We start from the raw sequence: 1,153,433 nt of genomic DNA, 5'->3' as shown, positions 1-1,153,433 counted from the left end.
CAATAAATCTTGACGAAAACCTCATGTCCGCCTAAATTAGCTCCCTGGACCAATGTGCATTGCTGTTCAATGACTCGATATTTCCATACGTCGATGGTCCCTTCAAATATCAACTCATGGAGGTTTGACTGTATTTTTAGAAACTTGCTAACGGGTTTTGAGAGTCAGCCAACGGCCGTTGTGGCAATTGAATAAAAAGTTCACCAGAGACCCTTACTTGTGAGATATCCGTCCAAAATTTTTGCAAGAATCTTTCTACAGATATTAGTTAAAAATCTCAACAAAAATCCAACGAACAGGTTCAAAAAGATTCAAAATTATAACAATCTCGTTAATACTTCGATAAGTAACCTGAAAAAAAAAAACAATATTAAGGATCCTGCTCGGAACCTGGAAAATCTTCCAATGGTCAAACCGATATGTTCACTCCAACTTATTTTTTACGACGGTTGTTTTACGACCACTTTTTTACGACCGAAATTCAGATTAATGACCGTTTTTATGAATGATCAATATCTTAAAAAGTAATCAAAATAAAGGGTGAAGGCGGCGCTAGTGGGCATCGAAATTTTGTTTTTCTGATATCTCAAGATCCTGCCTACTTAGAAAGATGGCGTCTTTGACAAAGTTAATCAGTAGCTCAAGGACTATCATTAGAATATCCACGAGATTCGAAATTTCGCCACTAGGTGGCGCTAGTGAGCATGAAACTTTTGTTTTGCGGTTATCTCAGAATTCTTACAACTTAGGAAGATGGCGTTTTGGGCAAAGTTGTTCAGTAGCTCAAGGGCTACCATTGTTCTAGTCAAGAGCTTCGAGATTTTTCCACCAGGCGGCGCAAGTAAGCATCTAACTTTTGTTTTTCGGGTATTTCAGGATTCTGGCTATTTAAAAATTCATTCCAAAAAGGTCAGGATCCTGAGATAACCACAACAAAAATTCATGCGCACTACCGCCGCCTAGTGGCAAAATTATGAACCTCATGGCTCAAATAATGATAGTGCTTGAGCTACTAAACAACTTTGTCGAAGACGACTTCTTATTAAGCGGTCAGGATCCTGAGATATCATACGATAGTCAATGAGCACTGATCAACTTTACCGAAGCCGCCATCCTTCTATGTGGTCAGGATTCTGACATAACCACAACACAAAAGTTCCATGCTCACTAGCGCTACCTAGTGGCAAAATATCGAATTTCATGGCTCAAATAATACTGGTCAATTTTACCGAATAAGCCATCCTTCTAAGTGATCAGGATCTTGAGATAACCGCAAAACCAAACATTTTATTACGACTCCCCGATAACGGTCGTAAAAAGAGGGTGGGATGTTCATTGTTTTTTTGTAAATTAATGTAGTTTTTAGTTACTGAAGTTCATTTTAACATAACATCGCCATGTGGGGCAATTTTTCTCAGATTTCCTCACTAACCCCATCAATGTAATAAAGCAGAAAAAATTGAACATCATTCCTCTTAGAGCCAGAAAAAGCATTGATAGTATGCGATAACTATGCCACAGTGATTTTTTGACGATTTCGTGATTGAAATAGGATGGCGTCTAATTCGTAGATTTTAGCGAAAAAGTTTATGATGTTTCTTGATTTGTAAAAACGCTTTTTTTTTGCACTGGCGGCTAGGTGTTTAAATCACCTTAATGAGCGATATTTTTTCCTGTTTTAAAGAGACCGCCAGTGTTTTCAGCAATTAATTGGCTTGTTTAGGGATATCCAGTTCCTTAAAAACTGAACTATAATCCAAAGTTTCACAATTTTCCGTAGCCTGGAACTATTTTTAAAATACGTCTGAAGTTAGTATGGAAATCACTTTTGAAACAACCCTCGGCAAATTTCACTTCGAGACGAGCTGTCATTATGTAATTTGAAGTGTTATTGAGTAGACGGATTGAAATCTTTTTAAATCAATTACTGTATTAAAATTAAGATATTAAAGTGGAATAAAGTCGTGTTGCACTTAGAAGAATGTAGTCTTTCGATCAAGCTACAAAAAAAACTGTAAATGTTTCAATACTTAACAACCCAATTCAAGACACTTTGTCAAAACACCATAATTCTATCAAGATATGACCTTTATCTCAAAATGGCCCTTGGAAATTAAAATTTCAATATAACTTTTTTTTTTCAAAAATTTTTGTGTCTTCTACAAAGTTGTTAACCTATCAAAACTACACGTTGTTGCTGCACGTTGCAATTCGCTTCATCTTATGGTGGGATAGTTATTTTCATATAATCTTTAAAGTGGGACTTTTTTCGACTGATTGCATTAGTTTGGACGCAGATTGACGCACTTAACCGTTTGCGATCCTATAAGGACTTTTTTTTTACATTTAAATGACATTAAAAACTTTAGGCCGGAAGCGGTCTATTGATTGCAATGGTTAAACTCGGTAAACCGTAAAAATGCATTTGTTTGCGGTTTTACGACTTTATTTCTCGATTTCATCACATTATTTCATATGAGTCATGTTGCATTTCATACGTTACGGTAATTTTTATTATTTTAGATGTACTCCCTCACTTACAAATTTTGTATGGAATGTTTGTTTTTGTTTTAAATTTTCTTTTGAGTCACAACGTTTGACCCAATTTTTTAATCTGCATAGAGCCTTCCTTAGCCGAGTGGTTAGCGTCCGCGGTTACAAAGCACAGCCATGCTGAAGGTGTCTGGGTTCGATTCCCGGTCGGTCCAGGACCTTTTCGTAATGAAAATTTACTTGACTTCCCTGGGCATAGAGTATCATCGTATTTGCCACACGATAAACGAATGCGAAAATGGCACTTTGGCAAAGAAAGCTCTCAGTTAATAACTGTGGAAGTGCTCATAAGAACACTAAGCTGAGAAGCAGGCTCTGTCCCAGTGAGGACGTTAATGCCAAGAAAAAAAAATGAGCATAATATGTGAACGTTTGTCAAGCAACTATAAGTTATATATAACATTGCGGAACACGATTTTGTCTCAAGTACCAAAATACAACTATTGACTTAATTAAGGGATGCTAAATCTATTACCATTTTCAGAAATATCATAGCACGTCTTCTTTTTGAGATATTGACTGTTAAAAATGTTAAATTTGACTATTTTAGCCTACTTGCATGCAAGCTTGCCAGCTTGTATGGCAATTTATTTGCTAAGTTTGCCTCAGAACTCAAACTTCATGTATATAACAATACTTATCAGCAAAGTTCATAATACTTTGGATGTTCAAAAGTTATTTTTTGTTGGTTTAGAAAAGTATTGTATTTCGCCATATAAAAGAAACGAAGAATTTTGATGGAGAGGGCTTATTCAAAAATTTCATAACGCTTTAGGGGGTGGGTGGGTGTCCTCATGATGTTACGGTTCATACAAAATTTGTTAAATTTCCATACAAAAAGCGTTACAAGGGGGTCGGTGGTTGTCAAAAATGGCCATTTTGGCGTTATGAAATAAATGAATGAGCCCAGACTGCAGTCATGTTCTAAAAATCGATTTAATCTAAATCTAACCGTAACATTTCAACCAAATTAAATCTGCAATGAAAGTTGCAGTCATACTTTTCATGCTTGGTGGATTATATCACTTTTTTTTGATAATCATTGTTTAAATTTTGTGTAAACATCAATGAAACCATTGTTTTATACAACTTTGGCGACCTGTACCTAAGAATGGAACATTTCTGAGAACGGCATTTAGCAGCCCCAATTCCACTAGAGCCACGTAATTTGATCCTTCAGAATCGCAAAAATTTCATTTTTGTTACGTCGTGTATATGTGACTCTGCCATGTAACGTGCTTGTTCCCTTAAAAATCTCGCGATACGCAACATAGCTAATAAAAAAGCCTAATTTCTTTCATCTCTATGTTCCCTCCTTTCTTCTTTTATTTTTTACTTTCCACCTCCAAAAATTGCATCTAATTGTTGAAATTGTCCGGTCTTGGAGAACGCGTTTTTTATGGTTACCGTACAATATTTTGCCACAGTGAATGTTTGATGTGCCTTCATTTCTCGTTAAAGGTTAGTAATAGTAAATTTTGAGATTTATACATTTAAAAAAATGTTCCTTTAGTTAGAGGCATAAAATGTATAGTCACATTGATATTGAAGTCGATTTATCACATAAGACAAATGACACTTATTTGCACTGGCTTCGTGGACCTCCTGTGAAGTTGTTAAGACCCCCTAGAGGTCCGTGAACCACTGTTTGGGAAACTCTGGTTTAGGTTATCCATGTGCAACTAATACAAAAATCAATCAATTTTCAAAAAAGCATTTTCCCTATAACCTTTTAAGTTCTCATAGTATAACAAGCTGGGAAACAGATTCTATCCTAGTAGATACGTAATGCCAGAAAAAATAAAAAAATAAGCAAATTTATATGAAAAAACTTCCGTGAAACTAGATTTCAATCTCACTGAACGTTTATTAACAATTTAAGAAACAATAAGAGATTCTCTTCTTTCCTGCTTTCTTTTAATTATGACAGTGCAATAGGGTGTTCTTCTATTTCGTCATAAGCGCTATTATTCGTCGTATCAAACTTGAAATGTTCCACTACGGCGGATATTCAAACTGACTGTTGTGGTTCGTACACTTGTACACCAAAAATTCGATAAAACTACTGTATTTCGATAAATGACTTCAGTTTGCACTTTTTCATCGAAATCGCACGATCCGATCGACTGAGCCACACCACATCACGATACAAGCTCATTCCCATCCCGCTGTATGACTTAGGGGGGCTGGGGGCAAGAAGGACACCTTAAGATATATAGGTTCAAATCATGGTTGATAAGCACAATTTTTGAAGATTATTCCAGTGTAGGGGCAAGCTCATCTCTTGTTCTAAATGATGTTATCGATAGATTTCAAAAATATAAGAATTACATGATGATTTGAGATTTTTGAAAATGTTCCTTCTTATGAGATTTTTCAACGAGGCACGGGGCAAGAGTGCCACTCGTATGGGGCAAGAAGACCACCAGAGCAAAATGCCACAAATTTTGTGTATTATTATTTCCCCACCTAAACGATAAATTCTAGAATAAGTAAAGATAAAAACTGAGCGATAAAAGTTGACTAATAGTTAAAAGTTAAATTTTACGAAATAAATTTAGTTCTCATCTTATTTGACTGTAACAATAATAGTGAAAAATTTCAGAAAACATTTTGAATGTCCAAGATGGTTTATTTTGATTTTATTGAGTAGGAAGCATTGATTTAATGCAATATTAAACAAGAAAAATAAAAGTTCATTTGATTTTATATGAGAAAATTGCGGTGTCCCTCTTGCCCCATAAGACATACTGTTTTTATATATGTAAAAATTAATGTCAAAAGAACTTTTTTCGAAAAAATTTCCTCACAGCTATATTAAACAATTGAAAATCATCAATACTGTGCGGAAAAATAAATATGTTTTGTATTTATTGGGAGTCAAACCTTGTTTTCCAGTCTTACATTCTTATAATATTTCGCATTTTTTGCGTTGGTGAGTTAAATACATTTTTCTAATTTTTTGTACTAAACATTTTTATCTGTAATATTTACACAACCCTAAATTAGTACTCAATTCATTCTTATCCTGCGTTAAACATCAAAAAATTGATTTGAACTACATGAAATTATAGGTGGCACTCTTGCCCCGGGTGTCCTTCTTGCCCCATGTCCCCCTACTTCATCGGGTACTTCACTATGGTAGAGCTTCGTACTTCGTAAACTTATATAATTCACGAAGTTTTTTGTAATTTCCTCAACGACGGCGTATTATGGAGAATGTAGACAAAGTTCAACCCGTTTTACTTAGAAAAGAAAGCTTGCATGCATGATGCTCGGCGTAGAAAACGGTTCATTTGATGTAGAGTGCCTGTAAACAAGAGTGACCTCATGTTCAAGTTTTGACAGGTCTCCTGTTTGATTGGAACGCGGATTTGTATGGAACTGACAGTCTGACAGTCGCTGTTCCAATTTTGACATTGACGCCACTCTTATCAAAATCCACTGTTGTTGCTTTGATGTGGTTTTCGCTGCATAGTGAGCAGCTATCATGATTGTTCGATCAAAAGGAATTGTGTTTTTATGTTTGGGCTGAATTTTGATGGCGAACAATGAATTTTAAAGTAAATTAATATATTTCGGAGGAATGCTATCGACTGAGGGAAACTGGCAGTAATCTGTTATTGGCGTTGCAGTCAGTGTAAATCAAAAGCTGATTCGTTTCAATTGTCCGACGTTTCGATGTATTTAACACCTTTTTCAAGGATTCTAAAATATATACATTTAGGTACATAAATATCAATTGGTCAAGGAATTTTACAAGTCTTACAGAAACAATAGCTTTTTCGTCAGGTGGCTCTAACTGTCGAGCAGTGGTCATTACACATTTAAACATTCAAACAAAACTTCCTACAAACATTACAGAAAACATTAATCATTTATACTAAGTCAAAATATTCTAAATATTATAATTACTGGCACAATAAACTCTTAGTTGTAAAACACTGATTCTAATTTAGTTTTCTTTGTCGTAAATCTACTTGTCCAACTGTCGTTTCGTTCTTAATTAACTATACTATGTTGTATGCAAGCCGGCTTTCAAGTTTGGTTGTGTGTTGGTTGTTCTCGGTCTTCTGCAAGCAAATGGCGTTCATCTCTCTCTGTGTCGTTGTGTTCTCTTCTTTGGGTTTTGATTGTGTGTAAGACACCAGCATACTGTGAAGATAAACAGTCAACATCTGATCGTTTGTTTACCGTATGATCAGTGTTGACTATATGGCAAACTTCCAATATGGGTAATGCAGAGGAGCGACGATGTTGGTCAAGTATTTTGACTTTGTCGAATGCGAACCTATGATCCTTCTCTATGCAATGTTGGAGTAAGGCAGTTTTCTCCTTCAAGTGAGCAAGATCATATGATGTTGTCGGACTTTCAGGATTGCGTTCTGTCATCTTTTCCAATTTGTTTACGTCTGATTGGTGGTTGGAAAGACGTTGTTTTAGAGTTGTGGTAGTGAGTCCAACGTAGCTCGCATCACAGCTGTTGCATAGAACTCTGTATATGACATTTGTTTTCATGAGAGGTGGGATGACGTCCTTGGTATTGGTAAAAAAAGATCCTACGGTCCGTTCATTCCGTGTTGCCAAAACGATGTTTGGATAGTCTTTCTTAAATAGCGTTTTCAAACGACTGGTTAAATTTTTTTTTTTTTTTTTTTTTATATCTTTATTTGAGTGTATTTTAACGCACGAGGGCTAGTTCTACACTTGACTGGTTAAATGTTCAACATGAACCAAAGGTTTGTACAATACTTCAGTTGTAGGTATTTCAGACAAATCTCGATCCCGTCTACTTTTTTGATTGATTAACCTTTGTCTCAGTGACCTTGGATAATGGTTAAGTTTTAATTGCTTATCGATGATTTTATCCACTGCATTTTCTGTTAAGTTTGTGCTTAACAATCGAACTCGTTTTATAAAATTGTTAACCATGTTAATTTTCATGTGCAGTGGATGGTTAGAAAGAAAATCTAGAAAACGTCCGGATGCCATTGGTTTGGTAAACCATTCGGTAGAGACAGATTGGTCCTCGTGGCGCACTATCACCATATCCAAGAAGGGAAGGCGTCCATCTTGTTTAATTTCGCAAGTAAACTGAATGTTTGGATCGAACTGGTTGAATATTGCAAGAAGCTCGTCAATCTTGTCTGCTGGTATTGCAAGTAGAAGGTCATCTACATATTTTTTAATAACGGGTATTGGAAAGTTGATAGTTCTGGTAACACTGTCGAGAAGCACTTCCATCACCAAGTCGGCTACGGTGGGTGATAGTGGATTACCCATGGCCGTGCCGAAAATTTGCTTGTAGTAGTTCCCTCTATACGAGAAGAAACTGCATTTCAAGCAAAAATCTACTATTTCCAAAAACAAATCCAAATTTATGTTTGTGTTGGGCTTGATGTCTTGCCAGCGCTCAATGACAATTTGTTGTACGAGATCTCGTGGTATGCATGTAAACAAAGATACCACATCGAAAGATACAAATATGTGGTTCTCTGGTAGGTGAACGGTGTTGATATATCGACAGAAACTGAACGAGTCAGTAATATTGTACGTACTGTGAATGGATGCGCGTATAATCCGGCCTACATACTTGGACAGCATATACGATGGAGCTCCGATATTTGGAACTACCGGCCGAAGGGGTAAATCTTCCTTGTGAGCCTTTGGTAATCCATATATCCTTGGGCATACGGGTGATTTGTTTCGGAGTTGGTTTGCTGTTCTTGCGTCGATTAGATTGAGATTCTCGAGACGATCCACAAAGTTGTTGTTGATTCTTTGGTATCGTTGTGTTGGGTTGTGTGTCAACCGTTCGTACGTTGCTTCATCGGAGAGAAGATTCTTCATCTTCGTGTCGTAGTCCTGCTCGTACATTACGACTGTTTGTTTTCCCTTATCTGATTCCACAAATATTAGTTCGGGATTTTCTCTGATGAAACGATTTGTGACTTTGCAGGCGTGATTCAGAAACACGGACAACGAGTCTTGAGAAACGGTTTTGAACCCATGAATGAAGTTCTGCGGTAAACAAACGATCAGATGTTGACTGTTTATCTTCACAGTATGCTGGTGTCTTACACACAATCAAAACCCAAAGAAGAGAACACAACGACACAGAGAGAGATGAACGCCATTTGCTTGCAGAAGACCGAGAACAACCAACACACAACCAAACTTGAAAGCCGGCTTGCATACAACATAGTATAGTTAATTAAGAACGAAACGACAGTTGGACAAGTAGATTTACGACAAAGAAAACTAAATTAGAATCAGTGTTTTACAACTAAGAGTTTATTGTGCCAGTAATTATAATATTTAGAATATTTTGACTTAGTATAAATGATTAATGTTTTCTGTAATGTTTGTAGGAAGTTTTGTTTGAATGTTTAAATGTGTAATGACCACTGCTCGACAGTTAGAGCCACCTGACGAAAAAGCTATTGTTTCTGTAAGACTTGTAAAATTCCTTGACCAATTGATATTTATGTACCTAAATGTTTATATTTTAGAATCCTTGAAAAAGGTGTTAAATACATCGAAACGTCGGACAATTGAAACGAATCAGCTTTTGATTTACACTGACTGCAACGCCAATAACAGATTAATATATTTCATCATGCTAAAGGAACGGAGAGATATGCCCGTAGATCTATATATTCTAGTAAAACATTTTGTCATAGCGTCGATATGGTGTAATTTGACCACTCACTATATCACAGTAAACCGTGAGTTGTGAGAAGAATCTGGAAACTAATTGCGACAGAAATGAAAACGATACGACGAATAAAGAAAATGGTAAGTAATCATTTCATGGTATTATTTCCAATAAACGATCAAGATTTACAAAAATCTTATTGTGCAATGCGAAAGCCGTCTCGGGAACGAATTGTTCGGCATCGGATTGTATCAGCATCATTCACTGCAATACTGCAAAAATTGCAGGTTCTCACTGAACGAAGCTTAATTCGATGGATACTAGCACATCACCCTACTGATTATTTTCGAAAGAAATCGTTTCATGCTTTTATTTTGAATGTACAATATATTATGAAACGTATTATTATCATGACAACGGTGGGAATGTAACTTAAATGTATTGATTTAGCAAAATATAATTAGTTCGTCACTGTAAGTGTCGACATAGACTCTTGTACATTAATATTAAAATCTCTATACTTTTTCTTCTACCTGATTTTTAACATTACAAAAATAAATAACATTTTAATGGCCTTCCTCGATGGCCGTAAGAACGTGTCCGGCGCCGTTTCTGACTTTTTAATGTTTGGAATTCTCGAAAGTGTACTTTTAAGATGGAAAGCTACTCCCAAGCTATATCTCTTGGTTCCTTGTGCAACTTCGATTATTCTGATCATTTACGGAGTATATACTACGAATTGTACGGTCATCAATACTTGTGCTTAGGGGCCATCCATTAATTACGTATGGGTTTATGGGGGTAGGATGGGATCTAAGACTTCTTACGCGCCATACGATTTATTTAACAAAAAATCTTACCATGGAGGGAGGGGGGTTGAGAGTTCAGTTTGATCTTTCGACCTTGACACTTGCTTTTGCCGTGGCGAGCGACGAGGGCAGGATCAAACATGTCGCGCGTCGGTCTCGTAAGTGAAAAAGTGGCGTGATCGGTGAGTTCGGTTGAAGAAAGTGAAAAAGTGCCGCGATCGGTTAGTTCTGTTTGATCTTTCGACCTTGACACTTGCTTTTGCCGTGGCGAGCGACGAGGGCAGGATCAAACATGTCGCGCGTTGGTCTAGTAAGTGAAAAAGTGGCATGATCGGTGAGTTCGGTTGGAGTAACTGAAAAAGTGCCGCGATCGGTTAGTTCTGTTTGATCCTTCGACCTTGACGCTTGCTCCTGGGCAGTGCGTCAAGAAAGCCCGAACAGTTTTTTTTTTTAATTTTTTTTGGGTCGCGCGCTTATTATTTTTTTTTCTGAGTGCTTTTTTATAGCCGAGCAAACGAGTGAAGCCGAAAGTGGATTGTGGCTGCTCAGTCAAGGATAACGGATCAATTGGTGAGCTCGTTTCATGCTACTATTTCTAATCTATAAAATATGTATGACTGCACATTCAATCGTTACAATGGTGGGATGTAAATATGATTTTTCAACAAACTATGGATGGTTCGTCACTGTGAGTGTCGACACAAACTCTGATTCATGATTTAATTATGTTTAACATTTTTTTTTTTTCAGAATACCTCTTATATACCTTTATTTTTGTAATTAAAAAAACTTTGAATGGTTCGACACTACAAGTGTAGACTTGCGAAAGGTTCACTTTATTCAACAAACTTTGGATGGTTCGCCACTGTAAGTGTCGGCATAAGAGTGTTCTATGATGTCCCAACCAATTGAGTCTTTTGTTTCTTTTCAAATGAGTAAAATATAGTAACACATGCTTTCGTACTGACAGCTGTAGGAATGTTACATTTAGGTATTTGTTTAACAAACTTTGAATGGTTCGTCACCTCAAGTGTCGGCATAATTTTCCTCTACATAGAAATTGTTCATATCAAATGAAAATATTATATTTACGTATAAGCATGTATATATCTCACAAATCATTGTTTATCATGGTCTAATCGCTTATCGAAGTGAATCCTATGACCCAACGATCCTCCCCATTAACAAACATCCCTCCCAGTAACCTTTGTGGAGATGCAGAGGCAAACACGGTCTCCAAAAAGCAAAGGTTACACACTAACATTCCTTCCCCCAATCCCACCTGACTGCAAGGACGTGGCCGGCGCCGTTATTGACCCTGTATAAATAGAGGCACTGAATTATGCACACTGAAGAAGATTATGGCCAATCCCAGCCGAACTTCTAGTTGATTCTTTGTGCATTTTCACTGACTTCGGTCAATCACGGAATAGCAACCATTGATATGTGTAGTCAGTCTAAGCTAAGCTAAGCTAAGCTAAAAAATCTTACCATGGAGGGAGGGGGGTTGAAAAACCCGAAAATTGTCATACATAATTAATGGATGAGGGTCGATCTTTTTTTTTGCTCAATTATTTTTGTATCTTCAACTTTCTAGCTAGAAGAATACATCCTTTGAAAACTTTACCTAAATGAGCTATGACGGAAAGTCCCGCTTATCCGGATTCTCACTTGCCTCGGGGTATCTTATCATTTTGTAGGCCCCGGGGTATCTTAAAGGTGCTGCGGTATGTGACATGTTTCCAAATATGAACTACCCTAATAAACATCTATCAACACTACTCTAGCACTACTAAAACAAAAATCAAAGACCATCATAGATGTCACCGCGCGACGTCCACGGATCAAACCGGCTCAAATCACTCACTCACCAACAGCGCTCACTGACGTGCAAAAGCCATTCGCGGTATTCCTTGAGCATTTGAGTCCTCTCTTCACTAGAGTGGTTTGATTGGTCCTCATCATAAACCCGTTCGAACATATCTCGTCCGGGCGGCGGTGAGTATCCAACTACACATGTCCACACGGATGACGACCACGACGTCAACGACGCCGCCGCCGTCTGACAGAACCTGCACCAAGATCTCCTTCTCTCGCGCGTCGTGACATAATTCAGGTTTTTTTCTGTTTTCCTGCGCCGCGACGCGCTGGCTGTATCTGTGGCGGTAGCGTTGCAGCAGCAAAGTTCGATTTTTGTGTTTTTCTGAAACTTGCTCTCCGGCGGCGTCGTTGGTCGTGGGCTTGAATTGGTGGTTAACATCTACTACACTCAATGACAGGCAGGCTGCCAGCGCTCAGTTTAAAACAGGGTTTCGTTCCGAGAACACACGTATCCATAGAGTGCGTAGTCCGTTGGTTGATTGGTTAGTACAAGCGGCGAGCGTGTCCTACAAATCTGCGAATTCTCGTTTGAGTCGTGTCGGATTCGTCGTGGTTTTGTGCGAAAAGAGTGTTACGATTCGAGTGATTGGTGGTCACGTTGTTTGAGGCGTTTTTATTTCTTGAAGAGGTAGATGATTTGGTGCAAATTGGGAAGGAAGCTGTAGAATATCGTTCTTGAAGGTTTTAATCAACTGTGAACAAGTGCATATCGTTAGTGAAGATTGATCGATCTACAAAACTGGAGCCGAAGTGTTCGCCGAGCAGAGCAAAAACGGGTTCTTGATTGTGAGACAGTGTATAGAGTTTAAAACCACCAGCAGCAACGACAACGCGTTCGGTGGAGGCCAAGGTTATCCGTTCTGAACAATGATCTTCAACCAATACCGCCAGCGCCGTCTTCGTCATCACGTTTAAAGCTTGCCCAGTGGAATTGGTGGACCTCCTTTACCTTCACCGTGCTGCAGACTGTAGTGAACCACTGTTTTTTTGTTTCTCTTGCTCGACGATCACCACCAGTGCGTATTGTGCTGCACTGTATTTGTCAACGAGCAACGGACATAGAGTCTGTGTCCTCTACCAACAACCGCACATCCACCGTGCTAGCTCTGGGGACCTGCTTACAAGCTGACATCTGAGAGATCGAACGCAAATGAACAATTCTAGGAGCCGGCTTTTTTCACATCCGATTCAATTACTTTCGATTTTGGCTAAGGGTATGCGATATTTTTTTGTTTGTTATACGTTTGGTACGAAATGTGTACGGAATGGTACGAAATGTGAAAAAAATGTGTAGTTCGATACAAAATTAAGAATTTATTCCGCGGAGTATGATTTCTGATATAACCTATTCGTTCTAATTTGCAACGTTTCGCTAAAATTTTGAAATACGATTTCTTACATTACGCACTGTATGGTCTAAGAAAGACAAAATCTTCCCTACGATATAACATGGACCGTATCGGACATTAAACCCACACACCTTCAATATGTTGTTGCCTTAGGGTCAGTTTATAAACAGTGGGAGCTTTAAGTGGAATATGGAGAGAGATTGAAGCAAACAATGATAATTTTTAATGGCCCATGTACTACAATATTAGTCTCGACTATTCCTTGCTGGCATTTTATACAGCGACTCCCGTTTGAACTTTTCAACTGCGTACCATTATCATGCAGGAAGAAACCTATGTTGGAATCCCATAGGCCAAGAAAAAGTCAGAAAGGGGGTGAAAGTGCTAGTATGAGAAAAATTTCAAATAACGACTCATATATTTCTTAAGTTTTGGAATGGATGAAAAATATTCAGGATTGTTAAAAAATTATCCAAAATGGAGGTTTATTTCAACAATTTCAGGAATATTGATTTAAAATGAAGCTTTTACAAATTGAGATGAAAAAGTTGGAAGTGGACCGAAACTGATTCAAAAGCCAGTAATGAAAGCAAGATAATTAAACTTTTGCAATTATAAATTTACGCCAAATAATAATTTATTATTGTCATTTAAAGAGATATGTCGGAAAGTTTTGGCAATGATAAAAATCATAAAAACGATAAATTTGCTGATACTAGAAAGTTAATGAATATGATATTTACCCCATGATTTTTTATGGATATGCAAGTTAAAGATATTTTTTGACATGCATAGTCCGGACCAAGTGTTTCTTAGTGATTTCAGGGAAACGTAATCTAAACATTTTTAACAACAATATACTTGTATTATTTTCTGTAGTGCTTAACCTTTCTATTTAATGGAATATCTTTATCAAATAAGCATAAAATATATGAAATACAAATATATAATATACATACCTGGGGGAGACTCTAAATTATATTGTCCTCAAGGGGGCGAAAGTCAAAAATGTTTGGGAAACACTGGTTTAAAGCAACAGAAAAATTGTCCAATTTTACATATACGGAAAATCATTCTACTTCATCTAGCATCAGATTTCGTCAAATGACCCAGCGGTCATTACTTTAGCGTTACTCAATTTTTAGTAAACAAAATTAGAAACGCTACGAGTTTCTGATATGTGAACAAAATTTTTAGTGCGTCTCAATCATATGTTTATTTTACTATTATAATATTTTTATCAGAACTCTGCTTATTGTTTAGTAGAAATCCCTTCAGGAACCTGTAATAATCTTACGCAAAGCCCTTTAATAATTCTGTAAATGTCTACGTGAAAATGCATAGGATCCTGTCGAAATCTCACTTAGATTTCGGTAAGAGTTCATCTCAAGATTTTGTAAAAACTATGTTCCGCAATTTGTGACCTTATATTCTAATATTTATTCTGAAATATTCAGCTAAGTACCCTGCTAGTTTTGCTTTTGGGTAGCAAAGACATGAACAAAAAAATGTAAGTATGCAAATTTTCTAGACGTATATGAGCTACTTTAGTTTTGTTTAGAATGCGTCTATTTTGAGTACCGTTTACTGAAGATTGCAATATGCTTTATGAAATTTTCTCAATTTCCTTTCCACGCTGATACCTTTCCTAGAAATATATAAAGATCATCGATTCATTTTTGTGTTACACGGTGCGAAAATCTGTTGTGAGACTTTTCTGCGACTATTTTACATTGTAAGAAAATTCGACTTGATTATTTTTACTATTTTTTTGAACAAATCATGTTTGCTCATTAGTGCAGCTGAAAGAAGTTAGGAATATATGTTGAAAACTAGTGCTATTCTAAACAATGTTTTCTTACACAGAAATAACATTTTAGTTTGCCACGACGGACTTTTCCGTAACGTATCCTAAAAATTCATGTAATCTTTATGGCAACGCAAATAAACACGCATTTCAATGATTTAATGTTACGTAGTGCTTTCCCGAGCAAAGTCCAACATCCAAAAGAAGGTAACTCGAAAACATATTCTGTTTCAGCATCAAGTTGATGCCATAATTTGATTTCTTTTTATCCGACATCATACTTTGTTGTCATTTTGCTATCTTTTCAGGCTTCTTCCTTGCTCTTGACTTATCCTCTTTCTCCCCCTTTTAATGATCAACTACAAAAGAGAAGCGATTTTACCCACACACAAACTGAGCGTACGAGCTCTGCGGGATGAAGAGTTCACACGTTTGTGTTTTGTTATTTTCATTCCCACAGTGGTGAAGAGCTTGTTTTGACAACCTCAGTGCTTAAAAGAGAAGGAGATTATTTTCTCCCTTTCTCAGTTAGGGGGAGAGCATGTTTTCTCATTTCTCAGTTCGGGGAAGAGCATTTCCAAAAAGCTCTTCGTTGTCTCTTTGTAGCTCTTTGCCCAAAAGGGTAAAGAGGACAGCGAAATCATGCTCTTGTGTTGACGGAGAAACCAACCTCAGTTCATCCCAAAAGCAATGATGATGTGTTTGCAGAGCCTCGCAGTAAGCTAGAGCTGTCAAATGGAAGATGTGCGTTTGGATAGAGCCAACGTTTCTCTCCACTCTCTCAGCCACGGATTATTCAACCAACAGCGAATGCTGGTTCATAATTAGCTGTGTTCAACGAGCTGCTCGAACTTGGTTGCAACCACTTGCGAGTCAGCTTTTGGTGTTCATTGAGCCACTCCAACCTACTTCGAGTCGCTCGGGTTTGTGTTCATTGAGCCGAGTCCAACCAACTCCGAGTCGCTCGAAACAGGTTGGAAGCTAGAGTCCGAGCTAGTTCAACCAGCTCGCAGTAGCTCGTGTTTTTGACGTTTAAAAACGTAAACATTGAAAAAAAAAAGCAAAATTCCGAAGCGATACGGATTGTTAAGTGCGCGAATTTTTTTTCACGTGGAATTCCGGTAAATTAGTAAAAAGAGTAAAAAGAGCGTTCATTGAGAAAGCAGCTTGGAGTTGCTCGAAGTAGCTTTGACAGTTATTTGTTGACAAAAAATACGATCTAGTACAACCAACCCCGAGCAAGTTCGATCAAAGTCATTGAACACAGCTATTGTTGTGAGCGTACGAGGTCGCTTCATCTATCAGATCAAGATGAGCAGAATAAAGCCTGGTTAGTGCTCATCTATGAAAACTATAATAATTTAAAAATAATGGATTTATCTTGTCGCAGGCTTATTTCGATATCAAACATAAATATGAATAATTCAGAGAGTCCTCAGTTTGCTCTCAATGATACTGACATTGTTTTCAATTTATTTTAACTGACAGGAAAAATAGTTTTCAATTTAGTTTCATTGGAACATTTTTCTGCTCGCAGATTTGATATTTTAGCCGTTAAAACGACCAAAACCAACAAAGAGAGTTATCTAATAGCGCAACATCACAACATCAAAATTAGTTTGCAATATGATCTCAAGCTTTGGGTTATTACATATCAAAATGAAAAAAAAAAAAAGTTTTCCATTGGGTCATTTACACGTGTAGAACTCAGAATAGTAAATATGTCACGAGAAATTACATTACAAGACGTAATATTGTTTAAAAAATATATTTAAAATAACGTAGCAATGTTGCTAATAATAAAGCTCACATTTTAAAGCATTCTGCTGCCAAATATGGCGGCGCTAACATTGTTGTTGGTTCATCTTGTGGTTAAAAGAGTAGCAAACCTACTGTTTCGTGAAGTTTAATCATACGCTATAATTAATATTGGTAAGGGGAGTAGTTACTATGACATTATTATTGGACCTTAGCAACAAACTTCAGTTTTTAAATGATAAGTGCTTCTGAAACTAAATCCTTTCTTCATTGGCTTGGCTTGATGGATGCCCACCGGTGATTGTTAGACTCAAATAATAAATGTTCCTTTTTCTTTTTTTTTTGTCCCGCATTCTGGCTTCTGCATCACTAAGTTGAGCTTAACATAAATGAGTTAATAGTGAAAAAGTGCAAATTTAAGACACATATTTCGAACTAGAAAAAAATAGATATGGATGAAATCCAGCTTGCAGCTTTTTTACGTATGTTTTTCATTACATAGACTTTTTTACATGTTTTTTACATTACATTTCCTTAATTCAAAAAAAATGTTAGGTAATATTGCGCTACATTTGCCACACAGATAATGTGTATGTGTATGGAATAAATGTCATTGAATTGATCTTTTTCCCTGATGGACACAACTGACGAGAAACTTAAATTGTCGCCTCATTCCGTATTAAGAACTTACATTGACAATGTACGGATCTGCCATTAAATTATTTAGAATTTTTAGTACTTCAACGCATAGGACGAAACGGGTTCGTACATTGTATAAAAGACCCGATAGGCTGGGAAAGATTTTGTTTTCGAAAAGAATATGCGAAACTGTTTTGTTACAGAAAACAACGAATGATTTCGTTAAGCAACCGATCAGTTTCGTAATACTCAAAAATCGACACTGATTCTTCATTACGGCTTATTTGATTATTTGTGCAAGAGTGAATCAGGAAAGATAAATCGATCATGCCAGATAAGCTCTTATGATCAAGTCTCGATTACTTTTTCAAATCGCCGTTAGTAACTTCCATACGGTTTTGAGAAAATTAATTAAGAAGAATCACAACCTGTCTTCTAAAACTGATTTAAATGAATCGCCTTTTAAACATTGCTTAAATTTTACATACAATGAGCTCGCGTTCAAAAACTAAGGAGTTTCTATTATTTCACACAAGAATTTTATGACAAAATTATACGCCGTTTTATTCAATTACTTGCGACGTTTTTCTACTAGTGTATAATCGACTCAAGTAGTCAATCAAAACAAAATGATTCGTGGTTAAGTCACTTTGTCCCTCCATACAGCGGGGCGGTGAAAATAGTGGTTAGGTTGCGAAAGTTGAAAATCTTAATTTCGTCGTTTTGTAAATCCGGAAATTAAAGGTTCAAAAAATAAAAAATTGAGTTAGATCAGAGCGAAACGTGTAGAATTTCGTCTGCGAAACAGGTAGTAAATTTGTATACTTTTTTGAATTGAGTCTGTATGAATAAGTTATCGAGAAGTGTTGAATTTTCAACTAGTGCAAGTATCGTTAGTGAAATAACGCAAAAATACAAAAAACGCTCATCTTCGAATTTGGAAATGTGTATTTCTCGAATATTTCATAATTCTTCATAATAGTTCTCAGTTTAAATAGTTGCAGAAAATTCCAAAAAATCTCTATATGATTATTCCATAGAAGCTAAAATAAGTTCCCTAAGAGCATCTTTGTGTTTTAAACTCCATTTAAACCCTTTTTAAACCACTTGGAAACACTCAACAGACTTTGCAGACCCCTAAACTATTTGAAGAAAGTTATGTTAACCACTAAAAGCTCTAGAACCCCGAGAGAATCCCTGTTTAATCTTTAGGAATTCTTGACTAGTTTCAAGAACCCCTCGGACTCCTTTGGCAACACTAGTAACTACTGCGTATTATATGAGAACTGCTTGAAACGGAGCAAAAACAAAGAATACAAGTTCAAATTTCTTGCGTTTGAAATTCAACAAGATTACGAGCATGAGTTCAAATGAGAAGCGTAAAAAGGGGGGCATAAAAATGGAAATACAGTATTGATCCGATTTTGTTAGTTCCCGATTTTATCTACCTCCGATTTTAGCATCCTTTTTTTCCGATTTTGTCAGCCTAAAATGTATATTTATTCTTATTAGACTAAACACGTCTATACTGGTAATATTGGGTGAATAAAGTCAATTATGACCTTGGCCACGTCTATACAATCATCTAAAGCCGAAATTTTGAAATTTTAAATTCTAATTATCCCAGAAACTTATCAATTGGTTTAAAGTACGTAGGAAATGGAATTAAAAAACAATGTTTGAATTGACAAAATCATAGTCTTTATGGTAAAATGAAACTTGAAACCAGTTGACATTTTTTTCCCGATTTTAGCCTTTTCTCAATTTTGTCAACTCTAAATGCAGCATGGAGCTGACAAAATCGGGACATTACTGTATTTCATATACATGGTTTCTATATGACCTCTGATCCAGTGCTGATAGACTCACACTCAAATCTCAATCAATACGCTCTCCCATGAGAGCAAACTCATAAGAGATCTGCTTCGCAAATCTCACGCTTGAGATTTTGATGCAAAATCACTCAATCGACTCAAACCGTAAACAATGATTCAGTCGCAAAACCCGTCAAAAACGTTGTTGTTTACGTTAGAAAGGATTACTATAATTTTACCAGACTAACATGAAATTATTGCCGTGTGTGAGTAAACTGTGGAAATACGAGACCATGAGTCAAAAAGGTGAGCTAACTCATCCATGATTTTCTGGCTGCTGAGTTGCGTGATCGACAACTCACGCATGGAAAATCTCAAGCGTGGGTTATGAGAAATTGAGTTTTTCAGAACACTGCTCTGACCAGGGGTTGAGTGCTGATAAAATCGAGAGTATCTCTCATTGATCACTCTCCATCAAACAAATTTCAAAACTATCGGATTCTATTGCTTTCGGATTATTTATCAAGCTTGTTACAACTTTCGAAATATTGCAGATCATACACCGATACAGATAGGATGATTTTCTTCGCTTGATCGTGCTTCTAAATGCTTCTACTGAGTTCTAAGTAGCATCTGTGTAACTGCAACCCCACTTGAAACCCCTTCTAAGCTCTTAGGAGTCTATTTGCAGCTAGTAAGCTATTTTCGAAAAGCCATGTAAATCACTAAAAGCCCTACTGAACCCCACTGAAATCTGTGGTTTCCTTGGGAATCCTTGAGTAGTTTTAAGAATTCATGTGAAATTCTTTGGAAACATTGGGAATTACTGCGTACTCTAGGAGAACCGCTTGAAGTTTACGTTTCGAACTTAAAACGAGCATATTTTCAAATGTGAAGCGTAAAAACAAGAACAAAAATAGTTTGAGTTCAGATATTGTAAATATCAAGCAGTAGGTACGGGTTTCAATTCTGTAGGAACTTTTCGTCAAACCAAGCATTTAACTCAAGTCTACTGCGTGCTGTACCGTTTTTATTCATCTAGTGCAGGGTTTATAGTAATTTTGGCTCGCGAAGCATTTTTTTAAATTAAATTGTTGCGCCGCACCTATTATTCATCACCATTCCGCTTGAAATCTGGACTTTTACACGGCTAAGTCGACCCTATTATTCCTATGAATATAGTGAAGTAAGATTTTTGTTGCATTGGCCAATATGTCATCAAAGTGAGCTTTTCAAGACCACAAGTCTGGAAAGCTAAACATTAATAAGCTGAAACATGATCGATTGGCCACTTGATATTGGTGATTAATCGATCAAGTTTTCAGCTCAAACAGTTGTTTGGTTGGGGACGGCCTGGAGTAGTGGTTAGAACCCAAGCCTCTCACGCCGAGGACCTGGGATCAAACCCCATCCCAGAGATAGTCACTTATGGCAAAAAGGTTGTAGTGAAGGGAAGTAGAGCCGTTGGTCCCGAGATGAACTAACTCAGGGCTAAACATTTCGTTAATAAAGATAGAAAGAAAAATTGTTCGGTTCTCTAGATTCGTGATCGAGAAAATCATTCCGAAGTAACATTTGCCGAGGGGTGATTGGAACATTATTTTCATATTAAACAAACGCGTTTTAAAAATAGTTCCTAAAAAACTAACATTTAAGAAAATTGGATTCTAGTTTAGGTTTTAACGTTAATTCAGAATACGTAAAATACTAGATAACTCAAAGCAACTCAATTTAGGTAGATATTTCGCCTTTTTCGTTTTCAGCTTAACGAAACGAAACACAAAATATATTACTCCTCAGTGGATTCCATTTATTCCGTTTCCTCTGTATTTTACAGATTCCGTTAATGGTTTAAAACAGAGGTTCCCAAACTTTCTTAGATCGTGGCGCCCTTAGCAATTTTCTGCGAATGACGCGGCGCACCGGAACAAAAAACTGAAGGGAGAGGACTTCCTTATACATGAGATATTATTTTTTTTGCATTTTCCTCACTTCTTACCAGAAATATAATACTTTAAATATGGAAAAAACAACACCAAAATAACTTTGAGGATTATAAGGAGGTGTATTATGACGTTGGTTACGCGTATTTAATGCGGCCTTTTCCATTTTGATTTTGCCATAAACGCGTCACGGTCTGTCCAAAATACGTTGATCATCCTACTTAAAACGAATAACTCAAAGTGATGTTTGGTGCAATTTCTAGACAGTTCGATTTCTTTCCTTAGTCCAGTACTTCCCAAACTGTGCGCCGCGGCGCCCTGGTGCGCCGTAGCATTTCTTCAGGGGCGCCGCAAGTTAATTCACGATTAAATTTGAAATCTTCCCATTATCTTATAAATCATTTCAAATTTTCGGATATAAATAATGGATTGTTCTTCGACAACTTTGAAGCAGATTATAACCGTTTTCAGCGACTATCCTTCATTGTTGACAACTTTTGAAATTGATCTTGTTTTTTGGCATTCGAGGCCGTGCGGTTAATGTCGTCAAGCATTGTGCTGAGAAGTGTTACTTCGATTCTCACTTCAGTCCGGAAAACTTTTCGTAAGGAACGTTTTCCGATTGTTTCACAGGGCGTTGCATGTAGGTCCATTGTCTAAAGTGGTGCTACTTTCAAGGAATCAAATCGTCCATTGGAAGCAGGGTAGTGTTGGTGTGTTTAAAAGATGTAATTATGATTAATGTATTTATTTGATTGACTCAAAATACAGCATTCAAGACTTTTTTTTGCTCAGATTGTTTGTTTGAAAAATATATAATGTATAATGGTTTTGCTACACAGATATAAAAAAAAAACAGAGGTTAACTTCAGATTTTTAAAATTGTTACCATTGTGTAATACTCGAATTTATTTTAGGACGAGCAAGAAATTTCATTCAACATTTACAGTTCAGAAAACACTCATTTGCGATGACACGATTACAAATTGATCATATGTTGAATGTCCAATCCTACTTTTTATTTAAGTTTTGAAAACTGGAGCTTCTTTTTTACATTTTTTCTATCTGATTCTTCTTCTCGCACTATTGATAAGTTTCAAAAAAAATCTAAAGTACTGTTTAAAAATTGTATGATAATCAATGAACAATAAAAAATATTTATCAAAAAATAAGGAATATGCATGATAATTGCAAGAAAATTGTCAATCGTTCACAATTACAGAAACAAGAGTTCTGCGTTGGTGCATTGGTTGTATTTTTTTTAGTAAAACTTCCATTTTTTCTAATGAGTATTGAAATAGAATATTAACTTGTTAGAACAAAAGTTTCACGAGTTCACATTTTACTTGCAAAAGCATAATTGTGTGAGTATATTCAGGATAAATTAGAATATCTCAATATCGTTTAAAAATCGACATTGAAAATTAAACTCAATTAAACTTTGAACCCCAAAACACAGACAAACAGACGTAACACTTCGAACAAATCTCAATCAAAATCATAGTCACGATGACATGTACGCCCAATGCTAAAATTAGTGTGTTTGGCCGACGAACCAATAGATGGCGATAGTGTTTAAATGTCAAACGCGAACAGAAACGATGTGAGCGCTGCGGGTGACGGATTAGCCACCTACCACATTTTTTGTATCGACCGTTAAAAAGGTGGTCGATGGACAATGGTGAGAGTGTGACGTCTGTTTGTCTGTGCCCAAAAGTTGACTAAGGAAAGAAATCGAACTGTCTAGAAATTGCACCAAACATCACTTTGAGTTATTCGTTTTAAGTAGGATGATCAACGTATTTTGGACAGACCGTGACGCGTTTATGGCAAAATCAAAATGGAAAAGGCCGCATTAAATACGCGTAACCAACGTCATAATACACCTCCTTATAATCCTCAAAGTTATTTTGGTGTTGTTTTTTCCATATTTAAAGTATTATATTTCTGGTAAGAAGTGAGGAAAATGCAAAAAAAATAATATCTCATGTATAAGGAAGTCCTCTCCCTTCAGTTTTTTGTTCCGGTGCGCCGCGTCATTCGCAGAAAATTGCTAAGGGCGCCACGATCTAAGAAAGTTTGGGAACCTCTGCCTTAGTCAACTTTTGGGCACAGACAAACAGACGTCACACTCTCACCATTGTCCATCGACCACCTTTTTAACGGTCGATACAAAAATGTGGTAGGTGGCCAATCCGTCACCCGCAGCGCTCACATCGTTTCTGTTCGCGTTTGACATTTAAACACTATCGCCATCTATTGGTTCGTCGGCCAAACACACTAATTTTAGCATTGGGCGTACATGTCATCGTGACTATGATTTTGATTGAGATTTGTTCGAAGTGTTACGTCTGTTTGTCTGTGTTTTGGGGTTCAAAGTTTAATTGAGTTTAATTTTCAATGTCGATTTTTAAACGATATTGAGATATTCTAATTTATCCTGAATATACTCACACAATTATGCTTTTGCAAGTAAAATGTGAACTCGTGAAACTTTTGTTCTAACAAGTTAATATTCTATTTCAATACTCATTAGAAAAAATGGAAGTTTTACTAAAAAAAATACAACCAATGCACCAACGCAGAACTCTTGTTTCTGTAATTGTGAACGATTGACAATTTTCTTGCAATTATCATGCATATTCCTTATTTTTTGATAAATATTTTTTATTGTTCATTGATTATCATACAATTTTTAAACAGTACTTTAGATTTTTTTTGAAACTTATCAATAGTGCGAGAAGAAGAATCAGATAGAAAAAATGTAAAAAAGAAGCTCCAGTTTTCAAAACTTAAATAAAAAGTAGGATTGGACATTCAACATATGATCAATTTGTAATCGTGTCATCGCAAATGAGTGTTTTCTGAACTGTAAATGTTGAATGAAATTTCTTGCTCGTCCTAAAATAAATTCGAGTATTACACAATGGTAACAATTTTAAAAATCTGAAGTTAACCTCTGTTTTTTTTATATCTGTGTAGCAAAACCATTATACATTACATATTTTTCAAACAAACAATCTGAGCAAAAAAAAGTCTTGAATGCTGTATTTTGAGTCAATCAAATAAATACATTAATCATAATTACATCTTTTAAACACACCAACACTACCCTGCTTCCAGTGGACGATTTGATTCCTTGAAAGTAGCACCACTTTAGACAATGGACCTACATGCAACGCCCTGTGAAACAATCGGAAAACGTTCCTTACGAAAAGTTTTCCGGACTGAAGTGAGAATCGAAGTAACACTTCTCAGCACAATGCTTGACGACATTAACCGCACGGCCTCGAATGCCAAAAAACAAGATCAATTTCAAAAGTTGTCAACAATGAAGGATAGTCGCTGAAAACGGTTATAATCTGCTTCAAAGTTGTCGAAGAACAATCCATTATTTATATCCGAAAATTTGAAATGATTTATAAGATAATGGGAAGATTTCAAATTTAATCGTGAATTAACTTGCGGCGCCCCTGAAGAAATGCTACGGCGCACCAGGGCGCCGCGGCGCACAGTTTGGGAAGTACTGGTTTAAAATATCACATACTCCTAATTTTGTCTGCCGTTTGAATCGAAGCGCGGTTTGTCTTGTAAATTTGAACTAATGCGGTAATTAGTGGTCATCCCGTGTGTACAGGTATGGCGGCTTTCCGGCATGAGTTTTTACCGTTGATTTGTATCAGATATGTCCCCCCATACAGAGCTGGCAGCGATCCAGCAGTTTGCAAAATGAAGCTCGTGTCTTGATGACATACGACAGACCTGATTGGTGATTTTCCTTCCAGTGCGATATGAGTGAGTGGATTTGTTTCGTTTCGTTTCGTTGTCAACTGAGTGTCTCAACTTATTGGGAATATCTTGTCAGGTTCTATGATAACGAAGCAATTGAAGCATTTGAACTGTTGAGCCAACTTATTTTGAGTAGCGAGATTTTATTTGCACCTGTTAATGTAGGTCGTAGATTACATGAATTACGTAGCTCAGACAAATTCGGTAAATCCTCTTCGTGTAGATAAGATAAGACAAAGTTTTGTTTTGAAGATCTGAACAAAACATGTAATCGTTTGCAATCAAATGTCCCATAATTGTTGAAGGTAGGTGTTTTACCAACATGACTAGCAATTTGATTGGCTGCTGAGACATAATTGACAGATAACTGAATTTTTTGAATGCTAGGCAAATTATAAGGATAACAACTTTTTCGAGCATTTCTCATTGAATTTTGCCAGCTATTTATCCTAGAATATCTGCAAGGTTTCCTGTATGAATTCATTCAAAATTTTGTTATAAGTAATTATTTGAATAATTCTAATAATCGCTAAGAAAATATTTGTAGATGTCTTCATGAAATATTTCATCAACAAAACATCATATATTAAAAAATCAGAACAAAATGATAAACTGCCGTGCACCGCTACGCAATCAAACACAGATTGCGTTACAAATGCAACAGACAAACCCCATTTAATGCCCATTTATTAATTCTGCGAAAACAAGCTCTCGTTTTGTAAGCCAGGCAGAAACATCGTGTTAAACCAGCCGAACACATGCTGGTGAAACATGTCTCACGAAACTGGCCTCTCAGCTCTATGCCATATTGATTCACACGCAAGATTTTCCCCAAGATAAACCTACCCGAACGACAAATTAGCAGATCTCAGTAACGCAAAGTTTATAAATCCTTGGTGGATCAGATTTCGTTTCCCAGCATCCCGCTGCTTTTCCGATAGCGATCTCACGAATTTTGGAGGTTGGCGGAAAGCAAATCAAGGAAACTCTTCCTAATTGCCGTTATCTTGGCGTTGTTATCGCACCGAAACAGTTGACGAATTAAGTGTTGGCACATTAGGGTGGTTCAAAATACAAAATAGTTTGAAAATCAAACTTCCCATATATTCCTAACAATAGCTAGTCCATATTGGTACAGCATACAACATGGCTGGCCTGAAAATTTGTTTGAAGATCAAAGACAATGTTTTGTTGGTCTGTTAATGAGTGGATGAAGACATTTTTTAGATTTGTTACATATGGCTTGAATGCCCTCAATGTGATTTTTGAAAGCTGAATTATTATCTAGCATGAGCCCTAGATACTTAACTTCATCAAATATCATCTCTCATCGTGACAACATGTCTACTTGAAGGTTTCAAATAAAGAGCTTTTTGGTTTATGTGGGAATTATATCAGTTGAGTTTAGGAAGCATTAGGAGAAATTTTCCATTTTTTGCAAGTATGAAGAAACCATCTAAACTTTTTTGCAATCTGCTATAGATGACACACAGGCTTCGTCCTTTGACAGAGAAGCCTGTATCATCCACAAACAAAGAATTTTGCATCCCTGAGGTTATTCATGTAAGTCAGATGTGAAAATATAATACAATATTGGTCTCAAAATGCTGCCTTGAGAAACACCAGCTCTTACAAAAAGTCTATCAGACTCGGAGTTCTGATGATTATCTTGAAGTGTACAATTTGACATAACTTTGGATTATTCTAACAATGTATGTTGTAAAATCAAATTTTTTTTAGTTTTACAGGGAGTGGAATTATCAAACATTTTTTGCAATTTGAACCGCCCTATTGGCACACAGTGCATCGCTAAAAAAAATCATCATTATTTTAATCTCGATAAATCCCATTCCGATTGCAACAAATACGGCCCCATATGACACAGTTGCGCCGGTTAATTTTGATCTCGAACCGCACTGATTTACCAAGCCGAAATATTTGCCGGCTGTCAGCCAGCTGTCCCAACTGAGAGAACGAACGCAACTCGTTTATAATTACATATAGTGCGTCCGCCCAACGAGAAGGAAACATAAACACATCCGATTTGGAGCTGTTTTTGTCGCGGGGTGCCATTTTTTTTTTTCGGCGAGAAAATGAGGACGCTTGTGGTGCTTCCTAGGAATTCGCATCTTGGTTTCTCGCATTGGTTTTTCTTTGGTGAGGAAGGACGGTATGCAGAGTGGGAGAGGTGCCCCGAGTAAAAATAAACATCGCTTTACGATTATTGGACGACGTGCATATACTGTTTGTGGCTTGTAATGTACTGAGAAAGTCGAATTCTACACTGTCACGATCCTCACGATCACCATTTACCATATATTGTACACGAAAGTGAAAATAGACTTGATGTCTGTTTTCGTACCCCACCAGGTCTCAGTAGTTTTGGCAACTTACCCAAAAGCTGAGTTTATTATGCTCGGTAGCAATAAGACATTAAATGAAATGCCTTGACAATCTGTTAGAGAATGGGTGTGATTGTTCGAATGTTGGATGACGAGTTGTTTATGTCCGAAATAATCAGCACTAAATTTAAAATTCTGTCTGATGGGTAAACATTGGGGTTAATGAACTTCTTCGAAAAGATATATCGTTCTTTTTTGGGTGAATTGTCGTTTAGCAACTAATATGCGATTCTGGACAGTTAATTCATACGTTTCTAGTACATTTATCCCGTCGTAAATTCTACTTGGCATTACGTCCTCATTGAGACAGAGCCTGCTTCTCCGTTTAGTGCTCAATGAGCACTTCCACAGTCATTAACTGAGAGCTTTCTTTTCCCAAGTAGCCATTTTCGGATATCGTGTGGCAGGTATGATGATACTCCATTCCCAGGGATGTCAAGGAAATCTCCATAACGGAAAGGACCGATTGGGAATCGAACAGACACCTTCAGCTTTGCTTTGTAACACCGGACTCTAAGAATTTACTAATGAATTTTTCCTGAGTCCAAACAATACTTTACAAAAGGATTGCTGTGGAATATTACACCGAGAGTTGACATTCAACAAGCTGGGTATTGGTGAGATCTTTCTGATTGCAAACTTTGCACTTTCTTAAGAGTAAGGTGGGGCAAAAATATGACCTTAGACCAGAAAAACTACAACAGTAAAAAATAAATAAATACCACTCTTGTAAAACAATAGTGTTTAAGTCTTTTTAATCTAATTAAGAAAAATTAGTGGATAAATTTCAAAAGAAATCTCTCCATTGATTCCCGAAGGTATCTTTAAAAAAGTCCATAATAGAAATTTTTCAGAAATCTTGAAAGACAATTTCATTTTTAATCCCTTGCCAACATTGTAATATTAGGTCTTATTTGACTTCAAAGAACGATCAAAGAAAGTGAAGAAAAACATCCCGTCTGTTTCGATGTTCGGCAATGTTTTGAAAGTTGCAACTTTTTTTTTTATTTCTTAATTAGTATCATTCTAAACATTATATTCATTTCTTATATCTAGGTGTTCTGTGTTATTAGACAACACTATCATCCTAATTTGGTAAAACAAATCTAAGATTTTATTAACATTTTGTTAACAACATATTACATTTCATTTGCCGGAACAGTTCAGATTTACTACAAGTAAGTTGATTTCACCTGCTTATAGGAAAAAAAAACACGTTTTAAATTGACTAAACCTAACTTAAACTAAATATATAACGCATTAATCGTGGCAATAGAAAATTGTAACGATTTTTTCCTGAAATTATTAATTATTTTATTTGACATTTGTTCTAATGTTTCAACATTGGATATTCTATGTAACTCATTGGTACTATACCAGGGAGGAAGCTTCAGAATCATTTTCAAAATTTTATTTTGAATTCTCTGCAGAGCTTTCTTCCAGGTATTACAATAGCTAGTCCATATTGGTACAGCATTCAACAGGGCTGGCCTATCAAAAGCATGTCCTTAAGACAAAGTTTTGATTTTCTATTAATAAGGGGATAGAGACATTTTGCATATTTATTACATTTGGCTTGAATGCCCTCAATGTGATTTTTGAAAGTTAAATTCTTATCTAGCATGAGACCTAGATACTTAACTTCATCTGACCAATTCATTAGAACCCCTCTCATCGTGACAACATGTCTACTTGAAGGTTTCAAATAAAGAGCTTTTGGTTTATGTGGGAATATTATTAGTTGAGTTTTGGAAGCATTAGGAGAAATCTTCCATTTTTGCAAGTATGAAGAAAAAATATCCAAACTTTTTTGCAATCGACTACAGATGACACGCAGGCTTCGACCTTTGGCGGAGAGGCCTGTGTCATCCGCAAACAAAGATTTTTGACATCCTTGAGGTAACTCAGGTAAATCAGATGTGGAAATATTGTATAATATTGGTCCCAAAATGCTGCCTTGAGGAACACCAGCTCTTACAGGAAGTCTTTCAGACCTGGAGTTCTGATGATAAACCTGAAGTGTAAGATTTGACAAATAACTTTAAATTATTCTACAATGTTTGTTGGAAAATTAAAGTTTTTTAATTTTACGATCAAATCTTCATGCCAAACACTGTCGAATGTTTTTTCTATGTCTAGAAGAGCAAGACCAGTAGAATAGCCTTCAGATTTGTTGGAACGGATCAAATTTGTTACACGTAAAAGTTGATGAGTGGTCGAATATCCACGGCAGGAATCCGAACTGTTCATTGGCAAAAATTGAATTTTCGTTTATGTAGGCCATCATTTTGTTAAAAATGACATTTTCAAAAAGTTAAGTGATGGAGGAAAGCAAACTGATTGGACGATAGCTAGAAGCTTCTGCAGGATTTTTGTCTGGCTTTAAAATTGGAACAACCTTAGCGTTTTTCCATTTGTCAGGAAAATATGCTAATTGAAAACATTTGTTGAATATATCAACTAAAAATGATAAGCTACTTTCTGGAAGTTTCTTGATGAGGATTCAGAAAATTCCATCATCGCCACCCAAGCAGCACATATTGTTACAAGTAGCTTACAGTAACGGCTACTTAATATATTCAATAGTTACAATATGATACATTTGCAACATGGAAAAATATTGCTATGTAACCGAAAAAGCGCAAAAAGTCGAGCCTTATGTAACTTGTTTGTTCGTTACATAAGAAGTTTACAAGCGACTGCTATGTAATTTGTTGATTACGCAGGGGTTTTCCTGCGACAAAATAAATGAAACGGCGTTGAAGTTGTTGTTACTTTCTGACAGTTTTGGAACCGAAGAACCATTTTAGAATTGAATGTCAATAAAAGTAATACCGTAATCCGGGGTAACATTGATCAGTTTTTAGGATATTTCTTAAATATTTAATTCAAAAATGCAAATGTTCTGAGTTTTATATTTTTAAAACAAGTACTGCCACCCATAGCTCGTGACTACATACTGTATTTTGTTTTTTGAAAGATTTAAGCATGTTTAAAAAAATGTTTTATGTGATTTTTTCATTTAGCTGATATGGGGTAACATTGATCATCCATGTAAACAACGTTCGGTAATATTAAAAATGTCGTTTCTTACTTAAATCATGGCCCCTGAAGCCGAATATGATGCCCAAACGCTTACATCTCATTTACTTTTTGAGTTAATTTAAAATTAAAAACACCTCAAACTGCGAAATACGCCTAAAGGTAGGCAATTTCCTAAGGGAATTTTACATTCTTAACAGTAATTCGTTAATGTTGCCTAATTGAACATACTTATAAAAGTTTTGACAGCGGAATCGTTTTGTGCGATGCCATTTGTAGTGAGAACCGCATTTTCCTTGCTCATATCGCTTGCAGAACCTCTGTGAGACATGAATCTTCGGTAGTGTCATCCTTAACCATTGAAATCATTGTTTCGCAAACTTGACAAATTTACGCATAAAGTTAACGCAATTTTTGCAAAAATCTTAATTTTTAATAGCTCATTAATATAAGAAAGAGAAGCAACATTCATGCTTTGGAAATGTGCCATCAATAAATGATGATACCAACTTTTTACGAGATGAGTCATTCCGATCCATGTTACCCCGCTGATCAATGATACCCCGGATTACGGTACGTATGATTTTCGAACACGTAATTATTCACAAGTATATAATAGATTTAACATGCCCATTTGAATTTGTGGTGAAATCAATCATTTTACTTGCTCAAAATTGACGCGCTCATAAAATAGATAATAATTTTATATTGAATAACACACGATACCTGGATTGTTGAGATATTATTCCATTAGAACTCACACAAAAAAATAGCATAGCATAGCATAGCATAGACTGACTGTACATGTCAATGGTTGCTACTCCGTGATTGATCGGAACTGGTAAGAATTGCACTACGATCCAAATGAATAAGGGATGGGAGTTTCCGCATACCCTCGAAGTGCAATTTTAGCAGATCTAATATTATTGATCAATAACGGCGCCGGCCTAATCCTCACAGTCAGTTGGGATGGGGAAGGAATGTTAGGGTGTAATGATTGTTGCTTCTAGAGACCGAGAATACCTCTGCATCTCCACAATCACCACGGGAAGGGTGTTTATTAGTGAGGGATAAAAAGACCTGGGAGTCACCTCTGGTCGGTGATGCGATCCATGGACAAGGGGGAAATATACGACTTGTATTTAAAGCTAGTTTTGTATTTTTGTCTCGAGAACTTTTTGGTAAAAAATACGTCAACATCTATAATGTCGAACAATTCAAAAGACGTTTTTATTAATAACGAAAACTGAAAATTACATGTATATATTTTAACTTATATGAAACAGGAATAATGCCGACACTTGTAGTGACGAACCATACATAGTTTGTTTGAAAATTACATATGAGTATTACTGTGCATTTTGTCTCGATATGGTAGAAGTTTTAGAAAATACGTCAACATTCACAATGTCGAACAATTCAAAAGATAATTTTTAATAATGTCAAAAAGAGAAAAATATATGTATAATCAAATTGTATAAGAAAAGAGCGTAATGCCGACACCTATAGTGACAAACCATACAAAGTCTGTTTTAATATTACATAAAAGTTACGCTTTCAAGAAAATATGTGTTATCATAAGCATGAAACGAACTCACCAGTTGGTAATCCATTCTCGACTGAACACAAAACTGACACTGACAGCAAAACTTCTTGGCGTCCCGTAAATAAACCGTTGTGCTTGGGCCTTCCCAAATACGTACCCAGCAAGACGCTCCAAAACAGGGAAAAAAAAAAATCTCTGGCGACGAAAACACGCGCGAAACCGTCAGCAAAATCTATCGGACGACGCAAAACCAAACTGTCCTGCTTGGGCTTCACGAAGCACTACCCAGCAAGACGCTCCAAAACAGGGAAAAAAAAAATCTCCGGCAACGAAAACGCGCGAATCCATCAGCAAAATCAATCGGACGACGCAAAACCGAACTGTCCTGCTTGGGCTTCACGAAGCACTACCCAGCAAGACGCTCCAAAACAGGGAAAAAAAAAATCTCCGGCAACGAAAACGCGCGAATCCATCAGCAAAATCAATCGGACGACGCAAAACCGAACTGTCCTGCTTGGGCTTCACGAAGCACTACCCAGCAAGACGCTCCAAAACAGGGAAAAAAAAAATCTCCGGCAACGAAAACGCGCGAATCCATCAGCAAAATCAATCGGACGACGCAAAACCGAACTGTCCTGCTTGGGCTTCACGAAGCACTACCCAGCAAGACGCTCCAAAACAGGGGGAAAAAATCTCCGGCAACGAAAACGCGCGAATCCATCAGCAAAATCAATCGGACGACGCAAAACCGAACTGTCCTGCTTGGGCTTCACGAAGCACTACCCAGCAAGACGCTCCAAAACAGGGAAAAAAAAAATCTCCGGCAACGAAAACGCGCGAATCAATCGGACGACGCAAAACCGAACTGTCCTGCTTGGGCTTCACGAAGCACTACCCAGCAAGACGCTCCAAAACAGGGGGAAAAAAATCTCCGGCAACGAAAACGCGCGAATCCATCAGCAAAATCAATCGGACGACGCAAAACCGAACTGTCCTGCTTGGGCTTCCCTGGATTGTTGAGATATTATTCCATTAGAACTCACACAAAAAAATGGAAATTAACACTGTTACTCAAATCAGCAGTGTTTTTGATTTTAATTTAATTGTTTGTGAAGATTGTGATTCCAAAATCATGTTGTTTCGTGTCTCGCAGTTGGATTTTCTGGGTTGCCTATCATAAATCGCCATTTAATTTCATCTTGCTGCAGAAACACTTCCGAATAACTGTTTGAGGACAGCCAATCTAAAATGATGAAAACTATTAAGAAGCTGTTAGAAAGGCTGCAAATTGTAAATTTAACAATTTTAATCAATCACTGGAAAAATATCTATGAAAACAATAACTAGTCATAAAATAGTAAAGTTCTTATATCAAAATTCACAATACGTATGAAAACTTTTGGCATGTAGTGTTGACCACTGTCAGCAAGTTACTCGTTTGTTACACATCAGTCACCCAGAAATCTTATGTTATTTTGAAACTGATGTGTAACTATACTGAAACTAAATGATAAATGACACTGCTGTCAATAGGGGAAGGGGTATTAAAATGAACACCTAAACGATATCGTCTTGCTTTTAATGTGAAAAACGATGAATTTGCGATAAATCATCAAATAATGTGCAAAAATCCTCAAAGCCAATTGACTGGAACCTTACAAAAGTATGAAAATTAAATGCACCGTCCAAGAAAGCACATGGTTTGTGACGTGCTCAAATGGCTCAAATAGCTCGAAAGAAGGCAAATTCAAGCGTGTGCTATAATAAAGGCGCAAGACGCATGATCGATTTCTCTTCATCGATCCTCTCTTTTGTGAATAAAGGTGACAAGATGCGGGTTTGTTAACAATTTTTCACTATAAGACGCTAGGAAGTAATGTAATCTTGCGTCCTGAGGTGAAACAACGAATTGAATTTAGAAATTGATCAATTTGTGCCAATATTAGGGACTGAGGGTAATATGCCCATGACAAGGAAAATAGCGATTTAGATGTGAAAAACATGCTTTTTTATTATAATCGGATATACAAATATGTTCTCTATCAAATAGTAGAAACAACATCCATCCATTTGAGTATTTCTAGGGTTAATAAATCAATTGAAAAAATGCGTGCTTATGGGTCATCCGTAAACCACGTACCGTGACCTGCTCTAATTCCGTGTGTTGCCTAATACCGTGTATTTGGGATATATGTGGATTTCTTGCATATTATATTATTTATTTTTCTAAATGATTGAAGAAAACGTTAGCACATTAAGCAGTGTTTGGAAAGCCATGACAAACTTGAATTAAAGTTACACACACAAATAAACAAAAATAATGTTAGAATGTAATTGCCTGGTACCAACACACGGTATTAGGGCACGGTTGCTTATGTGTTCCAAAATACCGTGTTTCAGTTATAATTCCTAAATGGCGAAGTGAAATATATCTTCTTTCCCGAATCAATCATGCAAACCTCAATACGTTGTTTAATGCTAAAGATTTATTTTTGATGCGCTTCGTTCGTTCAATTGAGAGATGTTTGAAAATGTGACCCGGCAGTCGGGGTCAGATGCACGGTATTTGGAACACTGGTATGTTTAACAACATCAACTGTAACTATGGTTAAAAATTTCAAATGGTTCAAATCATATTTTTTATGCAAAGTATATAAAACGGTCTACTATATAAAACATGAAAGACTTGAAAATAATCATACGTTATTTTTATTTGATCGATTGAAACTTGAGTTTTTGCAACCTCACGGTAATAGAGCATGTCACGGTAGTCATTTATTGGGGGAGGAGAGATTCTGCCCAATGACCACGGTCCATACAAATTGTAAATTTTGTGTATGGACAAATGACTACTAGGGAGAATGTGGGTCTAAAATTGGGAAAAATAATAGCGTTGTTAATGGTAGCCCCTTGTGCATTTCTGTGCTCTCACTTCGATAGGGCCTAACTAACATGAGTGATTTCTCTTCATCTGTTCTGCATATATAATGCATACCTACAGGCGTTTGTTCTGATGTTATTGTTCAATAATAGATACATGCTGATGGGGGGGTGTAGATACATGGGTGGGGGTTTTGCCCCCACGAGTGGATTAGGTCGAGTTTAGGTCCTTCGATAAGTTATTCAAGGACAAATTTAACATATTTATTGCACGTAATACAAACTATGACAGTACATAAGCGGACCCTGTGGGAGTTGGAATCCCAGAACAAATTTCAACAAAGAAGACAGCCACTGACTGCTGTCGTCTAAAAGTAATTAAGCTTAACAAAACACAATCATTTACGGGATTGACTGTTCAACGAGAAACTTGCGACGATCGACGCGCCACAATAATTCGTGTACGGAGGGTATTAGAACTAAGTTGGAGATGTTGATTTCGAAATTTTTGAAGTAAACATCACCTCCAAACACTAGCGATTTTGCGGTTGAATATTGACGTTTGATTACGAATTGTCTTGAGGACCCAAACACTTTAACGTTCAAGGATCCGTCATCGTAATCATCGAAACTTCAATAGCCATTTTTCTGTTCAAAACTGAAATTTACTCGTCGAAAATGTGTTCACTGTGTTTCGGTTGGAGAATAAAATACAGTGAAAAAGAGGAGAATAAAATACAGTGAACACATGAAGGGCCCAGATAGCCGTAGCGGTAAACGCGCAGCTATTCAGCATGACCATGCTGAGGGTCGTGGGTTCGAATCCCACTGGTCGAGGATCTTTTCGTAAAGGAAATTTTCTCGATTCCCAGGGCATAGAAGTATTTTCGTACCTGCCAAACGATATACCTACACATGCAAAAATGATCAATCGGCATAGAAAGCTCTCAGTTAATAACTGTGGAAGTGCTCATAAGAACACTAATCTGAGAAGCAGGCTTTGTCCCAGTTGGGACGTTACGCCAGAAAGAAGAAGAACACATGAATATATTCATGATTTTTTACGAAAAAACTGCTTTTGAAAATTATCGAGTTGATGACGGATCCTGCTCCCTCAAACGAATTCTCGTCATTCCGAGTCATCGGCTCAAAGATTGGCGTTTCCCACAAAAGTAGTAAAGAGAACATTACAAATGTAACTCGATGTTCTGTGATATGTCTACTCGCAGAAGTTGTCCTTCATTTATTAATTTGTTTATTAATTATAACTGGTTCTATCGCACAACATCAAAAATAGAGATGTTAATTAACGAGACTATGACAGCTACATTTTCACATACTTTCATCGTCATTAAAATATTATGGAAATGTTCATTTTATGTTGGTGGCAAAACAAACATTTTTGAATTTTTTATCACAGTCCTAAAAAAACCATCTATGAATGATTATAATCCCTTCGAAAACAGTTCTAAAGGTTTCTGCTTCGACGTCATATCATAACGATATTCACCTCATTGAAAAACCTCAACATCTCCGTGCCTAAAATTACATCAGTTTTAATTTCTGAACGTGGTTCTGCCTTAACTTTATCTCCGTATCAACAAAAACACTCTTATTTATGCTCTAAATCATCCGTGCGTAATAAAAAATATTGAAATTTGGTGTTCATTTTACCATCCTGTTCATTTTTTCACCCCTTCCCCAATGACAAATGGTAAACAAACTTCATGCTGTTACACACATGTGACTTAGCAATCTGTATGTAACCTAGCGTGTTATTTGTTTCTTTGCAACCACAGATTTAATTTCAATGTAACTTATTCATTTTGACAGCTCTAGGTTAAGTTACATGCAAGTAAAAATGCAACACCTATGTAATGTAAACATAGCGTAAGTTACAATGTAATAGTTAAGTAACCAAAATTGAAAGTAATCAATAAGATATGCTACAAATTATCTGAAATGCAACGGCAATGTAATTTGTTTTATTTTTCTAAAATATTGCATTTGTTACCAGTGCTACTTGGGCAGGTGCTTGCATATTTTTGAATTTTTTAATAATAGTTCTCACTTCTTCCAAATCAGTCTCCCAGGAAATTTCGAAAACGTTTTCTTCATTGAGAATATTTTCAAAGCCCTGGGTAACTTGATTTTCGATTGGTCGGCGTTTAGTCAGAGGGGACCAAGTACAAAACTGCAATAGCAAGTTTTTGAGCTTTTTCGCAACTAGTTAGTAATAATTTGTTTTCCTCTTTCAATGCCGGTATTGGCATCTGAGGTTTTTTCAAAATTTTAGATAATTTCCATAAGGACTTAGAACCAGGGTACAATTGAGAAATTTTATTTTCAAAATTTTTGTTTCTTAATTGTGCAAAACGTTTCTTGATTTCTTTCTGCAAATCCCGCCATATAATTTTCATAGCAGGATCGCGAGTGCGTTGAAATTGCCTTCTCCTCGCGTTTTTAAGACTGATCGAGAGTTTAAGATCATCTTCTAGAATCACGGATTCAAATTTCACCTCACTTCAATAATGGAATATGTTAAAGTTTCAAGAGCATTGTCAATATCAAGTTTAGTTTCTAAAGAAATTTTAACATCAAGATTCGAGTCAATATATGTTTCATATATATTCCGGCTCGAATACAATTGAAAGTGGAGCTGATTGGATTGAGAATCGCTTCATGGGATATTTGAAATGTGACAGGGACATGATCAGAATCAAAATCAGCATGAGTAACTAATTGGCTTCAAAGATGACTAGAGTCGGTTAAGACCAAGTCAATCGTAGATGGATTTCTAGAAGAGGAAAAACATGTAGGGCTATCAGGGTATTGAATTGAGAAATATCCTGAAGAGCACTCATCAAATAAAATTCTGCCGTTGGAATTACTTTGGGAATTATTCCATGACCGATGTTTGGCATTAAAGTCACCAATGACAAAAATTTTTGATTTATTGCGAGTCTATTTTCGCAAGTCAGTTTGGAGCAAATTTATTTGCTATCCAGAGCATTGAAAAGGCAAATAGGCAGCTATGAAAGTATATTTACCAAGCTGTGCTTCAATTAAAACACCTAAATTTTCAAAGACTTTAGTTTTAAATGACGAAAACAGTTGATGTTTTATACGCCTATGAATGATGATTGCAACTCCCCCACATGATGGGGCCATCAAGTCGATCATTACGATAAATAAAAAAGTTAGGATCTCTTTTGAGTTTGGATCCAAGTTTCAAATAGGTTTCTGTAATAACTGCTATATGCACGTTATTAGCTGTAAGAAAATTAAACAGCTCGTTCTCTTAACCATTCAAAGAACGAGCATTCTAATTGAAAATATTTAGATTATTATTATTAATTGGATTCATTAGAAAAACGTAATCCAATAAGAATTTGATTAGTAAATTTTACACCAACTTTGACTGCTTCAGTCATAAGTTGTAACAAATTGATAAACAGGTTTTCATGATGTGTTGCAGATTATGTTTGTTACAGAGAGCGATAAGTGAAAGATACCCTTAATTTTCTCTGGATTCAATCCCTGATCGCAAGTAATTTCTGGAGGCATTTCATTTTGGTTGAATTGTAGAAGATGTCATAGGGAAATTGATTGTAGAATTACTAGATAAAATCCTGGATGAATAAGGTTCCTCTTGAAAAATATATACGGATTTTCTTGAAAAGAAATTTTTTAGGAATATTAATAATTTCTGAATACATCTTAGTAGAAATTTCAGATGATCGCTTAAGTCATGTCAGTGGTTATCCTTGGGGAAATCAAGGTTGAATTTTAGATGGTATCCAAAACAAAACGCTAGGAGAAATCATATAGGAATATTGTTGGAGGAATTTCCATGGAAATAATAGCTAAATGAACTCTTTATGAAATCCTTGGATAAATATCTAAATCTTTGGGCTTGAAATTGCTAGAGGCAATTATAAAGAAACACATACAGTGTGAAATTACCTTCAATGTCATTCTATTAGTCAAAGATTGTAAGCTAGATTAAATAACGCATATTTAATCTAAACCAAGCCAGTGTGATCTTCTAAATTTAAAACTGTGATTATATCTGGAGGTAATCCACATAGGAAAATGGTATAATACTTTCGGTTTAGTACTTGGCAGATTTTGCCAGCTTCCCAGCGAAATCTTCTAATAATTTAACAGTACTATTAAATTTGTTGGGAGGATTAAATAAAGCAAAACTCTTCAGTGCTTCCACCAAAATCATTCGCGGAACTCTTTAAAAACAATAATTGTGATTTATAGTAAAATTGTTCTACCATTATCTGCTCCTAGTGATCTTTGTTAGTTCGTAACGCATATCTGACTAGGTATTTAAAGATTTCCTGATGATTATTTTGACAAATTTGACATAGTGACAGAGTAATTGGTTTCTAAGATACATTCTTGTTATATTAACAGCGGCTTCCAAAGATGATGATTTCTGGTGAAGTCCTTAGAAAATACCTTGACAAAACCCTCCATTAACTCCTGAGAATACTTTTGACGAATAGCTAGCGGGATATGGAATGGTCGAATGTAGGGAGAGTCATCCTATTATTGGCCCTTTTGATTCAATTGTAACTTTACTCTATTATGAAATCGCACATAAGTGTGACATGCTGCTAAATTTCAGACTATTGGTTGAAGAACAAACCCCAATTTAAGGTGAAACAGTTTGGAATCAACTTCTTAGATTGTACTAGAACTTTAAAGGCACAAATCTCCCGAAAAAAGCATCCACCAACCGTGCACTTTTTATAGCTTAAAATAAGAAGATCAGAGACGTTTGCCAACTATTTCTCCAATTTAGTGCCTATAAAAACGTGAGTAGGGGCACAAGTCGGCCATTGTGGCGGCCATCTTTGGATTCCGTGATGTTTCACCTTAAAGGTTGATAAAGAAGCCCAAGTGGTTTATCCTACATACCATGCATGATTATTTGTTGGATTTCGTCAATATTGTTTATTAGAGGTGAACCCGCCTAAGGCTGAAAGCCTCTATAATAAAAAAAATCAAATCAAATCAATATTGTTTATGAAAGTTCTTTGTCGGTCGTACTCATCGAAAGATCTAAAATCTTTACTGGATTCCTCCACGTTCGATTTTAGAGGTCCTCGAGACGTTTGTGAAACTTCAAAGGAGGTCGCGACTCCGAAAAGGTTTGGAGCCACTGGGTTAGATCCTACAAAAGCTTAATCTGAAAGTGCTAATGGTTTTCCAGGAGTGCATTTTAGATATCATTCCTACATCTTTTGTCTTTTATATCTGTCCATTAATCACGTTGTCATTTTATCGGATTTTAATAACCCTCCTCCCTCCCCCTCGTGGTTCTTTGCCCATACAAAATAATGCCCATGGTATTATCAGACCCGCAAGTTAATATCACTTTTGTTATACATATCAAAATTTGCTATTACTGAGCTTTTTACGTCTGCTCGGGTTGCTTGGTTTTTGTTTTTCAACCGCGTTCTGATTCTTATTCCATCTCTTTTATGCAGCCAAGGGGCCTCAAAAGTTTTTTGAGACACCTCATATACCCTGCAATACGTTTAAAATACTTCCTTAATTCTATTTCTTCCATAACATCTATCTGTCATTGACAGAGTTGTGTTTGATCCTTCGACCTTGACGCTTGCTCCTGCGGGGGCCGGCGATGAGGGCAGGATCAAACATGTCGCGCATCGGTCGAGTGAAAGTGAAAAAGTGGTGTGATCGCTTAGTTGTGTTTGATCCTTCGACCTTGACGCTTGCTCCTGCGGGGGCCGGCGATGAGGACAGGATCAAACATGTCGCGCGTCGGTCGAGTGAAAGTGAAAAAGTGGCGTGATCGCTTAGTTGTGTTTGATCCTTCGACCTTAATGCTTGCTCCTGCGGGGGCCGGCGATGAGGGCAGGATCAAACATGTCGCGCATCGGTCGAGTAAAGTGAAAAAGTGCCGCGTTCGATAAGTTCTTTTTGATCTTTCGACGTTGACGCTTGCTCCTTGGCAGTGCGTCAAGAAAGCCCGAGCAGTCGTCAGTTGTTTTCCCTCTCGGGTCGCGCGCCTATTTTCTCTGTGTGTTTTTATATAGCCGAGCAAACGAGTGAAGCTGAAAGTGGATTGTTGCTGCTCAAGGATGACGGATCAATTGGTGAGCTCGTTTCATGCTACTATATCTAATCTATAAAATATGTATGATTGCACCTTTAATAATTTTTCCACAAACTATGAAATGTTCGTCACTGTGAGTGTCGACATAAACTCTGATTCATAAATTATTTACGTCAATTTTTTTTACTCAAAACTCCTTTTTCCTTTTACTTTTATTTTTGTAATTAAAAAAAAAAAAACTTTGAATGGTTCAACACTACGAGTGTAGACTTGCGAAAGGTTCACTTTATTCAACAAACTTTGATAAGTTCGTCACCTCAAGTGTCGGCATAATTTTTCTCTACATAGATATTGTTCACACCAAATAGAAAATTTTATATTTACATATAAGCATATTTATAGCTCACAAATAATTATTTATCATGGTCTAATCGCTTATCAAAGTGAATCCTGTGACCCAACGATCCTCCCCATTAACAAACATCCCTCCCAGTAACCTTTGTGGAGATGCAGAGGCAAACACGGTCTCCAAATAGCAAAGGTTACACACTAACATTCCTTCCCCCAATCCCACCTGACTGCAAGGACGTGGCCGGCGCCGTTATTGACCATGTATAAATAGAATCACTGAATTATGCACACTGAAGAAGATTTTGGCCAATCCCAGCCGATCTTCTAGTTGATTCTTTGTGCATTTTCACTGACCTCGGTCAATCACGGAATAGCAACCATTGATATGTGTAGTCAGTCTAAGCTAAGCTAAGCTAGCTAAGCATAACATCTATCTGTCATTAACATTTATTCGTTTGCCGAAATTTGCCAAACCATCGTCAAAACGCATTGTTTCTCGTCTCCGCGGAGCCTGAATTCGTACCACCTTCTAATTAATGAATCACGTTATCCACCAAACCGTTTGCGCTGAATTTGATTAGCAGCCCACAAAACATCGAACAGAGAGAACTGGGTGAGCTTGGGAGTAAATCCCTGCTTTGGAGAGTCAGTGGAAAATAATTAAAAACTATTACGAAAAACACTAAGTTGAAGGCAGATCTTATAGTTATAAGAACGTTACACCACAGAAAAAAGAAGAAGAATGAAAGCTTGGCCGCACTCACGACACAGCGTGATGCGATTCTATCCTATCCTACACCTAAGGACTACCACAACACGAACCGCAACCGCAGAACTGTAGCAAGTTGTTCACCTAATTTCCTTGAATTTTGATTAATCGTGTTTTAATTTCGCCTAGTGTCGCGCTGTCGTATCCACTAGCGATACTCAACTTTGAAACACATAGGGAAAGTGTACCAGTTATGGACATAGTGGTTCCCTATTTGGCCATATGTGAAATTTCGATGACTTTTACATTTTTAATCTTTTTGAATGTTTTAACATCAAGATATAGGATATATCTTACTGCTAAAACACACAAAACTTTTCAAAATGTGGAAAAATTTAACTTATCACGTATGGCGAAATAGGGAACCACTATGGCCATAACTGGTACACCTACCCTACCTATAGTAGAGTGGATAGATTAGGCTCTCTTGTGTTTGTGCGACGACGCAACTCAAGCTACTCAACAATAAGTGAGCGACCGCGGTCTAATTCGCTCATTGATGGCGGCGTCGCTTCATCGCGGTGCCGTCGTCGATTAGGTATATTAGTTAGAGCTCACGCATTTTGTTTATAAACTCAAATCGACCCACACACCGATGCGAACGGATTTGCACATGGCTATTTAACACAGTTTCGACCGGCAAGCTGCACGACGACGTGGTGGTCGAGATTGATTTGCATAAAGGTGAATGTGTTATGCGTCAGAATGTCTGCTGCTACTGTAGCAATGCTATTCTCTGTGCCAGTGAGGAACGAGGAAACTAGAAAATTCACTTTGCTTTACAAGATCATACCGGAACCGGTTCTCGGGTTTTATGCTGAACTGGTCGATTGAACATTTTGCCACTACTGATAAAACAGTCCAAACAAATGCACAGCCTTTTCTTGTTAACTGTCGCAGAGGTTCATCGAGAATAGCCAAATGAGAAATGAATTTGTTTAAATAATTCGCCAATCCTAAGAAAATACAGACCTCCGATTCAGAATCAGATTGACGAAAAAAAAACAATTTTCCAATCCTTGAATTCAACTGAAATAGTATAACCTACAAAATCAATTTTCTTTGCACGATATACGCATTTCCAGTTGAGTTGGACCGACCGATTGTTAAAACATTTCAATATTTCATTAAGCCTTTCGTCGTGTTCTTGTAGATCCTTTAATTCAATTACTACATCATCTAGATACCAATATGTTCCAGTGCAACCTGCTAATATCTGGTTCATGGCCTTTTGGAATAGTTCCGGAGCACAGACACAAAAAATATTACTATCATTGTCATCAACGGTACGGAAAATCAATCAGAATGGTTTCGAAAGTTTTTCGAATCAATCCGAACTCAGATATCATTTCAAAACCACCAAGTTGAGAACGAGCTTCTCAAACGAAACCGTGACAAATTCCACCTAATTACCGGCGATGTCGCTCTAAATCTATTAGCGATCTTAATTGGCATAATCCCATTTGCGTCTAATTTCTCACGCCAGGCCGATGTGTCCGCCTGGGCTTGTCACGAACCTCTCGTGCCAGTCAGTGTCATTTTGGATCTCGTTAGAAAACTTAAAGACTCTCTCGTGACTCGAAACGACCATCTGTTTTGTTGGCCAGTCAACTCCAAAGCGGCGGATTATTATATCGTCGCAAATGACATTCGCGATGTGTCGCGCGTCGTTTCTGCCATCGAGTCCTACAAATTACCGATCCGCTTCGCATTTTTCGAATGATTCACACTAATCCGCGCTCGTTCGGCAACCGTCGGCAACTGGAATTTGCAGTTCGCGAACTGGCCCCCTCATATAAATCTGACCCCGAGCTCTGCCCAGCCGAGGGTTCGCAATGGTTTTAAGTGGCGATTTTGATGTGTCTCCAACGATCACCACGCCATTAGTGCTAATTGGGTGCGCGATAAACCTGTAAAAGCGAAAGTCCCAGACATGTGATGATTGCCAGAACGAATTTATAACGACGTAAAATAAACATAATCGTTAAATTTTACGAACTCGATCCCGCACAGTTTTCGGCGATACAGTTCAACTCGAAGATCAACTATCGTTTCCTGCAGAGCATGGCCATGCGCGATCCTTCGAACTTTCCTATAAAGTTACCTTGTGCCGAATTATGGGCCGGATAAGTGTTTTTGTTTTAATTAAAACGATCGGAGATTTCGATATGAGGGGTCCCTTAGGCTTGTGATAACGTCTGAGGATATTACGAATAGCCATGCTGGAGATGTCTGGGTTCGATTCCTTGGTAGTCCAGATTTGTTTTGTTGTGGACATTTCTTTAACATTACTGGTCGTCATAGAGAATCGTCGGACTTGCCACAGATTACACGCATGCAAAATGGGCACTTTGGAAATTAACACTCTTAGCTAATAGCAGTGGAAGTTTAGTTATATGCCCAAGCGGAAGCGACACAGTTTGTTTCAACTCAACAATAAAAACATCTAGCAGAACTAATTAGAGTTGTCAATTGTTGACAATAATTACACTGAATAGCAACGAAAAAAGCGCTACGGGCCTGTTTGCCACATGTTCCTAACACATTTTAATTGCCTATTTGTTGCCAAGCACTCAGGATAAAAAAAATAAGAACAACCATATAAACGAGAATTGAACATCCGATCTCAACATCATAAATCTTCTCTTCTACCCTTTGCACCATCAGCGTTGGAACAATGCACTTAAAAAGCGACAACTTTGTCTAGAAAAGAATATTTATTGAAACTTGTCTGCAATACAATTTCTCATCTGCCAAAATTAAGACACGTCTCAAAAAATGTAAGTTTGTGTAAAAACTTTCGCGCAACATATGAGGAACATCATTTAAACAAACACACTGTTTGCTAGAATATGTTTTTGTTGTTACATGGGACGTAGGATACAACCTCGACCTTGTTGCATCTGTATTGAAACATCTTTGTCTCGCAATATAGGGATTATATTTATAGCTGCCTGTCAAACATCCTACCTACCTTGATGGCTACAACGTAGCGTCATGCCATTACCGGGAGTTTCGTAGAGCTCCATCTTCGTTGATCTTGAGTTGAGTTGCCTCAAACGTTCATCCACTGCGTACAGCCAGCGTATTCATGATCTTCCACGAAGTCGTCGACCTCTTTTATTCTCGCTATTCTTACTTTCGACATTCGCACTAAGTGACCAGCCTACTGAAGTCTGCCGTATTTCACACGTCTAGTAATATTCGCATCTTCATACACTTGATGAAACTCGTGATTCATGCGTTTGCATATCATTTTCTAGTTGCCCACAGAGCATTGTTCGCAGCACTTCATGCTCGAGAATACCGAAGGCTTTCCGGTCTGCCTCTTTCAACGTCCACGCTTCGTGCCCGTAAAGCCCATAGCCACTGGAAGAATCAATGTTTTATACAGGATGTTGTATCCGTTTGCAAATTGCGCGACCCTCACTGAATACATAGCCCGTAAAAGGCCCTTTTCGTAGCCGCAACACGCCTTTTCACTGCGCGGGAATTGTCATTGCCACATGTCACAAGTGTTCTAAGGTAAACAAACTCTTCATCACCTTTAAGCACATGCCCATCAAACACTACCACTTCGTTTTGGTAGAAATAATGGTCAAAAATATCCTCATAGTCTCCTTCCTCAGAGATAACGAAGGCCTCCTCCACTGACCTAAGATCGATTCCAATAAGGTCATATCGTCCACAAAGCCAAGTAGCATGTTCGACCGTGTGGTGATAATGCCGTTTCTTTGCAAACCAGATCTCCTAATCGCACCCACCTAATGATCGAATTGTCAGAGAACTATCAGAGCTCTAAAAAGCTTTCGGAGAGCTGAAGAACTGTAAGGCTGCTGGGAAGGACGAGATCCTGGTGGAGCTTTTCAAAGACGGGAAAGAGCAACTTTACCGGTCGATCCACCGAGTACTTCTGACGGTATGGGAAGACGAAAAAAGCCCACCGTTTTTTTTTTTAGAATAGCTCAAGTGGTGAACAGTGCATCGACATGACCTTTATCTTCCCAGAACCACCTTACGGTATTTCTTCGGGGAGACATGCTGAAACAGATTGAGGTCGCTCGAGGAGTCATTCGTCGTCAAATATCAAACTGATTTTCGTTAGGTCTGCTCGACAATGCGAATGAGCAGTGGCAGATGATGTCTGAACATGGATTTCGGCGAAACTAATTAGGCTGATATGTGCTACACTGGATAGTTCGGAATCAACTGTTTGAATTGCAGATGAGGTATCAACCTCGTTTGTGACGTTAGATTGAAGAAAGGAGACGCACTTTCAACATTGCACTCTAGGTTGCTATTAGGAGATCTGTCAAACATGTAGTTGAGTGCAGTTGTTGTGCAATTAGGATAAATCTTCTTGATATGTGAGTATTCAAACGGTGCTTGAATGCAATGAACGCAAGCTGCGGCTGATTTAAACGAAAGTTAGTAAAAACCTTACATGAAGTTCGTCTTTTTCTGAGGAATTTGCAAATCTTTGTTGTTTGAGAGCATTGTTACCGAAGCATCTTATTTTGTAAATTTGGGAAAATTTCAGGAAAAAAAATCAAAAGTTACAATGATTCGTATTTTTATCCTCTTTTCCATGAAATTTGATGAAGAACTTTATATTCTTATAATGCACTGTTAGGGAATTTTGGCACTTCTAGTAAAGCTAGAAACTTTCACCTACTCCGACTATCTTGGGAGCACATGGGGTTTAGGCTCTGTGGTTCTCACTTAAAGATCTATTACGGTCTATTACTCAACGGTCTACAGCGGATGCACGTCTCGAGTGCGGTAACAAAGAAAAAAGGGGAAACAACTCTATACTACGCCACCTCTCTTTGGCTTGGGCTACAAGTCCGATGTCCCCCTTAAACTACCTCATGGTATTACTTGAGGGGGCTGAGAGCTTGTTGATACCTCTACGCCTTTTCGTCACATCTTGCTCTTTTTTTCGATAGACGTTACTGTGTTTGTTGGTGCGCTTGACTCCATTACTCTGCTCGTCATGCTCTACGGGCGGACCGGTTGGATGGCAAGGTCAGTCTTGCGATTCCGGTTGAGGGGTGACTTCCGGTTTGCAAGCGCCCAGAGGACCCAAACCCGGCGGTTTGTCGTGATCGATACTACTCGGCGTAGTTTCCGACGCTGAAGCTAGCCTACTCCGATGGAGAGTACCCCGACGGAGGAATATCTCCCGGAAACGGTAACATTACGCGTTGTTCATACTCCGTTGTTGGCCGGCAGAGTGCCAAAGTCGGCCCAGCGATTCCGGTTGGAGGATGGCTTCCGGTTCACTGGCGCTATGACGGCTTAAGCCGGTGGTACGCTCATACTACTCAGAATAGCCCTCGACGGTGGATCTATCCTACTCCAACAAAGATTTCTCCAGCGGCGGAGGATCTTCCGAACCGGTGCTATTCGAACAGATGTCGAGGTCCTGTGACGATCATTTGCCTGTGCTGTTCTACTCAGCTAGTCTCCGACGGAGGATTCAGCCTACTCCGATCACGCCCGATGGTCTTTTCTCATCAACAGACTGACTTGTCGAGTGCCGAGGTCGGTCCGACAATTCCGGTGGCGGATTGGCTTCCGGTTCATCAGCGCCACGACGACCCAACGTCAAGCACTGCTCTCTGCGTCTCGTTTCGCTGCTCTGCTCGCCATTTGCGCTGTAAACCAGACATTATTTGCACCACAATGTTGGTCATCATATTCCAAAGATCGGGATTGCTTATCATTCCATGTACCATACAAAAACCAATAGCAGCCGCCACCATGTTTCACAATATGTTGAACCTCGGGCATTTGAAGATGTTCTGGCGTTTCTTCAATCTTTATACGCTCAGGACAAAATGGTGAAGACGTATGGCCGAATTGATGCAGATACTGCTTGAAGCAACCGTGACCTGACAAGAACTGCGTCAGAACTCCGTGCTCCCTGTTCACCCAGGCCAATAGATTAGGGATGAGCCTGTGCCCTTTCGTTCTCGAAGGCATCCCATTCTTGCTGCCACTTAGTTAGCGAACGAATTCTTGCCAACTTCCTCGCCTGCCTGGTTTCTCTTCGCTGATAGCAATCTATGTCGTTGGACAGGATGATGCAGATCGGAATCATCTCAGCGCAGCATGCCGCCTCCGACGATATAGTTCAGTACACACTCACCACTCCTATGGTGATGAGTCGGAACGTGCTGTTTAACTTTTCCCGATTTCGCTTGGTCAGTAGTGCCGCACCCAAAGCTGGCGCGCCATATCTTAGTAGCGATGTTGGTACGCCAGCCAGAAGACGCCTCTAGGACCACCTATGCCGCCTTCTCGAAGTGATTGTTGAAGTTCAACCGATTGTCAGCTTTCGCTGTGATCCTATGACATGCCCCCCCGATAGTGATCACACCGGGCTATCTTCAGCTAGACTCCCTCCATCAAATCTTCGCCAGACCAATTGCCTCCGTTACCACCATTTCTACTTCCTCTTGCGTCTCACCTACTACCGTTAGGACGACGTCATCAGCGAAACCGGTAATCTCGACCCCCTTGGGCAGCTCCAGCGACAAGATCCCATCGTATATCGTATTCCACAGCGTTGAACCCAGTATGGAACTTTGTGGGACTCCAACCGTCGGCGATTTCATACCGTCGGGCCGGCGTCGGTTTCATACCTCAGTACTCGATTTTGGAAGTAGCTCTTCAAAACCTGACACAAGTAGTCGGGAACCCGCATTCTGTGCAGCGCTGTGGCAATGGACTCCTAGCTAGCGCTGTTGAACGCGTTCTTCACATCTATCGTGACCATGGCACAGTAACGATCCGCTCTACGCTTTTGTTTCAAAGCTTTCTCGGCAGCACCGTTCGAATAGCGTCCACCGTCGACCTTCTTTTACGGAATCCAAATAGCTTTTCTGATAGTCCGTTCTCGCTCTCTGTGCATTGCATCCTGTTGAGGATAACCCATTCCAAGTGTTTAAGTACCGAGTGTATCCAGTAAACATATAGGCCTATATGATCCCCGGGAGATTTTCCTGGCTTCGCCAACAGTACCAGTTTCTGAGTTCTGAGTTCTGAGATTTTTGGAAATTGACCTTCATCCAGGCATTTCTGTATATCCTTCCTAACCATATCTGGATACTCAAGAACCGCTGCTTTAAGGTGAAGATGAATCGAAGCCAAAGTTCAAATTTTCAAGAGCACGGATCTGAAGAACCAAACATCCGTTTGAGCTGAAAACCTAATCGATTGGTCACCACCAGCTAGTGACCCATCGATTAAGTTTTCAGCTTAAACGGAGGTTTGGTTCTCCAAATCCGTGCTCTTGAAAATTTGATCTTTGGCTTCGATTCATCTTCACCTTAATTGCCATGTTGGAGATTCCGTTTAGACCCAGGGCTTTGTTCAGCTTCAGCGTTTTTACCGCCGCTATAAGCTCATCGTTGGAGATCTGACGAGCTTCGGCATTTCCTACCTCTTCATTGTCATATGGTGTGGTCGGCCACATTCTACAACCCTAACCCTTTGGGAATAGACCCTCGTTGAATATATACTGGTCAATATGAAACGTTGTCAGCCTTGGTAGATCTAGTAGATCACTTGACCTAAACTCCCGGGTAATTTGGCGAACCTAGAACATCTAAATCATAAAACAAATCGTATTAGATGTGATACTAGGCAGATCTGTTTGAAAAACTTAGCTTTATATGAGATCATCAACGTCCTGATTGAGCTAGTATATTCCTTCATTGGAGCTTCAAGTTGATTTAAAGATCCTAGAACATGAAGTTTGTAAGAACATACATTGGCAATGCTGCTCACAGACTCACAGAACATCGTTGGGTATGTACTGTGAAAAATAAAACGGAAAGAGCCTTGGCATGAGTTCCACTAGCCAGGATTATGACGCAGATATGCTAGTCTTCCAAATGTTTTCGATGTTTGATTTATATATATACAGGCTTGATAATTCTCCTCAACATCATCAGAGTTCGGTGACATACTCTAGAGCAGCGTACTGCCTTTGCCTCTTTGCGAGGGAGCGAAAAAATGCTAAGCAGAGAGGCAACAAAAAATGAGCGAGGAAGATGCAGCACAAAACACAACCGATTAAAATTCCATCAAAAAAGGGTGCTCTCACAACTCCCCGAGGACTGTCTGTTCGGGCGGCAGAGTTCGTTTAAAGTGTGAGTGATGGTGAGCATCGCAACGAGAGAGAGAGAGTGCCTGAAAAAATCCTCGCAATTTTCTGCACTGTCACTCGAATCGCTCGAGGATCTGAGTTGAAAATTTTAAGTTTATATTTTTCTCCTCAGAAAAACGGCAAAATCGCCTCCTCTTTGCATCGCAGAGGAGTTTCTATCAAGCCTGTATATATATTGTATACAGGATTCCTGTCCGTACAAAATTTGAAGACATGGCTCTATGCAATCAAGCGGAATAATTTCAATTTTGTGTCAACATATAGATGAATTGTCCGGATTCAATTCCCGGTAGGTCCAGGATCTTTTCGTAATGGAAATTTCCTTGACTACCCTGGGCATAGAGTATCATCGTACTTGCCACACGATATACGAATGCGAAAATGGCAACTTTGGCAAAGAAAGCTCTCGGTTAATAACTGAGGAAGTGCTCATTGAACACTAAGCAGAAAAGCAGGCTCTGTCCCAGTGAGGACGTAATGCCAAGAACATGAAAAAAGACTGTAGTTGAACACTGCAGGCAAAACTTTGTCGAAGAAAGTTTACATCTATTTTTTGCCAGAATATAGAAGCTGCGTCAATGTGGCCTATCCCAGAAGGGTTAAATATTTTTTTCCAATTCATGAATAGTTACAATTTCATCACCTACAATTGTAAATTTTATTGCCTTCTACCCGAATGCACGAGTTAATTCTTTCATCGCCGGCGGTTTTAGTACGGCATTAATATATCAAGTGTCACCAGACCGGTGGTGACTATTAAGGTGCTGGTGCCTTATAGGTCTGTCGAGAGAGTTGTCCGTCCAAATGGCTACCGCCGAAAGGAGCTGGATTTAATTACCTATACCTCCTGGGTCGTTCGCGATCGGATCCGATGCAAAACGCAGCACGCGTTCTGGAAAGATTTCAACCATCCGTCGCGAATTCGCAACAAAATGTCAGAGCTCGAAGCTTACGCAAGTCTTGTTCTCTGCGGTGGCCTCGAGAGTTCACCTGTTGTACAAATCGGTGATGTATGAGATGCGGCCACAGAACTAGATTTCGCGCGCGCCTGCATTCGAGATTTATCTATTTAAGAACCTGGCGGGGTTGTCCGATGCGGTTGGAGAACGCCGGAGAGAGGCAGAAATTGCCTTATAGACACGGACTGCAGCGATGAATCTGTCCTGGTTGGGTACAACGGTGACGCACCTGTCGCGCGATGAATATGGTTGAACCAGTTTTTTTTTCATTTAATTTCTTGAGTACACTTCCCCACAGAGTCCGATGATTTCGATGACGAGTGGTTTGAACTAATGTCCATAAAGCCATCGTATGTCGTTTGGAGTTGTGGCCAGTGAATAAATGAGCAGCGATTGATCAACGTGATGTGATGATTGACAATATACTTCATGCGAGTTGAAACCGACCATTTAGGAATGGAAGTTGTCCAGCAAGTCTGGATTAGCATTGTGATGATTGCTAGAAGCTGCTTAGAATCATGACTCAAACATTTAATTTGATTCGAATAAAGCTACTAAAGCTACTACGCATACTTTTTCAATATGGGACAGTTATGCGTTTTTTTTCTTCTGAATAATCATTTTGCTGTTGTGATATACTCTGACGCTCACGGTTTTGTGCCGTGAGCTTAGATGTGCAGGGGTAAGAATAGGATCAGCTTGATAGACGAACGTTATATTCATTGGAAAGTGACGGTAGTACTTTGATGAACACCTGAATGATTCTGAGTGATTCTGAGAGCGGAGGCAATGGGAGTCAAGGCAATGGAGGTAATATCTACGACAGTTCAGCACACGAACAGTTAAAACCCTGTTTAACAAACGAATTGGTGGAAAGAATCAAAATAAAAGTGCATGATGGCATCAAACCGATTCGTCCTTGGCACCCAAGAGTTTCTCCAACGATTTCCCTGATAATTCCTCAAAAACATCATCGAAGAATTCTTTCAGAGATTCTTACAAGAATTCCTACAGTAACTCTTCCAGAAATACCCCAAGGTACTCCTCCAGAAGTTTGTTAAGAGATCCCTCTCAAAACCCCACCTGAAATTCTTCCTGAAATTTCTCCAAGATTCTTCAGGGGATTCTCCCAGAATTACCACTTAAACTACCCAATAAATTCCTGCAGGGATTACCCAGGGACTCTAGTCACCTCTAGAACTTTATCAGTAAATTGTCCAAAAACTCCTCCTAGAATTCTTCAGGATTTCTCAAACATTTCCACCAGCGATTTTACCAAAAATTCATCCAGAGATATCACCAGGAGTTTCTCCAAGGGTTCCACTAGTATTTTTTTAGGGATTCTACCAGAGAATCCACCAGTGATCTCACCATAAAGTCTGACAGAAATTCCATGACGAATTTCGCTAGGGATTTCACAAGTACTCAATTGAGGATTCCATCAGCAATACCTTCTGAGATTTCACTGGGAATTCTGCAGACGATAGAACCCGGAAAGTTATGAAGTATTCCACTAGGAACTCTTTGAAAGAGAAACCCTCTGCAATTCATACAGAGGTTATACCAGGAATTTCGAACGGAATTTTTGCATCCACCGGGAACTTCTCCAGAGAATCCATTCTTCCAGAGATTCTGCTTGTGAAGTCCCTTCATCAAAAATTATTCCACCTCCGATAGCTCTTCAAAATATTCAAATCTTCCAGAGACTCCTCCATGACACTAGAAATTATTTCAGAAATTCCACTAGTTTTGCCTCATGGGATTGTACTATCAAATTAATCAGAATTTTTACGAAAAAAATGAGCATGAACGTCTTTACTTTACCTTTGATAACATCAGTGTTTCCACCAGAATTTCCACAAAGAGTACTACCATTCCACCACTATTTTCTTTAGTGATTCCAATTGAGTTCCTCCATAGATTCCACAGATTCAAGATTAAAAAATGTTTGAAAATTCAATCTCCGTTGTTTTATTATCCCTTATTTTGCACTGTAATGTAAGTACAAACATATCATCCTATTGTAAAAACTGATCTTCATCAAACAGAATGGTAAGGATGGTAAGGAAGATATGGGAGATAAGATTTCCAAACTTGTTTTAGTATGAACATATATTTCCTCCTAGGACATCACTTCGAATTTATACAAAGATTCTACAGGGAAGACCTCCAAGATTTTTGCAGCGATTTCACTAGGAACTCAACAGGAAATTCCTTCAAGTACCCAGACAACCAGAAATCGCATGAAAGTTCACGTTCCAACTCGTTTATTCATACTAATTACATCAAACCCGCAAAACACCGTGGATAAACTCGTCAGTTTGATGAGTTTACTCGCATAAAACACTTTTTTCTGAGTTCATTTATACATTTTGTTTCGTCTCGTACACTCGTACAAAGTAAGTCGCATCAATCCGTAGCAGCTGTCAAATCAAGATTTGTTATCATAGGTTAAGTCGCATTAGATCACAGGTTGATTCGGTAGAATATTTTTTCACTCGCCTTGTATGTTATTATTCATCACATAATATATGCACGCATATCGCCTCCACTTTTGTACGTAGAAGGCCTTTTCGCGACATCTTATAAGTGAAATTTTGCACATATAAAGCCTCCAGGTGATTTCGTTCTACGTACATTTTGGTTGTCTGGGTATTCTACCAGAGGGATTTCATCAAAAAATTCTACCAAAAACTCTTTCAGATATTGGACCAAGATTTATTAAAGGAATTTTACTAGCTTTTCCTTATGGAATTCTATCACTATTTTTTTCATGGAATTGGACTATCGATTCCATCAGAATATCCTCGAAAAAGTCTTGAGGGATTCCACCAGCATTGTCTCCATGGATTGTATCAAGAATTACATCAGAGTTTAAACATGAAATACTGCTCCCAGGGATAACAACAAGAAAATCTTCAAAGCCTCAACCAGTTATCCCTCCAGGGATTCAACCGACAATTCCTCTAGGATTTCGAATAGGAATTAACCCAGAGATTCAACCAGATTTTTTTTCACGGCTCTATAGGGTGTCCCAGAAAGTATGGGCACGACTTCACCATACTGCTATTTCAAGACTAGTGAAGATAAAAGTCTGATTTTTACACATTTGATTACTGTGCCCAAAAAGAGAAGACTGCTATTTTTTTATGAATAGTTTAATTATTACCGTGTTGATTACATTACATTTCTTTGAAGCATCTCTTATCAGTCTTGCACAAATCGCGTTATTTTTGAGCGACTTTGTTTTATAAAATTTGTTTTATGTCAGAAATTGCGTATAGTTAAAATCTGAAAAAAAAATATATTTATCAGCGACGATATGATAATTAATCGGACTATCACTTATTCAAATTGAAACTTTAAACTTATGCATGTAAAAATTGTATTGGAACTAAAAATCCGATTCCAGCCGTGGTCGATTTAAAAATGGTCAAAAAACATATCCTCGTAGTTATGTTAAACATGAATAAATCCAAAATTGAAGTTGCCTATCCAAGAGAATAGGGATTAACCTTTCGTGATTCTGAAATGTATTATTTTTATTACTATTTTAAATACCTGAAGAGCTATAACTTCGTGATGTTGTCTTATGTGGAGAGAAAAATACGAGATTTTTAGAATTTTACCATTTTTTCAATTGTTCACTAACAAAGCCAAATTAAATTTCAAACAAAAATTTATGTTTAACATCCTTGATACATCGCACTTAAACTCACCTCGGCGAAAGATTTGGATAAAAACATATTTTACTAGTTATTTTTCAACAAAAATAATATGTTGGGGGTGTGCTGACCAGATAAGAATTGATTTTCTAAAATCGAAATTTTCAATGTAAACGATTATTAAATTAAAAAAATTATCACAGATACAGGTTGAAATAGCCCATAGAAAAATACAAAAATATAAAAATATTTGACTGTTTGGAGAAGTACTATGATTTTTTTATCAAAGTCGTGCCCATACTTTCTTAGACACCCTATTTCCTACAAAGACTACAAGTGGTATTCCTACAGAGTTTCCATCACGAATTCCGACTAGCATTTCATCAGAAATATTACACCAGGAAATGCTCCAGCTATTCCAATAGGAATTTCTCTAGATTTTTTTTCCTAATTTTCTATTAGCAATTCTAGCAAGAAATTCATAAATATCTCTTTCAGGGATTCTCCTTAATTTTTTTTTTGGAAATCGTCCAGGAATTACTTAAACCGGGGCTTAGCGGCTTTCAGTCTCAACGGCAATCAGAACTAAAATATTTCTTCTTCTTAGTTCTGATTGCCGTTGAGACTGAAAGCCGCTAAGAAAATCCTCGGTTTAAGTAATTCCTGGACGATTTCCAAAAAAAAATCAAGGAGATTACCTGAAAGAGATATTTATGAAATTCCTGCTAGAATTGCTAATAGAAAATTAGGAATAAATTCTGAAGAAATTCCTATTGGAACAGCTGGAGCATTTCCTGGAGTAATATTTCTGATGAAATGCTAGTCAGAATTCGTGAAGAAATCTTTGTAGCGAATACCACTTGTAGTCTTTGTAGGAACATAACAGTCGAAAGCATCCAACTAAGGAATTACTTAAAAGATTCCAATAGAAGTATTCTAAGGGATTAAACCAGGTGATCTTTCAGCGATTCTACCAAACCTCCTTCAAAATATGTTCTCTAAGGATTTCTTCCTGAACTCTTAAGAGGAGATTTCATCAAGATTTCCGAAGGGAAATCGACCATGATTTTCTTTCCAGCAATTCTACGAGGAATTCTTTCATATTCAGATTGTTTCAGATTTCCACAAGGCATTTTAATAACAGACTTGAGGGGAAATATTACCGGTGAAATTCGTAGAAGATTTTTTTGAGGAAATTCTGGTGGAACCTTTGGAAAACTTCCTGATGAAATCACTGGAGGAAATTCTTAATCCCCAATGAAATACATGGTGGAATTTTAGGTGAAATTCCTGATAGAATGTCTTTATGAATTTTTGGTAAAATTCCTAAAAATACTGCTAAAACATGTGAAGGAATTCCTAGTGGCATCCCTAGAAAAAATGCTGGTGGAATTGTTGATAGATTTTTAGGTGAAATCTCTGAGATTCTTCTTCTTCTTCTTGGCATTAACGTCCCCACTGGGACGGAGCCTGCTTCTCAGTTTAGTGTTCTTATGAGCACTTCCACAGTTATTAACTGAGAGCTTTCTTTGCCAAAGTTGCTATTTTCGCATTCGTATATCGTGTGGCAGGTACGATTATACTCTAGGACCAGGGAAGTCAAGGAAATTTCCATTACGAAAAAGATCCTGGACCGACCGGGAATTGAACCCAGACACCTTCAGCATGGCTTTGCTTTGTAGCCGTGGACTCCAACCACTCGGCTTAGGAGGGCCCCTGAGATTATTCTAGGCGAAAACTCTGGAGAAATATAAGTAAGAGTTCGTAGAAGAAATATGATAGGAACTCCTGGGGAAATTCGTAGTGAAATCGTTGGTGGAATTCACAAGGAATTGCTGAAGTAATCTTTGAAAACATTCCTAATGAAATACTTTTCGGAATTCTTGGATGAACTTATTGGAGGAATTCCAGGTTGTTTCTCTGGATAAATTCCTGATGGAATTCTCGGAGGAACTTCTGGTCTCATTTCTGGTCGAATCCCAGAGAGAATCCCTGGTAATACTTCAGTTGGAATCCCTGGTGAAATTTCTGGAAGAAATCGCCAAATTACATCCAAAATGAGTCGAAAAAATATAAAAATAGTTTTGGATTATCGTCGATTTAGATTAAATTTTGCATATGTTTTTGATATAGTAGAATAAGTGTTTTCCATAGAAAAATAGATCATTTTGGCTCAAGAATAACTTTTGAAAATAACCTATATATTTTGAAATGCAATTTATTCGAATAATTCTTATTCCGAAATTGTTGCTCTTAGAGCAAAATGTTCTATGATTAAGTTGCAGTAAATCGTTGGACTACATAAAAAAATACACTGAAAAAATATTTTAAATTTTTTTTTTCATGAAAAAATCAAAAATAAAACATTAATTTCATATTACACAAAAACCCAATTTTTATTATTATAATTTTCACCATAGAATATTAATAGTAAACAGATGTTTACCAAATGGTTCACTACAACATTTTGTATAGAACATTTTTCACTAAAATTAACAGTTTCAGAGTTAGAATTTTTGAAATAAATTGTATGTAAAAATAATTCATGAGTCAAAATGATCGACTCATTCAACCATACTAAAATTATGTGCAAAATTGCGAAATAAATGAATAACTGTTTTCCTATCGAATATCTTGATGAGCTCCTGGTGGGAACGTTTAAACATTTCCTGGGGAAAATCATCGTTTTGTTGGTGCAACATCTAGCAAAATTCCTAGTTGAATCCCTAGACTAATTTCTAGTGATTTTTTATTTTGAAATCTTAATTTCAAAATTAATTTCAGAATTAATTTCAAAACTCCTAAATAATCCTGATGAAATCCATGTCGGGCTTTCTGACGAAATCTCCGGAGGAGATACTGGACAAGAAATTTCTACTGAAATTCTTGAAGAAGTTCTGGATATACATCTTGGAAAATAAAACCTGATAGATTTTCAAATGAAATCGTTCGATGATGGATTATATTCGGAGGAAATCGTGGGTAGAATATACAGAATTAACTCGAAAGCGCGCATTATCTGCATTCCCACGGCGACAACGCTGCATAAAAATACGGCGCTGCATAAAATGAGGCGCCAAAAATGTCAATTTGACTAGCTGACGCCGGTTCTCGTACTACTACCCCACAGACATTACGATCAGTTCGTCAAATATTTGGCTCCGTCCAACAACGGTTTGAGTAAAATCAAACTCGTTTGATTTTGGCCGACCGATTCATCAACCGTCAAACATGTTTCACAAACTGTCAAATTGGTTTGTCAAGCAGCATCACACACCGTCAAACATAGCATCAACATGAGCATCAACCTGGGGGCGGAGTCAATGTTGGTATAACGGTCTGAGTCGTCTGTGGGCTGCATTAGAAGTGAAACTTTTGGCAGCCATTGGGCTGTTCAAGCAAAATTCTAACTGTTGTAAGGTTTTAAAGTTTACATGTACACGACGAACGAGTGTCAAATGTACAAATTGAAATTGAAACTGCGAAAAGAAACCACGTGCTCCGGTGGGAATCGAACCCACGACTCCCTATTCGCTAGATAGGCGCTTCAACCTACAAGCTGCGGAGCCCGTCCCTCTACCGTAATCGATCGGCCGACGACGACGAAAATGCATTGAACTTCCTGACCGATAAGTGATCGATAGGTAGCGTGGTCACAAAGCCGGCATCTAAAAATAACATCTCTTTCGCTTTGATGTATACATGTACACGTCGATGAATGTATCAGATGTACATCTCATCCATCCCAAGGAGGTTTAGACTGCAAAATGATGATACCATGTGCTTCAGAGTCATCGAGTTTAGTTCGCTTCTGATCGTCGGAGTTTTTCAAAGGGCTCCGCAGTTTGTAGGTTGAAGCGCCCATCTAGTGAATGAGGAGTTGTTGGTTCGATCCCCACCAGTGCACATGGTTTCTTTTTGCAGTGTCAATTACAACTTGTGCATTTGACACTTGTTCCTCGTGTACATGTAAACTTCAAAACCTTACGTTTTGTCTCAAATTCCGAACAGACTCATATTCCGAACACTCGGTTTTTGTATGGCGATGTGGCTGAAATGTTTCGCTAAAATATGTAATCAAATTAAAAGGAAATGGCAGTCAATTGCAATTCAATTTTAGCGTCTTCCAATCTATTTTGTACCTCTGGAGTAGTGATGATTCTCTAGTTTGAGACCAACAGAACTAGCTCAGATAAATTTATTTGCGAAATTATTCATTTGAATATGATTTATTCGTGCTGTTCGGAATTTGAATCAAGGTGTTTGGAATATGAGACAGAATGAACACAGTGTTCGGCGTTTGAATCAAAATGGTGTTCCATACTTTAACGTAAACATAATACTAAATAAGCTAAAATAAACAATTTTATCGGCACACCCAACAGCTAACAGTTAGACTTAACGAATAAATTGAAATTTTCACAAATATCAGCTAATTCATGCCTATCAGATGCATTTGAAGTCACTGCTGGCCTTAAGTGTTCGAAATATGAGTCAAAACGGTATAATTCCTTATGCTAGAATAGAACATGGCAATTTGATGTGCAACAAAATTATTGATGAAACGTGAAGTGCTCCTAAACGTATTTTCTTGCAGAATCCCTAATTCATCGTATTTCTGGTGATAACAATTTTTGTTCTATTCCTTACATTGCAAATCTTTAGCGGAGTACTGTACATATCTCGCGTTCAGTATTATACAGGCGTATCTACAGTGATTGATTTTTTTCGTCGATTTTCTCTTTGGGCTATTACAAGAAGTTCAATAGATTTTGGTAACGCTTTACAATGTAAAATGACAGGGGACTGACTTTTTAATGAATAGAAAATAGTAGCTCAGCCAAGTAATCAGCTAAAGAGAAAATCAATGAAGAGAAATCGATAATTGTAGTTATGCCTTTATGATACTGAACGCGAGATATGTTTACGGGTAATCTATTTTAATTCCTGGGCGAACTTATGAACTTATGAAATATGACGTTAGGACTCCTTATGATATATTTTTCTCCATATTTCAAAGCTGCCAATGTGTTATTCCAAACGCGGAATATAGTGATGCCTTGATTAGGACCTGTCGAACAACAAACAACAAATCAGAGAACCTTCAATCAACATTTTCGCTATCTCGCATATTTCACACTTCTTTTGCTTTGAGCCTGCTACCAAACTACTGGAGCATACTTCAGTGACTCAATCCGTAATGTCCGTTATGTAATCCAATGAAGGCCTAACAATTCCTGTATCTGCAAAGCTTCATTCTAATGTAGCACCCAGCTATCAATAATCGGATTAGTTCACCGCTTCTCATCAGCGACCTTCCGCCGATTGATGGACAGACGGTTTTAGTGCTATTGACAGCTGATGAATGTTTAATCAATGCGAAACCAGCTGACACTGACAGTACTGTGCTGCCGTTGGTCATACTTTTGCTCCCAACTTCGACCCTGTGAATCATTAAAAATCCATTTTGCGATGTTGTTGGTGTCAATATTTCCAATATGAGAAAGACTTCAGTTTCAAAGTTGGGCGCTTATGACATCATGATCAAGGCATTGCCTACCCAAAACAAGGCATTCGACAAAGAAGTTGATTGATCCGTTCGAAATGAGTGCATTTTTCTCGAGTGATACCTCCCACAAACGGGGCACACATTGTATCACCCAACGAGCCAATTTGGCACAGAGTTTGTTTGTTCTGTTGGAACTGGAGCACATCAGTTCCTCGCGTCTTGTCTTGATGGCCACAAACGGATGCTGTCTCGTCACCTCGGCAAGTAACAATTAAAACCGCAAGCAAAGGAGTTTGACGAGCGTCGAATAAATTACCATGAATTGAGTTGCTACTTTCGTCTATCGATGATGACGGTTTTGCGTCTGTATCAGCCCAATTAAAATGCACAAACAAGTTCTTTGGGGCCGCCGTCGTCGTTGTGTGGATATAAGGAAACTGGCGACTCATAAATCATCAGTAATTAATAGTCGTGACGGTTTAATGAAAGCACCAGCATGGCCCTGCAGGTTCAACAACTATGTTGGGGGCTGAACTGGGCTTACCGCCGTGTTTAGGGGCAACCTTGCCCAAGAGGTATATGTTCTGTAATTGGTACTCCGGGGACGTGTGCAGTGCATAAGGCTGCATAAGCCCATAGAGCATTGGGTTTGTTTGTTTCTATCACTGCAATGAGCATCGAATACAAGTGGTTTGGAATGGCTTGCCAGGTGTTATTTGTATAAATCATGTCTGACGTCTTATGACATGATAATTCGTTGAATGCCATAGGGACTCATGGGAATCAAACACGATCTATCCAACATGCTTCACACATTATCGATGTTGAAAGAATTGGGCCCACATAACAGTAGCGGTGAACGTGCAGCTCTTCAGTATGATGAAGCTGAGGGTCGCGGGTTCTCATCCCACCGGTCGTGGATTTTTTCTAGTTGGAATTATTTTCGACTTCTTTGGGCACTGAGCGTTTTCATAATTTCCAATAAAGTCTCAACAACATACTTAGCTGAAGAATATGCTTTGTTCTGATTGGAATGGAAGGTGGTGGAATTCTCTTTGGAAACATTTCTACAATGCTGGGGACCTTAATTCTATGGGAGGGGCATATTGCCCGGGTTGTTTTAAAATGTAAACGTAAACGTTTTAAAACAACATCTTGTACACTTTTTTGAAGCAACCTGGAGCTGCCTGTAGAGCATTATAGCACGCCTTTCTTTACGCCTGGTACATAGGCAGTCTGCTAACCAACCAGCAAGCCATTCTGTCATAAAATTATACCAGCCCTTCCCGCATGAACTGACTTAGATGCAGGGGTATATCGGGTCTACTGTGGAAGCCAGTTTTACATGCATCATCAATTCCTCCCTCTTCCCCTCATTGGTCTGCATTCTGACGTGTCAGGCGCCATTGTTGCCTAAAAATAGAAGATTATACACTGAGGGTGTCTGTTAGTCTTAAGCAGTCATCTGGTAACCTTGTGTAAGTGCAGCTGATCTCAAGCTATATTTTGGATCAATTAGGACGGTCAGCTGCACCATACACCTCCTGACCAACTACACTTTGTACCAAGCTCCTCGCTGCTACTCCCATGAATCCCTTCTAGTATCGCCGATTTCGCCTATCGATCATCGACCGCACCTGTCCAGCTTCGTTCTCCGCATCTCGGTCTCCAACTCTTTGGCACCTCGTCCAAGCTACATCGCGTCCAGACTTCATTTCCTGTCCAGATTCTAATTTTACAAAAAAAACAAAAGACTACATCCTCATCGAGATTATGCCTCCTCGTCCAGGTCATGTCTCCTCGTCCAGTTGCTGCCTCGTGATCCCTCATAGAAATGGCCTCAGTGACTTCCCTTGTATCAGGCTTGTGAGCCCCTAAAAGCTGTTCCCGACCATGATTCTCTACAGCTTTACACGGTCGATCATTATTTTTTATATGGTTTTACATCAATTATCTTGATTAAACCTCGCCAACAATATTTCGCTAATTTACTCGGCTTATGGCCGCTTCTCTCCATCCTTGACTGTGACCCACGCTCTCCAGGTCCTGGTGCACCTGGTCAATCCAACTAGCTCGCTGCGTCCCACGCCTTCTTGTTCCGACCGGATTCGTAGCGAACACCATCTTTACAGGGTTGTTGTCCGGCATTCTTGCAACATGCCCAGCCCAGCGAATCCTTCAATCTTTAGCTACCTTCACGATTCTGGGTTCGCCGTAGAGCTGAGCGAGCTCGTGGTTCATCCTTCGCCGCCACACGCCGTTCTCCTGCACGCCGCCGAAGATCGTCCTTAGCACTCGGCGTTCGAAAACACCAAGAGCTTGTAAGTCCTCCTCGAGCATAGTCCACGCCTCATGCCCGTAGAGGACTACTGGTCTGAAAATGAAAAAACTGAATTTAGTACTATACCATTTAATTCCACTAGAGTGTGTATCCTTTGACAGATACGCGTATTTCGACCTCAACTGTAAGGCCGTCTTCAGTGTCGTGTACTAGACTCGACTAACATTGTTGTTAGCCGTCAACAAGGATCCGAAGTAGACGAACTCGTCCACCACCTCGAAGGTATCCCCGTCAGACGTGACACTGCTTCTTAGGCGGGCCCTATCGCACTCAGTTTCGCCAACTAGCATGTACTTTGTTTTCAACGCATTCATCATTAGCCCGACTCTTGTTGCTTCGCGTTTAAGGCAGGTGAATAAATCTGCCACCGTTTCAAATTTTCTCCCAATAATACCCGTTCGCCGTTCGCAAAGCAAACAAATTGTCCGGATCTCGTGAAAATCGTGCCTCGACTGTTAAGTCCGGCTCTCCGAATGACACCTTCAAGCGCAATATTGAACAACAGACACGAAAGTCTGTCGCCCTATCGTAGTCCCCGCCGAGGCTCGAACGAACTGGAGTGTTCACCCGAGATCTTCACGCAGTTTTGCACATCGTCTAATGTTGCTCTAATCAATCTTGTGAGCTTCCCGGGAAAGCTGTTCTCGTTCATGATCTTCCATAGCTCTACACGGTCAATACTGTCGTATGCCGCCTTGTGATCGATGAACAAATGGTGCGTTGGGACCTGGTACTCACGGCATTTCTGAAGGATTTGTTGCACGAAAAAGATCTTCGATGAAACCTGCTTGATAACTTCCCACGTACTCGTTTTCTATAGGTGATAGACGACGGAAGAGAATCTATGATAGCACTATGTAGGCGGCGTTTAGGATAGTGATTGCACGATAATGTTCACACTCCAGTTTGTCGCGCTTTTTGTAGATAGGGCATAGAACGCCTTGAGCTGTTGAATGGCATCCTAAACTTCCCCCATCGTGGAAGCTGGTTGGTTTCCACTAGCCGCTGTTCTGACGTAGCCATCGCTTTCGCTGTCCTGACCTTCTGTGCATGTGTTCTCTGCGCCATTCAGGTGTTCATCGTAGTGCTGCTTCCACATTTCGATCACCTCGCGTCCGTCCGTCTAGAAGCTCCCATTTTTCTCCTGGTACATCTCAGCTCGCGATCATAATAAGATGTGCATATTAAATTCCGATGTACCTCTAGTCGGGTAGGCAGTACCTCCATACTCAGAATCTTCTGCGTGCCCCAATTGTGCTGGTGTAGAGGAAACAGTGGAGCATGTCGTATTCGATTGCCCACATTTCATTGTAGTGAGAGATCGTATGCTCGCTACATGCGGAGGGCACACGTCTCCGGATAATGTACCTAATGATAATGTACCGACCTCTGGCATGCTGTAATTACAGCTATCACTCAGATTATGGTTGAACTACCTATGGCATGCCGACCAAGGGTTGAAGAAGATTAACTCTACCAAAGCTGGTCCCTTGTAACAATTTTTTAGTTGGTTAAGTGAAGCAGATTGTTGAGACCAATTCAGCTACATGCGTTCATGTGCTATATGCACTGGCTCCTAACCGAAGATATATTATAAAATGGTTTCTGGGAGTTCATGACCAGCTCCATTGCTTTAGTTTCCATTTAAACATTTCTGCATTTATATATGATGCGACTAGCTCGAAAACAATTTGCCGTTGAAACTCGAAAAAATCCTACAGCGGTGATATTCAAACAAGCATGATCTTGTACATTACCCGCTAAGGTTATTTCGACGTTCGTCTTTTGTATCATCTAATAATTTGTAAACTTTTAATACTCCAAACTCAAGCTTTACGGACGGTCCATCAATGCTATAAAATTGTTTCATATATTGAAATCGTTCCAAGGAATATTTTCAATCTTCAACCACATAAATGAACAATATGAGCTCCTTAAGCGATCCGAGGCCAACTACTGTGGAATAGTGAATGTATTTAGGAAGTTAATGATGCTATTATTGACTAAATCTTCCGGTGCAATCTTGACCCGCCTGTGCTAATGTAAGCCACTCCTTCAAAATTTGCAAGTTGATTTCCTTCTCCCCTAGAAACCATTAGATAGATATCCATCAAACCGTCAAAACCCAACTCCGGCGCGTGTCGTTCGATAATCCTTTGGACATGGAACCTGCATTATTGTGGAGGACAGAAGCTTTGAATTTTTAGCATCAAGTGGTGATTTCATTATACGATAAGACGCTAGATTGATCCGGATCGTACCACTGATAGTATGGTTTTTGCTCAATCAAAAGGCGGGAGCCCGCAAACTGTTGTCACCCATCAATTATGTGAATGTGGTGGTGATCATATCAACCGAAACGTTAATTCACTTTTGTCAGCTTGAGGTCCATAATTGAAAACCTTGGTCCGTTGTTTGGGCCGGACGAAGTGTGAAATGGGATTGAAGCTAATAGGTGATTAAAGTGGAGGCCCCGTTGATTCCGTCAGTCGATCTCTTGGGGTCCGGAGATATAACCATACGAGTTTTTTTTTTGCAACATTATTGCATCATATTGGGCCGGAACTGATGTGCCCTGAGGCGAGGCCAAGTTCTCGAATGCCAACTTTACGACGGCTGCTGGGCTACAAAATGTGTCAACACATCTATCAACTTTGGCTTCGGATGTGCTCCGCGGTACTCGACATTTAAACCGCAACCATTAATTATCATGTTGGCGTCGTCACTCGCGCAGGCCTTCTACGGTGGATGCCTCTAGTAGATGGGCTGTTTTTTTTTTTAAATTACTATAAAGTTTCTCGAGTGAGATCAAGTATCCTCATCAAAATGATGGGATCGCGTGTGTTTGGTTCAGTTTCTTGGAAATTACCTCATTTTGCTAAGATCTTGACAGTTTGAGAAGAGTTTTTTTACTACCTTACTCATTGTTTCAAGGATTGAGTTTTTTTTTTGGAACTTGCCCAATTATATTGTCTTTACCGACACCAAATTGTACTGATACCTACTTGGGGATTAAATGGAGTTTCGCTTACGATGAAAAAAAAATCAATTTCAATTTAAGGAAAGAAAAAAAACGAGGTCGTGAATTTATTGACATTTTCCGCTGGATAAATCGGTTATAAAAATCGGCGCAAAGTCAATGCGTGGCAAACTCTTACGTGATCAAATGGAGTCGATCGATTGGAAAGGTTGCATGAAGGCTAAAACCATATCCGATTCGATGCAGCCGATTAGCAGTTGGGATCGTTCAAGGGCGAAAGGCGGTGACTTGATGGAGCTGTTTGCTCCTTTTCTAAGAAGTGCTCCGGTTGTGTTTGAATTGATCTTTACCTTCTCAGTTGTTTTAAAGACCTTTTTTATATTTGTTTCATTCGGTTTGGATGTTACAATGTGATTTTTGAAAGTTAAATTTTTATCTACCATGAGCCTTAATACTTAACTTCAACTGACCAATTTATTGGAGCCCCTCTCATTCTGACATTATGTCTACTTGAAGTTTTCAACTAAAAAGCTTCTGGTTTATGTGGGAATAATATAAGTTGAGTTTTGGAAGCATTAGGAGATATCTTACAGTTTCGCAAGTATGTAGAAAATATCCAAACGTTTTTGCAATTTACTACAGATGACACGCAGGCGGAGAGTTGGCCAAAATTAATCTTCGAGTCAATTCCTCACTATGCATCTCCTACACATTCCAAACAAAGTTGGATAATCCAACTGCCATGTTGATTAGACTGGCAGATCACAATAAACATAAACCGCATCCGTTTGATGAAGATCAAACACCCCCGTTGCAAATTTGCTAATTCTTCACACGTGCCATACACTGAAGAGATCGAGGGGCGGAAGAGAAGACCAGAACATCAACCGTTCACCACTAAGATTGCAACGCGCAATGACCAGATTTTACGCCGCGCCAAGTTCAAAATTTCACACCGGATCACAGATGGCCCGCAGAGAAAGCAATTAATCTTTGCCGTCGTGTGGCGGTGCAACTTGATCGACCGATCCATTTAGCAGCTAGTTCTGCGGGCAGACACAAACAGAGTGAACACTTTGCTTAATTTTTGCACAACATACATGGAAAATAATTTTCAATTGTCATGAATGTCGCAAATACGGACGAAACCATTTTTCTTCAATGGGTATAGCAATGTCTTTTTCAAATGAAGACGGTTGCAGAATTTTAAATAATGAGGTTTATACCAAAAAAAACTACAAAATATCTAAAAGCTATTCACAGTGCACTATGGGCCAGGGACGCAATCTGGCGGGACAAATTAATACCCAACTAACATTTTGTGCAAATGTAAACATTCTCTAAACCCTCTTTATACGGCTTCATGCTGAGTAAAGGCGCTGTATATACGAAGGAAAGCTTCTATGCGATCCTTTTACCAACAAATCTGGCGAATCTACTCAGCTATTTTTAAGCTGTGTTGGCAGCTCTTATTCATACCGATCATTGCTTTAACTCGACAGTTATACGACATGTAGCTGTGTAACATCTTCGGAAGGCGCTTTCTCAATTATTTCGCAACTGTTGAATAATGTTTATACAGCTTCGCTGTATTATCGATTAAATATTATTCCAAGCTGTTTCACAGCTTCCAGAATTTAATATCATAAGTATCTGAATTAAATGTTACCAACGTTACACAATTAAAGTATCTGCCACCGCCTGGAATCGAACTCACGATCTCTGCATCCACAAGTCTTGACGTTGTCCTTGCTGCCACCACAGTATATATCAAAGGCAAAGAAAACACACCGTTTGGTTCTACATTGAAAACGGTTCATATAATATTCTATAATGACGGTAAAAGATGTTATAGCCACGCTTACACGGCTTCATCAGGCTGTAAAAGGGTGTGAAACGTCAAACGCAATGTTTACATCCAACAGTTTGTGTAGATTTGCGATCGAGTGAAACTGCTGCTAAAAAGAGTGCGATGATTTTCTGTGATTATCCGGCGGAATACAACCCGAAGATCCACGGACCTTACGGTCCTGTCCGTTACTACGGCAAGCCGAATACGCCTGGTGAAGTTGATCGAATTGGGTGCTTGGTTTGGCCACCGTGACAAGAACCCAAGGCTGCCGCTGGAGCCGTGCCTTTTGGAGATGGAAACAGAAATACTGAAAACCCAAGCGGCTGGGAATAGCCCCGTTCTTCCAGGTCATCGTCGGCGGAATGATGTTGCCATCAACTGCGGCAAACGGAAGCACCACAGGAACTACAAGTACCATTAAACGAAGGCACCCTGGAAGCAGGGCAGTGAGAAGCGGAACCTATCCACAGTTTATTATAGAAGCGCGATCCGCGGATAATAATTTTGGCAGGATCCGGAGCTTGGTTCCGGCTGGAACATAGCAATTAGGCATAGATTGGCAGACGGGCATACAGTGGAAAGCTGCTAATTTTGTTCGTAGAATAAATTACATAATTAACGAAAAATAAAATGTGAAAATCTAGGAAATTTCGTTTCTCTGTTAAATGATGGTCACTGCTCCTGAATTGATACCTCGAAAATTAAATATGATGTTAATATAATTGCAATAGATGCATCACAAGTTGTTGTTTTACAGCTCACCGCTGTATATTCACTGTACAACTAACGATAAAGCGCTTCTTAATTATATATTGAGCAGCATAACAAATCATATTGAATAGAAGCAGCCGGAATAATAATGGGGACTTTTATTTCACATCATTGGGTTGCTACTACTTACGGTGTTGAGTTACAGCTTAGTGAAAGCAGCAAAAGCGATAACTGACGAAGTTTATTCAGCTAATATTTATAGCTGCAAATCGTTTGCGATACAGCTGTATTAACGCTAATAATTCTATTTTTGACGGCTTTCAATTTTTTTTTCAACTGTTATACAGCCCAAAGCAAATAATCTTGGCTTATAGCGCTAAAATTGTTAGTTGGGTAACTCGGAAACGAAGCGTTTCCGGCATATGGTGTATTTGGCAAAGTGTTTTGTAACAAAGAGGACCATCTACTGACATAAACGGAAAGTTTGTAAATCGTCCGCATAGGTGGCGCCACAATCTAATCTTTAAGTGAGACGTTTTAGAGGCTTAGCATATTCAGCAAAGTTGTTCATTTTAATAAAATAAGCAACTCTCTCGAAGACGTCAAAATTCCACGGCTTACTGTTTTCGAGTTATTGGCAAAATTAAACCAAATTAGTAATTTTTTTTTTTTTTTCAGTGAATTTGACATTTTTCCTAAGAACCATGACATATAATATTTTTTGCTGATAAATATATTACAAACACAAGCTCTGGTGGAAAATTTTTAATAATACGACGCATAAAAGTTGAGAATTAATGAAAAAACTTGAAAAATAGAGCAATCTTTGAACCTTAATAACCTAGAACGTCAGACTAAAACGTTAGATTGTGGTGCCACCTATGCGGACGATTTACGAACTTTCCGTTTATGTCAGTAGATGGTCATCTTTGTTACAACAAACTTTGCCGAAGACACCATATGCCGGAAACGCTTCGTTTACGAGTTATTAATTTTGTCCCGCCAGATTGCGTCCCTGGCTCATAGTGCAGTGGCTTTACTCAAACAGAATCTGAGCTAACATTGTTGAAGTTTAATTGGCATACAGCCATTCCATGAAAAACCGATCTAGTGGGTCACCGAATTCCGCGAAAATTTACTATTTTGTTTCTTATCCGAAATAAGGATACACGTGTTTTTGGATTTTTTATTAGGGTGACCATTTCCGAAATAGAGTGACCAGAAAAATCGTGATTTGCAATTTTTTTTTTTTAAATATAACATAACTTTTGAACCGCTTGACCGGTTTTCAATTTTCTTGGACGAAATGAAAGCCAGGCATTACAATCTCATCTGATCGAAGAGATCATCTTTATATGGTGGAAAGATATTATCTTCAATCCAAGAGCGCATTGGAAGGATTCCATCTTTCAATCATATACATCTAGAGATTATCTTGACAACTCTTTACCATGCAAATCAATTTACTGATGCATAATTATTCAATACAGTAATTTGTTGTAAGTGTTATTCTTCTGACTAACTTTGCCAATGATGCCTTGTAAATGCTAACGAATTTCAAAGCCAAAAATAGAGAAATAAAGAACTGGAATACAGCTAAATTAAATTGTGATGTTAACCTCTCTATGATGGTTGTTTTTGTTATAAAGAGAAGTGAACACTTATATTGTGCTTTCAGTAAAACGGATCAAATGAGGACTTCTACTTCATGGGGTTTGTGCTAACGTACGAATCTTTGCCGCGTAATTTATGACCACGTCGGGTCTTATGAGTATTACAAATGAAGGAATAAACCGGAATCTGTAAAATTTAAATTTTTGGTAATTTAGGCTACCACGGGGACGGACCTGGTGTAGTGGTTAGAACACTCGCCTCTCACGCCGAGGACCTGGGATCGAATCCCATCCCCGACATAGTCACATATGACGTTAAAAGTTATAGTGACGACTTCCTTCGGAAGGGAAGTAAAGCCGTTGGTCCCGAGATGAACTAGCCCAGGGCTAAAAATCTCGTTAATAAAGTCAAACCAACCAATTTAGGCTACCCAAAAGTTCAGCTGATGAGATTCCAGTGAAAATTTACCGGAATTTTTTAAACAAACTTAGTGAATTAATTTGCCAAACAGTGCTTACAATACTCCTCCATTCCGTTACTCTAAATACTAGAATAGTTTTCCAGAGCCTAACAAGTTTATTGGCATGTATGTGGGAGATATAAGCAAATATGATATTACAGATTTGGACTTTTAAATAATATTTTATTAGAACATAGCTTCAATCCATCTAAAAAAACGAATCACAAAGCCTAAAGTTTAAAAATAAATATATTCAGAATGTCCAGCGGAGGGGCCCTAGAACTGGCTTCCATTTAATTTTAAGTAGAACGCGCAACTTTGGAGCTACCCGTATCCTGTGTTCACTGTTGCAACATGCTGAAAAACCTATAAGAAATATAAATAAAGAACTGCTTTTCTTAAATATGTGTTTCTTCCACTTACTTTCGTTTGCCGTTGCCCTTCAAAGCCATTGCCAAACGGTGCCATTGTCAAAATGGTTTTCCATAACCGCATGGATTACTGTGTTTGGAAGATTTCATCGAGCATCAAATGAGTCAAAGATATTGATCAAAGATCGATCAAAGAGTTCTAAGATGATATTGCATTATTCGATCCATATCTTTCTCAGATGATCAAATGATGAGCATTGCATTTCATATGCCTGATGAAAGCAGAAAATTTTGACTTATAAGGAAAAACATAAAATTTCACAAAAATCGGTTTTACATAGAACAAAAATCAACAATTTCCGTTTTTTGTGTTTTGAAGGCCTCGGGACCAAAAGGGCTCATTTTTTCTTGAAAGTTCAGTCAATTTTACGTTTACTGTCAAATTTTCAGCGATTTACGTTTTTTATTTTTTGACATATATTTATTTTGAAAATAAAAAAATCAGTCATTTTTCATCGGCACACACTGTAGGTCTCAGCAGAATATATATTTTATTTAAAAAAATCATAACTTTTGAACAGCTCAACCAAATTCCTATTTTTTTTCTGAAAAGTTGAAATCTTAAGCTATAAATCCATTAAGAAAGATTGGATATCGGTTGGGTTTTTCAAAAGTTATGATTTTTTAAAACAAAAAATCTATTCCTCTGAGACCTACAGTGCGTGCCGATGAAAAATGACTGATTTTTTATTTTCAAAATAATATATCTCAAAAAATTGAAAACGTATATCGCTACAAAATTTGACAGTAAACGATTTCTATGAAATTTTTAGTGAAAGCCCTTCCCTTTAAAATAATTTAAACCTCCATAACTTTTATAATACATACTTGTTTTGAATTGAACCAGAAATCTTAAAAAACAGATTGTCCCTACTTTACTCTTCTTTTAAAATTCCATACGAGTTGGGTCGTTAAATCTCATATTTCAAAGTAGGAACTTGATTCAAATTTAAAATAACAAGCGTAATTCCCATTGTGAAGAATGATTTTAACATTTTATTCATCGATGCTGATTATTGGTTTACGTCATTGGTTGAATGACGAAACATCGAAAAAGACAAAAATTCGTTAACGATAATTTCGTAAGCATTTATTTCATATAATAACAACATCCATGCTATATAATACTGTTGTGAAAGATGTGATTTACATGGAAGATTATAGTTCAAGGAATACGTTGAGTACATTGAAGGTAACTCTTGTTCCGTAGATAAATTTTAACAAGGACGATAAGTTAGTGTTGCCGAAAATACTCTCAGGGTGCCGAAGTCATCATTTACCCTACTTTGTGGAAAATTTTCCCAACTTTGAAAAGTGATTTTCAATCTTTTGTTTTATTTTTCTCCATCGACTATTAATGTCCTATTCAGTGCTGTTAAATATCACAAATAGCACGTGACTTTGACAATTGAATATTGCTTATAGAATCCTTCCCCGTGGAAATGGTCATCGGAAGAGAATGTTTTTCCCGGTGACCTATTCCGATTTACTATCGGTTGGCAAAACTTGCTAATGCGATATTTTGCATGGCATGGTGCTATAAGGATTTTCAATTTTACAAAATATAGACATTTAACAGTACTGGTCCGATTATTCTTTCGACATTCTTTCTTGGAGACTTCTTCGCTAGATGAATTTGTAGTTCCTATTACCATTTTTAACTCAGAATATTTCCAGAGCTATCATATTTTCAAATGACATTTTCAAATCTATGACAAAATGTCTAAGGATAGAAGCTCTAAAGACAAAAATCGAAAAAAAAGATAAAAAGGGAACAAATGTCGATGTTTTTTTTTGAAGAAGGAAATAATTCCCAGCAAGAAAATAATTTTCGACCTTGTGTACATTCAACTTTTTATCTTGCGTCCCTAAACTTTTTCGAACAATTCCTCCAAGTTTGCTGCGTGGGATCTTCCAGAAGTTCTTTAAGCGATTAATGGAAAATAATGGAAAAAAATGCCTTGAGAAATTTGAACAACAAATCTAAAAATGCGTATACGATTTTTCCACAGGTTCTGCAGGAACTCCTTCTCAGATTTCTTTTGGAAGAACTAACGTTTTCAGTGTTTACTCCAGAGATTCTTCCAGAAAAGATTCATGAATACATTAAGGGGTTCCTACATAAAAATTTCTCTAGCAAGTCTCCCAGTTATCAGTGAAAAGAATTGTTTTAGTGGAATTCTTCAAGAATTTTATCCAGGAAATGCTTCATCAGTCCAACGCTGATACCTATTGTAATCAGGCTTGACAGAAACTCCTCTGCCATGCAAAAATGAGGCGATTTAGACGTTTTTCTGAGTAGCTAAAATTGAACCTAAAATTCACAACACAAATCCTCGAACGATTCGATTGACAGCGGAATGCATGGATTTTTTTTCTAGTTCTCTCTTGTTCCTATTCTCACCTTAACTCACACTTTAAAAGAACTCATGAGTGACCCACCCGAACAAAACGGGCCTCGCGGAGTTGGGATGACACTCTCTTTCGATTGAATTTCGCTCTGTTGTGATTTGTGCTGCATTCTCCTCGCTCGAACTTCGTTGCCTTTCTGCCTAGTGTTTTTTCGCTCCTTCACAATGAGGCAAAAACAGCACGCTGCTTTAGAGCATGTCATCGAACTCTGGTGACGTTGAGGAGTATAATCAAGCCTGATTGTAATGTACACGCGCCTTACTGCGAAAATTCTCTTAGGGATTCTCCAGAGTTTCAACCCATGATTTTTATATTAGAATCAGATAGCAATTCTTCAAGAAAAACTTCCAAGAAACCTACGTTTATTCCTCAAAGAGTTGCTATTGCTACGCAGATTTCCAGTAATTATAAAAGTATTTCCAACGGGATTCCTATCAACTGCCCAATCGGGTTCTACAAGGAATTGCTCTCAAAATCCGTCCTTTAGTAATTAGGTAATCCAAAAGCTCTCCCATGGGTTCCTACAATAATACCACAAGGATGTCTGCACAGATTTGTTCAAGGTTTCCTCATAAAGTTCTTTAAAGAGTTTCTTAAAGAGCTTTATGGAGGGATTTTCCAGCATCCCATCCAGGGTACAACTGGGTACAGTCTACTAGAATTCTCGAGTAACTGCTCCCCATGTATTCTTAAAAAAAAATCTTTGAGACTTTCCAGCAGGAAATGATACAGTGAAAATACCAGTTATATCTCCAATGATTCCTTTATGTTTATTTTTTTTTAAATAGACATTTTAATTTCTCTAGAATACTGTTCAGAGAATCATTTGAAGATTTTTCAATTATCCCAACAATGTGTCACGAGAAAAAATTAAGGCATTCTCAAGGATCCTTCAGAGGCTTCTTAAGAGGATTTACCAAGAGTTCTATCCGACAGGAGTTCATCAGGTATTTCTACAGAAATTGTTTTAGGGTTAACCTGATTGTTTAAGGATACCCTTTAGAAAAATACCATGGGTTATATAAAAAAAGGTTTGAAAGATACAAAAAAAAATATTTAGATAAAATCTTGTTTTTATGCAATTACACGATAGAGCATGATCTTACTACTACTTTGGCAAATTTTCCCGCTCAAATATCGGCTATATGGATCATATTTGAATCATGACACTTTTGTTCAAGTTTGACGTTCAATTAATCAATAAATACGCCACATGGCTTATACTATTCAAAACTACTATTTATCTGGCATTTTGGAAGGGATACGGAAAACGAAGTACACCCAAAATTTGAGTTTAAACCAAGGGGTGTGACAAAATCTTAAAAACCGTAAATATAATATTTTTTGTACTTAAACCAACATAAAACATATTTTAGAATTGAGTTAACACGTGTTTTTGTGCAACTGGTGTCAATTACGGCTTAAACCAGCCGACGGTGTTTTGAAATAAACCTGAAGTTCGTAGACACAAAAGTCTATTTGGACAAATTGAGATGTAAAATTGTGAAAAATAATGGAATTGTTCTGGTGGTCTTCCATCCCACGACTCCCAATACGCTAAACTAGACGCGTTAACCACCAACAGTGAAAGTTTTTTAGTTTTAGCGTGGGCTGAAAGTCTCTATAATAAAGATATAATAATAATATTTTTAGCGTCACACTGTTACTAGAGAATACTAAGATACTCTGAGAACAATACCTTAAGGATTTCCTGGAGGAAATCTAAAGATATTATTATTGAGGATATCATTGAGCAGCATGAGAAATCATATTTTAGAATCATCTGGAGTAATTAACTTTAGGACTCCATGAAAGAATCACTGGATGAGTGATGTAACACATGGAGGAAAACTAGGAGAGAAATTTCTGACGTTCGTGTCCTGTCACGGTCGCCATGTAATGTTCCCATCCAGGTTGTGATATATTGTGACATCACGATGCATATTGGTCGATGGTTGAAACATCAGTGAAATGCTTTATTCAAATATTTGATGTCTACAGCTATTCCTACTGTAGACACTTGAAGCACCGGAACATAATAAAGGCATACACACGATCACTAATCAGCGATCGTTAATCATATGAAAAAGGGATAGATTTACTAAAAAAAATCCATGCCGGTACACTTGCTAACAGCATGGTTCAATAAAATGCAATACGAAACTTCTGTTTGTCGTCATAATTGCTGATTAATATTCAGGCATTGAACTGAAAGTTCAATGCCTGGGCGAAATAACCATCACAGCATGTTTCCACTGGTTCTGTTTAGTGCCTGATTTGTATTTTTTTTTATCTCTTTTGGTTTATTTTTCCAGACATGTGGTCTCTAAAACTGCTATACGAAAAAAAAAATCCTTTGTTCCCATTTTTTTCCAAAGTTATTCATCTATTCGTCTGTGACAAAACAGTCCGGTAAATTATACGGAAAATCAGTTTGAATAAACGGTGCCAATTTGAAACTCTTCTACTTATTTCTTCTTGGCATTACGTCCTCACAGGAACACAGCCTGCTTCTCAGCTTACTCCACAGTTACTAACTTAGAGCTTTCTTTGCCAAAGTTGCCATTTCGCATTCGTATATCGTGTGGCAGGTACGATGATACTCTATGCTCTGAGAAGACCGAGGCTCGACCGGGAATCGAGCCCGGACACATTCAGCATGGCTTTGCCTTGTAGTCGCGGACTCTAGCAACTCGGCTAAGAAAGGCCCCAAACCAAACTCGTTGCCTTCATTTTATAGCTACATTCCTAACTAAACATGTAAAAAAGCGTAAAATCTGAAATATTGGCACCGGGTCGAAAAAAGATTCGATTGTGCTCAATTCTTTTTTTTTCGGCTAGTGGTGACAGTAATTGCTTTCGGCAGCAAACCATGTGCCAACATGACCACAAAAGGCGTCTGAAAAGATGAGTGAGCGTCGTTATTGTTGCGTCGTATCGCGCGTCTCCCGTGTATGGCACACATCCCAAACGCACAGATGAAATATGAATCATATCTCGAATAAGTATTCAAAGAGACTAATGTCGGAAAAGTAAATAAACCTAGATTGTCGATTCGTCGTATTCCGCTAGCAAAATTTCACACATTGCGCTCTGAATATATTAGGTTTTCACTTTTATAACGTTTAATTTCCGGACTAACAAAACAACGTTAGTCAGATTTTCAACTTTCGAAACCTAACCACTACTTACACCGCTCAATTATATGAAGCAAAGTAAACACGAATCAAAACAAAACACTTCTTGCATCGATCCTATACTGGTAAAGAACGTCATAAGTAATTGAACAATACTTTGTATCATTTTGTAATCAAGGTTTTGTTGGAAAATTGTAGAAAATGTTTAATGTTTGATCGCGAGCTGATTGCATGCAAAACTAAAGCGGACACGACGAAAAAAAGTTGAAAACAAGATTCATTTTCAAAAGCTATAAGTTACTTCGACTTGAAAAAGTAATCGAGATTCAATCCTACGCAGAAGCCGCAACAGCGCCACGCTGCCATTGGTCTGCAGCAACCCAAAACAAGAAAGGACGGATTAACGTCGGTTTTGGACGTTGCACGCATTTGTCTTGGGCGGCGTTATTGAGGGTGTGTAATTTTCGCTTGCTCACCGTGTAGATGAGACCATGAGACGTCATAATCGTACTAAAGAGCAAGCAGAGTATCATACAAAAGGAGGTGGGTCGCGAAACGAATGCGACTTGCCAAACAGGTGAATGGGTGCACTGGTAAATCCTCTATAATTAGCGTTAAATATGGATTAAAACCTGTACTTTGTTGTTATGAAGTGTCATTTAATGTGACGATTTTGTGCCAAGATCGGTGCAGTGGGTAATATGGTAATCTGAAGTGTATTGTGTGTAAATATTTATGCATCAGCTAAGCACTAATGACATCTATATGGCGAATGTTACCGAGAGCAATGATTTCACCCACAGGCGAATTCACTCCCGTTAGGAAAAGTTAACTTAAACAATACTAGGGCATGAATGAGACACATTTATGGTGAAGACTAATCGAAGCCAAACTTGAAATTGTCATGAGCACAAATCTGGAGAACTGAACACTTGTTTGAGCTGAAAACTTAATTGATTGGTCACTACCAGCTAGTGACCAATCGATTAGATTTTGAACTCAAACGCATGTTTGGTTCTCCAGATTTGTGCTCTGTAAAATTCGTGGTTTGGCTTCGATTCATCTTCACCTTATATTAAAAAAAACATCTAGAAATATCTCCAAATATTCCTCCAGGAATCTTTTCAGAGATGCGGTATGGGACTGCAATGATTTTCTCAAACATTCAACATAAAATTTCTTCAGAATTATTCCCAAACAGTTATTTTAAAAGAAATAAAATATTGATTTTCTTCGCGAGATATTTTCACAAAATCTAAACATCCGTTATGCGAAATGTTCTTATGTGAAATTAGTCACCCACGCTATAAAAAATATAGTCAACTCTCCCTTGCTCGATATTTCGTATCTCGATATTGAATTGTACTTCTCAGTACTCCTTTTGAAAATTTAAGAATTTTTGGAGAAATCCTTTTTGCAATCCATCCAAAGTTTCAAAGCATATTCTTTCATTTTTATTTTGACAATTAACTGATTAGGTTGGTCAGAACTAAAAAAGTTTAGGTTTAGGTCAGCGGTTTACGCTTGCTGTGATGTATTTAAAATTTGAAAAATTATCTCTACATTGCATTTATTATATGCAGATATCTGTTTTTCAAAAGTTTTTGACTATAACGAGTTAGTTTACTGTCGATTTGATGGATATATATTTGATTTGTCCGTCAAAACCATAATAAATCTCAATTTACTCACAACAAGCTTGTTCGCGAATCTTTCATGTATGTTTTGTGAATGAAATTTGTTTAGAGTGCATATTAAATCCAGACAATCATTTCTCATTTATTCCATTTTTTTTACGATCCCTGACCATGATATTCAAATTAGAATTGATGACACACATTTAGTTATCAACTTGAACTCAGCGATAACACAATTTACTATCATTTTGATATTGAACGAGTAAATTCAGGTTCTCATTTTTGTTATGTCGGCCGAAATGATATAAATGATATAATATAAATGATTCAATTCGATTAATTGGTAATTTTTTCGATATTATTTATTTGTGATTTTGTCTTAAATAGTTGCACATCAGTGTTACTTTTGAATTTCAATTTTCTTTGTGGAAAATATTCAATCTTTGTCTAATACAGTGAAAAAAAAATCAAGGATTTTTGCAAAGAACTCACGAGAAATATTCTTTGTGATGCTTCCACGAAGTTTTCAGGTATTGAACCATGTGCTTTTAAAATATTATTTTTCAGATGTATTAATAATCTTGTATGTACAATATTGGACAAAACATTTGCAACTTTTTCGATTTTCCATACAAAATGGTTAACTTTGGAGGCTCACATCTCAGTTATTTGTTAACCAATTTGAATGAAATTTTCACAACACGTCAGATAAAACTTGAATTTAAACATATATTTTTGAGAGATTTTAACAATCACGAGTTCAACAGCAATAACAATATGACTAAAGCTAATTTTTCACATTTTTTTATAATTTACCTAACATAAAAAGTTGGAGGAATATCATTATGATGTCTTCAGCAAAGTTGTAGATTTAGGGAATTTGAACAAGTTTGCTGAAGACAGTTTATTTGTAGAGCTTTCCTATTTTCAGATAAATCGTTTATAATATTTCGTCAAAAATTTCACTTTAGTCAAACCGTTATGACGTTTGAACTCGTGATTGGAAAAATCTCTCAAAAATATATGTTAAAATTCAAGTTATATCTGACGTGCTGTGAAAATTTCATCCAAATCGGCCCGCAAATAACTGAGATATAAGCCTCCAAAGTTGACCATTTTGTATGAAAAATCGAAAAAGTTCCAAAAGTTTTGTCCAATACTGTATGCACATTCTTCAAGAACTCCTTTACCAGTTTTCACTGAGTACTTCCTGGAACTCTCACGGAAGGATTCTTTCCACAAATTCTTCGGAGAGTTCACCAACAGTTTTTCCAACTGGACATTTGAGGTTCTTCTTGAAGTTTTTCTTCAGATTCCTTCAACAAGTCTTTCGAAAATTCTTCACGGATAGCTAGGAAACTTCGCATAAAAAAATATCCAGGACTTTCTGAGAGAAATAAAACATTAATTGATTGTTCCAAGTGTTACTCTAAGAATTTCTCTTAGATTTGTATATACAAAAAAAAAACGAGTGGATATTAGCCCAACTGAAGGTGATAAGAGCAAGGAATCAACGTCATCCGAGAATCCAGCGAAGCGTCATTGGAAGAACCATAACGTCACCATGAGTAAGGACATGACTCTTATGGACCTACACAAGTTGCTCAAAAGTGAAATACAATCTTCCAAGGAAGAGATTCAGAGCAGCATAATGGATATGAAAGGGGAAATCAGGAAACTTAGTTCAGAAGTTGATGAAGTTAGGCAATCCCAAAGCTTCATTAACGCGGAGTTTGAACATTTCAAGAACGGTCTGAGTAAAATCACGGATGAAATGAAAAAGACCACCTCTGATGTCGCGCTTCTGAAAAGCGGGCATGCGGAGCTCTCATCACAGTTGGCTACAATGGAACATGACCTCAATTTTGTTCAGCAAGGTCAACTATCAAACAACCTGCTGATTTCCAACGTAATAAAAACCGCCGACGAAGATCTCTGTGCAATCTTATGCAAAATCTGTGAGGTTCTCGAGGTTGAATTGTTCGAGCGTGAAGTTCTGGTCATCACCCGATTAGCAACGAGGAACACAAAGCAAATTGAACCGATTCTGGTGCAGTTTGCCAACAGATTTGTAAAGGATAGGATTATTTCAGCAGCAAAAAATACCACACTATCATGCCAAAATATCGGGTTCACAATCGACCAACGCATCTACTTCAACCATCACTTGACACCACACAACCAAGCATTGCTCCAGATGGCGAGAGCCTACAAAAGGAAGCACGGCTATAGGTTCGCGTGGTTCAGTAAGGGTCACATCTACATCAAGCGGGACGAAAACTCTACGGCTGTTCGTATTACTTCAAGTGCTGATCTACCTTCGGAAATTGATGAGTGATGCCACCTCCGTAGCTCCACCTCTACAAACATACCAATATCGATTTCGTGATGGAGCACCTGAGTGACCATTTGACGAGTATGGACATCGAACATCGTTTAAATTCGGTATCGGTCTCTTCATCTACATTAAACCTTCTTCATCTCAACACGAGGAGCTGCCGAGGCAAAATGAGTGACTTGGTTCAACTGATCGATCAGTTGCGCCACGTGCATGTAGTAGTGTTTAGTGAAACGTGGCTTTATCAGAACGAAATTTGTAATATGATTAACTACGATGTGTATCACTCATGTAGACCAACTAGAGGCGGTGGAGTTTCAATGTTCATTCTTTCGTCATTCAAACATCGCAAGATATACGAACTAGTAGATGATATGAACAATTTTCTGATAATTGAATTGATGGAATATAATTTGAAAGTTTTTGGTGTATATACTCCGGGGAGGAATGTAGATTATTTCCTTCAAAAGTTTGAAGAGACTCTTAGTAATTTCAAAAGAATGGTCGTAATGGGAGATATGAACATTAATCTGTTAGATGATAGTAACCCTATTGTGAATAATTATATATGTAGCCTAAATGCAAACAGTTTTGTTGTATTAAACAAAATGAATAGTGCACATGCCACTAGAACATCGAATACCATATCAACGATCATTGATCATGTAATTACGGATATTCTGGATCGAAAAATGGTTCTGGTAATCAATGACACCGAAGCCCATGTTTCCGATCACAAAACGTTGGTATTTTCAATACAACATAATGTACAATCTAAAAGAAGGATATATGAGAAACATGTAATTCATTATGAAAACATATTACATGAAAATTTTAGGGCTGAATTAGATGAAGTTCAAAATTACGATGAATTTGAAAGCCTCTGCAATCATAAGATAAACACGAACAGATCCATATACACAGTAGTTGATGACAAAAAACCACTGCAACCTTACATTGATAGAAATTTATACGCTGAAATAAGAAAGAAAAACAAATTATTCAAACTTTCGAAAGCGAATCCAAATAATGATGCATTGAAGAGAAACTATCTGTTACTTAGAAATTCCATTAGAAATAAAACAAAATTAGCAAAAACAAGGTACTATAACGCAAAATTTGAAAATTGTGTTGGTGATCCTAAAAAGATGTGGGCCACGATAAATGAAGTAGTTTTCAATAGAACAAGTAGTAAGCAAGATAATCAGATCAATTTAGTAGAAAATGGAAAGAAAATATTGTGTCCAAACGAAAATGCACAAATATTCAATGAATATTTTCTTAGTATAGGCTCTCAAAATACGTCAAATACGAATGCGAATCTCGAGCAGAATGATAATCCGGAATTATTCGATTTTTTACAAGTAACAGGAAGAGATGTTGAACAAACGATAACAAAATTAAACCGCACTGCGGCAGTAGGTAAAGATGGAATATCTGTTAAGTTTCTGAATCGTACAAAAAGTTTTATAACACCTAAATTAACTGATTTGATCAATGATGTAATTGCAACAGGTAGTTTTCCAGATAAGCTGAAGATGTCGAAAGTGATCCCATTGTTCAAATCTGGTGATTGTACCTTAAAAACATGTTTTCGCCCAATATCAATACTTCCAGCCACATCTAAGGTTTTTGAATCAGTTCTAGAAAACCAAATGAGGTCGTATCTGCTTAATAATAATATTATAAATAGAAATCAGTATGGATTCCAAAAAAAGTCAAATACAGTGGCGGCGTCCGCTGATATGATGAATTACATATATCGCGCCAAAGACAGAGGTTTAAAAGTTATTTGTGTATTTTTAGATTTAAGCAAAGCGTTTGATTGTATCTCACACACAAGACTATTAGGCAAAGTTCAAAAGTATGGATTTTCAGAACACGCTGTCAAGCTTCTTAGATCGTATTTGGATAACCGACTGCAATACACTTTCGTCAATAATTGTTATAGCGCCCCAGGAATTGTAAAGTCAGGTATTCCACAAGGGTCAATACTAGGACCCCTTTTGTTTATAATATATGTGAACGATATGTGGAATTTACCCTTAAGAGGACGCTTACAGCTATATGCAGACGACGCCTGCCTTGTATACGAAGCTAGTACAACGGAAGAATTGGAATTGGATATTCAACATGATATGAATCTGTTGTTGAGGTGGTTATCAGAAAACGGTTTAAAGCTAAACGTTGAAAAGTCCTCCTACATAGCACTGAATAACAACTTATCAGTTGATATACAAGTAGACTCCATTTTGCTTAAAAGGACTGATACATCTAGTTTTCTTGGCCTAATATTAGATACTAATTTGTCGTGGAAGGCTCATATTGAAAAAGTAATCAAAAAAGTTACCCCTTATGCTTTTGCCATGAGAAAAGCTAGGAAATTCATCTCGATGGATACATGTTGGAAGCTGTATAATTCATTTATCTTGCCTCACTTTACATACATGAGTTGCTTGTGGGGATGTGCAGCTAGTATATATTTGAAACCCCTAGAAATAATTCAGAACAAAGTAGTTAAAATTATAAGAAATCTACCTATACGCTTTCCTTCAGTCGAGCTTTACAGCGAATCTACTTTGTCTATACGATCACTCTGCAAATATAACATGATGATTCATATTTATAAGGTCCGTAACAATTTGATAAAAACAAATGTCGTACTGTTTAATGTATCAGATGTACACTCACATAATACAAGACAGCAAAATTCGATCTTTGTAAACTGTCCTAGGACCCAATATGGCTGGAAAAATCTTTTTTATCAGGGAATTATAATGTATAACTCGCTGCCAAATGAAATGAAATCTCTTAATCTTAGGTTGTTTAAGCGTAGTTTAAAACAATATTTGTGTAACATGTAATTTATAGTTAGAACAGCCAACTGAATAAGTAGAACCGCTATTAGAGTAGCTGATAACAGTTTGTTATAAACTTTTAGCTACAAATTATATTAATAAATAAAAAAAAAAAAAAATAAAAAAAAAAAACAATCAGACATTGATTAATGACACAATTTTGTATGTATTTTGTAACTATTTCTGAACAAAAAAATATTATTCAAATTCTGCTGGGAATGGTTTAATATTTACCAGCCATAGCTTCAGAGGTTGCTTACTCATGCTTTGAGATTGTTGAATTGAATGGAATAATTTACTTTTGAATAAAACTCATACGAAAACAATGTCAGTTTTGATATTTTGAAAAATATTTCCATAAAAAAACTGTGATTTCAAAAAGAATTTTGAGAGTCCGGTAAGATAACAGTAGGAATTTTGAATTTTTGCGTGAATTTTGGCATTACGATAATTTTGTTTGTACTTAGGAGTCTTTGTATGTCTGTGGGAATTCAGGTATTTATGAAGTAACACTGAATTTTACGTGAGTATTGTGACATCCAAAGCTCTCGGATTTCCATTGGAATTCCGGAATTGGTTCCTAAATTTGTTTAATAAATTCTTGTTTTTATTTTATAATACGAAAAAGCATGTTCTTACAACTCAAGGGGTGTACAGCTTAACACATTCTAGTCGTGCCCATATGTTTTAGAGTACCTGAGAGAGTTTTGAAGGCGTAATTAGGTGTAAATCTGGACAAACATTTCAAAAGGGCACATCGACGTTGGTAAACATTGGCTTTGCAAGCCGCTGCTGAGCCCAATTAAACTCGATCACGCTCACCAGTACCACTATCAGGAAGAGCTAGCACCAATCTTTCTGACAGTGGGGTTAGTTTGCGTGGACGGGCTAAAAATGGCTCAAAGGCAACGGTTCCTGAAAAAATTCTCAAGACCTCTTGGGCCCCTTTCAAATGTTTGTCCAGAAATATGTGCCACAGAGTGTGCTTTATTAATTTATTTTACTTTTTTATATTTGGCAACCATGCATTAGGTTTTGTTTTGATTGAGATCTTTACGTTGGAAACGTTAAAACTATTAACCATCCTGGAACAAAATTTAAGAATCGTTTGATTTCAATGCAAACTACTGATTATGATTGCAATATGCAAAATTGATCACAATTACCCAAACTAACAAAGCTGTGTACCTCCGAGCTTCGCCAATAAGTTACGGGTATGAATGGATAGCAGTTTAAACAAGTAAACATGATTTTTCATGAATAAGTGTTCTAAAGTCCTGCCCCAATTTTAGTACTAAACGCTTAAGTTGCGACCAATAACACATTTTTACTCAATTTTCAAATGCTTTTCATCAGTTTATGGACAAGAACTTTTTTTTCACACTTTTTGGTTTAAACTCAAATTTTGAGTGTATTTTGTTTTCCGTGTCGCTTCCGAAATGTCAGATAGGAACAACTCAAGTGTTAAAACGTTAAGCCCCTGTAGCTTTTTGACTTAGTCGTAACATCAAACAAGATCAGAAGTATCAAGGTTCAAATTTGGACCCATTTACAAAATCGAAGTTTAAATATGATATAGCCGTTATTTGAGCGAGAAAATCTGACAAAGTAGCAACAAGAACACGCTTTGGCGTATTATTTAATAAAAATAAGTTATTATCAAAAAATTAGGATCCTGTCTGATTTTAAATTACAGCATCAAATTTCAAACCATTTTCAGACACAACACTCCAAGCAACCCCCTCATTACTGCTCTTTTGGTGTTTTACGGAATAGCGGTTCTAGATAATATATTATAAGCCACATTCAAATGTCTTTTTTTTATTGATCATAAAATCTCAACTCATATATTACATACCAACTCATATATTCACATATCTTTCGAAATGCGGACTTCTACCATTCTCATAATTATCACGTCTCCCTCAACATTTTTTCTACTGAAATGACATGATAAATTGTTGGAACCATACACTGGTTGAATTTTGCCGTTCCTTGATGCTCCCGTTGTGAAGTTTGATTATGCTGTTTTCAGTTCCCAGACCAGCACCAAATGTCTTCAACAATTTGCAAATTGGTCAAGTTCGATCACGTATACATACAACAAATTTATTCCAAATTTTAGAAATGAAATCAGAAGCAAAGGGATTTCAGCAACAACAACAACATATATTAGCCAGGATGCCATCGCGTAGCAAATTTAGTTGTCAAAAGTGTGCCAAAGTATGCCACGAAAGTGCAATGCATATTCCATGCCATGTTGATAATGTGCTCGGCACACTGTTCCTAGCGATTTGTCCCTTGTTGCAACTACTTTAGCAATATTTACAGCTCAAATAGCGACTATAACATATTTAAACTTGAATTTGGTTGAATTGTTCCAAATATGAACCTTGACACTTTTGATTATGTTTGACGTTTACTTTGTCGATAAAAATACTACAGAGGTTTTAGTTTTAACGCTGGGGTTGTTCTATGAAATCTATGAAATTTTCGGATTTTTCATCAGAATCTCAGTACCGGAATTTAAAAAATTATGGTAATTTTATAATTGTATGTTGCTATAATCTCAAGATCTCTTCGTAGAATACAGATTTCTAGCTTTATTTTATTCCAAATTTCCAGAAAAACCTTTGATGTCAAATAATTATAAAACCCACATGCACATAAAGGCAATGCTGAACTTATCGCAAATTTACACTACGAATCATGTAAAATTACATAACCTACATGAATTTGTGCCAATATTTTTACATCATTTGTCATCTGAATAAGCGACTTTCCGCGGCTACAAAGCAAAGCCACGCTTTGCTGTTGAAAAACCTTGCTTTTCATTCACAACAGCAGCGTGGTCATCCAATAATATCTTACTGGGGCAAACCGCGCGACGACTGGAAGGTTAAAAGCCTTAGAATCGTAAGCTACAAACATGTTTCATCCTTGAACAATTTGTAATGAATCTTAAGATGATTATACTTAAAACAAAGCCACATTTTGAATTTTCAAGTGTACAAAATGAGAAAACCTAAAAATTTGAACGGCTGGTTGCTTGCTGGTGATGACCAAACAATCAAATTTTTATTACAGAGCACTATTTGGTTGTCTTGATTTGTCCACTTTAAAATTCGAGGTGTGGCTTTGATTCATAATTATCTTAAAGCAACTTTCAGAAAAAAAATAAATTTACGAAAGATCTTCTCACTGTTTTCACAAATAGAAAGTTATCAAAAATTATTATTGTTACAAGCACGCAGAGCACAAATTTTGACAATACAATTAAATTTGAAGATAATTTGTACACTGAAGCCTGATTCCATCATTAATGACCCTACTTTTAAAATTGGGTATCATCGAACAGGAGCAATCAACATATCCATTGAACAATTTAGACCAGCGTTTCGATCAACTCAGATGTCAGTTAACAACGATTATCTCCCATATGTTAAGTAATTTTTTGCCATCATACATAGATACCTACTCCTGCTTCAAGTGTGCTAGACGAAGATGAAAAAATAAACGGTAATCGTACGAAGCGCAAAAGTGAAGTGTAATAAAAACAAACGAATTAGTACCCGGAGGGGCAAAACCTCAGACAGTGAATATTAAACCGCGCTCAATATTAACGAAGCAATAATGAGCCACATCACCTACGAAGGCTAGTGAATAAAGCCGACAGATTTTTTTATGCGTTATCTTCTGTGATTGCGCAGTGATTGCATTCCAAGTGTGAAGACGTGTCTACGCCGTCACCGTGTCCCAAAGTTCAGTGAACACCCGCGTTTGAAGTAGCCTTTCTGATCGTGGAAGATGTCCTCTCCAAAGCCAGCGATGGCTGGTGGCAGTAAAAATGGCACCTCGTCGCATTCCGGCGGTAGAAATAATGGCAAACTTCAGTCGGACAGTGGCAACGGCAGAAGCATCGAGGACACGGTCCTATCGCTGCGACGTGAACTGCGTGAGGTCTACGAGACCCTGCGTGAGAAGAATGAGCAACTGGTGCAGCTGGAGAAGGATGTACGTGACCGCGATATCAGCATACGCTATCTGAAGAACGAGTTCAAGAAGCTTAAGGATTACTACTCGTGCAGTAAAAGTGATTTGAGTATTCCTCCCAGTTTCAACTTGAACGGGAATGGGAAAAGTGCGGGGGATGGGGGCAGTCTTGAAGATTTACTACAAAAAGTGCAAAAGGAGTGCAAGGAGAAAGATCTGCAGATAAGAGAGCTGAACCAGAAAGTCATTCGGCTGTCAAACAATTTGATTTACGTTCAGAAGGAATCTCTAAGTAAGGATGATCGCATCGACGAATTGCAAAATGAGATCGACAAGTTCAGACAAGTGGTAAGCAATTTGCGTTTTGGGTTTTCCGGGAAAGAGTAAATAAAGTGTGGTCTATTTCGCAGGTTCGCCCCATTACGAAGGCGATGATCGAGAAAAGATGTTCCGAGGAAACGTACGATTCGTTTTCGCCGGGCATCGAGAACACCAGGGTGCTGCCGGTTAACCATGAGCCACGCATGAAACGGCAGGCCATCAGTGCGGAACCGCTGTCATCGTTGGCTGGAATGCAGGGAGATCTGATTAAGATTCCCAAATCATCACTGTAAGCATGCATTGATAGTAGTTAATGATGGGCGTATCCAGAGACTTACGGTGCAAGAGAGTGGGGGGAGTCGTTGCCCCTTCCTGGTTGAGTGAGAAAAAACAATCTAAAATCAATAATTATTGTTATGCTTGAATTGTGCAAAGATCGTTTGCAGTATACATATTTATTAGGGAAAGAACACCAATTTTCGGCCCATTTATACGATTTTGGACGACTTTGTATGAAAATCCGAAAAATGGCACAGACTTCTTGTAGGTCGAAAATTAGTGCTTTTTCCCTAGTCTTTTGAGTCTTTCAACTATAAAAATTCCCATACAAAGTGAATAATCTGTATCCCATTTTTTTCAAGAATTATTCCAGAAATTGTTTCTGGAAGTAATAGATTTGTTTTCTAGCGAGTCGCATACAGTACTTGCAAATGTTTTCTTAAAAATCTTTTCAATAATTATTCCATAAGTTGATCAATGAAGTTCTATGGTATCAAGCATATGTTTTTATGCTTTGAATAGTTCGATAGTTTTTTTGTCTGGAGCCTTCCGTAACCTAGTGGTAACGTGCGCGGCTACAAAGCAGAATCATACTAAAGGTGTCTAGGTTCTATTCCTAGTCGGTCTTAGAAACCACTTCAAATTCTCTCGTATCAGGCATCCCTTTTGAAATTATTACTGCCTCGATTCCCCCCATAGTTCATTATTCTCTGCCTTGAAAAACAATGAGCGCTTTTTTAGCTTTATTTATGTTAATTTTGATGCTTCACCTTTCTACTGATTTGAGAAAAGAGTAAGATTTTGTATGTACTGTAGCTGAATCATTTAAACGCATCTATTGCGCCCAACATTGTTATAACGGAAACTCCAATATTGAGCGCAAAGTGTCCACTCTCAAGGAATGGGGGAGGGGGGTATCTAAAATTGGCCAAAAATGCTACGTCAATTATAGATTTTGCCTTAGATTTTCTATCCACGAAGTTTTCTTTAATACAGTATTGCTGTTTGCATTTGAGCTGCAAATTTTCACTAAATGTCCTTCAAATGCGGAAAGACAAAACAATCAAAGGACACCTAGCAACGATTACACACATCACCGCCAACCTAGCCTAGAAAAGCTTACTTTGACATCGGATTGCCTGTGGAAAATCTTACCGCGTTTGATGTTCCCGCATTTGATATTTGCGTTTCAAATGCACACATCAATATATAGATAAAGAGGTCCGCCGAGGACCTGGGATCGAATTCCAGATAGTCACTAAAAATTTCAGTGACGACTTCCTTCGGAAGGGAAGTAAAGTCGTTGGTCCCGAGCTGAACTAGCCCAGGGCTAAAAATCTCGTTAATAAAGATAGAAAAAAAGAGGTCGCAAATGTACAGTGTTTTAGGTTTTTGAATTTTTTCCTGCAGTATTATAAGGAAAAACATATTCTCGCAGATATCTAATCATTAAACGCTATACAACTCGAAAGCCTATTTCCGTTGCATTGAAAACGTCACTTATAGTAACCAAGAAATCACATTAATTATATTTTATTCATTTTTTGCATCAAAACCATTTATTTATAATACAGTAAAATACACTGCATTCATTAAATGGGCAGTTGTCCCCTAGACATGTCAAATTCCTCCGATTGAAAGTCACTAATCGAGAATCTTTTTGTAATTGAAATTCCCTTCCCTTGGGCATAGAGCATTGTCGCACCTACCACGCGATATACTCATGTAAAAATGAAAACTTTGGCAAAAAATTATCAGATGTGAAATCGCATATTAAACTGCTGCTGAGAAGTAGACTATGTCCCAATAGTGACGTAACGCTAAAAAAAAGATTTTTTTGGTTTTAGGAAACCTTCTGTAAATCCATAACATATTTCTGTAAAAAATACTCCCAAAATTGTCATAGAATATAGCCTCAAGCTAAAGCAAGCCTTTTATTTGCCTTCTTGAATTACAACATTTCTTGTGGAGTTGCTTGATAAATTTCAATCATTTCAAAGGATATATACAAGACTTTTCCAAGAATTCGACCACAAATTTCTCCTTCTTTAATTGTACCAAGCATTAATTTGGAGATTCCCGCAGTATTTTTTTTTATTAGAAAGTAATTATTGGACTTTTTAGATTTTCCAAGAAGTTTTTCTCAAGGTATTGTTAAAAAAATATCTAACAATGATTCCTGCAGAACTCTGTTTATCGAAAAATAAGAAATTCTAAAGATTTAATATTTTTTGAAGGTCCTTAAAGAGTTAACAAAAATGTCATTTTTGAGTGTCTCAAGGATCAAATTTTGTCTGAAATCTAGTAGATTTGGTTGCTGTATACCGGTTGCTGGATGATGTTTTCAGAAATATACCAGCACGTAACAATTTTTAGCTACAGGTCGCCAAAGTTGTATAAAACACTGTTTTCATTGATTTTTACAGTAAATTTGAAGTATGATTTATCAAACGTTTTTGATCTAATCCAGCAAGCATGCAATATATTACTTTAATTTTCATTCCAGCTTTAATTTGAAAGGTTGAAAATGGACGATTGAATTTAGCTTAAATCAGTTTTTTCAACATGCTTACAGTTTCGATACACAATTCATCGTTTCTCTTATATGGCAAAATACAATGCTTATCTTAACCCGCAAAAACAACTTTAAAGCATAGAATGTATTATGAACTTTGTTGATAATTACTGTTATACGCATGAGGTTTGAATTCTGTGGCGAATTGAGCGAATAAACTGCCATACAAGCTGGCAAACTTGTATTCAAGTTTGCTGTAATAGTCAAATTTTGAATTTTGAGCTGTCAAAATCTCGAAAACTGGAGGTGCTATGATATTTTTGAAAACGGCAATGGACTCAGCAACCTTGATTTAGTAAGCGATATTTTGGTGCTTGAGACAAAAACATTTCTGTATGATTGCATCAATCATTGTACAGGGAAAGTGTACCAGTTACGGCCATAGTGGTTCCCTATTTGGCCACATGTGACATTGTGATAACTTTTACATTTTAAGTCTTTTTGTATACTTTTACATCAAGATATATCTTAAATCTAACTACTAGAATACACAAAAATTTTCAAAATTTGAAGACATTAAAGTAATCACGTATGGCCAAATAGGGAACCACTATGGCCATAACTGGTACACTTACCCTAACCAATATACTATACTATTATACTATATGCATTATACTATAATGAGTGAATTTTTGCATGTGTATATGTGTTTTTTACTAAATTTTTAATAGAATTTTCGCACTTCTTGCAAAGCTAGAAACTTTCACCTACCCGGCTGTCTGGGATACTAATGGGGTTTAGGCTCTGTGGTTCTCACTCAACGGTCTACTACGGATGTACGCATCGATTGTGGTACAGAGAAAAAAGGGGAAAACGACTCTGTAGGTACCGTAAATTCGGGTGAAATTGATCAGTAGGGTGAAATTGATCACTATGTCACTCGATTTTATTTCTTCCTAATGGAGCACAAATATCAATGTAACCTGCAGTAGATGAACTTTGTTTGTCGTAAGTATGTCCAAATTGTGTGTTGTGAAGTTTTTTGCGTTCCAAAATGTTCATTTATATGAAAATAATGAAAAATTTCAAAATCTTGTACGGTGCAGTGTTGACAAATATCAATAAACTTCTAGTTCTAGACAAGGATTTAGACATGGTCTAATCCTGAAAGTTGGTGAGGATACTTAAGATATGTCCCCAAACTAGATTTCATAATCAAAACTCGTACCAATTCGTTGATTTGGTTGGAACAATTGAATTTCTGTTAGATATCAGGAAATTCCTTAGGAAATTGCATACATTTAGGCGTTTTCTGCGTTATTCTTGAAATTTAAACATTCATTATTTCTAAAAAATATGGCATTGTTAAGAATTTGGCAAGCATATTCGGATTCAGGGAGCTCAAATATATTATGTAAAGTTGTTTTGAAAACTAACAATAATGGCATTGATAAGTGATCAATTTCACCCCGAAATGAGATCTCCCGATTTTTTATTTCAGACATATTTTTTAGCACTAAAATTACATTTGTTAGAAAATTTCGGTACTAGAGTCAATGAGGCTCACCTTCATACTTGTTTTCCTGCATTCAGTTGTTTGGCATTGTCAACATTATAGAAATCAGACAAGAAAAACCGTGAAAAGTGATCAATTTCACCCGAAATTACGGTACCACGCCACCTTTATTTGGCTTGGACTTCAACTCAAGCCAGTGACTCGCTACGGATTATTCAGAATAGTCCTCGACGGTGGGTCTATCCTACTCCGATGAAGATTTCCCCGAATGCGGAAGATTTCCCGTCCCGACGACCATTTTCCGGAGCTGTATCGCAATTTACTCAGTTGGTCCCCGACGGAGGACCTAGCCTACTCCGATGCGATGTTGGTCGGTCAAGTGCCAGGGTTGATCCTGCGATTCCGGTTGGAAGATGACTAACGGTTTGCAGGCGTTCCGACTACCCATCACCGATATTACGTGACACTCGAACTACTTGGCCTAGTCCCTGACGGAGGATCTAGCCTACTCCGATCGCGGCTCGACGCCCTCTGGTCTTCTTAAGATTTTTGTTGCAGCGATGACAGAAGTTGCTTTATCGCTCTGTTCACTGCGTGCCACGTACTTATGTGTTAACACATTTTCTGCACGATGTTGTCGGTGCGCAGTCCATCTCCTGCTGCCGCCTCGCCATAGATTCGACTCTTACCATCTTCGATACGTTTCTGACACCTCTTCGTTGGATGTCCTCCGCCAATGTGATGCAAATGGGGATCATACCGGCAACAATGCATACAGCATCTGACAATACCGTTCTATACGCACTTGCAACTCCCACTGTCATCAGCCGAAACGCTCTATTCAGCTTTCCGTGGTTCCACTTTGTTTCCAGTGCCTTGTCCCAAGCAGGAACTCCATGCCTCGATGGCTAGACATTAGCTATCAAACGCCTCGTACTACTGCTGGGACCACCTTAGGTTGGCATTCTCCCTATTGCATTTATTGCCATCGATGATGGATTCCCTTCCGTTTCTCCGAAATGTGCTGCATGATGTATCCTCTTGCGTTTGTCACTCTGCTGCCCCACACCACAGCCCTAGCATTGAAGTCTCCTGCAATGAGTATATTTGTGCATTCACATGCATGTGTTATAAGATTTTTGAGGTATTCCGCCTTTAATAAGCGGTGAGTTATATAAAAAGTACATTTTGCCGAACAAAACACGATTAACAAACATGGTGACGCTGTACAAAACAAAATTACCTCCCTGGCAATGCAGAATATACCTAGTTGTTTTTTAGAATACACCTCATTACGAAAAAGTGTCGATTTCGATAGAAATTGCTAACGATGTCCACCCCACAGATGTGGATTAGTGGAAGAGAAGAGGAGGATCCCTATTATGGATCAAATCGACTCATATTATGGATCAAAACACTATAACAGCAATTTATCTGCGATGTAAAAGAATGATGTGCTAATGAAAGCATACGTTTTGGCGTTTGTTTTGGAATCGTCTTCTTATTTTTGTTCCATTACTGTGGTATGCCCACAGTTATGAATCAACGCTTCTTGGAATACGGTTGACATTTTATTTCCTACGGACGGAAAAATATGCTTAAGCTTATTATAATTGATTGCAATGCTGTACAGATTTATGGTTCACGTAATAAAAATGTGTTCTGCGTAATTGCAACTCTATTTGATGAGATATTCCCGTTTTAATCCAACTCTGACCCATATCTGCATTCTCAATCAATTAGTGCTGAAAAGTGTGAATTTAAATGTAATATTTTCATAGAAATACTTGAAAAGCATTTTTGAAATATCCTTAAAAACTTTTCCAAACATTAGAGGCCTTCATTCAAGAAATGAAAAATATGTAGATGGCCCAACTCACAGACCAATGGGGACTGGTTTTTGCGTGAAATTTGTGAATAAATACTTAAGATCGCTGGCCATGATGGAAAACCCTGGCTACCCTTGGTAGTTACTCCTATTTGCGTCGATATAAAATTCAAATAGCACAAAATTAGAGTTCAATGGATTATGGTTGATGTTTAACTAGCAACGATCAGCAACACCTCCAGGTATCAGTCCTATCCATGAATGCGACAAATCATAACCCTAAGTTGAACTACTCCACTTCATCAGAGCGATTAACCAACAATCATCATAGGATAGGCACAGTTCAAACCGTGATCGAGTGAGTATCGATCATTAATTAAATTCGCAATCACCACACGTTAAGCAGGTTTTAATTACCCCATGATTAGCATACTCTATCGCCCAGAGCCGGCGACCGTCAACATCAATCAGCTGTAGGGCTTCGGTTGGCCGACTTTTCCCATAACCATTCCAATGCTCTGAGACAAGGTCCCACTCAATAGTCATAGAATTCACCTTATGCGGTGGAACTTGCCGCCGAAGGCAGCGCGATCCGAATACTCGATCTTGTCAAAACAGCCATCCACAGTTGTAGCGATTCATAAATTCTATCTCCCCCGAGAGACTTGTTCTGCAACCGCTGACAGTACTGCTGACAGAAGCCAGAAATGTTGGAAGCAACAAGTCTTTAACTTTTACGACACTTTAACGATAATTAATGAAAGTCTCCCAAGCAAATAAAACATTTATAAAACCATTAGTCGAGCGTTATATTTTGCCAGCCTGTTTAACATGTTCGAAAGGAATGATAAATTTTATTGCCAGTAGTGGAGTTTTTCGTTCGGGTTGGGGATCTACCATCTGGCCAAAGGGGCGGAATCTGGATTCTGGCTGTCTGCTGGAGTGCGATCACAATGAAGGGTGTTTAATGACAATGTTCAATCGCCCACTCGTGTGAAGCCGCGGGGCCAGAGGTCTACTCTGAATCGTGTCCAACGGTCGGCCAATGCGGAATTTCTCAAATTATTATATTAATGCTTAATAGTCAACTTTTCATCCAAACCACCGCAAATTCAAGCACCGTTAGATATCTTGATTTTGCCTGACGGTAATGAAAATGTTACAGTGATTTTGCGGTGACAAGCTGCGCTGGGTGGAGAACCGGTATGCAAATATCAACGAATATGAATAAGAAGGAAATGAGAGATCGTTCCTCACTTCTCCGAGTACAGCGCATTCGATAGCTATCCAAGGCATGAATGGAGACTATGGATTGAGGGTCACCGAACACAAGCTCCATGTATATGGGGGCAGGTCGTTGGTTGTTGTAGAATGAGACCATAAAATGTCGTAGAATGGCACGTCCCGAGCAAAGCGAAATGGTAGAATTAAACAGTAAACAGTACAATACAATACAATAGTTATTGAAAACTTGTTTTATTGTTGTACAAAAAATGATGTTTGCATTGATTGCAATCGCCATATACGTCAAAATCGTAGAACATGACTTAGAAAATCGTTCATTTCATAGGGTAAATACCATTGCTCACCTAGTTTCTATAGCCTCTCTTACGCATTTTTTTTTCTCAGCTTTCTGATGGTGATCTCAGAATTGAAAACTAGCGGTGCGCTAATGGTGAAAAAAACGATTTTTCTAACAAAATCCAAGATGGCGGCCAAATTCAACATGGCCGCCAAATTTTTTTAACTTCAAATGAAAGCTATATCCTTTCTCTATACGACGCCACTAAGTTTGCTATGTGTTCCAATGGAAATATGAGACATATCACGTGAAGAAATTCCCAAGATTTATCAAAAAATGGGCTTTTTCGCAAAATGTTTAACTGGCTGGCGTACGAGGGGTCCACCAATTTGAGAAAACCGAAAGGACCACCCTTAAGTTTTATCGAAAACTAGCGATCAGTGACATAAAATTGGAATTCTAACGATGGATGCCGATGGCGGCCTGGTTTCAGCGAGAATTGCTCAATTAAAACCTTATTGAAAACCAGTGCCGTTGATAGCGCACTTGTAAAGTATCGTAAAAATTTCTGACAGCGCTATCAGGTTAAAGCCCTCAAACATGCCAGCTTATGATATTTAGATTTCCTCGTTTGGATGCTCATGGATACAGGTGAAACCGTTAGAATATGCAGCTGATTATAATGTAGTTCGAGGCCATGGAGTTTTTATATGCATCCATTTGCCAAACCTATGAAAAATTACTATTTTTTACTTATTTTTATCTTTATTAACGAGATTTTTGATCCTCGGTTTGACGTCATATTTTTCATGAACATTTGACAATGTTTCTTCTGTTCGTTTTTGTAAATTTACAAAATTTTGTTAAACATTGTTTTCATCAAAAACTCAAACTTTCAAAAATATTCGACTAGTCATATTTTTAAGGTCGTTGTATAATATTTCATTGTATTTCAGTGTGGTGAGTAGATGGAAAGTTGGTGTGTAAAGCAAACTTGTTTCAAGTAAATTAATTTAAAACTTTATCACAGACACCACATTTTAAAATCGTCAAATAAAAAAGTTGACATTTGCATCACGGGATTCCGAACTAAATATTTAAATTTTATCGGAAGACACCATACCGATAAAAGCACGTTTCAACTAGCTACAGAAAAAAAAAGTTCACGATTTGGGGCATTTATCTTATAGAATAATCTGAATACTACTTCTTGCCAGTAAAATGTATCCTTATGCAAAGGGTAGCTTTGTATAGTTATCGATACAAAAAAGGCTTGTTTCTGAGTTGTTTTTCTCGAACCATATTTTACATGGTAGAGGCTGACATTCATTAATTTTTGTTTCTAAATATAGAATCAAACATATTCAAGGCCTGAAAAAAGGGCAGAAGCTTAAAAATTAACGCCGAAGCCGATATTGTCATATGCACTTGTGAAGTTTGTTCATTTCATTATAATACTTAAATTTTATTCATTTATTTTGTTGAAATTAGCAACTGTAGTAAAAAAGGCGAAAATTAATTGTTAAATTTATTATTACTACAGGTATATTTTTTTATATTTTTTTGAAATTTTTCCACAGGATTCTTAAAGTATTTTTTTCAAAATGATTTTAGAAAAAGGAAATACGTAATGTATTGCTCAGTTTCCAAATATTTCTTCATATGTTTATTCACAGCATTCTCCGAGATTTTTTTCAAATTTTCTACAAAATATTCATCAAAAATCTCAGCACATCTTGGATTTCTTGAAAAAATAAACCCTATAAAGACAATAGCCATGATTTCGCATTCTGCTATCTCAGTCTTCGAATGTTTTATTTTATTTTACTCAACGTTTCGGCCATTTGTGTAGGCCTTTTCAAGGGAAAACTGTTTTGTACAAACATTCAACTGCCCCTGAAAGCATAACTGTCCCATATGCATTTTCGAACCAACACCTCTTTTGATCGCAACATTTATTTCATTTCTCATAGAAAAATTAACAAACACATAGTTATCTGTGCGGTGGTGCTAAATGAATATGTCATGCACTAGAAAATAATAAAGCATAGCATAGCATAGCATAGCATAGACTGACTGTACATGTCAATGGTTGCTACTCCGTGACTGATCGGAACTGGTAAGAATTGCACTACGATCCAAATGAATAAGGGATGGGAGTTTCGGCTTACTCTCGAAGTGCAATTTTAGCAGATCTAATATTATTGATCAATAACGGCGCCGGCCAAGTCCTTACAGTCAGTTGGGATGGGAAGGAATGTTAGGGTGTAATGATTGTTGCTTCTAGAGACCGAGAATACCTCTGCATATCCCCAATCACCACGGGAAGGGTGTTTATTAGTGAGGGAGGAAAAGATCTGAAAGTCACCCCTGGTCGATGATGCGATCCATGGACAAGGGGGAAATATACGACTTATATTTAAAGCTAGTTTTGTATTTTTGTCTCGAGAAGTTTTTGGTAGAAGCTTTAAAAAACACGTCGACATCTATAATGTCGAACAATTCAAAAATGTTTTTATTAATGACGAAAACTGAAAATTACTTGTGTATATTTTAAATTATATGAAACACGAATAATGCCGACACTTGTAGTGACGAACTACACATAGTTTGTTTGAAAATTACATATGAGTATTACTGTGCATTTTGTTTCGATATGGTAGAAGTTTTAAAAAATACGTCAACATTCACAATTTCGAACAAAAGATAATTTTTAATAATGTCAAAAAGAGAAATATATATATTTATATTGAAATTGTATAAGTAAAAAGCATGATGCCGACACTTATAGGACGAACCATACAAAGTTTGTTTTAATATTACTTAAAAGTTACGCTTTCAAGAAAAAAATGTGTTATCACAAGCATGAAACGAACTCACCAGTTGGTAATCCATCCTCGACTGAACACAAAACTGACACTGACAGCAAAACTTCTTGGCGTCCCGAAAACAAACCGACTTGCTTGTGCCTTCCCAAATACCTACCAAGCAAGACGCTCCGAAACAGGAAAAAAAAATTCCGGCGACGAAGACACGCGCGTAACCGTGAGCAAAATCTATCGAACGACGCAAAACCGAACTGTCCTGCTTGGGCTTGCATGCACTAGAAAATAGTAAATAAGACAAACATCAAACTTTGATCGCTATTTTCTCCATGCCCACTTTTTCCACATGGGACGGTTATACCTTTACGAGAAGTTTATTAGTGCTGAATTTTAATCTAATCTAATTGTCTTACATGATAAATAGTGTTTGTCCATATTGATTTAGCTGTTCTGCGTGTCAAATGTTCATAATTTTGCTCATTCTCAAATTAACCTGCATTCGGACGCATCCGGCGCCTTTTTTTGTTTGTCATGGGAGCACCAGTTCTTACACATTGATGATGCTTCTTCTTCTTCTTCTTTCTGGCGTTACGTCCCCACTGGGACAGAGCCTGCTTCTCAGCTTAGTGTTCTTATGAGCACTTCCACAGTTATTAACTGAGAGCTTACTATGCCAATGACCATTTTTGCATGTGTATATCGTGTGGCAGGTACGAAGATACTCTATGCCCTGGGAAGTCGAGAAAATTTCCAACCCGAAAAGATCCTCGACCGGTGGGATTCGAACCCACGACCCTCAGCTTGGTCATGCTGAATAGCTGCGCGTTTACCGCTACGGCTATCTGGGCCCCATGATGCCCCATGACATTGATGATGCTACTGGTCCTGAATAGCGTCTATTGGTTTCCTGTGTAATGATAACGGAGTAGCTACTGCACATGCTCATTTCCTGTTGAAAAAAAAAAAAATTCAATGAATTCATCTGATAGTTCCTGGAACGCAAATCCGTGAAGTAATGATAGCATAAAATCTTGCAATAACTGCTAAAGGAATTTTGGATTACCAATTTCTGGAAAAAAAAATTAATGACATTCTGAGTCTAAAGCTGGAGATATCAAAAGAATTCCAATATTATTCGATATTGATATTGGTATTGATAAACACGCAACAAAATTGTGCGGTAAAAACTACCATTTTAGGGGGCTAACTTCAGCGCTCGCACCGGCAATTTTCAGCAGACCAAAATTGCGCTTGATTTTACCATGTCTGCTGTCGAAATCAGATTGATGACAATGATTTCTGTCAAATGTACTAGGTATTGTGGTGGGATGCACTACAAAATAGTAATTTGAAATTTCATGGTAGTTTTAAGAAAGGGCGTAGTCAACTAAAATAGTATTTTTTTACCACAGATTTTTCCCGTGTACACTGAGAACAGCGTTGCGGTTGATAATACTATATCAGAGGGTTAAATTAAATACACAACGCCACTTGATCTGTGCAGAATAAATTCGCATTTATTTCAATCAGTTTGTGGTTTCAATTTTACCATGGCACCATTTCGACATTAAAAATTAGTATATCATGGTTCAAAACTTGCAGCATGCTAGAATCGAACCGAAGATCTGGCGATTGTCAAGCGTGAACGCTTACCGCATGGCTATCGATGCGGTTGGATTGAGAGGGGACAAAACGCAAACAAAAAACGTTCATCGCAACTCAATCTTGGTTTGAATAGTAAATTTAAAAACTTGTTCATAGTTCTCATTATTTCAACGCTTGTTTCAGTGTAGTCTTCTTATTACACTGAGGCAAATGGACTATCGAAATACATAGAAACCCCTTCTAAAATTTCGCCATAAGAAATCAGGTTGAAATTCATAAATTTGCTTTATGAAACCAAAATTTGGAGACAAAAAATGTTTTCGTGGCATTCTGGAATCGGACCATGAGCCTTAAGATCGATCTGCCCGTGCGTACACCACGCCCTTATCGACGCCTTGATGTGGAATGATGCTAAAACGATACATAAAGCGTTAATATTGCAATAATCGTTCCACCTTTCATAAGGCAAAATGTATGAGTTTCCATAGTCCAGTTCGCTGCGTGTAGAGTTTGTATCCTTTGACAGATGAGACCGAAACACGCAAATCTGTCTAAGGATACAAAGTCCAGTGGAGTTAAATTGTATAGCACTGGATTCGGGTCTCATTTACTTATAGGTATTCCACTAAACTGGTTGAAGATTTTTTATTATTGACGAAGAGTTTTTATTCATTGTTGCATAGATTCAAACCAAAGACTTTGAAATAATTCTGGTGATATCTATGGAGTACTAGCGATATGGGACAAGCTTACCTGTAATCCCCACAGAAATATCTCCAGGCATTGTTGAACATATTCTTAGAATAATCGTTTCGTAAATTATTTAATATTACCATATCAAATTAATTACGGCATTCTAGAAGAAAATCATTGATTGATTCCTTGAAAAGTGTCTATGTACAAAAATTTAAATGGAACTTTTGCAGTAATTTATTCAAAATTAGTGCTTGTTTTACAAAATTAAACTTTTTTTTACAAAAATTCTTACAAATTTCACCAAAATTTTGCGATTTTCAAAGATTTCCGAATGTATTTACCACAGCTCGTTTAAAAATAATTGCCGCCGTGTGGGGTAACTTTGGGCTTATTTTGTAGTATTTGGAGGCATCAAAGAAAAAAAAACTGTTAATATACAACAGAAACCTCAGGAATAAAAACGAAATTGCTTGTGTCCGAAAGAACTTTTTGTTTCTTCTTCTTCTTCTTTCTGATGTTACGTCCCAACTGGGGCAGAGCCTGCTTCTCAACTGCTTCTTAAGACCGCTTCCACAGTTATTAATTGAGTGCTTTTCTGCCAATTCACTATTTTTGCATATGTATATCGTGTGGCAGGTACAAAGATACTCTATGCTCAAGGAAGTCGAGAAAATTTACTTTACGAAAAGATCCTTGACCGGCGGGATTTGAACCCACGACCCTCAGCTTGGTCATACTGAATAGTTGCGCGTTGCGAACAGTAGTGCTTTAGCAACTGGGCCCCTTGGAGGTGTTCATAGTAGAATTCCTACTAAATGAGAAGTTGAATTTCTTAAAACCCTGGACATAACGAAAAATTAAAAAAAAAAAAACAATTATTCCCATATTGAGTTATAACATTTGTATTTTGATGCATTCGGACCATCACCTCACTGGTGCAAACAACATTGCTAATCGTTTGCCTATATGAATAAGGTATGTGTGGGCTTTACACTTCCAGACATCCGACAGACAGACATTGTGTAGTGTCAGACGACGACGAGCAGCACGCTCCTCCGCCAAAGAAGGTGTGGGAACCGATTCCAACAGCACACGAATGCAAAACTATACAGATGGCGTTGAATAGTCCTGTTCAAATAAGTCGCTTGGCATCGGAGGCGCTAATGATTGCTAATTTTATGATTGATTGTTTCACGTGAGTGTTGGGGTAACGCGTGTCGTCTGAATAATCTACGATGGGAATGGTAATGAAAACTATTCAGAATCGTAACATTCGCTCGTTAGCGATTCAAGATTGCTAGTTAACCAACATAGGTTAGGCAAAACATCTAATAACTAGGATAATTAATCGGACTCACATTCCATCGTCGGGGACCTACCGTTGAGATTGCTTTATACAGTATTGGACAATACATTTTCAACTTTAAAGCCGCGGCTACAAAGCAAAATCTTGTTGAAGGTGTCTGGGTTCGATTCCCGGTGGGTCCAAGATCTTTTAGTAATAGAAATATCCTTGACTTCCGTGGGTATAATGTGTCATCGTACCTGCCACATGATATATGAATGAAAAAAGGCAAAGAAAGCTCTAAAAACTGTGTAAGTGCGCATTGAACACTAAGCTGAGAAGCAGGTTCTGTCTCAGAAAGGACATAATGCCAAGAAAATGAAAGCCTTATACAAAAACAGTCACTGGACTGTTACTGAAGATATCATAAAGACATTCCTTCAAAAAATTACTTTTCTCAACTCGTGATTGAAAAAAAAACATTTCAAAACTAGTGGGCCCGGCAAACTTCGTCTTGCCATCAAGTAGGCTGTTGAAAAACGCTGTTGATCGTCGCATACAAAATGACAGTTCCGTTCACGCTCGTTTGTCCGACTTTCCCGGCGAATATCTTGGGATGTTTATACACACAAACACGTCGGAACCCTTGATGAACAAAACGGAAAAAGAATCATTCGAATCCGTTGACCCGTTCGTAAGCCATTTCGTGACATACAAACAACATTCCATTTTTATTTATATAGATATATGTTGAAATTCAAGCTATGTCTAACGTGTTGTAAAAATTTCATTCAAATCAGTAAATAGTTGAGATCAAACCCTCTACAGTTGACCACTTTGTAAGGATAATCGAAAAAGTTGCGAATATACTGTCCAATACTGCATATAATCTTATACCTCGTATCCGACAATATTGTGGGCAATTTCGACCCACTTGTTTCCTTCTATGGCTATCTGGCAATAATCCAACCTCTGACCAATCAAATCCATCGAGCCGCCCGCCCATTTGCCACCGCCACCGACAAGTAGTTCGAGCCTCGTCGAACGATTAAAATTATCGATATTTAATTTATCGAGCTGCGGTGCGTAAAATGCAAACAATATAATTAGCATTCCCTAGTGTCGGACTTGGAGGAAAATCTTGTTTTCGGTGACCAGCCGAGTTTTGTGAACATGTCGCGTTCTGCGGCTTTGCTCACTGTTAAACATATCAAATCGTAGATTTTTCGATCTATGAGAACACATTTCTAGCGTGCCAATAAATCTTCCAGCAAATTAAATGTCATTAAACTTATCAACCCCAGCTAATCCCACATTGAACGGGCGAGATTATCGACAGCCGGAGGTGGAAACTGAACCAATCAGCCTCCCTCAGTCGTAGTTTTGCGTGCGGCGCACTTTGGGACAGAAATCTACTTGGGTGGCTAAAACCACTAGCGCTCTGGAAATGTTTTCTAGAGGTTTGATGTCTTCGGCAAATAATCTTAGGTCATTTAGAACTTCATATAGATGAAATTGAATTAAATCTGGATAGTTCAAAATTTGACAAGATTCGTTTTATCTTTTGATGGAAGCAGCCTAACCAAGGATTGAATTCTGAGAAAATTGAGAATATCTCTCACTTATTGCTCTCCGTAACAATCATGATCCGCAACATATCATGGGAGTCAGTTTATCATCTTCTGCAACAGCTCTGATTTGATTGGGGAATAACAGTGCATGATAAAATGCATATTGACAAGCTCCAAACCTAGGGGGCAGTATTGTTATACGATGTTCGTGGATTGTTTATCATGTCAGTAAAATAAAACACCTATCCCCAACGGTAAATAGGCGAGATAAATGAGTTTTATCGTCGCTCTCTCTCTTTTTGAATTCTCATTCTTTGCTGCTATTTTTCAAGCTTGCTACAACTTGCGAAACATTGTCGATCATGTGCCGATACAGATAGGATGTTTTTCTTCGCTTGCTTTGTTCTTGCTTTAAAACCAATAACCAAAACTATCTTCTGTTAAGTTGTTCATCGTAATGTTTCTGACACATGTTTTTAAGACACATATATTCTAAAGCCTATGTGAATTTCACTATTTATCATCTTAAGAAGCATCCGACCAGTGAATTGCAACAGCAATGTTACAGAGTTTGTTGCTCAGATAGCACGTATTTTCTGTTGTATTGCTGATTGCGTTTGACGGGCAAATCCAGTCTAACCGGGCTTCAAATGCGGTAACACAAAGTAATCAAAGATTACTTAGCAGCCATGATCCTTATCACCGCCAACCTAGAAGAGAAAATTAAACTTTGATATCGCCTTCCTTGTAAAAAATCTTACCGCGTTTGGTGTTCCCGCATTTGATATTTGCATTTCAAGCGCACACAGCAATATTGGTGATTAGTAGTTAAAACAACAAAAATTATGACAAAATTTTGTCTACATTGAATGTGAAACAAAATATGTTATAATTGAAACAAAAATAGAACTTGATGTGTTTCAAATTAAAAATAAATATAATTGATTTTATTATTTGTTATAGCTAAATGGAAACCAAATTCGTGATTTGCTTAAAATGAATCAAAACTGACCATGTATGAGCAATTGCTTTCAAATTCTTCATAACAAATTTTGTTTTAATTATACTATAAAAAAACTACTTATTTTTGGTATTTTTTATAATTATGATACAATTTTGTTGTACTCCACAAACGTGTTTGAGCGTTATTCACGTGAAAATAATTAAGAATAATATTCAATCTCTTTGATTTCAAAACTCTACATTTCTGTTTTTTTTTAATTTCAATGAAATTTTGTCATTGTTGGTATTATTATTTATTTAAATCATGCTCTTTTGTAATGGACATAATTCGAACATTTAGTGCACAACGAAGCTAGTATGTTTTTCACTCATTTCTCTTTAAATAAATTTGAAATTGGCACTTCATGGACAACAACGGGTATTTTGCCATTCAGCAATTAATACAAGAATTTTTAACCCTCTAATATTCAAATTTTATATTTAATCTAAATATCGTTTTCCGTTATTTAAAATTGATCTTAGTTTGATTTTGGCAACGATTTATTTTAACTTGCAAATTAAAGAATTTTGTTTCTTGATTTTTCTAAAGTTTGTGTTTGAGCATCCCTGTCCATTTAATTTTTCTCCTGAAGCTTCTCCTTATTATCGATTTTTGGAAAATTTGAGATTTAACGATTCTTTTGAAAATATATTTTTTTTTTTTTGGAACATATTTTAATTTCCGTGTAACTAATAGAAAAATATATTTTTAATTGGGTTCATACCACCAGACTCTTCTTCTGTAAAAAGGCAATTATAGAAAAAAATAAAATGTACAAATGTTATTATTTTACTTTGATTGCTTTTATTAACGTCTCTATCAGCAGTTTCACTTTATACCATATACCTTATTCAAATCGCTACATCTTTTTTGTTACTCGCAATTTTTGCCCATTCTATTTTAAGAATCTGCGTCGATATTGATCAATGGCCATCTGGTTTTTATGATATTCCGATGTTCCTTGGGGGACCGACATTCCCCATAAAAAAATTTTGGCCACCATTTTGGTTTTATTCAATCTATCAAAAAAATAAAATATGAACTATACAATATGTTTAAAGATTAAAGTCAACGTGATTTTTGAACATTTTTGATGGTATTATCATAAAGTAATAAAATCTTACTGAAACTTCAAAACAAACCAATTGAGAATAGAGAATTTGAAAAAAAAATATTGGAATATTCTGCGTAGCGTACTCTTTAAGATTGTTTTTTGCTTCGGTTACGGACGAAGAGTTCGGAACCGAAGACATTGGAATAGACAATGTTTCTCAGAATATCAAACGTTCACGAAGGTTCCATATCAGTGTTTCCCAAACTTTTGTGAGTGTTCCTCTTGAGTACAATATATTTTAAAATCGCCCCCTAATATGTGATTCAAACGTTTGAATTAATTACTATTCTATACTGAAATTTGTACCGATATCTTAACAAAAGCGTATGGCAATTATCAAAATTATTACTATCTACCCACTTCAAATGTATCCAATATATCTTCTTAAATATCGATAACCGTACATTATTAAAACGATGTGCTGGTCAGTAGTTTATGGTTCTACGCGTACCACAAGCTCCTGAATCATCAGTTTTCACTAAACTGCAATCATCGATTCAATTTTGGGTCATTTTATGCTTTTCAAATCCTCTTAACTTAGTTCGACAATCATAATTACGAGTTGATTTCTAAGACTTTTGAAATGAGTTTAAGAAATTTTGAATGTTGAATGTTTTTAAATTCAAAACTTTCAAAAAATGTTTGAAAATTAAGATAAATATTGTAGGTCTTTTTTTGTTGCTTCGTCTGTAGAACCTTTTAACCCCTGCACATTGGTCCCAAAACCAATGTGTAGTGTTTAAAAAGCTCTACAGGCGAAGATATATAATAATATATTCTAAATCTATGATTTATCCTAAATACTTTCTATCAAACACTTTCAGAACTTTCAATTTTGCAAATTTCTGCTGAAACCAGCAAAGAGCTATCTCGATTATTTTAGTAAAGGACGTTTTTCGTTTAAAAACATATTATTTTCAACAATCTCTTCACTACTCTTCAGGACGTTTGGACCATAGTTTTTTTTCACAATAAACATAGAAAAAGATTATCTTTCTAATGGCGATAAAAGATTGATAATCCGTTTGCGCCTTTCAGAGATATTGACATTTGAAAACAATCATTTTTTCAAAGAAAATCTCTGATAACTCTGCCACCATAAGAGACAGAATAGTTTCTTCGGCAAAAAGTTGCGCAATCAAAAGGTATAAAAGTACGCGGAACAAAGTTTTTGCGAGAAATTATCACATAAAAAGTTCTCACGAAAAAAACTATTTTTCCAGGTCTACTCTAACTTATTTGTTAAAAAAAATAATAACTCGCGAACTATAATAGACAGAAATTTGGGGTTTTCGACAAAGTTGCTCCAAATTGATTGTTCTAAAACATTATACAGTGGGATTCCGTTTTTGGCAACAAAGTTAAAATTTTCAGTTGCCAAAAACGGAACCGTGCCAAAATCGGAACCCATATTTCAAATTTTATTTTTCAATTATTGGTTATGAAAACATCATTACAATGTTAATACATCATTTTTATGGAATCATACGGCTTTGAGACTTCGAAAAGGTTCACTTCGAAGTATTTTTCCGAAGGGTTATACTATGTGTTGCGATGGTTCAACCACAAGCAGTGCACTGTATTTCAGAGCAGATCAAAACACATTAAATTTCGATGATCAGCTTGAACTGCAAATATTTATTCATTAAATTATCACTATTTCAACAGTATTCTTACTTACAATTATCAGTGCTTCTATACGCCCCTTTTATTGGTTTCAAACCTTTATTAAATTAAACTGCTTTTAAATTCACTCTATCTCTTTCAACAACTTCTTTACATTCCGTCATTCTACCGGTCAAACAATGTATGCCCTCATCTAGGGTAACCAGTTTTTCCTTCGCGCCAACACTATGCGATGAATCTAAAGCCCCGTAATGTTAAATCTGGCAAACGTTTTTCTGGTGGCGTTTTTACGCCTTAACGTCTTCAATTATATTTAGAAGCTTTATTTAATTTTTGTATAAAAGGGCCTTGTAAAACCAATAATCGCATAAGTGACCTTTATTCAAGAACTAGACATTTTCTTAAAACTATGAAAGAACACGAAATATTTATTTATGCAACAAGTTGCAAAATGATGATTTTTTCAGCACGAGTCGTACATTTATCCGACGAGGCTTGCCGAGTTGGATAAATACGACGAAAACTGAAAAAATCGAGTTTTGCAACGAGTTGCATACAACATTTTTTGCAATTACGAAACATGTCGTTTCAGTTGGATTATTTCTTGGAGCACAATCAAAATTTAAAAGAGAATCCACATGGACAGCCATGTGTAGCAGCGACTCGGTATTTTCAATCAGGTAGGCGGTGATGCAGTAGTATCTATGATCATAAACATGAATGTCACATTTTTTTTTCACTTCTTTCAAACTCAAATGGATCTTGATTGTTAATTCGTGAACGGACCAGGTAAAACGCCGCTTGCAGTTTTCGTTTGTGTTGTAGGTAGTTATTTACCATGCGTCAAACTTCCTACCCAAACCGTGTGGGAACACAAAGTTTCGGTCAGTTTTCTTTTCTGGCTCACCAACCGCCTCTACGTTCACTGGACGAACCGATTCCGTGTTGATATGGCTCACCAACGGATACGTATCATCCAATGGATATAAAATCGTTGTCTTGTAGACAAAGTAATTGAGAACCATAGAGTAATTCGATGAATTGCGTATGAAGAGCCACCGATAACTAATTTACTGCCACCAAAATAGTACTGAAAAGTGCTACTCTTCAGCACCGTTTTGAGTGCTGAAAAGTAGCACTTTTCAGCACTCTTTGTTTTGTAAGGAAAAGTAGGCCGTTATGCTATCCATACTATTCATGAAAAGTAGGCTCATATAATGCGGAATTGCAAAAAAAAATATTTTTGTTTTCTTGTAAAGACGTATTTACGAATCAAAAGCGCTGGGTATTGCAAAACGGCATTAGCTTTTTTTTTAATTGAATGAACATTTAAAATCAGTTAAACTTTTGGACTTAAGCGTAAAATTTGAAAAATTCGGTAAGTTTAGAATTGCTATTTCAATGTTATGTGTTTTATAAAGTAAAGCATTTTATAATGAACGGTTGACTGCAATCAAAAAGGCAAACATAAAGATGAGATGATGCATAAATGTGACTTGTAAATCTGTAGAATTTAGTATTAATTTAATAATTTTTCATTGAGCTTGATATATGTTTTACACCTACCTTATGGAATGAACTGAAATTGACAGGATTCTGTTTGAAACCTCAAGAACCTTATAGGAATCTTCAGGTTCTCATAAGAAATATTCAGAAAAATGCTTGAGCTCTGAAGCATCTTGCCAAGCATCCGCAGGATCTTGCATAGAGTTCTCAGGATCTTGCTAAGGATTTTGCTAGGAGTTAATATCTTGGAATTCCGCTGCGATATTGCTGAAAATTCTCAAGTCTCCGATGAAAAAACATTTTAAGTTTATTATTATTAGGCTACCACTAGCACACCTCAAATTCCTCTGGGAACCTTTTCAAAACCCCCAAGCAATCACTAGAAATTCACATTATCCCGCTTAAAATTTACAGGACGCCCTAGTGTTTATTAGGAATTACCAGATTTTGGACATAATTCTACATCCAACCATTTATACACTCTAAGGATCCCTCAAGAAGCCCTCAGTGTCCACTTGGAATCTGCAGATATCCTCATCAATTCGTTAAAATTTCTGGAAAGTCCCACAAGAACCAAGAATCTCTTAAGGATTCTCCAGGGTACAGTTAGGAATCTCATAGACTCAGCTCGTAAGGAACATTTTGATGATTTTAAGATACGTATGCTTGATTACAGAATTCTGGATCGTCTCTGAACAAATCTAACACCTTAAAGAGTCTGTAGAAAAAAGGAAACGTAGTTTTAAATAGTTGACGCAGATAGATCAATATACACACCAATACCACAAACAAATAGTTAAAACACTCTCAGTCGTATTTATCGCACGCTTCAATGATATTATTGAGAATAAATTGTAGTTTGGACTGTATTCGCATTTGTCATGTTATTTAATGAAATTTATTAAAAGTTATGATGCACGACATTTTGCTGTACATATTTGTATATATTATTGCGGTGTGTTTTTACATGCGCTATGTTTGTAAATCTATAATTATAAAGACAGTGAGCCAAAAAGATGAGACAAGATTTATGATTGTAACTCTGTGTGAGTCATAGATTATGCTCTTATGTCGGTGCTGGTGCTTTGTTCAAACAAGCTGTTCCAAATCTGAAGAAAAGTGTTTTTTATTGTATCACCTACTGGCAGACTCAAGTGGGCTGGACACTCAATATGAATGCCTAAGAAAAGAGTCTTTAGTTGAAATACTGGTGGAGATTATTGGCCTCATGAAACGTTGTCAATGTATAACCAATGACCATTCTGAAATAAATAAGCGCGTATGCGAGTCCTTAGTAGTTGGTGAGATTTGGGGAAATATCGACGAAAATGGAGCTCTGGAATGTAATCAGTGTGGAGGTGACATGCTGTTCAAATGACTAAAGCAACAGACACGATAATATTTACAAAAAAATACAAATTTTAATGGTATTGAAAAATGTTGCCAAAATCGGATCCATTTTGTTGCCAAAATCGGGGGGTGCCAAAATCGGAGCATGCCAAAAATGGAGCATGCCAAAAACGGAATCCCACTGTAGATTATTTAACATCACTGAAAAAAAAGTCTAAAAAATATGGAGAAATTTTCCCAAAGACATCATATATTTAAAACTGACAGCGCAAACATTCTTGTCTTCCTAGATATGGCTTTGGGACCTAAAATTCCAAGTTTTCTGAAATGTGTCATTTTTTATGAAATAATTTGAGTTACAAGATCTTATTGAATGCATGTAACTAAAATAACAATATGAGCAGTGTAGAATTCATTTCCTTGAAAACTAGAGGCAAACAAAAGAAACATTTGTTGCCTAGCATAAAATAATTTATCTTTTATTAATCAAAATTTCTATAAAATCGAAAAATTTTCATAATTTTCACATACACATATTTTGTACTCTTAAAACACTTTCAATGTTATCTACGTTCTACGATTGTCAAAATCTCAACTATCGATCATATTTAAAACTATATAACTAAGTACATAACACAGAATATTACAAGTAATCATATGAAGTTGAATAATAATATCTTGGATATAGTTGGGATTGGAAATAACTGTTGTTCAGATGTATTAGAGCATAAACATTCATTGCACTGGGTGTTTCCTCCAATTATTCTGAGTCGTTGTTTTCAGTTGCTAGCATGCTGGAAGTTTCGCTCCTTTTTGAATTCTACTGCCCCCAATAGCTCGATAGTTCGAGTAAAAGAGTCAAAATTTAAAGCGATTGAATATTTAAATTAAATTTAAATTAAATATTCGCCGGTGGATTATCATGTGGTGAGCTTGTTTCATGATTATTTCAAATGAGATAAAGAATCAAGAATGAAAAATAAAAACAAAATGTTCGTCGCTTCAAGTGTTGGCTTACTATAATTCATATTCCACATATTGTATATTGAAAGCAGTAACGTAGCTGGGGGGGGGGATCCGGTCCGCATCGGGCCCCAGAATCCTAGGGACTCTGAAATAATGGTTAACATTTCTTTTAGCAATTCAGCTCCTAACAAACTAATAATGATTGGATAGGGACCTGTCAATTAATTTGCAAGAGCTCCTTTATCAACTAATAATGGTAGCGTGAGTATATTTGTCTGTATGAAATAGTTCTTTTCAACAGAATAATGTGGTTTTGTCTTTCATCTCGGGACTAACAACTTCACTTCTCTTCTGAAGAAATCGCCACGGCCCCAGGTACTTGACATGAAAGGCGTGTTTTCTAACTACTACACCAAATCCGTCCAAAATCTAAACTGATTAACCTTTCCGGGGTGCCCAAATATGTTGGGCCTGAGATTAGCCGGAAACATTATTGTTACAATTTATGTGCTGGAGCAAATTGGTTTCTATGCCTTTTAAATGAAATAATCTGAGTAGCATTCTTCATAATAGCTGAATGTTCTAACACATTATTTTTACATTATAGCAAAGATGGCCCAAATATATTCCAAAACGTGCTCAATCAGTGCGAGCATAAAAAAACAACAATGATGAAATTCTATAAATTTTGAAAAAAAATTGAATTCTAGAATGATACTGATGAAAACGTAAATTCAATATGCACGAATGATGTTGTGAGCTTTCATAAAAAGCTATTAAATGATCAACATTGTATGCAGAAACTGAATTCCATTCGAGTAATTTGTGATCTTTCAAGAACAGCAGACATGTTTAGCTAAGAAATTTGAAATATAAGAATCGATTATGTTACACGAAACGATATCAGATAGTAACTGAATTGACCCTTTCGGTTCAATGTTGCAAGAAAAAACTAAATTTTGAACTTGCAAGAAAAAACTAATTTTGAAATCCAATTCAAAATTTAGTTTTTTCTTGCAACATTGAAACGAAAGCGTCAATTCAGTTACTATCTGATATCGTTTATAGTAATGGAGTAGAACTACATGCACTAAACAAAGGACACGGGTATACAACAAAAGATCTTCTTCTTCTAAGAAACTATTTTGAGAAAAAAGTATCCGAAAAAATAGAAACAATAGCAGATTTTGTTTTCAGTGTAACTAGAATTTGTTGTTATCACCTTGATGATGAGGAATTTTATTCGTTATTTTTAATCAGTTACAAATTATTGCTAATTATGTTTGCAAAATTTTTGTCAAGAATATTTTATATATAGAAAGCGTTGTGTTTGGATGGGCATCTAATTCTTCCGAAAGAGGTGCACTTTGCGAAAGAGGACCACGTGATTATTGAGCTGAAATCGAATTCAGGTTAACTTCTGCGTTCATGAGTCCTCTCATGGCGTAGTGGTTAACGCGCCCCAACTAGAGATCGGGGAGTCGTGAGTTCGATTCTCACTGAGAAGACGTGTAACTTTTTCGCAAATCTTCACATCAATTTGTCCATCTAATCCAATTGCAAATTATATGTAATGTTTAGCTTTTCGGTAGTTGTTAAACTTCCACTCGGCTGGTTGGCCGTAAACCACGATTCATAATTAAAACAAGTATTTATCGAGCAACGGACTCATGTTCCGTAACCGGTCGTTTGAGAACGTCGCGACCCATTGGAAGCCCACACAATAGAAACCTCAGCCAGCGCAGTTGCTGGCTAGTGTAGTGTGCTATTCCTATATCTAAAAAAAAAAAAAAAACAATGCGCTCTCGGGCTAGGCATTGGATATATATAGAAAGCGTTGTGTTTGGATGGGCATCTAATTCTTCCGAAAGAGGTGCACTTTGCGAAAGAGGACCACGTGATTATTGAGCTGAAATCGAATTCAGGTTAACTTCTGCGTTCATGAGTCCTCTCATGGCGTAGTGGTTAACGCGCCCCAACTAGAGATCGGGGAGTCGTGAGTTCGATTCTCACTGAGAAGACGTGTAACTTTTTCGCAAATCTTCACATCAATTTGTCCATCTAATCCAATTGCAAATTATATGTAATGTTTAGCTTTTCGGTAGTTGTTAAACTTCCACTCGGCTGGTTGGCCGTAAACCACGATTCATAATTAAAACAAGTATTTATCGAGCAACGGACTCATGTTCCGTAACCGGTCGTTTGAGAACGTCGCGACCCATTGGAAGCCCACACAATAGAAACCTCAGCCAGCGCAGTTGCTGGCTAGTGTAGTGTGCTATTCCTATATCTAAAAAAAAAAAAAAAAACAATGCGCTCTCGGGCTAGGCATTGGATATATATAGAAAGCGTTGTGTTTGGATGGGCATCTAATTCTTCCGAAAGAGGTGCACTTTGCGAAAGAGGACCACGTGATTATTGAGCTGAAATCGAATTCAGGTTAACTTCTGCGTTCATGAGTCCTCTCATGGCGTAGTGGTTAACGCGCCCCAACTAGAGATCGGGGAGTCGTGAGTTCGATTCTCACTGAGAAGACGTGTAACTTTTTCGCAAATCTTCACATCAATTTGTCCATCTAATCCAATTGCAAATTATATGTAATGTTTAGCTTTTCGGTAGTTGTTAAACTTCCACTCGGCTGGTTGGCCGTAAACCACGATTCATAATTAAAACAAGTATTTATCGAGCAACGGACTCATGTTCCGTAACCGGTCGTTTGAGAACGTCGCGACCCATTGGAAGCCCACACAATAGAAACCTCAGCCAGCGCAGTTGCTGGCTAGTGTAGTGTGCTATTCCTATATCTAAAAAAAAAAAAAAACAATGCGCTCTCGGGCTAGGCATTGGATATATATAGAAAGCGTTGTGTTTGGATGGGCATCTAATTCTTCCGAAAGAGGTGCACTTTGCGAAAGAGGACCACGTGATTATTGAGCTGAAATCGAATTCAGGTTAACTTCTGCGTTCATGAGTCCTCTCATGGCGTAGTGGTTAACGCGCCCCAACTAGAGATCGGGGAGTCGTGAGTTCGATTCTCACTGAGAAGACGTGTAACTTTTTCGCAAATCTTCACATCAATTTGTCCATCTAATCCAATTGCAAATTATATGTAATGTTTAGCTTTTCGGTAGTTGTTAAACTTCCACTCGGCTGGTTGGCCGTAAACCACGATTCATAATTAAAACAAGTATTTATCGAGCAACGGACTCATGTTCCGTAACCGGTCGTTTGAGAACGTCGCGACCCATTGGAAGCCCACACAATAGAAACCTCAGCCAGCGCAGTTGCTGGCTAGTGTAGTGTGCTATTCCTATATCTAAAAAAAAAAAAAACAATGCGCTCTCGGGCTAGGCATTGGATATATATAGAAAGCGTTGTGTTTGGATGGGCATCTAATTCTTCCGAAAGAGGTGCACTTTGCGAAAGAGGACCACGTGATTATTGAGCTGAAATCGAATTCAGGTTAACTTCTGCGTTCATGAGTCCTCTCATGGCGTAGTGGTTAACGCGCCCCAACTAGAGATCGGGGAGTCGTGAGTTCGATTCTCACTGAGAAGACGTGTAACTTTTTCGCAAATCTTCACATCAATTTGTCCATCTAATCCAATTGCAAATTATATGTAATGTTTAGCTTTTCGGTAGTTGTTAAACTTCCACTCGGCTGGTTGGCCGTAAACCACGATTCATAATTAAAACAAGTATATTTTATATGTTAATGCTAGGATTTGATAAAGCAGACATGTGGATACAGTACTACTCTCTGTGTGTGCTTTCAGTACCAATAAACATAGGCATGTCTGAAGGGTGCCGACCCTAAGGTCTAAGGGGCATATCGGTCAAAGGATCCTCATGGATTGTCATTTGGAATACAAAACTCCAAATTAGAGACCGTATTGGTCCCTGAAAATCCTTGAAGGGCACATACCTTTAATCTTTTTTTTTTTTGTAAATACAATGAATACTACTAACAGAAGCTTTTCTTTCGATAACTATGGAGAAACAGAGGTAAACTCAGGATTTAAAAATTACGAATATCACAAATAACTTCCATTTCTCAAAACTCGCAACTGTAACATGAAAATACAAGAAATGTGTAATTACAAAATCTTTTAATGGATCGCTACGAATTTTAAGCTCAGTATTTACCTTTAAATGACTTTTAAATTGAGGTTACATGAATCGTATCACTTACGACGATGAATTAAGATTGTGTTTGTGAATCTTTTCTGTCAGAAAATGTTTCTAAGGATGAAATATAGGGGAAGTGGTAGCAAAATTAACAGGGATGGTAATATGAACACCCTCTCTTTTACCGAGTAAAAACAAATTTCAATGAATTTTTTTCACGCACGTTATATTTAGAGCATAAATCGGAGTGTTCGGGTAGATACGGAGGTCAATTGAAGTGAAAATGTCAACGAAAACTAAGGTTTTAGAAAACCACGTTTGAAAATTAGAACCGACGTAAGTTTTAGCTCGGAGGTCTTGAGGGTTTTCAGTGAGGTGAGCATCTTTATATTTTTTGAATTGATTACAATCCTTAATAGATATATAGCCATTCCATGAAAAACCGATGTAGTATGTCACCGAATTCCGTGCAAATTTGCTATTTTGTTCCTTATCCGAAATAAGGATACATGTGTTTTTGGATTTTTTGATTGGAGTGACCATTTCCGAAATAGGGTGACCAGAAAAATCGCCATTTTGCCAAATTTTTATTTGGCCAATTTTCAATTGGTGGACGAAATGAAAACTACAGATTTTGACTTTTCGAGAAAAATATAAAATTCCACAAAAATTGTTTTATTACATGAAAAAATAAACGAAAATTTCCGTTTTTTGTTTAAAAACAAATCAATACTTTTGAACAGCTCAACCGATTTCCAATCTTTTTTTATGAAATAAAAGTTTAAGATTTCAACTTTAAAAAAAAAAATTATAGAACTCTGCAAAAAAGCGTGTCGTTGATAAGATAACATCCCTATTTTAGATGTTGTGCGATAGAACTATACGAATCCCTCGTTTTTTCTATCAGAAATCTGATGATATCCTTAAGGTGTTCATTTAACCACCCCTTCCCCTACTCAGTCTTTAGTAATAACACTGTTCGACAAAAAAATTTTTTTGGCTGGATCAGGGACGCGGTTATATGGGTCTTGAAGTGCAAGAAAAGTGTAGAAAGAGGCCGTTTTCAAATGATTTGCAGCACCCCTGGATTAGTTTTTGACAAAGTTTGAAAATTTTGCATTTTTTATCAAAAAAAGCGTAATAAGCAAAATATCAATATATTTTCAAATTCAATTATTCAACCATTAAATTAGTCAAATCAATATTTTTTAGCCCTAGATCGCTTCAGGGAAACGTGCACCATTTCAGAAGAATATTGGCATCATTTTTATATATGAATTTGGAATGTTAACGATCATTAAACAAGCATACGAGGATGTGCACCATATAAATACTACTTATTTTTCTATTCCACACATCTGGTTCATTATATAATAATTATTATAGGTTAAAGAAGACGCTTGATTATGATTTTTTTTTCTCCATTTTATAAAGCAATGAGCAATGCAAACCAGTAACATTTGAGTTCAACAAGGATACGACTACGGAAAATTGATGTGTCTGTGATGTGATGTGATGTGAATATATGGGCTGGTTGGTCTAATAAACTCTCAGCAGAAATACAAAATTTATATAGGTTGGACACTGACATATAAGTGGTCTTACATGCGCTAGTCGGTTTATCAGGAGACGATGTCTGTAAAAAAATGTGATAACATTGTTATTTGCAATTTCTAAATATTTCGATAGGTACTCATTAATAATTGTTTCCTTATCGTGACATTCATCGGAATATCCCTAGGAAAATTACAGAATAACATAAAATAGCAGTAATAATTTAGTAATCATCATTATCACATTTTTTGCGAAAGCCGCTCAGGCAGGCATGAGCTCTTTTTGATTCAGTCTGTGCACAATACTAATCAATTGTGAAAATGGACTTAGTGGTAACATGCCTGCTTCTTACTTGTAAGACGAAACAATTTCTGGTTAAACCATTTCCGATATTTTTTTATTTTTCGGTTCTAAATTTCACATGTTTTTTGGCAATTTTAATCAAACTTTCAGTTTTGAGATTTGAAATGTATTTCACAAATAATTGTGATGTATTCAAAATGAGTAAAACACTTGTTTTTCTATGTCTTCTTGTTTAAAGAAAGAAAAATAGAAATTACATGAAGTTTCGCAAAATTGTTTATCACAAATGTATGGATAAATTTTTTCTTCACTTAATTGAAAAGCATTTTTACTCGTTTCGAGGATATGGGAATGGGGGCTCATAAATGGACACGGTTGTCCTTATATGGGAGACGAGTTTAAAATTAACCTTAATGGTCGACTTCTTTATGTTTCCAATATGCTTACAACTAAACCCATTTGAAGAAAACATCCCATTGAACAAGAAACTTACCCTTTTTTTGAAAGTTTGATTAAAATTGCTGAAAAATATGTCAAATGTAGAACCAACAAAAAAATCGGAAATAGTTTAACCAGAAATTGTATCATCTTACAAGTAAGAAGTAGGCATGTTACCACTAAATCAGTTTTCACAAATGATTAGTATTGTGCGCAAACTGAATCAAAAAGATCTCATGCCTGCCTGAGTTGCTGTCAAATGTTGTCACAAAAAATGTGGAAGTGTTGATTACTGAATTATTGGTTGCTATTTTACGTTAGTCTGTAATTTCTAGGGATATTCTGATAACAAATGGACCTCACGATAGGTAATCTATTCTTAATGAGGACCTTTAAAAATCTTTGGAAATCGCAAATAACATTATTATGACATTTTTCACAGAATTCGCCATCGGCACCTGATAAACCGACTAGCTCATGTAAGACCACTTACATGTCAGTGTCCAACCTAATTTTGTATTACTGCCAAGAGTTTATTAGACCAACCAGCCCATATAAACATAACAGACACATCAATTTTCCGCATCCGTATCCTTATTGAAATCAAATGTTACTGGATTGCATTGCTCATTGCTTTATAAATTGGAGCAAAAAATTAAATTTTAATCAAGCGTCTTCTTGAACCTATAATAATTATTTTATAATGAATCAGATGTGTGGAATAGAAAAATAAGTAGTATTTATATGGTGCACATCCTCATATGCTTGTTTAATGATCGTTAACATTCCAAATTCATATATAAAAATGATGCCAATATTCTTCTGAAATGGTGCACGTTTCCCTGAAGCGATCTAGGGCTAAAAAATATTGATTTGACTAATTCAATGGTTGAATAATTGAATTTGAAAATATATTAAGATTTAGTTTATTACGCTTTTTTTGATGAAAAATGCAAAATTTTCAAACTTTGTCAAAAACTAATCCAGGGGTGCTGCAAATCATTTGAAAACGGCCTCTTTCTACACTTTTCTTGCACTTCAAGACCCATATAACCGCGTCCCTGATCCAGCCAAAAAATTTTTTTTGTCGAACAGTGTAATAGATGTCTCTCTAACAATCCTTCCCTTCTCTGATGACTGTAAGGACGTCGCCGAGGCTGTTATTGACTTTATGATGATTTGAATTCTCGAAATTGTTCACCGAACATGGTAAGCGTCTTTCAAGCTCCGTCCATTGATTCCCTGCACAATTTCGATTATTCTAGCCGATCACAACAACTACGAATTGTACGGGCATCAATTCTCAGGACGCGTCTATCTCTGTATCTCTAATTAACCCAAAGAAGACACCAAATCTATAGGACTCATCTCCAGAGCCAAAAGCTTTTGACCAGCCAAAGTAGGTTTCTGTCCCATAGTGCGGCGATGGTTCAATCGAGGTCGGTCCGAAACTGTCACTGTGTCTATCTCTAATGGCTAACAGGATTATCTTCCACCACTGACTGGCTGCTCCACCACCGGCACTGTAGGCGCATGAGCACATTCCATTTACCATGCATGCGATTACAGAAAAGTCCTTCAGGTCAAGCGATTAGTAGGTAACCTATGTGAACCGTTTGCTGAAGGCGCGAACCTAGACTCGTCTCTTCGTCGTTGCGTTGACATTTGCGCAGGAAATCGCCTACGGTTTCGGTTTTCGGTTGATGGTGTAATTGAAACTATAGCTAAATTGGCTATAATTTGTTGCTCGGCTGATTTATGACTCCATGATTAGGCTGGCCTGATGGTGCATGTTGAGAGTTTAGGAATGAGTGATGTGCCGATTTGTGCGCTAAGGCATTTGCGAATAAGCGATTCATCGAGGGTTGACCTCCGTTCAAGGTATACCACGATTCAACCGTCGCGAAATTGAACATCTGCACAGTTTGCGTTGACTAATACAGATGGTAACCCTTGAACGGCCTTGTTTCTTGCTTCCATATTAAAAGATTACGGGCAGTGGTAATTAATGGATGGGCTCCAAATAATCGTTAACGCGCAGCTATTACGCAAGACCAATCTGAAGATCGGGGGTTCGAATCCCACCAAACTATGGTCTGCAGAAATCGGATGAGAAGCACCATACAATGCAAGAAAACTGAAGTCAATTGTTCCTTGTACTCAAAGGCTAGTCTGGTGAAAGCAACGCTAAAGAATCGTTTGTTTCTTTACCCTGACGAAAGCCAAATTTAGTTTTGGAAGGCAAATTTTTTAAACCGACACAGTTATAGAATCGCGATTTAGACAATAAACAACCTAAACAACCAGTCGTCGTCAACTCCCGATCGAATGCTACTTACTGCCTGAAACCATTCACTTTCCACACTTACCTTTATCAAACGCCTCTCTAATGATTTCCACTATTATTTCGCCCTGTACAGATCCCGGGAAATCATCAAATCCGCCATCCTCGACAATGACTTCATGAAGAACCTGGAGATGACGCAGATCCGCGAGATCGTGGACTGCATGTATCCTGTTCAGTACGGTGCCGGTAGCCTGATCATCAAGGAGGGCGATGTGGGCAGTATAGTCTACGTGATGGAAGGTAAGTGGATTGTGGTGAAAACGATTAACATTTCGTTACTCACCCTCTTGTGGATCGAAAGCATCCATTGCGGGTTGCATACTTTCTGGGGTTATTGCTTTGCGATTTGTGGATCGCGTGTCACTGAAAAACTCCGTATCGTCGCAGTCGTGCGACATTCTCTTGTCGTACGACAATGAGCTGTGCGACAATCTCAAGATGGGTATCTATCTAACTAAATGGCACGTCATTATTTTATATTATCGTCTTGTTGAAAACCGTCCACCGGTCTCAACCCGACCCGACAAGCTAGCAGCAGAGGTGGCATAAGAGTCAAGCGAAAGAAATGGATGCTAGTTCATAAATTAGCATGATGAATGGCCGATAGGTACCAAACCGCGTGCGATGTTACAAAACAAGAGAGGAAGAATCGTGATGACGATCGTCGTCTGCTCTGTGGTTGCAGCGGTAATGGATCGTTACGTTACGTCGTCGTTGTAAACGATAGGCCACGTTAAGATGCGAGAAGGTGAAAAATGCGCACGATGAAAAGCGCGGATAGAACCATTTGTTTTGCGAGCCGGTTTTTCGCTTTCTATGAACTTGAGACGCATACGGTGAGCGGCAATCGGTTGAAGGAAAGTGCGGCAACTATACAGCGTCTACATATGGTTGAAGGCTCGTCGGTATACTTTGAAGAGGTTATTATAGAATTAGGCTATATTTGAGAGGAAGATTTTGAATAGAGATGAAAATATTATAAATTGAGTCATTGGAGTATAATCTGCATGAGGTAATTTTCAAGTTCATTTCTTTGAAACTTCGGTTCAGCTGAAGATCTTTTCGGAATAAGTATGAGCTTGAGCATTGATGACCGTATAATTTGAAATTTCTACCCCGTAATTCACCAGAATGATCGAAATTGCACATAGAATCAATAGACGGAGCTCGGGAATAGCTTTCTATCTTCAGAGTAAAATTTCGACCATTCCAAATATTAATAAGTCAATAACGGCGCCTGCCACGTCCTTGCAGTCATCGTGGGTAGGAAAGGAATGTTAGTGTGACATTTCGGTCTAAAGACCGAGTATACCTCTGCATCTTCATAGTTGTCACGGGAAGGAATTTTTGTTAGTGGGAAGGACTCAGAAGCTACACAATTTGGATTCATCTTGGTAAGTGATGTATTTGAACAACCTTAAAAGTTTATTCATAAAAAATATAAAGTAAGCGAGCATATTTTGCACCCAATACATTGATTTTCTATTTTTTTTTGTCTGATACTTAACAGCCTTGCACACTGAACAAAGAGAAGTTAAGAATCTAACTTAGTTTACTTTCCCGACTAAGTAATGGCCCAATTAATGGTTGAAAAGTGATGTTGAAAGGAATGAAATCGCCAACAAATAGCAAGACTGCACCCTTGTCTAGAGGATTGTCGGTCCTGAACTATTCTGCGGTGTTCCTTAATGCACTCTTAGGATGAAACATAAAACTAGGGAAGTAACAATGATGCAATCCACCGGTCAATGCCTAAGTATCATTTCAATGAATTTGTAAGAGAATCCACATGGACATCCATGGGAGGCAACAGACTACTGTTTTTTTAATCACGTAGGCTGTGATAAGGAAATTACGTAGGCTTGAATGACTGTCACAAATTTTCACACCTTCATTGCTGGTCTATATTCTACATTCGAAGACAAACCAGGTAAGACGCCGCACAAAATTGTCTAGAAACTATATTATTGTCCACCTAACTGTTCAAATGCCGAACTGCTTATACGCTCCCCTACGTTTGCTAGAAGACCCGATTCCAATTCAGAATCGGGTAGGGCGCTTCCGGGTTGAAGTAGGGCGCATTGGTACGCATCCGGGTGCGAATCGAATGCACCACTTCCGAAGTTATCTCGCATAGATTCTGGGAAACATTCAACTTCGGTGAGAAACCGATTCTAACTTTTTATCGCGCGGACAATATCACCAGTCTTGCATCTGGATCGCACATCAGATATAGAATCCGATGCTATGGCAGAACAGGCTAGGATATTTGGTTGACGCATCCCAAACAGAACCGAAAAGTGCTACTTTTCAGCATTGTATTCATTTCATTCAGCAAAAGCAGGCCATTATTTTGTGCATCTTATCAATTGAAAATGTTGATTGATTTGCAACGGAATTACAAAAAGTTATTTTCAATGGTTTAAAAAGTATTGTATTCTGTCATATGAGAGGAACGAAGAATTTTGTATGGAAACTGCAAGCACGTTGTAAAAATCAATTTAATCTAATAACATAATAATATAATATGTACAGGGTCGTGTTTACGGGGGTTCCAAAGGAGGCATGGCCACAGGGCCTAAAACATTTACTACCAAACATTTAATAATTATTAGAAACTGATGACAGCAACATTTTAAATCACATCGTAAGATTTCAAAATTAAAGGTTTCCAATTTTAAATTAGTGTATAATCTATTGGCTTGAATTCTACATTATTTTTGTTTGTTACTTTTTTCATAAATCTAGAAATGAATAAAAATGAAAAAATATTGTTATATCACTGCGGTGTACATATTTCTTGAATTGTTTTGTTCTAAAACGTCGAAGAGTAAGGAAATCCACATTAATTTGATATTGCAAACAAGTGTGAAATTGACATTTTGGTCGATTTTGAGTTAGGTGTACTTAAACACGGTTGTGCTACTTTTCGCCAAATATTGGTTCTCCGAATGTCGTTTCCTCGAACGTCAGTTCCCTGAATACCTCGTTTCTCCGATAAGTTTCAGCGCTCATAAATGTCTTACTTCTTGATTTAAAAAGCAACTCTTTCGAATTTTACCGTCCTCGGCATTTTTGCAATACATGTTCAGTCGAAAATGACCTATTATCTCTATATTGTTCATCGTTCTTTCAAGTTTGCTACCATGGTACTGAAGACTTTACTGGTAATTTTTAACTGCATCACTTTTCGGGGAATCGGCTCATTCGGGGAAATGACGTTCGGGTGAAAAAAGTCATTCGAGGAAATAAGTTTCGGGGAAATGACATTCGGAGAAAAGTAGCACAATTCTCAAATATTGTACTGCTTTCATGTTTTCCAACAGTACCGTAAAACGGGGTAACTTTGATAGTTTTTTCGAAGAAAACTTGAATAATTATGCATGCTGTTTCAAAGAATTATAATTTATATTTTTAAAACAAGTACTGGTATCCTAACTATCGACTGCAGTTGGTAGATTGCCAAAATATTTATTCTTAATAGATATATAATTTTTCAAATAATCGAAAGTCGGTTTTCTGTTTTGGGGTAACTTTGATAATGGAGTATAAATCGAACAAAATTGAACGCATTATGGAACATTTATAGGGCGCTACATACCTCTAGGCGTTTAACGCTATATGGAAATTTCTGACTTACATTACAAAAATGGTCCCAGTTTGTGAAAATGCTTTTTGCTAAGAGATTTGAGACCATATTCAAGTTCTATGATAACTAGGCTGTCAAAGATAAGTGACCAACTATTCAAAACTGCATCAAATAGTGGTTGTAGAACAGATTGTTTTTAAGCGTTTCAAAAATGCTAAAATCTAATAATTTTTTAATATTTGCCTATAAATCCTCAAATGTACTTGATTCCAATGAAAATAGCTTTAACACAAAGTGGCATACTAATACTCTTTACTTTTGCATTCGTTTTGCTTAACTGAGTAACAGAAACTTTGTTATTTCGTTTAGTGTGTTGTGGGTCTCGCACTATCAAAGTTACCCGCATTATCAAAGTTACCCCGTTTTACGGTATTTATGACACAGCGTAACAAAAATGACATTTTTGCGTGTCTCAAGAATCAAATTATGGTTCTCTAGTAGATTTGGGGTTGCTGAATCTGATGCCGTTCTCAGAAATGTTCCAGCACGTCACAATTTTTAGCTACAAGTCACCGCCAGTGTTGTATAAAACACTGGTTTTATTGATGTTTGCATATTTGATCGAAATTATACAATTATATTTAGGTTAAATCGAATTTTTCAACATGCTTGCAGTCTCCATACGAAATTCTTCGTTTATCTTATATGGCAAATTACAATACTTTTCTAAACATACAAAAAATAAGTTTTGAGCATCATAAGTGTTATGAACATTAATGTTAAGTATTGTTATACACATGAAGTTTGAGTTCTGAGGCAAATTAAGCAAATAAATTGCCATACAAGCCGGGAAACTTGCATGCAAGTTGGCAGAAATGGTCAAATGTAGTATTTTCAACAGCCAATATCTCAAAAATCAGACGTGCTATGATATTTCTGTAAATGGCAATGGATTTAACAACCCTTAATTAAGTAAATAGCGGTATTTTGGTGCTTGAGACAAAATCGTGTTCCGCAGTGTAATTTGTTTTACAGTTTAAAAATATATCATAATTTGTACAAGATTGGCCTGTTTTGGCTCTCATGCAATTTATATGTAGTAAAATATTGCCAAAAAACTTCAAAGCCTTTTTACTCAAAATTATTTTATGCCACTTACTCCTAATAATACTAATAATTTCATCTCAAATACTTCTCGCAGCTTCATCAGAAATTGCTGCAATTTTGTCCAAAACCATCCTAAGTATTTTGTGCGGAATATCTCCGGACGTTTTCCTAACAATTTCATCAGTGGACGGGGTCATGGGTTCAATCCCAGGCCCGTTTTTTCCTCGTACATTGGAGTCATATCTTTCACTTGATAGAAACTCCTATTCGATGCAAAGATGAGTCGATTTTGCCGTTTTTCTGAGGAGTAAAACTGAACTCTAAATTGCGAGGATTTTTCGGTTACTCCTCTCTCTCTCTTGTTGCGATGCTTACATTTACTCACGCTTTAAAAGAACTCTTGAGTGTACCGCCCGTCCCGCCCGAAGAAGACAGTCCTTGGGGAGTTATGAGAGCATCCTTTTTATATGGAATTTTACTCTGTTGTGTGTTGTGCTGCATCTTCCTGCTGCACCCTAATTTTTCATTGCCTCTTTGCTTAGCATTTTTTCGCTCCCAAAGATGCAAAGGCGGCACGCTGCTCTAGAGTATGTCATTGAACTCTGATGGTGTTGAGGAGTATTATCAAGCCTGCTTCTATCTTTCACTCTTAACCCCTCTACCGGCAGCTTAATTTTTTACCGCTAAAAATATTCAAATCGCGATAACTTTTTTGTTTCTCGATATTTTTGCACCATTTTTTCACTAGCGCTCAAAAAATTCTTCTAGTTTTAGAATATATGTCGATATTGATAATAGGTCATATGGAACCGAAGATATTCCAAAATTCTTTGGGGGACCGACGCGTAGCCATAACTCACGTGAATATCTCAGGCTACAGAATTTTTGTCGTATTCGGATATTCACTCCTCGGAATGATACATTAATGCGAGTATGTTATGAAAAAATGAAGCAATTTGGTGCAGCCGAAGGTAAAAATGATAGGGGTTGGTGATTTAAAGGTAGCCCATGGACGATGTAGGTTTATATGGAAATTACTATGGAGAAATTTTGAAAAATTTTCCAAGCACGTTAGGACTGAAATTTAAGAATAGACTAAGCATCCTAAAGTGAAAACTCATTCTTCTGACCTAAATGAAAAAAATTGGTGAAGAGCGCAATTTAATCCGACGGATAGGAGAAGAGATACAGTCACCCCACAGTTATGGATAGCACACAGATATGGATCAAAGTTGGTTTAAATGGAGAATATCTCTTCAAATAGAGCTGCAATTATGCAAAACATATTTTACCTACGTGAACCATAAATCTGTACAGCATCGTAAACAATTATAATAAGCTTAAACATATTTTTTCCGTCCGTAGGAAATAAAATGTCAACCGTTTTCCCAGAAACGTTGATTCATAACTGTGGGGCATTGAAACCCATACCACAGTTATGAATCAAATATAAGACGATTCCGAAACAAACGCCTAAACGTATGCTTTCACTAGCACATCATTCATTTACCTCGCAGATAAATTGCTGTTATAGTGTTTTGATCCATAATATGAGTCGATTTGATCCATAATAGGGATCCTCTTCTCCCACTGATCCACATCTGTGGGGTGGACATCGTTTGAAATTTCTATCGAAATCAACACTTTTTCGTAAATAATCGGGAATTTCAAGTTATATTCTCAAAAACAACTATATTCTGCATTCCCTGGGAGGTAATTTTGTTTTGAACAGCGTCACCATGTTTTGTAATCATATTTTGTTCTGAAAAATGACCCTTAGTTGATCCATAACTGTGGGGTGACTGTATTAATGAGTTTGTTTGCTATTATTTAGCTTCATTTGGGATTATAGCCCTGTAAACATCTTAAAAAATCCCAAACAAAATTAGCTCAAACTGGATTTGTTACTTCAGCAACATCCTTCATTAACGTTTGAAGAATGAGTTTTCGCTAAGGGATGATAAGTTTGTACTCACATTACAGTTCTAACGTGTTTGGAACATTTTTCATAAACTCTCCATAGTAATTTCCATATAAACCTATATCGTCTTTGGGCCACCTTTAAATCACCACCTAGAAAGCTGAAAATTTCACATAACACTATTTTTATGGTAGGGATGGTAAGAACGATATGGGAGATTGGATTTTCAAACATTTTTAAATTTTGAGTTGCCCCAAAACTCAAGCGTTACGGCTTTTACAAAAAAAAATTAAATTTTCCATTCAAAAAGCGTTACGGAGGGGGTTAGGGAGTCGTAAGTTGCAAATTTTAATGTTACGTAATAAATTTTATCATTTGGCAAGTACGACTATACTCTATGACCAGGGAAGTCAAGGAAATTTCCATTACGAAAAGGTCCTGGATCGACCGGGAATCGAACCTAGACACCTTCAGCATGGCTTTGCTTTGTAGCCACGGACTCTAACCACTCGACTAAGGAAGGCCCCTTCTAGTCGGAAATAAACTAATCCGTGAGTATGACCCGTTACCCAACTGTGTTCAAAGGAAGAGGATGGATTTCTTTCATATTAATACGTTGCAACCCAAAATGTAAAGTAGTCCTAGTGAAGAGGAAATAAAAAATGGTCACATAATTTCCGTGTCATTCTGCATCCATTCATCCTGCAGCATGACTTCAAATGATTTATTACAATCCCGTCTATCATGTAAAAATCATTCATTTTCACTAAACTAACAAGCAAGTGTTAGGTAAATGCTAACCCACCGATTTGATATTAGTAGGTAGCACCTATGTTTCGAAGCAACTTTTGAGCACGAATGCACGAAAGAAACCCACCGCCAACGATCATACAATTTCATCAGTTGGTTGGATTAAATTAAAACATACATCTCCTAAAGAGCAAGCTAATGCAAATTATTGCGGAACTTTGGCGGCATATTTGCCCATACAACATACATTAATCAGCGAGGCATCGTACGTCGAACAGAGTGTTACCCACCACCAGCCACCGTATGTTTGTTTCTTTTCCATTGACTGTTTATGCGCTTGAATGTGCCGCACTAATGCCACCAAGGCTCCCTATCAGCATCAGTTTTGTGTAGGAAAGCCGCAGCCAATATCAGCTTGGTATACAGGTATGTTCCGTTTTTGCCAACTAGATCAGCTTAACAAAAACAATGTGATTTTTGAAATTTTTAATCTAGCATGAGCCCTAGATACTAAACTTTATCTTAACAATTTATGGAAACGCTTCCCATCTATACGCAGGCTTCGTGTTTTGGCGGAGAGGCCTGTGGCATCCGCAAACAAAGATTTTTGACATTAATGAGGTAACTCTGGTAACTCAGATGTGAAAATATTGTACAATGCTGCCCTGTGGAACACCAGCTCTTATAGAAAGTCTTTCAGACCTGGAGTTCTGAAAATTAACCTGAAGTGTACGATTTGACAGATAACTTTGGATTATTCTGACAATGTATGTTGGTAAATGAAAGTATTTTTTTTTTAAATCAAATCTTTATGTAACGATTCATTCGTTACACTTCAAAGTTAATCAGTAGCCGAAGGACCATGTCAGAATCCGAACTGTTCATAGGCAAAAAATGAATTTTCATTTATGTAAACCATCATTCTGTACAAAATTGGAAAGCAAGCAGATTGGACGATAGCAGGAAGCTTCCGCAAGAGTTTTGTCTGGTTTTAAAATTGGTACAACCTTTCCATTTGTCAGAAAAATATGCCAACTGAAAACGTTTGTTAAATATATCAACTAAGAATGATAAGCTACTCTATGAAAGTTTCATGATAAGAATGTAGAAAATTCCACCATCGGGCTTCAAGTTATAACCTAATAGTAATCATATCAAAGTAATACGTAATAAAAAAAACAATTATCCAATGGTTCACAAGCATTTGAATATGTGTATCACTTGGTATTGATACAGCACAGTATGTTGAAGAAATCGGAACATGACTAACTTGGAGCAAGTTAATATCGGAATATGATAAAAACGGAACATGCCTATACTAGATATTCAAATCTCCTCAATAGCGTGTTAGCACCTCGTACTTTGTTGCTATGTTGCCTCCGACGACTAGAAGAACCAAAAGTCCGCCTCCAACCAACCAACAAACAGCAACAGTGCCATTCACTTTCCGTTTCGATGGCTCCGTTTTATCTCCCATCGAAAACGCTCCGCTCATGCAGCACGTGCGTGCTTTGCGCCGTCTATTCTGGTGCTATGGTATGGTACTTATGCTGAACATCTCAGAAACCGAAAGTGAGAAGTACGCGCACTGCTGTTCAATCGTTGGCATGATCGTTGTTGGTATTGTAAGGCAGAGATTTGCAGAACTTGTGGACGTTTGAAGGTCATCCGGTGGACCGCAAACGCGCATAAATACATCGTGATTCTTTGTCGATGTAGGAGGAGGTATGCTCGCAGCGCATAGCCAGTTGTCCTCCAAGATCGTGGAAACAATCTGTGGAACGTGTGCGTTATCTAAACAGTGCTGAGCTTCAGTTGGGTTTGAAGAGTTGGGGGTTCGTCACTTGGTCGCATACAAGTCACTATGCTGACGGCATCGATGACGGCGACGATGCTCTGTTTCGAATTCGATTCAAAATTGTATTTCATTGCATTTGCTTTGTCGTTCTTGAAGGACGACGCCTTCGATTCTTTTTTTTGCATGTCGATTGAGAACAATTGGACTAGAATGAAACCGGTTCGCTAGATTGTTGGATTTGGCTTGGATTGACAGCGAGAGCGATCGAGCGTTCGGGCAAGGTTGCAGGAAATGATAGAGTATAAATTGGCTTAGTAGTTGTTGTAGGTGATTGTCTTGGTGGAATTTTCAGTTTTTTTAGACGACTCGATGAAAAAATAATTTAATTGAACCTGAATATGCAATGAAGCAAATTGGATGCGCTGGTTAAACTCAACAAATTCTTCTTCTTGGCATTACGTCCTCACTGGGACAGAGCCTGCAACTTAGTGTTCAAAGAGTACTTCCACAGTTATTAACTGAGAGGTTTCTTACCCAAAGTTGCCATTTTCACATGTGTAGTATACCGTATCTTCAAAGCTTCATCCAATGCTTTCTTCGGACTTTACTTTACACTTATAATTATTGTATGAGTATCTCTAAGGAATGTTTTAAATTATGCCAAAGCGAATGTAAAGAAAAGGTAAAAGGAATTCAGGAAAAAAATGAGAAATTAGTATTAGTATTGTATTAGTTTAAGGTGGAATCGTCGCAATATATTTTAGTATAAATTCTTCTACTTTTACCTAGTGTTTTCAAAGGTTCAAATTTGATAGTATGTATCTATCAGAGTAAAATTAAAGTCAAATCTGAAAGACATCTCTACATCGCAATATTTTTTTTTTGAGACGGGTTTCTTAGAGGAATGCTTTGGAATACTATTTTTTGAGATGCCTGTAGAAAATCATTATTTCTTTTCAGAAGAAATGTTGGTGAATTCTATCTTAATATCCTTGAAGAAACTGTATGAACTTGTTATATCCTGTCAAAAAATTTCTGGAGATCTCTAGAGATCGTTACCAATCGAATTTTCGAACTTTTTGCCAACAATGAATGGAAATGGAGAATATACGTCTTTCGGAGTTTAATGTAAAAATGGTGCATATGTTGTGTAAAACGAACGTTTTTGCGTTAAAGTCGTGAATGAACTTTTAAGGTCACCCGCCCCATCTGACGAAAATCCAAATCAATAGTATCGCCTTCGACTTAAGTTTTCTACAGCTTTTCAATGATTGTAACCCGTTTGGCATAAAGTCCTTTGGCATATTGAGTGATTTAAAATGAGCAGATTCAAACACAATAAATCATGTATAATTAGTGATTTCTCCTTCTGAAAAATGGCAAACTAATTTGTTTTTCCTTGAATATCGCCATTTTTCGAAGCTTTTTATCGAGATTGGCACCACTAAGGCCATAGCAACAACTAGTTCTAGACTAGAGCACAAGACAGTGACAAAAAGTGCCAAAAGCAATAGGTTGTGTTTACATCGTATTGTTTTAAATTAAGCAAACTGAAAAAAGTCTTAGAAACAGTCAGTTCAAAAAATGAAATCCCGAGTAGAGTTTTCAATTACATTATGAACAGTGATTGCCAAGAATTGATGTAACATCATATTTTCATGGAAAGATGGGAAAACAGAAGAGAAAATTTATATTCAAATTATTGAAAACTTCGATTCAAAAACTTATTGTGGCATAACCAGGGTTGGGAAAAAATCTAAAATTCATTCTACAGTAGCCAAACAAAGTCAATCGCAGTCAGCGAAGCCAGTGAAACTCACGCCTATCGCTGCTGTAGGCAAAGAGCCTTGGAAATTGCAAAACACCCGTTGCTAAGGGCAACCCAAAATTACTGTAGAAAAATGTTCTATTTCCCGCTGCATTTCCTGCATTTAGAGCCTTCAATGACACTAACGATTTAGAAAACTCATGCACCCAATATAGGCTACTTGATGAGATTCACGTTTTTGAACTACTGTACTGGGAAAGCCACGTGATTTTCGCGAAATTCAAGCCTACTACTATTACCATTCCCAGCACTGGGCATAACAACCTTCATATGAAAGCATATTTCTTATTCAAAATGTTTACATTAAAACGCCAAAAAATCTTCACGCAGCATATTTTGAACCAAAAATACATTTTTAAAAAAAAATATTCCTGGTAAAAATTTTTGAACAATCCAATAAAAAATTTTATCATAGGAGTTTTCATTAATGTGGGCTTCGTAGCCGTGCGGTTAGCGGCGTCAGTCGTTTAGGCGTATTGTGCTACGGAGTGTGGGTTCAATTCCCGCCCCAGTCGGAGAAAACTTTTCGTCAAACGAAAAAATTCTTCACTGGTCCACTGGTCGTTCCGTGTGTCCGTTGCCTAATGTTAGTTATGTTCAGTCTGTGCAGCCCATGGCTGAAGACGGTGTAAATTGTCTTTTTCAATAAATTGTCTTTTCAGAAGAACCGCCTATTTTTGAAAGAAGGGCAAATTTGTGATTTTAATAAACTTTTTTCGAGTATATCTCGGAACAAAACCCAGTGTTTGAAAAAAAAAAAAAATTGTGTTGAAATATTAGCAAGATTCAAAACAATGTTTATTCTAACAGCAAGGCTGCATCAATCAAGCAGCAATATGTATTTGAAAATGCGTTACAAAATATCCTTACAAAACAATATAACTCTAAAGAACAGTCTATTTTTGAAAGAAGGCAAAATTAATGAATAAAACAATAGATGATTGGACACCAAAAACAATTATAATAAGAGAAAACGGAATAATAGTAGAAATTGCGAAGAAAGCCTATGATTAAGAAGGTCAAATTTATTTACATTAAAAAATAAAGACAATTTAAACCGTCTTCAGTCAAAGGCTGCACAGACTGAACAATTACGAACATTAGACAACGGACAACACGGAACACCCAATAGCCCAGTGATGAATTGTTCGTTTCGACGAAAAGTTTCCACCGACTGGAGCGGGAATCGAACCCACGCTCGTAGCACAATTCGCCTAAACGACTGACGCCGCTAATGGCACGGCCACGAAGCCCACTTTAAATTAATAGTTGTAATAAATATAATTGTTGTTACATCATATTTCAAAAGAACAACCATTGTTTGAAAGAAGGGTAAATGTATCAAAAGCTTCAAACCCAAACTTTATTCCGATAGCACAACTGAAAACTATAATTAATATTTGAAAGAAGGGCAATCTCTGGGTTAATAATAATATACACTTCGCTATACTTTCTCCACTACCAGTAATTAACTAGTTTATTTTAGAACATGGGATTGTTGAATACAGCATCATTTTGTTTTGTACCAATTAATTCCAGGATACAGAAGAAACGGAAAAAACGATTGTCACCTTAAGTAATCCTTGGTTTCAGACTCATTATACCAAACGACCGTAATGTCAAATGACTTTATGCCAAATAACCTACCACCCGTTCCAATAAAAGTTCATGTAATGGACATGATTGTGAGAATTTGAAACAGTATTCAATCACCTAAGAGTGAGATTTTTTATAACATCCTTAAAGTGACAATTTAGAAAGGCCTCATTCTCTTCATTGAAAAATTATGTATTCAATATATTCGGTATATGTACTTCGTAGATTGGATATACGTAACATTTATGATTATTTTAACAATCTTATTCATACTGCTTTCAGGAACAAGGCCGTTTATTAAATATTAATAATTAGCTCCCGAGATCTAATTTATTGTCCATAGCTGTTATTTTTAGTCGTTTTTTTTAGTCAATTTAGTCATTGGCAACCACCAAAAAGAGATCATGCACAAATTTCACCACGCTCCAAGCGGGGAGGGGGTAGAGCCAAGCATGACAAGCCTAACAAAATTTTCGGAGGAATCATACAAAAAATGTGAACAAGGGGGGGGATGTGGTTGAAAATGATGAAATTTAGCGTGACATAATTTGTGTACCATCCCAAATTGAAAACCAGTTTTTTTGCTATTACGTTGCATATAAGCCTACTTTATATCAAGATAATGGACATCATAACGGCCTACTTTTCCTTACAACAAAAACAATGCTGAAAAGTGCTACTTTTCAGCACTCATTTCGGTGCAGAAAAGTAGCACTTTTCAGTTTTGTTTTGAGAGTCACCAACACTGCGTCTCTCCATACTCATCATATTCCACTAAACAGCTCGAAGGTTTATCGTTTCTTCATACGCTTGTATCTCAAGTTTTTGACCATGGTCAAAAGCATGCATTCCTGCTTCTGCAACCATTGAGCGTTTGGTATCCGAATAAAGGAAGATCAGAGATCCATTCTGATTAAGAAGCAGGTCACCCAGTGTTTGTGAAGGTTGCTGTAGGGTAAATCCCAAAATATTCGGAACCTAACTTCAAGCTTCTTTATGGTTCGTGCAGGCAGTGTGGTACATGAGGAATAGCTTAGCTTAGCTTAGACTGACTACACATATCAATGGTTGCTATTCCGTGATTGACCGAGGTCAGTGAAAATGCACAAAGAATCAACTAGTAGATCGGCTGGGATTGGCCATAATCTTCTTCAGTGTGCATAATTCAGTGCCTCTATTTATACATGGTCAATAACGGCGCCGGCCACGTCCTTGCATTCAGGTGGGATTGGGGAAGGAATGTTAGTGTGTAACTTTTGCTATTAGGAGACCGTGTTTGCCTCTGCATCTCCACAAAGGTTACTGGGAAGGATGTTTGTTAATGGGGAGGATCGTTGGGTCACAGGATTCACTTTGATAAGCTATTAGACCATAATACATAATTATTTGTGAGCTATAAATATGCTTATATGTAAATATAATATTTTCATTTGGTATGAACAATATCTATGTAGAGAAAAATTATGCCGACACTTGAGGTGACCAACCATTCAAAGTTTGTTAAATAAAGTGAACCTTTCGCAAGTCTACACTCGTAGTGTCGAACCATTCAATTTTTTTTAATTACAAAAATAAAAGTAAAAGGAAAAAGGTGTTTTGAGAAAAAAAAATTGGACGTAAATAATTTATGAATCAGAGTTTATGTCGACACTCACAGTGACGAACCTTTCATAGTTTGTTGAAAAATCATATTAAAGTCTCACCGTTGTAACGATTAAAGGTGCAATCATACATATTTTATAGATTAGAAATAGTAGCATGAAACGAGCTCACCAATTGATCCGTCATCCTTGAGCAGCAACAATCCACTTTCAGCTTCACTCGTTTGCTCGGCTATATAAAAATACACAGAGAAAATAGGCGCACGACCCGAGAGGGAAAACAACTGACGACTGCTCGGGCTTTCTTGACGCACTGCCCAGGAGCAAGTGTCAACGTCGAAAGATCAAAAAGAACTTATCGAACGCGGCACTTTTTCACTTTACTCGACCGATGCGCGACATGTTTGATCCTGCCCTCATCGCCGGCCCCCGCAGGAGCAAGCGTCAAGGTCGAAGGATCAAACACAACTCATGCAGGCAGTGTGGTACATGAGGAATAACTTAAAAAGTCTAAAATTGCGTGCGGCGTTTAAAAAAAATCAATAAAATTTCGATTGAAGCGTGAAAATTTGTGTCTGTCATAATTAGGATCATGCTGCTGTGTCACAGCCTACCTGATTGAAAACTACTGAGTCTATGTGACGCAAGGAAGGCCATATGGATACTCTTGAAATATGGTTGTGCTGTTAAAAATAATTCAATTGAACGGTATTTTACGTAAAAGCAAAAAATGTTTTATGCAACTCGTTGCAAAACTAGATTTTTTCAGCACTCGTTGTATTTATCCAACTCGGCGAGCCTCGTTGGATAAATATACAACTCATGCTGAAAAAATCATCCATTTTGCATCTTGTTGCATAAATAACTATTTCGTGTTAATTTAAAGTGCAATGCAATGATAGATTTTCTTGAACATTGTTTTTAATTTTGACATTGGCTTTGAAAATTGGAGAAGTTATGATGATTTTTTTTTTTGCGATAACAAATCTAATAAGATTAGATTTTGATTTTGTTCCATGCGGAAGTTTAATCAAACATGAATACCGTTTTTGATTCATATTACGGACACTTAAGCCCAATTCGAAGTATGAGCCATCTAAAAGCATATTAATTAAAGCAATCTATAAGATATCTCTGCGTTATTATGCTATCAGGACACTTCCCTCTCGAGTGGTAGGAGAAGATTTGAATTCCACATCACCAATAAATTTAAATAAATAGAAATGTGTGCCCTCTTCGTGATTTTTTTTTTTCCGGACACCACATCACTTTTGCTTCTTATTCCGGACGCTTTGATTCGAATTCCGGACAGCTCGTGAAAAGCAAAGTTTAAATGTTAAATCGTTAAATAAACACAAGCAGCCGTTAGAAAAACGTCAAAACTACTTGAGCATTGTAAATTTTCATGGTTTGCTATGTTAAAAGCTTGAGAAAACAAGTCTCTAAATTGTGAACATTTGAACGGCAAATTTTTGAAACATTTCAATTGAAACCTTTCCCATACAAAGTTGAGTGTCCGGAATTTGAATCAGAACGGTATTTTTGCTTCAAAAATCAACAAATTTCCATAAAATTCCCCAAATTTAAAACGATTTCTAGAATTCTTGGTGTGAATGTTTCCTATATGAAAGGCATTCTAGTTACTGTGACATTTATCCCATTTTTTAATAGAAATCTCTGTTTTCATTTGATCTTTTACCCTACTTAATGTACAGTTAACTCTCCCTTACTCGATATTCCGTATCGAGTTAGAGAACCATAGTAAAAGTTGGTTTCCATGGTTAACTTGATGGTCCCTTAAATCGCAGTTGTACTGGTTTTGTGTTCGATACCTTCCTAACTCGATGGTTCCTTCAACATTGAGTAAGGAAGAGTTTACTGTATTAATTTTGAACAAGACGTGCATCAGTGTATTAATTCTGTTTTTCATTTTATTTGCAGGTATGTAAATTCATTTTATTTGCAGGTATGAAATTTGAGGTCACTCCTAATGTGTGATGGTAAGTAGTAGTTACTCAATACGATATCTCAGGGGAAAATATTATGTGTATGCCGAAAATTATTTGTCAAAATTCTAATCATGTACCAAAAATAACATCGTAAAGGTTTTCAAATCGAAAGTCTTGATTTACCAACATTGATATCGCAAATTTCGCCCAGTAGACAAGCAGCCTGATGATTCTGGCCATTAGCGTACCTTGAACTTAAATCTAGAGGGGGCTTGACCCTTTTGATCAAAAAAATTCCTTAAGTAAGATGCATACTTAGCATTAGAGTTTAAATTTTCTAGGGGGGCTTGAACTTTTCTAGGGGGATCTAAGAACCCCCTAGCCACCCCCCCCCACCCGTATTTACGCCAATGATTCTGGCAATTCATGGTGCCAGAACTCATTTGCAATGGATTGGTTCTGAGCGAAAAAAAAATCATTTCGTCTTCAGAAGGATTATGCAACAGAGAGCAATCTGTGTATTGATTTTTAAAACTGATAATCAAAATCATTTATTTTAACCTTCCAGTCGTCGCGCGGTTTGCCACCGTCAGAACCACCACGCTGCTGTTGTGAACGAAAAGCGAGTTTTTTTTTCAGCAGTGTTGTACAAAATACAACAGCGCGACGATTGAAGTGTTAATAGTCGGGCTTCGTGGCTGTGCAATTAGTGTCGTCAATGCATTGTGTCATAGGCTGTGGGTTCAATCCTCGCTCCGGTCATAGAAACTTTTCGTCAGGAATGGTTTTTTGCTGTGCCACTCGAGCAATCTTGTCCGTTGTCTTGTGGTAAGCTAGACTCAATGTATCTAAATGGCTGAAAACGGTGTCCATATCTTCATAAAAAATAAGTTTTTGTTTTTGTTCCGCAATGGAAGACCAGACTCTTGTTACGATAACCAACATTGCATCCCGTCGTTGAAAGCGTCTGTTGAGTCGCACGTTTCACGATAATTTTACGCACTCTTCTGAGCGTTCTTCCAAGTTTCGAGATTCAAAGCTCACTCTCGCGCAATTTCCTGCTGAGAGGCGCCCACGTGTTCGCGCAAGTGCAGATTTCTTTCGCGTGCAGAAAATCAGCTGTTTTCTTCTGCTATTCAACTTCCCGCGAGTAAAGCTCGCTCTTTTTGAATCTCTCTCATGGCGCAGAAACTTCGTGCTGCTCGCAGTAGTCCATGCCGCCACGCTGCAGCAGCAAAGTTTCGCCGTTCAGTTGTCATCGGAGCTTCGTTGGGCTTGGGTGCACTGCTGGGTGTTGCTCTTTGGCGCGAACGATTTTACACGCGCGCGTGCTCTCGCCGTGTTTTCCACGAGTGTGTTTTTACTTCGGACTGTTTAGTGTAACTACTTCGCGTGGTGCTCTCGGACATCGAACAAAAACAAAGCAAAGTGAGGCAAAAAAACTTTTAAAGCGAGTGACTTGCCAGCAGCCAACAGCATCTGGACAGACGGCGCGGGATTCCTGTTTTCTGTTCGGCGCAGTCGGCCTTTATTAATATATTGTGCACATGGTGGCAAAGCCGCAGCGCCGCGCGCAATCGACGTTCGAATAGCCGTTGGTGGCGAGTTGTGATTTCGTTACTGCAGAGTCGCCAATCGCGGTCCTCCGTATTAATGATTGTGGATTAAGAAACGTGTTGTTGTGTCTGGAAGCATACGCGACAGAAAAGTGTACAATGTGAGTTTGGGTTGGAAACGGTTCAAATCTGTACGAAGTGGAAGGGAGTTTAGTTGAATTGGATCCAAATTTGGTTCAATATTGTGATGAATCCACTAAGGTGCTCCATATTTATATGAAAACATCAAACTGTGAAAATCTTAAGTTACAAACCCGAAAACTGGTTCATTTGGACCCCCAGAAGCAAGTTTGAGCGAAATCCCTCAACTCTAAGAAGGACTAAACGAGCTCAAAGTTTGTATGGAGAAAAGTGACCAAATGTATAGGAAAAAAAAACAATCCCGACTATATTTTCAACCACAGGATGGGCTGTACTCGATGAAACTGTTTTTTAGTGACCTGAAGAGTAGAATCAATAGGCAAAAGACTACAACAAACGAGTAGTATTTTTATTAGGAACAAAACAGGTATACCTAGTGAAACTGCGCTTATGATTAATCTTGACTTAATAATTGAAACCTTTCCGAAACTCCGACAACAATTATTATTTTCTGCAATTTCATAATATGTCTGTGGCCAATTTCATAATAAAATATAATCCCCAAGTTCAAAATATACAATTGTTATACTGTATCAAGCATTTTTAAACAAAGTTTGTTCATTTTGTAGTTAGTACGAACATAGAAACACAATGTATGAATTCGTCGTTAAAAACATTACGAATTTTAAGATCCTTTAGTGCATTTAACGAAAAGAATTCATGCATTTCACAATAGATGCGAATAGCTAAGATAAAATGCAAGATTTTTTGTGAAACTATTTTGTTGTAGAAAACAACGAATGACTTCGATGAGCAAATGATCGGTTTCGTAATACTAAACAATTTTTATCCATTGCGAGTAGCGTTAGTGAGATTATAATACGTGAATTTCACGAATATTTCATGAAACTGTTGAATCGTGAGATTGTTCCAAGTGCAAATAGCTCGTATGGTGCATAAAAATTGTGTTATATGAACGAATTGGATTTTACTGAAATTTCGACTGTTTTCAGTGTGAAATTTTGTGCCCCCTCAAAGTGAAAGGAACCGAAGAATAAAAAATACAAGTTTAATACCATGCCCACACAGTTACGGATCACCCACAGTTACGGATCCCTTAAGCGTTCAACATCGGATAACTCGCTCAAAACATAAACTTTGACGTAAAACATATGTTTGCCAAGTCATAATATTTGTCTTCTACCATTTGTAATGTTAAGGACAACATTCAAAAGCTAAATAACGGTGTTTTTGACAAATGTTTAGTTGGTATCACACAGCTATCATTATATGGTTGGTTTCTGTAAGAAGTGCCGTCAGCATTCATAAGCTTTCACAGGTGGTGAAATTCAAATGTTATAGCCTCAAAAATAATTGTTCGCTTAGATTTAGTATGAATTTATCTTTGGAAAACATTTTTCTTGGTAATTGATTCTAAATGCTGAATATTACTAGTTCTAACCAGTGATCTATCCAGGAAATTATTGTTACCACGGTTATGGATCACTTCCACAGATTGTTGATTTCTGCCAGTTTTTAGCATTGGATTCGACGTATATTGTTAACTTTCGCCAAATCATGCAATACAAGTGCATTGAGTTGAAATTCTCTTGACTTTGCGCACTGATTCGTAATATGCCACAATTGTATCCAAAATATTTCATATTATTGATCCATAATATAGATTTCAGTAACTGGTGGAATTTGTATCCAATCCTAAATAAACATTACACTCAAAGTAGTTTACTAATTGAAGTTTCAATTTGAAACGATTCAATTCACGCCTTTACGTAAAATTTTATGTTTTCAGTGTTGTTTTATTCAATATTCTAGGTTGGACTCAACACTATTTGATCCATAACTGTGGGGTCATGGTACATACTTTCGAAAAAAGTGTAACTTTCAAAAAATTGAATGAAATCTGAGCACTTTTGAAAAACAACCTTATTTTGAGAAGTTGCCCGTTTCATTCCTGGAGAAAACCGAATTGCAGTTCAAGTATAACTTATTTGGTTCATAACAAAAACACTTCCGGTTTGTTGCAGTCTCTTCATTATTGATATCTGAAAGTCGCTACTGAAAGAATTTGGTCAAATACTGCATGTCAAAAATGCTGGAGCAGATTTGTTTTCATATAAAATCATCGTTTAAATCTGACACGAATGCACCCCTATGGTGTAAATAACAAATTGGTTTTTTTTTTGGTAAAATGTCTGTATAATTAACATATTGTGCTTTGTAATACACAAAACTATTGCAAACATATTGCCTAATCTATTCAAGATGTTTGAGAGACATTTCGTATGGATTTTTTTAATGAGAACAATCTGTCAAAACTTCAGTTGTTCTATGATGTGCATGTTTATATTTCAACCGGTTATACTGACTATTTTAGTGAACTTAATAGGTTAAATCAGGTAGTTATATCAAAAAAGCCTTGTACCGCAAAATTTACAAAATTTTGTATATTACAAGTTTCGCCAATAGTCGCTCAACCTGTTATGACATCTCCAGAGCTTTTCTTCCTCTTATATCAAGGAACGAATGAGTCGAAAAATCCAAACTGCTGCAATTGACTAAAGGCTCATAACACAATTGACATATGTTGACAGCACCCTCTCAGATTTCAATGAAAATTTCTGGATGAGTAGACCTTGACTAACTTAGCCACTTTGCATACTTATATTTTCCAAAACTAAAGGACCTTACATTTTTACCTGATTTAAAAATAAATGTGATCGGCAACTCCTGCAAAAAATTGTTGTATGGATGACTTGTAAATAATTGTCTAAATTTTCGAATATACAACATTTTTAGCGTGTCATTTTTTAACAAAACTAAACAACTGCAAATCACAATCATCTCAGAATTCAATGCAGCTCAAAAGGCAAGTCAATTTTGTCTAATCAGTTTACTTTATCGAAAATTCTATATAAAAAGGGCTCATGATGACATAATAAAATGTAGCGAGAAACACGTCATGAGTCCTTGGACTTCTCTATAATTTAAAGTATGGAGAATGGATTTCTCGATAATTTAAAGTTAACTGATTGGAAAAAATCGAATCGCATATTGAGCTTAGTTGAATTCTGAGATTAACTTGACCTTCACTTGTTTAGTTGTGTTTGAAAATTACTCGCTAAGACGAGAAATCGTTTTTGATGAAAAACTTTTTTTCCTTCAAATTGGACATGTAATGACGGTTGATATTTAACATAATTACCCATCATGGGACAAAATTTAATTAAAACATTATATGACCATTTTTATATTTTGAAAATCATTATCTTTTTCAGTGTAGGTCACGAACGAGTCAATGTTTATATGAAATTCTAGATTATTTCAAGTAAACTGATAAGATCAAATTAATCATTCATTGAGCTTTATTGAGTTCTGAGATATTTGTAATTTTCATTTGTTGAGTTGTGTATGAAAATGACACGCCAAAATGTTTATTTACGATAGAAAAAAGTTTTTGTTAGCAAAACTTTTTTTTCATTAGGAGCTCATCTCGCGATGTACCGTTTTGATTCATATTATAGACACTTAAGGCCTCTGTTAAGTATAACCGATTGAAAAGCACATCAATTTAAACATTATTCATGGTACCTGTACGTTATCAAGCTACTAAAACATTTTACTTTCGAATGGTGGATGAATATTTGGATTCCACTGCTTGAATTTCCTAAAATAAATAGAAATTAGTGACCTTTCCATGGTTCTTATTCCGGACGCAACCTCACATTTGCTTCATATTACGCACAGTTTGTTTCAAACTCCAGACAGCTCACGAAAAGCAAAACCAAAATAATAAAGTTATTAATTAGGCTTCCCAGCCGTAAGAGCAACGTCAAAACAAGTTGCGCATTACAAATTTTCACGGATTGCTATGGAAAATGCTTATTGAAACGCGCCTGGAAGTTGAGAATTTTTAAACGGAAAATATTGAAACATTTCAAGTGAAACTTTTCCCATACAAAGTTGAATGTCCGGAATTTGAATCAGAACGGTATGGACGGTTGGTAGTTACCATAATTACCTATTTTGAGAAAAAAATTCATGCAAATAAAAAATGAGTTTATTCTTAAATCGACTATAAATTTTTAAAACCTTCTTACTTCAGTGTAGACCACAAATGTATTTTTTTCAGTATTTTTACTCAAAAAATTAAGAAAGTTATTCACAAGTCATCCATACAGCACTTTTTTGAGGGAATTTCCATATTTAGATTACACAATCTTGAAAAAAAAATCGGGTAAAAAAGTTTGGCCCTTTTCAAATGGTAGTCCATATAAATTCAGATATTTATTTTTTTTTGAAAAACTGAGTTTGTAAAGTTGCTTAGTAAGTCAAGGTCTACACATCCAGTACTTTGTATTGTAATTTGAGAGAGTGCCACCTTGGAACCCAGACAACCAAAATGTACGTATAACGAAATCACCTGGAGGCTTTGTATGTGCAACATTTCACTTATAAGATGTTGCGAAAAGGCCTTCTACGTACAAAAGTGGAGGTGATATGCGTGCATATATTATGTGATGAATAATAACATACAATGCGAGTGTATAAATATTCCACCGAACTAACCTGTGATCTTATGCGACTTAACTGATGATAACAAATGTCGATTTGACAGCTGCTACGGATTTATTCGACTTACTTTGTACGAGTGTACGGGACAAAACAAAATGTACAAATGAACTCAGAAAAAAAGTGTTTTATGCGAGGAAGCTCATCAATCTGACGAGTTTATCAACGGTGTTTTGCGAATTTGATGTAATTCGTATGAAAAAACGAGTTGTAACATGAACTTTCATGCGATTTCTGGTTGTCTGGAAATACTATTTAGGGGGTTAATTGAAAATGGGTGAAATGGGTTAATTTATAAATGTTTTTTACATAACGGTGTGGCTTATTTTTCTAAAGTTCACAAAACCAAAAGTCCGTATGCTCTTCTAAATTTAATTCACTTGGAAAAAGAAAGTTTAAAGTTTTAGTAAAAATATTAAGATTTAGAAGTGGCGCAAGCGACTTGAAAGTGAGTTTCAAGTTATAAAATATGACATTCAGTGAATTTTACACGATTTTATAATTTTTACCTAATTTAATTTCGTAGCTTCTCGGCTGTGAACCATTAAATTTGGTGTTTCCGGTTCTAGAAACTTGTGGTCGTCGTTTGCTTCACCATATTTTAGTAATGCCAGATTATGGAGAAACTACATATGAACTCGATTTTATTCGATCATGGCAAACGAAAGCACAACTTTTTCATAAGCACCAGCCTTCAAGATTGAGTTAAGAATCCTGAGGCATATGAGTTTGAAGTATTTAACGCTCATTAATTCCACCTAGTAACGCTATTCCATACTAATCAGGAATGCTAATGATTGCTCTTGTCTCAACTAGCAACTTTTTTGAAAACACCAGCCTGCTATTTGATCTGCAATATTTTTTTGAAACGATTCAAAAAATTTTACTTATTTTTTCTTAGTAATTTGATTGTTTATCAATAGTTTCACTATTGGAATAATAAGTTAACTATTAGATTGTTCTAATATATAGCATCTTATCCTGAAAACTATGACATGGTATAGTATTTATCTGAATCGATTTGTCTCGTGTTCGTCGAAAATCAATGAAGCCCTGGAGCTATCTATCATGAGAAAGAGATGGTTAATTGTGCTAATAAAACAGATCCTACTCTTGACACGACAGGAGTTTAATTTGAATGCTATTTGAACCATATTTACTAACAGGCCTTTAAGCCAAATTTAAAATTTTCAACTTCAAGTTTGACGATCTAGAGAACCTGACAACCGTTCGCGTTGAATATTTGATGGATTGGTTGCATTCTGGTGATTATAAAACGATCAAAATTTTAGCTCAGAGCTCTGTCGAGAACCAAATAGACTCGTGCTCTTAAAATTGCATGGTTTGACTTTGGTATATAATCTCCTTAAGCGCATCTTAAGGTTTAATTTCAAATAATATGGCCGACAAAAGCCCTAGGTGTCTAAGTAAATCATCAAGATGCCCAAGTAGTTCTTTAACGTAATGTAAATTATTTCAATTCTTAAACCATTGAATTTTCTTGTCTAAAGCAAATAAGTTCAAGGTATGGATGAAACAAATCCGCACATGTAGAAGCACTTACATAGGGCTCACTCACAATTTTAATAACACCGAAAATCATCATTTTTGACACCCATCCACCCTCTCGTAATGCTTTTTGTGTGGATATTGTACACATTTTATATGCGCTGTAACAGCTTGATCGTTATTACTTAAAATCGCAAACGCACCCTTATTCAAAACTTTTGTCGACTAGATAACAAGTGACAGAAACTTTTATAAATAAAGGCTTGTTTTCAAGATTAGTTGTGGTATCCAGTAATTACAGAAGAGTGCTAACCAATCTGCAATAAGTAATTAAACTTTGATTCAAAACGTCAAGTAAAACAAATAGAGAAAAGTTCAAAAATATTAGCACTGACAGTGCGAGAATAAAAATTCAAAAAAATATTTTTAAACGTTGCTTAGAAAAGAGTGAAGCAGTTTTAAGAAATATGATGTAGCATAGTAGAAATTAAATAATTAATGTTTGAAATTATTTCGAAATTGCGGATGTAACCTTAAATATTTATCCGTTTCCGTGATTTATGTTTTGTGTGTACCCAAAGCTTTTCATAGTGACAATAAGCCACCTATATCTGAAGTCATCAACCTCTCTGAAATATTTCGATATGAGAAGCTTTAGCAATATCGGGTTTCGAGCAATGTGCTATTGATGCATACATTTAGGCGAATTCACCAAACCATTTTGAAAAATGAAAGGTGTGACGTTTTTCAATACAGGTGAATCCCCATTGCAATTAAATGACTAATGGAAAATTACTGCCTCTCTCTCTACAAAACTGAGTTTAAAAAGAACACAAAAGCACAATAGAAGATAGTTATTGCGCCTTGGATTTTGAGCTCAAGCCAATTCGACTCGCGATTAAACGCCCATTTCTGGTGGAGTGTTCAAGTCGTTAAGACGTGTATTTTTGGAAAAGCTTAGTGAACTACAAGTTGATTGTGAACAATAGTTAGACTAAATTCGAAGTAAGTGCGCGATACGTTTTATAATTTTTAAGCTTTTTAATTTGTGTTTGAATGTTTTTAGTGAATTTAGTGAGTTATTAGGAACGTTTGAGGAAGTTTGAAATTTGAGAAAGTTTAGAGAATACAAATCAGGTAAGCTGGTGAGCCAATTGACCGAAGCCATGTGCTAATAATTATGACCGCGTTGAACAGGCCTAGCCCATCCAACGTGGGCGGTTTATCTGGGATTCTTCCTAGTTCCCCCTAGTGAAGCCGAGACCGGAACCAGCGTTCAAATAGTCGAGCATCCGTTTTCCCGAATCAACCACGTGCTCGACGACAGTGGTGAGTACGGTGAGCCAAGGAACTCGAACTCGTAGCGCCAAGACGTGTGGTAGCGAGCTCCGCAAACCCAGCTCGAATCTCCACCAAGCGTGAGGACGCATTCACCTCACTATTACCCACGCACGAGTAGGCCCATGTGACACCGTTAGCAAACGCCTGGTTCATCGGATTGGATCCTGGCTTCGAACTGCTCGACATCGTTCGACGTGGGAGCAGCGCCGCAGTGAATATTAAGGTCAGACCTTTTTTAATTAAATACGATTGCGCAACGTATTGAGAAGTTTGACGAATAATCTGAAAAGCTTGAAATGTGACGTCACACGGTCCGTAGCCAGTTTTATTTGATTCAAAATCCCAATAATTTGAAAATTGAAATGAATCGAAATACAAATTGTAAGGCTCATTAAATTTACTATTTAGAAACAATATTTTTTCGGTCCGTAGAATTTTTAATAAAGTTTAATAATTACTTCGAGTTTGGTAATCCACTCTATCAGACCGTGTTCGATTATTTTTTTTCAATTTCTTACGAATTTGTTCGAGCTCTAATTCATCGTAAGACTGTCGCTGAGTATTGTAGAGAGTTTAATAGTTCAACATAATTTTAAAAATTCCCTCCTATTATTATTATTATTTGTTTTTTAGAATTTTGGTTTGGTTAATTTGCGTCGCGTCGTTTGGGTCAAAGTTGTTGATAAGAAGTTCCTACTGAACTGTTTGGCCTGCCCTGAGCAGGAGTTCTCATACCGGGTTATGAACAGAGGTAACGGTCCTTCAATCTGAAGGTGGCGCTAAAGCCGTTAGCTTGGTGGAACGGAACGGATTGTTACAATTTGGCGCCCAACGTGGGGCCCGAAAAACAGTTAGTAGAATTTTCAATTGGATTTTGTCCGAAAAAACTTTTAATAGAATTTCAAATTGGAGTTGGTTGAAGCACGATTCATACTTGATTGTGAATACTAATTGGGTCTAGTTTAGGTTTAATTTTATTGGTCTTATAAGTTTAGTTTGCATTGAGTTTTCTTTAGTTCTTAGTTTAGGTATTGGTGTTGGAATCTAGGTTTGGTATTGTGCTTACAGCTTTCCATTTGATAGTTTTATTTTCATAAGCCTTCTAGTATATCTCGTTACATTTTTTTTGGAATTCTTAAGCTTAATTGGTTATTTCATCTAATTGAATTTCATTTACTACAATTTCATTTGTTTTTTCTCTCGTACGAATCGGTAGTGAATTAGAAGCTAGTGTAAATTTGAAATTTGGTGTAGAGTACGTGTTTTTTTGTCGAACGTGATTTTTCTTTTTTGGTCAAGTACTTTTGGATGAAATTTGAACTCAAAATGAATTATTATCATATTAACGAACAGTGTCTAGAAGAAGATGAGATTAACTACGAGTTGCGTATTCGTGGCTACTCGACTGATGGTTCGTTGGAAACCCGACGTCGAACATTGCGTCGTTTGTTGCGAGAAAGTGAAGGTACGGAAGTGAAGCAAACTTGGTACTCCATTGAGGACGAGTATGTGGGCATTCCGATGAAGTTACAGCAAATTGAGCTGGCGATCAAGAATCGAGTAGGTGCAGGCTGTTTGTCGCGATTGGTACATCTGCACAAACGAGTTCGTCGATATAGGGTCATCAGTTTCGACCAACGAGAGAAGCAGAGGATGCTATTGAACGCGGTGTCTCAGATGGCCTTGAACTACTTCGGTGTCAACCTGGACAATCTTGGGCAGGCAGTATCTCTGATGACTCTCGTTACCGGCCCTGAGGAGACGAACGTGGTTTTTACGGTGCCTGAAAGTCGGGATGACTTGGCTGAGGGAAATAGACTTGGTGCCTTTCCAAAGCAGCAGTCGTTGAATGAGGATCTGATCCTATTCTCACCCATGCCGATGGATGGTTCGAGAGTGGATCCGAGACGGCACACGTTTCCGGTGGCGGGTTCGCAGACTTCCAGGCTTCAAGCGATTCAACCTATTTTGGTTCCACAGCCACAGGCGTTGGATCCACAGGTTGAAGATGACGTGGGAGGTGATTGTGAATCGCCGCATTTCAAAAGTTCGATTCAGGTGCAGTTGAATCGTCGAGATCCAGCTAAGTCGGCCACTCCGATTCCGAAAGATGAGAATGCGTTTGAAGTCAATCCCTTCGAGCGACCAAACGTTGTAACTGAGATGGGTCAAGCCAGTCTTCGTCAGAATCCGCAGCTTTCCAACATTTCTCCCGTGTTGCAAGACTGCTTTTCGGTGGATGGGTCACGAGATAGTTCATCTTTGACTCCCCAAGAACAAACTGGAAAGAAAATATCTTTAAATGAGTATGTCCATGTCTCGGAGATAGAAACGTATATCAAAAGTTGTATTAGCCAAATTCTGACGAGTGATGTAGTTGACAATTTGGCAGGCCGATTGAAAAACGTTGGTTTGAAGGAACAAAATGGGTTAGAGATTCCGTACGCTTGGTCTGGAAGGCCGAGGGAAGCAGAATCTCCTATAACACATTCCTTCGCTCAACCCAAACCATCAATCCCAATCAAGAACGTGCATGGATTTCCATCATATACTGGTCAAAAGGTTGGGAATCCGTCCACCGAATGGAGACCTCCCATTCCAAATGTCTCTTCAAGTTCTATGGTACCTCCGTTGTATCCGACAACTACTCCTGAGCCGTTTCCGAACCCTTATCGTCGAAATGACCTTCTAAATCAACAAGTACATCTACCGCCGAATTCCTCGACTTTTTTAGGACCGCTAGGAACAGGAAATCCGTTGAGTAACAACTTCGTTCCAAATCATTATTTACGTCAGCGTTTACCGCATCAGACGTGCAATATAATTGAAAAATGGCCGAAATTCTCCGGGGATAGCAATGCCGTTCCCGTAGTAGATTTTATGCGGCAGATAGAGATCCTTAGCCGGTCTTATCAAGTGACTCAAGAGGAATTACGTATGCATGCTCACATGTTGTTCAAAGGGGATGCATATGTATGGTTTACGGCGTACGATGACAAGTTAGATTCGTGGCCCACACTGACCGCGATGTTGAAAATGCGGTATGATAATCCCAACAGGGATAGAGCAATTCGAGAAGATATGAGAAACAGGAAGCAGAAACCCAACGAACTTTTTAGCGCCTATTTAACCGACATCGAGGCCATGTCACAAAGGTTGGTTCGTAAAATGTCTGCCGAAGAAAAATTTGATTTGGTAGTGGAAAATATGAAGATGTCGTATAGACGGAGACTAGCTTTACAGCCAATACAGTCTCTTGACCATCTAGCTCAACTGTGTTATCAGTTTGATTCGTTGGAAAGTAACATGTTTCTTACCAAACCCGCAACGAAACCTGCAGTGCTTAATCAAATCCTGGCTGAAGAGGGACTTGAAGATTATGAGGAAGTATCAGAGGAAGAAGATGCAACAGTGATGGCTGTTCGACCTAAAATGTCTCGTAAGGACGCAAATAAAAGCTCGGGATCCGGCATAACCTCAGAAAGTCAAGAAGCTGGCCAACCTTTATGTTGGAATTGCAAAAACTTTGGTCATATGTGGAGAGAGTGTAGCCAACAAAAAACTCTTTTCTGTCACATTTGTGGTCACAATAATACAACGGCCTATCAATGCCCTCAGAAACATAATCTCAAACCACGTGAACCAGCAGATTCAAAAAACGAGTAAAAACGGTAGTTTCGGGGAACCAAATTACCGAAAAAGATCAGGTTAGTGTTCCCATATCCAATTTTAAGTATTTTTCGCAAAACTATAACATTAATACTTGTTTTCGTAGATGTCCTCATTTATCAGTGAAGATTCTTGATGAAGAAATTCAAGGTTTAGCCGATACTGGCGCCGGAGTTTCGATAATCAGCTCTGTAGACCTGATAAGGAAGCTAGGGTTACCCATAAATAAATGCAACGTTAAAATCAAGACGGCAGATAGTACCGAATATTCTTGCCTAGGTTATGTGAACGTACCATTCACATACAATTCAAAAACCCGAGTAATCCCTACAATCATTGTACCAGAAGTTTCAAAAATACTTATTCTTGGGGTCGACTTTTTGGAAGCGTTCAATTTTCGTTTAATGATCCCTCAAGAACATAGTCAAAATGACAGTGAAGGTGTTGAATCTGTTGAAGAGTGTTCTTTATTTGAGATTATGTGGGTCGAAAATTATTTTGGAGACGACGACCGTACAATTTGTTTTCAAATTGAACCAGAAACTGAAGTTGTACCTATACCTACGGAAATGGACGAAAGTTTGGACATGCCGACTATTGAAGTCTTGAAAAACCCGTATGAAAATCCCGCAGATATAGATACTGAACATCAGCTTTCAGACGTCGAAAAACAGGAACTGTTTGAGGCAGTTCATAAGCTTCCAGCAACCACTGATGGCAAATTAGGACGCACTCATCTTTTAGAACATACGATAGAACTTCTTCCTGGAAGTACGCCTAGGAAAATGGCAACCTACAGATGGTCGCCAGTCGTTGAAAAAGTGATTGACGACGAGGTTGATCGTATGCTACGACTTGGTGTAATTGAGGAATGCACAGGACCCGTAGACTTCCTGAATCCTATACTGCCCGTAAAAAAATCTAATGGCAAATGGAGAATATGCCTTGATTCACGTAGGTTAAATTCATGCACCAAACGTGATGATTTTCCTTTCCCGAATATGCTCGGAATACTCCAAAGGATTCAGCGTTCCACTTATTTCTCTGTAATAGACCTTTCGGAGTCTTATTACCAAGTTGGGTTAGAGAAAGCCTCGACTGAAAAAACAGCCTTTCGCACAAACAAAGGATTGTATAAATTCGTGGTGATGCCGTTCGGGTTAACAAACGCTCCAGCGACGATGGCACGGCTCATGAGGAAAGTTTTGGGAAGTGATCTTGAACCGTTCGTGTATGTATATCTGGACGATATCATTATTACGTCCAGATCATTTGAGCATCACTGTCAACTGATTCGGATAGTCGCTCAGCGCCTTAAACAAGCAGGACTCACTATTAATATCCAGAAATCGAAGTTTTGTCAACGACAAATTCGATATCTAGGATATGTTTTGTCTGAGGATGGACTTTCGATGGATGCGTCCAAAATCCAACCCATCGTAGATTATGCGCAACCAAAAACGGTCAAGGATATAAGACGCCTCTTAGGGCTTGCTGGCTTCTACCAGAAATTCATTCGAAATTACTCCGAAATAACAACACCGATCACTAACTTGCTGAAAAAAGGACGCAAACAGTTTATATGGACGGAGGAAGCCGAAGTGGCTTTTCGAAAGTTAAAAGAAGCCTTAATATCCGCGCCAATTCTGGCTAATCCCGATTTTGACGTACCCTTCATCATCGAGACGGATAGTTCAGACATAGCAATAGGGGCCGTCTTGGTACAAATTCAGCGAGGAGAACGACGAACGATAGCCTATTTTTCAAAAAAGCTATCAAGCACTCAGCGCCGTTACAGCGCAACGGAACGAGAGTGCCTGGCTGTATTACTGAGCATAGAAAACTTCAAACATTTTGTTGAAGGCTCAAAGTTCATAATACAGACCGACGCGATGAGCTTAACGTTCTTACGCACAATGTCCATTGAATCCAAGTCCCCTCGTATTGCCCGATGGGCATTAATACTCGCTAAGTATGACCTAACGTTACAGTACAAAAAAGGTACCGAAAACATACCCGCAGATTGTCTTTCGCGAGGTGTTCAAGCAATAGATGTTCTTGGATTGGATCCTTATGTTGATGGCCTCAAATCGCAAATTGAGCGATTTCCAGATAAATTCAAAGACTTCAAGATCGTTGAAGGGAAGGTATACAAGTTTGTTACCAATAGTACGACTCCTGAAGATCCAGTGTTTCGGTGGAAATATGTTGTGCCATTGTGTGAACGTCAAAAGGTCGTTCGAGATATTCATGGAGAAGCACATTTGGGATACTTCAAAACACTTTGTAAAGTCAAAGAACGTTTCTACTGGCCTAGAATGTCCAGCTTTATCAAGAGATTTTGTCATACCTGTGAGGTTTGTCGAGAGTCAAAAACGCCAAACCTGAATGTACGACCACCGTGTGGAAAGCCTAAGGAATGTTCTCGACCATGGGAAGTAATTTCGCTAGACTTTCTTGGTCCTTATCCAAGGTCAAAGCATGGAAATGTATGGGTTTTGGTTGTGAGCGATTTCTTCTCAAAGTTTGTTCTCACTCAGTGCATGAGAAATGCAACCGCCCCCGCAGTTTGCCTATTTCTCGAAACTATGGTGTTTACGTTGTTCGGGGCACCCTCTGTACTAATATCTGACAATGCCCAGGTGTTCAAATCTAGCTCCTTTCTCAAGCTGCTTGAAAAATACCAGGTCACTCATTGGCTTCTCCCGGTATACCATCCCGCTCCGAACCCAACAGAACGCGTAAATCGCGTAATTGTCACCGCAATTAGATGTGCTTTGAATAAGCAACTATCTCATAAAAACTGGGATGAGTCTATTCCGAACATCGCAATGGCAATTAGAACGAGTGTGCACGAGAGTACTGGATTCAGTCCATATTTCATTAATTTTGGTCGGCACATGGTGAGCAATGGTAGCGAATATGATCACCTTAGGAAACTAGGTCCGGATAAGGAGCCCGACCCTACCAAAATGAGCGAGGAAATGAAGAAACTCTACGAGGTTGTCCGACTAAATCTTCATCGTGCATACGAACGATACTCACGTCCATACAACCTCCGTTCTAATGCGCGACATCAGTTCAATAAAGGAGATATGGTTTATCGTAAAAATATGCACCTGTCCGATAAGTCTAAGGACTACGTAGGAAAATTCGGAAACAAATTTTCCAAAGCTCGGGTAAAAGAAAGAATCGGGTCCAACACTTACGTTTTAGAAGATTTATTAGGGCAACGGATACCAGGAACGTATCATGGCTCTTTCCTTCAGAAAGCCTAAGCCTTTCATTATTAAAATCCAGCTATGACTGCTCTAGTACCGGCTAGTGCATACACCAAAAACGTCCATCAAAATACGCTTCATAGCGGTGTTACGGCTCATCGTCACGTACTGAGACGTCCTTTTGGTTTCCTCGTACGTTGGCCACTCTTAGCTGACATGATCAGCATGAGAGAATCAGCTATGACTATGGGACGTGGGTCCCATATACACCAAGTGTCTACAGCAGTAGAAAATACTCTTCGGAGGTGTTTCCAGCAATATAAGCAGGTAAAAATAGATCTGCTCGAAGACACAGCTATGTACGGTGCTCGATTCATGCCCAGACCACACTCGGAAAACACTCATTGAGTAATCCTTCGCAGCGAAATGAAAGTTAGTCGAGTGTCTAATCACAGCCTCGAAACGCCTACGACCTCCTAACTTTCGGAGTAGCTTCGCTGTCCGTTGAAGATTTATTGAATGTTTGTGTCATCCTAAAATAGTATATCAATAATTAGTTAGTTGTTCGTCCACTACGCGAGAGAATTTGTCGTACCATTCATATCATCAAAACATTCGATCTAGCTTCATTCTCAATCCGGTTATTTTTCTCAATTACAGCTTTCAAATACAGCACCATAGTTTATTCCACTTCAATCGCACAGTTACAATAGTTTCCCAATAGTTTTTTCGCCTTAATTTCCGTTTTAACTTAAATATATTGCAACTCACTTTTAATAATCGCTGTTTTTGTTTTTATTTTCCTTTTTTTTTTTATTACACCTCTGACAGTTCTCTTTGCATTAGCTGTTTATGTATGTGTAGGGTCAAATCAGTCGGTTAGAGTGTAATGGTTTGAAACGCTATGTTGACAGGAATGAGTAAAAATCGGGCGCGTATGGTTTTGAGTGATTAGGTTGAGCAGAATGAGTGAAATTGGTTGGATAGGTTTTAAGGTTTAGTTGTATAAGGCAATTTATATTTTCAGACAATTTCTGAAGTAACTTAGGATTATCGGTTATTAAGTTTCCAAACATTTTTGGAGTAAATTGGGACTTCTAAGGAAGTTAATTTGGTTAGATGTAAGCACAATTTCCAAATATTTTTGGAGTAAAAATATCGGTTATTGTAAATAATTTTATCTAGATTAATCGGAATGAGTCAGTTAGAATGAGTGAGTAGATAAGAAGGGACTAGGAGATAAGAATACAGGAAAGCAAGTCTTCATAGTTGTTGAGAGCCCGCTGTTCGAATTTGTTGACCCATCAAGTTTCAATAAATATAACAAATAATTATTTAAAATAGTAGAATATGACTTAAAAATTTTGAAAATTTTTAATTTTCAAAATTTTTAAAAATGTGTTTGTGCAAATTGTAACCTTAAATATTTATCCGTTTCCGTGATTTATGTTTTGTGTGTACCCAAAGCTTTTCATAGTGACAATAAGCCACCTATATCTGAAGTCATCAACCTCTCTGAAATATTTCGATATGAGAAGCTTTAGCAATATCGGGTTTCGAGCAATGTGCTATTGATGCATACATTTAGGCGAATTCACCAAACCATTTTGAAAAATGAAAGGTGTGACGTTTTTCAATACAGGTGAATCCCCATTGCAATTAAATGACTAATGGAAAATTACTGCCTCTCTCTCTACAAAACTGAGTTTAAAAAGAACACAAAAGCACAATAGAAGATAGTTATTGCGCCTTGGATTTTGAGCTCAAGCCAATTCGACTCGCGATTAAACGCCCATTTCTGGTGGAGTGTTCAAGTCGTTAAGACGTGTATTTTTGGAAAAGCTTAGTGAACTACAAGTTGATTGTGAACAATAGTTAGACTAAATTCGAAGTAAGTGCGCGATACGTTTTATAATTTTTAAGCTTTTTAATTTGTGTTTGAATGTTTTTAGTGAATTTAGTGAGTTATTAGGAACGTTTGAGGAAGTTTGAAATTTGAGAAAGTTTAGAGAATACAAATCAGGTAAGCTGGTGAGCCAATTGACCGAAGCCATGTGCTAATAATTATGACCGCGTTGAACAGGCCTAGCCCATCCAACGTGGGCGGTTTATCTGGGATTCTTCCTAGTTCCCCCTAGTGAAGCCGAGACCGGAACCAGCGTTCAAATAGTCGAGCATCCGTTTTCCCGAATCAACCACGTGCTCGACGACAGTGGTGAGTACGGTGAGCCAAGGAACTCGAACTCGTAGCGCCAAGACGTGTGGTAGCGAGCTCCGCAAACCCAGCTCGAATCTCCACCAAGCGTGAGGACGCATTCACCTCACTATTACCCACGCACGAGTAGGCCCATGTGACACCGTTAGCAAACGCCTGGTTCATCGGATTGGATCCTGGCTTCGAACTGCTCGACATCGTTCGACGTGGGAGCAGCGCCGCAGTGAATATTAAGGTCAGACCTTTTTTAATTAAATACGATTGCGCAACGTATTGAGAAGTTTGACGAATAATCAGAAAAGCTTGAAATGTGACGTCACACGGTCCGTAGCCAGTTTTATTTGATTCAAAATCCCAATAATTTGAAAATTGAAATGAATCGAAATACAAATTGTAAGGCTCATTAAATTTACTATTTAGAAACAATATTTTTTCGGTCCGTAGAATTTTTAATAAAGTTTAATAATTACTTCGAGTTTGGTAATCCACTCTATCAGACCGTGTTCGATTATTTTTTTTCAATTTCTTACGAATTTGTTCGAGCTCTAATTCATCGTAAGACTGTCGCTGAGTATTGTAGAGAGTTTAATAGTTCAACATAATTTTAAAAATTCCCTCCTATTATTATTATTATTTGTTTTTTAGAATTTTGGTTTGGTTAATTTGCGTCGCGTCGTTTGGGTCAAAGTTGTTGATAAGAAGTTCCTACTGAACTGTTTGGCCTGCCCTGAGCAGGAGTTCTCATACCGGGTTATGAACAGAGGTAACGGTCCTTCAATCTGAAGGTGGCGCTAAAGCCGTTAGCTTGGTGGAACGGAACGGATTGTTACACGGATGCCTTGAGAATGTCATAAAACATAACTACTTTCTTTAATTTATTTTGGAGGTAATTATGTAGATTACAGCTTGAAGATGTTCGTTTAAAACAATTTTCCCGGTGATCTTCTCAAATTTCCGGTTTTTCCCGTCTTTTTCCCGGTGGATTCAAATTCCCGTCTTTTTCCCGCTTTTCCCGTTTTCCCGGTTCGGTGGCCACCCTGTGTTTTTGCACTTTTTTTTCCACAATAATCCCTCCCCGCGATTAACCATCTTCCTTTTGATTTTTGTTACATTTTTCAGTAAAACTATTTGTTAAAAATCAAATTAAATTTGCTTTTTAAAACCGTAGAAAAAAACTATTTGTTTTTAATTTCGTTGAGTTACAGCGATTTGATTTTGGGGTCAATATAACCACACGCACAGACAAAGTTCTATCTTCATCAAAATTATTGTTGAAAAGTATTTTTCAAGAAAATTAAAACACTAACTCTTTGCGCAGATAAAAAAAAACTCCCGGAAACGGACCAACATGTGAAATAATTTTACAAATCGGTTCACTAACAAAAAGCTTTAGCCCTTCAAAGTGCTCTGCGGTCATATTGACCCAAACACAGATAAAAGGTTAATTGTTGTGCACAGACATTTTAACGAAACAATTCTTAGTTTTTGCTCACGATTTCCGCCAGTTTACGTGATTCCAATGAAGTGGACACTTAATTTCGGTCAATTTTCACAGTATCTTCTGGGATTCCTAATGAACATATTTGGGGAGTGTAACTTAAGATTTATGTAGTTTGCTCATTATGGGTCACCCTAACACCCACGTAACACGTGTCGAAGACCAAATTATCCTGTCCTTAGATATTGATTGACGTGTCATAAATTTGGTACCTTTTCAACCGAACACTCACAGATTTGGAGTACTTTATGCATCGGAAAGTGTTTCTGAACAGCTAAAATGCCATGATTCAATGCGAGCGATTGTGGTTTTGTTAAGGGAACGCCGTTTTCGTCAAGGCCTCGCGCGATCCTCGGAATTTCGGGTTTTGTTTCGAAACCTTTTATTATGTAAATCGTCTACCCGAATTTCTCCGATCGCATTGCGAAGAAAGCAAGGCCGCCGAGAATCGGACCCTGCAACTGAACTGGAGCTGAAGGAGATTAAAATTCATAAATGGGGTTCCGTGGCTGTCTGAGTGGTTCGGAGGTTGGTTCGCAAGCGGTGATCGATGAGGATTTCGTATAATTTTTCTTGTGCAGTTTTCGCGTTTGGTGTTGTGTGACAAGATGGGGGGAACAAAAACTGTGCCATCCTTCGGAAAGAGTTGCTGATTGTGCAGCTCTTCGCGCACAAAAAAGGAAAATCGACACGCGTTGTGTGAAAGTTAATCGACAATTATAGTAACAGTACTAGTGAAACCTTGCTCAACTGCCGCCGCCGCCGCCGTTGTCGTCTTGGGCTTAGTCTACGTCGACGCTGGCGGTAATACATACTTAGTAATGGATGCTGCTGTTGTTGGTGTTTTTGTTGTTGGGAGGAAACCTATCGGAATGTTTGGAAGATAACACAACTGAACCAGAGGAAAAAACATACACAACGCTCGTTCATATGAACACCCGGAGGAGTTGGACGAACAGCAGAAATGCGAACCAAAAAGTGCGAAAGCAGAAGTTGTTGCACTCGTCCACCTTGGGGTAGCTCGCGAAAGGTGGTCTGGGGTGTGTGGTGTGTGGTGGAGTACCAACAATAATGAAACGGTGTTGTATCCAGCGGAGTGCGTATTAGATGGTGTCGATGGTGAAGAGCTGGACACTTTTTGCCCGAAGGGCTTTATTTTCGACGGACGTGGAATTGATTGAGTGAGTGATTACCCAGTGTTGCCTGAATAGGGCAAACACTCAGTAGCTGGACACATCTTTGACGTTATGCCGTTTTGTTTTTGTTGGTGAGACATTCATAAGTGTTGATAAGCCCAGAGCAAAGGTAATCTTTGTAGGGCACTTTGTCTCTTATCGCAGATCACTGTTTAACTTTTGTATTCTTTGTTTGCTTTTCTCAAGGTTTACCACTACACAATGTAATTCAACGTAAATACGAACGCATTATAAGTGGGTACACAGAAATAAGATTTGACAAGGCTCACGGTCTTTTGGTAGCAACACCAGTAAATTTGGCGTTTAAATTTGTTACAAAACTTGAAGTCTATTGACGCATTAGGTGTCGGCCAGGGTAGACGCGTCACGCGAAGCGACGCGAAAATTGCCTGGGAAGGAATAACAATTATTAATAATGAAATGTCAAACTCCAAAGGATTTTCGCGTCGCTTCGCGTGACGCGTCTACCCTGGCCGCGCCCTTAAGCGCCTACTCGAACAAATGTTGGCAGCACCTTCTCAGATTTTTGAATGTGTTGACCTTGGCTAAGTAAGCCACTTTGTATATTTTAATTTTTATCTGGGCTGTCTTTTGGAAAGGGCCACTTTTTCACCAGTTTTTTTTTTCAAAATAATATAATTAAAAAAATAGCAACTCCTACAAAAAAGTGTTGTGTGGATGACATGTAGATAATTGTGTAAATTGTGAATAAAATACTGAAAAAATGTAGGAAATTCGGAGAAGTGTTGTATTGTCTTTTGATAAACGTGACTGTAACTGTTGCACCCACTGGTCGAAACCAACAAAAGTGCTCGTATTTCTGTTCACTTTGCCCGAGTTAATGCCGAATCAAATTCGTTTGCATTCGCAAGCGATTTCCATTGAAATCCTTTACCAGCATTGCTGCCTTGAAGAAGTGTGTCCAACCGTCAATGCCATTCCGCTTGTACAGTAACAACAACGCCAAAGGTGCTCCGAAACCTACTGAAAGTCATGGTAGCCCCGCTGCAATTGAAGGTTCACTGAAAAAACAGTAAAACTTCGACAAATGAAGAGCGGCTACAGAATATGGAGCGAAAGAGAGACCGCGAACAGAATTCGAGCAAAAACCCTTCAATTTGGTTGAAAGTTTTGAAACTTGTTTTTGCTTACGCGGATCTACAGCTTGGGTGTAAATGAATCATGGTGGCAAAAAGGTGTCAAAACACTGAAGTCATCGTCTTCATCAACAAGCCCGTCCCGGGCCGGACTTCGGACGAGGAAAGTTTTACGACGACTATTAGAGTGTTTATAGTGGCACCGGAAAGTTAAGATGTCGCTAGGTGCCGTCGGTTAGTCATGCCAATGAAACTGAAACGATTGATTCGTTGGCACTTTCTGGTTGACTAGACGTCTTAAGTATATGAGCATTTTTCGTTTGGAAAGGTCGTATGAGTTAAGCGGAGCACCACTTCACTGTTTGAATGGGGTAGGTGTCGAGATCTCAGTGGGTGGAAAAGTGGTTTTGCGAACTGGAAGGTGAATGATTGATACATATTTGTAACAGTTTATTGTTCGGAGCAGATATTGAGTGCCATTGAAGTCGCATAACGCAATGAACGGATTGGTCCATGATTAGAACTGATCTACTTTTGATTTGAAGCTGGCTTCGAACGATGACCATCAATCAGTTCATTATAATGAAAACAAGAGCACAAGCTTCAAATTCGTTTGCAAATAGCAGTAGCTGTTATTCGAGCAAGTCAGCAACAAAGTAAGTGCATCAGCGTCAATGTCGTTTGAGCACCTTTGCTCCTAAGGGTATGCGGCATGCATTTTTTTCATGTCAATTTAAAACTAAACGATACACTGACATTTCCACACTGTTAATGATGAAACGAAACAATATATGAAAATGTTTTGTAAAACTCGATACGAAATTCAAATGGCGCGGAAGTTTCAGAAACAAAAATGAATTCTGATTTTGTTCCACAAAATTATACTTTTATTATTATTTGCTTAAAACAATTTCCTTCAACGGAAAACTTGTACAATCATATTCTTTCATTCTACACTGTATGGCCTACAAAATTAACTAAGCTTCTCTTTCGGTGTTGCATTAACCTAATCGGAAACAATTGCAATATTGTCTTGTATTAAGAACTTTTCAAAAGCACATACATTAGAAGTTTAAAAGTGACATAAGTTTTGTCAGGTGTTTCCTGATTCCTAAGCATACGTTCCCAGTGGAGCTCAAAAAAGTTTTCAAGAAATACATTTCTTTATTTATCATTATTCAATAATTTTCCAAAGTGGTTTAAAGGGTACTCAATCTTTCAGAGGTTTCCAGAAGGTTCTCAAATGGTTATCAGTGGTTTAAAGAAATGCAGTGGTTCCTGAGTGTTTCAAAAAGGTTTGTTTTTCGGAGGTTTCCAAAGGATCCCCAAAGCAAAGGGTTCTCAGGAGTTTACCGGGCTCCCAGTGCACACTGGGCCAGGAGCAGAGTTTAGCCCGACAAAACCTCTATCGCTTTAGGAGTGCATTTTTTCGGGTTGGTGTCAAAGGAGACTTATCTTGAATTTGTTTGTTATTCAATTTGATGATAAAAGTTAGTTGGAAATTTCGCCGCATAGGTGGCTCTGCGATGCTAACTTTTTTGTTTTGCGTCCTAGAGCTTTCGCGTTTTCGGCAATGTTTTAAAACGTGTAAAAATACGAAAAGTTGTCAAAGACACTAAAGTTCTAGGACTTTAATTAACAAAGTTATGGTAAAAAATGTGTAAATCACTTAAATTTTACGCTTTTCCTACTTCTTACGTCAAAACCGTAAAATGTTTCATTTTAAAAACAATGCGTTGCTTAATTTCGAAAACATGCATGTACCGTATGAAAAAAACAATGTTTTTATATATTCTTCTTCTTCTTCTTTGTGGCGTTACGTCCCAACTGGGACAAAGCCTGCTTCTCAGATTAGTGTTCTTATGAGCACTTCCACAGTTATTAACTGAGAGCTTTCTTTGCCGATTGACCATTTTTGCATGTGTATATCGTGTGGCAGGTACGAAGATACTCTATGCCCTGGGAATCGAGAAAATTTCCTTTACGAAAAGATCCTCGACCAGCGGGATTCGAACCCTCGACCCTCAGCATGGTCATGCTGAATAGCTGCGCGTTTACCGCTACGGCTATCTGGGCCCCTATGTTTTTATATATAAATATTTGAATTATTGAACAAATTATTATAAAAAAACATAATTTTTAACATAATTTTACTCAAAAAGTTGAAAGTTTTTGCAAAAACTTATCAATGTTCCGAAACACGCTATATTTCATCTACCAAATGTCAAGGTTTGCCAGATGTATATTTTGATATACTTGAGATAACTAAATTCAAAATAACCATCTCTTCATATGAATAGAATGGACTTACTATTAATTTTATCATTAAACTACAAGATTTTTGATACATTGTGTCAGTTAAGATTTGTTAATCAAGTACTTTTATATTGATACTTGTGATTTGTAAATTGTGATTTATATCATAGAGAACTGTCTCGACACGGTCAAAACAGGATGTAAAAATTGAATCATAGCAGCCCGAGGAGGAAAGAATAACTGCGCAATAACTTATGCATACCATATTTTGGTATCATACCATAATTAGGTATTGTTCAGTTGTCAATACCTAATTTTGGTATTATAATGGTATTTAAAAATTATGTTTAAAACAATTAAAATTACTTCATTTTGGTATTCGATAGCTATTAAGGACTGCTGGATGTATTGAACTACTATTGAAAAGTTCACTTTTATATGAAAATCCATCAAGTATTATTGAGGTATTGCAATACCTGATCTAGTTATCTGCTTGGTATTTGTAGAATATGCAGAAGGTATTATTTGAGGTATTTTACCTCTTATGCAGGGCTCATTAATACCTCATTCAGGTTGTAAGTATTGGAAATTATCTGGTATGGAATACCTCAATTTGGTATTCAGTAGTTATTTTCTTCTGCTCGGGAGGCCACACCGAAGTTCTAATAAGACAGTTGCTGCAAATGACAAAAGAGCCACACAACAATATGAAAATATCTAGATACATCTAGTAACACCTGACTAACAAAAAGCATTTGATTAAGGCTCAAGAATCCATCATTCAATCATCAGCAATCCTCAAAAATGAAAAACCAGTTTTTTCGTTCAATTTTTAAGAAATCCTCATGAAAATCTATCATTGCATTATAGATAGCAAGTGTAATCCAATGATAGAATTTCATGAACATTGCTTCAAATTTGAGCAAAAAAACTGGGTTTGAAAATTTGTAAAACGATGATGGTTATTTTCCTCTTAACAAAACTTTACTGACGCAATGTGTCAACAATTTTGTAGTATAATGATAAAATTAATAATAAGTCTATTCTATTTATATGAAAAAGGTGGATATTTTGAATTCTCATGAAAAAGGTGGATATTTTGATATCTCAAATATATTAAAATATACATCCGGCCAACTTTGACATTTGGTAGATGAAATATAGCGTATTTGAGATCATTGATAAGTTTTTGCAAAAATTTGCAACTTTTTGAGTAAAGTTATGTTAAAAATCATGATATTTTTACAATAATTTGTTTAAAAATTCAAATATTCATATAAAAATAACATATTTTTTTCATACAGTACATGCATGTTTTTGAAATTAAGCGTCGTATGGGTTTTAAAAATGAAACATGGTACGGTTTTGCCATAAAAAGTAGAAAAAACGTAAAATTTGAGTGATTTACACATTTTTTACCATAACTTTGTTATTTGAAGTCCTAGAACTTTGGTATCTTCGACAACTTGTCGTATTTTTACACGTTCTAAAACATAGCCGAAGATGCGAAAGTTCTAGGACGCAAAACAAAAAAGTTTGCATCGCAGCGCCACCTATGCGGCGAAATTTCCAACTAACTTTTATCATCAAATTAAAGAACGAACAAATTCAAGATAAGTCTCCTTTGACACCAACCCGAAAAAATGCACTCCTAAAGCGCTAGAGGTTCTGTCTGGCTAAATTCTACTCCTGGCCCAGTGTACAGTGGTGTACCTGGTTCAACGTTTTGGGAATGCAACTTTATAGGAAATACTGCTGAAAATTAATTTTGATGCCCTGTGCAAATAAATTGGAATCTATCTTTTTTCGCTTAGATAATTTCAAAACTTTGCATAATCGAGATATTTTTCAAGCTTCTTATACATAAACTCGTCATTATCTAAAATCTATTCGATGAAAATATGTTCATTGTATTTCGGTAAGAGAAGGAAATACAGTGAACACATTTTCATGTAAACTTTTTTGATTTCAATAGAAAACTTTGTTTGAATTGCCTAAATTTAATGATGAATACTGTTCTTTTACAATATTTTTTGAGCTGTTGCTGTGTCGTGATCAGAGTTGTTAGAGACTCAAATTCTGATAACTCACAAATGATTTTTTTTTTCATGCATGAGTTGTCAATCATGCAACTTAGTAGACAAAAAAATCATGGATGAGTTGGCACATCTACAGATTGTACGACATTTCCAAGAATGACGTTCCCCAGAATGGGACATTCCCCAGAAAAAAAACAAAAGATTTTTGGGCTGTTAAAATTCAAGGGTTCATTCACAAATTTCATAACACAAAAAATGGCCATTTTCGACACTCACCCACCCCCTCGTAACGCTTTTTGTATGAATATTTTACAAATTTCATATGCACCGTAACAAGCGTCATGAAGTTTGTGAATGGGCCCCAAGTAAATGGTAAATAGTAAATAGTGAACACATTTAACTGAAACATTAGAACCGTTTGGACTATTATTTATGTATTTTGAAGATTTTAGCCTTACAAACTTCAAGCTCGTTTAGCCCCTCCTTAGAGTTGATGGATTCTGTTCAATTTTTACAGTAGTTTATTGTAGTCTGACTAATATGGGCTACCCTACTGCGTACAGACTACGACATTTTGTAGCTATTAAGTTTTTCTGTAAAAGGAAATTATTAAAAACAAGAGAAATTTTCTAGTGTAATTGTGATTTATTAACCTTCAAACAATCTTTCTAAACAATTCACGATATTTTTACCGGGAATACTGTTTAAATCTCTGTCAATCTCCAACTCTTTTACTCCAATGTTTCAATTTTAAGGGTTTTTCATGTATCGCTTTAGTTATGTTATCAAATTCCCATTCTCCATGTTTTTCTTATGAAACTCTTATGGAATTTTCAGAATTTGTTTAGAAACTTTCCTGCATGGGTAATAATTTTTCCAAAGATTCTCACAAGATTTTTTATCAGAATTTCCTTAACAACTTTTCGTGGAATCCCAAAATATTTCTTCAAGGATTTTTAAGTACTCTACCACGCACACCAGAATATAAAGAAGGAAAACTTTGATTTTTTTAAATTTTGACAAGCCTGACATTTTGAAAAAAATGGTTTTGTTTCATTTGTAACCGAGAAATTTCGGTGAAATTTTTCCAATTTGTCGAAACAAATTTGTTTCGCTTCAGTAGATTTCGTGAAATTCCTAGACGGTTTTCGAAAGAATCACTCGGAACATCGCATACCCTTGGACGCTCTTGAGCCACTTGGAAACACCGATCTCCCATGCAAACTCGTTGCTCTTTGAGAAGCAATTCGGTGCAGAAATTGAATTAAATCGGCATGAAAATGCGCATCACTCCGGCGGAATCAATCGGTGCGGATCGCAGTCAATCAAATTGGCTTCTCGATTTCACGGTGTTCATCACTTTTGCTTTCGACTTTGACGAGACCGAAATCCATCTCCGATCGTCGTGGTTTCTTTCCAGCCAAATCGTTACTACGTTGACCGAACGGCGCTGAAGCAAACCCAACTACATGGCGTCAGTTGCTCTAAAAATAGTTCCATGGATAAATATCGATTTGAGCGGTGCTTCTGGTGGTTTAGGCTTCGTCAGTTCCTTTCCCTCTTTAGGTGTAGGGTAACCATATGATCAATGCGAATTAACTAAATTTCATTTGACTTTTGTGTTCGCAAAATAGTTAAATTTCAAAAAAAGTTAAACTCAAGTTTTGCATGTCGCAAACATAATAATTTATCAATCAGGACAGTTCAAATCAAATTCGAAATCAGAACATGTACCGCAAAATCAATGGTAACCCTATCTAGGTGGAAGATTTCTGCTCACCCAAGCAACACTTTCGGAATCAAATTCCATTTTTTTTCCGAAGCTCATGAATGTTACACTTTGTTGCACATATTTACACGCCAACTTACTTGACTTGCGAGTGCCCCGTCCCAACACCTTCTCAGACCGACACTAGAGAAAAAAACTGTTGCTAATTGCTTTGTTTTGTTTTGCAAATTGGTTCGATTTATGCACCTTATGGGTAAATGGCCATACGCGCGATGCTCACGGGCATGCACTTTGTGCGGTGGCGAAAAAAAATTGAGGAAGGTTGCGTTAATTTATGCGGTAGTTGTTTGCTGTGAATGTTTGACCTAATTGAGGGGTTGGTTCGTCGAAAATGAGCAGTGCTTAGTGCAATTTTCATAATTTGTTTCAACGCGCTAGTTAATGAGGAAAAACTGATTTATGAAATTGAGAAACAGTTGTCAGTTGAAACACATTTACAAGCAGTACAGCAGTGATTCTCAAAGTAATCGAATTCGCTTCCTTGTGAACGATCCTCAGAACCTCAGTGATTGTTCTTTGTTCTAGAACATGAACGAATGGTCGCCAACTGAAAGCAATTTCCCAAAATTCGGCAATGAAGTGAAACATCAATGGAAATTACACTTATCGAAATAGTTTAACAAATTATCTGCGCAGTTGATGCATGACTCAATTTAACATTGCAATCCATGCAAAGTAGATTGATTACCGGAAACGCATGAATTTTTAAGCACTATTTACTGTTTACAAGACCATTACAAAATGTTTGTTTTAGTTGTTCAACTTATAAAACAATTAAATTATGCAAACTGTTTCTTACAAACTCGGAAATAATCACTACAAACTGCTCCAGTTTGCAAACATTGAGCGTTCGATCAAAATGGGATTGCATAAAATCATACACAAATGGACAGGTGAACATAAACGTGTTGCCTCTTCAATTCGCACATAGAGAAGATTGATCGCTAATGGATCGCCATCGATGCGCAAATGTTGTTTGTAAATGTTTGCTTGCAATCAATCCTCTCAATAACAGTTGAGCAATGATGTCTGTGAAAGGTCTGGTGCAAATGCAGTTTTTGAAATTGGACAGTAACCGCCCTAGCGGTACTGAGTAAGTGAACTTGCAACGGTCCTTGCAATTTGAAAAATAGCCAAGGAATTGCGCAACCTTAAATGATGCATCATTTCAATACCATATGGTTTGTTCTTCTATCTGAAGGTCTGCACCTTCTGCACTCGAATGTCCATACAATGTCGTATTCAATCTGAAAGTGATTGCTTTCCAATTTTTTTCCAACTTGCACAAGATGTTCTATGAAGCTTCTTCTTCGTGGCTTGGATAAACTATAATAACACTTGAAAGAAAAAGAGGTTTGAATTTTGAGTTATTTAGAACAACGGACACCTATCAAACCATGAAAATCATGAACATCCGCTACCGTCGTCTCTCACATAGAGCACAAACGGTAGAATGTCGTCTGACATGATGACATTTTCATAAATCATATTACACAGATTGCAGAAAAGTCCGATCATAAACAACATGAATCTTGCTTATTATGTTAAATGTTGCACACATACAATGATTTATTACGTAAAATGATAGAAATGAACAAAACTGTACCATTTTCTGGTGACGCCATCGTGGTCAGATGCATTCAATTGACATTTTTCTTTCGTACCTTCGTTTTACCTCTCGTATTGTGGATGCTGAAAGCAAAGGCTGCCGAATATCAACCAAAACGTGTTAAGTACCGTGATTGATAACAACACTGGTAATGACTGTTAAATCGTTTCGACGCTACGGCAAAAAGTACAGACAACATCCTTTCGAACATTTAGTTTCTCTCACTGACCGCTGAGTGGCGGCACTGTTGTTTGTATAACACTAACTGTTCGCGCTACGCTCGGTTCTCAAACTTCAAACACATGCGCATGAAACAATGGTAGTCGAGAATTGTCAAAACGTATGGGAAACAAATCGAAACGTAAATTACATGCAATTAGGAAACTGGATTTAGTAGTGATTGAAAATCCAGCGTAATAGGAATATATAACTCTTTTTGTTTAGTTCAGCTTCCGTGGTGCTTTCTTAGCTTCAAGATTTCGTTTGAACTACCACTGAAAAAGAGTCATATATTGCTGGATCGGACGATTGTTTTGGAATTAAAGTGAAAATCTTGGAAAAAAGATAAGATAATTTCTAGAGAGAACTACTTAAACCAGTGATGGGAAGTGGCGAACATGTCTGCTAAACCGGATCAAAAACTAAACAAAATGCTCGCGAGCATCATAGTGCTGACACAGACAAACAGACGTAACACAATTCTCGATCAAAATCATAGTCACGAGGACATGTACGCCCAATGCTAAAATCAGCGTGTTTGGCCGACGGGCCAACAGATGACGGTAGTATGTAAACGTCAAACACGAACACAAACGAAGCAAGCGCTGCGGGTGGCGGATTGGTCACCTAACATATTTTTGAATCGACCGTTAAAAAGGTGGTCGATGGACAATGATGAGAGTGTGACGTCTGTTTGTCTGACGTCTGATTTACTCGCATCTGTCGTGCTCACGAGTAAACGAAGCTAAAGCGATTTGTGAACGTGTTCGAAGCTGTTCAATATCATATGCGCTGAGAAAAAAATATTTTCCCAACAAGATTTCTGGTTTTCAAGGGTTTTTGACTAAATATACTGGTAGTTTACAGTCGATTTGATGGACAAACAATTGATTTATCTGTCAAAACCACAAAAAACAATCACATCTTGTTCGGTTACACGCGAGTAAATGTTCGCGAACTTTTTACTATTTCTTTTGGTATGCTCTCTCGAGCAGGCGACAGCGAACTTACTCACACCAAGCCTGCTCTGGAGTCTGTCATATTTGCTTTGTGTTGATTTACACTCGTGAGGTGCTTCGTGATGCGAAAATTTACTCCACTGCTCGAAACACGTTGAATGCTCTCTCGGAATTATGAGAATGAGCAGTTTAAATTGTGGGATTTCCGAAAAAAAAATGGAATACCTGTATTTCATGAGTATGAATCTTTTACCCTTCTGCTCAATTTTTTAATATATTTTGATTCTCTTCTCTTGATTTTTATTTACTCTTTATGTAATGCCTCAGTTATACGGTTAAGTTCCCATTTTTGATTTTTTTTTTTATAAAACATTACCAGGATAATAATCCAGGACCTTCTTATTTTTTTTTTTTCAAAATTTCCTGCTTGTGATAATCCTGGGATTTTTCCTTAGATATAAGATTTTAAACAGTTTTTCCTTAAAAACTTTTCCATGAATTCCATTAACCTTCATTGAGAAATTAAGAAAACACATTATACATTAAAGGTCAGAAAATGACCCATGAATTTGAAACGCTCTTAAAAATCCATTGTTGATTGCTGATTTTCGTTCTTTCAGCTTTATATGACAGCCATTCCATGAAAAACCGATCTAGTGGGTCATCGAATCCCGTGAAAATTTGCTATTTTGTTCCTTATCCGAAATAAGAATACAAGTTTTTTTGATTTTTTTTTTTGATTAGGGTGACCATTTCCAAAATAAGGTGACCAGAAAAATCGCGATTTTGCAAAATTTTTTTTTTTTTTAATCACAACTTTTGAACCGCTTGACCGATTCTCTATTTTCTTGGACGAAATGAAAGCTATAGATTTTGTCTTTTCAAGAAAAATATAGAATTTCACAAAAATATTTTGTTTACTTGAAAAAAAAAATAAAAAAAAATCCGTTTTTTCGTGTTTTGAAGGCCTTGGGACAAAAGGGGTTATTGATGTTCTCCTATTTTTTCTTGAAAGTTCAGCCGATCTTGTTTTATGGAATAAAAGCTTAAGATTTCAACTTTTTAGAAAAAATATAAACCTCTGGAATAAAATAAGCCTTCAAAACACGAAAAAACGGAAACTTTTGATTTTTTTTCATATGAAAACAATGTTTGTAAATTTTATATTTGTTTTGAAAAGTCAAAATCATTAGCTTTCATTGCGTCCAAAAAAATTGAAAATCGGTCAAGCGGTTCAAAAGTTATGATTTTTTTTTTTAAATAAAAATTATGCAAATTCGTGATTTTTCTGGTCATTTTATGTTGGAAATGGTCATACTAATAAAAAATCCAAAAACACATGTATCCTTATATCGGATAAGGAACAAAATAGCAAATGTTCACGGAATTCGGTGACCCACAAGATCGGTTTATCATGGAATGGTTTATAAAAGATATAGAACTCTTGAATGGAACTCTGGAAATTGTTTGTGAATATGGCCATTCTGGGCCCAAGGAAACCTGTTTCAGAAGGCAATGGGCCAATATCATATTCATCAGTTCATAAACATGTATATAACGACGGTTCAAATTTCATGGTTTTTCATTTCGATTTGCAAGAGTGCCAAGAGGACCAACATTTAGATTTGGACGGTTTTTCAGAGTATTCCAGAACCGGTTCCACTAAGGTGTGATGTGGACATTTTCAGTTCATCATATAGTTCCATCATGCGACGGCTCAAAATACACGGTTTTTCATCCAGATGTAAATGAACACCATGCCATATACCTGGCGTTACGCCCCTATTGGAACAGAGCTTTCTTCAAAGCTTCCACAGTTTTTAACGGAGAGGTTTACCTGTGTATATCGTTTACCAAGCACGATGATACTGTATGCCTGGGATGTCGAGAAAATTTCCAAATCCGGAAAGATCCTCTATCGGAGGGGATTCGAATCCATGCCCAGTTTGTTCTTGCTGAAAAGCTGCGCGTTTACCTTTAAAAGCCTCTCAAACATAAAGTTATCATACTCGAATTCCAAATCGGAATCATTTGACATGTTATGCGTAAGTAAAACTAGCAAATCATAACTTTTGACACCAATCGCAATTTTGAGACCTGAGGCACCAGACGTTTTTTAGGAAAACTTCAAAAGATTCCTTCTAGAATTCCTCTCTTTTCCAGAGAATTCTCCAGGATTTTTTTCAACAATTCCTCCAGGGAAAATCTCTACCGTAATCCTTACAGCAATTTCTTCACTAGGGTTTTTGCCAGAGATTCTTCTAGGAAAAACTATTGTTCATGATACATTTTAGAGAGGGATTAATGTTTTAATGATTAATGATGGAGCATGTTAATGTTCAATTATTGGTGTTCATATCTTCAAGGTTTCCTCCAGGAGTTGTACTAGTTTTTCCAAAGATTACTTAAGATATTTATCTAGCGATTTCTTCAGAATTTCCTCCGAGGATTCCTCCGCGGAAACATACAAAGAAATCCCCAAGTAGTCCTCTCAAGATTTTTTCATTCCGGAAATTTGTTTCGGGATTCCTCCCCGGATCGCTCCAGGGATTCTACCAGGAATTCCTGCAGATGTTCCACAACTCTCAAATTCCTCAAAAATTTCTTGCAGGAATTCTCCCTGAGTTACCACAAGGAAAATTGCGACATGAATTATTTTAATGATTTCTCCAGATAATCTTCCAGGGGCTCCCCAGGAATTTCTGCAGGGACTTGTTCTGAGCCTCCAACGAATCCTTCTGGGATTCCGCCCAAGAGTTCTTCTTGAAATTCCTTCGGTGATTCTCCTATGAGTTCCTGCAGGAATTTATTCAAAAGTTATCCTAAGAACTATAAAATTCCTCCAGTAAATGCTTCACATTGATTCTTTTCGGAAAATCTCGTCACGGAAACCTCCAGAGATTTCTCCTGGGATTTCTCCAAGAATTATTCCAGGGATATCTCCAGAAAAGTATCTACAGGTGTTTTCCAGGGATTCCTATACAAATTCTATCAGCAAATTCTCTATAGTGATTCTTCGTGGGATACCTCCAAGGATTCTCCAGAAATTCTTCCAGAAGCCCTACAGAAATTCCTACAGGTATTTCTCTAGTAAAATCTCTACAGCGATTCAATCGCGACAAAGCGACAAATTGTCCACTGGAAGCATTTACGTGTAAGAGTCTTTGTTCAATGGTTTCTCCAGAGATTGCTCTAAGAACCTCTTCAGGAGCTCATCCAGTTTTTTTTTTATTTTTTTTTTTTTCAAAAAACTTGTTTAGGAAAGGAGTTCCTAGAGGAATCTGTAAAACAAATCGCAAATGAAATTCTGGATGAATTCTCATTCATTTTGATGAAATCTCTGGAGGAACTCATGGGTAAATCTAGGTAGGAATTTCTAGAGTAATTCTTGAAGAATTCCCGGAGGAGTTTTTGGAAGCCCAGAACGAGTATTTGGAGAAATTTTAAGGGTTCATGCAGCGATTTCCTGGATGCATGCCTGAGAGAATTCCTAAAGTAAAGTCTTGTAGAATCCCTAGAGGAATATTTCCAGGAGAATTCCTGGAGCGATCCCGGAGGAAACCTCAGGAATAATTCGTAGAAGAACCTCGAGAAGACTACAAGAGAATATTCTAGAGAAACAACTGGAGTAATCGTTGAAGAAATCGTCGTATTATAACTTGAAGAAAGCCTCAAAGACATCATTGCATTAATCCTGGAGGAATGCTTAGAAGAGATTATATCTGCATGAATTACAAGGATTTTTCAGGACTTTTCCAAGAATACTTTTAGAAAGTATAAATATAAGGATTCCTCCAAATATTTCTTCGCGGATTATTTTAGAAGATGATTCTTACAGATTCATAGAAAAAAAATCAGGAATTTTACCTAATAACTCTTTATTCCATGATTGTTTCTAGGTTTTCTTCAAGAATTCGTGCAACGATAATCTTCTTCTTCTTCTTGGCATTACGTCCTCACTGGGACAGAGCCTGCTTATTAGCGTAGTGTTCTTATGAGCGCTTCCAAAGTTACTATCTGATAGAGCTGTCTTTGTCAAAGTTGCCATTTTTGCATTCGTATACTTATCATATGGCAAGTACATTGATACTCTATGCCCAGGAAATTTCCATTACGAGAAGATCCTGGACCGACCGGGAATCGATATCTTATTTGTCAAAATATAAGAATATCCATATCATACTACTCTATTTAAACAATATTCACAGATCCTTCATTTTTTTATATAATTGTAGTGTAGTGTTTGAAGAATTTTCCAGAGTAATTTCTGCAAGAAGCTCTAGAAGGACTTCTTAGCGATTCAGCTATGATATCATAATTATATGGAATGATATATTATCAAATTATGTGATGTACATTCATCTATATAAATAAAAATGGAATGGTGTTTGTATGTCACGAAATGGCTGGAGAACGGGCTATTGGATTCTGAAAATTCTTCCATGGTTATGTTCCCAAAGTCTTCCGACGTGTTTGTGTAAATCTATATAAATAAAAATGGAATGGTGTTTGTATGTCACGAAATGGCTGGAGAACGGGCTATTGGATTCTGAAAATTCTTCCATGGTTATGTTCCCAAAGTCTTCCGACGTGTTTGTGTAAATAAAAAACACAGGGTTTTAAACGGGAATAGGCCTTTTCATGTGACAGATCCGTCTATGCATTTGTTTACATCGGCGGAGGATCGGTGCTAACACGGGCCTGTCATTTTCATAGAAGAAATGTCAAAGTGCTTCCCGATCAGCTGATTTGAGACGTCATGTGAATAGGCCTATGTCGGGAAATGCGGGAGTGAACTGAACTGTCATTTTGTACGGGACGTTTAATAGCGTTTTTCAACAGCCTACTTGATGGCAAAACAAAGTTTGCAGGGAACACTAGTTTTTCTATAAATTTCTAACACAAGAAAGTCCAATTGCTTCCAACACGAAGAACCAGTGATCGATCAGCCAGCTGCAAAAAAATGATTCACGAACAAAAAGAGTTTTATTGCCCTCGCCCAATGCAATTGAATTCGCGATTGGAAACACATCTGACTGACTGACGGTGAAGTGCAGAATGCAAAACAGCTCCTACAACATGCTGGTAGTACTTAATCTGTTTTCGATGCAATACCGATCCACCGACAGACTGGCAGCAGCAGCAGCATTGCCCACACCTTCCCCGGAGCGATTTCGCTTTCGATTTCATCTTCTTTGCTATTTTGATACCTCACAATGAACAACAGCTGTGATCCGCTCCGGGTTTACAACAGCTCGTATAGAAGCCTACTACAAAGCAAGCATGTAGAGCTCGTGGCGCGCGGATGTTTAGGAAAGCAGAAGCGCTCGCAGTGCTGCCTCTACTCTGCTGGCTCCGGATCGATCGCTGGCCCAAAAACCGTACACAAAAACCGTATGTCTGAAGGAATTTCGCGATCTGGTCTAGAGTGATGCCTCCGCGCGATTTTTCAATGATTCGTTGGAATTTTCGGAATTCGATTGGGAAATCCGTTTCGCTGTAGGATAACTGTTGGCAATCGAGACATATGGCGATGATCAGTTGGGTTGGATGAATTTTGGAAATTTGCCAAATTAAATGAGTAAAAGTCTGCATGATTCGCCTAGCGGTGATTGAGTTGCAAAATCGTATTTCACAAGGAGATCAACTTTCCACATGGGTTTGACCATTGTCAAGTGTTTCAATCATCGTAAAATTTAAATGGAAATATTTTCCGACACTCTGAAATTCCACTTCTCTAAGTGCATCCAACGGCAAATTTGCCTACTCTTGCACTACAGTGCTCTTGTTTTCATCTCAACGGCTCCGCTTAGTGCCATTTGAACTAGTTTCATTTGTGTAAACATAAACTATTTTCCCTGGGAAATTATGGCTCAGTGGTTCCCAACTGTAGCCGTACTTCTGCATTGATTTGAAGATCTTGATGCGACCAACAATTTTCCGAACGAATTACCATTCCTCAACGGTTTCATCATTCAACTCGAAACCGATGCATCACAATAGATGACGATTGAGAATCCCACAGTTTGCATTCCTTCGAACCACTTGAACAACTAAACCGGGGCAGCCTCTGGGTTCACGTTGTCGTCTTCCACTTCTACTAAGCATCGGGGCACGTTGTCAGGTTTGCCTCAGGTTCATATGATTATTGAGACTACTGCACCAAGTACTGGCTCGGCTGACATTTAAGTACTACTCGAAGCAAACAGAACTGGTTTTGCGGATTAGTGTAGTAACTCTTGGCGATGAGGACTCTGTGCTATTCCTGTTTCAGATTAACGAACAAAGCAATGATAGAGGAGCTTCGGGGGAAAATGTCCGTATATTGCTCTCATTGCTTGAAAAACAAAAATCCCCAAAACTTCCCCACCACTGCAATACAGAGTCGATCACTGCAACGAAGATGGTTTCATGTTTCACGCAGCAGCTGTTACACGCGCACGGTAACCACATCCCCTCAATGGGAAGTCCAACCTCATCGAACGGCAGGCAGCAACCAATAACGTGATTGCGAGCAGCAGGGGAAGTAGTGGTAAAATGCGCATCAGCAAGATGTGCGAATGATGTATCCAAACTGTTTTGCAATCTGCTACAGATGAATTGGTTGGAGAATTGGAGTTTTTAAATTTTACGATCAAGCCTTTATGCCAGATACTGTCTAATGCTTTTTCTATGTCTAGAAGAGCAAGACCAGTAGAATAGCCTTCAAATTTGTTGGAACGGATCAAATTTGTCTCACGTGAGAGTTGATGAGTGGTCGAATGCCCATGTTGGAATCTGAACTGTTCATTGGCAAAAATTGAATATTCGTTGATGTGTATGATTGTATTAAAAATGACCTTTTTCAAAAAGTTTACTGATTTAAAAAAGCTTCTGCAAGATTTTTGGTTTTGAAATTGGTACTACCTTGGCATGTTTGCATTTGTCAGGAAAATATGCCAACTGAAAACATTTGTCAAATAAATCAACCAAAAATAATTAGCTACTTTCTGGAAGTTTCTTGATGAGGATGTAGAAAATTCCATCATCGCTAGGAGCTTTCGTATTTTTGAATTTTTAAATAATAGTCTCACTTCTTCCAAATCAGTTTCCTAGGAATTTTCGAGAACGTTCTCAAGATTGAAAATTACTTATAAGTTTTTGCATGCAATTTATTTGAAAAATTCTAGATCCGAAACAATTGATTTAAGAGAAAGATTTTCTATAGACATGTTGCAGTGAACTGTTTGGACTACAGGAAAAAATATACAGTGAAAAAATATTTTATTTTTCATCATGAAAAATTCAAAAATAAAACTTATATTTTTATTTACACAAAAACACATATTTTTTGTTTTTTTTTTTCTTTTTTCAACTTAAAATGTTGATAGGAAACATGGGTTGGGTGACAAAACGTCGTGTGCCAAAATGTCGAATGCCAAAACGTCGAAAGGATGACACGTCGAAGGGACAAAACGTAGAAAAGAAAATTAATGCGAAAGTTTGACAAAATGTCCATCTATTCTTTTTAATAGAAGAAATATGAAGAAAATAGGTATACATATATATTTGTTTTTGAACGTTATCATCGTGATACCGTAATTTTTAGATAATTTTGAAAGAAATAGTGAAAAAAATGGAAAATTTCCGAAATTTGTGGGAATTGTTTAAGGTATCTATTTCAATCTCAGGTAACAAGATAATTACTGAAATCTCTCATAAAAGTACTTTTTTTAGTCGAACATTGAAATGAGGATATTTAATTGAAAGTTTCAAATATTCTCCAAATGGTGATAAATTCCATAAATTTGAATGTTATGATCATGCCCAAAGTAAAATTAAGGATTTTAACTTGTTTTAGGGCGATAAAACTTTAATTTTTGTTGAATGTTCAAAAGGTTTAAAGTAGGTGAATGTTTCAAAATTCTATTATTTTTCACGTAGAAATAACTATTTCGAATGTATTTTTTTTTTAATTTACGAAAATGTCAAAATATGAGAAATAGGTGTTCTGTACCGCGATACCTCTCTTACTCGATGGTCCCTTCAATATCGAGTTAGAGAGAGAGAGTTGACTGTATCTATTAGCTCTAGTTGGAATTAAATGGTATCGTACTTAATTCGGTTTTCACTTACTTATGAATTGATACTTGTATTGTACTTACTATTTGGTACTAATGTATGAATGATAAAACTAGATGAAATCTCTACACAAAAAAAAACAGTGTTTAGAACTCAATTTGATAGTAACCTTTTTGAAAACTTGCTGGAGATTTTTAGGTCTATATATGTGTTCCTGAATATATGTTTCTAAAAATAAATTCAATCAATCGATAAAAGAATGAGTTTTTGAAGAATAAAGAATTCACTAATATTCAAAAGCCATGTGTTAGTTATTAGTTATTAGTTAACATCGCATTGAATAAGTTAAATAAGCAAATAAATTTAAGTCATTCAAATTATTATATCCAAACGATGGGCTAATAAAGACGTCACTTTGCTCATTAAAATAAAATTGCTCAATTGAATGTGACCGATGAGCGCGAACTAGGGTTGCAGGAAGTTTTTGTCTGGATAAGGTATGTTTGTAAAGAATGAGTTGAAAAAGGTTTGGAGTTATTAGGAAAGAAGATAAACAAATTTTTTAAAAGGGGATTTACAAAATGCGTTACTCAATCCACGAACCTATATCCTCCAACATCATGGTCAAGTGGTTCATTCACTTCTGCACATCTAATACTTCATTTTCAAATTGCTTCATAAGCTTCTTTTCTTTTCAGAAATGGTTGTAAGAGTGACATTTTTCTGAAAATTTGTTCCATGCTTACTGTGATAAAAATTGTAATTTTTGCTGTTTCCAACGTCGTCCGCATCGCAACCATTTTTTTTTCCTTAGCAACGCTAAGGAGTGTATCGAAAATAAGCTATCCACATACATATGCGTTGTACGCATGTATTTGTGATGATTTTTTATGTTGTCATCACTGCGTGCTGTTCGTTTGCCTGTCAGCTTCCGTTTGTTTACTTGTTTGGTTTCCAAAATGTCGCGTATTGAAAAGGAAGTGAAAAAAAAAGGTTCTGGACACATGCCTAAGTGAGAAGGGTTTTACTATGCGAAAATTGGCGAAGCGCTTTGGAATTCATCATGCAAGTGTTAAAACCATCATTAACAAGTTTGGGGAGCACTATACTTTGGATGAGCTACCAGGAAGAGGCAGAAAACCCGGTTCTTCCAACCCGTAACTGGACCGGAAAGTGGTATCTCTGATCATGAGAAATAAATCGATGTCAATACGTGATTTGGCCAAAAAAGCCGGAACAAGTGTCGAAAAGATCCAGCGAATCAAGCAGCGGAACCATCTAAAGACCTACAAGAAGCAGAAAATCTCGAAACAAAGTGCAGAACAGATGAAGCGAGCAGCAACAAGGGCCCGGAAGTTGTACTCGCGTCTTTTGCAGCGTCCGAATGCATGCGTTTTGATGGACGATGAGACCTATGTAAAGGAGGACTCAAAAACCCTTCCGGGTCCACAATACTTTACTGCCGTAGTAGAAGAGGATGTAAGCGATGCGGACAGGTCGATTCAAGTGGAGAAATTTGGTCGAAAAGTGCTGGTATGGCAAGCAATATGTACCTGTGGTTTGAAGTCTCATTTTTTGAATTTTTTACACTACCGAAACTATAAATGCGAAAATCTATCGATCTGAGTGTCTTCAGAAGAGATTGCTGCCTTTATATAAGAAGCATAGTATCCCTCCACTGTTTTGGCCGGATTTAGCGTCGGCTCACTATGCCAAAACTACTCTCAATTGGCTTGCGGAAAACGGTATAGATTTTGTTGAGAAAAACATCAATCCACCAAATTGCCCTCAGCTTCGACCCATCGAACGTTACTGGGCAATCGTGAAGAGGGTCTTCAAGAAGACTGGTAAAGCAGCTGGAAACATGCAGGAATTCAAACAAATTTGGGCTCAAGCGTCCAAAAAATGTGATGCAACTCTTGTCCGGAACTTGATGAGAAGTGTTCGATCAAAAGTTCGTAAAAGAATAGTTTTAAGTTCATCTGGTCTTCTTTATGTTCAAGTTAAATCTTGTACAAAACAGGATCAGTTTTTTGTTTGAATAAAATACCAATTTTTCACATGATTTGAAAGAAAAATATGTGGATAGCTTATTTTCGATACACTCCTTAGTTATCGGAAACCAACACTAGAAAAATGACTGCTTTCGACGTTTTTTCTCTTCGACGTTTTGGGATTCAAGGTTTTGGCATTCGACGTTTTGGGTTTCGACGTTTTGTCTTTCAACATTTTGTCCCTAAACCAGTTTCCTGATAGAGAAAATTTGAATCAGGAAGTTTTTTTTTTTAGGAAAACATTTGGTAGATTTTCAAAAATGTTGTTCTTTTTTAAATAAATAAGTTTTCATAATACAATATGAATACTAAAATTATTCTAATCTATAATGCCTATCATGATCACTTATCTAGAACTAGCTATTTTCGAGTTATTTCAAGTTTATTTCATAAATTTATTATTTAAATTGTAAAATAAACCATTTTGATTAGTTATCCGCAATTTTTCATCAAGAAAAATAGGTTTTTGAGGGTATAGATCATAATTCTTTCTACAGACTTTTTTTTATGGAGAATTGCGAATAACTAACGGATATGGTCTATTTTATTGTTTAATTAACTTTTTTTTTGCATTGAACTGGATACAAAACGAAAATGACTACTTCTAGAGACGTGATCAATCATGAATGGTTAAGAATAATTTCAAGATTCTTTTCAAGATAAATCTATATAAATAAAAATGGAGTGGTGTTTGTATGTCATGAAATGGCTTGAGAACGGGACAACCGATTTACACAATTCTTTCACTGTTATTTTCTTGAAGGGTTCCGACGTGTTCGTGTGACGAAAAAGTTTGGGAAAGTTTTCGGAAAATTTGGTAAAACAGGAGAGTACTAATATGTCATTTTGTATGGGAGGTTTCATGACATTTTTCAACAGCCTACTTGATGGCAAGACGAAGTTTGCCGGGACCACTAGTTATGAAATATTAATTTAAGTGTATATATTTTTCTTGTAGTCCAAACGGTTCACTACAACTTTTCCATAGAACGTATTTCTCTTAAACCAAACAGTTTTGGCACTAGATTTTTTTTAAATAAAATCAAAATCCAGAAAATTATTTTTGGTTCAAAATGATCAATTTTGCTATGGAAAACACTTATTCTACCATACTGGAAACATTTGTAAAATTTAATCCGAATTGAAGATTATCGAGCACGATTCTTCAAATTTCTCGACTACAGGAAATGAATCTTTTTTTTTGTAGATTAAAAGCCTAAATACAAATTATTGCTTAGCAAGCTAAGTGTATAATCAGTATACAATACATATGTTGCACTTTTCAGTAAGTAAAACATAAGGCTTTCTTTATATACTACTCTGTCTATCTAATAAATATTTTTATCCATTTTAACATCAACCCATCTGCACATTTGAGCTCCTTTGCTTTAAATTTTTTGGCCATTCGACCTTTCGTCCATTCGGTCTTTTGTGCCATAGAACCGAAAGTCGAACGGACGACTTTTTGTCCTTAGACCTTATGTATTATAAATTATATTATCAACATTGTTGAAAAGTATTGTTTGAAACATGAAGTATGAATTCTGTAGCAACTTAAGCGCATAAATTGCCATGTATGACTTGTAGGCTGGTAGACTTGTATGCAAATTGACTGAATTCGTGAAATTCTGCCTTTTCAACAGTTTTCCTGTTACAAGATCGAACTTTTGCCCCACCTTTCTCTATATATAGTTCATTGCATAGATATTGAATACCATAATGCATGCTGAAAACTGTATACTTATTGTTGTTTTACAAGTTTTTTGATGTTTTGTTGGTTTTAATCTTTACAAAAATGTAAGAAAACACAACTATTTCTTCACCTAAGCCATTCAACACCAATGGAAAGCTCTCTAGAAGTACTTACAGGGTGATTACTATATCCTGTCAATAAAATAAGTAATCATAGAAAAAAAATGGTAAAATGAATTTTAATTACCAGTGCATATCCAGTTTAGGAGATCTATAACATTTGACTTTGCTATAGATAGATAACAAATTATTTATTTTACCTCAATTTCCAGCCACAAGCATTGTTTCAGAAGCATTACAGTTAACACGCACGTTATTCAAAAGCATATATTTTAACCAAAAAATACATATTTTTTTCGCTAAAATTTTCCATAATCAATCTCATTCTATTCCCTAGTAAGTCTAAAAGATTGTGGTAACATGCTGTTTCAATCTGGCAATTTTTTCAGCGAAGTTTAGTCAAAAATACATATCTGTGGAAAACGTGCGTGCCAGGTGCAATGCCTTCAAAACAACATATATGACTAAAAACTAGAGTGGTTCAAAAAATTGTTTTTGCTCCACACCGCTCATTCGATTTTAGATTAAATTCTGAGTGTCCTCCTGAAATTTGAGCTCATTTGGATGAAAACTGAGACTGCACAAGCCCTTTAAAGTTTATATGGGAAATACTATTGGAAAAGTAAGCAATTCATTCAATCGGTCATAGTGTTTGCCCATGTGCTCTTGAGGATTAGAACTATGTTGATACTGTGAGATACAATAATCAGCTACAACTTTGCCGAAGACCGTTTTTAAATCGGACGCTCCAGTAATTAGTTATTGATTTTTGAATGAGTTGTAAAACTTTGGCTATAATTAATGGGCTGTTCTGCAGGCATCACTGGATATATGCAGTTAAACATAGTAGCCATGATTTGTGCCTGCTATCTTCCGCGCCAGGTGTAGCAATGCTGCCTGTTCAGAAGTTAAATGAGCACTGCTGAAGAATTTGTGACTGGATATAAATTAGTAACTAATTACTGAGGCGTCCAATTTGAAAACGGTCTTCGGCAAAGTTGTAGCTGATAAATGTATCTCACAGTATCAACGTAGCTCTAATCCCCAAGAGCACATGGGCAAACACTATGACCGATTGAATGAATTGGTTGCTTTTCTCACAGTAATTCCCATATAAACTTTAAAGAGCTTGTGCAGTCTCAGTTTCCATCTAAATGAGCTCAAACTTTGGGAGGACACTCTGAATTTGATCTACAATCGAATGAGCGGTGTGGAGCAAAAACGATTTTTTGAACCACTCTACTAAAAACTAAGGTAAATGAAAAAAGATTTAATCTTGACTTTGTCAAAACAAACTTTATAGATGTGCAAAACAGGATGTACACCGGAAATTAAAATTCATACATACATCTTTTATCTACGAACATTTACTTTACTGACAGGAATTAGTAATCACCCTGTATATTGATTGTGTTTAAGTTATTCTATAGAATAAAGCTCATTCAACGTGATTTAATTACTGATATAGACAGTATAACCGGTTATATACATTTACGCAACGAGTTTTGACTACTGATACCCTTAAACTAACACAAATTACTTGAAAATGTCTCCCAAAAGTCTTTATTAACTAAAACCGTATGTTTCGGACAACAAACTTTGGTCAACTAAATATGAAATATTGCTAAGTGACCAAGTGGGCACTTAATGTCTGTTTCACTTAGAATTTGGCCGCACAAAATCAATGATTTCTCTTAGAAGATAAAACGTTTAAAAAATCTGCATAATTCTGAACAATTTTTATTAAACTATAATAGAAAACTATATAAAAAAATATTTCTCAGCTTTTTAGTTGAGTTTTCCAACTTTCCGCTGAAATCCAACCATAAATTCTTGCACAATATCTACAAAATCTACTATTTTTAAAGACCTTAGCAGGACCTTTTAAGTTACTGCAGTTACACGATATACGAATGCGGGAATGGCAACTTCGGAAAAGAAAGCTCTCAGTTAATAACTATGAGAAGCAGGCCCTGTCCCAGTGAGGACGTAATGCCAAGAAGAAGAAGAAGAGTTTTGTCTATGTAAAAATCAAAATATAATCCAAAAATAAAATTTGTCCCTGTGCATCACAAAGAATACATGTTTACTTTGAAGTGCAAACATTTTAACAAAAGAACTTCCTGTTGCTACGATTTTTGCTAATTTACGTGGGCAAGTGGGCAAGTGGAATTCGTGTCTAGAAAAGCTCACGATTTCTTGTCTAGTCTGACTGCTCTAGAAAACATTCACATATGGGTGCGAACAAACTATACAAATCCATTGTTTTCCATTAGTAATACGATGAACGCTCTAGGCTGACCATTTTACCATCACTTCCCCTAATCTTGACGACCAGCTGCTGTTATTGTTCAACACTTCGTCATCATCGAATCGAAAGCGCCATCGGCGAATACAATCTCAAACGCGCTTGTGACCATTGAAGGTCCGACTAGTAAATTATAACAAAATTGTTTTACAATCAAAGTAAAAATGGTTACAATTAACATTATTTCATTTTTGTTAGAAACACCTTAATTAGGTTCAAAAAATTGTAACACTATAAAAAATAATTACCAAGGCTATTCTGGAATTGGAATAATTTAACAACATTGGAATAGCACAATTTGTTATATGTAAATAGTATGTGGGTAGTTGTTTATACATGAGAAATTTTATTTAATGTGAGAAAATAAAAATTGTTGATATAAATTAGTTATGGAAAATACCATATTGAGTATATAACTCAATTATAAATAACTCCAATTTAATTTAAAACTCATTGAGTTATTTTTTATACAAATTTCTAAATTTTGTTTCATATAGTGTAAATATTGTTATAATTATGTGATATTTTAACTATTAACCAACCAAAATTATAATATATTTTTCTGCTTTCTGGAATTACGTTTCAATAGGGATAAAGCCTGCTTCGCTGCTTAGTATTCTTATGAGCACTTCCACAATTATTGACTGAAAGCTTTCTTTTGCCAATTGACCATTTTTGCATGTGTATATTGTTGGCAGATACGAAAATTCTCTATGCCCTGGGAAGTCAAGAAAATATCCAATCCGAAAAGATCCTCGCCCGGTGGGATTCGAACCCATGCCCCTCAGCTTGGTCTTGGTGAATAGCTGCGCGTTTACCGCTACAGCTATCTGGTCCCTAATGAGAACTATAACATATTTTGTCAAAAAAAAACATGATTTCTGTGTAACAAAATCTGTTAAACTTCTATTCCAATCCACTGGTCGGGGCAAGATCACCCATTTGAAGCTGAATGGGCGCGTTCGTCGCGTTATTGGCTGCCCGCTGCTTGTCGTGATTGTTTTAATGAGATTTTTGAAAGTAGGATATTTCGATTGCAGCTACTGACTGCCAACGACCGGTCGATGACGACGAGTGAGTGGTCTTCGAGCGCCTGAGTTTTTGGGGGGAGTGGATAAATCTTCGGTCACGACAAGTGCATGGTGTGGAAATTGGAAGCCGATCTTGAAATGGAGTAGGAGGATCAACTGCTGGACCCAAATTCATGGGAAGGAATGGATAATTTGTGATTATTGAAAGCGAAAAAGTGGGATTAAGCGCCGTTTAGAGTGTTTTAAGTGTTTATCTATACCTAGTAGTTAGAAAAAATCATTTGAAAGTCCTGAGCAAACCGTCTTTCTGTTGGGTTTAAGCTTTCTATAATGATTTTTCCGATTAATATTTACTGTTATGACAAGTTTGAGGTAAAAAAATGAAAAGCGGCAACTTTCTTAAAGAAAAATCTCTTACTGATAACTATGAAAGTGCTCACAGAACACAAAGCTGTGAAGGAAATTCTCTCTCTGTGGTAAACGTAATGTCAAAAAGAGTTAGAAAAAGAAATCTTTATATTTATGTTGGTCCAGTAAAATTCTATTCAATTTGAACCAATTTAGAAGTAAATGGAATGTCTTTATATGAGCAAGTCTATGACTTCATAAGCCAAATTCATCCTATGAATATTGATTCGAATCCGAATCTAACTTCAACTTGTCCTTCACATCAGACGAATCGAATATTACTAAACGATCTGCATAACCCTGATTCGCATGATTTGCACTAATCACCCCGTTGCTAAGCCACTATGATGCTCATTTACCAGACAAATCGGATGAGGCGGCGTAGCGTGTTGATCAAAGCTCCATCCAGCTCTAGACGGCAAACTGTAAAAACAAGATTCTCTATTTTACACCTAGTCACGGATTCTAAATTATGGGCTTGCGGTTTCTGCTCGCAATGCCACGACGGCGCTGTAACGATTCTGTTGACATTTAAAGTGGAATGTCGTTGCTTTTGTTTTATTGTAGGTACCAGACAGACGCCCCAAAGGGGTGCGATCCGAATAGGGCACGTTTAGGCATCCAGCCAGTTTAGTAAGGGCCTGACGCAGTTGACGTAAGATATGACGACGCCCTAAATCGGCTAGTTTAAATTTCCGGCAGAGGAGATAATATGATTCGGAGCCATTGTTTTGTGCCAGTCAGGTGCGGCAGGTGAGCGAATGCAGACAAACGGTGGGCCAATCCGCTGCTAAATATTTGGAGCGAAACTAGTTTCTGCATTGTGCTCGAGATGAACACGTATGGCCGTAACTTATCGCGCTTGGTGCGATGTAGGTCTGCTGCAGATGCAAGGATTTACTCCCCCCTGGTTTCGGACTAGATATTCCATAGATCACTGACTGTTTGTGTCCAAGTTATATAGGAGACTATTGTATACATTTTGTGTGTTTTCACTTCAATCCAACATCACGCACATCGACAAATACAGAAGTAGACATTGTCTTAGTTTAACATAATACGGTCCGATGATCAACAAGCGATAGAGTCACGACAACAGATAATCAATGGCGATTCCGAGTCAAACCGACGGTCATTGCTCATTGCGTTAGCCAATTCGAGTCGATGACTTTCGATTTCAAATTTATGGTTCGGCATGCAATTTAATAATAATCATAATCAGCTCACGCAAATTAGCTGCACTACCCTGACTAGATGCAAGAATGGTATTGTTTCAAGGTTGCCGTATACCTGTGTGAATTATGGAACGCTGAGGGCAAACTTTTTGTTGGTGTCATTTTTGATATGCATTTAACGATACAGACCGTAAAACGTGGTATCTTTTAGAATGCGGGTAACTTATATAGTGCGGGACCAACGACATAATAAACTTACTTCTTCTTCTTCTTCTTCTTCTTCTTCTTCTTCTCCTTCTTGGCATTAACGTCCCCACTGGGACAGAGCTGGCTTCTCAGCGTAGTGTTCTAAGAGCACTTCCACAGTTGTTAACTGAGAGCTTTCTTTGCCTGAACAGATGTTAACAGATGTTGATTCGAACAGCATACTAGGATTAGCATTCCGATGATTACCCTGCTGAACGTTTTACGGTTTTTCAAAAATGATTAATTGATGTTGAAATAATCGATATCTATTCATAAATATAATTATATACAAATTAACCCTCTAATACCCAAATTTGACCCATTTCCGATTTTTCCAATTTTTATTTTTAACATTCCTTCCATTTTTCATTTTTTTGACAATTATAAAACATACATATTTGATTTGCCTGGTAACTAACGGAAAACAATCTGAAATTATTTTAATACCAATATGTTTTAATAAGTTGATTGTAGAAGAATATACAATGTGTTATTTTATCTGTTATTAAAGTGTAATAACAGACCCAGAGATAACCTACAAATTATAAATCCAATTTTTAAGAATGTTTTAAAAGTTTTAAAAAAATTCCTGATATTCGCTTTATGGTACAAGTTTTAATCCAAAAACAAAATCATTTTGATTTCCGAGCTACAAAAAAAAAAAACACAGAATTACAAAGTGTACCAAGTTTAAAGAGAGCTGGGTATTACAGGATAACGGTAATAAACTTGTTCTTGTGTTTGTTTCAGCATAAAACACTTTTGTACGTTATTTTTTAATAAATTCTATTCTTCAAAGCTACAATTAATCAATCAATTCCACGTTCTCAATCAATACTCTCCCATCCAGATCCAACTGCAAATATGATGAACAGTAGTTGGGTTGAGGAAACTCAACATTCGATGATATGAACTGTAATTGATAAAAAAAAATACCAGTAATTAATTGAAAATACAAAATAAATACAGAAATTTTTAGATTTACTTCCACAAACTATCAAAGTTACGGGGTTGTGCTACTCTTTCCCGAATGTTGTTTCCCTGAACGCCTATATACGAATGCCAGTTCCCCGAATACCCCGTTTCTCCGAATAGCCCAGTTTCACAAATAGTCATATTTTTATCATTTCAAAACGGTAAACGAAGCGGTCATCTGATAATCACCCTTTTTACTTGATTGGGGGTTCTTTCGAGTTTCACCGTCCTCAGCATTTTCATCAAGATGTGTTCAGTCGAGAATGACCAAATAGGGGATATTAGATTGATTGCTTATCATTCTTTCTATTTCAGCTCCCTGTAATTGTAATAATTCTTGCAGCTGTTTTGCGCGCCACATGTAACGCAAAAGGGAGCGAACCGCTCTTTTTCTCCGTTCGCTCTTTCTTTGCGAGCCGCTGAGCCACTGATTGAACTGTTCAAAAGATTCGGTTCACAAAAAAGAGTGATTTGGATCGGATCCGTTCACTAAAATGAGCGGGCTCTCAGTTACTCACTCATTTGATTGAAATCCTCTCGACAGCATTGTTTATAGTGCACAGCTTCAAAGCTAAAATTTATTTAAAAAATATTACACATTAATAAATTAATTAATTACAAATCCTTTTACATATTAAAATACATTTAAAATTACTAACATTCTAGTTTTACTTTCATTTTCCCTGAGGAACAAACTCGTCACCCTTACTCTATTTCAATTCACAACTAATGCACTTCACTACCATTTTATATCTCCATACAACAACGTCAGTGTTGCCAGTTTCACAACAAATCCATCGCAACAAGCAATTTGTTCGAGTAATATTTCCAATTTGTTCGAGTAATACTTCCAGAAACTCTTCCAAAACATCCTCTAGAAGTTCTTTAAGCAATTTCGGAATGAATTGTTAAATAATTACCTTCAGAATTTCCTCCAGGAGTCTAACGCTATCTCTCCAGTTATTTCCTGAGGGTTTCATCCTAAAATTTGCCCACTGATTCAGGGAACAATTCAACACATTCTCCATAAATGATTCCACTATTTTTTAGGTTATTACTTCAGAAGATTTTAAAGAGATTCTAAAATTTCTATAGAATGTCCCATACCAATTTTCCAGTGTTCTACAATAAAATTCCTCCAGTGATTTTTTACAGATCTTTCTTTTTAGCATTTTAGGAAATTCCTTCAACAAGTGCTATGCGAATTTCAACAGGAATCGCTACAGACTATCATGTTTGATCTCAGAAATTTCTTAAATAATTTCTATAACACTACCACAAAAATTCCCCGCAAGTATTCTTATAGAAATTTCTTGCACAATTTATTAGGAGGTTTCCATGGGTATTCTCTGAAAAGATCAGAAAGAATCAGGAAGAAAACTCTGAAAGAAGCTTTTGAAAAATATTTTCTCAGAGAACTTGTTGGTTGAAATCTTAATGAATTCCTCAACGAACATTTTGGAGCAAATTCTAAGGAAGTCTGTGGAATGTACACTAGATAAATTTATAAAATGTTTTTGAAAAAAAAACTCAAAGATTTTATTTTTTAAAAGGGTTATGAATGCGTAGCTGAATCAAACATAATTTAAATAAAAATACTTAGAAAAATAACTGGTCGAGTTCTTAAAGAGGACTTTAACAGAATAGAACAACTAGATAAATTTGAAGACTTCCTTTAAAAAATTTCTAGTAGAAACACGGAAAAAATCGAGAGTAGCCTCTTCGGGTATTCGTAGAGCAAACCTTAGACTATTGCAGGGTTCTGAAGAAATTACTGGATGAGTTTTTCAAGATGTTTTTGTAAAAAAAAATCCTGGTGAAATCCTGTATGAAGACCAGGATACAAATTTTTAAGGAATTTCTCGTAAAATCTATTGAAGAATCAATGGATGAGTTAGAAATTTTCTGAGTATCGAAAACTCTGGGTAAATGCCTGAAATTTTCTTTTTTACAAAGAAAATACGCGCCGGAATTCGCCTCTTGCTTTATGAAACTTCAAAAACCGCAAAACATGTTCTAACTGACTTTTGAGAGCTCGTAATCTATGCCAGCTGTCTCCTCTCTCTCAGGTTCTACCTATCACCTATAGATCAATTGAGTTTTTTCTCGAGAATTTACAGGATTTAAAAAAAATGAAATCCCCGTTTTTTTCAAACTCTTGTAACAAGACCCTCTGATCATACCCAATTTCCATATTTCTTTTCAATTATTTTCAATGTGGTTGTAACTAAATTGTTTATTTTCAAAGTTCATTTTTTTAAATATTAACACATGAGATATTCTCTAGAAAACACTATTGCAACAGTCCAAAATAGCCATCGGAATGATCGCCCTATTATTCATTTGCATTTTCTAGAGCACGGATATTATCATCCAGAAGACCCTTAAAACAAGCAGCAGAAAATTAAATAGAATTAAGAGTCTGAAGTGAACCATGGAACGCCGAGTTTGCGCCAAAGGTATGAGGAGCAATTGTTGTTAGAAAAAAACAAAACATAATTGAACATTTTTTTCAAGTTTGCATTTTTTTTTTTCCGAAATAATTTGAACATGTGTAGTAGTTGACCTCATATCGACTAAATCAAATATTTTAGATATCGGTGAAATTTGTCCAATTTTGTATGGAGAGATATGCGTCACAAAACGGCATTTTTATTATATTTAGTAAGCAAAACAGCTAAAAAATCAAAAATATCTATGTTTTCGACGCTAATCTCATGCAAGAGAATGACATATACACACATTCGCTAATCCGCTGATTAGACATTGCGTGCGACTCGAAATATTTTTAGTTGGAATACCATTCAAATTTGACACACTGTAACACTAGGTGCGGATTTTATTGACACAGTGAGTTCCAATAATATTTTTCTCAATCGAAAAAGGTACTCAAATTTGCGAGTCATGTCTCAATTTGTCAAATAAACCACTGTATCTTCCCAAAAGTACTCTAACTCTTAAGAAGAGTTTTATTAAGAGTTTTATTAAGAGAAATTTGCAATATTTTTTCCATACACTTCAAAAGGGCGTATCTTAATATCCTGTTCAAGAATTATTCATACATATTTGAATGCTTTGGACAATTTCTTTAAATCACTATCAGGCGTTAGATTGGGAGATATCATTTTCGTGTATTGACTGATAAGTAATAACTAAACATAGCATTGGCCCTTTTCAAATGTCGGTCTAAATAAATTTAAGAAAACATATTTTTAAATATCTAAAATCAGATGCAAAAAATCGAAGCCACAAAATGTTATTATATGTAATCTGTTTAAACAAGTTAAAGTGGCATTTTGTGATTTCAATCATATAAACTTAAAAGAGGCGTAACTCAAAATTCTGACGCATTTTTACCATTAATAGTACAGTTTTTATAACTGCTGCGAACAGGAAACTTTGCAATAATTTTTTTTAACATTTCTCACGTATTATTTTTGGCCAGTATAATGGGGCGATCCATTAATTACGTAAGGCAATTTTCGGGGTTTTTCAACTCCCCTCCCCCCATGGTAAGATGTTTTGTATGAAAATTAAAAATAAATTGTATGGCGCGTAAGAAATCTCAAACGCCCCCTCCCCCCATAAACCCTTACATAATTAATGGACAGCCCCTAAATTGGGTTGTATAAGAGATTGTGTAATGATGTTTATTCAAAACAAAATGAGGTCTTTGATTGCATTCTAACAAGAATACAAAAAAAAATAAATTTACAAACTTCCTCATACATTAAAGCCGAGAGCCACACCATTGCTTTCGGATACCAATAAATAATAAGCATTCGCCCCAAAACCACCGTCAGCACCATCCAGCCAGCTACCGTTCGTCCATTGACCACCAAAGCATCAGCTAATAAACGTTCATTCAACCTCCACTCCGCTGCTGCCACCTCCGACCACCCTGCGTTGCGGATCTATCAATTAGCTAAAATCGCACAATCGAAACACGAAATTCAAAATCACCGCGCTTCGATCAATCGATTTCGCAGCGAATTACTTACCTTACGAACCACCGCAGCTCACCTATCGAGACTCGGAGTTGCAACCAAAACTACGCGATCCGTGAAAAAATCGTTCGTTCATCCGAATTTATTATTAGCAACCATACCTGTAGCAACGATGTTGCCGCCGTCTTCCTTTCGCTCGCTCCAATAATACAAACTTCAATAAAAAAAAGATGATTTAATTAAATTTGAGAGTTGCGAATGGGCAATAACAAAACCATGATCGCTCGCGTGTATGTGTGAATTGCTGCTAAACCGGTGAACTGAACTTTGCATTCTCGTTTTTTTCTGATCGTCTAGATTAGAGTCGAAGCGTGAAACGTTGTTTCAGTGTTACATCAACTTGCCTGTATGAATGAGGTTCCCATGCATGCTGACGGTGAAGAACTGGAACTTCTCCAAGTGACGATGAACAATGCAAGACTCTGATGTTGGCTCCGACGACGGATGCCTCCATGGAGCCTACCCGAAGAAATCAGTGAATCAGTGAGATATTACTCAATGAGAAGTAATTCCAAGCATGAATTGATCAGTGAGTGTATTGCGTGAGTGATAAGTGCGTGAGAACGGAGAAGAACGTGAACGAGAACGAAGAAATCTGCAAAAATGCGGATTAAACATCATCCAGGGCGTGCGATCGAGGCCAGCCTGTCGCTGGAACAGAACAGCGCCATGGGGGCTCTGTACGAGGCCAACTGGGACAAAGTGCAGTCCAGTATGAACTCGTTGATCGCAAGCCACCATGAATTGGGTCGGGGCGACGACGGGAAATCGACGCCTTTTCGGGAGCTAGAAGAAGACGAAGGGCTTCCCGACGAGGACGAAGAAGATCCACATGCCCTCAAACAAAGTAGTACGGTTCTGAAGGCATTCAACGGCTATAAACCGTCTACTATTCGTCGCATCCGGGGACGTCAATTTCCGGAATGGGATGAGCTCAAGGAATCCAACTATTCGGAGGAGAATTTAGACACGATACGACCTCTTAGCTCCTTCAAACCCTTTGCGAATACACACAAGTCTGGTAATGGGCATCGCCAGTGGGAACAGCATCGGAACTCACCACCAAAAGAGTACCGAATGTACATGAATCTCGCCTCGTCCGAAAGTTTCCGCAATCCAATTACCGGCGGAAAACCTGCTGCTCTGAAGCGATCCAACACGGTAGCCATCCAATCTGGCAACTCAGCAGATGTCTACAGACCACGAACACTGGACCGTCGGGACGTCTTTCAGCGCTTGAAAGAAAAAGTCCGCCAACAGAAGCCGATCGACGAATTCTCCGATCATCAACGAAACTACGGATTTCCTACCACTAGTGACAATTTAGAACGAAGCAATACTAGATATAGATCAAGCTGTGATAGTAAAAACTCTAAGTCTCTCGAATCAATCTCAACTTTTCCGGATTACCGTCGGGGAAGTGACGACAGTGAAAGCAATCTCTCAATCGGTGATCGCATGACCTGTTACCGTTCCTCAAGTGATCTCTGTTCACGAATCTACCGCGACGAAGGCGATCAGTCATTCCGGAACATTCCAAAGGCGACCGCTACGTTATCACGCAACAAAAGCGTCAAAGGTCGTCCAATCTTGGACGATATTCCACCAGATCTACTAACTCGGCCAAGCTCAAACAATTCATCAAAATCCAAAAAAGTCGGTTTCGGAAAGATGCTCTACAACACCATTTCCGCCGGTACAAAATTCCCACGGGCATTGCTCAAAAACCATTTCAATCGAGACTCCGCCGATTCATCCGAGTACGACGGCTTCAGCTTCCGGGAAATGGAGCCTTCGGCGGCATCGATGTCCCCGTCACCGCATCACTCGCCACCCCATTTGTCGCCTTCCTCATCCAAATCTACCTCTTCACCGGCTTCCTCGACATCGTCGTCGTTCAAGAAACTATTCCGCAGCCGATCGCGAACCCTTCGTCGGCAGCAGGTCAGTTCGTCCAGCTCGGATTCGGCCGACTCCTTCCTGGTTCCAACGCCGGAAGAACGTCCACTTCCTCCGCCGCTACCGGCACCGAGAATCCCAATGTCTTCTTCGGCGGCCGCCGCCTCAATGATGCATTCTTCCCAGCAGAGCATCGTGCCCGTCCATACGTATGCCCGGAAACGGCGCACCGGGAATTTGAACGCCGAACCCATCTATGGCAACCTGGAGGAGGTGTACGGCAACGATGAAGGTAAGTGACGATTTTAACTGTTATACTATCATATGCCCCGTCATTCGTAAAACGACTTGTTGAACAATCATTATCGAAATCATGCGTCGCCTACAGAGCATGTACACGCGAGTACATAGATCTTTGCTGCGTTTCAAACATCATCCGCAGGCAAACAAATAAGCTGGATCTTGTTAAGTTTTGGACTTGGTTATTGAACCCTGCTATCTGCATGACACTTTCTCGCATGATGTTGTATAACAGACACGGTATTCGAACGAACTGGAACAGCTCAACCTTCATTATAATTCTTGAAAGTCTTTTGTGCTTTCACAGAAAGCTGTTTTCGTCCATTATTTTTCATAGATCTATGTATTTAAAGCTGTCGTTTGTCGTATTCAACTCAATGAATAATAATATGATATTAACGGCATTTTTGAGTGACCATCGATAGAGATAAGTATAAGGAGTAAGGATCCAAGATAGATGACCTTATCGACCACCTCCTAGCTACTCCCATCGCATTTGGAACCGCTGACTAGCATGTACTCTGTCTTTGAGCTTTCATCATTAGTTCCATACTGGATTTATAGCTTCTCAAGAACTCGTTTACTTAGGGTGATATACAGCGGAATATGGGGACTTATTGGTTTCCAGCATATGTAATACTGACGTAGATTTTCGCTCCGTTGTCAAGGGTCATTGAATAAAAAATAAAAAATTGACTTCACTTACTTACCTTACTAGTCAGGGAAAGGCCTGGGTGGCCTCTGCTGCACGTAGGCATAAATTTGATCGACCTTTCTTGCTCCCTCCGCACCACGTTATTTCTATCCGACATTCTGGTGACTTGTCAGGCCCACCGCAACCTTCCATTTTTGCGAGGTTTACGATGATTGGTTCCCCCAACAGCTTATGCAATTCATGGTTTACAAACCTTCTCCACGATCCGTCTTCCATCTTCACTCCACCGAAGATGATCCGCACCACCATCCGTTCTAAAACATTATCTGCATGTAGTCCATGGTTCGTGCCTATATAGGAGTACCGGTCTAATCAGCGTCTTGTAGAGGGTTAACTTCGTGCGATGGCGAACTTTACTCGATCGAGGAGTTTAGCGGAGTCTCTGGACTTCTCTGCTGGTATCGTTGTCGGGGGTCACCAGTGAGCCCAAGTATACAAATTCTTCGACCACCTAGATTTCATCACCGTAAATATGAACTTGAGTAAGGGGGCGTACCGTGACCTCCTTTGAGCCCCTCGCTATCATGTACTTCGTCTTCGACACATTGATGCTCAGTCCGCTTCACCTAGCTTCACCTAGTCGGATGCACGTACTCGCTGTCATTCCAAAGTTCCGATTACAATATCAATATCGTACGCGAAACCAAGTAGCTGAACGAACTATCTGAACCAAACTGATGGCTGTGCTTGTGTATTGTGCTTAAGTTGAAGAACTAGTCTTCCGTAAAAGGTGTAAAAGCTGTTCCGGTTAGGATCGCTTACCATTCTGTTTGCATTGAAGTCCTGTCCTAAAGCAGCCGCCGCCACGTTTCGTTCCATGTTGAACCTCGGGCAATCGAAGACAACATTTCCCGGTGTCCTCTCTCTCACTACACACGGTACAGAATAGTGACAGCGCGTGGCCGAACCAATACAAACCCCATCTAAAGCAACCGTGACCTTACAGGAACTGTGTCAGGTGGAAGTTCACTTCGCCATGATCCCTGTTCATCCAGGTCGACACATTCGGAAAGAGTCTGTGGGTCCACCTACCTTTCTCAGAGGCATCCCATTCTTGCTGCCGCTTGACCAGTGAGCCGATCCTCGCCAATTTCCTCACCTGTCTAGTGTCTCTCCGCTGATAACACTCGATGTCTACTCTCATATTGACGACGATATTGTTCTTGTGTGCGCTTGCTACTCTCATGGCCATGAGCCGGAACGTACTGTTGAGCTTGTCCCGATTGCGCTTGGTTTGCCGTACTGCACCCCATGCCGCTACTCCGTATATAAGTATCTACGATTATACGCTAGCCAGAAGATGCCTCCTACTGCTTCTCAGACCATGAACGTGCGGCATGATCCTTATAAGTGCGTTGGTTGCCTTCTCACAAGCATAGTCAACGTGGCTGTCGAAGTTAAGCCGATCGTCTATTATCACGCCCAGGTGTCGAAGCGAACGCTGTGATGCTATGACATGTCCCTTGATGATAATCTCAGCACCTCCATTTTATGGTGGGCTATCTTCATCTTGACTCCATTCATCAAGTTCTCGACCGTGACCATTGCCTCCGTGGCTAGCGCTTCCTCTAGCGTTTTGCCTATTACTGTTAGGACGACGTAATTAGCAAAGCCGACGATCTCGATGCCCATGGGTAACTCCAGTGATTGGATCCCATCGTACATCCCATTCCACAGCTTTGGACCCAGTATGGACCCTTGCGGAACTCCCGCTGTTACTTTCAATATCGTTCGGCCGGCGTCGGTTGCATACACCAATACCCAAATCTCGAAGTAGCTCTGCAGAATCCGGCACAGATAGTCCGAAACCCGCATTCTATGCAGCGCTGTGGCGATGGCCTCCCAACTAGCGCTATTGAACGCGTTCTTAACGTCTATCGTAACTACGGCGCAGAAACGATTTCCTCTACGCTTTTGCTTCGATACCTTCTCGGCCCAGGACCGTCCGAATTGCGTCTATCGTCGACTTTCCCTTCCGGAATCCGAACTGCCTTTCTGATAGTCCGTTCTCTGTACATTTAACCACCCTGTTTAGGGTGACCCGTTCCAAGAGTTTGCCAAGTGTATCCAGCAAGCATATAGGCCTGTGTGATGATGGATTACCGGGTGGTTTTCCTGGCTTCGGTAGCAGCACCAGCTTCTGGATCTTCCATGTATCTGAAGGTGACCTTCGTCCAGGCATTTCTGCATCAACTTCCGGAACATATCCGGGTACGCTAGGATCTCCGCTTTAAGTGTCACATTCGGTATTCCATCCAGTCCGAGGACCTTTTTCACCTTCAATGCTTTCGCCACTGCTAAAAGCTCGTCATTGCATACCTGACGATCTTCGGCGTTTGGTTCTTCCGTGTGGTTGGCCATGGTGTCAAATGATACGTTGGGATGAGACCCTAGACAATAACCCTCAACTTTTCAGCACATGTTTCAACCAGCATTTATGGGCCCATGGCTTTCGCCATGACAACTCGATAAGCGTCCCCCTAGCGGTTGGCGTCAGACAGGTTGTGCTCGACACAACTCCTTGTAGCACTCAGACTTGCTCAGCGTCATCTCGCATTTGAAAGCAGCTCGGGCTGCTTGGAATACGACCTTTCGCTCCTCTTTGACTGCTACATATCGTGCTCTCTGGTAACGCCTCCTGGCTTTAAGGCAAGCAGCGCGGAGTCGACCGTTTCGGGGCTCCCGTTTTCATGGCATCGTTGTATCACATGCCCTTGCCATCGCTGTTGTCAGCCCTACTGCATCCAAGTTCAGGGCATCTTTGTCGAAAGCCTTTGTCTTCCACTGCCAGTTGCCAATTGTGTTCCTCTGCACTGCCGCAGTGTTCCGCTGGCCAATCCTGTAGCGTATCGTCTGGTGATCGCTATGGGCGTACTCTTCGCTTACCCTCCAGTTTGTGTTGTCCGCCAGTGATGGGCTACAAAATGTTAGGTCGATGATCGACTCGCGTATGTTTTTCCGAAATATGCCTTCGTTGCACAGTCGTACGTCTAGCTTTGCTAGGGCCTCCGGTAGGTTGTAACCTCTGGCATTGGTTACCCTATTACCCCACTCCACGTCCGATGCATTGAGGTCACCTCCAATCAGCATTGGTTTTCGACCTACAAGCTCGTCGGTCAGTTCCAACATCCGATTAAATTCTCCAAGCGTCCACCTTGGAGAAGCGTAGATTTCGTTGATTTTGGCGATCACGAACCCCGCATTGTATCACCTATGCGCCTGTGCTATCCACCACCCAATTTGCGTTATTGAGTGGTACTCGCTACGGTCAGCTATCATTGCAACGTCGCACATAGTTTCTGTTGTCGACTGTCACAACAGTTGCTGTACGGTGTCGCAGTGATCCAGGTTGATCTGCGTTACCTCCGTTACTTTTTGGCTGCGGTCGCCTTTTGGTATGTACGACAATTGTAGCTGCACCTTGGTCGATTCTTGCAGTCTTTCCCAAAATGACCTCTTTCTACACATTTTCTACACAGTTCGGTACTGTCCGGATCTTTACAGCTCGCCGGATGTCCGAAGACCATACGACCAAGGTTCTCATCAGGGTTAGATACCCGTTCTTTCCTAAGGTTGCTCGTACCCCAGCCAAAACCACGCGAAGTTAGGAATAGAAGGTGCTGGGTAGGAGGCTAACGACTACACAAAGGAGTATTCCTTCTGTTTGGTACTTAATACCAATAATGGTACGCCATGCCCAGCATTTATCCAACGGTTCGTTGTTTTCTGCGCGTTACTCTACTTTTCGAGTCCTCTTCTTCTCCTAATGATTTTTTCACGATTCTTCAGTGGCTTGGTCCTTAAAGGTTTTAGGCGTTCCTTATTTATTTTAATCTGTTTTTTTTTTTTATTTGAACTTCTGTTTCGTACAAAAAAAAAATTTGAAATATTATTATTCGAAACATTAGTTAAACAACTCGATTGTTTTTGAATATTATTTATTTATTTGGTTGGTGTTACATCAATTAGTTTGATAAAACCTCGTTAACGATGTTACGTGTTACGCCAATTTACTCGGTTCATGATTTGTCCCAAATCATCTCTCTATATCTTGTTGCACCTAATTAAGCCACCTCGTTTGCTGTGCTCCCCACCTTCTTGTGCCAACCGGAATTGACGTAAACACCATCTTTGCAGCATTGTTGTCCGGTAGTTTTGCAACATGCCCTGCCCAGCGCACTCTTCCGGCTTTTGCCACCTTCGGGATACTGGGTTAGCCACACACCGTTCTCCTGCACACCGTCAAAGATGGTCCTAAGCACCCTTCGTTCGTACACTCTTCCAGCATGGTCCATGCTCCATAGTATCCCCGTCTATCGTAACACTGCTTCCTAGGCGGGCAATATCGCGCTCGGTTCCGCCTATCAGCATGTACTTTGTTTTTGACGCATTCACTACCAGGCCGACTTTTGTCGCTTCACATATCAGGCGAGTATACAGGTCTGCCACCGTTCCAAATGTTCTGCCGACAATATCTATATCATCCGCGAAGCAAACAAATTGGTTGGATTTTGTGAAAATCGCTTCCGAAGCAAACAAATTGGCTGGATCTTGTGAAAATTGCTTCTGTTTCCAAGATTCTGACAATCAACCGGTGCAGACAAGCGGCCAACCTCGCCGGGCCCATTTTGATGAGTTTAGCTCCAATACCATCCTTATCAGCGGCTTTGTTGTTCTTGAGCTGCTTGGTGGCATCCTTAACTGCCCTCAATGTGGGGCCAGGTTGGTTTCCGCCGTGCTGACGTAGTCACTTCCTCCGCTGTCGAAACCCACTGCACCTGTGTTCTCCGTTCCATTCAGGTGTTCATCGTAGTGCTGTTTCCACCTTTCAATCACCCTAGTCCGTCCGTCAAGATGCTTCCATCCTTATCCCTACACATTGCGGCTTGCGGCACGAAGCCTTTTCGGGATGCGTTAAGCTTCTCGTCGAACTTTCGCGTTTCTTGTGAACGATGCAGCTGCTCCAGCATGTCCCTGAGTATAGTTTTCTTGAATGTTTTACTGCTTGCGTTTAAGTCCTCTAAGCAAACCCGTATTGAAACCAGTAGTAGTTGACTAAAGGATAGGAGACAAACAGTTCCAATTCTTAATGCCGGAACAATTGATGGCAAACATTTAGAAAGCTCGATAAAACTGTTGAACCTTTACTGGTCGCTATCACTTGGTTTCATGCTACATTCTCTCAACGAAAAATATCAACTTGTTCTCCGAACATCTTACAAATCAAGTGTAATAATATAATTCATGTGGCCTTGACAATCCTTATTTATAACAGAAGTGCGATCACTAATCGAATGACACCATCAGCTTACCACACGTCAAGATTTCATAATCAAACACCTTAGCCTGGGGCAACAACAACGCCTCGATCACCACATGGCACACATTCGATTTAATTCCGCTGGAAGTCACAGTGCGTCAATGTCTCTCCCCACAGTCGATCGGCATATCATCAATTTGGGTCAGCCGCATTGATTTGAATTCCACAAATAACCCGTATTTCCCCGGTGGCAATATGACGCAATTGACTGTTTATCCGCAGAAGAAAAAAAAGATCGATTGTTGAATCGAACCTCGTTACTTTCACCGTTTCCCTCTGTCAGCTTCAGGCAGCATCCTCACCCCGTGTGCGGAAGGTCCAAAACCTGAATGGTAACTAGTTATGTTTGCGCACGATCCCACAGCTTCCCAATTAAATGCATAATCGAGTGACCCCAGTGGGATGCTGGCTGACTGCACTTCACCACCTTGGCGGCGCAATCATAATATGCTATCGGTTACGCAAAAGCCTCTTTACCGGTGTGAAAGTACTTATGTACCTTCATAGAGCAAAGGCCCCCATTACCGAGTGCATCACCAACCTCGAGCTGATCGTGTTGTTATGCATATGAATGCACACCGGGAAGATGCACTCTCTTCGACACGACACGGCCGTTTAATTTGGAAAGAGATGCACGAACAAGATTTTGGACGATTCTTCGGGTTATGCCATTGGCGGAAGTGTTGGAAACGGTAATTTGATAAACAGCGATCCTTTTACTTTCATAGTGTCTTCAAGGAACATAGTCCCTCGGTTCTCTTCTTTACTTTCATTTGTCCAGTCAATCATCGTACTGGAAGTTAAATCACATCCCATCGATTACATTACATTCATGGACGTAGCATAAGGGGGCCAACCTGGCTGATGAGAAAAAAGCTATGTATTTGAAGTTTTTTATGTTTGACTTTCACAGATGATTGTCTCCGGCACTTATACTTGTGAAAAAATTGAGTCATGAAAGATTTTTGAATTCCACAAAACAATCTGAAAATGATGTTACCAGAAATTATTCTAAGGTTTTATCAACAATTTGGAGGGCCTTCCTTAGCCGAGTGGTTAGAGTTTGCGGCTACAAAGCAAAGCCATGCTGAAGGTGTCTGGGTTCAATTCCCGGTCGGTCCAGGATCTTGTTTCATGTTTCATGAAAATCTTGTGATTTGTTTTCCTTGAAATTGTTCTTTTATTAAAATAACTGATCGAGGGTCTTACTTTTACGACTTTTATTTTATTATAATGTTTTAGTTTGTATAATTTACAACATTTAAAAATTAAATTAAATGTTTGTAAAAGTGAATAGACATTAAACACACATATTTCAAAACGTACCAATGACAAGTTCACAACATAATTTCTAAAAAATATTTTCCGTCATATTTTACATTAATTTGTAGCACAAAACAATTGCATCCTTCAAATGCTTTAAATAAACTACTCTCAAGCCAGCTCTGCTAAGAACTGCTAAGAAGCTAAAAGCATATTACAAAAGCAAACTTACTTCTTTACGATCTTGCAAAACTTTACTTCATAGATTGCGTTTTTAATGAAAATTATTTACTGGTATAAATGTGATCCTTCTACATGTCGTTCATACAACAGTAAGAATGAAAAAAAACAGTTGTTGTACATAACTAATTAATCATCGCAGTATCTAGTAGTTACAATGCTCGTTTATGTCAACTTTCAATCAAGCATTCGTAACTGATAGTTCCATTCAGGGCAGGTAATCGCCATCGTCAAATGGAAAAAGTCGTCGACGAAACTAAAAACAGAATCGTCATCGTCACTCAACCAGCGTTGGATGACGATTTGCTGCAGTTGTCTGCCACAAAGGCTCGGCGTCATGATGAACAAATAAGCCTCCTTCGTTATGGTCGAATCTTCGTTCGGGAGCGCTGAGCCGACTAAAAATATGAACCGTGGCGTCAATAGATTATGAGCCTTTTTTGAAAAAAATAAAACAAAAACAAAACAACAAAACGTGTTCGGAATTGAACAAACGATCTCTGAATTGTCAACGTCACGCGCTTACCAACAGAGCTGTTGATGAAGCTTGAGGAGTACGGGTTAAATTGCCAATACAAGCAATTCTAAGATGCCATTCGCCGTTTTGTGCATAGCAAGCGAATAGGAGCGAACGGAATGAAGACAAAGTGGTTCGTTGACGATTTTGGGTTGACGTTCGTCGTGCATTCTTTCGTCGATGACGAGACGACGACCTGCCAGAGTTATTATACTGGATGACGATGTCTTTTTTTATTTCGTCATCGCACTGTTACGAATCTGACGATTGCCTGCCCTGGTTCCATTTAAGAGGAAGTTGAAAGTTTAAGTTTCATACTGCAAACTGAGAATAGTGAATGGCATGTTTCGTTGAAATTTGTTATGTATGTGTAATTGTTTCTAGCTTTTCAATTTTCTAAATTATGTTAATCAGTGAAAACATTCAATGACATCAAAATGGACGATAATCTATTGAATCAGTTTGAAAGTTATAAGGGAAAATCATTTCATGAGCAAATTGTGAAAATGTCCAAAGTAGCCCCTTATTTTGTCTTGAAGGACACACTTTTTTCGCTATTGGAGCAATTTTTTAATTTCTTGATGGATTTGCCTCATATTTTGCACATTTGTTACGTATATATACAACTGAAATATAGGCAAGAATTTTCAATATCTATCCATAATTCTGAGAGTTACAAATCCTCAAAGTTAAAGAATGTGGAAATAATGTCAAAAGAAGCCTCGTTTGACGGTATCATCGTACTTGCCACACGATATACAAATGCGAAAATGGCAATTTTTGTCAAAGAAAGCTCTCAGTTAATAACTGTGGAAGTGAAGAACACTAAGCTGAGAAGCAATCTCTGTCCCAGTGAGAGTGTAATGACAAGAAGTAGAAGAATCCCAGATGTTAAAATGGCCAGGGCAAAGTTGCCAGTCAATGGGCTACACCGTTGGCTACACCATTTTTATTGCATATTGATCCGATCAATATGCTAGACTAATAAAGCCGCATTGCCGCATGAAAACCCCGTGTGGATGGACGGAAAATGAAAATTGATTTCCCATTCAAGATAAAACCGTAGACAGAAAAAAGACGCGTTGCAAGACGATGATGAGTGTTTTGTTTTTCATCTCAATAACATCATCGATGGCAGCTGTAATAATAACTGAGATTGTCGATGCTGCTCTCGGAGACCCCACAACTCCACGAAACCACTGCCGTTGGTGAGCTACGGTGTTGCTTCTGCTTGGATGACTTGGATGGTCGAAGGAGGGGACCTAATAAGCAGAAAATCATGCATCAATTTTGATTAATTGCAAATGGAGCTTCAATCACGGTGGATCAGGTTGTATGAAAACAAAAACGACTCGTCGTTATCCATATGGCGGAGATGTTACGAGAGTGAGATTGCATTGTTCAGTGCGCATCGTACCTTCGTGCTGTGCGTACACGAATTCTCTCTGCTCTTGGAAGTTTTCTTAAAAACTACCTAAAGCAATAAAACAGTACTTTTCAGTGCTACAAAAACAGTACTTTTCAGTGCTTAAATTAAAAACGGTACTTTTCAGTGCTACTAAAACAGTACTTTTCAGTACTATTTTTTCTACTATTGATCCCTTTACGATCCTTGTTTGGACCCGTGCCTTCGATTTTTCGTTGGACCCGTTGGCGAAAGCTAGCGGTGGTAATCCTTCTTGAACACCGTCTTGGGAAAAAACCTTTCGAAGGTCACGTCTTCTTTCGTTTATTAATTAAACATGGTATCAACAACTAACAAAAGGAAGGGTGAATCTCTGAATTCACTACTTCCTTCCAAAAAAGTGGGTTTTAAAACTGTCACTACACGTGGCAAGAATGGAAGAAAGGACGTTTCCCCGGAATGCGAACATTCTTCCAAGGGTGAAATGAATAATTGTATCGAAATGAGCAATCAGTTCGATGCTCTAGACAAATTTTCCGAACACCAAATCGAAGCAGCCTCTAGCCCAGGCTCTTTGATTCAAGTGAGGAAGCAAAGAGTGCCGCCTATCGTGGTCAGTTGTTCCGAATTTGGGGGATTTAGGCAGGAGATCTTGAACTCCATTAGGGGAATCAAGGTTTCCTTCCAAATCGCAAAGAAAGGAGACTGTCGCGTTTTGCCGGAAACTCTTAAAGATCGTGAACTTCTTCTCAAACATCTTGAGGAGAAGAAGCACAAATTTTTTACTTATGACGACAAAACTGAACGTTTGTTCAAAGTTGTCTTGAAAGGTCTCTCAAGTGACTATAAATCACCTGAAGAGATCAAAAATGGAATAAATGATTTACTTGGATTTTCCCCTGTTCAAGTAATCATTATGAAAAAGAGAACCCAATCTGGAATTGTTCGGAAAGGGCTTTCTCAAGAATTTTATTTAGTTCACTTTAACAAAAAAGAACTAAATAATATTAAAGCTTTAGAAAAAGCAAAACTTTTGTTTGATGTCCGTGTGACATGGGAACATTTCCAGAAACCTGGAGGAAATTACCAGAACCCCACTCAGTGCCGTCGGTGCCAAAAGTGGGGTCATGGTACAAAAAATTGTCGCATGGATGCTAAATGCATGATTTGCGGAGGTTCTTCTCACGCCAAAGACGTCTGTCCAGTGAAGGAAGATACCAATAAATTCATATGTTGTAATTGCGGGGCTAACCATAAGTCCAATTTTTGGAATTGTCCTTCACGCAAAAAGGTCATTGAGGCTCGTGCCAGGCAGATGAAAGATAATATCCGTTACGATAACGGTCGTTTCCGGAATTTGCCTGGTAGAGTATCGAACAATGCTCATTTTTCAGTTAACGATCGCTTGATCATGAATCATACCCATCAGGAAGATCATAATCATGCTCATTCACAAACTAATTTTATTCCGTCGGGTAGCCGTTCGAATCTTTCTATTTCGAATGTATCTACCCACGGTAAATCCTTTGCCGATATCGTAGCAGGAAATTCAAACTCCTCCCCTGTTCGATCCATGGGTACCCATTCTACTTGTTTCAAATCAAATGGAAAAAACCCTACCGCCACAGGTAACTCCGCTTCTTCGTCTACCGGATATTCCAATGGGAAATCACATGACATGTCTGCCTCTGATTTTAATTTTCTAACTGAACAATTGAATCTAATGATTGATGCAATGTTCAAAGCCACCACTATGACTGAAGCAGTCCAAGTAGGTGTAAAATTTACTAATCAAATTGTTATTGGATTACGTTTTTCTAATGGATCCAAATAATAATTTAAATATTTTAAATTGGAATGCTCGTTCTCTGAATGGTAAAGAGGACGAGCTGTTTAATTTTCTTACGGTTAATAACGTGCATATAGCAGTTATTACCGAAACGTATTTAAAACCTGGATCTAAACTCAAAAGAGATCCTAACTTTTTTGTTTATCGTAATGATCGACTTGATGGGGCATGTGGGGGAGTTGCAATCATCATTCATAGGCGTATAAAACATCAACTGTTTTCATCATTTGAAACTAAAGTTTTTGAAACTATAGGTGTTTCTGTTGAAACACAGTTTGGTAAATATACTTTCATAGCTGCCTATTTGCCTTTTCAATGCTCTGGACAGCAAGTTAATTGGCTTCAAACTGACTTGCGAAAATTGACTCGCAATAAGTCAAAATTTTTTGTCATTGGTGACTTTAATGCCAAACATCGGTCATGGAATAATTCTCAAAGTAATTCCAACGGCAGAATTTTATTTGATGAGTGCTCTTCAGGATATTTCTCAATGCAATACCCTGATAGCCCCACATGTTTTTCCTCTTCTAGAAATCCATCTACGATTGATTTGGTCTTAACCGACTCTAGTCATCTTTGTAGCCAAATGATTACTCATGCTGATTTTGATTCTGATCATGTCCCTGTTACATTTCAAATATCCCAAGAAGCGATTCTCAATCCTATCAGCTCCACTTTCAATTATTTACGAGCCGACTGGAATATATATAAAACGTATGTTGACTCCAATCTTGATGTTAACATTTCTTTAGAAACTAAACTTGATATTGACAATGCTCTTGAAACTTTAACAAATTCCATTGTTGAAGCCCGGAGCATTGCAATTCCAAAATGTGAAGTAAAATTTGAATCCGTGATTATAGACGATGATCTTAAACTCTTGATCCGTCTTAAAAACGTGAGGAGAAGGCAATTTCAACGCACTCGCGATCCTGTTATGAAAATTATATGGCAGGATTTGCAGAAAGAAATCAAGAAACGTTTTGCTCAATTAAGAAACAAAAATTTTGAAAATAAAGTTTCTCAATTGGACCCTGGCTCTAAGCCCTTTTGGAAATTATCGAAAATCTTGAAAAAACCTCAGAAGCCAATACCGGCATTGAAAGAGGAAAACAAATTATTATTAACTAATTGCGAAAAAGCTCAAAAACTTGCTATGCAGTTTGAAAGTGCGCACAATTTTAATTTAGGACTTACTAGTCCAATTGAAAATGAAGTTACTCAGGCGTTCGAAAATATTCTCAATCAAGAGAACGTTTTCGAAAATGCCTGGGAGACTGATTTGGAAGAAGTGAGAACTATTATTAAAAAATTCAAAAACATGAAAGCTCCTGGCGATGATGGAATTTTCTACATCCTCATCAAGAAACTTCCAGAAAGTAGCTTATCATTTTTAGTTGATATATTTAACAAATGTTTTCAATTAGCATATTTTCCTGACAAATGGAAAAATGCTAAGGTTGTTCCAATTTTAAAACCAGACAAAAATCCTGCAGAAGCTTCTAGCTATCGTCCAATCAGTTTGCTTTCCTCCATCAGTAAACTTTTTGAAAAGGTTATTTTGAACAGAATGATGGCCCACATCAACGAAAATTCAATTTTTGCCAATGAACAGTTCGGATTCCGCCATGGACATTCGACCACTCATCAACTTTTACGTGTAACAAATTTGATCCGTTCCAACAAATCTGAAGGCTATTCTACTGGTCTTGCTCTTCTAGACATAGAAAAAGCATTCGACAGTGTTTGGCATGAAGGTTTGATTGTAAAATTAAAAAACTTTAATTTTCCAACATACATTAATAATTCAAAGTTATCTGTCAAATCGTACACTTCAGGTTAATTATCAGAACTCCAGATCTGAAAGACTTCCTGTAAGAGCTGGTGTTCCTCAAGGCAGCATTTTGGGACCAATATTATACAATATTTTCACATCTGACTTACCTGCGTTACCTCAGGGATGTCAAAAATCTTTATTTGCGGATGACACAGGCCTCTCCGCCAAAGGACGAAGCCTGCGTGTCATCTGTAGTCGATTGCAAAAAAGTTTGGATATTTTTTCTTCATACTTGCAAAAATGGAAGATTTCTCCTAATGCTTCCAAAACTCAACTAATAATATTCCCACATAAACCAAAAGCTCTTTATTTGAAACCTTCAAGTAGACATGTTGTCACGATGAGAGGGGTTCCAATAAATTGGTCAGATGAAGTTAAGTATCTAGGGCTCATGCTAGATAAGAATTTAACTTTCAAAAATCACATTGAGGGCATTCAAGCCAAATGTAATAAATATGTAAAATGTCTCTATCCCCTTATTAATAGAAAATCAAAACTTTGTCTTAAGAACAAGCTGTTGATATTCAAACAAATTTTCAGGCCAGCCATGTTGTATGCTGTACCAATATGGACTAGCTGTTGTAATACCAGGAAGAAAGCTCTGCAGAGAATTCAAAATAAAATTTTGAAAATGATTCTGAGGCTTCCTCCCTGGTATAGTACCAATGAGTTACATAGAATATCCAATGTTGAAACATTGGAACAAATGTCAAATACAATCATTAATAATTTCAGGCAAAAATCGTTACAATCTTCTATTGCCACGATTAATGCGTTATATGTTTAGGTTAAGTTAGGTTAAGTATATTAAAAACGTTTTTTTTCTCTCTTATAAGCAGGTGAAATCAACTCACCTGTAAAAAAAAAAAAACTGAACTGCTACGGCAAATGAAATGTAATATGTTGTTAACAAAATGTCAAATAACACAGAACACCTAGATATAAGAAATGAATGTAATGTTTGGAATGATACTAATAAAGAAATCAAAAAAAAAAAAAAAAAAAAAAAAAAAAAAAAAAAAAAAAAAAAAAAAAAAAAAAAAAAAAAAAAGATTGCATTGTAGAGGCACCGTCTTAGTCGACCATTAGCTAGAATAGGTTTGACATTGCGTCACGGAGAAATAATGTTGGTTGCATGGAGAAACGATTATGGCGATAATGATTTTATCGGATAAACCAACGAAACGATGCTTTTAGGGATGATGCCGAGGTTAGTTCGAAGGAAATCTTCAGTACACAGTATATTTGCCAGTACTATTTCCTCGATGGATAAGTGCCAACGACAAAGGTACTTCCGTGTTCTTCCTACTTATCACAATGCTGGTAGGAGAGATACCGAGGTCGGGTGGCGAATGACTTTCAGTACAAAGGTGTCTAGAGTCTAGCTCGCTCACCGCTTCAATCCTTGACTCAGGAAAGTAGTCTTTTTTTAAACATCTCTGCAGCTCTCTTCATATGCGTAAGCGTCTAGTTAGACGTTACCACAAAATTTTTCAAAGCCCGTATGTAATTAATTATATGTTGGTAAACATAACTTATTTCGAAGAAGAGAGGAAGGCCAAGTTTAAATCAGAAATTTAATCACGAAAAGGAACCACATGCTTCTGCCCCGATCTCATCTAGGAGCAATTTTCCTGATGATTTCAATTTCCTGCTATAGCATGCGACACTTTTTGTCTCTGAAGACCTTAGTGTCATACTGGCCAGTGGCCACCAAAAAGCCATTACTTACGGTGAAAGAAAAAAAAGCTTTATGGATGCTGATTAATGGCGCTAGGCCAGCAAGCGACATGAGTACACTCAGCACGATACATGGCCACGAACCGACTGTATGTCAATAACTCTCCCCCGTAAGTACTACTGAGGTCAATACTCCCTCTCTCGCGCCAAAGTGCATCATCATTTCTGCGCTTTTTGTTTTGCATCGGCCAATCGAATCCGACCGCACGCTGACTTCAGCGATTCGCGCAATATCTTTGCATATGTCAATGACATCAGCTTATCCGATCGGCGCGCGCGATCGCTGACTCCCAATTTCCTTCCTCTTGGAGCCGGTCTTTCTCTTGAGAACATATTAATCTCGTTGTGCTCGATTCCCTCGAAAATGTTCATTGACCCAAGATAGTGCGTCGTCTTCGTCGAACACCACTATGGGTCAGAAATTGAAATTTCGTGACGAAATTCCAAGCATTGATGAGCAAAATCAACCTACAAGTTATGCAAACTCAAACATGACCATGAGCATGAGCATGATTGACCGCCCGCAGTTGCTACTCCGCTATTGAGGGATTCCACGGAGGCATGCAAGTCGATTCTGATCGACCATTTCAAAAATATCTGAAACTTAGCACAGTTTTTCAGTTCCATCTAAATCGTCATTTTCCGATATCAAATCTTCAAGTTGAGTCACGACTAACTTTTCAAAAGGGTGTATATGAAAATGGTTCAAATATATTCAAAAAGCTGAACAGCAAAAACGGTTCGTTCGATTGTTAGACAACTAAAGAAACAAAGTTAGACAAAAAAAATACACACAGTAAAAAAATTTTTTTTTTTTGCATTACAAAACCTCATTTTTGTCACAAAAACTCAAATATCTCAAAACCCTATCGGAATACCTACGTAATTTTTTGAGGGTAAGCCAATAAACAAAAAAGTTATGACATTTCAAATATTTCACAAATTTGACACTTACTGAAAAAAAAATTTTTTTTTTCATTGTTAATTTTTTTTAGGACCGCAGTTTGTTGCTGAATTTTTTGTTAAGGGTACCACATGAGGTTAACAAGTTGTTTTCATGATATTTTATTTAATTATTCATAACTATTGGTGGGGATTGCTCATCAAACCTTCCGGTCCGCCTCATAGTTACGTACTATTTGGTGCTGGGTGTAGTTCTTGTTTTTCCAGCTGTATTGAAAAGCATGAGCCATAGTCTTTGGCATACAATCGGGTCTTTCTTTAGCAGAAAAGAACCGAAATGTCTATCGACGACCGGTGATTGCTAGCAGATATAGTGGAGAGCTTGTCTTGATACGTTCATCGCTTCAAGCTAGTTGAAAAACTGAATACACTGATTGCCTGTCGATCAGAGCCGAACTAGGCATAGATCGTCTACATACATCTGAATCTACATGTCTCCGATGTATTACATCGTTCCAGGTGGGAGTTATCTGATATGTGAATATGGTACCATAACAGAATTTTTCATCTGGATGAAGTGATAAATCATAATATTCCGCAAACTGTATCACACATCTACATAATGTATTGCGTGAAGTTAAGACACAGCAGAGTATTGGGTACATAGGACCAAGTCCCTGCCGGGTAGCGCGAAACTGATGAGCGATAGACAATAGAATCAACAACACTGCCATAAGGGATAGTAAGCATGTGACTATTGTCGAAACAATGATTAGGAGGCAAATCAACATCCCAAGATCAAATTTTTGTTACAACCCAATGTAGGTTAGGTATTATTAAATTAGGCTGTAGAAAATGATAAATATCTGATCACTTAGGAATGTGTTGCGAGGTAATAAATGCTCGTGATTTGTTTTCTTCGAATACACATGTATAAATTGATAAAATTTAACCCAATGTATAATGAAATTAGGTTCGAAGAAAGGATTAATATTTGATCACTTAAACTTTACGCTGCAAGATATTCTTAATCGTTTTTCTTTTCTTCTGATGTACAGAAATAACTGGTATATTTAGCTAAACAATCATACGCATAGAGCCTACGGGTCATGCAGTTAGGATTGAAATTAAAATAATATTGCGCATTTCTTTCACACCACAGGTTTATCGCAGATTTACATGTGCGGAGGCGTTGGTAGAGGTGCGCGATTGCGTCGAGTCGGGTCGGTGTTTTCAGCGGACTCATTTTTCGCAAATCGAAGAATGAGTGCTCTGAGGGCATCAACATGATTCGATGAGGTCCCACACTTTTATTTGCGCTTTTGCACTTGTAAATGTCTTACTAAATAGGAATACTTTGTGTTAGGGAAAGTGCAGGAGAATAAAATATAATTCATTGGAATTTTCTGATAGAGGCAGAGTTCACATGTTACTTAGGTATTTAAAAGCAAATGAGAACCACATTAAATAATAGATAAACACTAATGGTCATATTTTTATATTTTCATTTCATCGCGGTCCTCATTGCTCGAGCGGAGACGACAAAACTCGAGGTGGATAGAATCGACGCAACTACGACACGGAAAAGAAACAGATGAGAAACTATCGATACATTTATTCAACTATAAAAACCACGTTTTAACGTAATGACTTTATTTCTTCTCGTTTCAGCAATCCAACAACCAAACCATCTCTACTATCTTTTCATTTCCTCTTCGTTACATTTATAGTCCCTCTGGCACTGAATCGAATGACGCATTCCGCATTTTATTAGCGATGTCTTTGCTGTACGTTGAGCATGGTGTCGGAGGTGATGTGCTGTGTAGAACATCGGATGTTCTACACGGCACGCTACTTCCGGCATTTTGTTTGGCGTGCGGGATAGGCAGTGCTAGTGATGATATGAAGGCCGCTATTCGGTTTAGTGCCAGAGGGACTATATCTATTTAATGTATCTGAAGCTTGTGGGACCGCTTTAATTCCGGCGCCTGCTTGTGGAAGATCCCGGTGTGCTAAACGGTATAGGACATGTTAACGGGGGAGGCTTGGTAGGTCCTCACCCAGCCCGTGTCTAGATGGGCGGATAATTGTCTGCCAGGGTGTGGATTGAGCAATTACAATTACAATTTTATTTAATTATTCATAACTATTATAGCATCTATTAGAAAGTTAGACGCGATCCAGTGTTGTGATCTAAAGTCTTGATAGTGTCATATTTTTTATTGTACGTAACTGAAGAAAAATTCTCTCAATAGTGTTGAAACCTTTTGATAAAAGAAACCTATAAGAAATCTAATATTGAAGACAAAAGCTACAAAAAAGTTTTCTATACAGGTATACGACTAGTTTACCTGCAAAAAGTTTACCTCGTAGAGAACAAGGCGGGTCTATACCCAGGGGATCTAGTATACGTAAAGCAGGTTGGTTTTCTCGGCGCTGGTTTTCTCCACAAAGTTAAAATCTGATTACACCTGGGTATAGACCCGCCTTGGTAGAGAATAGACTTTGTTAATCATATTTGGGAGAAAGCGAGTAACTTCAACAACATCAAAAACATGATAGGTACATACCATGAACATACTCACGAAAAAGCTAAAAATATACTACCACTATGGTTATAAAAGATTTAATTGTAAAATTTTTCTTCAGTCAAGCAAACGACACCAAACTAGTCAGTAAAAACTTAAAAGTGATTTTGTTTATTAAAATCTAACGAGCAACATGAGTAGTCGCTTTCTCAACTGTTGCAGGCCGTTTGCAGAGAAAAAAAAGTGTTCGAAAGAGCTACGAAATCTCACCGAAAGCACCATAGATAAACTGAAAGCGGCTGGTTATGCTCCAATGTCTACATTGAATACAAATTTACGCATTTGTACGTCCTGCCGTTTAAACGTTGACAAACGGGCAATCTGTACATCATCGGTGGATCAGGTTGCAGGAAGTTCGAAAACAACAACAACTGAGGAATTACTAGATGCACCGACAACAACTGAGGAGTTACCAGAAGTACCAAGTGCAGATAGTCTTGCCACGGTACCATCAGCGACATCTGTTTCAACAAATCAATCAGAAGATGAGTGCATCCAGAAGGTCAACATCAAACGCTTCAACGAAGGGATAGCTGGAATAAAAGTGACTCCGATTGAATTGACGAAGATGGGTTACGTCAATTATCCCGAGAAAAAATACCGTGAAATCAACGAAGCTGTACGAAGAAACCTCTTCAAATTAGGACCTGAGGATGTGGAAAATACAGACTACGATGAGGTAATTATGAATATGAAGGAAAGGTTCTCGAATCTAGCCACGACAAGGAAAGAAAAATTATTGAATTTGTCGATGCTGCCAAGCTCGTGGTCTATTCAAGACGCCATTGATGAGTTCAAAACCAATAGAAATACAGCAAAAGAGGCAAAACAATTCAAAAATAACTGTCTTGCAACCAAAAATGCTAGGTCGAGTACTTCATTAACAGATGAGACAAAAGAAAAAATAATTCAATATTTTGAAGACGATGAAGTAAGTAGAGCTATGCCTGGCCAAAAAGATTATGTATCTGTAAAAAAAGATGGAAAGCGTCAAGCAATCCAAAAACAATTAATGATGACTACTTTGAAAGAAGCGTATACACGCTTCAAGGAAATTAACGAAAATATTAAGGTCCTTGTGATGCTATTGGAGGAATCATAAAGCGCATGGCCACAAGAGCAAGTTTAGCCAAAGAACGTGAGCATTCAATTAAAACTGCAAAAGAACTATTTGATTGGGCGAATCGCAGAAAAGAAGCAGATTTTTTTTTTCGTGTAATCTGTTAATTCATTTTAATTTATACATATATACATATACATATAATATTTATACATATATACATATACATATAATATTTATACATATACATAATATTTATACATATAATATACATAATACTAATGAATACATGAAAACGACTTGTTTAATTCACGCAAGGCCCTTAACAATAAAATCAGCAACAAACTGCGGTTCCCGTAATAATTTACACCGAAAAAAACATTTTTTTTTTCTACTAAATGTAAAAATTGTGACATGTTTGAAATGTCATAACTTTTTTGTTTATTGGTTTACCATCACCAGATTTTTATGGTAGATAGCTAATATAAATTACGTTGGTATTCCGATAGGGTTTTGAGATATTTGAGTTTTTGTGTCAAAAATTATGTTTTTTAATGCAAAAAAAAATTTTTTTTACTTTGTGTATTTTTTTTTGGAATCTTTATTTAGTTGTCTAACTTTGTTTCTTTAGTTGTCTAACAATCGAACGAACCGTTTTTGCTGTGCAGCTTTTTGAATATTTTTGAACCATTTTCACATACACCCTTTTGAAAAGTTAGTCGTGACTTAACTTGACCCGACCAGACGGAAGAAACAAGATTATAACAGAATGTGTTTCCCTGATATGATTTTTTTATATCACCAGTTGTTATAAAACATGTACCGTTAGTAGTTAAAATAACAAAAATTCCAACAAATTTTGCACCAAATTAAACTAAAATATAACAAACCCTGTTACAATTATATCAAAATGATTACAGAATGTGTTGCAAGGATGTTACAAAATAACAAAATTTTTGCAAACTATGTTACTGTTTTTGACATCGGATGTTATTTGCAACAAACTTATAAATGCGATGTCAAAAATATAACAAATGTTGTTATAAATGTGTTACTAAAAATATAACAAGATGAGAACAAAGTCATCTTGATAACAAAATTTTATCAACTTCTGTTATTTTTAACTGCTGCTGATAGGAATGTGTTATAGTTTTGTTATGTGGTTCTGGTCGGGGAAGATTTGATATCGGAAAAATGACGATTTAGATGGAACTGGAAAACTGTGCAAAGTTTCAGCTCAATAGAAAAAAATGAATTAAAAAATTTACCAAATTTTGGTGCTGTTGCTTGGAATCACTCTATTGCAGAAACAGCTGTACTTACACCAACAGACAGAGCTGGGAAAAGTTCTGAAATTCACACTACAGTAGGCAAGCGTAGCAAATCACAGTCAGCGGAGCCAGTGAAACTCACGCGTATCGCTGCTGTAGGCAATATGCCTTGAAAATAGCAAAATACCCGTTGCTAAGAGCAACCCAAAACTACTGTAGAAAAATGTTCTATTTCCCGCTGCATTTCCCGCATTTACACTACTGATTTAGAAAATTCATGTACCGTTTTGATTCATATTACAGACACTTAGGACCTCAGTGAAGTATAACTCACCAGAAAGCATGTAAAATAAATCACTCCGTATGATTCCTCCGCGTTATTGAACCTTCAAACCTCTTAACTTTCGAATGGTGAATGAAGATTTCGATTCCAAAATATGAATCATTTTAAATAAATAGTAATGGGTGGACTTCACATGATTCTTATTCCGGACGCTCCCTTGCTTTTGCCTCATTTTTCGGACTCTTTCGGACATATCTATAGAAAATGCTTGTTAAAACGAGCCTTGAAAGTGAGAACCGTCGAACGGCAAAAATTGAAACATTTCATGTGAAATGTTTCCCATACAAAGTAGAGTGTCCGGAATTTGAAGCTGTCCGTAATATGAATCAAAACGGTACCCATCATAGGCTACTTGATGAGATTCACAATTTTGAACTACTGTATTAGAAGAACCACGTGATTTTCGCAAAAACTCAAGCCTACTACTATTACCATTCCCAGCTCTGCCAACAGACGCTCCTTGGGATCAGTAGCATCCTCAATGTGTAATTAATGGTGCTCTCATTATTATAACAAACAATAACGGCGCCGGCTGCGTCCGAATGCATGTCAATTTGGGGATGGGGGGAAATGTTGACCTGTTGTTACTTGCTTTATGGAAGCCAAGAGTCCTCTGCACTTGGAACTGATATAGAAAAGGATTGTTTAGGCGATTTTTTTTGGTAAACGATAAAGTTATAATTTGAAATGAATACGTAAACACAAACATGGATGATCGATAATGTTTTCGTTACCGTAATATGCGAACCTGATCCACGATACTGATTGCACACTACTCAGTCGCTAAAATTTCATTTTGTGATTTTTTTTAGAATACTTTGAAATGCATGAGAAATTGGATCAGAAAGTCATGATTGTTTGGACTATTGTGATAATAGCCATAATTCATGGATATTCCATGGTACATTTGTGTTTTACTGCTATTAGCCACTATCAATATTTTAAAAGGCATTCTCCGTGCTGTACACAACCTATGAAACGCCGTTATGTCGTTAATAATAGAGTCATTGACAAAAACTGTTGAAATATAATGATAAGTATTAAATTGTTTGTTAACGCTTTTTCTAGTAAACAATTTCACATTGTTCGAGTAGTTTCGATCAAGTGAATATAGGGCAAAACAATTTGGTTCAAAAATGCATTAGCTGTAGGGAAGGCTTTTCTTGATGCAGTGAAATATTAGAGGCATCCGGTCTACACCAACCTTGGACAATATTAGGGTTCATTCATTTATTTCATAACGCCGAAAATGACGAATTTTGAAACCCACCCACCCCCTCGTAACGCTTTTTGTATGAATATTCTACAAATTTTGTATGAGCCGTAACATCATGAAGACATCCACCCACCCCCTTTAGCGTTATGAAATTTGTGAATGAGCCCTTACATAATCGAAATTGTTAAATATGGGTTTTTGTCAGTCTCTCGTTTCAATCATCTTACCACAGTCAAGCCTAATGTCTCATTGTCCAGAAAATAAGATGCGTCATTTATACACGATCTAATGTCTCATATATCTAAACAACTTCCGTTTAGAAAAACTCTAACCGAAAAGAGTACTGAAAAGTAGCACTTTTCAGCACTTATTCTTTTGGTAGGAAAAGTAGGCCGTTATGTAGATCAACTTTTCAATGGAAAGTTGATTGATCTGCAACGGAATTGTAAAAAAGTAGATTTGAGTACCTTCCGAGTAACTGACACTACAAGTGGTAGTCGAAATACACGTATCTGTCAAAGATAAGCAATTAGGGCAGATTTAAAAGTACAAGGTACTCAAATCTACTTTTTTGATTCTCTATTGAGATTCTGCTCAAAGGGTTTGAATACATTAAAAAGTTACTTTTTCTTGTTGCAATGAATTCTGATACGAAATTCTACAGGCTTCAGATAAACCTCTCGAAACTATATCAACAGCTTCCTCAAGAATTTCATCTCAGAAAAATTTCCTCGAGAAAAAGCATAAGGAATTATTACTATTATTACTATGATCTCCAGAAATTTCATCTAGAATACTTTCAGGAACTCGTACAGGAATTTATTCAGACATTCTTCTACCAATTCTCCTAGAAATTGTCCCATTAATTTTTCAAAAGATGATTAGAGGTATTCCTCCAGAATATGCTACAGGAAATTCTTGAGCATTCAAAAGCTACTACCACCAGCAATCTCCTTTTTTCCAAAGATATTCACGGATATGTTCAACTGAGCATTGAACCAAATTCCCTACTTGCTGCTCTTGGATATCTTTCGGGGATTCCTATAAAATTTATCCCGAAAAAATCCATAAAGAGGTTCTGGAAAATAGTTTAAGGATTTTCCAAGAAACCCTGCAATAATTTCTCCCCATGTTCAGGTGAATTGCTTCGAAAATTCATGCAAGTTAACTCCTAAAAAAACATTTTTTTTTTTTTTGAAGGATTATTTTCAAAAAAGTCCTGCGTCTACCAGGCATTCTTCCATTGATTTCCTTGAGGCATCATCCAGGATTTCCATTTAGAACATCTTCAAAAATTCGACGAATAACTTTTATAGAGATGCCTCCTGGGATTTATTGATTATCTCTAAAATTGTCTTCTTCAGAAATTTTAGCAGTAATTCGAATCCTTCAAATATTTTTTTCCAGGCCTTCTTACAGGAGTTCTTCCAAGAATGTCTCCAGGGAAATGTCAAGAATTTTCTTCAGTCAACCTTAACCTTTGCCGTACACAGTTTTTGCCATACAATTTTTATCTTTGATCAGCTCTAATATGATCAAATTTCAACCGATCAACAACAAGTGACCACTTGTCGACCTGGAATATTCTCTAGCACGTGACCTATCCAATTCAATGATTCTTTTGCGCCAACTCATTGGTGATGAAAGTAATAACATTTTTTTTCATACTTGAAGCCACCCGGATACATGGAATCACCTGGCCATGTGAAGGAATTGATGCCCCAGGAAAGTGGCCACTTGTGGACCTTGAACATACCCTAGCATATGAACTATCAAATTTCATGAATTTTAAGGGCTAATTTATTGGTGATCAAAGCAACAAATTTGTTCATACTTGGAACAACCCGGGAATGACACGGATTGAAGCCCCAGGGAAGTGGACACTTGGAATGAAATGGAAATCCTGGATGATGTCTCAAGGAAATCAATGGAAAAATCACTGAATAAAAATCCTGCAGGACGTAGGAATTTTTCGAAAATGCTTTGGGAGAATTTTCGGAGGATTTCCAGATTGTCTCCTGATAAGTTCCTAAGGAATATTCCGAGAAATTCATGATGATCTCTGAGCTCATTACCGTGGTTATGCTTGGGGAATCCAGGTTAAATTCTTGAGGTAATCGAAAACCAAAATTTTTGGGGAAATCCCGTAAGAATATTTTTGCGGATCACCATGGGAAATAATTCTATGAATGGGGGAAAGACCTTATGTAGTAGTTAGAACTCACGCCGAAGATCAGGGATCGAAACTCTATGTCCGAGATAGTCACTTATGACGTAAAAGTTATAGAAACGACTTCCTTCAGAAGGGAAGTTGGTCCCGAGGTGAACTAGCCCAGGGCTAAAAAATTCGTTAACTCAAGAGTGGTCGTTCATTCAGTCTTCGCCAACGCTACCTCGCTCGTGTTGTGTATGAAAAGCGAGCTTTTTTCACGCATGCGACTGATCGTGGGTTAACCAAGATAGAAAAAAACTATTAGTTTCCGTTTTGTATTCTCAGTTAATGTTTGATCTCATTTTGGTTCGTGTCAGGTTTTTTTTTCGTACTCTCTTTAATCAAGCAAGAGATCTTTATTTCCTATTCTCATTCCTATTCATGAACGGATCCTTGCTATAACAGTAGGGGATTTTTTTTTATTATCGGACAATTTGGGCCGAAGGTTCTCCGATTTGCATGAAATTTTCACCAGAGGTAGAGCTCGTGGATACATGGCCAAAAGTGAAATTCAAAAAAATTATAGTGGCCTATTTTCCCGGAAAACTCTAGATGAATTTTCACGATTTCTCTATATACCCCAAACTTTAAAAATTCATATCTCCTGAACTATGCATCGTAGAACAAAAGTTTTTTAGTGAAATCGAAAGGAAATTTTCTCAGCAATCTATTAAAAATATAAAAAGAAAAACATTTCTCGGAAAATTTTTCACCATGGAGAAAATTGTCGGAAAAATAGCAAAAAAACTATCGTCTGTATCATGAAAAAATTTCAAAAAAATATTTTTTGTTTCATCAATCCATACTCTAACTTTCGTCCATAGACGCCAAAGTGGTATCTTTTACCGTTTAGGCGACAGAACTGAAAAACCGATGACCACCCGCACGCTTCCCATAGAAAAATGTGTTCTATTGTGGGCCTCATAACCGTGCGCTAACGGCGGCAGTAATTTACACGAATTGTAAGTGTAACGCAGTAAACCATCCTTTCCTTTCCAGTCAGAAGAAGCTTTTCGTCAATCGGAGCACTCTCCTTTGGTCTGTTGGGTGGGTTTTGTATGTCCTATATTCGTAACCTTTACTATTGAGACCAACAGTCTTTAATTGAAAACGATCCTAACATTTAATAATATAGGTAATAGGAACTGACCCTCAGCAAGCATGGGGAAATTCACTCACTCACCCGAACGCCACCAATGACAAATAGCAAAAAATCTGCTGCTATCGAACATTCAGTGATAGCTGAACCGTCCTAGGCGGAGTGTAGCATGAAAGCGTCGAAACCGATTGTGTAAAAGCGACAATCGGAAGGAACGCGAAGAGAAGTGAATACCAATACACTTGTATCTGCGAGGCACGAGTTAATGCACTTAGCATCCATTCGCCGAATGCATTGAACTGACTGAGAGGATTCCTAGTCACTAAATCATTCCGTGGTGTGGACTGCCAGTCAGTGAACGCTCATTAGCACTCAAACCCGAATGCCGTTCGAACGGAATCAGAATGTAAACAATCATTCCTGGACAAACATTTCAAAAGAGCACATCGACATTGGTAAACATTGGCATTGCAAGCCGCTGTTGAACCCAATTCAACTCGATCACGCTCACCAATACCACTATCAGGAAGAGCTAACACCAATCTTTCTGATAGTGGGGTTAGTTTGCGTGGGCGGGCTAAAAAGGGCTCAACAGCAACGTTCCCCCTCTTGGGGCCTTTTCAAATGTTTGTCCTTTGTCCGAATTTTGGTATTGCATTCGACTGATCAGATACCGTTTTTTGTTTCGCTTAGTGCTCGCCGAAGAAGCAGAATGGGCACTGGAAATTGAAACGTTCGGCTAGGTTAAAAAAACGGCTTTTTCGCTCCCAACTGTGCGTGGAAGCGAGTGAGGGAAACACAATAACTGAGTGAGTGTTTCTCATGCTTGACCCTCAGTATCATATAGTTGCCAAGCAAAAAGGATATTTATGCATACATAAAGTGCTATTTGTAATTTTCTTGCTTTTTTTCAATTATTGTTCAATTTATCAAATGATTAGATAATTAACTAAAAGCGCGCGAATAAATTTTCAGTTTTGTTTTCTATACAAAGTGATATATTTGATATAAATTCTGATTGTTCCTTGGAAGAATATAGTATAGTATTTGCATGTATGTAATATCAATCAACTGTATAACACTCAGGGACGCTATCTATTGTTCCATTGATGGCGGCTGTGGAATATTCCACTGCCAGTCAGCATGCAGCCTCTGTATGTTTTGTCTGGCCGTATCGTGCGCCTATAAAAGGCGCACCCATTGAATTTGTAAGAATGTAGTTTCTTTCGTTTCTCCACCGAGTAGGCATGCTGCCTCTCAGTGCTAATAAATCTGTTAAAGTGAAGCCGTTCGCTTGATTTGCCGTCCGTTGTATCGTAAAAGACACAACGTAGAAAAGACGTCCTGGCCGAAACAACATATTAACAATATATTCATAAGTTTTCAAAGAAAGTGGATCTTGAGATTTGATCCTTCAAACGTTACCATTATGATTCATTGTAACAAGAACTTCCCGTGCGGCTTTCATAGAGGCTGTTAGCTTTAATACTAAATAACGATGAAGGGCACACAAAACACCCCAGTGATCAATGGAGAGTGGTCCGAGTGACGAAAAGCTTCTTCTGAGTGGAAAGAAAAGGATGGTTTACTGTGTTACACTTACAATGCGTGTAAATTACTGCCGCCGTTAGCGCACGGTTATGAGGCCCACAATAGAACACATTTTCCTATGGGAAGCGTGCGGGTGGTCATCGGTTTTTCAGTTCTGTCGCCTAAACGGTAAAAGATACCACTTTGGCGTCTATGGACGAAAGTTAGAGTATAGATTGATGTAACAAAAAATATTTTTTTGAAAATTTTTCATGATACAGACGATAGTTTTTTCGCTATTTTTCCGACAATTTTCTCCATGGTGAAAAATTTTCCGAGAAATGTTTTTCTTTTTATATTTTTAATAGATTGCTGAGAAAATTTCCTTTTGATTTCACTAAAAAACATTTGTTCTACGATGCATAGTTCAGGAGATATGAATTTTCAAAGTTTGGGGTATATAGAGAAATCGCGAAAATTCATCTAGAGTTTTCCGGGAAAATAGGCCACTATAATTTTTTTGAATTTCACTTTTGGTCATGTATCCACGAGCTCTACCTCTGGTGAAAATTTCATGCAAATCGGAGAACCTCCGGCCCAAACCTGTCCGATAATTTAAAAAAATGCCCAGTAGTTGCTAATGACTTTTCTCATTGTTATGAAAGTTGTTATTTTTTTTTTGAATTTAAATGAAAACAATGATGTTAGAAAAAATAAGGTTAAAATATCGACTTAATTATCGCTTGTACTTGAACTGATTTATCTCGATCATGATATCACAACTCATACATACATATGTATATGTAAAAAAAATCTGGAAGCACATGAGGCAAAAAATCTGAAAGCACATAAAAAAGGTAGATTTGGATCCACTTCATACATGATTCAAGGTAAATACGGCAGAATTTTTCAAATTTTAATGCAAACTTGTAAAAAATAGTATGAATTATGAGTAAATTTTGAAAGCGATGATGGAATGAAATACATACGTGATTTGTATATTTAATTTGTTTACCGGCACATCGGTCTGTATTGCTCAAAGTAATAGGGAGCAAGGAGAAGAAAGCAATGAAAACTAGATGGATAGGTACCGTAAGGGAACGGCGAGAGACATTGGATTGGATGTTGAAGAGGGCATACCATATGGAACAGTACTAATTTAAACGTCCTTCCTTGTGGCTAACGTCCCCTATGGGAACGGATTGGCGTGTTCTTCGAATAACACTAGCAAGACGCATCCGGCCCGCGATTCCATTTTGTACGGCCGCGGAGGCTTTATAGGTACTTTTCATTTCCGGCCCTTTGAAACTTACTTAATTGAGGTTAGACATACTAAGGCTAACTGTTTTATTTTCTAATTTAGCTTGAAACAAATATTTTAGCTGAGTAATTATTTGTTTTGTTTTTAAATTTTCTTATCATTAGAATTCCTTGGAATCAATCAAATCCTTTGTCTTAAAACTTTTGCAGCTTAATTTTAGGTACTGTCGATTGGAGTTTAAAAAACGGGTAAAATTTTATCTGCAAATGCATCTAACTTGAAAAGTTCGAATTGAGATTCATTATAAAAAAACAAGTTTATTAGATTCATCTTGTTAAAAAAAACAATATTTTTTAATCTTGACTTTCTTCTACATTCGAAATGATGTCAGAATAAAAACTATTGCCAAAAGGCTTAATTTTCAAACATAAATTTCTCCCTCTGAAAATACGTTTAACCAATGTCACGAATTCTGGACACGATTTTTACGAATAACATAGGCAGGCTTCTTACAGAATCTTCAACAAGGTTCCACAGATATCTAGCCAAGATTTACATTTAATGCTTAAGTTTCTTGAATCCTGGCTAGAATTAGAGTGAAATCTTCGACAGCATTCTCGATGATTTCAAGGTAGGATTTCTAAGAGAATATTAGGCAAGATCCTAGGCACAATTCTTGTGAAATCTTGGACAGAATTCTGACCAAGATTTTCGCAAAAGTTCCTCATTCCGGGTCATGAGTCTCACAAAAGGGGCCCAGATAGCCGTAGCGGTAAACGCGCAGCTTTTCAGCAAGACCAAGCTGAGGGTCGTGGGTTCGAATCCCACCGGTCGAGGATCTTTTCGGGTTGGAAATTTTCTCGACTTCCCAGGGCATAGAGTATCTTCGTACCTGCCACACGATATACGCATGCAAAAATGGTCATTGGCACAGTAAGCTCTCAGTTAATAACTGTGGAAGTGCTCATAAGAACACTAAGCTGAGGAGCAGGCTCTGTCCCAGTAGGGACGTTACGCCAGAAAGAAGAAGAAGAAGAGTCTCACAAAATCTTATGCAGGATTTCTAATCATAGGGAGCCGAATGCTATTCTTGGCACTTTTGATTCACTTCGGCAGTACGGTTTTTGGAAACTACAGCTCTTATTTGGCGCTTCAGCTTCTTATTGCAAAGCTTCAGACAATGCGGCCTAAATAAAGCCATGCCAAAGTGAATCATGGAAGTGCTCAAGGGGTGGATCCAGGATTCTCAGTAAGATTCTTATAAAATCCTGGACATTAGTTTCCAAACGTTTATAATTTCTTGCGTAGACTCTTCAATCCTGTGCAAGAATTTTGCATGATTTCACAGATGAAATTTGCTTCATTCACTGACTTTTCTCAGATTTTAACGAATCTTTGTGCATATGAAAACCTGGCCCGCCACACAATAATGTTTCTGTGATTTGGCCCGTTGGGCAGGCCTGGTTCAATCGAAGGTCAACTGCATAAAGTGCAATGAAATTATTTAATAAATCGAATGAAATCGTCGGTTGGAGCCTTCTTAGTCGATTCGTTAGAGTCCGCGACTACAAAGCAAAGCCATGCTGAAGATGTTTGGGTTCAATTCCCGCTTGGTCCAGGATCTTTTCGTAATGAAAATTTCCTTGACTTCCTGCCATGCGATATACGAATGCAAAAATGGCAACATTGGAAAAGGAAGCTCTTAGTTAATAATTGTAAATGTGCTCATTAAACAGCTGAGAAGCAGTCTTTTTCTCAATGAGGACGTAATGCCAAGAAGAAAAAGAAGAAAAAATAATTGTCGGATAACAATCATACATCTCAATAAGGAAAACAATATTTCATATGATTCATTCAACACAAAACAAAGGTTTCGAACTTTTGTTGCGAAATTTTGGTTTCTGGCCCATAGTGATCAAGAAGCTGGATAAGAACTCGCAAAACTCGTTTCGTCACAGAGCTCGCAGTTGCCCATCTTCCAAAACTTGTCCCCTCCCTTGGAGCGCCACACAACAGTCAGGTGCCGACGCCGAACATGTAGTTGGGGGGAGTTTCAATGAGTTTTGACTTTGAATTTATGATGAACCGGCACGATACCGCACTAAAAACGGAAATGGAGATGGCCTCCGGCTGCGGTTTATGTTTGTTTTTCTATGCGGCTTTTGGGGGCCTACTGAATACGACGGTTTAGTGCCCGCTGCTAGAAGACGTGCAAACACTTTACATAATGGAAGATAGCAAATGTAGCCACTGTCTGTGGTATGGCTAGATGGCACGCATACGGGCCTGGAGGTTGCATAATGATTCGAAGAATGCATTATTATGGCTTTAGGTGGTCCATTAAGCGGTTTGACAGTTTGATGGCAGATGCGAATTATGCGACGACGCGGCAGTGTCTACGAAGTCATTATTGAGGAGCGTTGATGGATACTTGAATATGGTTTTGATTGAAAAAGTTCGACTATGCAGTATGCTTATTGGTACTGCGCAGATCAACATTGAATATTCTAACTAATTTGTTGGTTCTATACCAGGGAGGCAGCCTCAGAATCATCTTCAAAATTCTATTTTGAATCCTCTGTAGAGCTTTCTTCCTGGTATTACAACAGCTAGTTCATATTGGGTGCTTTCTTAGTCTAGTTATAGCGTCCGCGGCTACAAAGCAAAACCTTGCTGAAGGTGTCTCGGTTCGATTCCCGGTCGATCCAGGATTTTTTAGGTAATGGAAATTTCCCTGGGCATAAAGTATCATCGTACCTGACTGACACACGATATACGAATGCAAAAATGGCAAAGAAAGCTCTCATTTAATAACTGTGGAAGTGGCGAATTGTTCATCACGCAAAAAGAAGAAATGCAATCCCCTTCGTCAGCCAGTCCAAGATTGATGTTCTCCAATGTTAACATCAACCACGAAAACACTTACCCGGCGGTATTTAACAAACCTCTTCACAACAAGTTTCCACTCTTGTCAAGCATGTTTAAGCCATTTATTCAACGATAACGATGTACGCGACAAGATTATCACTATTTAGGTAATTACCAGCCACTTCCCCAAGCGCGGTATGTCGCAAATCCATTTCTGCCAGCGCAGTCCTCGGCTGAATGTCGTGATCCATCTACAACCACATAGCGCCGCGCCGTAGTTGATGGGACACGCGAACGCGACATTCCCAATCCAACCAACCAAACAAAGGTCGAAGCAAGTATGACACTATAGCTATGTTGACTGCGAATTACCTCATACACTTCTACCAACGACGATTCGGATGTATCGACAGCCAAGGCAGATGATGTTTGATATTACAGCATACCTAGTTATGAGGAAGTCCTCCTCCCACTCGCCTCCACCGTCATCCTTTGCACCAACTTCGGCTGATGTCTGTCCATAGATTTGGTGAGCCCCTGAGCTGGTCCCGTGATTGGCTCGCTCGATGTTCATCAGCGATGCACGCAAGGCGACGAAAAGTCTCCATTTGAGGCGGCCGTCGTCGTCTTCGTCACTCCTGGAGTCTCAGGTCTCTGATGGCAGTGGCGCAACCAGAAATTTGTACGAGGGGTTTTATGAACCCAAAGGTTATGTCCATTGAGAATGTGTTTTCAATTTAAAACAAATCATTGTCGCATGGCAACAATGAATTATATAATACAGTAATACCTCGATATAGAGGTAATCAAGGTGTATCAAGAGATATATCACTTGAAGTGGGTACATTTGATGATTTTCCGTTAGAATTTTCGGTAGACGAAGAGGCGGAGTAGATGTTAGCTGTGGCGGTAGGGTTTTTGTCCATTTGATTTGAAAGAAATAGAATGGGTACTCATAGTACGAATAGGGAGGAAGTTCAAATTACCAGCTACGATATCGGCAAAGGATTTTCCTTGGGTACCGCACATTTAGTGCACATTCGAAATTAAAAGATTCGAACGGCTACCCGACGGGATAAAATTAGTTTTTGAATGAGCATGATTATGATCTTCCTGATGGGTATGATGCTTGATCATACGATCGTTAACTGAAAAATTAGTATTGTTCGATACTCTACCAGGCAACTTCCGGAAACGACCGTTATCGTAACGAATATTATCTTGCATCTGCCTGGCACGAGCCTCGCAAAGGGCAAGCCCAAAAATGTGACTTATGATTGCCCTCGCAATTTGCGCATATGAACTTATCGGTATCTTCCTTCACTGGACAGACGTACTTGGCGTGAGAAGAACCTCCACAAATCATGCATTTAGCATCCATGCGGCATTTTTTTGTACCATGGCCCCACTTTTGGCAGCGACGTCACGGAGTGGGGTTCTGGTAATTTCCTCTAGGTTTCTGGAAATGTGCCCATGTCACACGGACATCAAACATAAGTCTAGCTTTTTCTAAAGCTTTAATGTTATATAGATCTTTTTAGTTAAAGTGAACTAAATAATATTCTTGAGAAAGCCCCTTCCGAACAATGCCAGATTGGGTTCTCTTTTTCATAATGATAACTTGGACAGGGGAAAATCCAGTAAATCATTTATTCTATTTTTGATCTCTTCAGGTGACTTATAGTCACTTGAGAGACCTTTCAAGACGACTTTGAACAAAGGTTAAGTTTTGTCGTCATAAGTAAAAAAATTGCGCTTCTTCGCTTCAAGATGTTTGAGAAGAAGTTCACGATCTTTAAGAGTTTCCGGCAAAACGCGACAAAGGAGACTCTTTGCGATTTGGAAGGAGACCTTGATTCCCCTAATGGAGTTCAAGATCTCCTGCCTAAATTTTCCAAATTTGAAACAACTGACCACGATAGGCGGCACTCTTTACTTCCTCACTTGAATCAAAGAGCCTGGGCTAGAGGCTGCTTCGATTTGGTGTTCGGAAAATTTGTCTAGAGCATCGAACTGATTGCTCATTTCGATGCAACTATCAACATTATCCATTTCACCCTTGGAAAAAAGTTCGCATACCGGAGAAACGTCCTTTCTCCCATTCTTGCCATGATAAGTGACAGTTTTAAAACCCACTTTTTGGAAGGAAGTTGTGAATTCAGAGATTCATCCTTCTTTTTGTTTGTAGTTGCAAAATAGTTAGTGAATAAACGAAAGAAGACGAGACCTCCTAAGAGGTTTTTTCCCAAGAAGGATTATCACCGCTAGCTTTCGCCAACGGGTCCAACGAAAAATCTAAGGCACGGGTCCAAACAAGGATCGTAAAGGGATCAATAGTAGAGAAAATAGTACTGAAAAGTACTCTTTTTTAGCACTGAAAAGTACTGTTTTATTGCTTTAGGTAGTTTTTGAAAAACTTCCAAGAGCGGAGAGAATTCGTGTACGCACAGCACGAAGGTGCGATGCGCACTGATATATCGATAGTAATCTTGATGTTAACATTATTGCGCAAACAAAAATTTATATTAACACCCCCTGATTACGCCACTGCTCTGTGGCACTCTTCCGAATGGTAATTGGTTTCCGATTTGAATTTTGTAGCTTTCCTAGCTCGGTGGTTGTTATCTCAATAAAAGTGAAAGTGATTTTTTTTCCTTTGCGTCTCACTCACGACCATCGAGGATGACACCCGGACTATTTGGCGCAGTGAAGTCGCCTTCGTGGTCGCTAGTTGATGGTTGGCAGCATGCTCATGGTTATGAAATTGATGACCACATCGTTTCCAGCACAATTCCGTTTAGGTTTATAGTTTTCGATTTCGGTCTGATTAGTGCGGTAATTGGAAGCTTGTCCTGTTAGAGAAGACATCGAGTTGCTGCACAAGTGTGTATCTACCTGCTCTGATAAATGTAACATCATTCGCAATGACATAAACCATTCTTGATAACGCTCATTAAACGCCTTCAAAAAGCTGAAAGTGGTTCTGCTGGTGATAAGAGAAACGTATCTTTCACTTTCAGACATCCATCATTGCCAGTTGTTGGCGTTTCACGAGACGCGTCCGAACCCAAACGGATGTCATTTCTTTTATCTATCAGTTTATGTACTGCCATTGCCAATCGAAACGACGACGACAGGCTTTTACAAGATTTGCAAAACTAACAACTTACTTGCGACCAAACAGGCAACAACCAACAAGTAGGTACATTGAGGAAGCAAGAAACAAATAAAAGGTAAAACCTACAACTAGCCCTGGTGGCAGTTTGGTGAGGCTGTTTCTATTCATAGCCCGGCAGGTTCCGGTGTTAACTTGCAGAACGAGCTTGCGGTTGCAACGTCGACGACGACGATGATGACGGTCGCGATTAAACTGGTTCATTAATTGTGGCTCTAATGGGATGCTGTGCAATAAATCATACGAGTTGGTAGAAATGCATTTGATAAAAAAATGGATAAATAGTAAACTTGAACTTTTTAGTTTACTTGAGAGAGTTTTTTTGCAACAATATAAAGTTTTCAAAACATTTGATAAGTACAAATTACAATAAAAGTTATTATTTAAATAGATAATAATTGAAGAATTTCGACTGATAGGTTCTTAGTAATATGATAAGAGTATAGCTATAGCTATCTATCCACATAATCTTAAGTTATTTGAATCTTGAGACTAACGTTTCATCATTCTTAGAAATCACTGATGATTTCAGTAGAAACCTTAAGAGAAATTCGCAGAATGTCACGTCAGAAATCTACTCTTCAGGTATCTTACTTGGCACCCATTGATAGTCATAACAAAAAAATATCGCAAGAAATTCCTCAAAAATCTCACCAAGAATTTTTCATACATTATGGATTAGTTATGAAAATCGTTACCTACGAAATGGAAAGTTTTGCATGGCTCCATGTTTATCTGAAAGTTAGTGTTAGTTTTTCAATTGCATTTGGAGCTCCCATGTCCTACTTATTTCACTGTGTTAAGCTGTGATTCCGAACAATGCTTCCCTGTGCTCTAGCTATTTTTATGCTACCTTTTCCTTCGATGCATTATTCCTAATTTCTTCTGCTCTTGCCAAACTCTACCGCTCCCTAATGGAAGGTACCTTCAAGAACTGAGAAACTGCTCAACTGCTGATGACTCTTTTCATTTCTGCCATTTTCCAGTGCTCTTTCTCGAATCAATCATTCCGCCACCTTTTCAAATGTTCAGCCAACAATGTCCATATCATCCACGAAGCAAACAAATTTACTGGATCTTGTGAAAATCGTACCCCAGCTGTTACGCCCGGCTCTCCGCATAACACCTCCTAGCGCGATAATTAACAATAGGCACGAAAGTTTATCACCTTGTCGTAGTCCCTGACGGGATTCAAACAAACTGGAATGTTCTCCTGAAATCTTCACAAAATTGTACACACCTTCCATTGTTGCTCTTATCAATCTTGTGAGTTTCTCGGGAAAGCTGTTCTCATCAATTATTTTCCATAGCTCTACGCGGTCGATACTATCGTATGCCACCTTGAAATCGATGAAAAGGTGCGTTGGGCCCTGGTATTCACGACATTTTTGCAGGATTTGTCGTACAGCTAAGATTTGGTCCGATGTCGATCGGCCGTCCCACGTACCCGACGTTGCTCGCAGCAGCATAATTGTTGGCGGTCTTCACTGTACTCCAGCAGTCCTAGATTCATTCAGCTACACGTATGCATACGGTTACTTAAACTGCTCTGAGGCATACTTCATCATCACATAAGGTATTTTTTTTGAAAGGGTTGTGGAAAGCTGTTTGAGGGGACCATCATAGTAACCATGAAATTTTATGTTTCCATGAGTCGATATCGAGCCATGGAACATCGACTCATGGAGGTTCAACTGTATATGAATATTACTACATTCCCGGTATGCATCGCGTAATCGATCATGAACACAAATTCATGTAGGTTATGTAACTTTACGCGATTTGAAGTGTAAATATGCGATAACCATTCCCTTTATGTGCATGTGAATTTTATAATGATTTGACAACAAGGATTTTTCTGATAATTTTGGAATTTTAGCTAGAAATCTGTATCCTATGAAGGAATCTTGAGATTACAGCAATTGTGGAATTATAAAGTTCCTGACATTTTCAAGATTTCAGTACTGAGAATTTGATGAAATAGCGGTAGAATTTTGAGCTTCCCCTGTAAATTTAAAAACAAAACAGCATGTTGAACTCCGATGATGGATATGGAATTCTTAGCATTTCTGTGGTATTTTCGTTATTTCGGTAGATTTCCTGGTAGTTTCCCTGGAATTCTTAGAAATAGAAATGAATTCTCACAATAGTGGTTGAATTAAGGATTTTCATTTACATTTTTACATTTACATTTCAAAGGTTTATACTATAATTGAAGATTTCCTCTGAAATCCCAACGGAACTGGAAATCAAAGGGATCTAAAGTTTACAAGAATTTCAAAGATTCGGACCAGAGTTTGCAGAAATCTTACTGAAATCTCAGAGATTCTTACAGAAATACCGTCTTGAAGATATCCGAACCATTTCAAATAATTAATAGCCAGGTCAAATATCGAATTTACAATATTTCCAAAAGAATCGCAGAATTGTTATAACAAATCTGTAATGCCTATCGGAAACCCAGAATTACTATAGGGATTCCAGAATTTTGAAGGAAACCAGATAATCTGGGATGTCAGTCAGTCAGTCATTCTTACATAAAATTAAGAATTACTTTATAACATAACATAACAGATTGGACATAATTATCGTAATGAGTATCTTTGTACATGCCACATGCAAAATGGTCAATTGACATTAAAAGCTCTCAGTTAACAACTGTGTAAGTACTCATAAGAACACTAAGCTGAGAATTTGGCTCTGTCCCAGTTGGGACGTAATGCCAGAAAGAATACCAGATCTCTAAAATAAATTCAAAATTCCTTACCGGAATCTCATAATTCTTTTCGAAATACCAAAACTTCAACAGTAAATCTCAAAATATCTTTCGATATATCAAAGCCGACATGGTTTTCCCATGATATTTACTCACATTTTTTAATTATTATATTCATTTCAACAATCTCAAAGCATGAGTAGCAACCTTTGAAGCTAACTACCAGTAGCTTTGTAGTAAATGCTACATTTATTCATAGCAGCGCGTTGATTGTAGTATGTTCGAAAGGTGTAGAAACAGAAATGACACAACCATGTTCCACATATAGCGTTTACTATCGATAATGTAGTAAACTCAACATTACTACATTTTATTCAGTGCGCATCGTACCTTCGTGCTGTGCGTACACGAATTCTCTCTGCTCTTGGAAGTTTTCTTAAAAACTACCTAAAGCAATAAAACAGTACTTTTCAGTGCTACACAAACAGTACTTTTCAGTGCTAAAATTAAAAACGGTACTTTTCAGTGCTACTTAAACAGTACTTTTCAGTACTATTTTTTCTACTATTGATCCCTTTACGATCCTTGTTTGGACCCGTGCCTTCGATTTTTCGTTGGACCCGTTGGCGAAAGCTAGCGGTGGTAATCCTTCTTGGACACCGTCTAGGGAAAAAACCTCTCGAAGGTCACGTCTTTCTCGTTTATTAACTAAACATGGTATCAACAACTAACAAAAGGAAGGGTGAATCTCTGAATTCACTACTTCCTTCCAAAAAAGTGGGTTTTAAAACTGTCACTACACGTGGCAAGAATGGAAGAAAGGACGCTTCCCCGGAATGCGAAGTTTCTTCCAAGGGTGAAATGAATAATTGTATTGAAATGAGCAATCAGTTCGATGCTCTAGACAAATTTTCCGAACACCAAATCGAAGCAGCCTCTAGCCCAGGCTCTTTGATTCAAGTGAGGAAGCAAAGAGTGCCGCCTATCGTGGTCAGTTGTTCCGAATTTGGGGGATTTAGGCAGGAGATCTTGAACTCCATTAGGGGAATCAAGGTTTCCTTCCAAATCGCAAAGAAAGGAGACTGTCGCGTTTTGCCGGAAACTCTTAAAGATCGCGAACTTCTTCTCAGATATCTTGAAGAGAAGAAGCACAAATTTTTTACTTATGACGACAAAACTGAACGTTTGTTCAAAGTCGTCTTGAAAGGTCTCTCAAGTGACTATAAGTCACCTGAAGAGATCAAAAATGGAATAAATGATTTACTTGGATTTTCCCCAGTCCAAGTAATCATTATGAAAAAGAGAACCCAATCTGGCATTGTTCGGAAAGGGCTTTCTCAAGAATATTATTTAGTTCACTTTAACAAAAAAGAACTAAATAATATTAAAGCTTTAGAAAAAGCTAAACTTATGTTCGATGTCCGTGTGACGTGGGAACATTTCCAGAAACCTGGAGGAAATTACCAGAACCCCACTCAGTGCCGTCGGTGCCAAAAGTGGGGTCATGGTACAAAAAATTGTCGCATGGATGCTAAATGCATGATTTGCGGAGGTTCTTCTCACGCTAAGGACGACTGTCCTGTGAAAGAAGATACCAGAAAATTTCAATGCGCCAATTGCAAGGGCCCTCACAAAGCTAACTTTTGGGAATGCATTTCACGCAAAAGAGTCGTTGAGGCTCGTGCCAAGCAGATGAAGGATAATATCCGTTACGATAACGGTCGTTTCCGGAATTTGCCTGGTAGAGTATCGAACAATGCTCATTTTTCAGTTAACGATCGCTTGATTAGGAATCATACCCACCAGGAAGATCATAATCATGCTCATTCACAAACAAATTTTAATCCGTCGGGTAGCCGTTCGAATCTTTCAATTTCGAATGTATCTACCCACGGTAAATCCTTTGCCGATATCGTAGCAGGTAATTTGAACTCTTCCCCTGTTCGTTCCATGAGTACCCATTCTACTTGTTTCAAATCAAATGGAAAAAACCCTACCGCCACAGGTAACTCCTACCCCGCTTCTTCGTCTACCGAAAATTCCAATGGGAAATCATCAGATGATATGTCTGCCTCTGATTTTAATTTTCTAACTGAACAATTGAATCTAATGATTGATGCAATGTTCAAAGCCACCACTATGACTGAAGCAGTCCAAGTAGGTGTAAAATTTACAAATAAAATTGTTATTGGATTACGTTTTTCTAATGGATCCAAATAATAATTTAAATATTTTAAATTGGAATGCTCGTTCTCTGAATGGTAAAGAGGACGAGCTGTTTAATTTTCTTACAGCTAATAACGTGCATATAGCATTTATTACCGAAACTTATTTAAAACCTGGATCCAAATTTAAAAAAGATCCTAACTTTTTTGTTTATCGTAATGATCGACTTGATGGGGCATGTGGGGGAGTTGCAATCATCATTCATAGGCGTATAAAACATCAACTGTTTTCGTCATTTGAAACTAAAGTTTTTGAAACTTTAGGTGTTTCTGTTGAAACACAGTTTGGTAAATATACTTTCATAGCTGCCTATTTGCCTTTTCAATGCTCTGGACAGCAAGTTAATTGGCTTCAAACTGACTTGCGAAAATTAACTCGCAATAAGTCAAAATTTTTTGTCATTGGTGACTTTAATGCCAAACATCGGTCATGGAATAATTCTCAAAGTAATTCCAACGGCAGAATTTTATTTGATGAGTGCTCTTCAGGATATTTCTCAATTCAATACCCTGATAGCCCCACATGTTTTTCCTCTTCTAGAAATCCATCTACGATTGACTTGGTCTTAACCGACTCTAGTCATCTTTGTAGCCAATTAGTTACTCATGCTGATTTTGATTCTGATCATGTCCCTGTTACATTTCAAATATCGCATGAAGCGATTCTCAATCCTATCAGCTCCACTTTCAATTATTTACGAGCCGACTGGAATATATATGAAACGTATGTTGACTCTAATCTTGATGTTAACATTTCTTTAGAAACTAAAATTGATATTGACAATGCTCTTGAAACTTTAACAAATTCCATTGTTGAAGCCAGAAACATTGCAATTCCAAAATGTGAAGTAAAATTTGAATCCGTGATTATAGACGATGATCTTAAACTCTTGATCCGTCTTAAAAACGTGAGGAGAAGGCAATTTCAACGCACTCGTGATCCTGCTATGAAAATTATATGGCAGGATTTGCAGAAAGAAATCAAGAAACGTTTTGCAGATTTAAGAAACAAAAATTTTGAAAATAAAATTTCTCAATTGGACCCCGGCTCTAAGCCCTTTTGGAAATTATCTAAAATCTTGAAAAAACCTCAGAAGCCTATACCGGCATTGAAAGAGGAAAACAAATTATTACTAACTAATTGCGAAAAAGCTCAAAAACTTGCTATGCAGTTTGAAAGTGCGCACAATTTTAATTTAGGACTTACTAGTCCAATTGAAAATGAAGTTACTCAGGAGTTCGAAAATATTCTCAATCAAGAGAACGTTTTCGAAAATGCCTGGGAGACTGATTTGGAAGAAGTGAGAACTATTATTAAAAAATTCAAAAATATGAAAGCTCCTGGCGATGATGGAATTTTCTACATCCTCATCAAGAAACTTCCAGAAAGTAGCTTATCATTTCTAGTTGATATATTTAACAAATGTTTTCAATTAGCGTATTTTCCTGACAAATGGAAAAATGCTAAGGTTGTTCCAATTTTAAAACCAGACAAAAATCCTGCAGAAGCTTCTAGCTATCGTCCAATCAGTTTGCTTTCCTCCATCAGTAAACTTTTTGAAAAGGTTATTTTGAACAGAATGATGGCCCACATCAACGAGAATTCAATTTTTGCCAATGAACAGTTCGGATTCCGCCATGGACATTCGACCACTCATCAACTTTTACGTGTAACAAATTTGATCCGTTCCAACAAATCTGAAGGCTACTCTACTGGTCTTGCTCTTCTAGACATAGAAAAAGCATTCGACAGTGTTTGGCATGAAGGTTTGATTGTAAAATTGAAAAATTTTAATTTTCCAACATACATTGTTAGAATAATTCAAAGTTATCTGTCAAATCGTACACTTCAGGTTAATTATCAGAACTCCAGATCTGAAAGACTTCCTGTAAGAGCTGGTGTTCCTCAAGGCAGCATTTTGGGACCAATATTATACAATATTTTCACATCTGACTTACCTGAGTTACCTCAGGGATGTCAAAAATCTTTGTTTGCGGATGACACAGGCCTCTCCGCCAAAGGACGAAGCCTGCGTGTCATCTGTAGTCGATTGCAAAAAAGTTTGGATATTTTTTCTTCATACTTGCAAAAATGGAAGATTTCTCCTAATGCTTCCAAAACTCAACTAATAATATTCCCACATAAACCAAAAGCTCTTTATTTGAAACCTTCAAGTAGACATGTTGTCACGATGAGAGGGGTTCCAATAAATTGGTCAGATGAAGTTAAGTATCTAGGACTCATGCTAGATAAGAATTTAACTTTCAAAAATCACATTGAGGGCATTCAAGCCAAATGTAACAAATATGTAAAATGTCTCTATCCCCTTATTAATAGAAAATCAAAACTTTGTCTTAAGAACAAGCTTTTGATATTCAAACAAATTTTCAGGCCAGCCATGTTGTATGCTGTACCAATATGGACTAGCTGTTGTAATACCAGGAAGAAAGCTCTGCAGAGAATTCAAAATAAAATTTTGAAAATGATTCTGAGGCTTCCTCCCTGGTATAGTACCAATGAGTTACATAGGATATCCAATGTTGAAACATTGGAACAAATGTCAAGTAAAATAATCAATAATTTCAGGCAAAAATCGTTACAATCTTCTATTGCCACGATTAATGCGTTATATGTTTAGGTTAAGTTAGGTTAAGTATATTAAAAACTTTTTTTTTCTCTTATAAGCAGGTGAAATCAACTCACCTGTAAAAAATCTGAACTGCTACGGCAAATGAAATGTAATATGTTGTTGACAAAATGTTAATAAAATCTTAGATTTGTTTTACCAAATTTGGATGATAGTGTTGTCTAATAACACAGAACACCTAGATATAAGAAATAATGAATGTAATGTTTGGAATGATACTAATAAAGAAATTAAAAAAAAAAAAAAAAAAAAAAAAAAAAAAAAAAAAAAAAAAAAAAAAAAAAAAAAACTACATTTTATTCATACCTCCAATTGTCTATTATGTACGAATTTTCAAGTGTTTACGCGAAGTGATGTAAGTATAGTCAAATTTGAACTTACAAACAATTTTGTGGAGGTTTTTGGATTTTTTTTTACAAAATACTACATTTTCTTATGCTTAGTGTTTCCCTCTCATATTGTACCAAGGGCTCCCGTCAAGAGATCTGACCCAGACCCCCCGAAGCCCAAATCCGGTACTGCGCAGTAGAAGTTTTCGATCCTTTGAATCTCGCATGCTCCTGTGGAGCGAACTACGAAATCAGGATCAAGCCCAGTTCGCCTAATAACCGCACGAATTTCAGTATCACTCATTCGTCTCTATTCTCATGTACAGTAGATTCTCCATAACTCGATATTCAAGAGACCATCGACTTATAGAATTATCGAGTTATGGAATATACTAACGCAAAAATTCCCAAAATATAATGAGCAAAATTCTGTTTTTCCAATACATATATGATTACTTCTGTAAGAAAGCAATATTATTTTGTTGATATTATTTTACAAACTATTACTTGAAAACTTTTTTTAAATGCTCGAAAAATCACATTATTTTTACAGACAATTTTTTTTATTTTTTCATGTTTTCAACATTTATTAACTTTCAAACAAGAATTAGTCCAAGTTTTCCCGAATAAGAAGTATTTTAAAATGAATATCGAGTTATGGAGAGAAAATTTCCTCTCACGTGACATCGTCTAGTGGAGATATCGAGTTATAGAAATATCGGCTTATGGAGAGCACGATGTATGGAAATTTCAAGGGACCGAAAAATCCATCGAGCTATAGAGTCGAGTATCGAGTAATATAGAATAGAATATCGAGTTATGGAGAGTCGACTGTATTCAATTCAAATAATATGTTTATCGTTTACCAAAACGAACCCTTTCCCATGTCCAAACTCGCAGTGTTTTCTTGTGGAAGTGCAGAGGACTCCTTGGCTTCCATAAAGCAAGTAACACGTCAACATTTACCTTCCATCCCCAAATTGACCTGCATTCGGACGCAGCCAGCGCCGTATTTGTTGTTTTTTATAATGTGAGCACCAGTACTTACACATTGATGATGGTACTGATCCTGACTATCGTCTGTTGATCCCTTGTGTAGGTACAGCTATTCTTACAAAAACGGAGTAGCAACTGCGGGCGGTCAATCATGCTCATGCTCTTGCTCATGCGCTGTCAGATATCTAGTTAAGCATCTCATTGGAAGTAACACATTAAATTTACCAAGCATCTCACCAAAAATCCTTCAAAGATTTCTCTAGAGATCCGATAAAGATCGTCTCACTCTTTCCATCCAAACGTCCACTACAAATAGCACTGGCAGATAGATCTAAAAAATAGAAAAAGTAGCTAATTACAGTTAACTCTCCATAACACGATTTTGAAGGAGCCATCGAGTAAGGGAGGTATTGCAATATAGAACACAAAACCAGTGCGCATCTATTTTTTACTATGCTTATCTGACTCAACATCGAGATACCGAAGATCAAGTAAGGTAGAGTTGACTGTATCTACTCATGAAAAAACCAAGGTTATCGATAAAGATAAGGATTATCTTATAAAAAAAACTGCAAAGGAGTTCGTGAGCAATCCACTAAGAATCTACTCCTGAACCTTGCCATCTTAAGGTGATTATAGAACGAAGCCACACCTCAAATTTTCAAAAGCACAATACTTGAGAACCAAACAGCATTCCGCGTTGAAAATTTATCCCATTGGTCACCACCAGCAAGCAAGTAATTTGATTGATTTTCAACGCGAACTGTTGTCAGATTCTCCAGTCTTGTGTACTTGAAAATTCAAAGTTTGGCTTCGTTTTATAAGATGAATTTTCATTTGAATATTCAAAAAAACAAATCATTGATGAACAGCTTCTAACAAGGATATTTGAAGCTTTGGTCAAAACATTCGAGGAACAGCGGTGGTATGGCAAGAGAAAATATGTTTCTGATTGTTTCGATACGTAACAATGGTACTCAATGCACAAACCATCGTCAAATAATATAAACGAATCTGAAAACAAAAGTTTGTATTTCCTGTCTATCTTGTTGGTAATTCATACCAATTTCATTCGAGTGTCTTGTTCACATAAGTTGAAAGTGTTTCGTGTTATATACAAACTGTTGTTGCAGTTTTGGCGCAATATTTATTTGGAAACCTCATATCACCCGCATCTTGATTTCCTTCGTTACCAACAGACGATGACACTTCACATCCCATCATCTTTTGAGAAACATTTCGAAGAAAACGATAAAAGACAACAGACTTTTACTGGCCACCAGTTGCGAACAAAAACTAGCGGAAACTTTTACTTTCGATCGCAAAACATTGTTGTCATTGCTTCGACGGGCTTTCGATGTTTTGTGTTATTTCCAAATGCTAATCAGTGTGGATATTGTTTATTCCATTTGCATAACAACGCCACGCGAATTTCGAAGAAACCGCCTGATTACACCAAACATCGTGTGAGGTTTTTTATGTTGTCCAATGCGGAGAGTCACTTAAACGTTCGTTGTAGTGCTCTACCCATGATGGAACAGGGTGTGATGGTTTCTGGTGAACAACTAATTCGTTTTCATGAAGCGATCCATTGCTATTGCTGCAAAACTAAGTGTCGGCAAAATGTCAAACGGTTGCGTGCTGCTTTCAGCGAACTACATTACGAGACACGCATTACTGACCAGTTAGTCGTCTGTATGGAGGCGTAATGACTCAAGGATCGGCGTGGATCGCCGCATCAAGGGCGGTCAGTTCACTTCCTTGTATTTAGTGCCAAGTTTCTTGCCGATCTAATGAATGCACTTTCTTCTACGAAATAATAATTAAAAGCGACAAGATTGAGTGCAATAGGCGGTTTATTATTCAGATAAATTATTGAGAGGAGGCGACTCTCTTATTTAAAAATTGATGATTAAGATAAGTAGTTGAAAATGTCTCAGAGTGAATTTCAATTTATGTTTAAAAATCAAATAAATAATATAGATAGCAATGATAAATGATTAATAATGCTCTTTTTTTTCATTCCAGGTAAACATTTGTCAATTAATCATGACCCACTTTTATATCTAATAAAACATGTGAGTAGTAATTTATAGACAAGCGTACAGCCTTGTGTTCCAGCAATCCAAATAAGTTCGTATTTCTACGTAAAAATGACCACCTTAAGCAACCTTTGCGTGACAACTTTTGTATGAAACGTAAAACTATAAATAACATTTATTGTCGTCTTTCTTAGAACATATTACTCAACAAAGATCATTTTATAGGCTGCACAGTGGGTCCAGGTTTCGGACACTTCAGATTTGAAGAAGTTTTATTTAATTTGATTATTTAATATTTGATTTAATTATTTGAGAATAAAAAAATTTACTGTCATTTTTGAAATGTTTGTCAAAACCGAAAAATTGTTATGACTTCAAAGTTTGTTTTAAAACTACTAAAAATCTTTACTAAACAAACCTTATGTTCATTCAATTGTATTTTAAATTTCTGGTCAATAGAAATACCATAAGTTGAGATCCGAGCTTGATAATTTTATATGGGGAACGTTTCATATATTATCGTTATCTTCAAAATACCTATCTTTGTTTTTTTACAAATCACCTAATAACAGTGGGACAAATGATAATTAGACACATAAAGTCCCTCCAACAAGTCATCATTATGATCTTTGTAAATTAAGTATTTAATCATGTCCGATTATGAATACTCAAATAATGCAAACCTGCTCGCGAAACCAATCATCTTTGAATAGCGATTAATTGCGCCAAAAACGCATCAATCAAAACGATTCCCGCACGTTTTCCCAAAAAGGATAATCAAACCTGACGCAAACCGCATCCCAATCACGATCACTTTCTGCGTGAATCAAAGCTATAGCCTATCGCCGTACGTCGCAGCAAAGCTAAGCTTCCTGCAAATGGACCGTAATGATCGTCTTTAAAATTACCGACTGACGATTTGCAGCGTCTCCAATGGGCGGCAATAAATCAAGACCCGGGCCCTAGGGAAAAAATATACGCCTTTCACTTTGTTTGCCCATCGGATTCGCTCCAGCTTACCGAGTTACTACCGGCTGCGATGTTTGAAGGCAATAATCGACACTGTAACCATCCCGTAATGCCCATGCTGGTTGTTTTTAACACGCGGCAAATGGTGATCGAATCCATTCGGATAAGTCGCCATTCACGATCGGAGAATTAGCTGGCGAAGATTTTCCCCCCATCAAAAAGTGTTTCTTCCAACTACGGAATCAGGCTACCTTCATTGTTCAGGTTTTTCCTGCTGTTATCACATAAACACACCCTTTTGTGCCTCTAATGGTTCTTTAATCCGATTTCACCGATCGTATCACGACGAGATTTCAAGAGTTGCAGCCTTACTTCCGCAGACTCAATGGAAAGTGGTTTGACATGGTCATTACGAGTGGGTCTTTCATTAGTGATCGACCGTCATGGCGAGATAGTGTTGAGGATAAATAGTTCAAGTAGTAATATAATGATTATATTGACTTTATTTATTCACCTACAATAAGTTGATCGCAATGCACTAGCGCCGTGGTCACCAAAGTGCTAGTGACTAGCGTTAAGTAGCTACTGAGACAGTTGCCTGCTTGTCAGTGTAGCACTTCCTCAATTGTCAAAAGAGAGCTTATTGTGCCAAATGGACATTTTTTGCATTTGTATATAAAGTGGCAAGGGTAAATCTTCACTGAAGACACTCCCTGGGAATTCTAGAAAATATGTGAACAGAAAAATTCCTCGACTAACCAACCACCCTTAGTATGTGTATGTTTCTAGAATAGCATAGCAGAGCCAGCACCGCTACGACTATTTTTCACACCTTTAGGTAGCTTCAAGTGTAGAAATAAATACCTACTAGATATGGTCGGGTTTCACATTTATCAAATCCGAACCCGACCGTACCCGACTTATTTTATTTCTTCAAATTCGGACCCGACCCGAACCCGAAAAAAAATCACTGTTCAAACCCGAACCCGACCCGAAACCCGAACAATTTTTGTAAGAAAAACCCGAGCTCAAAAAGATGATAAATTCATCGTTTTTGATGCATAAGGAAGCTTTCAGGTTGTTACTCTACTCATAACTTTTACCAAACCCGACTTTTTTCAAGCCTTTTTTTGATTTTTTATCCGCGAAAAAAATATGATGTGCATATAAAATCTTCGGGAAGTATAAACATCCAATAGAAATACCCAAAATATCTAAAATCAACTTTTTGGCGTAAAATTTTGGGTTCGATAGGCAAGCCTCGTTGTAAATGAAGCCCATCCTCTACTATTGTACTCGAGCATGAGCATGATTGACCGCCCGCAGTTGCTACTCCGTTATTGCAAGAACAGCTGTACTTACACAGGGAACCAACAGATGCTACTCAGGATCAGTAGCATCCTCAATGTGTAAGTACTGGTGCTTCTTCTTTCCGGCGTTACGTCCCACTGGGACAGAGCCTGCTTCTCAGCTTAGTGTTCTTATGAGCACTTCCACAGTTATTAACTGAGAGCTTACTATGGCAACGACCATTTTTGCATGCGTATATCGTTTGGCAGGTACGATGATACTCTATGCCCTGGGAAGTTGAGAAAATTTCCAACCCGAAAAGATCCTCGATCGATGGGACCCACGACCCTCAGCTTGGTCTTGCTGAATAGCTGCGCGTTTACCGCTACGGCTATCTGGGCCCCAAGTACTGGTGCTCTCATTTTTATAATAAACAATAACGGCGCCGGCTGCGTCCGAATGCAGGTCAATTTAGGAATGGTAGGGTAATGTTGACGTGGTACTTGGTTTATGGAAGCCGAGGAGTCCTCTGCACTTCCACAAGTAGACACTGGGAGTTTGGATATGGGAAAGGATTCGTTTTGGTAAACGATGAAGATATAATTTTAAATGAATACGTGAATATATATACACGGCTGATTGATACCGATAGTGCGGTTACTATGCGAACCAGACACGATCCGAATTCCTTCGCTCGCCCTCAAAGGAGCATGCAACAGATTCAACGGATCAAACACTACTCATTCTTTACTGTTGTAATTGTTACACAAACTTTAACCGGAAGACGACTGCTAAAGGTCCTTTTAAGCTTAGCAAGGGGTGGAATTCTCCCTGGAAACATTTCTACAATGCTGCGGAACTTTTTGTACGGGAGGGGCGTACTACCCGGTATGTTTTAAAACGTCAAGATTTGGACCGTGTACAGAAAACGTCTTGTACTCCTTTTAGAACCTACCTAGCAAGAGAAAGTTTCATGCAGAGCATGATCAATTAAGTAAATAACACTTTGACACCATAAGCTATAGAATTACTGCATTTGCCACTGCGATAGAGCAGTTTTTCCTTAAGGGAGGGGGCGTGTTGTACCTGATAACCCTACTTAATTTTAAATCCAAGATTTCCAATTTTAAATCAGCGTTGTTAGCGCAGTACTTGAAATGCAACCTTACAGTGCACAAAATAAATCTCTTGGAGCTGTATACTGATTCTGTTTAATTTTCTGTTCAACAATATCTACACAACTCGTGCTATGTTGATTAGACACTGAACTAACATATTAATTTAGCTTATGTTCAGAGCTGACTGCTGATTCAAATAGAGATAGTGAGTCGATGCCGGTTATGGACCCTTTGCGTATTATGGACCCCCTACAGAAAAACATAAAATTTACACTCAAAGCAACTTTATTCCTATGAAAATCCACCGGGGGAACTTCGATTACATTGTAAGTCAGCAGTTTCAGGCAAAATATTTGGTTTGAGACGCATAAATACAGATATTTGAACAGTTGTGTAAATGAAACCACACAAGAGGGTCCATAATACGCATTTCCAGGTGGGTCCATAATAGGCTCGTCGGCAGCGAGCCGGATTACATGGGAATCAAATGGAGGGTCCATAATACGCAACGTCATATTTGTAAACAATCCTATTATGGACCCCGGGAGGGTCCATAATAGGCATTCGAACAACAGTTTTTCAAATGCATATTTCACTAGAAAAATCGAATGATTTTGTATGTTTCATAGACGTACTATGAAGTAAAGACATTGAATTTGTTGTTAGACTCCACAAAACATATATGCGTCTGAGATATCATTACGGGAAAGCGTCTAGAATGAATTTCAGCTACTAAGGGGTCCATTACTAGCATTGAAACCCTATATAGCTAAAATAAATATCAATAGCGTTCACGTTCACATGCTCAGGACTTCACAAATCTACGTGATACAAGCTTGAAAATTTAAAATCTACATAAAGGGCATTTAGGTTCTCATGACTTTTTGAAAATGTACGTAAAATAAGGCAAAATTCACCTGGGCATTGATACAGCGCAATGTTCTGCAGGGCATTAACAAATCCATGTCCTCGCAAAGATCTCTGTGAGATACAAATTCAATAGAAAATTTCATACAGACTTTTGAGCAGAAACAGAATTACACATTCCTTGGAAACCAAAAATACAATCTTCGGTAAGCCTGCCTACAGGATTTAACAAAGGTCTCCTCAAGAATTCCTTACATAAGTTTACCTACGCAGACAAACATTCTGAAATCTAAGCCTGATGTTATTATGGAAACGTGAAACTTATATAACATTTAATTTAATTTTACACAAAAGATTTTTTGCATGGAATATTGTGTGCGAGCTCCTTATTTCAGCTAACCTGTAATTTTGAAAATGAATGACGAAAAAATGAATTTAAAAATAAATGTATGGCGAATGTGATGAAGGTTTCTTTGTTACATGTACCTCAATGTAAGAATTTTTAGCTTGTGTAAAATAATCTAAAGAAGTCTTCATAAAAGTCTCAAGCTGTCTCAAGAGCAAGACAAATAAAGAACTTCTTCACACATCGCCAAATATAGCAATTTCGCTGAGCAGTCTAACCATAACCACTACAGTTATTACAAATAAAAGTTCGTACGAGCATAAAACGGCTCCGCTATGGTTGTACATTCAAATGGATTTTTCCCATAAATAAGACAATACAGTTGCATGTACCGTAATCAATAGAATTTAACATTGAATTGCATGTACAGTAATCCGGGGGCAATTTGATCAGATCAGGACCAAAAAACACGTCTTCCCAAGGATGCTAAAGGTTTCGTTGCCACCACAGACATTCCATGTTTTCTAATTTATAGATGTCTAATGATGATTTTGAACTATTTCATTTTCATTAGGGTCATTTTTGCATAGAAATATTCACACTTTTTGAAAGTGTAAGTAATACAGTTGGAAATGTCGGTGCTAAACAATCCACTTTTTCTATTCCTACATGTTAACTTCGAGTGTTTGAAATGTATTGTAAGCTTGAGTATTTTTTTATATCATACATCAAGGCAAGTATAGTCTTTTTTGCTCAAAAACCCATTTACTCTCAAATTCTTCTTCTTCTTCTTCTTCGCATTAACGTCCCCAGTGGGACAGAGCCGGCTACTCAGCTTAGTGTGCTTATGAGCACTTCCACAGTTATTAACTGAGAGCTTTCTTTGCCAAAATTGCCATTTTCGCATTCGTACTGATTTTATCAAAATTTATTTGACAGTATTTGAATTCCGAAGGATTACACAGCAAAAAGATGTAAAATAGTGATCAATTTGCCCCCGGATTACGGTAACAAAATGACCTCCATCAAATTCATCACATTTTTCCGTTAGATTCAAAAATACAGGTTGGCTTCAGTATGATGCTTGCATACAATATTCTGTGCAAGATTTATTTCGTGTTAAAATTAGATGAAATGTAATATAGTTTTACACGTTCTTATATTTCAGGTGGTAATTTCAGAATTTGTATCTGTGAAGAATAATTGGCAACTAGAGCAATTCGTCTGATGTTGAACGGCAAAAATCTTCGGCTGTTGTTGAACAGTCCGTGTATTCCTTATGGCGTGTTTAACAATTAGCAAGCATTTATGCCGTTCAACAATTGGAGAATCACCCTAATCACATAACACAAAACATCATTTGACAAATTGGCGTTTATTGATTACAAGCTCATTGTTGATTACGTAAAAAATATATTGAATTCAGATTCCTAAACGTCACTATTTTTTAAATTGTATTTTTATGACATCTGCTACTTAATGACTCTACTTAGAAAGTTACACAAATAGTTGAACAAAATTATCGTTAACATATAGCCTTCCTTCGTCAGGTGGTTAGAGTCCGCGGCCAGAAAGCCAAACTTAAGGTACCTAGAGTCGATTTCCGGACGGTCCAGAATCGTTTCATAAAGGAAACAAAAACAATAGTTGCTACAAGGTCTCCACAGAAGTTATTGATAGAAGTCTGCAGAAAATTCGACAAACTGTAATGCACGACACTAAAAATTTATTGCGATATCCGATCCTTAGGATATAAAACAATGTTTACTGCGACGGAAAAAGGTCTTGATTTGCAAGTCAACATGGGACAGTTATGCCTTTCTGGGCAGTTTAGACATAATCGATTGTCGTATAACTTACAAATATATTAAAACTCCGCTGCTTCCATATTAAACAACCACTTTTATGGTTATTCTAAATTACCCAGTTCGACTACAGAATCCAGTTAGCCATTTGTAACAATTGAAAGGACATCCTCTTTTTGTTGTTAAACTTTTATAAAAACCTTCAAAAATCAGCCTTGCAAAGGATTTCTGGATTTCAATACCATTCTGCTACTCATCTTCTTCGCAAACAGACCAATTCAACGATATCCAGCAACGAGACAATAATTCAAGATGCAAGGACGCGTAATTTGTGCACGCGATCAAAACTGCCACCAATTTTGCGATTTTGAAGCCATCTTTATGTATATCGAGATGATCTTGCGCAGAAACGCGAAGATCAAATCTTCTTCTGCTGCGTTGGCAATTAAAGTCTACACAGTAATAACACATAAGTTCATTAATTGCACCGGATTATATCGACACCAATTTTTTGAATGAAACAATTTATCAATTAACACACAGTTTCCTTGAAAAAGTTTAATTTCTGCAAACATTCTTTGCTCCATGGGAAGTGCAGTTTGGGCCTCATTCAGCTTAGTCAGTAGGTGAAGGTGTTAGATCAAAAGAGACTTCGTTCGATTTCTGACTCAACGCATTACATACATTTTGTGAGTTTGAATAAATTTCGATTGAAAAATGGCTAAAAAACATCATATCTTAAATGAAGATATAGTAGTGATGCTTTTCACACCGGCGGCGCATTTTACACCTAGTTCCCCTTTGCATTGAACACAACTCGCTCAACTTTTCTAAAGGACCTATCTAACATTGAGAGGCTCACTTTGTTTACTTTCTCTTTAATCAATAACTGAGTCACATTAACCTCCTCTGTTGCGTTTTTTGTATGAAACGCTAGTCAAGGAAATTGCCTTTCGATCTATAGTGAAAAACTTCCCAAAAGCTTTAGTATTCCACTGTTATAATTGAAAGAGAGCGAGAAAGGAGAGAATCTCTCATTTGTACATAGGTCCTTTAGTAATGTTTAGCGAGACAACTCCTTACCAGTTGCACATCGATGTCCACGGGAGATATCCGCATTGGTAGCTGGTACCTATCACAATCGCTACCGTTACATTCAAAAGTTAAAAAAACAGAAGTCTACCTTGAAAGCAACAGCCACAGCCATACATCGAGAAGGGTGTGTGTGAAAAATGCCCCACCTTTTCGAGTCGAATCGATTAGGCGAACGACTCGGAGAATATATGGGTTGTTTCGATCACGGCCTACTATTTAATACTGACAAAGTGACACCAAAGTGCATGCTGGATGGAAACGGTGCCGATACCGTGGAGAGTGTGCCATTCTCAAACGCTCATAAATCTAACATTAGCGCACAATTTAATCAAGCGGCGCAAATCACTTGGAAAGTGGGTCTGATCAATGCATGTGCCTACCCGAATAAAAGTTTACAATAGTTTTAAGAGTTGAGCTTGTTAAAACACACATACACTCCCGTGCAAAAGTTTGAGTTCACCTTTTAGGAAACATACAATCATAAATATGTTGAAAATATGGTACATATTGTCAAAATTAAACCTATCGTATTTCTATAATATTTTTTATCATGGTATCTTCTCGGGAACCGCCGATAGTTGCAACTATTAAAAGTCAAAGTGTTTCATTGTGTCTGTTTGCTTTGCCTGAACATAGGCTTGGCATACGGCACGAGATCAAACTGATGTCAACTAGCTAGATGGAAAAGCGAGGCCTTTACAACACAGGGACATGCCTATCTCCTCCGAGGCGACACACAGCACGAAAAGTTCAAGAAGCAATGAACTACAGCTTCTCCTTGGAAGGCATTTGCAAACAATTAAAAGTGATTGCTCGGAGCAACTGACGTCGATGGGGTGCAATCAGTGTGGAAGCGAGTGCACATCTAAATAGTTAACATTTAGATTCTGACCTTGCAGATGTTGGCTCTTTGCTATGGATTCGACAAGATGATGATAGAGTATTCGTGAGCTGTTACCGCTCGTAGCAGAACTGTTTGGGTTATCTACAGGCTCAGGGTCAGACTGCGGATAATTTGAATATCGTGTTATTTCGGGAAAGCGTTTTCGTGAGGTTGAACAGTAGTGTGCGGCTTATTGCACTAAAATACTGAAAACCAAACCCACGAAGTTATGAACCATTACAAAATATTACTCGCACCCTATTATCGAGTTTAGGTATGGAAACTAGAGAAAGTGAACTTCGGAAACCGTCCAGAATCGGTCTTGATAACCTCCATTGATTCTTTGAGTATTTCCAAACAACTCCCAAAAGTAATCTTCTCTCAATTCCTATAAAATTGTAATATCCGTCTAAATTTTAAATTGTCGCATCATCCAGCAAGCATCCATTTTCTTCGATAAAGTAGCACCACCTCGAAACCTTGGCCCAGTGATAATGGTTGTTCACCTTAATTGAACCATCCTCGATTAGTCACGATCTGACCTTGCCTGATTCATTACACACTTTCACTGGCCTGTTCGCGGTAATAAAACCAAATTACAGCTGTACCAACTTTATCCAAACCGGGCGGCGGCGCGGTGAGGTTGGTGTAGAGTAGCCAAAGCGCGTTGAATTAAAGAAAAATCCACAACAAATAAATCGAACGCCTTTCGTCTCCGCCTTCAACGCGTGTTCGTCTTCAACACAACACAACGAACGGCTGTTCCAACTGGAGCGTATAGAAAAGAAAGGAAACAACATCGCCAGTGGCCGAAGACGCCAGACCATGGTTTCGCTTTCGGTTAAGCATCTGCTCAGTTCAAAGTTTCCCATTGACCGCGAAACGTTGTGATGGTTAACCGATGCGCAGTGGTTGATGATACCGAGGAAGAGCGATTTCAAGCGGGTTGGTTTGGTTGTTGAACAACACTACAGACATGACCACCGCTGCTGGTAACACGCATATCAGTAGTGGTTTGCGATCAAGCAACAGCTGTGATGGGTATCTGAATGTCTTCTTCCCACATTATCGATTGCATAAAATTGAATGAATTGATGGATTTGCAACTTGTTATAACAATGAATGTTGCGCATTAAATTTCAAATTGACGACTTGACATATGCAGTTGTTCCAGAAGCTCCTCCAGTAATTCCGCCAGAAGCTCCTGAAGAAGTTTGTCTGGACTTAGTACTTAAAATTCTTCCGGAAGATCCTGTAGGAGTTTTTTTTCAAGTTGCTTTAGAATTTTCCCCGGAAGCCCCTCTAGAATTCTACTAGAAGCTCCCCTAGGAGATCCTCGGAAGTTTCTTTTGGATTTTTCCAGAAATTTCTCTGGTTTTTTTGGAAGTTCCCCTAGGAGTTTCTTCGGTATTTCCTGTAAGAGTTCATTAAAGAGTTGCTCCGAAAATTCCTGAAAGAGTTTTTCCTGAAATTTCTCTAGGATGTCTTCGGAAGTTTCTCTTAGATTTATTTTTCCAGAAGTTCCCCTCGGCGTTCCTCCGTTAGTTACAATAGGAGTTCTTCCAAAAGTTCCTGTAAGACTTTCTTTCGCAAGTTATTATAGGAGTTCATCTGTTCCTGTATTTTCTTCCTCCTCTGCTTATCAAATATCACTGTTTTACCAAAATCCTACACCTGCTGACAGATCCTTCAGTGATGTCTGTAGAAATTAGTTCAGTATATTCGGGATCGTCTTTGAAAATGTTTCTCCTGGGGAATACCTCCGAGAGTTTATTATGGAATTCTTTCGGAAGCCTCCTAGGAATTCTTACAAAAAAATATCCCAGGAGCTCTTCTGGATGCTCCTTTACAAGCTTCTCCAGGTATTCCATCAGAAGCTTCTGTAGAAGTTTGTCTGGACGTTGTACTAAAAGCTCTTCCGGAAGTTCCTGAAGGAGTTTTTTGTCAGTTGATTAAGCAGAGGAAATTCCTTTAGGAGTTCCTCCGGAAGTTTATCTAGGAGTTCTTCCGGAAGTTCCTCTAGAATTCTACTAGAAGTTTTTCTTGAAGTTCCTTTATGAGGTCGTCGGAAGTTACTTTTGGAATTTTCCGGAAGTTTCTCTATATTTTTTTCCAGAAGCTCCCCTAGACGTTCCTCCGGGAGTTCCTGTAGGAATTCTTTCAAAAGTTTCTGAAGAAGTTCTCTGGAATTTCTTGTAGGATTATTTCCTGAATTTCTCTTCGTAAGTTTCTTTTGGATTATTTTCCGGAAGTTTCTCTAGGATTTTTTTCTCCGGAAGTTCCCTTAGGCGTTCCTCCGGTAGTTCCTTCAGAAGTTCCTGTAGGAGTTCCTCCAAAAGTGCCTGTAGGAGTTCTTTCGCAAGTTATTACAGGAGTTCCTGTACAGTTCATCCGTTCCTGTAGCAGTTCATTCAAAAAATTCCCTAGGAGTTCCTCTAAAAGTTACTTCATATGCTCTTGTAAAAGTTTTTTCCAAAAGTTACTTGGATTTCTTCCAGATGTTCCACTAGGAGTTTCTCGAAAGATCCACTAGGTTATCTTCCGGATGCTTATTTAGGATTTCTAAGTAGTTCTTATGGAAGTTTCTGTAGAATTTATTTCGAAATTTCCTCCAGGTATTCCCTTTGGAGTTCTTCCTCCAAGTACTCTAGAAGTTCTTTCGGAAATTTCTCAAGGATTTCTCCTGGAAGTTCCTCTAGTAGTTTTTCCGTAAGATCCTTTAGCATCTCTTTCTCGGGAAATTTCTCAAGGATTTCTGCTGGAAGTTCCTCTAGGAGTTTTTCCGTAAGATCCTTTAGCATCTCTTTCGTAAAATGCTCTGAAATTTTCTCCTAGAGTTCCATTCGAATTTCATCTGTAGAAGTTTTTCCAGAAGTTCCTGTAGGAGTTTTTCCGATAGTTACTGTAGGAGTTATATTAGCATTAAGCGATTTACATGCATTCGTAGGTGGTACAGTCATACACCATTGTATGAGGGTTGCCTCCTTCCCGTCCGTTACCAAAGTCAACGATTTGGGACTAACCCTTGACTCGTAGACAAGATTGATTCCATGCGCTTGTGTTGGAAGTTTGAGAAATTTGAGAATTCAGCGTAGCGGGATCAGTGAGTGGAATACAAACATCAGTGTCGCCGCTTGGCGGCCAGTGAGAGAAATTGGATGTTCGAAAGGTTGTTGTCTGTACTTTTTGCCGCTGGCGCCAACTGTTAGCGTTTGAGAACAAAATAAACAGTCGTTACCCTATTCTGGAGATCCACTAGAAGTTCCTCCGCAAGTTTTCCTAAATGTTCCTCCACAGCTTTTTAAGAATTTCTTAGGAATATCCTCCAAGAGTTCCTATTCAAGTTTCCTTCAGGAGTTCTCCAAAAGTTCCACTAAAGTTTCTCCAGAAATTCCTGTAGGTGTTCCTTCAGAAGTTCCCTTAAAACTGCTTCCAGAAGCAGTGTTGTTCAGACTCATTTCCCCGAAAATAACATTTTCCGAACTACGAAGCCACGAACTACTACAACCATGCTCTATCCTCCTAAGATAGAAAAGCAGATGGTTAAGCTTGAGTACTGCACACAAAATCGATCAATTGTAATCCCAGAGAGCCACAATTCAAGTTTCGGTGAAATGAAATGAGTGAGTGAGTGAGTGCGAATCATTTCACCGAAACTTGAATTGCGGCCCACCGAGATCGAAACTGTCGGATCCCATGTGCAACACTCAAGCCCAACCACCTTCCCCTGCATCTCAGGAATACAACGCACAGTTATAACAGTTCATGGCTTCACAATTCGAATTTCGGGGAAATGAGTCTGGTCAACACTGTCCAGAAGTTCCACCAGGATTTCCTCCGAATATTCCACAAGAAGTTCTTACGAAAGTTCCTCTGAAAGCTCCTCTAGGAGTTCCACCAGAATGTCCTGTAGAAGTTTCCCCGAAAGTTTCTCCGGATATTGCACTAGGAGTTCTTCCGGAAGTTCCGTTGGATCTTTCGAAAGTTTTTCCTAGAGTTCTCCTGGAAGTTTCTCTAGAATTTTTTCCAGAGTTGCTTAATATCAATCATATCAGATGATCTAAAACTATCAATATCACTTGCGATCTATCAATATCACTTTGATTTGACAACCAACAGCAGTGATGCGACATCGCATTCTAGATCATAATCACTGCAGAATGAGTGATCACGTGGTCATTATCCATGCTATTAATGTTTTTCAGTGGCCAACACATAGTTTCAATCTATCTGCAACACTGTCAAAAATATCGTACTGATAAATTGCCATTTTATCTGCTTAATTTAAAGCTTAACTTAACCCATCAGTGATATCCATAGTCTATCGCTATCAATGCACTGGTGATGGAGTAAACAGCATGATGTTGATGTGATATGGAATGATCCGATTTGCATCGCAGTCGGCCTGTACAAATCAGCAAATTTTAAGCATTGATAGTAACAGCGAGCAACTCTGAATTTTTCCAGAGATTCGTCCGAAAGTTCCTGTACGAGTCTCTCCAGAAGTTTTTTCTAGTTTCGGAGTTCTTTCGGAAGTTTCTTTGGGATGTCTTTTGTAAGTTCTGTAAAAGGTTTCTCCTGAAGTTACGCTAAGAGTTCTTTCAGAATTTCCCCTAAGTTTTCTTCCACAAGTTCCGCGTGTATTCAGTGCTTTTTCGTCCTTGAAGCATACGATTGAAGAATTCTTGAAACTCTGTTGAAGTTCATATGAAATATGGCGGAACTGTGTTAACTTTATTTGAGTCTTAGTCTTTTCACTTCATGGAAACCGTCATTGTCACATGTCACGAGTGTTACAAGTTAAAAACAAATTCTTCAGCAACTTCAAATACATCCCCATCACAGTACGTTAGTACCACCACAACTAGGCCTACTTCTACCTCTACCTGCAACCATGTACTTCGTTATGGCAGAATCAATGACCAGGTTTACCCGCACTGTCTTCATGTTCAGAGACATGAATATGTAATCCATTGCCCTTGCGATCGATTCCAATGAGCTCTATATCATCTTCAAAGCCATACACTAAATTTTGAGTTTTTCTTTCAGCAAAACGAAATGCTGGAAGGAGTTCAGCAATTCATATTTTACTGGTAGTTAAGTAAAGTGAATACTCATTGCTGCATATTCAGCAAACTGAAAGTTTACTGAAACTATCAGCAAGACATCTGTCAAAAACTTGTAGTTTTTTTCATCTAGCTAAATAAATGGTTCTTCCATTTAACAACGGGTGTTTGTAAAATAGAAATATTAGTAGTAGAACGCTAATAGCGCTGTTCTCACAAAACTAAATTAGTTTATTACCACCTTTAACTGTATCTTTTTATTGTTTGTTCGATGCCATGTTGTAGTGGATGATTTTAAAATTTATTTGACACTTTGAGGACCGGTACTCAAGCCGTCAGCGCGTGGCAAACTAGATGTTGGTAACACGAACAGTAGCGACATTAGCATTCTTAGGTTAATGCTTCTACTGTTTGTAAGTATGTAAAATCCTTTTTAAAGTATAAAATCCGTATTCATTAGGAGAAATTTATTTCATTTTTCAGACATAGCTATGAAAATTCTGATTGATTTTGATGCAGCAGAATCAAACAAAATATGCTGCAATCTTCGTCAGTTCCGCCAGTACCCGTTGGAAATGAATAATTTCAGATTCGAGGAATTTCATGGTGTTAAAATTTAGTGGAAAAACGAATATAGGAAGTGATAAAATGAAATATTATTTATAGCTAAAACGTGTACCGCAATAAAGTTTTTACTTTAACATGGAACATCTGTTTTACTGAACCGAATTCATTGAGTATTGGAAATAATTGCCCAAGTAACAATTCCACAGCAACTTGGCTTTCGTGTGGATTTATTGATGTTTTATGACAGTTACGTGATTGCTATAATACTTAGAGGCGACATTTAACGTTGCCAAAAGATGATATTTTGTAATTCGGCTCTTGGCTGTTTTCAAAACCTTTTAGAGCCAAAACATAAAGTCAAAATTTTGTGGCTACAAAACCAGCTTTATTGCAGCATACAATACCTTATTTAAACTGCTTGCCGTGGCTGAAAGACTCTTATTTGTTACGGCTATGATAAAAGACGCATATAATACAGCTTGTTGTCAAAAAAGCCGCTTTTAAGCTACATGACTTCCACTTGGTTTCGGATGACTTACCTTATTTATACCTCCAAAATCAGTATTTTGACTAATAGGATGCGAAAACACCATTAGCATAGCAAACTAAATACATGTCACACCAATATAACGTCACCAATATTGCGTTATTACTAAAGAACACTTATTCCTAATGGGAAAACTGATATCTGTTTTCTTTTTTTTGGGTATATTCTTCGAAACAGCACGTCCGAACTGTCAAACTTTGATAAATGCTGCTGAGTTACCATAAAAAACGAAAAAAAGCTGAATCATCTTCAATTAGCATTTATTGAGGCAATTTTACATCCACAAATGCCGAATCATAACAGTGTGCCCTTATTAATGTAATTATGATAATAAAACAGCATTTGTCAATAAAAATCAATCAATTATGTTTCCGCCATATTAATTTCACTCCGGTTGCCACAATTTCACTATTTACAAATCAAATTTTCTCCATGAATTCGTTCATAAGATGCTATGGTTCTATGATTAAACTGTCTAAATATAACTTGCAGCACAATTACTGCCAAACAAACCAAGAAATGCTGAATATGGTTTATTCTTCTCCTGGCGGTTTCTTTTAGCAAATGCTAAATAACTTAAAATATACCACTTTCAGAGGGGGGACACGTAATTTAACTTCTTTTTCATCACATTTCACAGTAAATCTCACGCGGCACTAAAGATTTGAACACTATATCAACATAAATCACTTCAAATATTTAGCAAGCACTACGAAATAAATTATCACAGATGTGTTTTCAATCTTATTTTGTTTTGTTTACGTTAGAACAAATCCGTCAAGATCGACGTTATGATAAAATCATTTTCAAGATGAAGCGACATTCATCTAGAACAGGTGGCCTCAAAATAGCTACCATAAATGCTATTTTGCTTTATTAGTGTGGCATAATTATACACTTCATAGCCTCTTTCAGAGTGGGCCAACTAGTCACGTTCTAATCTGCAAGAGGTTTTGGGGGATGCGATGAAGGCAACAATGCCTTGACCGTGGTTTTATAGACGTTTATTTATAGCACCCTGGAAGTAATTCGTAAAACTAAAATTGTTACTTGGGTTCACGCATTGCTTTTATTTTTCTGATAATCCAGTTTGCTGAAGGATCAGCAAATTTTATTTTGCTGGATGGATTGTTGGAATTATACAGCACAAAAAAAATCAGGAATGTTTTTGTTGGTTGCCAGCAATAAAAATTTGGTGTGCAAGGAACATAAGCGACCCTTTTGCTGCACACCAGATCACCTCATAGCACCCTCGAGTGCAATATTGAACAGTATATTCGAAAATGTTCCTCCTAGATTCAGTCCGTCTAACGTCACAAACAAGTTTGACACCTCGGCTGCAATTCGCTCCAATCCACTTGATTTCGAACTGTGCGTTGCACGGGACAGCCTAAATAGTCTTACCGGAAAAACAACGCATTTCTTTTGAGGTAAACGTCAGAACACCAAACCCCAATCAAGACCAAGTTAGCTCATATATCTGTACAACATTATCAGAATCTTCTCAGGACATTGTAGAGAGTAGTTTATATGGGCTTTTTTTTAAAAGCGTTTGTTCGATTTTCTCAAAATGTATGCAAAAGTATCCAATATCGAAGAAAGAAAACTTGAAATGTTCGTAGAAATATGTATGAAAATTCTGTAAACGGTTGTCCTTTTCCTTTCCTTTTTCTTTTTTTTTTCTAACATTACATTATTCAAATGTCCCAAAAATATGGAATTTTTAATTATTATTTCAACAAATTTTGTTCCGCATCGATGCCAAATATGTCTGGTAACTTGAATCTCTTAAAGGACGGACAACACCCTACGAAGTGCCAATATTCATAGTATTCAGCTCTGATTAGTGAGAACCTGCTAATTTTCCCAGTACTGCAGTTAATGATGCTGATACAAAACAATGCAAAACTATTCTTTTCTTAGGCGGCTTTCGCATTGTGCAATACGATTTTGATAAATCTTAATCGTTTATTAGAAATAATGTATAAATTATTATTTAGCGTCGTAGCTTCTATCAATTTTCATATCGGTCGTAACCAGTTTTTGATTCGTCTCACAACAACAGTGAGTGATCATAATACATCACTTCAACGTTATAACAAAATGTTTAACTAGATTATTTAGATCTCCGTGCTTTCCTCTTCATTTCCACAAAATAATTAAATACACCCGATTCTGTTTTTGCACGGGGGATGCGTACCGTGTAAAAAAAGTTTTCAGTTCAAAATTTCAAAAACCGTTTAAAAAAAGTAACATAATTTCTCGACGTTTCATGCAAAAATCAGGTTTTTACGGAAAAAATGTATGGAAACTGTTTTTGCATGGCCGTAAAAAAAACCGTACAAAAATAGAATCGGGTGTATGTGGATATCCCTTAAAATCCATTGGTCATATCAAATACAGCCCAAACACGTAAACACAATTACTTTTGACCGAACAAATGCATGACGGCTCACAGTGCAGCGAAAGCAATCACAATCAAAGGAATCGTTTTCTTCGCCGAGCATGATGTGCACAAGTTTGTTTTCTCAGTCCAGACGGATGCAAAACTTTGTTTACGTTCTCGATTGTGTGCGATTGCTCAGGGATTTTCCTAAAATTTCTAAAATTATAGAAGTTCTACGGCGTGTGATTATAACGAAATCCTTCAGTGATGATGTACGAAGGTTTTCCATTGTGCAAACAAGTGCCCGGTGAAATAAGTCACACTGAGGAGCGGGAAGAAATATGAATCCTAATGTGGCATGGCTCAGTCGATCGCTAATCAGATTTTGCTCGATTAAAGTGCAAAGAGGATAATAGAACTGAAGTTATTTATCGAAATACAGTAGTTGATTACATTTTTGGTGTTCACGCGGACGAATTATAACAGCTTTCACAAAATTACACTTGGAAAATTAACCTAGGTAAGTTCGAATATCCGCCGTAGTGGAACATTTCAAGTTTGAAGCGATGAATAAAAGCGCTTGCGACGAAGTAGATCGGAACCCCATTGAATAAAACTAGTGCAATACTTAGCTGGATGTGCAATTTTGCAGCAAAATTTCAAAATCTAATGTAGGCATGGGAAGTATTTATCCATTTTTGAATAACTGTTGCGCCAAAAACCTGAGCACTTAGAGAGCAGTAAAATCCGAACGGGTTTCTCAAAAAAATCTTTTCAGGTCCATTACCCCATTGTTTCAAATTATCTTCTAATGAGACGGTTATTGTAGTTTTCGTACATTGAAGCCCACGCACGCGTACTTTGGATCGTCATTAGCCATAGAGTAAGGTGGGGCAAAAGTTCGACCTTAGTGGTATAATCAAAATTTCCAGGAAAATAATAGCAGATGAAACAAAACTAATACCATACAGCGAACCTTCAACATATTGGCTATAACTTTGCTGAACAAACTTGTGTCAAAATATTTACCCATTTTTAGCTATAACAGTTTCAAAATCCATTGTCTTATTCGAACTTTTGCCCCACCGGTGGGGCAAAAGTTCGAATCTAGTGTGGGGCAAAAGTTCGTTGGCTAAAACACAAAATATCAATACTTTTATGCCAGACATACTTTATACCAGCCGTAAACTTATGTTTGCCGAAAAATACACACTAAATTTTCATCAAAAAATGCCCAAAACAGGGTTAATTGTAATACACCCAAAAAATAGCAGTTTTTCGCAAAACTAAGTGAAAATGTAAAGTTTTTGTGAAATTTTTCGCACGATCAGGCAAATTTCACTAAATTTGAAGATAGTATGTGGATTTCAGGCAATTCGAAAAATTTTCCGTGGGTTTATACATGGGTCGAACTTTTGCCCCGCAGATTCGAACTTTTGCCCCGCTATGGGCCAAAAATTGATTCCAACTATTTATGGAAAAACTAATACATGTCAAAGCATCCTTATAATAGGCCTAGAAACGCCCTTACATAAAATATTGAAAAATATTTTATCTTCATTTGGTTCCATACAGTGAGAGGCAAAATAAAGTGCCCACCTTACCAGTTTTCGAATTTCTCTCATTGATTTGGTTCAAATTAAAGTTAACACACCTAAATCTTTTGTGATATTTTATTTTTGATGTTCTTTTAAAGTTGCACTTACGAAATTTTGATTAAAAAAAGAATTTTACTTAAAGAAAAAGAAAATCAATTTGTATTGAAAAAAAAGTAGTGACAAAAATAAGTGCCCACTTCCTTCTTGGCCCCAGAAAAGATGATTTAAGAAAAATAAAAAGCAATTTAATAGTTAATGTGTCCTCCTTTGGCCTTAAGGACTTGCTGGAGGCTCTTCGGCATGCTTTTCACCAGGTTTTGTAGGTGTTGTGGATCTAGTTCTTCCCAGGCGCGCTCCAAGGCTTCAAAATAATTATTTTTGTTGGTAACACCAGTTTTTTCAACCCTAGCATCGAGAATCGCCCACAAATTCTCGATGGGGTTGAGGTCTGGGCTTTGTGGAGGCCATTCCAGCGGTTTAATCCGACAAGACCGGAAGAAAGACTTGGTCTTCTTTCCAGTATGCTTCGGGTCGTTGTTCTAGAGAAATATGAATTTCTCTTCAAGGCCCGTCTGGATCAGCGAAACCTCCAGATTTTCCAGCAAGATGTTAATGTAGGAATCTGCCGTCATTATTCCGTCGATTTTCACGACGCTTCCTACTCCACTCCATGAAAAACACCCCCAGACCATCACATTTCATCACATCACACTTCCATGCGTCACCGTTCCTTGGATGTGGCGCTCCTGAAGCTCGAGCTGTCTAACCGAGAGCGGCGGGCTCGTGTGTGATGCAGAGCACCACATCCAAGGAACGGTGAAGCATGGAGGAGGAAATGTGATGGTCTGGGGGTGTTTTTCATGGAGTGGAGTAGAAAACCTCGTGAAAATCGACGGAATAATGATGGCAGATTCCTACATTAACATCTTGCTGGAAAATCTGGAGGTTTCGCTGATCCAGACGGGCCTTGAAGAGAAATTCATATTTCTCTAGAACAACGACCCGAAGCATACTGGAAAGAAGACCAAGTCTTTTTTCCGGTCTTGTCGGATTAAACCGCTGGAATGGCCTCCACAAAGCCCAGACCTCAACCCCATCGAGAATTTGTGGGCGATTCTCGATGCCAGGGTTGAAAAAACTGGTGTTACCAACAAAAATAATTATTTTGAAGCCTTGGAGCGCGCCTGGGAAGAACTAGATCCACAACACCTACAAAACCTGGTGAAAAGCATGCCGAAGAGCCTCCAGCAAGTCCTTAAGGCCAAAGGAGGACACATTAACTATTAAATTGCTTTTTATTTTTCTTAAATCATCTTTTCTGGGGCCAAGAAGGAAGTGGGCACTTATTTTTGTCACTACTTTTTTTTTCAATACAAATTGATTTTCTTTTTCTTTAAGTAAAATTCTTTTTTTTATCAAAATTTCGTAAGTGCAACTTTAAAAGAACATCAAAAATAAAATATCACAAAAGATTTAGGTGTGTTAACTTTAATTTGAACCAAATCAATGAGAGAAATTCGAAAACTGGTAAGGTGGGCACTTTATTTTGCCTCTCACTGTACATCGAAAGTTTGACCAAATATTACAATATTTACGTCGAAAAACAACAAACAGCCATAACTTTTCCAAATCTCAATCGATTTTTATGATATTTGGAGTGAAAGTCTCTTACTTGAATAGCATTCGAACCACCATGACATTTCTAAGTTTTGATTTGATTTGAGCTAGAAATCTTAAAAAGAAACTCTTGCCCCACTCGAACTTTTGCCCCACTTTACTCTAACGACAACCGCCACTGCTTGGTCCATTGATGCTTTGATGCAAGCAATGACGAGAAACTCCACCCTCGCACACAGTTAGGGGCTGTGCTTACGATTGGTAAACGATGACCGGCAGCCATAATACCCACGTCCGTACATTTTACTGACTTTTGCGCACTAGTACCTAGAAGCTACTCAACGCCATCATCGTATAGCCCAGCACTAGTGCCGCAAAGTACCGTCAAATGGGGTAACTTGCAATGCATGGTCACTATACCAAATTTATGTTTTTTATGCAATGTTAAGTAGATTTTTGTGGACTTTTCGTATTAGTAGTTCTGCCTATGAACAGTTCGGATTCCAACATGGACATTCGACCACTCATCAACTTTTACGTGTAACCAAGTTGAACTGAATTTCGGCAAAATATTGTACACGTGGTGATCAATTGCTTATAATTTATTTAAAAATTCTGGACACTCGTGTTTAGAGCTTCAAAAATTGAAAAGTGTTGCATGTTACCCCGTTTGACGGTATGGCAACTCAAGAAGCAATAAATTTGACCAAAAAAAAACAAACCAAAAATTGCAACAAGTAGAAGTTGTAGGTGCCGCAAAAAATGGGAACGGATGGGATCCGTCTGCAGAAAGTTACGCAAGTTGACGCAGCTTCTCCAACTGGACCAGACCTCTCGCCAGGTTACAACAAAAAATGGGAAGCAAAACAATCTTATTTTGCAACTCGATATCCGTCTTTCGAAGGACAGGTCTTCATATTTGCCTTTGGTTTGCATATTCTACCGGGTGGATGAGTCAGCCTCATCGGTCTCACGCTGCACACAATCTACCGGAGAATCAAGCTCAAGATGATTCATGCTACACAGGCAGATGTCATTGCCGCAACTAAATCACGACCTCTGGAAATCGCTCGTTCGCAAAGGGAACTGAAATCAACCGACGAATGAGGAACTCTATGGGGCCAAATTGGTTGGTCACGGTGGTTGAATTGGAATTGAAACTTGATTGGGGCCAAGCTACCTTCTTGGAAGGCGTGACTGAGGCTTAGAATGGATAGGACATAAAATAGTGTATGGGGGCAGAACGTATAATTTAGGGAAACGGAGTGTCCTTGTGCAGCACTGTTGCTGTTATAAAAATAGAAGCAAAAAATGCAAAGCTGTGTAGATTCGTCATGACACAAAACAAAATTTAGATAAGTCAACCCAAATCAAATATGGTTGGTTGGTTTGACTTTATTAACGAGATTTTTAGCCCTGGGCTAGTTCATCTCGGGACCAACGGCTTTACTTCCCTTCCGAAGGAAGTCGTCACTATAACTTTTTACGTCATAAGTGACTATGTCGGGGATGGGATTCGATCCCAGGTCCTCGGCGTGAGAGGCGAGTGTTCTAACCACTACACCAGGTCCGTCCCCCCCAAATCAAATATTATAAATTACTCCAATATGTTTGCCAACATTTGATAGTGTGTGTACAGAAAGGGCAGTTCAAATCGCAAAAAAAATGAATCTCAGCTCCCACACCACGACGGATTCTAGACCTCTCTAGTATACTTAGCTTAACAAATAGGGTTGCTAGTAATTCTCACTTATTTTTTGCAATGTTATCCTGGACCGATTAAGGGTTTTTGGAGCAATTCGACCCCTCTACTTATGTTACGCGTTTTAAACACACAAATCTTTGGATTTTTCAGTCAAATTGGCATTTGAAATACTGTTATTTTTATTCATATTATGGACTCCACCTGTGCCCATCATAGGAATATTAACGTAACTTGACGTTTTCTATTACGCACTCTACATTTGAAGCATCAAAGTACCGCTCTTCACTTATTTTAGGGTTGTTAAATCCATTGCCGTTTCAAAAATATCATAGGTCGCCTAGTTATTGAGATATTGTTTGTTAAAAGCGCAAATTTGGCGATTTCAGCCAACTTGTATAAAAGTTTACCAGCTTGTATGATGATTTATTTGCTTAATCTGCCACAGAAATAAAACTTCATGTGTTGAACAATACTTATCATCAAAGATGTTCAAAACTTATATTTTGATGTCTTAAAATAGTATTCTATCTATATAAATAAAAATGGAGTGGTATGTAACGAAACGGCTTCCGAACGGGTCAACCGATTTGAATGATTATTTTTCCGTTTTTGTTCGTCAAGTGTTCCGACGTGTTTGTGTGTATAAAAATCCCAGGATATTCACCGGGAAAGTCGAAAAAACGAACGCGAACGTAACTGTCATTTTGTATGGGATGATCCATAGCGGTTTTCAACAGCCTACTTGATGGCAAGACGAAGTTTGCCGGGCCCACTAGTTTTGATATAAAAGAGAAATGAAATATTTTGTATGGAAACTGCCACCATGTTGAAAAATTCAAAACAAATTTTCAATTAAATCGTGCAATTTAAACTAAATTATATCTTGAATGGAAAGATGAATCCTTTTTTGCATGCTTGATATTAGATCACTAAAAAAAAGTTTCATAATTCATAATTTAAATTTAATGTAAACATAAAATATCCAATGTTTTACGCAACTTTGGCGACCTATAGCTCAAAATGGTGACGTGCTGGAACATATCTGAGAACGATGTCAGATTCAGCAATCCAAAATTTACTAGAGACACATAATTTGATCCTCGAGACACGCACGCAAAAATGTATTTTTGTTACGCTGTGTCATGGATCTACCTGGAATTGCTGATTATGGCTTCTTTTGGGTGTTTTCATTTTTTATAAAATTGTTCAAATAACTGTTTCTTGGCATTATAGATCAAATAGTTTCGCTAGAACTGCTGTCAAGGAATAGAAGTGAAATTCTCCAGGGGGATATTTCTATGCAAACCAGTGTTTTGTAAGTGGATTTGTCATTTTTCTTTTTTACGCTTTTTGTACAATAGGATTGTTAACTTTCGCAACAACACAAAAAAAAATAACTCAAAACAGATTAAACTGTACGGAAAATATCTTTATAAATGCAAAAGTAATATGGCTCGCGTTATTTACATTTTATTATCTTTATTCTGATTCTGATCTAGGCTTCCTCACCAAAATAAACCAGGAGATTACAAACACGGAATGGCATTTACAACATCCTTATAGTATCTGCTAAATGACTCGACATGGCTCTTTCACTTGAGTTTTTCGACAGTTTTCACTTTATGTGACTGGATTACTATGGGAGCCGACGGGTGAAATTTGAAATATGCATGTTTACTTTGGTCGACAGTGACTACTAGTGAGTCGTATAATTCTGTTCGATTCACAAAATAGACCCCAGAAAACTAGAATTTTCTTGACATACTGCGGTATTTACTCATAATCAAAAATGTTATTATTATTTTTAAAAATTGAGCTTTAGGACCCTATTTTATAAGTTTAGTCGACCAAAATGACTCGACTGGCGTCACTGTCGATTAAAAAATACACTGGACAAGGCTATATCACTCGAGTTTCTCGACAGTTGTCAACTGTCAGGATTACTATGATAGTCAACGTGTGACTTCTGAAATATCTTTGCTTACTTTGATCGACAGTGGCTACAGACGAGTTACATGAATTTGCTCGATTTATAAAATAGACCCCTTAATTTCCAAACAAAAGTTCAACATAGGAAGCATCTAATCATACTTTTAATTGATTCATTTCAGGTAAGCGCTCTATCATCATGACGACATGGCCATTTGAATAATAGTAAGTGCAGTAAATAATGCTTAGCAGACATTAAAAACTTTCTTTCCGTCGAAAACCGACTGAACAAAAAATTATACTTGTGAGAATTGAAAACAATTGAAAGTTTTCTTTGTTTTCTGATCATGAAAACCGGCAAGGACTCTCAGTAAGCGATAATTGTTATAAATCTATCTATCTATCTATATAAATAAAAATGGAATGGTGTTTGTATGTCACGAAATGGCTCACGAACGAGTCAACGGATCTGAATGATTCTTACTCAGTTTTGTTCGTCAAGGGTTCCGACGCGTTTGTGTGTATAAAAATCCCAGGATATTCACCGGGAAAGTTGAAAAAACAAGCGCGAACGAAACTGTCATTTTATATGGGACGATCAAAAGCGTTTTTCAACAGCCTACTTGATGGCAAGACGAAGTTTGCCGGGACCACTAGTGATTTTATAAATATGAAAGACAATTTTTTACATCCTCAGCAAGATGCTTTCAGAAAGTAGCTTATCGTTCTTGGTTAATATATTTAATACATTTTTACAGTTAACATCTGATGGATAAAAAAGGGGACAAAAATCCTCCCTAAGCTTCTTGCTATCCTACAATCTGCTTGCTTTCCTCATCAGTAAATTCTTGTAAAACTTGTTTTAAACAGAATGGCGTTTCACTTAAACGAATGTTTATTTTTTCCCAATGAACAATTTTTACATTGAACGAATTTCCAACAAATCTGAAGGCTATACTACTGGTCATGAAGGTTTAATTGTAAAATTCAAAAATCGTGATTTTTTCAACAATTTATGTTAGAATAATTCAAAATTATCTGTCAGATTGTACACTTCAGATTATATATCAGAAGTGCAAGCTTGACAGACTTCCTAAAGCAGCAACATTTTCTTTACCAATATTGTACAATATTTGACATAAGATAAACCAAAATGCTTTGCTTTCGATGACACTGGCCTCTTCGCCAAAGAACGAATTCTCCTTCAGAAATTTGGATAGTTTTTTTCATGCTTAACACCGAAGCACTGGAATCAAAAAAGTTGTGCGAGCCCCGGGATCATAAATATCAAAATGTAATTTCGGCTATATCTAAGCGCTGGCTCAACCGATATTCAAAATTCTTTCACGGTTCTCATGTCCAAATCCTTGTGAGCCCAGATAGCCGTAGCGGTAAACGCGCAGCTATTCAGCATGACCATGCTGAGGGTCGTGAGTTCGAATCCCACTGGTCGAGGATCTTTTCGTAAAGGATATTTTCTCGATTCCCAGGGCATAGAGTATCTTCGTACCTGCCACACGATATACACATGCAAAAATGGTCAATCGGCAAAGAAAGCTCTCAGTTAATAACTGTGGAAGTGCTCATGAGAACTCTAATCTGAGAAGCAGGCTTTGTCCCAGTTGGGACGTAACGCCAAAAGGAAGGAAGGAATGTTCAAATCCTCTTTTGTGGAGTTAAAAAAAAAGTTCCTAGGGGTGTTCAAATTTCCCCTAGAGCAATTTAACCAATACAAAAATTTTGTTATCTGAAACTGCATGAGAATCAGGTCAAATCTCACCAAAAATAGCTATCTTAATAATGATTCGAATAATTGTGAGTAATAAGAAAAATAATATCCGTAATAAAAAAAATTGAGCATCCCCGACGAGGCAAATTTGAATAGGTCGCTTATTTCGATAGCTTAAATCTCTAGTACTTTGAATATGCATGCAAGAGGCTTGATCTCTTCAACGAAGTATTTTGGAATAAGTTGCACTACACTTTTATCGCTTGGTTTTGATCTAGATAACTTGTAACTGATCTAGATTAGTTTTATCTTTTAATATAAACGTCTTAATTGAAAACTTCCTTCTGCAATGTGACATTTTTGAAGTTTTATCGATATGAATTTTTTTGTATAAGAGCAGCGAACATGTTTGAGCAGGAATATAAATTTTTGATCGCACTTAAAATTTATTTAACTGAAAAGAACTACCTTTTTAAACTGCTTGCCTTTGAACCAAAGTTGAAAACAATGGTATGTCGTTTTTTTCAACATTTATTTGATTGTAGTAGTCAAGAGAATATTTTTGTGTAGTTATTAAAAAACGAGATTAAACTCGAAATTTAATTTAATTAAAAAAAAACTTCAAGAAATCTTTTTTTTAACCTGTTTGCATATAAATAAAATTTAAAAGTGAAAACATCTAGTTTTTTTTGGAATATATTATGAGTTCAGTCAGCACGTTTGAGCATAACCATAAATTTTGGAATACACTCAAATTTGCTTATATTAAAAAATCAAGTGAGTATGTTTGGGCAGAAATGCTAATTTTTGGATACACTAAAAAATGCTTATTTGTTTCAATTATGTGCCTTTAAAACGAGTATCTATCCCCCAAAAGTTTTTAATGACATAAATTTTATTGAACAAGAACAGTGCCTATGTTTGAGAAGAAAGAGAAATTTTAAATCAGACTGAAAACTACTTTAACTTAAAAAATCGCAAAACAGAGGTTTTGAACCTGTTTGCCTGCAAATGTGAATTAAATTTATAGTTGAAACCCAGTGAACATTTTAAGATAAAATATACATGTTTGATTACTCTCAAAATTTCAACAACTGAAAAAATTAGGAACACATATTTGTTGTCCAAACATGTTCACTGGACACGTGCAATCCAGTTTATGCTGAAAAACCAACATGTCTTTGCTTTAAAATTACAGGCAAACAGGTTGAAAATAGGATTTCTTGATGTGTGTTGATCAAAATGCATTTTGAGTGTAATTGAAATTTCTATTTCTACTCAAAACTGTTCTCTATACCACTCCAATAAAATCAATGTCGAAAAACTACATGTCAGTGCTTTGAATGTTGGCTAATAGGCAAACAGGTAAGAAAAAAATATATATTTCTTAGTTCTTTTCAGTAATTTAAATGTTGAACCAAGTAACCACCAGCCCGCCAGTTCGCCTTTTTTGGGTTTATAGGACTAGTTTACGACTAATATAGGGCATGTCAGCACTAATTAGCACGCAGGGTGATTAAAAGTGCCAGTAGGTAACTTGTGGAAAGTATTCATGAATTTATATTTCTGGTCAAACGTGATCTCTGCAATTCAATGAGCAAAATTATTTCCAAAAATAACTTCAAAAATGTCTCATTGATCAACATGACAGAATGAACTTTTAAACCAGGACGCTGCTTTCAAGAAATAAAACTTATGTAGATCAGTTATATGTCATTAAGATCAAATCCAAAGAGATGAATATGTAGGGAAAGTGTACCAGTTATGGCCATAGTGGTTCCCTATTTGGCCATATGTGTAATTTCGAAAACCAGCAAATTTTTAATATTTTTGAATGTTTCAACATCAAGATACATCCTTTATCTTACTCCTAAAACACACAAAATTTTTCAAAATGTGAATAAATTCAAGTTATCATGTATGGCGAAATAGGGAACCACTATGGCCATAACTGGTACACCTACCCTAGTTCAATTTTATTCAAAATACTTTGTAGAAGATTCAAAACCTCTAGTATACATATCCAGAGCACTGAAGGTTTTAGCATACGAAATCCCCAATCTACACAAATCTGCCTCGTTAGGGATGCCCGAAATATTTTGTTTGCTTTACATGCATTATTCGTCAAGTTATCTAGGGTCATTCGGGTTTAAAAAACCTTCAATTATAACATTTGCGGGAAACGATTTTCATACCAATTCAGTGCACGAAAAAAAATGTATTGGTTTATTTGCTCTATGTGGAAATTTGAAAACTCCTAGGAACATTTTTTTCCTACCGTGCCAAACTATGAAATATGGATATGAGATACGTGAAAGAGTTTTGAAAATCTGTTGAACCATGGTTGAGATATGGCTGATTGAAATTTAAGGCACAACTGATATTGGATCTCGGATTCCTAGTATTAATGCTTCCAAAAACCAACTTATAATATTCCCACATAATACAAAAGTTCTCTATATGAAACCTTCAAGTAAAAAGAAAGTTCTACAAGAGATTCCAAATAAAATTTTGAAGTCTGCTACAGTAGGGTTAATAAGGGGTAAGATGGGTTCGGTGGCAAGATAGATCTGAGGGATTCCACGGAGGCATGCAAGTCGATTCTGATCGACCATTTCAAAAATATCTGAAACTTTGCACAGTTTTTCAGTTCCATCTAAATCGTCATTTTCCGATATCAAATCTTCAAGTTGAGTCACGACTAACTTTTCAAAAGGGTGTATGTGAAAATGGTTCAAAAATATTCAAAAAGCTGCACAACAAAAACGGTTCGTTCGATTGTTAGACAACTAAAGAAACAAAGTTAGACAACTAAATAAAGATTCCAAAAAAAATACACACATTAAAAAATTATTTTTTTTGCGTTAAAAAACATCATTTTTGTCACAAAAACTCAAATATCTCAAAACCCTATCGGAATACCAACGTAATTTTTTGAGGGAAAACGGTCCATTATATTAGCTATCTACCATAAAAATTTGGTGATGGTAAACCAATAAACAAAAAAGTTATGACATTTCAAATATTTCACAAATTTGACACTTAGTGAAATTTTTTTTTTTTTTTCATTGTAAATTTTTTTTAGGACCGCAGTTTGTTGCTGAATTTTTTGTTAAGGGTACCATATGAGGTTAACAAGTTGTTTTCATGATATTTTATTTAATTATTCATAACTATTATAGCATCTATTAGAAAGTTAGACGCGATCCAGTGTTGTGATCTAAATTCTTCATAGTGTCATATTTTTTATTGTACGTAACTGAAGAAATAGTGTTGAAACCTTTTGATAAAAGAAACCTATAAGAAATCTAATATTGAAGACAAAAGCTACAAAAAAAGTTTTCTATACAGGTATACGACTAGTTTACCTGCAAAAAGTTTACCTCGTAGAGAACAAGGCGGGTCTATACTCAGGTGATCTAGTATACGTAAAGCAGGTCGGTTTTCTCTGCGCTGGTTTTCTCCACAAAGTTAAAATCTGATTACACCTGGGTATAGACCCGCCTTGGTAGAGAATAGACTTTGTTAATCATATTTGGGAGAAAGCGAGTAACTTCAACAACATCAAAAACATGATAGGTACATACCATGAACATACTCACGAAAAAGCTAAAAATATACTACCACTATGGTTATAAAAGATTTACTTGTAAAATTTTTCTTCAGTCAAGCAAACGACACCAAACTAATCAGTAAAAACTTAAAAGTAATTTTGTTTATTAAAATCTAACGAGCAACATGAGTAGTCGCTTTCTCAACTGTTGCAGGCCGTTTGCAGAAAAAAAGTGTTCGAAAGAGCTACGAAATCTCACCGAAAGCACCATAGATAAACTGAAAGCGGCTGGTTATGCTCCAATGTCTACATTGAATACAAATTTACGCATTTGTACGTCCTGCCGTTTAAACGTTGACAAACGGGCAATCTGTACATCATCGGTGGATCAGGTTGCAGGAAGTTCGAAAACAACAACAACTGAGGAATTACTAGATGCACCGACAACAACTGAGGAGTTACCAGAAGTACCAAGTGCAGATAGTCTTGCCACGGTACCATCAGCGACATCTGTTTCAACAAATCAATCAGAAGATGAGTGCATCCAGAAGGTCAACATCGAACGCTTCAACGAAGGGATAGCTGGAATAAAAGTGACTCCGTTTAAATGGACGAAGATGGGTTACGTCAATTATCCCGAGAAAAAATACCGTGAAATCAACGAAGCTGTACGAAGAAACCTCTTCAAATTAGGACCTGAGGATGTGGAAAATACAGACTACGATGAGGTAATTATGAATATGAAGGAAAGGTTCTCGAATCTAGCCACGACAAGGAAAGAAAAATTATTGATTTTGTCGATGCTGCCAAGCTCGTGGTCTATTCAAGACGCCATTGATGAGTTCAAAACCAATAGAAATACAGCAAAAGAGGCAAAACAATTCAAATATAACTGAACGAACTGAACGAAAACGATCCAAGGAACCCAAAAATTTCAATGTTTCATTCCATTATCAGAAAATAAAATTAAAGCAAAACTATACTCGAACTGTACTGATAATGATGCAAAAGTGTTCGATATTGTAAAAAAAATTGAATAACAATAAATAAATAAATAAGTATTAATAAAATTTTTTCATGATCTCATAACGCATACTCAAATCCAAAACTTTTAAAGTTTATATATAACATTTAGAAACTCATCGATCATACTCTAAAAAAAAATATCCTAGTAAAAAAAAAAATATTTTCGTGTAATCTGTTAATTCATTTTAATGTATACATATATACATATACATATAATATTTATACATATACATAATATTTGTACATATAATATACATAATACTAATGAATACATGAAAACGACTTGTTTAATTCACGCAAGGCCCTTAACAATAAAATCAGCAACAAACTGCGGTTCCCGTAATAATTTACACCGAAAAAAAAAATTTTTTTTCTACTAAATGTGAAAATTGTGACATGTTTGAAATGTCATAACTTTTTTGTTTATTGGTTTACCATCACCAAATTTTTATGGTAGATAGCTAATATAAATTTTTTTTTTTTACTGTGTGTATTTTTTTTTGGAATCTTTATTTAGTTGTCTAATTTTATTTCTTTAGTTGTCTAACAATCGAACGAACCGTTTTTGCTATGCAGCTTTTTGAATATTTTTGAACCATTTTCACATACACCCTTTTGAAAAGTTAGTCGTGACTCAACTTGAAGATTTGATATCGGAAAATGACGATTTAGATGGAACTGGAAAACTGTGCAAAGTTTCAGCTCAATAGAAAAAAATGAATTAAAAAATTTACCAAATTTTGGTGTTGTTGCTTGGAATCACTCATCTGTGTCATTTTTGAAATGCAGTTCATATTTTTTGGTGACATGGAAAATTTTATTAGATGACAAACGTGTAGCCACTTGCGGTATACCTGTTGGATTTAGCGTTTATTACGTTTTTTGATTATAACAATTAATAATGATACACATATACAATCGACATAATATTGAAAAAGGGGAAACATAAGTCACCTTGTGTATTGAAACCATTTGTGTAATATATATTTTTGCAATGTTTTTCTGATGAAAGATCATTATGTAATTTTATATTAGTGATATATAACTAAAGCAATTTGGATGCTAAACATTTATGTAAGTTCTTAGGATTTTTAAGATTAAAACATAGATGTTTTCAAGAAGATATATGGCCATCGTTATAAAAAGTCTACTAAATAATCTTTTCGTTAGTTTGCTGTTTTCATTTAGTCAATATGTATGTAAAGGTGAAGCGTGAGTAGAAAAAATATTGAGTGTATTGCATATTTGTTTTAAGAAAAAATGAATTTATCCAAGTTTGAGGCATTTTGCCCCAAGGCTTGAAAATATAGTTTAAGCACATGTTCTAGAAACTGCCGGACAATAAATGGGTATCGAATTTTATGACTTTTAATTCCCTTATTATCAAAGTTAATTGTGTGGAAGATCCCGGGAAGAAAAAAAGGTCAATACAATTTGAATATGGGAAGATATGTGACTCATATTGCCCCTTCTTACTCTACTAATGAATTACATGGAATATCCAATGTTGAAACACTAGACAAAATGTCGAATAAAATTATGAATTATTCTAGAGATAAATTGTTGCAATCCTCTGCTACCATGATATTTGCTTTATATATTTGAGTTAAGTTTATTATAACTTATTTTTCTGCCTGATCTGCTATGGCAAATGAAATGCAATATGTTGTTTACAAAATGTTAATAATACCTTTAGCTTTTCGAAAATAAGATGATAGAGCTGCTTAACACAGAACACTTAGATATGAGAATGTGATGTTTGAAATGATAGTTATAGAAGAATAAAGCTAATGCAACAAAGTTGCTCCTACTTTGAGATTTCCTGACAATAAACAGATTGTCTAGCCATTCCCTTTTGTTACATCCGCATTCTGGATCGTTGCAGTACGACTCCATCACAAGCAACGGAGTAAACCTACCATCCCTTGCATGTATCTTATAAACGAATTAGCACCAAAGGCTCCAAGTGCAGCAAAAAGCCCGAACAAAAAGGGAAAGTTTGTGCAAATTTATGCCGACGTTTCCATCGATTCAACTGTGCATTTCACGTCACAGGGCACACGGTCTCGCAGCGGAACCCATAGGTAACCAACTAACAGGCATTGTCCCCTCCCTCATCAAGGAAAGACATCAAGACATTGCGACGTGGGCTCTGCATCCTCCCATTCAGACTGATTCAGCCAAGCGCGTCAACTGTCGGCGGCGGACGCAACTCACCTATGCACTATGGGCGATCAGGTGGCCAAAAATGAAAAAAATATCTTTATCTAAATAAAAAAAAATAGTTTTTCTCGGAACTCAGTTTTGAAAACGAAACTTCAAACTTTCAACACAAAATAAAACATAAGACAGTAGGAATATTTTTGCCGCAAGACTAAAAGGAAACTGCACATAGTGCTATGGCTGCAACGAGTTTGATCTTAACGTAAAAGGCGACCTGCAGTGGCGAAGCTTCAAAAGGGCACCCCTGCGTATGGCGAATGGCGACGCACACTTCCGTTCAAGGTATTAGCCGCTATACTATGGCGTAATCAGTCTCGTGTTGCATACGTGCAGTTAATTCCGAATCGGTCCACGAGTCGTTTTGCTTTTTTTGTAAATTAGTTCGGCACTGTTCCAGTACTAGGTATACGTTAATCATCGCCATGCCGGATATCGTAATTGAGAAATTTGTTCATTACAGGGTATCGGAGGCCTCCGAAAAAAAAGAGTTGGAACGATTTCCGACCGAGTTTTGCATCGCATGGCAGAATGTTAAAACGCCTGCACTTGCGAAGGACCTTGACGTTCTTTTTCTCCAATATCTATGCAAGAAGCACACATGGCAGGCAAAAAGCCGGCTGGTGAAGGCGCGGGCTTTAGATTAATGATATGTAGGGGCACGTCAAGGGATGGTGATTATCAGGTCCGACGAATGGCGATTGATTGAAAACACTGTTACCGAGTGTGGTCAGAAGAGAGAAAAACAACAGCAACTGTTGCACACAGTCTTACATATGATCGGATAACTGATAAATAGCAGAATCTAGCACAAACATGCGAAGGGTATCGCGGCAGCTGCGGTCAGTCACAACCAGCGAGGCTTTTTCGAGTTGAAAAAAGTGAAAAAGTGGCCTTTCGTAAAGCACACTGCGAAATAGTTAGCAAACTGCGGTGACTGAGCTTGACTTGACGCCTTGGCCGGAGAGCTAGTTTGCATAAAGCTATAATAAGTATGACCACACCGCGGGTGTCAAGGAGTTGAGGCGATGGTATTTATCATGTCACGGATTGCGAGACTATTTATTTTTTCTGCATGATGGGTGATGCAAACTTAGAAATGTCATGGATGTTATAACGGTGATAACAGTTTTAGCAAGAAATAAAGCAGAAACTACCACCTTGTATACAGGTGCTTCCTCAGCATTAACATTGACGGATCTTTTTAAAATTCCTTCATTAATATCATTCCAAACATTACATTCATTTCTTATATAATTATTTCAGTATTAGGCTACACTAAAATCCTAATTTGGTTAAACAAAATTGAGCTTTTATTAACCTTCCGTTTAAAACATATTACAGTGCTGTTCTGAATAATAGCAGCGCATGTCGATTTTCATACAAAATGCTCAACTTTGACATGCTGTAGTTTTGTTCCCTTTCAAGCAATCGAGCTGGAATTTTCTCCACAGAACTACAAATATGATCAATTTTGTAACTACAAAATTTCAGTTTTTTCTGAGTCCCTGCCGAAAAGTGAGACACTAGGTGAAATTTTTCGAAAAAATAGCAGTTTTTCATTTTAAAATTTTTCTTCTACAAATATTTTAAACATTTTCGGTTTAGGTGTAGGTTTGATAAGTAGGAGGAGATTGTTCCAATGGTAAGTGATATACAATTTAAAACTATAATGTCAAGCCGAAATTCAAATTATTAAAACTGCTATTTTTTCGAACAATTTCACCTAGTATCTCACTTTCCGGCAGGGGCTTAGAAAATTTTGAAATTTTGTGTTTACAAAATTGGGCATATTTGTAGTTCTGTGGAGAAAATTTTAACTCGATTGCTTGAAAGGGAACAAAACTACAGCATGTCAAAGTTGAGCATTTTGTATGAAAATCGACATGCGCTGCTATTATTCAGAACAGCACTGTACATTTCATTTGCCGTAGCAGTTCAACATTTTTACAGCTGAGTTTATTTCACCTACTTTTGACGGATTTCACGTCAATTCGACAAAGGGATTGGCAGCACCCCTCCAGAATTTAATAAAACTTTCTGGGTGTGAAGACTATGTAAAACTAAGATACTTAACATACTATGTTTTTTCGATATCGATCTAGACTAACATTTGGAAAGGGTCAAAGTTTTTTTTTTTTACTTTTTTTTATAAACCCAAGCTACAAATTTCCTGAAGTTTTAGAAAAAATATTGAAAAATAAAAAACATTTTCTACACTGAAAAAACAATGATTCAAAATTATAAAATCGATTAAAAAATCGGCCATTTCAGATTTTGGTCGTTCTTAGGCAAACAATTTCGTAATTAAGTTTACTAAAAGTCGTCCATACATTGCAAATTGGGCATATTTAAGGGAAAAAAGTTTTTCTAACAACGAATTTTTCAAGTCCAAAACTGATTTTTTTTTTCGAAGATTTGGTTCTAAACCGTCAAATATGATCGTGTTTTCAAGTAATAAATGAGTTTGAATCAGAAAATAGATTGTATTTTATATTGAGAATAGTTAAAAAAAACGGAATTATACAGTGATTATGTTTTTTAAATGAAAGCAATCAATGGAGTTCGCCTCTGCCTATGAGAAAATCAACTCCGTCTAACAAATTGTTAGTAACAATCCGACGGATTTTTATGGTTTGAAAGATATCACAACAGTATAGCAAACATTGAAAAGGAACAACCTTATCCATTCCCCATTGAATTCTATTCTAGAAAAAGTTTTGTAAAAAAATTACTAAACGTACCTGCGTTACACGCCAGGTGCATAAGAAATAATGAATATGTTTGTATTGTTATATACCTAAAATGTCCGTTAACGACCTGAGTTACTCAACAACCACCGCGTGAGTGTATAGAAAGATACAATTGTCGTTCTACCTATGCAGATAACTATTTAAGCTTGATATTAATAAAACTATTTTCATTTTATCTAAGTCATTTGTGAAAAGAAGTTGAAGATGGATCAACAAGATTTATAGCGCATTAAAATTGGAATTATTTTCTACAAACCAAAACAGACTCCTTAAAACAAGGTAAAATACTGTTAATTAGCGACTTTTCTGAAAATTATAGTTTTATACAAAACGCTGCTCAAGGATATCACTGGAATAATTCCCAAGCAGCGATACACCCATTCGAGATTTACCATAAAAAGATAATAAATTGGAAAACGTTAGTTTTATTATAATATCAGAAGTGTTGACCCATGACACAGTAGCAGTTCAGCTATTTATTTCAAAATTGATAAATTTTGTTAAACAAAAAAATAAATTTCTCTATAGTTATTTTTATGTCAGACTAGTGGTCCCGGCAAACTTCGTCTTGCCATCAAGTAGGCTGTTGTAAAACGTCATGTAATCTCCCATACAAAATGACACATCAGTCGTCTCCCGTTTTACCGATAATTTCGGAGACTTTCCCAAACTTTTTCCTTGCACGAACACGTCGCATCCCTTGTCGAGTGCAACAGTGAAAAACTTACGTCTATCCGATGATCCGTTCTAAAGTTATTTCGTGACATACAAACACCACTCCATTTTTATTTATATAAATGGAGCTGCAGCTCATTATAAAAATAAAAAAATCCAGCTTATGTTATTTCAAGAAAATACATGGATTGGCACTTTTTTGCCACATCCCACGGCCATGTGACGCTATTGGTGGCACTCTCATGAACCTCCCATGAACCTCTTACTTTTGAAGAGCACTCACGAAATTTTTGCGGAAAAATCTGAAAACTATTCAAAATCAATGAAAGAGTCATTCAAGTCATCGTGCAAAAGTTTGGGTTCACCCAAATCCTAGTTTTTTTCTGGTACGGATTTGTGACACAAATTAAAGAAAGTAACAATGTTTAAGGTAATAAACTATGGCTTTCTTGTTAAAAAATAAGTTCCAGAACCCAAATACACATGTTGGGGTTGAAATATAAGTTTTTGATTACACTCAAAATTTGTTTTACTCAATCTGGAAACCCCCTATTTTTATCAGTTTTCTCATAAACCTAATTTGATTCATTGACTTGTAGTTTTTCTACATGAATTTTATTGAAGAAGCCCATCAAATATGTTTGGGAATGAATAGAATTTTTTGATTACACTCCAAATGTCTTTTAATTTCAAGAATACTTAAAATTTATTTTTTCCACACTGTTTGCCTTTAAAGCATAATTCAAAGCAATATTGAATATATTTGTGCAGAAATAAAAATTTATGATCACACACTAAATTGATTTCAATTGTAAAATGGGGTTTTAAAACTATTTGCCAAAGAATCAAAATTCAATGCAATGGCGTCTTGTTTTGTAGCCATAAATTTTATTTTAAATGTCGGAGGAACATGTTTTGCCAGAAATTGAAATTTTAAAGTGCATTCAAAAGGTTCTATTCCGTTATGCTGAAGGCCATTAGGCCGAATGCTATTAAGTCGAATCTCCCTTACGTTGAAAATGCCGTCTCCTCACGTTTTTGAGACGGATCAAGAGTTTGAGATCATCGTCTATAATCACGGATTCAAATTTTTCTTCACATTTTGGAATTGCAATGCTCCTGGCTTCAACAATGGAATATGTTAAAGTTTCGAGAGCATTGTCAATATCAAGTTTAGTTTGTAAAGAAATGTTAACATCAAGATTAGAGTCAATATATGTTTCATATAAATTCCAGTCGGCTCGAAAATAATTGAAAGTGGAGTTGATAGGATTGAGAATCGCTTTATAGTATATTTTAAATGTAACAGGGACATGATTACAATAAAAATCAGCATGAGTAACTAATTGGCTACAAAGGTGACTAGAGTCGGTTAAGACCAAATCAATCGTAGATGGATTTCTAGAAGAGGAAAAACATGTGGGGCTATCAGGGTATTGAATTGAGAAATATCCTGAAGAGCACTCGTCAAATAAAATTCAGCCGTTGGAATTACTTTGAGAATTATTCCATAACCGATGTTTGGCATTGTCATGTCTACCTATCTCAAGTGATATTAATTATTTTACCTTTTGACTTGGTACCTTTTATCTGTTCGTACTTACGGTGTTTCTGAGCTATAAGTACTGGCTGCAGTTGGTGCAGAGGAGAGACTTCACGAACGGTGGACTGATTAACATATTTTTTTATTCTTCATTTACAGATTATAAAAGTGGCGACGAGGATCATGGAAACGTGTGTTGAAGATAATTGATTTTCTTTGGGGTGGCGAATTGCCAATTGTATCTATTTTTGAAAATGTGGTGAAATTGCCGATTTAAGTTGAACCAAATTGTTCTTCAGAGTTGACGAAATTGTCGTTTATTGTGAACATAGTTGTTCTTTTGTGAAGCGATTGCTGTATTGAGATGAACGAAATTGTTCTTTAGTGTTGACGAATTTGTCAAATGTAATATTGCGCAGTGAAATCTAATGATTTGAATATTTTGTTGTAGTCATGGAATTTGCGTATTTTAGATAAGATCGTGGAATTCTTTGTATATATTTTCGATTGTTCGTTGTATGAGTTGTTGCAACTTGTAAATGGCTTTTAAAGAGTTATTAGAAAGTTTCTAAAGGGGAAAGGACTGTCATGTCTACCTATCTCAAGTGATATTAATTATTTTACCTTTTGACTTGGTACCTTTTATCTGTTCGTACTTACGGTGTTTCTGAGCTATAAGTACTGGCTGCAGTTGGTGCAGAGGAGAGACTTTACGAACGGTGGACTGATTAACATATTATTTTATTCTTCATTTACAGGTTATAAAAGGCATTAAAATCACCAATGACAAAAAAATTTGACTTATTGCAAGTCAATTTTTGCAAGTCAGGTTGGAGCAAATTAACTTGCTGTCCAGAGCATTGAAAAGGCAAAAAGGCAGATATGAAAGTATATTTACCAGTCTGTGTTTCAACAGAAACACCTAAAGTTTCAAAAACTTTAGTTTCAAATGACGAAAACAGTTGATGTTTTATACGCCTATGAATGATGATTGCAACTCCCCCAAATGCCCCATCAAGTCGATCATTACGATAAACAAAAAAGTTTGGATCTCTTTTGAGTTTGGATCCAGGTTTCAAATACGTTTCAGTAATACCTGCTATATGCACGTTATTAAATATAAGAAAATTAAACAGCTCGTCCTCTTTACCATTCAGAGAACGAGCATTCCAATTTAAAATATTTAAATTAATATTTTAATCCATTAGAAAAACGTAATCCAATAACAATATGCTTCAGTAATAGTGGTGGCTTTGAACATTGCATCAATCATTAGATTCAATTGTTCAGTTAGAAAATTAAAATCAGAGCCAAACATATCACTTGAAGTGGGAACACTATTTAATGATATTCCGTTAGAATTTTCGGTAGACGAAGAGGCGGGGTAGAAGTTTCCTGTGGCGGCAGGGTTTTTTTCCATTTGATTTGAAACAATTAGAACGGTCACTCGTAGTATGAAAAGAGGAGGAGTTCAAATTACCTGCTACAATATCGGCAAAGGATTTTCCTTGGGTAGATACATTCGAAATTAAAAGATTCGACCGGCTACCCGACGGATTGAAATTAGTTTGAGAATGAGCATGATTATAATCTTCTTGATGAACTACGCTAACGCTAACGCTAGCTAGCATGATTATAATCTTCTTGATGGGTATGATTCTTGATCAAGCGTTCGAATGAAAAATGAACATTGTTCGATACTCTACCAGGAAAATTCCGGAAACGACCGTTATAGTAACCCGACTAAGGGTACATAACAAAATTATATCAGCATATGTTATTATGTTATAAGTTTTTTTCGAACATAGGTTGTTACAAACTTGATGCAGGATGTTGTTAAAATAACTAAAATTATAACAAAAAGTGTATGAATCGTAACATAAACATAACAAAATGTGTTTTAATTCTATCAAAAACATATCAAACCAAGTTATAATGTTTGATACAAAGTATCAAAATTATAATACTGTTCGATATACGATAATATTGTATATTATTGAAATGCATAACTATCTATTTATTTTGTTATAAACTTGTTAAAAATGAACAAAAATACATCTTAAAGGGAAATAAAACACATTATGTTATATTTCTGTTTTATTATGTTCTATGGATAACGGAGCCTAACAAAATTATATCATAATATGATATGCATATCATATTCTGATAAAATTTTATTATATTTTTGTTACAAGCCTCTAGTCGGGAACGGACATTAGTATTCATCTGCCTGGCACAAGCCTCAACGATTCGCCTACGTGAAGGGCAAGCTCAACAATTTGACTTATGATTACCCCCGCAATTTGCGCATATGAACTTATTGGTATCTTCCTTCACTGGACAGACGTCCTTAGCGTGAGAAGAACCTTCGCAAATTATGCATTTAGCATCCAAGCGGCAATGTTTTGTTCCATGACTCCACTTCTGGCAACGACGGCACTGAGTGGGGTTCTGGTAATTTCCTCCAGGTTTCTGGAAATGTTCCCATGTCACACGGACATCGAACATAAGTCTAGCTTTTTCTAAAGCTTCAATATTATTTTAATCACTTTTGTTAAAGTGAACTAAATAATATTCTTAAGAAAGCCATATCCGAACAATGCCAGATGGGTTCTCTTTTTCATAATGATTACTTAGACTGGGGAAAATCCAAGTAAATTATTTATTTCATTTTTGATCTCTTCAGGTGACTTATTGTCATTAGAGACCTTTCAAGACGACTTTGAACAAACGTTCAGTTTTGTCGTCATAAGTAAAAAATTTGTGCTTCTTCTCTTCAAGATGTTTGAGAAGAAGTTGGCGATCTTTTAGAGATTCCGGAAAAACGCGACAGTCTCCTTTCTTTGCGATTTGGAAGGAGACCTTGATTCTCCTAATGGAGTTCAAGATCTCCTGCCTAAATCCCAAAATTTGGAACAACTGACCACGATAAGCGGCACTCTTTGCTTCCTCACTTGAGTCAAAGAGCCTGGGCTAGCGACTGCTTCGATTTGGTGTTCGGAAAATTTGTCTAGAGTATCGAACTGATTGCTCATTTCGATGCAATTATGAACATTATCCATTTCACCCTTGGAAGAAAGTTCGCATTTCGGGGAAACGTCCTTTCTCCCATTCTTGCCACGATAAGTGACAGTTTTAAATCCCACTTTTTTGGAAGGAAGTTGTGAATTCAGAGATTCACCCTTCCTTTTGTTTGTTGTTGATACCATGTTTAGTTAATAAACGAAAGAAGACGTGACCTTCAAGAGGTTTTTTTCCCAAGACGGTGTCCAAGAAGGATTACCACCGCTAGCTTTCGCCAACGGGTCCAACGAAAAATCGAAGGCACGAGTCCAAACAAGGATCGTAAAGGGATCAATAGTAGAAAAAATAGTACTGAAAAGTACTGTTTTATTAGCACTGAAAAGTACCGTTTTTAATTTTTACACTGAAAAATACTGTTTTATTGCTTTAGGTAGTTTTTAAAAAAATCCAAGAGCAGAGAGAACTCGTGTACGCACAGCAGGAAGGTACGATGCGCGATGGCGATTGAGAAGTACTGTATTTTATTAGTTCTTTAGGATTGTTTTAAAAACTTCCGACAGCAGAAAGAATTTGTATACGCACAGCAAGAGGGTACGATGCGCACTACTGATTGTCATATTGCATAATTTCCTCTTAATTTCAACCTTACTTGCGTACTGTGGTAGCAATTTTGAAATCAAACTCCGCAATTCAGCCACCGTTTATGATTAGATTTAATCATTCGGAAATTATACCGATTCGGTACCTGCAGCTCGCAGGACTTTGCCAAATCATCCAAAAGGCCCACCGGCTATTTTGGGTGATTTTCTCAGCGATATCGTCAGTTCAATGGACAAACAAAGTTCGCAGCGTTACCCGCTCGCCGCTACAATCAGCCAAGTTTAGCCACACCCGAACGCAAGACAAGACTCTCCAAGATAATTGACGCCCGGGGGCAATGAACCTCTGTGTAGACACAACACGTTGGTCAATTTGTGCTTATTTTGCGATAATTATAGAAGAAGTAGTTTTTGCATTAGCTGCGCGTCTTGCCTATGAAAGGACAAAAACGCAATAGATTGTTTTAAGCAAAGTTGATACATCATTACCAAAAATATTCAAAGTATTAAAAACATTCAGATTTTAAAATTTGCTCAAAATTTTATTTGAGGGGACCAGTATCGTGAGTTCAAAATTAATCAATTTTGAGTGAGGTATTTTTTAGTAATTTTTCAATAAAGATTTACATATAAGATCGCAACAGATTTTGCTTCACAAAATTGCCTAATTGATAATTCTACTCAAAATTTTCTCCATTATATTGAATATTAATATTCTATTTTCCACTCTCTGAATAATCTCTTGATGTTTTTCCAAGTTTTTGGTAATTTCCGAAAAACGTTAGAGCTAAAATTCAACACTGAAGACAGCTGTTCGTCTAAGATCCATTTTGCTATAATATCGTACATCTAACACCATTTTCGTTCACCATGCGAGCGAAGTATTTGTACTTGACGCTTAACCGCTTTAAATGCATCCATCCCAGTTAAATCTATGGCAACTGAAAGTGTAACTGATACAATTTAGAATTACTTCATAAATTATGACCTGTTGGGTTCAATTTGTTGGTCTAAACAAAATCGAGGAAGGTTAGATTCAGATTTCTCAAATGCGATCACTTTTATCGGCAGTCCCAAATATAGTAACAAACTCAGTATGTACTAGTTTTGCGCAACTTTCGCTTAGATCACATTCGATTTCCACCGTTCCTAACCCGATATAGAAAAATCACCAACAATGTATAAACGAATTAGCGCCGGCATCGATCAACAAAAAGACTACACCTTACATGTCCACCCCACAAGACCCCTCCCATGTCTTTCTCACTAATGACCCAATTTTCTTTCTCCACTTCACTTTCAGGTAATAATTGGAACTCAGCGTGCCAACCGAACACATATCAGCCACAAAATGTTTTCGTTTTGGAAACTGAGACGGTCACCTGTTCCTCTAAGACGTGGACATGAAACAGGGGGGAGGGACACCTAATCGTAAGCACCGCGTCCCAATTTGAGAGCAGGTAAACACAACAAAGGAGGAAAAGCGGAAAATGCACCGCGATGATGACGGCGGTGTCTAAAGTGCTACCGTGTGTGTGGAAGCATTGAGCGCTCTCTGCACGCGTATCAAGTCTTTCTGCCTAGTATAAAAGCCATACAGTGGAGTGATTGCCAATTAGCAAAAGCGAAATTAAGCTCATACTCCGACCGGCATCACATGAGCAAAGTATGACAATAATACCTCTTCAATAGGGTGATTCCAATTATAAAAATTTCATTTTCACATCTTTCTTAAAATCTTTATAATGGAAACAGAGTTCCGCAAAATTTTTAAGCCTTGTTTGCGAGGGTTTACGGGTAATCCAAAGACTTTGAATGATTATAACGCTACTTATATGAAGAAACTAAAGTATTACTTTAACTGTAAAACTGACATATCCATGTTCCAGAATCCTAACAGAATTATCAAACTTCATAATGTTATGTCTGTTTGTCTGTGCATATATTATCTCCACTTTTGAACGTTTAAGGTCTATAGGCGATATCTTATACGAAATCCATGCACATATAAGCATCGTATAACGCAATAAGTGATCTCGTCTACGTAAATTCTGGTTCTCTGTGTTATATCCATCATAAGAGTTGTAAAAAAGATATAGGAGATTGGGTTTTTAAACTTTTATGCAATTGGAATCACCCTACTCTTCAAGACCAAGAGAGCGCTTTCAAGAAAAAGTCAGCTATAATCAGGTGTAAAACGCTTGTTAGGCTTCTCATAGGGAAAACGATGTTAAATTTGTGGCGCTGAAAGTGATCATTCAAGGTTATACCCACTACACAACAATAAAGGGTGGTATTCGATTCGAAACTGCCAAGGCCAACGGGGAAATAACGAGGTGATTTACAGAAATTTAATTAATTATAATCGTCCAGAGCATTAATGAAGAAAATGGCCAGACACTTCCAAACTGAGTGAAAGGAAATGTCAACTCGTTGAAATTGGTGTTGGTTTTTTACTGAACATTAATCCCTTCCACTGTTTTAAGACAAAGCGCGATCAAAATCAACTTTGAATAATTTACGTTTCGGGCGAGGCATTTCCACTCGCGGTACGGCTTGATGTTTTAATTAGGGGTTTGCTGATGGGTTTATATCGGTGAATGTTGAGTTCTACTGACCGACTTTGAGATGTGATCTCAGCTGGTTGTCAAGTTTACTGATGCCATGTGAAATTCAATATGGAAGAATTAACTGTGTTGATCTTATTGTTTTCAGGAGCAGTTAACAATTTTTCTACTGACGTTAAAGCGCAAATTGTTTAGTACTCTGACAATCAGTATTGTACTCCAATTATATCAACAATAATTTTAGATAACTACCTTCTTCTTCTTCTTGGCATTACGTCTTTACTGAGACAAAGCCTGCTTCTCAGCATAGTGTTCAATGAACACTTCCACAACTATTGACTGAGAGCTTTTTTCGCCAAAGTTGCCATTTTCGCATTCGTATATCGTGTGACAGATACGATGATACTCTATGCTCTGGGAAGTCAAGGAATATTTAATTACGGCAGGATCTTTCCTTTCCACACCGTGAATCAAACCCAGACACCTTTAGCATGGCTTTCCTAGCACCAATGTACTTTAAACACTCGGCTAAGGAAAGCTTCAAAAATAACCATTTTGTCCTAAATTTTAAAATAAAAGCATATTTAAAAGAATCAGAGAATTGCTTACCACACCAGCGGATCACAACAAAGTATCAACTATATCCAAATTTGTTTCAAATAACAAGTTTTGCTTTATTGTTAGAAGTACTCTGAGTTGATTGAGGAAGTTATAAATTACAGCATGGCATAATGAAAAGGCTAGGGAAAGATTAAATGGCAAGGAATCATAGTGAAATGTTGGACCAATAAGGAATTTAACTACCGATACTTTAAGTTAACAAATTAAAAATCCTTTTAGCGAAGAATAACACTGCGAGACATTTTTTTTTCCAAAAATCAAAATACCCCTACTTACTTTATAAAGGGTTGTTTAGCTCATTGCTGTTTTCAAAAATATCATACCCCGTCTGGTTTTTGAGGTATTTTCAACTGCCAAATATGAAAAATTTGTCGATTTCAGTGAACTTGCATGCAAGTTTCTCAGCTTTTTGTAATTGGATAATAACATAATAAGCCTTTTTTTATTTTCATGTAAACATCAATGAAGCCAGTGTTTTACACAACTTTGGCGACATGTTGCTCAAAATTGCGACTAACTGTGACATTTCTGATAAAAGCATTAGATTCACCAATCCCAAATTTACCAGAGACAAATAATTTAAACCTTGAGACACGCAAAAATGTTTTATTTGTTACGCTGTGTAACCAGCTGGCAATTTCAGGCATCGCATTCAGAACTTTAGGGCTACTTCACTAGTGGTCCAAATCATAGGTTTATTCTAAATGTTTGGACCAAGTCAAAAATTGGAACTTGCACCGATGTTGCAAATAATGTTCCAGTTTTATTTTATATCAGTTTTCTGGTCTATTTTTTTGGAACAGGCTAACTGCTTGGTTCGTTTTTGGTCGGATTTGCCACCACATTTCTTCGATATTTATCTGAAATTCCTTAACAAAGTCCTCCAACAGAAATCTCCAGGAGTTTTTCAAGGAATTCCATCAAAGTTTCTTCGATGTGTCTAACAGGACTTCCACAAGGAGTTCCTCCTTGGATGGCCTCCAGAAATTTCTCCGTGTATTTCTCCCAAGAACTCTCGTCCAAGATTTCCTTAGGGGATTTTCAATAGTAATTCATTCGGGAATTTCGTTCAGAAATTCTTCCGGGGATTTCCTCCAGGAATTCTTCCGGCGAATCCCTGCTGAGATTTCGTCTAGGAATTCCTCCAAATAGTATCTACAAGATTTCCTCCTGTGATTTCTCTGGAGATTTCAAGGTTTCATCCCCAAGAAATCCTCCAGCTATTCCTCAGGACAATTCCACTAGCATTTCCTTCGGGGATTTCGTCCAGGGCTTTCTCTGGGGATTTCATCCAGGAATTTCTCAGAGAGTTTTTTCAGAGAATTTATCCGTAGATTTCCTCCAAGAATTCCTCTGGTTATTTGCACCATGAATTACTCCGGAGATGTCTCCAAAATTTCTGCGTATTTCCCCTAGGATTAGCTTCGCAGTTTCTCAAGGAATTCCTTCAGAGCTCCTCTATAAATACTCTCGGAGTTCCTCCAGGATACTCTCCAGTGTTCCTCCGGGATGTCCTCCATGGTTCCTTTAGGAATTTCTTCGGCGTTTCTTTAAGAACCATTCCGCAGTTCCTCCAGCAATTGCTTCGGATTCCCAGCGAAAATTCCTTTGAAAGGCCCTCCAAAAATTTCTTCAGAATTGCTTATGGAATTTCTTCGGAGTTCTTCATTGAATTTCTTTCAAGTTCTTCCGGGAGTTCCTTCGGATTTCATCCGGAAATTCTTTTGAAACTCCATCGGGAATTCCTTCGGGTTTCCTCCTGGATTATTTTTTCGGAATTTTTACAGGAATTCTTCAGAGTACCTCTAGTAGCTCTTCGGAAATCCTCCGGAGTTTCACTACGAATTCTCCTGGAGTAACTTCGGAAAATTCTCTACATTTCCTCCGGGAAATTCTCAAGAGTTCCAAAAAAAAATGTCAAGAGTTTCTCCGTGCATTCAGCTAGATGTTCTCCGGCAATTGCTCCGGAGTTCCTCCAGGATTTTTTTCAAGTTCTTCTCTGGGGATTTCATTATGAAATTCTTCCAGGCATTTTCTCCAGGAATTCCTTAGGGGATTTTTTAAGAGAATTTATCCTGGCTTTTCTCCAGAAATTTGTCCGGAGATTTGCACCAGGAATTTCTTCGGGAATTTTCTCCAGAAATTCCTACGGATTTTTTTCCGAGATTTCCTCCGGGGATTTCCACCAAGAACTGCTCCGGGGATTTTCGCCTAGAATTCTTCAGGGGATTTTCAATTGCAATTCCCTGGGGTATTTTGTTGAGGAATTCATAAATAATTCCAGGAATTTCTCCGGAGATTTCCTCCAGGAATTCCTCCGGCGATTTTCTCCGGGGACTTCCTCAGGAGTTCCCCGTAGTAATCCTCAGTGGATTTTCAATTGCATTTCCTCCGAGGATTTCATCCACTATTCCCTCTGAGGGTTTTCTGCATCAAATTCCCGCCCAAGTAACATTTTTAGTTTTTTCATTTACTACAAGCTGTTGTTACCACCACATCGTTAAAACTCATTTTAGAACTTATTAGACTTAACAACCTTAATAAACCTTTGATAAAACTCCGTTAAACTCGAAGAGGCCCACACCACAGGAGGTTGTTAAGACTATACCTTAAAACCGCTTCTAACCTTTTTGGTTTTGCATCGTATGCATACATCTACTCTTGTAGTGTACTATAGAACATACATAAGAGCTATTGTGTAGTCTTATTGAGCTCAACTAGCGGTATTAGATCTTTTGCGATATCCTAAAATATGGAATAAAACCAACGTTAAGAGCTTATGATTGAACAAACATCAGCCAACAAGTTGTTTATTAGTCATAACCTTTTTATAATATTGAAATCATCATGATGTCTGTCGAACCATAATTATAAATTAAAATCATCATTTGCGTGCCAGTAAATTTCCTTTCCATTGCGTGAAATTCATTCCAAAAAAAATTAATAATGGAACGGCACAAAATTTTTCGATTTACAACAACGCGCCACAATTACGACATCATAATTGACTATCTAATATTGTTGAGGCCAGGAAGCGCCCCTACGTTGTGTTCTTATTAGACTTTCCGGACGACGTAGACGGTAGACACAATGAATAAGATTTCACACATTACACCTCCGAAAGGCATGTTGCCTGTCGGAGATCGGACGTAAAACTGTTTTATTTGTTTTGCTTATAGACTACAGTACAACAATCTGAAGATCTAAATCTCATCTCTCTCATCTCAATACAACTATACATACATGAAATCATGCAGGATTCTTTCATACACAATGGACTTCTGTTTGTACAGTTTGATAATTCAAATTGCCTAGAGCCCGGAACCGACAAGATCGAACAAATATTTTATTTCATTCCATTTTCGGAATGATGGCATGCTCATCACAATCACAAATTGAAATTTCCCACGCGTGAACCCGAAACAGCGACAGTAAAAATGGATTCCATCCCTTTAAATCTTGTTGGTTTTGTCTGGGATGGTTTAAGATCAATTGGTGATTATTCCGTACAATATAATCATTCATGAGAGCTTTTGATCTTATGAATCCTTTCGCAAAACCCTCCAATGGCTAAAATATTCCTAAATCAGACTGTTTGTTCTGCGCTAAGACAAATAAGTTTTTTGGGACCCTTGGCTTAAAGTTAATGCGCTAAGGAAAGCTAGTGCTGTCAAAGAGGTAAACTAATCGGAATATATGATTTTGTGATGTAATTTTATGAACTAAATTTGCTTTGTTACGTATCTAATTATGGTTTGACTTCAATGAATTGTTGTGATAACCTCGGTTGTACTGATGCAGAAAACGGTAAGTGATTTTTGCCTGTGGCGATAGTGAAAGTTTGTTCGTGTAGCTCATCTGTTATGTGCGGTATCGTTGTCTCACTAGAACGGGAAGTTCAGACAAGCATGGGAAATATGCTACGGTAATCATATAATTGTGCGAAATGAATATTTGCCAGTTATAACTTCGTGTTCTAATTAACTCATATTCCATGTAGAGAATTATCATTATCGACATAATGATATTGGTAATCACACACAGACTGCATTCCAATAACATCAGATAGTTGAGATTTAAGAAGGTTTTAACATGACTTAGTGCAGTCTTGGTAGTTTTATTGAGATCTTTGAAAGACAAATATGATGAGGTTTTAAGTATAGGTTTTAATAGACACTACACAGCTCTTTCAAAATACAATTTATTATCAACAAGTTTGGCCGACAAATAAGTTTTAACGGAAGCACTTATAGGTATCTACAGAGCATTTTAAAGTAGTTTTTGCTGAAAAGACCGTTTAGCACTTTTCAATGCTGTATAAAATCTGTCAGGATTTAATGCATCTCTAATAAAACCTCCAGAAATAACATCTAAGATCAAAAAGCATTGAAATTGTTACTTGGGCGGGATTTTTCCCCCAAGAACTCCTCCAGGGATTGCCCCCCAGAAAATCTTCAGGTATTCTCTCCAAGAATTCCTCTGAGGATTTCGTCCTGAATTTCTTTCGGGGATTTCCTCCGGGAATTTAATTAAGAAATACCTAAGGGGATTTTTTCCTCAAATTCTTTCGGAGAAATTTTCAGAGAATTCATTTGGAGTTTTCCTCCAGGAATTTCGCTAGGGTTTTACACCAGGAATTACTCCGGAGATTTCAACGATTCCTTCAGGGAAATCCTCAAGCACTTCTCCAGGGATTTTCACCAGGAATTCCTCACATGATTTCCAACAGCAATGCTTTCGAGGATTTCATCCAGCATTTCCTTCGGAAATTTCATTTATTCTTCCGGAAATTTCAAGGATTCCTCCGAAGATATCTCCCAAGAGCTCCCTTGGGCATTTTCTCCCATAACACCTAAAGTTAATTCCAGTAGCAATACCTCCTGGCATTTCGTTCAGGACTCCCTCTGGCATTCCTTCGGAGCTCCACCGCGAAATGCTCCACCTCTTGGGTTTTCTTTCGAGTTCATTCAGGTACTCCTTCGAAGTTGTTCCGGGAATTCCTTAGGAGCTCCACCGGAAATTGCTCAGAAGTTCCTCCCAAAATTAATCCGGAGTTCTTCCACCAATTCAATTGTACTTCCTTAAGGAATTTCCCTGCGAGTTGCTCCAAGAACCCCGCTGCCAGTTCCACCAGGAATTCTACCAGAGTTTGTCCAGGAATCCTGTCAGGTGTTCCTCCAAGACTACTCCCAAGAATTTTCCAGGATCTCCCGATAAGTTCCACCAGGAGTTCCATTACGCAGAATACGCAAAACGCCAAGAATTCGATTTGAATATGGGAAGATAAGGGAATACTTTTCTTAGATGACCAATCTTGTCCGTACTTACCCTACTCATTAAATGAATGGTGCTTCTCAAATCTGTTTAGTTCAAAAAATCCAAGCTGTTTTACAAAACAGCTTTATGATTAAATCTTTCAAAATTTTAAAGACAATGACGGTGAACGATCTTAGCGAAGATGTATGCATCACATAGGCAAATGCTAAAGCAAGAAATTTGTTGTTTTTTTTTACTAAAAATGAAATCGTAGTTTTCGCGTCATCAAATTTTATCAGTGTATTCAACTTAGCAAAATACAGTAAACTCTCCATAACTGGATATTGAAGGGATCATCGAGTAATAATTCGAGCTAGGAAGGTATCGCGTTACAGAACACAAATCCAGTACAAGTGCGATCCAAAGGACCATCGAGTTAACTATGAAAACCACTTTTACTATGGTTCTCTTACTTCAGATACGAAATATCTAGTAAGGGAGAGTTGACTGTAAATGAATAATTCCTGCAAATAATATCAAATTTCCTTGGAGAATTGCCTACCTTTAGGTGTATTACGCAGTTTATGGTGTTTTAGTTGAGTAATAACTCTAGAAGCAGGAAACTTGGAAGTTTGGTCTTTTGATTCGGCTTTAGAGGCCAAGAATAAGATTAGTTGCGGTATTTCCTTCACTTGTACGCCAATGTATAACATAATGATATTTCATACACCAAAAAAGTCTCATTTACCAAAGATTCCAATCGACGTATAAGTTACCATGAGCAGTAATACCATGGCCCTATTGAAGTAGTAATTGCTATCCAAATCTGGTGCACTGGGGCAAGTTTTTAGCACTGCTTCTAACTCCTGCATTTTTTGCCCATTACCACGAGACGATCCACATGCCACTTCAATCGAGTAACCACTTAATACCTCTTGAGAAAAACAGCTAAGCCCTCAGCTAATTTAGATTTATCTACCTACAACTGTTTGCCTTGCACTGCACTCAAAAACACTCACTTCTGATTGGATGCGAATTACCTACCTAAAACATTCCATCCGATTCGCAGCATGGAATCCAGCTCTCCTAAGATAGACTTCCCCAAAGTCCAAATCCATCGGTAATTTGTTCATCGATCCATTTCATTGGCAGTGCTCATTGCTATTCTCTCACGCACCGAGAGCACTATGGGTGAAATAAAGTGAAAATTTAGAAATCAAAATATTATTTGGTTCACGTTGACTAAAGCTTTAGAAAAAAGCAAGACTTAAGTTCGATGTTCGTGAGACATGAGAACATTTCCAGAAACCTGGAGGAAATTTCCAGGATCTCACTCAGTGCCGTCGGCGCCAGAGGTGGGGTCATAGTACCGAACATTACTGCATGGATGCTAAATGCATGATTTGCGGAGGTTTTTTCTCACGCTAAGAACGTCTGTCATGTGAAGGAAGATATCAAAAAGTTTGTATGCGTAAATTGCGGGGGCAACCATAAGTCTAACTTTTGGGATTGCCCTTCTCGCATCAGGTAAATTTTAATCATGCTCATTAGCAAGCTCGGATAATCGTTCGGACTTTCCCAGTTCGAATGGAAATACTCAAGAAAATTCCTGTGAATTGGTGTGAAAATTACTAATGAAATTGTTATTGGATTACATTTCTCTAATGGATCCAAAAAATATTTACTATATTTTAAAATGGAATGTTCGTTCTTTGAATAGTAAAGAGGACGAACTGTTTAACTATCTAACAGCTAATAACATACAGAAGTAATTACTGAAACTTATTTGAAACCTGGATCCAAATTTTTTTGTTTGTCGTAATGATCGACTGTATGGATCATGTGATGGAGTTGCTATCATCATTCATAGGCATTTAAAACATCAACTTTTTTGTCATTTGAAACCAAAGTTTTGAAACTTTGGGTGTTTCTGCTGAAACACAGCTTGGTAAATATACTTCCATAGCTGCCCATTTGCCTGTCCAAATCACTGAGCAGGAAGTTAATTTGCTTCAAACTGAATTTCAGAAATTGACTCGAAATAAGTCCATTTTTTTGTCATTGGTGACTTAAATGCCAAACATCGCTCATGAAATAATTCGCAAAATAATTCCAACGTCAGAATTTTATTTGATGAGTGCTCTTTGAGATATTTCTAAATTCAATACCCTGATAGCCCAACTGCCTTACTACTCGGAATTTTGTCGCGAAATTTTTATTTCTAACCCATAGTGAAGAGCCAGGAACTGAAAGATGATTTGTTCCTATTTGGACCATTTACAAACATTGTAACCGTCGACGATCGATTGCGCTCAAGACTGATTCACGCAGAGATAAACACGACGATGCGGAAGCAACCGAATGGAGTTCCAGACCATGGCTTCGCTCTAGAGACTATCACGTACTGTAGTAGCTAATGCCTCATGGTCGGATTTGCGGTAGTTGGTTCCAATTTTATGGACTTTTGCGTTCGTCGCTTGCATGTCTCTTTGCCACGCTCCAACCTAGGCGAGAAGGTGAGCTCAAAACACGATCATGGAGGCATTCAGTCAGTCAGTCAATCAGCTTAGTCGGCTAGTTGTAGTATTTGTCGTCTGGTTTCGAAGTTATGACTGACTGAGTGACGGTAGTCAGTGTGGTTTTTCCATAGAGCTTCTGTGGTTCGGTTCAGCTTCTTCCTATTAACTAATGTGGTTAGTGTGGCAACTCGAAGGACAGTTTAATTTATGCGATAATATTGATCAAGCTGCTACCGTGATGCATCACGATGGCTCCGATTTTTTCCGGGTTGATTTGTTTAGTCTATAAACCTGACTTCATTACAATTAAATCTTAGATTTGATTTTTGCTGATGAAGAATCTGAATTAATTTATGGAACGCAAAACACCCTTCCGGATATTCGTGTGGCAAGTACGATGATACTCCGTGCCTAGGAAAGTCAAGGAAATTTCCATTACGAAAAGATCCTGAACCGACCGGGATTCGAACTCAAACACCTTCACCATGGCTTTGCTTTGTAGCCGCGGACTCTTACTCGAGTAAGCTGAAAAGCATACTCTGTATTAGTTCCGATGTAATGCAGCCCACAGACGCTCAGACGGTTTGACCAACATTTACTACTGGATATGTGATTGTTATTTTTTCATTCTGTGGCTGTGATGAGAATATCTCTTCGATTTTTGGACAATAATCGTAGTGAGAAACAGCAGAGCTTTCAAAATTGAAGCAGCAGGAAAAAATAGATATGGATAAGGAATTCCAACTATAATTAGCACGAAATATTCCGTAAAAACTCTAAAATTATGAGGGTCTCTGTCAGAGATTATCATAATATTTTAGTGGTTTTCTCTAGTTATTCTACTTTGAAGTTTTTACAGTAATATATAGGTTATATGTACTAGGGATTCCACCAAAAGTTCTTCCTGGGTTTCTACCAGGAATTTTATCGATAATTCCTCCAGAAATTTATCCCCAGATTCAACCAGAAATTCCCCCGGGAAAAATCCTTCAGGCATACCTTCAGGTGGCATTCTTTCAGAGATTCCTTCAAAAGTTCCTTCACAAATTATTCTGGATTTCCTCCATTGATTCCTTAAAAGATCAATCCAAAAAAATCATCAAGTTACTTCTTCAGTAATTCTTCAGGGCTTACTCCAAGGCAGCTGAGAGATTGCTATAACATCACGAATTCTTTCAGATAGCGATTCCTCAAGAAATTTATCACCAGAAATTTATCCAAGAATTTCACCTGGACTTTTTTCAGGGCTTCCTCTTAAAATTCCACAAGGAGTTGCTGCAAAACATCCACCCAGATTCCTGGTGATTCAGTGATTCTTTCTAGTAATTATTATTCAGATTCCATCAGGGATTTATTCCCGAGCGATTTCTTCAGTGCTTTATCCAATGCTTCCTTCAAGAATTCCACCAAAAAATCCTCTAAGATTTATTTAAAAATTACACCAGCAAAACTTCAGGAAACAGATTCTATCAAGATTTTTTTCCTGTGATTCCACCAGGGGTTTCTCAGGAAATTCTTAAAGAGATTGCTCAAGAAACCCCTTCCAAGAAATTAATACAATTCCAAAAAAATCCACCAGGAAGTTCCATAATTCCATTTGCTCCCATCAAAAATCTTCCATGTTTCCTAGTGATTTTCCTAGTAATTCCACCACAGATTCCTCCAGAAAATCCTTCTTCAGAAACTCTTTCAAAAATTCCTACAGAGATACATGCAAAGAATTACTCCAGGAACTCTTACATTGATTATACCCATAGTTTTCACAATGATTCGTCAAGGAGTTCCTTCATTAATCTCACCAAGGATTCCACCAGGAAGCCACCGGGCAAAAGAATTCATCAAAACTTCCTACAGGGGATATTACCAGGAATTCCGATAACCAGTGTTTCCTTCAAAGATTCTTCCTTGTCTGTATGAGATTTCTGCATAATTCCTTTAAGAATCTACCTGAAATTTCTTCGAGAATTCTTCAAGGTTTTTTTTCAGCGAATCCTTTAGGAACTCCTTCAGGGATCCCTGAAGAAATTCCTATTTTTAAGTTCAGGAGGAACTTCTGATGGAGTCATTGGATTATATAGGGTAGAAGTACCAATTATGGATAGAGTACCCAAATCACTGAAATTACCTTATAAGAAATTTCTGGTGTAACTTCTGAAGGAATTCCTGAAAACCCTCAAGAATCCCTGGAAATATTTCGCGAGAAATTCCTTGAAATACCCCGAATGAATCCCTTTAGGGGTTTCCGGGATTGATTCCTTAAGGAATTCCGCAAGGAATCTCTTGATGAATCCCTCATGGAATTCCGGAAGGAATCTCTTTAGTAATAATAAATTTCTGGCAAAATCGCTGGAGGAATGCCTAATAACCCTAAAAAATCCTTAGAGTTATTTCAGGATTATTTCGGTAAGGATTAATTCCTTGAGGATTTTCGGGAAGCATCCCTTGAATAATTCCGCGCGAAATCCTTTTAGGAATTCCGGGAAGAGTTCCTTGAAGAGTTCCTAGAAGCATCTCTTGAAAAATCCCCTGGAAGAAAATTTTGGAAAAAAAAACCCCAATATATTCCGGAAGGAAATCGTAATCAGTAGCCTGATTGGAACCCAGAATAACCCTAGAAAAATTTCTGAACCAACGCTTAGAAGAACCCCTGATATAATCTCTAGAGGAATTGCAGGTGCAATTTCTGAAGAAACTCCTGATGTTATCCCTAGAGAAACTTCTGGAAGAACCCCTGTAGAAATTCCTGGTCGAATCTCTAGAGGAACTCCTGATGGAATACCTGGATGAATTATTTATCCCAAGTAACCAGTAAGCACGATAATGCGGCACGGTAACAGCATTATATGCGCATATAGGGTAATCATTTGATGCATGTCAGTTTTATATACGCATATAATGCTATTATAATGCCAGAAAAGGCGAAATAGCGTGCCATTATAGTGCCGAGATATAACCGTGCTTCTCTGCACCACTAATGCTGATATTAGACCACGTGAGAAACGTCAGTTGTTTTCGTCAGGTTTTTAGGGCGAATATTTTGTGCTTTCGCGTACGCAGCCAGAGAGCTTTCGCGTATGCGGCCAAGCAACTGTTACACGAGGTAAATAAATGAATGAATGAAAACGGAAACCTCTAATAGTATGCAAAAAATGAAAAATTCTTGATCGAATCACTTTATGAACTCCTGTTGAAATTTTTGAAGAAATTACTGAAAATATTCCTGATTGAATCCCTGGAGAAACTACTTTTGCAATCACTAAAAGAAATCCTGAAACATTTCCTTGAGGAACTCCTGATATAATCTCGCAGGTGAAATCTCTGAAGGAACTCCAGATGGAATCGCTATGGGAACGCCTGATGAAATCACTGTAGGAATTCCTGATAAGATTCCTAATGGAACTCCTGATAGAATCCCTTGAAGAATTCCTTAATGTATCCCTAGAAGGAATCCTGATGGAATTCTTCGAGGAACTCCTGATATAATATGGAAGCCCTAAAAGTACTCCTGATAGAATCGCTGGAGATCAGCGCTGATGGTATCCGGAGGAACTCCTGATGGATTCCTTGTAAGAATTCCTAAAGATATTCTTGAATCACTCCAGAGGAACTTCTGATGGAATCCTTGGGAGAACTTTTGGTTTAATCCTTGGAAAAATTCCTGATGGAATCATTAGATAAACTCTTAATGAAATTTCTGTAGGAATTCTAGATAGAATCTCAGAAGGAACTCGTAATGGAAACTCAGGAGGAACTCCTTATAAATTCCCAAGAAGAAATCCTGATGGAATCCCTAGAGAAACTTCTGAAAGAACCCCTGTAGAAATTCCAGATGGAATCCCTGGAGGAATTATTGATGTGATCCCTTGAAGAACTTCTATTTTAATCCTTGTATGAATACCTAATTGAATCGCTATAGAAATCCCTGATAGAATCCCTTGGGAACTCATGATATAACTCATGATGGAACTCCTGATGAAATCAAAAGGAATTCCTGGTACAACCCCTGAAGAAATTCCTCATTGAACTTTTGATGGAATCACAGGTAGAACTGCTGGTGGATTTGCTAAAGAAATAGGTTAAAGATGGTAGAAAATCGCTAGTGGAACACAGTCAAACATAGCATCAGCATGAGCATCAACCTGGGGCGGAGTCAATGTTGGTCAAACCGTCTGAGTGTCTGTGGGCTGCATAACTCCAGAAAGAAGAAGACATATCAGATATTGTAGAAAGCCAGATCATCTACCCTACTCAATGTTTGCTGAAGGAAATGATCGGATTGATAAAGCTAATCGCCTATCCCATGTCACAATAACCAGTACATCCATCAGATTAGCGCTAAACCTGTCCAATCCACCAAATGGATGTCCAACAAGGGAACCGTTTGCAGTGACTTTTATTGCCTCCATTTGTTTTATCCACGCTTCTTTGTTTTCCGGAAGGTGATAATCTAGTTGCTGGACGCAAAGCCTTCCCTCCCTCTAGGGTGAGAAACTACTTCTTTGTGCAAATAATCGTGTCATGTCAAAGCCCGGTGTAGTCATTCAAGACAACCGCTTCAACATCGCGCTCAACAAGTGGTCATTAAATGTTAAACGTTGGTTCCCTCAACCCCGAATGTTATACTGGCCGGCAACAATGTAAACAAATCAACAGTTTCGGTTGTGTTCAACAAAATGCGAGCTGCAGAAATTATACCCGAAAAAACACAAACGTTACCAAATGGCTCTGCTGAGTTGTTGTAACGGATGTTTTGAAATGAAGGGCACTGAACGGTAGACAGCGATTCCAATTGCTAGCAACACCTACTTTTGTGCGGTATGCTAAAACATTCACGTACGCAAATATCGACAAATGCGGCGTTCATTGGCATAATGCCTGTAAATGCTCTGCTGATTCAGTTTGAAGAACTGACTCATCGATATGACTGCGCTCGAGTGACAACTCCGTTATGGTAAGATTGCTTGCGTGAAGCATCATTAGCATTCCTGGTAGCATACAAAGAAACCGTTTGTCACCGAGCTGCGCACAGCTAGCTTTATGATCAGCACAAAGTGCAAGCTGCGCATACCAATCGGGTCGATAGAATTTCCAGTGATGGATGATGACGAGACTAGAGTTACAGCACAGCAACTTCGAATGCCCATCGATTGACTACGTTATCGCAAATTGATTGGTCATGTCCATGAAAACGCTGCAATACAATTAGTCAGTGAGTGCGCATTCTTGGTAGAATTGAATCCAATAGTCCATTATTCACGTGTACATGGGCGTAGCCAAGGAGGGGCCTATTTTTTCAAAAATTGTCATTACATAAAATATTTGCTTCATAAAATACGTAAAATTACGCAAACATTTTCACTATTTTTTCACACCCCCTGCCCCTTTGTAGCATTTAATAACAAATGCTGATAACCCCCTGAAAATTACGTGCCTATTTGAATACCCCTTCTCCTTCTTATATTTTTTAGCAATAGGGTTAGAACGATACATTAAAATATAGAAATAAAAAACAAAACCAAATATAAATTACTGATTGTCAGTGTTTTTGATACATTAGACGATTTCAAATCAATAAATGATAGTTAAGAAACAGATTTCAGATAATAATATCAACAATATACCTTGATTTCGGTTAGATCTTCGTCATTACAATTCAATTTTAAATCTTGTCAGCAAACAGTGACTATATAAAGAATAAAGAATCACAAATGAAATATTTGTTTTTTTTTTTTTTTTGGAAATTTATTAATTATTCTACAAAATACTTATCTCTACAAATATTTACATACCAAAAAAAAATATGAAAATTCTTCGATTATTTTTATTCTTAGCATATGAACTATTTCAAGCTAAACCATTATTTTAAAAGCATAAAAATAGACAATCATGCCCTCTCGGTCTTGACAAAAATCCTGGGATTTCCCGAGGTATCATTTTTTTTATCGGATATCCCTGGAATTCAACGAAAGCATCATAAGCCTTGAGCAAGTCGTGCAAATTCACTGGTGAGATGATTATATAAGAGCTGCTTACTTCCCCTTTATAACCCTAAGACAGTGATTAGGAATTTAACTTCAGTTCTAAGATAAAATTTACGCATTCTTCAGAGTCGACAACTGCTTTGACCGCGTTCTTGTGATTACTTGGATGTTTTTTGAGAGTGTTGCAAAGAGCTTTATATGCTCCGAAATGCATCATGAATAGTTTAATCTTGTTCATATGAGAATATTGGCCATAAGACTGTAAGTGTGTTCAAGTGATCCCGTATATGCAGTCGAAGAATTTGGAGATTAATATTCATGTTTTAGCCATGTTTCTGTAATTCTCATGAAACCAAAAATAGCTCTATCAAACCTGTTCATAACCCATATTGTTAATACAGTGAGATTCCGTTTTTGGCAACAAAGTCGAAATTTTCAGTTGCCAAAAACGGAACCGTGCCAAAATCGGAACCCTTATTTTAAATTTTATTTTTCAACTACTGGTTTTGAAAACATCATTAGAATGTTATTACATCATCCTTTTAGAGCCATATGGCATAAAGACTTCTGAACGGTTCACTTCGAAGCAGTTTTCCGTAATATTGTACTATGCTATGGATCTATAGCGCCGAAATGTTAATTGTGGCAAACGTTCTACATTAATTCTTTTTACGCCTCAACGTCTTTAATGATTTTTAGAAGCTTTATGTACGCTATTTGTATGAGTGGGCCATGTAAAATTAATAATCGCAAAAGTGGCTTTTCTACAAGAACTGAACATTTTCCTAAAACTGTGCAAGAATACGAAAAAAATTAAATGTGTTACTGTATTCATAAAAAGACGTTTTTAAGTACAAATCAAAAGCCCTGGGTATTGAAAAACATCAAAAATCAATTCTACTTTAGGCTTTAGCGTAAAATTTTACAAAATTCGGTAAGTTTAGAATACCTTCCTAATTAATGTTTCTGATAAAGTAAAGCATTTCATAATGAATAATTGACTGCAGTCAAAAGACCAAACATAAACAACTACATCTCATGATCCATAAATGCGACTCGTAATTTTGTAGAATACACATACAACTTTTATTATTTTTACTTGAAGTGAGTTTTTATTTAGCTAAACATATAAACATATAAAACATATATTTAAATATATCCATGATATGAAACCTCAAGAACCTGATAGGAATCTTCAGGTGCTCGTAGGTAATCTACAGGAAAACGCTAAGGTTCCGGAGCATCTTGCTAAGAATATTGCTGCTATATTGCCAAAAATTCTCCAAGGAAAATTTTCAAATGTTTTTTATTCTTAGGTTACCACTAGCACTCCTCAAATTCCTCTGGAAACCTTATCAAAATCTACAAGATTTCGCCAGAAATACTCAAAATGCCACCACAAATTCACATTTTTCCGCTAGGAATTACCAGGATGCCCTAGAAATCTTAAGAGTTTATTAGGAATCACCAAATTTCGGACTTAATCCCCAATAACCAACTATACATTCTCAGGATCCCACAAAAAAACCCAAGTGTCCGCTGGGAATCTGCAGACATTCTCAAGAATCCGTAAAACTTCTGAGAAGTCCCTTAAGGACTAAGAATCTCCTAAGGATTCTCCAGGCTTCAGTTAGGAAACTCATAGTTCCAGTTCGCAAGGAACATTTTGTTTATGTTGAGACCGTATCCTTGATTAAAAATCTTGTACCGAACTCGTCTCTTAAAAATCTAACGTCTAAAAGAATTTCCAACAAAGAGGGAACGTAGCTATAATTAGTTGTCGCAGAAATATTAATATACACACTAATACCACAAACAAAGGATCGCAGTAGGCGTTGCCCGCGAACGGTCGTGTTTTGTTTTGCTCCACGCTTTTTTTTTCGTTCTCTCGTTTTCGCGATTTTGCCGATAACTTAACTAGTTAACGGATTTCAATTCGGAAGTGAATATTCAAAAAACGTAGATATTAAAAAGTGAATAAACCTCTCAGACGCGTTCAGTGTGATGTCGCTTTGGCTAATTGGCTTTGTTAATATTTGTGCATCCACGTGATTTTTTTTCCCGATTGCGTTTGTGTTTCGGTTGACGGTACTACGCCACTCGGACGGATGGTTCGGAGGAATAAAAACAAAATTATGATTTTGTGATTATGTTAAGTGGTAAAGTTTTATAAATTCGTGAAAGTAAGAAATAGAAATGGTGGTGAAAAGAAACCCAATGTGGTCTACCACCGGCAAATATTATATGTGCCACGAGGAGAAGGAAATAGATACCTAATCGATTGCTGAGTGGTTTTGATGACAACGCCGCATTGGATGGATTTTGGTGAGATTGTTCTGATTACATATTTATCGATACCTAAATATTAAATACGCGCCAGTTTCAAAGCAAACATCTTTGAAACAGGAAGTGTGTATGTATTTTCATTATCCATTTGATAACGGTTATGCATACATGCGGGGCTTGTTGTTAGTGAAAGTGACTTCTGAATGGACGTGTCTCTCCAGTCATTCTGAAATGGGTCACAGGATCTGCAATAGAGCTATCACCTTCTAACTCCCGGACTGAAGTTTTTTGCAAAAATGTAGGATATAAGCAGTTTTGCTGAAAACTTTTTTCCATAATACCACTGCCGGACAGTGGGGGTTAGATGGATCACACACACACACACACTAATACCACAAACAAAAAGATAAAATACTCTCAATCGTTTTTATCGCACGCTTCAATTATTGAGAATAAGTTGTAGTTTGGACTGTGTTCGCATTTGTGCCGGTATTGAATGGAACATTGGAATTCTTGTTGCCACTTCTGCAATTCACTAGAATTAAGCAATTTATTCTATGAAATTCCTTACATATTGTTGTATTTTCATTTATTACAGCGTTGTGTTTTTCATGCGCAATGTATGTAACTCCATAATAATAAGAGTAAGCTAAAAAGGTGACTTTTAGTTGCCTAATGTGCTTGTGCTCTGTTCAAACAAGCTGTTCCAAAACTGGAGAGAAGAGATTTTTAGTGTACCACCTACTGGCAGACCCAAGTGGGCTGGACACTTAATGGGAATGCCTAAGAGATAGATCTCTAGTTGAGATTGTGGTGGAGATGAATGACCTTATGAAACGTTGCGAATGCATGACAAATCACCATCCTGAAGTAAATAAGCGCGTACGGGAGCCCTTAGTAGTTAATGAGATTTGGGGGAATATCAACGAAAATAAAGATCTGAAATGTAATCGGTGTGTAGTTTACCTACCATCAAATAAATAAAGCAATAGACACGATAATATTTACAAAAAATTACAAATTTTAATGGTATCCAAAAATGTTGCCAAAAACGGATCCATTTTGTTGCCAAAATCGGGGGGTGCCAAAAATGGAGCATGCCAAAAACGGAGCATGCCAAAAACGGAATCCTACTGTAGTACACTACTATACTGAAGACGGCCTTACAGTTGAGATTGAAATATGCGTATCTGTCAAAGGATACAAACTCTAGTGTAATTTTCAAGATTTCTAGGCAAATAAATGCTCGAATCGTCGGCTTTAATCAAAACAATTGTTTTACTAAGAAAACCGAGAACCGAAAATACGCCAAGAAATTTTGAAAATCAGTCTCGATGGTCGATTTCCCACCAAAACTCTAGTGGAATTTATTAGCATTGTAATAAATTCACTTTTAAAATAAAACAAACACAATCTCAGCATTTTCCGTAATTTGTTTGCAATTCGGTTTTCATTTTCATATTTTTCATATATTCGCGAATTAATTGCCTCAATGATTCCCACAAATGTTAAAAAAGCGCATAAAGAAGAATGAAATGTGAATCTCATATATCTCGGGATTTTGTACGGGATTTTTTCAAGTCCGGGAAACAAAACCCTCTAATTCAAAATTCTACGTCCACTAGCTTAGGGCCCCTCGAGACACCTCTAAGTATTTTCTTAGCGATTCCTTTAAGAATTCTCCCAGAAGATCAGATCATCTATCAATTTCTCCGAAAACTTCTACCGTGTACCCCCGCTAATTTGAACGGTACCTCATACAAACCATCGGGGTTCATTTTTAATTTGAACTTCTGGCTACCCTACGAACAATAGAAAATCGTTTTCACGATTACCTCTTTTGTTGTTTTGTTTTGATTCAGCATTCCATTCCACAGCGTTACATTTAACTTTCTCTGTTCCATGAGCTAAATGACGTTTAAACTATTTTTAATCTGAACGTTGTGCAAATTACAAATTAAAAAGTTTTCAGATTGAATGTGCTCAAACCAATGAGGATACCCGGTATTGCTCTTTAATTTGTACAAGAACTACATTCGAAACTTTCCCGAAGATTTTCAGAGACTCTTGATAAAATATTTTATTCAAGTCCGCACAAAAACACCTATTTTTTCTTGTATATTTTCAGTGGCTTTTAGAACTAATTTTAGTTAAATTGCTACAAATAGCTTTTTAAGAATTCCGCCTGTTTTTTTTTAAATTTATATTAACATTTTAGAAGAAACGCAACTTCTTTCTTCTTTCTGGCGTTACGTCCCCACTGGGACAGAGCCTGCTTCTCAGCTTAGTGTTCTTATGAGCACTTCCACAGTTATTAACTGAGAGCTTACTATGCCAATGACCATTTTTGCATGTGTATATCGTGTGGCAAGTACGAACATACTCTATGCCCTGGGAAGTCGAGAAAATTTCCAATCCGAAAAGATCCTCGACCGGTGGGATTCGAACCCACGACCCTCAGCTTGGTCAAACTGAATAGCTGCGCGTTTACCGCTACGGCTATATGGGCCCTTAAGAAAAGCAACTTGCGACTTATAAAAAAAAATCATCCAGAGATGCCTCTTGAAACTTATTTGACGAATTAGGAATTCCACTATTCATTTAATTTTTTTTTTTTTCGTTTTGTTTATTGCTTTTCTTCTGGCATTACATTAGCTGTAAAACTTGGAATTTATTTAAAAATGTCTCGTTCTAGGTAGGACAAGAACTACAGCAATAACAAGATGAATGCCTACACAAATGCTTGCAGAAATCTCTGTAAAGCTTCCTAGATCGAGTTTTGTACAAATTCTTCGAGAAACACCTAGATGCTCTTGGATGCCTAGAAACTCTTGAATGCCTTCAATTATAATCATTTTCAAATAGTCTTCAGTTTTAGGAAAAACTACAAAAAAAAACATGTTGAGGATATCTGGAAATAATTTTTTTTCCTGACTATGTGGCTGAACTTTTGAAGGAGTTTGTGAAAAAATCCCAAATTGATTCCTTGAAGCTTTCCCAGTTTCACTAAAACGAGCCCAAGTGGAATTCGGGTTGCAATTCTTGAAGGTACTCCAAACGACAAATCTGAAGGAATCTGTTGAGAAATTGCTGATGGTGTCATTCGTAAAACTTGTAGACCTTGACCTAGACCAAACTTCTAAGCAAACACAATTAGAATGTGCATTATTAATAAAAGTGTGAACTAGAAATCGTCAAAATACATCTTCAGTTTTGAACCATATATTTTTTTAATTAGTAGAATTTGGAGACTTGGAAACGACGTCAAGTTTGAGAGCAAGAAATTTCAAGCAAAAATATCCCTTGTTTTGCAGTGAACTGAAATTAGGCAATTCCTTCGGATTTAGATATATTTGTTGCGATTCCGTTGCAAATCAATCAACTTTTCATTGATAAGATGCGCAACATAATGGCCTGCTTTTCCTACCAAAAAAAAAACAATGCTGAAAAGTGCTACTTTTCCTTGGTAAATCGAGCAGTTCATATTAAAATCTTCGCGAAGATTTCTGGCAAATTCATGAAGCGTTACCTTAAAAGGGTATCCGGCCATTTGGCCTAATGGTCGTTTGGCCGAATGTCGTCTGGTCGAGTGCCATTTGGCCGAATTGGTCGTTTGGCCAAATGCCATTTGGCCGAATTATGAATTTACAATCAATTTAGTTGCCAACAATATTGGAGTGTAGGGTTCGAAAGTGTGACCCAAAAAAAATAAAGATCTTCCCTTCTTTCAACGTAGAGAAAATGTTTTGAGTGGCGCACTTTTTATAATTATTAGTGGCAGAGCAAATAATATTTTAAATTGGAATTTTGCCTGAAGTCACGATCAGTTCTTTCAAGATATACAGGTATGGTGATTATTTGCTTATAGCCGCTTTAAATTTCATCATAGATTACCCCTTCTTGTTAGCTTAGCTTAGCTTAGCTTAGACTGACTACACATTAGACTGGCCCACCTTAGTATGGGAGAAAAATAAAGTTGTATAATTCCACGGGGCACCCGCCAGGATTATTCTTTAGGATTAGAGGAAGACTTCCTGAAAGTTTCTGCTCATTTGGTCGTTCCATGAGCTGGCGCAATTGAATTGAAGTTAATATGGGATTTTCCGCTCCAACATATAGGAAACAGCACATCATCACCTGTTTGAATCAGGAAAATTGTTGATCGCGTTCAATTGAACCCAGAATGTCAAAAACACTACTTGATACTATAGCAAACAATATTGTAGAAGGTTGTATGATGATTAAAATTGATAAAGTTGGTGTTTTAACTATCTGAAGTAGATTTGCAATATTGCATAGTATTCCTTCAACTTAGCTGGGTGGTAGCCACTAAGCGCATCATAGCCACCTATGACGCTGGGCGAGCTGCGGCACAAGGTGCATGCACATGTGTGATTGTACGGGAGTGCTGATCTATGCCTAACTTTTAACAACTGAAAGCCTAATGAAAATGAGCTTAAATCCAGATACAACCTTCGGTAACTATGTTCATTAGCTTATCAACTAGTGAATTTGTCATTCTGGGTTCAATTGAACGCGATTAACTAGTGTACGAGACGAAACAGTGACATAGGGTCAATTTTCAATATATTTGAGACGAATATTCCATACAAACTTTGAATTGAATGCGCCAGCTGGGGGAGCAACCAAATGAGTTGAAATTTTGAGAGAGCTTTTTTCTTACCCTAAGGCACATATCTAGGGGGTGCCCCGTTGAATTTTACAACTTTTTTGTTTAAGGGCCAGTCTACTACACATATCAATGGTTGCTATTCCGTGATTGACCGAAGTCAGTGAAAATGCACAAAGAATCAACTAGAAGTTTGGCTGGGATTGGCCATAATCTTCTTCAATGTGCATAATTCAGTGCCTTTATTTATACAGGGTCAATAACGGCGCCGGCCACGTCCTTGCAGTCAGGTGGGATTGGGGGAAGGAATGTTAGTGTGTAACCTGTGCTATTTGGAGACCGTGTTTGCCTCTGCATCTCCACAAAGGTTACTGGGAGGGATGTTTGTTAATGGGAAGGATCGTTGGGTCACAGGATTCACTTTGATAAGCGAATAGATTATGATAAATAATGATTTGTGAGAAATATACATGCTTATTTGTAAATATAATATTTTCATTTGATATGAACAATTTCTATGTAGTGGAAAATTATGCCGACACTTGAGGTGACGAACCATTCAAAGTTTGTTGAACAAATACCTAAATGTAACATTCCTACAGCTGTCAGGACGAAAGCATGTGTTATTATATTTTACTTATTAGAAAAGAAACAAAAAACTTGATTGGTTGGAACATCATAGAACACTCTTATTCTTATGCCGACACTTACAGTGGCGAGCCATCCAAAGTTTGTTGAATAAAGTGAACTTTTCGCAAGTCCACACTTGTAGTGTCGAACCATTCAAAGTTTTTTTTTTTAATTACAAAAATAAAGGTAAAAAGGGGTGTTCTGAAAATAAAAAAATATGTGAAACATAAATAATTCATGAATCAGAGTTTGTGTCGACACTCACAGTGACGAACAATTCATAGTTTGTTGAAAATTCATATTTACGTCCCACAATTGTAACGATTAAATGTGCAGTCATACATATTTTATAGATTAGAAATAGTAGCATGAAACGAGCTCACCAATTGATCCTTTATCCTTCACTGTGCAGCCACAATCCACTCTCAGCCTCACTCGTTTGCTCGGCTATATAAAAGCACTCAGAAAAAAAAAGGCACGCGACCCGAAAAGGAAAAAAAACTTGGCTTTCTTGACGCACTGCCCAGCAGCAAGCGTCAAGGTCAAAGGATCAAAAAGAACTAACCGATCACGCCACTTTTTCACTCACTAGACCGACGCGCGACATGTTTGATCCTGCCTCCGTCGCTCGCCCCCGTAGGAGCAAGCGTCAAGGTCGATAGATCAAACAGAACTCTTCATCATAGATTACCCCTTCTTGTAATCAAAAACTGTTCTTTTAGTTTTTTACATTGCACTTGCTGATACTCAGTTAGATATTTTTACTATTTTCTTGTGAGTAAAATTGTGATAGAGATTGTTGACGTTATGAATTCTAAACTTTTCATAATATATTTTACCCGGAGAGAATGCTTCGACTGAGGGAATTGGAAATGATCCGTTTTAACGACACAGAGAGACATGAACGCCATCTGCTCGAAAAAGATCGGGAACAAACAACACATAATTAAACTTGACAGCCGACTTGCTTACAATATTGGATAATAATTTAAGAACAAAACGACAGTTGGATAAATAGATTTACGATGAAGAAAACTAAATAAGAATTAGTTCTTGAACTATAATTATTATAATTTAGTATATTTCGATCTAGTTTAAATGGTTAATGTTTTCTGTAATGTTAGTAGGAAGTTTGTTTATATGTGTTATGATCATTGCTCAACAGAGAGAGCCACCTGACAAAAAGCTATTGTTTCTGTAAGATTTGTAAAGTTCCTTGACCAATTGATAAATATGTTTCCGAATGTTTATAATTATATAATCCTTGAAAAAGGCGTTAAATAAATCGAATACAACGAATCGGTTTTGATTTCTACAGACTGCAACGCTAGTAACAAATCACTGCAGAGATTTTACCTTCTTTTTAAAATATTCTATATTTGTTGATTATGTTAGAATAATCAGCGTTTTTATCCACTTATCTGCATGAAGTGGCCTGTAGTAATGTTAACAGGGATGCCATTCCCCTAGAAGACACAGTTGCACTTTGCACGGTTTTGTATGATTTTCGCGTGTTGTTTCTGACATGCTACAGTATTGGACATAAAAAATGCAGCCATTTTCCCATTCAAAATGGTCAAATTCAGAGAGCTTCTCCGCCGTTTTACAACCGATTCTTTTCATTTTTTTCTGCGATGAACTACGAATTATCTCGATTTTTGAAAACTGATGAAAAAGTTGTGTGAAAACTTTTGATTCAAAAGTTACAGATAGGTTGAATTTCGACAAGCGTTATAACATATCATTTCTAATACAAACAGTGATTTTTCAGACAAACTATATGTCATATCATTTTGGTATCTTCAGCGCATTTGGTCCTTGTTACTCAATGAAATAGCACCCAGATAATTCAGCGCATAGTTTGTGAGTTGCATCCCTTTTTTTTTGTTTAGTTTGTTTTAAAGCATTTTTTGTCAAAATTCAACCTATCTGTACCTTATGATGATGATGATGATGATGATTTGGTTCTACCATCTATTGTAGCAAGGCATCTGCCTATAGCACTGGAATAATCTGAAAAGCGATTTGATCAAGATTGTGCTGTTGTTCGTAAGCAGTCAGTCTCCTGTATGAAGGGCCAAAAACGGATGTGCGGACCCGCAAGCAGAGACACTTGCACGAAACCCGCGGTAGGGGAAAAGAATCTCCTTCCAGAAGAAAGTTTTCACGAACAATTGTACAATCAAGCCCTCGATTGACAGAATACTCCCAATAGATGGGGTCGAAGAGCCCGCCCTTAATCCACGAAATGTTAACAACAGGGAGGAGGCAGTCCCAAGCTCCCTGTCCAAGTCGCTTCATTCGGGTGCCCTGTTGATCACTCCCAACCCAGTTATATATGATATAAAAAGATAAATAAATACAATATAAATTAGAACAATCTCACCAAGTTAGTTAGAACCCCATGCAGATTTGTAATACTTGATGAACTGGATGAACTCTCCGATGATCAATGATGGTTTAATTTTTCTTAAGGTTTCCAATTTACACTATATGCTATACTGCACTCGCGAAACATTTCATTAATGATTGTGTTTACTTCACGCAAAATTTAATAAGATTGAGATTTCTTACGCGCCATACAATATTTTTTTATTTTCATACAGAAAATGTTCACAACAATGTGTTACGTAAATAATGGACAGTCCATTAATGGTAGGAAATGTAGATCTAAAACTGCAAAATATTAATTTTGCATTTATTTTCTTCCGGATATCCTGTAATGTAGTTACGACCCACGCGATTCAACAAGGCGTCACAATGTCACATACATGCTTATATGCAAATCGCACGATGAACGCCTCACGCCCCACTTGACGCGCCGCGTTACTATGTCGTCAGCCTACAGCTTTAGGTTGCTCCACTTCTAACACCACATTTCGTCGTTGTCATGACAACATAATGCTTGATGCGCTAAGTTTCACGCACACACACTTACCGATCTGAAGTACCCATTGCTTCCAGAAAATTCGATGCTCATTTCAACCACATGATTTTACATAAATTCTTGAATAAAACGACCATATTACGAAATATTTATGAAATGCTGTAAATGACAACTGACAGCAATTCATTCAACACCATTGAACCCCATTACAACAACATCATTCAAGCTTCAAATAAAGAAACCCCTCACTTCACTCCACCCACAGGACAACACCAATACATTGACTATGTCAAACTTTTTTTCACTTCACATCGGCCAAGCCATTACAAAATTGATTAAACACCTCGAAAATACCATAATTTCACATATGTTCACTATACACTATGAAAATTCATTCCTATATCTACCGACACGCACTATCCGCTACTTTTTTTTAGAAATTTCTTCCATATTATCGAGAACAATGCATTTAAAAGAGGAACCGCTTTCGCGCACGTCTTCGCCGCCCCCTGTCCAATCACTCTTCAACCTATCTGTACCTTATTAGCAAAAACTATCATTTTAATGCTATACGATTTTAAGAATCAGTTCAATAGTTCACACTTGATCTTACACAACAATTCAAACACTCAAATCTTGCATGTAGGCTTAGCACCAAGGGATTGTTTAGTACCGACATTTCTAACAACATTGCTGACACTTTCAAAAACTGGGAATATTTCTAATCAAAACTGACCTTAATAAAAAATGAAATATCTCATAATTATTATTTTCGAGTTGATTGCAGATTCCTTGCACTTTGGTTCGCAGTTGTGGAAAAAGTGAGTGAAGATAAGATTTTAATTAGGTATCGCCGCCTACTAGAGCGCATTACCAAGCTTGGGTTTGATGGTAGAAACATTGCACATAGAGTGCCACTGTCGCGAATGTTTATGCTGCAATGTTGTTCAGATCATGGCTAATAAGAGTAGTATACATAGAGATAATGTGTTTGTGGTTATACATTTATTAGCTGTGAAGCGTTCAATCCTCAACAATTATCATAAAACATCTACAAACTAGAAAACATGAAATGAGAATGCTATTTGACACCGACCTGAACAAATTTACCTCAGTGATCAATTACGGTACTGTATTTATAGTTTCCCATTACTGTTATTTTTAGACCAAACGGCGTTTGAAAAAATGACCCTTTCGGCCTAATAACGTTTGGCAAACTGACCCGAAACCCTTACAAGAATATTTTGAAAAGATTTTTGGATAACGTCTGAACAAATTTCGGAGTTCTTCCTTGAAGAAACGCTGGAGAAATTAATACTGGAGAATTCGTAGAGAAGCTGTATCAAATTCCTTGTGAAATTCTTGACTAACTTATCAAGAGGAACATTCAGACCTTTTCCAATCGTGAATCACCAAAGCTTTTAACTGGAATCGTTACTCAGCCGATAAATTGTAATGAGCCTGGTTTGGGACTACATTTTTTTAGTGGTAGATATTCATCATAAAAAAAAAGTTCAGATCTGGGAGCGACGACGGTAAGAAATTATCCTTTTCGTGTAAAATTCGAAAATTAACTTTTGTAGTCACTCGCCCCCTCCTGATGGAAATGCTGACTACGCCATATACGTATGCTATTCTGGACATGGAAACATATTCGCATTCGGTAGCAGATGCAGTAGTTTCCTCTGACAAGAATGCATGAATTTAAAACGCCGCTACTAACTGTAGGCACGTACCTACGCAATGTCCAGTATTCATACCATAAAACGGTAAGACGTCTTACTACGTATGCCAACGTGTGATCGGCAATGGATTGTTGGCCTGTATGCAAATTAATTCAAGTGCCATCAATTAATTTTAAATGGACTGTAGGTACCGACTGCCACGACCATATGACGATACCGCGGGGTGGTGATATGTCAAGTGCACACGGTTATGTAAGCTCTTCATCTACCACTTTATTATGGAGGATCGTTGACATCGCGGCTTCACATATTGTTAATCGTTTTAAGAAACGTGTCGAGGCGTTACGTGACTCGTCTGGCCCTTGGGCTTCTTTGTGAGACGTAGTCTATTCATTGATATCGAATCGTCTGGTATATTATTGCCCGTATAGGAAATTCTAACAAGTTGCATTTTTTTTAGCACGACTCGAACATTTATCCGACGAGGCTCGCGACACAGGCCTCTCCGCCAAAGGACGAAGCCTGCGTGTCATCTGTAGTAGATTGCAAAAGAGTTTGGATATTTTTTGTTCATACCTGCTATAATGGAAGATTTCTCCTAATGCTCCTAATCTTAACTTATGATATTCCCACATAAACCAAAAGCTCTTTATTTGAAACCTTCAATTTAAGGCGAAACTGGAGGCTTTTCCGTTGGGATTAACATAGCCAGCTTTCAAATTCAAATTTTCCTGGTAGTAGTGAGCTCGTCCAAGTACCGCTATGGGGAGTATTGTAATCGCGTGTAACTCAAATAACGGAAAATGTAAGAATGCCGTAATCGGGTGGATATTAACAAAACAATTACTCACGGAACTGAAATAACTTACTTTAGGCTGAACGATCTTGGTAGCATGTCACAGTGGGGCAAAATATCATAATTTTCAGTCAATTTCTCTATATTTATAGATATGAGTTTTTGAGAATTGTTATCTCCGACGAACTTTATAGCATAGATATGAACTATATTTTGTGAATCGAAAATTCGATCTACATGGTTTTGAAATCATATAGGCTAGTTTTCCATTTCAATAGTATCAAATAAATTGTAAGAAGTATTGCAAAACGTTTGATAAAAATTGAAAAAAAAAAACAATAACAATTTGTGGGCAAACAAAATGTGAGCAACATTTTTTTTTATATTTATTTCATAAAATTTCAGTGATCATGGGTTCGATTTTTAATACCTCCACAAAAAACTTCGTTTTGCCATCGAAAGAATCCACATAGCGGGGAAGTCCATTCATTACCCATCAGTATCAGATTGTTGAAGTATAAAATGAATTAATTGAGAATCAAAGACAACTCTCAGATTATTTTTGCATTATTGGTGAATGCTTTGCTATTCTGGGAGATTGCCTGGACATATTGGAAATATGTGATATTTCTGAACCTCAATCTGCTCTGATTTTTCAAAGCAGATTTCGTTGAGTATTTCTGAAATATTGGCAAATGCTTAGGAAATCTGAGAGAATTTGTGGACATATTTGAATGTTGGAGGATAATAATAAAGAGAAGAAAAGCTCTGAACTTCACAGAGCACTATAAGATTATTTTGAAGTTTTTATAATTTTGGTGTTTTTGATGTTCCGAAAATCCATTTTTTTTTTGAGTTCTGTTTGATCTTTCGACCTTGATACTTGCTTTTCCCGGGGCAAGCGACGAGGGCAGGATCAAACATGTCGCGCGTCGGTCTCGTAAGTGAAAAAGTGGCGTGATCGGTGAGTTCGGTTGAAGAAAGTGAAAAAGTGCCGCGATCGGTTAGTTCTGTTTGATCTTTCGACCTTGACACTTGCTTTCCCGGGGCGAGCGACGAGGGCAGGATCAAACATGTCGCGCGTTGGTCTAGTAAGTGAAAAAGTGGCGTGATCGGTGAGTTCGGTTGGAGTAACTGAAAAAGTGCCGCGATCGGTTAGTTCTGTTTGATCCTTCGACCTTGACGCTTGCTCCTGGGCAGTGCGTCAAGAAAGCCCGAGCTGTCGTCCGTGTTTTTTTTCGGGTCGCGCGCCTATTTTTTTTTTCTGAGTGCTAGCCGAGCAAACGAGTGAAGCCGAAAGTGGATTGTGGCTGCTCAGTCAAGGATAACGGATCAATTGGTGAGCTCGTTTCATGCTACTATTTCTAATCTATAAAATATGTATGACTGCACATTCAATCGTTACAATGGTGGAATGTAAATATGATTTTTCAACAAACTATGGATGGTTCGTCACTGTGAGTGTCGACACAAACTCTGATTCATGATTTATTTATGTTTAACATTTTTTTTTTTTCAGAACACCTCTTATATACCTTTATTTTTGTATTTAAAAAAACTTTGAATGGTTCGACACTACAAGTGTAGACTTGCGAAAGGTTCACTTTATTCAACAAACTTTGGATGGTTCGCCACTGTAAGTGTCGGCATAAGAATAAGAGTGTTCTATGATGTCCCAACCAATCGAGTTTTTTGTTTCTTTTCAAATGAGTAAAATATAATAACACATGCTTTCGTCCTGACAGCTGTAGGAATGTTACATTTAGGTATTTGTTCAACAAACTTTGAATGGTTCGTCACCTCAAGTGTCGGCATAATTTTCCTCTACATAGAAATTATATGAACAATTATATTTACGTACTAGTGGTCCCGGCAAACTTCGTCTTGCCATCAAGAAGGCTGTTGAAAACCGCTTTTGATCGTCCCATATAAAATGACAGTTTCGTTCGCGCTCGTTTTTTCAAATTTCCCGGTGAATATCCTGGGATTTTTATACCCACGAACACGTCGGAACCCCTGACGAACAAAACTGAGAAAGAATCATTCAAATCCGTTGACCCGTTTGTAAGCCATTTCGTGACATACAAACACCATTCCATTTTTATTTATATAGATAAGCATGTATATATCTCACAAATCATTGTTTATCATGGTCTAATCGCTTATCAAAGTGAATCCTATGACCCAACGATCCTCCCCATTAACAAACATCCCTCCCAGTAACCTTTGTGGAGATGCAGAGGCAAACACGGTCTCCAAAAAGCAAAGGTTACACACTAACATTCCTTCCCCCAATCCCACCTGACTGCAAGGACGTGGCCGGCGCCGTTATTGACCCTGTATTAATAGAGGCACTGAATTATGCACACTGAAGAAGATTATGGCCAATCCCAGCCGAACTTCTAGTTGATTCTTTGTGCATTTTCACTGACTTCGGTCAATCACGGAATAGCAACCATTGATATGTGTAGTCAGTCTAAGCTAAGCTAAGCTAAGCTAAGCTAAGATGTTCCGAAAATCCATTTTTTTATCAATGTTGGGACCACAAAAAATCTATTGAATCGATTTTCTTCATTTCATTGTTTGTTTCGATTCAAGAGGAAGAAATTGATAAGTATTTTTTAATGACTTGATAAATTATAAAGCTAGTTTTGAATTAGCATGTAAGTGTTTCATATATAATTTTTTATTTCAATCGTTATTCAATGGAAAGAATTAAGAAACCGTGAATAATTGCATTTGGTCGTATTTTAGGAGCAAACATCGGCCAATTGATTCGACATGTTGATTTTGAATCGATTCAGTAACATCGATGTTGAGATCAAATTTGCCCTAAGCTTCTCACAACCCATATTTATCAATTTCATTTACACACACGCGCGTAGAGCGAGTGGGATTTGGTTACCGAACACCTCAATATATATGACAATATATTTCTAAGTTGTTTCTCAATACTTATTTTTGATTCATTGGTGGATAGTTTGGAATTCTAAAAAAAATGTCTGGACTAATTTGGAATGATGACGCATAACGAGGGATTCTTAGGTTATTTCTGAACTAATTGAGGATTACAGAGAACTTTTAGGTCATTTTTCATATTTTTTTTAATGTTTCATATTTGTTGATGAATACTCTGGAATACTGAGAGAATCTCAGAATGAATTGGGGATGTTAAAGAATAACCAGAAACCAGACATGTTGTCACGATGGGAGGGGTTCCAATAAATTGGTCAAATGAAGTTGAGTATCTAGAGCTCATGCTAGATAAATATTTAACTTTCCAAAATCACATTGAGAGCATTAAAACCAAATGTAACAAATATGTAAAATGTGTGTATACACATATTATCAGAAAATCAAAACTTTGTCTTACGAACAAATTTTTGATTTTCAAACAAATTTTCAGACCGGCTCTATTGTATGTTGTACTAATATGGACTGGATGTTGTAATATTAGGAAGAAAGCTCTGCAATCCTCAAGCTCTGAATCCCCAAGATAATTTTTTGAAAATAATTCTAAATCTTTCTCCCTGGTATAGTTCTAACGAGTTACATAGAATACCCTATGTTAAAACATTGGAACAAATATCGAATAAAATTATTAACAATTTTAGACAAAAACTGTTGCAATCTTCTATTGTCATGATTAGTGCAAAGCTAAAGTTAGCAACATCTTGAAATATAATAAATACGATTAAAAACTTAAACAACAATGTTACATCAGAATAATTAAATGTAAATGTAGGAAATCGGTACAAGTGGCGAAACCATAACTACTGAGCTTACAAACTAACCGAAATTGATACAAACAAAAGAAAACAAAACAAGCTCATTAGTTGCGGCATAGTTTCGTCCAATGGCCCAATAAAAAACCGGGTGTTGCGAAACAAAAACCGACCGAAACCATTAAAGCACGCAAATTAATTTCCAAGTGTTGAAACCACTGTTTTCTAGTTACGGTCAATTAGCGCTGTTTAGACTGAACATTGCGCCACCTTAAAACTTCCTCTCTTGAATTGCCCACCACCACCACTGACTTAGGCGAGGCCCTTTTTGCCTCAGTCGAACCGGACCACCAACCGAAAATGATGGGAAGCAATTTATCCATCTCGTTGTAAAACAACACTTGAATCGGTGCACTTTTTTTTTCTTGAGCTTGAAATTTAGGCTCCACTAAGCTTTACGTTCCGAATTTTCCGGTAGTTGCACAGTGGTTTGCATTTTGAAAAATCATGGCAAAACTTACGAATTTCTTATATTTTACTAGTTTTGTGCACGAGGAGTATCGTGTAACATGATTCAGGATTGAAGATCTTTGTTTTTGGTGTTTTGGATTTCATAGAACAAAATTCTATCAAAATTTCTGGTGTTCATACATTTTGAGCTCTAACTTTTTCAGAAAACAAATGTTTAGGCAAACATAGACAAGAGGAATGTCCTTTAATCTTGCAATCAAATTTCTTAATAAAAAATTAGGTTTTTGCCAGCTTATTTTAAAAAAAATATGCACCTCTGTTAACCGCTGGGTTTACTTTTCTTCGAAAAAAAAATCGAATAAACATTCGTAAATGCGATGGGCGGTTGTTAGTCAAGCCGGGCACGTTGGTATGATTTGAATTTTGGTTGTTTTACAATTCAACAAGGGCATAAATATTGCACACCGCATTCGTAAATCGCACCGTCGTCGATCAACCAACCGCGTGGTAACGAGTGCAAATTTGGATTATGAGGAAAAACCGAGTGTCCGCCTTCGGTCCGGTGAAATTACCGGATGAACTCGTCAGGTTTCGGATGGGAAATCAAGACAACCGAATGGTCCTGACGTAAGTTTGTTTGCGGTTGAAGTTATGGTTATCGCTTGCACTTGTTTTTTTTGTTATGCCTTCTGAGTTGGTTAGGTGCCGCAGGGTGTGATTGAGGAGCCATTGGATACATCCATATTTTGTATGCAGGCATTAGGCAAAGCAATGTAGCTAATGAAGAAGATGATCAAACTTTATCGGGCATGACTGATTTGGTTTCCTGTTCATACGAGACAGAGGTTTTACTAATTGTGAACAAATAAACTTCATTTTATTGAATTTCTATGTCTAGTAGAGCAAGACCAGTAAAATAGTCTTCAGATTTGTTGGGAGAAACCAAATTTGTTTCACATAAGAGTAGAAGAGTGGTCGAATATCCATGTCGGAATCCAAACTGTTCATTAGCAAAAAATAATTTTCGTTTTTTTTTATCTTTATTAGTATCATTCCAAACATTACATTCATTTCTTAAATCTAGGTGTTCTGTGTTAGAAAACACTATTATCCTAATTTTTTAAAACTAAATTAAGCACTTATTGACATTTTGTTAACAACATATTATATTTCATTTGCCGTAGCAAATTCAGATTTTTTACAGGTGAGTTGATTTCAGCTGCTTATAGGAGAAAAAATCGCTTTCAATTAACTTAACCTAAATATAAAGCATTAATCGTGGCAATAGAAGATTGTAACGATTTTTGCCTGAAATTATTAATAATTTTATTTGACATTTTTTCCAATGTTTCAACGTTGGATATTCTATGTAACTCATTTGTACTATACCAGGGAGGAAGCTTCAGAACCATTTTCACAATTTTATTTTGAATCCCCTGCAGAGCTTTCTTCCTGGTATTACAACAGCTAGTCCATATTGGTACAGCATACAACATGGCTGGCCTGAAAATTTGTTTGAATATCAAAAGCTTGTTCTTAAGACAAAGTTTTGATTTATGTTATTAAGTGAATAAAACATTTTATATATTTGTTACATTTGGCTTGAATGCCCTCAATATGATTTTTGAAAGTTAAATTTGTATCTAACATGAGCCCTAGATACTTAACTACATCAGACTAATTCATTTAACCAGTTTAATATTATTAGTTGCGTTTTGGAAGCATTAGGATAAATCTTCCAGTTTTGCAAGCAAGAACAAAAAATGTCCAATTTTTTTTAGCAATCTACTACAGATGACACGCAGGCTTCGTTCTTTGGCGTAAGGTCTGTGTTTTCAGCAAACAAAGCTTTTTGACATCCTGAGGTAACCCAGGTAAGTCAGATGTGAAAATACTGTATAATATCAGTCCCAAAATGCTGCCTTGAGGAACACCAGCTCTTATAGGAAGTATTCCAGCCTTGGAGTTCTGATAATTAACCTGAAGTGTACGATTTGACAGCTAACTTTGGATTATTCAAACAATGTATGTTGTGGGCCTTCCTTAGCCGAATGGTTAGAGTCTGCGGCTACAAAGCAAAGCCATGCTGAAGGTGTCTGGGTTCGATTCCCGGTCGGTCCAGGATCTTTTCGTAATGGAAATCTCCTTGACTTCCCTGGGCATAGAGTTTTATCGAGCTGCCACACGATAACGAATGCGAAAATAGCAACTTTGGCAAAGATAGCTTCCAGTTAATAACTGTGGAAGTGCTCATACGATCACAAGTAAGGCCAAGAAAAATAGGAAGAAGAAGTATGTTGGAAAATATTTTTTTTTATTATTTTACGACTAGGCCATTATGCCAAACACTGTCGAATGCTTTTTCTAAGTCTATAGAAGCTATACCAATAAAATGGCCTTCAAATTTGTTGGCACGAATTGAATTGTCTAAGTTGAAATCAATTAGTCATTGACAAAAAATTTAGTTTTCGTTGGTGTGGACCACCATTCTGTTCAAAATTACCTTTTCTTTTTTACCTTTTTTTCTTCGTTGCAAATACTAGCGTGGTACGAAAAAGCGCTAATGTCCTGAAAATTCGGTTCCCAAAATTGGTATTTTCTGAATATTGCAAATAATGCTGTTTTAATTATTTTTGCATAAAGCAGCATTCACTGCATTCTGATTTTCCATGTTTTTGGAGAATGCCCGAGCTATCCGGTGATGATGATTTCCATTATAGCAATTCACCGAAAGAATCCACCTATACAACTTGTATAATGGCCGACAAAATTATTTGAGTAAATAGGCAAAATTACTAATGGAATTCCTTAGACAGTATATAGCGAGAATTTTGTCGAAAAAGAAGGCATAATTCATAGCAGATTTTTTCAAGGAATTTCAAAATGGCTAAGTTTTTTTCAGATGGATGACAGAAACCTGGTGTGAAGAAGTTTAGCAAAACTGATTACACCTGATTTTGCTTCAAATTTTTTATGGATTGACTTATTATTTAAATTCTAAACAACATCTTACCAAGCAAAAAAATATTTGACTGATTTCCAACAGATTTGTAGTTTTTAAAGCCATTCTTTGATTTTCCTTGAAGAATTTAATATAATCAAATATCTCATGGAGTATCGAAGGGTGACTTTAAATCTCTTGGAAATTAATAAAATAATATAACACATTTGGTCATATAATCAACAATTCAAATTTAACTAAATATTTCAAAAGTTAAAAGTTTTCCTCCACAATTCCGCCAACAAATCATTGATTCTGTCAAATCTTATGCTGATATATTTTGCTGAAAGTCTTACTAGATATTTCTCTGTAAATTCCCTAAAACAGTTTTCATAAACAAATATTACAAATTCTTTTGCGAAGTTCATTAAAAGACTTTCAAAAACATTTTAAATATATCACAAATTGAGTAAAAAAAATTTCAATGATTTTTGTTTGCTGTAAATTTTGCTTCAAATCTCCAGATTATACAAAAATTACATACGAATATTGTTTTAAAATATCTCTTGCCTTCAAATCTTCAGAGAAAAAAAGGAAATTTTTTGTTTTTCTTAGATCAGAATATCAAGAAAGAAATTTGTAGAGAAGCGTTTAGCAAAAAAACTGGGTAGGAGAATAAGATTTAGAAGTTTGTAAGGATCTTCCTTAAAATATTTCTTTAGAAATGATTTTATACAGCCCTGTCGTCCTGCTTAGTCGAGCTTAGTCGACGACTAAGAAGCTTTTCTTAGATTTTGTTTTCGCAATTTTTACCCAAACTCATAAACAAATGTAAGTAATGTGATAGAGTATTGCGAAATCAGATACCTTCTAACGCTCTCTAAGCCATCAATAAAAAAAAACGATATTTCCAAACCTGTATCAACGCCCTTTAGACTTTTTTCATGTAAATTAGTGTCACGCTAACGCCCTGTAGAACATCAATATAAAATTTAGAAATATTTCAACTCCCTGGATCAATTTGATCTTATCCTTTCAAAATCAGGTGCATCTCAACGCCCTGTATTTACGCTTTTTGAAAATTCCAAATTGTATCAACGTCCAGAAGAAATTGAGCTGATCTCATTAAGATTAGGCGCATTTTGACGCCCTCTAGGCCATTAATTTAAAATTATTAGCTGTATCATCGCTCTGTAGTAATGTGACTTTATCCTACTTTGCATCTTAACGCCCTGTAACGACCGGGAGTAATTTGACTATATTCCACGTTTGAACAATTCCAACTCTATGAACGTCTTGTAGAAATTTTACCAAATCACATTTGGATCAGGTGCACCTAGGTGATGTCCTAGAGGGTCATCAATTGAAAATTATAGGCTGTATGAACGCCCTGAAGTAGTTGATCCTATCTTATGTAGATGAGGTCTACATCTTAACGCCCTGTAGGAATTCAATAAAAAATTTCTAGTGTTATAAACGCCCTGTAGTAATTTAATGCATATCAACGCCCTGTATGACATCAGTAGGAATTTTATAAAACGAATCAACGCTCTCGAGTAATTGAATTTGTTTCACGTAGTTCCAGACATATTAACGCCCTTTCGGACATCAGTTACAAGCTTTTTAAAAGACCTGAAGAAATTTAGCTTATCTTAATTAGCTCAGGTACAGCTGTATGACATCAAAAGGAAATTGTATCAACGGCCTGGAGTAATTCGACATTTTCTCATGTAGATCAGCTGCATATTAACGCCCTCTAGGATATTAATTGAAAATTTCAAACTGTATCAATGCCCTGGAACAATTGGACCTTATCTTACGTAGATCAGGTCATCTTAACGTCTTTTAGCACATGAATTGAAAATTCCAGCTTGAATTAACACCCTGGAGACATTTTACCTTATCACATTTTGATCAGGTATATCACAACGTTCTGAAGGGCATTAAAAGAAAAAAGCAAGATGTATCAACGCCCCGGAGTAATTTAACCAATGTATACGCTGTATCAACGCCATAAAAAAAATTATCTTACCCTATTAACATCAGGTGCATCTAAATGCCCTGTATGACATGAAGCACAACCTTAGGCTGTATCAACGTCCTGGAGTAATTTGAGCTTGTCTCATGTAGATGAGATGCTTCCCAACGCCCTGTTGAACAACATTTGAAATGTCCGAGCTGTATCAGCACCCTCGAATCATATAACATTATCTTACGTAGATTTTGGGCAAACCAGGTGCATCTGAACGACATGTAGAATATCAACGGAAATTGTCAAGCTAAACCAATGTGCTGCAGCGCCTTGAAGTAATTTGTTCCTACCTCACGGAGTTGTTTGTGAGCTCATGAACATGTTAACGCCTTAATACAGTTTAGAAATTTGTGGAAATATTGTTGCACTTGATTTCGTGCCGTATTTTCTTAAAAGAAAAAAAAAATCTTCCTAGTGAGTAATAGAAGAAAATTTCCTTGCTTTGATGATTTTGTTCGCCGAAGTTTGCCTACAGATCCTTTAATATTCGTTAGTATTGAAGAATTTTATGGGTCAATTATTTGGAGAAATCCGTAGATAGAAACACGTGTGCATTAAAGGGACCATAAACCACAGTTCATATTCAATTAACAAAAAACGTGTTGATGAAAATCCACACTTTGGAGGGATAGGTCTGTTAACTTCAAACATTAATTAATGTGGTTAAAGGATAGCCCTTAATTGCTTCGTAGAAACTCAGGAGTCGAATCCTGGTATAAAAAAACAACGTTTTCGATATGGAAAGCTGTTGAATTTTTTACATATACTTGAGCGTAAGGCAATTCATGAGCTTTGATGAAAAATATATGAAAGTTTGAAGCTGAAAAAAAAATCATTCAAATTTCAATTTTATACATTCCTAGCACTGTGAGTTTATTACGTTGCTTATTTTGCGCTGATGTTTCTATAAGAAAGTGACCATTTATTTTATCAACTTTGTATTAGAAGCAGCATTTACTTTAATTCTGAATTTAATGAAACTAGTTTAAAAACTAATGTAATGTTTTTACGTGGTTTATTTTTCAACCTCTGAAAAATAAACCACGTAAAAAACATTAAGGTATCGCGTAAAAAATCACGTTATTTCATAAACGACGTAAAAGAACTACGTTGTTAAAAAAAAACACGTAAAAAATCTGCATCAGATTTTTTTCCCCATACCAAATAATGTTCTACATAATGGTTCGTACGACTATGCAATGTCCAAAAACAATGAAGACTTGTTCACGCCGTTTTTTTTTAATAACGCGGTTTTGTTACGAGGTACGACGACTGACACACAATAACATGAGTGTATTGCTGTTTGCGTTTGAAGTGCAAATCCAGTCTAACTGAGCTTCAATTGCGGTAACACAAAGTAACCAAAGGATACTTAGCAACCATGATCCATATCACCGCCAACCCAGCAAAGAAATTCAAATTTTGACTTCGCCTTCCTTGTTAAAAATCTTACCGAGTACACAGCAATATTTAGCAATTGTACACACTTATAATATATCGCAGTTGGCTGTTTATTTCACCGAATTTGAAGAGTAAACAACAAAATTACAAATTTTCCTGTGAAATCTACTATTTTACCGACAGCAATATATAAACAATATCTACTATTTTATCACAAAAATCCGTAAAACAAACAAATTTACTGTAACCCTGTGAACTACTAAGTACAGTTCGGTTGAAGCATTATTTTTACCAAACTTCTATGAAATCGTTTGACAGTCGCCCTGGCAGGTACGAGCTCCTTTTGTTTCAGTGTTTGCACACCACTAATAAGCATTGAAAGCTAGCTTAGTGATAGCAAACCTGCTTCCAGATCGGTAGGTCGGTAGTTCTAGAGCCGTTTTCGTTTTTCCTTGTGATTTTGTTCAAGGATTTGACAGATTGTTCAGTGATATTTCACCGAACCTTCAGCTGTTGAGATTACGATGAATTTTCACCATAATCCGTATTTTTTATGTGTGTAAGATCCACTAATACATCTTAATATAACATGTAAAAAATGATGCAAAAATATCGAAGAACAACAATTTTTTGGTGTCCAAAAAGGAAAAAGAAAAAATATTCGATAATACCCAATTCAATAAATTAATAAACTATAACACTTCTTTTGAATTTGAGTACTTCTTACATAACATTGGCAAATAGAGATGCCGTACATCAGTTTAAATAAGTTGTGATAAATTCTCAGACCTAGTTTTTTAACTAAGCAATGTTTAAGCTCAGGTGATCTCTTCGTTCCTTATTATAATGGGATTGGAACACAATCGTGCATATGTGTGTATGTTCCAAATATTGGCGTTTCTGTGAAAATTTTCTTTTGAGAAGCCCCATTAACGCTTGGGAGTAGAAACGCTCCCTGGGTAATAGTGACGCCCCCTCAAAAAGAGACAACTTAGAAGCTCAAATTTTACGACGACAGGGCTGTATTTATATAGAATTCTGAGGAATCCGAAAGCCAAGAAAAGAATTTTATTAGATTGCAAGGATATTTTTTAAAGAAAATTCTTATCGAACTTCTATATTTTGCTGTCCATCTTCTTCAACACTTTATTGTTTCTCCATTCTTCGCATAACGCTTTCTTGATGAGTTTTCTGAAGAAAACTAAAGAATCTAAAGAAAAAGGTAAATTGCAGAAGCCTCATATGGGGTCATGCACAAATTACGTCACGCTCCAAGAGGGGGAGGGGGTCAAGCCAAGCGTGACAAGCCTTACAAAATTTTCGGAGGACTCATACAAAAAGGGTACCAAAGGGGGGAGGGGGTCGAAAAAGTTGAAAATTAGCGTGACATAATTTGTGTGCCATTCCTATGTATGGTTCCCAATTTTTTGAAAATCCATCAGGAATTCCTCAGCAAATTTTCATACTAACGAAAATATTTCCTCCATGATTTGAATTAGTGAAATCTTACATTAGGGTTCATTCAAATATTACGTAACACAAAATTTGCCAATTTCAGATCCCCTCCCTCCCCCACGTTACAGCTTTTGTATGGAAGATTTCAAATTTTTGTATGGACCGTAACACTATGTAAGACCCCCTCTCTCCCCTATTGTGTTACGTAATATTCGAATGAACCCTTGCGGCAATTATAACACACAAATTAAAAATATTCTTCTCAAAAGAGTTTGTTTGGAATTTCTGCAAGTAGGAAAAAAATAGTTTTTACATCAATCTGTTCACCATGATAAGTTCTCGTTAAACATTTTTTGAAGATGATAGATTCAAATACCTTCAGTAAAAATGCATTCGTTTAACGCTGAAGACGAAGAAAATAGAACATTTTTTTTTTTGTAATAAATACCACAAAAATCTCTTTGGCTTCTCTGTAGGATATATCGTAAGCATTTTCGTCATCATTCTACAGTAAATTCATAGATTTTTTTAATTAGGTGATATTTTTGAATTTATTTCAAGCTGAAATTATCCAACAATTTTTTTTAAAGTTCTTCCGTGAAATCTGATATAAAATTGATTTGAAGTGATATTATTCCTAGAAAAAATATTGATGTATTCCTGGAGTGGCTATTGAACCCACAATGGAGAGTGAATAGATTTCTATATGTTATTTATGAAAAAAATCCCAGAATTGGATTCAACTGCTTGTGAAAATCTGGTGTAATATCAGGAGGAATCCTAAGAAGAACACCTGGAAGAGAATCATCCAATATTTTTTGTGGGAAGTTCTGGATAATTTTCCAAGTAATCCTTGAAGAAGTTCCGAAAAAGATTTTCTGAAATATTTTTTAAGGACTCTGAATAAGAACATTACGAAGAACCTTAAAAGCAAAGTTTGAAAAACTGCTGATGAACTCAATGAATTTGTGGAAAAAAATCCCTGCTAGGTGATCTTGAAGACAACTTTGGTGAAGCTCCTTAAACATCTTGTACTCCAGTTATTAATGAACAACTGGATGATATTTGAAAACTCAAAATTTTAATTTATATGTAATAGAAACGAAAATTCCTGGAGAAATGTTGATAAGAATTTCTACTTTGGCTTAAGTTTTTTGTAAGTAATTTGAAAGAGATAATTCAAGAAATTTTACGGTAAGATCAGAAAGCCTTTAAAAACTTCAGCAAAAATTTGTTGAAGGATTTCCGTGAGAATTCCAGGGAGAACTGAAAACTGGTAATGATTTTTTTTAGAAAGCACGGAAAAAGTATAGATATAATTTATGAAGAAATTACCATGGGAAGAGTAATCTCTCAACAGCACATGGTTGAATACCTCAAAAGTTCGTTGAAGAATCACAAGGGATATTCCTCGGGAGTTATTTGGGAAAAAAATTGACGCTGTATTTACTATTTTATTTTTTCCATAGTGAAAACTTCTAGCCCTTGATATGCTGAATAACTTTGCCCAAGACACTAATCTTCTAGCTGAGAAAGATCTTGAGATACAGATGATTGAATAAAATTTGTTTCTAGTGCCACCTAGCGGATGAATTCTCAATCGGGTTTCTCATCGCCAGATAGCCCTTGATTTGCTGACTAACTTTACCGAAGACACCAACCTTCTAGCTGATTATGATCTTAAGATACAGACAATTCATAATTTTTCAGAGACTGTTACGAGATTTTTCAACTAATTCTTTAAAATTCTCATCTCAGATTTTTCAAATTTTCAAAGAATTCCTTAACCTCGACCCTGTGTTTCATCATGGAGTTCTTCTAGATTTTTTTCTAGAAATTTCTCCAGAATATCATCGAAAAATTACAACTGCAGTTCTTCCAAACATTACTCAAAAAAATCCCATGGAAGTTAAAAAAGATTATTTAACGATCCATACTAATTAATATCGCAGCACTTTTTTTTTCAGAAAATCCTACACATTTGTTTGGCTTTTTTTATTTTAATCATCATAATCAATTTAACAAGAAACTCTTCTAAAATCTCCTCAAGGATATATGAGTTCTTCTAGTAACCGTTATTCATCAAGATTGGCTTTAAAACTTACACAAGTTTCATCAGAGGTGACTTTAAAATTTGCCTTACAAATATCTCATTTTTGGAACATTTTCTCAAATTTCTGAAGAATTTTCTTTGTTGTTCGAATACAATATTTTCGGCACTTCTATCGAAAGAACCAGCTGCATAAAGGATCTAGGGGTGCAGCTTGATAGCAAATTATCTTTCCAGCAGCACATATCATACATGGTCGGGAAAGCCTCCAGAAGCCTCGGATTTCTGTTTCGTGTCGGCAAGGAGTTTACTGACATCTACTGCCTGAAGAATTTATACTGCTCGCTGGTGCGTTCCACCCTAGAATATTGTTCGCCGGTTTGGAATCCTTATTACAATAATGCAGTGGAAAGGATTGAAGCTGTACAGCGAAGGTTCATCCGTTTCGCCCTGCGACGCCTTCCATGGAGCAACCCATTCAGTTTACCCAGCTACGAGAGCCGCTGTCAGCTCATACAGTTGGAAACGCTGACAATGCGTCGTAATGTTGCTCGTGCGTTATTCGTTTCGGATGTCTTCACTTCCAGGATCGAGTGCCAGGTATTGCTCAACAGTATCCAGCTGCAGGTGCAACCAAGAACCCTACGAAACCGGAGTTTTCTACAAATTCCCCTTCGGCGTACGAATTACGGATCTTATGGGGCCATTGTTGGTCTTCTAAGGCTTTTTAATAGAGTTGCAGATTATTTCGATTTCCATCTGTCTAGAGAAGCGATCAAGCGAAATTTTAAAAGAGTTTTTTGTAGATATAGTATCATTAGGGCTTAGTATTAGCCTGTTGATGGAACAAATAAATAAATAAATAAATAAATAAATAAATCTATACTATCCTGAGGATATCTTTGGAGTAATATTTGAATCTTTGGGCAAATACTTGAAATAATTTCTGATGAAGTTCCTTGAGAAAATCATTGGAAAACTAGTCTAAATGTATTACGACTTGTAAATTTTATTGCGAAAAATTTAGCTGTCTTAAGTATCCAAACATCCAAGTGATGTTTCTTCATTTAACGCGAACCATAAATGAATAGTGCACGATCTGTTGTCGTACAAGTACGCTGTAGAATCATAATCAGCGTGAGTAACCAGTTGGCTACAAAGGTGACTAGAGTCAGTTAAGACCAACTCAATCGTAAAAGGGTTTCTGGAAGAGGAAAAACAAACCGGACTATCATGGTATTGAATTGAGAAATATCCTGTAGAGCACTCGTCAAATAAACTGCTGCCGTTGGAACTATGTTGCAAATTATTCCATGACCGATGTTTGGCATTAAAGTAACTAATGACAAAAAAATTTGACTTATTGCGAGTCAATTTTCGCAAGTCAGTTTGGAGCAATTTAACTTGCTGCCCAGAGCAATGAAAAGGCAAATAGGCAGCCATGAAAGTAAATTTACCAAGCTGTGTTTTAACAGAAACACTTGAAGTTTCAAATGACGAAAAAAGTTGCCTATGAATGATGATAGCAACTCCCCCACATGTCCCATCAAGTCGATCATTACGATAAACAAAAAGGTTTTAAATCTCTTTTGAGTTTGGATTCAGGTTTTCTAATAAGTTTCAGTAATTACTTCTACATGTATGTTTTTACCTGTTATAGGAAAATTAAACAGCTCATCCTCTTCACCATTCAACGAACGAGCATTTCAATTTCAAATATTTAATTAAATATTTGGATCCATTAGAGAGACCTATTCCAATGACAATTTTATTACTAAATTTTAAACTAACTTGGACTACTTCAGCCATTGTGGTGGTTTTGAACATTGCATCAATCATTTGATTCAATTGTTCAGTTAGAAAAATAAAATCAGAGGCGGACATATCACTTAAAGTGGGTACATAATCTGATGATTTTCCGTTAGAATTTTCGGTAGACGAAGAGGCGAAGTAGAAGTTTCCTGTGGTGGCAGGGTTTTTTCCATTTGATTTGAAACAGTTAGAATGGTTACTAGTAATATGAAAAGGGGAGGAGTCCAAATTACCTGCTACGATATCGGCAAATGGTTTTCCTTAGGTAGATATATTCGAAATTTAAAGATACGAGCGGCTACCTGAATAGTTTGCGAATGAGCATGATTATAATCTTCCTGATGGGTATGACTCTTAATCAAGCGATCGTTAATTGAAAACTGAGCATTGTTCGATACTCTACCAGGGCAATTCCGGAAACGACCGTTATCGTAACGGATATTATCCTTCATCTGCCTTGCACGAGCCTCGACGACTTGCCTACACGAAGGGCAATTACAAAAGTTAGACTTATGAGGGCCCCGCAATTTGCACATTCAAACTTTTTGGTATCTTCTTTCACAGGACAGACGTCCTTAGCGTGAGAAGAACCTCCGCAAATCATGCATTTAGCATCCATGCGGCAATGTTTTGTTCCATGACCCCACTTTTGGCACCGACGGCACTGAGTGGGGTTCTGGAAATTTCCTCCAGGTTTCTGGAAATGCTCCCATGTCACACCAATATCGAACATAAGTCTAAAGCTTCAATATTATTTAGTCACTTTTGTTAAAGTGAACTGAATAATATTATTGAGAAACCCCTTTCCGAACAATGCCAGATTGGGTTCTCTTTTTCATAATGATTACTTAAACTGTTGAAAATCCAAGTAAATCATTTATTCCATTTTTGATCTATCCAGCTGGCTTATAGTCACTTGAGAGACCTTTCAAGGCGACCTTGAACAAACGTTCAGTTTTGTCGTCATAAATAAAAAAAAAATGTGCTTCTTCTCTTCAAGATGTTTGAGAAGAAGTTCGTGAGCTTTAAGAGTTTCCGATAGAACGCGTCAGTCTCCTTTCTTTGCGATTTGGAAGGAAACCTAGATTCCTCCAATCGAGTTCAAGATCTCCTGCCTAAATCCCCAAAATTCGGAACAACTGACCACGATAGGCGGCACTCTTTGCTTCCTCACTTGAATCAAACAGCCTGGGCTAGAGACTGCTTCGATTTTGTGTTCGGAAATTGATTAAAAAAAATTAAAAGATTCCTAATTACAATGAATGCATGCTGCCCATACATATGTCATGTCATAACAACCACCTACTCTTGCATTGCACCGATTTGTTGACCGACTACGGCCTATCGCGATAGCATCTCCTGCGCACGATAACGACCAATCTCTAGGGTGCAAAATTCAGTTCACACATTCGAATCGTACAACATACGGTCCATAAAACTGTCCACCCGGTAAATGCCATCTTGCGTAATGTACGACATAAAAAATGCTTTCAGTCGCGGTGCTCATCATACGTCTCGGCAGTCCAGTGACATTTTTTGCGACATTTCGCCTCCCGAAAGGGGTGGACCAGATAAATGGCCCGAAAGAAGGCTACCCTCGAGCGCACTGCTGCTGACAGCGATGAGGTAACTGACTTTTGAATTCGCCAACAACAAATTGTTCGATAATTTATTCACCGGAGTTTATGTGTAGACAAACAACCTACATCGCGCAATTAGCTCCGAGGGATGTGAGTAAATCGTGGCGAAACGTGAGTTGTTTAAGCATTTGGTGAAGATGTGACCATTGCAAAGAGAGCGAAAGTTTGTCGGTAATTAGCGAAGGTATGAAAATTGCGTTCTGCAGTGACTAGAAGTGCAAATTGTTCAAAACAGAAACTAGCTTCATTTACGTAAATGGAGCTATACTTTCGTCAAACTAAGTAATCGCTGAGTAGGTGCATCAGTCCGAGATGAATTGCAAGTTTTACTGGAATACTGGAAAAAATAATCTACAAAGCTGAGAAGCAGGCTCTGTCCCAGTTGGGACATAACGCCAGAAAAAAAGAAGAAGGAGAAGAAGCTTAGGGGAAACAATTGCAAAAATAATCCTCAATTTGAAATTCTATTAGCTAATAAAAATAAGATTCAATTCGCAGCACTACTTAACAACCCAGTAACAATTTATATCTCTTCTCCCATTATGTCAATCATAAAATTTCCACGATCAAAGCTGCACGCCGTTTCTAATCTCTTTATTTCTTTCCCCAACCCATCTTTCTTTTGCAGAGGGTCGCGTCGAGGTGTCCCGCGAAGGCAAATACCTGTCGACACTATCGGGCGCCAAGGTGCTCGGCGAGTTGGCCATCCTCTACCACTGCCAGCGAACTGCGACCATCACCGCGGCCACCGACTGCAAGCTCTGGGCCGTCGAGCGACAATGCTTCCAAACCATCATGATGCGCACCGGTCTGATCCGGCAGGCCGAGTACTCCGATTTCCTCAAGAGGTGAGTTTTGCTGATTTTTAGAGATTGAAATTAAATTGACAACAAAACTACAGATGATTCCTTGGATAACCTTAGATATTCGTTTCACTCGAAACATATAAGAAAATTTATGTTTGAGCCTACTTGAGTATAATAGTTCTCATTCATGAACCTACAGAAGGTTACTGGTTACGCTTGTAGATAAGGAGTTTTGTACTGAAAGAAATTTTTGAATAACCGTAAGTAATCTTTTGACCTATGAAACTTTTCAATATCCTTAGAGTTACTATTATAGATCTGTAGTCTTCTTCTTCTTGGCATTAACGTCCTCACTGGGACAGATCAGATTGTATGACATTTGCCAGAAAACCATTTGCCAGAATCAATTTGCCAGAATGATTTTTGCCAGAAAACCATTCCCCAGAATGTACCATTCGCCAGAAAGCCATTCCCCAGAATGGACCATTTGTCAGAAAACCATTCCCCAGAATCATTTTTTGTAATTCGTTTTAAACCTTGATATCAATTAATCGACATATTTGTGAAGATGCATCGAAGCCAAACCTCAAATTTTCAAGAGCGCAAATCTAGAGACCCAAACAGCCATTCCAGCTGAAAATTTAATCGATTGGTCACCACCAGCGTGTGACCAATCGATTAAGTTTTCAGCTCAAACCGCTGGCTGGTTCTCGAGGTTTATGCTCTTGAAAATTTGAGGTTTGGCTTCGATGCATCTTCACCTCAAGCCTACCGAAATTTTCGATATTTGTCATGTTTGTATCTTGAATATACTCATATTATTTGCACTTATAGCATGAAACATTGTGTAGTCAACTTTCACGTAAATAATGTAAATAATCAAGAGGATTGGACTACTAGCACTGCACAGCTGCAGCGCAAAATTAATTAAAATTTAGCGTCGCTTCTACAGTACTTCACTCGCATCGTAAATATTGCTCCAAATAATGTTTATATCTTTGTAAAATTATAACAAGTATAAAACAACGCAACTGATCGATCCGTGTTATTTAGTCTATGTTGTTAAAATCCTTCGCATACAATTTTATGCAATTTTCACTACTTGCATAGCTGGTCTGAGAACAAAAAAGCTGAAACGTTTGACACGAATTAGTTTAGTTGAATAATTTCCGAAATATGATTAGTGTATCTTTGCGGAAAAAAATGCAACACAACTTAAAAGAACAGCCTTTGAGTGAAAGAAGGGAAAATTATGTTTGAAATATGATCAGTTTAGCGCCAATAATCATTGGAAAAATATAACTCAAATGACTACTCAATGTTCTTTCGGTCATATATATAAATACATTATTCAGTCCTTGAAAAGAACGTTAAACTGTTTTACTCTTAATAATAATTTGAACCGCATTATTTATTGTTTTAAAGTAGTTTTACAACATTTGCGACAGGCTGCCGTAAAACTCAATCTTCTGTGTTTACCCTGATTGCTAGTTTTAGCTATCTGGAACCGGATATATTTGAAATTCTTAGCAGGACTGCTACGTGGCCATGATTAATGGTGGAAACCAAAAAAAAAACACACATATATTGGTTTCTCATATTCAATCGCATGCTCTACGAAACAAGTCGGTTATGAAGATTTATGTTTTCGGAATCACTCGAGTAATCTTCAATGAGCAATTAGATGAAGGTCATGGTAAATATTCCATTATTGGATCATTTTCAATTAAGTTTTTTTTAATAGAGGACATATATTGATTGTCCATTTCCCGATATTTGCATTTTTTACAAAAATCCTTTTTACAGACATTTTTATTGACAGCAGTCCTATATTGATTTTTTTTAGCTGTAATTATATAAATTGAAATGACATAACCTAGTTTACATTACTTCCATTCCTTCTGTTAACTGCAGGCAGAAACACACAGTACAATTATAAAGACTAGCCAATAATATAAAGAAGGGTAAATCTCCTATGAAGCATATAAGTCCTTGAATTAGTTAGCCCTAAAGAACAGCCTAATCTTCAAAGAAGGGAAAATCATTATTAGAATATTGAAAAGACAGTTGCCTATAGGAAATTGTCCATTAACAACGTGGTCAATTCTTTCGGATTTTTTACCTCCACGGGGTCTTTCGTCCATACAAAAATTTAAAAAGAATTGTTTGTATCGTGGTCATTGGCCAGGCCCCCTTCCATCCTCCCATAAATGATCACATGGTTAATGGACGACCCCTAATAGCTTGTATAAATTGATGACTATTTTAACATTAAAAAAAACAGTTATTTCTCAGAAACTATGAAAACCTCGGAAATCTATTACACCTTCTTCTTCTTATTTTGTATTACGTCCCAACTGGGACAGAGCTAAATCTCAGCTTTGTGTTCTTACGAGCACCTCCACAGTTATTAACTGAGAACTTTTATTGCCAATTGATCATTTTTGCATGTGTATAACGTATTGCCGATATGAATATGCTCTATGTCCTGGGAAATCGAGAGAATTTTCAATCCAATAATATCTTCGCCCGGTGGAATTTGAACTCACGTCCGTCAGCTTGCTGAATAGCTGCATATTTACCCCTACAGCTGTCTATATAATAAGTTTATGATATCATTATTAGTTTAAAACATTTTATCAAACAAAAAGCTTAAAAACTTACGTCACAATTATTTTGCATATAATTATGTATCGTACGCTGAAAATCATAATGAATCGAAAGATTTTACACACCTAAATATTGCTACACAAAGCAAAGTAATGTAGTAATATTTTTTTCTGGGAAATGGTCTCTCTGGGGAATGACTTTCTGGGGAATGGTCCATTCTGGCAAATGGTTTTCTGGCAAATGATCCATTCTGGCAAATTGATTCTGGCAAACGGCTTTCTGGCAAATGGTTTTCTGGCAAATGTCATACAACCGCCATTTCGCATTCGTATATCGATGATACTTTATGCCCAGGGAAGTCAAGAAAATTTCCATTACGAAAAGATCCTGGACCGATCGGGATTCGAACCCAGACACCTTCAGTATGGTTTTGCTTTGTGGCTTCGGACTCTAACCACTCGGCTAAGGAAGACCCCAATTTCATATCCACTAGTCCCATAAAATCATGAAGCAGTGATATGGATCCACAACAAGTTCAATGGCATAAAAACTAAGTTACGTAATCGCATTTCCATGCCGGATAAAAAGTTATGTATGAGCGCTCATCCGGTTGTTTCACCTGCACCACAGTTTGATAGAAGAAGAAAAAAACCAGTTTCAATTTCCATATCACTTAGCATTTCATTTATCTGAACCGTTTGATTTGCTTTATGGGGGTGGAGGCAAAGATATGAGCTGTAAAATCTTCCATCAACTAATTACGAGGCTCAGTGGTGATGAAAATGAAAGCACACAAAAGTACGATTCCCATGCTTGACTCGCCATTCATAATGGTGCATTGGTAGAACTTGAAGCTCTGCGTGCTCGTGGCTATAGTGATTGTGCGATCGGATTGGTTTCGCACTCATATGAACAACCGTTACAGTTTCTTGGAGATAGAGGTATTTCATTGATGAAGAAATTCTCACCGCAAACTGAAAAAATGCATTCCAGAAGTTAGCTTTTTTGCACAATAAGAACTCACTGACACGAGAATTGTGGAAGTAGCAGGTGAATTGAAGCAGGCTTTTTTGTGATGCTAATAAAGGGTTTTCAACATTTGTTCGAACTTTTCTGAACTACGGAGAATTATTGCATTTGAAAGAACGTTTAGACGTACCGTTTTGTCTCAAACTTCGAACAAACTCATATTCCGAACACTCGGTTTTTGTATGGCGTTTTGGTTGAAATGTTTCGCTGAAATATGTCGTCAAATTACCAGGAAATGGTAGTCAATTGCCATTCAATTTTAACGTCTTCAATCTATTTTCTATCTCGGGAATAGTGATAATTCTCTAATTTGAGGTCAGTAAAACCAACTCATATACACTTATTTGCAAAATAATTCATTTGAATACCATTTATTCGTGCTGTTCGGAATTTGAACCAAGGTGTTCGGAACATGAGACAGAATGACTGTGTTCGGCATATGAATCAAAATGTTGGTCCATACTTTTCCGTTGAAACAATACTAAACATTTTTATCGGCACACCCAACAGTTAACAGTTAGACTTTGCGAGAAATTTAAAATTTTAACAAATTCAAATTGATTTATGCGTTTCAGATGCATTTGAAGTCTCTGTTGGCCTTAAGTGTTCGGAATATGAGTCAAAACGGTATTTAAGAACGTTTAAACGGATTGACTGATAGAATCATGCCAACAGATTGGACGATGCTTCGGCAGAATTTTTCCCGGTTTTGCAATTACAAACTTGGAATTCTTCAATTTTCCCAGAAAATACGCCAAATGATTTTTTTTGTTATATAATTTAATCATGAAGGATAAGATACCTTTAAAAGTGTATTGATGAAGACATCTAAAATTCAAAATTTCATATTCCATTTATTCAGAACACATATTTTATTTCACTTTATGATTTTTATAACTAGTTTGTTGAACCTATTAGACAAAGAATCTCTTGACTTTCGAAGAATAAGTCCGTCTGGTCCATGAAGCGGAAACTAATCCCCAATGTCTGTCTCTAGGTACCAATATCTAGGGTTGTACATAGCGTTGGGCAAATTTTTCCAGAACATCGATGTTACTGAATCGCTTCACATTTGAACTACCAAATCGATTCACCGATTTAATCGAATCCTTTGAATCGATGTTTTTGAATCGATTCGAATCGAATGACATTTAGAAAGCTTGAAATAAAACCAAATGCACTTGCATTCGGTTTTCAACATCTTTCAATCAAATCAGTTTCGAAAATCAATCGAACAGATATACTACTTCAAGATTAGTTCAAAATATGGTTTCTTTTCCACAAACTCATTAAGAAATATTTGACGATTTGAACTGAATGAATCGAATCAAAGAATCGAATGAAGAGAATCGATTCACCCGATTTAAGGTGCTCCAAACATCGATTCAAAAAATCGATTGATCGGAAAGCAAACATCGATTTTAGGAACATCGATTTAAAATCGCCCAACGCTAGTTGTACAACCTACGAGTTTGTGCGACATGTTTAAGGCAAAGTAGGCCGTCATTAAAATTTGTACTGGACATCGATGATTGTGGCAAATCCGCCTCATGGCTGCAAATTGAAGAAAATCACTGACATAGCTGAAAAAGTATCACCATATTTTTTGCATGTAAGCTCAAGTAGTGATACTTTTCTGAATCAATAGCACTTATGATGACTGAGTTTTATCACTTTGAAATTGCAAGCTGCAAAATCAACATGGCTGCCAAAACGAATGACGGGCTACTTAGCCTTAACATGCTCACTCCCTTCGAACTACTAAAACATGTAATTGGAGAACTTCATAGAAGATTTTCCTACGCAACATGTATGAGAATCTAGTTTTTGTGGAATCCTGGATGAATCCCTGTAAATGACGGTGTTGGTAGTCTAATTGCTATCGCATCTGCATCCGAAGCAGGAGGTCGTGGGTTTAATCCCAGGCCCATCCCTTTCTCATATTTGTAACATTATTCCTAAAAGCTTTCCTTCCCTATCTCTGTGCATCCTCCTTGATTATAAGATCAACCACTATCAGTTCTATCTATCGCTAGAATTGCATAAATCGACTTAACCGCTTACTACAGTGGTATCCATAGGTCGAATACCTCATCCATCACTATCAAAAAACTCCTACTTCCAAGGTAGCTACGGGAAATGCAGGAGATTTTTCGGTTTTCTAGTAACGGCTATTTAATTAACATTCCTTCCTCTCCCCGATGGACATAAGGATGTGTCCATGGCGTCAATCTAAAAATATCAAGAGTAGCCTGACTGTACATTGAAGATAGTAAAAATCTAATAATCTCTGTGCAATATTACTATGCTGATTGATCACGGAGTAGCAACTATGAAGTGTATGTTGAATAAGTTGATCGTCGATGATTGTTGGAATCCAGGATGCATCCTTGAAGAAGTGTTGGGACACATTAGTGGAAAGTTGCGAAATGCATGGATTTTCTGTATGGCTTCTCCGAGAAATGCTAGCCTTACTTAATACTCATATCAGAATCCAAACTTAACTATCACAAATCCGACATGTGCCCCTACTCGCGTTTTCAAAGGCACTAAACTGAACCATTATTGAGCAAACGAGCATAAGCATAAGCATTGACGACGTTACAATTAGGCTTTGCTCCTCAGTGATTGACCAGAATAACCAAAATTGTACAGCGCCACCGGCCACGTCCTTACGGTCATCGAGAAAGGGATGGACCGAGAGACCACTGCACCTCCATGGTTTTCACTGGAAGGAAGGAAGGAAGTTCTGTTAGTGAAATGATTCAAAAGCTGCATGGTCAGGACTTACCTTGATAAGTGATGCTCGTCATGTGGCCTCAATTTAAAAAGTATCTATTAGTGCGTCGTCATTTTCAATGTCGAACTATTCAAAGGTGATTTTAATAACTGCGACAATTTTTTTTTATAAAATAGGAATAAGGCCCTATGTCGACATTTATAGTGACGAACCATCCATAGTTTGTTTATTGATTAATAAAATGTAACATTGTCACGATACAAATTTTTGATTCACAATCATAAAACGCGCTCATTAGTTGGTAATCCATCCGACTGAATTCACTCCGGCGACACAGAAAAAAACCGACCCCGTCTTCTTGGTAAAACCCAAGCAAGCGGGTTCGTTTTTTTTTTGTGTAGCTAGAGTGACTTCAGTCGAGGATGGATTACCAGTGGTGAGCTCGTTATATGCTTGTGATAACAGCCGACGTGAAAAACGTGAAAACGAAAAAAAAAATCCACTACGGCTACGCGGAAAAATACGAACTTATTTGTTTGGGTTTTAACGAGCGCACTCTTCAAGCTATTTCATCTTAACTGCTGAGTAATTACCGGAAGAATCCGTAGAGAAATACCTGGAAGATTTATTTTAGAACTCTTGCAACTTTCTAGGGGAATTCTCGGAAGTATTCTGATTGAAAAAATATAGGTTGAATTCTTTGCATTTCGTTAGCAAAGAAACCTAACAAATTCCTGAAGTAGGCTCTAAAGTATTTCCTTGAAGTTTCTTAGGAAACAACTTGGAGAAACACATTGGACTAGTTCTTGGAGAAATTCCTTGAAACTTGGAGATTTTTCCTGGAAGAATCATTGGAAATATTTCTGAAAATGTTTTTAAATGCAATCAAACAAGAATTTATGGAAAAATCTTGCAAGTAAATAAGGGAACAAATAATTTAAAAAATATAAATTTGAGAAAAAAATACATGTTAACATTTTTTTTTGATTGATAAGTGGCCTTAAAATTTTCATTGGAAGACCTCTGAAAGTAATTCTGGAGAAAATCTCTGAGCAACAACTGGAAGAAAAGCTCCATCAAAGGCCTAGAAAAAAATACTTAGAATAGCCCTTGGAAGATTACCTTGTGGAATTCCTAGAACGATTTTTGGAAATATCTTTAGTATAAATTCTGTCGAATGATAATTCGAAAACTCTTAGAAGAACCATGGATGGCGTTCCAGATGCAAATCTTAAACAAGTTGTTGTAATCTATGACAAATATCGAGCAAAATTACTTGATAACATAACAAAGCACAATGGTCCGAATAGACATTTTAGCAGGAAAAAAAGTGTTTTCTCTGTTCTCGTTGATTTTAGACGTATGATGTCTTCAGAAAAGTTATTCGTAATTGAGTTTTGGATTATCTTAGAAAATATCCGAATAGGGTAGCCCTTGTTTGAGTTTTAAGGTGAAGATGAATCGAAGCCAAAGTTCAAATTTTCAAGAGCACGGATCTCGAGAACCAAACACCCGTTTGAACTGAAAACCTAATCAATTGGTCACCACCACCTAGTGAAAAAAAAATCAAACCAACTCCATAAGTTAAGGACATCCCAAGAATTCAGAATTTTTCACATAAATTTGTTCATAACTTCAAAACCACAATTACAAACTTGAAATGTTCAGTAAAAAATTTGTATCATTACTACCCCAACCACTCTTCCGAAGGCCACATTCACATAAAACTGAAAACAAAAATGTTAGACCAAAACAACTTGTTTTTCAGGTTACCCTAAGTTAAAATTTTCAGAATAAATTATTTAGCAAAAATAAATAGTTTGATCAAAAGTTATTCGTAAAAACGATTTCTAATAGTTCGAAACAAAGCGTAACCACGAATTTCCTCAAACAAAATAGTTTGAATCAACATTAAATGCTAAATAAGGGCCACCCTATTCAACTATTTTCTGAGAAGATGCAAAACTCAATTACGAACTACTTCTCTGAAGACATCATACGTCTGAAATCGACGAGAACAGGTAAACCACTTTTTTCTACTAAAATGTTCAAGAATCCGTCATCGTAATCATCGCCATCATCAAAACTTCAAAAGCAGTTTTTATGTTCAAAACTAAAAGTTGTTCGATGAAAATGTATTCACTATGTCTCGGTTGGAGAACAGAATACAGTGAACACATTTTCATTTTAACTTTCGTGATATTGAACGAAAAAAGTGCCAATGAAAATTATCATATCAATGACGGTACCTGCCCCATTAAAGAATCCCAGGAAGATGGTTTAAATTTATTTCAGATTAAATCGCTAGATCAATCTGTGAAGTTAATCTAATCCTAGACGGCCATTCAATAATTACGTAAGAGTTTATGGTTGGAGGGTGCTAGCGGTTACTTACGCGTCATATATTTTATCTTTTACATTCACATTAAACAGTCTTACTATGTTGAAAAATCTCGAAAATTGTTTTACATAACTATTTGACAGCCTTCTAGCTCCTGAATGCTTAAAAGATTTTTTGCAAAATTCATTGAAGAACTAGTGGTTCCGGCAAACTTCGTCTTACCATCACGTAGGCTGTTGAAAAAACGCTATGGATCGTCCCATACAAAATGAGAGTTCCGTGCACTCTCTTTTTTCCAACTTTTCCGGTGAATATCCTGGGATCATTCAAATGCCTTGACCCGTTCGTAAGCCATTTTGTGACATACAAACACCATTCTATTTTTATTTGTATAGAACACGTAAAAAATCCGTTCTGATATTCGTGAACAAAATATCATAGGAAACAGAACGCACACCTTATGCAGATTCGTGATTTAGATCCTGTCATCGTGATTCAACACATTTGATTTTCATGAACTGTTTTCACTAGTTCGGGAACAAACATCTTGTTTGTATTCTGGCATCCTTGTTTCGTAACGCTCCCAACACCATGATTTTAAAATCACGATACCGTAAATCCAAAAATTAATATTTGTGATTTGGTTCCTGGCAGCGCGAACTCTGTTCACGCGCGTTGTCAAACATAATAACGCATGCGCAAAACTAGTAGTCAACAAAACAGACCCGAGTGCAAAACTGCAGTTCATTTTTTGGCAGAAACTTTCTTTTTTCCATCTAAATGTTTAGATTCGGCTGGAATATTATTTAAATATGACTTATCCAGACGTTGTTCCTGCTAAAAAAGAAGCCTGCTGCTAAAATGGAACGATTTCGTAGCTGATACGTTTCATTTCAAGTGCGTTGCTGCCTGTTCAATGGGACAAACGACGTACATTTTTTTTTTTTTTTTTTTGATGCTACCCCTTCAAATTATGCAGTTTTCTGGGCTGTTAAAAGTTATACAACCTGTTCATTTGCAAATATTGTGCCATAATGGTAAATTTTGTGCTAATTTGAAGAAAATGTCCTAAAATAATCTTCCATAAAATGGGCAGTGGAAGGGAAATCAAAATTGGTCATTAAAATCACGGATCGCAGAACGCCGAACGCGATCCAGAACAATGTTCTGGTTCTTGTGAACGGAGTTCTTGTTTGTCAGAACAAATATCACGTTTCTATGATTTCTTTAAGCGGTCTGTGATAAGATCAGCAGGCGTTACGGATGATTTGTGGAACTTTGTTCCCGAATATGTGATTTATGTTCATGGTGTATTTTCGTAAACCGTAAATAAGCTTGTTCCTGGATTCGTGACTGAGAGTGCCTATTTTTGGGAACGGTTTTATTTGCGTGAAGATAGATAGGTAGATGGAAGATAGATACGTCTGGAATTCTTGAAAAAAAATCTGCAAGTGTATCTGAATCAATTTATGAAGCTCATTAGAAGTATATTTACGAATTCATAAACGCTGGACGCAGTTCTTAGAAGGATGCTAGAAAAGAAACCCTGTAGAAATTGCAGAGGGCTTTTTTGAAAAACTGATTATGTAGTACTTCTTGAAATAGATTCTAGGACGATAATCTGAAGGACGATAATCTGGAGGACGATAATCATTTAAGGAATTCATGGCTTGCAGTAAACGCCTGGAAGAATCTCTGGAAGAATTCCTAGAGGGGTTGTTGTAGGATTTTTTCGAAGAATTTTATGTAAAATATTTTATAGTTTCGTTGATGAGAAAAGTTGAGCAAACAAGTAAAATAACAATTTATCAGCTGGAGTTGAATTCTGTGAAAATTGAGAGTATCTCTAACTAATTGCTCTCTGTAACAATCATGATCCGCCTTACATACAGTATGGCTTATAAAAAAATGCGAAAATCATAATATCATGTTTAATAGTGGTTTATACATAGAAAATGTTATTGAAACATGAATATTATTCATAACTTGTGTTGCTTAATCTATTTAGACTCAGTTTTTTTGCTTTGGACATGATTTTTATCTGTTACATTCACCTTACCAGAGATGAATTGAAAGCATCCCTTCAAATTTTATCATGCGGATGTCTAGTTCAATATCTGTGTAATGAAGCTTCTCAGCTTCTCAGCTTCTAAAACATCAACGATAGCGTGAGATTCTTCACAGGCCTTGTCTCCAGCATACGCCCATATCAAATGATAGAATTGATTCATACCTGGGTCATTGGAGACTTAAACATATTTTCGAAAAAACGGCTTATTTTGGAGAGCTTTGATTGAATCTCCATCTAAGTGTGATAAGCAGCTCCGTTTTGCTCAAAACATATGAGCTAGTATTGATATAAGTTGTCCCTAACCGAAGGAACAAATTTCATCTTCAAAAATCTGTTATAGGCCTCCGTATTTATTTTTTACTGAACTTTAACAAAAAATAACCTATAAGACGTAAATGCCCTCAAAACTATGACCCTGGCAAAATATTTTATTGTGACCATGAAAAACACGTTCTCTAAGAACTCCTCCATCCTCTGATACCAAACAAACTAAAATTTACAACGATAATGTGTGCTTTTTGAAGGTGGAAAGTTTATCACCAGAGTATACGACAATCAGACGCTGTTTCTAGCTTTGGGCGGACAAAACCTTTGAACTTCTTAGCTTTATTAAAATATTTAGGACAGTAAGAAAAATATGACAACAATTGTCCTAGATAGCGAAGTTATGGGCATTTTTTTAAATTATCGGACATGTTTGGGCCGGAGGTTCTCCGATTTGCATGAAATTTTCACCAGAGGTAGATCTCGTGGATACATGACCAAAAGTGAAATTCAAAAAAATTATAGTGGCCTATTTTCCCGGAAAACTCTAGATGAATTTTCACGATTTCCCTATATACCTTAAATTTTAAAAATCATATCTCCTGAACTATGCATCGTAGAAAAAAGTCTTTTAGTGAAATCGAAATGAAATTTCCTCAGCAATCTATTTAAAATATAAAAAGAAAAACATTTCCCAGAAAATTTTTCACCATGGAGAAAATTGTCGGAAAAATAGCGGAAAAACTATCGTCTGTATCATGAAAAATTTTCAAAAAAATATTTTTTGTTTCATCAATCCATACTCTAACTTTCGTCCATAGACGCTAAAGTGGTATCTTTTACCGTTTAGGCGACAGAGCTGAAAAACCAATGACCACCCGCACGCTTCCTATAGGAAAATTGTGGGCCCCATAACCGTGCGCTAACGGCGGCAGTAATTTACATGCATTGTAAGTGTATCGCAGTAAACCATCCTTCCCTTTCAAGTCAGAAGAAGTTTTTCTTCAATCGGAGCACTCTCCATTGGTTTGTTGGGTGTTTTGTTTTGTATATTTTTATGTCCTTTATACGTAACCTTTACTATTGATACTAACAGTCTTTAATTGAAAACGATCCTAACATTTAATAATATTGGTAATGATATAGGTAATAGGTTCTGACCCTCAGTATCATATAGTTGCCAAGAAAAAGGGATAATTATGCAAACATAAAGTGCTATTTGTAATTTACTTGCTTTTTCAAATTTTGTACAATTTATCGAATGATTAGATAATGAACTAAAAGCGCGCGAATAAATTTTCAGTTTTGTTTTCTATACAAAATGATATGTTTGATATAAGTTCTGATTGTTGCTTGGAAGAATATATGTGCATGTATATAATATCAATCAACCGTATAACATTCAGGGACGCCATCTATTGTTCCATTTATGGCTGTTTTGGAATATTCCACTGCCAGTCAGCGTGCAGCCTCTACAGTTGGCGCCAACCCAACAGTGCGCCTAACTGTATTGAGAAGCGAACGCGCGTAATGAATACTTATAGTATGTTTTGTCAGTCCGCATTGTGCGCCACTTGTAAGAATGTATTTTCTCTCGTTTTCCCACCGAGTAGGCATGCTGCCTCTCAGTGGCAATAAATCTATTAAAGTGAAAGTCGTTCGTTTGATTTGTCGTCCGTTGTATCGTAAAAGACACAATGTAGGAAAGACGTCCTGGCCGAAACAATATATTTACAATATATTATACAATATACAATATATACAATATATTGATAAGTTTTCAAAGAGAGTGGGTCTTGAGATTTGATCCTTCAAACGTTAGTATAACGATTGATTGTAACAAGAACTTCCCGTGCGGCTCCCATAGAGGCTGTTAACTTTAATACTAAATAACGTTGCTGATGAAGGGCACACAAAACACCCAACAGACCAATGGAGAGTGCTCCGATTGACGAAAAACTTCTTCTGACTGGAAAGGAAAGGATGGTTTACTTCGTTACACTTACAATGCGTGTAAATTACTGCCGCCGATAGCGCACGGTTATGGGGCCCACAATAGAACACAATTTCCTATGGGAAGCGTGCGGGTGGTCATTAGTTTTTCAGTTCTGTTGACTAAAACGGTAAAAGCTACCACTTTGGCGTCTATGGACGAAAGTTAGAGTATGGATTGATGAAATAAAAAATATTTTTTTAAATTTTTTCATGATACAGACGATAGTTTTTCCGCTATTTTTCCGACAATTTTCTCCATGGTAAAAAATTTTCTGGGAAATGTTTTTCTTTTTATATTTTTAATAGATTGCTGAAGAAATTTCCTATCGATTTCACTAAAAGACTTTTTTTCTACGATGCATAGTTCAGGAGTTATGAATTTTTGAAGTTGGAGATATATGAGGAAATCGTGAAAATTCATCTAGAGTTTTCCGGGAAAATAGGCCACTATAATTTTTTTGAATTTCACTTTTGGTCATGTATCCACGAGATCTACCTCTGGTGAAAATTTCATGCAAATCGGAGAACCTCCGGCCCAAACATGTCCGATAATTTAAAAAAAAATCCCCTTATGTCAGAATGAAAATAACGCTTGTGGATACTACATTCACGTTCAAAGAATTTTCGCATTTTTTTATGGGCCATACTGTAATGATAGTCTGTTTATCGTCTACCGCTACAGCTCTGATTATATCGAGGTGCTAAACCCATATAAACAAACTCTAAACCTTTGGGGTACTAAAACACCTACCTTCAATGGTAATAAGCGAGAAAAATGAGTTTATCACTCTTTGGAGCTGTCCTTCGCTGTTGCTGTTTATCAAGCTTGTTTCAACTTGCGAAACATTGCCGATCATGGACCGATACAGATGCGATGTTTTTCTTCGCTTGTTTTGATCGTGCTTCGAAATCAATGGAGAACGAGGGGGGTTAAGGGACGAATGACCTTCGGGTTAAAGTCCCTCTCAAACAACAACAACAACAATGGAGAACGGAATCTGCAATGCCTGTTTATCGGTATGATATTCTTGATAGTACTGTGGATGAGTATAAACTATATGTTAGTCATGGAATAATATTGATAGCTAGGAACGCTACCATGAGATTACTTTTTCTGGAGTGATTCTCAAATCAGAACGTTATTGATAGCTCGCTAACGATATCGAATGTTGTAGTCATCAGCTATGATCTGATATGCCTGATATTGTGCAAATATGAGACAATCAGTTTAAGAAGAACCAAATGTACATTTTCTATAAGGAATAGTCATTACTCACCTATTCCTGAGTCCAACAATTCACATAATAGCAATGATTTATGAGAACGCCCACTTTCGCGATCGAGAACTTTTGAAACGCCGACCATAACTTAACTATTTTTTTTCCTGAATAAGCAAGCAAGCACAATACCCTCAAAGTGCCGCTCTTCACGAATGGCATTAAACGCACTTTACGCAGCATAAACTGTTACTGATTCGAACTAAACATGCCGAGCGCAGCGAAATGAGCGTGTGAAAGTTTACACACATTCATTCGCTAAGTACCATTTGGGTTTTGATCGCTAGTCGGCGTGAATCCATCTTATGCGAAAGATGCTGATTAGGGCGGTTCATAGCTTTCTTGCAATCTTTATTATAGAAACAGAGTTTTGCCAAATTTTCAACGATCAAATTTAAAGTAGACTATGTAGGCTTATATGGAAATTACTATGGAGGAATTTGAAAAAATATTCTGAACATCTTTAACGTCTTGGGATCATCTTTCAATCCTCGCCAAAATTACTGAACAATTGTCAGAACTCTATTATTACCATAAAGATTATAAGAAAGATATGGGCGATAGGGCTTCAAATATTTTTTGTTATTTGAATCACCCTAATGCTCATACCGATGCCACTGTCTGGTCTGGTATTGAGGCGTTGGGTACATTTTATGATGTATTTCACGCCCCACAATAACCGTGTCGCTAGTAGAAGTGGTTTGCGGTCGTCTGCATTAGCTAATATTGTGCGCCGGGTCAAGATGCTCCGAGTAAACCGAAGCTGCACGATCAAATCACAATAACAACTGTGCCAAATAAATATACGCTCAACTCATTAGTATGGGAATGCTTATGGAATATAAAAGATGCAACCATGGATTAGCTCAACATTTCCCGTCGCGGTCACTTGGTCTGGAACGATCATATGTGCAGTGCACATATCATTGTGTAATGTGTGTTTATGGTGCTATGTCTTTCACTCTTTCGTCATAACTGCATCTCTTTTGATGAGTGCATTTTTCACACGAGGTTACCGGTGTCTTCTGGTTGAGTTATGCGCGGCAGCCAGGCATTGCAGAATTCGCTCTCATTTGAGAATGAAGCACGATCAAAGCAAGCAAAGAAAAACATCCCATCTGATGCGGTCCACGATCGTCATTGTATCGCAAGGTGTAACAAGTCTGATAAATGGAAGCAGCGAGCGAGAGCCCCAAAGAGAGAGCGATGATAAAATCCATTTTTCTCACTTGTTTACCGTTGGGGATAGGTGTTTTTCTTTACTGGAACGATAAACAATCAACGAACTTCCAATAGCAATAGTGTCCCCCATGCTTGGAGCATGTTTAGAGGGGTTTTATCATGCACTACTATCCCCCCAATCTGATCAAAGTTGTAGCATGATACGATAACCAGTCTCTCATAATGTGCAGCATGTTATGATAGTTACAGAGAGCGATACGTGAGAGATTCTCTCAATTTTCTCAGGATTCAATCCCTGGCGGCAGCATTAAATGTGATTTATAGTTACTATCTTTTTACTTCACTCGTGGTTTTATTGAGGTGAGAATACCGCAATTTTCATCTCTAATTGATTCGCTGAGGTGTCTATCAGACTTGAAGTAAGGAGCGAACAGGGATCTTTGAGGATGAAATTTGAAGGGTTGAAATAAAAGATCAAAATGATCGCATGCAAAACAGCAATGGAATCTCGACATATATCTAAAATGACCACCTTCCGACGTGCAGAAATCAAATATGTGAAAATCATATATTTTTCTGCATCAATCTTGAAATAGCAGTATGGTGGTTTCGGGTCCATATTTTCTGGTTAACCCTATATCTTTATGTGCGAACAAATATTTTTCCCATCGTCATCTCATCCGGAATGAGTAGTTATAATTGCTAACAACTCGAATTGTACCTCATCTGGGTGGGTGAATAAGCGCAAGACGCACGCGGCTAGTGAACCGCCAAGCAGCTTCATGGTCAAAAACAAACAGTAAAAGGTCATCACTCGACTGAAGTCAGGTCCGTGAGGTGAGCAGATCTCTTCGCTGTTGCGTTGGCTGGTGGGAAACGCACAAACATGCATACTCATTTATTACTTTACTATTGCATGGATGTAGACGTAGGTTTCGGACATTCCGCTCTGACCGCCGAAAATCCTCTACGGTCAAGGTCTTTTCCGAGTGTTGCTGCTGCAGGAGTCATAACCTGTGCTGTGGGGTTGCTGTGCAGCTGTCGAACTACTACTGAATCGTAATCACAAGACTAATGATGGTACAAAACATAGACTGATTCTCAGATTATGATCTATCATTCAATATAAGTTGCTTTGTAGGAGTGATCGAATGTTGACGCAAATTATTGTTTGCTGAAAATTGGATCCGTTTGCCAATCTGTGAACAGGAATACCTATATTTAAGGACTGTTCATTTTATAAAGTGGACACTTTGTTTATGCTATAACTGTTTTATGTATTGATAAAATCGTAATCGGTTTTCTGTGCATCGTTCAACTATTATTGTACAATGCTATGAAAATATAAGATCTTGGAAAATGCTTCTAGTTGAAGAGCTAAACAGTTTTTCCAAAAACTTTTAAGAAAAGCTGATTGTCAAAGTTTAATATTATTTTCCGCAAAAACAAAATCCTCATTTTTATGAACAAATTGTATGTTTGTATCCTTTACTATTCTACTAAAGGTGTAGCTTTATAAAAATGAATTATATTCCACCATTCATTGACATTAGGTAACATTAGTGATTTATCAATTTATGCCCAAATTTGCTGATACACCATCCTTTCTCTCCCAGCAAAAAAGAAAAGTAAAAAGCGTGTTCAAAACTAGTTTAGATTACTAAAGAAACTATATTTGTATAAACGAGAGCTAAATCGTGAGTTTAAACCGCAGTCTTAAGTTTAAATTTTACTCTTTATGGTCGTTTTACTAAAAAGTCTCATACTTTTAAAATCACGTACGCATATTTATCGATCCACAGCAAATTGTAAACGTTTTGCTCCGAATATTTCAATTGGTAATCTCAGAATAACATATTATGAAAATAATGTGTGGAAAATAAAATCGATTTTATTACAGCAGCGTTGCCAATTTTGATGATTGTCATTGTGCTTTGAAAGGTCTTCTAAAAATAAAGCATTTGTTTTTCTATTGTGCTCTAAATGTGATGTAGGGACTTAATAAGCAACTCTATCAAGGTGTAAGTTATTTTTAATATTAATAATATAAGAGCACTTCCGTCAGGACGTACTTTAAACCAAAATAATTCCACTCATATCAGTTCCCTTCGAATTTAAAAATTTTTCTCCAAAAATATCGGGGAAAAATGATTTTATTATATCTGTAAAACTGTTCCTCCAAAAATAACTTGAGTTTTTCCATCAGGCTTCTGATTGATGTTGCTTTCGAAGAACAAGCCTTTTTTGAAAATAAAAAATATAGATTGTCGAATTTTTCACCCAATTTCTAACAATCATTGATTTTGATAATCTCCAAAAATCGACCGTTGTGTGCAGTTAAATTATTTTGGAGAATATTTTATTATCACAACATTGTACAATACAAGTCGAACGATGTACAGAAAACCGATTGAAATTTTATTGATAAATTAAATAGATACAGCTTACACAAGGTGTTCACTTTATAAAATGAACAGTCCTTAACTGTCAAACTACAATTTTTTCGCATTGACATTTATAACCCCGCCTTTCTTCGCCATCAAAAGATGTTCTCACAGCTATACCAGCGACATGTTGTATGAATGCGGGCGATACAAGGCAAAAATGTATGGCTCGTCAAATTTTCAAAGCTTGGCTGAAGATTACTGAAGTAATCCTTAAATAAATGTTGAAATAATCCGTGGTGGAACACTTGCAAATACTCTAAAAGAAATACTAAGATGAGTAATTTAAGGTATTCCTTAAAAAGTTAATGTGTAGCAGTCCATGAATTTTTCTAGTGCATTGTGATTTATTTTTGCCAATTAAATCTATGGGATCTCTGAAGAAATTACTGCAAGAATCCTGGAAACAATTATGTAGGAACCCCAGGAGAAAAGCCTACAAGAACCCCTACTCAAATTCTTGGAAAAAACATTTGAAAGTTTCTTGAAAAGATTTCAGTATTATTTTATGGAACGACTCTTAGAAAATTGTATAGCATAATAAATAGAGAAATCACTAGAAATTATTCTTCTTCTTCTTCTTTCTGGCGTTACGTCCCCACTGGAACAGAGCCTGCTTCTCAGCTGAGTGTTCTAATGAGCACTTCCACAGTTATTAACTGAGAGCTTACTATGCCAATGACCATTTTTGCATGCGTATATCGTGTGGCAGGTACGAAGATACTCTATACCCTGGGAAGTCGAGAAAATTTACAACCCGAAAAGATCCTCGACCGGTGGGATTCGAACCCACGACCCTCAGCTTGGTCTTGCTGAATATCACTAGAAATTATCATTAAAAAAAACAGAGCCATCATTAAAAAACTTTCCATGGAAACGATCCTAAACGAATACTTGGTAACAAATACTAGCGGTATTCCAGAAGAAATCTCCGAATGAATACTTGATGCATTTTTAGCAGAGTACCTGGAAAAAATCATGTACGTTAAAAAAAACCTATAGGAATTCGAGGAAAAGTTCTGGACGAATACATAAACAATGTCATGGAAAAATCATTCATTGGAAGTACTTATTGAAAGCTTACTCTGTGGAATCAGTGCGGAATTTACTTGCACATAAAATTCTTAGAGAAATTTAAATAATTCGTTGAATGATTCTTGAGTAAATTTTTGGATTTATGGAGATACTCTTATGGTCGATTTCTTCACCTTCGCTTAGGCTGCTTAGGTCGTAATATGGTTAAACTTGGTTTGAGGCCTAATTGGTGGTGAAGACACCGCTTATTAGAGGATTTTTTCAGGTTTTTGAACGCATCTCTGCACGATTTTTTCGAATAATTCTTATAAGGTTAAATTATATCAAGTTACGTTATATCGAGGTATGACTGTAGTTCGACACCTCTAGTTGACATAGTAAAAACCTTTATAGAGCATGAGCATCAGGTTTTGGAAAATTTAACGATCATTGACACACGAGCCATAATTTCATCCCATTTTTCCGCCTGCATTCATACAACACTCATGACATTTATCGTTCGCGGAAAAAAAAAACGAGCTATGAAGGAAAACAAGACAGATACACACACCCCAATGCTTGTCGCCGATCACTGTGTGTCAACACTTGTAACATTCGCTGACCCACGCTCATTCTTATCAAGAAACAGAGCCATTTTTTTTTTAATTCTATGTGCTGTGTTTGCAACCAAAGGTGTGTTCAATGGTCCAATAAATTACAATTAGGTTGTTAAACGCTGCATTACCAGAAAATATGAAAGTTATTACCAATTTTATGCAAAACATAAATCACCCGAATGCCTCGATACTGTTGCAGTCTGTGAGAGTTGCTGCTCTTGTACACTCTCGTGCCACGTATCAAACGAGAGAGTGAATGTTTACATAGTTTACATGCGATGTGCCACGAACTGTTAAGGCTCGCGAACTGTTACACTCTCCGAATATGGTTCAATCGGCTTAATCGGATCAAAATCCAAACACTGCTTCTTCAGTAAATTGCTTAGAAGTGTATCTCTTGAGGTGCACGGATTTCTATTTCGCTCACAATTCTACCGAAGATGTATCTACAAAAAAAAAATGCTTCCTGCTATTCTAACATTTATTCCTCCAAAACTACTTCAGTGGTTTTTAGTAGAATTGCAGGATAGCTTTCGAGAATTACTTTTAAGATTTCTTGAAAATTTCCTAAACAATTTTTAGGATTTTTTTAGCATCTCCTACAGGGATTCCTTTGGTTTCCTCTTAATTTTCCTCCCAGGAATTCCTTCAGGAATTCTCACAGAGATTTCTACAGAGAATGTCACGAGATTGTCCATATATCCAGGGAGAAGTTTCCTATTTTATTCATGATTTTTTGTAGAACCATCAACTTATCATTTAAAAACTGCTTTATAGATTCATAAAGGATGCCCAGTAGCAATTTCAACGAAAGCTCTTAAGAAGTTAAGAGAGCAAACCACTGGTAGAATATCGTCAGGAATGCTTGGTAAGAATTCATAAAATAAATCTTTGTAGAATTTTTGGATAAATTCTTGGTGGGATCCTTTTAGTAACATCTGGAAGAACTCCATGCCATTCAGACATTCTAAAAAAATCCTTGAAGAATCCTCAAAAGTACTTCTCTAGAAAATACTTGAAGTTAGAGTTTCCAATCCCGGGAACATTTTCCGGAAAATTAGATTTCCCGGTACTCCCGTTTCCCGGGAAATAATTTTCTGTTTCCCGGGATTTCCGTATTTTTCGGGTAGTTCTATTAAACAAAGAATCGACCATCCATTTCCAATCACGAACCATCGCAAAATCTACTTTTCATATCATTCATACCAATGACCTCACTAGTAATATTACTATGTTGATTTGTTGTTTTTTTTGTAATCGCATAATGGAATGGATATCTTTTAGATGATATGTTTTTCAAAATAAGATTATATGCTTTACAGTTTAAGGGGTTTTTCGAGGGTTTTTTTTTCATGAATTGAGTAAGCTTATAAAGTTTTCATGAATGTAACAGTCACAATTTTCAACATAAGACAAAGTTGTTGTTATTCTAGTGCTTAAAAGGATTAATTCAATGTTGGTATACATTGTTTGAACTTCATACGATATGCCAAAAATGAGCTCCTCGTGGAGTTTTGCTTAATGTTCTATACTTTTTGTTTAGCGTTCAAAATGAAGCCTAACTGACTAACAAAAAATCAAAAAAAAACGTAAAAAACTGGCACGTGTAAAATAAGTTTAGTGAAATACGAAGAATTAAAAAAGAAAATTTTATCAAATTTGCTGTATTATCACGATTCTGAGAATTCCCGGGATTTCCCTGGAAATGCCAAATTTATTTCCCGTTTCCCGGGAAGTCAAATCCTGAGAAAATTAGAAACTCTACTTGCTCTACTTGAGTATCCTTGAAGTAACTCTAAAAAAAAACTATTACCTACCTGATATTGCTCCAAACATAAAACTTCTGCAGGTATAACTCCAAGAATGCTTGAATAAGTTGTTCAAGATTTCCTTCAGGGATTCTAGTAGCGATTTTGCAAGATACAATTAAGTATTTTCTCATCAGTTTTCTTAAAATTTCTCAACCGATTGTACCAAGAAACGTTCGAGAATTACCTTAAACATAATTTCAAGGATTCAATCCTCTTTATTTTTTGGATACGTATCCATGAAAAGTATCGAAGGCACTATTCTAGCAAATATTCCAGAAATTAGTGCAAATAAATCCAGAGATCCTTATAAAATCTGTTCATGAATTCATTCTACGAAATTCTTCCAGAGACTCAATTTAAATTCCATCAAGGTTGCATACAAGAATTCTTCCAGTGATTTTCCAAGGAATATTATAAGACACTGCTTCACCGATTCTTCCATAGATTTGTTATTATTCAAGAGATTTTTCCGAACAACCTTCTCTAGAGGATTTATTTACCGACGTATTCCTGCAAGAATTCGTCCGTCTATTGCCTCGAAAGTTCCTTTTGACTGTCATCCACTAGACATTTCATGATGCATCACCAAAGATGAACTTAAGAGGATAATTGTAAGAATCCGTAAAAAATAGGACAAATCCCTGAAAAAACTGTTGAATAAAGGGGGGAAGTCTCTGCAGAATTTTTATTTCAACTTTGGAATGATTCTTGGATGAAAAGGACGGAATAATTGGTTAAATTTGTCATGGAAAAAATCTAGCTACAGCTATTCTGGAGAAATGTCTCAAACAATTATTTCAAACAGAGTTTCTTCACGATAAAGGAATTTGTGGTAAATCCCTGGTGCAATTTATGTAGGAATTCCTAGAGGGCAGCATGGAGGAATTCCTGGGAAAATTTCCGACAATTTTCTATAGAAGTCCTATAGCAGGATTTTTTTAATAATTTCTGCATTAATTCCTGGTAGGATAACCAGATTAATTTCAACATGAATCTCTGGGGAAATACTTAGAGATTCTTGAAGCATTGTTGAGTGAATCCCGGCGGGAATTGGTTAAAAATGACAGTGTAGGTGTTTTGGAAGAATCTATGAAAATAGGGTGCCAAATCAAGAAATGTCATCAGTTGTCGTCAGCAGTAAAAATACAGACAATAACCATTCAAAGGGACCCAAATGGAAGAATGTTGTAATGAAAGGATAGATTACTCTCGCGTAAAGTGCAGAAATCATTGAATAAAATCTTAAAGGCGTTTTCATCGATTAAGATTGAGTAAAAAGTTAAAAGTTTGGAGAATTGTAAAATTGTTTCAAAGCAATTTTAGATGATTCTGTCGATGAAGATTAATAGAGAATCATATAACGATCAAATGTTATCTCAAATACCAAATCACAAAAAAAAAACAAAAAACATTAATTCACGCAATCTACAAACTTAGTGAAAACTGTGAACAACCAAAGAAATTTTATTCCTGAAAAAAAGCATATTGGTCACAGTCTAAAAAAACTGCGTAATGCTGTTTAGGTTATTGTTTAATAATAGCGATACCACTTTTACACCAAGTTCCCATTGTAAGCTCACGCTTTCGCCTTCAAATTCAGCTTGTTATTACATCAAAGCGGCGCATCTCATGTGTGTGGCCGTCGATTGATCGATCCTTGTGTCACCTTTGTGTTCAACCTATTTCGAATTGCTTTTCCCCGAGGTAAAGTTCGATGATCGTGAAACCTGTTCCGTCTCCTACTTAAGGAGGGCAATCGCTTACTCCTTTCCGAATCGAATGGTTCCCCCGCCGGACCCCGGGAGCACTTAAATATAAATAATAACGAATTCATGCAAGTTGGGGGACCATGAATGTGTGGAGCAGGAAAAAAAGGTGAACCAAAGCAGGTTCTTTCGCGCCTCCAAAACCACGAATGGTACATACATCATCGCAACCAGACAGCAACGGTTGTGACTTTCATTCATGAATCAGGTTGTTATCTCACTCTCTGCGAACAGCTTTTACTATACGATCGGAGATGCCGTCATCCCCGTGTCAATGATTTCGTAATAACATAAACGGGCTTCTGATATGGGAAAGGGGGGTTTCATTTGAAGGTTTCAAATTGGGGAAACACCAAAATCAGACCAAATGGAAAACGTTTTTCCAAAATACGGTTTCATTGGAAATCATTTTGAATGCCGGAACACAATTAGCCAATTTGAATGTCAATATCGAAGGTGTAATTGTTCAAATCATGTATTTTTCTCATTACTTCACCATCGCAGAGGGCTTGAATTTCTATTTTTAATTGCGAATCTGACACTGCCAGATCGTTCACTTTGGTCAATGTTGTTGACCTGTATAATCGGAATTATCAAAAAAAACTTGAGACTCAAGGAGAGATATAGAAGGATTCAGCAAAATTCATATTTTACCAGTTTTATAAGGTCTTGGACAATGTCCCTACGGATTCTATTTTTACGTATTCATTGAACTCTGAGACAGACTACTGGGTCAAATTATAAGAGTAACTGTGGAAGGTTATAAACTGAGGGCTTTCTTTGCAAAAGTTGGATTTTTTTAAATTTTGACTTTATGCCAGGCACAATTATGCATTGAAGTGGCGGAACTTACCAGCAAGCACATAATTTTGACCTTATCACGGTTTCATAGAGTAAATTTTGAGTTTGTATCAGTTTCAGTTATTAAGTTTCTACAAAACCTGAAATGTTTCTTGGGATGTATTTGCGGGCATCCCTAAAATTCATCATATAAGGAAGGATTCGTTGATGTCGCATCTTTAGCTACCTATCTACCTACAACTGCAATAAAGAAAGCTCTGAGCAATTTAGCTGTGAGCAGACTCTGTCCCAATTGCACAGCAACACCAAAAAGAAGAAGACACGCAACCATGGACAAACCGTCAGCATCTTCATTGTGGTTATGTGGACGGTGGACCATGAATTAATTGATTGCCCAAATTGATGGCGGCGGCGCGGCCATTTGTGTGTACGCCCATCAATTAAAATGACGCTAGATCTGGCATGGTGAGCTTTCCTTTGAGCCAATTAGTTGCCCATTATCAAACTCCAATATTGGCTGCTGGCACGGCCACATCATTGATGGTAGGCTCATCACAGAATATTCACTATGATACATTAGGGTGAATCCGATTTTGAAAAAGTTTGAAAGTCTATACTTTCATATCTTCCTTACAATCTTCGCGATAAAAAAAAAAGTTCTGTCTAATTTTCAGTATTTTCAATAGCGTTCATGGGTTTATTTCTTCAGTAATTTTCTTCATCAAGGCTTGAGATACAAGGTTCGATAACTTATACAAGCATCATCATCATGAACCACCCTAATGTTACAGATGTACCTACATGAACTGATTCAATCGGCCACATTCGCTATCGCGGAAGCGACGCATCGCTACCACAGAGAGATGATAACAAAAAATGTACAGTGCCTACCCGATTTTGGAAACGAGGCGTGAATTGCATGTCGCGGGCGATCATATTTTGGAATACATAAATAGGGAAAGTGTATCAGTTATGGCCATAGTGGTTCCCTATTTGGCCATATGGGACATTTTGGTAATTTTCACATTTCAAGTATTTTCGAACGCTTTAACATCAAGATATATCTTAATTCTAACTACTACAACACACAAGAAAATTCAAAATTTGAAGACATTAAAGTAATCACGTATGGCGAAATAGGGAACCACTATGTCCATAACTGGTACACTTACCCTACTTTTATTTTTTATCATTATGTATTTTGTAAGCTTAAAGTAATGCAAAATTTATTCTAGTTTGACTTACATATTGTGCTCCTGTGGACCTTGAACCGACTTCAGCTTCAATAATTCAATTTTGGTTGAAGACTTGTAAAAAAAATTGTAAATTCATCTACTTTTTTTTTCAAAGTAAGAGAATTGCGTTTCCGGAGTTTGCGTTGTTCGAGCACGATAAAAAAAATCTTCAGTAGTGTGCGGTCTTTTTATTCCATTGCATCCTCCCGTGGGGCGAGCGACGGAATCAGGTCAATCGTGTTGGGTTTGCGTTTCAAGTGAGAACAACTGGTGAGCTCATTTCACACTTATGATAACACACTTTTATCGTTGAAACGTTACGTTAGACCAGGGTTTCCAACCGGTGGTCCCCTAGGGGGCCGTGATGACTTCTCAGGGGGTCCGCGAAGCAATTTTAATTAGTGTCGTTTTTGATAGATACATAAACGTCAAGAATTTCCCAGCTGGTTTGTTTTGCAAAAGATAATTGTTAGTGGAGTTGAGGTTTTGAATATCTATCTATATAAATACAAAAGGAATAGTGTTTGTTTGTCACGAAATGGCTTGAGCGATTGACAAGCGATATGCGCAACCCTTTCCCTGTTGTCTTCTTCGAGGGTTCCGACGCGTTCATGTAAAGAAAAAAGCTCAGGAAACTTTTCGAAAAAATCGGTTAAACGGCAGCGAACTAATATGTCATATTGTATAAGATCTTTCATGGCATTTTTCAACAGCCTGCTTGATGGCAAGACGAAATACGCCGGGACCGCTAGTTTAAAATATAAAAAATGACAATTGTGTAAATACAATTACTGATAAAATACATGTAAGGCCTATCTGTCAATAGAATACTATAAGCCTAATTTAACCCCACCGGATGTGTTTTTTTTTTCTAGTGAAAACTAGAAAACAAAATTACCTTCGTTTTTAGCGGTAAGAGTAAGAAATTTCTGGAATATTTTATGCTTAACTTTTGGCAAATTTCGCTAGCTAGATCACAGAAAAATGTCTATTGACGGGGTTGAAGAAATTCGCAATTATTCACAAACAATCAACAGAATTTTCTAATAAATTTTTAACATATTTGTGACAAGAATTATTAAGAGTTCCTTGCGAAATATTCTTTCAACCTTCATTAATAGGCTCAAGAAGCCCATAAGGAAAGTTTCTTAAAATATTGAAAGCAGCTTGCAGCCGGAAATCTTGGTGAATTCCTTACCTATCTAAGGAAAATTGCATGACTTCGCGGCTTCTGGTAGAACTTTTGGTTGATTTTTTTCAAAATTTATGCAATTCTTTTAGGATGGTCCTCGAAAAAAAAATTCATCGTTTCCCTGGGAGTATTTTTGACAAATTTATGGTAATTGTTCTTATTGAGAAATCTTCTCAACTACCAGATTTTAGTTGGATTTAGACAAGATCATTTTTTTAGTTTCTTAACGGACTTTTGAAAAGATGTTTTATAGAGTCGTGTACAGAATAGTGAAAGTGAACACCATGTCATCTTAGAAGAATTCTTGCATCATCTATGATGAATTACAGACGAAATATTTGGGTGTGTCTGCCAAGGGTATATGTTGTTCCATAATTAAATCTTTTGGAAGTTTTCATATAAACTATAACTGTTGGAAATAACTAAATACCACACAATGAACCTTCAACATACTGGCTACATTTTTGCTTAAAAAACTTGTGTCAAAATATTCACCGTTGTTTTAGTTATAACAGTTTTAAAATTGGTTGTCTTAAACCAGCTTTTGTCCCACTGTTGAGGTTAATTGAAATATACCCGAAAATAGCAGTTTTTCGAAAAACTAAGTCAAAACGTGAAATTTGTATGACTTATTTTTCACACGATCAGGCATATTTCGCTGTGACTAAAAATAATATGTAGCTTTTAGGCAATTTGCTATTTTTTCCGCGAGATAATATATAGCTCGAGCTTTTGCCCCGCTGATTCGAACTTTTGCCCCACATTGGGCCAAAATGGTTTCGAAGCATTTATCCAAAAAACAAATACACCTCAAAGCATCCTTACGATAATTAGCCCTTACGATAATAAGCCCTTACATAAAAAATTGAACAAAAATTTAATTTTTATTTTGTTCCATGTAATGGAAGTTCGAAATTACCAATTTTACGTCTATTAGCCATAACTTTTTCATCGATTTATTTAATATTTGGAGTAAAAGTCCCTTCCTTGATTCGTATTTGCCCCTCTTTACTCTAATGTAATTTTTAGACAAACATTGAATGATTTTTCACTACGAAAATCTCAAATATTTATTTCTTATGCTTGAGTTTTTTTTTCAAATATGTATCATGCATGAGTTGGCTCATCCATTTGACTCATTGACTCCCACAGTTTTTTTTTTTTTTCACGAAAAGCACTAATTGCTTGTTTTTCTTCCAGAAATATAGCAAACCCTTTTAATATAAACAACAACATTGGGTTTTGATAGGTTTCCGATGGGTCAAATCTCATGCGTGAGTTTGGTGGAGCAGATCTCAAATTAGTTTGTTCTCGCGGGTGACTGATTGGAATTTGAGAAAAATAAACCCTTATTTCTGCTTCAAAGAAACGAAATTTCTGTTCCCTTTATTACTAAAACTAACCTTTGAGTAGTTCGACATAATGAATGTAATCTTCTACCAATATCTTTTCACCACGAGACAAAAATGCAAATCTAGTTTTAAGTAGAAATCGTATTTTCTGTCCTTACCCATGGATTGCATCACGGATCAAAGGTGATTCCCAGATGATTTTCCTCATCGAAAACACCTTTCCCGTAGTTATTGTGGAGATGCAGAGGAATTCTAAATTCTCTAGAAGCAACAATTACTACACACCAACACTCCTTCCCCATCACAAGGACCAGGGCTTTGAAATGTCAGTGAATTTCAATACAAATTACAAAAAGCTAATTGGTGAGCCTGGCCTTATCATTCTGATGTTTGATTACTGTAGTTGGCAATGCTTTCCGAAGTTAAAACTTCAATAGAAAATGTGAAAACCATTTTTCTTCTTTGACATTTTTTTTACATTTTCTGACTCTGGTAAGGACTTAGCCGGCGCAGTTATTGCTCAATAATATGATATCTGCTAAAATGTGCACCTCAAGAATAAGTGCAAAATGTAGTCCCTTATTCATTTGGATCGAAGTGCAATTCTTGAGAGAATTGCGTTTCCGTTTCTCAGCGATTTATATTGTCTCTGTAAATCTATGTAATCATTTGTCAATCGTTATGAGAAAATACGAATAAAATATACATGCTATGCTAAGGATTCAACGGTTTGTTGTCACAATTGAAATTTAATTTAACACGGTTGAAATCACAACTGAAACTTTATTTTTTATTACGAAAAGTAATTAAAAGTTTTAATAACACTGCGGAACACGTTTTTGTCTCCAGCACCAAAATACCGCTATTCACTCAACTAAGGGTTGCTGAATCCATTGCCGTTTTCAAAAATATCATAGCACGTCCAGTTTTTGAGATATTGGCTGTTGAAAATGCCAAAATTGACTATTTTAGCCAACTTGCATGCAAGTTTGCCAGCTTGTAAGGCAATTTATTTGCATAATTTGCCACAGAACTCAAACTTTATGTGTATAACAATACTTATCGGCAAAGTATATAATACTTTCGATGCGGAAAATTTATTTTTTAATGGTTTAAAAAAGTATTGTATTTCTCCATATAAGAGAAACGAAGAATTTTGTACGGAGACAGCAAACATGTCGAAAAAATCGGTTTAATCTTAATTTAATTGCGCAATTTCATCTAAATTTAACCCAAAATGAAAGTTTAAGTGCAAAATAGCATGCTTAGTGGATTAGATCACAAGAAAGTTTGATAAATTAAGCTCTAAATTTTATGTAAACATCAATAAAATCAGTGTTTTATACAACTTTGGTGACCTGTAGCTAAAAATTGTGACGTGCTGGAACATTTCTGAAAATGCCATCAGATTCAGCAACCCCAAATCTTCTCGAGACACATAATTTGATCCTTGAGACACGCAAAAATGTCATTTTTGTTACGCTGTGTAATCATTCGTAATACAAATGCATGCTATAATATTTATTTTCAGTTGATCTTGTCCTCATTGGTAAGAATATCTTCTTCTTCTTCTTTCTGGCGTTACGTCCCCACTGGGACACAGCCTGCTTCTCAGCTTAGTGTTATACTGAGCACTTCTACAGTTATTAACTGAGAGCTTACTATGCCAATGACCATTTTTGCATGCGTATATCGTGTGGCAGGTACGAAGATACTCTATGCCCTGGGAAGTCGAGAAAATTTCCAACCCGAAAAGATCCTCGACCGGTGGGATTCGAACCCATGACCCTCAGCTTGATCTTGCTGAATAGCTGCGCGTTTACCGCTACGGCTATCTGGGCCCCAGCTGGTAAGAATATATTAGATTAAGAAATAATAAGCTGACCATAAGCAGGGGCCTTCCTTAGCCGAGTGGTTTGGCTACAAACCAATGCCATGCTGAAGGTGTCTGCGTTCGATTCCCGGTCGGTCCAGGATTTCCTTGACTTCTTCCTTGAAAATCTTGACTTCTTCCTTCCTTGGAAATTTCCTTGACTTCTCTGGGCATAAAGTATCATCGTACCTGCCACACGATATATGAATGCGAAAATGGCAACTTTGACAAAGAAAGCTCTCAATTAATAACTGTGGAAGTGCTCATTGAATACTAAGCTGAGAAGCAGGCTTTGTTCCAGTAAGGACGTAATGCCAATAAACAAAAAGAGAGACCATCAAAAATATTTTTTGAAGTTTTTGTCAAAATCGAGAAAAAAATGTTGCCAAAATTTGGGGCAGACAAAAGCGCGTGTTGCCAAAATCTGCAATGCACTGTACCACTTTTTTCCTCTGATCTACTTAACCTCAAATTGTATCGATTTGATATTGACGCCCTGTCCATTCAGCTGCCCAGCGGAGCGCGGAGCGAAAGGAAATGAAAGAGTCCTTAGGCCACATTATACCACCATATGCCATTCACTTGTATGTTAATTGCTTTCGGAGGCAGGCATTAGTCGGATGGTTGAAACTGAGGAGAAAAAAAAAACCTAATCCGACATAACCACCCGTCGTCAATTCCTGCTCCGGTTCGCTTTTAACGAGTCAATGAATTGCGATTGTGATTGCTCATGCGAGTTGAGTTGGTGTCCGTCCAATCATCGCACGCACGCGTCGCACAGTGCTTCGAACGTATGGCACTTGGGGACAAAAGTCAGAACTGGATGTTTAATGCGGTTTTGCCCTACGAAGTTGAGGAGAAAGTCGTTACACACAAAAATCTCATTGTTGGCATGAATGACACATATTACATCAGTAATGGCATAAGTGGCTTATACGTCACGTTTAACATATGACAACATAGAACAGTGCTCGATTTTAAATAAATGTTTAAAATAAAAACGCAAGAAAACGTACTTGAGTCGTTTGCATAAACGATGTATGTGGTATGCGTAAATGTAAAAGTGTCTCAATAACCAAATTTTTATAAACATATTAAAGCACGGATTATTCCAACGACTTATATCAAACCCAATAAAAAAGGTTATATAAAATTTATTTTTATTAGCAATACAATTCATTTACCAGCTATTAATCATCCAAAAACATATCATCGAATCATTATCTTCTTTTCTACAAAGATAGTTGAAATGTCGTGGGTTTCTGTTTGATGATTATTAGAAACAATTTGATACATAGGCTACGAATGCGAGCTCTTCAGGTTCATTATTGTTGATAAGATATATATAGGTTTTTCTTGAACATTCATTGAACTCTATGAAAGGCCTTCCCATGCCAGCCTTTACAGCCGAATAAGAAAACTCTACATCGCCAATTTTCTGTTGGCGCGGAAGCAAAACTGGCTTTGCTAATCAGTCGGAGTTTTGCTTCACAAAAATATCGTATGATCTTCTATATTTACCCCATTTTTTGGTGTATTATGCAGAAATAAAATTTGCTAAACGTATTTAACTTGTTTTCAAATATCTGGGAAAAAGAATCAGTGTTATAAAAACCGTACATGAAATCCACAACATGTTTTTTTTTTCGAATACGTGGATTGGCAGAATACCATTGCTTGAAACAATCTTTACTGATGATTGTGGCAGCATAACTTAAAAATCATAAAATGACATACCGTTTTGATTCATATTACGGACACTTAAGGCCTCAGTGAAGTATAACCCAGTTTGGACCATACAAAATAAATCATTCTGTATGATTTTTTAGCGTTATCGACCGTCGGAAGCCCTTAACTTTCGGATGGTGGGTAAAGAATACGCGTCCGCAACTTGAATAATTTTAAATAAATCAAAACGTGTGGCCTTTTCATGATTCTTATTCCGGACGCTCCCTCACTTTTGCCTCATATTCCGGACGCTTTGATTCGAATTACGGACAGCTCATGATAATCATTAATGGAACAGTCAAATCATCAATTGAAATCGTTCAACCTTTTAAGAGACGTCCAAGGTAGTTGGGCATTATAAATTTGCAATGATATTTATGGAAAAAACCTAATAAAACGAGCCTCGTAAATGAGAACTTTTCGACGGCGAAAATTGAAACATTTCGTGTGAAATGTTTCCCATACAAACGAGAGTGTCCGGAATTTGAAGCTGTCCGTAATATGAATCAAAACGGTACAATCGGCAAACATATGCAGCTGGAATCACTTTCAGAATTTGAAAAATACTTCAAATTTTATTTTAAAGTGGATTTCAGAAAGGTACTTTGAGGTACTTTTTTGTATGGGCTAGAAGAAGATAGGATTATTAATTTTCTTCTGTATTAAAGAGCTTATTGTTCAGAAGCATCTTTTTCTACAATTTTTAAAATATATCACAGAAAATTAAACGGAATGACTCCTACTTACTTGTTTCAACACGATCCTTAACGACTTTCACTTTGAAAATGTGATTAGTATGGAAAGAAAGCGAATTAAAAAGGGATTGGATTGACACAAAAACAATAAATTATATATAACGATGAAACAACTTGTCAATACCTGGTGTTTTGGCTTGTTTTGATAAGCGCACGGACTTTCTAGTATCTGTATTACACGTTCAAAATATATGTCAACATCGTGGCCTACTTGATTCTTTCGAATATGAAAGTTGATTTTTCGACTTTTGTCCAAGGGACGAAGCACTGTGCGTCGTCGTCTCAAATGCCGCAGTGTGGTGATAATATCTGAGGTAGGCGAGGCGTGAATTTTGTGTACATTGCGTTCGGACAGATTGTAAGGAAGTTTTGGCTAGTCAAGTGTGGATATGCGCAAATGAGTAGGCATTTTGAATGCGGTAATTGCTCATAGGATTTACATGCATTTGAGTTAATTGAGGAACTGACATTCTGCTAGTTTGACGGGTATGCCATATGATAAACGAACGAAATACTGCAGATTCAAACGAAGGACAAACATTGATCTATAATTTTTAGAATACTTAGTAGAGCATAGTTGATCGTACCATTCATAATTGCTAAGGTATCGCGGGGCAAGTGGGAACGAAAAAAACGATAGTTCAAACAAATTGTTCAATCAAATTTTCAAATGTCAATATTTTTCAAATCCAACAACACTATCACGTTTTGGCAACATATTTGCTGGTGTGTACATGGAACTAATCGAATAATTTCAAAATTGTGAAAACCTTGGAAGAAAGTTTTAGAATGAGCCATTGGAAGCAGTTACTTCACTAAACGGGGCAAGTGAGACACATCCAGTTTCATGCGTCAATCCACATCAGTAAGTCAACCATTACAATAATAGGATTGATAATTCATAGATTTTTAATTTTAAGTACATATTTGATGTACATAAGGGATCAACCATAAAATACGTTACGTTTTAGGAAGAAACCCTTTATTTAATAGTATGTCACCTCACATTTAATATTAACTGAAAATTCCTCAATAAAAGCGTAAAGAGGAATTAAACATGTTCAAAATATATCATTTATAAGTTGTTATTTAAATGTAGAACATAAACAATCAATAATTGACGAAATTATAAATATGTTTTGTTATTATGTATATGCATGGCAGAAAACCACCTCATGGGGTGGAATTGTTTTCCATCTCTACTTAATTTGGTAGAAATAACAAATAAAGTTCAAATAAATTAGAAAAGTAATCGTTCTCATGATGCATTTCAAATTTCAGCTGTGTGTTTGTTCAATTTTGAAGTCGTATTTCAAAAATAAAAAATAAATTTAAAAATAAAGAATATTAACACTTTTCTTCTCCCTCCTATGCAATTACGTAATTTGAGGTTGATCTTTTTTGATAAAAATCATTTGTTTGAATGGTTTAGTGCTACTCTCTAGGAGAATGTATGAAACGTGTACGAAAAGTTTTGATTCTGGTTTTTGTTTTGATAGGTCCCACTTATCCCAGGTAGAAATATATTCTGGGGTAAGAAAGACCATCGAAAATTTCATATGAAATGAAAACAAAATACTGGTTTATCGTTAGCAGCTTGTAATAATACTCAAAATTATAGCATACTGATGGAAATTCGATTTAAAACACATTTATTTTTTGCGAGTCAATGCAAGACGTGGAACGTGTCACAATTTGTCATGCAAGTTGAAAATGGCGCTGAACTGACAACTGTTACATGAACCACATGGTAATAAAAATAACAATATGTTTAGTACTAAATACATTCCTTGTCATTGTATCTTCAACTTTCTAGAAGAATACCCCCATGAAAAACTTTTCCTAGTTGAGCTATGACGAAACGCCCCACTTACCCCGTATTCTCACTTGCCCCACGGTACCTTACTTCATTATTGACAAAACGATCGTAATTGGACAGAGATAAGATGAATTGGGCTTGCGATTATCTACCAGCCATGTTTTCACGATCATCGAGAAAGGATAGGAATATTAGTTGGGCAACCATACGTTTTATGTGGAATGATGCGTTAAGAGTATCAAGACAAAACCTTTGAAAGACAAATCTTTCTTCCTTTACTTTAGGTTGTACCACGTCCTTCATAGCATGACCTGCACCACAATGCTACGCCAACAAATTCGGTCCATGGCTGTTTGTCTCCAGTTTCTCGATCGTCCCCCACTTCTAAGACCCAAGAATGTTGTTCAATACTCTCGCAACGTGTCTCGCTCATCGTACCCTTCCAGCTTTGGCAACTTTCTGGATACTGGGTTCACCGTAGCGTTGCGCATGGTCGTCTTCTTCTTGGCATAGCATCTTCACTGGGATAGAGCCAGCTTCTCAGCTTAGTGTTCAATGAGCACTTCCACAGTTATTAACTGAGAGCTTTCTTTGCCTTAGTTGTCATTTTCGCATTCGTATATCGTGTGGCAGTCCGAGCAGAAGAAAATATCTACTGAATACCAAACTGAGGTATTCCATACCAGATAATTTCCAATACTTACAACCTAAATAAGGTATGAATAAGCTCTGCATAAGAGGTAAAATACCTCAAATAATACCTTATGCATATTCTACAAATACCAAGCTGATAATTAGATCAGGTATTGTAATACCTAAATAATACATGATGAATTTTCATATAAAAAGGGACATTTTTCAATAGCAGTTCAATACCTCCAGCAGTCCTCAATAGCTATCGAATACCAAAATGAAGTATTTTTAATTGTTTTAAACATTTTTTTCTAATACCATTATAATACCAAAATGAGGTATTGACAACTGAACAATTCCTAATTATGGCATGATACCAAAATTTGGTATGCATAAGTTATTGCGAGTTATTTTTTCCTCCTCGGGAGGTACGATGATAGTCTTTGCCCCGGGAAGTCAAGGAAATTTTCATTACGAAAAGATCCCGGACCGACCAGGAATCGAACCCAGACACCTTCAGCATGGCTTTGCTTCGTAGCCGTGAACTCTAACCACTCGGCGAAGGGAGGCCCCATACTACGCCAAAGGTCGTCCTAAGTAGAGAGCCGGATCCTACTTTTGGCACTTTTTATTCACTTCGGCAGTGGGGTTTTTTGAAAGGTACAAAAAAACTTATCTGGCCACAATATGCGTCATACTAATGCGCTTCTTATTGCAAAATTTCAGACAATTCAGCCGAGTAAAATCCCCCATGCCTAAGTGAATCATGGAAGTGCCCACGGTTCGGCACCCTATACGTTGCTCAAAAACTCCTAGCGTTTGCAGATTCTTCTCGAGCATTGTCCACGTCTCATGCCCTTAGAGCACTACCGATCTTATCATCGTCTTGTCCATGGTACACTTAGCGTTGAGGTGAAGTTTATCAGACCGCAAGGTCGTGTAGAGTTCGTAGTAAGTACGACTTCCAACAATAATACGTCTTCGAATCTCTCTGCTGCAGTTGTTATTCGTTCAATCATCATCTTGAACTCATCGCGCGTTGTTTGTTGTTCGCGCGTTCTTCGGACAATGTCTACGTCGTCAGCGAGACAAATGAAATGGCTGAATGTGTTTGGCTACGCGAGGGTTATTTGAGAGAAATGAGAAGTAGCAAACATGTTCCACAGGTAGCAATACTGTTGATCCCTGTCTGTCGTACGCTTGCAAGCAACCCCTTTCGTTACGAGATAGCACATAATATGAGATGCGAGAGGAGCCTTTTGGGAGCAGTTGATCTCTCAGTAGCCAGCTGATCATGTAAATAGGCAAATAAATTCAGTTGATAGTATACCGCCGGGAAATATACGCCTCGACCGTTCAGTCCGCAATAAAGTTGTTTTTATCCGCGATTTTCTTCGTTAATTAATTGCCGAAATAAAGTAATTTGTACGGAGTGAAATCAAAGACTTGTTTCTACGGTGTCCGAAATTGATCCGTTTCCCGCGCGCGCAAACATTTTTGGTCCTTCGAGCCGGATCGAGGACGGTCAGGATCAGTTTACGGATACGAAGCCCGTCGGCTTGTGTGATAAAGTGCAAAAGAGCAACATTGAACTTGCTACTGTGTGGGCGACACAATAGTACGAAAGTCGCGAAGAAAAATTGAATTGTAAACAGTGTCGATCGTCACGGCGGGTGGCGAAATTTGTGCAACTTTTGTGGAGGAAATGGTCGACCGAATATTTGTCCAACCTGCATAACCGCACGAAGTGGACCAAGAAGCGTGACAACGTGAAGATAGGAACGATGGTGGTATTGAGGGAGGAGAATCAGCCACCGTTGAGTTGGCTTCTGGGTCGGATAACCGAAGTACACACTGGAGCAGACGGAAACATTCGGGTAGTGACAGTCCGAACGAAGGATGGCAGCTACAAACGAGCAATCTCGAAGATCTGCATCCTTCCAATCAGCGACAATATGCAATCCGCATCAGGGGAGAACTAGGACTCCTCCACCGGCGGAGGTCGAAAGACCTCCGCAGACCAGTTAAGTTAAGTATTGTTTTGAATTTCAAAAAGTTAATCGGCTCATTTTTCATTCGTAGCCACATTCCGTCCTCGTTTCAAGCCCAAGAAACGATGGAAGTCACTATTCGATCCGGTCTCTCCAATTATCGAGGTAATCTGTTTTGTTCTGGTGGTGGTACGTTCTGCATGAACGGTGCATGAAGCAGTCGTGCTGAACTTAGTTCGGCAATATTATTTTGTTCCGTGAAGTCAGTCATCTCGGCAGTCGTAGACTGCACAATTCGAAACCCTGCTAACCACAATCACACGCTTGGCTATTTGAGGTACGAGTGTGCGAACTCGCAACGGAGGTAGAAGAGCGCTATTCGTCCTCCCGGAATCAACGAAGAGGTCGTCAACGAGTATGGCCAACTCGAATAACGGTCTCGCATCGGAAATGGTTCCACCAGCACATTTGTAGTTTGCTAGCAAGTACCGACGATCGCCACTGTGACGTGTAGGGGTATCATCAGCGCTTGGAGGCGCCGCGGAGGCCAGGAGGCCTCCGTTCCAGGCAAGTCTCTGTTTTGTCCAGTAATTCAGTTTAAAAAGCACCCGTTCATATGATTCATAGATCTACCGCGGTGAGGCGAGGGAGCCCCGTCTTACCGACGACGAATCACCACCGACAAGAACAAATCAAACACAGCCAAGCAAGTCAGAAGTCCAACCGCATCCGTTTATCCACCAAGAGTCGAAGAGCAGCAGATCCGTCAGCCTGAGAGAAGAAGAAGTCAAGTCCGCAGCAGCAAGGATCGTCCAGAATCCAGATCGAAGTCCAGCAACCATCCGAAACCGTCATCGTCTCTGCAAGCAACCACAGCGTCAACAGCAACAGCAAGCCAATGTTTACCACCGAGTATGGGTCATTCGGCATCGAAGAAGCAGCAACACAATGCGTCCAGTACCAGTAGCAGTAGGAGTACGGTCAACCCGGCGACCGACAGTGTAAATAGTAGATTAAGAGAACAATATGAATTCGTATAAAAAACAAATCAGTACAGAGTAGATAGAAGTTAGAGTAGAAGTAGGTAGTTGATTGAAATCGCCGAGATTTCAAGGCGGCCGGCATGGCTACGCGAGGGTTATTTGAGAGAAATGAGAAGTAGCAAACATGTTCCACAGGTAGCAATACTGTTGATCCCTGTCTGTCGTACGCTTTCAAGCAACCCCTTTCGTTACGAGATAGCACATAATATGAGATGCGAGAGGAGCCTTTTGGGAGCAGTTGATCTCTCAGTAGCCAGCTGATCATGTAAATAGGCAAATAAATTCAGTTGATAGTATACCGCCGGGAAATATACGCCTCGACCGTTCAGTCCGCAATAAAGTTGTTTTTATCCGCGATTTTCTTCGTTAATTGATTGCCGAAATAAAGTAATTTGTACGGAGTGAAATCAAAGACTTGTTTCTACGGTGTCCGAAACTGATCCGTTTCCCGCGCGCGCAAACAGTGTTTAATATCATGCCTGCATATTAAACCCCGCTCGTTTCTTAACATTTTCTATCGCAATGTTGAACACGAGGCAGGAAAGACCATCCTACCTTATCGAATTGCGTTACGTGTTTCAAACGAATTGCCGATATCGTCACACAACATTGCCTACTATCCATCTTTTCCCTTATCACTTTAGTTAGTTTCCTGGGAAAACCGCTGTCATCTTCGCGGATAGTATCATAGGCTGCCTTTAACTCGACTAGTGGCGATAGAATGAGGATCTGAGAAAGCACTTTATATTCGCTGCTTCAAGAAGAGGGATCGCTAGGTAGTTCTCACATTCTATCGTATAACCAATTTTATACCGTAAATTCGTGTGAAATTTATCATCAAGTCACACGATTTCCGTTCAATATAAAACGACCCAAGTCAAACGTCAAATAGACTTATCCCTACCAGAAAGCGAGGCCATTTGCGGCAGCCATTGGCGCTTTTAGAAAGCTGGTTATCCCAAAACTGATTTAGTCATCCAAATTCGTATTAATTTACTGATTTTGTTGATATAATCAAATTTTTACTTGTTTCAATTATGAATCGTAGTTTACGGCTATAACCAGCCGAGTGGATGTTTAACAACTACCGAAAGCTAAACATTACATATATTTTGCAATTGGATTAGATGGACTAATTGATGTGAAGTCTTGCGAAAAAGTTACACGTCTTCTCAGTGAAAATCGAACTCACGACTCCCTGATCTCTAGTTAGGGCGCGTTACCCCTACGCCATGAGAGGACTCATGAACGCAGAAGTTAACCTGAATTCGATTTCAGCTCAATAATCACGTGGTCCTTTTTCGCAAAGTGCACCTCTTTCGGAAGAATTAGATGCCCATCCAAACACAACGCTTTCTATATATATCCAAATGCCTAGCAATGCAAAATATATGGCTTAAATCCAAAGTTTGAAGCAGATTCATTGAATTTTGAATTTTACACAGCTCTTTGAGTGAACCGTGGACATGATTTTTCTAGAAAATTAATAATTGTGATCCATAATTCACCAGCTACCCTAAAACATTAGTAACCCGCGAATGCTCGCGATGAGAATAAGTTCATTCGAAAGCTTAAAACAAGAGCTTTCAAGTAGGATACAAATTATTTTGCGAAAACTTGCGATAGACAACTTTCAACACGTTTGAAGGTGTACTCTAGTTGAATAATAAGAATCCTGTGATACGCTAGTACGTGCATTGCAATCGTAGTAGCTATGAATGGCATCCCGAGAAGGAACCAATTACTCGCATCTATCTTTTTCTTCATCTTCTCTCTGGCGTTACGTCCCAACTGGGACAAAGCCTGCTTCTCAGCTCATATGTCATATGAGCACTTCCGCAGTTATTAACTGAGAATTTCGTCAAAAAATTCACTTTGTTGTTTTAGCTATTGGAGTTGTGTATGGAAAAAAATATTCAAAAATATATGTTGAAATACAACTTATGCTGGACATGCTGTGAAAATTTTATTTAAATCCATCAGTAAATAACTGAGAGCTAGCCCGCCCGAGTTGACCATTTTGTATGGAAGATTGAAAAAGTTGCAAATGTGTTGTCCAAACCTGTATATTCTAATTATCAGTCCAAAACTAGAAACATTTGAAAATAAAAGTCCATAATACTCAAATATGGCATAGAATATGTCAAATATATAATTTCAGCTATTTTCAAGAGAATTTGAGGTTTTGGCCGACATTTGTTCTAGATCGAACCACTGTGCAATGGTTCAAATCGATAATTTGGCAGGGAAAAGTTTTTTCCCTGTTCTAGTTTATTTTAGGTGCATGCTACCTTCAGATAATTCGTTAGTTTTGCATCTTCTAAGAAAAAAGTAGAATAGGGTGGTCCTTATTTAGGTTTCAATTTTGACCCATTTTTTTATTTGGGGAAATTCGTGGTTGCGTTCTTTTATGACTTTTAGAAAATGTTATTATGACCAACTTTGCTGAAAACGTTTTTGATCTAACTCTTCAATTAATTCTGAAAGTTTTAACTTAGAGTAGAACCAAAAATTCAGTTCCGCGTATGTGCCATTAATGTATTCATCGTAGTGCTGCTTCCACCTTTCAAACAAATCACGTTCATCCGTCAAGATATCTCCATCCTTATTCCGGAACGATACATTTGCGGGATAAGTTTCTTCTAGAACTTACACGTTCCTTAAGAACCAACTGCTCCATCTCTTCGTACTTCAACTCTTCCAGTCGGAGATTTTTATCTTGTATGGGTTTGCTGCCTTCACATCTGTTTGTATCGTTCCACATTATGATGGGTACATTGCTGCAGCATTATTGCCCACGAGAAAAATGTATAAATCTGTCTGACACTCCTCATCGTACCAACCGTTCCGTCGATTTCCTTCTATGGACCTAATGAAACCTATTGTGTCGTTGTTAATTGCTGCTTTAACACTACCCAATCAGTCCTCAAAAGGAGCTTCGATAAACTCTTTCTCATCCAGTAACGCTGCTTCAAGGATTAGCAATTTCGGGTAGCTTGAATTACTCAGATTGTACCGTAGCGGGCGTCGGTACCGAATGTTGTTCACAACGAAAAGTCTTTGACGCACTTTAACCATCAGAATGTAGTGTACCGAATTGATGCTTGCATTCCGATATGTTCTGACGTCGATATTAATAAGTCAAAGGTCGTTCGCGTTCGTAAGCTGGTATGCGCTGACCTTGCATACCTTATACCTCAACCAAAAAATTGAGCCCAAATCGCAAATGTTTTTCGCTAATAGATTGAAGGCTGATTTCAGCAACCGCTTTAAGTGATCCATCGTGAACAGGTGACGAATTCTCGAAAAACAAATGAAAAATTACTCATGGAGCAACTTGTTTGAAGACATGGGTCCTCCAAGAATTTCATATGGTTTCAGATCGACAAGTACAATAGTTCTCCTGATATTTTTATGTTTTGATTATGGTGTACATTATCCTTAATAAGAGTTCGTGGAGCAAATCCATCAAAAGACGTTAGATTGAGATTCCGTTAGCGTTACTTAGGCTCAAAGCTAGGGGAGCTTGACCCATTCGTTCTAATATATTTTGAGCAAAGGCCATGCTTAGCTTGAGAATTTCAAATTTTCTGGGGCTGACATTTTCTACGACGGCTGAGGCCCCAATAGCCCCCCTTCGTTTACGCCAATATGTTTAACCCTTATTCTCTTGATACGTTTTGAGCATTCGAAAAACGACTAAATTTTCTAAATTTTACTACTAATGCAACCTGTCATGTCTTTATTTTTCATATGTGATGCAGCGAGAAATTTTTTTCACATGTGTAAAATGGTTTATAAATATTGATTCCAACATGTTAATCTTCAAGATTCATTGAAAAAAGTATGACATTTTTAGTCACATTGGTCACATTCCGGAAGTCTCCCGGTAACTTGGGTCCCATGGGGAAGTGGCTATGCATGGACTAGTAATGAGACGCGGTTTGCGACATATCAGTATTCAAGATTTTATGAATCAAGTATGTTGTAGACCAATTCAAACGTTTTTGGCCATATTAGCCACATCCCGGAAATCTTCCATGCCCTTAATTATTTCGGGAAAGTTATCATAAACGTAATAGTTATGAAACAAGGCTTGTGACATTTTTTTTTACTTTTGCTGGCTCTACGTCCTTCAAGACATGACCTGCGCCACAATGTTACGCCAACTAACTCGGTCCATGGCTCGGTCAAACCACCAAGCTTGTTGCGCTCCCCTTCGTCTTGTACCGGCCGGATTTGAGGTGAACACCATTTTTGCGGGATTGTTGACCGGTATTCTCACAACCTGTCCCGCCCATCGTAACCTTCCAGCTTTGGCGACTTTCTGGATATTGGGTTCACCGTAGAGTTGCGTAAGCTCGTGGTTCATTCTTCTCCTCCATACGCCGTTCTCACATACTCCGCCGAAGATCGTCCTAAGCACACGTCGTTCAAAAACTTCTAGCTCTTGCAGGTCCTCTTCGAGCATTGTACCTGCCTCATGCCCGTTGAGGACTACCGGTCTTATTAGCGTCTTGTACATGGTACACTTAGTACGGAAGTGAAGTTTACCAGACCGCAAGGTCTTGTAGAGTCCGTAGTAAGCACGACTTCCGGCAACGATACGTCTTCGAATTTCTCTGCTGCAGTTGTTATCCGGCGTTATCAATGATCCGAGGTAGACAAATTCGTCCACCACCTCGAACTCATCCCCGTCGATCATCACGCGTCTGCCAATGCGAGCTCTATCGCGCTCGGTTCCTCCAGGCAGCAGATATTTCGTCTTTGACGTATTTACCTTCAATCCAACCCGATCTGCTTCACGTTTCAGCCTGGTATACTGTTCAGAAACCACCTGGAACGTTCTTCCGACAATGTCCACGTCGTCAGCAAAGCAGATGAACTGGCTGGATTTATTGAAGATAGTGCCTCGCATATTGAAGCCCGCCCGTTTCATAACACCTTCTAGCGCAATATTGAACAGGAGGCAGGAAAGACCATCGCCTTGTCAAAGTCCTTTGCGTGTTTCAAACGGGTCCGATAATGCACCCGATATCTTCACACAGCACTGTACACTATCCATCATTGCTTTGATCAGTCTAGTCAGTTTCCCGGGAAAACCATTCTCGTCCATAATCTTCCATAGCTCTTCGCGGTCGATGGTATCATAGGACGCTTTGAAATCGATGAATAGGTGGTGCGTAGGGACTTGATATTCGCGACATTTTTGGAGGATCTGTCGCAACATATAGATTTGGTCTGTTGTCGATCGCCCGTCCACAAAACCGGCTTGATAACTTCCCACAAATCTGCTTGCCAGTGGCGATAGACGGCGGAAGATGATCTGGGAAAGCACTTTACAGGCTGCGTTGAGAATGGTGATCGCTCGATAGTTCTCACATTCTAACTTGTCACCCTTTTTGTATATTGGGTATATTATTCCCTCCTTCCACTCCTCCGGTAGCTGTTTCATATCCCAGATCCTGGCTATCAATCGGTGCAGACAAGTGGCCAACCTGTCCGGGCCCATTTTAATAAGTTCCGCTCCAATACCATCCTTTCCAGCTGCTTTGTTGTTCTTGAGCTGTTTGATAGCATCCTTAACTTCGCCTATTGTGGGAGTTGGCACGTCTCCCTCATCCACCGTACTGATGAAGCCATTCCTCCTGCTGTCCTGATCTTCCTCCTCTGCGCCGTTTAGGGGTACATCGTAGTGCTGCTTCTACCTTTCGATCACCTCACGTTCGTCAAGATACCTCCATCCTTATCCCGGCACATTTCGGCTCGCGGCACAAAGCTTTTGCGGGATGCATTGAGTTTCTTGTAGAACTTACGTGTTTCTTGAGAACGATACAGCTGCTCCATCTCTTCGCACTCCAACTCTTCCAGGCGGCGCTTTTTATCCCGGAATAGATGGGTTTGCTGTCTTCGCTTCTGTTTGTATCGTTCCACGTTTTGACGGGTGCCTTGCTGCAGCATCATCGCCCGCGCTGCATTCTTCTCATCCAAAACCGTCTGACACTCCTCGTCGAACCAACCGTTCCGTCGATTTCCTTCCACGAACCCAATGGCACCTTCCGCTGCGTTGTTAATGGTTGCTTTGAGACTACTCCAGCAGTCCTCAAGAGGGGCTTCGGTGAGCTCTCCCTCTTCCGGCAACGCTGCCTCAAGGCTTTGCGCGTATTGTGACATATCAATCTTCAAGATTTTATGGATAATGTATGTTGGAGACTATTTCAAGCATTTTTGATCACTTTGACCACATTCTAGAAGTCTTCCGGGATTCTGAATTAATTTTCTGTGATTTTTTTTTTTCAAATGATTGTTTCTGAAGGAATCATTGGAATAACTTTTGGAAAATTTAGCGTAGGTAGGTACACATATTTGTTTTCCTGTTATCTGAATGAATATCTGGTAAAATTCATAAAATCCGTGAATAATAACATAGAAGATTACTGAAACAATTCCTGGAGAAATCCAAGGAACATATTTTGAACGAAAATTGGAAAAGAATTCTTGGAGTAAAATTATTGTAGGGTCTGTAGTTGCGAATTATAAAAGTAACGATTTGAAATAATCGCTTGAACTGAGGTCAACGGAAATTTCATCTGTTTCACTCCTCTGTATACAACTCCTGTTGAGATCCTTGATCTGATGAATGCGATCTTTACTAAGTCTACAAGTATCGTTGACGGTTTTCTTGATAAATTCATAGCGATTCTTAATAGATTTAAGCGGATGCTATATAAAATTAGCTAAATATCAGGAAAAATGCTTCTGTTAGCAGAATTAATAACAAACATCCTCAATTATTTCGTTTATCGCGCAAATCTTGTTGCATAGTTTTTCTTTGCCTGATTGCTCTTCAATTACAGCCTGCTTATGATTCAATTTACGGTTTCGTACGCGATAAGTGCCGCGCGCAATTCTTCCACATCTGAATGGATATCGAAATTAACTGACCGCTCCTTCACGGCAGGCAGCACTAGAAGAAGATAATGAATCGATGCCGGTAGATGATGGTAGATGACCGCAGCCACTTCTTGTCTGCTTCGATCGGTGACTGCTGATGCGGTATTTGATCGAATGAGTTTGATGAATATCATACGCTCATCCTCGTGTGCAATATTGATTAATCACAGCCGACAATTGGCGTGTATATATGCATGGCAAACATCTCAATTGTGGTCTTGTAAAAATGAAGTTTGCTGAAGCAAAATTGGTCTCTCGGTGATCGACACCAATTGATAGTGGCGTTTTCTCAATACTGTACAACGAGTGCGCAGCATCGACCAGACACATGTACAAGAGGCTGCTATTGAAAAGTCTTAAGACCACAAGATCGATCAATTGATCAATTGCGCTGTGCGGAACGACTTATAGTATCAAGCACTATAAAATAGTCAGAGCTATTTGAGATAAGGAGTCATTGACTGCAAAGGTGACGATTTTTTAAAGTTCAAATGCAGTTCAAAACCATTCCAAATTGAATCCAATCCAATCCAATCCATCCAAACCCAAATCCATTCCAAATCATATCAATTTATGTCAGTTTAGCAATGCTCCGTTCCGTATAGACTGCAACATTTGCTACATTCTTCATCAAACGACACTTTTACTAAAGCCCACCACCCTTTCTTCTCCCCCTTACAGCGTCCCGATTTTCAAAAACCTCCCGGAGGACACGCTCGGCAAGATTTCCGATGTGCTGGAAGAGTGCTACTACCAGAAGGGCGACTACATCATCCGCCAGGGGGCCCGTGGCGACACCTTCTTCATCATCTCCAAGGGTCAGGTGCGCGTGACGATCCGACAGCCGGACACCCAGGAGGAAAAGTTCATCCGCACCCTCGGCAAGGGCGACTTCTTCGGCGAGAAGGCACTGCAAGGGTAAGAACGTCTCATTAGTTGGACAATGATCATTGGTAGCAGTGATTCATCTACGTTTCTTCCTCACAGGGATGACTTGCGAACGGCCAACATCATTTGCGATTCGCCCGAAGGCGTTACCTGCTTGGTCATCGATCGCGACACCTTCAACCAGCTGATATCCAACTTGGATGAAATCAAGAACCGCTATAACGATGACGCCGTCAGTGAAAAGAAGAAGTAAGTATATGAGGTTGATGGGTAGCTCGGGCATAGAATTATAAGTGTGGTAATTTTGCGTCTAATCGAAAGCATTCTCACTTGAGGAGTCGTGAGTATATTACGTTACAATCGATACGATCACAATGATCACGATCTAAATGAATAACCGCTATATCCACACTAGGATCTACGAGGAGTTCCGAGATGTACGACTAACGGATCTGCGCGTGATCGCCACACTTGGCGTGGGAGGTTTCGGCCGCGTTGAGCTGGTTCAGCTGGCCCAAGACAAGGCACGATCGTTCGCCTTGAAGCAGATGAAGAAGTCTCAGATCGTCGAGACTCGTCAACAGCAGCACATCATGTCTGAAAAGGAGATCATGAGCGAGGCAAACTCGGACTTCATCGTGAAGTTGTTCAAGACCTTCAAGGATCGCAAGTATCTGTACATGCTGATGGAGAGCTGCCTGGGCGGTGAACTCTGGACCATTCTGCGCGATCGTGGACACTTCGACGATGGAACGACACGCTTCTACACTGCTTGCGTCGTGGAGGCATTCGATTATCTGCACTCGCGTAACATCATCTATCGGGATTTGAAACCGGAAAACCTTCTGTTGGACGTATCCGGATACGTAAAGTTGGTAGACTTTGGATTTGCTAAGAAACTTCAATCAGGTAGATCTTAGATTGAATTTGGGTAAAGTGAGGTGAGAGGTATGTAACTCGAATTGTATTTGCAGGACGTAAAACCTGGACATTCTGCGGAACACCGGAATACGTAGCACCGGAAGTGATCCTCAATCGGGGCCATGACATCAGTGCGGACTATTGGTCACTTGGCGTGTTAATGTTTGAACTTTTAACTGGTATGCTTGGTTTATTTTTATCTGTATCATGAACGTTGAGCATTATTCCGCCACTTTTTCTCTTTAGGCACTCCTCCCTTCACCGGAGCCGATCCGATGCGCACTTATAACATTATCCTAAAGGGAATCGACGCAATTGAGTTCCCCCGTAACATCACCCGCAATGCCAGTGTCCTCATCAAGAAACTGTGCCGAGATAATCCAACGGAGCGACTGGGATATCAACGGGGTGGAATTAGTGAAATACAGAAGCATAAGTAATGCCATCTCATAGCATCGCTACGAGACTCGATATGATCAATCTCTTATTCATTCCAGATGGTTCGATGGGTTCTATTGGGAGGGTCTACGGAATCGCAGCCTTCCGCCGCCGATCCTACCGAAGGTTCAGAGCGTAGTTGATACCGCCAACTTTGACGACTACCCGGCCGATCCCGACGGTCCACCACCAGATGATCTTTCCGGATGGGATGAAGATTTCTAGAAAAATCGTGCCTTTTCCTCGACCTTTCATTCTCTATGTTTCTTCGTTAGGACAGATCAAATTCGGCTTGCCCTCTTTCATCAACCAAACCCCAACCCAAGACCGAGACAAGCCTTATTATGTGACTATATTATAGATTTTAGCACATTCGTTCGTATGCTAGTATGTGGAAAATTGTCGTGTTGATTCGAATATTACCATCAAGCCCAAGAACTGTAGATGTACGGCAACCTGAACCCCCAACGGTAGGAATGATTCTTCGAGCCATAAATTCAAATTATGTACGTGCAAAAATTGAAGTGAAATATTCTTCTCACAAGTAGCACAGTTGATTGACAACGAAACGATTGAAGGTTGCGTGAGAGATAGATTATTGGAATGTGTCTTCCTAATCGTAATTTAACCTGTAAACCATTTTTATAAGAACTATTTATCCTCCTGAAAAGAAAAAGAGAACATTTATCCGTGCTATATTTTAATGTGTTAAACTTCCAATTTTCAATGAATAAAAAAAGCCTTCCGCGCAAATATCTAACATCCGAGAGTAACTTGCAGCAACGGTAAAAAAGCCGTTTGACTACATACAATGTCGTCTTCTCTTGCCTAATGTAAATCATTGATTTCTTCTTGTTTTTTTTTTCCTGTTATAAAATAATTTGATTTCTGTTTTTGTATAAATTGTACATAAAAAAACACCATTTTTTATTAGAGTCAAACTGGAACGAATCAAAGAAAACAAGTGGATGGCCGAACACAATTTATTAACTTTTATTGTTTTTTTTTTTAATTCTGGTTAAAAATCAGAGACATCAAGATGGTAACAAATAAAACACACCAACGCTTACAGCAGAAGTAGAGTTATTCAATCCGAAATTGCTGATATATTATTCGTTTTGCCGATGCGAAATAGTAAAAATAAAATGGAAATTCCACAAGTTATATGCATGATCATAGCTAGAAGAGGCAATGGGTACCAGACTTAAATATCTTACACGGCAAAAATCATTCCAACATTAAATTCAATTGAGCTTGAGCTTGAGCTCGATTGCCCGCCCGTCGTTGCTACTCCAGTACCGCCAGATTGATTTTTTGAGACTAACAGCGCTGATGATCTTCTATTTTTAGGCAACAATGGCGCCTGCCACGTCAGAATGCTGACCAATGAGGCGAAGTGGATGATGCATTAAACTGGCTCCCACAGTAGACCGGATATACCCCTGCATCTACGCCAGTTCATGCGGGAAGATGTAGGGGTGGTAAATTTATGGCAGAGAGGCTAGCTGTTTGGTTAGCAGGCTGCCTATTAGAGTGGTTCAAAAAATCGTTTTTGCCTTACACCGCTCATTCGATTCAAGATCAAATTCTGAGGGTCCTTCCAAAATTTGAGCTCATTCGGATAAATATTGAGACTGCACAAGCCCTACAAAGTTTATATTGGAATTACTATGGGAAAACTAAGCAAATCATTCAATCGGTTATAGTGTTTGCACATGCGCTCTTGGGGATTAGAGGTACGTTGATATGTAAGATACATTCATCAACTACAACTTTGCCGAATACCTATTTCAAATCGGACGTCTCAGTAATTAGTTATTGGTTTATATCTTGTCGCAAATTCTTCTGCAGTACTCATTTATCTTCTGAACAGGCAACATTGAAAGGGACGGGCCTGGGATTGAACCCATAACCTTCTGCTTATGAAGCAGAAGTGATAGCTATTAGACCACCAACCCCGTCAATTGAAACGTTAAATTAAATTCTTCCAAAAACTTAAAAAAATCTTCCTTATTCTTGTTTACGGTGGATCCAACTTTTGATCGAATTGTCATTTCTTTACAAATCCGTGTTCCAATTGAGCAGGAAACCCAATGGTGTAGGAACAGGAGGGCCAGGCTCTTAAGAAAATTTAAAACAGCCTATACTTAAATTCCTCTAGAAATATCTACGGTGGCTTCAGTAATCTCTTGGACATTGGCTACATATGTGTCGATAATTAGTCAAATAATTTTGTTTGATTTTTTCATACTTTGTTGTATCTACTTTGTTGAATGTGAAATTCACATTCAGAAAGTCAAACATTCTTTTTCATCTTCAAATTGATTGCGAATCTTCCCAAATTCAGCAATATTTTTTCCCCTTTCAAAAATTCAATATTTCGATCGGTCACAAAAATAATTGAACATCGACAAATACCGAAATATTTCATTGAAATTTATCTCTAAATTCCTTCAAATACGGTTCTCAAAAATTTTTATAGAAATTCTTTAGTGAAGTTCTCTGGAAATTCTGCTTCAAATCCCCGGATTTTAAAAGAAATAGAAGTGTTTTTGAAATGTCTACTGCATATTTGGTTTCGAATTTTCTGTGAAAATTCAGGAGTTAATTTGTTGAAAACCCCAAGGAATACACATGCTTCCGAATCTAGCATAGCCGTAAAAGATTTCGTGAAGATATATTTTGCAAAATAACTGGGAAGGGCAGTTTTCTGCTAGAAATTCATTACGATATCCCTTAAATCAATTTGTAACGTTCCGTTCTGTTCCTAAAGCTGACGGCTTTAGCGCCACCTTCTATAAAAGAAGGACCGTTAGCTCTGCTCAATTACCCGGATGAGACCTCCTGACTCAGGGCAGGTCAATGTTCGAAAAGAACTGAAGTTGCACTTCAACACTCGCAAACGTCTGTAGCCAATCAACCCAATCTGTACTTACCAATATTCAATTTCAACTAGATCTACTAAAAAAACTAACGATCTCTCGATAGACTACCAAAAAAGGGAAAAGAATCACTATAAAAGGTATAAACCAATCTAAAATTCAATTAATTTTATTACGTGACTCGAAATTGTGAAGGCTTGAACTAAATTTGAAGTAGGTTTATTTATACAACATTAATTACCGATCGCGATAACAAAAGCGGTCGAATTTATCGAGTTTATTGCGTAAACTCTAAGAAAACTACTTTTTTATTAAATTCAGGAAAACCTACTATTTCCTAATCGTGACGTCACGTAATTTCTTTAGGCTTGGTATTTTCTAATTATGCTAATTGGTTTTATAATTTTAGTCTTCAAGAGCAAATATGGACCGGTCTAACCTTATCGTTTCCTTGCGCAACGATTTTCCCGCGTCGGACGTCCCTCGACGACGTAACTCGTCAGCGAAGAGGTGTATTGTGGCTCAAAACCTACCTTCGTCGTCACCAAGTGGTGTGTCGGAACAACCTAAGTGGTTCGCGCGCTGGCGTGTGTGTCGGGGTATAGATGTCCCCTAGCGAAGTGGAGTGAAGCCGTTCTAGGTGTCTCGGCTACGCCACGCGACTTATTGACTGGCGATCCCACTTTCGAATTTCGTAGAAGGTGTTTCACAACAACGACGACAACCAATTTCCGTTGGGTAGGCCAAACGACGATACTGTAGGAATCGGTTTGCGTCCACGATGCTCGAAGTCCGAAAGAACGTGAATCCGGACTCTAGGCTGGCCCAAAACGGCCCTATACTTGCCGCCCACGTTGCTTGGGCTTTTATCTCCTGCACAACGCGGATTAGATTTACCAATTTGCTCACTAATTAACGAAATAGGCTTACCTGAACTCAATATTCCAACTTAATTAATGTGAGGATTTCTCTAACTCACTATTCACGCTCGACAAATTCAACGCTAAACACAAAAAAGCACACAAATTAAATTAACAACACTTAAATAACTTTAAACGATCGAAAACTCACTTCAAATTTAGTACAATAACGATTACTTATTAACTTTTCAATAGTAATATCACTCCGACAAAAATCAACTACTCGATTCGAAGCACTCCACAATAATGATTTGACCGACGCGCCCTAGATTGGTTTCAACCTAATTTCTGCGACGCAATTTCCACCCATTGGTCGATTATAGAGAGAGCATTTAACTAAAGCATCATTATAGTCATTGTTTTAGAGTTTTCTACCTGGGTTGATTCTCTACGACGCAATTAATTTCTCTACTGCGCAATAAATTTGAAATTGATATATTTCGTTTTGTTTTCATTATCAAAACCTAGGTGGCGCAGGTTTGGTTCTTGTCTTCGATTCGCTTATAAGATCTGACAGCAAAACACAAAATACAGTAGCTGGCAGCATAATAACTGACAGCATACAAAAGCTCGATAGCTGACAGCATATTAACTGACAGCAAAATTCAAAACAGACACGGATAAAAACAAACGCTTCATAATGGGTTCACAATGATCTTACATTCTTGCTGCCCCACGTTGGAGAATGTAAGATCATTGTGAACCCATTATGAAGCGTTTGTTTTTATCCGTGTCTGTTTTGAATTTTGCTGTCAGTTAATATGCTGTCAGCTATCGAGCTTTTGTATGCTGTCAGTTATTATGCTGCCAGCTACTGTATTTTGTGTTTTGCTGTCAGATCTTATAAGCGAATCGAAGACAAGAACCAAACCTGCGCCACCTAGGTTTTGATAATGAAAACAAAACGAAATATATCAATTTCAAATTTATTGCGCAGTAGAGAAATTAATTGCGTCGTAGAGAATCAACCCAGGTAGAAAACTCTAAAACAATGACTATAATGATGCTTTAGTTAAATGCTCTCTCTATAATCGACCAATGGGTGGAAATTGCGTCGCAGAAATTAGGTTGAAACCAATCTAGGGCGCGTCGGTCAAATCATTATTGTGGAGTGCTTCGAATCGAGTAGTTGATTTTTGTCGGAGTGATATTACTATTGAAAAGTTAATAAGTAATCGTTATTGTACTAAATTTGAAGTGAGTTTTCGATCGTTTAAAGTTATTTAAGTGTTGTTAATTTAATTTGTGTGCTTTTTTGTGTTTAGCGTTGAATTTGTCGAGCGTGAATAGTGAGTTAGAGAAATCCTCACATTAATTAAGTTGGAATATTGAGTTCAGGTAAGCCTATTTCGTTAATTAGTGAGCAAATTGGTAAATCTAATCCGCGTTGTGCAGGAGATAAAAGCCCAAGCAACGTGGGCGGCAAGTATAGGGCCGTTTTGGGCCAGCCTAGAGTCCGGATTCACGTTCTTTCGGACTTCGAGCATCGTGGACGCAAACCGATTCCTACAGTATCGTCGTTTGGCCTACCCAACGGAAATTGGTTGTCGTCGTTGTTGTGAAACACCTTCTACGAAATTCGAAAGTGGGATCGCCAGTCAATAAGTCGCGTGGCGTAGCCGAGACACCTAGAACGGCTTCACTCCACTTCGCTAGGGGACATCTATACCCCGACACACACGCCAGCGCGCGAACCACTTAGGTTGTTCCGACACACCACTTGGTGACGACGAAGGTAGGTTTTGAGCCACAATACACCTCTTCGCTGACGAGCTACGTCGTCGAGGGACGTCCGACGCGGGAAAATCGTTGCGCAAGGAAACGATAAGGTTAGACCGGTCCATATTTGCTCTTGAAGACTAAAATTATAAAACCAAATAGCATAATTAGAAAATACCAAGCCTAAAGAAATTACGTGACGTCACGATTAGGAAATAGTAGGTTTTCCTGAATTTAATAAAAAAGTAGTTTTCTTAGAGTTTACGCAATAAACTCGATAAATTCGACCGCTTTTGTTATCGCGATCGGTAATTAATGTTGTATAAATAAACCTACTTCAAATTTAGTTCAAGCCTTCACAATTTCGAGTCACGTAATAAAATTAATTGAATTTTAGATTGGTTTATACCTTTTATAGTGATTCTTTTCCCTTTTTTGGTAGTCTATCGAGAGATAGTTAGTTTTTTTAGTAGATCTAGTTGAAATTGAATATTGGTAAGTACAGATTGGGTTGATTGGCTACAGACGTTTGCGAGTGTTGAAGTGCAACTTCAGTTCTTTTCGAACATTGACCTGCCCTGAGTCAGGAGGTCTCATCCGGGTAATTGAGCAGAGCTAACGGTCCTTCTTTTATAGAAGGTGGCGCTAAAGCCGTCAGCTTTAGGAACAGAACGGAACGTTACATTTTGGCGCCCAACGTGGGGCCTGAGAGTTGTTTAGGAATTGCCAATTTTGATATTTCGTATTTGGGTCGAATCAGTTAGTTTGTAAATTGGATTGAAGACCCTTAGTTAGGATAAATTTTTCGAATTGGTTGATTGAATAATCAGTCTGATTGGAATTTAGGAACAAATTTGATTTAGTTTATTAGTTTTGGTTGGTTTGTTTAGAGATAATTCTTGAATTCGGATTTTGTATATAATATTGATTAGAATTTATAGGTTAGTTGTATATACTTTGAATTAGATTGGTCTTACATCATTTTTTTTTGAACTATATTACTTTTTAATTGAATTACTTATTTTTCTGCTGTCATTTTTGCGGTTGTCAAAATATTGGTGAAGGGTTGATTGGAAGTGCCTTATTAAATTGAATTTGATCTGATAAGTGATAATTGTGTTTTGAAATGGATTGGTATCGAATTTATGCAGACGACCTCGATGAGGAAGAGCTGGATTACGAGCTGGCTATTCGAGCGTGTCCTCTCGTAGGCGGCCAGGAGACTCGTAGAAGGGAACTGAGGAACCTTCTTCGGGATCCAGATTCGTCGAAAGCCTTGGTGGTTTCTGATCGCATGATGCAGGCGAACCTCGAGATTGTTCCGTACAAGCTGCAAGAAATTGAAAGGATTATGATTGAAGAACCTAACAGGAGTATGCTTTCGAGATTGGTTCTTTACCATCAGAGAATCCGTCGTTGCGTGCCACGTAATCCGGTTGAATTCGACAATCGTAGGCTCTTGTTGGACACGGTTGCTGATTTAGCCCGGAGGTACTTCCATTTGGATTTCCGCACGATGGAAACTCCAGGACCGCAGGATGATGCGAATAATCCCGGACCAGACAGTGATGCATTCCATCTTTGGCGTACGACTGCGTCCCAGCAGCAATCTACAGGGGCGATTCCTCGTGCGGCAAGGCCATCCGTTCCGGAGTTCGTGCAGTCACCACCGCAGTTAGTTTCATCTCTCAATTTCAACTTCCAGAATCCGCAACAGGGTGGTATTCCGACTTTCAGTCGAGCTCCAGAGGTACTGGACAATCAGCAGAATTTCACACGTCCACCACAGCCAGTTCAATCGCGTCCGGTTGGTACTCAGTATGCTCAGAGGGGCGACGAAGTACGTCAGTCGTCAAGAATAACCGCTGAAAATGTAAATATGGATGAATACGTGCATTGTTCACAAATTGAGGCTTATGTGAAGAGATGTGTTGAACAGATGACGCAACAAGGTACCAGATACTCGATGGGACAGGACAATTTGGTCAACAATTTGGCTGATGAAGTCGCGCAAGTGCGTTTCGCAGATTATGAACCAGTACATACCCAGAGAAACAGGGCAAACCAACCACAGCAGTCCATTTTACGTGAACCTAGTCCGCCTCTTCAACTCAGTGGTCCTCGTCCAGATGCTAGAAGCACACCGAGACAAAATCTCGCGAATACATACCGAGTATTCCCAGCAGAAGGAAATCGCTTTGATCCAATACAGTTTGGAAATATCCCTAATCACAGATCGACTATAGATTCACCGGGTTTACGGAGATACCAAGCTGACGTTGATAGTTATCGTGGTAATTCGTATTCTCGACGACAACCTCATCAACAGTGTGCGATAATCGAGAAGTGGCCTAAATTTACCGGCGATACGAATTCTGTACCGGTGACCGACTTCTTGAAGCAAATAGATATTCTCTGTAGGTCGTATGACATTAACAAACAGGAACTTCGTATGCATGCCCATCTTTTGTTTAAGGACAACGCCTACGTTTGGTACACTACGTATGAAGAGAAATTCAACTCGTGGGAATCACTGGAAGTTTACCTCAAAATGAGATACGACAATCCAAATCGGGACAGACTGATACGCGAAGAAATGCGTAATCGTAAGCAGCGGCCGAACGAGGTTTTCAGTGCTTTCCTGGCCGATATGGAGATGTTGGCTCAGCGTATGATTCGAAAAATGTCAGAAGCTGAGAAATTCGAGATGATCGTTGAAAATATGAAACTCTCGTACAAGCGGCGTTTAGCATTGGAGCCAATTCAGTCCATAGACCATTTGGCTCAGATGTGCTACAAGTTTGACGCGCTTGAAAGCAATTTGTATCAGGTCTACAGTCAATCCAAGTCTGTACACCATGTCGCCTTAGAAGACGAAGGAAATGAGGATTATTTGGATACGACAGAAGCCGATGTATGTGCGCTGCGATCAAAGATGCTGCAGAACCGAAACAACATTCCTGGGAAAATCAATTCGGAGACGAAGTCTTCAAATGATCAGAAGATTGCAGAAATGACTTGTTGGAACTGTAATGCTACAGGTCATCTGTGGCGAGACTGTGACAAAAGGAAAAGAATTTTCTGTCATATTTGCGGAATGATGGACACCACGGCGTTTAGGTGTCCAAACCATCATAATCTTCGGTCCGTGGACGAAGAATCAAAAAACGAGTAGTTGAGGACGATTCAGGGAATCATTGTCCTCCTACGAGTGATTTAAGGATTCCCAACACCAACTTTTCGTATTTCCGACGAGTCTTTCAGATAAACACTTCCGTTTCTAGATGTCCACATTTAAAAGTTCGAATCCTTTCCGAAGAACTTGAAGGTTTGGCAGATACCGGAGCCAGTATTTCAATAATTAGCGCACTAGACTTGATAGAAAAGCTAGGACTGGAAATTCATCCGATTCCACTGCAAGTTAAAACTGCTGATGGAACCGGTTATCACTGCCAAGGATACGCCAACGTACCTTTTTCAATAGGGAATGTAACTCATGTACTTCCCACGATCATTGTTCCAGAGATTACCAAAAATCTAATATTGGGTATGGACTTTCTTGATAAGTTTGGCTTTCGCTTGACAGCTTCTGGAAATGATTCAACTCTCTGCCGTCTCCCAGATGAAAACGAGCCAAAAGTTAATCAAATTGATTTGTGCTTCGTGGAAGAATACTTTGGAAATACCGCTGAGACAATATGCTTTGAACTACAACCGTGTGAACTGATCGAGAAGCCCAGTATTGAGTTAGACGAAAGTTTAGAAATGCCCACAGTGGAGATTCCTGAATCTCATATTACAAAAGCAAATGATTTACAAACTGAACACAATTTGAGCGATCCAGAACGTCAACTCTTGTTCGAAGCGGTTCAGACTCTTCCAGCAACCAAAGAAGGTCAATTGGGAAGAACCTCTCTGTTAAAACACAAAATTGAGTTAGTCCCCGGAGCCAAACCAAAGAAATTTCCATCCTATCGTTGGTCTCCAGCAGTTGAAGGCGTAATTGATGCTGAAGTTGACAGAATGAAAAAGTTAGGCGTCATTGAAGAATGTCCTCAAGCCGTAGATTTCCTGAACCCTCTGTTGCCTATTAAAAAGGCCAATGGAAAATGGCGTATTTGCCTTGATTCGCGAAGGTTGAACCAATTCACCAAAAGAGATGAGTTCCCTTTTCCGAATATGATGGCCATACTACAGAGAATTCCGAAATCCAAATATTTCACTGTAATCGATCTTAGTGAATCCTATTATCAGGTTTCACTAGACGAATCTTCAAAGAACATGACAGCATTTCGGACTGCGAAGAATCTATACCGGTTTAACGTAATGCCGTTTGGCTTATCCAATGCTCCGGCGACCATGGCTCGCCTTATGACGCGAGTATTGGGCCACGATTTGGAACCAAAAGTTTATGTCTACCTCGATGACATAATCATCGTTTCTAATAGTTTTGAGGAACACCTTGAACTGATTAGAGAAGTAGCTCGGAGACTTCGTAATGCGGGTCTCACGATAAATTTACAAAAAAGTAAATTTTGTCAGACGAAGATCCGATATTTGGGGTACGTGCTTTCAGAAGATGGCTTATCCATGGACATAAGTAAGATTCAGCCTGTTCTGGAATATCCCGTGCCAAAGACGATTAAGGACATCAGGCGACTCCTCGGATTGGCTGGATTTTATCAAAAATTCATACCCAATTACTCAGAAGTCACCACTCCCATCTCCGATCTCTTGAAAAAGAATCGAAAAAAGTTCACTTGGACTGAAGAGGCTGATGCAGCTTTACGAAAACTGAAAACTCTTCTCGTAACAGCACCAGTTCTCTCGAACCCGGATTTCACGAAAACGTTTATTATTGAGACCGATAGTTCGGATCTTGCGATAGGAGCGGTACTCACTCAGAACGTTGATGGTGAGAGGCGGCCGATCGCTTACTTTTCTAAGAAGCTTTCAAGTACTCAGCGTCGGTATAGTGCGACGGAAAGAGAGTGCCTTGCTGTCCTCTTAAGCATAGAAAACTTCAAGCATTTCGTTGAAGGTTCGCAGTTTATCGTACAGACGGATGCGATGAGCCTCACTTTCCTACGTAACATGTCCATTGAGAGCAAATCGCCCAGAATTGCACGCTGGGCATTGAAACTGTCGAAATACGATCTGTTATTGCAGTATCGCAAAGGGAGCGAAAATATTCCGGCAGATGCTCTGTCAAGAGCGGTTAATACCGTAGAAATAACCTTAGCTGATCCTTATATAACCCAGCTGAAGCAAATGATCGAGAAGTTTCCCGAAAAGTATCGAGACTTCACTATCAAAGACGGAAAACTGTACAAATTTGTCACTAATACTTCATTTATAGAAGACAACAGTTTCAGATGGAAATACGTGGTTCCGTTCAATGAAAGACCCGAAATTATACGTAGGGTTCATGAAGAAGCCCACCTTGGTCCAGTGAAAACGTTAGCAAAAATTCGTGAACGGTTCTATTGGCCACGTATGGCATCTGAAGTAAAAAGGTTCTGTTTCCGATGTGAAGTCTGTCGTGAATCGAAAGTCCCTAACTTGAACATGACTCCTCGATGCGGAAAACCAAAACTGTGTTCGCGTCCGTGGGAGCTAATCTCATTAGACTTTCTCGGACCATATCCACGCAGCAGGAGAGGAAACGTTTGGATATTGGTGGTCAGCGACTTCTTTTCAAAATTTGTAATGGTACAATGTATGCGAACAGCAACTGCGCAATCAGTGTGTGCCTTCGTCGAAAACATGGTTTTCAACCTATTTGGGACACCTGCCATATGTATCACCGATAATGCACAGGTGTTTAAAGGCGAACTGTTCACAAAACTATTGCAAAAATATTCGGTTACTCACTGGAATCTTTCCGTGTACCATCCAGCACCAAATCCGACCGAACGTGTTAATCGGGTGATCGTCACCGCGATTCGTTGTTCGCTTAACAGCAAAAAGGATCACCGGGACTGGGATGAATCCGTGCACCAGATCGCGAAAGCGATTAGGACGAACGTACACGACAGTACGGGATACACGCCGTACTTCGTCAACTTTGGTCGCAATATGGTGAGCAGCGGAGATGAATATGAGCTCCTTAGACGCATTCAGGACAACCGAAACTCTGAGGACCTAAAACGAGAAACAAGCAATTTATTTAATATTGTACGAGAAAAACTCATGAAAGCCTATAAGAGGTACAGTACGCCGTATAATTTACGAGCTAATGCCAAGCATCACTTCTCAGTTGGAGATGTTGTGTATAAAAAGGAAATGCACCTTTCCAATAAGCAGAAAAACTTCGTAGGCAAATTTGGAAACAAATTTAGCAAGGTTCGAGTGCGAGAAGTACTCGGAACCAACACTTATGTGGTAGAGGATCTAACTGGAAACAAGATCCCTGGCAGCTACCACGGATCTTTTCTGAAACGAGCATAAAAAAAACCAGCTATGACGGTGCATCCGCCGATGCACAAAAACAAGCCACAATGAACAAAAATAATCAGAGAGGTGTAAGGCAATAATCCAACGTCGAGATGTCCTATAGTGTTTCCTCCGTTGTTGATAAGTTAGGTACCATTAGATAAAATCATTCAATTAGATAGAATATCCTTTAGTTTTCGTCTTGAGTCACTTTTGTCGCAAATTGGTTGGATGAGGAATCATCAGGTTGACCACTTTCCTTTTCACACCCAAACTTTCTCCGAATATAAACAACCTCTAATAGCACTATTTCACTTGATACATACCTCATTCAATAGTCCAGTCGCTTGCCTCCTTCAATCGATCCATAGATTTCCCTTTGTTTTTACCAAATTTCACAGATTTCTCCATAAATTTCATGATTTTGTTCGATTCACTATCCAAATTTGTTTTGATTACGTTTCACTTTCCCTTTCGTTTGACAATAGCCCGGCTAATCATCACCCCCACCCGATTTATTTTGACAGATCCGTTTAACAGCATTCTCATAACGTCAAATAACTCACAGCATAGATTAACATATCATTTGGTCCAAATTATGTACGTGGCAAACTAGTGTACAGTTTAAGATTTTTTTCAGATTGGAATCTGAGTGAAAGTAGAGTTAGTTTAATGAATGCTCAGATGTTTCTGAGGTAATTCGGTTGTATGTTTAACTTTGATGATTAGGATTCTCAGACGTTTCTGAGGTAGATTTAGTAAGACATATAGTAAGGATATGGTTCTCAGATCTTTCTGAGGTAAATTGGATTTAGTAGATAAAGTTTGTTCTCAGATATTTTTGAGGTGTTACATTGGAATTAGTCTAGATAGTTTGGTAGATATGATATGAATAGGATAAAAGCCACTACATATGGATCAGAGATTCCGAAATAGTTTTCATTCCATCTAATTGATACAGTTTCATTTTGATTCTTCATTCAATCAACGTTTGTTATGTCGTGTTAGTGATCTTGGTAAATATTAGACTAGTTTTGTTTAGTATAAAAATTTCGAAATCTTCAATTTCAAAATTTTTATTTGGTTAGGATGGGCGAGAATGTAAGATCATTGTGAACCCATTATGAAGCGTTTGTTTTTATCCGTGTCTGTTTTGAATTTTGCTGTCAGTTAATATGCTGTCAGCTATCGAGCTTTTGTATGCTGTCAGTTATTATGCTGCCAGCTACTGTATTTTGTGTTTTGCTGTCAGATCTTATAAGCGAATCGAAGACAAGAACCAAACCTGCGCCACCTAGGTTTTGATAATGAAAACAAAACGAAATATATCAATTTCAAATTTATTGCGCAGTAGAGAAATTAATTGCGTCGTAGAGAATCAACCCAGGTAGAAAACTCTAAAACAATGACTATAATGATGCTTTAGTTAAATGCTCTCTCTATAATCGACCAATGGGTGGAAATTGCGTCGCAGAAATTAGGTTGAAACCAATCTAGGGCGCGTCGGTCAAATCATTATTGTGGAGTGCTTCGAATCGAGTAGTTGATTTTTGTCGGAGTGATATTACTATTGAAAAGTTAATAAGTAATCGTTATTGTACTAAATTTGAAGTGAGTTTTCGATCGTTTAAAGTTATTTAAGTGTTGTTAATTTAATTTGTGTGCTTTTTTGTGTTTAGCGTTGAATTTGTCGAGCGTGAATAGTGAGTTAGAGAAATCCTCACATTAATTAAGTTGGAATATTGAGTTCAGGTAAGCCTATTTCGTTAATTAGTGAGCAAATTGGTAAATCTAATCCGCGTTGTGCAGGAGATAAAAGCCCAAGCAACGTGGGCGGCAAGTATAGGGCCGTTTTGGGCCAGCCTAGAGTCCGGATTCACGTTCTTTCGGACTTCGAGCATCGTGGACGCAAACCGATTCCTACAGTATCGTCGTTTGGCCTACCCAACGGAAATTGGTTGTCGTCGTTGTTGTGAAACACCTTCTACGAAATTCGAAAGTGGGATCGCCAGTCAATAAGTCGCGTGGCGTAGCCGAGACACCTAGAACGGCTTCACTCCACTTCGCTAGGGGACATCTATACCCCGACACACACGCCAGCGCGCGAACCACTTAGGTTGTTCCGACACACCACTTGGTGACGACGAAGGTAGGTTTTGAGCCACAATACACCTCTTCGCTGACGAGTTACGTCGTCGAGGGACGTCCGACGCGGGAAAATCGTTGCGCAAGGAAACGATAAGGTTAGACCGGTCCATATTTGCTCTTGAAGACAAAAATTATAAAACCAATTAGCATAATTAGAAAATACCAAGCCTAAAGAAATTACGTGACGTCACGATTAGGAAATAGTAGGTTTTCCTGAATTTAATAAAAAAGTAGTTTTCTTAGAGTTTACGCAATAAACTCGATAAATTCGACCGCTTTTGTTATCGCGATCGGTAATTAATGTTGTATAAATAAACCTACTTCAAATTTAGTTCAAGCCTTCACAATTTCGAGTCACGTAATAAAATTAATTGAATTTTAGATTGGTTTATACCTTTTATAGTGATTCTTTTCCCTTTTTTGGTAGTCTATCGAGAGATAGTTAGTTTTTTTAGTAGATCTAGTTGAAATTGAATATTGGTAAGTACAGATTGGGTTGATTGGCTACAGACGTTTGCGAGTGTTGAAGTGCAACTTCAGTTCTTTTCGAACATTGACCTGCCCTGAGTCAGGAGGTCTCATCCGGGTAATTGAGCAGAGCTAACGGTCCTTCTTTTATAGAAGGTGGCGCTAAAGCCGTCAGCTTTAGGAACAGAACGGAACGTTACAAATTCTGGAGGAATTGTTTCAGCTATTTTTGGCATAATTGCATTCTTGTGTAATTCCAGAGCGGCATTCCAGAGAATTCCTGGAAGAATTCGGAAGAATCCATAATTCAGAGGAAAAAAATTTTGCTAGATTTTTAGGAGATTTGTTTGAAAGGTTCTGTTGGAAGATAATTATTAAAGCATTCCTCAAAAAAGTTCCGCGAGAAATCTGAAGAGAAACTTTAAGAGGAACTTGTGCAGAATTTGCGACAAAAAAAAATCAATCCTGGAGACAATTCTAATGAGACTCGTACAATGTCTTGAGAAACCCTGCAGTAATTCAAAAAAATCCTGAACAAATTATTAAAAAAAACGGCTGTATGATATTTTCAACTAACAATTGGAATGTTATGTAATAAGTAGATTGAGGGCTCTGCTGGAGAAACTTTTAAAAGAATTTCTTAAGTATTTTGTGGCGGAATCGTTATAGAGATTTTTCTAACAATCTGATATAAATTATTTGAGAAATATTCTGATGAGATCAGTAAACCTTTCGAAACAACAAAAAATCTTTTGAATTTTAACTACGGGATTAGTTTAAATAATTTTCTGTGGGAATCCGAAGTGAAACTCAGTGAAAACTGATAACAAAATCCTTGGAGAAAGTACTGAAAAATATGGAAATAACTCATTAAGAGCTTACCTTGGGAATTCTCAGAGGGATCCCTTAAAAGCACATAGTTGAATACACATAAAAGTGCGTGGAATAAAAATTCTTTGGAAGATATTTTGAAAGATTTTTTACTGGACTATCAATCAACAAATCAATTTATTTTTTTCTGTACTTAAAATTGAAATTTATAAATATCGCTGATGTACAGCGATATGAGACAAATAAAATCAGTACAAATCTATGCAAACTACGAAATTTGTAAAAATCATAATTATTGCGAGCGACATAAAACAATAATTTGCTGGGCCCCCTAGGCCCCTTGCAGAAAAAAAATCATAGGTACAGCAATGAGGAGACCTGTCGAAATTGGAACATGACGTCACTCTTGTTCATAGGCACTCCAGGGTCCTCCTCTTTCATTGATCCGCATCTTTGAGTAGGACAACATTTAAAAACTGTGTTGATACTTCTTCGCGAATAACCTGGAAATTTGAGGTATATCCGTGAAAAAGTTCAAGTCTAAACGCCAAAACGTTGGATATTGAAAAAAATATAGTGGTTAGATTTCCCGTTAGACTGAAAAGCTAGGTAATAAGGTGCTTCTCTGAAAAAATCAAACAAATCGGTTTAGTTGTCTCCAAGAAACACAAAAACTACAAGATTTTTTTAAGGTGAGATATTTTAGAAACAATTTCAAAGATTGCACTGAAACTTCAAAGGTACAAATCTCGTGAAGGAAGCATCCAAGAACATTGCCATCAGAAATCTTAAAAAAAGAAGATCGGAACCGTTTTCTCCAGTTTAGCGCCTTTGAAAACCTGAGTAGGGGCACAAGGCGGCCATTGTGGCGGCCATCTTTGGATTCCGAGATGTTTCACCTTAAGTTTTCAAGCTTTCTGGAGTGGTATCCAACACATCAACTCTCATTACTCAAAAATAGTACTCTCATCAAAGTATTGTTTCAAAAAGCGAATGACCAACAAGAACAGGGCAAATGTACTGTTAGGATAGGCAATATCCGAACCCTGTTCGTTCGACCAAACGGGCCGAACCCACTAAGCGATGAACTGTCATCCAAACACGAGCGCAAAAGTGTGCGCGCCTTTTCTCAGTACAGTTTCCATTCAATCGTTGTTGCGAGAAGTTCGCCTGAATAAATACCGATTTATAGTTTGTAAATTCGCGTGTTCCGCGTTTCATTTCCGGTATCACTGCCTCCCTACATCCCATTAGGTTATGGGCCCAGTGATCGAGACTACCGGAAAAGTGTAAAAGTTATCGAAAAGTGCGAAAATGGACCGTGAAGGAGAAGTCGCTCGAGTGCCACAGTTCGACGGGTCGAACTATCCACAGTGGAAGTTCCGGATGTCGGTTCTCCTGCAGGAGCACGAGCTCCAGGAGTGTATCGAAGTGGATCTGGTGGAAGTTGACGAGTTGAAGGTGAAAGAAGAGGATTCTGCTGCCGTCCGGGATGCGAAATCGAAAGCAGTCGAGAAGCGGGCGAAAAAGGATCGCCGCTGCAAGTCGCTGCTGATTTCGCGAATCAGCGACAACATGTTGGAGTACATCCAAGACAAAGAGTCGCCGAAAGACGTGTGGTGTGCGTTGGAACGAGTTTTTCAACGCAAAAGAATTGCAAGTCGGCTCCACTTGCAAAAGAAGCTGCTGACACTTCGACACGGTGGTGGTTGTTTGCAAGACCACTTTCTCACGTTCGAGCGGATTGTCCGGGAGTATAAATCGACCGGTGCGAAGCTGGAGGACATCGATATAGTGTGCTATTTGCTGCTAACGTTGGGTCCGGAGTTTGCAACCGTCGTTACCGCCCTGGAAACAATGCCAGAGGACAAGTTGTCCTTGGATTTTGTGAAGTGCAGATTGCTTGATGAGGAAATCAAGCGCAGCAGTGGTGAAAGTGCACGATCGCGTGATTCGGGTGTCGATGCTGCCGCATTCAGTGGTGTCGGTTCGAAGCAGCAAAAGAAGAAGAAGAGTGTTAAGTGGAAGTGCTTCGGATGCAATCGCGAAGGGCATAAAATTGCCGATTGTCCGGAGAAGAGAAGCAATGAGAAGAAGAAGGAATCGAAGAAAACAAGTGCGCATCTGGGAAAAAGCGAAAAGAGTGTTTGCTTCCTCAGTGGTGAGAGTGCAGGTTTGCGGAAATCGAGTTGGATCATCGACTCAGGATCGCCGGAGCATCTGACGAACGATCGGAAGCTATTCAAGAAGCTGTTTCCGATGAAGGAACCAATGCACATCTCGGTGGCAAAGGAAGGTGAGTCCATCGTTGCCAAAGAGTATGGTGACGTGGATGTGTTTGCCGCAGCGAGGGGTAAGTCCATTCCAATTACGCTTAAGAAGGTTCTTTTCATTCCGGAAGCGCGAGTGAACTTGTTATCCGTCCGGAAGGTGGAAATGGCTGGACTAAAAGTTGTTTTCGCGAATGACATCGTCACTATCGAGCGTGAATCGAAAGTTATCGCAGTTGGCGAGCGTCGCGGTAAACTGTATGAACTAGACTTCCATCGGGAAAAACCGTCTGAATCAGTACTCTATTCGTGCGGTCGCGTGCCAAAAGAACTTGAGTTGTGGCATCGTCGTTATGGGCACTTATGCGCGAAAAACTTAAAAGTGCTGATGGATAACGAGATGGTCGACGGGATATGTGCTAAACCGAAGAAATCCGGCGATGAATTCGTTTGTGAACCATGTCTCGCCGGTAGACAAACGCGTAAACCGTTCGCAGTGCGCGAGGACAGACAGACGAAGCGTGTTTTGGAACTTGTCCATTCGGACGTTTGTGGTCCCGTGACGTCGATTGGGATCGAAGGCGAAAGGTATTTTGTTACTTTCGTCGATGACTGGAGCCGGTTTACAGTCGTGTTCCTAATGAACTCAAAGGACGAAGTGATGGACAAATTCGAAGAGTATGAAGCGTTAGTGAATGCGAAGTTCGGGAAACGCATTTCGCGGTTGCGCTGCGATAACGGTGGCGAGTACGTCGGTCGCGAGTTTCGAAAGTTCTGCAAGAAGAAGGGGATAAAAATCGAGTACACCGTCCCCTACTCTCCAGAGCAGAACGGTGTAAGCGAGCGAATGAACCGTACGCTCGTGGAAAAGGTTCGTTCTATGCTCGAAGACTGCGGTATTGGGAAGGAATTCTGGGGTCCTGCGATCCAGACTGCGGCATTCCTGGTGAATCGCAGCCCTGCTAGTGCGATCGGTCAACGGAAAACACCGTACGAAGTTTGGAAAGGTAATCGACCTAATGTTCGTGGTCTGCGTGCGTTCGGTGCGGTGGTCCACGTTCACATCCCTAAGGAACGTAGGAAGAAGATGGATGCGAAGTCCTGGAAGGGGATTTTCGTGGGGTATGCTCCCTGCGGATACCGAGTGTGGGATCCCAAACAGAAGAAGATCGTTGTTGCGCGAGACGTTGTGTTTGTGGAGAATGCAACGAAGATGAGTTCGGAAGTGGACACGAAACCTGAACGTAGTGCTGACGTGTTTCCGATCCGGGCGATTCGGGAAGATTCCGATATGGATAGTGATGCCGAAGGTGAAGAAGTTTCCGATGAATCAAGTGACGATGCGGGTAATTCGGATGAAGAGTCGGACGAAAGCGATGCGTACGAAAGCGGCGGAGATGACCAGTACGATAGTTGTGGCGACAGAACGATCCGAGGAGCCGAATCTGAAGAGCAAGCGGAAGCAGAATCGCCGGGGCGCCGATCCGGCCGAAGCCGGGCCACCGGAGTGGCATAAGAACTACGAGATGAACTACACGGGATTTGCGCTGAATGCTACAAGCTTCGTCGACAACTTGCCAAGCTCGCTGGCAGAAATGAAGAAGAGACCAGATTGGGATAAGTGGCAAGCAGCGGTTCACGAAGAGATGGATTCCCTCGAGCGGAACCAAACGTGGACACTTGTCAAGTTACCCGAGGGGAGAGTGCCTATTACGTGCAAGTGGCTGTTTAAAGTGAAGCATAACGAAGGTGACGGAGAAGAGCGGTATAAAGCCAGACTCATGGCTCGTGGATTTAGTCAGAAACAAGGTTTTGACTATGCAGAAACCTATTCTCCTGTTGCTCGGTTGGACACCGTTCGAGTTGTGTTGGCAGTTGCGAACGAGTACAGGATGGCAGTGCATCAGATGGATGTGAAGACTGCCTTCCTCAACGGGCATTTGGAAGAGGACATCTATATGACCCAACCAGAAGGCTTCGAACATGGTAAACATCTGGTGTGTCGACTGTATGGCCTGAAACAGGCATCAAGGGCCTGGAATGCGAGAATCCACAGCTTCGTCGAACGATTGGGATTTCGTCGAAGTTTAAGCGACCCGTGTCTATACGTGAAGGGTTCCGGATGCAACCAAGTTATCCTGGTATTGTACGTGGATGATTTGCTTGTAGTTGGTCGTCAGCTGAAGGCGGTTAAAGTGGTGAAGCGTTGCCTGGCCGCAGAGTTCGAGATGACGGACATAGGAGAGGTTCGGACGTTTCTCGGCATGAGGATTGACCGGGACACCGAGCAAAGGTCCCTCCGGATCAGTCAAAAGGGATTTTTGGAGAATTTGCTTCGTCGTTTCAACATGCAAGACTGCAAGGCTGCATCAACACCTACCGAGTGCCGCCTGCGCCTGAAGAAAGGAGAAGAAGCTGAACGTACTGACAAACCGTACCGAGAGTTGATCGGCTGTCTCACGTACGTTACTTTGACGCCAAGGCCGGACTTGTGCGCGGCAGTTAGCTACCTGAGCCAGTTTCAGAGCTGCCCTACGGAAGTGCACTGGATGCATGCGAAGAGAGTACTGCGGTACATTAAAGGGACGCTGGATTTGGGACTGGTGTTCGCGGCAAAGGAGTCGGCACCGGTGATCGAAGCATTCGCCGATGCGGATTGGGCGAACGACCCTGTGGATAGGCGTTCGCTTACGGGATTCGTTTTCGGGTATGTGGTTCAACTGTTAGTTGGCTTACCAGAAAGCAATCGACCATCTCACTGTCTTCGACGGAAGCGGAGCTGGTGGCTCTGAGTACGGCTGTATGTCACGGAATTTGGCTGGAGCGTCTACTCAAGGATTTGGCGATCGAACCGGAGCGTCCGGTTGTCTATCACGAAGATAATCAATCAACGATTAGGGTGGTAGATGAAGAGCGTGGTACCGGTCGCTTGAAGCACGTTGATGTAAAGCATCGATTCGTCCGTGAAGAGATTCAGCGGGGGCGTATAGTAGTTCGTTACATCCATACCGGTGAGCAGATAGCCGATATCATGACAAAGGGGTTGCCGGTAAGTGTGTTCCAGAAGCATCGAGCCAGCCTGGGTTTGGCTAGTTCCGGACATTGAGCCGGGATGTTAGGATAGGCAATATCCGAACCCTGTTCGTTCGACCAAACGGGCCGAACCCACTAAGCGATGAGCTGTCATCCAAACACGAGCGCAAAAGTGTGCGCGCCTTTTCTCAGTACAGTTTCCATTCAATCGTTGTTGCGAGAAGTTCGCCTGAATAAATACCGATTTATAGTTTGTAAATTCGCGTGTTCCGCGTTTCATTTCCGGTATCACTGCCTCTCTACATCCCATTATGTACCATTACAAAATAATAAAATAATTGTTTTAAGCAGCTTTAAGATTAAATATGATGAAAATTATTCGTCTACTTGTATCATTTTTGCATCTTACATAATATAAAAATATCACATAATAATTTATTTATGCGAAATATGTCAAAACACACTACCTCCACTATTGGAGCTACCTCCACTAAGGGAGCGTTTGCCCTAATATATTCAGAAATATTCTAAATCAATACAGTACCAGAATTATAACCTAACTGACAAATGTAAACGAATTGAGTTTTATTCACCTAACAGTTTCTTAAAAATAACGGTTTTCACGAAATAAGTGAGAAAAACATAAAGGCGCATTTGATATTCTCTTTCGATATTTACGAACTCTGATGTCAATTTCGCCCATCTTCCCTCCCTGCGGTAACCGGGCGCATCTGAGATTGATGGTGGTAAGCTCCATCGAAGTTAATACGCGATCGGCGTATTAACTTCGATGGAGCTTACCACCATGAGTGTGGCAACAGGGCGCAACCAATGAGAATATATTCTTCCTCACCTCGGTATATATACTCATTGGGGCGCAACACTCAGTTTTAAGTGTGTGCATGAGGTCGATAGTAGAAGGTTCGTGTGAAAGAGCGTAGCAAAACGGCGAAGCTGATAATTGTCAAACCAGAAGGACGAGGTTAAAAGGCGCAATCGCTGCTGTCAAACCAGGTCCGTCACACTCGGGCTCAGATTGGGTACCACTTCTAGTACTGCATTTCGTCCCTCGGTAGTACAAAAGGTACCCAAGTTTGACAGATCGCAGTACACTTTTCACGGCATTCTAGATTACCTTATGAGCCATAAAATTTTGGGCAACTGCAAGGAACATGGAGGTCTTTAATTTGTCTTTGGTCAAACTGAAAGAGAAAAAAAAAACAAGGAGCGCAGCCAAGGGTGGAGGGCGGCTGTCAACTAGGAGTAAAATTGAAAAGCCGCCAACTTAAGTCCAGAACCAGTTTTAAGGCTTAACGCGGAAAAGTAAAAATTATTATTCGGAAAATAGGGTCCTAAAGCCCTGTCCCAATTTTAGTATCAAACGCTTAAGTTTAGGGCAGAAACACATGTTTACACAATTTTTAAATGATTTTCATTGGTTTAAGTCCAAAAACATTTTTTTATGATTTTTGAGATTTTGTCACACCCCTTGGTTTAAACTCAAATTTTGGGTATATTTTGTTTTCCGTGTCCCTTCCGAAATGTCAGATAGGGACAACCCCAGTATGAGCCTATGCATGATATAAAACGTTTGACTTTTACTGTGCGCCCTGTTTTCAAGTTACCCGTGAGAGAGAGCGAGACAACACCAACACACGGCGCACAGTAAAAGTCAAAAGAACAAAAGAATTTATGGCACGTACAGAGGCTCATTAAAACTATAAGCCCTGTGGCATTTTTGTCGAAAAAGTGAATGTCAAAACATGATCACAAGTGTCAAGGTTCATATTTGGAACCATTTTTAAAATAGGGTCCTAAAGCCCTGTCCCAATTTTAGTGCCAAACGCTTAAGATTAGGCCAATAACACATGTTTACTCAATTTTCTAATGTTTTCCGTTGGTTTGAGTCCAAAAAACATTTTTTTAGATTTTGTCACACCCCTTGGCTTAAACTCAAATTTTGGGTGTATTTTGTTTTCCGTGTCTCTTCCGAAATGTCAGATAGGAACAACCCCTGTGTTAAAACTAAAACCCCTGTGGTGTTTTTGTCGACTAAGCGAACGTCAAACATGATCTTAAGTGTCAAGGTTCATTTATGGACCCAATTTTTAAATTAAAGTTTAAACATGATATAGCCGTTATTTGAGCGGGAAAAATTGCTAAAGTAGTTGCAGTAAGATGCTTTTTCGTGTTATTGAATAAAAACAAGATTTCATTAAAAATTTTAGGACCCAATTGAAGTTTAAAAATGTTATAGCCGTTATTTGAGCTATAAAAAATGCTAACGTAGTTGCAAGAACATGCTCTTTCGTATTATTAAATAAAAACAGGAATTCATTAAACATTTTAGGACCCAATTACAGGTAATCAATGCGCTTGAAAGATATTGTTTGCAAGCATTTATTTGCTACGTGCTAATACAGTGCGCTATTGGTAATTTAATCAGCAGATTCTGCTAAATTCCCAAAATTGATGTTTTCGAAAAAAATTCATTACGCCTCAACCATTTTTTGGTGGTAATTTTGTATGGTTGTTTACTTTTTAGAACCAGCGACACGTCGGGGTAGCAGTAAAGAGACGCCAGTTCCTCCCTTGAATTATCAATTTTGGTGAATGGCGCATGATGCTTTTTTATTTATTTTGCGATTAAATCGATCGGAAACATAATATAGAATTGAAAAAGGGTCCTAAAGCCCTGTCTCAATTTTAGTATCAAACGCTTAAGTTTAGGGCAGAAACACATGTTTACACAATTTTTAAATGATTTTCATTGGTTTAAGTCCAAAAACATTTTGTTATGATTTTTGAGATTTTGTCACACCACTTTTGATATTTCAACTGATATTGAACAGTAATTCAAATTACAAACTTCTCGATGATTAATTTTCTTGCCTGACAACGAGCTCAACCGTTTTCACCGACATTTTTTTTTTTTGTAAACACTCGCGGCCGCCAACATACACTGATCAAAATATTGTTATTGAAGTCAAGCTTAGTATAGTTTATTTTACCAAAAACGCATACCATTTAAACTGAGCCTAGTGTAACTTTCAAGAATGATAAATATGATTGAGTTTTAAACCGTTTATGATTTCTTTTATTTCAGAGTGCACAGTTTTAAATCGGTATATCTCTAAATAGAGATAATTCGGAATTTGACCACTAGGTGGCACTAGTGGGCATGGAAGTTTTACCTTTGTTTTGCAAATATTTCAGGATCCTGATCATTTAGAAGGATGGCGTCTTCGGCAAAGTTGTTTAGTAAGTTAAGGGCTATTATTGTTCTGGATAATTGGTTCAAAATTTTGCCACAAGGCGGCGCTAGTGTGCATGAAACTTTTGTTTGCAGATATCTCAGGAGCCTGGCCACTTAGAAAGATAGTGTCTTCGGCAAAGTAGTTCAGTAGCTCAAGGACTATCATCATTTGAGGCAAGAAATAGGATATTTTGCCAACAAACGGCGCTAATGAGCATACAATTTTTGTTTTGCGGATGCTGCAGGATCTTGAATTTTTAGACAGGCACCTTTGGCAAAGTTGTTCAGAAGCTCAGGAACTATCATTATTTTACAAAATCTCGAACTTTAAAGATCAAACAAAGAAATAATTTTAACTACTGAACAACTCTGCCGAGGACGCCATCTTTCTAAGTGATCAGGCTCCTGAGATATTTGCGAAACAAATGTTTTATGCTCACTAGCGCCGCCTGCTGGCAAAATTTTGAATCAACTAGCTCTAACAATGATAGTTCATGAGTTTCCGAGCAACTTTGCCGAAGACGCCATCTTTCTAAGTGGTCAGGATCCTGGGATATTCACAAAACCAAGAGTGTTGTACAAAGTTCAACGCGCGACTACTCGCGTTACAAAAGTTTGCGCGACGACCGAAAGGTTAAACATTTTAGGACCTAATTATATCCACTGAACTTCAAACCGATTTTACTGAGAATGCATTAGTGTTCACATTCATCCTAATTCTGACTCTGTATTGAAATATACCCTACGGACCCAGCTTTCGCGTATGCGGCCAAGCAATCGGTACACGAGGTAAATAAATGAATGAATGAAAACGGAAACCTCTAATAGTATGTAAAAAATGTAATAAAATGATACAGATAGTACTTCTCCGTATCAGACATATTCGTTTTGGTAGTTTTCATCTTTTTGAGGACTTGCAATTGCCACATTTTGATCCTCGTTTTATGATGATGGAATTCCTCATTTTGCGTCTCGAATCTGCGACACCCGTATTGTTGAGTTGTTGTCCTGCTCCTTTGCTTCTACGGCCACATAAGATGAATAGTATTGGAAAGAAAAGTGACCAATTTAAACCATCACTTTTCCCCGTCATAAAACCTGCAATTGTAGTAGTGAGAAGATTTATGTTTGACTCCCTCTCACCACTATATGCAAACACAAAGCACGTGGTATATCTGTCAAAATACTGGATGGCATTTAAACATGACCTGTATTCGAATATAAAGCCAATATTGTGCTTATTTAATGCCTGTATGCATCAGGCTTAGAAGCATTAATGATGCTGTAATAGGGTTTCTATGCAGCGGAAATGCTGTTATAAGGTGTGTAAGCATTTGTGGTGCTATTATAATGCATGTACGCATCTGTGATGCTTATTAAGGGCTTATTATTAGTGCTTATGGTTACTTGGGTTTCTCCAGTTTAGTGCCTTTCAAATCGTGAATAGGGGCACAATTCGGCCATTGTGACGGCCATCTTTATATTCCAAAATATTTCACCTTAACTCACACTTTTGAAACATGAATGCATTCATGCAGATTATCTGAAAAAAAAAATCATTTCATTCAATGTCGATACCGTCGCAGTGATTAGGGTTCATCCACAAATTTCATATCGCTGAAAGCGGTGGTTGGGTGTCCTAAAATTATTACAGCTCATACAAAATTTGTAGAATTTCCATATATAAAGGTGTTACGAGGGCGTGGGTAGGTGTCAAAAAAATCATTTTTAGCGTTATGAAATTTGTGAATGAACCCTAATAAAAATCACCAAATGTTTCAGATTTAAATAACACAGCGTAACAAAAATGACATTTTTGCGTGTTTCAAGGATCAAATTATGTGTCTCGAGGTTTTGTTGTTAAAAATCCCAAAAATTGTCTTACATAATTGAAAAACCCCAAAAATTGTCTTACGTAATTAATGGACCTCCCCAAACCTACAGAGCTCATATTTAGCTACAACGTCTGTCGTACTGATGTGGTTTTTATTGCAAAGTTTCAGACAATTCGGCCGAGAAAAACCCCCCATGCCATCACTTTGGCAAGTGCCTAAGTGATTCTGCACCCTACTTAAATTACATAAGAAAGTTTTCTGTTCCATGTACATTTTGATTTGAAATCAGAACAGTTTGTATCTTACCGCACATATATATGTCTATAGATGAGCAGATATAACGAATGAGAAAACCTTAATTGTTTGTGAAGATTCTCGTTTGACAGATCGAACAGTTTGTTGGTTTACAGTAAAATCATGATTGCTGACGTAAGTTCAGCAATTAAGTTTACTGATTTACGGCGAAATTCTGAATCTGTCAAATAAATTACTGAAAATCAGCAAAACTGAAAGCATTGACAAGTATTCATCAAATAATATTGCTGAATTTCAGCAAACAAATCCAAAAGTACTGTATATCAGCAAAACTATGTATTTTTGGAATGATTTCAGCAAACTCTATTGCTGAAAGGTGGATAGAAAATTTGGTGTGTAGATCTGTCGGAAGTGTGAAAAGTTAAAGTTTTGTGATTCATATGAATAAGTTTGTGTTGCAATGGATAATGCAATTTAAGGAGTTTTCTAGTAAGTACAAAACTTTAATTTATTGCTCAATTTTTAATTGCGATTGTATTCGAGGATGGTGACAGAATCGGAAGGACGAGAGATGATATGGCTCTGTCTCTTCACTCCAGAATACGGCCTGATTTTTTTTTATTTTTGATTCAAGTGTTCTATTGTTTTCCGAAAATAAAAGTGTATTAGGGTAGGTGTACCAATTATGGCCATAGTGGTTCCCTATTTCGCCATACGGAATAACTTAAATTTCTTTACATTTTGAAAAATTTTGTGTGTTTTAACAATAAGATAAAATATGTATCTAGATGTCAAGACATTCAAATTTATTAAAAATGTGAAAGGTATCAAAATTTCACATATGGCCAAATAGGGAACCACTATGGCCATAACTGGTACACTTTCCCTACATGTGTAAAATAATATCTTGTTTTACAATTTTCAATGTGATAATCACTAACATCAGCTATTTTAGTACAATTTGCAATTGCTGAGGGCTCATTCATTTGTTTGATAACGCTGAAAATTACCATTTTTGACACCCACCCACCCCTTCGTAACGCTTTTTGTATGAATATTCTACAAATTTTGTATGAGCCGTAACATCGCGAGGACACCCACCCACCCCCTTCAGCGTTATGAAATTTGTGAATAAGCCCTGAAAAGCAGTAAGATACTTATCAATCAGCAAATTGAAAAATAATTTACTGAATGTTCAGCAGAACAGGTGTCACTTTTATCAAAATTCACTTTGCTGAATGATCAGTAATTTAAAAATTTGCTGGATGGGTTGCTGGACTTACAGCACAAAAATATCAGCAAAAAATTGCTGATTTACAGCAATGAAAATTTGGTGGGTAACTTTTCTTACAGTGTAACAACATTGCAAAGCAATGATATCGATTGACCCCCCGACGACACTCGCCTTCCAATATCTTTCCAGGTCACTCATTATAGCGGATCTCACTAACCAAAAAGCTTCTCCGTCGTGTGTTGTTTTGCGTTTCGCTTCTTTTTTGACATGCTTGCAATTCACTCGCTTTTGTAACTCGAATCTGCTTACTCGTGTCGCGTAGTGCTCGTCAAATTAGATTAACAAAAAAACGCGTTCGAATTTATTTACCATACATTTTAGATTGATTCGCGATTTGTGCGCACCTGTTCTGATCGTTGGTGAAGAGTGCATTCGATATCTACCGGTAAAAGGTAAGTTTTAGCATTGATTTGTGAATCGGCTGACGGGAGCTCCCTGTTCGGCTCCGGCCAAAATGCGTAGCACCATCTTCATGGAATGGTGTGATGTCATCAAGAGGGGAAAGAAGCTGAATGTGCATTCGGTGTTTTGTTTTCGATTCGAGTATTTCCAGTGTTGCCAAAATAGTTTGCAAAACTGGTAAAATTAACAAAGTGGTCATAATATTATTGTGACTTACATTTTAGAGCTGATGTTTTTTTTTTATTTTACCATTAGATTCTGTCTTAGCGCTTGAGCTAAAACAATTCAAACCTGTGTGCTGATATGATTGATGTCTCTCCATCGATCCTATTTTTCAGGGTTGGTAGCAGGTCTCTTTTGAATGATTTTGTTTCTATTTTAATGCATGCTCTGTCTCTATTTTGACAAAAAAAAATTAATGATCCCTAAATCACTAATTTTCACCTCCTTGCAATGTATTCTTGATTGACTCTTTATTAAGGGGAAATTCAGCCCGAGGCTGGTTCATCCCCGCCAAATGTATTCTTCTTCTTTCCGATTTGTCCAGTAGTTACTTTAGCAGATCTTCAACAACAAACAATGACGCCTACAGAAATTTTCCAAGAAAATCTCCAAGGGATTGTTTCATAGTTTTTGAAGAAGTCCGTTGACGTTTTTTTTTAGGAAACCTTACAATTATTACTCAAAGAGTTCCTATGCCGATTTTTTCAATTATTTTTTTTTTCTTAAATTTGCATACAAACTCCTTCGTGAACACATCTATACTCTATCTCAAAAATTGCCTCAATATTCTTCCAGGAATTATTCTTGTAATCCTTTTAGGATGTCTTCCATTAAATTCGACAAGTATTTCATCAATACGTTCCTCCAGAATGTTTTTTCTGATAACATTTTGTCCACGAATTCTCCTCTTCTCCAAACAATTCTGTAGTTAAATTTAACAAATAAAATCTCCATGTTTTTTTTTCTTTATTTCGTTAGATCAAATACTACTGCAATCACATAAGATTCTTAAAAACTTCAAGACTTTCTCTGAAATTGGGTTGGTTTTCAAAGTTCCTCGCAAAAGTGAAGCAGAAATTTCTACAGAAGTTTCATCAAACATTTCTTTAAAAAAATTAGCTTTAGTGTTTCTTTTTTCGGGGATGTCCATGTCTAATTTTCTGTAGACTAAAAAAGTTATCATAGACGGAATCTCTGGAGAAATGTATTAAGTTATCCTTAGCGCAATTCTTGGTCGAAATCTTAGAAAAACTTAACGACACAATTCTGAAAAAAGAAATCTACACGAAAAAAAAACAGTCTATCTAATTTTTGAGTTGACTTTACCCAAAATTAGGTATATCGATTATTCTCTCAAGCCAAAATCTCTCGGTATTCTCTCTTTTCTCCACCAATGTTGTCAAAAATAGAGAGAGCTGCACTTACCCAATAGGGGTAGTTTGGCCCAATAGCCAAATTTGGGCTAATACGTCATTCTCAAGCTTTGGTTGAATGAATGTAATTTTGAGTTAAATCAAACCAAATTTAAGTAATTTTTTCTTGTGGCTTCGAAGGCAAATTATCTAATGGAGGCCTTGGAAATTAAGCTAAATTTGGGTTATTGGGCTCAACTACTGTTTTGCGTTGAAACAACTCAGGTTTGAGTAGTTCCGCGTTGCCGTGTAGGAAATCAGTGGAGGCATCTCTGGAGCCTAGCGAAATCGATTAGAAAATGAACGTAGTAATTTCGAGGGTTATCCTTAGAAAATCTTAAACTTATTTCATAGAGTGATTCCTTATAAGAGTTGTAAAAGAATGAATAGATGAATTCACCGGGAAAACATTTAGGGGGAGATCCCCCAGTACCGGACACTTAAGCCACTAAATTCATAATTCGTAAAATATTGGTTTTATGTGCTCGTGTTACTCATTTATGATAAATGTTATCATTTTTATAGTGTTCAAAAATAAATTTGAAAATATAAATATGAATTTTGACATTGCATTTTGATTATGTATTTTAGTACCAAATTGATAGATCTTGAAAGGTGGCACCCAATACCGGACACGATCTGGAAATGCCTCGAATTCTGTAAATTTGAACATCATTGAATGTGTTTACTATAGGAATAGTATATAATTGCCAATTCAATGCATTTGCAACATTTACAAGAACAATTTGAGTATTTCTTAGTTAGCAAGATGTACATAAAAAACCTCTTTCTTATATGATGAAAAATAGCACATTTTACGATGTTCATTTTCCTTATTTTTATTGCATCTTTGCTACCATGATCGACGGAATCCATGAAAACTGAATGTCTTTTGAGACACTGGTGCAATAATTACAAAGATATCATATAACAAATCAGGCTGTCCGAAACTGGGGGACAGGAGGTGCTTAACCAAAATTGTAATTTGTCCATATTTAGTCCCATTATGGTACAAAATACATTCATACTATCAAAATAGGATTATGTTCGAATATGCTTGCGTGATCCAAAGTCCCTCCCCTTGGTTATGCGACCTTGCCGCGATGGGAGGGCATAATCCATTAGCCCATATGATGGAAACCAAAGGCGTAACCTGTAGTGGTGGTATCACATTTTGGCACTTTTTGCTTAAAGCCGCGTCATAATTCATATGGCATAGACGCAATAATATCTCGGATGTGATCCAACGGACATTCTGCGTCATTGATAGAATTGATGCCCATTTCAAATAATTAATCTATTCGAAGTAGACATTAATACTATTGGTGACGTTCAGTTTGCCTTTTGCTAACCAGAATGATCCGTAGCCACTCTTACTATTAGCTAGTTAGATACATCTTTATCATATACGACGTAGGGAATACATAGGAACTCTTAGGAAAATGACTAGTAGATTCACTGAGTAGAAATAAGTGGCGACAATCTTATTTTAATATGGTTTTTACATTGCCATAATAAGAAATACCTCTTTTGTAACAGCGGTATAAATAATCTAATTCCAGCTTCATTTTCGCAAAATTTACAAGTAGAAAGTAGGCGTTGTGAAGCATTGCATTTGCCACCGAAAAGTGAATCATGTAGGAGACTGTAATAGAAGCCTAAGGTAACTTTACTCTTCAATATTCACTATAAAAATGACTATGGAAAGTAAAACGCTGAGATCGATCATTAGGGTTCACTTGCTAGTTTCGAAAAATTGTTGAACAGACAATGAAAGCGACTTTTTTCTTTAAGGATATATGAACGTAATGACCAATATACACTTTTAACAACAAAAAATGAAATTAACTAGAACTACTACTAAACAGCCTAATTTTGTTAAAACTTGACGACAATTGACATTTAAGACTCTAATCTTACGTAAAAGACAGGAGTAATCAGAATAGCACTTGAATGACAAATTATTCAAAACCATTTCGACTAGACAGTGTTAGTAATGACACTACTACACAACTATTTCAAACAAATTCTGATGGAGCTGCTGATTTTCACAATGCTTCCTTTTCTCAGAAGCAAGGGAATATGGGCACTTTTCAAAAACTACCACGTCACAATACTAATAAAAAAACAGTGTTCATGTGGGCGCCATTGCCTAGTCCGTCTGAGTATTGGTCCTGGTAGAGGGGAAACTTGGCAAAAGCCAGACCGAGGGTTCAGCCTTGACAAGTTAAGCTGTCAGGCAGCTCCAACTGAATACCATACAAAAAAAAAAAAAAAATATGCTTGCGTGATCGAAAGTATTTTTTAATATTCAAAATGATTACTAATTAGGCTCAAAATTAAGGCAACACGTAATTTTTTTTTGAAATTTTCAAACTTTTGTACTTTTTTAAGAAGGCATATTTCAATGATGTGTTGTTCTACGCAAACATTAGTCTCCATAATAGCTTCCTTTACTACTAATACACCATCTTGATTGGACCATGATTTCTCAGTGTTTCTACTTTGTCCGGTAATGGGTGCTGTCCGGTACTGGGGGATCTCCCCCTAGATTAGTTTCTAAAGAAATTTTTGGCAAAAAGTTTGAAAATAAATAGCATAGAGTGACTTGTAATTCTCAAAAATAAAAAATTGTCATGTGTCAAAAAAGTAGTTCGAATGTCTGGCCGTATAATCAAAAATTAAACTTTGTTGCTGTATGGCTTTTTTTTTTGTTCCCATTCGATCTTGTTTTGGTCTTTTCTTTTTTTCCCGTTCAGTCACTTTATGGCTTTTTTTCAAGCATAAGATCTCTGAAATTCCTATTTTAACCCGTATCCGCCCAACAAATGGAAAAAAATGTTCGAATTGCTACCATTTCAACAATTCTTGACGGGTTGTCTTCGTTTTAGTTCGAATGGAATCGTCTGGATGTCTAGTTTTTCAAGAGGTAGGGTCAGTGTTCCCTTAGTGGACAGTCCCCTATAGTCGCACTAGTGGCTTTTTACGGCCGTTTTGTTATGAATCTTTTCAAAATATTTTTTGACATGGAGGTCAAGAGCTATTTATCTAAGTACTATTGATACACAGCTTGATTTTGTTCAAAAAATGATCGAAATAATTAGTTTTGCTTAAAATTTGAGCTCCCTTGCGCCTATAGTTAACCTATTGTTCCTATAGTAGCACTACTGAGAGAAACTATTTTTTATTATACGAAATAATTAATGAATTAAGTACTATTTTTACATCAAACGAAAGCTTTTGATCCACACTTTCAAGGAAAAATATAAAAGCTTTGTAAAAATACGGTTTTGATTAGTATTTTGCCAACGCCGTGATGCTAGTGCTACTATAGGAACAGAAATTAGAAATAGTGCTACTATAGGCACATGTATTCCTATAGTGGCACAAGCGATAATAAATGCAAACATATGAGTTTTCGCAGTTTTCATATTTTTCCCACAAAACCAAGATAAAAAGCTTTCAGATGATGTAAAAATAATGACGCTAGCGTTATTTTTCGATTTTATACGAATATTTGTTCTTAGCTATGCGGCTATTACATCGACCCTATTGAAATTTTTGAGAAATATCATGACAACTGTAGGAATGCTACTTTGATTGATTTGATTAAATATGAACAGTTCGTCACTATAAGTGTCAACATAAACTCTTGTACATGTTTTACATAACAGTAGGAACCCTATACCTTTCCTTTTACATTATTTTTATCATAAAAATACTGTGAATGATTCGAAGCTTAAAGTGTCGACTTACCGTATGTTCACTTTGTCTTTGAACTACCGGGTACTCCCGTTGGTTTGACCACATTTAATCTGAACACTTTTTAATTTGTACCCCGCTAATTTGCACATCGTTCAGATTAAAAATGGTTCAAACTTCATTTAGCTCCTGGAACAGAGTAAAGTGAAATGGAACGCAGAATCAAAACAAAACAGCCTAAAGAAAGGGTAACCAGAAGTACGATTGCAAGCACAGTTCCCAGTGCCAGGTGTCTAGGTGTCGTTCATGAGCTTATGAAACATGGTTGATAACATTCAATTTTTTTACAAAAATGTTTTCATCTTTCCTACAAAAATAATAAACTTTGTAGGAAAAAAGCAAAAATAACAACAGGTATGAAAAGGTACACATCTCAGGTAAACAAGTCACTTTTTAGGGGTTTGTCCACTATTTTAATGCAAGTCTTTAAAAAGTTTCTATGTTTAATGTAAAGCCTCTAAAGTCTTTATGTTGATCCAAATTATCTTTAAAGTCACTTTTTTCCCTAATCTGCTTACAGTGAATCCTAGTGCAAAATTCTATTGACTCAGACTACCCGTCAGAGACTATTTCCTACACGACTATTCCACAAGTTCTTAATCATATTTTTCTCAGATCCCGAGGAATGCGTCAGGAGTTCTAGTGATTTCTCCAGAGATTCCTTCTCAAATTCCTAGGATGCTCAGATTTCTCAAGGGATGCTTAGAGGTATTTCTTAAGAATTTAGTCCAGAAAATCCTTCCAATGCTACGATCTCTAGTAATTTTCACAGAGATTACTCTGAAAAAAAAATCCTATCGATTATCCCAGGATTTTCTCCAGATGTTTTTTCACTGGTTCTTTCATTGATTTCTCCAATTTTTACTTCTAGGAGCTTTCCCACAGATCATATAGCAGTTCTTCCACAAAGATTTATTCTAGGGTTTATATGAAAAATGTCTAAACGATTCTACGTCGAATTTTTCTTTTATAACAAGCATTTTCATGAGAATCATTTTAAAAAATCATCTACGATTGATCACAAGAAATGTTTCAAAATCGGCATTTCTCCAACATTCATTTAAATATTGCTGCGGTTCAAACACCCCTCCCCTTGGCTATGCGACCTTGCCGCGATGGGAGAGCATAATCCATTAGCCCATATGATGGAAACCAAAGGCGTAACCTGTAGTGGTGGTATCACATTTTGGCACTTTTTGCTTAAAGCCGCGTCATAATTCATATGGCATAGACGCAATAATATCTCGGATGTGATCCAACGGACATTCTGCGTCATTGATAGAATTGATGCCCATTTCAAATAAATAATCTATTCGAAGTGGACATTAATACTATTGGTGACGTTCAGTTTGCCTTTTGCTAACCAGAATGATCCGTAGCCACTATTAGCTAGCTAGATACATCGTTATCATATACGACGTAGGGAATATTACTCTGAGGAAAATGACTAGTAGATTCACTGAGTAGATATAAGTGGCGACAATCTTATTTTAATATGGTTTTTACAGAAATACCAACGGTATAAATAATCTAGATTCCGGTTTCATTTTCGCAAAATTTATAAGTAGAAAGTAGGCGTTGTGAAGCAATGCATTTGCCACCGAAAAGTGAATCTTGTAGGAGCTGTAATAGAAGTCTAAGGTAACTTTACTCGTAAATATTCACTATAAAAATGACTTGACTAAAAGTGACTTTTTTCTTTAAGGATATATGAACGTAATGACCAATTAATTCTTATAACAATTAAAAAAAAATTAACTACAACTACTACTAAACAGCCTAATTTTGTTAAGACTTGACGACAATTGACATTTAAAACTCTAATCTTACGTAAAAGACAGAAGTAATCAGAATAGCACTTGATTGACAAATTATTCAAAACCATTTCGACTAGACAGTATTAGTAATGACACTACTATAACAAATTCTGATGGAGCTGCTGATTTTCACTATGCTTCTTTTTCTCAGAAGCAAAGGAATATGGGTACTTTTCAAAAACTACCACGTCACAATACTAATAAAAAAACAGTGTTCATGTGGGCGCCATTGCCTAGTCCTTCTGAGTATTGGTCCTGGTAGAGGGGAAACTTGGCAAAAGCCAGACCGAGGGTTCAGCCTTGACAAGTTAAGCTGTCAGGCAGCTCCAACTGAATACCATACAAAAAAAAAAATATTGCTGCGGTTCAAACATTTCTCGAATATTTTTTCAAAAATTTCCAAATCTCCATGGATTCTTCACAAATTTATTTAAGGTCCCACATCATTTAATACTACTTCAATTATTACAGTTGACTTCTTCAAAAAAAAAAAAAAAAAAATCAAAGATTTTTTTTAATGTTGTGGGACATTATACAGTTATTGGAATGTTTTTTTTTCAGTCATTTTCAGGAAATTTCTAGGAATTCATCAAGGCATACTTAGAACTTACACAATTTTCAACAGATATTACTCTAAATTTTTCTTAGAAATTTATCGCGAATTTTTCCGAAATGGGAATTTAATTTTCGGGAAAATTAAAACGAAATCGTCATTTTTTTTCTTAATGTGTTTACCCATTTAGAACAAACAGACAGCTTTGTTTTACCGGAAAGAAAATACCTTGCAATTTATCATTAGTTTTTTTTTTAATTTGTTCCGAAGCCAAAGTCTCTGAAAATAAATGTTTAGTCACCTAAAATAAAAAATTCTTGAATATTTGATGTATTTTGGAGAATTTTTAGAACTTGGAATTATTTTAAAAAAAAACTGGAAATATCAGGGAATTTCATTTCTGTAAATGAGTAGATACCCTGCCCAAGCTACATTTGTTTGTTCCCTGTACAATTTCGATTATTCCGATCAATCACGCAGTAGCAATTACGAATTATACGGTCATTATTGCTTATGCTTATGCTAATCATTGGAATTTTTGGAAATGTTCACCGGTTTGGAGTTATTACGGTGAATTACTGAATCAAGTCGGTTAAAATGATGCCAACTTCCTTTTCAATCAACTTTTACACAACTAATATAAATGAATCTGTCTTCATTTCAATTTGTTTCTCTAGTTTGGACTACGGACGTAGCACATAAATGAGACAATCGGACCAGATTTGGCTTTGGGTATTCTTTTGGGTGGACAAAGATGAAAACTATTACCAATGGGAGATAGAGGAGGCAGCGTGTTGTTAAATAACATGTAGTGTAGTGTTGTTAATTAACCTGTTAATCCATAAGTTTTCTCTATAACAACAAGCTACACACTTGGTTACCAATGGTTTTTAGGGCGAGAAATAAACAAAAATATGTTTTCTATTGAAAAGTATAGAGATTCGATTTAAATAAAGGTGAAATGTTCTTCTTCTTCTTTCTTCTTCTTTCTGGCGTTACGTCCCCACTGGGACAGAGCCTGCTTCTCAGCTTAGTGTTCTTATGAGCACTTTCACAGTTATTCACTGAGAGCTTACTATGCCAATGACCATTTTTGCATGCGTATATCGTGTGGCAGGTACGAAGATACTCTATGCCCTGGGAAGTCGAGAAAATTTCCAACCCGAAAAGATCCTCGGCCGGTGGGATTCGAACCCACGACCCTCAGCTTGGTCATGCTGAATAGCTGCGCGTTTACCGCTACGGCTATCTGGGCCCCAACCCGAGGTGAAATGTGTCATTTTTATTTCTATTAAAAATAAATACCTAAAAAGTTAAAGCTTTTTAATGTTGTCTAATGTAAAGTGAAAAACCAAATATGTTCCTATATTTACCAGTTTATCAGGTATTCTCTAACATAACCAAACAGAACTTAAAACAAATAAAAAATATGTGAAACATCTTAGAACCAATGTACTTCAACTCACCACAGCGAGAAATTTCGATAAAAATACTAAGGGCCTGTTCACAAATTGTATAACGCTGTAGGGGGTGGGTGGGTGTTTTCAAAATGCTACAGCTCATACAAAATTTGTAGATTATTCATACAATAAGCAAGTCCGCGCAAATCAAAGCCATGCTGAAGGTGTTTGGGTTCGATTCCCGGTCGGTCCAGGATCTTTTCGTACCGCCGTGCGGGGTGACATTGGGCCTAGGGGGTGACTTTGACCGCCCTTTTCGATGCATCTCGTGACAAGTACGGGAGTCAAAAAACAAATCCATGACCATCCAATGGCTATTTATAATGTATTCTTGAAGTTTGCCACATTGTTTTCATTATTCCGTTTATAGTTAGCTGTAAAAATCTTGGCCCAATGTCACCCCGCATGACGGTAATGGAAATTTCCTCGACTTCCCTGGGCATAGAGCAGGGCTGCCCAATGTACGGCCCGCGACCTCGTTTTGTGCGACCCGCGGAGGGTTCGAAAATTCTTCTCAAATATGGCCCGTTGACTCTCCTACCAATCCAAAGTTAGAACATACCAAAATTATTTGATTTTCAATTTAGTTTCAACCTAATATATTTTAAAAATTGTTTTGTTTCCTTTGAATCTTCTTAGATACTTAATATTATGGATGATTCAAATTTTAAATCTCTAATTCTGTGTGTTTTGACCAGTGTTGTGAAAAACTCAATTTCTCACAACTCACGCTTGAGATTTTTCATGCGTGAGTTGTCAATCATGCAACTCAGCAGTCAAAAAATCATGGATGAGTTGGCTCACCTTTTTAACTCATTGTCTCGTATTTCCACAGTTTATTCACACACGGCAATAATTTCTTGTTAGTCTGGTAAAATTATAGTAATCCTTTCTAACGTAAACAACAACATTCGGGTTTCACGAGTTTTTGCCGGGTTTTGCGACTGAATCATATTTTACGGTTTGAGTTGATTGAGTTGATTTTGCATCAAAATCTCAAGCGTGAGATTTGCGAAGCAGATCTCTAATGAGTTTGCTCTCACGGGAGAGCGTATTGATTGAGATTTTGAGTGTGAGTCTATCAACACTGGTTTTGACAATGTTTCTACCATGATTTCCTCCGGATTTCTAAAAAATGTAGCCTGAACAAAACTTTTGGACAAGAGGCTAAGTTTTCATACATAATTTAACTGCATCATAGGCTAACATTCTTACGAAATCCTGGAAATAATACCTGGACGTTATTCACGCAGATTCATTGACAGGAATATAAAAAGACAGGATTGTAACAACATCTTGAACATTTTTTTTTAATAATTCTGGACACGACTTTCACGGATAACATTGACAAGATTCTCACAGAATTTTAACCAGGATTCCATAGACTTCTAGCCAGAATTTACAACGAATTCAATACATAATTTTCTGAAATTCTGGGCAAGATCACATTATACCACTATATCATTTTGCTAAAACCTTGAGCGAATTTATTATAAAATTTTGAGAAGATTATTTTTGAGATACTTTGTAGCGCTCTCACAGATTTCAAGGTTGCATTTCGAAATGATTTTTGAGTGAGATTCTGAAGGAATCCTAGGCACTATTCTTGTGAAATTCTGGACATTCTGACCAAGATTTTCGTAAAAGCTTGATCAGGATTTTAGCAAATTCCGGGCAGATATCATGTATACGCGCTTTATATCAAGAGCTTGAGATCAGCTTGAGTGCACAAAAATAATCGCGCCCTTGAACACGTGCTATGGTAAGACACATTTTTTAGACACGCAATGTGACAGTGCAATTGAGACTTGCAGGCGAAGGTTTCAGAAGCAAGGAATTTCCGGGTAGTATTCTGACAGAATTAAAAGTATGATTTTTATAAAATCCTGGGCATTATCCCAAATTTTTGCGGTAGATTCATCAAAATATTCTACACTAGACTATCATATAGTTTTGAAAGAAACCCTCACAATATCCAGTAGGATGATTAGCAGCAATTATCTGTTTCTCGATTTCTTCAAATGAAATTTTCATTCATTCATTCATTCACTGATTTTTATCAGATTTTATGAACTTTATTCATTTACTATAGTCAGATTTCATGCGAATATTTGAGCTATTTTTTAATGTGGCCCGCGACACAAAATTGTTTCTGTGATTTGGCCCACGGTTCAAAAAGGTTGGGCAGGCCTGGATAGAGAGTATCATCGTACCTGCCACACGATATACGAATGCAAAAATGGCAACTTTGGCAAAGAAAGCTCTCAGTTAATAACTGTGGAAGTGCTCATTGAAAATTAAGCTGAGAAGCAGGCTCTGTCCCAGTGAGTACGTAATGTCAAAAAGATGAAGAAGTAATGAAAATAGCGTGGGTGGGTGGGTATCAAAAAAGGCCATTTCCGGCGTTATGAAATTTGTGAATGAACCCTAGTTATTTTTCAACAAAACAAGTGTGATCTGTGCTGGTCACATAGGAATTGATTTCAAGAATCAAAATGAAAACGTTTTTAAATCAAACGAAATTATAACAGATAGTATATAAAATATCCTAAAATGCAATGATGTTTGCTTTTCGAAAAAAAAAATCTATGCTTCTTGTTAACAACTTCGTGTCTATATTTTCTGGGACACCCTATAGTTGAACAAGCTATACTTGGACAGTAGGTACAGTTTCGAGTGTTTCGACAATCGACAAACCACACTCTTTCAGCGCATGCATGCTTATCTACAATATAGAAACGAAAAGGTTCGTGGAGCCAAAGCGCGTGGTCTATTGTGCTGTTGACTGTTGACTCTGTAACCTTTTGGAAGCGGAAGCATCAAGACGTGACAAAGCAGTTGGTAAAGTACTCGTCTAGCATCGCAAATTCAATTTATTATAATTCAAAAATATTCAAAAAATTTGCTTCGTACACTTCTACTAAATTTACTGGAGGTAAGATATAGGAGCTTACATTTGTTTAATATTAAAAGTAACGAAAAGTAATTTTAGTTTTATTTTTTAAAACTAACCTCAAAGCTATTTGTCTTTTGGACAAGAATAGAACAATTCAGCCACATGGATTTGTGAATAGTTTACTTTACGTTCAATTTTTGAATAATAAATCATTTTCGACTTGTTTTGCATGCTTATAAAGGTAACAAAAATAATAGCTATAGAATATTGTAATTTTGCTGGACCTATTTTCAGCACAACCTCCCATATCGGTACACCTAGAGATCATCACAGCAGACAGAATCACAATTTGACCTCGTTTTGATTGATTGGCGGCGACTAACAAGGTACGGTATAGATGTTGGATGAGTAAGATGAAGAACATTTTGAGAACACGTAGAATGGGAGGCGCGGTCATCCAATGTAACAAGTTCCAAGGACAACAGAACGATGTGATTCAATATCCAACGCTTGTAAACTGAAAATGTAACTGAGTCCTCTTTATTCCAGCCTCATGACCCCACTGGGAGAGAGCGCAGGCTCAACTTAGTGTCAATATGAGCACTTCCACAGTTATTAACTGAGTTTTCCTAATGGCACAGGCCTCTTTGCCAAAGGACTAAGCCTGCGTGTCACCTGTAGAAGATTGCAAAAAAGTTTGGATATTTTTTCTTCATACTTGCATAAATGAAAGATTTCTCCCAATGCTTCCAAAACTCAACTAATAATATTACCACATAAACCAAAAGCTTTTTATTTGAAACCTTCAAGTAGACATGTTGTCACGATGAGAGGGGTTCCAATAAATTGATCAGATGAAATTAAGTATCTAGGGCTCATGCTAGATATGAATTAACTTTTAAAAATCACATTAAGGCAGCGTCCATTTATTACGTAACGCTAAAATTGGAAATTTTTGACCCTCTCCCCCCTCCGTAACGCTTTTTGTATGAAAAATTTCAATTTTTTTGTATGAGCCGTAACGCTTGAGCTTACTCCCCCCCTTAGAGCGTTACGTAATTTGTGGATGACGCCTAAGGGCATTCAAGCCAAAGGAAAAAAAATGATAAAAAATTAAAAAAAAATATCGAGGTGCACCATCAGTGGAAGTCAGGTCAGAAGCTGTGATCAAAAATCAGGTCAGAAGCTGTGATCAAAAATCAACAAATTTACCATTTACAAGTCGCTTATAAGACCGGTAGCCTTCTACGGGCATGAAACGTGGACGATGCTCGAGGAGGACCTGCAAGCACTTGGAGTCTGCGAACGCCGGGTGCTTAGGACGATCTTTGGCGGTGTACAGGAAAACGGTGTGTGGCGGCGAATGATGAACAACGAGCGCACCTAACTCTACGGCGAACTCAGTATCCAGAAGGTGGACAATGCTGACAAGATACGATGGACAGAGCATGTTGCAAGAATGCCGGACAACAACCCTGCAAAGAAGAACCGAGGATGGAGAGATGCGGCCACGAACCGAGTATTGAGGCGTGAAATTGTCGATTCAGTGTTATCCGTTTAGATGTCAACTAAATAAATGAAAAAAGATTAATTTTTGTGAGAATCCAGTTAAAGATTCTGTGAAAATTGTCCTTAGGATTCCATCAGGTCAGAGCCCCAATCAAAACACATTTTTTTAATCTTGTCCTAGAATCTGCAGAAATGCTTAGAATTGGATTAACATAGAGTATGGAAATTTCTCAATATTCGAATTTAACTGAAATTGTTACTTTTGTCTTTCCATACGAAATATTGTTGATAATGATGGCATTTTCATATATTTTAGTCTACATTTTTTTGTTTTGTTGTGTGTAAAACTTAATACAAAATTCTATGAAATTACGTGATAAAATAAAACAATTTCCATCATTCTTTAATTTTTATTAATTTTAACACTTTGTTTCTTTTTATCCCCTTAGGAGTTTCTAAACGTACGACGGAAAAATGTCCTCGCGGTTGAATTTAGTTCGCGCGTTTCTCAGTCAGTCTGGTTCATCCGGAGATGCCGCGGAACGCACGAAGGCCCCATCTTCCGGCGAAGCCCCCAGCGAAGGGGTCGACAGTGGTTTTCAAACGCGCACCCCGGAAAGCACCCCGACCACACAACGTAAAGGAATTGGACGCGGCCAGTTGACCTCGGATGCTGGCAGAGCCACCGGAACATCTGGAGCGGATTCATCGGAATCGGATGACAAACAGTCCAGTATTGGATCTGCCATGCCGTCCTTGAGCGGTCGCGGAAGGGCTCAGTTTATTCAGGCCCTTATCCGTCAACCGTTCGAACCGGCGCCATCGGTTGTCTCCGACGATTCGTCCTCCATGGTGTCTGCAAGGGTGTCGCAAATTGCCTGCGGCAGAGGAAGATTCATCCAGCAGCTGCTGAACACGGCTGCGGATGCCGAGAGCATCGAAACACAATCGAACGGAAAACATGACGAACTCTCCGAAGCGGTTTCACAGGTCACCATCGCTGAAACGGTCGAAACGGTGGAAAAAGCACCGGTCATCAAGACTGGATCGAGCGGTAATTGAATATTCTATGGTAATGACGTAGGTAATAATCCTGAAACGTTTTATTTAGGAACTCCTGTCCGACTGATGACCAACTACATTCGTTTGGCTTGTGATCCGGACCGCGGAATCTACGAATACGAAGTACGGTTCCATCCCTTGGTGGACTCGAAAGCAATTAGAGCTCGTTACATCGCACAACACAAGGATGTCCTTGGCAATGCTAAAACGTTCGACGGCGTTAAGCTGTTCCTGCCAAAGAAGCTTCCCCAAGCGGAACTCACCCTCCAATCGAAGAACCCCGTCGACGGCCACGAAGTTACGATCAAGATCATTTACAAGCGCAAACAGCGAATGAGCGAGAACATTCAATTCTACAACATTCTCTTCCAACGCATTATGAAAGTCCTGAAGATGGTCGAGATGGGTCGTAAGAACTTTGACCCCTCGGCCCCGAAACTGATTCCGCAGCATCGTCTGGAGATCTGGCCGGGATACGTTAGCGCTGTGGACGAATATGAGGGCGGCTTGATGTTGAATCTCGACGTGTCCCATCGTGTGCTGCTCCAGACGACGGTTTTGGATCACATCCGAACGCTGGCAAGGGCCAATCCCCAAGATTACAAAAACATGGCCACCAAATCGCTGCTGGGTAAGTACAGATCAGGGCTGGTAGCAAGTCTCTTCTTAGAGATTTGGTTACTATTCTAATGCAACTCTCTAAAAAGTATATTTTTTGATAAATTATTCTTAAGTCTTTTTTTGTATGGTATTCAGTTGGAGCTGCCTGACAGCTTATCTTGGCGAGGCTGAACCCTCGGTCTGGCTTTTGCCAAGTTGCCCCTCTACCATGAACACTGATTTTTTATTCGTATTGTGACGTGGTAGTTTTTGAAAAATACCCATATTCCCTTGCTTCTAAGAAAAGGAAGCATTGTGAAAATCAACAGCTCCATCAGCATTTGTTTGAAATAGTAGTGTAGTAGTGTCATTACTAATACTGTCTAGTCGAATTGGTTTTGAATTATTTGGCATTTAAGAACAATACTCGACAGATTTTGTTTATAGTATGGCTCCTTATAATGCGGTAAATCAACAAATCTCGATTACGTTTTCAAATCGACGTAAGTAACTTTCATACGGTTTTGAGAAAGTTAATTCAGAAGAATCCCAACCTTTCTTCTAACACTGTTTTAAAATGAATCTCCTTTTTAACATTTTTTTACCGTGTATATCGCTTAAATTTTGCATGCAATCAGCTCGCGTTAAAACACTAGGTGGTTTCTATCATTTCCCACAAAAAATGTTTGACAAAATTATAAGCCGTTTCAATCAGTTGCTTACGACGTTTTTGTACCAGTGTAAAATTGACTCAAGTAGTGTTTTGTTTCGATTCGTGGTTAAGTCACTTTGTCTCCCATACAACGGAGCGGCGAAAGTGAGTTCTGTTTGATCTTTCGACCTTGACACTTGCTTTTGCCGGGGTGAGCGACGAGGGCAGGATCAAACATGTCGCGCGTTGGTCTAGTAAGTGAAAAAGTGGCGTGATCGGTGAGTTCGGTTGGAGTAACTGAAAAAGTGCCGCGATCGGTTAGTTCTGTTTGATCCTTCGACCTTGACGCTTGCTCCTGGGCAGTGCGTCAAGAAAGCCCGAACAGTTTTTTTTTATTCTTTTTGGGTCGCGCGCTTATTTTTTTTTCCTGAGTGCTTTTTTATAGCCGAGCAAACGAGTGAAGCCGAAAGTGGATTGTGGCTGCTCAGTCAAGGATAACGGATCAATTGGTGAGCTCGTTTCATGCTACTATTTCTAATCTATAAAATATGTATGACTGCACATTCAATCGTTACAATGGTGGGATGTAAATATGATTTTTCAACAAACTATGGATGGTTCGTCACTGTGAGTGTCGACACAAACTCTGATTCATGATTTATTTATGTTTAACATTTTTTTTTCAGAACACCTCTTATATACCTTTATTTTTGTAATTAAAAAAACTTTGAATGGTTCGACACTACAAGTGTAGACTTGCGAAAGGTTCACTTTATTCAACAAACTTTGGATGGTTCGCCACTGTAAGTGTCGGCATAAGAATAAGAGTGTTCTATGATGTCCCAACCAATCGAGTTTTTTGTTTCTTTTCAAATGAGTAAAATATAATAACACATGCTTTCGTCCTGACAGCTGTAGGAATGTTACATTTAGGTATTTGTTCAACAAACTTTGAATGGTTCGTCACCTCAAGTGTCGGCATAATTTTCCTCTACATAGAAATTGTTCATATCAAATGAAAATATTATATTTACGTATACGCATGTATATATCTCACAAATCATTGTTTATCATGGTCTAATCGCTTATCAAAGTGAATCCTATGACCCAACGATCCTCCCCATTAACAAACATCCCTCCCAGTAACCTTTGTGGAGATGCAGAGGCAAACACGGTCTCCAAAAAGCAAAGGTTACACACTAACATTCCTTCCCCCAATCCCACCTGACTGCAAGGACGTGGCCGGCGCCGTTATTGACCCTGTATAAATAGAGGCACTGAATTATGCACACTGAAGAAGATTATGGCCAATCCCAGCCGAACTTCTAGTTGATTCTTTGTGCATTTTCACTGACTTCGGTCAATCACGGAATAGCAACCATTGATATGTGTAGTCAGTCTAAGCTAAGCTAAGCTAAAGCTAAGCATACAACGGAGCGGCGAAAGTAGCGGTTAGGTTGTAAAAGTGGAGAATCTTACTTTCGTCGTTTTGTAAATCCGGAAATTAAACGTTCTAAAAGTGAAAAATCAAGTTGGTTTAGAGCGGAACGTGTAGAATTTCGTCTTCGAAACACGTAGGATTGATAAAGTAAGTTTGTTAACTTTTCTGACTTGAGTCTGTTTGAACAAGTCTTCGAGAAATGTACATAGAAGTTGCATAATAACGCAAGCACTATGGAGGTAGATCATTAGGTAAAAGTGGAAAAATCCTCGAAATCATTAAACTTTTATTCGCGAACAGTTAATCGCTTGCGCACGTGCAACACGATGCATTATTCGCTGAGCGTAGTTTGTTGTGATAACCTGACGACAAAAAGTTAATCGTTGTTGCTATGATCGCAGGATAAAAAACAACGCGAGGCATCATGGATTTTGTCATGATCACTAGATTTCCATCCTTGGTACTTAGTTTTGGTAAAATATTATTGGTCAGGCTTATCCTCGCTGTCTCCCTCTTCAGAGGCACGAAAGCCTCTTCCACTGATCTGTGATCGATTCTAATAAAGTCGATATCGTCGGGAAACCAAGCTGCATGTGCGACCGTGTGCTGATAGTGCCGATTTTATGCATGTCAGATTTCCTAATACCGGGTACCCCCGTTGGTTTAACCACATTTAATCTGAACACTTTTTAATCTGTACCCCGCTAATTTGCACATCGTTCAGATTAAAAATGTTTCAAACGTCATTTAGCTCATGGAACAGAGTAAAGTGAAATGGAACGCTGTGGAACGGAGCGCAGAATCAAAACAAAACAGTGAAAGAGGTAACCAGAAACACGTTTCTAGGGTGATTAGATGTTCAAATTAAAAATGAACCCCGGTGGTTTGCATGAGGTACCGTTCAAATTAGCGGGGGTACACGGTAGCACCCTTTAGTGCAATATTGAACAGTAAATACGAAAGTTCATGTCCCTGCTTCAACCCGTCTAACATCACAAAACGAGGTTGATACCTCGTCTGTAATCCGAACACTTGTTTTCGAGCCATCCAGCGTAACACGTATCAGCCTAATTAATTTCGCCCGTAAACCGTGTTCAGACATTATCTATCTGTCACAACACATGACGGGCACTGGTACGGTATTGCACCCCGCTCCGTTGCATAAAATCTCCTCATATCATTCCGGTTCATGCTTGAGCTGGTAGCTGAACCACACTTTCTTCATGCTGCCTTTTCTTTATGCGATGGACTCGCTTTTCTTCAGCTCTCGCTGTCCTGTACCGCTCTCTGTTCTGTTGGGTACAGGCCACAAGCATACGGCTTCTGGTGACATTCTTCACGTTTGTCACTCTTTGGCATTCTTCATAGAACCAGTCGTTTCGCGCACGTCCTTGATCAGTAGCAATCACATCTCGCGTCGTTGTGTCCCATAGGCTGTTGACATCATGGATAATTTTTAGGGCTTTCTTGAAAAAAATATGAGAAAAAACTGGAGAAATTCCATGTGAAATATTACCGTGATGCTACCATATTTCGCGCACGCTCCTAATTTCGCTCACTGCCATTTTATCCATATTTGTTGATACATATTGGACTATCTAATTGCATGTTATGTAACCATGGCTGAAGTAGATATGTTCAAAATACTAGCCAACAAAAATGTCTTTCGCAAAACATGTTTAAAATGTCAGTGAGCAAAATTAGGAGCGCGCGCGAAATATGGGTACTTTACGGTAGAAGTAATTTCTGGAGTTATGGAATTTGGAATCCTGGAAAGCTCTGTATCGACATTCTTCAGGAAGTCCTTGAAAAATCATTTGGTCAGCCTAAGAGAGAATAATTGATGAAATAAATATGGAAAGCCCTATATGTACTGCAAATACGTCAAATAAAAGCTTTTAATTATTTTATGATGAATATATCAGAACTGAACAGAAACCATGTTTACGATTGTAAATCGCCTTGATTCTAGGAGTTTGAATTATAGGAGACATTAATTATTTATCGTATATTTTCGATCGACATATTTTTCACGAGTAAATGAATTTGTCTATTTAAAGTTTGTGGTATACTGAACACGAAATGTTGCATGTTGATTTTCCATGTAAAACGGTGTATAATCCACTATGGCTACGCCTGGCAATATGGTTAAAATCGGTGATTATCCCGACAAAAACTTCGAAATATTATCTGAAGGCAACTTTGGGCAAACACCTGAAATAATTTCTGATAAAATTCTTGGAGAAAATGTGAAAAAAATACCTACCTTTCCTTGATACCTTGATGGCTACAGCTTATCGTCACGCCATTGCCGGGCGTATTGTAGAGCTCCATCTTCGTCGGTCTTGGGCGAAACTTCTCCAGTTGCCCCGAATGTTTAGGGTCGCCAGGTCCTCTTCCACTGCGTACAGCTAGCGTATTCGTGGTCTTCCCCGAAGCCGCCGACCTCTGCCTGGTTCCCTGCTGAATATAATTCTTTCTTCCGGCATTCGCACTAAGTGATCAGCCCGCTGAAGTCTGCCGTATTTTACACGCTTGATAATATTCGCATCTTTGTACACTTGATACGACTCGTGATTCATGCGTCTGCGCCACACACCATTTTCGAGTTTCCCAGCGAGTATTGTCCGCAACACTTTACGCTCGAATACACCGAGAGCTTTCCGGTCTGACTCTTTCAACGTCCACCTTCGTGCCCGTAGAAAGCCACCGGAAGAATCAATGTTTTATACAGGGCGTATTTTATCTCCGTTTGCAAGCTGCGGGGCCTAAGCTGGTTACGTAGTCCTTAAAAGGCCCTAATCGCAGCCACAACACGTCTTTTTACTTTGCGGGAAATGTCGTTGTCGTTGTGTTCCAAAGAAAACAAATTCTTTAACAACTTCAAACACTACCTCAGCAAGCCTGACTCTATCTCTACCTGCAACCATGTACTTTGTTTTGGTAGAATTAATGGTCAGGCATATCCTCGCTGTCTTCAAAGGCACGAAGGCCTCTTCCACTGACCTGCGATCGATTCCAATTAGGTCTATATCGTCCGCGAAGCCAAGGAGCATGTGCGACCTTGTGATAATAGTGCCATTTCTTTGCACGCCAGATTTCTTAATAGCAAGTGCAATGTTGAACAGTAAATTCGAAAGTGCGTCTCCCTGCTTCAACCCGTCTAACGTCACGAACGAGGTTGACACCTCGTCTGCGATCCGAACACTTGATTTCGAATCCAGCGTAGCACGTATCAGCCTAATTAGTTTCGCCGGAAAACCATGCTCAGACATTATCTGCCACAGCTCTTCTTTTCACTGAGTCGTACGCCGCCTTGAAATCAGTAAACAGATGGTGAGTACCAGTTATACTCCCGGAATTTATCTAGGATCATTCGCAAGCTGAACATCTGGTCCGTTGTCGAACGGCCCTCACGAAAGTAAGCTTGGTATTCGCCGACGAAGAACTCCTAGAGCGGTCTCAGTCTGTCAAACAGGATGCGCGACATAATTTTGTACGCCGAATTCAGAAGTATTTCGTACGCCGAATACCCCAGTCTGTGCCCTTTTTTGTAAATTGGACGTATGAGACCATCCAACCTGCCGGTGGGCATTTCTCCGTGTTACTAAACCTTCAAAAGTACTTATGGATCGACTGGTTAAGTTGCTCTCTTCCGTGCTTAAGAAGCTCGACGGGGATCTCGTCCTTCCCAACAGCCTTACAGTTCTTCAGCTCGCTGATAGCCTTTTCAACCTCTCCGATGGTCGGTGCGTCCACAGCTTGATCTTCGTCACCAATGTTCATCCTGTTCCTCGCTACGTTTCCATTTCCACCGTTCAACAATTGCTGAAAGTGCTCCTTCCACCTGGTAGCCCCCGCCTTTTTATCGGTCAGCAAATTCCCTTCTCGATCATTGCACATGGCGGGCACTGGTACGGTTTTGTGCCGCGCACCATTGACCGTTGCATAGAATCTCCGCATATCATTCCGGTTCATGCTTTCTTGTGCTTCAGCTATCACACTTTCTTCGTGTTGCCTTTTCTTTCTGCGGTGGATTCGAAAAAAAAATACATACAGTGATACGCGCAGCATTACTGAATGTCCCAAGGAATTCTTTATGAAAACACTTCTGGTTCCGTTCGGATTATTTTTAATTCACTTGGTTCTTGTTTGGCCTCTTTCTGAACCCTTTTGTTCAAGTTTGATCTGATTTTGGTATCTTTTTTCAGGCATTAGGGCTCTCAAGTTTTTATTTTTGAGATAATTAGTTGCTACCAGCCTTGGCAAATGAATTGCTAATTTCACTATATGATTTGTAACGCCTATCGTTATCAATTTCAGGAGCCGTTATATTGACCCGATACAACAACAAAACGTACCGTATCGACGACATTCTGTTCGATCAGAATCCGACCATGACTTTCGAAGCCAACGGGCAGCCAATTTCGTACCTGCAGTATTACAAACAGCAGTACAACATCGACATCCACGATCTGAAGCAGCCGCTGCTGATTAATCGCAAGGAGCGTCGTGTATCTGGCCAAGACAAACCGATGGAAATGATCATGTGCTTGATCCCGGAGATTTGCTACCTTACCGGATTGACCGACGAGATGCGAAGCGATTTCAAGGTGATGAGAGACATCGCTGCCTTCACCCGGGTATCGCCGAATCAACGTTTAAACAGCATGCGTCAATTCTGTCGCAACGTGAACGAAAACAAGGAAGCCCGGGAAATTCTGGAAGTCTGGGGCCTAACACTGGACATGAATGCTCTTATGATGGAGGGACGTTGCTTCAAAGAGGAACAGGTGAACTTCAGTGGGGTGAATGTGGGTGTTGGAAAGAGTGGAGATTTCAACCGGGCCGTCACCAGTAACAACGTTCTGCAAGCGGTCAACATTCGCAACTGGCTCTTGGTGCACACGGCGAAGGACACCAGAATTGCCAAATCGTTTATGGATTGCGTTGAACGCAGCTGTCGTCCCATGGGTATTCAAATTGGACCGCCAGCAATTGAGGTTCTGCAGGCCGACAAAACCGAGCTGTACGTACAGCTGCTGCGTACGAAAATTCGCCAGGAAACGCAAATCGTTGTTATAATCTGCCCAACGTCAAGAGATGACCGATACGCTGCTATCAAACGTATTTGCTGTTCGGAAATCCCAGTCCCATCGCAGGTCATCAACGCTCGCACTCTGAGTAACGAGGCCAAAAACCGAGCCATTGTGCAGAAGATCATCCTCCAGATGAACTGCAAACTGGGTGGAACGCTGTGGAGCATTCGTATCCCGTTCGACAACGTGATGATCGCCGGCATCGATACCTATCACGATCCGAAGCAGAAGAGCAACTCCGTTTCGGCATTCGTAGCTTCGTTGAATGGTGACTACACCAGATGGTATTCACGTGCTTGCATTCAGAGCAAGAAGGAGGAGTTCATCAACGGATTGTGTGCATCGATGGAGAAGTCTTTGAAGGCTTACCAGAAGGCAAACTGTCAGCTGCCGAAGAAGATTATCATTTTCAGGTGGGTGATTTTCGATGGTCACTCTTTAATTTAGATGAATATAAACTTCCTCATTTGCAGAGATGGCGTTGGAGACGGTCAGCTGCGAATGTGCTCCGAGTACGAAATTCCACAACTGCAGGAGTCGTGTAAGCTAGTGGAACCGGATTACAATCCGGAGATAACATTCATTGTCGTCCAGAAGCGTATCAACACCCGTATGTTCCGTGTAAGTATACTTCAGCTAATGGAAAAAAACTCGAACAAATAAAACCCCATCTCGTTCGTTCCTCCCAGATCGACGGTAACAACTTGGAAAACCCGAACCCTGGCACCGTTCTGGATCACACCATCACCCGACGCAACCACTTCGATTACTTCCTGGTGCCGCAGTCGGTCCGGCAGGGCAGCGTCTCGCCCACTCACTACATTGTGGTCCACAACCAGTCGAACCACTCGCCGGACATCCTGCAACGGTTGAGCTACAAACTGTGCTATCTGTACTACAACTGGCCCGGAAGTGTTCGAGTTCCTGCTTGCTGTCAGGTGAGTGGCCGAGTATTTCTAGCATGCAAGGGGAAATATCAATACACAACGTTTTGTTCATTTTCAGTACGCCCACAAAATGGCCTATCTCATTGGACAGTCGGTGAAACGGAATCCGGACGAGGCGCTGAACGACAAACTGTTCTACCTGTGAATGGCGTCATCGGTTTACCGCCAGCTGGGAGTTTTGTTTTATCCAAAGGGACTGAGTTGTTTTCGATTTATGTTTTCTTCTCGAAATGAGATGTGTTTTATCAAGTTTCTATAGAGAGAGAGATACCTAAAATGAGTGCCTTGTTAATCAGCGACATGATTTTCCCGCTGAGATAACCTATAAAATGTTTTTGTTACAACATATTCGGTAACTAAAGACTGAATTCCATCTATTTTTGAGTTACCTCATCAATGACGCGTTTTGAGTGAACTAGAAGAGAAAAATCTAACGTCTTTGAGCTCCTCGCTCGCCCTGGTTTTCAATTTCAGGCACTCGATACATTTTAAAACATTTCAACACATCTGAACACGCCAAATACGTCGTTGGCTGTTTGTACCAGAGTCGTACAAATTACATTCTCCACAATATGTTAACTTCTAACGTTGGACTGAGCAATGATAACGTTCTACTAACCTACATTTATTAGAATGAAATAACAGTTAGTGCATAATCAAGGAAGTTTTTCGTTATTTTTTTATAAACTCCAATCCTATCGGAAGGTACCTACAGGATTTAAGTGCCCATCCGATGGATCGTTAGGGAGAAATCTCATATTTTATCTAATAAAATAAACATAAATTCATAAATATGAACCTGTATTCATTAATTATCCGAAACTCGAAAACAGTTAAACTATTGTAAATCCTCGCAAACTATCTCAAACATCTTATTGGTAGCGCTATATTACGTTTTAGGTGCACCAAGGTGGTGAGACCGTCACAAACAATTTTCATCTTGCTCCGCCTACCCCTAACACTTATCGACATATGTTTAACCTTCGGGCTGTCGCGCTGTTGTACTTTGTACAACAGTTGTGATGTATATGCTATCATTTTGCAACAAAGATATCTATCGACACCAAACCAAAATGTATTCCTCAAGAATCTTCTTAAGAACAATACTCGACAGTTTTTATTTACAGTATGACCCTTTATAATACGGTAAAATCAACAAATGTACATGGAAGTCGCATAATAATGAACGCATTATGTACGGTTCGAGGTAACCACAGTTTGAAATCGTCATATCTCAAAATCCAGATAATATAGAAAATTGGGATCTTTATTAAAGTTGTCTGGAGAAGAAGCGCTATCTGATGGTACCTCATTGATTTCGCTAGGTGGCACTAGTGGGCATGGAAGTTTTACTTTTGTTTTGCAGATATTTAGAAGGATGCCGTCTTCGGCAAAGTTGTTTAGTAAGTTAAGGACTATCAATTTTCGAGCTAGTTGATTCAAAGTTTTGCCACTAGACTGCGCTAGTGAGTATGAAACTTTAGTTTGCAGATATCTCAGGAGCCTGACCACTTAGAAAGATAGTGTCTTCGGCAAAGTAGTATAAAAAGAAAGAATTTGAGCTACTGAACAACTCTGCCGAAGCCGCCATCTTTCTAAGTGATCAGGCTCCTGATGTATTTGCGAAACAAATGTTTTATGCTCACTAGCGCCGCCTAGTGGCAAAATTTTGCATCAACTAGCTTGTTTGGGAGTAGCACTACCCACCAAGAACTACACCACTGAAAGATCGGAAGGAAATATTTTACCCTGTTTTATATCCACACATCAAATGTAGCACACACCACACATCTCTTCAGCAATCGGGTAAAGAGAGCGAAGATCAATGCTTCTCGTTATTATGCAATAGGGTCCTAAAGCCCTGTCCCAATTTTAGTGCCAAACGCTTAAGATTAGGCCAATAACACATGTTTACTCAATTTTCTAATGTTTTCCGTTGGTTTGAGTCCAAAAAACATTTTTTTAGATTTTGTCACACCCCTTGGCTTAAACTCAAATTTTGGGTGTATTTTGTTTTCCGTGTCTCTTCCGAAATGTCAGATAGGAACAACCCCTGTGTTAAAACTAAAACCCCTGTGGTGTTTTTGTCGACTAAGCGAACGTCAAACATGATCTTAAGTGTCAAGGTTCATTTATGGACCCAATTTTTAAATTAAAGTTTAAACATGATATAGCCGTTATTTGAGCGGGAAAAATTGCTAAAGTAGTTGCAGTAAGATGCTTTTTCGTGTTATTGAATAAAAACAAGATTTCATTAAAAATTTTAGGACCCAATTGTAAATAGCCAGGGATTGAATCCTGAGAAAATTGAGAGAATCGCTCACGTATCGCTCTCTGTAACTATCATAACATACTGCACATTATGAGAGACTGTTTATCGTATACTGCTACAACTTTGATCAGATTGGGGGGATAGTAGTGTATGATAAAACCCCTCTAAACATGCTCCAAGCTTGGGGGACACTATTGCTATTGGAAGTTCGTGGATTGTTTATCGTGCCAGTAAAGAAAAACACATATCCCCAACGGTAAACAAGCGAGTAAAATAGGTTTTATCATCGCTCTCTCTTTGGGGCTCTCGCTCACTGCTTCCATTTATCAGACTTGTTACACCTTGCGATACAATGACGATCGTGGACCGCAACAGATGGGATGTTTTTCTTTGCTTGCTTTGATCGTGCTTCATACTCAAATGAGAGCGAATTCTGCAAAGCCTGTAAATAGCACATTAGGATTAGACAGAAATACCGTTTTGATTCATATTACGGACACTTAAGGCCTCATTGAAGTGTTACTCATCGAAAAGCATATAAAATAAATCAGTTTGTATGATTCTTCCGCGTCATCGAACCTTGAAAACCCTAAGCTTTCGAATGGTGGGTGAAGATTTTGATTTCGCAGTAAGAATAATTTTTAATAAATTAAAATGTGTGGACTTCCCATGATTCTTATTCCGAACGCTTCTTTATTTTTGCCTTGGTTTCCGGACACTTTGATTCCAATTCCGGACAGCTCATGAAAATCATAAATAGAGAAGACAAATGATCGATTGAAATCGCCAAACCACTAAACAGCCATCTAAGGCAGTTGGACATTGTATTTTTTCATAGATATTTATGAAAAATGGTTACTTAAATAAGCTTTGAAAATGCGAACTTTTGAACGGCAAAAATTGAAACATTTCGTGTGAAATGTTTCCCATACAAAGAGGAGTGTCCGGAATTAAAAGCTGTCCGTAATATGAATCAAAAAGGTCGTCAGTAGGAGTTTAGTCTCTGCTCCACCAGGATGTAGATATTTTAACGTGTTGAATATGAATGTCCGTTGTAAATATATGTATCGTGTTTGATTAATAAATGTGTTTAAGTACGGTCGTGTAGTTAGTCGTCGTATAATCGTAATGCAGATAGTTATGGTCGGATTCTTGGAGGAAGAACGGATTTGCATCACCCTATAGGTTCAACCCACTTGGTTTATCAGAACCTTCATCCATTCGTGTTGGGAGATAGAAGTCCTCATTACAGTCCACGCAAGGAACCATAAACCCAATTACTCTTCCCCAACAAGCTCAAACAATGAAAGTCCTTGAGTTACCGAACAACTTTGCCGAAGACAACGCGCGACTACTCGCGTTACGAAAATTCGCGCGACGACCGAAAGGTTAAAACGTCGCATTTTATCTTGTCCCATATGTTTTAACGGGTCTGGGTCATTTGGCATAAACAAATTTCATCAAGTATATTTTGAAAGAAGGGATATACACCCCTATTCTTGTTTACGTACGAATGCGCTTTCGATCGAAAACCCTTTCGCATTCTCGTTTACGCCAGCAAAATCAAATGGGCAACGAATAGGATTCGATCAAAAGTTGGATCCGCCGTAAACAAGAATGAGGGTAATAATTCAAGTTATGCCGACTGACTATTATGTCAAATGGCTTTATGCAAAATGACCCGCTCTAAGCTGCAAAATGACTAGCCCCGATGTACCTAAAATACATCATTTTATTGTGATAAGTACATGTGCTTATTCTTCGCGACGTGTGAGGTGAGACGAGTCGAATGAGGTAACAATTGTCTACTCGCTCCCATTTGATTAGCATTAGGTAATTTTAAATAAATGGAAATGTATAAACTTCCCATGATTCTTATTCCGGACGCCTACTAACTTTTGCCTTGATTTCCGAACACTATGATACGAATTCCGGACAGCCCATGAAAATCATAAATAGAGAAGTCAAATAATCGATTGAAATCTCCAAACCACTAAACAGACGTCTAAGGCAGTTGGTCATTGTGAATTTTTATAGATATTTATGAAAAATGCTTATTGAAACAAGCTTTGAAAGTCCGAATTTTTGAACGGCAAACATTGGAACATTTCATGTGAAATGTTTCCCACACAAAGAAGAGTGTCCGTAATATGAATCAAAACGGTATGTCAACAAATCACAAGAACATGGCAGCCAATTGCAATTCAATTTTAACGTCTTCTAATCTATTTTATAGTTCGAGAGTAGTGATGATTCTCTAATTAGAGGTCAGTAAAACTAGCTCAGAGCAATTCTCGCTGAAACCAGGCCGCCATCGGCACCCATCTTTAGAATTCCATTTTTATGTCACTGATCGCTAGTTTCCGATAAAACTTAAAGGTGGTCCTTTCGGTTTTCTCAAATTGGTGGACCCCTCGTACGCCAACTAGCTAAAAAGTTTGCGAAAAAGCCCATTTTTCGATAAATCTTGGGTATTGCTTTACGTGATATGTCTCATATTTCGCTTGGAACACATAGCAAACTTAGTGACATCGTATAGAGCAGTGATTCCCAAAGTGGGCGAATTCGCCCCCCTGGGGGCGATTTTCAAGCTCAAGGGGGCGAAAATTTGTAAAACCGAATTTGGGGGGCGAAAAATCCAGAAAGGGGGTGAAAACTGGTGGCTAACACTGGATCATATAAAATTATTAACGCATAACATTTGAAGGATACACATCTGAAGTTTAATAAATTCCAAACTTAACTAATTCCAGGAATATTTTACCTTAGATCGATATATCTCTAATAATGATCATTTTGAAATTATGATAGGCAACACTTGATAATTATCAAACACAAAATGCTTGTGTTATGCATCCATGTTTTTTTATTATCATGTGAATTTTCAGAATGGTCAGTATTTGAGATTTTCAAGAGGTCTGATAATAAGTCACAGATAACATTCAAAACACAGCAAATTATAGATGTACAAAACATGTATCTGAGAGTTTTTAGAACTTTTTGCAAATGCCCAATATTGTATACAAGGATTTTTCTTGTGTGAGAATTTTGAAGTTAGGAAGCTAATATTTCTTTAATTGGCATTCAGCATTTACCGAAAAAAAAATCGACAGTATCCATTTCGAAGTTTCGGTTGCACTAATTATTTCAGAGACAATTTCTGAAAAAAATAGCAGACAAAAGACGAATAACACTATTTGAAAATAAATTTAAAGAGATATCAGAGATGCGTCGGATTTAAACTTTCATTATGTCCAAAAAAATCTGAGTTTTTCTTGGTTTTACAAAAAATACCATCATTGCATCATTGAAAAATCAGTTGAAAAACATTCTGCATTTCCATATACTCTTTCAGTATTTTTTAATTACATAAAAAAGCGCTCCCAGAAATATCAAACATTATTGCAGTAATTTTAGAAATAGCGGATAAATCAGTATGAAATCACAATTGACGAATCATCCCCCAACTACGCCACAAGTTAGCGCATTTGCATATAATACATTAAAATTGTTTAAACTAGGCTGAACTTGTATCGAAAACTGATTCAGTAGCCTTTAATGCACGCAAAATATTGTGAAAATTGCTATTATAAATTGCAGTCCAGTAAATTGTTCCTAATAATTGGGAGTTATCGATATTGAAGAAAATATTTTAAAATGTAAATATTTTATTAAATTAAATTAAATTAAAATATTGGATTCACATATCAGGGGGGCGACTTCAGATAACTATTGCTCTCAAGGGGGCGAAAGTTGAAAAAGTTTGGGAAGCACTGGTATAGAGAAAGGATATAGAGCGCTGCATATGACGAGCCTAACCTCACTTATTTGACAGCTGCTGGTCCTGTTGTTTACGTTTCGGACTTAGTCGTTTTTTCCATCATTTTTTCATCTTCGCATTTCTATCACCAGCATGCTGATGGTGACGATTTTCCACGGTAGGAAGATAGAATAATACGATCCGTGGGTATCTGCAGTGGATTTGACCTCTCCTTGCAGCAAACTTTCACGAAATTAAGAATGATTCGAAAAAAGTACTAAGTCCAAACTGTAAACAACAGGACCAGTACCTGTCAAAATTGACGCGTGACGTCACAGTGCAGTGGAGTATAGCTTTCATTTGAAGTTGAAAAAAATGGCGGCCATTTTTAGTATTATTTTGAGTGAAAAAACTTGGCGGCTATCTTGGATTTTGACGCCATCTTGGTTTCAAGTAGTATAATGAGTTTTCACCTTGTTAGCACTCAACATGTTGAATATTAATGCTACCGTTACACTTACTTTTCTGTTTGCTCTTCTTTTTCCTGACGTTACGTCCCTAATGGAACAGAACCAGCCCCTTAACTTAACTAGCTTAAAAAACAAATTATCAAATAGGATTTTTAACGCTTATTTGCTACCTGAATGATTGTTCTGCATATCTTCGAGTTGAAAAATAGCATTAATTATTTCATTTATTTTATCTAAAACCATTGACAGAAATTAGCAATCAGTTGAACAGCTGAGATAAGATAAGAAAGAAAGAATCTGATTGTTTTTTTTTAACGGAGGCCATGATGAGCGCTGAGATGGTAAAAAATCATTCAACTGCTAAAATCCAGATTTTCCAACCTCAAAATGATACACCTGCGTTTCGGCAATACGTCCACATTAGAACAAAGTCTGCTCCTCATCTTCCAATTTCTCTATTTTTAACATGCATGTTGGGTGGTAGTAAAAACAATAATTTAAAGTTAATTTTAAGTTTAATGCACTTTTGGCAATGTTTTACGTAGAAACTACAGATATTACCACAAGACTTACCAATGGCAAAAATGTATATGGTAAAAAAAATGTTTGTTTATGTCAATCAATGTTTTTGGACAGTTTTCATTCATTGAATTTATTTTTTCATTATTCCTGAATTCAAAGTATGAAAAACCGCATTATAAAAGAAAATTCCTATTTAATATCCTGTGTTTATAACTAATAAAGCTGAGTATCAGGCTCGGTTCCGATAGAGATCGAACGTCAGAAAAAAAAATAATAAGAATAAAAGTATACGTAACCTTGTTTTTATTGGTAGCCTCTATATTCGACATGTTGAGTGCTATCAAGGTGAAAAATTCATTCTTCTACCTTAAATCAAGATGGCGTCAAAATCCAATATGGCCGCCAGATTTTATCACTCAAAATAATATTCCTATTCTTCACAAAAACACCAACGATTGAAAAATTGTTTCTTTGTTGTACAAAAAATGATGTTTGCATTGATTGCACTCGCCATATACGTTAAACTCGTAGAACATTTTTAGAAAATCGTTCATTTCATAGGGTAAATACCAATGCTCACCTAGTTTTTGTAGCCTATCTTACGCAATTTTTCGTCAGCTTTCTGATGGTGATCTCAGAATTAAAAACTAGCGGTGAGCTAATGGTGAAAAAACGATTTTTCTAACACAATTTAAAATGGCCGCCAAAATTTTTTCGAGTTTAAATGAAAGCTATATCGTTTCTCTATACGATGCCACTAAGTTTGCTATGTGTTCCAAGCGAAATATGAGACATATCCCGTGAAGAAATACCCAAGATTTATCAAAAAATGGGCTTTGCGCAATCTGTTTAGCTAGCTGGCGTATGAGGGGTCCACCAATTTGAGAAAACCGAAAGGACCCCCCTTAAGTTTTATCGAAAACTAGCGATCAGTGACATAAAATAGGAATTCTAACGATGGGTGCCGATGGCGGCCTGGTTTCAGCGAGAATTGCTCTCACGTAAATTCATTTATGCATTTGAATACGATTTATTCGTGCTGTTCGGCATTTGAAGCAGAATGATGTTCCATACCGTTTTGACTCATATTCCGAACACTTAAGGCCAAGAGTGACTTTAAATGCATCTGATTGGCATAAATTGCCTGATATTTGTGTAAATTATAATTTCTTCGCAAAGTATAACCACAGACAAACAGACGTCACACTCTCACTGCTGTCCATCGACCAACTTTTTAACGTTCGATTCAAATATATGGGATACAAATTGATACAAACATGTAGATCGAAAGATCAATACTATATTAAATTTCCGATAAAATAGCCTTACTGATTTATTTCAGTGTACTGATCCAATAGCCGCTCACAGTGTCTTATGTTTCTAATATAAAGATTTATTTAAACCAATGAAAATAATGTCAGACTGCTTCATTTGGAAGTTGCTGATGAAGCTAGACGATATCAATGCGAAAAATATTGCATTGAACTTTATTATAAATGACAACCTGTTAGTAGAAATTTACATCGGGTCAAGGAAACGTACAGATATTAAATTGAGAAACATGCAAAATCCATTCAACACTATAGTGAGCGGTAATAGGGGCATGAGCGGCTACTGGTGCACTGATGGTACACGGAGAAAAAACACCCTAGTTTGAAACAACCAAAATTTTTGTTGGATTTCAAACTGAAGATTTGGTTATTTTTAAACCAAAATTTGTTGTTTGCAAACTAATCGTTTTGTTTGAAACTAATTTGTTTATTAGGCAGTTTTAATGTTAAATCTTAATTTATTTTTAATCTGTGCAATAGTTGTTTCAAACTATCATTTTAGTTTATTTTCACAAACAACAGGTTTGTTTTTACCAAAATGTAGCGTGTTCTCTGATGAGCTATTATTTTCAAAATAGAATAATAGGTTGATTCGACCAAAACATAATATTGAATCAAACTAAGATTTTATTTAGAACTAGTGGTCCCGGCAAACTTCGTCTTGCCATAAAGTAGGCTGATGAAAATCGCTACGAATCATCCCATACAAAATGACAGTTCCGTTCACTGTCGTTTTTCCGGCTTTCCCGGTGAATGTTCTGGAACATTTATACACACAAACACGTCGGAACCCTTGACGAACAAATTGGAGGAAGAATCATCCAAATCCGCTAACCCGTTCGTAAGCCATTTCGTGACATACAAACACCATTCCATTTTTATTTATATAGATAGATAAAAACAACTAATATTTTAGTTTGTAATGAACCTTTTTCATGTGTAAGTTATTACAAGTTGTCCTAAAATCTTCTGCCTTTTTGTTTTTGCAATTATCTCTTTAAGAAACAACACAGTGTTCGGTGAATAATTTTTCAATATGGTTAATTTACGTGTGGAGGTAACATAATTGATTACATGATGTTATCGCATTTAGCCAATCTTCTATTTTCCAAGATCCTGATGAAATCATAGCACAAAATGGGTGCGAAAATCCAACCACGAGTACACGAAGAATACTTGTGCTGCATGTGTTTAACTACAATGGTAAGGCAGACTTTTTTTTAATGCGGTCAGTTAGAAATATCGTTAAATTTTTCGATGTTACTTGCGCCTGCGTTATTAGCAAGATCCTGTCATCGTCTTGGAAGTTATAATCATCTTCATTTTATAAAGAAAATGCTATAAAATGTAGAAAAAAAAAAACGCATGAAACTATTTTGTAATCAATAATATAATTATGAAGAAATATGAAAAAAAACAGTCCCACATTCAAAGCAAAAAATCGGTTAAATCAACCAGGGTATTAAGTTTATTTTGAACCAATAGGGCGATATTCAAAACTGAAAAGGCAATAGATGACTCTTTTTCAGTGGTAGTAAAAACGAAATCCTGAAGCAAAGAAAGCACAATGGAAGATGAACTAAACACAAAAAGTGATGTATTCATATTACACGGAGCCGCATATCAACCCAACTTTGACTTCTTTTGACGCAATTCGGCTCTTCCGTGGGATAACCCAAATTTGAGTTAACTGATATATACCTATCATTAGGTTGTTTCCATTTGACAGCGGCAAAACAAACAACCCAGTGCTAAAAAAAAATCTACCCATCGTTAGCTTTCGAAGTCTCCGTGATGGATTAAAACAACTTAACGTTAGGTAAACTCGAAAGAACCCAAATTTGGCTTATTCCATTGAACTTCGACGCTGGGTCGGTGCGTCTCTCTCTGTTTTTGACAACATTGCTGTTGCGAGAGAGGCAAAACAACCCAACCGTGGGTAAAAACTAAATGCAGTTTACCCAAATTTGAGTAAAAAGAACTTATTTTTTGGGTAGTCTGATTTCTCCGTGTACGCTTGATTTCTAATCACTACTTTTTCGAACCAGTTTCCTAATTGCAAATAGTTTACGTTTTTTCATTATTTCCCATACGTTTTGACAGTTCACCGACTACCATTCTTCCATGCGCTTGTGTTTGAAATTTGAGAATCTAGCGTAGCGCGATCAGTGCAAGGAATATACACATCAGTGTCGCCGCTAGGCGGCCAGCACAGATAAACTGAATGTTCGAAGGGTTGTTGTCTGTACTTTTTGCCACTGGCGCCAACTGTTAGCGATTAAGATCAAAATAAACAGTCGTTACCCTATTCTTGGTTGAATCAAACCACGTTTCTTAGTTAGAATCAACCTACGTTTTTGTTTGTTTCAAGAACTGTCAAATTGAACAACAAATATTTTGGTTGTTTCAAACTAGGGTTTGTTGAATTTACCTAGAAAATCGTGGCAAAGAACAACTTCGAATCTTAGTTAGTTTTAACCAATGCATGTTGTTGATTGTTTGTGCATATTTCAAACTAAAGTTTTGTTCTAAATCAACCAAAAATTGGTTGTATTTACTAATTATTTTTCTCCGTGTATAAGAAATCAGAACGCTCATCGCTCATAAAAGAAAACCTCGCCAATACTCAATACAATCTTTTTGTTAAATTATGAAGCATTAGACCAGACATTGTTAAAACGGATAAATAATTAAACGTAGACCACACATTACACTGATGGGGTAAAATGGCTCACCTCATTAAATCATTCCTAGAACGTTACAATTTGTATTCTTTGCCAAACGATGTTAAAATATGTTTAGCCAAGAGTTGCCGCCACAACCCTTGGACATAAACGCATAGAGTTTTCCTTTATTTACCGGTGAAATTGAACATTTTTCACTTTTTTTGCCTAAATATTAAGGTTTTCCGATTACAGGTCGGGCTCGATTATCCGGGGACTCGATTATCCAGAATTTGTTTTTTGATGTTCTTGTTTTTCAATTTTTATGCATAAATCTGAGATAATTTGGTATTGCAATATACAATGTGAACGGTTTTGCAGTTTAGAGTGTATTTAAGAAAAGGGGGGTTTGAAAAAGTGTTTTCTCGTAAAAAGATCCCTACCGTTCGTAGAGAAAATTTCTGGCTACGCCACCGCACCATTTAAATAAAACAACAAGAAAAGATAATATTTAAGTTCTTTTGTCAAAGATTTTAATTGTTTTCTTAGTGATTCGATTATTCGAAGGATTCCATACCACAGAGCAAACTCATGGAGAAACTTGGTTGCTAACTACTAGTTCTTCATAGTAAATGGCATTCTACCCCATCCATTTGGTCATTTTGAACCACCCCCATTTTTCAACCAAGTTTTCTACACGATTTAAACCCGTAAAAAAACTCAAATTTGGAAAATGTTTTTATGATGTTAGCTAGCAAATATTGTAAAGTTACTGTTAGGTCTTCGAATGGCGTTAAAATGTGGATCTTATTAGGAGAAAACGACACAAATCCTTGAAGTGGCATTTTGGACCATTTGACCCTACCCTAGTGCACGTGAGCGAACCGCCATGGCAAGCCCACGATCGCACTATGGCTTATCAGGTGGCCAATAATCAAAAAAGTGATGTGCTCTAAATTTCAATTCTTGTTCGCCATTTTATTGTAAACATGTCTGCTAAGAAATCCCCAAAATATTACGGCATGATTTGCATTGCACACTTAGATATGAGGTGCCAAAGTTGAGCCTATGGAGAAAAACTTGTTTTTATTAACAAAAACTATGGTTTACTCAAATGAATATAACTTTTTTTTTATAATACTTACGTAAAATGTTTTTACACCATTTGAAAGCTTACAAAAAAGGCTTCCTAGACACAATAAAATAAAAAAAAAGCTTCAAAATAGGGGCTTCTATGATGTATTTTTATAAAGCGGTTAAAAAAATCGAATAAGCTTATAGTTAACACATCGAGTACTTTTTTGTCCCAAGTTGTCCCAGGCTTAAATTCAGTTCCAAGGGTACTTTGAGATGTAAACTAAAGGATCGTGAAGAATTTAGCTGCACAAATTTGCACTTTTTTAATTTAGGGCTTTTTGAATTTTTCCAATATGTTTAACCATTTTCTATTGAAAACAGCTAAAAACTAATTCAGAAAATAACTGAATTTCGCTAAATCATTCATATCATCATTTTTATGTAAGTTTTAATATTTATAATGGTTTGCACAAATTTAATCGCATAAATGGCTTATATGCATTATAAGTAACAAAGTTTAATATTTCGCTATAGGCCCTATTCAAAAGTTAGTCTCGAAAACTTGTTTTTGAAAATAAAACATCAAATTTGTATCATGAAACTCATAAATACGACATGAGATGGAAAAAATATTTTTGGCCGCCAGTCTGTATGGAAACCGCCCATAGTGGATCGGTGAGTGTTTTTGTTATGCTGTCGATTCCCGTTATCTCGTCGGGTCGCTCTGATGTCTGATGTCTGGCTGAGGCTGTGGCTGGCGTTCCGCCTTTTGATGCTATTTTGATCGCCTGCTGCGATTGTGGTGGTGAGACCGACGACCCGCGAGGGAAGTGAGTGCCCTTGTGCCCATGTGTGTGCGTGGTGTGACACCCAGCGAGCGAGCCACTCAAAAAAGTCAAGATGGACGCGTTTTACTACGTAGTGAAAACTCGTACTGCTAGTGGAAATAATCAAAACACATGGTTTTTCAAGTGAATATCCGGTGGAATTTGGCTCGGTTTGCCCCATTAACGATGGATTCGGACCGTAATCGTGCAAATCGCCCGTTTTGCGACGGTTTTCAGTGATTTTTCGCGTTTGTTGTGCGTTTTCAAAAGTGCTTGTTCGGGTTGGGAAAAACGGGAGAAAAATAACACAAAAATAGTGGGTTTGTGTTCTGTGCGGAAGGAAAGGAAGGGGAAGAGAGGGTGTGTGTGGAATAACAACGAGCTCCCCTTTACGCGAGCCTGATACAAACGGTGCAGTGTTGCCATACGATAATGTAAAATGAAATGATAATCGATTTGAACCAAAAGGGATTTGCAGTTCAATGTGCATCGTCTAACAGTTTGATAAATGTGTGAAGAATTGAAAAAGCTATTTAAATATCACGTTCGAGATATGAAAAAGTGAAGAAGCTGTTTTGATAAGGTAAATTTCATTTCATTAAGCAATAAATTTGAGTTTGATACATAAGGGTGTATAACTGTATAATGGATGTGTTCATAATTATAGTAAGGTCGATTTTCATGGAAAATTGTTTATTTTGGACAGTTAGTATGTAAAATAACATTTTAACAACAATTTTTATCTGTCATCGCAAGATTTTGAAGTTACCGAAAAAAACATAAATACGATACCTATATTATCTATGAACAAAATCTTAAATTTTTTCTTGCAACTTATTTAAAAAAATCTAATTCCGAAACTGTTGATTTGAGAGAAAAAAAAATTTATGTTTTTTTCATGAAAAATTCAAAAATAAAATTTAATTTTTAAGTTACACAAAAAAAACATTTTTAATATTTTTTTTTAATTTTCACCAGAGAATCATGATAGTAAACAGATTTTTGGGACAATGTTTTATGATGGAGAAATTTTTAATTACAATTTTTTTCTAAGAACAATTTTCGATCGAATTCCAAAATTTTGTTTTTTTTATCAAAATAAATACGTTCTGATGACGCAATAAGAATATTGTAATGACTCTCAACCGTAATGATTATCTGCATAACTTCTGTAGAAGCAGTCATTTTCGAATTATATCAAGTTTAATGCAAAAAAAAAAATATTACAGTGGGATTCCGTTTTTGGCAACAAAGTTGAAATTTTCAGTTGCCAAAAACGGAACCGTGCCAAAATCGGAACCCATATTTCAAGTTTTACTTTTCAAATATTGGTTTTGAAAGCATCATTACGTTGAGACTTCGAAAAGGTTCACTTCGAAGCATTTTCCCGGAGGGTTATACTATGCTATGAATCTATAGCTCCGTAATATTAAATCTGGCAAACGATTTTCTGGCCGCGTTTCTACGCCTCAACGTCTTCAATTTTTTTTAGAAGCTTAATGCATAATTTTTGTATAAGAGGGCCTTGTAAAACCAATAATCGCATAAGTGACTTTTCTTGAAGAACTTGACATTTTCTTAAAACTATGAGAGAAAACAAAAAAAAAAAATGTTTTTTTTTAAAGACGTATTTGCGAATCAAAAGCGCTGGGTATTGCAAAACGGCATAACCTTTTTTTCTAATTAAATGAACATTTAAAATCAGTTTAACTTTTGGATTTTAGCGTAAAATTTGAAAAATTCGATGAGTTTAGAATTGCTCCTTCAATTTATGTTTCTAATAAAGTGAAGCATTTTATAGTGAATCGTTGACAGTATCAAAAGGGCAAACAACATGTGAAGATGCATAAATGTCTTGTAATTGTGTAGAATTTAAGGTGAAGATGAATCGAAGCCAAAGTTCAAATTTTCAAGAGCACGGATCTGGAGAAGCAAACATCCGTTTGAGCTGAAAACCTAATGGAATGCTTACCACCAGCTAATGATCAATCGATTAAGTTTTCAGCTTAAGCGGATGTTTGGTTCTTCAGATCCGTGCTCTTGAAAATTTGAAGTTTGGCTTCGATTCATCTTCACCTTAATTTTTACTTGAAATAATTTTTAATTCAGCTAGATATATGTTTTACACCTGCCTTATGAAATCAATTGAAATTTACAGGATCCTGACATGAAACCTTAAGAACCTTATAGGAATCTTCAGGTTCTCATAAGAAATTTACATAAAAAACGCTTGAGCTCTGAATCATCTTGCCAAGCATCCGTAGGATCTCGCAGAGCGTTCTCAGGATTTTGCTATGAGTTAACATCTTGGAATTCCGCTGCGATGTTGCCGAAAATTCTCAAGTCTCCGATGAAGAAATTTAAAAGTTTGTTATTATTAGGCTACCACTAGCACACCTCAAATTCCTCTGGGAACCTTTTCAAAATCCTCAAGCTTTCGCCGAAAATATTAAAAATACTACTAGAAATTCACATTATCCCGCTTAAAATTTACAGGACGCCCTAGAGTTTATTAGGAATCACCAGATTTTGGACATAATCCTCCATAACCAGTTATACACTCTAAAGATCCCTCAAGAAGCTCTCAGTGTCCACTTGGAATCTGCAGATATCCTCATGAATTCGTTAAAATTTCTGAAAAGTCCCACAAGAACGGAGAATCCCTTAAGGATTCTCCAGGGTATAGTCAGGAAACTCATAGACTCAGCTCGTAATGATGTTGAGACCCGTATCCTTGATTAACAATCTTGTACAGAATTCTGGATAGTTTCTCAACAAATCTAATGCCTTATAGAGTCTATAGAAAAGAGAGAAAGTAGCTTTAAATAGTTGACGCAGAAAGATCAATATACACACCAATACCACAGACAAAAAGTAAAAACACTCTCAGTCGTATTTATCGCACGCTTCAATGGTATTATTGAAAATAAATTGTAGTTTGGACTGTATTCGCATTTGTCATGTTATTTAATGAAATTTGAAAAAAGGTAAGGTACACGACATTTTGCTGTACATATTTGTATCTATTATTGCGGTGTGTTTTTACATACGCAATGTATGTAAATCCATAATAATAAAGACAGCGAGACAAAATTTATGATAGTAACTCTGTGTGAGTCATAGATTTTTCGTTGCTCTTATGTCGGTGCTGGTGCTTCCTGAGCTGTTCCAAATCTGAAGAACAGTGTTTTTTTTATTGCATCACCTACTGGCAGACTCAAGTGGGCTGGTCACTTAATATGAATGCCTATGAAAAGAGGTTGGTCTTAAGTTGAGATACTGGTGGAGATTATTGGTGTCATGAAACGTTGCCTATGTATGACCAATGATTATTCTGAAGTAAATAAGCGCGTACGCGAGTCCTTAGTAGTTGGTGAGATTTGGGGAAGCATCGACGAAAATGGAGATCTGGAATGTAATCGGTGTGGAGTTGACATGCTTTTCAAGTGACTGCAACAGACACGATAATATTTACAAAATTTACAAATTTTAATGGTATTGAAAAATGTTGCCAAAAACCGATCCATTTTGTTGCCAAAATCGGGGGGTGCCAAAATCGGAGCATGCCAAAAACGAAATCCCACTTTATATTAAAATAGGCCATTTTCTTTAGTTATTCGTGATTCTCCATCAAGGAAAACCAGTAAGTGGATACATTAAAATTTATCAGAATCCTTTTGAAAGTCCTGCTCTGAATTCTTTGAGAATGATTTCTAGGCTAACCCAGAGATTGGTAAACAAGTCTGAAAAAAAAAACGTATATTCCCATCTACTAGTTTCTAAAAATTCTACCCATGGTTCAGACCCATTCTCTGATTTTATGATAATCATGCCTTAGATTTTTCAAGAATACTTCACAGGGTTCTGTAAAATATGTGACTAGGTATAGAACTGTTCGCTATACTCTTGTTTTTATTTTTATGCTATTCAATACGGTATGCCAATATATTTCCAAAAACACGGGACAAATTGAGCATTTTCAATAAACCAACGGGACAGCTGATAAAAGCCTTGAAAACGGTACTGTCCCGTAAAATACGGTACGCATGGACTAGTTTTAGAACACTTCGTGGACCGTGCTTTGGGAAGCCCTGCTCTAAAGTCACTTTTTCGCTTGCAGTGAATCCTGGTGCAAAATTTAAGAAGCTCCAGAGAAATTTTCAGATATTCTTAGGGTCGATTTCTTCACCCCCGCTTAGGCCCTAAACCAAGTTCAATCATATGGGTAAGCATGGTTTACGGCTTAAACGAAAGTGAAGAATTCGGCTCTTAACCAACTATTCCTCAGGTTCTTTAGAAATTTTTACCCAAATTCCTCGGAATAGCTTCACAAATTCATCTGGTGATTTCTCTACAGCTTCCCACTAATTCTTTCAAAAATTTGTCCATCCATTTCTCATGGCATTCTTAGATGAATTCATCCATCAAATCCAACGCTACTATCTCCATTGACTTACACATGTTCCTCCAGAAATTTATCCACAATTTCTTCAACCGGTGTCTTCAATTGTTAGCAGATCTACCAAAGATTTCTACGGGGTTTCTTTCAGGACACCCCTCAAAAGTTTATTTTAGAGTTTTTGAAGAAAATTGTTCAGGGAGACGGGATCTAGCTAACATTCCTACCTCTACCTACGGATGGACATAAGGACGTGGCCGGCGCCGTTATCAATCTAGAAATATTAAGGGTGGTGTCACTGTACGTTGAAGATGATGAAAAACTAAAACCCAAGCTCCATCTGAGTGGTTGTCTGTGCAATATCACTATCCTGTTTGATCACGGAGTAGCAACTACAAAGTGTATGTTCCACTAGTTGATCATGGATCGTTGAAGAAATCGTTCAGGGATTTTTCCAGGAATCCCTAAAAGAGTTTCTACAGAAGTGGTAAAGCCAATTCTTTTCATTTATTCTTCCAGTAGTTTCTCCAAAAACTCCGCCAAGGATTATTTCAGAAAATTTGTTAAGAACTCTTCTAGGAATTTTTCAATACATTTAATCAAATATTTATGGATTCTTGATGGGTTGTTGAGGTTATTGTAGTCTGAAAGAGCAGAAAGAACAGTATTGCCTCACTATCCGATGGAGTCGTTAAAAAGGTAAAATAAAGGCGCCGCTGGTTGTGGGGTGAGGAGCATATTAAATTTGGAATGTCCGTTTAAAGTTTGCCTGTGCTTCTATTATCACTCAGGTATGTTAACCAGCAACACAATCAACTCTCCATAACTCGATATTCAAGGGACCATCAAGTAAGGAAGGTATCGAGTTATAGAACACAAAACCAGTACAAATGCGATTCTAGGGATCAAAAAGGTAGCCATGGAAACAAAATTTCTCTATGGTTCTCTAACACGATATCGAGATACAAAATATCGAGTATGGGAGAGTTAACTATAATATTTTAGAATAATATTTTGGAAAACAAACATTAGGGAAGAGCCCAAGAGGTCTTGGACCTTTTTTCAGAAACGTTGCTGTTGAGCTCTTTTTAGTCCGTCCACGTAAGCTAACCCCACTATCAGGAAGATTAGTGTTAGCTCTTCCTGATAGTGGTATGGGTGAGCATGATCGAGTAGAATTGGTCTTGCAAAGCTACTGTTTACCAAAGTCGATTTGCCATTTTCTAATGTTTGTAGAAATATGCTAAATTAAATATTATTATTAAGTCCCAGAATTATCTGCCCGTTAGTAAAGCTCTAAAAAATCACAAATGCAATGTTTCAGAGAAAAAAAAAAACATTACAACATTTTATCAAGGATAATGGAACAAATAACAGCATCAAAGTAGTAAGCTCAATGCTGTGTAAGTTAAGCATACATTTGTGGTTTTTTCTTAATAAATGTGTAATGAAAGACATAGACGAAGATATTTTATGCTCAGGAAATTCGAACTCGGTTATATGAAGTGAGTGTGTTAGAAACGCCCTCTCTCATATTTTTCAAAACTTTTCGAATTTGATCGACATATTATTGCCAGTCAATACAATCCCCATTCCAAAAAAGCAACGTGTTTTATAAACAGCCCACCAATTAGATGTTTTCGAAAAAAAAACATAATGCTATGAAACAAAAATAGTTGTCACGCTCTTGCAAACTCTTCTTACTCTTGAAGCGTAGTGTACTTAATGGGCGTACCTTATTTGAATATTTCCCAGTAAACCATATCTTTGAATTTATTCACATTTCTTTATATCGAGCTTTAAAGACGCTCATATAACAAATCGAGAGCGATCGTCATCGATTCATAAGAAAAAAAACTGTGCGTAAAGAACATTCGATAAATGTTATCAAAATTTCGATACCAAAATAGCGGGCTTCTTCTGCTTTACCGAGCTTCTTCTGCTTTACCGAGCTTCAAAAAAATATCATTAATCAAAAACATTAGCAATATTTTGGATCTGAAGGAAAAGATCCGAAAATGCCGCGCAAAATCATATTCGGTGTCAAATATTCCGATCCATGGAAAATCAAAACATCGAGACCTGTCATACGATGTACCAGAATACCTTTACGCTGCTTTACGAAACGATACGGTTCCGGGTCATTTGGACGAATGCCGTTTGGCCGAAATTGAAAACAATAGTTGACTACAGTTGCAGCATGCATTTGTAATGTGTTTCAAGGAACAGCTTTTTATTAAACAAGGATAAATCTTCATTGATAAACAAATGAGAAGCTCATTAGTTTTAATTCAAGAAACGGTCAGTGCTGAGATAAGAACATCCGAAATGTAAGCCAATTATTCACTTCTCTGCTATCAGAAATAACTGCCAGCAGAGGTGTCCACATTGCATTTGTAGTTAGCATTTGACAGTAACTAAAACGGTTTACGAATTATTCGCCCTTCGATTCCTCGAATCGTACTTAGTATTTTTTTTTCATAATTCTAGTAATAACAAGCTTTCACTTCGAATAAATTGAAAAACATTTTTCTCTTGAAAGGCCAGCCTATTATCAAAAGAATGAAAAATCTCTTATGAACATTTAAGCAATTGTAATGCAAATTATCGTTTAAAGAACTACCGATGATTCAAAAATGTTAAATACCCAATTAAAATACAAGCTAAATTATTACCAATAATAATTAAACCAGTATGACTCGAAAGAATAGTCTATGACTAAAAGAAGGAAAAATTTCTGATAAAAACATTAAAAACCATTTTGACCCATAGCATACCGTTGATAGCCCAGAGACAATCCAACCATTAGTTTTAAGTCTTGACGCGATGACCTGAATTTACAAATCGATTTGAACATTCTCTAGGAGCACTTATATAGCGACAAACATTACGTCCCATATCATCCTAAAAAAATGCACATTAATGATTCCTACTCATCAACGATGTAGTGTTTGATTATTTTTTGTTCGTAATTAGGCTAAACGGCCGGACATCCTCGATACAAAGCTTCATTTTTCTTTGTCAATATATAACTTTACTTTAACATCATTCGTTACAAGTGTAGCGATGATTATTCATGAAGGCAACTAAAGCCCAATCGATAAAACATGATCGAATGGAATTTAGTATCATTTCTTTAAGATTTACATTGCATGCTTGATAAAGAAAGTTACTTATAGGGTTTTATAGATTCATAAAGATACTTGAAAATACGTAACGAAATTGACAGTGAAGATCAAGCGACAGAAATATTTATTATTGGATAAAGATATTTAAAGTATTTAATAAAATGGTTGACCGGGTTCATGATTATCCTTCCACTATGAAGGAGTCACGCCTAAGCGAAAATAGCCAAATTAAGCACCTCCTATACAATTTGTTGAATCTGGCAGCCCTGCAGACAGGCGTTCCTAAAAATGGGAAGCTCGTCCATGATGGATGTGGTTAGCGGAACATCCACGGGCTTCGCCTAGAAAGGCGGAATCGCCCTGAGCATTCCCACCCAAAACTGCGAGCCTTTTTCCTCTAAATGAAAATGCATAGGTCAATTGCTGTGGAGGGAAAAACTGCAAAAAAGGCGTCGATTTCTAAAAGCCTGCTGAACTCCTGGCAAAATATCACGTGCTTTGAGGAGGGCTGTAACCTGAATATTACACATTTTCTGGATCCCAATAGCTGATCTGGTGTAATCTGAAACATTTTATTGCACCCTGTATCCCTTCACCTAACAATAATAACAACAATTACGGTGACCCCGAGATTTGTAGTTATTTACGAAGACGTATTGCGATGTGGTGACGTTGTTTTGATGAGAAAATAAGTGGAATTTCTGTTTTGATTCAAAATCCTACCAACAGTAGAGTAGGGAGCAATAAGTAACATTAAGGTGATATCAAAGTGATGGGAAGATTTTTCAACGCATAGGATGTTGATTGAACAGACAATTCCAATAATGCATACAAAACTGAGAATAAGCTTGGAAAAGTTTCAAAGTGCAAAATGTGAACAATCAATGTCTGCGAAAAAACGAACAGTTAAGTAAAGTCGAAGGTAGGTACCAGAAATCGCAAATTTCGCCTCAATCTGATCTGGTTTGTTCCGCCCGCGATTGCTCACGGAACGGAAATCCATCACGAAGTGCGACTTAACGAGAAAATGGACCATTTTTACTGATTTGGAATTCATGAGGGAATGCGTTTGGGGTTATTTTTCTTTTCCACACCATGGTTTGTGTCTGCATGCATACCTACGTACCCTGTACGCGGATATGTTGGTGTGCGATTACTGTTTTTGTTATTATTTTAGTGATTCTCGTTTCTTCTTATGCGCGGAACAGCTAAAGTGGCCGCCTTGAAGCATGATTCGGTCCACAGCATAGATCCGTCTCGTGTGTAAACTGCTATAACCGTTCTTATATTGCATACGGGTAAGAAAAGATTGATATTCTGATTTATGTAATCGTAATCAATTTATCGATCGACTTTTACAAAGGTAGATATCAGGATACTTTTTGTATCCAAAATTATGCAAATATTTTTTGAAGTACATTATTATTATTTATTTACTTGGTGTTACATCAATTAGTTTGATAAAACCTCGTTAACGATGTTACGCCAATTTACTCGGTCCATGGCTGTGTCCCTCCAACTTCGATTCTGGCCTACGTTCTCCAGATCCTGTAGCACCTGATTAAGCCACTTCGCTAGCTGTGCTCCACGCTTTCTTGTATCAACCGGATTCGATGCGAACACCATCTTTGCAGGGTTGTTGTCCGGTGGTCTTGCCACACACCCTGCCCAACGCACCCTTCCGGTTTACGCCACCTTCTGGATACAGGGTCCGCCGTAGAGCCTAGCAAGCTTGTGATTCATTCTCCGCCGCCACACACCATTCTCCTGCACACCGCCAAAGATGGTCCTAAGCACCCGTCGTTCGAGCACTCCAAGTGTTTGCAGTTCCTCTTCCAGCATGGTTCATTCTTCATGTCCATAGAGAACCACCGGTCTTATTGGCGTTTTGTACATGGTACATTTGGTGCAGGGGTGAATCTTGCTCGATCGCAGCTTCTTCTGGAGCCCATAGTAGGCGCGACTTCCACTGATGATGCGCCTCCGTATTTCACGACTAACGTTGTTATCAGCCGTTAACGAGGATCCGAAGGTAGACGAACTCATCAATCACCTTGAAAGTATACCCGTCTATCGTAACACTGCTTCCTAGGGCTCTGCGCGTTCGGTTCCGCCTACCAGCATGCACTTTGTTTTTGATGCATTCACTACTAAGCCGATTTATGTCGCTTCACATTGTAGGCGAGTGTACAGGTCTGCCACCGTTCCAAATGTTCTGCTGACAATATCCATATCATCCACGAAGCAAACAAATTAGCTGGATCTTGTGAAAATCGAACCTCGATTATTGAACCCGGCTCTCCGCATGACACCTACCGCGATGTAGAACAGCAGGCACAAAAGTCCATCACCCTGTCCCCGGCGGGACTCGAACAAACTGGAAGTTCGGCCGAAATCTTCACGCTATTCTGCACACCGTCCATCGTTGCTCTTATTAGTCTTGTGAGCTTCCCGGGAAAGCTGCTCATAAGCCGCTTTGAATTCGATGAACAGGTGATGCGTTTACACTTGGTAATCACGGCATTTCTGAAGGATTGGTCGTACAGTGAAGATTTGGTCCGTCGTCGAGCGGCCGTTAATAAAACCAGCTTAATAACTTTCCACAAACTCATTTGCTATCGGTGATAGACTACGGAAGATAATCTGGGATAGCGTTTTGTAGGCGGCAATCAGGATGGGTATCGCACGATAGTTTTCACATTCCAGTTTATCGCCCTGCTTGCAGATAGGGCATATGACCTCTTGCTTCCACTCCTCCGGCAGCTGTTCCGTTTCCCAGATTCTGACAATCATTCGATTCAGACAGGCGGCCAGCCAACCTCTCCGGACTCATTTTGATGAGTTCAGCTCTAATACCCCCCCTACCAGCTGCCTTGTTGTTCTTGCGCTGATTGTTGGCATCCTTAGCTTCCATAAATGTAAGAACAGGTTGGTTTCCTTCACCCGCCGTGCTGATGTAGTCAATTCCTCCGCTGTCGTGACCTTCTGCGCCTGTGTTCTCCGTGTCATTTAGGTGTTCGTCGTAGTGCTACTTCCACCTTTCAATTACCTCAGGTTCGTTCGTCAAGATGCTTTCATCTTATCACCGGAATGTGCGGCACGAAGCCTTTTCGGGATGTAGTGAAGTACAGGATCAGTATTTTTTGGTAGCAATCTGAATATAACGAGGACATAGTTTTGACAATAGACACAGTTCTTAAAAGGTAAATTTATTGAATCCGATGCCACTCTCAGCTATTCACCACTTCTCTATTTTGAACTACAGACTACCAAAGTTGTATGAAATAAACTGGTTTTATTTATTGCCAAAGAGAATTTTAGCTATGACGTATTAAACTTCTTTTGTAATCTAATCTAAGGCCTAGGCAAAACAGGGCATACGAGACTTAGTTTGCTTTATATTTTATGAATAAATAATGATTGTATCATGTTTATAAACATACTGACAGTTTCTATAAAATATAATTTGTTTCTTTTAATTCGATTTATACACAACACTTCCTTGTATTCTAGTAAAAAGCTACAAAAAAAAAACGTTGTGTGCGATGGTGGTTTTAGTTTTAGTTACTCGCCTTATAAATAACTCTTCGTGAACACCTGCAAAGATTTAGTATGTAATTAACCACAGACTCAGTGGCGTCTCGTCCTAAGGTGCACTTGGTGCACTGCACAGTCAAAGATTTCAAACTAACAAATGAAATATATGTATTATAATTCTCAATACTTCCAACATTTATAATGTATAGTTGCTTGAAAATGTTGTTTGATTTCTTCACCTTCAATTGGTGCATCGCCCTCAGTGAACAAACCGTTCGATTCTCCCTCCCATGGTCTTGCTCAACCAGCAAGCGAAAACCAAGGGTGGAGGGCGGCTGTCAACTGGGAGTAAAATTGAAAAGCCGCCAACCTAAGTCCAGAACCAGTTTTAAGGCTTAACGCGGAAAAGTAAAAATCATTCTTCGCAAAATTACAGGTAATCAATGCGCTTATAAGAAATTGTTTGCAAGCAGTTATTTGCTACGTGCTACTGCAGTGCGATGTTGGAAATTTAATCAGAAAATTCTGCTAAATTCCCAAAAAAGATGTTTGCGAGAAAATTGATTACGCCGTAACCATTGTTTGGTCGTTATTTTGTATGGTTGTTTACATTTTAGAACCAGCGACACGTCCGGGTAGCAATAAAGAGCCGCCAGTTCCACCCTTGGCGAAAACAGCAAAGCGAACAAGACAAACTGCCATGCGTCTCCATCGTATTGAAGAGAATGTTCATTTCAGCCGTGCACTCTTTCTTGTGCACGAAAATAGCTTGTACCGTTTTGACTCATATTCCGAACACTTAAGGCCAGCAGTGACTTCAAATGCATCTGATTGGCATAAATTAGTTGATATTTATGTAAATTTTAATTTCTTCACAAAGCCTTACTGTTAGCTGGTGGGTGTACTGACAATAATGTTGATTTAATTAGTTTTAGTATTGTTTTTACGTGAAAGTGTGGAACAACATTTTGATTCAAATGCCGAACACTGTGTTGATTCTGTCTCATATTCCGAACACCTTGATTCAAATTCCGAACAGCACGAATAAATCATATTCAAATGAATAATTTCGCAAATAAATTTATCTGAGCTGATTCTACTGGTCTCAAACTAAAGAATCATCACTACTCCCGCGATATAAATTATATTAGAGACGATAAAATTGAATTGCAATTGACTGCCATTTCCTTGTTATTTGGTGACATATTTCAGCGAAACATTTCAACCAAATCTCCATACAAAAAGCGAGTGTTCGGAATATGAGTCTGTTCGGAATTTGAGACAAAACGGTATTGACACAGCAGGAATGTGCATTTGTATTGGCATTTCTAGAGCAACAGTGGCGTTGTATAGGTAAAATCTGGTTCACTCCAATTTGTGCACCCGAAAGAGAAATTGCCCATGACGCTCGCATTGGTTTGCAAGAATTGAGAAAGCGCGCGCAACTGGCGTCACGACGTCTGCTGTTGGAAGAGAAAGCGTCAACGCCATACATGCTTTGTGTGAATGTATGTTGCATGGAGCTTCCAGGTGTCGCGCGATACTAGGCGCAATATTGATTGGAATCAAAACTAGATTTTATAAACATATTGGCCAGATTGATTATGTTTTATCTTATTATATAAACCAAATTCATGTGGCTTTGAATTAATTTATAAACTATGTGTGAATATAGCTTTTCTTGCTCAACAGACCGACAACTAATAAATTGCGGTGTTCGTAAAGTGGACATCGTCAAAAAGCTAAGGTATCACCGAAATTTTGAGAATTTTCCTTGTCTTTAAACATTGTATAAGGAATCATCCGAAATTCTTAAAACTTACAACTAGTGATTGAAACGCAGAAAACAAACAAAAAATACGTCAAATGAGCAACAAATATAATAGCTTCCAGACACTTCAAGATTGCATACAGTATTGGAAATTACATTTTAAGGTGTTAATAATAAGAAATTACATTTTAAGCTGAAATACATTTTACAAAATCAATTGAAAAATTAGTATTCATAATTCAAAATAAACGGTTTGTGCGAGTCAGTGCACAGGTTATCAAATTCCTCACGGGACGCCTCTGCACAGACTATGTGAAAAAATGCTATGATTCTCTGTAGTAATCCATCAAAACTCTTTGAAGGAGTACATCTTTCCAAAAGTATAGTAAGAAACTTTCAACTTCGAAGCATCTAATTAGTATGGGATCGTACACAACTTATGTCACGCTAAATTTCAACTCCGCCGGAGTGAGTGTTGGGTTTTCGCGTTTTGTTGGGCAGTGCAATTCGGAAGCCCAAGCGTGCGGTTTTGTTATTTTTCCGCATTCAATTTACGGTGACCAAAACCAACAGGATCGTTTACACCACCCTGAGTGTAGAAACTTTATTCGGACGGTCCATTGAACGTCGAATTGCAGAGAGGTTGCAAATGCAGAATTGAGTGAGTTTGTTCCAATATGAACCAATGCCAAAATAACATTATTCATACAGTGACTCAACCTCATTTTCGTACGGGGCACTGTTTCCACATCAAGTTGATTTAAAACTATTAAATGATTTACGGACTTCGATATACTTCATCAATTACGAAGGTCGTAGGAGTAATCTATTGTTCGGCAATAACACATTTTTTTCATTCGCTAAAATATTTGGAATAATGGAAAATTATTAAATTTATGTCTAAAATTGAGTCAATCCCATATTCGCACACCTAACAAAAATCAAACATACAACATCCAAAACTATTTTTTTTTGTACAAGATGATTGCTCAATATCTTCATTACGTTGTTCAGATGTAGTAGAGTACATTTGGAAAAAAAATATAAGCGGATATATTTGAAACTTAAGTAAATTACCACTTTTTCAATGTTTTTTTGCTAAAAACAATCTAGTAAATCGAACAATAACGTATTTTTTCAAGTTCACTTCATTAACAATGGTTAATACGTGGTTTAAAAACTTACAATCAGTTTAAGAGCACTTACGAGTGGATATCGGTATCTCATATTTCACAATATTGATCAATATAACATTTATAAAAAATCTAAAAGCAAAAATTTTAGTTAATTTCTTTCAGTTTGGCTCTTGAATGGATGTACATAATCCGAAGTTAATGTTCCTATCTAGAAATTGGGCAATTATTATTTCTATTTCATATTTTACTACCAAACATTATCATAGAGATTGATAGAATAAATATTATTGCCGTAGCCGCAACACATGCGTTGTTTAAAATGATAAAAACAACAGGTTATATTCTAGTAGAAATCATATCACTCAGAATATTTTGTATTTTTATTATAAAATAAATAAATCGCAGAATAGGGTCCTATTTTGAGTATAATTTAAATATGAATTCAAAAATAATTGAATATTGAGATATCATCAATTATGTGAAGGTATGTACAGCATAGTATGGGGTACTGTGTTGTAAAACGAAGTTTTTATTTAAGAATCTTTCTACAGTCAAGTTTGAAATTAACCTTTTACTGTTGTTTACAACGAAAATTTAGTTTACATTGTTTGAAAATAACATTTCAGAAGAGTTTTGAAGTTATAACATAACAATTTTCTAAACTCAAGGGGGATAAGAACTTTTTATGATTTCTGTATTCTGAATATATTTTAACCAAAACTCTTTCAGTGCTCATGAATATATATTTTAGATTGAATCCTACAACAGAAATGAACGCTATTGCTAGAATTATTGGATTTTATACCAAAAATCATTGAAAAACTGGTATTTCTAATAATTTTACATAAGTTTCATATATGTCCGCTTACAAATTGTCCAAATGTACTCTACAACGTCTGAACAACATAATATAGCACTTGAGCAATCAACTAGAGTATTAATATTCAGTTTTGAATGTTGTATGTTGAAATTTTGATAAGTGTACGAATATGGGATTGTGTGAATTTTAGACATAAAATCAATACTTTTCCCTTAATCCAAAGATGAATGTAAATGGAAACATTTTATGACTGTTAAATAATAGATGACACCTATGGTCATCATTATAGATAAAGCATTTAAAACTCAATATGTTGGAGGATCCAAATCTTTGACTTTGTTAACGGACGGGAAGGAGGTAACCCTCATACAATGGTTTAGGACTGTAGCACCCACGAATTTGTGCGAATTGTTTAATGCTAATGCTAAATTTGCAAGTAAAAATACTTCTCGGGTAATTTTCTGAATATTTTTTTCCGTTCTGCAATTTGATGTGGGAGTCCCAGAGAAGCGACATCCTTCAACAACATTCGGATTCCAATCCTGCTAGTGGGTTTGATCATTCCATGTCTCTTGCTTTTACCAAGGCTTTCGTGCGCGATGCGAACCGTACCCGCCTAGCAGAAGACTGTTTTTCAATGGGAATGCGAATGCGCGCGCCATCGATCTGAGTTCCCAACAAACAGCACTCCCCGACTCAGCCTACATGGTACCGGAGTAGTGGTAGTAGTGATGCGTGGTTATTGTTATTGATTGCGAGCGCCGAGCCGTGTGTTCGTGGCATCGCTCTGTTGATGTCGACTCAAAACAAATGGGGCACTCAGAGCTCTGTAGGATGTTTTTTCTTATTTTCTTGAACGAGACTGACTCGAACTACCTCACGACGATTCGATGCGAGACTGTCCTACGAGTTTTTGCTTGGACGCAATGTGCAAGTGCACCTTTTATGGTATACTATCACAATGGAATGCACATAAAAATATATAAGACATAAGCAATGTTTTTCATAAGACGCAATATTTATTTTCTTCGACATATTGCGCAATCCACGCCATGTTGTGACTAGTAAAGTTTTATATTGTAGTAAAATAGTACATTTCAGAAAAAAAACTTCTGCTTTCTGGCATAACGTACCAATTGGCATAGAGCCTGCCTCACAGCTGCATAGTTATTAAGGTGAATATGAATCGAAGTCACACTTTCTAGATGTGTGCTCCTTGAAATTTAAGGTTTAGCTTCGATATATCTTCACCTTAACCAAGAGCGGCTGTTTTCTTTGTGTCTATACCTAATTTCATACAAAACAAAAACTAGTGCAATAATGTAGTATTGGAAAAATCGTAAAATGCGTAACAAAAACATACGTATGTAATTTGATGGCGTTATTATGAACAAATATGTACTATGCTTGTAGTAAAAAAGTTGTTGTTTACAGTTACAATGCCTAGAAGTCCTGAAAAAAAACTAGAAAAATGCACTTTACCATATACGCAAATACGAGACAGTTTTTATCGAGGCAGAGTAATTGTAAACAGTAATCAGCGTACCGTATCGCGTCGGTTGGAACAACTCAACAAGGTGAAACAGGAGAAGAAAAAGACCCATTAAGGGGGGAGGCGGCGGTGGTGCATCGACGGGTATATTAATAGTAACAGAGAAGCACCATTCATAAATGGTCTAGGCTGGCGCTCGCTCACTACGAGACGGCTCTGCGATGCATTCCCTGTCCAATCCATTTCGTGTGTTTGGGTTTGGTTTAGCAGCTTACAGTCAGCGATGCATCGTCATCATCGACTTCGTCTGGCTTGGGTTGTTTCGTCGTCTGGCGGTAGCACACGTTAACGTTATTTCACTCGAAGTGTTATTGTTAGTATTTTAACATCTGAAATTGATGTCCATCACGATTGTTCTTTTTATTTCTTCATTAGTACAATTTCAAACATTACATTCATTTCTTATATCAAGATGTTCTGTGTGAGACAACACTACCATCTTTATCTGGTAAAACTAAATTAGGACATTATTAACATTTTCAGACTTGAAGTTGTGATAATTAACCTGAAGTGTACGATTTGACAGATAACTTTGGATTATTCTAACAATGTACGTTGTATTTTTTTTTTAATTTTACTATCAAGCCTTTATGCCCAACACTGTTGAATGCTTTTTCTATGTTTAGAAGAGCCAGTAGCATAGCCTTCAGATTTTTTTTGGAACGAATAAAATTTGTTACACGTAAAAGTTGATGAATGGTCGAATGTCCATGGCGGAATCCGACCTGTGCATCGGCAAAAATTGAATTTTCGTTGATGTGGACCATCATTCTGTTCAAAATGACCTTTACAAAAAGTTTACTGATGTAGGAAAGCAAACTGATTGGACGATAGCTAGAAGCTTCTGCAGGATTTTTGTCTGGTTTTAAAATTGGTACAACCTTAGCATTTTCCATTTGTCAGGAAAATATGCTAATTGAAAACATTTGTTAAATATATCAACTAAGAGTGATAAGCTACTTTCTGGAAGTTTCTTGATGAGGATGTAGAAAATTCCATCATCGCCAGGAGCTTTCATATTTTTGAATTTTTTAATAATAGTTCTTACTTTTTCCAAATCAGTCTCCCAGGAATTTTCGAAAACTTTCTCTTGATTGAGAATATTTTCGAAGTCCTGAGTAACTTGATTTTCAATTGGACTAGTAATCCCTAAATTAAAATTGTGCGCGCTTTCAAACTGCATAGCAAGTTTTTGAGCTTTTTCGCAATTAGTTAGTAATAATTTGTTTTTCTCTTTCAATGCCGGTATTGGCTTCTGAGGTTTTTTCAAAATTTTAGATAGTTTCCAAAAGGGCTTAGAGCCAGGGTTCAATAGAGAAATTTTATTTTAAATTTTTTTGTTTCCTAATTGTGCAAAATGTTTCTTGATTTCTTTCTGCAAATCCTGCCATATAATTTTTATAGCAGGATCGCGAGTGCGTTGAAATTGCCTTCTCCTCACGTTTTTAAGGCGGATCAAGAGTTTAAGATCATCGTCTATAATCACGGATTCAAATTTTACTTCACATTTTGGAATAGCAATGCTACTGGCTTCAACAATGGAATTTGTTGAAGTTTCAAGAGCATTGTCAATACCAAGTTTTGTTTGTAAAGAAATGTTAACATGAAGATTAGAGTCATTACATGTTTCATATATATTCCAGTCGGCTCGAAAATAACACTGTTCGACAAAATAAAATTTTTGGATGGATCAGAGAGGCGTGTATATCGGTCTTGAAGTGCAAGAAAATTGTAGAAAGAGGCCTTTTTCAAATGATTTGCAGCACCCTTGGATTATGCTGATTAGTTTTGTGCATAAACTGAATCAAAAAGAGCTCATGCCTGCTTTAGCGGCTGTCAAATGGTTTCGCAAAAAATGTGAAAATGTTAATTACTGAATTATTTGCTGTTTTACGTTAGTCTTCAATTTTTCTACAGATATTCTGATAAAAAAATGGATCTTATGATAGTAATGAGTATCTATCAAAATATTTAGAAATCGCAAATAACAATATTATCACATTTTTTACAGACTTCGCCATCGTCTCCTGCTAAACCAGCTAGCGCTTGTAAGACCACTTACATATCATTGTCTAACCTATAGAAATTTTGTATTACTGCTGAGATTTTTTAGAGCAAGCAGCTCATATAAACATAACAGACACATCAATTTTTCGGTTTAGGGACAAAATGTCGAAAGACAAAACGTCGAAATCCAAAACGTCGAATGCCAAAACGTCGAATTCCAAAACGTCGAAAGGGACAAAACGTCGAATGGACAAAACGTCGAAAGCAGTCATTTTTCATGCGAAGGTAAAGATAACAATAACGTTGCCAAGGAGTATATGGTTGTGATACGAACGGCGTTGGGTACTGCACAATTTGCAATGTTCATCAAAGTAAGCATAGAACGAATTTTCACAAAAATTGTCAATTTTACACCTAGTTCGGACCAGAGAAGAAGCAGTGCAGCACCTTGAGAGGAAGATTGAAAATGAAGCCAAAATGAATACCAAGACATTTATCCTTCCTTCGCCGCACCTCTGGACTCACATAACGGCAGAGAAAATTCACCCCAAAAGCAGTTCACTGTTCATAATTTTTCCTGTTCTTCGTGAGCGAACAAAATCTTCTTTTCTATCAGATGAATCAGAATGCGGGAACTCCAACAATTTTCTGTATTTAGAGCGTAAGCATTTAACCTTAGCATAATTTGTTTTTTATTTAAAACAAGCTAGTTTCATCTCAAAAAGCTCGTTTTTTTTCTATTATTTTTGTGATTATTTATCAGTTTAATAAACTCTTCAAATTCGTTGCAGCAATTGTTCGACGTTTTGGCATTCGTCGTTTTGGCATTCGACATTTTGTCTTTCGACGTTTTGTCACCCAACCCAATTTTTCGTAGTCGTAGTCGGCTGAGAAGCAGGTTCTGTCCCAGTTGGGACGTAACGCCAGAAAGGAGAAGAAGAAGAAGATAGACGCCTCTCTGTTCCGTCCAAACATTTTATTTTGTTGAACAGTGTAATTGAAAGTGGAGCTGATAGGATTGAGAATCGCTTCAAGGGATATTTGAAATGTAACAGGGACATGATCAGAATCAAAATCAGCATGAGTGATCAGTTGGCTACAAAGATGACTAGACTTGAATCGTACACTTCAGGTTAATTATCAGAACTCTAGATCTGAAAGACTTCCTGTAAGAGCTGGTGTTCCTCAAGGCAGCATTTTGGGACCAATATTATACAATATTTTCACATCTGACTTACCTGAGTTACCTCAGGGATGTCAAAAATCCTTGTTTGCGGATGACACAGGCCTCTCCGCCAAAGGACGAGTTCTGCGTGTCATCTGTAGTAGATTGCAAAAAAGTTTGGATATTTTTTCTTCATACTTGCAAAAATGGAAGATTTCTCCTAATGCTTCCAAAACTCAACTAATAATATTCCCACATAAACCAAAAGCTCTTTATTTGAAACCTTCAAGTAGACATGTTGTCACGATGAGAGGGGTTCCAATAAATTGGTCAGATGAAGTTAAGTATCGAGGGCTCATGCTAGATAAGAATTTAACTTTCAAAAATCACATTGAGGGCATTCAAGCCAAATGTAACAAATATGTAAAATGTCTCTATCCCCTCAGGGTGTCGACTACCTGGAAAAACCTGGAAAGTCAGGGAAAATCAGGGAATTTCACTTGAGGTCAGGGAAAAAATATCAATACCACAACATCAAACGAGTTTATTGTCTGCAAATTAATTGATCATGCTAAATCAATACACCTTCAGCATGGCTTTGCTTGTAGCCGCGGACTCTAACCACTCGAATAAGGAATCAGGACCCAGAAAATTCTCTAGAAATTCTGAGGATAATTCTCAAATTTCCTCGATTATTCTTAGTAATCCAGAAAATCATTGAAAAGCAGAAAATTTTCAGGATTATCATTTGAAATAATCTTGATAATCTTTTGAAAATTTGTGATATTACTTAGAGATGCTCGTAGATGAATTCTTAGAGGAGTTCCTCGGAGCATTGCTGAAGGTGTGACAAATTCAAGAGAAACATTAGAAACCTTCTAATTAGGGCATTATTCAAGCCCTGAATGCATTCCGTTAAAAATATTCAGATAAATTTTTCGGGGAGAAAAGCTAGGAGTTATTCATATCGGAATCCTAAAGTATTAACTAACAACATTACCTGTAACGAATCATCGTGAAGAATTATCAAAGGTGAATAAGAAAAAAAGGGATAAGAAAAAAATGAAAACTATTTTGAAAATATCTATGTCATCCTGAAAAATATTTTTATAAGCATGCCTGAAATAATTCTAGGAATTCCAAATGCTATTTTTGGAAATATTCAAGTATGTCATCTGACAGGTAAATATATCTCAATAAAGTATAAGATTTTGATCAGTTTATTCATACGACCTATAACATAATCATCATAAAAATCGTCGAATATGTATCTTCTTGTAAAAATCGTACTTATTTCGTGGGCTGTGTGGCCTTGCGGCGCCAGTCGTTTAGACTTATTGTACCACGATGTGTGGGTTCGATTCCCGCTCTAGTCGATGAACACTTTTCGTAGAACGAAAAATTCATCACTGGGCTACTGGGTGTTTCGTGTTGTCCGTTGCCCAATGTTAGTGATCGTTCAGTCTGTGCAGCCTATGTGCTGAAGACGGTGTAAATCGTCTTCTAAAAGTTAACCAACTTAGTGGTCTGGAACTTTTCTGGAAAATGACTGGAAGGTCAGGGAAAGTCAGGGAATTTTATTTTCAAAATTGAGTCGACACCCTGCCCCTTATTTATAGAAAATCAAAACTTTGTCTTAAGCACAAGCTTTTGATATTCAAACAAATTTTCAGGCCAGCCATGCTGTATGCTGTACCAATATGGACTAGCTGTTGTAATACCAGGAAGAAAGCTCTGCAGAATATATTGAAAATTTTGAAAATGATTCTGAGGCTTCCTCCCTGGTATAGTACCAATGAGTTACATAGAATATCCAATGTTGAAACATTGGAACAAATGTCAAATAAAATAATTAATAATTTCAGGCAAAAATCGTTACAATCTTCTATTGCCACGATTAATGCGTTATATGTTTAGGTTAAGTTAGGTTAAGTATATTCAAAGCGTTTTTTTTTCTCTTATAAGTAGGTGAAATCATCTTACCTGTAATAATTCTGAACTCCTACGGCAAATGAAATGTAATATGTTGTTATTGGAATGATACTAATAAAGGAATTTAAAAAAAAGTCGACTAGACTTATTGCGCGTCAATTTTCGCAAGTCAGTTTGGAGCAAATTAACTTGCTGTTCAGAGCATTGAAAAGGCAAATAGGCAGCTATGACAGTATATTTAATATTTATTGTCACCGTCTCGAATTGTTACATTCCACAGACTGTTTCTTAAGCTAAAAAACCAATAGAAATATTACAGTTGTGTTCAGAATAATAGTAGTGAAAGCCGATTTTCATACAAAATGCTCAACTTTGGCATGCTGTAACTTTGTTTCCATATGAGCAATCGACATGAAATTTTGACAGTGAACTACAAATATACTCAAATTTAATATCACAAGATTTGAAAATTTTCACACTACCGGCTAACAAGTTAAGCACCAGGTGAAATCGCTCAAAATAATAGTAGTTTTTCTTTTGCAAATTTTTGTTCAGCAACAATTTTGTAAAAAATTGGGTTGTTTATATATTCATAGCTTAGGTGGAAATGGTTGAGACGATGAATAAAGAAAAATTCAAAAAAATAAAATACAGCATATATTTAAATTATTAAAACTACTATTATTTTGAGCGATTTCATTTGGTGCTTAACTTTGCAACCAGTAGTGTGAAAATTTACAAATTATGTGATAATGAATTTGAGTATATTTGTAGTTCACTGTCAAAATTTCGTGTCGATTGCTCATATGAAAACAAAGTTACAGCATGCCAAAGTTGAGCATTTTGTATGAAAATCGGCTTTCACTACTATTATTCTGAACACAACTGTAGTAGTAGAACGCTAATAGCGCTGTTCTCACAAAACTAAAATAGTTTATTTTCACCTTTAACTGTATATTTTCATTGTTTGTTCGATGCCATGTTGTAGTGGATGATTTAAACATTTATTTGACACTTTGAGGACCGGTACTCAAGCTGTCAGCGCGTGGCAAACTAGATGTTGGTAACACGAACAGTAGCGACATTAGCATTCTTAGGTTAATGCTTCTACTAAAAAAACCTTAAGCCTATTCTTAAAGACATACTTAGACACATTTAAATCAAACAATGCACTCACACAATTGAACAAACGAAAATATCAAGACAACGGATTGTTGAATCCGTGAGAAGTCCTATGAGTTGACGAAGCGGCGCGTAGAACTGAACGTCTTCCAGAAGTGCAGGACAATCGATATTTCCCATGATGAGATCAAAAACGAAGAGCCTTTGTAGGTTGTTACGTCTGGCGTCCAACATCTCCAGATTGATGAGCATACATCGTGCTGGGTAATCCAAGCTGTGTTTCAACAGAAACACCTAAAGTTTCAAAAACTTTAGTTTCAAATGACGAAAAAAGTTGATGTTTCAAGTCGATCATTACGATAAACAAAAAAGTTAGGATCTATTTTTAGTTTGGATCCAGGTTTTAAATATGTTTCAGTAATAACTGCTATATGCACATTATTAGCTGTAAGAAAATTAAACAGCTCGTCCTCTTTACCAATCAAAGAATGAGCATTCCAATTTAAATTATTTAAATTATTATTCATTGGATCCATTAGAAAAACATAATCCAATAACAATTTGATTAGTAAATTTTACACCAACTTGGACTGCTTCAGTCATAGTGGTGGCTCAATCATTAAATTCAATTGTACAGTTAGAAAATTGAAATCAGAGGCAAACATATCACTTGAAATGGGTACATTATCTGATGAATTCCCGTTAGACGAAGACGAAGAGTCGGAGTAGCAGTTTCCTGTGGCGGCAGGGTTTTTTCCATTTGATTTGGAACAATTAGAATGGGTACTCATAGTATGAATAGGAGAGGAGTTCAATTTACCTGCTACAATATCGGCAAAAGATTTTCCTTGGGTAGATACATTCGAAATTGAAAGATTCGAACGGCTACCCTACGGAATAAAATTAGTTTGTGAATGAGCATGATTATGATCTTTCTGATGGGTATGATTCCTAATCTAGCGATCGATAACTGAAAAATGAGCATTGTTCGATACTCTACCAGGCAAATTCCGGAAACGACCGTTATCCTAACGGATATTACTGTTCATCTGCCTGGCACGAGCCTAGCCTACGCGAAGGGCAACCCCAAAAATTTGACTTATGATTGCTCCCGCAATTCGAGCATATAAACTTGATGGTATCTTCCTTCACTGGACAGACGTCCTTAGCGTGAGAAGAACCTCCGCAAATCATGCATTTAGCATCCATGCGGCAATATTTTGTACCATGACCCCACTTTTGGCACCGACGGCACTGAGATGGGTTCTGGTAATTTCCTCCAGGTTTCTGGAAATGTACCCATGTCACACGGACATCGAACATAGGTCTAGCTTTTTTTAAAGCTTTAATATTATTTAGATCTTTCTTGTTAAAGTGAATTCTTGAGAAAGCCCTTTCCGAACAATGCCATATTGGGTTCTTTTTTTCATAATGATTACTTGGACTGGGGAAAATCCAAGTACCGTAATTTCGGGTGAAATTGATCATTTTGCACGTTCTTTCTAGTCTGTTTTCTATAATGTTGAATAAGCAAAACAACTAAATGCAGGAAAACAAGTACATAGGTGAGCCTCATCGACTCATGTACCGAAATTTTCTAACAAATGTCATTTTAGTGTTAACAAATATATCTAAAATAAAAAATCAGGAGATCTCATTTCGGGGTGAAATTGATCACTTGTCAATGCCATTATTTTTAGTTTTCAAAACAACTCTATATGATAAATTTGAGCTCCCTGAATCCGAATATGCTTGTCAAATTCTTAACAATGCAATATTTATATAAATAACGAATAGTTAAATTTCAAGAATTACGCAAAAAACGCCTAAATGTATACAATTTCCTAAGGAATTCATTGATATCTAACAGAAATTCAATTATTTCAACCATATGAGCTAATTGGTACGAGTTTTGGTGATGAAATCTAGTTTGGGGATATATCTCAAGCATCCTCACAAACTTTCAGGTTTATACCATGTTCAAATCCTTGCTTAGAAATAGATGTTCGTAGGTGTTTGTCAATACTTCACTGTGCATGATTTTAAAATTTTATATTATTTTCATAGTAATAAACATTCTTTAACGCAAAAAAACTTCACAACACACAATTCGACAATAGTTACGACCAACACCATTCACTTACTGCAGCTTACATTGATATTTGTGCTCCATTACGAATAAATAAAATCGTGTGATACGATGATCAATTTCACCCTTCTGATCAATTACACCCGATTTTACGGTAAATCATTTATTCCATTTTTAATCTCTTCAGGTGACTTATAGTCACTTGAGAGACCTTTCAAGACGACTTTGAACAAACGTTCAATTTTGTCGTCATAAGTAAAACATTTGTGCTTCTTCTCTTCAAGATGTTTGAGAAGAAGTTCGCGATCTTTAAGAGTTTCCGACAAAACGCGACAGTCTCCTTTCTTTGCGATTTGGATGGAAACCTTGATTCCCCTAATGGAGTTCAAGATCTCCTGTCTAAATCCCCCAAATTCGAAACAACTGACCACAATAGGCGGCACTCTTTGCTTCCTCACTTGAATCAAAGAGCCTGGGCTAGAGACTGCTTCGATTTGGTGTTCGGAAAATTTGTCTAGAGCGTCGAACTGATTGCTCATTCCGATGCAATTACTAACATTATCCATTTCGCCCTTGGAAGAAAATTCACATTCCGGAGAAACGTCTTGTCTTCCATTCTTGCCACGTTTAGTGACAATTTTTTATCCCACTTTTTTGGAAGGAAGTTGTGGATTCAGAGATTCACCCTTCCTTTTGTTTGTAATTGCAACCATGTTTAGTGAATAACGAAAGAAGACGAGAGGTTTTTTTTCCCAAGACGGTGTCCAAGAAGGATTACCACCGCTAGTTTTCGTCAACGGGTCCAACGAAAAATCAAAGGCACGGGTCCAAACGAGGATCGTAAAGGGATCAATAGTAGTACTTTATTTTTAGCACTGAAAAGTACTGTTTTATTGCTTTAGGGGCGATCCATTAAATATGTAAGACAATTTTCGGGGTTTTTCAACCCCCCTCCCCCCATGGTAAGATTTTTTGTATGAAAATTAAAATTAAATTGTATGGCGCGTAAGAAATCTCAAACCCCCCCTCCCCCCATAAAACCTTACATAGTTAATGGACCGTCCCTTAGGTAGTTTTTAAAGAAAAACTTCCAAGAGCAGAGAGAATTCGTATACGCACAGCACGAATCACACATGCGCACTGGCGGCTTTCTACATATTATATATTAAGTCTTCGTCTATGTCAATTGATGATTCTGCAATTGAGGTTACATGAATCGCTCCACTTACCAACGTGAATCCAGATTGTGTAGCTTCAGAATCCTTCCCGTGACAACTATGAAGATGCAGAGGTGTACTAGGTCTTTAATAATTATGGATGTTATACTAATATTCCTTCCAGTGGCGATTTCTTAACCTCAAATCTACCTACGATTAGAAATTCTTGAACTTCAGCAACAAATTTGCATCTAATGAGTAGAGATTTGTTAGAAAGGACGATTTTAATCATAAACTATTTGATTTATAATCTAAATTTGTCGAAATAGTATTTTTTAGAGTCGTAGAACAGGTAGAAAGTGAGGTTACGAGTCGCCACTGATTCCTTCCCTTCCCCGATGACCGTAAGAAGGTGGCCGGTGCCATTATTGACTCTGTAATGTTTAGAATTCTCGAAATTGTGCACTGAAGATAGTAAAACTACTCTCATGCTTCGTCTGTTGGTTCCTTGTGCATTTTTGATTGTTCAAGTCAATCACGAAGTAGCAACAGCGAATCGCACGGTCATCTATGCTCAGCTTAATTGTGTATGTGACCCTTAAAAAAAGTATGATATTCAATTAATATCGTTATTATGAAACTTTCTTAAATTAGATTCTGACCCATCGTCATTCCTAACGACGACAATAGCAAAATGTTGAATTGTAACTGTTCGACATCAACTATAGCAATTAAAAAGTAATAAGCTTCATGCTAGTACAGCAAAAAGTCCGTTTTTGTCTCAATCTCAGACAAAACAAAAAGTGTGCTGCATGTTAAGCGTGCACACGGCTTGGTTACGCTGCAGGAAGCAGCACGGTGTAAGTTAAAAACCGAATGAACTAACCGGAGACCGCCAGTGGGAAAGGGAATTTGTAATGCTATTACCTACCGTGCTAGTGCCTTGCATCCTTCCATCATACCATGCCTAGGAGCTAGGTAGGTGGTGGCTTAGCTTATTGTGGAATATGCCCGACATGCCTTTGTGCACTTCCAGCTTGTGTTCCCTTCGGAAGAAAAACCATTACGGTCCAAAACACATTAATGTTTATGCATCCAGAGGATCGCTTGTTTTAGCGTGCTGTTTTTGGCGGGCTTGGGATAATGTTTGCCTTTATTATATTCTTTTAGATCTGCGCAATGGCAAAGCTAATGTTTTCCAGATGGAAACATTTTATCTAATGTTAGATTCATTTATGTTGTACAATATTTGATGTTTGTTTATTTTCATAGTATTTTGAAAGCTTCACAGAATCACAAATATACCTTAGTTTCAGTGATGCATTTACACCTCTTATTAAGCAAAATATAATTTTGTATGGGGCCTCCCTTAGCCGAGTGGTTAGAGTCCGCGGCTACAAAGCGAAGCTATGCTGAAGGTGTCTGGATTCGATTCCCGGTCGGTCCAGGATCTTTTCGTAATGTAAATTTTCTGGACTCCACTGGACATAGAGTATCATCGAACTCTACACCACACGATATACGAATGCTAAAATGGCAACTTTGACAAAGAAAGCTCTCAGTTAATAACAGTTAAAGTGCTAATTGAACATTAAGCGGGGAAGCAGGCTTTGTCCCAGTGAGGACGTAATGCCAAGAAGACTTGAATGTTTGTATTATGATAAATTATAGTAACTTTTTTTTAGCTCGGTTTTTTTGGAGCCATTTGAGGTCCCAAATAATTGTGCTAAAATTTGGGCGTGGTTGGTTTTGAAAACTTGTAACAAATGGTACAAAAAATATAGAAAAATATAAAAAAAAATATCGCAGTTTTACATTAGGTTTACATTGAATATGGACAAAGCCTCCCGAATCAGCCTCGTGACGAAGAGTAAAAGAGGTTATTTTCGTTCACATTACTATGCTACTGCATAGGCTCCGTTTGCGCCAGTGTTGCTCCGGTGACCAACTTTTGGCCGCACCAGTCACAACAAAGCCCTTTAGTACCCTCCCGATTCTGCAGTGTCTCATTAATCTTACTTTATACCTTGTAGGTACCGTCGAACTGCGTTCCACAATTTGTTTTGCAGTTCTTTCGCCCGCGCTTGCAACCTTACTACAAACAACCATTTTTCCGTCTGCAAAATGTGTTTCCATCGTGTGCATATGGGGTAGATGTACCGATATTCGCCACTCTAGATCATAAGCCGTTTTAAAATGCAAATAGTCATATCGTATAGTGTTCATTGAATCTCTTCGAAATGAAGAAACAAAATCCTTAGAAACCTCAAATTCTTAGTGAAAAATCATTCTAATATTCTAACTTCGTTGCACCTTATTTCGCATTGGTGTTTCTAAATTCGCCATAATCCTTAGAAAATTTATGTAGGTCGCGATTTCAGAAAATACTGGACGTGACGAATACTGGTGTATGTGATCCAGTATCCGTCACCCCAATTTCCATTATATAATAGAAGTTTTTGATTTGTTTCTATATTTGTCATACTGAATATGGATTCAAAGATTTCTTTCTATGTATTTCTATCTCATGCTTGTTTTTAATAGTTTTCCTTAATGTGGCGAAAAGTGGTACACCTACCCCACAACGAATCGGTGTAATCTTCGCGATATACTACCGACTCGCGCTAAAAAGGGTGTCGATTCGCGACCGACCGCGTGTATTTTTACAACGTGTTTTTGTTTACTTACCTTACTGGCGCAGCACTTCTCCACTGCCTATTCGGGAGCTACATTTCCTGTTCTGTGTGCCCTTTTTCCGGATCACCTGGCGGTTCTTCTTGGGGCTCATACTAGTCATAGCATGCCTGCCTTACATTATTGCTATACGGGGGTTGCATTTCTTGCGGATGACGTGCATTTCATTCTTGGGTTGTATGCGAAGAAAAGGGGCTGTTCGACGTATATCGCACCCAACGTCATCATGCAGTAGTGGTATTGGCTATGGGGGGACTAACTAAGACGTAAATAGTAACAACGTTCCTCTTAGTACGCTGATGCAGCACAGAAAGTGAGGGTAAACACTCGGGCCCAGTACACGACTGCCGAGGTTGCACAGGCTGAGACGTAGTTAGGTACACTAGCGTAATTTACTAGCGTCGTGTGTTGATTGTTTGTTTATTCAGAATTTCAACGTTGCACTTTGCAGGGCTGGTAGCAGGTCTCAATTTAGAGACTTGGTTAAAAAATGTCTCTATTTTTAATGGAAAGTCTAAAATGACTAAACTGAGATCTAAAGGTACTGTTTTCCTTATTCTACTGACAGTGCACCTTGATGCAAAATTACAGAGGCCCCAGAGAAGCATCCAGTGCCTACAACCTGACTATTTCACAGTTTCTTGTCAAATACCTAAAGATCCTTCAATTGATTTCTCGAGAGAAATTTTCTGGAATATTTTCCGAGATTGCACCAGCGATCCCTCATGAGATTGTTCCAATACTTCCCACAGCGTTTTTTAAGAGATGCTCAGAGGAAATCCTCCAAAATTTATTCTATGAAATCCTCAACTCCAACTCCAACTCCAACGCTACTACCTCCAGTAATTTCCACAGAGATTACCCTGAAAATTTTCCAACAGACTACCCCAAGATTTCCTCCAGAGAATTTTCCATTATTTCTTTCACTGATTTCTCCAGTTGTTACTCTAGGAGATCTTTCAAAGATTCATACAGGACTTTTTCGAAGAAAATCCACATAGGTTTATTTCTTGACGGGGTTGGTAATCTAATTACTATAGCTTTTGCTTCCCAAGCAAAAGGTCGTGGGTTCAATCCAAGGCCTGTCGCTTTCGTACATTTTGGAACCTTTTTCCTAATAGTTATCTTTCTCTAACATCAGTTCTATCTATCGCTAGAAATAAATGAAAATTGACTTAACCACTTATCTCAACCACCACAAACAAATCACTCCTACTTCCAAGGTAGCTGTTGGAAATGCAAGAAATTCTCCGGTTTCTTAGTAACAACGGCTATCCAATTAACATTCCTTCCTCTCCCCGATGGACATCAGGGCGTGGCCGCTATAGTTATCAATATAGAAATATTAAGGGTAGTGTGATTGTATATAAGATGGAATAAAGCTAAAATCCAAGCTCCATCTGAGTGGTTCTTTGTACAATATCACTATTCTGATTGATCGCAGAGGAAGAACTACATAGCGTATATTCCATCAATAGTTTTATTTTATCCAAAATTCGCAAAGATTTATTCCAAAGTTTTTTTTAAATTCATTTAAGGATCTTCCGAAAAAAAACTACAAGATTTCCTACCACGATTTTTAATTTATTCTTTCAGGCCTGTGCTGTAAACATTCTTGCGACGTTTGTCAGCATTTAATTGATTTTTCTACACTCATCCGCTACCATCACCTCGCACACCCAACATGAGCGGTAGAATGAATATTAAGAAACACAAAAACTGTGGAGGAAATGTCGTCTGACACGGTGACATTTTCATACATCATAAATTTTGCATAGATTTCAGAAATTACCGATCATAAGCAACAAGAGTTTAGGTTCATCTTGCTTGTTATGTTGAATGTGACACACATACATTGAAAGCAGCTCTGATTGCTAAAAAAGTCATAAATAAACGACACCGAACCATTTTCTGGCAACGCCATCGTAGTCAGCTGCATTCTTTTGACATTTTTCTTCCGTACCTTCGTTTGACCGCTCCTGTAGTGAATGCTGAAGGCAAAGGCTGTTGAATGTCAGCGAAAATTTCAGCCCTGGATTACTTTTTTATTGTAAACATTTCTTGGTCAATTTCCCAAGTAAAATCACTAGATGTTCTTCAAAAGTCCATATCATTTTTTTCTTCAAAAGTCCATATCCATTTTTTGGTGTTATTCAATGAATGCCTTCAAAATATTCTGTAAAATTTTATCTATTGATCCTTTTTTTATAATCATTTAGAAATTTATCTAGGAACCTTTTCAAAACTCCATTGTAGGATTTCACTTATTGTTATCGAAGATTGCCCAAGTATTCTCTTTAAAAATATCTTCCACAATTTTTCAAGAAAAATACTATGATTTTTGAAAAAAATACTTGACGTTTCTCTGGATACATCTCTGAAAGCATGCTTAGAAGAAATCTTTAAATACTTCCTTTGAAGCAAATTTCTTAAATATTTTTATTAGGAACTCCTGAAGGAATCTCAGGAGAAACCTCAGGAGTAATTCCTTATGGTATCCTAAAATAAATTCATGGTTAAAATGTTAGGCAAAACCTGAACAAAAATTGCTGTTTACGATTTCATTAACGGTTTTATTCAGAAATCCTAAGAATTCCCTGTGTGCGGATATTTATATGGCTATCTTTAGAAAACTGTCCAAGTATAATGCAGAAAGGTGTTTTAAGAACGGAAATATTGGATGAATTGTTTAGTTCGTAATGAAACCAAGCAAAATGGAAAATGAATGAAGTCCTGACCAAATCAAATATTTTTAAAGAAATGTCTTGTCAGCATCTACAAAGAATCAAACTTCTATCTCCTGATTCCTGTTTATTTTCCTTTTATTTTCGTGGTTCCTGTTTGTTCTCATTTTGGTCTCATTGTTCAGGTAAAAGGTCTTCCTATTTTCAAGTTAGTCAGTCGCTACCAGCACTGACCTTAAGGTAAATGTGCCGATTAGCTTAGTTATATTTGAATTTTGAGACGTACATTCTAGAGTTCCCAAAATGGCCATTCAAGTTTTCATGTTCCTATGATAGATGTCAACGCTGCTCGATTGTTATCAAAAGACTCCATTATATGCACATACCAATAAATGTTAAAGATAACGATACTGTATGTTCATCAAAATTGAAGAAAGTCGGCCAAATCACAAATGTTCATGTAGCTGGCAGCACTGTGTAAGAAGAACTAAAGAAAGATCAAAATCATAAGACTTGAGCGGAATAGAAACAAATAGAATGCTTAGCAACACAGGAAAATTCTTCAACCGTTATCCAGTTTTTCATGAAGGGTTCAAATTTTTTTCGTATGTAGCCGGTAACACTGCTCAAGTGAAATCGATAAAACTCAATATAGCAAATTTCTGTACGTTATTTAAGTCGAGTCTTGAGCAAAGTTTAGGCATATATTTTGTGTTACACATTGCGTTCGGGAAAATGAAACACAATCATTTTCTTTACGCTGCACAGTGGGACGAAATCAAAAAAAGTGGGACATGTGTGTTTGCGCTGAAACTATTGGGTTTAGCATTTCGACATGTTCTACAAAGTTTCATCATTTGTTGAGCACTTAATTTTGACACTGAAAAAAAATTCAACTTAAAGTGATATACACTGAGAAAAAAAATTAACTTTTTTAATTATTGTCAAAATTGAAAACTGTCTAAGGAAGTATTGTAGGCGACTTCATTTCATGAAAGTTTGTCGAAGACGGAAAAGTTCTATCTCCTACACTGACGAAGTTGGGGGGTAAAAATGATGGGTACCCCCTTAAAATTCATATTTTCTCCATAACTTTTAAATTTGAATTTTTGCATTTTTTCAATGTTCTACAATGTTTGAGGTGCTGTGAAAATACACATTTTTGCCAAAGACACTGAAGCGCTAGCTCTTCATATTGAAGATGTACGAACGATTTTCTGATTTTTTCACATCAAATTTAAGTGTGCATATCTTGTAAAGTTGCAAGTAGTAGCAGCTAATTTTAGCATCATGCTGTTCCTCAACCTATACCCTTTTAATGTATGTACGAATAATTGCGGGGTCAAGCGGGGCTCATCGCACTTTGTTTAATTGAAAATTGTATTTCCTATAATTAAACATATGTTTTTTTAAATTTTTTATTTATGTGGTATAGTTTTTAAGTATTGCTTTCATTTTGCTATGGAATTTTAAATGTTTGCCTATTTTCAACGATGATAAAATGTTATGTTTTACAGTTTTTGTCAAAATTTGAACGGTTATATTTTTTAAAGTAATATTTATTTTTCCATGTATCTGACAACATTTTTATAAGTATATCAAAGCGCTAAATACCACTATAAAGTTGAAATCAACTGTTCAACTGATTCAAATGTATAATTTGATTGTATATACTACAATCTTAAAGTAATAAAAAATTATTGAATTTCACTCCTAAGAACATTAAAACATAGAAAGATACAAATTTGTTTTGATAGCTATCAATGACATCGCTTAGCTGTCTATTATAACGCTGTATATCTGTATATGTATTGATTTCCTAGCTTTGCAAAATTACAAAAAGCGACAGACGGTTTCTAGTAAAGGGACAAAATTGAGTATTTAAGGATTAATAAAACTGTGTTTAACTATTAATAAGCCTGATACACTTGAAAAAAAAATCCAGTAATTTTCACGGAAACAACAATTGTCAACCGTGTCAAATTGAAACTTAAACATTTAACATTATAAATGTGTCGTTCATAAAATGGGCCAAGAGTTAAATATCATAACAAAACATAAAAAAGTAACCGATAGAAAAAAAACAATAATTGAAATTTAGAAAACATACATTTATTTATAGGAAATACAATTTTCAATTAGGCAAACTGCGGTGAGCCCCGCTTGACCCCGCAATTATTCGTACATATATTAAAAGGGTATAGGTTGAGGAACAGCATGATGCTAAAATTAGCTGCTACTACTTGCAACTTTACAAGATATGCACTCTTAAATTTGATGTGAAAAAATCAGAAAATCGTTCGTACATCTTCAAAATGAAGAGCTAGCGCTTCAGTGTCTTTGGCAAAAATGTGTATTTTCACAGCACCTTAAACATTGTAGAACATTGTAAAAATGCAAAAATTCAAATTTAGAAGTTATGGAGAAAATATGAGTTTTAAGGGGGTACCCATCATTTTTACCCCCTAACTTCGTCAGTGTAGGAGATAGAACTTTTCCGTCTTCGACAAACTTTCATGAAATGATGTCGCCTACAATACTTCCTTAGACAGTTTTCAATTTTGACAATAATTAAAAAAGTTATTTTTTTTCTCAGTGTATATCACTTTGAGTGAAATTTTTTTCAGTGTCATAATTAAGTACTCAACAAATGATGAAACTTTGTAGAACATGTCAAAACGCTAAACCCAATAGTTTCAGCGCAAACACACATGTCCCACTTTTTTTGATTTCGTCCCACTGTGCGCTGGCAGCACTGATAAAATGATTCGAGTAAGCCAAATACAGTCAGATCTCCTATAAGACAAATGAATAGGAGTCGTTATAGAAGACCCAGGGTTTATGGGATTACATCAAATGGGGGTGTGGTGTTGAATATCTCGTATGCATTATAGATAGATAGCACAGTACTGCCTTCGGCGAAGTTTCAGCACTCAATTCGATCTACCTTTAGGAGTTGAGGATTATTCTTTTAGTTTAGTTTAGAATTTGGTCAGTAGGGGCGCTTTTTCGAACTTGTCTGAATGAATCTTGAGGGATGAGAATGCAACATTTGGAACATATGATTTCTCTAGATTTTAATGATTTGAAAGGTTGGTGTCTTAAGAATAGTTATTCAATAGCTAAAGGGCTGACATGCGGTGGTCAGTGAGCTACGGAATTCCGCCATCAGGCCGTACTAGTGTGCATGAAACTTTTGTTTGTGGATACCTCAGGATTCTGACCACTGAAAGATGGTTTATGGACAAAAAGTCAAAAGGACAAAAGGACGAAAGACAAAACGTCTAAAGGACAAAAGGTCGAAAGACAAAAAGAAAGGACAGAGGGTCGACAGTGATTTGCTTGGTGGGATTTTTTCCTTCTTTGCCTTTTTTTTTGTTCTTCGACCTTTTTTCCTTTCGAACTTTTGTTTTTCGACTTTCTGCCATAGATTCTAGAAAGATGTCGTCTTCAGAACAAATGTTTATTCTATTTTTGAAATGTGTTAGGATCCTAACTAGAGTGTCTATCCCGGGACATCCCGGGACAAAAAATCCCGGGATTTGACAAATTTCGGGATTTACCGTTTCCCGGGATATTAGTTCTGACATCCCGGGATTCCCGAAATGTACGTAGAATTTGATGAAAACCACTAAATTTCAATCGAAAAAAAATGACATTTTTCTTATTTGATAAAATAAAAAGCATAATTGAAAAGAGTAATTATTTTCAAGATAAGACCAATGTACGAATTTGCGAGTTAAAGAAAATCGCTTGGTTTTGCACTGACATAACTGAAAAAATATTAGCATACTTTCTGCATGTAAGCGCAAGTAGTAATACTTTTTTCGAATCAATATTATTTATGTTGACTGAGTTTTATTCAGGGCTGAGAATGGTAAAAGTAGGAGGCTCGAATTACGCGAAAATCACGTGGCTCTTCTCACTGTAGTAGTTTTAAAGAGTGAATCTCATCAAGTAGCCTTCGTCATGAATCTTCTGAAACAGTGGTGTTATTGAAGGCTGTAAATGCGGGAAATGCATCGGGAAATAGAACATTTTTCTACAGTAATTTTGGGTTGCCCTTCCCGAGCAGAAGAAAATAACTACTGAATACCAAATTGAGGTATTCCATACCAGATAATTTCCAATACTTACAACCTGAATGAGGTATGAATGAGCCCTGCATAAGAGGTAAAATACCTCAAATAATACCTTGTGCATATTCTACAAATACCAAGCTGATAACTAGATCAGGTATTGCAATACCTAAATAATACTTGATGGATTTTCATATAAAAGTGAATTTTTTCAATACCTCCAGCAGTCCTCAATAGCTATCGAATACCAAAATGAAGTATTTTTAATTGTTTTTCAAATACCATTTTAATACCAAAATGAGGTATTGACAACTGAATAATACCTAATTATGGTATGATACCAAAATATGGTATGCATAAGTTATTGGGGAGTTATTTGTTCCTCCTCGGGTTAGCAACTGAAGTTTTGCTACTCTCAAGGTATTTTGCCTACAGCAGCGAAAGCCGTGAGTTTTACTGGCTTCGCTGACTGTGATTTTTCTATTGCCTATTGTGATGTGAATCTCAGATTTTTTCCCAACTCTGGTTTTATCACTTTGAAATTGCGAGCTGCAAAATCAACATGGCTGCCAAACGAATGACTGGCTACTTAGCCTTAATGCTTTCTCTCTGGCAGTATAGAGGATGTATACATATGTTCACAGATTCTGAATCCTAAGATACTCTTTTAAAAATTCCAAAAGAATTTCCTGATGAGAGTTCTAGGAAATTTTATGAAAGAACTATTGGAGTACACCCTGGCGTCTATTCTTTTATTGATTTCCTGATTCGCCTAATTTTAAGACACGTGATCTCTAAAGTTCCTACTTTTTCGACATTCAATCGCTATCAGCCCTGCTTTACCCTATATTGATTGTTTTGCTATTTTAAACCATCGCCTAACCCCACTGTGCGGCCAGTTCCCCAGACCTGTTTTAGAAATACCTTTTCGTTTATTGCGTCGTTTGTTGCATCGACCGACAAAGTCCGGTATCATCAACCTATCGAAGAGCTTTCATACGTAAATAACCCCAACACTCACCGTGTGCGCAGGCAGTACTAGAACCTCAAAGAGTGTTCTGGGTGGCGGATGTCCGCCAGCCAACATGCAAACCCCATTGATTGCATGTTTGGGTAGGTCGTGTGTAAATTTTACGATGCACCCGGCCCGTGGCTTTGCTTTGATGGTTTCGTCGGGTGGGACGTTGAACATGAACTTCTTCAGCAGCAGCCGAGAACGACGAAGGAAAAATAGACTCGGTGCATTTTCGTACACTGCATACTGCATTAGGGCGGTTCAACAGTGGTTGCAACTACCTTTGTTAAGGTTTGAACAACACGTTTTTACTAGGAGATGATAAGTTTGCACTTACATTTCAGTTCTAACGTGATTTTTAAACAGACATTTTTCAAAATGTCATTATTGTAACCTACATGGTCTTTTAGCCACCTCTAAATCACTACCAAAAAAGTTGAAAATTTCACAGAACTCTATTTCTACCATAAGGATGTTAAGAAAGATATGAGAGATCTTCAAACTTTTTTTACTTTTAAACCGCCCTAACACTGCATTCGATACAGTGTAGAAGACAGAGCGCAGGGTGGTTTTATAATCATTCGTTTTGCAAGTTTTGTTTTGCTTCACGCTGGATGCATCCGGCTCCAGTAGGTACTGACCTATCCCTTTCTTCCAATATGTGCCGCCGAAGGTGTTACGATGTTGAGGGAGCGGTCTGTATTGCAGTGGATCATAATCGGATTAAGTTTATTGATTGCGGCATATTGCTGGTCTGGTGGGATTTTGTGTAATTGTGGGTTGTTCGTTAATTTTCAGTGTGTTCTCATGCTAGTAGGTCTGTTTTGCTTACTACTTCAACCCAGTAATTGCCAAAATGCTTAACAGAGTTATTAGATCAGATGGGTAAACAGATCTTAGGGTTAGTCTTAATATTTCTTCAAAATATTTAATTCTTTATAGAGCTACGGCAAAACGACTAGATTGAGATAGGCATTATTGATATTTAGATAAACGTGAGATGAAGGCTTAATATTTTGTAATGTCCACAATTTAGAACATTTTCACGCATCTTTGTTTCACTTTCTGTATACTTTTATTTATGTTTGTTGGACTATGTGCACGTGGTTCACTGTGACTGAACTTAAGAACACCGTTGTGAAATTTAGCTCACACTGCTTGAATAATTTACTGGAAAATATTAATTCAATGCTCGTATTGTCAAACTGGATTCAATACTTGAAGATAAACAGATTACCAACATTATTTACCATAAATGTCATACGATTCTTCGAGATAGCTGAGCACTCCAGCAGTTATGACCTGAGAGTTTTCTCTGTTAATTGACCATGTTTGCATGAGCAGAAGAATATAACTACTGAATACCAAACTAAGGTATTTCATACCAGATAATTTTCAATACTTATAACCTGAATATGGTATGAATGAGGCCTGCATAAGAAGTAAAATACCTGAAATAATACCTTCTGCATATTCTACAAATACCAAGCTGATAATTAGATCAGGTATAATACACGAAGAATTTTCATATAAAAGTGAAATTTTTCAATAGTAGTTCAATACCTCCAGCAGTCCTCAATAGCTATCGTATACCAAAATGAAGTATTTTTAATTGTTTTAAACATTTTTTTCCACTACCATTATAATACCCAAGTGAGGTATTGACAACTGAACAATTCCTAATTATGGTATGATAGCAAAATATGGTATGCATAAGATATTGCGAGTTATTTTACGATACGAAGGTACTCTATGCCCTGGAAAGTGTAGAAAATTTCCAACCCGAAAAGGTACTCGACGGGTGAAATTCGAACCCACAACCCTCAGCTTGGTCTTGCTGAATAGCTGTGGATTTATCGTTACGACAATCTGGGCCCACCTCAACTATTTTGAAATCACGTAAAAAGCCTTTTCAGGGTGTCTACTACCTAGAAAACCTGGAATTCTCAGTGAATTTCAGACACAATCAGGGTTTTTTTTTAATTTGTAATATATGGTAGAATATGATACACAATATCTTTTCAATCAAAAAAAAAAATATATATTAAGCTGCACCGCTATCAAAAGGTTAATTGCGACGTTCAGACTTTTATTGTTTTAGTCATTTTTTATCAACTCGGCATAAAACATGTTAAGATAACGAAGCAGAATTTAAGATTACCATTATTATAATTATGATACATGGTTGAGAACATTCCAAATTGTTTTTTAATTATTTTTACGCCTATTCTACAAAAATAATAAACTACGTAAATAAAGGCCAAAAAATACAACAGGTACGAAAAATAGTACATTTCTCAGGTAAGTAGGAGTCTATTTTTGATGTAAGGTCTCAAAAGTTTCTGTAATCTAAATGGTCTCTAAAGCTACTTTTTGCCTTAATCTACTTGCAGTGAATCCTGGTGAGTGATTCCAAGCAACAGCACCAAAATTTGGTAAATTTTTTAATTCATTTTTTTCTATTGAGCTGAAACTTTGCACAGTTTTCCAGTTCCATCTAAATCGTCATTTTCCGATATCAAATCTTCAAGTTGAGTCACGACTAACTTTTCAAAAGGGTGTATGTGAAAATGGTTCAAAAATATTCAAAAAGCTGCACAGCAAAAACGGTTCGTTCGATTGTTAGACAACTAAAGAAACAAAGTTAGACAACTAAATAAAGATTCCAAAAAAAATACACACAGTAAAAAAAAATTTTTTTTTTGCATTAAAAAACATAATTTTTGACACAAAAACTCAAATATCTCAAAACCCTATCGGAATACCAACGTAATTTTTTGAGGGAAAACGGTCCATTATATTAGCTATCTACCATAAAAATTTGGTGATGGTAAACCAATAAACAAAAAAGTTATGACATTTCAAACAAGTCACAATTTTCACATTTAGTAGAAAAAAAAAATTTTTTTCGGTGTGAATTATTACGGGAACCGCAGTTTGTTGCTGATTTTATTGTTAAGGGCCTTGCGTGAATTAAACAAGTCGTTTTCATGTATTCATTAGTATTATGTATATTATATGTATAAATATTATGTATATGTATAAATATTATATGTATATGTATATATGTATAAATTAAAATGAATTAACAGATTACACGAAAATAATTTTTTTTTTTACCAGGATATTTTTTTTTAGAGTATGATCGATGAGTTTCTAAATGTTATATATAAACTTTAAAAGTTTTGGATTTGGGTATGCGTTATGAGATCATGAAAACATTTTATTAATACTTATTTATTTATTTATTGTTATTCAATTTTTTTACAATATCGAACACTTTTGCATCATTATCAGTACAGTTCGAGTATAGTTTTGCTTTAATTTTTTTTTCTGACAATGGAATGAAACAGTGAAATTTTTGGGTTCCTTGGATCGTTTTCGCGTTATTATATTGCTCGCTGAGCTCTGATGCCGTTAATTCGTACTCTTCAGTAGTAGTAAAACAAAATGATAATTTTGTTAAATCTTCTTCTTTTCTGCGATTCGCCCAATCAAATAGTTCTTTTGCAGTTTTAATTGGATGCTCACGTTCTTTGGCTAAACTTGCTCTTGTGGCCATGCGCTTTATGGTTCCTCCAATAGCATCACAAGGACCTTTGCCATGTGACGTAGCAAAGAAATGCCATTCTGCATCAATTCCGTACTTTGATTTAAATTGACATAGGCTCGAAAAATTCTTACGGTTTTTGTACTGCGATGCTGCTCCATCAGACATGAAATATATCTTTCTGATTTCTTTATCCTTATCAACGCGTAAAAAGTTAATCATTTTGGCAATGAACAAATTTACAGATACTGAGTCGTGTCTTAAATCTTCGGAAATTACAATAAAACTAAAATGTAAAATTTGCGTACTTCCATTGAAATAAATAACGAATGGATGAATTGTAGCTTGTTGTACGTTCCAGTGATGGGACTGCACTTCATCTTGCAATACAAAGCTATAGTTTTCAGAAAAATCACAAATGACTAAAAATTCACCATCTTGTAATGTATTTTTCGTATTTTTTAAAAAGCGGGATTGCTCTGTTTTAATAAAGTCGTGAGGAATTAAACTTTCTAATTTCAAGCAATTTTGAACTCATCAATGGCGTCTTGAATAGACCACGAGCTTGGCAGCATCGACAAAATCAATCATTTTTCTTTCCTTGTCGTGGCTAGATTCGAGAACCTTTCCTTCATATTCATAATTACCTCATCGTAGTCTGTATTTTCCACATCCTCAGGTCCTAATTTGAAGAGATTTCTTCGTACAGCTTCGTTGATTTCACGGTATTTTTTCTCGGGATAATTGACGTAACCCATCTTCGTCCATTTAATCGGAGTCACTTTTATTCCAGCTATCCCTTCGTTGAAGCGTTCGATGTTGACCTTCTGGATGCACTCATATTCTGATTGATTTGTTGAAACAGATGTCGCTGATGGTACCGTGGCAAGACTATCTGCACTTGGTACTTCTGGTAACTCCTCAGTTGTTGTCGGTGCATCTAGTAATTCCTCAGTTGTTGTTGTTTTCGAACTTCCTGCAACCTGATCCAACGATGATGTACAGATTGCCCGTTTGTCAACGTTTAAACGGCAGGACGTACAAATGCGTAAATTTGTATTCAATGTAGACATTGGAGCATAACCAGCCGCTTTCAGTTTATCTATGGTGCTTTCGGTGAGATTTCGTAGCTCTTTCGAACACTTTTTTTCTGCTAACGGCCTGCAACAGTTGAGAAAGCGACTACTCATGTTGCTCGTTAGATTTTAATAAACAAAATCACTTTTAAGTTTTTACTGACTAGTTTGGTGTCGTTTGCTTGACTGAAGAAAAATTTTACAATTAAATCTTTTATAACCATGGTGGTAGTATATTTTTAGCTTTTTCGTGAGTATGTTCATGGTATGTACCTATCATGTTTTTGATGTTGTTGAAGTTACTCGCTTTCTCCCAAATATGATTAACAAAGTCTATTCTCTACCAAGGCGGGTCTATACCCAGATGTAATCAGATTTTAACTTTGTGGAGAAAACCAGCGCCGAGAAAACCGACCTGCTTTACGTATACTAGATCACCTGGGTATAGACCCGCCTTGTTCTCTACGAGGTAAACTTTTTGCAGGTAAACTAGTCGTATACCTGTATAGAAAACTTTTTTTGTAGCTTTTGTCTTCAATATTAGATTTCTTATAGGTTTCTTTTATCAAAAGGTTTCAACACTATTGAGAGAATTTTTCTTCAGTTACGTACAATTAAAAATATGACACTATCAAGACTTTAGATCACAACACTGGATCGCGTCTAACTTTCTAATAGATGCTATAATAGTTATGACTAATTAAATAAAATATCATAAAAACAACTTGTTAACCTCATGTGGTACCCTTAACAAAAAATTCAGCAACAAACTGCGGTCCTAAAAAAAATTAACAATGAAAAAAAAAAATTTCACTTAGTGTCAAATTTGTGAAATATTTGAAATGTCATAACTTTTTTGTTTATTGGCTTACCATCACCAAATTTTTATGGTAGATAGCTAATATAATGGACCGTTTTCCCTCAAAAAATTACGTTGGTATTCCGATAGGGTTTTGAGATATTTGAGTTTTTGTGACAAAAATGATGTTTTTTAATGCAAAAAAAATTTTTTTACTGTGTGTATTTTTTTTGGAATCTTTATTTAGTTGTCTAACTTTGTTTCTTTAGTTGTCTAACAATCGAACGAACCGTTTTTGCTGTGCAGCTTTTTGAATATTTTTGAACCATTTTCACATACACCCTTTTGAAAAGTTAGTCGTGACTCAACTTGAAGATTTGATATCGGAAAATGACGATTTAGATGGAACTGAAAAACTGTGCAAAGTTTCAGATATTTTTGAAATGGTCGATCAGAATCGACTTGCATGCCTCCGTGGAATCCCTCTGGTGCAAAATTCTAGAGGCTATTACACGACTATTCTAAAAGTTCTCAATGGTATTTTTCTCAGATGTGTATATCCTGAGTTTTTTCTTTTATACAAATAATCACGTCGGAACGCTTGAAGCTTTTAACTGTGAAAGAATCATGTTAATCCGCTGACTCGTTCTCAAGTCATTTCGTGGCATACAAACACCATTCCATTTGTATTATATAGATTTCTCGCAATTTTTCTTCAAATTTTTTTTCCAAAGAATCTAAAAAATTGCCTTGACATTTCCGTGGAAACATTCTGTTTATGAATGACTGGAAAAAGCTTTAAGGGGGCAGGATCCGTCATTGATTTCGGTGTCTTCAAAATCAAGACAATTTACAGGAAAATGTGTTCACTGTATTCTATTCTCCAACCGAAACACAGTGAACACATTTTCATCGAAGAATTTTCAATTTTGAACAGAAAAACTGCTTTTGAAGTTTCGATGATTACAATGACGATGCGTTGAACGAAGTCTTTACGTTTTGAAACTGGAAGAATTTTGAATTCTTGAAGATTCTCTAAACAGAAATGTTAAAGAAATTCCTAGGGAAATCAATAGAAGAATCAATGGATAAATTTCTGAAATACTTGGAACTTGCTTCCAAAATGTAACGATCTTTGGAGGGAAATGATCCTTAGAAAAATCCAGACCAGATTAAATTCATGAAGGTATCTAAAACGAAATTCTTGGAATAGTTGCATAGAAGGATCGTCACAAATTACCAAACTTCTAGTAATACGTGAAAGAAATCTACAGCAAAACAAGCAGTTATATTTGTCGTAATGTCACTTGGAAATAAAAAAAAATTAAAAATATTCTTAATGAAACGTCTCACAGTGCGTTGAATGTATGGAGATGCGGGACAAAAATCAAAACTGGAAGATCAAGCCATTTGAGCACCTTGGTATGGAAGAGAAAGTTGTTTCTGCACTACAATTTGCATAAATTACATATACTATACGCATAATCGCAAAAATGTCCCAAACGCAAATTTCATTATGTTCCAAGAAAAACCTTGCAATTTGTATTTTTTTTGCTCATAATGATGTAAGAAGTTATTTGCAAATATGTCTTTTCTGACTCGTAGCTGCAAAAGTGACTTATACGCCTATATGCCAAAAAAAAATCGCATTTTTCCAATTTTTCGGTTTTTAATATAAAATTTGAATAAAATCTTGGAAACTACAATTAAAATATATTATTTTAAGCATAACCTTGCTCTGGTGTAATGTCTGGTTTAATCGAGACCGCATAGCGTTGCAATATTTTCGGATTTTTTATCACAAACAACTCATTTTCATAATTGTGCTGGTTAAGGAGTATTTCTAAAAATAGTAAAAAAACTCGAAGAGTTGCAGGGAGTTACAGCTGTATCTTTCAGACCTCTTAGAAACATGTCTGTGCATGATTAAGGGTGGAACTCGGTGGAACTTTTTTTAAATCGATAATCAAAGTTACATGTTAGTATTTCTTAAGTTTGATTTTATAGCCAACTCAGCGTGCCGATTTCCCATATCCCATATCCAATTATTGTTTCGATAACGCATGGTATCTGTAAACATATGTGGATACTTATTATCGCCGTCTATGGAGCAACGTACTGTGGCGTCTGTTCAAATGAGAAATTAAGCTCTCCTGTAGTGGTTCCTGTAAGGTTTTTTTAAGAATGATTTCTTCGAAGGTACCATCTATGACAAAAATACAAAACGCCCTCAGAGAAATTAATTTCTCTTAATAACGTCCATAAATCTGAATCCTATTTTAAGACAAAGGCTTTTATTTCTTAAGGTCTAATACTCTATTTTTTCATATCTGACATTGAATATTGAAGATCATTTGATAAGCATTCTTGGTTCTCGTGTATCAAAATCACCATTTTTTCTAAGTTGTTTAGACGTTCAGAACGAAAAGATTTTTTTCCCTTTCAGTGAATAATACTTTGAAATTTATCGATAGATTTTTTATTTAAGTGTTTCGAAGCCAAACTCCTATCTTTGAAAATAAATTTTTAGTCATTTGAAATAAAAAAGCGTCTATCATTTATGTATTTTTGAACCAGTAATATTTTTTTGAAACCTGGGAATATCTGGGAATTTCATTTTATAAGGTTCGCAGGCACAAGATGCCTGTCTCTTTACCTTGCGGATACATTACTAAATTAATATTAAAATTAAAATTGTATATTACCCATTATTAAACCCACAATCATTCAAATGTTTTAAAGATTGAAAAGCTCATGATAGTTTTACAAAAAAAACCCTTATAATGGAAAAGCAATGTCACGAAAAACTTAAATTATGTGCGCCGCGACTAAGCGAATATCAAAAGTAAATGTTTTATTAGTCGCAGGGCTGGCATCAACTTGCACAATGCGTGTAAAGAGTAGAATTTAACCACAGCATAAAGAGCAGAGGCGCGCAAAGCGTATTTTCAGAAAGAGACAAACGAGTAGATGACGGAAATCGATGTCCGACGCCATTTTGGAATCTAAGATGGCGACTTCCGGTTTGTGAAAATCACTTCATACCCACGTTCCAAAATTACCCATATTGCATGGATTATGAGTGATTTTCACAAACCTAACGCTGCCATCTTGAAGTCCATAATGATGTCAGATTTCGGTTTCCATCATCTACTCGTCGGTTCCGTTTCAAAAATACATGTATTGTGTGGGTTTCAAACTATTTTCACAGATAAGAAGTCGTCATCGTAAGGGGGGTCCGTAGCCTTGAGGTTACGCTTTCGCTTCATAAGCGGAAGGTCATGGGTTCGATTCCCAGACCCTCAACAAAAAAAAACGTCCAGAAGACGCCGCACGGAGGACCGTGCTTTAGGGAGCACTTCCATCCTCCGTCAGTATCAGATGGTGACTGAGACAAACTGACCCTCTTCGAAGGCAGCTAAGGAGCACGGCAAAAATGAAACATAGCAAAAGCAATGGCTTATGGAAATCGATTGGACTAACAGCAGAGCACTCTCCTACCTGCTCGGTGTGAGAGTAAAAGAGTAGCAGACAGTGAAAGTATATTTAAATATAGATTAGTTGAAAATAGGTCTGTATCGGTAAAGAAGCGACAGATGAACTGATTTTGGCACAGTAGTGGCCACGAGTACAGGGTGCCTTTAAAATAAAACATAGGGAAAAATGAAGTCACCATCTTGGATTCTAAAATGGTGTCGGACATCGATTTCTGTAATCTACTCGTCGGTCCTGGTTCAATTCGTTGACCGCGTTAATTAAAAAAAAAACCCGACGTAAAAACCCTGAGTCAAAATGTTTTTTTTTTATACCAAACAATGTTCTACATAATGATGTTTATGGTCATGAAACGTCGAAAAACACGAAGCGGTTTTTACGTAGATTTTTGAATGACGCGGTTTTTAACGTCGTTTTTTTAAATTAACGCGTTTTTTACAAAAAAAAAAAAATAGCACGCCTCTCTGCCATTAAATTATACCAGGCCTACACTGCCCATAACTGCATATTTGTAACATTCGAGGCTGAAATGTTGTCTAGCCAATATCGCATATTGGGTGAATAGTCAGAAAATAATTCTGATAGAAATTTAATTGCTATTACATTACGAGGCTCATGTATAATCTCAATGTGACTGTTATTCGGTTATAATTACACAGCATAAACTTGTGAATATTAAGCAGCACGCAATTTGGACATCGACGGAAAATTGTGGCAGGTATTTGAAAATAACAAGCGTTAGCCAACAGCTGATGCAAATATGACCATCTGTCATCCAATCAGGGCCCTTCCAACTATATTTCAGTTAAATTCGCTAGAAATTTACATGAATCTGCCACAAAACAAACCTAGCCACGCTCAACAATCACGTGACCGAGAGAACGCACCGCATTGTTGACTGCTCTTTCAATCACTTCTCGATATAACCGCCAACCGTCAAATCGAATCTGTAATACCGTAATCCGGGGTATCATTGATCAGCGGGGTAACATTTATCGGAATGACTCATCTCATAAAAAGTTCGTATCATCATTTATTGATGGAACATTTCCAAATCATGAATGGTGCTTCTCTTTCTCATATTCATAAGCTAATGAAAGTGAAGATTTTTGCGAAAATTGCGTTTACCTAATGCGTAAATTTGTCCACTTTTCGAAACAATGATTTCAAGGTAAGGATGACACTACCGAAGATTCATGTCTCACATAAGTTCTGTAAACGATATGAGCAAGGAAAATGTAATTCTTACTAAAAATGGCATCGCTGAAAACGATACCGTTGTCAAAACTTTCATAAGCATGCTCAATTAGGTAACATAAACGAATTATTGTGAAGAATATAGAATTCCCTTAGGAAATTGCCTACCTTTAGGCGTATTCCGTGATTCGAGGTGGTTTTAATTTTAAAATAACTCAAAAATTAAATGACTTGTAAGCGTTTGGCCTTCATATTCGGCTTCAGGGGTCATGATTTAAGTAAGTAACGACATTTTCAATATAACCGAACGTTGTTTACATAGGTGATCAATGTTACCCCATATCAGCTATATCAAAAAATCACCTATAACATTTTATTAAACATGCTTAAATCTTTCAAAAAAGAAAATGCAGTTTATAGTCACGAGCTATGGGTGGCAGTACTTGTTTTAAAAATATAAAAAGTAAAACATTTGCATTTTCAAACGAAATATTTAAGAAATATTCATTTTACGCAGAACGTGTTCAACTTTCGTCAGCCACTTGCTAAGACGGTGAAACAGCAGAGAGAGCTCGGGCGTGTAGCTATCGCTTCAGAGGTTGCGAGTTCAAATTTCGTTTAGAACTTTTTTTTATATATTCTTCCACTTTGATAGCTCATTATCAAACCAGCAATGTAATTTTAAGATCGCACATAAATATCTATCATATATGATGGAGTCCTTTTGTTACATTCAACTCGTTATAATTTTACAGGTTTCGTTCGTACTGTGTACCAATGTGACAAAACAACTTAGTATTTGTTTCGAATTTTGTAGAACAATCTCACAGATTTCAGTAAGTTAATCGAAAGTATGTATCATTTGATAACTCTCCACGGTATTAACTCCAAATTGTCAAAAATGTCGAATGTGACAAATATGCAGTCATGGGCAGTACACCTTCCCACTTGAACTGCCGTAAATGCAGGGGTATATCCGGTCTACTGTAGAGCCAGTTCTAAATTCAACATCATTTCCTCCTCTTCCCCTCATTGGTCTGCATTCTGACGTGGCAGGCGCTATTGTTGCCTAAAAATAGAAGATCACCAGCACTTATACATTGAGGGTGTCTGTTAAACCCACACATTCTTCCGGTTGGTTCCTTGTGTAAGTGCAGCAGAAATGACGATACTCTAGTAGCGCAACTACGGGCGACCAATCAAGCTCAAGCATTTTTTTACGCAGGATGTCGACCGACGTAAAAAAACCCTTTTAATTTCTTTACTATCAGTAATTAATAATATGTATTTTCTTTTATTTCTTTTCAGCATTATTGACCTTATTGCTAAAAACCAACAGGCAGTTACTGGTTCCACAAGGATAAAAAATCCAATCAAAATAAGAAATCAATCGAACCTGTCGAAAATGAAAATTGCTATCGATCATAAGAAGAAAAAATCTAAGTGTGTAAGTGTATAAAGTGAAACAGTGCTATATGTATCGTCTACGGTGTCAGCATAGTCTTATTAATATATAAAGTAAGGTAAAAGAAAAATAGTGTATTTGTTCTAATGTGAAGATTGAAGCAAGTAATAGAAAATCGTGTTTTGTGTGTAGAAAAAGTACAGCAGAGAAGTTGTAATCACAAAGTTTCGCCAAGTAATTATACCGGGATTTGTTCTACCTTGTGTGAACCTTCTAGCGTCGAACACCAATATCAAGAGGTAAGTGATTTTCGGCGTTAGCCCAAAACACCCGTAATCTCGAAAATCCTCTCTCGCAGCACAAAGTTTCGGTTATTAATCCCAGATAGCGCATTCCAGTGTGGTAAAGGATTCTGGCTTAGTATGGAAAAGGAAAACACAACAAACCCCCTCCCACTGGCGTCAATGGGAGGAACCTTTCAATTTCCCCAAACAGGTTTTATTAATCCCGGGTTGAAGGCAACAGAGGGTACGCTGTCTGATTGCGGCAGTCCAATAGTCTAATAATATAGGAAATGTTATCCAATGCCGGATCATTCCGACGAAAACGTTAAGCAAACAAGTCGACATCACAAACAATTAACGGGAAATGCGATTGATCGGCTCGGTTCGAAGCGAAAACAATCTACATAGCTTTCAAAACTTTCAATCGAACTCGGCGCACTTCGAATTGTCAGCGGGGCCGACCGAAATTTGCCAAATAAACTCAGCAGCAGCAGTAGCAATCAGGGCGCAAAAGCATCTCGAAAGGGGGAGAGGGAAACAATTTTACGCTTCATCAGAGTAATTTTAATCTCGAGCGAAAAGCAGAAAACCGAAAGATGATTTTATCAAGCTTTGCGAAAAGAATGCCAAAGGTTGGGAGAGACTGTCGACCACCCATCCAGGCTCAGATAGGCGATTCAGGGGCAGACTGAGATTTGTTTCATAATTTAATGAAAAAAAACAACAAGTACTTAAAAACATTTGAACACTAGCATTTAGGAGTAGGTATATAATTCCTCTATTAGTAATTTCAAACATTACATTCATATATTATATCAAGGTGCTCTGTGTTTAAAATAAATAACAATTTAATTCGACATTTGATTGTACATTAGCTAGAAACTTCATTAAGATTTTTATCCAGATTTAAAATTGGTACGACCTTGGAATTTTTCCATTTGTCAGGAAAATATGCCAACTGAAAACATTTGTTAAATATATCAACCAAGAATGATAAACTACTGTCCGGAAGTTTCTTCATGTGAACAATTCGATCATCGCCAGGGGTTTGAATGGTTTTCATTTCATAATAACAGTTCTCACTTCTACTAAATCAGTCTCCAAGGAATTTTCGAAACGTTCTTTAGATTGAGCATGATTTCGAAATCCTGTGTAACTTGATTTTCAATTGAATTAGTGAATCCTAACTTAAAATTGTGCGCGCTTTCAAACAGCATAGCAAGTTGTTCACCTTTTTTGCAATTAGTTATAATTTGTTTTCCTCTTTCAATGCCGGAATCGGCTACTGAAGTTTTTGAAATTGCTTTCTCCTCACGTTTTAGGATGGATCAAAAGTTTTAAATCATCGTCTAGAATCGCGGGTTCGAATTTTACTTCACATTTTGGCATTGAAATGCCCCTTGCTTCAACAATGGAGTTTGTTAAAGTTTCTAGAGCAAAGTCAATATCAAGTTTAGTTTGCAAAGAAATGTTATCATCAAGATTACTATAGAAGTATGTTTCATTCGTAGGTATTCCAGTCGGCTCGAGTATAATGGGAATATATTGAGAACCCCTTCATGGGATATTTGAAATGTAACAGGGACATGATCATAATCAAAATCATCATGAGCAACCAGCTGATTATAAAGGTTACTAGAGTCGGATAAGACCAAATGAATCGGGGTTTCTAGAAGAGGAAAAACACGTAAAGCTAATTGAATTGAGAAATATCCTAATACCACATTTCTTCGGAAATATATCTGGAAATTCATCAACAAAGTCCTCCTACAGAAATCTCCAGGAGTTTTGCCAGGAATTCCATCAAAGTTCCTCCGATGTGTCTAACAGGACTTCCACCAGGAATTCCTCCTTGGGTCTCCAGGAATTTCTCACAAGAACTCTTGTAGAGTTTTTTTTTTGCTTCGACGATTTGCTTTTCTGCTTCCTCCGGAGATTATTCCAAGGAATTTCCCAGTGTTATCTCCAAAAATTTCTCCGGAGATTTTTATCAAAGATTTCCCCCAAGAACTCCTCCGGGGATTTCGTCCAAGAGTTCCTCAAGGGATTTTCAATAGTAATTCTTTCGAGCAATCCGTTCAGAAATTCTTCCGGGGATTTCCCCCAGGGATTATTCCGGAGATTTCCTCCAGATTTCCCAGTTGAGATTTCGTCTAGGAATTCCTCCGATAATTATCTCCAGGATTTCCTCCACAGATTCCTCTGGAGGTTTCAAGAATTCATCCCCAAGAAATCGTCCGGGTATTTTCGCCGGAAATTCCTCAGGAGGAGCATTTTTTTCGGGGCTATCGTCCAGGGCTTTCTCTGGGGATTTCATTCAGGAATTTTTTCGGGGATTCCATTAAGATATTCCTTCGGGTATCTTCTCCAAAAATTTCCTTGAGGGGTTTTCAGATAATTTATCCGCAGATTTCCTCCAGGAATTCCTCTGGGTATTTGCACTATGAATTACTCGGGAGATGTCTTCAGAATTTCTTCGTATTTTCTCTTTCGGGGATTTCCTCCGGGGATTTAATTGAAAAATTCCTTCGGTAAAATTTTCAGAGAATTCATCTGGAGTTTTCCTTCAGGAATTTCTCTGGAATTTACACCAGGAATTACTCCGGAGATTTCAACAATTCCTCCAGGAAAATCCTCAAGCACTTCTCCGGGGATTTTCACCAGGAATTCCTCAGGGGAATTCCAATAGCAGTTCCTCCGGAGATTTTAGGGATTTCTTTGGAGATTTCCTTTCAGAACTCCTCCGGAAATTTTCTCCAGGAATACCGTTTTGATTCATATTACGGACACTTAAGGCCTCAGTGAAGTATAACCCAGCTTGGACCATACAAAACAAATCATTCTGTATGATTTTTTAGCGTTATCGAGCGTCGGAAGCCCTTAATTTTCGGATGGTGGGTAAAAAATACGCGTCCGCAACTTGAATAATTTTAAATAAATCAAAACGTGTGGCCTTTTCATGATTCTTATTCCGGGCGCTCCCTCACTTTTGCCTCATATTCCGGACGCTTTGATTCGAATTACGGACAGCTCATGATAATCATTAATGGAACAATCAAATCATCAATTGAAATCGTTCAACCACTTAAGAAACGTCTAAGGTAGTTGCTCATTATAAATTTGCAATGATATTTATGGAAAAAAAACCCTAAAAAAACGAGCCTTGAAAATGAGAACTTTTGGACGGCGAAAATTGAAACATTTCGTTTGAAATGTTTCCCATACAAACGAGAGTGTCCGGAATTTGAAGCTGTCCGTAATATGAATCAAAACGGTACCTTACAAATTTTCAAAGCCAGTTTGAAGCAAATTTACTTGCTAAACAGTGCATTGAAAAGGCATATAGAAAGCAATGAAAGTGTATTCAACAGAAACACGCCTATGAATGATGATAGTAACTCCACCACATGATCCATCCAGTCGATCATTACGGTGAACAAAAATGTTTAATTATCTTTTCAGTTTGGACCAGGTTTAAAATAGCTGTAAGAAATAACTGCATAATGTACATTATTATCTGGCAAAATTTTAACAACACGTCCCCTTTTTACCATACAGAGAACGAGCATCCTAAGTTGAAATATCCAATTTGTTGTATCCATTTTCGAAACGTGATAGTAAATTAAAGATTGCGAGAGATGAGAGTATCTCTCATTATTACATAGGACCTTTATTAATGTTCATCGAGAATCATTTGATTTGTTCCACTATGACTGCCGATTATCGATGTAGACAAATATATACATATACCAGATAGATATAAACCGCCGCAGACAGGATTAGAAGCTGGGAAATAAAAGCGAAAAGATCTGCAGCTCTCGTTGTCAGACCAGGTATATGGCACTGGAATTACTTAAACTTTTCCCTTTTCCTTTTCTCAATTGAATCTGATGGTGAGCTCAGGTGAATACAGGAATAAAAACTGTGGATTGCCACTGTCGTGGTTTTCCGATTAGATAAATGTAACACAATTATAACAAAAATTTAGGTTCAATGCTCAAAATACGAATTAAAAAACAACGTGTCATAATATTGAACATATTAACAATGACAATATTCCATTGTTAGTCCCTTGAACTATATTTACTATGTTATCGATGTGGCTATCACCTTTTGTTTGAAAAATAGATCTGAGTGCATACATTTGCACTTGCTACATTCTACCAGCTATGCACAAATGGTTAACTCTGTTTGAAGAATAATACAGTAAAAACATCTTTTTCCGTTGCCATTCTCCTTTATTTTCTGAAATATTAAACTGAAATACTATTTTTATTAACATCCCCTTCTACTCGAATTCGACTCAGTCCTAATCCTCAGCACAAATCTTGCAAAAAATGTCTCTGAATCAACATTATACTGCCACTGATAGTATCGTCTTCGTCGACGGTAGCGCGCTGCTTCGCCATGCTCTTTGCCGGTGATAATGGAAATGATGATGATGATAAAAATGGCAGGCACCAGTTGCACAGTTTTTCTTTACTTTCTGTGGGAACGACAACCATGAAGCCTGCTGCACGATGAAGCTTGGCTCGTTTTCACTACGTACCTTGGAGTGTTTCCGAAGCTTGTGCTTTCTGGCGATGCTTTCATATAAAAATAAAACTAAATATGGTCTCAGTTGGGAATTACCGCAAGGATTGCTTGGTCGAATCTTTACTGCTGCTTGAAAGAGAAAAGAAGAGGGCCATTTGACTATTTTGATTTTCCAAATGGGAGAATATTTTCAGACAATAGGTTGCACAATATAGACTAAAATACTTTGTTTCAATATTACCATATATTGAAGCTGGTAGTGGGTTGTTCATATTTTAAGGCTGTCACTATAAAGTCTCCTTTTTGAAGGCATTTTTTACTAAAGCCATTTTTTACTTCAATATTTTCAACTGGTATGAGCAAAAATTTACAGAGAGTTAACCATTTTTCTTCAAGTTAAACTAAGGTCAAGGTTAGGTCATCCCCGTAACAACTTCATGTCAGCATAAAAATATTAATTACAGATGTTCTTGTAAAAAAGCTACAGAGTTCTCAAACTTATGATGGTTTCTAACGAAGTTATTGTTAGTGTGGGAGCTTAAGAGCTTGAGCTTGATTGGACGCCCGTGATTGCTACTCTAGTATCTCCAGATCAGCTGGACCTACGTAAGGAATCAACCAGATGACTGCTTGGGACTAACAGCTGGTTATCTTCTATTTTTAGGCAACAATGGCACCTGCCACGTCAGAATACAGATCAATAAGGGGAAGGGGGAGGAATTGATGCTGCATTTTGAAACTGGACCACTGTAAGGTTATTTCATGGCAAAGATACTTGTTTGTGGTTAGCCTATTTAGGAGTCCGTCTCCGGTTGTAGCGAATGCTATGAACAAATAGTTTTTTAAGTGTGCTAGATAAAGAGTGGAAAATAGAAGCAATTGAAAAATACAACTACTAAGTACGAAAAAAGGAAGGGCTTGGGATTGAACTCATGACCTTCTGCTTATGAAGCAGAAGCGGTAGCCATTACACCACCAAGCCCGTCTCGAAGTTATTTTATTGTTATTATGGGAGCGTCGACTAAGTACGTCATCTATTGTCGAAAAATTCCTTTTTGCAATAGGCATTCTAATCATTTTAACGCTAATAGTTATTCATAAGACACGTTATACTTATCAAACGGATGAAGAACGGCATTTCACGAAATCTTTAACGAGGACTATTATACGGTTCTGAAAAAAATGCGGAACATGAAGATTAGTAGGATGCTCTATCTATCTTCTGTCTATCTATCTATGGGGTCATTCAAATATGACGTCCAACATTTGGGGGAGGAGGGGGGTGTCTATGGATGTGTGACAGTGCATATATTAGGTATTGGAAAAAGCGTGACAGAGGGGGGAGGGGGGTCTAGAAATCCAAAAAAAACGATGGACGTCATATTTGAATCGTTTCTATCTTCTGTTTCTTCTATAAAAATAAAAATCGATTGGTGTTTGTATGGGTTGGTAAATGGCTGGGCATGGCGTACCATTAAATATGAACAAAATGGAATAAAATAGACCCCTCTGTGCGGTCCTTAGCCTCTTGCCCAGCAACTCCTATCCTTACCTCCTCGCGGCCGGGGTACGAGTAATCTTAGGGAAGACTGGGTAACCAACCCCCGGTGGGAACTTTGGTCGTATGCTGACAGGGAGGGGGGGTTTGCTTTTGCTCTTGCTTCTGCAAACCTTGAGCGTCTGTACTCCATGTAAGGAGCGGCTCACAACAGCATCTGCTCCCCATGTCAGGGGCGGCTGATCATCATCCGAGTGCCAGAGAAGGACTCTAAGCTAAACTGCGCACTATGGTCCTCCGAACATTTAGGGGGAATGGTCCTCCGGAAATCTAGGGAATTGGTGTCAGGCTCTGCAAGCCAGCCGTAAAAAATCAAGCAACGAATAATCAACGAGAGAATACGAACCGGGACAATTTGCGAAGACCACAGCGACGTAAAGGGACTAGCGATTGGAAGCTCGGTACGTGGAACTGTAAATCTCTCAACTTCATCTCTCTCTAATAAACGTGCACAGCCCTCACTCCGGAAGCACTGATGATGATAAAGACGCTTTTTACGCGCAGCTCAAACGCGAGTACGACAGCTGCCCAAGCCATGACGTCAAAATCATCATAGGAGATTTAAATTTAAAGGAGGTTGGCCATGAGGAGGAGTTCAGACCGACTATTGCAAAGTTCAGCGCCCACCGGCTGACGAACAAAAACGGCTTACGACTAATTGATTTCGCCGCCTCCAAGAATATGGCCATTCGTAGCACCTACTTCCAGCACAGCCTTCTATACCAATATACCTGGAGATCACCACAGCAGACAGAATCACAAATCGACCATCTGATTGATGGACGGCACTTCTCCGACATTATCAACGTCATGACCTATCGTAGCGCTAACATCGACTCTGACCACTATCTGGTGATGGTCAAACTGCGCCCAAAACTCTCCATCGTTAACAACGTACGGTATCGTCGGCCGCTCCGGTATGACCTAGAGCGGCTTAAGCAACCGGATGTCGCAGCTGCATACGCGCAGCACCTCGAGGCTGCATTACCGGAATAGAATGAGCTGGATGAAGCCCCTCTTGAGGACTGCTGGAGAACAGTGAAAGCAGTCATCAACGATGCAGCTGAAAGCAACGTCGGGTACGTGGGACGGAGTCGACGGAACGATTGGTTCGACGAGGAATGTAGGCAGATTCTGGAGGAGGAGAATGCAGCGCGGGCGGTCATACTGCAGCAAGGGACCCGGCAGTATGTGGAACGTTATAGACGGAAACGGCAACAGCAGTCCCGCCTCTTTCAGGAGAAAAAACGCCGCCTGGAGGAGACGGAGTGCGAGGAGATGGAACAGCAGTGCCGGTCTCAAGAAACGCGTAAGTTCTATCAGAAGCTCAACGCATCCCGCAACGGCTTTGTGCCACGAGCCGAAATGTGCAGGCATAAGGATGGGAGCATTTTGACGGACGAGCGTGAGGTGATCGAAAGATGAAAGCAGCACTTCGACGAACATCTGAATGGCGTTGAGAGCACAGGCAATGAAGGTCGGGACAACGGAGGAAATGCCTTCGTCGGTACTGCGGAGAATGGAAACCAACCAGCCCCCACTTTGAGGGAGGTTAAGGATGCCATTCACCAGCTCAAGAACAATAAAGCTGCTGGTAAGGATGGTATCGGAGCTGAACTCATAAAGATGGGCCCGGAGAGGCTGGCCATTTGTCTGCACCGGCTGATAGGCACAATATGGGAAACAGAACAGCTACCGGAGGAGTGGAAGGAAGGGGTAATCTGCCCCATCTACAAGAAAGGCGACAAGTTAGCTTGTGAGAACTTTCGAGCGATCACCATTCTAAATGCGGCCTACAAAGTATTATCCCGATCATCTTCCGTCGTCTGTCACCTGTAGTAAACGAGTTCGTGGGAAGTTATCAAGCCGGCATCGTTGACGGCCGATCGACAACGGACCAGATCTTTACTGTACGGCAAATCCTCCAAAAATGTCGTAAATACCAGGTCCCAACGCATCACCTTTTCATCGATTTCAAGACGGCATACGACAGTATCGACTGCGTAGAGCTATGGAAAATCATGGACGAGAACAGCTTTCCCGGGAAGCTCACGAGACTGATAAGAGCGACGATGGAAGGTGTGCAAAATTGTGTGAAGGTTTCAGGCGAACACTCCAGTTCGTTTGGATACCACCGGGGACTACGACAAGGTGATGGACTTTCGTGCGTGTTGTTCAATAATGCGCTAGAAGATGTTATGCGGAGAGCCGGACTCAACAGCTGGAGTACGATTTTTACGAGATCCAGTCAATTTGTTTGCTTCGCGGATGATATGGACATCGTCGGCCGAACATTTAAAAAGGTGGTAGATCTGTACACCCGCCTGAAACGCGAGGCAGCAAAAGTTGGACTGGTGGTGAATGCGACCAAGACAAAGAACATGCTAGCTGGTGGGGCCGAGCGCGACAGGGCTTGCCTAGGTAGCTGTATTACGATAGACGGGGATACGTTTGAGGTGGTCGACGAGTTCGTCTACCTTGGATCCTTGCTGACTGCTGACAATAACGTTAGCCGTGAAATACGGAGGCGCATCATCAGTGGAAGTCGAGCCTACTATGGCCTCCAGAAGAAGCTGCGGTCAAAAAAGATTCACGCCCGCACCAAATGTACAATGTACAAAACGCTCATAAGGCCGGTAGTCCTCTACGGGCATGAAACGTGGACGATGCTCGAGGAGGACCTGCAAGCACTTGGAGTCTTTGAACATCGGGTACTTAGGACGATCTTCGGCGGTGTACAGGAGAACGGTGTGTGGCGGCGATGGATGAATCACGAGCTCGCCCAACTCTACGGCGAACCCAGTATCCAGAAGGTGGCCAAAAAAAAAATCTCCATCAAATATGTGCTCTTCAGTCGTTTTCTAAAGCTAAGCTGTCTGGGCAAAGCTAAAAAAAAATCGTGTGTCCTGTTTAGAAGCTACGCCCTTTTGTTTAAGTCCACAAATTCAAAGGAAATCTGGGTTATTTAAACGGATTTTCATTGGCCGTGATTATCATATGAAATAAACCTTCAAAATTTGATTCAAATTTGGTGTTATTAGCTATATGTAACCTCTTGGCGAAGTTTTGAATGAGAAGATTGTCGAAATTTTGAGTTACGCCCTTTTTGAAGCGTAATTATTAAAATTACTAATTTAAAATAGAATTTTGTATTGTTATTATTAGTCATAAAATATTCTTATTACCCAACCCGGCTATTCTGGCTAACTTTGTACTTAAACCTCAATTGATGATTAACGTACTATTGTCCAAACTACGGCACTCTAGACCACTATCAATACTATTGTGATCATTTGTAACATACATTACAATATTTTGATTTTTCACAAATCTATAATTTTACCTGTGGACAGTCTTTTCGATCTCACAAACACGTAAAAGTCCTGGATAAATAAAATAGTGAAAGAATCTAAATCAATCAACCCATTCTCAAGCCAACTCTTGAGTTACGTTTAAGGAAAGTAGGATATATTCAGTATTGTTTGGATTCATTGATATTGAAATCATAGCACTTGCAGAGCTTATTTTTACATGGTTTTCTTTAAAATTAATACTCAAATCAAATCTCTCTTGGAAAGATTCTACCCCATAACCCCAAATTTCATTTCCTCGAATGTCTTCAACCCGAGAGTCATCAACCTGAACGCATCATTATGCTGAATGCTATTGTCCATAATTTATGATTACCTTGAATGACATTGCCCCGTTATAATGGAATGCGAACATAGGCCATTTCAGGAACTGAAACTCAAAGTTATGGTCCTCAGGTTCAAGGTATTCGGGGTAATGGAATTTAGAGGGGTATAACTAAAAAAAGTCCTAACTTCCAGTTTTTGTTACCAGAAAATCTTAAATTGCTCTGTGGCCGTGTTGGTTACCTGCTAATCTATCTACCATGACAGGGTTTGAATCCTACACAAAATGATGATTAATCTGTAAATTACCTTTTTTTATCGTAAACTGTGACTGTGAAGTTAAGACTCACCAGCTGCTATGATCAGTGAAGACCAGGCGTTGCAGAATTCGCTCTCATTTGAGAATGAAGCACGATCAAAGCAAGCAAAGAAAAACATCCCATCTGTTGCGGTCCACGATCGTCATTGCACAGTGGTCCAGGAATCAGTTTTACGCGGAAAGATGCATTTTGAGCTTTAGAATGAAACATTAGACAAAAACGGTCTTCTACAAAGTTGTTTGTATTAGTTAAGCCCTTTGTTTGGTTTTATTGAAAATTAGGGTGGACCACATTTTCATAGAAATTGTGTAACTAACTTTCTTATTTGTAGAAATTATATTATACATGCTTCAGCAAAGTTATAGACCATTCAATTTCAAGCAACTTTGCCAAAAAAAGTTTTTTTGTATCTCTTAAATTGATCGATTTAGAGCTTTTTTCCTACGGTGACATAGGGTGGTCCGAACAAAACTGGTTTTCTGGCTCTAGAGTTTTCAATTCAAATTTCTCATCAAAGTAGTCTATGAAACACTTTTAGAGCTTTAAAAAATGCGTAATTTGGTGAGTGAAGAAACTCGCTATCTCCTTTCGTTTAGGAGTTATTGTTGTTTTTCTCTCAAAAACATGCCTACTTTGATTGTGAACATCTCTGATTAGGGCAAACATAAAAAATATCTTTTGACGGCGTTCAAAAGACAAAATAAAATTGTATATTATATCAAAAAATTACAGATGTGTTATTTTTGTAACTCTAATAAAATGCCTTGAAAAACAAAGGTTTTTAAGCAGAAAAACTTCAATAACTTTTGAACTAAAATAGATATCATCAATATTTTTGCATGGAAATTTGCGTTTTGTTAAGTTCTTAAAGTCGTTCATAGACTGCTTTGACGAGAAATCTGAAATAAGAAAGATAGGGCTCTAAAACTATTTTGAAGATTTTCATGGTATGTATTTCTTTATTATTTTACATTTTGAGCATGAAAATGAAATTTTAGATAAAAATGATCTTCTACAAAATTGTTTCTAAAAATGTTAGCTTTCATACTGTGTCATTTGAAACTAGGGTGGTCCACAATATCACAAATATCATATAATCAACTTTTTTATTTGCAAAAATATTGGTATGTGCTCTTAGGCAAAGCGGTAGAACTTGAAATTTTGATCAACTTTGCCTAAAAAAGTTTTTCTGTAGCTCAAAATTTGACCAATCTAGAGCATTTTTTCCTAATCATCGCAGGGTGGTCCAACAAAAATAAGTTTTTTAACTCTAGTTTTTTTAATATTATTTTCTCGTCAAAGTCGTCTATGAATGACTTTTAGAACTTGACAAAACGCAAATTTTCATGCAAAAAGATTGTTGATATCTATTTTAGTTCAAAAGTTATTAAAGTTTTTGTGATAAAAAATATTTGATTTTCAAGACGTTTTATTAGAGTTACAAAAATAACACATCTGTAAATTTTTGACATAATATACAATTATATTTTGTCTTTTGAATGCCGTCAAAAGATATTTTTTATGTTTGCCCCAATCAGATATATTTACAATCAAAGTTGGCATGTTTTTGGAAGAAAAACAACAATAACTCCTAAACGGAAGGAGATAGCGAGTTTCTTCACTCACCAAATTACGCATTTTTTAAAGCTCTAAAAGTGTTTCATAGACTACTTTGATGAGAAACTTGAATTGAAAACTCTAGAGCCAGAAAACCAGTTTTGTTCGGACCACCCTATGTCACCGTAGGAAAAAAGCTCTAAATCGGTCAATTTAAGAGATACAAAAAAACTTTTTTTGGCAAAGTTGCTTGAAATTGAATGGTCTACAACTTTGCTGAAGCATGTATAATATAATTTCTACAAATACGAAAGTTAGTTACACAATTTCTATGAAAATGTGGTCCACCCTAATTTTCAATAAAACCAAACAAAGGGCTTAACTAATACAAACAACTTTGTAGAAGACCGTTTTTGTCTAATGTTTCATTCTAAAGCTCAAAATGCATCTTTCCGCGTAAAACTGATTCCTGGACCATAGTGCATTGTATCGCAAGGTGTAACAAGTCTGATAAATGGAAGCAGCGAGCGAGAGCCCCAACGAGAGAGCGATGATAAAATCCATTTTTCTCGCTTGTTTACCGTTGGGGGTAGGTGTTTTTCTTTACTGGCACGATAAACAATCCACGAACTTCCAATAACAACAGTGTCCCCCAGGCTTGGAGCATGTTTAGAGGGGTTTTATCATGCACTACTATCCCCCCAATCTGATCAAACTTGTAGCAGTATACGATAAACAGTCTCTCATAATGTGCAGCATGTTATGGTAGTTACAGAGAGCGATACGTGAGAGATTCTCTCAATTTTCTCAGGATTCAATCCCTGGTGAAGACAAATGAAAATAAATCATACTTTGCTAAACAAACTTTTCGTAGGTGACAAAGACAAATATTTAAAATAAAGCTCTGTAAGTGCTACGATTTCAAATTCCAATTAACAAAATAATAACGGATGATATAAACTTTGCATAATTTTTCCATTATGTATCGCTGCATTCTACATTGTTAAATTCATTTTATTCCATACAACCCATAACCAAGTCCGAAATATTCTTTGACGCCCACTTACGCTTCGATATACAACATGAATTGCATGTTAAATAATCTGAATCGTAAGTTCATCGTTTCACACAAACTATCCAGAATATTGTTGTATAAAAACTAATTTGGTTACTTGATGAAATTGGCTCCGTAATACCTTTTAGTACTTGAGCCTATGCAAAATCAGTTAATTGTGAAAGACTTTTGCGGCATGTAAGTGTATGATTATCACGGCCAATACAAATACGTTTAAATATCTCAAATCAGACATGAAGTTTAGTTATACAAAACGACTGGTGAGCACAGATTTGATGGAGATTTTTTTCTGATAATAACAAACAGGGAAGCACCGCACAGTGGTTCCATTTGTTCTACGAAGCGGTCATAAATCATTTTACTCAATATCTGATGGCAAATACCATCAGAAATTGCCAAATTAATTATTTTTGACTGTTAAAACTCCATCGAGGTTGATGTCGTTATGCTATATAATTTAACATTTGTGCATAAAACCGACTTTGCAATTATCTCTCTTCCCGTGTCTAAGATTAACGATAGTATTTAATATTTTTGTTAATAAGTACTATAAAATCTATACATTGAAAGCAATATAGGGAAGATGTACCGGTATTCGCCATGTACCAGTTATTCGCCACCTCAGATTATATACCGTTTCACGACACATATGGTTGCCAATTGTTTAGTGTTCGCTAAATTGCTTCAAGATGATACGGAAACATTCTTGGAAACCGCAAAATTATCTCAGAAAATAATGGAAAAAAATCATTTTCTTTAAAATTTTTGCTCCTTTGCTCCTATTTTTCGCCATCTGTTCCTGATTCGCCACCCTCCATAAGAAATCAACGTAAGTGGCGAATTCAGGAATCGAAATTAAAATCGTGGCGAATACTGGTGCAAGTGGTCCAGTATTCGCCACCACCATTTTTAGTACAAAAACAAAGTTTCTGATTAGATTTATATTTTCCCTGCTGAGCATGGATTGAAATCTTTCGTTTGATGTATTGACAGTAACCAAAGGTCGTTTGATTTATACATAAACAATATTTTTCCTTAGGGTGGCCAAAACTGGTACACCTACCCTATCAGGATTGTTGTTGTCCAACTTGAGAAGATTTCCCGCTCAGAGTTGCTTTACATGCTCATAAGTCTACTTTTGGTAAGTGGATCAAAAATCTAATGAAATGGGGGGAAACTCTTCTTAATTGTAATCAATACCAATTGTAATTCGGTGACCTATTTTTTGAAAACCAGCTGTTATAAGTAACATACATATATTGTCGCGATAAAATGGCCACAAAAATCGTATATTTCTTGTTTAACGGCATATTTTGACGCAATTTATTCTTAAGATGAAGATTAGGCAGTCCCTTATTTTTCGAAAATGCGAAATGTTATAAGTTCGCCATTGTAAAGTGCTCGTTTTGGTAAGAACAAAATCAGGTAAAAATTTGAAGTTCGTACGTGAACGCTAAGTGGTCCCCCAACGGCCCTAAAGTTATTAGGCGTAGATGACCCCGTGCGCAAAATCGAGCTCGCTGCTATATTGCACGCAGCATGACTATGCAAAGCCACCAGTAACAAATTGTCCTGCGCGCGTTGATAATCAGTCTAGAAGTTTGTTTTCTTTGGGATGATTCAAATATTACGTAACGCAAAATTTGCCAATTTTAGACCCTCTCCCTCCCCCACAAAACAGCTTTTGTATGAACAAATTATATTTTTTTATATGAACCGTAACACTATGTTGCGTTACGTAATATTTGAACGATTCCTTTGTAGTTATGAATTTTATGTCAGCGTGCAGTGTTATGAAGATATCCACTGTGTAAAATATTATTTTTCTTGAAATTCTATGCTGATTATCAATTTGTTACTAGTGACTTTTCGTACTCATGTTGCGTACATTAGAGCAGCGAGCTCGATTCGACGCACGGGGGTCATTTACACAAAATACCTTTAGGGTCGTTGGGGGACCACTTAGCATCCACACACGGACTTCAAATTTTTACCTGATTTTTTTCTTACCAAAACGAGCACTTTACAATGACGAACTTATAACATTTCGCATTTTTGAAAAAAAAAGGAACGGTCAAACCTAAAATTTTCAAGAGCACAAGTCTAGAGAACTCCCAGCGTGTGACCCAATCGATTTAGTTCTAAGCTCAACTGTCTGGGTCACTAGATTTGTGCTTTAGAATATTTGAGGTTTGGCGTGGCCTCCAACACCGTAAAGGTGTGAAGGATCTGTATTCTGACCAGCCAAAACCCACCGATCTGGAACCGTGTTTCGGACAAGACAAAACAATATTTTTTTCGGTCAAATCTCGTCAGCTTGATTTATTCCATTTTCGAACACCTTAAACCTCGGAAACCTCTCGGATCCATTGGCGAACAGTGGACACCCGAGCGTAGACTCCCGGCAGGTTTGGCAATGCGCAGCCCTTGCCCCAAGAAACGACTCCGACCAGTTTATCACCAGAGACCAGTGGGCCACCGGAGTCTCCCTGGCAAGAATCCTTACCTCCAGCGGCATAACCAGCGCAGATCATCTGCTCCGTCACCGGAACAACGTTGACCAAAGCGGCAGCACATTCCGCCTGGTTGTACGAAGGAACGTTGACGGCGCGCAACAACGTGTTCATCTCAAAAACATTCTTGGTGTCTCCCCAACCGGAAACGGTGCACATAGCTCCATCTGCCACGGTTTCGCTAGCCTCCGGCAATGCAATAGCCTCAATCGAACGACTGAATCCAATACTTTCGTCCAACTCCAGCAGTGAAAAGTCATAGTTGTAGGTATCACCATTATACTGCGGGTGAGGGATCACCGATTTGACTTTCACTATGATGCCACCGTTGGTACGATCCGTAGAACCGGCCCGGATTGTGTAGGCCGCAGGATCTGTATTCGTGGTGCAGTGAGCTGCTGTCAGTACCCATCGCGGCGAGATGATCGACCCTCCGCAGAAATGTCTCCCGCTGCGCTGCAGGGACACCTGATGCGGGACCTCGGCGATGTCGATCTGGAATCCGCCAACGATGCGACCGCTGGACAGCGTTGCAGCTGAAACTATTCGATTTTAGAAATTTAACCATCTAGCGTTGTACACCTCGCGAAACTATTTGTCCCTTACCTTGGCTGAGTCCCAGAAGGGCACAAAAACTGACAAAGAGAAATTGGTTCATGGCTGTGGTTCAGGGTTATGCGGTAGCCGGTAAACTGTTAGAAGGTTGGTTGGCTTTGGGAAGGATGAGTGTACGTTGCAATGGACTTTTATAGTGGCTGAATCGAACCCACTTTGGCGGCTCTGGGCTGATAAGCTTCGAGAGGACGCCAAGAAGTCCATTCCTATGATGCGGATTCTTAATTTGAAGTGGTGGAGATTACGGTACACACGTGCAGATGGATTTTCCCAAGTGGTTTTATCGTCTTCGCGTGTGGGATGGGTAATTTCAAAACAATTGAAGGGAAACCAATTATCTGATGTTTGGAGTACCCAGTAATCTTTCAAATATTATATGGATAAAATGCTTTTCACTTGTTTTTAATTCTTTTATATGTATAATTTTAAACATTACACTATGTGCTCTGTATTTTGCAACACTACCATCTTAACCTTCATTTAGCCAACATACTTTTGCATGCTGAGAAACACACTAAAACCTGCATAGCATTTTTGTTTCCTGATGAATTTTGCTGAAATTTTCAGAAATTCCCGAGAAACTCTTCTAGTTTAAGGTCTGAAACTTTCGGAGATATGGTCTAGGTGGTTTCGTAGTTATTCCGGATTGTCTTGAGGTACCAAAATTGGCCACATCATCCATTCAACGGATATCTCAGGATCCTGATGAGCTAGAATGTTTGTGTTTTCGGCAAAGGCTATCTAGCAATGGAAAATCTGATGAGAATTCGTGGCGCTAACATTTTTTCTTAAATTTTTCATAACTCAAGATCCTGATGAGCTAGAACTTTGTCGGAAACACCAACCGCCAAGGATCCTAAGATATCCGTTGAAGGGATGATGTGGCCAATTTTTATACCCCAAGACAATCCAGAATAACTCCGGAAACACCTGGACCATATTTCCATGTCAAATTTTTTAGATGGGTCTTCGAAATACGTAATTTCCAACAGTCGAGAAATGCTTCGTCCACGAACTTGTGGTAGTTGGGCATTGAAAATATGGCTTCTGAAGACAGATGCAGAGTCCATCGGATAGGCATCACGTGAAATTCTAGCGTTTAGTATCATAATGATATATTTTAGCAGTGATCGATTTCCCTTTTGAAGATTCTTCTCATATCTGACCCATTGACTGTTCTACCAAGCAAAAATTGCAACCTATCAAGACTGATTATTTCAACTTTTCATGCAAATTCATAGATTACAATAACTATTTTTCTCTGTAAAGTTTCTTCTCATTTTGGAAGACAAAATTGAATTTCCAACTCCTGAATCAATGCAGCCTTCATAAAAAAATATCGTTGTTCTATATTCTCTTAGATATCAGTGGAATCTTTCCTTGCCCATTGCTTCAATTTTCAAAACGAAACTGTTTTTTTTTTTTTTAATTTTTGATAATTGGAAAGGTCAAATTGATCAAACATTATCCGACCTTCTGAGAATTAATTTTAAACAAACTCTTTAAACAATTCTCATGGAATCCTGGATATGATCTTTGCAAAAAAGAGTGGGTAGAACTCTCACAGAGTAATGGACATATATACGAAGATTCCACAGACATCAAATTTGGGTTATCCACCTAATCCGGAACATAATGTTCACAAATTCTAGGGCAGATTTACCTGTATTTGGACATCTGTCCGAATTTTGAGCAGTCTTGTTGAAAATTCCAGGTCTGAATTTTTACAGATTTTAGAACAGGATTTCAAATTAAATCTTGAGCAAGATTCTGACAGGCAAAATCCGAAACATAATTCATATAGAGATCTAAACTTCTGAATATTGTGTATTTACCTATAAATTGACGCTTATATTGAGCTGTTCGGTAATCCAATCCACATGGTTATTAAATTAATTACCTCATTACGCGTGGTAAAGATGGACAAATTATGGGTGAAATTATGAAAAAATCGACGTGCTCGGCTGGGATTTGAACCTGAGAGTCCTGTTGTATGCTAGACGAGCGCTTTACCAACTAAGCTACCGAGCCAGTGTCGTCACTTGAGTGAGAATGACACGTTGATAGTCTTCCCACATCTTTACTCCTCCACAATACAGTTGTTGTGGAAGCGATGTAGTTAGGATAGGCAAACAGTTTCAACACAAAATAAATCGCGCTCGCTCTTTCCGCGTGTGTAGGAACATGAGATGGATGGATATGGGTTATGAAAGGGGTCCGCGTGGTCTGTAGGGATTTGAATTCTAAACTTGTAACCAACTCAGTTATTGGGTCACCAAGTGGCTCGGTAGCTTAGTTGGTAAAGCGATCGTCTAGCATACAAGAATCCTGGGTTCCCAGCCGAGCACGTGGATTTTTTTTCATAATTTCACCCATAATTTGTCCATCTTTACCACGCGTAATGAGTTAATTAGTGTATTTACAGTCGACTTTCGTGTAGGATCGTTAACAATTTTAGACATCATTATTTTTAATTCGTTTATACGTTTCCTAAAACAAGATTAACGCATAAACCTACGTGCGAGACTTAAAGAATCCTGGACAAAATGCTCAACTGATGCGTTTACAGTAAAATACTTCTTCACGTCATGAAACCATCACTATTGCTCAAGAATTGTATACTCGAGGCGTTACACAAATCTCACTGCTACTTTTTTCATTTCAGTCAACGCGTCTGGTGGTGTTTCCCAGTTAAATTATAAAAGCAAAGTTTTGTTTCTGAAAAAGGCTAAATTGGAAACGCTCTTCGGAACTTTGCCATTATATGGATGGCATTCTTGGCGGAATTTTCAAGAGTATCCAGATTGTTCCACGATTCTATTAATCTACCGGTGCTATTCATCTTAATTATGCAGTACTTACCGGAAAATGATAGACGTTAAGCAAAGATTTTTTTTATAGGGGGGTCCGTAGCCTTAAGGTTACGTTTTCGCTTCATAAGCGGAAGGTCATGGGTTAAATTCCCAGCCCCTCCACAAAAAAACCCGTCCAGCCACCAGAAGACACCGCACGGAGGAGCGTGCTTTGGGGAGCACATCCATGCTCCGTCAGTATCAGATGGTGATTGAGACAAACTGACCCTCTTCGAAGGCAGCTAGCCTCAAAACGACTCAGGAACACGGCAAAAATAAACCACCGCAAGAGCAATGGTCTATGGCTACAGCAGAGCACTCTCTCCTACCTGCTCGGTGTGAGAGTAAAAGAGTAGAAGAGAGTGAAAGATGTAAATATAGATTAGTTAAAAATAGATCTGTATCGGTAACTTTACTATCTACTTAGATACAGATGTACTGATTCCGGCACAGCAGATGCCACGAGCAAAGAGTGCCTTTAAAATAAAAAAAAAACAAAGATTATGCTTGATCAGGTCTTACAACAGAGCAGCCCACAGAAGTCTTTGGCAGCCGGATGTTCCAGTACCATTTTCCACATCCGAGGAGTCGATAGCGACTGTTCCATCGCCAATAATCCACCAGTATTTTGTGAACCCAGGGTCGGTCTGCGTATAAACCTAACCAAAGGATATTTGCGTTTGTTCTAAAGATGTGGCACTCATTAGGTTGATATTTATGGTGTGTTTTCACGGTTTATTCCAAATCTTGGCGAACAATATACCTTTCTCCCGAAATCATGACTTTTTCTCTGGAAAACATAAAAAAAAAGTCTGAAAGTGGGGTGAGGAGGTCTATAAGTCCCAAAAAAACAATGGACGTCATCTTTGAATCATCTCCTTGAAGACATTTTCTAAGCGCTAAGCTATAACTGTTTCATATAATTTCAATAAAAGCTTAAAATGTCTTTCAATGAAAATATCAATGAGATATAGTGATGGTCTTCCATTGTTTTCCATTTTTATTTGTTTCTGCGAATCACTTAAATACTATGAAACCATAGCCACATAGAAATATCGAGTCATAGAACAGACTTGCTTACCGTTTTGATTCATATTACGGACACTTGAGGCCTCAGTGAAGTATAACTCACAAAAAAGCATGTAAAATAAATCACTATGTATGATTCCTCCACGACATCGAACCTTCAAACCCATTAACTTTCGAATGGTGAGAGAAGATTTCGATTCCGAAACATGAATAATTTTAAATAAATAGAAATGCGTGGACTTTACATGATTCTGATTCCGGACGCTTCCTTATTTTTGTCTCATATTCCGGACACTTCGATTCGAATTGCGGACAGGTCAAACAAATCATAAATAGAAAAGTCAAATCATCAAATGAAATCGTTAAACCACTAGAGAGACGCCTAAGGAAGTTGGATATTACACATTTCCATAGATATCTATGGAAAATGCTTTTTAAAACGAGCTTTGAAAGTGAGAACTTTTGAACGGCAAAAATTGAAACATTTCGTGTGAAATGTTTCCCATACAAAGTAGTGTGTCCGGAATTTGAAGCTGTCCGTAATATAAATCAAAACGGTATAAGAGCTGTTTGAGGGGCCATCATAGTAAACAGGCTTGATAATACTCCTCATCATCAGAGTTCGGTGATATACTTGCCTTTTTGTAAGGGAGCGAAAAAATACTAAGCAGAGAGGCAACGAAAAATGAGGGAGGAAGATGCAGCATAAAACACAACAGATCATAAATCCTTAAAAAAAGTGCTATCACAACTGCGCGAGGCCTGTTTTGTTCGGGCGGGACACTCAAGAGTTCTTGGAATGTGTGAGTAAACCATGATATTTAGTTCCTATTATAGTTCCATGAGTCGATATCGAGTCATGCAACATCGACTCATGGAGGATTTACTGTACTTTTCTTCTGTGGCTCTACTGGGACAGAGCCTCTTCTCAACGTAATGTTCTGTAAACACTTCCACAATTATTAACAGAGATTGTTTTTTTTTTGCCGAAGTTACCCATTACGAAAAGGTCCTGGACCGATCGGGAATAAAATCCATAGCATAGTTTTGTTGTGTAGCTTCGGACTTTGCCGCTAGGCTAAGGAAGGCCCCTCACATTAAAATGGCTAAATGCGTGACTATCTAACTAGTCAAAATAAATCAGAAAACCGAACTATGAACCCCGTTGGCAAAGTCTGTTACAATTAGAATTTGTCCGCTTCTTCTTAACCTTTACGGTACTGGATGCCAACATCGAACTTTTGAAATTCTGTATCTTAGCTTTCGTTCGATCGATTTTGATGCGATTTTCTAGAAAATCACAAATGGGTTATATTTTTGATGCACACATAAAAAAAAAATCAGTGACAGTTTTAGACTTAGGTACCGTTTTGATTCATATTACGGACAGCTTCAAATTCCGGACACTCTATTTTGTATGGGAAACTTTTCACACGAAATATTTCAATATTTGTCGTTCAAAAGTTCCCACTTTCGAGGCTCGTTTTAATAAGCATTTTTCATGGATATCTATTAAAATAGCTATTTATTAGTATTGAATAAGGATGAAGGTTGTTTTACTTTTAAGCCCAATGGTAAATTTGACGAAATTGTACTACTTTTTTCTGCCTTTTTACTGTTTGATTAGTCCTTGTCGTCCTCTCACTGTGCATATTCCGTCAATGGCGAAGTTATCTACGCTGTCTGGGGACCTACCGTTTAACCAGTGAGTGATTTTCGATAGCGATAGAACAAAGAAGCACCTTCGCCATTCCAGACTCCCCGATATCATAAAAGCAAACTCCATCCAACCTTTTCCTCCACAGCAGCGTTGACAATGACGACGCAATAGTCAGCTTCCAGAAATAACTGCTGCAGACACAATAATGGCTCGTACACAGCTCAGAGCTCCCCCCTAGTCCAGCAGCCCTCCGCCCAGAACCAGTGGCGTAGCACCCACAGATAAAACGATGAATATGCCCGACAAAAAGGTCCGATATATACGCGTAGTCGCTCCGAACGTAACATCTAGAGCCATATGTATAGGCTATGTGATCCTGACCTAATTTTGCGAGTTTCGTTCTTATCTGGCGGCGCGTGTACCGAACGTGGGAGATGCAACTCTTCGCGTGCCGCTCTACATTAACCTAGCTCTCTATGTATACATGCAGTTATCGATTTGATGCAGCATCCAGCAGCACATTGGTACCGACCGTCCCCATTGGCACTAAGAGGGAGAAAAAAGTACGAAACTACCCCCACAGTGGAAACCCCGCACTCCCACCTGGGAGGGGATTTCTCGTAGTTCTCAGGGCTGGTAACGTAGGACTTGTTTCATGCAAGTCCCTAGAAGGTTTCTATTTTTATCGGAAGGTGTCTAAATTCTAAAATGGTCTCTAGAGCCAACATTTACCTCTTATTCCTTGCAGTGAATCTTTGTTCATAATTCTAGAGATTCCTTCAGAGACCCTAACGCGAATATTCTCCAGGAATTCCTTTTTAGATTTCTCTGAAACGACATCCCTCCAGAAATCCCCTAGAAATTTCTCGCACTCTTCCAGGAATAAATCCAGAAATTCCTCCAGAGATTTTTTAAGGAATAATTGAAGAAATTTATCCATTAATATTCTGCAGGAAATCCAATGAAATTAGCTCCAATAATGTATGCCGGAATCAGTTTGAATATTTTCTCAGATACTATTCCAGGATTTCCTTCAATGATGTTACCATTAATTCTACCACTGATTTCTCTAGTAGTTATTCTAGGAAATCTTTCGAAGATTTCTGCATTTCTTACAACAAAATCCTCAAAAGCTCATTCTAGAGTTGTTTTTAAAAAAAACTTAGTCGCTACCAGTCCTGTAACTCTGTGTGTGGAGATCTAAGTAGAACGGCGCAGTGTCACGGGAAGAGGGTGCTTGCAGAGTATATAAAAGACGGTCGGAGGCAGGTTTGTGCGCCCGTATTTGGGCGAAATTGTTGGGTGTTCATTCCGCACGAGCGCAAAGTGTTGCATTCATTTTCCACGTTGCATTTTCGTAGATTGAGCCCCCGCCGCACGGTTGGCCGAAAGTAGCAAATTTATGCTTGGTTGTTTTAACGATGCCCATCATTGCTGACGGTGAGAGGTATTTAAAATAAAAGTTTTTTTTTTGTCATTGGACATTGGAATACATGTTACTTGGCAGTTTTATGACTTGAAACCATAATTAGGTTTTATACTAAGCAGTAAATATATCATTAAATCTCGGGCGCAAGTAGCCAGATTTTCGATTTTTTTTAACTGATAGGAAATTTACGACAGATAAATTGTATTGTTAACTCACATTGAGAATATAGTACTTATTTTCCGTAAAGCTCTGCAGATTAGCAGAAGATTGTTGTAAAATTGCTTTAAAATTGTAATTGTATTACAATCCACAACAAAAAAGTTTGCATACTGCATTTTATCATGTAAACCTGCAGAACTGAGAAGTAGCAACAAAAATTAGAACAAATTCAAGACACAGCGCACTTTTTCGGCCGAGTACTAGTTAGTTAGTTAGTTGCGGCCGAGTACTGAATTAGGCCCATCTATAAACAACGTATTCTTTTTGGGTGACAAGAGAAGAATTTTGGAAATGTCGTGGACGTACACTCCCGTGCAAAAGTTTGGGTTCACCCCCTCAAAAACATACAAAAGTGTTCTGTCCGTATCTCTGTGATTACACGTCCAATTCAAACTCTTTAAGCCACATTCAAAAGGCAAAGAGTTATTCTTACTTCGTATGTATTTTTCCAAAAACATTTTTTCAATTTTGTATACTAAATTTGTACTTAAAGTTGTGACATTTTTCAAAAAACACACTGAAAAATCATATCTAATTTCCTCAGTATTGGGTCGACGAAAATTTTAAATCAAAGTGTCATTAGAATCGTTATCTTATATTCTTTGAAGAAACCCCACGAAATTTTGGCGGAAAAATCTAGAAAGTATTCAAAATCAATGAAACAGTCAGTCAAGTCATCGTGCAAAAGTTTGGGTTCATCCCTCAGTATGATGCAAATCGTGCTAAAGTTTGGGTTCACCTGAGCCACACGCACGTCATTTTTGTCAATATCTCTGCCATTTTTTAACCGATTTTAATAGTTTAAAGCTTTTTTGAGCGCAAATAATGGCGCGTACATGATTGGTTGGAGATTTCACAGATTTAAGTAAGTTCAGGTGAACCCAAACTTTTGCACGATACACTATACTGAGGAGTGAACCCAAACTTTTGCACGATGACTTGACTGACTATTTCATTTAATTTGAATACTTTTCCGATTTTTCCGCAAAAATTTCATGAGTGCTCTTCAAAGAATATAAGATTTCGATTCTAAAGACACCTTGTCTTAAAATTTTGGTCGATCCAATGCTGAAGAAATTAGTAATGTTTTTTCAGTGTGTTTTTTGAAAAATGTCACAACTTTAAGTATAAATTTAGTATACAAAGTTCAAAGAATGTTTTTGGAAAAATACATACGAAGTAAGAATAATTCTTTACCTTTCGAATGCGACTTAAAGAGTTTGAATTTGAAGTGTAATGACAGAGATATGGACTGAACACTTTTGCATGTTTTTTAGGGGGAGAACCCAAACTTATGCACGGGAGTGTACATATATAGGACTGGTGGCAAATCTTCTTTTAGAGACATGGTCTCGTTCTCAATGCAAGCCTAAAAAGTTTTTTTTTTGACGGGAGGACGCTAAAGCCTCTATTTTACCTAAAATAATCTCTCACTTTTGTTTACTTATTCTGCTGCCAATGTTCCAGAGACATCCTTAGAGACTATTACACGACTCTTCAAAAGATTCTTCAGGATTTTTTTCTCCGATTCCTCGCGAAAAAGCTTCTGGAATACTGCTAGTGACTAGATTTCTTCTGGCATTATTTCCTTGACTCCTCAAGAGATCCCTCCAGAAATTCTTCTTGTGATTCCTCCACCAGTTTTCCCAGAAATTCTTACAGCGGTGTTTAAAGGGATGCTTAGAAGAATTTCTTCAGAATTTGCTCGTGGAAATTCTTGATCACTCCAACATTCATGTTCATTTCAGAATTTTGAAGAAATTCGTTTAGGGATTTTGACAGTGTACAAGAATTCCTACGGCATTTTTATATGAATTTCTACAATAGTGTTTCCACATTTTTTTCCGAAGTTGCTCAAAAGATTTCTTCAAGAAATATTGAAGAATATACATTGAATACCTTTCCAGGAATTCCTCAATAATTTTGGTCTGAGATTCCTCTTGAAGTTCCGCTAGAAATCTTTCGAGAATTTCATTTAAGGATCATTCCTGCAGTTCTTACAACAACATTCTCGAGTAATTTTTCAAGTATAATCTTCATGGATTCTTGAAATTTTAATATTAGGTTTATTATTTATTTATTTAGTTGGTGTTACATCAATTAATTTGTTAAAACCTCGTTAACGATGTTACGCCATTTTTCTCGGTCCGCCAACTTTGATTTTGGCCCACGCTCTCCAGATCTTGTTGCACCTGATAAAGCCACCTCGCTCGCTGTGCTTCCCGCCTTCTTGTGCCAACCAGATTCGACGCGAACACCATCTTTGCAGGACTGTTGTCCGGTAGTCTTGCAACATGCCCTGCTCAGCTCACCCTTCCGGCTTTCGCAACCTTCTGGATACTGGGTTCGCCGTAGAGCCTAGCGAGCTCGTGGTTCATTCTCCGCCGCCACACACCGTTTCTGGGCTTCTTCTGGAGCCCATTGTAGGCGCGACTTCCACTGATGATGCGTCTTCGTATTTCTCGACTAACGTTGTTATCAGCCGTTAACCAGGATCCGAGGTAAGGTTAGTTTATTTTTTCATTTATCCTAACAATTTGTCTAGGAAATCCTACAAAATATCCTCTAGAGTCCAAGAATTCTTTCAGACCACCTTTTGGAAGTTTATTCAAGGGTAACTAAAGAGCACTATAGAGTTTCCTCAGATGTCACTTTAGTATTTCCTTTTGAAATACCTCCAAAATAATAAAAAATCATCAATAATTTAGGAAAACAATCCTTGGCATATTGCTGGTGTGGAGGTATCCCTGGAAAAAAATATTTGAATACTTCTTTGGAATTGCTTTCTTGATTCCTTGAAGAATCTTAGGTGTAATACAAGGTATCTACTATCTGGAATAACCAAGGAAGCAGTAATTTACAACCTGAAAAAAAAAACCCTAGTGATTATCCCAGGATTTCCTCCAGATATTTTTGCACTGATTCCTTCATCAATTTCTCCAGTTGTTACTTCTTGAGGGCTTATCACAGACCCTACAGGAGCTACTCCACAAAGGTTTATTACAGAGTTTTTGATAAATATCCTATCCACATTTTTTCAAGAAACCCTACAATATATTGTTTAAAATTTGTACACCACCGGTTAAAAAGTTAAGCACCAGGTGAAATCGCTCAAAATAATAGTAGTTTTTGTTTTGTAAATATTTGTTCAGCAACAATTAAAAAATGGCTTGTTTATACATTTATAGCTTGGGTGAAAATCGTTGAAACGATGAGTAAAGAAAAATTCACAAACTCAAAATACAGCAGATAATTAAATTATTAAAACTACTATTATTTTGAGCGATTTCACTTTTTAACAGGTGGTGTAAAAATTTCAAAATTTTATGATAATGAAATTGAGTATATTTGTAGTACACTGCCAAAATTTCATGCCGATTGCTCATAGGGAAACAAAGCTACAGCATGCCAAAGTTGAGCATTTTGTATGAAAATCGGCTTTCACTACTATTATTTTGAACACAATTGTACGTATTTTCAAGACTATCAGTCGCTACTACCCCTGATTTCTCCAAGATATCATCTAGGGAAAAAGACAAAACGCTCTCCATAGAAATATTCTGGATGTCGCTGATGTTAATAAATCTGAAATTTATTTTAAGAGAAAGGATTTTTTTCCTTAAGCTAAGTATGCTGTTTCGCTCAAGAAAAGTAAAGAAATTCCTTGATTGAATGGGTCAAGAAATTTCCTACAGAGAGCCCCATTTGAAATGACATTTCTTCTCAACTGCGATGTGATTTCGTGGACCATTTCTGGGAAGAAATTTTCCACGCATCGAAATAGGCAATTCCTTTTCTTGTCAGTAGCAAACCAGCCTTTAAGATGGGTTTATGGACAAAAGGTCGAAAGACAAAACGTCGAAAGGACAAAAGGTCGAAAGACAAAAGGTCGAAAGGACAAAAGGTCGAAAGTGATTTGCATGGTGGGAAATTTTTCCTTCTTTGAAAAAAGATTTTCGACCTTTTGTCCCTTCTTTTTTGTTCTTCGACCTTTTGTCCTTTCGACCTTTTGTCTTTCGACCTTCTGTCCTTTCGACCTTTTGTCTTTCGACCTTTTGTCATAGATTCTTTAAGATGGAATAGACTGTTTTTATTTCTGACTTTAATGATTAAAGGCACTTTCAGATTATTCGATAAACATTCTCATTTTTCGTGGAAATTACATAAAAATCAATAATATTCTTGATTTTTTTCCTATGTTGTTTACACGTGCAGAACTAAACAGATAGTTTTTATTTATTGAACGGAAAAATGGATTGAAATATATCGTAAAATATTTACTTTTCAAAGGTTGAATATAAATTTTTATTCACCCAAAATTAACTATTAGTCAATAATTCTTGTAGTTTAAAGAATTTCTTAAACCTGGAATTATTTTTCAAACACTGGAAGAACCTGGAAATATTATGAAATAATTCCTTTATTGAATTTTCTAATTAACATCTTCAATTGTCTTCCTGAATGACAATTGCATAGGAAATCTTATAAAATCTCTAGAAAATACTGGTTGAATTCCAAAATATTTTCTAACGAGAAGCCTTGGAGAAAATCCTAGAGAAAACGATGATAGAATAATTGGATAACATAAATATGAGTACTTAGGACTTGCTTGAAAGATTTCCGAAAGAATCCTTGAAAAAATGCTTATGGAATTTCTGAGGTGACTTCTTTGGCTATCCCTAAACAAATTCCTGAAGATATCTAAAATAAACTCTTGAAGAAATTCCTTAGAAAGCTCGTAAGAAACCCTTAATAAACATTGGGCCAACAGCTAAATCAATCCCTAGAGAAAATAATTAAAAACTACATACCAAAATACGAGCAGTGAACCGTGTCGTTCGGTAATGAGAAAAAAAAATGAAAATGTTCTTAGAGAAATGTCTGGTGAGATTCTCTTAGGAAAATATATTTCATCTCCTAGTTTCTGATGTTTTTGTTTATTTTTTTTTTTGGTATCTACAGTATGGCCATAAAAATGCTAAAATCATCATATAAATGTTCTATGATAGTTTTAGGTTAAGATGAATCGAAGCCAAACCTCAAATTTTCAAGAGCACGAATCTGGATAACCGAACATCCATTTGAGCTGAAAACATGATCGATTAGTCACTTGCTGGTGGTGACCAACGATCAAGTTTTCAGCTCAAACAGATGTTCGGTTCTTCAGATTTGTACTCTTGAAAATTTGAGGTTTGGCTTCGATGCATCTGTTTAGAATCTGTTTTCCATTTATAACGTGATGTTTATTTGATGTTATTTCCCTTAACGAGGAAGTACTTGCAAGAACACTTCCTAAATTTATCATGTACTCATCGATTTCAATAAGTTTGTGATGAAAGCGTTTAAAACGTCAATGATCTGATAACATTCTTCTCGCTTGTTAAATGATATTAAGTGTTTATATCTGAAGCGCTGGAGACTTAAAAATAGTTTAGATAAATCCGTGAATTTGGGTTTCATTTAAGTGTGATGATGGGCTCTGTATTGCTGCAAATCTATGAGCCGGTGTTAATCTAAGTTGTCATTAACCAACGGAACAAAGTCATTTTTAAAAAATTTCGTATAAACCTTTGCATTCACGTTTTATTGAATTTCACTCGCTATTGCTTCCAACACCATGACTCTTGCAAATATTTTACAGTGACCCTGACAAACATGTCCTCTAAGACCTCCTCTATCCTCTGAGAACAAACTTATATTTTTAACAATTAGACGCGATTTTTGAAAATTGTAAAATTATATGCAACCAGATTATGCGACAATCAAAGGCTCTTTCTGACTTGTAACGGACAAAACCTTTGATATTTTTGCTCTAGTACAATAACTAGATTAGTAAAAAATATGCCACAGCAAACGGAAATGATATTAACTTACGATAAGAATACAAATAACGCTTATGATTGTTAAATCCACATTTGTTAAATTTTTGAATTTTCTATGGGCCATACTGTATTTGGTTCCTTTTTTCAGGCAAGAATTTTCTAAATTTCCTTTGTTCATGACACTTAGACATGCGTAGACTATTTGCAGACAGAAAATTCAGTCAGAAAATGTCAGTTTAGTTGAAATTACTGAAATATTACCCGAAACAGTTTTAGCAGCGTTTTCTTCATTAGATTTTAACTTATCTTCTTCTTCGTCTTTTTCTTCTTCTTCTTCTTTTTTTTTAAATTGAGCTGTCGTAGCTTGCGGTTCTCAGTTCCTATGGGTCAGTAGATTTCAACTTGATAAACGAACTAATGTAAGGTGCATACTCATGAAGCATGAGTTCTAAAAAGTGTACAAAGAAGCAAAAAAGTTTAAACTTTATACAATACGGCAGACTTCAATGGTGCTGGATTCTGAGGCAAAAGTACGTTAGGCCGAAACATTTAAAAACGAAGGTATCTTCCTTCGAAAAATCTTGTTACTCCAGCAACTGCTATAAAGACATAGCTCTTAATAATTTCCAATTTTGAAAAGAAGAATAAATCTCCTATGGCTGTGATTTTAGGTACAATTTCAAAATTCAATATTGCAGCGAATCTCAAAATAATAACCTGTAATAGAAGAAGGAAAAAAATGTGGTGCCTGTTAAGTTTTGGAAGTTTCGGCATAATGGCCGCACTTCGGCCCAACGGACTTCATCCAGATGACCTGACACCGACTTCAATAGGCAGATCACTTGAGTAGTAAGATTGTCGGACGAATAAACTGAAAAAATAATATGAAGCAGAGAACAGACAGAGGTTGGTATTAAGCCTTGTAAGCTGAAAAATAACCTACGAACAACTGAAAAGTATCGCCTAAGACTGGTGAAGATGAAGTTCTACAATGCAACCAGTTATGACGTGATGCTACACTGTAACCAACGAGGTCCTTGGTTGGTATGAAGTAAGACTATCTTTGTTTGGCTGGTTATTATGCAAATCTCGGAAGAATATGGAAGAAATATGATCAATAAGTTCTGTGACAACCGGGTAGACGTCAGAGACTTGGTGAAAAATCTCTGAAACGCTGGCTGGAATCCTAAGAAACATCGCCCAGTACCTTTGAAGCTAACTTCAATAGATGCTTGTTAAAAGTTCATATTCCGGTCTGCCTAAGCTTGTTTTGAAATATCAGCAAAATCTCAAACCGGAACCCACCGCGTAAATACGTTGTGGTTTACTGTGTTTACTCTAACGGCGCGCATCGTCTACCGTCGCCCCTGCAGCACCACTCGTCGAAATGCAGTGTTTGGGTGGAGTACCTCGTTGCATCTACATATTTACTCGCCCCCCTCGAGAGGGCGAGGGCACTCGGTGTGGGGCTTCAGAAGGGGTTTGTTTTTCACCTGTCCCGTCCGTACCGTTGCCGTCTGCAGTGGTCGACCACACCGAACCGACGTATTTCTTGCTAACAAGGTGCATACTTCATACACCAACGAAGGGTTCTCAATGATGATGACGCGAAAGGTCTCTCAGTTTTCGCTCACTGGCATTAGTGTTGGTGGGATTGTTCCGCTGGTGTCTACTGAACACGGGTTTGTTGTATTGCCCGCGAAGAATTTCGCGTTTCAGCTTGGCTGTATTCAACGCCTCGCTTACGACCCACTGTGTTTTATTTTCTCGATTTCATGCGCTTTTTGAATAGCGCCCAAACCGTTGATTTTAGCGATGTAGTTTGTTCGGAGAAGTTTCTTTGTATATTAAAGCGGAACTTTTGACGAAAAAAATTTTGTGATCAATCCACCTAGCAGTGAAATAGAAAAACTATTTTTTCAAAACATTTAGATAGACATATGGTGTCTTCGGCAAAGTTGTAGAATTGGCAATTTGAAACAACTTTGTCGAAGACACAATTTTTCTATCTCTTATACTTTTTGAGATATATGCCGTTGTATGTGAATGGCCCCTAAAAGTCATATTTTTTATCATAACTTTTTTCCAAGATTTTTAACATTTTTTGTGTTTTCTACAAAGTTTTTTGTCATGAAAAAACCCGTGTTTTTGCTGAACATATCATCACCCTATCTTTTGAAGTAACAAAGTTGTTCATGAATTACTCTTTTTTTAAGGGGTAGTTTAGGCCTCTATAACTGGCTTCGGCGCAAAATGGCGCAGACAACTCTTACAAATCATGAAAGTACCATATCTTCCCTTTCGGCAGTTGATAAAATCTTTTGTCTATAAGCGGCTTTGCATGGGTTTTTACTATAAAACAAATAAGCCTCATTGAAACGAATTCGACTGATAATTCTTTTACTTCAAGAGATAGAGAGGTACAATGTTCTGCAAAAACACGCGTTTCAAGATGTTAAATAACTTTGTAGAAGACATGAAAAATGCTAAAATTCTTGTAAAAGAGTTACGATTTTTTTAATATAATGTACACAAATTTGAATGAAAAAACTCGTTTAAAATCATTTTTGTATATAACTTTTTACTTAAATTTTTAACATTTTTCATAACTTGTACAAAGTTGTTAAACATCTTAAAACGCGTGTTTTTGCTGAACATTGTACCTCTCTATCTCTCAAAGTAAAAGAATTATCAGTCGAATTCGTTTTAATAAGGCTTATTTGTTTGATAGTAAAAACCCATGCAAAGACGCTTATAGACAAAAGTTTTTATCAACTGCCGAAAGGGGAGATATGGTACTTTCATGATTTGTAAGAGTTGTCTGCGCCATTTTGCGCCGAAGCCAGTTATAGAGGCCTAAACTACCCCTTAAAAAAGAGTAATTCATGAACAACTTTGTTACTTCAAAAGATAGGGTGATGATATGTTCAGCAAAAACACGGGTTTTTTCATGACAAAAAACTTTGTAAAAAACACAAAAAATGTTAAAAATCTTGGAAAAAAGTTATGATAAAAAATATGATTTTTAGGGGCCATTCACATACAACGGCATATATCTCAAAAAGTATAAGAGATAGAAAAATTGTGTCTTCGACAAAGTTGTTTCAAATTGCCAATTCTACAACTTTGCCGAAGACACCATATGTCTATCTAAATGTTTTGAAAAAATAGTTTTTCTATATCACTGCTAGGTGGATTGATCACAAAACTTTTTTCGTCAAAAGTTGCGCTTTAATATACCAAGAAACTTCTCCGAACAAACTATATCGCTAAAATCAACGGTTTTGGCGCTATTCAAAAAGCGCATGAAATCTAGAAAATAAAACACAGTGCGACCCACCCAACCAACTAACGTCTAGTAGTGGTGAGCCTAGGGCACTCTTTTCAACCATGTATTGCCGTTGAGTTCCGTATGTATCTATCCGACCCTTTCGCTGTGGAATTCACTACACGCTTTATGTTGTGGTTGCCGTCGACGGCTCACAACAGGCAAAACCTTCTCTCATTCAGAAGTAGAAAACAGGAAGTCAGAGCCGAACTCTCTGCGTTGAGTTTTGGCGCTCCATACCGAGTGATCGTCCACAGCATGCTGGCAGTTTTACTCTCTCGCCTCAGGCTCTCTAGCATAGTCTCTACTGTTTGCTTCCATTACTCGAAACGACGGAGGTGTCTTGTTGCAACCCAGCCACAAACGACGAGAGCCAACCACTTCCGCCTTGGCAATTATGAATGAAATTTTACGTTGCGTAATGGTTTGTTTTTGTTTGACTGGTTGGTCGTTGTCGCGGGAAGGTCGCGCTCGATCACCGCCGTCGTCAATTCCGAATCGAGGCATCGAACTATCAAAGGTTTTATTTTTTCGAACTCCACACCATATCCTCCCCATTGGTCGGCTTCGTCGTGCGAACGAACGAGACTGGGATTAGCTGGATGCAATTTCCTTCTCCATTGATGGTCGCATTATTGCATCTCCAGATACGGCGCATGAGACCGGGCTATTGTGCTGCGGTTTTCTACTACGCCGCAGAGGCAGCCAGAGCAGGGCTGGTAGCGAGTGAGTGTCTCCTGAAATTATTAGAGAAAAAATCTCTAGAGGAATCATTAGAAAAATTCCTCGAGTTTTTCCTAGAGGAATCTGAAAAGAAATTCCGTGATAATAATCGTGTAAGAATCTCTGGAGCCTTTAAACCATGATTCACTGCAACGAGAAAGAGGAACAATCTCGCATAACTTCTGATCTCGCCCTAAAAGCCATTGGTAACCATGTGTGTAGCTCGTTGTTTCTGAGCATTTCAAACGATTTTCATGTTATTTAACAACGCTATGGGGAAGAAAGGATCAATATCTACCTGCCCGTGATATTGGTTTGGATGCTATTTCTTTCATTTGCTCAGAAACAACGAGCTACGCAAGTGGTTACCAATGGCTTTAAGGGCGTTATCTCAGAGTATGCGAGAAATAGTGTTGTCAGAGACCATTTTGGTTTTGGTTAAGAAACTAAAGAGACCTTCCATTAAAATAGAGACCTGGGAGACCAAGTCTCTAAAACCGAGACCCGCTACCAGTCCTGCCAGACGTATATGTACGTAGAATGAACGGAATCTCTTAAATCGTAAAAGGAGCGTTGATTGAGGCAATTGGTTGATTTTTATGGCTTAATAAGAAAGTGGCGTGAATGCTGTGAATGCGCCACTCCGCGGCTTGGATGCGGTTTGTGCTGATAAATCGGAAGTGGGAAATTTGTTTCGTGTTTCTTTTTTTTTTGCATCCAATTAGCACTTGCCTGATCTGTTTATTGCGGTTGTCTGTGAGGGCATGATTTATGAGAATGTAAATTTACGCTTCGGTGAATATGAATTTGGCATACGTTAGTGGTGACAAATTAGTGCCAAACTTATTACAATCGGATGATTGATTTCTGGGTTCTATGTTCATCAAAACCAAATTTACGAATCGCGATAATAAAAGTTTACGCCAAATGTGTAAAACAATTCTTTCTCGCATAACTTGTGATCTCTTTCTAAAAGCCATTGGTAAAAATATGCGAGATTTCTAAAGCACGAGTCGTACATTTATCTAATAAGGCTTGTCGGATTGGATGATTTTGACCCTTCTCATCGTGACAACATTCCTATTTGAAGATTTGAAAAACAAAAAAGAGCTACATATTAGTTTATGTGGGAATAATCTAAGTTGAATTGTGCAAAACATTAGGAGAAATCTTCAATTTTTGCAAATACAGTCAAAATATTGACTGAATTTTTGACAAAATATATTCAAAAATATAATTTCATCGGGAAAAAATAGTAACATTTCAATAACGGAAAAATATGTTTTTAAGTAAAATTGAGGAATAATTCAAAACGCATTTATTAGAGAAAATCAAAAAATACTATCACCAATGTTACTTAAAATACGCTTTAAGATATGCTCATTCAAGTAGTGGGAAAAGCTTTTGATTTCACTTGCGCCATTTTGAAATGTTACGCTTGGAAAAGTGTATAAAAAACTACAAAAACGCTCATATCTTTTCGTATGAAAATTTTAGAGCTATGACATCTTTAGAGGAAATGTGTATTTTGCTCATATCTAAAACTCTTCAGAACATAGTAGGCCTGATAAATTGACATTTTCGTAAGTATTCAGGAAAAAACGATTTTTGACCATAAAGTTCTAAAGTGACCTATATCACCAAAACTATCAGATATAGAAAAAAAATGATGTTCTGCAATTTTTTATATTTTCAATAATCTTCAATATTGTACATTTCATTGCACTATCTTTTAAAATAAAAAAGTTTGAGAGCGAATTCCGAAAGCTATGCAGTTTGGCGGTTAGGACACAATATAACGCGACTTGATCAGACAAACAAATGTTCAGAAGACACCAAAACGCTATCTCTATTTTTAAAGTTATTAATTAATTCCACTTAATTTCGTTTCTTGGGCCAATGTGCGTTGGTGGCGTGCGGATCCTTTTTTGGGCAGAAGATTCTTGTGATAGGATATGCTTAAAACGCTCCATTTCACATGGTCCCTGGCGCCACCTAGTGGCAAGATTGCGAACCAATCAGGTATCAGAAGGCCGGCTCCAAAGGGGCGATCCATTAATTACGTAAGACAATTTTGGCAGTTTTTAGAACCCCCCTCCCCCCATAGTAAGATTTTTTGTATGAAAATTAAAAATAATTTGTATGGCGCGTAAGAAATCTCAACGCTCTGACCAAGAGACTGCAATTCTGCTTTGACAGATTTGTAAAATACTTCGCCATTGGATCAGTTCTGTACAATTTTGTTTGACGACACGACTCCAAACTATTCCAATATTGCTTGTCCTGAGTTTCCGCCCAAGAATTTATCGGAATCACTTCGAAATCGGAATAGCTGGCTCAGAGCTAATGAAGTCATGCGATGCTCCATTACGAGCTAGCTCATCAGCCAAATCATTTCCAGCGATGGCAGAATGGCCAGGTATCCATACAAGGTTTACAGAGCAGTTTCTCAATTTGAGTTCGACATGCGATAACAAGCTTCGCGCTGTTGAAGTGCTGATTGCACTCCACACATACGAGCAAAGATTTCCGCCTGAAAAACGGTGCAGTTTCTACCAAGTGAGTAAAACTGATTACGCCTTCGCTCACGAGAATATACACCACGACCAGCTTTACCTTCAAAAAGGGAGCCATCAGTGTAACATACTATATTGTTTGACATACTTCTTTCCATATAGCCAGACGTTCACTCTTTCCGTGAAGGGAATTGTGTGGTAAATGTCCTGTAAGGAAAGTGACAAGCAATTGTGACATAACTTGGAGCAATGACAATTCTGCCCCAATTCACCAAAAGTGGAAACAACGAAGTGTGTGTAGATCTACGATTCACTGGATTTTTCTCCAATAAATCCAGTACCCAAAAACGGTACGAGCAAGAAAGTGCTTCTTGTTTAAGATAAATGTGTAGTGGCGCAACGTCAAAAATGGCCTCGAGCGCTGCTGTGGAAGTCGTAGAGAACGCACCAGATATCGCCATCAAGCACATCCCTTGGAGATTGTAGTGATCTCACTTCGCCCTTTAGCCACCACACAAGACATCCATATGCCAATATTGGTCGAACAACTGTTGTGCAAATCCATTTGATATACTTAGGTTTGAGGCCCTAGGGTTTACAAAAGGTTCGCCGGCATTGACCGAATGTCATGCAAGCTCTTTTGACTCTGAAATTAATGTGTCGTGTCGAAAAAAGTTTGGAATCAAGAATGACTCCGGCGTATTTTACCTGAACAGTCACATTAATGGTTGGTTGGTTTGACTTTATTAACGAGATTTTTAGCCCTGGGCTAGTTCATCTCGGGACCAACGGCTTTACTTCCCTTCCGAAGGAAGTCGTCACTATAACTTTTTACGTCATAAGTGACTATGTCGGGGATGGGATTCGATCCCAGGTCCTCGGCGTGAGAGGCGAGTGTTCTAACCACTACACCAGGTCCGTCCCCTGTCACATTAATCTCGGAGCCAAAAAGACGTAAAGGTCGAATTACACCGCGGTTTCTTCTATCCGTAAAGACAACAATAGATGTTTTATTCGGGTTTAACGAAAGGCTATATTGGGGACACCAATTCTCGACTACCTGAAGAGCTTTACATCATGTCTTATGCACATACCAACTATCAAAGTTAGATAATTGTCGGCAAATCCATAAAATGAAAAACCACAATTATTGAGTTGCTTCAATAGCGTATCTGCTACGAGATTCCACAAAAGTGGTGATAAGACTCCCCCTTGGGGGCATCCGCATACACTCAATTTTCGAATCGCTGCTTGACGCAATGTCGAGAAGAGATGTAGGTTTCTGAGCTTTTGATGAAACCATGGTTTCTTGCAGCTTCCAATATGGGATCGAAAGACACGTTATCAAAGGCGCCCTCAATATCCTAGAAAACAGGGTTGCCAAGCAGGGTTGCTTCTGAGCGAATGCTTCCTCGATATCGTAAACAACTTTGTGTAAAAGAGTCACTGTGGACTTTCCAGATTGGTAAGCATGTTGATTCACATGAAGAGGCATGTTTGTCAAATAAACATCATGGATGTGATGATCAATAATGCGTTCCAGACACTTCAAAAGATGAGAGGTCAGGCTGATTGGTCTAAAACTTTTCGCTTCTTTATATGGCGCACGTCCTCCTTTCGGGATAATGTTCACAGTAATATCACGCCAGGATCTGAAAATATAGCCGGTAGAAAAACTGCTTACAAGTAGCTTTTTCAAAACATGTTTGATAAACTCATATCCCTTCTGGAGCAGAACAGGATAAATCCCATCTGCTCCTGGAGATTTGAAAGGAGCAAAACTATTGAATGCCCATTGAATCGATTCAGTAGTTACGATACTGCGAGCCGAAGCCAGAGACTCATAACTAATTAAATGACATTTAGTTCATCCGTAGATTGAATAAACATTCTAAAATTTCTTCATCAGAAGTAGTAAAGCCACCATATATTGCAAGGATTTTGCTCAGACGACTAACTTCACTCAAACTGGAAACATTTTTACAAAGGTTTTTCCAGCTGGATCGTTCAGCAGAACGAAAAACTTTCTTGTAAGCCTTGCGAGCCAACTTGAACGACTCTGATCCAGCTGAACGGTTTCTGTTCCAACTCCTTCTACATTGTTTCCTGAGTCTAGTCTAGATCGGAATTCCACCATGGGGTCCCTCTTGTAGTCTTCACATACATGTGGACTTGCTTCTGCAAAAGTTTCCATAATATAAGATATTATAGTATCAACGGCATCATCCAAATCACTTGGATTTTCAATGGACGGAGAGTATCCATGGAATTTGGTCGCAAATAATTCAGTGTAGACTCTCCAGTTTGTTGACCGGTAATTACATTTGAATGTTCAAAGAAGATGCAGTGACAATCAGATAATGATTCATCATCTTATACATGCCAATTCATCAACTCGTGACTGATTCTATTCGAGCAGATCGTTCTTCTCTAGGATATACCATGAAGGTTGGGTGATTGCCCATATTAAGTAATCCAAGATCTGTACTACTACCATTGTTGTTGGGGATGGTTCATCATGTGGTAAATATACCGAACAATAGACGTATTTCATGTTGAGGACTTACATCTCTTATAGTTAACTCAGATATGAGTGTAGCATCGATTGCGTTATTAACGAGCACGCATGCACGGGCATGGAGGGGAGTTTGCCATATCAAGCTAGCTGAAAGTAGCAAAAATTGAGTCCACAAGGTTACCTAGACAGAAGTTTCCCTTACGAAAGTAAGGTTCTTGAACTAGCGCCACTTGGGCTGTACCATTTTGCATGAGTCTGCAAAGCTTGATCGTTGCTGTTCTTTTATGCTGAAGATTGATCAGATCAGCAGCGAAAAAAACATATCGGTATCTATTGAAAGTTGCCATAGGCGAAAAGGCACAGAACACACTGTGTAAAATGCTTAGTGCGATACCATATAGGTGATAATTTAAATTGAATAGCTGCATATTCATAATCCCACCCTTATTAAGCCTCAGGATAGAGACTGAAGAAGGGCAGCCGATTATCTCGGAGAAACACATGGTCACCTCTGCCGTTGCTGCGGTAGCACAGGAAGGGCAAAATACTGCAGCTGGCGCCTAGGTACTCCACAGGCTTCGTTAGCGGTTATGTTTTATTTAGACCCCCCTAACCATTCATTCCTAAACACGATACGTATCACACCATACATTAGGAAACACCCTTGAAGTGGACTTTTACCACCGGAACAGGCAGTGCGTAGTGTTAATTCTTAGCCAATTAAAACAACCGCTAAAGAAAAAAATAGTGCGTTGCGTAAAAAAAACTAAAATACGTCAATGAGTCAAAAGTCAATGAGTCAAAAGTCAATGAGTCAAAAGGATAAGCCATCTAATGCATGATGTTTTGACTGTTAGTTGTGTTGACTGTTGCGTAAGGTACAACCCAAGTGTGAGAAAATAAAGTATGGGATATAAGAATTTTAGATTTTCTGTCTACAACTGCTTAAAACCAGCAAATATAGAAATGCTGGCGGCATCCTTTGTTTACTCACCTGAACCTCAAAACCTGGACTTGAGGCTGATTCGATTTGATGCTCGACACATGTTTCAACTGTATCCATTGAATCATTAGAAGGAAATGCACATTTCAAAGAACGCTCTTCCTTTCATTTCCACCACGTTTACGCGACAGTTTTAAATCCCACTTTCTTGGAAGGATGTGTTGTGAACTCAAAGATTCATCTCTCGTAGCAGCAACCTTATTTGAAAGTCGTGACCTTCTAAGAGGGTTTCCCAAGACGGTGTCCAAGAGTAAGTTGAGTGTATTCGTTACTATAATTCTATTGGTCGCTTGACAAACATGATGAGCGTTAGAAAAAGATTAACAGAACATACCGCCAGTACTGTGAAGTTGTCACATGTTTGCAGATTTAAAAGGCTAATTTTATTTGATCGGCCAAAATCACACTAAACTGCAATAGCTGTTGTAGATCAACTAAATAAAAACTGGATTTTGAATACAATATCCCATTCGATTCGTCGGATTTCTAGAAATCCGAGAGATATTGTTGCAGTGTTAATGATTGTTACTAACATAAGTTGCAGTAAGAATAAATCATGGATCAAACAACATACCAATTCCTTTTTCCATCAAACCATCTTTAAACTTATCCCACAAACACCTCTATCTAATCCCAACTAAAGTGATTGGTTGCTGCCCAAAACTGGCCGTCATAAATCGAAGTGAGAGGAACCAAAAGGCCCGATTTCGTTTGTGTGCGAAGGTAAATTTTTCTAATGCGCAATTTTTCGGCCGTCCGGTCTTCGAACTTTGCGCGCTGCTTCGCTTATTTGTAAGCTGGTCCAAGGTACTGCGCGCGGAGGGGGCTCCGCAAATTATCTAGGCGCGTTTGTTTTGTGGATTGTGATTTCCTATACCTTTTCGCGTTTGTCCCCAATGACTGACTATGATGGGGCTTTTTGGTGGTGGAGAATATCAAACGATAACAATAACAACTGCCAGTGCCGATCGACGGGGCGAATGTTGTTTCGGTGCGTGTGTGAATGCTGCTCCCCTCTCCGGTATGTTTACAGCGCGATACCACACGTGCACTACAACTGCTAGATGCTGCCGCCGCCTTCAGAGTTGTGGAATGTTGTTTATTTCGTTGACTGTGAAGCTCTGTTGAACGACGACGCGGTTCTTTTCTACGAATTTTTGCTGTCGTAATCGGTGCTTTTGGCGTTCCATTCAATTAGTAAGTGGAGTCGGTTCAAAAATCACTCTATTTTTCAGTGTATTTGAATTAATTTTTAGATATGGATAATGTGTGCTGAAATATTAATACATAAACATCACCTTCAGTCAAAACATTAAGCATAAAATGTGATAAATGTTATTACTTGACTGGATGACGAAGGAATCTTCGGATTAGAAAGGATATCGATTGGAGAAAATAGACCTAAGATATCATAACGGGAAAATGAAATCGAGTATCGTTTTGATTCATATCATAAACATTCAGGGTAACAGTAAAATACAACGCAGCAGAATGCATGAAGAATAAATCAACGCGTATGATACGATTCTACATGAAATAATCGAAAACCATTCACTCGAATTCTAAACTTACTCGACTACCATTTACTCGAATTGTCTATAGAACTGTGAATCAGACACGATCTCCTCATAAGAAACTTTCCAAGTCCAAAACTTGGTCCTCGTTCATTTGACCCCTCCCTATGTCACAATTGTCGTATAAAACTTCTGAAAAAAAGATCAATAATCACTATTCTCCATCCCCCCCCTCCCTCTAAGCTAGACGTTATTTATGGTCTTCCTCAATCAGGTTATTTTTTAACACTTTGCTTATGTAAGTAACATTTATATAATGAATATTGTCATATTGACGTTTTTTTGCTTTTGCAAACCTGGTGCGTCTGTACTCCATGTTAGGAGCGGCTCACAACAGCGTCTGTTCCCCATGTCAGGGGCGGCTGATCATCGTTCAAGTTGCAGAGAAGGACTCTAAGCTGAACTGCGCACTATGGTCCTCTGAACATTTTGGGGGAATGCTCCTTCAGAAATCTAGGGAGTTGGTATCAGGCCCTGAAAGCTAGCCGTAAAAATACGTCAGCACAGGAACGTCAACGAAGGAATGAGGACCAGAACAATTGTCAAATACCACAGCGACGGAAATGGACTAGCGATTGGAAACTCGGTGCGTGGAACTGTAAATCTCTCAACTTCGGTACCGATCAAAGCGAAGCTGCCGAAAGCATTGTCGGATATGTGGAACGGAGCTCAAGAAACGATTGGTTCTCGGAGGAGTGGCAGGAGGATTTCAAGGAGAAGAAGGCAGCGCGGGCTGCAATGCTGCAGCATGATACGCGGCAAAACGTAGAACGATACATATTCAAAGGAAACAGTAAACCCACCTATTCCGGGGACAAAAAACGCCGCCTGGAAAAGGTGGAATGCCAAGGGATGAAGTTGCTTTACCGTTCTCCAGAACCGCGGAAGTTCTATCAGAAGCTCAACACATCCCGCAAAGGCTTCGTGCTGTGAGATGAAATGTTCCGGGTTAAAGATGGGAGCATCTTGACGGACGTAAGCGAGGTGATCGAAAAGTGGAAGCAGCACTACGATGAACACCTGAATGGCGCAGAAGACACAGGCACAGGAGATCAGGACAGCGAAGGCGATGCCTACGTCAACACAGTAGATAGTAGAAACCAACCAGCTTCCACGATGGGTGAAGTTAAGAATGCCATTCAACAGCTCAAAAACAACAAGGTCGAACTCATCAAGATGGGCCCGGACAGGTTGGCCACTAGTCTGCATCGGCTGATCACTATCCTTAACGCCGCCTACAAAGTGCTATCTCAGAGTCTCTTCCGTCGTCTATCACCTATAGCAAACGAGTTCGTGGGAAGTTATCAAGGTGGTTTCATCGACGGCCGCTCGGCAACGCACCAGATCTTTTCCGTGCGGCAAATCCTCCAGAAATGCCGTGAGTTCCAGGTTCCTACGCACCATCTGTTCATCGATCTCAAGGCGGCATATGACAGTATTGACCGCGTAGAGCTATGGAAGATCTTGGACGAGAACAGCTTTCCCGGTAAGGTCACAAGATTGATTAGACCCACGACGGACGGTGTACAAAACTGCGTGAAGATCTCGGGCGAACACTCCAGTTCGTTCGAGTCTCGGCAGGGACTACGACAGGGCGATGGACTATCGTACCTGTTGTTCAATATTGCGCTTGAAGATGTCATGCAAAGAGCCGGACTTGACAGTCGAGGCACGATTTCCACGAGATCCGGACAATTTGTTTGCTTCGCGGATGACATGGATATTATTGGGAGAAAATTTGAAACGGTGGCGGATTTGTTCACCCGCCTGAAACGCGAAGCAACAAGCGTCGAACTGGTAATGAATGCCTCGAAAACAAAGCACATGCTGGTAGGCGGAACTGTGCGCGACAGGGCCCGCTTAGGAAGCAATGTCACGATAGACGGGGATACCTTCGACGTGGTGGACGAGTTCGTCTACCTCAGATTCTTGCTGACTGCTGACAACAATGGGCTCCAGAAGAAACTGCGGTCAAGAAAGATTCACCCCTGCACCAAAAGCACGATGTACAGAACGCTCATAAGACCGGTAGTATTCTACGCGCATGAGACGTGGGCTATGCTCGAGAAAGACTTGCAAAGCTCTTGGAGTTTTCGAACGCCAAGGGCTACCCGACCAGAACCACCTAACAAGATTATAACACATTCCTATCAGCAGCAGTTAAAAATAACAGAAGTTGATAAAATCAGGTTATCAAGATAGCTTTGTTCTCAAGTTGTTATATTTATATTTAGTAACACATTTATGACAGCATTTGTTATATTTTTAACATCGCATTTATAAGTTTGTTGCAAATAACATCCGATGTGTTTATGGAAGCGTTTGCAATAAACTCACTTAACTCTTCGGCGAACCCAGTATCTTAAGGTGGCTAAAGCTGGAAGAATGCCGGACAACAGCCCTGTAAAGATGGTGTTCGCTTCGAATGCGACCTGGAGACCTGGAGACCTGGAGAGCGTGAGGATCGAGGTGGCCATGAACCGAGTGAATTGGTGAAATATTGTTGACAAGGTTTTATCAAGTTAATTGATGTAAAACCAATTGAATAAATAAGTAATAATATTGACGTTTTCATCAGAAATTCACCCTTTTACTAAATTACTCGAGACATACTGTTGTAAACGTTAAGGCGTTTAACCTACTTCTATTTCATTCAGAAATTTTGTATTTAAATCATATGCTGTTCTTTCAAATTATGATCTCAAAGCGTATGGGGATATTATAGATGCCAACATTTTCAGCAGACATTCTCGGTTTTTTTTTTAACGAACTCTTCTTATGATTGACTTTGTTATCATAATAATGATCTATTTTTCAGCTCTGAAGTTTATCTTTTTTTATTTATGTCAATATAGTTCTGTACCAAAATTGTATAACATTTCGCCAATAAACAATGTACGGTCTATCATCTCTTGGAATACACTGCTGTCCCTACAATTTTTATGTGGAATAAGTGTACCAAATGGAGATGATATAATCTAAGAATCGGATACCATCTGCATATAGTCACTTAAAATCCTCATTAAGTGATCATTCTATGAAGTTTTCCCCTCTTCCAAAATTTTAGGCAAAAAGATAAATAAATCCGTAATAATGTTCCGCTTTCCCGAATAGCCCATTTCCCCAAAAGTTTTGTGATAACTGTCATTATTTCTTGCGTTTCATCCGATTAGCGCCCTTTTTTATTTGATTGATTTTTTTTTCAAATTTCACCGCCCTTATCATTTTCGGCATTATGTGTTCAGTCAAGAATGATAAAAAACACACGTCTTCGGCCATTTCGCTGCACAGGCTTAAATGGTACAGCCGAGAGACATTCCCATCGAAAAGTATCAATGGCTGATGTGGGAATCGAACCCACACCCCATTAAACGATGCGCCCAACTGCCTGACCACACTAACCTCACGACCACGAAACCCACTTTTTATTTGATTGCGTATCGTTCCTTCTAGTTCATACCCTGTCACTAAAGACTAATATTGCACCTTTGCAGTTCAACATCAATTTTCGGGGAAGAGAGTCATTCGGGTAACTGACATTCGAGGAAACGGCATTCTAGGAAAGTAACACAATCTCAGTAAGGATGAGTTTACTTTATAATAGTTTCCTTATAAAGCTTGAGCTTGAGCTTGAGCTTGAGCTTGATTGGCCGCCCGTGGATGCTACTCCAGTATCGCCAGATCAGCTGCACTTACACAAGGAACCAACCGAATGACTGCTTGGGACTAACAGGCATCCTCAGTGTATAAGTGCTGGTGATCTTCTATTTTTAGGCAACAATGGCACCTGCCACGTCAGAATGCAGACCAATGAGGGGAAGGGGGAGGAATTGATGATGCATTGAACTGGCTCCCACGTAGACCGTATATTCCACTGCATCTACGCCAGTTCATGCGGGAGTGTATGGATGGGGGAAAGGCATGGCAGAGAGGTTTGCTTTTGTGGTTAGCAGACTGCCTATGTATCAGGCGTAAGAAAGGCGTGCGCGTGGAAGTAGGAAGCGTTAGGGAAACGGTTTCTTGTCCGTCTCTGGTTCTAGCGTTTGCTATGAACGAATAGTTTGAATGTGATATATTTAGAATGGAAGATAGAAGCAAGTGAGATATATACAACTACAAAGTACGAGGAAAGGGACGGGCCTGGGATTGAACCCATGACCTTCTGCATATGAAGCAGAAGCGGTAGCCATCAGACCACCAACCCCGTCTCAGACCACCAACCCCGTCTTCAACACTTAACTGTTAAATGGAATTGGAAAAGTCGAATCATCTATTCAAATCGTCAAACCACTAAAGAGACGTCCAAGGCAGTTGGGCATTATAAATTTGCGTAGATATCTTTGGAAAAAGCTTGTTAAAACGAGCTTCAAAAGTGAGAACTTTTGAACCATAAAAATCGATACATTTCTTGTGAAATGTTTCCCACACAAAGTAGAGTGTCCGGAATTTGAAGCTATCCGTAATATGAATCGAAACGGTATGGGCATCTGTTGCAGTTTCCATATAATCATCGAAAGCGGTTTTGATTAATCTCTGTTTAAATTTATTGGAGCTTGGAACTGGGAAAATTTGTGGAAAATCTCTAGAGAAATTTCTTTTAACAGAAATTGTTATTGACATTTTCGGAGTAACCAATAAAAAAATATCAGGAAAAAACCAAGAGGATTTTTTGGACAAATTTTCTTAGGTGATTTCTTACAGAAATTTTCGCTATAATCACTCAGCTTCTGATGTAATTCTTGGAAGGCTTGCGGGGGCATAAGTCTGAAAGGTATCATCAGTTGAGATATTCTGTGCATAAGTAGGTACATTTATGGAGAAGTTTTTGGATAATTCTTTTTAAGCTCACAAAAATGGAACAAGAACACTGGAAATTTCAGAAGAAATTTATGTAAAAATTCTTGTGGAACATCTTCTACATACATTGTTGTTGTATATTCAAAAATAATCCTAGAGAACTTTTAATTAAAGCTCTAGTTGTATTTTTTTTATACAAACGAATGTAATGTTAGTGGGTAGTGCTAAATTTCAAAACATCGATATTCCCCAGATTCGAGCTTTTAACAAAATATTCGGAAGTAACGCCATTGTGGCAGCCATTTTGGATTTATTACAACCTTGTGGTAAAAGAATTTGCCTTCTGATTTTGAGAAATAAAAAGTTGTAGAATATTTCAAGGCTCGCTCGTCAAATATCTCTTTGGCACAGAGCAGAATCGAGGCATACCTATTAATTACAGGACCATATGTACGGCAAATTGCACAACTGTCTGCCTAAATGCGTGCAAGTTTCGCCTCATGCACATGTACAGTAAGCCTAGCAAGTTTCATTCTCCGCAAATTTTCGTCAAACTAGACGCTGCAGACATAGTGCCCCAAATTTGGTTCGATTTTCTACGCATTCCCATTTCGGAAACTACGTTGTTGAATGTTGAATACTCCCACACTATTTCGTTGCTCCAAATACATGGTTGTCACCCCCAACCCTACTACCCACCTACCTGAACATCCGTGTGAAGCATAGAACGGGTACATAAACTGCTTTCTCTCTCTCTTCAGTTATTGCGTTGCACAAATTGCAATGGGTTGTCCTCGGTCGGGAATGCAGGCCAGCCAGCCAGGCAGGAATAGCACAACAGAAATGGTTTATGATGGTATTGAACTTGCACATACTCACACTTCGTCATTGCAGCGTCGTCGTCGTCGTTGTAGTTTGTTGTCGTCGTCCTGCACGAGCTGGTCCTACCCCTATGTATAATGGATATAGCTGCAGAATATACACTCCAGTGCAAAAGTTTGGGATCATCTCTTAAAAGCATACAAAAGGGTTTAGTCCAAATCTCTGTGATGACTACACGTTGAAGCTCTCTATGGCTCATTCGAAAGACAATGAGTAAGTCTTAAAACAAACATTTTTTGAGTTTTGAATTCTAAAATTTAACTTGTCAATACTATGACACAGAAAGGGCACAGACTGGAGTGCGCGAATTGCAGAGGGATTACTTTGCTGAATTCGGTATACAAAATACTGTCACACATCCAGACTACCAGACTGAGACCGCTCGATAAGTCCTTCGTCGACGAAAACCAGGCGGGTTTTCGTGAGGACCCTTCGACAACGGATCAGATGTTTACCTTGGAAGTGATCTTAGATGTTTTTGCAGACTCACTATCTGTGGATTGATTTCAAGGCAGCGTACGATCTAATGAAACAAAAAAAAATGTACATGGTTTCCCGGCGAAACTAATTAGGCTGATGATACATGCCACGCTGGATGGTTCGAATTGCAGATGAGGTGTCAATCTTGTTTGTGCACTCGAGGGTGCTATTAGGAGATCTGGCGTGCCATATACTCTTGGACTTTGCAATCGATTTTGTAATTGACCATTAAGGTTAAACAGTCTTGAATCTAACTTCCGAGATTGCACTAAAACTTCAAAGGCACTAAGGGGCTGTCCATTAATTATGTAAGGGTTTATGGGGGAGGGGGGGTTTGAGATTTCTTACGCGCCATACAATTTATTTTTAATTTTCATACAAAATATCTTACCATGGTGGGAAAGGGGGTTGAAAAACCCCGAAAATTGTCTTACGTAATTAATGGATCGCCCCTAATCTCGAGAACGAAGCATCTAACAACAGTGCACTTTTAATTTTTGCTTTGTGCACTAGCAGAAAGCTTAAAATAAGAAGATCAGGAACGTTTGCCTACTATTTCTTCAGTTTAGTGCCTTTGAAAAGGAGAGTAGGGGCACAAGTCGGCCAATGTGACGGCCTTCTTTGGATTCCGAGATGTTTCACCTTAATTCTACCAAAACGAAGTACATGGTTGCAAGTAGATATATAATTGCGGCTGCGATTAGGGGTTTATACGGGAAATGTTTGTGTTTTAGTTAAGACCTAGTGACCCCAAACTCACTTGCTTTTCGAATGAGCCATAGAGAGTTCCAATTAGACGTGTGATCACAGAGATATTTTTTAAAGGGGTGACCCCAAACTTTTGCACGGGAGTGTACCTCCTCGACGTCGACGTTCCGGTTATGACTAGAACTCCAGACTGTGTGTGAGAAGATCCTTGTCGCAGCAGCAGACTCGCGTCGCGTTAAGTATTCAAGGACGATGGGGGAAATGGTGGACAGGACTCCCACTACTATTCCCTTCCAAGTGGAATTCATTCCGAAAACGACGGCACGTTAAGACACGGATTGCAGCCAGACATCCCGATAGAAAGCTGCGAGAACCTGCAGGCAGACGGAAGCATTATCCAGTGAAATTTATGATCATACGGATCCGAGCTTTGTTTCGCGCGCGCGCTTGTCTACGCAACAAGGTCTAGTAGTAACGATAAGGCATTCGCGTTGTTTGGAGCAACTAAATAATGGTATCGCGAGTGTAGTGTAAGGTTGTCTAATAAACGGGCGGATTAAACAAGCCAAACTATCATCCGTCAGCAGACTGTTTGTCTGGCCCGGTGCATGTTGCTCAAGTTCCGCAAACATTAAAACGCAATTAAAATCTAAGTTCCACAACGCTGTTGAATTCAGTTACCATCATGGATCAGTGTGTTAGGGTGGGGTGGGTAAAAATAAACTCATACTTGTTTTAGAAGTGCTAAAAGGGATATGAGTGCGATTATGGTTTCTTCACCAAAAAAAATGATTATCGTCTTCAACAGTTGTACGAAATGTAATTGTGTCACCCTAACGGTTCCTTTCTCATTCCTAGGTCTGGGCTATGGACGATGCAATGAGCGCTATTCTTTAGGGTGGTTTATATAATAAGGAAAAAGCTTGAAAATCCAATTAATCCCATGGCTTCATTCCAAAATTTATGGTGAAAGTACAGTGCTACTATCAGCCGTTTTGGTGAGGATTCAAAAGTGGCATTTACGTGCAAGAATCCATCATCATTATCATCGTCAAAATTTCTAGTTTTCTAGTCCTAAAATTTCTGGTTTTTTAGAATTTTTTTATATTTTATCAAGTAAAAAAATGTTTTTTTAAGAGTTTTATATTTTTTCTGAAAAGTTGAAATCTTAAGCTTTTATTTCATAAAAAAGATTGAAAATCGGTTGAGCTGTTCAAAAGTTATGATTTTTTTTACTAAAAAATCTAATGCGCTGGGACCTACAGTGTAGGGGGGCAACGTGGCGTAGTTGGCAACACGTTCGCTTCATAAGCGGATGGTCATGGGTTTGATTCCCAGTCCCCTCATCAAAAATTTCGTCAGTCCGTTCAAGAACAACACGAGCCCATCCGTCCAACATCACAGCCGTCTAAAAACGGACTGACATCTTGACCCTCCTCTGAGCAAACGCTCAAATGCACCCGGAATAACACGGCAATCGACAAAAACGGCTATAAACAAATGGACCTGTCTTGGACTGAGAAAAGCATCCCTGCATGCTCTTCCTACCTGCGAAAAGTAGTGAGTGCAAAGAGACAGCGTAGCATCAGATCCAAAAATAGATTAGGTAATAGAATAGTATGAATTTAGGCGTTGTGCTCTAGTACAACAGTCGAATTGATCCTCGTTCTAGTGATGCCCAATGGCGAAATGAGCTACAAATTAGGATATTAGTAATTTGAGAATAAAAAAAGACCTACAGTATGTGCCGATACAAAATGACAGATTTTTCATTTAAAAAAAAAATCTCATAATTTTAAAAATGTACATCGTTAATAATTTGACAGTAAACGTAAAATTTTCTGAACTTTCATAAAAAAAAAATGAGAACAGCAAGGTCCCAAGGCCTTCAAAACACGAAAAAAACGGATTTTTTATTTTTTTCATGTAAAAAACCTATTTTCGTGAAATTATATATTTTTCTTAAACATTCAAAATCTTAAGCTTTCATTTCCAAGAAAATTGGAAATCAATCATTAACATCAAACATCAATAATTTCTTAAAAATATTTTTTTTGCGAAGTCGCGATTTTTCTGGTCACCCTATTTCAGAAATGGTCACCCTCAGTGTTGATAGACTCACACTCAAATCTCAATCAATACGCTCTCCCATGAGAGCAAACTCATTAGAGATCTGCTTCGCAAATCTCACGCTTGCGATTTTGGTGCAAAATCAGCTCAATCAACTCAAACCGTAAAAAATGATTCAGTTGCAAAACCCGGCAAAAACTCGTGAAACCCGAATGTTGTTGTTTACGTTAGGAAGGACTACTATAATTTTACCAGACTAACAAACAAATATTGGCGTGTGTGAGTAAACTGTGGAAATACGTGACAATGAGTCAAAAAGGTGAGCCAACTCATCCATGATTTTTTGACTGCTGAGTTGCGTGATTGATAACTCACGCATGAAAAATTTCAAACGTGAGTTGTGAGAAATTGAGTTTTCCACAACACTGGTCACCCTAATCAAAAATCCAAAAACACGGATTAGGATCCAAATAGCAAATTTTCACGGAATTCGGTGACCCTCTAGATCGGTTTTTCATGGAATGAGAGTTTTTGATAACAATCTTCTCTTTAATGCGTAGAATATTCTGGAACTTATGTTTCACGACATAAGAAAATCTACAACATCATTTAATGCTGTGATTATTTGTCATGAGAACATTTCAGAAGCATTTGGGAACGTGAACAAGGGAGCATAGTTTGAACATAAATTAAGGCGACTTTTCAGTCATTAGTACCATACACACACATGTCGGATAATGTTAACAAAATATAATAATCATTCTTCACTTCTTTTTGACATTACATCTTCACTGTGATGGAGTCTGCCTCTTAGCTTTGTGTTCTTAGAGCACTTTCACTGTTAACAGAGAATTTTTGTTATGCAAGTTGGTGATTTTCATTTGAACATAGATATTATCATTTTTCGAAAGGTCATACATAGTTTTTCGTTGGGAGCGGGACTGGTGTAGTGGTTAAAATTCACGCTTCTCACGCCGAGGACCTGGGATCGAATCCCATCCCCGCGATAGTCACTTATGAAACAAAGTCATAGTGACGACTTCCTTCGCAAGGGAAGTAAAGCCGTTGGTCCCGAGATGAACTAACTAGCCCAGGGTTGAAAATCTCGTTAATATAGATAAAAAAAAAGTTTTTCGTTTCCTGATTCCGTTGGAACGTTGTGTTAGCTAGTACTTATATTGCTGTGTGCGTTTGAAATGCAAATATCAAATGCGGGAACACCAAATGCGGTAAGATTTTCCACAAGAAATGCGGTGTCAAAGATAGATTTTTCTTGCTAGGGCGGCGGTGATTTCTATATTCGTTGCTAGGATTCCTTCGATTGTTTTGTGTTACCGCATTTGGAGGACGTTTAGTTAAGATTTGCATCTCAAATGCAAACAGCAATATAAAATCCCAGAGTTGTCTCTTAGTAAGAAACGTTATTTTCAAACTTTTTAACAATTTGAACCACCCTAACACACATATTCGTGATTCGCTTGGATGCTTCTCGATAGCACCGAGGAGCAAGAAAGGATTCGTAGTCGTCGTCGTCGTCGTCGGTGACCTTGAGACGGTGGAGTGCGGCCGCCTTTATGTGTTTTGGGGTGTGCTTGTGCTTTGCTGCTGCTCTTACTGTGTTGATGTGCTTACTTTTTCGGTATCCTTTCGTTTGGTGGTGCGCGGACATGGTGCACAGTTAGTATGGGGAAAATATTACCATTTACTGAAATAGGACCTCGAAAGCCAGTTTGAGACGCAATTCATTGTTTGGCTGTGAAACGAGAGCACGGAAAAAGGAGTCGATGGAAAAGAGGTGGTGAAAGACGAAGGAAAAATTTGCTCTTCCTTGTGATTATTGTTTGCCTTTTTTCTTATTGTGAACCGAAGATGGTTTTCTTGTGGTAACACTTCGGGTGGGTTCAACGAAATCGGGATCTGCTCCTAGTTGTTTGTATTTGTAGCACATTTGGATATATGTAGATATCTGTCATTAATGCATTTCAAATATTGATAAGTTATTACGAAAACTTTAGTTGTTTAATCTTAAAGTTGTTTTTATTTTTGGCAGAGCATTCAAAATCCGGTAGTTGAGCAGGACAATCCATCACACAAAAGAGCTGTAATGCGAGGGGCCTTCCTTAGCCGAGTGGTTAGAGTCCGCGGCTACAAAGCAAAGCCATGCTGAAGGTGTATGGGTTCAATTCCCGGTCGGTCCAGGATCTTTTCGTAATGGAAATTCCCTTGACTTTCCTGAGCATAGAGTATAATCATACCTGCTACACGATATAAGAATGCGAAAATGGCAACTTTGGCAATGAAAGCTTTCAGTTAATAACTGCGGAAGTACTCATTGAACACTAAGCTGAGAAGCAGTCTCTGTCCCAGTGAGGACGTTAATGCCAAGAATAAGAAGAAGAACCCTCAAATATTAATGATTCAATTTTTACTATGCTACACCATTTTTCTTTGTCATTTTATGTGGGAGATTGAATGGCATTGTTCAAAAGCCTACCGTTTTGATTCATATTACGGACAGCTTCAAATTCCGGACACTCTCGTTTGTATGGGAAACATTTCACACGAAATGTTTCAATTTTCGCCGTCCAAAAGTTCTCATTTTCGAGGCTCGTTTCATTAGGTTTTTTCCATAAATATCATTGCAAATTTATAATGCCCAACTACCTTAGACGTTTCTTAAGTGGTTGAACGATTTCAATTGATAATTTGACTTTTCCAATAATGATTATCATGAGCTGTCCGTAATTCGAATCAAAGCGTCCGGAATATGAGGCAAAAGTGAGGGAGCGTCCGGAATAAGAATCATGAAAAAGCCACACGTTTTGATTTATTTAAAATTATTCAAGTTGCGGACGCGTATTCTTTACCCACCATCCGAAAGTTAAGGGCTTCCGACGCTCGATAACGCTAAAAAATCATACAGAATGATTTATTTTGTATGGTCCAAGCTGGGTTATACTTCACTGAGGCCTTAAGTGTCCGTAATATGAATCAAAACGGTACTTGATGGCAAGAAATTTTGCCGGGACCACTAGTTTCAGATAATTAGCAGGTTTTATTTTGCGACAGTAAATCAGCGCCGGATTTGTTTTTGTGGATTTCCAGAGTAATTCGTAAATGAATTTGTGCAGACAACTTTGGAGAAATATTCGAAGAAATACTTCAGAACCTAAGTCTGAAATTTATCCATTTTCATGCTTACATTCGCACAGGGGACCATTTTTGGCCCCTCTAACACCAAGTTCATTTTAAATTTTTGTGTCTTATTGATCTGATACTTCGCCATGGCCATTAAGAGGGCTGAAAAAAACCTAAATAATGCAATTGCCAGATTATATAAATTGTCATTTATACTTTAAGGAAGCGTCCAAGAATTCCCCTAGAAATTTCTGCGGCGCTTCTTTTCAGGAAGACGTTTCTCGGTTGGATCCTCCTAGATATTCTAGGATTCTAGAATGTCTATAGACATTCTTCGGTGATTCTTCCAATCATTACTCCTTACACTTCTTCTGGGACTTGTTTTTTGGTAGTTTTTCTAAAAAATCATGAAGGTCTTTCTTTCTGGCGTCATAGATCAGTGTTCTTATGAGCATTTCCACAGTTATTGGCCGGGAGCTTTCCTGGCTAAAAGAACATTTTTGCATACACATGCATACACATTCGTAGGCAAACTTGAAGATACTCTATGCCCTGGGAAGTCGAGAAAATCTTCTTTACGAAAAGATCCTCGACTGATGGGATTCGAACCCTCAGCTTGAATAAGAATAACTGCGCGTTTACTGCTACGGTTGTGTGGGTGTTTTCGTCTAAGATATTACGTCAAAATTAATAAAGGAAACTTTCATGAATTGTTCAGGAATTTTTGCAGAGCTTCCTCAATTATCTAATCACTCTAATCAATCTTATCAATTATCCAAAAAAAATAACTAATAATTACTGGCACCTCCTTTAACTGAATTATTATGTATTCTTCAATAAATATTTCCAATCATTTAAAAAAATCATGTTCAAGTATTTATCTCATATTTTGTGAGATAACTTCCTGTGGGCTAAGCGAGATTATCATTCGCCTTCGGTTCGCGCCGTTCAAGTGCGAAAAGATATTTGTGTTCAGTCGAGAATGGAAAGGGAAGTCAAGGAAATTTCCATTACTAAAAGATCCTGGACCGACCGGAAATCGAACCCGGACACCTTCAGCATGGCTTTGCTTTGTAGCCGCGGACTCTAACCACTCGGCTAAGGAAGGCCCCTGTTACTTTTTCATGTAACTTTCAAATATGCATACCTCTTTTTCATCATTATCAAAGTACCCTTTGAATGGTTCACTTTTTCCATCGTCTACCCATATCTTTATCCGCTAGACAAAAGTGCAAAATTAGTTTTAAGTAAGTGTCGTATATTTCCTCCTTATCCATGGATCGCATCACCGACCAAAGTGACTCCCAGATTTTTTTTTTTCATCCCTCAGTAATCAACACCCTTCCGGTGGTGATTGTGGAAACGCAGAGGTATTCTTGGTCTCTAGAAGCCACTATGATTACAAACTAACATTCCTTTTCAATCCGTTTGAATACTTTACATTGAATTATTGCTCATAATTATGTAAGGAAACATAAAAAATGTTTGAAAATAAATTTGCAGTTCATTCATACAATTTATTAGCTATTCTTTGTTGATCAAACAATTTAATGAATGTTGTTGTTTTATTCTTAAGAACATTTTCAGAGAGATGTTAAGTCAAAGTAAATTTTGCCAGTTTATCCTTTAGAACCTTCATTTCAAAATGTCAGTAATTCCGAATTCTATCATCTTCACACACATAAAATCCCTGAGTTTTATGTCTGCCAGTAAGGCTCTGAACAGTTTTACATTAAATGTTTCACAGTAGAAAAAACACTACAACAGCTCTTAAAATTGGAGACCGCTACAACAACTTCTTAAAAAATTTCTTAAGTATGTATGTTCAATGCAGCATATTTAAAGCATGTATTTTGGCGTTTTTTCTGTCTTTACATAATGTTTAAAAATATCAAAGTCCGTCAATTTTTTCAAGATATTGGCTGTTGAAAATGCAGAATATGTCGATTTCAGCCAACTTGCATGCAAGTTTACCAGCTTGTATGGCTTAGTTTGCCACAGAAGCTTAATTCGCCGCAGAATACGAATCTCATGTCTTAAAAAATACTTATTAACAAAGTTCATAATACTTTCGCTTCTCAAAAGTTATTTTCCAATGATTGGAAAAAGTTTTGTATATTTCCATAAAAAAAAAGCAAGCAAATTACTTTGTATGGAATCTGCAAGAATGTTGGCAAGGATGTGTGACGGGCTGGAACATTTATGAGAACGGTATCAAATTCAGCGATCCCTAGAGTCACACAATTTTATCCTTGAGACACGCAAAAAGGTTATTTTTGATACGCTGTGCTATCAGACCCTGCACCATTGTAGGAATCAAATATAGACATTATTAACCTTTGCTATTTTAATTTCAATTGCTTCCAATTTGTGAAGATAACATTTCTTCAAAAATTCGAGTAAAATCAGTTTTAAACTAAATTACTTGTTATTTTTTGTTGGAAATCGGAAAGCACTCAGACCAATTTATGGATGAGGAGGATAAGTAGAGAAAGGCTAAAAGAAATACTAGAATGATATTCCTGGAGGAATTGCTGCAATTCTATTGAGGGATACCTCAGAAGAAAGTATTTCTCAACGACGTTTCATAGACTTTCTTAAAAAGATTCTCAAAACAATCTTAAATATTTTTTAGCAGTTTTGCTAGATTCTGTTGGATCCTTGACTGATACATGGAGCCATCTAAAATAGATTTTTAGCGGATCTTTCTCTAGATCTGTAGTTTATTCCATATGAGATGTTCACGACCTTTCGGGGCATACACCAGGAGCTTTTTGACTTACAAAAATTTGCAAAAATGTTCAATTGACAAAGAAAGTTATAACATAACACGATGGTCGGGCTCCATAAGGGGCGGCCAAAACTACCAAAAACTATTTTGGGATTTCTTCTTTGACTCTTATGACGTCAAATTGGCTGAAGTCAAATAATTTAAAAATGTTATTTTGAAATAAAGTAAAAAAATCATATTTTAGGAATGCAATATTTCCCCACAGTTACGCACTATCTGAAAGCTTATGGTTCAACACTTTTATCGAGCATGAAGATGAAAAAAAAATATTTGGTTGAAGTTTTAGTACTATTCAATATTACACTTTGGTAATTTTGATAATTTTGAACATAAAAACAACTCTTGTCGCGTCATGTCCCGCCATTTCGAATATTGCACATCAAAAATCATCCTTAGATCTTACAAAAAACGTTTATTTTGTTTGCAGGAATTTGCTGATTTTCTAGTTAGAGCTGTTTGGATTATTGAATATTTTTACATATATTTTGACGATATTTTCCATACACAGTTTATTTAAAACATATTGATCCACTCTTCATATACATTTTGATCAAACTCGGTCAAATACAAACAAAACTTATATTTTCAGCTAATTTCGATTACATTTCTAATAAAAAAAAGTATAAAATATGATTTAAAGAAAAGTTACGTAATATGTGAATAATCCCTTCTGAAACAATAAAAACGACAAATAACATATTCAGATTACATATTTCATTTATTAAGGCGATAAAACTAGTTTTGGCCAAACTATATTTTTTCCGACTATTGTGGCATTAGTGCATTAGTATTCTCAGCAGAATCTCAAACAACAGAATTTAAAAAGTAGATAGTACCTTTTAATTAGGGCTGAATTAAATGCACAATACTCATATCTACGTTTTAAATTTTTATTTAGTAGGGTAGGTGTACCAGTTATGGCCATAGTGGTTCCCTATTTCGCCATACGTGTTAATTTAAATTTCTTTACATTTTGAAAAGTTTTGTGTGTTTTAGCAGTAAGATAAAGGATGTATCTAGATGTTTAAACATTCAAAAATATAAAAAATGTGAAAGTTATCAAAATTTTGCATATGGCCAAATAAGGAACCACTATGGCCATAACTGGTACACTTTCCCTAAATAACTATGCAAGGACTTGTAGAAAAACAAGCTAAAAAGCAAGCTCTGTCCCATTTATCTAGGGTCAGTGTTCCCTTAGTGGACAGTCCCATATAGTCGCACTTGTGGCTTCTTACGGCCGTTTTGCTATAAATCTTTTCAAAATATTTTTTGACATGAAGTTCAGGAGCTATTTATCTAAGTACCATTAATACACAGCTTGATTTTGTTTAAAAAATGATCGAAATAATTAGCTTTGCTTAAAGTTTGAGCTGCCTTGCGCCTATAGTTAACCTATTTTTCCTATAGTAGCACTACTGAGAGAAATTATTTTTAAATTACGAAATAATTAATTAATTAAGAACTTTTTTTACATCAAACGAAAGCTTTTGATCCACACTTTGAAGTTTATAGTTTTGTAAAAATACGGTTTTGATTAGCATTTTGCTAACGCCGTGATGCTAGTGCTACTATAGGAACAGAAATTAGAAATAGTGCTACTATAGGCACATGTATTCCTATAGTGGCTCAAGCGATAATAAAAACAAACATATAAGTTTTCGTAGTTTCCATATTTTTCCCACAAAACCAAGATAGAAAGCTTTCAGATGATGTAAAAATAATGACGCTAGCGTTATTTTTCGATTTTATACGAATATTTGTTCTAAGCTATGCGGCTATTGGTACATCGACCCTTCTTCTTTCTGGCGTTACGTCCCTACTGAGACAGAGCCTGCTTCTCAGCTTAGTGTTCTTATGAGCACTTCCACAGTTATGAGCTGAGAGCTTACTATGCCAATGACCATTTTTGCATGCGTATATCGTGTGGTAGGTACGATGATACTCTATGCCCTGGGAAGTCGAGAAAATTTCCAACCCGAAAAGATCCTCGACCGGTGGGATTCGAACCCACGATCCTCAGCTTGGTTTTGCTGAATAGCTGCGCGTTTACCGCTACGGCTATCTGGGCCCCCTATTGACGCTATTTTTAACATTCATTGAACGGTTCATCACTATTTTCATCCTCTATTCAAATTGCTAGAATCTGTTTTGTGTCCTCCGACCATAATGCGTTCAGCTTCTTGTATACCACCGAAATCATCTTCGCCCCTATCTTTAACGTTCCCTCATTCGCGGTTCGCGTATAAAAACAAGACAACCAACACGGCAGCAAGGCAGGCAGACAGTTCCCGCGATGGTTGAAAAGGACATTACTTCCGCCTGAACGAGTTTTTCGCCCTCCCCGCTTTTTTTTTCATTTGACCCAAAAGATTTGAATAGTTTCTTGGAAATTAGGGGGATTTCATTGCTATTTTTTTCTGTGCTTTGTGTTGCCCAGCAGCACAACCATAGACAGATGTGAATGGATTTAGGCGGAAAAGTAAGAGATGCCGAAAAAAAAAACTATCATTATAGTCCGTGGATATTATCTTTTCCGGAACTGGAGGAAAAACGCGGAAGTGCGCGAAAAAAGGGGAAATGTGCTATTTTTACGACGCTTGGGTGATTGTTTCTTCCGAAGCTGCGAGGGGTGATGGAACCAAAACAAAGGCCTTCCTTCGAACCGTGGCCGGCAGCATTATCCTTGTTTGTCCGCTCGCTTGCTTGCTTGCTACTGTTGCCGATTTCAGGGCTGGTAGCAGTAGCAGGTCTCTTTTCAGAGACTTGGTCTAAAAGTCTCTATTCATGACAGAAAGTCTCTAAAAGTCTTATTTTAACCTAAATTGTTTTTAAAGTCACTTTTTTTTTCAATCCTGTAGGAAAAGTTTAGGAATTCTTCTAGTAATCTCTCAAGATTTTTTTCTGAAACGCTTTCAAAGACTCTTCCAACAATTCCTCTACACATTATCCAAAGAATTCGTCCAGCTTTTTCTCAAGCGATGCATAGAGGAATTTCTCCATATGTTTGTTCTACTGGAAATCCTAAGGTTCACGAACGCTACTATCTTCACTAATTTTCCCAAGAACTATCCCAGAATTCCCTCCAAATATTACCCCATCGATTTCTCCAATTGTTACTCTAAGATTTGGCAATGAATCCCAAAGAAGTAGTTCCTAGAAAATTTCTTTTTGGCTCCTGTCTGGTCCTTTTTGTCTCTTTTTCCAAGCATGATGTCTCTATAGCTCCTTCTTTAAAATACTCAGTCACCACCAGCCCTGCGATATGAATAAACATCCTTTTTTGATGGGATCCGTGTGTTGGCCTTCCGCGGCCCGAGAAGATGATTTTCTATTTGTGTATCAACGAGACAGTGAGGAGAATCTCTGCTTGGTTCCGGTGGCACAGCCGGAAAGAATTGCGTCTTTGGCCATTTCGGAATTGGTTTTTAATTGGATTATGATGGACACACTGGAAAATATGAGCAGGGTAGGGGGGATCGTTTCTCTACAAAGCTCACGATAGGCTTTTGTTTCGAAATGTATCTGGCTATTGTTGTACGGATGAATTGTCGAAAATGGATAGGCATTCTGGTTTGAATCGCTATCCAATTGTAGTTTATTTTTGGGATTATGAGAGCGAAGGGCTGTTAAAATTTAATTGCGATGTGCTGATTAGGAAGCTGTCTTGGTATGAATTTCAAGAAGAACAAGAATTTTTTATCTTTGCATGCAACTGGAGTTCATAAATACATTACCAATGTGAGTATTATATTTCACCCTTTCCAATAAGAATAACATTCGCATATACGTCTCCCTGACGTTTAACAAAACAGTATCTTAATAAAGCCAACCATGTGAAACATTTTTAAACAACAATAATCATTTGAGAATTTGACATGTTCAGTTATAGGAGGCCGAAACTCTTATTATGCGATTTCGGAGAAATGACCCATATCTAATATGGTTTTCATGGAAAATCACATTTACTCGACAAAAGATGGCCACATTGCGTTGTATCTGGAATTTTAAATACAGATGACCATTAGAGGTGAATTTTGAACAATTTGGACGTATAGATGCCGGTTTAAGTTTGGTTCAGTAGCTCCAGTATTTGATTCCGGAATTTAAATTCATGTTTCGGAATTTGAACTCATGAAGCAATTATCTCGCGACATATAAATACAAAGGAAGAAAAATCCTATCCTGAAATAGTTATTCATGCAACAAGTTGCAATATGATGAATTTTTCAGCACGAGTTGTACATTTATCCAACGAGTCGAACGACCTGGTCAATCAAGTTTATAGCCTCATAAATAAATACAAGAAAAAAATTTAGTTGATGCTTGCAAGCAAAAATTTATTGTGATTTCATTCTATCAGGGAAGTGAAAAAGGCATTAAAAGTCATAAGAATAAGCAATTTTGTTGTATAGAAATCATTTCTACTACCGTTAGTGTACTTTTTCTCCTTTTTTAGGAATGAAAATCACAGTGCAAGAGTTTAGAAATCCTTACGGGAGTAGATTTGTTTCAATATTTTTGTAATGAACCAATAGGACTGTCATGGGACACACCTGGTTTGGTACTTTTTTCGCATTTTATCCATACAAAAATAAAATTTCAAGATTGTTTTCGAAAAGAACACCAAAAATTAACGCTATTCATGAAGATAACTCAAAGTGGTGAAAATTCAAATGGGACTGTTATGCGAGTATGGGCAGTATATGACACCGACAATTCTCACCTCACGCCAGTCGTAGAACAAACCCAAGAATCAGATGCAGTTGTACTTATGCTGAGCGGCATGTAAGGCGAGACGAGTCGGTGAGGTGTCAACTCGCTCCCATTTGATTAACATTTGTCGCCCCAAATCACTCGAGGTGAGAACCACTCATCTCGACTCACACGCCGCGCAGAATAAGCACTGATGGCATGAAAAGACTGGGTTATTCGGTTGACGCCTATCAAAACAGTACTGAAAATTGCTACTTTTCGGCACTGAAGAGCGTGTTGAAAAGTGCTACTTTTCAGCACTTTTATTTTTTTAGTAGGAAAAGTAGGCCGTTATGTTGATCAAATTCTCAAGGAAAAGATGATTGATTTGCAACGGAGTTGCAAAAAATATTAAATCCAACTGTTTAGTAAAGAATCCTCTGAGGATTTTCCTCAGAATCCTATGAGGATTCTCTTCAGATTTCTCATCGAAATCCTCTCTGGATTCTTATAAGAATATTCTAGGGAAACTAATCTGAGTCATCTCTGGATTCTCATTAGTATTTTCCCAGAATTCCCATCAGATTTCTTACCTAGGGGGAGGACAGCATTGCTCTGAGCAGGCTATGCGACATCGAGCAACTTTGAGTTACTCACAATTGCTCAGAAATCAGCAACGTAGCAGTCAATGCATGTCCCCTACCATAGACATTGTAATGCTCTTACTGTAGATATGCTTAAAATTGTATCTGAGATTATCGTTTTGAGTAAAGGGCAATTATGCGCTTTTATTGAATAATATCTAGTACGGTCTGTCTGAAGGCTGACTAACTGTATAAAGGATTTGAAAAACTTGGCGTTCGTAAAAAAAAAATTACCTCTACTACATTTAAGCAGTAAATGACAGTCATGTGGTGTAACACATTCTCAACATCAATCAATTGATTGAAGGCTCCTTAAAACAGATCAGTATATTTGCCGCAGTTCTGTTCATTTGTAGAAACTTGCCTAAAACATGTATTTTTCTATGTTTTTTTTTAGATCAATGCTAAGAAGTCGTCACAAAAAAAGCAAACGGAATCATGGCAAAGTTTGTTTCATTTTAGGGGAGATTTAGTGCAACTTATTAATTTAATAAAGCCTTTAAAGCACGTCCCAGTATGATTCAGATAAAAGTCCAGCTGTATTCAAACTAATCTCAACGAAAGTGATTTCATTCAAATATTCCACTTAGAAAAAGACCATCATTTCCGACTCCGTACGACATTACGCGAAAAATTTTCTCTGCGAAACAAACAAACCGACACTTGGTTGCTATGTTCACATGAAGCCGAGCCAACCGAGTTATTCAGAGTTACTCAAAAGCTACTCGCGGTGTAGCTCAAGATCAGTAGGCTGTCCCGCCCCTTGTTTCTTACCATAACTCTCTCGTGAATCCTATCAGAATATTCCCAGTATAGGGAAAGTGTACCAGTTATGGCCATAGTGGTTCCCTATTTGGACATACGTGAAATTTTGGTAACGTTCACATTTTAAATCTTCTTGAATGTTTTAACATCAAGATATATCTTAAATCTAACTACTACGACAGACAAAAATGTTCAAAATTAGAAGACATTAAAGTTATTACATATGGTGAAATAGGGAACCACTGTGTCCATAACTGGTACACCTACCCTACTCATCAGAATCCTTCCAAATTTTTCATCAGAATCTTTTTAGGATTTTCATCAAATTTGTACTAGCATTTTTCTTAGTTTCATTACCAGAATCATCTTCGGTTTCTCGTTAAAATCCTCTCTGGATCCTCATCAGAAGTTTTCCCAGGATTCTCATAAGAAACTTTCCAGGATTCCCATCAGAATCTTCCAAGGATTCTCATCAGATTTTTTTCTGGACTATCACTAAAATTTCTCGAGGATTATCATCAGAATTCTTAAAAGATTCTCATTTCTCATCAAAACCTTTTCTGGACTCTCTCCTAGGATTCTCATCAGAATTTTTTCTGGACTACCACCAAAATTCTTCGAGTATCATCACCAAAATTCTTCCAAGATTCTCATCAAAACCTTTCCAGAATTTTCATCTAAATTCCTCAAGAATTCTCATTAGAATCTTTCCAAAATTTTCCTCATTATCCTTCCAGGATTCTCCACAGAATCCTTCTAGAATATTCATCAGAATCCTTTCAGTATTCTATACTAAACCTTTCCAGAATTCTGCCAAAAGTCTCATAGAAGCCCTTCCAGGATTTGTATCATTCATTGCATTCCTGGGTTCTTGAGCTTGAGCTACTGAACTACTTTGCCGAAGACACTATCTTTCCAAGTGGTCAGGCTCCTGAGATACCTGCAATCAAAAGTATAGCATGTAGCACTAGCGCCGCCTAGTGGCAAAATTTGAATCAACTAGCTCGAACAATGATAGTCCTAAACTTATTAAACAACTTTGCCGAAGACGCCATCCTTTTAAATGGTCAGTAGCCTGAAATATCTTCAAAATAGAAGTAGAACTTCTATGCCCACTAGTGCCACCTAGCGGTCCAAAGTCCCGAATTAAATGAGGTACCATAAGATAGTGCTTCACCTCCAGAGCAACTTTACTAAAGACCCCAAGTTTCTATATCATCTGGATTTTGAGATATACCTACCGTTACTCGAACCGTATATAGTGCGTTCATTATTATGCGACTTCCATGTACATTTGTTGATTTTACAGCATTATAAAGGGCGCCATACTGCAAATGAAATCTGTCGGTGTTTTGTTCTTAAGAAGATTCTTGAGGAATACATTTTGGTTTGGTGTCGATATAAATCTTTGTTGCAAATTATAGCATATAAATCACAACTGTTGTACAAAGTGCAACAGCGCGACAGCCCGAAGGTTAAAACATGCAACTAGATAACGAGCATCTCTTGTGGGCTGAACGTTGAACATTTTGTCATCTTCCTCTGCTCGAGACAGTGCGAATTCGCGACATTCCGTACGAATCAGAGAAACCCAAAAACGAGAGCATGCTCTATTTTATTCGCATATCTACAACCTTCGCTTCGCCAGCAACATCAACACCGTCCGTGTCGCTAGTTTCTCTATGCCAAGAGAAAGGCTAAGCAAAATACACCGAAACGCAAGGTTCGGCCGCCTCGTCGCCGCATTTTGCGAATGCGAATATTTCTCTTGCTCGGTTTGGGGCGCGACAGACGGATAACCAAACTCGGTTTGTGTTGGTATAACCTACGGGAGTTATGAATTACGTAGTTTGTTTTTCAATTACGACATTCTTTGCTCAATTCGGAGACGGCTAAGTACTGGCGGTGGGGCACCACTGCCACCAATACACCTCAACGAACGTACACTGGAGTCGTGTTGGCCCGTTCTCTTATTTTTGGATAGTTCTCTGCAGCGTCGTTCGGTTATTCTCACGTTTCTGGTTTGCGGCAAGGCAGTGGGTCTCAACCTGCATCCAGTTTTTAAAAAGCCACCAACACGTTTAATGCTTCAGTGAACGGTATATGCCCTTTGGAAGGAAGCATCATACTAGACAACGGACTAGGACAAGTGGTACAGTCGAAATACGAAGAAAATGAAGAAAAGTTTTCCAGACTGAAGCGGGAATCGAACCCACAATTTATGGATCGATGCGGTTAAATGCGTGGTAACACTAACCGCACGGCCATTAGTTCCCCATTAGTATTTTTATTCAGCCAAATGGCGTTCGATTCTACGCAAAATCTCTTTTCAATCAAATTTTAAAATGAAATATTTTGTGCTAAATTTTTACTGTAAATATCTTTAATAATATTTCGGTGATCGATTGTTTCATGGATTTCGTGATTAATAATGGCGTGAAGGTGCAAAGTTTTGGACATATGGTTGAATAAGGGCGTAATTAACATGATCGATTTCTCTTAATCGCTTCTCTGCAAGTTTGTGGACACACCGCTTGATATGTTCCAATCCTCCCAGTTTGGGAATCCATGCCTCAATCGATCCACACCGAACAAACCAACACCCGTCTGCGAAGGCATTTACGACGTTTGTTTTGATTGTAAAAAAGTGATCCAGTGTTCGGCATTTTTACGCGAAATATTTACGTTTATGACCGGTGAGCTCGCCGCTCTCTCCAATCTCTGTTTTTCGCTCCCGCTCTCGCACACGACCAGACCCGAATGCTGGGGAGAACAAAATCCACTTTCACGCTCTTTCTCTCTGTTTTGAACCGGTGTTCGGCCCTCGCTCGGATGTTTTCGGGGCTTACTTCGGGTCCCGAACACGAAGCCGAACCGGTCGTCGGTTGGGGTCGGATACCTTATTCATAACAAATTCCTTTCCTTCTGGTTAGTTAGTTACCGTCTCTCGTCGAAGTGAAGTGAGCGTTTCTCTATTCCGTGTGGTGTGTGACGACGACGGCGTGTCGATTTTCGTCCGTTTCCCCCTATACACACATACACATTTTCCGGATTTTCTGCTGTTGTTATTGCTACATCATCATTACTGTTATTATTGCTGGTGCCTCGCGCGGTTGCTGTTATTATTATTGTTTTGGTCGTTTTTTTCGCGCTTTCGCCTGTTGTTTCTTTCGGACTGCTGTCGTTGCAGTGTGAAGAAGAGGCACGAAGCGCAGCCTGCAAGCAAGGTGGTTCGATTCGCCTCTTGGCTGTGTGTGATTCGTGATCAAGTGCGGGCGCGATCTAGGTCGGGTTCGATCGAGCTCAGGAGTGTGAATTATTGGCCCCGAAAATAGAAGAATAAAAAAATTGGCGAAACAACCGTTGGTAGTGGTGTGGTGTGGTAGCGGCCCCCAAAAGTGGCAGCCGATGTGATGTGATAGCGACTACTGCCAAATTCCTTCGGCCCCGAAAACGCACACGCACGCTCCGCTGTGTGAAGAGAGCACGGTTAGTGCGGGTAGCCTAGCCGGCCGTGCGGTGGATTTGGCCAATTGTGCGAGACGCGTTTTTTTTTTGCGCGAATTATTCATCGCTGCCTCTGCCGATCGGTAGCAAGGTAGTGTTGGTCGGTGGTGTGTGACCGTGAATCAAATATGCCACGACGGGGCGAATTGTGGTAGTGCCACGAAGTATGGTGCGTGATAAGTGTGAACGGAATTTTCGGAAGAGCCAAGAAGAAACAGCTTGAGTAGGCTGCAGAGCAAAAAAAAAGAAAGCAAGAAGAAGTTCTTGGATAGATAGAGTGAGTGCACCGCCAGTTGCCAGTAAGAAGGGGCGTTGGTGTGGTACGATTCAATTGCGAAGAAACCCTTGAGGAAGGATTTTCAATCGTCCGGCGACCGACGGACCCGAATGAGCCGATTGTGTGCGATTGCGGTGAGTTTTCGATTCGGCGACAGACGTCCAAGTACAAACGAGGAATGCGGGGGCTTTTCTGCGATTAAATCGAGGCACAGTAGCGCATGACTGGACAAGACCTCTATGACTTAAGTTTTTAACATAGCCTGTTAACATTTTTTACAGATTTCTAACTATGGAAGGATCTATATACTTGTCAGAACGTCTACCAACGTATTCTGTGACACTTACGTTGAGGTCTGTGCATCTGTGCTCTCATAACCCGATTAGATAATGTCAGATCTTCAAAAACAATATCTGCCTACGCAGGTTTTGCGTAACGATCAGGCGAGTTTTTAGTTGGGTGTCCAATCAATTATCCTTTTCTATCCCTCAGCATTCGCAAGGATGTAGCCAGGGCAATTTTTTGACTGTTAGATGTTTGCATGAATGGGGCCCCCGATAGCCGTAGCGGTAAACGGGCAGCTATTCTGCAAGATCAACTGAGGGTCGTGGGTTTGATTCTAACGGTCGCGGATCTTTTCGAATGGAAATTTTTCTCGTTTCCCCGTTTGCCCAAATGCAAAAATGGGCAATTGGCAAAGGAGGATCTCAGTTAATAACTACGGAAGTGAACATAAAAACACTAAGTCCACGCCCATTTTATACAATTCATTTTTTTACAATTTGAGCATCAAGTCAAGCCGAAAAAATGTCGTTTTTAATCGATTTGGCGCACTAATGAATTTTTGTCCTAGATTTGTATGAAGGCTCACCACTGTGCGTGGATCAACCAAAGTTTGTGTTTGTGATTTAAATGGCTATCTGCTGTTTGCTTGCTGCTGCTTGCTTTCAACGGGAATTTGGTAGCACTGCTCGTTTTCGGCCAATTTCGATATTTTGTCACGTTCAGATCGTTAGATTCGGGACCCATTATCTATTCTATCCATCATTGCGGTAATATTGTTTCGATTTCTCGTTCGCTATTGATGATCTTAAACGGCTGGCTTCAACGGGGTACCCGGAACTGGGGTATTGAAAGTTGAAATCTTGAATGGGGTTTCGTGAATGATTTTGACTTCTCGAATGACTTCGATCATTCTCGACACCACTAGTATGCTAATTTGTAATAATGCTTTAGTCGTTGCTATTGATTGAAGCTCGGCGATAGAACCCAAAATTTGTTAAATGACTTTAGCATCTTGTGTTCACTGCTCTAATTCTACTCATACAAACAGTTTAAAACAAAATAGATTGTTTGCATATCCAGGTGTCCATTCATCCGGGAAAATCAGAAAAAAAACGGGAATTACAAATACCTGGGAATTTTGAGAACACACCGGAAAGCATTAGATTACCGGTTTGTTCCAATTTCTATTGGAGAAACTAGATTTTTTTTCTAGGGTGTGTACGACTGACACACGTACTTCGCATTATGACTAACTTTTGGTGAGTTGGTAAACAGGTAGTTAACGATTATGATCCTTGAAATATTGAAGTTCTTAGTGAGATGCTTGTTAGATTTTCCATTTAGATTCATTGCAAATTTTCAATGAGTTTTTAGCTGGAATACTAACGGAAATCGAATTGGTAACTCAGCGTAACAAAAATGAAATTTTTTTGTGTTTCATTAATGTTGATATAAAATTTTATGTAAGATTTATCAAACTTTTTGGTGATCGAATCCACTAAGCATGGAAAATAGGACTTCAGCTTTCATGTAAATATTATTGGTTTGAATAGCACAATTAAACTCAGATTAAATCGACGTTTTCAAAATTGCTTGCCGTCCCAATAAAAAATCTTTCGTTTTTTTATATGGAAAAAATAAAATACTTTTCTGAATCATCGAAATATTATGAAAATATTATGAACTTTGTTAATAAGTATTGTTTACTACATGAAGTTTGAATTCTGACACAAATTAAGCAAATAAATTGCCATACAAGCTAGTTAAACTATATGCAAGTTCACTGAAATCGTCAAATTCTGTATTTTCAACAGCCAAAAATTAAAAAAAAAACTTGACGTGCTATGATATTTGTTTAAACGCAATAAATTCAGCTACCCTAGAATTGAGTAAATAGCGGTATTTTCGTGCTTGACTGTTCCGCAGTGTAATTGATCAGTTTTCTGAAAGTTCTTTCTGATAGATCACTGAAATAGTAATAACTAGATTGGTAATACGGTTTTTAGTGGATACTATAAAAGATCCTTGGCTGATAATGCTTTAAATTCTTAGTAGATTCGTAGAGGTAGGAAGCCAATCCAAACAAATATATATTTTGCATATTTCTTAAGATAACTACTGAAATCCTGGACAGATTCAGTTTAACCCGTTGTCTGGATTACTAGTTTGACTAGCCCTTGATATCCATGGTAAGATTTTGTAAGGATTACTGCAATTTACAGCAAATTCTTTCAATAATCTCCAACAAATTTCTTGGTAAGTTCATTCATAAATTCATTGCAAGACCTTCTATGAATAAATAAATAGCGAGGTCCTTTAGGTACTCTTGTACTTTTTTTGTTATGTTTTTTGATCAAATCTTTGGTGGATTACTTGGGTAATCTTGGAATTATGGCTAAACTTTCAGTCAGTGTCATAGGAGAACAATAACATGTATTTGGAAATATCGTTTCTGTTTATCCTTGGATCCAACATGAGTTTCACCAGAATCAAGACTTTCTCCAAAAAACAGCCATAGACCATGTATAATGCATAATCCCGAATGCATTTTTAGAAGGATGGCTATTGAACTTTTGTGGACAAATAGTCCAAATTTAGACACAGTTATTGTTGGAAATATAGCCATAGAACTGAATTGAGTTTATACACTAGCTTGGTTTAACGACAATTTTTATTGTAAGAAATCCTTGTAAAGCGACAATGTCCAGACTTTCAAACATTTTTTTTTAACTCAGAGTCTCTACTACCTGGAAAACCCATGACAACATGAAATTATGAGGATTTTTTATAAGCCTGAAACAAAAACTGTATTTTTCAAGGAATTACGATAAGAATAAGGGAAATTTCTTTGAGGCAAATAATTCATGATAGAATATATTCTTGACAAATGATTTCCGCGGTAGAAACCCCAGAAAATTTATGCTGCGCCGCTATCAAAGCATTCCTTGAGCTGTTCAGTGAGGGTCTGTTCTGGGTATGAAATTGTATCGGACTTCCCAAGACATGATTGAATTTTATGAATAATATTCGATCAGTAATGGGTTTACATATTTTCATGCACGACTTTTAAAGTTATTCAAAATTTTAAAAACAGGAAATTTGTTTCTGGGATATTTAAACAACTTTCAATCTAAAATATCGAAACAATCAGTATCAGTGCTGGGAATGGTAATAGTAGTAGGCTTGAATTTCGCGAAAATCACGTGGCTCTTCCCAGTACAGTAGTTCAAAAAACGTGTATCTCATGAAGAATAAGTACCCTATGTTGGGTGCATGAATTTTCTAAATCGTTAGTGTCTTCGAAGGCTCTTAATGCAGGAAATGCAGCGGGAAATAGAACATTTTTCTACAGTAATTTTGGGTTGCCCTTAGAAACTGGTGTTTTGCAATTTTCAAGGCTTTTTGCCTACAGCAGCGATGGGCGTGAGTTACACTGGCTTCGCTGACTGTGATTGGCTTTGCTTGGCTACTGTAGAGTGAATGTCAGAATTTTTCCCAACCGTGATCAGTATATCATTTTTAGGGCTGGTAGCAGGTCTCTATTTCAATGCAAGTCTCTAAAAAGTCTTTATTTCTTCTTATGAAAGGTCTCCAAAGTCTTTATTTTTACATAAATGGTCTGTAAAGTCTCTTTTTCCATATCTTTGCTTGCAGTGAATTCTGATGCGCAATTATGCAGGCTTCAGAAAAAACCGTCAGAGGCTGTTACGAGACTTTTCAACTAATTATTTAAAAATTTCATCTCAGAATTCTCGGAAAAGCTTCAGGAATTATCCTACTGGTTTCTCCAGAGATTTCATCTGGAACACTTTCAGGGACTCCTATAGGGATCTCTCCGGAAATTATTCTACCAATTCCAGCGATTTTTCATACAATATCTTAAGGACTTTCTCCAGGAAATTCACAAGCACTTCAATGTTATTATCTCCAGTAATTTTCTCAGGGATTGCTTTAATTTTTTACAAACACTATTTAAGGATTTCCTCCAGATATTTTTCCACTAATCCTTCAACCGAATTTTCCAGTTCTTACTCTAACTAAGAGATCTCCCAAAGATTGTTACATATTGTTTCCAAGAATTGAAGGTTAATTCCCAAACTTTTGAAAAAAAAAATCCAGAAACCCGACAGAGAATTTGTATGTCAGTTACCGCGAATAAGTAACTCAAAATAGTTTCTCCAAAAAATCTGTTCAGAGCTTTTTGAAAAAAATATCTCAAATTCGACCCTGCGTTTCAACATGGAGTTCTTCTAGATTTTTTTCCTATGAATTTCTACATAATTTAATCGAGGAATTGCAACTGCAGTTGTTCCAAACCTTTTTCAAAAACATCCCATGAAGTCTTCAAATGCTTAGTGACGGTTCTATACTAATTACAACGCAGCATTTTTCCAGAAAATCCTCCTACACATTTTTCAAAAGATTCTGTCCGATGTTTTAAAGGAGTTCGTTCAGAAAATGCTGCAAGATATTACTCAGAGTTTTGACTGGTTCGTTTTTTTTTAATCATCCTTACAATTTATCAAGAAAATTTTCTAAAATTTCCCCAAGGGTCTAGAGCAGGCCTGCCCAACCTTTTTGAACCGCGGGCCAAAAAGCGAAAAAAAAAATGTGTGGCGGGTCACATTTTTGGATGCTCAAATATTTACATGAAGTCTGACAAAGTCAGTAAACGAAACTCATAACATCTGACAAAAATTAGTGAATGAAATCAATTTCATATGGAGACTTCGAAAAACAGATTAAAACTTCCTGCTAGATATTGTAGAAGTGCCTTTCAAAATCATGAAATATATATGGTATATAAGCATATTTTGAAGAATCTACTCCAGAAATTTAAAAACCTGTGAGAATAATGCCCAGGATTTTATAAAATGCTCCGAATTCTACCAGAACCCGACCTAGTATTATCAGAATGACTAAGAACATTTTAAAACCCTGAACAAGCTTTACGAAAAATCTTGGTTGGAATTTTCAGAATTTTACACGAATCGTGTCTAGGATTCCTTTAGAATCTCGCTCAATAATTATTCCGGAATCCTTTCTTGAAAACTTTGTGAATACTTACCAGTATTTCAAAAGAAACCTGCTCAAAACTCTATTATTTTTTCGTTTAAGATTCTGTCAAAATCTTACATTGGTAACCTTTCCCAGGATTTTAGAAAATTACGTATTGAATCACGCATAGGTGTTAGTAAAATTTACTTCCAATGTTCTGTGACAATTTAAACGCGCAGCTATTCAGCAAGACCAAGCTGAGGGTCGTGGGTTCGAATCCCACCGGTCGAGGATCTTTTCGGGTTGGAAATTTTTTCGACTTCCCTGGGCATAGAGTATCTTCGTACCTGCCAAACGATATACGAATGCAACAATGGTCAATTGGCAAAGAAATCTCTCAGTTGATAACTGTGAAAGTGCTCATAAGAACACTAAGCTGAGAAGCAGGCTCTGTTCCAGTTGAACGTAACGCCAGAAAGAAGAAGAAGAAGATGTTTGAAAATTTAGCCTTTTGGCAATTTAATTAGTTATGTTCAGGCTTCATTCATTGAATGTGAAACATTTGTGTTGTAATCGCAATAATATTAATCTGATATTTGTTTTATTTTCTCATAATGAACCTCAAATCATTATTTCTAGTCAGATTCCCACGTAGAACAAATTTTAACTTGAATCAAAACTGCAATCGACAGCGCTTAAATCTGGCTGCAAAATATCCAGACTTTAAATTAAAAACTAAAATAATTGATAAAATCTTAAATTTTTTTAAAGGTTTCAAAAAATAAACAATATAAACAATTACCGACCTAACTAAACTAAATTGTAAATTAAAACGTTAGACTAGGTATGTTCTAACTTCGGATTGGTAGAAAAACTAACGGGCTAAATATGAGAAGAACCTTCGAACCCTCCGCGGGCCGCACAAAATGCGGTCGCGGGCCGGATGTTAACTCTAGACTTTTTCTAGTGACTCTTATTCATCAAGGGTCATTTAAAAACTTACACAAGTTTCATAAGAGGCTACTTTAAAATTTGCCATAGAATTATTTTTTTAACATTTTCTCAATTTCTGAAAAAAATCATTCACATTTCCATGGAGAAGTGCATGGAAAAATTTCTGAATGAATACTTAGACATTCTTCAAAGACTTCTTTGAGAAATTTTGAAGAATTACTGCAGGAATTCCTAAAGAAATCTCTGAGTAATTCCTGGAGATGTCCTTAGAAAACTCCTATTCAAAGTCTTAAGGATATTCTGAAGGACAATTTTTAAAAAATCCCTGGAGACATCTTTGGAGAAACTCTGGTTGAATTTTCGATGAATTTCTAAACGAAAGGCTTGGAGGTACCCTAGGAACATCGCAGGAGGAATAACAGGATAAATTCCTGGAGGATTAGGGCTTTCTTGAAAATATCTGAAAGAATCTTCAAATAAATTCCTGATAATTTCTGAATTCATTTTCTGTGGTTATACTTGGCAAAAACCAGGTTGTGTTCTAGAGATGTAAAAATCATAAAACCTTGATAAATTCTCTAGGAAAATTCTCGAAGGGATTCCATGGGAAATGCTCACTAAATGAACTACTGAAGAAATGTAAGAGATGAGCTAGCCTCGGGCTGCAAATCTCTCAAATAAAGAAAATCTATCCATCTATCCTAACATGAGGAAATCTTCGGAGTAATATCTGAATCTTTGGGCAAATACCTGAAATAATTTCTGATGAAATTCCTTGAGAAAATAATTGATTCCAAAGAAATTTTTACTTTTCTTAAGCGGAACGGCATACCTAGCTCAAGGAACAAAATAGCAAATTTTCACGGAATTCGGTGACCACTAGATCGGTTTTTCATGGAATGGCTGTATTCTATTATCTCTTTTTAAGGAAAAGGTCTCTAAAGTTTATATTTTCAAGGCACTCACTTGGCTACTAGCCCAGCAATTTAGAAAATTTGAACGAATGAAATGCATACAATTTATTATATCAAAAAATACAACATTCAAATGTTGTACAGGTCGGACTCGATTATACAAGTGTTCGATTATCCGGACAAAAATGAATTAATCATCCTGGGATTTAGATGTATTATTTTATTTTTATTTACTTAGATGGGAATAAACCTATTTGAATATGTAGCAAATCACTTTTATAACACTAACACCATTCAATGAAGTGATTAGACAAACAATTACAATTTTATGGTGCAATTTAGAAAACCGCGGTAAACATACATTTTATTGTAAAATATGGTCACAAGAGTAAGTCATTTTTTTTCCTTTTTTTCGTTTATTTAGTTGTCTTAAGTATCAGAACGGCCCACGGATACCATTTAAGGTTTCTTCTCTGAACGCGGGCTAAAAATGAATAGATTATCTGTTTTCGAACGAGTACGCAGTAATCAACATATTCTAAGAATGAAGGATACTGATGTACTTGAAAGCTCCGTTCAGTTCACAATGATGATCAGAGCTCTTACAAACGATATAAAAATGATTAAGTCTCCTTACCAAGTACAATTCAGTTAAATAAAACATAAGCTTTGTATTGTTTCATCTTGAAATAGCTTTGACTTGAATTTTATCCGAAATTAGAGTAATTTGTTGAACATGGAATTATTTTGTAAAACCTGAAAATAACCTGCAAACATCAGGGAATTTCATTTCTGTAAACGAGTAAATACTGAAATGTTGAATGACGTAAATTAGAAGAAATACGTGTAGAAAACGTTTGAATGAAGTTCCTGTAATGTTATACCTACTTGAAAAAAAAAAAAACGGTAAAGCGTAATGGCTCTCTCTTTAGTAGACAGCAAAAGCTTTCAAAAAAATTCGCCAAATTTAGAAGCTGATGGTGTAGCTTGAGCTTGAGCTTGAGCTTGAGCTTGATTGGCCGCCCGTGGATGCTACTCCAGTATCGCCAGATCAGCTGCACTTACACAAGGAACCAACCGAATGATTGCTTGGGACTAACAGGCATCCTCAGTGTATAAGTGCTGGTGATCTTCTATTTTTAGCGACAATGGTGCCTGCCACGTCAGAATGCAGACCAATGTGGGGAAAGGGGGAGGAATTGATGATGCATTGAACTGACTCCCACGTAGACCGTATATTCCACTGCATCCACGTCAGTTCATGCGGGAGTGTATGGATTGGGGGAAAGGTATGGCAGAGAGGTTTGCTTTTGTGGTTAGCAGACTGCCTATGTATCAGGCGTAAGGAAAGGCATGCGCGTGGAAGAATGGAAGCGTTAGGGAAACGGTTTTCTTGTCCGTCTCTGGTTCTAGCGTTTGCTATGAACGAATAGTTTGAGTGTGGATAGATTTAGAATGGAAGATAGAAGCAAGTGAGAGATATACAACTACAAAGTACGAGGAAAGGGACGGGCCTGGGATTGAAACCCATGACCTTCTGCTTATGAAGCAGAAGCGGTAGCCATCAGACCACCAACCCCGTCAACCCCCCCAAATTTAGAAGCTGATGGTTGTAGCAAGTAAAGTTTTGAAAAAAAAAAAATCCCTGTTTTAAAATGCATTTAATAAATGCTACTGCAGTGTGCTGTTCGTTAGCCCAATTCTCGTGTAACTTTTCAAAAGGACCTGAGTAACAATGAGGAGATTCACTCCTCTTTCGCGCTCTTTCAGTTATAACAGTGCAATGCTAAAGCTTTCGGGAAGTTTTTTCACTAAAAGTCAAAAGACAATATCCTTGGCTAGTGTTTCAACATCAAAAAACACAACAGAAGACATTATTGTGGCTCAGTTATTACTTAAAGAGAAATTAAACCAAGAGAGTCTCTTAATGTAAGATAGTTACTTTTGAAAAAGTTACACGAGAAATTGGTTGTGTCTAGTTTTTACTCGGTGCTTTGGGATCCAAATTGGGCGTCAAACCTGATCTGCAATCTCAAAAATTCATAATAAAAAAAAAAACATAACGATGCTGACGTCATGTTGTCTGACGCACCAGTGTCCCTTTCCGGTTCCCAGAACCCAAATGATGAACGGTCGGCCATACCATTCTAGGATGCTGCTACCGTCAGGCGCCAATTATACAAAAATTACCAGGCAGATGTTCGATTCATTCAAAATCTTCCGCTGCCTAATCATCCTATTCGAAAAATTATGTGCTGCGATATTATTAATTAAAAAGCGTGTGATTGCTCTGAGGAGTATGATACCACCATGTGCTCGAATCGGAAGTGGAAATTTCCATCGACTGTGTATCACACTCTCGTTCCCATTCCTTTAGCGCTACATTTTGAAAGTGGCAGCCGGAAAAAAACAACGAAAAGACCCCGCCATTCCTTTGATAGCTATCACCATTAAACTGGATTCCTTACATACATATTCGTTCACAGGCAAGGCGAAAAAAAGAACTACAAGCTACGAGACCGCGCCTCAGTCCTCGTTTTGTCCAATAAATTAATTAAAGTAAACACATCACGAGAAGGCAGCAGCCTTCCAGAGTTGTGACTGGCCTTTAGCTGCCAAGAGGACCAAGTAGGAAGTGCGCAGTAGTGCAAAAGCAAAACCCAAGCACCACCAAGCCAAACCATACCAAAAAAAAAGTGATCCAAGAAGTAAAATTCCAATCCAGAAGAGCAGAAGTGTGTTGTTGTTTGCAGAAAGCATGGAAAAAAGTGAAAGGAAGTAAGCAGGCAACAACCAGAAGCAGCAGTACTTCAACTAGGGAACGGAATCAACGGAATGCATCCAGCAACGGTACAGGAGAAAAGTTGAAAACAAGTCGTTTCAGTTTCAAGTTTCCAAGTGGCATTTCATAAGAAGCTGGTTAGGAGCAGCTTGTTGCAACCGGGTGTACACTTCCATGCATGTGTCTCTCAGTGGGAAGAAAGGTTTTCTTTAGTAATTCATGAGAGTGTTGAAAAACGCACTTGTTTTTTTCGGAGACACTGAGAGAAATAATGGACTTAAGTCGGAACAGAGCCCCCGAAAGTGGTTTGAAGAGCAAAAGGCGAAAGACACCGACGAATTTCGGTCTGCACTGTGGCGATAATTGAAGGTAACGTCCACCTATCGGACGCTTTAGTGGCTTACCCCCAGGTGGTGATTTCTTTTAGTGAGCCGTTTCATCGAAGAAAAAAAAACGAGAAAAAAGTGCGTCGTAGTGCGTTGGCATTCGAAGTTGCCCGCTGTTGGGTTGCGTAAGGTTGAAGACTTCGGGCGGTACCGACGCCGCCACCGCAGCAAAAGTGAAAATCCAATTTTATTGCCCCCAGGAAGAAGTCGGAGAAAAACGAGAAGAAAAGTTCAACGAAGCAACAAAATATCGGCACAGTGTCCCTGCGTTGAAACTGAAAACGGAAAATAGTTACAGCCAGCATTTGCCTCCCCCTAGATTACTGTAGTGTGTTTCTATCGCCAGAAGCCCAGAAGAAGGTGAAGAAAGCCCGTGAGTGCGGTTACGTGTTCCATGTTAATAAATTGGAAATTGATTAGTGGCAGTAGTGGCAGCAGTAGCAGCAACCTATTCAGGTGCCAATACTGAAGTGATCCTAATCGCTGTGCGCCGAGCGGTAGTAAAAAAACCTCCTAAGTCTTCGGTGTTGTTCAGCAGTGTTGTGCGATTAGGACCAATCCGAAGGATTGTTGAGGCAGTAAAATTCTACCATCGAGGGACCACTGCCGGTGGTGTGTGCTGTTACTGAAATTGGCAGCAGCGGCAGCAGAGCCTCGTTGTGAGGCTTGACTTTTTTGATCACTCCATTTTGGAATTACGTAAGTTGTAGGGTTGGGTTTTTTGGGTTGTGGGTTGGGAATTGTGTGTATTGTGGGGTGATAAATTAGATTATTCTAGTGGGAATCTTCCGCAAAACAGCAATTAGTTTGGGATGGATATTTTAAGTCCTACATAAAACATCGTAAATAATGCGTGTAATTCGATTATCAGCAGTAAAACAATGCCATGTATTAGTAAATCTGGTCTTCAGAGAGTACATGAGAATAAATCTTGAGTGCTTAGGAATCCCCATTAGATTCACTAGTTGTTTATAAAACAGCAATAATTATTCTTTCCTATCAGAAACAGAGCAAATTTAAAACTGTTTTGATAGACTCTCGCTGTAGATATATAGGATTTCTACTGACTCTCGCGTGACTTTTCAGTAATACCTAACTAACAATTGAGAGATTTTCTCCTCTCTTGCTCTCTTTCGATTATAACATTGCCATACTGAAGCTTTTGGGAAAGTTATTCACTATAGATCATGCCTGCCCAAACTTTTTTAAAACCGCGGGCCAAATCGCAAGAATAAGTTTGTGTCGCGGGCCACATTTTAAAACGCACAAATATTCCTTTGCGATCTGACGAAAGTTAGTAAATGAAGTTCATAAAACCCGACGAAATTCAGTGAATGGAGTAAATTTCATTTGAAGAAATCGATAAAAAGATAATTGTGGACATTGTGAGAGTCCCTTTCAAAATTATATAATAATCTAATCCAGAATATTTTGAAGAATCTACCCAAGAAATTTTTGATCCTGTGAGAATAATATCTGGGATTGTTTTTTTGAACCTCACTCCAAATTCTGTCAGAATCCGACCTAATATTATTAGCATAAGCAGAAGTGTGCTAAAATTCCGATCAAGCTTTTACGAAAATTTTGAACAAAATGTCCAAGATTTTACAACTTTCGTGCCTTGGTTTCCTTCAGAATCTTACTCAATAATCATTTTGAAATGCTATCTATAAATATTTGAAAATGCCTAAAATTATTTCAAAATTAACCTGCTCATAATTTTATTATAAATTCGTTTAGTTTTCTTGCAAAATGTTCTATGTATTAAATTCGTTGAAAATTCTGGTTATAGAATCCTGGTAAACATTCTGTGAGAATTTTGTCAATGTTATCCGTGAAAGTCGTGTCCAGAATTCTTAAAAAATCCTGTTCAAGATTTTGAAAAAAATCCTGCCTTTCTTATAATCCCGTCAAGGATCAAATGTTCAAGGACAAATGAATGAATGTCGAAAGAAGCCATGGTAGAAACATTGTTTAACACTCATAACTTTAGATTTATAATTTGAATAAATTTAGTATCTAAGAAGGTTTATAAACAAAACAATATAAATAATTACTATACCAAAATATTAGGTTGAAACTAAATTAAAAATTAATTAGGTTTAGTATGTTCTCATTTCGGGTTGGTAGAATATTCAACGGGCCAATGGGAAGAATCTTCGAACCTTCCGCGGGCCGCACAAAATGAGGTCGCGGGTCGAATGCGGCCCGCGGGCCGTACGTTGGGCAGCCCTGCTATTGATCGAAAGACAATGTCCTTGCTTCCGGCTTGCTTCCGTTCTAGGAATATTGGTCCCGCGGTCCATTATCTAAATTTACCAAGAAATTGAAAATTTTAGTCAATGGTAGATTGCAAAAGTGTGTTATATGCAGCATGCAGGAAACAAAATGGACATAACCCAAAATTTCTTAATGTTCATGATTTTTTATAACAAAATGCGTGGAACTAGGCGCACTGATATAGATCACTGTATGGTAATCGAGCAAAAGTGAATTTAAACGAAGATTGTGCACCTTGAACTTTTTTCCAATTTCTCATCGTAATAGGCTGTTTTTCATCATGCCAATCTTTCATGAAACGGCCTACTTGCCTGCTCCAAATTATGCGATGAGATAATAGTCATTACGCAACTGAAATCAGTTACGCAACGACTATTACGCAACGTTTTGTTCATTACGCAACTGTTTTGACTTGCGAAAATATAATAGTTCGAGATTATGGATGTCGACGTACTTTTCTAATCTTCTACCAATAATTACTAATATCGCGAGACAAAAATTCAAAACTAGTTTTTAAATTAGAATCGTACTTTCCCCTTATTTATGGATCGCATCACCAGTCATAGGTGTTTCCCAGATCATTTTCCTTCATCACTAATAAACACCTTTCCTATGATGATTGTGGAGATGCAGAGGGATTCTCGGTCTCTAGAATCAACTATCATTACACACTAACATTCCTTCCCCATCCCAACTGACTGTAAGGTCTTGGCCGGCGCCCTTGTAGATCAATTATATAAGAGGTGCCAAAATGTGCACTTCGAAACAAAGCGGAAATTCTCATCTATAATTAATTTTGATCGAAGTGCAATTCTTACCAGTTCCGATTGATCACGGAGTAGTCACCATTGACAACTTGTGATATAGTATTTTTTGACGAGATCATACACCATGAGAACGATGAAATAACAAATTGAGATGGTTATTTTTCATTCACAATCGCGACATATTGCAAGCCATCATTCCACCTCTAAAATTTAATTAAAAAACACACTTCATATGGAAACCTACCCGATCGAATAACTTTCCCACAATCCTGGAGAACCACATCTTAAGTAAACGCGTGAAACCATTCATTATGATGGCTAACATCGCCGTTCATCCGTTTTCCGAGAAATCGCGTCTCCAAATTTGTGCCGGGCGCGACAATCATCTACGCTGGTGGCGGTTGCGTCGCATTTCGCATTCTATGTTCCGCAAAACGCGGATCGGGGCAAGCAACAAGAAATAAATGCAAAAAATATACATTTCAAGATCAACGGTTCTGCAAACTCCCCTTGACTTCGTTTTTTTGTTGTTGTTGTATAGTAAGCTATCTTCACCTCAAAAAAAAAAAAGAGGAAAAATGACGATGCGGAAGATCTACGGCCAAAAAGACGACCACGACGACTGGAAAAGGAACCCAAATCGGAAAACGTTTCCACTATGGGCAGTTTCCATGTAAATAAAATATTAACAAAAAATGTTGTTTTTGAAAAAACAAGTGGAGTCGAGTCATACTTTTTAATAGGATCTTTATTGAAATAATGAGATTTGTAACTAATGGTGCATATTGGCCACTTGTGCGATTAACGTTGCAAAATATTTTACATTCTCATCATTTTAAGTATTTACTGTATCAGTTTGAGCTATGTGTGAATTATTTAAATAATGTAGTATTTCATTTGAAAAATACCTTGAGTTTTCATTAAATTCTTTTTCTTTCTTCTTTTTCTTCTTATTCTAAAGCTAGATTAGAATACTATGTCAACGAATCTACAAAAAATCTTGTTCTGATGTTCCAAATATCATAATGCAAGTATTCTCTATAGAATGAAAAATCTATAGGAACAATTTTTTTTTTCGATTTTTAGCCACCTGGTCACCCTTAGTGGCATCGCTCGGCAATTAGAAGAAAATAATTCATTTCGAGCGGAACGCAATCGATCCCTCTTCGATTTTTCGAGCCGACCAGGGACCGGAAACCGACCGGTGCGAATGAAAATTCAATCTATTTAATTAGCGGACCATTGACATCCCCTTCACCGCTTTGGTACTGCAGTAAGCCGTACTATCTATCCGTCAACCATGCGAATCGCGTCTGATAAATTTGATAATTGGTCCTCGATTGCTTCAAGGATTGTTGAGTTGGGTGCTTGGAAGCACTTGGTTGGGTAACCAGCAATAACACGGCGGCAATGTGGTGAACCCTTCTCAAACATCAGCTTATTTCGACTGGTCTACTCATTTGTCGGGTTTAGCAGACGAATTTCGACTTTCGAAAGTTTGCCCATTATGTACACAGAAAAAATAAACTGTAATATCACGTTATTTTCGTGATTATTGCGTAAAATTACATTCAAATTGTGGTAATGACACTATAAAACGACATGACTAATCGATTTTCGTCACTTCGTCCATTTTTTTTTACAACAATTCGAGTGCAATTCTACGCAATATTTTTTGTTGTGTAGTGATGGAACATGTGAGGTCGTTAAGGCTCGCCAATGCATTTTTTTCTCTCCCTCAAGTAAGTTTGTACCGCGAAAACATAGAGAACCCTGAAAGCGGGTTTGAGAGCTTCAAAACTTCGCGACGGACCCATATTTTGATTTATGCACATAGCGATCTCATCCGCCTTGGTCGCGCTGTTTAATATCTAGTTCATTCGTCTGGGATTTTTTATTTGTCTACCTGCAACCTTTTTTTTGCCGTTGTCTATTCGTAAGGATCCGTATATTATTATTTTTTATTCGCAGATCACTTTGAATAGAGTAGAGCAAATATCTAGGATCGGATCGATAGACAATATGAAAAACGTTGTCGTAGTCAAACAACTTTTTTTTCATATTCGAAGTGAAGGTGAACTGTGCCAGTTTCTCGTGATTTCTTAAGCAGAAATAATGATTTAATTAGGCATTAGCATGAAAATGCTATTTAGTCCCTTCTTCTTCTCTCTGGCGTTACATCCTAACTGGATCAGAGCCTGCTCCTCAGCATAGGGTTTTCTTATGAGCACTTCCAGAGTTATTGACTGAGCGCTTTCTTTGCCAATTGACCATTTTTGCATTTGTATATCGTATGGCAGGTACGAAAATACTCTATGCCAAGGGAAGTCGAGTCCCCTGCGATTTTTTTTCTCGATCGGTGGGATTTGAACCCACCAGCTTGGTTTTGCTGAACTACTACATTGAAATAAATTGAAACCATAATTCAGATATTAAATTTGAATGTTCAGTATGAAGCTGTACTCAGCTGTATGAAGTATGAAAATCATATGAAGTTCTGACAAACTTATTGGATATACCCAAAAAAGACCTTATAGAATAGTGATTTTTGATTTTTATATATGTAAGGTTTTATTGTTGCTGTCTTGTCGTTAACGTGTTGAACTAAGGATTTCAAATTTCAGTCCACGACTGCGCTTATGTTTCGGATGCATTCAAGTGTTTATTGTATTGCTGCTTCCACCTTTCGATCATATCATGGCATGACATCCACACTTTGATTTGATTATTTTTAACCTATTTTTGCATACGATACTGCATTTTTTTCTCGCATAAACGAAATTTATTGTCCACAGAGAAAAATAAATATTGACCTGAAAAAAATAACTTTGTCAGAGCAGGAACTGTTCAAAACAGAATTTGTCCTTCAAAAATCTCATTCAAGTGCTGATTACGAGCGACCTTGACGGCTTTGCTTGACTTCAGATCAACGCCGATGCCTCAAATTTTTCTCGCCCCCTCCCACTACACCACTCATAAATCAAACACCCCGCAACCGTTCGTTTTTCAACCGCGTGACCTCGCGCGGACTCATCGGTGAACTTCCCACGCAAAATCTGATTTTGGTAACAAAACTTTCCCAGAAGTAAACAAACCTCGTCTGTTAACGCGCAAATCCCCCTCCCCTCTCCCCTCCCCCCCTTTCTAACGCCCAAGTCACTGGATGTTTAGGAAAGTCCGAGAAGCTAGAGCAGCGAAATGCGCCCACACACTTTGTTTTTCTTTGCTAGTGACTCACGTCACGCGTCCCTCCGCGTCATTCCACAATCCTCAAAAAAAAAAGTGCTACAAACAGTCAGTGATATCATCGATGCAGCATTCTCACTCACTTAGCTACTAGCAATAGAGGTGGGTTGCTAACATGATGTGAGACAAACAAGCGATGCTGGCTGCTGCCGTTAATCCACACCGAATCCCTCTTTGAGTCTGATCCATTTCAAGATGCGCGCAAATTGGATTCTGTATCGCAGGGGTGGTAGCGACTCTTTAAAACAGCAATTTTAGAGACCTCATGCTTGAAAAAAAAGAGACAACAAGAAACAAAAAGGGACCGAACAAGAACGAAAAACACAAAAAGAGAACAAACAGAAATGAGGAGATTATAATCCCTCAGAAAATCCAATTATTTCTCTAAGGATATTTTAAGGCAGGGTTTCCCAACCGGTGGTCCGCCCGCGGACCCCTAAGGGCCGTGACGAGTTCTCAGGGGGTCCGCAAAGCTGTTGAGAGTGAGTGTCGTTTCTCCTGATTAATGAATAAAAGTGAGGAATCTTTTATCCAACTAGTTTTCAAGAGAATATTTACCAAGTAGCAATTGTTTGATATGTGAAGTATATTTATACTGAAACCTTTTTTGTTTATTTCAACTGTGAAATTCAGGGTAATACCTTTAGTGTCATCCTGACAGTTGAGGATTGCAAGTCAGTTATTATTACTCAATGCACATTCATTCTAATCCTACCCAGTGTGACCTTGACAATTAAAAACTACATATGGAATTCCTGGAATATTTGCTGCTTAATCCTAGTAAATTTTGTAGAGTACAGTAGACTGACGAGATCCAAGGTTTTCTGAGAATACCTGACGATTTTTTTTGATAATTCTCCCAACGACAGATAGTTGGCATCTAAGAAACCCATGAAATCTGCAAATAACTACTGGGAATTTTTTTGACGATTTATTAGCGGAATCAGAAATACTTTTTAATTATGATGTCATCGCTTTACTGATAACCAGCCGAGTAGAATTAGGAATGTTTCCATTTGAAGTATTTTATTCTATGTACTCCTATTTCACTTCGACAGGGTTTTTCTCGGAGTTACTGAGCTCATGTTTGGTCATATTGGAAAAATACTAGGTATATTCCTGACTCAATTCTTAGTGGGCTGCTCCAATGGATTACAGCAGATTTCTTGCATTGAAAATTTTGCCGTTAAGATCCGTTGTGCTTCTGACGGTGGTCAACCGCTTGACGACCGGAATATTAAATCATTTTGAGATTTTCGGTATTTCCATACACATCAATTTAAAGAACATCCATCTTTAGGGGTCCGCGTGACGTTTGTAAAGGTTCAAAGGGGGTCGCGGTTCCGAAAAGGTTGAAAACCACTGTCTAACGGAGTTTCTTTTAATCCTCGTGACATTATGATACATACTAATGCTTGTCTGACTGTGTGTGATTCTTAATGATTTTCACCAGAAAATTGAACCCCAAATAATTCAGGCATTTGCCAAAAGTTTCCTGTAGATTTTACTCTGAATATTAAATCAGGAGTTTCTTTTTTTACGGATCAGGAAGTCCGCTTAGGAAGGTGATTTCTCCAAAAATTTCGTTCAAAACATTTTCAAGAATTTAACCTGAAATTACTCCAGAGTTTTCAACAAGATTTTTTCAGAAAAGTAATTTCTCAAGAAATTTCAAATCCTCCTGGAAATCATCTAGTGATTCTTCCATTGACTTTCATAAGATTTTGACCAATGTTTCCATTTAGATCGTCTTCGAAAATTTCACCATCAATTTCTCCAGAGATGCCTCCCCTAATTTCATAGGATTTCCTCCCAGAATTTCTTACAATCAGGATTTTATCTTCAAAAATAACTCTTTGTAGATTTTGTAGATGTTTTCATCGGCTTTTTTCGGTGAAATTAACGTTAAAATTTGGCATTTACCGAACGTTTCGACCTACTTATGGATTCGGTCATAGGGGCCCAGATAGCCGTAGCGGTAAACGCGCAGCTATTCAGCAAGACCAAGCTGAGGGTCGTGGGTTCGAATCTCACCGGTCGAGGATCTTTCCGGGTCGGAGATGTTCTCGACTTCCCAGGGCATAAAGTATCTTCGTACCTGCCACACGGATATACACATGCAAAAATGGTCATTGGCATAGTAAGCACTCAGTTAATAACTGTGGAAGTGCTCATAAGAACACTAAGCTGAGAAGCAGGCTTTGTCTCAGTGGGGACGTAACGCCAGAAAGAAGAAGAAGAAGATGGATTCGGTCATCCTCAGCGGTTCATGCTGAAGAGCAAGTCCTACACCATCATCTACCTGTTTACTTCTGGAAGTAGGTCGAAGCGTTCGGTAAAGGCCAAATTTTAACGTTAATTTCACCGAAAAAAGCCAATGAAAACATTTACAAAATCTCAAAAGCGGTGATGAAACTGACGTAACAATCACAAATAACTCCAGAGTTTCTTTTTTAGTTCTTCAGATATTTCCTCATATTTTTAAATATTTCACAAGGAAGTCCAAAAAAAATCTCAGGAATTATTAAAAGGATATCTACAGGAAATGTTTCAGAAAGTTTTGGAATCATTTCTGAAAAAAAAAACAAGAGACTTGGTCACTTCTTTCGATGCAAGTTTCAAAAAATATTAATATTGAATAAATGATCTAAAAAGTATCTTTTTTAACTAAATAGTATTTCGTAGTTTAAAGACTGTTTAGGTCAAAAAAAGATACTTTTTTTTAATTGGGTTGTTTAGTGATGAAAAATTCACAGTTCTTTGTAGCTTGATCGAAAGAGTACATTTTTCTAAGTGTAACACGATTTTATTTCGCTTCAATATCTTAATTTTGATATAGTAAATGATTAAAAAAGATTTCATTACGTCGACATTTCAATTTACATAATGACAGCTCGTCCCGAAGTAAAATTTGCAAAGGGGTGATTCAAACACAATTCAAATGTGTTTTAAAAATAGTTCCAGGGCACGGAAAATTATGGAACTTTGGATTCTAGCTCAGTTTGTAACGTAGAATCAGAATATGTAAAAAACAGGATACCCCTAAACAAGCCAATTGTAGAAATTTCTGAAGAACTTAGGAAGAATCTTTTCAAAAATAAGAAGATAAAATCCTGACTGTAAGAAATCCTATAAAATTAGTGGAGACATCTCTAGAGAAATTCCTGGTTGAATTTTTGGAGACGTTCTATAGCTGGGTGAGTTTCTCATTATTTTATTTCTTTTATTTTCTATGACTCCTGGTGGTTCTTAGGGTTCCAGAGCAAACTTCAAGCGACTCTAACTCAACTATTCTCCACTATTTTTTTTTACATTCCTCGAGTAACAGATTCAGGAATTCTTCTAGAAATTTCTCTAGAGACTCATTCTGAAATACTTTCAAGGAGTACTCTAGACATCCATCCAGAAATTACTCAGAAGATTTCTTTCATAAATTCGTACATAAATTCAGAATCTGCTCCAGAAAATCCTACGCAAATACTTCCAGTAATTGCCACAAGAATCATTGTGAAACAGATATTATTCCAGGATTTTCTTCAGGGAATTTCCCACCAAGTCTTCCTACAGGAGAAAATCTTTAAAGCTTATTTCCATGGTTCTTGAAGAAATTCATTGAGTATTTTTGCCAGAAAGCTTGATTTGAAAAAAAAAAGTTCAATGGGTTAAGCCGATTTTTTCAGTTATTCTGCCAACCATTTTCTTATGGATTTTCTAATGAATGCATTTGCTAGTCGTCTCAGGAAATGCTCCTGCATTCTTCCAGGAAATCAATTCAATTTTTATTATTTTTTTAAATAATTTTTTCATCATCTCATCTAGCTCATCTAAAAATCTACTGAGACGTCATCCGAAGCTGGAGATTTGTTTCAGAGATCTTTGCGAGAACGCATCACAAATGTCTAAAACTTTTTCAATAAAGATCACTGTATGATTTGTTTTTGAAATACTTTCTAATTTTTTTTCACAGATTTTACTAATAATTTTCAATACACATATCCTTTAGCTGACATCAACTTTTGACGTAGTTGGGGCTCGAAGCTATTCAAAACTGAACCAAATGCAATGTGTCTCGAACAAATGCGCTTCTGTTCACATGAATTTGTCATATTTTGATGAACTGTATCGATTTTGTTTGCAATTGGGCTTTTCTTTTTTCTTTTTTGGAATCCCCCGACTGAGGTTCTGAGGTTACTTATGGGGATATACTTCATTGATTTTTTGGACGAAATTCATGGAGAAATTTTTTAAGAAAGCCTTAATTGTCTCAATCAAAGAATCAATTATTTAAATCCTGAAGAGATCTTAGAAGTAATGCATGAAAAAACTATTACCTACTTTTTCTGGTAAAATTCCTGGAATTATTCATACAGCAATACGTGCAGAGATACTAATGAGTCTTAATAAATAATGAAAATTACCGTGGAGTAATCTGGCCAGATTCTCAGAAAATGTTTTATTAAAATCTTTATTCCTGTCTCTTTTTGGTTCCTATTTTGTCTTTTTATGGTTCTTGTTGGTTTCATTTTGATTTCATTTTTTTTTTGCTATGTTAATTTGTTCTCTTTAGTTTTATTTTCGTTTTTTTTCGTCGTTATAGTAAGGTCTATCAAGTTCCTACTTTTCAGTAACTCAGTCGCGACCAGACCTGGTGCTAGAAAAAAAACGAACGTAAGCTCTGCTGAAACTGAATTTTCGACAAAATTCTGTAAGGATCTTTGGAAGAACCTCTGGATTCTTGAAGAAGGCTTGCAGGGTTTAATATGCTGAATATTAAGATAATTATTGTAGAAATATTGAATCGAATCCCTGGAAAATGTTTTGTAAGATTTTTTATGGAAAAATTCTCGAAAAACATTGGTTATGAATTATGATCCTATGAAAAATATTGTTAGAATGCTCGGAGGAATTACTGGAATCATTACTGAATACGTTGTGAAGCCTTACACACCAAATTTTCCATCTATCTTCCAGCAATTTCGTTTGCTGAAACCAATTCAGCAATACACCATTTTACTGATATTCAGCACTTATGAAATTGTTTACTGGAATTCAGCAATCTAACTTGCTGGATACTTGTCAATACCGTCGGGATTGCTGATTTTCAGTAATTTAAATGACATATGATTGATGACCAGCAATCGATTTGAAATTTTGCCGTAAACATAATTACTGAACTTGCATCAGCAATTGTTTTATTTGCTGAAAACCAGCAAACAGTATTACTTGTCAATCGATAAACTTAGAACTAAACGAGAAAAACTATCCTGTTCGTTTCATGGGCCTAGCTGGCATGAAGTTTCAAAGAAAATTTAACCAACCAGCACCTTTTTAACATCCTTTGGAGTATTGTATTTGGTATGTAAAATATTCACTAAAATAATAAAATAAAAGTATTGTATTACTTAAGTGTTTATTTCTAGGATAGCAACAAGACCGGAATGGTAGACGGTACTTTGCCTACCTATAGCCCAAGAAACATTTGCCTATTTTATAATCATTTATTAGGCAATTTTTCACAACTACATACTGAATAGTTGCTTTATTATATTACTTTGCAGCTGCTACGCACACATTGTTCAAGCAAATCTGGCGAAATTATTAAGCTTCTTATCATTTGGTGACTGTAATCATATATTGTAATGATGTTTATTCAGGTTTCACTTTGCTTAATAAGGATTGATGATTTAACAACGCTAGTTTAACAAACTACATTATTGCAGTTTAATTCAGCATCACGTTTAACAACATTTTAATTATTTCCAAGTGAAGCCTTTGTTCAGGCGTTGTTCACACACATTTGGAGAAGTTATAAAGCGTATCGTTGTATATTGACTTTATTCTACAACTTCAAATTCGCTTTATAAGCATTCATCTCAGCTTTTATTCAACAGCCACAAAATTGATTGAAAACAAATAAATGATTAAAAATAGCTAACCTGCATACATCAGATGCAGTGTATACCTTTACCATGAATTAATAACCACACTTTTAATAATTACCTGAATACTGGATTCAAACTCGAGACCTTCCCATCGTCAGCGGTATTACCTTGCCATCTGCGCCATCCTTGAATTCACATATCAGCCTTCCAGTGCACAATATAAACCTCTTGTAGCTGATTATTGATCATGCTTGAGCTTCTATTCAACAATAACTAATCAACACGTGCTATGCTGATCAACAACTGAATAAGCGCATTACATCTGCTGCTGTTCAGTACTGATGCGAGCTGAACTCAGTCGGCTATTTATAGCGCACAGTGAGAAAATTTATTTCAATGCCGGTCAAAAATAAAGTTTATTCACAAAGTAAAAACAGTCTGAAATGATTAATCGAATTTCATAATAAGTTTTAACTTGTTAAAACTTTAATTGAATTGTTCATGTAACTATACTAAATTCATTTATTAAATGTATAATATTTCTATTAGGTTAATATTTTAATTATGTGTCGTCCTTTTTCCATCTATTAAACATTATACAAATATAAAATATATTTCAATCAATAATCCTATGTCAGAAGACTGATTCAAAATATTTTCTAAACATAATTGAATATTGTATTGAGAAAGCATCAGTTATTATTGTATCCAACATGTTTTTATATATTAGTTAGTTAGTGGCGAATTCGCCAAGGGCGAAAAGCCACTCAAATAAAAATAAATAATAATAATATTAGTAAGTTGAACATTGCAATATATTAGGAAAACAACGCAATTTTTAGATATTTTGTCCATTTTTCAAAAATTTGGCTATGGTGTGACCTCTTTTGTAAAGCTTCTTTGTTGCTGAACAATGTGTTTAGTAATCGTTATTTTGGAATTCTTTGGATGACCTGCTCGGATGATATATCTATGTTGTATTAGGATTTTATAAAATACCTATTCAGCTTTTAATCATGTTCATGTTAAACATGGAAACAGCTGAAGTGCGAAGCAACCAAGACGTTAGTTCGTCTCCTGTACATCTGTTTACACAACTATATTTGTTTGGTGGAATATTGGCTCTTTAATAGAAGGAAAAATGACTTGTTCAACTCATTAGTAAAACAATCTTGACAAGTCGGCAGAGATTCATTGGAGAAGTTTAATAAGTGTTGATTCTACTATTATTCATTCCAATGCAAAATGTTGAACATTGACTTAAATTTGGATCTAAATACCATCTTCTCAGCTCTTTGTAGGGCATTTTTTCAGCTGTCACCATTATTCAACAATAATTAACTATGTATGTTTATTTGCGACACTTGACTGTAAGTTAGGTAATCACTTTCATGTAACTATTGTTGAATTATTATTTATACTTCGATTATCATTAAAAATGTTATGATTAGTAACTTTTTCCGATATCAATAACGTCGCAGATGATGATCACTATACATTTGGAAAATTTAAATTTTGATATTTTTAATCCAATGTGATTCGAACTTTACCCTCGTTGATCCATTACGTCGCTATTACGTCCATTACGTTAATCCATCCATCGCATACACGTCTTGGATTTGATTTGAAAAAACATTTGAAACATTTGAAAATAACATAAAAATACATAATATGTTTAGCTTGAATAAGAGCATACTCATATACTGTTATTCACATTGTTTATAAGTTTTACTAATCATGCTGGTCAACATTTTAAGTATTAGACACTGAAACTTTTGTACGATTTGTTGTTAATCAAATGTTCAATATGCTACTAAAATGATGGCTACAACCTATAGAAGCTTTTAATCAGTCAATTGTTAAACTTCTTATGTGTTGTAGAACAAAAGCTACTATATTTGCATTTTCGGAGGTTTATTCCGCTCTTATTCAAAACACAAACTGCAAGTGGAATAACAGCTTTTTTATAAGCGGAAATTAATTTTATTCAATTAATGATTCAGCTGAAAATTTGTTCAGCAATGGTTGCTGCTATGCAGCTTGTATTAAACACGTAAGTATCTTAAAAGCTACCAATTGTTTCTTGGGAGGTCCTAACCCTTTCCCCAACGGCGCAGAAACATGGTGTTGATGTTTGATTTTGTTAATTAAATCATTATGGCTCGTTACGCGATTGCATTTTTTGTTATTTCAATAAAAATGATAATGAAATGAACAATACCTAAATGTTACACCCCGAGTAACACACATGTTATAATTGTGTATTATCAACTTATATATGACTAGTTTTGGTTATATATCAGTTGATAATACACAATTATAACATGTGTGTTGCTAGGGACCAGCCAGGTGCTGGCAACCCAAAATTGCTAAAAAGAAGCACCCACTAGAATAACAAATAATCAAGTACTGATTAATCAGCAAATTCAAAGCTATATTGCTGGATGGTCAGCAATCCAGCTGTCACCTTGATGAAAATTTGATTTGCTGAAAGAACCAGCAAATTTTGTATTGCTGGATCGATTGCTGAATTTACAGCACAAAAAAAATCAGCAAAAATTTGCTGGTTTACAGCACTAAAAATTTGGTGTGTACATTAAATTTTAAGCATTCATGGAGGTTTTTTTTAAACTACTCGAGAAATTTTTGAAAGAACTAGATGGACAATCCCTGGATGGAATGCTATAGAAATTGCACTTAACGGAGGACTTTTGGTGAAATTATTTAACGAATTCGTGGAAGATTTTATCATAGATTTTCTTGACTGATTACTGAGAGATAACGTAGAAGGATTTTTGAAGAAATCTCTTTGAAAATGGAATAGGGTAATGTACTAATATCCATCGTATTACTTAAGCTTTGATCTGTGAAATCCTGCGATTTTTTCAGTATTGTAGTAAATGATGCTGATACAAACCGATGCCAATCATTTTTCTTCGAAGACGGCTTTCGTGCAATAAGATTTTGATAAATGTTGATCGTTCATTGGAAATAATGCAATATAACTATGACTTACCGTTACTTACAACGCGTTGCCTGTTTTCGTCGTAACCATTTTCATTTCGGTCGTGATAAGTTTTTATTCGTCTCACAACAAACGGCTCACTGTGACACAGTGAGTGGTCAAAATACAACAGTAAGCACAACGTTTAACATTTTTTTACTAGAATCTCTAGAACTACTGGTAGTTCCATTCCTTCAGCATGATGAAAACTATAGATTTTTCAAAATTCTTTGGCGTCATCATAATACAGTCCAAACATATAAGCACAATTCCTTTTGATCAAACAATCATGTCAGCTGCTCACAAAAAAAAAAAACACAATCAAAGCAACGAGTTTCTACGCCAAACATCACGCACACATTGATGCGCACAATTTTTTTTTCTCAGTCCGGACGAATGGGAAACTTTGTTTGTGTTCTCAATTATATGCGGTCGTTGTCGCAAAAAAAAATGAGTTGTAGAAGTTTTACGGCATTTGATTGGAATGAAATCCTTCAGAGAAGATGTACAAAGGTTTTTCATAGTATAAACAAGTGTCCGCTGCAGTAAATCATGTAGAAAGGCAGGAAGAAGTGTGAATCGTAATGTGACATGGCTCAGTCGATCGCTAATTAGATTTTGCTCGGTACGTCTTCGTCCATGCGATTTCGGCGAAAAGGTGCAAAGTAGATAAATGAACTGAAGTTATTTATAGAAAAACGGTAGTTTCATTGTATTTTTTTTGGTGTACAAGTGGACGAACCATACCAGCTTGCACAAAATGACATTTTGGAAGATGAATCGTAGTGAAACATTTAAGTTTGATACGACGAATAACAGCGCTTGCGACGAAGTAGATCGAAACCATAGTAACATCGGCGTTGGAACTCCTAGAGGATTTCTGTAGAACGTTGGAGTGCTCAAAGCTTTTTTGGAGAAAATTCTGAAGAAATTCCTCTAATCATTCCATGAAAAATTGCTGGAGGCATTTCTGTTGAATTCTTGGGAGACCTGGTGGAGAAATGTCTAGTGATTTTTTAGAGCAGTCATTAAACGTATTCCAGTAGAAATCATTAGAGGAGATTCTGAAGCGTTTCCTGGAGGAATATGTGTTGAAATTTAAAAAAAAACTCGTGGAATAATCACGTAAGAGTTCGAAAGATTTTCTACAGCCTTTTGGTTAAAATAGACAGATTGAAACCTTTCATCAAAAACTGGGCTTACTTAAAGACTTGCATTGAAATAGTTACCAAGTGTCTGAACAAATAGACCTGCTACCAGCCCTGCATATCGCGAAACGAAAAAAAGTAGGTACCATGCCCACACAGTTACGGATCACCCACAGTGACGGATCACTTTGGCGTTCAACATCGGATAACTCGCTCAAAACATAAACATTGATGTAAAACATATTTTTCCCATGTTATACTATTTGTCTTCTACCATTTGTAATGTTAAGCACAACATTCAACCGCTAAATAACGGTTTTTTTGACAAATGTTTAGTTGGTAACACACAGCTATCATTATATGGTCGTTTTCTGTAAAAAGTGCGGTCAGCATTCATAAGCTCCCACAGGTGGTAAAATTCAAATGTTATAGCATGTTTTATGCTCGTTCGCTTCGATTTTGTATGAATTCATCTTTGGAAAACATTTTTACATAAATTTTTATTCAAAACACCGAATATTAGCACTTCTAACTAGTGATCCATAATATGGACCAGGAAATGATTGTTTACCACGGTTGTGGATCACTTCCAAAGAATGTAGATTTCTGCTATTTTATGCATTGGATTCGACATTTTCAGACAATAGCACTAAGGATAAAACTAATAAAACATCAAGGTTTGCAAATTTCATATTTTAGCAGACAAAAATGGGTGGAAAACTTGGTGTGGAGCGGAAACATTTCATGTTTCAGTTACTACAATGCAGTATCACAATAAAAAGGACATTTTACCCTTGTCTCCAGCTCTAACACTGCTATTTTTTGCAGTAATATATGACACATTGTTAACTTTCGCCATACCATGCAATACAGATGCATTGAGTTGAAAATCTCTTGATTTTGCGCACTGATCCGTAATATGTCACAATTTGATCCATAATATGATAATTGATCCATAATATGGTTTTCAGGAACCGACACAATTTTTAACTTTTTTGCAATCCTATGTAAATTTTACACTCAAAACAGTTTACTAACCGAAGTTCCAACTTGAAACGATTCGATTAGTGCTTTTAAATTACAATTTTACGTTTTCCATGTCGTTTTATTGAATTTTATAGGTTGGACTCCACACTATTTGATCCATAACTGTGGGGTCATGGTACATTTATAAAAATAATCTCAGGAAACAGACAGACATAAATTTGAATTTCTGCTTCCCTGGCGTTATTGTGTGTTGTGGCGCGGAATTCGACTTCGCTGCAACGCCGCCGCCGCCACCGCCGGTCCGTAATGCAAAGTCTTCGCCGCCGGAATCGGGGTTTAGAATAAACGACAGCCGGCAATCAGTTTCAGTAGAGGTAGACGTAGGTAGAATGTTGTCAGAAGAGGTTGTTTTCGTTCGATTGCCTCAACTTGAACTATTTTTGTTATGGATCGCAGAAGCGGTCGAGAGGCGCATCGTCGCGGCGCACAGAGGTTCAGTTTTTCTATAAGCTGACAAAAACTCAATTTCACGTATAATTTTAGGTTCAAAAACCAAATCGAACATTTTTAGCTGAACTTTGTTCGATTTTTTTTTAAAAAGTTGAGAGTTTCAAAATGTATGAAAAACAGCAATTTTGTTAGAAAAATTGCTTCATGAAAACCAAAATTCCACTTTTCATAGCTCAAAATGGTAAAATATTCAATCGTTGGATTTTTTGCCATAACTTTCTTAAATCTGGACCACTGTGCATTCGTTGAGATGCGCGCTTTTATAATGAGAACAGGCGAGCAAAGGGAAGTCACGGATAATTTGAGCGTTCAGCGACTGAGAGTGACCACCGCCGTCGTTGCTGTATTCGTCGTAGTCTTCGATGACGGTGGTGGCGACGACGGCGGAGTTGTTTTTGTCCTCGCGGGATTCATTTCTGCATCCGATCAGACGATGATTTTGCAAGCACCGTGAGTGGAAGGGAAGGGGGGGGGGGTCGGTGTCGGTTGATTGGTGCAAAATATCACTCGCCTATTAACGAGCAACACGCGGACCATGGGTGTCGCGTTCAGCTTGCTAGTATCTAGTACTTATACCTCTATGCACCAAATCCGGCGACCTTTTCATCTAATGGATGATGTAAGGGCTTTTCTCGTAATTCATAATGACACTGTTGTAGGTTCCTGGAAATGAAGACCTGCCAAACTAAAAATCAAGTATTTACAAAAATCTACATGCCCAGCCAGATGGGATTTGAACCCACGACACGTATATGCTAGACGAGCGCTTTACCATCTAAGCTACTGAGCCACTTGATGACTCAAAAGCTCATAAGGGTAAACGTTTTTTTTTAATTTTTAATTTGGATTAGCTTTTCAAATTCATACAACAAGTTCACATATTTTCACTATTTTGATAAGCCTTCAGCATTCCCAACACGAGCGGTCAAACGAATGTACGAAAGAAAAATGTCAATTGTATGCAGTTGACCACGATGGCGTCACCAGAAAACGGTATTTTTTTGTTTATTTCTATCTGTTTGTCTTAATGAGAGCTATTTTCCCTGTTTGTCACATGTACATAGCAAGCAAGATTTAAATATTCTTGTTGTTTTTGACCGGATAGTTATGAAGAAATTAAGATATATGAAAATGTCACCATGTCAGACGACATTCATATCACAGTTTTTGTGTTTCTCGAGTTTCTAGGTTTTGAGAACTATAATCCCTATTACAGAGACAAGGCCTGTAGGTTTGCGTGCAGAATATTTAAAAATGTTCAGCTAAGCTTCTTTATTTCATAAATTTTTTTTCTTCTTTTCAAAAATGTTACCAAAATTGCCATTTTCTTCTACAAATTCGTGAAATTACATCCTTTCACTACTAGTAAAGCAAAAAGAACATCACAAACAGCCGGTAATGGTCGAGGGTATGCCACGTTGAGGGTAATCGAATGAAAGTAGTCAGCGCGAAAAAAAAAATCCTGCGTCACACACACAAATTAGTTGCGACCGAGCGGAATCATCCGAGGAGAGAAGATGAGCTTTGTTGTTTTCGACTCGGCTGACTGCTGCCGGTCAACGAAGCGCGCCCGCGAACTGAAGGAAGGTAATTCTAGATGCCAGGCACCGACCGACTGACTGACCGGCTGATGGCTGACACGATTTAGTTGATAGCGCAAGTGACGACTTGTTGACCGAGATGGGATTTTTCTGTCGATGGTGTTTGTTCGGTGACTGATATGGTTTTGTATCAAGAAAGAGTATACTCAAACTAAATTGAAGATTGACATCGGTCAATAATTACCAAAGATTATGGAAATGACGGATTCATGCAATTCATCATCCAGACATTAGCCCATCAGATATCTCTATTTTTTTACAACAAATTAGATTACATTTGAAAAATTTCTATATGTAAGAAATATTTCAAGTTTTAGCATACTAATTATAAAATAAGTTTTGAAATTTCCATTTTTTGTTTTCTCCTGTTGAGAATTTAAATTAAAGTTCAGTGTTCATTAAATATTCTTCCTTACGAACTTTATATCACTCTATGAACGGCAGAAGTGTATCGATTTGAATGGATTATCGATAATAGCAACAAAAACTTAATAGGGCAGGCAAAATTCTTCGCAAAACATACGCCGATCATCTAATTGCTATTAATTAATTCAAAGCTACCTTTCGCGAGCGCATTTAAAAGATCCGTAATTCAAAATGAAGCTCAAAATTCGTAACACGTGCCATTCGATCTCATTACATCCAAAAAAAATGCTCTCGTCGTTTTTTTTCGGACAGTCCACTGAACGAATTGGTTGACGTCAAACTATTTCCCCCATTGCGTGTCTCAAATTCCTGTAAGAAAAAAGAGAAACAACAACCGTTTACATTCCACTAAAGACTCAATCATCAACTCAAACCAGTTGATTGAGCATTTAATCGCCACCCACTTTTGTGCCCCTTCATCTCTTCATCCATCACCGCCACACATTCATTACCTACCCCTCGCCTCCACATCGTGTGGACAAACTTGTTTAGCTGCTGTCTCAACTGTCATACGCTTGAAGACCATCGCTAAACCTTAGTAGAGGTATCATTCGTTACTAGTCCCTCAGGTGTCCCTGCATGACGGTAGTAAAATAGTCCCAGTCTAGTAGTGCAAAGTTTTCTTGGCTACACTAGTAGTGTTTTGTTGTAATGTATTGGTATTCCACAACATCGAATATGCGTATCGCGACATCCACAACGAACGGACCGGATTGCGTGCCCTGGCGTTATCGCAACGCCCACCTATATCTTAGTCCTCTCGACATGAGCGGCTCCAGAATGTTGACTGGGGAGATAATTCGTAAGTAATCCAAAATTTTAATATTGAGAGAATGGGTCTCGCGATTAGCTAATCATACTCAATGCACAGAAATTTAGAGCATAAGCATGAGCATAAATGACCGTATATTTCGTAGTTGCTACTCCGTGATTGACCAGAACAATCGAAATTGTTCGAGGTAGGAAAGGAATGTTAGTGTGACATCCATTGTTACTAGAGACCGGTGTATACCTCTACATCTTCATGGTTGTCACGGGAAGGAGTTCGTGTTAGTGGGAAGGATTCAGAGGCTACACAATCTGGATTCATCTTGATAAGTGATGCGATTTATGTAACTTCAATTTAAAAACTCATCTATTGACACGATGAAGACTAAATACAAAATAAGTCGACACCTATGGCGACGAACCATTTAACGATTTTGTAAATACTAAAAAAGACATGCGTGTTGTGTTTTCATGTTACGGTCATTAGGTGAAGAAAAGAATGTTTGTGATATCCGTTATTATTAGAGACCGAGTATGCCTCTGCTCTCCATGATTATCACAGGAAGAGGTTTCTTTTAGTAAGGAGGACTCACAAGTTACGTCATATAGATTTAAAAGCTAGCTCTTTATCAGTATCTGGAGAAAACATCGACACTCTTAGTATCAAACCTTTCAAAGCATTTGTTTTATTAAAAAAACAAAAATAAAGGTTTGTTCATTTCAATTTATTACGTAAATCATGAATAAGAATATATCGACACTTGGAGTGACGAACTAATCAAGGTTTTATTTTATAAATGCTTAAACGTAACATTAAAGCCGTTCTAACATAAATATCTGTGTTTATATGTTTAACTTGTTTGAAATAGAAGCATAAAACGAGCTCACCAATTGATAATCTATCGTTGATAGGGTAATACCAGTCACTTTCAATTTCGTCATCAGCACTGCCCAGAAATAGGGGAAAACCGAAAAAATCACTCCGGTGGTTGAAACAAAGAAACCGTTTGCTTGTGCTTGCGTAGCGCACTTCATACTCAATGCACAGAAATAAAAAGCTCAAAAATTAAAAGTCAATAACGGTGACACTCACGTCCTTACGGTCTTCGGGAGGGAAGGAATGTTAGTTTGACAATCATTGTCACTAGATATCGCGGAATCCTCTGCATCTTTAATTTTCAGTTGTCATCGAAAGGAGTTTTTGTTAGTGGAATAAAGTAAGGATTTCAGTTGTCAGTGTCAGAGTTACGCACAGAAAATGTTGATCTTTCTCACAAAAGATTTTGATTAAATTTATTAGAAATTTAACCTATGTATAAATAATGTATGTAGCCTAAAAGGTAGAAATTACTTATTCAGGTTTAGCTTTATTCTAGTATTGACAATTATTTTATCTCAATTCATGATAAACGTAATCTTGGTGAAAAACCCCTTCTTAGAACAGTAACTTGGGGCTTTGAATAAAGTTGGTAAATTATCCTTTTTAATGGATTTGGGAATCTTTTGTGGTTTTGTACGACATTTGTATAAAGGAACGCCACTGTGCATCATCTTATAATTTCTCGGAGTTTTTCATTTACTGAAATCTGAAATTTCAAAACATTCCTGTCCAAGCCAGAGTGGCAACAGAAACATACATTTTTATTACACAAAAGCGGATGCACAAATTTTCTTCATTTTTCCACAGCATACTTGCATCAAAGTATTATTTTCAGCTGTTCAGCAGTTCAAGGGCTGATTGAAAATTCATTCTTTACATGGCGCTAGTAACAAATTTTCTCTAATTGTATCTGTATCTCTAGGAAAAAAATCTACTGAACAGCTTTGCCGAAGACATCAACCTTTTAGCTGATAGGGATCATGAAGTAGTGAATATTGAAGCTTTCTTTTTACTAGGGCCACCTAGCGTGAAAAATTCTTAATCAGACTCTTCACTGCCAGATATCCCTTGATCTGCGGAACAGCTTTGCCGAAGACACCATCCTTCTAGCTGATGAAGATGTTGATATACTTATGCAGCCATTCCATTAAATACCGATCTAGTGGGTCACCGAATCCGTGAAAATTTGCTATTTTGCTCCTTATCTGAAATAAGGATACACGTGTTTTTGGATTTTTTAGAGTTCAGAAAATTTTACGTTTACTGTCAAATTTTCAGCGATGTATGTTTTTTAGTTGTGGAGATATATTTGTTTGAAAATAAAAAATCAGACATTTTTCATTGGCACACACTGTAGGTCTCATCGCATCAGTTTTTTTATTAAAAAAAATCATAACTGATGAACAGCTCAACCGATTTCCAACCTTTTTTATGAAATAAAAGCATGAGATTTCAATTTTTGAATAAAAAAATAGAAAACACTGAAAAATTAAGTTTTTACTGATTGAGTTTTCAGCTTAAACAGATGTTTGGTTCTCTATATTTGTGCTCTTTAAAATTTTAGGTTTGGCTTCGTTTCATTTTCACGTTATATCAGGGTGTCTACTACCTGGTAAAACCTGGATACCTGGAATTATCAGCGAATTTTATGCAACCTGAAAAAAAAAACTGGGATTATTAGGGAATTTCGAGCACAATCAGTGATTTTTTTTCAATTACATTATGGTTCTCATGTGATACAAAACATTTTCAATCGAAAAACCTATTACGCGACTTGTCCCAGTTTTTAATGATATTTTATTCAGATCCCGGAGAATGGTTCAGGAATTCTAGTGATTTCTCCAGAGATGCCTTCTGGAATACTTTCAGGGATGCTACCAGCGATTTCACAAGAGATGCTTAGATGAATTTAGCATTTGTTCCAGAAAATCCTAGAACAGTCAAAGGCTACTACCTTTTGTAATTTTTACAGAAATTATTCTGAAAAAATCCTAGCGTCAATCCCAGGACTTTCGCCATATGTTTTTTCAGTAGTTCTTTGACCGATTTTTACAGTTGCCACGGATCCTACAGGAGTTCTCCCACAAAGGTTTATTCCTTTATTTTTGAAAATAATTCGTATCGATATTTTTTCCAAGAAACCCTACAATAATTGCTAAGCCGTTTTTTTTTCATTTATTCCAGAAATTTTTATAAAGATTACTTTGAAATTCATCTACGATTACTCTCAGGAATTGCTTCAAAAACCCTTTCAAGCATTATTTGTTAAAATCTATATTGAACCAAACCAAGAATCCTTATATTAATTTGACTTGGTAAATTTCGCCAGCATTTCATCAGAATATTATCGCCTCGATTTTTTAAAAATTCTCTTCAGATTTTCCTCGCATTTTTTTTTCAAAAGGAATCTGAAAATTTCCTTGACATTTCCCTGGAGACATCCCTTGATGAATGATTGGAAACAATTCTTTGAAGACTTTCTTGGGAATTAAAAGCTAAAATAATTGGAAAATTTTTGAATTCCTCAACATGCTCGAAATGGAAAAGTTGGAGGAAGTCCTAGGAAAAATCAATGGATACATTTCTGGAACACTTGGAACTTCCTTGAAGAATGTAACGATCTTTGGAGGGAAATGATCTTTGATCCAGATTGCTTTCATGAAGGTTTCTAAAAGCAAATGTTTATTTATTTATTTATTTATTTATTTATTGTTTAATTCAACTGACTACAAGTCTTATTGAATGGCTTAATACTAAGTGAGCAATAAAACATCAATTACAATTACAAATTATGCACTGAATTCAAAAAAAAATCACGCTTTAACAACAAACTATTACAAACGAAAAACATAAACACTATAATGAACAACACAATTCAATTCACAGCTCATAATAAATTCACATTAATCAGAAGTAAACAATCCATAACTTTAGAAACATACAAAATTGATCGAAAATCTTAAACATTCTCAAAAAGACAATCATAGAGGTTTCCATGTTTCATTTTGCATCACATTCACAAATTCTCTGAATTTTAATTTTGTTGGCCATGTAGCCGGATCTAAAGCTCGGGGTTTCCATTTTATATTTAAAGCCACTTTGAACGAAACATAGTCTCTTGAACGTCGTTGATTCCATTTTGACACCAGTTTTACAACATCGATGCGCTCGGGTTCGGAAGCATCCAGCGCGCGAAGAACCATCGAACGAATATCCCGCTCAGTCGCACTCTCGTCGATATTCGTTAGAAATAACGAGAACCTATCGTCATTTGTTGTGGTGGTTTGATTCTCATCACTCTCCGCATTTAAACCACTTGCATCGGTACCATCCAAAAGTTCGAATGATGAGATTGGTATTGGCGTTGAATGGAGTAGTGGCACGTTTTTCGCAGGAGTTGCCCTTACGGTATTCGATACCATTTGTTTAATTTCAGCGACAGTTTTTTTCAGGTGATTCACTTCGTCTTCCAAACTATTTTTTCCGTTGGTCGCATTAGCAGGATCGCAGTTGTTACTGTCTCTCCATCTCCGAAAATTCTTCATACATTCGTCACACATCCAGATGATGTTGCACGACAGAAAGCACAATGCCTCTTCGCTCACTCCAACGCAGCTTGCATGGAAGAAGCCGACACAATCACCTTCACAAACCGTATAGGAGTCAGCTTTGAAATCTATACTCAGAGAGCACTTTTTACAGTCTTTTTGTTGATCCATTTTGAAGCGGGAATGGAAGCCAATTCACTTTTAATCGATAACAGATTTCAATGACGATTACTTGCGACTATTCCGACGCAAACACAAATATCACCGAAATACGCAGACAAATGTCTTCAAACAGTTGATCGGTAATAACAGATCATAAAACCAACTTTTAATGCGTTCGAGATCTTCAACTAAAACGGGAGCAATTTCAACGACGGACGTTCAATTGTTGGAAGGATTCAGAAAATTCGTGAAAAATTACAAATCAAACTGTTTAAGAGATCTTCGGAGTAATATGTGGAATACATCTACAGCAAAACAAGCAGTTATACTTGGAATTCCAAAACAGTCATAGAAATCTTCTAAGGGGTCGTCCATAAATGACGTAGCATTTAAGGGGGGATGGGGGACTTCATGAATTTGTGACGATGTGTGACGAGGGGGAGGGAGGGGTCCCAAGTAATGGACGTAGCATTTTGAATCATGTCGTTGATAAGAGTACGAACATAAATATTGTGCTGAAAAAAAAATGACAATCTGATATTTTTTTAAACTCCTTTGTTTTACTTATTAAACTTGGGTTATTCAATGATGATTCAGCTTGAAAACATTAATATGACAAAATTCAAAATTTTCTAATAAATCTTAAATTTTCGTGATAAGGTAATCGCACAGATTTTAAGCTATCAATGGATATGTAAATATTCTATTGTATTCAAGTCTAAACTAATTTGTTTTTATAAATAAACTAAGCATTTAAAAAGTTAATTAAAAATCAATGCTATATCGACTTGGAAAACATTGCTTTCCAATTTGTTAACAATAAATAAAATCAACTATTTTAGTTTTATTCACATTTTCTTCTTCTTCTTTCTGGCATTACGTCCCCACTGGGACAGAGCCTGCTTCTCAGCTTATTGGTCTTTTGAGCACTTCCACAGTTATTAACTGAGAGCATACTGTGCCAATGACCATTTTTGCATGCGTATATCGTGTGGCAGGTACGAAGATACTCTATGCCCTGGGAAGTCGAGAAAAATTCCAACCCGAAAAGATCCTTGACCGGTGGGATTCGAACCCACGACCCTCAGCTTGGTCTTGCTGAATAGCTGCGCGTTTACCGCTACGGCTATCTGAGCCCCTCGCATTTTCTTACGAAGCTTAATTTCTACAAAATAATACAATATGCTCATTTAGACAAATATTAATGTTACTATAGTAGAACAAGATATTTATGTATTGAATTATGCGTTCAATTTTGCAGGAGATATCTACTCAATCAACACATTCATTAATTTTTGATGGAATAGCCTTGATAATAATAAGGACATAAAATTTGAGTGTTCTCAAAATTGTCCTATTCAGCTTTCTAAATCACTCGGTAGTTCAGGGAAATGTCTTTTTTATTATTTTTTTGTTTTATTATGAGTTATGTAAGAATATTTCAGTATGGTGAACAATAATGTAGTTTAGTTGAAATATTATAAAAGATGAATAATTTGTATAAAATTCGCTAAGATTATCTAAACATTCCAAATATTACAATTGTTACTTTTTCTCACCTGGTCACAGTTTGCTGAATGGATATGTACTTAAATATAAATGACGAAGATCCATTATAAATTAAGGTATTTCTTTTATTCATATTCACTGTAATCAGTTTGTCAAGCACGAATAGTAAAAAAAATAACATAACGAAATTCCGGTTTGATATATTATGAAATATATTTCACTCTTACTCATTACTGTTGGCTTTATCAATCCGCATTGAGGTTTTTACTTTTTTTCTAAATTTTCAGCTGTAAACTTTGTTCAACTGCAGAATACTTCAAATTAAATTTAACCTATATAAACCTATATATATCCCTTTCGGGACGGACCATATTTGAGTGATTATTTCAAAATTTACCTTATAAACTCATCATCTCGTAGAACAAAACATTCTTTATTTTGGCTATTCTATCACTCCATGAAATTTTTAGGGTCAAATTCAGACCAGCACAATTGTGCTGGTCCGTCCCCAAGGCGGTCGATGTTCGAAAAAAAAAATATTTTTTTTTTATTTTTTTAGAAAGTTGTTCAAGTCATGCCTTTTTGAAAAATTTTGGACCCGTATTTTTTTATTTCGTCATTAGGGTGCTCTTTCGTGAGATAGGGTGACCCAAAAATTCAGAAATAATTATGTTTTTTTAATGCACATTGAAATTTAAAAAAATAATGTACTTTAAATAATATGATTTTTTTTTTATAAATGGAACGAGAACAATGTACGAGAGATAAAAATACTTCATATTCTCTCTAAGATTCAAAGCATCACGTGACGATGACTTTTATCGAGATTATTCAAGAACTAGTCTACGTCATATAAAAATGGGTAAAAATACATGTATGAATAACTTGAAAACTAATTGGCTCAATCAAATCGTCTTTGTTTTGCTATGTTTGTTTATATCCTCCTAAATTATGTGGGATTTTTCCTCAAAAATAATTATGCAATAAAAATTAAAATTGAAAATAATAATAAACCTTCGAATTGTTTAGTGGAATACCTATAAATAAATGAAAACCGAATTGAGAACTATATCATTTTATTCCACTACAGTTTGTATCCTTTGACAGTTACGCATAATTCGACCTCCACTATAAGGCCGTTGTCAGAGTCGTGTACTAGACTCGAAAATTAAATTATTTTTTTAGAGACTCCCTCCAACCTCTTTCACTCACTTTACCTAACATATACACTATCACTTTTGAAATCACATAGCCCTCCTTCAAATGATGCTTGAATGATGCTTTTGTTAAGGTTGGTAACATGGAATCAATTTATTTAAAATAAGTGGAATCATTCATTTTATTCCTAGAGCTAAAATGGAAACGTCAAAATATTCAGTCTGCGTAAGCAGCTTTCCTAAAAATTCATGTAAATTTACGTCATATGTGCCCGACAGCTTGGACGTTTTCAAGTGCTAATAATTACCATAAAATTTCTTCTTCTTCTTTCTGACGCTAAAGAAGCCTGCTTCTCAACTTCTCATGAGCACTTCCACAGATATCAACTAACAGCTCTCTTTGGCAATCGACCAATGTTGCATGTGTATATCGTGTGACAGGTACGATCATACTCTACGCTCAGGGAAGTCGAGAATATTCCCTTTACGAAAAGATGCTCGACCGGCTGGACTCTAACCTACGACCCTCAGCATGATCTTGCTTAGTATCTGCGTGTATACCGTTATGGCTATCTGGCTCCCAATATCAAATTTGCTTTATTTTATTTTTTTACATCGAGTCTATTTGCTTAAAATGGAATTTAAGTCATTGTAATACAGTAGAGACCCGATTTTGTCAGCCCCCGATGAATTTTAGGCTGACAAAATCGGGAACCTGACAATTTTTTCTGTTTTTCAAATTTTAACGTGTTAATATTTGCTTATGAACTACGTTTAAGACCTACATAGCTTTTAAAGGGGGCGAGGGACATGGGCGTAGTTAGGTTTTTTTTTGTTTATCAGGAGGAGAAAAGCGGCCCTCACAATTTCATTCTCAAATTTCACGCCAAAGGATCCCTTTGATCGGCAATTTTGCTCTGGCCTGTAAGACAACCGGCATCAATCTGAATCTTAGTTCTACCTAACCGTTGAATTATCTAAGCATTTTTCTTAGGATACCGCAATTCCTAAGAAAAATCAATCGAAAATTTCTTTAGGTTTTTTTCCAGAATTTCTTTTAAAATGGCATCAGTAATTGCCTCGAAGCTCTTCTTGCAATTTCTTAAGTATAATTAATAGAATATTTCAACTGGAGATTTCTATGTAAATTTTAAAACATTTTTAAATTCATCCAGAACTGTTTTTAAGATTATTATAGAATTGTTTTAAAAGTTTCATCAAGAATTTGACCTGGAATTGTTGTTAAAAAATTGTTTCCAGTATGAAAATTAAAAAATTATATTTTAAGAAACTTTCTTTAGTTTGCAATTTTTTTGTGTTCTTAGAGGTATTCATAAATGACATTCGATAAAGTCGTGAATAAATATCTGAAATTATTGCCATACCTAATCATCCCAAATGCTTGAAAAGATCTTCGTGAAATTCCTGGTCGAATTAATGAAAAATCTCGTGAGATGATTCCAGTAAGAATCCTTCATAATCTTAGCAGTTTTGCAAAAAAATAGAAGTGAAATTAGAGGAATTTCTGAAGAAATCTCTAAGACAGTTTTGAGAGGAGTTTTTGAAACTATTGATAAGTCCTAGGCCAAACTACATTAAGAATGTGTGAGCAAATTTCATCAAAATGTAATTTTGAAGGGATACTTTCAAGAGCTTATAGAGTTATTCAAGGCAGAAAACCAATAAAACATTAGGAGGAAATTTGAAAGGAAATCTTCGAGATATTACCTAAAAAAACCTGAAAGAATGTAACAAAATGTGACTAATGAGTTAAATTTCCAGTACAAACGGTTACCTGGTTCTCTAGATATGTGTTCTTGAAAATCCGAGGTTTGGCTTCGATGCATCTTAACCTTTAGAGAAATTTTTAGAGGAATTCATGAATGACCCTACATACCAAATTTCTTTTTCGTGAACTCGGCTGTGTTTTTCGGTTTTTCATTTTTAACAAATAATTGTCAGGTTGCCAAGTAACGAAGCACGATTTACTGATACTCGAGAATGTATGTAATTCGTTTGTCGACTGTGCATATCTCCATTGCGGACTGTTGATAAAACCTTCGAACAATGTCTGGCAAGATGTTTTTAAAAAGTCTGATGTTTGGTAGACTTTTTAAGTTTTATAATCTACCATGACGTAACTATTGCATAAATACGAGTGCTGGAGACAATCTTTGAAGAATTCAAACACAAGATTAATTATCATAGTAAAATTGTTCTTTTGTACAGAGGGAAGGATTGCCATTGCCCCCTCTGGCTACGCACATGCGTGCATGACATCGAACATCGTCATCAGTATTAATCATTGGCGTAGCTAGGATTTTTTTCTGGAGGGGGCCTAGGGGGGGCCTGGAAGTTCTTGTTTTCAAAAGCATGTCGGTCGCAATAATCACGGTTTTTTTTAATTGTTACTTTGTCTCATTTCGCGGCACATCAGTGATATTTGTAAATTTCAATTTTCGCTACGGAAAAGATTAATTCTTTCAGTAATCCAATCAAAAATCTTTCAAGTATTAATGCAAAAAAAACTCACAAGGAATGTTCTTCATGATTCTTTTACGAACTTTTCCGGTATTCCATTATCTGCTTTGATCAGATTCCTTTGAAAATTCCTGCGAGAATTTGAATTATTTTCGTACTTTTCAGTGCCTTCTCCAAGAACTCCTTTACTAATTTTTACTGAGTTCGTCCTGGGATTCTCACAGAAAATCATTCCCAGATTTTCTGATTTCACTAGAATTTTGAAAAAGTCAGATAATGCATTAAACATCCTTTTAATCATTACTCTTGGAAGGACCTCTTCGTACATACTAAATATTAATTCCAGTTGTCAATTTAAAGTATACTCCGGTTGTTCATTAATACTTTGAATTTTCAGGAACCACTAAGGATTTCTCCAAAAAATATTACAAACAAATCTAGGAGTGTCACCGAAAATGTATTCAAGATCGCCAAGCAAGGATTCATTCAACGAATTCTTCAGAGAGTTCGCCAACAGTTTTTACAACTTTGCTCTTAAAGTTCTTCCTAGAGTTTCTCTCCAGTATTGTTCAAAAATATGGCAGCAAAAAATATCCGAAATTTCTGCATAAAAATTGAATGATTCTTCCAGCTGTTACTCTAAGAAATCTTCGTAATATTTCACAAGAATTTCATGAGCAATCAAAAAGAATCCAATTGGAAAAAATAGTATTCATAATTTCTCAGAGAAGTTCTCCACAGATCTATCTGCGTTTTTCATAGATAATTATTTCTTAGATTTTTTCAAATCAAGAAGCAACATCCCGCATCCCTAAAAACCCTCGAATTTTTTTTTCAGGAATGCCTAACAAAGAAATGTTTAAGGATTTTTAATATTCCTTTAAAGTTCCTAGCAAAATAGGTTCAACTATTGATTCAAAATCTCTTCCGCGAAGATACTCTTATATTTTCCGAGTAATTTGTTCAGAAATTTCTTAGAGAATTATGTTATTGTTTCTCTAAGATCGTTTCAAAAAAAAAAATTACCAGATATCTAAGCATTTAGCCGAAATTGTTTTTTTAAACCGCACTAACGATTTTTTTGGGAAGTTTTTAAAGAAATTGTTCATCAGATTTACTAAGATTTTGCAATTTATTCTTGAACTTCTCAAAAAATGTTTATTCATTCAAGAAGTTCCATAAGGTATTCTTTCAGTTCTAGAAATAACTGTCATTTTTTCCGAATGGTTATCTAATGATTCTTCCATAAATAACGTTATAAAATTATCCACTCAACATTATTTGGTTCAAAAACTACTCCAGGAATAGCTCAATATTTTTAGGGATTGCTTTACAAATTCCTCTACGAATCACTCCATATCGGATTTCTAGAGAAACACGTACAGAAAAGACTTGAAAGAAGTTTGTTGGTAATTTTTTGAATAATTGTAGCTTTAAATATGCCGTTTTGTCCCAAATTTCGAACACTCGGTATTTGTATGTCGATATAGTTGAAATGTTTCACTGAAATATGGCATTACATCACCAGGAAACGGCAGTCAATTGCAATTCAATTTTAACGTAGAACTAGTTCAAATGAAATTATTTGCTAAATTTTTCATTTGAATACGATTTATTCGTGCTGCTCGAAATTTGAATCAAGGTGTTCGGAATATAAGACAGAACAAATACAGTTTTCGGCATTTGAATCAAAAGTTTAAATGAACAATTTTAACAGTAAACCGAACAACTCTCAGTTAGACTATGCATAGAAATCAAAATTTTCACAAATATCAGCTAACTTATGTCTATCAGCATTTGAAGTCACTGTTGGCCTTAAGTGTTCGGAATATGAATCAAAACGGTAATTCGGAAAAATTTACTAAATTTTTATCGTAAAATTTAATTTCTAAAACTTGTTGGCAATGTACCTCACAGAAAAGCTTAAGTATTTCTTGTAGGAATTACTAGAAAAAATCTTGTTCTGTTTAGTTGTTAAAACGGATGGAATTTTCACTGAAAGTATTTGTAACTAATATCTTAGATAATATATTGTATGAACTCCGAAACTTCATTATACTATGGTAAACATATTGATGTAGAACCAATTTTTCCTACCTTTAAAAATCCAAACAAACTTTTTAGAATGGTCTATTATCAATTATTTTACAGTACTGTAGAAGTTTAATGCGAAAGCATTGCCTGTATGTTTTAAGAATATTACGGAATATGTATTTTGGTTAAATTCGTAATGTATGATTTTAATGAATTAAAATCTCAGGGGAAAGTTTTGCACTACTTTGAAAATTTGTTGAGGAATTTCTATGGACTTTTAGAAATCAGGAAACACACGTATAATAATTGTGCCATTTTTCGAAACTCCTATAATTTTCCTATTTTTAAATCCAGGGAAACAACAAAATGTTGAAACAGGTAGAATAATAGATGGGCAATGATACAATGAATGATAAGTTATTATTTATAATCTTTTCTCTAGAGGTAAATTACAGGATAGTTAGAACTTCTTTAATGAATTTACAAATAAAACAAATCTATCAAGAAGCTCCATCAGAAACTTGTTTAGAAGTTATCCTTGTCATCTATCATTCCTTCACTTTTGGTTCTCTAGAATTCCGGGGATTTGAAGCGAAATTTCTAGAAAAAGAAAACATAGAAGAATTTTTGACGCAATTTGTGATGTATTTTGGAAATATTTATTAAGGACTCTAGATGAACTTCTCAAAATTTGTAATAAAATTTTTGAAAGAACTATTTGAAGGCATTCACGGAAGAAGTTATAGTAAAAAGTGAGCGTCATTTTTAGGTAAATTCAAGAACATATTCCGGAATCAATTTGTTAATAAAAAGTAGACAGAATAAATTTATGTCCACCAGGAGGAATTCACTTTGAAAGTATGATCAAGTCCCACAATATTATTTGACTAATTTCCAAGAGATTTGCAAAAGTTCTGAAGTCGCCCTTCAATATTCTATCTTTTCAATTATTTTTTTCAAGCATTATTCGGGTTAATTAATGTTCGGATTTATTTAGTGAATTCTCATGAGGAAATTATCATCACTTGACAGTGAATATGCTGCTTTATGCTGAAACAGCATTATTTGGATTATTCAGAAAAAAAAAAACGAATTTTGGGAATCAAATTTCCAGTATATTGACACTTTTTTGTACCACGGTATTTTTTGCAAGACGTCGAAAAATTGCATAGAACAAATATAACAAATATTATTATCTTCATCAACGAGATTTGCAGCCCGAGGCTGGCTCATCTCGGTCGCATACAAACAAGTTCTATCAGTAACCATTCGATCGACAGTCGGACGGTTAAGCTTTCGGTTGTAGCGCGATTCACGAAAGCCAGAACCGCCATGCTGATATTGTGTGAGACAGGCTAGGTTTTCTCATAGTTGTACAACATAGAATAACGTTACTACTGAAGAGATTCTAATGTCAACAACAAGAGTCATGTACATAGATTCATAAGATTTTGCTTCATGTTAAATTGTTTTTTTCATCTTTTATATTTTTTTGTCATCAATATTTCTGGAGGGGCCTGGATGACTCTGGAGGGGGCCAAGCCCCCTGGCCCCCCTGTTCCTACGCCAATGGTATTAATGTAAACGGGTACTACATGACGAAGACAATTTTTGGATATATTCAAGATAGGCTGACAAAATCGGGTCAAAAAGCTGACAAAATCGAAGGCAGACAAAATCGGGTCAGTATTGTATTAGTTTTTAGTAGTGTGTAGGAATGAAAGAACTATGTCGGATAGCTTACATATAACAGGGAATTCAAAAACCCATTTAAAAAGGATTGACAAAATCAGGTCAATAACCATATTAAAGAATGAATTTGATTTTTGAAATTGTTATTCCAGCTAATTTAAAAATTACATAGAACAATCAATTTTTTTTAATGTATTTAAATATTTGGAAGCTTCCAGATTTGAAAATAAAGACACTGACAATGATTCTAATAGTCCATACTCGTAAGTTTTGTTTTCCCTTTCGTTTCGGTTGCATGTACATTTTTAGCTGTCGATCCTACCGTGGAAAGTTTCCTGGAAAGCATTATGTACGATTATGGCCTTTAAAGGAAGCATCACACGAATCAACGGACTAGCATGCAACGCCAAATGGCACAATCGTAATACGTATCTGACGAAAAAAATACTGCAGCGGGAATTGAACCTAAACTTCTTTGATCGATACTGCTAGTTGCTTTGCAAGTACAGATTTTTATTTTTAATATATCAGCTTATCTAAGTCTCAAAATTCCAGATTTAGACAATATATTTTTAAGCGTAAAAGGAATGAAACGATATTTTTTATATGAGCGGATAATCTAGACTCCATAACTTTATACATTGTTTAATAGTTAAGTAGACTATTTCAAACGCATTTCATACATCATAAACAACATATTTGCGAGTAATACCAGCAGGGGCCTTCCTTAGCCGAGTGGTTAGAGTCCACGACAAAAAAGCAAAGCCATGCGGAAGGTGTCTGGGTTCGATTCCCGGTCAGTCCAGGATCTTTTCGTAATGGAAATTTCTTTGACTTCCCTGGGCATAGAGTTTCATCGTACTTGCGAATGTGAAAATGGCAACTTTGGCAAGCTCTCAGGTAATAACTATGGAAGTGCTCATTGAACACTAAGCTGAGAAGCAGGCTCTGTCCCAGTGAGGATGTAATGCCAACAAGAAGAAGAAGAAGACTAGCATGGGCTGCATACATCAATAGTATGCCATTTAATAGACTCTGTGGTTCGGAAGCAAATAGTAAGTAAAGGTTTTCAGCTTCAGTTGTCAAATTTCATAAATATTATGGTAGATATTGAACCGGCATTCATTGTAGAACACCAAAATGGATTATTGCGTCAACATGGTATTGATCGATTATCAAAGCAAGGGGAAATTCAAAAATTACGTCCATTGTTTTTAAGTCAATCTAAATCCTCCCCATATCCACTATCACGCTTTTGCCCACATGCACTGTCGCACTTTCATACACCTCTACTCCCCTAAATGAATTACGTAATTTTTGAACGTTCCCCTAAACTTTTACTTTGTCTTAAACTTTGCTAAAGGAGATTTAAAATATTAAATGTGATTCCCAATCTATTTCAAATATGGACGTATAAAAAATAAAAGTTTTTAAACCAAAGCTATGAGTTTCTGTTACATAGTTTTCGAACGGTACATCATCCTTATGATTCGTATGAAATCACTCATTCATGTTTTAATGCAATATTATGCACTATTGTGGACATTAGAACCAGATTCAGCCACTTAATTCGATCAAAATACTGAAAATGAAAATTGGTAGTCTACAACGAACATCGACCGGGTAAGTGCCGGCACCAGCACAATTGTGCTGGTCCCACTTTGTCCCTCCAGAAATATTTGCTGTGTGAATCAATTCTCATTTGGTCTTCACCATTTCAAAGAATGACTCTTTCACTCTCGATTCGTATCTGTGCATACCTAGAAAAAACGAATAGTTGAAAAGTTGCGACCGATAAAACTTTTTCAATTCTTACGGTGTTTGTTTACTTTTTGTTTACCCTGAGCTGGTGTTTTCTAAACACGATGTAAACAAAAGCTGTTGTGCTTGATTACAAGTATCAATGATAATTCAATAATCGAAATCGAAAAAGTTTAGTAAAACAATGATTTATTGGCTGAAATAGTCATTCGATGTCAAGGGTGCCGAACAGCACAATTGTGCTGGTTCGTCCCGAAAGGGATATATATACAGGAAACCAAAATTATATCACCTTAACAGGAAATCAGTTTGTTTAAACCGTTTTCCAAAGGAATTTTGACCGCAACAGTATATCAAACTATCATTCGTCAGATTATCATGCGGTTTTAAGGATTTAGCCAGTTAATAATATCAATGGATTTTAATGTTTCGGTTTAGCCCAATCACTGAGGAAAACAAAGAAAAAATTAAAAGGGGGGGGGGGTGCTTGATATGCTACGTATTTTTCAAGGGGGGTATCGGAATTTGTGACGAAATGCTACGAGGGGGGAGGGGGTGTGAACAATCAGTGAAAAATTCTACGTCATTTATGGACGGCCCCTAAAATAATTGTCTGTTGAAATGAGAAATGAAACTCTCATGTCGTGGTTCCTGTTAGGTTTTTTTTTCACTACCAGCCCTGATTTCCCAAAGATATCATTTATGAAAAAATACAAAATTTCCTCCAGCGAAATTTTGTGGGTACGTCGTTGATGTGCATAAATCTGAATCCCATTTCAAGAGAAAGACTTTTTTCTTGAATTCGAATAGACTATTTTCTTCATAACTAACTTTGACGATTCAAGACACTTTCAGATCAAGAAGAATTAGTGACAAGATAAAGACATGAACGAAGAGAACCTTTTTGCGGTGCGTTTTGGCTATTCCGATGGAAGCGTTCGTTGTTTTTCCTAGTATGATTTCTGGAAGTGGCATTTTGGTCCGGTTTGCGCGTTGGCCGATCATTTTGCACAAAAATATCAACATACGACAAGGTTCACATTCAGTTTCAGCCCATCAATTAGTGAGTTCGTTCCATGTTATTTTTATTAAAATTATGTTGTGTCATTTTTATATTGATTTTTTTTTAATTGTTTACTTATTATTTATTAAATAATTTTTTTTATCAATCTATTTATCAGAAAAACTTTGATTGATTCGTCGCTACATTAACTTTATCTCATGATTTACATAATAAATAAAACGTTCACATTTCATTTGATTGTTTTTGAATGTGTAAAAATCTTGGATAGGTTTGTAAAATGAGAAATTTGATGTATTTGAATTGAAGTTGCATGAGTTGCATCACTTACCAAGATGAATCCTAAACTTGTGGCTTTATATCCCTTCCCACTAACACCAGATCCTTCCCGTGACAACATTGGAGAGGTGACCTCGGTTTCTACTAGAAACTTTCTAGTAACAACGGACGTCACACTAACACTCCTTTCCTTCCCCGATGATTGTAAGGACATGGCCTGTGCTATTATTGACTTTCAGACTAAAGTTATTGCGATTTACGTTTTTTGTGTAAAACTGGTTTTAGAGGGGTGAAGGAGGGAAAATTCTGAATACCAAATTTAGTATTATTGAATTTGCTTTATATTTTTTTTTTTACCAAAGTACTGCTTAGAGCAGAGAATGCTCGATTGTCGACAGCCTCTTACTCCTAAAAAAACTGTCAAGATTGTCTTAGTGGACAGCTGCTTGTTTTCTGTGTTCCCGTGTCCTCTAGAGGCGTACTTGGTAACGCGCCCGTCTAGCGGATTTGAAGTCGTGGGTTTGATTCTTACCGACATTTCGATAGTTATTTTCCTCTCAAATGGTTAAACTGAACTTCGCGGTCGACCCATTTGAGCTTTGACAGTCGAGTTGTTATTTCAGAATAAAGTTGACAGATGGTTAGTTATTCCCAATTTCACGGGAGCAGAAAATAACTTTCGAACCATGCTCCAGAGCAGTTATTTCTCAAAACGGTCTGAAAGTCTTCTTTGTAATCGTAACATCGTAATCCAGCGATCCAACTCCAAAAATATGAATATCTTTTCCAATCCTGGTAATCTCCTACCCCCTTTGTTTTCGATGCAAACTTCACCACTCACTACTACTGACCAATCGCACTTCTCCCCTAACCCCCCTTCCTACTACCGAGCCGTCAAGGCCGGAGCGCGCTGCTGAATTTTGTTTTTAGAATGACTATTAATTTGTTTATCAAGCAGCGGTAACCTTGGCGCCGTTCATTGACATTTTCGTCTAAATTCGCGCATCGTCGTCGTCGTCGTGGTTGTCGTTGGTCCCACTGATGTAGTTGTTGCCGAGCGAGGTTCCGCTGCCGGCAGGCAATGTTGTCGTCATCATCGGATCGCATCGTTGCCTGCTCCTGCTGCTGGCGGCTATCGATGAAATTGTGAAACGACGACAACACGGAGTAGTGGTCGAACTGGTTTGCCGGTATTCCATCGCACAACCAACCGGTATGTGTGGTATGCGTGCGAATTGTGCGTGAGTTAGAGGAAGGTGGGTGTGCGTGTGAGTTGGTATGTGTGTGCGTGCTCGTTGCGTGATTACTAAGTACGGTTACAGGTAAAGGAGCACTTAAGGCTAAGTAGCCCGTCATTCGTTTTGGCAACAATGATGACTTTTCAGCTTGCATTTCAAAGTGATAAAACTCAGTCTTGATGGTATATATTGACTTGAGAAAAGTATCACTGTACGCGCTTACATGCATAAAGTATACTGATACTTTTTCAGCAGTGTCAGTGCAAAACCAACTGATATTCTTTGATTCGAAATCGTGAGATAAATTAGCAACAATCATCAACGACGCGTACAAATTTCAATGACGGCCTACTTCGCCTTAAACAGCAGGAGGAATTTTCGGATGGTTGTGTAGTTGAGGCGATAGTGAGTATAGGAGCAGGGTCTTGTCGTTGTGCGTCGTTAATGTTGTTTATGCAAACCTTTGGAGAGATGAAAGACTACGTTGACATCGGTAACAGCGGTTAAAGCTTGTTTACTGCCAACCGGCTGTCTAGATCTCGCTGGATCAATTTTACTGCTCGTAAAGAGGTTCATAATAAATATTAATTCGTGTTGCGTTTTAGGAAAAAAGAGCAACTGTTTGATGAAAAAAAAAAAAAAAAATATTAAGCAGACCAAATATATCCCCAACCACCTCTGTCGGCTGGCTTATAGGTGCTTGTGCATATTTTTACAATCCACATCCACCAAGTCGGCTTTTTTGCTGCCTGTCTGGCATATGCATTTAATCGCTACATTATCCTCATTTCGCATCAGGAGTCCGCTCAAAGGTAACCAGTCAATGATGAAAATAGCGCTTTTGCCACTTGCAATCATAAAGCGGCAATTTTATTCCGGCTAGACGGACGCGGCTCGCATTTTTTGTTGCCCGCCGTACTCTCCTTGTCTAGAGGTCCTTTCTCATATTGACGCTCAGCTCGAAGACAACGATAGCCGACATCAAGCAGCACGATCTCACAGAAAGGTATTTATGCAAATGCGCCACCCCGACGATGTAGTCGTCGATGTCGCGCGGTAGCATTTTATATCGCACCGATTGTGATCAGTTTCAGTAACTAGCGCAAATCGGTGTTCAATTTTGGCTTCGATTTCACCATCATCTGCAATACCGAAGCAGAGACACTCAGAAGAGGTGGTCCAGTTTTTTGATCCATCTGTCTGACAAGTGGTTGCTGACGTTGTTTAGTCTGTTACGAGGCAAACTAATAAGTTCAAGGATTTTATACTGCTGATGTGAGGCTAGAGGAGGTGGGTTTGATTCGGTGGTAGTGTGTTTGTGAAGGCTGAATTCCAATTAGTGTAGTCATAGCGAGCTAAAATAACAGTAGGAAATCACAACAGTTTGATTCCTATCGTCATGCCGTCAAAGCTGATTCTAAGTACACATTCCAGTCCATCGAACAGCAAATTATGAAAAATTATGTACAATAATTGAGTTTGCCTGACATTATTAATTATTTTCTTTGACATTTGTTGCAATGATTCAACATTGGATATTCTATGTAACTCATTGGTAATATACCTGGGAGGAAGCTTCAGAATCATTTTGAAAATTTTATTTTTAATTCTCTGCAAAGCTTTCTTCCTGCTATTACAACAGCTAGTCCATATTGGTACAGCATACAACATGGCTGGCCTGAAAATTTGTTTGAATATCAAAAGCTTGTTCTTAAGACAAAGTTTTAATTTTCTATTAATAAGGGGATAGAGACATTCAACATATTTATTACATTTGGCTTGAATGCCTTCAATGTGATTTCTGAAAGTTAAATTCTTATCTAGCATGAGCCCTAGATACTTAACATCATCTGACCAATTTATTGGAACCCCTTTCATCGTGAAAACATGTCTACTTGAAGGTTTCAAATAAAGAGCTTTTGGTTTATGTGGAAATATTATAAGTTGAGTTTTGGAAGCATTAGGAGAAATCTTCCATTTTTGCAAGTATGAAGAAAAAATGTCCAAACTTTTTTGAAATCGACTACAGATGACACGCAGGCTTCGACCTTTGGCGGAGAAGCCTGTGTAATCCGCAAACAAGGATTTTTGACATCCCTGAGGTAACTCGGGTAAGTCAGATGTGAAAATATTGTATAATGTTGGTCCCAAAATGCTGCCTAGAGGAACACCAGTACTTACAGGAAGTCTTTCAGATCTGGAGTTCTGATAATTAACCTGAAGTGTACGATTTGACAGATAACTTTGAATTATTCTAACAATGTATGTTTGAAAATTTAAGTTTTTTAATTTTACGATCAAACCTTCATGCCAAACACGGTCGAATGCTTTTTCTATGTCTAGAAGAGCAAGATCAGTAGAATAGCCTTCAGATTTGTTAGAAAGGATCAAATTTGTTACACATAAAAATTGATGAGTGGTTGAATGTCCACGGCGGAATCCGAACTGTTCATTGGCAAAAATTGAATTTTCGTTGATGTGGACCATTATTCTGTTCAAAATGACCTTTTCAAAATGTTTACTGATGGAAGAAAGCAAACTGATTCGACGATAGCTAGAAGCTTCTGCAGGATTTTTGTCTGGTTTTAAAATTGGAACAACCTTAGCATTTTTCCATTTGTCAGGAAAATATGCTAATTGAAAACATTTGTTAAATATATCAACTAAAAATGATAAGCTACTTTCTGGAAGTTTCTTGATGAGGATTAAGAAAATTCCATCATCGCCTGGAGCTTTTATATTTTTGATTTTTTTAATAATAGCTCTCACTTCTTCCAAATCAGTCTCCCAGGCATCTTCGAATACGTTCTCTTGATTGAGAATATTTTCGAAGTCCTGAGTAACTTGATTTTCAATTGTACTAGTAAGTCCTAAATTAAAATTGTGCGCGCTTTCAAACTGCATAGCAAGTTTTTGAGTTTTTTTTTTGCAATTAGTTAGTTATCATATGTTTTCCTCTTTCAATGCCGGTATTGTTCAAGTTTCAAGAGCATTGTCAATATCAAGTTTTGTTTGTAAAGAAATGTTAACATCAAGATTAGAGTCCATATATGTTTCATATATATTCCAGCCGGCTCGAAAATAATTGGAAGTGGAGTTGATAGGATTGAGAATCGATTCATGGAATATTTGAAATGTAACAAGGACATGATCAGAATCAAAATCAGCATGAATAACTAATTGGCTACAAAGATGACTAGCGTCAGTTAAGACCAAACCAATCGTAGATGGATTTCTAGAAGAGAAAAAACATGTAGGGCTATCAGGGTATTGAATTGAGAAATATCCTGAAGAGCACTCATCAAATAAAATTCTGCCGTCGGAATTACTTTGAGAATTATTTAATGACCGATGTTTGATATTAAAGTCACCAATGACAAAAAAAATTGACTTATTGTGAGTCAATTTTCGAAAGTCAGTTTAGAGCAAATTAACTTGCTGTCCAGAGCATTGAAAAGGCAAATAGGCAACTACGAAAGTATATTTGCCAAGCTGTGTTCCAACATAAACACCAAAAGTTTCAAAAACTTTAGTTTCAAGTGACGAAAACAGTTGATGTTTTATACGCCTAGGAATGATGATTGCAACTCCCCCACATGCCCCATCAAGTCGATCATTAGGATAAACAAAAAAGTTAGGATCTTTTTTTAGTTTGCAGGGTGTCTACTACCTGGAAAAACCTGGAAAACCTGGAATTCTCAGGGAATTTTATCAAACCTGGAAAAAACCTGGAATTCTCAGGGAATTTTGGCCACACTCAGGGAAATAATTTAGAAACAGTAATTCATGGTTGAACATGTTCACTATTAACTATTTCGAAACTATTTTTGCACACTTTTTTTAATATAAAAAATTTCGGCTGCGCCGCTTAAAAATGCTACTTGAACGGTTCAGTTCATGAATAAACTTGGACGTTTTCCGTGTAATGCTTTCAAATAATTCACCATATATTTATCATAAAGGCTAAGTCACCAGTCACCGTGCGACATCCATTCACCGTGCACATATACAAATTCCTACAGAATATTCATACAATTTTCACAAATTATTCTTTTGTCAGCAAAATAAGGTAAAACTTATGAAATGAAGTAGTTTTTGTCACAAAGCATTTTGAAAAACCTAGTTTATGTAGTCAATGTCATGTGAATTCTGTTTGATAATGAGATTTTTTAACACTCTTAGTAGAAACGCCAAAAATTCACGTTTTTCATTTTAACGACAGAGTATGAAATTTTTCAAAATTCCAACAAGTTTTCACTGTGGATACTACTAGCAAGATGTATTTCATCGTATGAGAAATGAGATTTTATGCAAATTAGAATTTTTTATTGTGTTTCAGTCGAAACACAAATGCACGGTGAATGGATCCTTTTCAATATATATGGTCCCTATTACCGTGCAGATAGATTTAGATTTATTGTTATGTCGTCATTAAACTACTTCATATTTAGTTTTTGAGTGAAGAAGTAATGATTTGGACAATACAGTCAAACCTCTTATAACGATTTTAATGAAAAAATAATTATTTAGCCAATTTTTAATTTTTTATGGTTTTTATCGTAAATGAAGATTTGAGTAGTCTTAAAAATGAGTGCGCACACTACTAGCAACATAGTTTCTCCATCAACAACGTTTCTTCAAGATACAAAATTAAATCATGACGAAAACTGTACGCACGGTGAATGGTGCAGTAGGGTGCACGGTAAATGGTGACATAGAACGGTACGAGGCGACCTTAACATGACATTTTCAAACATAATTTTTGAGTATTTTTTTTGTTATGCATCACTAGTTTTAGATTTTTCCCTGGATTATTATATAATTTCACGCTACGTAGTGGTATTCTAGTACGCTTCAAATTATTTGGAAAAGTCAAATAATTTTTTGAAGTGCAAATTTTTCTTAAATGCCCGTTGAATGGTAGCTTGACGGTACTCGGAAAACAATTGTCTGTTTGTTGCAGGTTATGAATCTGCATGATTAAAATTTTCAAAGGTAGCAGCAGTATTACGCAGCTTAACAAAGATAACATTTTTGCGTGTCTCAAAGATCAAATCATGTGCCTAGTATATTTGGGATTGGTGAATTTCAAGCTGATTTCGAAAATGTTCCAGCACATTACAATTTTGAGCTACCGGTACTCAAAGTAGTATAAAATGCGGTTTTCATAATGTTGACAGTTAAACTATGATTGGTATATAGTGATTTAACCCACCAATAATCATCAGAATAAGATTATGTAGGATTAAATTTGGTTGAATGCACGAATAAATGTTGAATAAATCAATTTTTTCAACATGCCGCCATCGTCACACAAAATTATTCGTTCCTATTATATGACAAGATATCATACTTTTCTAATACATCAACAAATAACTTTTGAGCTTTGAAAGTATTATGAAATTTGTTGAAAAGTATTCTCTAACGCATCAACTTTGAATTCTGTAGTAAACTAAGCAAATAAATCTTCATAAAACCTGGTTCTTGCATGTTAGTTGGCTGCAGTCGTTAAACAATGCATTTCAACACCCAATAGCATAGCATAGCATAGCATAGACTGACTGCACATGTCAATGGTTGCTACTCCGTGATTGATCGGAACTGGTAAGAATTGCACTACGATCCAAATGAATAAGGGATGGGAGTTTCCGCTTACTCTCGAAGTGCTATTTAAGCAGATCTAATATTATTGATCAATAACGGTGCCGGCCAAGTCCTTACAGTCAGTTGGGATGGGGAAGGAATGTTAGGGTGTAATGATTGTTGCTTCTAGAGACCGAGAATACCTCTGCATCTATAATGTCGAACAATTCAAAAGACGTTTTTATTAATGACGAAAACTGAAAATTATATGTATGTATTTTAAATTATATGAAACAGGAATAATGCCGACACTTGTAGTGACGAACCATACATAGTAGAGTGGTTCAAAAAATCGTTTTTGCTCCACACCGCTCATTCGATTCAAGATCAAATTCTGAGTGTCCTCCCAAAGTTTGAGCTCATTTGAATGAAAATCCTTCAAAGTTTATATGGGAATTACTATGGGAAAAGCAAGCAAATCATTCAATCGGTCATAGTGTTTGCCCATGTGCTGTTGGGGATTAGAGCTACGTTGTTAATGTAAGATACATTCAACAGCTACAACTTTGTCGAAGACCGTTTTCAAATCGGACGACTCAGTAATTAGTTACTGATTTATGTGCAATCGCAAATTCTTCTACAGTGCTCATTTATCTTCTGAACAGGCAACATTGCTGCATCTGGCGCGAAAGATACTACACATAAATCATGGCTACTATGTTTTACTGCATATATCCAGTGATGCCTGCCGATCAGTTCAATTATTATAGCTAAAGTTTTACAAGTCACATAAAAATCAATAACTAATTACTGAGGCGTCCAATTTGAAAACGGTCTTCGACAAAATTGCAGCTGATTATTGTATCTCACAGTATCAACGTAGTTCTAATCCCCAAGGACATATGGGCAAACACTATGATCGATTGAATAATTTGCTTGCTTTTCCCATAGTGATTCCCATATAAACTTTGAAGGGCTTGTGCAGTCTCAGTTTTCATCCGAATGAGCTCAAATTTTGGGAGGACACTCAGAATTTGATCTTCAATCGAATGAGCGGTGTGGAGTAAAAACGATTTTTTGAACCACTCTAATACATAGTTTGTTTGAAAATTACATATGAGTATTACTGTGCATTTTGTCTCGATATGGTAGAAGTTTTAGAAAATACGTCAACATTCACAATGTCGAACAATTCAAAAGATAATTTTTAATAATGTCAAAAAGAGAAAAATGTATGTATATTGAAATTGTATAAGAAAAGAGCATAATGCCGACACATACAGTGACGAACCATACAACGTTTGTTTTAATATTACATAAGAGTTACGCTTTCAAGAAAAAATGTGTTATCATAAACATGAAACGAACTCTCCAGTTGGTAATCCATTCTCGACTGAACACAAAACTGACACTGACAGCAAAACTTCTTGGCGTCCCGAAAACAAACCGTCTTGCTTGGGCCTTCCCAAATACCTACCCAGCAAGACGCTCCAAAACAGGGGAAAAAAAAAATTCTCCGGCAACGAAAGCACGCGCGAAATTGTCAGCAAAATCTATCGGACGACGCAAAACCGAACTGTCATGCTTGGGCTTCACGAAGCACTACCCAGCTAGACGCTGCAAAACAGGGGAAAAAAATCTCCGGCAACGAAAGCACGCGCGAAATTGTCAGCAAAATCTATCGGACGACGCAAAATCGAACTGTCATGCTTGGGCTTCGCGAAGCACTCCAATGCATTTCAACATCCAATATCTCAAAAACTAGAAAATATTTTTGACAACGGCCATGGTTTCAGTAACTCTAATTTAAGTAAAAAACAGTATTTTGATGCTTGAAACAAAGAAAATATTCCGCAGTGTAATTGATAAATGTAAAAGATTGACACATACACTAGTAAAATTAATACTTTTTAATGGAACTTCTGAATAGACCCTTTTCGTCAGACCAGACAAGCTGTTTAGAGCATGCTCTCAGGATATATTTTAAGCATTCCTGTTTTTCGTGGAAATTCTAATGAAATGCAAAAAAAAAATATGTCCTTTGCAGAGTTGGTAGCAGGTCTCTTTTAAGATACTTGGTGTCTATTTCAATGCAAGCCTTGAAAAAGTTTTTATTTTTGAAGGAAGATCTCTAAAGTCTCTGTTTTGAACAAAATGGTCTCTAAAGTCACTATATTCATTATATTGCAGCTAATCCTGGTGCAAAATTATACACAGTAACATTCAGAGACTATAATGCGACTGTTCAACAGGCTCATCTCGATTTTTTATCTCAGATCTCTCGAGGAAGAGCTTCAAGAAATATCCCAGTAATTTCAAGAGATTTGATCTGGATTCTGGAATACTTTGAAAGATGTTCTATAGATTTTTTATAGAGTTCTCTCTACCATTTATCCCAAAAATTCGTTCAGTGACTTTTCAAAGGATGCTTAGAGGAATTTCTCCAGATTGTGCTCCCGTAATTTTAACAATTGATCTAGGAAATCTTCTAAAACTTCCTCAAGTGCACAGGAGTTCTTTTAGAGATCCTTGTTCATCAAGAGTTATGTACTTTAAAGCTTACACAAGCTTCATCAGAGTTTACTTGAGGTTTTCTTCTAAAATATTATTCGTCCAGGTTTTTATCAACTTACTTTACTTTACTTTTGCTGGCTCTACGTCCTTCAAGACATGACCTGCGCCACAATGTTACGCCAACTAACTCGGTCCATGGCTGCTAACCTCCAATTCCTCGATCGCCCCACACTTCCAAGATCCTGCTCCACTTGGTCAAACCACCTAGCTCGTTGCGCTCCCCTTCGTCTTGTACCGGCCGGATTTGAGTTGAACACCATTTTTGCGGGATTGTTGTCCGGCATTCTCACAACAGGTCCCGCCCATCGTACCCTTCCAGCTTTGGCGACTTTCGTGATACTGGGTTCACCTTCACCGTAGAGTTGCGCAAGCTCGTGGTTCATTCTTCTCCTCCAAACGCCGTTCTCACATACTCCGCCGAAGATCGTCCTAAGCACACGTCGTTCAAAAACTCCTAGCGCTTGCAGGTCCTCTTCGAGCATTGTCCACGTCTCATGCCCGCAGAGGACTACCGGTCTTATTAGCGTCTTGTACATGATACACTTAGTACGGAAGTGAAGTTTACCAGACCGCAAGGTCTTGTGGAGTCCATAGTAAGCACGACTTCCTGTAATGATACGTCTTCGAATTTCTCTGCTGCAGTTGTTATCCGACGTTATCAATGATCCGAGGTAGACAAATTCGTCCACCACCTCGAACTCATCCCCGTCGATCGTCACGCGTCTGCCTATGCGAGCTCTATCGCGCTCGGTTCCTCCAGCCAGCAGATATTTCGTCTTCGACGTATTTACCTTCAATCCAACCCGATCTGCTTCACGTTTCAGCTTGGTATACTGTTCAGCAACCACCTGGAACGTTCTTCCGACAATGTCCACGTCGTCAGCGAAACAAATGAACTGGCTGGATTTATTGAAGATCGTGCCCCGCATGTTGAAGCCCGCCCGTTTCATAACACCTTCTAGCGCAATATTGCTAGTCAGTTTCCCGGGAAAACCATTCTCGTCCATAATCTTCCATAGCTCTTTTTAGGTTTCTATCAAAGATTTGTTTAATAATTTCAGAAAAAAATTCATGAAATTTTTTTGGAGATATTCTTTAAAAAATGCTCGAAAAAAATAATCGAAGACTCACTTGGGAAATATATCAAAGAATTACTGGAGTAATTCCTTAAATAATCTTAGAAGGAATCTCTAGAGTACAACCAGAAAGTATCCACAGAGAAATTTCAAGTTAAAATGTTAAAGATATCCTGAAAAAACAATGTTGTAGGAGATTCCAACAAAGACCCAAAGGTGCTTTCTGGAGAAGATACTGCTTTTAGATGTTCTAAACGGGTATTTTTGAGAGTGCTCAAAAGGAAACGATGGAAGAATCATTGCATAAAAGTCTGGAGGATTTTTTTGGAAAATCTTTGGAGGAATTCCTAAATAAATCTCTGAGGTATTTTCTGTGGTTCTTCCTCGAAAAATCCCTATTGTATTCTTGAGGTTTCCAACATGAAATTGTAGGGAAAATTCCTTGGGAAATAATCACTAAAGATCTAAAAAAATCTTTGGTTTTTGTTCAAGTTTTTTAAAGCCATTTAAGACCTACTGTTATAAATGAATTCAAATTCATTCAAAATTAATAATTCGATAATCATAGTTATTTAAGAGTTTTTCTTGAGCCTGGAATTATTTCTTAATGCCTGGAAATAACCTGGAAATATCAGGGAATTTCATTTCAGTAAACGAGTAGACACTCTGGTTTGGATCCAGGTTTTAAACAGGTTTCAGTAATAACTGCTATATGCACGTTATTAGCTGTAAGAAAATTAAATAGCTTGTCCTCTTTACCATTCAAAGAACGAGCATTCCAATTTAAAATATTATTTATTGGATCCATTAGAAAAACGTAATCTAATAACAATTTGTTTAGTGAATTTTACTCCAACTTGGACTGCTTCAGTCATAGTGCTGGCTTTGAACATTGCATCAATCATTTGATTCAATTGTTAAGTTAAAAATTTAAATCAGATGCAGACATATCAGTTGAAGTGGGTACATTTGATGATTTTCCGTTAGAATTTTCGGTAGGCGAAGAGGCGAAGTAGAAGTTTCCTATGGCAGCAGGGTTTTTCCCATTTGATTTGAAACAAGTTGAATGGGTACTCATAGTACAAATAGGGGAGGAGTTCAAATTACCTGCTACGATATCGGCAAAGGATTTTCCGTGGGTAGATACATTCGAAATTAGAAGATTCGAACGGCTACCCGACGGATTAAAATTAGTTTGTGAATGAGCATGATTATGATCTTCCTGATGGGTATGATTCCTAATCAAGCGACCGTTAACTGAAAAATGAGTATTGTTCGATACTCTACCAGGCAAATTCCGGAAACGACCGTTATCGTTACGGATATTATCTTTCATCTGCCTGGCACGAGCCTCGACGACTCTCCTTCGCGAAGGGCAATCCCAAAAATTGGACTTATGATTGTCCCCGCAATTCGAGCATATAAACTTGGTGGTATCTTCCTTCACTGGACAGACGTCCTTAGCGAGAGAAGAACCTCCGCGAATCATGCATTTAGCATCCATGCGACATTTTTTTGTACCATGGCACCGACGGCTCTGAGTGGGGTTCTGGTAATTTCCTCCAGGTTTCTGGAAATGTTCCCATGTCACACGGATATCGAACATAAGTCTAGCGTTTTCTAATGCTTTAATATTATTTAGTTCTTTTTTATTAAAGTGAACTAAATAATATTCTTGAGAAAGCCCTTTCCGAACAATGCCAGATTGGGTTCTCTTTTTCATAATGATTACTTGGACTGGGGAAAATCCAAGTAAATCTTTTATTCCATTTTTGATCTATTCAGGTGACTTATAGTCACTTGAGAGACCTCTCAAGGCGACTTTGAACAAACGTTCAGTTTTGTCGTCATAAGTAAAAAAATGTGCTTCTTCTCTTCAAGATGTTTGAGAAGAAGCTCGCGATCTTTAAGAGTTTCCGGCAAAACGCGACATTCTCCTTTCTTTGCGATTTGGAAGGAAACCTTGATTCCCCTAATGGAGTTCAAGATCTCCTGCCTAAATCCCCCAAATTAGAAACAACTGACCACGATAGGCGGCACTCCTTGCTTCCTCACTTGAATCAAAGAGCTTGGGCTAGAGGCTGCTCCGATTTGGTGTTCGGAAAATTTGTCTAGAGCATCGATCTGATTGCTCATTTCGATACAATTATCAACATTATCCATTTCACCGCTGGAAGAAAGTTCGCATTCCGGAGAAACGTCCTTTCTTCCATTCTTGCCACGTTTAGTGACAGTTTTTTAGAAGGAAGTTGTGAATTCAGAGATTCACCCTTCCTTTTGTTTGTAGTTGCAACCATGTTTAGTGAATAAACGAGAGAAGACGTGACCTCCTAAAAGGTTTTTTTTCCCAAGACGGTGTCCAAGAAGGATTACCACCGCTAGCTTTCGCCAACGGATCCAACGAGAAATCGAAGGCACGGGTCCAAACAAGGATCGTAAAGGGATGAATAGTAGAAAAATAGTACTGAAAAGTACTGTTTTAGTAGCACTGAAAAGTACTATTTTATTGCTTTAGGTAGTTTTTAATAAAACTTTCAAGAGCAGAGAGAATTCGTGAACGCACAGCACGAAGGTACGATGCACACTGTTGTTTGAAACATTTAAGTTATAAAGCAAGGTACCAAGTCATGAAATTCGGGAAATGCTCATACAGTTTGTTATAGAAGTTGTTAGCTCACCAAGAGTAAATTTCATGTGCTTATCTGAAAGCAATAACCTTCTTATTAAAACATCGAGAGACAGTTGTTTGGGAAGTGTGATTACACTCATAAAAATATCTGAATGACAAAGATTCTCCTTCCAAACGACGTTTCTATTCACTATTCCATATTATCTCGAGTTAATGGTTCCTCAATATCGATTAATGAAGGTTTCGTTGTAATAAAAAAAAACTATTGAACCAAATAATTGCTCATCTGATTGTTAGCTTCGATTTCCTTTACTAAACCATCATGTAAGTTATATACGCAACTAATGTGTTTCTTTCTTTCTTTCTTCACAGGTATGTATTATTGGCGCTGACGATAGCGAAAAGTAGTAAGGTCTATGAAATTTGAATCAAAAATAAAAAGTATCATCGGTACTGCGTGAAAAAAACGTGTAAAATCGCAGTGTACATTTCAATAACAGGAACTCAAAGTAATTACATTTAAAAATAGTGAATATATTTTAGCGTACATAATAACGTTGCCTCTTTTCATGATTTGAGTTTAAAATTGTCAACGCAAATACCTGCAACTGTGTCAATAAAAACTTTCGATCAATAACTTGGTGAAGTGTTCATAGAACAATAAATAAACAGCATATAGAAAACCACAAATTCAAACAAAAAATCGTTTTTGAGATCCATTTGAACCCATTATCCAATAAAAAGCAAGAAAATTCCGGTTTTCATAGACTTAAACCACACCAAACTAGGTTAAACCTATCCAGTTCATTTATGGCTTTAAATTTGCGTGCCCCTCAGATTCGCACGTTACGCACTCATTCGTGCACGGTCAAAATTTCCGTTTTCCATAGGCTAAAAATAAACTCCAACATTCCCCTCTTACTTATGAATGGCCAAACATCAACATCCCTCTCACCACCCCTTCTCTAACGGTATATTCCGCCATTTCCCCGTCTCCTACCGCCGAGTTTGTGCGATTGCATGCATCCATCATCAGCGTCGAGTCGTTGTTATGCTTTCGCAATCATCATCGTTCCATCCAAGGACCCAAGCAAGATTTCGGTGGTCAAATCGCGAAACCTCTCGCTCACTCTTCCAACCGTCCGATTCGCACGGTTTCATCGCCCGAAAAAAAAAATACGACCGTAACTTGTTCCCACAGACCACGGTCCCGAAGCCTTGACCATCACCATCACCACTGTTGGCAATCAGGTGGACAAAATCAAAAAAATCTTGTTTGGATTGGTTTTTCTTGATCAAAATTCAATCAATAATATTTCAATTTAGATATATTTGAAATATCAAAGCAAACCCTTTTGTAGTTATAATAATAGTACCAAAATTATTAAAATACGAAGAATTATAATATTTGTGAAAAAAAATTAGTGCGGAGGCAAGGTATTTGTTGAATTAAATGTTATACGTTCCCAACATACTTAGCTAGAATAACTCGAAATTATCTCTCAAATCATATACTGCAGGATATTTATTAAAACTTCAACTCTATTCAGATTTTTTTAAATCAAAATATTAAATGTGTATCACGAAACTCAAACAAAAAGCATAAGACGGTAAAAAGTAATGTTGGGCGCCAGCTTGTATGAAAACCACCCATAGTGCCATTACTGCCGCGAATAGTTTTGGTGTGCGTGGATTTTTCCAACGCATTTCGCACGTCTTTTCGCCACTTCACATCTTTCGGGTTTCGTCTGCTCTGCTGTATTGCTGGTTCGTTGGCTCACTTCCGCGCTCGGTTCGCAAAAATTTAAATGGACTCGAACGTTAATTGCACTCTCCAGCAGCAGCAGCCGCAGCAACGAGCAGAGCCGAATATCGATGGCCAAATACGCACCACGATCGCCAAAAAAAATGTGCACCATCATCACCATTCGCACCGAAAGGCCTTCGGTTTGTTTCGTTGAGCTTCTGGTAGAAGGCACCGTTCGGGTCCTAGCTTCGTGAGTTTTGTGAGGTTCGGTTTTATGGAGCTTCGTATCAATTGGGGACAGAAGCTGGAACAATGCGGTAGCGATCTCCTATCGGGGATTTCGTTGCCATTTTTGGTTTAAATCCCATTTAATGGGTAGGCCAAACTGCTGAGCCGAATAAGTGCGAGTTCGGTTGATTGAACCCGATCGTTGATCGAGCTTTTTTAATGGTGATAGTAGTTCGAGCGATGCTATGTTGCAAAAAAAAAAACAGAAAACATTGGAAAACGAAACAAATGATGAGTTCGTTGGGGGAAACCCAGGCATTTTCGCACGTACCTACCCGTTTTTGTTGTTGATTTAGCGATAGCCTTATGGATTTCTCATAGAATCTAGTCGCACAGCCATTGTCGCCATTATAAAAGATTATCAAAGGCAATCATTGAATTGAAAACAGCCACGAAAAGAACTGTCGGGAAAGCAACTTTCTGAAATGTTTCATCCTAGGAGCACTAATTTTCGACTTCCAAGAAAATACAGTATGAACACTTTAATCTTGTAGATTTTTCAAACTCCAGTGTTGTGTTTTTGCATACAAATTATAAATCTAGATGGTATTTGATTTTTTTACGTGTTTCACCAATGCATCTTAATGATTTTGCAACTTTCTCATTTTTCAAATAAATCTTCGAGCTATTTAGTGGAATATCTATAAGTAAATGACAAGACGATTTTAGTATAATACCATTTATATATATAATACGCGTATTTCGACCTCAAGCTACACAATCTGGATTCACCTTGGTAAGTGATGCGATTCATATAACCTCAATAGAAAAAGTCATCTTTTGACATAGATGGAGACTAAACGTAAAATATACCTGTTTATATTTTATATTTAGTCAAAAGATTACTTTTTCATTGAGGTTATATGAATCGCATCACTTACCAAGGTGAATCCAGATTTTGTAGCGTCTAAATCCTTCCCACTAACCAAAACTCCGTTTCGTGACCATGAATATGCAAAGGTATACTAGGTCTTTGGTAACAATGAATGTAACGCAAACACAGCTTTCCTTCCTCGATGGCCATAAGGACGTGGCTGGCGCCGTTATTGACTTTGTAATGTTCGGAATTCTTGAAATTGTACTCTGAAGATGTTAAACTACTCTGAAGCTCTGTCTGTTGGTTCCTTGTGCAATAATGATTATTCTGGTCAATCACGGAGTAGCAACTACGAACTGTATGGTCATCTATTCTCATGCTCAACTTGACGTCTAAATCGTCAAAAAATCTATTAGTTGTGAAATTGTCTTTAAGTAAATTAATTTGTAAAAGTATGTGTTGTAAAAATGAAGTAGTCAACAGATGGACAAATCATTCCACGAAATCAAGCGATCCATCTTGGAGCTCAGCCAGCGCAGTCCCATTTGCGAAATGGAACGGCGATGGACACCACAGTAGACTGGCCCAGCTCAGTATGGGAGAAAAATAAAGTTATATAATTCCACGGGGCACCCACCCATGATTATTCTTTAGGGTTATAGGAAGACTTCCTGAAAATTTCAGCTCATTTGGCCGTTCTATGAACTGGCGCATTTGAATTGAAGTTAATGTGGAATTTCTAGCTCAAACATTTGGAAAACAGCACATCATCTACTGTTTGCTTCAGGAAAATTGTTGATCGCGTTCAATTGAACCCAGAATGTCAGAAACATTACTTGATACTATAGCGAATAATATTGTAGAAGGTTGTATCATGATTAAAATTGATAAAGTTGGTGTTTTAACTATCTGAAGGAGATTTGCAATAAAGCTTACAAGGGAAGGTCACGATGGTGTTACATGGGGTTTTCAACCGGACTATTTTTGTTAGATTCTACATGTCTAAATAAGAAAAACCCCAAAGCCTTTCGGGTGATGGACCAGTGGTGTAGCCAGGAAGGGCTCAGAAAGGGTCGATTTTGTACGAATATAATATTATTGAGTCAATTGAAAATTTGTCAAAAAGATTTATCTCAGTATTTATTACGATAGTAATGAACAGAATTGTCATTATTGTATGTTTGTAATATATTTTTATGCCATTGGCGTATCTAACATGGAATATGGATACCAAAACAAATTTGGTTTTATTGAAATAGTATACCAACAAGGAATCCATCCTTTTTGCGCCTATGGCATGGAAAAATACATTTTAAACAAACATCAATGTCAATTCTGTTCACTATCATCACAATAATTACTAAAAAAAATATTTTTGTCAAATTTCCAATTAGCTCAATAATATAATATAAGTACAAAATTGCCCCTTTCAGAGCCCCTTCTGACTACACCACTGGTCCATCACCCGAAAGGCTTTGGGGTTTTTCATATTTCGACATGTAGAATCTTACAAAAATAGTCCAGTTGAAAACCCCGTGTAACACCATCGTGACCTTCCCTTGTTAGTATTTCTTCAACATAGCTTGGTGGTAGCCACTATGCGCATCATAGCCACCTATGACGCTGGGCGAGCTGCTGCATTGGGCGCATGCATACACAGAAAAAAATATTTAACCCTCTAATACCCAACCCCGCCTTTAGACGGGGTACACTTTGGAATTTTGTGTATTTTTTCGTAGCTCGGAAATCAAAATGATTTTATTTTTGGCTTATACCTTGACTCATGACACGCATATAAGAAAAGTTTTTTATGACTTTTGAAACTTTTTTGTATTTTTAAAAATTGTTTGAAAAATTGCATTCTTATATAACCTACAAATGCCTGGGGTTCATTTAACGTGTAATATAAAAAATCGTACCTTTTATATTTTTCTACGATTAACCTATCACAAAAGAAGAGCCTGGTGGTATTATAATAATTTCAAACTTGTTTTTTCGTTAGTTACATGGAAAATAAAACACGCTCCGAAAAAAATTTAAAAATTTAATGTTTTTAAAAGCATCGTAAAAATTTAAATTTTTATTATTGCCAAAAATCAACAACTAGAAAAGGCTTCAAGAAAAAATGAAAAAAGCTAGGGATGTTCAAAAATAAAAATTATAAAAATCAAAAACAAAAATTTAAAAATTTGCAAATAAAAATAAATAATTGCCCAAAACGTGTTCAGAACGATTTTAGATAACGAAAAATAATACTTAAATCGAAAATAAAAATTTGGGTATTAGAGGGTTAATTTTCAATGTGATGTAAACTGAAGTCCATTGTAAAAATAAATCAAATTCGTGTGTCTTTACAGCGTCATGTAAATTTAAATGAATATAGATTCAATTTTCAACTAAAAATGGTTGAATATTACACGTTCGTGTAAATTTCAAGTGAATTCGATTGAAAAATAATGAACTGGTCGTTGAAATTTAGGTTTATTTTGATGCTCCAAATATGTGCATGAAAATAAACTTAAATTTACAACATTTTTTTAGGTGTGTACATGTGATTGTACGGGAGTGCAGATCTAAGCCTATCATCAACAGCTGAAAGTTTAATGAAAATGAGCTTAAATCCAGATTCGACCTTCTGCAACTTTGTTCATATGGGTATCAACTAGTGAATTTGTCATTCTGGGTTCAATTGAACGCTATTAACTAGTATACGGAACGGAACAGTGAAATAGGGTCAATTTTCAATATATATGAATCGAATATCTCATACAAACATCAAATTGAATGCGCCAGCTGGTGGAGCAACCAATTGAGTTGTAATTTTGAGAGAGCCTTTTTCTTACTCTAAGACTCATACAGTATTGGACAAAACATTTGCAACTTTTTCGATTTTCCATACAAAATGACCAACTTTGTTAAGCTAGATCTCAGTGGTTTATGGACCGATTTGAATGAAATTTTCACAGAACATCAGATATAACTTGAATTTTAACATATATTTTTGTATAATTTTTCCAATCACGAGTTTATAAATTATAACGGTTTAACTAAAGTGTAGTTTTCGACGAAAAATTCAAAGCAATTTATCTCAAAATCTAATAGCTCAACACACAAATTGTCTTCAACAAACTTGTTCATCTCGTTAACAGCTACAACTTTGCTGAAGATACCATGAAGCTATTCCTTCAAAATGTTTAATTATGTCATTTATAAAAAATCGTCAAAAAATCACTTTAGTCAAACCGTTACTGCTTTTGACCTTGTGATTGGAAAAATCACTCAAAAATATATGTTAAAATTCAAGTTATGTCTGATGTTCCGCCAAAATTTCATTCAAATCGGTCCATAAATAGATGAGATTTAGCTTACCAAAGTTGGTCATTTTGTATGGAAAATCGAAAAAGTTGCAAATGTTTTGTCCAATACTGTATGTATCTAGGGGGTGCCCCGTTGAGTTTTGCAACTTTTTTGTTTAAGGGCCAGTCTAACACCACAGCCTTTACCACGCACACCGATCCACACAGGTAAGCGTGTGCCAAATATTGAACTGCGTGTGCGTACGCCGCCGGACCCCGGAATGGCAACGCAACTCGAAGAGCGAGGCCACACTTCGCCATATTAGTGCGGACTGATTGGCTGACCCGACCAATCGATCGATGATTGCAAGGTCCGTGAGTTCGCGTCGTTGCCCCCATTCACGCATGTAAGATGACCACTACTCAGCTCAAGTCAGCTCAGTGCCTGCGATGATTGCTGCCATTGTTGTACCGTAGCTACCTATCATACGGTTTGGCCTCAATCAGTGCTGCGTCGCTGGTCGACGGGTATTGCCAGTGCGTGCCTTTGTGGCTGTGTGCGAGACAGTGACGTGTTGTGACGTCATCTAACATGAATCAGGGCTGGTCTCCTATTAGAGACTTGGTCACCATTACAATGCAAGTTTCTAAAAAGTCTCTATTCTCGATAGAAGGCCTCTAAAGTCTCTTTTTGAATCGAATTGATTTTTTAAACCACTATTTACCTCTTTTTTTCTTGCAGTGAATTCTGGTGTCAAATTCTACAGGTTTCTGAGACATTTTAACGATTTTTTCTCCACGACATTCGACTTAGATTCCTTGATTCAGCGTTTTTTCTAGTAATTTCTCCAGAGATTTGTTTCAAACTGTTAAAAATAATAAAGATTACATGTCATGTAAACTTCATTTATGCGATGTAAACATGACTTCATGTAAATTTAAGTCTGAAATCATGTAAAAATATGTTATATGTCATGTAACCACACAGAATCCTGCTGAATTACATGACAGGTAATTGAAGTTTACATGACATATCATGTAAATATCAATGATATTCCACGCTCCAAATATGTGCATTATATGTCTCAGAAATTTACACGTTTCGTTCGAACTGTGCAGGTACTCTACAGATTTGGACCTTTTTACCAGGAAATCGTTCAGAAATTTTTCAAGAAACAATCAAAGTGTTTTTTTTTTCAGAATTTACTCTAGATAATCCTACGGGACTAGCGACATTGAATTCCACAGAGTTACTTTGAATACTTTCCTAGACACTATTCCACAACTTTTTCAAGGATTATTCCATTAATGTCCCAGGTCTAGCAGTAGCAGATATTACAAAAAAAATCCTCAAAGATTTACTACTTCATGTAATTAAAACCACCATGCACTCTTCAAAGATTCATTCAAGATATCACACCAGATACAGCAACTATTCTGATCATTCCAACGCAAAATTCTTACGTCCGATGTTTCTCCAGGAATTATTTTCGCAATTTATATAGAAAATAATAAAATATATAGAAAATCCACCGAGACTTTCGCAGGAATAAATAAGTTTTTCTAAAGATCTTTGCGAAAGTTCATCAATAATTTCTACAGAAGTTTTAGCACAGATGACTATAGTATTTGTTTTGGAGATAGCCTGGAGACGTCCCTGGAAAAACTGATGGATATTTTTTAAAACTTCCTTGACAGATTTCTCAAAGAATTCCTGAAGAACTTGCGGAAGGAATCTTAGGATGAACCTATGAAGTAATTTCTATAGGGTTCCGGGTCATTTGACCGAATGCCATTTGGCCGAATGCCGTTTGGCTGAAACTGAAATCAATATTGAGCAACAGTTATCATGCATATTTTAATGAATTTCAAAGCTGAATTTCAAAAAACTGTTTATTCTTACGGAAGGATAAATCATCATTGATAAACAGTATTTTAGTGTTAGTTCAAGAACAGAAAAATTTAAAGAAGAACACTCTAAATGTAAGCAATTTTTCACTTCTCTGCTAGCAGAGGCCCGATCAACCAGTTTTACAATTTTTTTAAAGGCCTTTGTCCAACGATAGGGATCGCCAACGATTCAAAATGAATCGATATCAATCAGTGTCGAAAATCACTGAGTAGTTGACCGTAGGTTTTCGCTCTGATCAAAATAAGGAAAAATCTCTAATCAATATAAGGTACAGTGGGGGAAGTGTATCAGTGGGGTAAGTGGATCATTTGTCAATATAAAGCCTAAATACTTGGATATGTTGAATGTTTTCGCACCATTGCTTCGTTTTAGGTTATATTCTTACGCCTACACTGATACTATTGCAAAACTGGTACTACACGTACACTAACACAAGCAAACTTGTTAGCTGCAAAAAGTAATTAATTTGAAAATTCTTTTCCATCAATCAAAAATCCATTGTATCTTTGTCTAAAATCGAATTCTATTATTTTTTTCGACGCATGGTGAGCATTTCAATTCTAATTGAATGAATCACAATGAAAAAAATGTCATTTTTATAAATAAATACAAATATATTGGACATGGTACACTTACCCCTACTTTTTAATGGGGTGGGGTAAGTGGATCAAGAATAATTATCATTTATTGGCAGACTGCTTATGAGAATTTTGAAAAGCTTTAATATCCGCAAAGGTTGTTTTTCTTTATTTTGTTCCATTCCCAGCTTGAATTTGTCAAATTGACCATAGAAAATTTGAATTAATCCACCTAAAAGTTTTTTTAACCTTTCTGGTATAAAAAAAAAATATAAAAAGAATAATAATATCAAAATTCACACGAAACTTTTCGTGGTTAATCTAAGCTGAGTTGTAAAAGAGCAAAATATACTAATTTTCCAATCGAAAGCATAGTCTCGTACATGATTTGGCCATATAAATTGTTCTAGACAGATGATACACATATATTCATAAATAAAACAGAAGGATTTCAGTTTGTTATTCAAAAGTAAATGAAACTAATATTTTTAAACCAAGAGTGCTTTTCGAAAATATCGTTAGGAATAATCCTACAATACTTCTGTATAACTTATGCGTATAAATGGATGAATTTTCTCCAAATTTTTCTAGTTACAATGTTTTTTTTTTTTTGTTATAATTAGTATGAACTAATATATACATACTTTTTATTATATTTTGATTAAATAAAGATACTTTTAAATCTTAAAGTAATAAAATGTAACATTACTAGCACTAATAACAAGTGCGAGGGTAATATCATTTTTATTAAACTTAATCATACCACATTTGTTTCGAGAACAGATTTTTTTTAATGGTGATCCACTTACCCCACCATGGTGCGGCAAGTGGATCATTTGGCGCAAATTTTCAAGTCTCTCATTCTCAATACATAACAATCAGAAAAATTGAAATAAATGACGATTTGAAGTATAATAGTCCCTTACTTGTTATCCACAGAAAAAAGTTTGAGTTAAACTATTCACGTTAGCTGTACATAACAATGAGGTTAACTATTGATTTTTCTGTATCCACTTACCCCACGGTACCTTATAAATAAGTTTAATGCAAATAATTATTATATCAGTATAACCTTTCTAAAGGTATCCTTAGAGAAATTCAGTGAAACCATGGTTGGAGTAATTACTGCTTGAATTCTCAACGGCAGTCTTGGATAAATCATAATGAAATCGGTAAAAGTATCACTAGATAAACTCCTCAGGGTGTCCATGCATTCGGGAAATCCGGAAAAGTGGGGAAAACCAGGGAATTACAAATGACAGGGAAAAATACTGGAATTCTAGAACACACAGGAAAAAAAAGCATTAGAAAATGGATAAACGACTGAGTTGCTGGAGATATTTAAAGATTTTCAGAAGTTTCTAGTATGCTTTAGTAAAAATGTTGGATTCAGGATAGATCTTTAGTAGATTTCCTTCACAATTGTTACCGACTTATTATGAAATGCTGTGCGAAGTTCTGACTGAAGGTTTTACGCACATTCAAAGGAGTTATTGTGAAACATCAATGAGATTCTTCAAAAGTGTTCAGAAGGGTACTTAGGGGTTCGTGACACGGTTCTTGATAGAATACTTTATGAATTTACATTAATCCTCTAATACCCCAACCCCGCCTTTAGCCGGGGTACACTTTGGAATTTTGTGTATTTTTTCGTAGCTCGGAAATCAAAATGATTTTATTTTTGGCTTAAACTTTGACTCATAACACGCATATAAGAATGTTTTTAGTGACTTTTGAATTATTTTGTATTTTTGAAAAATTGTATTCTTATATAACCTACTAATGCCCGGGGTTAATTGACGGTGTAATATAAAAAATTGTACCTTGGTATTAAAATAATTAAAAAATCATAACTTTTGAACCGCTTGACCGATTTTCAATTTTCTTGGACAAAATGAAAGCTAAAGATTTTGACTTCTCAAAAAAAGTATAAAATTTCACAACAAATGTATTTGTACATGAAAACAAAATAAAAAATAATCCTTTCTTTCATGTTTGGCCTTGGGACCAAAGGGGCCATTGCTGTTCTCAATTTTTCTTGAAAGTTCAGTGAATTTTACGTTTGCTGTCAAATTTTCAGCGATGTATGTTTCTTAATTTTTGAGATATATTTTTTTGAAAATAAAAAATCAGTCATTTTTTATCGGCACACACTGTAGGTCTCAGCGCATTAGATTTTTTTATTAGAACAAAATCATAACTTTTGAACAGCTCAACCGATTTCCAATCTTTTTTTACGGAATGAAAGCTTAAGATTACAACTTTTCAGAAAAAATATAAAGCTCTGAAAAAAAAAATACATGAAAAATTACAAAAATTTCTTAAAAAATAGATTTTTTCTATACAGTATGGCCCATCAAAAAATGCGAAAACTGTTTGAACGTGCATCTAGCATCCACAAGCGTTATTTTCATTGTTTTTGCTAGTGCATGTGATTTCTGATTATTGTAGTATATTCTAACATAACTTCGCTATCCAGGACAATTTTTTACATATTTTTCTTACTGTCCTAAATAATGTAATAAAGCAAAGAAGTTCAAAGGTTTTGTCCACCCAAAGCTAGAAACAACGTCTGATTGTCGTATACTCTGGTGATAAACTTTCCACCTTCAAAAATCACATTTTATTGTTATAAATTTTAGTTTGTTTGGTATCAGAGGATAGAGGAGTTCTTAGAGAACGTGTTTTTCATGGTCACAATAAAATATTTTGCCAGGGTCATAGTTTTGAGGGCATTTGCGTCTTATAGGTTTGATATGCCTTTGTTTTTTGTCGAAGTTTAGTGAAAAATAAATACGGAGGCCTATAACAGATTTTTGAGGATGAAATTTGTTCCTTCGGTTAGAGACAACTTATATCAATACTAGCTCATAGGTTTTGAACAAAACGGAGCCGCTTATCACACTTATATGAAGGTTCAATCAAAGCTCTCCAAAATGAGCCGTTTTTTCGAAAATATGTTTAAGTCTCCAATGACCCAGGTATGAACCAATTCTATCATTTGATATGGGCGTATGATGGAGACAAGGCCTGTGATGAATCTCACGCCATCGTTGATGTTTTAGAAACTTTCATCACATAGATATTGAACTCGACGTCAGCATGATAAAATTTGAAGGTATTCTTCCAATTCCTCTCTGGTAAGGTGAAAGTAACAGATAAAAATCATGTCCAAAGCGAAAAACTGAGTCTAAATAGATTAAACAATACAAGTAATGAATAATATTTATGTTTCATTCACATTTTTTATGTAAAAACAACCATTAAACATGATATGACAATTTTCGCATTTTTTATGGGCCATACTGTATTTTCATGTAAAACAAATGTATGTCATCAGGAAATATTTGATGGTTCTGTGAGATCCTTAATGGATTCATGGAGAACTTTTTTATTATTCTTGAACAGAGTTTTGTCTGTTTCTTGACGACATCCTTGACAATATCTACGATAGTTTTTTCTATTATTTTAGCAAAATTTCTCCGAATTTATGATTGGCTCTGAATTTAGTGGGTGCACGGCATTGAATTGATGCACAAAAAAACTGATGTAAGGGTAACTTCAGCAAACTTTAAGTATAGATAGTTCATAAAAGTGTACGGAGTAGTGTTGGATCCGTTGAATCTGTTGCATGCTCCTTGTGGGCGAGCGAAGGAATCCGGATCCATTGTGTCCAGTTTGCGCTGCGCGGAAGAAAAAACGAAGTGTGCCGGTGAAAAAAAAACAAACGCTTCAGTAGTAGAAATGTTTTCAACCCACAGTATTTTTAGACTTTCTTTGAATTTCAGTCAAACCTCCATGAGTCGATATCTGAAGGGACCATTGACTCATGGAAATATAGAGTAATGGAACACAAATGTTTTGGAAAGCTGATTGAGGGGACCATCATAGTAACCATGAAATTTTGTTTTTAGTATAGTTCCATGAGTCGATATCGAAGCAAGGATCATCGACTCATGGAGATTTCACTGTATTAAAAAAAATACCGTTTTGTTTAACATAACGAAAAAGTTGCAATTATTTTGATTAGTTCTGTATTATTAAATATTTGCATCCAAAAACATGCTGCTGGAAAATTAACATAACCCTTCTAAGATTTAGTGGTTTGATTTCAAAAAACTTCTACTTTGTTTAAATCAATATTTATGTAACTACAAAGATACTAGTAATATTTTCCAATATTCGACAGTTTAAAGCTTAGAAATGAAATGGTATTCTGATGTTTTTAAACTGCATAACATTTTTGATCGGTGAAAAACATACCTATGTATTTGAAAAAATTTTCGATTAAAAATGTCTAATATGAAGCAGCAAAATCATGATGTCGCCAGAGTTTAAACCTTTAGACATCCGGGAAGAATCTAGGAATTGGAAAACTGATTTCGAATAGATACCCTGACTTCTGAGAATTTCTGTAAAAATCTTGGAGAAATTGCCTTAGTAAATTCCAGGTTAATGAAATTCATGAAGCAATTCCTGTAGCAAATCATCAATAGTTATGTTTTGGTGAAATATCTGAAGAAATTTTGTGAAAATATTTTTTTTTAAATTACTGGTAATTAAAAAAATGCATGAAGTTGCACACGGTAAAAAAAAATAGCGCGATAATATCAATGGTTCGGCTCTTGCATTGTACTACTGTTTAATCTTGGCATCATCAAATGAACAGCTATTGACCTCAACTTTGCATGTTTCGATTTTAAATTTGAAAAAAATGTTAAAATAAACGTTTCCCCCACAGGCCAGACTAGAACCTTCAGTCTTTGGAGTGCAAATCTTGTATGTTACCTCGACACCAGCTCGCACCAGAATTGATTGATAACTTTCCACAACGAGCTGTCAAAGATTGCTTCATACAAGATACATGATGTTCAAAGTCAAAGAGTTTTCACTTCAAAGTCTAGTGCTAGAGACATTAGAGCTAATCCAAAATCAAAACTTTTGGTTAGTGTTTTGAATTGAGTCAAGTGCTAATTCCATTCAATTGAAAGTGTACTTTGTGAACATTTGTAATTGAAAAAAAAAGTTAGTTCCTGTTTTCCAGACACTCAGTCACTGCCAGCCCTGTAGCAAGGATTTTAATAGAAGACGAGTGGTCCTGAGTGGCACAATACGCACATTTCGCTTAAGAGTAACCATGATATAACCGGAAATATTACAAATCGGCTTGACAAATGAACAAATTGACTCGCTGTATGTCGTTCTCTTTGGTATGTGTGCTTTAAATAACCACTCTAAAAGATATTTGAACCCAATTTAAATTCACCAAATTTTATCCATTATGGACTGCGATCAATTCGGATTGGTTACGACGTTACGGCATTCCATTCGAGAGGCACAATCACCACTGGACACGGATCGATTCAAGGTTTCTTACCGGCAGTGCTGCCTTCGCTCACGCACATTCCACAGTCTGACGCACAGTGGTTCCATTTGTTCTAAGAAGCGGTCATAAATCATCTCATGCAATATAAGATGAAAAATATTATCAGCATTACCGAATCAATTTTGCTTTGACTATCAAAAACGCTCGCGATGCTGTTGTCATTGATATCAATTCTAAAATTCTTATGAGGATTTCTTCACATATTAAAAAAGTGTTGTTTGAAAAGTTTTTTGCACATCGTAATAGGCCCATCACGCCAATCTGTCATAAAACGGCATACTTTCCTGTACTGAATTATGCAGTGTTTTAGAATACTTGAAAAAAGTCAATACACAGATTATAGAATAAATATCATATAATTTTTCAACATATTCTAAAACAAGAAATTTGGCTCCCCCTTCACGGCCTTACTATGAATTTATTTTTCCACATTTGATCCACGAAAACGTATGGAAGTAAAAACCATGACAATTCATAATTGTATTTTGGCCTATGGCTGATACCACTGTATGACGCGGCTTCTAGTGCTGCTGCTGCTAAAAGTGCGTAAAGCGTCGTTCAAGATCGATTGCCAATCGATTCGATAAATGTTGCGTGTGTTGCCAATTGGGAAGGCAGTTTGTAGTTTGCTGGTGAATAAACGGCATGAATGTAGAATTTGAACGCCCTGAAGGCCGATTTTCGGCAGTTTTCGATCGTTCACTTCAAACTGTGTCGTGGAACACTTCGCTGATGCAACAGAGGGTAATGTCCCGCTCTATATAGTACCACACATTTGGGCCCGGTTCGATCACCTCCTTCAGGGTGCATAAATTTGCCTTTATATCGCTGGGAATCGCATTTGATTAACCTGGAGTAAACTCGTCGTGGTTGTCGTCGCTGCTGTCATCGTCGTCGCACAGTGGTCTAGTGATTAAAAATCCTAGTAGAAATTACACATTCCGCATATTTTATTATAATTTTTCAGGTAAAGTGTTGTAGACCATGTTCTAGGATTGCTTAGCCATGATCATAATTTTTTGGTTTTCATAGAACGACATTTAAAAAAAAGTTGTTTTTCATACATTTTAATGCTTTTAACTGTTACAAGAATAATCAAACAAACATAGATATAGAAATAAAGTTTAATTTTTTTCTACAAACCGTGTGGAATTTTTTAACGTCTAGTTGAAAAAGTAATCGAGAATTTTTAGTTTTATAAGTAGCTGCATGTTCTACTTTATTTTTGAATTTAAAACCATGCTAAGAAACAGGGGTTTTCCAGTTTTTTGAAAAACTGGGCCTCTGTGCGTCTCAGTGGCTCAAGTCACATTCAACAGACGACGACGGAACCCACAAAAAGTTGACGAAATGCATTCCCTACCGCCGCGTTACCGGCAACAAACAGCAACCGGATGCAGGTGAGTAAGTGTGTGTATGTCTTACCTTAGAACGGCCGCCTTTGAGTGCAGAACGGACGGGGGGATTATTTATGTTTTGATGAGCGAAATTTACCTTTCGCGTGTGGACGATTAAATTGTAACTTTGTCCACTTCAAAGGGGAAGTACGTATGCAGTTGAGCAGGCCGAAAGAGTCTTGACGCAATAAGACCACGGCAAATGACACGGAGGGGAACCGCAGTGCATTTACATGTCATTACAATTACTTCAAACAGAAGTGGGGTTCACTGCAGCGTCGTAAGTAAACCACCAGCGTTCTGATATTTGGTTTGTTATGTTGCATTGGGCGGTTTTAAGGGTTATTTCCCATAACAAAGGTTACAGTAATAAGCGTACGTGACATGCGATTTAGTGAAGCATTTGGTAAGCGATTTACTGCGGAATCGCATGACACAGATTCGTTTCATTTCGGTAATGGCCCCCTGCAGAACTGCTACAATGTGTGTGTGGTCTAATTTTTATTGAAATTTGTGAGCTTGATGTCATTTTAGTCCTCCTCTAATAAACACTGAGGAATTCTCCTCTACAATCTTGAATAAGTCTCTTCAAAATCTTTGAAGGATCGCCACAAAATCCTTGAGGGTTTTTTTTCAGTATATTCCTCAGAATCTTTGAAATCCTTGCAGGATTCGCCTCAGAATTTTTAGAGGATTCTCCTTAGAATCAAGTGAGGATTCTCCTCAGAATATTTGGAGGATTATCCTCAGAACCCTAGGAGTATTATCCTCAGAATCCTTGGAAGGTTCACCTTTGAATCCTTGGAGGATACTCTTCCTAATCTTCGAAGGATTCTTCTCAAAATCATAGGAGGATTCTCCTCAGAATCCTTGGTAAATTCTCAGAATTATTGGAGGATTCTTCTCAAAATTCTTGGGGGATTCTTATCAGAATCCTTGGAGGATTCTCATCCGAATCCTTGGAAGATTCTCTTCAAAATCCTAGAAGGGTGCTCCTCAGAATCCTTGGATGATTCTCTTCAAAATTCTGAAATGATTCTCCTCAGAATCGTAGAAGAATTCTTCTCAAAATAGTAGGAGGATTCTCCTAAGAAGCCTAGGAGGATTCTCCTCAGAATCCTAGGAAGATTCTCCTCAGAATAGTAGAAGGATTCTCCTCAGAGTTCTGAGAGGATTCTCCTCAAAGTCCTAGAAAGATTCTTCTCAGAATCCTAGTATGATTCTCCTCAAAATTCTGAAAGGATTCTCCTCAGAATCCTAGGAAAATTCTCCTAAGAATAGTAGGATTCTCCTTAGAATCACTGGAGGATTCTCCTCAGAATCCTAGGAGGATTACCCTCAGAATCCTAGGAGGATTCTCCTCAGAATCCCAGGAGGATTCTCCTCTGAATAGTAGGAGGATTCTCCTCAGAATTCCAGGAAGATTCTCCTCAAAATCCTAGAAGGGTTCTCTTCAGAAACCAAGGAAGATTCTCCTCAGAAACCTAGGAAGATTCTCCTTAGAATCTTGGGAGGATTTACCTCTGAATTCTTGGAGGATTCTCCTCAGAATCCTTGGAGGAAATTCCTCAGAATCCTAGAAAGAGTCTCCTCACAATCCTAGGAAGGAGTCCTTGGAGGACTCTTCTCAGAATCCTAGGCGGATTCTCCTCTGAATCCTAGGAGGATTCTCCTCAGAATCCTTGGAGGAAATTCCTCAGAATCCTAGGAGGATTCTCCTCAGAACCCTTGGAGGATTCTCCTCAGAATCTCAGGAGGATTCTCCTCAGAATCCTAGGCGGATTCTCTTCTGAATCCTAAGAGGATTCTCCTCAAAATCCTAGGAGGATTCTCCTCAGAACCCTTGGAGAATTCTCCTCAGAATCCTTGGAGGATACTCCTCAGAATCTTTGGAGGACTCTCCCCAGAATACTTGGAGGATTTTCTCCAGAGTCCTTAGAGGACTGTTCTCAGAATCTTAGGAGGATTTTCCTCAGAATCTCAGGAGTGTTCTCCTCAGAATCCTAGGCGGATTATCATCTGAATCCTAGGAAGATTCTTCTTAGAATCCTAGGAGGATTTTTCTCAGAATCCTAGGAAGATTCTCCTCAGAATCCTTGGAGGATTCTTCCTTAGAATTCTTGGAGGAAATCTCAGAATCTTAGGAGAATTCTCCTCAGAGTCCTAGGGAGATTCTCCTCAGAATCCTTGGGTTCTCCTCAGAATCTTGGGAGAATTCTACTCAGAATCTTGGGAGAATTCTACTCAGAATCCTAGAAGGATTCTCCTCAGAATCCTTGGAGGATTTTCTACAGGAGGATTCTCTTTAGGAGGATTCTTCACAGAATCACAAGAGGATTCTCCTCAGGAGGGTTCTCCTCAAAATTGTAGGAAGATTCTCCTCAGAATTTTTGGAGGATTCTCCTAAGAGTCCTAGGAAGATACCTCAGAATTCTTGGAGGATTCTCATCAGAATCTCTGGAGGATTCACCTCAGAATCCTTGCAGGATTCTCCTAAGAATCCTTCGAAGATTTTTCTCAGAATTCTTTGTGGAATCTCCTCAGAATCCTTGTAGGAAACTCCTCAGAATCCTAGGAGAATTATCCTCAGAATCTTAGGAGAATTCTTCTCAGAGTCCTAGAAAGATACTCCTATGAATCGTAGGAAGATTCTTCTCAGAATCCTTGTAGAATTCTTCTCAGACTCCTTGGAGGAAATTCCTCAGAATCCTAGAGAAATTCTTCTCAGAATCCTAGGAAGAATCTCCTCAGAATCCTAGGAGGATTCTCCTCAGAATCCTAGGAGGATTCTTCTCAGAATCCTAGGAGGATTCTTCTCAGAATCCTAGGAGGATTCTTCTCAGAATCCTAGGAGGATTCTTCTCAGAATCCTAGGAGGATTCTTCTCAGAATCCTAGGAGGATTCTTCTCAGAATCCTAGGAGGATTCTTCTCAGAATCCTAGGAGGATTCTTCTCAGAATCCTAGGAGGATTCTTCTCAGAATCCTAGGAGGATTCTCCTCAGAATCCTAAGAGGATTCTCCTCAGAATCCTAAGAGGATTATCCTCAGAATCCTAGGAGGATTCTCTTCAGATCTTTGGAGGATTTTCCTCAGGAGGATTCTCGTTAGGAGAATTCTTCACAGAATCACAAAAGGTTTTTCCTCAGAATCCCAGAAGGATTCTGTTCAGAATCCCAGGAGGATTCTCCTCAGAATATTTGGAGAATTCTCCATAGAATCACAAGAGGATTCTCCTCAAAATCCCAGGAGGATGCACTTCAGAATCCCTGGAGGATTCTCCTCAGAATCTTTAGAGGATTTTCTCCAGAATCCCTGGAGGATTCTCTTCAAAATTGTACGAGGATTCTCCTCAGAATACTGGGAGGATTCTTCGCAGAATCCTAGGAGGATTCCTCAGAATCCTTGGAGGATTCTCGTCAGAATATCTGGAGGATTCACCTTACAGGATTCTCCTCAGAATCCTTCGAGGATTTTTCTCAGAATCCTTGGTGAAATCTCCTCAGAATCCTAAGTAGCTGTATGGGTGCTGAAATAATACTTGAAGATGATGTATTTGCAATTTTCAAAGATTGTGTTCTATTTGTAACAACTTTGATGTAACAATACATCTTTTAATAGTACAAATTTATAATCAGAATTGCATTTCTCAAAATAGTTATGTATTTAGATGGTCAGTTTTGTGATGTTGTTGTATCAGGTTTGAAACCGAGATAGGCACCGGATAATTGATTTCCCCACACTCTAGCTTCAAAAACATTGTACATCACCGAATAGTTCGGTAGTTGTAGGTGTTGTCATTGTTCATTCGTCGTCACTATCAAGGTGCACAGGTTCGAAAAACTTTTCTCTTGCTTCTCATTGGTTGACGATAGAGGACTTAGCTGTCACATGTTTGGTCTTCTGTTGGGAGTAAGAGGTCGATATACCACGCCATGATTTCGATACAGTTTCCGATGCACGGTGACCATCTTCATAGTTCACAGCATTATTACTATCAATTTAAATAAGGTTATAATATATATATATATTTCAAGTCAATTGAAGCCAAGTGACAGATTTATTATGTCTCTCTGTATCTTGGCTGCCTAGAACTCGCTTGATTGCAACAGCTCATATCTGGTAACCCTAAGCCCCCCGAAGCAACAAAACACGAATTCGAGCCAATTCGGTTACCCCGCAAACCTGCTGCCATCGCAACAATTCCCTTGCATCGTGTAGCCAAACTTAAATAGCCAATCCTGCCGTCGTCGCCGCCGCCTTACAACAGCACAGCAACAGACGGTGGACCGAGTTGGCACAACTTACTAGAAGAATAACGGTTGTGATTCACGTGAAAAGCGCGCGCCCGCGGTGACGGAAAAGTACTGCAAAGCTGCACTATACCTACTACACAAGGGACTGTATCGAAAAGCCATTAGCGACGTATTTAACTGTCCTTAAATCCTAATACTTAACTTCATCTGACCAATATATTGGAATCCCTCTCATCATGGCAACACAAGTAGACATTTGAAGGTTTCAAATAAACAGCGTTTAGTTTATGTGGAAAAATTATAAGTTGAGTTTTGGAAGCATTGAGAACAATCTTCCATTTTTGCAAGTATGAAGAAAAATATCCAAACTTTTTAACAATCTACTACAGATGACACTCAGGTTGAGAGGCCTGTGTCATCCTCAAACAAAGATTTGTGACATCCCTGAGGTAACTCAGGTATGTCAGATGTGAAAATATTGCATAATATTGGTCCCAAAATGCTGCCTTGAAAAACACCAGCTCTTACAGGAAGTCTTTCAGACCTGGAGTTCTGATAATTAATCTGAAGTGTACGATTTCACAGATAACTTCATGACAATCACTTTTCGAATCCTTTTTTGTATGTCTAGAAGAGCAAGACCAGTTGAAGCCCCCTATCCCAAGTTACGGTAAAGATGGGCGTGGCCGGGAATAGTGATATTCATGCTTTTAGTATTCTTGTTTATGATTTGAATAAGGTATACTCCCCTGCCTTGTTCCTGAAAGTAGTCAGGATGAGATTATTTAAAAGAAACATGAATGTTGCTAGTATCCAATCTACGAAGTATACCGTAACTACGCTAACGATAACGCTAAGAGCAAGACCAGTTGAAGCCTTCAGATTTGTTTGAACGAATCAAATTTGTTTCACGTAAAAGTTGGTGAGTGGTCGAATGTCCATGTCGGAATCCGAAATGCTCATTGGCAAAAAAGGATTTTCGTTGATGTGAGCAATCATTCTGTTCAGAACGACTTTTAAGTTTACTGATGGAGGAAAGCAAGCTGATTGGATACAGTCCTTACACACACCTCCCATCGCAGCATAACTCTTCCTGGTCTATGCTCTCCCTTTCACAGCTCAGCGCAAAGGACATGTGTCTACCGGGGCCGGTCGTTTGGCTCGATAGGACAACGAAGAAAAAAAAATCCGGCAAATCGAGGAAAAATCGGAACAACAACAAATCGGTACACAACTCTGCGGTAAAAATAAATTGAAAACAAAGTTTTGCGCCACTTGAGATTGTGTCTACACGGGTACATGTATGTGTGTCGTTTGGTGTGCCCCAAATCACGCTCTTTCTCTCTATCGCTTTCAAGAAGTAAAGTAGCAGCAACAGCAGCACAGTTGAGTTGAATTTAGATCGGTGGCTTACGAGGTGAGGTGTAATCTCTAAATCGTCTATATGCTCTATCATCAACCATCTCTGCCAAAATCGGAACGGATTGCTGATAGACACAGAATCCTAGACAATTGGGTGGATCTTTATTGAACTGTGCTGTTTTTCGAATTGTCGAACGTAGTGATTTCGTTCGCTGATGTATCAGGTCCTACGATATTGAGTATACAAATGCTTGCTAGAATGCTTAAGGTGAAGATGAATCGAAGCCAAACTTTAAATTTTCAAGAGCACAAATCTGCAAAACAAAACACCCGTTTGAGCTGAAAACTTAATCGATTGGTCACCATCAGCTAGTGACCAATCGATTAACTTTTCAGCTTAAACGGATGTCTGGTCGGGGGCCCAGATAGCCGTAGCGGTAAACGCGCAGCTATTCAGCAAGACCAAGCTGAGGGTCGTGGGTTCGAATCCCACCGGTCGAGGATCTTTTCGGGTTGGAAATTTTCTCGACTTCCCAGGGCATAGAGTATCTTCGTACCTGCCACACGATATACGCATGCAAAAATGGTCATTGGCACAGTAAGCTCTCAGTTAATAACTGTGGAAGTGCTCATAAGAACACTAAGCTGAGAAGCAGGCTTTGTCCCAGTGGGGACGTAACGCCAGAAAGAAGAAGAAGAAGGATGTCTGGTTCTCCAGATCTGTGCTCTTGAAAATTTGAGGTTTGGCTTCGATTTATCTTCACCTTAAGTAGTTCAGATCATAGTCTACCTAACATAGGTAGTCTTACCTGACTACAGCTACATCTACTTTGAATATTTTGAAGTATCTTCGCAGACTTTGCGTTACAGGAATCTCGGGTCAACCAACAGGAAACACTACACTGAATTGTTTGCGACTGAACTTCATGGATACATCTCTACATCTATTAGAACGCCAAGCAATTTGGTTGAGGGTGTTGATACTATCCTACATTATGAGAGCTTTTGAAGAAGCTTGTCATCTTGACGCCAAATAGTTGGCGGGTCTTGAGGATCCAGTATTTCACGACTAACGTTGTTGTAGCTATTAGCAAAGATCTGTGGATACTAGTGGAGTAGAAATAGCCGTTGTTGAAAACGCGCAGCTATTCAATAGGGCTGCTTAAGGTCGCACCTTGAGTATAGCTCTCATTCATAATCTTTCAAAGATCTTTGCCGTCGATCCTTGAAATCGATTAGCAGGTAATACGTTGTGGCCTGATATTCACGAAATTTCTGAAGAGTTTTCCGTACGAATAAAATCTTAGATCTATTCCATCGTCTTTCGGGTATTGCAAAAATCAGTTTGATAACTTTTTATGACCTTTTGTTATCGGTGATAGATACCAGAAGATCATTTAAAATAGTTCTTCGTAGACGTTATTTAGGATTACACGAACTTCTCACATTTCAGTCTGTACTGTACTGTTCATAAACGCATAACTGTCTTATATAGAATTACTTTTGTTCGAGGAATTATTTGATGTAGTTTAATATCTGATCATGTGTATTTTGAATAGTTCATCAAGGAAATATAATTGTAAGAGCATAAAATTAAAGAAAGTTTTCTTTTGCCTTTATCTATTGCAATGTAACAAAAATAAAGCCATATCAGACTCACGGTCTGCTCACACACTTAAAATAAATCGCAGTATCCTGTGAAATAAATCACCGAAATTGAACTGTAAACAGTAAAAATACAGATTTTCCTGTGAAATCTACTATTCTACCGACAAAATTCGTGAAATCAGTTATTTTACCGGAGAAAATCGGTGAAATCTACTATTTTACCGGAAAAAATCCGCGAAACAAACCATTTTACTGTAACCCTGTGAAATACTAACGAACAGTTCGGTAAAAGCATTATTTTCACCGAACTTCTGTGAAATCGTGTGACAGCCGCTCTGGCAGGCATGAGCTTCCTTTTGTTTCAGTTTTTGCACACCACTTACAAGCAGTGTAAGCTGGCTTAGTGGTAGCAAGCCTGCTTCCTGATCGGCAGGTCTGGAGTTCGATTCTCGGTTGAACCATTTTCTTGTTTTTCTTTATGATTGTTATAGATTATATAGATTCTTCCATAGATTTATCATGGAGTTCTTCCAGGGATTTATCTAGAATTTCATTCAGAAATTACTCGTGTAGTCTCTTTCGAAGACTTTGAATAATTCCTCAACTGAATTCTTCATGATCTCATTAGAAATTCTCTCTAAGGAAATGTTACAAAACTAAAGCTAATAATTCCTCCAAATATTTCTCCTTGTTTTTTGCTCAAAGTTTTCCTGCGATACTTCCAGAAAATCCTGAAGGGAATTATCCATGGTTTGTTTATTTTCAATTATAATTTTTGAAATATATCTGGAAATCTTAGCATTCTTTTCCATTACAAGTTCCTTAAAAAAACTTCCTGTTTTTTGACGAATTTCGCAATAATGTTGGGAAAAGTCATTCTTTGCCATATGTTATTGATCAAGCTTCCGAATTCTCACTCACTCTCACGATAATAGATTTCTCCATCAGCACAATTTTCAGCGAAAAGCTGCCTTGCGAAATTATCCGTCTACAAAACAAAGCGAAAATAGATAATGGCACAACTCCACAGCTGTGAGAATTTTATTTTATCATTCTCCTCTTTTCATGTGTTTCATCACATAGTGATAATTCTCGGGAGAAGTTGGTGAGCGAAAATATGATGGGGTGAAAAAGAAATTATCCCCGGAGTGGAATGATTTTCGGTTATCCTCCATCGTAACTCTAGGGAAAATAAGTGTGAGCGAAAAAATATATTCACGTGAGGAAGCGAAAAAGCATTCTCCTTACGTGCGAAAAATCGTGGATTTCGCAACAGTGGCCACACTATTATGGGTCACCCACTAATATGGGTCATTTCCAATTGAATTCCATGTCAAACAGAGTGACTAATAATCTTGACTAGGTGACCCATAATAGTGTGAGCAGTGTACCATACCTATTCACATAAAGATAAGATAAAGGCTGAGGTTCCGTTCCTCTGTTCGTCCGAATGATTCTTCTTCTTCTTCTTCTTCTTCTTTGCATTAACGTCCCACTGGGACATAACCAGCTTCTCAGCGTAATGTTCTTATGAGCACCTCCACAGTTATTAACTGAGAGCTTTCTTTGCCAAAGTTTCCATTTTCACATTCGTATATCATGTGGTAGGTACGATGATACTACCCAGGGAAGTCAAGGAAATTTCCATTACGCGAAAGATCCTGGACCGACCGGGAATTGAACCCAGACACCTTCAGCATGGTTTTGCTTTGTAGCCGCGGACTCTAACCACTCGGCTAAGGAAAGCCCCTTTACTCCTTCTAACTTCTAAAATCAAATTTTGCTTAGACGTGACATCCACATTCAACAAATCCAAAATACTGTCTCATATGTGGAGTAGATACTCCCGAGCGCCGAGCACAATCCTTGTGCCGTGCCGAATGTCATTGACCTGAAACCGCTTCTAGTAGCAGTCCCAACGACAACGCGATGGAAAACACAAATCAGACCAGACTTTCCTGCGAAAATGCGGGGGAAAATAACTCCTCTTCTCAGACCGGGGCCAACGTGTACCGGCCTAGTACTACTAGTAGTTAGTGAGTGACAGAGCAAAGTAAGATGTTACCGAAGTACTTTAACCACATTATACACGTAGAGTAGTGCAAAGACAAAGTTCGGTCGGTGTGTGACGAAAAACCGGAAAGGGGGAGGGGTTTCGCGTTGGTGTCTGGTAGCCTTCTGGTCAGCGCCAGTCGTTCAAATCTCAGCTCAGTACAACGGGAAGAACAATCACACACAAGCGAGGGAGGAGGGGGGTGCAACGAGAAACCGGAAAGAAAACAAGAGTATAAATAAAACGTAATTGAATCATACCCGCACCATTACGGAAAAATAAGTTTTCACTCAAAAGTAGCATCGCCGGGGAAGAGAAAAAGTAAGAAGCGTTGTTACGAAATGCGAAAAAAGTGTGCTCGCGTCGTCGTGGTTTTGGGTGGTAGTATTCTGATAGTAGCTTTCGTGCTTTTGTTGAGGGTTGCGTGGATAGAAGACAAAAGTAAGAGAAGAATAAGTTCAAATGTGTAATTTTGAAATTAAATCAGAAATTTGTGCATAATCTTAAACTTTTTGAACAGGTTGAGATTAAATTTGGCTTTTATACAGAATAATTTTAATTATCTCTGCATGTCTTTATCCACTAAAAACAGTTTCGAAGAATGAAAAATCCCCGAAATGCACAAAGCAAAGCAAAGCCATACTGGAGGTGTCTGGGTTCGATTCCCGGTCGGTCCAGGATCTTTTCGTAATGGAAATTTCCTTAACTCCCCTGGGCATAGAGTATCATCGTACCTGCCACACGATACGAATGAGAATATGGCAACTTTGCAAAGAATGCTCTCAGTTAATAACTGTGGAAGTGCTCATTGAACACTAAGCTGAGAAGCAGGCTTTGTCTCAGTGAGGACGTAATGCAGAGAAGAAGAAAAAGATGAAGGATGTTTTCGGATGATAAATTTTCTAGATAGTTCAAAGTGAATGACTTCACTTATTATCCATTTTTATATACAAATTCATGGAGTTGCATGTTGGAAATACTTATAAAATAAAGTTGAATGAAAGGTCTCAAATCCATTCATCTTCGATTTGATTCCGATGGAACTCAAACAGCAACCCTTTCGCAAACTGTTGCACCCCGAAATGGCCGTCTCCACTCACCAAGAAACGGAATTTTCTGCACCTTCACGACCGGTCAGCGTAATCTTTCATTCGCACCAAATCTGCAAATCGCCCGGAACAAAAACAAATCCCAAACATGGCTTGTTTTGACGCGTACCGCCGATTCTCTTCTGGCAGGTCGGCAGCTCTCTGACGCATTTCGTCAAACTGGTCCACCTCCGCCGCGATAATAATGGCTTCATCCATACCACCGGCCTTCCCCCTTTGGCCAATGCTCACTTTTACAACAACTGTGAGAGAGCGGCTCGCTGCCGGATTTGTATGACTAAGCAGTAAAAAAATATCTCCTGCCCGATGACGAACGAATGGAGTTGTTGGCGACCGACGGCAACTGCTCTAGCAAACTGCCACATTGTACTGTCAAATGGTGCTGAGTAGGGTGCGACTTATTTTTTAAAAGTTCCCAAAACCAAAATTTTGTGTGCTCTTTTGAATTGAAATCTCATAAAAAAGACACCTCAAAGGTGACGCGACCAATTTAAAGGTGAATTTTTGAGTTATAAAACAACAGAAACTACTAAAACACCTGTAATATTTACGAAAAACGCATTTTTTTTTTTCATTCCAAACATTACAATCATTTCTTAAATCTAGGCGTCCTGTGTTATTGGACAATACTATCATCCTAATTTGGTAAAACAAATTTAAGATTTTATTAACATTTTGTTAACAACATATTACATTTGATTTGCCGTAGCAGTTCAGATTTTTTACAGGTGAGTTGATATCAGCTGCTTATAAGAGAAAAAAAAAACACGTTTTCAATTTACTTAACCTAACTTAACCTAAATATATACCGCATTAATCGTGGCAATAGAAGATTGTAACGATTTTTGCCTGAAATAATTAATGATTTTATTTGACATTTGTTCCAATGTTTCAACATTGGATATTCTATGTAACTCATTGGTACTATACCAGGGAGGAAGCTTCAGAATCATTTTCATAATTTTATTTTGAACTCTCTGCAGAGCTTTATTCCTGAATCCTGGTATTACAACAGCTAGTCCATGTTGGTACAGCATACAACATGGCTGGCCTGAAAATTTGTTTGAATATCAAAAGTTTGTTCTTAAGACAAAGTTTTGATTTTCTATTAACAAAGGGATAGAGACATTTTACATATTTATTACATTTGGCTTGAATGCCCTCAATGTGATTTCTGAAAGTTAAATTCTTATCTAGCATGAGCCCTTCATACTTAACTTAATCTGACCAGTTTATTGAAACCTCTCCCATCGTGACAACATGTCTACTTGAAGGTTTCAAATAAAGAGCTTATGGTTTATGTGGGAATATTATTAGTTGAGTTTTGGAAGCATTAGGAGAAATCTTCCATTTTTGCAAGTATGAAGAAAAAATATCCAAACTTTTTCGCAATCGTCCTCTTTCGGAGACTGTGTCATCCGCAAACAAAGATTTTTGACATCCCTGAGGTAACTCAGGTAAGTCAGATGTGAAAATATTGTATAATATTGATCCCAAAATGCTGCCTTGAGGAACACCAGCTCTTACAGGAAGTCTTTCAGACCTGGAGTTCTGATACTTAATCTGAAGTGTACGATTTGACAGATAACTTTGAATTATTCTAACAATGTATGTTGGAATATTAAAGTTTTTTTTAATTTTACGATCAAACCTTCATGCAAGACCAGTAGAATAGCCTTCAGATTTTTTGGAACGGATCAAATTTGTTTTACGTGAATGTTGATGAGTGGTCGAATGTTCATGGCGGAATCCGAACTGTTCATTGGCAAAAATTGAATTTTCGTTGATGTGGGCCATCATTCTGTTCAAAATGACCTTTTCAAAAAGTTTACTGATGGAGGAAAGCAAACTGATTGGACGATAGCTAGAAGCTTCTGCGGGATTTTTGTCTGGTTTTAAAATTGGAACAACCTTAGCATTTTTCCATTTGTCAGGAAAATATGCGAATTGAAAACATTTCCTAATTTATCAACTAAGAATGATAAGCTACTTTCTGGAAGTTTCTTGATGAGGATGTAGAAAATTCCATCATCGCCAGGAGCTTTCATATTTTTGATTTTTTTTTTAAGAATAGTTCTAACTTCTTCCAAATCAGTCTCCCAGTCATTTTCGAAAACGTTCTCTTGATTGAGAATATTTTCGAAGTCCTGAGTAACTTGATTTTCAATTGTACTAGTAAGTTCTAAATTAAAATTGTGCGCGCTTTCAAACTGCATAGCAAGTTTTTGAGCTTTTTCGCAATTAGTTAGTAATAATTTGTTTTCCTCTTTACCGACATTGAAAAAGGAAAACAAATTATTACTAACTAATTGCGAAAAAGCTCAAAAACTTGCTATGCAGTTTGAAAGCGCGCACAATTTTAATTTGGATTCTGAGGTTTTTTCAAAATTTTAGATTTTCCAAAAGGGCTTAGAGCCAGGTTCCAATTGAGAAATTTTATTTTCAAAATTTTTGTTTCTCAATTGTGCAAAACGTTTCTTGATTTATTTCTGCAAATCCTGCCATATAATTTTCATAGCAGGAACGCGAGTGCGTTGAAATTGCCTTCGCCTCACGTTTTTTAAACGGATCAAGAGTTTGAGATCATCGACTTTAATTACGGATTCGAATTTTACTTCACATTTTAGAATTGAAATGCTCCTGGCTTCAACAATGGAATTTGTTAAAGTTTCTAGAGCATTGTCAATATCAAGTTTTGTTTGTAAAGTAATGTTAACATCAAGATTAGAGTCAATATATATTCCAGCCGGCTCGAAAATAATTGAAAGTGGAGCTGATAGGATTGAGAATCGCTTCTTGGGATATTTGAAACGTAGCAGGGGCATGATCAGAATCAAAATCAGCATGAGTAACTAAATGGCTACAAAGATAACTAGAGTCGGTTCAGTCCAAATCAATCGTAGATGAGTTTCTAGAAGAGGAAAAACACGTAGAGCTATAGGGGTATTGAATTGAGAAATATCCTGAAGAGCACTCATCAAATAAAATTCTGCCGTTGGAATAACTTTGACAATTATTCCATGACCGATGTTTGGCATTAAAGTCACCAATTACAGTTTGGAGCAAATTAACTTGCTGTCCAGAGCATTGAAAAGGCAAGTAGACAGCTATGAAAGTATATTTGCCAAGCTGTGTTTCAACAGAAACTCCTTAAGTTTTAAAAACTTTAGTTTCAAGTGACGAAAACAGTTGATGTTTTATATGCCTATGAATCATGATTGCAACTTCTCCACATGCCCCATCAAGTCGATCATTACGATAAACAAAAACGTTAGGATCTTTTCTAAGTTTGGATCCAGGTTTTGAAAAGGTTTCAGTAATAACTGCTATATGCACGTTATTAGCTGTAAGGCGGCGTCCATTTATTACGTAACGTTAAAATTGGAAATTTTTGACCCCCTCCCCCCTCCATAACGCTTTTTGTATGAAAAATTTGAAATTTTTGCATGAGCCGTAACGCTAGAGCCTACTCCCCCTCCCCCTAGAGCGTTACGTAATTTGTGGTTGCCGCCTAAGAAAATTAAACAGCTTGTCCTCTTTACCATTCAAAGAACGAGCATTCCAATGTCAAATATTTAAATTATTATTTATTGGATCCATTAGAAAAACGTAATCAATAACAATTTGATTAGTAAATTTTACACCAACTTGGACTGCTTCAGTCATAGTGGTGGCTTCGAACATTGCATCAATCATTAGATTCAATTGTTCAGTTAGAAAATTAAAATCAGAAGCAGACATATCACTTGAACTGGGTACATTATCTGATGATTTTCCGTTAGAATTTTCGGTAGACGAAGAGGCGGAGTAGAAGTTTCCTGTAGCGGCAGGGTTTTTTTTCCATTTGATTTGAAACAATTAGAACGGGTACTCATAGTATGTGAAGGGGAGGAGTTCAAATTACTTGCTACGATATCGGCAAAGGATTTGATTCTACCCCATTACCCCGAATCCCATTACCCCGAATGTCATTAACCCGAACGCCATTACCCCGAATTCCAAAACCCCGAACGACCCATCACCCCGAATGACAGCACCCCGAATTCCAATATCATGGGGAAATGCCATCAATATCATCATCCCAAGATAATTGTAAATTCGGGGAAATAGCATTCGGGGTAATAGAATTCTGGGTGATGGCATTCGGTTAAATGGCATTCGGGGTAATGGGGTAGAATCGAATAAGCATGATTATAATCTTCCTGATGGGTATGATTCTTGATCATTAACTGAAAAATGAGCATTGCTCGATACTCTACCACAGGGGAAATCCGGAAACGAGTCTCAACGACACGCCTACGCGAAGCGCAAGCCCAAAAATTTGACTTATGATTGCCCCCGCAATTCGAGCATATAAACTTGGTGGTATCTTCCTTCACTGGACAGACGTCCTTAGCGAGAGAAGAACCTCCGCGAATCATGCATTTAGCATCCATGCGACATTTTTTTTGTACCATGGCACCGACGGCACTGGGTTCTGGTAATTTCCTCCAGGTTTCTGGAAATGTTCCAATGCCACACGGAACATAAGTCTAGCTTTTTCTAAAGCTTCAATATTATTTAGATCTTTTTTGTTAAAGTGAACTGAATAATAACTGAATAATATAATAATAATATTCTTGAGATAGCCCTTTCCGAACAATGCCAGATTGCGTTCTCTTTTTCATAATGATTTGTTGGACTGGGGAAAATCCAAGTAATTCATTTATTCCATTTTTGATCGCTTCATGTAACTTATAGTCACTTGAGAGACCTCTCATGACGACTTTGAACAAACGTTCAGTTTTGTTGTCATAAGTAAAAAAATGTGTTTCTTCTCTTCAAGATGTTTGAGAAGAAGTTCGCAATCTTTAAGAGTTTCCGGCAAAACACGACTGTCTCCTTTCTTTGCGATTTGGAAGGAAACCTTGATTTCCCTAATGGAGTTCAAGATCTCCTGCCTAAATCCCCCTAATTCGGAACAACTGACCATGATAGGCGGCACTCTCTGCTTCCTTACTTGAATCAAAGAGCCTGAGCTTCGATTTGGTGTTCGGAAAATTTGTCTAGAGCATCGATAGTCAACATTATCCCTTTCACCCTTGGAAGAAAGTTCGCATTCCGGAGAAACGTCCTTTCTTCCATTCTTGCCACGTTTAGTGACAGTTTTTTAGAAGGAAGTTGTGAATTCAGAGATTCATCCTTCCTTTTGTTTGTTGTTGCAATCATGTTTAGTGAATAAACGAAAGAAGACGACACCTCCTAAGAGGTTTTTTTTTTTCAAGACGGTGTCCAAAAAGGATTACCATCGCTAGCTTTCGCCAACGGGTCCAATGAAAAATCGAAGGCATGGGTCCAAACAAGGATCGTAAAGGGATCTATAATAGAAAAAATAGTACTGAAAAGTACTGTTCTAGTAACACTGAAAAGTACCGTTTAAATTTTAGCACTGAAAAGTACTGTTTTATTGCTTTAGGTAGTTTTAAAAAAACTTTCCAAAAGCAGAGAGAATTCGTGTACGCACAGCACGAAGGTACAATGCGCACGAAAAAAAAACGATATATTTTTCAAACTTTTGTCAGTTAATCGATGTTACGATTATTTTGCATAATTTTTTATTGGTAATTTTGTGTTTAGTTACAATGAATTGAGTTTTTGTTTTTTTTTTTCAAAAGTTGTTGAATTTTATTTACACATAAGACAGAGTTGGTGGTCTAATGGCTACCCCTTCTGCTTCATAAGCAGAAAGTCATGGGTTCGATTCCAGTCCCGTTCCTTTCCTCGTACTTTGTAGTGTACCATTTACTTGCTTCTATCTCTCACTCACTTCAACTATCCGGTCTACTGTGGGCCAGTTTTAAATGCAACACCAATTTCTCCCCCTTCCTCTCATTTTTCTGCATTCTGATGCGGCAGGTGCCATTGTTGTCTAAAAAGAGAAGATCACTAGCACTTATACGCTGAGCGTGTCTGTTAGTACAAAGCAGTCATCCAGTCGGTTGCTTGTGTAAGTGGGCGGCCAATCAAGCTCAAGCAAGCTCAAGATTTGAATTCCAGAGAGCTTACGAACTTATGATTTTAAAAACTTTCATAAAATAAGATGCACCCTACTGAACCTCCTCCGTTCAGCCACATTCAGTTCGACGGAGAGGAGACACCGCAGCAAGAGAAATGTAGTTCAAGACCTTTCCCACCAGCCGAATAGCGCGGGACATGATCGGATTATGACGGATGGACGGACAGTCCGTTGGTAAGTACGGTCGGTCGGTTGGTTTGGCTTCTCGGCTTCGGCGGTCAGAGGTACAATAATGTAACAATTTTCGGTGTCAGCAAATCGGATTGATGGCACGGCGGTGATCAGGTTTCTTCCGCTACTCACATATTTTGGAGGATTTGTTCGTGATTGAAGGGAGCCCAGTTTCGGACCGGGTGTGATGGGAAGTTCCCGGACTGTCGAACGTACATGGGATTTTTTTTGGTAGCAATGCAAATGCAGTCATCAGTGATGATCAGAAATGAATTTTGATTCGCGTTCCGCTGCATTTTACTGGATGGCTTGCTGAAAGCTGTCACGTTATGTTTTATTTTTGCATTACTATTAGAATTGTGAAAAAATATTGAGTAATGAGAAAATATCTTCTATTTTTAGAATCTTTGTCGATTTTCATCATTGTTCATCTGGTTCTTGAGATATTTAAATCTACCAAATTTGAAAATATCCGAAGAGTTAATTTCAACTTCAGAAAATTTGATCAGATTTTTGTTCATTAGTTTTCATAAAAACTACGTGTTGGAATCTTCATGATATTACGCCTGTTATTAATCTACGTTTTGTTTCATTTGCTCAGAGTTCCAAAGATTTCTTCAGAAGTTCTTAAAGTGATTACTTCACGAAATTCTCAAGGAAATTTTCGAAAATTTTCTTACAGGAAACCCTTAATAATTTGACTATATTTACCTCCAGAAATTTGACGATTCCTCCAGAAATTCTTCCAAGATGATGATAAGATTTTTTCAAAAATTTTAGTGAAGAATAGTGATTCCTCGAAGGATTTTTTCATGATCTCTTTCAGAAATTCTTTCAGATATTGTTTCAAAAATTAATTAATTGTGTACGTTAATGAATTTATCTAAAAAATTACCCGGTGATTGTCCCATGAATTTTCTTGGGATTACTTTCGAGGATTTCAGAACTCCTTCCAGAATTCACTGTTAATGGATGGATAAATGACTTGTAAAATCGACGTTGGAACTCCTGGACCATTTTTGTAGGATTTCCGGCCAAAATCTCTTAATAAATTTCTACAGAATAAAACCCTAGAATGATCTTTTGTAGGTTTTCTTGAAACAATACCTTTACGATTCTGTGGAGGATTACCTAGAGTACTGTAGAAATCTGTGCAAGAATTATTGTAAGAATCTGTAAAGAAAATTTTCTGGAAGATGTCAAAGCTGATAAATTGGCTCTGTCTCAACTGGAACGTAACGCCAGAAATAAAAAAGCGGACTTTGTAGATCACTTGCGAACACTTTCCATGGCACTTTTTATTCGCATTTTTCGCTGAACCACTGTTGACTACCCTGCCCTGTAGAATCTTGCGATAAGTTTAGCGCCACGGCACCGACAAGAAGTTCTTATCTCACACACGTGCCGCAGGTCGCGAAATTCAGCACGCCTTACGATGGTTTCTTTCCGCGAGGCGCCGCCATAGCTTCGGACCGTATCACTCACGATTTTTCACGGCCTGCCTGCCCTGCCTGCTGTAGTCCAGATGGGTTCGCTCAAGCCCCTGCTCATGACACCCCGCTCAAAGTGTTGCGCTAATCGCACGGTTGTTTTCCTGATTAGATTCGGCTTGGCCCCATTTAAATGAGCAGCAGCACCTCCGCTATGGCATTAAGGTAGAAGCAGCGATTCGTGTGGGCGGCGGCTTAGGTGCGGTTGGTTAGGGATTTTGCTACCCCGCCATCCAGTGTGCAAATAGACAGAGCACAGGTGGGTTATCAGTTGCGTCTTACTGTTTTTTGCTGCATTGCTCAGTATTTGAGGATCTGCCGCTTCTGTCTGGGCCACTGATAAGCTCTCGGTCTTTATCATGTGATTAGTTCGTTTGATTTAATTTGATAGAGCAGCTCCAAAAAATCAAGTTTTTAACCCCTTTTCTTTAATAATATTTAAATTACGATAACTTTTTTCAATGCTTTTGCTCCAAATTTTTACAAGTTCTCAAAAACTCTTCAATTTTTTCGATCGTTTTGTTCCGGAGATATTCCGGAATTCATTGGAGGCATGGATAGCCATGGATGGTGTGGATAGCCACTCGTAGCCTGATTACTAGTAATGATTCGTCTGTCATGCACGGGTCGAAGTAAGTTTTGGTCTTATTTGATTTTGCTCCATAATCCAGCACTAATTTTTCAATTCCTACCAATGCACACGATGCCCATCTCAAAGTCTGTGATACAACAGTCTTGGGCCACTACAGATGAGTGACCGCTCCAGATGCGAACTCGCTTCAAATCATGATCATCATTGCAAATTTTAGCCAATTACCCACGTGGAGGGCGTAAATCAAAACTCCGCAACCGGAAACGGGGTACGTCCCCTGTGTCTATCTATCTATCTATCGCGCCGTGCTACACAGAGAGATGCGTTCAATTAGTACACGCAACTTTGTAAGCATCGAAGAGCTAATTTCGCTTGAAATTCAATTCAAACTGTGAAGGAACACCGCGCCCCCCCTCAGACCATCTTCCGCACTAAGGGATATTTAGTCAATCGTGCTGGCTAAAATTGTTTCGATGCGTTTTTCGCAACTGTATTTCGTTACATCATTGCGACTTACACACATAAACATCGTCTGTTTTATTTCTCAATCTTTATGTAGTAATGGCATTATGTACGTTTTGGCATTGAGAAATATAAAAAATGGTGGTCGTTCATAATTGAGCAATTCTCGCTGAAATCAGGCACGCCATCGTTAGAATTCCAATTTTATGTCACTGATCGCTAATACAGGTCGGACTCGATTATCCGGAGACTCAATTATCCGGGATTCGATTATCCGGAATTTTAGACTCGATTATCCGGAATTAGTTTTTTGATGTTCTTGTTTTTCAATTTTTATGCATAAATCTGAGGTAATTTGGTATTGCAATATACAATATAAATTGTTTTGCAGTTTTTAAAGTATTCAAGAGAAGGGGGGTTTGAAAAAATGTGTTTTTGAAAATGATGATCAAAAATTTTATTTTCTTCTAAAGACCCCTACTGTTCCTAGAAATAATTTCTGGCTACGCCACCGCATCATATAAATAAAACATTGAAAAAAAAATATTTAAGTTCTTTTATCGAAGATTTTAATTTTTTTCTTAGTGATTCGATTATCCGGAGGATTTGATTATCCGGAGTGAAAAAAAATCGATACTCCGGATAATCGAGTCCGACCTGTATATGCTTAAACTAAAGGGTGTCCCTTTCGGTTTTCTCAAATTGGTTGTTTGTTTTTTTTTTATTAACGACACTTTACACGTAAACCGTGCATTCGTGTAGGATATTTATACAAATTCATTAATTAATTTTTCTAAGCACCTAATTCACGAATCATATACAGATCAAATTCATTCATTAATTTTTCTACACTTTCTCGATCTAGTAACTCTCCAGCCTAAATCAGGAGACTGTTTTCTGCCCACTTAATTGCCAGATTCTTCGTCTGCACCGAGTGTTTGCGTTCCTTCTTGCTCTTCGCTCGATGTTCTAGCTGACAGCCGCCGTTTCGTGGATGTTTCTAGTTCGCTGTCTCGTTCGCTGCCGTCGTCGTCATGCGGTGTTGGTGAGTTTGTCGTCTTTTGAATAGGTGACGAGTGTATGCTGTTATTCTATTGTTATTCGCGATGGCACCGGCTTCTCCATCCTCATTCGTACGACCAGAGTTGCTCACTGTCACTATCAATGCTTAAGGTGATTATAAAACGAAGCCAAACTTCGAATTTTCAAGAGCACAAGATGAGAGTATCTGACAACAGTTCACGTTAAAAACCAATCAATTTGCTTGCTTGCTGGTGGTGACCAATGGGATAAATTTTCAACGCGGAGCACTGTTTGGTTCTCAAGTCTTGTGCTCTTGAAAATTTGAAGTGTGGCTTTGTTATATAATCACCTTAAAATTTGCTGATTTGTACAGGCCGACTGCGATACAAATCGAATCATTCCATATCACATCAACATCATGCTGTCTACTATATCACCAGTGCATTGATGGCGATAGACTATGGATATCACTGATGGGTTAAGTTTAGCTTTAAATTAGACAGATAAAATGGCAATTTATCAGTACGATATTTTTGACAGTTTTGCAGATAGACTGAAACTATGTGTTGGTCACTGAAAAACATTAATAGCATGGATAATGACCACGTGATTACTCATTCTGCTGTGATTATGATCTAGAGTGCGATGTCGCATCACTGCTGTTGTTTGTCAAATCAAAGTGATATTGATAGCTCGCAAGTGATATTGATAGTTTTAGGCCATCAGCCATCAGCTGATATGATTGACATTAGGCAACTCTGCGTACGACTCGCACACCGTTCGGAATTCCCGCAAAATACTTTCTCCATAATAGTGGCGATTCCCTAACCTCAAATCTACCTGTTCCACGGTTACAAATTCTTGACTTAAAGTAACAAATTTGCATTTAATAAGTAGAGCTTTGTTAGAAAAGAAGATTCCAACCATTAACAGTGTGCTTAATAATCTAAGTTTGCCGAATTAGGCATTTTTAGATTCGTAGAACAGGTAAAAGTGAGGTTTCCAACTATTCATGTTTGTCACAAGCTCAATTTTATTTCAAAATACGACCGAGTTTCCAAAACGATTTTTGGCCAGCTAGATTCACCAAATCCCCCTTAGTGCGCCGTTCGTCCATTCTGCTTGCAAATCCAATGAGCAGAGCCGAAAATGCTTTAATTCAATCAACGAACCGGTCCCATTCGTTTATTAGCGTTTTGCGTCTTCCCGGGAGGGCCCCGGTTCATCATAGACAGATCCGGAACGATAACGAAGGAAGGCAACGTTTCCATTCCGTAGCTATCGCTGCTTTTCGCACACAACGTACTCTTGTAGTGTCTAGCAGGTTGAGCACACCTTGAACGACGTTGACTATGATTACAGCAGCCCCTTAACAGCATGTTTGAAATTTGTGATAAGTGTTTATTAATTCGGCTATGGCTCATAAATTTCCCAGTCAGCCAGCCACGACAGCAGAGGCTTAGTTCAGCAGCAACAGGGCCCCGAAGGCGAGCATTGACTTGTATAGCTGCGTATCGTCGTCGCTGCTGGGACATTTTACAAAAGAGTTGAACGGCGTCGGATGATGATTCCCAAGCAAGACTGGAAGTGGTTGGCATTTAGCGGTGGACAAACAACAAGCGTACGACGAAATGCTTCGATGGCTGGATGAGATGGAACGACTAAATCAACAAATGGCGAAAAGGAGCCTGCCTTTATACTGCGTGGTCAATGCGACTTCTATTGACCATATTATTTGCGGATTTTAAAGGAAAGGCCTTAATTGTATTTGAACATCTGATACTGAAAACCGTGGAATCTTAGTTTTGACTCAATGTGTGCCTAAGGGGTAACAATTTTATTGAATTATTGCTTGAAGCTCTTTTAGCCACTGAAATGTGTATGGGCATATATTTTTCGTCTGACTCGATTTTAAAACAGAAACGTTACATAATCACTAGCACACATGGAAAATAAAACACTGTATATAAAAAAACACTTTCCAGTAATCTACTATTGGTTGTAGTTATAGTCGAGTACTATTAAAAACACATTTGTATACTATTTTAATTGAGGAGGTTTTTCATGTTGTAATAATTCTTTAGAATTTACTTCGTTGCGTTCCGTTCCAACTAGGACATAGCCTGTTTCTTAGCTTAAATTTCTCCCAAAGATTATCTAAAGATTTCTTCTATAGACTATTTTAGTAATTCTTGCTCCCCATACTAACTGCTCCGTTACAATCCTTTCCAGCAGTCTTGTGAACACTTCAGTAGTCACGCTGTCGTATTTGGTACAACACAGGTAGGAAAACCTCTCTTCTCGTACACAGCATCAGCGCGGTGCTTCTGGCGGCGGCCAATCCAGCGACGACCGTTCTGTTGAACGTCATCCTTGACATCCCTCAAAGTAGATGCTGGTTGGTACCACTTGTCTCACATTCCTACGTAGACATTTCTGACATTTCTACAACTGCATGGAGCCTCCACGCGTGTACCCTCAGCGTCATTCAGATGTTTGTCGTAGTACTGCTTCCACCTTTCGATCATCGCGGGTTCGTCCGACAAAATGCTCCCATCATCTCTGCACATTTAAACTCGTGGCACGCAGCCTTTGTGAGATGCGTTGAGAACTTCCGTAGCTCCATTTCTTCATTGTGCGCCTTCTCCAAGTGGCGCTTGTTTTATCTTGAACAGATGGGTCTGCTGGGTCCACTTCTTTCTATAACGTTCCACGTTCTTCCGACTACCTTGCAGTAGCATTACTGACCGCACTGTGTTCTTCTCGTCATTGAAATAGGTCTTATAATTTGAAGAAATAATACACAATGTTTTAACTTTATTCATAAATATTCTTAAATAGGAAAAACAAATGATTTTGAATGTTCAAAGTTATTGAATAATGTAAAAACCACTCTTCAACTAACCGAAATCCCTCTTTCTCTCCATTCCAGATCATCAAAACGTCTCCGGAAAAACCACCACTTCGGTCACCTTCAACCAGTTCTCATGGGCCACCGTGGCGGAAAATTGCCGCCGCGATGTCCACACTTACCAGTAACGCAAACAACAACAATAACAACAATCTTATCTCGAACAACGCATCCTCAGCTCAACTCAGCAGCACCACCACCACAAGCGCCACCTCCAACAACAACAACCCGAACGCCATCAACAACAACAACAACCCGGCGGGTGCACCGACGACGCAACACTCCCATCACCACCTCTACCAGAGCGCCCTGGCATCCGGAGTCCGAGGACTGTTCACTCGCAGTATGTCGTCGACTTCGGCCAACGGCGCTGGTGGCGTCGGGTCCACTTCGGGTGGCGCTTCGGCAGCAGGTGGTTCGGCCACGGCTGCCACCCCGGCCAGTGCAATTCCCGCCGAGTTGAACGTGATGCTCCATGGGTACCATCGGAAGCTGAAGACCAACAAGAAGAAGTACTTTGTAGTGTACGGTGATACGCCGGACAAAAGTGCCCGGCTCGAGTACTTTGACAGTGAGAAGAAGTTCAAGCAGTCTTGGCTGAAGAGCACCACCTCGGTGCAGGCCAAGCGAAGCATAGTGCTGCGCAGTTGTTTCAACATCAACAAGCGGCACGACATCAAGAAGCACGTGATCGCCCTGTACACCAAGGACGACTGCTTCTGCATAGTGTTCGACAGCGAGGAGGAGCTGAACCGGTGGCTGCGGACGCTGCTGTCGTTGCAGCGGGGCGAGGAGTCGGAGGGCGAGCCGCCAAGACCTACTTTCGGTGAGTGCGTTTGGGTGATTGAGAATTTAAGTTCTAATATCCTGTAATATAATGATTAAAATTACCAACCTGATATCGAAAAAGAAAACACAACTAGCATTGGATACATGCACATCGGTCTTTTCGGTTGAGGAGGACCTTTGAATCGTTTTCATTAGAAACTAGTAACTCCGTAAAAATATATGCAGGAATGTATGAAAAGTGATTCCGCGAAGTACTCTGGACTTCGTCTCTTTCAAAAAAGGGTCTTAAGCTTCAAGAGTTCAAAAAAAGACTGTGTACGTGGAAACCCTATTCTGTGTAATTTGTTCTAAACCGTTATTTAGTCATAAATTTTCAGTTAGGCTAAACAAAGGCCGTTGAATTATACATCAAAGAAATAAAGACTTTTCTGAGCAGTCTTTGGAGGTATTCCTGAAGGAATCATAGGAGAGATTCTTGAAGCAATCTTTCAAGATGTTGCTTGAGTAATCCTTGGGAATATTCCAATAGGAATTCTTGGTGGTATATCTGGAGGAATCCCTGGACGTATCATTTATCATTGGAGGTATTCCCGGAGGAACCCTTGGAGCTATTCCTGGAGGGATCGCTGGAAATATTCATCGACGGATATCATGTCGAGTGAAATATCTCGAGAGATTCCTTAATAAATACTTTCAAAGATCCCTCTTGGAATAGCTCTAGAAATACTTCAAAGAATATCTCCAGGAATATCACCAGGAATTCCTGTAGAGAATATTTTATGAACAACTTCAGGAATTCCACCTGGATGACCACTAAAAATAGCTCCGCAATTTCTTCAAGGGTTTCTCTAGAATACCTCCAGGGTTAATACCAAGACTAACTATTTTCTACTAGGCATACCTACAGGGATTCTTAAGAAATAATTTCAGGGTGTCTTTTAGGAATACCTCCAGAGACGTCTCTAGGAATATTCCAGTGGTTATTAGAGGAATACTTCCAAGGTTTCTTCCTAGAATATCTGCTAGGATTCCAGGATTCCTCAAGGAATTCCTCTGAGTGGAATCTCTTGCATTACTTTCAAGGATTGTTAAGCCATTTATTCGGGAAATTCAAAGAAACTAGTGATTTCTTCAGTTACTTTTCCAAGGATTCCTGCAGAAATTCCTCCATAGTTTACTTTTGAAATACCGCCAAGTTTTCCCGTAGGAATATTTCTAGGGATTACTCTAAGAATATCTCCCAGAAAACTTTCAGGAATATCTCCTATTCCAGAATTCCAGGAATGTCTTCAAGGATTTTTGAAATAATTCAATTTATTTATGAATACCTCAAAAATTTCTCCAAGAAAACCTTTAAGAATTTATCCAATAATACTTCAAAAGATCCTTCTGGAATACGGCCAAGTATCACTTCTAGAATACCGCAAAGGATTTCTCCAGAAATACTTCCTATGGCCACCGGATACCGGTGGTAATCCGGATTTCCGGAAGCATGTCTTATACAACAAAATCAAGACGTGTTTTCAGCAAAGATGTCAGTTAAAATTTAACAAAAATTTTGAAGTAGAAGGAATCTGTCGATGAATTTCTGATGAAATCCCTAAAGGAATTCCAAGCGGAGCAGTCGGGAAAATTCCAGGGTGAATTTCTGAACGAAATCCTGAAGGAATTCTTAGATGTGATTTTAGAGGAATGTGTTTCAATTGTTCAGTTATTCAATTACAATATTATAGAATTGACATCTTCTGTGATTCCATCATCAAATAAAGAAAACAAAGACAAACTAATTTTCAAAACCGGGAATGGTACTGGTTGAGTGAATTCATTCGGAAATTTTCCACACTGATTTTGAAATACTATCAATTCTAACAATCGGAAGTGTCCATTCTAATAAAACGCAACCCCATCATCGTTGGAAAGTGTATCGACCCATCTACGCATCCAAAAACCGCCTGAACCGAAACACGACTCGCCATCAGTCCTTGACTATGGGTTATAACTTGCTCGATTGATTTTCAGTAACCTTTCACTTTGTTGGAAGTGGCGCTCGTTAAAACTATGTATCTATAACCGTATCTCAATGGCAGACCGGGCGCTGTCGGCTGTCGTCGACAGCCAGGCCACAGCTGAACTTGAATCAATCTTCCGTAAACGATGGCTAATGACGAGTCACACATCAAATATAATGTCCGAAAAAAGAATTGGACAAGGGACGCAATATCATATACGTAGCAGAGTTGAGTTTCTCTGTTCGCGTTTTATGACTCTGCGTGTAGTTACAACCAATAAAATACAAGAAACAAGTGTTCTTCTCCATTGATCCCGAATTGGGGCTGCTGTCCTTTCTAGTCGATTGACACATTCGTATTGCAGGGCTGGTAGCAGGTCTCTTGTTAATGACTTGGTCTCTATTTGCAATTCTATAAAAAGTCTCTATTCTCAACTCAAAAACGGTTGCGCATTTAGCCATCGTCAGGTCTACCTCGCTCGAGATGTGTATGAAAAGCTAGCTTTTTTCAAGATGTATGTACTCTACCCCAAACTTGGGGCAATGAAGGGTCTCCAAAGTCTCTTTTTTTCCATTCACAAGGAAAAACTTGTGAATGGAACCTGTTGTAAAATTATAGAGGCTCCAGAAATACCTTCGGAGATTCTTACGTGATCCTTTCACGGGATTTTCAGGCATTTTTTTCTTCGATGAAATGCTTCAAGAATTCTTCTTCAGAGCTTTCTTCTAGAATACTTTGAGGAACTACTTCACTGATTTCTACAGCAATACTTCTAAAGATTTATCCACAAAATTTGCCAACGATTCGTCCTGAAATTCCTTCATAGATTTCTCAAGGGATGCTCAGACAATCTGCAACACTCCAACACTACTAACTTTATTAACCGTCTAATACCCAACCCCGCCTTTAGATGGGGTACACTTTGGAATTTTGAGTATATTTTCCTAGTTGGGAAATCAAAATGATTTTATGTTTGGTTTAAACTTTGGGCCATAACACGTACATTAGGAAAATTTTATACGACTTTTGATACATTTTTGTATTTTTAAAAAATATTTGAAAAATTGTATTATTTTGTAAACTAAAAAAGCCCGGGTCTTTTATATTTTTCTACAATCAACCAATCATAGAAGAAGAACCTGGTTGAGTTGAAATAGTTTCAAATCGATTTTTCGTAAGTTACACGGAAAATAAAATATGTTCCAGAGAAAATTCGAAAATTTTATATTCAAAAGTACTGCAAAAACTCAAATTTTTATTATTGTCAAAAATTGATTCCCAGAAGAGGAGGCATGCTCAAGAACAAAAATTAGAAAAATCAAAAACCAAAATTATTAAATTTACGAATAAGAATAAATCATTGTCCAAAACGTGTTTAGTTCGATTTGAAAAAGCGAAAATGTTATTTAGTTTTAAAATAAAAATGTGGGTATTGGAGGGTTAATTTGTACAGGAAATACTGTAATAAATTTCTCAGGTATTAACCCAGTATTTATTCCAGTTATTGTTCTATCGATTTCTAAATAGAAATAGAAATTGGTTTGAGGATTGTTACAGGAAACCCAACAAGAATCCCTCCAAAAGTTCTCAGTTTTTCTTCTAGTCATTTGCATGGAGATTTTTTCATGAAGAAATTCCTGGAAGAAACAGGGGAAAAATGTTTCTTCCAGGAATTTTTTCAAACAATTTCATCAGGGTTATTAATGGAAAAATATTAAGGACGTTTTCAATAAATTAGATCAGCGATTATTTATACATTTACTACAGATATTTATCCAAGAATTTCACCTGTATTTCAAGCATGAACTACTTCTGTAGTCCATGCAAACACTTTCCGAGCAAATTCTCTAGCAAAGTCTGCATTATTTACACACTTCAAGCGCATTTTACGGATTCCACCGGATTGTATCGCAAACTCAACACCTGAACAGTTAGGTTAGTTAAAATACTGAAATGCTGTATTAATTTTACAGATTTAGGTGATTTTTCATTGAAAATTGCAAAAGAATATTTCTTTAGAGAAACTTGCTGTATACTATCCTATACCTTAGAAATTTATCTAGAATTTTTTCGGAGATTTTTGCAGGAGTTCATCATTTTTTTTACTGAAGATTCATTAGAAAGAACTTTTTGAGTTCCGTTGGAAATATTCCCCGTAGTTTTTCAGAAATTTCTATTGTGATTTATGAAAAAATTTCTTCACGATTCACTGAAGATATTCCTAGGATAGTTCCGACACAAACACCTTGATGGTATCTTAGGAGAAATCTATGGTGTGAGTCCTGAACACACTTAGAATAAATTGCAGTATCCTGTGAAATAAATCGCCGAATTTGAACTGTAAACAACGAAAATACAGAATTTCTTGTGAAATAGTATATTACTATTTTACCGACAAAATCCGTGAATACAGGCAAATTTACTGTAACCCTGTGAAATACTAACGCACAGTTTGGTGACAGCATTAATTTCACCGAACTTCTGTGAAATCATTTGACAGCCACTCGGTCAGGCAAGTGCTCCTTTTGTTTCGGTTTTTGCACATCACTAATAAGCAGTGAAAGCTGGCTTAGTGGTAGCAAGCTTGCTCCTTGATCGGTAGGTCTGGAGTTCGATTCCCGGTTGAACCATTCTCGAGTTTTTGTTATTGATTTTGTTCAATGATTTTCAAATTGTTCGGTGATTTTTCACAGAACCTTGAGCTGTTGAGATTACGATGCAATTTCACCGTAATTTTCTTTTTTAGTCTGAATGTATTCTTAAAGAAATTTCTGGCTGAAATCTTAGAAAACCCTGTGCGAAAATTGTGTAGGATTTTTTTAGAAAGTCATGGAGCCATCTCTGTAATCTGTGAGTAATTTTTCGAATAGTTAATAAGTTGAAACCTTGAATAAAAGGATTCTGAAAAAAAAATTGGAGAGAATTATATGAAAAACTATAAAACAATCAAAGGACTGAAATTTCTGAAAGAACTGGAGATAATGTGTTGTCCCTGGTGTTATTTGTTGAACAATCCATGGAAAAAATTCAGATTTATTTCTTGCAAGTATTTTGAACAAATTTTTTGAAAAAAATAATTAAAAGTCTGTAAGAAATGTAATGAACTCCTTTGGAAATCTTTGGAGTAATATCTGGAATTTGAACCTGAATTGCTGAAGAAATTTCTTATAAAATTCTTGGATAAAATCATTAATAAAATGATACAGTAATACGAGCAGTCGTTCTTGTCGTATTGTCATTAGGATTTCGCAAAAAAATGTTAGAAAACATTCCTGTTTTGTTTCTATCTGGTTCTCCTGTTTTGGTCTCTTCCTGGTTCCTGTCTGGTATCTTTTCGATCTCGTTCTTCATTCATGATGTTTCTAGAGTACGCTACCAGCCCTGTACAACTGAAACAGTCGTCGACATCCACACGCGGCTAGAATCCAATTGGTTCGGCAACAATGTTCGCCCTACGTGTCTCATCGAAAATTTCTGGCTTATTTCGGTCGTGTGGAATCTGCTGCTGCTGCCACTGTTGGGTATAGCTCTTCCACTTTATTGGTTTTTATAGGCGATAAATGATGAGATAATCAGCCCGGTCCATTCCGGGTAGCTATTATTGGATCGCCAAAATGTTGGAATGCCGCAGCAAGTTTGTTATGAACCGGCCTCCATCCGCCACCAAACAGAGAAACCGGCCATATAGGTAGATAGGTATTTGCAATCCCGATCAGAAGAAAATAGCAGGTCTGTAACAATGACAAACTAAACTGGGCTATAATACTTTGACTTATTTTTGATTTACTGTTATTGTAATAAGTATGAAGACCTGGTAAAATCTATAGCAAGCTTTTATATCATTATTAGCTGTTGATAAGCTTTTGGACGGGTTAGGTGGTCTAATAGCTACCGCGTATGCTCCATAAGCAGAAGGTCATGGGTTCAATCCCAGGCCTGTCTCTTTCCTCGTACTTTGTAGTTGTATCTTTCACTTGCTTCTATCTTCCAATCTTAATATATCACAGTTGAACTTATCATATTTGATCTATCACAGTTCGTAGCTTTTGCTAGAACCATAGACGGACAAAAAAACGTTTCTCTACGCTTCCATTCTTCCATCATTATAGCACGCCTTTCCTTACGCCTGATACATAGGCAGTCCGCTAACTGAATATCAAGCCTCTCTGCCATAAAATTATTCCAGCACTACACCTTTTCGCATGAACTGGCGTAGATGCAGGGGTATATCCAATCTACTGTGGGAGCCAGTTTCAATGCATCATAAATCCCTACCCTTTCCCCTCATTGGTCTGCATTCTGACGTGCCAGGCTCCATTGTTGCCTAAAAATAGAAGATCACCAGCACGTATACACTGAGGATGTCTGTTAGTCCCAAGCAGTCATCTGGTTGGTTGCTTGTGTATGTGCAGCTGATCTGGCGATACTGGAGTAGCAACCATGGGCAGCCAATCAAGCTCAAGCTCATTATTAGCTGTTGATAAGCTTTTCTTTTTTATTTATCTTGATTGAACAAGATTCAGAGTAAAGATTCAGGGATAATTTACAAAGGTTCACAATAACATGAAAGGCAAACTTCCATTGGTTATTCAATACCAACTCAATAACTTATTGAGTTCTTGCTTTATAACTTTCTGTTACGTATTTAGTATTTAATTTATTATGTGCAGGTGTTATTTATAGATATTTTTGATTTTTTTTGTTGGTATATTGCCTTTTATTACCACTTTATGAAGAGTATACTATAACATGCTAGTATTTTATTTTATTACCATGATATAGAATTCATTTGCTATGTCCTTCTGCTCGGGATGCGAAACTGTCCATCGAAGAGCGCGCGTGTGTGTTTGTTTGTTTATGCAAAACGAAGTGTACGCACGTGTACGCGATGAACTAGTTTCCAGCGAAGCATCAACAACACAAACACACTGGTGTGAAAAGACCAGTGGAGGAGACGAACAGCCAAGAAGACGAACCGCCAGCCAAATATGCGCGGCAGACATATACCATTTGCGTCATCGTTAATTTCTTGGAATTATTGTACAACGGTCAGTGCGCGAGTCAATTCCCCTCGCGGCCTCGTCACCTTCGATTTGTTTTGCTGACGAGTGTGAAGCCATTAAGGTACCTTCCATGGCAATGGTATACGATTTATGCTAATATCGCATATTCTGGATATAGTGACAGTCATTAACAGTTCAATTATTATCTCTTGTATTGACACCTGCCTTGGACATTGTTATCGATTCTGATTAGTATTTCTGTAATTCCTTTATCGATATCATTTCAAACATTACATTCATTTTTTATATCTAGATGTTTTGTATTGGGGAACACTATCATTCTAGTTTTGTAGAACTAAGGAGTTGGTAGTCTAATGGCTACCGCCTCTACTTCATGAGCATAAGGTCATGGGTTCAATACCAAGCCCGTCCCTTCCCTCTTACTTTGTAGTGATATCTATCTTCCACTTTTAATTTATCACATTTGAACAATTTGTTCATAGCAATCGCTAGAACCAGATACGGCTAATAAACCGTTCCTGTACGCTTCCATTTTTCCATCATTATAGCACGCCTTTCCTTTCGCCTGATACATAGGCAACCTCTTAACCAAACCTAACCTCTCTGTCATAAATTCCCTTACACCCAATACCAATGTACTCCATCATGAACTGGCGTAGATGCAGAGGTATATCTGGTCTCCAGTGGGCCAGTTTCGAATGCTACATTACTTCTTCCCTTTGCCCTCATTGGTCAGCAACCAGATGTAGCAGGCGCCATTGTTGCCTAAAAATAGATGATCACCAGCACTTATACACTGAGGGTGTCTGTTAGTCCCAAGCTGTCATCTAGTTGATTCCTTGTGCAAGTGCAACTGATCTGGAGATACTGGAGAAGCAACCACGGGCGGACAATTTAGCTCAAGCTCATAAGTGAAAAATGTGTGCCTCTTCTCTTCAAGATGTTTGAGAAATAGTTCCGAAGAATTGCGACAGTTTTATTTCTTTGTGATTTGTAAGGAAATCTTGATTCCCCTAATAGAATTCAAGATCTTATGCCTAAATCCAGGAAATTCGGAAATTCTAACCACTATTGGCGGCATACTTTGCTTCCTCACTTGAATTCAAGTGTCTGAGATAGAGGCTGCTCCGGTTTGTTGTTCAAAAAATTTGAATAATGCATCGAAGTGGTTGCTCATTTCGAGGTAATTATCAATTTCATTATTCTGCTCAGTTCATCTGTATATGATTTTTATCTGATTTAACCATCATTTTAAAAACACTCCTGCAAACTTAGGTTACATCATCTTAAAACTACGTGCGAAAAAACGATGTCACATGTCGCCTTAAGACCGCAACTTTCCGGGCCCGTGCGTTAACGACGTACCCTTAGTGGAGTAGTGTTTGATCCTTTGCTCGTGTCGCTTGTTCCTGCGGGGGCGGGTGATGTGAGCAGGATCAACCGTGTTGCGCGTCGCTCGCGCCTCATGAATAAATAGTGGAGTGATTCGCGGATAGGGTCAGTAGTGTTTGATCCTTTGCTCGCGTTGCTTGCTCCTGCGGGGGCGGGTGATGTGAGCAGGATCAATCGTGTTGCGCGTCGCTCGCGCGGCATGAATAAATAGTGGCGTGATTCGCGGATAGGGTCAGTAGTGTTTGATCCTTTGCTCGCGTTGCTTGCTCCTACAGGGGCGGGTGATGTGAGCAGGATCAATCGTGTTGCGCGTCGCTCACGCGGCACGAATAAATAGTGGCGTGATTCGCGGATAGGGTCAGTAGTGTTTGATCCTTTGCTCGCGTTGCTTGCTCCTGCGGGGGCGGGTGATGTGAGCAGGATCAATCGTGTTGCGCGTCGCTCGCGCGGCACGAATAAATAGTGGCGTGATTCGCGGATAGGGTCAGTAGTGTTTGATCCTTTGCTCGTGTCGCTTGTTCCTGCGGGGGCGGGTGATGTGAGCAGGATCAACCGTGTTGCGCGTCGCTCGCGCCTCATGAATAAATAGTGGAGTGATTCGCGGATAGGGTCAGTAGTGTTTGATCCTTTGCTCGCGTTGCTTGCTCCTGCGGGGGCGGGTGATGTGAGCAGGATCAATCGTGTTGCGCGTCGCTCGCGCGTCATGAATAAATAGTGGAGTGATTCGCGGATAGGGTCAGTAGTGTTTGATCCTTTGCTCGCGTTGCTTGCTCCTGCGGGGGCGGGTGATGTGAGCAGGATCAATCGTGTTGCGCGTCGCTCGCGCGGCATGAATAGACAGTGGCGTTAAACGGATTAGGCGTGAATGTATCATGGATCGCATCACCAATCGCTGGTGACTCCCAGATCTTTACCTTATCCCACTAACCCAATATCCTTTCCATGACAACTGTGGAGATGCAGAAGATTCTTCGGTCTCTAGTAACAACGGTTGTCTAGCTAACATTCCTTCCCTTCCCCGATGACCGTAAGGACGTGGCCGGCGCCGTTATTGACTTTTAAAATTTGAGCTCTCGATTTGTGCACATTGAAGAATGGTTAGCTAATCCCAAGCCCCATTCATTGATTCCCTGTGCAACTTCGATTGCTCTAGTCAATCACGGAGTAGCAACTACGAATTGTACGGTCATATATGCTCATGCTCATGCTCATGCTCGTGCGTTAACGACGTACCCTTAGTGAGAATACGTGACTCGGTTCAGTGCGAAAATTGTCCATTCTCCGGTAAAATTTACCGATCGTTTCCATAAATTGATACCGTATGTATTTCGATGCGACACACACGTGGATGGGTGATAAGTAATAGGCTCTCTTTTTCAAAGCGGCAACGCGGAAAAACGCGCGTGACGAGACTGTAAAACACAAAACTCAATCATGAATCGCAACAGCTGACTATCGTGGTCCTTATCGGATAGCGTGCGAGTTTCGCCCGATAGAAGTGGGATTAATTTCTTGTTGGTTCAGATGATACGGTTGATATAATCCGTTTTTTCTCATATGGAGGAAAATATATTTGCATTCAATTCTCTCTGAATTTATTTGAATCAATAATTCTGCTCGAATGTTTGCAGAGCTGATGAAATAGCTGGTGCTGAGAATTTATTAGCGTTACAATTGATACAGACATGTGGTGTTCAAATCGATTTACAGTGGATATTAGTAAGGTTTTCAATTGATGTTTTCCAGTAGGTTATTGAATGATCTCGTAAGTTTGTCTAACAAAAAGCATATCTATAATCAATAGAAGTAAATCAGGTTGCTCTTCTCATAATCATTCCGAATTAGTATTTAATTTACTCAGTTTAACGGATTCCTATTCCTCCCAAACTATACGATATCCGTAAACCCTAATCCAATTATTAGAAAATAATAAATCTCTTCCGAAAACGCTTTCGCGCAATTACTGATCCGCACCGGATAGATTCCCTTCCTCGCTATACCGTCTATCGCTTGGGGTCGTTTTTCGGACATGGTGCCTGCATCTCAATCATCATTTTAGTGAGCAATTCATTAAGCCAATACACCGGCCGGCCTCGGCCCCCTAGACCAAACAAAGCCAAAACGGTACTCAAACAACAATCGAGGGGATGGCGGATCCAAAAACCGAAAGCCCCATGCACTAATAATCACCAATCAGTGATCGGGCCGCGAACATTGGGCGCCCCCGCACACTGGGGTAGATCGTCTTTTTTCGATGGATAAAATCCCCAGTTCTCTCGATATGCCTTTTTTAGGTTTGGTGTTATCGACAAAATAATACTACACGTTTTAATTCTTTTGGTTTTAATCTAGATCAGTTCCCGCTTCATGAGGTATTCAGGATTTTGTACAGGGTGTATACTACCTGGAAAAACCTTTAAAACCTGGAATTATCAGGGAATGTTATTCAACCTGGAAAAACCTGGAATTCTCAGGGAATTTCGGCCATAATCAGGGAAATAATTTTAAATCAGTAATACAAGATAGAATATATCCTTTGTGTGACAAAAAAACTTTTCAATCATAAAAACGCTACTAGAGATATTCAGTCCTTATTTTTTTTACGATTTTTATTTTTTTTTCAGAACTTGGATGGGAAAGTTAGTAAAGGCAAATTTGTTTACAAAAATCTTTTTCGACTATTCCACAAGTTCTGGAGGAGACTTCAAAGAATGCTTCACGTATTCTATAGATTCTTTCTGGAATTCCTTTATGGATTTCTCCAGGAGAGCTACCAGCAATTTAAATGAATTCCTTCACAAATTTTGTCAAAAAAATCGTAGAGCATTGCAACACTATTATCTCCAGCAATTTTCACATAGATCCATCTTATCACAAAGATCACTGATTAATTCACCGATCTTTCCAGTTGTTACTTCTAGGAGATTAACCACATATCATAAAGAAATTCGTCCACAAAGGTTTATCCCGGGTTCTTCCACAAAAGTTTATTTTTTATTTCGATATTTTTCTAAGAATCCCTACCAAAATTCCTACGCCATTTTTTTATTTTTTTAAAGGGATTCTATAAAAAATTATCAACGATCACTTTCAGAAATTGTTCCGAAAATTCCTAAAAAAAATTGACCTGGAATTTCTAACTACTTTGGTTAGAATAATAGTTTTTTTTAGGTGAAAATCAAATAAAAACCACATTTTTTTTCTATTGTTGTTTACACGTTTAATACAAACTGTCAATAAAATATTTGTTTGTTTAAATGAAAAATACCTACTTTAAAATTTATCTTTTTTTTTTACTTAGATGCTTTGAAGCACCTTTAAAAAAATAATTTTTTAGTCGTGTAAAATGAACTTTTCGTTAATCATTTATGTGTTTTGGAGAATATCTAGAACCTGGAATAGTTTTTCTTTAAACCTGGAAAAACCTGGAAAACTCAGGGAATTTCGTTTCGGCAAATGAGTAGACACCCTGTTGTAGAACACATTTTTTTCAAACTGTTTTGATCAAAAGTACTTTTGAATTTTATAATTTTGCATTTTACTTCGTTATTGTTTTTTTTTATATTTTTGGACGAAAAAATATTAAAATCGATTGTTTGTATGCTTGATGATAGCGACTGGCTATCTTGTAAATAGGAGCTTTAGAAATTTCACGCCTACACAAAGAACCATACAAGATTCAATCAGGTATCTGAACAGAAAGAAACGAAACAGGAGGCATGATGGAAGATTTCATAAGGATTCTTTTGAGAATCCGACCAGATTTTCATCTAAGGATATATCTGAAACTTTTTTTCTGTAAAGTTGTTCTAAAGGTAGTGCGCTTTCTAATGATACCTCATTTACTTTGTAACTTGACAGCTAGTTAAAAAATTCAGGACTAATGTCTTTAAGAAATATTGGAAAAATCCTTGATTTATTGAGGAGTTTACGGCAACAGATCCGACAATGAATAAATGATAACGATTGGAACGTCGGATCTTGGAATGTGAGAATTTTGAATGAACCTTCGCGTGTGTGGCTCCTGGCAGGTGAACTGCGGAATGGCGGCGTAAACGCTTTCCAGGAAATACGCTAGCCGAAAATCGGAGAACGTGAATTCCGAGCGGTGGATCCCATCGCCAACACTTCACTCAAGTACCACATCTACTACAGCGGCGGCGACAGAGTTGGCTTCATAGTGATTGGGAAGCATTAATTCATTTATTTAGTTAACATCTAAACAGATAACACTGAATCAACAATGTCACGCCACAAAACTCGGTTCGTGGCCGCATCTCCCCATCCTCGGTTCTGCTCCACGCTCGCCAAATCGATACGCATTTGATCCGCCCACCTAGCTCACTGCGCTCCACGGCTTCTTGTACCAACCGGATCCGAAGCGAACACCATCTTTGCAGAGTTGCTGTCCGGCATTCTTGCAACATGCCCTGCCCATCGTATCCTTCCAGCTTTGGCCACCTTCTGGATACTAGGTTCGCCGTAGAGTTGGGCGAGCTCGTGGTTCACCCTTCGCCGCCACACACCGTTTTCCTGCACACCGCCAAAGATCGTCCTAAGCACCCGACGTTCGAAGACTCCAAGTGCTTGCAAGTCCTCCTCGAGCATCGTCCACGTTTCATGCCCGTAGAGGACTACCGGCCTTATGAGCGTTTTGTACATGGGTGTGATGTGGGTGTGAATCTTTTTTGACCGCAGCTTCTTGTGGAGGCCATAGTAGTCCCGACTTCCACTGATGATGCGCCTCCGTATTCCACGGCTAACGTTATTGTCAGTCGTCAGCAAGGATCCAAGGTAGACGAACTCGTCGACCACCTCGAACGTATCCCGACTGGTTGGATGAATAGTGCCAAAGAGTGACAGACATGAAGCATGTCGCCTGAAGCCGTATGCTTGTGGCCGGTACTTGATAGAACAGAGCGCGGTACAGGGCAGCGAGAGCCGAAGAAACGCTAATCTACCGCAGACAAGAAAAAGTGGTAGTCGAAGCGCAAGATAGCACGAACCGGAACGATGCAATTGGCTGCCAGGTGGAAGGAGCACTTTCAGCAATTGTTGAAGATTGAAAATGGAAATGTAGCGAGAAACAGGATGCACATTGATGATGATGACCAAGCTGCAGACCCACCGACCTTAGAAGAGGTTAAAAAGGCTATCAGCGAGCTGGAGAACTGTAAGACGGCTGGAAAGAACGAGATCCCGGTCGAGCTTCTCAAGCGTGGAAGTAAGCAGCCTTACCAGTTGATCTATCGAGTACATCTGAAAGTATGGGAGATCGAAAAAATGCCCACCGGTTGGTTGGATGGCCTTATATGCCAAATCTACAAGAAAGGGCACATACTGGAGTGTGCCAATTAAAGAAGAAATATCCTGCTGAATTCGGCGTACAAAATACTGTGGCGCATCCTGTTTGACAGACTGAGACCGCTTGAGGAGTCCTTCGTCGGCGAATACCAACGGACCATATGTTTTTAGCTTGCGAATGATCTGAGATAAATTACGGGAATATAACTTGCAGTCTCGCCATCTGTTTATTGATTTCAAGGCGGTGTACGATTCAGTGAAAATAAATGAGCTGTGGCAGATAATGTTTGAACATGGTTTTCCGGCGAATAAATAATTAGGCTGATACGTGCTACACCGGATGGTTCGAGTTCAAGTGTTCGGATTACAGACGAGGTGTCAACCTCGTTTGTGACGCAGAGAGACGCCCTTTCGAATTTGCTGTTCAACATTGCACTCAAGGGTGCTATTAGGCCATCTGGCGTGCAGAGAATCGGTACTATCATCACACGGTCACACATGCTCCTTGGGTTTGCGGACGATATCGGCGTTATTGGAATCGATCTTAGGTCAGAGGAGGAGGCCTTCGTGCCTCGGAAGAGGGAGAGAGCGAGGATAGGCCTAACCATGAAAACGAAGAAATGTCAAAATTGCCCCAATGAACAATTTTGCAGAATGAAGTTTTTAGATAGAACGCTCTTATCAAAAGATAAAACTGATCTAGATCAGTTACAACTTATTAAGTTCAAAATCGGAACGAAGGTTTTGGCCGTTGGAACCAGCGATCTACCCCACTATGCACCACCGCCGCAGGTAGTCCCAATTTCCCGAAATCAAATCTTCCCAACAATGTTGCAGTTTGGCCGGGTATCGAAACTGAAGGGCGGATTCGTAGGTGGGGGTGTAACGTGCAGGAGTTATCCATGCTATCGGTGCCAATCCATTTAATTGCATCTCTTGCGGCCCGCGGCCGAAGTAAAGCCGAACGGTTTCGAGGGCCGTGTATAGAGTAGACATCAAGATAGCGCCCATGAAAAGAGAGAATCGAGAGCCAAGCATCGGAAGCGGGCGAATCGTTTCATTTTTTGGGTGGGTAATTGGATGTCATATCCGGACATTACTGGTCTCCTCCGCTGCACCGTGTCCTATTCTGAGAGGGGGGGGGGGGGTAGTGAGGGGAATAAGATTTACTGTGGTCTGATTCGGGCCAGGTTATTAACTGTGCTTTGTGAAGTTTATCTGGAACTGAGTACAATGACAGTTGGCTTGTAGTTGGCAGCCAGAGGCAATTAGCCGAGGCCGACAGTGTACCTACAGCTACCAGGAACGATTAGTTCAAAATATTTCGCTCGGTTCAATGAATCCATTCGGCCGAGAAATTGCCGAAATGTGTTAACGACGGTGGCAACGAGCCAAAATCGGGAATTGGTTACCATGTGGAACTCAACATTGTAATGCCAATTATGATGGAATGGGATTGTATCAATAAGTTTTGGAAGTTAAGGATTGTATTGGAAAAGTAATTAGCAACATTCAAGGTGCTAAAAAAAAAGAAAAAAAGTCGTCTTTGTTGTTCGAATTACAAGTGAATTTTGTAAATAATAGAACAATGGAATTTTAAATTAATATCAAATAAAAAAAAACTAGTTCAATGTTATCAAATAATAGATTATTAATATTGACTCTCAAGAACAAAAATAACCGAGTCATCAACCCACTGCAGTACTGAGTAAAATGCAATGAAATGCACAAATAAAACCCTCAACTATTAACAGGAAAAGTTCAATATAAAATAAAGCAACATTGTATTTGTTTCTAGTGCAAACACTCACCGAATGGCATCCACTCAAATAGTTCGTTCTGCTTTCCCGGGAAAAGCACAAAAACCTCATAAAACTATCGGAAGGGCCGGCCTTGAACTTGACTGTTGTACGCGCTTGACTAAAGGAAACCAGCGCTGGGTGCGGTCGTAAATGCATCGCAAACTTATTGTGTCATAAAATCGTTCGTTTCCACCCGATCGAGCCACTCTGCAGCAGCACCACCCCCGCATAATGTAAGGTGGGAGGGGGCGGAACAGAACAAACACCACTCAAATAGACTTACTAGGGAAATGCTGAGCAAACATTGTTAACAACCCCCCGAACAACAACCCCTCCGTTCTGGATTATTGTTATTGCTTCCACGTGATTCCCGGAGAGCGGCAGTGGATTTTTCCGCGCCCAAACACAAACCACGGTCCTGCGGTTAATTACCCACCAAGCGCACAATGGGATGATTGCAGAAAAAGACGGTCAAACCCCGTCTTAGATGTCGTTTTAACGCAACGGTGTCTTCAGAGAATATGTTCAAAATATATTTGTTCCAAATTATTTTGAGGTTGAGCATCAATGTCCAATTGTCCAACTAACATTCCTTCCCTTCCACGATGATCGTAAGGACGTGGCCGACGCCGTTTAAAAATTGAGGCTTCTTCTTCTTAGAATTAACGTTCTCAATGGGACAGAGTCTGCTTCTCAACGTAGTGTTCTTACGAGTACTTCCACAAATATTAACTGAGAGCTTTCTTTGCCAAAATTGTCATTTTCGCATTCGTATGTCGTGTGGCACGATAATACATTATGCCCAGGGAAGTCAGAGAAATTTCAATTACGAAAAGATCCTGAACCGACCGGAAATCGAACCCAGACACCTCCAGCATGTTTTTGCTTTGTAGCCGCGGACTCTAATCCTTTCCGCTAGGGAAGGACCGAGTAGAAGACACCTTTGAACTGAAATGCCTCAAACAGGTTTTGACCGTCCAATTTTTATATTCATTCCACTGTGAAGCACCCCGTAATGTTCTCCACACAGTGTGTGACACAGTCGAATGGGTGGCACATTGAACCCTCCTAGAATGACCGGACCGAAGACGACGAACGACGAAAGTCCGCGATTCGCAGTGTGGACGTGCGACGCGTTTGCCGGTCGTCTTCGTACGATGCACTTCAGCATGCTACTTTAGCTTGCGGACAGCGAGAACAGTTGCCGGGCGCACGCGGCTACTAATTCAGTTCGCCCCACTGCCATTTATCGGGTCAATGCTTGAATTTTTTTCGCGGCTTTTTTTTTTATGACTGCAACATTGTTGCACAAATGAGGCACACTCACTGGCGAAGTGGCGAACGAAGACGACGATGACGATTCGGTCGGAACGAAACAAGTGAATTTGTTTCTAAGAGCAGTGTGGGAATGTCGCTCCGATTGCGATTTGTTTTGCTTTGGTGAGTTATTTTTTCAGTTTGAATGCAAAAATAAGCACATGTGATCAGTTGGAAAAACAAATTTATCTTTTTTTTTAAATTGCTTTTCGTTCTTCATAACTTATCTCTTAGTGTTTGGGATCTCCCACAAAGTGAGTAAATTGTATGATAATGTGATATACAGGGTGATTACTATTTCCTGTCAGTAAAATAAGTAATCATAGAAAAAAGATGGTTGTATGAACTTTTATTATCAGTGCATATCCAGTTTTGGATATCTATAACATTTGTCTTCACTATGCATAGATAACATATTTATTTTTTACCTTAATTTACAGCCACATGCGTTGTGTCAGAAGCATTACAGTTAACACGCACGTTATTCAGAAGCATATATTTTAACCAAGAAAGACGAATTATTTTCGCTAAAATTTTCCATAATCAGTCTTATGCTATTCCCCAGTAAGTCTTAAAGATTGTGGTAAAATACTGTTTCAATCAGGTAAATTTTTCAGTGGAGTTTAGTCAAAAATACATATCTGTGGAAAACGTGCGTGCCATGTGTAATGCCTTCAAAACAACACATATGACTAAAAACTAAGGTAAATGAAAAAAGATTTAATCTTTACTTTGTCATAACAAACTTTATAGATGTACAAAATAGGATGTACACTGGAAAATAAAATTCATACATACATCTCTTATCCACGATCATTTACTTTACTGACAGGAAATAGTAATCACCCTGTATCATATTCATGGTGTTACAATCAACACTCCATAGCTCGATATTGAAGAAACCATCGAGTTAGGGAGGTATGGAGTTATAGAACACAAAACCAGTGCGAATGCGATCCGAGGGACCATCGAGTTAGCCATGAGAGCCAATTGTTTACTATAGTTCTCTAACTCTATATCGAGATACAGCATTTCGAGTAAAGGAGAAATTATTGTAAAGAAAAATTAATCTGAATACACTTGCAAATTTATTTACTACACTAGGCATTTGAAAACAACAATATTAAAAGAAGCAATATTTAAAATTTTTATGGTAGTGCTTAAAACTGATTTTTGGTGTATTAGTACATAGTGCCATGAATATTTCAGTCATTTTATAATTGATCTTTTTAAATTTTAAAAATTTGTTTGTTAATACATTTTAAAGTTTGTCGTTTTTTATTACCGAGTGTCAATTGAATAAGCAATTAATTTTCCATTACCCAATATGTCACACAATGTAGAGCAATTATAGTTCAAAAATGTCGTGGCTTTAGTTTATGCAACGAAATAAGAGTTTCGTAGTCGCTGATATCCAGAACGTTTCGATTTGTCGTTCTTGGATCATCTATTAATTGTATTCTAGTCTATACTGTTGGTATGGAAATTTTATATGGTTGGTATGGCCTAAATATTGAATCACAATTTTAAATTTCATCTTAAGAATTTTCGCGTAGCGCTTGCTATGGCATTGTAGAACACCAAATGTCCCTAGTGTAAAGTTTAAAATCCGGTGATCTACGAATTAGTTCATTATTACGTCACCATGATGCTTTTGAGGTTTCGTATAGAATCACAAGTCCGATACGGTCAGACTATCCAAGGCCAGCTACTCTACTATCGTGCTCATTTTGCCCTGTTTGTTAAGCCCCTTGTGAAATTTTTAGTCATAAACGGATTTTTTGGATTCAAAGATAAATAGATTACGATTATCGCAATTCCAGATACGGCTTCATGTCGGACAAAAGGTTTTGCTTTTTTCAAAGTTTCGGCTGTTCTTAAAAGCTATGATTTAGACTTTAGAGTATTTATTGGCATTTTTATTTTCAAAAGATACCTTAATATTTTAAACTGTGGTTTCACTGACTACTGAAAGTTGATTTCAAATAATATCAACAGTACTGTTTTCCCTAATCTAACATTTCACATTGGTCCCAAAGCCATTTCTTGAAAGACAAAAATGTTTGTGCCTAAACTGTCAGTTTTAGATGTATGATGACTACGGTAAAGTTTCTCCATATTTTACAGATATTTTTATTCAGTGACGTGAAATCTACATGGTTTAGGAAATTAGAATATAAACTTTTTCTGATGCATTTAGATTAATACAATGTTCTAAAATGTTTTTGAACGACCGATTTGGAGAAATTTTGTCGAAAAATTTCTATCTCTTATGGATTGCGAAGTATGTTTTTTTTACAAATAAGTAAGGGTGATTTTGAAAAATCAATAATTTTTCATGTGATAATTTCTTCCAAAAACTTTGTATCGAGCACTTTTAGATCCTTCGATTGCTCAACTTTTTACAGAAAAAAATACTGCTCTATCTCTTATGGTTGCAGTGTTATTTAAGATATTCTTCGAGAAAAAGGTTGCTTTCAAATGTCGAAAGGCGCAAACGGATCTCAAATATTTTGACGCCATTAGAAAAAATATTTTTTGTTATATTTATGGTAAGAAAATTGCGAAGCCGTTTTTTGTTTGAAGGGTGAATTTGTATTATAGTATGTTGTTGAACGAACAACGTCCACATCTTGAAAAATATTTGAAATAGCTTTAGGATATGTAAACGGAATCAAAGCAGAAAACAATTATTGGCTGCAGTAGTTTTATAGTTATCCAGAGGTCCATCTTTTGATCGGTTACCTAAGCAATCAAAGGATCTAAAAGTGCTCGGATCAAAGTTTTTGCGAGAAATTATCACATAAAAAGTCATTGAGAAAAAACTGATTTTCAGGACCACCTTAACTTATTTGGTAAAAGTCATTACTCGCGAATCATAAGAGATAGAAATTTGGGTTCTTCGACAAAGTTTTCCCAAATATATTGTTCTAAAACATTGTAGAACATTGTATTGGTCTAAATGCATCAGAAAAAAGTTTATATTCTAATCCCCTAAATCATGTGGGCCACCCTAATTTTACATAATTGAAAAAAATATCTGGAAAACATGGAGAAACTTTCCCGAAGACAACATATATCTAAAACCGACGGTTTAGGCACAACAATTTTTGTCTTCTTAGATATGGCTTTAGGACCAATGTGCATTGGCTGCTGAGTAGAGTGATGCAAATTTCGAAATTCTTGCTCCCCTATGCTTAAACGATTTAAATTATGGTAAAAAGCATCCTCCCAAAATTTTAAATGATTTGAAAGAAATTTGACTGTGCACACGCCATTTGAAGTTTATATGGAGATTACTATGGAAATCGCCAACCTTTTGTGTTCAGCCCTCTATCTCTTTGTTATAATATTTTATAGAAAAGTGAACACACTCTTCTCATGTGAAATTTTTCCAGCTACAACTATGCCGAAGACGACATTTTGATTGGACGTCAGGAAAAATTGTTATTCATCATCATAAAGTGGGTTTGCCATCAGTAAGCTTCACCAACTATTCGGCAGGCAACAGTGGTGCTTCTGGCGGGAAGAATAGATCAAAGTAATCCGGGCTACTATGTTCTACAGCAAAAAAGCAGTGTTGCTCTGAAAGTAATTGAATGATCATCTCAGCATGGTTTAGACTTTGGAATCAAGAATAACAAATTATCCTTACGTCCTAACAAAATGTGGACTTCGGCAAAGTTGTAGCTGGGAAGATTTTACATGGGAAGAGGGTGTTTGCTTTTTCATATATTATAATGACGAGCAGATAGAGGACTGAACACAAAAGGTTTGGCTTTTCCATAGTAATTTCCATATAAACTTCAAATGGCGTGTGCACAACCAAATTTCTTCGAAATCACTTCAAATTTTGGGAGAATGATTTTCATCATAATTGACCCCGTTTAAGCATAGGGGAGCAAAAACTTCCAAATTTGCATCAGTCTACTGCTGAGTCATGTTGCTGTGAAGATCATTGGCATTTCTAGCGAAACATTTGAAAAGGGTCTATCTGCAAAAGGTGAACATTGAAAAATTCTCGATTGAAGATTCTGTACCATATTGATTATTCCTATTCCAAACCCATTCACCTTTTTACTAGTTTTATTCTTGTATTTGGCGCTCATTATAGTATATTACGTGGCCCAAAAAGTTTCAAAATTAACAACTTGTGAAAATGATTAAATTCAAACATCATCGGCAGTTAGTCCCATTTATGAATCTTCAAACCAGTTAGGCACTATGATTGAACATGGTTTCAGTTAGGCCCTTTTAGGATTTGTCAATTTTATGGATTATTGATGTAAGAAAACACAATATATTACCTAAATATTGGAAATTCTTGATTGAAGATTCAGTACCATATTGATTATTCCTATTGCCAACTAATTCGCTTATTACTAGTTTTATTCTTATATTCGACGCTTATTATAGTCTATTACGTAGCCTATAGCATTTCAAATCTCAAATAACACAACAACTCGTGAAAATGGATGAATTCGAACATCATCGGCAGTTAGGCCCCTTAACGAGTCTTCAACACAGTTTGGTCGTTTTCTGAAGCATAGTTCCAGTTAGGCTCCGCGTTATAACTAAATTTATGTTGTTTGGTTAAGGTGAAACATCTCGGAATCCAAAGATGACCGCCACAATGGCCGACTTGTGCCCCTACTCACGTTTTCAAAGGCACTAAACTGGCGAAATAGTGGGCAAACAATTCTGTTCTTCTTATTTTAAGCTTTCTGCTAGTGCACAAAGCCAAAATAGAACCTTAGAAGTTGATTCCAAACTGTTTCACCTTAAGAACAACAAATTCATATTACAAGTTTGACTTGTGATATCTAGGAATTTCTATGAAGATCAAAAATAATCATATTATTACAAAAAAAAATCATATTATTACAAAAACAACAGACCTTTAGAAAAACCTCGAAACAATGTATTCTTCGATCCCTATTTTAGTAGTAGCTGAAATTGGACTTGTGTACTTTAGCGAAAAACATTTTTACAATTGAATGAAATATTTATTTTCAACCGTTTTAGCGCAGATTCTTTTTAATTGTTGACGTTTATTAATAATTCATATTCAGTACATATTTTACCATTGTGCATCAAACTAAACGAAGTATAATGTACAGTGGGGGAAGTGTATCAAAGGGGTAAGTGGATCATTCGTCAATATTAAGCCTAAATACTTGAATATGTTGAACGTTTTCGCACCATTGCTTCGTTTTAGGTTATATTCTTACGTCCACACTGATACTATTGCAAAACTGGTACTACACGTACACTAACACAAGCAAACTTGTTTGCTGCAAAAATGAATTAATTTCAAAATTGTTTTCCATCAATCAAAAATCCATTGCATCTCTGTCTAAAATCGGATTCTATTAGTTTTTACGACACATGGTGAGCATTTCAGTTCTAATTAAATGAATCACAAATAAAAATATGTGATTTTTATTAATAAATACAGATATAGTGTACATGGTACACTTACCCCTACTTTTGAATGGGGTGAGGTAAGTGGATCAAGTATTATTATCATTTATTGGCAGACTGCTTACGAAAATTTGAATAAGTTTCAATATTCGCAAATGTTTTTTTTTCCTTTATTTTTTTCATTGCCAGCTTATATTTGTCAAATCGACCATAGAGAATTTGAATTAATCCACCTAAAAGTTTTTTTAACCTTCCTGGTATAAAAAAATATAAAATAATAATAATTTCAAAACTCACACGAAGCTTTTCGTTGCTTTTCTAAGCTGAGTAAAATATATTAATTTTCCAATTGAAAACATGTTGTCGTACCTTATTTGACCATATAAATTATTGTAGACAGATGATACAAACATGTTCATAAATAGAATAAAAAGATTTCAGTTTGTTATTCAAAAATAAATGTAACTATTTTTTTTTTCAAACTACGAGTGTTTATCGAAAACATCGTTAGAAATAATCCTACAATGCTTCTGTATAACTTATGTGTATAAATGGATGAATATTCTCCAAATTATTCTAGTTACAATGTTTTATATTGTGCGAATTAGTGTAAACTAATTTATACATATTTTGAAATATATTTTGATTAAATAACGATACTTTTTATTTTTAAAGTATTAAAATATACCATTACTAGCACTAATAATAAGAACGAGAGTAATATCATTCTTACTATACATAATTACATCATATTTGTTTTAAGAACAGATTTTTTTTCTATTGGTGATCCACTTACCCCACCATGGTGGTACAAGTGGATCATTTGGCGCAAATTTTTAAGTCCCTCATACACAATACATAACAATCAGAAAAGGGGGACGGACCTGGTGTAGTGGTTAGAACACACGCCTCTCACGCCGAGGACCTGGGATCGAATCCCATCCCCGAGATAGTCACGTATGACAAGTTATAGTGACGACTTCCTTCGGAAGGGAAGTAAAGCCGTTGGTCCCGAGATGAACTAGCCCAGGGCTAAAAATCTCGTTAGTAAAAAAAAAAAAAAAAAAAAAAAAAAAAAAAAAAAAAAAAAAAAAAAAAAAAAAAAAAAAAAAAAAAAAAAAAAAAATTGTTCACATCGGTGAGGACCGGTGCAAACACGGGACTGTTATTACCTTACAACAACTTTCGAATCCACTGATTTCAAATGTCTCGTGAAAAGGCTTTTGGCTCAATATGAAAAACAAAAGAAAAATGGACAAAAGGGCCTATCTGATTTTGATGAAAATTTGCAGTTAAGCCCTTTTATGTTCAGTTCTCTGAGATGTATCATTTTCAGATAGGCCCCTTTAATTTTTCAATGAAATTACCTCTAAAATGCGTTTTGCATGTCTCTGAGACTTTGCAGGGTTAATTTACGTGGAAATAGAACTTGACACAAGTAATGAATAATTGAGTTCATTTACATTTTGCAGTTAAGCCCTTTTCAAATATTTCGCTAGATTTCAGTTCTGGACATTTGCATCACTCGCTTTGTTATCAACAGAGACTTATCCTTCTTTTAAACCTTTGAAACATCATTCTGTCGCTACTTGTTATACCATAGAACTCATTTGAATTTGTTCGTTACGTGGTTACGTGTTGTCAAAATATTATTCAAAGTTTCGTAGTTACAAATTTTGGAATTTTAGTTTTGCGAGTAACTCAGTTCTACTATCTGACATAACTTTAGAACATTCATTTTACGTTATGTTCAGGGACGATTCAAATATGGAATCTAGGAAATTTGGTCGAAAGACATTTGGTCGAATGACATTTAGTCATTTGGTAAATGAATCAGATTATTCAAAAGAACACTTTATCTTACCAACTTTGCAAAACCTAGAAAACAATAATCAATTTTACCAAATGATTTTTCAATAAACCATTTGAAAATAAGCTTTCAGCCAAATTTCCGTTCAACCAATTTCATTCGACCAAAATAAATGTTCCAAAGCAATTCGACCAAAGATCATTTTGACCAAATGTCCTTTCGACCAAATGTACTTTCGACTAAATGTCATTCGACCAAACGTCATTCGAACAAATGTCCTAAAGTCTCAAATATGACGTCCATCGTTTTTCGGGATTTCAAGAAAATCTCTACCCCCTCTGTCACGCTTTTTCAAATACTGTCACACTTTCATAGACCACCCCCACCCCCAAATAATGGATGTCATTTTTGAATGACCCCTCACCGGAGCTTACCAAATAAACGAGAAAAGTTGAAATATTGAACATTCAACCTTGACTCCCCAAGTAACCAAATAGCACTTTAATTCGCCCTGCGTGCTAATATAGCTCTATGATACAGCTGACATTTCCTATATTAGTCCCAAAATAGCCCTATAAGTCAAAAAGGCGAGAGATGTTTATAGAAATTTGTAGACTCCAGGTGCGAAAAGTTTGGAAACTATTGGTCTCAAGTAATCGTGCTGAAACTTTCTCACAGAACTACGATTTTGTTCAATTTTGTAATCACAAAATTTCAATTTTTCTGAGCCCCTATCGGAAAATCAGTTATTAGGTAAAATTTTTCGAAAAAAAATGACAGTTTTAAAATTTTGAATTTTAGCTTTACATAGAGTTTTTAAATTTTATACCACTGACTAACAGCCTCCACCTGATTAATAACGTACACCCAAACAAAAAAATGTCAACAACATTTACATTTGTAGAAAATAAAGTTTAAAAATGAAAAAACTGCTATTTTTACCAAATTTACCTAGTATTTCAATTTTAAGCAGGGGCTTTAAAAAATTGAAATTTGGTGATTACAAAATTGAGCATATTTGTGATTCTATAGAGAAAATTTCAGCTTGATTGCTTGAATGGGAACAACACTAGAGCATGTCAAACTTGAGCATTTTGTATGAAAATCTACATACGCTGCTATTATTAAGAACAGCGCTGTACATTCTATCAAACAATATCAGAATTTTAAGTTTCCAGGTGGGTGTAAGTATGTATACTGCCAGTTAGTTTTGTATAAATTCATAATTTATATGGAATCTCTGAGTGTTTTTATCGTAAAAAATGGAATTTTGAGTTTCTTGCCTCTCAGAAAATAATCTAGAATTTTTGCTTCCGTAAATTGCAGCCCATTTTGTAATCAAAGTCAGGTATTTCTATATAATTTTAAACACCTATGCAACACCATATGTGCTTATCGTAATCCATTCGATTTTCTTCTAAATATACTTAGGATGGAGAAACAAATTTGATAAGCGGTCAAAACGGCAAGAAAAGTTTATTGCTAGGTATTGTAAATAACACAGCGAAACAAAAATGACATTTTTGCGTGTCTCAAGGATCAAAATATGTGTCTCGAGTAGATTTGGGGTTGCTGAGTCTGATGCCATTTTCAGAAATGTTCCGACACGTCACAATTTTTAGCTACAGGTCGCCAAAGTTGTATAAAACATTGATTTTATTGATGTTTACATGAAATTTAAAATATAATTTATCAATATTTTTGTGATCTAATCCACTAAGCATGCTATTTTACACTTAAGCTTTCATTATAGATTAAATTTGGTTGAAATTGCGCGATTAAATTTAAATTAAACCGATTTTTTCGACATGTTTGCTGTCTCCATACAAAATTCTTCGTTTCTTTTATATAGGAAAATACAATACTTTTTTAAACCATCAAAAAATAACTTTTCCGCATCGAAAGTATTATTTGAATTCTGTGGCAAATTAAGCAAATCAATTGCCTTACAAGCTGGCAAACTTGCATGCAAGTTGACTAAAATGGTCAATTTTTGCATTTTCAAAAGCCAATATCCCAAAAACTAGACGTGCTATGATATTTTTGAAAACGGCAATGGATTCAGCAACCCTTAATTGAATGAATAGCGGTATTTTGGTACTTGAGACAAAAACGTGTTCCGCAGTGTAATTTATGAAACTGAATTGTAGAATGAAATGTAGTGTTTTTGTTCTGACACGAATGCACCTGTTTGGTGTAAAGTGTCGTTAGTAAAACAAACAAACAACAACTAATTTTCAACCTACAAGAAATCTGTGTCAATTTTTTGATTTTCATTCAAAGTAGGCCAAAATTGTATGAATTGGTCGACAATTAGTGCTCTTCCCCTATTTGTATTCCAAAAACAATTAATTTATGATGAACTCAATGTCAAAACCCAATTGATTAAACGGTATCTATTCAGAAATATTATTTTATACAATTTCTTATAGACTCAAAATGATATTCATCATGTGTGTTTAAACTTGAACACTTATATGAGCCGTTTCTTCATTACCATTCTCCGATCCAGTGCCAATTGCAATCATGTCAAACAGTAGTTGGGTAGCAGATTTTCATCTGATTACATACCCATTATCAAAGTTACCCCAACACCGAAAATCAACTTTCGATTATATGAAAATTATAGGTGCATTCAAAATGAATAGTTACCTTTCTTAAAACTGCAATCATGAATCAAGATACCAGTACTTGTAAAGATATAAAATAAACATAATAAGAACAGATTTAAAAAATAACTTAATTTTGTTTTCAAAAAACTATCAAAGCTTTACGATACCTTGAAATTTGGGTTTGGATTTTCCAGTGAAATTTAGCTTATATGCTGATATTTGCAATAAAAACCTAATTAATTATAAACAAAAGCGTTTTCTGAATGTTGAGATGCTGTTCCATAGCGTATTAGGCATGTCAAATCACAGTATTACAGATAATCACAAATATGAAATACCGATAACCAATAATAGGGTCAGGCGCGGCAAGATGAGCACCCTAAGGATAAACGCGATTTAAGCCTACATAAACGTTCTTATTTTGGTAAAATTGGTAACCATCCTTATCTTTTACATTATTACTTTGACCTCCAACCATTAAAATTTTTAAAAAGTTATAAACAGTTTTCCAAATAACACGTTAAAAAATAGTTTTTTATCGTCGGTTAAAAAATCTTCGGGGCAAGATGGCCACCCCCATAAAAAGATTCAATTTTCTAAAGAAAACTATTATTTTTCAATGCTTGCAATATCCCAGGATATTATCTTTAATGTCTGATAGTATTTATCTTCAATTAGCTTAGTTTTTAAAACTTTTATCAAAAAATAAATAACTTTTCATAAAATGCTAAGATTTTTCTTAAAAAACGATTAAATTTGTTGTTTGTTTATATATTTTTTAGAAAAATGGCTTTGTGCAAAGAGGATACCGTAAGTCAAGACCACTGCTAAATGTGGTTCTATAATTTCACACTTTTACTTAATTTTGAACATGATGCTCATCTTGCCCCAATGGTGTAAATTTATTAATAAAATCAAAACAATTGAAATATTTTTTAAATTTGATAAAAGTTTTGCTCCTGATTGTCTCAGGGTGTCGACTACCTTGAAAAACCTGGAAAGTCAGGGAATGTCAGGGAATTCGATTTTTGACCTGGAAAGTCAGGGAAAGTCAGGGAATTTCACTAAAGGTCAGGGAAAAATATTCAATTCTACAACATCAAACAAGTTGATTTAGAAGATGCTTCTATGCATATGAGAGTGAGCTGTACTTTAGAATCCAAAATTTTCTGAAATGAAAAGCATCAACAGTGCTCTCTGAACAATTTCTTCAAAGTTGGTGTAGCTTTCTTTATTAATATTTAGTTCTAAAGTTTGCTAGATCAAATCATTGTCTTCTCTTCAAAATCTTGAGGAAAAATGGAATTCACTTAATCAAATCATGTCAATATTTACAAGTTTGCCTAAAATATCCAAGTTAAACTGATAAAACGAAATATAGAGAACAACCAATTAAGTTTCTCGTATTTAGGTGAAGATGAAAACCGTATCTCAAAATTTCAAGAACATAAATCTGCTAGACATAATTCCTGAATTTTTTATCATGTTGTTTCTGGAAACAATAAAGATAATACCGCAAAGTGCACTAATATTGATATTTGTATACTTTGCTATCTATTTCAATTTTGATTTTTCAATTTCAATTTTCCAGGATTTTATGAAAATATTGTGAATTCCAAGCGTTACTTCAGGATTTTATTCAGGAGCTTACTTACAGATATGTCCAGTTTGTTTTTTGTTCTGAGAATATACAGGAAATTCTCCAAAAATTCTGAAGATCATTATCTAAGATATCTTTGTGAATCGGTAAAATCCATGGAAGCAGAACTTTCAGGAATTTAATTTGAAGGAATCTGCTCGATAATCCTTTGATAGTTTGTGAGATTACTTGGAAGGTTAGTCGGACATCTTCCCGTAGATGGGCTAGACCGAGCTCGAAACCGGTCGAATAAAAAAGTAAATTTAAATCCTTTTTTAATTGTTTGTAAGAACAATATGTGTTATGTCCGTTCTCGTGTCGCGTTCTGTGAGTTTACATGAAGTTCTTACGTTAGCACAAACCTCCGAAAAAAAGGTACTTGGAAGATACTCATTGAATACTCTTTCTTAGTGTAGTTAAATCGAGGATTGTTGGAGGCACGACACATTAAAACGAACATCTGAAAACTTATTATTAGCAAGTTATTCAATTCCAGAATGCATCCCGTTAAAAATATTTAGATAAATTTCTGAGGAGAACGGTTGCCTAAATTAAAAAAATCACATCAAAATTCTGAAAATTTACTAACATAAATTACCTGTATAGATATGGTGAAGAATTTTAAGAAAAAATGAATACATTTTGGAAAAAGTGTCTATGTGATCCCTTAACATTTTTTGAAGTACCATCAGTGCACCAGATTCTGCTCATTTAAGGGAAGTTATGTGTTCAAATGTTTATTAAAAAAAACTATTGTGTCGATCAATTCGTTTTTTATGTCACAATGGTCACTATAGGTAATCAGCGGCAAAATAAAAAGAATTAAAAAAAAAAAATCATAAAAAATCATTGAATTCCATTTATGACTGCATCAAAGCGTTCCTTTTTCCGCTCACGGTAAACAGATTTCGTGACGAACTTACTAAAAAATGCATTATATTGAATTTCTTTATTTATCCTGATATTTTTTATAATCAAACCATAGCTATAATACTGCAATAAAGAAGGCTGTATACTTTAATCGACATATCTTTAAAAAATTGTTTTACTTTTTGCATGAGCGGTTATTGGAACACACAAAAATACCTATTGATCCAATAACCGCTCACGAGGTATTGTGTTTTCTGTATAAAGAATTATGTTATCATATGAAAATAATCGCAGACGACTTCATTTGAAAGTTGTTATTTAACCTTCGGGCTGTCGCGTGATTTACATGCCATAATTTTGCAACAAAGATATCTATCGACACCAAACCAAAATGTATTCCTCAAGAATCTTCATAAGAACAATACTCGACAGTTTTTATTTACAGTATGGTTCTTTATAATACGGTAAAATCAACAAATGTACATGAAAGTCGCATAATAATTAACGCACTATGTACGGTTCGAGGAAACCACAGTTTGAAATCGTCATATCTTAAAATCCAGATAATATAGAAACTTGGGATCTTTATTAAAGTTGTTCTGGAGGTAAAGCACTATATGATGGTACCTCATTTAATTCGGAATTTGACCGCTAGGTGACACTAGTGGGCATGGAATTTTAATTTTTGTTTTGCAGATATTTCAGGATCCTGACTATTTAGAAGGATGTCGTCTTCGGCAAAGTTGTTTAGTAAGTTAAGGACTATCATTTTCCGAGCTAGTTGATTCAAAATTTTGCCACTAGGCGGCGCTAGTGATTATGAAACTTTTGTTTGCAGATATGTCAGGAGCCTGACCACTTAGAAAGATAGTGTCTTCGGCAAAGTAGTTAAATAGCTCAAGGGCTATCATTATTTGAGCCAAGAAATAGGGTATTTTGCCACCAGGCGGCGCTAGTGAGAATGCAATTTTTGTTTTGCGGATGCTGCAGGATCTCGACTTTTTAGACAGGCACCTTCGGCAAAGTTGTTCAGAAGCTCATGGACTATCAGTATTTTGCAAAATCTCGAACTTTAAGGATTAAACAAAGAAAGAATTTTAGCTACTGAACAAATCTGCCGAAGACACTATCTTTCTAACTGATGAGGTTCCTGAGATATTTACGAAACAAATGTTTTATGCTCACTAGCGCCGCCTAGCGGCAAAATTTTGAATCAACTAACTCAAACAATGATAGTCCTTGAGTTACCGAACAACTTTGCCGAAGACGTCATCTTTCAGTGGTCAGGATCATGAGATCTGAGAAACAAAAGTTTCATGCTCACTAGCGCCGCCTAGTGGCAAAATCCCGAATTTTTTGGATATAATAATAATAGCTCTTAAGCTACTGAACAATTTTGCCGAAGACGTCATCTTTCTAAGTGGTCAGACTCCTGGGATATTCGCAAAACCAAGGGTGTTGTACAAAGTACAACGCGCGACTACTCGCGTTACAAAAATTCGCGCGGCGACCGAAAGGTTAATTTCTAGGAAAAAAAAACATGACTGAAATAAATTCTTCAATATTTTTTTAGAGATTCCTGTAGGTGAATTCCGGTGAAAAATTTCTTCAAAGAGAAGAAACTTTCTTCCATTATTCACCAGCAACAAAATGTTCTTTTCTTCAAAGAAAATAAGCGCCGGAATTCGTCTACTGGAGGTGTAATTATAAAATCCTTAAACTAGTTAAAATTCTTTGGACTAGTTTATGGAGGAACAACGAAACAGTTCTTAAAACATAATTCTTTGTGATATTGAAGTCATTGGATAAAACATTTGAGGAGGTTCTGAGAGACATATTAGAGGAGTTCCTGGAGAAGTATTTGAAGAATACTTCCAAAAATACATTCAAGAATTCAAATTGGAATTTCTGAGATTTTTTTTGTTGAATTCCTTGATGATTTTTTTTTTATGAAAGCTCTTTGGCAATGGCTGTAATTTACCTGAGAAGGAAGTAGGCAAATTTCAGGAAGAAAGTCCTTCCAATAAAAAAGCATAGTAATGATCTTAATAGAGTGACGTCTTATGTATAAAAATGGTATAATCAGTTTGCGGAAGTTGTCCAAAATTGTCCTTTATGACTGAAACTTCAAAATCCGAATACATCGTTTTCTACAATTTTAAAAATAACTTTTGCGCTTGAAGATTTCAATATCAGTACATGGCTCAGAATTTATTTAGCTTCTACTCATCTTTTACCGCTTTATCAATACGAATTATCATATTAACTTGAAGAAAATTATCGTTCAACCTATTGCTAATTTTATTCATACGACCTAAAACATAAACTCTACCAAAACAAACAAATCAACATGGTCTGGAATTTTTCTGGAAAACGACTGGAAGGTCAGGGAAAGTCAGGGAATTTTATTTTCAAAATTGGGTCGACACCCTGTTGTCTACAGAAGATTATTCTATAACTATACGGCCAAAGACGTATGAATTAATTTGTTTACGCAACAAAAATATCACTTTTAAATGAACAAATCTTATATGAAAAGGTAAATTTTTGGAATTCTATGTATTTTTGACAATATTTTCGTTGTGCTGTTGATTTTTTAGCTGAAATTTATGGCATCATATCAATTTAATGATATTCATCAGAACCCCAAATAATTTATTGAAAGAAATCGGTAGGAACGGCACAAACTAGGGGTGCCCATCTTGCCCCGGGTGCTCGTCTTGCCCTACATTCCCCCAATAGACATCTGCATAACATGGCGACCGTGACTTTGCTAGCAACAGCTAACAAACCGTACATATTGAAGCTGTTACCAAATTTGTTTCGATATGATTTAAATTACTAACCCTTGTCTTTCTTCTTTTTTTCCCATTACAGGTAAGACAGCAACCTTTCGTATGAAGTTGGAAATGAGTATGTATTTTACCATGGCTAAGATGGAGCTGAAATGACATATTGTTCGTATATTTCACCTGGCGCTCAATATCAGATATCATTCAGACATTCAGACATAAAAATATGCTGTTTAAAATTGTATTTGTAAATATGTCTATTACAAGTTTTACAAGTTTACAAGTTTCATACAAATTATTATTCACCGTTTTGAATTGTTTAACAAAGAGTTGACAATACAGTACAAATATAGTGGCTTTGAAGGCATCCACTTTGTCATCATACATTCTACTTTGCATTACAATTTAAACTGACGGTGACATTGCAAATTTGCCACTGAATACAAAAGATTGTGTTGAAATATTGACTATTGTTACGATTGCTTCTTTTCGTTTTGACGCCTCTGCCGGAAATTGAACCCAACCGCTGACGTTTATTTTTATTAGCCACCGTTCACAGCCAAATTTCCTCAAGACGATCAATTCCATCGCAATCTTCCGCTAACAAACCGACTTTCTTCGACATAACTGGCCATATCGTCGCATACCGGCGTCGAAAAATAGATATGTTTCAATCAACCAACCAAACCGAACCAAACCACACACGCCGCCGTCGTCAGTTTTGTCGGTTTTGCAGACGCCGTGAATTTCAATTAGGCTCGCTATCCGTCACGATCTCCTCTGCTGAATGTTGCTGTACAGAGCGCAGCCAAAAAAAACCCACTCATATCAACGATATAAATCTGCCTTTTGATACGCACTTTGAATAAAACGTTTCCTGTGTCTCTCTTTCACTCGTTACCCGAGAGTGTCTTCTTCTCAGGGGCTCAGCTGCTTCTCATCCAGTCCATCAAGTACCTACGGTGTCCAATATCTGCACGCTGTGTGTGCGTGTGTGTACTGTGTAGCCAGCAACCAGATAGCCCCAGTGTACATTTGTATAATCGTAAAACAATTTACGACTCCTAGACAACGGCGACATCCACTTCGGAGAATCCATCAATCCTCTCGGGGTCGATTCTTGCACGCGCCGGATTTTTTCGGCGTAAGGTATCTCTAATTGACAAACGATGACGATGACCGCGCAGTGGTCGCATTCCACAAAAATGTTGATCAAATGTATAAATCTTATTCAAACTGTTCAAACATTCCTGTTCATTCACAAAACATGGTTTTTAGGGTAATTTGATGATGATATGATGATCGTATAGACAAAACAAATCGTTTTGTCCGATACATTTGTGCGAATCGGTTGAAAATAGGTGTATCTTTAAATAATCATTGGAACGAGTCTGATTCACTACAAGCAAGAGCAATATCGGTGAAAGAATACGAAAACTCATTTTTTGTTTTGAACTTTTGGTTAACTTTGGACCACTGTGCGACGGTGACATCCCTGCGTAATTGCGTCGCTATATCACGGTGCGTTAGTTGGTCACTTCTTGGTTTGGAGTGCGTGTGTTAATTTCTGTTTGTTCGCTCTCTGCGCCACAGTGACGTAGCCTAGCTAAACGGATTGTCTAATTGTTGTTGCGCGATGAAGCTAGCTAGCTATATGGTTCAACTTCGGCGTGTTTCGTTACTTTTGGGTAATGTATTTCTGGAAAAGTGGGTCACGTGTGTCACACGGCTACCTGAAATCATAAAATATTAAGTATGCTACCGAGTGGGGCGATGTACGCGCAATCCGTGGGGCGCTAGCCGTGGCCATGTACTGAACTTTATTAGCTTTCCAAGGTTGGTGGGTTTATGGTGGAAAATGGAGAGAAGCATCGCGCTACAGAATGGACTTATGGTATGGCAGTTTTCCGAGAAGTTATGTAACCGAAAGGACCGCCTATAAATGACGAAGCACTTTGAGGAAAAGGGGACGTACAGGGATAGTAACCGATCTCGTTTTCAAGACATGGTCACTACTTAATTACTGGTTTCTGAAAAGCCTCTATTTTTAATAAAATTAGAGACCTTTTAAGCAATATGGTCTTACGCTCTTTTTCGACTGTGTTAATACATGCACTGTGTGACAGTGCATGTGTAAGGTTTCAATCATAGTGACAATTGTACCCATAATGGAAAAAACACCGAATTTTATAACTCGATGGTTTCTCCAATATCGAGTTATGGCGTACTGTAGTATAAATTATATGTCCTATGGATGAGTAGCTTCATTGCTCTTAAGTTCAATAGCTACTTAAGACCATCCAAGATTTCAGTAGAGTTGAGACCTTTGACTAGACAAGCGTGACCTGTACGTAGTAATCTGATAATCCCGAACAATCGTTGGGCCCAAGACTTAGTGTCTTAGTAGATTAGATTATCCCTCTAATACTCAACCTCACCTAGCGTACCCTCTGAGATTATTTGTATTTTACATACACTGGTCCCACAGTTATGAATCATTTAAGGCTCCGATTGAATTTGAAGAATTTAGAGAGCATAATAAAAAATATTTTTTGATAAAATCAATGCCGAATGGTAAAGTGGGGTATATACTTGCAGTTCATGCACAATGCTATCATTAAAGTTAATGAAATCTTTTGAAATTTTCACTTATTTGAACTTTGTCTAAAACCACAGTTTATGAATCGGCAAAAAAGTTGTTTACAAATATGAATCAATGTGAACACGATTTATGAATCAGTTGTTTACTTTCAATTATTTTGCAAATTAATGCTATATAGTTCATATGTTTATTAGAACACTGCCTCGGACAACGTTAATTTTATCCGGGGGTGAACCGGAACCAAGTATTTCAAGAATCTGCACGACATTGCTTGATTTTAAATTTAGCTACTGAGCGGGCCTAGTGAACTTTGAATTTGTGGATTTATATGTTACTGGAACATGTTTTGGAGGATGATGGCAGGCAGTGTAATCAGACAATCATTAAATCTAGATGGCAGAACTCGTAAATGCTTGACTCTTCGACTGTCTTCAAAGCACTGATAAAAATCCACACTTTCGATCAGTGTGCTTAAAATTATGAATCGATACATGAACATCCATATCGATTTGCTATGATTTTCTTGCAAAATTCGTGTGTGTTACACATTAAATTCCTTTGGTTTGCTCTATGGATTGATAACAGGGATTCCATATTTTTTCCGCATAAGTTCCCGAAGCTTTCCCTACAAATTCGTATGCGTCAACCTATGAACGCATAGATCATCACTCAACACGGACTCAGTGTGTTTTGCTTATGGTTAGCTTGTGATCATCATGTTCAAGTTGGTCAATTAATCGATTTGCACAATGAGTTTGTTACGATGAAATCGTTGAGATTTGCTATCGATTTCCATGTTCAAAACTTCTAAATTGTTTGTGATCAACCCATTGCGAATTGAACTGCGGTTGAACCTCGTGCCGAACGACTGTCATTATCATGCTTTCAATGATAAGAAGCAAATTTTGAAACTGGAAGTGTTAGATGAAAATTTGTGAATTCGATTTTTCTTTCACTAGAAAAGTTGTCCGATATAAGAGGATTCTACCTTTCTTTAAGAAAACATAATTATAATGTATAAATTAGTAGAAAAATCCGATTCCACTAACAGATTTTTCTGGTTTCAGTTTTGAATAAAATGGAATAAGCTAATCAGTATATCAAGAAAGTGACTAATGACTTTCGAAACATTTTAGTATTTTTTGTTTCAAATGTTTAAAAAATTCAATTATTCCATAATCTACCATTTCCTGAGTCTTATATATAGAATGTAGATTTTTCCACAATTAATCGAACTTGGAAGAAAAGCCACTTCAGTCGTCGCGCTGTTGTATTTTGTACAACACTGCTGAAAAATCTCGCTTTTCGTTCACAACAGCAGCGCGGTTGTTCTGGCGGTACCGAACCGCGCGACGACTGGAAGGTTAAATTTACTCCGAAGCTGTGTTCCGTTGGTTACCCGGAAAACAAAATAAATTTAAAAAATCAATTAAAGGGTTTTTGTTATTAAGTATTGTATGAACCTAGATTTTCATTATTCTTAAAAATCGGTAATCAAAGGCCTTCTATAATAAAATATGATAGGGATGTTCAAAAATTAATACCAATAATTCATAAATTAGCAAATAAAAATAAACGATTGCCAAAATTATGCTTAGGTCAATTTAAGTAGGCGAGAAACGATATTCAGATTGAAAATCAAAATGATGTCAATTACAGAAATTAGTGCAAATCTAATTGATTTACCTTTAATCGGATCTTGTTAACCTGAGATCCAGCTCTCAAGGGAGTTCTTAGATGAGCCTACCCGATCAAAGCATGAGATCATAATGAAAACTAATTTTAATGTTGTGATGTCGAGAATTTTGATAACTCAGTTTGCTGTCATTTTGGTCGTGTACCATAAATTCGGGAGAAATTGATCATCATGTCGCCCGAGTTTAGTTCTAATAATAGAGCATCAATATCAATGCAACGTATAAAAAAACTTAACTACTGCAGAATTGCGTGTTGTGAAGTTTTTTGTGTTAAAGAATGTTTATTTCCATGAAAATATTTCAGAATCATGGTCGATTTGGTATTTACAGACATCTATAAACTTCTAGTTTTAAATAAAGTTTTGGACATGGTTTCAATCTGAAAGTTTGTAAAAATGTTTGAATATATCACCGAAACAGATGTTATCATCGAAATTCGTACCAATTTTCTTATTTGATTCAAATAATTGCATTTCTATTAGATATCGGTAGCTTATCTTTGAAAATTGCCTTCATTCAGGCGTTTCCGTGGTATTCTTAACGCTCCAGTCGTTGCGTGGTTGGCCATCATCAGAAGCACCACGCTGCTGTTGTGAACGAAAAGCGAGGTTTTTTTTTCACCAATGTTGTACAAAATACAAGGCGGCATCCACAAATTACGTAACGCTCGAAGGGGGGGGGAGGGGGTAGGCTCGAGCGTTACGACTCATACAAAATTTTAAAAAAATTCCATACAAAAAGCGTTACGGAGGGGGGGGGTCGAAAATTTCCAATTTTAGCGTTACGTAATAAATGGATGCCGCCCAACAGTGCGACGACTGAAGTGTAAAAATTCAATTATTTATTATTTTCATAAATATTGTATTGTTAAGAATTTAGCAAGCATATTCATATTCAGGGAGCCCAAATTATATATGTAGAGTTGTTATCGAAACAAACTATAACCGTTTTTGACAAGTGGTCAATTTCACCACGAAATGGAATCCCCGATTTTTTATTTTAAAGATCATTTTCAACAAAAAAAAATCACATTTTTATGGCTCACCGTCGAACTTGTTTTCCTGCATTACATTATTTGGCATCAACAGCATTATGGAAAACATACGTGAACCCCAAACACATATGATTGACAGCTGAGCTTTGAGAAGTCTGTGGAAAATATATTATATGAATTCATGAAGTAGTCCTAGCATGAGTTCCTGAATTACATACACATTCCTGGGCAAATCTCTGAAAAAAATTCTTAAAAGATCCTTGAATAAATATCTCAATTGATTTGAAGAGATATATTTAGGGATATTGCTGATCAAACTCTTGAAAAAGTCATTGAAGACCATCTCAAAGAACTTCCATGGTAGAATCAGAGAATGAATATCTGGAAAGATTCATTGACGGATTTTTCAAGAGTTTCTAAAGAAATTATTGCAAAAAATCATCGAACTATCCATGAGAACATAGATGATTTTTAGGTTGAAATGGACAAAATGGACTAAAATCATAGAAAATGTTCTTTCTAGAATTTTAATTTCTCAAAAAACGAAAATATTCAAAGAATACTTAAAATAATTCCATGGAAAACTCTTGAATTAATTCCACGAGGGCTTAGGACTTTATTGGGAGATTTATGGTAGAGTTTTTAGAGGAATTTTTGATTTAAATTTTAAAGGTTTCCTGAGAAATGAATATATGGCTGAGTTCTTGAAGGTATTCAAAACATTTTCTGCACCGCGTTAAGATGTATTTGTAAATTGGTATAATATCCCCGGGTGAAATTTATTGAAAAATGTAGCGCATTTGGTGACCAGTGCATTTCGTTCGACGTTTGACTACAGGTGGCGCTACAATTCCTACTTGACTCCTAGTTGACGATTATTTAATATGGTTTTTCTGGAAAAATTGCACGTTTAAAACAAGTTTGCTTAAGACACCAAATCTAGCCACCCTACCGAAACACAGATGTGTTTTAAATGGATTTAAATAGCGTTCTATTTGAAAATTTGAAGTTCTTGGTAGTACCGAGGAGAAGGAAGAATAGTTAAGATCAGGCCTGTCCAACTTAATGCGCTAATTTTACTGATAATATATTCTTCTTGAGCTTTTATCATCTTCCTCAGCCTGTTCAAATCGGCTGGTTGAACGTGTCGAGAGCAGTGTTTTAAGCAATCACGATAGTCGACACGTTTTCGCTGATATTCGGCAGCGCATCCCTTGATCATGCACAACACAAGCGATCAAACGAATGTCGAAAAGAAAAATGTCAATTGAATGCCACTGACCACGATGGCTTCGCTAGAAAACCTTACTGTTTTGTTTGTTCTGTTCTGCTTTCACTGTATGTGTGTCACATTCGACGTAACAGGCAAGATCAAACTATTCATGTTGTTATCGATACGATGTCCGAATTCTACGCAAAACTTATGATTTATGCAAATGTCATCGTGTCAGACGACACTCAATTGACACTTTTTTGTGTTTGTCGACGTTCATTCTAAAGCTCGATCTGTGAATGCTGACCATGGCAATGAAACGAACGTCACGCAAAATGTCGAATGTTTACAGCACTGGTCGAGAGAATCCGACTTCGTATTGCATGAAAGTTAGCATCATACTTGCATGCTTTACATTCTAAGGACACTGCATTTCATATTGGCTGCGCTAACTTCACCAAAGACCAGAACTGATTAGTTTAACAATGGATGAATAAAATTTACGTATGCTTATTATGCATTTGATTGTTATGAATTTGATTGTAATTATTAAAACCTCTCATGTTATAATGTGGATATCCTTCTAAGTTGGTGTTAATATGTCTGGATGGACAACGGACATACGATCTATTCCATACAAAATATATGTTGGGATTCCGGAAGCACTTCCCCAATCATCCATTGTAACTTCGGATTATGATACGCGATTACGAAACATGTTCTACTTCAAACTTTGTTGTATTCCAGCGATCAGATCACGACGAGCGATCTGTCGCTCACTTCGTACACAACTGTCTATTTTCTAGTTCAATACAACTACAATACAAATCCAATAGGGTCGTCTACAAATAATTCAATAATAATTTTATACAACATACAACATACATTCTGTTAAGAATCTTCTTAGCGTGCACCAATCTTTCGGAAAGAGAAAAAGTGAAATCAGTTCAGTTTGCTTCGTTGAACGGGTTGTTTCCACACATATATACTTTTAAGCGTATACAGATTACTAAGCTGTGAATATGAGCTTAGTTATATGGGATTTGGTTCAACAGCGATAGTTGAACAGGTTGAACGCACAGTAGCGTTTTCCGACTGTATGTCTCTTCAACTTTTGCGCTGCTGTCTCTAGCGAAGTTTAGAGATGGTTTCAAACTCGATACCCGACCCGAACTCAAACCCGACGAAAATTTGAAAATTTGAAATTTTTCAGGTTCGGGTCGGGTTTGAAAGCCACAAAATTGTCGGGTACGGGTCGGGTTCGGGCTTGAAAAAAGTCGGGTTGAGTCGGGTTTGGGTCGGGTTTGGTGAGAATTATGAGCAGAGTAGTAAACTGAAAGCTTCCCTGTGCATCAGAATTGATAAATTTACCATCTTGCCGAGCTCGGGTTTTTCTTAGAAAAAAAAATCGGGTTTCGGGTCGGGTTCGGGTTTAAACAGTGAAATATTTTCGGGTTCGTGTCGGGTACGGGTTTTCCTTTGAATTATTGTCTCGGGTTCGGGTCGGGTACGGGTTTGAAATAAAATAAGTCGGGTACGGGTCGGGTTCGGGTTTGAAAAATGTGAAACTCAACCATCTCTAGTGAAGTACAACGCTCGTGCTGTGGATATCAAGCGAGCTTTTTACATGCTATTCTAAGAATAGTAGAATTTGATTTGCTTTTTTAAATTAGTCGTACGATTTTGATTCAAATGGTCTACCTGTTCAATGAACAGGTTGAACAGGCTGACGCCTCTTTAAATCAAACTAGGTGGAATCCTGGCAGAATCATGAATATGATTCCTATAAAATCCTGGGCATTATTTTTCAAGCGTCCAAAATTTCTTGGGTACTCTTCAAAATATCCTGTGCAATATTATTGGATGATTTCGAATATTTGTGCATTTGAAAAAAAAATGGCCCGCCATACATTATTTTTTCTGCGATTTGGCCCTCGCTTCAAAAAGGTTGGGCAGGCTTGATTTAGATCGACGATTGGCTAAAAAATGTTTCTTCTTTTATGAATGCTCCCATGGTCGCATAGTTGACATAAGCGCCAATGTGACCAACATGATTTTTTTCGTTCCTGTGCATTCTCGTTGGACAAGCGAACAGCAAAAATATTTGAATTATATGATAAGTTTTGACATGAGCACATACACCAATTTACCCGCATATGCTTTGTCTAGTGTCTGTTCGGGTAGTTTAGCGTATATACCAGGTTGTTATGACGGTGATCAGGTGATTACGTCAGTTCATCCATATAATCGTTCATCGAACATACTGATTGGTCGCATAAAATGATGTATGCTTTCGCAGATGACTGGTGGTTAGTTACGTCAACCATGTGAACATGGGCAGAGCTAACCTTGATTGTTTGATTTCTCGGTTACTTTTTCAACTCGACGTAAGTAATTTTCAGAAGGTTTTGATGAAAATAATTTAAAAGAATCACAACCTGCCTTCTAACACCGTTTTGAATTGAATCCTCTACCTAGCCTTTGCTTAGCCGTGTACATCGCTCAAATTTAGCATAGTAAGTTTCTATTATTTTCTACAAAAATTTGATGACAAAATGATATACCGCTTTATTCAATTACTTACGATGGTTTTGTATTAGTGTAAAATCGTCTCAAGTAGTGTTTTGTTTTGATTCGTGTTTACATCGCTTTGTTGAACAACTGAGTTGTTTAAGAGTGAAATGTGTAGAATTTCTGTATACGATTAATCGATAATGTAATGTAAATCAAACAAATCATTACGCGTAGTAAAGGTGGACAAACTATGAATGAAATTATGAAACAAAAATTCACGTGCTCATGTAGGATTCGATTCCACGACTCTTGCATGCTAGACGAGTGCTTTACCAATTAAGCTACCACTTGGTGACTCAATAACTCAGAAACATAGTTCGCGCAAACCCTTCTCATAGCCCATATCCACTTGTTGAAATTTTTGAAAAAGAGAAAATATGTGTTATGCAATAAAAAAAGTCGAGTCACTTAATAAGCATTTCATTACTTCTCGTCTACAAGTCATGTCGTTGTCAGTTACAACATCACAATGCTCACCTTAGTTAATTAATCATTTCCGTAGTATCCTTCCCACGCACACACCGAATCTGACTGACCACCCGATAAGAACCTCTCAATTTGCTTCATTATCTGTATCACTAATAAATTAGCACCGAAAATAGCACCACGTGAACCCACTACCGTTGTGCCGGAAGGGCGGAAACATCCCAACGGAAACACACCAGAGAGAGAAAAAAAACAGAATTTTCGTCCGATAAAACAACCGCCCAAACAACGAACGACGATGCGACGATGGTCAAAGTTCGGTTCAAGTTCAGAGCCCGTGATGGCACTCCTCCTGTCCTTACTCCCCTCGTACCTATGGAATCATCCTGCCAGAATGGCAAAGGTCATACCTCGGAGAGCTGTTGATCCTCGGTGTCACATACGTATATGCATTCATGTGTTCATACGGTTTCGAGGGTTGTCTGTGCAATTTCGGTCTTATGTTTGTTTATTTGGATCGAGGTTAGACGACATTAACCAAATCGGGACCACTTCCCCTACATACGCATGTATTGAATTCTACGTTGATTAGAAGTCAGGTCCTGCGGCGAAAAAAAAGCGTAACAAAACATTGAAGCCATCGTAAAACCACCCCCTACTGCGGCATCGTCTCCTTCCTGCTCGGTGTCAATTCGAACGGCTCCCAAATGGAACGAGGGAAGTGTGTCAGCTATACAAATAGAATTTCTCACTTTTTTCCGGCCATGTTCTGCATTTGAGTGTGAGAGAGAGAGAGAAAGACCCGACCAATGGAATACAACGATTCCCAAAACAAAAATTCTAATCGTTCTCGATTAGCAATGCGTTTGGCACTTAGTATAATGAGCTATTTTCCATCGTATTAAGCTAAAGTATTAAAAAACCTGCAATTTTCCTAGTTTTGTAAAGATGCAAAACAATTCTTTACCAAGACCGCTCTTGCATTGTGAAATAAATTTTGATAAATCTTGATTGTTTATTGGAAAAATGCAATGAAATTGTCACTTTCCGTTTCCAAAATTCGTCGTACCAATTTATATTTCGGTCGCAATCAGTTTTCATTCGTCTCAAAACTAACGGATCACTGTGATATAGTGAGTGGTCAAAATACAACGCTGCTACGTTAGAATAAAATGTTTAACTAGATTATTTAGATCTTCGGGCATCCCCATCCTTTCCTACAGCATGATGAAATATATGTGTTTCTCTTAAAATTTATTTATTCAAAGTACAGTCCAAAACATATATGCGCAATTTCTTTTGACCGAACAAATGCATGATGGCTCATTGTGCAGCGAAAATAATCTTTTACACCACAATCAAAGGAACAGTTTTCTACGCCGAATAGCACGAGTTGATGCGCAAAAGTTGTTTTTTAGTCCGAACGATGTAAAACTTTGGTTTACGTTCTCAATAATATGCAGTAGTTCTTCCTTAGCCGTGTGGTTAGAGTCCGTGGCTACAAAGCAAAGCCATACTGAAGGTATGTGGGTTCGAATCCCGGTCGGTCCAGGATCTTTTCGTAATGGAAATTTCCTTGACTTCCCAGGACATAGAGTATAATCGTACCTGCCACACGATATACGAATGCGAAAATGGTAACTTTGGCAAATAAAGCTCTCAGGTAATAACTGTGGAAGTACTCTTAGAACACTACGCTGAGTAGCCGACTCTGCCAAAAAGAAGAAGAAGTTCTTGAAAAAAATGGTGAAAAAATTTCCATAGCGTAAATAAGTGCCCGGTGAAGTAAATCAAAAAAGAAAAAATGTATATGTGAACCGTATTGAGGCGTGACTCAGTCGATCGCCAGTCAGATTTCGTTCGGTTGGTTCGTTCGCCCATGCAAAAAGCACAAAGTGAAAATTTTGATACAATTTTTGGTGTACAAGTGGACGAACCATTGAATAATTCACAAGTTTAAACTTGTAGTGGAACATTTTAAGTTTGATACGACGAAGTAGAACAATGAAACCCTAGGAAATTGTTTTGGAAGGGAATCATTCTCCTATGACATTTTCGTTTTCTTTCATTTCACATTGGTCGATTTTTTGTCCTCTCGACTTTTGTCAACTAACCCCTCTTAAAATACATCTTTTGAACAGTTAGCTTTTGGCCATATTTTTGGCTGAAAATTCAACTTTTTGTTACTAAAAGCACCAAAATACTACAATTATGCTTTGAAATTTTACGCATCTATTTGTTAAGCTCAGCTGCCAGAGAGCATGATGGAGCCAAATTTTGGAGATATGTTAATAGCAGAATTTATTTTGAAATAATTTGCATGAACTTCTTCAAATCTTAACGAAATCTGTTACCATTTTCTTATAATCCATCGATCGGGCAGAGTGGGATCGTTACACAAAAGAAGTGATAAAGTTATTTTTGAATCCGGTCTTTCGTATCCATTCGGATATGTGGATTCGTTGGTATACCAACGTGGCATGAAATTACGTCGACGACGCCTACGCAGCCAGCGGCCACACGGACACGTGTTCCAAGATGCCATTCTCGACACTCGTAATACGGGGAACGCAATGAGAAAGAAGAAAGCCTAGGAAAGTGTAATTCATTTCCGGACGGATAGATGGATGTGCGGTACGTTCACTTCGTGAAACCGAGGGTCATTAATCTCCGAGCCGAAAAAGGTTCTGTCGCCCCATTAGTCAAACCGAGTGAGAAATTGATTGTTCCGCGGAATTTAAGTACAGATGTTCGGAAATTAAGCGGATTAGAGGCGTTGTACGAATTTCCATTTGTCTGAAGAACGATGCTCGTGGGAGCATTCGGTTTGATTTAGGTTGGATTTCTGAGAAATCTCGGTTAGGAATTGATATGCAAAAAAAGTAAGTAAGACAATTTTAAATCCAAATGTTTTTTTCATTAAAAAAAAATGTATTTGAAAATTTTTGAAAAATGTTATCATTTCATAAATTTCAAAATTGCATATTAAAACTATATTTCATTACTTACACGAAAAATTGGATATCTTCAAAAAAAAATTTAATGGAAAGAATTAAGTTTTTCAGAATTGAGAATTGAGAAAATTAAAAAATAAAGTAAATATATGCTCAAATAATGAATTATGGTATTGAATAATATTTGAATAAAAAATAACAACAAACAAATGTTTGAGAGAAATTAATAAATTTAAATTTTCTAGAAATACAGAAAAAGCTCGCAGTTTTTTTCTATTTCTGATAAGATGGATTTTCTTCTAAATCGAAGCGAATGCTTTCCAAATTCAGCTTTAAGTCATTCACTTAAATGGTTGGAACCAGACTTTCATGCGGTCTTTGCACTGATTCCCTGAGAAATCAAACACTCACCATTCCATTTGATCGCTCTCATCGAATCCTGTCCCAGTGCATGATTTGGAATTCATTGGTGACTCGTCCTCGTTAAGATTGCTGCAATTGCGTGACGGCGAAGAAAGCACGTTCGTTCTACTGGTTGATGATGATAATGCGTCAGGTCGAATGGTGCAGCAGCTGTGATCCCCGCCATTCATGACACTGTCGCGATATTCGCGACAATTGCGTCAATGTCGAGCAGACATCATGCTGTTCGATGTTCGGAACTGTTACGATTACTGCCGTCGTTGTCGTTTTTGAACTTTGAAGGTAGAAGTTGTGAGCAAGGGCGTAGCCAGGTGTACTGATAACTCAGAGCTAATATTTTAGGATTCTACCATGAAATCCGTCAAAAATTTTGACAAGAGCAAAAACTGGGTTCTTTTACTACCTTACTTATAAACCAATTTGAAGCTAAGAAAAACATAAAGTCAAATTTCAGAGGATAATTTAAGCGAACCATAAACTTTGATACCATTAAACAGTTCACATAAAATACAGATTTCATACAGTGTATAACATCTTAATGAAATATGCATATTCTCAGAGTAAAAGGGGGGCCCGTGTGTTCATTATGCCCCTAATTTCCCTAAATCAACAAACCACAAAAAATAAGTTGTACAAAGTTGATATGGTTAACGATAATAACATTCATGCATTAATGATTTATCTTCTTGTAGAATTAGTCTGCTTTGCTACACCGCAATGTTTCGAAATATTTTATGATTTTTTTCTCTTACTATCAGGGCTTGATTTTCCTTTAACTTATCAGACTTAAAGTTTTGATATAGAATTTCAAAACTTCTTGCAGAAGGTTTAAGCTCTCAAACAAATTGAATTCATATATTTTTTTCATAACTTCCCTTGAATGAGTAGAATCTGGTGCACTGATGGTACTTCCTAATGTAATGCATCTTACTGCACAAAGGTGTATATCTATATACATTAAAACGGAATTGTGTTTATATGTCACGAGTTGGCTTGGGAACGGGACGATCGATTTAAATAATTATTTTACTTTTGTTTTCTTCAAGGGGTCCGACGTGTTTGTGTGGAATAATTTTTTTGAAAATCTCCGATAAATTGAATTTGAATTGAAAAAATGGGAAATGGGAAAGTGTCATGAATAGAAACCGTTCTGTTGGCATAATTAAGGGAGTTAAGATGCAAAGGGTGTTTAACAATAACCTAGTTCTGAGAAAATCGACTTCTATTTTTTTTCAGCAATTTTTCATACTAAATGTATGGGAGCCTAAAAATAAGTCAATCTTCTACGAATACTATTAGGTTTTGCATTGGACAGAAAAATCACCTAAAAATATCGTAAAAACACTTGATGTAGAATGTTTTAGTATATTCAATTAAAAAAACAATCAAAGGGTTACCCTTTTGCGTTTGGGCCCCTCAATTAAAAACGGAAAAATTTAGAAAATTAAACCGGGAAAAAGCGGGAATTTCAAAATTGATATTTGGTGGCATTCCTGGTATCTGCAGACATCTAGCATGATTCAGTTTTTACAGTCAATATGACGATTTTACTATTTTTCTCCATCCATCGCAGATTTTTTCTCCTTCTAAATAAACAGGTTACTTATTACTTAAAACGTCGGATGCCAAAACGACAAAACGTCGAAAGAACAAAACGTAAAAGGGGCGAAACGTCGAATGGAGAGAATTGGAGAAAATGAGAATTTCTTGAAAGAATGATTATTTTCCATAAGAATAAAAAAATCACTATGTGCCAAACATTGTTTATTCGACCACAATGTAGATAAAGATGTCTAGAAAACAATTCCCAATCGGTGTTGAACAATAATTGCTTTCGACCTTTTGTCCATTTCGACGTTTTGTCTTGTGATATATTGTTTTTAAACCTTCCTTATAATATACGGAAGCTCTCTGAAAATTTAATTCATCTACATTTTAAGCATCGGAATGAGTTTTTCGAAATTATGCCTGTTAATTGCATTGCCCATAATTGTATGCGACCAACCAACTAGGCTGCAATAAATTTTACTCATAATGTGCGATGATTTCTGAGAGGAAAACAAATATCAGTCTTATAGATAAGATCTGACAGTAGATGTGATCACCAAAGAAGTCGGTAGCTCAACATTGGATCAGGGTAACGCCATTTATTTGAAGTACATGCAGTTGACTTAGAAGCGTAGAAATTTGTAAACTAATATAATCCACAATGTTTCATTCGAAAATCGTATAAACAGTGTCGTTGTCATCGGTTAAATACTAAGAAATGTGAATATTTTTTCATTGTATTAAATACGACATAGTGACCGTGATATGGATCCACATGTCACACAATCTTTTTTTAAATATTCAAGGAGGATCTATTTTCGAACAAGCGTACCATTCTAAGAAACATGTTAATTGTATGCATTGTAAAAAATGATTTTAGTTCCTTTGTATATTATATTCATTATCAATGCCATATGGCGACCGTAACCATCATTTTATCTACTTAAACTAAATTGTACGAAAATCGCTTGTGTATCAAAGTCTTGCTTCAGGTTTTGTTTGTTGAAATTGTTTGATTTTGCTCAAAGAGCATAACTATTTAGAGTTGTTTAGTGTTTGCTAAACGATATACAGGTGCAAAACTGATCAAATGGCTCAGAAAGTGATGATTTAATAACTGTGGAAGTACTCTAATCTGAGAAGCAAGGTCTATCCCAGTTGGCAAGTAACACCAGAAAGAAGAACCAAGTTGACCCCATATTGCACCACCAAATCACTAGAAGTTTCACTAGAATGGGGTTACGCTCCTCCCCATCGATGCGGAGTTCATCATGTCAGCCAGAGAGGCAACGCATGCCCGAAGCGACGGAGTATAAAAAATAAGACTAACTACATACCTGCCCCAAGTCGTTGTCAACCGGCCAAGTTTGACGGAGAAATTCTCCTGGCACTGTGGCGGCAGCAGTTTCAGTACCAGTAGTGGCTCCGGTACCCGGTGTTAAATTAGAGCACGTTTCACATCATAATCATTGCGCATAATATCATTTTTGTTGCCACTACACCGCGGCATGGCATGTGGCGCACCGGAGCCCGATGTTCACATAAAAACCGTAGAACCGTGGGGAGAGTGCGGAGAGATATCCTTTCGCCGACGACCGCCACTTTGCGTTTCCGCGTCGGTTATCCTTTTCCGGATCGTTTTTGTTTTTTTTTTTGCTTGGAACTCTGAATGTTGCACCGAGCCACAGAAGGCGAAACGAAGGCGATATTTTCCACCCGTGTGGATGATAGGATTTCGCTAATGAAATTGAACACTTTATAGTTTGTGAGTAGACTGTTTGCCCGATGATGTGAGCGCTACTATGAGAGTGGGACTCGATAAATCTGGTTATTTCAGTTTTGTATCAGTTTGATTCTACATTTGATTGAATGGAACTATTATTAAAAAAAAAAATCAAAAATATGAAAGCCCCTGGCGATGATGGATTTTTTTACATCCTCATCAAGACAGTTCCAGAAAGTAGCTTATCATTCTTAGTTAATATATTTAACAAATGTTTTCAATTAGCATATTTTACTGACAAATGGAAAAATCCCAAAGTTGTACCAATTTTAAAACCAGACAAAAATTCTGCAGAAGCTTCCAATCAGTTTGCTTTTCTCAATCAGTCAACTTTTTGAAAAGGTTATTTTGAACAGAATGATGGTCCACATCAATGAAATTTCATTTTTTGCCCATGAACAATTCGGATTCCGACATGGACATTTGACCACTCATCAACTTTAACGTGTAGCAAATTTGATTCGTTCAAAAATTATGTAGGCTATTCTACTGGTTTTGCTCTTGTAGACATAGAAAAAGCATTCGTCAATGTTTGATTTGACTGTTAAATTAAAATCTATCATCATCACGCTCTCCTTAAACACCAAAGGCAACGTGACAACCAAAGCAAACTTGTGTCATACGCCACCTTACTCCTTGCAGCTATGTGATAAGTTAAAATCGCGTAGATGGATCTGGATCTTGTGGTTTGCTCTGGGCTGACAAATTTTTCAAAAATGTCTTATTATTTCCAACAAGCTTGATGTTTGGATAAAGACAAGCAAATTTATGGGAAAACTCTTCTAATTTCTAACTAAGAGACTGCAGCAAATCGGAAGCTTTCCCGCTTAGCAGGTTTGAAAATTTTACTAAAGAAAACTAAAATTATGGTTTTGAACCAGATGTTGTAAGATGATTAACGGATAATATAAGGAAATGACGGTACAAGTCATCATCGACTATTTGGTTCTCTTCAAATGATAAAGACCGTCCAACCCGTACAAATTTAGACTGTTCTCAATACAGCAGCCTTTGTCCAACCGTAAGCCATACCCCGTAGCCACTGGCATCACATTCTCGTCATTCCGCATGTTTCAGTGCTGGTCGCGTCTTTCGTTCGTCTGGTACGGTGAAAATCGGAACGACTTCTTGCGTACCCCAACACGTTTATAATTTCATCCGGATTATGTTCGATGTCTGCTTAGAGTGGGTTTTTTTAGGGGGCCACCCCCCATGTGAACCGCCCGCGATGTCGGGAACCTTCTTCCGAAGAATGTTTCTTTCTTGCAGCAGCCTTATGTTGTGGGTGGGCGCGTCGGCGACACGACAAGACTCCGAACACAAACTGCGCTAGAAATTAATAAAACATTTGGCTGCTGCGGATGAAAAGTTGCTGCTTCTGGGAAAGATGCTGATGCATTTTTTCTATGAATTGATTTATCTAAGCTAACGAACTTTGAGACACGTGGCTTTGATCGGGTTTAAACTTCAGAACCCGAATGTGTGTTGCTTATGTTAGCTTGATAAGAATCAATGTGGTACCCATCTTCTCACAAATATTAGAAACAAATCAGTAAGCACTTCATTACCTATTCAAGGTCCCTCCTGGATGGAATCGAAGTCCTTCACAGGAGGCGGTCTAGCCGTCTGGGGCTGACCGACTTCAAGTGATTTGTAATGGTGATTTATGCCGTCTAACCACGCTCTGTACGTTTCCGTTAAGCGTAATCACAGAAGTTGTCGCCCACTCGGCATACATTATCAATTCATCTAAATATCCTCCAACCGATGACGCTCGTTTCAATTGCTGCAAGTTCGGTCGCCAGTTGCGTTCACGCCAATCAACGCCCTCGTTACTTTCTTTTAGATTTGTCACGATATTCGCCAACTGAATTTCGCCACTTTGTTCGATGTTAGTCCTCATTATCGAAACCGCCACCACTATGGGACTTCTGCATACAACAGTAGGCCAAAATCTCTAACGCTCTGAGGGTGCGGTTTAGACAAAATCAAATAATCTTGGGTTAATTAGATGTTTATTTTGATGGTATTGAATAAGATCTAGTTAACTTTAGCGAACTAGCAAAAAATCTTTATTTTACAAAATTGTTCATCGTAATGTTTCTGACAAATATTTAAGCTCTGTGAGTAGGTCTCTTTTTAAAATTACTATTTTTAAGCAATTCCCTAAAAAATCTTTTTTTTTTTAATAGAGGCTCTCTGAAGTCTCCATTTCTACGACAGTGGTCTCTAAATCACTTTTTCCTTTATACAGCTTGCAGTGAAGGCTGATGGAAAATTCTAGAGACTCCAGAGAAACATTCAGGTTAATTCTGGAGGTTCAGTTACTCTTCTAGTGATTTCTACAGATATTTCTACTGGAATACTTTCAAAAACTCTTTCAGGGTTTTCTCAAAGAAAAAAAAAAAAATGTTTTTCAATGTATGCTAACAGAAACTTTTCCACAATTCGATATCGAGTTAGAGAACCATAGTAAATTTTAGTTATCATGGCTACCTCGATGGTCCCTTGCATCACATTTTCACTGGTTTTGCGCTCTATCTTATGTTCTGTTCAATATCGCGCTATGGAGAGTTACTGCATTTGCAGTAATTTCCACAAATTTTACATATTTACCCAGAAACCCTCCCAGAATTTCATCCAGATATGTTTCAACTAATTTTACCACAGATTTCATTAGGTGTTACTCTGTGCGATCCATGTTCACTTCTGTGAAAGTCGTATAGGAGTATTCTAAAAATAAATCTACAAAAGTTAATTCTAGCCTATTTGGAGAAATACGTTATTTTTTTTATAATTCCTACGCTGACTTGCCCAGTTATTCTTCCAGGCAATTTCATATGGATTTTCTAAGACATCGTTATCAGCACAGGAGTTCTTTGAGCTATCCTTGCAGAAGCTAATTAAGAATTACCTCAGAACATGCACATAGATATGATGCGAACAAGTTTCACTTTTTTTTCCAAAAGCTTCTCCAATCATTTCTAAAAAATTTCCTCGTCATTTCCCTGGACAAATGCTTTTAAAAATTATTTTAGGACTCCTTCTGGAAATTTCTCAAACAACTTCTGAATGGCTTTCTAAGGAAATCATAGCTGAAATTTCTGCAGTAATTTCTGAAAATATCCTTTATAAAATTCCTGGCTGAAATCTTGATCTTAAAAAAAAAGACAATTTTGTAGGTAATCCTCTGGAATTTGAAGAATTGACTGATTTAATTCATTGAAATCGATGGATGAATCACTTGATAAATTCCTGGGGCACTTTCTCACATTCTTAAAAAAAACTGAAAGAATCTTTGGACGCATGTTTGAGGTGATTTTTGTGTTAAGGTTGAATTCTTGAAGGAATCTAATACGAAATTTTAAGAGAAATTACTTGAGAAGTCTGTAAAGAATCATTTTATGCACTCCTGAATAAATCCTCAGAGCAATAGTGGAAAAAAATTGGCAGCTAGGTTAAAGAATTATTTAGCTCCTCCATGATTCACTTTGCAGGGTGTCTACTACCTTAAAATCTTATGAAATCTGGAATTATCAGGGAATTTTATGTAACCTGAAAAAAACCTGGAATTCTCAGGGAATTTTGTTACCAATCAGGAAAATTTTGGAATTCAAACAACTTTCATTTATTTTTAGAGACTTGGTCACTATTTCAATGCAAGTCTTTAAAAAGACTATTTTCATGAAAGATCTCTAAAGCCTTTATTTTTAACGAAAATGGTATCTAAAGTCCCTTTATATCCATATCTTACTTGCAATGAATTCTTATGCAAAATTATGCAGGTTCCAAAGAAACCTTTAGTGACTGTTACGAGATTTTTCAACTAATCCTTAAAAAAATTCATCTCACTTTTCTCGAAAAAAAGCTTCAGCAATTATCCTCTGGAGGTTTCTCCAGAGATTTCATCTGGGATATTTTCAGGGACACCTACTGGAACTTCTCCACAACATTTTCTAAAGCTTCCTCTATCAATTCTCTCAGATATTCTTCCAGCGATTTTTTAAAGAATATCTTGATAATTTTCTCTAGAATTTACTCCATGAAACTCACGAGCACATAAACGTTACTATCTCCATTAATTTGCTCAGGGAAATTCCAAACTGTCTTAGAACTTCCTGCAGATATTTTTTTATTCTCAAGGAATGTTTATAACAATCAGGAAAATTCAAACAACTTTCATTTTAAAATGACGAAGAAATCGATTTATCAGTTTTAGGGATGGTAGCCGGTTTATTTTTAGAGACTTGGTCTCTATTATAATACAAGTCTTTAAAGAGACTATTTTCATGGAAGGTCTCTAAAGACTTTATTTTTTAACCAAAATGGTATCCAAAGTCTCTTTATTTTCCTATCTTGCTTGCAGTGAATTCTTATGCAAAATTAGCAGGCTCCAAAGAAAACTTTAGAGACTGTTACGAGACTTTTCAACTAATTCTTATTATCCCAGAGATTTTATCTGGATTTTTTTCAGGGACTCCTACTGGGATTTCTAGAAAATCTAGAAAAGATTCCTCTACCAGTTCTCCCAAATATTCTTCAAGCGATTTTTCAAAGAATATCTTGAGAAATTTCTCTAGAACTCCATGAAACTCTCGTTATTATCTCCAGTAATTTGCTCAAGGAGTACTTTGAATTTTTTTCCAAACACTGTTTTAACACTTCCTCCAGACATTTTTCAACTACAGGTGAAGAAACCCGACTACAATTTCTACGTTATTTCATACACGGTAACTCCATAAAATTTCTCCAAGAAATCCTCAATGGGTTATTCAAGAAAATCTAGTGAGAACTTTTCAAAGAACTCCTCAAATTCGACCCTTTGTTTCATCATTGAGTTCTTCTAGATTTTTTTTGTAGGAATTTCTCCTAAATTTCATCGAAGAATTACAACTGCAGTTCTTCCAAAAAAATCCCATGGAATCTACAAAAGTATTTATGGCTCCATACTTATTAACACTGCAGTAGTTTTTTTTTCAGAAAATCCTCTTACACATTTTTTAAGATATTCTGCCCGATGTTTTTCAAGGAGTTTCTCCAGAAAATGCTGCAGGATATTATTCAGAGTTTCAATCAATCCGTTTATTTTTAGAACATTTTAACTAGAAACTCTTCTAAAATTTCCTCAAGGTTGTATGAGTCATCAAGGGTGACTTAGAAACTTACACAAGTTTCATCAGAGGTTATTTTGAAAATTGTTTTAGTGATTCCACACCATTTTTTTAATATTTCCTCAAACGTCTGAAAAATTGCATTCACATTTCCATGGAGCCCATTGCCTCCCATTGCCTGGGAAAATGCTTCGAAGAATACTTGAACAAATCTGTAAAGACTTCCTTGAGAAATCCTAAAGAATTAATGTTGGAATTCTTAAAGAAATCTCTGCTTAATTCCTGGAGATATCAAGGAATTCTGAAGGACAATTTTTTAAGAAATCTCAAGAGGCATTTTTGGAGGCTTTTTTGGTTGAATTTCCGAAGAAGTGCTTAACGGAAGTCGTGGATATTCTAGGTAAATCGATGGAAAAATCACCGGATAAAATCCTGGAGAACTTTGAGTTTGTTTTCATTTGAAAAATATCTGAAAGAATCTTCAAAGAAATTCCAAAGTAACATGCATTTAAAAAAAATGGTGGCTGAAACACTATTGAATCAAAATTATTATGTTTTTTTTGTATCTATCTGAAATTAGAGCATTTCATGAACCTGGAATTATTTTGTAAAACCTGCAAATATCAGGGAATTTCATTTCTGTAAACGAATAGACACCCTGGTTTGGCACCGGGGCTATTTCGCGGCCGAATTTTCTGAAACTTTGCAATAATGATACATATGAGCCAAATGTTTGCGCAAAAAGTTTCCAAAATGAAAAATTTTCTTATAGAGATTTTTGGATAGGTTTTCTGAGGGATCTAATTCTTCTGGTTCCTATTAGGTTCCTTTTTTATCCATTGATTCCTATTTGGTCTCATTTTTGGTTTCTGTTCGCTCTCTTCTTTCAGGCTAGAAGTTTCTAAAGTTTATATTTTCAAATTAATTAACTTATTACGCATGGAAAAGATGATAAATTATGAGTGAAATTATGAAAAAATCCGATTCTATGACACTACCCCGAACGCCACTACCCCGAACGCCATTACCCCGAAAGCCATTACCCCGAATGGGTCATTACCCCGAACGCCACTACCCCGAATGGGTCACTACCCCGAACGCCATTACCCCGAATGGATAACATTTTGAGACATATTCTAGTTAGAGAGTGGGGAGATAATTGTACGATTCCTTTTGAGTATTTCACGAGTTTGGGTCAAAAATGTATTTTTCAAATATTAGAAGATAAAAAAGCAGCTAGTTGTTCAGCAAATAATTTTTACACACTAAGTTTTGTCCTCTAATTTTGGGAAGATTCTAACAGCCACATTGCAATGCTCTGAAGAACAGTCTATTTTGAAAAGAAGGGTGAATTTATTATGAGAAGGATAGCTATAATATGCACAAAATTAGGATGTAGTAAAGTCTCTTATTGGACGTCGGTAGCCACTTCCTTTACTCATTTTTATAGGTGTCGGGCATTAAGATTAAGATCTTCCTAAAGATTTTGTTTCGTAAACGATGGTAATGGAAGTTCACCCTGAGATAGTCGCTGCAAGTGTTGTTCTATGGAACCCGCCTAAAAACCAACCTAATAGACGACCGTTCCGCTATCGCACTTGTACACTTGTACATGTTAGAAAAATCGGCGGCCTCTGATTGACGCTACAGTAAGAACTTTTGTTGATTTGTGGGATCATTAATTTGAATTTCTGTGAGATAACCACAAAAAAATATTTTTTTGGTTCAAGATAATGAAGAAATGATGATGGCAGAAAAGTGGTGAGTAAATCCATAAGAGACCTGTCTGGTTTAATACAAGAAGATAAAAGAAAAAAAATATTCCGATTTGAATTATAGAAGGAATCACTTTAGTGAATGCCTTCAAGATATATTCCTTGATAAAAAGCTGCTATATGGAAATATTAGTGACTAGCTTATCCAACAAAATCGTGAAAGAACAGCCTATTTAAAAAGAAGGGCAAATTTCTGGTGAAATGTTTGCAGCTATGACGTGAATAATCACTGTAACAACGTGATGCTATGACACAACCTATATTCATAAGCAAGAAAAATATTTGTTCAAAAACAAAATTGAAATATGAACACCACCAACAAGTCCAAATACCGGTGATTACGCATCTGTTAAGCAACACCATATTGAGGGTTATGGATTCGAATTCTTTTCAGTCAATAAAAGGCTTATTTTATTAAAGCCCATTCACAAATTTCGTAACGCTGAAGGGAGCAAAAAGTTTGTGGGTGGTTGTCCTCAAAATGTTACAGCCCATTCACAATATGTAGAATTTCCATACAAAAAAGTACGAGGGGGTGAGTAGGTGTTAAAAATGGCAATTTTTGGCGAAATGAAATTTGTGAATGAACCCTTGAATTGCGAAGGTCAGCTCAGTGGGCACTGTCTCAGAAAGAATGGGAAGAATATAGTTGCCATCAAGATATTTCGAAGGAATAGCTGACATATAAAAGAAGGGAAAATATATGATGAACATTTTACCAACGAATTTTACGTGTCATTAATTACCAGCCTTCATTAGAGACGCATTTTTGCACGCAAAACAAGATACTGTACTGTATTTCATACTATTCGGGGTAATGGCTCATTCGGGGTAGTGGCGTTCGGGGTAATGACCCATTCGGGGTAATGGCTTTCGGGGTAGTGACCCATTCGGGGTAGTAGCGTTCGAGGTAGTGGCGTTCGGGGTAATGGCGTTCGGGGTAATGGCGTTCGGGGTAATGGGATGGAGCCAAAAATCCACATGCTCAGGTGGGATTCGATCCCTCGACTCTTGTATGCTGGACGAGTACCTTACCAACTAAGCTACTGAGCCATTTAGTGACTCTATAACTCAGAAGGTTATAAATTTCAAATTCAAATCCCCATTTCGGTAGACTAGATCTTAGTTATTTATCTCAAATATAGATCCATTTGAATGAAATTCTCACGGCATAGGGTAAAAGCACCGGTTTTGGCCAGCCTAAGAGAAAATGTCAATAAAAACTGAATGGGAAGCCGTATTTATACAACAAATATGTCAAATGCAAGCTTTCAATCCATATTATATGTGTAAAATATCAAAACTGAGCCAAAACCATTTTTTCGCTTTGAAAATCCCGTTGGTCAATATAGGCCAACGGAACCAGTTTCGGCCAGAGATTTAACTTCGGTTCCTAAATTGGCCAGTTGCATTGATTTCTCATGAGAGTGGCCAAATTAGGAGTGCCCTGGCCAAATTAGGTATATGGGAGTTAAAATTATGAGGAAAATTAATTGTTTTTCTTATGTTTTGAATCAATTTGGACAAGTAAATGAATGTAGCTCTATCATATGAATGTGATCTACTGCACACAAAAGGTTTCATGCTGATTGGATATCCCGAGGAGGAAAGAATAACTCGCCAATAACTTGTGCATACCATATTTTGGTATCATACCACAATTAGGTATTGTTCAGTTATCAATACCTCATTTTGGTATTATAATGGTATTTGAAAAAAATGTTTAAAACAATCAAAAATACTTAATTTTGGTATTCGACAGCTATTGAGGACTGCTGGAGGTATTGAACTAGTATTGAAAAATTTCACTTTTATATTAAAATCCATCAAGTATTATTTAGGTATTACAATACCTGATCTAATTATGAGCTTGGTATTTGTAGAATATGCAGAAGGTATTATTTGAGGTATTTTACCTCTTATGCAGGGCTCATTCATACCTCATTCAGGTTGTAAGTATTGGAAATTACCTCAATTTGGTATTCAGTAGTTATTTTCTTCTGCTCGGGATGTAAAACGGTGTATAATCCACTATGGCTACAACTGGCGTATGGCAAAAACCGGTGCTTCTACCCTAATTTGAATTTTAACACATATTTTTTAGTATTTTTTCAATCATGAGTTCAAAAGTAATAATGATTTGACTAATGTAAAATTTAACTGAAAATAATGTATTATGTCAACTATTGAAATTATTCAACTGTTATTGCTTATGAACTCGTGGTTGGAAAAATCACTTTAAAGTATATGCTGAAATTCAAGAACTGGTGAATATTTCATTAAAAACGCTCTTCAAATAACTGAGATCTAATTTGCCAAAGTTGGCCATTTTGTAAGGGCAACCAAAAAAGTTGCAAATGTGTTTGTCGAATGCTGTATGCTCTAAAATCTTTGTAAATATCGCTATCAGACATTCATATCATCTTGATAAAAACTTAGGTCTTTCAAAACCATCAAAGCGCACCTTATAAATTATCGATGTAATTGTATCTCTAATAGAGTATAACATATATGACTAATACAGGGTTGGTAGCGAGTCACTTGTTTTGATAAAAAAAGTCACTAAAATCAGAGCAATTATGGCTTAAATTTCAGATAAATGGTCTCTAAAGTCACTATTTTCGTGATCTCATGATAATGAAATTTAAAGCTGGATCAGCTTTCCAAACAGATAGCTGTTTTTGATATTTGTTACTATAAAGTCAAATATAGTGTGATTTGAAAATCAAAGTGTCAAAAATTATAGGAATTCCTGGCTAACCTCCCGGAAAGTTTTTATATAAAATTCTGGCAAAACTTCGGAAGCGCCTTTTGGTTGAATTTTCTGGCTAAGATGTTTGAATAAGTTTTGGTAAAGGCCTGGTCCAATATTTGACAAGCCTGTTGAATAAATTACTAATAAACTTTCTCCCGTAATCTTAAACCTCATCTTAACTTCTCCGGAAGGTAAGCCAGAGACGGTGAGGAATAGAGGAAGAGGTAGAAAAATGAACACACTGCTTATTACGGAAGAAAAACAAACTTTTATGATTTTTGGTGACGCACTGACGATTTAGACTTTAGAATGTTCGTTTTGTTATGGAACTCAATTGAAATAAAGTATTAATATATTAATTAATGTTTTGAAAAATTCAGAATCAAATGCAAAAATTAATTGGTTGAAATCAACTATTTTAATTACTCCCTACTCAGAACACGTGCATTTGTTGTAAACATTCGTGAATTTCAATTCGTAGAACAGGTAGGTTTGAGGTTAAACAATCGCGACTGCCACGTATTGTGGTATTTGGGAATGAACCACTCCACGAAATGTATTCTATTTATAATAAAGAAGAAGTTAGCTGAATAATTAGCTGCAATATGCGGATTAATTTCAATTTCAAAACATATTAATTGTCTCCAACATTTTTGGTATTATCAATGTAAAATAAAAATGTATATACTAAAATTTCGAAGCAGACAGATTGAGATTAAAGAATTTTGAAAAAGGACGATTGAAAATTGTTGTCTATTATTTTCCCTTAAAATAGGTCAAAACCGTTTATTTAAAACATTACAAAAGAAAGTATTTTTGCTTGGACGCTTCTGTCAAAAGATTGATTTAGATAAGTTATAAGTTATCTAGATCTAATTAAATCCCTTTGAAATTAATCTCTAATAAACCCATGATTTTTTGTCGAAAATCAAACATGCAGAACGTTTTGGCCTACCAAAGTAGATTTCTGTCCCATAGTGCGGTGCCATCGTTTGCAAGTGAATTCGCGTGCCGAATTGTGGAGGAGGCGCACGTATTGTGCTCCACAGAGGTACAGTTTTTAAAAAACTTATAAAACCCATTTCCAAACATGTTTTAAATTAAATTACAAAGTCTTCACGTTTTTCGGCGTTTCATGACCCAATCATTATGTAGAACATAAACGGGGCTGGTGGTCTAATGGCTACCGCTTCTGTCCCATATGCAGAAGGTTATGGGTTCAATCCCAGGCCCGTCCCTTTCCTCGTACTTTGTAGTTGTATCTTTCACTTGCTTCTATCTTCCACTCTTAACCCGTATAGGCCTGAGTGAATGCAAAAATATTTAAACTCTCACCGCTTAGCGAATACTTAACGGATTTAAATTATTTTTTGTCAGTATACTGGCCCACATTTCTAGGTCCAAAAAGTGGCCAAGGGATATCTCGGGAATGTTACTGTGGTCGGAGATATTCTGGTGGGTCACTGGGTCAAGTCGGGTAAAAAAGGGCTATTTTTTGGAACACGCCAAGTTGTCTTTATTTATTTGCAATGGAAATTATTTTAATTTGCATAAATCATTAAGATCTGATATTCAACTTTATAAATGAAGAGGTAAGTACCGTTTAGAATGTACTGGATGTGGTCACTTGGGCTTAATGCCCTAAAGAACCGGCTATAGATTTTTTGGATACTAAACCGTTTCAATTATCTAACAGTAGAGATCAAACATAATAATTTACTGAAATACGTTCCCATGGGTTTGACACATATGTTTAGATACAAATTGGCCACTTTGTCGTAAATTTGAGGCATCCTGGGGACCCTAAATGGTTATTTCAAGGGTCAAACAAATGCAGGACACTAGGTTAACCAATTCAATCGTTTCTCAAAAGGTTTACGCTTACGAGTTTTTCTTAAAATTCCGTGACATAGTGGCCACATTATAGTCGATTCAGGAAATTATCTGTAACTTGAAATTTGCCTACCTACAGGGGCACAGAAGTACAGCACCCTTCCAGCCGACCTGACCCAGTAACCCACCTGAATAACTCCGGACACATGAACGTTCCCGAAATCCTTTGGCCACTTTTAGAAATTAGACATGTGTGCCAGTATACTGACAAAAAATAATTTAACCCTCTAATACCCAAATTTTTATTTTCGATCTAAATATCATTTTTCGTTATCTAAAATCGTTCTAAACACGTTTTGGGCAATGATTTATTTTTATTCGCAAATCTATGAATTTTGGTTTTTGATTTTTATAATTTTAATTTTTGAACATCTCTATTCTTTTTTATTGTTTCTTGAAGCCTCTCCTGAGTACTGATTTTTGGCAATAATAAAAAATCACATTTTTACGGTACTTTTGAAAATATTATTTTTTTAATTTTTTTTCGAAGCATGTTTTATTTTCCGTGTAATTAACGGAAAAACAGATTTAAAATAATGTCAATACCATCAGGCTCTTCCTTTGTGATAGGTTGACTGTAGAAAAATATTAGAGATACGATTTTTTATATTACACGTTAAATTAACCCCAGGCTTTTGTAGGTTATACAAGAATACAATTTTTCAAACATTTTTCAAAAATACAAAAAAGTTTCAAAAGTCATAAAGAACTTCCCTAATATGCGTTTTATGAGCCAAGGTTTAAGCCAAAAATAAAATCATTTTTATTTTCGAGCTACAAAAAAATAAACAAATTTGCAAAGTGTACCCCGTCTAAAGGCGGGGTTGGGTATTAGAGGGTTAAATCCGTTAAGTACTCGCTGAGCGGCGAGATTTTTAGTAATTTTTCTTCCACTTAGGCCTATACGGGTTAATATATCACAGTTCATCTAGAATGACAAAAAAAAACGTTTCCCTACGCTTCCATTCTTCCATCATTATAGCACGCCTTTCCTTACGCCTGATACATAGGCAGGTGCTAACCAAACAGCAAGCCTCTCTGTCATAAAAATTACCACCCCTACACCCTTCCCGCATGAACTAGCGTAGACGCAATGGTATATACGGTCTACTGTGGGAGCCAGTTTAATGCATCATCAATTCTCCTCCCCCCTTTCCTCATCGGTCTGCTTTCTGACGTGCCAGGCGCCATTGTTGATCACCAGCACTTATACATTGAGGGTGTCTGTTAATCCCAAACATTCATCTGGTTGGTTCATTGTGTAAATGCAGCTGATCTGGCGATACTGGAGTAGTAACCATGAGCGGCCAATCAAGCTCAATCTCAAGCAATTATGTAGAACATTTTTCTATATGGAAAAACTTTTCTGACGCAGTTTTTTACAGTGTAATATTATTATTTGAAAATTATTGCCAAGAAATTAATTTTAAATTTGGACCACTGTGCGCTCCACAAAGTTAACCTAAAGTAAAGACGCAATTGTGTACTCACCACCGCGGCTTACTGGCTCGATTGACGACCTCCCTGACATACCCAGATGGGTCGGAATCGGAAGTGCGGCAGGACGGAAGTTTTCCTTTTCTGTATCATTAGCCTAAAATCGAAGTTCCTGCATTTGTTCGGTGGTTCGTTCATTCGATTGTTAGCTGCCGAAGAATGGCGCAACAAAAAAAAAAGAAAAAGAAAACACCAAGTAGAAAGAATAGCACGAATGACGACACGATATGACGCGATTTGCATACAAATCCGATGAATACCAATTGCTGACATGGCGGCGAGGCACTCTCTGGTTGCTGCTCCCTTTTGGGGGTACGTACAGTTTTTGTTGCTTTTCGTCGAAGAACGCTCGTCGGTATATCGTCGCATCCCCGAAATGAGCTCAACTGGTTCGCTGCTGTGAGTGTTCCTTTGAAAGTTGAATTTCTGTGAAGTTTGTAGGTCTAATCGAGTTTTATAACAACAACATAAACCTGCTTGTAATTATTCAATACGATGGAGAAACATATTTTTCCTTTCGAATGTTCTCAAAAAATATTTTTTTATGTTTGCTACAATTGAAGTAGGCCTTTTTTGCAAAAGAAACATCAATAATTCCCAAACGAATTTCTTACAATCCTAAAAAGACGTGGAACAAATAAACTAGAATAGCGAGAAAGATCTTATTCTTCGCGCATCAACTTCAGCAGGATTTTTTGGGCTACTGCGTGATTTGCGTTCTGCAAAGTAAATTCAGGTGCTTTAAAGCTTATAAGATCGATTTGGCTGCGATTAGTTGAACTGGTGTTATTAGGGAATGAAATGGTAGGCTTTCAGATTAATTGGTGAGCTCGTTCTATAATATTTTTTTATTTTTTTTTTTTGCATGATTTGAATATCATACTAATGCATCGTTGAAAAGGCACCGGAACATGTATTGAATAATTGTATGTACATCACATGTACCATCCACATTTACCAACCTTGCTGAAATGGCGCCTGTTTCTATTTGCCTCTTCTACATTTCAGGCACTTTCACGTTTACTCCACCACTCTTCCTCAAACGTCAATTTCCGGTCGAGGTGATGGTGGCACTTCTGCAGCGGTGTTCCGTCTTCGGTTAACCCAAACTTTAGGAACCTGAACCGATGATGATTATGGGCAATGTGTTTCCTTCGTCTGCATTTGAGTTTCACGTTCCACTTGCTGGAACGGCCCAAGATCGATGTCCATGTCGAACGCACAGGGTTAAGCAAATTTCATTAACTTACTCACGCAGTTCCATCGCAGCTTTGTCATTTCACTCGCCACCGCATCGCAGCCAGACCCGAGCAGAAGAAAGTAGCAAGTCTATAACAATTACTTACCACACTGAGCTATAAAACCTTGTTTTGTATTAAAGTTACTATAGTTTGAATAAATATGAAGATCTTATGAAAACCATATTTAGCTACCATAATACTAAGCGGATTTCCTTAGCCGAGTGGTTAGAGTCGGCAGGTACAAAGCAACACCATGCTGAAGGTGTCTGGGTTCGATTCCCGATCGGTCCAGGATCTTATCGTAGAGGAAATATCCTTGACTTCCCTGGGCATAGAGTATCATCGTACCTGCCATATGAATGTGAAAATGGCAACTTTGGCAAAGAAAGCGCTCAGTTAATAACTGTGGAAGTGCTCATAAGAACACTAAGCTGAGAAGCATGCTCTATCCCAGTGAGGACGTGAGGTCAAGAAGAATGATATGGTATTCGTTTTGCCATGTTTTTCTGCTCGGGAAGCACTCAACAACGAGCCACCAACTCTTGGCTTGGCTCAAATTCAAATGGCAAAATCGAGAAGAATTTTAATTTTGCGCTGCGGGCGTGCCAACTTTGAAGTTTTCCTGAAGTGGATGATGATTTCAGTCAGTTCGAAGTGGAAAGCAATTTTTCCGCAGTCTTTTTCTTTCTTTCTAGTTTTTTTTCTTTCTTTCTTGCAGATTGTTGATTGGTATTTCTGGATGATGCTCTTTCTAATCGATTTTTTCTGCTTTCTTTCTGTTTCTCTTTGTTTCAGGTGAGTGATTGAGTCGCAGTTGAAGTGGATGGCGTTTACTACCAACAGCCTTGTGGTAAATACTGGATCCTGATTCTGTGCGTGCAGGTAGAAATGTACTGAGCGTTAGTTGTGGTTCATTGAAATTGCTGTTTTTACCCTCGGGGCTCTTATCGATGATCGTTTTTTGGTGAGCACTCAACTCAGGCACCGGATGGTTTGCCAAAGTGGTTAAAGATGGTAAAAGTTATGCATCCGTTTAAAAGAACATTACGATTTAGTGAAGACTTCATTTTGGTGTTTTAATAGGTTGCTGCTTGAAGATCGTCATCATCATGTTTGTCCTGTTTCCTGTTAGCAGGGTCAACAACAAGTCTGTTTAAAAGTATTGATTTTTGATGGAAGGTCTCTAAAGTCTCTTTAGATTTTTTTTTCTCAATTAATTGATAGAACTTTCTTCTGATATATGGTAGGCAAAACACATTTTTCGAAATTCACGACCGAAAAAAATATCCGTAAAGTATTTGCCAAGATTATCCCATGAAGCTTCCAAATCGACCTCACATTTAGTTCCCAATCGCACAAGAATCTGCCAACTAAGGAGGTTCGATTTGCATGACCCTGCAACCCCAGGTCCTTAAATTTCGCCCTTCATCTCCCAAACCCATCCACGGCAATCCATTTCTCGCGATGCTTATTTGCTCTCCCTTTCTCTACCAACCAGCCAACACCCTTTTCCCGTTCTCGATGCCCATTACGGCGCGAGTGTTCCGGCTCGCGGAACGAGAAACGAGCACGGCGAAATTTATTGGCCAATAATGTCATTTTAAAGTGTACTTTATGAATTCCGGGACTGCCGCCATAAGCTCACGCCAATTTACATACTAATTTTGCCTCGGGGCCGGTAGGATCTTCGCCCGGTTTGTGTCCGGAAGAAGAGACCGTATGTCCGTCGTCGCCGTCGTCGCGTAATGTGACATCCTAGACTCCCTGGATGCTGAAAACGACAACGGCCAGTATGTAGTCTGTCTCTGCTGCTCCGCGGCCATAAAAGACCCTTAAGCCTTTGGCCCCAATACAAACACATACGGACGAAAGAGCACACGTATCCTTAAGGTGGGAGGAAGAAATGGTGGAATTTATTGCCCGTAAGGAATTCCGTAACTGCATGTACCGGAGAATCCGACGACAATGTCGTTTGGGGCAGCGTTTCTTCAACTCCATAGCAAGTTTGAGAAAAAATTCACAAAACTCATGTTTTTCCTTAAACAGGGCTAGTAGCAGGTCTCTTTTTAGAGGTTTGATTATTATTTTTATGTGTGTCTATAAAAGGGTCTATTTTTTAAGGAAAGCTACTTCTTTCTCCTTATTGTAGTTGCAATGAATCCTGCTGCCTAATTTTAGAGGGTCCAGATAAACCCCTGACCATTATGCGACTATTCCACAGATTTTTCAGGATTTTTTCTCGGATTCATCGAGGAAAACAGAGAGGAATCCTGCTAGTGATTTCCTTAAAGATTTCTTCTGGTTTTGCCCAGAAGTTCTTACAGCAGTGCATAGTGGAACGTATGCTCAAAATCGTGAACGTTTTTTCAGGACAAGTTAAAACGTACTTTGAGAGATATGGTGCGTTCAAATGAAAATTTTCAAATGATATGGCGCATCGGGTAACCAGAACATTTAGTTCGGTGTCCCATCATAGGTGGTGCTGCAAAGTTCAACTGTTTTAATTGATGATTTTCAAATAAAGTGTCTTTGACACAATTGTAACTCGAAGTTGCGAAGTATTAAATATTTCATAAAATAACGTTTAATCGAATATTTTCAAAATTGGAAGTTTGTATGATTACAATGCTCTACAAATTGATGTAATTATCAAAATACACGTTTTTTTGTGGAAATGAATAAGGTTCTAAAACGCAGTAATCGAAGTGTACCATGCTTCATAACGGATGCGAAAAAAATGACTCCCGTCAAAAGTAATCTTTTTCTTCCGTTTTTGGATTTCTTTAAGCTGAATATCGAATAAGCTGTTAAATTCATTAAGTGATAATGTGTAGTAGTGTAATTTAAAAAAAAGTGTCTTTCGGGTTGTGATTAATGCTGGACATAGGCCTTGGATTCAGCATGTTCGAAAAGTTTTCCGATGTTGCAGCCAGGGAGTGATCTCATTCAAATTGTTTGGTGAGTTTATTCCACTAAGATACTTTTAATTATTTCATTGGCAACATAATAACATTGTTGGAGGCCTCTCGTTCAGTAAGTGCTACACCAACATTTACTTCCCCTATCCTAAGTTACGGTAATTATGGTCGTGACCGGAAATAGCGATATTTATGCTTTTAATATTCTTGTTTAAGATTGGTTCAAGGTTCACTCCCCAGCCTTGTTCGTGAATGCAGTCTTGATGAGATTGTCCAAAAAAAAAACATAAATATTGTTAGTATCCAATTTACGAAGTATACCGTAACTACGTTAATGCTAAGTGAATAGAGTTCTAAAACACAAATAGGAACCATTTTGTCAAATTATAGTAGAAAATGGTCATTTTTCACGATTTTGTTGTTCTCAAGGAGGCAAATCGATATAAAAAACCCTGGGGCAAACTATACCATAATCTGTTGTAGGGGGACATGGGGCAAGAAGGACACCCGGGGCAAAAGTGCCACCTCTAATTTCACGTAGTTCAAATCCATTTTTTAATGTTTAATGCAGGATAAGAATAAATTGAGTACTAATTGAGGGTTGTGTAAATATTACAGTTAAAAATGTTTAGTACAAAAAATTAGAAAAATGTATTTAACTCACCAACGGAAAAAATGCGAAATATTATAAGAATGCAAGACTGGAAAACAAGGTTTGATTCCCAATAAATACAAAACATATTTGTTTTTCCGCACAGTTTTCAATTGTTTAATATAGCTGTGAGGAATTTTTTTCGAAATTTTTTTTAAAGTTTTACATATAGGAAAACAGTATGTCTTATGGGGCAAGAGGGACACTGCAATTTTCTCATATAAAATCACATGAACTTTTATTTTTCTTGTTTAATATTGCATTAAATCAATGCTTCCTACTAAATAAAATCAAAATAAACTATCTCGGACATTCAAAATGGTTTCTGATTTTTTTACTATTATTGTTACAGTCAAATAAGATGAGAACTAAATTAATTTCGTAAAATTACTTTTTAACTATAAGTCAACTTTTATCCCTCAGTTTTTATCTTTACTTACTCTAGAATTTATCGTTTAGGTGGGGAAATAATAATATACAAAATTTGTGGCATTTTGCTCTGGTGGTCTTCTTGCCCCATACGAGTGGCACTCTTGCCCCGTGCCTCGTTGAAAAACCTCATAAGAAGGGACATTTTCAAAAATCTCAAATCATCATGTAATTCTTATATTTTTGAAATCTATCGATAACATTATTTAGAACAAGAGGTGAGCTTGCCCCTACACTGGAATAATCTTCAAAAATTGTGTTAATCAACCATGATTTGAACCTATATATCTTAAGGTGTCCTTCTTGCCCCCAGCCCCCCTACATTCAAATGATTTCCCCTGTATTCGAAGGATGCTTAGATGAAATTTTTCTACAATTGATAATTTTCTAGAGATTATCTTTGGATTTCCTCTTAACATTGTTTCCGTATACTTCTCCAGTCGTTATTTCCACAAATCTACAATTGTACATTTCCGATTTTTTTTAAGAAGTTAGTGTATGCATTTGTTCCAGAAAGATTACAAGAATCCATACGCCATTTTTTTCAGTTATCCTTCCAAGCTTTTTCAGATGAATTTCGTCCACATTTTCTCCCAGGAATTAAATACTCGTCCACGAATACCTCAATTAAAATAAAAGGTTTCTTTAGAATTTAATTAAGTTTCATCAGATACTTGAGGATTTTTTTCTGAAATAGCTCCCGGATTAAAAAAAAACATCTCCAATAATATCTGAAAAAAATCTTTGACATTTTTCTGAAGATATCCCACAATATGTAAATCGACCGAATTGTGAACTTAATTCTTTAGTACAGTCATACCTCGATATAACGTACCCTCTTTATACCATAACTTTTATCTCGATATAACGTAACTTTTTTGACTCCCATTTATTTTTGTTTCAATTTTTATTAAAAATATGAATTATTATCTAAAATAAACAATCTTCAATATTCAAACACTAGCCAATACTAAATCAGAGCAATGTAAGCGTATCACAGTATCACTGAATACAGCCATGAATCAATATCGAGTGAGATATAAACTCAATGTTAAATTCAACATGTTGTCGTTGCTGCATTTACTGGAACCAAGCCTGCTATTCACTTCAATTTTCTATGAAAACTTTGATAATTATTGATTTAGACTTTGCACTCAAAAAGACTAGATCAAACTCGGATTTGACGGTCACGCTGCCATCGCCGATCAATTTAACGTATACAGTACCCACCATAAGTATGGAATCGTTGCAATACTGAGTATTGCAGCACTTTTAAGTTTAGCATCACCCAAAATCCAGTGATAAAAGTTTTTTCAACAAAATTAAAAAAAAAACCACTGGGGCTCAAAGACGTATTTTTTAAGATGACCTCAAAAATACATTGATCTAGAACTTCAGAATTACGAAATAATATTCATTTTAGGTGATGCTAAACTTTTCAAGGTGCTGCAATATTCAGTATAAGTGTTGCAATACGCGATTCCATACTTATGGTGGGTAGTGTATTTGATAATATTTTTTTTTCTAAAAAATGCTTAAAAAATGTTTAGCTATTGCTTTAGGAATTCTTGCAGATATTCTTTAACAAATTTCTCAAAAAAATCGATTTGTCCTGGAATTTCGTCATGGATTTTAACTAGAATCATTCCGAGGATGCCTCCAGTGATTCTCCTCAAATAATATCTCCATGGACTCATCTTAAACCCTCCTGATATTCATGTATAAGACATAAAACATATTTTTTAACATAATTCTGGCAGGGATCTTAGAAACCCTTCTGATATTCATTACAAACTTTTGAGATGTTCTTCAAAAATGATTTCACCAGAGTATTTCGCAATTTCATTATGAGTTTCTGCAGATTTCTCTCCAAATCTTTATGCAAGAACCATTCTATGAACCACTTAAGTTTTTTTATGAATTCTATGTGGAACAAAATCCTTCATTGATTCCAGAAGGAATTTCTTAATAGAGTTCTCTATGATTTGTAGTTGTAGTTGATTCTCAAAGTAATTTATGAAGAAGAGATTTTTCTACAGATTTTTTTATTACAAAAATATTTTCAGGGATTCGTCAAAAAACTGACCAATTTCCCCAAATCCCCCAAAAAAATCTCCTAGAATACTGCCGATGATCCCACCACGTATTGGTTCAGAAACTTTTCCTTGGAAAATCCCTCAAGAGTAGTTCTTGTTTTGATGGAATTTTCTAGTGATATCTTCAAGAAATTTCTTATACATTTTTTTTTTAAATTCTTGAGAAAGTTATTCTAAAATTCTAAATTACAACAGGATTTGTTTCAAGAATCTTCCGGAATACATTTCTCTAAGGATTATTGCAATCGAGACGAAAACATTAAAAAAAAGATAAAAAATAAACACCGAAAAATAACGAAAAAAATGCGTAAAAAAGACTGATATTAATTTCAGATCCATTTTCTGATCAAACAATACATGTTGAACGAAATTAGGACTAAACTCCAGACTTGCTTTGACTAATCCTTATATAGATCTTCCGAAAGTTCTCACAGGAAATCTTCCAAGGAATTCCTCAAAAAAAAAAAAAAAAAAAATATCCACATTTATAGAAGAAATTCGTTTAGTTTTTATAGGAATATCTACAAGAATTCGTACGCCAATTTCACCACCTATCCTTCCATGCATTTTCATAAAGTTTTCTTCAAAAATGCATACACATTTACCCCAAGAATTGCTTCAAAAATTGATCCAAAACTTATGCGAAAAAGTATATTTAATACTCTTCTAGAATAAATTGGATCAATGATATGTTTTTTCCAACATTTCATCCAAAGATAACTTCTATTTTTTTCAGGGATTTCGTTTAATAATTTTCAAGGAATTTCTTCAGAGCATTATCAAATGATTTGATTGATTTGGCAATTTTTCTACGAAATCTTAGTTTTTAGGAAAATTAAGGGTGAATTCAAAACTTAATCAAATTTCATTAGATGTTCCTGTAGGATTTCCTTCTGTATTAATTCCCGAATTTTTCAAATTCAATAAATAATTTCTGATAAAAAATCTTTGACATGTTTCTTGTGACATCACTGAAATTAATCGGAACTCTTTGAAGACATACACTTCTTAAAGAATTTCTGGAATAATATCTTAGGGAAATTCTGGAGTAACTCCTAAAGATATTCTTAGCAAAATTTCTGGTTGAAATCTCAAAGAAATCCTAGGAAATCGCTGTAGAAAATACTGGTTGAATTCTTGAAGATGCTCTAAACGGGAATCTTGGTGTAATCATTGGACAAATTTCTGGAGGACTTTGGAATTTCCTGATTTGTTTTAAAGAATCTTCGGAGGAATTCCTGAAGAAATCTCCTAGATAACACTACAGAACACGTTTTTGTCTCAAGCATCAAACTACCGCTATTTACTAAATTAAGGGTTGCTGAATCCATTTCCGTTTTCAAAAATGTTATAGCACGTCTAGTTTTTAAGATATTGACTGTTAAAAATGCGAAATTTGACTATTTCAATCAACTTGCATATAAGTTTGCCAGCTTGTATTGCAATTTATTCGTTCTACTCGCCCACAGAATTCAAACTTCATGTATATCACACTTATCAACAAAGTTTATGATACTTTCGATGCTCAAAAGTTATTTTATGATGGTTTCAAAAAGTATTGTATTTTTCAATATACGAGAAACAGAGAATTTTTTATGAAGACTGCATGCATGTTGAATAAATCGATGTTATCTAAATTTTATCGTGTAATTTCAATTGAATTATATTTGAAATGAAAGTTCATGCTTGGTGGAATATATTACAAAAAAGTTTGATAAATCATTGTTTAAATATCATGTGAACATCAATCGAACCAGTTTTTTATACAACTTTGGTAATCTGTAGCTAAAAATTGTGAAGTGCTGGAACATTTCTGAAAATGGCATCAGATTCAGCGCCTCCAAATCTCCTAGAGACACATGATTTTATCATTGAGACACGCAAAAATGTCACTTTTGTTACGCTATGTAATTTCTGTGTAAAATTCCAGATTGAATTCTTGAAGGTATCTAGTACGAAGAGAAGGATTTCTTAGAAAGAGCATGAAAATCACAAAATGAACTTTGGAAGAAATCTTTAGAGTATTATCTAAAGCATAATTTGAGCAAAAACTGAAGTTATTCCGGAAGAAAATTAACGTAATACTTGCTATGTCATGAGCAATTCCCAAAATATACCTTCAAAATATTCTAAGAGAATTTTAAGATACATAATAGCATTCTCTGAGGAATGAAACTTTTATCCCTAGGTTCCTTTTAGACTTTTTATTTTGTTTTCTAGATTTTATTTGATCTCTTTTCAAAATATTTGGTGACTTCCTCGGTAAATTTTTCAAAGAATTTTTAGAAGGGTTCCTGAAGGAATCTCTGAAGTAGTGAAGTAGCCTCTGGATTAATTTTATGATTAATATTTCAAAGAAATCCTGAACGACATTTGTGTAGAAAATCCCAGACAATTTCTGGAGAAAATACAGATTGAGGCCTAGATACACGATAATCTTTGTAGGAATTCGTCATGGACCAAGCAGAGGGTCGTGAGTTCGAGTCCCACCGGTCGAGGATCTTTTCGGGTTGGAAATTTTCTCGATTTATCAGGGCATAGAGTATCTTCGTACCTGACACACGTGTACACATGCAAAAACGGTCAATTGGCAAAGAAAGCTCTAGGTTGATAACTGTGGAAGTGCTCATAAGATCAATAAGCTGAGAAGCAGGCTCTGTCCCAGATGTGACATAACGCCAGGAAGAAGAAGAATTCCTCATGGAATCTCTGGAATAACTTCTATGGTTATCTCCAGAAAACTCTTAGATAGATTCCTTAGGATTCCTAAATTCCTTAATGAAATCCCCGAGAAATGTTTGATTTGATATCTGAAGAAAATTTTGGCAAATTCCTGTATCAATTCCTGGATAAAATAGTGAAAAAGTCAAACAGGAATACGAGCGTGATACTTGTCTTAATTTCGTAAGGAATTTCCAAAAACAAAATTTTAAAATATTTTCATATTAATTTTAAGTAAGATTGGGATGAACATCTCATTTTCGAATCTCTGTTATTTTTTTTTTTTTTTGTACCTTTTAGTTTTTATTTTGGTCTCTTTTTGATTCTTGTTTGGTCTCTTCGAAGAGGCTCTTAAGACAAAATTTCTAAGACATTAAATCGTTACCAACCCTGTTGAAAAAGTTTATGGGACGGGGTTGGTGGTCTAATGGCTACCGCTTCTGCTTCATAAGCAGAAGGTCATGGGTTCAATCCTAGGTCCGTCCTTTTCCTCGAATTTTGTAGTTATATCTTTCACTTTTTTTATCTTCAGTTCTATCACAGTTGATCTATCACAGTTCATAGCATTTGCTAGAACCAGAGACGGAGAAAAAAAAACCGTTCCCTACGCTTTCTTTTATCATTATAGCACGCCTTTCCTTACGCCTGATACATAGGCAGTCTGCTAACCAAACAGCAAGCCTCTCTGCCATCAATTGGCCTCCCCTACACCTTCCCGCATAAACTGGCGTAGATGCAGGGGTACATCCGGTCTACTGTGGGAGCCAGTTTAAAGGCCCCTTCCCCTCATTGGTCATCATTCTGACCCGGCAGGCGCCATTGTTGCCTACAATAGAAGATCACCAGTACTTATAACACTGATGGTGTCTGTTAGTCCCAAGCAGTCATCTGGCTGGTTCTTTGTGTAAGTGCAGTTTATCTGGCGATACTGGAGTAGCAACCACGGGCGGTCAATCAAGCTCGAGCTCAACCCTATTTGGGTATTTGGGAACCACTGTGCCAGAAGCTTTCCTATCCCATCTCCGGATTCTCACACTGATGGGTGTGAGTTGCACATAATTTGATTTGTCGAACACTTTTATAGCCGATTATTTGATACCGTGCCACTTTTTTTTCTTTTTGCTTCCTCGTTTACTTCCCTGTCTTGGCCAGCCGCAGTTCACATTCATTCAGCAAAAAAAAAAGTGGGCACGCCATAATCCTCGAAATAATGGGTCGGTCCATAAATTGCACCGGAAGAGAACCGACCGTCGGCGGCGGCAGCACCCAACTTCATAAAATATAAATTAATTATTCGCAATCGACCGACGGCTTGGGTGGTGGTGGGTATTTGCTAGCTCGTTGTCGATTTATCTGAGTAGGGGGAGATGGGCCACCCCCCAAAAATAAGAGAGCCCCCATATGTTTAACTGCTGGCTGTTCACACAAAGTCATCGAAATGCGGTTGTCGGAAGGTTCCGAACGCCGAGACGTCTGGAACGAACGTGCTGACTAAAGGTTGTTCGTTTCCGTTTTTGTTTCCTAACACGGGTTTTTAAATATTGAAACAACATCGGAATAAATAAAAAGCAATCGTCGTCGTCGTCCGCTCAAGAAGGTGGATGCTGCGCGATAAAGAAACAAGAAAGGTCCGATCCTTGCTGTTTCTGTTCGCTTGTTTTGGGAGTTGGAAACGTGATTTTATTGTTGTATACTCACAGCCAGAAGGTGAAATTGCATTCGAAGCGACTTTGAACCTTTTTTCGAAGCGATGACGCGACAACGGGCAAATAAATGTGGGTAAGATTGTAAACAATAAATTACATGAGGATATACCAAACTTGTACGAAAATATTTTGGAAATTTCATTCTTGACTAAACAAGGTACTGGTTATAAATTACGTAAGGTAAATTTTAGGATTTTTCCATTCCCTCCCTATACTGCATGAATGTTACATAAATTGATAGCCATCCCAACCATATAACTTCTTTACGTAAATAATGGACGGCTTCTAATCAATAGTCATTGAGTTGAATTGTCCGATGCTGGTACAATTTCAATAAGAACTCATATCAAAATTAAAAGAATGAATTAAGCAGGAACTCGGTAAAAAATTGAAATACCTTTTGTAAACATTTTTGGCAAAATGCTTAGCAAAAAAATTGCACATTCTCCTGGAGCAATTAGGTATGCATTTTCAAGGGATTTATAATTGAGCAACTAAGGAAAAAGAAGCATAATATTTTGACAACGTTATGAAATATGTGATTTTCTTATATCATTCAATAGATTTCAACTACGCAACTTTTGATTTTTTTTTTCAAATCTCTTGTTGACTACTTGATTCTGAAGCCACTGAACTTTAAGCACAATCTTGCTGTATAATGTAGCATCTTATCACGCCGTAAACACGCCCAGTCCTAAATCTCACATTCACGTCACTCCTTCCCTTTCCCCACCCTCCCACGGAGTAAGCTGTTTATGAATTCTCGCAGCTCGCGCTCGTATGTCAACAATTTATTCGATTCGAAGGATTACTATTATTTCGGTCATAATTTTCCCGCAATGAGTAAATCTCACCGGAGGGGGCCTCGACAACGGCGCATAATCGGCTCTGATTCCGGGAGTCCTAAAAAACGGCGACCTTCAAGAGGCAAGCCCCAGTCGACGGCCGGCCGGCCGTGATTTGAGTCTTAGCTACTGCAAAGCCAAATCACCTAGGCTTGGAGCACAGTCGGCGTTATTTTTTCCTTTTTTCTGATTCTCGGGAAAAAGGCGGGATTATGGCGAGCGCGACACAAAAACATAAGAAAGCAATAAAAGGGCTAAGATTTATGGCAGTCCAAAGGAGAGTTTGACACCAAGATGTGGTAAGGAAGTGGGAGGAAGAAAACTTGTGGAGCACCAGCATGTTAGAAGCAGGGTTGCCAGTACATTTGGCGAATTTAGTATAGTCTATGCTAACTGTACATGTCAAATGGTTGCTACTCCGTGATTAATCGGAACTGGTAAGAATTGCCCTTCGATCCAAATTAATAAGGGATGGAAGTTTCCGTTCATTCTCGAAGTGCACATTTTAGCAGATCTCATATTATTGATCAATAACGGCATCGGCGAAGTCCTTACAGTCAGTTGGGATGGGGAAGGAAAGTTAATGTGTAATGATTGTTGCTTCTAGAAGCCGAGAATACCTCTGCATCTCCACAATTACCACGGGAAGACTGTTGATTGAGGAAGGCAAAAGTTCTAGAAGTAGCCTTTAATCGGTGATGCGATCCATGGATAAGTAGGAAAAATACAAACGTAACGTAAAACTTGTTTTGCATTTTTGTCTGAGTTATATTGGAATTATATGAAACAGGACTAAGGGTTTATGCCGACACTTGTTGTGACAAACCATCCATAGTTTGTTTGAAAATTACTTAAACGTAGCTTTGTCACGATTGGTTATCCATCCTCGACTATATTTTCGAATATATTTTCGCACTTTTACAACGCCACCCGGACACCATTAATCTTGATTCCGTTACAAGCGTTGCAACAATGTTCATCAGCAACAAAATTTGGCTGTTTGTCCTTTTGTCTTTCTCTCAATTAAATATCTAGTGGTGCCAGATTAACATGGCATAACCCTTTCGGGACGAACCAGCACAATTGTGCTGTTCGGCACCCATGACATTGAATGATTTTTTAAGCCAATAAATCATTGTTTTACCAAACTTTTTTGATTGCGATTATTGAATTATCATTGATACTTGTAATTAAGCGCAAAAACTTTTGTTTACATCGTGTTTAGAAAACACCAGCCCAGGGTAAACAAAATGTAAACAAACACCGTAAGAATTGAAAAAGTTTTATCTGTCGTAACTTTTAAACTATTCGTTTTCTCTAGGTATGCACAGGTACGAATCGAGAGTAAAAGAGTCATTCTTTGAAATGGTGAAGACCAAATGAGAATTGATTTACACAGCAAAAATTTCTGGAGGGACAAATTGGGACCAGCACAATTGTGCTGGTGCCGGCTCTTACCCGGTCGATGTTCGTTGTGGACTACCAATTTTCATTTTCATTATTTTGATCAAGTTAAGTGGTTGAATCTGGTTCTATGTCCACAATAGTGCATATTATTGTATTGGAACATGAATGAGTGATTACATACGAATCATAAAAATTATGTACCGTACAAAAACTATGTAACAGAATACCAGAGCTTTGATTTAAAACCTTTTTTTAATAAGTTCATATTTGTAATAGATTGGGAATCACATTTATTGTCTTAAATCGCCTATAGCAAAGTTTAAGAAGCAGTTAAATTTTTGGAGAACGTTCAAAAATTACGTCAATCATTTAGGGGAGTGGGAGTGTACGAAAGTATGACAGTGCATGTACTAGGGGCTTGGGAAAAAGCGTGATAGTGAGCATAGGGAGGAATTAGATAGACTTAAAAACAATGGACGTAATATTTGAATGTCCCCTTGCTTTGATAATCTGTCAATACCATGTTGAATCGATAATCCGTTTTTGTGTTCTACAATGCATGCTGGTTCAATATCTGCTATAATATTTGTGAAGTTGGACAACTGGAGCTGAAAACATGTACTTACTATATGCTTCTGAACTGCAGAGTCTTTTAAATGGCGTACTATTGATGTATGCATCCCATGCTGTTATGTTGATCTATGAAATGCGTTTCAAACTGGGAAACTTTAAACTTGTGCAGTACTATGAAATACTCAACTAAACTAATAAGCAATTTATGAAGTTCTAGAGTCTAGATTATCAGCTCGTATAAAAAAATATCGTTTCGTTTATTTTACCTTAAAAAATATATTGTCCATATCTTGAATTTTGAGACTAATATAATAAAAATTGAAATCTGGACTTCATTGCCGTGCAACACTATAGCAAAGTAACTAGCTGCATCGATCAAAGAAGTGTGAGCTCAATTCCCGCTTCAGCTCAGTTTTTTTTGTCAGGAACGTATTACCACTGTGCCATTTGGCGTTGCATGCTAGTCCGTTGATTCGTGTGATGCTCCCTTCAAAGGTCTTAATCGTACATAGTGCTTTCCAGGAAACTTTCCATGGTAGGATTGACAGCTAAAAGTGCCCATGCAACCGAAACGAAAGGGAAAACAAAACTTACGAGTATGATCAGGGGTCATTAAAAAATTACGTTCATCGTTTAGAGGAGGGGGGGGGGGTAATGAAAGTGTGACAGTGCATGTATTGTGTATTGGAAAAAGCGTGACACATGGGGGAGGGGGGGGTCTAGAAATCCCGAAAAACAATGAACGTCATATTTGAATCGTTCCTCAGAGCTTTACATTTTCCTTTGTAATCGAACGGTCACAAACTTTAAAAACTCATGGTAAACCAAAAAGCCTGCTGATCGCTGCTGTCTTATAGATTGTTTTATTAGAAGCATTGTAAGTTTCTTTATTTTCAAATCTGATAATTTCTAAATAATTGAATACATTCGAAAACAAAATTTGATTGTTTCAAATTCATGCTTTAATATGGTTAATGACCTGATTTTGACAATGCGTATTTAAAAGGGTTTTTGAATTCCCTGTTATATGTTAGCTATCCGTCTTAGTTCTTTCAGTGCTACAAAGTACATAAAACTAATATTATAATGACATTAATTCAATTTTAAGAAAAATACTCGATGTAAAAATAAAATAAAGTAAATTTGATAATGGGGGCTAGATAGCCATAACAGTAAACTCAGCAAAACTATGCTGAGGGTCGTAGGTTAGAGTCCAGCCGGATCTTTTCGATCTTTCAGATCTTTTCGTAAAGGAAATTTTCTCGACTTCCCTGAGCGTAGAGTATGATCGTATCTGTCACACGACACATGCACAATTGGTCCATTGACAAAGAGAGCTGTCAGTTGATAACTGTAGAACTGAGAGAGAGGGCAGAACGTGAAAAACCATCAAAACAACCAAACTAAAACTGGATATAATTGAAAATTTAGGTTGTTTTCCTGTGCTATCGCATATAAAATAGTTGAATATTTAAATATTGTTGATTGGACTCCAATTGCTATTGAAAATTTTAAATTTTATAATCTTTTTGATATCAAATGGGATGTGAAAATGGTTTTGACCCAGTTTGTGCTCTCCGAACCATTGTGCACAACCCAAACATGAGAAGAAGAAATCAAAGAAGCCAAGAAAACAAGCCAGTTGTCAGTGAGCTGTCTCCTCTCTCTCTGCTGTGGAAGTGCTCATGAGAAGTTTAGAAGCAGGTTTCTGTAACGTCAGAAAGAAGAAAAAGAAATTTGATGGTAATTACACCCGATTCTGTTTTTGTACGGATTTTTTTTTACACGGCCGTTCAAAAAAAGTTCCCATACATTTTTTTTCGCCAAAACCTTATTTTTGCATGAATTGAGAAATTGTGTTACTTTTTTGCACTGTATTTGCTTTTAAAAATGCGTCATTCTTGATAATCAACGTCCAAGCTGTCGGGCAAGGGTCTAAGGGTCTCTAAAATAAATAAACTTGCTTTTCGAGTCTGGTACATGACTCTGATAACGGCCTTATAGTGGAGGTCAAATTACGTGTATCTGTCAAAAGATACAAACTCTAGAACTGGAATTAAATGGTACAGTACTAAATTCGGTTTTCATTTATTTATAAGTATTCCACTAAACAATTCGAAGGTTTATTATTATTTTCAATTTCGATTTTTATTCCATTAATTATTTTTGAGAAAAAAATCTTGCATAATTTTTGAGGATATTAACAAATATAGCAAAACCAAGATGGTTTGGTTGAGACAATTAGTTTTCACACATGTATGTTTACCCATTTTTCTATGACATAGACTAGCTCTTGAATTATAACGATAAATGTCATTGTCACCTACTGCTTTGAATCTTAGAGAGAATATGAAGTGTTTTCGATCCATTTATAAAAAAATCATATATTATTAAAGTATTTTTTTTTTAATTTTAATGTTTATGTACATAAAAACAAAAAACAAAATTATTTCTGGATTTTTGGGTCACCCTATTCCACGGAAGAACACCCTAATGACGAAATAAAAAAATACGGGTCCACAATTTTTCAAAAAAGCATGACTGGAACAATTTAAAAAAAATAAAACAAAAATTTTTTTTTTCGAACATTGACCGCTATGGGGACGGACCAGCACAATTGTGCTGGTCTGAATTTGACCCCAAAAAGTTCATAGATTGATAGAATAGCCAAAATAAATAAAGTTTTGTTCTACGCGATTGTGAGTTTATAAGGTACATTTTGAAATAATCACTCAAATATGGTCCGTCCCGAAAGGGATAATGGCAACCCTGTTTGAATGTGCGTTGCGTTTCAGGCTGTTAATCGGAAGCGCGTCCATGGGGCTGTCGCGACGGACAGGGGTTAACATGGAAGGATCCTAACGTGTGTATGTATTTTTCGTCTTGAGAAAGCATAAATTTCATCCCTTACTTCGGTAGAATTGCCTCCTCCCCCTACCCATACTTGTCGAAAAGTTAGCACCGTTGACACGAGGTTCGGACGAAATGGCACAAACGTAAACGCGTCTCATTAGATGGTTATCATAATAATTTATGTGGAACAGGGAATAAAATTACAATCAAAAGAACAAACAAATGGCCCTCGGGTCGCTCAGATGGGGAAAATTTCCCTGGAATGCGAAACAAATTTGACACAATTATGACCTTTCCGAGCCGCAAGAGTTTCATTTTTTGAGCTGGTTCGTCATATGTGGTCAAATCGAAACTATGAACCGAGGAGCTGGTTCCGTTGAATTCATTCGACACAGTATTTCCATCAAGAAGCATCCATCTGTGGAGGCAGTTTTCGTTTGGAGAAATTGCTTCTAATTCTAAGAATTCCAACCTATTTGGTCCAAACTGGCACGAGAAGAAGCCTATCAGTTTCCTGTTTCCGGGCTGGACAGCACTAACTGACTGACTCACTCACAGAAGGAAGCGCTTAGCGTGGAAAAACAGGGAAAAGCTTTTCCCAAGAATTACGTTTGTTTAGCGGGAGGTGGGAGAGTAGAATACAGATAGAAACCGGGTGTAATTGGCACGTGGGGGTTGAGAAGCAAACATTTTTCACTTCTTGTTATATTTCTGAAAGACATGGGTTAAGAAGTGGATATATTTCCTATGGGAATTAGATGAGCTCAGTATGTAGAAAGGTGAGAAGATAAAGCTTAGGCAGAGTTGGTTGATTCCTGGAAGATGTGGGCCAAAAAACTTTTTCCATGAGCCAGAATGCTAACAGCACTTGAACTGATTATGTCCAAATGTATCTCGTAAATACATAAAAGAAGCATACCACTCGTTTTCCCAATAAAAATGGGTGTTATTATATTTTAATTATAAAAATAACATGGAACGAGCTCACCAATAAGTTATCAATCCTCGACTGAACAGCCAGTAGTCATCATTAACTGACATGGGATTTTTTCTCGGCATAATTTAGGCAAATGGCTTAAAATTTGGGTATTGGTGGGTTTAGTTATTAGATCATGTCAAGCTCATAGTTAATAAATCGTTGAAAAAATCTTAATATTATATGACAGACAAATAACCCGTTTGAATTCTCATTCGAAACGGCTCGTTTAACGCCATCGCCGCCAACCACCAGTGGGATATTGTTACGTACTTAAAACTTTCCTATTTGTAACTTTCCTCCCACAATCCATTCGATGATCGGGCTGGTCTCTCAACCGTTTGTTGGCCAGAAGTGGAATGCTTTATCAATTGCTTCATTTTGTATTCATATTGATTCTCGAACGTCCGCCAATGATGACGATAACGACGAGAATCGAGACTGGTCGACATTACCGTTTGTTGGATGCAAGCAGCCGTAATATAAAATCCAGCCTCTTTCTCCGGTTGAGTGTTGCAGGGCTGGTAACGGGTCTCTTTTTAGATACTTGGTCAGTATTTTTCTAACTAACTGAGGCTGCGAGTATTTGGCTATATTTTTTAAGGAGGGTGCAACGAGAGAGCTTCAGGGATTGTTTCAACCATTTCTTCAGAGATTTCTTCTGGAATATTTCTAGGGACTTCTACAGATATCCCTCCAGAAATTCCTTTTAAAATCTCTTTAAAACCACCAATTCACCCAGGGATTCTTCCAGAGATTTTTCAATAGATGTTTAGATAATTTTTACCAGAAAATGTAGTAATTTCCACAAAAAATATCTTCAGATACTATGAAAGGATATCCTCCAAATATTTTTCCACTAATCCTTCCTTGTTACTCTATATTTTTCAAAGATTTCAATAAAGTGTTCGAAAGTATTATCACGGTATTAACTCTAAATTGACAAAAATGTCGAATGTGAAAAACATGCAGTTTTGAGCAGTCCAACCATTCCTACACATTTTTTTCGATTGATTTGTTATCATTAGTTGTCTTCGCAATTTTTCGGCCACAATGGTCCATAATGATCCTAAGCTATTAGGGATAGTATCTTTATATCTAGGGGTCCATCAAATAATGATTTGATCGATGTTTTAGTGTGATTCAATGTATAATAACAAATTACAGCCATTCCATGAAAAACCGATCTAGTGGGTCACCGAATTCCGTAAAATTCGCTATTTTGTTCCTTATCCGAAATAAGGACAGAACTGGCAACACTGGTTTAACAGTTGATAGTGATCTTTTCAGCTCCTCTATTTATTTTTGAAATATGTGTTAATTTCTCACCATTTGTGATATACAGTCGTTGATATTTTATTTTATATGGTTAAGTGCTTGTAATCTATTAAAGTAAAGTGATCCTGAGTGTTTAATCATCTATAAACGATAAAATTTTGTTTGGTGCTTCACTGTCAGATAGTGCTATTGGATATGTGCTTGCTTGTGGTGGTAACTATTCACTTGATACGGTAAGCCGTGAACGTGGTCTGCTCTTGCTTGCTGTTGTTGTCTGTTGTTGCTGCTGTTGAGTGCGAACGCGGCTAGGCTTAATAGTGTGGGAAGTACTTTACATCTCAGAGTGCACACACCGTTGTACACCATACAGTGGTTCTGTTTACAGGCAACGGCTGTTGCTGCAGTCTACGGCTGCCACCAAGTAGTTCATAGGCTTGCTCTTTATGCTGTAGCGGACAGATTTGATCAACACATTGTACAACACTCCATGGTGTGGTTTTCGTTTATTACGGATTTGGTGGCTTAGAGATAAAAAAAAGGCTTCCTCATTTGATCGCCGAGTGCTGCTAGTAGTATCTTGCGGAGCATCGAAGCATATCTAGCCGACCATCAACTTAGAAAACCGATTCAACCAAGCAATGACATATTCCCATGTAATTTTAATTTAAATTTTTGTAGTCGTTCGTAGATGTCGACAACTCGATCACTTTTGTTTATGCCTGTCTTTGTCATTAGTAATATATCTGTATATTTCAATTGAGTGTTTATTTATTTGGATTCTCATGATATTTTGTATTCGTTGGGAATTTCATTCATAGGTTTTTCAATTTTATCTTGAGTAGGATGGACAACTCAACTTGTTCTGTTTGTATGAAGCAGGAACCTGATGAATCAAAATTAATTTCTTGCCAATCTTGCTACATCACATCACATATTGTATGCCGAAATTTATCAGGTAAAGCAGCAAGTCGTATTAAAAGTGGTGCTTACTTTTGCTCTGATGTTTGCTCAAACCACTCAAAAACAATGTTGCGCCGCCAAAGTCCTAATACATCAATGATAGCATCTGTGACTTCTGAACTGAAAGCTGCAATGTCAGTTGAGATGAGTGGCATGAGAGGAGAGATAAAGACATTAACCACAGCCATTGAATCTTCGCAAGAGTTTCTATCAACAAAGTTTGATGAGATTCTTCGTGATTTTTGTCTACTCAAAGAGGAAAATCAAAAGTTAAAACAAGAATTAGAATTACTAAAACAATCCCAGGCCTTGTTAAGAAATAATTTAAATAAACTAGAAATGAACGTTGAAAATGCCCACAAAGAGAAGAATGCCAATAACTTAGTCTTTTTAGGTGTTCCGTTTCAGCCAAACGAAGATGTACGTGATCTCACAGCAAAAATTAGCTCAAAAGTTGGAGTTGAATTAAATCATGATGATATAGTATCGGCAACTAGAATTGGATCGAACAAATCTATCAAATCTTTGCCCCCCGTTAAAGTTGAATTCAAACAGAAATCAGTAAAAGAGCTAATTCTTAGGAAGAAAAGGGAGCTAGGCGTTTTGTTATCAACGCAAGTAGATGAGAAATTAACAATCAATCACAAGCCTACCAAGATCATTGTAAGGAATGAATTGACACCTTTTGCACTACAGCTTTTACGAGACGTTCGTGCTCAACAAGAAAATCTTAGCCTCAAATACGTTTGGGTAGGTCAATGTGGATCTATTTTAGTCAAAGATGAGGAAGGATCTAAAATTGAGGCTGTTAAAAGCTATGAAGATTTGACTTATCTCATTCGTTGCCATAGAGCTTCAAAAAAAACGAAGAAATCTGATCTTTACAAAACAAAACAGATGTAAAACTCAAACAGTGCCCGTGAAATTTGTGAACTTGTTAAAAAATTGTGTAAATGGATAATACAACTAATTATTTCCACCACGATATTGAAGATTTCAAAAAATGCCCTTTAGGAGCAGATGAAAATAAATTGCGTATTTTGCAGTGGAATGTAAGAGGTATTAATGATATGAACAAATTTGATTCTGTTTTGCAAATTTTGGAATTGTGTGAGTGTTCGTTTGATGTTATTGTCCTCGGTGAAACGTGGATTAATAGTTTTAATTGTTCGTTATATAAAATTGATGGATATGATAGCTATTTTTCCTGCAGAAGTCAATCAAACGGTGGCCTTGCAATTTTTGTTAAAAATAATTTAGCTCAAAAAGTTGTCAAAAATATTAATGATGATGGATACCATCAAATTCACGTCGAACTGGAGATCAGAGGGCTATATTATGATATTCACGGCTTATACCGTCCGCCATCCTACGATTTTTCCAACTTTTATGAGAAAGTTGAGAATATTTTGGCGTCGTGTAATTGTAATCGTTGCTGCATGATTGTTGGGGATGTGAATGTACCTGTAAACAGTGCTAGTAATAATGTTGTGATTAGATATAAAACACTTCTAGAATCTTATGGTTTTGTTTGTTCTAATACACATGTCACTAGACCGATTAGTAATAATATTTTAGACCATTCAATTTGTAAATTAGATGATGTAGGAAGATTGAGAAACGATACAATTGAAAACGAGGTTAGTGATCACTCAATAATCATTTCCTCTTTGGAATTGCCACTGAAAAAATGCAATGTCCTGCTCAAAAAACGTATAGTTAACCAGCGTCAGCTTCAATCGGAATTTCATACCTTCCTTAACAACATTGCTGATTTCGATAACGTAGATAATTGTTTAGAAAATATTATTGGAAAATACAACACGTTAGTCTCTGAATGTTCAAGAACAGTCTCTAAAAATGCTACTGTCAAGAGTTCTTTTTGTCCCTGGATGTCATTCGATTTATGGACTCTAATCAAATTAAAACATAATTACCTAAAACGAGTTAAGAGAAACCCTTCTGATAGTCATTTAAAAGAAATGCTGCAGCATGTCTCCAAAAAAGTAGATGCTGAGAAAAAGCGTAGCAAACAACAATATTACGAGTCTCTTTTAAATAACACGCCTCATAGTAAATTTTGGAGAAATCTTAAACAAATTTTAGGGAACAAACCGAATGAAAATAATATTGAATTATCTTTTGATGGAAGGAAAGTTACTGATAGTCATGAAATAGCTAATGAGTTCAATAATTATTTTTCTACAATTGGTCATAATCTGGCAACTAATATCAAACAAAGTTCTAACATTCCATCAATAAATGCTCGACGTGTTTCAGAGTCGATATATTTGCGTCCAGCATCTTTTAATGAAGTTCTTTTGATTATCAATGATCTTAAAACTAACAAAGCATGCGGCCCTGATAATATTCCAGTAAAAATTATCAAAAATAATTGTAATGTGTTTGCACATATATTTCAAACAATGTTTGATAAAATTATTGAAACTGGAAGATACCCAAATTGTCTCAAGGTAGCCAAAGTAATACCAATATTCAAATCAGGCGATTCTGCTGATGTTGGCAACTATCGCCCAATATCAACTTTGTCTGTTTTCAACAAAATCTTTGAGAAATTATTGGTGGCTAGAATATTAGATTTCTTTCATAGGCATGATGTTTTCTATAATCTACAATATGGGTTTAGACAAGGTTGCAGCACGTTAACAGCTATCACAGAATTAGTTGATAATATAATAAATGAACTTGACAGCAAGAAAATCGTTGGTGCTCTCTTTTTGGATCTCAAGAAGGCGTTCGATACGCTTAATCACAGGATTCTTTTGGAAAAGCTCGAAATGAACGGTATTCGTGGTGTGGCAAAGCATATAATTCAAAGTTATCTGGAGAACCGCAAGCAATTTGTTTTTGTTAATGGCGTTCAAAGTTCACTTAAACCCATTAACATAGGCGTTCCACAGGGCAGTAACATAGGACCAATCCTGTTTCTCATGTACATTAACGATTTAGGAAACTTGCAGTTACATGGAGTACCCCGGTTATTTGCGGATGACACGGCACTATTTTATCCTGGTTCTTCGAGTGAAACAATCATGCGCCAGATGGAAGAAGATTTATATACACTATTGGCGTACTTCGGTAATAATCTGCTCTCGCTAAATTTAACAAAAACAAAGGTAATGTTTTTCCACTCTCCCAGGAAAAAAATAAATTTCAACAGCGATGTAAGGATAGGTACATCTATAATAGAACGAGTCGAATACTTCAAATACTTAGGAATATCGTTAGATAAAACGTTGTCCTGGAAAAACCATATTACATGTATAGAAAAAAAGGTCGCTTCTCTATGTGGCATTATGCGTCGTATTTCTACTTTTATAACAAGAAAGGCCCTTTTATCCTTTTATCACGCCTACATACATTCTCAGCTCAACTACTTGGTTTCTGTTTGGGGAAGAGCATGTATTTCAAACTTAAAGAAACTGCAAGTACTACAAAATAGGTGTTTAAAAATAATTTTCAAAAGGCCACTTCTTTTCTCAACTTACATGTTGTATTCCGATAATTCACACAATATTCTACCTCTGGTTGCCCTATGCGATTTACAAACCGATCAGTTAGTTTTTGACGTCCTACATAACAGTGTTATGCATCACAATATACAGTTTCCTCAAGTTGCAAACATTTATGGAACAAGACAGGCAAACAATTTACAAAGAGTAAGAGCCACTACTAATTTTGCACAGAAAAGAATTAAATTTATCGGTCCACTAAAATACAATCAGCTTCCTGTTGATTTGAAACAGCTAACAAGTCGTGAAATATTCAAAGTGAAATTGAAAAGTTATTTGAAATCCCAACTGAGTGAATATCAATTATGATCACAAAATCAATTGTTAAACCAACTTTCGTTTAATTTTTTTTTTATTATATATTTATGTAGTTTATGTATTTATGTAGTTTTTGTAAATCCCTTAAAAGGAAAATGTTCCACTGGGATTTTACATTTGTTTTCTTTTATTTATAACTATCCTATTATTTGCTTGTTAAATTTTGTATGAATAATTCTAAGCATTTACATATAACAATCCTTATTTTTCAGTCCAGTTTCATGCTTAGATAAGTTTGTGTCCACTACCAGGGGGCTCATTTGAGCTTTTTGGTGTGGGGGATAGCGGAGGGTAAAAAAAAAAAAAAAAAAAAAAAAAAGGATACACGTGTTTTTTGGGTTTTTTTGATTTAAGTGACCATTTCCGAAAAAGGTGACCAAAAAAATGTAAAAAAAATGTATTTTTCAAAAAATTATAACTTTTGAACCGTTTGACCGATTTTCAATTTTCTTGGACGAAATGAAAGCTAAAATTTGGACTTTTCAAGAAAAAATATAAAATTCACAAAAATTGTTTTTAACACGAAAAACAAAAAATCCGTTTTCTCGTGTTTTCTTAGGCCTTGGGACTATTTCTGTTCTCATTTTTTCTTGAAAGTTCAGAAAATTTTACGTTTACTATCAAATATTCAGCGATGTATGTTATATTAGTTTTTGAGATATATTTTTTTGAAACTAAAAAATTCCGTCATTTTTTGTCGGCACACACTGTAGCACGGTGTGCTGGAACACACATATTATCGAACTTGCATGAACCTCCGATCTTTTTTCACTAAAAGTTAGCCTTGATAGTCAAAAGAAGCTTGCAGAATATTAAAAAATCTTTTATCGGCAAAAAATTGGAAAAAGACGATTTTTGTATTTTTACCCTTCTCCCATATATGAGTTCATAGGAGAATATTAGAGATACACTAATATGATGACTTTTAACGGCTTAATGATCAATTTGACATATCTTTAACATGAATGAATTCTTAGATGTTTTAAATTAAGCATAATTTCCTACATACTCTCACACAATATGACCAGCCCATGGTGGTATGCCGTATTTTATATAATGGAAATTTCACTTTTCACTTCAGAAAAGCTCATACGAACGCTTTGTATTCTTCTTTCTGAATCAAATAAGTAATATTTTACGTATACGGTAAAGTTTTCTTATCAGAATAGGAATTCCCAGAAATGGATACACATGGCAGTATAGGCTGTATTCATGTGCTTATACGCGCAAAAGTCTTGAGAGAGGGTTCACTATAACATGATTAACAGTAAACGGCTTATATAGCCTTAATGTGGTCTCAAGCTCATCGTGATACAAGTTTTGTGCTGTCACTAATCTACTCAAATGCAATGCGCACATTATATTTGGGGTTTGAAGTGCCTGATTTTGAGTAAAAGGGCTGGATTACTTCGGATCGACATTATGTCATCACTCCAATTATTTGTCATAGGATGAATAATAAATGTGGCGACGATGACAAATCGATCCAACGTAGTTCAGCACTTTTATACAAGACTTCGCACTTATGGAGAGGGCAAATTTTGCGAAATAGACACAACAATTTCAATATCCAACATGGACACATACATTTTAGTATCGTAAAACGAGGTATCTTTGAAAATGCGGCTAACTTTGATAGTGCGGGATCCGCAACGTACTAAACAAAATAACAAAAATTATGTTATTCAGTTATGCAAAACGAATACGAAACTAAGGGGTATCAGTGTGACACTTCACCTCTGAGCTGTTTTCGTGCCAATCGAGAGTATTTGAGGCTTTATATTCGAATATTTAAAAATGATGAGATTTTGGTACTTTCAAAACGCTCACAAACAATCTGTTTTACTATCACTATTTCATGAAACTATAATGAGTTCGGTACGTATGCTTGATGGCCTAGCTATAGTAGAACATGAATCCGGTATCAAACCTCATAGGGAAAAAACAGTTTTACAATTTGGAATCATTTTCGTAATCAAAGTCACAAATTCCCATATAACATTAAAAGCCTAGAGGTATGCAACGCCTCATGTACTTTACGGGATTCATTCGATTTATACTCATTAATGTTCCAAAAACGATTGATTTATGGTGAATTCAATGTCGAAACATGATTATCGATAGATATCTATTCAGAGATATACTTTTATACCCATTATTATCAATTTATGATGGTGTTTATCATGTTTGTTTTGACTGAAAACCGTTTTAAAGATGTTTCTTGTTCAATAAATTCTGTACTCTAATTGATAAAATCTAATCCAGTTTCTCTTTTAACACTTCAGTCGTCGCGCTGTTGTATTCTGTACAACACTGGTGGAAAAACCTCGCTCTTCGTTCCCAACAGCAGCGTGGTGGTTCTGACGGTGGCAAACCGCGCGGCGACTGGAAGGTTAACATTCTCTAATCCAATTCAAACTGTGATGATGTCAAACAATAGTTTGTTTTGGATTTTCATGTGCTTATCTACTCATTATCAATGTTACCCCATTACCAAAAACTGACTTTCGATTATATGAAAAACTATAGATTCATTAAGATTGAACCGTTATGCAATCTTTCATGTGCAATCGATAACTAACAAACCAGTGCTTGTTTTACAAATAAAAAATAAAATATTTAGATTTTCTCTAAAAAAACTATCAAAGTTACCCCGTTTGATGGTATGTATTAAGTTTTAAGTATATGAATGTAACTAGGGATACGTTAATGATGTGAGGTTTTAGCAAACGCATCCAACCAGCGACTGCAAGATTTCCATTTAAATCTGCATGACAACTTTACAAGTATTATATAATATTGTTACTCATACAAGAATTATAAGACTATCATAGTTTTTTTTTATTTTCACATCTTACATTTTCTGTATAAACCCTGTATATGTAACGATATTTTACAATATTTGTATGCGTTCTTGTTTTGGATGTAGACATACCGTATACAGGTTTACGTAGAATCTTCCTCCATCTTTCAATCAAAACAAATGTGAATAACAAGACCAGCTAGATGTGAACACACCATACAAAATTTAAACAGTACATTGCCCTATATAATTGTATGGCGGTTTATTTTAATGGTTGCATGTAATTATACAATTGTCTGTTATCTTAAAAAAGCTTCATGTTCAATAACGAACTCCAATGATTTCAATTATTCTGTAGAATAGGAAACATTGATTGAAACTTGATAAGTTGTAGTATGTTTACCTTAATAAATTTATGTAAAAATGCGATGTCGTTAATAAACGGCATACCACCATGGGCTGGTCACCTTGTGTGAATGTAGGTAGAAATTATGCTAAATTTGAAACGTCTTGTAATTGATTCGTGATCAAGGTATATCAAATAAGTCTTTGAGCAATGCATCAAAATTAGTGTAACTCTAATATTCTCCTATGAACTCATATATGGGAGAAGGGTAAAAATACAAAAATCGACTTTTTTCAATTTTTTGCCGATGAAAGATTTTTTAATATTCCGCAAGCTTTTCTTGACTATAAAGGCTAACTTTTAGTGAAAAAAGATCGGAGGTTCATGCAAGTTCGATAATATGTGTGTTCCAGCACACCGTGTGTAGGTCTCAGAACAATAGATTTTTTAGAAAATCATAACTTTTGAACAGCTTAACCGATTTCCAATCTTTTTTTATGGAATGAAAGCTTAAGATTTCATCTTTTCAGAAAGAATATAAAACTCAGAAAAAAAAAATTACATGAAAAGATATAAAAATCTTCTAAAAAACTATAAACTTTTATATATTTTCATGTATTTTTTTCAGAGCTGAGCCCAGTGGGGACGTAACGTCAAGAAGAAGAAGAAGATGTTGAATAACCAGGAACCGAATAACAGTTAACGTAAATTTTATTCCTCGAAATCTATTAAAACTCTTTTAGGAAATCATTGATGATTTCGAACTGAGGTTCCTAACGAAGTTCCTTCAGAAACGATTAACTTGTGAAACAATCTCTGCAATCCTTAAAGCAATTCCTAGATGAAACCTTAAAGAAACCATCAGACCAACAGTTTTAAAGAAATTGTTAAGAGGTCGCTGGAGGTCTCTCCGAAGAAATTACTGCTTGAAATCTTAAAGATGCTGTATTCGAGAAACTCAGAGGAATTCCTATGGAAATTAAATGATTCGTTTGAATTCCTAAAGAAATTTCTGATGAAGGGTGATGTGCTGATTTCCATCGTATTAAGCTCTGATCAGCAAGTACCATCAATTTCCCTAGTGAGTGATGCTGATACAAACCGATGCCAAACAGTTCTTTCCCAAGATGGCTTTCGAACTGTGAAATAGGATTTTGATAAACCTTCATCGTTTATTGGAAATAGTGCAATGCACTTATTTCTTACCGTTGCCTATATTCGTCGTATCAATTTTTATTTCGGTTACAATCATTTTTGATTCGTCTCACAACTAACGGTTCACCGTGATATAGTGACTGGTCAAAATACAACACTTCACTGTTCATGTACGCATGGTCGACGTAACCACCACCACTATCATTGCAGGGAAAATGCGTTTTTGTGTTCCCAGCTGCATTCTTGAATCATGAAACAATTTCGGTCAAATATTCTGTGCTTTGCTAGAGATTGATATTCAAAAGTTGACTTTCTTACTTTTGTCATCTGCAAACGCATACATCATTTTATCTGCCAAATCAGCGAGTTTTATGATGATATGGATGAACTAATGTAAACTCCAGGTCACTGTCGTAGCAACCTGGTTTGTACTATTCGAATAATCACTAGGAACCTATATCCGTCATATCCATTTTTATTTCGGACACAATCAGTTTTGATTCGTCACACATCAAACTGTTCATTGTGATGTAGTGAAAGATCGAACTACAACACTTCAACGTTATAAAAGAGTGTGTTGCTACAATATTTTTATCTACGAGCATCTCCCTCCATTCCTACAGCATGACAAATTATGTGGATTTCCCTTGAAATCAATTGGCACCATCAAAATACAGCCCAAACATATTTCACACCTCACTCAAGGGAACCGTTTTCTACGCCGAACATCAAGCACACATTGATGCGCACAAGTTCTTTTTCTTAGTCCGGACGATAAAAAACTTTGTTTATGTTCTCAATTATATGCGGTCGTTGAGAGAATTTCTTAAAATTTCGTGAATCATAGAAGGTTTACGACGTGTAATTGGAATAAAATCCTTCAGTGAAGATGTACGAAGGGTTTTCATAGTGTAAATAAGAGCCCGGTTAGTTACACAGAGGGCCGGGAAGTAATTTGAATCGTAATGTGGCGTGTCTTACTCGATCGCTAATCAGATTTCGCTCGGTACGTCTTCGTCCATGCGATTGCGGCGAAGTGCAAAGTGGATAATTGAACTGAAGTTATTTATCAAATTACAGTAGTTTTATTGCGTTTCTGGTGTACAAGTGGACGAACCATGACAGCTTTCACAAAATTACACTTGAAAAATGAATCTATAGTGTATGGTATGGTATGTTCCAATATTCGCCGTAGTGGAACTTTTTAAATTTGATACGACAGGAACCGCTAGCGCATGACGGCTCACCATAGTAGCATGTCCGAAAGAACTTGAAACTATTGAGAACCAGAGCTACAGGTCCAAAGCCCTGATAAAGGTGGATGGTTGTGATGGCTATGACCGTGGTCATCATGTAAAGAACAAGCGGACGATGCTGTATCGTGTCAGCATCGAGGAGGCAGCCCCTCTAGCACGATGTAGGTAGCGCAACCCTGGTTAGGTGGCCTATCGAAGACTCTTCACCAACCAAGAAAGGCAAAAGTAGAGCAAACGGATTGATTTTACGGCAACAGACCCGGCAACGAATAAAGGACAACGATTGGAAAGTTGGATCTTGGAACGTGAGAACTTTGAATGAACCCGCGCGTGTTGGGCTCCTGGCTCGTGAACTGCGGAATGTCGGCGTGAACGTGGCATCTATCCAGGAAATACGCTGGCCGAGAACCGGAGAACGCGAATTCCGAGCGGTGGACCCCATCGCCAACACTTCATTCAAGTACCACATCTACTACAGCGGTGGCGACAGAGCAGAACGTGGAGTTGGCTTCATAGTGATTGGGAAGCAGATGAAGCGAATTATTCGGTGGAAACCGGTAAGCGACCGAATCTGTGTGTTGAGAATGAGGGGCAAGTTCTTCAACTACAGCCTGATCAGCATATATGCGCCAACGAACGATAAGCCCGATGACATGAAGGATGAGTTCTATGAGAGCCTGGATAAGGCCTACGGAGAGTGCCCAAAACAAGACGTCAAGATAGTCATTGGCGACGCAAATGCGCAGATCGGGAAAGAAGATTTCTTCCGACCCGTTATTGGAACGGAAAGCCTTCATTCCGTTACCAATGATAATGGCCTGCGGCTAGTAACCTTCGCTGCTGCTAGAGGGATGGCAATCAGCAGTACCTACTTCGCACGAAAGAATATCCGCAAACACACCTGGCGACACCCGAGTGGCGATGCCTGCTCCCAAATAGACCACGTGCTGGTTGATGGGCGACATTTCTCAGATGTCATTGATGTCAGGACCTTCCGAGGCCCTAATATCGACTCGGATCATTATCTCGTTGTAGCTAAAATTCGGGCGCGGTTATCCAGCGTCACGAGTTCCGCAACGCACAGAACGCTACGCTTCAATATACAACGCTTGTCGACTGATGGGGTAGCTGCGCAGTACCGTCAGCAACTAGACGAGAAGTTGGGAAGAGTCAACGTTGCTGGAGACGTCGACAGCCTGTGGGACCCTATCCACGAAGCTGTGACAACAACGGCGCGGGAAGTGATCGGCACTGGTCAACGACGAAGACGGAACGACTGGTTCGATGAAGAGTGCCAGAGGGTGACAGACATGAAGAATGTTGCCAGAAGCCGTATGCTTGTGGCCGGTACCCGACAGAACAGAGAGCGGTACAGGGCAGCGAGAGCCGAAGAAAAGCGAATCCACCGCAGAAAGAAAAGGCAGCACGAAGAAAGTGTGGTAGCTGACGCACAAGAAAGCATGAACCGAAATGATATGCGGAGATTTTATGCAACGGTCAATGGTGCGCGGCACAATACCGTACCAGTGCCCGCCATGTGCAATGACCGAGAAGGGAATTTGCTGACCGATAAAACGGCGGTGGCTGCCAGGTGGAAGGAGCACTTCCAGCAATTGTTGAACGGTGAGAATGGAAATGTAGCGAGGAACAGGATGAACATAGATGATGACGATCAAGCTGTGGACCCACCGACCATAGGAGAGGTTAAAAAGGCTATCAGCGAGCTGAAGAACTGTAAGGCTGCTGGGAAGGACGAGATCCCGGTCGAGCTTCTCAAGCACGGAAGCGAGCAGCTTTACCAGTCGATCCACCGAGTACTTCTGAAGGTATGGGAGGACGAAGAATTGCCCACCGGCTGGTTGGATGGCCTCATCCGCCCTATCTACAAGAAAGGGCACAGACTGGAGTGTGCCAATTACAGAGGAATTACCCTGCTGAGTTCGGCGTACAAAATTCTGTCGCGCATCCTGTTTAACAGACTGAGACCGCTCGAGGAGTCCTTCGTCGGCGAATACCAAGCTGGTTTTCGTGAGGGCCGTTCGACAACGGACCAGATGTTTAGCTTGCGAATGATCCTAGACAAATTCCGGGAGTATAACTTGCAGACTCACCATCTGTTTATTGATTTCAAGGCGGCGTACGACTCAGTGAAAAGAAATGAGCTTTGGCAGATAATGTCTGAAAATGGTTTTCCGGCGAAACTAATTAGGCTGATACGTGCTACGCTGGATGGTTCGAAATCAAGTGTTCGGATCGCAGACGAGGTGTCAACCTCGTTCGTGACGTTAGACGGATTGAAGCAGGGAGACGCACTTTCGAATTTACTGTTCAACATTGCACTTGAGGGTGCTATTAGGAGATCTGGCGTGCAAAGAAATGGCACTATTATCACAAGGTCGCACATGCTCCTTGGCTTTGCGGACGATATAGACCTGATTGGAATCGATCGCAGGTCAGTGGAAGAGGCTTTCGTGCCTCTGAAGAGGGAGACAACGAGGATAGGCCTGACTATCAATTCTACCAAGACGAAGTACATGGTTGCAGGTAGAGATAGAGTCAGGCATGGTGGTGTAAGTGCTGAGGTAGTGTTTGATGGGGATGTGTTTGAAGTTGTTGAAGAATTTGTTTACCTTGGAACACTTGTGACATGTGACAACGACGTTTCCCGCGAAGTGAAAAGACGTGTTGCGGCTGCGAATAGGGCCTTTTACGGACTACGTAACCAGCTTAGGTCCCGCAGCTTGCAAACCGAAACTAAATTCGCCCTGTATAAAACATTGATTCTTCCGGTGGCTCTCTACGGGCACGAAGCGTGGACGTTGAAAGAGTCAGACCGGAAAGCTCTCGGTGTTTTCGAGCGTAAAGTGCTGCGGACAATACTCGGTGGGAAACTCGAAAATGGTGTGTGGCGCAGACGCATGAATCACGAGTTGTATCAAGTGTACAAAGATGCGAATATTATCAATCGTGTAAAATACGGCAGACTTCAGTGGGCTGGTCACTTAGTGCGAATGTCGGAAGAAAGAATTGCGAAAATAATATTCAGCAGGGAACCAGGTAGAGGCCGGCGGCTTCGGGGAAGACCACGAATACGCTGGCTGTACGCAGTGGAAGAGGACCTGGCGACCCTAAACGTTCGGGGCAACTGGAGAAGTTTCGCCCAAGACCGACGAAGATGGAGCTCTACAATACGCCCGGCAATGGCGTGATGCTACGCTGTAGCCATCAAGGTATCAAGGTAGGTACGACAGGAATTAGCGCTTGCGACGAAGTAGATCGAAACCCTCAATTCTATGATTATTCTTGCAAAGAATCCAGTTCGAATGCTCGGCGGTATTTAAAATAAAAATTTTGTAAGAATTCCATAAACCTTTCAATTAACTCTCTAAGAAATATTCGGAGTTACGTCCTCAGGAAACTTTGGGCAAATATTTGAATTAATCAAATTAAATTCCTGAAAAATATCATGACAAAAAAACACAGTTAATTCAACAGTAGGTAATAATTGTCGGGAATTTTCGAAGAACCCAAAAAAAAAATCAGTAATATTCCTAAACAAATGTTTGGTCTGATAAGGAATTTAATTTTTATCGGCTCGATTATTTTCTTGGTCTCTTTTTGCTCTATTTTTTGGTTCCTTTTTGGTCTCTTGTTTCAAACAAGTGGTCTCTTAGGTTCCTATTTTCAAGACACTCATCCGCCACCAGCCATGGACTCTGGAAGAACGTTTTGCAGATTGCGTCGCGCTGGAATAAGTTATCATTAAGTGTTTAATATATGCACTTGCGAGTCCGATGCCGCCGCCGCCGCTGTTCCAACTGGATCCAATATTTCACAAGGGGCCCACTCGAATTTTTTTTTCGACCCGGCCGGCCGGAGAGGAGATAGAAAGCGAGCTGATAAATCATCCACCCCTCCCGTATTACAGCGCTTTGGCACGCCATGAATTTTACGAGTTTTATGCAAATGATTGCCTTCCGACTTCGGCAGGGGCTAGGCAAAAGAATGCCAAAAATAGACATTTACGGTTCACCTACCGCCCTTCCCCACCCACATCGACGTGTTCACAACAAGTTGGGCTGAATTTCGGCTGTGGGGTTTTCAGAGAGGGACACCTAGTACCTTGGCAGTAGGGTAAGGCTTATTTTTCTTCGAAAGTTCTCAAAATAAAAAAAACGTATGTTCTTTTGAATTCAAATCACATTCAGATATAAACCTCAAAGTTTGAGCTAAATATTAAGATTTAGAGGAAGCACAAAGGTGAATGTTTAAGTTACAAAATACTATTTTCAGTTTAGAGTAGTGTGTGGTACTTTAATCCCGTTGCACGATCCTGTGGAGTGAGCGACGGAATCTAGATCAATCGTGATTGCCAACTGGTGAGCTCGTTTCATGCTTATAATAACAAATTTCTATCGTGGCAACGTAATGTTTGTGTAATTTTCAAACAAACTATGGATGGTTCGTCACTACAATCTTTTACCAATATCTACTAATATATTCTCACCTCGAGACAAAAATGCAAAACTAGTTTTAAATACGAGTCGTACTTATCTTTTTTATCCATCGCATCATCGACCAAAGGTGAATCTTAAATATTTTTCCTTTCGCACTAATAAACACCTTTCTCCTATTGATTGTAGAGATGCAGAGGTATTCTCGGTCTCTAGAAGCAACAATTATTGCACGCTAACATTCCTTCCCCATTTCAACTGATAGTGAGGATTTGATGAGCGCCCTTATTGATCATTTATATGTGAGCTGCTAAAATGTGCACTTCGATAGTAAGCGGAAAATCCCATCCCTTATTCATTTGGATCGAAGTGTAATTCTTACCGGTTCCGATCAAGCACAGAGTAGCAAGGATTGACATGTGCAGTCGGTCTATGCTATGCTATGCTATTTAGGTTATGAATGATTTTTAAACCATATATTTATTCAATCTTTCTCTTCAGGAATAAGGAAAAAGATTTGAAATCGGTTAAGAAACCATGAAGTTTTAATTAATCGAATTTCAAATTTGGATAAAACAGTTTTTTACTAATACTAGTTATAGATTTAGACGAATTTTATGTTGTACAAACTTCTCATAAATTTGATTTTGATAATATTCCTGCTAAAAGATTTAAAGTTGGATAAAAAAACTAATGAAGATATTTACACTTAATTGATGTCATATTTTGAATCTTGAAAATTCACCTTTAACTCGCTTGCGCCACCTCTTAATCTTTATATTCTCGTTTGAGTCGAGGTTTCTCTTTTTATGCAATTCAGAAGAACACACAAACTTTCGATTTTAAGAACTTTCGAAAAATAAGCCGCACCCTGCTCGGCAATCCCCGTATGCGCAATGCCACATGCAATAAACCGCAGGCTTTGGGCTCGAAAGGAGGCGGGGTTGTACTGGAATGTCATAAAAGGGTGGAACTTGATCCGGCTACTGTGGTGTTGGTGATGCTACCGGAGACACCAGTCTGAGGAAATATGCTTATAGTTCCCTAAAAAATCTTTTGCTCGCAAATTTATTCATGACCCAGCAGTCAGTTGAACACCAACCTACGATACGGCAACCTTTCGGTGGTTCATGTACATTTTTTTTGGAGCCATCCTTTACGTGAAGTTCGTCGGAGGAAGTAGATCGTGGGCCTTCGAAGGATCATAAAATTTGCTAAATTTGTGTTTTATTAATTTTTTTATCGATATTTAGTTGATTTATGGCTTAATTGTGATCGTAAAGCTGCGCGGTGCGTAGGGCTTCTGAAGGATGGTGGACCAGAAGTCGTCTAGTTCCGAGTTCGCGTGAGTCCATTAAGGATTCAACGGTTGAGCACAGTAAATAGGTGAATTTGAAAACAAGGCACTGCATGCTGATAAATTCTTATATTACGACTAGATGGTAAACATTTCAGAGTCCAGCAAATGTCCAATCCGAAGACATCTCTCGATCAAATTGGTGTCAAAATCACTTCTGTCAGTCTGTAAAAACAATACTTTTTAATTGCTACTTTTTTGTCATCCAATTGAACAGTTTATTCCGTTTAACAGTCCTTCAACACTTCTCGCTGCCCGTTTATCATCTTCATTATCATCGTCGTTTGATGCTCTATAAAACACGGAAAACCTTTAGTACAATTTTTAGCGAACGCTGGCACGTCTCGTTGCCGGAAAAAGACCGACAAAGCTCGCAAGTAAAAGTTTTAACACAATTTTTCATCTCTTTTGTCAGTAGTTATAGCTCAAATGGTGCGACGCGGTGCATTCGCCACACATAGCAAGTGCTTGCCATACAGCCAATAAGTTTGGGAGGAGTTGCAAAATTTTACGGGTTCTGTCGGGTTTTCGCCGGGCGGTTCGAAGATGGAAGCTAGACCCGTCCAGTGGAATGCAACATAATTGTAACAGAGTTTGTTGTCCAGTTAGCACGATATTTATAACAAAGATGAGGTTGATGGTCTAATAGGTACCGCTTCTGCTTCGTAAGCAGATAGCCGCGGGTTCAATCCCAAGGGACGGGCTTTCTAGTTTTATCTTTCACTTGCTTCTATCTTCTACTCATCACACTTCAAACTATTCGTTCATTGCAATCGCTTGAACCGTTCCCCTACGCTTATATTATTCCATTATTATAGCACGCCTTACTCCTGATACGTAGACAGTCTACTAACCAAAGGCAAGCCCTGTCATAAAATTACTTTACCCCTATAGCATTCCGCATGAACTAGCGTAGACGTAGGGGTATATGCGGTCTGTGGACCAGTTTCAATGCAACATCAATTTCTCCCCTCATTGTTCTGCATTTTGCCGTGGCAGGAGCCATTGTTGCTTAAAAATAGAAGATCCCCAACACTTATACACTGAGGGTGCCTGTTGGTCCCAATAATTCATCTGGTTTGTTACATATGTAAGCAAAGCTGATCTGGCGATACTGGAGTAGCAATAACCGTCGGTCAATCAAGCTCAAGATAGAACGTTTTTTTTAACAAAATGTTATAATTTTGGCTGGTTATAATATAAAATAACAAAAATTGCAACAAAATTTCCTCTACGTTAAACGAATTTACAACAAAATATGTTATAATTCGAACAAACAATAACTCATTGATTTCTATCACGTTAATTTGGGTTTCACAAATTTTCAAATCGAATAATGTGAAAATTGAATTGGCTGATGGCTCTTTTAGTTGCAAATCATTCGCTTATAGTGAATCCAAGGCCATCACCCTCTACTATATCGAACTCCTTGACATCTATGAGGGCGTCGGTGAGTCGCTGGCCTCTCTTTATGTAGGTGTCATACCATCATTGTCCTTTCCTTTCCTCGTAACGGAGAAGATGGGAGTAGTTGGCAATGGAAATTGTCCTGTCTTTTCATATCTGATTTCCGATTGCACAGCTATTCCTTCAAAAATAGTTTTTCCATGAGCAATTGGAATAAGAGTGGTAAAGTAACCAACTTGACAGTTTTCAGTATGCAATCTACGAAATACCACGCAACGCAAAAATATAACCTATTGAGCTTCATCCCCTTACTGAATTATAACAAAATTTATTATATTCTTAACATGAAATAAAACATCCCTTGTAAAAAATATATCGTAAATTTGTTACAATAAATTATGTTATAGTTATGTTATTCATAATTTTTTTTTAAATAGTCTACAGTTTGTTAAAAGGAAGTCAAAGTGTTTCCAAAAAATAAAACAAAATTTGTTATTAGTGACAAATTTTGAAATAATTGTGGTACAATTTTGTTGTAATTCACTGGTCGGGCAATCCTCCCGGACTGTACCCTACCAGTCTACTGCTAACTTCTCCGGTTACTTTCGGAGCACAGCTTGCGATAAACGAGGAAGAGAAAACGGCGCGGCAGGCCTTTAATTAAACTGTTATTATGGTAGTTTTGCAACACAACACGAGCAGGGAGAGAGAGAAAGAAAGGTTGGCGGCACAAGAAAGTACGTGTACTGGGTGCTTTAAAAAGGGATGCTTTTCTTTTCGGAATCTTCATAAGATAATATCGGAAGTTAAGACGGATAAGAAAAACGTTTAATAGTGTTATGAATTATCATACAAGTCTTCCGGAACGGATGGCTTTCAGAAAATCTGCAGATGATAGAATTCAATCATCTTATCATGAATTAAAATTTTGAGTCCCACAATTTCATAATTTTATGCTTGCCACCTGGTGACATACTGTATTGGACAAAACATATGCAACTTTTTCGATTTTCCATAAAAAATGACCAACTTTGGTAAGCTACATCTCAGTTATTTATGGACCGATTTGAATGAAATTTTCACAGAACATCAGACATAACTTGAATTTTGACATATATTTTTGAGTAATTTTTCCAAACACGAGTTTGAAAGCAGTAACGGTTTGACTAAAGTCAATATTTTGACGATTTTTTATAATTCACATAACTAAGCACATTGGAGGAATAGCTTCAGGGTATCTTCAGCAAAGTAGTGGATTTTCACGAGATAAACGAGTTTGCTGTAGAAAGTTTGTGTTTAGGGATATCAGATTTTGAGATAGTCATCGAAATTCAATAGTTAATCGTTATTATTTAACTCGTAAATGTCAAATTAGTTCAAAATCGTATGTTAAAATTCAATTTATGTCCGATGTTCTGTGAAAATTTCAAATTTCGAATCGGTCTATAAATAACTGACATCTAGCTTACCAAAGTTAGTAATTTTGTACGGAAAATCTGAAAAGTTGCAAATGATTTGTCCAATACTGTAATTTTAAGTCTACTGGCCCAAATAGTGACAGAATTTGAACTGCTGAACAGCTTTTTCGAAGACACCATGTTTTTAAGTTGTCAGTTTCATGAGAGATCTGCAAAACAACATTTTTAGGCACACTAGCGCTGCCTGATGGCAAAATTACGAATCAACGGATACGAACAATGATAGCCCTTGACTTACAGAACAACTTTGCTAAAGTCGCCATCTTTTTAAGTAGACAGGATCCTGAGATACCTGTGAATCAAAAATTTCATGCTTCATATATCTAACGCAAGAAAAGTCAAATAATTGATGTACAACTTCATTTAGACGTACAAATGGCTTCCCGCGTAGATATTTTACTCAAATGCTCTCTCAAGATTAAGGAATGATTATGGAAGATTTCACTATCCCAGACATAAGTTTTTTGGAGAAGTTTTGATCCATAAAATGTTTGAAAATGAGCAATTTTACCATATAGTTGGTTTATAAAAAAATGCTTGATATTTATACTCAAAACAGGATCTGTAACCCTAAATCATGTGTCACAATACTTTTAATAGTATATAATAGACTGCCTGTACATCTCAAAGTGCACATTTTAGCAGATCTCATATTATTGATCCTGTTATTGATTGCCAGCCAATTTCTTACAGTCAGTTGGAATAGGAAAGGAATGTGTGTAATGATTGCTACTTCTAGAGACCGAGAATACCTCTGCATCTCCAAAATCAACACCATGATTAGTGAGAAAGAAAACAAATCTGGGTGTTGTCACCTTTGGTCGGTCTTCCATGGATAAGGACGAAAAATACGACTCTTACTTGAAATTAGTGTTGCGTTTTTGTCTCGCGGTAAAAAGTTATTGGTAGAAGATTTAGAAATTACGTCGACATTCATACTGCCGTTATATGCATAATTGTCCCATGTTTCAAAATATGCAATCGAGAAAAACGCGTTATGATTTAACATTAGGCCTCGTATTGACCAGGTGTGTGGTAAATTAAATTAAAATCTTTACAAATAGCGTGTTCATTAGAGTCAAGAGTTTGTGTTATGGGAAAAATGTAAATTTGTAAACATAAAACAGGTTGTGTTCCACATGGGATGTAAAGCCAACGTGAGAAGATATTCAAAACGATTTTCCCAGACTCCAGCTAAATAAAAACTGCCTACTGATTATTTTGTTCGAGATCAGCGCAATTGTACAGGGTGACAGTTATGCGTAGAAATACAGTAGTGGGACAGTTATTCGTGGAAATTCATCAATGGGTCAAATTGACTTGGCTGAAAAGCAGTTTCCGAACAAAGTTAATTTTTGGTAAGTGTTTTCTAAAACAATACGTAAAAATAAACTGTTCGATGACAAAAAGTCAAAATGCTGATAAAGTAACATGGGACAATTATGCATATAACGGCAGTATATTTTTAGTAATGGCGAGAAAAAAAGTTATGTACAATAAAATTAAATGAAACAAGAATAAGGACGAACCATCTATAAAATGTTCGAAAATTACATAAATGTAACGTTTCGACGATAAAATGTGACATCGTAAGCATGAAACGAGCTCACCATTAATCCATTCTCGACTTGACATCTTTTCGCACTCGCACAACACGACTCACACACGACGCCACGGCGAAACGAAAAAAACACGATTGCTTGGACTGCCACAACCGGAGAGAAAACAAAAAAGAAACACGATTGTTTTTGCTTCTACGAAGCACTCACAAAAAGCAGTTTTTTATATAACATGTAATACTAAATTGATTAAGTTTAATCAAGTTATGTTCTTTTAGAACAGTTTTTATATAATTAATTAAATGACATGATATTTTTTTTTCATGTCAAATCACTGTTTTTCTCAGACAGTTTTGGCTTAGAAAACTTTATTTGATTTTAACACTTATCTGCTTGTTTTACTGCTTCGGTCAAATTTGTTATCAAACCCACATGTAAACATGCACACCGAATAAAATTGGTCTCAAGGTGTCCCAATCTTTCGTTGAATGAACCCTACAATTCAGCACCATACACGAACCCGTACTTTCGCTAAACCAGTACTTTTACTTCCTCTCCCCTATTATCTGTACAGCTGCCAGTGGGCACGCTTCTTGTTAATTCACCTAGACAAATTACTTGCAGAGGAAGATGCCCTGCAAATGCGAACATGAATAAAAAGTTTATCTAATTTTTGTTGCTAATTTTCTTTATTTCCTTCTCTCGTTTTAGGTAAGTTTCAAATTTAATCAAAAGGACGACGACCTAAACAGCAGGCAAGAAGTTAAGCCAATAGTTGTGGAAGTAGCACTCGAAGTACATGTGGTTAGTTTTGTGTAGCTGAATTTGATGCACACTTCTTTCCGGGATAATTGGAGCAAAAGTGGCTGGTAATTGGCTAAACTGATCAAACAACGGCCAACAGCTGGACCGGCCTGCTGACTAGGGCTGCCATAGTCGATGGTGTGGATTATATAGTGTTCCGAGTTAATTTTGCGGCGGTAAGTTGATTATTACTGGCGATCTAAATTCACATGGTTTTTGGGTGGAATAGGGTCTCTGTGGCAAGAAGGGCTTGAGGTTGTGGAATTTACTTCTACGCTTCTACGCTTTAATTTTGTAGAGCTGTATAATGGACTGGTTTTGGCAGAGATAACCTTGAAAATTTGGGGAATTATGTGGACGCATGAAGCTATATCCGTTTGATTCTATCAATTTGACCACCACCACATTACGTGTTAAACCCCGTACTGACAGATTAAATGGTGTTTTGTTGGAAGTACCGCACATAATTGTGGTCAAAATCAAAGTTTACAAATGCAGCTGATTCGAGTCCATTTGTCCAATAAGCTATCGAAAACTAGACCAGGGTTTCCCAACCGGTGATCCGCCACAACTTTAGAAATGCATGTGGTTTTACGTTATTGATTAATAAAGTTTTCCATAGATATTTGCCGAGTGCTCGACACTGAAGAAGTCTGTAAGTCGCAGACGAAATAAGCCTATCTGTCAAGTTAAGCATCATATTAGAGTTTAAAGGTATTTGCTCGCCTTACTAGTGATTTTAAGTATTTTTTTGAAGTGTGTTTTTTTCTTAAAATCTTCCTCATCCGAGTGGTTAGAGGCCGCGGCTACATAGCAAAGCAATGCTGAAGATGTTTGGGTTCGATTCCCGGTCGATCCAGGATCTTTTTGTAATGGAAATTTCCTTGACTTTCCTGACTATAGAGTTTCATCGTTCTTGCCACACAGAAAAAAAAAATCGTTTTCGTATCCGTGAACAGCAGTCATGAAATCGTCAACAAGCAAAAGTACACCGTGAACTAGATTATGTTTATATGCAAGCGTTGCGTAGTTCCGAGAACGTTTATGTAAACATGATGGTGGTTTACGGAGTATTTTTGACAGTTAACGTGAGCGTTCACATGACAAAGAAAGCTCTCAGTTAATAACTTTGGAAGTGCTCATAAGAACACTAAACTGAACAGCAGGCTCTATCACAGTAATGTCAAGAAGAAAAAGAAGAAGAAGACCTGTAAACTTGGCCACATTTTTAAGATTTTTTCTTTATTTTAAGATCTACGAGATGCTTGTATTTACTCAAAGGAGTCGCAGCTTTAAAAAGGTTAGGAACTACTGAATTAATATTATCTTTGTTTAAGAGATTTTCAGCCCTAGTCTAGCTCATCTCAAGATTGTTGGAACCACTGTGAACTAGCTCACAGAGCGTGAGTTCCAACGGACAAATTAAAACAGTTACTACTCGCTTTGTTATCCCCTGCAATATTTATTCGCCAAAATAAATAAACCGATCTCATAAATCCAAACACCGCACCAAACAAACCAACGTCCTTTCACCCGGTCCCCGAATGTGATCCGTGTTGCAACATTGTTGCACGTAATGAACAAACCTGGCCGAATCAAAAAACATGCATCATTTTAACTCGATTTGCCATGATGCCACTTACCGCGAAAACAAACGGTCCCCCAACAGCTGCTGCTGCTGCTTCGACTTTGTGAGTGTATATGTATGTAGACCCCAGCAGGGAGGTCACTATGTCCTCAGTCCCGACAGGCCAAAAGCCCAAACAAAAAAAAACTCCGCCGGAAAGCCTGTCCAACAGAATGCGCGATTCAAATCTTGGCGAAGGCAATCTTGTTCCCACGGTTTTTCGCCACTCGTTCGCTCGGGAGCTTTCTCCTTTTACGACTACGCCCGCCGCCGCAGTCCCCGAGCCTCAGTGTATCAATGTGGGGTCAAAAGTCGATAAAAATCAATTTCGCAAATCGTTTTACTGATGGTTTCCTTGCTTTATTTTGTATTGAATAGCAATTTCTCAGAGTTTTAGATCGATTGATTGCTTTGAAACATAAAACCAAGCTCTTTAATTTCGTGGATTTTGTTCCATCAAAATCGCTGTTTCTCTACTAAATCTCAACCGAATCTATCAAAATCGTTCTCATTAAAAATAATAAATCTTCTTCTCTGTTTTTAAGATGTTGCTAGGATTGGTGGAAGGTCTCTTTTTAGAGACGCTTTCTCTATTTTAATGCAAGTTTAGAGGCTTTTAACTCCTTCAATGGAAGATCTTTTAAGTCTCTGTTTTAACCAAAATGATCGCTGAAAAAAGTCACATTTTTCAAGTCAATCCCAGTTCAGTAGAATTTAGAGTCACCCAGAAACCTTCGGATACTCTTACGGGTTCTCCCGAAATTTCTTCTCAGGTTTCTCAGCTTCGAAAATCCTTCTAGCGATTTCGCCAGATATTTCTACTGAAATGCTTTCAAAGATTGCTTTAGAAATCCCCCAAGGAAACATTCTAGTCATTCTCCAACCAATTCTCACGGGAATTTATCCAGAAATTCCTCCAGTGATTTTTCATGAGGTGTTTACTGCAATTTCTTCAGAATTTGCTCCAAGAAAGCCATGAGCAGTTCAACGCTGCTTATGACAAATTACATGTCAAATCGGTCAGTCCCAGAACTCGACTATCCTCGATTTGCATTGAATTTTACACATGTTTTCGTGATGATTGATTTGAATAAGTATTTTTCATATATAAATTGATCATTTTGACTCAATAATAACTTTTGAAAATGGGCTATGAGTTTTAACAAGTAATTTATTTATATATTGGAGAAGTTGTAAAGAACCGTTTGGGCTATAACAAAAAATATACACTGAAAAAATATGTTTATTTTTTATTTCTTAAATCAAAATTACACGAAAACCCTATTTTAAATATTTTTAAATTTTCGCTATAGAATATTGATAGGATACAACTGTTTGATACGAAATTTCATGATGGAGAAATTTTTAATAACATAGTTTTTCAACTTTTAGTTGATTTTCGAAATATTGATTTTTTTTTGTGTCAAAATTAATACGTTTTAATAATAAATACGTTTTAATTAATAATAGGATTATCTCCTAAACCATAATTATTATCACTATCACGCTCTCTAGAAGTTGCCATTTTCGAGTTATTTCAAGTTTTACACAATAATGTATTATGTAAATAATAAAATAAGCCATTTCAATTAGTTATTCGCGGTTCTCCATCAAGAACAGTAGGTTCTTGAGAGTACATATCATATTTCTCTGTACTGACTTATTTTTCTCGATGAAGAACGGCGAATAACTAATGGAAATGGCCTATATTATTATTTATTTAACAAAATTTCCTTATTTTACTTGAAATAACTCGAAAATGACTAGTTCTAGAGAAGTGTCTGCGATAATCATTATAGTTCAGAATAATTTCAAGTTGCTTATTACATCATCAAAATTTGGTTCAACAAAAAACTAAAATTTTTAAAATCGACCAAAAATTCATAAAAACAACTTTTTATCATGAAACTTAAATAATAAAAATAATAAAAATGGGCTTTTGTGTTATTGAAATTTAAATTTTAGTTTTGAATTTTCCGTAATAAAAAATAAAATGTTTTTTGTGTATATTTTTTTCGTGAAGCTCAAATGGTCCCCTACAACTTTTTAATGGAACATTTTTCTCTGATATCAACAATTTCGAAACTAGAATTTATCAAAAAAAAATGCTTGCGAACTTATAGGCAATGTTCAAAAAATAGTATTGAGTCAAAATGTTCGATTTATGTATGGAAAACACGTATTCTATCTTATTCAAAACATGTGTGAAATTAAATCCAAATCGAAGATCATCAAGCCCGATTTTTTAATTTTTTCAATATATTTTGGATGGAATTCATCATCTTACTCATTTAATTCCACAGGTATATCTCTGAATTTTTTCCGATGGACTATCCAAGTATTTTTCACTTATTCTTTCAATGATTTGTCCAGTCGTTACCCTAGAAGATCTTCACTAAATTCCTATAGGAATGTTTCCAAGAAAATCCACAAAGGTTAGTCCTAGATTTTTTTTGGAAATTTGTTTGGTGTTTTTTTTTTTCAAGAAACCAGGAAACTAGTACTCCTCGTGGTCGGTTTAGGTACAACATGTCGAAAGACAAAACGTCGAAACCCAAAACCCAAAACGTCGAAAAAAGTAATTTTTCAAACGAAGGTTTTGAAATTGAAGTGTTGCCAAGGAAAAAATGGTTGCGATGCGAACGGCGTTGGATACAGCAAAATTCCCAATTTTCATCAAAGTAAGCATAGAACAATTTTCCAGAAAAATGTCAATCCAATATCCATTTCTGACCAGAAAAGCAGCAGTGCAGCATTTCGAGAAGAAGATCAAAATAAAGACAGAGGTAAAGGAAAAAATATGATTAAGGTATGAGAAAGACGTCTAGCTTTCGTTCGCCGCTCCTCTAGACTCAAACGGCAAAGGAAAGGAATCTCAAAAGCAGTGAACAATTTTCTTTTTTCCACTCTTCGTGGGCAAACAAAATCTTTTTTTCACCAGATGCATCAGAATATGGGAACTTTTGCATAATCTCAGTAAGCTCAAATGTTTTGGTTTAATTTATTTTTATGAATATTTTACTGTAAAATATATTCTCAAAAATCAATGCAGCAATTTTTGAAAAGTGGATTGAATTTGCTACTGGTTGAGATATCTGTTTATAAATAGTGTATTATTTATTCTTTTAAAATATACTCATTCTTTCAACAAACTAGTGACAAACTATACATTAAATTTACAACTAAATTTATTACAATTAATGAGTTCTATATTCTTGAAAAATATACTCATTCTTCTATCAAACAAGAACAATAGAATCGATTTTTTTATTTTGCTTATCGGAAACAGAAATCCTGTACTTTCAAATAGACTTAAATTTTCTTGTCAGCATTGATTTTTTCTTGTGCAGAGAATGTCAAATTGTATATACACCAAATAGTAAAGGCAAGTTTTTATTCAAAACATGTCCTTTCAATGTTTGACTAAAAGTAGCATTTTGACGGGAGACTCCAATAATTATTTTTATCTCCAAATTTAATTTAAAAAATTTAACAGTTCCGACAAATTTTGGCTATATTCATTTTAACACTTCAGTCGTCGCGCTGTTGTATTTTGTACAACACTGTTGAAAAAACCTCGCTTTTCGTTCACAACAGCAGCGTTCAAGCTTCACCATTTTGTAAGGAAAATGGCTATTATGTACTTTACTTTGTCACGATTTTGATTTTACGTTACATTTTTATCGATCTTCTTTTATTCTTCTCTTCTCAACGTTATGTCCTTACGACGTTCTGTCTCTTCGACATTTTGTCATTCGACATTTTGTCTTTCAACATTTTGTCCTTTCGAAGTTTTGACCCTTAAACGTTTAGTTCTTTCGACGTTTTGTTCTTTCGACGTTTTGGAATTCGACGTTTTGGTATTCGACATTTTGTCTTTCGACGTTTTGTCACCCAACCCTCGTGGTCTTAGCTGCTTTTTCCAGTATTTCTTCCAAAAACTTTAAAGGGGATTTTCTGTAGAAATCAGCCACGTTGTCTCTCAGCAATTCTACAGAAAATTCTCTGGGGATTATTCCATGAAATCTATGAGAATCTCTCCCAGGAAATTCTACCAGGGATTTTTCATGAAATAATTCGAAAATTTAATCAATAATCGAGGGGTTACTCCTTCAGTACTTAAAATATTTCTTGAATGATGTCTTAGGTAAAATCTTCATGAATGTTCAAAAGTTTGCTTAAGTTGGCTCCCACATACATTTTTAGGAATTAAGGGATCATCAAAAATTTTATTATAAACTCTTTTAGGATATCATCAATTGAATATTTTTTCAATAATTATCCTAGCAATTTGTTAAATCCTCCAAGCAATGTTTCAAGAAAGGCCAGTGATTCTACAGACGATTTCCAGAAGGATTTTTTCCATGATTTCAATTTGAGTCATCTGGCAGCCAAGGAGTTCTTTAAGAGATCTTTGCCAGAGTTAATCAAGAAATGTTTCAGAATTTTCATCAGAGACTATTTCAAAATTTCTTTTAAAATTTACTGCCAGATTTGCTTTAGAAATAACACCAATAATTCCTTGGTTATCCTTGGAGACATCCTTTGAAGAATTCCTTCCTCCTTAGAAAATTTCCCACCGAATTTATGGAGGAATTCGTAAAGAAATCTTAGAAGGATTAGAAATAACTGCCTTCCGAATGTTTTGAGAAACAACTCCAATAATGTATGATATTTTATTTTGACAATACGAAAATTTCCTGGATGAATTATTTGAGGACTTCCTTAGAATATTTCTCATCGTATTTCTGGAGGAATTCCATACGGAATCTTATAAGAAATCTCTGGAGTTATTTGTGAAGAAAAATTCATGTTTTAAAGAAAACCTGAGTAACAATTTTGGAGGAAAGTCGATTAAATTAGTGGAGGCATCGCTGGAAAAGTTGCTGGTTGAATTCTCCCAGCTGAATCAAATTGAAATCATGGACAAAATCATTCTGGAAATCATCGGTAGAATCACTGGATTTTCTTGAAACATTGCTACAAGCATCTCTGGGGTTGGATTCTTGGAGATATCTTGAATGATTAAACTATTCTTGAATCATTAGACAAGTTTACCCAACGTACCTAGCCACGTTCCACCGAAATTTGGAAGCGAACAAACTATGTATGACCTTTCACAGATTGGTAATGTATGTGATCAAATCCAAAATGGCGAATTGGGCAATAAAATTTCTCTGTTAATAATTAATAATTAAGTTAATTATTAACTGCGAAATTGCTCTAAGAACACTTAGCTGAGAAGCAGACTCTGTTTCAGTAGAGATATTACGTCATGGAGTAGAGGATGGCTGTTAACATTATTTATTACAATTGAAAATGTATAAAGAGGGGAAAACCCCTTTGAGTGATTTCTATTTGAAATCTTTCTCAAAGAGGCACAAAACCACTTTATCTATTTATAAAACGTTATGAAATCAAACTTAAAACTGAAGTGTCACACTGTAACGAACCATAGAGGATGACGGTTACAGTTTTGTTAGCATTAACTGATATCCAAACATGCATGGTATCAATGACATAGGCCTGGTAGCTAGTAACTTTTTACTGACTTGGTCATATTTTTCGACCGGGTCTCTAAAAAATCACTATTTGCAACAAAAAGTCACTTAACTCATTTAACTCACTTTTTAGCTTAGCTTAGACTGACTACACATATCAACGGCGCCGGTCACTTCCTTGCAGTTATGTGGGATAGAGGAAAGGAATGTTAGTGTGTAACCTTTGCTATCTGGAGACCGTGTTATCCTCTGAATCTCCACAAAGGTTACTGGGAGGGATGATCGTTGGGCCACAGGATTCACTGTGATAAGCGATTAGACCATGGTAAACGATTATTTGTGAGATAGATATAAGCATGCTTAGGAATCGATATGAAAAATTTCCAAATAGGAGAAAATAATGTCGTTACTTAAAGTGACGAACCATTCAAAGTTTGTTGAACAAATAGCTAAAAGCAACATTCATACAGCTCTTTGGACGAAAGCATGTGTTACACTATTTCCATCACATAATACTCTTTTGACGACACTTCCAGTGGCGAACCATTCAGTTTTTTGAATAAAGTGAACGTTTTGCAAGTCTACACTTCTAGTGTCGAATCATTCAAAGTTTTCTTTCATTTATAGTAATAAATGTAAAAGGAAAAAGATTTTATAAAAAATATAAAACATAGAACATTATGAATAAGAGTTTATGCCGACACTCACAGTGACGAACCATGCATAGTTTGTTGAAAAATCATTTTTATGTCTCAACGTTGTAACGATTAAATGTGCGGTCATACATATTTTAAAGATTTGAAAAAAAAAGCATGAAACGAGCTCACCAATTGATCCTTCATCCTTGATTGAGCAGCAACAATCCACTTTCAGCTTTATTTGCAGCATACATACTAACTGAGAAACACGATTATTTTTTCATATTCGCGCCACACGGACCAAAAACGATTGGTCCTGATTCTATCGCTCACCCAGCAAGAGCATGCCATGAAATCGAAAAACCACACACTACTCCTTTTTCAGAATAAAAAGGTCATTAAAGTCACTATTTTCGTGATCTAATGATAATACAATTTAAAGCTGGGTTAGCTTATCAAACACAAATAGCCAGACAAAGACAAATATTTGGAAATCAGAGTGTTAAGAAGAATAGGGACTCCTGGTCAACTTTCTGGAGGAATACAGGCAAATATTTCGTAGACATTTCCAACAGAAAATGCAAAAATTTTCTGGGAACAGTTTTGAAGAAGATTCTGGGAAAACTTAGGAAGAATTTTTTGGGTTGAATTCTCTGTTCGAAATATTAGAATAAATTTGAAAGCTAGGACCAATACCTGACAGACGGCTGGTCTAGTGAACTATCTGCAGTGATCTGTGTCTATATAAGCCAGAGAAGGTTAGTTAGGTTAGTTATTGTTACTCAATTAAAAAATACAAAATAGTTTGGCAGCAACTTGTTAAATGAATTGAAACGAAATAATTCGTTTATTGGTACGATCAGTTGAAATGAAGATATTTTAAGAACATATGGAATTTCTAATTACTTATGTCAACATTCATCTAATTCGGCTTGTCTCGAGTTTATAAGAAACCAAATAATGTTCTGGAGTTATTGTTTCTCGGGAAGAATTAAAACTCATTCATTTTACATAAATTCTACCACAAATTAAGTTTCTATTTTTCGCTTGCTTTTGGATTCTACCAGGATTATTGAGAATTTTCTGAAATTCCACCATTTGTTTTAAGAAATCCGTCACAATGTTGACTAGAACCGATTTTTTCCACAAATTTGTTAAAAATAAGAAGTGAAATTTCTAATGCGCCACCTGTTGACCGTTTATGGCAATTAAGTCTTGCACCAGACATATAACGTTAAGAAATATTTCAATTTACTGCAGTGCTGTACATTCCAAATTGACCCAATTAAGTAATATCCATGTAGAACGTATTTCCATTTCCAGTCAATTTTATGATTAATACCTATAGTTTTGAAGTCACTTTTAGGTCACTATGTGGTCACTATTTTGACCATTTTGGTCACTAAAGTCACATATTTTGCTGTTTAAGAGGAAAATAACCATCATCGTTTTAAAAATTTTCATAACCAGTTTTTTTGCTCAATATTGAAGCAATGCTCAAGAAAATCTATCATTGCATTGCACTTGCTATCTGAAACGCGATGATAGATTTTTATGAGGATTGCTTTGAATTTGAACGAAAAAACTGGTTTTTAGTTTTTGATGATTGCTGATGATTGAATGATGGATTCTTGAGCCTTAAACGCTACCAGCATCGAAGACAGCAAAATCGCCTAAATTTATGCTCTAACCATACTCCATTGAGCATTAATGAATGTTTGCCATTTACCGATTGAGCAAGTTGTCTAAATTCTGTTGTAATGTTCTTAAATACTGTTGTAATTTTTCCTGCTGTGATACATTTCAGTAGCTCCGGAACACTACACGAATTAGAGAAAAGAATGTATCCGGAGCAGTGTTGTAAGCAATCACGGTAGTCGATACGTTTTCGCTGATATTCGGCAGCGCTTCCTTTGAACATTCACAACACGAGCGAGCGATCAAACGAATATCGGAAAGAAAAATGTCAATTGACTGTCTCTGACCTCGATAGCTTCGCTTTTAGTTAGTTTTTTTTTTTTTTTCATTTTTCGTAATAGCTGCTGTTTTCACTGTATGTGTGTCACATTCGACATAACAAGCAAGATCAAACTAGTCAAGTTGTTTATGATCCGTGGTTTCCGATTGTATTGTGTTTTGTTTCTGCTACAGTTGCAAAAAAAATGAACGACTTGAACTCATTTAACATATTTGAAAATTCTATCAACTACCGAAATTCTAGACATTACACATATTTTGCTAAAATGCTTTGATTAAATAGATTAATTGAGGTGAAATTCGTGAAAAAATACAGGTTTCTCGTTTAAAACTCATGACTCCCAAATCTAATTCAGTTTGTGGTTCATGTTTTATCTCATGGTGTAGCAGTAAAGTGCCCTATCTAGCGAGTTTATGTCCTTTAAACACTGGAAACATCTGTTCGTAATTTTTCCATAATCCATTTCGTAAAACAAGATTTCGTACATATAACGCTATTTTCATTCATTGTACGAATTATTTGCACTTGACAGAATTTCGCGATTCAGTGACTTTACGAAATAATCGTAAGATGTACGGTATCGTGTTGCTTAGTTGTTTAGTATACGAAACTGATCGTTTAATCTACGAAATCATTCGTTGTTTTCTGCAACGAAAGGTTTCGTTGACACATTTCGTAAAATACAACATGACACGACCGCAGCCGAGGGGGGTAAGAAGAAGCGCGTATAAATGTTCGTTCTGAATACGAAACAAACGAATTTCGATTACAAAATGTTTAGTACATTATAACAATCTTTGTTTGTTTTGATTTCGAGCTTGAATCATATTACGAAGCTGGTTGCATACATTTTTCGAAACTGTTTCGTTGCAGAAAACAACGAATAATTTCGTAGTTCAAACGAACGATTTCGTAATATAAAACAATATCTATTTTCATTGAACCTAATTGCAGACTATATGTAATGTCATGTCTAGATTTTCGGTAGTTGATTTGAGTAAGATTTCTACTTTTTGCCAATATTTGCATGTAGTCCGGCCACTGTGCGTCCTGATGGTGCTGGTGGTTGTCGTCGTTGGTGGATTTCTGGCCGATTTGTGGAATGTGCTACCACCAAGTCAGGGCACCGATCGACTGAAACAGGCCTTGCTTGCTCGATGACGACCGCGCGACGGCCATGGCAGGATGGAATATGCTAGTTTGTTAAGGAGCGAACGAAAAGACCATTGGAAGCTGCCAGCCAGCCTCGAAACGGATCCCGTCTTATGCTGCTTCTTTGTTTTGAGCGCTGGTGGATGTGGGACTGCGGGGTAGGACGTATTGTCTTGTTGAAGTCTGTACACCGCCTCTTCATGTGCGCGGGTTGTTTGTCGTCATCGAAAGGCGGCATCGTGTTCTTGCGGAGAAAGGATTCCGTAGAAGGGACTGAACCCCAAAGGGGCCTTTCTCGCTTTCGCTGGCTCCTCAGTGTACCTCCGTTAAACTCCACACACTACTGCTGCTGCCGCAGCACTGCACTAATAAATCCATCGAGAGTCATAAATCGTGTGGAAATCAATTTGAATCGGTACGCGAAAGTGCACCACGCCTCGGCCAAATAGGAGTCACGGCGTTCGAACGGTTTTCTTGGCATTCCGTATTGCTGGCAGCGACTAGCTAGTCGTGGTCTTCGTCTCTAAGCAGTTGATCTCATCTCATACCCGCTAGGAACTATTGACAGTTTGTTGAATGGGAACTACGGCGGCTTAGCCAAGGATGGAAGTTTGCACTGACCTCGAGGGTTGCAAGCTCAAGGAACGAAGAAACGTGGGCAACGTGGGTGGTATTGGTATAGAGTCGAGTTAAACGGTTATTAGGTGAGTTACAGTTTAGACTGGGTTGGTGGTTTGAAACAGTTTGTTGAGAATTTGTTGAAATTAATCAATTGTGTGGAATATTCTAGGTTTCTAGACTCACTTTCCTATTTTTAGAGAAACAATATTGACTGGCTAAGTCCAAAATTTGTCCATAAAACGAATTAAAATTGATTCATATTGGCTCAACTGTGGGATACGAACTTCAGCTACTACTAGTCAAATAAACAAAAAATGTAATATAAAGACTAGAAAAAATGTATGAAATGAGCTCACTAAATAATCATATCTTCTTCTTCTTCTTATTGGCATTACATTATCACTGGGACAGAGCCTGCTTCCCAGCTTAGTGTTCAATTAGCACTTCCACAGTTATTAACTGAGAGCTTTCTTTGTCAAAGTTGCCATTTACGTATTCGAATATCGTGTGGCAATAACGATGACACTCTATGCCCAGAGAAGTCAAGGAAATTTCCATTACGAAAAAACCTGGACCGACAGGGAATCGAACCCAGACACCTTCAGCATGGCTTTGCTTTGTAGCCGCGGACTCTAACCACTCGGCTAAGGAAGGCCCCAAATAATCATATAAGGTACCGTGGGGTAAGTGGATACAGAAAAATCATTAGTCAACTTCATTGTTATGTACACCTAACGTGAACAATGTAATTCAAACTTTTTTCTGTGGATAGCAAATGAGGGACTAATATACTTCAAATCATCGATTATTTCGATTTTTCTGATTGTTATGTATTGAGTATGAGGGATTTAAAAATTTGGGCAAAATGATCCACTTGCCACACCTTGGTGGGGTAAGTGGATCACCAAGAGAAAAAATCTCTTCTCAAAACAAATGTGATATAATTATGAATAGTAAGAATGATGTTACACTCGTTCTTGATATTAGTGCTAGCAATGCTACATTTTAGTGCTTTAAAATTAAAAAGTATCTTAATTTAATCAAAATATATTGATAAATATGTATACATTAGTTGACACTAATTCGAACAACAAAAAACATTGTAACTAGGATAATTTGGGAAAAAATCATCCATTTATACATATAAGTTATACAGAAGAATTGTAGGATTATTCTTACCGATGTTTTCGAATAACACTCGTAGTTTGAAAATATCAATTATATTTATATTTGAATAACAAACTTAAATCCTTTTATTCTATTTATGAATATGTTTGTATAATCTGTCTAGATTGATTTATATGGTCAAATAAGGTACAATAATATGCTTTCAGTTGGAGAATTAGTAAATTTTGCTCTTTTGCAACTCAGCTTAGATAAACCACGAAAAGTTTCGTGTGAGTTTTTAAATTATTATTTTTTATATATTTTTTTTACCAGAAAGGTTAAAAAAACCTTTAGGTGGATTAATTAAAATTTTCTATGGTCAATTTGACAAATTTAAGCTGGGAATGAAAAAAATGAAGGGAAAACAACATTTGCGGATATTAAAACTTGTTAAAATTCTCGTGAGCAGTCTGCCAATAAATGATAATAATACTTGATCCACTTACCCCACCCCATTGAAAAGTAGGGGTAAGTGTACCATGTACAATATATTTGTATTTATTTATAAAAATCACATATTTTTCATTATGATTCATTCAATTAGAACTGAAATGCTCACCATATGGCGAAAAAAAATAATATTTTTCGATTTTAGTCAGAGATACAATGGATTTTTGATTGATGGAAAACAATTTTGAAATTAATTAATTTTTGCAGCTAACAAGTTTGCTTGTGTTAGTGTACGTGTAGTATCAGTTTTGCAATAGTATCAGTGTGGACGCAAGAATATAACCTAAAACGACGCAATGGTGCAAAAACATTCAACATATTCAAGTATTTATGCTTAATATTGACGAATGATCCACTTACCCCACTGATACACTTCCCCCACTGTACCTTATAATAATTATATGGATTGTAGATGGTTAAAAACAATTCTTCAATAGTCTGATTATCACAGACCGAGAACAACGAGTTGCTGCAAACATTTTTGGCTACCAGTGTTTTTTGTTCAATCCCATATAGCTGATGTTTGTTACAAGTTTAAAATATCAGAAGAAAATATTTACCTATCTTCTTGTTACTGAACTCATCTCCGCGCTACTTCATAATCCAAACTTCTTTCCCAATATCAATCCACTTCCAAAATTTTACTTCCCTTGTTCCCATTGTAATCGCTGGATAATGAATTCCCATTACGCGGAACACGGCGGGATCGACTCTCTTCGTCCAAGAAGACGCTTTGCTCCTTGACATTAATGAAGCAGCATGTCGCTTTGTGTCCCCGAAAATAATCTTCCTTTCAACTTCCTGCCCGTGGTGTCATGCCCGGGTGCTTGTTGCGAGCAAGAAACCGTACTTTATTTAATTTTCCACGCCCCTTCCGCTTCCCCATTCAGAGCGGAAATCTTCGCGGAAAGCTCCTCACTTCTTTTTTGACAATCTCAACACGACATGGAAAAGCAAGAAACTTTTCCCCTCGAGCAACAGTCAGCCAGTGCACGCCTTGAAAGAGTTGAACAGGTCCCCCTTTGTCGCCCCGTTTCCCCTTTCAGACGCCATAATAGTCAAAATATGTCAAACATAATAATCATATTACTCACAGCTCTTGTTCCGGAGAATCACTGTGTGTCGTTATCTCCCATTTCGCTGCCTCTGGCCAGCCTCAGCTTATATTTATGCCTCCAAGAATGGAAACTGCAGTATCGTGCAAAAGTTTGGGGTCACCCCCTGAAAAACGTACACAATTCGTTTGCCCCAAACTGTAATTACATGTTCAATTAAAACACTTTATAACTCATTTGAGGGGCAATGGTATTTGTAGGTATTTGACTTAAACAAAGATTTGGAATTTCAGTGCGCATCGTACCTTCGTGCTGTGCGTACACAAATTCTCTCTGCTCCTAAAAGTTCTTCTTCAAAAACTACCTAAACCAATAAAACTGTACTTTTCAGTGCTAAAATTAAAAACGGTACTTTTCAGTGCTACTAAAACAGTACTGTTCAGTACTGTTTTTTGTACTATTGATCACTTTACGATCCTTTTTTGGACCCGTGACTTCGATTTTTCGTTGGACCCGTTGGCGACAGGTAGCGATGGTAATCCTTGGACACCGTCTTGGGAAAAAAACCTCTCAAAGGTCACGTCTTCTTTCGTTTATTCACTTAACATGGTTGCAACTACAAACAAAAGAAAGGGTGAATCTCTGAATTCATAACTTCCTTCCAAAAAAGTGGGTCACTTTCAATTATTTTCGAGCCAACTGGAATATATATGAAACATACATCGATAGTCATCTTGATGTTAATATTTCTCTACAAACTAAACTCTACATTGACAATGTTCTCGAAACTTTAACAAATTCCATTGTTGAAGCCAGGAGCTTAGCAGTTCCAAAATGTAAAGTAAAATTTTATTCCGTGATTATAGACGATGATCTTAAACTCTTGATCCGCCTTAAAACGTGAGGAGAAGGCAATTTCAACGCACTCGTGATCCTGCTATGAAAATTATATGGCAGGGTTTGCAGAAAGAAATCAAAGAACGATTTTTCACAATTAAGAAACAAAAATTCTGAAAATAAAATTTCTCAATTGGACCCTGGCTCCAAGCCCTTTTGGAAATTATCTAAAATTTTGAAAAAACCTCAAAAGCCAATACCAGCATTAAAAGAGGAAAACAAATTATTACTAACCAATTGCGAAAAAGCTCAAAAACTTGCTATGCAGTTTGAAAGCGCGCACAATTTAAATTTAGGACTTACTAGTCCAGTAGAAAATCAAGTTACTCAGGAGTTCGAAAATATTCTCAATCAAGAGAACGTTTTCGAAAATGCCTGGGAGACTGATTTGGAAGAAGTGAGAAAATGTAAAACTATGAAAGCTCCTGGCGATGATGGAATTTTCTACATCCTCATCAAGAAACTTCCAGAAAGTAGCTTATCATTTTTAGTTGATATATTCAACAAATGTTTTCGTTGAATGTTTTGAAATTCAACAAATGTTTTAAAAAGTACACGGTACTCCATCTACTTTAAAGTTTCTCTATTTGAGATTCTGCTCAGAGGATTCGAACATTCATTAAAGAAATGTTTTCGATTAGTATATTTTTCTGACAAATGGAAAAACCAACTTTTAAACCATACAAAAATTCTGCAGAAGCTTCCAGCTGTCGTTGAATCAGCTTAACTTTTTGAAAAGGTGATTTTGAACAGAGTGATGGTCCACATCAATGAAAATTCAATTTTTGCCAATGAACAGTTCGGATTCCGCCATGGACATTCGAACACTCATCAACTTTTACGTGTAACAAATTTGATCCGTTCCAACAAATCTGAAGGCTATTCTACTGGTCTTGCTCTTCTAGACATAGAAAAAGCATTCGACAGTGTTTCGCATGAAGGCTTGATTGTAAAATTAAAAAAAAAAAAACTTTCGTTTTCTAACAAAATTGTTAGAATAATCCAAAGTTACCTGTGTAATCGTACACTTCAGGTTAATTATCGAAATTCAAGGCTGAAAGGCAATATTATACAATATTTTCACATCTGACTTACCTGAGTCTTTGTTTGCGAATGACAAAGACCTCTTCGCCAAAGAACGCAGCCTGCGTGTCATCTGTAGTAATTTACTACTAGTAAATTGCAAAAAAGTTTGGATATTTTTTTCTTAATACTTGCAAAAATGGAAGATTTCTCCCAATGTCTTCAAAACTCAACTAATAATATTCCCACATAAACCGAAAGCTTTTTATTTGAAACCTTCAAGTAGACATGTTGTCACGTTGAAAGGGGTTCCAATAAATTGGTCAGTGTCTAGGGCTCATGTTAGATAAAAATTAAACTTTCAAAAATCACATCCATTTATTAACAGAAAATCAAAACTTTTTCTTCAACACTTTTGTATATACTTTAGGGGGTGACTCCAAACTTTCGCACCGAAGTGTACTTCCTCCAGCTAGCTGTCGGTGATTTTTCAGGTTCAGGTATACGGTTCGCTTCGGTAAGTCAGCCAGCAACGAGGTGAAAATTGCTGCCATTGCCGTTTCCATTCGCAGCCAGTTTCCCCGCTTCCGCTCTCAGGCCATCCAGCTGCTCGGTATGCAAATGTGCTTACTAACAGCCATAAGGACAACAACAATAACAACACCAAGTCGTAAATCTTCAGCTCTAAATGGAGAAATTAAGTTAAGAGCAAACACATTTTGAAGCAGTCGAGTCAGTGTTTGAGAGCCGCGGCTGCCGATCTTTTATAGTTTTACTTGGCAGGCGAAGTTATCTTGCAAAAATGAAGCTTGTCGTATTGTGCATCAGGAATGATTGCAAACAACAACTCCCGTACCCGGGAGGGTGACATGGTAATTAATATTTTAAGTGTTTTCTCCAAGTTTTGGTTGGTTGCTTTGGCTTGGACTGAGTGCCCGTGGAATTGGAACCGGTTGCTAACAAATTCAATCTGAGAGAAATTTGTGTTGAATATGAGGCTTGCCTTTTAGTTCTGTGTTTTTCTATTTAGTTAACACTGAATCAACAATTTCACGCCACAATACTCGGTTCGTGGCCGCCCTACGCTCATCAAATCGATGCGCACTTGATCCGCCCACCTAGCTCGCTGCGCTCCACACCTTATTGTACCAGCCGGATTCAAAGCGAACATCACCTTTGCAGTATCCTTCGAGCTTTGGCCACATTCTGGATACTGGGTTCGCCGTAGAGTTCGGCGAGCTCGTGGTTCATCCTTCGCCGCCACACACCGTTTTCCTGCACACCGCCAAATATCGTCCTAAGGCGTTCGAAGACTCCAAGTGCTTGCAAGTCCTCCTCGAGCATCGTCCACGTGTCATGCCCGTAGAGGACTACCGGCCTTATGAGCGTTTTGTACATGGTGCATTTGGTGCGGCTGTGAATCTTTTTTGACTGCAGCTTCTTATGGAGGCCATAGTAGGCCCGACTTCCACTGTGGTATCCGCAAGTAGTCATAAGCACGATAATACAATCAGCAGCTGATCAAACAATAGGAAAGTATCAATGTTTTTGTAGATATCAACAGCAAGTGGAGCCTTATCCGCGAAATTGTGACCACAATAGCACGGGATGTAATTGGCTCTAATCAACGACGGAGCCGAAATGACTGGTTCGATGAAGAGTGCCAGAGAGTGACAGACGTATGCTATGCTTCTGAGCGGTACAGGACAGCAAGAGCAAAAGAATAGCGAATCCCACGCAAAAAAAAGCGGCACGAAGAAAGTATGGAAGCTTAAGCACTAAATAGCATGTATCGGAACGATATGCCAAGATTTGCTGGCCAGCGGCGTGCGACACAATACTGTACCGGCGCCCGCCATTTGCAACGAGAGGGGAATTTGTTTGAAATTAGGGTCGTGCTGAGAATTAACCTTTCATTCGACATCTATACAATCTTCATCAGGGTCGCTTGTGGTCATACCATCAGAGTAGGTTCAATAATGGTGTTGAATCGCGCAATAGCCGGAAAGCTAATATTCAATTGTATCTATTACAAAGAACAATATGCTCAAGTCAGTTGTTGGAACGAAAAGTCCTCATAAATCCATAAAAATTCAAAAATGCTCTCTCAATTCCTATCCATTATATCTCTCGGCTTCCATCGCCAGGATAAAAAGTAATTTACCCGCGCTGTCACGTTCTGTTCAAATTCATTCATGTTCGTATCATTATCATGATAAATGAAATCGCCTCTGTCCATAACTACCCGTCGGTGACCCAAAGGTGCTGTCCAGGGCAGCATCCGGTTCATCATCGCCCTCATCAACAACAATCGCGCATGGTATCCCAGTTATGCAGTCCATTACTTCACGCGGGCACGTGGTCCCGTAGTAACACCGCGAAAGTAACCAGTTTGTCTCCGACACCGTCCTCGACGGAGCACACACACACCCGGAGAAGTATGTTGACAATTTAATTATCTTGCACCAGCGCCTCCGGAAGGGTCACAATCAGATGAGGAAAAAAAATCCTACGAGGACGATGACGACGACGACGCCAATCTGCAGCGGTAACCTACAGTGTCATGCCAGGCGTCGTCATTGGACGCCGCCACCGGAAGCGACAGTAAGTCGACCCTTTGCCTACAACGACCACCTGCCTTCACCATTCCGCAACGAGTCTCGACGGTGGAGGGCTGATGTAATATGGAAATTCGATTTGCCTTGGTGTGCCCCCCTCCTCTCTGGTGAAACGTACCGACCGTGCCGAGAAATGAAAAGCTTCAAAAGAGCATCCACCAGCCGTCATGATGCACAGAGGTCCAGTTTCTCGAAAAGTTGCCAAAACTCAATTTCATAGTTTACAGTTGAAAAACAAAGTCAAACATGTATCTACAATTTCAAATAGATAAGCATTAGAGTGGTTCAAAAAATCGTTTTTGCTCCACACTGCTCATTCGATTCTAGATCCAATTCTGAGTGGCCTCCCAAAATTTGAGCTCATTCGGATAAAAACTGAGACTGCACAAGTCCTTTGAAGTTTATATGGGAATTACTATGAGAAAAGCAAGCAATTCATTCAATCCGTCATAGTTTTTGCCCATGTGCTCTTGAGGATTAGAGCTACATTGATACTGTGAGATACATTCATCAGCTACAACTTTGCTGAAGACCGTTCTTAAATCGGACGCCTCAGTAATTAGTTATTGATTTATATCCAGTCACAAATTCTTCAGCAGTGCTCATTTAACTTCTGAACAGGCAACATTGCTGCACCTGGCGCGAAGGTTCCGGGTCATTTGGCCGAATGCCGTTTGGCCGAACGCCATTTGGCCGAAAGGGTCATTTGGCCGAATGCCATTTGGCCGAATGCCTATTCTTAAAGAAGGATAAATTATCATTTATGTACAGCTCTTTAGTATTAGTCATGAAATAGTCAATGCTGAAAGAAGAACATGCTAAATGAAAGCAATTATTAACTTCTCTGCTAGCGGTAATAGTAGCCAGCAGAGGTTTTCGCATTGCGTTTGTAGTCAGCTTTTGACAGTAACTAAAAGACAGTTTATGACTTATTCGTCCTTCTGTAGCATCGGTTCGCTTCAATGCTTCGAATCGTATTAAGCAATTTAATTCATAGTTCTAACAAACACGAGTTTTAGTTTCTTCTTTTCTCGACGGAGAAATTACGACCCTATTTGACGATCACTGAATCGTTCGATTTATTGATATACGAAAGCAACGGTTCAGAGTCTTGAAGGAGAATGGAACCTTTCCTAACCCTTGCGCTAAAATATATGTTTTTAATAAGACTCTTTATGAGCGTATTATAAGCCAAAATTCCAATGAACTATGAAAAATATTAAAATATGAAAGAACAGCCTATGATCAAAAGAAGGAAAAAATCTCTTATAAAAATTTAAGCAAGTGTAATGCATATCATTATTATAACTACAAAGAACTTCCAAAAATATAAAGAAGGTATAATTCCCAAAAAAAAATATAAGATTTATAATTGCCAATAATTATGGAACCAGTACAAATCGAAAGAATAGCCTATGTTTAGAAGAAGAAAAAAATTATGATGAAAATCAATCAGGAGTAAACCTAGCACAACGTTGGTAATCCAGAAACGAAAAACCATCAGTTTAGAGTCTTGACACGAGTTCAAAACTTCGTCCTGAATTAACGGATCGTTTTAATTATTCCCTTGGAGCACTAAAATAACGACAAATATGACGTTCGGCCACATTATCAAAATCAACAATTAAATTACCTGATTAGTTATTGGGCCACACTTATGACTCCTACTTATCAGCGTTGAAGCATTTTTTTTCGTGATTCAGCCAAACGGCATTCGGCCAAATGACCCGTTCGGCCAAATGGCATTCGGCCAAATGGCGTTCGGCCAAACGGCATTCGGCCAAATGGCGTTCGGCCAAATGGCCGGACACCCCCAATAATTATAGCCAAAGCTTTACAACTCATTCAAAATAACTAATTACTGGGGCGTCCGATTTAAGAACGGTCTTCGGCAAAGTTGTAGCTGACTATTGTATCTCACAGTATCAACGTAGTTCTAATCCCCAAGAGCACATGGGCTAACACTATGACCGATTGAATGAACTGCTTGCTTTTCCCATAGTAATTCCCATGTAAACTTCAAAGGGCTTGTGCAGTCTCAGTTTTCATCCGAATGAGCTCAAATTTTGGGAGGACACTCAGAATTTGATCTAGGATCGAATGAGCGGTGTGGAGCAAAAACGATTTTTTGAACCACTCTAATAAGCATAGCGTAGACTGACAATAACGACACCGACAAAGTCCTTACAGTAAGTTGGGATGGGGAAGGAATGTCAGTGTGTAATGATTGTTTCTAGAGACCGATAATACCTCTGCATCTCCACAATTACCTAGGGAAGGCTGTTGATTAGTGAGGAAAACAAAAGATCTGGGAGTTACCTTTGGTCGGTGATGCAATCCATGGATAAGGAGGAAAAATACGTCCCTTTTTAGCTTGTTTTACATTTTTGTCTTTTGGTGGAAATATATTAGTAAAAAGTTAAAAAAATTCGTCCACATTCATAATGTCGAACTATTCAAAAGTTATTTTAGCAATGACTAAATGAGAAATGTGTGTGTATATTATAATTTTATGATTCGGAATAAGAGTGTATGTCAACACTTGTAGTGACAAACCATCCATAGTTTGATTGGATATGACATGAATGTAACGTTGCCTCAATAATAATGTATTATAATAAGCATGAAACGAGCTCACCAGTTAATAATCCATACTCGACTGTACAACAACTATCTTTTTCGCACTCGCACAACGCGAACCAAACACGATTGATTTGGATTCCGTCGCTCGTCCTACAGGAGCAGGTAACGGACTCAAAAGACCACACACTATTCTTGTCTACAATATCAAACAAATAAACTTGATTTTAAACCAAAATTTTTTTTCATTATTATGAACGTTAAATAGCTGTGTATATCCAAAAACCTTAACTTTTGTTTAAAAACGACTATTTCTTCCTTGCTAAAATCCCTGAAAATTTTCGTTTGAATGGTCTTTAACCTTAAATCAAGTTCCAAAAAACTTTTCATGGTACAAAATAGTAAAATCTTAAGTAGGTGGAACTTTTACAAACATTTCTTTAATCTGAACCACTGTGTGACGGAGTGGTGCTGCTAACAGAAAAAGGGATTGTGTCAGACTCGGTTGGTGGAAAAGCTGTAATCCAATGTAACAAGTGCGGTGACATACTCTCCTCGACAGTGCGGAATGCTCGCGTCGTGCCCGCAGTTAATAGCGGAGTGGCAGGCGATGGTTATGTTATGGGTGTAGAGGTCCCCAATGATGAAGCTTGGCCCTTGGATGGCAATGGGGTGAGTCATAAATACTTACGCGCGGTGAGATGCGATGTGGTGCGCCTGTTTTTGGTTGGTCGATAAAAATATGGCCATGTTGGTAAAAAAAAAAGTTAGCCTGACTTATGGCTTCGGCAGTCATAATTTGAAAGTTATTCGCAAATTTTGATAAGTGTAATATATATTGGTTTGATTAATCTCATAGAAGCAACTATGAATTGAATGGTACCGTAAATTCGGGTGAAATTGATCAGTAGGGTGAAATTGATCACCGTGTCACTCGATTTTATTTCTTCCTAATGGAGCACAAATACCAATGTACCCTGCAGTGAATGAACGTTATTTCTCGTAAGTTTTGTCAAATTGTGTGTTGTGAAGTTTTTTGCGTTAAAGAATGTGTATTTCTATGAAAATAATGAAAAATTTCAAAATTATGTATGGTGCAGTATTGACTAGCGTCTCTGAACTTCTAGTTCTAGACAAGGATTTGAACATGGTATAATCTTGAAAGTTTGTGAGGATGCATGAGATATATCCCTTAAGCAGATTTCATAACCAAAACTCGTACCAATTCGCTCATTTGGTTGAAATAATTGAATTTCTGTTAGACATCAGGAAATTCCTTAGGAAATTGCATACATTTAGGCGTTTTCTGCGTAATTATTGAAATTTAATTATTAATTATTTCTATAAATATTGTATTGTTAAGAATTTAGCAAGCATTTTCGGATTCCGGGAGCTCATATTTATTGTGTAGAGTTGTTTTAAACACTAACAATAATCGCATTGATAAGTGATCAATTTCACCCCGAAATAACATAACCCGATTTATTATTTTAGAGATATTTTTTAGCACTGAAATTACATTTGTTAGAAAATTACGGTATTTGAGCCAATGAGGCTCACCTTCGTACTTGTTTTTCTGCATTCAGTTGTTTGGCATTGCCAACATTATAGAAATCAGACAAGAAAAACACTGAAAAGTGATCAATTTCACCCGAAATTACGGTATTTTGGAAGACTGTAGCCTCTATGGGGCTGTAGCCTGTAGCCTCTATGGGGCTCTTTCTCATGATATTTCGACAGCATTCCTAGAAGTTTGTCACTACCTACTGGCTACCACTTCTGCTCCATAAGCTAAGCTGCAGGTCATGGGTTCAATCCCCCCCCCTCGTACTTTGCAATTGTATTTATGAATTGCTTCTATCTCCCCCTATTAATCGATCACACTTAAAACTATTCTTTCATAGCAATCGCAAATAAATAATAATAATAAATAATAGAAATCGTTTCCCTAAGCTTCCATTCTTCCTTCGCTAAAGCACGCATTTCCTTACGCCTGATACATTGGCAGTCTGCTGACCAAAGCAAGCCTCTCTGCCATAAGTAAAATTGCCTTACCCCCAATACCCATATACTCTCATTAGAACTGGCGTAGATGCAGGGGTATATCCGGTCTTCAGTGGGCCAGTTTTAAATGCAACATCAATTCTCCTTTCTCCTCCGCCAATGCTGCCTGGTAATAGAAGATCACTAGCACTTATACACTAAGGATGCCTGTTAGTCCCAAACAGTCGTTCGGTTGGTTCCTTGTGTAAGTGTAGCTGAGCTCAGAGTGTTCTCTGAAGTTATCTTTGGAGGAATCCATGAAAAGAATTTTCTTAATGTAATCCCTGGAGAAATTATTAGGATAATTTCTGATGAAATTACTGCAGGAATTCATTGAAGAGTCTCTGGAGGAATTTTTAGAGGAACTTTTGGAGGAATCCTCGGAGGATTTTCGGAGGCTCCAAAACGAACCCCTGGAGAAATTCCTGGGGTATCCCTGGAGAATTATCTGGAGTAATCCTTGGAGTAAGTCATGTAACGATTTTCCTGGTGGTAACTCAGGGAGCATTCCTTGAGGAAATTCTTGACGAATTCCTTGAGCCATTCGTGAGTTGTTAAACACCTGAAGGAATTTCTGATGGAATTCCTGGTAGAATCCCAGGAGCGATCCGTGTAGGAGTCCCGGGAGAAACCCCTGGAAAAATTCTTTGGATGATTTCTGATAAAATTCTTGCAGGAATTCATGGGAGAAACTCTGTACGAATTTTTAGAGGAATTCTTAGAGGAATCCCCGGAGGATTTTGGAGGCCAAGAACGAATCCCTAGAGAAATCCTTGGAGAAAAATGTGGAGAAATGCTTGGAGTAAGTCATGTAGCGATTATCTTGGCGGTAGCTCTGTCAGAATTTCTGGAAATCCCTTGAGTAATTTCTGGTAGAAATCTCCGGAATAAATCCTGGACGAATCTCGAGAGGACTACTTAAGGATATTTTTGTATGTATACGAGGAGGAATCCTGTCCTAGTGTAACTCCTGGAAGAATTCCTGGAGAAAGTCTTCAAGATATGTCTGCCAGAATCCTTGTAGATATATTGCTGGAGGAATTCTTGGAGAAGTATCTGGAGGATTTTCTAACGGAATCTCTGAAAGAATACCATATAAAATCGCTTGGAAAATCCATCGAGAAATCTCCGAAGTATTGTGAAACAGGTCCTGGAGAAATCCTTCGAAATTCCTGGAAAAATCCCGGTAAAAATTTTACTGGAGGAATCTTTGAAGAAATCAATGGAGACATTCCTATAGGAACTCCTTGTAAATTCCATAAAGGAATGGCTGTAGATTTTTCCTTGCAAGAATTCTTGGAGGAATCTCTTGTCGAGTCCCTGAGGGAATTACTAAGGTATTTCAGGAGCTATATCGGAATCGGTCTAGAAAATCTAGTAGGGCGGCATCTACAAATTACGTAACGCTCGAAGGGGGGGGGAGGCTCGAGCGTTACGACCCATACAAAAATTTTAAAATTTTCATACAAAAAGCCTTACGGAGGGGGGGGGGAGGTGGTCAAAAATTCCCAATTTTAGCGTTACGTAATAAATGGACGCCGCGACCATAGGTTCTTCTTGGATGAATGTCTGGCAAAAGTCCTAGTTGAGCAATTGCTGTAGAGAATACGTTGAAAATTATCAGTGGAGGAATCACTGGAGGCATTCCGGCTAGAAGAATCCCCGTAGAAATATCCCTGCAAAAATTTCAGGAATAATCCTTGGAGGAACTCCTGGCAAGTTTTTGAACGAGTTGCTGAAAGTATTTCTGAGCCCTGTCTAGAAAATCTGGTAGCGAACAAAAGTTTTTGCTGGTGAGAGATTCAAAACTGCTAGTTGAACCCCTGGAGAAATCAATGTTTAGGGATTACGATGGAGATTATATTGGAGGAATTTCTGGAAGAGTCTCTGGAAATATTTCGAGAGGAATTATTGAAGGCATCTCTGGAGGATTTACTATTTGAACTGGTCAGCGTCAGCGTTTTTACTTATACATGCCGATTACTCATATTATATTTTTGTTCTAGTTTGGCCGTAATGGAAATGGTGTTTGGATATAATAATTTTATGTTTTGGAGGAGCGTCCTTTACCGTCATTTAAATGTTCATCGTGGTACCCCTTCCACCTTTCCATCACCATGCGTTTGTTTGACAAAATGCTGTCTCATATCCATATCTCTGCACATTTCAGCTCAAGGCACGAAACTTTTGCGGGATACTTCGGGCTTCTAAATAGAACTTCCGTGTTTTTTTGGGCGCAATACAGCAGTTCTACTGCTTCTATGCGTGTCTTTCGGCATGATTCACAGCCACGCACGTAAATAACTACAAACTTGAAGAAAGTCCACAAGTTATATCACATGAGTTAGTGAGGTTACCTTTCAGTATCAGAGGGTCTGCCCACTTATCGACTGAAAGAAACTACTTGTACATACTCGTTTCTACAATTCGCAGTAAACTGATCCTCAAGCCCCTTCGATTCCGACAGTCGTCAATCTTTCGTCGGCAATCATAAACCGAGTCCAATTAGAAAAATGGCGCCTGGGGGCGAGTAAAGTTTTTCAGAAATATGTTTGTATGAATGAAGAGACTTTACTGTGCCTCGCCAAAGCCCTGGACGTCGTATGGTCATCATCGCCATTGGCGGACGGCTGCACCATTCACCGATTTCGAAGGGAGATTGTTTGGGGCACACACCGCAGTCGCAGTTTCTATAAAAGAACAACAATGGGAACCATCAACAGCCAACCGAACAAATGAATGACGTTCGTTCGGGAGCGTGAGTGTGTGATTTTTTTTTTTGTCTGCGCACAGCAGCAGCGAACCAACCGGCGAACGAACGAAATCATGAATGAAATTGTACACACGTAACGTACAACGGCGCGCGAGAGAGCGTGCGCGAGCGCGTTAAACCGCGAAAACCGCTGGCTGAAGTTTATGAATGGCTGGCTGGCTTGCTGATGACGGTCATCGGATTGGACGTGTTGGTTGGTTTGGTTGGGAGGAAATAAAGTCATGGCGTGCGCAAGTAAATGGAATTGAGTTGGGGCAAACGTTCGCATTCCTGTACGAGAGGGAAGGGGGAAGAAGCGGGAAACTTCCAAACCAATTACGATTTTTAATGGATTTACTAATTTCTTGATGGTAAAGTTTGGCGAACGTTTGATGAATCAATTCAGTTTAGTGCGTTTTTCTGGGTAAGTTTATCGCAATTAGGTTCTTTTCTCTAAAACTTTTCCCGCATCATTAACACATGTTGTTTTTGTTAACACTTGTATTGAATTCGTAGCAATGTTTTATTGATTACGCGCAAAAAATATCGTGACGTAAATCCACAAGATATGGACTTTAACTGTATCGAAACTGTGAACATCTAAAAGCTCGTGGCTCAGTTATAGCCAGATATATTCATCATGCAGAACAATTGCTGATATTTGGCTATCCGTTCGACTGATAGTCTAAGTAAAAGTTTACATTTTCGAAACAATGTATCGAATGCCAATATTTTTTAGGAAAATATTTATCAGCTGTGTAACCCAAACACCCAACTGGGTTGTGTCTTGAAAGGTCAGCGTCAGTGCCATCGAGAGCACAATCTTAATACATTCATCCCGAATGCGTCTACCACGGTAGTAGCAAGAATCATGTCCACTTACTGACCGACAAAGCGAAAGTACATCTGGGTTTACCTCTCCCAAACTGTACCTCACGATTCACACTTTCCACAATGAGTAAGCTAGATGTAGCTAGTGGCGGAACGTGAAAGTCAAATGCTTGAGAACCTCTACCAAAACCCATCGTAGACGCTGAAACCACCAGCCTCCGTGAATTTTTGCAATCGCACATGGCGTACTGGTACTGTGTAGGCGCAGTACCGAGCATCAGGTTGTCCGATTTATCCGGCCCGGTCGGAAGATGCAATCATTGAAACTTCCTGCCCGAGTAGGTCCATTCATTCATTTACTTATTTCAAGATTGTAGCTTTGTTGGGATGCGGCTACTGTGGATATCGTACGGCCGTGTCAAGAGGCTAAAGTTTTTTGCTGGTTTGAGAATCAGTAATGAAACCCTGTTCCGGCATACCTAGGAATCTATTATTGGGAGCGTAGTTCATCGATGAACTTTGAACGATGCGGAACTATGTTGTATCGGAGATTGAAATTTTCACGCTTCTTTGGATTTTTAAAAAATCGGCATGATAGAGGTAATGACCAAACCAATTCATCAGATGAATTCATAGAAAGCATAGTAAAACCTTCAAATCGATAGAACAGAACTTAATACAATGTTGACTTTGAAGAATTTTTCACATAAAATTACAACAAAGAAAGCATTTATCAGTCATAACATTCTGAAGGCTTTCCTGAAGTATCGTACTTATCTTTGTACTACTTAAAGCCTACTGTGTATACAACAGACTCTTTCAAACAATAAGTCAATATAATGAAGTCAGTTTTCAGCTGTATAAAATCTAAATAAATTGTTGATTCGTTAATGATAATTATTGCTCTCTTATTACCATGCCGTTTGAGGGTTCAAAGTTTTCGCGATTTTATTTTATTTGGACACAGCAGTAACTTTCCTACGGCCAACACAAATACAAATTAGCTCAAATCCATGCTTCTCAGAAACCCCATCCCACTTTCAGCTCTGCCAGTGCACAGCCAGCCCATTCCGATTCCATCTCAATTAATTATTCTACGCCCACTGCAGCGTAAACTTTGCTGCCCAAATAGGAGATAAGCGGCGATGATCACATTGAGCCACGCGATTCGAATCATCAAATGCAAATCAATTGTCGTACCTCCCCGGATCGGATTCGATGGAATGGGAAAACCAAATTAATTCAAGGAAAACCAATCACAATTAGCTAGATCAGCAGCATCAACTTCAAACCGTGGAACTCCCCGGCCGGACCATTCAACTGCTGCATTCTACGAGATGAGCTGCTGTTAGAAGCTCATTAGAACGAATCAAGATCGACGCCACTCCGATAAATAGCGAATTGCATCGGAATGCTCGTCACTCAGAATTTGCAATCGCAATTTAGGAACGTGGGGGGAGCTGGGACCCGATTAACGGGAAGAAACAAGATTGTAACATAATGTGTAAATAGTTAATATAACAAAATTATAATCAAATGTGTTTCAAGGATGTTCCAAAATAACAAAATTATTTCAGAGTGAGACCACACACCAGACCTTTTGGTTTTGTTGCATGCTCCTGTGGAGGACTACCAACTGGTGAGCTTGTTTCATGCTTAAAATAATACATTTTTATCGTGGCAACGTTACTTTTATGTAATTTTCAAACAAACTATGGATGGTTAGGCTAAACCCTTCTTGCTGTTTCATATAATTTCCACACAGCTTTTTTTTTCTCGTCATTGTTAAAAATAACCTTTAAATAGTTCGACATTATGAATGTCGACATGTTTTCTCAATCTTCTACCAATGTCTTTTCAGCGCGATACAAAAATGCCAAAGAAGTTTCAAGTATGAGTAGTATTTTTCCTCTTTATTCATGAATCGCATCATCGACCAAAGACGACTCCCAGGTCTATTTCGTACCTCACTACTAAACACTCTTCCCGTGATGGTTGTTGAGATGCAGAGGTATTCTCGGTCTCTAGAAGCAACAATCACTACACCAACATTCATTCCCATACCAACTGACTGATAACAATGCTGGTCGAGGAAGAACACATGATAGCTTGTTTACGCTGGTTTGTTGCCGTTTGGCAGGTAATCAGGAAAAAAAGCCAAATAAAATCTGATGACCATCGCTCCATTTGTGAGGTCATCGTCATCGATTGGAAGCTGTTCAGCAAATGAATCGCGTAACCCAAACAAATGTAAATATGGTTTGTAGGGTGGTGCGCTTTAATATTGTCTATTTTCTCATATGAAGAGTAGTTTTTAATTCAATACCCTTGTTTTCGATTGTCTAAACTTCACACACATAAAACTAGATTACTGCAAATGGCTGCTAAATCATACAGGTTCTACCAAACCTCACTGGACAAAAGAACCGGTAAAAATTCAAATTTATTTTAAAAAATATAACAAGGTTAGGGGACCAGATAGCCGTAGCGGTAAACGCGCAGCTATCCAGCATGACCTTGCTGAGGGTCGTGGGTCCAAGTCCCGCTGGTCGAGGATCTTTTCGTAAAGGAAATTTTCTCGATTACCAGGGCATAGAGTATCTTCGTACCTGCCACACGATATACACATGCAAAAATGGTCAATCGGCAAAGAAAGCTCTCAATTAACAACTGTGGAAGTGCTCATAAGAACACTAATCTGAGAAGTAGGCTTTGTCCGAGTTGGGACGTAACGCAAGAAAGAAGAAGATAACAAGGTTAATAATTTCCAGAGTGCCTGAAAAAGGTTCTACACGGGCCGAAACGTTTGACAAAATAAAATAAAAACAATCCTTGAATCGAGATCGTTCAGAATCCTTAGCAGGGTTGTCTTGAGAATCCCAAGCAGGATTCCCTTCAGAATCTTTAGGTTTCTTCAGAATTCTGAGCAGAATTCTTTTAACAATCCTGAGCAAGATTCTCTTTAGAGTCCTGAACCAGATTCTTTCCCAGGGCCAGAGTTCTCTACAGAATCCTGAGCAGGATTTTCTACAGGATTCTCTTCAGAATCCTGAGCAGGATTCTTTTCAGAATCATAAGCAGGATATTCTTCAGAATCCTGAACCTGATTCTCTACAGAATCATGAGCAGGATTCTCATCAGAATCCTGAGTAGGATTCTCTCCAGAATCCTGAGTAGGATTCTCTCCAGAATCATGATCAGAATTCTCTTCAGTATCATAAGCAGGATTCTCTTTAGAATCCTGAGCCAGATTCTCTTCAGAATCATGAGAAGAATTCTCTTTAGAATCCTGAGCAGGATTCTCTTCAGAGTCCTGAGAAGGATTCTTTAGATTCATGAGTAGGATTCTCTTTAGAATCATAAGCAGGGTTCTCTTCAGAATCCTGAATCTGATTCTCTTCAGAATCTTGAACAGGATTCTTTTCAGAATCCTGAGTAAGATTCTCTCCAGAATACTGAGCAGGATTCTCTTCAGAATACTGAGCAGGATTCTCTTCAGAATCCTGAGCAGGATTCTCTTCAGAATCATTTACAGAATTCTCTCCCGAATCCTGAGCAGGATTCTCTTCAGAATCCTGAGCAAGATTCTCTTCAGAATCCTGAGCAGGATTCTCTTCAGAGTCCTGAGCTGGATTTTCTTCAGAATTCTGAGCAGAACTCCCTTAAGAATCCTGAACAGGATTTTCTTCAGTATCCTGAGCAGGATTTTCTTCAGAATCCAGAGTAGGATTCTCTTCAGAATCCTGAGTAGGATTCTCTCCAGAATACTGAGCAGGATTCTCTTCAGAATCTTAGAATTCTGAGCAGGATTCTCTACAGAATCCTAAGAAGGATTCTCTTCAGAATCCTGAGCAGGATTTTCTTCAGAATCATGAAAAGCATTCATTTCAAAATCATAAGCAGAATCTTTAGAATCCTAAGCCAGATTTTCTTCAGAATCATGAGCAGGATTCTCTTCAGAATCATGAGCAGGATTCTCTCCAGAATACTAAACAGGATTCTCTTCAGAATCCTGAGCAGGATTATTTTCAGAATACTGAGCAGAGTTCTCTCCAGAATACTGAGCAGGATTCTCTCCATAATTCTGAGCAGGATTCTCTCCAGAATCCTGAGCAGGATTCTCTTAAGAATTCTGGGCTGGATTCTCTTCAGAATCTTGAGCAGGATTCTCTTCAGAATCTTGAGCAGGATTCTCTTCAGAATTCTGAGCCAGATTCGCTTTAGAATGCTGAGTAGGATTCTATTCAGAATTCTAAGCAGAATTCTCTTCAGAACCCTGAGCTGGATGCTCCTTAGAATCCTTAGCAGCTTCTCTTCTTTGTTGTGAAACCAAATACAAAATTATCAAAAAATCGATCTTTTTTCTACTTTGGATATGAGAAGTCTATCGAGTTCCATAAATTGATATAAAACTATTCATATTTCTCTAAAGAGCTCAGTCCGTTCCTAAGTAGAACCACACGTGGTCACAAAGCCCTCCCCGTTGATGCATCCCATATCTTCCAAAGCAAAAACCACTCTCCACACACGGTGTGTTGCCAGCCCTTGTGTAGTCCGGTTTGTTAGTTGTTCCGTGTGGTATGTTTTTCATTGAAATGCAATTAATTTCTAATCCATTGACCTGATTTCGGTTGGCTGTGTCGGGACAAAGTGCCTCCCGGTCCCAGCTGCTGCTTCTGCTTCTACGCTGTTGCATGGCTAGGCACAAAGTGACACCGGTAATTTATGGACGATTGGGAAATCATCCGTGATTATGGGGGGTTCAAAATTAGAATGGGCTGGAAAGGAGAGGTAAAAGAAAGGGGGAGAAAAGGGTATCCACAGTGGTCCAGATTTGAAAATCATGGGGAAAATTACGCATCTTCTATCTATCTATCTTATATCTAATGGAATGGTGTTTGTATGTCACAAAATGGCTTGAGAACGAACTAATAGTTCTTAACATTTTACAAGTTTCGATAATGGCAAAAGTGTGGGACATGTTTTAAGGTTGCAGACTCCATTTTGTGTATAGTAACATTAAAAAAACTAATGTTTATGCAAACTTAGGCATGAGGATTCTTTTCTAATTTATTCCTTAGACTATTATTTGATATACCTACAATAATAACTGAAATTCAGTAGGTTAACGAACGAGTTGAAAATATTTTTTGCATTCTGGATCTAAGTAAAAATGAGTAACCTAACAAAAAACTTGCGCTGACAACTAAATTTGCACGATTTTTGGTGTTCATCTTCTGTCAGCGCAAGTTTTTTTGAGTTTAGGGTGCAAACATGAAAAAAATCATGTTGTAATTTTTGTATGTATTCTTAACAAAATGATATTGTAGATTTATGTTTGACTTTATTTTCAATTAGTTTTGGAAATGAGCTTTTCGCAAACTTTTTAGGAAACCTGGACTCCTGTGGATTCGTCTAGTTCTGTCCGGATCAAATTTCCACTGGAAAGTGCGTATGAATCTTGCATTGAACGACCGGTCGAATCGATGTCGCGGTTGATCGGTTCCTAATCCAGATGAATCGACTTTTGAGTGGAATTAATTGCGAGCAATTGTAGCGTGGCGCGGAGCGCTGTGACAAATGGTTTATTGAAAGAAGATTAGTGACGTTTCATTCTGGATGACTGGGCAGCATGTTGGCACGGGGTTTTGAATTTTAGTTCGATTGACGGTCGCCATGTGCTGGCGCGTTTCGTATGACGTTCAGTGGTATCGGCATTCTTGTTGCGGTACAAATGTGGTTCTTTACGTTGATTTCTGTTTAGATCCAACACATATATTTTTTGAATCCATTGCAGTGATTATGGCAGGTCTCTTTTTAAAGCCTTGGTCACTGTTTTAATGCAAATCTGTGGTTTACACAGTCTCTATTTTACCCAAAATGGTCACTTAAGTCACTCCTGGTTTCCATTTTACGCTTGCTGTGAATCCTGGTGTAAAATTCTGGAGACTCAAGAGAAACTTCTAGAAGCTATAACGTTTTATTCGGAATTTCATCTCATATTACTCGAGGATCTTGTAGAATCTTACAGGGATACTCACAAGGATTCGTAACTTTACGAACTCCTTCACCAGTTATCTCAGATTTTTTCCCAGAAATTCCTCCAGTGGTTTTTGAGGAATTCTTAGAGGAATTTCTCCAGAATTCGCTCCCAGTAATTTCCAAAAAGATTATTCAAAGTTTTCCTAATGATTATCCTAAGATTTTCTCCAGAGATTTTCCCAATAACTTTTAAACCGATTTCTCTAGTTGTTACCCTAGAAGATCTTTTAAAGTTTCCCACAGGAGTTCTTCTCACAAAATCCACTATTTATTCCATAGTTGTTCCAAATCCTTTGAACAATCCTTTCCCATATCCAAAATTACAGTGTTTTCTTGTGGATGTGCGGAAGACTCCTCGGCTTACATAAAGCAAGTAACACGTCTACATTCCCCTCCCATCCCCAAATTGACCTTCGGACGTAACCGTGCCAAGAGAGCACCAGTACTTACACATTGAGGATGCTACTGATCCTGAGTAGCGTCTGTTCTAGCTATAGCTGTTCTCACAATACTTGCGGCCGCTCAATCATGCTCATGCTCATTGTCAAATGTTTATTCCAGAATTGTCGAAGAATTTTTTTTCGAAAATCTTGCTTTAAATTCGACCAGAAAGTTCTGAAGTATATTGAAAGCAACGTTTCATCCACTTCTGCAGTTCTGTTAAGGTGAAACATCTCGAAACCCAAAGATGGCCGTCAAAATGGCCGACTTGCGTCCCTACTCACGTTTTCAAAGGCTATAAACTCGAGGAATAATAGTGCAAACGTTCCAGACCTTCTTAGTTTATGCTTTCTGGTGGTGCAAAAGGCCAAATAAAAAGTACACTGTTGTTAGATGCTTTCTTCGCGAGATTGATTTGACATTTTTATCAATTTTAGTTACGTATACTGAAATATTCTACTGTTTTCAAATTTTCGACTGCATTTTTAAGTGATTTTTCCACCCAACAGGAAAAATATGTAAATTTATAGAAGATCGGTTTCTACAGTATCTGACACATCATTTGCAACTTTTTCAATTTCCCATACAAAGTGGTCAACTTTCGAGACTTAGATCTGAATTATTCATGAACCGATGAAAATGAAATTATTACAGCACGTCAGACATTACCTAAATTTTAACATATATGCTTGAGGGACTTTTCCAACAACGGTTTTATTAAAGAGAATTTTTGACAAATTTCAGTAATTACCATAACTCTAAAAAATTAAGAAATAGCTTCATGATATCTTCAGCAAAGTTATAGATTTGGATGAAAGGCACAAGTTTGCTAAAGGCAGTTTTGTGTAAGGCATTGTAAGACTCTACTATTTACAAATAAATCGTTTATTTTTATTTTTTTTTCAAAAATATCACTTGAGTCACACACCGTTATTACTTTTGAACTTTCAGTATATCTAATAGCAAATCAAAAATAAATCGAGGAATTCGATAAATAAAATAAAATAAAATCGATTCGATAAATAAATAAATCGAAAAATTCTGGTATGTGATTATTATAGGCTTGCTGTTTTCTTCTGATCGGGCAGCTTAATCGGTATAGCTATCGTCTACCAGCCAAGAGTCGTGAGTTCAAATCCCACATGAGTACTTTTTTTCCTCATAATTCCACTTTGCTTCCAATGATGTAAATTGTTTTACTGACAACCAAATTTCGCCACAATTTTCTGCTGCCATTTGATTGCCTAAATTTATAAATCAAAGTGTTCTCCCACATAGGAGTATTTCACTTTTATGTGGTTTTGCGGTCAATTTTCCGGACCCCCTTTTCACAGAACGAACAATTCAATGCAAAGCCGATTCAAAGCAGCTAGCCATCTTTAATGATTTGGTTGTTTTTGTTTTTAACTGAACCGGTGAGCGAATTACCCACCCGTTGTTGGGACGACAAGAGTGTTTTCAAGAGTCAAATAAACGTAAATTACTGTCTTCTTTCGAGGGGAATATGTGTATGATGACGTGACAAGCGAGGCGCGAGGCCCGATGATGACTAGGAAGGTAATTGAGTAATCTTTTACGCTACGCTTCAGCAAAATCTACTACAATTTAAATGGGAGCTTGATTTGAATCGACAATGGTGGGGGACGGTGGGAGGCGCTCATTAGGGCGATTCAAATTAAAAAAAAAAATGAAAACTTCATCGAACGTATCTTTTCTACAATCCTAAAGACCTAAATGCGCTTAAGATTTATATGGACAAAGGATTGTATGGAAGACATGGGAGATTGGATTTTCATACTCGCAATTTGAACCACCCAAGCGCTCATACGTGCGTGGTTGCATACACGGCCCTAGACGTAGAATTTTCCGACCACGACGTGTGTGCGTGTTGAAGTCAAGCACCCATTTTCATGGTTGCAAATTCGCTCCCCTTTCATATGCGTAGGGTTTTGTTTGGCGAGGGTGCAAAAAATTTGACACATGGGCGGCAACCATAACGAGACGAGGTGGCGTTTTTTGTACTTGGGCGGGAATGTTTGTTTTGGATCGGTTGCCTGACATGGATGCAAAATTATTAGTTAACTAACTGTCAGCCGGTTGTCGTCGTACCTGGTGGCGTGTTCAGTGAGCACACTGATTAGCTATGTTGACACATTCAAATTCGATGGGGAGCTAATTTTGGCACGAAATTGTCTAGATAGACGGTAATTTTCTTCAAAACGGAGACCAATTTGTGATTTTAGTTCAATCTTAAAACTCAAAAGATACATTTGAATACACTAATTGTTCCTTTTTTCTTCCTGTAAATATGGTTGCTCATTCAATGTTTTTTTTTTCTTGTCACTTGTCCAAGTCTTCCAATTATGAAAGTGTTAAATCCAAGCTTCTTCCGACAAACCCCTGACCGTACGATAACAGTTTCAAGAAGAACCGTTTCCCTAACGAACCATGCAACAGTTAACAAGGACAAATGCACATCAAGTCCTGTGGACTGAACACCAAGCAAGCCCTTCAAAGCGAAAGAACCCTTCAACTCTGACGTCGGGCACTTCGTTTCTCCCGCGTTTGAAGAGGGCCCTAAGAGAGTCTTCAGCTCCACCACAATCATCATCATAATCGTTGTCACCAGCCACCATTAACTTTGTTCTGCTGCAACTAGGAAATCATATCCGAGCCGCTGACCATCATCATCGGGACACAACACTTCCGCAAAGGGTTAAGGGTTTTGTCATGACAAGCTGCATGCAGTTAACGCCGGTCCGAGCGGGTGGCTTGTTGATTAATATTTAGTATGGTAGCTGTGTCTCTCGGTTGTAGACGACAAGCGCCATAACAGTCGGAATTGAGCCATATTTTTGCCAAGCATTGCCCAACATGGGCGTAGCCAATGACACGCCCCCTGACCCACGATAAAAAAAATCAATCATCTTGTTTGCTATAAATGATTGCAATTTGTTTGAAATTTTGTTTTGTTGGAATCTATCTATCTTATTTCTTCTATATAAATAGCAATTGAATGATATTTGAACTTAAAAATTATCTCAATGTTATGTTCCTGAACTGCTTCAACTTGTTTGTGTGTATAAAATGCTCAGGATATTCGCCAAGAAAGTCAGACAATTGAAAGAGAATGAAACTGTTATTTTGTATGGGACATTCATGGCATTTTTCAACAGCCTACTTGATGGCAGGACGCAGTTTGCCGAGAACACTAGTTTGATATAAATATTGATCATATAAAATTGTATCAAGATTAACATTTTGGATAATTATTGAAGTTCAACTGAAAATAACTCTTCTGCCCAGGGAAACAATTGTCAAGCAGCAACGAAACATTTTTGTTTCAACAATATTGTTCCGCAATTACCGTTTTGTCTCAAATTCCGAACAGACTCATATTCCGAACACTCCGTTTTTGTATGGCGATTCGGTTGAAATGTTTCGCTGAAATATGTCATCAAATTAGTAGGAAATGGCAGTCAATTGCAATTCAATTTTAACGTGTTCCGATTTATTTTATACCTCGGGAGTGGTGATGATTCTTTAGTTCGAGACCAGTAAAACTAGCTAAAATAAATTTATTTGCGAAATTATTTATCCAAATACGCTTTATTCGTGCTGTTCGGAATTTGAATCAAGGTGTTCGGAATATGAGACAGAATGAACACAGTGTTCGGCATTTGAATCAAAATGTTGTTTCATACTTTTACTAAAAACAATACTAAGCAAGGTTAAATTAACAATTTTGTCGGCACACCCAACAGCTAACAGCTAGGCTCTGCGGAGAAAAAAAATTTGCACAGATATCAGCTAGTTTATGCCTTTCAGATGCATTTGAAGTCACTGTTGGCCTTAAGTGTTCGGAATATGAGTTAAAACGGTACATTCATTATAATTTAAACCGAATTTGACAATGATTGCACACTTGGGTGTGCAGCAAATTTTTCGACTTTGCATTGATGTTTTCGAGAACTTTCTTTGTGTTGGTGAACGTTGCTACCCTATTAAAGAACAATCATATATCTAACTTGATTTCGTGATGATAATAAGGTAAGTGTTCCCTTAGTTGTGGGTGTTCCTATAGTTGCGGTAGTGCCATTTTCACTGATTTTATTAGATTAGCCAAAGAACCGACACTGGCAATCAACGTATTGGCTTGTTGATACATGGAATAGTTGAAAAGAGCGTTCGAATTGCCTTAAAACTGATGATATATCACCTTATTGCTAAAACTCTTCTTACTTGTACCAATAGTTGCGATAAAGTGTTCATATAGTGGAGGGTCCCATAAGAAAACAACGGATACCGCAACTATAGGAACACAAATTGAAAATATACCGCAACTAAAGGAACAGTATACCAATAGTGGAGGTATTATTTTTCACTGACATGCCGTGGATTACTGCGATGAAATCATTTTACTCATTAAGTCAATGGTCGTAATTTCCCGTTACAATATTAACAAGTACATTATTTGCGCTTCTTGAATTTATGCGATTAAATAAAGTTCAATCGTGCTTAGTACCTCTACTATTGGTACATCTACCCTAACTGTTTATTCATAAGCTGAGAAGTTCGCGACTATATTGCCCTTAGTTTTTATCATGATATTTTTTTTTTCTAACAATTATATCCCTATTCGCAAAAGATGGAACAATCGATTGTGAGAGCGCTTGCTTTGTTATTTATTTTGCGTTAATTTTTATGAAAATTTGTTTTACTGCTTCTGCCAAAGTACTTCGTTTGATGTTTAAAATAACAGCCGGCAATGGATCCCTCATTTCCAAAAATATTTTTTAGAACTCAAAAGTTTTATCAGAAGGATCATCCAATTTATTTTTATATAAATTCATTCGTGAATTCTTCTAAGCATTCGTTAACGTTTGTTAATTTGTTAATCTGATAACGGATAGCTCTACATATTTTCCTTAGAGATCCTCTTTATGTTTCTCTAGATATGTTTGATTTCTTCAAGCAATTTTTCCAATAATCACTCCAGGGTTTATTTCAGAAATCATTCCTGAAAGTATTTTGAAATTAGTCAGCGAGTCTCAAAGTATATTTTTTTGGCAATGCCGGTTAGTATTTTTCTAAAAGTTCATCCATGAATTCCCTCAAGAATTTTCAAACAGCCTTCGGTTTTTTTATACCCATTTAAGAAAACTATGCATTCTCTCTCGAACTTGGTAACCCTGAATTCCACTTATATTTTTTAGGAATCACTTCAAGGTTTTTTTTTGTCTTATGCATTGTAAAATTCGCCAAGCTTTTTTCTTCTGATATTTTAGGTAATTCCTTCAACATATATTTGCCATATTTACTTCTGATAACGCTTTCCAGATACAGCTATAAATAATTTCATAAAGTTCTTCAAAAATTCATACAAAAATTTATTTGTTAGAAAATTCTTGATGAAATGTAACATAAGACTCATAAAAAATTGAACTGATAAACAACTGAAAACTCTTTTATAAACTTTTTCAGAAATACCGTTGTTTAAGATGTTTTCAAAAACATCACTTTTTCCATTTTGGAACTCTTGCAGAATTTACACCAAACTAAATTCTTTCAGTTGTTTTGGAACAATTCCACAAAGTTTGACAAAGGATAATCATTCCAGGAATGTTTCAAGAATTCGAATAGAAATTTTACTATGAACATCTTTAGCACTATTGCTCTAGGCAGCAATTCTCCAAGAAGTTACTCTGTATCCTCAGAGTAATCAGCCTTAAGTAGTTTTTAGTTACTATCTTATGTATTTATACCTGATATAGGAGGAGCACCCATTTTCAATTTTTATCGATGCGCACCAGATTTCAGGCAACACAAATATCATAAAAGAGTCGAAGAAAACTAACAAGAAGCCAGTTGTTACATCTTGTCTTACATCTATACAAGAAAACTTTATGGGCTTATCCGTAATTTCTCGATTCACGAAATCACAAAATGTTGGTGGTATATACACTGTTTAAAATAATTAACATTACACGTCATGTAAACTTAATTTATGCGATGTTGTAAATTTAAGGCTAATTTTAGTTTTTTCTTAGTGTGTTGATATAATTAAACATTATTTTCTGGCCATACATTTCCCATTAAAACTGATTAAAAAAAGCTGAAATCGAGTTTATCGACTGAAAATCACATATGAAATTGATCAAATAGTATTGGTTGTTCCAGGATTATCATTTAGTGTAAAAAGAGTTTAGAACTAGCCCTAGTGCGTTAAAATACACTCTAATAAAGAAATAAAAAAAAAAAAAAAATTTAGTGTAAAATGTATGAAAATCATAAAATTATCGAAAAGAAAAACGAACTTCAATCAATCTCGACAAAATGAAGTGTGATGAAATGGAACAGTGATATAATCGGGAAATTATTGTAATTGGCATTTGTTTCAGAGAAAAATAACCACCATCGTTTTTCAAATTTTCAAAACCAGTTTTTTATTCAAAATTGAAGTAATTCTCAAGATTATTTATCATTGCACTACATTTGCTGTCTGGAGTGCAATGATATATTTGCATGAGGATTTATTAAAAGTTGGACGAAAAAACTGGTTTTCAATTTTTGATGATTGCTGATGATTGAATGATGGATTCTTGCGCCTTAAGAACTTCTTCTATATATTTTTCCAAGCATTACATCTCGGACTATCCTAGGAATTATTCCAAATATTTTAAAACGATTACTAGTACGATTCTCCCAAGCCATTCTCTGGAATCCCATCAAATATATTCCCAAGAATTCTGTTGAGGATTTTTTGGAGGTCGTTCAAGGAACATTCTAAGATGTTTCCCAAAAATCTCATAGTAATTTTGGAATTTTTCAAGAGTTGCTTCGAAAAATAATTCAAAATTTTTACCAAGAGTACCTCAAGTGTTTTGATTTCCTCCTGGAAATAAAGCAAAATTCAAACATCTTGCATTGATTTTCCATGAATTAATTCTGTGATTTCTCTAACAAATACTTCAATATTTTTCACATGATTCTTCCGAATATAGAGTGTCCCAGAAAGTATAAACACGACTTTGATAACGAGAATCACAATATTTTTTCAAGAAAATACATATTTTATATATTGTATTTTTCCTTAAGGCATTATGAATGCCGCCAGTGAAAATTTTGTTTGATAAATTAACCTTTCGCTTTGAAATTTTTGTCATTATAGAATCAATTCTTATCTAGCCAGTACAGATTCTTTTTTAGTGTTTTGTAGGAACTCAACTAGTAATAAATGTTTCTATCAAAATGCTTGGATGTGGTGAGTTCAAATACATTGTGTCTAATATGTTCCACAAGAATTTTTGTAATCATTTTCATAATCATTTGTTTTTCTCTCTACGTAATATAACTTCACGAAATCATAGCTTTTCAGGTATTTTCAATATAAATAAAAATAATTCATTTCAAATTTACTTACGTCAAGTATCTATAAGGTGTGCCCCTTTAGAATTGAAGCATACACTAATTGGAAGAATTTGGATATAATTCAATAAAATTAAATCTATTTTAACTCAAATGTTGCATTGCTTGTAAGCTTCAAGGGAAAAATAATAAAAAAAAAATTCATCCCCTTTTATAAGAAATTGTCGTACTTTTCCCGAAGTACGGTTAATTAATTTGTGCACACTATTTTCATCCATATTTTTAACAAGTTCATCATATTTAGTTCACAGTGTTTAGAAAGAAGAAGCAGTTTTGAACGGCATTCCTCTAGAAATCACCATCACCCCACATAACACACGGATAGACTGCGCAAAGGGTATAAAGTCCCCCTCACACACGGTTGGCAGCAATAACAACAACAGCAGCAGCATCGCACGTCTGTCAAGCTCTACACTCACTGAGCGCCTTCCAGTGAGTGACCAAGCGCATCGCAGTGAGTGACCGTCGCCAGTCCAGCATACACATGCATCATCAATCATCATCGCCGTCATCGTCGTCATCATTTGCGCCTGGAAACAACAGCGGAAATGTTCTACGCGTTTCTAGAACATGTGGTGCGGGATATAAATACGCGTGATGTGCGCGGCTGAAAGTCAGTTATATTTTCAAATTCGAAAAGTGAAGTACAAGTGATATAAGTAAAGTGAAAAGTGTAAAGTGTAAGTTTAAAGTAGTGCAATAAAGTGAAGTGTTTTTGAAAGTAACCTTGCCTAGTGTCTTCTTCGCGTGCGGAAAGTGTCGTTTTCGTACATTTGGTCCTTCGAGCCGGATCGCGCGGATCTAGCAAGTCAGAAGGCAAGGCAAGTTTCGCGTTCGGTCGTAGTGTAAGTAGTCGCGTCGCGAGTCGTTTTAGTGTGCGCGAAAGTGTGATAGTCGCGGGACCGTCGTGACAGTGTCCGTCGCAGTCAGCGGAACTGTGGGTCTCGATCAGTCGACTAGTTCGTCGTTAGTCGGTTTACTTGGTAGCAAGACAGCTACAGTGCCCGATTTAGTGCTTCGGCGCGCGTCAGTCGTCGGTTGTTAATCCAGTCAGACACAAGCAGCTGAGGATTTCAACGGCGTCACCGGCCGGCGGTACATTTGCATTTAGTTTGGAACGACGTATCGCAACAGCTTTCGGCATGGCGGAGCTTAAACGACAGCGTGGAGTTATTCTCGGACGCCTGACACGGATCGAAGTATTCATCCGAGACATCGAATCCAAGCCCGGAATCACAGCAGAGTTGGTTCAGGCACGACTGGATGTCGTCAATCAGTGCTGGGATGAGTACGACACCATACAAACTGCCATCGACGCGGAGGAAGGAGTAAACGTCAAAGAGGAAGAAGAAAAGCGTGCCACCTTTGAAGAAAGGTGCATGAATGCAAGAGCTGCAATGCGTTCCATCATCGAGAGGATGCAGGGTCCAGCAATAGCGGCTGCAAACGTGCACAGAGGCCAGGCCTTGATACCTATTCACCACCAGCAATTCCCCATGGTGCAACAACCAGTAGCTGTACGGCTGCCTACATTGGAATTGCCAACGTTCAGCGGTGATTATCTCGGTTGGCCAGCGTTTCGTGATGCTTTTGAGGCGCTTATCGACAGAAACACGCAACTGTCTGACGTTCAGAAGTTGTTATACTTAAAGTCGAGCCTCAAAAAGGAAGCAGCGTGCATGTTGGATGCGATGGATATCACCGATGCCAATTACCGAGTAGCCTGGGATTTGCTGATTGAGAGGTACGAGAATCGTCGGGTAATCAAGCAGAAACATCTGAAGGCATTGTTCACCACGAAGCAAGTGTCACAAGATTCGCCGAAGGAGTTGCGTCGCTTGTTGACTGAGTGCCAGCGAAACATCAATGCACTGAAGCAACTAGGTGAGCCAACCGATCAATGGAGCACGATTTTGGTGTACCTGATCTCCAGCAAACTCGATAGCACATCACGTCGTGATTGGGAAACCCAAACCCAACAAGAGGAGTCACCAAAATACGAAGACATCGTCAAATTCATCAACGGTAGATGTCACACACTAGAGGCGTTGGCAACGGACAAAGAAGAGCTTCGCAAATCCAGTCGTTTCAAGCCACAGCTATCTCATGCCTCTACGAGTTCTAGTGGCTGTAAAATCTGTGAGAGTGTTCAAAACCATCCACTGTGGAATTGCAAGAAGTTCATAGCCATGAGTCCAGAAGCTAGATTCGACGAGGTGAGAAAGTGGAAGCTGTGCTACAACTGTTTCTCGTCCAAGCATGTAGTAAGTAAATGCGAATCCAGAGGTTGTAAGTCCTGCAGTGAAAGGCACAACACCTTACTACATGGACAGCAACATCATCAGCAGGAACATCGGCCATCTAGCCACGTGTCATCGTCGTCAGAATCTGTCCCTCAGGATCAGCGCATCGTTAATGCGAGTATGGCGAGTCAGGCAAATCACACCATGCAATCATCGAGTGATATTTTGGCTACTGCTATGGTCTGCATCTACGATCGAGCTGGGAGCAAACTACCGTGTCGCGTGCTGTTGGATTCCGGATCACAACCGAATTTCATAACGCAAGCTTTTGCTCGGAAACTTCGGTTGAAGGAATGCAATACATCGATCACCGTCCACGGAGTAAGTGGAGTAGAAGCTCAAGTTGGAAGGCAGGTGACGGCTACTATCGAGTCTCGTGTGAACGGAAAGCAGTTTAACGTTCCACTGCTGGTGATGAACAAGATCACGAATGTGTTACCATCTGACAACATTCAATGCGATAGTTTTTCCACTAGAAGAGAAGAGTTGGCAGATCCAACATTCAGCAGACCAGGAAGAATCGATGTTCTACTGGGAGCCAAGCTTTTCTTCAAGCTTTTACTTCCGGAAAAGATTGAAGTTGGTGACTTCATTCTGTGGAACACTGAGCTAGGCTGGGTAGTTTCCGGAAGCTGCAAGCAGTATTCGCGGGATCACGTGCAATCGAATGTGGTTACTTCGATGACTGATGCTGAGCTGCTGCAACAATTGGAAAAGTCCTGGAAAGTAGAGGAGCTGCAAGTTGAAGTAAATGGTGAGGCCAAATTGGATCCAGCGGAAAAACACTATCTCGAACACGTCAGACGCTTATCAGACGGAAGGTACGAGGTGAAGATCCCATTGTCTCAGCCTTCTTCATTGCTTGGTGATTCTAAGGAACAAGCCCTACGAAGATTCCATGCTTTAGAGCGCAGGCTACATGGAAACGACCAACTTCGAGAAATGTATACAGATTTCATGAGAGAGTACGAATCTTCTGGACACATGAGTGTTGTTCCTGACGGCTTGGAAGAGGTGGGTTTGTTAATAAATTACCTCCCTCATCATGCAATCCTTAAGCCAACGAGTACTACAACTAAGCTAAGGACTGTTTTCGACGCATCCAGCAAAACATCATCAGGTTTTTCACTCAACGATATTATGATGACTGGGCCGAACATCCAAGCAGATCAGTTCTCGCTTTTGTTGGGATTCAGATGTTGGAGATATGTTGTCACAGATGACATTGCCAAGATGTATCGGCAGATTCGAGTAGACCAGCAATCATCGAATTTACAGCGAATACTGTGGAGAGAAACACCATCACAACCACTGAAGGTGTATCAGCTGAACACAGTGACATACGGTACACGCGCTGCTCCATTTCTTGCTGTTCGTACGCTGCATCAGCTAGCCGCAGACGAGAAGGACACCTATCCGAATGCCTGTCGTTCTCATTGCAAACGATCAGCTAAAACTTTGATGCAGCAACTTTGGCTCTTAAATGTCTCCTGGGATGACCCACTCCCAGACCATATCGTGCAGAAGTGGCAGCAATTCTATGATAGTCTGCGGCATCTTCAAAATCTTCGAATCGACCGATGGACGTTTGGATGTCTACAGCCAATCGCCGTAGAAATACATGGGTTCTCAGACGCTTCCATGGTCGCATATGGAGCCTGCATTTATGTCAAAACCGTCGACGTTTCTGGAAATGCATACGTTCGTCTGCTGTGTGCCAAATCACGCGTAGCACCATTGAAGAAGGTTACACTGCCACGGTTGGAATTATGCGCAGCAGTTTTATTGTCTGAACTTTTGACAAAGGTTCCAGATTCTGTGGAATTGAGCGTCGACAGCTGTTTTTTGTGGACGGACTCCATGCTAACGCTTCAATGGATTACCGCACCTTCAAACCGCTGGAAACAGTTTGAGGCGAATAGAGTCAAGGGAATTCAGAACTCCACTATTGGATGTCACTGGAGATACATCAGTGGAAAAGACAACCCAGCCGACATAGTATCACGCGGACTTGCAGCAGAAGAACTTATGGAATCAACGCTCTGGTGGAATGGCCCAGCATGGCTTGTGAACCGATCACTTTGGCCTGAACAGCCCGAGCTTCGAAATGAGGATATTCCAGAGGCGCGTAAGGTATGTGGTGTTGTCATAACAGAACCGATATTCTTCGAGAAGTACTCGTCCTTGACGAAAATGAAGGGCGTCGTCGGGTATGTATTGCGTTTCATTCATAACTCGAAACCATCGAACAAGGAGACACGACGAACTGGAACGCTTTCTGCTTCGGAGTTGAACAACGCTTTGAAAAGAATAATTCGTTGTGTACAACAGACCTCCTTTGAGAATGAGTATACTGAACTTCAAAGGAACAACAGCGTGAAGGATAAAAGCAAGTTAATCGCTTTAAATCCATTCATCGATTCTGACGGACTTCTTCGAGTTGGTGGAAGACTGAAGAATGCTGAATTGCCATACAGTTCGCAGCACCCAGTTATACTCCCTGCACATAACTTTTTGGCAAAACGCATAGCATTGCAGTTACATCGGGAAAATTGCCATATAGGACCATCTGCTTTACTAAACGAAATACGATCGCAGTACTGGCCTATACAAGCTAGAAATCTCGTCAAAAAGGTATGTTCAAGCTGTACTGTGTGTGCTCGCTTTAAGGCCAGGACAGCGAAACAAATCATGGGAGATTTACCAGCCAGCCGAGTGCAGCCAGCAAGACCATTCATCAAAACCGGAGTTGATTTCGCTGGACCCATCACGATCCGTTCCAGTTTGTTGCGAAAGGCACCGAAACTTAAGGCGTACATAGCTGTGTTTGTATGTATGTCCACGAAGGCCATTCATCTTGAACTTGTTGGTGACTTGACTACGCAATCGTTTCTGGCAGCACTTCGTCGATTTGTGGGACGCCGTGGAATGGTGGCAGAATTCTTCAGTGATAATGCTACAAATTTCGTCGGAGCAAATACTGAGCTGAGAGAGTTGAAACGAATATTCGAGTCGAACGGTGAACATTTTTCCAAGAAACTAGCCGAAGCAGGAATTATTTGGCACTTCATACCCCCTCGGTCACCAAATTTTGGGGGTCTTTGGGAAGCAGGAGTCAAATCGGTCAAAAATTTGCTCAAGAAGACATGTGGAGCAATGGTGTTTACCTATGAGGAACTCAACACACTTCTAGTGCAAATTGAATCAATCCTAAATTCAAGACCATTAGCTCCTGTCTCTGACGACATTGAGGACTTAATGCCGCTAACCCCAGCGCATTTTTTGATCGGAGACCGGCTTACATCCAATGTAGAACCCAATTTGACTTCCTTATCGATGAACCGTTTGACACGATGGCAAACAATTCAGCAGCTCAAGCAAAAGTTTTGGAAGCGGTGGTCAAATGAATACCTTCATCATCTTCAGCAACGAACAAAATGGAAATCTTCGTCGGCAGATTTAAGCACTGGAATGCTTGTGCTCTTAAAGGAGGACAATTTACCACCGGAAGGATGGGCTTTAGCGCGCATCATCAAGGTACACCCAGGAGCTGATCAACGCATAAGAGTTGTCACAGTTAAAACATCAACTGGAGAATATATACGATCAGTTTCGAAGATATGCCCCCTGCCCGATCCAGACTCAGATTGTTGAAGGCGAGCCTTCAAGGCCGGCGGTATGTTTAGAAAGAAGAAGCAGTTTTGAACGGCATTCCTCTAGAAATCACCATCACCCCACATACACATGCATCATCAATCATCATCGCCGTCATCGTCGTCATCATTTGCGCCTGGAAACAACAGCGGAAATGTTCTACGCGTTTCTAGAACATGTGGTGCGGGATATAAATACGCGTGATGTGCGCGGCTGAAAGTCAGTTATATTTTCAAATTCGAAAAGTGAAGTACAAGTGATATAAGTAAAGTGAAAAGTGTAAAGTGTAAGTTTAAAGTAGTGCAATAAAGTGAAGTGTTTTTGAAAGTAACCTTGCCTAGTGTCTTCTTCGCGTGCGGAAAGTGTCGTTTTCGTACACACAGTTTGTCGATATTTTGGCGATACTTTGATTCGCTCTTAGCTTTCGCTTCATAATAGCCCAACATCTCTTAAGGCTAAGTAGCCCGTCATTCGTTTTGGCAACAATGATGGCTTTTCAGCTTGCATTTCAAAGTGATAAAACTCAGTCTTGATAGTTTATATTGACTTTAAAAAGAATCACTGTACGCGCTAACATGCATAAAGTATGCTGATACTTTTTCAGCTGTGTCAGTGCAAATCAAACTGATTTTCTTTGATTCCATATCATGAGATGAATTAGCAACAATCATTAACGACGCGTACAAATTTCAATGACGGCCTACTTCGCCTTAATTGGGCTGAGTTGGGGTCAATTATACGGATATCACCTATCATGAAAAAATCCTTAAATTCCGTCAACAATTTCATGGTACGGAATTTGGCCACATTTCTCTAATTTGGTTCCCTAATTGTTTGTCTGCAGACATGATATGATCGGAGGCTTCAATATCCGAAGTCGAATCCATTGCACGGTAATTTACGGCAAAAAGTTCGGTTCTGGCCAAATCGCTGTCTGAAATGTTTGGGTTTGAATCAATGGTCCTGGTTTTAATCCACAGCTGACGGTGCACAGTAACTGCCAGACGCTTCCTTTGTAGCTTGCGATCTGTCAAAATAGTTACTTTGTACTTATTCAATACAAGCCACGCAGTATTCATTAAAAAACCTAACACTTTTGCAATTTCTATTCCTGATCAAGATGATTTTTTCAAATTTTAAAGTATTTCTAAAAAAAAAAGCGTGAAAGTACTTATAGGAGTATTTGAAAACGAAATTCCTTAAGAAACCCTTGGATGAATTTTCAAGGAATTCTACGGATGAAATTCTGGAGGAATTTCTGGAGCAATCGAGATACTTTTCATTTAGAATCTCCAGAGAAATTTGTGGAAAAATTATGTCAGCGTTCCAGAAAAATTACCAGCAGTAATGTCCAAAGCGTCGTTTCCCAAACTTAGGTTTCACGACCCCCCAAAGTATCACCAGCTCATTTCCATAGTAAAGAACTAGCAATCGCTTACAAGCCGAGGAGTCATGAAAGCCAAGTTTGGGAAACGTTAGCAACTAGAAGATTTTTCCCAAAGAAAGTTGGAAAAATTTGACAGAGTCTTTAATTGATTCCTGACGAAAAACATCGAAAGAATGCATAGAGAAACTTCGAATGCATTTCGTGAAGAAATTCAAGAGGAAATATTTGAAAGAACCTGTTATTTTAGGACCCTAGACCTAGGAGTAAAAATATGCAAATGTAAAATTTTTAATACGCAATACTAATTTTCAAGCGGATTTAGTCAAATATTATTTCATGCAAACACGTCGGAACACTCCAAGAACCTAACTGTGAAAACCCAGGTAAATTTATAGACCAGTTCTCAAGCCAACTTGTGACATAGAAACACCATTCCATTATTATTTATATTGAAGATAAAAGATAGAAAAATATTTGGTAAAACTTTAGAATAGTTTATAGAGAAACTTTTGCAAGAAAAAATGTTGGCAGATTCCTTATAAACTCTTGCTTTGTGTTTTCAAAGCAATAGGGTAAAAGCACCGGTTTTGGCCAGCTTAAGAGAAAATATCAATAACAATTATATGGGAAGCCGTATTTATAATACAAATATGTCAAATGCAAGCTTTCAATCCATATTATGTGTGTAACATATCGAAACTGAGCCAAAATCATCGCTTCACTTCGAAAATATCGTTGGCCAATATAGGCCACCAGAACCAGTTTCGGCTAGAGACTTAAATTCGGTTCCTAAATTGGCCAGTCATATTGATTTCTGATGGTGTTCAAATTAGGAGTACCCGGACCAAATTAAGTGTATGGGAGTTAAAATTACAAGGAAAATTGATTGTTTTTCTTGTGTTTTGAATCAATTTGGACGAGTAAATGAATGTAGCTCTATCATGTGAATGTGATCTACTGAACAGAAATGGTTTCATGCTGATAGTTTATGTAAAACGGTGTATACTCCACTTTGGCTACAACTGGCGTATGGCCAAAACCGATGCTTCTACCCTATATTAGATAGAATATGTACATTGAAGAGGTTCTGGCACAACTCCCTGAATAGTAAACAGTACTCGAAGGAAAAATTGAAAACAAATTCTGAAGAATTTTCTACAAGAAACACAAGATATTTTTTGTGTAATATCTATCGTATTCCTTGAAGGGAACTTCGAAAAGCTATTTTAGATATGCCTTGAGACATTTCGGAAGTTATTTCTGTCAGAAATGTTGATAGACTTGTTTGGTTTCACTTGGCATTCAAAAGATTGAATTAAACACATTTAAACAAAAAATGCTCATGATCTATCCACAGTTTTTCTGGCGAATCCTTATACCTTCGTAGCACTTATAAGCAGGGTTGTGCATTTTCGAAAGCATTTTGTGAAACACGAAGGCTTGGTTGTGTCGTCTCGATGGTGACGAACAACTGCGTCGCTTCGTTCTTCTTTCCACACTCATTCGTTTCGTTACCTGATTAAAACAGCGAACAAGAAAGGTGAAATGAAAGAGTAAGAACTTCGTTTTATTTGGTTTCATTGAAATCTATCAAAATGTTTCAAATTTAATTTTACCTATTTTTTGAAATAGTAATGTATGTAACTTGTTAGGTAATAAATTAAGATAAAGAAACTATGCGGGCTACCACGTCTTTCATTTGAATGAATCAGCTCCTAAAGTTAGAGACTACCGATTGAAAGACCAGCTCTCTGCGGTGAGGCTCTGATTTATTATGCGCGATGCACAAGCAGCACAAAGAAATGAAAGACTACGCTTGCTACGATGAAAGGAAAGGTTTGTGGGATTGAAACGAAACAGTAGAGTTTCAGTTGAAAGGAAAGCTTGAGTCAGTCAGTTGGGGACTGAAAATGCTTTCAATGAACTGAAAATGGACGGCCCTGCTTATAAGGGTGTCGTTGAGTAGGCCTCTCATTGAGTAAGTACTACTTCATCATATCCTTCCCTTATCCTAAGCTATGGTCAGGGGTTGAATTCTGAGAATGTTGAGAGTATCTCTCACTAATCGCTCTCTGTAACAGTCACGATGTGCAGCCTTGAGAGTTTGTTTATCGTCTACTACTACAGCTCTGAGTTAATCGAGATGATAACAGTGCATGATAAAACCCATCTAAACAGGCTCCAAACGGCGATTGTTTATCATGCCAGTAAAGTAAAACACCTTATCATCGCTCTCTCTTTGGGATTCTCCTTCACCACACTGCTGTTTATCAAGCTTGTTACAAGTTGCAAAACATTGCCGATCATGCGGGGATACAGATGCGATGTTTTTCTTCGCTTGCTTTGATCATGCTTCAAAATCAATTGAGAATGAAATCAGCAATGTCTAATTACGATGAACATGGGCGTGACCGTGAATAGCGATGTTCATGCTTTTGGTATTCTTGTTCAAGATTGGAACGCTAAATGGTACTCTTGGGATCGCTTGCCCCTCCCTAACAGAAAACCTGGCTATGCCCATGTTGCCCATCAGGACGAACCCCCGGACAATTGTCTCTTAGCTGCTATAGTTGCGTTAATAAATTGAAATGTAGGACTTTGTCGTTGAAGTCGTAGTCGATGTTGTCCGGGTCGGGTCGTCCGATTCCTACTGAACGACGCAGTTAACACCACGGGGGAGGTCGAATGCGTGTTTGTATGGAGGGGGGGGGGGGGGGTTACAATGTGCTTCGGTTGTTCTCTATTTATTGGCGAAATGGGACTGATTTGAATATTAAGTTAACTGCCTTTCCCGAATGCCAACTGGAACTGGTTTTTCAGAGAAATTTGCGGGTGCCTTCATCGCCCCCTTTCTCTCGGTCTCGAAGACTAATGTCTGGACGTGAGGCGACACTCGGTACAACAAGAGAAGAACGAACAGCAGTTCTGCGACGACAACGGTTTTTGTATTTGCCATAGCTTGGATGGTTGGTTGGTTGGTGTTATCTATTTCACAATATGGAAATTGGTGTGACTCGAGAGAAACGCTCCTGCAATGAATTAGTTCAATCTGTATGGAAATCGTTTTTACCCCGTTTGGTTGTGTAAATTTAGAGTGTGCGAGTGTTCAGCGTGCAATTCAGTTGCCGGAGGGCGTCTACGAGTGCTTTTCCCGAACAGGAACGGATAACTTGCAGCTATCTGTGCATACCATATTTTGATATGATACCATAACTAGGTATTGTTCAGTAGTCCAGATATTTTCCACACCTTAATTTGGTTTTATTATAGTATTGAAAATATTGCTTAAAACAATCAAAACCCGTCTTTGAGGTATCCGAAAAAAAACTTCACTTCAATATGATTCATCATTATATTATATTATTGCAATACCTAATCCAATTAGCAGTTCGGTGTTTGTAGAATATGTATAAGATATTATGCGAAGCATTTTACCCATTTCCTTATTCAAGTGGTAAGTATTGAAAATTATCTGGTATGGAATATCCTAGTTTGGCATTCTGCAGCAATTTTCCTCTGCTCGGGTCGCCATTGCCATTGCTGCTGCTCCAGTTTGATAGTTGATGTTCACACCGAGGCACTCGATTTCATTTTGCAGTCGTTGTCGTCGTCGTCGACGAGCATTGTCGTTGAGAAGATAACTAATGGACGTTCTTCTTTTCTCGTTCTATTTCTAGGTACGTGCACAATGGTGAATTGTTCAATGTCAGTCGAAGCATGTTGTGATGGTGCCACCGATTTCCAAGATTTGCTTTTTGCGGGTCGTTGGGTTTCCTGGAGAGGGTAGGCAGTTGTCATGATTGTTGACGGTTTCGCGCATGTTTTCGTCGCCGGAGATTTTTTTTTTCCTGTTTTGGAGCGTCTTGCTGGGTAGTGCTTCGTGAAGCTCAAGCAGGACAGTTTTTACATTCAGAAATGGAATAGTGAAAAGTGAAAAATGAAAAAGTGATTTGTTTGATTTGTGTCCTCAGTACTATTGGTTTTTGGCTGCCCTAAGTTCACCGAACCATCCGGAAGTGACAGGCAGCACATAAATTTAGAGAATCAATCCGGTGAGTTTGTTCCAGTATGATACTTTTTTTTTTGTGAGCCTTCCGGATCGTTTTTGTCCGCGTCGTGGAACTTCTAATCGTTCCTTGAACGGAAAATGTTATTTTCGGAGTTTGATAATTATGTTCAGATTGCGCATTCTGTCCGGGCGGGTGTTACGCAACTAACAATCGGTTGTGGATGCTTTTTAACCGTTCGATGACCCTGGAGGGATCGATTCTGCTTTTCGTATAATTTTGAGCAGAAAAACCGACTGTGTTATCCTAGGGTGTTTAGTTCGAACGCGCTTCCTTTCGTTTTTCGATTATCTAAAAATACAGTACCACCCAGTACGATTTTTTTTATTTTTTTTTTACGCGTATCGTTATTTTATACAATCCGATGACCCTGGAGAGATCGGTTTTGCTTTTTACTGGTTATTGAGCAAAAATATTACTGCACAATCGACAAGCATTTCGCGAAATACTATTTATACTATAAATAAGCTATTGTTCTCTCTTTTGATTGCCGGCATTCAAAAGATTAATATGAAAACGCTTAAACAACAAATATTTATGGTCTATCGCCAGCTTTCTAGGCGAATCCTGACAATATACCTTCCCCAACCTCCAACTCCGTAGCACTTATGAGGGTGTCGCTGAGTCGGTGGCCTCTCATTAAGTAAGTGCTACATCAACATTTCCTTCCCCTATCCCAAGTTACGGTAAAGATGGGCGTGGCCGGGAATAGCGATATTCATGCTTTTAGTATTCTTGTTTATGACTTGAACAAGGTATACTCCCCTGTCTTGTTCTTGAAAGTAGTCAGGATGAGATTATTAAAAACAAACATGAATGTTGCTAGTATCCAATCTACGAAGTATACCGTAACTACGCTAACGCTAACGCTAACGCTAACGTTGGGTTTCCTGGAGAGGGTAAGAATTGCTAAATTGATAAAAGCCGGGAGCAATTAACGGAGTCAAGTGCGAAGTACAGCGAGCAACTATTTTATGGTAAACTGAAGGATGCAGCTTTCAACTGGTCTTTTAAAATAAATAAACTAGTCTTACACACTTAGAAAAAATCGTTGAATTTTACGTCATATACGCCCGACATATAAAAGCAAATAAGATGACTTAAATTTAAGTCACAAATGACGTAATTTTCTGTCACATTGAACTGAATTTGTTCGGATCACAAAGATTTTCAATCCTATTTGACTTAATTTTACAAGAATTGCGTATTTTTAGGTTCAAATAACATACAATTTACGTCATTTTATTTCGTACATCTAGTATTTTGTTAAACGTGCAATTTACGTCATATGTAACATAAGATTTTCCTTAGTGTGAAGTGTATCATAAAATTATATACTGATTATTTAAATAAAAATTAAAAACTCACAACGCGTGGTAAAAATAAATAAATTTATAATGAAATTATGAAAAAAATATCCACGTGCTCAGGTGGGATTCGAACCCAAGACTCTTGTATGCTAGACGATTGTTTTACCATATGAGTGGGGTTACGAGAAAGGTCTGCGTGAACTATTGGGATTTGAATTCTAAACTTGTTATTGGGTCACTAAGTGGCTGGTAAAGCACCCGTCTAGCATACAAGAGTCGTGGGTTCAAATCCCATTTCATAATTTATCCAAATTTTTAAAAACCATGCGAATTGGACAGCTGTGTCAATACAGAATGATGCAAAATTGTAAATCAATATTGATAATCGAGCTTGAAGTTTGTGTGGAAAAAACTAATATTTTTGCATTTCGCAATGGGATATACACGTGTATTGTAAAAAGAATTTTGCTTGTCGAATAAACCACATGACTCCTTAGGTTAGACCGACAATTCAGTTTCATTTGTTACCATCTACAAAAATACACACAAACTGCTCCACGCAAAAACCGTTAACTCAATTATGACGATCCTAATTGAACCAAAAATGGCTCCCCGCGCGTTACACCGCATCCAAGCTAACATCAACAACAATATCTGTGGTGACAGCAATGCTCTGGTTACAAGTCGCCAATCAACCGAATCTGTGAGGATGAATTAGGACAAATTCAATGACGTCGTGTCGTATCGCACCGGCCGGCCCAAACGTTCCAAGCCACCTCCCGGTTCCGTTAACCGATGGATGTGCGGTAGTCTCGGTCTTCTTGGTCAGCCACCATCGCATTCCTCAACTATAGGCTTGCTGCCGCCCTCGCTGTATCACGGACGGTGCTCTGTAATCAAACCTACCACCAGTCCTATCGGCTAAAAGTTGACTTACTGATGTTGGCACCCCATGCCGCCTCTGCTCAGATGGAGGGAACAATGTTGTCGTACGTGCTGTTAATATGGCTGGCGACAATGTGATTAAAACTGACAATGTGTTCCACCACCAACATCGCCGCGCCGACGATCCCCGGAAACAACTAGGCGCTCAGTAGTAATGCTAACTTCGGCTCCTTATTCCGTGTAGGCCCAACCAAGCTTTCAGGCACTAGTCCGTCTGCCGAGAGTGAATGCCACGGTAGTCCACAGACCGTGGTTATCAGAAAAATATCCATCAATTACACTGCGGAACACATTTTTTCTAAAATATAATAGCACGTCTAGTTTTTAAGATATTGACTATTGAAATTGCAAAATTGGACTATTTTAGCAACTTGCATGCAATTTTGCCAGCTTGTATGGCAATTTATTTACTTAATTTGCAACAGAATTCAAAGTTCATGTGTATAATAAAACTTATCAACAAAGTTCATATGACTTCCGATGCTCGAATAATAAATTATTTTTTGATGGATTCGAAAATTATTGTACACTAGTGGTCCCGGCAAACTTCGTCTTGCCATCAAGTAGGCTGTTGAAAAACGCTATGCAAGTCCCGTGTAGAAAATGTCAGATTAGTTTTCTCCCGTTTTCCCCACTATTCCGAAGACTTTCTTAAATTTTTTCTTCGCACAAACACGTCGGAGTTCTGGACGAATTCAACAGTGAAAGAATCATGTAAAGCCAATCACCCGTTCTCACGTCATTTCGTGACATACAAACATCTTTCCATTTTTATTTATATAGATATTTTGCTGTACAAGAGAAACGAAGAATTTAGTATGGAGACTGCAAGCATGATGGAAAAATCGATTTTATCTAAATTTGATCGTGCAATTCCAACCAAATCATATCTGAAATGAAAGTTAAAGTCACATTTTGCATGCTCAGTGGACTAGATCACAAAAAAGTTTGAAAAATTATGCTTTAAACTTCATGTAAACATGAATGAAAATATTGTTTTATATAATTTTTGTAGCTAAAAATTGCGACGTGCTGGAACATTACTGAGAATGGCAAATATATTTGAGACACGTTATTTGCTCCTTGAGATACGCAAAAATGTAATTTCTGTTACGCTGTGTTTTGTGATGTGCAATACGCAAACAGCATTCTTACTTCATTTCCTAATAGTACACACTTATACAAGAAAAACACTATGGGTTTTAAAAATTTGGTTTAAAATTCCGCTTAAATTTTTCTGCTTGATTGTTCTTTAGCACGACTTCATATGATAAACTATTAGGTATGTATCAACGAAATGTCCTTTATTTTGAAACAAAAAACATTACAGTCACAGTTTTCGCAGTGTTTAGTATAAAAACTCTGAACAAATGATTTGTTTCACATATTTTAGTATGATTGTTATTTACAAAAAATAGTCTTAATCAACACAACTCAAATTGCTCAAAATGTTGATAACCTGGCAGGGCTCGTATCTCGCGTAACAATTCAAAAGGACCAATCCTCAGATAGTTGATTCTAAGAAAATTCGATGTGAAAATTGTTCGACACATTTTTATTTCCTGTTTCTCAGTATTCAAATCAATCAATGTAATTTCTTGCTCTTTGGGTGATGATTTACTGTTACTACACGTTAATAACCAATTTTATTCTGAAAACTGCCAGAACATGTGGAAAAAATATGAGTTTAAATGTTTGGTCCGTTTTCGATTTTCAACCAGGTATGAGCATTTTTTATAGACCAACTTGAATTTTGATAGCGTGTCTAGGCCCAAGGCTAGGCCCTTTTGGTTTTCAACGAATGAGCAAGATATAGTCATTGGCCTCTCACCATGCTAAGGCCAATGGCAGTTTGCGAAATTTACCGATTGTAGGCCCTTTTAATGGAGAGAGAACCGATCATTTGCCGTTTTGAGCAGGGGACCAATGCATGATTTGGAAAAAGCGGTCATTGGCCGTTCTGAAAATCGAGTTTATAACGGTAAGTTTTATGACTAGTTGACAATGTTTGCATAGTTTGTGGGTGTTGGGAGATGCTATCGAATGGTATCAAAACCCGGTTTGTTTACAATTTGATCATTGGCCCTTTTGAGTTGTTACGCGAGGTATTGGGTCTCTTTTTAGAGATTTCGTCTTTAATGCATGTATCTAGAAAGTCTCTAGTTTTGATGAAAGGTTTTTAAAGTCTCTATTTATACAAAGTTTCTTTTTCAGTTCTATTGCTCAAAGTGAATTCGGATGCAAAATTCTACAGGTTCTAGAGAAACACTCAGAGACTATTACGATACTTTTAAAATGCTTTTTAATGAATACCTTCTCAGATTTCTCGAGCTTTGGGAATTTGTTTTTAAGATTGCATCTGGAATCCTTGCAGGGGCACCCAGAGGAAAGTTTTACAAAAATTATTCTAAAGATTCCTCTACAATTTTTCCCAAATATACTTCCAGCGATTTTTCAAAGAGTGTTCAGAGGAATTTGAACTATGAAATCTTTCAACACTTCAACATTACTACCTCCAGTAATTTGCTCAGGGATTTGAACTTACCACATCTGTCTAAAAGCTATCGTAGGACCTCGTCCAAATATTTTCTCACTAAGCTTTCAACTGAATTCTCCAGTTAACAACTCTAGGAGATATTTCAAAGATTCTTACACAATTTCTCGCAAAAAAACCGAAAAGGTTTATTTCAGATTTTTGAAGAATTTCGATCAGCAAGTTTTCCAAGAAACCCTACAAGAATTTCTATGCCATATCATCTACAACCAGTTACTCCATTAAATTGCTACAAAAACTCGGGTTTTTATTTGAGAAATCTATTAGCAACTCTTATAAATTTTTTTTCAAATTAAATCTGTGTTTCATTATTGAGTTCCTCTTAATTTTCATCTAGGAATTTCTCCAGTATTTTATCAAAGGATTACAACTCCAGCTCTGCCTAACATATCTCAGTGAATTAAATAAAAATCTCCTGGAATCTTCAAAAGTTTATTTAAGGTTTCACACCAGTTAATACTACAGCATTTTTTTTCTATAGTATCCTCTGATTCTTCCTACGCAGTTTAGGAATCTGTCTGATGTTTTTCAAGGAGTTCCTTCAGAAACCTCTGCGGAATGTTGTCGGGGGGGTAGGTGGTCGAAAATTTTCAATTTTAGTGTTGATAAATAATAAATGGATGCTGCCTTATAGAGATTTTTTTTACTTACTTTTTACGCCGATTACAAATCATTTTTACTGGAAGAAAGGGTTGCTCAACTCCAGGTACGGATCATACATTCAATTATAAATATTCCAGACTTAGTTGTCAATTTTAGCGTTTCATAATAAATAAACGTCGATTATTTAAAAAAAAATGAAATGCATTAATTGGATGCAAAATTCGTTTACCCTTATTTTATTTTGAAGAGCGAAATTTTTCTACTTGTTTGATTCCATGGGAAGAAAGTAATAACATGTATCCGTTTCATATAAGTACTATACTATATATCAGTGGTTCCCAACCTTTTGGAAGTTGTAGCCCCTTTTCAATTTCTACAAACAACCCGCGGACTCCATAAAATTATTATCATATATCTTTATCAAAAAGGGTTTTTCGCCCTTGGTGAGTTTACTAAATCAATTCCTCAAAATGTAAGCTAATGGAAATTTTATTTGTCCGATTACTTAGAAACGGATACAGCTACAAAAAGGATTAGATTGTATCATCTATATTTATTTCAAAGAGATATATTTAAAAGTTCTCTCCTCAGTAATTCAAAAAGAATCAGGTATTCGACAAAAAAATAAATCTGCAAGGAATCTGTTTGGAAAGTCAGGAAAAATCTGCCAGAGATCACAAAGTAAATCAACAAATATCCCTACCAGGCAACTCGGAATCCGTCTAAGAAATTTGGTATGTGCAGAAACTTGCACAGAATCCAAGAGCCTGTTGAATAAGTTTGTTTTGGATTATCCCAAAGGATTTTGTCCAAGTTCTTCAAAAGTTCTTGGAGATATTCTAACCATAATATCCCATAAGCAAATCGTCTAGTTCTTTCCCTGGTATTTGTTAAAGGTTGCCTCAATAATCGTAGTTTCCTAAGTTGCAAAGATTTCTTCTTTTCAGAAATCTTCCAAAATCTCATTTCCAAGCAAATTTCAGTAGATATTGTTAGAAATCCAACAAGAAAGTTGTAATGAACTTTATGCCTCATTGTAACTCCATAAAAACGCCAGGAACTGAGAACCTTAACAGATATTTGTCAAGAATTTTGCCAAAAAACTATGGGCGAAAATCGAAATTCTCTAAGGAAACTTAAGGGGGACTTTAAGGGGAATAACTCGAAGAATTTTGCATTTCTCAAATGTCGCATAACTATAATTGACAACGTTAGAATTACAGAGGTACATTTACAAAATATTCGATGATGGAAGTATACCCAACAACACTTATTTGAAATATATTTTCTCAGGGAGGCCTGAGAAGTCGTTACGGCCCCTAGGGGTCCGCGGCCCACCGATTGAGAAAATCAGCTATATTTTATTATTTTCTTTCGTTCCAAATCACTGCATACTATGTTATTGATTTCCGTTTATTGTATATACTTCTTACCCTGAAGGTATTGGAGTAACAAAATTCAATTCTACGGCAAAACTTCGACAAACTTGGATTCGAGCAAAAAATCAATATCAGAAAAGAAAAATTTGACAAGTAACTGTCTTCAACCACTGACTAGTAATGAAGTCAGCTTTTTAAAAAGTCCGAGAGTATCATCCGAGGGTATACGTGTTCTTTATTATACTACCTGTATCCGCAAACAGGAGTACTTGGGTTCGCTAAACTATCCAGTTTGTAGTGCTACACTACTAATTTAATTACCTAACGGAATTGGCTCCGTTATCACTTATAGTGCTTGAGCTTATGATAAAACAAGTAATCGTGAAAATTTTCATAGTTTGTGATTGTTGCTCTTCATTGAATACGCTTGAAGAAGATCAACGGTTCGAGAACACTACAATAATAAGTATAAAAGTAATGTTTTCAATGAATATGAATTTTAAAGGGCGTATCTCAATATTTTATCTATTTTTTTTTCAAACTTGGCCCAGTAGTTGCAAAAAACTATACAAACCCAGTTTTTTGTGGATTTTTTTCAATATCTTTTCAAATATCAATGATTTTTGTAAATTTTTTGGATTTACTTACAATTAAAAGGGCGTAACTACAGAAAGGGGCCTTAGATTTTCCAAAATTTTTGTGCAGACATGCAGTTTAGCTATATAAATCGACTAGTGAGGGTAATTTTTTTCTCATAATATTGACCTGTGTAGCACCGTGCTAGCAGTAGTAGCTGGTAACAATGGGCGGTCGTCTCCTAATACATGTGGTTCGCTCTTGGTTGTTTGCCTAAACGTCGAACAAAAAGTCTTGCGAGAACTACTTGCAGACTTCCGACTATGCGAAGGAGACTGACTACGAACGGAAGGGTACAGCAATATACCCTTTGGCAGTGCGTCCCCTCCCGACCCAACATTGCTGCAACAGCACCACACAATGATGACGGTCGGTGGCGTCGGCGGTGACTGCTTGGCTAGTGACTGACTGGAAACATGTAATCTAATAACAGCTTGCTCGAACGCCTCTTCTTCCTTTGGCTTTGGCAGCCGTACGCTCTCTAGGAACCCGAGCAGATGCAAAATGCTGAATGAGATCATAATTTGTTCTGAAGCAAAGAGATAAAGAAGCTTGAGGTTGTATGAGCTTGACTGGTCGTTCATGGTTGCTACTCCAGTATTGTCAGAACAGCTGTACTTAAACAAGGAACCAACCAGATGACTGCTTGGGACTAGCAGAAACCCTCAGTGCAGAAGTGCTGGTGATCTTCTAATTTGAGGCAACAATGACGCCTGCCACGTCAGAATGCTGACGAGTTATAGGAAGGAAGAGGAATTGTTGTTGCATTAAATCTTGTCCACTGCTGACCGTGGAGTCCACTGCATTTGCGCAAAGTAATGCGAATTGCGTATTTATGGCAAAGATTTGCTTTTTGGTTTGTCAGGCGCAAGATAAAAAACATCAAAAATTAGAGAAGAGGTTTCTACTCCGTTTCTGGATTCTAGCGATAAAAGTATATTAAATATATAGGTATTGATAGAAAAAGAGTACGTTGAAATTGACGGGCCAGGGATTGAATCCATGACCTTCTGCTTACAAAGCGGAAGTGAAAGCCATAAGACTACCTTTTCAATATCAGATTGAGATATTATATCAAAATTTGTTCGATTCGCGATATTATTTTGTTACTCCCATCTGCCCGGGAACGATTCGCATGCATACATGTGTGTAGTGTTAGAAAGCGGGCCAAAGTTGAAACAGTTTTTCCCTACGGGGTTAGACACGAATCGGACTGGCGCAAGGAACAATGTGCGAACAAGTGTTGGGAAATGTTGGGGGCGGGCCTCGGAGGCGGATACAGTTTAGTGCCTTGGTAGCCACCGGCATCGTCCATGGCAGAGCAGCTTCCGGAGGTTCCCGACCTGGTTGGTGGTGGTCGTTTGTAAAGTTTGGGCCCTTCCCTTTAAAAATAGCTTTTACGAAGCGAAAGTTCAGCCGGTCTTGATTCTTTGAACCTGTTGTGAGGCATTCAGTGGGAGTTATCTTTACACGGCGTTGTTTTACCGCCCCGGAACATGAAGGTTGCGCGTGAAATGATCCGTATCGGAAGGATATCAGGTGGTACCGAACCGACCGTTGCAATTTATGTTTGAATGGGGAAGGTTAAAGTTGAAGCATTACAAGCAAATGTCAAAGAATTTACTCCTTGAATTGATAGCTAGGAGTCTATGGAAGTGGAGTAATAGAATTTTAATTCAAATCCATTTCAAGCCAAAAATTCAATGCAAATCCATATATAGATGATATTTTTTAGATTTTTTTCACTACTGAAATAAAATCCTGTCGTCGGAAGTGCTTTGGGAGTTGTCCAACATTACAGGTTTAATGCTTCGATTGAACTTGCTGTGCAGTGCATTTAAAGACAAATAGGCAGCTATGAATGTAAATTAATTTAAGAGGATCCTTCTGTCGAGGTCTCTTCGACAAAAATATAGTAACCACCCACGATCCACTCCATAAAAGTACCATTTATTCACCATCTTAATAGTCGCATTTGCCTCCTCGAATGCCAGCATTCTTTCTCAAAGCTTCGAACCCAACCATCCCAGGGCTGCACACAAATGACTCTATTCAACCATAATGAACGCTCAGTATCTCACCAATATGGATGCGTGCTCGGGCTTTTATCGCTGCATTAAATCTCTCCAAATGCACATCAGTCGCCAGTGCTTTCAAATCAATTCACCGCCGCAGCGCCGGCCGTTTATTTCTTCTCCGTTTGATAGTGCCCTTTTATCATTATCCTTTGAAGAAGGCAAAACCAGTTCCCTTACACACACATGAGAGAGTAGCGAGAAAACGACGACGAGAGCAATTGCAAACAGCGAAGTCTCTGCAGCTATTGATTTAGTTGTGGATCGGTCGAAGAGACCAAATTGGCTGATTTGAAGCCACCGACGAGCATCATGGGCGTAGCCAGGGGAATCTTTACGGGAATTTCTCCAGATATTCAAGAAGTTCTTGAAAGTATTCTTTAGAATTCTTTATAACTATACTCGGAATAATACCACTTTCATTAGAGATTACTCAAGGTTTTTCTTAAAAATTCCTCTTGGCTTTTTTTTATTTTTTTATTTCTAAAAAATCTTAACGTTTCCTTGGAGACATCCCTCGATTAACCCCTCTACCAGCAGCTTCTTTTCTTACCACAAGGAAAAAATTCAAATCGAGGTAACTCTTTTGTTTCTCGGTATTTTTGCACTTTTTCCACAAGTTCTTAAAAAACTCTTCTAGTTTTAGAATATGTGTCAAGACATATCATTCCTCATCTGGATCCAGAGATATTCCGAAATTCCTTGGGGGACCAACGCGTAACCATAACCCATAACCCTAACAGAATTTTTATCGTATTCGGATATTCACTGTTCGGAACAATACATTAATGAGAGTATGATGTGAAAAAATTAAGCAATTTGGTGCAGCTGTCTTTGATTAATGAGCATGTTGCTGGTACACACTGGCCAAATCAAGATCGTTTTCAAGATCTTCATATCATATCAAAAACTTCATATCGTAATTTTCAGATATCTCTAAGAATACTTAACCAAATTGTTTGATTTTTTCTTATTACATTGCATTGCTTGGCCCATATTTTATTTTTTCGATAAGTTGACGTAAAACAAAATGGACGCCTAAGACATTTTATATGGAAAATGTCGGTCCCCAAGAAATATCTTTAGAACCAGATTACCAATCTTTAAAATCAACACGGATTCTTAAACTAGAAGGTTTTTTTGAGAACTTGTGAAAAAATGGTGTGAAAATACCGAGAAACAAAAAAGTTATCGCTTTTTGAATTTTTTTTCTTGTGGTACAAAATGAAGCTGCCGATAGAGGAGTTAATAACTGGAAACATTCTTTAAAGACTTTCTTGACAAATTAAAAAAAATAACGGGATTTCTGGAGTATTTTTAAATTATTGAAGATGCTCTAAACGGGAATATCCTGGGAAACATTTAGTAAAGAATACAAAACACTCTTCAGAGAAACATACATTTAATAAAAATGATATTTTTTTAATAAAGTAAAAATACTTTGAAATTTGTCGCTAGGTTTTTTAGTTTGAGTGTTTCGAGGCCGAATTCCTACACTTGAAAATAAATTAGTCATCTGAAATTAAAAATTCGTCAATCATTTATGTATTTTGGTGAATTGCTGGAATTATTTTTTAAAACCTGAAAAAAAAACCTTGTAACCTTGTGAGCTAGTAGGGAATTTCTTTTAAATGAGTAGACACACTGACTTCAAAAACGATTCAGAACACCTTCAAAACAAGGAATGCGGTCTACTTTTTCTGAGCTAGATTTGATTGTGATTTTTTTGTAGAAACGTCGTCCGATAGATTTGGCTCACGGTTTCGCGCGTGTTTTCGTCGCTGGAGTTTCTTTTTTACCTGTTTCGGAGCGTCTTGCTGGGTAGTGTTTTGTGAAGCCCAAGCAGGACAGTTCGGTTTTGCGTCGTCCGATAGATTTGGCTCACGGTTTCGCGCGTGTTTTCGTCTCCAAAGATTTTTTTTCTGTTTTGAAGCGTCTTGCTGGGTAGGTATTTGGAAGGCACAAGCAAGACGGTTTGTTTTCGGGACGCCAAGAAGTTTTGCTGTCAGTGTCAGTTTTGTGTTCAGTTGAGGATGGATAACGAACTCACCGTTTCATGCTTGTGATAACACATATTTTCTTGAAAGCGTAACTTTCAAGTAATTTTAAAACAAACTTTTTATGGTTCGTCACTATAAGTGTCGGCATTATGCTTTTTTCTTATACAACTTCAATATACATATATTTGTCTCTTTTTGACATGATTAAAAATTATCTTTTGAATTGTTCGGCATTATGAATGTTGACGTATTTTTTAAAACTTCTACCATATCGAGACAAAATGCACAGGAATACTCATATGTAATTTTCAAACAAACTATGTATAGTTCGTCACTACAAGTGTCGGCATTATTCCTGTTTCATATAATTCAAAATATAAACATGTAATTTTCAGTTTTCATCATTAATAAAAACATCTATTGAATTGTTCGACATTATCGATGTTGACGTATCTTTTAAAGCTTCTACCAAAAACTTCTCGAGACAAAAATACAACACTAGCTTTAAATATAAGTCGTATATTTCCCCCTTGTCCATGGATCGCATCATCGACCAGAGGTGACTCCCAGATCTTTTCCTCCCTCACTAATAAACACCCTTCCCGTGGTGATTGTGGAGTTGAAGAGGTATTCTCGGTCTCTAGAAGCAACAATCATTACACCCTAACATTCCTTCCCCATCCCAACTGACTGTAAGGACTTGGCCGGCGCCGTTATTGATCAATAATATTAGATCTGCTAAAATTGCACTTCGAGAGTAAGCGGAAACTCCCATCCCTTATTCATTTGGATCGTAGTGCAATTCTTACCAGTTCCGATCAATCACGGAGTAGCAACCATTGACATGTACAGTCAGTCTATGCTATGCTATGCTAGATTTGATTGTGTTTTTTTTTTGTAGAAACAGCAGATTCTAAGGAACAACTCCCGCAAAATTTGAAAAACCAGATAGGGTCAATTTTAACTGTTATCTGTACAATTCACATGAAACTTTGAAAAGTTACTATTTAATACTAGAGTAATCAAGAAAAACTATCAATGGAAGGATTTGCAAACTTAATTTTTATTACTTTTGGCAGGCCTTAGACCACTGTGCGACGTAAATTTTAAGAGATCCTTAGAGACGAATTCCATGTCGAATCGATCAGTCACCTAACTCGATCATCTTCGATTTGCAGTTAATCTTACACATGTTTTCGGTATGGTAGAATAAGCGTTTTCCATCGAAAATTCGTTCATTTTGACTCGAGACTAACTTCTGAAAATGGCCTATTAGTTTATGCATGCAATTAATTTGGAAAATACTTGTTTCGAATCTGTTGAGTTTAGAATAAAGCGCTCTATGGAAAAGCTGTAGAGAACCGTTAGGGCTACAAAAATACACCTAAAAAAATAATTATGAAAACATTTTATATAAAACCTAAATTTAAAAGTACACAAACACCACATTTTGAATGATATTACATTTTCACCATAGAATCTTGGTAGGAAAAATAATGTTTGGGACGAAGTTTCATAATGGAGACTCTATTTTTAAATGAAAGTTTCTCTTAGAACAACTATTGGTCGATTTTTATTTTTTTATATTTGTACCGTATATATTTTTTTTTCAAAATTATTCAAAGCGAACAAGAATACCACTACGGAGCGTGAAATTATACCAGAATGCAGGAAAAAATCTCAAATTAGTGATGCATAACTAAAAATTCCAAAAAATATGTTTACAAATGTCATGTTAAGGTCGCCTCGTACCGTTCTATGTCACCATTTACCGTGCGTATAGTTTTCGTCATGATTCAATTTCGTATCTCGAAGAAACGTTGTTGGTGGAGCAACTATGTTGCTAGTAGTGTGCGCACTCATTTTAAGGGTATTCAAATCTCATTTTACAATAGAAACCAAAGAAAGTTGAAAAAATAACTAAAATAATGATTTTATTAATCGTTATAGGAGGTTTGACTGTATTGTCCATACCATTTCATATTCGCTGAAGAACTAAATATGAAGTATTTCGGATGAGCTTTGACTGAGGTTATGTTATTGAACCAATGTTGGCTGACCAGTAGGCATCTGTTGATGAACACCTGCAGCCGTTGAGTGTTCTCCGCTGATACACACCACGTTTCACTGGCGTATAGCAGCACAGATTCGACATTGGAATTGAATATTCGAGTTTTGGTGTGTTACCTAATCTGGCTGTTTTTCCAAATATTACTTAAGCTCGTAAAAACAGCCCTCGCCTTCTTGATCTGTGCACCTGTGTCGATCTTGGTACCGCCGTCAGACGCCAATTGGCCCAAGATATTGGAAGTTTTCGACGTTCTCCACTGTTTGCCCGGCTACTGTAAAGCTGGAATGGCTTGCCGTATTTATATCCAACGATTTGGTCTTGTTGACGTTGATGTCGAGACCTGCCGCTGAGGAGCGTCCGCAAAATCGTTGAGCTTACTCTGCATATCAGAGCGCCGTTGAGCTAGTATAGCAATGAATCAGCCAAATCGAGGTCATTTGATTGCTCCATAGTAATAGGCTGCCACAGTAGCCCACGATTTTGTTCACGGTCAATGGCGCCTATCAAGATCTTCTCAATTACTATGAGGAACAGTAGCGGTGATAGTGATGCTTGCCTCACTCCAGCTACAACCCGGATGGGTTCAGCCAAGACCCCGTTGTGAAATACTCCACACGTAAAGGCCTCATTTGCTCAGGAACACCCTTGCGTCTCAGGGCACCCCACATATTTTCGTGATTGAGTCGGTCGGCTTTTTCGTAGTCAGATGTCCCAGATATTGTGGAATAGTTGATGCAACAGTTGGACGGATATTGCGAGGTCTGCTTTGAGCATCTCAGAGGATCATGCTGAGGTGTTAGTGGCCGGGTTGATACTTGAAAAAGTTGTTCGGAGTGTTCAAACCAGTGCTTTAGCTGGTCAGTGGGGTCGGTTAACAGCTGTCCAGTAGTGTCTTACACGGGCATCGTCGTATTCATCTTTGCCCCGCTTAGGCGTCGTGAGATATCGTAGAGGAGACGAATGTCGCCGGTTGCTGCGGCTTTCTCACCTTCGTCAGCAAGGGAGTCCGCAATAGAAATATTAGTAGTAGAACGCTAATGGCGCTGTTCTCAAAAAACTGAATTAGTTTATTATCACCTTTAACTGTATCTTTTCATTGTTTGTTCGATGCCATGTTGTGGTGAATGAATTTAAAATTTATTTGACACTTTGAGGACTGGTACTCAAGCTGTCAGCGCGTGGCAAACTAGATGTTGGTAAAACGAACAGTAGCGACATAAGCATTCTTAGGTTAATGCTTCTACTGAGTCCGCCCACGCTCTTTTATCCCGCCTACATGAGCGCTTAACTTCCCTTTCTAGAGACAAGTATCGTTGACAGGAAAGTGCCTTGGCTCCTCTGGTTTTCGCCAGCTCTATCGCGGCTTTGGCTTCTCTCCGCTGCTCTATCTTCCTGCGGGTTTCATCGGTAATGAACTGTTTTCTCCGAATGCGTAGCTCATCCAGATTATTTTCGCTGGTAGTGATGAAGGCATTCTTGATTGAGGTCTATTGCTCTTATACGCTGCCACCTTCCGTAATATTAGCAGCACGAGTCTCCAGTTCTTCGACGAAGGACCTTTTCACTGTGGCATTTTCCAGTCGGCGTGTGGTAAACCTGTCGACGAATCCGCGCAATGCGCAGACGCACCTCGCCGATGGAAAGGTGATGGTCGGATGCGATGTCAGCGCTACGTTTATTTCAGTAAAGCCGTCACGGGAGACCCACGTGACCTTGTGAAGCGGACGATGGAAGAAGAGCGATCACCCATGTCGTTATTGCCACAAAACTCTGCCAACAGCTCTCCGTTCTTGCTCATTTCTCCGAGACCATGGCGTCTCATGACGGACTCATAGCTCGAGTTGTCGGATCCGATCTTCGCCTTGAAGTCGCCCATGTAGATCTTGATACCACTCTTCGGAATATTTTCCACGACAGCATTGAGTTGGCTGTAAAAGTTCTATTTGTCCTGCAATTCGGCAGCACCTGTGTTCTAAATCTGACGACGATTATACTCTCATTTATAGGCTCCCACTTCATAAGCGCGGCGTAAGCCTGGGCGCTAAGCAGAATGCCAACACCGCGGTACCGAGGAGCGTGTTCACCTCGCAGGCCAGAATATAGCAGAATCTGTCCCTATGGTACTCTGTGTTCTCCAAAGTTTGGCCAACGGACTTCGCTCAGTCCTAGGATCTCGAGCTTCTTGCGACACGCCTCGTTGGCGAGTTGTGCCAGTTTACCCTGCTGGGCTAGTTTCTGGGACAGTAAGTTGTTAGCCTAAGGCTCCTTATCCGCCGTGATGAGGCTGCCATCTTAGGTGCAGCTTCAGGGGAAGAGCATTTCTTATTCAGCCGCTGGATGCCAGTCAGACGCTGTTTGAGCTGCACCTCAGACGCTCGGTAGACGTACCTGCTCAATCTAACTGAAGTCAGAAGGACTACAGGGCCCAGGCTGTACTACCAGCTAAGCACGTAACTCTTAGCTGGCGGTCATTTGTCATCCGTCGACCCGTAGAAGCATGAGGAAGGAATTTGTGAGGACTCCGTCGACTCACCATTTTGCAGCCCTCAGAAGGAATTTTTAGTGCAATGCCTATATAAAAGTCTTGGAGTTATATTCGAATTCAGGTTAACTTCTGCGTCCAGGAGTCCTCTCGTGGCGTAGGGGTAACGCGCCCTATTTAGAGAACAAGGAGACGTGAGTTTGATTCTTACCGAGAAGACGTGTAACTTTTCTGCAAGCTTCACATAAATTTGTTTATTCAATCCAATTGCAAAGTATATGTAATTTTTAGTTTCTCGGTAGTTGTTAACTTTCCACTCGGCGGGTTAGTTGTAAACCACGAATCATAATTAATTAAAACATGTATCTATAGAAATTCAAGGATGTATCAATAGTGGAGTTCTTTGCAGAATGTTTCCCAGAAGCTTTGAAACATTTATATTGAATTCCTCGATAGGATAGTTTGATAGCAAATTTTTAGAATTCCAAGTAGATAGAAAAAAAGAGAAATTTTCTACATTCTTACAGTGGAATCCTGCAAAATTTCAGTTAACTTCCTTTCAACATTTCTCAAAAAAATCTTCTAGCAATATTTTTCCCAGAAAAGCGTTGAAAAAAAACGAAACGAACTGTCGTATATCGTAAGTACGTAAGTCATTATTCAAATAATGTTTAAAGGTCTCCAAGAAAGAAATAAACTGAAACCTAAGAAAGGTATACAAATTAATTCATGGAAATCACAAGGCCAATGGCAAGGCCAAATAGCCCGTAAGTAAGCAATCAATTTAGGACCTAAAGAAATTGTGCCTACATATGTTTGTGCATTTCAATGCCGAAGCGAATGGCCTTAGTTGAAACCTCTATACTAAATAAAAATAATCATTTTATTTATTTTTCCTCAGACAGCAGATTATTGATTATTGATCAGTGTTGTTATTGTTGTTGTTGTTTGAGAGGACTTCAACCCGAAGGTCATTCGTCCCTTTTGATCAGTGCAGGTGCGTCCTGTGAGATTCAGAATCCTTGATCAAATCTGAGCTATGAAGACAGAAACTGTACCACTGTCGACCTAGCATTCAAGATTGGCAAAACATAAGTATTTACGGGATTGACTTGAAAACCATACGAAAACTCGTTATCCCGTAGTACTCAAAGAGTGATGTTCTATAAACAAGAGATAGAGTGAACGTTAGAAATTTAACTTTGTGTTTTGTAATTTGTGTATTTGTTTTTATGGATTTATTTTCTTTTTTGTAACATGTACTGTAGTGATTTGAACACTTGATCAAATTGCAGCTAAGAAGACAGGATCAGTTCCTGTCAACTAAATGCAATCAAGCCAAACACAAGTATTTACTTAATTAACTTGAGGACTCATGATAATTTTACGTGAATCTTCGTCGCCCCGTAGAGCTCAGGGAATGCTGCAAATGCAATTTGTCAAATTGTGCATTTGTCTATATTAATACATGTATTTATTGTAACTGTTGGAAATCCTGGATACGCCTTTGATAAGCAGGGCAGCATCCTCTAAGCAATGTTCACGAAACGAAGTGAAAAACGAAATCCTGGATTAAACCACCTATGCAAGTGATTAACTTCGATGATCGCATTTAAAAGTTATATGAATCCATTTAGTAGAAAAACGGTCCCTGAGTAGCATTTTAATTAAGCTTAGGGGAACTTTTCTATGCACGAATCAATGTCCCAGCTTCAAGGTCGCCCGAGTTCTAGCTATAGATAGTTGGTGATTCCCCACAACATCCTCATACGTTTAAGAATGGTACACAACCTCCCCATCCAAACTGATGATAGGTACCTACTCTCTTTTTATTTGCCTCACTTGCCATTAAGATTTTTATTCCCGCAATTTAGCAAAAGTCTCTTAACCTCTCCACTTTCGGTATCATATAACGCTCTGATGCTCCTCGCTCATTGGTAGGACCGCGAGGGGATGAGCAGTCTCGTTGAGGGCCGAAAGCGTCGACGTCGTCGAAGAAGTAACAAGATCGGCATACATGATTACAAGACGAGAACAGAGCGCACAAAAAAGACAAACCTCTGCTGTCTGCTCCTGTAAGGAGTGCTGGGGGAGACGCGCAACGGTGAACGGCAACAGCAGTTATGCGGCGTTCGCTCGGTGGTTCAGGGTTCAATCCCTGCTGCTGGATGTTGAGGCTGGAAATCTCGAAGGAGAAGTCTGCAGCAGACGACGGCATCGCATTCCATCCTTGCCGAACATTAAAGGACCGCCGCGTAGTTCTTGCTTCTATGGTCATACCTGGCCCACCGCGGATGGATCCCCTTCTTCCTGCACTTCGTCGGCCACCTCGGTGGCTGTTGATGCAGGGCTGGTAGCAGGTCTCTTTTGGGGAATTGTCCACTATTTTTATGAACTCTTCTAAAAATCTCTATTGTTGATGGAAGGTCTATTTGAAACAATATGGTATTTGAAGTAACCTTTTCCTTAGTGTTCCTATTAGCATTTCCACAGTTATTACCTGAGAGCTTTCTTTGCCAAAGTTGCCATTTTCGCACTCGTATATCGCGTGGCATGTACAATGATACTCTATGAGCAGGGAAGTCAAAGAAATTTCCATTACGAAAAGATCCTGGACTGACCGGGATTCGAACCCAGACACCTTTGCTTTGTATCCGCGGACTCTAACCACACGGCTAAGGAAGGTCCATAAGAGGTCCCTATAGTACCTATTTTCAAAAACCCTCAGTCGCTACCAGCCCTGTTTACGGGATCCGACGACGAAAGCACCGATTCCGAAGGCAAGCAGTATGTGGTGCATGTTTTACTAGCTGAGAAGAGACTGCACTCTTCCGCTCCTCGCCACTCCACAGGGACAGCAACGGTGGTGGTGGTGGGGACCATCTTTGCACTGTATGTTGTAGCTCTTCCTTCGGCAGTCGGTGCCAGTAATCGGTTGATTGGTACCTTTACCACCTCTCCCGTTGTCCCGTTTACCTTTCATGCTCTCATGCTGGGACTGTGACTCTTGTTTGCCATATTTATTTATTTATAGTGTGTCGCTTTTATGGACATTATGCACACCAATTCTGCGGCTATCAGCCAGCGCTAGGAGGTTTTATGTTTTATGGAGCATCACAGAATTTTTCGGGGAGGAAAGTGGTCGGAATCATCATTGTGTACTAAAATATTTTGTTGTTTTATGTTTTGAGTGATTTACAGTAAATTAGGTTAACGTTAGCTAATTAAGTAAAATTCCTGAGATAGTAACTGTGGAAGTGTTTATAAAAACACTTTGCTTAGAAGGAGGCTCTGTTCCAGTGGGGACATAACGCAAAAAAAGAAGAAGAAGATTGGATGCATATAAAACATACAACGATAGTTGTCTTGAAATAAACATTTCTTTGTAAACGTTATTTCATATTGACAATGTTCTCAAAACTTCAAGAAATTCCATTGTTCAAGCAAGGGTCATTGCAATAACAGAATATGAAGTAAAATTCGAAATTTTACTTATAGATAACGATCTTGAACTCTGGAACAGTTTAAAATAACTTTAGCGAAAGCAATTTCAACAGATTTGCTAAAAGAAATAATGTTATTTTTTTTCCGAAATAAGAAATTATAGTTTTGAAAATAAAATATTACAATTGGACCCTTGCCTTCCACCCTTGTGGAAATTATCTAAAATTTTGAAAAAGCTTCATAATGAAATATTATGATAAACCTAAAACCACATTTTAGGACGACGAGACGATTTTTTTTGTCAATATTGTTTAATAGATCCATTAAGATGTATTAGCAGACTTCTCGCATAAAACATAAGTAATTCGCAATTATCTCATCTCCAGATGAGCAAATAACTACGGGAGGTACTAAAAAGCCTTATGGGCTTGTAAAATAACTATTAAACTACCATAAAATCAAACCGATTGAGTCATTTGCTCAATCGAGAGGTTCCTCTGACCAACAACGTCCCCAAAGAGCAGCAGCAAAACGTTATGGTGAGGTATCAAACAACCCACACACATAAAATATATCTGCGGCAGCGTTGGAAACAGGAAAGAAAACCGCATTCCACTCCCGCTGGAAAATCCCCGATGCGCTTTGGCGATAGCTGGCCTGTATAAATGAAAAGAAGTAAATCCTAGGCAGGGAAGGAAGAAGAAAACTATGGCATTTTTCTTTTCGTGTGCATAGGCGCAAGTTCGTCGCCAGTGGACAAATAGATTTGAATGGACGCGCACGCTAAACATGCTACATATAAAATTTAATGTGACAAATAATATTAACCGGGAAACAGCTGCCTATACACATTTTAGAGCCTTAAATACTCATATGTGTTTTTTTTAATGAAATTATCTAAATTTTTACAGTAAATATTATTTGGCATCGAAAAAAAAAATGCAAAAATTACACTATCTATTTTCAGAGGTACTCGAATTTGAGTTGAATGAAACTAGAGTGTTGGGCGAGTTATGCAGCACTTACAAGTCTCTATAACGGCCAGCAGTGGAAAAATGCATTATTGAGAGACCACACTTAGAGAAACAAAGAAGTCATTGAGGATGGTCAAGGAATGCAAAGCTGTTATTCACTTCCCCTTCGCGATCGTCGTGCATTTCACGCCCCCGCAAGTGCATAATTGCGAGTTAGTCTGAAGGTTTGCATAGGATATATATCGGAAGATATAGTGGACAACATATCGGGGTACTCTAGATTATAGAACATTGAATTATAGACTATAGTCTACTTCTACCAATATTTCAGAATACTAAGAATATGTCCATTAATTTTCATTTCTTTAATTTTTTGGTTCTGGTGTTATATACCTACTGTGGCAGAGACTGTTTCTCTGTTGAGTTTTCCATGTAAAACTAGGGAAGTTCGAGCTTGTTAACGAAATGAGATGTGGACACCGTGGCGCCAAAAGGCAACAATTTTGTATTTTTTACTGATTTTCCTTATTATTTGTCTTCTTCCCTTGCCTTATGCCGTATGTTATACCTATCGCCTACAGGTATACTATCCGTCTTCAACTTGCATACAAGTTCCGTCTTCTGCTTTCTGAATGCAACCTTGCTCGCAAGCAATCAAGATAGAATGATAGATAGGTAAATAGACATACATGACAACAGATCACGGCTGTTATAAGTATATAGTAAGTGATCAACCTTGCATTTGTGTATCATATAGCGAGCACGAAGATGCTCTACACGCCTTGGAAAGTCCAATACAAATTTTCAACCCAATATCCACCGGGATTCGAACCCGCCATCATCAGCATGGTCTATTTTAAACACGACGATCAATGGCTCCAGACGACTCTGCCGGCAAGTAAACCCAAAATCTATCTGCAACATTCACATATGATTAATATGACGGATGATATCCATAAGATAATTCCTATACAATTCATACACTAAGACTCTTTTAAAAAGCATACTAAAGTTCTCTCAACGAATCTAAGAAATTCCGCTCAAAATTAGAAATGTTGCTAGATATACCCTATCCCTAGTTTTTAAAAGAACTTATTCAGAAGTACTTTTAACAATTTTACCAGAATATCAAAAAATGCCTCAAAATGAGATTGGTGAAACTTTTCCAATGGTTGGGTTAAAAAACCGAAATACCACAACAAACGTTCAAAACTATACAGTTTAGCTGGAAAATCCTCGAGAAAATTCTACGGCAAACGTTTTGAAGTTGTCACCCGAAGCATTGACAAGTTAGCTGCTATTCCTCCAAAGCTAAAACAATTTGCTTCCATTCTTAAATGCAAATTGTAAGAAATTTGTTTCACGATTTTTTTTAGAAAAATTCCGTGTGTACTATAAATGGCTGTCTAATTAGCATTCCTTTCCATCTCCAATAATCGTAAGGACGTGGCCGTTGCCGTTATTGACCTTAAAGTTTTGAACTATTCGTATGATTTCTAGTGAAACATTTGTCAATTGTTTCTAATGATCTCTGGTACATTGCAGACAAGATCTCCGTTAAAAATCACTTGAGTTTTTGTGTCATATTTTTTATGTGGATCTTAGGGTTTCAAGACTGGAATTTCAATTCTCAGTTTATAGATCTTTATTGATCGATAGAACCGTTCATTGGATTGCCGGCAGCACATTTAAGCCTTCTGTATTTTGCCTGAGTTGATAGCAAAGCCCACAGCTTTGAGCCATCCCTTCTCCAGTAGAGAAGCTAGACAAAATACAGGATTCCTCGATGCTTACTGGTTCAACGATGCCTTGCTCATTCTTCACCACCTAATTAATCTCAATCTTGTCGCTCCCTTGCAATGTCTGTCCACTTATTGATTTAATCGTATTTGCAACAACCTTCGACCATAAAAATAATCTTTAAAATAGCTCTCAAATCCTTCATAGGGTTTTTCCAAATATTTTTAGCGTGTTTAATACTAGATCTTCGTGTGCTTTCTGGAAATTTCTTGTGGGATTCTGACGAAGCATGCATGCTCAATGGAGTTTTAGCAAACAATCTTCAGATATTGTAACATTTTTTTCTGATTCTCATTCAGGTTCATTGAGCCAACTGTCCTGGAATCACACTTATTTTTCGATAAAAAAGAAAAGAGAAAACACATTTTGTATTGATGTTTACTCTATTTTCGCAAATTTCATGACTCAATTATAAAAATAATACACTGAGATGCTTTATATTGCGAAGTATCTTCATATGTAATACACTTTTCCAATAAGCAACAGAACGAAGCGTTTTTTTTTTCAGAATGTGTTGAAATTACACAAGTAATCTGTGGGTCGATTTTGAGTGAATCGTACTTAATTTTGTGTAACTTCGTTTCTTTTAAGCGTGTATACTTAACTCATTTGTATTTGGCCCTTCTTATTTGCATTTGGTCTTCAATTTTATGGTTACCATGAATCCTCCATCCTCCACATCTAAGAAGAATATTTGTTCCATAACTTGGTATTTGCATGAGTTAGTGATCCATTATATATTGACTATAATTCTTAAAGGATTTTACATGTTACCCTCTAAAGGAATCCACCCTACTACCTCGAATGTCATTAACCCGAATGATATGATTCCAAATTACATTCACAATTAACCTGAATTATATTACCTCAGGCTAACATGAATCGGGGTTGTGGAATTCGGGATAATGGTATATTCGAGATATTCGACTTGTGGGTCATGGCATTCGAGGTAATATGTTTCGGGGTAAAGGAGTAGAATCGTCAAGGATATGCTCACAAGTCACTCAACGAAACACTATAACATTCAAGGTTTTCAACAAACAATAAAAAATCTCATATACGTGAAAAAACACTATTATCAGAAAAAAATGGTGAGCTCGTTTTATGAAGTTTTTATTCAATTAGATAAAATAAGGTATGATCTTATCGACGTAATCTCGATTGATACGTAACATAACAAATCAAAGTTATGTGTTGCATTAGAGTTATATAAATGAGGGTATGCATTCATAAATATTATCTTCAAATGTATCACACAATACACGTACTTATATAAAGTACTAGCTGTCACCTGGCAAACTTAGTGATTGTTTTTTTGCCAGAAACCCAAATGTATGGAAAACCGAAAATTTAAAAACTATCACAATTCCCATAATTCTTCTTTGCGGGAAAACTTCAAACGTACATTTTTATATAGGTACCGTAAAACGGAAAAACTTTGATAGTTGTTTTCAAGAAAATCTGAATAATACTGCGATCTGATTTGAAGCTTTTATTTTATATTTTTTGCTTAACGATTCATTTTGAATGGACCTATAATGTTTCATGTAATCGAAAGTTTATTTTCGATTTTAGGGTAACTTTGATCACACCCATTAACACATGAAAATCGACAACCAAACTGCTGTTTGGCATCGTTACAGTTGAAACTTAATTGGAGAATGTTAATAGAGAACGTGGATTAGATTTTGCTAATAAAATTAAAAATATATAGGAACATTCACCTACAAAAGTGTTTTAGTTCAAACATGCATATCAAACGCCATTACAAATCTGTATGAGTTGGCATAATATTTGTTAAAAGATATTGATTGATATTCACGTTCAGACATTTAATTTAACATAGATCAAACGTATTATAGATCAGTAAGTATATTTTACTAAACAGAGTGAATTACTTAGAGGATTTTTTTTTTTTTTTAATTTCTTTATTAGTATCATTCCAAACATTACATTCATTATTTCTTATATCTAGGTGTTCTGTGTTATTAGACAACACTATCATCCTAATTTGGTAAAACAAATCTAAGATTTTATTAACATTTTGTTAACAACATATTACATTTCATTTGCCGTAGCAGTTCAGATTTTTTACAGGTGAGTTGATTTCACCTGCTTATAAGAGAAAAAAAAAGTTTTTAATATACTTAACCTAACTTAACCTAATCATATAACGCATTAATCGTGGCAATAGAAGATTCTAACGATTTTTGCCTGAAATTATTGATTATTTTATTTGACATTTGTTCCAATGTTTCAACATTGGATATCCTATGTAACTCATTGGTACTATACCAGGGAGAAAGCCTCAGAATCATTTTCAAAATTTTATTTTGAATTCTCTGCAGAGCTTTCTTCCTGGTATTACAACAGCTAGTCCATATTGGTACAGCATACAACATGGCTGACCTGAAAATTTGTTTGAATATCAAAAGCTTGTTCTTAAGACAAAGTTTTGATTTTCTATTAATAAGGGGATAGAGACATTTTACATATTTGTTACATTTGGCTTGAATGCCCTCAATGTGATTTTTGAAAGTTAAATTCTTATCTAGCATGAGTCCTAGATACTTAACTTCATCTGACCAATTTATTGGAACCCCTCTCATCGTGACGACATGTCTACTTGAAGGTTTCAAATAAAGAGCTTTTGGTTTATGTGGGAATATTATTAGTTGAGTTTTGGAAGCATTAGGAGAAATCTTCCATTTTTGCAAGTATGAAGAAAAAATATCCAAACTTTTTTGCAATCGACTACAGATGACACGCAGGCTTCGTCCTTTGGCGGAGAGGCCTGTGTCATCCGCAAACAAAGATTTTTGACATCCCTGAGGTAACTCAGGTAAGTCAGATGTGAAAATATTGTATAATATTGGTCCCAAGATGCTGCCTTGGGGAACACCAGCTCTTACAGGAAGTCTTTCAGATCTGGAGTTCTGATAATTAACCTCAAGTGTACGATTTGACAGATAACTTTGAATTATTCTAACAATGTATGTTGGAAAATTAAAATTTTTCAATTTTACAATCAAACCTTCATGCCAAACACTGTCGAATGCTTTTTCTATGTCTAGAAGAGCAAGACCAGTAGAGTAGCCTTCAGATTTGTTCGAACGGATCAAATTTGTTACACGTAAAAGTTGATGAGTGGTCGAATGTCCATGGCGGAATCCGAACTGTTCATTGGCAAAAATTGAATTTTCGTTGATGTGGGCCATCATTCTGTTCAAAATAACCTTTTCAAAAAGTTTACTGATGGAGGAAAGCAAACTGATTGGACGATAGCTAGAAGCTTCTGCAGGATTTTTGTCTGGTTTTAAAATTGGAACAACCTTAGCATTTTTCCATTTGTCAGGAAAATATGCTAATTGAAAACATTTGTTAAATATATCAACTAAAAATGATAAGCTACTTTCTGGAAGTTTCTTGATGAGGATGTAGAAAATTCCATCATCGCCAGGAGCTTTCATATTTTTGAATTTTTTAATAATAGTTCTCACTTCTTCCAAATCAGTCTCCCAGGCATTTTCGAAAACGTTCTCTTGATTGAGAATATTTTCGAACTCCTGAGTAACTTCATTTTCAATTGGACTAGTAAGTCCTAAATTAAAATTGTGAGCACTTTCAAACTGCATAGCAAGTTTTTGAGCTTTTTCGCAATTAGTTAGTAATAATTTGTTTTCCTCTTTCAATGCCGGTATAGGCTTCTGAGGTTTTTTCAAGATTTTAGATAATTTCCAAAAGGGCTTAGAGCCGGGGTCCAATTGAGAAATTTTATTTTCAAAATTTTTGTTTCTTAAATCTGCAAAACGTTTCTTGATTTCTTTCTGCAAATCCTGCCATATAATTTTCATAGCAGGATCACGAGTGCGTTGAAATTGCCTTCTCCTCACGTTTTTAAGACGGATCAAGAGTTTAAGATCATCGTCTATAATCACGGATTCAAATTTTACTTCACATTTTGGAATTGCAATGTTCCTGGCTTCAACAATGGAATTTGTTAAAGTTTCAAGAGCATTGTCAATATCAATTTTAGTTTCTAAAGAAATGTTAACATGAAGATTGGAGTCAACATACGTTTTATATATATTCCAGTCGGCTCGTAAATAATTGAAAGTGGAGTTGATAGGATTGAGAATCGCTTCTTGGGATATTTGAAATGTAACGGGGACATAATCAGAATCAAAATCAGCATGAGTAATCAGTTGGCTACAAAGATGACTAGAGTCGGTTAAGACCAAATCAATCGTAGATGGATTTCTAGAAGAGGAAAAACATGTGGGGCTATCAGGGTATTGAATTGAGAAATATCCTGAAGAGCACTCATCAAATAAAATTCTGCCGTTGGAATTACTTTGAGAATTATTCCATGACCGATGTTTGGCATTAAAGTCACCAATGACAAAAAATTTTGACTTATTGCGAGTCAATTTTCGCAAGTCAGTTTGAAGCCAATTAACTTGCTGTCCAGAGCATTGAAAAGGCAAATAGGCAGCTATGAAAGTATATTTACCAAACTGTGTTTCAACAGAAACACCTAAAGTTTCAAAAACTTTAGTTTCAAATGACGAAAACAGTTGATGTTTTATACGCCTATGAATGATGATTGCAACTCCCCCACATGCCCCATCAAGTCGATCATTACGATAAACAAAAAAGTTAGGATCTTTTTTAAATTTGGATCCAGGTTTTAAATAAGTTTCGGTAATAACTGCTATATGCACTTTATTAGCTGTAAGAAAATTAAACAGCTCGTCCTCTTTACCATTCAGAGAACGAGCATTCCAATTTAAAATATTTAAATTATTATTTGGATCCATTAGAAAAACGTAATCCAATAACAATTTTATTTGTAAATTTTACACCTACTTGGACTGCTTCAGAGTAGTGTTTGATCCTTTGCTCGCGTCACTTGCTCCTGCGGGGGCGGGTGATGTGAGCAGGATCAATCGTGTCGCGCGTCGCTCGCGTGGCATGATCTATTAGTGGCGCGGATCGCGAAGCAGGTTAGTAGTGTTTGATCCTTTGCTCGCGTCACTTGCTCCTGCGGGAGCGGGTGATGTGAGCAGGATCAATCGAGTCGCGCGTCGCTCGCGTGGCATGATCTATTAGTGGCGCGGATCGCGAAGCAGGTTAGTAGTGTTTGATCCTTTGCTCGCGTCACTTGCTCCTGCGGGGGCGGGTGATGTGAGCAGGATCAATCGTGTCGCGCGTCGCTCGCGTGGCATGATTTATTAGTGGCGCGGATCGCGAAGCAGGTTAGTAGTGTTTGATCCTTTGCTCGCGTCACTTGCTCCTGCGGGGGCGGGTGATGTGAGCAGGATCAATCGTGTCACGCGTCGCTCGCGTGGCATGATTTATTAGTGGCGCGGTTCGCGAAGCAGGTTAGTAGTGTTTGATCCTTTGCTCGCGTCACTTGCTCCTGCGGGGGCGGGTGATGTGAGCAGGATCAATCGTGTCACGCGTCGCTCGCGTGGCATGATTTATTAGTGGCGCGGATCGCGAAGCAGGTTAGTAGTGTTTGATCCTTTGCTCGCGTCACTTGCTCCTGCGGGGGCGGGTGATGTGAGCAGGATCAATCGTGTCGCGCGTCGCTCGCGTGGCATGATCTATTAGTGGCGCGGTTCGCGAAGCAGGTTGGTAGTGTTCGATCCTTAGCTCGCGTCAAATAATTTATCATGGTCTAATCGCTTATCAAAGTGAATCCTGTGACCCAACGATCCTCCCCATTAACAAACATCCCTCCCAGTAACCTTTGTGGAGATGCAGAGGTAAACACGGTCTCCATATAGCAAAGGTTACACACTAACATTCCTTCCTCCAATCCCACCTGACTGCAAGGACGTGGCCGGCGCCGTTATTGACCCTGTATAAATAGAGGCACTGAATTATGCACACTGAAGAAGATTATGGCCTATCCCAGCCGAACTTCTTGTTGATTCTTTGTGCATTTTCACTGACTTCGGTCAATCACGGAATAGCAACCATTGATATGTGTAGTCAGTCTAAGCTAAGCTAAGCTAAGCTTTACACCTACTTGGACTGCTTCAGTCATAGTGGTGGCTTTGAACATTGCATCAATCATTAGATTCAATTGTTCAGTTAGAAAATTAAAATCAGAGGCAGACATATCATCTGATGATTTCCCATTGGAATTTTCGGTAGACGAAGAAGCGGAGTTACCTGTGGCGGTAGGGTTTTTTCCATTTGATTTGAAACAAGTAGAATGGGTACTCATGGAACGAACAGGGGAAGAGTTCAAATTACCTGCTACGATATCGGCAAAGGATTTACCGTGGGTAGATACATACGAAATTGAAAGATTCGAACGGCTACCCGACGGATTAAAATTTGTTTGTGAATGAGCATGATTATGATCTTCCTGGTGGGTATGATTCCTAATCAAGCGATCGTTAACTGAAAAATGAGCATTGTTCGATACTCTACCAGGCAAATTCCGGAAACGACCGTTATCGTGACGGATATTATCCTTCATCTGCTTGGCACGAGCCTCAACGACTCTTTTGCGTGAAATGCATTCCCAAAAGTTAGCTTTGTGAGGGCCCTTGCAATTGGCGCATTGAAATTTTCTGGTATCTTCTTTCACAGGACAGTCGTCCTTAGCGTGAGAAGAACCTCCGCAAATCATGCATTTAGCATCCATGCGACAATTTTTTGTACCATGACCCCACTTTTGGCACCGACGGCACTGAGTGGGGTTCTGGTAATTTCCTCCAGGTTTCTGGAAATGTTCCCACGTCACACGGACATCGAACATAAGTTTAGCTTTTTCTAAAGCTTTAATATTATTTAGTTCTTTTTTGTTAAAGTGAACTAAATAATATTCTTGAGAAAGCCCTTTCCGAACAATGCCAGATTGGGTTCTCTTTTTCATAATGATTACTTGGACTGGTGAAAATCCAAGTAAATCATTTATTCCATTTTTTATCTCTTCAGGTGACTTATAGTCACTTGAGAGACCTTTCAAGACAACTTTGAACAAACGTTCAGTTTTGTCGTCATAAGTAAAAAATTTGTGCTTCTTCTCTTCAAGATATCTGAGAAGAAGTTCGCGATCTTTAAGAGTTTCCGGCAAAACGCGACAGTCTCCTTTCTTTGCGATTTGGAAGGAAACCTTGATTCCCCTAATGGAGTTCAAGATCTCCTGCCTAAATTCCCCAAATTCGGAACAACTGACCACGATAGGCGGCACTCTTTGCTTCCTCACTTGAATCAAAGAGCCTGGGCTAGAGGCTGCTTCGATTTGGTGTTCGGAAAATTTGTCTAGAGCATCGAACTGATTGCTCATTTCGATACAATTATTCATTTCACCCTTGGAAGAAAGTTCGCATTCCGGGGAAGCGTCCTTTCTTCCATTCTTGCCACGTGTAGTGACAGTTTTAAAACCCACTTTTTTGGAAGGAAGTAGTGAATTCAGAGATTCACCCTTCCTTTTGTTTGTTGTTGATACCATGTTTAATTAATAAACGAAAGAAGACGTGACCTTCGAAAGGTTTTTTCCCAAGACGGTGTCCAAGAAGGATTACCACCGCTAGCTTTCGCCAACGGGTCCAACGAAAAATCGAAGGCACGGGTCCAAACAAGGATCGTAAAGGGATCAATAGTAGAAAAAATAGTACTGAAAAGTACTGTTTTAGTAGCACTGAAAAGTACCGTTTTTAATTTTAGCACTGAAAAGTACTGTTTTTGTAGCACTGAAAAGTACTGTTTTATTGCTTTAGGTAGTTTTTAAGAAAACTTCCAAGAGCAGAGAGAATTCGTGTACGCACAGCACGAAGGTACGATGCGCACTGCACTTAGAGGAAATAGCGATGCAATGCTTCTAGGTGTTTAACATTATATGTACATTTTTTACTTTGATTACAAAAATGGCCCCAATTTTTACAAATTATTATCGCAAACCCTTTAAAATTTCAGCAAATAATTATCATAGAACAGATTGTTTGTAAATTGAAGCCTTTACAATGCTAAATGCTAAAACCTCATCAATTTTTAATATTCAGATATGAAGCTTTATCTTATCGCTTCCAACAAAAATAGTTCTGAAGTGTCATATTAATACTCTTTACTTCTGAATTCGTAATCATTTAATTAACTGAAATTATGTCATTTCGCTTAGTACGTTGTGAGCCCCCTACTATCAAAGTTATCCCGTGTTACGGAACCGTAAAACGGAGTATTTTTGTTCAGAACGATCGTCCTCGTAAAAAAAAATCGAATTTACATTTATCTATGGAACATTTTCAATTGATTCATGAATCATGAATCAATTCATGAATCGTTCTTCTCTTTTTCATATTCGCGAGTCATTGAATCATAGAAAAAAAGGTTGTTACGAGCATTGATTTTTGTCCATGCTTTTGGATGACAATACCGAAGATTCATGTCTCACATGAGTTCTGCAAACGATAAAGACAACAAAATGCGGTGTGTATTAAAAATGGCATCGCCAAAAAAACGATTCCGTTGTCAAAACTTTATAAGCAAAACTAACGAATTACTATAAATAATTCAGAATTTCCTTGTGGAATTTCCTACCAATAGTCGTATTCTGCGATTCATGTTGTTTTCAATTTTAAAATAACTAAAAAAATGACTTGTGAGAGTTTGGCCGTCATATACGGCTGCCCCTGAAGCCTGAGCTCTGATTTAAGTAAGTAACGAGATTTACAATATTACCGAACGATGTGTACATTGGCAATCATTGTTATCCCATATTAGCTGAATTCGAATAAAACATTTATTTAAATATGCCCTAAACTTTTTGAAACCAAATGGCAGTATATAGTCATTTGCTGTGTCAGTACTTATTTAAAAAATATAAAACTTGCAAGATTTACATTTTCAAATTAGTTTTTTGAAAAGGAAACTAAAAACTGATCAATGTTACCCCGGATTACTTTATATAGGTAAATGGCAAGTGAAAATACTTTTAGAATGTTCAGTGTCTATATTTGGTTCATAACGATCTCAACACCGCACAATGGTCGGATAAAAAAACGAAGTTTGGCCAAAACCAGTTTTATCGCTTCATTCGATGAAATATGTAATCTGAATATGTAATTTGGCGTTTTTATTGTTTCAGAAGGGATTATTCACATATTACGTAACTTTTTTTTTAAAAAAGCTCTTTTTTATTAGAAATGCAATCAAATTTGGCTGAAAGCACAAATTTTGTTTGTATTTTAATGAATTTGATCAAAATATGTATGAAGAGTGGTTAAATATATTTTAAACCAACTTTGTATGAAAAATACACAGCGTAACAAAAATTACATTTTTGCGTGTCTCAAGGATCAAATTATGTGTCTCTAGTAGTTTTGGGGTTGCTGAATCTGGTGCCATTCTCAGAAATGTTCCAGCACGTCACAATTTTTAGCTACAGGTCGCCAAAGTTGTATAAAACACTGGTTTTATTAATGTTTACATGAAATTTAAAGTACAATTTATCATACTTTTATGTAATTTAATCCACCAAACGTGCAAAATAGAACTTAAACTTTCATTTCAGACATAATTTGATTGAAATTGCGCGATTAAATTTCGATTAAACCGATTTTTTCAACATGCTTGCAGTCTCCATACAAAATTCTTCGTTTCTTCTATATGGCAAAATATAACAATTCTCTAAACCATCAAAAAATAACTTTTCCGTATCGAAAATAATACAAACTTTGATGATAAGTATTGTTATACACATAAAGTTTGAATGCTGTGGCAAATTAAGCCAATATTTTACCTTACAAGCTGGCAAACTTGCATGCAAGTTGCCTGAAATAGTCATTTTTTGCATTTTCAACAGTCAATATCTCAAAAACTAGACGTACTTTGATATTTCTGAAAACGGCAATGGATTTAGCAACCCTTAATTAAGTGAATAGCGGTATTTTGGTGCTGGAGACAAAAACGTGTTCCGCAGTGATATCGTCAAAATGTATGAAAATATTGAACTATTCAAATTGCTCTAACTTGCAAATCAGCAAATTTTTGCAGAAAATTTAAACGTTTTTTGTAAAATTTAAGGATGCATTTCAAAGTGCAATATTCGAATTGGCGGCGACATGACGCGACAAGAGTTGTTTTTCATGTTCAAAATCATCAAAATTACCAAAGTGTATAAAAACTTCAACCAAATATTTTTTTCCTTCCTCATGTTGAAGTGTTGAACCATAAGCTTCCAGATAGTGTGTAACTTTGGGAAAATATTGCATTCCTTAAATATGAATTTTGTAGTTTATTTTATTGTTACATTTTTCAGTTTTTTGACTTCAGTTAGTTTGACGTCATAAAAGTCAAAGAAATTTAAATTTGAGTTCAATTTCAATTAAGAATCATAATAATATGAGGTATATTTGAAAATTATAAAAATCTCAAAAAAGTGTTTTGGTAGTTTTGGCCGCTCCTTTATATGGAGCCCGACCATTCTGCACCGTTTTGATTTTCGATACAGATCATTTTGTATCAGTTCAGGAGTTGGTATGAGATATCAAGACCAGTTGTGCCACCACTAGCAGCACCACGCTCGTGATGTGTACAGCAAGCGTGCTTCTTCTGAATTGCATGCTCTCAGTACCCGATACGAACCGGTACTGGGGGTTAGGTATTTCAAAAACGACACCAAACCGTGTCATGTTGCACATGTCATATTCCGTGAGGCAATCATCAAAGCACCGTACTTCTCGGAAATCTTTCAATATATCATTCCATAGTAATGAGTAATTCGGTGTGTAGTCATATCCATTTAACTGCATTCTCATGAGACGACGAAGGGGCCAGCGGGCGTTGCATCGCTTCACCACAAGCAAGCCGTCGATTAAATTTACAAACCGACTCTCGTAAAACGGGATGTACCATTCCAATCGTTCATCGGTATCCAAAGCCCCAGAATAGGGCGGTTCAAATTGGAAAAAACATTTTGGATATTTCAGCTTCCATATCTGTTTTACACGCTTCTTTCTTCTTGTTTTGGCATTACGTCCCCATTGAGACAGAGCCTGCTTCACAGCTTAGTGTTCCTATGAGCACTTACAAAGTTATTAACTGAGCTTTCTTTGCCAAAGTTGCAATTTTCGCATTCGTATATAGTGTGGCAGGTACGATGACACTTTATGCCCAGGGAAGTCAAGGAAATTTCCTTAACGAAAAGATCCTGAACCGACCGTGAATCCCAAACACTTTCAGCATGGCTTTGCTTGACTTCTCTATAATTTGGTAACGATCTACTGGTGGCCCAAAGACGTTGAAGCGTTGTATGGAAACTGAAGAAACCAAATTTTGAACTAACGAAATTTATTACTTAAGTTTCAATGAAGAAATAAAGTTTCTGTAGAAACAGATTTTGTTTCAAATTTTTGCAAAAGTTTACTGGGCTTCAATATTACACGGAGAAAAATATTGGCAAAGTAATTTATGAATTGAATTTATGGATTGAATTTCTCTTTAGAGCGATTTCTTTCTTATGGTTTGAAGTCTCACTTTAAGATGAGCTTGTTCTTATATTACAGTACTATCGTATTTAAATTTTTTTCAATATTTCTCCACAGTAATTCCCATATAAACCTACATCGTCTTTGGGTCACCAAAAAAATTTCACAGAACACTATTTTAATCGAAAGAACTGTATAGAAGTAGTGGGACATCGGATTTTGAAACTTTTTTGCTGTTTGAACCGCCCTACCGCCCCACTGACGTACTGACGTACCATTGTGAGGGATTGCCACATCCGCACCGGTCTTAACGCTGCCGCTGCGCCGAGCCGACCGAGAGAATTATTGGCCACTAATAAGCGTGGTAAATTCCCCACGCCTCGGCGTCAACAACGTCGCACCGTATAACTACACAACTAGTCGTGTGCAGCCTAAAATGTGCATCATCACACACGCCATGACACAAGGTACAGTGGTTTGGTCTGGAATAGATGTCGACCATAACTTCAAACTCTCAGCTGGCTTTTGAGAAACTTAATAAATGAAAGCCTTCCACAGGTTCCAGAAATTTCTACTCAGCTTTCTCGAGGAATAGCTTCATTATTTTTTCTTGAATTTGTACAGAAATACTTCCAAAGACTGCTTCAGCAATTCTCAAGAAAATTCTCCTATATATCCCTCCACTAATTCTTCCAGAAATCGATTGAAAAATTCCTCCATCTTTTTTCATAGGATGCTCAGAGAAAATTCTTCAAGATTTGCTCCAAAAAGGACTTGAGGACTCTAACGCTACAACCTTCAATAATTTTCACAGGGATTACCCTTAAATTTTTCCTAATATTTTCTCTAAATATTTTACCCTAATTCTTTCATCATTGAACCAGTTGTTACTCTAGGAGATCTTTCAAAAGCTACTGGAATTTTTTCAACAAAATTCTCAAAAATCTATTCCAGAATTTTGGGAAAAAAATCGTTATCGATTTTTTAGGAATCCTTTCAAGAGCACCTCCTGTGGTTCCTAGGCCGTGGTTTTGCTACACAATTCAAGATATTTCCAGATTTCTCAATAAATTCGACCAGAGAGTTTTCATAAAGTCTATCTAAAATATTTTCTAGGAATTTCTATAAGGATTACTTCTACAGTTCTTTCAAATTTTTCTCGAGTAATTTGTTGAATAAAATCTCCACGAATGTTTATTATGCCGTATTTATCAATTATTCCAGTATTTCATACAATCATCTCCATATAATTTCTCAGGGATTCTTACTAATGTTTTTGAGAGAGTTTTTGTTTTTCAAAAAATGTTGCATGATATGCAAATATTTAATTGAATAATTATTTTAGCAATTTATCTAAAAAATCCTTCAAGACTTTTTTTAAGAGAACCTTACAAGAGTTTGTCAGCAACTGTTTCAGGTTTCATCAGAGGTCACTTGAAGTATCTAAAATTTTTAATAAATTTCCTTGATAATTCCTTAGACACATTTTTGGGAGAAAAACCAAAGGATCTGCTTCAAACTTTGGATTCAAGCCACTAAAGCGATAAGAAAAATATGTTACCGGTTGGAGATGATTTTTGTGCTTTTCGTCCGTTTTTGAACCACCGTACAATGGCCGGTGGCGAGTGGCGCAAACAATCAACGACGAGAATACGACACATTGCGCGCCATCATGTTCTATTTTGGTATCCGTGGGGCGGTTGCAATCGTCGTCATCGTCGGAATAGTTGTAAACAACAAACAATCTACCGCCCGACGACGACGACTGGTGCGGGATGATGAGGGAGGGGGGTGTGGTGTAATGGGAGGACGACTCGCCGGATACAGTCATCCGTTCTACTGTTGGCTATTTATCAACATGCTGAGAGATGCAGGTGAGAGGCGGGACACTTACGGTTTATCATTCACTACAGTAGCGTGTGAAGTGGTGCGATCAACGTTTAGTTGTAAGATAGTAGTTAAATATTGGATGGATATTGTTAAAATATCGAACAAGAAGTCAATCAAAACGACAAATAGTTACTAATGCAAAAATAAAGATAGATAGATAGACAGGTAAACATACAAAACAAACAAAACAAATCATGAAAACACAAAACATAAGAACAGATAAATAGGAGATAAGATAATTTGAAATACTGATGGATAGAAAAGACAGATATACATACAAAACAAAACAGAAAAAGATAAACAGATAAATAAAAAAATAAAACATAAAACAGATAGTAGAAAAGATGAGATAGAATACTGATTGACATAAAATACTGATAAATAACAAAAAGATAGATACATACATTGAAGTCAATGTAGAAAAGATAACATGAAATACTGATAAAAAGAAAAGACAAACAGTTGTACAAAGGTCTCAAAAAAGATTGGCAATCAGATAGAAATGACACCAGCTATCGCCGACAAAGCAGCAAGTATGACATAAGTACCCAAATAATTCAAGTTTCCGGAAATGCTCGAACGCTTACTCGATAGCAAATCTCTACACAAGAAACCAATTTACCCGAAAACAAACTTCTATCTCATTCTATGGCAATCGAACCGGCCGAATTGCGGTGGCGCCGTTACCGACTAGATGCAGTACAACAGGTGGCAAAACAACTACCCCTTTTCGCAAGCACCCATCATCCCCTTTGAAGGCGAAAGACTGCTGCACCTTGCTGCCTGATACAGTATTGGATAAGACATTTGTAACTTTTTCGATTCTACATTCAAAATAGTCAACAGTTTAACCCAATTTAATTTTTTGACATTTCTGTATAATTCACATAATTCAAAAAATGATAAGGTAGCTTTATGTATCTTCACTAAAGACCGGTCGGACTCAACCGATAATGATAATTCCGCATGACATTTTAAAGTTTGGCAAAGCCATCTTGACTAGGCCGTCCCTTATTTTTCGAAAATGCGAAATGTTATAAGTTCGTCATTGTAAAGTGCTCGTTTTGGTAAGAAAAAACTCAGGTAAAAATTTGAAGTCCGTACTTATAACATTTCGAAAAATAAGGGACGGCCGAATCTTGACTGGAAAACTGTAGTGATTGAACCCTTGAAAAAGGTGCCAAATGGACCGAAACGTCGGGAAAAATAAAAAAAAAACTGGCGTTTTTTATTCCACAAAGACTGCTTAGCCAACATTGTTTCAATAACATAACCTCAGTCGAAGCTCATTCAAAAATCTTAGAAATATATATATTAAAATTCATGTTATGTCTGACGTGCTGTAAAAATTTCATTCAAACCGATCCATAAATTACTGACAATTTTTTTTTGGTTTTGTATGAAAAAATTTAAAAAGTTGCAAATTTATTGTCCTACACTGTATATGCACTCATCGGCCCTATGATGATGAAGGGTTATTACAAGCTTGACTGGTACTGTTGCTGATACAGCAGAATTGTGGGCGATGACGATTGGAAGTGCTGCTGCTGCTGCTGCAAAGGCACTTCGCCGCTCGCTCGATCCGCTCGGGCCCACGGAGCAGAGAATCAAAACAAAATAATTGAAATATTTTAACGGATTGTTATCGGAGGAATGCGCACACTGACCGCCACTGGATGGAAGAGGGTGGTTAGGCGTTTTGCATGAATTAGTGGCGGAATCAACGCAATCCGGATAAGATCATAGCGCATTATTGTTTGTGGTGATAACTATCCAGATAGATATTGTGCTTTGCGATTGACTGAATCTAATTGAAGATAGTATTGTTTGATTACTTTAAATTTAAGATGTAATTGAGATCTAGGCTCCGAGAAACGTATTAGAACTGAATTAAATCACATGAGAACACTATCATTACGCGTCATTCGAAGGGCGTCAGTGTGAGTTGTGAATTTAAAACATTATAAACAGTATATTTTTTCTTTCGCATTCAAAAATGTAGTTTAGCAAAACCAGCAGAATGTCAATTAATACATTTCCTAAAAAATAAATATAGATCTAAGACTGTGTCCAACTAGAATTTACGAGGAGTTTTTTTTTTCTTAGAGTACTTTTTCAATAGTTATTGCAGCTTTATGCAACTTTGTCGAAAATATAATTTCAATCAATTCCTCAAACCATGAAACTCATTTGCTTTGGTAGGCTCTTTTAAAAACATAGTCCAACAAAATCAGCAATTTTTTCATGAGAGTTGGATATTGAATAGCACCTCCTGTAAGTAAAAAAAAAACAACTAAAAAATGAAAAATATGATATTTCGTTTCTCTCAGTGTACTTTTTACAATAGTTTTCGACATCCTGCAACTTGTTAAAAGCTAATAAGAAATATAAAACACGATTTTTTTCGTTTCTCCTTTTTTACACCCAGTGTTTAAAAATTAGCAATGTTGACGAATTCCATGTCAAATCGGTCAGTCACAAAACTCGACCATCTTCGATATGCAGTTAATTTTGCACATGTTTTCAATATGGTAGAATTAGTGTTTTCCATAGATTAATTGAGCGTGTTGACCCAAAAATAACTTTTGAAAATCACCTATGAGTTTTTGCATGCAATTAATTTGAAAAAATCTAGTTTCGGAATTGTTGATTTTAGAGAAAAAAATATTCTATGGAGAAGTTGTAGTGAACCGTTTGAACTACAAGAAAAATATGTACACTGAAAAAATATTTAATTTTTTATCATGGAAATTTTAAAAATAAAACTCATATTCCAAATTACATGGAAAAACCCTTTTAATATATTTTTTAAATTTTCTCCATGAATTCTTGATAGGATACAAATGTTTAGGACAAAGTTGCATGATGGAGAATTTTTCAATAAAAAACCATCACCATAATGAATATCGCGATCACTTCTATAGAAGTAGAAATATCTCGGGGATACGACTGTGATGATTATGTTGTAGGTTATGGCTTTCAGTCTATTATGCTCAAAAACGGATTTTACGTTTTCATCCGACGTCCGAAAACGTCGGATGAAAACGTAAAATCCGTTTTTGAGCATAATAGACTGAAGGCCATAACCTACAACAGAAGTAGAAATATTCAAGTTATTTCAAGGTTATTACAAAAAATGTATTATTGAAATATTGAAATAGGCAATTTCCATTAGTTATTCGTGATTCTTCATCAAGAACAATAGGCTTCTGCACTGTTTTGATTTTGTATGCGATTTTGACTTTTACTGGCCTTGTTGTTCACAAATTTCATGAAAGAGTGAAAGGGATTTGGTTGTGTGTAATTTGAAATTTAAATTTAATTTTTGTTTTCCATGATAGAAAATGAAATATTTTTTCAGTGTATATTTTCTTCTTCCTAAACGGCTCACTACAACTTCTCCATGGAACATTTTTCCTAAAATCAACAGTTACTGTGCAAGAATTTTTCAAATAACTCATAGGTCATTTTCAAAAATTTTTCTCGAGTCAAACTAATCAAATTAAATATGGAAAACAGTACCGTTTTGTCTCAAATTCCGGACATGACACATATTCCGAACATTCGACTTTTAAAAACGGTTCTCAAGAAAACTACTTGAAATTCGTCACAGGATGATCAATTATTTTATGACTAAAGTCCTCTACATTTCAAAGTTATGAAAATATCAATTTTTACCTTCAAAATCCCGCTGTTCGGAATTTGAGACAAAACGGTAATTGTACCATACTGAAAACCCGTGTGAAATATAATCCAAATCGAAGATCATCAAGTCAGATTTTAAGTTTTTTTCGACTGGAATTCGTCCGTTATGTTATGGAAAACCGCTTAATGGAGAAAGCGCTACGATAAATTTTTCAGCATCTCGATATTGAGACATATCAGATTAGTGAGAGTAGGCTACTTCGATGTTCCAGTTCACCACACTGATTGCACTGATTTCGTGTTCTTTATTTTGATATCTCCATATTTCGATGGTCTCGATTTCGAGTTATGGAAATTTGACTGTATGGTTCTTGTTATTGTATTTCTTGTGTTGTTGTATTTTTCGAAGACATTTTTAGGACAAGATTAAAATAAGCTCAAACTTAGCACATTGTTTAAAAAATCATCAAGATTTTAAAAGAAATCACATATTGAATTGTACTTTAAAAAATCTTTAAAAGATAATCGAACGGTACGATTTTAAGAAAATCGAAATAATACCCAATCTAAGGTACACACTCAATCTGTTCGGTAAAAATAACTGGGTTTTGGAACTACCGAAAAAGTCAGTAAACTAAAAAAAAAATGTCAGAAATCGAAAAACAGAGATGTTTTACTGAAATTTTGCAGAGAGCTTTCTTTCTATATTCTTTCTATACATGGCGAAATTTGCTTTTCAATTACGCGTGGCGACAGTTTTCATTTTATTGATTTTTTCGGTAGTTCCAAAACCCAGTAAAATTTTACCGACCCCAGTAATTTAATCTATGCTGCCCATAACTGCAAAACAGTCACATTCGACATTTTTGACAAATTGGAGTTAATACCATGGAGGGTCATCAAATGATAAATACTTTCGATCAACTTACTGAAATCTGTGAGATTGTTCTAGAAAATTCGAAAAAAATACCAAGTTGTTTTGTCACATTGGTAATTATAACCGCATAACAGTCACATTGAGATTATAAATGAGCCTCGTGATGTGATAGCAACGAAATTTCTATCAGAATTATTTTCTGACAATTCACCTAGTATGCGATATCAGTTGTACAAAAAATCAGCCTCAAATAAGCACTTTTGAGTTCCTGGTAATTTTGAGAAATTTCAGTTTCTCCCCATACTGCCATAAAATGCACACTTTGTATTCCATTTACTCAATGCCTACTTTTGTCGAATGTTACAAATATGCAGTTATGGGCAGTGATGCATTTTGAACTGATCGCGAGCCAAAAGTGAACTGAACGCGTTCTAATTTTGCACGAGAACCTAGTAAGCATTGAACTCTCGTGCAAGATTCTGCACCTGCTCAAGAACAGCCCGTTCACTTCAAAATGCACAATGAAGCTGAAAACACGAAAAACACTACATCATAACATATTGAATTCCAATCGTTACAAATATATGGCACCTTAAATGTTTCCTAACATCTTTGCAAAGCTTTGCAACATTTAAATAAGTCCTGTGTCTGCCATGACGACAGTTTTCATTCCGCGTTCAAATTTTTGAACTGCTCAATGTTCAAGCCTACTTGATCCCCCGTTCAAAAGTTTGAACTGGAACGCAAACTGAACGCGTTCAAATGCAACACTGGTTATGGGCAGTAAGTGTGTTTAAGAATTTATGTTGATATTTTCTTGTAGTGTAATTTAAAGTTTTGTTTTCCATATTTTTTTGAAATTTATTCGACTATGTTTTTTCAATCAGATCATTTTATTTTATATGATTTTTCAAAAAGTAGTCATGAATTTACGAAGATTTATTCTTTTATGGTGGTAAGCTCCATCGAAGTTAATACGCCTATAGTAAAATCGAGGATAATACGCGATTTGGCGTATTAACTTCGATGGAGCTTATCACCATTAGTGTAATTTCTATAATAGTTCATGGAATTTCCTGCATTTTCTTAGAAGAGATTATTCTAATGATCAAGAAATGGAATGGAAATGGAATGGAAATGGAATGGAAATGGAATGGAAATGGAATGGAAATGGAATGGAATGGAAATGGAATGGAAATGGAATGGAAATGGAATGGAAATGGAATGGAAATGGAATGGAAATGGAATGGAAATGGAATGGAAATGGAATGGAAATGGAATGGAAATGGAATGGAAATGGAATGGAATGGAAATGGAATGGAAATGGAATGGAAATGGAATGGAAATGGAATGGAAATGGAATGGAAATGGAATGGAATGGAATGGAATGGAAATGGAATGGAAATGGAATGGAAATGGAATGGAAATGGAATGGAAATGGAATGGAAATGGAATGGAAATGGAATGGAAATGGAATGGAAATGGAATGGAAATGGAATGGAAATGGAATGGAAATGGAATGGAAATGGAATGGAAATGGAATGGAAATGGAATGGAAATGGAATGGAAATGGAATGGAAATGGAATGGAAATGGAATGGAAATGGAATGGAAATGGAATGGAAATGGAATGGAAATGGAATGGAAATGGAATGGAAATGGAATGGAAATGGAATGGAAATGGAATGGAAATGGAATGGAAATGGAATGGAAATGGAATGGAAATGGAATGGAAATGGAATGGAAATGGAATGGAAATGGAATGGAAATGGAATGGAAATGGAATGGAAATGGAATGGAAATGGAATGGAAATGGAATGGAAATGGAATGGAAATGGAATGGAAATGGAATGGAAATGGAATGGAAATGGAATGGAAATGGAATGGAAATGGAATGGAAATGGAATGGAAATGGAATGGAAATGGAATGGAAATGGAATGGAAATGGAATGGAAATGGAATGGAAATGGAATGGAAATGGAATGGAAATGGAATGGAAATGGAATGGAAATGGAATGGAAATGGAATGGAAATGGAATGGAAATGGAATGGAAATGGAATGGAAATGGAATGGAAATGGAATGGAAATGGAATGGAAATGGAATGGAAATGGAATGGAAATGGAATGGAAATGGAATGGAAATGGAATGGAAATGGAGTGGAAATGGAATGGAAATGGAATGGAAATGGAATGGAAATGGAATGGAAATGGAATGGAAATGGAATGGAAATAGAATGGAAATGGAATGGAAATGGAGTGGAAATGGAATGGAAATGGAATGGAAATGGAATGGAAATGGAATGGAAATGGAATGGAAATGGAATGGAAATGGATTGGAAATGGAATGGAAATGGAATGGAATGGAATGGAAATGGAATGGAAATGGAATGGAAATGGAATGGAAATAGAATGGAAATGGAATGGAAATGGCAGTGGAATGGCAGTGGAATGGCAGTGGAATAGCAGTGGAATGACAGTGGAATAATAGTAGAATGAGTATTAAATGACAATGATAAGACAGTAGAATGAGTATTAAATGACAATGATATGACAGTGAAATTACAGTGGAATAACAGTAGAATGACAGTCGAATGAGTGTCGAATGACAGTGGAATGACTATCACATGGCAGTTGAATGACAGTGGAATGACAGTCGAAAAACAGTCGAATGTAGTCGAATGACTGTCAAATAACAATGGAATGACAGAGAAACTACAGAGGAATGACGAAATAACAGTGAAAAAACAGTGTGATGAAAATGCAGCATCCATATTTCGTCGGTTTTCTTCCATGTTAGGAGTGAATCAAACTCTCACAGTTGTTGTCTTCCAGTGAAATGATTTCCGCCCTTAATCTGTCTTAAAGTTCACTCCTTCAAAACAAAATCAGTCGCAAAACAATAACGCCCCGCCTCCTTCCGGCCCACTCCGGTTACCGCCTTGTCGTAGTCGTTAGTCTTCAAAACAACAGCTGCAAAAACATTCATCATTGTCGTTAATGTTAATTGAATTGGAACGCCTCTGCGAGCGAGCCCGTTGCAACAACACACACCGCCCTATGATTGGAACGGCTCGAGGCGACCTCTGTCGGTGTCGGTCGGTTTGTGGTTGATAATCGTGTGGTCATCGTCGGCGGAGTCGTCGTGTTGGTAATCGACCGGCCACCGGCGGCAGCAACAGTTCATAATCGAACCACCGCCGCCAGTTGACCGCATGTATTTCGAGCTTTATCACGCGGTTTCCTCCCGGCAGGTACTCGAAAAATTGCCTCAAATTGGTACCCCGTGAAGCGTACAATTAGCAGCAATAAGCGCGCAAACTCGGGAAGGGCAGGACCAGAGAAATTGAGCGATGCGATACGAATTTTTCAGGGAGTGTGGCGTGAGAATATCTGCAGTTCGATTTTTTTGAAATTTCTCCGATAAATCAAAGTTTATTGCGGAAATTTTCCTCCGTAGGAATGTTCGACTCTAACATATTCGACCAGCAATGGCCATGAAAGCGAATTAAAAGTGAGAGGCGTTACAGGATCAAAGTCCTATCCAGTCTCCATGCTGAGCATCTAGGCAACGGAGAGAACGTTGATAAAGCTATGGAGAATTACTTAGAAGCCGCACGTGCTGTGGTGGCGGCGGCTGGCTGCGGGGAGAGTCGGATCCTGTTGAATGTAATTTATGGCTGTGACAGAAGGAGCTTTCAGGGTTCGGTCTACGGAGTGCAAGGATGCAAGAGGTGAGGGATGTTTGTGCAATCTTAACCTTGAACTTGGAGAGAACGCGACGACGGCGTCGGCATGCAGTTGTATTTGTGATGTTAAGCGATTCTTCATCTGCTGGTCGAGGTTGATTTAACAGGGGAATGAATAATTTTTATTTATTTTCTGTTTTGTTGTTTATATTCGAAACTCCCCTTGTTTGCCTATCTCGTGTCGGACAAAGTTACTTCGTGCCCAGTGCCAAGTTGTTGCACTTTGTATTGGAGGACAAACAGGGATATGCAAAATGGACAGTTGTTACTGAGTAGAGGCAACGGCTGGGAATCAGTTTCCGAAGTCGCTTAGTTTGTTTATAAACACTTAACGATAAACACTTTGTTCTCTTCTGTTTCTCATTCGGATGTCAATAGAATAGAGGTTCTTACCAGCTATGTCGAGAAATCGACGGGAAATTGTCGATACAGCCTTGCAAATCCCGGATTGACCTGCATTCTGCAATAAAAGTTTTTCATCCTGATAAAAAAGACCTGCCTCTTTGATTCAAAGGAGGAAACAAAGAGTACCGCCTATCGTGGTCAATTGTCCTGAATCTGGAGGATTAAGGCAGGAGATCTTCAACTCCCTTAGGGGAATCAAGGTTTCCTTCCAAATCGCAAAGAATGGAGGCTGACGCGTTTTTCCGGAAACCCTCAAAGATCGCGAACTTCTTCTCAAACATCTTGAAGAGAAGAAGCCCATTTTTTTAATTATGACCGCAACTGAACGTTTGTTCAAAGTCGTCTTGAAAGGTCTTTCAAGTGACTCACCTTAAGTCACCTGAAGAGATCAAAAATGGAATAAATGCTATACTTAGATTTTCTCTAGTCCAAGTAATCATTATGAATAAGAGAACCCAATCTGGCATTCTTCGGAAAGGGCTTTCTCAAGAATATTATTTAGTTCACTTCAACCAAAGTGATCTAAATAATATTAAAGCTTTAGAAAAAGCAAAACTTATGTTCGATGTCCGTGTGACATGGGAACGATTCCAGGAACCTGGAGGCAATTTCCAGAATCACACTCAGTGCCGTCGGTGCCAAAAGTGGGGTCATGGAACACGCTAAGGACGTTTGTCCTGTGAAGGAAGATACCAAAAAATGTGTATGCGCAAATTGCGGGAGCAACCATAAATCTAACTTTTGGGATTGCCCTTCTCGCAAACGACTCTTTGAGGCTTGGACCTGGTAGATGAACGGCAACGTTTTTCGTAGCCGGAGTAGACCTGTGCGCCGAAATATTTTTAATCAGCGGCGGCGTGAGAGCATTTTTGTACCGGCGGCGGCGGCGTGATCGGCGTCACGCCGTTGACAACTTTCGGCGGCGGCGACGGCGGCGTACATCGGCGTGAAGAAAATTGGACTTCAAAATGATTGAAAATTATCTTTTTTCCGGCGTTAAGTTAAGTTAAGAGCCTACTTCTTAACTTATTTCTCTACAAGCACTTCCACAGTTGTTAACTGAGAACTTTTTTTTGGAAAAATTGCCATTTTTGCATTCGTGTCTCGTAGGGCTTGTACGATGATTCGTTATAACCAAGGAAGGCATAGGCAGTTTTTTTTATTCGAAAATAATACACCTTCAAGATATTCTTTGTCCTTAAACGTCGAGAAAATTACGAAAAATACCCTCAAGCGGTGGAATGGATCATGCTGAATATTTTCTCGTTTAGAGCTAGGGAAATTTAGGTGCATAAAGATAAACTACAATGAAAACGATGAAACAGTTAATGCACCATCACAATAATTGAAATAGTACAGCGATTGAAATCGTTGTCCCGTTTTCGCTTTTTTGGAATAATCTTTGAAGGGATTTGAATACCTTGAAAAATCTCCTGAAATATATATGTAACAAACCCTGGATAAAAAATGGAGAAATTTATGGTGAAATCCTTGCAAGAAAATTTATAGAAATACTCTTGACAGCAAATTTCTGAAGCATATTAACATTGGATAATACCAGAATATATTTGAAAATAGAGACTTATAAGTCTAATAATATTCTTTATTTTAATTCTCCGGACAAAATCTAAGAATAGTTTCTGGGCGAATCCTTGGGTAAAATAATGAAGAACCAGGAAAAATACTCAAAGAATCAAAAAAAAAGTTACAGGAATACAACCCAAAAAAAAGTGTGTGATTGATCGGAAAAAATTGTGTAAAAAAATCTTTGCATTTATTTTTTGTTTGACTTCTGGAAGAACTCTACGGAAAATTCTTGCACGAACGATTGAAGAAATTCTCAAAGTAATCCTGAAAAAAAAACCAAATTTAGGAAGCAATGTATGTGTTATAAAAAAGATATTTTGAAAGATGTTCTGTAGAAAACTTTGGAGGAATCACTTCAGAAATACAAGAAAAAACTTTTGGGTATTACTGAAGAAGTTCTGGGATGAATCCTACGAGCATATCTTGTAAGAAATCGTTGCAGAACCCCGTTGCATTGAGCATTTTCTGGAAAACTCCTGGAGTATAACCTTAAGAAGCATATTGAAGTATCCCTAACAAATTGTTTGAGGAGTTCTTAAATGGCTCCTCAACGCAGCTCTGGTTTAGTTCTGAAAAAAAACAGACAAGATTCGTAAGAATTTTCCTGTTGAAAAAAAAAAATAAAGAATACTTGGATAAACTTTTGAAGAAAGACATAGAAGAAGTTTATTTTTTTTTTAAGAATTAATGTTTAGTAATATATGAACTAGTGCACCATGATTATTTTTGAACAAATCTGCGGTATGATAAGCGATACTTTCTTATGCATATGAAAGGAGAAGATATCTGTGAATTTGCTGAAGGAATGCTGGAATCAGTTCTGAAGGAGCTCTAAGAGGAATATCAACAGTGAGCGGAACTCCTCTTGACGATTCAAAAAGAGGTTAGGTTGCGAAAGTTTTTCCAATTTGAATGAATATTTACGGTTTCCTGTGCCTTAAATTGTAAAAATCTTGTCAGTGAAGTGATTGTGGTGATTTTTTTTCCAAAGATATCACTAGAAATTTTGGTTTGGATGCACTGATCCCTATTCTGGAAGAGCGCCACCTACACATTTTAGCTTTGCGTTAGATCACCAATTAGCTCACATTTTTTTCCAGCAAACTCAATACATTTTCGCCGATAAAGATTAAAGATAATAATACCACAGACAAACAGACGTAACACTTAGAAAAAATCTTCAAAATCCATCGCCCAGTTTACACCATCAGCATCTGGTGAGCATGTTGCACGAAATACTGTTTCAAGCAACGGTAGTGTGAAACGGGCATTTTTTTAAATTATCGGACAGGTTTGGGCCGGAGGTTCTCTGATTTGCATGAAATTTTCACCAGAGGTAGAGCTCGTGGATACATGACCAAAAGTAAAATTCAAAAAAATTATAGTGGCCTATTTTCTCGGAAAACTCTAGATGAATTTTCACGATTTCTCTATATACCTCAAACTTTGAAAATTCATATCTCCTGAATTATGCATCGTAGAACAAAAGTTTCTTAGTGAAATCGAAAGGAAATTTTCTCAGCAATCTATTAAAAATATAAAAAGAAAAACATTTCTCGGAAAATTTTTCACAATGGAGAAAATTGTCGGAAAAATAGCGAAAAAACTATCGTCTGTATCATGAAAAATTTTCAAAAAAATATTTTTTGTTTCATCAATCCATACTCTAACTTTCGTCCATAGACGCCAAAGTGGTATCTTTTACCGTTTAGGCGACAGAACTGAAAAACCGATGACCACCCGCACGCTTCCCATAGGAAAATGTGTTCTATTGTGGGCCTCATAATCGTGCGCTAACGGCGGCAGTAATTTACACGCATTGTAAGTGTAACACAGTAAACCATCCTTTCCTTTCCAGTCAGAAGAAGCTTTTCGTCAATCGGACCACTCTCCATTGGTCAGTTGGGTGTTTTGTGTGCCCTTCATCAGCAACGTTATTTAGTATTAAAGCTAACAGCCTCTATGAAAGCCGCACGGGAAGTTCTTGTTACAATCAATCATTATGGTAACGTTTGAAGGATCACATCTCAAGATCCACTTTCTTTGAAAACTTATGAATATGTTGTTTCGGCCAGGACGTCTTTCCTACGTTGTGTCTTTTAAGATACAACGGACGGCAAATCAAGCGAACGGCTCCACTTTAACAGATCAATTACCACTGAGATGCAGCATGCCTACTTGGTGGAGAAGCGAAAGAAACTACATTCTTACAAATTCAATGGGTGCGCCTTATATAGGCGCATGATACGGCCAGACAAAACATACAATAATTATTCATAACGCGCGTACGCTTCTCAATACAGTTTGGCGCGCTGTTGGGTTGGCGCCAACTGTAGAGGCTGCACGCTGACTGGCAGTGGAATATTCAACAGCAGCCATCAATGGAATAATAGATAGCGTCCCTGAGTGTTATACAGTTGATTGATATTATATACATGTAAAAACTACACTATATTCTTCCAAGGAACAATCAGAATTAACATCAAATATATCACTTTGTATAGAAAACAAAACTGAAAATTGATTCGCGCGCTGTTAGTTAATTATCTATGCATTTGATAAATTGAACAGAATTTGAAAAAAGCAAGAAAATTCAAAATAGCACTTTATGTATGCATAAATATCCTTTTTGCTAGGCAACTATATGATACTGAGGGTCAAGCATGGGAAACACCTACTCAGTTATTGTGTTTCCCTCACTCGCTTCCACGCACAGCCGGGAGCGAAAAAGCCGTTTTTTACCAAGCCGAACGTTTTATTACGGTTCTTTCGAAAACTTTCCATTCTGCGGTAGCCGCCATGTTCTACCGCAGCTGTCAAAGTTCTACCGCAGGCTTGAAAATCATTGTATCATGAACGGAGCCATCTAATCGAAGTGTGCTAGTAGAGTGCAACGCTTTGAAAAACAGCAGAAAACAACAGTCATTAGCGTGGTTTCCAAGGTATCATCGCAGCCGATCGATGATGCTTTGTGCAAATCAGTAATACGACTGCTGCGGTAGCTTTCTGTTCAACCGTAGAACGGAAAGTTATCTCTCAAATTGCAATAATTTCCAGTGCCCATTCTGTTTCTTCGGCGAGCACTAAGCGAAACAAAAAACGGCATCTGATCAGTCGAATGCAATACCGAAATTCGGACAAAGGACAAACATTTGAAAAGGGCCCAAGAAGTCTTGAGCTTTTTTCAGAAACGTTGCTGTTGAGCCCTTTTTAGCCCGCCCACGCAAACTTACCCCACTATCAGAAAGATTGGTGTTAGCGCTTCCTGATAGTGGTATTAGTGAGCGTGATCGAGTTGAATTGGGTTCAACAGCGGCTTGCAAAGCCAATGTTTACCAATGTCGATGTGCCCTTTTGAAATGTTTGTCCAGGAATGATTGTTTACATTCTGATTCCGTTCGAATGGCATTCGGGTTTGAGTGCTAATGAGCGTTCACTGACTGGCAGTCCACACCACGGAATGATTCAGTGAGTAGGAATCCTCTCAGTCAGTTCAATGCATTCGGCGAATGGATGCTAAGTGCATTAACTCGTGCCTCGCAGATACAAGTGTATTGGTATTCACTTCTCTTCGCGTTCCTTCCGATTGTCGCTTTTACACAATCGGTTTCGACGCTACACTCCGCCAAGGACGGTTCAGCTATCACTGAATGTTCGATAGCAGCAGATTTTTTGCTATTTTTCATCGGTGGCGTTCGGGTGAGTGTGTGAATTTTCCCATGAGGGTCAGTTCCTATTACCTATATTATTAAATGTTAGGATCGTTTTCAATTAAAGACTGTTGGTCTCAATAGTAAAGGTTACGAATAAAGGACATACAAAAAACCCAACAGACCAAAGGAGAGTGCTCCGATTGACGAAAAGCTTCTTCTGACTGGAAAGGAAAGGATGGTTTACTGTGTTACACTTACAATGCGTGTAAATTACTGCCGCCGTTAGCGCACGATTATGAGGCCCACAATAGAACACATTTTCCTATGGGAAGCGTGCGGGTGGTCATCGGTTTTTCAGTTCTGTCGGCTAAACGGTAAAAGATACCACTTTGGCGTCTATGGACGAAAGTTAGAGTATGGATTGATGAAACAAAAAATATTTTTTTGAAAATTTTTCATGATACAGACGATAGTTTTTTCGCTATTTTTCCGACAATTTTCTCCATTGTGAAAAATTTTCCGAGAAATGTTTTTCTTTTTATATTTTTAATAGATTGCTGAGAAAATTTCCTTTCGATTTCACTAAAAAACTTTTGTTCTACAATGTATAGTTCAGGAGATATGAATTTTCAAAGTTTGAGGTATATAGAGAAATCGTGAAAATTCATCTAGAGTTTTCCGGGACAATAGGCCACTATAATTTTTTTGAATTTCACTTTTGGTCATGTATCCACGAGCTCTACCTCTGGTGAAAATTTCATGCAAATCGGAGAACCTCCGGCCCAAATTGTCCGATAATAAAAAAAATCCCCCAAACGTCAAATGCGAAGAAAAGCGATACGCACGCCTCTGGTTGTGAGATTTGTAACATACATACTAAGCTCATTTTACAGGAAATCGGTGAATTCCACCGTAATCTCAACAGCTGAACAGTTCGGTGAAATGAAACACCGTAATTTCGTCGGAATTTGACGGATTCCGGAGATTTTTAACCGAATACTGTAAAAATTTAACGTACACCGTTAATTTTATTTTACCGGACTGTTCAGCTGTTGAAATTTTACAGGAATCCGTAAAATAATTTAAGTGTGTAGCTAATTTGAAATGATTGACAAATGAGTGGTCGATGGAAATTTCTACAGTGTTACGTCAGTTTGTCTGTGATAATAATAAAAGGAACTACAATATTAATACTATGATAATTCATATAAATATTAATTGCAATATACTTGCTGTGGAAAATAACCAGAAATCGAGCGGGGATGAATAGTTGGACCAGTTATTGACTAGGTTATCATGTTATTTTATAAGAAAATTGTTGTTATTAATTTCTGTTAGGGAAAGTGGTGGTAAAATGAACACCGTGCCTTTTATCGAGAAAAAAAACTAATTTGAATTTAATTTTTATCATGCACGGACGATTTAGAGCATAAATCGAAGTGTTCGGGTTGATACGGACGTCAATTGAAATGAAAATATCAACGAAAACTAAGATTTTAGAAAATCGCGTTTGGAAATGAGAACGGACGTAACTTTTAGCTTGAAGGTCTAGAGGGTTTTCAGTGAGGTGAATATCGTTATGATATGATGTCAAATCTGATATCTATAGATTTCTTTTTGAATGGAATACAATCATTAATAGATATATTTTGAGAAGTGCAATACAATTTTTCAAAATTTTTGTTTTGCTCACGTTTTTTGCATGATGTTCATTTTACCACCAGCAGCTGTTCATTTTACCCACATAGTGCAGGTAGAATGAACATTTGAATCGTATTTTGCTAGCGATAAAAATATGTGAAAATTCAGTTATTTCAGTCTGAATTCGTGTCGCTGCTATAGATAATATCTCTATTTTTGATGTTTTGTGATGAAACCATACAATTTCTTAGTTTTTATATCAAAACCAAGACGATATCCTTAAGGTGTCCATTTTACCACCCCTTCCCCTAATGCAATTCCTAATTCAATAAAAGTAGTCAAGTCAGTCTTCCATCCGCTTGGAAAGAGCGATCAAAATGTGCATAGAATAACTTTTGGGTATAAAATGTGATAAATTTTATTTCTTAAACCACTAAAAATTGTTACATTTTTTTTATGCAATGGTTACTTATTTAGTTTATCAATTCAGTTTAAATTGGCATTGGAAATACAGGTGTGTTGAAAAATTCCCATAGCCACCAGAAAAGAACTAATAGTGTTTCTTCACAAATCTTTAAGAAATTTCTTTTAAGAACTCTTTTTGAAATCACCAAAGGAATACTGGAAGTACGGCATGGGAAATCGTGAAGAATTTATGAGAGAATTCTTAGCAAAGTTGAGTACAAACAACGGAAGTCAAAGAAGTATCTTTGGTGGTATTCTGAGAGAAGTCGTTGTTGGAGATCCATGTGATAATTTCTGGAAAATCTCCAGGAGATTTGGTTGAGAATGTTCTGAATAAATTCCAAGAATAATCCTTAGCGGATTACTTACTCATAAACTCGTTAAAGAAATGTAGATATCCTATACCACGTAATCCTTTGAGAAAGTCCAGAATGAAACCGGTTTCAGAATTCTTCAAGGAATCCTTGCAAAAATTTGTCGATGAATCCCAATAAAAACATTCGGAGTAATTGCTGAAGAATATTTTTAAGCGTTTCTTAGATGAATGATTGGAAGAATTAGTACTGCAAACCCGGAACGATTTAGGTTTATATAAGAATTCGTTAAAGGATTATTTTGAAGAAATCCCTGGATGAACTTTTATAACACGATTGTTTTCAAAAGAGACTGCAGGGAATCTCTTAAATAATTTGTGAGAGAATATTTTGAATAAATCCTACAGATTTTCTAGAAAATACTACAAATATCCGAGAAGAAATAAAAAAAAAGTCAAATGAGTTTAAGGAAACGCCAAAGGAAAAAAACTGTAAAAGGATTCCCTAACAAGAAGAAATCACTGAAGGATTCCCTAATGCAAACATATGAGAAAACACTCTTTTGGTAATAATTCCTGGGCATACACTTGCACTCGAGAAATATATGATGGAACTCCTATAAAGATTCCTTGGTAGTGTCTTGGAGGAACTCCTGGAGAAATTTCAATTGTTTTTATCGAGGAATATTTTGAGATCCGTAGAGGAATCTCTGTAAGCCTTATTAGAGTAATTGCTGGTATTATAGTCACTCTGAAGTATTATCTAAATGAATTCCTACAGTAAACACTGACAGAGTTCAAGGAGAAATCCGTGTAGGTATTCAAGGATAAATCCCTGAAAAATCTCTGGAATGTATCAAGATTGAGTTGATAGAGAAATTCTTGAAGTCCCTAGACTCTAGCGCCTCTAGGCTAAAAGAAATACATACAGGAATTCTTTGATTGATTCCTTGATGACTTATTGTAAGAATCTCTATAGGAATTTCTTAAGCAATATTCAATTATTTTGTAAAGTATTCATTTTTTGTTATAAGAGTATCAAATTTTACGAGCCGAATTATCTATCGGCGTGAAAATATAAAATCGGCGGCGTTGTGCTGATCGGCGTATGGCGCGCCGCCGATAGCTCATTCGGCGTCGGCGTAACGTAGAATGGTTCGGCGGCGGCGGCGTGGCGCGGCGGCGCACAGGTCTAAGCCGGAGTTCCCCAGACGGAATCTCCAACAATTCTCATTTTTCAGTTAACGATCGCTTGCTCAATAATCATACCCAATTTTATAACAGCTACTTACATACCAATAGCAATTATTACTGAAAATTATTTGATACTTGGATCCAAACTAAAAAGAAACCCAAACTTTTTTGTTTATCATAATGATCGACTGGATGGAACATGTGATGGAGTTGCAACCATCATTCATAGGCGTATAATACATCAACTTTTTTCGTCATTTGCAAACCAATGTTTTTGAAACTTTAGACTTTTCTGTTGAAGCACAGCTTGGTAAATATACTTTCAACATTACTTTCGATGTGTGATTTTTATGTACTCTTACCAGGTCTTAAATAATTGAAAGTAGAACTGGCAAAATAGAGAATCACCCTTACGGGAACTCGGTCCAACTCTTTTCTTTCTCCTCTGCGTGTTCCAATCAGAGCCAAAAACCAAAAACCCGTTAGCGTGTTGCATTTCCCTGTTTTGCCTCGAGGGTTTACATTTCCTCCAGTGGTAATTAACTTCATCATAAAATTAATTAAAACACGACAACAACGGTGATAATTGCGTTCTTCAGTCGATGCCCGACCGCGTCGTGTGCACAGTAGGAGGACCGTCTGGAATGGCTAAGTAATAACGCAAGGGAAAAAGTATCCCATTGACGAGACCGAACCACGGTGTGTGTGCGTCTCATGAGTGTCTCATCGTCTCATACTCCAATGGTCTCAGAATTCGATGCCTCAGCAACATCGTTGGTGATTTAAAGGTCTAGGGTGCTGTTTTCTGTTCTTCAAGAGGAAAACGAGCGAAAACCATGCTGCTAATTGATGGTTTCGTATGGCGGCATGGAAAGTCCTTTCCAAAAGAAGGCGTTATATTTTTCCGATGGAAATGTTTTAAATACTCATTTTACCGATCTGGCAGTTGGACGAGTCCCAGAGTGATATGACCAACTCGGTTTTGCAAAAGCAGAACGCAAATTCTAAGGAGATGAGTTCACCGGGCGTCCGTCCCAACCAACCGATTCATTCACAAGCTGGTTCGAGTAAGTTGTTAGGATCAATTAAATTTTATTGCCTGTTTACGACGACCGGAGTGAGCTGAATGAACTTTTGCGAGACGATGCGGAACACGATGTGGGCCGGAATGTGGGTTGGATGCCGCCAGCCAGGAGGACAGGGAGAATGTCACAGGAGCGGACAATCGGAATGTGGTTTGCTCAATTGATGCTGTGATGCAAATGGAAGGAATTTTTCGGGAATCAGATTTATGTGTTGTGAGAGTGAGAATAGTTTGAAATTAAATGCTCCTCAATCAATGTAATATGGTGTCGGAATCAAGGAATCAATCCTAAGTTGCCTGAGTCATTCCTATGAAAGACGTAGAAATATACCACTGAATAATCCATCTACCCAACTATATACGCAAAAATAAATAAAATAATGACGAACGAGCTCAACAAAATTGAGTTCATTCACAAGTTCCTTCTTCAAAACTGACGCTAAATTGGAAGAACTTGATTTTCTTCCAAAATAGAATATTAAAAAGTATAAGTCGAGATGAGCAATCATAAAATTTTGGAACGATTTCCATCCCAAGCTCGGCAATTCAAACCAGGCAGCAAAGGATGCTGCCAATCGTTATCTCATCTCAATTCAAGTAATCAGACTTAGAAAGAGAACTCAACCTGGCAATCATCGAAGCGGTCTTTTTGGAAAATTTGTCTAAATTTTGTCGTGCGGTTGATTTGTCGTGTGCCAAATTTGTCTAAAATCAAACCTAGTCTTAGCAAAAAGTAGTTTTCTTTAATTTTTCCCTCTTTCTACTAAAAAAATCATCATTGTTTGTCAATAACTTCATAAATACTCATTTGATTCCAGAACTTTTTACATATTTTTGTAGCAAATTTAGTTGATCTCAATCTGTGTATACTGCAAATTTAATTAAAAAATAGTTTTGAATTATTATTTTTCTATCTTTATTAACGAGATTTTTACCCCTGGGCTAGTTCATCTTGGGACCAACGGCTTTACTTCCCTTCGAAGGAAGTCGTCACTAAAACTTTTAAGTTATAAGTGACTATCTTGGGGATAGGATTCGATCCTAGGTCCTCGGCGTGAGAGGCGTGTGTTCTAACCCCTACACCAGGTCCGTCCCCAGTTTTGAACTAATATTACCCAAAAAACATGATTTTTTCATGTCGAATTTGCTTAGAATAGTAGTATTTTCGCCGGAAACTACATTTTTACTATTGAACTGAAGTTTATAAAGCATCTTGTTATAACTACAAGTTAAATAGTGCACATATTTTTTGAAAATTAAAAACAAATTGTAAAATTTTTGAAAAATTATTTCTAAGACGTTTTTGAAGGTTCAACGCTCGAGAAAAATCAGTTTCAGCTTAAGTTCTCATTTTTTCTTCAATTCAATTCTCATTCAATTCAGAAAATTTTACGTTTACTGTCAAATTTTCAACAATGTATGGTTTTAAGTTTTTGAGATATATTTTTTTCCTAAAAAACTAGAAATTTTTACTTTTTTTTATGTAATTTTTTTCAGAGTTTTATATTTTTCCAGAAAAGTTGAAATCTTTAGCTAAATAAAGATTGGAAATCGGTTGAGCTGTTCAAAAGTTATAATTTTCTTAAAATAAAAATCTAATGCGCTGAGACTTACCGTGTGTGCCGATAAAAAATGACTGATTTTTTATTTTCAAAAAAAAAAAAATATCTCAAAAACTAAAAAAACATACATCGCTGAAAATTTGACAGTAAACGTAAAATTTTCTGAACTTTCAACAAAAAATGGGAACAGCCCTTTTGCTCCCTTCAAATCACGAAAAAAAGGGATATTTTTGGGTTATTTTTCAAGTAAAAAAAACAATGTTTGTGAAATTTTCTTGAAAAGTCAAAATCTTTAGCTTTCATTTCGTCCAAGAAAATTGAAAATCGGTCAAACGGTTAAAAGTTATAATTTAGAAAAAAAAAAAATTGCAAAATCGCGTTTTTTCTGGTCACCCTATTTCGGAAATGGTCACCCTAATAAAACAAATCCAAAAACACGCGTATCCTTGATTCGGATAAGGAACAAAATAGCAAATTCGGTGACCACTAGATCGGTTTTTCATGGAATGGCTGTATTACTGTTTAGCTGACCAACAATTGAAAAATATAGTATTTTTCTTTGATATTTTATGTTTTTGGGCATTTTTTTGTTAAATAACCAAATCGAAACTGTTTTTTAAATTACAGTCAGCTCTTCCTTACTATTCTGTATCTCCATATTTCCCCTAACTCGATGGAATGCGCGGTCCCTTCAATTTAGCATGCTTTGATTCCTCTGTAAGTCGATACCTCTCTAACTCGATGTTCCCTAAAAAATCTTGATGCTATCTGTTTCAGTTTCCCATGTGAGTTTACCTTTCTAAGTCGATATTTTCTTGAAAAGATCCAAAAGTCCTCCAAATGTTAATAAATTTCATGAATTTCAATATTATGATTAAATTGATAGTAAAATTGAGGTTTACTGATCATTTCTGAGGGATAAAATTTCCAACTTTTGCAGACCGGTCAAAAAGTATTACGTAGGTACTGCAAAGGCGAAAGGCTCTAAATAAATCTTCAGAAACTCTTATGTGATTACTTCAATGACCTTTAGGAGTTTCCTCTTAAATTGTTCGAAGTGAAACTTCAGAAATTCTTCTAGTGTTAACTCCAGAAATTTCTTCTCGAATGCTTTCAGGGATCCTTCAGTGACTTTTCAAAGGATGCCTAGAGAAATTTCTTCACTTTATACGTTAGCACTCCAACGGTACTACCTCCAGTAATTTCCACAGGAATCAAATTGATTTTTTTTCACGAGACTGTCCTAGTGTAACTCTCAGAAACTTTTCCATTTGTTTCGCGAGAAGATCTTCAAGAGTTTTCTACATGAGTTGTTTAAAAAAATTCTTCAAGGGTTTATTTCAGAGTGCATTATGAAATTCATATAGAGATTTTCCCAAGAAAGCCTACAAGAATTTCTACTCTAGATTTTTCAGTTATCCCCAAGAGCTCCCAAGATATTTTCCAAAAAGAATTATGCGAGGAAACCTGTCATCAATAAATTCGACCTGGGCTTCTGCTTGAAGTTTCTCCAAAAATTTCTTTATGGATTTCTTCAGCATTTCAGTTCTTCCAGACTCCTGCAGTTCTTCCAAACATTTATCGAATTCATGGGTTCTTCAAAAGTTCATTTGAGATTTGGGGATTTCATCCGATATTTTGCAAGGAATTCCTGTATAAAATCCTGCAAGATGTTATTTAGAATTTAAATTGATTATTTTTTTAATTATTTAGGAAATCCTCTAAGGCTTCTTCTTAGGCTTCCTTCAGAGATCCTTATAGATATTCATCAATAGTTTGGAACTTACACATGTTTCATCAAAGGGATTTTGATTCAAAAAACCTCCCGGATATATTTCAGTAATAATTCCTGAAGAAATCTTAGAAGAAATCTCTACAGCAATATCTGGAGATACTTAGATAAATTCCTGTTTGAATTTTATGAAATTTTAAACTATAATGTTCAAGGGAAGCCTAAGATATTTCTGGAGGCATATCTGGAGGAAATTCTGGTCGAATTCCTAAAGATGTTCTCAATAGGAATCTTGCAAAAAAATCTAGGTAATTCAATGGACAAATTTCTTGAGGACTTAGGATTTGTATGACTGTAGTTATCATTAAAAAAATCTATCATGAATTTTTGATGGAATCTGAAACGATTCAAGCTCAAGCGCTTCAAGGCATTACGGAGCCAGTTTGATCATTTAACAATTTTATTGTTAAACAATGTTCTGGATAATTTGGTGAAATAATGTACTAGCGTTTCAATACATTTCACACGCAACACAATATTACATGCTGTACAAATAACAATACGCAAGTATACCTCATACAATAGTTCTGGTTTGGATTTTTCGATCAAGTCTTACCAACTCTTACAGTAAAATATCATTTTATTTCCTGTCATTCAGTGTAAAAAGTGTCCTGTTAAGTGTAAAAATTAATGACTAGCCATATAGGTACAAACAACCCGTAGAAGAGTTTCAATTTAAAAGCGCCTGGTGTTTTTTTAACTGGACAGACACAGTGTGTGACTGATTGAAATAAGGTTACTAAGATATTTACTGTTTTTGTGGGATTCAAATCAGTTAATGGTGGACCAGTATAATTATCTCTCTCAATATACGATTTCAAGAAGTAGCACAGAATTCATAAACAGCTTTGTTTTTACCATATTTTAGCTTTTGAATATCAGAAAATTCGATTTTTAGCTCTAAATCTTAATTCGCTGAGACCTATAGTGTGTGCCGATGAAAAATGACTTATTTTTTATTTTCAAAAAAATATATCTCAAAAACTAAAAAACATACATTGCTGAAAATTTGACAGTAAACGTAAAATTTTCTGAACTTTCAAGAAAAAATGAGAACAGTAATAGCCCCTTTGATCCCGAGGCCTTTAAAACACGAAAAAACGGAAATGTTTGATATTTTTTTTTGTAAAAAAAAAAAAATTTGTGAAGTTGTGAAGTTTTATATTTTTTTTGAAAAGTCAATCTTTAGCTTTCAATTTCATCCAAGAAAATTGAAAATCGGTCAAGCGGTTCAAAAGTTATAATTTTTTTAGAAATAAAAATTTACCAAAATCACGATTTTTTTGGTCACACTATTTCGAAAATGGTCACCTTAATTAAAAAATCCAAAAACTTCTGTATCCTTATTTCAGATAAAGGACACACCCACTAGATCGGTTTTTCATGGAATAACTTTATTAGTAATTAAGTGGCAAACACGCCAAGGTCAAAAAGTCACGTTAACCTTCGGGCTGTCACGCTGTTGTACTTTGTATAGCGAGCATGAAATTTTAGTTTTGCAGATATCTCAGGATCCTGACCATTTAGAAAGACGGTATCTCCGGCAAAGTTGTTCAGTAGCTCTAGGGGTATCATTACTATTGCAGCCAATTTCCAATTTCAAGGCTTAAATAAAGATAGCCTTGAGCTACTGAACAACTCTGCCAAAGACGCCATTTTTCTAAGTGGTCAGGATCCTGAGATATTCGTAAAACATTTGCATGCGCACTAGTACCGTCAGATGGAAAAAAAATCGATTTTTTGGCTCAAATAATGATAATCTTCGAGCTACTGAACAATTTTACCGTAGGCGTCATCTTTCTAAGTTTTCAGTATCCTAAGATATTCTCAGAACAAAAGTTTCATGCACACTAGCGCTGCCTGGTGGCAAAATTTCGAATTTTAAGGCTCAAATAATGATAGCCCTTGAGCTACTGAACAACTTTGGCTTAGACGCCATGTTTCTAAGTGATCAGGCTCCTGAGATATTTGCAAAACAAAACTTTCATACACACTAGCGCTGCTTGGTGGCGGAAGTCCGAAACTGAATAATCATCGCATGTTAGCCCTTGACTTCCTAAACAGCTTAGTGGAAGATGGTTTTCCAATATTTAATCTATAACGCGAGGCATTTCTTGTTGAACTTGAAAAACCAGGAGTGTTATACAAAGTACTATTCGCGTTATAAAAATTTTCGCCGAAAGGTTAATAAAGCTTGATATTAATAATTCATATTAGTAGCAGGTGATATCAATTCTTATTTTAAAATCTGAACTGTTGCGGCAAATGAAATGTAACACTTTGACAATAAAATCTATAGAAGCCTTATAGTGTTGCCCAACATGAAACACCTATAAATTAGGAATTAATGTAGTGCCCAAATAATACTACCTAAGAAATTCATAAATAAATGCTTAAGTACAAGCATTCCTACCTTTCAATCATCATATATTCTTAATGGCTGAATTCATCCAACCTTGTCAAAAAAAGCATCACAAACATAATCGAGGATCTTGTTTTCCAACGCCCAAGATGCTTTTCCTCGTCTAGTTCAGCTATTGTCCTCTCAGTTTCCACCACTCTTCGGGGTCACTTGTTAACCGTTTTCATAACACGTCGTCGGGGGCTTGTCCGGAGCGGTTATGATGGCAGCATTATGAAGCCATTCGTATCCATAATGTGTCGATAAATTTGCTCCGCTCGAGTTGGCTGATTTATCTCTCGGCCAGTCCTATGGACGAGACGAGAGTTTTCTGGTTTGCATCCAATTTTCGGTCCGGGGGCATTTACTCACAAACGACAATCTAGCGGAGGCAAAAAACGCAATTATTTTATAACAGGCGAACAATAGTTTGGAAAACAATGCTGTTTTACCACATTTTTGCCAAAATCTGTCCGCCGAACTGGAAAACAGTGGATCTAGTGGAACAACTGGTCGTCCAGCGAGTTTATTCACTAATTGCTTCGCTCAATTACCGAATCCAATGGAGACCGTCGTCGTCGTGTCACCAACTCGCGGACGAATAAATTGTGAATGGAAATGATAGGAATTTGAGCCAATCGGATTATATCGCGGACGTTTTGCGTTTTCGTTGCTGCGAGAGGAACAAACAACCTGGCTAGATCAGAGCAGTTATTCTCGTGTCGCATTCGAGGGAAATTTTAGCCGGAGGATGTTGAAATTTGTGAGAATTATCACCATGAAAAAACGTTCCGGGAATGCAGGTGGGATTTTCCGATGTTTTTCCAACAGTGATGGAAAATTTTCCTGGTATTTAACAACTTGTTATTGATTCTGGAATATTCTTTATAAATCTTTACAATATCTTGTTCAATCTTTCAATGCAAGGGAGCTTGCTACCATGCCAATTAATTTTCGATAATGTTCTCGTTGAATCTTGAAATAAGATAATGCCTTCTCTTCTTGTTTACGATTTGATCACCATATAAAGTGTCATTGAAAAATGTTTGAAAACCAAGTTAAATCATGGATGAATTATGAGAATTTCCACGGTTTGCATGAAACTATTATAAAACACCGATATAACCAGTGAAAATCTATATTTTATTTTGTTTTTAGTTTTCATATTTTAATCGTTCTTTTTCCTATTTGTCTCATTTCAGGTACGTTACTGTTGATTTTAATTCATAGTGAGTATGCGAAATATGCTTCAAATAGTTGATGAGTACGGCCATCAAGTACCGTGGATGAAATATTACGATAACTCGTTACGCCATCATTTGAAAAAAGGTAAAATTTATCCAATGTGCATCCGCTGACAAATACCCAAAGCAAAACATGGCGTTCAGTTCGAAGGTCATCATACAAATCTTCCCATACATCGCACACAATATCGTTTACTGCTGGATGCCAAAGCTGTTCATTTTCCGAAGTAAACCCACTAGGGGAATGCCACAAGTTTTTCCCGCAGCAGAAAATCCCAAAAATGCCGATACAATCCAGTTTAGCAAACTGGTTCCCCACAACCGGTACGGGTTGTGTGGATTTTCTTGGGATTTTTCAGCTGGAGCCCGGAAAAAAAACTTGTGTGTGTCAATCCCCTTGGGTAATCGAGTAAATACATTTTCTTCTGCTGGAATTCCCCTGTCAGTGTGTAGCTAGTGTATAATACACTTTGGGCAGGCCCCGCCATCCATGGTAGATAAAGCATCTGCAGGCGCAAAATTTACGATGTGCACGGTTCCATAACCCTTGCTCGTAAATTTCGCACGTCTCCGTGACCAATCACCTCCACAGCCCAATGCGACGATTCCGGTGGATTGTTTTTCCTGTTGTTTGCATCGCAAGACGTCATGCATTAAAATGCACAAACCTGCTCTAGAAGATGTTGTGTCTGGAGTATGACGTTTGATGCTCAAGTAACCTGAGCTTCATTCACAAAATCCTCCCAGAATTGGCGTGCGGTGCATTGCATGCCCATACCGACCTCTAGTCGGAGTCCCCTTCAGGAAAAAAAATGCTAGACCCCAAAAGCTCACTTGAAGTCAACCGAGAAATGAACTGCACCGCTGCTGCTCAATTTCAGTAAGGGAAGTATTGTACAATGGTCCGAATCGACAATTTAGCAGGAAAAATTGAGACTCATGATGTTTTCAGAAAAATTGTTCGTAATTGAGTTTTGCATCTTAGAAAAATTTGGATAGGATAATCCTGATTTAGATGTGAATTTCTAATCAACATTTTTGTTTAAGGTAATTTGTGGCTGTGTTCTACGGAAAACTTCTAGAAAATATTATTATGACAAACTTTGCTGAATATTCTTTTGATCTGACCCTTCATTAGAGCTTAGTAAATCGATTGTGAATCAGGTAGACCCAAAAATCAATTTTATTGGTCTAACTTTTTTGTTTTCAATTTTACATTCACGTAAAATTGAAAACAAAAAAGCTAGACCATTAAAACTAGATTCTTGGGTGATGTTTGAATTTTCTGAATCGATTTATTAAACTCTAATGAAGGGTTAGATCAAAAGTATCTTCAGAAACTTGGTCATAATAATATTTTCTAAAGAGCTGTAGAAATCGTTTATCATTACGTTTTTGTTAAACATTGCAAGTTTATAATTCCTGTAATTGAAAAAAAAAATGGAGTTTAGTCACATTTCTTTAAAAAAAAAGTTGTGCATGGAGATCTAGTTGAAACAGACAACTTTGCTGAAAACAGTATGCTTATACCCTATTTTTACGGGAAACTTAAAACAAAAAAGTAAGAACAAAAATATGAATTTATGAGTACACAACAAATTTCAACCTTCATAATCGATTTACTAAGCTCTAATACTTTGAAATTGTGACAAAGTTGTTGATAATAACTTGTTTTCAAAGCTTGTTGAAGAACGCAACCACGAATTTCTTTAAACTAAAATATTTGATTCAAAATTTCAACCATAATAAAAATTACTTATCCAACTTTTTGAGAGTTAAAAAAAACTCAACTACGACCAAATTCAACGATAACCGAGATAAACATTTTTCTCTGCTAAATTGTCGATTCGGACCACTGTACACACACGGTCTGCTGGTTGGTCGGTTTGCGTTGTGCAACTTTGTTGCATTATCGTAAATTTGCATCGCATTGCGCTGCCATGCCACGCTAGCTGATGGAGGAAAGTGGAGTTTAAAAAAACCGCCAGGCGACCGGCATTCTCAGTTTTCCTGTGGAATGCCAATGAGCGAGAAAGGCCGAAAAATGTGACCAGAATTAATTCACCTTGGTGAGCGGTCGGTTTTTTTTTTCAATTATTTAGATCGAAATACTGATGAATTTGATGAATGATCTTAATCTTTTTATCTTAAATCTATGAAATCTCAAATAATATTTTTTCATCGCAAAGAACCTTACTTTTGTGGGCTTCGTGGCCGTGCGGTTAGCAAGGTCTGCCATTAAGGCGTATTGTGTCATGAAGCGTGGGTTCGATTCCCGCTCCAGTCCATGAAAACTTTTCATCAAACGAAAAATTTATCACTGGGCTACTGGGTGTTCCGTGTTGTCCGTTCCCTAATGTTCGTGATTGTTCAGTCTGTGCAGCCTTTGGCTGAAGACGGTGTAAATTGTCCTTTTCTTTTTCTAAGTAAAAATCACAACTTAAACCGAATATCAAGACTAAATAGCCATCGGCATTTCCATGTAGGGAAAAAAACACCATTATTGAGCTGTCTCAATAGCATATCTGCTACGAGTTTCTGCAAAAGCAGTAACTCCTCTTTGGAGGCACCCGCAACATGATTTCAACGTAGCACTTTTCAACTTTTCTCCGGAGGATGTGTTGATTAAAATGCAAGGATTAGACGAGTCTAAAGGCGCTGGACCAGATCGACTTTCTCCGGTTTTCATCAAATACTGTGCCGATTCGCTGGCCGCTCCTACTTCCATTATCTTCAATAGATCGATTGCGGAGAGTGTTTTTCCAAGCGCTTGGAAAATCGCTTCCATAACTCCCATTCACAAAGCTGGTAGTATACACAATGTGGAGAACTACCGTGGCATCTCAATTCTAAGCTGTTTGCCAAAAGTTTTCGAAAGCCTAGTCCACGATTCTCTCTATCCACATGTGCACCACATTATCTCTGAATTTCAGCATGGGTTCGTGAAAAGACGCTCTACAACTACGAATTTGATGACGTATGTATCCACGCTTATTGACGCACTGGAAAAACGACAGCAAGTTGATGCAATATATATCGACTTCACTAAAGCATTTGACAGAGTACCTCATGTTTTAGCAGTGAACAAATTCAACAAGATGGGCCTGCCTGATTGGCTGACTCGATGGATACACTCTTACCTCACTGAGCGGAGTGCCTATGTGCGAATAAACGGAACCAGCTCAAACCCGTTTGAAATAACGTCTGGTGTGCCTCAAGGAAGTCACTTGGGCCCTTTATTTTTTCTGTTGTTCGTCAACGATCTTTGCGAATCGATCAAATCGCAAAAGCTTATGTTTGCAGACGATTTGAAATTCTTTCGAGTTGTTTCATCGCTAGTGGAGTGCTGTGCCATCCAAACGGATATTGACACGTTACTAAACTGGTGCCTGTTAAACGGAATGGAAGTCAACACCCGAAAATGCAGCGTTATTACTTTCAGTCGAGTGAGAAACCCAACCAACTTTGAGTATAAAATGTCATCAGAGATTATCGCCAGAGTCACCACAGTGAAAGATTTAGGTGTGCTACTCGACAGTAAGCTTAACTTTGCTCAACATATTGCTTCAACAACGGCGAAGGCGTACGCGGTATTGGGCTTCATTAAACGTAATGCACAGCAGTTTAAAGACGTTCATTGTTTGAAAACACTCTACTGTGCTCTGGTACGCAGCATTCTAGAATATGGTGTGCTGGTGTGGGCACCCTATCACGCTGCTCAAAGCGCAAGGATCGAGCGAATTCAACGGAATTTCCTGCGATTTGCGCTAAGACGGTTGCCATGGACTGATCCTATCCGACTGCCGCCGTACGAACATCGCTGTAACCTGGTGCACCTGACGACGTTGGCTAGCAGGAGGGTTCTTTTGCAACGACTTTTCGTTTTCGATATTTTAAAACACAATATTGACTGCTCTATGCTATTGTACAAAGTTAATTTTAATGTTCCAATCAGAATTACTCGACACACTGAATTTCTACGTTTACCTGTTCACCGTACGCTTTATGGTCAGAATAACCCGTTTGATGTTTGTTGTCGTCGTTTTAATGAAGTGTTTGTAAATTTTGATTTTAATGTGTCGAAACCCATGTTTAGAAGTAGAATTAGATATTAAGTGTATCTGTCTGTACGGTTAAAATCGAAGACAAGTAAATAAATAAATAAATAAACACTGAATTTTCGAATCGCTGCTTGAAAAAATGTCGAAGTATGATGTCTGTCAGGTTTTGAGCATTTGAGGAATCAAATTGATAATCATAATTCTCCAGAGATTCTCCCAGGATTTTTTCTACGAATACTATGAAGGATACTTTCGAGGATTCTTTTGAAGATAACTCCAGAGATGTAACTATATACACCTTATAGATTTTACAGGGAATCCTATGAAAATTCCTCCTTGAATTTCTCCTAACATTCCGCCAAATTGTTCAGGAATTGCACAAGAAGTTGTCCTAAAGACAACTTCAGTATTTCTTCTATAAAATTCTCCAGTAATTCCAAAAAATGTAGTAGGGAAGACGGGGTAAGAGCCCCCGCCGGGGTGAGACGGATCACCTTCAGTTTGGCATGAAAATGGTGGTTTTCTTAAAAGTTCCCCAAGCACTTTGCATAAACACAAGATTTTTGTCATTCCGAAGCATTAAGGGTGATATTTACATGAAGTTTTTCATATCAAATATCGAAAACAAAGTTTCTGCTCGTCGATATTGAATTTGATCTAAATTTAACAGATTCTCACTTAAGGATTTCGGTAGGGATTTTTTTTTTGTAAAAACGTGACAAATTACAAGTCTATGCTTTAACAGATATGTGAAGTATGCTTCAGTAAAGTCAAATATGAATTGTAAATATATAGCTTTAAAATGAGGCAACAATTGTGAAAATTACGCAAGCGGGGTAAAACCAACCACATACCAAAACCAACCAAATAAAATGTCTAAACCATTATAAAACTTGTAACAACGTTGTACATTGTTTTTCAAGAAAAATGAAATCAATTTTGTTAAAAATACAAGTCAAATCCGCATATTTTCTTCCAAAATATGTGTGCCTTAAGGTGAACATGAGTATATATCTAAGTTTTTTGTATTTATTAACCCTAAAAAGGATTCAATATCGACGGTCAACAATGTAGCATTCATAAAACATTATACTTTTTAGAATCACAGGCAACTGATGTATTTTTTTCTCATAATTGTGTATGAAAATCGTGGTAGTCGCTTTTGCCTCGTGGGTGGGCGGTTTTAACCCGTCGCTAAAAATAATCGTAATAAGAAAGCACTTTTTCAAGCTTCAAGAAATAGGGTGCCGGTACCAATGGTTGTAATATACCAGTAGATTGGACTATGGAATAAAACGTACATTTTTAGATAAAAATGACATGTGTTATTTTTGGTGGATAGATCGCCTTTAGTTTAGTCAATTTGCCAAATGTTGGCTTTTTATTCTTTCAAAAAGTAATATAAATAATTAAGTTTACGCAAAAAATTAGCTCCCTTGCACCAATAGTTGCCGTCGTGTTCCAGTAGTGGATCAACGGATGGAAGCAGTCTTTAAAATGTATGTATAAAAATAAGGAAAAGTCCCTCATTCGAAAGATATTAGTTGCTGTTCCGAGGGAAAAATGTTAAACCTATGTAAAAATTTACCATTCTGTTTAAAATTCCTTGTATCATTCCCGAACGTCTACTACTGGAGCACTAGCGCAACTACTAGAACACGTGTACCAATAGTGGCTCAGGCGATTTTATGTTTGAAAAAATTGTTTTATCACTTTTTTTTATGTTTCCCATATAGTAGAGGTTGAAATCTGATGATTTTTTATAGCTTAGGTAGTCTACTAATGGCACCGGCACCCTAAATAAATTTTTACAAATACAACACTTGTGATATTTTTTGATCATGTCTAAGGCTTCAAAAAAAACGACATGCTGCATAGAGAAAGGATTTATTAATTCTTGATTTTGACAAATGAATTAAATTGCTTAGTCGGGCGGTCTTACCACATCTTCCCGTAATACAAGGATCTCTTCAAGAAATTATCAAAGTTTTTGTAAAGGTATTTCTCGGCGTTCAAATAAATTCATCGAGGAATTCCATTTTTCTAGGGGTTTCTACAAGATTTCCTTCAGCAGATACAGTGGCCCAATTTCATATTCGTACAGGATACTGTTTCCACATCAAGTTAGTAAAAAACTATAAAATGAAGTATTGAGCTACAAATACTTTATCCACATTGAAGGTAACAGGTGTCATCTATTGTTTGCCAATCACAAAATGTTTCCATTTACATTCATCTTTGGATTAATAGAAAAGTATTGAATTGATGTCTAAAATTCACCCAATTCCATATTCGTACACCTACCAAAATTCATACGCACAACGTTCAAAACTAAATTTAGAAGCTCTATTTGATTACTGAAATGCTTTATTATGATGTTCAGATGTAGTGAAATACATTTGGACAATTTATTAGTGGACATACATTAAATTTAGGTAAAGTTAAAGAAAGAAATGCCAGTTTTCCAATGATTTTTGCTATTAAATCCTATTAATTATTAAATTAAATTCGAACAATAAAGTTTATTTTTGTCATTGGATCCAATCTATAGATTATACTCGTAAGCTCTGATAGAAATTTAGTTGAAATATATATAGTTTACAGAAATCATAAACAGTTTTTATCCCTTTTGAGTTCAGAAAACTGTTGTGCCATAAGTTCAAAACTATTCCAAAATGATATTTTTAATCAATGTAAACCAAATTTTCATTCTAAACAACAGGTAAATGTTAATTTTGAATTTGTCTGTAAAAATAATTTGAACTACGAACTTCATTTTACAATAAAGTACCCTAAACTACGCTGTACTTACCTCCACATAATTGATGTCATCGTAATATTCAATTATCTTTGAAATAATATTCAAATTATATTCAAAATAGCAGCCTATTTTGCAATTTATTGATTTTATAAGAAAAATACAAAATAACTTGAATGAGCAGAGAGCATTGATATACTATTTAATAGAATATATCCTGTTATTTTCATCATTTTCAAAAACGTTTTTGTTACGGTTATGGCAATAATATTTATTCTCTAAATCTCTATAATCATGTTTGGTAGTAAAATGTAAATTAAAAATGATAATTACGCAATGTTTTGATAGGAACATTAACTATGGATTATGTATATACATTTAGGAGCCAAACATAAAGAAATTGACTAAAATTTTTGGTTTTGGATTTGTTATAAATGTTATACTACCTAAGATTCAAAAGTATAAGTTGTCGATATCCACTCCTAGCTACTCTAAAACTGATTATAATTTTTTGAAACTTGTGCAATATTCGCAGTTATCATTCTTAAGGAAGTGATGTTGAAGAAAATGCAATTTATTGTTCGACTTACCGAATATTTTAGCAAATAACATGGGAAAACTGGTATTTTTCTTAAATTTACTTAAGTTTCAAATATGTCCGCTTTTAAATTCTCCAAACGTATTCTACTGCATCTGAACAACACAACGAAGAGCTTAAGTAATCCTCTAGTCCATTAAAAGTTAGTTTTGAATGCTGTTTATTTCTTTTTTGTAAGGTGTACGAATATGGAATTGGGTCAATTATAGGCACAATCTCAATACTTTTCCATTATTCCAAAGATTTAAGCAAATGAATACAGTTTGTCATTGCCAAACAATAGATGACACCTATAACCTTCATTATTGATAAAGTATATCGAAGTCCATGCACCATTCAATAAATCTATACCAACTTGATATGAAAACAGTGCTCCGTACGAAAATGAGATTGAGTAACTGTAGATCCTTCATGAATTTGATAGAAGGTTTTTCTAGAATTTCTCCATAAATTCTTCGAAGAACTTCATCAAGTTTCTGTCCAGGTACTGTTGTCAACGAATACTCCAAAGGAACTTTTTCTCCACGAATTGTTTTACAAATGTCTTCATGATTTTCTCCAAAAAATATGTTTAGGATTTTGCAAGGTTTTCAGGAGTAGCTGTGTTTAAAATTTTCTGTCGCTTTCATCTCGGTTTCGTGTTCCATTTTTCAATTCGGCCGGAGAGGCATTGAAACGGCTGATGGTGCTATGCCACCCGGATAATGATTAAGGAAAAAGTTTGTGAAGTGACAATAGTGGATGTTATACATAATCTCTATTCAATAACACCTAACACTTGTTAGGCGAGGGAAATTGCAGCGGCCGAGCGCAACGTGTGCATCGGCAAAATGGAAGCTGAAGTACCTCACGGAAATCAGGAATTGAGAAGTATTAGTATAATGGGTGAGATCCTTCTGACATAGTTTGAAACTATCATTGAAGTTAATTTAACTAGCTGCGTATATATTTTTTTACAAATGTTGAAGTGTTCCAGGGGATAAATGATTGCTGTTTAGAGGTTGATGGATCAATTTCTTTTCGTTTCAGAGAGCGATCCATGGCGCTATAGCCTAGGCTTTTTCAGCCAGGACACGAGGGAAAAATACCTATGTCCCATCCCTGGAAAGAAGCACACAAAAGGAGTGTGCATTAACATTTTTAGCAACGCCACTTCCAACATTTTTAGCAACGCCACTTTTCACTCACTTTCCCTTGTATGAAACGGTTAGTACGGTTGTCCCCGTTTCTTCTATCATGAAATTGAAAAAATCTCGTCTATCACGTTATTCATACGTGAGTAATCTGATCGCCGTAATTTTTTTATTATCTTCAAACCCAAGTCTGCACAGTGGGGTGGGCCTGGCCATTTTTATATTTGTAACATATTGACGATATGCTGCAAATATTAATGCTGACAAGAAAATACTGGAACAATTTTCATTATTTCCAGGATGCTTTTCAATATTGGCTGTGTTAGCGCTTAGATTTGATTAGATTAGATTAGGCTTTTGCAAGGTTTTCACCATGAATTGTATGAGGAATTCGTCCTTACTTTCTGTTAGTATTTTTCTGGTATTCCAGATATTCCATTATGAATTACTCTAGGGATTCTTTCACGTTATCTACCAGTCGCCTAAGAAAACAATTCAATCATTCTTCTTGAAATTTCCCCAAGTGTTTCTCTATAAATTGCTTTAGTAATTTCTGCTAGCATTTATCCATTTTAAAAAGTTCTCTAGAAATTAATCAATATGCTCATCTAAGACTTCTTCCAGAAATTTCTCTGAAAAATCCTTTTAAAATTTACCTTGGTTTTTTCAGCAATTACTGTCAAAAGTTTTCTATGGATTTTTCCAAAATAGATTTTACTATCAATTGCACCAAGGACTGTCTTCTTATTGTATTTTCTGAAAGGTTTACCATGTTTTTTCATGAGAGGTTTGAAGTTCTCTTAGGATTCTTGTTTTACTTATCTCGATTATTTGGCAGGCTCGGGCGCCTTAGGGCATAACAACGCAGAAATCTTTTCTTTTTTACATTATTTACATTTTATAATTTGTGTTTATTTTAGAAAACTAAGTTAGTTTGGGGAAGTTTCGAGGTTGGGCTCCTAGGATTCATTTCAGGTACATACAGGGGATAGGCAAAATGATTGAGATAGGCAAAATGTTGCCCAAATTCAAATGCTTATAACTTTATGAAAAATGGATGAAATTGGATGCATCTGGAAGCAGTCGACGGCAAATATGGTCCAGTTTTAGGAACTTTCTGGGCCATGCATATTTGCCACTGGACACCGGAGATGTTCCGGATTTTCTGAGGTCATGTCCAAATGTCATTTTTTCTGTCGCTTGTATTTTTGTGCGGTGTAAAGTTCGATAGATGTTTGCAATTTTCCTAGAAACTAGAACTAATAGGAAGTTGAATGCCACTGGACGCATTAAGATTGGTTGGAAATCTTCAGAAATATGACCATTTCCGTAAAACTGGTTCCGGAAAGCATGGTCAGTCATGTTTGTATTTCCAATCATGTAAATATTATCCGGAGCTATATCCAAGCGGACACCAACCTTAAAAATGATGTTTCCTGCAGCGTATTCAGAACCATTAGATGCACAGACCACTCTATAGAAGGTTCCAGGTACCCCGGGGGAAGTGGTCAATTAGGAACATATCCGGAACCATATCAATATGGGCATCAAACTTCATGATTTTCAAAGGTTATGCTTTCCGAAGCATTTCCAGCATCACCGGCTGCCATGACCACTTTATAGTAGGTTCCAGGTGCCCCGGGGGATGTGGCCAATTCAAAACATGCCCGAAAACACATCAATATGGGTATAAACATCAAGATTTTTGAAGGTGATGCTAATAGAAGTATTTACAGCGCAACTTATTTATACGACCACTGTATAGTAGGTTCCATGGGCCCTGGGGGATGAGGTCATGTTTCGAATTGGCCACATCTCTAGGAGCCCCTGGAATTTACTATAGAGTGGTTATTACATCATGTGGTTCTGAAAATGATCGCCATTTTCCAAGTCCCATGGATCTTACTGTTTATGGTAGAATATGATTCTAAACAGATGAACGGACATGTTCCGAATCGGCCACATTCCCCGGGGCACCTGGAACCTACTATAAAGTGGTCATGGCAGCCGGTGATGCTGGAAATGCTTCGGAAAGCATAACCTTTAAAAATCATGAAGTTTGATGCCCATATTGATATGGTTCCGGATATGTTCCTAATTGACCACTTCCCCCAGGGTACTTGGAACCTTCTATAGTGTAGTCTGTGCATCTAATGGTTCTGAATATACTGCAGGAATCATCATTTTTAAGGTTAGTGTCCGCTTGGATATAGCTCCGTATAATATTAACATGATTGGAAATACAAACATGACTGACCATGCTTTCAAGAACCAGTTTTACGGAAATGGTCATATTTCTGAAGATTTCCAACCAATCTTAATGCGTCCGGTGGCAATCAACTTCCTATTAGTTCTAGTTTCTAGGAAAATTGCAAACATCTATCTAACTTTACACCACACAAAAATACAAGCGACAGAAAAAATGACATTTGGACATGACCTCAGAAAATCCGGAACATCTCCGGTGTCCAGTGGCCAATATGCATGGCCAAGGAAGTTCCTAAAACTGGACCAAATTTGCCGTCTACTGCTTCCAGATGCATCCAATTTCATCCATTTTTCATAAAGTTATAAGCATTTGAATTTGGGCAAAATTTTGCCTATCTCAATCATTTTGCCTATCCCCTGTACCTTACATACTAAGAAAAAACTAATATTACATATTTGAGCTTAAAATTAAGTCATTCGTGTAAAATTATGTCCAATGGGATTGATATTTTGTGTGACCCGAACAATATTTATTTAAATGTGACGGAAAATACGTCATTTATAAATTACATTTATGTCATTTTACTTGCCTTAACAGTAGAAGCCCCGGGATCAAATATCAGTTGTACCATAAATTTCAATCAGCCATATCTCAGCAACGGTTCAACAGATGTTCAAAACTCTTTCACGTATCTCATGTCTATATTCCGTAGCTTAGAACGGTATATTCCTGGGGGTGTTCAAATTTATCCTAGAACTATCAAATTAGTACAATTTTTTACGCACAATGAAGCGGCATAATAATTGTGTCAAATTTTACCGCAAATGTTATAATTTAAGGTTATAATTTAAGGTTTTTTTTTAGAAAACTAGACAAATAATGCATGTTAAGCTAAACTATATTTCGAGCATCCCTACCGAGCCAGATTTGAGTAAATCGTGAATTTCGCATGTCAATACCTTAAGTGCTCTGGACAAAGTATGTTGGAATAAGTTACACTATATGTTGATCGCTTTGAATTTGATCTAGCTAACATATAACTGATCTTGATCAGTTTAATCACTTGAAAGCAACATCCTAGTTTAAAACTTCTTTCTGTCATGTTGTTCAAAGAGACATATATGACATTTTTTTCGACACAAATTTGCTTGTAGAATTGCAGAGTTTAAATTACTGAAAGAAACTAATAAATATATTTTTTCTTAACTGTTTATCTATTAACCAAAATTCAAAGCGTTGACATGTATTTTTTTTCGACGTTAATTTGATTGCAGTAGTCTAGAAAACATTTTTGAGTAGAAATAGAAATTCGAGATAACAATCAAAATTAATTTAGATTAAAAAACTTCAAATAAAAAATCCGTTTTATTTAAACTATTTGCCTTTATATTGAGTTAAAAAGCGATGACATGTATTTTTTTCGGTATAAACTGGATGTTACGTGTCCAGTGAATAAGCTTTGAGCCAACCCTTTTCCAGTAGAGAAGCTAGGCAAAATACAGGACGCTTCGATGCTTACTGACTTTTAAAAAAATGGCTTGCTCAATTTTCACCACCTAATTAAATTTCAATCTTGTCGCTCCCTTGCGACGCCTATGCACCTATTCGTTTCCATCATTTACTTCTATAGACTCCCTTTACCTTTGAGTCGCATGACCGATATAGCCATAAAACAATAATAAGTTATCAATATGTATTAGCATATCAAAATGGATTGTACTTCCTTCACGAAAAGATCCTCGACCGATGGGATTCGAACCCACGACCCTCAGCTTGGTCTTGCTAAATAGCTCCGCGTTTACCGCTACGGCTATCTGGACTCCATGACACAACACCTCTATTTCTCCAAAATTTTCTTCCAAAGATTGCAGCAATTGTTTGTATCTTTGTCGAGTTTGGGTATAGGTTAAAATATATTATCTTTCAATAACTTTCATAAAATTAAAGAGCTCGTCCTCTTAACCATACAAAGGAAAAAACATTCTAATTTAAAATATTTAAAATTTGTTCGGAATTATTAGAGAATTACAATTTTATTGGTAAATTTTAAGCCCACTTAGACTGCTTCAGTCAAATTGGTGTTTTTGAACACTGCGTCAATCATTTGTAGCAACTATCTAGATAAGAAATCAAAATCAGAGGCAAATATGTTACCAGAAGTAGGTAAATTTAGGAAATGACATGTGTTGATTTGTTCGAATTGCCATAATTCATACAGTTATTGCTGGGGACGGACCTGGTGTAGTGGTTAGAACACTCGCCTCTCACGCCGAGGACCTGGGATCGAATCCCATCCCCGACATAGTCACTTATGACGTAAAAAGTTATAGTGACGACTTCCTTCGGAAGGGATGTAAAGCCGTTGGTCCCGAGATGAACTAGCCCAGGGCTAAAAATCTCGTTAATAAAGTCAAACCAACCAACCAACAGTTATTGCTCATGTTTGATTGGCTGTATGTCGTAACATATTTTGTTCCGATCGTGCCATTTCCCCCGGCTCTGGGCAACTGTCGATGAATTGTCGTCCATCGTGCAATTTAATAATGAGGCTCACTGAATGGAATGCTAATTCTGTTTTATTTTCGTTCGCTCTCTTTGTCTTCCGAACCAAACATCGGCTTCGGCGGCGCAAAGGAAGGATTTTCCTCAAGTGGCTCAAGTTGCTGCACAAGGGGGTTTGTGTTTTGTGGGAATACCGTTTTGGGGTCCGTGCTGGAGAGGAACAAGAAAAAAAAGCAACCGGCCTCAGTCGGGCTGCTCAATTTATTAGAAACGTTATCTGGGCGTCATCGGAGGGAAACGACGACTCTTTGGTCAGGCTAACAGTCTATAATTATCGGTCGTTATTTATGGGCTTCCCGACCGGTTGATTCGTCGTGACGTTGCGTCCGAAAGTGGCGCTTCTGATGATTGGGGAAGACTATCCTTTTTCTTTTATACTTGATTTTACATTAAACTGGTACGATATCACGATGTAAGCAAATATTTGATTGATTTTGTCATATTACAGATTTTGTTCGCTAGAACCATGATGATTGTCTGTGCCAGTTCTCAGAAACCATAAACTTTCCTATGACTAGCATTATCATCGAAATCATGTGCCTAGTAATATCCTGCTACAACACAATCTCGGCGCCCACATTTGTTCCATTCATTTTCTTACAATGGAGCTATTTTTATTGAAACACAATTCACCTACCAGAAACAGATCTTGAATCGGAAATTTACGCCCCGAAGCATCACTCACAGTCCGTAGTGCAACATTGTTGCGCTGTATGTTAATTGATACAAATCGTTGATGCACTTTTCAATTTATAGTCCCTTCTTAAATGCCGCCCCATTAAAGCTTTGAAAATTATGAGCGTAGGCACAAGGCTCCATAGCTGAACGCACTTATGCCATCTGGATCGATCAGAGATAAACAGTATTGGATGTTGGAGTCGACAATTGCTTCCCAACATATTGGTAAAGGTTAAATGTGCTTTCCAGTACTATCTGTACACAACGGCTAGATAAACTCAGCCGTCAGCTTGGATGGAAAGGTGGCGAACTGATCATCCTACGCGCTTTTCCACCTACATCGGGGTGGCTTCGCGGCTATGTTGCTATTAGTTGTAGGCGTTTTAGTAGGTGGAACTCTCTTTAGAGAGTTTAGTTGCCGGAAATACGCCCACTCGGGGTTTCGGTTTGGTGGCTTTGGTTCCAATGATAAGAATTCGCACCGGGCACCGGTCTGCTGCAGTGCAATAGTTCTTGGAGTAAACCATTAACGCCCGTCATCAACGCAGATAATGCCATTATTGAGATTCCGAGTGGTGGAGCCATTTCTAAGCACTTTGCGTGGGAAGTTTTTCCGATAAAGGCAAACAGTGTTTTGGCGAATGAATTTGGAGTGATTTGGTGGAAAACTCCGTGAGAAACCAGATGCCATTATCATTTTCATTTAAAATACATTTAATTTATCCATATAAATAAAAATGGAATGGTGTTTGTATGCCACCAAATGGCTTGAGAACGGGCTATAAGATTCTGATATGATCCTGATGTGTTCCGATGTGTTTGTGTGTATAAAAAGCTTTGATGTTCACCGCGAAAGTTAGAAAAAACGGGAGTGAACGGGGCTGCTAGTTTTGTATGGGACGTTCCATGACGTTCAGCAGCCTACTTGATGGCAAGACGAAGTTTACCGGGACCACTAGTTAGCAATAAATATGATTACCTGGTTTTTAACACCGAATGTCTCTCCTAGATAATCGACAGCCTTTCTTTAGTATCAAACTTGAGGCTAAATAAGGGTAGGATTATAGATATGGTGTTAATTTAATTTGTTTTCTATACAGTTTCGCATTTTGCGTTTTACACAGTGTATTCTGTGCTGCTTCGCTTTTAGCGTCTTACAACAGATGCTATATGTTTTCAACACTATTGTTTATTTCCATGCTGGAGTTTTAAGAAGCATAATTTTATCTAATGTGGCTAGTGGTTACGGTTAGGGTGGCTCGGATTAATCTTTTGCATACTAGAACATTAACGATTATTCTTAACAGTCTTTGAGATAGCTCAGATATTAATTTGAGTGGCTCCAGTATTTTATCTCAAGTAGTACAGATCTTGGATTGCTCGGCAATTATAACAGCCTAACCTTCATGGTATCTGCTAGAGAAGAAGTATTGGATATCAATCTCAGCTCGAGCACAATGACGAAATGTTATGGATATTTTCCATCCATTGAATCTCTGAAAGTGCCGTTTTCTGTCTATGAAGACTACATGAAGGACTCCATGGTACACAAAGGTTCAGTTTTTCGAAAAGCTAGCAAGAACTCCATTTCCAAACTTTGCTATAAGTTGAAATATAAAGTTAAACATTCATCTACAATATCAGATAGTTAAGAACTCATACGAGAACTAAAAAAAAAACTATTTCTGAACATGATTGGACGTCAAATAGCTGTACATTAGGGTGCAGCTTATTTTTCAAAAGTTCTCAAAACCAAAAATTCGTATGCTCTTATGCATTAAAATTACCTTGAAAGAGTTGAGGTCTCTCTTTGAACTAAAATTATAAGGATGGCGCAAGCGTCTTGATGGTAAATTTTTAAGTTATAAAAAATGGCTTTTAGTGAAGTTATCATAACTTCGTTAATTGCTAATCAATTTTGAAACTTCTAGCACTATTATCTTCAAAATTATGAAAACTTTGTTTTCATGAATTTCATAACTTTCCAGAACATCAAATTTGTCTCAAATCGAAACTAGTCTTAGTTAAAATGGTTTTCTCTAAATGTTTCCTCATATTACTAATAATTTCATCTTTGTTGGACCATAACTTCATAAATACTCAATCGATTCCAAATCTTTTAACATGTTTTTAAAGCAAATTTAGTTGTTTCAAGCTGTTCAAACAACACATTTTTCTAAAAAATATGTTTGGCTTAGTTATTTTTCAAAAACTACCCAAAAACATGATTTTTAATGACAAAATCAAATTTCTTTGGATCATTCAAGTTTTTTTGTTGGAAATTGCATTTTTGCTGCGAAACTTAAGTTTATAAAGCATTTTGTTTTAATTACGAGTTGAAAAAAGCATTATTTTTTTGAAATGTGCAAGAATATTTCTGTTTCAAAATTATTTACAGTCCTTTTTAGACGATTAACAAATTAGAAAACCCAGTTTCAGCTATAGAAATAATGTTTAACTGGCAAAAAATTGGGAAAACTGTCATTTTTCGTTAAAATATCATGTTTTTTGCAGTTTTTGTTGAATAACTTGATCAAAACAATTTTTAAGTGAAATGTTTTGTACAAAAAGTTTGAATACAATAAAATTATAAATGTGTTTTATAGACTCAAAAAAACATTCATAAAGATTCAACCACCAACCAAATACAAGCGTTTGCTATAACTCAATAGAGTCATAAGTCTGAATCGAAAGAGTAAGCTATATAATGTATGTATAGGCTCAATGCAAAACAAACATTTTCTCATTGTCGTATAATTGTATTAAAAGTATCATCTTCCTTTATATTTGTTGAATTTACGGTGCTGCTGGAACCAACCCTGCTACTAACTTTCTATGGGAACATCAATAAATAATGCTCAAAGAAATGTTAAGGTTAGGTTTATCAATTCCTTTAGCTATTCTTCAAATAATTTCTTCAAGAATGTTATGTTTCTTGTGGAATTCCTTCACGGATTTCAACTGGAATCATTCCTAGGAGAGATTCCTCCAATTAGTTTATGTATGGAGTCTCTTGAAATGTCGATAAGGATTCCAGCAGAACAAAAGTAATTTCTCCAATAGTTCCTATGAACAGTATCCACTTGATTGATTCCCTTCAAGGCTCTAGAAAAAATGATAAAGGATAGGGATGTTCAAAAATAAAAATTAGAAAAGTCAAAAACCAAAATTCACAAATTCGCGATTAAAAATAAATTATTGCCCAAAACGTGTTAAGAGCGGTTTTAGATAACGAACAATGATAATTAGATCTAAAATAAAAATTTGGGTATTAGAGGGATAAATTCCATGTAGAGAGAAATCCTTCATCAGGAATTTTTTAGGAAAGTTCTCAATTACAGTAGTTTCTTTAATCATGTATTTTTTGGGCAAGTTTCAAAATAAACAAAATAAAAATCTAGTTTTTTATTTAAAAAATGTATTCTAGAATTTCTTCAAAAACTGATAAAGTTTCTCAAATCTCCCAAAGAATATTCCCGGAATACCGTGAATAATTTTACCAACTCTAGAACTTTTGATGGACAATCCTTTGAAAATATATCTCGACTTTTATATTTTGGAGGAATTCTTGCGAAATTTATTCTAAACTTCTTCCAAGAAATTTGAAATGGGTTTGTTTGAAGTTGTTAACTATAAATTAATCACAGTAAAGTTCTTAAGTTTCCGATATTGTTTCCTTCATAATTGTTTCCAGGATTCTCACAGCATTTATCCAGAGAATCCTTCAATACATTTGGTCGAAGTCGACCAGAATGCTCCAGAAATATTCATGAACTGCTAAACATGGATTTGTTTTAGATTTCAGAAAAAAAATCTTAAAGAGTTTCTCCGAATATTTCAGAGGATTCATCTAAACCTTTCCGCGTTTTTTTAGTAGCGCCTCAATAAAAATTTTATTATCCAATAATCTCTACTTAGCTGTAAAATATAAATAATAAAACGCAAAAAAAATGAAGCAACAAAAGTAAGAAAGGCTGAAAATGCCTGCTAGGTGAATAACATAAATTTTAGATTTATTTTCTGATCAACAAATGTCCATTGAGTTAAGAAAAAATATACTCTGCTTCGAACGTAACTTCGATAAAATGTAAACAAAATAAAAATCTAGTTACCTTATATCGAGGTATTTCTTTACCATGGGATGTATTTGAGGAAGGATTAGCATCCAGAATAGTTCATTAGCGAGGAGATTTCGATTGACATGGGAGTAATTGAACTACTAATTTCGGCGCTGCAGTTTTTTGGTAATCAGAACGACTGTTTTACATTTTTCCCGACGTTTCGACTCTAATCATAGTCTTCTTCATGAGAAGAATTTTAAGATTAAGATTTTTAAGATTATTAGATTAGAATCTAAACATCGGGAAACAACAGTCGTTTTGGTGATCAGCGTCGATATTAGTAAAAATATTAAAGAGGCCGCAGCTCCAAAATAGCTGGGAACCACTGCACTGATGGATAGTGTCCGAAAAAATTCTAAAGTGACATTCAAATTTTAATGGTGCATTATATCACCTTCATCGGAAGCACAAACGCAAATCCATGACAAGATCATTCTGCATCTCTTCTCAACTAATCCGAATACCCACTTCAGTGCAACAAAGTTGCGCACTACACCAGGCAAAACAGTCCATTATCCCTGAGCTTCCTTCGCGTTCAATCCGCTGTTGAATGTTCGGGTTTTCCAGTGTTCTTCGCCCACTTCAGCCTGGCACATATCGTTCGCCTCTTCGTGTTCATGTCTACAAAACAACAAGTACTCAAACCAAGACCCTCCTGTGCACGACTCGAGAAGGCACAAGAGACAGACAGCAGCTGGAGGAAAATTTGTTTGTAAATATTGAATTTCATCTCGTGGTGGATGTCAACTGCCATCGAGCAACCAGACCAAGCTTCTCACGTTTCCAGTGGTGCATTTTTTTATTCGCCACTAACTGGTGACATGCATCATTTCTTCACACAGCCGTCGGGACAGTGCGAATATGAGTTAACTCGTGGTTCTTCCGACAAGGACAAGGAAGTAGAGCATCGAGACTCAAGACACGACAAGTTTGTGCAGTTGCACTCTTTTCAGCATTATTAGTTGACTTTGGTGCAACAATGTTGTGACTCTTCTGGATTGAGGTGGCACGATGCAGGGTTTGGCAGAAGGTTTTGGTGGGAACCAAACTAAGCTCGGGTGTTGTGTTATGTGTGTAAAAGTCATGTATTTAAGGCATTACTTCCAAACTTTTGAATTCTATCGTTTATATTGATCGCATTAGTTTATTAGCCTAACACAAAATTAATTTTTCAAATTTCTAATTTAATTGATAATTTGAACATCCCTAACTTCCTTCAATGCCTAAAAATTTCGAAGTGTTTACGTTGCTGATGTCAGGAAGATTGCAAAATTTGAATCTTGTTTTGCATTGACGAGTGTTTCGAACTCACGAACCGTGAGAAAAAGGAAGATGTAAACATCATGGATCGATGACAAGGCGATTGATATTTCAACGAATGACTCAAACGAGAAATGTTGCTGTTGCATTGAAGTAGGGGAAATTACGTATTTTCGTCAGTTTTGGGTTCTCTTCGTCATGGGGAGGTTTTGTCGACCAGTTCTTCTTAGATTCGGCAATAAGACATTCTTAATGCTACAAATATTGATGCACATTTTGAACTCAATAGGTTTTCTGAAACTGCCCAAGACGAAGAGATTAAAGCTGTCGAAAATACATCAAGTAATTCTGAATACAAAACGATTATTTACAGTTTTTTTTCCGATTTTACTCTTTTTTATCGTTGATTTAGAAGTACCTTGGATTATATTTCTTCACCGATGCTAGTTGCGTTTAGGTGTCCATTATGACGACGATGCTCTGAACTCATTTCAGTTCTACTTCAACAGTAGTTGATCTGGTTAAATCAGTGATTTGCAACCTTTTTAGAATTACAACCCCTTTGAAATTCTGTATATGCGAGTAGCAGGGAGTGATGTGGGTGGCGACAGTTTATGTGCATTAAGAGAAAGGAAAAAAGTTATTATTACATATAATTGAAAATCTGTCATTTCAGGCTTTTGATTGTCCTAGGCTATATTGGCCAAATCTAAGCTAAACTTCAACTGTCTAAAAATGTCGATTGGTATTGTTTTGACAAATATGTTTTTATGTAGAATGTAGTGTATTTTTTTAAGGAGTTTATTTTTGTTTTTCGTTTCACGCGTTTGCTGGGCAGTGCTTTGGGAAGCCCAAGCAAGACGGTTCGTTTTCTGGACGCCGAGAAGTTTTACGGTTCGCATTATGTGAGTGCGAAAAGATATCCTTGTTCAGTCGAGGATGGATTGCCAACTGGTGAGCTCGATTCATGCGTATAATGACACATTTTTTCATGACAGCGTTTTATATAATATTCAAACAAACTTTGTATGGTTCGTCACTGCAAGTGTCGTCATTATTCCTGTTTCATATTATTCAAAACATATACATATATTTTTCACTTTCGCCATTACTTAAACATCATTTGAATGGTTCGACATTATGGATGTTGACGTGTTTTTTAAATCTTCTACCAAAAACTTTTCAAGACAAAGCTTTAGGTTGTATTTTTCCTCCTTATATATGGATCGCATCACTGACCAAAGGTGACTCCCAGATTTTTCCTGCCTGACTAATAGACACACTTCCCATGGTGATTGTGGAGATGCAGAGGTATTCTCGGTCTTTAGAAGCAACAAACATCCCCATCCTAAATTTGCCATTCCTTCCCCATGGAAATTTCCCAAAATGAATCGACTGAACTAACAATTTTTATTTGCGAGGTAAACCCAAAATGTTAGATAAAATAAGTTAAATCAAAATTATAGTCTAAAATGGAGCAATAGCTACTACAATTCGGGCAAAAATCGCTATTGGTGCAATGCTTGATATTTTTGGCTAAATCTTCAGTGCAATCTTACAAAAAAAAGTTCCCAAAGATTTCACGGCGGAATTGTATAAAGTAGTTGGAATATTTGCAATGACAATTGATGAATTTAAATCGAAATTATCAACAGATGCTTTTTCCGCCTTTTTAGGATTTCTGAGTTGAAAATTAGTATTTCTTCCTAACAGTTAGTTCGTGATTTTTTTTATTACAGTCGAAGCGCGTTATAACGACATCGTAAGGGACCGTCGCAATAGAGAAAAGTCGTTATAGAGAAGAAATATAATATTGAAATATTTTTCATGGGACCGAAAAATGTCGCTATAGAGAGCTTTTGTCGTTATAACGAGCTTCGACGGTACAGTCAACTCTCCCTTACTCGATATTTCCTCTTACTCGATGGAATGCGCGGTCCTTTCAATCTAGCATGCTTTGAGACCTCTGTAAGTCGATACCTCTCTAACTCGATCTGTTTAAGTTTCCCATGTTTACCTCTCCAACTCGATATTTTCATGAAAAGTTCCAAATGTCCAAATGTTAATTAATTTCATGAATTTGTATATTATGATTAAATTGATAGTAAATTTGAGGTTGACTGCCAATTTCTGGGTGCTCAAATTTTCAATATTTGCTTACCCTCGATACCCTGGGTATTTTTATATTCTACCTGAAAAAAACCTGGAAAGTCAGGGAATGTCAGGGAATTAAATTTTTGACCTGGAGAGTCAGGAAACTCCGAACAACTTTTTGGATATTGGCGTGGATTGTTTCAGAAATATTTTGTTGTTAAGTTTCCTAGATTAACTCACTGTCTAGTTTGGCGCATTTTGCTCAAAATCTTGAAAAAATAGAGTTTACTCCATAAATTGTGTCAATCCCTACAAGTTTGCTCAAAATATCCAAGTAGAACTGGTGAAACTAAATATAAAGAAAAACCAATAAGGGTTCTCGTATTTAAGTGATGATGAATAAAAGCCGCATCTCAAAATTTCAAGAGCATAAATCTCAGCCAGTACAGTTGCTGGCTAGTGTTTTGTGCTATTTCATTACCTAAAAAAATGCGCTCTCGGACTAGGCATTGGATATAAATAGAAAGCGTTGTGTTTGGATGGGCCTCTAATTCTTCCGAAAGAGGTGCACTTTGCGAAAAAGGGCCACGTGATTATTGAGCTGAAATCGAATTCAAGTTAACTTCTGCGTTCATGAGTCCTCTCATGGCGTAGGGATAACGCGCCCCTACGTCGTCAGTTCGATTCTCACTGAGAAGACGTGTAACTTTTTCGCAAATCTTCACATCAATTTGTCCCTCTAATCCAATTGCAAATTATATGTAATGTTAGGCTTTTCAGTAGTTGTTAAACTTCCACCCGGCTGGTTAGCCGTAAACCACGATTCATAATTAAAAAAAAGTATAGTTTGTTCAGATAATACCGCCTTCAAGATTTTTATCATGAGCTTTCTATTCAAAAAGCTGTTGACAGTTTGTGAGATTACCTGGAGATGCTCTTAAAAGAATTCTTAGAGGAGTTCCTCGGACCGTTGCTGAAGGCACGACAAATTCAAGAGGAGCATCAGAACACTTATTATTAGCGCATAATTCAATCCCTGAATGCATTCCATTAAGATGATTATAATACGAAGCCATACCTCGAATTTTCAAGAACACTAGTATAGAGAACCAAACAGCGCTCTGAACTGAAAATTTGATCGTTTGATCATTCCAGAATGCAATCATCCCATCAAATTTTCAACGCGAATGGTTGTCAGGTTCTCTCGCTCTGTGAGCTTGAAAATTATAAATTTGGCTTTGTTAACAATTTTCAAGAGCATAAATCTAGTGAACCAAGTAATCATTCGCTCTAAGAATTGGATCAGTATCAGCGTGTGACCAATCGATCAAGATTGGAGCTTTAGATAAACACCTTGAGGAGAAAACCTTATTAAGGCGTCATTCATATCGGAATCCTAAAATATTTGCAATAATAAATTACCTGTAACTAATAATCGTGAAGCATTATTGAAAATATTCTAGGAAAAAAAATGAAAACATTTAGGGAAAAACTCTATGTAATTCCTGAAAAGTATGTTTAGACGTATTCTTGAAATAATCCTTAAAATCCATATTCTATTCTTAGAGAAATTCAAGATTGAAAGAAATACCCTAAAAATTTTCAGAAAACTCTGGAGATAAGGAGCTTTTGGGGGAAATCGTCATAGAGAAGTATTGATGGAATATATGTAAAAATATTAATAAAAATTTCAAGAGGAATTTCTGAGAAATATATGTGCAATTTCTTGAAGCCATTCTCCAAAAAACTTCTTCGGCTATGGCTAGAATGTAACCTGGAGAAAGTGATAGCCAAATTTCAGGATAAATTTCTTACTCTTTAAAAGCACGGTGGATGATTGTAATAGTTGTGCTTCTTATATAGAAAAGTAATAATCAGGAAGGGGTCCAGAATTGTCGTTTATGCCTGAAATTTGTGAAATTATATTTGAGAGCCGAGCATTTCTTTGTTCAATTGCTTAGTTTTATCATATCAACTTGAATAAACGCTGATAATGTTATCTGACAAATATATTTCAGTAAAGTAATTGCTTTTGTTCGGTTTAATACGACCTATAACATAAACTTTACATCATGCAAATTGAAATGCTTTGCTATTATTCCGAACCAGGCATTGCAGAATCCTTCCTCATTTGATTTCGAAGCTCGATCAAAGCAAGTGAAGTAAAACATCCCATCTGTATCGGTCCATGGTCGGCAATGTTTCGCAAGTTGTAACAAGCTTGATAAATAACAACAACAAACGAGAACCTCAAAGAGAGAGCGATGATAAAAACCCATTTTTCTCGCTTATTTACCATTGGTGGTAGGTGTTTTACTTTACTGGCATGAAACAATCCCCGAACATCCTATAACAATAGTGCCTCCCAGGTTAGGAACTTGGTTAGATGGGTTTTATCATGCAAAGTTATCTCCCCGATCTAATTAGAGCTGTAGCAGTAGACGATAAACAGATTCTCATGATGTGCAGTGGATCATGATTGTCACAGAGAGCGATAAGTGAGTTTTAACTTTCAATTTTCTCATAATTCAACTCCTTGTCACCACATTTGACGACGAAGATGTGGATTTTTACTCCAAGTTTGAAGCAGGACTTGAAACAAGTGGCATCATAAATCCGAGCCAAAACAAAAATTTTTGAAAACAGTCAATTCCGTTTCTTGAAGACACATTTCCCATGATCTTACTTTCAAACTCAATTGGGCCTCGGAATGCTCTCACACCTCAATACTTCGTCGGAAAAGAATCCACGTGCAGCTAGTTCTCAAGGAGCGGCCACCGCGAGAAGCGATCGGTCGTGTTTCCGATAAATAAAAAGCAATTTACTTGCTTCATTGGAGATTGTTCGATTAAACGACCGACGGCAGAGAACTGCTGCCTTCTGGCGATATGTTTCGTTACTTCACGCATGTATCCTCTCTTCTTTTGACAGCAAGTAACCAAACGGCATCGATATAAACAAAGGCCTGGCCGATGCTAGCGAGAGCTGGGCGGTGAAAATTATGATCGCTCATAATCGTTTGGTGGCGTCGAGGTAGTAAAGCATTCTAGACACCGGGGATGCCGCAGACTGGTGAAAATTAGTCGGAATATATTTTTGAATTTTTCATTTAACATCTCTATCCTTTGAAAACAAAATTTTTTGTTTTGTTTAAACTGTTTGTGCATTTCTGACTATGTTTTTTATGTATGTTTCATTATATTGTTTGTATTCGATAATTTTAGAGGAAAATTTTTCGAATAAGTTTTTATTTCTAAAAAATAGTTTTTTTTATTTGTTTAGATTGCGTATTTTTACATATTATTTATTTGTGTTTAATATTTTTTATAATTTTTATTCCTTAATATTTGTATCATTTTACTAAATCATTGATTTATTTATTTAAACTTAATACTTAAGTTTTATTCTGTTTTTCGACATTTGATCACTTCCTTCTAATTCGCCCGTCTACACGATCTTCAGTGTCTACACAACCGTGCAACATTGTTGCAGAGTTTTAACCTCTTCCACAACTACGCCCACCACGAAGAAGCGCAGCGCATCGCAGCACACACCAGCCGTTTATCGATGTTTTAGCGCGGCTGGTTCATGTTTTGGGCTTCGATTTCACGGCCGGATGGGTTCGATGATTTGCGATGCCTGCCTGTGCGCGAATCAAGGCAAACCGGATTCACAAAAGCCGGAGAAGAGCATCGCCCAGTGGCGTACCCAAAAAAAAACGGAGAGAGGGTAGGGGTTTGAGTTTTTTCGAATCTATGACAAAAGGTAAAAAAAACAAACGCTTAAAAGATTGAAATTCGGAAATCAAAAGGTCGAAATGACAATAGGTGAAGAAAAAAAGATCGAACATCTTTTTTCGAAAAAGGAAAAATTTCCCATCATGCAAGTCGTTTTCGACCTTTTGTTATATGGACCTTTTGTCCTTTGACCTTTTTTTTTTCCTTATGTTTATTTAAAAGGCACTCTGTGCTCATGGCCGCCACTGTGCCGGAATCATAGTTCTTCTTTATCGATACAGATTCTATTTTCAACTATTCTATATTTACATCACTCTCTTCTACTATTTTACTTTCACACTTAGCAGGTAGAAGAGTGCTCTGTGTTGGTCCAATCAATTTCCATATAATCCATAGTCCATTGCTCTTGCGGTGGTTCATTTTGCCGTGTTCCTGAGTCGTTTGAGGCTAGCCGCCTTCGAAGAGGGTCAGTTTGTCTCAGTCACAATCTGATACTGACGGAGGAACGGTTTATTTTTTGTGGAGGAGCTGGGAATTGAACACATGGCCTTCCGCTTTTGAAGCGAAATGCGTAACCTCACGGCTACGGACTCCTCCTGTCCTTTGACCTTTGTCCCTAAACAATTTTTTTCACGGGTTATTAATGAGCAAGCAAATTAGTAACATATGATAGTTTATGTTCAAGAAAAAGTTTTTCAATGAGACATTTAGTAATAATTTGTTTTCCTCTTTCAATATTGGAATTGGTCCCTCATTTTTTTGTTTCAAATTTTTAGATAAGGCTGATACAAATATCAATTTTCTTTTATGTCACCCTCCCCCTTAAAAAATCCGAAAATATTGAAGGGGAGAAAAAAAAGTTCAGTTTTTTGACATGAGATAGGTATTTTAAATTTTTAAGAAAAAACAGGTAAAATGGCGATCCAGAGGACGATTGAAAAAAGTTCAACAACTATAGTTAAAAAAAAAAAATAATAATCGAAAAACTAACTTATTTGTCATTGTTATTTTTTTGTTCCTTTTTATATTTTAGGTACGATCCAAATGGTCTCGGACATAAAAAAAAAAATATTTGTATCAGCCTAACCTTCAAAAAGGCGTAGAGACAGGGATCTATTAAGAAAATTTATTTTTAAATTAAATTTCTTCTTGCAGATCCTGCTTTCTACCTGCTTTGAAATTGCCTTCTCTTCACATTTTTAAGACGAATCAAAAGTTCTTAATCGTCTATATCCACGGATTCGAATTTCACTTCACATTTTGAGATTGCAATGTCCCTTTCTTCAACAATGGAATTTGTTATGTTTTGAAAACATTGTCAATATACAATTTTGCTTGTAAAGAAATGTTAACATCAAGATTAGAGTCAATATATGTTTCATATATATATTTCAGTCGGCTCCAAAATTATTGAAAGTGGAGCTGATAGGATTGAGAATCGCTTCATGGGATATTTGAAATGTATCAGGGACATGATCAGAATCAAAATCAGCATGAGTAACTAATTGGCTACAACGATGACTAGTGTCGGTTAAGACCAAATCAATCGTAGAAGGGTTTCTAGAAGAGAAAAAACATGTAGAGCTATCAGGGTATTGAATTGAGAAATATCCTGAAGAGTACTTATCAAATAAAGTTGGAAATACTTTGCGAATTATTCCATAGGCGATGTTTTGCATTAATGTCTCCAATGACAATAAAATTTGACTTGTTAGGAGTCAATTTCCGTATGTCATTTTGAAGCAAATTCACTGCCTAGTGCATTGAAAAGGCAAATAGACAGCTTTGGAAGTATATTCATAAATTTACTTTATTTTTCACAACAGTCTATCATCAAAGCATTGTTTGGAAATCAAAAAAAAAAAACGATCATGATAAAAGTTCTGTATATGAGTTATGGTTACGCGTCGAAGAAGAGAAGAAGGGTTTTTTTTAACTTGTAAAAAAATATGCAAAATAATGTAAAAAAAAACAAAAAAGTTGCGTTTTGAAGGTTTTTTTTGTGTTAAAAAAAATATTGGTCGAGAGGTTAAAGAAGATTTCTAAAGTTGTACAACCGAAAATTGTTTTAATTTGAGGGTGTTTCGTACCAGAACTGGGGAGAACGAGTTTAACCCTAAAACCCCCCCCTGAGTACGCCACTGATAATTTCGTTCGGGTTCGGGTTCGATCGTGAGGAGAAATTCAATCGCTCTGCTGTCCCTCTGCGGATTCCCGTCTGAATCGACGTTTTGTGGTGGCATTTCTGGGAAATTTTTGCCAAATGAGCCAGATCGTTTATTGGTCTGTGCAGAAGAGTAGAAAAAAGTGCCATCCGTTGTCGTCCATTTCTGTCTGCAATTCACACAGAAAAAAATTGTTTAATTTATAGTAAAGTTTTGAGACTATCTTGGGAATGGGATTCGATCCCAAGTCCTCGGCGTAAAAGGCTTAAGTTCTAACCACTACAACAGGCCCGCCTCTAGAGGATATTCAAAGAAAATTCAAATTCGATTGAAAATGCTTTAATTGTACATGATCGTGTAAATTTAAGGTAAATTTTATTGAATAACACAAAACTGAGAGTTGTAATTTGCCAGAAAATAAACCTAAAATTGCATCATGGTTTTAGCTGTGCATGTTTCGATCGATGATGGGGTTCGCATTAGAAAAGAGGAATGCATACATTGTGTCGTCTCTCGATTCTGTGTTGTTTCATTTCATTTTTGGTTATTAGCACCATTTGCATAAACAGGGTGTCGACTACCTGGAAAAACCTGGAAAGTCAGGGAATGTCAGGGAATTTAATTTTGACCTGGAAAGTCAGGGAAAATCAGGGAATTTCACTTGAGGTCAGGGAAAAATATCAATAGTACAACATCAAACGAGTTTATTGTCTGCAAAGTAATTGATCATGCTAAATCAATACACCTTCAGCATGGCTTTGCTTTGTAGCCGTGGACTCTAACCACTCGACTAAGGAATTAGGACCCAGAAAATTCTCCAGGAATTCTGAGGATGATTCTCCAAGTTCCTCGATTATTTTTAGTAATCTAGAAAATCATTGATAAGCAGAAATTTCAGGAATATCATTTGAAATAATCTTGATAATCTATTGACAATTTGTGATATTACTTAGGGATACTCGTAGATGAATTCTTAGAAGAGTTCCTAGGAGCATTGCTGAAGGTACGACAAATTCAAGAGAAACATTAGAAACCTTCTAATCAGCGCATTGTTCAAGCCCTGAATGCATTCCGTTGAGAATATTTAGATATTTTTTTCGGGGAGAAAAGCTAAGGGTAATTCATATCGTAATCCTAAAATATTACATAAAAAAATACCTATAACGAATCATCGTAAAAAATTATCAAAGATATTCTAAGAAAAAAAAAAATGAAAACAATTTGGAAAAAATCTGTGTCATCTTGAAAAATATTTTTATAAGCATTTTCAGGAATTCTAGGAATTCCAAATGCTATTTTTAGAAATATTTAAGACTGAAATAAGAAATTCTCTAACAATTTTTAGAGAATATTGGAGATGAGGAGCTTCTGGAGGAAATCTTTCAAGAGTTCAGTGAGAAGTATTGAAGGAATATCTGGAAAACTATCTTAAGAATTTCTGAGCAATCTATGTGGAATTCCTTGAAGCAACTCTTCAAGAAAGTTCTATGGCAATGGCTAGAATTTCGCCTGGAAAAAGAAATAGCCAAATGTTAGGATAGCTTTCTTCCACTAAAAAAAGTGTGGTGGATGATCGTAATAGTGTTGCCTCTTGTATAAAAAAGTCATAATCAGGAAGGAGTCCAACATTTTCATTCACGCCTAAAATTTTAAATTAGGTCTGAGGTAGTTCACTAGCCGAGCATCTTTGTTCATACGGATCTACAAGTTTGGAAAGTAAATAGATTCTCAATTGTTCAGTTTTATCACATCAACTTGAATAAACGTTCAAGAATGTCATCTGGCAAGTACATATATCTCAATAAAGTAAAAGCTTTTGATCAGTTTATTCTTACACATAAACATCATAAAAATCGTCGAATACCGTTTTGATTCATATTACGGACACTTAAGGCCCCAGTGAAGCGTTACTCATCAAAAAGCATATAAAATATATCAGTTTGTATGATTCCTCATCGAGCCTTAAAAGCCCTTAGCTTTCGAATGGTGGGTCAAGATTTTGATTCCGCAACATTAATAATTTTAAATATATGAAAATGTGTGGACTTCCTATGATTCTTATTCAGGACGCTTCCTTACTTTTGCCTTGATTTCCGGACACTTTGATTCCAATTCCGGACAGATCATGAAAATCATAAATAAAGAAGTCAAATGATCGATTGAAATCGTCAAACCACTAAACAGACGTCTAAAGCAGATGGGCATTGTAAATTTTCATGGATATTTATGTAAAATGCTTATTAAAACAAGCTTCGAAAATGCGAATTTTTGAACGGCAAAAATTGAAACATTTTGTGTGAAATGTTTCCCATACAAAGAAGAGTGTCCGGAATTAAAAGCTGTCCGTAATATGAATCAAAACGGTATGTATCCTGTAAAAATTGTACTTATTTCGGTTCAAATTAACCAACTCAGTGGTCTGGAACTTTTCTGAAAAATGACTGGAAGGTCAGGGAAAGTCAGGGAATTTTATTTTCAAAATTGAGTCGACACCCTGATAAACTACTTCAGTCTGATGCAAATGTCTACTTTTGGGATGCAAATGGGCGAGAATCGCATTTCTCTGCTTTGCGGAGGATTATACGCGGACAGTTGCAATCGCTGCCAGTCAGGCAAAAGATGTCTAGATTATTTTTCTTAAGCGACTGTTTTTTTCTGTTTTATTGTAGTGATTCGAAGTTCGATGTCCAAATCAACTCGGATTCGAAAGAAATTTCTTATTCTTGGCATCCTTCGTAGAACAGAGCCTGCTTCTCAGCTTAGTGTTCAATGAGCACTTCCACAGTTATTAACTGAGAGCTTTCTTTGCCAAAGTTGCCATTTTCGCATTTGTATATCGTGTGGCAGGTACGATGATACTCTATGCCCAGGGAAGTTAAGGAAATTTCCATTACGAAAAGATCCTGGACCGACCGGAAATCGAACCCAGACATCTTCAAAATGGCTTTGCTTTGTATCCGCGGACCACTCGGCTAAGGAAGGTCCCAGAAGAAACTACATGTTTTATATTTCATGTAAAATATATGTTTCCAAGTGTTCCTGAATTTCCACAGTTACTTTCTATGTTGAAAGTGGGTAGAGGCTGCATATGTAACAGAAAGCGAACATATTCAAGGTTGTGTTTTTATCATATTGATCAGACTGTTTTTGAACTCAAACACCCTTTGGATTACTATAAATTTATGTGATTTGTGATAACGTAAGAACAACACGACATTCACGAAAACGCGACGTGAGACAAGACATAACACTTATAGTTCTTACTATCGTAAAAAAAGCTTAAAAATTACCTTTCTGTCCCAGTTGGACATTGTCCCGTAGATGGGCTACATCGCGCCCGAAACCGGTCGACAGAAAGGTAATTTTTAAGCTTTTTTTGACGATAGTAAGACCTATAAGTGTTATGTCTTGTCTCACGTCGCGTTTTCGTGAATACCCTTTGGATTATTTGTGACTTTTAAAGTTCTTTAAGAATTCTTGAACCAAATTTAAAAAAATAATAACAATTAAAATATATTACTTGATTCACCCTTTGTTAATAAACTTTCAACACGATCAATAGCAATAATGCCCGGATAGCCGTTCTCTCCGCAGTTTTCAGTTAGTCAACCGCGTTAGCAGTCACATGCTCATGATACAAAGTTGCAACGGGTCCCATTCAATCCGCATCCGTGGCGGCGGCCTGCATCGTCGTCCTCCTCCGTGTGGTGAAACATCAAAAGAAATTCCACGCCGAAGTGGAGTGCAGGAGTGCTCCCACTCTCGGACAAACTAAATCAACGATGAAGATAAATGCGGCGCAGGAAAAAGTTATGGTGTCCCTCCTTTTTCAAACTTGTCAACGGGGTCCCACTGTGAGTGAGGTTTTTCGGAAAATTGGATCATTCGCACATAATTTCCAAGAGACATTTTAAGTTTTTTTTTTAGGTTTTCAAGATAGATTTCGTCAAAACACAAAATTGATTATTAAACCATTGAAAACCCTTAAAGTAACAACGCTTATGCTTTTTATGGTTTTCATTATAATTATTGTGCTGAATTTTCGAATCGAAGTTTTTTAATACACCTGAAAGTGTTCAGATAGTTGTTTTTCGTCCAGTAATTGAAGAATTACTATAAAGGCATGAAACAAGAATGAATTTTCTCCTCTACAACATTGCAGTCGTTGAGTAGGTATGTGTTTTTTTAAATGTTATAGATAAGAATCACAACATTAAACTGTACATCATTCTTCTCCTACGCAGTAAGTGTAGAAATACGTTTTTTGTCCTTAAAAATCAAAGACGGGGTTGGTGGTCTAATGGCTATCGCTTCTGCTTAATAAGCAGAGGTCATGGATTCAATCACAGGCCTGTCCCTTTTTCTCGTACTTTGTAGTGTATTTTTCACTTGCTTCTATATTTTCTCTCTCAATCTATCACACTCAAACTTTTCGTTCATAGCATTGTACCAGAGACGGACAATAAACCCTACGCTCCCATTCTTCCATCATTATAGCACGCCTTTCCTTATGCCTTATACATAGGCAGTCCGCTAACCAAAAAGCAAGCCTCTCTGCCATAAAACGACCTTACCGCTATACCTTATCGCATGAACTAGCGTAGATGCAAAGGTATATTCGGTCCAATGTGAGCCAGTTTTAAATGCAACATCAATTCCACCCCCTCCTCCTCATTGGTCTGCATTCTAACGTGGTAGGCGCCATTTGAGCCTAAAAACAGAAGATCACCAGCACATATACACTGAAGGTGTCTGTTAGTTCCAAGCATTCATCTGGTTGGTTCCTTGTGTAAGGCAGCTGATCCGGCGATACAGGAGTAGTAACCACGAGCGGCTAATCAAGCTCAAGCAAATAGGTTTTGTCCCTAAAATTGTTTATTTTTTTTTATCTTATAGTTCGGAAACCAAAATGATTTTAATTTTAACTAACTGCAATGCCTAAGTCTCATTTGATGTGTGATAGAAAATTTCATTGTTTAATTTTTTTTTTAAGGTACCTATTCCAAAAAGTACCTGGTAGTGTAAAATTTACTTCAAAACTCATTCCAGTGTTCTGTTCTACATGGCTGGTTGCTGCTCTAGGGTAGGTGTACCAGTTATGGACATAATGGTTCCCTATTTCGCCATATTACTTTCATGTCTTCAGATTTTGAAAATTTGTATGTGTTGTAGTAGTTAGATTCAAGATAGATCTTGATGTTAAAACATTCAAAAAGATTTAAAATGTGAAAGTTATCAAAATTTCACATATGGCATGGCAAGTAGGGAACCACTATGGCCATAACTGGTAGACTTTCCCTTCAACATTTCTCAAAGATTTCTAATGGATCTATTTAAAAGAAATCCTGGAAGATTTAAGCCAAATTTTCTGTTATTTTTTTCAGTAGACTCCACAAGAATTCCACCAGGATTCTTCTGGTTATTCTTCCAACCATTCTGACATGGATTCCTTCAAGATTTTATCCATTGTTTTTCCCAGGATCTGTTAAAAAATACCACCAGAGATTATATTACGAAATATGTTGAGTACTATCCAGGATTATCTCATTGAATTCAATCAAGAATTCTCGCTGAGCTTTACTGTAGGACCTATGTAATAATGAGAGATTCCATACAAACGAAACGCAACAGAATGTGGCTCAGTAAAGATGAATTCCATCCAGAATGAGTCGAACAATTGAAAATCGTGCTCGATAACCCAAGTAACCACTAGCAAGCTAATTCGCCTTTTTGCAATTCGATAATTTCTTCTTCCAAAATTGTTTTATTTACTAGAAAAATGTTCTATGGAGAAGTTTTATTTAACCGTTTGGACTACAAAAAAAAAACAAAAAAATATATTTTTTTACAAAAAAAAATTCAAATTATTCCATTTGCAATATTTTTAAATTTTCACCATAGATTCTTTCTAGGAACCATATGCTTGAGACAAAAGAATGGAGAAAATTTAAATATAAATTATTTTCTAAGAATAACCTCCTATGAATTTTCAACATTTGTTTTGATTATACAATGAAAATCTTGAAATTATTCTAAACCATAATGATTATCATAATCATTTATCTGACAGCAGACATTTTCGAGTTTAATGCAAAAATATATCAATTAAATTATTTAATAGGTCATTTTCATTAGTTATTCGCGATTTTTCATGAAGAAAAATAAGTCAGTAGAGAAAAATATGGTCTATGCTCTCGAAAACCTGTGTTTTTAATGGAAAATCGTTAATAATTAATAAAAATGACCCGTATGAATTTGAAATTGTTTTGTTTTTCATTGGGCTGGAATATTTTTTTCTCCAACCATTTGATTCCTACAAAGATTCTATATCCAAAATATCAAAAATGGGGGTTTCGTCATAACGAATAAAATATTTTTTTAGTGTTTTTTTTTCTTGTAGTTCAAACGGTTCACCACAACTTCGCCATAGAACAATTTTCTCAAAAATAACAGTTTCGGAACTAGAATTTATGAAATGAATTACATACAGAAACTCATAGGCCATTTCCAAAAGTTATTCTTGGGTCAAAATAATAAATTTATCTATGGAAAACACTTGTTCTATCACGCTGGAAACATGTGTGAAATTTAATCCAATTCGAAGATGGTCGAACACGATATATTAGTTTTTCGATTAATTCTGGATGGAATTCGTCGAAACCGATTCCAGATTTTTCTACATGATTATGAAGCAAATTTATTTGTTTTTGAACTGTATATGAAGAACTATCCAAAACATGATTTTTTCAATAGAACAATAAATTTCTTCGGATTTTTCAATTTTTTCTGCCGGAAGTTACATTTTTTGTATTGATCTAAAGTTAAAAGTGCACATGAATGAACGCATTGATATTTTTGTCAAAAATTCAATAAAAATTGTTGCTAAGACCTTTATAAAGGTTTAAAAAATTAGAAAAACCGGTTGCTGCTGTAGTATTAACATTTTATTTGCAAAATTTAAAAAAATAGGGTTTTGTTTAAAAATAGTCAACACATTCAATAGCAGTTGAAAAATAAAAATCAGCTGCAAAAAATATTTTCGGTTGAGTATTTATGAAGTTATGGTAAAATAAAGTTTTCAATAAAATTGAAAAAAAAAATTAGGGAAAACTGCTTTCAACTAAGATAGGTTTAATTTTAGGCAATTTTGATACTCCACAAAATTTTTATAGATTTATTTTTCAGTAGAACGATGCTCAAAACTTCAAACTTGATAAGAAAATAACAAAGTAATGACGACTTCACTAAAGGTCACATTTTATAACTTGAAAATTCCTGCAGTGCTTTGAAACATTTCTCGATCAGGTTTCCCATGTAAAATTTCCTCTTAAGATATCTAACCACTAAATTCTACAGTAATTATTCCAGTATTTTCTCCCAACACTTCTACATATTTTTTTGTTATTTCATCCAATGTTTTTCAAGGAATTCCCTCAGAATATCCAGTAGACTATCCAGGGATCCGATTGGTTGTTTTTTTTTTCAAATATTATCTTGAAAATTTATCTAGAAAACCGTCTATTACTGCCTGAAGAGTTCAGGAGTTCTTTCAGAGATTCATGAATATCTACAGAAGTTTCATAAGAGTTATGATTTTTTTTGGAATCACCTCCCAGATTTCTTAGGACATTTCACAAAAAAATCTAAAATCTGTCATTGACATTTCCCTGGAGACATTGCAGGAAAAATTCCTGGATTAATTATTTGAGTATTCCCTTGAAAATTTATCAATGAACTTCTTGAGGAATCTTAGGAAGGATTTCAGTACTGATTTCTGATGGTATCTTTAGGAAATTTCTGGATGAAATCTTAAGGAAATCCTGAACGACTCTTGTAGAGGAATCTTAAGAAATCAGTGAAGGCATCTTTGGAGAAATCACTACTTCGATTATTTAAGGAATTTCTATACGAAAATTTTGGACAAAATCCAATACACCGTTTGGTGATTATCAGTAGAGTAAAGTGGGGCAAAAGTTCGAGTGGGGTAAGAGTTTCTTTTTAAGATTTCTAGCTCAATTCAAAACAAATCTTATAAATGTCATGGTGGTTCGGATGCTATTCAAGTAAGAGACTTTCACTCCAAATATCATAAAAATCGATTGAGATTTGGAAAAGTTATGCCGATTTGTTGTTTTTCGACGTGAATATTGTAATTTTTGGTCATACTTTCGTTGCATGGAACCAATTGAAGATAAAATCTTTTTCAATATTACATGTAAGGGCGTTTCTAGGCCTATCATAAGGTTGCTTTGAGGCGTATTAGTTTTTGCATAAATGCTTGAAAACAATTTTTGGCCCATAGTGGGGCAAAAGTTCGAATCAGCGGGGCAAAAGTTCGACCCATGTATAAAATCACGGAAAAATTTGCAAATTGCTTAAAATCCACATATTATCTTCAAATTTAGTTAAATTTGTCTGATCGTGTGAAAATTGTCACCAAAATTTTACATTTCCATTTAGTTTTGCGAAAAACTGCTATTTTTGAGTATATTACAATTAACTCGGTTTTAGGTAATTTTTTGATGAAAATTTAGTGTGTATTTTTCGTTAAACTTAAGTTTACGGCTGGTATAAGGTATGCCTGTCATAAAAGGATCGATATTTTGTGCTTTAGCCAGCGAACTTTTGCCCCATACTAGATTCGAACTCTTGCCCCACCGGTGGGGCAAAAGTTCGAATAAGACAATCAATTTTGAAACTGTTATAACTAAAAATGAGTAAATATTTTGACACAAGTTTGTTCAGCAAAATTATAGCCAATATGTTCAAGGTTCACTGTATGGTATTTGTTTTGTTTTAACTGCTATTGTTTTCCTGGAAACTTTGATTTTACCACTAAGGTCGAACTTTTGCCCCACCTTACTCTAATGTTATTCTGAAATTTATCTAATCGTATTTCGGGAAATTGTTTTGCCGGAGTCTTGAGCTAAGTAAAATTATGAAAAACATTGCTGAATGAGTTTTGTTTGTAGTGAAATCGATCCAGTCAATGACTAGATTCCTGGTAAATATTTGTTTTTTTTTGGTTCTTGGCTAGTAGTAACTGAATAAAACTTTATGCTAAAAAAGACCAAAACCATAGGAGGCAAAAACCATAAAAGATACCAATCTTTTCGCCTTTTTTGGGTTTGGTTTAGTTCTCTTTTTTTTCAAGCATAAAATTTCACTCGGTTGCTACTAGCCCTGTGTACATAACAATAAAACATGCTTATGATTTTTTTTATAAGGAACGAAAAAAAAATACTGTTATTATTATTAAAAATTGGTTGTTAGAAAAGATTTCAAGAAAATATTTGAAATGGTAAGAATTTGATAAAATTAAAAAAAAAAATCAAAAACCCAAAGTTTTCAAAATTACAAAGAAAAATAAATAATTTTCCGACACGTCTTCTTCTTCTTTTTCTTCTTCTTGGCATTACGTCCACACTGGGACAAAGCCTGCTTCTCAGCTTAGTGTTCTTATGAGCACTTCCACAGTTATTAACTGAGAGCTTTCTTTGCCTTAGTGGCCATTTTCGCATTCGTATATCGTGTGGCAAGTACGACGATACTCAATGACCAGGGAAGGACCGACCGGGAATCGAACCCAGACACCTTCAGCATGGCTTTGCTTTGTAGCCGCGGACTCTAACCACTCGGCTAAAGAAGGCCACACTTTCCGACACGTAGTCATGTTGATTAGACTAGATAGCAAAATATAATAGAAATTAAAATTGAACTTTTGAGGAGAAATTTTTAAATAATTTTTACTGGAATTCATTTAAAAAAATGAGGATTAGTTAATTCTTTTGCTTTAAATCTATAAAATATTCTTGAGATGAATTTCTAGAAGATTCGTAGCAAAATGAGTACAATTAGTTATTTAAACTTTCACTGAGAGGTATTCATAACAATAAAATATGTTTAAAAAAATATAAAAAAATCTCTAAAAAATTTTCAATTATTATTGTGAAAAATTGAAATATTCAGATAAGATTCCAAGAATAAATAAAGAATTATACGGAGATGATGGAATTAAAAAAAACCAAAATGTTTCAAGAATTTTTACTAGAAATCATAAAAATTTCATTGAATAATTTTTTTTCTGCTTTAAATCTTTTAAAGATTTTTGAGATAATTTTTTTGAAGATTCATAGAAAAATGAGTACAATTACTTTTTGATTATAATTCGTGGTTTACGGCTTACCAGCCGAGTGGAAGTTTCTAACAACTACCGAAAAAACATTACATATTCTTTGCAATTGGATTAAATGGACTAATTGATTGTCGTTGGCGAGTAGTTTGTGGTCTTTTAATACCTAATAAATAATGCGTTCTCGGCAAGGCGTTGCATATACAATGGAAAGCGTTGTGTTTGGATGGACACCTAATTCTTCCGAAAGAGGTTTGCTTTGCAAAAGAAGATCACGTGATTATTGAGCTGAAATAGAATGCAGGTTAACTTCTGCGTCCATGAGTCCTCTCGTGTTGAAGGGGTAACGTGCCCTATCTTGTGAACGGTGAGTCGTGAGTTCGATTCTCACCAAGAAGACGTGTAGCTTTTTCGCAAATTTCACATCAATTTGTCCATTTAATCCAATCGCAATGTATCTGTATTTAGTTTTTCGGTATTTGTTAAAAAAAGAGTACAATAAGTTCTTAAAACCTTAACTGATTATCAAAAGAAATATGCATAACAATAAAACATGTGAACAAAAAAAAATCAAAAACCTAAAATTTTGGAAATTGAATAAAAATTAATAATTTTTAAAAATTTATATCGATTTCAGATAGCAAAATTTACCGGAAGTCGTATAAATTAAAAAAATAAATGAATTTATTTGCTATGATTATCTAAAAGATTGGTTGGTTTGGTTTGACTTTATTAACGAGATTTTTAGCCCTAGGCTAGTTCATCTCGGGACCAACGGCTTTACTTCCCTTCCGAAGGAAGTCGTCACTATAACTTTTTACGTCATAAGTGACTATGTCGGGGATGGGATTCGATCCCAGGTCCTCGGCGTGAGAGGCGAGTGTTCTAACCACTACACCAGGTCCGTCCCCCTGTCTAAAAGATTATTAAGATGAATCTCTGAAAGGTTCGTAAAAAAATGGGTACAGTTAGTTTTTGAAACCTAAAGTGAAAGAGGTATGTGTTCTGAAATAAACACCCAACGGCTTCCAATTAACGAAAGGTATTTCATTCCCCCGAATTAGCTCTCATAAAAATTTATTATTTTAACCACCCGATTTACCCGTAGTGCACCATCACGATCGCATTGCCGATCACAGTTCAGCCCAACTCGTTCACTCCAGGCTTGCCTTGCCAATTGCTTTGCATCGAACCGATCCCCTCTTCTTCCCGTCCTATAAATTTCCAACATGAACCTGGAGCCCAACCGGCCTCAGACCTTCCGGAGGTTCTGAGACTTCGTTCCAACATTCCACGCCGCACACAGTGGTCGCACTCCATACAAAATGTTGCCCAAAAGTACAAATTGCACCCTAATCGAAAAATTATGATTTTTTGGGACAACAGCCATAGTACATATACTATAAAACATTTGTTACACATTGAGGGGTGAATGATGATTTAAAACCGTTTCCTAGACGAGCATTAAAATTGCAATTTTTAAACAATTTGCAACGGTTAAAAAAAAACAACAACATTTACAAATTTTGAAAAATGTCAATGGGTTAATTTTTTCTGACATCCCTACTATTCATTTGATGTAAAAAATCTAAATATACACCAATCGATCTGTAAGATTGAGGAATTAATATTCAATATTAAAGAGAGCCAGAAAAATATCAGGGAAATAATCCGGAAACTTCATTTTCCGACAGCCTTGGACCACTGTGGCGCCGCCAGTCGGCGGTCGTTTAGTTGGGCTCTCTCGTTTGCTAGCTGCGCGACTGGATGCAACAATGTTGCAGCGCGCCACGCTATTATTGAATTTATTTACTACCTTCTTCACCGCAAATTCCCCTTTGGAGCCCATTTAGCAGCACCTTGCTCGTTGTAAATCATGCTCGGTTGCGGAATTAGGGGGTGGAAGGTGGCTTGTGAAGGAGCCCCTTCACGGAGGTTTCTTCCTTAGGACCCTGCACCCGCACCCGAGAGGTGCATTTTAATTCGATGCAGTTGTTTTTGTTTATACTTTCATATGTATGTGCATTTTTCTGCTTATTTTCGAACCGGTCGGTGTCGCACTTCTCACACTCCCCAGCCCAGGGGGAAGGATAGCCTTCCCGAGCAGAATGATGTAATGGGAAAGGAAAAGGAGAAAATTGTTTGTGGTAACTTGATACGGCGAGCTGTTTAAACTTGTATTGTTTGTTTGTTTTGGTTTTGGATTGTGGTACTCTGAAGATTCAATTATTTTAGATAACAATAATAAAACATTGTTATCTGAAGAAAATCCCCCAAGGATTCTGAAGAAAATCCTCCAAGGATTCTGAAGAGAATCCTCCAAGGATTCTAAGGAGAATCATCCAAGGATTCTGAGAACACTCCAGAGATTCTGAGTATAATCCTCCAAGGATTCTGAGGAGAATCCTTCCAAGGATTCTGAGGAGAACCCTCCAAGGATTCTGAGGAGAATCCTTCCAAGGATTCTGAGGAGAACCCTCCAAGGGTTCTGAAGAGAATCCTCCAAAGATTCTGAGGAGAATCCTCCAAGGATTCTGAGGAGAATCCTCCATAGATTCTGAGGAGAATTCTTCAAGGATCCTGAGGAGAATTCTTCAAGGACTATCAGAAGAATCCTCCAAAGATTCTGAGGAGAATCCTCCAAGGGTTCTGAGGAGAATGCTCCAAGGATTCTGAGGAGAATCCTTCTAGGATTCTTAAGAGAATCTTACTAGGGTTCTGAAGAAAAACCTTCTTAGATTTTGAAGAGAATCCATTTGGAATTCTGAAGAGAATCCTCTGAGAATTCTGAAGAGAATCCTTCCAGGATTCTGAAGAGAAGTCTTCTAAGATTCTGAAGTGAATCCTTCCAGGATTCTGAAATGAACCCTTCCAGTGTTCTGAAGTGAATCCTTCCAGGATTCTGAAGATAATCCTTCAAGGATTCTGAAGAAATTCCCTCAAGGATTCTGAAGACAATCCTCCCAGGATTCTGAGGAGTATCCTTCTAGGATTCTAAAGAGAATTCCTCTAGGATTCTGTAGAAAGTAATTCAAGGATTTTGAAGAGAGTTCTCCAAGAATTCTGAAGGGAGTCCCCATGGATTCTGATGAATTTCAATTTCAGAATGCTCGGTTTCGCTTGTCACGATCGATTAGTATAAATTGTGAGTAGCCTGCTGTCCTTTGACCAACAAATTATTTGTCATCCACTCCACTGCGCGGCGTTGTAAACTTTTCATCCGCAAAATCCTGAACAAGAGCAGACAAAGTACCCATTACAATGGAAGGTCGACCCGCAGCAATCTGTAACCAAACTATTCATCATCGGCAATGTTTGCCCTCCGCCAAGTAATAGTGTAGAGCTCCCGATATCCTTCCATGTAGGAAAAACATCCCACCATATGAGCGGAATAGCCGGGAACCGAGGGAATGTCATCGGCTAATGTAAACGTCCCAACTCTGGCAGTGTCCCAGCTCTGGCCGACCGAGAGTTGTTCTTCTTCTTGGCATTACGTTCACACTGGGCCAAAGTCTGCTACTTAGATTAGGGTTCAATGAGCGATTTCTTCGATATTAACTGAAGGTTTATTTGCCAAAGTAGCCATTTTCGCGTTTTTCTATCGTATGTCAAACACGGTGATACTCAAGAAAATTTCCATTACAAAAAGATTCAGATTTGACCGGGAATCGAACCCAGACACCATCGACAATGGCTCTGCTTTGTAGCCACTAAACCAAGAAAGCCCCGAGTTACTCTCATGTCAATGTAAGCGGAACTGGAGGTCCATTCCCAAATAGACTCGTCGTCGTCCGTTACACGATAAAGAGTAATTGCGTTCCTCGCATATAACAAAACTAGCAAACATGACCGACTACCGAACGACGATGATGATGATGGGACTAGGACCAAAGGACAGTCCGTGCCCAGGACTAGCGCAGAGCACTAGTTACAACAGAAGCACAGCAAAACTGAAAAGTGAATGGAAAATTTAATTTCATATAAAAGCAAACAAGCTTCCAGGGTTCGCTTTGTAATATCGATAACGGGTTTCTACACAGCGAAAAGCTCTCAACGCAGGACGGGCAGGCAATATATGTACAAAGAAATATGCAGGAAAAGAGTTCCAAGAGGCAGGAGGTCCAAGATGGTGAACCGGCAGGAAACATCCGTGGGAGCACGGATGTGCTTACTGCCAAAAGCTTCCTTTTTCGGGTTTGTTTGTATAGATGCAGAAACAAACCCGATGAAAATTCTTCACACAATTATGCACAGTAAAATGACTGGTGAATGCATGCATCCTGGGTAAACCTACTGGAAATTTTATGACGTTATCAAAATTCCACAAAAGCCCCTGGCCACGATCACAGGGTTTGACGGTGCCAAAGTAGAAGGTGCACCATAATAATACCCGTCTGTGAAACATATCACCTTCCCAATACTTTGGCACACCTCCAACGGTTCATGATTTATCATGAAACGGCTGCATTCAGGTGGAGGATCTGTTAATATGTTTCGGCATATTATCAGGTCCTCTTCGAACGGAGGGACCGCCAGGGCTCATTAGTTACTTATAAACCAGTGCTGGTTGTTTGATGTTTCAATTCGTTTACACGAGCTGTGGCATCCTTTGTACTAATCAACAATGGTGGTTAAGTTTCGAAGCCAACGTGTGATCAATCGTTTTATAATGCAACATAAGAATGGGTGTTTGGTGCAACTGTGCGTTACACTCGTCGTTATTAAATTTAGTGATTGTGAAGGTGCTAATAGTGATTTTATAATTAAATCTATAGTGATGAAAATTTGAAAATTAAGTGGAAGTGATTCTGATAGTTTTGTTAAAAATATAATAATAATGATGTGAACTCTACTAATTTAATAATGGTCATAATACATTGTGCAATCATTTTTCTGAATATAAACTTAATTGCCTAGTTCTTTAAACGTGCATGGTAAAAGTGTTAATGACAGCGAGTGCAAAAGAATGGATCGAAGTGATTTTGTTTAATGTAACTTTCTTGATCATAGTGCTAAATCGTAGTTTGAATAGTAATGACTCTGCAGCAACAAAAATAATGATACATTTAAATTGAATATCTTTTAATTACTTAGTAATGCTAACAGATGGTAATGCTAACAGATTTATATGAAAATAGTGTGATGTGAAAAGTGATATAATAGAAAGTATATCTGAAGTGTATTACGAAAGTTGATGAGTGATAATCGGTGATATACGTGATAGTGTCAAAAATAAAAGTGACGATAGTGAGTGATGAAATGAAATGGGGAATGAGGACCTTTTGATAAAACTATTTCGTTCTTCACTTTAACCACTCTAGTAGCATTTCAGGCCTTATCATAGTTTGATAGTAGTCTGAATTACTAGACTGCAAAACTACGGCAAGGGCTGATTGCTGCTAGCGTACACAGTGACCATTTGAGCAACATTGCTTAGGAACGTCTGTGTGATGAACGCAATAGAGGCTTATAAAAGCAAATGCTGGGAAGGAGCTTAGGGCAGATTAAGAGTGCCAGTACTACCCCTATCGCTACCGACAAAAAAAAAAAAAAAAAAAAAAGTTATCAAAATTCCACAAAAGCATCAACATATCCTGCATCTTTTGCTGCCTATAATGTGATGCAGTAGTTTTTCAATTTAAAGGTCGGAACGGGGAGAAAGTTAGGGTTGAAATTCATATGTTGCACATGCAATGTAAGAAATATTTGTGTTAGATTGTAATATGTATGGAATTTTCAAAAGATTCTGAGGTGAATCCAACTAGGATTCTATGGAAAATCTTCAAAGGATGCTGAGGAAATTCCTTTAAGAATTCTAGAAAAAATCCTTCAAGGATTCTGAAGAGTATCCTTCAAGGGTTGAGGAGAGAATTCTTTAGAGAATTCTTTAGAGAATCTAAGACGAATCCACCGAAGATACTGGGAGAATCCGTAAAGTATTCTGGGCAAAATCAACCAAAAATTCTGGTGAGAATCCTCCAATGATTCTGAGAAAAATCCTTCAACGATTTTTAAAATAAACCTCCAAGGATTCAAAATATAATTCACCAAGAATTCTGAGAATAATCCTCCAAGAATAATACTTTTTCGAATCTGAAGAAAATTCTCCTAGAAATCCGTGTCGTATCCTGTAAGAATTCTATAAAGAATTCTCAAGGCTTCTGGAGATAATCCTTCAAGGAATATGAGGAGAATCCTCCAAGGAATGTAGGGAGAATCCATCGTGGATTCTGGGAAAAATCTTCCGAGGATTTTAGAAAGATTCCTCCACATATTTGGGAAAAGATGCTCCAAGGATTCTGGGCAAAATTCTCCTACATAATCTTACGAGGATTTTGGGGAAGAATCCTCCAAGGATTCTGGGAGAGAATCCTCTAAGAGTTCTGGGGATAATCATCCGAAGATTCTAGAGAGATACCTCCAACGATTCTGGGTTCTTCTCCAAGGATTGTTGGGAGAACCATTCAAGGGTTTAGGTATTATTCTGGGGAGAATCCTTTATAGATTTTGTGGAGAATCCTACAAGGATTCTATAGAGAATCCTCCAAGGATTCTGAAGAGAAACCTTCAAGGATTCTGGAGAGGAACATCCTAGGATTCTGGTGAGAATCCTATCTGGAGAGAATCCTTCAATGATTCTGGAGAGAATCCTCTAAGTATTCTGGAGAGAATCCTCTGAGGGTTCTGGAGAGAATCCAATAGTGAATCTGGATAGAATCCTCACAGGATCCTGGAGAGAATCCTCCAAGGATTCTGGAGAGAATCCTCCAAGGATTCTGAAGAGAATCCTCGCAGAATCTGAAGAGAATCCTCGCAGGATTCTGAAGAGAATCCTTGCAGGATTCTGAAGGGAATCTTCTCAGGATTCTTTAGAGAATCCTCTCAGCATTCTTAAGAGAATCCTCTCAGGATTTTTAAGAGAATCCTCTCAGGATTCTTAAGAGAGTCCTCTCAGGATTCTGAAAGAAATCCTCTCAGGATTCTGAAGAGAATCCTCCTAGGATTTTGAAGAAAATCCTTCCAGGATTCTCAAGAGAATTCTTCCAGGATTCTGAAGAGAATCCTTCTAGATTTTTCAAGAGGATCCTTTTATTATTCTCTAGAGAATTCATATAGAATTCTCATAAGAATTATTTTTATGAGAATCCTCGCAGGATTCTGAAGAGAATCCTTCCAGGATTCTGAAGAGAGGATTCTCTTCATTCTTAAGAGAATCCTCGCAGGATTCTGAAAAAAATCCTCGCAGAATTCTGAAAAGAATCCTAGCAGGAATCTGAAGAGAATCCCCGCAGGATTCTGAAGAGAGTCCTCTCAGGATTCTGAAAGAAATACTCTCAGGATTCTGGAGAGAATCCTTCTAGGATTTTAAAGAAAATCCTTCCAGGATTCTCAAGGGAGTTCTTCCAGGATTCTGCAGATAATCCTTCTAGATTTGTCAGGAGAATTCTTCTATTATTCTCTAGAGAATTCATCTAGGATTCTCAAGAGAATTCTTCTTGGATTCTTAAGAGAATCCTTCTAGGATTCTGAAGAGAATCCTTCGAGAATTATGAATATAATACGTTAATAAAATATCATGCTGGACAATATAGTGTAAAACTCCTAGAATTCGAACTCATTTCTGTACAACATTATCTTTCCAAGCGCAGCTCCAAAAAATCATCACAAATTGGATACGTTATGCACTCGTACCCTCAGTAGAAGTTACAGTCGCAACGATTGTGCAAACACCCAACAAGAAAGCCACTTATGTAACGGATATTTCGGAATCTTGAAGTAATGAAACCGGCATCACACGGAACATAGACAAACTCCACCAACCCTTCTTCACCCAAATGCAGTACAGTTTTGCCATCTCGTAGATTCCGGTTTTTATTCGAGGATTTTTCCCGTTTTTTTCCCTACTCCGGTGACAAGCGGGTGGCGTCGTAACAGAAGGACAAGGTTTCTTACTCTACCCTGACCCCCTGTCCCCTCGATTTTTGCTATAGAGGCAACTAGATTCCTGTTGTTGCCGCGAAAGTGGATTTACAAAATCAACATGTGTGTTCGGATGTAAGTTCCGCTTTGGATGTAAGGGAGGAGAGTGGCGAAAGTAGATAGTGCAGCTAAATTTGTTGCTGTGCGCTTTTTTCCTGTGGAAGGATTTGTGTAGACGAGCAGTCCGCAAATATACAGTTGTGTTCAGGGTAATAGTAGTTTTCTTTGCCTATAAGCAATCGACATAAAATATGACAGAGAGCTACAAATATGCCCAATTTTATTGTAACAAACTTTTTTGAAGCACCTGTTAACAAATTGAGCATCAAGTGAAACCACTCAAAAAATGAGTTTTAATCATGTAAATTTCTGCTGTATTTCTATTTTGAAAATTTAAAGCAATAAATATATTAACAGGTTTTTTTTTATAGAAAGTATTGCTGAACGAAAAATTTCCTAACTAAAACTATTATTATTTTGAGTGATTTTACCAAGTGATTTTGTCAAATAATTAAACTTTAAAATGGTGCCTGAAATTTTGTGACAATAATTTGAAATTCTATGTCAAAATTTCATGCCGATTGTTCGGCACTGAGATAAAGCTAAACCATGTCAAAGTTGAGCATTTTATGTGGAAATCGGCTTTCACTACTACTATTCTGAACTCTACTGTACGTAGGGTACTAGTTTCGGGTTCCAGAAAGGGCGGAGGGGAGGGTCGGGGATAAGTTTTATATGCTGCAAATTGTGCTCGTAATGATAGTGTTGTACGAGCGACACGACAAGAACGTGATGCGCTTTACTGGTGTCGAAACATCAATTACTAGGAGAGGATTACAAAGAGAACAGTGCTACATGGTAGTAATGGGTTGAAATTGGATCGTTCCAGGGTGGAAAGATTGGTTGCGGGTGGAACTGTTGCATAACGTAGAAGGAAATTGGAAAGATTGGATTTTTTGAGCGAATTTTTACCGAGGTACAAATTTATGGAATAGTGATTGTTTATCGAATAAAGTAACTGCCAAATTTCCAAGATTACTTATGATAGAACAATATTTCTCATGGTTCTGTAATCATATAATAGATGACCACAACACCTCCGGAATGGTGTGTGTATTAGCTCTGCAAGCTATTCGTTCACAACCAGTAGTAAAGACTTTCACTTCTTACAAAGAAAGGCAATAAATCTACTTAAATGAGTTATACGATTGCAGGTAGAGACCGTATGTGTGTTTGTATGTCACGAGTTGGCTTGACAACGGGTCAACGGATTCACATAATTCTTCCTCTGTTTCATTCGTCCCAGGGCTCCAACGGCCTTGTATGGAATACTATTTGTGGGAAACCATTGGGATACGTGAAAAAAAAAATACAAATTTGGCCTGTTGAAAAATACAAATTATGCCAAGATAACTAATTAGTTTTGAAATAAAAGCGCGAAACGAGATCACTAATTTGATCATCCTTGACTTAGCAGCCATAAGCTACTTTAAACTTTTAGATTTCCCTAGAAACATCAATATGACTCCGGAATCAGGTGGATAATGATCACAATCTGCACATATAGTGAAAATATAAGAGTTTTTTTATACTTCTGTTGCAAAATCAATTTAGTTTGCGAATTGTTAGGGAATTTTCCCATAAAACATAGTTTTGATTTTAGTGCTAAGCATATTTAGATACGATTGTTGTAACTAATCTTCTTTTCTATTTTTGCTTCATTTCAGGTGAGCACATTCAAAGACTTTCAACGGCAAACAGAGAGAAACAAGCTGCCGAAGCGCAAACGAACTAATTAGCCCTTTTTAAGTCCCATAACTGAGTACCATTGTCTTTACATTGGCACCCCGTTTACAATCCCTTCGAAAACTGTCCCAGCAGTGCCAGTTCGTGCACTTGTCGCTTTACGTAACAAGAAAACCTGCGACAAGCCGAAGGAACCTTCCAGGCTATAATAGTGGCGCTACTTGACTGGACCGAGGCACCACCCGCTTAATTGCATCACATTTGGAATCATAATCGCCAGGACCGAACCGGAATCGGGTACACTTGAATTGTAAATTTTCGACCCAGCACCCTCCCCATTGTAGGATCATGCACTTACCTTCACAATTATTGTGGCTTGAAATAATTGCAATATTTCTTGCGTTGCACAATGGTCGGGTTTCATACAAAGAGGAGGCTAAAACTGCCTAAAATGATTTTGGAATTTGTATACATTTTATTATTTTAAAATATATCTTATCTTTAATATGCTTATAATCTCTATGCAATTTCAATACTGTACTAAAATTTAAACTTCTTCTAATTTTATGTCACCGAATTGGCTAAAGTCTAAAATTTTATGATATGATCTATTTAAATAAAAATGGAATGGTGTTTGTATGGCACAAAATGGCTTGAAAACAGATTAATGGATTTGACGTGTTCGTGTGAACAAATAATTTGAGAAATTTATCGGGTAAGCGAAAATAAAACTGTCACTTTGTGTTGAGTGGATCATTATATTTTCATACACATTTTGATCAAACGCGATCAAGCACCAAAGAATTAAATGTTTTCATTAAAATTGGTTGGAGTTACTAATAAAATCATGAATATTAATGTAAGGTTTAATAACAGCAAACAGCATGTCAAGATTAGGTATTTCTTCGATTGAGGCTACACGCTCAAAAAAGCGTTCTGGAAAACGTGAACTGTCAAAAATACACCGTGAACTACCATGATTGGTCTCGTATACATGATCTAGTTCACGGTGTATTTTTGCTGGTTGACGAGTTCACGCCTGCTGTTCACGGATACGAGAACGGATTTTTTTCTGTGTATATAACTAGTTTTGGCCAAACTTTAATAATTTTCGACCATTGTGCACTGTGTAGATTTATCAATACACTTTTGTCGCCCTCGTTCGATTTCCTACTAGGAAGAAAGGTACAGACTAAAGTTTGTTTTGTGTTGCAGTTTGACGCACAATAACAAGGAAAGGGTGTCAAGAAGAGGGGCGGTAATGTGTTACAGGGTATATACAGGGTATGGCTCTAATTAGTTTACAAAACCGGGTGGGAGTTTAAAGGGTTTTGCTTGATTGCTAAGTAAGCACCAGTGTCGCTATAGTTAGCGTCATATAACTGGTAGTTCTAATTTAATGAAAAAAAAAGAAAATTTTTATTGTTTGCTTTATTATAGTGGTTTCCGCCCATGGCGAGATCATCATTAAAACTTGAACAAAAATCTAAAGGCTTGATAAGAATAAGATACATCGTTTCAATTTAAGAACCTTCAAAGCAGACACCACTTCAAGTATAAATAAGAGCATAGTGAGTCCATTTTGTCGATAATACATTGAAGCAAGTATCAAAGATCCAGTTGTCTAATTTCAGTGATAGCATTATCCACATGCTTCGCCTGATGTTCTTAATTTGTCTATTTTCAGCAATTGATTTTTCTTGTCCATGTGTACATAGATTCAACGAGTATCAACCATTTCTTTCGCCATACTTTGTAACGATTTGATTGAATGTTTTCCATTCCATTCCATTTGTGATTGCTGTGATAGCCAAACAGAAAACTAGAAAACTGTCGTCGTCGTCTTATCTCCTGTTTAGATTGGCACTAGCATCCAACTGTGCAAGTTCCGTTATTCATTCGTCAACAGGGGACACGATTAGACAACTATTTATTTATATACACTACCCACCATATGTATGGAATCGGGTATTGCAACACTCATACTGAATATTGCAGCACCTCGAAAAGTTTAGCATCACCTAAAATGAATATTATTTCGTGACTCTGAAGTGCTAGATCAATGTATTTTTGAGGTCATCTTAAAAAATACGTCTTTGATCTCCTGCGATTTTTTATTTTTGTTGAAAAAAAAATTATCACTAGATTATGGGTGATGCTAAACTTTAAAGTGCTGCAATACTCAGTATTGCAACGATTCCATACTTACGGTGGGTAGTGTATGTGGCATTAGTGTAGAACACACTTGCTTCAACGTTGAAGCGACATCAAGTATCATCGAGCAGCTCTAGCAAATCTATAGGGCAGTGCAATTCAAACTGATAATGATACGCCATTGACTTTGGAAAGTTCAAGGTAGACAGTATGGATCTCTGATTAAGTTTGCTGGTCAGGATGTAGGCAGGAATGGGAAACTATGAAAATGTTGACCAATCATTTAGACGCATGTTTCTCTGATACCGGAAATATATCGAGAAAGAATGTTACCTTTCCGCCCAAATGACTTTCAAACATATTATATTTAACCAAAGTACCAAACAAACAAAGTTTAGTTTTTCTACTGAAATGAAAAAAGAAAATGAATTCTCTTACGGGGAAATGTCCCATTGGAAAGTGATTGATTACTGCTATCGTAGTTGCTAACCAATGCAAACGCTTAGAGGCTTGAAACATCTGCTCCCGCCAACTGACTGTTCGATGGTCATTGTTATTTCAACCTGTTCGCCGTACATCACACTGAGAAGAACCAATTTTTGGACAAAATCTGTATTCTCCCATTTTTTCTATTTTCCTATAACTGGTTTAATATTTTATAATTTTTTACCATAGAATCTTGATGGGGAACAGATGTTAGGGACAATGTTTCATGATGGAGAAGTTTTTAATAAAAAAGTTTTTTTTAAGAAAAACTTTTGGTTGATATTCGAAAATTTGCTTTTCTGTCATAACAAATACGTTTTGATGACGCAATATGCATCTTGAAATTATTCTATTCTTAAATTTTCAAGAACACCAAACATTCGTTGAAAACTTTATCGATCACTGGCTGTTGGTGACTAATCGCTTTCCAGCTAAAATTCCTGATTTGTGCTCGAGAAAATTTGAGATTAGGATTCATCTTCATATTAATTTCGATTTATTTCAACTCATACATAATTCTGTTCTAAAAATATTTATTTTATTTGATTCAGAAAGTCTTAAAGTATGACAACCAGGCATCTCACCGGATTTTTTTCCATAACTATCGCAGAGCACCTGCCAAGGCTTCGCGGAGCATCAAGTGTTCCGCGGAGCACGATATAAAAATCGTTAACCCTCTAATACCCACATTTTTATTTTCGATTTAGGTATTATTTTTCGTTATCTAAAATCGTTCTAAACACGTTTTGGGCAATTATTTATTTTTATTTGCAAATTTTTAAATTTTGGTTTTTGATTTTTATAATTTTTATTTTTGAACATCCCTAGCTTTTTTCATTTTTTCTTGAAGCGTTTTCTAGTTGTTGATTTTTGGCAATAATAAAAATTTAAATTTTTACGGTGCTTTTAAAAACATTATTTTTTTAATTTTTTTTCGGAGCGTATTTTATTTTCCGTATAACTAACGGAAAAACAGGTTTGAAACTAAATTAATACCACCAGGCTCTTCTTTTGTGATAGGTTGATCGTAGAAACATATAAAAGGTACGATTTTTTATATTACACGTTAAATGAATCCCAGGCATTTGTAGCTTATATAAAAATGCAATTTTTCAAACAATTTATAAAAATACAAAAATGTTTCAAAAGTCATAAAAAACTTTTCTTATACAGGGGATAGGCAAAATGATTGAGATAGGCAAAATTTTGCCCAAATTCAAATGCTTATAACTTTATGAAAAATGAATGAAATTGGATGCATCTGGAAGCAGTCGACTGCAAATTTGGTCCAGTTTTAGGAACTTCCTTGGCCATGCATATTGGCCACTGGACACCGGAGATGTTCCGGATTTTCTGAGGTCATGTCCAAATGTCATTTTTTCTGTCGCTTGTATTTTTGTGTGGTGTAAAGTTAGATAGATGTTTGCAATTTTCCTAGAAACTAGAACTAATAGGAAGTTGAATGCCACCGGACGCATTAAGATTGGTTGGAAATCTTCAGAAATATGACCATTTCCGTAAAACTGGTTCCGGAAAGCATGGTCAGTCATGTTTGTATTTCCAATCATGTAAATATTATCCGGAGCTATATCCAAGTGGACATCAACCTTAAAAATGATGTTTCCTGCAGCGTATTCAGAACCATTAGATGCACAGACCACTCTATAGAAGGTTCCAGGTGCCCTGGGGGAAGTGGTCAATTAGGAACATATCCGGAACCATATCAATATGGGCATCAAACTTCATTATTTTCAAAGGTTATGCTTTCCGAAGCATTTCCAGCATCACCGGCTGCCATAACCATTTTATAGTAGGTTCCAGGTGCCCCGGGGGATGTGGCCAATTCTGAACATTGTGTGGCCAATATGCATGGCCAAGGAAGTTCCTAAAACTGGACCAAATTTGCAGTCGACTGCTTCCAGATGCATCCAATTTCATTCATTTTTCATAAAGTTATAAGCATTTGAATTTGGGCAAAATTTTGCCTATCTCAATCATTTTGCCTATCCCCTGTATGCGTGTTATGAGTCAAGGTTTAAGCCAAAAATAAAATCATTTTGATTTCCGAGCTACGAAAAAATACAGAAAATTCCAAAGTGTACCCCGTCTAAAGGCGGGGTTGGGTATTAGAGGGTGAATTTATACATTGGTGCATTAAACTTGAAATAACTCGAAAATGGCTTCTTCTAAAGAGGTGATATTTTATCATCAAAACCAAAATTCTGAAATTCAACCTAAATTTGTTCTTAGAAAAACGTTTTTATTAAAAATTCCTGCATCATGAAACATTGTCCCAAACATCTGTTGTACCTATCAAGATTTTATTTGAAGCATATTAAGAAATAGGGTTTTTGTGTAATAAATTATTTAAGTTTTTTTTTTCATATTTTCGACGATAAAAAAAATTCTTTGTAGCCCACACGGTTCAGTATAACTTCTCCATAGAACGTTTTTCTCTAAAATCAATAGTTTCAGAGCTTGATTTTTTTTTCAAATAAATTGCATGCAAAAACTCATAGACCATTTCAGAAGTTAATCTTGGATTAAAACCATCGAAAACACTTTTTAGGGTGTCTACTACAGTGAAACGTCCATGAGTCAATGTTCCATGACTCGATATCGAATCATAGAACCATACTAAAACACAATTTCATAGTTCCTGCGATATTTCCATGAGTCAATGGCCCCTCAGATATCGACTCATGGAGGTTTAACTGTATTAGGAAAAACATGGGGATTTTATTAAACTTGGAAAAAACTGAAATTCCCATTTTTTTAGCAGGTTTCATTTAAGATACTTCGTCTCTATTTTTATGCAAGTCTCTATATTTGTTGAATGTTTCTTTATTAACCAAGATGGTCTTTAAATTTTTTTTTCCTTATCTTGCTGGCAATCGAAAAATCAATTTATGATTTCCAGGGCTAGTAGTAGGTCTCTTTTTAGAGACTTCATCTCTATTTTTATGCTAGTTTCTAAGAAGTTTGTTGAAAGGTCTTTAATGCTTCATTTTTAAACAAAAATGGTCTTTAAAGTTTGTTTTCCCTTATCTTGCTTGCAATGAATTCTGATGAAATATTCTGCAGGCTCCAGAGAAAACTTTAGAGACTGTTTCGAGACTATTCAACAGATTCTTCAAGAATTTCATATCAGATTTTTCGAGAAAAGCTTCAGGAATTATCCTAGTGGTTTCTCCAGAGGTTTCATTATTTCATTTCAGTAACTCCCACAAGGATCTATCCTGCAATGCTTCTAGAGATTCCTCTAATGGTTCTCCCACATATTTTTCCAGCGATTTTTCAATGAATATCTTCACAGAATTTATTCAAGGAAATTCTCGAGCACTTTAACATTACTATCTCCAGTAATTTGATCAGGGGTTACTTTGAAAATATTTCCAAAAACTATCCTAAGACTTCCTCCAGATATCTTTCTACTAAGCCTTCAACTGAATTTTTCAGTTGTTACTCTAGGAGATCTTGCAAAGATTGTTACAGTTTTTTTCCAAGGAAGGTTAATTGAAAATTGAACAGTTTTTTTTTTTCAACAAATCAGACAATGATTTCAACGTCGTTTCAGGAGTTACCTTGGACTCCTTTTTTTTTTCAAAAATCTTTCGAGGTGTTATTCGAGAAAATCTATTGAGACGTTTTCAGAAAATTCCTCAAATTCGACCCTTTGTTTCATCATTGAGTTTTCCTAGATTTTTTTACGAATTTCTCCAGAATGTCATCCAAGAATTACAACTGCAGTTTCACCAAACATTTCTCAATGAATTTCTCAAAAAATATTGATGAAAACTACAAAAGTTTATTTAAAGATCTTTGCTAGCTAACACTGTAGCATTTTTCCAAGAAAATCCTCCGATCATTCCTGCACATTTTTTAAGATATTCAATCCGATGTTTTTCAAGGAGTTCCTTCTGAAATTATCCAGAGTTTCGATTGATTCGTTTTGTTTTTCTATTATCCCAACAATTTAATTAGAAACTCCTCTAAGTTTCATCAAAGGTTACTTTAATATTACCTTTGAACACTCAAATTTCTAAAAAAAATGTCAATCACATTTCGCACAAATGCTTAGAAATTTTTTTGGAAGAATACTTGGACAAATCTTTAATTACTTCCTTAAGAAATCTCAAAGAATTACTGTAGTAATTCCTGAAGAAAAATTTGTGGAGATATCCTTAGAGAAATTCCTAGTTAAAATTTTGAAGAAAATAATTCTTAAGGACAGTTTTGTAAGATATCCCAGGAGACAGTTTTGGAAAAAAAAAATCTGGTTGAATTTTTGAAGAAGTTCTTAGCGAGAGTCATGGAGGATATCCTAGGGAAATCGATGGAAGAATCACCGGATAAAATCCTTTAGGAATTAGGGCTTTCTTGAAAAATAAATGACAGAATCTTCAAAAGAATTCCTGATGATCTCTGAGTTAATTTCCGTGGTTATATTTGGCAATAACCATATAAATTTTCAATCATGATTCGTGGTTTACGGCTAACCAGCTGAGTGCAAGTTTGAATAACTACCGAAAAACTAATATGTAATGTATACATACTTTGCAATTGGATTAAATGGACTAATTGATGTGAAATTTGCGAAAAAGTTTCACGTCTTCTCGGTGAGAATCGAACTCGCGACTCACCGTTCACTAGATAGGGCGCGTTACCCCATACACCACGAGAGGACTCATGGACGCAGAAGTTAATCTGAATTAGATTTCAGCTCAATATTCACGTGGTCCTCTTTCGCAAAGCGCACCTCTTTCGGAAGAATTAGATGCCCATCCAAACACAACGCTTTCTATTGTATGTGCAATTCCTAGCCCTATTTATTAGGTATTGAAAGATTACTCGCCAACGCTGGATGAGATTTGCAGAGTGCGGGCAGTATATAAATGCTTGTACTAAATAAATACTATATATATTCTCAAATACTCTCCAGCGATCAAATACACCATTCAAACCTCTAAGTTGTACCTTATAGATCCTGCGCAAATCGCATCCCAGTGTTTCCTCCTTTAGTTTGAAAATATGATTTTTTTTTTATTAAAAATGGTCGTACCTTATGAACGAATGAATAGAATCACTTAATTCTTTCAGCAAGCTGTGCATTTTTTCAATGGAAAAGTTATGCGCAAAATATCAGATTTTCATGGATTACCACATCCTGTATCATCAAAAACGCCATATCAAGGACTACAGTAGACTTGCAAAGTTGGCGTCTTCGGTAAAGTTGTTCTAAATTATACAAAAAAAACAACTTCCTACAGCACTTGAAGTCGCTAACTTTAAAAGCCTACAGGAGCCTACAAAGAGATAAAGAGGTCTACTCGCGCTGTAGCAAGGTATCCAGTACCAATGATTGTCCCTCCCTTTGCGATGACCGTAAGGATGCACGTGTATGTGAATCTCAGTATGCTTGATATGTTTTGAATATTAAAATATTTGTAGATACGCTTGATAATTTAGTTTTAAAATAGAATCAGTGCCTAAAAGTAGACAATTTCCTTTGGATTTCCAATATATTTAACAACAAATCAAGAATTCAAACGAAATAAACAATGTGTGAATGTTTCGTCATCTGCTCAATTAGTCAAGACTGTCATCATGCTATGTCATCTAGCTTTACTGCCTATAAAAGCATAACTGTCACATTAAAGCATTGAGTAAATAGCGCTCCAAGTTTGAAAGTTGTCTTCTCATACAAATGATCATAATTTTTATATACAAACAGCATCGCACAGATAACTCATTTTGCTCTTATTGATCAGCAAAAAGTAAAAACACGAATCTCTTTTTGTGATTGATTTTTAGGTTGAAATTTTATATAGAGATTGTTATTCTTTTGATTGTTATGAAATTTTATAAAATTGGTTGGAAAGTAAGAAACTTATGAGTACTTCACTGAAGGTCATATTTTATATCTTGAAAATTCACCTTCAAATCGCTTGTGCCACCTCTTAATCTTAATATTTTTAGCTCAAAATTTGAGGCTTCCCATTTTATATAATTTGAATTCAGAAGAGCACACAAATTTTTGGTTTTGAGAACTTTCGAAAAATAAGCCGCACCCTAATAGTCATGGATTTCGCTCAAACTTTTATAGCACAGGGGGTCCAAATAAACGAATTTGAGGGGTGTAAGTTAAGATTTTTACGTCTTTATATGCAAATATAGACGCCACTTTAATGTACATTTTTCTTGTAATTATGTAAAACATATCTCGATTTCATTTTTTATTATTTAGCATAAATTGACATTTCGAGCACAACATTTTTTTTATTCCAAGATAAAAATTATTCACCCTTTTTACCACAGTGTTCGCCATTGATAGTTCTGGCGCCCTCGCTGCACAAGACTTATTAACATCGTTATTATTTGCTACACGTGTCCACCCCGCAGCTGTGTTTATGGTGCACAGCCCCCCATGCCCTTGCGTCTTGCGGATTGAATCCAGTTTTTCGCGCTGCAACAACATCAGCTCCTCAACGTCCGAACCCGTGTGTTTGTTTGTTTACTACTGCTGCACTTGTGAGCTGCAATTGTGTTTCCCGATTAGAACGGAATAAATAACAATCAGAGATATTGTTTGAAGAGGATTTTATAACAGAATGTGTTATGAATCATAGCCGACTAAAAACAAAAATTTGAATAAAATGTGAATTATTATGCAATAACATGACAATCATAACAGACCATAATATAACTTTTCTTAGATTAAAACAAAATTAGATTCAATAGTAACAAGGGTTGCCTAATGTGAACCCGATCATAAAAACATGACAGGAACATGTTATTTATATCATCGTTTGTTAGATTTAAATATTTCGCTGAGTACCAGTCTGGGGACACATTATATCATGATTATTACAAGGTTAGTTTTGATTGTGAGAATAAGACTTCCCATAAAAATCTTATTTTCTTGATAACCTTTATCAGATTTTTTTTAATTTTATAATGATCTAGATAAAACTAGATCACGGCCTTTTATAATTGTGATACCATTAGAAAAGTTTTTTTTATTTTTTTCTGTTATTTTAAAACCTTACCGGCTATCATTTAAAACACATTATGTTATAAAATCTTTTTGAAATAATTTCCCACGTTGTTATAAATGCCATATTCATTTCTGATTAGTAACCTTTATCGTGTGCAATCAAAGCTTATCTTGCAATAATTGTGATTTATTTAGTGGTAAAGTCTTTTCAGATCTGTATTCAGCAAAATATCTTAACATAAAGAACTTTGATATACATAACAATTTCTGCTTCAATCTAGTTATTTTCCTGTTCCACCTTTCTGATCGGGTTTACACGCTCCAGTAGATACCGTTCCATCAATGACAGCAAAACGTCGTCGTGTGGACAATACCCAGCTCCGGTTGCAGGCGTTGATGATAGTTCAAGTTGGCAGTGCGACGTGCCGTAACGTGGTTGTAATGATGATGCGCACTTCTTGGGAAGTATTCCGGAGTGCCATCGTCGTCGGTGTGGAAACCCGGGAACTGCACCATCATTGAACAAACAATCGGAAACGGCACTGCTGTTGGCCCTCAATAAGTATTGATTTTTAATTAAAAACTAATTATACAACTGCAACTATTGGTCACTGCGCTTGCTGTAGAGTTCAATCTAAGAAACGGAAGTGGCTCGTGGGGGAGGTTTTTCGGATGGATACAAACGAAAAAGCAAACAGTATGTCATCAGTAGCTCCCTGTTTCAGTTACATTGTATTTTATTGATAGATTGACGGGGTTTATTCGACCAGAGCAGCACGTGCGATGATTACTGAAGTAGTCGAGTAAGCTGGGAAGGAATTGTTGGAATTAGTTTTCCGTTCAAGTTAGAAACCGCCTTTCTGGACGGTACTAATGCTCTGCACTTTCAAGGTGCCTGTTGGTTTAAGAAGCAATAGTCAGAAACGGAGAGTTGTTAGTTGGAAATAGGGTTTACGTAAGGATTCTTAACATTGTATGTTCTGTCCATGTCGGAGACGAACCAGCCACTGGCTAATAAGATAAAATTAAAAAAAAAATGTTCTATCCAGTTGGTCGGTGAAATTCCTCGTATTTTTCATGGTGCTTAGCACAAAAGTATTGTAAAAGGTACACACAGGCAGAGATGCTGAAGTACTGTTAAAATCTGTAGTTGTTTGAGTTCAACAATATGTTACTCAATTATTTCGTTCGGATGACTTTGAGCCCCTATTTTTATAGCAAACTAATACCAGAATAATGAAAACAATGCGGCAAACTTCAAGAATATGTTATTAATATCTTTTAGATAGCCATAGAGTAGTTTTGTGACGTTCAAACTAGCCACGAAATGTATCAAAAAGAGCGGTCAATATCATCCCCTACCCGATCAGTGGATTACAACTGAGCTGTAACAGATTTTGTTACTCAGTTAGCTAATTTATTCAAACAAAATATGTTATAATTTTGGCTGGTTAGTAGTTTAAATAATAACAAATATAACACAATTTCTCTATAGGGAAGGTGTACTGGTAACCAAAGGTCGTTTGATTTATGTATAAACAATATTTTTCCTTAGGGTGGCCAAAACTGGTACACCTACCCTACTAAACAAAATTGAAACAAAACTTGATATAAATTATTCAAACATTGAATTAATTTTAAATAGAAACAAATTTGAAACAGCCTTTGTTATTATAACTGATTTTGTTTCAATTGTGTTATAATTTCCTTCATCAACTCCATCAACTTTGTTATTTGTAACAGATCTTGATACAATTGTGATACAATTTTGTTGTAATCCACTGGTCGGGAAGGCTCAAAGTGGTTTTATTGAAAAATACGTGTTGGGGCTCGGGCGAAGGGAGCTCCCCGACAGAAAACATGATTATAACACAATTTGTTATAAAGAATCAGTTAGCATGACTGAAATCGACAAATTATGCATTTTTGCGATTTATTCAAGAACCTATATAAATATCAGGAACCTATATAAATATGTAGGAAATTAAATATACAGCGGTATTTAGATGCTTGAGGAAAAAAATCCGCAGTATTATATTTCGAAATATTGAAATTCAACTATATCACTGGGATTTTTTCGGAAGATGTAACCACCCTTGTTCCAGTTATGGAACAATATTGTGAAACAATAGTATGTAATCAACATCTGCACAAATGATTTACAGACGCACCCCCATAATGGACAGGATTAATGAGCCGGCTAAAGTGAAATGAGCGGAAAATAAAATTCTGCACTAAATGAAGTGCTGAAAAAAGTATCCGGGAAAAATCCAGAGCACAACAAAACCGAAAGAAAAACTGCCACTCCGCCAATTATACGTGAACGTGGAGAATATAAACTCCGCCGTGGTGGCTTGGTGAAATATAAACTGCCTTTGCTGAAATGACCCTCTTCTTGTGGTCACCCTCTTGTGAGAAAGTTTCGTTGGGTTCGGCTCGTTGCCAATGGCCGCCGCTTCTCCGAGTCCCAGTTTCAGTTTGTTATGAGGTTCTAGAAGCTACATATAGGAGGAGATTTCCCAGTATCGGACAGCACCCAATACCGGACATCGTCGAAAAAAATGTAGAAATGATGATCCAATTGAGAAGGTGTATTAGAAGAAAAGAAACCTATTTTAGAGAATGACATCCTTGAAATATGCTCGTCTTTTTGAAAAAGTAGAAATGTTTGAAACCCAATAAAAAATTTACGTTTCGGCTTGAATTTGAACTTTATTTGTTAATAACTTTGAAAAGGAAACCAATATTTGGATCATACAAGCATGATTATGATTGAATATAATCATAATTCAAAAGTATGAATGTATTTTACACAAATGTAGAAGTAAATGTGGACAAACTAGAAGTTTGGCCTAGCCCCTTCTGTCCCTCCTTTTTGGACTGGAGCTTGATTTTTTGCATGATATCTTTGTAATTCTTGCACATGTTTCTCAGAATACATTTATTTTTCATTGATTATATCGATCATGGTATCAATAAAAAAGTGTAATTTTTCATAATAGATGAAGATTAGGGCGGTTCAAAATTAAAAAAAAAATGTTTATTTAAAAGTTAGTTAATCTCCCATATCTTCCTTATCATCCTTACAATAAAAATAGAGTTCTGTGAAATTTTCAGCTTTCTAAGTGGTAACTTAAAAGTGGCCCAAGACTATGTAGGTTTATATGGAAATAAGAAATAAGAAATTTGCTGAAAAGAGCAATTCAATCCGACTGATAGGAGAAAAGATATTCATGAGTTTGTTTGCTATTATCTAGCTTCGTATGGGATTATAGCCCTGCAAAAATCCCAATTTTCCAATTTCGCAATAGTAATTTCTACATACAACCATTTCATGAAAAACCGATCTAGTAGGTCACCGAATTCCGTGAAAATTTCCTTTTTTTCCTTATCCGAAATAAGAATACACGTGTTTTTGGATTTTTTTTATTAGGGTGACCATTTCCGAAATAGGGTGACCGAAAAAATCGAGCCTTTGCAAAATTTGCATTTAAAAAAAAAACATAACTTTTTAATTGCTTGAACGATTTTCAATTTTCTTGGACGAAATGAAAGCTAAATATTTTGGCTCTTCAATAAAAAAAAAATTACATGAAAAAAATAAAAAATTTCCGTTTTTTCGTGTTTTGAAAGCTTTGGGACTAAAAGGGCTATTGCTGTTCTCATTTTTTCTTGGAAGTTCAAAAATTTAACGTTTACGTTCAATCGTTTTTCACTTTCAATCACAATTTATTTTGCGCTTTCCCATCGAAATCGCATGGACGAAGACGTAGCGAGCGGAAAATTTCGCTTGTTTGCTTTTTTACTTAGCGATCGACTATCTGTGTGACTTACATCAGCGGGCACTTATTTAAACTAGGGAAAATCTTAGTACAACTTCACTGAAGGATTCCATTCCAGTCACATGCCGTAAATCTTCTATAATTCACGAAATTTTTACGAAATTTTCTCAACTACAGCATATAATTGACAACGTAAACAAAACTTTTCATTCGTCCGGGCTGAGAACAAAAAAACTTGTGCGCCACAATATGTGCATGATGTTTGGCGGTGAAAGGTGTGAAAGATTTTTTTAGCTGCATTGTGATTGTCCACTTACTATATCACAGTGAACCTTTAGATGTGAGACGAATCAAAACTGATTGTGACGAAAATGAAAATAGATGCGACGGATGTAGGCAACGGTAAGTAATAATTCAGTACATTATTTTCAATGAACGATCAAGGTTTATCAAAAGTTTATTGCTCAATACGAAAGTCGTTCTGGGAATGAATTGTTTGGCATCGATTTGTATCAGCAGTTTTCACTGCAAAACTGGGAAAATTGCAGGATCTGGTTAAAGCATACGAAAGAGATTAGCACATCACCCTGCCCATGCAATTTCAAAATTCGTGTTTATATCTTTAAAATTTTTGCTTTCTACAAAAATGATAATATTTACCATAAAAGTTTACCACAATCGCATGAAACTAACAATTTTGAAATTATGAACTCACCGGCTTGAGTGTCCGATACTGGGGGATCTCCCCCTAAGCAAGTTCGGCCAGGAAGGCCTCCCCAAAGTAGTCGGGAAAATTAACGATGTAAATTAATGCGCCTGGCACCGGAGAACGAACGGAAAAAGTTTGCCGTGGAAAATTTGTACGAAAGATTGCGGAAAATTTGGCATCGTCGTCAGTGGCGAATCATTCAGGTTCGGTGGCAGCGTGAGAGCGAGAGACAGAGACAGGGTCAACGATTGCGAGTATGCCAAAATTTATTACAATAACGATGCTGGTCGACCTCTTCCGTTGGCCCCGTCACAACATATTTCGCGTGGCGATGGCGAATGCAACTATTGGGAGGGTAAGAATGTGGCAGGGAGGCGGGGAGGGAGTACGAATGTGTCTTGTTGAGTGTTATTCGCAATTAAAAGTTTATAAATAATGGCGATGATTAACTTGGACACAATTTTGCATGCCTTCCCATAAGTGAGGTTTGTATGGGTTTGCGTCATTCACGTTCAGAGTTGGAGACGGACGTAGGCAATCGGTTAGTGAAGTCGACGACTCGATGTGGTTTTATTGAAGGAAGTTAGAAAATAGTACTGAAAAATAATAGAAATTTGCGGGACTATCCTTAAATTTCAAATAAAACTCAGATGAATTCCTAGAATAGTTGCAGAAGATTTTTTCGAAGGAGTTTGAAGAACTTTTCTGAATAACTCTTTGATTCAATTCTTCAAAGAGCTTTTTGAAAAATTGAAGACAAATTTCAGGTATCGCTTCTGAATGATTATGAAGACAATCTTGAAGGAGCTTTTGGTGAAGTTCTTTTCAGCACTCCTGAAGATATTACTGCAATAGTTCTTATAGGAACTAAATTTCTAACTGAAATGATTTTAGTGCTGAAAGCTATCTACAAAACTCAAAAATCTGTGTTGTTTCGGAGTATGAAAAATTAAAAAAAAAAGTCGAGTACGGGTCGGGTTTGTAAAACATTAAACCCGACCATCTCTATTGAACAGCATTTATAACATGTCCTTCCCCTAAAACATTCCCATATCGTGGCATGGAACGAAATTCCCCATGTCATCCAATCGCAATATACCAATCCAATATACCAAAATTAGATATCGATTAGCAAATTTATTCACACATCCACTTTCCCGCTCGCGCCTTTCCCATAGGCACATGAATACACAACTCCTCGTCAGAGCAGTACTCTAGGAACAATGGTCCAGCAGTCATGATTCTACGATCAAGACAAACAATCCAACGAAAGCGGACGAGAGAAATGCATGAGAGCGGAATGCAAGGGAACGAAGCCTGGCCATGACAAACTCATGAATTTTTATGCTGCTGTCCGTGCCCATCACCTCGCTCATCCTTGCCGCCGTCGGTACCGTTCCGTTATCACTGACAATGCGTTCGGTAGTTTCAGTGTTTTTTTCCTACGTACTTCTGTCCTGCCAACGCCAACACCAAAAACCGTCGGTTATTATTCTTTATTCATATAAAGATTCGATTTTTTTTTGCGCTTCCTTCCAATCGTTGCTCTTCTTGCATATCCGGCGCACGACACATTCGATGACAGGCGGGCGGCACGAATCCACGATCCGATTCCGGAAGGGACTCCGTCGTTCGATCCAGACGAACGGTCATGACTAGCAGTACCTATGTAATACGTAGTAGTAGGAAACGTCGTTTAGGAACGCTTAATAATGCATTATCGGAACTCGCTACGGTGAAGTCGGGTTGTCTGAGTTTTTTGCCTTTGTGGGAGGGTTTGGAGGATTATCTCCAGGGAAGATATTCAACCGGTAGTCATATGCGGAGGTCTTACCGTTGCACTATGGGCGATCAGGTGGCCAATAATCAAACAAATGATTTGTTCTGATAGGGTTTTCTTGTACATCATTCCATAGTAAACACTTCAATTAAAATATTCCTGGAATATCAGGGCAAGAACTTTGATAGTTTAATTGATACAGTATGTCTAAGTTAGAGTTTTGAGGAAAAATAAAGAATTCAGTGCAAACACAAGGTACACATTGAATACAATATACTGCATAATCGTAATATTGTATACAGATCTTTATACACTGTCCGAAAGCTTATTCAATGAGCTATCTTAGAAAAATAAAATAAAACTCAAATTTGTACTTTAGGTCGGAAAAATGCGGGGAGTGCACTGAAAAAAATATATTTGATTTTTTATCGAAACTTTACACATTCCATCCTTTTTTGTCCCAAGTTGTCCCAGGCTAAAATGTATTTCCAAGGGTACTTTAAGATGTAAACTAAAGGATCGTGAGGAATTCAGCTGCACAAATTTGCACTTTTTTAATTTAGGGCTTTTTGAATTTTACCAATATTATTAACCATGTTCTATTAAAAACAGCTAAAAAAAGATTCAGAAAATAACTGAATACCGTCGTGCGGGGTGACATTGGGCCATAAGGCTGACTTTGGGCCAAGAATTTTACAGCAAACTAAAAACAGAGTAATGAAAATAATGTGGTAAGCTTCAAGAATGCGTCATCAATAGCCGCTGGATGTATATGGATTAGTTTTTTGACTCACGTACTAGTAATGAGATGCATCGAAAAGGGCGGTCACCCCCTAGGCCCAATGTCACCCCGCACTGCGGTATCGCTAAATCATTCATATCATCATTTCTATGCAAGTTCTAATATTTATAATGGTTTGCACAACGTTAATCGCATAAATGGCTTATGTGCATCATAAGTAACAAAATTTATTATTTCGCTACAGGCTCTATTCAAAAAGTAGTCTCGAAAACTTGTTTTTGAAAATAAAACATCAAATTTGTATCATAAAACTCATAAATACGAAATGTCGTTGGCATAGTAAGCTCTTAGTGAATAACTGTGGAAGTGCTCATTAGAACACTAAGCTGAGAAGCAGGCTCTGACCCAGTTGGGACGTAACGCCAGAAAGAAGAAGAAGAAGAGGGTCGTTGGTCTTGCAAAAGCATGAAATCACCAAATTTACTCATGAATAAATCTTTGGAGCAATATCTGAAGAAAAATTTGGGTCTCGAGGAATAAAAAAAACATAAAGGTTATTAAATAAATACCTTGTTGGATTATCTGAGGATTTTTCCTTGGTGCTAGGCAGTGCTGGGAATGGTAATAGTAGTAGGCTTGAATTTCGCGAAAATCACGTGGCTTTCCAAGTACAGTAGTTCAAAAACGTGAATCTCATCAAGTAGCCTATGTTGGGTGCATGAGTTTTCTAAATCGTTAGTGTCATTGAAGGCTCTAAATGCGGGAAATGCTACGGGAAATAGAACATTTTTCTACTGTAATTTTGGGTTGGCCTTAGCAACGGGTGTTTTGCAATTTTCAAGGCTCTTTGCCTACAGCAGCGTTAGGGGTGAGTTTCACTGGCTTCGCTGACTGCGATTGGCTTTGTTTGGCTACTGTAGAATGAATTTCAGGTTTTTTCCCAACCCTGGTGCTAGGTTCGCAAGATATGATTTACAGAGCAATTTGTACAAATAAGTGGCAGGTAAACTGCCGTGAATCGCAGGTCGGTCCCATCTGCATTTTCGTCAAAATTGAGTTGAGCTCAGTTTTCAACATATCTTCCAATGCTCTTTCAGCTGCACTAATGAGATTATATTATTTGTTCGTAAAAATTAGGAAAAAACAGCAAGTCAAATTGTCCCATAATAAATAGTAACCGCATGTCAGTCGCACTACAGATTTCCGCACCGTGTAACACAAAAATGAACCGTGTTTCGATAATCTTAATATTTTTCTAGGAAAGATATCATAGTAAAAAGCAAGTTGTGAAAGTTTCATTAAGATTGGAACATGTTCCAATCCTCTGGAATTTTTTGAATATTCGTATGGAAAACGAGTTTGGAAACTTCTCAGCCCATTTTCTCAATGCCTCTTTTTTACAGATGGGACTGACTTGCGATTCACGGCAGTAAAAGATAAATAAATTAATAGATTTGAAGAACCCAATTTAGTTTATATCACAAAATTTCTTGTATTCACAAATCACGAATTTATTCCACATGTGTTAAAATTAGTTTCTACAAAATGGTTAGATGTTGAAACATGCGGAAAATATTTTCCGCAGTATTTCCTCGTTTTGATACAACTCTTTGAAGTTATTCCCCAATCTCCAACGTCTTCTTCCCAAGAGACGAGTAGTCCTCGCGAGCAAAAGACAAATGCTGTGCCCCATTCTTGGGCGTTCATTTTGATGTCAAAGCTTCCTTCCTTTTCCTGATCTATTTGCTGCTGCAATTTTCCCGGCTGCAATGGCCAAAATTTTGAAACACTTGTATACCCCAACTAGCGCAGCAGTCACAGTGTACTGATCAAAAGGCAACGAGTAGCGGATTTTGGGGCAAGTGTGCCATAGGGACACGTTTAAAAACAAGTTCCCTGAATACAATGTACAAACAAATATGAAAGTTGCTATATTTTTCCTCTTATTTTTATCAATATCTTTTTAAACAATCAAATATTAGTGAATTTTCTGTTATCACATCATGATACTAAATTGTTGAATTTGATAAGCTTTGGATAAGGTTAGAGAAAAAAACTGCTTATGGTGGACCACTTACCCCAAATTTCGCAAACTATCTGTGTCTCTGCGGCTATGTTGCTGTTGCTTCCTAGCTCTGCTGCTGCTGCTCTCGGATGCCTTTGTTTCCCAAATAGTCGAAATTTCGCAGTGCCAAGAAAAGAGCATCCAACGACTACGACGACGACGACGTCGAGAGTCTATTCAAGTGACTGAGTGTTTCCTTCCGGCTTTTTGCTATTTATAAACTCATTATTTACTATGTGTGTACAGTTTTGCTTTCATCCGAGATGCAAGGAGCGGCGGCGTGGTGGTGTCATGGTAAATCGCTTAAATTTGCCGGCCAACCAAACAAGGCGGGTAGCAGCGATTCGGGCAGAAATCTTTCCCTTCTCGGCAGTAACAGTCGGCTTCCGGTTGTTCTCGTTCTGGAAGTTAAAACACTGGCATTCCATTGCATGGCCGGTAGGGTGCGGCTTAGTTTTTGAAAGTTTTCTTAACCAAAAATGGTTAGATTGCTAGTTTTCAACCAATTTAAACAATGACAAGTTTTTTTCAATATTGGGAAAAAAATTAACTTCGATCATAATTTTATGAATACTCGCTTCACAGACAAACAGAAGAATTGATTTTGTATTTGAAAGTGGCCCACAGTAGACCGGATATACCTCTGCATCTACGTCAGTTCATACGGGAAGGTATTGGGGTAAGGTAATTTCATGGCAGAGAGGCTTGCTGCTTTTGGTTAGCGGACTGCCTATGTATCAGACGTAAGAAATAGATCGTTACCGTCGATGGGGGTGACAATGGGTCTAGGGGGTGAGATTGGGTCAAAACGGAAAAATATGTTTTGTGAAATATTTCAGCTAATAACGCTGATATTACTAAAATTAATAATTCATATGTTAGGGAACATATTATTACACATAATTCATAACAATATACATTTTTAGAAATAGTAGTTTTGGTGTACTACATCAATAAACTTGCATGTTGAAACTAGATACAATTTACAACATTAAATTTCCCCTGTACAAAGTATCACGCATGTACTCTAGCCTCTATCGTTGTATTAGTAGAATGTTGAAAGTCTTTTCATTACACATCACAGGTATTTTCCGGAATCTGTTTGATTTTCCCACAAAAAAAATCATTTTTTTCGGTACGATGTCTAAGACATTGAAAATGGGGGTGAGATTGGGTCAAGCAAGAACGATGGTAAATGAAATTCCAAGTCCACTTTTTTGACATTTTACGGTGCCGGGTGTTTTCTTTTTTCATTAAGATGTATTTATTCTTTGTAAATACAGCATCTCTGAAACATCAAACAAGTCTACCTGAGTATTCCGTGCATTGAATAACAATACAACGCATTTTGACAACTTCTCAAACCAGCAACTGTGTTTCGTGCGCAGCAACATCGTAAATTTTTATCAAAAGGGTGTTTTTTTTTCTAAATTTGATTATTTATCAGTGTTTTCATATTATAGAAACTTCTCACGGAAGTACATCGCTGAAATACTGGGATTATGACGTCAACTTCTGCCTGAAATTTATTGATCGTGGAATGTCGCACCAAAATTTAACTATTTGCGAAGGTTTAAAATAATCACTGTTTCAGTACACCTTTGGGGAAACTGAATGGGCTTTATAGCAATGGGGGTGAGACTTTGAAGACAATTTGAGGGAAAAATCAAGAAAATTTATGTAAACTTGACGATAAATGTTGGGTTTACATATTTTTTATCATAGCTCTTCAATTTTCAGTATATTTTTTCTTTTAAGTGGGTTTATCATACTTGTGAAACATCTTAGATATCTTTTTGTCTTGTTTGCATCGTTTTTTGTCAATATTTTTCAGTTGTGAATGGTTTTGAAATCATATTCTCAAAAACAAGTTATTTCAATTACAGTGACCCAATGTCACCCCCTCTATGGGGTGAGATTGGGTCATTTTTCATTCACTTGTGGTGCCGCTGTGAATAAATATTTGTCTTTCATTTTTTGAACAGTTGTTAATGTACCATCAAAGTACATACACACGAAATTTGAAGTTTATTGGAGTTAAATTGGGATAGTTATTCAAAAAATAAATCGCACATATCACTTTTTGACCCATTGTCACCCGCAACGACGGTAATATTAATGTAGATCGTTAAAATTAATAAAATTGTCTTAAATTTTGATTTGAGTTCAGAAGAGCACCCAAAGTTTTGGTTACGATAACTTTTCGAAAAATAATCCGCACCCTAATGCCCAAGCCCTCCGTGTGGTGCCACATCAGTAGGTAGGTAGAAGGCAGTTGTACGGCAAGTGGCCCAGATAGTTATGGCAAGAATTTCGCCTCGATTCGCGTAGAACGTGTTCCAATTTGGAGCAGAGTTGGTTTGGCTGCCGCGCAATTGCAACCGAAGTAGCAGAAGCAGCATCGAGGAGAGCAAAAGGAAACAAAGTAATTCAGTCGGGCACTTGTTGTGATTTACCGTTTCCGGGACTCGGGGATTGAGATTTACGTCGGTTGCTTTGGCTCTACGTTCCAGCGCTAGCGACCCTCAAAGCTCGTTCTAGAGGGCCTCTTCTCTAGACGACGGTATCGTACCGTTTTCTGGAGTCAACGGGGGGTTTAAGCGGCTTGAAAGCAAATTGAATGTGACATATGATGACGGCGATGGTCAGAGCAGAGCGATGATGGCGATGGTGGGTCGTGTGTGGCGATTGGTGAGCTGATAGGGGCTAATCAAGATGGACGATGATCGTCATCTTTTCGGTCAAGCTTTGCAAATAGTTGACTGAAAGTAGTTTAGATTAATTAGTGTTAGTAGATTATATGATGCTATTTCTTAACATGAGCAATTGATATATCTCGAGGTAATTTTGAAAAAGTTTTAACTCCTATAGGCCTATTTTCCTAAAATAGCTTCTTAAGTAAGCTAACTATTTGTGTATAAAGATTTGCAGTATATTCCATTCAACGTATGCTTCGTGTTTGCACTGAATTCTTTATTTTTCCGAAAATTTCTTACTTTGACATACTGTATATATGAAATTACAAAAGTTTTTGTCCTGATATTCCAGGAATATCTTAACAGAAGTGTTTACTGTGGAATGAGGTACAAGAAAAACCATTCAGAACAAGGCATTCTATTGTTATATTATTGGTCACCTGATCACCCATAGTATCACGACGATACATGGCGACCGTAACAGCGTAATAAATGACGACCGAGACAATCCATATACAATACAAATACAAACAACTACATTTACAATACACGACGCGAGACTGGACACAACACTTATTGTTCTTACAAACATAAAAAGGAATTAAAATTTACCTTTTCCGTCGACCGGTTTCGGGCTCGATGTTGCCCATCTACAGGACGATGTCCAACTGATTACACGAAGAAAGCACAAACCAAGAATTATGAGTACAAACAACTAATCTTTGTTTTTCATTTCTTTTATTACCGGTAAGAACTCAGCTTTCCATGCGAATTTGAAGATAAGTATGTTACTATTTGCAAAAAAAAAAATGCATTAATCGTGTTCAGGGATTTACAATTCGTCCTCGTTTGGAAGTCCAGCCTATGACTATCTCATTAATTTTGGCCATGCATTGCATTTCCCTACAAGAAATCTTTGGTTTCAACATCTTCCCTTAGCACTTGATTTTGACAGCTCTACTCGGTTCCACTGCTCTGGTCATCAGTCGCGGGCAGTAGTCGGCACTAAGGCCTAGATTGATTGCTGCAGCGAACGGGTAGACACATTTCAACAAACAGTCCCACTGTTCCCTGTTGACGTCCACAGGAGCGTGAAACCGAACGTGACGGTGCGTAAGGTCCAAATTCTAGAGACGTGGCGGTCCCAAGCAGAAATTGCATCAGCGATGAAGACTCTGATTCTGATAGGGTAGATGTACCAGTATTCGCCAGCATAAAATATTTATTTATAAAGAGAGCAAGACTTTTGAATGTTTTTAATACGATAAACGAAAGCTTTCAATCCTTGTTTAGCAGGAAAATAGAAGAACTGTTCAGAAACCTTGATTTTTGTATTGCAAATTGAGGTGACGAAGACTGGGTCACCTCAACAAGTTTTCACTAGGTATTAAATTCTTGTTCCTGAATTCGCCACCTACTCTGATTTCTTATAGAGTGTTGCGAATTCAGGAACATAATGGCAAAACCGAGGTGCAAGTTAGCAAAATGTTAGAGGAAGCTTTTTTTTGTATTATTTTCACAATAAGTTTTGAGATCTCTGAATTGTAACATCGTTTCGAAGAAACACTACAACGCTAATCTGGAATAGTGAATACTGGTACTATCGCGAATACCGGTACATCTACCCTTTCCTCACTTCGCCAGTCCTACCTAGTCTCGGTCGGTGTGGTGTTGATGGCGAAACGACGAAGTGCGACGTCCGACGCGCCCCAACGAAAGCAATTGCGTGTGAAATGTGTGCCATCCAATCCACCGCACAAACACGATACGACGGACGATATTTGCGCCGCCAAAAGGCTTATGATGAGGTGACACAGTACTGTCACACACTGTGAGAACTGGTGGTGGCGTTTTGGTGACACGCACGATGTAATTTATTTCGAAAACATGCGGATGGACTTTTAGCGAAATGGTGCTCTTGGCTGTGGATCCATCGGGTTTTGATTGGCACTAACAAGTGGCGGTTCATATGTGCAATATTTTCGGGTTATCCTCCGGAATAGAAGAACGACGAAGGGTAAATGTGTCAATTACTGTGCGCAATTGTCCTAAGCAGACGTCAAATGGAGACATAAATTCATAAATTAGGGAAACTTTGTTGCAAATTTCTTGTTGCATCTCGACTGATGGACGACCAGTGGCGAAATTCCATACGTTTCAGTGATGCATGTCTAAAACAGTGGCTCTCAACCCTTTTGAATTCTAATGGTATCCAATTGGAAGCATACTTAAAAGTCACGTATGTAATCCACCAAGGATAATGCAAGAATTCTGATATGAAGCTCTGAAAACCTCTATGAATTCCACTAAGAATCTAGCCAGGAGTCATCTTTCAACATCTTTCCAAGAATCTAATAAGTTTATGAAAATCAAAAAAGGATTTGACCAAAATCTAACAATCTTGCAGATCAGGTGGTTGGGATGATTTCATAATCCGCTAGCAATTTGTCGGAGATATTCACAGTAGTTTGATGAATATTTTCTTGAAAGACTTCCTCAAGTTACCCGAAGATTTCTCCGGAATCCGCGATATTTTCGCCAAGAAATTTTCTAAAGGCGAGTTCCATGTCTCCCAAGTATCACTTTAGTAAGCTACTTTTAATGTTTAAAGAAATTGTAAGTGATTCGGAAAGCCCAACAAAGACTATTCATTTTTTAGACACCGAGATGTTTTAGTTTGTTTATTTTCGCGCGTTTTGCTGGGCAGTGCTTCGGATTCGGATCGTTTTCGGGACGCCGTGATTCTCTGCATACTTCTGTGGGGCGAGCGACTGGTGAGCTCGTTTCATGCTAATGATAACATTTTTTTTTCGCGGCAACGTTACTTTTATATAATTTTCAAACAAACTATGTATGGTTCGTGCACACTCATTCCTATTTAATTAATTTTAAATATATACATACCTTTCTTTTTTCGTCATTGCTAAAAGCATTTTTTGAATATGTGGACATTATGAATGTCGACTAATATTTTAATCTTTTACCAATCACTTTTTAAGCGAGACAAAAATGCAAAAAATATTTTAAGTAACAGTCGTATTTTCCCTCTTATCCATGGATCGTATCACCGACCAAAGGAAACTCCCAGATCTTTTGCTTCTCCCACTAATCAACACCCTTCCCGTGCTGATTGTGGAGATGCAGAGGTATTCTCGCACTCTAGAACCAACAATCACTAAAAACTAACATTCCTTTCCCATCCCAACTGACGACGATAAATGTGAACTTCGAGAGTAAGTGGAAAGTCTTCTTCTTCTTTCTGGCGTTACGTCCCCACTGGGACAGAGCCTGCTTCTCAGCTTAGTGTTCTTATGAGCACTTCCACAGTTATTAACTGAGAGCTTACTATGCCAATGACCATTTTTGCATGTGTATATCGTGTGGCAGGTACGAAGATACTCTATGCCCTGGGAAGTCGAGAAAATTTCCAACCCGAAAAGATCCTCGACCGGTGGGATTCGAACCCACGACCTTCAGCTTGATCTTGCTGAATAGCTGCGCGTTTACCACTACGGCTATCTGGGCCCCGATAAAGTGGAAAGTCCCATCCCTTATTTATTTAGATCGAAGTGTAATTCGTACCAGTTCCGATCAATCATGGAGTAGCAACCATTAAAGTTACTGAATCCCGACATTGTGTTTAGTACAATCATTTCGTATGGTGAATAAAAATGGAGTTATATGCACATAAACTTGTTTCACCAAATGAATATTAGAAGTAATACAAAAAGCTGTTCTCAGTGTATTGAATTTAAAAAAAAAAAGAAAATAGACAATTAAAGACAATAGAAATTAAAGATGTATTTTACAAATACTCCTCAGGTAACCAGAGCAGACTTTTCTCAAAAGATACTTCTAAGCATTTCGTGGATTTTTATAATGATTTCAGTTCTTAGATGTACATGAAATGTATTCATTCTTCCATAGAATTTGCCTGAATTTCTTCAGGGAAATCTTTTAGAAATTATTCACAGCGTTCCTTGGGGCTCACTCCAAAACTTTCGTTCCGGATTTCTACAAGATTTTGACAAGGGAGTTTTCTGGAAATAACTTTCTCTCTTCAAAAAAAATCTTGTTGGTTTTTATTCAGAAATTTTTGAGGACGTTTTTTTTTTGAATCATTGGGAACTAAACCTAGGGTAAATGTTCCAATAGTGGAGGTACTATGCACGATTAAACTTCATTTAACCACTACAAATTCTAAAAGTGCAATAAATGTACATGTTATTGTTGTAACGGGAAGTAACGCACATTTACTCAATGAGAAAAATAATTTCATCGCAGCAACCAACGGCATGTAAGTGAAAAATAATACCTTCATTATTTGTACACTGTTTCTTTAGTTGCGGTATATTTTTAGATTATGTTCCTATAGTTGCGGTATCCGTTGTTTTCTTATGGGATCCTCCATTATAGGAATACTTTACCGCAACTTTTGGTACAAGTGACAATAGTTTTAGCAGTTTTTGTGGTATTCATCAATTTTGAAGCAATTTTAACGATTTTTTCAACTATTTCGTGTAGCAACAAACGAATACGTCATTTCGCAGTGTCGGTTATGTGGCTAGTTGAATGAAAACAATATGAATGTAGTGCCAGCAACTATAGAAACACCCACAACTAATGGATCACTTACCCTACAATTTTTCCAGTCGGGGTTTAAAGATGAAATTCTAAGATAATCTGTTAAAAAAATTCTTGAGAATATATCTTAATAAACTCATCCACGATTGAACTTTTACAATAATTCCTGAAGAAATGTCTGGGCTCTTGAGAAAGTCTTGGAGGAGTTTCTTGAAAATTGCTGAGAATAAAGAATGAAATCGCAGGCAGAATTTCCGAATAAATTTGTATAGCAATAATTGCAGATACTCCCAATATTACTTAGGGATTTCCTGGTGAAAACTTCAAATGAATTTCTTGGAGAATTCATGAGAAATTAACTTGAGAAATCTTTGAAGGAGTCTACTGCAGTACTGATACTTTGTATGAATGGGAAAATACCACTAAAAAATTCCTGGAACAACTACATGAAGAAGTTCTGAACGAATTTATTGGATCCTTCCGAAAATACTGTATAAACCCTAGGAATATCTCTTCGTGCAATTATCCATGGAATCGCCTGAGAAATCCCTCGCAAGAGTTTTTAAAATAATCTGGAGGAATTTCTGAAAAATCCCTGGGGAAATTTTGGAAGGATCCCCTGCTTGGCGATAAAACTGAATAATCACTTAAAATCAGCGTAGAAACTCTTGAACTCTAGGAAACCATGAAGAACCGCAGCAGATATCACTACTACAAATATTATACTAAAATCACATGTAAATCCTACTGATTGCTTCCAAAGAATTTCGTCAATGGTCGGGGAAGATTTTAGATTTTTTCTATGTCACCATTGCGAAGAAACTTCCAAAGATTTTTTGGAGAAAGCTAGCAAAATCTGCCAAGAGTCATACCTGATATATTCCTATGTAAACCTCCAGGAGCAATGTTTATTCATTATCAAATTTGCCCTGGAAACATATTCTAGCAAAGCCAGTGAACAAAATATGGCTTGCAATATTTTATCGACAAATTGACAATGGAAGTGTTTTATCAGCATTTGAGCAATTCATTAAAAGTTATGCTATTGAACTATCAGATATATTAAATATTGTAACCTTACTAATAATGCTCTTAAATAAATATGCCTTATCATCAAACAAGAAAAACGACACTTAAATATTTGCAAATAGCTTCACCCCGTGGGAGGTTTCCATGGCCCCCTATAAGTCCGTGGATCACCGGTTGGGACACCCTGGTCTGAAAAATAAAAACTTCACTGCCCGCATAACAGTCCCATTTATATAGGAAATCCCGTATAATATGGAACTGTTATACGAGTATGGGCAGTTCAGCTAACACATGTCTGAAAAAAAGACCAAAAACAGACCCATAATGAACCAAAAAGAGACCAATCAAGAACCAAAAAAAAAACAAACCGTAATAAATTAAAAAAAATGCCTCTGGAAACCCAAGCAGATTTTTCTCAAAGCTACTTCTAAGAATTTATTCGGAGATTACTCTTGGGTTTTCATAATGATTTAAATTTTCATTAATCCGGGAATTCTTTCATAGAATTACCTAGTATTTCTCCAGGAAATCCATAGGATTTTTTTCAGAGAGTTCCTTAGGATGTACTCCAGATCTTGAGTTTCGAATCCCTTCAAGGTCCAGGAAGTTCTCTGAAGATCACCTTGGAATTTTCACACAGGTATCTTCTTGTTGCTTCAAACATTCATTCAGAGGTTCTATTTCAAAGAATTTATCCAGAAATTACTTCAGAACATTGTCAAGGAAATTAGACCTGCAGTAGGTATCGCATGTATCGCAAGCAACATTTAATGCATGTATTATGTACATAAGAATGCTGTTTTTTTAGTGTGAGTAGAATGTAGTTTTAGTTTTAAGCTTATTAAGTCTCTTTAATGAATGTTCGAATCCTCTGAGCAGAATCTCAAATAGAGAAACTTTAAAGTAGATGGAGTACCGTGGATACGAGTAACTGACACTGAAGAAGACTGCAAGTGGTAGTCGAAATACGCGTATCTGTCAAAGATAAGCATTCAGGAGCGGAATTAAAAGGTACACGGTACTCCATCTACTTTAAAGTTTCTCTTATTAAGTCTTTACGGCTTTTGGTTGAAGACGGTGCATAAATAAAAAAATAAATAAAAGGAAATTTAACAATAACCTACAATGTAACTTATAGAGAAATAACTTAAGAACTTCTGCTAGATTAAAACTCTTGCAAGGATCTCTCAAGAAACTTCTGGACCCATAAGAAAGCCATGGAATATTTTCTTAAAAAATTGCTGAAGTATTTATTGAAAATCGTTTATTGAAGCCTAAAAAATATTGTGGAAGAATCTAAAAAAAAAACAGGGAGAGAATCTCTGAACAGTTTTGCACAGAAAAATTGATTGTATCCCAATAATTCTGAAGCATTTTCTGGTAGAAACTCCAAATGAACTACTTGGAGAATTCATGAAAAATCAATTCGAAAAATCTTTGAAGCAGCTTGCTTCAGCGAATCCCTATATAAGTCTCTGTGAAGCTACTTCATGAGGAAACACTGAACGAATTTAATCAAACATCCTCGAGGAGGAATTTAGTAGAGGATTTTTTTTAGAAATAACCTCTAGATGAACTTCTTGTGGATCCCTAAGGGTATTTTTGAAGGTTCCCCTGCTCGGTGAAAAAGCCTGGGTAATCACTTAAAAGCGGCGTTGTAACTCGTGGAAGGATTCTCATAGATTTCTTGGAGGTTCTTACGAAAGATCTTCTGTAGATATCAAATGGATAAATCGGTGGAAGAATATTACTGATAGAAGGATTCTTAGGGCTCTAGTAATTTCTTGTAATGATGAATATCGAAATCAAAAGAGTTGTCTGGGTTAACTGGAGGATATTTTTTAAGAATTTCACTAAGCATTCCTTTCGAAATTTCTGGAGTAATTTCTTCACAACTCACTGGGATAGATGGTGAAAGCATTTCTAGAGGGTACTTCTGGAGTAACTTCTGAAGGTCCTGAGGCTTTTCCCGGAGAATTTGTGAGATATTTCCTGCAAAATCTGTCATCTATAGATTTTTTGATCTTCGTACATTTACAACAGTATTCTTTAAAAGAACTCTTCCTCGAACAATTGCAAAATAATCCAATTTGATTAACCCCTCTACCGGCAGCTTCATTTTTTTACCACAAAAACATATCCAACCAGCTATAACCTTTTTGGTTTTCGATATTTTCGCACCATTTGTTTTTCACAAGCCCTCAAAAAACATTTCTTTTAGAGAATCTGTGTCAATATTAATCATTGGTCATATGGTTTAGAATATATTTAGATGTTCCTTGGGGACCAACATTCCCCATATAAAAATTCTTTGGTCGCCATTTTGTTTTTAAACAATTTTTCAAAAAACTAAAATGTGTGCTATACAATGTCAGGTTATAGGAGATTCTATGAAAAAATCATGGAAATCGGTTGAGTTGTCTTCAAGAAAATTCATTTTATCACAGCAGACTTCTTCTTCTTGGCATTAACGTCCCCACTGGGACAGACGGGGTTGGTGGTCTGATGGCTACCGCTTCTGCTTCATATGCAGAAGGTCATGGGTTCAATCCCAGGCCCGTCCCTTTCCTCGTACTTTGTAGTTGTATATCTCTCACTTGCTTCTATCTTCCATTCTAAATATATCACACTCAAAACTATTCGTTCATAGCAAACGCTAGAACCAGAGACGGACAAGAAACCGTTTCCCTAACGCTTCCTACTTCCACGCGCACGCCTTTCTTACGCCTGATGCATAGGCAGTCTGCTAACCACAAAAGCAAACATCTCTGCCATGCCTTTCCCCCAATCCATACACTCCCGCATGAACTGACGTGGATGCAGTGGAATATACGGTCTACGTGGGAGTCAGTTCAATGCGACATCAATTCCTCCCCCTTCCCCTCATTGGTCTGCATTCTGGCGTGGCAGGTGCCATTGTTGCCTAAAAATAGAAGATCACCAACACTTATACACTGAGGATGCCTGTTAGTCCCAAGCAGTCATTCGGTTGGTTCCTTGTGTAAGTGCAGCTGATCTGGCGATACTGGAGTGCATCCACGGGCGGCCAATCAAGCTCAAGCTCAAGCTCAAGGCATTAACGTCCCCACTGGGACAGAGCCGGCTTCTCAGCTTAGTGTTCTTATGAGCACTTACACAATTATTAACTGAGAGCTTTCTTTTCCCGAAGTTGCCATTTTCGCATTCGTATATCGTGTGGCAAGTACGATGATACTCTATGTCAAGGGAATCAAGGAAATTTCCATTACGAAAAGATCCTGGACCAACCGGGAATCGAACCCAGACACCTTCAGCATGGCTTTGCTTTGTAGCCGCGGACTATAACCACACGGCTAAGGAAGGCCCCCGATCACAGCAGACTCTCTTTAGTAAGCTGCCGGTAGAAGGCTTGATCAAGATTAAAACACTTGAGAACTCTTCACAATCCCGGGAAGAAATTGTCGTAAAAATTTCTACAGAAGTTCATAAAGGTATCCGTATTAGAGAAACCTGGATATATTCTTAGAGAATTCCTCGGAAAATGTCTGGAGGTGTGATCTATCGATTGAGTAGCCTTACTATTTTGAATTTAAATTAGGTCATTGTGCAAGAATAAAGAAGACCCTCTACATGGTGTATGAGCATAAGCATTGATGATCGTACAATTCGTAGTTGCTACTCCGTGATTGACCAAAATAGTCGAAATAGCACAAGTCACCAACAGACGGAACACGGGAGTAGCTGACCAACTTAAACCTACAATTTCGAGAATTCAAAATATTATAAAGTCAATAATGGCACTGGCCACGTCCTTAGGTCACCTGGGAAGGGAAGAAATGTTTGTGTGACATCGATTGTTACTGAAGACCGAGTATACCTCTGCACTTTCATGCTTACCACGGGTAGGAGTTTTTGTTAGTGGAAAGGATTCAGAAGCTACACAATCTAGATTCACCTTGGTAAGTGTCGAACCAATAATTGTATTTCGATGTAATACACAAACACATATTTCACTTATTTGAAATTGAAGCATGAAACGAGCTCACCATTTGATAATCCATCATCGACAGAGCAGCTCCAAATAACTTTCAATTTCATCACCAACAAACCTAATAGAGCATGCAACAGACTCAAAAGACCATACACGACTCTATACACTCCATAGTGTATTTTAAATTTAAAAAATATCTACATGATCATATGAACTCTGTTGAGCGTTAGGAATAAAGGTCGTTTAAATTAATTTCCCTCATTGAAATATTGAAGAAAATAAATTTTGAGTCCTTCCATTAAAAAGAAACTTTCTACAGACTTTAGTTCAAGTTCAATAATGACCAATTATCTAAAAAGAGACCCGCTGCCATTCGTGCTCTCTGAATTTATATCCTTTCAAAAGAAAAATTCAGATTTCGAAAACATTAAATTTGCCTCCATAACAACTGGAACTGGAGGCTTCACCTTGCAAAACTTTTTGTGCAATCACTATGTTAATAAGTTATAAACTCTTCTTCGTATGCAAGTGAAAACAATCCTCACCAAGTTCTAAGATCGAAGAATGTGAACAGAAACTTTCCTAGCAACACAAAACGGCAAAACAGACGAATCCATTATCTTTCCGGAGTGCTAATTAAATGTAGAGGCCATAACTTTCCCGAGTGCAGCATCTCTCTTGGAAAAATAATTTCGATGAGCATAAACCATGGCACCTTGTTCTGCCTTTTTTCCTGGCTGTGTTTGTCGTACCTTTCGAGTGCTGCATGCCTTCTCGACCAGAGGATTACAACAAAATTAACAAACATAACAAATTTTGCTACATACTTGTTGCCCTAATTTGGGTGATAGAATTATAACATTAACACTTCAGTCGTCACGCTGTTGTATTTTATACACAACATTAACGTGGTGGTTCTGACGGTGGCGAACCACGCGACGACTGAAAGGTTAAAAAAAAACTAAATTTGATTTAACAGCAAAGGTTGTTCCGAATTTATTTTAATTAAAACACAATTTTACGAAGTGGGTAACGTCGAGTGGCTAGAGCCCGCGGCTGCAAAGCAAAGCCATGCTGAAGGTGTCTGGGTTCGATTCCCGATCAGTGCAGGATCTTTTCGTAATGGAAATTTCCTTGACTTCCCTGGGCATACCTGCCATACGATATACGAATGCGAAAATGGTAACTTTGGCAAAAAAGATCTCAGTTAATAACTGCGGAAGTGCTCATTGAATACTAAGCTGAGAAGCAGGCTCTGTCCCAGTGAGGACGCAATGCCAAGAAGAAGAAGAAGAAGAAGAAGAAGAAGAAGAAGAGTGAAACACGGAATAGGCCTTTTCATGTGACAGGTCCGTCTATGCATTTGTTCACATCGGTGGAGGACCGGTGCATACACGAGGCTGTCATTTTCATAGAAGAACTGTCAAAGAGCTTCCCAATCAGCTGTTTTGGAACGTCATGTGAATAGGCCTATACCCATTAGCCCAGAGAAGAATCTTTCTCATGACGAAAAGTTTTCACCGTCTGTAGTAGGAATCGAACCCACGCTTCATGGCATTCATGGCTGACGCCGCTAACCGCATGGCCACGAAACCCTGCGACAAAATTTGTTCAAATTCTGCTGCTTTTCTGCACTCTGTTCACTGAATCAAACCCCGAAACGTGCCCACTCCGACAACGGCGACGCATAGATAAATTTTGCAACTACGACTAATTTTCACGAGCAATTACCGGCCATATATAGCGTTTTGGGGTGAACACGACCTACGCCGTGGCACCTAGAATGAAAGTGAGATTGAATTGCTGCGCTGTAGTTTATCGTTCCTCTCAGCCTAACTATGGCCAAATGGTGCTAGGAAAGATGAATCCTGTCTGGGTGTTTCTGCAAGATGTAGGACTTGTAAAACGACTATTTGCTCTTGATATAAATAGGCGTCGCCGCCGCCGCCGCTACGCCAAGAATACAAACGGACCGTTTCTAATATAGAGGCACGTGAAGCACTTGAAAGTGCGCCAATGGTTGCTTGGCAATAAATTTGATTGAACTGGCATATAAACAGGTGATTCACCCGAACGTTGGCAAGTTAGTTGCAAAGCGGAGATCGCGGTCGCGAAATGCAGTTGGCGGATTAGAGAGCCACTTGAATCGTCGTATTTATTTTACAGATAATCATTTGCAAGATAATGCAAAGCAAGTCGATGGAGTTCTAGGAGGAAATCCTTGATAAAATCGATTAGTGGTGGAAATGTTCGCATCGCACCTCACGAGTGTATACCAATGCAAAACAAACATGACAGACTCGCGAACAGGCTAGGCGGAGTGCGAATTTACATGCCTGCTTTAGAGATCATACTAAAAGAAATAGCAACAAATTCGCAAACCTTTACTTGCGAGTAACCGAACAAGTTGTGATTTATTATGGTTTTGGTTGAAGTTTTTTTGACTTCCAAGGATATCCCAGAGTATCACCGTGCTTATCTCTTTTTTTCAAGTTGCAGAAAAATACTTCGCGAAACACAGCAAGCTTCTCTATTCGTGATTAAAAAGGAAACCTTGATTTCCCCGATGGAGTTCTAGATTTCCTGTTTAAATGCAGCGAATTAGGAAATCGTGAGCACGATTGGCGGCACCCTTTGCTTCCTCACTTCAATCGAAGAGCCTCGACTAGAAGCTGTTCTAATTGTTTAATGCATCGCACTGATTAATATTAGTATTCAAAATCTCTTCCACAGCTGATATATTAGATTTAACTTATCAATCAAATCAGTCGTCAATCTGATGAGTAGAATATGTACAATTATTGTGTATTCCGAGCTAGGAAATGTTATTCCGCGACTTTTTGTCTATTTGAATTCAAACAGTCTCCCAAAACGTAAAATTCTGACGAGTTCTCAAAGTAACATTTTAAACAATTTATCTTCAAAAAGTCAAGCGTCAGGAGCCATAAGTCCTTTCCAACTAAAAGCAAAAATTTCTCTGCTCCGCATGCTGCTTTTCCCTAGTCCACCGAACATGCTAATCACGGAATTAAATTACAACTCATTATTTTCAAATTCATCAAATTTATTCGCTTCCTTCTGCCGCCAACTACGAATAGCACGTCGTAAACTAGCTGATTTATTTTTCCTGGTACAGCGCCCCCTAGAAGCAAACCATTAGAAATAATTACGTTGTAATTACATCAAAACATACAAAAGGGGTCCCTCTCTCCCCGTTCCAAGCACCTGGCCAATAGAATTATCCTTGGTACCATTCACTGAAAAGAGGATAATCCACCATCGCTTGATAGCAGGTCGGTTGGGTTGGTTGCCTGGCTGGTCAACTTCGGCCAGGACTCCATTCTTTTCGGATACGGTGCTAGACACTCTGGTCTGGCGTAGGTTGAAAGCTCTTGAAAATTAACCCCGTCCGTCCGTATAGAGAGAGAGAGGGTATACCAGGACTGACCAACCGCCTAAACGAATGGACCGAACGACAACGCCCTACCCAAGCTGGATTGCATGTTCTCGAGTGAATTTTTATTCAAATTTTTTGAATTCACAATTTTTTTCTCTTACGGAACTCCTGCGGCATTCACGATAGTGCCCTGACAGCCAAGACGATAAGGTGAAGGTGCATCCATCTTCCGTTCTCAAACAACAGCAACAACAACAACATCACCGAAAGCCACGATAAGTTGGAGAGTGCAATAGAAAATGAGGTAGAGTCCGATGGTAGTTGCTGCCGTATCAGGGTTGGTAGCGACAAAATGATGTAAAAATAGGAACCTCAGAGACCTCATATGTAAAGAAGTAGATACAACCAGGAACCAAAAAAAAACAAATAGGGTCCAGATATTTCTAAATTGTTATAAGCATTGCTCAGAGATTCCGATTAGACATCTGCCAGACATTATTCCTAATAATTTCTTCACTCGTGGCAATACGCCAAGTTCAAGGGAAAGATTACCATTTGTGGCTATAGTGGTCCCCTATTTCGCCAAATGTAAAATTTCGCTAACCTTCACATTTTCGATGTTTTTGAAGTTTTAACATCAAAATGTTGTGTATTTTAGCAGTAAGATACAGGATATAGTATCTTACTGCTAAAACACACATAGCCTTTCGAAATGTAAGAAACAATCAAATTATCTTGGTTAAGGTGAAGATGAATCGACGCCAAAGTTCAAATTTTCAAGAGCACGGATCTGGAGAACCAAACATCCGTTTAAGCTGAAAAGTTAATCGATTGGTCACTAGCTGGTGGTGACCAATCGATAAGGTTTTCAACTCAAACGGATGTTTGGTTCTCCAGATTCGTGCTCTTGAAAATTTGAACTTTGGCTTCGATTCATCTTCACCTTAAAACCCAAAAAAAAAAATCAAATTATCACTTATGGCAAAATAGGGAACCCCTATGGCCATAACTGGTACACCTACATTACTCTATGTATCTCTAATTTCAACGGTATGTGATTTAGGAGATTGTTCAAAGTTTCTTTCAAGTATGACTCAAAAGATTTCATCAGGATTTGATCCAGCGATTGTTTTGGGGACATTCCAAGGAATTCCTCCAAATTTTTCGAATTCAGCCTTGTTGTTCTTCTAGTTTGTTTTTTTAATTTATCAAAGAAATAATCGAGAAATTCTTACAGGAATTTGTTCAGAGAACTGCCAACGATTTTATTCAGAAATTGTTTGAAGTCCGGGATTCGGTTTTGGAGGGTTTTCCAAAGTGAATCATGAAGTGATCACTGAAGCTGAAATACATGGTAAACTCTTCCAGGTGTTCTCCTGCATTTTTTTTTGTCTGAGAACCTCGGGTGGAATCCTTGGATAAGTTCATGTAGAAACATTCCTGCCCATTAGGCCGTCCCTTATTTTTCGAAAATGTGAAATGTTATAAGTTCGTTATTGTAAAGTGCTCGTTTTGGTAAGAAAAAAATCATGTAAAAAATTGAATTCTCTACGTGGACGCTAAGCGGTCCCCCAAAGGCCTTAAGGTGATTATAGAACGAAGCCACACCTCAAATTTTCAAGAGCACAAGACTTGAGAACCAAACAGCCCTCCGCATTAAAAATCTATCCCATTGGTCACCACCAGCAAACAAGCAAGTTGATTGGTTTTCAACGCGAACTGTTGTGAGATACTCTCGTCTTGTGCATTTGAAAATTCAAAGTTTGGCTTCGTTTTATAATCACCTTAAAGGTATCAGGTGTACATGACTCAGAACATTCATATTTAATGTATACTTCACTATGCATATATACAATAAAAAAATTTGTTCAAAATCGTTGTGAAAAAACATGAAAATAATTTAGTTAATTATTGAAAAATAGTGACATAAAGAGACATGATCCTTCAACCCCAATAGCAACTGCAAAATGGTAGTTGTGTGTATTTTGATGATCAATAGTAGCAGAATGAGTAGTGTGTGCGGTGTTGTCAAATGAAGATAGTACAAGATAGCAATGCAGAAATGTATTAGAAATGTATAATTATTTGTATGGGAAAACAAACTTTGAACACTATTCTCTCAATGTCTACTTTTTTTTTCTATATGGGACGGTCATGCTATTATGGACTAGAATCGGAGCCATTACAGGAATACAGGCTAAAAAATTTCGAAGTCCATTGATGAAGAAATCTCCATGAGAATTACTAATTACTGAATTACGGAATTTCTGATAAATCCACCGTAAAAACTGCGCGATGAATTATTGTAGGATTGCCCGAAAAAATTCCTAAAATAATTTTTCTACCCGAGATAAAATCAAATTTTTTGGACTTATTCCTGTGGAAACTACTGGAGATATCAGCGATGAACCTCCAAAGAATTGCATGCAGCAAATAAAATCTTGCAGCTAGTTCTAGAATTAATCTTAGCTATCCTTGGATATCACTAAAGGAATTTTTGGACGAATTCCTGGAGGAGTATTGAATTTCTGAACAAATCAGATTCAGTGAAGCTTTTCTCTGAGGAATCTGTAGAGGAATCAGTGGAAACGCCTTATATCACTTTTTACTTGTTCAACGAATCTAAAAATTTCAATTTCGTCTCATTTGGAACAAAAAACATATAGTAAATGATAAGATTTGGCTTTTCTGCTCTAAACATTAGATGGTTAGATGTTAGATATTAGATGGTTAGAACAACTGTTATCCAGACGCTTCCACCAAATGATTAATTGACCCATGTCCCAAGTATCTTATCCCATTTTGATCAAAGTTTAGATATTTTTTTTTGTTGCGGAAGTATTCGCGAACTTTGGGGTAATCATTTATTCGAATGTTTATTTATCTTCTGATAAAGTTGTTATGACGAAGAACGCATTCTTTGATCGGTTTTTTTGTCGATTTTTGACAGTTGGAAATGTTTCATGTGCAGTTTACGAAATTTTGTGTAAGATTTAATATAATCAAATAATCGTTATTTACGCAGCGCTTTACGCTGTTAAGTGAATACCCTTATTATTTTGTTGCTGAAACATAAGAATTTCTATTCGTTGAACAGGTTGAGGTTAAAATTATCTTTGTAAGAAATCCTTAAAAACTACGAAGAAATCTCATGGCAATCTCTAGAGCTCAAAGAATTGACACAAAGATTCACTGCAGGGAGAGAAAGTAAATAAATTAAAGTGTCCCAAAATTATTAATCTATGTGTAAAATTGTAAGTTCAATCAACTTATTTCTTTTTATTTGTTAATAGTTAATTGTTACAATTATTTAGATGTACGGGAAGCTCTATATAAAAAAAATCGGCAATTATTGTTAAAATTGACAAAAACCGGTTGACAGCGAAAGAGTGTATTGTGTTGTATGTTGTGTTAAAATGTGTTTTAAAATGTTTTCTTTTTTAGTATACCGTTGAAAAAGGCTCAATAAAAGAGCCGAAACGTCGGGCAAAGCAAAACATACCAGTTTCGGGACGATAGCTTCCTAGTGGTAGTGTCCTTCACTGAATCTTTTGTTGAGGTTTTCTGATATTTTCTGCTATAGATGATAGGAGGACTTCTTAGGTATGACAAAGAACGCAGAGGCTTTAATGAAGAAGACGGCTACGTTACCTATAAAGAAATGAAAATAATGTTTGTATCTATTTTAAATACCTATGATTTATTTACACCCTACTGGTAATTCACGAACGATATTCTTTAAGAAGTCGTGGTTATGATTTGCATGACAAACAGTGTCAATGACCAAGCGTTTTTTTTTCGCACAGTTTGCTGAGGTAAAGAGATTGTATCTATGATCGAATAAGCCAAAGATCTAGATGAAAAAAATATCAAAGAGCTCCAAGATAATATCTTATTATTCGATCCATATCTTGCTCAGAAGATCGAAAGATGAGATGAAATGTAATGCCTGGTTATGTATAAAGAACGATAACATTTTTAAAGATTAATAAATTATATAGAGCTTGAAACTTTAATAACTAAGCAACATAAGTATTTGCTAGGTCTTTTTTCCAAGTATGATAACATTCTGTAAGAATAACAAATTCAATATATATTAATGTTCCCAACGTTGAAGCACTCTAGTTTTAAAAAAAATATAGTAGCTGAATATTTTTGGTAACGTAGGAAATCTTTTTCTATATCATTTGACACAGTTTCCTTTAGGGCTCTAATTTAGTTAAATAAAACGTCCCATCTCTAATTCCAAAAATGGCTGAAGAATAAAATAATTGACAAGAATAGTTATTCCTATAAAGACAGTTGCATATATTTTTATTACGTTGTAAAGCGTTTGTAGTATCATACAGATTGATTCATTATTGACTTCTTAAGAGGAAAATCACCATCATCGTTCTACAAAATTTCAAGCCCAGTTTTTTTGCTCAAAATTGAAGCAATGTTGATGAAAATCTATCATTGCACTACACTTGCTATGTGTAATACAATGATAGATTTTTATAAAAATGTCTTTAAATTTGAACATTTCATTTTTGATGATTGCTGATGATTGACTGATGGATTCTTGAATTTTAAGACCCAATTACAATCCATTAAAAAAAAAACAGTTTAGTTCTATATCTCGCGTATTTTTTCGCAAATTCATGTCTCAATTTGTCAAACAAACTCACTGTGTTTTCTGATTGCAAATTTCCAAAGACTATAGTTCTATATCTGTTGGAAAAATTAAGATTGATGTGTCGCATGGTCATTTGGCCGAAATTCAAAACATTAGTGAACTACAGTTGGTATGTATTTGTAACGAATTCTAAAGCTGAACTTCATAGAATTTACTCAGCTTATTCTGATAGAAGGATAAATCTTAAGTGATAGTTCAAGAAACTGTCAGTGCTTAAAGAAGAACATTCTGAATGTAAGCAATTATTTAATTCTTAGCTAGCGGTAATAGCTGCTAGCAGAGGTTTTTAAATCGCGTTTGTTGTCAGCTTTTGACAGTAAATAAAACAATTAACGACTTATCCGTTCTTTCCACCACCTGCTAATCTTAAAAGGGTCCATTAGCAGTCGTCTTCCGGTATAAGTTTTTGTATTAAGCACAATAGTAAGGAATGTGCTTCATCCCCCCTGAGGCTTGCTTATCAAAAGCAAAATTTTAAACCAAAAACCTGATTTTCGATATTTTTAGAATTTCTATTGATTGTTTATACTTTTCAAATAACCTATATGCGCAACATAATTTTTTCGTGAATACCATGACCCCACAGTTATGGATCAAATAGTGTGGAGTCCAACCTATAAAATTCAATAAAACAACATGGAAAACGTAAAATGGTAATTTAAAAGCACGAATCGAATCGTTTCAAATTGGAACTTTGGTTAGTTAACTATTTTGAGTATAATATTTACATAGGATTGCATAAAAATTAAAAATTGTATCGGTTTCTGAAAATCATATTATGGATCAACGTTCATATTATGGATCAAATTGTGACATATTACGGATCAGTGCGCAAAATCAAGAGATTTTCAACTCAATGCATATGTATTGCATGTTTTGACGAAAGTTAAAAATGCGTCATATATTACTGCAAAAAATAGCAGTGTTCGAGCTGGAAACAAGGGTAAAATGCCTTTTGTTTGTGATGCTGCATTGTAATAACTGATACATGAACTGTTTACGCTCCACACCAAGTTTTTCACCCATTTTTGTCGGCTAAAAAATGAAATTTACAAACCTTGATGTTTTATTAGTTTTATCCTTAGTGCTATTGTCTGAAAATGTCGAATCCAATGCTTAAAATGGCAGAAATCTAGATTCTTTGGAAGTGATCCATAACCGTGGTAAACAATCATTTCCTGGTCCAGGTTGGGTGACAAAACGTCGAAAGACAAAATGTCGAATGCCAAAACGTCGAAAGGACAAAACGTCGAAAGGCCAAAACGTCGAAGGGACAAAACATCGAAAGACAAAATGTCGAATGCCGAAATGTCGAAAGGATAAAACTTCGTAGGGACAAAACGCCGAAAAGAAAATAAATGCGAAAGTCTGACAAAATGTCGATCTATGAGAAAATATGAACAAAATTGATAAAAATGTAACATGAGTTGCAAATGCTGTGTGTTGAACAGTGCGTTGAACAGTTAAAGCAGTGAAAAATATATATAAATTTTCCAATGTTTTTTCCATGATACCGTAATTTTAGTTGGTCTTGGAAGGGATAGTAAAAAATCAAATTGAAAATTGGCAGAACCTGTCGGAAAAAATATTTTTAATTTTCAGGTAACAGCATTATTATTGGAGTCCTCTATCAAAGTGATAATTATAGGAGTATGCAAAGAGCGTGTTTTGGAAAAAACTAATTTATAGTTTTTCTAGTTCTAGTTGGAATTAAATGGTATTGAACTTAATTCGGTTTATATTTACCTTTCAATTGATACTTGTATAGTGCTCATTATTTAATACTATTGTATAAATGATTAAAATACAGGGTGTTAGGTTCGTGAGTGCAGACATTTTAAGGGGTGATAGAGGACCATGTTAGATGAAAAAAATCGTTCTACGGATATGGTCAATTCTTAACTGTTACCGAGTTATTAAACATTCAATGTTTTAGGATATGTTTGCCTTTAAGTGGTTATAACTTTGGAATAGTTCAACGCATCTCAATTCTCTTACTTCCATTTGAAAGCTAATTAAATTTCCAATCTACTAACAACTTTACATCTAATGGGTTTTGCAAATAAATTCATTTTTAAGAGCAAATAAGTTCAAAGGTAGTGATTTTTCTCTTGTTTTTGTCAGTTTACTTTAAAAAATGCGTAATAAATTTCATGCTTGTCTTAAGCAAAGTTGTGTGCTTCAAGCTGCTCTACAATTCGTTCTTTGACACCAAACTGCTATCTCTACGCGTTCTCTTGTAATTTTGATTTGAACACGCCACTTTGGGTCATAAATTTTGGTCCGTAAACGCAACAGGGAACAGTTCATTTCACCCCACTGTGTTGCAAAACTTGACGCATTGTTTGCATCCGCGCACAGCACACTTGATCTCAGGTTTAGACAACAACAGCTTGGCGCGTATGATTAAGCACACGCTGCTGTGCGTTCTTTTGCATGCTGTTTGAAACTTAAAATAAATCGTTTTTGTCCGATGGAAATCAAATTTTCAAAATGTTGAAGGAGTGTAGTAAAACATTGATCGGTTTGTTATTTTTCTGTTGATGATTGATCTGAATTGTAAGCAATAATTGTCATTGCTCGTAGAGTTAATGTTTCAAAGTACTGCATAACAGTATTGATGAAACAACATTGAACATACAGATAATGTTTATCTGGTTGATTCATATCAGTTTATTTGAAGGCTCTGTGCAATGTTCCAAAGACTGCAAGGATGCTGCTAAACATTTGGAAGCAGTAACACGCTTACGATACTTAAAAGCTTTGAGTGTATCCCAGTCCCAATTTTACTGTGAATCTCATTCAACTGTTAACGCCAGGAGTTAAATTGTTTAATGATTCATTCAAAAATAACCTAGAAACTTTGCTAGAAGTTTCCCCAGCCCTATTAACTATTCAAGAATATCTCGAGAAATTAATTCAGGGATGCATCCAGACATTTAAAAAAAAAGTGTCTACACCGAGGAAATGTCAAATAAACTCTTCTATGAATTTTTCAGCTCTTCTTTAAGAAATTGTTCATGGTAACACTCACCAAATTTGTAGTGGAATTCGTTTAAAAGTGCTTACTAAATTCATCCTGATATTTACTAAGGTATTCGTGTTGAAATTTATCTAGGGATTACACCAGGAATCTCTCAGGTTCTGTTATAAAAGCAGGATAATCGTCAACAAATTCAAACTGGATTTTCTCCAGATGTTTTTTTGAGGAATACATGTAATTTTCAATTCAATTCTTCTCAAATTATCCAACAAATTCTTCATAGAGGTGCTGAAAAATGTTTGAAACAAGAAATCTCATGAGGATATCGATGAATGAGTTGATGCAAAAATTCAATTCCAGGAATCCTTGAAAAAATCTTCAGTAGACTCGATGGAAAAATGTCTGATAATATTCCTTGAAGAACCACTCGAAGTTTGGTTAATTGTGTTTACTTTAAAGATCCATTTCTCCAGAATTGTTGAATTGAGTTTCTCCAGGAATTTTTCTATACATTCTTTCGGAGTTCTTCCAGTTATTCTTCCGAAGTACCTCTGGAGCTCCACCGGTAGATTCTCAACAGTTCTTCCGAAAAAGTCTCCAGAGCTCCACCGAGAATTTGTTCTTCGGCAATTCCTTGGGACTTCATCCGGGTACTCTTAGGGAGTTTCTTCTGGAATTCCTTCGAAGCTCCACTGATTTTTTTTTCAAACGTTGCTTCCTAAATTCCTCTGGAATCCCTCCCACAATTTCTCCGGAGCTCCTCCAGGAACTGTACTGTAGTTCCTTTAGGAATTTACACGCGAATTGCTTCAAGAATCTGGCAGCTTCACCAGAAATTCTACCGCAGTTTCTCCAGGAATCCTGCCGGTTGTTCCTCCGAGAATTTTCCAAGAATATACCCGAGAGTTTTCTTGGAAGGCCTCCGGGAGTTCCTCCAAAAATTTCTTCAGGAGTTCTTCCACAAATTCCTTTGAGAGGTCCTCCAAGAATTTCTGAGGATTCCTTTCCCGGGAATTTCTTCAAAATTTTCATAGGGAGTTCCTTCAAGAATCCCTTGAGACCTCATCCTAAAATTCCTGAGTTCGTAGGAAGCCGCTATGAAGAAAATCCAATGGAATTCCCTGTAGAGCTCTGGAGGAACTCCGGAGGATATGCTGGATGGAATTCAGAAGAATTACTGCAACAATTTTGGAAGAATTTCTTGAGCAACTTCGGAGGAATTACCGTTGAAACTACGAAGGAATTACCGTTGAAGCTACGAAGCAATTCTCGGAGGAACTCTGAAGGAACCCTGGACAAATTCGTACAGAACACTTAAGGAACTCCTTAGCCGAGTGGTTAGAGTCCGCGGCTACAAAGCAAAGCCATGCTGAAGGTGTCTGGGTTCGATTCCCGGTCGGTCCAGGATCTTTTCGTAATGGAAATTTCCTTGGCTTTCCTGGGCATGGAGTATCATCGTACCTTCCAAACGAGAGACGAATGCGAAAATGGCAACTTTGGCAAAGAAAGCTCTCAGTTAATAACTGTGGAAGTACTCATAAGAACACTAAGCTGAGATGCAGGCTCTGTCCTAGTGAGGACGATAATGCCAAAAAGAAGAAGAAGACTTAAGGAACTCCGGAGGAATACCAGGAGAAACTCTTGAGAAATTCGCGGAGGAACTCTGGGATATTTCACGGAGAAAATCTAGGGGAATTTCCGGAGTAACTCTTGAGGAATTCATAGCGGAACTCCGGAGGATTTCCGATGAATTACTGCTCGAACTCTGGAAAATTCCTGGAAAAACTCCGAACTTTGGCGGTAATCCGAAGAAATACCTGCTGGAAATCCAAAGGAATTTCCGGAGCAAATCTGAAGGAATTGCTTGAGGAACTCCGACAAAAATTGCATGAGGATACCTGAAAAAATTCGTAGTCTACCTCCAAAAAAATTCCTGGAGGAACACCGAAAGATTTGCCGGGGGAACTGCGGAACATTTTCTAGAGAAACTTCGAAAAAAAATTTCTGAAGGAACTATGGAGGAATCTGGCGGGGTTTGACTGTAACTCTTAATAGTTCTGATTTAACGGCTACGCAGTCTTTCAGAAAATGAAACGAGGTTTATAACTTGCCCTACGTTTTGACCCGGGGTTGGTGTCTTGAAACTTTGGAGAAATTTCTGGAGGATCTCCAAAGGAACTCCTTGAAGAACTCCGAGGATTTTCTGGAGGAACTCCGAAAGAATTCCTAGATCCATAAAGGGATTCCCGGCAAAAATTTTGAAAGAATTTTTGGAGAAATTTTTAGAGAAACTACGATGGAACTCCTTGAGAAACTCTGAAAGAATTCCTGGAGAAAATCCGAAAGAATTCTTGGAGAAACTTGGAAGCCCGGAGAACTTCGAAAAATTCCCGGTGGAGCTCTGCAGGATTTCCAGAAGGAAGTCTGTAGGAATTCCTGGAGGAATGCCCAAAACAGCTTTGAAGGAATTCCTGGAGGAACTCTTTAAAAATCCTGGAGGAGTTCCGGATGAATTGCTGGAGGAACTCCGGACAAATTGCTGAAGGAACTCCAGAAGAACTGCTGGAGATCTGCTGAGGAATTTACGAGGGCAATCTGGAAAAAATCCTGGAAGAATTTCTGAAAATACTACGGAATAACTCCAAAAGGAGCTATGAAGGAAATCCAATGGAATTCCCTGTGGAGCTCTGGAGGATAAGCTGGATACAATCCAGAAGAAGTACTGGAAAAACTCCGGAGGAATTTCTATAGCAACTCAGAAGGAATTATCGTTAAAGCTACGAAGGAATTCTCGGAGGAACTCTGAAGGAACCCTGGAAAACTTCCTAGAGAATCTCCAAAGCAAATCCCGGAGGAACTACGGAGCAATTCCAGTAGGAATTCGAAGGCGTTCTTATAGAAACTCCGGATGTGTTTCTTGAGGAACTGCGGAGGCGTTTCTAGAGGAATTTCTGGAGAAACTAAGGAGGAAATTCGGAAAAGTTAGCGTTGGAGCTCCAGAGGAACTTTTCAGGAATAACTGGATGAGGAATAGCTTGAGTACCTCCAAAGGATTTTCTGAAATAACTTTGGAAGAATTTCCAGTGGAGAATTTTCCGAGAAGTTGCTGATTGAAATCCAGATGAATTGCCTGAGGAAATGCGGAATAATTTTTGGAAGGATTTGAAAAAAATCCTGGAGGAACTCCGGAAGAACTTCACGAGGAACTCTTGAGGAATTCCGGGAAGGAAGTCTAGAGGAGTTCCCGAAGAAACTCTTGAGACATTTCCTGAGAAATTCTGCAGAAATCCTCGAAGGGAATTTAGGGAATTTTTTGAAGTAGCTTCAGAAGAATTCCTTGTGGAACTCTGGAGCATTTCCAAGGAATTATTTGAGGAACTCTGGATAATTCCTGGAGAAATTCCGAAAAAAGGAGGAACCACGGAAGAAATGCGAAGGAATTCCTTGTAGAGCTTCAAAAGAATTCCCGGAGGAATATTTGGAATTTCTCCAGAGGCATTTCTGAAGGAAATTCCTTAAGGAAATCCTCGGCGAGGAATATCTAGAGAAAATTCCCACAGAAATTCCTAGGAGAAATCCCTAGATGAATTTCCTGGAGCAAATCCTTGGAGGAAATTCTGGATGAATTTCTGTAGCTAATCTCCAGAGCTATTAATGGAGGGATTTCGGAGGAATTGATGTAAGAAATCCCCGAAGAAAATTATGAACAAAATTCATTTATTTGGTTAACATCTACACAGATAACACTGAATCAACAATTTCACGCCACAATACTCGGTTCGTGGCCGCATCTCTCCATCCTCGGTTCTGCCCCACGCTCGCCAAATCGATACGCCCACCTAGCTCGCTGCGGTGCAGACAAATGGCCAGCCTTTCCGGACCCATCTTTATGAGTTCAGCTCCGATACCATCCTTACCAGCAGCTTTATTGTTCTTGAGCTGGTGAATGGCATCCTTAACCTCCCTCAAAGTGGGGGCTGGTTGGTTTCCATCTTCCGCAGTACTGACGAAGGCATTTCCTCCGTTGTCCCGTCCTTCATTGCCTGTGCTCTCAGCACCATTCAGGTGCTCGTCGAAGTGCTGCTTCCACCTTTCGATCACCTCACGCTCGTCCGTCAGAATGCTCCCATCCTTATCCCTGCACATCTCGGCTCGCGGCACGAAGCCGTTGCGGAATGCGTTGAGCTTCTGATAGAACCTACGCGTTTCCTGAGACCGGCACAGCTGTTCCATTTCCTCGCACTCCGTCTCCTCCAGGCGGCGTTTTTTCTCCCGAAAGAGGCGGGTCTGCTGTTGCCGTTTCTGTTTATAGCGTTCCACGTTCTGCCGGATCCCTTGCTGCAGCATGACCGCCCGCGCTGCATACTTCTCCTTCAAAACCTCCTGGCACTCCTCGTCGAACCAATCGTTCCGTCGACTCCTCTGGAGAAATTCCAAATATTCCTCCGGGAATTCTTTTGAAGCTCTACAAGGAATTCCTTCGCATTTCTTCCGTGGTTCCTCCTTTTTTCGGAATTTCTCCAGGAATTATCCAGAGTTCCTCAAATAATTCCTTGGAAATGCTCCAGAGTTCCACAAGGAATTCTTCTGAAGCTACTTCAAAAAATTCCCTAAATTCCCTTCGAGGATTTCTGCAGAATTTCTCAGGAAATGTCTCAAGAGTTTCTTCGGGAACTCCTCTAGACTTCCTTCCCGGAATTCCTCAAGAGTTCCTCGTGAAGTTCTTCCGGAGTTCCTCCAGGATTTTTTTCAAATCCTTCCAAAAATTATTCCGCATTTCCTCAGGCAATTCATCTGGATTTCAATCAGCAACTTCTCGGAAAATTCTCCACTGGAAATTCTTCCAAAGTTATTTCAGAAAATCCTTTGGAGGTACTCAAGCTATTCCTCATCCAGTTATTCCTGAAAAGTTCCTCTGGAGCTCCAACGCTAACTTTTCCGAATTTCCTCCTTAGTTTCTCCAGAAATTCCTCTAGAAACGCCTCCGCAGTTCCTCAAGAAACACATCCGGAGTTTCTATAAGAACGCCTTCGAATTCCTACTGGAATTGCTCCGTAGTTCCTCCGGGATTTGCTTTGGAGATTCTCTAGGAAGTTTTCCAGGATTCCTTCAGAGTTCCTCCGAGAATTCCTTCGTAGCTTTAACGATAATTCCTTCTGAGTTGCTATAGAAATTCCTCCGGAGTTTTTCCAGTACTTCTTCTGGATTGTATCCAGCTTATCCTCCAGAGCTCCACAGGGAATTCCATTGGATTTCCTTCATAGCTCCTTTTGGAGTTATTCCGTAGTATTTTCAGAAATTCTTCCAGGATTTTTTCCAGATTGCCCTCGTAAATTCCTCAGCAGATCTCCAGCAGTTCTTCTGGAGTTCCTTCAGCAATTTGTCCGGAGTTCCTCCAGCAATTCATCCGGAACTCCTCCAGGATTTTTAAAGAGTTCCTCCAGGAATTCCTTCAAAGCTGTTTTGGGCATTCCTCCAGGAATTCCTACAGACTTCCTTCTGGAAATCCTGCAGAGCTCCACCGGGAATTTTTCGAAGTTCTCCGGGCTTCCAAGTTTCTCCAAGAATTCTTTCGGATTTTCTCCAGGAATTCTTTCAGAGTTTCTCAAGGAGTTCCATCGTAGTTTCTCTAAAAATTTCTCCAAAAATTCTTTCAAAATTTTTGCCGGGAATCCCTTTATGGATCTAGGAATTCTTTCGGAGTTCCTCCAGAAAATCCTCGGAGTTCTTCAAGGAGTTCCTTTGGAGATCCTCCAGAAATTTCTCCAAAGTTTCAAGACACCAACCCCGGGTCAAAACGTAGGGCAAGTTATAAACCTCGTTTCATTTTCTGAAAGACTGCGTAGCCGTTAAATCAGAACTATTAAGAGTTACAGTCAAACCCCGCCAGATTCCTCCATAGTTCCTTCAGAAATTTTTTTTCGAAGTTTCTCTAGAAAATGTTCCGCAGTTCCCCCGGCAAATCTTTCGGTGTTCCTCCAGGAATTTTTTTGGAGGTAGACTACGAATTTTTTCAGGTATCCTCATGCAATTTTTGTCGGAGTTCCTCAAGCAATTCCTTCAGATTTGCTCCGGAAATTCCTTTGGATTTCCAGCAGGTATTTCTTCGGATTACCGCCAAAGTTCGGAGTTTTTCCAGGAATTTTCCAGAGTTCGAGCAGTAATTCATCGGAAATCCTCCGGAGTTCCGCTATGAATTCCTCAAGAGTTACTCCGGAAATTCCCCTAGATTTTCTCCGTGAAATATCCCAGAGTTCCTCCGCGAATTTCTCAAGAGTTTCTCCTGGTATTCCTCCGGAGTTCCTTAAGTCTTCTTCTTCTTTTTGGCATTATCGTCCTCACTAGGACAGAGCCTGCATCTCAGCTTAGTGTTCTTATGAGTACTTCCACAGTTATTAACTGAGAGCTTTCTTTGCCAAAGTTGCCATTTTCGCATTCGTCTCTCGTTTGGAAGGTACGATGATACTCCATGCCCAGGAAAGCCAAGGAAATTTCCATTACGAAAAGATCCTGGACCGACCGGGAATCGAACCCAGACACCTTCAGCATGGCTTTGCTTTGTAGCCGCGGACTCTAACCACTCGGCTAAGGAGTTCCTTAAGTGTTCTGTACGAATTTGTCCAGGGTTCCTTCAGAGTTCCTCCGAGAATTGCTTCGTAGCTTCAACGGTAATTCCTTCGTAGTTTCAACGGTAATTCCTCCGAAGTTGCTCAAGAAATTCTTCCAAAATTGTTGCAGTAATTCTTCTGAATTCCATCCAGCATATCCTCCGGAGTTCCTCCAGAGCTCTACAGGGAATTCCATTGGATTTTCTTCATAGCGGCTTCCTACGAACTCAGGAATTTTAGGATGAGGTCTCAAGGGATTCTTGAAGGAACTCCCTATGAAAATTTTGAAGAAATTCCCGGGAAAGGAATCCTCAGAAATTCTTGGAGGACCTCTCAAAGGAATTTGTGGAAGAACTCCTGAAGAAATTTTTGGAGGAACTCCCGGAGGCCTTCCAAGAAAACTCTCGGGTAATTCTCGGAGGAACAACCGGCAGGATTCCTGGAGAAACTGCGGTAGAATTTCTGGTGAAGCTGCCAGATTCTTGAAGCAATTCGCGTGTAAATTCCTAAAGGAACTACAGTACAGTTCCTGGAGGAGCTCCGGAGAAATTGTGGGAGGGATTCCAGAGGAATTTAGGAAGCAACGTTTGAAAAAAAAATCAGTGGAGCTTCGAAGGAATTCCAGAAGAAACTCCCTAAGAGTACCCGGATGAAGTCCCAAGGAATTGCCGAAGAACAAATTCTCGGTGGAGCTCTGGAGACTTTTTCGGAAGAACTGTTGAGAATCTACCGGTGGAGCTCCAGAGGTACTTCGGAAGAATAACTGGAAGAACTCCGAAAGAATGTATAGAAAAATTCCTGGAGAAACTCAATTCAACAATTCTGGAGAAATGGATCTTTAAAGTAAACACAATTAACCAAACTTCGAGTGGTTCTTCAAGGAATATTATCAGACATTTTTCCATCGAGTCTACTGAAGATTTTTTCAAGGATTCCTGGAATTGAATTTTTGCATCAACTCATTCATCGATATCCTCATGAGATTTCTTGTTTCAAACATTTTTCAGCACCTCTATGAAGAATTTGTTGGATAATTTGAGAAGAATTGAATTGAAAATTACATGTATTCCTCAAAAAAACATCTGGAGAAAATCCAGTTTGAATTTGTTGACGATTATCCTGCTTTTATAACAGAACCTGAGAGATTCCTGGTGTAATCCCTAGATAAATTTCAACACGAATACCTTAGTAAATATCAGGATGAATTTAGTAAGCACTTTTAAACGAATTCCACTACAAATTTGGTGAGTGTTACCATGAACAATTTCTTAAAGAAGAGCTGAAAAATTCATAGAAGAGTTTATTTGACAATTCCTCGGTGTAGACACTTTTTTTTTAAATGTCTGGATGCATCCCTGAATTAATTTCTCGAGATATTCTTGAATAGTTAATAGGGCTGGGGAAACTTCTAGCAAAGTTTCTAGGTTATTTTTGAATGAATCATTAAACAATTTAACTCCTGGCGTTAACAGTTGAATGAGATTCACAGTAAAATTGGGACTGGGATACACTCAAAGCTTTTAAGTATCGTAAGCGTGTTACTGCTTCCAAATGTTTAGCAGCATCCTTGCAGTCTTTGGAACATTGCACAGAGCCTTCAAATAAACTGATATGAATCAACCAGATAAACATTATCTGTATGTTCAATGTTGTTTCATCAATACTGTTATGCAGTACTTTGAAACATTAACTCTACGAGCAATGACAATTATTGCTTACAATTCAGATCAATCATCAACAGAAAAATAACAAACCGATCAATGTTTTACTACACTCCTTCAACATTTTGAAAATTTGATTTCCATCGGACAAAAACGATTTATTTTAAGTTTCAAACAGCATGCAAAAGAACGCACAGCAGCGTGTGCTTAATCATACGCGCCAAGCTGTTGTTGTCTAAACCTGAGATCAAGTGTGCTGTGCGCGGATGCAAACAATGCGTCAAGTTTTGCAACACAGTGGGGTGAAATGAACTGTTCCCTGTTGCGTTTACGGACCAAAATTTATGACCCAAAGTGGCGTGTTCAAATCAAAATTACAAGAGAACGCGTAGAGATAGCAGTTTGGTGTCAAAGAACGAATTGTAGAGCAGCTTGAAGCACACAACTTTGCTTAAGACAAGCATGAAATTTATTACGCATTTTTTAAAGTAAACTGACAAAAACAAGAGAAAAATCACTACCTTTGAACTTATTTGCTCTTAAAAATGAATTTATTTGCAAAACCCATTAGATGTAAAGTTGTTAGTAGATTGGAAATTTAATTAGCTTTCAAATGGAAGTAAGAGAATTGAGATGCGTTGAACTATTCCAAAGTTATAACCACTTAAAGGCAAACATATCCTAAAACATTGAATGTTTAATAACTCGGTAACAGTTAAGAATTGACCATATCCGTAGAACGATTTTTTTCATCTAACATGGTCCTCTATCACCCCTTAAAATGTCTGCACTCACGAACCTAACACCCTGTATATTACCTAATTCTCTTCCAGAAAATCAATATTTAAAACTCATTTCGATAGTACATATTTGAAATTTGCTAGAGATTTTGATTTCTACATATGCGATCCTGAATAGATGTTTATGGAAAGAAATTCAACCAATCAATTCAATTATACTTATTCGATAAAAGAATGAGTAAGTTTTTAAAGAATAAAGAATTCACTAATGGTCAAAAATCAGTGTCATCATTGAAATTAAGGGGTCTATTTTGTAAATCGAGCAGATTCATGTGACTCGTTTGTATTCACTGTCGATCAAAGTGAGCATGGATATTTCAGATGTCACCGGTCGACTCCCATAGTAATTCAGTCACATAGAGTGACAACTGTCGATAAACTCGAGTGACAGAGCCCAGTCGAGCGAAATTTTTGGTCGACAGTGACTCCAGTCGAGTCGTTTTTGATCGACTCGACTTAAAAAATAGGGCCCTAAGCCATTGAAATTATAATATGTACCTACGTTAATTTATTATGAACTAGAAACACCATTGTAACAATCGCACAAATAACACATTTACTTTTGACTTCGCGTTATTTCAATTAAATTGGATGGTATAAGATGATTATAGAACGAAACCACAACTTAAATCTTTAAGAGAACAAGTCTTGAGAGCCCAACAGTGCTCTGCGTTGAAAATTTGATCGATTGGTCAGCGAGCAAGCAATTTGATTGATTTTCAACTGGAATGTAGACTCTCCAGACCTCAGCACCTGTGAATGTGACCGGTGAAGGCGAAAGAAAAGGACCAGAGCTGAAGGAAGTTTCAGTGCCTGGATAAGGTGTGTTTGTAAAGAAAGAGTGGAAATGAGTTTGGAGTTATTGGGAAGTTATTGGAACATGATGTTTTACCGCAGGAATCTGCGGAATGCGTTGCTAAAGGTATAACTCAATCCACGAACCTATATTCCCTCTATGGATGACTGGTTTATTCACTTCTGCATATAGGTACCTATAATGCTTCAATTTCAATTTGCTTCATAATTTGCTTCTCTCCTCGTTGAAAATGGATGTAAGAGTGACATATTTCTGATTTTTTTCCTTGCTCACTGTGATGAAAAAATGTAAATTTGTTTATTTCCAATGCCGTCCGCATCGCAACCATTTTTCCTTAGCAACGTTATTTATCAGAAACCTTCGTTAGAAAAATGACTGCTTTCGACGTTTTGTCCCTTCGACGTTTTGTCCCTTTCGACGTTTTGGGATTCGACGTTTTGGCATTCGACGTTTTGGGTTTCGACGTTTGTCTTTCGACATTTTGTCCCTAAACCCCTGGTCCATATTATGGATCACTACTTAGAAGAGCTAATATTCGATATTTAGAATCAACAATCGAGAAAAATGTTTTCCAAAGATGAATTCATACTCAATCAAAACGAATGAGTATGTTTTATGCTACAACATTTGAATTTTACCACCTGTGCACAGCTGTGGCAGCTTATGAATGCTGACGGCACTTCTTACAGAAAACGAACATATAATGATAGCTGTGTGGTACCAACTAAACATTTGTCAAATACACCGCTATTTAGCGGTTGAACGTTGTGCTTAACGCTACAAATGGTGGAAGACAAATAGTATAACATGGGAAAAATATGTTTTACGTCAACTTTTATGTTTTGAGCAAGTTATCCGATGTTGAACGCCAAAGTGATCCGTCACTGTGGGTGATCCGTAACTGTGTGGGCATGGTATTTAAGATATGTAATCATATTTACGTTTGAAAGAAGCCTCAATCCCGTGAAAATGAAGAGGGGCGTATTGCCCCGTTGGGGCGTATTACACCGAGTTACCCTATATCCGTATAACTACAAAAAACTGCCGATGATTTATAGAAGGTTGAATTCCCAATTGAAATATAAGCTAACTTATTGCCGATAGTAATGAAAGCAGTATAACGCGAAAGAACAGCCTATGTTTAATTAACATTTACACTACCCGCCATAAGTATGGAATCGCATCATCTAGTATTGCAACACCTCAATTGAATATTGCAGCACCCCCCAAAAAGTTTAGCATCACCCGTAAGCTATTACACTAATGACGCAATATCTTGGAAACCTTACTTTCTAGAAAGCTGCGGTCTTCAGCAAAGTTGTTCAGAAGCCTTATGGCGTTCATCAGCTGAAATTTTTAATGCGCCATTTTGCCGCTACGTGGCGCTAGTGTGCATGTAATTTGGTCATATTTTAGACGGCTCTAGCTCATGAACCTGACCACTTAGAATGTTCGTGTCTTCAGCAAAGTTGTTCAGAAGCTTAAAAGCAATGTGAAACAGCACTGATTGGTTAGCAAATTGGCCGCTACGTGGCGCTAGTGTGCATGTAAATTGGTCATATTTTAGACGGCTCTAGCTCATGAACCTGACCACTTAGAATGTTCGAGTCTTCAGCAAAGTTGTTCAGAAGCTTAAAATCAATGTGAAACAGCACTGATTGGTTAGCAAATTGGCCGCTACGTGGCGCTAGTGTGCATGTAAATTGGTCATATTTTAGACGGCTCTAGCTCATGAACCTGACCACTTGAATGTTCGTGTCTCCAGCAAAGTTGTTCAGAAGCTTAAAAGCAACCTGAGGCAGCACTGATTGGTTAGCAATTTTGCCGCTACGTGGCGCTAGTGTGCATGTAAATTGGTCATATTTTAGACGGCTCTAGCTCATGAACTTGACCACTTGAATGTTCGTGTCTTCAGCAAAGTTGGTCAGAAGCTTAAAAGCAATCTGAGACAGCACTGATTGGTTAGCAATTTTGCCACTACGTGGCGCTAGTGTGCATGTCATTTGATCATATTCTAGCAGGCTCTAGCTCATGAACCTGACAACTTAGAATGCTTGTGTCTTCAGCAAAGTTGTTCAGAAGCTTAAAAGCAATCTGAGGCAGCACTGATTGGTTAGCAATTTTGCCGCTACGTGGCGCTAGTGTGCATGTCATTTGATCATATTCTAGCAGGCTCTAGCTCATGAGCCTGACCACTTAGAATGTTCGTGTCTTCAGCAAAGTTGTTCAGAAGCTTAAACGCAATCTGAGGCAGCACTGATTGGTTAGCAATTTTGCCGCTACGTGGCGCTAGTGTGCATGTAAATTGGTCATATTTTAGACGGCTCTAGCTCATGAACCTGACCACTTAGAATGTTCGAGTCTTCAGCAAAGTTGTTCAGAAGCTTAAAATCAATGTGAAACAGCACTGATTGGTTAGCAAATTGGCCGCTACGTGGCGCTAGTGTGCATGTAAATTGGTCATATTTTAGACGGCTCTAGCTCATGAACCTGACCACTTGAATGTTCGTGTCTCCAGCAAAGTTGTTCAGAAGCTTAAAAGCAACCTGAGGCAGCACTGATTGGTTAGCAATTTTGCCGCTACGTGGCGCTAGTGTGCATGTAAATTGGTCATATTTTAGACGGCTCTAGCTCATGAACCTGACAACTTAGAATGTTTGTGTCTTCAGCAAAGTTGTTCAGAAGCTTAAAAGCAATCTGAGACAGCACTGATTGGTTAGCAATTTAGCCGCTACGTGGCGCTAGTGTGCATGTCATTTGATCATATTCTAGCAGGCTCTAGCTCATGAGCCTGACCACTTAGAATGTTCGTGTCTTCAGCAAAGTTGTTCAGAAGCTTAAACGCAATCTGAGGCAGCACTGATTGGTTAGCAATTTTGCCGCTACGTGGCGCTAGTGTGCATGTAAATTGGTCATATTTTAGACGGCTCTAGCTCATGAACCTGACCACTTAGAATGTTCGTGTCTTCAGCAAAGTTGTTCAGAAGCTTAAACGCAATCTGAGGCAGCACTGATTGGTTAGCAATTTTGCCGCTACGTGGCGCTAGTGTGCATGTCATTTGATCATATTCTAGCAGGCTCTAGCTCATGAACCTGACCACTTAGAATGTTCGTGTCTTCAGCAAAGTTGTTCAGAAGCTTAAAAGCAATCTGAGGCAGCACTGATTGGTTAGCAATTTTGCCGCTATGTGGTGCTAGCGTACAGCTGAGAGAGGAGACAGCTCACTGACAGTAGACATGTTTTCTTGCCTTCTTAGACTTCTTTCTTTAGTTCTTGGGTTTTCACAACGGTCTAATGATCTTATCATTCACTCATTGTTGTTGAATGTGAAAAAGGTATGAATAAAAAAATCAGGACTATATTTAAGTATTCAACTTTTTTAAAATGTGCAGTCATCGAAAAACACCTAGAAAGTTTAATTACCTTTACCTAAATTCTAACGGTATTTTACGCTTTGCTCTTCAAATGTGTGGTTTTCCAGTGTCAGTTAATGACAGGTTCCCTTGTCTTTTGGGAGCTCGCAATCTTAGCCATCTGTCTCTTCTCTCTCAGATGTGCAGGTAGATTTGGTTATATTTTCGCGGGCTCTAGCACATGATCTTGACCACCTAGAATGTTCGTATCTGCAGCAAATATTTAGAAGAAGGCATTTTCTACGAACCTGTTTACTTAGACAAAATTCAAAACATTGTGGAATATAATACAGTGAGGACCCGATTTTGTCAGCCCCTCGATGAATTTTAGGCTGACAAAATGGGGAACCTGACAAAATCGGGTCATTTTATTATGTTCCTGTTTTTCAAATTTCGACGTGTTAATGATTGCTTGTGAACCGCGTCAAGAACTTGCATGGACTTTTAAGAGTTCATTAAAAAATTACGTAACGCAAAATTTGTCAATTTTAGACCCCCTTTCACCTCCACGTAACAACTTTTGTATAGAAAATTTTAATTTTTTCTTTGAACCGTAACATTATGTAAGACCCCCTCCCGTTGCGTTACGTAATATTTGAACGGTTCCTAAGGGGTCGATGACCATTGGCGTAGCCAGGTTTTTTCATCAGGGGGGGAGGGGCTTGAGAAGATCGAATCTTAACATTTTATTCACGATTTTCACGACAAAACGATCATTATACATTATACTCTTTTTGCATGAAACATAAAACTATACAAGATACCCACCGTATTTTTTTCATTGTAAGCTAAGTAAAATCCTAAACGCGTCTTATTTCAATGTTGAGTGACGGGTCTATTTAAAGTCTTGCAGATTTACCTATTGGAAAAATTCCAAAGATTCGATTCGTTGTGGTTCCTTTGATCGGCAATTTTGCCTTGTCCAGTAAAACAAATGGAATCAACCTGAGTTCCTAGTTATACATGATCGATGAATTATCTGAAAATTTCTCACAGAACACAGAAATTCCTAAAGAGGTTCATATTAAAATTCCTCTTTATTTAGAAACTCCTTCGAAATACATAGCATAAATAATTGCCTCGAAGCTCTTCTTGGAATTCATTTTAGTATAATTCAAAGAATGTTTCATACGGAGTTTTCACATAATTTTTCCTAAACATTGTTTTAAAACTCAATGTTTGGAAATGGAATGTGTGTAAAAATATTTCTTACTGTATGAAAACCAAGAAATTTTCTTTAGTTTTCATGGATTTTTTTGCTGGGTTTTTAGCGCAGAAGTATTCATAAATTACATCACATGAAGTGTGAATAAATCTTATAAATTATTCCTATACCTAAGGGATGATTTAATGCTTCAAAATGATTTTGGTGAAATTCCTAGTCAAGTTCCTGAAAATCTCGTGAGCAAATTTTGAAGTTTATCTCGAGACATACTGAAGATAAAAACGGAATGAATTCAACAAGGACTAAAAGAAGATAATTATTGAAGTAATTACTTGAAAAATAAAAATATTCTATTAGAATTTTGAGTGAAGTTTGTGGTCGAGTTCAAGTTCAAGCAAAAATCAATTTTAATTTAGACGCAAAACCCTTTCGGTGTACCCAGTATGTTTCTGGAACAATTTATGAAATTATTGTTTGGAAATTTTTGAAAGACAAGTTTCAACAGGAATCCATAGATTAATTTTTGAAATAGTATTGAGAGAAATTCTCGGAGGAATTCATGAATGAACCTACACACATGTTTTTTTTGTCATAAACTCGGCTGTATGAATTCCGTTTTTTTAATTTTAAGTATGATTTCACTAGCGAGTTGCCAAGTTGCTAAGTAACGAAACACAGTTTTATGATACTTGAGATCGCTGTGCATAACTCGTTTAATATTTGGCATATTAAATTGAGTTTTTATGGAAGAATTTTTAGAATCACCTCTAGAAAACACCTTTAAATTTTGTTGAGGAATCTCTGGAGAAATTCGAGGTACAGCCAGGAACGATTTATAGAATAATTTTAGGAATAATTGGAGAAACACGTTGGAGAAATATCTGGAGGATTATGAATGATATCTCGAGTGGAATCCCTGTGGGAAATACGAGGCGTCCGATTACTCTAATGATAATATTCTGCTGACAATAAATTTTGTAGATCCTTTTTGAGTTTCCCAACAGATTTGATATACCCTTCGAAAAATTTATTGCAAGAAGTTTATCAAAAAGCTGATTGTTTAGAATACTCCATAAGTTTTCCAATCTATCATCATGCAACAATTATATAAATATGAGTGCTGGAGACAATTTTTTAAGAATACAAACACATGATAAATTCCCGTAATATTGTTTTTAGCATCGTCCAAAGGGGAGGAGGCATTCCCATTGCCCCCTCTGGCTATGCCCATGCGTGCATGACATTAAACATCATCATCATTTCTAATGAAAATATGGTAGAACATGTGCGAAAACAATTTTTTGATAAATTTAAAACAAGCCGACAAAATCGGGTCAAAAAAAACACGAACATTTTAAGTTGTCAGGTTCATGAGCTAGAGCCTGCTAGAATATGATCAAATGACATGTACACTAGCGCCACGTAGCGGCTAAATTTCTAACCAATCAGTGCTGTCTCAAATTGCTTTCAAGCTTCTGACCAACTTTGCTCAAGACACGAACATTCTAAGTGGTCAGGTTCATGAGCTAGAGCCGTCTAAAATTTGACCAATTTACATGCACACTAGCGCCACGTAGCGGCAAAACTGCTAACCAATCAGTGCTGCCTCAGATTGCTTTTAAGCTTCTGAACAACTTTGCTGAAGACACGAACATTCTTAGTGGTCAGGTTCATGAGCCAGAGCCGTCGAAAATATGACCAATTTACATGCACACTAGCGCCACGTAGCGGTAAAATTGCTAACCAATCAGCGCTGCCTCAGATTGCTTTTAAGCTTCTGAACAACTTTGCTGAAAACACGAACATTCAAGTGGTCAAGTTCATGAGCTAGAGCCGTCTAAAATATGACCAATTTACATGCACACTAGCGCCACGTAGCGGCAAAATTGCTAACCAATCAGTGCTGTTTCACATTGCTTTTAAGCTTCTGAACAACTTTGCTGAAGACACGAACATTCTAAGTGGTCAGGTTCATGAGCTAGAGCCGTCTAAAATATGACCAATTTACATGCACACTAGCGCCACGTAGCGGCAAAATTGCTAACCAATCAGTGCTGTCTCAGATTGCGTTTAAGCTTCTGAACAACTTTGCTGAAGACACGAACATTCTAAGTGGTCAGGTTCATGAGCTAGAGCCGTCTAAAATATAACCAATTTACATGCACACTAGCGCCACGTAGCGGCAAAATGGCGCATTAAAAATTTCAGCTGATGAACGCCGTAAGGCTTCTGAACAACTTTGCTGAAGACCGCAGCTTTCTAGAAAGTAAGGTTTCCAAGATATTGCGTCATTAGTGTAATAGTTTACGGGTGATGCTAAACTTTTTGGGGTGCTGCAATATTCAATTGAGGTGTTGCAATACTAGATGATGCGATTCCATACTTATGGCGGGTAGTGTATGATGAAATCATTAAACACACTTGTAACCATAGCTCACCGTTGGTAACCCAGATACGAGCTTAGTGTCTTGATGCGATGTGTGAACTTCGTCCTGAAATACCGAGTCGATTTCATCATTATCTTGGCAAACTATAAAAATCAACAAACTCAGTTGATCAGTTGCTGGGCCACACTTCTGAATCATACATCAGCGTTGTAGCAATTTGTTTTTTTTTTATCGTAATTCGGCCAAACGGCATTCGATCCATTCGGCCAAGTGGCGTTTGTCCAAACAACCCGTTCGGTCAAATGCCATTCGGCCAAATGGCGTTCGACCTAACGATATGATATGGTTTACAATCATCGGATTAATGTCCTTTATATTTCTGTTGTAAAAACTTGAATATTGATGTGTCTCTTGCAGTGTTGATAGGCTCACATTCAAAATCTCAATCAATACGCTCTCCCGTGAGAGCAAACTCATTAGAGATCTGCTTCGCAAATATCACACTTGAGATTTTGATGCAAAATCAACTCAATCAACTCAAAAATGATTCAGTCGCAAAACCGGCAAAAACTCGTAAAACCCGAATGTTGTTGTTTACGTAAGAAAGGATTACTATAATTTTACCAGACTAACAAGAAATTATTGCCGTGTGTGAGTTAATTGTGGAAATACGAGACAATGAGTCAAAAAGGTGAGCCAACTCATCCATGATTTTTTGACTGCTGAGTTGCATGATTGACAACTCTCGCATGAAAAATCTCAAGCGTGAGTTGTGAGAAATTGAGTTTGGTCTCTTGTAAGAGAACCGCTACCAACCCTGCAGCATATATAAAGGATCGCCCTTTGGTCACAAAATGAGGCAAAGATAAACTCGACTCTTACGCCCGGTGGTGACTACTGGTACCACCGTCATTTCTACACCTAGGAGGACCGACCTGGCATGATTCTGAGGCTGCAGGGAAGGTTTCGGGATGGACATTAGGAGCGATGTTTTTTCCCAGTGCTTGTCTGGCCTCGTTTCACTTTTTTCCATTATTTATCAGGACGAGGTTACTCGCTTACTGTGAGCTGTGTATGGAGCTATTCAACGAAACGTTGAGACGTTTGCAGCCGCGGTCGTTGAATGGTTGATTCGATGTTTTGGGTAAAGATGATGGCTCTTCATTATGTTATTAATTTGAATTTATAATTGGTTGTTAATTTGTTGTCGCGCAATTTGCTTACAATGGAAGCGGTTCGGCTGGTCGAACGAAAAAAATCGCTTTGCACTGAATTTGTGCTTAGGATTAATATTCAAGACTGAATTTAATAGCCAATATGCAGAAGAATTTTAGTGATAAAACGTTCCTATTACCTATCATGGGAAGATTCTACGGGTAATCGTTCGAATTGTTTCAAATCAAATGGAAATACTCTTGCTTATGCCACCGCAGGTAACTTTTATTTTATCTTCTCATCAACGGAAAATTCTAACAGAAAATGAACCTACTTTTAGTGACATGTCTCCCTCTGGTTTCGATTTTCTAACTGAACAATTGAATTAAATGATTGATGCAATGTTCAAAACCACCACTATATGGCTGAAGCAGTCCAAATTGGTGTAAAGTTTACTAATAAAATTGTTATTGGATTATTTTCTCTAATGGGTCCAAAAAATGTTGTTTTATATTTTGAATTCGCATGCTCGTTCTTTAAATGGTAAGGAGGACGAGTTGCTTGATCATCTAACAGCTAATTCAGAAAAAATCCAAACTTATTTTGTTCATCGTAATAATCGACTAGATGGAGCTGCAATCATCATTCATAGGCAAATAAACGATCAACATTTTTCGTCATTTGAAACCAAAGTTTTTGAAACTTTGGCTGTGTCTCTTAAAACACAGCTTGGTAAATTTGCCTTTTCAATGCATTGGACAGCAAATTAATTTGCGAAAATTAACTCACAATAAGTCAATTTGTTTTGTCATTGGTGACTTTTGAAGCGATCGCAGGATACTTACTCAGGATTTCGAAAGCATTCTTAATAAAGATAATTTATTCTTAATTATCAGAACTCCAAGTTTGAAAGACTTCCGGTTCCTCATTTTGGGCAGCATTTAGAGAACAATATTGTACAATATTTTCGCATCTGGCTTACCGTAATTTCGGGTGAAATTGATCATTTTTCACGGTTTTTCTAGTCTGTTTTCTAAAATTTTAACAATGCCAAACAACTAAATGCAGGAAAACAAGTACGAAGGTGAGCCTCATTGACTCATGTACCGAAATCTTCTAACAAATGTCATTTTAGTCTTAACAAATATCTCTAAAATAAAAAATCAGGAGATCTCATATCGGGGTGAAATTGATCACTTGTCAATGCCATTATTGTTTGTTTAACTCTACATGATAAAATTGAGCTCCCTGAATCCTAATATGCTTGTCAAATTCTTAACAATGCAATATTTAATTAAATAACGAATAGTTAAATTTACAGAATTTCGCGGAAAACGCCTAAATGTATGCAATTTCCTAAGGAATTCAATGATATCTAACAGAAATTCAATTATTTCAACCATTTGAACTAATTGGTACGAGTTTTGGTGATGAAATCTGTTTTAGGGATATATCTCAAGCATCCTCACAAACTTTCAGCTTTATACAATGTTCAAATCCTTGCTTAGAAATAGAAGTTTATAGGTGTTTGTCAATACTGCACCGTGCATGATTTTAAAATTTTACATTATTTTCATAGTAATAAACATTCTTCAACTCAAAAAACTTCACAACACACAATTTGACAATAGTTACGACAAACAACATTCATTTACTGCAGCTTACATTGATATTTATGCTCCATTACGAATAAATAAAATCGTGTGATACGATGATCAATTTCACCCTTCTGATCAATTACACCCGATTTTACGGTATCTGAGTTACCTCAAGGATGTCAAAAATCTTTGTTTGCGGATAACACAGACCTCTCCGCCAAAAGATGAAGCTTGCGTGTCTTCTGTAGTAGATTGCAAAAAAGTTTGGATATCTTTCCTTCATGCTTGAAAAAATGGAAGATTTTTCCTAATGCTTCCAAAACTCAACTTATAATATTCCCACATAAACCAAAAGCTCTTAATTTGAAACCTTCAAGTAGACATGTTGTCACGATGAGAGGGGTTCCAATAAATTGGTCAGATAAAGTTAAGTATCTAGGGCTTATGCTAGATAAAAAAAAATTATAAAAATTACATTGAAAGTATTCAAGCTAAATGTATCAAATATATAAAATGTCTTATTAACAGAAAATCAAAAACTTGTCTTAAGAACAAGCTTTTGATCTTCAACCCATTTTCAGGCTAGCCATGCTGTACCAATATGGACTAGCTGTCGTAATACTTGGAAGAAAGCTCTGCAGAGGATTCTAAATAGATTTTTTAAATGATTCTGAACCGCCCTCCTTGGTATTGTATTGATGAGTTTCATAGAATATACAATGTTGAAACATTGGAATAAATGTCAAATGAAATTATCAATAATTTGGAAAAAAAAATCGTTCCAATCTTCTATTGCCACGATTGATGCCTTATATATTTAGGTTAAGTTAAGATAAATTAATTGAAAGCGTTTTTTTTTTTATATTATAATCAGGTGAAATCAGCTGTGAAAATTATGAACTGCTCCGGCAAATGAAATCTAATATGATATCAACAAAATATTAATAAAAGCTTAGTTAAGATTTACCAAATAAGGATGATAGTGTGTTCAAACAACTAGATACAAGAAATGGATGTAATGTTCGAAATGATACTAATAAAGGAATAAAAATAAAAATATATAAATGCAATATCGAGAGCAAAGAAAAAAATCGCAGCTCACGGAAAAACACTTCTGAGCACCCCCACGTCGTTTTCACGCGCAACTAAAAATATAATCAGGAAAATTATTTTTACCAACCGCTAAAGGTCGGAAAGCATCACAATATTTCATCTGTCTGGGCGTTCGTTCCACTTGGGCAAACTCTGTTTTGGTCCCGGCGATCGTCTTTGAGTCATCGCCGTCGCACATCGCGTCACGTCTGAAGACTCTCTGGATATAAGGATTGCACATGGTTCTCCCGGTAATCCCCACAGCCAGCCACCGCAGCGATAAAATTCATCTTTCGTCGCGAGATCTACAGTCTGCAGCACTTTTCCGGCGCAGTCTAGAGGAGGAGGATCAAATTCTGGCTACTTCGCAGAACAGCAGAGTGTATCGCACTCGTGGTACACATTTGTGGACACCGTCACCGGTACAGTCGAGTCAATTACCACGAAAGGGGTGCCTGAAGTACAGTTGTGTTCAGAAAAATAGTAGTTAAAGCCGATTTTCGTACAAAATGCTCAACTTTCGTTGCATGCAGTAGGACGAGCGACGGAATCACGATCAATCGTGTTCGTTTTGCGTTGTGCGAATGCGAAAAGATTTTCGTGTTCAGTCGAGTATGGATTGTCAACTGGTGAGCTCGTTTCATGCTTATGATAACACATTTTTATCGTGGCAATGTTACGTTTATGTAATTTTCAAACCAACTACGGATGGTTTGTCACTATAAGTGTCGACAAAAACCCTTATAACAGTTTCATGTTATTTTTATGTACCGTAAAACGGGGTAACTTTGATAGTTTTTTCGAAGAAATTTTGAATATTTATGCATGCTGTTTCAAAGAATTTTAATTCATATTTTTAAAACAAGTACTGGTATCCTAATTATCGATTCCAGTTGATAGATTTCCAAAAGATTTATTCTTAATGGATATATAATTTTTCATATAATCGGAAGTCGGTTTTCCGTTTTGGGGTAACTTTGATAATGGAGCATCACTCGAACAAAATTGAATGAATTACAGAACATTTGTAGGGCGTTGCATATCTTTAGGCGTTTAACGCTATATGGAAATTTCTGACTAAGATTACAAAAATGGCCCCAGCTTGTAAAAATAGTATTCGCTAAGAGTTTTGAGACCGAATTCGAGTTCTACTATAACTAGGCTGTTAAGTATAAGTAACGAATTCATTATGACTTCATCAAATAGTGATCGTAGAACAGATTGTTTGAGAGCATTTCAAAATTGCTAAAATCTTATAAATTTTCCATATTTGCATATAAATCCTCAAATGTACTTGATTCCAACGGAAATAGCTTTAAAATGAAGTGTCATACTAATGCTTTTTACTTTTGCATTCGTTTTGCTTAACAGATTAACAGGAACTTTGTTATTTCGTTTAGTATGTTGAGAGTCTCGCATTATCAAAGTTACCCCGTTTTACGGTACACATACTTTTCTTTTTTCGTCATTACAAAAAATAACCTTAGAATAGTTAGACATTATGAATGTCGACGTACGTTTTAAATCTTTTATCAATATCTTCTCACCACGTGACAAAAATACAAAACTAGTTATAATTAAGAGTCGTAATTTTCTTCCTTATCCATGGATCGCATCAACGATTAAAGATGATCACTAGATCTTTTGTACTCCTTCACTAATAAACACCCCCTTTCCGTGATGAATTACACACTAACATTCTTTTTTCATCCCAACTGTCTGTATGGACTTGACCGACGCCGTTATTGATCAATAATATGAGAGCTGCTAAAACGTGCACTTCGAGTAAGCGTAAAGCCCCATCCCTTATAAATTTGGATCGAAGTGCAATTCGAAATTTCATGTCAGTTACTAATAGGAAAACAACGTTACAATATGTGAGCATTTGACATGAAAAACAACCTATACTACTATTATTATGAACGCAACTGTACATCCTCTAACTTGAATCGCAGTGCGAGATGGGTTACGACGAGGGCGAAACGGTGGGATCTAAAATGTATAGAGTTGTTGTTCGAGTCAATTACATGAAATCGAGACGCCCGGGTTCTGAATGTGGTTGTCGAAGCAGCAGTGCGGTAGGTAAAGGTACAACACAACAGTTGGTGATATAATGCCAACATGTTTGGCAAAAATAGCCACATAAACATACCCATCTCAGAACGCGGATGGTTGGTGGGGAGTGGTTGCTGAAAATAAATGCTACTTTCTTGGTACCATAGGGATTGTACACAAATTATGTCACGCTAAATTTCAACTTTGTATTCCCCCCTTTATCACACTTTTTGTATGAGTCGTCTGAAAATTTTGTAAGGCTTGTCACGCTTGGCTCCACCACCTCCCCCCCCTTTGGAGCGTGACGTAATTTGTGCATGACTTCATACCAAAAGAGTTTATGAGAGATGGCACAACGGATAGAAAAATTGAATACATTTCTAGATGCAGTATTGGTATGGACTCTGCATTTGAAATTGTGGAGGATATAAGAAGATTCCATTTTTAGCTTTATCAACGATAAGGGATGGTACACAAATTATGTCACGCTAAATTTCAACTTTCTTGACCCACTCCCCCCCCCCTTTGTCACGTTTTTTGTATGAGTCCTCCAAAAATTTTGTAAGACTTGTCACGTTTGGCTTGACCCCTCCCCCCCCTTAGAGTGCGACGTAATTTGTGCAGGACCCCTAAGCGATTGAAATACAATATATGACAAAGACAGAACATGGCAGTTGTATTTGTAATTACTTTCTTTGGAGGTGACCCTTGGTCTAGGAGGTGACAATGGGCCTCGGTGTAATCTGGAATATGTGAGCAAATTTCGAAAATTTGGATGTGAAATTTTATTGAAGTATTTCTTGCAAATAAATGCAACTTTTATTAGGAAATTTGTTCATCGGAGCTTGTATTTTCTTTCCAATAAGTAATTGAAAAAAGCTTTAAAATAAGGCCTTTGTGAATATTACTTTCAAAGATCTACAAATAATCTCTTCATCTCCACCAAAAAGATAAATACTATTTTAAAATCTCTTATTTATGTCCATCATTCTTGTGATTTATAGCTAAGTCTACATAGGATGTAGGGGAAGGGGTGGTAAAATGAACACCTTAAGGAAATCATCTTGTTTCTGATAGAAAAACGAGGAATTTGTATAGTTCTATGCCACAAAATCAAAAATAGGGATGTTATCTATAGTAGCGACATGAATTCAGACTAAAATAGCTGAACTTTTACATATTTTTGTCGCTGGCAAAAAACGATGTAAAGGTTCATTTTACCTGCACTATGTGGGTAAAATGAACAGCTGTTGGTGGTAAAATGAACAGCATGTAAAAATCGTGAGCAAAACAAATAGGGGGACACGGGGCAGTATGGACACCCTAAGGAATTTGCCTATTTTGACTGTAAAAACATGAATATTATACTGTTTTTTATGTGCAGTCTGCTTCTTAAAGTTCTTGAGCATTTGTTAAACATGGTTACATAATCAGGAAAAAAATATTTTGTTGTCAAAAAAGGTTTAAAAAAAGCTTATATTTCGTAGTCGCCATCAAGCTAGCGGGGCAAAGTGGACACCCCCATGGGGCAGTATAGACACCTCAATGTTTATAGGAAAATTGTCCTGCGATCGTTCTCAAAACCTTGGAAAATGAAGTACATATTCAGGAAACCATAGTGACAGGTCACTGTGCCACTGAAAATATGATTAAAATCAATATACGACATTTTTCGTAGGGATGCTTTCAATATTGCCTCCAGGTTAGTTTTAATCAAGAATTGACGATTTTCAACCGATTTGTGGTTCCACTTCATAATTATTGCATTGAATGCTAAATATTTTTGGATAATTTTGTTTTTGAAGTAATATTTCTTCCTCTTTGAAGTGCCAGCTCTACTTTGCCACCCGGTGTCCATATTGCCCCAACAGTATAAGAAATTTCCATATAAGTTTTTCAATGTCTTAAAGTACCAGAAAAAAATCTACTATATTTTTGAATATAGCATAAATAATTGAAGATTCAATCAAAAGCTACATTATCGGTCAACTCGCAGTCATTTGCTTCTGAAACCTTATTTAGTGAGGTGTGAATGTTATAATTTTCGAACCGAATAAAATCATGCTCAATTTTTCGATTTAAAATCAATGTTTTGAACATTTTTTTCTGAAATTTTAGTGGATAGTTTACTCTTCCGATCGGCAACTGAAATATTGTTTGCATTGAAAGTGTAAAAGTATTCGCCTATGCAAAGATACAGGGGGTGTCCATTCTGCCCCGGGTGTCCATACTGCCCCCGGTACCCCTATTTCTGAATTTTTTTATTGCCTTACCGAAAATATATCCATTAATGATTGTACCCCATTCCAATAGAATTCTAAAGGTACCAGATTTGACATCATATCATAACGATATTCACCTCACTGAAAAACCTCAAGTCTTCCGAGCTAAAAGTTACGTCAGTTCTAAATTTCAAACGTGGTTTTCTAAAATCTTAGTTTTCGTTGATATTTTCACTTCAATTGACCTACGTATCAACTCGAACACTCTGATTTGTGCTATAAATTGTCCGTGCGTGATGAAAATTCATCGAAATTTGTTTTTTCTCGATAAAAAGAAATGTGTTCATTTTACCACCCCTGTTTTCTCTGAAAATATCATGCGACTAAAATCAACAAGGATAACACGTTTTTCCTCCTAAAATGTCGATTCGGACCGTAGCGCATTGGTAGAGGCAGTGTCGGTCGGATTAATCGCAGATCCGAATGCAACTCCCGTCTTGGTCAGTTTTTCCTTTAAGTCTGATTTTTTTGACTATTGTGATATTCTTAAAACAGAATTACACTCTTGAAACTTATACATAAAAAAACAGTTGAAAGCTGTAGTATAAAAAATTGTGCCATAATCTTGAAATAACCGTATCAATATATGTTATAATATGTTACAATCAGTATATATATTGTTATAATTTTTATTATTGCAACTGTTTATCAGCCTATACAATAACACATCCTGTTACAAATAAAAAATAAATAAATAACACCGTTTGCTATAATTCTTTTTTTCTCTGCTGATCGGGATTATTCTCAAAATTTTTCCATGAACTACCCCAGATTTTTTCCACCTATTTTACCACAGATAACCCGAGTTGTTACTCTAGGAGACTGATTTTTTTCAGTTATTCTTCAAGCCATTTCTATATGCATTTCTTCACAAAAATTGTTTCACAGTTTCCTCCAAAATTGCTCTTAAAATTTCTCCAGGGAAGAGCTTTTTTAGGAGAACTTAAATAAATTCGATCGCGGATACATTACAAAGTTTCATAAGAACTATCACTAAGAATTTGTCCAGCATTTAATCTAGGTGTATTCTTAGATTCTTCAAAAGTTTATTAAAGATTTCACACTAGCAAATACACTAGTAATTCCCCCGATAATATCTACACAAATTTGTTCAGTATTCCCTCCAATGTTTTTCAAGGAATTCCTTGAAAAATCCAGGAGTCCTCCAACGATTTGTGCAGGACTTTATAAACAAATTTTACAGAAGTTAAATCAGATGTTATTTTAGGAACAGATTTGTTTTTTTTTCAGAATTTCTTCAGTAATTTCAGAAAAACTTTCTGGCATAATTCCCACAAATTTTCTATGAAAACTTCCCTGAGAAACTTCTCAAAGAATTTCTTAGGATGAATGTGAATGTGAATTCTTGAAGATGTCTAATCCTATACGAACCGCAAAGAAATTCATAGGAAATCGATGAAAAGGTATCTGATAAATTCTTGGCAAAGTTAGGACTTTCTTGAAGAAATTACTGATGAAATCTCTGTAGTCATTTCCTAGGGGCAATCCTTATAAACATTCCAGGTTAAATTGTTGGTATCCTGGATCTTGTGGAAATTCTTTAGGAAGTCCGTAATGTAATCAATACATGAATTCTTGGTGAAATCTTTGGAGTAATATGTGAAGAAAACTTTTGAAAAATAACCATATCAATTTCTGATGAAATTTCTAAAGAAAATCATGAAAGAATACCTACAGTAAAACGAGCAGTAATAGTTTTCGTAATGTCTAATTTCCAAAACCAAATTGCCTTAGAGAAATGACTGGTCGGATTCTTTGAGGATTCAATATGAAAAATTTCATCCGCTTGTCCCTGTTTGTTTTCGTTTTGATTCCTGTGTGATCTCTTGATTCAGGCTAAAGGTAAGGTTTCGATCTACTTCGTCGCATGCGCTATTATTCGTCATATAAAAATTTAATTGTTCCACTATGGTGGATATTGAACTTACCTGCAACATAGATTTATTTCTCAAGTATAATTTTGTGAAAGCTGTTATAGTTCGTCGACTTGTACACCAAAAATACAATGAAACTACTGTATTTCGATAAACAACTTCAGTTCAATTATTTACTTTGCACATTTACACCGTAATCGCATGGACGGAGACGTACCGAGCAAAATCTGATTAGCGATCGACTGAGCCACACCATATTACGATTCACATTTCTTTCCGTCCCTTCGTGTACTTATTAACACTAAGGAAAACCATCGTAAAAAATCTTCGAAGAATTTCATTCCAATCACACGCCGTAAAACTTCTATAATTCACGAAATTTTTAGAAATTCCTTCAACGATTGCATATAATTGAGAACGTAAACAAAGTGTTTCAATCGTCCAGACAGAGAAAAAAAATTGTACGTATCAATGTGCGTTATGTTCGACTTAGAAAACGATTCTTTTGATTGTGATTGTTTTCGCTATGCATGTACAGTGGCCCCACGCAGTTGAATCACCCACAATTTATGAATCAGCTGATTTCAAAAGACAAAATTATTATCAAACTTGTCACAAAACATCATAGAATTATTTTACACATTATTTCTTATCAGTAAAAATAATTCTGTGATGTTTTGTGACGAGTTTGATAATAATTTTGTCTTTTGAAGTCAGCTGATTCATAAATTGTGGGTGATTCAACTGCGTGGGGTGACTGTATGTGAGCCGTCATGCATTTGTTTAGTGAAAAGTAATTGTGCTTATATGTTTGGGGTGTATTTTGTCGAGGCCAAGGAATTTTAAGATCAATTCACATATTTTTTCATGTTGTGAGAATGCAAAGAGATGCCCGTAGATCTAAATACACCAGATTCTGTTTTGGCACGGATTTTTTTTTACACGGCCGTGCAAAAAAAGTTTCCATACATTTTTTTTCGCCAAAACCTTATTTTTGCATGAAACGTCGAGAAGTGATGTTACTTTTTTCTGCACGGTTTTTGAAATTTGAACTGAAAACTTTTTTGCACGGTACACATCCCCCGTGCAAAAACAGAATCTAGTGTAATCTAGTTAAACATTTTAGTATAACGTTGAAGTGGTGTATTTGACCACTCACTATATCATAGTGAGTCGTTAGTTGTGAGACGAATCAAAACTGATTACGACCGAAATGAAAATGGATACGACGAATGTGAGCAACGATAAGTAATAATTTTATTGCATGATTTCAAATAAACGATCAATATTTTTCAAAATCTACTTTCGGATGGCTTTCTCAGTCTGGAAGTCGAAAAACGAAAAACGAAAACGACTTCCAGACTGAGAAAGCCATCCGAAAGTAGTAGTCTAGTTCCAGTCGAAATTGCCATTACCTTTTTCAAAATCTTTTTGCACAATGCAAAAGCCGTCTAGAGAATGAATAGTTTGGCTTCGGTATGTATCATCATCATTCCCTGCAATTCTGGTCAAATAGCAGGTTCTCACTGATCATAGCTTAATACGATGGATAGGGTGCAGAACCACTTGGGCACTTCCATAATTCACTTTGGCATAGGGGTTTTTTCTCGGCCGAATTGTCTGAAACTTGGAAATAAGAAGCGCTCCAGTACGACGCAAAATATGAGCTCTGTGGCTTTCAAAAAAAAACCCTGCCGAAGTGAATCTAAAGTGCCAAGAATAGGATCCGGCTCCCTACTAGCAAATCAATCTACTCTAATGTTCCTATTTTAAAGACACTCAGTCTCTACTAGCCCTAGGGCGAAAACTAGATCTAAGTGTAAAAACTTCTACTAAATCTGACCAACAGTTTTTTGCCTCACCACAGTCACACCCTATTCCACCTAACCTATCCAACAGCATTTTATATGTATAATTTGAAAAATATTGATTTTATGGGCTCGTGTTACTCATTTATGATAAATATTATCATTTTTATAGTGTACAAAAATAAATTTGAAAATATAAATATGAATTTTGACATTGCATTTTGATGATATATTTTAGTACCAAATCGATCGATCTTGAAAGGTGGCACCCAATACCGGACAAGATCTGGAAATGCCTAAAATTCTGTAAATTTGAACATCATTGAATGTGTACACTATAGGAATAGTTTATAATTACCAATTCAATGCATTTGCAACATTTACTAGAATAATTTGAGTTTTTCTTAGTTTGCAAGATGCTTAACAAAAACCTCTTTCATATATGATGAAAAGTAGCACATTTTACGATGTTGTTCTGAATGTTCATTCTTGTTAATTTTATTGCATGTTTGATACCATGGTTGACGAAACCCATGAAAAATGAAAGTATTTTGAGACACTGGTGCAATAATTACAATGATATCATATAACAAATCAAGCTGTCCGAAACTGAGGGACAGGAGGTGCTTAACCAAAATTGTAATTTGTCAATATTTAGTTCAATTATGGTACAAAATACATTCATACTATCAAATAAGGATTCTGTTCGATCATGCTTGCGGGATCCAAAGTATTTTTTCATATTCAAAATAATTACTAAAAAGGCTCAAAATTAAAAACATACGTCAATTGTTTAAAGATTTTTAAACTTTTCTACTTTTTTTAAAAGGCATGCATATTTCAAGGATGTGTTATTCTACGCAAACATTAGTCTACATAATAGCTTTCTTTTCTTCTAATACACCATCTTGATTGGACCATGATTTCTCAATGTTTCGACTTTGTCCGGTATTGGGTGCTGTCCGGCACTGGGGGATCTCCCCCTATCGCATCGCGCCTGATTGTTACATTTAGTTTAATATACGATATGGCAGTTTGTATTGAGAAAAGTGCGCTGCTACGCAGCACGCACGCTGTAGAATTACGTTGTACAATCTCTCTATCCAGGCCCTCGAGCACTTTTGAAGACTTAGTTCTACCCGGTGAGATAAATCGTCATCAGAAAGCGATTCTATCTGTTTAAGCCCAAGGCGGCGACAGTGGGTGTCCGTCCACTTTGAATTGCATACGTAATTTTTTACGCTCAACGATGCGCTTCCTTTTTCGTTTTTCATCCGCTGATCTGCGGTTGGCGTTGCAAAAAGTTTTGTTTAGTTACATGCAAACGGTACACTTTCAACAACGAGTTGTTTAATTAAGTCATTGTGGAGCAAGGTAGAGTATGTTACTGCACTACAATGTTGCAGAATGAAGTGCAGTCAGTGCATTGATGTGTGCCGTTGCATTCGTCGGAAGGAATCCGGCTTTAATTTCTCAAATGCCAGATCGAGTTAGCGATGAAATGAGAACAGGTACATATATCAAACGGTGGAATTGTAAAGGGTGCTGTCGAGGAAAGTCACTGGTAGGATGTACCTTAGGAATGTAAAACTAGTTGATGGTACGTAATAAGCAACGAAGGTATCTACAGAGAATAATAGTGGTGCATTTAGCGCTTTGTTTTTATTTTAAAGTATTTTTGAACTCGGAACTGGACTTCTGATAAGCTGTTGATAGATGATTAATAACAAGCTGAACAGTATCTTTTTCCAAATAGCCATGAAGTAGAAATATGTCGAGGCCAAACATTTGACTGAAGGATAATCATTTGGTTGGAATGGCACTAGAGAAAGACATTCTGGGAATGTACTGGTTTCAAATTCCAGACAAATATTTGACACCGTGTATTTGGTGTGGCCTGAAATAGCAATATTCATGCTTTGATGGCTTCTCCCGAAGCATTGTGATAACTGGTACGGCTTTCAAGTAAAGTGATGCTGAATCTTTTTGTTCAGGAAATGCTCTCCACTTTCATAAATTAATGTGGTGCCTATAGAGTAATAACAGTTTTATTTAATTTTGTCAAGACTTTAAACCCAATCTATCGTCAACAAGGAACTATAGTCGAACTACCAACGATGTAGGGTAAAGAACTACTTGTTTACCTCGATGATTAACTTTAGCATCAGGGTTTTTTTCGGCCAAATTGTCTAAAACTCTGACGTAAGATGCACTTCCAGATGAAGCATATTGTAGGGAGAGAAAAGTAACTCTTAAAAAACGGCTTGGAAAAGAAACTCGGAATCAAAACTGCAATTGTGGAATTTATATTTGAAATATGAGCTGCACTATCAATTTATCGAGTAGAGGTAAAATCCACATCTGAAAATACTTTTATTATGCTTCAAAGCTGTAATAATGATAAAAATTCCTTGAAAATCGCCTTGATAGTCTTTTTGCTTTTCGGGGGTGCTAAAACCACACATTTCCTACAATACTTTATATTGTTCTGCAATCAGCGGTTCACCAGACTGCGACCTCACTATTACGGGTACTTCCGAGCTACCCGTACTCTCATCAGCAAGAAGTGTAACAAATGCGAACCGGAAATCGCTGCTACCAGGCCGGCGATGGCGGCGGCGGGTTCTTGACACGCTAGAACGAACTTTCGTCGCCTTCGTCCACATTCTTTGGACTTCTCATTTGATCCATAAACGGAGCGGCGCGCAGTGGCAAATGCAGAAAACCAATTAAAATTTTGCGCTGTTTAACCCATCAAACGTCACCCGTAATTCTTACTAATTACGAGTTTGATAAGTTTTCTCCTATGGAAAACACAGTCAGAAGGAGCGAGCTTCCCGGGCGCTTCTCAGTCTAATTGAAGAGTGTTGATATACCTATACATATTTTTTTTGTTGAAATAAGCAACGCTAATGAATGCCATTATTTTCCGTTTTATTCCTTTGCAGGTGAGTTACGAATGAAAGAGTGCCGACCATGATGCCTATTCAGTTTCACTCCGGTTGGTAAGTGATGGAGGCGAAAGCTGGCTGAAGTATGTTCAACTTGTTGATCAATTTAATTCCGAGTGGAGCCATTTTGTGCAATACCTACGTCATGATTTTCGTTCCACTAGGCGCTATTTTCATGCAATAATGAAAGGGCCATCCTTAGTCCACGGTTACAAAGCAAAGCCATGCTGAAGATGTCTGGGTTCGATTCCGGTTGGTCAAGGATCTTTTTGTAATAGAAATTTACTTGTAGGGACCGTCCATAAATGACGTAGCATTTCAGGAGAGAGGGAGGAGTCCACGTATTTGAGACGAACCATCTTATATATGGGAAAATAAACCAGGGAGCCAGGGGGAATTTTTTTTATTAGGAAATAAAAATTTACATTAATCTTGCGTAAAGAAACATCTTTTGAATCAATTGACAAAAATTCTTCAGTAGATGCGTTCTTTTGTTTCGTACAACAATAGTGGGAAAACCTCGCTTGTCGTACACAGCATCAGTGTAGCGCTTTTGACTTCGATGAATCGTGTTGTTGTATGCAATAAACGCAAGTTTTGGAAATCCCTGTTGCAAAAAAATACAGTGAATGTCACTCAAGCATCAGTATCCTGGAAATTCGATTCTTCAAATTCGTATTTTTTAACACTGCAAAAAAAAGTGTTTTAAATGTTCAAGCTTTAATAGGCATATTCACTGTATTATGATTTCCATAAACATACTGCTTGGGGTGTCCGGTGATGATGATTTCCCTTAAGATTTCACTAAAGAAATCTATACATTTACTTCAACTCGTGTGATGTCCGACAAAATTAATTAAAATAAAGGCAAAATTACTAAAGGCACTTTTAAGACCTGAAAATCATTTTCATAACAAATCTTACCAAGGAACTGCGCTAGCCCTGGCTAAGTTTTCTTAAGATAGATAACATAAATTAAACCTGCTGTTGACAAGTCAGACAAAAACGACCATAGTTTTTATTTCTATCAGTAAATTCTTTCTTTGGTTTTGCTTCTTTGAAATAATTTCGCATGATAAACTTATAGATTAAAATCCAAACTATATTTACCCAGAAAAAAATAATATTCTTGAGAAATTCCAAAAAAATATTTTACTAATTTCCAACATAATTATTTTTTTCAGGAATATCGAAGCGTGGCTTAAAACCATTTGCCACAAATCTCTTATAAATTAGTCAAATAATATTGTGAGATTTGTTCATACTTGACGAATTCCATCCAGAATGAGTCGAAAAAAATAAAATTCGTGCTCGATAATCTTCCATTTGCACAAAATTTCGCACAAGTTTTTGGTATGGTAAAATAAGTGTTTTTCATGGAAAAATCGATCATTTTGACTCAAGAATAACTTTTGAAAATGGCCTATAAGATTTTGCATTCAAATTATTTAAAAAAAACCTTACTCCGAAACCTTAGAAAAAATTTTTTTTCTATGGAGCGAATCGTTTGGACTATAAGAAAAAAATATACACTGAAAAAAAAATTATATAATTATTCATGAAAAATTAAAAAAATAAATTTTATTTTTAATTTTTGTTTTTTAATTTTCACCAAAGAATCTTGCTAAGAAACAGACGTTCCCGAACGTTTCATTTTTATGGACAATCGGGAATAACTTATGAAAATGTCCTATTTTATTATAAAAATAATTTGTTTCTGTATTGAATTTGATATGATAAGAAAATGGATACTTTTAGAGAAGTGATCATGATGATCATTATGGTTTAGAATGATTTCAAGGTTCTTATTGTATCATCAGAACTTATTTATCTTGCCAAAAAATCAAAATTTTGAAAATCCACCAAAAGTTGTTCTTAGAAAAAACTTTTGTTTTATTAAATATTTTTTAATCATGAAACTTTATCCCAAACATCTGTTTTCTATCAAGATTTAATGATGGAAATTTAAAAAAATAATAAAAATGAGGTTTTTGTGTAATATGAAATTTAAGTTTTATTTCTGAATTTTTCATGGAAAAAAATCAGTATTTTTTCTGTGTATATTTTTTTCTTACAGTTCAAACGATTCGCTACAACTTCTTTACTTATAAAACATTTTTCTCTTAAAACAACAGTTTCGGAGTTACAATTTTTCAAATAAAATCAATGCAAAAACTTAAGGCCAGAAGATGGTCGAGTTCGGTGACTGACCGATTTGACATGGAATTCATCACTTTCAATGTGAATTCCTCCTGGATGACAACAATTTCACCTATGTCTACTTATTATCCACAAGAACATCCCTAGCGCCACCTTGCGGATAAATCCTCAATTAGGTTTTTTTGCTCCAAATAGTCCTCAATCTTCTGAATATCTTTCCGAAAGCAGCTGGTAGCTGGTGAGGATTTTGAAGTAGAAACGATTGAAGATTTATTGTAACTAGAGCCACCTAGCGGATGAATTTCCAATCAGACTCTCTACCGCCAGGTAGCCCTTGAACAGCTTTGCCGAAGACACCAATCTTCTAGCTGATAACGATCTTGAGATACAGACAATTGAAGAAGATATGTCACTTGCGCCACCTAGCGGGAAAATTCTAAATCAGACTATTCACCTTCAGATAGCCCTTGGTCTACCGGAACAGCTTTGTCGAAGAAACCAACCTTCTAGCTGATAAGGATTTTGCGATACAGATAATTGATTGAAATTTATCGACACCTAGCGGGTAACATTCCAATCAGATCTTTCTTCGCCAGATTGCTCTTTATCTGCTGCAAATCTCTGCCGAAGAAACTAACCTTCTAGCTGATAAGGATTTTGAGATACAGATGAATGAATAAAGTTTGTCACTTGCGCCACCTAGCGGGTAAATTCTCAATCAGATTATTCATCGCCAGATAGCCCTTGATGTACAATCTTCTAGCTGATTTGAATGTTGAAAATCTTGGTGGAATATCTAGAGCAATTTCTGGGGTTTTATTATTATTATTATTATTATTATTACTATTATCTTTCTTAACTAGACTTTCCGCCTGAGGCTGGTTCATTTCGGGATCTGGGGTTGTCCTTAGAAAAACTTGTTAATTTCTTAAGGTTCTTATTCTTCTTGGCATTAACGTCATCACTGGGACAGAGCCTGCTTCTCAGCTTAGTGTTCTAATGAGCACTTCCATACTTACTGAGAGCTTTCTTTGCCAAAGTTGCCATTTTCGCATTCGTATATCGTGTGGCAGGTACAATTATACTCTATGCCCAGGGAAGTCAAGAAAATTTCCATTACGAAAAGATCCTGGACCGACCGGGAATCGAACCCAGACACCTTCAGCATGGCTTTGCTTTCTGGCCGCGGACTTTAACCACTCGGCTAAGGAAGGCCCCAATGTCTTAATAATTTCTTAAGGTTATCTTGTTCGAATGTTTTGTAGAAATCTTTGAATATACCTGGAGGATACTTATTTACCTTATTAATTAAACCTGAATTATTTTTTAATGAACATTTATGAGAAAATCATGAAAAAACATATAATATAATACGAGCGTTGTCCACTAATACTTCTCGTAATATTACGAGGAATCCGAAAATACTCTTAGAAATAATTTTAGAGAAGTGGTTGATGAGATTATCTGAGGGATTCTCTTAGTCTAGTTGTCTTGGCTCCTGCTCGGTCTTTTTTTGTTCCAATTTGGTGAGGGTGCAGGTCGTTAGTCCTAAAGAACCCTCTTTTTCAGTCATGAGGTCTCTAAAGTTGCTACTAGTGCTGAGAGGTATGATGAACATTCCATGTGAAGTACCTTCCTTATAGTTTCATCGCTAAAGGGATATAAATCTATGGTGAAGCTCCCTTTGTGTGAAACAATCGTGAAAATGGTTTTACATTTTGTAAAAAAAATAAATCGCGGATTGACACTTAGTCATCACTGCAACCGCAACGTTCTGCGCGTTCGACAAGCGTTATGAAGTGCCACTCCAGTCGGGCGGCGGTAACCCAAACCCTGCCCCATTTCTCTCACTTCTTCCCAATGATGGCCAGACAGTAAAACAAACAGGGTGCTGTGCATCGGCAAGATCTTCCGTGAACAATTGCACATTTAATTCAATTCAATTAGCGCCAATTATCGGCATCGCCGCCGGCCACTTTTTCAAATATTCAAACTGTGTGCGATAGTTCAAGTGGAACAGTTCGTGACCAACAATGCGAATGGGTTCCAATATCCGACTGGACGAATGGAACATTTTTTCGCTGCCTTTTTCGGAAATCCACCTGTGTCCGGTGGCGAATCCCAAACGCCAATCGTAACCTGATCTCAGTTACAATTTTTCTATAACGCCTACCGAAGTTCTGCATTGCGTGGCGTTAATTCGTGAAAATTGTTGACACTTTTTTTGGCAGGAAGCTTTACAGGTGCGGCGGCACAGTAGCGAAATTGAAACCACTGACTCTTGAGGTAAGCTTCTGGACGCACAAACAAGCATCGGGCATTACAATGTATTTGACACTTTGGCAATGGCATACAAATGACGATTGCCGATTCGCACCAGTTGGTTTTGCTCACCGCCGGGCAGACTAAGTTGTCGGATGCATTAGAAAACAACAAATTGCGACAACAAGTTCAGTTTGTGTAATAGGAGATAGTCTATTTTTTCACTGCTGAACCGGCTTGCAACTAATAAAGACTGTTGAATAGGATTAAGGAATTTAACATTGTTGCAAAGCATGCGAGGAGTTAGCAAACTTAATTCATGTATTTTTTAAGAAGTGAATATATTTAAAATAATGTTGTATCTCATATTTGCTTACCTTAGTACTAATATGCTTACTTTTATATAAACATATTTTAAACATTTTTTTGAAAAAAGGAGAAAAAACAGAGGAAATTATATTTGATGCATTCTATTTTCTTCTTCTTCTTCTTTTTCTTAGCATTACACTCACTCAGAGCCTGCTTCTCAGCTAAGTGCTCAATGAGCACTTCCACAATTATTAACTGAGAGCTTTATTTGCCAAAGTTGCCATTTTTACATTCGTATGTCGTGTGGCTGGTACGATGATACTCTATGCCCAGGGAATTCAAAGAAATATTCATTACGAAAAGATTTTGGTCCGACCGGGAATCGAACCAAGACACTTTCATCATAGCTTTGCTTTGTAGTCGCGGATTCTAACCACTCGACTTAGGAAGGTCCCTTTCTGATGATATCTTTGAAATATTCAAATACTCTTATGATATCTCTGAAATATTCACACAAAAATTGTATATTGCTAAAGAAGCGCTAAAATTGTAAAAAAAAAATTGAACCAATTTCAATTAGCAAAACATTAAGATTTGCCATCGATTTTTTAATAATATCACTGCGGAACACGTTTTTGTCTCCAGCACCAAAATACCGCTATTCACTTAATTAAGGGTTGCTGAATCCATTGCCGTTTTCAGAAATATCATAGCACGTCTAGTTTTTGAGATATCGACTGTTGAAAATGCAAAAAATGACTATTTCAGCCAACTTGCATGCAAGTTTGCCAGCTTGTAAGGTAATATATTGGCTTAATTTGCCACAGAATTCAAACTTTATGTGTATAACAATACTTATCATTAAAATTTGTAATACTTTCGATACGGAAAAGTTATTTTTTGATGGTTTAGAGAATTGTTGTATTTTGCCATATAGAAGAAACGAAGAATTTTGTATGAAGACTGCAAGCATGTTGAAAAAATAGGTTTAATCGAAATTTAATCGCGCAATTTCAATCAAATTATGTCTGAAATGAAAGTTCAAGTTCTATTTTGCATGTTTGGTGGATTAGATTACAAAAAAGTTTGATAAATTGTACTTTAAATTTTATGTAAACATTAATAAAACCAGTGTTTTATACAACTTTGGCGACCTGTAGCTAAAAATTGTGACGTGCTGGAACATTTCTGAGAATGGCACCAGATTCAGCAACCCCAAATCTACTAGAGACACATAATTTGATCCTTGAGACACGCAAAAATGTCATTTTTGTTACGCTGTGTATTATATTATTCAGGTCAACCGAGGACTAAAAGCCTCGTTTTTAAACAGACATAAAATTATAATCTTGATCTGAACAAAGTTTACATATTTTTTCATCTAATGGTTGTAAGATAAATCAATATAAATAAATGATTTATCACTCTTCATAAAAACTAACTTACTCTTAGGCTTTTGGATTGAAAAATCACTTGACCATTTCGTCACGAATTATTAGAATTTACGTTCAACCATAACGTACCTATAAATTTATTAACTCCCAAAGAATAAAAGCATACAATGAACATGCTGAGAAATGGACCCCGTAGCGTGCCCGTTCACTATGCGACTAAGCGTGGAACATTTAATTATCGACGTGGGCCTTTTAATTGACATTTAATGTTGAGCCTAATTTGCAAATCGGTTTCAATCGTGGAACTACCTTCGAGAGACTGGGATTGATGAGGATAAAAGTTCGGCTCCGGTTGTTTGCAGCGCAATCAACGGAGGTCATTTTGTTCGCAGGACGTGCCTCGAAAGGAAGTAGGCCTGCTGCCGCCGCCGCCGCCAGAAATGTACGTGGGGCGCGATCTTATTCATGCCGCATAATAATAGGAAATTATGAGTTTTCGAAAGAGAAAATTGTTTTTTGTTTTCTGGCACTGAAGGTAGTTGTGCTGGTTGGCGCGCCTCACACACGCAAGAACCGGTCGGTGCCGCAATCGAGTAGGGCAATTTTGGGGACTGTAACCAAGTTTATATTGAAAAAAATCAAAACGATCCTCCTAGTGGGGATATGTAAAAAATAAAAGATAAATCGTCAAAACGACAAAAGATAGAAAGGAATAACGTTGAAGAGAACACAAATAAAGGACGAATGGATGAAATCCATTTGTTTAAATAGGAGACTTTTCTTTTAGTTTGTATTATTTTGCCTAGTAGTAGAATTTATATAAAACGAGGTCACCAATTTATGTGGAAACATACGTCGCCAGCGTAAAATAATCAACTGTGAATAACTCACAGGTTAACGAATGGGAACACAAATCTTAAAAGTAGACCAATGTATTACAAATTTTCATACATATTGTGTTCATTTGTTTTAATTTTAAAAATATCTCAAAAGTAGACCAATGTATTACAAATTTTCATACATATTGTGTTCATTTGTTTTAATTTTTAAAATATCTCATATTGCACTATATCGAATACATATTACAATAATACTAACGACTAATCTGAAATACTGACGACTAAACAATACCTTTCCCGTGCGCTCTATCAATCGTAACGACAAATTCGAAATTAGTCGAATGTGGGTTTAATGTTTTGGTACTCATTTCCCGGATAATTTACTCCCCGGCGAAAAGTCGACGAAATGGCTAATGAAAGTTCGTGATTGTAGGCAGTTTCCCGACAGGTCGCTGGTGGAATTATATGTGTGTGGAAGGAAAGGAGCCTTGAATCCATTTGGTGTCTTTGAGACGTCGAACGGTACTATTTGTTTTGACAGCATAATTTTCTCGGTCGGATCGGAAACCTAATTGCATGGGGACAGGAGTTTTCCGCAGTTTGTGAAAAGTATGATATTGGTCTGGCGCCAGGAGATCATTTGTTTGAAGTTGCAGAACACGAGTGACAAGTAATAACGGGGTAGCTATCACACGATCGCGGAGTAATTGAGGGAATAAATGGTTTTGTAAAGAATAGTTGTAGCGAAATTTAAGGTAAATTAAGCAAACTTTGCGTTAAATTAGAATTTTATCTGCTTGTCTTCCTCAGACTGCAGCTTGAAAACGTTATATCAAGAGCTTTCCTTGCACATAATACAAGACGTTCTTTTAAAACCAAATATAACGGCGAGATGTCTAAATTAACAAGATAACGATAGGACAAGTGTTTCAGTTATGGTCAATCAATGGCCATAGTGGTTCCCTATTTGGCAATATGTAAAATTTCTATAACATACTCATTTCCAATCGTTTTGAATGTTTTTACATCAAGATGATGTATCCTATATTCTTCTTCTTAGCATTGACGTCCTCACTGGGACAAAGCCTGCTTCTCAGCTCAGTGTTCTTATGAGCACTTCCACAGTTATTAACTGAGAGCTTTCTTTGCCAAAGTTGCCATTTTTCGCATTCGTAATTTGTGTGGCAGGTACGATGATAATCTATGCCCAGGGAAGTCAAGGAAATTTCCATTACGAAAAGATTCTGGACCGACCGGGAATCGAACCCAGACACCTTCAGCATGGCTTTGCTTTGAAGCCGTGGACTCTAACCACTCGGCTAAGGAAAGCCCCCATGTATCCTATATCTTACTACTAAAACATACAAATATTTCGACCGTACATTATCAGTTATTTTATACACAGGAGAACATGATGAAATGAATAATTTGAGTTGAAAGAGCATTATAAACATCAGTGTGGTCTGTTTTAATTGCTGAACTCACTTTCTTAAGACGAATTCCATTTCAAATCGATCACCGGATTCGCTGTCTTTGGTTTGCAGTAAATTTTGCACATGTCTTCAGTATGAGAGAATAAGTGTTTTTCGTAGACAAATGAATTATTTTGACTCAAGAATAATTTTTGTAAAAAATCTATGAGTTTTTGCATAAAATTTATTTAAAAAAATCAAGATTGCGAGAAAAATGTTCTATGGAGAAGTTGTAGGGAGCCGTACAGAAAAATAGAAATATGCACTGAAAACTTAAATATCAAATTACATAGAACTCCATATTTTTTGTTGTGTTTCCATCTTAGAATCTTGAAAGGAAACGGATGTTTGGGACAAAGTTTCATGATGGAAAATTTTTTGATAGTAAAGTTTTTCTAAGAACAACTTTTGCCGACTTTCAAAATCTTGTTTTTTTTGGTAAAATAAATATATTTTGATAATAAAATAATCTTGAAATTATTCTAAACCATAATGATTATCACTTTTCAATATTGGCAGATAGAGATATGTTTGTCAAATTAAGTGCAATCGTGGTAACATTGTGCTAAAAGATTATGTAGCCGACGGAACTTGAACCAACAATTTCCATTCTGTACACGGAAGCATTACCAATTAAACTACAGCTACGCTACGGTAAACTGAAGTATTTGGCTAATGACCTTTGTACCATCCCCAAGCCCCGCAATCTTACTAATCCACTAATACTAATGTGGGCTTCGTGGCCGTGCGATTAGTGTTACCAAGCATTTAGTCGCATCGAGTCAAGGGGTGTGGGTTCGATTCCCGCTTCAGTCCGGAAAACTTTTCGTCAGAAATGTATTTCGACTGTGCCACTGGGCGTTGCATGCTAGTCCGTTGCCTAGTGTGGTGCTTCCTTCAAAGGGCAAATCGTCCAGTGGAAGCATTAACCCCTCTGCCGACAGCTTCATTTTTTACCGCAAGAAAAAAATTCAAATCGCGATAACTTTTTTTATTTCCCGGCATTTTTGCACCATTTTTTCACAAGTTGTCAAAAAACTCTTCTTGTTTCAGGATCTGCGTCAACATTGATCTTTAAACATCTGGATCCAGAGATATTCCGAAATTCCTTGGGGAACCGACGCGTAACCATAACCCACGCATATAACTCAGGCAACAGAATTTTTATCATATTCGGATATTCACTCTTCGGAACAAAACATTAATGGGAGTATGTTGTGAAAAAATGAAGCAATTTGGTGCAGCCGTCTTTGAGTTATGAGCATTTATGTTGCTGGTACCACTGGCCAAATAAAGATCTTGAAAACTTAAAAAAATGTATATCGTAATTTTTATATTTCTCTAAGAATACTTAACCAATTTTTATGGTTTTTTCAGAGTACCTCCTTATTACATGACATTGTATAGCCAAAATTTTAATTTTTCGGTAGATTGACGTAAAACAAAATGGCCGCCTAAGATATGGAAAATGTCGGTCCCCAAGGAACATTGGAATATCTTTAAAACCAGATCACCAGTCATCAATATCGACACGGATTCTTAAACTAGAGGAGTTATCTGAGAACTTGTGAAAAAATGGTGTAAAAATACCGAGTAACAAAAAAGTTATCACGATTTGATTTTTTTTCTTGCGGTAAAAATGTAGCAGCCGGTAGAGGGGTTAACGTGTTGGTGTCTTTTAATCCAATATACCACACTTATCCCTCACCATATCTCTATCTGCCGGCATTGAATACAGGCGGTGTGAGAAAACGCAACACTAAAAAATGTAAAAATAGCTGACTGCAAAAGTCGTAATAAACAAGAGAAGCATAATGATTATCATGATCACTTCTCTAGAATTAGCCATTTTCGAGTTATTTCAAGTTTGCTGCAAAAGCTTATTATTTGAATAATTTGAGAAATCCTATAAAAAACCTTATAAAAATGAGGACTTTGGGTAAAATGGTCATGATGGCCGCACGCATCAGAACCAGTTTCATTCGATTTTCAGACAATTCGATTCTTCAAACAATTCTAATGTTCAGATAAACATATTGTTGAAACTTTACTAGTAATGAATGTTTTTATCAAAATCCTTCGATGTGGTGAGATCAAGTACATTGTATCTTAGATGTTCCACAAGAAATTTTGTTTAAAATTTTATTTGACTTTGCCTGAAACATTTGACAAAATAGTGAAATTCTGAAAAATCACTAGTTTTTCTTTCCACATAAGACAACTTCCCGAAATCATAGCTTTTTGGGTGTTCTCAATATGAATAAAAATAATTCATTTTAGATTTACTTATGCCAGATGTCTTAACTTTTGCATAGGCAACAAACATTTTAGATATTTTTTTAACGTGAATATAAGGACTTGGTTTTGACCCTGTTATAAGTCGACCACAGCTTAAATCGGAATTTTAGTTTCTATTCAAGTTTCGTATAATCAAGTTTATAATTTCCATTAAAATAAGTGATAGTTTGATCATTTATTTATCGGAAACGATATTTTTTTATTGTGCGTAGTTTATGATGTCGCACTGGTTTCGTACAATAAAGTCGCGTAGAACGACACAAAAACGAGTCCTTGAAGATGTATTGAACAAAAAATGTAATTTTACATGTTGAAGAATACGAAAAATATGGAACTGTGATTGACATTTACCTTATCAGACACTTAAGTATATAAAATTCAACACAAATTTACGTCATTCGGCTCGCTTCTTTTATGTGCGTCCGAAAAGACGTACATCTTATGATTTTTTTGTGGTGTGCATCAACAAACAGGTAGCGAAAAAATCGCTCAAATCTCAGAATGAACTCTTAATAAGTGGAAGAATAAAATGTCTGAAAATCAAATGTTTATCTACACCAGTAATGAAATGGCAGTATGGTCAAGTCGTGCCCATATTTTTCTGGGACACCCTATAGGTCATCTTTAAACTTCCAAAAATATATACTAGCGAAATCATTGATTGTCTGAATATATTTTGAAAACATTATTTGCCGGGTAGACTAACGAAGTTGAGCTGGTTGGATACTTGACTTCAATAGGCATTCTTCATCATCCAACAACATTCTTGTATATAAGATCTAAATGCGTAATAAGCAACAGATGACGTTAAACAGAACCAACATGATCAGAGTAATTCAAGAAAGTGAATTACAAGTAATTAAGATATTATAATCTGCTGAGATTTTTGTGTATGCCTCTGTGAAGAGTTCTGTGTAGGGGTGGGGTGCGACTCAAATCTCTTTCGGTGCTACACACACGCGAGGCAGCATCTTATATGCAAAAGACGCGTGCACGAGAGTAATCTTTCTGCACTGCACCTCGCAATGTGCGATGATGGACTACGTGGTATCGAGTTGTCTCATTTTCACTCTTTGCGTTTCGTACACGCGTCAAAAATTCTACTTGAATTAATTTCACTAATATGTGACTCTCAAAACTTTTAAAAACGATTAACATAATTTATCACCACCTTATGATCTGACTTTACCAAATGTATTAAGATCCACAACTGTAAGTTTTTGCAGAGCACTTATTAATCTTGCCAGCCTTCAAAGAATACCTTGCTGAAATTTTCCTAGAGTGAATTTTTGTGCTGGCACGAAAGAGATTAAAAGAGTAGAGATTATAGGTACTTCGGATTGTGTCACACAAAAACAAATTGTCTCATGCACCTTGCTTTGAGTTTACTCGCAAAGAATGGGAGACGCACAATTAATTTCGGAGTGGCACGCTTGTTTTTTGCACAGCTTTGAGTTTTCAGACATTCTCTGACTCTGTGGAGACTTGTTTTACTTCTTCGTCTGTCTGACCGTGCGCCCCAATTGTGATAAAGCCTACTTAACATTTGGTAGTACCTTAATCCGGAGTAACATTGATCAGCGGGGTAACATTGATCGGTATTGCACTTCTCGTAAAATGTTCGAATCATCATTTATTGATGGAACATTTTCATAACATGAATGGTGCCTTTCTTTCTTTCATTCATAAGCTAATGAAAAATTAAGGTTTTGCTAAAATTGCGTTTAGTTCATACGTAAATTTGTCAACTTTTGAATTATTGGTTTTTATCATTAAGGATGACACTACCGAAGATATGTCTCACATGAATTCTGAAAATGCCAAAAGCAAGGAAAATGCGGTTGTACCTAAAAATGGCATCGCCGAAAAAGATTCCGTTGTCAAATCTTTCATAAGTTTATTCAATTAAGCAACATTAAATAACTACTGTTGATAATGCAAGATTTCCTTAGGAAATTGCCTACCTTTAGGCGTATTCCGCGGTTCAAAGTGTTTTTATTTTTAAAATAACTTAAAAAGTAAATGACTTGTAAGAGTTTGGTCTTCATTTTCAGCTTCAGGGGCCATGATATAAGTATGTAATGACGTTTTCAATATCACCGAACGTCATTTACATGGGTGATCAATGTTACACCATATCACTTAAAACATTTATTTGAATATACATCTTCTTAAAACCGAAATACAGTATACAATCACGAGCGATGGGTTCCAGTACTTGTTTTAAAAATATAAAACTTGCATTTTCAAATGGTACATTTAAGAAAAATCCCAAAAACTGATTACGGTAATTTAAAAAGTAAGAAAATATCCTCAATGTAATATATTGAGAAGCTGATAATATCCCAGAAATTGCAAAATTTAGTTGAAGCTTCGAAATTTGACATTCATTAGTTATTCCACTAGTTTCAATGCGTTTTTTAAATGTAAAATCCACAATACATTTATTTTGAAATGTTAGCATTTTTTGTAATTTACATGCTGTCATAAGCAAAGCTATTCGTGCAGAGCTCATGAATATCAAAATTAGATCGTTAAGATCTTGTTAAGGGTCTTATACATATTGAAAAAAATAAATAAATGGGAAATTGGTAACACTTGATTATCCTTTGGCCTGTATTGGATGAAAACATTACCATTTTCGGTTCACTTATCTGTGCCATGTTTAGGAACTATCAAAAGCCCATTGATTACGCTTGTAGATGCTAAAACGTTTATTTCAACGTGTCCTTGAAGCACCTAAAATATCCGTATAACTCTATACATTGTTTCATTTACTTTTATGGATGGTTAATTCTCTCACAATGATTATTTCTATCATCAGAATGACAAAAATTGTCAACTAATGTGACTTTTGCCAACTTGAAAAACCATCAAAATAGTTATATATCGTTTCTGCAATCCCGAGCACAATAAACAACAACACATTAGAGTGGCTGTTCAATGCAATTAAAACTTTCACACTTGTTGCCCATGTCAGTTGAAAGCTGCCAGCAAGTGCGTCGTCGCGCCCGCAGAATTAGCATATCTTTTGACTGAATCTCTCTTTCTATAGACAAGAAATTGGCTATTTTTAAACTGTCTCCGCCGCTTCTGCTGATGATGACGACGACGACCAACCCAATCGGTTCACGTCGTCGGTCGTTCCGACGCCATTGTGCCTCTTAACGTTGACGAGATGTCCCGATAGATTTTCGCCATTTCATTAGGCACCTAAGCTACTGTGCCTAATCGGGATCGGGAGGACGAAGACGAGCAGGAGCAGAAGGAGAAGCTTCCTTTTGTTGGGTGACTTCGTCCCGTCAAGGAGTTTTGAAATCACTTTTGCCAGTCACTTTTCGAACATGTTGCTCATTGCGATCTAACTGCTGAACGAAGTGAACAGCCGCCCGTCGGCCGATGTTAGGATTAATGTAAACAAGCTACTAATGCTGATCTTAGGCGATGGCGAGACGAATTGAAATTTAAGCTGCACTAGGTGACATATTTCGAGTTGGAGGGCGAGAGGTGTGATCACTGTATGGAAGGGTTAATTTATTTTCGGTTTACATGAGTGCAATGCAAGTGCAGTGATTCGGGGTTTGACACAAGTGTGTTGTTCTTGTTTACTTGAAATTAGCTTGGCATATTTATTTTGCGTTATAAAAGTAAAAAGATTGACTTACACGCGATAAGAGGTCTTAGTCAATGGAAGTAAATAAAAGCGCTACATTCTACATATAAAATATGAATTTGATTTCTAGCAGAGATTCCTACTCGAGTTCTACTTCTTTTTCTTTGCATTACGTCCTCACTGGGACAGAGCCTGCTTCTCAGCTTAGTGTTTGATAAGCACTTCCACAGTTATTAACTGAGAGTTTTTTTTTTGCTAAATTTGCCATTTTTGCATTCGTATATCGTGTGACAGGTACGATGATACTACTCTATGTACAGGGAAGTAAAGGAAATTTCCATTACGAAAAGATCCGGGACTGATCGAGAGCCGAACCCAGGCACCTTCAGCATAGGCTGACCATACGTACCGTATTTAACGGGACAGTACCGTTTTCATCCCCTCGACGGACTGTCCCGTCGTTTTATGGAAAATGCTCGAATTGTCCCGTATTTGAGGAAATGTGGAATTCGCACACCAGCAAAAAAATAAAAAATATCATAACAAACAGTTTTCAGAAATATTCCAGAGTTTATTGACTTACTCATCTTACTCCAAACAATTATTAGTTTCTCAAACAAAGTTTAACTTGGTCCGTACATGCTTCTGCTTAACTTTTTGCGTTTCTTTACTCATATTTATGCCAAATTTTGGTGGATTTCCAAAACACGGATCTTCATAAGATAATTAATCATATAATACATATGATACAATGATACAAATGATATCGAATTTGTTTTGCTAGTCATGAAGAGCAGAAGTGTAAATTTAGAAGAGAAGAAGCAATAAATCGTTGTCAGTGAACCTAGAACAAAATTTGTTAAGTGTTGTGTTCGTTGAAGAATAAAGTGTAGTTAAATCAACCAGTTGTGTACTTACCTGTATCAAGTAGGAAAGATACTTACCTGTTGAGTGCAGTGCTGTACCGTCATTTTCGTCGCTGTTCACCTGGAACCTGTGAAGGAGAGAAAATTCTTGCCCATATTGCTCCAGTGCTGCTCGGTCTTCTGCAGTTTGGCTCTGTGGATAAAACGACTGGAATTGAACGAGAAAGACAAGACACAACGTAGGGATTCCAAGCAGTTTTTGTGGTAAGATCGACCATAAAATGTTTCGTCCAGGGTTGACCAGGCCCTACGTTGTGTTTCTTTTTGGTCCCGGAGGGGCAGACGAGTAACGAACAAACGAGCTTCTTCTATGACGATGATAATTTATTGCCCACCACCGAGAGGCAGTGCTCCTGCTCGGTGGGGGATACTACTCGTAACGATTACCAGATAGCCGTAGCGGTAAACGCGCAGCTATTCGGCAAGACCAAGCTGAGGGTCGTGGGTTCGAATCCCACCGGTCGAGGATCTTTTCGGGTTGGAAATTTTCTCGACTTCCCAGGGCATAGAGTATCTTCGTACCTGCCACACGATATACGCATGCAAAAATGGTCATTGGCACAGTAAGCTCTCAGTTAATAACTGTGGAAGTGCTCATAAGAACACTAAGCTGAGAAGCAGGCTTTGTCCCAGTGAGGACGTAACGCCAGAAAGAAGAAGAAGAAGACATATGATACGCAATTTATTGGGTCAACTGTTTTAAAAGTGGATATTTCAATAAAGTAATGAAATATTAGAAAAATTGAAAAGTGTAAAGATTTTTTTTAGGAAACGCTGTTTCTCGGAAATCAAAGAATGAGCTTCAAGGTTCTTAAGTGATTTTTATCGAATCATCCAGACATGTAGTTTGGGATTGTATAATCTGGTTCTGCTACTTTCCCTCGAATGACGGTTTCCCGAATGTCGTTCTCCCAACGCCAGTTTTCAGAATGCTAGTTCCCCGAGAACCCCGTTTCCCTGAATAGCTCAGTTCTCCGAAAAGTTCTAACACTCATAATTGTCATAACCTTTTGCATTTCAAAGTGGTGATGTATTTTTGGCAATATGTATTTAGTCGAGAATGATCAAATTTTTCCTTCTTTGGAAGCTTATCGATCTTTCTAATTCAACACTATCTCACTACCTGAGCAAAAGCAAAGACCATTAAATCGAAATATTGATTTGATTGACATAAGAGATAAAAGATCTGAAGATAATATCAAAATTTTATTCCTGGAACTTCAGAGCCATAGCTAAATTTGATGTTGGAAGATCTAAGGAATAGCTCGCTGATATTGGTGAGATCTTATAAAAGCTAAATATGATATGCTAATAGTATTCCAGAAGTAAATTTTAGATATTATTTTTGGATCTTTTATCTCTTATATCTCTCAAGTTAATATCACTTTTTTATGTCCATATCAAAATTTGCTATTACTTAGCTTTTTTCGCCTGCTCGGGTAAAGACTATTATTGCACTTTTTTGAGCTGCATTGGTTTAGAAGGGAACGGGTCATTCGGGGAACTGAAATTCGGGAAAAAGTAGTACAATCGCATAATCTATGTCTTTCAAAATTGTCCCGTTTCTGTTTTTTAATTGTCCCGTTAAAATAATGAACAAAGAGAAAACAAGTTATTGTCTTAGGTAACTTCAAGAATTGTTATCACCAGGAGGACACTTTCTAAGGAGTTTCCTTTCAAACTGCAAATCTAATTCTTACGATGTACAACTTGTACACATAGCCATCGACATAACATCGCATCGAATACCGGATAGCGAAGGGCGGGCTCAAGATTCCCGAAAAATAAATACAAGATAAATGTACTCTAATGGCATAAATTATTTCTTCCCGAAAGCACTTAATCGCCGCATAGCGGAAAACGGAAATGCAAACATTATGGCGATGCTGCTTTTGTTTACGTGGAAAGAGAACGAGCATCAGTTGTGTAGCCTCAGCCTCAAACCAGCCGAAAAAAAAATGAAAGAAAACTATCCTTATAAATGCGACATGTTCTCCACCGACGGGAAGTTGTGAATTTCTTGAACGGGAGCCAATCTGCGTTGAATGAGTTTTCATGTTTTTATTGTTGTTTCGATTTTTTTTTTGCTTTGCTCTCATCTGCTGCTCAGTACCTCCGGGTTTCCCCCGCAAACATTGGCACATAAAAGGATTTTCCGGTGCTCTGTTCTTTTATATTGAAACTTAAGAGAACATGAACCGGAATGGGTGCTTTGTTTCGCCGCTTTATGGATCCATCGGAAGGACCAAGACGGTTGCGATTCGTTTAGTGCAGTGTTTCTCAAACTTTTTTTGATTTTCGTCCAGTTGGGGTCAATAGTTCATGGGATCGTCCTTCTGATGTGTGTGTCCTTCAAATATTTGTATTTAACCAAATACTGCACTGAAACTAAGCGTACCGAAAATGCTAAGCATAGGATGCTGGATCCTATTACACAGCGTAACAAAAATGACATGTTTGCGTGTCTCAAGCATCAAATTATGTATCTCTAGTACATTTGGGATTACTGAATCTGATGCCATTCTCAGAAATGTTTCAGCACGTCACAATTTTTAGCTACAGGTCGCCAAAGTTGCATAAAACACTGGTTTTATAGATGTTTACATAAAATTTAAAGTATAATTTATCAAAATTTGTTGTGGTCTAATCCACCAAACATGCAAAATAGAACTTAAACTTTCATTTTAAATACAATTTAGTTGAAATTGCTCGATTAAATTTAGATTCAACCGATTTTTCAACATGCTTGCTGTCTCCATACTAAATTCTTCGTTTCTCTTATATGGGAAAATACAATACTTTTTCAAAGCACCAAAAACTAACTTTTTCGCATCGAAAGTAGATAAAGTTATACACATAAAGTTTGAATTCCGTGGCAAATTAATCAAATAAATTGCTTTACAAGCTTAGCTTAGCTTAGCTTAGACTGACTACACATATCAATGGTTGCTATTCCGTGATTGACCAAGGTCAGTGAAAATGCACAAAAAATCAACTAGAAGATTGGCTGGGATTGGCCATAAGCTTCTTCAGTGTGCATAATTCAGTGGCTCTATTTATACATGGTCTATAACGGCGCCGGCCACGTCCTTGCAGTCAGGTGGGATTGGGGGAAGGAATGTTAGTGTGTAACCTTTGCTATTTGGAGACCGTGTTTGCCTCTGCATTTCTACAAAGGTTACTGGGAGGGATGTTTGTTAATGGGGAGGATCGTTGGGTCACAGGATTCACTTTGATAAGCGATTAGACCATGATAAATAATTATTTGTGAGCTATAAATATGTAAATATAATATTTTCATTTGGTATGAACAATATCTATGTAGAGAAAAATTATGCCGACACTTGAGGTGACGAACCTTTCAAAGTTTGTTGAATAAAGTGAACCTTTCGCAAGTCTACACTCGTAGTGTCGAACCATTCAAAGTTTTTATTTTTAATTACAAAAATAAAAGTAAAAGGAAAAAGGTGTTTTGAGAAAAAAAAAATTGGACGTAAATAATTTATGAATCAGAGTTTATGTCGACACTCACAGTGACGAACCTTTCATAGTTTGTTGAAAAATCATATTTACGTCTCACCGTTGTAACGATCAAAGGTGCAATCATACATATTTTATAGATTAGAAATAGTAGCATGAAACGAGCTCACCAATTGATCCGTCATCATTGAGCAGCAACAATCCACTTTCAGCTTCACTCGTTTGCTCGGCTATATAAAAACACACAGAAAAAATGGGCGCGCGACCCGAGAAGGAAAACAACTGACGACTGCTCGGACTTTCTTGACGCTTTGCCCAGGAGCAAGCGTCAACGTCGAAAGATCAAAAAGAACTTATCGATCACGCCACTTTTTCACTTTCACTCGACCGACGCGCGACATGTTTGATCATGTCCTCATCGCCGGCCCACGCAGGAGCAAGCGTCAAGGTCGAATGATCAAACACAACTCTAATCAAATAAATTGCTTTACAAGCTGACAAACTTGCATGCAAGTTGGCTAAAATAGTAAATTTTAGCATTTTCAACAGCCATTATCTCGAAAATTAGACGTGCTATGATATTTTTGTTTTTTGTTTTTTTTATCAGCGGTATTTTAGTGCTTGAGACAAAAACGTGTTCCGCAGTGTTATCGGCACTTTTGATTCACTTCGGCAGGGTTTTTCAAGCTGTCAAGCTCATATTTGGTCACAATATGCGTCGAGTGCTTCTTTGTGCAGAATTTGAAACGATTCGAGAAAAAACCGTTATGCCAAAGTGAATCATGGAAGTGCCCAATGATTACATGCCCAATTACCACATGTGGTATTAAAGCATAACTCGATATCGGGGCTTTCCTTAGCTGAGTGGTTAGAGTCCGCGGCTGCAAAGCAAAGCCATGCTGAAGATGTCTGGGTTCGATTCGTCCTTTTTTAAGAATAACATGCATACTTTAGTTTGCTCGTTTTTAATTTTTGACCGAACGGCATTCAGCCACAGCCAATTGACCCTTTCGGCTGAATAGCGTTCGGCCAAACGCCATTCGGTATAATGTCATTGAGCCAAATGACCCGGAAAACTTAATCAGTGATAGAAAGTAGCGATCATGTCCGCTGAACCGGAACAAAAACAAAACAGAAATGCTCGCGAGCATCAGAGTGTTGATTTATTACGAAAATGACCTATTTAAATATAAAAATAATATTTTTTGCATTAAACTCGATATAATTCGAAAATGGCTACTTCCAGAGAAATTATCCATATGATCATTGCGGTTCAGAATATTTTCAAGATTCTTATTGTATCATTAGAACGTATTAATTTTGACATGAAATCAAAATTTTGAAAATTGGTCAAAAGTTGTTCTTAAAAAAACTTTTTTATTGAAAATTTCTCCATCATGAAACTTTGTATCAAACATTTATTTACTATCAAGATTCTATGGTAAAAATTTAAAAAATATTAAAAATGGGGTTTTTGTGTAATTTAAAATTTAAGTTTTATTCGAATTTATCATGAAAAAACATGTAATATTTTTTCTGTAGGCCAAACGGTTCACTACAACTTCTTCATAGAACATTTTTCTCTAAAATCAACAGTTTCGGAGTTAGAATTTTTCAAATAAGTTGCATGCAGAAATTTATAGGCCATTTTCAAAAGTTATTCTTGAGTCAAAATGTTCAATTTTTCATTGGAAAACACTTATTCTATCATACCAAAAACATGTGCAAAATTTAATCAAAATCGAAGACTATCGAAATCAATTTTTATTTTTTTTTTCGACTAATTCTGGATAGAATTCGTTTTGCGTTTGATGTTCACCATACAAACTTCAAACTCGACCCCCCATAAAATTGACGGATTCCGCTCAAATTTTCACAGTTGATTCTGACTGTAACTGTAACTTAAGACTTTTAAGGTTTGATTTTTCTCAAATGAAAATGAATCACCTTATTGATCATCACTGTAATCACTGGAGACTTACTCGGAGTACTCGGAATATAAAGCAAAACAGTAAATTTTTACTGCAACGCTATACATTATTCTGAAATACAAGAAACATTATTCAGTTATTTCTTCAAAGCTAAAAATTAGAGGTACAAACAAGTAAAATAATTAGATGTAGAAAAATTCACTATTTAGATTTAATAGGGCATAACCTTCGACTGAGTTAAATGTTCCCACTGCACAGTGGTCCAGGAATCAGTTTTACGCGAAAAGATGCATTTTGAGTTTAAGAATGAAAAAATAGACGAAAACGGTCTTCTACAAAGTTGTTTGCATTAGCCCTTTGTTTGGTGTTATTGAAAATAAGGGTGGACTACATTTTCATTTAAATTGTGTAACTAACTTTCTCATTTGAAAAAAATATATTATATATGCTTCATCAAAGTTTTATACCATTCAATTTCAAGCAACTTTGCCAAAAAAAATTTTTTTTGTGTCTCTTAAATCGACCGATTCAAAGCTTTTTTCCTACGGTCTTCTTCAAAATAGTTTTTATAGTCCTATCTTTCTTATATCCGATTTCTTGCCAAAGTAGTCTATGAACGCCTTTAAGAACTTAACAAAACGCAAATTTTCATGCAAAAATATTGATGATATCTATATAAGTTCAAAGGTTATTGTAGTTTTTCTGCTAAAAATCCTTTGTTTTTCAGGGCATTTCATTGAAGTTACAAAAATAACACATCTGTAATTTTTTGATATAATGTACAATTTTAGATTGAATTTGAATTGAATTGAAAACGCTAGAGCCAGAAAACCAGTTTTGTTCAGACCACCCTATAAAAAAAACATATAAAAAAAACTCTAAATCGGTCAATTTAAGAAATACAAAAAAGCTTGTTTTGGCAAAGTTGCTTGAAATTGAATGATCCACATCTTTGCTGAAGCATGTATAATATAATTTCTATAAATAAGAAAGTTAGTTACGCAATTTCTATGAAAATGTGGTCCACCCTAATTTTCAATAACACAAAACAAAGGGCTTAACTAATGCAAACAACTTTGTAGAAGACCGTTTTCGTCTAATATTTCATTCTAAAGCTCAAAATCTTTCCGCGTAAAACTGCTTTCTGGACCATAGTGCACTGGACATATTTTCGCCCCTTTTGAAACATCTTAGATCCCAGATTTTTTTTTTTCGCCCTTTTGGACCAATTCGCCAATTCGCCCACTTTAGGAATCACTGGTTCAGTAGCACGGTTTACGGGCAAGCAAAGGGCTCGCCACATCACCCGGTTACATATTTTATAGATCTTATTTTCGCTAGCTGACGGTCACGTCCTTCCACCAGCGCGATGACTACTGAAATGTGTGTTGTGTAGCGACTTCCAGATTTTCAGAGGATCGTCCAACGCCGGCGTAAGCATCCAACCGAGAACCGAGAAGTAGAGTAGCTAGCTCTCTGCTTGATGCACTGGTGGATGCTTTGGCGACTGGGAGTTGTCGGATTTTATTATTTATACTGGCTGTAATCGGCACCTCGTTGACTGGAATCAGGTTCGATCCCCTTCTGCGATTCGATGGCGAAAGGTACTTTTTCTCAGGCCGCACACTTGCACATAAGAAAAAAAAGTTGGCGCGTACTGAATTTACAAGGATGTAAAGCGATTTGTATCGATGTCACATTGCAATGGGTTTGCCTCCGAGAGAGGCGGGCTTGACCGGGTGAAATGTTTGCCGTTTTGTTTGTGTAAAACAAAAAGAGAATTATTTATGATACAAGTGCGGCAGTGAAGTATGTGCCTACGACGTAGGGAATGCTTAGGAACTCTTAGGAAAATGACTAGTAGATTCACTGAGTAGAAATAAGTGGCGACAATCTTATTTTAATATGGTTTTTACATTGCCATAATAAGAAATACCTCTTTTGTAACAGCGGTATAAACAATCTAATTCCAGCTTCATTTTCGCAAAATTTACAAGTAGAAAGTAGGCGTTGTGAAGCATTGCATTTGCCACCGAAAAGTGAATCTTGTAGGAGACTGTAATAGAAGCCTAAGGTAACTTTACTTTTCAATATTCACTATAAAAATGACTATGGAAACTAAGACGCTGAGATCGATCATTAGGGTACACTTGCTAGTTTCGAAAAATTGTTGAACAGACAAGGAAAGCGACTTTTTTCTTTAAGGATATATGAACGTGATGACCAATAAATACTTTTAACAACAAAAAATGAAATTAACTAGAACTACTACTAAACAGCCTAATTTTGTTAAGACTTGACGACTCTTGACATTTAAGACTCTAATCTTACGTAAAAGACAATAGTAATCAGAATAGCACTTGAATGACAAATTATTCAAAACCATTTCGACTAATACTGTAGTAATGCACTACTATTTCAAACAAATTCTACACTACTCTTTCAAACAAATTCTAATGGAGCTGCTGATTTTCATAATGCTTCCTTTTCTCAGAAGCAAGGGAATATGGGTACTTTTCAAAAACTACCACGTCACAATACTAATAAAAAACAGTGTTCATGTGGGCGCCATTGCCTAGTCCGTCTGAGTATTGGTCCTGGTAGAGGAGAAACTTGGCAAAAGCCAGACCGAGGGTTCAGCCTTGACAAGTTAAGCTGTCAGGCAGCTCCAACTGAAAACCATACAAAAAAAAAACGCTTCAGGGATTTTTCCAGGAGATCTATTAGAAGCTCTTCAAGAAATTCCACAAGAATTTTGACGAGGGATCCGTTATTAAGCTTTTTCCAGAAATTTCTACTACATTTCATCCAGGGATTAGTCATGTAGTGCCTCCAAGCATTACTCGAGAAATCTCACTATGGATTTGTCAAAATTTAATTTAATGTTTTACACTAGCAAATACTACATAAATTATTCTAGTTAATCCTTTGATAGTTTCAACACAATTTCATTATATTCCTTCAGGGATTCGATTGATTGTTTTCTAGTAATTCCTGGATGAACCCTTGAAGTATTTCTTGATAACATTTGTAGAAGAGTTTCTGATGGAATTTGTGCTAGAATAGTTGAAGGAATAGTTGAATAGTGGTATTCTTAAGGCTCAAGAATCCATCATTCAATCATCAGCAATAATCAAAAATTAAAAACCAGTTTTTTCGTTCAAATTTCAATCAATCCTTATGAAAATCTATCATCGTATTTCAGGTAGCAAGTAAAATGCGATGATAGATTTTCTTGAGCATTGCTTCGATTTTGAGCAAAAAAACTGGTTTTGAAAATTTGTAAAACGATGATGGTTATTTTCCTCTTAAACAAACTACAGCAATCCATGCAAAATATTTCTACACAGCCGGTTGGAAGCGAGTTTGAAATACTCGCATTTTAACTGATTCATTTGTTAATCTATGACATGGAGCTGTTAAAATATACAAAAATTATAAACACATAGGAAGAGAACAGGTTAAGATTACTTGCGTATAAATCTTCAAATGTCGAAATTTGTTGTTCCTTTTGAAAAGGAATTCGAGATGTGCTCGTGCTCGAAAAATATCCTCAAATAAGTAGGATATTGACTACTGCATACATTGCTTCCAATACTCAATAAACTAGAACTCCACCATTAACTTTCCACTTCAAAAGAGAGCCTGGCGGCGGCTTACGAGATGAATAAAAAAAGAAGTGCATACGCATGTGCCACAACAATAAATATCTCCTCCAGCCCCGTCAACGAGAAGAAAAATGTAACCGACATCTAAAATGACGGAAAGAGTGCAGGACATAATATTAAATTTAAACACAAAATGCCATTAAGTGAGCATTAAAAATGATAAATTGTATCAAAAGTTCCGTCCGTGCTTTGCAGTGTGGCACTATACTGACATTGACCACTGCAGCAACAACAACTACAGCAACTACGACAACGAGAACATCGACAACAACAGCGTGGACAAGAAACATCATGCGAGCGATGATATACCGAGAGATTCGGAGAAACTGGACACCATAAAACTTGGAACACTTTGTCATGCGATAATAATGACCAGTGCTGCGCGGGGAGGGTTTCGTGGGGGTGTGCCGCTGCCCTGTGTGTGTGCTCCAAAAGATATGGCATTCTTGTCGGAGTCCTCATGTCTTCCGAGTTTATTTGTGTCTGCGTGCGTGTTTGTGTTTGGGCATTATGGTGTCCCAGAAAAAAATCAATGTTCAAAAAGTCATGGTGTTCAACCCTAGAATGGAAGATATGCCTATTTTATCTTTATTAACGAGATTTTGCCCTGCACTAGTTCATTCAGATCTCGGGGATGGGATTCGGTCCCAGGTCCTTGGCATGAGAGGCGTGTGTTCTAACCTCTACACCAGGCCCGTCCCCCAAGTATGCTTATTTATAGAATGTTTGTAGCACGTATGAAGTTTCTAAAAAAAATCATTTTGAGGTTTCGCTAGATCAATTCATGAAAAACAGTTAATATTGATGAAAATTGTTATATTTTGACATTTTGTGCAGATGTTTTTACAACCTATTGTTAGTTTAATATTTTTTATGAGCATTCGCCAATAGCACCAATTATAACGAACAAAAATGCTGCCAATAAGCATATCTTTCATTCTAGGGTTGAGCACCATGATTTGGGCATTGTTTTTTTTTCTCTGGAGCACCCTAAAGTGCATATGTGCAGGCGGTCGGTCACTATCAAGCTGCTTGCTTGGAAAGGCGATTATAAAAGGACGTCACTCGTTTTTCCGCCCTTTGTCGTCATCGTCGTCGTCGTCTGAGTCCCGGGTGGTCAAATCGAAATAAAGTGCACACAGCATATGATGGGTTTTGGAGCGCAATAAAAACAACTTTGGCATATAATAGAGTCAAAATAAATCGTGCCCTGAGTGAGAGTGTGCACTTCGAGCTAGGGTCGACCAGGCTAGGGTGGAAAGGGGTGGAAGGAGTATTCTTCTGCATAGAAAAGCGCATATTAAAAGTCATTGATCACTAGTGAATTTCCTGGATTTTGGAGTTGTAAGGGGCACTGGAACCGAAACCCCTGAGGATCGCGTGCCAGCCAGTCAATTCAGTGTTGACATGTTAGAAGAGGAAGTGATAAATAATCTACTTTTTTTTATTAAAGAAATGTATAAGTGTGAGAGAAGGGGTTCTAATATACCAGAAAAATGTCCTATGATGAGCGTGGTAAAATTTATTTAAAATACACTAGGAGAGTAAAAAAGCAATGTAAAAACAATGCTTCAAATAATTCCTCTCGAATTCATTCAGGAATTACATTCCAAATCCCTCAAGAAATTTATTCAAGGATATTGTCAATATATTCCAAGAATCGATTCAAGATTTACCATGATACACTTTCAAAAATTTTTGGCATATACTTTAACTCAGACATTACTTTATACTAGAACATTACTCGTGGTCATTTTGCTTGGGCTCTGCCAAAAATGTTCCATGAATTCAATAGAATTTTTTTTACCGAGCTCTTCTGAGGAATTTCTCTTAAGATTCTTATTGAAACTCATACAAGGAATTCATCTTTTTTTTAATTGTATCTTTGAGAAAAACTAAGATTTTTTTTTTCAGATCGCCTCATATCATAATTTTTTCACGGATTTCATTAGAAGCTTTTTTGAAATATTAAGAATAAATTTCTTAGGAGCTTTTCTCAAAACTTCCCAAAAGATAATTTTAAAGTAATTCCTTCGAATTTTATGTACAGATTTCTAAATAAATGTCCCCAAGGATGCTCCGAAATTTCATCGAGGAGTTTCTTATGGCATCCCTGCTATAAATGCTCAACAAGTTCTTTCAGAAACTCCTCCAAATATCTATCCAGATTTATTTCTAAGAATATCCCTTACAGAATCTGGTTAAAGCCAAGAAGCAATATTCTAAAAAAAATCTTACGAATTTTACAGAGGAAGTTTTGGTGTTCCAACTGCCTCATAGCAAAAAGGATAGTAAACCCTGCACTATCAAAAAAGAATTCCGGAAAACGTGACCTGTCAAAAATACACCGTGAACTACCGTCGCGTAAACATGAACGTTCTCGGAACCAGGCAACTAGAGAGATTGTACGACATTTGCCAGAATCAATTTGCCAGAATGATTTTTGCCAGAAAACCATTCCCCAGAATGTACCATTTGCCAGAAAACCATTCCCCAGAATCATTTTTTTGTAATTATTTTCAATTTTGATATGAAATCTATCGATTGAAAACTTTATGGAAAACTTAAGGCTAGCGAAGTGTTAGAAATAAGTCATTTGAGTATTTTGATTATACTCATATTAAAGTGAAGAGCTGCTTGGGCACTTCCATGGTTCACTTTTACATGGGGGGTTTGTTCTCGGTCGAATTATCTGAAATTTTACAATAAGAAGCACTTCAAAGCGACGCATATTGTGTCCGAATATGAGCTTAAAAAAAACTCCACTGCCTAAGTGAATCAAAAGTACCAAGAATAGGATCCTGCTGCCTATTTGCACTTATAGCACGAAACATTGTTTAACCAACTTTCAGATAATTTCATCCGGAAGAGTGGACTACTAGTACTGCATAGCTACTGCGAAAACTGAATTAAACTTTAGTATCACTTCTGCATCATATCATTCGCGTCGTGCTTGTTGCGCCAAATCATATTCCAATCATTGGAATATAATAACAAGTATAAAATAACGTGATTCGTCGATCTATGTTATTTAGTCTATTTTGTTGCAATCTTTCGCATGCAATTTTCACAACGTGAAAGATGTATGGCGGAACTGTCGTCAGGTTTCCATTTTTGCTACATAATCGACCTGAGAAAAAAAGAGCTAAGGGTTTGTTCACAAATTTCATAACGCCGAAAATGGCCATTTTTGATACCCACCCACCCCCTCATAACATTTTTTGTATGAATATTTTGAAAATTTTGTATGAACTGTAACATTTTGTGGATACCCACCCCCTTCAGCGTTATGAAATTTGTGAACAGGCCCTAAAATGATAGACACAAATACTTTTAGTCGAATTGATATTTGACTGAATAGTGTATCTTTATAAAATATCGCAAAACAATCAAAAAGAACAGCCTTTCATTGAAATAAAAGAAAAATATGTTTGAAATATCAACAGTTTGGCGACAATAATTATTTTATCAGTATAACTCAAATGAAGAAGGATAAATTCTGCTTAACGTTTTTTTGGTCATATATCTGAATTCATTATTGAAAAAAAAATAACGTTAAATTTTTGTAATCTTGAAAATATGTTGAACCATTTATGTTCTGGTTTTAAGATAGTTTTACATCATTTGCGACAGGCTGCCCAAAAATTCAATTATCAGTATTTGCCCTGATTGTAAGTTTCAACTATCTGGTACCGGAGATATACAGAAAATCTTTGGAAGACTGACACGTGGGCCACGGTGAAAACCTCTGGCCGCATTTTTTTCTTATATTCAGTCAATTGATGTGCGAAAATAATTGGTAATTGAGATTTTTGTTTTTGGAATCACTCGGGCTAATGATGGCTTGTCTATATAGAGACAGGCATTGTCTTTCATTGAATATTTAAAATCACTGTGTGTATAGAAAATTGAGATGACAGGATATTGTTGGTATAACTTTCAACAACTTTTCAGTACAATAAAGAAGAACAGGCAATGATAAAAAGAAGGGTGAATCTCCTATGAAGCATATAAGTCCTTGTATAAATTAGTTCTGAAGAACAGCTTAATATACAAAGAAGGGAAAATCTTCAATAGAATTGCCTCTAATGGGTGTAATAAAATAGTAAATTTTCGGAAACTATGAAAAGCCCACAGCCTATGATACATTGTACCATTGTTTGTTTCGTATAAAAAGGTGAACATCTTACGAAGGAATTGTTTTTCGTTTATTTAAACATCGTTTGCTGAAAATCATAATAATTTGATGGATTGTACACGCCTAAGTATTGCTATGCAAAGCTTAGTAATGAAGTAATATTATTTTCTAAGGGAATGACTTTCTGGGGAATGGTCCATTCTGGCAAATGGTATTCTGGAAAATGATCCATTCTGGCAAATTGATTCTGGCAAATGGCTTTCTGGCAAATGTCATACAAACCCTAGAGATGGGCAAAACGTTTTTTTTTTTCTTTTTCGACACGTTAATGCTTCCAGTGGACGATTTGTCCTTTGAAGGAAGCACCACACTAGACAACGGACTAGCATGCAACGCCCAATGGCACAGTCGAAATACGTTCCTGACGAAAAGTTTTCCGGACTGAAGCGGGAATCGAACCCACGCTCCTTGACGCGATGCGGCTAAATGCTTGGTAACACTAACCACACGGCCACGAAGCCCTCTCATTCTCCGTACATTCTCCCAAGGCGGGTTAAATTTTCTACAGAGTGCAATGCACATACCTTGCATTCTCCCCAGAATCTCACAACATAGTGCTCGGTACTCGGCCGATATCCCCAACCCGAACCAAAAGGAAGGAGAAAAATATGTTCTGCCATTCAAGTGGATACTTTTTCTCTTTATTTTTCTTCTGCCTGTGTGCAAGTAGGCGGAGCAAATTAGTTGTATGCCTGTGTATGCTCTGAGAGTGCGGAGTTGCAGCAAATCGTGTTTGCTTGTGTGCCGTGGCGCGCAAAGCAAGGCACGTGTCAAGCATTAAAGCAGAGAAACGAACGAACCAGAATGTTGATCAAATAAATCTACTCTCGCCAAAAAAAAAACCACGGATCACTCGTTCTTTTGAGTGATCCGGATCTTTTGAACGACTCCGGTTCACGGTGTATTTTTGCTTGTTCTTGTGTTCATGACAGCTGTTCACGGATGCGCAAACGGATTTCTTTTTTTTTTCCGGGTGTAGGAAGCATAAGATGAAGCCCAGAAAAAAATCTGAAACAATTTCTGATGCATCTGTGGAATGATCAAGTTTTGGGCGAATCAATTATAAAATTATTTTTTGAAAAGACTCTTTAAAGTTTCCGAAATCTCATTAAGAATTATCGAAGAACTTTTAAGAGTACTGCAGGAAAAATATCTGACGAAATTCCAAAAAAAACTGCCAAGAGAACTCTCTGCAGGAATCGTTGTTGAATCTGCAGACTTCTTGAAGCTCAAAAAGTATTTCTGGTGAAATTTCTACGATTGTATCCAACCTGTTTAAAATAAATTACTTTGAAGAATCATTTTAGCAATTTCTTGGAAAATCCCTGACTAAGGCAATGCAATGTTTGAAAGTGTTCCTATTAAAAATCCTGATCGAATCATTGAACAATTCTAGGAATTATTCCTACAAGAATTCTTAGATAATCTCTGCAGATTATGGTTAAATTGCTCAGAATGATAAAAAAATAGTTTTGTGTGAATAGTGCACAAAAAATCCAGAAGAAACTTATTGGAATTTATGGAAGAATCTTTGAAGGAGTTCATGGAGAAGTTCTAAGAGGTATTCCTGAACAAACTATTGAGTCCAAAGTTGAATTTCGTCAAGAACATTAAACAATTGGAAGCATTGGAGCTTTTCGAGGAATCCTTGAAGAAGTTCATGAAGTTCCCAGACAAACAGAATTTACGTATGTATAACAAATTCACCTTTTGCGTTATGCAATGCTTATTAGCCTGGGACACGCTTATATGAAAAATTTAGATTCTCGCTCCAGTCCACTTTTTGGACTCCCTTCGGGTCCCATAACAACTGTGCAAAATTTCAGCGCGATTGGTGAAACTATATTTTAGCGCCAGCCGTTCAAAGTTTGTATGGAATTTACTATGGGAAAACTTACTTTTGCAAATAAAAATCGCCAGAGGTCGCCCATTGTCCTCTATAAAAATTCTGAACGCAGACCTCGATAGGTATTTTTACGGAGAACAACATTGTCGAAGACCGCAAAGCAATCCGATGCTGGAGCGAGAATCTAAATTTTGTCCCACGCTAATGCTTATATGAGCAAAGTTTCACGTACAAGATTAAGCGAAAAGGTCTTATACGTATAAAAGTGAAGGCGATATACACTACCCACCATAAGTATGGAATTGCGTATTGCAACACTCATACTGAATATTGCAGCACCTTGAAAAGTTTAGCATCACCTAACATTAATATTATCTCGTGATTCTGAAGTGCTAGATCAATGTATTTTTGAGGTCATCTAAAAAAATACGTCTTCGAGCCCCTGCGATTTTTTATTATTGTTGAAAAAAATTTTATCACTGAATGTTGGGTGATGCTAAACTTAAAAGTGCTGCAATATTCAGTATTGCAACGATTCCATACTTATGATGGGTAGTGTACGTGCATATTTCATATGTTGAAAAATGGCATGTAATGCAACTGCGCAGATTTTATTGCGCACTAATCTATACCTTTATGCGACTTAATTTAGCTTAGACTGACTACACATATCAATGGTTGCTATTCCGTGATTGACCGAAGTCATTGAAAATGCTCAAAGAATCAACTATAATTTCGGCTGGGATTGGCCATAATCTTCTTCAGTGTGCATAATTCAGTGCCTCTATGGTATACAGGGTCAAAAACGGCGCCAGCCACGTCCTTGCAGTCAGGTGGGATTGGGGGAAGGAATGTTAGTGTGTAACCTTTGCTATTTGGAGACCGTGTTTGCCTCTGCATTTCTACAAAGGTTACTGGGAGGGATGTTTGTTGATGGGGAGAATCGTTGGGTCACAGGATTAACTTTGATAAGCGATTAGACCATGATAAATCATTATTTGTGAGATATAAACATGCTTATATAATACATATTATTTTCATTTGATATGAACAATATCTATGTAGAGGAAAATTATGCCAACACTTGAGGTTACGAACCATTCAAAGTTTGTTGAACAAATACCTAAATGTAACATTCCTACAGCTGTCAGGACGAAAGCATGTGTTATTATATTTTACATATTTGAAAAAAAAAAACAAAAATCTCGATTTCCTGGAACAACATTATAGCATTCTTTTATTCTTTTGCCGACACTTGCAGTGGCGAACACCACATAGTTTGTTGAATAATGTGAACCTTTCGCAAGTCTACACTTGTAGTGTCGAATCATTCATTTTTTTAAATTATAAAAATAAAGTTAAAAAGAGATGTTTTGAAAAAAAAAAGTAAAACATAAATAATTCATGAATCAGAGTTTATGTCGACACTCACAGTGACGAACCATTCATAGTTTGTTGAAAAATCATATATCAAGGTCGAAAGATCAAACACTACTCTGTACCTTTATGCGACTTAACTTATGATAACAAAGTTGATTTGACAACTGCTACGGATGATCCGTCTTACTTTGTACAAGTATACGGGACAAAACGAAATGGACATATGAACTCATATAAGAGAGTTTTATGCGAGGAAACTTTGTTCATTAACTGTTATGCGACTTCTGGTTGCCTAGATTGTCCATATATCTCAAGACATTTCTAAAGGAATATCTTAAATATCCTAAAAATACAAAAAAAATACTAAAGTGATTCTTAAAAATATATAATTCCTGAAGCGGGATTCCGGCTTTATCTTCTGTTCGATTTCGAGAAGAAACATGAAAAATTTCCTTAAAAATATGTAGAAGAATTTCCGTAGGTACTCTTGAAACAATTCTTGGAACCTCGTATTTTGAAGAAATTTCTGGCAGTACTACAAAGGTGCATTCTCAAACAAAAATCCATAAAATATTGTTGACAGATTACACTCAAGATTTCTTGAGCAGACGTCTAATTATTTGAAGTTGAAGAATTCTTCAAGAAATCAATCAGAGCGCAGTTCCTTTTAAACACGAATGCTGAAGACAACTTCTGAGTAATTAAAATAGTAGCTCAATTTCCGTGGCAAAATATTTTCCTTCGGCCAGAGAGGGACAAGGCAAAGCCAAATTGTCTAAATAATTTCTGGTAAGATCTATGACAGTCTGATTTTGAGAAGGACTCTTAGGTTTATTACTTATCATTTAATTGGTACGCAATTTTTCGTAGATATGAACGCTGAATCTTTGGAAGATTAAAACAATATAGGGGAAAAGCACTAATTTTCGACCCACAAGAATTTTGTACCAACTATCGGATTTTCATACAAAATAGGCCAAAACTCTATGAATGGATCGAAAACTAGTGCTGAATCAAAAATTGTTGCTCTTCCCCTATTATCCTTCATAGCAAGCTAGTTGATGTTGATTTTTTTTCCATCGGCCAGGGAGGTGGGGGGACAACAAAATTCCCCTGTCCCCCTCTGGCGCCTATTACCACAACTAAGGGACCGTTTACCCTAATTGTATTTACTACGTATGGGGCTTTGCACGAAAATCTTTCCTTTTTGTTCACTCTCTCATAAGATTTGTAACAGGTTGGCCACCCAACCGGGAAAAACGGGAAAAAGACGGGAATTTGAATACAGCGGGAAGAAGACGGGAAAACCGGGAATTAGAGAAGATCACCGGGAAAATCGTTTTGAACAAACATCTTCAAGCTGTAATCTACAAACCAACCTCCAATAAGTTAAAGAAACTAGTTTTGTTTAATGATATTGCCATAAGGGTTCCGGAATTTTGAACAAATATCCTTCAAACATTAATGATTTGACTTCTACTATGCTACACCATATTTCTTAAAAAAGTTTCACTCTTTTCTTAGCAATGTTTCGAAATATTTTTTTTGAATTTTTGTTCTCACACTGTCAGGGCTAATATTTTTTGCACTTTTCTCTAACTTTTTTTACTCGACGTTTTAGATCAAAGTTCAATTACTTATCGCAGATTGATTTAGCACTCTTCTGTAATTGCTGAACACCACAACTAATCTTGAAAACAAGCCTTTTTTTATAAAACCTTTGAATATGGCACTAGTTCTCTAGTAGATAAAGTTTTGGATAAGGGCTCATTTACGATTTTAATAACGATCAAGCTGTTACAGATTATATAAAATGTGTAGAATATCCATACAAAAAGCATTACGAGAGGGTGGGTGGATGTCAAAAATGATAATTTTAGGTGTTATTAAAATTGTGATTGATACCTAAATAAATGTTTCTACATGTGTGGCCTTGTTTCATCCATACCTTGAACTTATTTGCTTTAGAGAACTCTTTATTTTTATGAGGAAAGTTCAAAGCATTAAGAATTGAAATAATTTCAATTACGGTAAAGAACTACTTTGGCATCTTGATGATTTACTTACGTACCTGGGGCTTTTGTCGGTCAAATTATTTGAAATCCATCATTAAGATGCACTTAAGATGATTATGAACCGAAGCCAAACCTCGAAATGTCAAGAGCACGAGTTTAGAGAACCAAACAGAGCACTGGGCTAAAATTTTAACGTTTTATCATCACTAGAATTGTTGCATAAATCCATCAAATTTTCAACGCGAACTGTTGTCAGGTTCTCTAGATCTTTAAACTTTAACTTGAAAATTCGAAGTTTGACTTAAAGGGCACATTGTTGGTAAATATGGTTCAAATAGCATTCAAATTAAAACCCTGTCGTGTCAAGAGTAGGATATGTTTTATTAGCACAATCTCTTTCCCATGATAGATAGCTCCAAATCTCCATTGATTTTCAACAAACGCGAGACAAATCGATTCAGATGAATACTATACTATGCCAATGTTTTCAGTATAAGATTCTATATCTAATCTAATAGTCAACTTATTGTTTCAATATTGAAACTATATATTGATAAACAACCAAAGTACTATGGAAAAACAACTAAACACATTTTAAACCGATTTAAAAAAAAATGTTCAAGTGCTTTTCATAGAAACGATTTTTGATATAGTAAAAGTCAATTAAAGTCGTGTTTTTGAAAAGAATGGATAAAAACTGGGAAAATTATGTAAAACATACGGGAAAACCGGAATTTGGTTGCCACCCTGCTGTTAAGGCCGAAAAAGGTGCTGTCTATTAATTACGTAAGACAACTTTAGCGGTATTTAGAACCCCTATCCCCTAAGATGATTTTTATGAAAATAAAAATTATTTGTATGACGCGTAAGGAAACTCAAACCCTTACGAAATTTTGGATTTCGCTCAACTCTTGTCACACATTAGCAAAGCTTAAAAGAGCTTTATTCATACTTTCGCCAAACGAAACAAACCAAAAGTGTATAAATGTGATGATTCAAAAGATATTATTGTTTCAATTTTACAAATTAAGCTCGTTACAGTCCTTATTTGAAAAAGAAAAATTAAATTTTGTTTTTGAAGTAGAAAAACCGACATCAGCACATATAAATCGAATTGTCTGAAAGAATATGACGCAATGAAAAAATATGAGAGGTTAACTTCGCTAGCCTAATTATTGTTGAATCACTACACTAATTGAATAAACATCTAAGACTGTATACTGCGAAGACAGTATGGTTGCCGAGTGATAATGGACGGTAATTCGATCCGTTCGTGCGTAACTGCGTCTTTATTTTCTTCTGTTCTCCTTGCCGAATCATCATGGTGCGGTATGTTTTGCAGACTACTAGTTGTCCCCACAAGTGTTTGCATTAATTTCATTCGGAATTCCGTCGTTGACAGGAAGTCATCCCCCCTATTACGAGAGCGGTATGCATTAGCTTAGTTTCCTTGTGAGACGTTCCGGCCGGACTGTTGGCCATTTTCACATTGTATTTATCTGTTTTAGGCTGGATCTCCTTACCGAATGGATATGGCGACCTTCTATAGCTCCCAGCAAGGATCTCATCGGTTTACAAGATGATAACCGGCAAACCATTAGAGATTATTTGCATAAGTGATTCAGGCCAATTTTCTTGCCAAGGATGTGAGCCCATTCTAACGAACGACGACGCATGAGAATTATTCACTCGGAGTTTTTGCGACGCCACGGAAGAAGGCTGGATCGAATGACCGAGGAAATGCAAAATCGCTGTCGCTCATATGGCTTCTGTTGAACATGGCTGCTGGCGCCTGGCTTCTTTCGCCACTACTGTGGTCACTTCCCAGACAAATTATGGCTAGTCACACCGTTTGGCGTTGATGGATTCCACCAGTCCGTCAATTCAGTGGCTGCTTCCTTGTACGAGCATACATATTCCACGCATTACGTGTTGAGGATTGGTAGTTTATTCTCGTAGCTGCTAGCAATCAGTGGTCGAAAGCAGGGTGGGCTTTGAATGAATGTGAAGCATTTGATCTTTCTATATAAATAATTAAATTGGACCTACAAGCATTTTTAAAATGCATTTCTCTAGCACAGTCATTGAATATTTATCAGATAAAATACAGCTTTGCAGTATTTTGAAATATTTCAATCATGGAACCTATTCCACCATACGAAGTACACTTTCAAGCTGTCTTCTGTTCAGCCCTTTGCGCCATCTATGTTATCCGAACTGCTTGAAAGCCGTGCTAATTTGTATCTACATACCATGATTGGCATAGCTGTTGTCGAGCCCTCTGACGATTCTTAGCGATTCATCGCGCACACAATACACGGGACCACAACAACAAGAGCTTCGAAGTGCTATTATTTGCTATTATTATCACACAGCAAAAAATAAATTGTTATAGAGTCATCGTAGATGCACATCCTACTGGTCAAAAAGTTGTTGCACAATGACATGTTTCAAACGTTCAAAACTAGTCGGCAACAGTTGAAAATTGGTCTCGCAATCGATAGAATGACTTGAACAATAAACAAGAAAATGTAATAAATTAAACGAGATTCGAACCCTGATCTAGCGAGTGAGAGCCACGAGCGTTACCACTCACTGTCATCTCATCAGACTGGAAAGAAGGGATGAGTTCGATACATGTTTCGTAGTGTTGGCCGAATAACGTTTGTTGACATTGTCCTCGAGCGATTTAATTAACATTTATAGTGGAAAATTGTTGTAAAATTGGATTGGAATTACGTCCAAACAAAATTTTTGCTGTGTGCGCCACCTTTTCAGACGCAGATGACGGGTCTTGCAGACCGCCACAATTTGCATTCTGCATTCGAGCAAAAATATGATGCATCCTAGTGAATCGAAAAGCCGCGCCACAACCCTCACTGTTGTTCTGCTGCACATACCGGAGACTATTTGCGCTTTCATTAGCGCCTCAAAACAAATCAGTGAGACTATCAGTCAATCAATCCATCACTGCACCGGACCGTGAGAAACGTGACCGAATGCAATTCAGCGAACTAACCGGTCGGTACTGGTTTTCGGCGTTCTGTCATTAGCGTTGTAAGATCGTAACGCAGCAAATTTGCGTGGGGAATTATCCGGTCGGTTCGATTGAACACCTATCACATATATAAACGGGTACCATATAATCATTTATAATTACAAGCAATCAAATCATTTTCGAATTGTAAACAATAGTTGTAAAGTGGATAAAGCAATACGCCGCATCAGTGTATGTTAAAAATAGATTTGTGGAATTAAGAATTTCTGTGACGAAAAGAAATCAGAAATTTACATTTACACAGTATTTGCGTTTTTTATCTGCCGCCATTTTTCGTTAACCTTCCAGTCGTCGCGCGGTTCGTCAGCGTCAGAACCACCACGCTGCTGTTGTGACCGAAAAGCGAGCTTTTTTCTCCAGTGTTGTACAATATACAACAGCGCGATGACTGAAGTGTTAAAAAGAAAAAAATTTAACAGAACGAGCTGCTGAACACGAGCGCAATCTTATTTGCTGGACATCGTCATATTGCTGAAAGATCAACACAAATATATCGCTGTAGTGCTTGATGTGCATAGGGTGGTTCAAAATATCGTTTTTGGTTCACACCCTTCATCCGATTCTAGTTCATATTCTGAGTGTCCTCCAATAATTTGAACGCATTTCTATGAAAACTGAGACTGCACAAGCCTTTCAAAGTTGATATGGAAGAAAACAAGTAATTCATTCAATCGGTTATATTATTTTCCCATTCTATGTACACTATCTGTCATAAATACGGACTCACTCAAAAAAGTATTGCTACACTCAGCTGAATATTGAATCAGATAGAGATAGAAAGCTCGAATCTTCGGCAAAGTTATTCAGAATTTCAAGGACAGAAACAGGTAGTTTGATTCAAAGTTTAGCCGCTAGGTAGCGCTAGTGAGCAGATGAAAATTAGCATCTATCTCATCATCCAGATAAGATAGAAAATCCGAGTCTTCGACAAAGTTGATTATAAGTTCAAGAACATCCACATTGCAAACAGTTTGGCTCTAAATTTTGCTGCTAGTTGGCGCTAGTGAGCATGTGAAATTGAGCATTCGTAACTAGTTTTATTTTTTGATCCAAATAGGATAGAAAGATCGAGTCTTCGGAAAAGTTGTTCAGAAAGTCAAGGGCATCTGAAAAGCAAAGCTTTTGGTTCTTAATTTTGCCGTTAGGTAGTACTAGTAAGCATATTTAATCAAACAAATTATATCTTGGGAACCAGATGAAATTGAAAGCTCGAGTCTTCAACAAAATTGTTCAGAATGTCAAGGGCATCCAGAAAACAAATTGATTAATGTATTTTTGGCTTCATACAAGTTTTATCTCATAATTATCTCATCAGATCTGATGCATCTTTAAGGGATTCATGCCTGACGCCCATCAATTCAAATTATGCGAGTCAGAAACTCCTCATATTCAAGTAATTCTGGATTGATTGACTTTATATTCAAGTGATTCATGTTGATTCACTCCATACCCTAGTTATTAATGTCTGATCTTCTTTATATTCATGTGTTTCAGGTTTGATTCATTTCATAATCAAGTAATTTTCTCCATATTAAATAAATCATATCAGATTCATTCCATGTTCAAGTGACTCATGACTAATTCACTTCATATTCAAGTGATTCAGGTTTAGTTCGCTTCATATCCAAGTGATTCACGTCATATTCACTTCATGTTCGAGTAATACAGGATTGATTCACTTCATATTCAAATGATTAATTTCCAAGTGATTCGATTCGCTCCGTATTCAAGTGATTCATACCTTATTCACTTCATATTCAACTGTTTCAGGTTTGATTAACTTAATGTTCAAATGATTTCAAGTGGTTCATGTCTGTTTCACTTCATTTTCAAGTGGTTCATACCTGATTCACTTAATATTCAAATGATTCAGGATTAATGCACTTCATATTCAAGTGATTTAGGATTAATTCACTTCATATTTCACTGATTTATGTCGGATTTACTGTGTTTTCAAGTCGTTTAGATCAGATTCACTTGATATTCTAGTGATGCAGGTCTGAATTACTTCATATTCACCTGTTTCAAGTATGAAATAGTTGATATTCAAATAGTTCAGGTCTGATTCACATAAAATTTAGGTTCTTTAGTTTTGTTTTACTGCATTTTCCATTTGATAATATATAATTCACTTCATGTTCAAGCAGTTTAGGGGATTCACTTTATAATCAAGTGTTTCAGACGATTGACTGCATTTTCTAGAGATTCAGGGCTCATTTACTTCATATTTTAGGACATCATTACTGATTCACTCCGTCTTTGAGTGATTCAGGTCTGATTCATTCATTTACAAGTGATTCATGTGTGATTTACTTTATATTCAAGTGTTGAAGGTTTGATTTTATTTATATTTTAGTTATTCGGGTCTGATTTTCTTCATATTTAAGGAATTCAGGATTGATTTATTTCATTTTCATGTGATTCAGGTTCGATTTTCTTTATTTTCAAATAATCAAGTTATGTTTTAATACTCGTTCAAGTGACTCAGGTCTGATGCATTTAATTTTCGAATATTTTAGTTTAAAATCTCTTCATAATCAAGACTGACTCGCTATATGAAAATGTTTCAGGTATGTCAATATCTCATATTTAAGTGAATCATGTTAGATTCACTTCATATACCATCAATGCACCAGTATCCGCTCATGTTCCAGTAGCCCGCTCACGAGTTTTAAAAGTAAGGTAATTTGAGTAAATACGCAAAAGATTGTCCACAGTATAATTCAATTTGTCGATTTGAATCGTCTAGTGGCTATAGTTTTCATGTTTATTTTGTTTAAACTTATCTTTTTTTCGGTGTGAGCGGGCTACTGGTACATGAGCGGATACTGGTGCACTGATGGTACAAGTTATTCAAGTCTGATTTTCTTTATATTCAACTGATTCAGGACAGATTCACTTCATACTAAGTAGTTCAGGACTGATTCACTTCATAGTCAAGTGATTCATGTTAGATTCGCTCCATATCCAAGTGATTCGTGTCAGATTCATTGCGTATTCAAGTGCATCAAGTCTGATCCACTTTATAGGTCTAAATTACTTAATATTCACGTGATTCAGGTCTGATTCATTTCAAGTGTATGTTATTCATTTTTGTTGAACTGCATTTTCCAGTGATTCATGTCTTCCAAACAGTTTAGGACTAATTCACTTTATATTCCAATGATTCAGTACTGATTCACTTCATATCCTGGTAATTCGGGTTTAGGGCTCAAGAATCCGTCATACAATCATCAACAATCATCAAAAATGAAAAACCAGTTTGTTTGATCTCGCATCAGCATCTCCTTGGCTGTGTCCCTCGGTGGTAATAAATTAGTAATCGAAAGCGCGTTTGAGTCGTTGTCCGTACATCAAGTAAAAATTATCACAACGTAGGGAAAGACATCCTGGCCGCAACACAGTTTTTTTATTCAAACTTAAAGTAATCATCATGGAAATCTGATACGAATACAATGCAATACGAAGTGCAATGCAATGATAGATTTTTATTAACATTGCTTCGACTTTGAGCAAAAATAAACTGGTTTTGAAAATTTGTTAAACGATGCTGGTTATTTTTCTCTTAAATCATTGAATATTCAATACTCCAAATTTCTATCTTATCTGGATCAAAAGATATACCTCTTTAATTTTATTTGCTCACTAGTGACACCAACCTTTTTTTTTTTTTTTAATTTTAAGGTCTGCTTTTCTGGACATCCGTCATCCGCTTTGAACAACTTTCTCGAAGACTTGAGCTTTCTATCTCTTGTGGATCACAAGAGAGAACTAGTTCAGCACGCTCAATTTTGCATGCTCATTAACACCACCTATCGACAAAATTTCGAAACAAACTGTTTGCTTTTTGGATGTCCTTGATCCGCTGAACAACTTTGCTGAAGGTCTATTCTTCGCATATCATAAGGATCTCGTAATGTAAATTCACCTATTTTGAGGTGATGCTAACCTTTTTAGGGGGTGATTCAATATTCAACTGGGTGTTGCAATAAGGTACCCCGGGGCAAGTGAGAATCAGGGGTAAGTGGGGCGTTTCGTCATAGCTCACTTAGGAAAAGTTTTTCATGGGGGTATTCTTCTAGAAAGTTGAAGATACAATGACAAGGAATGTATTTAGTACTAAACATATTGTTATTTTTATTACCATGTGGTTTATGTAACAGTTGTCAGTTCAGCGCCATTTTTAACTTGCATGATAAATTGTGACATGTTTCACGTCTTGCATTGACTCGCAAAAAATAAATGTGTTATAAATCGAATTTCCATCAGTAAGCTACAATTTTAAGTATTATTACAAGCTGTTAACGATAAACCAGTATTTTGTTTTCATTTCATATGAAATTTTTGATGGTCTATCTTACCCCAAAATATCTTTGTACCCGGGGTAAGTGGGACCTATCAAAACAAAAACCAGAATCAAAACTTTTCGTATACGATTCATACATTTTCCTAGAGAACATCACTAAACCATTTAAACAAATGATTTTTATCAAAAGAGATCAATCTCAAATTACGTAATTGTATAAGAGGTAGAAGAAAAGTGTAATTATTCTTTATTTTTTATTTATTTTTGAAATACGACTTCAAAATTGAACAAAAACAAAGGTGAAATTTGAAATGCATTATGAGAACGATTACTTTTCTTTTTTATTTGAACTTTATTTGTTATTTCTACCAAAATAAGTAGTGATGGAAAACAATTCCACCCCATTAAGTGGTTTTCTGCCATGCACATAAATAATAACAAATCATATTTATAATTTCGTAAATTTTTGATTGTTTATGTGCTAAATTTTAATTAACAACTTATTAATGATTTATTTTGAACATGTTTAATTCCTCTTTAAGCTCTTATTGAGGAATTTTCAGTTAATATTAAAGGTGAGGTGACATACAATTAAATAAAGGTGTTCTTCCTAAAACGTTGCGTATTTTATGGTTGATCCCTTATGTACATCAAATATGTACTTAAAATTAAAAATCTATGATTTATCAATCCTGTTATTGTAATGGTTGACTTAATGATGTGGATTGACGCATGAAACTGGATGTGTCCCACTTGCCCCGTTTAGCGAGGTAACTGCGTCCAATGGCTCATTCTAAAACTTTCTTCCAAGGTTTGTACAATTTCGAAATTATTCGATCAATTTCATGCACACACCAGGAAATATATTGCCAAAATGTGATTGTGTTGTTGGATTTGAAAAATATTGACATTTGAAATTTTTATTGAACAATTTGTTTGAACTATCGTTTTTTTCGTTCCCACTTGCCCCGCGGTACCTTACTTATTTTAGTGAGTCCGTATATATATATACGGGTAGTGTATTCTGGTACTGTTAGATATATTTCACTGTATTCACTGGTGGCATTGATCCAAGACGTAGCAATAAATTAATATCCAGTGATGCCCGCAGAGCAGTTTAATTATTATACCAAACATTTACAATTCAGATAAACATCAATAACTAGTTAATGCCTCTGATTTGGAAACTGCCTTGGACAAAGTTGTAGCTGATAAACATTTCTACAAGTTCTCAAATACTATAACCGATTAAACGAATTATTTTGTTTTTTTCATTGTAATTCCTATACATAGCATATTTCAGTGGAAATTCAACTTTTTTTGTTCCACAGCAACTTATTACATCTTCTAGTAAAAATTCATGTTTATAAATTATTGAATCGACTTTGATAAGATAATTCATACCCTAAAAATCAAGTAAACTTTTTGATAAAATTGCGTTTCTATGACAAAATTTACAAGATTTCGGAATCAATATTTTGTCCTATTTCTTTATAGGGAGCCGTTTCCAACTTTTGGATCTTTTGATTCACTTAGACATGTTTTTTTAAAGCTATCGAGCGCGATTTTGATTTTTTTTAAATCTAGATTCTTTTTTTATGAACACAGTTGTCCAAACATGAGCCTTAATACAATATTTTATGAAACAGATTAAACTAAAATCTTAGTATATGACAACACTGCTTATCTTTGATTTCAAAATTAGATTATTCAAATTAAATTTATGAATATTAAAAAAAGAATCAATTTTAGCATTTCCGAAACGCTTATAAACAATCTGTTCCACGATCATTGTTCGATTTATTTTGAATAGTTGGTCACTTATCTTTGATCGCCTAGTTATCAAAGAACTTGAATATCGTCTCTACGTAATTCATTCAATTTTGTTCGATTTATACTCCATTATCGAAGTAACCCCAAAACAGAAAACCGACTTTCAATTATATGAAAAGTTATAAATCCATTTAAAATAAATCTCTAGGCAATCTATCAACTGCAATCAATAGCTAGGATACCAGTACTTGTTTTTAATATATATTATTATTCTTTGAAACACCATGCATACATATTAAAGTTTTCTTCGAAAAAACTATCAAAGTTATTTCTCAAATTTGCTTAGGTGGCGCTATCATTTTGAAAAACCATATTTATTGGATATGTCCTTAACTTTCTAAACATCAACTTTGGTAATAATTTGCTTTCGCAGCCCTTCACCATAACTAATAAAAAATTTTATTCTACTGAATTTATATTTTCCAGTTTTGAAAGAAAAACCCTGGATGGACATCATCAACATAATATAATTAAAGCTTAAAACTGAATAGACACTATTGATTCAACTGTCAATCTATACGATTCCAAAACAAAAACTTATATGCAAAAATTCATTCCCAAAAACTAGACAAACATGAAGTTTTTCTTACACATTGATTATTTTTTCAATAGAACCATGAGTTCATGTATTTATGATTTACGATGTTTTCAGTTTCACTAATTGACTCGTTTTTATTTCTCTCTCTTCCAGAGCACGTTTGGGATGTATTTGTGGAGCGCAAAGGACTGGGCGATAGCTGCGGAATCCTTGGCACCTATCGCCTCTGCATCACGGACAAAACGCTTTCGCTGGTACGGATAGGACCGCCAACGACCAATTCCGGCGATGCCCGGGTCGAAGTGGTCGAATTTTCATTGGCATCGATTAGAAGGTAAGCTGAACCCGAACGGTAGCGGTTTTTTCCATTCAATTGTAGTCCGCTTGTTTGATCTAATCTGACAGGATATTATAAGTTCAAATCGCTTTTCGCTTTTTGAACACTATTCGTGTCCGTTTATTGTTTTATTAACCACGGTTCATGAAATCCCAAAACAGATCAGTAGCTTTTTGTTGAACATCGAGGATGACAGCAAACACAAACTCCATAGGACCCACTAATTCCATTCCGATAAGCCATTCCGATTAACTCAGGCGTTCAAATGCATAATTCATAGTATAAGAGATACGTATCGTCTTCGCCGTGCCTACATTCATCCAACTCCATCTATAAATCATCTGCCTGCCGCATTTCACGCTCGTGGAACCGCGGCAACCATTCCAATTAAAAAGAAATTTCGAACCAATTAACTTGAGCACCGCCACCGAAATACTAACTTACCGCCCTTACATCGGGCGGTGTCCAACTTTAATGCAATAATACTCAATATCATTGCTGTTTTTTTTTTTCTTTACAGATGCGGTGCCTCCCAGCGCTACTTCTACCTGGAGGTGGGCCGGAGTTCGAAAATCGGCCCCGGCGAGATATGGATGGAAGCACCGGACGCTATCATTGCCCACAACATGCACACCACCATTATGAAGTGAGTATCCGAAACACTTTTAGTTGGGCACTCTCCATCTCCAATGCAATGTTCGCCGATCCCTTTCAATTGATACAGGGCTGGTTGCAGTTCTTCCAAAAATAGTACACAAAGGTTTTCCCAGAGTTTTTAAAGCTATTTATTTACGGATTTTTCCAGGAAGCCATGTAAGAATTTATACAAAGGAGTTGCCACGCCGATTTTTCAGATATTCTTATATCGATGTCTACAGGTTTCATTTATAGAATTGCTTTAAATAATCTTTCAGCAATTATCACAGTAAATCTATTACGAAATCTTCCAGGCAATATTTGACAAGGAATTCCCCATACAGTGCCTTCACAAAATGCAATTTCTCCAGCATTTCATTCAGAAATTACTGCTGCAGTTCTTCGAAGCATTTCTGAAATATAATCCCTAGTAAAATTTATATAGATACCACGAAAGTTCATTTAAGATTCAACACCAGCAAATACTACAGAAATAATTCGAGCTATCCCTCCAATCAGGCCTTCAAATATCTTAGTAATCTGTCTAGAAAATTCACCAAATATTCTTGAAGAAACCTGCATTTCTCTCAGAGATCTTTACAAGACTTTATTTTAAATTTAAACAAAAGTTTCCTTAGAGATTACAGGGCAAATTTCTAAAAAAGTCTCTATGGTATAAAGTCTCTATTTCAACCAAAATGGTCTTGAAAGTCAGTTTTTCCCTTATGCAGTGAATCATCAGGTCCTTTTTTAAGTTTTCGTTTAACAAACTATGGATGCTTCGTCACTCTAAGTGTCGGCATATGCGATTATTCCAGTTTTATGAGAAAACAAATGAGATACACCTATTTTTTTTTAATTTATTGGTCGCAGTGATAAAAAAAAAACTTTAAATAGTTCGACATTAAAAATGTTGACACACTGATAGCTAACGTTTCAAATTGAGGCTCTATGAAACTTACCAAGGTGAATCCTAATAATGTAGCTTTTGAACCCTCCCATTAACAAAACTCCTTCCTGTGAAAACGATGGAGATGCAGAAATAATCTCGATCTCTAGTAACAATGAACGTCACACGAACATTCCTTCCCTTCCTGCAAGGACGTGGCCGGCGTCGTTATTGACATTACTAAGTTTGAAGTTCTCGGAATTGTACATTGAAGTTACGCTACTCCCAAGCGGCATCTGTTGGTTCTCTATACAATTTTGATTTTTGCGGTCGATCACGGAGTAGCAAGTACGAATAGTACAGTCATCAATGCTCATGCCTATTATGCTTGCAGTGAATCCTCATCTTCAAGCAAAATTTTACAGGCTTCAGAGAAACCTTCAGAGACTGTAACGTAACTATTCGATAGGTTCTTCAAGATTTTTTTCCTCAGATTCCTCGAGGAGTGGTTCAAGAATTATCCTACTGATTTCTTCAGAGATTTCATTTCATCCTACTGGGATTTCTCCACAAATTCTTCTAGAAATTCCCTGCTTAATTATCCTACAACGCTACTACCGCCTGTAATTTCCTCGGGGAATTTCACAAAGGCTATCCTTTAAGATTTCCTCCAGATTTTTCCTACTAATCCTCCAGCCATTTTTTTCCAGTTGTTACTGTAGTAGATCTTCCTAAGATTCCTACAGAAGTTCCTCAAAAAAAATCTACATGGGTCTATAGCAGAGTTAATAAGTAATTCTTTTCGGGAATACTAATACTACTACTTATTGTGAATACCTTCAAGAATACATCTACTGTTACTTCTCGAGGGGTTATCGAGGATATCTTTGAAGAACTCTTCCAGGATTTCTTCAAGCAATTCGACCAGGGATTCATCATAATTTTCTTCTAGATTTTTTTTTTCTAGGAATTGAAAGACAATTTCATCAAAAGATTACTCCCGCAGGTTTTTTTTAATTCTTCAGGAATTTCCCACAAAAAAAAAATATGTTGAGCATTTCAAACTATTTGTTAAAGATTCCCTCCTAGTTTTTGCAGCATTCTATCTGATCTTTTTTAAGGAATTCTGATTATTTTAGCAAATTTATCTAGGAAATCTTTCAAAACTTACTCAGAACTCCAGAATTTCTTTAAAGGATCCTTGTTATTCAAGGGTTACTCCAGATCTTCTTGAACAAGTTTGTCCAGATTTTTTTTCTGAAAATTTCTCTAATAATTTATGAACAAACATTTTTGACATTTCCCTGGTTTCTCTCAAAACTTCCATTGGTAATATCTTAAAGAATTACTGGAGGAATCCCTGAAGAAATCTTAGCAAGCATTTCTGGAGTGGTTCTTGGAGATAATGAAATCCTAAAGGAAAACGTTGTTGGAAATATGAAGAAATTTATGGAAGCATTCTTGGAGAAGTTATTGGTTTAAGACTTTCCTGAAAATATTCTGACATAATCTTTGAAGGAATTCCGGATGGATTAAGGATCCGGATCAAGGCTGTATTCCTGAGGTATCTTAAATCAAATCCTTGGAGGAATTAAAAAGGAAAAGTCTTGCAGGAATTCATTGAAAAAAATCTTGAATTAATTCCATACGAAATATATCACTAAATCAGTTTCTGAAGAAATCTTCGAAGTTATACCTTAATCTTTGGGCAAATAACTAAATTATTTTTCAATAAAATTCATAGAGAAAGTCATGGCAAATAGAAATAGTGATACGAGCAGTAATGTCACGAGGAATTTCCAAAAAAGTCTTAGAAATATTCTTTGAGAAGTGTATGGACTTGTTCTAAGAGTGATGAAACTCTTATCTCCTAGTTTTTATTAGGTTTCTTTTTTGGTCTCTTTGGTTCTTGTTTGGTCTCTTTTTTTCAAGCAAAAGGTCTCTAAAGTTCATATGTTGAAGACACTTAGTGGCTACCAGCTCTGAGGACTGATTCTAAGAGAAATTAAACTTTTATCTTCTGGTTTCTTTTTGTTTTCTTGGTTCCTTCTGGTCTCTTTTTGGTTCTTTTTTGGTCTCTTTTTTCAAGCCATAGATCTTTGAAGTTCCTATTTTCAAGATACCTAGTCGCTATCAGTTCTGAGATTGCTTTCATATTCTTAGAGAAGTGTATGGACTGGTTCTAAGAGAAATTAAACTTTTATATTCTAGTTCCTATTTTTTTTTTTTGTTTTATTGGTTCCTTTTGGTCTCTATTTTATTCTTGTTTGGTCTTTTTTTTTCAAGCCATAGATCTTTGAAGTTCCTATTTTCAAGATACTTAGTCGCTAGAGATGGGCGACTCACCCACGAATCATTCAAAAGAGTCGACTCTCGAAAGTGAATGAACGAATCACGGTTCTTTTCAAAAGAGTCATGATTCATTTGCACCGAATATTTTAGAAGAGGGCTTAAAAATTTACTAGGAATCATGTTTTAGAGTTGGAATTATCATAGTCAAACAATTCGGACATGTATTAATAGTTAAATTTGCTGTACGAAAAATATTCTCACACAAAATATGTTATACTTTTTATTTCTTGTGTAAAATACAAGATTCATTTTTGGTTTTATAAAATGAGTCACCGAATCGATCAAAAGAGTCGATTCACTTTTGTGAGTGAGTCACCTACGATTCGCTCTCAAAATTTGATCATTTTGCCCATCTCTTTTAGTCGCTACCAGCTCTGAGATTACTTTTATATTTTTAAAGAAGTGTATGGGCTGGTTCTAAGAAAAATGAAACTCTTATCTCTTGGTTCTTATTAGGTTTCCTTTTGTTTTCTTGACTTTTTTGTTTTGGTCTCTTTTTGGTTCTTGGTTTTTTTTTTCAAGCCATAGATCTTAGAAGTTCCACCGCTACCACCTCTGAAATTACTTTTATATTCTTATAGAAATGTATGGACTGTTTCTAATAGAAATGAAATTCTTCTCTCCTGATTCCTATTAGGTTTCTTTTTGTTTTCTTGGCTCTTACGGTCTGTTTTTGATTCTTATTGGGTCTTTTTTTATAAACAATACTGCCAAGTCAGTCCCATCTGCATTTTCGTCAAAATTGAGTTGTGTTCAGTTTTCAACATATCTCAAATTGGTCTCTCAGCTGCACTAATGAGATAATAAGATTTGTTCGGAAAAATTGAAAAAAAAACAAGCCAAATTGTTCCATAATGAAAGTAATTGCATTATAGTCCAACTATTGATTTCCGCATCGTGTAACACAAAAATGAATCGTGTTTTGTTAATCGTCTCGGAAAGCTATAGTTGTGAAAAGCAAATTGTGAAAGTTTTCATTTAGTTTTGAACATGTTTTTATCCACTGGAATTTGTTTGATTTTCGTATGTAAAACGAGTTTGAAAACTTCACAACCCATTTTCCCAATGCCTACTTATACCTACATATGGAACTGACTTGCGATTCACGGCAGAATAGGTCTCATAAGTTCATATTTTCAAGATACTTACTTGGTCGCTACTAGCACTGAGATTACTTTAGGAGTTCCTAAAATCTCTCGAATATATTTTGAAAAATTTCTCCTGTAATTTGTGAAAAAAAACCCTTGATTATTTCCAAAGATATCCCTGAAACAATTCCTGGATGAAATCACATATTAAGGTATCCTTAGAGAAACTCCAAGTTGATATCTTTAAAAAATTGTGATCCTTATTGGAGGAAATCCTTAGCAATTTTAGAAATCGGAAGCAATTCTTGAGAAATTGTAATAAGGTATCCATAAAGATTCTGGTAGTTGGCATATTTTAGAAATTATTATCCTTATCGGGGAGAATCCTTGGAAATCTTAGAAATCAGAGGTATTTTTTTGAGAACTGATTAAATTCTTGAAGATGTCCTTAACGAAAATCATGGACTAAGAACTTTCTTTAGAAAACTCTGAAAAATCTTTGGAGAAATTCGGGATGGATTCTTTGTAGTAATCTCTGAGGTTATCCTTATAATTATTACTATTATTCACTTTATTATAATGGAAACTAATTTACTTTTAACATTTTATTTTATTTTTCAAAAAGAAAATGGAAATACTTAAAAAATACTAGTGAGACGAGAATATTCCGTAAAATTGTAATGTTTTGCTTATCTTATGGAATCCAACGAAATTTGTTCATCCTATTGATTTTTAGTATGTTCATTTTCTTTTTTCTTCACTTCAATTAGTTTCCATATATTTTCTAATAATACAGGGTTTTTTAACCGGTGGTCCATGGACCCCTAGTAGGCCGTGCTGGCATCTCAGGGGGTCCGCGAAGCTGTTTTAAAAAAACGTTTTTCTTGACAGATTAACAATCTTGAGAATATTGTTACCTCGTTTGTGTTAAGAGCTACAGAATTGGACAAAACATTTGCAACATTTTCGATTTTCCATACAAAATGACCAACTTTGGTAAGCTAGATCTCAGTTATTGATGGATCGATTCGAATGAAATTTTCACAGAACATCAGATATAACTTGAATTTTAAAATATATATTTTTGAATAATTTTTCCAATCACGAATTTATAAGTAATAACGGTTCAACTAAAGTGTAATTTTTGACGAAAAATTCAAAACTATTTATCTCAAAATAGCGTTAAAATCTACAACTTTGCTGAAGATACTATGAAGGTATTCCTTCAATAAAATGAAACTTAGATCGTTTAAAGAGGTATGCAAACTAAATTTCTTGCATATTTTTGGTTCAACCTTGGCAAATTTCACCAACTTCCTGGCGATCTATAAGATTCTTTGAGACCCAGGTGTATTATACTATTAGCAGAATTCATTCGAATCTATCAGCAGAACTTTAGGAGAGATTCGTTGATGATATCTTTGGTAGTATTCTCTGCGAAGGTTCCAGAAGGATATCTGACAAAGGTTTTAGAGAGTTTCTAATGATTATTTTAACGAGTTGTTTCCACAATTTCTTGATGAGATCATTCCGGATTTCTAGTGAAATGCATGGACATACAAGAGAAATATTCTCAAATCTATCTGTAAATCGCTTGGAAATCTTCAACGAACTTGTGCTCAACACATATTTTGCTAAATAAAAGTTGAATAAGTTACTCCTAAACTTGGGATGGGAATATCTTTGAAAAATTTCTGGCGGGATACTCCTTTTTAGAAGCTTAGTAGATTTCTTCGAAGCAAAATTTTTAAAATACCAACGTATTTTGGGGGTGCTTGCTAAGTATATCTTTCGATTTCAAGAACATCCATTTTCAGGGGTCCGTGTGATGTTTGTAGGATTTTAAAGGGGATCGCAGCTTCAAAAAGGTTTAGAACCACTGCAATAATATCTCTAAATAGTGAATGTAGTTTATTCTAATAACTTTACGCCCATGGCGAGTTTGCCACTTAGGGGTTATCCTTATGAAAATTCCAGGTTAAATCAAAGGACCCAAACGCTAAGGGATGTAAGTGACATTTTTGTCGATTTTTAATTAAATATATTAATAAATTTTGCTGTTCCAATGATATTTTATTTTTTTATTGACTTCCATACAAATTGTATGGAGTGAAAATTTGCTGAAAAAAAAAAACTACAAAGTCGATGTTCTCAATGCTAGATTCATATAACCCCCTCAAATCATAAAGGAATATTGAACGATATTCTTGCAGAAATTCCTTAGGAAGTCCGTAAAAAACACTAAATGATCTCCTAAGCAAACCTCGAGTAATATTTAAAAGATTTATGTATCAATAAAAGATTGTCTTCTCCCTCACTCTCTTTCGATTGTATTAGTGCAATAATGAAGCTTTTTGGAAGTTTCTCACTATGGACCGAAAGGCATTGTCCTCTGCTAGCGTTTCATACAAAAAAAAACGATTCAGAAAAGGTTCATGTGGCCCAGTTATTGATTGGAGAGAAAGTAAACATAGAGAGCCTCTCAATGTTCGATAGGTCCTTTTGAAAATTTACACAAGAAATCTACGGAATAATATCTGAAGGAAATTTTGGCAAAGCAAACATCTGCTTTCTTGATTGATGATGCAATTTATGAAGATAATCATGAAATATTTACATACAGTAATGGGAGTATTACGCTAATACTTATCGTAATGTCACAAAGAAATCAATAAAAACTCTTAGAAATATCCTTCTTGAAATGTTTGGTCAGATTTTTAAATTTATTTATTATTAATACTTTTATCTTATTTTTAATACTTTTATTTTCTGGTTCCGTTTTTTTTTGCTTCTTGGAGTGTTTGGTCTCTTTTTGATCCCCTTTTGTTTTCAGTTTGGCTTTTTTTCAGCCACGAGTTAATGTTCCTATTTCCAAGACACTGTGTTGCTACCAGCCCTGTTGATACAGATATAAGAGAGGGCGAGCTTCCCCGATCCCATAAGCAGTAATTAAATTATCATTAGGTTCAGTCCAAATAGTGTACAATTTATGGATTGACGATTGCCGCCGCCCGTGCCGCGCCACTGCTCGAGCTCAAGAAGTTAACAATCGGGTATTTTAAGCTGTCTTAAGTAGCTGAAAACAAGCGTGGAAGTCAAATACAACAGTAATTACCTGCTGCCCGCGCTCCGCATAGGTCTGACTGACAAAGTAGCATCGCATCGGCGGCTTCACGGTTGGGTGCGAAAAAAAAGTGGAGAGAATAAATGCGTTTGGCACTTCATCATCATCATTATCCTCCTACCACCAGCGCGCCATCGAATCGCGAGAAATTAAGCGGTGCATGTTTTTTTTTTGGTAACTGTGAGGGTACCTAATAACTTGGAATCCTTCCGGTGTATTTCCCTTCCTTAGAAAACTGGGAATGTATCAAGTGAGAAGTCAATCCATTTTCTTCTTCTTGGCATTACGTCCTCTCTGGGACAGAGCCTACTGTTCAATGAGTGTTCAATGAGCACTTCCACAGTTATTAACTGAGAGCTTTCTTTGCCAAAGTTGCCATTTTCGCATTCGTAGATCGTGTAGCAGGTACGATGTTACTCTATGCCCAGGGAAGTCAAGGAAATTTCCATTACGAAAAAATCCTGGACCGACCGGGAAACCTTCAGCATGGCTTTGCTTTGTAGCTGTGGGCTCTAACCACTCGGCTAGGGAAGGCCTCAAGTGTATGCTCAACTACAGGGGATAGGCAAAATGATTGAGATAGGCAAAAATTTGCCCAAATTCAAATGCTTATAACTTTATGAAAAATGGATGAAATTGGATGCATCTGGAAGCAGTCGACGGCAAATTTGGTCCAGTTTTAGGAACTTCCTTGGCCATGCATATTGGCCACTGGACACCGGAGATGTTCCGGATTTTCTGAGGTCATGTACAAATGTCATTTTTTCTGTCGCTTGTATTTTTGTGCGGTGTAAAGTTAGATAGATGTTTGCAATTTTCCTAGAAACTAGAACTAATAGGAAGTTGAATGCCACTGGACGCATTAAGATTGGTTGGAAATCTTCAGAAATATGACCATTTCCGTAAAACTGGTTCCGGAAAGCATGGTTAGTCATGTTTGTATTTCCAATCATGTAAATATTATCCGGAGCTATATCCAAGCTAATCCAATATATTGGTGTCCAACCTTATAAATGATGTTTCCTGCAGCGTATTCAGAACCATTAGATGCACAGACCACTCTATAGAACGTTCCAGGTGCCCTGGGGGAAGTGGTCAATTAGGAACATATCCGGAACCATATCAATATGGGCATCAAACTTCATTATTTTCAAAGGTTATGCTTTCCGAAGCATTTCCAGCATCACCGGCTGCCATAACCACTTTATAGTAGGTTCCAGGTGCCCCGGGGGATGTGGCCAATTCGGAACATGTCCGTTCATCTGTTTACAATCACATTCTACCATAAACAGTAAGATCCATGTGACTTGGAAAATGGCGAGCATTTTCAGAACCACAAGATATAATAATCACTCTATAGTATATTCCAGGAGCTCCTAGAGATGTGGCCAACTCGAAACATGACCTCATCCCCCAGGGCCCAAGAAACCTACAGTGGTCATATAAATAAGTTGCGCTGTAAATACTTCTATTAGCATCACCTTCAAAAATCTTTATGTTTTTACCCATATTGATGTGTTTTCGGACATGTTTTGAATTGGCCACATCCCCGGGGCACCTGGAATCTACTATAAAGTGGTCATGGCAGCCGGTGGTGCTGGAAATGCTTCGGAAAACATAACCTTTGAAAATCATGAAGTTTGATGCCCATATTGATATGGTTCCAGATATGTTCCTAATTGACCACTTCCCCCAGGGCACCTGGAACCTTCTATAGAGTGGTCTGTGCATCTAATGGTTCTGAATACGCTGCAGGAAACATCATTTATAAGGTTGATGTCCACTTGGATATAGCTCCGGATAATATTTACATGATTGGAAATACAAACATGACTGACCATGCTTTCCGGAACCAGTTTTACGGAAATGATCATATTTCTGAAGATTTCCAACCAGTCTTAATGCGTCCGGTGGCAATCAACTTCCTATTAGTTCTAGTTTCTAGGAAAATTGCAAACATCTATCTAACTTTACACCGCACAAAAATACAAGCGACAGAAAAAATGACATTTGTACATGACCTCAGAAAATCCGGAACATCTCTGGTGTCCAGTGGCCAATATGCATGGCCAAGGAAGTTCCTAAAACTGGACCAAATTTGCCGTCGACTGCTTCCAGATGCATCCAATTTCATTCATTTTTCATAAAGTTATAAGCATTAGAATTTGGGCAAAATTTTGCCTATCTCAATCATTTTGCCTATCCCCTGTATGTTCTGAATTTGTATAAGCAAATTTATACTGAAAAGGCTAGAATCATCGCTATGGAACAGGTTGAAAACCAAGTATTTCGTAGTTTTTTGAGTGGAACAAATTTGGTGTTGCATTAGAAATGCATGTGAAACTAGAAGCCTTTGGATAGCATGTAGTGACAACCGCATCTAAATCAGTTGAATTGAACGTAAACAATAACAATTTTAAAAATCTTAACCCGGGCTAATAATAAAATTTTGGTTGACTGGATTATTCTTCAGATTAGATAGATAGATATAAACATAAAGATAGAAAAATTTCCATTTAAAAAAAAATCATTTGATTGAATCAATTACGTTGAGATACACGAAACTTGTAATCTTCCGAAAATGCAATTATTCAATATCATTAACAAAACATAAAAAAGACAAACATTTTGTTAAAAAATGTCTATATCGAAAGACCAGGAGATCATCAGTTAGTTTCTGAAATGGTTTTCCGGTGAAAGCAATTGAGAGATTGGGTGGTTCGAAATCAAGTGTTTGAATATCAGACTAGGTGTCAACCTCGTTTGTGACGTAAGACGGATAGAAGCAAGGATCATTTTCGATGGTACTGTTCAACATTCCCTTCGAGAGAATCAAATACAATCATTTCAAATGTTAATTTGTATCAGTTACTCCTTATAATAAACCGTATTTACTTTTTTTTTCTTATTTCAGGCCTACCAAAAACAGAGAGGTGGACGGGCTCGGTCCGATCCCTCGGAATCGTTCCTCGTCGGCTAATGCGGCCTCCAAGCCGACCCAGACGTTGGGCCGCCGTCAGACGTACACCGGCCAGAAGCCGGTCAACTGTTCGCCCTCTGGTGGTGAGTCGCACAAGTTCAGATCGATCTTTTTCCTTAACTCTACACCTCCGTATTTATATATATACTACTACTTTTACCACCGCGTTTTGAGATTCTTCCACTTATTTCTCTGTGTATCTTGTTAATCGATAGAACTACCCCTATTACTGCTCATATGATCATACACACTGCGCTCCACTAGGGAGGTTTAGACTAGTTCTTACTCTTTCTTTTCTTCTTTCCACCCTAGGTGGAGTTTTTTTTCTCTCATTTCTGTTTCTTTATCCTCTTTCGTTTCTTTTAATTGTTATTATCATTTCCAACGCAACGCACTACCTTTTATTCCCAATCGTTTTTTTGTCACACCGTTTTGTTCTTTTGTCGAACCATCTTTCGTTCGATTTCGCATTTCCTTTTAAATAGTAGTGAAATTAAACAGTTAATAACGGTTTTCTAGTGAAGTTTCTAATTCAATGTAGGTGATGTTGTGAACTTATAAGGTTTAATTTGGTGTGAACATATTCTTCTGTGAATAGAATTGTTTATTTTTCATGCGTTTTTATAGGCTCTAGTTCAGTTTTGTTTTATATTTTGGTGTTTTGTTCCAGTAGCGCACAGTAGTGGTTTGCAGTTATGTATAGTTTTTAACACTAAATCAATCTATTCCCTAAGCCCAATTGGAAGTGTAATTAAAAAATCAATCTATTGATTTCATTTTTAATTGTCTAATTTTACCTAAATTGCATCTCAAATTTGAATACAATGAGGAATTCGTTTTGTAAACTTTGTTTCAATGCAAGTTTGTTTTCGTACAAAAAGTTTCTTATTCTTTGGCACATACTACGGTGAAAAATTTACTTCAAGATCATAAGAAGGTAGTAGTAAAAGCAACACTTCTTTTATCCTTTTTGTTACTTTTTGTTCAACTGCTCTACGTGGGATATTACCGATGATTACTACTTATGTTGATCTGCTAAAAATATGCGAATATGTGATATTATAATGTGCTTGAGGAAAACGAGAACCATAAACAAGTCTTATGATAATGCATAGTCCGGGAAACTAGACCCTAAAAAAACATCGAAAATCGAAATGAAGCTTAAAAAAATTACTAAAATTGTAATTTGAGATCGACTCCAAACTTAAACTGTGCTCGCTAAGACGCACAGCTTTCCTATATGTGATCAACACTGCATGGTTTTATCCCACTTCAGCAACAATAAAAATGCGGTCAAATTCCTTAACAAACCCCCCTAGGAAACCGAATCACCCTCCCAACCGTCCCCAACAATTGGATCAGAACATCCCACTTAGTGTTAATCCATTTAATTTTGCTGCATCTTACAGAAGATCAAAGATCCCCACATGCATCCCATGCACAGAGTTCCGAGTCCTTCTCGTCGGCCACTAGCACTAATACAGTAGTCATGGTCCCACAAAACCCCGCCAATTCCAGTCAAAATTCGAAACCGACTCAAAACCACCACCACCACCCGAATTCGGACAAGCCATGCACGTCTATTAGCTCTGTCCCTGCCGCCGTGGCCGTCGGCAGTAGTGGTGTTGTGGCGGGTTTCCCGGCTGCCGGTAGTAGCCAGCCGTCGTCCAATAGCTGTGGTCACCAGCCGGGCGTTCCCAGTTCCCATCCTCACCCTTCCCCGACCCCATCCTACTGTCGAAGTGCCATCAAGAAACCCAAGTTGGCACCTCCCCCGGAGGAAGAAGGCAGTGCCTCGTCCTTCCTGTCCTACTCCTCAATCCGTGAACCTTCGACGTCCGGTGGGGCCACTAGCAATACTACGCCACCATTGATGCAACACACTGGGCCTTCCTCTGCTGGTGGTGCCAACGTCACCAGCAGCACCTCCACCAGTGTAATAGTGGGTACTAACGGCAGCAGCGGCGTGATCGCGACCACCATCTCCACCACCTCGCTGGCATCCACTAGCGAGTCTCCATCGCCGAGTGACCATGGTACGCCAACTGAAATTTTCTCGCATCTCGCATCTACCAAATCTTACCACTTACAACTTCTTACGCAAACGGAAAAATACTTTTGTTCGTTTTTTTTTATTTATCCAGCGCTAAAACTACTTTTCACGTTCACCTTTCATGTACAGATTTTACGTTTTGCTCGACGATTGCCCAAACTTACGCTTTCAGGACGAGTTTTCGGTCCTATGGAGATAAAGCTAGCTGTTTGACGAAACTAGCAGCAAGATTTTTAACCGAACGCCAAACCGAACCGAAAGAATATGTTTGAGATCATGGTCGATTACTGTAATAAAAATTAATTTTCCTATCCTAATTCTCGCTTCTCACTGTTAACCATTGAATGTTATGGAGCCGCGATAGGTTGGTTTTTCGAGAAGGATGTCATCCCGATTTGTCGCAGCCCCATAGATGTACAGCACGCCGATCAGTTTAATTCGCGCGAGGTCACGAGGGGTGTTCCGTCTTTGAAGGTTGTTTTGGAACGAGTTATGCAGATCCAGTACTTGAAAGAAATTAGAGTTTTGACTTTGTTTGATGGATTGAAAAATTTCCAAATAGATATTGGACACTATCCAAATTGTAAGAAATATCAGGACTTCAGTATCTACAGTATTGAAAGTAATTTCGGTAGTATCTACGAATGCTTTATGAAGTTGGTTAAGGGCATTTTTACAAGGGGACATCTGAAACAGACACCTGAGAAGAGAACTCAGAGAGTGTGGGTTTGACACCTACGTGTCCGAACTTATACAGGTACTGTCTATAGCAAACACGTCCTGACAGAAACTACGTTTCCCATGGTTTCTATGATAAATCCTGACACATTTGATATCAGCGGATGGGTCCTATATACCTTAAGTGAAGTTATCCCATTTCTGCTGTCAACCTCTAGGCTCTTTACAAACGTTACGGTCTTGATGATGAGCCCGATGCTTGTCATCCCGACTATGATGCACACGACCTTTTCAGAAACCGTTCGGTATGCGCTTGCTACTCTTAAGCACATGATCCTCTACGTGCTTTCCAACCGCTTTAAGTTTCTGTTCGTTCTAAGCGCTTTTGACCAGATTGGTCCTCCATACCTCAGTATGGATAGCGCCACGCCTGCCAGCAGCTTACGTTTGCTGGCAATTATAGCAGAGCTGTTAGACATCATCCTCGAAAGCGCCGCTATAGCCGTAGATGCCGTTTTACAGGCATATTCAACGTGGCTAGCGACGCTGAGCTTGTCATTGGTCATTACCCCAAGATGCCTAAGGGATCGCTTGGACTCTATGGTGCAATCACCTAACTAGATAAGCGCCCGTTGCTCGGACTTGCGCTTGTTGACCACCACCACCTCAGTCTTGTCAGTCCTCGTTTCCTAGACTTCATCCATTTCTCAACTATGGAAATAGAGTGCACTGCTGTTAACTCTACTTCCTCCATCGATTCACCATAGACCACTAGGGTGATGTCGTCGACGAAGCCAACAATCTTAACACCCGTCGGAAGGGGCAGCCTCAGTACGCCATCGTACATCGCATTCCATAACATCCGTCCCAGAATTGAACCTTGAGATTACCGCGGTAATTTGATCGCTTTTCTGCCCCTCCTCTGTGTCATACAGTAGAATCCTACCATCAAAATAGCTTTCAAGAAGCTTACACCACTCGGTACCTTGAGGGATGAAGCGCATGGGCTTTCGCTACCCTGCTTGCGCTGTTAAACGCATTCTTCACATCTAGAGTAACAACCGCGCAGTAACGGATGCCGTTCCTTTTATGCTCGATTGCCGCCTCAGCTGCCTGAAGGACCGACTGGATAGCGTCCGGAGTAGGTTTACCTTTCCTGAATCTAAACTGGTTGTTGGACAAGCCGTCCGCACCTTCCGTATACGGTACTAGCCTGTTGAGGATCAACCTTTCCAACAGCTTGCCCGTCGTATCTAGTAGACAGATAGGTCTATACGCTGGTTTCTCAATATTGGTTGTAGCACCAATTTCTGACGCTTCCATACATCCGGCAAGATTCCTTGAATTTAGCAGCGTTGCATCGTGGTTCGGAACATGTTCGGATCCGCATTAACTGCCGCTTTTAAGGCAATATTCGGGATACCATCGGGGCCCGGTGCCTTGTTTAACGCGAATGATTTCACGACTTCTGCCAGCTCTTCGTTAGTCACTCTCGCCACTTCTTCTCCTTTAACTGCCGCATACGGTGCTGAGGGTAATGGGCTTGTGGGGTGATGCGGGAAGAGTACATCGATTATCGATCGCTCGGGCGACTTCTCTTGGGGAGCTATGATCTTAGCCATTACCACTCTGTAGGCGTCACCCCACGGACTCGAGTTCGCACTCTGACATAGACTATCAAAGCATGTCCATTTTCGACTCTCTCTTTGAGAGCCAATTTTGCCGCTCTGAATGCTGCCCCGCGTTCTTCTCTTTGTGTTTCTTTGCGTGCGCGTTGCATTCTTCGCCTAGCCCGGAGACAGATCGCTCGAAGATTCGCAATTGATCGCACCATCAGTACGTTGGAGGCCTGTTCTCTCTGAGAGGGGCTTTTCACGGCATGGAAGCATCACACGCTCGTGATATCACAGCAACTAGCTCTTCACTGTTTAGGTCCAAAGTGTTCTGTTTGCGTCTAAGTGCTTCAGTGAATACTTTGCCATCTAAGTGCGATGTTTTCCAACCTCGGACATGGGTCGAGTAACATCGCACTGCCCTCCGTCCGCATGTTTTTTTTTTATGGCGGTACGTCCTTCAAGACATGACCTGCGCCACATTGTCCGCCAACTAACTCGATCAATGGCGATCGCCCCACAAACCACCTAGATTGTTGCGCTCCTTTTCGTCTTGTATCATTTTTGCGGGATTGTTGTCCGGCGTTCTCACAACGTGCCCCGCCCAACGTACCCTTCCAGCTTTGGTGACTTTCTGGTTACTGGGTTCACTACGCAAGCTCGTGGTTCATTCTTCTCCTTCATACGCCGTTCTCACATACTCCGCAAAAGATTGTCCTAAGCACACGTCGTTCAAAAACTTCTAAAGCTTGCAAGTCCTTTTTCAGCATTGTCCACGTCTCATGCCCGTAGAAGACTACCGGTCTTATCAACGTTTTGTACATGGTACACTTAGTACAAAGGTTAAGTTTACCAGACCGTAAGGTCTTGTGGAGTCCGTAGTAAGCACGACATCCGGCAATGATACGTCTTCGAATTTCTCTGCTGCAGTTGTTATCCGACGTTATCAATGATCCGAGGTAGAAAAATTCGTCCAGCACCTCGAACTCATCTCCGTCGATCATCACGCGTCTGCCAATGCGAACTCTATCGTGGTCGGTTCCTAGCAGGTATTTCGTCTTCGTCGTTTATACCTTCAATCCAACCCGTTCTGTTTCATGTTTCAGCTTGGTATAGTGTTCAACAACCACCTGGAACGTTCTTCGGACAATGTCCACGTCGTCAGCGAAACAGATGAACTGGCTGGATTTATTGAATATCCCGCCCGTTTCACAACACCTTCTAGCGCAATATTGAACAGGAGACAGGAAAGATCATCGCCTTGTCGAAGTCCTTTGCGTGTTTCAAACGGGTCCGATAATGCACCCGATATCTTCACACAGCACTGTACACTATCCATCGTTGCCTTGATCAGTCTAGTCAGTTTCCCGGGAAAATCATTCTCGTCCATAATTTTTCACAGCTCTTCGCAGTCGATGATATCATAGGCCGCTTTGAAATCGATCGACGTGGTGCGTTGGGACTTGATATTCGTGATACTTTTGGAGGATCTGCCGCAACATAAAGATTTGGTCTGTTGTCGATCGCCCGTCCACAAAACCAGCTTGATAACTTCCCACAAATGGGGCCCAGATAGCCGTAGCGGTAAACGCGCAGCTATTCAGCAAAACCAAGCTGAGGGTCGTGGGTTCGAATCCCACCGGTCGAGGATCTTTTCGGGTTGGAAATTTTCTCGAATTCCCAGGACATAGAGTATCTTCGTACCTGCCACACGATATACACATGCAAAAATGGTCAATTGGCATAGAAAGCTCTCAGTTAATAACTGTGGAAGTGCTCATAAGAACACTAAGCTGAGAAGCAGGCTTTGTCCCAGTTGGGATGTAACGCCAGAAAGAAGAAGAAGAACTTCCCACAAATCTGCTTGCTAGTGACGATATACGGCGGAAGATGATCTGGGAAAGCACTTTATAGGCCAAACATTATACTATAGCGAATCGCTTGATGATCGCTATGAGTATAACCGTCATCAACGTGCCCGTTCTTGGCTCCTATAAAGTTAGTAGTCGATAACCGGTTCTGCACCATTTCTGCGGAAGGTGCTCACTGTACCCACATTTGCCAGCTCTGCATTTGATGCGGCCAGTGATTCCAACAAAAGTTGGTCATTTTTTTAAAATCACCAGTTATCGCTACTGGCTGCCGATTAGCTAGTTCGGCTATCATTCTGTCGACCATGTAGACAAATTTCTCGATCGACCACCTTGGGGCGCGTAACAGCTGCAGTAGACCACGCCGTTGATTTTTGCTATAACCGTTATTTGAGCTAGAGACTACTTCTTGGATTGGGTATCGTCCTGTCGTCCCTAGCAGTTGCTAGCTGTTGAGACCTATCCGCCACCCAGTTCCCGTTGTTGGCTGGTATGCGATATGAGTCCGTTAGTAACTCCACGACGGTCTTTGTTTCCGAGACTAACTGCCAAAGCAGCTGCTAGACCGTTTTGGCTGCTTTTATACTCCGCTTGTGCCCAGACATTTGGGTCCGCCCGTTAAGTGTCCGTTGTCTGCGCAGTTGACACATATTAGGCATTTAACGATTTGCTTACAATCGCTTGCCTTATGGCCTTTGGTGCCGCATTTTCTGCACAGCTTGCTTCTGTCGGGACCACTGCTTTTTCACGAGGTATGGCCCTTCCCGAAACACTTGAAGCAAACCGACTAGCCTACCTTGAGTATGCTCAAGTTCTTCGCGTTGCCCTCTGCATCCGGCAGAATGATCGCCGTCATCTGGGTGCCCTGCGGGCCTTTTCTAAGGTGCCTTACTGGCTACGTCGATGCTCTTTGAGGGCAGCCTAGACCTCCGCTGCATCGGTGACCTCATCCAGAGTTTTACACTGGATAGTCGCTTCTGCGGTCAGGGATCTTACATCAACCTCGTCGCCAAGTACTTCTTGTGCTATTTGCTTATGAATTGCACTCTTTGTAGCGTCTTTCTTTAAGACTAGGATCATTTAACCAATCATAGTCCGCCTTATGCTCCGCACATCTGCGCCCAATGGCAATAACTTCTCATCGCCTTCAGAACCTCGGCGTATTCCGCTTCCTCCATTTTGATAACGAGGGCTTGGCCTAAATTTATACGTCTCGCTGTTTTCGGTTTAGTATTCTCCTTGGGCTCTGTTTTCGGTTTTCTCTAAGCCCCTGAACTTTCATCCCTGCTACCCCGGTAGATCTTACTTCGTAACGCACCACGTAAAGGTTATTATCTACCTGCATTACGGGTGACCGCAGTTGGTCCACAATCCTATGAATAGCTTGTTTCATGGACAGCTCGTATTAAACAGAAGAGCTGTCATGGAGATTTGCAGACATGGAAGACTTGTCAAGTCTAGTGTCTGATGACATATAGTAGAGCCTTGGTATATACGGGTCTAGCTCTGGAAGTTGCAAATTTTCAAAGTATAAAACTCATATACTTTTCAGGCAATAGATAGTTCAATAAATTGTTCAACAGCCCAGGTTTTCCACTATTGTGCAGGTTTTCTGAAAATATTAGAATGGAAACTGAAACAAAAGTTTGATGCACCTCTTAATCTGAATTAAATTGACTGAATTTTGTGCCGGAGACTTTCTTTGAAATGTCTGTCAAGAAAGAGATTTGAGGAACCTTTTGAAAAAAAAAAAAAAAGATTTGCCTACTGAATATTCAACGGCTGGAATCTTCATATTAGTATATTGAAGATAAGTTAATTTGCATGTTGCGAGTCAATCTCCAAAGCGATGTTATTGAAGTATCTCGTGATTTATCTTGAACAATTATATCTTCCTGTACTACCACAGTACAAAAAATAAAGTATCGATGGAGAAACTCCGAAAGCGAAAAAGCACAGAATACACTGTGTACAAAAGTAAGCCAACAAAATATTCGCCCTCAGATATTTGACTAAAGAAAAGCTGCCACTTATCTCAAAGAAAACCAAGGTCGCATCTGCTTCGGTTAGCGCTGCATGAGCAAACTGTTGAGAGTGCCTTGGTACCTCATAGGCTCGGTAAACGGTTGGCACGTTCGCAATATCAGCCAAAGTATGCACCAAACCACTTTTAACAAGTCAAAACCCTGTCAATTTTTAAGACTGGTAGTATCTCAAAGACCTGATACCTGTTTTAATTTCTGTGAACTTTTGAGCGAAATTATGTAAATAATCAACTGGAATTCCGCTAAGTGGGCTTCGTGGCCGTGCGGTTAGTGTTACCAAGCATTTAGCCGCATCGTGTCAAGGAGTGTGAGTTCGATTCCCGCCTCAGCCAGAAAACTTTTCGACAGAAAACGTATTTCGACTGTGCCACTGGGCGTTGCATGCTAGTCCGTTGTCTAGTGTGGTGCTTCCTTCAAAGGGCAAATCGTCCACTGGAAGCATTAACGTGTCGGTGTCTTTAATTCTAGGGTGATTTGAATGTTTCTACTTCATAAAGTGAAGAGCTTATTTTCATCAAAGAAAAACAAATTGAAGGTTTCACTTGAAACAATGTCCTGTACGAAGGCGTAATGTAGGACGTATCCAGTCCTAGATTATTGAAGTTTAAGCATTCCATAGGGAATGCGGACAATTTTTCATCAACCTTAGAATTTTATTGCTTCTGATTTAAATTCTCGTCCTGAATACCACCTCCGAAACAACCTTCAATTGACCTACCGAGTACAAAAAAACCGTTGTCTGTCTGTTGACTCCAAGTTGTTTTTTGCCTAATTACAACTCCAATGTTCATATTGTCCATAAATCGAGCTTGCTGTTTTTTTTCTCTCTAAAAATCTATCATATATAATCGTCATCCCTGTTCCATCCAAGTCTATTGTCTAATTCTTACCCTCGACCACATCCTCCTTTGCCTCGTCTCAGGTTCATCACACCCCTCTCTCCCCTTTCTGTAACGAATGATAACCGCCTGTTCTCCTGCCTCGGGGTTCTAGGTTCTTTCGCCTAGGTTTGCCACACCGCCGTCTCCGAGTGTGGGAAACGAGCTTTCTAATGCACCAGAGACACATTCTCCGATGACGTTGATGTAACTTTTTTTTTAAATCTTTGTTATAACGGAGGATGTGTCACTTAACTTTTACCGTTTCTCGGATCTTTTGAAATAAAACGCAAAAGCTGCTGCCGCTGCTTGAAATTTATGCATCCAAATTTTTAACCAGAAGCGAAGGCGAGAGGTTTCTGTGCCAAAACTATGAACACCGAAAGCGACGCGACCATCGATTGTACAAGAAATACGAGCGACCAATCTCCTATTAGTGCCACTGTTACAACTTTTCACTGTAGTGCATGATGCGATGCGATGATGCTTGTTTTCACTTGTTCGAGCATTTTCTCGTGAGATGTAGCATGATTTTGCGACACTAAAAACCGCTGTATATTATAGAATGGTGCTTGTGTAGATAAGTAGTGCGACAGTTTGATCTTTGTAGCTTTGTAATGCAATAATTCTGCGCTGCTGTAATCATTTTATGATTTCTAATTGATACAAATAACGATATGCCAATCATGAAACCCAACACATTCATTACAGTTATAGCAATTATTAACAGTAACGTATCATAATCATCATCATCGTCATCATTCGACCTGGGCCATCCGGGGACTGTAAGTTGCTTCTCTCGTGGTTTTATTTTGCATTCTAACTCATCATTGTACATTTATTTTCGTTGTGATTATCCTTAAGTGAACTTGTCATGGGGAATCTGAAATCAACATACCGCTTCGGCAAACTGCAATTTATTAATAGTCACGGTGTACAATAATTTGAGGTGGTTCCAGAGATAGTTGATGTGAACGCTGCAACAGCTCCAAAACGTTTGTGATGAAACCGGGAATGTCGATTGTTGCATAAAATTGTTCCCGAATCAAATCTAGAAGGGCATATTCCTTCTTGCATTTTTTTTTCAAGCTTTAAGGTGAAAATTAATCGAAGCCATACCTCAAATTAAAAAAAAAACAAATCTAGAGAATTAGACAATTTTTTTTTGATAGATTGGTCACCATCAGCGAGTTATCAAATGGATAAAGTGTTTAGCTTGGAAGGCTGAAATTGTTTCGTGCCGCTTGATTCAAAAGATGTGAAGCATTCAAGTTCGTGTAAAAGAAAACTCCTGGAAATCCTATGGCGCTAATCCTATTCATCGCACATCACTACAAGTGCCTTATTTAACTGTTTTTTTTTTTACATTTTTGTATGAAATTGAAGGTTTTCTCAGATCCTTGACGTGAGAGGTAGGTAACCACTAGACCAGGCCCGTCCCTTCTTATATTTGGTATGTATTGTCAACAAAATATTATTAACTAATGTCTTTAACTGGTATATAGGTTACCAACATCAGTGAATTTTGACCAGTTAAAGACATTAGTTAATAATATTTTGTTGACAATACAAAAAGGTACGGGCCAGGTCTAGTGGTTACCTACTTCTCACGTGGGTTAGAATCTCTTTTCCGAAATAGTCACGTACATAAGGTTTTAAGATTATAGTGACGACTTCCTTCGGAAGGCTAGTAACTAACCTAAACCTCGCTAATGAAGATTAAAACAAACTTAACATTTTACTCAATATCCCATATTATTGGAAATTTAAGACTAACAATTGAAAAGGCTTTAATTCCAAAGAGTAAACAAAAAGAAAACGCAATCTTAGTTTTGTCAAATAATAATAAACTTATATTACAAATTCAAGCATTGTATGTTATTTTATCGTCCAGAAAGTCGCTGAACAAATAGATTTATAGCAATGAATATTCATTACTATAATTTAAGCCAAAAATCCTACTAAAAACGAGATAAAGGAAATGCGGCTTTGGTTCCAAAAGCTATTGAGCCCCTTTCCTTTGGGCCCATAGACGCCGGCTGAAGCATGAGGCCAGTGAGTTGACGCCTTTGTTTACTGTGACATGTGTTGAGGCCTTCTAGTTGTGTCTTAATTTTTCGCCATTTGAAAATCGATTCTAATGACATTTTGATTTAAAATTTTGGTCGACCCAATGCTGAAGAAATCAGATATGATTTTTCAGTGTGTTTTTTGAAAAATATCACAAGTTTAAGTAAAAATTTGGTATACAAAATTTAAAAAAATGTTTTTGGAAAAATACGTACGAAGTAAGAATAACTCTTTGCCTTTCGAATGCGGCTTAAAGAAGTTCAATTGGATGTGTAATCACAGAGATATGGACAGAATACTTTTGCATGTTTTGAAACTTATGCACGGGAGTGTATGTAGACAAATAATAGAGACGGTCGTAAGGATGGTAGATAAAATATGCGAGATAGGATTTCCGAACTTTTTTTTTTTTGAACCGACGATTTTATTGAATCGATTCAAATTTGAACTGTTGATTTGATTCACCGATTTAATCGAATCCTTTACATCGATGTTTTTGAATCGATCTGATTCATAACTAAGTGTGGAATAAAGAACAAGGACTCAAAATTGAACAAAATCCATTTATATTTAATTTGAATCACTTCAATTCAATCAAAAGAACAAATGAAATACGGTTGTATGACATTTGCCAGAAAGCCGTTTGACAAGAATTAATTTGCCAGAATGGACCATTTGCCAGAATGGACCGTTTCCCAGAAAGTCTTTCCCCTGAAAGACCATTCCCCAGAAATTAATATCACTTCATTACTATGTACCATATAGACATACTTAGGCGTGTAAAATCCTTCAAATTAATATGATGTCCTGCATACAATGTTTAATTAAACGAAAATTAATTGTTTCGTTAAATTTTCACCTTTTCAAACTATGGTATCATAGGCTTTCGAGCTTTTCATAATTTTCGAAAAAATACTATTTTTTCAATGCTATTATGATCAGCTTTCAGACTGTTTTATAACACACATTAGAGGAAATTCTATTGTTAACATTCTATTGAAGATTTTCCCTTCTATGAGTATTGAGCTGTTCTATAGAACTAATTTATACAAGGACTTATATGTTTTATAGGAGATTCACCCTTCTTTATATCATTGGCTGTTTTTCTTAATTGTACTGAATATTTGTTGAATGTTATATTAACAACATTCTGTCATCTCAATTTTCAATAAATACAGTGAGAGACAGGTGGCCCAAGTAGCTCTATACCCTAATATAAAATAGTCAAACGATAATTTTTAATTTTCCGATAGCCTCTAGTTTTTCATAAATTTTTCGAACAATAGATTTCATATCAATGATGAAAATAATGATTATCAAAAAATTTTCTGGCAAATGTCATACATTCATGAAATACTAACTAAAATCTAATTGAATATCATTATTTAAAAAAAAAGCTAATTGAAAAATTCTTTTTAATTTCATTAAGTTGAGTCGAAACAAAACATCGAAAAAAGTAAATCGATACACTTGATTTTAAGTGCTTGTTGGCGCGTTAACCGTGGCCAACTACGGTCGGGTCGGGGTGGACTGTATTTTTCGGAATGAAGAGAATCAACACCACTGATTCTATTAGTCACTCATCGATTCGAAAAATCGATTAATCGATTAATCAAAATGAAAACGTTGATTTTTTATTAAAATCGGCCAACGATAATCGATGCTCCTAGAAATAATCTGACTATAACGTAAATTTTGTTATTAAAAAAAATGTTGTATGCAACTAGATGTTTTAGTTTTCAGCAGTCGTCGTATTCAACCAATGTATGACTCGTGCTGAAAAAATCATCATTTTGCATCTTTTTGCATAAATAACTATCTTGATTGCTATCTTTGATGGGAAAAGGGACTAATAACAATATAAATTTCTGATTTTTTATCGGAAAGAGCATATACATTCGAGAAATCCTTCAATTTCATACAAAAAAGGATAAAATGAGGCACTTGCAGTTAAGTAGATTGGCGCCATTCGATTTCCGGAGCTTTTTACATTAAACAGAGTTCTTCACATTTTTCGAATCCAGCGACAAGAAATAAGTACGATTATGGTTTGGATTTTGCCCACTGACTGGAATATTTGTTATGTGGCTTCAATTCTTCTTCACGAGATTCCATAAGATAGCTGAACATTTCTCTCAGGATTATTTCTCAATCTACAATGAAGCTTAGCCAATATTTAATTCTAGACAAATTATCTTATTTGCATCAACAAGGAGTACAATGAGCTATTTCTTTGAACTAGCAACGTACGAATTGTATTAAGACTGTTTTGTGTTACAATCTTTGACATCGAATTCGTTAACTTGTCGTCCAGTATTTTTTGGTTTTACATCCCAAAACTTGCAGTTGCTTAGCCAAAACGTGATGTCATTTCGCTTTTGCAGCGAACAACCATTAAGCATTAGTATATTTGTGTTGAAACTCATACGCGCGGACGATCAAACATTTGCGAGCTGTATTTTTGCTGCCGGAATCACACAATTACTGTAACATCAGAAAAGGATCAACCAAAACCATGACACTCTACATGCGGTCGATCTCATTCAACAATGATCTATCAGAAATAGCTGATTTTACTTGTTTCTTCAAGGGGACTGCTTGAGGTGAACTTAACATAAAAATTTCAAATATTCTTCTAGAATTCTATTTCAACCGTCAGGTTTCGTTTTTCATCATCACTCTCATCAATACATCATCTTTTGATTATTCGCAAATACCGATTTCCTACCCTATACCATCATCCCTTATATCATCCTTGAGCTCATTTAGCTAGGAAAAAAAACCTTGCCAAGTGCACTCAAAAGCAGAGATGCCCAAAAAAGGTGCACGGTGTAAAATCTCCCAACCACACACACAAGCTACACGCCCACACTTGTATTCTTATACTCTTTTGACTTTTGGAATTGGCTTTTGTTCTTTTGAAGTTTGGCTTAAAATTAACTCTCTCGCCACCTTTTTGTCCAAATTATATAGCTATCTCAAAATTTAATCGAAAAAAAATCAAAATTTAAATTCCCACAACAACACCGATCACCACAATCTCTGTGTCTCTCTCTCTTTCTCTCTCTCTCTCCCTCGCTCACTGTCACTACTATGTGTTCCCGATCAAAATCAATTCCCGTCAAGCAGTTGCCGCGATCGCCACTTGTCAGACGGCAGCCATTACAATGATGTTGCCCCCATCGCCTTCGCCGTCAATGGGCAAGTTCCATCGTTACCATCAGCAGCGCCCGCCGTCCTCTTCGTCGCTGTCGTCGTCTTCGTCATGCTCAATGTCTCCGAACAGTGGTTTCGCAACTACTGGTGGTGGCGGTCCAGGAGGAATCAGTGGTTCCGACTCATCGTCCTGCTGCTCGTCGACTGCCAGTATTCAAACGGCCATAACCTCATCATCCACGGCAACGGCAGTGCCGATGGAAGTGGACGATTTGCCACAGCTATTCCCCATGTTACCCCCACCAGTCCCATCAATGGCCACTGGTGGAAGCACCACGCGACCTTCAGGAGGGGCGGGATCTGGATCTTCCCTCTCACTGGCCGGCATTACACGCCATATGCGCACCGTATGCAGCAATCATTCCACTAGTCACAATACCGGAAGCAGCAGTAGTAGCGGAACAGTCATCACCTCCTCAAATTCTGCTACGGCCGCTACCAACAACACCCTCTTTCTGTCGACGATTCCGTTGCGACGCTTGCGAAGCTCCCTGCGGCGGCATTCGGTGTCAGGTATTACAACAAGCTATAATCTTAGGATTGGGATTTAACAACCGCCGGAAAGAAATTTGGGTCGCTTGTTTTGCGTTTTTCGAAATAATTAAAATCCTGCCGTCGTTTATAGATGCATGTTATCTCTTCCATCTTCATTATTCATGGTTCAGCATTTAAATACTTATAATGTAATAGGATTAAGCGTGTTTTTACTTAGAAGTGTTTAAAAGCTTCATCGTCGTTTGAGTTTTATGCCGTCAACATTTATATGTAAGGATATTTAATGATTTGATAGCCAGTGTATCTATGTTTTTGTTCGAAATTTTTAAAATCTATCTGGTAAATTTAAAATGTTGGTTATGTTCTGACTATTATTGAGGATTTTGCCCTCGAATAGACTTACACCGGGATAATTTTGTTACACCAAAATATTGTCACACCACGTTTCTCATAGATTGGATGGCGTCCGTAGCTAATAAAACTAGCATGTAATTCCAAGTTTTTTTTTCACAAGGGGTAAATCTGCAAACAGACGCCTGAGAAGGTAACTCAGGGAGTGTGGGGATGCCGCATCAACGACGACCCACTAAAACCAGTCCATGCACTGTACTTGAGCAATTCTTGTTGAATTGGTGTACAGAGTGCACAGACATTACCCTTGGCCTCCAGACCCTTAAATCACCGGAACCACCTTACGGTATTTCTTCGGGAAGGGGCCAGTGCATATAACACAACACATGTAGCAAACTAACAATGTTACTAAGAACCAGCCTCGGCAGGGCTAATCATCTGAAGCCAACTCTTGGTCGCTGCTAGAAGGCGCTGCAGTTCTAGCATAATGTGAGTGACAGCATTCCAGCACTTGGCATCCGCACACATTTTCTGGATTATATTGTCGAGGGACGTGTCCCCTCCGCATGTAGCGAGCATGCGATCGCTCACCAAAATAAAACGCGGGAAATCGAACACGATATGCTCCGCTGTTTCCTCCACACCAACACAATTGAAGCACGCAGGAGATTCTGAGTGCCCGAACCTATTCAAGTACTGCTTATAACAACCATGTCCTGACAGAAACTACGTCAGTTGGAAGTTCACTTCTCCATAGTTTTTCTCATACCAATATAGCCCATTTGGTATTAGCCAATGGGTCCATCTACCTTTAGTGGAGTTATCCCATTCCTGCCAAACTCTGAGCTTTGCCTCTTTACACGCGTTGCGGACTCCTCTGGCACCTCTTTGGTAGAAGCATTGAACATCTTCCTTGAGCCCGATTGGCGTCATGCCGGCTATGATGTACACGGCCTCTTTAGAAACCGTACGGTATGCACATGCTACTGTTAAGCACATTATCCTGTACGTGCTTCCCAACCGCTTTAGGTTTCAGCCCGTTCTAAGCGCTGTTGACCAGACTGGTCTTCCATACCTTAGCATAGATAGCGCCACGCTTGCCAGGAGCTTGCGTTTGCTGTCAATTACAGTTGAGCATCATCCTCTGCGCCGCTATAGCCGTATATGCCCTTTTACAGGCATATTTAACGTGGCTAGCGAAGCTGTGCTTGTCATCAATCATTACCCCAAGATGCCTAAGCAATCTACCGAGATAAACGCCCGTTGCTCGGGCTTGTGGTTATTAACCACCCCCATTTTAGTCTTGTGACGGGCCAGCCCTAGTTTCCTAAACTTCTATGAAGATAAAATGCGCAGCTGTCTGCTCTACTTCCTCCAACGGTTCGCCTTGGGCCACTAGAGTGATGTGGTCGACGAAGCCAACAACGCCAAGTGTAACGTACACTATTGGATTGTGCATTGAATGTAAGGTGCTTACTGCCGTGAAGTCTATTTTTATAATGAAAATGATAAAATAGTGTTCTGTGAAAATTTCTGCTCTTTCTGTGGTTATTTAAAGGTGGCCTAAAGACGATATAGGTTTTTATGGAAATTACTATGGAGAAATTTTGACAAATGATCAAACCATATTGAAGGATGTTGCTGTAGAAACATAGCCCTTATGAGCTTATTTTGTTACAGATTTTTGTAGATATGAAGCTAAATAATAGAAAAAAAAAATCATGAATATCTCTTCACCTATCGGTAGAATTGTATTGCTCTCTTCAGCAAATTTCTTCATTATTGTTCGAAGAATGAGTTTCCACTATGGGATGATAAGTTTGTACTTACCTTCCAGTACTAACGTGTTGGGAACATTTTTCAAAATTTCTCCATAGTAATTTCTATATAAACGTACTTCGTTTCTGGGCCACCTTAAAATCACCACCTAGAATTGAAAATTTCACAGAACACTTTTTTATGATAAAGATGGCAAAACTTTTTTAAAATTTGAACCTTCCTAGTCTACAGTAGCATGGTTAAGCTAGCGTTATGATGGACTGAGAGATTTTGTCAAACCGTGCGATTCTGACTCACGCTACCCTGGGGGAAAACTGAACACCACTAGAAACATGAAATCCATACAAAATCATTTTGGTCAAGGATCATTGAAATCAAAAATCGGTTCACAAGTCGCTTAGAACCATTTCCTTTTTTTTATCACGATATTTGGCGTGTTAATTCTTGTAAAGAAAGATGTCTTGAATATTTTGAAAACAATATTTTTTCCAAAAAAGATTTTCTCAATTTGAAAAATATAATTTTATATGGCATACCTATATGTTGATACAAAAAAGTACGAAATTGTTACCATGTAAAGATTTCGAATGCATACTAGTGTTACAATATTATGAGTTACAAAGAAGTCATTGCAAATAGTTCATCATGTTCCTCGAAATGTGATGCAGTTTCAAAATGCAAGAATTTTCTTCAGTGACAGGGTGGTGAACTAGAAAGATCGATAAACAGTCTTCAGGATATTAGGAGATATTTTATCATTCTCGACTGAACATTAGGGTGTCCCAACATTACACTTTGTCTGAAAGCTTGAGACTCAACCTCCAAATGGTAGCTAAAGATATTACAATCTAACTTTTGTATGGGGGAGACTCTAAGAAATGACGTCTAGAGGTTGATCCGTCGAAAACTTTTGAAAAAAGTCCGATTTTCGTGAGTTATGTCAAACAATTATTTCTAATCCATGTAAATTTTGTAAAACTCATAGTTTTTATATTTTTTTGTAGGACCATTGGTGCCCAAGCTATCTTGGAAAAATCATTTAATCATATGCTTTGCACGAACATTTTGCACACGGATTTTATAAAGTTCGAAAACCATGATTTTTTTAACACATTTTTATATTATATTGTCAAAAGTGGGTATTTACTTGACACTTGTATTATTCTTTATTTGCAGAAAGATAGGGAAGTATGTAAGGAAAAATTTACCGGACACATTATACCCCTATTTTAACGCGTTTTAGAGTTATTCAAGCTTTACTGAGAACAGAAATGAGCTTTCTAGGTGTTTTTGCAGAATATCATACAAATGTGATTCAATTTTACATCATGTCAAATGTATAATGTGAATCGTTCTTTATTAAAAAAAGAGTTACCCTCGCACTGTTTCCAATGTTCCGAATACTTTGGGAACAATTTTACAGCTACTATACAACATAGAGTATAGAGGCTTAAGCAATAATTATACAAAATTTGAACTTGAAAAATTAAAATAAAATTAAATGTTATAAATGTGGTGTTCTTGCGAAGTTAATCACAAATTGAAATTGTTCAATGTGACATATAATAATGTTATGAGGTTTTGTACTAACAGCATTACAAAACTTAGAAAAAAACGACCTTGTAGTGAGTGCAATGAAGAAGAAAAAATAATCTAAATAGCTAAAAACCATCATCCAAAATTTACCAAATCTAGCCTTAACAACAATTATATGTGAAATATGGTGCGTTACTCGGTTTCCTACGGTTTCTTCGAACATATGTTGGAAATTGAATCGCAGTTGTATGATATTCTGCAAAAAAGTCGCATTTATTTCCGCTGTAAATCTTGAATAATTCCTAATTCATAAAATTAGGGTTAACATTTGCCATCTTTTAATAAGTAAAGAACAACTCTAGCGTTAAGTATGATACCCACTTTTGATGACATTAAATGAAAATGTACTGTAAAAATTATAGTTTTCGAACGTTCAAAAAATCCGTGTGCGATTGCATGAACCACAAGGAATCTGCAAAAAAAAATTATATAAATTATGAGTTCTGCGAAATGCTGCTGAGCTATAAATATTTGTTTGGCAACTCACAAAAATCGGACTTTTTTCAAAAATCGCAACGGGCAATCTCTAAACGTTATTTCTCAGAGTTTCCCCATACAAAAGTTTGATTGCAACATCCTTAGCTACCGATATTCGGGGAAATGTGGAACAACTGAATTAGGAATTCTAGAATAATATTTTTTATACTTCTCGCGTAATTTATGATAGCCCTTGGTAACCCAGTGTCTGCTCTAGATTGAGGAAAATTTCCATATTAAAAATAGAGTGGTTTATGACATTTTTGAGTAGAGAATAACAATTCCAATCACGCCAACAATGTTTTAAATGTTGTTGCCGATTTTGAATGGTGTTGTCGATTTCGTTCTGCTCGAGAATTTTACCATACCATTTAGCAGAAATTTGAGCAAAAAGGGGAAATATAATTTTTGAGAGGAATAACATAGCCCATGCATTGCTCATAAACAGTGATTCCCAATCAAATTGCAGCCCCTTTCAAGCGTCTAAAACCATCCCGAGGATCCATGATAGTTTTTTGAAATCAAATTTCACGAAAACGCGGAATGTGATCCAATTAAAGTATTGAATTGGATAAAATTATCTTTTTGTACCTAATCAATTTCAAGTCAGGTTCGACTACATGGTATTTTTTTTTTCTAGCAAAGACAAGGAAAAATTATCTTGCTGAACGATCTTTCTATGCCGTTTCGATACAGATGTATTACCGAAAATCTGCGAAACCTGTTGAAAAGTTTAGAGCCAAACATCTTGAGAATAATCATCTCGTGTTCTGGCGAGCACGTGCAAAGAAACCATCTGTAAATCGCCATAGATTATGTAAGGAATATGATACGGGGCCCAGATAGCCGTAGCGGTAAACGCGCAGCTATTCAGCATGACCAAGCTGAGGGTCGTGGGTTCGAATCCCACCGGTCGAGGATCTTTTCGGGTTGGAAATTTTCTCGATTTCCCAGGACATAGAGTATCTTCGTACCTGTCACACGATATACACATGCAAAAAGGGTTAATGGCAAAGTAAGCTCTCAGTTAATAACTGTGGAAGTGCTAATAAGAACACTAAGCTGAGAAGCAGGCTCTGTCCAAGTGGGGACGTAACGCCAGAAAGAAGTAGATGATACGATTATCTAAAGAAGTCCATTAAAAAAAATAGGAGAAGTGTACCAAATATCTTCCAATAGTCTGCCAAAAATATCCAATGCTATGAAATTTCAAATTTAAAATAATCCATGCCAATCAGATTCTTTCGAATATTAAAAAAAGTCCTGCCAGAAATTCATCACTGATTTTCCTGGAAATATGTTAAAGGTATCCTCATGAACTATCCTATCTTACTAGAAAATATATTGAAAGTAATTCAACAATTATCACTTCTGGAATTTGCTTGACATATGCTTCTAGAAGCTTTCTTATATGATTTTAAAAACTCGCGATGAGCCATAAAAATTTTAACAAGAACTCTCCGAAAGAAAAATTTCATCTGAAATCTTTCCGGAAATTCTTCTAAAGTTACTATTACAATTACCTTATCGTTAGAAACAGTTCTTTGGTAGTAAGAAAACACAAATAATCTGCAGTAAGACATATGCAATTTAACGGATGATTTGGATGAAAACAGTCAAGAATTATAAAATAAATTTATCCTAAATCCCGCAAACATTTCTCGAAAAAAAAAAAACTCGAAGCATTCACTAGGATCTTTCCAGGAAACCGGCAAACAAAAGACAATTTACACCGTCTTCAGCTAAAGGCAGCCAGACTGAACAATCGCGAACATTAGGCAACGATCAACCCGAAACACCCAGTAGCCCAATGATGAATTTTCCGTTTGACGAAATGTTTTCACCGAGTGGAACGAGAATCAAACCCACGCTTCGTGGCCGAAGAAATGTGTCAATACTTGAACTATTAGGGCTGTTCAATAATTCAATAGAGTTTTAAAATCCTATCTCCCATTTTTTACCTTAGGGTAAAAAGAATGTGCTGTGATTTTTTTAGCATTCTCAGTAGATATTTAAAGGTGGCCGAAAGACAATGTAATGGAAACTACTATGAATAAATGTTTAAAGATGTTCCTAACACGTTAGCACTGAAATGAAATAACAATTTTATCATCACATAGCGAAAATTTATTCTTCAACCCTTAATTATGGTTGTTCCTGAAGAGTGCAATTTAATCCGATGGATGGAAGCAGAGAAATCCGTAAATTTGCTTGCTGCTATTTAGTTGTATTAGTATAAAGATCTGCAAACTTCTGCAGAAATCTCAAACAAAATTGGTTTAAAAAGGATTAGTTTTTTTCAGCAAGTTAATTGATCATGATTTGAAGAATAGGTTTTCACTATTAGATAATAAGTTTGTACTTGTAATACAGTACTTATGTGTTTGGAACATTTTTCAAAATTTATTTTTAGTTATTTCCATATACTTAAACTTACATCGTCTTTGGGCTACCGAAAATTTCAAAGAACATGTTTTGCAAGGATAATTATGAAAATATGGGAGATAAGATTCAATTTTTTTTTTTCGAATTTTGAACCGGTCTATTGAGACATGGATATCTCATAAAGAAGTCTTAGTACAAACGTCGCAACTCCTAGGGATCCGTGGACCCCTGGTTAGGAAATCCTTCTCTTAAGATTCTTAAGCCTCATCAGGCTCAAAGAATCATGTATTTTTTTTGTTGTAGCTTCGAGAAATTTCACTCAGATAACTTTCAGCAGTTCATCGAGGAACCCATTGAAATATTTACCTTTAGATTAGTTTAGCAATTCAAATTGATTCCTTTAGAATACTCCCCAAAAATGACTAAAGGCCGATTCGATGAAAAGTGTTATAAACCCTAAAACAACTTCGACTAATAAATAGTTAATTAACATTGTCATCTTAAAAGCGTGACAAATCATATAAAAATTACTAGCTATTTCTACGCACAAATTCTTCTTAGAATTTTTTAAATCTAGTTTCGTAAGTGTCCCTGAGGAGTGCTCTTCAAAATAATTTGATTTTTTATTTCAATTACAATTAAGTTCAAAATTGTAATAAAATGGTCTACTTCTGATTGACGACATGCAATAAATGAATAAATGAATATTTTACGTAGCTTCTTCTTCTTTCTGGCGTTACGTCCCCACTGGGACAGTGCCTGCTTCTCAGCTTAGTGTTCTAATGAGCACTTCCACAGTTATTAACTGAGAGCTTACTATGCCAATGACCATTTTTGCATGCGTATAGCGTGTGGCAGGTACGAAGATACTTGATGCCCTGGGAAGTCGAGAAAATTTCCAACCCGAAAAGATCCTGGACCGGTGGGATTCGAACCCACGACCCTCAGCTTGGTCTTGCTGAATAGCTGCGCGTTTACCACTACGGCTATCTAGGCCCTTACGTAGCTCCAGATATTCAATTTGAAATTTTTATAGGATAAGAATGGAACACAAAAACGAAAGGGTAGCTTTTGATTATACATCAAAATTGCGAAATTACGTATGATAAAGGAACATCAGATTTGATAAACAAAATAATATTAAAATTGAAAAAGGAAATAATGTTATTTGTTGAATGTTTTTATGTTTTTTTTTTTATGTTGACTCCTTGTTATCATTTGAAGTTGTTTTCGAACCTTAGTTTATCAGGACGAACCTGGTGTTATGCCGTGGACCTTTTTCACTATCTTTGTCCCGCACTATTGATTATACTTAGATATACATAACTTAGAAGCACTCTGCTATAAAACATACATATGATTTATCGGACTGCAGTGATGCATTTCAAACTGAACGCGAGCCAAAAGTGAACTGAACGCGTTCTAATTTTGAACGAGAACGCAGCAAACAGTGAACTTGCGTGCAAAATTATGTCGCTGCTCACGAACGGCCCGTTCACTTTAAAATGCACAGTGAAGCACAAAACCCTAAAACACTACCTTAAACAACATTGAATTCATGTCACGCATAATGTATGGAACCGTAAGTGTTCCATGACATTTTTTGCAAGTCTTTCTACTTTTAAACATGTTTTAAATCTGCCACGAAAACAATTTTCCTTTCGCGTTCATTTTTCGGCTCCCTTGGGTTCAAAATTTTGAACTGATCAATGTTCAAGCCTACTGGATCCCTCGTTCAAAAATTTGAACTGGAACGCAAACTGAACGCGTTCAAATGCAACACTGTCGGACTGGTTTCTGATCGTTTCGCGGAAGAAGCACTATCAATTATTCATATGAATTGTTTGACACCCCCAATTGAATTTGCGCTACTATTATTAATCGCCACCTCTGTAAACTTTTTCAACATTTGCTGTTCTGCTAACTGCTGACAAAGATATCATAGCCGCTTAAAAGTACCTCTAATGAAGCTAGCAAGTAGAGTGATTGCACGAGCCCGAGTGAATGTTGATTTTCGATTCCCCGTGATGCCTCAATCGTAAAGTGTTTGCGAGCCGAAACAAGTGATGAATTTATAATTTTTAAATTTACAGTGCTGGCATTTACGACGGGATGGGATTACAGTCGTAAAAAAACGGATTAAAATGTATCCAGCTCAAATTCACTCCGATTGTTGCTTCCGGTACCACCTGTTGGGGCAGTCGTTTCGTTTTCGAATTAGTCCAGTTTTGGTCTCGCGATTGATACGCCTAAATGTTTTTTTTTTGTATTGAGTTGTAGATAAAACATTACTACACAAAACCAGCGGTTGTTAATTCTTGTTCAATACTTTATGGGAATTTGAATAAAACCTTACATTAGGAATTTGAATAAAAACCTTACATTAGTTATATATGTAAGCAGCATCTTATACTGATTTAGTACAAAATCTTCAAACCCAATGGAGCTCATACAACTATTTATTAAGATAAAAAATCACTATAATGGATTTTCTTTGAGATACCTTTAATGATATCCGATAATTCCAGTGAGGACCAGCTCACTGATATTAAATGATTGTATTGGTAATGTCACTAATGTAAAACACCACTTGTACGAGAAGCACCACAATTAACACAATGTAGCAGTAGGTCTAGAGTATAATTCACCTTAGCCACTAATAATCACCTTAGCTGAGTAACTACCTAGTACCGGATCGTAGATAGTATGGATCGATTGCAAATCAATGCGTAAAGCTATCAGCACCTTCACCCATGACTGAAAACAGCTGCAAAACGTCCGTGTAACAATCCCGAGCCGACTGTTTAATCAAAAACCTGAATTACAACATTGTTGCCACACGCACCAATCGACTACATCCGACTCGTCGTCCCTCGATTATCTGTAATGCGACAACGGTAATACAGTGGACACATACTACTTACACGGGGAGTCGGTGATAATCGTATGCAAAATGGATGTACATACATAGATGCTGCCTTTCATCGTCTCGTTATCAGATACAACATTTTTCCCACCTTCCCCAATCACCTCTATTCCTGTATACAGTATTCAGTTTCTCCATATAAAAGCGTTGTATTTTATTATTCTCACTGCTTGATTCTCTCTCTCCCTATCCTTGTTTGTTTCGAGTATATCTTGTGTACTTTTACGTTCTTCTAATCCTGATCAATATCATACCAGTTGCCCGTTCATCATCGATTCTCTACACCCGCCCGGGAATGGTTTGATGAAGCTTAATGTCGACACGTGACTAACCGCATAGAAAATGAGATAAATATATTCAAACTGCTTCCTATCGACTTTTTCGGTTTTATCGTTGTTCCAAAGTTTTTTTTTTAATCCGATGTGTACGATACGTTTCAAAACGGGCTCAAATAAATTCAACAGGGGAGTAGATTACAGACGAGTGTGACTAACCGTTTTGAAATTGTTGAGAAATTGGTAATCATTCACACACGACCACAGACCGTGACGAACGATTTTTAAACTTTATTGATAAGTTACAATTAACGTTGGACTAGAATGGAAAGAAATACCAAAACAACTACACCTTACTTTCCAGAGTTTTACTATTTTGCTTTAATGTCCATAATTTTGTGCTTGTGCATTGTAAGGATCTCCCAAGTTGAACTGGATACATTCTTTGAAACACGTATATGTCTTTTATTACATAAGATAATTACAATGAAACTACCCTCTTACATACACTCTAAGTTTCAACCGTTTCGAAGTAATAGAATAAGATTTTTTCTATGCATGGATGGAATATGTCAACAGTATGTATGAAAATCCGATTTCAGCCGCGTTTCTAAATCGTAAGCATGGCTTGTTGATGACAATTACTAGTTTGAAGTCTGGCGAAATAGATTTTATAAACAGTTTTAGTATTAATTTGACTCGAAGCTTCTAAAAAAATGTTTTTAAATTGTTATCTTTGTTTGTACCAATTATGGCAATAGTGTTCCTGGCATTCTCCATAAAAGTGAACTAATTATGGATTATCGATTATTTACACGAAATAAATACAAATACCATCCAGTGCGATTAAAATTGCAACGCTAATAAGTAATGAAGTGCGATTGTTTATGAAATTTTGGCAGCAATGTTGTTTTAAATTGATATTAAGTCAATTTATCGCAATGTATTGATGAGAGCGAATAAATTTTCTAAAAGAGTTACTAAGAGAAACTTTTTTTTATCAATTGATGAATTAAGAACTTTTTTACATCAATCGAATGTTTTTGATCCACCCTTTTTAGGAAAAAATATAAAAGATTTGTAGAAATACGGTTTTGATCTGTGTTTTGTCTACGCCGTGAATCTAGTGCTACTATATTAACAGAAATTAGGAATAGTGATACTTTAGTATTCCAATAATAAACACAAAAATATTAGTTTTCATAGTTTTCATATTTTTTTTACAAAACCAAGATAAAAAGCTTTCAGATGATGTAAAAATAATGCCGCTGGCTTTATTTTTCGATTTTTTGATTATATACGAATGTTTGTTCTTAGCTATGCGGCTATTGTTACACCAATCCTATGTACATTTATTTATTTTTATTTTTAGAAATACTGTTTAGAAACTCACATCATTAAAGCGTTACGGGAAAAAAACAAATGTATTTAGATTTATTTAGTTTTTCGCGTTATATTACTGTACAATATACTTCCAATCTTGAAATAATGATTTTCGAGCTATAGTTGTAGCATAAAGGTACAACTATAACTCGAAAATCATCATTACAAGATTATAAACATTGAAAGTGTGACAGTTTTTCAAGGTGATGGTTTAATGCAGATAATATTATTTAGAACTAAAATACAGCTTCTTCATTTTGAAACTTTTGTCTATAAGCGTCTTTGCATGGGTTTTTATTATCAAACAAATAAGCCTTATTAAGACGAATTCGACTGATAATTCTTTACTTTAAGAGATTGAGAGGTGCGATGTTCAGCAAAAATACGCGTTTTAAGATGTCTAACAACTTTGTAAAAGACATGAAAAATGTTAAAAATCTTGTAAAAGAGTTACGATTTTTTATTATAAACCACACAAATTTGTATCAAAAAAACTCGTTTAAAATCATTTTTGTTCATAACTTTTTACTTAAATTTTCAACATTTTTCATGTCTTCTACAATGTTGTTAAACATCCTAAAACACGCGTTTTTTTTTTTGAACATCGCACCTCTCTATCTCTTAAAGTAAAAGAATTATCAGTCGAATTCGTTTTAATAAGGCTTATTTGTTTGATAATAAAAACCCATGCAAAGACGCTTATAGACAAAAGTTTTTATCAAATTCCGAAAAGGGAGATATGGTACTTTCATGATTTGTAAGAGTTGTCTGCGCCATTTTGCGCCGAAGCCAGTTATAAAGGCCTGAACTACCCCTTGAAAAAAGAGTAATTCATGAATAACTTTGTTACTTCAAAAGATCGGGTGATGATATGTTCAGCAAAAACACGGGTTTTTCTATGACAAACAACTTTGTAGAAAACACAAAAAAAATGTTAAATATCTTGGAAAAAAGTTATGATACAAAATATGATTTTGGGGGGCCATTCACATACAACGGCATAAATCTCAAAAAGTATAAGAGATAGAAAAATCGTGTCTTGGACAAAGTTGTTTCAAATCGCCAATACTACAACTTTGCCGAAGACACCATATGGCTATCTGAATGTTTTGAAAAAATAGTTTTTCTATCTCACTGCTAGGTGGATTGATCAAAAAACTTTTTTCGTCAAAAGTTGCGCTTTAATATACCAAGAAACTTCTCCGATGAAACTATATCGCTAAAATCAACGGTTTGGGCGCTATTTAAAAAGCGCATGAAATCGAGAAAATAAAACACAGCGCGATATGACCATTATAATAAAATGTGCATTTCGTCCCATTTTGTAGTCTAAAGCATTGGTTGTTAGAGGAAATATGTTAAACAGTTGTATTTGAAAGTAACAATTTTACCCCGAAACCAGATAGAAAGCCAATGCACAAGTTCTAAAAAATATCTAAAACTAAGTGATTTTTGGAGGCTAAACATGTCGGAGACGTTAGAGAAGCACGAAGTTCAAGTTCAACTACTTGGACAAGAGAGAAACACTCGTGAAGAGTCAGATAAAATAGCCTTAAAGACTAGTAAGCTCTCAGATTATCAGACAACAGAAGTATAACATTATATGTTTACTACCACGACTACCGATGACAAAATAATTGGACCCGATTGGACATCCTCTTCAAAGACCTACTACCGAAAAGTACTCGTATGTACGCCGTTTCTCTCCCGATGACCAGAGACCGTCTCCTATAATGGTTACCAATTTTCTCGGCATTTCTGTTTGAATAATTTTCCTGCTCTGCCCTGCTTTTCTCACATCCCTCACCCGCCCCCCATTGAGCCCGCGGCCCAATGGTTTGTTTCTGTTCTTTTCTCCACCCTCCACTACCTCTATTCAAAAATGTGTCCCGTCGAGTGATGTCACTGTGATGTTTTGTTTGTTTGTTTCGTTTTCCGTTTTTTCTTTCTTTTTTTCTCTTATCCGCAGTTACATCCGCAGTGATATTCCATCAGAGAGCTTTATCATTACCAAGCGCCACCCCCATGCTAAGCCATTCCCCCCATCATAATAGCACAGCTGCCCACATGGCAAAGCAAAAGTCCTCCCAGAGCATTGTAGGCAGTAGTAGCAATGTTAGTAGCAATCCTAGTTCTAACGGTCCCCTATCCGGCGGAGGCGGTTTCTTTGGCAAGAATGCCACGGGTGGAATTGTGGTCGATCGTTCGATTCAACCGGTTCACCATCGGACCCGGTCCCTGCCGTTAACGGAGGAAAGTGCAATACGTGTTACATACAATGGAACCTTTCTGCATCCCCATTCCGGCGGTGGCCAGCAAACACAGCATAATCAGCTATCGAGCATCGGTAATCGCAAACATCAGCAATCATCCAGTTTATCGATTGCTTCGCTCAAATGCACCTGTCCATCCAGTGGAGCCCTACCGATCATTGTTGTCGGCAACAGCACCAGAACAAGTCATTATAATTTATGTCCCTTGCATGGCAGCGCTGCCCATTCCTCGTCGCCTTCATCGTCATCGTCCATGGCGGCAGCTGGGTCCACTCGTCAACAGGACTATGAAAATATGAATAAATCATGCTCGTACCTGCCGTCAAGTTCTCCTCCGGATCAGCAGCATTATTACAACAATCACTTGTTCGAAGGCACTGATAGCAATCATTCTGCAATCGCGACGACGTTATCTCGCAGCTCGATGGAGAGCATAATCGAAGATCAAAAGTACCTCCCGATGAATATGAAAAAGCCCACTTCCGCTCCCAGCAGCCACCAACCATCGACGACAGCTGGTGGTTCCCAGGAGGAAAAGGACCTGGCAAATGTGGCACCTAATCTTCAGTTCATCAGTCGGCTACTGCGGAGTTCGCAAATTCAAACTGCCAATAACAGCAAACTGGCCGCTTTGAAAATGGCCACCGCCACCGGAGGTAACAATAATGGCACGGGCAACATCAGCAGCAGTAGTAGTAGTGGTAGTAATAGCACTGGTAGCAATTTGCACGGTAGCACAACAACGGGAACCGGAAATGGTACCGCCATCCACGCTTACTGTAGTAGCACTGGCAGTGGAGGCACGCTACCGAAAGGGGGCACTTCTCCGCCAGGTTCGCTGAGGCGCCGTAGCGGTCGTAACAGTACCAAATCCAGGCGGAGTATGTATATTATTATCCTTTTGAGTTCATATACACTTTTACTTTAGTATAATTTACACACACTTTTAGTTATTCTTTTTTGTAAAAACACACATTATATCTTAAGAATGCACGGAAATGTAGATTGAATGCAACACTTTTTTGATTTCTTAGGGATCATTCTAATTTGAACAAAAATGGTACAGCAGCGCAGAATTAGAATTTGTGTGCGTAGAGTTCGTTTGGCAATAGATATAGTTGTTTTATCTGCTATGGAGTGAACGTAAATGTTGTGAGTTTGGATGTGTATTTTATGTTTGATAATGGGTGTTTTAGTTGGGATTTCTACATGCATCGAAATGTAAAAATGATGTTATGGCATCAACTACTGAATTCCACCGGTCAACGATATTTTCGGATTGGAAATTTTCTCGACTTTCCTGGGCATAAATTATCGTCGTACCTGCCACACGATGTACACATGTAAAAATGAAATCGGCAAATATAGCTCTCAGTTAATAACTTCGAAAGTGCTCATAAGAACTCTAAGCTGAGGAGCAGTGTTCCAGCTGGGATATAGCGTCAGAAATAAGAAGAATTAACGAGAATAACTATTGGCGAGAGAGTTGATAATGAAAAGTGTGTAATGCTCAGTTTACTACTTTGAGTTAAACTGTACAACTTTAATATGAGTGAGTGCATTTTTCCAGAATTCCAGGATTGGTAGCGACAAAATCTCTTAGAAAGAGAGACAAATGGAAGCTAAGAAAACAAGAAGAAACCTAATAGTAATCAGAAGATATAAAACTACAGTAAATTCTCCCTTACACGATATTCTGTATCTTGAAATCAAGTTAGAGAACCATAGTAAAATTTTATTTTCTTGACTACCTCGATGGTTCCTTGGATCGCAGTTGCACTGGTTTTGTGTTGTGTAACTCGATACCCTCTAGCTTGAAGGTCCTTTCATTACCGAGTTATGGAGAGTTGACTGTATAATGTTTTATTGTAAGTATTATTGTTAATTTAGGGAATTTGCAAAAATTGCTTCGAACAAATTACAAAATGAAACCCAAATATGTTTTCAGTAGTTCATTTTGTGATTTTTACGAATTCTCTAAGGATTTTGTTTTACCGTCAAGAACTTAACCTGTTTTTTACTAAGGATAAGCACAGAACATACCTCAGTGATTTCATCAGTAACTCCCACAAAGATTCTCCAGGAAATTATTAAATGATTCTACCACCGTTTTCTCAAAACTTCCAACAAGGTTCCTAAGAAATTCTCTGAGAATTCATTCAGTATTTTCTTTTCTCTAGGCATTTTGTAGAATTTCCCACAAAATTGTCGCGCATGATTTTCTTAAGATCTAAACATGAAATTTATCTAAGCATATCCTTAGGAAGGATTCCAGAGATTCTTTCTAAGATTCCTTCATAAATTCAAGGCTGGTGTGGGTCAGACAGTTAAATAATAGTGATTTTAGTGACCAAAATGATTAAAATAGTGACCTGAAAACTGACTTCAAAACAACAAGTATGAGTCATAAAAATGACTAGAATATTTAAATTTCTTAATTAATTAATTAATAATTCCTAATTAATTCATTTATTTTGTTCGATGTGAACATTACTCAATTTAGAATCTAAAGAACTAATACTACTTAACAATTATCTCTCCAGGATAAGACTTAATTGCCACAAATAGTAAAAAAAAAATTGCGCGTTGGAGTAAAGGTATAGCTTTAAATTATAAATATTTAAAATAATTTCAGTGGGAAGGAAACTCGTAAACTCAAACACATGGACTACGGAAAACAAATTTTTGATAGTTTTTTTTTATTTTAGTATTTTTTAACTTACAGCTAGTTCAACACTCTGAAAATTCTTGATAGAATGCTTAGCGAAATTCCTGTTTCGCTAAACATTCTATCAATAATTTTCCGACTGAATGTTTAGCGAAATTCCTGCTCATGAAAAACTCATTGGCCAAAATTCATCGAAGATTTCGAAATAGAATAACACAATGAACTATTCGAAGCATTTTTAACAAAGCTGTAGAATAAATCGATTGAAAAAAATCGATAGCGGCGGATTTTTTTAAAAATCGTTGATGAGAATTTACTGAAAAAAAAACTGAAAAAATAGAAACTCAGGCTAAATCGTAGCAGCATTTCTGTAAAGTTAAACCATTTCTTCCATATAAACAGCAATTCCAGAACATAATTGATTTTTGACGAATTCTAGACAAACTAAATTAGATTAAGTTGTGCATAAGTCATTAGAAAATGTTTCCATGCGCACTTAAAATATCTAGGGTTTCAATGCTAGTAATGGACCCCTTAGTAGCTGAAATTCATTCTCGATGCTTTTCCGCAATGATATCTCAGACGCATATACGTTTAGTGGAGTTTAACAACAAGTTCAATGTTTTTACTTCATAGTACGCCTATGAAACATACAAAATCATTCGATTTTTCTAGCGAAACATGCATTTGGAAAACTGTTGTCCGAATGCCTATTATGGACCCTCCCGGGGTCCATAATAGGAATGTTTATAAATTTGGCGTTTCCTATTATGGACCCTCCATTTGATTCCCATGTAATCAAGCTCGCTGCCGACGTGCCTGTTATGGACCCACCTGGAAATGCGTATTATGGACCCTCTTGTGTGATTTAATTTACAAAACTGTTCAAATATCTGTATTCATGCGTCACAAACCAAATATTTTGCCTGAAACTGCTGACTAACAATGCAATCGAAGTTCACCCGGTGGATTTTCATTGGAATAAGGTTGCTTTGAGTGTTAATTTTACGTTTTTCAGAAGGGGGTCCATAATAAGCGAAGGGTCCATAACCAGCATCGACTCCCTACCTTTTAACTAAACGTTTTAATAAACGAATTATAGAAAAAACATCAAGCCACTCAGAGACTATTCGTAACATTATGTTTTATCTGTTATACGTCCCAGAAAATGCCTAATGCCTACTTTATGTTATAAAGCAAACAGTAAACGATTGGAATCGTCACTTCTTCTTGGCATTACGTCCTCACTGGGACAGAGCCTGCTTCTCAGCTTAGTGTTCAATGAGCACTTCCACAGTTTTTAACTGAGAGCTTTCTTTGCCAAAGTTGCCATTTTTGCATTCGTATATCGTGTGGCAGGTACAACGATACTCTATGCCCAGAGGAGTCAAGGAAATTTCCATTATGAAAAGATCCTGTAATTTTTTAAATGATTAGTAGCAAAATTAGTATTCTGCCCATAACTACATACCTATTTGTCACATATGACAATTAAGAGTAAAAACCATGGAGAGTTATCGAATGATAAACACTTTCGATCAACTTACTGAAATCTGTGAGATTGTTCTAGAAAATTCAATAAAAAAATACCAAGTTGTTATTTCATATTGGTAATTGTAGTTGCATAACAGTTACAATGATACTAAACATGAACCTCGCAATGTAATATCAAAGAAATTTCTGTCTGAATTATTTTCTGACTATTAACCCAATAATACGATATGAGCTGTGCAAAATTTCAACGTCAAATAAGCATTTTTGAGTACTTGGTAATTTTTAGAAATTCTAGTTTCTTCCCATACTGGCATGAAATTCACAGTTGGTATTCTATCTACTCAATGTCTCACGCTATGTCTAAACCAGCAGATTATGCAAATCGAATGTACCTCGGATTTTTTTCCACTAGAGTTCAGTATTTGGGTTATATTTTCATAATCGGTAGGTTTTAGAATATTCCATCGGTGAAATTTTTCCCATACATTTTGTATGGGCTGAAATGTGTAGTAAAACGTAATTTTCATTGATTTTCATAGTCTTTACATGAAAAAATAGTTAAAAAGTGGAAAAAATCAAAATTTCACTGATGGAATATTTTAAAATCTTCCGATTATGAAAACATAACCCAAATACTGAACACTAGCGGAAAAAAATCCGAGGTACATTAGATTTGCATAATCTGCTGGTTTAGACATAGCGTGTGTCTACTTTTGTCGAAAGTTACACATATGCAATTATGGGCAGTATTGGCTTTTGAAGACCTGGACGAGTTTCTGACAAAATCTTTGAATTTTTTGGTTGTTAGTCCTAAGCATCTCTGGATTATCTTCCGGAGGAGTTTTGATGAGGACATTTCAAAAGGTAGGTTAAAATTGCTGCGGCTATAGGTAGATTAATGCAGAAAGGTCACTAGTAATGTATTTAGCAAGTCTGTCAGTTATTGGTGCTGGTTTCTGCCAAAACTTATACAAATAATTTGGCCAGAAAATTTAACTCAAACCCGATTTATAAGCTTAGATAGAATCTTCTCCAAAATTTCCGCAAGATTTTTTTTTATATTTTCCGATGGAAATGCCTTCGAAAAATTCATCTGAATTCTTCAACAAATTAGAAAAGGAGTCCCGAACTTGCTCGACACTTTGATTTTCTTTGCAATAACAACTTCATGACTTCAGCTTTATATTTAATTATCAACAGATTACAAAAATAGTCACTTTAGTGATCTCTTTTTTTTTTTTTTTTTTTTTTGAAAATACTGACTTTTTAGTGCCCATGTCGAAAAGAGTGACCAAGTCACGAGAAAGTGATTGTCTACCAGCTCTGTGAATTATTCCAGATAGTTTAAAAAAAAATCATGGATGTCTCCAAAGAATTTTCTCAGTCCGTTTATTTTTGCAGGGATATCTCTAGGGAATGATCAAGCATTTTTTTCAGAAGTTATTATTGATTTTTTTTAATCCATTAGATATTTCAGTGGAAAATCGTAAAATAAAATCTTGTGAAACTTGTTTTAAAGTGATCCTTAATGAACTCTCTTATGGTTCTCTGAAAGAACTCCTGGACTTTTGAGAAAGTTTTTGGGGATTTCGTAGACGATTGAAAATAAAAAAAATCAATCGAATCTCTGGATAATATCCTGCCAGTAATTCCTTGAAAATTATCGGACGGAATCCCTGAAGAAATTTGCATAGGAATGATCGGAAGAATTGCTGGAATATTTACTGTAGTTTTAGCTGGTGTGAATTTTATTTGAAAAAACTCTCGAAAAGTGGTTTGGAAGAACTGCAGGAGTAATTTTTTGATCAAATCTTCAATACCTAGACAAAATTCTGGAGGAACTTCATGAGGAATCACAGGTCGATTTTATAGAGGACCTGAACAAATATTGGCATTCTAACTTAAGATGTTTGTAGTTTGATTGTTATGGTCACTATAATGTGAAATCCTTGAAGGATGAAAAATCCTGGAAGGATAACTCAAAAAACAAGCAAAGAAATTCCTGAACGAATTTCGTCTAAAACTGTTGAATTATTCTTTTATTTCTCTTTGGAAATTTTGGAATATCTCCTAACAACTGGGGAAATCAGTGGAAGGATTAGCCAAAAAAAAAACCATAATCCTTGTGGAAATTACAGGTAGTAGAAGTATTCCAGATAGTTTAAAAAAAAATCATGGATGTCTCCAAAGAATTTTCTCAGTCCGTTTATTTTTGCAGGGATATCTCTAGGGAATGATCAAGCATTTTTTTCAGAAGTTATTATTGATTTTTTTTAATCCATTAGATATTTCAGTGGAAAATCGTAAAATAAAATCTTGTGAAACTTGTTTTAAAGTGATCCTTAATGAACTCTCTTATGGTTCTCTGAAAGAACTCCTGGACTTTTGAGAAAGTTTTTGGGGATTTCGTAGACGATTGAAAATAAAAAAAATCAATCGAATCTCTGGATAATATCCTGCCAGTAATTCCTTGAAAATTATCGGACGGAATCCCTGAAGAAATTTGCATAGGAATGATCGGAAGAATTGCTGGAATATTTACTGTAGTTTTAGCTGGTGTGAATTTTATTTGAAAAAACTCTCGAAAAGTGGTTTGGAAGAACTGCAGGAGTAATTTTTTGATCAAATCTTCAATACCTAGACAAAATTCTGGAGGAACTTCATGAGGAATCACAGGTCGATTTTATAGAGGACCTGAACAAATATTGGCATTCTAACTTAAGATGTTTGTAGTTTGATTGTTATGGTCACTATAATGTGAAATCCTTGAAGGATGAAAAATCCTGGAAGGATAACTCAAAAAACAAGCAAAGAAATTCCTGAACGAATTTCGTCTAAAACTGTTGAATTATTCTTTTATTTCTCTTTGGAAATTTTGGAATATCTCCTAACAACTGGGGAAATCAGTGGAAGGATTAGCCAAAAAAAAAAACCATAATCCTTGTGGAAATTACAGGTAGTAGAAGTATTGGAGTGCTCAAGGAACTCCTGACGCAAATTCTAAAACAGGGTTTTCTATTTGGTGGTCTGCGGACCCCTAGGGGACCTTGACGACTTCTTAGGGGATCCCCGAAGCAATTTTGAAAAGAGATGAATAAATGTAAAGAATCCTCTACCTCGTTTGTTTCTCAAGGGACATGAACATACTTGTAATGCTGTTCTATCAATTGGAGATTACAACAAGATTTTAAGCACAAACTTGAAAACAGTGAAAAATTATTATAATATTTAGGCTTATAATTAGAAGATTTTGCCAGCTTCCTCTATTTTTTTGTATGAACTTTAATGACTGAATGGGATCAGATAAATTTTTAATACTTCACTGTCTCCACTCGAACCATTGGCGGAATCCTTTCGAATCAATATGCAGGATTTTTATGAGATTTTCGACAGGCATCAGATTTTTTTTGCGAAACTCTTGACGGATATCTGTCAATATTTTTGAAGAGTTATTGGCGAATTTTTTTATGCATTCTCCCAACGGCCGTGGCTTTCACAAAAGCCACTTATAAAAACTTGCAGAGGTGGATTTATACCCTATCCCAACAAACTTACATTTTGAATAAGGATAGAACAAGTAAGTGTTTAGCTGGTTAGGACATGTATCAGCTGAATCACTGTTAATTAAGGTGAAACAGCTCGGAATCCAAAGATGGCCGGCACAATGGCCGACTTCTCCCCCTACTCACGTTTTAGAAGGCACAAAACTGGAGAAATAGTTGGCAAACGTTCCTGATCTTCTTATTTTAAGCTTTCTGCTAGTGCACAAAGCCAAAATAAAAAGTTCACTGTTGTGGGATGCTTTCTTCGCGAGATTTGTGTCTTTGAAGTTTTAGTGCAATCTTAGAAGTTGATTCCAAACTGTTTCACCTTAAGCTACCAATGCACAGTGGTCCAGGAATCAGTTTTACGCGGAAAGATGCATTTTGAGCTTTAGAATGAAACATTAGACAAAAACGGTCTTCTACAAAGTTGTTTGTATTAGTTAAGCCCTTTGTTTGATGTTATTGAAAATTAGGGTGGACCACATTTTCATAGAAATTGTGTAACTAACTTTCTTATTTGTAGAAATTATATTATACATGCTTCAGCAAAGTTGTAGACCATTCAATTTCAAGCAACTTTGCCAAAAAAAGTTTTTTTGTATCTCTTGAATTGACCGATTTAGAGCTTTTTTCCTACGGTGACATAGGGTGGTCCGAACAAAACTGGTTTTCTGGCTCTAGAGTTTTCAATTCAAATTTCTCATCAAAGTAGTCTATGAAACACTTTTAGAGCTTTGAAAAATGCGTAATTTGGTGAGTGAAGAAACTCGCTATCTCCTTCCGTTTAGGAGTTATTGTTGTTTTTCTCTCAAAAACATGCCTACTTTGATTGTGAATATCTCTGATTGGGGCAAACATAAAAAATATCTTTTGACGGCATTCAAAAGACAAAATAAAATTGTATATTATATCAAAAAATTACAGATGTGTTATTTTTGTAACTCTAATAAAATGCCTTGAAAAACAAAGGATTTTAAGCAGAAAAACTTTAATAACTTTTGAACTAAAATAGATATCATCAATATTTTTGCATGAGAATTTGCGTTTTGTTAAGTTCTTCAAGTCGTTCATAGACCGCTTTGACGAGAAATCCGAAATAAGAAAGATAGGGCTTTAAAACTATTTTGAAGATTTTCATAGTATGTATTTTTTTTATCATTTTGCATTTTGGGCATGAAAATGAAATTTTAGACAAAAATGATCTTCTACAAAATTGTTTCTAAAAATGTAAGCTTACATACTGTGTCATTTGAAACTAGGGTGGTCCACAATATCACACATATCATATAATCAACTTTTTTATTTGCAAAAATACTGGTATATGCTCTTAAGCAAAGCGGTAGAACTTGAAATTTTGATCAACTTTGCCAAAAAAAGTTTTTCTGTAGCTCAAAATTTGACCAATCTAGAGCATTTTTTCCTAATCATCGCAGGGTGGTCCAACAAAAATAAGTTTTTCAACTCTAGATTTTTTAATATTATTTTCTCGTCAAAGTCGTCTATGAACGACTTTTAGAACTTAACAAAACGCAAATTTTCATGCAAAAATATTGATGATATCTATTTTAGTTCAAAAGTTATTAAAGTTTTTGTGATAAAAAATAATTGACTTTCAAGACGTTTTATTCGAGTTACAAAAATAACACATCTGTAATTTTTTGATATAATATACAATTTTATTTTGTCTTTTGAATGCCGTCAAAAGATATTTTTTATGTTTGCCCCAATCAGAGATATTCACAATCAAAGTAGGCATGTTTTTGAGAGAAAAACAACAATAACTCCTAAACGGAAGGAGATAGCGAGTTTCTTCACTCACCAAATTACGCATTTTTCAAAACTCTAAAAGTGTTTCATAGACTACTTTGATGAGAAATTTGAATTGAAAACTCTAGAGCCAGAAAACCAGTTTTGTTCGGACCACCCTATGTCACCGTAGGAAAAAAGCTCTAAATCGGTCAATTCAAGAGATACAAAAAAACTTTTTTTGGCAAAGTTGCTTGAAATTGAATGGTCTACAACTTTGCTGAAGCATGTATAATATAATTTCTACAAATAAGAAAGTTAGTTACACAATTTCTACGAAAATGTGGTCCACCCTAATTTTCAATAAAACCAAACAAAGGGCTCAATTAATACAAACAACTTTGTAGAAGACCGTTTTTGTCTAATGTTTCATTCTAAAGCTCAAAATGCATCTTTCCGCGTAAAACTGATTCCTGGACCATAGTGCATAGTGCATAGGGATATTTTAACTTTGTGATTTCTGGTGGAACTCATGGGTTAATCTGATGAAATCTTTTAAGAATGCGTGAATATCTTCATTGTCTCTTGAGAATATTTTTGACAAATTTATAGCGGTAGTTGTTGATGTAACCTTCTCTACTAGCTGATTTTATAGAACTTTTGGAAAGATGTTTGATAAACTCCTTTTAGTGATTTTAGTGAACTCCGCAAGTTTTGGAAGAATTCTTGTATTACCTTTAATGGATTATAGAAGAAACTTTTACGTGTGACTGCCAATCCATACCTATAGTTTCGTAACGAAATATTTGGAAATTCTTTATATATTTTCGTTTTAAAATCATCCTTTCTTAGGGGTCTGCAGATTTTTGTAAAACTTCTAAGGGGGCCGTAGGTTGAAAAAGGTTGGGAGCCACTGCTCTAAAGAAATAAATATCCCTTGAAACAACGCTGCAAGATTTTCTGGGAGACTAGATAGTGGAATCAGTAGAGAAATTTCTGGTGGGAGTTTCGAGGAATTCCTGACAGTATGCCAGATGAAATCTTTGTGTAAACCACTAGAAAAATCTAAAAGAAATTTCTGGAGAGCCTGTTAAATAGTCGCGTATCAGTCTCTGAATGGGGCCCAGATAGCCGTAGCGGTAAACGCGCAGCTATTCAGCATGACCATGCTGAGGGTCGTGGGTTCGAATCCCGCTGGTCGAGGATCTTTTCGTAAAGGAAATTTTCTCGATTCCCAGGGCATAGAGTATCTTCGTACCTGCCACACGATATACACATGCAAAAATGGTCAATCGGCAAAGAAAGCTCTCAGTTAATAACTGTTGAAGTGCTCATAAGAACACTAATCTGAGAAGCAGGCTTTGTCCCAGTTGGGACGTAACGCCAGAAAGGAGGAGGAGGGATCAGTCTCTGAAGGTTTCTCTGGAACCTCTAGAATTTGGAAACAGGATTAACTACAAAAAGAATAAGGAAAAAGGTATCTTTAGAGACCTTCCACTATATTTAAGACTTTTTAGAGATTTCATTGAAACAGAGACCAAATTTCAAAACAGTGGCCTGCTACCAGTCCTGTATACAGAAAATTATCACGAGATATTTTAATAAATGTGTTGGGAAAATGTTACAACTGCTTTTCAAACTACAATACCATTGGTTTACAAAATAAAATGATATCATACACCTCATAACTCAATCATTCATATTACAGTTGACTCTCATATTGAATTAATTATGATTGAACAACAATCTAAGTAGTCCTAAAACCAACTCTAGCTATGATTCTATATCTTGATAGCTAGGTATATACTGGGAGGGAGGCACCGATACTACACACAAAATATGACACAAATTTATTTCAAACTGCAGGAAAAATCAAGCTTGCCAACGACAATCAAGGCAGACTTGATGAAAATCGCTAGTTTTCTTTTGTTGTGTACCTTCAATCGTTCGGGACAAACTTGGAAAAAGGGCCAAAGTTTTCTATGCATTTAATTTTAGTTTTTATTGGAAAATGTAAAATGATGCGTATTTGAATGCTTTATATTCGATCAAAATGAAAGGTGGTATCGTGACATTACTTTTGAATAAACATGAATAGCTTTTCAAGTGATTTTTTGCCACTTTTGATGAAATGCAAAAATATGTTTTGATCAATTACGCGCGTTTATAAAGTTTGTCCATTGTTTAAGATCTGGGCTCACAGTGACAGTTCATGACAGCATAATTTCGGCTCACCTTGACGTACATAAATTTCGTATCGGTTTCTCCCTCCCAGGGTATATACAGTATTGAACAATACATTTGCAACTTTTTCGATTTTCGATGGTCAGCTTCGATAGGCTGGACAGACATAACTTTAATTTCAACATATATGTTTGAGTAATTTTTCCAATCACGAAATAAAAATTTGACTAAAATGAAAAAAAAAAATATCGAAAAATTTAAACTTTATCTCAGAGTTTGACTGTCTTATACAGAAATTGTTTCTAGCAAACTTGTTTATCTCGTCTAAATCATCATCTTTGCTGAAGATACCATGCAATTATTTCTTCAATGTTTCAAGTTGTGTCGATTGCAGAGTTGGGAAAAATTCTGAGCTCCACACTATAGTAGAAAAGCAAAACCAATCACTGTCAGCGAAGCCAGTGAAATTCACGCCAATAGCTGCTGTAGGCATATTACCTTGAGAGTAGCAAAACACCCGTTGCTTAGGGCAACCTAAAATTACTGTAGAAAAATTTTCTATTTCCCGTATTTTCAGCCTGTATTGCTGTGTGCATTTCAAATGCAAATATCAAATGCGGAAACACCAAATGCGGTAAGATTTTTCACAAGAAATGCGGATTTTTCTTGCTAGGGCGGCGGTGATTTCTATAATCGTTGCTAGGTGTCCTTCGATTGTTTTGTGTTCCCGCATTCGGAGGACGTTTAGTCAAGGTTTGCATCTCAAATGCAAACAGCAATAATGGCACTTTAGATTTAGAAAACTCATGCACCCAAAATAGGCTACTTGATGAGATTCGCGCTTTCAAACTACTGTAGTCAGGGAAGCCACGTGATTTTCGCGAAATTCAAGCCTACTACTATTACCATTTCCAGCCCTGGTCAATTGTTCAAATTTATCAGAACAACCACTCTTGTCAAATCGTTTGTGTTTTTGAAATCATGATTGGAAAAATCACTGAAAAATTTAGGCTGACATTCAAAATATGCATGACATACTGTGAAAATTTTATGCAAATCGATCCATAAAACAAATCAAACTGTGAATGGCGTTATTACCAGATAATTCCTACAAAACCTTCCTTAAATGCATCCCGGTTATAGCTTCTAGCGCAGAATGAGTTTACCTTATAAACGATTGTGTCTATACGAGGGTAGTTTGAGTGTCCATCCCGGGGATTCGAGAAATTCTGGTATTTTCCATATGTTATCGATATCTATTTGAATTGGAAATCTTTGGCTGTGATCATTGAGCTGCTTGAAATATATGTTCAGACACCAGCATAGGTATTCAGAACAGCCGTCAGTTGAGGAATCCTATTGATGGTTTTTTTTTGTCCAACGACGATACAGAATCTCCAATGCAGAACATCAAACATTCGTAAAAAGTAATCGTATAAAAACAGTAAAACGTTTATTTGAAAGATAATTTTCATTCACATTACTCACATCCACGTCACCATCGCCATGACATTGATGCTTCAAATTAATGTTGCTTGTCGGGACCGCCAACACGTGCAAAAAAAAAAACAAAAATCATCTGCTTACCGCCATAATTTGTGCCATTTCCCTAAAAAAATACATCCCAGCTTGTATGGTTTGCTGCAGAATACGTTACATTTCGGTTTAAGATGGAACAATCAATATCCGTTGAATGTGTTTCACTGCAATTTGTTAAATGATACATATTTTTACTTTTTTTCATCAATCCTTCAGGCGCAGCCATTGCCCGTGAGCGTTGCGACAGTCTTCCATCACGAAATAGAACAACCAGTGAAACCAGCACCCATCAGCAGCAGTTGATCATGAACAGCGGCGGAATGCCTCCGCCGAGGACGATCCCATCTGCCAGTTTCAACCGACCGCAATCGATGATCGTGAACCGCCAGAGCCACAGCCATAGTCCTCCGGTGCATTCGTCGCCGCTGAGTCCTCCTTCCGGTGCATGCTCTACCGGAAGTGATGGGTCCTCGTTCAGTATCGACGAACCTGACAGCTACAACAGTTCGCACACACCGGATGAGGGCAATGGCTTTCCCAAGGTCATTAAGTGAGTCTCTTCTTGATCCATTGCTTTTTGTGTTAATCGAACCAAACCGAGTCATTAATAAAACAACTTCACCCATATCTTCCGCCATTCTCAGCCATCTCAGCTCAGGTTGTTCCATTCCGGAGGAGAATTCCGAGGAGTACATCAACAACTACGGAAAAGTTCCTCTTAGGTCCCACACGCAACATCGATCTATGGACGAGTTCGTTAATAACGTAAGTATTCGTCCTTCCAATTTCAAAGGTTAACAAAATCGCTATTCTTATGTTTTCAAAATTCAAAATTTCACCAATCAATTGGCAAGTTTAATCAGTTCCGGAATGTTTTGTTTTATCTCTTTCCACCTGGCGCGCGCCCTTCAAAATTCTGGTCTCGAAATTCAAATCGGAATCTTTCGATCCAAAATTTTGCCACTCACCAATCATCCCTGGCTGTACGCATGGTCTACATCTTCTACCACCACTACTACTACTACCATTGCTACCACCACCAACCACTACTACAAATCCAACAATAAAAAACCTCAAATCGGCGCAAAATTCGAAAATTCGACCTATCACCACTTCCAACCAAAAAACCCAAACAGTTACGGCACAGTTATAACTCACTATCGCTTCCAATATCACAGGCGATCAGAAGGGGCAGCCCGGCACCGACGGCCAACATTGTCAGTTCGGTCGATGGTACCGGCAACTACATGGAGATGTACAGCCCGAGCGGCAGTTCACCGGGCGATCCATCCGGCAACAGTGGCTACATACCGATGTCACCGAGTACGGACTTTCCCAGAGGGTAAGTAACGGGGTGATTGGGATTTTGAAGGGCTGGTATTGTTCAAGGAAGCATCGGGGAGCATTCATAAAGCAAAGCATAGACAGACATGCTGTAGGTACATGAGAATGCTTTTAACTCCATGATTGATCGGAACTTCGGAAGAATTGCACTTCGATCCAAATGAATAAGGGATTCCGCTTATTCTTAAAGTGCACAGTTTAGCAGATCTCATATTGCTGATAAATAACAGGATCGGTCAAGTCCTTACAGTCCGTTGAGATGAGAGAGGAATGTTAGTGTGTTATAATTGTTGCTTCTAAAGATCGAGAATACCTCTGCATCTGAACAGTCATCACGGGAGCGATCCATGGATAAGGAGTGAAAATACTATGATTACTCGAAGGGTTTTGTCCCGCGATGAAACTATATTAAAAAGAAGCTGAAACACAATTCAATTTTCTTAATTTTATGTAAATTAGTTAAGGTGAAACAGTTTGGAATCAGCTTTTAAGATTGCACTAAAACTTCAAAGACACAAATCTCGCGAAGAAAGCATTCAACAACAATGAACTTATTATTTTGACTTTGTGCACTAGCCGAAAGGTTAAAATAAGATCAGAAACGTTTGTTAACTATTTCTCCAGTTTAGTGCCTTTGAAGACGTGAATAGGGCCATAAGTCGGCCATCTTTGGATTCCAAGATGTTTCACCATAAATAATCGAGACAATTTTATAAAAATAAACTGTATTGTGCACGAGAATTCATAACGGTACAATTCGTAGTTGCAACTCCGCTACTTACCAGAACAATCGAAATCGTACAATGTAAAGTTTTTTCCACTTAGAATTAGAATATAACGTACTAAATTGACGCTACCGCTTCTGCTTCAAAGCAAAATGTCATGATTTCAATTCCACTCCTTTGTACGTACGGTTGTGGTTATATCTTTCATTTGCTTCTATCTTCAACTCTTAATCTGTCACAGTTGATTTACTTGTTCATAGCATTTTGATAGAACCAGAGACGGACAAAAAAAACATTTCCCTACGCTTCCATTCTTCCGTCATTATAGCACGCTCTTCCTTACGCCTGATACATAGACAGTAGCCTGCTAACCAAACATCAAGCCTCTCTGCCATAAATTTACTACCCCTACACCTTTCCGCATGAACTGGCATAGATGCAAGGGTATATCCTGTCTATTGTGAGTCAGTTTTAAATACATAAATCCCCCCTTCCTCTTACTGGTCAGCATTCTGACGTGGCAGGCGCCATTGTTGCTTAAAATAGAAGATCACCAACACTTAAAAACTGCGGGTGTATGTTAGTCCCAAGCAGTCATCTTGTTGGTTCCTTATGAAAGTTCAGCTGATCCGATAGTGGAGTTGCAACCACGGGCGGTCAGTCAAACTCAAGCTTAGAATTCGGCCGCACAAAATTAGTTATTTCTCCAAGAGAAAAACAAAAATGTACCCAGAAAAAAATATTTAAATTTCAATGTAGTGTAAACTGAAGTCTACTGTAAAAATAAATCAAATTCGTGTGTTGTTACAGCATCATGTAAACTTAAATGAGTATACATTCAATTTTCAACTAAAAATTCTTGAATATTACATAATCGTGTAAATTTAAAGTGAAATCGATTGAAAAATAATGGATTGGTCGTTGAAATTTAGGTTTATATTGATGCTCCAAATATGTGCATGAAAATAAACTTAATTTTACAACATATTTTTAGCTGTGTAGGTACAGAAAATCTTAGCGCATCATTTTGAGCGTTAGGGGGGTCTGTAGCCTTGAGGTTACGCTTCCGCTTCAAAAGCGGAAGGTCATGGGTTCGATTCCCAGCCCCTCCACAAAAAAACCCGTCCAGCCACCAGAAGATGCCTCACGGAGGACCGTGCTTTGGGGAGCACATCCATCCTCCGTCAGTATCAGATGGTGACTGAGACAAACTGACCCTCTTCGCAGGCAGCTAGCCTCACTAATAGCAGAGCTCTCTCCTACCTGCTCGGTGTGAGAGTAAAAGAGTAGGAGAGAGTGAAACTAGTTGTAAATATAGATAAGTTGAAAATAGATCTGTATCGATAAAGAAGCTACAGATCAGTTGAGTCCGGCACAGTAGTGGCCACAAGCACGGAGCGCCTAAAAAAAAAAAAAAAATTTGAGCGTTTTCTATTAAGCTTTAAAGGAATTATGTAAGAAAAAAAATATTTCTAAGGGTGTCCGGCCATTTGGCCGAACGCCGTTTGGCCGAATGCCATTTGGCCGAAAAGGTCATTTGGCCGAATACCGTTTGGCCGAATCATGAACAAAACAAAATCAAATGGCTACAACGCTGATGTGTAGGATTCATAAGTGTGACCCAATAACTGATAAGCTAACTAATTTGTTGATTGTTATGATGTGACTGGACGTCATGTTTGCCACTATACGAGCTCCAAGAGAATGATAACATCGACCCTTTAATTCAGGACGAAGCTGTGAACTCCACACTTCGCGTTAAGACTCTGAGGTGATGATTGATTAGCCACTGGATTACCAACGGTGTAATAACTTCATCAGATTTTTTTCCTTCTTTTAAACATAGGCTATTCTTAGTTAGACTGGTTACATTACTATTGGCAATAGTTTAGCTTATAGTTCAATTGGGAATTTTTCCTTCTTTAAATCATCGGCAGTTCTTTGTGGTTGTAATGATGAAATGATTATATGCATTACACTTGCTTAAATTTTCATAAGAGATTTTTCCTTCTTTTGATCATAGGCTGTTCTTTCAAGAGAGAAATATTGTTCATAGTTATTGGAATTAATACTTATAATACGTTTTATCCAAACCATTTTTTTTAGCTCAAGGTAACTTAGGTGAGATGGCATTCTCCTTCAAGATCAAGATTACAACATGAGAACTGAACACTGCACCATTGCTTGTGTATAGGAATAAACGACTCGATGAACACTTACGTCAAAGAAGAACACTGTTTCTCCGATGTGAAAAGAAGAAGCCAAAACTTGTTGATGTCAGAACCACTGACAAACAGACGTAGAACGAATCGCGATCAAAATCATAGTCGAGAGACCATGTACGCCCAATGCTAAAATCGGTCTGTTTAGCCGATGGGTGAACAGATTGTGGTAGTGTGTAAACGTCAAATGCGAACAAAACCGATGTGTGCGCTGCGGGTGATGGATTGACCACTTACAATATATTTGAATCGACCGTTAGGAAGGCGGTCCATGGCCAATGACGAGAGTGTGACGTCTATTTGGCTGTGTTAGAACTATGACATATATTACTTGGTATGGTTCGAGGGATCGTAGCAAGCCGATCCAGCAGAAGAACGAATAAGTGTTAAACCGTTTTGATTACTGTCAAAAGCTAACTACAAACGCAATGCCAAAACATCTGCTGGTGGCTATTACCGCTAGCATCGAAGTGAAAAACTGCTTACATTTAGGATGTTCTTCTTTCAGCACTGTTTTTTCAACTAACACTTAAAAGCTTATGTATATCAATGATGATTTATCCTTTTTTATCAATAAGGTGAATAAGTTCTTTGGAATTCATCATAAATCCATACTAACTGTAGTTCACTTTTATTTTCAATTTCGGCCAAATGACCCGGAACCATTTCTAAGCTTTTCAAGAAATTTAGCTTTCGAAGTTTTCATAGAATTCCATCTGAAAATTGTTGCACAATACCTTGATTATTTCCCAAATTTTTTCGATTCGTTTTTATATATGGACAATTTTATAGATTGGTACTTTTCTCACTAGTAACGACATTATTGTGATAATACAATTCTATTACATACAACTTAGCAGATAGTTTGTCAAATCATCAACATGAGAGTGAATTTATCTGCAAAACCTATTTGAATTTTCCCGGTGAATACTTACGTTTTACAATGTAATATTGTAGATATGGAATTGAAAAATTCAGGAAATTTTGCGACCATTTCTCCCGAATATGTTGGGTTTACAGCGAAATTGTGCAGATTTCTCTCACGATTTCGCGTTCCATCTTTTATGACTTTTGCAAATATGTATGAATCTTCAAATTTTATAACTGAATTAACAATTATTCCGGATTAAGAGGCCACGGAGTGTCTGGTAGAAAAATATTATCACAAAATAATAGACATCGCTAAATCTTTAACCATTCGAAAATATAGAGTTTTAGCTGTCATTTGACGTGTCCCCCAAAAAAAATCCACCGAGGAGTCCCGAACATTCTTTTTATTTTAAATTGTTGTTCCTTAAAACGCATTATACACACCAAATTTTTATTGCTGGTAATCAGCAAAACTTTGCTGATTTTTTTTGTGCTGTAAATCCAGCAATCCATCCAGCAATGTGATACATTGCTGAACTTACAGCAATGTATTTTGACAGTTCGATTGCTGGTTTTCCAGCAATTTCTTTATCTTTCGAAGCTTGGCTAATGCTGATTAATCAGCAAATGTACAAGCATTTTTTTAGGATTATTATTCAAATGAAAATTAAAAAAAAATCACAGGTGTACTTTCTACACTTCATATGAACGTTATATTTGTTTTATATTCAATTTATCCGCAATAATAAATTAATGTTGGCTCAAAAAATGATTGATCCTGGTTGTAGACACAAAACCGGAAAATTTCAACTGGATTCAACTATCTGGAAGCAACCCAACAAACAATTTTGCTGAATTAGGGTTGAAAAAATCACTATCGAGCATATTTCAGCTGAAGAAACTGTTATTTAGCTACTGATGTTACTTGGGAATGGTACCAAATGGTGTCAAATTTTCAAACTAAATATATTAAGATGCTTACCTGTCACTAAAAACTTCCAAATTTATGATAATTATCGATAATAATTGAGGAAAAAAACTTAATATTTGTGGAAGCTGCACGAAAACAATATCGAAAAAATACAAGTATTTGACACATGCTTTGCTGATTGCTTCAGTAATTCTACCACTTACTGGACTGTCCAGCAATCAATATCGATATTACTGAACTTACAGTAAAATATTGTTTGCTGAAGCAGTATCAGCAATTCATTTTGCTGGAAGGTGAAACGAAAATTTGGTGTGTATTGAATTGTAATCATGGTAGAAGGCAGATTGATTTACCGTTTTGATTCATATTACGAATAGCTTTAAATTCCGGACACTCTACTTTGTATGGGAAACATTTCACATACATCTCTTTACTGCCCATAACTGCATAACAGTCACATTCGACATTTTTGACAAATCGGAGTTAATACCATGAAGAGTCATCAAATGATAAATACTTTCGATCAACTTACTAAAATTTGTGAGTTTGTTCTAGAAAATTCGAAAAAAAATACCAAGTTGTTTTGTCACATTGGCAATTGTAACCGCATAACAGTCACATTGGGATTATACATGAGTCTCATAATGTAGTAGCAACGAAATTTCTATCAGAATTATTTTCTGACTATTCACCCAATATGCGATATGAGTTGTACAAAATTTCAGCCTCAAAAAAGCTCTTTTGAATTCTTAATGATTTTTTGAAATTTTAGTTTCCTCCCATACTGCAGTAAAATGCAAACTTGGTGTCCCATTTACTCAATGCCTACTTTTGTCGAATGTTACAAACAGTGCTGGGAATGGTAATAGTAGTAGGCTTGAATTTTCGCGAAAATCACGTGGCTCTCCCAGTACAGTAGTTCAAAAACGTGAATCTCATCAAGTAGCCCCTGTTGGGTGCACGAATTTTCAAAATCATGAGTGTCATTGAAGGCTCTAAATGCGGGAAATGCAGCGGGAAATAGAACATTTTTCTACAGTAATTTTGGGTTAGCAACGGGTGTTTTGCAATTTTCAAGGCATTTTGCCTACAGCAGCGATGGGCGTGAGTTTCACTGGCTTCGCTGACTGTGATTGGCTTTGTTTAGCTACTGTAGAGTGAATTTCAGATTTTTTCCCAACCCTGGTTACAAAAATGCAGTTATGGGCAGTTTATTAGTTTGACGATTTTAATTGATAATTAAGTTTTTCTATTTATGATTTTCATCAGCTGTCCGGAATTCGAATCAAAGTGTACGGGATATGAGGCAAAAGTAAGGAGCGTCCGGAATAAGAATCATGAAAAGTCCACACATTTCTATTTATTTGAAAATGATTCATGATGTGGAACCCAAATTATCGCCCATCATTTGAAAGATTAATGTTTTGAAGGCTCGATAACGCGGAGGAATCATACAGAATGATTTATTTTATATGCTTACTAATATGGATCAAAACGGTATTTCACTCAAGCTTGATGATGGCTTAAATTTCAAATGAAAGTTGAACAGAATAAATATTAGAGTGGTTCAAAAAATCGTTTTTGCTCCACACCGCTCATTCGATCCTAAATCAAATTCTGAGTGTCCTCCCAAAATTTGAGCTCATTTGGATGAAAACTGAGACTGCACAAGCCCTTCAAAATTTATATGGGAATTACTATGGGAAAAGCAATCAATTCATTCAATCGGTTATAGTGTTTGCCCATGTGCTCTTGAGGATTAGCGCTACGTTGATACTCTGAGAAACCTTCATCAGCTACAACTTTGCTGAAGACCGTTTTCAAATCGGACGCCTCAGTAATTAGTTATTGATTTTTGTATAAGTGGTGAAACTTTGGCTATAAAAATTGGGCTGCGCTGCAGGCATCACTGGATTTATGCAGTAAAACATAGTAGCCATGATTTGTGTGTGCTATCTTTCGCGCCAGATGTAGCAATGTTGCCTGTTTAGGAGATAAAAGAGCACTGTTGAAGAATTTGCGATTGGATATTAATCAATAACTAATTACTGAGACGTCCGATTTGAAAACGGTCTTCGGCAAAGTTGTAGCTGATGAATGTAGCTCACAGTATCAACGTAGCGCTAATCCCCAAGAGTACATGGGCAAACACTATGACCGATTGAATGAATCGATTGCTTTTCCCATAGTATTTCCCATATAAACTTTGAATGGCTTGTGCAGTCTCAGTTTTCATCCGAATGAGCTCAAATTTTAGGAGGACACTCAGAATTTGATTTAGGATCGAATGAGTGGTGTGGAGAAAAACCGATTTTTTGAACCACTCTAATAAATATATATGAGGTTGCATGTTGTGAAAGACAAAACTGTCCTATGTGAATTTCAGGATTTAATGAGCCGTAGGACACTTATTCGTACAAAATATATCGATTCAAGCATATAACTGTTTTTCTTCACGTTTAGAATACAATCACTTTCTTCATCTTCTGTCTGACATTGGACACCTATTGGGACTAAGCCTGTTTCTCAGCTGTTATCTGGGCACTTATTCATAAGGTGAAGACTCATCGGGCCTTCCTTAGCCGAGTGGTTAAGAGTCCGCGGCTACAAAGCAAAGCCATGCTGAAGGTGTCTGGGTTCGATTTCCGGTCGGTCCAGGATCTTTTTGTAATGGAAATTTTCTTGACTTCCATGGGCATAGAGTATCATCGTACCTGCCATACGATATACGAATACGTAATTGGCAATTTTGGCAAAGAAAACTCTCAGTTAATAACTGTGGAAGTGCTCATGAAAACACTAAGCTGAGAAGCAGGCCAAGAAGAAGAAGACGCATCGAATCCAAGCTTCAAATTTTCAAGAGAACAAATCTAAATAATCAGAATGCGGATTGAGCTGAAAACCTAATCGATTAGTCATACGCTGGTAGTGACCAATCGATCAAGTGTTCAGCTTGAACGTCTGTTTAGTTGTCGGGATTTGTGCTCTTGAAAATTTGTAGTTTTGCTGCGATGCATCTTCACCTCAACTGAGAGTTTTCTTTGTCAATATTAATGTGTTTGTAAGAAAAATATTCTCGACCAGTGGAATCGAACCCTAATTAATATGAATGAATGACATAATTCAGAAACAATTTTATGTAGCTTTTCCTTCCATTACATATTTCAGCGATTCACTGATAGGCAAACTGTTTCAACACGAAATGCGGGTGGGGGCCTTAGGTTTGAAAATTTCTCTCGGGATGATTCATAGTGCCGTAAAATGGGATATCTTTGATAATGCGATTACTTTGATAGTGTAGGACCCACAACACACTAAACGAAATACAGTACTGACTCGATTTTGTCAGTCCCTTTTTACAAAGAAATTTATGTTGTCGTCGTTTCATCGTCGAATTTTCATCAAATTTATGACAATCCTGTTGAACTTACTCTTAAAACGCATAAGATAGAAAAGAAATAAAATTGATAACATGCCTCTAATGAAAAGGGGAAAACGAAGTTTTGAAAAGGGGACTGGCAAAATCAAGTCATCTATGTATTATAATTTCTGTTGATCAGTTGAGCAATCATTAGTATTAGTTAAACACTGGGCCGTACGAATAAAATGTAGTAAAGTTGTAACACGAGTGGAACATGTTTGTGTCATTTCTCTTTCTACACCTTTAGAACATACTACAAACAACGCGTTGCTATGAATAAAGGTAGCATTTACTACAAAGCTACTGGTAGTTAGCTTCAGAGGTTGCTACTCATGCTTTGAGATTGTTGAAATGAATGGAATACTTAAAATTTGAGTAAATATCATGGGAAAACGATGTAAGCTTTGATGTTTCGAAAGGTTTCCGTAGAAATTTCGATATTTCGAAAAGAATTTTGAGATTCCGGTGAGAATTTTGAATTTATTTGAGAGATCTGGTATTCTTTCTGGCGTTACGTACTAACTGGGACAGAGCTTAATTGTCAGCTTAGTGTTCTTATGAGTACTTACACAGCTTTAAACTGAGAGCTTTCAATGTGAATTGACCATTTTTCATGTGAATATCGTGTGGCAGGTACGAAGATACTCATTACGATAATTATGTTCAATCTGGCATTACGATAATTATGTTGTTTCTTAGGAATTCTCGGATATCGGATGGAGTTCAGCTAATTATAAAGTAATTCTTAATTTTATGTAAGAATGACTGACTGACTGACATCTCAGATTCTCTGATTTCCTTTGGAATTCTGGAATGCCTATAGTAATTCTGAGTTTCCGATAGGCATACTAGATTTGTTATAACAATTCTGGGATTCTGGAAGCCATTCTGGGATTATTTTGGGAATATTGAAAGTCCGGTATTTGATCTGGTTATTAATCTTTTGAAATTATTTGGGTATCTTCAAGACGATATTTCTGTAAGAATCTCAGAGATTTCAGTGAGATTCCTGCAAACTCTGGTCCGAATCTTTGGAATTGTTGTAAACTTTAGATCGTTTTGATTTCCAGTTCCGTTGGGTTTTCAGAAAAAAATCTTCAACTATTGTATAAACCTTTTAATGTCTGAATGTGAAAATGTAAAATAAAATCCTTAATTCAACCACTTTTGTGAGAATTTATTTTTATTCCTAAGAATTCTAGGGATACTATCAGGAAACCTACCAAAATAACGAAAATACCACAAAATACTAAATTTATTTTTTTTTATTCATATGGGAAGCTCAAAATTTGACCGCTAATTCTCAGTACTGGAATCTTCAAAATGTTAGGAACTGTATAATTCCACAATTGCTGTAAGCTTGAGCTTGAGCTTAATTGGCCGCCCGTGGATGCTACTCCAGTATCGCCAGGTCAGCTGCACTTACACAAGGAACCAACCAGATGACTGCTTGGGATTAACAGACACCCTCAGTGTATAAGTGTTGGTGATCTTCTGTTTTTAGGCAACAATGGTGCCTGCCACGTCAGAATGCAGACCAATGAGGGAAAGGGGAAGGAATTGATGATGCATTCAACTGGCTCCCACGGTTGACCGTTTATACCATTGCGTCAACGCCAGTTCATGCGTGAAGGGTGAAAGGGTGGGGTAATTTTTATGGCAGAGAGGCTTCCCAGACAACCAAAATGTACGCATAACGAAATCACCTGGAGGCTTTGTATGTGCAAAATTTCACTTATAAGATGTCGCGAAAAGGCTTTCTACGTACAAAAGTGGAGGCGATATGCGTGCATATATTATGTGATGAATAATAACATACAATGCGAGTGTTTAAATATTCCACCGAACTAACCTGTGATCTTATGCGACTTAACTTATGATAACAAATGTTGATTTGACAGCTGCTACGAATTGATTCGACTTACTTTGTACGAGTGTACGAGGCGAAACAAAATGTGCAAATGAACTCAGAAAAAAAGTGTTTTTTTGCGAGGAAACTCATCAATTTGACGAGTTTATCCACGGTGTTTTGCGAGTTTGATATAATTAGTATGAATAAACGAGTTATAACGTGAACTTTCATGCGATTTCTGGTTGTCTGGGTTGCTGGTTTGGTTAGCAGACTGCCTATGTATCAGGCGTAAAGGAAGGCATGCTATAATGATGAACGAATGGAAGCGTAGGGAAACGGTTTATTTCTGTCCTTCTCGGGTTCTAGCAAATGCTATGAACTGTGATATACAGTACTGGACAGAATAAAGTACGCATTAGTCGTTTTTCCATACAAAATGGTCATGTTTGGAGATCTGAATCTCAGCTTTTAGTGGTCCGATTGATCCGAAATTTTCACCACAGCCTAGATATAACATAGATTTTACTCAATTAAAATATCACTGCATTTGAAACACAATCTTTTAAATTATTGAAAATCGCTCAATTTGCAAAAAATTGCAAAATTTAATTTTGAAAATTTTTGAAAACAACCAGTTTTACCGAAAAATTATGTTCTGCAAACTTGTGTGTCTTATCAAATTGTACATTTTTGCAGAAGAACATATTGCTCTAAGTATTTTCATTTAAAAATTATTTTTACTTTAAAATTTTGTCATTTTTATCAAAATTTGAGATTTGCGATAACTTAAAAGTTCGTTAATGAAAAACTATAAATTTCTAGCCTAGCAAATTTGAGGTTACTTTCAAGCTGCGGTGAAAATTTCAGGTCAATCGGACAACTAGAAACCAAGATATAAGACTCCAAACTTGATCATTTAGTATGAAAAAACGGCCAATGCGTACTTTATTCTGTCCAGTACTGTATTAAGAGTGGTAGATAGAAGCAAGTGACAGATACAACTACAAAGTACGAGGAAAGGGACGGGCCTGGGATTGAACCCATGACCTTCTGCTTATAAAGCAGAAGCGGTAGCCATTAGACCACCAGCCCCGTCTGTATAATTCCACAATTGCTGTAGTCTCAAAATTCCTTCATAGGATACAGATTTTTCAAAATTTTCAGAAAAATCATTGTAATTATCATCATAAAATTCACATGCACATAAAGGAAGAAACTGAATGTTCGAAAGGTTGATGTCTGTATTTTTGCCGCTGGCGCCAACTGTTAGCGGTTATGAACAAAATAAACAGTCGTTATCATTTTCCTTCTCAGATTTATCTAATAAATTATCTCTCTGGTAATTCGAGCAGGAATTCATTCGGATAATCCTCCAGATTCTCACAAAAATCCGTCAAGAAAGTCTCCCTGCGATTACTGAAGGTATGCTTTAATGAATTAAGCCTGATTTGCTACTGAAAAGGAATCGTTAAAGAAATGCCTCGTCGATTCCTAGCAGAAATTTTCTACAGCGACTCCCATTTGAACTAACAGTTCTTTTCAACTGCGTACTGCGATCAGAAAAAAGCGCATTCTTGAACGATTCTTTGCAGGAAATTCCCATGCATCAAGATAGGCCGAGTAATTACTTGTCAACAGCGAATCAGGCTTTAGATTGAAAAAAACTTATGAAATAAAATGGAAAACATCAATGCAATTTGCTCAAGGATACTCATCAGCTGTTGTCGCCGAAGGGGATTTTTGTTTAAAGCATAAAGGTCATCTAGGACTTTCCTTAGCCGAGTGGTTAGAGTCCGCGGCTACAAAGCAAAGCCATGCTGAAGGCGTCTGGGTTCGATTCCCGGTCGGTCTAGGATCTTTTCGTAATGAAAATTTCCTTGACTTCCCAAGGCATTGAGTATCTTCGTACCTGCCGCACGAAATACGAATGCGAAAATGGCAACTTTGGCAAAGAAAGCTCTCATTTAATAACTGTGGAAGTGCTCATAAGACAACTAAGCTGAGAAGCAGGCTCTGTCCCAGTTAGGACGTTAATGCCAAGAAGAGGAAGAATACCATCTCAACAGGAGTTTGTTGAAAAAAATGATTCAGGTTTTATCCAGGGGATTGTACCAGGATTTTTTGTCGAGGTCATATAGGAAATCCATTCGAAATCCTTTCAAACAAATTTCATAGATTTTTTAAGTAAGTTCTCCCCTATCTTCTAACGATAGTTATGAATGTTTCATCCGGTCACTTTCCTCTACATATTATATGTGTATAAACGTTGGTGATTTCTTTGTGAAGCAACAAATACCATTTTCGAATGTAGGTCAATGAAAGATTCAAATGCATTTGCTCGCCAACTGCAAATGAATTACCTGCTTTGCTCTTGTCCACAGTTGATCAGCAGAAGTTTTCTCATTTAATTTTGTATGGTCTTCCCCATACAAAATTAACCTAACTAACTTCAAATATCTTGTGAATGGAAGTTTTTATCGAAAAAATACTTGGTAGGCTTGATAGCCATCATCATTACGCACAACCAGCACCAAATATTTTTTCGTAAATTGTTCAAAATTTTGAGAAATAATTCGTTAGATTCATTTCACTATACAAATATTTTCCGCGTTACCTTCTAGCGATTTTTTGTGCATAGACACTAGGGCATGTGCGTTAATATGTGGCGAGTAGCGAATCCGGGCATGCATGTAACCCATTGCTAGAATATTTGCGTCTTACTATCGGAGTTCCAATATATCAGGCGCAATGTTACCCTCAGGTAGAAAGACTTTTGAAATACATAGGAACCCTTTATGAAAATTCGCCACAAGAAATCTAGTTGAAATTCATAGATTTGCCTTATGAAACAAACATTTGAAAAAAAAAGTTTTTGTGGCAACCTGGAATCGAATCAACAACGTTGCGATCGATAGGCCTAACCGTACACCACGCGCCTATAGACGCCTTGATGTGGTGTGATACTAAAGCGATACATAAAGCGTTCGTATTGTAATAATCGGTCCATCTTTCAAAAGGCAAAATGTATGAATTTTGAAAGTCCAGTTCGCAGCGTGTACTATGTATTATTAAATAATACTACAACGCTTATAAGCGGTTTCTTCACCACCGCTTAGGCCTTAAACCTAGTTTAACCTTATGGGTAAACGTGGTTTACGGCCTAAGAGAAGGTGAAGAAATTGGCCCTTAGTGTTTTATTCGTTCCACGCCTCAATTATTTATCTATAAAAGTTGTATGAATTGAATCCAACGGGCTCAGTGGTATATCGCACTATAATCTCTTGATAACTTGAATAGCAGAGCCGGAAATTCTTATGAATGCTCTCCGCGAGACTACACTTTATCAGTTCATTTTCTAACAGTCAATCGTTATCTCGTTACAGCTTGTACAGTTCCAGTGCACACTCACGTACCTCCAGTTTGGCGGAAGACACCGTTGACGCATATGTTCCTATGGCAGCACCAGGTCACAACGCGGAAGAGTACGTCGACATGGACCCGTCGCACAATAGTAGCAATCGAACGCTAGCTGCGGCAACGACCAGTCAGACTACGATTACGACTGCCGGTGGCAATGGTAATATTAGTTCGGCGGCATCTAGCTGTAGCATTACGTCCGGTACCCCTTCGACTGATATGCGGTTCTCCGGATATCACCTGGACAAGGTTGAGGCTCGCTTTACACCAAGCGAAGATGATGAAATGGAGCGACCATTGCGGACGTACTCTGTGGGCAGTCGGCTGGAGCACAACAAGCGCAAGTTGCGCGTGGACATGCTCAGTTCAGAAGGTTCCTCGAATTCAAGGGTTCGAGCGTTTTCTGTAGGCTCAAGAGCAAAGGTTCCGCGATCCGATGTGTATAAAGGAAGCGGTGCTCCGATCACAGCACCATTACTTTCGGCGAGTAGCTCCGGAAGCTTGCAGGAAACTAGTAGCAACAGCGGAAGCATTACCAACTGTGCTCCTGGGACAAGTACAAACTCCAGAGGTTCAAACTCCAGCATGAATGAAGGCAGAACGGGCAAGAAGTCGTCAAGTGCCCCTACCTTGGCGCCAAAGCCTCATGGATCGTTTGATCCTATTATGGATGATTTGATGGAGATCGATTACAGTGCTCCACAGTTTCACGGCGAACCGGCTGTTAGTAGTAGTACACCACAAAAGACTTCGGGTATGGAGGATTACATGGAGATGACGGCAGGAGGGAATAAGAAAAATACCGGATATGTTGAAATGAAACCGGGACATATCCCACCGGTGGTTGCGAGTTCCCTTGAGAATAGCGATTATCTGGATATGCGACCGGGGACAGGATATGAATCGAATCCGTCGACGAAAAGCAAAAGCTCTCCGATTAAGATTAGTTCGCCGAAGAAATTCAGCAGTGGTGGGAATAATAACAACAACTACCTGGAAATGTCCCCACGTATGATGGGGACATCATCTTCGTCTTCCTCATCAATAGCCAACCGTAAATCTGCAGTACCTTCGGAAGATTACCTGAACATAAGTCCACTGATGATGACCAGTGCGGGAGGTGATAGTGGTAACGAGGAAAAAATGATTAACGAAGAAGAGGACGAGGAGGAAGTGGTTGCGCCAAGTAGTGCTCCAGATGTCTACATGGAGATGACATGGAGCCAGCCCAAGACTAATCTGAAGCTGGATTGTTCTAAACCCGCATCAGATGACTATATCAATATGGATTATAGTCGCAAAGAAGGAGGCTCGAGTGCGTTGGACCCCCGTATGAGTTCGATGCCAATTGCGATTCAGTCGGGAAGCGCTGGTCGAACATTACAAGGGGACCTGATGGAACCAAAGATAGGCGGAGCACCGTCTAATATTCCAAATTACCTTCCCCTGAATTCCTCGGCGACACGACACCAGGTCGCAGCACAAATTGGCTTCAGCCCAAAGCAGAACAGTTTGCGATCACGCTGTGATTCGAGAGATAGTGGAATTGTGACACCTTCCGGAAGCCAGGTAACCATTTTCCCGTTCAGTCCTGGAAGCCCAATCAAATCGTTTTCGTTGGGTGTGGAACCTAGTGCAGAAGAGAGGAAATGTTTCGTAGATGCAACTACCGGCACTTTGCGAATCAGTGAAACCGATGAGGATAACAGTGAAGAATCGAATGAGTTCCTAGCAGTCGATCAGCAACAGCCATCGCAACCGAAAGACGCCACGGAGAGTAGTAAGCTGGAGGATCTAAGTCATAACTATGCCGAGTTGAGTATAGGTCACCAACAACAACAACAACAACAACAGCAACAGCAGCAACAAACTCAGCAAAAGACTGAGAAAAGTAGTCATCCAAGTTCCTTCAGCAGTACCAAAAAAGCAAATCTAAGTTTAATTCTCACAACATCGACTAATACTAGAACAACACCAACAGTAACTGCTATGAAGTCTGCCGTAGAATATCCGGACTACGTCAACTGCACACCGGTAACAACTCCCGTGGTAACTAAACCAACCACTCCTATGGCAGTGGATGATCAAGCCGGGGATTATGCTATAATGAATCCAGCTAGTCTCAGGAAGCTATCCAGCACTTCTCAGTCGGAACTGGCATCGACGGAAAGTGGACTTCCTCCGTTGACCAAAAAGTCCAATCAGATTTTCAAGCCGATAACATCGAGTCAAGATGAAGCATTTCTGAAGAAATCCGGTGGTGCCTCACCCAAGCCAGCATTCAGTCGACAATACTCAGAACGCCGAGCTGGTCCATCTGGAATCGATTCGTCGGGTTATGAGATGCTTCAACGCACCTCCCGACCGAACAGCGTAAACAGCGAAAAAATCACCAACAAATGTCCTCCATCTGTAGGCTCGACACGTCCTAGTTCGGCCAATAGCGACAGGCTTCCCATCATATCAGCTACCTCATCATCCGCTTCCTCAACATCAACGTTGTGCGAGAGTAAAAACCAAAGCCCCACGGCGTCTAGCATGATGATTGCAACAACTACGACTACGACGACTCCCGGAGTACGACCGGATTCCGTTACCTCGCTCACAGATCCGCACATCATTTCGAGACCGCCATCGGTAAGTTCGGAACGCGAGCTGCACTATGCCAGTCTCGATCTTCCACCTTGCACAAACCCTCCACAATCGGCGCCGGCAGTCGGTGCAGTGGTGGTACCACCCAACCGCATGGAAGTTGATTCCGATACGGCCACGGCAAGTCGCCCTGGTGGACCTGACTCGTTAAACTCCAGTCCTAGTCCCAACTCTGGATGTACCTCGCAACAACAGACTGGTTCTGCCTTCACGTATGCTCAAATAGATTTTGTCCGCTCGGTTGCCCAGGCCCAAGCCCAGCAACAGCAACAACAGTCATTAACCAAAAGCGGCCAACAGCAACAGTAAATAGAGCACAGGATACCGAATAAAACACACACACATTCTTACATACACACTGAAACAACTGCCAATCTGAAACAACAAAAGCGCCCCTCCTTTCAAACGTAAGTATAGCGGTTAAGCTGCGTGAGATGTACATATATACAGTTGCAGCAAGCAGGAAGCGGAAGCACACTCCTCATGTGTGCACTATTGCAGTAGTAGCACTGCAAAAGTTCGGATTAGGGACAGTTCTTCGTTACCGTTTATTTTTTGTACCAAGATGTCTACACATGAAGAGAGAGAGAGGGCACCGAGAAGGAGAGAGGCAAGTTGGCAGTTTGATCGAATCCAAGAATTAGCAGAGGAGAGAGAGCCACACTACTACCTAAGCATGTCGAACGTTATTTTTAATAAGTGTTTAAGAAGAATCGCCTCGCGCGATCAGCAAAAGATGGAAAATGAAACAAAAATATTCCAAAAATAGTTTAATTGCAAAAGAAACAGAACAACAAACCCCAATAGAATTACACAAGAACGGATAAACAAAATAGGGAGACAGGGAAGGAGAGAACCTACAGATGAAACACATTGAGATATAAGAGGAAATTTCAAATGCCAAAATAAGCTTTACTTGATTTTCTTGTTTTTTTTTGTTTACTTTCATCAAAGGATAGAAGAAAATTACACGATTATATAAACTATATTAAGCAACAGAAACACACATACACATAAAGTTAAAAGAAAGTCTAGCTGGTAAGTAAATTAATTGAGGGTAACGTGTAAGTTTAGACTAATGTAGAAACGGGAAAAATGGAGGAAAACTATAGAAAACTTTATTTTTTATTAAGAAAAAAAAAATCAACTTTTTAGCCTATAAGGAGGGATAGATTTAGTCGAAAAGTATAACTTATACAAGTTTAAATTTCCACTGTTTTTTTTTACTGTTTCTTCGGGTCGAAACCATGGATCACAGAAAAGGGTCGTGAAATATATTTGCATCTTTGGGTATTTATGAAACAGCGACATTAATATTTTGAGAATTAAAGGTTGTTCTAAGATTTTAAGTGGAACAGGTACATTGTTTGAATTTGGCATTGGCGATTTTGCCAATTCTGTAAGTTAACCTTCCAGTCGTCGCGTGGTTGACCACCGTCAGAACCACCACGCTGCTGTTGTGATCGAAAAGCGAGGGTTTTTCACCAGTGTTGTACGAAATACAACAGCGCGACGACTGAAGTGTTAAATTGACTCGTACAGCGAAGCAAGCAAATTCAACTCGTTAAAATCATCGAGCTAAGGTGTTTGCTACTACCTAGTCGAAAAAATATGAGACACACGGCTTCGAATGCCTTACGTGTTTTACGAATCAGTCATGACAACCTAAAACTATACAATTGGACGAGGTTCCGGCGAGTTTGGTAGATGTAAGGCTTTTAGTAGGAAACCACAAATGTTAACTCTATACCTGTTGGGCATAGTGGCAAACAAAAAAAATCACTTTTGATTTCTTTTCTTTCTTCACATCATTAATTATTCAAACGTAAGTTAAAACGCGATTGAATGTCCTGAAATCCGTTTCTGTGATCCTACAGAGAACCTTATTGTAGTAGGCTTTGATAAATACTAAGTATAGAATGTCATAATAAAGTAATCCTTGCTCGGGACCACAAGTATCATCCTACAGTTTCAGAAGTGGGATAAAAACCTCAGTTTTCTGGAAAGTGGAATCGAAATTTCAAGTAGCTGTACGGAGCAAGTTAAAGTTGATTTGCAGTCTTTCCTTGAACCGTTGCGTAGGGATGTCAATCAATGAAAATACAAATTGGAGTCTGGAAGAACAGAAGCAAGATCAATAGGAGCATTACTCTCCTTCTAAGAAGCTCGGAGGAGAGGAGTGACGAATAGGAGCTTGAAGTTGAAATCGTTAACAGACTGTGTGTCACAAGCATTACAAACTGGAAGTGCTGTTCATGTTCGCATACATCTATTTGTTCTTGTGCGAACTGTACTCGAAAAAAAAATGAGACACATGGTTTTTAATTCAAACACCTTACGTGTTATAGGAGACTTAGCCTTCATGACAGCCTAAAACTTTCCAATCAGACGATGTTCTTCGAGTTTGATTGGATGAAGCTTTTTGGTACAAAAACACCATTGCTATCTCTGTACCAGTCTAACACCGCTTGCACGTATAGGGCAGGAAGCCAAATCTGGCCAAAATAGCGTTTCATCTCCGTAAGACCGTGGGAAAGAAAGCAGGCGCATCTGGAGGCATTAGTCTCGGTAGATTTTACAACTGCTATTACTTGTCGTTGTTGTGTTATAGTTCTCTGGAGAAAATTTTCAACTCGATTGCTTGAAAGGGAACAAAACTACAGCATGTCAAATTTGAGCATTTTGTATGAAAATCGACATGCGCTGCTATTATTCAGAACAGCACTGTACATACAGCCAACAGTTATGGATCAACTAAGGGTCATTTTTCAGAACAAAGCATGATTAAAAGTCACAGTGACATTGTAACAAAACAAAATCACCTCAAATACAGTGAAGAAACTAGTTGTTTTCCAGAATACACCTGAAAACTCGCGGTTTTTTTTTTACAAAAAAAGTGTCATTTTTATAGAGATTCTTTAGAAAGAACGTTGTCCATCCCACAGATTGGATCGGTAGGACAAGATGATGCTTATTATGAATTAAATCAACTCATATTATGGATCAGAGCACTATAACAGCAATTTGTCTGCGCGGTAAATAAATGGTGGGCTAGTGAAAGCATCAGTTTAGCGTTTATTTCGGAATCGTCTTATCTTTGATTCATAACAGTAGTATGGTTTTCAATGCCCCACAGTTATGAATCAACGCTTCTAGGAATATGATAGACATTTTATTTACTACGCATAGAAAAATATGATTAATATTATAACACTGCGGAACACGGTTTTGTCTCAAGCACCAAAATACCGCTATTAACGATTGCTGAATCCATTGCCATTTTCAGAAATATCATAGCACGTCTAGTTAATGAAATATTAGCTGTTGAAAATGCTAAATTTGACTATTTCAGCTAACTTGCATGCAAGTTTATCAGCTTGTATGACAATTTATTTGCCTAATTTGCCTAAGAACTCAAACTTCAAGTGTATAACAATACTTATAAACAAAGTTCATAATACTTCCGATGCTCCAACAATATTTTTTGTTGGCTTAGAAAAGTGTTGTATTTTGCCATATAAGTGAAATGAAGAATTTTGTATGGAGACTGTAAGCATGTTGAAAAAATCGATTTAATCTGAATTTAACCGTGCAATTTCAACCAAATTATATCTGAAATGAAATTTAAAGTCCTATTCTGCATGCTTGTTGGATTAGATCGCAAAAGTTTTTGATAAATCATTGTTTAATTTTTATGTAAACATCAATAAAACCAGTGTTTTTTGCAACTTTGGCGACCTGTAGCTAAAAATTGTGACGTGCTGAAACATTTCTGAGAACGACATCAGATTCAGTAGCGCTAAAACTACTATAAAGACACATAATTTGATCCTTGAGACACGCAAAAATGTCATTTTTGTTACGCTGTGTAATTGATTGCGATGTTGTATAGATATATGGTTCTCGTGGGTTAAACGTGTTCTGCGTGATTGCAACTCTATTTTATAAGATATTCTTAATTCAGTCCAACTCTGATCCATATATGTGTGCTATCCATAACTGTGGGGTGACAGTACTGTTGAGGCTAGTAATTCAGCGATATTAGTCGAACTTTCAGGTGCTACAGATTTTGGCGGGGATTGGGTCTCTGTTAGAGCGGTTCAAAATTCAAAAATGTTTAAAAGCTCAATCTCCCATATCTATCTTACCATCCTTACCATTAAAAAGTGTTCTGTGTTAATAAAAAAAAAAAAAATCTTAAAACTATGATAAAGAAATTTGCTGAAGAGAGCAATTCAATTCGACGGATAGGAGAAGAGATATTCATGAGTTTTTAATGCTATTATATCATATGGGATTACTGTAAATATTTACTGTAATAGCTCTGCAAACACCTAAAAAACCAAAATTAGGTCAAAAGGGATGTGTTTCTCCAGTAACATCCTTCATTGAGGTTCGAAGAATGAGTTTTCACTATGGGATGATAAACTCGTACTCACATTGCAGTACTAACGTGTTTTGAACATTTTTTTAAATTGCCATATAAACTTACATTGTTTTTGAATCACCTTAAAATCACCGCATAGAAAACTGCAAATTTAACAGAACACTATTTTAAGGATGGTAAGGAAAATATGGAGGATCTGATTTTCAAACATTTTCAAATTTTGAATCGCCAAGTCTCCATAGGGTAGATGTACCAATAGTGGAGGTACTAAGCACGATTGAGCTTCATTTAACCGCCTAAGTTCAAGAAGCGCAATTAATGTACATGTTAATGTTGTAACGGGAAGTAACGACCATTGACTTAATAAGAAACATCAGAAACATGATTTTATCGCAGTAACCCGCGGCATGTCAGTGAAAAATAATACCTCCACTATTGGTGCACTGTTCCTTTAGTTGCGGTATATTTTTAATTTGTGTTCCTATAGTTGCGGTATCCGTTGTTTTCTTATGGGATCCTCCAATATAGGAACACCGCAAATATTGGTTCAAGTAAGAAAAGTTCTAGCAATTTCAGTAATATTTCATCAGTTTTAGGGCAATTTAAACGCTCTTTTCATCTATTCCGTGTATCAATAAGCCAACACGTCGATTGACAGTGTCGGTTCTGTGACTAGTGAAATAAAATCAGTGAAAATGGCACTATCGCACATCGTTGATGAGCAGGCATCCTTGGTCAGGACTTGGTCATACAAAATCTGAGAGCGCGTATCGTTACTATATTCTGCTTCAACGCTTTGTTTGGTTGCTTGCTTGCTCAATAAATACGAAACCAAACTCTGTAAAAGGACTGTTCGAACTGTACTTCAAGCGGCACTGTATTTCGTTGCGCCTTAATTATCTAACAGTCCAGGATTTGCTTCGATGCTTCTTAATACTTTCCAATCCAGCTGACGATCGTAAGTTCAACAACGATGCTTTGCTTGAACCACTCTAGCAACGCTAACGCTGTTTCTTCCATGGAAACGTATGAGCACATCGCTCTCGATACTCGATTCAACAGTTTTGCGATTTTTCCACCTGACTAGACGTTGGATTTTCAACTTAAGCGTAAGATTAATGTCCTTTCCTCATCTGAAAAACAGAAAAAAATGAAGCTAAGCCACCAAAAGTTAATTGCCAGTTGACTGGTAAGCAACCATCTCAACCACGCTGATCGTTCACACTGTGAGCGAGGTAATGCTCACAGTGTGAAATAATTTTGTTTTGTGAGGTTGATTATATTATCGCCCTATGTTGTTTTCTTCCACAAGGCATGGTTATATATCAAGGTGCAGGAAGCTACAACTTTCCCAGCAAACACAGGATCGTACATGATTGCGAAAGCGAACATAGCATGTGGTGAATTCTGCTAGTAGAATGAGTGCACATGAATAAATACCACCTCCACTTTGTTTATCCATTCGCCATCGTATATGATTCTGTGTTTTCTGGGTTCGGTTTCAAAGAACCATTTCTGTTGATCAACAATTCATCTCGACTTGGAAGAAAACGTAGAAATACAGTGGTAAAAAAAGAAAAAAATATCTATACAGTAGATATAAGCGAACTTAAAGATAAGGTCGAAACCTCTAAAACTATTCATATTCATATATACAAAAAAAGGAAAAACTACATCCAAACAGCAACATACACACAAACATAAACATGCACACCTAACCAACAGTTTGAATCAGAGCGGAGAGATTGCGTTCCTTTTCCATATAAGCAAATCGATACCGTAACGGAAATGATTGTAGGTACATGGGATTCGATTCTCTATTACGGATACGTTCAAGTATTGTAGAAACCGAAATATTGTCCTGGCGCGTGTTAGTCGCAAAACGAAAACCTCCTCGCGTGTGATGGAATCAAAAACCTGTATTTTACTTGCAAACTGGTACATGTTCGTTCACGAGAAAAAAGAAGATGGAAATCATAGTCAAAATATACAACTATACAGCTAGAATTTTGTTTTAGATCGCAATGTTTCAATGAGTTTTTCACAGAGGATGCCACTGCATAGACACACACCCGACAACGATTGCGATGACGATTACTCAGAGACGCGAGTGGAATCGAACCTTCGATGCTCAATTGAATCCGTGGCAGTTTTTTATGCAATATCACGCAGTAACATTGAATTCAGCTTTGTATCTTTTTCCCGAAGTACGTCAAAAAGATATTTAAGCCAGTTTAATTCGTTCTCTATAGTAGATCAGTTCTTTAAGTTAATAAGAAATTTCTAAGGCCTTGTATTTGTGTTCGCTTTTTGTTTTGTTTTTATCGTTTTTTGTTATTTTCTCTTTATAGAATTCTAAAGCACTCGTTTTTTTCAAAAAACTTTTTTTTTAATTTTGTTGTAATTTTATGATCAAACAGCGTTTATTTAAGTTAGTTTGTCCTATATTATTTTATTTCAGTTGCTTATACCTATATCATGAAGGTACAATTTAATTTGGTTTTGATTGGCCACACAAATCACAACGAAGTGCTTAATTTAAAAATTCTGCCAACATATATGCCTGAAAACTTTGATTTACATTGAGTAGCATCGGAAAAAAATATTCTTTTTGCACAGGCGACCCCATATGTAAAAACTAAGAACCTTTAGATTTTCGCAAGCAAAAGTTCCATTTCTGTTTTGTTGGGCGCAAATACGTTTCATTACATCAGATTTATTTACTCTTTGAGTGTTCCTTTTTTATTCAAATTTAAAGAAGGAAACTTTAACAGATATTTCTTTTCATTTCCAATCGTTTGCCTAATTTATGTTATAAAATGTTTTGCCTACCGCAGCTGAATTTAATTTAATAGAGAAGCGAGGGTACCTCTCCAACGAATGAACCCTTTCCAACGTACAAGTTCCATATAAAAGACTATCATTTTAGAGGCATCTTGCTCTCGTACACTCTAGCCTACACATTCACAAATAAAAAACAGACACATACACACATACGCAACCACGAGCGAGCGTAATTATTCAGATGGAAACCTTTAGACTAAACGATGAATCAACATCGCAAAAAAGAGGAAAACAAAAAAAACATCATCATGTCATTCATAAAATCAGAAGTAAAAAACACGTTTGTAACAGACAGTAGGATAATTTTAGGCAATTTTTTGGAAAGTTTGGACATAAGGAAAAGAAAATATAAAGAAGATTTCCCCAAAAAATGGTAAAAAAAAACTTCATAGATCGTATATTTGTGTCAATCAAAATTGACTATAAAAATTAGAAGTAATGGCAACCGAAATTATTGTAAGACAGTCAGTTCTGGTCCGTTGTAGGTCAGGTGAAACTAAACGCATGTATCGGCTAGTTTTCTGTTGAGTTTTTCCTATTGTTTTCAACACTTTGGCAAACTTGAGTGAGTTGAATTCCTCAAGGAGAAGAAGAATAAACAAAGTAACAGAAGATACCCTGTTGGGTGCACTACGCTGGAAGGATCAAATATAACAACAACGACAAACAGCAGTAACACATATATGCAAGTGTGTATTGAAATAAAGAAAAAAAAATACAAATAAAAACTTGTGTTGAAATCCTAAACTAGGGCTTAGATGTAAAAGTGGTATTTTTAAGTATGCTGGACAAAGGTACACTGACGAAAAAACAAAATGAAAACAGCAAACCTCTATCCTAACAGTTTAAAACCAATAGTTGAGAACAGAGCGAGGAAAAATACACTTAAAAACACTAAACAAAACAAGAGAAACGATAACAAGAAGAGAATTAAACCGGAAACACTGTGTTCAATTTACGACTCTGAATTCATACATTGATATTGATCAGCTTTACTTTTATTGTAACAGATAAAATAAAACAAAATGCAAAATATATTACAAAAACAACAGAGGTTTTCTTTATACGGTTTAAGTTTTGAAGAATACAAATGACGAAACTAGCACTAGGACTAACTTTTTGGCGAATAGAGTGAGATGAAAAATCATATCTACCACCTAACGACTAACGTCCACCTTCGTGCCTCCATCCGATGACTCAGGAACCGGCTCTTGGCATTACTTCTATTGCTGCTTCGCGGAAATATCTAGGTTCACTAAATGGGTTCCAAGGTTGGTACATCGATCCCGATTGATGCATGATTTTCGGTGTACTGGTGCCCCAACGTCCCAAAATAGACGATCATTCGACCTAGTCCCGACGTTTGATCTATCCTACTCCGATGAAAAGTTCTCTAGCGATGAAAGATCTCTCGAATCTATGCTATCCAGTCAGATGCCGAGGTTGGTCCTGCGATTCCGATAGAGGGTAACTTACGGTTCAAAGACGTCCCGAAGACGATTTGCTGGTGCTACATCGCTAGCTGCTCAACTAAAGTCCTCGGCGGTTGGCCTAGCCTACTCCGACCGTTATTTTCATACTGGTCGGACAGGTTCCCAAGTGCGTCGGTGAGTCGTGCTTGGATTTTGATCCGAATAAGATGATATTATATTCGGAGAGTGTAACAGTTCGCGAGTGAGTTTGGAGGGTGTTTCTGTCTTGTTTTCGTTCATGACTCGTTATCTTCAACGAACGATAAATGTCATGCATGTTGTATGACTTCAGGGGAATAAATGGGATGAAATTATGGATCGTGTGTCAATGATCGATAAGTTTTCCAAAGCCTGCGGTGAACCATTACTAATAATAATCCGTGCGATCTACTTGGTCTATTCCTAGGCGGATCCCCTCGAGCTTTAGGCAGGCTGGACAGGCGTTGTTGCAGTATTCTGTGAAATAAATCACCGAAATTGAACCGTAAACAACAAAATTACAGATTTTCCTGTGAAATCCACTATTTTACCGACAAAATCCGTGAAATCAACTATTTTACCGGAGAAAATCCGTGAAATCTATTATTTTACCGGAAAAAATCCGTGAAACAAACAATTTTACTGTAACCCTGTGAAATACTAACGAACAGTTCGGTAACAGCATTATTTTCACCGAACTTCTGTGAAATCGTTTGACAGTCGCTCTGGCAGGCATGAGCTTCCTTTCGTTGCAGTTTTTGCTCACCACTTACAAGCAGTGTAAGCTAGCCTAGTGGTAGCAAGCCTACTTCCTGATCGGTAGGTCGGGAGTTCGATCCGCGGTCTGAGCCATTTTCTTATTTTTCTTTATGATTTCGTTCAAAGATTTTACAGATTGTTCGGTGATTTTTCACCGAAGCTTCAGCTGTTGAGATTACGGTGAAATTTCACCGTAATCCGTATTTTTTTTTAAGTGTGTACGTGTCCGAATGTAAGCAGATATTTTCGAATGCACCCGTGATCTGACAGGATCTGCGACAGGTAGAAGTTGACTTCTTCAAGTTTTCTGATCGTCCCACCGATCTTGCTCTTGGTCGATACCCTAGCCGGCAAGCACTACTTTGTGGGATTTTCTTTACAATAACTTTCTGAATACTGGGGTCGCTAATTTGTTGCACCAGCTCGTGGTTCATTCTTCTTCTTCTCCATACACCGTTTTCAAATTCACCAAATATGGTCGTCATAATCACACGGTGTTCAAAATGTTCAAGTCAGGAAAAAAGAGTCACGGGATAGTCCGAACCAGGCAGTGCATCTACAGTAGACACGGGCGCAAGGCAACAGCAACCCGTGGATACGAGTCGGAAAAAAGAAAAAAAAAAGAAGAAAACCGAAAACGGAGCCCAAGGAAAATGCTAAACCCAAAACAGCGAGAAGTCGCCATTGGGCACAGATGTGCGGAGCATAAGGCGGACTAAGATTGGTGAAATGATCCTAGTCTTAAAGAAAGATGCTAAGAAAAAGGTGCAGTTTATAAGCAACTAGCACAAGAAGTACTTGGCGACGAGGTTGATGGGAGATCCTTGACTGCAGAAGCGACTCTCCAGTGTAAAAATCTGTATGAAATCACCGATGCAGCGGAGGTCTCGGCTGCCCCAAAAGCGCAGTGTGACATCGACGTAGCCAATAAGACCATCCACCTGAGAAAACGTCGTCAGGCTGCCGGTTACAGAGACCAATAAGGGAAGAACTTGGGCATACTCAAAGTAGGCTAGTCGGTTTGCCGGCTGAGCATACAACAGCCTCCTGAAGTTTGTTTCAAGTGCTTCGGGAAGTTCTATACAGTATTGGACAAAACATTTGCAACTTTTTCGATTTTCCATACAAAATGGTCAAATTTGGAGGCTTGAATTTCAGTTATTTGTGGACCGATTTGAACGAAATTTCCACAGTACATCAGGCATAATTTGAATTTTAACATATATGTTTGAGAGATTTTTCCAATCACGAGTTCAAAAGTAATATAGGTTTGACTAAAGTGAATTTTTTGACGAAAAATTATAAACGATTTATCTGAAAATAAGAAAGCCCTACACATAAACTGTCTTTAGCAAACTTGTTCATATTGTCTAAATCTACAACTTTGCTGAAGACATCATAATAATATTCCTTCAACTTTTTAAGTTACGTAAATAATAAAAAATGTTGAATTCGTGATTGGAAAAAAAAACTCTCAAAAACATATGTTAAAACTCAAGTCATGTCTGACGTGCCTTGAAAATTTAGTTCAAATCGGTCCACAAATAACTGAGATCTGAGCTTCCAAACTTGACCATTTTGTATGGAAAATCGAATAAGTTGCAAATGTTTTGTCAAATACTGTAAGTCGTGGAAATGCAATGGACCCGACAGAAGTAAGATGTGCAGAAAATGCGACACTGAAGGTCATAGGGCAACCGATTGTAAGCAAATCGCGAAGTACCCAATATGTGTCGACAGAGCAGACGACGGACACTCAACGGGAAGATCCAAATGTCCAGGCACAAGCGGAGTATCAAAGCAAAATGGAAGTAACAAAGTTAAATTCAAACCACTGTGATGCAGTCCAGCAGGAGCTGGCCCTCCGCAGAACTGGTGCAGAATCGATTATCGACGTGACGTTTTGTAGTCCTAACCTTTTAGGTACCTGGTACCATGAACTAGCACGTTCATGACGGTTATACTCATAGCGATCATCAATCGATTCGCTACAGTATAATACCAGGAGGGCGGAGGGAAGTGCGATGTATCTCGACCCAAGTCCGTGGTTGGAAAACAGCGCACTTCGAAGGCGAAGCATTCACTGAAGCCCTGAGGCGAGATCGGAACACTCTGGACCTAAACGGTGAAGAGCTAGTTGCTGTGATATCACGAGCGTGTGATGCTTCCATGCCGCACAGTGCTTCGTCCCTTGGACAAAAGTCAAAAAATCAACTTTCATATTCGACCGAACCAAGTAGGCCATGATGTTAACATATGTTTTGAGCGTGTAGTACAGATATTAGAAAGTTCTTGCAGTTTTCAAAACAAACCAAAACACCACGTGTTGACAAGTTGTTTCTTCGTTCTATATTATTCATTGTTTTCGTGTCAATCAAGTCCCTCTACAATTCGCTTCATTCCCATCCTTATTATATTTTCAAAATGAAAATCGTTATGGACCGCATTGAAACAAGTAAGTAGGAGTCATTCCAATCAATGTTAGAGTAAAGTGGGGCAAAAGTTCGAGTGGGGTAAGAGTTTCTTTTTGAGATTTCTAGCTCAATTCAAAAAAAATCTTGTAAATGTCATGGTGGTTCGAATGCTATTCAAGTAAGAGACTTTCACTCGAAATATCATAAAAATCGATTGTGATTTGGAAAAGTTATGCCGATTTGTTGTTTTTCGACGTGAATATTGTAATTTTTTGTCAAACTTTCGTTGCATGGAACCAATTGAAGATAAAATCTTTTCCAATATTTTATGTAAGGGCGTTTCTAGGCCTATCGTAAGGTTGCTTTGAGGTGTATTAGATTTTGCATAATTGCTTGAAAACAAATTTTGGCCCATAGTGGGGCAAAAGTTCGAATAAGCGGGGCAAAAGTTCGACCCATGTATAAAATCTCGGAAAAAGTTGCAAATTGCCTATAATCCACATATTATCTTCAAATTTAGTTAAATTTGTCTGATCGTGTGAAAATTGTCACCAAAATTTTACATTTCCACATTGTTTTGCGAAAAACTGCTATTTTTGAGTATATTACAATTAACCCGGTTTTGGGCAATTTTTTGATGCAAATTTAGTGTATATTTTTCGGCAAACTTAAGTTTACGGCTGGTTAAAATATGCCTGTCATAAAAGGATCTAAATTTTGTGTTTTCGCCAGCGAACTTTTGCCCCACACTAGATTCGAACTCTTGCCCCACCGGTGGGGCAAAAGTTCGAATAAGACAATCAATTTTGAAACTGTTATAACTAAAAATGGGTAAATATTTTGACACAAGTTTGTTCAGCAAAATTATAGCCAATATGTTGAAGGTTCACTGTATGGTATTTGTTTTGTTTTAACTGCTATTGTTTTCCTGGAAACTTTGATTATACCACTAATGTCGAACTTTTGCCCCACCTTACTCTATGTGATATATTTTAACAATTGTTGAAAAAGATGCTTCTGAGCTACATGCTTTTTAATACAGAAGAAAATTAAAACACTTATCTTCTTTTTGCCCATACAAAAAAGTACCTCAAAGTACCTTTCTGAAATCCACTTAAAAATAAAATTTGAAGTATTTTTCAAATTCTGGAAGTGATTCCAGCTGCATATGTTTGCCAATTGTATGTCTTCTTATGATTTTTAGGATATGCTGCCACAACCATCAATAAAGATTGTTTCGAGCAGTAGTTTTCTGCCGCTCCACCCAATGTTCTGAATTTCATGTACTTATAGTTGTTATGGCACTGATTCTTTCTCCAAGATATTTGAGAACGAGCTAAAGACGTTTTGCAAATTTTATTGTTGCAAAATAAACCAAAAGTGGGCTAAATGTGGAAGATCATACAAAATTTTCGTGAAGCAAAACTCCGACTGGTTAGCAAAACCAGTTCAGCTCCCGCGCAATCAGGAAACTGACGATGCAGATATTTCCAGCTCGGCTGCAAAGGCTGGCATGGGGCCTCACAAACCGTTCAATGAATGTTCAAGAAAAACTAAAAAGGGACGTGTTGCAGATCTTATCAACGAAGTGCTCGCATTCACTGACAATTTATCAAATTCTTCGACTGGGGATCAAGTACAGGTCATGACTGCAGCACAGGCATTAGCTTTGACCATTGATTTAGATCTGTCGGAACGAAAGTACAATTTGCTTCGAACCACTTTGAACGAATTACATCCGAACTTGCTTCCTTGCCATTATGCGCTAAAGCAAGAGAAACAAAAAATAATTCCGAAACCGATTTCTGCATCAGAAACAGCTGCTATAGTCGATCTACAACAGCTCATGAATTGTACTGCATCCAGTATCATGAAGGATATCTCGTTGGAAGCTTCTACTGCTGTAAAACTGGTTTGCAAGTGGGGCTTCGATGGAAGTTCAGGACACAGCATGTACAAACAAACATTTTCGGAGGCAGGAAAATCGGATGAAAGTTTGCTGACCGGAACCATTGCGACGTTCAGTTGAAAATGATCGAAATAAAAGAAAATAAAACCCTCTGGTCAAACGACATTTCAATTTTTTTTTGTAGCAATAATTCAGTTCTCGGATGATTAATAGCTCGTAAATGAATTGTGTTGCTAATAAAAATAAAAAAAAATATTGGATTTCATTTTATTCATTGGAATAATTTATACTCCAATATTTTTTTATAAAAAGTTGGTTATTGAGACACTTTTATGGTTACGTATGTCACATATATCGTTCATGCGAACGACTCAAGTACTTTTTCATGCATTTTTATTTTGAACATTCCTTACAAGCGAGCACTGTTTTATGTAAAATTTGACGTATAAGCCACTCATGCCATTACTGATGTAATATGTGTCATTTATGCCAATAATGAGTTTTTTTTTGTGTATAACGAGATCCTCCTCAACATCGTAGGGCAAAACCGCATAAAACATCCCGATATGACTTTTGTCCCCAAGTGCCATACGTTCGAAGCACTGTGGGCCGCCGGTGTACTGGTGGTGCGAATCAATTGCAAATCTTCGAGCAATCTGCCTTCGGGCTAGACGAAGAATGCAACGCGCACGCACAGCAGCACAAAGAGAAGAACGCGGTGCAGCATTAGAGAGGCAAGGTTAGCTCTCAAAAAGGAAATCAAGAGTCGAAAACGGGCATGCTTTAATAGTCTATGCGAGAGTGTCAATTCTAGTGCGTGGGGTGACACCTACAGAGTGGTAATGGCTAAGACCAAAGGTACCATAGCGCGCCAAGAGAAGTCGTCTGAGTTGCTGCGATCGATAATCGATGTACTCTTCCCGCATCCTCCTACAAGCCCATGACCCCCAGCGCCATATGCGGTAGATGAAGGAGAAGAAGTGGCGAGGGTGACGAATGAAGAGCTGGCAGAAGTCGTGAAATCATTCGCGTCAAACAAGGCACCGGGACCCAATGATATCCCAAATGTTAACTGTTAAAAGCGGCATTGAATGCAGATTCGGACATGTTCAGAACCACGATGCAACACTGCATAGATCAAGGAATTTTCCCGGATGTATGGAAGCGACAGAAATTTGTGCTACTATCGAAGTTGGGGAAACCATCAGGTGTCTATTAGATACGACGGGCAAGTTATTGGAGAGGTTGATCTTCATCAGGCTAGTACCGTTTACGGAAGGTGCGGACGGCCTGTCCAACAACCAGTTTGGATTCAGGAAAGGTATATCTACTCTCAACGCTATCCAGTCGGTCGTTCAGTCAGCTGAAGTGGCAATCGAGCATAAAAAGAGCGGCATCCGTTACTGCGCGGTTGTCACTCTGGATGTGAAGAATGCATTCAACAGCGCAAGCTGGGAAACGATAGCCCACGCACTTCATCACCTCAAGGTACCGGTGCAGTTGTGTCAGCTTCTAGAAGGCTATTTTGATGGTAGGATTCTACTGTATGACACAGAGGAGGGTCAGAAAAGAGTTCTAACTACCGTGGGAGTACCTCAAGGTTCAATCGTGGGCTCGATGTTATGAAATGTGATGTACGATGACGTACTGAGACTGCCCCTTCCGACGGGTTTGAAGATTGTTGACTTTGCCGACGACATCACCCTAGTGGTCTATGGCGAATCGATGGAGAAAGTAGAGTTGACAGCAGCGCACTCTATATCCATAGTTGTGGAATGGATGAAGTCTAAGAAAATAGGACTGGCCCGTCACAAGACTTAGGTGGCGGTGGTGAACAACCGCAAGTCCGAGCAATGGGCGCTTGTCTCGGTACGTGATTGCACCATAGAGTCCAAGCGATCTCTTAGGCATCTGTGCTGAAACTGCCAACAAACGCAAGCTCCTGGCAAGCGTGGCGCTATTCATAGCGCTTAGAACGAGCAGAAACCTAAAGCGGTTGGAAAGCACGTACACGATCATGTGCTTAAGAGTAGCAAGTACATACCGAACGGTATCTAAAGAGGCCGTGTGTTGTCATAGCCGGGATGACGCCCATCGGGCTCATCATCAAGGAATATGTTCAATGCTTCAACCAAAAAGGTACCAGAGAAGTCCGCAACGCGTGTGAAGAGGCAACGCTCAGCGCTTGGCAGCAAGAATGGTACCGTGATGGCCCCTAACTCTGCGCAGCTCCTAACTTAGCGCACTTTTACCAAAATCCACCAAAATCTGGTAAAATACTTAAATTTTTGTTTAAATTTGTTTATTCATATATTGCTACAATAGTAATAAAAACGTACGCGAAGAATTTTCTTGACAAACTCACGTTTATTACTTTAATAAAAAATAAAATAGCTTTAAAAATGTTGAAAAACGTCCAAATTGACTGCCCGTTAGCAAAAATGCTAAGGGAGTACTTCATCACTTAAGTCATTTGAAGCAAATTAAAGAGAACATATTTCAGATTTTTAGTACGTAGGCACTAGTTTATTTATCGAGCAATCATCACTGGTAAAGTGCAACTTATTTTCTCTTCATTTTCGTATTCTTCTTAAGTGCGCATAGTAAGGAACCATTTTTCAACTATGTTCCTTACTATGCGCAGCAGTTAAAAAACGTTATTTTCAACATACAATCAACCCTCCAGAGGTCGATATTGTAGGGAACCATCGACTTGTCGACACCATCGAGATATGGAATAGAAGTACTTTGGAAAATTGTTTGAGGGGATCATCATAGTAAGGGAAGATTAAAAAATGACGTCCATCATATTTTAAGGATTTCTACACTCCGTTTCCACAATGCTCTGTCGCGAATTTTACAGTACCTATTGCATGCATTGTCACATTTTCGTAGACTCTTTTTCCACTGAACGATGGACGTAATTTTAGAATGCTCCCTAACCATGCAATAAAATAATTTTGGTTTTTTGTATAGTTTCATGAGTCAATATCGAGTAATGAAACATCGAGGTTTGATCGTATTTACTATATAGAAACGCCAATAAAGTACTGTTATTGATCTGTAATAGGAATCGTTCATTAATTACGTCACGCTTTAGAATGGATATACCCTTGCGCTCAAATTATTCTTTGTATTTAGTAGAAATGTTCGGGTTTCACTTATAACAAACCAAAACCACGTTCTTATTTATTTTCTTCAAACCCGGATCCGACCCGAATTCGAGACAATTATTTAATACCAAACCCGGATCCGAACCGAACCGAAGAAAATTTGGTTTTTGTATTTTCTAGTGAAAATACATAAACAGTCAAAGCTAATTTTCCTCTGCACGCCAAGGGTGAACGCAAAAAAGACGTAGTTTGTACCCTTTTTGTATGTTGGTTTAGATTTTAGAAAACTAAGTTAATTACATGTTTTGGAAATCATATGATGATTTCGATTATTTTGAGAGTTGCACTTCAGTAACAGTAATTATCATGGATTGAATTATAGATAAAATTCACTTCACTTAGTAAACTTCTATGTTAGAGACATTCCACGCTCCACTGGGGACGTAAAGCCGTATAAAGCAAGAAAATGAAGATTGATGCAGAGTTTAAATGCTAGTAATGCTGTTAGTAAAATACTTCAACTGTTATAAAGAATTTATCGAGTGCGCAGAGTTAGGAACCTAAATGCGCAGAATAAGGAGCATTGCAAAAATGAGTGCGCAGAGTTAGGAACACGAACACCTTTAAGAAAAATTTAAAATTTGCAATAAAAATCATTACTTAGTGAAGCTTTTATATTTTTTCCTTATACATAAGATCAATAAGTATTTGCTCCCAAAATTTCAGAGTATTGTGTTTTGTTTTCAATTAATTACAGCTGTTTAAAATTTGAAAAGCCTTAAGTGCGCAGAGTATGGGGCCTTCACGGTATAACTTCACTAAAGGTACATGAACCCATCGGCTAATACCAAATGTGTTAGATTGGTATAAAAGAAACCAAGGGGAAGTCAACTTCCACCTGACGCAATTTCTGCCAGTACATGGTTGCTATAGACTGGCCCTTCCCCGAAGAAATACCGTAAGGTGGTTCCGGGGAGATAAGGGTCTGAGGCCAAGGGTAATGTCGGTGCACTCTGTACACCACTTGAGCAATTCAGCGAGAATTGCTCATGTACAGTGCATGGGCTGGTTTTAGTGGGTCGTCGTTGGAGCGGTTTTCTGGTCATAGCAGTGCAACCACTGAGGTATTGAATGGCGATTGAAGTGATTGTCTAAGAAACGACGAAATGTATAATTCATCGTAGTAAATTTTATTAAATTTATCATAAAAAACTATAATAAACACAGTCCTATTTCGACGTTTTTGAAATAAATGTGCTTTCGATCGAAATTAAAAGCCTGTTTGCTGAAACTTGTTCATTTTTTCATAAATAAATGTTTCGTTCAATGCCAAGAATGTAGAAATACGCGATTGAAAAATAAAAAATGCTGTGTGACGCAGACGCATGAATCACGAGTTATATCAATTGGTCGGTGTTCAGACAGACCGGACTAGAAGATATTTTGGCTTTGTAAAGATAAGCCAAGTACACCCGATTCTGTTTTTGCACGGGGGATGCGTATCGTGCAAAAAAGTTTTCAGTTCAAAATTTCAAAAACCGTGCAAAAAAAGTAACACCATTTCTCGACGTTTCATCCAAAAATAAGGTTTTGTCGGAAAAAAATGTATGGAAACTTTTTTTGCACGGCCGTGTAAAAAAAAAATCCATGCAAAAACAGAATCGGGTGTACATCGCCAACATTGATTTTTGCGATGATATTTTGATGCAGATGCGTCATCAATCAGATAGGTTCCAATATTATAGTGAATAATGCAAATATGTTGTAATTCCGAACGCTTGGGGTACGTTTTCCTGAAATCATTTAAAAACACTTGGTTCAGACTGTCTGAACACCGACCAGAATTGTATAAAACACGATTATTGATAAGCGTGTAAAATACGACAAACTTCAATAGGCTGGTCGCTTGGGGCGAATGTCGGAAGAAAGAATTTCGATAATAATATTCAGCATGGAACCAGGTAGAGATAGGCGACTTCGTGGAAGTAAAATATGTGTGACTGAAAGCAGTAGAAGAGGACCATCGTTCGGGGCAACTCGGGAAGTACATATCGTCTAAGACCGATGAAGATGGAGCTCTACAATACGCCCGGCAATGGTGTGACGCTACAAGGTAGGTAGAAAAAGCACGGATTTCTCATGATTTCTATCAGATGACAAACCTGAATTGTGTTCACACGATATTGTATTATTATATCTGCCTGGTTTATCGATACTTTGATTATTATTAGTATTGTAACTAATACGTTACCATTTTGTGTTTTGTAAATCTCAAATTATGAATCTCTTCCTAAAGTAATGCTGAAAAATAGGAAGGAAAATGGTCACTGTGCAGCGTATGCTCATTGTCCTCATGGGCATCACGCAGAAACTGCGTCAATAAAAAATTGTCATTATAAAATAAGGATCAGTTCACAAAAACATTCGATGCTCACTTAAACATAAGATAAACCTACGCCCAATACTGAAGAGAGTTGTGTAAAAGAAGTTACATATCAGAAATCTTACCTGCGCCACGCGTACTTATAGATTGCAACTGCTTACTGTTTAAGGGTCTAGATTCTCCGACGACAGTTTCGGCATCTTGCTGGGTGGAGCAGCTACGAGATCGGCAATCGATGAGAACTCCATACGCTTTTTGTAGGGAGGCAAAACTTGCGACGATCCAGCCGTTGCCGGAGGTGTGGTTTGAATGGACGGCGAAGCTGGCATTTCGACCGGTGGCGTCTGGGGTGTCTTCCTGGACAAGTCAGCCGCACCAAGAGGTGACGAAGCAGCCAAAGGAACACTGGAAACCGCAAGATCTACGGCGCTAAAGTTGTACTTCGGTCCGAGCGAAGGGCTCTCACGACTGGCCGATTTTGTAGGTGTTGAACGTGCACCGGGTGAGGCAGAGATCGGTGGGGGAGTCTCGATCTTGCTGGAAGAAGACGTAGAGGAGGACGATGATTTTGGAGGTTTCATCATCATTGAATTGAACGCTTCTTGTTGAAGTTTTAATAAAGATGCTGATGGTGCAAGATACATGTTGTTGGCTTCCAGTGTTGCCTTAGCCAGCGGATCTGGAATTTCGAACTTGTCCGATTGGAAAAGGGCCGACATTTCGGGAAGCTTGGCTGAAGAAAAGTTGGGGAACATGGACAGGTAGTCCAGACTCTGTTTCGCTGCAGCTGCAGCCGCCGCAGCAGCGGTTGATGTTGTGTTAGAATTGGAAGAGGAAGTTGGCGCCGAACTAACTCCTCCGAAAAGCATGCTCAAATCGGGGCCTCCTTTCCCCTGACCATAGAGCAGTGCATTCATGTCGGCTGCTCCAGCTCCTCCTACGGCAGACGTGAACAAACTGTTTAGCATATCTGCCGGGTTTGATGCAACATTAGTGGTGCTGCGATCAGCCGAGCCTTTATTCTTATCTGCTTTACCAGATTTACCGGACGAAGAACGTTGAACAGGTTCAAATAGTGCCGATAGATTACTAGCGGATAGATATGGATTCATAGCCGCCGCGGCGGCAGCAGCAGCATTGGCAGCAGCGTTTTCACGTTCACGCTCTCTCTCCCGTTCTCTTTCACGTTCGCGTTCCCGCTCACGTTCCCTTTCGCGTTCTTCCTTAGCAGCATTTTTAGCAGCTTTGCTGGAACTTTCTCCGGATCCACTGCCGGCACCTACACCGGACGTTCCTTGCTGGAATGCAGCAAAATCTAGCATATTGTTGGACAGGGATTGTGCTTTGAGTAGCACTTGAATGTCGTCCAGATTTCCAGAATTGAGAATCTGCTGAATTTCCGGCACTTTTTGCGATTGTTCAGCAAGTAAGTTGATATCGGCAGCTGTTGGCATCGGAGGGAGATATGCATCGGTGGAGAAAACTGTACGAAGCTTAGTGATCAGGTCACTAGCCGAATCCTTTGTATTGGTTTTCTGAGCCGAACTGATGTTCTGGGCATTGTTGTTGTTGCTGTTATTATTTGCATTGCTAGTTGAAGCATTTGAGCTGTTCTTAGAGGATGGCTTCTTGATTATGGAGATTTCACTACCGAGGCTTCCCAATGCCTGTGCTTGTTGGAGCAGCATTTGTGAGTATTCAGGAGATTTCATCAGATCGGCAAGCTTGCTCTGGTCGAACTTGCTGGTAAAGTCGGCGTAGTCCATGAGCGATTGATGTTGCTGCTGTTGCTGTTGGAGGAGCTGCTGTTGAGCTTGTTGAAGTTGCTGTTGAACGGACTGTTGCTGGGATTTCGACCGAGATGATTTGCTAGATGAACGACTTGATCCGGATTTGCCGCCTGAAAAATGAAAGATTAGTTTGTTATATAAGATGTTGAAACTTACAAAAATAAAAACAGCTTTTATGAATTGCAAGGCTGGTGACGACTTTAGTTATCACATACCCAAACAAGAGATCAATTATGAACCAAGAACGGAGCCTAAAAACGCTGTACCGTTTTCAAGAAACGCGGAATTTCTATCAGTAGCTCAACCCATCCCGCAAAGGCTTCATGTCGCGAGGGAAAAGGATGGGAGCATCGGACGGACGCGAGGTGATCGAAAGGTGGAAGCAACGATGAACATCTGAATGGCGCAGAGAACACAGGCAAAGAATGGTAATGGTTACGTCAGCACAGCGGACAGTGGAAACCAACCAGCTCCCACAAAGGAGGAAGTTAAGAATGTCATTCAACAGCTCAAGAACAACAAAGCACCCGACTAGCATGGTATGGGAGCCGAACGCATCAAGAGGTCGGAGAGGTTGTCCGCTTGTCTGCCTCAGCTGATAGTCAAAATCTGGGAAACGGAACAGCTAGCGGAGGAGTGGAAACAAGGCGCTGGAAAGTGAAAATTACCGCGCAATCAGTATCCTAAACGCCACCTACAAAGTGCTATCCCATATTATCTTCCGTCGTCTATCACCAATAGTAAACGAGTTCGTGGGAAGTTATCAAGCAGGTTTCAACAAAGGACCAGATTTTTTTCCGTGCGATATTTTGATAACGTCGTGATTATCAGCTCCTAAGCATCACCTGTTCATCGATTTCAAGACGGCATACAACATTATTGACCGTGTAGAGCTCTGGAAGATCATGGAAGAGCATAGCATTCCCGGGAAGATTTATTAGAGCAACAATGGGCGCGTGTGCAAAACTGCTTGAAGATCTCGGGCGAACACTTCAGTATGTTCGAATCTCACCGGGGACTACGACAGGGCGATGGACTTTGGTGCCTATTGTGCAATATTGCGCTTTAAGGTGTTATGCACATATGCATACAGTCGAGGTACGATTTTCGCGAGATCCGGACAATTTGTTTGCTTCGCGGACGATATGGATATTATAGGGAGAAAATTTGAAACGGTGGCAGTTTTTTTCACCCGCCTGAAACACGAAGCAACAAAAGTCGGGCTAATGGTGAATGCGTCGAAAACAAAGTACATGCTGGTAGGCGGAACTGAGCGCGACAGGACCCGCCTAGGAAGCAGTGTCACGATAGCTTTTATAGAGAAACTTTAAAGTAGATGGAGTACCGTGTACCTTTTAATTCCGCTCCTAAATGCTTATCTTTGACAGATACGCGTATTTCGACTACCACTTGCAGTCTTCTTCAGTGTCAGTTACTCGTATCCACTGAAGAAATCGTCGCATCTCTCTACCTTAAATACTAACACCAGATAAGTACCTACACAATCAAACTACCTAGGATTTTTTCGACAGGAGTATACCTGTCATGTCTTGGTCAAAAATTGAAAAGGGGAGATAATAATAATTATACAAATCCCTAACTATCTACCTATGTATTCAAGCTCGTTTATGTTTCTTAGGTACGAACTTAAACAGCCTTGCCTTGATTGTCCGTTTCCTTGATCCCTATTAAGAAGTAGTGAAGGCTTTTGTTTGTAAATTTCTAAACTTTCAGCGACGTCTAGTTTCCAAGATGAAGATACGCTTCGTACGATGTCTATGTTATCGCTTGTCATTTGATGTCTATCCTGGAAAACATGTTCAGCCACTTTTGATTTAAAATCATACGCTAATCCCTTTTACGAGTAACTGACACTGAAGAAGACTGCAAGTGGTAGTCGAAATACGCGTATCTGTCAAAGATAAGCATTTAGGAGCGGAATTAAAAGGTACACGGTACTCCATCTACTTTAAAGTTTCTCTATTTGAGATTCTGCTCAGAGGATTCGAACATTCATTAAAGAGGGGCATCTTTTTATGTTGGCTTTACATCCCATGTGGAACACAACCCGTTTTATGTGTTTGAATTATCACGTCAAATTTGATTGAAATTTTCAATATCAAAATATTATTTCCCATCCGTTTTTCAATGAATTTCAGTTGAATTTTCAGGGTAAATCACAAAATTCTTCTAGTTTTTGGAGCCGCGGTCATCGATTAAAAATTTATCGTTATTTTGGATTCATCTCGGGAAGTACTGAAATAATCCCACTTGAAGAATCAGTAACCACTTTAATTTCGAGTGGCTGGCTTGCGACAAACCAACTTCATGATTTAGCAAACGAAGTCTAAATAAAAATACCGACATTGGATGACTTGGTCTCATGCTGGGTTGTTCCGAATACCGGTTCACTGGTGGAAGTGGCCATTATATTGGCGAATCTGAAACCTGGCTTGCGACATATCAAAGGTGGTTCAAATGTATTTGAATTACTTGACCACATGTCAGATTGTTCCGAATTCCAAATCAAGGCTAAAGAAGTGTAACTCAAAGGTTCTTAGATGACTTGATAACATGCCAGGTTGTTTTGGATACAATGTTCCCCAGGGAAAGTGGTTGTTATATTGGCGGTTCTGAGACTTGCGACACATCAAACATGATGAATTTGCAAATCAAGTGAAAAGAAGAATAGTTCATGAAGTTTTAAATGACCTGACCACATACTGGGTTATTATGGATAACTGGTTCTTCGGTGAAAGTGGCAAATATATTGGCGGTTCTAAAACTTAATTTGCGATGTATCAAATATCATGATTTTGCAAACCAAGTCCAAAGAAATGTCAAATCGTGTGATGATTTGTATTGTGAATTTTGAGTTAAATATTAATTCCGCAGAATAACCTTGAATTCGCAGATGAGATTCTGTCAAGTCTGTAGCTGGAAGAGTCAATATATGAATTTATTACATCTTATAAACTAACTTAAGGGGCCCAGATAGCCGTAGCGGTAAACGCGCAGCTATTCAGTAAGACCAAGCTGAGGGTCGTGGGTTCGAATCCCACCGGGGTTGGAAATTTTCTCGACTTCCCAGGACATAGAGTATTTTTGTACCTGCCACACGATATACACATGCAAAAATGGTCATTGGCATAGTAAGCTCTCAGTTAATAACTGTGGAAGTGCTCATAGAACACGAAGCTGAGAAGCAGGCTCTGTCCCAGTGGGGACGCAACGCCAGAAAGAAGAAGAATAAATTCTCCAACTTACACATCCACTCTTTCTATCACTAACTCATACATTTTCTCATTATCACACATACAGAAAACTTTGCTTTCCATCCCATACTATAAAATCGTATTTCTTCACTTCCCACACGTGGCTCCGTTTGGCACATGTCACTTGAGCCTTCATTAGATGCCTTAACATAGTCCTGAGGTTATACGTCCTCTACATTCGGTACAATATATACATAAGAACGGTCATCTACAGCAGTATGCTTAGCACATAATTGGTCACTACTTTCAATGGGACTGTTATGCGTAGAAATTGACCAAAAACCTCGTATTTCTAGGCATAACAGTCCCACTTTGAATTTCGTAGCTAAATTTACTTTATTCCCATAATCAAAACTCTTGACCCTAATGAACACACTATTCTTTATACTATTGTAATGATTTTAATTGAATTTACCACACACCTGGTCAATACGAGGCCTAAATGTGTTAAAATCTTTAAACGCGTTTTTCTCGATTGCATATTTTGGAACATGGGACAGTTATGCGTATAACGGCAGAATAGGACCTAGATGGTTTTGCATTAGATTTAACTGAAATAAAGACCAATCTTATTTCTAATAGGCTTCGGAAAAAAACTAATTCCCAATTGGAAAATGTAAACAAACTTAAAAGATAGTGGTATTTTTATTGTCAATCTGATCATTTTGAATCCTGTTTCTCCAATTTTGTGAGTTTGGTCTGTCTTGTTGTAGTCTTCGCGTGCTATAATTGATAGAGGTTATAAATCAGGTATACAATATGAAGTAATGCAGGGATTCTGCAGTATTCAAAGCATATTTACCTTGAAATCAATCTTACACAGTTTTTAAAGCAGCAGCAGCTTCTGAAATTCTTCAAAAATCAAGCGGGCGCCATCTTAGGTCTAAGCTCAACACCGAATGTACGTACACTATGCAGATGTCAAAATAAACTTAGGCACCTACGTGAATCCGCTCTAACGAAGGTACGGTGCTGCCATCTGGAAAAAGTTTACTCTGTGCGTGTAGCGTCAAAAATTTTACCTGGCGAGGTATAGGAAGTGAAATTGCCAAATGATTGTAAAAAATAACTACAATAGCTATTTAAAATCTTTTCAGTACATGTTGATAAACTTTTGATGGACTACATTATAGGCATATTATTTTGATTTTTATATTTTTTCCTCAATATTCTGCGGATTCTATAGCTTATCATAGATCTAACCCCGTACACTTAACACAATTTAATTCAATTATGTTTTGAATTTTTTAGAAGCATTTGAAAATTGACTTCCTATGCTTTGCCATGTAAAGAAATCGGAGCTTCACGCATCGGGTCAACTGTGGTAATTGCTTCCGTCATCGCGAATTCCACGTAAGTGCGATAGGTAACCTCAGTAAATATTACCGAGTCACTATTTGGCGGTTATGAATAGTTTAGTGATCTTTATCTTAGTCAGGTGAAGTGGAGGTAAATTGAATTTGCAATGATCTACGTGATTTTTCACGTAAAAATGACGTTTGGATTTTTTTGAGTGTACGAATTTATCCAGTCATTTTCTATGATAAGGTACCGTGGGGCAAGTGTGTAATGAAACGATCGTATAGTTGAGATTCTTCAATTTCTAGACACTTTAAATTGAAATAAATGAGGTCGTGTATGTTTCTTAGCTTGACTCCCACCATAAGATAAGTCAAAGATAAGCATTATGCTGAAAAAATACAGATAACATTTTTTGAAAAATGTCTTTTTACTTTTCACTTGCCCCACAATACTCACGATTTCTATTAACTTTAACATTTGTAAAGGCGTCCCAATGAACAATAACATAAGAACATGTTAACAAAGAAAATTTTATTATTGTCACTTAATTTTTCATGATCAATTTTGTTTGTTTAAATGATTCGATAACATCATAAATACAACATTTCCAATGTTAGTTCTTACATCATTAGACAGCAATTGCATTTCTGCTCTGTAGAATTTCTACCACTCGTTATTTGTTTTTAAGAAAGTCGCATATGACGTCGGATAACTCGGGTCTACCACAAAACGCCGAATCACAAAAGGCCGAATCACATAAGGCCGAAACACAAAAGGCCGAATCATACAAAAGGCCGAATCACAGAAGGCCGAATCACATAAGGCCGAATCACAGAAGGCCGAATCACAGAAGGCCGAATCACAGAAGGCCGAATCACAGAAGGCCGAATCACAGAAGGCCAAATCACAGAAGGCCGAATCAAAAAAGGTCGAATCACTAAAGGCCGAATCACAAAAGGCCGAATCACAGAAGGCCGAATCACAGAAGGCCGAATCACAGAAGGCCAAATCACAGAAGGCCGAATCAAAAAAGGCCGAATCACAAAAGGCCGAAAGCACAAAAGGCCGAATCATACAAAAGGCCGAATCATACAAAAGGCCGAATCACAGAAGGCCGAATCACAGAAGGCCGAATCACAAAAGGCCGAAAGCACAAAAGGCCGAATCATACAAAAGGCCGAATCACAGAAGGCCGAATCACAGAAGGCCGAATCACAGAAGGCCGAATCACAGAAGGCCGAATCACATAAGGCCGAATCACAAAAGGCCGAAAGCACAAAAGGCCGAATCACAAAAGGCCGAATCACAAAAGGCCGAATCACAAAAGGCCGAATCACAAAAGGCCGAATCACAAAAGGCCGAATCACAAAAGGCCGAATCACAAAAGGCCGAATCACAAAAGGCCGAATCACAAAAAGCCGAATCATAAAAGGCCGAATCATAAAAGGCCGAATCACAAAAGGCCGAATCACAAAAGGCCAAATCACAAAAGGCCGAATCACAAAGAGCCGAAATATTAAAATAAATTTTAGGGAAAGCCTCATTTTTCTACAATATTATGGACATTATTACAGTAGGGTAAGCGGGACAAGATGCACAAGTAATATTACTAGCTGAATCAGAGTGTATGGTTAGTGGTTTTTGGTCTATTCTTAGCTGACACACCCAAAAAAAAGTTCTATAATTGGAGCTTAAGTAGTCGTGCTGTTGTATTTTGTACAACACAAGTGTAAAAACCTGGCGAAAATTGGAAGGGTATACAGTGCCTGTTCGATTTTGGCAACATGTAAAAATTTTCATGTTACCTAAATTGAACCGTTCCAAAATTTAATGGTTGTTTTTAATAAAACTTGTATCGACGTATTAAATTGACCTATTTTGAATATGGTAAGCCTTAAGAAGGCCCACAGAATCATTGAGATTGACAGGATTTGTGACTGACCATGATCCATTTTTGTGTACATGGATTTCCGTGTTGCCAAATTCAAACCGAGTCAAAATCGAACAGGCACTGTACGATGAAAAGTATTCTTAGTAAACTTAGTATTCTTATGATCACTTAAGGTGATTATAAAACGAAGCCAAACTTTGAATTTTCATGTGCACAAGACTGGAGAATCTGACAAGAGTTCGCGTTGAAAATCAATCAAATTGCTTGCTTGCTGGTAGTGACAAATGGATAAAATTTGCGGAGCGCTATTTGGTTCACAAGTCTTGTGCTCTTGAAAATTTGAGGTGTGGTTTCGTTCTATAATCACCTTAAACACTTGTTATACCCTATCGCAGCAATCATTCTCCTGCTTGTTGCGTAAAAGACTATGTTGGCATTATACCGGGCAAATGCTTGCTGTCCGAACTCGTTGTCGCTCGTCGGACCTAAAAATGGAAAAATATCTTCTGCTTGCATTATACCGGGCAATCGCCTGGATTTGCTATTTGCATGACACCGAATAGATGCTATACACAACCTTCGGGTATCGGAGACTTCGGCGGCCTTCTGCCGCCTAAGTTCCTCTATCCTTAATGCGGCTTCGCCGCATGGAGGATAGCGCACTGGTTACTGACATGACTGCATTTAACAAAGCATGGACTTGTTCTTCCAGTTCGTTGCGTTCATTCATTCGCAGTTCGCGTTCAGTAAACCGTTCTTGCTGAACTACCGTTCTCAAAAAAAGAACTATGACTCATTCGTTCACCGCAAAGAACTAGTTCTTTTGAACCGTTCGCGAACGGTTCGCCCATCTCTAGTTCCCATGTGTTTAGAAGAGTTCGGGTTGTTGTCGAGAGAATGAGAATCGTCGCTTTGAAGCTCTAGCGGATCATCATTAGGCTGTTGTTTTTCAGGCGAACTATTTCCTTCAACGGTGGTAACACCAGGAATTTACCCAAATAAATATTTTCATCTTATTTTGATTTACTCCAGAAATTATAAGAATAATTCTGCGATTTGTACTGAAATTACCTTAATATCTATAGACCACTGATGACAAAGGCAAACGTCATTTTCTGACATAAAATCAAATGTGTCAATGTTGGTAGCTCTGATTTTCTTTTGTTTTAGGTTGTTCGAAAGCTTCAAACTAAGCCCAATTAATGACAGTCTTTCACCAGGCGGGCTGCAGCTTTAGTGCAACGAACGAAAGCTGACTGTATCTAGTTGATGGTGTTAATCTGAAGGTGTCCCAGATGTGCCAGGAAGAATTTCTGGAGGAAATTCTAAAATATTTCTTAGTTTTTTTGTAGAGTTGTTCTTAAAAATAACTCTGGAAGAACTTTTAAAGAAATCATTGGTTGGTTTGACTTTATTTACGAGATTTTTAGCCCTGGGCTAGTTCATCTCGGGACCAACGGCTTTACTTCCCTTCCGAAGGAAGTCGTCACTATAACTTTTTACGTCATAAGTGACTATGTCGGGGATGGGATTCGATCCCAGGTCCTCGGCGTGAGAGGCGAGTGTTCTAACCACTACACCAGGTCCGTCCCCAAAGAAATCATTGGATGCATTTCATTAGACTAATTTATGAAGTAGGGAGTCGATGCCGGTTATGGACCCCCTACAGAAAAACGTAAATTCTGAGAAAAAACGCTTAACGATTATAAACTACAGGAATTTCAAGAGTATCTGCTGATAGAATTTAAGAGGAAATATTTGAAGCAATAAATTTGTTGATAGGTTCTTAGAAGTGGCATAAGAGAGATTCGTAGAAGGAATAGTTAAAAAAATGCTTTGTGCGTTGCCTGTTAAGGCATCGAATGAATGAATTTTACCTCATGGAATTCTTGGAGGAAGTGTATGAAATTCTTATATGATCCAACAGTCTTGAGCAAATCCGTTGTGTTCCTTACAAGGTATTGTGTGATTGAAAAAGATGGGTGGACGTCCTTCATAGTTTTACGTTTAATGCAAAAAGGATGCAGACAGTGTGTATTATCGATATTGCGTAAAGTTAGCTTTTGGATACAAGCCCTGGAATCGACATACTTATATTCAACTTACCACTTGATCCAGCGCTCGGTTGCGCGGAGAGACCTGTCATTCCGGCCAGCGGATTTGCGTACTGAGATTGCATCAGTAAACTCAGGTTGCCCTTTTCGAGTTGTTGCATGAATTCCTTCATGTTTGGAATTGCCGGCAGGTTTGAATTGTTGGCTGCTGCGGAGACCGATGGAGAGGCACTGCTCGATGTCATCGTGGCCGTTGTAGTGGTTACCGTGGATGTCTGCCCCGTTTTAGACGAGATGCTTCGGTTGAGGCTGTGCAGAAGTGTCTCGTTGATTTGTGAGTTTGAGATTCCGGATGCAGCCGCAACTTGGGCCAACGCGTTCAACGCCGATAGGCCATACTCGTCACGTTTCGTGTTTTGGAACAGGGAGGCGTAGTCTTGCGGGAGAAGATTCGCCGGAAGAGAGCTACCCAGGGAGGCAAATGTAGCAGCATAGAGATCGTGAATGTTGGAAACGTTGTTGCCCATGTTTCCGATGAGAGAGTTCAGGGTAGGACTGTTTCGGTTTCCACTTCCAAGAATATCCCCTATGGAGAGCTTTCCTGGGCTCGGAGCGGGTGAATTTCTAGTGCGACTACGACATGACGAAGTGTCTGATTTAGCAGGAGATGGACTGGCGCGAACAGGAATTTCGAACTTTGCTGGACTTGCTGAATTTGACGGTATGGTTATGGGACTGTCTCTGGGAGACGACGTGTTGGTGGTTAAAGATCCATGGTTGTTGATGTTGCTATTGCTAGCGTTGTTGGAGTTGTTCTGGCTAAGATTGGTTGGCAATACCACCAGTGAGCTCGAAAGCGGAGATGGAGTCATGTTCAACCCGGATGGTCGCTTCAGCTGAGCCTGTAGACTGGGAACGGCTAATGATGGAACCTTTGGATCATCATCCTTGAGAGATATTACATCCGAATCGCCCATTTCTGATACTCCGTCAAAGTCCTCGTCATTTTTGTTCTCGGTAGTGGCGCTGCTTTCCTCGACGTTGGTCAAATTAACAATCGAAGGAACGGATAGAGGCTCAGGAATCTTGGGAATACTGATGGGTACTGGTGGCGGTGGCGGAGGTTCTGGAATGGCAATAATTTCCTCAGGATCTAATCCTAACAGTTCTCGGATCCAGTTCCAAAAATGGCCGGATGTTGAATCTAGAGGAAACTTCGGTTGAAGAGTTCTCTTCAGTTTTTCAATGTAAGAAATTTCATTTTTATAAGATGATTGAAAATTTATGAGTTCACGTTTGAACTGTTTATAATAATCAACGGTGAGCATCATTTCCTCTTTGATATCTTCAGAAAGCACCTCATCCTGAATTAAATTATAAGTCATCAGCATCGGCCGACCGTACTCTGCTGGGCGATTCTCTGGCGGTGGCAGAACCCAGAAAGATAAAATGCTGGATTCCAATGTGATATTGTCATCATTGTAAGGAGCTGAAAAGGACACAATTTAGCCGAAGGAAACTTTTAATTTTGCACTATACTCACAGCAGATAAATCCCACACATGGTATGTAGGAAGCTTCGGTGGGACCTCTCATCTTAATTTGATATTCCAGCTGAGCATCACAGTCCCTCAAAGTCGGTTGCACCGGAAAACGTGGATGGGAATGGTACCATCCGACCAAGTTGAGATTCTTCTTAACCATTAGCTTCTGGATCTGCAGTTCACACATAGCGGCCTTATCCCTATCGAACCGAGAATTGCGGCATGGAAATGCGTGTGTGATTGACAGATTATGGGCGTTAATATCCCAGGTGCCGCCTAGATAGCCACAAACTTCATTGTTCGTGAGATGGCAATGGAAATCCATGACCAGGATTGTGGAAGAAGACACTGATACCAAAAACGGCTGCATCTTCCCAATCGAAGTGAACGGAATAGATTCGATGAGAGTATTTGCATCACTGTGAAAGAGTTCGTAAATATTCATTATTGTTAATCCTAAGCTCCGGGATGGACCTTTTAATTTCAATCGACTAGTGCTCAGAAACAAATAAGTTGATTGAAATGTGGTTTTCAGTACGATCAATTAGACGAGTTAGACTATCTGTTGTTTCAAACCGAAAGTTAAGATCTGGACATGAATTTTGCCCGCAAGTAAGTAAGTATTCCCTTGTCACATTTTTCCATGAGTTGCTGATTAGCACGTCACAAAACTAATGAAAAAAAAACACAGTGTTCAAGTGGGCACCATAGTCTAGTCCGTCTAGTATTGGTCCTGGTAGAGGGGAAACTGCTGGAAGAATAACCTAAAAATAGACTAGAAACTGCTAGAGTAATCTCAAAACTGAATTCTTCAATAACTCTGAAACAGACAATTTTGAGTTTTCTTGTAAGAAATACTATATGAATCGTTGGAGGATCTCCCAAAGTAGGTAACAACTGGAGAAATCGGTGGATGAGTCAGTGTGAAAATCTTTGTAGAAAATCCTGTAAATTACTGGAAGTAGTAGCACTGCATTGTTCAAGGTGTAGCATCCTTACACTCATATTACATATTTCGACTTAACATTTTCAAATTCAACCATGAGAGAATGCATTCTTAAATTTATTGCTTTCATTCCATTCTCAGTAGGTCATAAAACAAGTTCGCCTCCAACCTTCCTCGTTTACATTCTTTCTTTTGCTACATGTGCACAACAGCTTATGAACAACAGTCAACCTTTTGCCTTCTGCCATCTGGTTTACATTAACTATTTTGGAAACATCGTTGGTGGCTTGAGTTTGGGTCAACACTAGGAATAAGCTTCCGCGTACCAATGCAAAAGGGTACGATAGTCTATAAGTTATTTGGTAAGCGAAAATACACGAACAGTTCAGAACATCAACTCGAAGTGATCGCCGGTTTTTCTATCCGAATGAAACCCTCAGCAGCGGTCGTTATTAAGGGTTTCCTGAAGCAAATCCTGTAAATATTCGTCTATGCATAACTAGGAAAATTTCTGAGGGAATTTCTGGTCGAATCCTGCGAGTATTATTTCAATACTCTTTAGAGAAATTTCTGGAAGGATCCCTGGAGGTGTCCTTAAATATTTTCCAAAAGAAAACTTTACAAGCAATCCTGAAGCTTTTCCGGTAGAATGCTGCTATTTCTGAACTCGAAGATATTCATCCGGTAGAAGCTGTGGGATAGTTGCTTAACAGTCTCTGAAAGTTTCTCTGAGGGCTCCAAAATGTTGTACAAATGTGACTTTAGAGACCATTTTGGCTAAAAACCTTCGATTGAAAATAGAGACTTTTTAAAAACGCGTATAAGGAGGTGAACCAGCGTTCGGCTGAAAGCCTCTTAAATAAAGACAAAAAAAAAACGCGTATTAATATAATGACCAGGTCTCAAGAAAAGAGACCTTCTACTAGCCTTTTACCCGGAAAGTACTTACGGAACCAGATTACTGGTTTCGTCTTATGCAAGAAATGATGTATTCTTGACTTTAAGTCTAAAAATTGCTAAAACTTATAGTTAAATATTAGTTTCGTTGCTAAAGTTGTAACAAATGAGATTAACGTTCAACGCTCCGTCATCGTAATCATCGTCATCATCGAAACTTCAACAGCAGTTTTTCTTTTCAAAACTGCAATTTTTTCGACGAAAATGGGTTCACTGTGTTTCGGTTGGAGAATAGAATAGAGGCAATGGGGGCAATATGAACATACGGGGCAATATGAGCCACCCCGGTTTTGAACTCAAAAACAGTGTTTTAATGTCTAGTGTCATTATGATCTGCTAAAGGATGCCTCAAATAGCCACCACTATAAAAACCGTAAGAATATTCGTTTGAACACTCAAGATATTTACAAAAATGTACAAATTTGTCCTTCGTCATGAAAAACTTATTATTTTGGCAGTTTTTAATTAAGCCTATAAGACAATTATATTTATAATTCTGGTAAATTTTACCAATCATTTGAAACTTCTAATCATAATGAACAGTTCGTGAGCGAAATTAGATTTGTTCATAAACAAAATTATTGAAAAACAATATATTATTTTCAAAATGAAGGGGCGGGGCAAAATGAGCCACCTAGATTTAAGCAAAACAAACGATGTTTTGAACATAAAAATGCATTGCCTAAATATACCAGAATATTTTTTTACTGCATAGCCATCTTTATGCACCATTACAAGTGGAACACTTTGCTAGAAAATACGTTGAACCAAGTATTGCAATTTAGTACTAGTATAACATGGTCTGTTTACTATGTATTATGCATCTTTAAAAAATAAGCTGCTAGAATCAATTATTTCAAGCAAAGCTAATACAAATTCCTTTCCAATAATGTACACTTCAGCACTAACTCTTCTCTATACTGTTTTAAATAAAAATCATTTGATTGAATGAAGTGGCTCATCCTGCCCCGTAGGGTGACTCATAATGCCCCATATGGTTGGTGACCACGTAGAAAAACATGGTTTTCCAAAAAGTTCCTGACATAATTTTCAAGTTGATGTTAACATAAATTATCGACGTAACATGGAAGATAACATTTTATAGTACAACTCACTTGCATTTAAACCATAATTTTTGCTGTTTTTCTATGCATTTCATGACGTTTTCCTTAGGCGGCCCATATTGCCCCGATCACCCCTACAGTGAACACATTCTCATTTAACTTTCCATGATTTCGAACGAAAAAACTGCTTTTGAAAATTCCCAAATGGATGACGGATCCTGCCCCTTAAGGAATACTTATTTTCGGTTGAAATTCATCATCCCGTTTGAAAGCCAGAGCTACATCTCGTTCCAGAGATCGCAGTTAAAACTGCATATCTTTCAACTTGTTTTTTGAGCACCAGTCGTATGAAATTAAAGGTTTCATTGCCACTAGATCATTGCCACTTACTGCAATATATTGCGATTGCTAACGGTATTATGCTGCACTATAGTTCTTCGAATCGGTGGCGGTTCCATTGCCGTCTTATCTTCTTCAGTCTCCTCAAGAGTATCTACAATTATAAAGCATTGATTACCACTGCTAATTTAACTTATGGTATAACTATGAGCTTACCATCAATCGTTGGCACATCATCCTTGTGGTCCTTTTCTCTCTGTAATTGCTTCCGGTGGTACGCCGCCTTGTAGGCATCCAACTTACGGCCCTTGTACTTCACGTTGGCCCATCCACAGCCGGATTTCTTTTCAGGATTAATTATGCGTTTGCAGTATATGGCCCAAGCACTCGGCGAACAGAATATGGTTTCCGTTTCGTGGGACTTTATCTTCCCATCCGGTAGCAAATCGCCGATGAACTTTTGTCCCTGAAATTAAGATTAAATTCACTTGTTTTTAAAGAAGCAAGATCATGACTTCAAAACTAAATGTATTTGTAAAAAACGTTCTTATGACCATGAATGTTAACCCACAGATAACAGATGTTTATGCTAGAACAAACATCTTCTGAAAACTTTCATTTTCATTTTCATTTTGCAGCGTTTGGTGGGGCAATGAGTGCGTAACTCAGTCCAAAGCCGGGTTTTAATACCAGGCACCCACTGCGGGCGCTCGGTTTCGCAAAAACAAAGGAACATGTCTTAAAACATGTCTCCGTTAACCCACAGATAACAGATGTTTATGCTAGAACAAAAATCTTCTGAAAACTTGTGTAAATATTCAAACTAAAACACGTTGAAAACACTAGTGCCGCCACACAACGTATTGCTGCAATCAGTGGTGAATATAACTATCTTGAAATGTTTCATATTCACCACCTACATCACCATGGGAACTTAGCGATAACAACGCCACCACGATGTTGCTACTTGTCTGCCCATACTCGCATAACAGTCCCATTTGAATTTTCGTCACTTTTGAGTTTTCTTCATGAATCATGTTAATTATTAGTGTACTTCTTGGTATCGTACTCAAAATTGTGTGTTTGTATGGAAAAAATACGAAAAAAATACCAAACCATGTGCGTCCCATATTGAAAGTACCCGCATAACAGTCCCACTACTAGATTACAACGAAATTCAAGCAAACTTATTCCTGTTATGATTTTTGTAATATTGCATCATAGTTTTCATCCGATAAGAAAAAGGAATACTAAAAATGACAGTGTTTTAAACCATCTTTATTCCATAAAAATATTGTTGTTGTTTGACATGACTCGATTCTTTCTCAGAAAGTATCTGGTGCGATAAATGATAGAAACATCTAAATGTTAATCCTTGCGAGAGGCTAAACAAAAAATAAAATAAATAGCTTCTCCAAGGCAAACCTACAGCTGTCATTACTCTCGTCCTCCTACCAATTTTGAACGAAATCTCCGGTATGTTCATCTTCCACCGACATGGAGGGTAAGACTTATTGGGCCAACATAGGAATACGCGCATCACAACTGGTAAAGTCGACATGTCAAACTGTGTGTTAGCGATATCTAATGAGAAGAAATAAGAAGTCAGCATTATGTATATCTAAGAAATATCCAACAGCTGTGCCAGAATCAGACTAAACAAAATAAGCTGCAGGAGTATATATGTTTCAAATCCAACATAAAGCTGCTGCAGGTGAATCCAGAATACTTTTCTTATTGGCCGGCCGCAACGCTTCCAGCAAACCCAGGAATGTCTTCAGTACTGTCACACCACCGTATAGTTTAATATTTTGTTGGAACTATTGAAATTAAAAGTTGAGAGCCCTAACGGTAGCAAAAGAAAAAGTACCTTGGAATCTGTAGTAAACTTGGCATTAAATATGTCAAGGTGCGCGATAACAAAGTAAGCGAGCCCCTAATAATGGGACTGGTATGCGGGTATATTTGAATTTGGTGAGAAAAGTACTCAGATAACGTGTCCCATTAGCTAGTATCTTGAATTTGTACATTGTAAATAATCGCATTAATAATATGCTAGTTGTTGAACATTTTCTTATACTGCATTGATAATGTGACGAGTAACCCCATCTGATTTTTCTGCTCCAAGCAGCGGCGTTACGAAAACTTTTTCAATGATGTTCAGATGCGTTTTTCTCGAAATGATGATTTTCCTAATGGGACTGTATTGCGAGTATGGGCAGTTGTGTTGCCACTTAAAATCACCATTAATTGCCTTACACAATTTTACAATCGGACAAACATCTGTTATCTGTGGTTAACCTATCTTCAACTTCTTCTTCTTGGCACTACGGACAGACCCTGCACGGGAAAAAAAATCTGTGGTAAAAATAACTATTTTAGCTGACTACGCCCATTCTTGAAACTACCATGGGAATTCAGACCAATTTACTATGTTTACGGAACACCACACCGCATTACTGGTACATTTGACAGAAATAATTTACAACAATCTGATTCCAACTACAGACATAGTAAAATCAAACGCATTTCTGGTCTGCTGAAAATTGCCGGTTCGAGCGCTTAAGTTAACCCCCTAAAATGGTAGTTTTTACCGCACAATTGTTTTGCGTGTGCTTCTCAGCTTAACCCTCTAATACCCAACCCCGCCTTTAGACGGGGTACACTTTGGAATTTTGTGTATTTTTTCGTAGCTCGGAAATCAAAATGTTTTTATTTTTGGCTTATACTTTGACTCATAACAGGCATATTAGAAAAGTATTTTATGACTTTTAAAACTTTTTTCTATTTTTAGAAATTGTTTGAAAAATTGCATTCTTATATAACCTACAAATGCCTGGGGTTCATTTAACGTGTAATATAAAAAATCGTACTTTTTATATTTTTCTACGATCAACCTATCACAAAAGAAGAGCCTGGGGGTATTAATATAATTTCAACCTGTTTTTCCGTTAGTTACACGGAAAATAAAATACGCTCCGAAAAAAAAAATAAAAAATTTAATGTTCTTAAAAGTGCCGTAAAAATTTAAATTTTTATTATTGCCAAAAATCAAGAACTAGAAAAGGCTTCAAGAAAAAATGAAAAAAGCTAGGGATGTTCAAAAATAAAAATTATAAAAATCAAAAACCAAAATTTAAAAATTTGCGAATAAAAATAAATAATTGCCCAAAACGTGTTTAGAACGATTTTAGATAACGAAAAATAATATTTAAATCGAAAATAAAAATTTGGGTATTAGAGGGTTAATGTTCAATGAGCACTTCCACACAACTTGAGAGCATTCTTTACCAAAGTTGTCATTTTCGCATTTGTATATCGTATGGCAAGTACGATGATACTTCTATGCCCAGGGAAGTCAAGGAAATTACCATTACGAAAAGATCCTGGACTGACAGGGAATCGAACCCAGACACCTTCAGCATGGCTTTGCTTTATAGCCGCGGACTCTAACCACTCAGCTAATGAAGGCCCCCTGATGCGCTGATGCTGTGTATGAAAAACGATATTTTCCAAGAGTTTTTCCCAGTATGTTGTACGAACTACAACAACGCGATCATTGAAGTTTTTTTTGTCTTTGGTGTTACCGTCGAATGAAGGTATGATTTCCACAATGATTTGCAATCACTTCGGACAGAAAAAGTGAAACAGGACAGTCGTTTCTGGATTTAGATAATAACTCCTACAACTAGCACGTCGATCTTGAACGAAGCACAATTCAAAATGTATTATTTTCACAGAAAAAAAGTACTATGTTAACACTATATGGCTGCTGTAATTTTTCATGAGAATCACACTTCTCACAAACGAAAGAAAAACTATCCGGGTGGCGTAGCATCGGCCGAACTACCAGCAGAATAGCAAAAAGCCCATCACGCAGAACGCGAAAAAAAAACTTGGCAGGCAGTTGCAAACACAACCGTTTGTCTCAATCAAACTATGTTAGAGGGAGCGAAAAAATGCTAAGCAGAGAGGCAACGAAAAATGAGCGAGGAAGATGCAGCACAAAACACAACTGAGTAAAATTCCATAAAAAAATTGCCATAATTTTCTAAAATTTCTCCAGGGATTACATTACGAAAATCTTTACCTAGGTTCCCCTAGGGTAATCCTTACGTGGATTCCTCCAGATATTTCTCCAGAAATTTTTCCATAAATTTCTCCTAGGATCATCCAGGGATTTCTCCAGAAATATCTCTGCAGGGAGTTCTTCAGGGATCTCTCCCGTATAATAATCACTGTGATTCTTCCAGAGATCCTCCAAGGATTACTCCAGAAATTTCTCCTGGGATTCCTTCAGCAATTTACCCAGGTAATCTTTCAAAGATTCCTCTATCAATTAAAACAAGTAACCTTTCATTGATTTATTCAGCAATTTAGTCAGATAATCATTCGAAGATTTCTACAGGAATTCGTTCACAGATTTACTCAGCATTTTTTTCAGGATTTTTTCCAAGAATTACTCCAGAAAAATCTCTACGTGGGTTGCTCTAAAAAAATTTCCAGAGATTTTTTCAGGAATTCCTTCAGATATTTCCTCGGGTATTCATCCATAGACTCCTGAAAGATTTTTTCAAAGGATTTTCAAAAGATAATACTACAGCATTTTTTTTGTTTTTGAAGATCATGCAGGGATCGCTAGGGATTACTCGAAGGATTTCTTCATGTTTTTTCTAGGGGTTCTTCCAGAGATGGCTCAAAGAATTTCTCCTGTTTTTTCCAGGAATTAATCGAGGGGCTTTGCAAAAATTTAATTTGGTGATACATGTATCCGTTTGTTTCACTGCCCAGTCGAATAGTTTTCGCGGAGTTGCGATTGTGTTTCCATAGTCTTTTAAAAGACTTGCTTTTTTGCCATTCGCTTGAAAGTGCCACCAATAGCGTCGCAGGGGCCTTTGCCGTGGGATGTGGCAAAAAAGTGCCGCTCTGCTTCTAATCCATGTATTTTCTTGAAATTACATAAGCTGGCAAAATAGCTTTTTTTTATAATGAGCTGCAGCTCCATCTGACATAAAAATAACTTTTGAGATTTTTTTTGTTCAACAAAATTTATCAATTTTGAAAAAAATAGCTGAACTGCTACTGTGTCATGGGTCAACACTTCTGATATTATAATAAAACTAACATTTTCCAGTTACCAGTATTTCACCTTGTTTTAAGGACTCTATTTTGTTTCGTAGAAAAGAAGACTTTTCTTTGCAAATAAAATCACGAGTTATGACCAGGCTTGATAATACTCCTCAACATCACACAACGGGCGATCAGGTGGCCAATAATCGAAAAAAAAAATGACTTGTTCTGATAGGTTTATCTTGTACATCATTCCATAGTAAACACTTCTATTAATTTATTCCTGAAATATCAGGGCAAGATCTTTAATATTTCAATTGATACAGTATGTCAAAGTAAGAGTTTTTAAGAAAAATTAAGAATTAAATGCAAACACAAGGTACACATTGAATACAATATACTGCATAATCGTGATATGTTATACAGATCTTTAAAAACACTGTCCGAAAGCTTATTCAAAAAGCTATCTAAAAATAATAAAATGAAATAAAAATTCGTACTTTAGGTCGAAAAGGGAGTGCACTGAAATAAATATATTTGATTTTATATCGAATTTTTCACACAGCCCATACTTTTTTGTCCCAAGTTGTCCCATGCTAAAATTTATTTCCAAGGGTACTTTGAGATGCAAACTAAAGGGTGGGGAGAATTTAGCTGCACAAATTCGCACTTTTTTAATTTAGGGCATTTTGAATTTTTCCAATATTTTTAATCATTTTCTATTATAAACAGCTAAAAAATAACTCAGAGAATAAACGAATATCGCTAAATCATTCATGTAAGTTCTAACATTTATAATGGTTTGCATAATGTTAATCGCATAAATGGCTTATATGCATCATAAGTTACAAAACTCATTATTTCGCTATAGGCCCTATTCAAAAGTAAGTCTCGAAAATTGTTTTGGAAAATAAAACATCAAATTTGTATCACAAAACACATAAATATGACATGAGATGGAAAAAAATATTTTTGGCCGTCAATCTGTATGGAAACCGTCCATAGTGCATCATTAGAGTTCGGTGAAATACCCTAGAGCAGCGTGCTGCCTTTGCCTCTTTGCGAAGGAGCGAAAAAATGCTAAGCAGAGAGGCAACGACAAATTAGCGAGGAAGATGCAGAACAAAACACAACAGAGTAAAATTCCATCAAAAAATGGTGCTCTCACAACTCCCCGAGGACTGTTTTGGTCGGGCAGCAGACTCAAGAGTTCTTTTGAAATGTGAGTAAAGGTGAGCATCGCAACAAGAGAGAGAGAGTACCTGAAAAAATCCTCGCATTTTTTAGCACTCTCACTCGAATCGCTTGAGGATCTGTGTTGAAAATTTTGAGTTTAGTTTTTTCTCCTCAGAAAAACTGCAAAATCGCCGCAGGTTTAGTAAGTTTTTTTTTCACAAAACTTTTCCTAGAAGTGAATTTAATGGGGTATGGATACGGTTGTTACTTTTCAATGTTTGCAATACTGTTGTGATATCTTTCAAACCATAAAAATCCGTCGGATTCTTAGACGGAGTTGATTTTTTTCATAGGCAGAGGCGAAGTCCATTGATTGCCTTCATTTAAAAAACATAATCACTGTATACTTCCGTTTTTTAATCATTCTCAATAAAAAATACAATCTATTTTCTGATTCATACTCATTTATCACTTAAAAATACGATCATATTTGACGGTTTAGAGCAAAATCGTTGAAAAAAAATCAGTTTTGGACTTGAAAAATTCGTTGTTAGAAAAACTTTTTTTCCTAAAATATGCCCAATTTGCAATGTATGGACGACTTTTAGTAAACTTAATTGCGAAACTTTTTGCCTAAGAACGACCAAAATCTGAAATGACAGTTTTATAATTTTTATAATTTTGAATCATTGTTTTTTCAGTGTAGAAATTTGAAATAATTTTGAGAAGTCTGAACCAAGTCACTAAAAAGTGTCTCGCTACCAGCCCTGCACTGTTCAACTTACCAGATAGTCAATGCTCATCGCCGATTTTCCCGGCTGTAGGACATTTGCACTGAGCAACATCTGTATCGTAACAGTTTTTCCCGGAAAATACCCGGACTTATCACCGTCCTAAAAATCAAAGAAAATTCATATGAAAATAGAAACAAATCCTTTGGGGCACACAATTCAATGGCAACAAGCCGCACTAACATCATCGATAAACTCATCCGTAATGTCACTATCATGGTGGGCCTCTTCTTCGCTGGCTTTTGTTGACATTTTCAAAAGCGATTTTCCGCCAGAAAACTCGCTTCAAACTGGGAAACTTCACGTTTATTCGCGACACCAATCACCAAACTCACTTAATTCAATAACCTAACACAGATTTCGCCAGTTTTTCTGGCAATATTTTCCGATTGAAAACTATCACTCGCGAGACAGGAAAATTTACAACACACCGCAGAATACAAAGCGTTGGATGACATTTCGTTCGGCTTGCATTTTGCATTATCCCTTTTTTTCTTCTTCTTTGTGTTTTTTTTCCTCGCCGCTATCAAAAAGGGAAACTGGAAGGAATGCAACGAAAGGGAACGTACTCGCTGCAAAGTGGCGCGCCTTTATACAAAAGTCAGTCAAAACCTCAAAAATGACCGAAATCGACTGAAAAATATTATTATTGTACACTGAAGGAATTCTTTATATCTTGTCTACTGCTCACCCGCATAGATATTTACCGTAGTTGAAACGGTTCAAACCGTACTGCAACTAATGCTTTTTCTGTCACCTATTTATTATGCATTTCATGTATGGTTCATTTAATGCATGGTAAAACAACAAAAGTCTAGTTGAAATTATCGTCACTTTAACACTTCAGTCGTCGCGCTGTTGTATTTTGTACAACACTGTTGAAAAAACCTCGCTTTTCGGGTACAACAGCAGCGTGGTGGATATGACGGTGACAAACCGCGCGACGACTGGTAGGTTAACAAGTGTTGTCCATCTATAATTCGAAATGTTCCCACGATGAGCAGAAATTAACAAACCTTAGTTGAACCGTAGTCATTGATGATCGTCCCCACTTCAAGTCTGGCAGCAAACCCGAAAGTCATATTTGTTTACCAAAACAGATTTCGCAAATTTCTGTTCGTAGTATTTTTAATTTGAACATCTAGTCACCCTGGAAACGTGTTTCTGGTTACCTCTTTCACTGTTTTGTTTTGATTTTGCGTTCCGTTCCACAGCTTTCCATCTCACTTCACTCCGTTCCATGAGCTTTATGACGCTATCTGAACGATGTGCAAATTAGCGGGGTACAGATTAAAAAGTGTTCAGATTAAATATGGTCAAACCAACGGGGGTACCCGGTATCGTTTTTACTCGATTAAAAACGATACCCGATGGTTTGCATGAGATACCGTTCAAATTAGCGGGGGTGCACGGTATTCAGTTCGCACCCCCTAGGTGTATACAAACTTTTTTTTAGATTTTGTCCGGCTATAGGCCTTTTCATGTTACAGGTCCGTCTATGCATTTGTTTACATCGGTGGAGGACCGGTGCATACACGAGGCTGTCATTTTCATAGGAGAACTGTCGAAGAGCTTCCCAATCAGCAGGAACGTCATGTGAATAGGCCTATGAGCCTGTGCATGCGACTTTTACTTTGCGCTCTGTTTTCAAGTTGCTCGTGAGAGAGAGCGAGACAGCACCAACACACGGCGCACAGGCACAGTAAACGTCATGAGAACAAAAGAATTTATGGCACGTACAGAGGCTCATGCGCCACTGTACGCTGTGCAACCTTTTTCCTCGCGTTCCTTCGTTGAAATGTCAAAGCGATGAACTGGAAGCTGGTAACCCGATGGAACGAAACAAAACAAAAATAATCTCTTTGCAATCGACTGATTTGCTTCTAGTGTTGTTCAACAAGCTAAACTTATAAATTACAGTAGTTTTAGGTAATTTAATAATGTTTTTCGAAAAGATTAGACAACTCACACTGTTGCTGGAAAGGCAGGAATTGGAGGTACGTGGATGAACGATGCTTTGCAGGAGTTATTTTGTATTAATTACATCATCCTTTCTCGACAGGCGCCGAATGGCATTGTTTCGGTTCAGCTGTACTCGGAGCTCTTCGCTGCATATCTGTATCAGAATGATCTGTAAGCATGGTGGTTCATTTCTAGATAACTGCATCCGTTTTACCCTATTTCCCTTGTTTTGTTTCTCTCTTTAGCTCCAACGCCCGATATCTCTGGAAGCGGATTCCACCGAGTGTGAAAACCGGTCACTCCGAACTGGAGCAAATGTACAAAGTGTTCCAGTGCCAGTGGAATAATGACACGGCCGGATTCTACAAGGCCATAAACTACGACTGGTCCAAACATGTGTCCGAGCTGATGTTTGAGCTGAAGGAGAAAATGCAACAGGAAACTGTGAATCTGATCGGCCGGGCTTACAGTTCGATCTTTGAAAACGTACTCGCGGAAATGACCAACCAAACGCCGGATATGATCGACGAGTTGTGCAAGAACCTTAACTGGGAGATTGTCGAAGGTCCGCGTCCCAGGTTGATTCTGCCCAAACATCCTCCAGTGGATAAACCGTTGGTGGTCACGGCCGAAGACCAGCTGCAAAAGTTGACCGATTTTGTGTCGTTTTTGGAAAATTGATTCGCTCACGGGGATTTGAGGTTTTTGAAGTTTCATTATTCATGTACATTTCTTGATTTGAAATAAAGGATTATCAATCTGATATAGGTAAAAACATTGAACCAAAACATTAGCATTGTATGAGGGTTGCTCTTTTCCGTCTGTTACCAAAGTCAGGAATTTGGGGCTAGCCTCTTGGGCTTATTCTACGAGTGGCGTGAGGTGAGATTTGTAGGTCTTGTATAGCGAGGTGACAACTCTCGACTCGAGTGAGGTGACTCTCCATTTGATTTACACGACGAGTTGCTTCATTCGACTTCACTCACAGCACCAGTAATATCTGCTATGTATATAAAGTATTAGCATTGGCATCGAGGTTTATTCGTCCTCTTAATGCTACAACTAGATAACCCGAAGGGCCCTATGGAACAGTGCACGAGTTCATCAGTTGACGTTTGAGCGGTGCCGTGTTTTTTACGTGACCTTGGTAACTAGTGAATATGGCACCGCTCAAACGTCAAATTAGTGAACTCGTGCAAAGGTCCATTACGGATTTCACTCACGGTGACAAAAAGGTGAAGTGATCTCTTTCCTATGGACCAATGCACGAGTTCACTATTTGACGTTTGAGCGGTGCCGTGTTGTTTATGTGGCCATGGTAACGAGTGAATTTGGCACCGCTCAAACGTCAAATTAGTGAACTCAAGCACTGGTCCATTACGGATACCACCTAAAGGCCGGTTTGCTACTGACAAGAAAAGGAATCGCCTATCTCGATGCGTGGAAAATTTCTCCCAAGAAATGGTCAAGAAAATCACTTTTTTCTGATCGCAGTACGCAGTTGAGAAGAAATGTCACTTCAAAGGGGGCTCTCTGTAGGAAATTTCTTGACCCTTTCAGTCAAGGAATTTCTTTACTTTTCTTGAGCGAAACAGCATACTTAGCTTAAGTGGGAAAACGTGGAGAAGTTCATCGCAAGTGATAGATCGCATGAACACGAGCTAGGGAAAGTGTACCAGTTATGGTTATAGTGGTTCCCTATTTGGCCATATATGTTTTCTCGAAAACTTTCACATTTTTTATATTTTTGAATGCTTCAACATCAAAATGTATTTGATATGAAACTACTTAAACACTCAGAATGATTATAAGGTACCGCGGGGCAAGTGGGTAAATGGGGTAAGTGAAAACAATTAATATATTTTACTGAATATGTGAATTAACGTTTTAAACTCATGCGTAAACCTTTGAGGCCATTTAGAACATAACAATAGGTAAGAGATTTCTGAAATTTTTCAGCCATTATTGCATAATAGAGCGAAAAATTGTTAACCTGTCAACTGTTACTCCGTAACAAGTTGGCGGCGTACAATCTTATTTTAATATTTCCAGTGGAAAAAAGTTGCGGAAAATAATTTCCTGTACCACTTCTTAGTTGTCCTCTGTGACAGTTTCAAACTGCAATAAAAAAAAGTTTTAGGATTAATTTGACGTAGACCTAAAAATAACTAAATTTAAACACCGTCAATTTTCTTATCAGGTGGGGCAAGTGAAAAGATTATCATTAGATATTGAATTTGTGTTTTCTCTTTAAGTAGCCATAAGTAAACATGGTTCGCAATTATCATAGAAAAACATAACGTGCTGATAATTCAATAAACACTATACTCAAGCGTTAAAAGCTATAAGAAATCATGGAACTTCTCTAAAAGATGTTGCCAAACGGGGCTACCCCGTTTGGCATAAAGTCATTTGGCATAAAGCCATTTGGCATAAAGTCGTTTGGCATAATGGTCATTTCGCATAATGGTCATTTGGCATAATGGACGTTTGGCATAAAAGAAAAGAAATTAAAAAATTAAATAATGCTACTTAAAAGAAGATCTGGTGATCAAAAGAAGGGAAATTCGTCGATGAAAGTGGTACCGTGAGGGCCCCTAACTCTGCGCAGCTCCTAACTCTGCGCACTTTTACCAAAATCTGGTAAAATACTTAAAATTTTTGTTTAAACTTTTTTCCATATATTGCTACAATAGAAACAAAAAACGCGAAAAATTTTCTTGGCAAATTTACGTTTATTACTTTAATCTTCTATATAAATAAAAATGGAATGGTGTTTGTATGTCACGAAATGACTTCAGAACGGGTCAAAGGATTTAAATGATTCTTCCTTCGTTTTGTTCGTCAAGGGTTCCGACGTGTTTGTGTGTATAAAAATCCCAGGATATTTACCGGGAATGTCGGAAAAACGAGCGTGAACGGAACTGTCATTTTGTATGGGATGATCCATGACGTTTTTCAACAGCCTACTTGATAGCAAGACGAAGTTTGCCGGGACCACTAGTAAAAAATAAAATAGCATTAAAAATATTGAAAAACGTCCAAATTGACTGCCCGTTAGCAAAAATGCTAAGAGAGTACCTCATCACTTAAGTCATTTGAAGCAAATTAAAGAGAATATACTTCAGATTTTTAGTATGTAGGCACTAGTTTATTTATCGAGCAATCATCACTGGTAAAGTGCAACTTATTTTCTCTTCATTTTCTTTTTCTTCTTAAGTGCGCATAGTAAGGAACCATTTTTCAACTATGTTCCTTACTATGCGCAGCAGTTATAAAACGTTATTTTCAACATACAATCAACCCTCCAGAGGTCGATATTGAAGGGAACCATTGTCTTGTCGACACCATTTAGATATGGAATAGAAATGCTTTGGAAAATTGTTTGAGGGGACCATCATAGTAAGGGAAGATTAAAAAATGACGTCCATCATAATTTAAGGATTTCTACACTTCGTCCCCTCAATCCCCTGACGCGATTTTTACAGTACCTAAATTGTCATATTTTCGTAGACTCCTCCTCCCCTGAACGATGGACGTAATTTTTGAATGCTCCCTAACCATCCAATAAAATAATTTTGATTTTTTGTATAGTTTCATGAGTCAATATCGAGTAACGGAACATCGAGGTTTAATTGTATTTACTATATAGAAACGCCAATAAAGTACTGTTATTGATCTGCAATACGAATCGTTCATTAATTACGTCACGCTTATACAGAGCGACGATACTTCTCGATTGAGCGATGAAAGATACATTAAGAATGGATATACCCTTTCGCTTAAACTATTCTTTGTATTTACATACGATATTCGTATTTACATACGATATTCGTATTTACATACGATATTCGTATAACAAACCAGAACCAGGTTCTTATTTATTATCTTCAAACCCGGATCCGACCCGAATCCGAGACAATTATTTAATACCCCGAACCAAAGTAAATTTGGTTTTTATATTTTTTAGTGAAAACACATAAACAGACAAAGCTAACTTTCCTTTACACGCTTAGGGTGAACGCAAAAAAGACGTAGTTTGTACCCTTTTTGTATGTTCTAGATTTTAGAAAACCAAGCTAATTACATGTTTTGGAAGTAATATGATGATTTCGATTATTTTGAGAGTTGCACTTAATGGCATTCAGTAACAGTAATTATCATAGATTGAGTTATAAATAAAATTCACTTCACTTAGTAAACTTCTATGTAAGAGACATTCCACGCTCCACTGGGGACGTAAAGCCATATAAAGCAAGAAAATGAATATTAATTCAAAGTTCAAATGCTAGTAATGCTTTTAGTAAAATACTTAAACTGTTATAAAGAATTTATCGAGTGCGCAGAGTTAGGAATCTAAATGCGCAGAATAAGGAGCATTGCAAAAATGAGTGCGCAGAATTAGGAACACGGACACCCTTGAGAAAAATTAAAAATTTGCAATCAAAATCATTACTTAGTAAAGCTTTTATATTTTTTCCTTATACATAAGATCAATAAGTATTTGCTCCCAAAATTTCAGAGTATTGTGTTTTGTTTTCAATTAATTACAGCTGTTTGAAATTTGAAAAGCCTTAAGTGCGCAGAGTATGGGGCTTTCACGGTAGTTATAATGCCAAGGAAAGAAGGCAAAATTGTCAATGAAAATCTTAGAAGTCACAATGCAAACCACTAGTTTAACAACGTAATGAGAAAGAACAGCCTATGACCAAAAGAAGGGAAAATCACATATGAGAATGTTAGCAATGGTAATGCCAAAAGCATAGCAACTCAGTTTTCAATGATTATGCCAAACGTCCATTATGCCAAATGACTATTATGCCAAACGACCGTTATGCCAAATTATTTCATGCCAAACGGCTTTATGCCAAATGACTTTATGCCAAATGACGTCCCCCCTTAGAGAACACACGGAAATCTCGTGGAATGTCTATGTAAAGCTAGTTCAAAACATAAAAATGGGGTATAGGTCTATCCACATAAAAAAGATTCTTAATACGTTATTGAAGGATTCCGTTTGATTTCTCCCGAAGAGTTATCCGACGTTATATCCGACTTTCTCAAAAACAAATAACGAGCGGTGGAAATTCTACAGAGCAGAAATGCAATTGCTATCCTATAATGTAAGAACTAACAATGGAAATGCTGCAGTTATAATGTTGTCGAATCATTTCAACTAAAATAATTGAAGAGCAGAAAATTAAAGTGAAAACAATAACATTTTTTTTTTGTTTACATGTTACTTATGTTATTGTTCATTGGGAAGTCGTAACAAATATTAAAGCTAATAGAAATCGTGAATATAACTGTTTGTTTTTGAATTTATTGTTCAAAACGGTAAACTTTTCACTTGCCCCACTTTTGGGGCAAGTGAAAAGTAAAGAGACATTTTTCAAAAACATTTTCTGTATTTTTTTCTTTAATTTTTCATGAAAATCAATTTCAGCATGCTGCTTATATTTGATGGGAGTCAAGCTAAAAAATATACACGACCTCATTTGTTTAAATTTAAAGTCTCTAGAATTTGAAGAATCTCAACTATGCGAATTTCATTACCCACTTGCCCCACGGTACCTTAAATTTGAAGATAATCAAATTATCCCGTATGGCGAAATAGGGAACCATTATGTCCATAACTGGTACACCTACCCTATTACGAATGGCACACTACCCGGCGAAGATCGACAAAAGCAATCACTTGAAGTGGAAACTCTTCACTGCCGTTTGGGTAGGTGAAGGGTTGTCACGTAAAATGAAATTAGTTTAAAACAGCATTTTTTCTATAACAAATCTGATGTTTTGGTTATTCTAGGATACAGAACATATATTTAAGCTCGATTTGCTGTTCAAAGTAATTTATTGGTTTTTCTTTATTTGTGGGAAATTGAGGAAGGGATCGAACAAAAAATCTTTTTTTTTTCGCTCGCTGTTCGCAATGGAAAAAAGTCAATTCAAACGGAAAACGCTGTCTATCGTCGAAAATAATTTATTTAATATCATTTACTATTTGAAAATCGCAAATTAGACTATAGATATGGGTCGATATAGAACTGTAGTAAAAAATGTTGCGGAACAGTAAGTACGTCGTTTGAGCTTCATTGTTAAGGCTGGTTTGCTACTGACAAGAAAAGAAATCGCCTATCTCGATGCCTGGAAAATTTCTTCTAAGAAATGGTCAAGAAAATCACATTTTTTCTGATCGCAGTACGCAGTTGAGAAGAAATGTCAGTTCAAAGGGGGCTCTCTGTAGGAAATTTCTTGACCCATTAAGTCAAGAAATTTCTTTACTTTTCTTGAGCGAAACAGCATACTTAGCCTTTACTTCAGAGCAGTTCAAAGTAAAGCTAAGTATGCTGTTCCGCTCAAGGAAAATAAAAATTTCTGCGGAAGAAATGGTCAAGAAATTTTCTACAGTGAGCTGAATTTGAAATGACATTTCTTTTCAACTGCATACTGTGATCGAAGAGAAATGCTTTTCTTGACCATTTCTTGTAAGAAATTTCTCACGCATCGAGATAGGCGATTACTTTTCTGTTGAAGTGCATACTTCGCTTAAAGCTTGATTCGCTGCTGACAGGTAATTTTTCAGCCTATCTTGATGCATGGGAAATTTCTTCAAGGAATCGCTCAGGAATACGCTTTTTTCTGATCGCAGTACGCAGTTGAAAAGAACTGTCAGTTCAAATGGGAGTCGCTGTAGAAAATTTCTACAAGGAATTGACGAGAAATTTCTTTAGCGATTCCTTTTTAATAGCAAACCAGGCTTAAAGCAAGGTATGCTGTTCCGCTCAAGAAAAGTAAAAATTTCTGTCCAAGAAATGGTCAAGAAATTTTCTACAGTGAGCTCCATTTGAAATGACATTTCTTTTCAACTGCGTACTGCGACTGAAGAAAAAATATTTTCTTGACCAATTTTGAAAAGATATTTTGCACGCATCGGAAAGGCGATCATTTTTTTCGGCAGCAAACCAGTCTTTATAAAATATACACTTGTTCCCTCCCCTTGGTTATGCGACCTTGCCGCGATGGGAGGGCATAATCCATTAGCCCATATGATGGAAACCAAAGGCGTAACCTGTAGTGGTGGTATCAAATTTTGACATTTTTTGCTTATTGCCGCGTCATACTTCATATGGCATAGACGCAATAATATCTCGGATGTGATCCAACGGACATTCTGCGTCATTGACAGAATTGATGCCCATTTCAAATAATTAATCTATTCGAAGTGGACATTAGTGTGGGACAAAATTTTGATTCTCGCTCCAGTACACTTTTTGGATTGCATTCAGGTCCCATAACAACTGTGCAAAATTTCAGCTCGATCGCAGAAACTATATTTGAGTCGAGTCTAGTACACGACACTGAAGACGGCCTTACAGTTGAGGTCGAAATACGCGTATCTGTCAAAGGATACAAACTCTAATGGAATTAAATGGTATAGTACTAAATTCGGTTTTTTCATCTACTTATATTTAAGCGCCAGCCGTTCAAAGTTTGTATGGGATTTACTATGGGAAAACTTATTTTTAAAAGGAAAAATCGCCAGAGATCGCCCATTATCCTCTATAAAAAATCTAAACACAGACCTCGATAGGTATTTTTACGATGAAGAATATTGCCGAAGACCGCGAAACAATCCGACACTTCTCGCATAATTTGAGATAACGCCCTAAAAGCCATTGGTAACCACGTCCAAACCAGAGAATATGATTATAAATACTAGAGAAACGCGGATAGGATTTTGACTTTGTTTATAAACAATATTTGCAATGACTATCAACAATTGAGACCATTCAAACAAAATTTTAGTGTTCGTGTCATCCTGTCAGTCGCCATAAGAAACCAAGCTTATCAATTACGTCACTTTTGTATCGCTATTCATCAACACACATCCATCGTCTTTTTTGCGTAACATCTCTTTGAGTCTCATTGAATTTGCTCGATTGGAACCACGTTTGACGGTTCGATTGGAACCTTTGGTTTCAGAATTCGCGCTTCTCTATAATAAACAAATTCTCTGGTCCAAACCAACACCACTGGCAAGTAGAGAATGATCCTTTCTTCACCATAGCGTTGTTAAATAACGTGTAACTCCATTCAAATTCTCAGAAACAACGAACTACACACGTGGTTACCAATGGCTTTTAGGGCGAGATCTCAAGTTATGCGAGACTTGTGAAAAAAGTTAACGATAACCTATTGGCAAAGCGACGTTAATTAGCACGTAAAGGAATAATGCTTAATAACTTTTTTCACAAGCACCGGATTGCATTGCGGTCTTCGGCAATGTTGTTCATCGTAGAAATATCTATCGTAATCTTTGTTCATAATTTTTATAGAGGACAATCGGCTACCTCTGGTGATTTTTCTTTGTAAAAGTAAGTTTTCCCACAGTAAATCCCATACAAACTTTGAACGGCTGGCGCTAAAATATAGTTTCTCCGATCGAGCTGAAATTTTGCACAGTCGTTATGGGACCTGAATGCAATCCAAATAGTGAACTGGAGCGAGAATCTGAATTTTTCAATTTTTAACCGTGTCCCAGGCCTGTGGACATTAATACTATGGACCGATGCACGAGTTCACTATTTGACGTTTGAGCGGTCCCGTGTTATTTACGTGACCATGGCAACGAGTGAACTCGGCACCGCTCAAACGTCAAATTAGTGAACTCGTGCATTGGTCCATTGGTGACGATCAGTTTGCCTTTTGCTAACCATAATGATCCGTAGCCACTCTTACTATTAGCTAGCTAGACACATCGTTATCATATACGACGTAGGGAATATTACTCTGAGAAAATGACTAGTAGATTCACTGAGTAGAAATAAGTGGCGACAATCTTATTTTAATATGGTTTTTACATTGCCATGAAAAGAAATATCTCTTTTGTAACAACGGTATAAAGAATCTAATTCCAGCGGTACGCTGGTCATAAGTACTGTGCAAAAGGATAGGACAAGAAACGGTCAGGAATGATTCCGCTACCGAAATAACTTGAGCTGTACATGGCTGTACGCTGCTGAGAAGTAGAGCTGATTTCATAACGTCGGTTACGCCTGCTGTACAAATTAGGTACAAATCAAATGGAGCTGTCACTTTTCCGTACAGAAAAATGTGCCGCTCAATTATTCCGCAAGTAAAAGTGACACTTCGCTCATACTGGATCAGATGTCAAAATTACTTTGGTAAAAAAGAGAAATTTTATTTGAGCGCTTTACGTTTCAGGTGCATACTACGCACTCATGATCAGCGTGCCGGCCAGTATGTAGTAAGAGCTTATGTTCGAAAGCAGTACGTACTGCATGTTCGAAAGGCTTTTTATTCATACCAAAAGTGTAGTAAACTTTGTGGATTTTGTTTTTGAGTAGATGCTACATGCAGGGTTGGGAAAAGTGATGAGATTCACACTACAGTAGGCAAGCGTAACAAATCACAGCCAGCAAAGCCAATGAAACTCACTGTTATTGCTGTTGTAGGCAAAATGCCTTGAAAATAGCAAAACACTCGTTGCTAAGGGCAACCCAAAACTACTGTAGAAAAATGTTCTATTTCCAGTTGCATTTCCCGCATTTATAGCCTTCTATGACACTATGGACCTATGCACGAGTTCACTACTATTTGACGTTTTAGCGGTGCCGTGTTATTTATGTGACCATGGAAACCAGTGAATTCGGCACCGCTAAAACGTCAAATTAGTGAACTCGTGCATCGGTCCATTGATTTAGAGAAATTCATGTACCCAACATAGGCTGCTTGATGAGATTCACGATTAAAAAATAACCGTAGTGAGAGAGCCACGTGATTTTCGCGAAATTTAAGGCTACTACCATTACCATTCCCAGCCCTGGCTACATGTAGTAAAGTTCAACGCTTTTTATTCATACCACCCAATGAGAACATATAGTAAAGTTACACTAGGTGCAAAATTATGGTGTCACGTTACGTTAATTTTAACCGTAAATTTTCTGAATGAAACTACAAATTTCAAAATGCTTGTCCTCAGCAATGCTACGACCGATTTTCGAATTTTTTGGCTTCTAGTAGAAGGAAATAGTCATACTAGCTTTCAGCGTTGGTGTCACCCCGCTTAAAGCCTCCCCGTTTTCTCACGTATGTCTATTTTTTTCTTGTTTTTCACTAAAATCTGATCAAGTAGCTCTGATTTTGAATGACCTTG

At 37.4% G+C, this 1,153,433-nt stretch overlaps 6 protein-coding genes across 15 annotated transcripts; 4 read left to right on the top strand and 2 right to left on the bottom strand.

Annotated features, from left to right (window-relative positions):
* The first annotated feature begins 12,321 nt into the window (after positions 1–12,321).
* On the top strand, positions 12,322–373,107 carry LOC5569682 (cGMP-dependent protein kinase, isozyme 2 forms cD4/T1/T3A/T3B). Of its 2 annotated transcripts, XM_021845098.1 has the most exons (11): positions 12,322–12,529; positions 86,644–87,514; positions 87,577–87,776; positions 119,538–119,704; positions 325,075–325,294; positions 370,471–370,707; positions 370,777–370,926; positions 371,093–371,586; positions 371,652–371,777; positions 371,845–372,034; positions 372,096–373,107. In XM_021845098.1, the coding sequence occupies exons 2-11, from the start codon at positions 86,981–86,983 to the stop codon at positions 372,259–372,261; spliced, it is 2,484 nt and encodes an 827-aa protein (XP_021700790.1). In that variant the 5' UTR covers positions 12,322–12,529; positions 86,644–86,980; the 3' UTR covers positions 372,262–373,107. The 2 variants fall into 2 exon arrangements, with proteins under 2 accessions (XP_021700790.1, XP_021700789.1); XM_021845097.1 differs by lacking the exons at positions 12,322–12,529; positions 86,644–87,514; positions 87,577–87,776; positions 119,538–119,704 and adding exons at positions 136,859–137,320; positions 188,882–190,775.
* Positions 373,108–399,589: 26,482 nt separating this feature from the next.
* On the top strand, positions 399,590–423,661 carry LOC5569680 (protein argonaute-3). The gene is made up of 7 exons (XM_001652895.2): positions 399,590–399,774; positions 413,646–414,250; positions 414,308–414,889; positions 421,275–422,463; positions 422,524–422,671; positions 422,740–422,988; positions 423,056–423,661. The coding sequence occupies exons 2-7, from the start codon at positions 413,671–413,673 to the stop codon at positions 423,140–423,142; spliced, it is 2,835 nt and encodes a 944-aa protein (XP_001652945.1). The 5' UTR covers positions 399,590–399,774; positions 413,646–413,670; the 3' UTR covers positions 423,143–423,661.
* Positions 423,662–435,971: 12,310 nt separating this feature from the next.
* On the top strand, positions 435,972–1,101,037 carry LOC5569675 (insulin receptor substrate 1-B). Of its 8 annotated transcripts, none has more exons than XM_021845092.1 (12): positions 435,972–436,502; positions 483,632–484,027; positions 648,344–649,148; positions 1,029,604–1,029,784; positions 1,030,308–1,030,433; positions 1,040,791–1,040,939; positions 1,042,266–1,042,892; positions 1,055,194–1,055,793; positions 1,082,613–1,082,946; positions 1,083,041–1,083,161; positions 1,083,533–1,083,738; positions 1,097,145–1,101,037. In XM_021845092.1, the coding sequence occupies exons 3-12, from the start codon at positions 648,431–648,433 to the stop codon at positions 1,100,137–1,100,139; spliced, it is 6,057 nt and encodes a 2,018-aa protein (XP_021700784.1). In that variant the 5' UTR covers positions 435,972–436,502; positions 483,632–484,027; positions 648,344–648,430; the 3' UTR covers positions 1,100,140–1,101,037. The 8 variants fall into 8 exon arrangements, with proteins under 8 accessions (XP_021700784.1, XP_021700783.1, XP_021700781.1 ...); XM_021845091.1 differs by lacking the exons at positions 435,972–436,502; positions 483,632–484,027 and adding exons at positions 548,381–549,382; positions 558,886–560,266; XM_021845089.1 differs by lacking the exons at positions 435,972–436,502; positions 483,632–484,027 and adding an exon at positions 548,381–549,382 and having other exon boundaries at positions 1,083,575–1,083,738.
* On the bottom strand, positions 498,986–499,945 carry LOC5569681 (trypsin 3A1). Of its 2 annotated transcripts, none has more exons than XM_001652893.2 (2): positions 499,813–499,945; positions 498,986–499,748 (listed from the first exon to the last, which is right to left on the bottom strand). In XM_001652893.2, exons 1-2 carry the CDS (start codon positions 499,862–499,864, stop codon positions 499,036–499,038), a joined length of 765 nt encoding a protein of 254 aa, XP_001652943.1. In that variant the 5' UTR covers positions 499,865–499,945; the 3' UTR covers positions 498,986–499,035. The 2 variants fall into 2 exon arrangements, with proteins under 2 accessions (XP_001652943.1, XP_001652944.1); XM_001652894.2 differs by having other exon boundaries at positions 498,986–499,742.
* A 17,837-nt stretch (positions 1,101,038–1,118,874) lies between the features above and the next one.
* On the bottom strand, positions 1,118,875–1,141,746 carry LOC5569676 (MPN domain-containing protein CG4751). The gene is made up of 7 exons (XM_021845088.1): positions 1,141,472–1,141,746; positions 1,141,283–1,141,390; positions 1,134,468–1,134,717; positions 1,134,303–1,134,405; positions 1,130,946–1,131,364; positions 1,129,455–1,130,891; positions 1,118,875–1,120,990 (listed from the first exon to the last, which is right to left on the bottom strand). The coding sequence occupies exons 1-7, from the start codon at positions 1,141,538–1,141,540 to the stop codon at positions 1,119,255–1,119,257; spliced, it is 4,122 nt and encodes a 1,373-aa protein (XP_021700780.1). The 5' UTR covers positions 1,141,541–1,141,746; the 3' UTR covers positions 1,118,875–1,119,254.
* A 1,355-nt stretch (positions 1,141,747–1,143,101) lies between these two features.
* LOC5569673 (COP9 signalosome complex subunit 8) lies at positions 1,143,102–1,144,038 on the top strand. The gene is made up of 3 exons (XM_001652889.2): positions 1,143,102–1,143,285; positions 1,143,351–1,143,421; positions 1,143,496–1,144,038. Exons 1-3 carry the CDS (start codon positions 1,143,229–1,143,231, stop codon positions 1,143,929–1,143,931), a joined length of 564 nt encoding a protein of 187 aa, XP_001652939.1. The 5' UTR covers positions 1,143,102–1,143,228; the 3' UTR covers positions 1,143,932–1,144,038.
* Positions 1,144,039–1,153,433: the final 9,395 nt, after the last annotated feature.

The sequence above is a fragment of the Aedes aegypti genome, chromosome 2 (genome assembly GCF_002204515.2).
Source record: "Aedes aegypti strain LVP_AGWG chromosome 2, AaegL5.0 Primary Assembly, whole genome shotgun sequence".
In the NCBI taxonomy this organism is placed as follows: domain Eukaryota; kingdom Metazoa; phylum Arthropoda; class Insecta; order Diptera; family Culicidae; genus Aedes; species Aedes aegypti.
Note: the sequence above shows the minus strand (reverse complement) of the source record. Positions and strands in the feature narration are given on the sequence as shown.

Coding starts and splice junctions, on each gene's coding strand:
- LOC5569682 (XM_021845097.1), top strand. CDS start 189,188: ATGCGGATTAAACATCATCCAGGGCGTGCGATCGAGGCCAGCCTGTCG. Junction 370,708..370,776: donor GGCGAGAAGGCACTGCAAGG/GTAAGAACGTCT, acceptor TCTTCCTCACAG/GGATGACTTGCGAACGGCCA. Junction 372,035..372,095: donor AGTGAAATACAGAAGCATAA/GTAATGCCATCT, acceptor TATTCATTCCAG/ATGGTTCGATGGGTTCTATT.
- LOC5569673 (XM_001652889.2), top strand. CDS start 1,143,229: ATGTTTTTCGAAAAGATTAGACAACTCACACTGTTGCTGGAAAGGCAG. Junction 1,143,286..1,143,350: donor TGGAAAGGCAGGAATTGGAG/GTACGTGGATGA, acceptor CTTTCTCGACAG/GCGCCGAATGGCATTGTTTC. Junction 1,143,422..1,143,495: donor TATCTGTATCAGAATGATCT/GTAAGCATGGTG, acceptor TTCTCTCTTTAG/CTCCAACGCCCGATATCTCT.
- LOC5569676 (XM_021845088.1), bottom strand. CDS start 1,141,540: ATGTCAACAAAAGCCAGCGAAGAAGAGGCCCACCATGATAGTGACATT. Junction 1,131,365..1,134,302: donor AGCAATCGCAATATATTGCA/GTAAGTGGCAAT, acceptor ACTCTTTCACAG/TGATGCAAATACTCTCATCG. Junction 1,120,991..1,129,454: donor ACCGAGCGCTGGATCAAGTG/GTAAGTTGAATA, acceptor TTCATTTTTCAG/GCGGCAAATCCGGATCAAGT.
- LOC5569680 (XM_001652895.2), top strand. CDS start 413,671: ATGTCCTCGCGGTTGAATTTAGTTCGCGCGTTTCTCAGTCAGTCTGGT. Junction 414,890..421,274: donor GGCCACCAAATCGCTGCTGG/GTAAGTACAGAT, acceptor TATCAATTTCAG/GAGCCGTTATATTGACCCGA. Junction 422,672..422,739: donor TCAACACCCGTATGTTCCGT/GTAAGTATACTT, acceptor CGTTCCTCCCAG/ATCGACGGTAACAACTTGGA.
- LOC5569681 (XM_001652893.2), bottom strand. CDS start 499,864: ATGAACCAATTTCTCTTTGTCAGTTTTTGTGCCCTTCTGGGACTCAGC. Junction 499,749..499,812: donor CCTTCTGGGACTCAGCCAAG/GTAAGGGACAAA, acceptor AAAATCGAATAG/TTTCAGCTGCAACGCTGTCC.
- LOC5569675 (XM_021845090.1), top strand. CDS start 549,359: ATGAGCCGATTGTGTGCGATTGCG. Junction 549,383..648,343: donor GCCGATTGTGTGCGATTGCG/GTGAGTTTTCGA, acceptor TCTCCATTCCAG/ATCATCAAAACGTCTCCGGA. Junction 1,070,102..1,082,612: donor CAGTACCAAATCCAGGCGGA/GTATGTATATTA, acceptor TCAATCCTTCAG/GCGCAGCCATTGCCCGTGAG.